This window comes from Nematostella vectensis, chromosome 4, assembly GCF_932526225.1.
Source record: "Nematostella vectensis chromosome 4, jaNemVect1.1, whole genome shotgun sequence".
NCBI classification, from domain to species: domain Eukaryota; kingdom Metazoa; phylum Cnidaria; class Anthozoa; order Actiniaria; family Edwardsiidae; genus Nematostella; species Nematostella vectensis.
In genome coordinates, this window is record NC_064037.1 from 3,058,322 (window position 1) to 4,164,380 (window position 1,106,059).

Here is a 1,106,059-nt window from a genome sequence, read left to right on the forward strand (position 1 = left end):
TAAATGTCTATTGTGTCTGAACAGATGCATTTGATGATGATTCTAACGTCCCACTAAATGTGTTGCGCTCAATAGGCAGTCAAAGTTGAACTCGGCATGGGAGAAGTGGGGAGTATGAATCTGGCCTTACATGCACAGAAATCCATGTTTAAATTCGTGAATTTGTTCCTGTAGGAGTTGGCTCTGCTGCTCACCGTCCTGTCAATCAGATACCAGAGGAAATTCTCAAAGACACAAAATTGCAAGAGGCGGTAAAACAGGCATGTTTGGATGATACACAAGAGGGTTATCCACCCCAAGTAGACTACAGAATTTAGGGCCACATCCAAACTTATTTGCATTTCTGTTTATATTTACTGGCTCCTTCTATAAATATCAAGGTTTGAAGTCTCATTGCCCCTGTATTCTGTATTTGCTCCCGTGGAGAGCAATTTTAAATATTAAATTACAGGGAGGGGGGAGGTGGATGGCGGTCTGCCAAAAAGTGGGTCATTTCTTCTTTTAGGACTGACAAATGCTATCCTTTTCCATGTGATACCTATTGATGCTCAAACCCTTAAGCAAATCCCGGGTATGTATGTGAAAAAGCTAATTCCTAAGGAGGTCCAGTGTAGATCTCCCAAAAAAGAAGCCTTTAAAAGTATTCACTGCTCCTTATAAAAGCGATGTAAGAGTTTGTATAGGGGGATAGATAAAAAATAACTCATTTCTTTTTCCCAGATGTAATCGAAAACAGATCCCATGAAGGACCTATTTAAAAGCAAGGTGTATCCAGGATTTACTGAGGGGGGTGCACATGTAGAGATGTTACATGCAAAAAGTTTTCCCACTTTCACAATTCTCCATGAAAAGGATGTTGCATAACAGAAATGATTGCATAGTGACTAACTTGGCTGCAATTGAATTGTTTCATTGTTTATTTTATGCTTGCATTTACAGCTTCCTGAAAACTACAATTTTGAGATACACAAAACTATATGGAGAATACAGCAAGTAAAGGCCAAACGAGGTAACAATATCACTAATTGTAAGCATTTCTTGTAAGATTTTATTGAGGAGACAGAAAATGATAGAAAATGCTAAAATCAAGCCTTGATATGATGCCAAAAGTATTTGGTGATTAATTGTACTTTTGTTAGTTACACCATCCTCACATCCCTTATTTCCTATAAGGTTTTTGTCTTTTTGCTAATTATTAATTTATGGATCTTTGACACGAAAAATCCTATGCTTAGTTAGTTCCGTCAAACTTTTATTGTCTTTTATTGTTGCGCAACGGTGAAAGGCAAAACTAAAATGCAATGGTGAAAGGCAACGCTAAAACATAATGCATGTAAAAGGCAACGCCAAAACACAACGCTTCCGAGGTGTCACCAGCATTGTGCACATGGCCATGCAGGTTGCTCTATACATATTTACACCATAAAACATTATTTGGGGGGTTATTTTAGGTAGTTGAATGATGTAACATGCTCTTAAAAATGTAATATTTGATTGTGAATCCTTCATGTTATTACTAACTTGTGCAGAATATTATTTTGGTAACACCAAGGGCAGATATACAATCATTCCAGCACCATGGACTTGTCACCTAATAGTATGCTCTCTTCTAGTTGCACTTCAGTTCCCTGAGGGACTTCTACTATTTGCTTGTACAATAGCAGACATTCTAGAGAGGTAAGACTTTAGTGTCATCTTTTGAGTGGACAGCCCTGGTTCTCATATTCATGGTTTTTGCTTCTAGTTTTACCGGATGTGAGACTGTCATAATGGGAGATGTGACATATGGTGCATGCTGTGTGGATGATTACTCCGCCCGTGCGCTAGGGTGTGACCTCCTGGTTCATTATGGGCACAGTTGCCTAGTCCCTATAGATGCGACTGCAGGGATTAAAATGCTTTATGTTTTTGTGGATATCAAGATTGATACAGCACACTTTGTTGAGAGTGTGCGGTTTAATCTTGGTGCAGGATCCTGCCTCGCCCTTGTTAGCACCATACAGTTTGTGGCGGCTCTCCAGGTAGACTTAACATTTATGTGTGCAAATATTTCTATTGCAAATTAGGTAATATACAGATTCTCTCTTTCTCTCCTCCCTACACCCTCCCCCTCATTTCCTATTTTGCTCAAAATCAAAGATGGTGGCTATGATTGCTTGAGACTGTTTTTTTGCGATAAAAATACCTGTGCCTTCCTGTGCCTGTGTCTCCTCACCCCTCTACTTCTTCTCATAGCCCAACCCTGTGCCCCCACACCTCTGTGCTTTTGGATAGCCACTCCCTATGTTCCTAGCAAATCTGCCCTTTTTAATAGTGCCACCCCAAACCCCTGCCTGATTTCAAAATCACCTTTTGTCTGATTCAGGCAGCATCAAATGAACTCTCTAAAGACTACCAGGTAGAAATACCTCAGTGCAAACCCCTATCCCCTGGTGAGATCCTGGGATGCACCGCCCCAATGCTCAAAGACAAGGATGCTGTCATGTGAGTCAGGGGTTTCTTTTAATCACTATTTAGTGCAGTATATGACATGATGCAACTGCATACATTATATCATACCGTAAATGACCTTATAAACGCCCACTATCTAAAGAATGCCTCTGATCTAATGAACGCCCCCCTAAGCTTATAAGTTTGCAATGAACGCCCCTCTGTAATAAACGCCCCCTCCCCTCCCTTGCTTCCTTCCCTGCCAGCTTAAAAACAAATGACAGGAATCCCAGAAATATAAATGGTAATTTAATTGTCTTCTTGCTTAATCAACACTGGTAAGCAAGTAGCATCTTGTTCAATGTCAAGTCTAAAATGAGGGTACCACTCTCTGATGTTCCTGATCTCATCGCTTAGGATGTCTGCAATTTTCTTTCGTTATGTCCTCGCAGTGTAGCATCCAGGAATAACAAGGCCAACTTCTCGTTTCTGCATACTTGCACTGTTAAATCATTGCATTTGTCGCATGGTAAACGCTTGCTACACAGGCTAAAATTTAAAATGATCTGGGCTGAGACTAGAACCCCACTGCAATTGGGCAGGGCTGTAGCCAGCTTGAGGCAAGTGAGGCACTTGCCTCTGTAAAATTTAGATGTTAAGTGTTTCACAATTGAAAAGTATGGGAAAAAACACCTGCTTTTGTTGGATTTATCATCCTGTGGCTAACTTTGCCTCGGTAAAAGGTTATAATATTTTCATAGTTTGTAAAGAACGCCCCTCTCTAATAAACGCCTGCTATCTAATGAACGTTTTTTCGGTCATTTACTGTACCAATCATAATTTAAAAAGATAATATACTTATAAATACTTATTGTAATCTCCCAGATGATGCTAGTATTCTGTCAAAATTTCCTTGATGTCCAGCTGCTAAAAAAAAACAGACAATAACATGCTGTGGTTTGGAGCAAAAATCTTCAGAATTTAATCTTGTCAATAGGTGACTTGTGCTAAGGAATTACTTGATTTTTGGGTGGCAAATTCAACCCAAAAAAAAAAAAAAAACAGAAATGACTACGACCAGAAACAACAAAAAGTAAACCCTTCTGCTGAAAAAAAATTCTGGCTTTGTTTGTAAATGCTAAATAGTGCTGTTATTTTGTTGTCAAAATCCCTGAGACATACCTTACTGTAAATAACTATCTGATTTTCAGCTACCTTGGTGATGGCAGGTTTCATTTGGAGGCAGTGATGATTGCCAATCCTGCTATCCAAGCTTACAGGTTGGCTGGTTCACGCACATAGACAATACCTGCTAGGGGGTGGGGGAGGGGGGGGTCTGCTCAAACAAAGGTTTGATACACATTAATTCTTATATATGATAGTGAGAGAGGGTGGGTGGAATTCACAAACCCCTTTTGCTCCCCTGAACCCATGGGCTTGCCATTACAGTCAATTTACGTAGTTATTCATGTTTTTAACAATGGTTCCTAATAAATAATGTACAAGTTTAATGGTTGTCTAAAATATTTTTTGTCAAATTTATAGTCACTTCAATTACTTAACAAAAAAATGGGTTTAAATAAGCAGTCTTGGCATAGTACACAACAAAAACTACCAGTTGTTTTGCCAATAATCTTAGTCAACTGGCAGGTTTTCCTCATTGTTTCAATATTATACAGAATAATTCATAAAGTTAACAGCTTTATTCAGTGCATGATAAGCACCCTCTTATCTTTCAGATATGACCCATATGACAAAACCTTCAGCAAAGAGTACTATGACATTGACAAAATGCATGAAGCCAGACAAACAGCAATAAAGCAGGCGTCACTAGCGAGTAAATACGGCCTGATACTAGGCACTCTTGGGAGACAAGGGAGTCCTAAAGTTTTACAGGTAAAGTCTTTGAATTGATTGATCGATCAATTATCTTACCAATATCTTACCAGTGTAATACAATAAACCTCATTTTATAGAGTCAGCAAGACCTTATCATTTTCTTTGACCCCTCAGCTGCTTTGTTGTGAGAAAAAAAAAATTGGTATCAAGCTGGTTTTATAAAAGAGAGGGTAGAGGGGAGTACATTTTCCCTGTGAGCCCCTAGCTGCGTGCCCAGGTTGATTGGCTATTGGCTGTCCTACAGTATGTTCCACAGTATGTCCCAGAAAAGGGGGCGGGGCAAACTGGTAAAGTCGAGTGATAATTTTGTACATATAACTCCCTTAGCATTCTCTCTGTTTTGTAGACTCTGGAGAAGCAACTTCAATCACTCAACATGGACTACATAATTGTGTTGTTATCTGAGGTTTTCCCTGACAAACTCAAGCTCTTCAAAGATGTTGATGCGTAAGTACTCAATTTATCATTATTTTTGGTAGATCCAGGAAATGCATGGTACAATGACTTGCACGATAGGAGTATCCCCTAGTCTTGGGCATGTCCAAATCCTTCCCACCCCTCTCAGTGTAAAATAGAGCATTTTTTATTAGGAAAACAATGTAGCAATGTTATCTAATGTCCTAAGCTCACAACCCCGGGGGGGGGGGGGGGGGCACTCAAATAAAAACAGACAGGATTGAACATTGGCAAAATAATTTTTAACCCTAAGGGACATCACCTTAGGTGTGGTTAAAATCAATACCCCTAAGAGTTATCAGATTACAGAATTTGAAAAGAAAAGCATTAAACACCCCCTAAGAATTAGCAGTAGGTTTAATTTTATACCCTATGAGATAGCAGAATTGGGAAAATCTTTAAACATCCCATAGATAGTTGGCTGAAATTGTATACCCTAAAAGATAGGACAATCATCCCTGTCTTCTTATACCTATATACCTGTCTTCATCCCCGTCTACTTTTCTGGAGAGTTCTACCCTCCTGGCTCACAACCCAATGATGTCTCCTTTTTTGCATTATTTTCATTTGCTTAGATGGGTACAAGTTGCATGTCCAAGATTATCAATAGACTGGGGAACAGCTTTTCCCAAGCCCCTACTGTCACCATATGAGGTATGTTATGTATGATGATACATTGAGGCTAGCAAACATGAGCTCTCATTAGAATCCACATGTATCTTTTAATTCATAGTACACTGGCTATTTACTAAATAAGAATAAATTCCCTTTTGTTGCTGTATAAAACAAGTTCCTCCTCGTTTGTAGATCTGTCCTTAAAAAATCCATGAATGACATCACAGTGTGCCATGAACAACAGCCATGTCTTGTCTTGTTGCATCTTTTACATGTATGTTGTGAATTCATCCGTGGATAAATATCACAAAATATAAGCTGTCATCATATTACTCATCAGCTCCTTGAGCTAAGGAGATTGGGTAACTACTCACCATTTGTAGTAAATGAATTGTTTTATTGTATTCTTAACATTCAATAATTGATGATGGTGTACTCTACTATATTCAAAATTCCCCCTCCCTTTAGCTTTTTATTGGCACCACGGAAGGGGGGAGCTCTCCAGAAAAGTAGTTGGGGATAATTTTTCTCTCTTTAAGGGTATAAAATTCTATGAAATCTACCAACCCTTAAACATGAGGTTCTTCTATAAAAGGGTAAGCCCCTCCCATCCCTGGGCTCGATTTTACAATTATCATCAGAACACTGCACCATGCTTGCTTGCTTATCTTCTAGTCTCAGGTGGTTGGATTAAAACTATTATTTCAGAGGAAACAAGACACTTGTGTTAATAGATTGATGCATAAATTAGTAAATGTTGACTCATTGAGCGCTGATTGATAACTGATCCTGCTATTTCTTAGTGGGAACCCCCAGATTATTTTTTCTCCAGGTCTTCTAATAGTTATGCTGTGTATTTGGTTTGCTTAGATAATATGATTACATTTTCAGGCATCAGTTGCATTACAGTCAGTTGCCTGGCAACAAAGTTACCCCATGGATTTCTATGCATATTCAAGCTTAGGGGGCTGGACTCCTAACAATGAGAGTAATCGACCTACTCCTGCCAACCGTAGGAAGAAAAATCTTCACACAGAAGTAATAATAGATAATGTTAGTGACAGCAAACCTGTCATCAAGGAGAGTGAGTGTGGTTCTGGGGAAACCTGTTGTGGAAAATGTACCAAGGAAACAGACAAGCATAGTAGCACACCATAGGACCCAGAGAAGTGATTTTAATTATATTATTCAATTGTACCCATCACTTTCAAGTGCTTCCTTGAAATCTCTTACACCCACAATAATCTCATAAAAATGGCTTAAAAATAACAGAAAAATCACGAGCAACTTGGGCAGCCTGTGGAATAATGGACAATATCCCTTCTTCACATATACCAATTTCAAATAAGGTTGTCATTGCAACTAGCGAATGGCAATTGCCTGAACTGGCAGTTCCAAGATCAATGGGTGTTTATGGGTAGTAATAATTTGTAATAACGAAGGGTGTAAATAAACTCAAGCAAAAGCATAACCATATATTAATTACTTTTAAAGGATAATCATGTTTAATTATAATTTTATGAATTTGGAAGAAATATTTTGGGATCCATGGGACAACGTTTTATGAAACAGGTGTATATGTCACACCCATATACTATGCCCATATACTATATGCATATAAGGGTTTTTTTGAAGGGGCATTTTTTGTAGGTCCTGGCTCATGGGCCATAGCAGACATAGGTAAACAGTATAGAACTGAGAATCATTTTTTTTTTAATTATCTCATCCAAAATAGCCAGAAGTCAATAGTATTAAAAGCGAACATTTGGGCCATGCTACTGTATATATATACATTTCAATAAATAGTGTTGGTTTGAGAAAAATACAAACTACATAGGTTTCCCTACAGGCCTGTTTCGTGGTTGCCCACTCATCAGGGGATTTAATGAGAATATTCCTACCATCGTATATATACTATTAACATTGAAATTTACATAATAATAGACTTATAGTTTTAGCTAAGGCGGTAAGAGGAACAATAGCGAGTTACATTAAATATGCGAGTTCTAATTGAACTGTTAATCCCGTCACCGTTAATTTTTCGCGCTATCAATTTTTCACACGTTCCGCACTGTTAGTTTCCGCCCCGCATATTTAATGTAACTCGCTATTGTTCCTCTTACCGCCTTAGCTAAAACTATAAGTCTATTATTATGTAAATTTCAATGTTAATAGTATATATACGATGGTAGGAATATTCTCATTAAATCCCCTGATGAGTGGGCAACCACGAAACAGGCCTGTAGGGAAACCTATGTAGTTTGTATTTTTCTCAAACCAACACTATACACCGCTCTACTTTCGAGTATTGAGCACTTTCTATGAAAGCCTCCAACCATCATTTTACATTTCAATAAATAAATAGTTAATTCTAAAAACATTATTATAATAATTGTCAGGGTTTGAATTTTGAATTCAAAGACAAATTAGCACAGGTATATCCAGGAGGTCGGGAGCTGGGGCTCTAGAGAAGACTGCATTTGGGGATTTCAGCCTCCTGTACATTTATTCTGAATTTTGCCTAAAGAGATGGCCACCCCCCCCCAACAGTGTTTTGTGTCTTTATTGCTACAGTACCTGATATTGTAATATATGTTTGATTATAACAACTACAGTGATTAATTATCACATTATTATAAAACCTAGAAATCCACTATGATACCTTATTCTATAACGTATCAAAACATTTATTATGTATTTCCAATTCAAATATACTACCATCCAAAAAAACATAAAAAATTGTTTAGCATTGCTCATTATTTTGCTTTTACCTGTTCTCCTATCAAGAACTTGCAAATTCTTATAATGTCTGTAAAGTTGCAAAACAACTTGTACTTGTAGTGAATCTTTTTTTGCATGGTAGTTTGATGCCATGAATTGAGATTTGAAAATTATACTAGAATTAAGGAAAACTGTTAAGTTAACAAATATTGAATTTTTGTGTAGTTAAACTTTAACCTAACCCTAACCTTAATGCATGCTACAGTTTCAACATTCTTCTAAATTCTTTGTGATTTCGTAATGCGGCCAATAACCCTTGGTCATTTGCAGGCTTTGAAGGGTCTGTATATATTATATCGTCTCCTTTAAGTGTTGTCATTCTACCACCTAGAGCCCTCAAGATCGCATCTCCAGCACATATATCCCACTTCTTGATCTTAGTCACATGGACATATGCATCTGCACTGCCGTCAAACAGAGAGAGCACCTTGTACCCTGCACCTCCTGCAGGGATAACAACGGCCTTTCCACCAAATGCTTTCCTAGCCGTAGCATTCACCTTTCCTGCATGAGATCTGGATATTATTATCCTTGGTGAGCTCATGTCAGACTTTGTAACAGACTCTTTAGAGTTCAGGTTTGAAGAGCTACCATGACCATTCCAGGCCCAGAAAGATTTCTTTTGAAAGGGCTTGTGTATAACACCAGCCACTGGCTTGCCATTAACAACTATACAGACCATTGTGGTAACAAAGTGAAGAAGATTTTCAGTGTATTCTTTAGTTGCATCAAGTGGGTCAATCCACACCAAGACATTACTCACTGGGACATACTCATCTTCAATATTTTGAAGTTCATTGTTTAGTAATATTGTGGCCGAGGAAAGCTTTGGGGATGTGGTGTCTTCTGGAGCAGCTGAAGCCTCATGTTCTTCAGATACAACTTTCACGGAGGGAAAGGCTTTTCTGAAGCCATAAAACATGGCTCTGTGAGACTGGAGGTCTCCCTGAGTGACAGGGTCATTCACACCCTCCTTTGTTTTTCCCTTACTTTTTTCCTGTAAACACAACATATAAAAGCATCAGACATCATGGAACACAGAAAAATATGCTAAGAAATAATTAAATCAAAAATCATTCTAAGCTTGAGTATGTCAAGGTCAGTATGTCAAAACACTGGCCTGGCTTTTATACCCATTTTCAGTCATGTGTGCCTTGTGTTTTTCATTTCTGAGTTGTAACTGGTTTTTGGTGATGGAAGTCATTTTGCAGTTACTGTACAGTGGCTGTTAGACCTTCAACCAATTAGATGACCCAGAAAAGCACGGGTGTAAAAAAGCAGACAAGAGATACATTCATAAATGCACTACACTAATCTAACAACAAAGCAAAACTTTTGAAAATTTGAAACAATTTTAACATTTTAAAATTGCAGCCTTTGTGTTTATCTGTATTTTCTCAGGGACGCTGGCTAGGAAGGCGATCCAATATGATGTCATTTTTGCTGTGATTGGTCTGAAGCGTTTACAGATTTAGCAATTCATGATTAAATCCAGACATCATCACACCATCATAAAAAAGCTGAAATGTTAGCTGTCAAATCGTACACGTAAACATTGATTCACTTGAGTACAGCAACTCTTCCTGTCTTCGTTTCTGTGACAACAATATCTCTACCTCACAAAGAATGTTTGTAGTAACGTGTAAATCACGAAAAAAGCAAATTCACTATCGAGAAGGTTTCACCCTAGAGGATGTAAAGTTTAATAATTTATTCTAAAGCCAAAGTAAGGAATTGCGAAATCTATATAAAATAAACAAGGCACAAATTCCAGACATCAGAATGAACGAAGTGTCTAGATGCACGACAGTCGAATGGGGCTTTCTAATAGAAAATCGAAGAAACAAGTTAAAGTTAACCCTTAGAAAGCAGTACAATAACATTTTGAACTTAAGTTATACGGCGTCAGTTATATGCGCTTTATTGTTTTTCCTTGCATGCAATTTAACTTTGCAACCTGTTGATAAGCAAAGATTACAACGGTATGATTTTTAACAACGGTAATCATGTTACCTTACAAGACAAGCTATCAAATAATATAATAACCTCAACCTCGCATTAATTAGTCATATAAACTTAATATTTACCGAAAGATTGTTTTGTTCGCGAACAGTTCGAACAGCGATTCCTCCATCTTCGGCAAGTTGTATCGATGCGGCTAAAAGCTGTTTTATGGACACCGATTCGCCGCTATGGCCTGTTTCATTCCCGTCCGTAGTCAAATAATAGACTAGAGCCAAACCACAAAGTCCAACCACGATAAATCCAATAGGGGAAAGGCGGATTTTGGCCGAAAGCCCCATCATAATGAGCCACGCTAAATGTATACCCGGCTTCGCATGGCTTCCAGGTAGTGAAAAAAGATTTAGATATTACAAAGATTTTCATTGGTTCAAAATTCAATATACAAACCCTCTTCTAATTGGTTCATCCCAAACACTTATAATAAACCAGCACTCGGTCTCACAACATTTTGATTGGTTCGTTAGATTTGAATGACCCAATCATTTTTCAAGTATCGTTTGGCGCTCACTGTTCGAAATCTAAGCAAAGCAAGGAAAGAAAGTTGTTACGATAGTGGTAGCATTTTTGCTCTAAATTTTTATATTTTTAAAGTCAATGTGATAGATTTTATTTTGTTTAACCGTTTAGAAACTTCGCTTACAAGATTTTGATTTTTTTGCGTCGCAATGGAGGAAAAAGTGGCACGTAAAAAGTACAACCATAACCATGCCTCGAATTGCAAGGGTGGCGAGAAAATGGGTCTCAGCAATCGGTTCGTACGAGCCATAAAAGCGGGTGAAGTGAGGAAGAAAACTAGATTGGATGAGTTTTCAAAGAGAAGAATGATGCCTCTTGGAGAAATCAATAAACACGACAACACGTTGGAGGAATCGACACATCAAGAAATGAAACCGAAGAAAAGTGGAGAAGGTAGGCTCAAAGTGTGCTGAGAAGAAAGAATTTTAAGTAACCTATTTGGACATGTTCCAATAACGGGGATTAACTCTTAAGGGACGGTCACAAGCTTTCTATTTATAAACAGTGTCGAGTTAAGCCCCATCTACACTAACAATTTTCAGTTGACAATTTTATTTGCTAGTGTGGAAAGGTGTAGATGGAGCAAAGATTGAAATTTTTATATGGCAACTAAAGTTGCTCAAAAGCTAGCAGGTTTGCTTTTTCTCGGCAATTAAAAATTGTCACACATGAAAAATTGCTAGTGTAGATGCCAACAAATATAGTCAATTATATGTCAATTAAAAATTGGTATTGTAGATGGGGCTTTATGAACTGGTCATTTGAAACCCCATCCACATGATCCCAGGGTTTTGACTGCAGGCAAAACCCAAACCAAAAACAATCCCAGAAGCCGGTTGTTATCCACCGAATACAGTCCCTGAAATATGGCCCTGAAGGCCTGAAAAGCAAATAATAGTAAAGAAACTGAGTTATTTGTTTGGCTTTTCTAATAAGATGCTTACAGTAGGTGCTACCCATCATGCCAACCCTTCCCACTTCCTCTGAACTTTATATCTTGAATAATTAATTAACAGGAGATGCACCGGCAGCTTCAAGAAAGGAGCGGCTACAAAAATGGCTTGAAGAACGTGAGATGAAACGCAAAGCCGAGGCTGCAACTAAAACAAAGAAAGCATTTGTTGTAAGGCACATAGTGCATGATGATACCAAAGTGTTAAACAAAGCTCAAAAGACAACCAAGATGAAACCTTCAAAAGAAAATGTGCCTACAAGGCGCGTCACCCGTGCCTCTGCCAGACTGGCCAGCAAACAAGAAAACATCCTGACAAATAAGAAACTAGCAAAAGAGAAGATTGAAAGAAAAGAAAATACTTTGCCTGGAGATAAAAAAGCAGTGAAATCTAACAATGGCTCTACAAAGCTTGCAAACAAACAGGAAAATATAGGGCCAAATAAGACCAAGCCAGATGCGAAAACACCCGCCAATGCCAATAAAGTAAGCAGAATGTTTCACAAAAGATGTGCTATTTTTACCATGTAATGTAAGCATATGGAGATTCAAAGTACACAATAGTGCTATTAATGATGTCCTTATTATTTGCCCTTTCAGCCAGGAAAAGAAATAACCAAACAGACTAAGACACTGGAGGAATCAGAAATAGGTACAGGTATGCTAGATACTGTATGTTTCTAATATTTAAGCTTTACCCCTTTAGCCTTTTATCAAAGCCCCCTGAAATCATTCCAAATACAAAAGTCATAATGCAAACTAAATGATCAAAGACAAATCTGGATACCCAAAGGTCTAAGTGAATAGAAAATCTTAATTTCTTACAAATTCATAAATAATTCCTTACCACACCAAACTGCAAATAAGGACAAGGCAAAGCTCAAGAAAAAAGAAACATATAACATACATATACCTTTACCGCATCAGAAGCAAATGGGTTAATCAATAACACTATTATGTTTTTTTTTTAAATTTCAGATATAAGGGCTTCAGTGAAAGAGAAGGAAAAGAACAGAGATAAAACTCAAAGCATTGATTGTTCATCTATAGCACCTGACAATTTTACCTTCACTGCTCCTACAGGCGTAAGCTCATTCCTCCATTTATCCCAGAACTTTAAGTTCAAACCCTTGAGTCCTTCAAGTGCAGAGGGGTTCTTCTCAGGGATAGCTTGCCCTTCTCCTGAAAACCCCCGTGAGCTGATTACCAAGGAGAACTTTGCATTGGGTGGCACAGACTGGGTGAGCAAGCAAGCTGAAGCTGAGGCTGCCAACAAGGGAATTTCCACAGATACCAGTGATATTCCTATGGAGACTGTTCAAACTACTGAAACAGCTCAAGACGCAAAAGAAGAGACTGAACCAGAAAAGGGAAGCTTGTATTTTAGGATGCTAGTAACATCTGAAACAGACAAGCTGAACAAGCTTTGTGCATGTTGGGACAAAGTTTTGGAAGAGGAGGAGGAGTTGTCGGATGAGGGTAGGTTTGATTGAACAAAACGCTTGCAAATTGGTGTTCACATTTGGTGTACACATCATACAAATCATGAAGCAACACAAAAATACTATGTGATTAGCAACTCCAGAATACCAGGCCATTTATTCATACATCAAATGCCATCATGGTCTGTGATGTACTATGTAAATGAATATTTATAAAGAACAATGTATAAGATGACTTTCACCACAGTGCATACTAGTGCCATATTAAAACAATGAATATTTGATAAATGGGGAATATAGTGGAGAGACTATATGGCTGGCAGTATGTTTGCCTTTTACAATACTAATCTTTTCTGCTACTACCGTGGCTGTAGTTTGCATGTATAATCAATGTAGTTGGCTTTGTATGAAGATTTTGAATTGATGGAGCTTTGACTTGCAGTGACTGGTAGTATCCGAACAGCCGTTGGTCAGGCACAGCTGCTTATTAGCCAGCGTTTCAAGCAGTTTTCTGGGCTTATTGATCTCAGCGAAGTAAGACATTCATATCTTAATTTACTATCTTTCTAAGTGGTGGTAATTTTACTAGCAGTGTTATTATCAGTATGCCTTCATCTAATGCCCTATATTAATATAAATTAATGTACTGTGACTACGTCTGCATTATTATAGGCATAAGAAAACTCACCAATCATTTAAACATTTTTTTAGGATCCAACAGCCAAAAAGAAAGCTACGCCTTCAGACCTGCAAGGGTTCTGGGACATGATTTACTTCCAGGTAAAGTTACAAGCTGTACAGTGCTTCCACATATAATACACCATGGTCCATCCATTTCACAGTTACTTAGTCCCAAAGGTGTCCATCATATAGAGGTTCAACTTCCTTGCTGTCGCATAGGGACTCAATTCAATTACTGTACACACAAATAACCTATTCTGTCTGTTGTCTGTAATTCGTATAGGTTGAAGATGTCTACAACAAGATGGAGGCTTTGGAAAAGAGGAGGCAGAATAACTGGATTGAGGAAGCAAAGCCAGTAAAAAAGAAACTCAAAAGAGTCAAGCCTAAGGTAAACTCGATTCAGATGACAAGAGCTCTGGAGGTGAAGACATGTTCCCAATTTGCTTTGGTGTATTCAGGTAGCCAAACCAGATGAGGCCAAGGCAGCAGCACATGCAAAGTCTGCAGTTCAGGAGATGAGGGCTAAAATGAGAGCCAAGATGGCAGAAAACAAAAGGAAAGCAATGGAATCTCAAAAAGAGGTAGACTGTTTATTTACCAATCAACAAACCTGAAAAGAAATCAGACCTTTCTCTATATAACCTCTATATAACATACACAACTTCTATATAACAGATACTACCTATATATAACAGACACCCTCTGTATAACAGACTCTACATACCTCTATATAACAGACCCACCCTCTTATGTATGTAACAGATCCACCCTCTACTGTATATAACAGGTCCACCCTCTACTGTATATAACAGATCCACCCTTGATATAACAGATCCACTCTCTATATAACAGATCCACTCTCTAAATGACGGACACACCTTTTGTACAACAGATCCATGCTTTATATAACAGACACAACCTCTATATAGCAGACACACTTTCTATATAACACATCCATCCTCTATATTACAGATCCACTCTCTAAAGAACAGACACACCCCTTATATAACAGACACACCCGCTACATAACAGACACACTCTCTTTGACAATGGACCCTCTATATTAATAGACCCCCTGTTCTCATTCTCAGAGGAATCATGCTTCACTTTGGAAATATCATTTTGTCTTTATTCCAGGACTGCTCTTTCATCACTATCCTGACTCCTGTTAAAAATAAAGCTACAGGTATGGTTCCCACTTGAGGTCCTAAGACTTAAATATTTATGAAGGGAAACTCACTGACCTTGAATAATTCTCTCAGCCAATGCAGTTGTGTTGACTCCTGTGCGCCGATCAGTTAGGAACACGCCCCTAAACAGGGTGGCCATGTCTAATGCCGTGCCAGTGGTGACCACGCCCAAGCTCAGCAGCACCTCACCAGGACTCCGTCTCACCCCTGATGCCAGCAGCACCCTGGTCAGCACCCTGGTCCCAATAGAGCCAGACATGGCTGCTTCCCAGGAAGACAAAGCTAAGGTACAGTAAAACGTGGATATTTTTTTTTTTGCATACACTTATTCTTGCACACCGCTACCTTCTATCTTTATCGCCTAGTATTTTTTTTTTCACAAAGGTTATCTTGAATTATTTCAGCATGTTTTCTTAATTTTCGCCGTGTTGTTACACAATGTTTGATTCCTGTAAAGGCTTTATTGAAATGTTTTTTTTATAAGCTCTAATGTGATGCGTTGTTTTATGCATCTTCTGTGCTTTTCATAAATATGATATTGTAATGTCTGGCTCCCGTATGCCCAAGAGCGGGCCATAGCGGCGTGAAGTGTTCTAGGCAATTATTTTATAGGGGGTGACCCAATCTCTCTATGGTGCAAAATATTAGAATTGTTATTTGAGACATGAATCAGAACTGACAAGTATGGTCTCCTTGCACAGGCTGTAACCAAGGACACGCCCTGTGCCATGGATGTTGAAGGGACCTCCAGTGAGGAAAGCACCTCTGATAATGTGTCTGACGAAAGCATGCCGACCACCGCCGGGAAGCGAAGCGCGCTAAGAAAGCCTGTGGGGAAAAGAACCAGAAAATCCTCCCGAGTTAGTTTTCAGACGCCGAGAGCAATCCCTGAGTCTATAGCGGGTGGTACCCCCGGCCCTCTCGCCACACCTGGCGTGACAACAAAGTCACGCAATGCACTGACGCCCGTCGCCGTCTCCATTGACATGTCAGAGGATATTGAGGGGACCCCTGTCGAACCTAAGGGTACCCCCCTTAGGCGTTCGTCACGAAAACGCCAACTGACCCCGTATCACTCTGGGAAGGGCAAAAGTCGACTTGGCGAGGACCATGCTGAAGAGTTGGTACCCGCAAAGCAAGCCGGTGCGCCTGCCCGTTACCCTGTCAACAGTGTGAGTGACAGCGACGACGAGGGAGCACGTGGGAAAGCGCTGTTGGGATCCACGGGACGAAGCGCCAAGAAAGAGGACAACATAGTCAGTATTGGCAACTTTGCAGCTCGGTTTTATCAAAACTAGTTTTCTCGCGACTAGGATTGCTGCTGTGTTCAATAGGCTGCGAACTCTCCGTCTGGCTTCCGTCATTTAAAATCCTTAAATCATTTCCATTGCCAAACACTGATATTGTTTTCAATTACGTTACCAAAACAATAAAGCGCAAAATGTGATTATGTAACTAGTTTGGACAGACGGAAGCCAGAAAACAGCTGGAAACTATTGACGAGAGTTAGAAAAATATTTAAAAAAAAAACCTTCACGTTTTCATTGTTCTTCGTCTTTGCTTACCGTGGGGGGGGGGGGGGGGGGGTGGGTTACTCCCTTCGGGGAGGTATTCATGTTGATGCTGACATGTTCTTTATTCCCTACAGTTTTTGCCGGAAAAGTACCTGATGCCGTCCTCGACTGTTCAAAAGCCCAGCTTGTGGCTAGATGACAGTCTCGAAAGCCACGAGACTTCGAGCACACAAACCCTCACTCCGCGCGTCAACCTCGTAAAGCACGCGCATGACACATGTGCAGTCACGCCTTCCGAGCAAAAAACACCAATGAAAACCACGCTTTTCGTCTCACCCCAGTCCCCTTCCCAGGCCGACCCGGCCCTAATTACCGTCACGCCTGTGGAAAAGAGAATAACGCGAAGTCACGTGACGCCTCTGCTGGGGGCGCTGTCTCTCGGTACGACGCCCGACTCCGCCTCTGCGACTAGATGTGACTCGGTGTTCTTTGCCCCGTCTGACAGCGGTGCAAAACCTGTGCTGGATAATTTGATTTGCTTCTCACCACTTCTGGAGTAAGGTGGGCTTGATGGTGATTTGTCTAAGATGCACTTGATAAGATAAGATGTCTTGTCTGTTCTGGCTAGTAGCCACGTCTGTTTTATGTTGCTGGTGTGTTGCAGCTCTTTGGAAAACACTCAAAGTCTTAAGCCCCGATCAAACGGAGATGACAGAGTTCCACTCGTTCAAGTTCTCGTACAGTTGCAATCAAAATGTCCTTAATAGCACCCTCGCGTGCCAGAGTTCACCCCTCTCATTACTCAGTGCAAAAGACAGGGAAATAAGAAAAAAATAGAAAGCATATAGAAATACTGAATTTTGTGAAGTCTGACATCTTAATTGGTACTCAAACTTGTTTTGAGTTGATTAAAGTTGATTAAACCAATTGAAATATGTTAACAAGTTCGTGTCCAGAATTGACCAAATTTCGGTAGAGAGTGGCCTATTTAAAGCGTATTTGTATGTTGTGTGATGTTTAACGGAGTTTCAAAACAAACTTGGGCTTTCTTATTGTTCAAAGTAAAAGAGAACCGGCAGAGTGCACGGCCAAACGATTTTGAGAGTGGAACTCTCATCGACTCTAATCTCCGTTTGATCGAGCCTTTCTGATTTTTGCTTACTGAAAAGAGTATTTCCAGCGAGTTTTCGGTCGTGCGTTATTAGCGTGTAACTCTTGCATTGTTTGGTTTGAATGTTGGTGACGGTTTTTTGTTAATGCTTAATCCATTTATGGGTGTAGGTGGCTTGGCAAGGGGTAAATGCTATCTTTCTCTTCAAAAAAGTTTGCCGTACTTGCCTAGCCCTGTGCAAGTGAACGTGTCGTACCGTAGGGAGAGCGTGGATGAATTGTACTCCTGTGCGAGCGAGGGTGTCGTATCGTGCGTAGAGCATAGGTGAATTGGTACATGTGTGCGAGCCAGGGTGTCGTACCGTGCGTAGAGCATGGGTGACTTGGTACTCCTGTGTGAGGGTGTCGTACCGTGCGTAGAGCATGGATGAATTGTACTCCTGTGCGAGTGAGGGTGTCGTACCGTGCGTAGAGCATGGGTGAATTGGTACATGTGTGCGAGTGAGGGTGTCGTACCGTGCGTAGAGCATGGGTGAATTGGTACTCCTGTGCGAGTGAGGGTGTCGTACCGTGCGTAGAGCATGGGTGAATTGGTACTCCTGTGCGAGAGAGGGTGTCGTACCGTTCGTAGACCATGGGTGAATTGGTACTCCTGTGCGAGGGAGGGTGTCGTACCGTGCGTAGAGCATGGGTGAATTGGTACTCCTGTGCGAGTGAGGGTGTCGTACCGTGCGTAGAGCATGGGTAAATTGGTACTCCTGTACGAGCCAGGGTGTCGTACCGTGCGTAGAGCATGGGTGACTTGGTACTCCTGTGCGAGCGAGCGTTTCGTACCTTGCCTAGACCATGGTTGACTTGATACCCGTGTGAGGGTGTCGTACCGTGCGTAGAGAGCATGGGTGACTTGGTACCCGTGTGAGGGTGTCGTACCGTGCGTAGCGCATGGGTGACTTGGTACCCGTGTGAGGGTGTCGTACCGTGCGTAGACCATGGTTGACTTGGTACCCGTGTGAGGGTGTCGTACAGTGCGTAGACCATGGTTGACTTGGTACCCGTGTGAGGGTGTTGTGCCGTGCGTAGAGAGCATGGGTGACTTGGTACCCGTGTGCGAGTGAGGGTGTTGTGCCGTGCGTAGAGCATGCTTGACTTGGTACCCGTGTGCGAGTGAGGGTGTTGTGCCGTGCGTAGAGAGCATGGGCGACTTGGTACTCCTGTGCGAGTGAGGGTGTTGTGCCGTGCGTAGAGAGCATGGGCGACTTGGTACCCGTGTGAGGGTGTTGTGCCGTGCGTAGAGAGCATGGGCGACTTGGTACCCGTGTGCGAGTGAGGGTGTTGTGCCGTGCGTAGAGAGCATGGGCGACTTGGTACCCGTGTGCGAGTGAGGGTGTTGTGCCGTGCATAGAGAGCATGGGCGACTTGGTACCCGAGTGAGGGTGTTGTGCCGTGCGTAGACCATGGTTGACTTGGTACCCGTGTGAGGGTGTTGTACAGTGCGTAGAGAGCATGGGCGACTTGGTACCCGTGTGCGAGTGAGGGTGTTGTGCCGTGCGTAGAGAGCATGGGCGACTTGGTACCCGTGTGCGAGTGAGGGTGTTGTGCCGTGCGCAGACCATGGCTGACTTGGTACTCCTGTGCGAGGGTGTCGTACCGTGCGTAGACCATGGGTGACTTGGTACCCGTGTGCGAGTGAGGGTGTTGTGCCGTGCGTAGAGACCATGGGCGACTTGGTACCCGTGTGAGGGTGTCGTGCCGTGCGTAGAGAGCATGGGCGACTTGGTACCCGTGTGCGAGTGAGGGTGTTGTGCCGTGCGTAGAGAGCATGGGTGACTTGGTACCCGTGTGCGAGTGAGGGTGTTGTGCCGTGCGTAGAGAGCATGGGCGACTTGGTACCCGTGTGAGGGTGTTGTGCCGTGCGTAGAGAGCATGGGCGACTTGGTGCCCGTGTGCGAGTGAGGGTGTTGTGCCGTGCATAGAGAGCATGGGCGACTTTCTACCCGAGTGAGGGTGTTGTGCCGTGCGTAGACCATGGTTGACTTGGTACCCGTGTGAGGGTGTTGTACAGTGCGTAGAGAGCATGGGCGACTTGGTACCCGTGTGCGAGTGAGGGTGTTGTGCCGTGCGTAGAGAGCATGGGCGACTTGGTACCCGTGTGAGGGTGTCGTGCCGTGCGTAGAGAGCATGGGCGACTTGGTACCCGTGTGCGAGTGAGGGTGTTGTGCCGTGCGTAGAGAGCATGGGTGACTTGGTACCCGTGTGAGGGTGTCGTACAGTGCGTAGACCATGGGTGACTTGGTACCCGTGTGAGGGTGTCGTACCGTGCGTAGACCATGGTTGACTTGGTACCCGTGTGCGAGTGAGGGTGTTGTGCCGTGCGTAGAGAGCATGGGCGACTTGGTACCCGTGTGAGGGTGTCGTACCGTGCGTAGACCATGGTTGACTTGGTACCCGTGTGCGAGTGAGGGTGTTGTGCCGTGCGTAGAGAGCATGGGCGACTTGGTACCCGTGTGAGGGTGTCGTACCGTGCGTAGACCATGGTTGACTTGGTACCCGTGTGCGAGTGAGGGTGTCGTGCCGTGCGTAGAGCATGGGTGACTTGGTACCCGTGTGAGGGTGTTGTGCAGTGCGTAGAGAGCATGGTTGACTTGGTACCCGTGTGAGGGTGTCGTACCGTGCGTAGAGAGCATGGGTGACTTGGTACCCGTGTGAGGGTGTCGTACCGTGCGTGATGGGCGACTTGGTACCCGTGTGCGAGTGAGGGTGTCGTGCCGTGCGTAGGCCATGGTTGACTTGGTACCCGTGTGAGGGTGTCGTACCGTGCGTAGAGAGCATGGGCGACTTGGTACCCGTGTGCGAGTGAGGGTGTTGTGCAGTGCGTAGACCATGGTTGACTTGGTACCCGTGTGAGGGTGTTGTGCCGTGCGTAGAGAGCATGGTTGACTTGGTACCCGTGTGAGGGTGTCGTGCCGTGCGTAGAGAGCATGGTTGACTTGGTACCCGTGTGAGGGTGTCGTACCGTGCGTAGACCATGGTTGACTTGGTACCCGTGTGCGAGTGAGGGTGTTGTGCCGTGCGTAGACCATGGTTGACTTGGTACCCGTGTGAGGGTGTTGTGCCGTGCGTAGAGAGCATGGGCGACTTGGTACCCGTGTGCGAGTGAGGGTGTTGTGCCGTGCGTAGAGACCATGGTTGACTTGGTACCCGTGTGCGAGTGAGGGTGTTGTGCAGTGCGTAGACCATGGTTGACTTGGTACCCGTGTGAGGGTGTTGTGCCGTGCGTAGAGAGCATGGGCGACTTGGTACCCGTGTGCGAGTGAGGGTGTCGTGCCGTGCGTAGACCATGGTTGACTTGGTACCCGTGTGAGGGTGTTGTGCCGTGCGTAGAGAGCATGGGCGACTTGGTACCCGTGTGCGAGTGAGGGTGTTGTGCCGTGCGTAGAGACCATGGTTGACTTGGTACCCGTGTGCGAGTGAGGGTGTTGTGCAGTGCGTAGACCATGGTTGACTTGGTACCCGTGTGAGGGTGTTGTGCCGTGCGTAGAGAGCATGGTTGACTTGGTACCCGTGTGAGGGTGTCGTGCCGTGCGTAGAGAGCATGGTTGACTTGGTACCCGTGTGCTAGTGAGGGTGTCGTACCGTGCGTAGACCATGGTTGACTTGGTACCCGTGTGCGAGTGAGGGTGTTGTGCCGTGCGTAGAGAGCATGGGCGACTTGGTACCCGTGTGAGGGTGTCGTACCGTGCGTAGACCATGGTTGACTTGGTACCCGTGTGCGAGTGAGGGTGTCGTACCGTGCGTAGACCATGGTTGACTTGGTACCCGTGTGAGGGTGTTGTGCCGTGCGTAGAGAGCATGGTTGACTTGGTACCCGTGTGCGAGTGAGGGTGTTGTGCCGTGCGTAGAGAGCATGGGCGACTTGGTACCCGTGTGCGAGTGAGGGTGTTGTGCCGTGCGTAGAGAGCATGGGTGACTTGGTACCCGTGTGCGAGTGAGGGTGTTGTGCCGTGCGTAGAGAGCATGGGTGACTTGGTACTCCTGTGCTACTTTTCTTCTAGAAAACACATGATTCGCATCATTTAGCATTTCTATTTGTTTTGTAGTTCGACAGATGGCTTGGATGGCTAAGATGACCTAAATAGAGTTTCACATACCTTTGATATAATCATGTTAATAGGATAATAAAAAAGCGTTCAGTTTTATAGAGAGATTATGGTACGTCGAGTTTATCCAAAATTGTATTTCTTATCTTAAGATTGTATTCAGATTGATAATTATATGTATTCTACTTGATAGTTCGTAATTTAGACCCGATTCATAAGTCGCGCTTCTGCCGTACCGGGGTCTGTTACACAAATCATAACACCGTTCATGTGCCCAAATTTCCATATGATTAGATTCGGTAGCAGAATTGCGACGTACATGAATCAGAACTCTATTGGCTTGGCATGTAAAGTTAAATCGATAATGGAACTGTAAATAATGGGAAAATACAATGTTGTGCTGAGCCTTTTTTGAGTCTACCTTTCAATCTGGTCATGCCGCTGGAGCGGATTTAGGGGGAGGTTTTAGGGGTTTACCCCCCCCCCCTCCCCCCACAAAAGATGCCACAAAGAGCATTTATCTAAGACTGTTTCCGGGTATTCCTTGGTGTCACGGAGAGCTTTGTTTTTGGTGCTCAAGGCCTTTGTACTCTATTTCATTGTCTCGTTCTAAGGTCTTTGTTTTTGGTGCTCAAGGCCTTTGTACTCTATTTCATTGTCTAGTTCTAAGGTCTTTGTTTTTTGCTTTTTTTTCCATTGTGTTTTTGGTGCTCAAGGCCTTTGTACTCTATTTCATTGTCTCGTTCTAAGGTCTTTGTTTTTGGCTTTTGTTCCATTGTGTTTTTGGTGCTGGTGCTCCGTAACGCCAAGAAACTACCCTGTTTCCATATAGGTAAGTCAACAAAAGCGCCCCCAATTGAGACTGAAAATGGGGGAAAAATTTTTCAGCACTTCAAAAATTTGAACACAGCCCGATAGAAACTATGGAAACTATCGGGAGGGGCCCCTGGACTACAGAATAAGCGAGGAAGAAATTATAGAAGCCATAGAAAAACTAAAATCTGGGAAGGCACCAGGCGCGGACAACATATTTAACGAATGTCTAAAGAGCATCAAAACGATCCACGTTAAGCAAAGGTTTTATGTCAATTATGAACAAAAGATTATACAATCTCCTAACGGAGAAGGGCATTTTGAAAACAGAACAATGTGGTTTTAGGAAAGAGCAAGGAACAATAGACAGAATTTTTGCTCTGGAGTCACTAATTGACAAGCATGTCAAGGCGAAAGCCAAGAAAACAAACAACTTCCTGTTTGCGTGCTACGTGGACTTTAGAAAGCGTTCGACTGCGTCCCTAGGGCGAAACTATTTGAAAAACATAAAACAGTAGGTGTTACTGGGCGTTTCCTCGACATAATTCAACCACTTTACTCAAATGACAAGTCATCTATGAAAATTGGAAGCTTAATAACTGAATCCTTTCGATGCTACGCAGGCGTGAAAGAAGGCTGCATAATTTCGCCAAAGTTGTTTAAATTTCACCTTAGCGACCTCCCAGAAAAACTAAATTAAAAATGCTGAAATGATATTGACCTAAACGGTGTGCCATTAAGTTGCATTATGCCGACGACTTAGTTAAAATATCAGAATCAGCAAAGGGCCTGCAAGAATATCTGAATAGTCTCGAAGTATATTGCAAAGCATCCAAACTGTCCATCAATTTAGACAAAACAAAAGTAATGATTTTTAATAATTCTGGGAAAACTATAAATAAATACCGAATCTTTTACGGAACCTATAAAATGTCAAAAGTTATAAGTACCTTGGACTCCATTTTTGCCCTTATGGAAATTTTAATTTGGAAAGTAAGAAAGATAGAAATGGTCCACACTAAGTTTCTAAAATGGCTTCTCGGCGTAAGCCGATACTGTAGCTCGAACGCGTGTAGGGCTGAATTAGGACGATTCCCTCTCGGAACAAAAGGAAAGTGTAGAGCGATCAAACTTTGGCATAAACTTTCAAACAACAATGGGAATAACGAAAAACTCTCCCGCAAAGCATTCTCTGCCATATCTATATGAAAACAAGAAATTTTGGCAGAAAAATTAAACAAATACTAGACCTTGCGGGTAGGAGCGATATTTGGCTGACTGAAGCAACATACAGGTTTTTTTTTTTCAACAAAGGCTTTATGACATTGAACAACAGACATGGCTCAGCTCTTGTCAAAATGACAACAGAAAAGACCAAACCCAAAAGAACGAATTGCGTACGCTCAGAAAATTTAAACTGTCCCACAATTTAGAAGATTATCTAACGGACGTAAAAAATATTGACCATAGGACAGTAGGATTGCCTTACTAAATTCAGGCTAAGTAATCACAAGCTAGCAATTGAAACTGGAAGGTATAAAAAGCCATATGAAAAGTTAACGAAAGAAAATGCTTAGTATGCCAGGTAAAGTGGAGGATGAAGAGCATAATCGAGAAAGGCCTATGTATTATACGCGGGTTTTTGATTTTTTAAGGCCTTGAAAATTCGGGTGCGGATTATATGCCGGTAAATAGGGCAGTTAAATATTATCCTAATCGTGTAGAAATATATACTCTATGCTAGTGATCTATAGTGGTATAAATTCCTTTTTTTCTGAAGTATTTTTTCATTATTTTTATGATTTGGGAACCCTGTGGGTTCTCAAATTCGATCCCGTTTTCGGAGTCTTTGCCTGCTCCGATTTTTTAGACTTTTAGTATGTTATAGAGGAATACTTTCTGTGCAGGAAACCGTTAAAAAACCTTATGTTGCAATTAGTCCGATGTTGACCCCTTTTTGACGTATATTGATTCTTGATTAATTGGACTAATTCTTTACGTAAATGTATAAGATGGAAAGGGGGGTGGGGGTAAAAGCATCAGAAAATTGGTAATATATATGGAACAATTTGGGGGAGGGGAGGAGGAAAAAAAGTTTTAGAAATTTAAACAGGGGAGGTCCACGGACCTTCGGTTCCAAAATTTCGCTCTGAATTTTATCTTGTAAGCCTTCCCACGCCCCTCGCCGTAAACAGATCATGCCCGAAGATCCAGCATTCACCCCAAAGGTCACCCCGCGTAAGCACTCCGATTACCCTGATTCCAGAGCCTCGAAAGTCTTTCTGGAACCAAAGTACACTCCGATAAGGGTTGGGCACAAAACGTTTGCATCTTTTCCTTCAATGCTTCACAATCTTCACACGGAACTGAGTTGACCGTAAATCAACAGAACACGCTCAAACCCCATGATTTTTTATATCCTTTAATTCTGTGTAAGTGTTTTGCAATGTTACTGCGCCATAGGCATCTAGGGAATTGGCAATACATCATCAAAAGGTTGAAGTCGTATGTTTTATATCCGAGCAAAAGAAGTTCCAACGAGGGCTAATGAGTGAAGCTTCTGTCTTTACCACTTCAACCTTGTGTTGATTTGATTCCCTTTTCCTAAACTTGCATTTAGTTTTTCAACCTTTTAACCACAAAATGATGTCGTGCAGGACAACAGTTTTCTAGAGGTCCTACATCGTTGTCTTTGTTTGCTCGATCGAGGAGCAAGTCGTTTCTTCAATGGAATGTTTTGGCTTCTCATGCTCGTTTCCCCTCTCCTCGTAACTCTCATCATCCTGAAATCCATGAAATAGTGCCACTCGTTACGCATGAACTGGAGATCAAATAGTAGTTTGGGAATCACCTAGTTGTTTTAAGATCATAGCAGATTAAAGATCACCTAGTGGATTCGGGATCACCCAAAAGGTTAAGGATCACCTAGAGGGTTAAGGATCACCTAGAGGGTTGAGGATCACATAGAGGGTTAAGTATCACCTAGAGGGTTGAGGATCACCTAGAGGGTTAAGGATCACCTAGAGGGTTAAGGATCACCTAGAGGGTTAAAGATCACCTAGAGGGTTAAGGATCACCTAGAGGGTTAAAGATCACCTAGAGGTTTAAGGATCACCTAGAGGTTAAAGATCACCTAGAGGGTTAAGGATCACCTAGAGGGTTAAGGATCACCTAGAGGGTTGAGGATCACATAGAAGGTTAAGGATCACCTAGAGGGTTAAAGATCACCTAGGGGGTTAAGGATCACCTAGAGGGTTAAGGATCACGTAGAGGGTTAAAGATCACCTAGAGTGTTAAAGATCACCTAGAGGGTTAAGGATCACCTAAAGGGTTAAAGATCACCTAGAGGGTTGAGGATCACCTAGAGGGTTAAGGATCACCTAGAGGGTTGAGGATCACCTAGAGGGTTGAGGATTACCTAGAGGGTTGAGGATCACCTAGAGGGTTAAGGATCACCTAAAGGGTTGAGGATCACCTAGAGGGTTAAGGATCACCTAGAGGGTTGAGGATCACCTAGAGGGTTGAGGATCACCTAGAGGGTTGAGGATCACCTAGAGGGTTGAGGATCACCTAGAGGGTAAAGGATCACCTCGAGGGTTAAAGATCACCTAGAGGGTTGAGGATCACATAGAGGGTTGAGGATCACCTAGAGGGTTAAGGATCACCTAGAGGGTTGAGGATCACATAGAGGGTTAAGTATCACCTAGAGGGTTGAGGATCACCTAGAGGGTTAAAGATCACCTAGAGGGTTGAGGATCACCTAGAGGGTTAAAGATCACCTAGAGGGTTAAGGATCACCTAGAGGGTTAAAGATCACCTAGAGGGTTAAGGATCACCTAGAGGGTTAAAGATCACCTAGAGGGTTAAGGATCACCTAGAGGGTTAAGGATCACCTAGAGGGTTGAGGATCACATTGAGGTTTAAAGATCACATAGAGGGTTAAGGATCACCTAGAGGGTTAAGGATCACCTAGAGGGTTAAGGATCACGTAGAGGGTTAAAGATCACCTAGAGTGTTAAAGATCACCTAGAGGGTTAAGGATCACCTAAAGGGTTAAAGATCACCTAGAGGGTTGAGGATCACCTAGAGGGTTAAGGATCACCTAGAGGGTTGAGGATCACCTAGAGGGTTGAGGATCACCTAGAGGGTTGAGTATCACCTAGAGGGTTAAGGATCACCTAAAGGGTTGAGGATCACCTAGAGGGTTAAGGATCACCTAGAGGGTTGAGGATCACCTAGAGGGTTGAGGATCACCTAGAGGGTTGAGGATCACCTAGAGGGTTAAAGATCACCTAGAGGGTTGAGGATCACCTAGAGGGTTAAGGATCACCTAGAGGGTTGAGGATCACCTAGAGGGTTGAGGATCACCTTATACGGTTAAGGATCACCTAGAGGCTTGAGGATCATTTAGAGGGTTGTGGATCACCTAGAGGGTTAAAGATCACCTAGAGGGTTAATAAGGATCACCTAGAGGGTTGAGGATCACCTAGAGGGCTGAGGATCACCTTGAGGGTTGATGTTCACCTAGAGGGTTGAGGATTGTCTAGACTGTTGAGGATCACCTAAAGAGTAGGGGATCACCTTGAGGGTTGAGGATCACCTAGGGGGTTGGGAATCACCCTGAAGTTTGAGGATTACACCTAGAGGGTTGAGGATCACACCTAGAGGGATTAAACAAGGACCTGTGGCACTTTTGCCTGGTCTAAGTCGTCATTCCCGCACATGACACGGTCAAACGTGAACAGGGGCGGCCGAAGGGTCCCATAAGTGGGTGGGGGGTGTAATTTTGAAGGGGGCACCTGGGATTTAAAATAGGGATATAGTTTAAAAAAACAAATGGGGGGGTGGGGGATTGTAATTTCGAAGGGGGATGGATACCTGGGAATTGAAATAGGGATATAGTTTTAAAAAATGTAAAGTGGAAGGGGTGCAAGTATACCCCTGTCTCTCCCCGTTCGCCGCCCCGCATTGGTGAAGAGGACGAATTGGACCAGATCCTCCGCATTTTATACCTTCGTTTACTCACCTCCTTGTCGCAGCAGGCAGTCTGGCAGCCGAGCGTGGCCCCAATCAGCGCCACAATCACCCCGAATGAAGAGGCAACGCACAGAATCAAAAACCCAGTGTCGAACAGGCTCAATAGATCACAAGTGGCAACTGGAGAAAAGCACATAAAGCGTTACAGCTGAACCTACCGGTATTCAATTTCAAATCTTTCGTTTGTTATTCGGAAATGTTTTGTTTTAAAATATTGGGAACCCTGTGGTGCGCAAAGGGTCAAGGAGTACTGGATCATATGAAACTTGGTCTTTGTGCGTTCAAAAATTACGAAACAAAACTAAAATAATCCCCATGAGACAGCTGACAAGCTACTCAATCTAAACTTCATCTTTTTCGGATCTCTTTTTCAGACACCTCGTTCTTACCATCAATCGGTGGGCTTTGCCCGTCTTCTGTCGTACATCGGCATCGTCCGAGCGAGATCCTACAGTTGGTGGCGCTGCGAAGCCGCGACCATAGGTGATACGCGATACCTGCCGACACTGCCTGTACCGACATCGCCACTACGAGCAAAACATTGATAACCAGAAACGCCACCATCTGTACACAAAACAACAAGTTGGCATGGATTATGTAAGCCAGTGTGCCCGCCTGGTTTTGTTAAGTGTAAGTGGTATGATTCTTTAAATTTTTGGTGTCGGGCTCGATATTTTTTCACTCTTCACAGACCGACGCAGAGGCCGACAATCTATAAAATCTGCCCGACAAATCGCCGCGTTCAAATCCGAGTTTATAGAAGTTCTCACACACAAAAAAAACAATTATCTGAGAATACTGCATATCTAAACAGGTCACTGCTCACAGCTATCAATAATAGCCATTAGAGTCGTTTATGCATTGCAATCCTGAACTTAAGCTCAATAAAAATTACGATATCTAGGTTCCGCTATAAAAGGGAAAGCTCCTCCCACCCCCGGGCTCGAATTTGCAATTATAATCAGAACACTGCCACGCTAGCAGTCACAAATTATAAGTCTCCTGTAAAATTGCCTATCTCTGAGCCTCAGTCGGTTGGAAAAAACTGTCTTTGCACAGGTAACAAAACGGTTGTGTAGAGGTTGATTAGAGATTGGTAAATTAGTGATTTGCTGTCCACTCAAATTTCAAATTTTGCACTGTCGGTAGTCTAACGCAGCTGCATAAAATATTCTCGCGCTGTGATGAAAATAATCGTATTTTAGAGCACGCACATCTTATAGCATTATTTTACTATAAATAGGAACATTTTAGGTGGACAAGTCAAGGAATGATATTTAATTTGGTTTAGAAAATGACATTTGACCAGAGAGCAATATTGTTCTGACATGTCGACTCATTGATCAGTTGATGGCTGATTGATAACTGATTGTTCTTGAGCCCGGGGGTGGGAGGAGCCTTCCGTTTTATAGCGGAATCTCGTGTTTAACGAGATTGAGATGTGGACCGTTCTGGATCACCCCCATCATATAGAGCTAGCTAAATTAAGGAATTCCTGCGACTTACGATTGCCTTGAGTCTGAATTTCCAAAGAAGGATACCTAGTACGGCGGAGACGGCCATCTGTGGTGATAAAACATTTTGATTATCTCACAAAGAAGGAATAAACCAAAACCACATCATAGTCTCATAGTCATCATATCAAAAAGGACTTCTTACTTCGCTGTATTTAAATATAAACCCATTTTAGACTGACATATTTGCCAAAATAAACTCTGACTTACATGAGACACTACTAAGATCCATTCGATATGCTTTATTAAAAAAACAGATGCATGTTTTGCTCACATTGGGGGAGTGACATTGGAAGTATAGCATTACTTGACACCAAAAACTGGAAATCGACTCTGCCAAATTTTCTTCTTTAATGAGAAGGAGAAGAAGAAGAGGTCTGATTAAAGACGAAAATTTAGCAGAGTGGAATTCTAGTTTTTGGTGTATTGTATTCATTCTTCACGACTATTTCGGCTTTTTGTATTTATTCGTATCAATACTTGAGATATTGTCGTGAGCACGAACTAAACTGCTTTTTTGAAGCATTTCTGTTGACTGTTGTCATGGACACGAAATTTGATTAGTTTTGGAGGCAAGTTTCCGGCACGCAATTGTGAATTAGAGAAGAATAATATTGTATTATGAATTTCAAATGATTTTCGAAAAACAAGGCATTCGATTCTTTTTATTAGTATTATCAAAATTTTACTTTAATGACTAAATCGTTGAAGAAGAAAAAAATATCGAATAGAGATGTGGTCTATTGGGATAGCATGGATGACATCTTTGGCACTGAATAGGCTAGCTTACTACTTCATACAGAATGTTACAGATGCATGTAATACAAGACAAGATGTGGATTATTTGTTTCGGTACTCACCCCAAGCCCTGACCAGAGTCCGTCTCCTGACGTTGCATTGTATCCCAGGAGAACGAAGCCGCACACGCTGTCAATCAAAGCCAAGCTTCCACTAAACGCAGACAACATCGCTACCTTTTTAGTCACTCCGGGATTTACTTCTGTAGTCCACATTTCTTCGCGAATTCGACTGCGTCCTACTTTCTAACAAACCTTTTTATATTGCAAGTAACATCTGGCTTGAAAATAGCGAAGAAAAACAACTTGCTGTGCGTGTCAATTTATTCCTTCTAATTACTCAAGCTGGCTTGCTTAATATAAAACGTCTAAAGGCCCATTGCTTTTCTAGGCTTTGTATCGGGTCAACTCATATTTTCCCATACCTTTATGTATGAACAACAATTTGACGAACCAAAAAAAAAATATTAAATGATATTAAAAGGTCAGTGTCAAAAAGCTTTATTTATTTCGAATTCTTTACACGATTATAGATTGAATAATAATTATATTTTTGATTTTTTTGTACCGCAGAAAATAAATTTATATTGGATGCCGTAGTTTGAATAAAATATCTTTCAGTCTTTGTTTTTCCTAGGCATATAATGCGCCGTTGTTATTGCCGAAATGTTTTAGATAGAACTTTTAAATTTTGATTATCATTTTCTAATTCGTTAAAAAGCCTAGGTTATGGTGTCAGCTGCCTTGAACGCCTCCAGACACCGAGAAAACAAAAATAAACGAAAAATGAAGAAAAGCACAATCATTAGTAGAGAAATAAGCCGTATCCTTAGAGAAATGAAATGCGATAGATTCTTAGAATTTTTTTCTGGCATCGCAGAATTCAAATTTTTTCCGTTTTTTTTTTTAGTCATGAGAAAGATGTTCGGTGTAAGAAGCCATTCAATGCCTTGTCTTTATTCAGAATTTTCTCTCGTTTGACTAACGAGTCAATCTACCGTTTACAGCTTTTGTATATTCTTCTAGAATTAGCTGATCTAAGTTGACCAAAAAGTTTTGTAATATTTTCTTCGAGTCCAACTGTGCGATATTTACATTGAAAAAAATCGCCTGCCCAGATGTCTTGGAATTTATCCCACAAACAAGAAAAAACTCGTCTTTGCTGTGTTTGCTGTTCGATTTTTTTAGTGACGTTTTAGGTGATTGAAATTGAATAGTTGTTTGTTTGTTTGTTGTTGTTTTTTTGAAGAGGAGAACTAACCGGGGTTTGATTCATAATTTGCGACAAAAATTAGCATATTGACGGCTTTCGCGCGATGGTACGGGTTTTGGCACGTCATGCGGTCCTTAGAAACGCTTACGCATGCGCAACGAAAACAGTTTCGACCCATGGCAGAGGTCTCTTTTCCTTGCGAACTCCAGCCCAGCGAAATACAAAGAAAAGAGGCCTCTGCTAGCAGGGAAATCGCGCGTGTAAACAGGCTGCAAATTAGTGGCGATTTTCGATTTTTTTGTGTGTTTATTATCGATAGTGTAGTGCACATAAAAAACTCTCGAATCCATCTATGGGACCCTCTATTTTGATGACCGTGGAAAAATCCAAGATATTCGCGGTGAAAGACTGGGCTATTGCGGGAGTTTTCACGGAAAATAATGAATGACATATGCCACTAGAAGAGGGAAGCTAACCTTGAAGACCCCTCGTTAATCTTTGGGGTGCTTTAGGGTGCAAGTCAACAGGTTGGTCTATTAAGAAAAACACAAAACCAGTGCGCAAAGTAGACGTGCATCTGATAAACACAGCCTCCACTTTGCTCGGGCCGAGGTTCTTACGATAAGGATGACGAAACACTCAATTTTCTCTTGTTCTTACATTTTTATTGGAAAATTTCTACTGTTTCTAATGTTACTTATTTTTTTTTTACAAAATATAAATTGACTTGTGTATGAACCTAGCGCAAGTATTTCGACGTTTACAGTTTGATATCAATGAGTTGTAAATGCATACACAATCGTAGTAAACACGGCCAAAAAATGAATAATTTCTTATTGAAGGATCTTCAAATCCTATCCTTTACTTTCCATATGGTAACGCACTCCCCCTTAGCAAATAAAACTGATGAACTGCCACGAATATCTGGTTTATTACCGGCAATTTACATGGAACTGGAAAAGCGCAGAAATTTCAGCTCGAGAAAATATCAACGTTTACAGCTATTTTTCAGCTTAACTTTACAATATACTGTCCTATACACTATTGCCCTTAGTAGGTTATTTTTTCCATTTTATATTGAAATACAAACTTATGTGTGCAATTTCATAATAGCCAGATATCACTGTATGGTATCCTCTAGGGGGGGGGGGGGGGGGTGGGAAGGGGCAAAAGTGTATTAAACTTTTTCCCCAGAACATTATGATCATTGCTTCTCTAAGTCTCCCTTTACAGTATTTGCTGTACGTATTATTTTACAGTTACTTTCAAGCTGTCTAAAATCTTGACGGTAGTGATAAAAGTCTAAAACGTGCACAATTGTCGACGTAAAACAACTTAATTGTTGTTTAAGAAAAATATCTTGTAGACAGTTCCGAAAACTCTAAAATCCTTATTAAATAGGGATACTCATATTGTCCTTGTGTGACTTTTTGTAGGAAAACTACGGTTGTACTGGGTAGGACAATGATTGAAGGTGAGATGGAAACTCTCAGTGCAGTGATAATTACTATGTTATCACGTGTCGTCTACTGAACCAATAAGATCCCAGTATTCTGATCACATGTCTTGTGTTAAACCAATGAGGCATCGATATTTTGGACACGTGTCATGTGTAGAGCCAATGGCATCTCAAATTGTGGGCACGTGTCCTGAGCGAATGAAGCCGAGTATTCATCGACAATCGCGCTCTCATGGTTAGAACAATTATGCAACCGAATATTTCCAGTTTATGAAAACTTCCTAAATTTTACATTGTATAAAGTGACACGTAACACGTAAATAAAATCTTGCTTCAAACAAAATCGAAAGGAATGCTAACCACCCCTGGCTAAATAGCTACTGTCATTTCTCGAGATTAAAAACACTATGATTTAAAACCACTTACGAAACTGCCTAAATAGTAAATGATATAAAGTGACACATACACGTAAAAGTCCAAATAAAATTTTGCTAAATCTAGGATGAATGCTTAACTATTCTGGTGTACTAGATCCACTTGCCTGCAATGGCTTAGCCAAAGTGGCTTGCAAGATTATCGGCCCATTCCCTTCTCGTGAGTGTTTGTATGACCGTGTGGGATCCCTGAATAATAGTTTTCGGGCAATTTATTTATCTGTACCACGACGCTATTGGCTTGGATTCGGTGGCCAAACATTTATACATGTGACGAACAAGAACGCGCTTATAAATGATCGCGCTACAGGTATGTCTTGGTGTCGATTTCCTTGTCACTGTATGATGAATGTCTTGATCGTCTGTCATCCTCATAATAGCGGTTATCTCGGTCATGGTCGCGATCGCGGTAATAGTCGCGGTCATAGTCACGGTCGTAATCCCGATCGCGGTCATCATAATCACGATCACGGTCATCATAATAACGATCGCGGTCATCGTAATAACGATCGCGGTCATCGTAATAACGATCGCGGTCATCATAATCACGGTCTCGGTCATAGTCACGGTCGCGGTCCTGATCGCGGTAACGATCGCGGTCCATGTCGCGGTCATAATTACGGTCCCTTTCGTTATCGTAGTCTCGTCTATTCTTATCATCGTACGAATCGCGTCGGTCGGCGCGACCGTCCCGTTGATCGTAAGTGTCTTTGTCGTAATCCCTTTTGTCGTTGTGGTTGTCGTAGCGATCGATGTACTTGTCTTTCGAGCCTTTCTTTTCCAAATCGTCGTCCAATTTGTATTTGATTGGTTCCTTCGGATTTAGACGCGTCAGCGTCTCGGCTGATGCTTTTTGCTGTCTTTTCAATGTAGTCGGAACCTAATAGCAAGGAGAGGAAAAAACTCCTATCAAATAAAATTTGGATAAAAGATTTGAAAAGAATCTAGGACTACCATTTCTAAATAGAATATAGAGATAATAGAAAGGCTATATGAATCCCTCGTCTGCTCGGATAAGGACTTTAGCAAGTATGCACACCAGCCAACACCCTTGATTGAAATACATGGCCCGTTCCTTATCGCTCTAGAGGGTGGTCAGTTGGTCGAAGCGTGTGAAGTCCAGGTTAGTATATCAACAAAAGAAATGACGGAATGACGCTTGTCTTTAGGAGCAGACAACAATAAATCGAACCACACTTTCAAATATTTTGGCTTAAAAATGTATAAATGCATTTATAAATGTTTAAGCTCATATTGATGGAAAGCCTCGAAGGGCAAATTATGGGCTCAATCTCGGTAGTAAGTGTTAACCGAGTGAATGCTGAATTCTTCCAACATGCAGAAAACGTCGAGTCGAAAAAATGATAGAGCAGAGGAGCACTATCTCCGTGTCTAAGATGACGTCACTTACCGACTGAGGCACCGTGCTGAGACCAATGCATCCTACGATGGCTCCGGCGAGGCACAGAATGGCTCCGAGGACAGACATAACCGTCATAGCGATAAGAATCATGTTGATAGAAGGAATCCAATCACACGTCGTCACTGCAAAAAAGGCAGCACAAGTATGTTTGTATTTTACTTAAGAATGCATCTTCCCCCAACCCACCCTCAAAACAGGAAACAAGAAAGAAATGAAAAAGGGAGCGCGCGGGCGTGCCTATATATATGCGAGCCCCAGTATTTTTTTATTGGTAGAAAATGGGGCTGACGCTTTATCGACATCACATAAAAGCCAAGAGATTCTTGTAAAAGCTTAAAATGTTCCGTTGGACAAGAACCAAAAAAGAAGCAAAAGTATCCTATGGAAATACTATGAGCGGTCAATACTCATCTAAGCTCCACCCCAAACAAACAAACAAACCAAACAAACACACAGTGGTGTTTAAGTGAGTGGTGCAATATGACATCTCGTCCGAATGGTACATAGGTTATCCAACACTGTTCTTACTGTCTTTAATTCTGACGCTCTCCATTCCTTGGCACTGACAAAAGCCGCCCGAGACACTGCACTTTCTTGGGCCTATAAACTGTCTCCATATGTTATACTCCGTGCCTGCAATCACGGCCTGCACGCCCGCCACAATAGCGATGATAATGGCGAACACTACGTACGAGTGGAACTGTGAAAAAATAAAAGCCGTTAGCTGAGAAGCTTTGTGTTCACCCTTAGTGCCAGAGACGTTATCCAAAGCTTAAAAAATAGGTTGAGCCGTAAGTCGTACATCATACGGCTCGCATTGTCGGCAAGTCGTACATGATACGGCTCGCACTTTCGTCGGCAAGTCGTACATGATACGGCTCGCACTTTCGTCGGCAAGTCGTACATGATACGGCTCGCATTGTCGGCAAGTCGTACATCATACGGCTCGCATTGTCGGCAAGCCGTACATCATACGGCTCGAACTTTCGTCGGCATCCTTCGTCGCACTTTCGGGTTTTCGACGGTGCGAGCTTCACATGGCAAGTACCAATTTTAATAACTAGATAAATAAATGCATAAATAAAATCCCCTCCGCCCCCTTCGGGGGTGGTCAGATTTTAATCAGAAAACTCTCCCACCCTAGAAAAATTAGCCCCACTCATTCTGATTTCGCACCCCCCAAAGAAAAATCCTGGGTACGGGATTGGTGTAACTCAGATGTAGCTAGTTAGTGCTGGAAGATATCTTTACACACTTTGTGAAGACCTTGTAACAGCAAACAAGTAAACCGGTAGCTCCACCAACAAAGGTCATTATTGTCGATGAAAGGGACGGAGAAATCAACAAACAGAAAAAAACAATTGTTACACGAGAATCTCTGTTTATGTGTCTTTTGCGGCCGAAGAAAGTGCAAAATGCTGTGATGTTTTCCCACTTACCGCACATTTCTTTCTTGACATCGCAGAGATTCCCAGGGCCCCAACAAACATCAGCTAGAAAAGGAAACGTTATGGTTAGTGATTGGTAATTGATTGCACTTTCATAGTCACTAAGCAAAAGCAACAATTTTTTACCAGGGCCGGGTTCCTAGAAAGCAGGTGAACGATAACCCAGGGATAAATGCCCTTTTTTATACAATCAAATGTCAAGATAGCCATTTTATTCCTGGGTTAGCGCTAGGAACCAACTAACATGCCGTGGTGAATTACCTGTAAAAAGGACACGTTTTGATATAGCACTTCTTGAATCGGCAATTAATAAGGGCCCATAAAATGCCGGGCTGTAGCAGGGGGTGTGACAATGGGGGTATGCCCCCCCCCCAATATTTAAAAAAATGAAAGGAAATGACCAGTAAGGGCGTGGTTGTGCCCCCCAATATTTTCCTAATGTTTCTGTATTGTCCCCCCCCCCCTCCCATATTTCGAGGCCCGCAAGGGCCTTGACATGGTATACGTCTATTTCAATAAACGTTGTCAGTGCAAATGGCGAATGACAATTGGCAAATGGCAGTTCTAAGACCAATAACTGCTTATGGGTATAATTTTTTGTAAGAATAATGATGATAAGTAATATAATCGCAGAAATTATCCGCATGTTTCTACAGTCAGTAGAAATTTGATTAGTTCCATGGCATTTTTTGATAGAACTACCATTTGACAATCGCCATTTGCACTGACAACGTTATTTGAAATAGGGGTATCTAAAGTTGGATATTATGATTATCGTCAAACAGGCACCACAATGTTTTGTGAAATTTGAAGCGGCATCAAAAAGGACCATCCTTTAAGGATATTTCGGCTTAGGCTCAACGGTCTTCCAATGCATTTCGCTTAAAAATAATTTCTAGAAGCCTGGTCGCAAGTCGTTCTTACACGGTTTTTGTTTTTAAACTCATAGGGATCACAAAAACAAGTCACTCCATTGCTCCCCATTGTGACGACTAGAGAAACTTTCGTGAAGATGCGGAACTTTTGCTAATATTGGGTAACAGTATAAAAAGCAAGTGTCGTGACCAGAGATCGGTCCGTTGTTTCCGGTCTAATACTCAATCTCAATAAAGATCATTACCATAGTATATTTGTTTCCACCAAGTGGGTAGGTCTCTTAAAACGTTTTTGCGTTTGACGATAGTGTATAGTGCGTGGTATGGCAATAGTAATTTTTTTAAGCTTATATCCTAGAAAACTATGTCCTTAGAAGCGTTCCCTTCAGACGTGACACTGAATCGAAATCGATTGAAATTGAAAATTTATAACAGCACATAGAAATCATATGAGTTACGTGACTCGTATTCGATTAGTACACATCATAACCGAAGCATGAAAACACCGGTATTATATCTGCTTACGTTTTGAGGTTCCGAAGCAAACGAAAATAAAAGTTTCCATCAAAATGATGGAAGATTCTGGCTACTGCTTAAAAATTTTCTAAGAGCACAAAAGCATTTAACCTATAACGTATACTAGACCTTATAACGGGGAAGCATTTCCAAAAACCAAATGTGTGACGGACAAACAGAGTCTTAATGCCAAACCATACACAAGCAGTTATCTTTAGAATACATTCACAATTCAAGTAAGTGATCTACCTATTTGACAATTGAAGGCATGCTATCTTAAACATTTGCTGTGACTTCCATAGGGCGTGTACTTTTGAAAGCCGTTAGAAAGTCACGGCACGCTTCGCAAGCGCTCCCTTTTACTAGCGATAAATATATTCCCCCCTTATACATTGAATTCAGAGCACAATTATATTTTTGACATTTCCTAAAGCCATGCAATAAAACGTCGAAACATTTGCACCGTAGAGTATCTTATAGTCCTGTCCCAAAACGATGGATTCTCCAAGATAATTTAGTCACTTTCATATAACAGCTCGAATATTACGTAATAAAAAGAGAATGTTGGTTATAAAAACAAATGAATAAAGCTGTATGAGTCATCGCGTAGAATCCTCAAACTTAGACTCCCACAAAATACTGCATAAGATTATGCTTTGTCCTTCCTATCAATTAAGTTATAATTGTTCCTTGAAGTTGCCTACATTTAGAAGCTCACACAAGCCTTGACTTTTGGCATGTAATTACGATATATGTGCACCTAGGGCATAAATTATATAACAGTTCCTTGAGAATCGCTTTGAGCGCATTTAACGCAATTTGATAACGTATTTTGGCAAAGCACGAATTTTTGCATAACTTTTTAATACACCCAATGCCTCGAGACAGGCGTCTTCGCAAACCAACGTTGCGTGCATGTTTTAAAAATCATGTCTTATTGTTTTCACTGCAAATGATTATTCAGCACAAGCGACGTGCATTCCATTTCCTAAAAATCGAGGAACACAAACAAATGCTTGAAAATTCTATATGGCGCAGTGCTACACTTGTCTTTTTGTTTACAATTCTTTAAGGACTCATGTTTTGCATTTGTTATTTAGCGTTCTAAGTTATCGTAACTGAATTATTTTAGACGCTTCAATGCGTTCGAGGAACTCAGTCAATTCTAAAGTATAAACGAAACTTGCTTATTCGTCTTTTACTAAAGACTCGAAGCCAGTGCAAGTTTTTTTTCGTAAAAAAAATGAGTAAACTTCCGTTAACCGAGCGACCTACTAGCATAACGTTCTACGCATAAGCACTTTTGAGTATGCATTTTAAACGAACTTGTTTTTAACTTGTAGTTTGATTTTGATAGTTTACATAACGGTCTCTTCATCACGCTTAGACTATAGTTGATAGCAAACTCGATTAAATCCGCTTGCTATCAAGTTGAACTGTGTACATAGAGCGCGTCATATGTCATTCAGCATAGCGAGCAAACAGGTCCGTTGATAGCATCTCGACTTACCGGGATTCCAGACCAAATTCCATATCCATAATACCCTCCATGCCAGAGCCAGACGCTACCGCACACTGTCACCGCTATGCCGCATGCCAAGATAAGGAGCCCAAATATTAAGGCGTATCTGGTGGAGCTCCCTTGTATTTGTGACATAGTCGTTTTCTCGTTGACGATGTCGCTTCTTACGATCTACACTCACTATACCGTCGCTTTTTCCGCACGAACACATTCACTCGGCGCGGTTACTCAAGCGCGAAGCCTTTTGTTTGAATTGGCCAATCAGCTTCAAGAACGAACCTGATAAAATGCTGTTTCTAATATCAACCACAGGAGGGAAGTAGTTCAAAACAAAAGAATATTGGCATATACATATAAGTTGCATTTTATGAACAAGAAAATGCAAATTGGATAACGATGTCGCAAAGATGAAATTCAGGTGCATGAGAAGGTGAACTAAAATAAGTATTCCTAAAATACTCTGTCCGAGTAGGAGCGGAAGGGAGGGGGGGGGGGGGGAGTGGGGGTATTTAGGAGGGTTGTGGCTCCGAAAAAAAATTGGGCCCTCTTAGTTGGGTTCAGGGGGAGTGGCTCTTTCTAATTAATATTTCACCGCAATGGTTTCACTGCGCGACTTGTACAACGTTTGGCTAGTTTAGGGGGGAGTTGTGTAATATATCAAAACTTAAGTTTTTATATAAATGGTGTTTATCTATATTGTTGTCTGAAATAAGGCATTTGGATTTTCATTTGCAAATGGTAGCGCATCTGAAGAAAATGTGAAAGACGATGTCAACAATGTCACATGTGAGACCACCTGAAGAAAGGACAAACGATGCTTTTAATTGTCACACCCCCTGCTACTTTTAAATGTTTTTTGCTTGAAATTCATCTTGGAATTCACTCACCGATGATGAATTTCTCGGCTTGTCTCCGGTGTAACAGCCACAGCTGACGTCATCATTCTCTCATTCCAATTCTCTGATTTCAATGGTTTCCATGGTCCCTGAATTGCCTGCGGCATCTCTAGTTTACTCTGGTTTCTCTGGTTCACTAGTTCTTATAGTTTCTCTGGTTCACTCTGGTTCCTCTCTGGTTCCTCTGGTTTTTCTGGTTTCCCTAGTTTCTCTGGTTCACTATGGTTCCTCTCTGGTTCCTCTGGTTTTTCTGGTTTCCCTAGTTTCTCTGGTTCACTATGGTTCCTCTGGTTCCAATAGTTTCTCTGGTTTCTATCTGGTTCCTCTGTTTTTTCTGGTTTCCCTGGTTCCACTGGTTTCTTTGGTTCCTCTGGTTCTTCTGGTTTCTCTGGTTCCTCTCGTGTTCCTGTGGTTTCTGTGGTTCTTCAGGTTTCTTTAGTTCGCTTGGTTCCTCTGGTTTTTCATGTCTGTCTCTTGTTGCGAATTGTCACAGTAAAAAAACTATTCGTTGGTGCAATCAAATGAGAAATGCGTTTAGAATTTTAAAAAAATCATCGTTTCTCGCGGACAATGATTGAATAAATCCGCACTAGTTTTTGTAACCAATCAGGATTCATAGGTATGGCATATATTTATTTTATAAAAGATATTACGAACCGAGCAGTACAAAGGCCTCTATGAGCTAGATTGACAGATCTGATTTCTTGCTTGAAGCAGTTTTCCTTTTGCTCTCCACTAGACACGCGCGTGCCTTGCTATACATATCAAAGACTGCATTTTACGTTTCTTTTTCGTTATGTGTAAGTTGCGTTACAATCACCTAAATGTATCAGAAAAGTATACGGATTCAAAGGAAAACGCGTCAAGTATACGGGGCCCTTAATCAATGCACAGGACACGAGAGGAACCAAAGAAACCAGAAGAACCAGACAAACTAGAGGAACCAAAGAGAAACAGAGAGAAACCAGAGGAACCAGAGTTAACCACAGAAACCAAAGAGAAACAGACAGAAACCAGATAGAAACCAGAGGAACCAGCGTGAACCACAGGAACTATAGAACCAGAGAAGCTATAGGAACCAGAGAAATTATAAGAACTAGAGAAAACAAAGAAACCAGAGAAACTATAAGAACCAGAGAAACCAGAGTGAACTAGAGATGCCGCAGGCACCTCAGGGACCATGGAAACCATTGGAATCAGAGAATGTGGAATGAGAGAATGACGTCAGCTGTAGCTATTACACCGGAGACAAGTCAATTTCTCTAAAAAATGATAAAAAAACACGCTACAGAATTCACCTTGTTTTAATACATACCTCCCCTAGATTCAAAAGAATGCATTCTTTAACAGTTAGTTCTTTAACATCAAAAAAGGCAATACGATGATCTGTAAGGTCTTATTGAATTTCCCATAAAATAGCTTCTTTGTAACAAATTTTTATCACAGCAAGAAAAATACAAGGTAAGTTTAATTTATTTTGCTTTTCTTTTCTTTTCATTCAACTGCACAGAGAAAGAAAAACCTCGCTCGCATGCAAATTTAATGTCATTAAAATGAAAGCTTTGCCTTCCGGGATATCCATGACCGGCCGGTGATTAACCACAGTACTGACAGACTTCTTTCAGTAACTAGCGCTTTACTGCCCTTTTCAAAAATGTCCTTTAAATAGACAGGAAAACTAGAGCAAACACGATTTTTTAAGGTATTGCTGTATGGATGCTATATCCGAAAATGTCATCTTTAGCGCTATCTGAATGATATGAAAAACACTATATGTGTTCTTTCTTTTATAAAACTGACGTTTTATAAAAAGAATATGCAACAACAAACTCCATTTAATGTCATCAGATTGGATGGGTAACAGCTTTACCTCCCTAACCTAATCAGCCTGCTGTGATAGAATAGGTTCCTATTTAAAAGACTACTGAAATGATTTGTCAGAATTCTGATTTACGGTTGACAACAAAAGAAAAAAGATACTCTTTATAAATGTTTGGTGCATTGCATACTGTAGTTAAATGCAACATGGGCTTATAGGTTGTATTCAGTATTGATTGTTATAATAACTGTTATTGTTCGTTGTATATAAAAAAAATAAGAACCAATTAAGAACCTTTAGAGCCAAATTTGTCAAAAAGTACCCAAATTTATAAGAACCTTTTCTGCCTGATCTTGCAAATTCTAAGTTCTTATACGCGGGTGTTAACAGAAATTTTTAAGTTGGTTTGCATACATCTAGAGGGCCGCTGTAACTTGATTTCCCCGTACGTCAATCAAAGAGAGTCGTTCACTTGCTTGTCGTAGCCTTTGCTTTTAGGAGGCAAAGCGGACGCTTGATTCTTCTTGCGCTGGAAATAAATTGAGGTTGCGAGACTCTATGAGAACACGTCGAGGAAAAAGGATGATTCATGGAATATCGTACATGTCAAGAAAGGATGATTTATGGAATATCGTACATGTCAAGGAAGAAGGATGATTCATGGAATATCGTACATGTCAAGAAAGGATGATTTATGGAATATCGTACATGTCAATGAAGGGTTCATGAAATATCGTACACTATGTCAAGAAAGGAGGATGATTCGTGGAATATCGTACATATCAAAGAAGAAGGATGATTCACGGAATATCGTACATGTCAGGGAAGAAGGATGATTCATGGAATATCGTACATGTAAATAAAGGGTTCATGGAATATCGTACACTATGTCAAGAAAGGAGGATGATTCATGGAATATCGTACATGTCAGGGAAGAAGGAAGATTTATGGAATATCGTTCACGTCAAGGAAGGAGGATGATTCATGGAATATCGTACATATCAAGGAAGAAGGATGATTCATTGAATATCGAACACTTCAAGGAAGAAGGATGATTCATGGAATATCTTACATGTCAGGGAAGAAGGAAGATTTATGGAATATCGTACATGTCAAGGAAGGAGGATGATTCGTGAAATATTGTACACGTCAAAGAAGGAGAATGATTCGTAGAATATTGTACACGTCAAGGAAGGAGGATGATTCATAGAATATCGTACGTGTCAGGGAAGATGGATGATTCATGGAATATCGTACATGTCAGGGAAGAAGGATGATTCATGGAATATCGTACATGTCAAGGAAGGAGGATGATTCGTGGAATATTGTACACGTCAAAGTAGGAGGATGATTCGTAGAATATTGTACACGTCAAGGAAGGAGGATGATTCATGGAATATCGTACATGTCAGGGAAGAAGGATGATTCATGGAATATAGTACATGTCAGGGAAGAAGGATGATTCATGGAATATAGTACATGTCAAGGAAGGAGGATGATTCGTGAAATATTGTACACGTCAAAGAAGAAGGATGATTCATGGAATATCGTACACGTCAAGAAAGGATGATGATCCATGGAATATTGTACACGTCAAGGAAGGAGGATGATTCGTGGAATATTGTACATGTCAAGAAAGGAGGATGATACATGAAATATTGTACACGTCAAGGAAGTAGGATGGTTTAACCGTGAATCGTGGCATGGAAATCCTACTCACCCTTTCAGTGTTGCAAGAGATGATAAGTGCCATCAAAGCGCACAACAAGATGATGCAGATTGCGATGATGGAGATGATCATCACCGCCAGGAGATGAGGCTTGTAGGGATCATAGTTCACTGCGACATCCGGGCATTGGGAGGAGGCTAAAAAGACAAAACATGAGTCTCATGCAAACATAAAGCTTGAGTGTGTTGTTCTTGATAAGAGGTCCCGAATTCGATTTGATTATATTCTGGTTAATTTATGTTAATTCTGACGCGTTCAGTGGTGTTAGTGATAAGACCAATAATCACCAGATTGTGTGAGGATACCATCATCATTATCAACATCATTATCATAATCATAATCACCACCATCATCATCATCATCAAAATTTTATAACCTTCATCAATATCATTATCCCCCTCTCACAATCGCCTTTATTATCATCAGCTTTTATATTACTTCAGCGTGATAATGTAAATATGACAATAAATATAACAAAAGTAAAACTCAAGTTCCACAGTGGAGGTCCCATAAACGGGACTCGTATAAAAGGGTTACTTGTTCCTTCTTGTAATTCTTATCTTGCATATAAGGTATTTCGTATATAACGGGCAATTTCGAAGGTCCAAACATGTCCTGTTTATGTGGATTCTATAGTAGAGTTAAGTGTTAAAAGAGACTTTTAGTCCTGTTTATGTGGGTTCTACAGTAGAGTTATGTGCTGTAGAGTTATGTGTTACAAGAGAGTTTTAGCCCTGTTTATGTGGGTTCTATAGTAGAGTTATGTGTTACAAGAGACTTACTTAGCCTCAGCTTGCCCAAATGAGCGTCGTCGCATTCACACGTCAATCCGCTGTTAACGCACTTGCCGTCCTTCAGTAAGGCTAGCACGTGGTAGGTGAAGGCCGTGATCCCAAGTTGAGCAAGAGAAATCATAAAGCAGAAGATGGCCACTCCGATGTACAGGGACAGCTGGAATAACAAGATCAGCAAGATACTGTGAGCATGTGGAGGGTGCTATACTAAGAAACAGTTGACTTCTGTACACTATTGACTACTGCACAAGGTGGACAAAGACATCTGCGACAAGATCATAAGCAGCGTGAGAATGTACGAGGGTGTTATTGAAGTACAAAGACATCTGCGACAAGATCATAAACAGCGTGAGAATGTACGAGGGTGTTATTTGAAGTACAGAGACATCTGTCACAAGATCATAAGCAGCGTTAGAATGTACGAGGGTGTTATTGAAGTACAGAGACATCTGCGACAAGATCATAAGCAGCGTTAGAATGTACGAGGGTGTTATTTGAAGTACAGAGACATCTGCGACAAGATCATAAGCAGCGTTAGAATGTACGAGAGTGTTATTTGAAGTACAGAGACATCTGCGACAAGATCATAAGCAGCGTTAGAATGTACGAGGGTGTTATTTGAAGTACAGAGACATCTGCGACAAGATCATAAGCAGCGTTAGAATGTACGAGGGTGTTATTTGAAGTACAGAGACATCTGCGACAAGATCATAAGCAGCGTTAGAATGTACGAGGGTGTTATTTGAAGTACAGAGACATCTGCGACAAGATCATAAGCAGCGTTAGAATGTACGAGGGTGTTATTTGAAGTACAGAGACATCTGCGACAAGATCATAAGCAGCGTGAGAATGTACGAGGGTGTTCTTGAAGTACAGAGACATCTGCGACAAGATCATAAGCAGCGTGAGAATGTACGAGGGTGTTATTGAAGTGCAGAGACATCTGCGACAAGATCATAAGCAGCGTGAGAATGTGCGAGTGTGTTATTGAAGTGCAGAGACATCTGCGACAAGATCATAAGCAACGTGAGAATGTGCGAGTGTGTTATTGAAGTGCAGAGACATCTGCGACAAGATCATAAGCAACGTGAGAATGTGCGAGGGTGTTATTGAAAAGAAAGTGACCTTCGTTACATAAAGATAGCTGCGATATATTTATGTTAATGGAGAGCAAGTGAGCAAGAAGAGCAAATGACAACAACGAGACAGATGCAATAACAAAATAAGCAAGATAAAAACGAGACAGTTGTGCCGTACATCATAAGCATTGTAAGAAAAAGAATGCGATAAAAGATGACTGTTGTTCGGTACAGGGAATATATGCAAAGGCAAACCTTAGAGGTGTACAACACTGACCGCTGCTTTGTGCTTGGTTCCACACACCATCAGGCCTGCTATCCCACTTGCAATCATCTAGCAAAAAAAAAAAAGAAAACTGATTATGCAGTGGTGGATCCAGGGGATGGGGGAGAGTGAACTGAGACCGTAACAGAAATAAACCATAATGGGCAGTTAAAATTCACACGCTCGACTCCCGCTATGCTTTATATTATATGTCTTAAGTACAAAGATGATGGTTCTCACCAATTACTATACATTGGTTTCAGACTTTGAATAACACTAGCAACAACGACGACGACTGAATGGCGAACTAAGTCATTTAACTCGTCATGGCCAATAATGCGTCCAAGGCCCGTATTAGATGAAGTAATAGAAGCATTAAAACTTCTTTCTGGAGTTGTCAGGATGCTTTGTTCATCTCTATTATAAAAACGGGCAATCACATTACATCTGCATCCAATAAACCCTGTGCCAAAAACTGTGCTGTCGTGACTGTCTATTTCTGTCTATCAGAACAATAGAGTGTGTTATCATCATATGGGCCACTGATGATGTCACGGCTCGCTAAATAGGCTTCATGCTGCATACATTTGCTTGGAACATGAAATCCTTGAACGCAATTAGACAAATTATGAATCTGAATTTATAAAACATTTTGAATCTGAAGACGTTCGTCAGTAATTGTCTATTTTGGGTGTTTCTTAAGTAAACATTTTTTGGCTTTAAGTATGAATTTGTGAAATTACCATATTTTCCCTGAGGGAATGGCTCAGGATTTCTTATCAATATTTCAGTTTCAATATTAAGAAAATGTGTAATACTTACCACAGCGCCAGACCATAATCCCATTCCACCCGACAATGGCACGATGTTCGATTTTTCTTCCTCGAAGAATAGAGACCCAGCTGCAATGTTTCCCACGCCACAGAGAAACAGCAGTACGCTACAAATTGTGACGACTACGATGCCACTTTTCGGTATGGCTCCCATGACTGAACCTAGTTAATTCACCCGGATCAAGCAAGGTTTATAAAGCTCTTTATGATTTAACAACTTCGAGAAAATGAAAACTTTGCCGCTGCTTTCTTGAAGGTGTTTCTCGTGCGAAACCGAAACTGTCTTTTAGATTTGTCCAAGGGTAATTAGGCACTGAGAATCGTCATAAATTGAAATGCTTGAAGGAATCTGTAGTATTTGAACGATATTGCGCCTCTAGGCCGGTGCTTGAATATTCTAGCCTCGGTCATTCGCTGGCTTTGAACATTCTAGAGAAGTATTTGTTGTTATCAATTGAAAAAGAGCGTTTTATTATCCTTAGAACAATCCTGATCAGAGAATCGCGTATATATATTTGTGTCCGTCATAATCTCAAGTATCCTTTGAGTTTAATAGTTTTTCAAGCAAACGTAGCAAACATAACTCTTTTATAATGGCATAGCAAGCCCGACGACACACACCATATACAATAGCTCGATTACGATCATTTATTGCTTGTCTTTACAGTGCATTTAGGCTGTTTGGCATTATTTACAACCTTGTGTTTGTGGTGGTCCTCTCCTTTGCCCATAATACGCTAAACTTTTTCATCATACAACGCGAACAGAAAGCTACTATAATGAAACCTTACGGTTATAACCAGTTTTCTGTTCTACTTTATAGAAGAATATGTATATGTACCAAGTCTTAATTATTATTTTTTAAGTGCAACGCCTTTATGCATTATGGACAGGACGAGAAGTCCCTTTAAATTATACTAGAGAATACAGCACCCCGTATTTTCCAAAGTGCGACTCAACAGAGGGATGCATTCCTAACCTCTGGATAAGGTCGAAACGTTTTTATGTACAATCCACTGCACTGTAACTCTCGCACTATAATGGCAGGAGGACCTACTGTCTGGTGCTCTCGCCTGTCGACATTCCATGCACAAAGCAAGAATTTTATTCCAAATGTAATGCCAAACATCAACCCCGGTACCAAAAAAAAGGTTTTGTACTAAGAAAATTCAAATTAGAGGGAATTTAAAATATGTGAAATGTTGTACAGATAATGTATGGTAAACACAAAACCTTTAGGTGTTAAAGTGCCGAATCTTACATCAATTTTCAATTCTCTGCAAACTCGCGCCAAGAGTGTCCAAACTGCATTATGGCTTTTATAAACCGAAACTTTTTTAATATGAAGGCACTATAGTAGCCACTGAGCAAGCCATTGTTATACCAAATAATATGCAGAACATTGAAAATGAAGCAATCCTCCCAAAACAAAAAGTTCAAAACTAAAATAAGAAGACATTGGCATCAAGTGCTTTCATACTCAGATGACTTTTGAAAACACCGTCATTACTTCCTCTCGCTGTATCTTACAAGAATGAACAACTCTCGCCAGGTATATTGAATCATCCCTTGCACTGAAACTAAACGTTCGTATAGCTACATAATTTTCTATCAGTTGACATAAATGGCTGATTCACCATGATAATATTTAAAAAATCACAGTATGGGAATAGATTAAATAATTTTTTCTCGCCTCATCCCCATTATCAAATGGATCGTTTTAACAGCTTAAAATCTGTTTTAAAAGGAGGCCCTTTCAAGCAGCCCCTCGATTTTACTTTCATGTAATATTATAATTATAGAATATTGAGCATATTATTTTACCTTGAAACGTTTAGCTTTTTCTATACCCCAAAATACCAATTTCTGTTATACCCACAGTACCTGGTGTCAGCATTATAAACTGGAGCCTGATATTTAGCAAGGTTCACATGTGAGCTTTCCATGTCTAGAAAGTTGGCCTAAGCCCTATCTGACTCATCTAAGTAAGGTTCACATGTGAGCTTTCCATGTCTAGAAAGTTGGCCTAAGCCCTATCTGACTCATCTAAGTAAGGTTCACATGTGAGCTTTCCATGTCTAGTCAGTTGGCCTTAGCCCTTTCTGCTCATCTAAGTTAGGTTCACATGTGAGCTTTCCATGTCTAGTCAGTTGGCCTTAGCCCTTTCTGCTCATCTAAGTTAGGTTCACATGTGAGCTTTCCATGTCTAGTCAGTTGGCCTTAGCCCTTTCTGCTCATCTAAGTTAGGTTCACATGTGAGCTTTCCATGTCTAGTCAGTTGGCCTTAGCCCTTTCTGACTCATCTACCAGCACAGTGTTGTAACAAGCAGCCCATAACTGGATTACGCTAACCAGCTGCTTGAGTAGGCAGATAGGGGCTGTCACATAGGCAAGTATGATCCACAACCCTGCAGAGTGTCCGGCAAGGGAGACTACAAGGCATAGAGAAATAGTATGAATTAGGCCATGTTGTAGGGTGAACACAAGGATGAGGGAAGGTGTGAGTAAGAACTATTCCAGACGCCTCCTTTTGAGAATTTTGGTAACAATAAGATACTTACTTATTGGTCCGGGGGTAAAGTGAGCAAGATAGAGACAGCAGAAGAATAATTCATTTCCAGCACAGAAAGTAAACAGAACAACCTGTAACAATAAGAGTTTTTGAAACAATCAATTTTAAAAAAAGAAAGGAATATGGAGAAGGAGAAGGAGAATAGATGGATGTGAAGGTGAAGGAAAAATGGTGTGGGAAACAAATGAAGTTGGTGATGAAAGAGGAATGGTATGGAGAATGGAAGGAGGCGAGGGCTAAGGAAAACTGGGGAAGGGAATGGATAGAGGTGAGGATGAAGGAGGAATGGGGTGTGGAATGGAAGGAGGTGAGGGTGAAGAAGGAATGGGTGGGGAATGGAAGGAGGTGAGGGTGAAAGAGGAATGGGTGGGGAATGGAACGAGGTGAGAGGGAAGGAGGAAAGGGGTGGGGAATGGATAGAGGTGAGAGTGAAGGAGGAAAGCGGTGGGGAATGGATAGAGGGGAGGGTGAAGGAGGAAAGGGGTGGGGAATGGAAGGAGGTGTGAGTGAAGGAGGAATGGGGTGGGGAATGAATAGAGGTGAGGATGAAGGAGGAATGGGGTGGGGAATGGACAGAGGTGAGGGTGAAGAGGAATGGGTGGGGAATGGAACGAGGTGAGAGTGAAGGAGGAAAAGGGTGGGGAATGGATAGAGGTGAGGGTGATGGAGGAAAGGGGTGGGGAATGTAAGGAGGTGAGGGTGAAGGAGGAATGGGGTGGGGAATGGAAGGAGGTGTGAGTGAAGGAGAAATGGGGTGGGGAATGGATAGAGGTGAGGGTGATGGAGGAAAGGGGTAGAGAATGGAAGGAGGTGAGGGTGAAGGAAGAATGGGGTGGGGAATGAAAGGAGGTGAGAGTGAAAGAGGAATGGGGAGGGAAATGTAAGGAGGTGAGGGTGAAGGGAGAATGGGGTGGGGAATGTAAGGAGGTGAGGGTGAAGGAAGAAAGGGGTGGGGAATGTAAGGTGGTGAGGGTGAAGCAGGAATTGGGTGGGGAATGGAAGGAGGTGAGAGTGAAGGAAAAATGGTGTGGGAAACAAATGAAGTTGGTGATGAAAGAGGAATGGTATGGAGAATGGAAGGAGGCGAGGGCTAAGGAAAACTGGGGAAGGGAATGGATAGAGGTGAGGATGAAGGAGGAATGGGGTGTGGAATGGAAGGAGGTGAGGGTGAAGAAGGAATGGGTGGGGAATGGAAGGAGGTGAGGGTGAAAGAGGAATGGGTGGGGAATGGAACGAGGTGAGAGGGAAGGAGGAAAGGGGTGGGGAATGGATAGAGGTGAGAGTGAAGGAGGAAAGCGGTGGGGAATGGATAGAGGGGAGGGTGAAGGAGGAAAGGGGTGGGGAATGGAAGGAGGTGTGAGTGAAGGAGGAATGGGGTGGGGAATGAATAGAGGTGAGGATGAAGGAGGAATGGGGTGGGGAATGGACAGAGGTGAGGGTGAAGAGGAATGGGTGGGGAATGGAACGAGGTGAGAGTGAAGGAGGAAAAGGGTGGGGAATGGATAGAGGTGAGGGTGATGGAGGAAAGGGGTGGGGAATGTAAGGAGGTGAGGGTGAAGGAGGAATGGGGTGGGGAATGGAAGGAGGTGTGAGTGAAGGAGAAATGGGGTGGGGAATGGATAGAGGTGAGGGTGATGGAGGAAAGGGGTAGAGAATGGAAGGAGGTGAGGGTGAAGGAAGAATGGGGTGGGGAATGAAAGGAGGTGAGAGTGAAAGAGGAATGGGGAGGGAAATGTAAGGAGGTGAGGGTGAAGGGAGAATGGGGTGGGGAATGTAAGGAGGTGAGGGTGAAGGAAGAAAGGGGTGGGGAATGTAAGGTGGTGAGGGTGAAGCAGGAATTGGGTGGGGAATGGAAGGAGGTGAGAGTGAAGAAAGAATGGGGTGGGGAATGGAAGGAGGTGATGGTGAAGGAGGAATGGTGTGGGGAATGTAAGGAGGTGAGAGTGACGAAGGAATGAGGTGGGGAATATAAGGAGGTGAGGGTGAAGGAGGAATGGGGTGGGGAATGGAAGGAGGTGTGGGTAAAAGAGGAATGGGGTGGGGAATGGAAGGGGGCGAGGGTGAATGAGGAATTGGGTGGGGAATGGATAGAGGTGAAGGTGAAGGAGTAATGGGGTAGGGAATGGAAGGAGGTAAGGGTGACGGGGGAATTAGTCGGGGAATGGAAGTGAGAGTGGAGGAATGGGACTTAGGAGTGGATGGATGTGTGGGTTAAGAGGGAATAGGGTGGGGAATAAAAAGCTCCTACCTTCTTGTAATATACTCTTAGAAAGTAGTTCCCAGAGAGGTCTATCTTTTTATGTGAGTCACCTTTTAGCATTGCACTGAAAGGTAATGACAGAAATTAGTATACATTCAGACTTCTGGGAGAGGGTATGGAAATAGGTAAATTGACAACAACACACCTCTGGACATGTATCCAATGGCTTGTGATATCCAAGCAGACCAGGAATTGGAAGAGAAACAAGAACTTTGGATAAAACACTCCAAGCATCATGATCAGAGCTGTGGTCACACATCTGTCTCAGAGCAAAACAGAAAGAGTTTTTTTATGGGATTTAAAGTTGACATGAAGTAGAATTCCTGATAGATCATTTCTAGCTACAAATGAACATGAAAGTCGGGAACTGTCTGTAAGTTTGAATATACAATAACATAAACAAGGTCTTATAAATCCTTGTATGAGCTTGTCTCAAAATTCAAAACTTGTTTAAGATATGATTGAGAAGTGCTTTTTTATGTCAATTTGAATACTAGCAATACCATCATCATTATGATTAGTCATTTTAATGGGATAAAAGATTTACTTATTGTTTGACATAAGCTCTAACAAGCTCTCTTTTAAGCCCCTTCCCTTTCCTTGAGAAGAAAAGAAAAACACACCATCTGGTAACAATTTTTTGCTTGTAAAACATACTGACCTGTCTGTGAGCATATCCAGGAAGGCACCAAATTTGGTACCTGGAAAAAACATAATTAGTTACTCCTGGTAAGTGTATGACAAGATTTAAAGTGCCACTACACAAAACCTACAGTATAACGGAGTGGTCACCTATACACAAACAGGACATGTTTGCCCAAATTGACCACACAAATGTAAGGAAAACATGAGGAGCATGCCAATCAACATGCCCTACCCCTATCCCTTCACAAACATACACTCACTTTGATTAAAGTAACGTGCAGCGTGTCCATCAAAGGCATCAAGGAACCCACTAATGACATACATGACGGCTGCCTTGACATGATCAGAAGGCATGTAGTAGAAGGATGCAAAAGCTAGAATAATTCTGAGATAACCTAGTGAAAAACAAACACCATCAAAACAGAATACAGAAACTCAGTAAAACAGCCAGACGTTTCAACTCAATATGTCCAGGAATCAAACACAACCAAATGATTGGATTTTAAGGAAGCCTTTAAGGTTTTTAAGGAACGTTGTCCAATAACATGCCCTACTCCCTATTCACTATGTCTAGTCATTAGTGATTTTTGGATAATCAATAGGCCATTCCAGTAATAAGTTTGCACACGCATAACCATAGAAACCAACCTCAACTACCAGAATGCAGCGTGCCCTTTTAAAGCTAACATCAAACAAAGCGCGCACTGCATGCCGGTAGTTGAGGTAGGTTCCCATGGTGAGTGGGCACGCATGCTTATAGCTGGAATGGCCTATTGGCATGGAACAAGAAGTGAATTCGATTTTATCTTATAACTGAACACAATCAAATGCAATCGAATTGTGGTTTCAGAAAGGGAGGGGTGGGGAGGGAGTGGCAACTTGGGTTTGACATGGACCCTACTTAAAAGGGGGGGGGTGAATAGGGTTATGTAAATCCGCCGATCCGCAACATTTTTCGGGGCAAATCCGTGGATCCGCAGATATTTTTAGATCCGCATGGTTTGACAGATAAAAAATAGCATCGATTGAAATTTATTTTAAATCCGAAATTCTACCGTCAAAGCAGTCAAAATCCGAAATCCGCGCCCAAATTGTCAACAGACCCGTGATCCGCCGTATTTCCAAAATCCGCCAATCTGCTTAAATAATCATCAAAATCCGTAATCCGTGAGCATTTCGGGGCCGGATCTGCCGATCCGCGAACCTATTCGCCCCCCCCCCCCCTTAAAATGCTATCTAAAGTGGGGCCAAGCACATCAACCACCCCTCCCCGTCCGCCACCTCTGTTGATCATTCGTTCGATTTATATTCGTTGGATCGAACAATTGAATATGACTCGGATAACCGACAAAGTGAAACATTCAGGACATCAGAAATACGAGCTGATAAATCTCGGGCTCGTGATTTATTATTAATCATCTTACCAATAAGGTTAGGAATGAAGAGAAAGACGCTGGTCATCTTGGCAAGTTCAATTGAGCTCTGGACGCAAAGCTCTTTGACAGGCGAAACCCCTTCACAACAGCAGCTGTTTTGTTCTCGATGAAATGCAAAAGGCCCGTATCAGACGAGTCTCTACGTGTTATCGCGATGCACCTGGCGATTCCTGGTCTCTAGCCAGCCTAAAATTCACTATCGTGTGCAGTGGTCCATTTGGCGTACCATAACCTGATAACCGTCTTTGCTGCTCGCGAGCGACGAGAGCAAGTTGAATATTTACTTTGAACCACGCTTGCGCGGGAAAGCCCGCTGGTCAAAATGACCGACAGGGCGGAAATAAATAGGCTGATAGAAAACCCACTAACCAGGCCAAAAAAGAATGTCTGAGAGAAATTTACACAATATTTTTACATTACTGTACCCCATATTTATTGTTGTGAAAAGAAAGTCGCTTATGTCTTATGAAATGAGGAAGTTTGTGTTTGTTGTCTTCTTGTCATATATGCAAATGATCGGGCGAGTGAAATCCGACCAATCAGAGCGCAGAAAACTTACGCGTGGCTCCCGGATTCATCTTGCGGTCCAAACTACAAAGTTGCACACGCCTTCGAAACCTCGCAACTGCTAGACTATTTAGCGTATATTTAAAACATGTCTGACCAACCTTCATCCAAGAAGAAGAAGCAGATCAGAGTGTGGACGGATGGATGTTTCGATATGGTGCATTTTGGGCACGCGAATGCGTTAAGACAGGCAAAGGCTATGGGAGACTGGCTATGTGTTGGGGTGCACAGCGATGCTGAAATCGCACACAACAAAGGACCTCCCGTTTTCAATGAAGAAGAACGTTATAAGATGGTCCGGGCGATCAAATGGGTCGATGAAGTAATAGAGAATGCACCGTATACTACCACCCTAGAGACGATGGACGACCATGGATGCGAATTCTGTGTACACGGCGACGACATTACCCTAACAGCCGATGGTACCGACACCTATCACATTGTGAAGGATGCCGGCCGTTACAAGGAGTGCAAGAGAACCGCTGGGGTGTCCACAACGAATCTAGTAGGCCGTATGCTGCTGCTTACAAAGTCTCACTTTGACAAAGGAGTGCCGATCAGTGCTCTGGATCCCGCTGAAGTCAGCGGTGCTAGCTCAGACGCATCAGCCAAGAGCCCCTGGACTTGTGTGTCCCACTTTCTGCCAACGTCACAAAGGATTGTCCAGTTTTCGGACGGTAGAGAGCCACAGCCAGGTGACAAGATCATTTACACTGCTGGTGCATTTGACCTCTTTCATGTTGGCTTCTTGGACTTCCTGGAAAAGGCCAAGGCACTGGGCGACTATCTAATTGTCGGCCTGCACACTGACCAGATTGTCAATAGATACAAGGGCAGTAACTATCCCATCATGAATCTGCACGAGCGCGTACTCAGCGTCTTGGCATGCCGTTATGTTGACCAGGTGATCATTGGAGCGCCATACTCTGTCTCCCAAGAACTTATCGACCAATTCAAGGTATCGATAACCAGACTTAAAATAGTAAGAATAATGGTTTATTTAAAATGAGGGAGGCAAATACAGTAATAATACCAAAGGTATTAAACTAGTGGCCCTCAACTTAATTGAATTTAGCATTAAAATCACTATGGTGTGCATGAAATAGTAGATAAAAGTTCATGATGTTTCTTCAGATTCAGTCTTGACAGATTTATATATATTTAGATGTTCATCTTTAATTTTTTTTAACTTACCAACATGAGATGAAATTTTAAAACTTAAACTTTGTTCCCAACTGGGTCTTTGTATCAAGGGAGTGTGTGGGAGGGGGGGGGGGGATCTGAGGGAAGGTGATTTGTTCATCTGATTCCACTTTCAGAGGAACATACATAACACAAAGAACACTTCTCTCACCCCTCAAATGTTAGTCAGCTAATCAAATAAAGACTCAAATCCTTTTTACTGTACTGTATAAAACCCCTGTATTAATTTGGTGTTTGTTTTTGTAAGGTTGATTTAGTCGTCCATGGCAACACACCTGTCATGAATGATGTAAATGGTGAAGACCCCTACAGAATTCCTAGGAAACTTGGAATTTTCAAGACTATTAACAGTGAGAGCACCATTACCACAGCTGACATTGTTGCAAGAATTATCAGAAACAAGTAAGTCTGTTGAACTTGGTAAGCCATTCCACAGCATGCATTTTCAGGCTTAGTTTTTTAATGCAAGCAGTTTTTTTTATTGAAACCTAAAAATATGTTTTTTTTGATAATGGCTATAAAGATCAAAAGATCAGTGATTCTGCTAGAACCTAGCCTTTCAAGTCAAAGGACCTAGATTCAAATTAGAGGAAATTTAGCTTTAGATGTAAAAACTTGATGTTAAGAGCTGTCTTTTGGAATAAGTTGGTTGGTGTGGAGGTTGTATATGATACAGTATTGCACTTTATTAATTAACCTGTTGACATAAAAGAACCACCACTGTGAAGCTGTTCTGTGGTACTTGTTATCATAAATGATTGTGCTTTTAACACTTACTCATATCCCCATTATGATGCAGTTTTAACTGTATACTGACATGTCTTATTTGTGCTATGCAAATACTTAGCATTTACATTTATTGTTTGTTACCAGGTTGAAATTTGAAGAGAGAAACCGCAAGAAAGAGAAAAAAGAGATTGCAGCTTACGAGGCATTACAGAGAAAGTCTGTATCAGAACAGGATGCTTAAATCGGGGTAATTGGAGTTACTGTATAGTGATTTGGTCTAATGGTACAAAGCTGTAATTAGATACATTTTAACTGCTTTTTAGCCATGTTTTCTATAAATTGCCATTCTCTTGTAGAAATTGTTAAAATATTTCTCTTAGATGCAAAATATATTTAATATTCGATATATTAAATTGAAAAACAGATTGCAAGACCTATCGAATGTAGTACATTACCATAATTTATAAGAAAAGTAACACAAGACTGGCTTCAAGTCATATGTTATAAATGATATTTATTTATCTCTTTAGCTTTGAACTCAAAACTAATGATCTACAAAATGCTGTCAAGACTTGTTTTTTTAGTGTGGAGTAGGATTTAAATTTACAGTTAGATTTATAATTATTTGATGGGATAGAGGACAAAACTTCCAGACAACTTTTAAATATTGATTTTTCTGTAAAAGGTTGGGGATTAATAAAAGCAAATGCTATTCTGTGTTACTTAATTAAAGGTTGGCGTTTTCGTTAGCACCTGTGTATACTGTATGTACTTCATGGTTTTCTCAACATCCCTGGGGTTTTCTTTTTATAAGTGGAATCTCTTGGTATAATGATATATATTTCTGGTCCAGTCAACATTGAAATACATGTGAAATGAATATGTCATCCATTACTTATATCTTATTTTTTTAGTATGATTGTGATATTACATCAAGGTTCCACTGCATTTTTTTTTTTTAGAAAAAAACTTCCTAGTAAAGCTGTGCCATAGCAGGCCTCCAAATATTAGCGGGGCACGATACAGAAACAATAATTTAAGAAAACATTAGGGGTACCCTGCCCCACCCCTTGCTACAGTCCTGTAAATCACTAGTCTCTCACAATCCTTTGTTTTACCCCCTTTCCTTCTGTATTTTTTTAAAAATGAGTCATAGTTGTTCTACTGGGTTGATTAAAGCAGCTTATAGAAGACACAATAAATTATGGTGTGCATTGTATGTGTATTTCACTTTCTTTTGTTGGAAATATCTGATAGAAATTACCAGTCTCCCTCGCCCCAGCCTTCTCCCAACCCTGGACAAGCAACTAACCCTCCCTCACGGGCTACCTGTGTTTTGGTCAGCGGTTCATCCGATGAAGAAGAAAAGATGTCTCGGCTGTTTGTTGTTTTCAGCGTGCGGCAATTTCGTCGACAATACTCGAGGTAAAAGCAATAAAAACGCAACTTATCTTTTTCTAGCTACCCTCCATTGATTATATGTTACATTCCCCGTGTTTAGTAGCAGGCTGAGTGAAATCGGACGCTTTCAAGTTCCCAAAACCCAAGGAAAGTACGAAGGTGGCCAGGTAAAAAATATATCACGCAATGTGCTTGATCTTGTCTTCCTTTTAAATATCCCCACAGTATTAATTATTATTTTAGCACGGACCTCTATTAAGACATTTTCTGTAGATTTCTCAATAATATGAAAGCCTTATGTCTAGACAATTTAACAATATTTGATTTGTAGTGTGAACTTACCTTATCATATATGACGAATCTTCTCCGTGAAGATTTTCTCAGCTGGATATTTCCGTTTTGAACGTGTTTGCGTTTTTTATTTGTCATTCACAGACGTTTTGTTCTCCATTCGATGACTATAATTACTCTCACCAAAGATTTGCTTTCATTGTGTTTTTCATTCATTACATCATTTAATTAAGAATTGCTTGACTTCAGTACTTACAAAAGTACAAAAATTTTGCTTCATGTCGCCCTCGAGTCCCTTATCAACTTCAATCATTCGTCCTATAATCTCAGATGCAACTCAGCTAATCTCCTGGTAGTTCCAAAATTAAAATGCAAAACTCTAGGGGACAGAGCGTTTGCTCATGGCGGTCCAGAACTGTGGAGCCAATTGCCGAGCTACATTAGCGGGAGGGGACTGAATCCATTTAAACAGACTATGAAGACACATTTGTTCTGCCAAGCCCACAATGTATAAAGTAGTCACAGTTATTAACAGGCTGTCTCACTAACTTCCGCCCGGTAGAATTCGACCAAAAATGCATTATCCCAAGAGTCTTGTTACTGAAAGCCTTTATCAAGTCTATTATCAAAATGGATTTTGTTTGGTTTAATTTTTGTTTTCCCGTTTGTAACAGGGCGTTGAATATTTCACTATTCGACGGCCCTCGTAGCTTGTCTGAAATAAATGGTATCTAAAATAAATCCATTTCACGTACAAATTTATGGGTTTGTAGATATATTATAGTAGTTCAGCTTGCATCAAAGATTAGCTAGTTTTATTTTATTTTTGCTATGTACAGAACCATGTTTTCCACCATACCAAACACGCTTCGAACGAGAGTCCAAACTAGACCCATTTTAGAGCCTCGAATTGTAAAAGTGGGGCAGGGTTGAGCAATTATTCATAACTATCTTGTAAGATCAGTCACTAATTGTCACAAATCTGCAAAAAACTGTGTACGTTTTGCTTATTAACAAAATTATGGCTAATTTTACAAGTGCATATTTCAATATAATCATGATCGGAAACAGTAGTTAAAAAGCTGGAACTAGTACGCCACACAGGCCAAGTTTATATATTTCTTGCCCTCTAAAATATGCCGTGATATCTCTTTTACTATATTTTGCTCTTATGTGCCTTCTCAAACCAAACACGGGTTATTATTTACCATGAATGATCATCTTTTCAAATCTATCTGACAGATGGTGTCCATTCGGACTCATTCTTTGAAGTCGCATTTGCAACGCAAATACATGCCGTTGATTGCAAGCCTTAATTTTGATGATATTAGTGACATATGGAATTCAAGGGGCTTTAATAAACGTCCTTTTGCTTTGTCGAAAACGTCCGCAGTCAATACTTGGTTGGTTCGTTCTCCCTCCTTTGCATGGAAGTGGCGCCATATTGCTGTTTGGTATGGTGGAAAACATGGTTCTGTACATAGCAAAAATAAAATAAAACTAGCTAATCTTTGATGCAAGCTGAACTACTATAATATATCTACAAACCCATAATTTGTACGTGAAATGGATTTATTTTAGATATCATTCAAGCGCCTATGTGCTTGATTTCATATTTCAGACGAGCTACGAGGGCCCTCGAATAGTGAAATATTCAACGGCCTGTTACACACGGGAAAACAAAAATTAAACCAAACAAAATCCATTTTGATAATAGACTTGATAAAGGCTTTCAGTAACAAGACTCTTGGGATAATGCATTTTTGGTCAAATTCTACTGGGCGGAAGTTAGTGAGACAGCCTGTTAATTTCTATTTAAGTTTTTGTCATCTCTGTCTTCATTTTATTTAGTGCTTTAGAATATGGAAACATAGTTTTACCGCTTTATAAATAATTTTATTATTATTATTATTATTATTTTATTACAGTACTTAAGGGTGGAATACATGACATATATCAGCCCAGGCTGAGTTTTTAAGCCTTGGCTCAGTTTTCAGCCCGGTTGAAGGGGCTGGTATCCCCTGCAAATCCTTGTAAAATTGCCTGGGGGGAAATTAACAGCCCAGGCTGGCAAACTGGGTTAGGATTCTCAGCCCTGTTTAGCTAGTTGAAAATCACTACATACAGTAATCACATAATAATCTTGGGCTTGAAAACAATATAATCCAGATCCATGTAATATGTAGTGGACAGCAGAAACCCTTATTTCTGAAGAAAACATTTTGAAATACTTCTTATGGCTTATCAAGATGTCATGATGTTTCATATAGTTGCACATGTTAATATCCACAAATGTATGTTCCAGCTTTTTCTTCATAAGATATTTGGTTATCGTGGAGTTGTTCTTTTCCCGTGGGTGGCAAGAGTTTATGACAGAGACAGAGAGGCAAAGGATGATGAAAAGTAAGTAATAAAACTAGTAACTAGTGCTTAAAACAACTTCACAAGATTTTATGAGATCAAAAGATAAGGAATTTGAAATTCCATCTTATACATTCACTAGCTCAGGATTTATAAGGACTTTACTTGTTCTATGTATAAACTCAGCATCTGTGTCATCAGGGTCATATACAGAATATTACCCAAAAAAAATATTGTTAAATGACATATTGTTTATAAAATCTTTAGATGCCATTCTATTTTACAGGAATTTTGAGGACAACTCTGGTTTCAACAATATAGGGAAAGAGTTAAAAGCAGATTTACAGACATATTACCAGACTTTGATAGACACAAGAGATTCACCTTTCATTGTAAGTTTTGTATATTTTTTGTCCTTGAAAACAGAAAACATCAAATAAGATTTTTTTCTTGTACGCATTGTTTTAAGTTCTGCATTCTGTAAATTTCTTTCTCTACCCTGCATTGTGGACGCAGTGACCATTTGTGTGTGCTAGTCAAGAAATCAGGCAAAAAAATCAAGTTAAATTTTGGGAGTTGGAAAAAATTAAATAAGTAATTTACACGTATGTACATAGGGCCAGGAAGTACTAATCAGACCACTAAATCCTCTCTTAATTTTTAACAGAGAACACAACCAGAAATTGTCACATTTCTTGGGCAAGAAAGAGACAATTCTCTGTACACAATCCCAGGTACTGAATGTGCATGGCCCTCTGTGCTATTTCTTGGTTCAGTTGGCATTGAAATTGGTATTTCAGTGATCACTATGATATCTACTGTATATCTTTGTTTTGTCCCAAAAAGTTTTGATCTCAAACCAAAACACTGAATAATGATGCACTGAATCTTGTAGTCATATCTGCGAAATTTCATCTTTATCTTATATTTATTAATTCTTCAGGGCAGATGAGGTCTAGTTTGTTAAGACAAGAATTTTGCAGAGTTGAGTTGGATAAATTGGTGTTTTTATTGTAGGACTATTAAAGTCATATCATTTTTCAGGGTTGAGCTAAGCTTTACAAATGATAATGATTTTTGTTTTTTTCAGGGTTGGACTACGTTAGTCATTATTTAAGTCATTGTTTTTCAGGGTTCAGCTAAGCTTTACAAATGATAATGATTTTTTTTTTCAGGTTTGGACTACGTTAGTCATGAAGACATCCTACCATATATTATCAGTGATCCGTTCACCAAGCCCATCAACCATGAGTTGTTTGATAAATTTCTCTCCCCCGAGCCAGGAAGAGGTAAGACATTGCAGTGCAAAAGAAATATAAGAAGGAATAAATTTTCCTTTATAAATAAAAGAAATAAAATTGCTGAGTACCATCCTTGCAGCTGGAATGCATAATGTGGTGGAGTTGAAGGTGCTGTACGTCTGCCGCCATACAATCAGGGCTTCTGGAATTACGCGCTTGTGCGGAAGCACGTAATTTGGCTTTTTCCGCGTAATCCACAAATTTCCGCGTAATCTCGCGTAATTTGGCTAAATTTTGAAAGACAATTTTGCACAGCTGATGTGTTCTTTTAGGGTTCTTACCTCTATTTCTCGTAAAAAAAAAGAGAGATATTCTTCGTAAGAGTGCGATATTTCGAACTGAATTTCGAAAACAAATAAAATGACTAGGCGTTCTTTGCTAAACCGCGAAGGCCTAGGACTAATAATAAAATACCTTTTTTAATTGGCTGGTGGCTAGAAGCCAATGAAAACTTGCCTAAGATATTTTCACGCAAAAAAAATAACCTTTTCAAGTTATTTCCTGCTTTCCTTCGGTACAAAATGTAGTTTGGGCTTAACAGTTGATATTCCGTGTAATTTAGCGCATGATTCAGTAAAAAGTCCGGCAAAATTTTGATTTTTAAAGAAAAATGTATTGCAAAATCCCGCGTAATTTTGAGTTTTTCCCACGTAATTTCAGAAGCCCTGTACAATTGGTTTCTGTGGAAGAGTGGAGGAGATGGAGGGGGGGGGGGGGGGGGTGTAACTGGAGAGCACAGGGAAAGAAACAGAGTAAAGGCAAGAATCAACTAATCAACCTTTCAGTGGTGATGAGAGTCAAGCCACTACAGCAGAGTAGCACTCTGCCATTTTGCTACCCAAACTTCGGGGTTTTTCTTCAGCATTTATAAAAAATGACTGAGGTCTTCCAATAAAAATAATTCCAGTTCATAACTTAACCCATGACTACTGTATGTCTTTGTTTGTGTGGCTGGATTTTCAGTGCAGCTATGTGGAGGGAACAATGTCCAAGATTTTGAATGTTAGATTCTGATGTCTGTAAATGCTGAACCCTCATTTTCTGTTGCCATGTGTTCCGTAGTCCCGCCGTTTACCTGCAAGGACTCCCTACAAGCCTGGCATGAGAAAAACCACAGATGGTTAGAACTTACAGATGTACACCGTGAGACCACCAACCAGATCAGAGTAACAGTTATGCCCTTCTTTATGGGGGCTAAGGTGAGAAATGGTGCCTGTCTTTAATGGGGCTAAGGTGAGAAATGGTGCCTGTCTTTAATGGGGCTAAGATGAGAAATGGTGCCTGTCTTTAATGGGGCTAAGGTGAGAAATGGCGCCTTTCATTATAGGGGCTAAGGTGAGAAATGGGGTCTTACTTTATGGGGGCTAATGTGAGAAATGGTGCCTGTCTTTAATGGGGCTAAGGTGAGAAATGGTGCCTTTTATTATAGGGGCTAAGGTGAGAAATGGTGCCTTTCTTTATGGGGGCTAAGGTGAGAAATGGTATCTTTTTTATGGGGGCTAAGGTAAGTAATGGTCCCTTTCTTTATAGGGGCTACGGTGAGAAATGGTGTCTCTTTTGTGGGGCTAGTTATTAGGTGCCATTGCACTCACCTAATAAAAATGTTGTGAGGTGCCCAGATAGGCTATAAAAAAGACAGCACAGTTGTTAAGCTTGACATAAATGTATTCGCTATACTCTATTTCAGACAACACAGCCAAGCGCAAACTATTGGGTAAGAAAATTAAAGTATATACATAGTGTACAGCAGGACCTTTCTGCCTGAAATTTACGTGCTGTTCTGATTTTAGTGGAGATATTGCATTCGTCTGGAGAACCTTGGCCCAGAAACAGTCCAGCTACGTGAGCGACACTGGCGAATATTTAGCCTCTCTGGCACTCTCGAAACGGTCAGGGGAAGGGGTGTGGTTGGACAGGAACCGGTGCTTTCACCTCAACAGCCTGCCTTCCAGTACAGCAGCCATGTCTCATTACAAGCGCCTAGTGGACACATGTGGTGAGGGGATATTACTCAACACATCCTATTACAACCTTCGCCAACACTATTCGTTGTTTTTTTTTTTTTTTTTACAGTCAAGTTATGTTACTGTTGTTTCTATGATGACAATAGAGCTCTTATTTTGTGGCCATTTATCAGTAACATGTTTTCTAGGGCTGCTATCGTTGTAGCATTTCAATTTCCGATATATTATTTAGCACCTTCCAGGCCTTAAACGAAACTTTAACGAACACAAAGATACTGCCAAGTTATTCAAAATTTTCTCTTATTTTCCTCCTTATTTGACCTCCTTCGTTTTGTCATCTTCACAGGGGTACGTTTCGACTGGAAAGACCTGACGGCAGTACTTTTGACATTAGAATCCCGCCATTTTCACTCGAAAGCAAAGAGGAAGAAACACCTCCGACCAACATTATCGCTTGATCTCTCGCTATGCAGGGAATGGAGGAACAACACAAAGAAGAAGACTAATGTTGAGCGCAAAAACATTTGTGTGAATCATGATATTGTATATATAGTGATTTGTAGTGGAAGAGTAAAGAACTCAAGTTAGTATTTCATAAATGGAAACGCTAATACAATAAAATTCATTTGTTGGATAACTACTGTTCTTGGAGAATAGTGATACTAAAAGTTATGTTCACTCCTCAAACAGCTCTGAGCAGCAAACGTTTCAAACTCGCGACCTATGTCGCATATAAATGCATATGAATTTTCCCTTTATCCTAGAAGTATTTACATATGGAATACTCGCCCACCACTGGCATTGTTCGCTGCAACTCTAGAGGTTTTTTTTTAAGTTCCCGGCCGCGATCAGGCCCCACTAGTAGCTATATGTACCAAGGCTGCTTTATCATCATTTATTTGTTGTATTTTTTATTATTTATTTCTTTAACATCCTGTATAGCCCATAGACTCGAGGATTAATAAATATGAATGTATGAATGAAAACCTTTTAAACAACAAATATAACTACTTGGGTCTGGAGCCATCACTTGAACGGGGGATGCGTCCAAAAACAGACGAACAAACGAACAAGGCAGCAGCCTGCGTAGCAGCTCAAAAGGGAGGGGAGAGGGGGGACTGGATCCCATCCCATTTGATTCGCAAAACGCAGGCTTAAAAATTGAGAAACAATGAGAGGTAGGAAGAAAATGCTCCCATTTAAGTCTCGCGTTCAAAATTTAGAGACTCCAAGACCGCGAGATCACACGCAACTGATAAACTAGTGAGTTTGAAACCTTGCCAGATTGTGGAGGGTTTTCTAGCCCCTTCACACAGTCATCATTCTGACCTCTTTTACGCATTTGTTTGAGATGGGCCAGGCCGGGGGAGGCATTGAAAAAAAATTTGCCTTTTTTCACACAATATTATAACTAAATCGTACATTCCATGTCTTATTTTTACGCTTGTCAGCGTCGAACCATCAATCGAGGTACTTTGATTGGCTGGCAGGGTGGGGTGAAGAAGCGAGTCTGCGGTGCAAAATCAGCGGGTAATGCCATCAGTAATAAACATGGCGGCTGGTTGATAGAGCTCCCATCTGCAGGAAATGCGTTTGTAATCCGCAAACCAGAGTGCAGATCTCGGAGCACTGTAGCCTAACTAACACCTGCATTATTCTTTAATGCAATGCAAGAGAAAACTTATCTCAAGGTGGTCCTGCTTGGGAAAGTGAATAGTGGGAAAACATGTCTTGTCACTCGGTACATAACTCGAGCGTTTAGTGAGGAAACCCCATCGGTAAGTCACGAATTTAGACAGGCAAAACTAATCATCCATATTTTATTGCAAGCGAATTGGGTGATTTAATTGATAGCAATTCAATTCCAAACTTCATCAACGAGCCGTTGCGTGTATCCATGCTGTTTTTTTAGTTTTGGATGGGTTCCCACATTCGTTTTGTTGGTTTAGGGTTCGTGGCTTCCGTTTCAGTACAATAACCGCTGCTACATACTTATGCCGTAATTACTGCTTTTGCACTAAAAATACAGGATCAAGGCATGTTTCGATTTTATAAAAGATCCTTGTTTTTAACTCAGATACTTTTTAAATATTGCGTTTATTTGGGGGAAGGGTATTCTTGTTTCAGTTTTTAGTTGTTTATATTGTACTTATTAATTATTACAGTGGAGTTATTGCCGTGTTTACTCACTTTCAGACGCTACTAAAAAGATGCGCCTGGGTTTTTAATATCATTACCGCAAAAAAAGTAAATTACAATAATATATATAAATATTTTTTTCAATAATTTCTGTGACAAAAAAAAACAATTTTAACCAGAGCTATTTTTAAATTGGGAGCAACTGCAGAATACCCGTCCACAAAGAGTTAACAATGAGACTTCACACCTAAATTTCTATAGAACAAGGTAGTAAATATAAGGAAAATGCAAATAAGTGGACGGGTATTCTGCAGTTTAGCCTTAAATTGTAAACATTCTTTTAATATGTTTATTTAAATACAGAACATGGTACATATTAATCAAAATACAGAACATGGTGATTTATCAAGTCAAGACAGCAGTGTTCCACCCTCCCAGTTTGTTCCTGTTACTGCCACTGTGGTGCCAAGTCTAATTGGCTGATTGCATTTGTTATCCGCACCGGGGGGGTGGGGGGAGGGGGGGTGAGGGCCTAAAAGAGGGGGAGGGGGATCTCCAGAGGCCTAAGTTTCCAGGAGGGGGGAATGGCAATAAAGAAGAAATTCTGAGGGGAGGGGGAGCCAAAACTTTTAAATTCCAAGGGGGAGTGGGAGAAGTAGCCCATAAATTCCAGGGGAATGGGGAGGGGGACTAACTGTGATTTCTTAAAATTTCTTTATTTTACACATTTCCAGACTGGGGGTGGGGGTACACAAATTTCTTTGGTTGGGGGGGGGGGGGGGGGTTAGCTCTGTAATTTTTCCAAAAGGAGGGTGGGCTAAAAGTAGCCCAGAAATTCCAGGGGGAGGGGTATCTGTAGCCATAAAAATCCAGAGGGGAGAAGGGGGGTAAAATACTTATATCCTCAACCCCCTCAACTATTGGTATCGATACAGTCTAAATGTATTGGGTTCACCATTGATTCAGAAGTTGCACTATAAAGTTGCGCTCAATAGATTGCAACAAATAAAAGTTGGCTTGCAGAGTTTCTGTTTCACAAAATAAGAAAAGAAGGTATTTGAGTTGGCACATCAAAAGTGTGATGTTTTAATCAGTGTCATACTTTGTGCTTAACTTAATTCTGGTGTGCCAAACGTAATTGATTCACATGTCGAACTGTTCATGTGACCAATCCAAAATTCTGCACAGGAGAAGTGTTACATATGAATAGGCCTTAGCCTATTTTCCCATGTATGGGTAGCATCAAAATGTACAAGTTATGCTATTACCACATAGTGGTAGTAATCTATTTTATATTTTTAGACTATTGGTGCTGCATTTTGTAGAAAAGACCTATATATACAAGGAAAAAATTTATCACTAGCGATATGGGTAAGTTTCAGTACAAAGATGGTGGTATTCATGGTTCTACTGTCGGGAGGGGGATTTTTTTAGTATTATTCAATTTGTGATATCCTCATGTCATAATTATCCACAACAACATCCTCATCAAATCATCATCATTATCAAATCATCATCATCAAATCATCATCATCAAATCATCATCATTAAATCGTCCTCATCAAATCATCCTCATGAAATCGTCATAATCAAATCATCATCATCAAATCATCAACATCAAATCATCATCATCATATTCAGCATCATCTTCAACACCATTATAACTTTATGAATTTACCAATAACCAATTATTATATAATTATTTCAGGATACTGCTGGTGCAGAGCGTTATCAGGCGATGAGTGCCATGTACTATCGTAGTGCCAGAGCTGCCATTTTATGCTATGGTAAATTTGATTATTTTACTAGTTTGAAAAAATAAGTATAATTCTTTTTGGTAGCAACTTATTTTTTCGCCACTACAAAATCTTTGCACATGAGGAAAATAGCCCATCCTTTAGATTAAGCAACTTCAGTGTTTTTTTTTCAGTGATTCAGTGATTTTTTATTTTCCAAGGAAGAGAAAATAAAACATTTTTGTTCCTCTTTAGATTTAACAGATTCAACAAGTTTTGATAAAGCAAAGTTCTGGGTAGATCAACTGAAAGCTGCAGAACCTGTAAGTAAATAAATTAATAACCTTTGAATGTAGGATTTTTACAACTGTGAATGCAGGATTTGTAAACCTGTGAATATAATTACTTGAAACAGGCAAGTATAGAACGATATATAGTAAAATGATATAAACCTGTGAGTATGGGTCGGAATTTTATTTGGCGGGTGCATAGCATAAACGTGTGTCTACAAAAACAGTGCTTCTCATATAGAGTGCCTCTCTTGTTTCAGGAATGCAAGATATATTTATGTGGTACAAAACTAGATTTAATAGAGGAAGCTTTACAGACGCGAGAGGTTCAAACTCGAGCAGTTTCCAGCTACGGTAGAGGTGTGTCAACGTTACTCAAATACCACAAAATGAATTCTAAATATTAAGAGAAAAGAATTAATAAGAATCATACAAAGAAATACATGCTACTGTTTCTCGTTAATTTTTAATTTTCTGATTTTGTGTAGATATTGGTGCAGATACATTTGAGACATCAAGTAAAAGAGGAACAAATGTTGGTAAGTTGCAATACAGATGGACAGACATACAATTTTAAATAAAGCATTTTGCATGGTTATATGCAGGTTTGGCATATGCAATTTACACTCACACCAGGTTGATAACTATATGTTTTTCCTACAGATAAAGTTTTTGAGAAAATTGCTGAGGATTTTATGCGTTCAAACAGACCAGGCACAAATGGTATGTTCAATCCTTTTTTTTTATTTTCATATGTAAAACATACCATAATGTTTGATATTCATAACCCCCACTTAGAAATCTTTTTATCAGTTTTGTCCTTTATACCCCCTTATCCATTGAAAATAAAACTATGTAACAAACAAGATTGGCATTATTATCGAAAAAGATCATCTTTATACCCTGTGCAAAGAGAACCAACATTATACAGATGGATGTATAATCCTACTACTGTGATAGGTGGACAAGACTAATTAATGCACTAGTCAATTAAAACCCTGGCCCCCTGGCCGGGGAAGTACGCTTTTGTACAGCTACATTTCTCCCAGGGGGTGGGGGGCAGTAACTTTTTGCCAAATTAGTGGGGATTTTTACCTAAGACAGCTTTCAAAAATTTTTTGATGATCCATGTATTGATTATTGATAAGGTCATAGCTAATAAACATTATTTTGGCAGTAGGTCTTTTGTAAAATCCCTGCTCTTCTAAGAGGGCAGCTGACCCTCTTGCAGCCTGTGCCCTGGGAGTCTTTTCCTTGTGGGTTTTACTGTATTTGCAAAGACATACTTTAATTCCTCAGGTAAAGGAGACATCAAACTAGAGCGTGGCGCCCGTGGAAAAACATACTGCTGTAGTTCAAGCTAGGTTTAGTAGAAAAAGATAACAGAGATTATATTATAATGATTACCTCAAAATATTAAAATGATTACCTCAACATATTATAATGATTACCATCAAATGTGTACAGCATAGTATTGCATCCTTTGCAACGAGTTGTGGTAGTTAAAAGAATTGATTATTTTCTATTACCTTTCTTTATTTGAATTTTAAATGTCTCTTACTGAAGCGGGCGAGGGGGGCAGGGTGAAAGCAACAAACAGCCAGCTTCCTGGTCTGCGATATCTATCTCAGCCTATTTTTAAAGTTTTAACCATGTTGCTGTAAACGTTGAAATATTCGCGCTTTATTTTTTTTTTTTCAAATCAAAACACGGCTTAAAATGCGATGGTGCTCGTAAATTGGGCGCGAAAATTTCTGCTTTTACACTATTGGTAGGACCTGTTTGCCTGTCCGTTCACATTGTTAGTGCTTACCTATACGAGTTTTTGACAAAACGTGCTTACCTATACGAGCTTTGGACAAAAAGACTTGCATCTGATAGCATTTCTAATAGCTTTGACTACCTCGAAGTAGTGGCACTACATTTGGTGAGTTTTGCATCTTCTTCTTGTGTAAGATCTTAGAATTTAAAATGATATCAGCCTGCTAGTAAGTACTGTTACAGGCTAAATTCCTTAAAGGTTCTTACTGAAAAACATAGAATCGAACTTTCCAAAGTATCTCTAAAAACAAAGCTCTACCTGTGAAAATTAGAGTTCCAATTATACAGGATATTTTATGAATAAAAGCTAAGAACCTAATTAGAACCAAGTAAGATTAGTTTAACACTATAATAGCACTGCCCTTGGCGCAAGCCACGTCCCCACCATGAGATACAGAGATCAGCACAGCAGTGTCTCTCAGTTTTACTACGATAACAAATGTATGAAATACTCTACGCCATATTTACGAAATAAAACTTTTCTAACAAAAAAACAAAACCTGATTCCTATACTTTGTCATCAAGTTTTCCAAATGTCTTATTCCTCCCCAGAGGAGCTGAAGCACACCTAGAAATATCGGGGGGAAATATGAGAGGGGGAGGGGAGGGGGCATGGTATACCTTGCCTTGGTTCCAGAGCCTCGTGCGTCTCTCTATTTAGTGGCCAGCGAGGTTGAACCTCGCCGGTTCAACCCCGAGGTTGAACCTCGCTGGCCACTGAACAGAGAGACGCTCGAGGCTCTGGGACCAGGGTAACCTTGCCTTGGCCCTGCTCCCTCGAAATTTATTTTTGGACGAACAGTTTTACCCAGGATTCATTCTCGCCAGGCTGCTTATATTCTCGCGCAATTGGAAGTTCTGGAAATCATTTGTATAATTTTTCATTCTTTTATTTATATTTTGCAACATTTACAAATTAGCGCGAAAACAAATAGTACACAAACAACTTCCTTGTTTTTACCTTCTGGAGCTATAAATTGGTCTGTCCTCGCATGTCATGTGACGGCATGTCATCATCGCGATCAAGTTTCACATTCTCGTGGAGAAAGCGTCAAATCTCAAGCCTTTGAGCGTCTCAGGAGTCTCAGCCGCCGTGTTTATGCCAGTACAGTCGACCCTCGTGTGTTTCCTTCACTCTACAGGTAAGAATTAAAGCGACAGAAAGCCTTTAGAATAATACATCCATAAGGGACAAAGGATTTCTGAGTTTTTCCCTTGTAGTGATACGAAAGTGACCTTGCTTGTCTGTTGTCAAAATACGGCTTGACTTTGTGCGATGGTAAAATTGTAAGATTTTGTTCTCGCTTGAATTAACTTACCGTTTCTTTTTATATGTCATAAAATTTTATATTACAAGAATGAGGCTCACATAACTAAATTACATTAAACAGAACTTAGCTATAAGCTTGGTTTATTAATAAGTTACTGATTGAAAATACGCGTCTGCCGTACTTACACATGATATGAATAGTGCATAAAGCATGAGGCCTTCTTTCTTGAGGCATAAAAGAGATAACTAATATTACTTAAACATCCCCAAAACATTTCCTATTTTTTTCTTTAGAATTTTTAAACGCGGCAATTTGTCGCCCACCAATGGCTAGATAATCGGTGAAAATTCGTCTTAAAAACAGGAGCTGACCTTGTTGAGTAACAGCTGCTGTTATGAATGTGTAGTTCAAGATAATATCCATACCCCCCCATTGAGGGGGGCGGAGGTACGACCCTCTGCCTGTCTATGACCCCCCCACCCCTCTGGAAATTCGTGGGCGTTTGAACCCCCCCCCTCCCGGAATTTTCAATCCCCTCAATGGGGAAAAATGCGTGTGGAATCAACGAAAACTCTATTTCATTTTCAAACCGTTTTGTTATGAGAACCTAATTTAATGTGTATTTGACCATTTTTCTTTTATTGGTTATTTTCTAATTTTCATTACCTACAGTATGTTCACATGGAGAGATTCATCAACAGTATACGGACTGCCTTAAGTGACTCATATACCGAGGTGACATCGCCCTATTACAACTCACACGAAAACACCCAAGGCTACGACACTGAGCTAAACTACACCTTCCCACCTACACCACCCCACCATACGGACAAGCCACTTACACGTCTGTCAGCCAACCCGTCTCAACTAGAAAAAACACTAAGGACCATTGTCTTGGACTTGTACTCTGAAGCAGAGCCCGACAAGCAACCGAAACTCAGCACAGAATCTCCGGCTGTACAGTCTGACTTCGGCGTTTCCCTTTCTTCGACCTTGAGTTCTGACGTCATAGATGTCATGGAAAAGGAGCAAACTAGAGACCATTATAAGACTACAGGATCTAACATATCTAGTCTAGAGGCCTATGTTAAAGCGCCTTGTCTCAGCGGTTTAACAGGTGTCCAGGGAAGTGGTATCGGGGGCACTTATATTGGTGGTACATCAGCAGGTTACCAAGGATATGGTGCCGAGGGCACTTATATTGGTGGTACATCAGCAGGTTTTCAAGGACGTGGTGCCGAGGGTACTTATGTTGGTGGTACATCAGCAGGTTTTCAAGGACGTGGTGCCGAGGGCACTTATGTTGGTGGTACATCAGCAGGTTTTCAAGGACGTGGTGCCGAGGGCACTTATGTTGGTGGTACATCAGCAGGTTTTCGAGGACGTGGTGCCGAGGGCACTTATATTGGTGGTACATCTGCTGGCGCCCAGGGGCAAGGAACTAAGGAGAATTCCTCAGAGGACTCCTCAAGAATTCAGACCGTTCAAGAGCTAAGAGGGTGCCTTGAGCGGCTACAGTTCACGGATATCACAGGTGAGTTCCCCCTTTTGGAGTCCCCCGCTTTTGAACAAATAAAATATTTCACAAACTAAATTTCATTACATTTGTATCTATAGAAGCAGTGGTAACTCCCTATGCCTGTCCCTTTTTTATTTACTGTACAAAAGGGTAAAAAGAATTGTTGAGTTGAGGATTCTAAAGCAAGTTCCTAATTTGCCGCAGACCAAACTGCCAACAATGTGGATCGCTTGGCGCTTCACATTTTAGACGACACAAAACTATGGGGATTTTATTGAAGCATGAGCGTAGTGAAGTCGTTTAGAAAGACAAGTATACATAAAATAGCCGTGCAAAATATTTCTCTATTTCCCATTTTATCAATACCGCAAGAGTTAAACCAGTCACAATTTTTTGTCTATTTTCCCCATTTTATTCTAGACTTCAAGAGTTAAACCCGAGTCACATTTTTTTCTGTTTTCTCTTTTTTCGTAGACCCTCAGCTCAACATCAGTTTCTCAGAATCTGACACCGTGGCCACGCCCACTTTCGACGACTCAGGCGTTCACCTTGAATTCGTCACGTCAGATCAGGAAATGTCGGACAGCGAACCGGACGGGGTGGGGCATGTGGCGTCCGTGTCACGTGGTGAAGATCGAATAAATCAAAGTGTTACTATAGACAAAGAAGTAGGACGAACTATTTGTAGTGACAATCCGAAATCCCCGATTGGACTTGAAAATGAGAATGGATTCCAATTTCAAGAGCAGCAACTCCCAACAAAAACAGACGATAAACAGCCCTCGACACAAGCATCATCAGAGATGGTAAATCCCAGCCATGTTTCGGTTAGTTTCTTCGGGTCTCCTGTTGATGGTAAGAGTTATGACGTCACAACTCAAGGCGAATCACAGGGATCTCTAGCAGTACTCCAGGGACTGGGTTCGGTTTACTCCGCAGACGACAGCAATGGTGATTCACAGCATCGACAATTGATTTTCGAGCGCGCTAACCTAGAGGGAAAGCTCGAAGCTTTGACCGGCGAGTACAACAGTATTCTTGCAGAAAGGAAAGAGTTACACGCACAACTGCGAACGTTGCAAGCAAGGTTGCAGGAAACGGTTGCAAATGCAAGAATAACAGAGTCCTGTATAGATGAAGTGAAAGACACAAACGACTCAAGGAATGATTTCCTCCACGAGGAAATTGCAGAGTTGCAGGAGTCTCTCAACGCTAAGGAATTGCGTCTGAATGAGGCTCAAGAAAGGTTGAAGTTCTCCACCACAAATGTGCAGCGATTAGAAGAAACAATAGCTAATTATGAATCTGGAATGAGAACAAAGGATGTTAACATTACAGAGCTTGAAACACAGCTTGGAAATATGCGGAAATCGCTAGAACAATCAAGGCAACATCAGCAACGTTTTGTTCAAGGAGAGCAAGAACTCAACGCGGATGTGTCTTCTTTGCTTAACGCCAAGGCGTGGTACCAGCGGCAGCTAGAGATCGCCAAGGAATCGAGGGTAAAGCTACAACTCGAGGTCAGCGAATACGAGTCCACTATTGCCTCACAAAACAAAATGGTGGAGCAGCTGAAATGCGAGAATGCCCGTACTAGTAAACAGCTCCTCGAAACGCAGCAGAGGACTCTAGAAGAAAAAACGCGCATTCTGAAACATTTGGAGAACGTGGAAGAAGATATGATGAGACATGAAGCGGCATTTAAACAATTTCAACTCGAGAAACAGAGCGTTGAAAGGGGCTTATGCGGAAAGATCGAGGAAATGCGCGCGGAGAATGAGCACCTGAGGAGTTTGAGTGGATCTACTAAAGATCTGGAAACCGAAATTGAAGCATTGCGCAGGGATACGTGCCTAAAGGAGGCTGAAGTGGCAGATCTCCAATCGGAAAAAGACGAAGTCTTGAAACAGTTGAAGGTAGCGAGGGGGGTGAATGAGATCAACAACAAAAAGCTGTCAGCGCTGGAGCAGAAACTACTGTCGAAGAATGAAGAGCTGAGAGGAATGGAGGACAAGGGGCAGATATCTGCGGGTGAAATTAAAAGGCTGCAAAGTGAGAAGCGCGAGCTGGAAATGCAACTAAAGGAAGCAGAAGATGAAAGAACAGCATTTGATGGCGCCGTGCAAATGCTGAAACTTGAACTCGAAAAAGTTGAACGGCGATTCAAGTTTATGAAGCGAGAATTATTGACAAAGACGCAACAACTCGAGGAGGTATCAGAGCAAAAGAACAATTTGCTTCACGAGATGGGAGTCGTGAGAACAGAGATTGCCGACCACGTGACTATACTCGAGGACTTACGGATCACCTTGCAGGAAAGGAACGGGACGATCGAAGGACTAAAAGCTGATAGGCTTAGACTGGAGGAGGAGCTTCGTGCCTTGAGTGACAGGCTTCGGTGTGCGCAGACGAGTTGCGCAGTGGCAGAGCAAGAGAGGAGTGAGTTGCATGAACAGCTGCAAACTACAACCAGGTAATAGACAAGCAATAATCGCATCCCTTACTGCATGTTTGTCTGTGCTACATTAGCGTGTGTGCTGTATGTGCTAATGTCCTCATTTGCATTGATTATTGTTTTGCGGCAGTAAAAGATTTGTCACACCTGTTTCAATCAATTTTTTCAAGGTTGCAACCGCGAATCAATATATCGTATATATGTATATCAAATCAATATACCCACAGTGGTTCATGGGTAACTTATAAATGGCTGAATCATGCATGGTCTCTGAGCGCCATGTGAACGTTAGAGGTACATGAACAATAATGCTAAAGCTTTCTAAACCTGTGTTTGTTTTTATTTACGCTTATTTTATTATTTAGTTGATGCTCATGAAGCATTGCGGGTTACGACACACTATTCTTCGAGTGCAACCTTATTTGAAAAGGTGTATACTAACATTATACACTTTACCTCATAGCCAAGTCTCGGAGTTGAAAGAGCAAGTCCACTCTTCACAACGCGAGAAAGCACGCCTTGAGGGCGAGCTCGAATCCACCGTCCGCTCAAAGAGTGACGAGTTGAATGCCAGCAGAGCTCAAGCCTCTGCCCTTCAACACGAGCTCGCCGAGTTACAGAGAAGCTTACAGCGCGAACTGACAAGACACAGGGATGATACCATCAGCCTAGAACAACAAGTGGAGTTCTATAAAAGGCAGGCAGGCAGGCACGAGTGACAAGTACAGGGCGGAATTGAAACGACTACAAGAGCAACTGCAGGTAGGGTTCATGAAACTCATAACATGATCTGGAGCTGGGGTTGAGACTAGGGAGAGAGCGATGCAATGCTCATAAAGCCTGTTATGAACTCTGATACGCAAAGCTTGCCTTAACCAGAGCATGCTAACGGAAGCATTAAAAGCGAAGGTGCAACAGTTCTTGTTTGTCTTATTTTATTGATACACCTATTTAAAAAAATGTCAGTTCAAACCGCAAAAATGGTCAGCACAAACCGCAAATGGCGATTGGCAAGTGGTAGTTTTACGGAAGGAAACATAGATATCAATAATATTTGTACCAAAGGCTGAAAAAAAAAATAAAATCGTACGATTATCCATTGAAAGGGCAATGATGTATGTTCTGATATCTTTGGTGGGCTACCTTGATTTTTGCGAATGATAATAACACCCTAATATCCTTAAAGCACCTTTCGATCGCAGAACTGCCATTTGACAATCGCCGATAACGGTTTTTGAAATAGATGTATATATTTACATTTATTTAGAGCTTGAAAGGAGAGAGGGAGGCACTTGAAGACGAGTTAAGAAAATTACAAAAAGCAAACAAAACCGACCTGGATGAACTTAAGGAAACTTACAAAGCAGAGTTACATAAACTACAAGAAAAATGCAGCTCTCTACAACAACTCAAGTATTCGGCAGAACGAAACTTCGCAGAGATGCAAGAATGGGCAAGAACACAATCTAATGCTTATAAACTCAAGGTTCAACGCCTAGAACAAGATGTTCAAAGCCTGAGAATGATGCTAGAGGCACGAAGACGTGAGATCGAGAAACTGTCTCTTGTTGCAATTGAATTGGAGAGGGAAAAAGGCCGTCTAGCTGGGGTTATGACAAGCCAAAAGGCGCTCAGAGAGCATTGTGCGAAAATGGAGGAATCGATGGCGCAAAAAGAGGCGACGTTGGCTAACAATGGGGCTAAGATAGAGCTACTGGAAAAAGAAAAAGAATTACAGGTGAGTTTATCAGGGAAGCAGATATCGCAGTTGAAACAACATTTGGACGAGCAGAGACGGAACTCTGAGGCTATTCAGAAAAGTCTAGTGGCTGAAAGGAAAGAGGTTACGGGTTTGAAGTTAAAGCTTGCCGAGAGCGAAAACGAGCTCAAACGAGTAAATGACAAGCTCTGCTCTTCTTCTTCTGAGGCCAAAAAACTAAGTGCAAAATACGAGAAATGCTCTAAAGAGTTAAAAAGCTGCTATTCAAGCCTTGAGATGGTTCGCTCTGACTTGCGTCATAACCAGGAATTTAGCGCAAAGCTACAGAGCGAGTTGACGGTGTTCAGAGAACGCGAACAGTTCCAGGACGGGCGGCGGAGTAGCCTTGAATGGGAAGCCAAGCAACGCACAAAGGAAGTCAACTACATGAAGGAGCAACTGAGACTCTCTGAGGAGAGACAACAAGTGGAGTTAGAAAATCTTAGAACGTCCTACCAGGTGGCAAAGAGCGAGGCAGTGTTTCTTAGAAATGAGTTGGCGGAAGCACGTGTTTCTAAGAACTCTTACCAATCTAAGGTATTTGAGATGAAGGACGAAGTTCTTAAGACGAAGGAAGAAAGTGAAGCGATGAGACACGAAGTACATCTCACAAAGCGTCGGCTGCGCGCTCTCACGACAGCTGTTGCCGAGGCCACGGATCTTGGGGCGCTTAAGGATTTGGTTGACAAGGAGGAGCTGGCAGAAGAAGTGTCACCCAGACTTCTTTCAAGTCAGACCAAATCAAACACGGAAAGGTAATATCCTATTAGACAACATTTAGAGCGCGTTTTGCTCCGCTTTCTTTAGCTTTGTCCACATTGGTAGCTGAGCACAGTACACCTCTTCACACTTACCGTGAACAAGGTCGTGCCTGAGCCTCGTCTCTGGGAGTTGTTCCGACTTATTCATTTGGCTCGACAGATTAAGGTTAGACGGTGGGCGCGAGCTTGGTTTTCTTGCCCAGGCGCAAGGTGTGAACACAGCCTTTAACTTTTATGTTCCTTGAATACATTTTTTCATAATATAATCAAATTTAGGCTATTTTATTAATCTCATTGCAGCCCTCTTACAAATCTCAAAGACTGTATGTCAACTTTAAAGTAAGTTGTTTCTATTTTTTGTATTTATCGCTTGATTTTATTTACATTTATTTGTCTTCGTTCCACACCACACACTAAAGGGATAAATACAGGACAAAAGTCGTGCCATCTTTGGAGTCAGCTAGCTATATTCCTGTCGTAATTTTCGGGTTTCCGTTGGTTAATAATATAACGTCACCCAAAACTCTTTCCTCAGCTTCTCTTGTATCACGGCCAACCACAGGAATTCCTAACAGAACGACCGGAACCAGGCTGATTAGAACAGACCTGTTCTCTTATTGTAGTTACCGGTCCATGAAGAGCTAGGCGATAAAAAAACCTGTTGACTCATTGTAGTTACCGGTTCATGAGGAGAGCGACATTCAGACATTTACTCTATTAGAAACGCACTGGAGCTAAAACCATCTTCTCATCCGATATTGGTTCCTTCTACTAATGTTTTATTGCTTGTCTTGATTTAGGAGGCAAATCGCGAGTCTACAGACCCAAATGGACGAACACACTCACGCTATACAATCTTCTACCTTTCAGTGGAGGTACGGATTGGGTTAAGTTTGGGGAAAGGGGGGTGGGAAGGGAGGGAGGAAGTAGGGATTGAAAGTGGGTAAGAGGAAAATAGTGAGAGGCTAGGAAGCTAGTTTGGTTCAACCTGTTTTCGTTATATCTAAAACATTGGCTACACCACTGTCTTCATGCAAACTCTTTGCACAGTAAACGACTTAATAGCTTGGTATGGGAATACGTGCTAATGACAGGGTCTTTAAGCTGCTGGCTTTAGTATAGATGATTGTTATCGGAGAGCAAAAACCCTGTCATATGCCTAGGATATGCAGGCCCGTACCCAGGATTTTCTTGGGGGGGGGGGGGGGGGTGCGAAACCAAAAAAAAATTTCCGGGGGGGGAGGGGGAGGGAGTTCTCTGATAAAAATCTAACCAACTCTGAAAGAACAAAAAGGGATTTTTATGCCTTTGCAGCATCTTCACGGGACGTTTATTGTTGGATTTGGCTACATACCAAAGTGATCATGATTTTTAGTTTTGTCTACAAATAGCACGTCTATCCCCCCCTGGGTATGGGCCTGATATGTCCATTCAGTGTCGAGCTGTTGCATGAATGGGATAGTAAATTTGCGCTGATGCATGCGATGATCAAATATTCTCGATTACAGGACGTTCGAGAAGAATGTGAAAGATCTGCAACAAAGAACCAACTCAGACCCAGACATTATGGCGGTAGCCGCTGAGAGAGATACACACTAACCAGGCTTATAGCAATCTATGAATTAGGTATAGTTGCGAAATCATAAGAAATTAAAATTTATTGCGTCAACATAATTGTCGATTTTTTTAACATACATTAAATTGCCCAACCTCTTATAAAGAAAAATATCCGTTATTATTATGTAATCTTTTGATGATCTTGTCTATCAACTAAGCATGGACGGGCTACCTGTGTTACAACTCATTTATGAGGTTGGGCTGCTACAACTCATCTTGTGGATATCTAAGGGGGCTCCCTGTGGTTCCCGACGTCCTTGTGTCGTATTTAACAATCGCGTCTAGCAGTTCATCTCCTGTGGACGTGGGAATCTGATCGAGGGTGATGTTCGAATATCGCTGGCGCAGTATGAAGGCAGCGGCTTTTGGTTGGCGTGCACGTGTAAAGATACCTTTCTTGTTGCCTGCCACACGTTTAGCACCTGACAACAACCAGAAATGTTAATCAAACATGTCAATTTAGACATGTCAATCTAACTTGTCAGTTTAGACATGTCAATGAGATAAGTAATTTAAAAATGTCAATCAGAAATGTCAAACAGATGTCAATCAGGCATGTCAATTTGATATGTAAATTTACATGTGTCCATCAGAATTCCTCAATCCGGCGTTTTCGTTTCGTTAGTTTGAAGTCTGTTATGAACAAGATTGACAGCGAAATTGTTTGTTCTATATGATTTCTTTGGTTGCTTTATCCCCCCCCTTTTGTCCTCCACCAGCGAGGTCTCGATCAAGTAAGTAGGAAATATTATAATACTTTGTCTTCACATACAGTACAAAAACCGCATTGTCAATAAACGAGACATGATTGCAATAAATTTAGCTTTGATTAATTAAAATCCTGCCCACTTATTTCATCGATCAGCCTGATTGTTGAAAATGGGTGGTTCTTGTATGCGCGTTTTACAATATTTGATCACTAAAACATTTTTGGGCAACTTAAAAGATTGCTTCGAGGGCGACTGTACTTTGTGCCGTGTTGAAATCAGCAAAATTCCAGATCATCTCTCCGACAAAGAACTCCTTCCTCAGTTTGTCAAAAACCGGAAAATATTGCTGAATGGTCTCCACCTAAAACACAAGCAGAGATGATTTATTTTATTATTTATCACGAGATTCTTATAAGTCATCACAGTAAGCTGATAATAAAACGTTGAGTATGTATCAAGAAAAAGTGTCCTCGGGGTAAGCTAAAAAAAAGTCCTTATTTGGGCAATTATTGAAAGTTGGCATATATTATAGTTTTAGAAACACCAAAATAGGCGAATAATCATCAAATAATACAAATTAGATTTAGAAAAGATAGAACATCTTAAAACTTGTGTTGATGATTTTATTTGTCATTGAGGAAGCTTAGAAGCAGTCACATTTTAACACAGGAAGCTCAGAGTTACTCCAGCAAGTAGACTATCCTGGGTACCAGAGGCCCCAGCTTTATCACTCCTTGACTGTCACGCCGGTCTTGGCTACGAGGAGGGAAACTCCTTTATTATTATTATTATATTGTATTATTATCGTCCCTCGTAGTCGAGACCGGCGTGTTAGTAAACGAGTGAAAGCTCGAGCCTCTGGTACCCAGGTTAAGTAGCAACCAATACATTGATATCAATCTACTCGTACCTGGTACTCCTCTGTGAACATCAGTGCTGGTGACTAGATTAGAGAAAGCTTTAGTATGGCTAACCTTTCCAATACGCGGTGTATTCTACACTCGACCGAGAACACGAGCAAACGCGGAAATAAGGCAAAGAGAGGAGGAGGCAGTCCTTCCATCTCCTTGCCTTCTTTAAGCTCAGGGGTAGCCGCCTAAAATCGTGCTGGAGGTCGAAATTTGTGTTTTTATATGTAAGTGATTTGGAATTAACATTGGGCAGTTTGAGCTTTTTAGAGAATTTCATAAGGGGGGGGGGGGGGGGGGGGGGAGAGGGAGGCAGGCAGGCCACACACCCACCGGTCACACCCACCGAGTGTAATCCCGCGATTGTATCTGCTCCATACTCTGCCATTATGACCGGCTTGTTGTATTTCTCGTGAAAAGCTCGCAGGTCTCGCTCTAGTTGACGGCTTATCAACTGAGTTCCTCCAAAATCCGCGTACCAGCCGTAATAGCGGTTGAACATGATGACGTCACTGAGCCTCGCCTGAGACAAATAATAAATTATTTCGTCACAATCATAACACAGGGGGCCAAAGGCAAGCAAATTCGTGGGAAAAAAATATAGCGACCAAGATAATTTTATTGTGATTCTCCCATTATTTCTTTTTTTTTCGGATAGCATGATCATATAATAAAAAACACAACTTGAGAGGGAGCTTTCTCACCATAAACCAGGAAACCCAGGTTGCCATGAATTTCATAACTCTGTAGATATTTGTCTCCTTTTCATTCTCCAAGCCCTAAAAGCTAAAAGCAAATCCCGCATCCCGCGCGACATTTCTTAATTCCCGCTCGTGCCCCCCTTGTATCCGGCCCTCATTTCGGAAATGTTTATTTTCAATATTCCATGCCGATCTCAAAAAGAAAACAAGGGCTGGGCGAGTGCAATCCTCCTGTAAACTTACAGTGGTAACGCAACACGTGACAGGGCTGAGAATAGTCTTGGTCTACCTGTGGTAAATACCCGAGGTCAAATAGACTACAATCACCCACCGACCTCGCATCCAAGATCGACTGCAGAAAGCTGGCTTTGTTGTTTATGTACAGCATGAAGAGTGTAGAGCTCTGTGCGTGTGATACACCACATAGAGTGGATAGTTACTGGTCGTGGTTTGAATCCTGTACCCATCACAATAGTTTAGTCTAACTGTGATAAATACCCGAGGTCAAGTTCGCAGGCTGCAATCACCCACCGACCTCGCATGCAAGATCGACTGCAGAAGGCTGGCTTTGTACAGCATGAAGTGTGTAGACCTCTGTGTGTGTGATACACCACATAGCGTGGATAGCTACTGGTCGTGGTTTGTATGCGTTGCTGCCCTGGTAGCTGAAGGAGTTTACCTAAGTATCACCTACTGTTCTGGGATAGTTCTACCGGTTTTGATGGAAGAGTTCAAGCGAAGTAGACAAGATGTTGGTGAGGGTTTGCTCAAATAGCGTACACAAAATACACAAGTTTGTAAAAGATAAATCGTCACGATAAAATTGATTTTTATTTTTATTAAAATAGTTCTGTTTCGTCCATTTTGGACTTTACTCTACAAATAACCAAATAATAAAGCAGGCTAATTTGATGTCATTGGGTGACATAGGTTGAAAATTTTATTTAAATAGTTATGCTTTGCCGATTTTTAATGACAGTATTCGGCGCTTCCTTTTTTCAAGTATATAACAAGTCTTGAGAATGTTACCTCCTTGCAAAAACTGACCCATTTTTAGCGTTGCCGTGAAATATTTTCCTTATCTCACCTTGAATAAACTGTTCAAGTTACGGCATATCATCGCCAAAATGTTGTTGCGGCGACACGAATCGAAAACAAAATCCTAATCTCGTTTGGTTGTAGTCAATCAAACAAGACAATTAAATCAGCCATCAAATTATTTTGTGTAATAGGATAAAATGTTATTTTTCAACAAAAATATTCCGCTTTTCTTTTGTACACCATCAATAAATACCGATTTTTCTGAATTAAGTCGACCCCCTGGGAAAAACAATACACATATACGTGACATATTTCATCCGTTCTTCCCGTTATAGCTTGGATAGGATCATTGGCAATCGCGCTTGCATTTGGAGCATCACCGCTGGCGGCTGGCTTGTGTGCTAAGCTAGGCTGTCGTCCAATAAGCATACTGGGTCTCTTGGTAAGCTCAGTGTCTTTGGTTGCAAAATCATTCTCTTCATCATTCTCGCTACTTGTCGTCTTCGGGATAACATATGGCCTTGCGACAAGTTGTATCCATGTGTCAAACATGCTTACAATCTCACGTTCCTTCGAGAAGCGTAGAGCGCTCGCCACAGGAATCGTTTCCGCTGGTCCGTCGCTTTTTGTTCAGGGAATGGGACCTCTCGTCGGGTGGCTGACATCTACATTCGGATGGAGAAGTATGTACCGGATAATCGCCTCGTTTTTTGGCGTAGCGCTGGTTTTGACGTCTGTGAGTTTTGGCTCCAACATAAAAGATCCCTCGGAGGAAAAGGTTACACAGCTACATACGACTGGGAAATCAGCTCAAATGGGACAACAAACCGCAAATGTATATGGGCCAGACATTGCGCAAAGAAAAACGGTCGATAAAAACGCGACCCTATATCACAATCCGGGTGGGGCAGCGAGACTATTTGAAGAGGAAATTCTTCTAGAGAAGGCAGAAACTTCATCCGTGGAATGCTCGATGGAGGGCTTGAAAAATGACGCAAAATTTGCGGAGAACTCATTCGAAGATCGGCTGCTTGAAGAAAATGAAAAATTTCAACTATTCCACTTCTCTACTGAAGAGAACAAGAAAATTAATGAACAAGAAGTGCAGTATGACGAGCTAAAATTAGCGGTGGAAAATGACGGCTCACTTGCTAAAGGGAAATGGCGTTCCGGCATCTCTTGTGATCAGAATTTTTCATTCATAAAGAGACCAGCTTACATTTGCACTGTGGTAAGCATCACCTTATCCGGAGTTGGCATCTACGCTCCGTTTTTTCATTTGGTAAGTTGATATTTAAAAAAATAGCAGATAAAACAACGATGGACGATAGAAAAAACTCGTGAAATGGAAGTTCTCTTATGCAGGTTAAACATTGCGAGGAGGTTGGGCTGTCGTCAAGCGAGGCGTCCACGCTGTTCATTCACATCGGCATTTCTTCCCTCGTTGGTCGTATTCTCAGTGGTCAAATCGTCGACGCCTTCCACATCTCCCCCCTCAAAATCCACCAATGTGCTGACTTCATTTGCGGTGGCTCCATGCTCCTTATATGGCTCGCGAGTGACTATTTATCGTTTTCCGTGTTCGCAGTTGTTTACGGACTGTCGAATGGGGCGTACGTGACGACAATGTATTTGGCTCTGATGAATACAGTGGATGCGAGGGACAGACCGATGGCGTTTGGCTTAGGGGAGATGTTATGTTCTGCTGGGATTGTTATAGGCCCTGTACTTGCAGGTAAGACGGCCATGCTTGCGAAGTTAAGACCGACATGCACTTCGAGGGTAAGACCGAGATGCAATGCGAGGGTAAGACCGACATGCACTTCGAGAGTCGGACCGATATGTATTGCGAGAGTAAGACCGATATGCACTGCCAGAGTAAGACCGACATGCACTGCCAGAGTAAGACCGACATGCACTGCCAGAGTAAGACCGATATGCACTGCCAGAGTAAGACCGATATGCACTGCCAGAGTAAGACCGACATGCACTTCAATAGTAAGACCGACATGCACTGCGAGGGAAACCGACATGTACTTCGAGAATGAGACCGACATGCCCTTCAATATGAAGACCGACATGCATTGCGAGAGTAAGACCGACATGCACTGCATATCAAACATATTCCCCACGGATAGTGTCCTTCGTATGCATTGCCTTATATGGGCATTGATGCCCATATTTAGAAGAGCTAAAGTTTTCCCGCTCCCTGATCTCCAGAAAACATGGTGAAAAATACTGATTCCTTTCAATTTGAGACTCGAGGCAAAAATGTGTCAAAAAAACTTTATCGCTTGGTCAAATCTTTATCACACAAGTCTTGAAAAGCCCTTAGACCCAGGCCTCCAAGAGATTGGCCGAGCGAGATTTAAGGTCACCCAAATATTGATATGGAGAGAAGACCGACATGCACTTCGAGACAAAGACCGACATGCACTTTGAGGGTAAGACCGACGTGCACTTCGAGAGTTAGACCGACATGCACTTCGAGAGTTAGACCGACATGCACTTTGACATGTAAAACCGACATTGCGAGAAAAAAACTCGATACACACACATTGCACTGTTTGATTTGGCAATGGACACTGATGAAGAGGAAGTAATTTTAAAACGTCTGCGAAATCGACTTTAGTTTAGCGCATATTATCTGTATTTTAATTTACAATAATCGTATTTACCAAGCGTCAACCGCTACAGCACCCTCTTTGTATAAATTATGCTGCAAGGGAACGACCGGCATAAACTGCGAGATAACTAAGGCTAAATTCGCTGCTTGTTTTCCAGGTTTGATAGCAGATAAGACGGGTTCATACGTAGCAGCGTTCGGTATGACGGGAGGTGTTACAGTATTCGCGGCTTTTGTTCCGCTAATTCTGTTATGCCGCGCACAAGAGAGAGACAGGGCAGCATGCCACAGGGTGCCCATAACTAACCTCGAGGGACTGATAATCGTCGAAAGGGAAACCGTCTTATGATTTAGACAAAGACATTATATAAAAGGTTTAATACCATCTTTATAAGCAGCAACAATTCGTTAATAAACTTTTTTACTGTAAAAATAACCACCACCATTATCAGTCACCATCATCATCACTATAATCACCACTAATATCGTCTTTTTCAACTCACCACTCTGTCGAGAAAGGCGCGGTATTTCGTGACATACGTGACAGGTCGCGTGACATCCATGGAGCGAACTTCTTCGAATATCGGCCTGTACAAAACAAATCAAGCACATTCTCAATAAGTACAATATTTAAGGCTTTGTACATCTTAGAGAACATTTTAGATTCTATGCGCTGGACCGAAAACAGTATCTGACGTCATATATTATCCGTAATATTTCGTAATATGGCCCGACAACTCTAACTATAGTATAATCGTGCGCTTACAAAACAAACCATAATATTGTTGTTAAAAATGTCTAGTAAAGACATGTACAATTAATGGAAGATGCCTATATGAATAAAGAAGCCATTAAATAAATGATTCCGTCCAGCTCGCTATAAATTACACAAGGTTTCCGAATGAGTGAAAAGTGATAGCAAAATGGCGGAGCACTGGAAACTAGGTAGTGTTTATCAGTGGCCTAAGCCATTGGTTGTCGAAAAGTATAAATTTCACATCAACCGGTTACGTGAGCGGATGACGTACTTGAAATAGTCAAGCGAGGCTGGCTTGTCCGTGGGAGGCTCGTTGGCTACCGACCACATGACAACCGCTGGACGGTTTTTATCGCGGCGCACAAGCTCCATCATCTCTTGCGTGTGACGCTTCTGGAGCTCTGGGGTAAGGTTCGCACTGCAACATAGGGAAAAAAATCGATCAACCACTCCTTTGTTATTGTTTATAAATGAAAATGCGACGGTTTATTTGCAAGGAGACTTCAAAATTACAATCAACGAATGAAGTCTGATACTTTATCAATGATATTTGATAGAAAGTTTCTCAGTTATTTGCTTGAATTTGCCGATGGAAATGGATGCTTTGTGTGACTCGGCATTGAGCGGGAGAGTAAAATGACGGCGTGATTGCCCTTTTTTAAGATTCTTTTAATGAATCGGTTGAAACAGTAATAATGCGCAACTAATCTATTGTGCTTACTAGTTTTCGAAATTAACAGTCCACGTTTATTTGTTGTTATGAAGTGCGGTAAATTCCACACACAAAAAACTTGTTTCAGCGCCATGTCCCATTAGCAACACATGTGTTATTGTTTCATGCCATATTGGAAGACACATTATGTCAAGAAATCTCGGAACAACCTCCCGTCAACCTAAAATCAGAGTTTCATACTTTATTTACCAAATAAGTTCGAAAATACCACAATAGCTTCGCATTCAGCCCATGGAAATGTTGATGTTTTTACCACACTTGATACTTTGACAAATTATCTTTAAAGCCGGCCACACAGTACGAAATACCACATCAGGGGCTGAACTAGAAGTAACAACCTTTATTTTGATATATCGACAGTTTATATCGAATATTTTTTTCTAAGTGAAAAAAAATAGTAATCTTATAAGGACTGGGCTTCCCATACCTAAGAAAAAGTGGTGTATAAAACAAATATGGTAACAAATGTTGGTAACCCATCGACTCGAGTTTTCGTGACGTGATGTCCGTCCGTCCGTCGACAACCAAACTTGGCAGGTGTCATGTATGTGTCAAGGGAGGGGCAAATTGCGGTCAAGTGATTTGTGACGTCATCGATGACGTCACTAGAAGCAAAAATATGCTGACGTCATCAAAATAAAAAATATTTATATTTCACGAAGTAGACATCATATGGCAACCAATCTCGGTAGGTGTCATGTAGGTGTCAAGGGGGATGCAACAATATGGTCACGTGATTGTGACGTCATCAATAACGTCACTAGAAGCAAAATATGCTGACGTCATCAAAATAAAAAAACATTCAAATCTCGTGAAAGAAACATTGTATAACAACCAAACTTGGTAGGTGTTTATGCATGTGTCAAAGGGCGGTGTCAAGTTATGGTCACCTGATGCGTGACGTCATCGATGACGTCACTTTAAGCAAAACTATCCCGATTTCACATCTATATTCATATCTCCTAAACGAAACATCATATGACAACCAATCTTGTTATGTGTCATGAAGGTGTCAAGGAGAGTGCACCAATGTAGTCACGTGATTGTGACGTCATCAATGACGTCACTAGAAAAAAAATATGCCGACGTCATCAAAATAAAAATATGAAATATATATATTTTTTATTTCATTAAAGAAACATCGTGTGACAACAAAACTCAGTAGGTGTGATGTATGTTTCAAGTGGGGTGCAATGAAATAGTAACGTGATGTCATTGATGACGTCAATAAATTAACTACCCTGACTCCAAAAGATCGTATAACAATTAAATGTGTTACGTGTCATGTAGTTGTCAAGGTTGGGGGGAAGGGGGTCGCGTGATCTGTGAAATCGTTGACATCGTCAAAAACAGAAAATATAATATATTTAATATTTCTTTATCTACCACAGCCTGTCGTACTTAGAATAAAATCTAAATTAAAGTTTTGAAACATTCAGTTTGGACATATATCGTAAGATCCCCGTTTTAAGTCATTACTGTTTGTTTAAGTGCCCGCTTGTAAAATAAATCCTTCTGAAAGCAAGTTCATTAGTACTTCACACAGCTAACACCGCCGATTGACTATTAAGCGGAAATAAGCAAAGATTTGGTCGTTTGGAGCTCCGCTTTTAGGCAATGCCTAAATCTATACATTATCTTGAGCATTAGTAAGTCCAGAGTCACAGCACAGTCACATCTATCACGAAAAAGCATATTTACAAATTGTTTTTCTGTGACATGGTTTTTAATTGCGCTGTTTTCGGCTGCACGAGCTCCCCTATACCTGGGAAGATCACCCCTTCGAAAACGGTGAGCGATCAGAGGCAAAGCGACGCAGAAAGGGCTGGGTAAACTTTGTTTCGCGAACTCGTGCCCACTGGAAGCCCACGGACAACACACGTGTCTGTTCGGAACACTTCGGTGTTTCAGACTTCTCAATGCGATATGATTTAATGGAGGGTACGTTTAACATCAAGAAACTTCGCAATGCGATATGATTTAATGGAGGGTACGTTTAACATCAAGAAACTTCGCAATGCGATATGATTTAATGGAGGGTACGTTTAACATAAAAAAACTTCGCAATGCGATATGATTTAATGGAGGGTACGTTTAACATCAAGAAACTTCGCAATGCGATATGATTTAATGGAGGGTACGTTTAACATCAAGAAACTTCAGATGGATGAAATCGGTATTGTGGCAATACCGTCGATTTACCCGAAGGGAAGCGACGAAAGACCAAGCTCATCTAGAGATCGACGAATGGTATGTTTATCGCAGTTGTGCCAAAATTTGATTTGTTTCGGTTCTTGTATATAATTATCCAGGACTGAGTTGATCATAGTTTTTGATTACTTAAATATAGGAACTGCGAAAAATTTTAACAGAGTCGAAAGAAAATATCGAAGGTAAGTTTTTTTAATCGACAGGATGATTCCTTGAGACGTGTCACTTTAGTCCGAAGTTGGATTTTCAAATTATTATTATTGCTTTATCTTTGTTTTTTTTTTTTTGTATCGTTGGTGTTGCAATACCATCAATGTTATCACGGAAGAGTGGTGATTTTAATGATTTTAATATGTATTAAAATACATAGCCTTTCTCTAACAACACACACGCAACAGAATATTTAACAAAATATATAAAACGAGAGTTATAGTTGATATTATTTTTTATTCTAAAAATAAAGAGAAGTCATATCATGCGAGAACAACGATGGTGATCATGATGAGCAGATCATTACAAAAAGCAAAGTAAGTCTTTTTATATTGATTTTTTTTGTATTGTCTTTTTTATTTGTGTGGTGGAATGGAGCCATTTTCTTTCAAATGTGATATTTCTTTATCAAAATTGCTTTACCCCTGTACTAGTTACAACAATGAATTTAAATTGTACGTAATTTGTTGCAAATCAATAAATCATGTGGATAAATAAAAAAATGTGAATTTTCTATTTTACCCAATAATTTATCGGTTAATTCCCTGTCTTATACATATTGTTGAAATTTCTTATTTCAGAACTATAAAATGCAGAACGAACCGGTGGCTTGTGAAAGGTGCTCTGAACTTTCACATAGGAATCGCAAGATTCGTAATCAGTTAATTTACCAAAGGCTGCAGTCCATCAAGTTCAGGGCAAAAATAAAGAAGCTAACACGTGGTATGTACTTTTTTCACCCCCATTTTTAGCAGAAATTGTGGAAATGTTGGGTTAGTGGTTGTTTATATCTAATATGTATTTGTACTCACGGCTCAATGCCCACAGCCGGACACTCATCGATGACTACTATGCCTGTCCGGTCGGCCATGTCCATGATCTCCTCGGCGTACGGGTAGTGACTAGTCCGGAACGAGTTACCTCCTAGCCACTTCATCAGGTTGAAGTCCTTGGCGATAATCACGTTATCGACTCCTTTACCTCGAATCTGAAAAAAAAAAGATATCTTAAAGGCTCCGTTTGGCGCACAGCTTCCAATAAGCATCCCTCTTCGAATTAGCGCCCTCTCCCCACTTCTGGATATATTTGCAAGAATAGCCGAACACAAGGCTTTTCTGTTTTATAACCCGTTAGTTACCGTTTTTATAGAACACTGAGAAAAGAGTACTGAGCAATTTTAAGTTGTTCTTGTTTCAAATCTACAATTTAATTATCAAGCCAGGGGCGGATATAACTTGCGCCAAAGGGGTGTTTGGCTCAGTGACAAGGGGGAGGGGGTAGTTTTTTTTGTTATATGACTCCTAACGTATGATTTATTAAAGCGATGGCTCTGATGATTATTATACAAAAATTACCTCAGCGGCGAGCGATGATAAAACAGTCGATTACCCCCTCTTCTACGATCGCCATGTTTACAACACTGTATGCCCTTTCTTTAGTCAAAACTCTCAGAGATATTCATGTATTTGCTTTACGATACAAACTTTTCGCCAAAGTGTGATCAGATGTGGGTCTTATTCTCTGATATCCTAATAAATAGTGTCGATAAAACATAAAATAAGCCGCATACAGCATTAAGTACCGTCTTGTAGTGGCTTGGTCAATGGCGCGATAAGCCCAAATGCTTATCTACTATACTTACTTTACCATTGCTGGCCGCTAAAGCAATTTTAGTCATAAAATCCAAAAAGGCTCATCGCCTTTAAGATTCATACTATTGCTCCAGATTGCATTCAACTTTGGTCGATATTTTCGTAAAATATCATTTTCACACCCCATACTGCGCAAAAAATACAAAGTATTGTATGGGAATCTTTACTTCCGGTGGATTTTGGTCCAGTTGGTGAAGTTCTTTGGCGCGGCAAAAAATATATTTTTTTACCAAGTTCCTTTCACCTGTCTTCGATGTGGCAAGGGGGCGTGATTAACAACAATACGGCTGCTCGGATGCCCTCCCAGGTACCAATTGCAAATACAAAGCATCTAATCGGTACTAATCATTACAAAAGTTAATAATAATAATACTGGAATATTTGATTCTCTAAATAGGTATCGCATCTATTACTCACGTTTGCATCCTCGTGCTTGCCAAAGCCTTTAAAGTAAAACTCTTTGTCGTTGATGAGAAATTTAGTGCCTTCAACGCGTACAGTCCTTATTCCCACAGGAAGGCGGTAAACATCTTGTATGTACAACTGAGACAACGTCGTTACCTAGAGGATACAAATTTCATCATCGACACCGTCACCAACAAAATCATCACCATCAATTAGTACCCAGGGGCGTAGCCAGGATTTGTAATAGGAGGGGGCCCAAAAGGCCTTTATTTGACATTTTCTCCTAAATTTTTAAAACTGTCCCATGCATTTACTGTATTTTTGGATGCTAGAAGGGGTAGGCCGAGACCCTTGGGCCCTCCCCCTAGCTACGCCCCTGGTACTAACCGTTATCATCTGAAGACTGATTTCCATATGATCGCACACTATTTCAGCTAAATTGACCGTACGATAGCAACCGATCGCTGCTGCTTTCTATATAAACGCACGAATTATTGCTTCACCTTACAGTTCTTTAATCCCTTGGGAGTCAGGTAGGGGGGGGGGGGTCTCGTAAGTTTTTTTCTAAAAAAGGAAAGGTCAGATGTGTATGCCCCCCCTGTTTTCTTAATGTCCCTTGGCGGCCAAAAAGTGGGTCATTTCTTATTAAGGAATCTTCAAATACGATGCTTTTTCAATATGATACCTAACCCCCCCCCCCCCCCTCCTCCCTCGGCCAATCCTGGGTACGCGCATGTCCATGTCCGTTAGGACCCTGCCATTTAACGCAACCCCCCGTACCTTGAGTGTGTACAGATATGCCGTGTTGTTGGTCATTCCAATTGGCCACCACAGGACCGGATTCCGGACAGTTAACTCTCCCTCAAACTTCTCTGTCCCTTCAACGGTTTCCACGACAAACCCCTCGTGGTCCAGTAACTCGTACTTCATATTGATGTCCCCTCTCGGAATAGACTTGATGGCACCCACCACTGACAGAAACTTGACAGTCCCGACATTACCATGGAATGACGTTGTTATGGTGATGTCAGAGAGGAAGACAACTGGGGTTGTGTAAAGTTTGACGGGGCGATTGATGCCGGCGTAATTAAAGAAGTCGAACTTGTAGGTCTGTACATTATAACCATCAGGGTGCCTGGACATCGGTAGTGACAATGAAAAAAACAAGGATACATTTATGTACATTCATGCCTTACCATACGAGTAGTACAAGTGTACATATGGGGGTACTTACTAGATGAGTGTTCACTCGAGGAGTAAATGTTATTTAATTCATGTGAGGTCGGTAGCTTATTATACGAATGTACGCGTATTCATGTGAGGCTGGTAGCTTATTATACGAATGTACGCGTATTCGTGTGAGGTCGGTAGCTTATTATACGAATGTACGGGTATTCATGTGAGGTCGGTAGCTTATTATACGAATGTACGCGTATTCATGTGAGGCTGGTAGCTTATTATACGAATGTACGGGTATTCATGTGAGGTCGGTAGCTTATTATACGAATGTACGCGTATTCATGTGAGGCTGGTAGCTTATTATACGAATGAACGCGTATTCATGTGAGGCTGGTAGCTTATTATACGAATGTACGCGTATTCATGTGAGGCTGGTAGCTTATTATACGAATGTACGCGTATTCATGTGAGGTCGGTAGCTTATTATACGAATGTACGGGTATTCATGTGAGGTCGGTAGCTTATTATACAAATGTACGCGTATTCATGTGAGGTCGGTAGCTTATTATACGAATGTACGCGTATTCATGTGAGGTCGGTAGCTTATTATACGAATGTACGCGTATTCATGTGAGGTCGGTAGCTTATTATACGAATGTACGGGTATTCATGTGAGGCTGGTAGCTTACTATATGAATACCATGAGAGGCTGGCTGCAAGCAAGTAGTGCCCATGTATGGGGGGCACATACAATCAGAAAGTGGGTGTTCCTTTTAAGTTGGTTGCAAACTATACGAATGTAAGGGTATTTACTTGGTAAAAGTGCGCTCTTGGGCGGAACAGGAGCGAGGGTGTTAAACAACTCACCAGCTCCACGAGGACGGGAGATGTTCTACCTTCCCAGGGGGGAGGGTGGTGGGGGTGAGCGTGTTGTTGATGGCCACTGTAACCCTATTAGACTTATCGTAGCGTAGAAACTCACTGATGTCTGCCTCAAAGGCTAGGTAACCGCCCTCGTGTTCCGTCACCTTCTCGCCGTTCAACCACTGCAAGACATCCATATTACATACTCACGGACAAGCCGCGATGCATACGCTAAAATACAAATAAGGAATGCATACTACAAATTCGGCACTGGTGATTGCAGGCATATCGCCATGATGTTTCAGCACGGCAAGAGCGCGATGCATGAATATTGGGCCCGAGGTAAGTGACACACACGGCAAGAGCGCGATGCATGAATATTGGGCACGAGGTAAGTAACACACACGGCAAGAGCGCGATGCGTGAATATTGGGCACGAGGTAAGTAACACACACGGCAAGAGCGCGATGCATGAATATTGGGCCCGAGGTAAGTAACACACACGGCAAGAGCGCGATGCATGAATATTGGGCCCGAGGTAAGTGACACACACGGCAAGAGCGCGATGCGTGAATATTGGGCCCGAGGTAAGTAACACACACGGCAAGAGCGCGATGCGTGAATATTGGGCACGAGGTAAGTGACACACACGGCAAGAGCGCGATGCGTGAATATTGGGCCCGAGGTAAGTAACACACACGGCAAGAGCGCGATGCATGAATATTGGGCCCGAGGTAAGTAACACACACGGCAAGAGCGCGATGCGTGAATATTGGGACCGAGGTAAGTAACACACACGGCAAGAGCGCGATGCATGAATATTGGGCCCGAGGTAAGTAACACACACGGCAAGAGCGCGATGCGTGAATATTGGGCCCGAGGTAAGTAACACACACGGAAAGAGCGCGATGCGTGAATATTGGGCCCGAGGTAAGTAACAAACACGGCAAGAGCGCGATGCGTGAATATTGGGCCCGAGGTAAGTAACAAACACGGCAAGAGCGCGATGCGTGAATATTGGGCCCGAGGTAAGTAACACACACGGCAAGAGCGCGATGCATGAATATTGGGCCCGAGGTAAGTAACACACACGGCAAGAGCGCGATGCGTGAATATTGGGCCCGAGGTAAGTAACACACACGGCAAGAGCGCGATGCATGAATATTGGGCCCGAGGTAAGTAACACACACGGCAAGAGCGCGATGCATGAATATTGGGCCTGAGGTAAGTAACACACACGGCAAGAGCGCGATGCATGAATATTGGGCCCGAGGTAAGTAACACACACGGCAAGAGCGCGATGCATGAATATTGGGCCCGAGGTAAGTAACACACACGGCAAGAGCGCGATGCGTGAATATTGGGCCCGAGGTAAGTAACACACACGGCAAGAGCGCGATGCGTGAATATTGGGCCCGAGGTAAGTAAGACACACGGCAAGAGCGCGATACGTGAATATTGGGCCCGAGGTAAGTAACACACACGGAAAGAGCGCGATGCGTGAATATTGGGCCCGAGGTAAGTAACACACACGGCAAGAGCGCGATGCATGAATATTGGGCCCGAGGTAAGTAACACACACGGCAAGAGCGCGATGCATGAATATTGGGCCCGAGGTAAGTAACACACACGGCAAGAGCGCGATGCATGAATATTGGGCCCGAGGTAAGTAACACACACGGCAAGAGCGCGATGCGTGAATATTGGGCACGAGGTAAGTAACACACACGGCAAGAGCGCGATGCGTGAATATTGGGCCCGAGGTAAGTAAGACACACGGCAAGAGCGCGATGCGTGAATATTGGGCCCGAGGTAAGTAAGACACACGGCAAGAGCGCGATACGTGAATATTGGGCCCGAGGTAAGTAACACACACGGAAAGAGCGCGATGCGTGAATATTGGGCCCGAGGTAAGTAACACACACGGCAAGAGCGCGATGCATGAATATTGGGCCCGAGGTAAGTAACACACACGGCAAGAGCGCGATGCGTGAATATTGGGCCCGAGGTAAGTAACACACACGGCAAGAGCGCGATGCATGAATATTGGGCCCGAGGTAAGTAAGACACACGGCAAGAGCGCGATGCATGAATATTGGGCCCGAGGTAAGTGACACACACGGCAAGAGCGCGATACGTGAATATTGGGCCCGAGGTAAGTAACACACACGGCAAGAGCGCGATGCGTGAATATTGGGCCCGAGGTAAGTAACACACACGGCAAGAGCGCGATGCGTGAATATTGGGCCCGAGGTAAGTAACACATACGTACCACTTTCGTGTAGTAGTTAGCGCCTTCAAAGCGGAGCACCACTCGGGTGTTAGAGTCATTCCATCTGGAAGGGACGTAAGTCTGCATGTCGTACCATGCCCAGCCGCGGAAGTCCCGGATGCCCTTATCCTGGGTTATGTCGTTATAGCTCGCAGGAACTGGCATGGGGATAACTTCACCTGACTTTAGACATGATTATTATCTTATATAAATAAGCAAATTATGCGAAGAGATCTTGAAATAAACAATGAAGTGAACCATTTCTCAAATTCAATCGAAAATATTTGATAATAAAACTACTCGAATAAAACAGCTTCCAGGCCCGTACAGTGACGTCACTGTACAGGCCCGTACCCAGGATTTTTCTTGGGGGAGTGCGAAATCCGAAAACGTGGACCAAATTTTTGGGGGGGAGAGATTGGAGGGAGTTTTCTGATAAAAATCTGACCACCCCCGTAAGAACAAAAAGGGATTTTTTATGCCTTTGCAGTATCTCCACGGACATTTATTGTCGGATTTGGCTACAAATAAAGTCTGACTTATGGATTGATGACATACCTGAGTGATCAAGCTTATGCTTTATAGTTTTGTCTACAAATAGCACGTCTATTGAGAACCAAAGTGGACTTTTGGCCGTTGTGGGGGGTTCGCAAACCCCTTTGGTACGGGCCTGGCTTCTGTTACCGGCTTCTATTTAATGACAATTTTACACTTAAAAAATATATTTATATATAAATCGTGAAAGCACACAAAAAAACGGAAAATTTTGATAGCTCAAGAATTTTTTATACAAGAGTTTTAGCCCTGGCCAAACGAAACGCAAGCCCTCCTTCAGTAAATCCTGGATACGCGCTTGTGTGTCAAGGTGTACTAGAATGTCAGAGGCAACAATCCCTCTAGCAGAATAAACGGGTGAAATTCGACAGCTTGCCATAAAAAAAATTTTAGAATAAAACTTTGAATTTTATAAAACTTTGAATTACTTAGAAGGCAGTATTCTTTTTTTCCAACTTCGATATCTTAGTCAGTGTTATCAAATATTTTACCACCTATGGTTTTGGAATATTTTTCACAGTACAGTAAACACACGTGGCGCCTATAGTGCGAAAATGCGGCAATATCTTTCCCAAGAGAAAACATCATATAGACAAAATTAATATACCTTTTCTAGAGGTCTGCTAAACCAAGACTCTGCAAATCCAGCTTCTTTGTCTTTACTATTGTCCACCCGAAAATTCCACAATCCGCTAAGATCTTTGATCTCTCTGCTCTCTGATTCACGAGGAAACAACATTCCAGGCAAAGTGTTAGCATTACATGTGATTGTCATGAAGATAAATGTGAGAAGTCCCTTTAAAGCACCCATGGTGAGGGTGACGAATCTAGTTTGAAAGAGATATATTCACATTATTTCGCTTAGTTTTGAAAGTCGCTAGTTTAGCTTTCACTCAGAGCGGGTGGCGGTAGTGGCGGTGGCATACCGGTTTAACACAGGGAACCCATGGTAACACATGGTACCGGAATAGAACACTGTTTGCAAGACAAAAGAGTCGTAATAGTCGTAACGGAAAGTTTTGCAGCACCCTTAGAAACAAGAAATTTGCGGGTTGCGCAGTCACGCAAAAGATTTATAAATTGTATGTCTGTAAAAAAAGGGCAAAAAATAAACTGTGAACAGTGAACTGCTAGTTTTCTCGTAAAGTGGCCAGTTTTTGCAGTTTCGTTTTTAGGAGATAAGATGACAATTATTACTCGTTTTTTGACGATAAGCTGAGTATTTGAATACAGGAAATTGTTGCAGGCAAGAATAGCAGTTGCACCTTGCAGTGTTTAGTGTCCATCTCCAAAAATTTATTTGAGTGCCAATTATATAACAGTGGTAAGCCGACCGTTCAATCTGTCTTTTTATTATTCATATATTTGCTATTCTTGTTTTAATAGGAGCAAAGTCTATTACATTTTGCTTTACTTAAATAGCTGCTGGTGGAGAACCAGTGTGGACAACATGTAAAAACTGCTGTCTGTTTACTGCTACGGGATTCCGCGTTGGCAAGCTTTCTTGAGCGAATTGCACAAAGCAAGGAAAATGGACAAGACACGGATGTCTGTGCTCCCAATTAGCTAGTCTTTCAGGTGATGGCAGACAACACTCAAATACTCCATACTTATCTTAGAAAAACATTAAGGGAAATTTTCTAAATACTATACTAAAAGTACTAAAGAATAAGTAAAATATAGTGATTTAACTCGGCGAGGTGCACGAACTGATCACGTGACCTTTTGAGTGGCATTTTCAAGCCAAAATAAACACAGAAATTACTGCGCCTGTCACACCAGAAACAACAAAAAATAAAATCGTTAATAAATAAAAATATGCCCTTTCTGATTGCCTAAGCACTTATTAAAATAAGTTGTTGTTTTTTTTCCACTAAAAGCCAGAGCATGTGCACATTTGACACACAAAAAGTCACATGTTCTGTTAGTGTAATTTGCATATTGCTATTCACAAGAATGGCTGTAAACCTGGTATGAATCTCTAGTACATTTGGTGATATTATTTTCTTGATTGGACCATCAGCGTTTTAATAATGATTTAATAAAAACCGATATGTTATAGTATAATTGATCTTGATGCCTGCCTCGTACCCAGGCGTTTCAAGTCAGTAAAAACAAGTGAAACATATAATAGTGAATGCAATCAGCCATGGGAAGGTTCATGGGAACAAGGGAAGGGTCAACATTTTTCGTTCTACCCCTGCGTGCTTACTCTGGTCATGCGAGAACTGTGGGTGCTTAAAAGGTGGTAGATGGTTAGAGGAATTCATTTTACCATTTTGATGATTTTTGTACAAAGGATACATGCATAGCCAGCTACTATGCCACCAATATGCATAAAGACAGAGCCATGGTGAAACGCCAAATAATATAGCACTAGACATGCCCAGGGAAGTACTGAACAAGGAATCTTGACTATACTAAATCCACACTCTTTAAACTTGATAACCTTTGATACCACAACAAGTAAACCGAAGACGACCCCTGACATACCAAGACTGCACCCATGGAACAGCTCATGTGCAATATGGTAAAGTAGAGTTGCCATAGCAACTTCTAGTAGTGTTGAGATCAACCAGAAGATGATGAGGATGAGTGTCATAAGAATGGTTCCAATGTGTTTTTCAATCAGACTTCCCAGGGCAAGCATCGGAAGTATTGTGATGGCGAGATGCCAGGGACCCTTGTGGAAGAATGCATGTGTAAAGATTCTGTAGACTGAAAGAAAGCAAATAGTAATGTAAGTATAGAGTTGATATAGAGTTAGAATTACAAATTCAAGGAATTTTTGTCGCATTTGTCTTGGAGATTTTCCTCACTGCTCTGCGACTCAGAATTGCCAATGTAAAAAAATGATGCAACCTCAGCAATTTTTGTATTAGTAGTCAAACATGTGAAACCTGTGCATCAAAAATCATTTCAACAGATGTGGCAAAAATTGCACTAAAAATTTAAATTGTAAACCAGCCTTAAACTTGCTGGCAATGTGGTTCACAGTGTAAATTCATTTTATAGTTTGGTAAATACAGACCCAATATCACTTTTTAGATATGTTCTTTGTTTTAGGGAAGCCATGGTGCCACATTTATCATTTCTTTGTTAGACAACCTCTCCCCCCCGTCTCTATTACACCCCCCCTCCCCCTCCCCCTTCCCTACTCACTTTCACGTGTCCGCACTATTCCATGGGCTTTTAGACAGACATGCTTATGCTGTGTACCAACACTCTTCGGTCCCACCAAGTGCAGCGAGCAGCATACGATGACAATGATAGATGTTACAAGCGGAACACGCAGAACTTTAGCAACCGCCATCATTCATCACACTAGCAAAGGATTTCTTGCATTTATATGCAGAAAAATGATCTAGAACAAAAACTCAACAAACTTAGGCTAAAAACGAATCATTATACATACAGATAAGGAGTTAAGTTATATTTTCGATCCCTAGAAGAACTTTCCAAACCACGAAAAAATTTGCGATGTTTTTTTTTTTTACTTTCCACGTCGATTAGCGCCCGTGGTTATTTTGTTTTGACTCTGCGGTAGATCGTGTGCTCATATGCGCAAGCGCGTTCTTTACCACAGCTACCGCTGACAATGACAACGAAAAAAAAAATCGCTGAAAAGTCGGAAAAAGTTTGTCAAAATGGGAACATAAATTTAATAAATACAGAATGCGGTTCGCTCAGCTTGTCATGGGACCCGCGGGTAGCGGTAAGGTAGGTAATCTTGATTCTGGTCACGCGTTTTATTTCTATGCTGGAATTTGTTTATTTCGACTCGCGCATTTTGTTGTCACATACACGTGTTCTTTGCTTAGCCTGCTAACCCAGCTCATGTGTGTTTATTGTGTTGTTTAGTCTACATACTGTAGCACAATAGTCAAGCACTGCGAGACGATTGGTCGCTCAGTACAAGTTGTCAATCTCGACCCAGCGGCCGAACACTTTACATACCCAGTGGCCATAGGTAAAAGCATCTGTAGAACAAATCCAACAAATCAGTATCCAATCAAACTAGTGTTACTCATAAAAAAAAGTGTGTAGAGGGATTAGACACTCATATGTGTGCATCTTTTAATACAGAGCCGTAGCAGGCCACGTAAGATTTGGGAGACACAATACAGAAACATCAAGAGGATATTTGGGGCACAGCCATGCTCCTCCTGGTCATTTCCTTATAATTTTTGAAAATTTTAGGGAGGCATATGCCCCCAGTGCCCCACCCCCTGCTATGGCCCTGTAACAGTTACTGTTACACTTACACCACCAACAATAATACCCTTTGTTCTATTGGCTACCTGTGGAAATCCCCCATGCCCTCTTGGCTACCTGTGGAATCCCCCATGCCCTCTTGGCTACCTTTGGAACCTCTGTACCCTGTTTGTTGTGTCATATCCATCAATATAAAGCAATCAATGCTATTAGAGTAGTAGTTTAAGCAGTATGTGCTATGCAGGGTGAAATATTTTGTGTCTTGAATAAAGACTGAGTTGAATAGTGAATGGTTCTTTTACTACATTGCTGGTCAATGGTCAGCAAACGACTGACTCGCTAGTTACATGCTTGGTCATAAAATCAACTCAAATCACGCGTTACCAAGGTGACGGTAACAACATTACATTTCTCCCTTCTTTGGAGATAACCTAGCACATATATAATAGACGCAATTCAAACTAAATTAAAGTATACAATCAAAATGACCTGGGGAAACTAAGTCCTTTAGTCTATCATTAGCTCTAAAAATAAGGGTACAGTAGTTTGCTCAGTTTTGATTCTGAACTTGGTCACTTTTTCTATCAACAACTAAAATGTAAATGTCACATGAATATTTGTTACTCTCTCTCTCATATAGATATCAGGGAGCTTGTGGAGCTAGAAGATGTCATGGAAGCAGATGATTTAAAGCTCGGTCCAAATGGGGGACTTGTCTTTTGTTTAGAGTAAGTGTAGCCAAAACGCCAAGAAAAACATGGCTTTTGACTTGTTTAAGCTATACATGGTTTTCTTATCATTACAGATTTTTTGTACAGAATTTTGAGTGGCTGCAGGAACAGCTTGGGGAAAATGATGATGACTACATCCTCTTTGACTGTCCAGGTTAAAGCTGAACTGTTGAATCCATATGACTAATTGATCTTAAATTGTCAATTGCACAAGCTTTGATACACAGACAAAAGCTTAGGCCAAATCCTGGTTCAGATCGGATTTTTGCAGATGTTGAAACCTGACTCTTGACATTGGGGAATTTGAATTCCTCACCTTCTTTGAAAACAAAATCCAATTAATGACACAGTAAAAATCACAACATGCAAAGATTGGTGAGAAAACAAATAATTAATTAAATCTTTAATAATTGGTCAATGTAGAAATATTTCTTTCCTCAGGTCAAATAGAGTTATACACCCATCTGCCTGTGTTTAGACAAGTGGTGGAAACACTTCAACAGTGGGATTTCAGAGTGTGCGGGGTGTTCTTGATTGACTCCCAGTTCATGATAGAGTGTAGCAAGTTTTTCTCTGGAATTTTGTCAGCTCTAGCTGCCATGGTTCAGCTGGAAGTTCCTCATATAAATGTCATGACCAAAATGGATTTGCTAACCAAGAAACAACTCAAGACAGTCCAAAAGTAAGTCAGACATCCTCAACTCCGTGGCATTCCACCAGGTAAACCAGCCCTGCCTTTTTCTCAGTCAGACATTCTCAACTCTCTGGTATTCCACCAGATTAATCAGTCCCTCCTTTTTTAGTCAGACATCCTCAACTCACTGGTATTCCACAAGGTCCACTTGACCCCCCCCCTTGCAGCCAGGCATTGTCAACTCTCAGGCATTCCACCAGGTCCATTTGACCCCCCCCCCCTTGCAGCCAGGCATTGTCAACTCTCAGGCATTCCACCAGGTCCATTTGACCCCCCCCCCCCCCCTTGCAGCCAGGCATTGTCAACTCTCAGGCATTCCACCAGGTCCATTTGACCCCCCCTTGCAGCCAGGCATTGTCAACTCTCAGGCATTCCACCAGGTCCATTTGACCCCCCCCCTTGCAGCCAGGCATTGTCAACTCTCGGCATTCCACCAGGTCCATTTGATCCCCCCTTGCAGCCAGGCATTGTCAACTCTCGGCATTCCACCAGGTCCATTTGACCCCCCCCCCCCCTTGCAGCCAGGCATTGTCAACTCTCAGGCATTCCACCAGGTCCATTTGACCCCCCTTGTCTCTTAGTCAGACATCCTAGCATTTCCCATTGTTTCACTATTGTGTGACTGTGTGAGAAATCTCTTCATTTTTTTAAGTATAAAATTATATAATAAAGTTGAACTCCTTGAATAGGAAATTTTTTTTTATTTGTTCAAGATATCTTGATCCAGATCCTCTAATGCTACTAGAAGACCTTGGTGGCCAACTCAACAAAAAGTTCTGGAAGCTTAACAAAGCACTTGGTCAGCTGGTATGTAGCTTAACAAAGCACTTGGTCAGCTGGTATGTAGCTTAACAAAGCACTTGGTCAGCTGGTATGTAGCTTAACAAAGCACTTGGTCAGCTGGTATGTAGCTTAACAAAGCACTTGGTCAGCTGGTATGTAGCTTTGTTTCAAAGACCTCTACTAGAAAATTAAATGTTTACTTTACTGTTTAGCCCCCTGTCCAAATTCATACGGTAAATTGCACTATTGCCACCCATTTCTACTATGTACCACCCCAGATAAAGTCTTACAGTTTTGATCTTCAGACACCCTTTCTTTAATCAAATGTTTTAACTCACAGCTGGCTATCTTCAAACTCGGCTAACTTGATTAGATGCCTAAAATTTGGCTTATATATTTACTTAAAGAATCATTTGTTGTTTATCATTGAAAATACAGCAGTTTATTCGAAAGAAAACTTCAAAATAACAATCTACAAATGAAGTCTGATATGTCATTGACGGTATTTGATTGAAAATATTTTGGTTACTTGCTTGAATTAGCTGATGGAAATGGATGCTTTGTTTGACTTGCCATTGAGTGGGAGCATAAAATGGCGGCTTGATTGGCCTTCTTTAACGTAAAACAACTACTTGGTATTAATCTTTGAGTTGAATAAACCATTTTCCATTCTAGAAAATATCAATAATGCTTGTTAACAATTCCTACTTTTGGCACCATTTGGACAGATATATACACCTATTTTAAATAAGGTTGCACTCGGAGAATCTATTTGTTGTAACCCGCAATGCTTCGTAGATTTCAAATAAATAGCAAAATAAGCCTAAATATAAACAAACACAGGATTAGAAAGCTTTATCATTCTTGTTTATGTACCTCTAAACGTTCACACAGCATTCAGAGACCAACCACACTATTCATTGGGGTTATATGTACTCATGAGCCACTGTAGATTATGATACATTAATTCACAGGTGCAATCTTAATCGAAACAGGTGTATATGAACACTTTTGATTGACAAAATAGTATTTGAAAGTTGAAATTTGAGTCTTTGGACTGGTATACAGTAGTATGGCAGTATTGTTATCAGAAACTGAATCATTCAGTTATTTACGTGGTGTGGTCAACCTCTTGTTGTTCCACATCGCAGATTGAGGATTACAGCATGGTTACGTTTCTACCACTTAACCCCGAAGATGAGGACTCTGTCACAGATGTGCTTCAGCAGATAGACCATGCAATACAGTATGGAGAGGACCTCGACATCAAGACAAGGGTAAGCACTATCTGCTCTTTGTATATACAGTAGCTGTTTCAAAAAGGTTGCTGTAAATCCCTACGCATCCAGGCTTCTGCATGTTGCTCAAGTTTGCAAGTTATAGTTAGCTATAGACATTCATACTAGATTTCAGCCAAGCTCTGTTTTGTTGAATATAGCATATAAAGCAACGAGGTATCATCACTAAAGACTATTTTGCTTCTACCCAAACTGCCTTTCAGTATGGGCGCATATGTAGGCTTGAGTGACTAACAACCTTTATTGAGATAGTTATAGACTGATTTATGCAGTATATAGTCATTGACCAGCAAAGACTGATGCACATTGGAGAAGGCTAATAGTGTGTAAGCACTGTGAACAAAGTTGATCTAAATGCTATTTAAATCAGTCTACCCAATGGACCCAGAACTTCTGTATTGCTTATCACCACTTACCACTAAAAAAGATGTTTGATTTTGCAGGATTTTGAATACAATGAGCCAGAGGAAATTGAACACCCTGAATATGATGACAGCTAACCTCAATTGCTAACAGAAAATATTCATTTACAACATTTTAAGCATATAAATGCATGTAGAAAAAGGGTGGTGAGGATTTCCTTTCACCAAGTTTTTGTTTCTGTTGTAAAAACATAAGACTTTATGCTAATGCTAATTTCTCAAATGTGCTTTTTAAGAAGGTTAGATCACAGGCTTACCAACCTTTCAGCCAGTCTCCAGTCAATCCCAGTAACAAGCTCGAATATTTTCACAATTGATCACCTCCTGTAATTGTCCTATAATTGTCTTTTATCCTAGAATAAAAGTCCCAACAAACTCTCATTGCTTTGTGATGTGTATTTATTCAGAAAAGGCAGGTATTTCTAATACCGCTTTATATAATAATATAAATATAATGATACCGCTAATAAGTTTGAACAGTTGAGGGATTTTGCTATACTTGATGCCTCTCAAAATAAGTATTATACTTATTCGAGCTTGTTACTGGGATTGACTGGAGACTGTCTGAGAGGTTGGTAAGCCTGTGGTTAGAGCAAGTTCAACAACAGATTAAATCTCAATTTTTTATTTGCAAAATGAGGTAATTTAGTAGAGGTACACATGTAGATATAGTTTACACTCATGTTAAGTATAGAAAACTGATTCTGATACAAATCAGACTACTGTTTAGTTCAGTAATGTATGAACCATTTTTACTAGTTAGCCAATATTTGCCATGATGCAGTGACATCACCTACTATTACCAGCCACTTAATAAATAGAGCAGTTAACTAACAATGACTGAATGATCACTTGCTCGGTAAAAAAAGACTATTTTTGATTAACACACAGGCCTGCAAAGGTCGGGACCTATTTAAAGCTCAGTAATTCGACATCAAAGATAAGTGTTGCATTTGGTGGGATAGTGAAAAATGTCAAGGATAAACACATGGCACACCTATCAGTCTTCTTATTAGTATGTTAGTACTTTGAGTAAACTGTGCTGAAGATGGCTCTATCTTTAATTAAACATATCTTTTATAGAGTATGCAAAAATGCTGAGTAAATTGTAGAGTTTGCAATGGGTTGATCACATTTTTAGGTACTGTAAAAAGGCTATTATGTAGAGCATGCAAGAGAGCATGAAGGGGTATCATATCTTTAGGTAAAAAGGTTATTTTGTAGTGTTAGCAAGGGTGCTAAGGGGATTTATAATAATTTTTTTGCAAAGGTATTAGGTACTGGAAAGACTAGTCCTTTATTCATTTAAACATAGAAGAAAAGGATATACTCCTGGGTAGCCTTTGGGTCCATAAGCGTAGTCAGGAGTGCATGTCAAAGTGGCCTTTTGTCCCAAACTCATCTGAAATACAAATGCAGACCATATCACAATTATTTGATTTAATACAAACAAGTCATAAAACATTTACAGATGATTCATAAATGTACACCATATTACAAAATTTGATATGATACAAACACACCATTCAACATTTTTGATAGTGATACATAACCGGTTATCCCAAACTCATCTGAAATAGAAATGCATACCATATCACATTACTGGATATGAAACACACTCATAAAACATTTATGATACATAAATTGTTAACTCATTTAGAATACTTATGATATGGCACAAAAATGCCTATATTATTGATAAAATTTTGAGATGCTGCCATCCTCAAATTTATTTATATATGACTTGGTTCTCAACTCTACACCAATGTACAGATTGGTCAACATACTAACAAAACCAAACTCTCTACCCCCAAAGGGACCCAGGCAAAACATGTTCTTTCAAAGTTTCCCCTTAGCTACTCATTAGTCAAAGGTATGTCAGAAAAGGGTCAGAGATAAGCAATGTACCATCACCAATTTTTTTATTGCAAAAGTTTGTATGATAGCATGTTATAGAATATTTATTCCAAGAGGAAGGGAAGGAATGTTAGTGATGGCATAACTTTGTTATTCTGTAATAGACACACATTACAGTTTGTTTGACTATGCTTACCTGTGCAACACCCTCGTCCCAACCTGGATAAAATATAATCTTTAGTTACCTGGCTGGTTCAATAGAAAGAAACTAACAGATATTAGGTGCCAAAAGATAAAATTTATCATATGTTTGGGCAATCGTTAATAATTGATGGCAGTAAACCTGTCAGGTCATCCAATTGATACCAATTAATTAGGATTATCAATTGATTTTGATATATATATTTTTTCAATATCAGTTTTTATTGATTTAACAGGTTGGGATAATTAGTATAGCCTCCTGTGCAGCTGACTTCTGCCATGCACCGAAAGTTCTAATGCACTAGTCATTTGAAACCCCCACCCCCGGTCCTGGGGAAGTGTGGGGTTGACGTGGGGGTTTAGAGCACTTTTGAACAAGAATTTGTCCCGAGGGGGTCTCCACAATGGGGGCTTGGGGACAAATGACTAACATCACAAATGTACTCTGCAAAAGTCATGTCAGTTTATGGTTTGTTTTCTCGGTTTTGTACAAGGTCAAAGTCTAATTCCCCACCCTTCCCCTGGGCCATGGTGGTGGGGGTTTCAATTGACTAGTGCATAAGAACTACTATTTCACCATTGCTTGGAAGTCGAACGCAATCACTGTTGGGAAATTTTGCAGCTTCTTGTACTCGATTTTGTTCGATTACCCTACCACTCGTTAGACTGCGTCCGTTTCCGAGTATTCCCATCTTTCAGTTTTGTACAACGCATATATTACATATCGGTGATGATAGAGAGAACAAAAAATATACATTGATTGTGCCTCCATCCCGGCGAATTACTCTAAAAAACGATAAATCAACTATACACACTTTGATCATATGGAGTGTGACATCGTCTATATATGATGGACTATGTCATATACTTCAGCCAACTAAGGTTAAAAAATCACACGTGAAGAGTAAAAGTACTGGTGTAGTAGTTTATCCTGTGTTCTATTTAATTTTCACCTTTTATAACTTGTCCTGCACCTAGCTTGAACTGGAATGGCTTTCCCCGATCCCTCGATGAGTCGAATTTTTTCCCATCCGTCAAAGTTCCTGCAGTGATATTATCGATCCTTAGAAAGTGAGGGTTTCAAGGTTTATGGAAATTAGAGCAATAAGTAAGAGCCTTAGCTCGATTCTTACCGGTGTAGTGAACTGAAACGGTTTGCCCTGCTTTCGGAAAGCTCTTACCTGGAACGAAAGCGATGCCAAGTCAATGTTGAAAAAATAGGTGACTTAAATAGATGAATATGATATATTATTATTTACCATCTCCTGGCTGGACGGTTTTGACGTCAACTCCCATTTTTATCCTGCAAATTTGGAATCTTCCTCAAGCCACGAGTGTCAAGCGAAGTAGACCGAGCGATCAGCACCCAGCATGCTTTGCCGGTTAACGCCCAAAGTATATTTGAGAAGGGGTGGAGAGAGTCTTCCCCACCTACCCCTACTGAGTACTCATCGCTGGTCAAAATTTTAGTGGGCTCTGATGAATTTCTTTTTGTTTTGATGATCCTTCGATTGTAACAGTAAAACTGGCTGCATTCTTTTTAAATCTTATTCCTTTCTTAACCTTGTGATATAAAAGCGATGGAGACTTTATAAAGATTCTTCGGATTTAATTTTGGCTGTAGCGGAAAAAAGATTTTGTGTTTTTACTGGTAGAGAAAAGTGGCAAATTTCCAAAGGCCGTTTCTATAGAACTGTTTTTACTGGCAGATCTTAAAACGGCTTTTTTATTTGGTAGAAGAACAGCACTAGTTCTGGGAGACTACGGTAAGGTTTAAATATAGGTAACATGCTACTTCATACAAAGACGCCTTTACAAATTAGTGCAGCTTCCTTGTTAAGTTTAACTAGCGAACACCATGGCCAGGAAATCAAATAAAACCTCTCACTGTTCAGGAGGGGGGGGGGGGGAATTTTGCAAGCCAATCCAGCCAGCCGTTATGTAATCTTTAGCTCCTCTTAACTGGCAAATACATATGGGTCATACTAACTATTAATATCTATTATTACATTATGTCATCGTTAGCTCATCCTTACTGGCTAATACATGGGATGGGTGGTACTACTGTACTAGTGATATATAAGGTGTTGTAGTCCTCAGCTTGTCTTAACTGTCAAAAGCATGGGTGAGCTTTTATTGATATTTGTTGTGATATGTCATCTTTATGTTACCCTAACTGGCAAAAGCATGGGTGGTGGTGCTAATATTTATTGTGTTGTGGTTGTCAGCTGGTACTAACTGGCAAAAGCATGGGTGGTGCTGTGAGTGCCGGGAAGGATAACAACGAACTTGTTGAGAACTTGAAAGAAGCAGGTTACATCAAGACCCCAAAAGTAGAACAAGTGTTTCGTGAGGTTGATAGGTGTGACTACTTTCCGGAAGGTGCCGAGGAACATGCATACAAAGATTTGGCATGGAAGCAGAAGAATGTCCACTTATCAGCGCCATGCATTTACTCAGAGGTGATGGAATGCTTGGAATTGGAGGAAGGGCTATCATTCCTGAATCTTGGCAGTGGAACTGGTTATTTATCAACAATGGTTGGCTTAATTATTGGACCCAGTGGTACTAATCACGGAGTTGAACTCTTTGAGGATGTCGTAGACTTTGCACATTCCAAGTTGCAACATTTTATGGAGAACAATCCCGCATTTAAAGGGATAAACTTTTGTGAGCCTGTGTTTGTGGTAGGGGATTGCCTATGTGTTGACACTATCTTTCGGCAATATGACAGAGTTTATTGCGGTGCTGCTTGCCCACCTGATTTTGAGGACTATATGAAATCGCTTGTTAAAGTGAATGGGATATTGGTCATGCCCTTCAAAGATAAGGTAAGATTGCCATAATTGGTAGCTTTTTTACAGTGTCTGTACCATTGGGGGTACTCCTCCATATTTACTACACAGGTTCATACCACTGGATAGGGTAGGGTTTTACCTTCTCCTTTCCTGAAAGGGTGTAAATTTAAAGCCCTTTTATCCTGAACATGGTTCTGATTTTGCTTCCTCGTGAATTCTTGGGTAAAATGTCATCAAACCTTTAACACAAGACTCTCAGGGGTTTAGGGCATACTCATTATTTCCGCTTTAAAGGCAACTATAGGACAAGTTTTTTTTGTCTCATTTCATGTGTTCTTCTAAAGGAATCAAGTAACCAACAAGTATTTTCTGTTCTGTTTCAGCTGTGCAAGCTAAAGCGGGTATCCGAAAAGGACTGGGATGTAGAGAATGTGCTATCAGTGTCTTTTGCACCTCTGATCACTTCTGCTGACTGTTGTCCTCACATACAAATTGGTATGGAATTTACTGAATACATCTATTCATGATTGTCAGGAATTTGGTGACTGTGATATCTTAGTTCATAAATCAAACCTCAAGTTCATCATCTGCTTTTACCCCCCAGCCTCCAATCCAAGGCTACTACAGGATTTATGCCGACTGGTGATCTGTGGTCACCTTGGCGACAAGTGGCTGTCCAGAGTTATGGAGTTACCACTTCCACCATCCATACTGACATATTTGTGCTACTTCAGGGATTCACGGCTAGGATGATACACCCCAGTTTAGACTTGCTGTTACCATAAACATATTCAGGGATATACAACAGCATGATGGGTCTGTATAGCCAGTTGACTATTTAAGTATGACTTCTTTGCCTTTATGGTAGCATAAGAAACCAATTTAACTGTACTGTATTTGTACAAAAAGTGTTTGGTCTTGTTGTATTGGTACTAATGCAGATGTAAATAGAATAGTAAAAAGCATATTTACTCAAATAAGCTGTCAGGGTATTCACAAAAGGGTGCTGACACACACAAGGGCAAGCGACTAGAGTGGGGCAGGTGGAGGGGGGGGGGGGGGGTCAGGACCTCATTCTTATCAAGTAAATACGCTTGAAGGTTTAAAAAAGGTTAATTATAAAAATAGTAACAGAATAATCATTAGATAATATATACCCTTGCCACCTTCCAAAAGGAATAGAGGGAGCATGTCAAATAAAACTCATGTACTTTGTAGGCCATTTGCTATCATAATGTGGCTAGTTTTTATTCAACATCCCTTTTCTCGACAACATACAATATTTACATAAAAATGGACTAGCAGGTAGTCTAATATCAGGAAAAGCTACAGTATGAGTGCTTTCCATAAAAAAAAACTGATACTTTAGTCATCTTGTTTATGCAACACTTCAAAGTGTAGAGTGACAATGCTAGTTCATGGTTGTATATTCTAGCAAATGAATGCCTTTGTTTATCCTGGTTATAATTGCCATGTGGGACGAACTTTTTTTTTTCAAACAAACACAAGATGGTCTTAGATTGGGGCACTTGACTCTGACGATCCTGAGAAAAAAAAAGAGAATAAAGTTAAGTTGGGGGAAAATAGTGTAATGATGAAGTTTACATTTTGTAAAATAGAAAGAGAATAAACAAGTCAAAGTTATCATGGGTGATTGAAGGTAACAAATGGTGTGTCCCTCAGTCTGAAACCTGAAAAGTCATTTGCCTAATGTGCATATGTTGCCAGTCAGTTCCCTCCCCTCTTATTGGTCATATGTACTGTAAAATTTGTCTCATCAACCTATTGCCCTCACTCAGAAGACTGTGTTATGCACACCCTCTAACCTCCCCTCTTCTTGGTCATCCCCCTTAGAAGACTGTGTTATGCGCACCCTTCAACCTCCCCTCTTCTTTGTCATCCTCCTCAGAAGACTGTGTTATGCGCACCCTTCAACCTCCCCTCTTCTTTGTCATCCCCCCTTAGAAAACTGTGTTATGCACACCCTCTAACCTCCCCTATTCCTGGTCATCCCCCATTAGAAGACTGTGTTATGTGCACCCTCTAACCTCCCCTCTTCCTGGTCATCCCCCCTTAGAAGACTGTGTTATGCACACCCTTCAACCTCCCCTCTTCTTTGTCATCCTCCTCAGAAGACTGTGTTATGCGCACCCTTCAACCTCCCCTCTTCTTTGTCATCCTCCTCAGAAGACTGTGTTATGCGCACCCTTCAACCTCCCCTCTTCTTTGTCATCCTCCTCAGAAGACTGTGTTATGCGCACCCTTCAACCTCCCCTCTTCTTTGTCATCCTCCTCAGAAGACTGTGTTATGCGCACCCTTCAACCTCCCCTCTTCTTTGTCATCCTCCTCAGAAGACTGTGTTATGCGCACCCTTCAACCTCCCCTCTTCTTTGTTATCCTCCCTTAGAAGACTGTGTTATGCGCACCCTTCAACCTCCCCTCTTCTTTGTCATCCTCCTTAGAAGACTGTGTTATGCACACCCTTCAATCTCCCCTCTTCTTTGTCATCCTCCTCAGAAGACTGTGTTATGCGCACCCTTCAACCTCCCCTCTTCTTTGTCATCCTCCTCAGAAGACTGTGTTATGCGCACCCTTCAACCTCCCCTCTTCTTTGTCATCCTCCTCAGAAGACTGTGTTATGCGCACCCTTCAACCTCCCCTCTTCTTTGTTATCCTCCTCAGAAGACTGTGTTATGCGCACCCTTCAACCTCCCCTCTTCTTTGTCATCCTCCTCAGAAGACTGTGTTATGCGCACCCTTCAACCTCCCCTCTTCTTTGTCATCCTCCTCAGAAGACTGTGTTATGCACACCCTTCAATCTCCCCTCTTCTTTGTCATCCTCCTCAGAAGACTGTGTTATGCGCACCCTTCAACCTCCCCTCTTCTTTGTCATCCTCCTTAGAAGACTGTGTTATGCACACCCTTCAATCTCCCCTCTTCTTTGTCATCCTCCTCAGAAGACTGTGTTATGCGCACCCTTCAACCTCCCCTCTTCTTTGTCATCCTCCTCAGAAGACTGTGTTATGCGCACCCTTCAACCTCCCCTCTTCTTTGTCATCCTCCTCAGAAGACTGTGTTATGCGCACCCTTCAACCTCCCCTCTTCTTTGTTATCCTCCTCAGAAGACTGTGTTATGCGCACCCTTCAACCTCCCCTCTTCTTTGTCATCCTCCTCAGAAGACTGTGTTATGCGCACCCTTCAACCTCCCCTCTTCTTTGTCATCCTCCTCAGAAGACTGTGTTATGCACACCCTTCAATCTCCCCTCTTCTTTGTCATCCTCCTCAGAAGACTGTGTTATGCGCACCCTTCAACCTCCCCTCTTCTTTGTCATCCTCCTCAGAAGACTGTGTTATGCGCACCCTTCAACCTCCCCTCTTCTTTGTCATCCTCCTCAGAAGACTGTGTTATGCGCACCCTTCAACCTCCCCTCTTCTTTGTTATCCTCCTCAGAAGACTGTGTTATGCGCACCCTTCAACCTCCCCTCTTCTTGGTCATCCTCCCTCAGAAGACTGTGTTATGCGCACCCTTCAACCTCCCCTCTTCTTTGTCATCCTCCTCAGAAGACTGTGTTATGCGCACCCTTCAACCTCCCCTCTTCTTTGTCATCCTCCTCAGAAGACTGTGTTATGCGCACCCTTCAACATCCCCTCTTCTTGGTCATCCTCCTCAGAAGACTGTGTTATGCACACCCTTCAACCTCCCCTCTTCTTTGTCATCCTCCCTCAGAAGACTGTGTTATGCGCACCCTTCAACCTCCCCTCTTCTTTGTCATCCTCCTCAGAAGACTGTGTTATGCACACCCTTCAACCTCCCCTCTTCTTTGTCATCCTCCCTCAGAAGACTGTGTTATGCGCACCCTTCAACCTCCCCTCTTCTTTGTCATCCTCCCTCAGAAGACTGTGTTATGCGCACCCTTCAACCTCCCCTCTTCTTGGTCATCCTCCCTCAGAAGACTGTGTTATGCACACACTTCAACCTCCCCTCTTCTTTGTCATCCTCCCTCAGAAGACTGTGTTATGCGCACCCTTCAACATCCCCTCTTCTTGGTCATCCTCCTCAGAAGACTGTGTTATGCGCACCCTTCAACCTCCCCTCTTCTTGGTCATCCTCCCTCAGAAGACTGTGTTATGCGCACCCTTCAACCTCCCCTCTTCTTTGTCATCCTCCCTCAGAAGACTGTGTTATGCGCACCCTTCAACCTCCCCTCTTCTTTGTCATCCTCCTCAGAAGACTGTGTTATGCGCACCCTTCAACATCCCCTCTTCTTGGTCATCCTCCTCAGAAGACTGTGTTATGCACACCCTCCAACCTCCCCTCTTCTTTGTCATCCTCCTCAGAAGACTGTGTTATGTGCACCCTTCAACCTCCCCTCTTCTTTGTTATCCTCCTCAGAAGACTGTGTTATGTGCACCCTTCAACCTCCCCTCTTCTTTGTTATCCTCCTCAGAAGACTGTGTTATGTGCACCCTTCAACCTCCCCTCTTCTTGGTCATCCTCCCTCAGAAGACTGTGTTATGCGCACCCTTCAACCTCCCCTCTTCTTGGTCATATATAAATAACCCAACCCATCAACCTTAGTATAGTTAGACCTTCCTTAGAAGGCACACAAAATCAGCCCCAGCCTTCTTCCATATACCCAGCCTCATCAACCTTAGTTAGCCCTCACTCAGGAGACTGTCATGTATACTGAACCCCTGCCCCCTGGTAACACAAGCATGATATCAAGATATATGATATCATGATATTTTATTTCAAGACAGTCTTAGTAATATAGCTAAATACTAAGAAAGGGAACAAGTGCAGGGATGATGGAAAATCTAACATCAACTAACACCTACCATTTTCAACTACATTTTCTTCTTGTTTGAGTGTCTGAAAAGTAAATTGCAATTTTAATACTAAAAATCTAAAACTAGAACAATTATGTACTGTACCAAACCATGATCTCTAGGTAGCCAAGTAGCATCTGAGTGGACATGTTTACTTACAGGTAATTCTTGTGCTAGTTGACTGACTACACTCTCTAGGTAGTCAGGCAGTGGCTTGAATGGGTTTGAGCTTGGCTGGAAGAAGTGTTGGCTTCGACGAGCAAGCAACCTCAAAGCTGAAAATTGGCAATTGAATTCATAATAATTTTCAAAACTTAAGACCAGTAAACATGATTGATGAAAAAGTTATTCTGCAAACTTCTTAAAAGTCAAAAACAAATGTAATGTGAGGATAATAACATCTATGTATAGGGGTCGTTGTCCTAAAATTATACAGTAAGGAGATTACCAGAGGGGGCGTGGCTGAGCCCCCAGTGTTTTTAATCTTTCTGTATTGTGCCTGTTACAGTCTTAAAATGTCATTTCTTAGAAAAATGAATTAAATATTTGATTAAACAAACATGGGAAACAATAGATTACTTTCTCCTTAAAATAAGAAACTAACAATAATATATAAGATAGACTAACCTCTCCAGCCAAAGTTACTCTTCTTAATCAGTCTGAGAAGAACAAGCATAATAAACTTTAATGTTAAGCATAACAAACATACTGAACACAAGTATCTCTAAATACATCCCAGCCACAATTAATTTAGCACATTTTTTTATTTATCTCTTGCAGAAAAGCAGAAATCCAGCCTTATGTTTTATAATAAAGCCAACTATACATTATCTATTTTTTTCACACTAAATGATAGAGATAAATTAGACATTACTTGTATTCATCTTCGACCATGCCATCGGGATCAGCCTGCTCTATCGCTTCCTCAAAGAACTCCTCCAAAGATGGCAAAAATACCCTATAACAGGAGTGAAAACAGATAAATAACACTAATCACAAGAATATCATTAAAGATAATAGCTCAGGAGAATAACCATCAGTCTTTATATTTTGAAGTTTCTCTTTTTATGTGCAGCGTAGTACCACCATGCAGGCTTTTTGTCAAAGGGTTTTCAATTTGTTAATTGTTTGGCCTGATATTGGTAAATTATGTTACAGTACTGTGTCTTACAACTAAAAAGTTATACACCTATTCTAAAAAAACAACAAGTTAAAAAGGTCATGACAAATGGCATTTATGGTTACTTATCATATATGCAAACAAAAACATTATAATTGAACTCAAGTGATGCCAAAGCCAGACATTGATGGCTTTTAATTGATAAATGATTCATATTCTCCTGCATTCGGAGAAATATAATGAGACCCATGGTGCCTTAAGTCCTAGAACTTCCAATATCCAATTGACATTTGAAGTTTGCAAAAACAGCTATTTTTTTTAAATAGATTTATTCAAAAAAAGTGTAGATGATAAATAATAATCACATACCTTTTTTCTGCGCTACATGCTTCTAAATTATCAGAGCAGAGATTCCATAGCCGCGTAAGCTCAGAACTAAAAAAGTAAACAAAACAGATATCAAGAGATAGGAAGGCAAACAGATGCTATGCTTTACAGTCCTGACACAGTTTTAAACAAGAATGCACATGCATATAAATCTTTAGGAAAAAGTCAATTCCTTGATTGGAAAATATTACTTTTTTGGTGGTTCTGGGGGTTGTACAAGCCGCATGATCCTAGCCACATAGCTGTGCCAGTTTGATTATCACTACAGGATAGGGGAATCTGATTACAGAACATGTCAAAAGTACACAAATGCACAATAAGTAGCTACCTCCCCATCTGCAGTTTCTTGGACTGCCACTCAGCATTTATCTCCTCACCGATGCTCTTGGTACGCTTGCGTTTTGGTGCCTTTGGACCCTTTACTACGTCATGAGCCTCTCTGTCAAGGTAGATAAAATGTGGAGGCTTACTTATATAGATATGCACTTAAAAACACATTTTTTGTAGCAGGAAATGCTCTAAATAGCGTAACAGCCAATAATATAATTAAAAATGAAAACTCAGGCTATACAACCGTTTCTTACTTTTCTTTTTCTTTAATAAAGCTCAGACAGCCTTCATTTTTCCATGAAATCCAGTTCTCCTCTCTCTCAAGTATGTGCTAAAAACACACAGGCAGTGTCATGTACAGCAAATGTCTGAGTAATCTGAGTGGACGCAGGCCCGTACCCAGGATTTTTTTGGGTGGGGTGCGAAATCCAAAATAAGTGGACCTTATTTTTCTTGGAGGGGGGAGGAGGGGAAGGAGGGCATGAGTTCTCTGATAAAAATCTGACCACCCCAAAAGAACAAAAATGATTTTTTTATGCCTTTGCAGTATCTCCATGGGACGTTTATTGTCGGATTTGGCAACAAATAAAGTCTGACTTATGAATTAATGACATACCAGAGTGATCTAGCTTATGCTTTATAGTTTTGTCTACAAATAGCACGTCTATTGAGAACTTTGTTATGTGCACAGTTCTCAATAGACTGGTACGGGCCTGGGACATTCTGACCATTAAGAAGTTGGTAAGTCATGCTTTCCCTACAACAATTGTCACTATCAGTTTAGTATTTAGCTATTGCTTAACTCTTACTTTGTATTAGCAAAAGATTATATTTACTTTAGAAACAATGACAACAATAGTATACAAGGCAAAGTGATTTTCACCTCAACAGTATTTGCAAAGCTTTCACCATCTGGGGGTGTTTCTTTGATCAGCTAACGAGAGAAAAGCAACAAGTGAGTTCCTGGAGATAGATATTACCTTAAATTATTTTTTTGGAGGCTTAGCATTTCCCAGAAACTACAGAAAACAGAACAGAAAACTACTCTTAAGGGGAAGTTACACTTACCTGATAAACTTGACTTGTTGTCTCTTTTACCCAAAGACTTTGTAATTCTGATAGTACCTGGCTGGAACTATCAAACACAACATACAAAAGACATAGAACCTTTAACATAGCATGTGGCGATGGCAGCATCACAAACACACAGGCTCCATTTATGACAAAACAACTTATACAAAATATAAAAAGTAGCACAAACAATCAGTTCCTACTATAGTACGTATGTTCATGTCATTTTATGTACAAATAAAATCAATTTCTGCCAATCAAATATGGTACTGACCTTTTGAATTTGATGTTTCCAACTAAATACTGGAAAACGATTAAAAACTGGACAAGAATCTGGAAAGAAAACATACTTTCAGCCTTACCTATTTTTATAAGATCTAATGACTGGACTGACAAGGAAATAGAAGCTTACTGTGTACAGAACTGGTGAGGATTTATTTGTGTTTCAGGAACAGGTCTTAAAATCTTTTGTAAGTTATGGAGGGTTCATTAGGGTGTGTTCATAAAAAAACACTGAGTGGGAGGGTGGGGTCCAAAAAAAGGGCCCTCTGAAGGGGGGTTCTGAGTTTTTTGTGAGTTCTACTAAGATCCTGGGGTTTGTTAAAGGGGGCACCCCAACAAAAAATCCACTGAAGGGTGTCCTAAATCAAAATCCTCTCCCTCTAGGTATAAAATGGACACTACATTTCTTCTCCCATGATTTTTTATGTTCATTTCTTTTAAGTTTTTTACATGCAAAAACTCAAGTAACTTACCGTTCTTCTAAAATTGCTATCACTGAGCTGTAGATCAAGTAACTGCAGAAAAAAGGTAAAATTTAACAAAATGAAAAATTGAAAGTCGAACAGATGTGTATAGTAACTTTCACCTTCTCGTTTGTTAGAAATTTGGCAAAGTAACATGGCTCATCCTTTCTGCCACTGGCATCTTCTTGTCTGAAACACAATTTGGGATAAAACAATTAGAAATTGCCCGTTTATAGTGTGACACAAGCCACCAACATGGCCACAAACACAAAGTTTTGAAAAAACTTAGCCAATATCATCAGTTGCCGTGGTTTTTAGATTCATATGGTGTAGTTCCAGAAAATTTCCATACCCCCACCCCATTGAGAGGATTGGAAATTCCGGGGGGGGGGGGTAGGGGGTTCAAACTCCCAGGAATTCCAAAGGGAGGGGGAGGGGGGTAAAATACCCTTTTTCCTTAACAGTTACTGTATTAATTTTTTTCCAGGGGGTTGGAAATTCCAGAGGGGTGGGGGGTCATACCTCCGACCCCCTCAATATGGGGTATGGATATTTTCTGGAACTACACATTCTGCATCCTGGTTCAAGATCAAAACAATCTTGGCATAATTCTAGAGTAAGTCTAGGTTATTTTATCTTACACTTTACTTCAACCTAGATGTATCTAATTCTTACATCGACTTCAATAAGTTTTTAACTGTTCTTAAGATCTGGAGCCTTGATGAGGATAAACACTTGGAAAAGTGGACTATCAGTTTTTGGTATCTCGATATTTGCCAAAGAAATTCAATTTATCTTACACAGTACTTAAGAATTGCCTACAGCATGATTTCAATCTGTCAAACACTCTACTTAAACAGTCACCTGTCTTTCCTGCCCTTTGTTTTAATTGAGCTTGAAATGTGTTCAAGCTTGTGGCTTGCAAAAACCCCAAGAACTTCCTGGGAATACTGTAGAGTTAAAAATAAAAATTTAGACATGTAATAGAAAAAACAATTCAACAAGAAAAAATTGAAATTATAATTAACTTGTTTCACATTATTGTATGATTTTGCTCTTTTTTTCTTACAGAACACTAATTTTTAATAGCGTACTGCCCTTGAATAGACTTTTATACATGCACTATAAAACAGTAGCAAACCTTTGAAAAAGTCTTCCAACCAACAGTTGTGTAACATTGTGTTGGATTACGGAAATAATCCTGCAATGCCCAGAATTTCCTGTACAAGTTGTAGTCCACTGGCGTCAGATTGCTACAGAAAGAATAGAATTAAAGACAAAAAATTAATTTAATTATTTAATTAATTAATTTAATTAATTTAATTAAGTTTGTCAACTAAAGCACAAAATATTTCTAAATAAAACTAAAAAAATGTTTCACTATGTATTTCAAAAATCAATCAAATGTTTTCCATGTGTCAAAGTGTGATAGTAGCACACAGGAAAGGTTGGGATAGCAAGAACAGCCTGTAGGGGTGCATGTATTTCCTGGGATCAATGCTTCAACTGTTATCATTTCTTTAAAAGCTCACATCTGTTACCATTGAAGGCAACTTTACAGTATCCTAACCACTCAAGTCATAAGGCAACTGTTCATGTGAGTGCCATTAGGCAACCAGCCCTTGTCATTAAGTGTTAGACTCCTTTGCCAAAGTTTTTTTCTTTTTTTTAAGTTTTGAATGCAGCACACACAAAAAAAACCCTGATAAGTCATGAATGGATTCAGCCAATGGGAGCACAGGGTTGTACTGTAGCAAGCACTAGTTAAATACAATATTACTACCCGAGAAGCCCAAGAGGTACAGAACAGTCTTTACAAAGATAGAATTTGGATGAATAAACGGAAAAACTCCAAACCAAATTCTCAATAGAACTGCCTAAGTTTTCTTATTTCCTGGAGACTGTGACAATTTGATTGTGGTAGAGGAACACAGAAAAGCCAAATCGGTAAAATAAATATCAACTGAACGGGACTGAGAAGTGGCCAAGCAGTGAGCAATATAAATAAGTTTTTAACAATCCGGGCTGTACATTTTCACATTTACTAGGGACTGCTATGATTTGATTGTGCTAGAAGAATGTGGAAATCGCTTAGTCGCTAAAAGCAATATCAACTGAACAGGAACTGAGAGTTATCGAAATGTAAACACTGTTACAGCTCAGTATAATGCATCATTTTTACCGATTAAACCCAAATTCAATGAATAGAATTCAATTGCAAGTTTCATCTTGCATTGTTCTTCACCACATTCTGATTCATATTCTCTTCACTCTGTGCGCACGGCGGGGAATGAAAGAGTGATTACTTCTTTACTCACAAAATAGCGTGACAGCCCTGACAACCCCGGCCGTAATTTATTTAGACATTTTAATTTAAATATTTGATAACAATTAATCCTGCAAAGTCTCACAACTCATCATAATATCGAATACAAAGTGAGAAACTGAGACAGAAGGAAATTCATGGTGAGATTCTCACCTCCAGGTAAGAATAAAATAAATATGAATTGAACTTTTGAAATGATTGGTCAAGGGGACCAAAAGTATGTGAATTAATGACTAGGTGGTCACACTTTGGGCTTCTCGCGCTGTAAATATCCAACCTCTGCACAAGTTCTCCTGCTTCTGTTCCATCCCCAGTCTCCATGTCATTTACAGAATCCTAAAATTAGAGAAAACAATAAAATCCGCTATCAATCTAAAATATTTGCACTATTAGTAAAAGGAAGGGGCAAAAAATGTTACTGATATTACCTCTTCCTCAGTCTTTGTGGCATATGCAATGACATTATCAAATTCTTATCACCTCTTTCTGGGTTGTTGTGGCATATACAGTGACATTACTGTATCAAATTGTTCTTACCTCTTCCTCGGTTGTTGTGGCATATGTAGTGACATTATCAAGATTAAACTGACTCATGAGATTGAGACCTGTAAAAGGAACACCTCCATGTCAGTCATTCAACGCTTAGAGCGTCTAAGAGCACAATTTAGGAGGATGTTCAACATTGTCCCCATCTAACATACAGAACAGTCTACAGTTAGTCAAGAAATGATGGTCTGACCTGATTTTTCAGATAAAGGGAAAAGTCTTGCTAAGAATAGCTGTATTCTCCCACAAAAGACTGTGTTCTGTGAAGCAGAGAGCCTTCGTAGCAAATCTACAAAAGAGAGAAGAATACAAATAAACTTGAATGCCCTACATTTTTGTATGCCTCTCTCCTCTAATAATCAACAGATGGCACCATGGATGATGTCACAGTTATGAACAAACAAAGCTCATGTTTTACATAGTCATTACCATAGTATAAATTATAATTGATTAAAAAAATCCCATGCCCATAAATACAATATAAATAATTGAGCCAAATATACATATTACAAAACAAGATTGCATTTCTCCAACTTTTCAAGCAAAACAGCGAATAAAATACTGATCCATCCATCCACACACATTGAATATGGATATATCACATTTTGGAATCAAACTTTTTAGCTTACTCTCTTGACTTACCATTACACATTCTAAGGAGTAAATTTTTGCCACTGGAGAAGAAAATAGGCTGAAAACAAACAAAAAACATTTTTCTAAAGTCATAATAAATATACTGTAATCAAATACTACAATAAACACTGAAGATAAAATTAACTAAATCACATTTATAGTTTGACAGAAACACTAACCATTTTGTCTTAGTTTTACAAGTCATGCATAGTAGATGGTAAATAATTGGTGAAGGACAGAATTTGCATAAATCAAACCCTGAGATGATTTTTTAATGCACAATTCTTACCATGGTCCAAGTTGAGACCTGTTCCTCAACAAAAGTAAACAAAGAATCACAGCGGTCTAGGGTTATAGTGTCAAACACATCGCTGAGAAGTATGACTGGCAAAGTTGTTGAGCAGGTACCTACAATAAGCAAAACAGTAACAAATGTTATTTTTACTGTGACTGTATTTGCTGGGGAAAGATGAAATATTAATTATTTTATGGAGCCCAAAATTAGACCAGTACAGATGCACACCAAAAGCACGTAACCTCCAGGGATCTGCTTTACATCTTTCGTCATGTACTGAACTGACAACCCTGTCTACATTTGATGTCACACAGCCTTGTTGATTAATAATCAAGGGTCAAAGTTAGGCGTGGAATAATTTTGCTTCTTTGGCTACAACGCGCTAATTAAATGCATAGCAAAAAAAGCTGTTGACTATCCACGGCACGGTGTGAGAGAACAATACAGTTGAACCTCTATTAAGCGTCCCTCTATTGAGCGGTCACCCTCTATTCAACGGTCATTTACCAAAGTCCCGAATTTTCTTTCTTATGTTTACTGTAAATTTGACCTCTATTGAGCGGTCACCTCTATTAAGCGGACGCGGTCACCAAAGGAGGGTCCCAATTGGTTGATTTCATTGTTTTTCACCTCTATTAAACGGTCATCATCAATATTTGTCAGCATGACAACAGATAGTGCACGTCATATTTCGTCATATTTTTAACTGTCTAATCTAATTACTATGGCTAATCGTCTTGTGAGACTTGTGTGGTCTTGTGCGGATCAGTCGCATCAAATTCCTCGATTACCAATTTCCCATAGAATTGGGCAAAGCCACAAGAGCCGTATAGGCAAAAACAAACTGACTAGGCGGTTTCAAACATTTCTGGATCAAATTGGAATGCACCAGGCCCCGTCTTAGGGCTAACATGATTGTTAGTGTTGTTTATCATAATAAAAAGTTCTTACGTATAATTACAGCCCGATTTACGCTAATTTAAGGGTGAAAATAGCGAAACCTCTATTAAGCGGTCAACCTCTATTAAGCGGTCACTAAGCTAAGTCCCGAGGGTGACCGCTTAATAGAGGTTTGACTGTATTTACACTAGACGCTTGCAAATTTGCGTATGAATCGGGCGGTTAAAAGTGTACCTTTAATTCACATATTTAGAGTAAGATGGGGTGAAATTTGATTGCGAGATATCGGGGATTGAAGTTGTGTAAACATTAGAGGCAGCGTGACAGTAATGACAGAGCAAATAGGAGCAAATAGGCCGAGTATATCAACCAATCACATTGCACGCTCTACACACAGAGGGAAAACTCTTAGGCGCTCAAATGTCATAGCGCTAGTCGTGCAAGTGAAGGAAGATGCCTAGACAGAAGCGAGGTTGCACCTAAGAAAAGAAGAGCGCAGAAAACTTTAAAAGACATGAACGGAGACAACTCTCTGTTTTGGACTTTCTTCCTCGCTTAGCCTTCTTCGAAGAAAGAAAAGGATTCTTACTTAACCTTGGCATAGTTTACAACTATTCAAATTTAAAGTAAACGCTTATAAAGTTGATATAAATACGGATAAATCTTGGATAAATTGTTGATAATGATACTGACGTGCTTGTATGCAAATTAGAGGGAAAAGCAGTAAAACTAAGTTCCCCGGATGTTGACTTTGAGCTAAGTAAACAGGATTATGGGATTATTGATGGCTTCGAGAATAACCCAACACTTGTTCGAATTCGGTTTTTCTTGAATATCTGGTGGAGTATTTAAGATTTTGGTGTTTTTTTTTTGCAAACATCTAGAGTGTGCCTATTGTCATCGAATGGACTAATAAAAAAATTTCACCCAAAATGAAGCCATTTGGGGCTACGGTATCGTTGATTCTCAGCCTGTATAATGTACTCACCATGTGCTGCTGCCTTGATGGCTAAGGTTATAAGATGTTTCTGCGTTTCAACATCCTCATCACTGAGCTGACAAATAAATAAATACAGTATTTATGTCTCCATACTCAACTATGAACAAATAAACAGGACACACATCCATTACAGTACAAGTCTGTATTTTTGTGTCTGATTACAGAATCTTACAGAGCACATAAATATCAGTATATGTGACGTTTCACGAGAAAACCAAACATGGCTTCATTTGCATACAGTTTTAATCCGTTTCGCGGGTGCGAAGTTTCCGTCACGCGAGCTCAAACTTTCCGTTTAGCAAGAGCAAGCTTTTCGTTACGCGCTCGCGAACGATCCGTTAAGCAAGGGCAAGCTCTTCGTTATGCAAGCGTGAACTATCCGTTTAGCAAGAGCAAGCTTTTCGTTACGCGCTCGCAAACGATCCGTTAAGCAAGGGCAAGCTCTTCGTTATGCAAGCGTGAACTATCCGTTTAGCAAGAGCAAGCTTTCCGTTACGCGAGCACGAGCTTACAAAGTCGCTCGATGTCGTACAATTCAGCCAAGCATCGGTGAAGCATTATCGTCGATTGTACGAAGCTCGCATCTCCCAATACATCAATACATCACAAATCCCTACGTAACTAACACCACATTTACCCCTGAAGTACATAAACTAAGGATTTCTAAGTCATTTCTGTGTGAATACAATAGCACCGCTAAGATAAGTGATTTATTTGAACAGTTTTCGTGTATCGGTTTCAACATTGCTTAACAAGAAAACTTCGGCCGACATACACCACAAGAAGCACAACTTTCGCACTTATTCCTTCAATACATTACAAAACCCTACGTAACTAACACCGCATTTATCCCTGAAGTACATAGACTAAGGGTTTTTTAGTCATTCCTGTGTGAATCCAGTAGAGCGGCTTACATTAGTGATTTATTTGACAGGTTTTCGTGGTTCGGTTTCGGCGTTTGTTTCACAAGAAAACTTCGGCCGAAATACACCAGTTTGAAGCACAACTTTCACACTTATTCCTTCAATACATTACAAAACCCTAAGTAACTAACACCGCATTTATCTCTGAAGTACATAGACTAAGGATTTCGCAGTCATTCCTCTGCGAATCCAGTAATATGGCTAAGATTATTGATTTTATTTGATGTGGTTTTATTTGGTTCGGTTTCGGCGTTGTTTAAACAAGAACTTCAACCGGGATACAGGAGTTTGTAGCACAACATTTGCACTTATTCTTACAATACAATACAGTAAAAGAGTTAAAACACATTTGAAATGGTTTGTTTATTTCAAGTCTTAGTCGAAGTGATAGCTCCCCGCTGTTAAAAATTTCTGATCAAAAGTTCGCACATTCGTAACAGTAAAACGATGAAAATAAAAGATCGACATTCCATTGTTGCTAGCAGCTTTTGCACATTCGTAAAAATAAACCGGATGGAGAGATAGACTTTCTTTCCTTCGAATCATTAGCCCGTGTTTATTACAAATCTTTGTCGAAAAACGGCTCCCCGCTGTTCAGAAGTTTTGGCTTATGCGCATTCGTAGAAAGGTTTGTTGTTAACAAGAAAGCCTCGACCAATGCGATTTGAAGCACACATGCTTGTCGAGAAAGTCGTCGGCGCTATTGTTCTTAAATTGAGCATACATTAAATTTATCGAAAGTTTGGAGTCGTCTTATGCTCTAATTTCTCGCGAGCGCGAGCTTGCCGTTTTTGCTCTAGGGTCTTTCCGTTACGCGAGCGCGAACATTCCGTTTTGGGTCTTTCCGTTACGCGAGCGCGAACATTCCGTTTTGGGTTAAGGAGCTTTCCGTTACGCGAGCGCGAACTTTTCGTTTCGCTATCGCGAGCAATCCGTTTATATTCAGCAAAACGGCAAACTCGCGAGTTTGGTTTTCCCGCGAACTGTCACATATTTTAATACTGTTCATTTCATGTTTTTTTTGATATACCTTAATTTTGCCTTTGCATGGTATTTAACCCATTTGCTCCCATACCGCCCTGAAACAGCCGGCGGAAAAACTGTCATATGTCACAGTGAAGATTTTGCCGTGTTTCGAGAAGTACACTGCCTCTAGTTTGGTGAGAATAAATTATCTACCCACTAAAAATCTGCTTTATGGATAAAATCTTCTTATTTTCGTGAAAAGATCTGTATAATTATATTTATTTTAGCTAAATCAGGCCGGGGTGAATTAAAAAATTTAACCATGTGTGAATATACATGGTTGTTCTCATCTCAAAATACTCCATTTTAGGAGGTCAAAATGGTACAAAAATAGCCTTTACTGGATCACATAACGTCTGCTAGGTAACAGATAATAGGTAACTTTGAAACCGTAAAAATCTGGTTGATAAAATGTCTTTGTTTTACCAAGTCTTGAAATCTTATCTGTGGAATAAACTCATGGAATGTATTCAGGGATACTATGAGAAAATTTATTTAAAATATTGTATTGATTTGTGTATTTATTAAAGAATAATTTTGTCAAAAGAAGTTGTGTTTTGTTTCTTCGTGTTCACTAAAGTGAACAAATTTGAATAAACTTGATATATAATAGTCTAGTTTTTAGTTTTTTCCTAGTTGTTTACAGATTAATTTGTACACCATCAGATTCCTTGTCTTTTCCTGAATAGGATGCACTATTTGCTTTTTTGTAATATTGTCTTGCAATTTACTGCGCATATGTGTTTTGCTTTCTGCTCAAGGGAATTTGCAAAACTTATGAAAACTCCCAGAGCGATTCGCGCGCGCTATTATCCCAGGAGCGAATGGGTTAATAAGAAACATGAAATTACTTTCAGCCTGTTTCGCTTGGCATCAGCTGAATGTTGTGGTGACGTTTGCTATTTTCACGCCATGACATCACTTACCAAACTTTCTTTCACTAGGTCTCTGAATGATTGATCTGCGGCATTTTTTTTCTCGCCATCACTGGAACCAGAATGTCATAACATTAGATGGTCCATTCGAAAAGTGCGCCTGCATATGTAGCCTGCACATGCCAATGGAAGGCCCCCTAGTATTTATTTCCGCAGACAGCGGTGCTTAAAAGAACTCGCACCCATGAACTCAATTCTATTTTTAAAATATTCAAAAGATTAAACAATTGCAAAAGGGAGAAATTCGGAGAGATTCGATGTGCCTAGTAAACAAACCTTCCTCGCGCTTTGGAGAATGAATTCAGCAGTTGGCGATCATCATCACTCTCGCAAGCATTTCTTATGAGCTCCTGTGATAAAAAAAATATTTATTAGCTCTGATATTGAGAAATACTGTTACAACGCTAGTTTTACTAACTTGAAACTCTCTTCTAAGCTCGTCGTATTTTACCGCACCGTCCGCCATCTTGCAAAAAAGACTCGAAAGGCGTCATGGGTATCTAAAGTTTCTACCCAGTCCACCCGACCACGGAACAGTCAGCCAACCCAAAATCATCTCCAAGAGGCCAGTGGGACAAGGGGTGCGATAATGGAGGAAATCAATTCGAGAAAAAACTGCTAGGATAGTCCGATTTCTTTTTCCTCTGATTGTTATGTCGGCCGTAGTTTATTACAGGCGCACGAGGGCGCGCGCTCACGCCCCCTTGGCGGCTAAAAAGTGGGTCATTTCTTATTAAGGAATCTTCAAATTCTATGCTTTTTTATGTGATACCTATGACTGCGCACCCCCCCCCCCCCCCCCCCCCTCAGCCAATCTTGGCTACGCGCCTGTATTACTAGCTATGGTCCGGCTGAACAAATTGTCGGTATCATTACAAACGGAAACCACCAAATATTATTCGTAACCCTCTTTGGCATTTGATGATTACATCTCTGCGAAAAGCGGTATTACATCTGTATTACATCGGTATTACAAAGAAACAAACTTAATAATGATAAAGTACAGCTAAAATCCATAGATATAGTTTTGTCGCTTCCTTTAGGGTCTTAAGAGTCAGTAATAATCCATGGGCCGTTTATAAAAGGATAAACATGAATGCGATAAAGAATCATTCCTACAAAACAGGCTATAAAGCGTCGATATTGTTTACATAGCAGATGTCAGTTTGGAACTTCAATGGTCTTGTTTCCGCCGAGTTAGTCGCCATACCTCCACCTGTTTTAAAGGTCTGAGTGGGTTTGCAATAATAACCAAAACGGAAAACCTTGAACAAATCTGTCACATGTACGTGCCAAAACCAGACTCCCTGCCAAAACGAACCTAGTCTGTGTTTTCTATTATTTTTCTATATTATTTTATGTTTTTTATTATATTTTGTTCTATAAACAAGCCCTATAAAAACGTAAATAATGCTTGAAAAACGAACATTATATCGACCAAATCTATTGCAAATTATAAAAAATATATTCTTTTTTATAAAGCAATTCACGAACGATAGGCGAAAAGAGATAATTATTTTATGAATTCGTTTCAAGAATATGAAATTTGAATACCTGTGAACACAAAAAGGCTTTGCTCTGGATACTTCTTCCTATAACCTGTAAACTGGTGGTTCATAGAAAATGCCTCTTAGATGGTCCATCTTTTTAGAGGTTTTTTATTACAACGTCCCCTTAAGTAATTGCTAGAGAAAAAGGATTTCACTGTTCATTTTGAATAATAAAATGATAAAACTGTCGGCCCCTGAAAGCTGTGATAAAGTTTATTAGTTATAGTAGATAGATTAGCAGATTCCCCATCTTCTGTTCTCCTAACGTCTCGTTATAATGAATTATTTAGAGTTGCTAATCTTTTTCAATTATAAAAGAGTAAAAAAGAAAACAAAAAAACCTATGAGGGTTTTAGTATTACAGTGCTAAGTAATATTTCGCCACTTTATACCATTACTTTTATATGCCGTATCAAAAGTAAAATTATCACTTTATCTACCACTTATTGATATATTTCCAATTCAAGTCTCCCAGTTAGGGAGATACCTTTTTAGCGGTAGCCTTTTTTGTCATTAAATATTTCTATTGAATTATTGAAACAAGGATATTACAAGTAATATCTTTCGTGTGGGATCCATGTAGACCAGTTGACAGTTTGCCGAGCTGGCTAAGTCAGATCTAATGCCCTAGAGTTGAGTATTGAGAGTATTTGACCTAGTCTACTTTGCCTCTTACACAGACCGGATACAGACAGAGACTTGACACTGTTTTAATGCCAAAATAAAACGATTTTTGTCACTATAGTAGTTGACAGATTCATTGTCATAAGCCTAAAAAAAACACTATAAAGCTCTTACAAGGAAAATATGCTCTCACAGTTTTCTACTGAAATTATTTGTTTACATATTTTTGTTTATTTCCTCCCTTATAACAAATGATAGTGTACTAATATTACGACAACCAGAGAATAAACTTTGAAAGCTATAAAAACAAAATGCAAATATTATCTTCATGCACTGTTATTGCGAAACTCTGCGGGATTCCTGTGTTGCTCCAGATGCTTTCCGCTATTCCCACAGGGAGATTTCGATTGATTACCCAATCAAGAATTTAATTGTTTCCATCAAAATGAAAACAGCTATGTTTACTTCTCAGTTGCCGTAAAAAAAGGTGACTGGCCTACTGGCTTAGGGTGTGAATAATTCAAGACCAATCAATTATTTATGAAACAAAAAGAATTTAAACGTGGAAATCGATAGCGCGCACATTATAACCGCGCTAACTAAACGTGATGTGATTGACACAAGTACTTTTCGGCGTTTTCATTAACAATTTGTCACCTACAAATATCTGACAACATTTGATTAATTCGTCCAGAAAGACAATTCTATTACTGTTGACGGCACACAAGAAAAAGATAAGAGTTGCACTTACGCGCCTCACTATAATTTGATCATCCGCAATGTCCTACTACATGTTTTACGATGGCTATTTCCTCACAGCAAGCTTGCCTCTAGCGATACTCTTCATAGTCTTTGGTTTGTTCACCGTTGTGGGTAATATTATGGTTTGTGCTGTCTTTATACGCGATCCAGGGCGTAATCTGAGAAGAATATCGAACTACTTTGTGGTGAATCTTGCTTTAGCAGATATTCTGGTTGGGGTGACCGTTGAACCGATAAACGCCGCGAGTTATTGGTTGAACAGAAACGACATTTTGTTCGCGTACTACATTTTCGCAGTGCTTTCCTGTGTGTGTTCTATAGTGAACATTTGCGCGCTAATGGTGGACAGGTATATAGCGGTGAGTCGCGCATTCAGATACCGCACAATTGTCACTTCATTCCGCGTAAGAATTTCTCTGGTCGCCATCTGGGCTTTCGCGCTTCATTTTGCTCTTCTACCAATAATCGGTTGGCGCTCCGCCAGCTACCAAGTGTACTTATACGCACTGGGAGTTCTTTCACCGACATTGGTGATGTTGCTATCGTTTTATGGCTTGCGGCGAATACTCAAGAAACAAGTTGAGGACTTGAAGTCTTTATCTAACGCTACAGAAACGGCGTACACCCGGCGGGGTGTGGAGAGAGAGAAGCGTGTCTCAACAACAGTCTTCATCATGCTTGTGGTGTTCTTAATTTCGTGGTTTCCATTTGTAATAGTGGACTTCTTATTGGTGTTTGGGTCAACTAGCCAAGACCCTAGGGTTCGTTTGGCCAGGGACATCACTTTATCCCTGGGTTTCTTCTCTTCAGGCATAAACCCTGTTCTTTACGCGTGGAGAATTCCAGATTTTCGTAGGGGGCTGATGCTGTTATTTGGTTGTAAAAGATTCAGAAGAGTTCACAACACTGGGAATTCGGACACTGACCAAACTCAATTTAGTGTTGGGCGAACAAGGTTTATTACTGTTAAGAACTTTTCAGGCAATTCTGGGGATAGTAGTGTCAGGTGCATCGGATTTAGCAATGTGAAGTAGCTTGACCCAAGCAGACCGCCCCCGGGAGACCTGCACTACTTCATTCGCGATAAGACACTTTTTTGGGCCATAAAATTGGTCTTTTGGGGCAAGAAATGTTAATTGCTTACTCTAACTCAAAGCGACAAAAGGAAGATATCCTTCTTAGCACCTCTACTTTCGGGATAATTGAGTCTTTTTTTTTAATTAAGACGTCTATGACGTGAAGGACAATGTGATGATAAACGTTTAGCCGGTTACACAATTGAGGTATTGAAAAGGGTTTAGCGCCAATCAATTAAAGAGTTTCTCTTTCTTCGCGTTTAACTGTGAACACAGTGGTCTTGAAACGCGATGACGTGAAAGGGTAAATTTTAAAAACTGAAACAAACCGCTATGTGTGCTAAAAAAGCTCTTATTACCACGGCTTGCAAAGACAGGAATTGTGAACAAAAGTGCTAAACAGAACGGCGACGGCAGAGAACAATGAAGAATGTTTGAAAAAAATCTTAATTTCCTTTCATTAATTCTGTCTGAAAGATTTCAACATTATTCCATCGACTTTCGTAGGAAAAACTACGGGGAAAGTTTCATGCGATGACATAGACCTTAGCACTGTAAACTCGCTTATCCTTGAAATAAAGTTTACAATTATTTTCTTTATCTTTTCTGCGTATAAAGTATTTTTATTTGGAATGAATGCGATATCTTGCACAAGTGCCAAGGAACTTTTCTCAAGCTCCTAAAATGGCGATTTCGTCCACGTCACTCAAAACATTCTTTCTCTATACAAATGTTGGTTCTCGTTGTGACATATTAAAAGGCTTTTTGCTAACAGATCAGATAGATTACAACAAGGAGAAAAAAAACACCTTCACAACGAGTGATACTCAGAGTAATATGCAGGTTTACAATATGTCGCCACGGGAAGATATTGGAGGTGGGGGAAAATGGGTAAATTTTCACCAACCAAAAGGGGGGAGGGGGGGGAGCAACGAAAAAATAGAGCCCTCTAAAAGTGTGTGTGTGTGTGGGGGGGGGGGGGGGTCTGAATGTTTTTATTAGCTCTACTGAAACCATGGAAATTGACATTTTCTTAGTATGTTCTTGGAATTTGGTGAAATCTCAGGCTGGACGTTCTTATGAAAAAGGTTCCATAAATGATATTCTAGAAAGATGTATCATCTATATACTTTAATATTTTTCAGTGCCCCCATTAACATTACAGTAGTCACTAGTCTCAGAATCCTTATAATCTTGAAAATATTGGGGGCACATGCTCCCATTGCCGAACTCCCTGCTAAGGCCCCATACGCGCATGCGTGACACTAAGAGCGGAGCGGCTGCTAAGCAGACTAACCTCCAGTCCACCATCGCAGTCCTGGTAGAGAAGTGTCAAGATGCCAAACTCACTGTGTTTTCCGCACCTCATCTTGCTTGACTCCGTCGTGATTTTATGATAAAAGAGGCGTTTGACCCGCGTTATACCCTAAAGACCATGTCGATTTTGGCGAAGTGTATAATTAGGCCTTAAGGAAATCAAACAGAATGACATTTATTTAACAACTGCACGCGCTACCGTGGCCAATAAAAAGTGTTCCATTTAGTTTTCTAAATAGAAAACACGCAGTCCTGGTAAAGGAGTGTCAAAATCGCAAGGGTTTGTGTCCTGTCCCAGTAGACTATGAAACGTTCCTTTTGCTACGATTTAAATCGTTGCCCCGCACTATCTGATTGGCCACACGGTATAGCTAGCGTCGCGGAATTACTTATACCAAGCCAAGCCCAAGGGCAACCGCAGACAATACTCTCATGAGAAGGATATGGAAATCGCTATATGCAGCGAGCGAACCGAGTTCTTGAGCTCAGGAACGCTTTCATCTGACCAAATCTACCAAGGAATAGATGGAATAACTTGCAACCCTCGCTATACGGACAACCTATTACAAACACTTTGTTATTACGAACAGAGCTGAAATAAGGTCACCCTGGCTGCGAACAAACTCGAGGTCACCCCACCCCCCCTACCACCACCACGAAACCAAAAACAGAGCGTGTCTTAAACCGAAACAACGGATCGCAAAATCAGCGGAAGGTATTTTCTCAGTTTCTTAAGTCAACTTTATTCCCACTGCCGTTGATGAAGTCTGTAAAGTGCGCAGTCTTGAAACCCTTTCCCTCTGCCTGTAGTAAAAAGTCTGTCATCAGACAAATCCGGCGACAGGAGAACGTACCTGATTGGTCAGGTTCATATAACGTCAGAGAATTGCAAAACACGTAGAAATATAAACTGCAGCAAATTCCATTGTCAATTCAAAATTACTTTTTCAAAATTTAAATTTTGGTGTTCTCTCTGGACATGGAGCTACAGCCAAATCTAAACAATCATTATAAGATCAGAGCGGCACTACGGTATTTTAATAAAAAGGCACTTGCTTAGATCTTGTTAATCGAACAGGTGTAAAAGAGGATAGAATATAAAAATCCTGATGCATAGAAAAGAGGGTAAGGAACTTAACAGTTTTCAATCTGATGATTTTTAAACATATTTTCAAGGGTCTGGCGGGATATCTCGGAGATGGTGAGCATTTGAAAATCGGCGAGCAAGGTAAGGGTGATCTGGAAAGGGGTGTACTTGTGTGCGTTCAGGGTTTGTAATAACGTAAGGGATAGGTTACACATTTCCTGGATATGCCCATGAAAGTCTGAGATAACATTTTCTTGCCTCGGCCATGGTAGATAGGCTAAGACGTTGTTAATAGCGACGGATCGTGAAGACTGGACCTTACATCAAAATAGAAGGTTATTAGTAGGAGAATTGTGGTCTGATTTCAAGTACTGGGATTAGAACAATCACCAATGGAAATAATACTGTTGCTTCCTAGAACTGCTGCGCGACGGTTTTGGGGAGACACCGCTGTTCCACTGCCTGGTCGCCGAGGAGGTCAGACATAAAGAAGGTAGCCTTAGAGGTGTCACATTTATCTTTCAATTTGGGCCCATAATTTTGTATTCTTTTATTAATCGTAGGTCCCTTTTTAGCCTGTCGGTCCATAATTATTTATCCTTTTATTAATCGTAGGTCCCTATTCCGCCCGCCGGAAATATGTACAAAAAAATAGCGAGGAGAAATTTAAGAATTCTTAGTTCTCAAGACCCGATTTCCAGGTGGGTGTGCGGACCCAGAAATGAGTCGAAAAATCGAAACCAGTTAGCTTGGTGTTTCCCGAGGCTAGAAAAGGTTACCAAAGTTAGCAGAGGGGCGGATCCACCCCTTGTTGTTTTGCTTTTAAATGTTCTTTTGCTTTTAGATAGCACACGAAAAAGGATGCGCGCGCATACAGTGGATGTCACCAAAGTGGATGTCACCGATAGGGGTGCGATTAAGGAAATGCTTCTTGGAGTAGCTATCTACTTCTTTACCTACTCTACATGGGAGGGACCTATGTTGTACCTGGAGGATCTGTTTGTCATTCCGTTAGTGCGAGGTCGGTGTAGTACTGAGGGACGTGAGAGGGGAGACGTTCTATTGTACATGCGAGGGACCCATGCCCTATTTGAAATATTTTTTTTTCGTCTCCGTTCGTGCGGGGTGTGCTAAAGACAGGGGAGGGGGGAGGGGTACCATAGAAAGGCATTTCTACAAAACTAATTTCACTTAGAGAAATTGGGAAAAAAATTGTACGAAAGCAAAACAATCGTCTTAATCGACAGTTAATTGCTCCTTTTAACTTCTTAAACAATGCTGTTTTCTGGCTTGTTGATGAATGGAATTTTATCGCAACTTTAGAAACTTCACTATTTATACGATACGCGGGCACACTCTTATTCGCTTATGTGCTGTTGCACATTTTTCCCTTTTTTTCTTCCCTTTCTATTTTCAATCAGTAATTTTGTCGAGGGGTTGTTGATTTTTATCATGTTATTTGTTTTGATATCTAGGTGTGGGAATTGGTACATTTTGGATCAAGATTCAAACAAATACCCTTCATCTATGTCACCACATGGTGCCCAAAATGTTGCCTAGGGTTTTTTTTTTCACAGAGATGCGCTGTCGAAGTTTTCATAGAAATGCAAAAAGTTTATTATTATATTTTTTTTCCTCCTCCAAGTTAACTTAAAAGAGGGTTCAACATATTCATGGCATATATGATCCCTAAGGGTTGCTGTTTTTTCTAACAAAATGGCAAGACAAGGATGAAAACGCAACACAAATCAAACATAATCGCATTAATCAAGTAGTTGCGTCTACTTAACTTCTCACTTGCTCTTGCGTTCCAGTGAGAATCGGAAAATCATGAGCGTTGCGCTTGCGTCCTAGTAAAATCCAACCTTAATGTTTCATGTATTCCTCTAAAAAACTCCTTACACTCCTTCACTCTTGCCTAAGTACAGTCTGCACAATGTAATTGCACCTCATCATGGAATCTTCTTCAGGGTATCTAGTCTTTTGCGATGGTTTTGACCTCTGTAACATAATGCACTTTGAGCTTAACTGCTTGCTTAAACCATGCATCCCCCAGGTACAGCAGAGCTGGCCTTAAGAGGCGGGAGAAAGGGGGCACAAGACAAAGACAATAGGTCCTAAAACTCCATGCAAACTAGCGTTGTCAACCCTTTCCCCTTGAATTGCTCTACATGTATCACCTATTTCCATACCACTCTGAACGTGGACCTCCTTGTCTGCCACCCGAGTTACTTCTCCAATCCTAAGATGGTGCATTCACATCACCAAGAACAGGAGAGTTATGATAGCTTTCTGAGTGAGCAATCAGCGGTTGCATAAGCATAAAACATGCAAACTCTGAAGAGAAAATACAAAGCATTTATAAAAAATATAAAACATAATTATTATAAGTTATAGCATGACACAAGGGGAATTTAGTGATTAATACCCCTGAGGGATGATTAAGTTAGATGACTTTTTCCAGCCATCCCAAGGTTGCTGGAAATTGCATTCACAATTAAATCACAAAATACCCTGAGAAGCCAAGCTATAACATTGTAACACCCTGATCATTGAGGAAATAGAACATTAAATGATGAGTTAGTTATGTTACGTTGAAGGAGCAAACATGGTTCAGTGAATCTACATTTTCACAAACAATCCTTAAAGCAACAACTACACAATAAAAAAGATTTACATATTTGCTCTACCGCCCAGCAGTTTTGTTATGTTATGTCAATGACAATCCCACATGGGCCTATAACGTTGTTTAGGTATCACAAGATTAAGGTATGGTGTCAATTCCTTTAATGCTGCCTTCTATTTGTTTCCTTTTGAAGATAAGTATTTTAGTAAACTTCCCTCATACATCTGAAATGTCATAACAAAGGATTCTTTCATCCAAATTTCCCTCAACCTTATGCATAAAGGAAATAAAGAGGCATCTATTTTTAAGGTAATTTTGCTAGTAAACTTTTCTATGAAAACAAAAGAAACTGATGTGATCATGGTATTACATTACATAATTACATTTTATGAGTAAATTGTGTCACACTAGTCAAATTAAGTTTTACTAATTAAGTTTTACTGAGACCAGAAATACAATCTCTGTGCTAGCCAGTTGAAAATATATATTTTAGAGTTTTCTTTTAAAAATACCACTATTTATAAAAAAAAAAAAAAACAATCATCACATGCTGATTGGCTAATTCAGAGAAAGGAATGTTTGGTTTGAATAAGAATCTGTTGTGTGGTCAGTATGCATGAGCACAGAAAGGAACCCAGAACATGCCAACTTTTCTACCAAGTAAATTTCAGGCAAGTTTTCAATTAAAAAAAAAACCCTTTTATGGTCGTGCTAAAATACAGGTACCACCCCTTCCCTTATCATGGTGCCAATATACAAGTAGGAGTGGCACCTACTTTGTTCATAATAAAAAGAAGCCAAAATAAATTCTTGACAGCTAAAGCCAAGGCAAGTGTGACTTAAGAATATTCTACACAGCTAAGAAGAAATGTAGCTTCTATTATAACATATTTTTATAAACGTTCACGGCCGGCCATCAGCCTCGGACAGTATTTTCAAGACCTTGGTCCCGGTATTTCACAATACGGACCTCCCACCCGGCAAATAACCCCTATTTATTAGGACGACCAATAGAAAGCCTTAGAAATCAATCCCCCCAACCCAAATCTAGCCTTTTGGCCTGCACGCCCCGCTTCCCCTTATCTTTATAATACTAGTACCAAAGATCCTGGCTACCCATTATGCCATTATTACTACCCATTATGCTGCTAATGCCTGTTAAATCTAATCCGGGTTGGAATCATCCCTTGGCTCACCATGTGTTGTCTCATCGGGGGCTGATTCCTTGTCGGATGTTGACGATGCCGAATCATCACAGTCCCTATTAGCTGCCTCTGTGGGTGACCCAGAAAGTGCTTGTACTGATACATCCTCAGTACTAGTCCACTGGTTATCGGCTGTAGAAGTTTCTGTTGTCTGATTTTTCAGATCGGCAAGTTCAGAAACTGTAAGTCCCTTTAATCGTATTCCTGCAACACCTTTACGGTCAGCATTAGGTTTATCTCTTTTTATCCGGCGTCGCCTCCCGGGCTCATTCCTTCGCATTTGGAACATATTCTCGAAATCAATAAGGTATAGAAAGCCGGCAATCAATAATGTACAAGAACGCTTGCCTCCTTTGAATGCCGACTCGACTTCTTTAGAGGTCTTAGTATCGTATTGCCACCAGCCATTGCGACCTTCGTAAAACCATACATACTCGTCGGCCGGAGGGTCTGAAGGTGCTTTATCGGAGCTTGAAGACTGCCCAGACACGACTTTGACCAATGTCGGCTTGTCTAGGTAATCTGGCGATATAGGTTGGCGGCAAATCGCACATTTTCGGCTTCTAAGAGCCACTCCTTTGATGCAGAGAAAGCAAAACATGTGGCCGCATGGCAGACGAACGGGATACGAAGCTTGTTGCAAACATACGGGACAATCAGGCTGATAATCCAACTCGAATATGTTTTGAAGAACTTCTTCTTCCTCTGTATCACCAAAAATACAACAGTATGAGACTAAATATCTTGGCGTAGATAAGTAAACGTATACAGCTAGAATTGAGCATAAAAACATCAATTGTCAACAAAGATGTTCATGACAAGTGCAAATGTTTTCGAATTCATAACATAACTTTTTACCATTTTTCACAGGTTCTGCGGAGTCTGATACATCTTCCTTGGATGAGGATATATCACTCTGCCGTTCTTTAACATTTTCGGGACCTTCTGCCATGTAGATAGAAAAATAATCGGGATAATTTTGTTCCGTGTTTTGCTGCAGATTTTACGAATCGCGGCTGTCAGGACTAGAACCCAGCCGCACGCGGACATAGTGCAGGGGTTTCGGATCCCAGATCCCAGCATTTATCAAAGAGGTTGGGGGGGGGGGGGGGGGGGGGGGGGGGAGGGGAGGACTGCGACGGGTGCTACTGGACCACCAGTACAAAGTTAAAAGAAAGTTAACCAATCAACATTATTTGCCTGCATCACATTGTTTTTTGTGTTATATTGTTCTATTCATATTGTTTTTATATAAGGGGCAGTGGTGGTTCTTTGTTATGTTGAAGTAGACAGCAACACAAGTAATGAAATGGGAGGGGCTCTAAGATGTGGTGAAACCCCAGTACAAATATACATAAAAACGACTGAGGGAAACAAGTATTTATTTATTTCGTTTTCTCTTTTTTTACATAAGCGTTGTATTAATCAAATTCAACTTAGTTTATTGTCTCAACTGAACATCAACTTAGAAGTCTTCATAATCTCCATACCATAAATCTTTAGAGTAATCTAAAATATTTTTGTGCCCCTATATTTTACAAACTTTGATTGAACATGGATTGGAAAAACAACCACTGACAGAGTTTATACCACCATATCAATCTTCGTGTTTAAGCTACCAGACACTGTGCTGCCTCAAGATGATGTATGACTGTCAGTTATGGGGTGTTCGAATAATTACTTGTCGGCAATGCTGTCGCTTTAAAAACTACTGGTTGTCAATGCTGTGCTAAGATGATTACTGGTCAGCAATATACTGTGCTAATAATAATGGTTACTGGTTGGTAATGCTGTGCTATAATGATTATTGGTAGACAATGCTGTGCTATGGTGATTACTGGTTGGTAATACCGTGCTAATAATTATGGTGACTGGTCGGCAATGCTGTGCTATAATGATTGCTGGTCGACAATGCTGTGCTAGAAAATAATCACTAGTTGGTATTACTGTTTTAAGATAATTTGTTGTAGTCAGCAATGCACTGCTTTTATAATTACTTATCAGCAATGCTGTTGCACAGAGCAAACACTGTGTCCACTGTCTTGTGATGGGGGTTTACCAAGTGAATCTCTCGGTTACATCTAGAGAGCTGGTTTTGAAGTTCCTGAAATCCACAATCCCCAGACAGGACAGTGAAGGGGATGGACTTTGGAAGCATGATGTCAAGCTTGTAAGCCTGTGATAAAGAAAAACTGTGGATTGTAATTCCACTTACCTCTATCTAAATTTAATATTCAATAAAGGATAGACCATTTTAAGATGTTTCACTGTGTGGCTGGGGGGAGGGGTATTTTTATATTAATGAAAATTTTCTCCCCTCCCCCCCCCACTATAATATTATATATAACACTTGTCAGACACTGGGAATTGCTTTGTAGGAGACTAGTCACTTGTCAAAGCATAAACACAAATGTAGAGCACACGATTCCCCTCTGAGAGAAGTGAAGCACACATCCCAGACCAGGGCTAACCTGAGCACATAGCGCAAAGTCTGCTGCATCCTTTGAACCACTGCATTTTGGGTGCAGGTAAAAACAGTTGTGATTCTCCAGTTCCTGAAAAAGAGCTGAACCCTTGGGCGGGTCCCAGGAGGTGTTGCCACTCCAGAACCCCCAGACAAATGTTCTCTGAGAAAATGGTAGGTCTGATTTGAAGATTCCTTTCCAGTTATCAATATCAACCTGGAAAACATACAGAACAAGTTTCCTCTAACAAGATTGTAAAAAGTGTAGTAGTTTTTTTTTCAGTTGGCTCTTACCAGCACAATATGTCGCATGTTCCGCAAAAATGGCACTTCTGGTTGTCTGTCACAAGTATTTGAAGTCAAAGATGATTGGACCACATCCATTGAAGGATTCACAATTGATGAAGTAGAAGAGACATTACTTGACCTTGAAATTCCATGTTTTCTCTCTCTTGTTCTTGCTTTTCTTCTCTGGGTCTTACTCAAAACAGTTATGTTTGTTTGTTTTGGGGGTTTCTCACCAGGTTCCTATTCTAAGGGTTTGTTTGAAGTACAATTGGTAAAATTTGAGCTAGAAACCACCACGGTGGTTCCATTCACAAGTCTCCTCATTTCTGTTGGTTGGCCATTCCTAATGGTACATTCAAAAGTCATAGGCTGCTTGATAGCGTCAAGTTTTCCAGTGGATGAGAAAGAAGTGTTAGTGCTTGTAGAAATGTCATGTCTTGCCTTCTTGGCAGGTGGTCCACCATGTGACGGGTTTGATGCTTTCAGGCCATAGCCAGCCTTATAGGAAAAAAAGAAGCCACAACTTAATATAAATCTATCAGGACTTACTTTCTTTAACCAACACTGATTACTCAACAAGTGGAAAGGTTACAAGCACTACCATTTCCTTTATCAATAAACAGAGGTGGAGAGAGGAACAAAAAGAGGAACATTTTCTTTATCAATAACCAAAGCTCAGTGGCATAGGCCTGCCCTGAGGGTTCAATCCCAGGCCATGTCAACTTGAAGTTTTTTTAGAAGTGTAGAAACCTGGCTTTCTGCATTGGGGACTGTGAATCACTCAAGATAGGGCCAAAACAGGGGGGGAGGGAAGTACTGAGGGGACTTAAATTATAATGAACCCCCAGATTGATTGGCTCTTCTTGAAGCCTACAGGACTTACCTATAACACCAAAAGTATGACAGATACCCAAAGGAACAAGGAAGACCCTAATCATCTCCACTTAAGAAACACCTGGAACCTGCTACCTACTTGAGTTAGCTGTGCTGTCAGTGAGACAGTCTGTGGTTGCAAGCATTTCATTCTAATGTGTTCCCTAATGCCACCTTCTGTTTGGAATCATTTACAGCACTGCAAAAATAAATTGGGCAGGTATTTTTTATCTTCAAATAGATTTGACAATCAGGTCTACAATCTTATCATTATTTTATTATTTTTTTTTTTTTTTTGGGGGGGGGGGGTTAGATAACAAGTCTCTATACTTTCTTTTTGGGGAGCCTTTTATTTACTGTAGTTATAAGGTAAAAATAAAAAAACATCTGTCTGTCTGACAGACCCTGCCCCAACTGTCATAGATGTAGCCCCTACCCCACACCCACCACCACCACCACCCCTCAGACTTATACTGTAAAGTTATGAAGTAGGAGTAATGATCACCAATGTATTTTATCAGTTCCTAGTAACCATAAATACAAAAGTGTTACTTTTGTTAAACTCACCTTAAAGCATGCATAAGGCTTACTACTGTATCCTGCTTTAGAAGAAGAACTCACTGAAGAACTAGATGAGGAACTTGTTATGCATCTGGATGACGACATTGCTGTAGACTTTGATGACGATATTGTTATAGACTTTGATACAGGGTGGTGAAGAGGGGGGGCCCATCACGAATCACGAAAATACTCTTCACCACCCTGTTGATAAGGAACTTGCAGTAGACCTTGATGATAAACTTGCTGATGATAAACTGTCTAAAGACCTTGATGAAACTGCAGTGTTATAAGAACTACTGACTTGGTCAATATCCATTGCACCATCCGAAAAAATCTCTATAACATCATAGTCTATTTCAATATCAAGTTCCATAGGTGATTCTCCATTCTCTTGTGTGACTGCTGCAGTTATCCTATTTATTTGGCAGGAAGTATTCTCTTTAAAATAATTTTGAGCAATTTCATCATCCCCAGGACGCTTTGTAGCAGCATTATCTACCCTGTTTGGAAGGGACCCTCTTTTGCTGTTGTAGTCTTTTTGGGGCTTGCATGCTTATCTTGATCGTCTTGTATGTGGATGACCTCCGGTGGCGGCTTGAGTAACCTTCGGTCTTTTATTACCTTGACAATTACAATGTCATCCATCTGTCCATTGAATCTATGAACAAGAAGTACAAAAACCGTTAGGCATTGCTTTTTAATAAGTTAGTTACCCTCTCTCCTCCGGGGATCTTCAAATTTTACCAGCGGGTTGTTTTGATTTTCCAAGCGTTACTTTCCAGGCCCAAAGCCAGGGGTGGTTCGGGGGGGTTGGACGGACCCCCCCCCCCCCCCACCCGGCTTGAAGGTCCGCTCAGAGTTAACAAAAATTTATAACCTTTGGCTGGTGATATACCGTGCACATCAATGTCTTTAAAATGATTATAAAATTATTTTTATGATAATTATCTTTATTATTACCGCTATATGTTAAAAAGTACCCTATTAATGATTTTTCTAATACAAGATGGATTGCCTAATGTAATAAGGCGAGGAGAGGAGCATACCGGAAATAAGGTCCGCTGAAATGAAAAAAACGAACCACCCCGCTCAAAATCCTGGCTACCAGGGCTACGGGCCTGGTTCCTAACTTCCAGACGTATTTAAACTTAGTGTGTGAACACGGACAGGAAGACTTACCAATCAATTACTTGTTTTTCGAATGGGGAATCATATAAAGTGGCAAGTTATCCATAAAAGACTAAGAATCCATCGTCTTGAGCTGAGAAAGCTGAGAGCGGCTCGTTTTGAAATTTCCCGGGCAGCCTCGCTTTTGTAAACTACAGGAAGCCCAAGCCAGTAAAAATCAAAGGACTTAAACACGTACACACGAGAAAAAAGATAAACGAGAAAAAGCTTGAATTTTAACCAGACAAAATAAAATTAAAAAATGAATAAGTTTTTTTTTTTTTACCCGAAGACTAATGGGAGTTTTTTTTTTACCTCATATAGTTTCTCCCCTAACTCTCCCCTCCCCTCTAAGGAAAATTAGCACCCACCAACCACTCCACCAAGTCGTATCACTTCTGTTTCGTGCTCATAGTCTTGGCCCATGTTTGGTGTTTTGTAGTCTTTTTTGTAATCTAAGTCTGTTGCCCATCACAGGGTGGTCCTCTGTCATGTTTTCTTTGTTATTTTATCTGCACTCTCTTCGTTTCGTCGTCCCTGCCGGCATAATGATCGGAGTTGCGCCTCAGTATTTGTCCATGTGGATGGCATGGCGCTTACTGTCGGCACCTTTGCCTCGTCGTGTATACGAGCGTGGAGATGAATGCATGTACGACATGTATCAATCTCTGATATGCTTTTTCTTTGAGACGTACACGGGAGCAGAGGTGAGCATAAATTTGCGTATATTCACCGCGAAGGTATATTAACCCAGCCTGCTGCTCAAAACAAATCACACACGCCACTTGTCAATGAAATCCAAGAAATGCAGTCTAGGGATTTTACTCTAGAGAAAAAGTAGCTGCTTTTATTAAGGGAAGTCATAGTTTGTATTTATTATTCATCAAAATTTAGTCAGAACAGAGAATGATTGTTGTTTCAGGTGATTCTTTATGGTGATCAAATACCCTGGGATAAAAAAGAGAATGTTGTATTCCTATGCAATCATCAGAGTACAGGTACTGAATAACAAGAAAATTTAAAAAAAATATTCCTTTCCGTTCTAGACTTTCCTCCCCCTTTCATATAGGTTCCCCTACCCCTTCCATCGAGGCCCATCTTCATCTATGCTCCCCACACCCACCCACCCAGGCCCCCTTTTCCACCTAGGCCTCTCTGCTCCCATCTAGGTTCTTTTCCCTCCTCCTCTCCCTCTCCCTTCTAGGCTCCCTTCCCTCTCCAACCTAGTTACCTTAGTGTCAGGCCCTTTTATTGTTCCCTTTGAATTATATACCTGATACCAAGATGGCAACAGAAGCATGAATCAAATACAATTTTGATTGCGTTTGACATTTTTTATTAATGTGTTGTGAGATTTTAAGATAAGTTGACTCCAGGGGCATTTTTCGCATATTATTCATAAAACTACTAGGTTCTGAGACTATAAAATATTCCATTAACATTTATTTTTCTTTTATTTTTGAATGATGATAAAACAGCTGTTTTTGGTTTCTTTTTAATAATTTTAACAATAGCTGCATCAAAACTTTTTGTTCGCCCCAGCAAATGTAGTTGCATATGCCCTTTTTTCTCAACCTCGTTTCTCCTAGTTTTTATCTTGATCGTGTGGATATCTCAAACTATGAATACAATATAATGATTTTTAATTTGTATTTACCTTTCCTTCTTTGTAGTTGACTGGCTTGTTGCAGACCTTCTAGCAATTCGACAGGGATCTTTAGGCCGAATTAGATATATCTTGAAAGATGGGCTGAAATTCTTGCCACTGTATGGTTTCTACTTTGGTCAGGTTAGTAAGTGTACATTGAAATGATTTTATGTTTCAATGTGTTTTATTTAAGCTATGACTATATAGCATATAGTTTTGATTGTCTTTTTTGCTTTATGCAGCATGGTGGCATTTATGTGCGACGCAGTGGACCTCGTGACCATTATCATATTATCAGGTATATTACACTTTTGTACTTTTTTCAATTGAGATGGTATGTTATTCATTTTGTTGTTTCTATTTTTTTTTTTCAGAAAGCTTGACCAACTTAAGAAAAATAACACCCCAGTAAGTATAAATTTTGAATGCCGAGTTTTAAAATTTTGAATGGAGAATGTATTCTTTTAGAGGATGAAAGGATATGCCTTAACCAATAATTGTATTTTACTGGAAGAAGATTCCATTTTCTTACATATCTTCTTTGTAAAATTCTGGTTCTATTGGAGGGCCAGTGTAGTGTTTTCATACCTGTCAACCCCAGAAAATCTCATGGCTTGGGTTTTTTTTGGGGTAGGGACTTGTATTTTACTGGAAGATTCCATTTTCTTTCATATCTTCTTTGTAAAATCCTGGTTCTATTGGAGGGCCAGTGTAGTGTTTCATACCCGTCAACCCCAGAAAATCTCAAGGCTTGGGGTTTTTTGGGGGGGAGGGGTGTGGTATAATAATTATTTTTTACCATGTCACATGCTTTTATTAACACAGGTATCCCAACAGCTGCACCTTTGCCCCTGTTCTAGCTACCTTTAACTAACATCTTCTATACCATACAATAATGATTTTACAATATTCCTTCTGTATAGATGTGGCTGGTGATATTTCCTGAAGGCACAAGGTATAACATTGATAGACCAGAAAGCATAGAAAAGAGCAAGGCATTTGCAGAGGGAGAAGGTAAGAAGCACAGCCAGATCTTTGATTATAATAAGCAAACTAGAAATATCTTTGGACATTTTAATGCTGGTTGAGTATGGATTCTGTAAAAAGAAATTTATTTGGTAGACGACTGGAAATTGAGGTTTAGAGGGGGATGGTGGTTTGACATAGAGTATTGCTAAAAACGAATAGAACTAGTTCAAAAAAATTATTGTCTTTTATCAAGCATTCGATATACTGTTTCATAGCTGTCAACCCAACTTGGACAGAAATCTTGTGAAATCGGTTGAAATATGTGAAAAAACCCAAGAGAGCCAATGCGGATGAATACAGAGAATGTATAAACATTCTCACAAAAATAGGGCTTGTGATGATGTCCAAAATCTTGTGACACCTGCCTAATTGCGTGAATAGTTGACAGCTATGCTATATACATGCACATTTATTTAAAAAAAGGCAAAAACACATCTTCTCATGTCCATCCTCCCACTGAGAGACTGTACTGTCGGATTCCTTTTTTGAAATCATATTTCTACCTCCCAGCCATTCTATGTCTTGTATGTATCTGGTATGCACACTATCATATTTCTACCTCCCAGCCATTCTATGTCTTGTATGTATCTGGTATGCACACTATCATATTTCTACCTCCCAGCCATTCTATGTCTTGTGTGTATCTGGTATGCACACTATCATATTTCTACCTCCCAGCCATTCTATGTCTTGTATGTATCTGGTATGCACACTATCATATTTCTACCTCCCAGCCATTCTATGTCTTGTATGTATCTGGTATGCACACTATCATATTTCTACCTCCCAGCCATTCTATGTCTTGTATGTATCTGGTATGCACACTATCATATTTCTACCTCCCAGCCATTTTATGTCTTGTATGTATCTGGTATGCACACTATCATATTTCTACCTCCCAGCCATTTTATGTCTTGTATGTATCTGGTATGCACACTACCATAAAGACTTTTTACTGAATAAAGTTTGACATTTTAAAGGTCTACCTGTACTGCAACATGTCCTTACTCCAAGAACCAAAGCAACAGAAGTGAGTGAGCATGCCTATTAGAAATTACAGTAATTGACATTAAATTCTCCTGAACAAGAAAATATTAGTACCTGGCATGGAATGATCAACAGAATATTGAAACCTGAATATTATATAATGAAAACAATTGATAACTGACTGATTGCAGGCTAGCCTAGAGGCTGTTGGAGATTATATAGATGCTGTATATGACGTGACGATAGCTTACAAAGGAGTGACAGAAAACCCTTTACCACGCACTGCTGCTAAAGGAATGCCTGGTAGGTATCAGTGCCTGTTTTATAGACTGTGTGTCTATGCATTCATTTATACTAGTAATGTTTTTTCATTCTTAGAACGCATGAAAAACATTGAAACATCCTGAGAACATCCTCTTACCATGAACTGCCCCATTTTGGGGAATTCTAAAACATGACTGTGTTGTTATGGAAAGGGATACCTTGTAACCTTGCTTGAAAATGTAGCTAACATAAGCATTTTTTGCAGACTTTTTAGCATCATGGGGCCAACAGGTTCACATTTACTGCCACAGATACACTCCTGAACAAATCCCCAAGGTTTGGTAAAATTTTATCATTACACACAACCTAACTTTTATCTTAATACACTTTTGTTTTTATGTCCAATATAAATATATTTTGAGGATTAAGGGTTAGAAAAAACTTAGCATTTACAGGGTAAAATATGGCCAACCTAGATAAGAATTTGTTTGAGTTAGTGGGGTGTTTTCTTAGTTATCTGTGTACAGTATAAAATGATTGAGAATTTAGTCTAAATCTTGGGGAAATCAAACTTAATCAAACTCATGATAAGATAGCTTGACCACTATTACAATGATTGAGTGATATCAGAGCTTGATGGAATCCTCCCAGTTATAGCCAAATTATCAGGCGATTTTCTTTCTTAAAAGTTGGAGAGGAAAAATTAAACTACCACTCTTTTGCTTCCCGGTATATACTTCAAAGGGAAAGATAAAACAGGGCGGTAAAGGGTATTTTCAAAAACAAGATTTGGTCATTTTTCATCCACGCAAAACGTGTAATCTTCCATTTTGACTTCCATTTTTCGGTATGTGAAACGGGATCCATACCCCCCTTTACCAGCCCGATAAAATGGCCTGACATTTAGGCTATTCTAGTTACGAAACTTGTGTCAATTAAAACTGGCTTTTTTGCATACTAGCTTGCTAACTTTCTTGAAAATGGCTCCCCATTGGTACCTCACAATACATTATAATAGAGAACTTTGAGTTTTCGGGGTTCTTTTCTATTCAGGATTTTTATAGCTTTTTTTAGATATACAAATTCAAGGTTGCTGAACCCGCAGATGGCAAAGCTATTTGTGACAGTAGGCTTTTTCTGAATAATTATAGCAATTACATTTTTTAAAAATGTACTCTAACCTTCCTAATATAATTTGCATTTCTCTCAGAATGAGGAAGACAGGAGAACGTGGGTGCACAAATGCTTTGTTGAAAAAGATCAGTAAGTTTACAAATTCACTTAAACATACAGCTGGGATGGATGTGTGGGCCCCCAACAAAATAATGCATTGATTTGCTGCAAATAGATTGGACGGGATTAATTTTAAAGTGATGATTGTGGTGTTCCAGATGATCCATAATCGTAATACTCCACTTAGAGTTGTCTCCTATGTAGTCTGCTTAGCAGCACTTAGCAGCACATAGTGCCATACACCTTCTTATAGGCTACTAAGCAGACTATCTCCTAAGCAGTCGTTCTGACTGCTGTCACGTTCAATGAAGTTTTTCCCAAAGTAAGGGGGTGTCATTCCCTACAGTACTGTTTTACTCACTTTTGTTTTTTTCGCTATCTTTAGGATTCTTTCACGGTTTTATAATGAACTAGGAGGGGGTAAATTTCCGGGTGTTCCTAGACAGCGACGGTTGTCATGGTTGCGAACCACACCCTACCTGGCGTTTTGGTTGGCAACACTTGCTCCATTCATATTCACAAAGTTGGGGCGAGCAGCTTACTGGAAGATGTGGCTGGTCACTGGTTTTGGTTCTGTTACATACATGGCTTTGTTGTTCGACAAGTTGCAAGCGTAGCTGGTATGGCATATAATCTGCTCATTGAACTTTTTGCATTTTGGAACTTGCTTAATGTAGAGAGATGAAAAGTGCAACCTTGATCAGGTGTCTTTTAAAAAAGGTGTATGAAAAAATCATCAAAAACGTTATTTCTTAACAAAGACTCGCCAAGTCTTATCTACAGTATGTATAATATATTTTACCCCCACCTCACAGAAAACTCTGTATTCAAGAGCGGGAAATATGATTTAAAGCAATATTTATCCTAGGTCTTTTTGATATATATTTTTTAACCTAGGGCTACTTTAAGTTATAAACAATAGGTTAAATAAAAATAACTCTAACCTCGATGCTTTCATTATAGCTTCGATTCCCGGCACCCCCGCATCCGTAACATTGTTCGAGCTAGCAATGTTGCACGCTGTGTCGATGTTGCGTGTTGATTGCGTGCAAACATTTGGAAAAATGATGACTGTGCTATTTGATGTATGCTTTAAACACGAGGTTCCGCTATAAAAAGGAAAGCTCCTCACACCCCCGGCCTCGATTTTGCAATTATAATCAGAACACAACCACGCTAGCAGTCACAAATTATTCTCGTGCTTTGACGAAAATGCTCGTATTTTAGAGCGCACACAGCTTGGTACATTATTATTTTACGATAGATAGAAAAATTTTAGGTGAACAACTCTAGGAATGATATTTGATTTGGTAAAGAAAATAAAAATTTGAATTTAGCGCCTAGAGCAAATTGTCCTGACATTTGACTCATTTACGGCTGATTGTTCTGACAAGTTGACTCATTGACGGCTGATTGATAACTGATTGCCCTTTGAGCTCGGGGTGGGAGGAGCTTCCCTTTTATAGCGAAACCTCGTGTTGAAGGCTCTTGCTCACTGGGACGCAAGCGTGAACGCAAAACAAGTGAGAATCAAGCAGTTGAGTTCGCTTGCGTTTGCGATGGTACCTCCAAGTGAGAACAAACCTTTACAGTGCGACGCGCGCTAGCGTGGCCACCTTTAGGTCCTTTGACAGAATTGTGAAGTAAAGTCATTGACATATACTTTACTAGCCAACCAGCGAGCCGAAAAAGTTCGCACATGCATATCAGAATATCAGAGCGCGCAGCAGTCGTGGTGGTTCCGGTGCGTCCGCGATCCTCCCATCGCCTCAGTGGAGAGTGGAAAGAGCAACGCGTGACATAACCAAAACTGATTGTTTGTTTTTTAATATATATACTATAAAGGTAAAATGTTTTCTCTCCTCTTGCAGAAATTTATTGCGCAATTCACTTTTGATGAGCATAAAAGATATTCTATATAAGTGTTGTATTGAGCAATACAATATATTGCGTTTCGTTAATAGTCACGTTTCAATTGTTTTTTTTTTTTTCATCACAAGACCCGCAAGGGGTCTTTTGGGTAATGGTCTTTTTGCAAAAGTATGAACGTGCGTAGGGAGTGAGATGTGTGGTTTGGTGAAATAATAATCAGTAGTTTTGTTCGGTATCGGTCGCGTCCTGAAAATTGTTCCATTGTCAACTGGTGGTGACGTAAAAACTACCTAGCAATTATAGTTTTAAAAATGGTATCAAAACGTGCCGTGTTTCTTATTTCGTTTAGGCTGCAATTACAAATTTGCATCTAAAACGCGTTGAAAAATTGCATCCTCTTTCTATTACCTATAACGACTGCCTGCTGTCGTAAACTAAGAGAGCATAAATAAAAAATGTCACTTTGTAATAATGATTTCTTGCGAAAATCTATAAATCGCCTTGGCTCCGTAGACATCATGTTATTTACATTTCGCGCGAAATGCGAAAAGTCACATCGGTCAAGTGGCCAGCGGTGCGAGTCGTTCGGTTTCGAATTTCAGAAATATGTAGACACAAGTGAGATGTGAATCCTTCGTTTCCCGAAATGGAGCGTATTTCTGCAAAATCTATGCAGATTTTGCTTCTAGGTGAACATTTAAGAGTTCGGCTACATAATGAGAGAGATCCAGGAGATATTATCAAAGACAGGCGATACCATTTGCGTCTGTACCCTTGTTGTTTTGTCGGAAGAGACGTTGTCGACTGGTTGGTGCATCATGGCGAGGCGGTGAACCGGACTGCGGCAGTACAATGCATGTGCATCTTGCAAGAGAATAACATCATTCATCACGGTAAACTCAGCTTTTGATAATATCAGTCTTTCTAAAGTCACAAAGTAGCGCTACATTGACGAATTCAAAAGCTCCCGAAGTGACTCGATGGGAGGCTTCGTAGAGTGAAACCCGATGTTGTAAACAAGCTTATACATTGCGTTTTTAGTTTATTTTTATTGGCCGATCCAAGAGTTCCAAAAAATGTGGGGCTGAAGCAAGAGTATCAAAAAAGGGGCCGGATTCTTTCTATTTCTTGTTGGTTTATTTTTAGCCAAAAATCTGAAAATATTGGGGACTACCCCTAGATCCGCCCCTGATGGTAAAAACCCTGAGGTTACATGACATGATATCACCAGTAAACATAACAAAACATCCTGGTTCCAGCCTCAGTGATATTTGATCATAAACAGTGACGTTGTTCAGTGCCCCAATGTGATGGCTTGTTTTCTTCAAACGTTATTACATGTTATGTTACCCGTAATTTGTTGCTGTTGCATTTTTAACAAGGGCATGTTGCCTGATAGGGATGCTTTTTGGGAGAGGGGGGGGGGGGGGGGTATTATATATTTTAAGGGGCCATTTGAGAAAGAAATGGGCTTTTCTACTAGAAATGATATGTTTTAGGGGTTCACAGAAAGAGGCGCTGTGAGCCAATGTTTTCGTATATGATAGTTCGACTTTCTTCTGACTTTGTTGTACAATAGGATACTTTAATCTTGCCTAAAACTGTCTCCTAAAAAATGGTTGTTTTTTTCCCTTGTAGTTTGTGATGACCATATGTTCAAGGATGAAATGCTGTTCTATCGTTTCCGTAGAGATGACAATACGCTACCAATAACCCATGATGTTGCCCTAGTGATCAGAGGATATAATATTTCACAGAGGTTTGTAGAATTCAATTACCCATTGTGGTATGTACATTATAACTGCAAATATTTCTACAAAGATGAGGTGTTCTGCATACAGTTGTAGTGTTCTCTCCATCTACTGTTTCATTGCCCACTTTTCTTTTAATTTGGGATGGCGTTTCTAGTGTTCCAATAATTAAAAAACATACTTTTATATAGTTGAAAGGAAATCATACTTGTACATATGAAGGCGCAGTTTTTTTGGTAAAAAAAGAACTAAATTATCTCATATTCTAGGCCCTTGATGAATCATGCAGACCAAATGATTCTATGTGAGTTTATGAGCAGGATGAGTATAATCAGAATCAGTCTAAGGTGATCTAAGACACTGTCAATGTCCATCATATCCTTACTAACCTTTTTACTGTTGTGATTGCTTGTAGAATCAAAGCAGATGACTGCCACCTAGTAAAACAGCAGCAGTGTGAGGACTTTGTTTACAGAAGTTGTTTTATTGGAAGCTCTCTAGTGGACTGGATGGTTGAGAGAGGCGAGACAAATGACAGATTTGAGGCAGTGCTCCTGGGACGAGAACTCTTAGAGATTGGTCTAATGAAGCATGGTAAGCTTATTATTTCTTTATTTTGTTTAGTTCTTCATGATTCACAAGACAACACTACAACTTCTTACAACTTTTTTTATTATGTAGTGACTGATGACCATCATTTCAAGGATGATCCAAGCACCTATTACCAGTTTGTGATTGAAAAGGTGTTTGCCAAGAAACTTATGGAAGCCTTATGTCTTCTCGAAGGACGTCAGCTTTCCCTTCCTCCGGGCTCCCCAAGGGAAGTGCGTAAAAAGAATCTATCCCTTCTCATGGGTGGACGCTCAATTCCTGTTCCTCTGTCTCCTAGCCGTGAGGCTCGTGGCAATGAATTCACAGGTATATTGCATCAGCATTATGACCAGCTATAAGGTTGCTTGATTTCAGAATTTGTCTATTTGATTGCTGACATTTTCAATTCTTGTAGGTTTCAGGCAGTCTCCAGGAAGTCCAGATTCAGGTGGTAGCCCAGGAAATTTCAGCCCCAGACCAGGTAAAGTACCCTAGTTTTTTTTTTAAATAAATATGTTGATGCTTAAGGCATTCTTTTTTCCATTAGTTATTGTGAGAGAGGTTACAGTTGATGAACTGCTGGATAACAATGGTCCATACACCATGAAAACCATCAGGGTAAGAAGAATAGCACTGTTTGTAACGTCTGGTTGCTATCAAGAGGCCAACAAACAATATTTTGTAAGCGATCTCACAATTACAAATCATTTTGATTTCTGCTTGTGACTAGAATTATGCCATAAAATTATAGCAAAATCTAACTTTCCAGTACACCTGCCAGAAAACCTTGTGCAAATGTGTTTGAGAGGATACAAGTAAAATAAAGAAATCATTGTGTTGTGATTTAAAATAATCCATCGCATGAAATAACCATTATTCAAGGGTATTTAGCTTTGGTTTTCTTTTTTGTTGTTCTTTTGGGGAATCTTCCATACATTAGCCACACGAGGTTAGCATTTACGAGAAGTATGTAGGTACCTACACATGTTATTATTTTTTTTACTGTACCAGGTAATGAGTGATGCTGTAGGGTTTGGGTTTGTTGTACGTGGATCAGAGCCTGTGTTTGTACAAACAGTAGATCCATCAGGGCCTGCTGCAGCGGCAGGACTCAAGGTACAGTACGTCAATCTGTCTTTCCCTCTGCCTACGCAATAAATTATCTGTTTGTCTTATTGTTTGTTTGTGTGCCCTTCCATCTGTTAGTCTTTTCTCTATTTGCCAATCAATTTGTCTGTTTGTCCATTCTGTCATCAGTTCATTTCTGTCTTGAGAAGTGCCAAACTGCTGTTTTTTCTGTTGAAGTCATGAGTTTTCTGTGGGCCATTGTTTACCTAACAGTTCCCTCAATTTCCTTATAATATCAACATAACCATTGGGATTTTTATCTTCCTGTGCGAACAGTTATTATTTATATTCAACCCCTTATTTATATGTATTATATTTTATATTTAACATATTATTTTAGATATAAATGTTTATCCATTATGTGAAATAACTATTTTATCACTGTGAATATCAACTCCTGGGTGTGAATAGTTTTCTAGTCAGTGAAGCATATCCATATTAATTTACTGTACATAACATTTCCTAGGTGCGAATGTTTATCCATTCTGTGAATGGCAAAGAAGTGCTACACTGGACGCATAAGGAGGTTGCCAAGGAGATTCTGAGGGGGCAAAATGTGCTTGACCTTGTTGTAATGACCCACTTCAGAGGATCCTAGAGAGTCCCCTATCAAATTATGATCCTACAACAGCAACACCCATTGATTTATGATCCTACACTCTTGAGACAGGCCTGTCTAAAAAGACTTATAGTTATCCTTGATGAATACAAGGAAACACTGTTGTGTATAACTGTAAAGACGTTTATGGTTTACTTCTATATTCTAAATGCTTTAGAAAATAATTCATCTGCTTGATATTGATTTATTATTTTCTAGTTATAATTTATACAAATTTTCCATTGCATGTAAATGTCGTATTTTTTAATTTTCTTATTGCACTGTTTATTTTATAATGTACATTTTGTTTATAATTCTGACTAACCAACACCTTGCATTGTGATGATTGATAATGCATTATTTTGTTTAGTGTACATAAGGAAGATTGCAATTCATGCTAATATATAATATATTAATATTGAGAGATCTAAAAAAGAATGAAAATATACATTGTACAAAGGTGTGAAAAAGTTAAAGTGAATTATATATTTATGTGAAATATCATATGATTATTAAAATAATAGACATTGATTATCTTTGTTTTATTTGAAGCTGGGTGGTTCTGGGAATAGCTTGTAGTTGAAAACTTTAAGGGGTGCCACCCTTGTCAGTAGGGAGCTCTGGATGCATCCGGAAATAATCCTCACATTATTACAGAAAGTTTTTGCAGTTGGCATGCGGCTACCTTGTGCCTAAAGTCTAAATAAATCCTGCATTGATTGGTCCAAGAAAAATAACACCACTCCCTAGCCGAATTCTCTTGGACAGCGATTGGAATCGCAACTTGAGAAGGCTTAGTAAAACAAATTACACAATGTATATTTGGCCTATGCAGTTTTTATTTTTTTTTTTGGAAACTGCCTGTTTTTTGTTTTAATATTTATCTGTTGCTGGGAGACCTGTGGTTGGGAAAGTCCCAGGGTGGTGGTAATCATCACGAAATAATTCTGCGTTGAACGCCGACCGATGATTGGCTTGCAACGTTTGTGGCCCCTGATTGGTTTCTTCCAAAGTTCCGTGTTGTTCGATGCTGAGGGGTAGATTTTTGCAGATACTTTCTGCTTGTCGCCGCCTTTGAACAAGTATTTTCGGTGTTTCTACGAACTTGAAATTACTGAAAACGTAAAGGGGATTTAAGAAGCATTTCTTCTTCATCTTTACGGTATTTACGAGATAATATGGGCTATTTAAGGTTATTGAATCGAAACTCATTCAACCTTAGTTGCTACCTTACTCAATAAGCCTAACTTAAGATATTTTTAGCTTTTCCTTGTTGATTTCACTTCAATTTGTGCATGATTGAGCCTCTCATTTTAACATACAGATAAATTCGGATTAAGCGTTCCAAACTCTGTAGGATATAGATATGCATATAGATTTTAACGTCTTCTATTTCGATGAATTGTTCGGCCTTCTAACTCTGTATGAGACATGAACTTTCAAAAACACTTTAAAACTTTCGAGAGCGATCACAATGAAGTCATTGGGTAATATCACTGTTAGTTAAATTAACTGTTATGTTTTGAAGCAAATCAACTCTATGTACACTTGGTTTTACCTTTTTATAAGTTTCACCTTGTCTCGCATGAAAGCACTCAGCAAATGTTTTTCCTGACCTAGTTCTTTAACATTGAAACTTTCAATGATAAATTAGGAAATAACTTATAATAATTATGCATGAAGCTTGTATATTTTATCCTAACCTCATTTACCACAGAGTTCTATAAATGCGGACCCTTATATAGGATATTTTTTAATGATTAATAACCCACCTATTTTATTTTATTCTTTGTTATTCAATACCTCGCCCCCACCATGCCCTTGTCATTTCACACAGAGGCGGGTTATTTTCGTGATCCGCGAATGGCATTTTTTTTTTTTATGACGAATGGTGAAAAGGACAAATTGAAAACAATGATCCGTGATTGCTCCCTTTGCCATAATTTGTGAATGGCAAAATTTGATCAGTGTAAATCGGGATCTAAGCTCTTTACAATTACTCCTGTTCAGAATATGTGATTTATGTCACTGGCTCACCTATTGTGCAGGCTGTTTATAGGCATTTAGCCTATAGAGGCATATAGCCGTTTTTAGGTATAAACGGCTAACATAACGAGGATTGCTTCAAGTCAGACGTCTCCACTCCCACTAGGATCCTCCCTTGAATATCTATTTTCATGTTTGACAGAGCAGTGAACGATAGACTCCATATACAACCATGTCAAGATCAAGCAAAGAGAGTGACAGCATCTACCGCATCCCACCATACTACTACATTCATGTCCTTGACCAGAACAGCAATGTGACAAAGGTGGAGACTGGTCCAAAGACCTTCATCCGACAGGATAATGAAAAGGTTGGTGTATTCAATAATTAAATTATTTCTCATTTGTGATGTCAGTTCTCATTTGGGCCTAAATGTCAAAATCTCTGAAATTGGATCAATAAAAATCTGTTAGGCTAAAATATGTGCAGGTTAAAAAAAGACATTTTTTTATGTATGTTATGAAACTCAGTGCGAGTGACAAGGTGAAATAGGATGTCTCCCTGATCACTTGCTAGAATAATAATACTCCTCCTGCAGTCAAGGCTGTGCTACATTGACTTTCTGACCTCTAGAAACTTCTGTATGGTATTTTTAACTCTTCCACTGGATTGACTACTGTTCTCTACACCTTGTGGTTGACCAATGAGCATGGCATTAGTATAGTCCCTGTTTAGGGAACCCTGTGTTCATTATGAATATCATGGATGGGATGTCAGTATTCTTAATAACAGGAAACTTGTCACAGGACTTTTCTAAACACATAATACTCAAACTTGGATTTTGCAGGACTGTCTCCTTTATGTTCTTCCAATTATCAGATGTAAAGCAAAATCAAAACTAAAAATGACTGCATTATTGAAAGCTCATCAATATTTCTTTTGTATCCAAAGGTTATTCTTGGACCTGAGAAGATGATCACAGTGCCACCAAGGCACTACTGCATTGTGGAAAATCCTTGCCTACGTGACAAGGATGGGAAACTTGTCCTGGACGACTATGGCCAAATCAAGCTACGACATGCTGATCAGGTTAAATTAGAAAAAAAAAGAGAAGGAAAAATAAATGATGGCAGAATTAAACTTTTTACTTCCTGTTATTTTAGGATATCCGCCTTGCCCAAGACCCCTTCCCCCTCTACCCTGGCGAGGTTCTTAAACAAGGAGTGACAGCTCTAAGAGTGGTTGTGGCTAACTCAGCCTTGCGCCTTAGGGCTGTGCTAGACTTCGAGGATGCATCAGGAGAAAAAAGAGTTGCTGGTGATGAGTGGCTGTTTGAAGGACCAGGTACAGTACCATGTTACAGGCTTGACCAGGTGTGTACAGTGCCAAATTATAGAATACCAGGTATGTACAATGCCATACTACAGGATGGACCAGGTATGTACTATGCCATACTACAGGATGGACCAGGTATGTACAATGCCATACTACAGGATGGACCAGGTATGTACAATGCCATACTACAGGATGGACCAGGTATATGCCATACTACAGGATGGACCAGGTATGTACAATGCCATACTACAGGATGGACCAGGTATGTACTATGCCATACTACAGGATGGACCAGGTATGTGCAATGCCATACTACAGGATGGACCAGGTATGTACAATGCCATACTACAGGATGGACCAGGTATGTACTATGCCATACTACAGGATGGACCAGGTATGTACTATGCCATACTACAGGATGGACCAGGTATGTGCAATGCCATACTACAGGCTGGACCAGGTATGTACAATGCCATACTACAGGATGGACCAGGTATGTACTATGCCATACTACAGGATGGACCAGGTATGTACTATGCCATACTACAGGATGGACCAGGTATGTACTATGCCATACTACAGGATGGACCAGGTATGTACAGTGCCAAATTATAGAATACCAGGTATGTACTATGCAATACTACAGGATGGACCAGGTATGTACTATGCCATACTACAGGATGGACCAGGTATGTACGATGCCATACTACAGGATGGACCAGGTGTGTACAGTGCCAAATTATAGAATACCAGGTATGTACTATGCAATACTACAGGATGGACCAGGTATGTACTATGCCATACTACAGGATGGACCAGGTGTGTACGATGCCATACTACAGGATGGACCAGGTATGTACTATGCCATACTACAGGATGGACCAGGTGTGTACTATGCCATACTACAGGATGGACCAGGTATGTACTATGCCATACTACAGGATGGACCAGGTATGTACAATGCCATACTACAGGATGGACCAGGTATGTACAATGCCATACTACAGGATGGACCAGGTATGTACAATGCCATACTACAGGCTGGACCAGGTATGTACTATGCCATACTACAGGATGGACCAGGTATGTACTATGCCATACTACAGGATGGACCAGGTATGTACAATGCCATACTACAGGATGGACCAGGTATGTACTATGCCATACTACAGGATGGACCAGGTATGTACTATGCCATACTACAGGATGGACCAGGTATGTACAGTGCCAAATTATAGAATACCAGGTATGTACTATGCAATACTACAGGATGGACCAGGTGTGTACAATATGTACCACAGGCTGGACCAAGATATGCATAATGCTATGTTACCTGCTGGAATTGTTATATTGTCCATCGATAGATTTCTATGTAATTTTTTCATGCTTTCCAGAGTCAGAAGAGGAATTGTTACAAACATTTCATTTACCTTGGTGTTAGGAGTAAGGGATGACATGGCCCACTTGCAATTAATAAAGTGTTTGTCATCTTCAGGTACCTTAATTCCAAGGAAGGAAGTCGAGATAATAGAAACTGTCAGAGCAACGGTCATCCAGCCTAATCAAGCTATCAGACTAAGGGCCAGAAGGGAGACCAGGGTAGGTTTAGCACTACTCATTTCCCCCCAGAGGCCACACGTTTTTCTTTGATAATTGGGGCAGGCCCAAAATCTTTGGAGATATAAAAAAAATACTTTGGTTTTTACCTTTTTGTCTTATGGTTGTAATCGAATAATTGGCCTAAGAAAAGCATAATGGTCTAATTATCATATAAGTAAAACAAAGCTATTTTACTCCAGAAAGAACCTTAATGTTTTTTACCCATCCTAGGATCGTGATGGTCATATGCGAGTGACGGGAGAGGAATGGCTGGTTAAAAAAGTTGGTGCGTACCTTCCAGGTGCATACGAAGAAGTGGTGACGGTGGAGGATGCATTTGTTCTCACCGAGAAGGTCAGCTTCACCTTCAGCATCATCAACGGCATAATTCTTATCACTGCAGCTATCATTGGTCTTGTGTTTCTCATACAGTTTTCTGTTATCGTGATAACTTTTCTCGTTGCTATTGGTATCAACATCATTATTATTATCAATGTTGTTCTTTTTGGTATTGTGTTTGTTATGTCATATTTGGTATCAATGTCTTCCCTATCAATTGCATTCTTGTTTGTTGTGCCACTCATGATAAGGTACTGTGTTACCAAGTGGTTTTTGAGGCACTCACCAACTTTGAAAAAGAAATATACAAAGAATGAAAAATAGTATAATTATTTGTACAAAAGCTGTTAGATAATGTGAAAAATGTCATATTTTATTTTATAATAAAGAAAATATTGGCGTTTCTTGATTTCCTTTTTCTTTAGACTAGAAATTGGGAATAATTAAATAAATAAATGAATAAACACCCACACCCATCACCTCTTATTATTTATTTATCCTGTACCCTAGACCAAACCCTGTAACCCATTTTGGACAGTTACCAACTCATCTACTGTACCACATCCCATCTCTTAGCTTCACCCTTACCACAGCCTATTTAACTCATGATCACATCACACCACATTACATTAGCTGTTTGTTCCATCATTTCCACCAACATGGCCTGTCCTAAAAATTTCAGAAAGCATTGCACCTGCGAGCCACTGGGACCTACAAAGATGTCAATGGTGTTACCAGGAAGAATGGAGAAGAATGGCTGGTCACCATGAGTGATACAGAGGCACATATACCAGATGTTTATGAAGAGGTATTTGATTGCTTTTTATCACATCTCAGGAACGTATAAACTATAGGAGTTACTGTTAGAATGCCTTGCCCTTGTAGCCCCTTGAACCAAATTTTAGACATTTTGCATGCAAAATAAGATTTGATAGTGAAGTAATGGGACAAGTGCAAGGGATAGTATTTGGAAACTTTTTTGTGTGAGGGGATCCAGTTTTGGCTATCAGATAAATGTATGTATTCTTGCAGCCCAAATACACAGGATATCTTTTGTATTCAGATATAGTTTTATTCAAAAAAGAGTATCTTAAGCTTTACTTTAATTTTAGCTTACAGTACTTTTGAAACAACTTTCCTGGAAGTGAGTTAACACCCAATATTCCTATAAATTTGCACTTTGACACATTTTTCCAAGCAAAGAAAAGTATTTGGTTGACTCTTTCTCCTGGAAATGATATATAGATTGGGCACCAAAATATACAAATTTATCAGCATATTGATTTGAGTTGAGAGATGACTTTTTTATCATCTAATTGGCATGTATGTAATTGTTTACTCGGGAATACGAAGCATGTAATACAAGTTATTTCTATTGGTGTGTATGTAATTTTGCCTGTACGGGTTTTTGTTTGGTATGGCATCAATTCATTATATGAATACTGTGGTCTGTATGGTTACAGGTACAAGGAGTTATTGAGATAACCACCTTGAATAACAGGCAATACTGTGTGATCATGGACCCTGTGGGTTCTGACGGCAAGCCGCAGCTTGGGCAGAAAAAACTTGTAAAGGTATGTACGTAGAAAAAACATTTAAATAATGGCAATCAGGCCTTCGTCATATTTTTTCTCCTTAATTTTGTGACGCTTATTTATTTATTTTTTCAATTTTTCGATCACGAAATTCGCGATCTATGAAAGGCATGAAAATCACGAGGAATGTTACTCCGAATATGTGGTCTTTCAATATGCTTTAAGTGACGGATATATGCTTTAAAATATATTTTATTTTTATTAGTATTATTGACTTCTGCACATTTTTCGCAGTACTGTGACCTTTTTAATTTGATATGTGATTTTATCAGATAAAACATAGTTAATAGAGGGGAATCAACCTAATTAACCCTATAAACCTTGGTTAAAATTAAGACAGTATCTGTTTAATTTATCACGTGGATGCTTTCCTCGTTTAGTATTCGAAAGAATTCACAATCGTTTTTTTTAGGGTGAGAAGTCATTCTTTCTTCTGCCTGGGGAGAGTTTGGAGCAAGGCATTATACAGGATGTGTTTGTTCTTGGAGAAGACGAAGGACTGATTCTGAAGGCTAACGAGTCCTTTGACGACATATCAGAGGACGGGGTACGCAAACATCTTTGTTTATTCTACTGGCTTCAATATTTTACGCTATTTCAATCGCCAATCTTTTTTGCTTGAATAGAAAAAAGTTCTGCGCAATCCTGGAGACCGCTGGATGATTCGCGGACCCAGGGAGTACATACCTCCAGTCGAAGTGGATGTGACTGACAGGTAATGAACTTTTGGAATCTTATTCAAGTAGCCAATACATTCACAGTAACCTGAGGTTTTGAAGTCGCACAGTTCGGTTCATATCTCACGTTATTTCGCATGCACTTAGTCGTACCTTCTCTTACTTCTATGAAGACGTTCCTTTCCGTCTTTTCCTCAGTCTAAGTCACACGCTCCTTTCCGTCTTTGCCTCAGTCTAAGTCTTATGTTCCTTTGCGTCTTTACCTCAGTCTAAGTCCCACGTTTCTTTGCGTCTTTGCCTCAGTCTAAGTCTTACGTTCCTTGGCGTCTTTGCCTCAGCCTAAGTCCCACGTTCCTTTACGTCCTTGTTTCTTGCCTCAGGCGTAAGGCGATGCCCCTGGATGAAAACGAGGGTATCTATGTACGAGACATCAAGACAGGTAAAGTGCGCGCTGTGTGTGGTCAGACCTACATGCTGACCCATGACGAGGAGCTGTGGATGAAGGAGCTCCCTCCTGCCGTGGAGCTGCTTCTCGCAGGTGGCAAGGACCCCCTGGCAGACCGCGGCTACCGTAATATAGCCCCGCCCCCACGTGAGGGTGAGTATTATTATTTATTTAACTTTTGATTGTATCTTTAAAATTTCTCTTTGCCATACAACAACAACTAGAACAATATAAACAACAATAAAAACATCAGCAACAAACGCATACGCAGTAACAGCAACAACAACAATGTTCAACCCACGAGGAAATAAAAAACGTAGTAAGCCAGTATGTACTATGTTATGCAGAGACAGCATTTTGCTAGCTTGTCTCTACACTACCCCAACGGTAATAGGTTAAGTAGAGACACCATTTTGCTAGCTTTTCTTTGATCACACAGCTAAAAGCGAGACAAGACGCGACAAGACGCGGGTGATCACATATCGTGTGCCTCATAACGCTGCCGTGCAGATCTATGATTACACGGAGAAAAAAGCAAGGTACAGCCCTATCCCTTCAAGGATCCGTGAGAAAAAGAGAGTGAGAGAAAACAAAGCAAGAGAAAATGAGAGCGAGACAAAACGGAGCAAGTGAAAAAGAGAGCGAGAGAAAAGGCAAACTCTTCTTCTTCTGTACCTCTCATCCTCAAGAACCCAGTGCGTCGAGGTCACAGGTGTGAAAACGTGACGAAAGATGGCCAGCGGAGGGGGTGAGGGGCGAGGTCACAGGTGTGAGAACGTGACGAAAGATGGCCAGCGGAGGGGGGTGAGGGGTGAGGTCCCTCCTTTCTCTTCTCTATCGCCCCCCCCCTCTCCGACGCCTCGTTATCGCGCCTGTGACCCGCCCTGGGTACCCGAGGATGGGTGCCCCTCATTACACCCGGTATTGCCGCATCGAATCGAATAATGTCTTGCGTTTTTATATTCACCGAGGCTTCTTTCCCTTACTTGAAATTTCTGCTTTTCAGGGTGATATTCGGTCCAGAGCTGGTAATGTTAGGCCCAGATGAACAGTTTACCCAGCTAAGTATTTCTGGCGGCAAGCCCAAAAAGCCTAACGTGATAAAGGCCCTGTGTCTGCTACTCGGTCCAGACTTCTGCACGGATATTATAACAGTGGAAACCGCTGACCACGCTAGGCTCTCACTGCAGCTCTCGTACAACTGGTAAGTTTAGCTTCCCAATGTATATACACCCATTAGACATATAGTTGCACTCGGAAATCAGTGCATATAAACACTCTTTATGGGTAGCATATAAGTTACTGGATCCCGGTAGCTGAAAGCTATGCGAATGTCCATGAAAAAAAATGGCAGCAACTTTTGATTTGATACCCACAAAGAACTGTGGGTTACGACACATGGACTCTCTGAGAGCCACTTTATTTGAAATAGGCGTATACAGGAATGTATGCGTGCTTCTTATTGTTTAAGTTAAGTCTTATTGTATTGTGCTGAAGGCATTTTGACGCATCGGATAAGAGTGCCAAGGAAGCAGCCAAGCTCTTCTCTGTACCGGACTTCGTGGGCGACGCGTGTAAAGCCATCGCCTCCAGAATCCGAGGAGCTGTGGCAGGTGTACAGTTCGACGATTTCCACAAGGTAGGGGGGATGAGCAGTATTTAGTGCAATTTTCACAAGGTCGGGGCTTACTAGGCAGGGAATGGTATATATTTATTACTGGTGGAGAAAGCGGACTGTATTTTAAGCTACTCGCCCGCCCAGAACCTCATCGCTTCGCTCGTCGCAGCATTTTGGCTCTGGTACCCAGGGTAGGGTTTTCTACAGGGAATAGAATATATTTATTACTGGTGTATACCAGACAGCATTTTAGGGCAGCGTCCACGAGGAAGGGGTTTTCTAGACATGTACTGGGATATATCTATTACAGGTGGAAAACACGAACATATTCTAGGGCAGCGTCCACGAGAAAGGGGTTTACTAGGCATGTACTGGAATATATCTATTACAGGTGGAAAACACGAACATATTCTAGGGCAGCGTCCACGAGAAAGGGGTTTACTAGGCATGTACTGGGATATATCTATTAGGGGTGGGAAACACGGAAAATATTCTAGGGCAGCGTCCACGACAAAGGGGTTTCCTAGGGAGTGAAAGGAGTATGTTTATTACTGGTGTAGACCAGGCAGTAATTTAGTGCAGCCTCCACAACGAAGAGGTTTACTAGGCAGTGAAAGGAATATGTTTATTACTTGTGTAGAGTTCTAGTGGACCAAGTGCAGTATTTTAGTACAGTCCTAGGGGTCTATGTATTACTGATGGAGACCACGGGCAGTATGTAAATGCGTTCTCTACTAGGAAAGGGAATCATTGAGCTAGATGTTCAATAGATGTAAAACTATGTGTCAGTGTTATAGAGAAATCTCAACTTAATAGAGGGCCACAAAGCTATAATAGGGAGGATATATTACTGGTGAAGACCACGGCAATATTTTCACAACCAGGAAAAATTTCCACAACCTGGAAAAGAATGAATGGGCTAGAGCTTGGATGTCTAGTAAGCCCAGTCCTGGTAAAGAGCTTTAGCTATTTCTAAAAAAAAAGTGCAAACGATTCCCTGACAAATAACCAAACAGTTTCGTGTTCTGCTTTCAGAACTCTGCAAAGATCATCCGGTCCTCAGTGTTTGGGTTGGATGAGAACAAGAAGATCCGGAACAAGTTCACGTTTCCCGCCAACAAGCTCAACATCACAAGCGTCGACATCCAGTCGGTGGAGCCTGTGGACCAGCGAACCAGGGACGCCTTACAGAAATCTGTCCAGCTAGCTATTGAAATCACTACCAACTCGCAGGAGGCCGCTGCTAGGTAGGACAGCAGGCTCAATATTCATTAACATCATAAAGAAATCAGCTACATTTTGTGCTTTTGGTGCCTTTTTATATCTATAGGCATGAAGCAGAACGTCTTGAGCAGGAGGCGAAGGGGCGATTGGAGCGCCAAAAGATTTCGGATGAGGCCGAAGCTGAGCGTGCCCGCAAAGAACTGTTGGAGCTGCAGGCTCAAAGTGCAGCGGTCGAGTCCACTGGTCAGGCTAAGGCTGAGGCCCAGTCACGTGCCGAGGCGGCTAGGATACAAGGCGAGGCTGCTGTGCAACAAGCTAAGCTCAAGGCCGAGGCCACGAAGATCGAGGCGGTCAGTATATTTTATTTCATTAGCATCAAATAACAACTAAGACTTTTGTAAAGAGAAATATAACGCAGATGTTATTTTTCGTGTGTTTTTTTTGTCGTGCTTTTTGTTGAGTATGAATGTAAGAGCTATTTACTGATCAATCGTAACACTAAAAACCCTAAAAGCAGAGGGGAATCTACCGCGACCTTGTCTGAGCCTCTCCTATTCTCGTAGGAGTCAGATCGCGAGCGCATGACAAAGGACCGTGAAGCGGAGCTTGCCTATACGGCGGAGGAGAATGCGCTTGAGATTTCACGCGCAAAGGAGATGGCGGCCATCGAGACTGAGAAGTTCAGCAACATGGTGAATGCGATCGGCGCTGAGACAATCCAGGCTATAGCCACCGCTGGGCCGGATATGCAGGTGCGTTAATGTCCAGGTTGCACAGAAATACGATTGACTGTAACACCGTCTGTGCTTACATGGGTGCGGCCGTATCACCTTGTTTGATAAGTTGGTTATGTGTACCCCTCCCGTTCGAGCCTGTTTTAACATTGGTGTGGCTGTATCAGCTTGTTTACTAAGATGGTTAAGTGTACCCCTCTCGTTCTAGCATGTTCTAACATGGGTGTGTTTATAACAGCTTGTTTGCTAAGATGGTTATGTGTACCCCTCTGGTTCTAGCATGTTTTAACATGGGTGTGGCTGTATCAGCTTGTTTGCTAAGCTGGTTATGTGTACCCCTCTCGTTCTAGCATGTTCTAACATGGGTGTGTTTATAACAGCTTGTTTGCTAAGATGGTTATGTGTACCCCTCTCGTTCTAGCATGTTCTAACATGGGCGTGCTTGAATTACCTTGTTTGCTAAGCTGGTTATGTGTACCCCTCTCGTTCTAGCATGTTCTAACATGGGTGTGTTTGTATCAGCTTTTTTGCTAAGATGGTTGTGTGTACCCCCTCCCGTTCTAGCATGTTCTAACATGGGTATGGTTGTTACCCCAGGTCAAACTCCTGCAGTCTCTTGGTCTCAAGTCCACCCTCATTACAGACGGTAGTACTCCCGTCAACCTGTTCAGCACGGCGCAGGGGCTGATTGGTGCCATGGGAACCTCACAATAACATGGAATAACTAGTTGAACTTGATTGGTGCAATGGGAACCTCGCAGTAGCATGGAATAACTAGTTTAACTGGTTATAAACCGGTTTTATAACCAGTAGACACCAATGTCTTCAAAGAAGAAAGTAGTTAATTCACACACACCAATAATTACAATTGATAATTTAATTAAACAATGCTACAATGATATGGATTTCATGCGATACTTTATCAGTAATTCACCCAGTAATAAAAGTGAATGAATTAAATAATTCCCTCCGGGACCTCAGGATCGGTCCCCAATATTTAGTTGTTATACATTGTTACAAAATGAACGCACTTTAAAATAAATGTCTTCTCTATTTTGCGTCTCGTTATCATCTATAACTGCTATACTGAAATATAAACATCTTCCCAAAAAACTTTGAATAAGAACACCTGTTTATGAAATGAAATTGTCAACCTTATAGGCCAGATGTATGAGAAAAGAAAAACAATATTCACTTGCTTTTAGAATTCGGTCACGAACTGGTGTCCCCTGGATGACCCCTTTTAATATTACAAGACAGTCCATGAGAAATAGAAGAAAAATATTATTTAAAATATTCAAATTAATTCGGCTGGCTATCCAGAGAGTTTGATTGTCTCTTGGTGCTACTTATAGATATTAGAATAGCCAAATATTAGCGTTTGGTTGCAAGCAGAAAAAGGGTTTGGGTTTAGCTTTTGGGTTCCCGTCTATATCAGCGTTTGGTTAAACACGAGGTTCCGGGAAAGCTCCTCCCAGTCCCCGTGCTGAAAAACAATCAGTTATCAATCAGCCGTCAATGAGTCACCGTGTCAGAACAATCAGTTATCAATGAGTCACCGTGTCAGAACAATCAGTTATCAATCAGCCGTCAATGAGTCACCGTGTCAGAACAATCAGTTATCAATCAGCCGTCAATGAGTCACCGTGTCAGAACAATCAGTTATCAATGAGTCACCGTGTCAGAACAATCAGTTATCAATGAGTCACCGTGTCAGAACAATCAGTTATCAATGAGTCACCGTGTCAGAACAATCAGTTATCAATGAGTCACCGTGTCAGAACAATCAGTTATCAATGAGTCACCGTGTCAGAACAATCAGTTATCAATGAGTCACCGTGTCAGAACAATCAGTTATCAATGAGTCACCGTGTCAGAACAATCAGTTATCAATGAGTCACCGTGTCAGAACAATCAGCCGCCAAAGAGTCAAATGTCAGGACAACCAGTTATCAGCCGTCAATGAGTCAACGTGTCAGAACAATCAGTTATCAATCAGCCGTCAATGAGTCACCGTGTCAGAACAATCAGTTATCAATCAGCCGCCAATAAGTCAACGTGTCAGGAAAACCAGTTATCAATCAGCTGTCAATGAGTCAACGTGTCAGAACAATCAGTTATCAATCAGCCGTCAATAAGACAACGTGTCAGAACAATCAGTTATCAATCAGCCGTCAATGAGTCACCGTGTCAGAACAATCAGTTATCAATGAGTCACCGTGTCAGAACAATCAGCCGCCAAAGAGTCAAATTTCAGGACAACCAGTTATCAGCCGTCAATGAGTCAACGTGTCAGAACAATCAGTTATCAATCAGCCGTCAATGAGTCACCGTGTCAGAACAATCAGTTATCAATCAGCCGTCAATGAGTCAACGTGTCAGAACAATCAGTTATCAATCAGCCGTAAATGAGTCAACGTGTCAGAACAATCAGTTATCAATCAGCCGTCAATGAGTCAACGTGTCAGGACAATCAGTTATCAATCAGCTGTCAATGAGTCAAATGTCAGAACAATCAGTTATCAATCAGCAATCAATGAGTCAACGTGTCAGGACAATCAGTTATCAATAAGCTGTCAAGGAGTCAAATGTCAGGACAATCAGTTATCAATCAGCCGTCAATGAGTTAAATGTCAGAACAATCAGTTATCAATCAGCCGTCAATGAGTCAAATGTCAGGACAATCAGTTATCAATCAGCCGTCAATGAGTCAAATGTCATGACAATCAGTTATCGATCAGCCGTTAATGAATCAAATGTCAGGACAATCAGTTATCAATCAGCCGTCAATGAGTCAACGTGTCAGAACAATCAGTTATCAATCAGCCGTCAATGAGTCAAATGTCAGAACAATCAGCCGTCAATGAGTCCAATGTCAGAACAACCAGTTATCAATCAGCCGTCAATGAGTCACCGTGTCAGAACAACCAGTTATCAATGAGTCACCGTGTCAGAACAATCAGTTATCAATCAGCCGTCAATGAGTCAAATGTCAGAACAATCAGCCGTCAATGAATCAAATGTCAGAACAATCAGTTATCAATCAGCCGTCAATGAGTCAACGTGTCAGGACAATTGCTCTGAGCGCTAAATTAAAATTTCATATTCTAAAACAAATTCCTAGAGTTGTCCTAGCGGACCCTGATCTCTTAGGTAGATCCTCCTAGCTAGCAGGGTACTTAATTCCCACCCCCCCCCCCCCCCCCCTTGGCTATTGGCCTGGTCTTTGATCAGCGTCTGTATCAGCGTTTGGGTTAACGTCTGTAATTGCGTTTTTACGTTTGCGTCTGTATTAGCGTTTGGGTTAGCGTCTGTGATAATTGTTTTGGTTGGCGTCTGTACAGCTTGGGTTAACGTCTGTATTAGCGTTTGGGTTAGCGTCTGTTAACGTTTGTGTTTCCGTCTGTATTAGCGTTTGGGTGTTAGCGTATGTGATTTGTGTTTGTGTTAGCGTCTGTATCAGCGTTTGTGTTAGCGTCTGTATAAGCGTTTGTGTTGGCGTCTGTATAAGCGTTTGTGTTGGCGTCTGTATTAGCGTTTGTGTTGGCGTCTGTATTAGCGTTTGTATTTGCGTCTGTATCAGCGTTTGTGTTAGCGTCTGTATCAGCGTTTGTGTTGGCGTCTGTAATAACAGCATTTTGAGTCTGTATTAGTATTTGAGGTAGCGCCTCTATAGCTTATAAAAGATAGGACAGTAAAAACATTGTTTGGGTTTGTAATAAGCGTCTAGGTTTTCGTCTGATTTAACATTTGGGTTAGCGTAGTATTAGCGTTTAGGTTAGCGTCTGTATTTGGTTTGGCTTCAGTTAAGCGTTTGTTTGTACCCATTTATGGCAACCACTGTGTTCTTAATTATTCTATTTTTTACACACAGCAATCTCACCAAGTATCTCTCGTCCTCTCGCTCCCAGAACATGCCTTATTTCTTCGTTACCAAACAAAAGATTGTATCGTCTACATGTAAGTTTCGACCGACCAAACTATTCTTACGCTTTGTCCCCGACTCCTACAGGTCTTGCAGCCTGAAAAGAGGTTTCGATGCCCCAGAAAATACATATTTTCGATTATCACATAGCATGCGCTGTTTGACTGTGCTCTCTGATCTACGGCGAGCGGTTGCCTTTAAAAACAGTCGCACTCCTGGCTGGTGTTAATTATTATCTTTTTATCAAATCTCTTAAATCTCTTAATGATAGAGTCAAATTGGTGCCGCCTTTTTTCCCTTAGACGAAGCGGAACTGGAATATTCGATAAAAACACATTAAAGTTACCCCCTATCAAGCGCATTATCATCAACGGCAAAAAAGATCGTGCGGTGTTAGCTGTGTGAAGTACTAATGAACTTGCTTTCAGAACTTGCTTCAGCACTTAATCAAACATTAATGACTTAAAACGGGGATCTTACGATATATGTTTAAACTGAATGTTTCAATACTTTAACTTAGATTTTATTTTATTTCTTCTTTTTAAGTACGACAGGCTGTGGTAGATTAGAAGCTCAACACTTTGAGTCGCAAACCAATCCCCGACGCTCGTCACATTTTCTAATGATGTGATTGGCTTTATTCCGCGTATGTCTGATTGGTCAGCTTGATTGCGCCAGGTCGTGGCGAATCACCCTCTGGCCCAAACTGAACAGCAGGAGCCGCAAGCAAAATCAATTCGCCAGACTCCATATTACCACGTTATCAATTTGGATAAGCGGATTTCAAGTTCTGCTGGCAGCTATTCGCTGCTTTAACTAAACACAGGAAAAGAGATGAATAGGATCGGACACATTTGAAGCGACAAAAAGTCAATAAGTGATTATAACATGACTCAAAGCGCGCGCCAATAAACTAAATTGATAGACTCACTAGTTCCCACTGGACTTTACTGCCAGCCTACGTAGTGACGTTTGAATCAATTTACGAATTAATGCAAGTTTGATCGCTTTATGTCAAAATACTGCAGTAGTTGAACTTATCACTTAGTTTTATCGCTTTCACTCAGTCGAAGCAATAGAAATATTCCCTCGGGCTATCATATGCACACGCCAGGACAGACAGCCCATCTCGCTTTAGCAACGATCGCTGATGCTGACAACTTGCCAATCACTATATCAGCTAGCAGCTGCCAATCAAGTAAACCATTCTAATGCCTCTCAGCCGTCACTCGTTAATTTCTCGACTGTTTATTGGTGGCAGAAAAAGTGAGCGCGGCCCCAGCCTGATCAGGAACTGCTCCAAATATCACGAGTATTTACAATTCAAAGGCATTAGACGCAGAGATACCCATCACTCCTGATCTTGGACCTAGAGATCTATCATGTGAAAATAGCCGTTAAGTGGCTTGGCGCATCCTGGCTTTGTGATAATATTGTCTATTCGTAACTCAATACGAGCGATAAGAGATCTGCTGAGCTTGTCCTGGATCACATTTGACGTCCGAGCGCTGTTTTCATCACATATCGGCGGGTGGATATCCCTTTTCCGTCCGCTGATCGAGTGATCAAAAGTCGCGAGCGCTAGTTTAAAGTAACCTTTCAATAGGTTGTGCCCCGAACCAGCAGAGCATCGTTACCCCGTCAAGGTATAAAAACATCGTGTGCTGAGTCTAAAATGCCATCGGATTCTTAGCCTCATGCTGCGAAGGCTTTAGAATAGACGCAACTCAGGCCTGTACCGACAGAGTAATATCTAATCTCGTCGGCTTGGAGTAGAAACGCCGAGACAAAGTGTCTGTGTGAATTTATTCTTTCTCTGTTATTAAGCAGAGGATGGAAGCGCTCGATCCGACTAGCGCTTACTTTACGAATAACTCCACCGAACTTCAGCCCAACGAGCTTACATCGGTGACGCAGCTTAGAGAACCTTTCGGCTTGAAAGTGTTTCGCGGAATGATTTTCGCATTTGTGGTCATCGCGTCTCTGCTTGGGAATTCAGTTGTTATCAAGACCGTCTTCGAGAATTCTCTCCGCAAACCTATGACGTACTACCTTGTGAGTAACATGGCTGTCGCTGAGCTAATTGGTACGGTTCTCGTCCCTTTTAGCTACTCCTACCAAGAGATCTTCCACTGGCCGTTTGGCGAACTCCTCTGTCATATAATAGCACCATTGCAAGTGTTATCTGTGCTGGTAACAACCACATCACTGGCCGCTATTGCTCTGCATCGGTACAAAGTGTTTACGTCTCCTCGGCGAGTCCGCGTGAGCGGTAAAACCATTACTTGTACCATCATCAGTCTTTGGGCAATCGCCTTCTTCATCACTCTCCCTTCCTTTCTCTACCTCTCTCACGTTAAGTCGCCGACTCAAAAGGGGAAATACTGGTGCTTGGAACTCGTCCCAGGGGACCAACTTAAAGACTTTCCCTCGCCTGAATTGCGCAAATATTACATGATTCGGTTTTTTTGTAATTTCGTGATCCCGGCATGTGTGATGATGTTTTCGTATGGCGTAGTAAGCCTACAATTGCGCTTTCATCGAAATCGCGCAGTGAGAGACGTGGAGATGGAAACCGGCAGCGACCGAACGCGCGAGACGAGCGCTTCTACCCAACCACAGCAACAAGGGACAGTAAGTATGGAGCTGCACGAAGTCGTGCGCTCGCCCCCACATGCCCAACAACCACAGCACAACGCAAGCAACAGTACGCGAGAACAAGCGACTCGCGAGCGCGCACAGCGCAAACGTCAGGCTATCTCGGGTCTAGAGACGGACTTACTAAAGATGATTTACTTAATCATTCTGATCTTCCTCGTCTGTTACTTCCCTTATCAAATATTCTTTCTGCTGGAGTATTTTGGCGTTATGAACTACAAGAATTGGCAATACTTCGACATCACTCGAATTTACGTGTTTCTCCTGACGTGTTTCCCGTCCGCCATTCACCCTATCTGCTATGGTACGATGTCCAAGTTTTTCGCGCGCACATTCTCTCGACTGGTGCTATGCAGATGGTCGTATGGTGACTACCCGTGAAGTTAAAACCCCAAATTTGATCCCGTGATAACAGCGGGTATGAGATAATCCAAAAAGACAACTGGCCCTTCTTCTGTTGACGCAACCCAATCTATATTAAGGAAAACAAGGTGTCTTAGGTGCAGATTTTTGCACGGGCTTTCATCTCACACGATGCATTATCAGCGAGATTTAATGAGCCCAAGTCGGCGCATATGGTTTCAATACTGAGCATTACCAGCCAAGACCATAGCCAAATGAGGCATCAGTAGCTCGATCTTATGACCTTCGCATTTATAGACTAGATAGACCAAGTGATTGTACACCAAATGTTATTTTTTTTCAGCATACTCTCGTGTGTATGAATTGACAAATATTCTAGTCTTAGTGCAATTGTCAGAAAATGAATATGGTTGTAATTTATTGTTGGAGTCGTAATAGGTTTTTAAACGCTGATATGTGCTTTTCTTGTTTACAATCATTGGAAGAACAAGTTTTTTGTAGATGGGTATTAACCTAGCTGTTGTATATTGATAAGACATGCCTGTGAAAGGCTGTAAAGTATAGATTGATTCGCAACTCATAAAGTTATAAAATCTTCTTGACCCTTTGAGAGCCCCGTCAAGTTTGGCCGCATTCTCGTACTTTGGGGGTTTTCCCTTTGTGTGATCCGTGATGACGGGTTTTCCGTTCCCTCTACGTAAATAAGAACCGGCAACCGCACGGCATCTCGCCGCAAGGAAAAGTGCCACGAGGAATAATCCTACGGAAAACATCCTAAACCCTTGTGTTTTTTTTAGTAAAACAAAACCAAAAATCAAGCTTCTTCGAACCCCTTAGTGTGTTTGTCTTATTTTTGCAGTCAAAGTTTTTTTTTCTAATTAGGGACTGTTTGGGCCTCAGGGGGTAAAATATCAGTAGATCAAATAAAAATTGTCTGATTAGACCAGCTCATTTCCGAACAGACCTGAAAATCACACGAATCAGTCCACCAAGGGAGCCTGAGGCTATTGATTAGAAGCTTGGTAAATTAAGGAAAGGAAGTATCATCGATCAAATCAAATATCTCGATCGATCGGTTGCAAATCTTTTATATTCACTACAGTCCAGGGGCGAAAAAGATGACTTATGTTCGGCGTGACGTAGTTTGAGTGGAAATTTGATTTCCCATGAATATTTTATCCGGGAAACTTTTCGGCTTTCCATTAAACATTAAAAGTCAAAATAAAATCTATGAAGTCCGCGCGTTTTGAATTAGCCGAGAGAGTTACATTTACCAAGCCCGTACCCAGGATTTTTCTTGGGGGATGCGAAATCCAAAAAATTGGACCTAATTTTTCCGGGCTGGGGGGGAGGGAGCTCTTTGATACAAATCTGGCCATGCCTTTGCAGTATCTCCACGGGACGTTTATTGTCGGATTTGGCTACATGTACCTACATGATCTAGCTGATGCTTCATAGTTTTGTCTACATATAATAGCACGTCTATTGAGAACCGAAAGTGGACATTTGGCCGTTGTGAGGGGGCGCGTTCGAACCGCCTGCACACCCCCCCCCCCCCCCCCCCCCCCCGGGTACGGGTCTGCTTACCTTGGCTAGTACATGAAAAACTTATTTGGATTTTTTTATAAGACTTATCGCACTCAAGCCCCCAGCTTACGGGCCTGAATATGTCCATTGAACTGTTGAAAATAAGTAAGGTCTCTCAGGTCTATTATTCAACTATGTCAACCACAGACACATCACCTTCCTATCTTTTGTATGTCAAGATAGGGGGAACTCCATGACGCATGGGGGTGGGGTGGGGGTGTCTGACCAAAATCTAATACAAAAAAATACCAAGTATCAGGTGCTTTACAAGCCCCCAAAATACTTAAACAAAAACAAAGAGAAAACTTTCTCATTTTCTTGAGTAGCAATTTTACAACAATACCCCCCTTTGTCACTGAGCCAAACCCCCCCTATAGTGAAAAGCTAGATCCGCGCTTGTAAGCAGCATGCTCGAGTTATCGGAATTCTATACGATTATATTTAGCAGACCTAGCGCCTACAGACTACAGGTCTACGGCATTGACCTTGGGCCGGAAGGGCAATGGACAGCCTTGATTTCGCTTTTCCGTTTCCAAAAAACGTGTCCTTACTCACTCAGAGCTTAAAAATAAATTATGGATAATATTGCAGTCTCACATATAGAGTCTAAGTGCTGTAACGCCGGGCGTCGTGTCCCCGTCCCCCTTAGCCCTTAAAAAATACGGACCCCCTTTTAAGCCCTGCTACGGTGGGCTGCCTGGTTAAATTGTCTAGCTGTTGCTAGCAACAGAGTCGGTGTGATTTCATCTTACCTCGCCTCCTCTAGCTTTATTTTGCCCTTTAGCACGCTAACGTCATCTCTTATATCCTTCTTTTTCCATCTCTTTCTACCATTTCTGAATCTTTCTGTCTTTCTAACCAATCTCGGCCAGATCCCTCAGCTTCTCCGACCTTTTCTTCTGTGACTTCTCTAGTGTGACTTCTCTTGTGTGACTTTTCTTGTGTGACTTCTCTAGTGTGACTTCTTTTGTGACTTTTCTTGTGTCACTCATCTTGTGGCTTTTCTTGTGTCACTCATCTTGTGACTTCTCTTGTGTCACTTCTGTTGTGACTTCTCTTGTGTGACTTCTCTGGTGTGACTTCTCTTGTGTGACTTCTCTTGTGTCTTCTCTTGTGTGACTTCTAGTGTGACTTCTCTTGTGACTTCTCTTGTGACTTCTCTTGAGTGACTTCTCTTGTGTGACTTCTCTTCTTTTCTAGTGTGACTTCTCTTGTGACTTCTCTTGTGACTGCTTTTGCGACTTCTCTTGTGTGACTTCTCTTCTCTTTCTCTTTCTCGTATCTCTTCCTTAGTTGCCGTGGCTCAACTTCATACAAAGCTGCGTTACTTAGTTAGATGTTTAAAAGGTTAAAAAAAGTCTATATAATACCCAAAAGAGCATGAATTGCTCAAATAAGCGTCTTCCAAGAAAATGCCTCGCCTTATAAACTTGATGCAAGCCCAGACGTTTACAGTGCTGCAGAGATACCATCTGGCACATTGAATGCTTGTTCTGGGATTGATTGTTACTGCTTGCACGCTGTTAAAAAATTATTTTGGAGATGACACGAATTTTTAATACTAGCGCTTCTTTCGAATAAGCGCCTCCCCGAATAAGCTTCTCGCCGAATAAGCGTCTCGCCGAATATGCGTCTCGCCGAATAAGCGTCTCGCCGAATAAGCATCTCGCCGAATAAGCGTCTCGCCGAATAAGCATCTCGCCGAATAAGCGTCTCGCCAAATAAGCGTCTCGCCGAATAAGCGTCTCGCCGAATAAGCATCTCGCCGTATAAGCGTCTCGCCGAATAAGCGTCTCGCCGAATAAGCGTCTCGCCGGATAAGCGTCTCGCCGAATAAGCATCTCGCCGAATAAGCGTCTCGCCGAATAAGCGTCTCGCCGAATAAGCATCTCGCCGTATAAGCGTCTCGCCGAATAAGCATCTCGCCGAATAAGCGTCTCGCCGAATAAGCGTCTCGCCGAATAAGCGTCTCGCCGTATAAGCGTCTCGCCGAATAAGCATCTCGCCGAATAAGCGTCTCGCCGAATAAGCATCTCGCCGAATAAGCGTCTCGCCGAATAAGCGTCTCGCCGAATAAGCGTCTCGCCGAATAAGCGTCTCGCCGTATAAGCGTCTCGCCGAATAAGCGTCTCGCCGTATAAGCATCTCGCCGAATAAGCGTCTCGCCGAATAAGCGTCTCGCCGAATAAGCATCTCGCCGAATAAGCGTCTCGCCGAATAAGCATCTCGCCGTATAAACGTCTCGCCGAATGAGCTTCTCGCCGAATGAGCTTCTCGCCGAATAAGCGTCTCGCCGAATAAGCGTCTCGTCGTATAAGCGTCTCGCCGAATAAGCATATCGCCGAATATGCGTCTCGCCGAATAAGCGTCTCGCCGAATAAGCATCTCGCCGAATAAGCGTCTCGCCGAATAAGCGTCTCGCCGAATAAGCGTCTCGCCGAATAAGCGTCTCGCCGTATAAGCGTCTCGCCGAATAAGCATCTCGCCGAATAAGCGTCTCGCCGAATAAGCATCTCGCCGAATAAGCGTCTCGCCGAATAAGCGTCTCGCCGAATAAGCGTCTCGCCGTATAAGCGTCTCGCCGTATAAGCGTCTCGCCGAATAAGCGTCTCGCCGTATAAGCATCTCGCCGAATAAGCGTCTCGCCGAATAAGCGTCTCGCCGAATAAGCATCTCGCCGAATAAGCGTCTCGCCGAATAAGCATCTCGCCGTATAAGCGTCTCGCCGAATGAGCTTCTCGCCGAATAAGCGTCTCGCCGAATAAGCGTCTCGCCGTATAAGCGTCTCGCCGAATAAGCATATCGCCGAATATGCGTCTCGCCGAATAAGCATCTCGCCGAATAAGCATCTCGCCGTATAAGCGTCTCGCCGAATAAGCGCCTCGCCGAATAAGCATCTCGCCGTATAAGCGTCTCGACGAATAAGCGTCTCGCCGAATAAGCGTCTCGCCGAATAAGCGTCTCGCCGGATAAGCGTCTCGCCGAATAAGCATCTCGCCGAATAAGCGTCTCGCCGAATAAGCATCTCGCCGAATAAGCGTCTCGCCGAATAAGCGTCTCGCCGAATAAGCATCTCGCCGAATAAGCGTCTCGCCGAATAAGCGTCTCGACGAATAAGCGTCTCGCCGAATAAGCGTCTCGCCGAATAAGCGTCTCGCCGTATAAGCGTCTCGCCGTATAAGCGTCTCGCCGAATAAGCGTCTCGCCGAATAAGCATCTCGCCGAATAAGCGTCTCGCCGAATAAGCGTCTCGCCGAATAAGCGTCTCCCCGAATAAGCGTCTCGCCGAAATGAAAAATGAAATAAGCGCTCTAGTGCCAATTACGGTATGCATTTGTGTTGGAAATAGATAAAGGCAATTTATTGGGTATTTTAGAAACTAGAAGCTATACTCGACGCTTGATATTAATCGCATGACATAAATGTTCACAGGAACGGGAAAAAATGTTTGTATAATCCAAATAAAAAATGAAAACCGCCCTTCGATGTTTTCAAACGAGAGAAGGATTTGTTATTCTGGGGGCCGCAACACAGCCTTCGCTTATTCTTAAACAGGAATTAGCTAAAACGACTTTGTCCAACAAGATAGCCATCTAAGCTAAAATAAATGCATTCAATGTCTGACCTTAGTGCCCGGTGCCCGTGGGTCGGTGGGTGGGGAGAGAGAGAGAAGTGTAAGGGCTTGTAATCGCAATGCATTCTGGGTCGGTTACGAAATTTCAAGATGGCGGGCATAAGATGGAGTTTATGCACTGCCAGCCTTCGTTCTGTTATTCGCTCTCCGGCCCGGGCCAAAGCTACGAGAACCATAGCGACTTCAACACCGCCTAGTTTTATTTTTAAACGAATGACAGGTTCACCGTCTCTTTCCGTGGAAAGGGCAACGGACGCTCATTCAAAGGTTTTGACCGAGAGAGAAACACTCTACGAGCTGGATGGTAGGTGGATAAATTATTCGCTCTCATTTTTTTTACTATCAGTCTGATAGACTTAAATAAGCTCCGTTACTGTTGGGCAGATTGCTGAAAATCTAGGAAAATAAATAAGGAATGCTTTAGCCATAAATCTTTGGACACCCGCCAGGTAAAACAAAAACTGTTCTACTTTGATATTTCAGTAAAGCAGAAGGTATTGTCTTACTACATCAACCTATTTCAAAAAACGTTGTCAGTTCAAATGCCGAATGACGATTAACAAATGACAGTTCTACAACCAAAAGGACCCATGGATCCCAAAATATTTACTCCAAATTCAGAAACATATACTGATAAAACATTTAACTTTCCATTAAATGTAATTAATTTATGGTTTTGACATCGCTTGAGCTTATAATCAATACCCATAAGCACCTTTCGGTAGAACTGCCATTTGGCAATTGCCATTCGCTGTTTGCACTGACAACCTTTATTTAAATAGGTATATGTGTTAAAAAGCTTCCAGTGAAACAATCTGCTAATTATTACCCCCATTGTATATAATTTGACAATCAGTTATAGAATAGTCAAATGAGACTCTATTTTTGACACTGCACATCAGATGATGTGTCTGATTTGGCTTATTGTCAAAGCAATGTATATCATGCATGATCATATTATAAGTTTTGCAAAAATTGTGACAAATAACCTAAGATAATCCTTCTGTTATTAATCTATTGGTCATTAAGAACTGGGGAGAGGGGACATCGAGAGCGGGTGGGAACGGCACGGCTCCCCTGGCATCTTTATTCAGTACAGCCTGGCAATAAAAATAAAGGAAGTAAGACAACATTGTCCTCTGTTTAGTAATAGCATCTAGTAATAATGTTTGAAGCACTTAAATGCTGTATAATTAATTATTACTCTACTTTCAGTCCAGCACATTAAACCAGAATGTATAGAGGACTTCATAGCTCTTGTGTAAGTGTGACACTAGTTAACAGAAACAGAAATGATGATCTTTATGCAACAACATGTTTTATTTTGCACCTATTTAGATCTGCCTTAAATAGCCTTTTTTAATCTTTCAAAAGTGGCAGTGTATTTAGCTCATTTAGGTCATGAAATCTAGGCCTTAAACTCTTCTGTGGTGGGGTAGATGGCACCACAAGTGGAGGTTAACGTGCTTGTTGCTAACAAATTCACCTAATAATCAGATAGGATAATATGTCACATTGAGAAGTATTGTCAATTTAGCGCAATTCAGCTAAAGGTGCAACTCTGATTCACTCTACATCAATTAAATCAAATTAATACGGTACAAATAATTATCTTGATGTCCTGTTTTCCAGGAGTGAAACCCTCCCTAGGATTCATAATGACCCGGACTTCCCAGGCAAACTAGTTGGAAGCTGGACGACCATGTTTGGACAACTGGACAGAGCAAGTATGTATATCCTTCTCTTTATGTCTGATCTTGATTGTGATTGGTGAATGAAAAATGAATTGAAATTCATTTCAATTCTTTATAACCTTTCATCATACTTATTCCATAAGTCAATGTTCATTGTAAATTTTCTTACTGCTACATGTATATGTGAGGTTGATCTACCTGTGAGATACTTGCCATTGAAAATAATAAATTATTTTAGTTCACCTGTGGCAGTTTCATGGGGGATATAATTCAGTTGTTAATGCCAAGCAGTACATCAGAGAAAATCCGGTAGGTCCACTCTTCTGATTTATAGATGATGTTTTTACAAATGTGCATTCAAGCAAATTACCAGGAAAGTGTAGATTTAGGTCGATTTCATGACCTCCATTTTGCAGCCCTGCAACAGCACAAAATTTCAGAAGGCCTGTATGATATTTACAGGGCTTCTGGAATTATGATTTTTTTTTCTTATGAGATTATGCGCCAAATTTTGGAAAATTATGCCCCAAATATCACGAATTATGCGAATTTCGCAATACTTTGTAAGCGAAAATTTTAAGTACTTGAATTAATTAAACTTGCAAATCAAGCGTCTGAATGCAACAGATTGTTTATGTGTTGTGTTGCATTACTTAACTGAATCGGGACCCAAACCTTCAAATAGGGAATGAACAACAAAAACAACTTACTGACCAATCGTCAAATGTTTATCATGTAAATAAAATATATCAGTACAAAAATGACAAGCAACAAAGTTCTTACGCCACTTTACATCGTATTACAAGCTGAACAAAATAGAAGATCATGATCAGCATGAAACTTTCCAGGATATTGGCTTGCCCAATCTTGAGGTGTTACATAACATTTCAGTTCTTGTTTGTTTCTTGAAATTATTTTGTGTCTTTGTTACAAAAGAATCCATTTTGATAGTGAAAACACAAGAAGGAGAGATTTCCCTAAGGTTTCCCCGCCAAAAATTCGAAGTGAGGCGCTATTTTCTTTCCTAAGCTGTGATTGGTTATATTTCTTCCAATAATGGCACGTAACAACCAAAGGTTGTTTTGCGAAGTTCAATCTTGTTTACAATAAAGCACTGTTAAAACACTGGCTTTTTGCTGCAAAAATGTACTATATTTACTGGGAAAATGTCCATGTATCTCTCAAGGTATGAAAAAAACATAGTTTATTAATTGTTTTGTCAATTTTTTTGCAAATTATGCACCATTATTCGTTTTTTTTTTTCGAATTATGCGCTCAGAGCGAAATTATGCGCTTTCGCATAAGCGCATAATCCAGGAAGCCCTGTATTTACTAAAGCTTCCTAAGTTTTGATACAAGGACTCTTTGATACCAATAGCAAGACTGACTATTCTCTGCTATAGGAATATCTGCGGTTTGCAAGAGAGCGCCGTCACATGATGTACAGCAGAGAAAACCAGTTGCTCCATGAGTTCCACTTCTGGGGTGAACCTGTTCCACGCACAGAGCCACACATTTATGAACTACGCACTTACCACCTCAAGGTACATACAGTATATATAACCTGCTTACACAGATTCACACATGAACAACAGACCACTTTGAGGCAACCTGTTCCAGTCTGTCTTGATTAGGTGTACATATACATTGCCTTCCTAAAAATTATATTATGCTTCTTTTTTTTTTGTTTTGCCAGTGGCAAAATCCTTTTCCCTGCATATTGTTAGCATGCTTTTTTATATTGTGATTTTTTTTTGTGGTTTGCTTTTAGCCTGGAACCCTTATAGAATGGGGAAACAACTGGTGAGTCATTTTATGATTTTACAGATAATCACGTGGTTATTGTAATAAATGGGGGGATATGTGGCTCGAAGTGTATCCATCTACCAAGCCAATAGGATCACCCATACCCTTGACTTAATTTTGATGCAGCTTTAATTTTTTTATATTGACTGAGTCATGCCATTAACCTTAGGTTGTAAGTGATGTCCTCCGCGGCCGTGCCATTAACCTTAGGTTGTTGTGTCCTCAGGGGCCGTGCCATTAACCTTAGGTTGTTGTGTTCTCAGGGGCCGTGCCATTAACCTTAGGTTGTTGTGTCCTTAGGGGCCGTGCCATTAACCTTAGGTTGTTGTGTCCTCAGGGGCCGTGCCATTAACCTTAGGTTGTTGTGTCCTTAGGGGCCGTGCCATTAACCTTAGGTTGTTGTGTCCTCAGGGACCGTGCTGTTAACCTTAGGTTTTTGTGTCCTTAGGGGCCGTGCCATTAACCTTAGGTTGTTGTGTCCTCAGGGGCCGTGCCATTAACCTTAGGTTGTTGTGTCCTCAGGGGCCGTGCCATTAACCTTAGGTTGTTGTGTCCTTAGGGGCCGTGCCATTAACCTTAGGTTGTTGTGTCCTCAGGGACCGTGCCGTTAACCTTAGGTTGTTGTGTCCTTAGGGGCCGTGCCATTAACCTTAGGTTGTTGTGTCCTCAGGGGCCGTGCCATTAACCTTAGGTTGTTGTGTTCTCAGGGGCCGTGCCATTAACCTTAGGTTGTTGTGTCCTCAGGGGCCATGCCATTAACCTTAGGTTGTTGTGTCCTCAGGGGCCGTGCCATTAACCTTAGGTTGTTGTGTCCTAAGGGGCCATGCCATTAACCTTAGGTTGTTGTGTTCTCAGGGGCCGTGCCATTAACCTTAGGTTGTTGTGTCTTAGGGGCCGTGCCATTAACCTTAGGTTGTTGTGTCTTAGGGGCCGTGCCATTAACCTTAGGTTGTTGTGTCTTAGGGGCCGTGCCATTAACCTTAGGTTGTTGTGTCTTAGGGGCCGTGCCATTAACCTTAGGTTGTTGTGTCTTAGGGGCCGTGCCATTAACCTTAGGTTGTTGTGTCTTAGGGGCTGTGCCATTCACTGTAGGGGTTGTGGTGTCCTTAGGGGCCGTGCCATTAACCTTAGGTTGTTGTGTTCTCAGGGGCCGTGCCATTAACCTTAGGTTGTTGTGTCTTAGGGGCCGTGCCATTAACCTTAGGTTGTTGTGTCTTAGGGGCCGTGCCATTAACCTTAGGTTGTTGTGTCTTAGGGGCTGTGCCATTCACTGTAGGGGTTGTGGTGTCCTTAGGGGCCATGCCATTAACCTTAGGTTGTTGTGTCCTCAGGGACCGTGCCATTAACCTTAGGTTGTTTTGTCCTCAGGGGCCGTGCCATTAACCTTAGGTTGTTGTGTCCTCAGGGGCTGTGCCATTAACCTTAGGTTGTTGTGTCCTCAGGGGCCGTGCCATTAACCTTAGGTTGTTGTGTCCTCAGGGGCCGTGCCATTAACCTTAGGTTGTTGTGTCCTCAGGGGCCATGCCATTAACCTTAGGTTGTTGTGTCCTCAGGGGCCGTGCCATTAACCTTAGGTTGTTGTGTCCTCAGGAGCCGTGCCATTAACCTTAGGTTGTTGTGTCCTCAGGGACCGTGCCATTGACCTTAGGTTGTTGTGTCCTAAGGGGCCATGCCATTAACATTAGGTTGTTGTGTTCTCAGGGGCCGTGCCATTAACCTTATGTTGTTGTTGCCTCAGGGGCCGTGCCATTAACCTTAGGTTGTTGTGTCCTCAGGGACCGTGCCATTAACCTTAGGTTGTTGTGTCCTCAGGGGCCGTGCCATTAACCTTAGGTTGTTGTGTCCTCAGGGACTGTGCCATTGACCTTAGGTTGTTGTGTCCTAAGGGGCCATGCCATTAACCTTAGGTTGTTGTGTTCTCAGGGGCCGTGCCATTAAACTTCGCCAAGAGGAAGATGAGGCAGTTGGCGGATTCTTTTCACAAATTGGGGAATTGTACATGGTGCACCATATATGGGGTTAGTGAAACCTTTCCATGACCTTTATTCAGGCACCCTTAGATCCTTACTGAGGTTATATTTGTGTTTGTTCTCAGCTTACAAGGATCTTGTGAAGCGCAAAGAGATTCGCCAAAACCTTTGGAACAATCCTGGGTGGGATGACTGCGTTGGTAACACTGGTACATATTAACAATATCTTAATAATTCCAACATTCATCTGTTGGTAACACTGGTACATATTAACAAATCTTTATAATTCCAACATTCATCTGTTGGTAACACTGGTACATATTAACAATATCTTAATAATTCCAACATTCATCTGTTGGTAACACTGGTACATATTAACAATATCTTTATAATTCCAACATTCATCTGTTGGTAACACTGGTACATTAGCAATATCTTAATAATTCCAACATTCATCTGTTGGTAACACTGGTACATATTAACAATATCTTAATAATTCCAACATTTATTTTGTCGTTATCTATTTATCTTGTTGGTAACACTGGTACATTAACAATATCTCAATAATTCCAACATTCATTTTTGTCGTTATCTATTTATCTTGTTGTTAAGAACTTTGTTCAACTGATTTCTACCTCATATTTTCAGTGCCTCTGATTCGCCGCATGGAATCTTGGGTAATGGTTCCTCTACCCTACTCACCTTCCAAGTGATTCCCTAAGAGCATCATGGGAATTCTGTATATAGTTCAGAGCTTAGCTTCTAGCTAAGATCACACGATAAACCAGTGAAAGACGGGAAATGAATGATGTTTATTGTGAGAAAGGTCTCACCAATTATTATACTATCAATACCGAACTATCAGTAGATGCTCACAGTGACAATCGCATGTTATGGCTTAGCTATCTAACAACAACATCTAACTTGCTCACACATACTTCTGCCATAGTTTAGTTATGCATATTTCTTTAGGGGTGTTTTATTGTTTGGCTGATTTGGGAAACACACGCTTATAACACTTCATTTACTCCCTTGTTTAGCGGATTGTTGCGCATTTTACACCGATAAACTACTCTTATGATTCTTATGTCCATTTTTAAAATGAACCTTGCAAAAAGGCAAAGTCGATTCTTCGGTGTTTTAGTCCGGTTACGACCGTGCATTCTGCAGGTGTTAGATGATAGCAGTGTCTATTTGTGTAGATGAAAGCAGTGTCTATTTGTGCATCTATTCTGACCCGAAAAAAAAACATTAAGAGTTGCCCAGAGAGACTGATTGTAATGTTTTTTTTATTAAAAATATAACGTATTTCCGGTGTGTAATGGTACAAAAATCGAAACTCATTTGCAATATTCTCAGGGATGGATCATGCAGTTTAGAGACTCTTCTATACAACATATGGCGGGAGGTAAATTTTTGGATTTTAGCTCCCATTTATTTCTAAAATTTCATTCGGAAGGCGGAGTGGTTTCCGCCCCCTAGATCCGCCTCTGAATCCTCCCTCAGTTTAATCCATAGTACAATATCTGATGTCACAACCCGCAGTTGGGCTAAGTCGGTATACATAAAACTTTCCACAATTCCGCACAAGCGCTGGAACCTTGTGGTAACAGCAGTCGTTGGCATAGTCCCCAAAACACACGTGTGTCATCACACAACCGTCTTCTTTTCGCGGGTGCTGACCGTACAGCCAGCCGGGAAATTTGGCGTTACAGCTGCCAGGGGCCTGGCACGACGTGGGCATTTTCGTGCCAGCATCCCCGGATATTCGGTACCAGCCCTCCGCGAGGTTTGCGTCACAGGAGCCCAGCATCTTAGAGCTGTGGACTTGGCGATCTCCGTCGTGGAGGAGGTTGTAGTGATGACATTCATACGCAACCTCCCCGACATCATAACCTGGGGAATTTAGACGGGAATCGCACAAGTTTTAGTTTAGCAACAAAGTAAGCCTGGGGAAGTCACGAGAGTTTTAGCTAAACGACAACATAACCTGTGTAGTTCAGCCTTCATCATATTACAATGTTCGTTCAGCTGTTGTATAAAGAAGAAGAATTTCGAGTGTTTCTGAATAGTACTTTAATGACCTTCCATTGTGGATACCCAGACAGAACGCCTTGGGTAGACTGTAAAGTTGGTAGCCGATCAAATAATCAATGGGTCAACGAGCTAGACTTACATATGAAACGAGTCCCACTCCATGGCTTACATATGGGATGGGTCCCACTCCATGACTCACATAAGGGATGGGTCCTATTCCTTGACTTACATATTGGATGGGTCCCACTCCATGACTTACATATGGGATGGGTCCCACTCCATGACTTACATATGGGATGGGTCCCACTCCATGACTTACATATGGGATGGGTCCCACTTCATGACTTACATATGGGATGGGTCCTACTCCAAGACTTACATATGGGATGGGTCCCACACCATGACTTACATATGGGATGGGTCCTACTCCATGACTTACATATGGAATGGGTCCCACTCCATGACTTACATATGGGATGGGTCCCACTCCATGACTTACATATGGGATGGGTCCTACTCCATGACTTACATATGGAATGGGTCCCACTCCATGACTTACATATGGGATGGGTCCCACTCCATGACTTACATATGGGATGGGTCCCACTCCATGACTTACATATGGGATGGGTCCTACTCCATGACTTACATATGGGATAAGTCCCACTCCATGGCTTACATATGGGATGGGTCCCACTCCATGACTTACATATGGGATGGGTCCCACTCCAAGACTTACATATGGGATAAGTCCCACTCCATGACTTACATATGGGATGGGTCCCACTCCAAGACTTACATATGGAATGGGTCCCACTCCATGACTTACATATGGGATGGGTCCCACTCCAAGACTTACATATGGAATGGGTCCCACTCCATGACTTACATATGGGATGGGTCCCACTCCATGACTTACATATGGGATGGGTCCCACTCCATGACTAACATATTGGATGGGTCCCACTCCATGACTTACATATGGGATGGGTCCCACTCCAAGACTTACATATGGGATGGGTCCCACTTCATGACTTACATATGGGATGGGTCCCACTTCATGACTTACATATGGGATGGGTCCCACTCCAAGACTTACATATGGGATGGGTCCCACTCCATGACTTACATATGGGATGGGTCCCACTCCATTGACCATGCTCGGTACATATGCGCACAGCCGAGCCATAGAGCATACATCCGGGCTTGCACGAGTACGTCACAGCACTGCCCACATGATAATCGTTGCCGCTGACCATTCCATTGAACAGAGGCTCGGGTTCCTTGCACGCTGCCAGACCTGGACAAGTAGAAGATTGGAGAGGAATGAGGTTTCACGTGGAGAAACGGGATTAAACAAAAAGGAACGAGATCAAACAAGAAGGGACCAGATTACAGGAGAAGAAATAAGGAGCACACAAGAAGAAAATGGATTAGGAAAAGAAACTAGATTTTATGCAAGGAGGAGCACGAAAGACGAGAAGGAACTAAAGTACACGAGGAGACTGAACAATGATAGATTACACGATGAAAATTACACGACGAGAAACAAGATTGCACGATGAGAAACTGGATCAATCGAGAAGAAACTAGATTATATATTGAGGATCACGGGGACAATATTGAGAGATTATAACTTACAAGGAGAAACCAGATCAAACTCGTTTTGATATCGTGAACAAGATTATTCCATGATGGTAATCTATTTTCTAGCGCATTACGTACTTAGCTGCGTGAAGTATCCGATCGGCTTCTCCAGAAACTTGGTTTTTGCGGCGCAAAAATATTTGCCCTGGTCAGCTGATGATGGACGTTGGATCGTGTAGACAGCGGTGAACTCGTCCTCATCCTTCAAGATCTTGGTTGGCAAGGCAACGTCATCTTTGTACCACGTGAGCGTTGGTGAAGGAGTGCCTTTGGCTGTACAGTTTAGGATGATCGGTGTGTTCACGTTTTTGATTTTGAGTGTGGCAGGGGCAACCTTAAGGAATTTGACAGCACCTGGAGAAATTAAGAAAGCAAAAAGACACAGACGTAATAAACCACGTGCCTTCGAATAATGCGCGTTCCATCGTTGAAAATGAAAGAAGTCTAGACACATCTGGGATAGTAGTTATTGGACTTACTAAACCTTTCCACAGTAACGTCTATTGCAGCAATGACGGAGCCCATAGGGCTGCTCGCGCGACAGATATACAGTCCCTCATCTTCCTGGGTAAAACATGTAGTAGATATGAACGTAAGCTTACATGGAGATTGAACAAATGGTTTGCAGTACATTTACAGTATCTAGTCATCTCGGTTGAAGCGTACAGTACTCAATCATGGCCTACGCGGCTTAGGGAGAAAAGGTTGGCTTTCTCCTGTAATCATCAAGATAGTGCTTGGTTCTCTTGAACTATTTGCTTACCTTGTTGGGGTCGTTCAGATATAACACGCCCTGCACGACCTTGTGCCTTTCCTCCGACAACTTCTTGTCCCTAGTCCTTCTCCACGTCACCACAGGCTCCGGGTAGCCCTCAACCTTGCACTCCAGCTTGGTGGACGTGCTCTGGAACGCTGTCACTTTGCTCGGAGGTTTCTCTATGAACTTGGGTTTCGCTAAGAAAATACAAGTATGTAAAGGGCTGTCACTAAAACTTAATATAGACTACCCCCTCAGGGAAAACAAGAATATTTCGAGTATATTTCAATTTCCATTATCGCGTGTAAAAATTTAAAATTTATTCAAATAAGGTTGCACTCAAGAATCCATGTGTCGTTACCCGCGGTGGTCTATTGACAGCATAAAAAACTCCCAAGCGCTAACCTCTCACTTATTTGAAACCTGCGGTGGTCTATAGACTCCCAAGCGCTAACCTCTCACTGATTTGAAACCCGCGGTTGTCTATAGACTCCCAAGCGCTAACCTCTTACTGATTTGGAACCCGCGGTGGTCTATAGACTCCCAAGCGCTAATCTCTCACTTAATTGAAACCCGCGGTGGTCTATAGACTCCCAAGCGCTAACCTCTCACTGATTTGAAACCCACGGTGGTCTATAGACTCCCAAGCGCTGACCTCTTACTGATTTGAAACCCGCGGTGGTCTATAGACTCCCAAGCGCTAGCCACTCACTGATTTGAAACCCGCGGTGGTCTATAGACTCCCAAGCGCTAACCTCTAACTGATTTGAAACCGGGACCTATGACTTAAAAGCGACGTACATAGCTTGACATTAAGGAGCAGCTTTTATCTGTTTAATAACCAGGTCCTCTAGGGGAGTCGATTAAATCCTGTTAACACAGCCCTTTCAAAGCAACAGTATAATTGAGAATGACAATTACATCAATATGGCAACCATTGCCAATCTCCTCTCTCTTCTCCCCCAGTGAGCGCCAAACTTACTTGCGACTATGATATCCGTGGCAGCCCTCGCCGGGCCCCTCCCCCCTTCTCTCCCAGTGAGCGTCAATATCTTACCTGCGACTATGATATCTGTGGCAGCCCTCGCCGAAACCCTTCCCCCTTCTCCCCCAGTGAGCGCCAATATCTTACCTGCGACTATGATATCCGTGGCATGCCTCGCCGAACCCCTCCCCCCTTCTCCCCCCAGTGAGCGCCAAACTTACTTGCGACTATGATATCCGTGGCATGCCTCGCCGAACCCCTTCTCCCCCCAGTGAGCGCCAAACTTACTTGCGACTATGATATCCGTGGCAGCCCTTGCCGAACCCATTGCGTTTTTTGCATTGAACACCCAGGTCCCCGAGTCCTCGGGCTGTGCTTTGCTAAAGCCGAGGGTGCTGCTAAAAATAGCCTCTCGGGACCCCTCCTTAGTCCAATACGTGTCGGGGACGGGGAAACCGCTGGCTTTTGCAGTGAAAGTAAATGGGCTCCCAGCCTTAAGGGTTATTTTGGGTGGTGGTTTTACTGTGATATTTGGCGCCACTGAAAAAGGAAGGAAAAACATGAAAAAGGAAAGCATTCCTGAGCGAAAACACAGATATCCCGCTCGTTCAGAATATACTATTCTTAGTGGGGTCTAGGAGATGACTTGGAAAATTTGGTTCGCTTTGTTCGTGCTTTTACAATATTCCAGTCCATTTACAAAACACATAGCATTGTTATCGTTGTTGCTTTGCAAGATTCGCTGCGTAAAATCGGGTTCTTCCGAAAAACGGTAAGTCAACTCTAGAGATTTTCAAGTAAACTATAAAACTGTTGTAATCAGACTTACTTACCAAACCCTTGCGGCAAGGCTGCTCCGCCTCCCTTACCGCTACCCGTGTCTGTACCTACTCCCGAGACATCTACGCCCCCTTCAGCAGAGCCTGCGCCTGCAACACCTATCCCAAAGCCATTCCCTCCCACGCTTCCGACGAAGCGTCCCCCAGTCACAGGCACCCAGCGGCCGTCCTTCATCATGACAGCCGATGTACCAGGGAGTCCCCTAGGTCCCGTATGCCCGCGAGCTCCACGGTACCCTCTCAATCCTCTTGGACCTCGAGGACCCGGGGAACCGACGATGGCTATTACTTGAGTCCGCCCTGCTTCGGCCTTTCCGGTGGCGACTGTAAAAACGAAAGAGTATTTTACAACATTTCTCAGGCCTTTTTTCGCCCTGTCCGGTGGCTTATCCGATAAAAGGATTCTCCTCCCATTCCATCAAAACAGGAACAACCGAGGCCTGAAAAATGTTGTAATCTGTAGGGTGAGGGGATATTTCCAATCATATACCTTCAATGAAGCTGGCCTCTGCTTGTCCCCTCATCGGCTTTAATGGTAGGGTGTATAAAGGGTGGGTGGGGTGGGGAAAGCATATACTCACCCACTCCTTTCTTCAGCCGTTCCGTGAGCTTTTTGTCTATAAAAGACTCCATTGACGCCGCGTCAGTGATTTTTGTGCCCTCGAAGATTCTTTCTGTTAAATCAGGTGCAAACAAGTAGTGTGTAGTGTACGGTTTAGAGACTGAAGAGGGCTGAAAATGTTTACAGAATGTTTGTATGCATTTTTGTCTTTTTTTTTTTTTTGCATCGGTTAGCGTCGCCAAAATAAATTTATATTAGAACATGGGCACTTTTGGACCTTTTCATGATCGCCCAAGACAAAGGGTAGTCGACTCGACTCGAGATGCAGACTGAGGGTCCTTCACACCTAGTGAGAGTGTGCGAGGGATGGAGAAAAGTAAAAACAATTCGCGAAGGCCGTATGTACAACTGAGAGTGGAGAGACTTGAAGTGAAAAATAACATAAAAGCACTGCGATTTGCGGACCGACTTACCCATTTTCTGATCCACATAAGCATTGATGTAGCGTCTTGTGGCCAGCGGTAGTTGACGACCGTCTGTATAGAGCAAGCATTTACTAAATGGGCTAGCATGTCCCAAGAGACCATGGGAACACACGAGGTAAATCCCGGCTACAAATATCTCTTATATTATAGCTTTTATTAGAAACCTTACTCACTTATCAGAGTTGTGCTCCCCTTGTCCACGGTAACCCCTGGAAACGATGGAAAAGCTGCAAGTTTTAGATGACTAGGGCTACAGATTTTACACAATTTTTTTCTTGGGGGGGAGGGGGGTTGTAGGTAACACAATTGAAGCACTATAGTACTGACTTACATTGCTTGTACTCCACTTCTTACCAAGATCGACGGATCCGTTGATTGTTTTGATTCCTCCAGCGTCAATACTGATATTCTTTCCGTCAGCTGTCACAGAATGATAAAGGCTATAAGCGTCTTTTCGTATCTGCATAGGGATGTGTTTGACTGCTCTTGGGCCCTTTGTTTTATTCTGCTTGAACTAACTGATGCTCACTCCATTCGTGTGTGTACTATATAAACTATACTAAATGGAATAAACATACAGACATAAATTGTCTTATGTAAAAGACACAAGTATTGTGTAGCTTCACTGGGTATAATTGTGAAATGTTTGATCTTCTAAGATGGCTATACGAGTCTTTTACTGCATGGTAGCTAAACTACCCTAGCCTCGTCCCCAGGCTACTCCCTTTCTGTCAGCTCCATGATGCTTTGCGCGCACTCACACTTTCCAATATGGCGGACGCTTCAGAGCAGAAAGGGCCAGTGACGTCATAGCCATGTAGAGCGTGATAGGCCCGCCGAGAAGCACAGGGACGAGGCTACAACTACCCTACACCATGGCGAAAGGGCTTAGAAGAGATGGTAGTTGGTCCGGTATTTTACATTATTGGTTATCTCATATTTTACAAAATATTTCTACCTGTAACGCAGATTATCCCAGATGGTCCCTGTTGAATAAAACAATAACAAGCAGTAACAAAAATGCCAATACGGTAAAATGACATATAGACCACATGATAGTGCAAACGTCGGTGTTTCAATTTACTGGTTATTGTTATACCAATGGCGATGCCATTTGGTTTGAATCTGGAGGGACAAGCTATTTTCATTTTAAAGTGGGGCCCCATATAACGGACATCAAATTAGCAGCCAGGCAAGTAGCCAGGGGGGGGATGGAAGGGGGCTCACAGTCCACTATTTGCTGGTTTAGGGGGAGGAGGTGCGCTTGAGGTTACAGAGGCTTTCTCGCTCTAGTTTTTAGAGGATAAAGCGGGATAGAATACCTTGATTATCCGCTTGCACTTGGTTGTCAGTGGAACAGGGAGGATATTCGTCACGTCACTGAAGTTTACAGAAACGCGTCGTGGCTGTCCCATGTCTCCCTGTGGGATCCTTCTCGGGTCACCTCCATCCACCGGATAACCCCCTGGAGTGCGTTTTATGTTATATCGCCTTGGCACGGCAGCGCGAGGGACGCGCGAAAAGACGCGAGAAGGATCGATATATTCGCGACCCTTTGCGGTCTCCATTTGTATACGTAATTGTATGATGTCTTGGTTCAATACGTGCGTAGTGTACGAAACAAATACAATAGATGCCACTAGCATCGCAAAGTTCAGAAGGCTTAGTACCAAATGCCAGTTTGTAGGTTTGAGAGAAGGTTTTTGCTTGTCCATTTTCGCACGTTATGTTATTATGTTATCTAAGGTTAGCCTGTGCTGTCTGCGTAGGGTCGGATTACAAACAAACCATGCAATATAGTATAATGGTTCTTTCATCATTATACTCTTGATGTCCCTTGACCTTGATGATGGAGGGAGGGGAGGGGAGGGAGGGGAGTGACTGCAGTGCCGTACTCACATCGTGGATGCTATATCGTCACCGTGCCCTAATAACTATGTACTTGTGTATCTGTGCATCTCTTTGTGTTGTCAAAACTAGATTCGCGATACAATATAAGTATAGCAGTGCCATACCTCACATCGTGGATGCTATTTCATCACGGTGCCATAATAACTATTTACTTGTGTATCTGCGCATCTCTTTGTGTTGTCAAAACTAGATTCGCGATACAATATAAGTAATAACAAGGGAAAATACTTTGCTTAGATCAGCATCTATTTATGTATTCATTTGACATTTGCACAAATATAACAAATAACATTTTTGCAAGGCATTTTAAGAAAATGTGTCATATTTTAATAGGCCGGGAGCTCATTTATTTTAATACATTTTGTCCACGAAGAAGAGGTGCTTATTGGAGAGGGGGACAAAGGAGGCTCTGAAATCTGATTTTCCTATACCACCAAAAGTTGAGCAGAAGCATAATTTCTTTCTTATTCCAGAGTTGGTAAAAAATAAATACACCCGAAAAAAATATATCATGGAAAGTTTTCAACGAAAACAGATACTAAGAACGAAAAACTCAATTCACCCAAAAATACATCGAACGCTATATCGTCATCTTTATATCTAAGTTACCTTTTGGAGATATTGACCCATGAGTAGGTTGGGTGTGGTTATCAGAACATATAGTGATTGTGGTGATATGGACAAAAACTCGATGCTATAACTTGATCCAATCATGGAGGATGAATAATCTCGCATTATCTTCATTGATAGTAATAGGATTGGATTATCCTAAGGTAATACCGATCGTATTATACCCACACGAAGCCCTGAATAAATCCAAATGATTTGACAAAATATTAATTTAATAAGTAGTATTACAAGTTTTCTCTTTCAAACATGGTCTTTCTCAACCTTCAATTTTCATTTTAGTAGCAAACATGTAATTGATGAGACATTGAACCGTGCAATTTTTCGTTCCAAGCGTTTAGCCCAAGCTCTCGTCACGACCTCCTTCTCACTAATGCGTCTGCGGTCTGTTGGTCAGCTGTCTTGAAATATGTCACTCTCGATATCTCCTGGCTGTTTATTGGCTGAGCGCACCACAGGGCACCCCATGAGTCCAGTTTCGCAATACTGGGCTGCAGCAGCGCAAAGGTTACGCACTCTTCTCGCCTAAACATCAACAACACAAACTGGCTTAAATAAGTCGTGGTAGCGTTCATGCTTTTTTATTCATCTGGGGTCCATCCTGTCCCGGGGGTGGGGGGGGGGGGGGGGTCTTCCCATGTCGACCTAGGGTCAAAATCGGGCCTCAGGTATTTTTTAGAGGGTATCCAAGAAAAAATTGGCTTTTCTCTTAGAAATGGTACTTTTTAGGGCTTACGAGGTATTTTTAGGGTAGCAATTTTGGGTCGTGCAGGTATTTTTTAGGGTTATTTTTCGAATTTCCCGGGCAGACTCTGCCTCGAAGAAGTTTTATTAAAAACGGCAGCGTCGAATTCCAGTTATTGGTATATTGTATTCATTCTTCTGGTTCACGAGCACGACTATTTGGGCTTGTTGTAGCTTTCAACGGGAAACAGATAATAGATTTCATGGTCATACCTATATGACTTATAGGGTATAAATAAATAAGCTACATGCGGCTGGACGAGGAATGAATTGTAAACTGGATGGGTTAATATGGGTGTGGTTACAAAAGGGAAATATAAATATAATAAATATAAGATCCTGTGACAGAAATAGTAAAAAACTGCATGCGACCGGGAGAGGGATGAAAACTGCGTGGGTTTATATGGGTGTGGTTACAAAAGGGAGATGTACGACTAGACAAAGTTCTGTGTTACCAGGGTATTGCTGGTGACAGACAGCTCTGATCGCTGGCCAAGCATACCGCAGGTGCAAAGCTCGGGTTTATTAGAAACCTAGTAAGCCACACCTGTTATGTCTTTCTTTCAACTTTTTCGACGAAAATCTTGTGAAAATTGGAAATAACCATTTAAAAAAGTTTCATACTTCATTTACTAGATAAACTCTAAATTATTGTAATAGCTCCCTCAAATCAGCCGATGAAAATGGGTTATTTCCCACACTTGGTATTTTGCTAGGATGTGAAAATGGCGGCTTATTCATCAGTCTCTTTTAAAATGTTTTATACCCTACAACGGCTGCGCCTTGCCTTTCCACATGACGCGCTCTCATTTGAGCCCTTCTATATAACCAATGACCGAATGTCTGAAAAATGCTCTACCTCTCACCTGTACAGTTTCTGTGCGTTTGCCAATATTTCCTCCGCCGGTAGCTGTAAAACCTTCCGTCGTGGATAAGACAAGAAGAAACACAAGAGCGCACGCAACTGAGATCTTCATATTGTGCTAGGTGTATTCCTGACTTGCTGAATGCTAACTGTGACTAAAGCGAGCTACACGATGTCTTTTTATATCTCCAAGAAGCTTTGTAATCGTACGTTTGCCTATCGTGTTCAAGTGAGATACACCACTCACTTGTGGGATTTCCAAAAGTCTTGCACAGTCCTCTAGAACATGATAAACTGAGATAATTGTCTTAGTCGGGTTCATCCTAAGCCATCATGATCGAAACGCAATTTACGTTTGAGTTATTTTTAAACGAATTAATTTGAGCTTTAATAAAAGGCGGGATCCGGAATTAAACATCAATGAATAGGAATTGAATTCTGGAGTCTTAGATAAACGCCTTTACGAAAACCCGAACATTCTATAATTGAACATGAGCGAGCCTGTGACTCATCCTCTACGGAACCGTTTATCGACATGGCTGTTCTAACATAAGAAAGATATAAAGATATTGTACACTGTTTTTGTTATATAAGAACCTTTTTATAAGAACGTCCAGCCTGAGATGTCACCAAGTTTTAAGAACATTCTAAGAACGTGTCGAGGCTCAGATAGCAGCAAAATATTGTTTTGTTAGTGGGATGTGTTCTGAAATGCAGAATCAAATTGTGTTAAAAATAACAACCTTAGAAATTATATTATTGCTATTAAACATTTTTTCAATTCCCTTTCTAATAATTCATTGGGTATTTTTATTTTATATACATTTAAATTAAAGAGCCGTTAAGAGAATTTTTAGCCTTAAAATGCTAAAAAACAACCTCTACTGAAATTTAGACGGTTTTTTCTAGTTTTCTTTTTAGTCTAACGTTTCTCAAGCGCAAGTCATTTATTTTTTATTTTTTAGCATTTCCATTATAAACACACAAACAACAATTTATTAATACAGCATCATCGAAAACTTGGAAATTAGTTTATTTTTTGTTCGTGATACGAACGTGACAGTGGAGTTTGCATAGAAATGTGCCCAACATCGCCTTGTATACCAATTAAAACACAGACACAGATCTTGGAGTTCCTGGTGTGTATGAGATGGTCTTGTCGACTTCCTTTGAACCCTAAAAATTAAAGTTTCCACGGGATTTCACGTATTTATTTATATTTTGATCCTCGACCCCAAAGTATTAGCGATTTTTCTTGGTCGAGTCATCGGGATGTGCACTGGTACATTCCTGTAGGTTCTGTCACGTTTTAGTGCGTTTTTAGCCCAGTGATCAGGGACACTCGGATGTGGTGACCTAAGCTTCAACGTGGTACGATTATAAAAAGCATCAAATAACCAAAAATTTGGCATTAGAGGAATTTAAGGTATAATACCAGAAGTGGATTTGCTGACGACATTATTACTCATCTCCGCCGCTCCCGATTAGACTCTTCCGCCTTCCCTTCACCCACCTCCCCCTTCTCTCTCTTGGCTGACGTATGATCGTTATTGCTAACAAGCTATTAAGTTATATGGCATGACTATAAAAAATTACAGGCAAGTTGTAGTGGTCTGCATAGGCTTGATATAGTCAGGGCAATAAAATAAAAAAATCTTTTCCACGCCTCTGTGAGACTAGTTTCGCTGACCGAGCGTTAGCTCTTTGTTTAAGCAAAACTAAGCTTTTGTAAGAATTTTGTAGATTAACAATACTGTATGTGCGAGAATTTCTACAAACAGGCGGAGCTTTTATTTTTCTCGCTTTTTAAAACCTCGAACACCACTTTATCTTTAAACCCATTTCTTTTTTTGCCCTCTAAAACTCTAACTCCACTCTATCTTTGAATCCATTTCTTTTTTCGCCCTCTAAAACTTTAACTCCACTCTATCTTTGAACCCATTTCTTTCTGATATGTCCAATGCAAAAAGAAAAACAGGAGATGAAAACCCATTTCTTTTTTATTTTTTCGCCCTCTAAAACTCTAACTCCACTCTATCTTTGAACCCATTTCTTTCTAATATGTTCAATGCAAGAAGAAAAACACGAGATGAAAATTTTCTTAGCAAAGGAAAAAAGTGAAGTTTATTTAAGTCATTTCTGACCATACCGTTTAGCTTATTTAAAGGTCCCTATCTAAAATTGATAATAAACGAGTACAAAGGGTATTCTAGGCCAACTGGCAGACTGGTAATCATTCCCGACCTTCGGTTCTAAAGTGCTGTGCATCATGGTAACCCTGTGTGTAATGACAACCTCTGACTTTTTCGGATGCGGGCTCGTCCAAAAGCAATATGGCGGACGGGATTGAGCTTTTTCTGTAAAACCAGCAATTTCATATGTATTTTCCCCGCCTTTAGTCTAGAGAATGCCGATTACTGATTTGATACCGTCTCTGGAGGGCAACCCTTACTTTTCCGCAGGATTTGGTTTGGTTGGTGTTGGGGCAGTGCTTGCAGCTTTGCGTAAGGGAAGTCTGCATGGACTTGTAGCTCTGCGACGATTCGCTCTAACTACTCTTGAAGTCCCTTCCAAAGACAAAAGCTACCACTGGGTTTTACAGTGGATCACAGCACAAGTTAGCAGAGCGCAGCATTTAAGCGTAGAAACGACATTTCAACAGCACGAAACAGGAAGAGTTTCTACTCGCTACGATTTCGCCCCAAGTCCAGGAACTCATTTTTTCCAGTACAGGAAACATTGGATTCGCGTGGAGCGATCCCGGGAAAAAATGGTTGATCTTACAACAGGCGCACCTTGGGAAACAGTGACACTGACAATGCTCGGTAGAGATAAACAAGTGTTTTTCGATCTTCTCGACGAGGCACGGACCATGGCGCTAGCTAAAACAGAAGGGAAAACGGTCATGTATATCCCCATGGGGGCCGAATGGAGACAGTTTGGTTTTCCCCGGAGGAAGAGACCGTTGAACTCAGTGATATTGGATGAAGGGATAGCAGAGGGAATACTTGCAGATGTTAAGGAATTTATTGGAAGCCCTAGATGGTACATGGATAGAGGTATATTATACTAGAGGTACTGTATGTGCCATGGGCAATGCAGATGCTCCTCATACATAACAGACTTTTTCATACATTCTTTATAATTTAGCCCTTCTTTCATTGCAATACATTTGAACTTTTAAGTCCCTCATTACCAAAATGATGCATGTCCAATGGATACAGCCATATGTAATTTATGGGGTCGGGTGGGGTTGGCAGCTGGGCCCCACCCCTCATTGCTGATGCGAGGGAAAATGTAGTAAATGTATCATATCTTAACATAGTATATGACCCAATCACCCATGTTTCCATGGCCAGTGCCTGGTGTATAATGCCCATATCTACCACAGGTATTCCATATAGAAGAGGATATTTACTGTATGGACCTCCTGGCTGTGGCAAGAGCAGTTTTATGTAAGTTTATTACTCTTAGAATAAACTTGTTTAAACAACGTTAAGCACAAAAGAGAGCAAAAACATAATATATTAGGGATAGTGCATCAGCATTAAATGAATTAAAATGAAATACTTGTGGACCTTATGTTCCTATTCAGTGCAGTGATACCTGTAGTGGCCAGGGGGTGGATAAATGGAAAACTGGCTGTTTTTTCCCAAAATTAATTTAAAAATGAACAGTAGGGCTTGGCTGTCCTAGGTGTGCTAGTAGTATAATATTTATGAATGTAGAATTTAATCTAAATTGTTTTTTTTAACTCCCTCCTAATAAAAATTCTTGTTAATCTACTACAGACACCTTTTGTTGTTCCTCCCTGATAAGAAAGTTGACTGTGTGCTCGCCTGAACAATTCATTTTTCTTTTCGTTAGTCAAGCGCTTGCTGGTGAACTAGACTACAGCATATGTGTTATGAACCTGAGTGATCGCAGCCTGACTGATGACAGGCTCAACCATTTGATGAGTGTGGCACCCCAGCAAAGCATCATTCTCTTAGAAGACATTGATGCTGCATTTGTAAAGCGTGACGAGACCAATGCTGCTAACAAGGGAGGTGGCATGTACCAGAACAGGGTAGGCCTATTCACCCAGTAATCGGGTGAATGTGGTTTTGGGAATGATTTTTATAATTCAGGGATAGATCCAGGGTTCCCTCCAAAACGAGAGGGGATACCAGTATAGAGAACAAAGAGGAGGGGAATATGACTCTCTATAGAAAATTTAAGCACTATGCTTCATACCCTTCCTCCTTTTTGGGAAGGGAGTGGTCAGGAAAAGTTCATTCAGCCCTCCAACTTTTTAGGAGTGCTCTAGGGCCAGTTTTTATATAAAGCTTACTGTTTAAATTGACCCTTATTTATCACTTTAAGGTCACATTTAGTGGTCTCCTAAACACACTGGATGGAGTGGCGTCCTCGGAGGAAAGGGTTGTCTTTATGACCACCAACCATCTCAAGCGCCTTGACCCCGCCCTTATCCGTCCAGGAAGAGTTGACTTCAAGCAGGAGATTGACTGGGCCTCAAGGTCGCAATTAGTGCGAATGTTTGCACGGTTCTATCCAGAGCAACCAGCAACAGTTGCCACTGAGTTTGCAGACCGTGTCATGGATGGTACAGGGAAGAAAAGCATAGCTCAAGTGCAGGGCCATTTTATGATGTTCAAAGGAGACTCAAGGGGTGCAATAAGTAACGTGGAACTTATGGATAAAACATGACACTCATATAATGGAAATTAAATTTGTCTGTTGTGATAGAATGAGAAAATAAACAAATACTTTGTCAAAATCTACCTTGTAATGATGCCAATTATCACCTGTGTGTCTCATTTAGCTTTAGCATTTGTGAACATGGGCTTCTACTAAAAGATTTGTATTGTTGGAGTGAATGAGATAATTTTTTTAGTTGGAAATTTTAATTTCAATTAGAAAATTACAGGTAGCTAGCAGACTTGATGTTTCAAACAGCTTGGGGATAGCAAGACCCTATGTATTTTCCCCCATGAAATGTGTGAATTTTGATAATCACATCATAATCTTCCATATCCAAGTGAACGTCATGACCACCACCAGCAAGGAAGCAGACGGTGTAGAGAGCCATCTCAAATTCTGGGCTGGTACCAATGAAGGAGCTGCCAATAGGCTTCACACCACTTTTCCAGCTGAATTGAATGGTAACCAACTGGCACTCTTTCATGGCATCTGTTGACATTCGTTTCTGCATAACAGGAGTTATGTTAAAGCTCTTGTTAAAAAAGTATCATTGCTAACAGTAAAAGGCAAACAAGGCACTCTGTCATTTAAGTATTTTAATACTTCAAGGAAAATATTTTAAAAACATTTATCAAAATATTTTATCTACACATCTGTTAAAACTTCTTTTTGACATCAATTAACCTAATTATGATTAAGTAGTATTTTTAACATCATACTTTTCTATTAAATGTCCATTCTTAAAACCCAGATAGTGGCTTATTAGAGTTATCTAAATGCAGCATTTTAGTAAAAAACAAGTACTTGGACTTTACACTGGCTGTTTAAGCAAGGTTGGATACCTAAAAAAGGTGTACATTGTTTGATAGGAGAATTTATTAGTGGCTACAGGCCAGACAAATAGAAAATGGTTATAGCTAACTGTCCCAAATATTGCAAAAGTAAATTTAAATAGTTTGCATAACTTACATTTCTATTTGGAAAGAATCCCTTGTAGTCCACGACTCCTGCTTTTTCCTGGAGATAAAATTGAATCCAGTTATGGAAACCAATGACTTCTTCTTTTCCTCGAGTCTCACCTACAAATACATGCTCAAACCCAGATGAGTCCTTTACACGGCACCTGTAAGCAACAGAAAATAATATTTGACCTCCTTATAACATTCTCATCTGAGAAGACAAGAGATTTATAGTCATCAATGACGCTGAATATTATGAATCCAGTAACAGTTCCGGCAGGTGTTTGTTGAATGTCATAACAATTGAAGGGGGATACACATTCCCAGCAACCCAGTTAGTAAAGCAGGCCATTATGCAATAAAGATGTATATATTTTCAGGTCCGTACCCAGGATTTTTTTTGGGGGGGGGGGGGGGGGTGCATAATCCAAAGTTTAAGAATAAGTTCTCTGATAAAAATCTGACCATCCCCGAAAGAACAAAAAGGGTTTTTTATGCCTTTGCAGTCTCTCCATGGGACGTTTATTGTTGGATTTGGCTACGTACCAAAGTGATCTAGCTTATGCTTTATAGTTTTGTCTACAAATAAAACTTCCATTTGGAACCGAAAGTGGACCTTCGGCCGTTGTGGGGGGTGTGTTCACAGCCTCCTGGATACGGGCCTGATTTTGAATATAAAATATACTTATATTTAGTCATCACTCAGAGCAGAGAGCTTGATGAAGATTAGCCTTACCCTCTTGTACGTTGGTACAACTCAAACCACATCTGGTACAACTTTTTCTTGAATCCTGGCCTGTCACTAGGAACCAGGCCCTTCCCAGCAAGGAACTTATGAGCTATTTCCATGGGGCCAGTGTCATAAATTCTATCTATGAATACTCGGTTCTCATTTATCTCCTCCTGATTGACCACTTCAGGCTTGCCAGTCTCAGAAGCATAATTGTCCAAAAGTTTGACAAAAGCTACAAGAAACAATGAATAAATCGGATATTAAATAAAAATGAAAGGTTAGTGCGGGGCTAGTTGGGATCAAAAGGGGCACAGAGGAGATAGCAAGGGACAAAAGGGTCAGAAGGGCTAGTCGGGGGAAGAAAGAGAGCTAGTAGGGCTCAAAGAGGGCTTAGGGTCATAAATTGGCATAGGGTCACAAATTGGCTGGGTATGGGGTGGGCACAGAGTGGGCTAGATAGAAACAAAAAGTCACAAGCGGCTTATGGGAAATTAGAGAGACAGAGGCTAGTGGGGGAAAGAACACCACAAGAGGGTGTAGGGGCAAGTGGGGAAAAAAGGGCACAGGTGGCTAGTGGGGGTCAAGAGGGGGATAATGGGGGTACCTACCATCATATGTTGGCTTACGCAGTGCCTCTGGGTTGACCCAGGTGAAAAGAGGGTCGCTGGCCTGGTCAGACCTAGAGTGAAACCTAGTCTTTCCTTGAGGGTCGATAGCATAGTCAACTTCAGGGACTAACCGGTTGCTATCAGCTTTCCACATCTGGTCACAAACATGTGACAACTCCATGTTTGGCGAGAATGCGCTAAAATACAAGAAAATTGGCAGAGCAAATTATTAAATGGGTGACTGAAAATGGCCAAGTTATGCTCCTGCCAATGTACATTATGCCAATACAAGAACACAAAGCAACACTTAAACAGTTTCTGTCAACCACTGTAAGCGGCTTAGGGGTCCCGTAGGTCGATTGACCCCTTGTTAGGCCGCATTGCATAACAATAGTGAGGACGGTTTTCCAACTAGAATCAACGAACGATCGATACTGCGGTATGCGAGGCTTTGATGGCAATTATTCTTTATTCGCTGATTACGTAAAAACTGATTTTTTCAGACACAAAGTACCATGTTATGAAGTACAAACTTAAATATTTTATGCAATAGACAAAACCTGAAATGATTTGCGCATTCGGTAAATCGCAAGATTTTTTTTAGACACAAAGTACCATGTTATGAAGCACAAAGTTAAATATTTAATGCACAGACAAAAACTGGAATGATCTGCGCATTCGGCAAATCGCGATATTTTTTTAGACACAAAGTTGAATATTTGATGCAATAGACAAAAACTGAAATGTTTTGAAGCAAATTGTCTCATGTCGTGACGCCAAGAGTCAGATGTTGTTGGCGATTTGCATAATGTGCCATGATGCAAGCCTAAACATCCAATCGTGTGTGACAAATAGTCACATGTCGTTGTGCAAAAAGTCCAATGTCTTAACGCAAAAAGTGCAATCTCGTGAAGCACAAAGTGCGTTTGCAAAAAGTGAATTTTTTCTACATAGACCAGCATGCTTTGCGAATACACTAGAAACGTAATTGCAAAATCCTGAGCTTAAATTGAGATATATAAGTAAATATAAATATTAAATCAAGATTATAAGCCATAAGGCTCAGTGAAATAAATAGCATTGTTGATAAGACAAAGTAAAAAATTCAGCATTGCGACCCATTGTGAGTCGTATTATGGAATGCTGTAAATGATTGTAAAAAAAGTTAGATATTATTAGTATTAATGCGATGAGCCGCCTAAGTTATAAACAAAGTCAAATGCCATGATTTATCGTTTGGAGGAAAGGCTTCCGATGTAGAGTTATCATTGGGGCCGTAGTCCCGCAAGGCAATCTAGAGGTACCTGCATCTGTAGAACACTGAATAAAGCTCAAGCGAGCTCTCAACCAGTTCAGCCTTTGATCCTGTATCGCTAAGGCTTCTTTTCCTAGGCCTATCCTGAAGTTCTGTTTAGTTTTTAGTCCTTGTAGGGAGCTCACAGGTCATTCGTATAGAATCCAGTTATTTGAAAATTCTCTTCAAATTTGTGAAATGAAGTTCTAAAGCACAAAGTTAAATATTTTATGCATAGACAAAAACTGAAATTATTTGGCCATTCGACAAATCACGATATTTTTAAGACACGAAGTACCATGTTATAAAGCACAAAGTTAAATATTTTATGCAATAGACAAAACCTGAAATGATTTGCGCATTCGGTAAATCGCGAGATTTTTTTAAGACACAAAGTACCATGTTATGAAGCACAAAGTTAAATATTTTATGCAATAGACAAAACCTGAAATGATTTGTGCATTCGGCAAATCGCGAGATTTTTTAAGACACAAAGTCCCATGTTATGAAGCACAAAGTTAAATATTTAATGCACAGACAAAAACTGGAATGATCTGCGCATTCGGCAAATCGCGAGATTTTTTTAGACACAAAGTTGAATATTATATGCAATAGACAAAACCTGAAATGATTTGCGCATTCGGCAAATCGCGAGATTTTTTAAGACACAAAGTCCCATGTTATAAAGCACAAAGTCAAATATTTTATGCAATAGACAAATAGTGCTATGCCATAAGCAAAGGCAAAATGATGAGTTTTTAAGACACAAAGTGCGATGTTTTGAGACACAAAGTGCGATATGGTGAACTAAACCTGCAATGTTTTAAGCGATAATCAAATAGTGCTTTGTCGTGACACTCAAAGTGAGTTGTCGTGACACAAATTGTTCAAAGTCGTGACCGAAAGGTGAGATGTTGTTAACGAAAACCTTAAGTGGCCCTCATGGGCTTCTGTACCTCTGTCCTCTGTTGATTGACGATGCGATATGAGCAAAAAAAAAATTAACTAAGGGTAATTATTTACAACCACTGTATTTTGTCCTCCTAGCAAAGTGTAAAAAATCATCCATTTCCATTGGCTGATTTGCGTGGTGGTACTAACAATCACAATCTATATAACGCCTATGCAGACCCAGCTATACTTGATAGATACGTTACGAGAACTTGATCAACTGATTTATTAAAAGTTTTGCTATAACGGTTGGTTCATTCCATACGTTTGTTGTGAAATAAGTTAAGTATAAGTAGTTTTTTCTCGCGTCTATGATATGATTTACAACATTAACGATCAAATATTCCATGGTGACAAAAGCTAAAAGACAATTCTTTTTCTATGAAAAGCATTACGTTAATTGATAGATCAAGAATTTTTTTGTAAGAGCATGACTTTTTAACTTCTTGACTTTCTTATTTTAATCAGTTTTATCCGTAATATACATCGTTCTATTCGTAACATCGTTTTGGGAAGGAACGTTTACCGTAGCTACAGATTTTGAATGAAAGAAGACATGTTGCTAGTAGCAGGAAATTTAGTTAGGCTCCATTACTTACTTTCTCTCCATAATCCTGAATGATCACCTCTGTTCAAACGCTTCGGGAAAGTTCGAGGCCGGCATATAAGGAAATGCAAGCTGGCGAGTCCTACTCAGTGAACCGAAGCCATGTTATATGTTATTTCCACGAGCCCCTCGACCCAGACTCCTGTACACAGGATACCCGTAAGAACTGGGTACTTTAGTAGTGGTTCACCAAGGAGGGTTGAATCCTTGGTGGTTTACGTTACGTTGTGTGTGTCATGATTTACATTGAAAATATGAAATTGAAATAAGCCGTTCACTTTACTACGAAAGAAAATCGTAAAGCTCTAAAAAATATTCTGACCTAATATGGTCTAGGTGAAGTTTCAAGCCATTAGAGCCGGCATTCCGAGAGTTCTTCTGTTCCCCCTTGTACATATAAGAGAGAAAGGTAGCACGCGCTGCCGTTAAAACTGAAGAAGTTCCCTTCTAGCTCGCTCGGAATTCAATTTAGGGTTTGGACTTAGCAGGGGGCGTAAATTCGGGGATGGATCTTTGCCCGCATGCTCGCGCAATTTTTTCCGCCGTGCTCACATGCTCGCGCAATTTTTTCCGCCGTGCTCGCATGCTCGCGCAGCTTTCTCCGCCTAAAAATGCTCGGTCTCGCATAAAAAACGGGGTTCTCGCCGCAAAAGACCATTGGGGGGCCCTAAGGGAAAGTCTATTTATTATCCAAAGGGGGAGGCGTGAGATTTTTTATAAAAGGGATAAAATTAGTTGACCCAGGAAGAACAAAATTTTCCATGCCCCCCCTTACGCTTCCCCCATATTTTTGGTGCCCCCCCTCCCGAAAATCGAAGAAAGAAGGAGCAAAGAAAGGAACGGCAATGACAATGTTAAAGGAACGCGATGAAGAGATTAGCTGCAAGCTGGACAGAGAGTGGAGGGGAAAAAATTGGCTGAAAACATTTATTCAGAAAAATTGAAGGCACTCAATTTCTTAAAGATGCGACTAACTCCAGGTTGCAACCTGATAATGGTTGATGCTATAGATGACGTAAAAGAAGGCTTTTCGATCTTCTCCTTGCAAGAAAAGCGCAGCATGAAAAAAGAGAAAAGAAAAAGAGCGAGGAAGACAGATAAAAAGATATGAACGAGGATTTTGATGATGGAGAATAGGCGCTTATAGCATTAAACTGTTAAAATGTTTTGTTTATATTTTAGATATTGAACATAAGCACTTTATAATATTATATAGCGGAAACCATAAAAAGATGTATTTAGGGTGTATACAGGTTTGCATTGCATAGATAAAATGTGGCTTAATACGTATCCTGGACCTGGATTGTGCATGCCAAATAACTGCCCCCAAACCGAGACAAGTCTGATTAGACACTCCGTCAAATCTTATAGAAGGAACAGCACCCAAAGGAATCAGTGACCCCCCTTTTTAAATCCAAACACTTTGACACCCCCCCCCCCCCCCCCCCACACACACACACACACTTTAGACCTGAAAAATTTATCGAGGCCCCCAACAGTATACCCCCTCCTCGGGATAATAAATGGACTTTCCCTAAACAATCAGATTTGCGAGCAATGGTGAGTAGCGGTCAAAAATCTTGATACCAAGGAAGGAATTCTATGCATATTTCTTTATTGTTTTAGTTAACTTTTTTAACATTATAGAATATAGAATATGTAACGCCTGAATATTTCAATTAAATGTAAAATGAGGACATGAACTTTCATTAGATCGCGCACATTTCTGCATAGTTCAGTTTACTTTTCTTTTCATGTTCCAGAGCACTAGTTCGCTAGATAGCGGTGCTGGAGCCAAAATCTCCAGCCTAGCCGTAAAGCTTTATTATGCTGCCATACGGTGATTCAGCGTATGTCTGGAGGTATGGTTTATTTTTTTTCTTTTGTATCATCAGATCTGAGGAGGTTCGATCCTCGGGCAATTGGCTCTGCCTTTTTTCTATGTCTTATCACCTCTTACGCCCACCACTACGCGACTGGTTAATTCTTTTGAAGCAATGCGTGTTTTTAAAGCAATCAAAACAATCCTTAGTTTCACCTGAAATCATTGAACCTGCCACTGGCGCCCTCCCCTCCCCTTCTCTTGAAAATGTACATATGATAATCTTATAGTCTATGAGAAAGTCTGTTGGGATAAACTGACATACATGTGCAGGAGATATTTGGTAATCTATGGAGCAGTCATTATTTATCGGGAGTGAGGGCTACTAAGTTGATTTGTTTTTCGGTTCAGATATTTCGACCGTCCCCTAATCTATAGTACAAAAAATCCCCCCGAAAGGAGTACCCACAGGACAAAAAAATTCAATCCCAAAAAATTCAGGACAAAAAAATTAAATGGTTACATATGTAACAATTCAGAGATATTTGTTAGTTTGTTGAAATTATATTTAGTCGTGAAATGCCCTTCAAAAGTACCGTACATTCCTTCAGGAGCATCAACATTTTAAAAACTATATGAGCACTCTTGCAACGGGACAAAAAAAAAAAGTAAAAAGTAAAGAAAAGTCAACCGGGATATGGTCGCTGTTTTCAGCATCATTAATGGGTACGGAGGGGGTACGGAGGGGGTACGGAGGGGGGTACGGAGGGGGTACGGTGGGGGTACGGAGGGGGAGTAGGGTCGGCAGAGCCTATAGTCACCATAGTCAGGAGCAGTGTTAATTTCAACCCATATTTCAGGCGTGTAAAGAGCATTTTTTAAAAAGGTGGAGAGGGTGCAGGGGAATGCTCCCCCGTAAAAAATGTCTTGTCAACGCCAGTCAAATGAAATTCATGAAAGTGATAAGAAGACGGATTACATTTGTGTTCTTAATATGGAAGGTTCCAGAATTCTAGACGATCAGAATATCTGTTAAAAACATAAGACCCTCCCTCTAAACCCTGGATTAAAATTTGAGGTCCTCCATCCCCCCCCCTCCTAAAAAAGGAAACATGGTAGCCCTCCCCCTCCCCCCCGCTAAATATTGATTCTCCCTAAGTCTTCATTCGTGAAGCTCGTGAATAAACGGAATAAGATCAGGGATTTTTCTGACTTAAAAGCAACATGCAAGCAGTATCACCATTGCTGTCAAATGAGTCTGAGCACGAAAGCTTCCTGGCGCTGTTTGCATACCATGTTGGGAATTGCTTCAGACTGTTGGCTTCCTGGCGCTGTTTGCATACCATGTTGGGAATTGCTTTAGACTGTTGGCTTCCTGGCGCTGTTTGCATACCATGTTGGGAATTGCTTCAGACTGTTGGAATATTTCATTAGCATTTTCTTTTTCGAGCGCGCGGGTGCCAGTGAGGCTTACTGATGTTGGCGCTGTTGGCGGGTTTAAGACTACTTGTTCATTCTTATTACATCTTTAACATCAGATTATTGCGTGATGGGGAATAAGCCCCATTATGTGAAGATCAAACTCCTAATTTGGTGTGCCGCCTTTCGTATTTATGCACACCAATTATCTCCGACAGCTTCCGCTCGTGAGACCCTACTTTGCGGTTCTGCGCCATTAGTGCCGACAAAACACATACTTCCTTGAGTCACTTACGATAAGTACGAGAAGCCAGGTAAGAAACAATAGCCCTGTGAGTGAAGGTTCATATCTATTTGACCTTGATACCGCTACACACACATCTTATCACTTCAATTTATTGACGCACAAGGAACTTAATTCTTGTTTAATTGACCTTTTTGTGCGAGTATTAGGCGCCACGCTAAACCTCGAAATAATCATAATAAGAATTTTGAGGATTCTATTAGGAATGTAAAGGCATCAGTTAGCAAGAATTCTATGCACTCTATTCGGGTAGTATAGATTTTAAAGTTTTCAAATGAGAATGTTTTGGTGAACAGCGCCATTTTGTTTATAGATCGCGTGACCGGTGAACTGAGATATCATGAGCACATTTTAATGCAAACACCATAACAATAAAACAGGCAATAAAGAATTTACTATCTCTAAACATAAATCCTATTCTTTTTCTTGACTTATACCTCCTGGTCGGTGTCGTAGCTTTTTCGGACCACCGTCTTCTCATGTTTGCTGATCGAAACGAGCAATATGCCGAGCATTTGTTCCCGCTGTTCGTGATAAAATGATAGTGTTACAGTCTTCGCTGAAGCAGGGTGGTTAAAAACGTCTCCTAAAAGCACCCAAGAGATGTTCAAAGCTCCAAGGGTTTAAACATGCAATCCTGCTTTGGAATAATCAAGGTACAACCCTAGAAAGTTGACAAAATCATATTTTTATACGCGCATAGTAGGAACATTTACAATTGATTAGTTTTATTTCGCGTTATCAAATACTTGTGCGACTACAACGATGGATTAGGTTTGTTTTTGTGAATTAAAAAACCTTAGAAATAAACAGTTTAATATGTTTGGTTTAGTTTCATATATATTTGAATAAATGTTTTTCAAAAGCTGTTCGCGTGGAAGAAATAGAACTCAAATTTGCAGTGTAGGTTCGCCAACAGGGTCGAATCGCATAAAAACACAGAAATATGCAAAATTCGGTGGATCCGGTTTCGTACCGGTAAAAGGGGTTACAACCTCTGGGCCATAGAACTTACTATAGTTTCCACAGAGGCAATTGCCAATTTTTTTGCCTGGCCCCATTGTGGATCGTGTTATCCGAATAACAGCAAAATTTTTGAAGTTGCAATGTGTTCCATTGCTACCACTGCAGTACTGTACTGTACCTGAATACCTTGTTACAAAAAATACTTGGGTCACTTTAATATCGCGATACTCGAAATGTCGAAAAGAGCGCAAAAGGAAAACGTTCGACTCGAAAACTCGCAAGTCTATATATCCAAACCAGGAGCGTAGCTCCTAGTACGCCAAAACGCACGTGCGTATTTATACACGAAAAAAACACTCACTACACAGTAAACAAATTACCAAAAAGCAAGAGAGCATATGCTCTCTTGCAAAAAGATACTTTTTCCCCATTTGCTATTTATCTCATTAGCGGACGTGTTTTGTAAACCAAAGTCAGTAAATCAAATGGTAAATTAAGATTCGAGGTGCGCGATTATGCCCTCCTTTAAATTTAGACACAGCACAGCTTGAATTGTGCGCAGGAATTAGTATTATTAGGAGGGGTAGACAGCTGCCCAAATAAAAGTATCACAAAAGAATTTAAATCTGGCATAAAACTTTTTGGTTTTACCCTATCTGGTGTAAGCGCACTGGTTTGGTCGACACACAAATTCCTCCAAATACCATCATCAATTTCAAACAGAAAACATCATCATCATTATCATCATCACTTAACACAGCAACTTCACTTTTCACCCATACCACCATCACATGGTCACACCATTATCATCATCATCATCATCATCATCGTCGTCGTCGTCGTCGTCATCATCATCATCATCACAAACACAGCAACATCGCCATTCACCCATACCACCATCACATGGTCACACCATTATCATAATCATTATCATCATCATCATCATCATCATCATCATCACTTAACACAGCAACTTTATTTTTTACCCATATCACCATCACATGTTCACACCATTATCATCATCATTATCATCATCATCATCGTCGTCGTCGTCATCATCATCACAAACACAGCAACATCACCATTCACCCATACCACCATCACATGGTCACACCATTATCATCATCATTATCATCATCATCACTTAACACAGCAACTTCACTTTTCACCCATACCACCATCACATGGTCACACCATTATCATCATCATTATCATCATCATCGTCGTCGTCGTCATCATCATCACAAACACAGCAACATCACCATTCACCCATACCACCATCACATGGTCACACCATTATCATCATCATCATCATCACTTAACACAGCAACTTCACTTTTCACCCATACCACCATCACATGGTCACACCATTATCATCATCATTATCATCATCATCATCATCATCATCGTCGTCGTCGTCGTCATCATCATCATCATCATCACAAACACGGCAACATCACCATTCACCCATACCACCATCACAGTCACACTATCATCATCATCAGCAGCAGCAGCAGCAACAACAACAAAATTATCATATAGCAAAAATAACACACTCTTCATTATCATTAGCATCATATCATCGGAAATAGCCGGAAGAATTTATCGTATCTTATAGAAAAAACTGTATTTAATTAAATGTATTTTCTCTATTATAGAAGCTCCGCGATTGGATAACGGAGTTGATAACATAAGTATTCCACACAGATTTGCGCAGCTAAGATCCTATCATTGTGGAAATTCTAGATCTGCTAACGAATGATGATAAAGTCATTCCACAGCCCCTAGTCAGGCGAAATCGTCGCAAACAACCACAGAGGCTCTCGCTCGCTTGCGATTCTAGCGATGAGGCGTAACTCGCTCAGTTTTATCCAATCCTTCTTCGAAAGCCACCATGTTCAGACGCAAGAGACGCGCAAGCACTCTCCCTCCAAAGTAAGGCTTTTTGAATAAGTATTTTGTAATTATTGGGCTAAGTAGAGATGGCTGGTGATAATGGTTCTCTATGATGGCAAGGCTGCGAGGCTGCCACGGTTTTAATGGCTTTTTTGTAAAACCTTGCGCGTCGAAGGCATGGTTTTTTGGAAGTGCATATTTTCTTATTTCAATATTTGAGTCATTATATGGCTATTTAGTGGACTCTTTTTGTAGTTAAGCTATCTTTTCATCAGTCGATAACTTAGACTAGTTGGACTAGCACAGCGCTCGTAACACCATTTTCAAATTATTATTTGTCAACTTTTAAGCCGTGCGTGCGTGTGTAGCTTTAGATAAAGGTCTTTGTATGCAGTTTTTACAATATAATCAATTATAAACCGTATCAAAATGAATAACGAACAGAAGCGTCTACGACGTGTGCCGCAGAAATAGCTTGAAAAAGTTGTGCGCAGCATGTAGGAATGTGCCGTTACCCTCTCTTGCGTGATCTTTTGCGTGACAAGTACGTGACGTATTTTCTCGATTCACGTTTCGTTTATCTGTTTATTCTGTTCAACGTGGCTGCTCCTGAGGCATGCATGGTTCTTTACGTCTGTGACCTGTTACTTGAACATGTTGTTCATATTTCATTAGACTTAAACAAACGAACCCGACTTGCTTTGGATTACCGTACTTTGTTTTTTCTTATTCCGCAAACAGGCTGCTTAGCTTCTGTCAAATTTATCTCACACGTATACTTGTCTGCTTAAAACCTTGTTTTTACAGGATATATATCCATATGCACATTTTCTTTTTGAAAGTTTTGCCAAAGATATATTAAAGCTGTTTGGGATAAAATGAGAATTTGTACGAGATTGCGTTACACATTCGCACCGCCCTGACGATGTATCACATAAAATAATTTGACGTGTCAATAATCTTGTTTAGTACTGATGCTATTCTAGGTTGCACGTATGCAGTTAGAAAATCTGCATGAAAAAGTATGTCATTCTTGTGTCTTAAATGTGACAAAAATCATGACAAGTTGGGGTCACACTATGGCCGGGTCGATTGGTTCGGCTTGTTTGCATTCGGTGCTTGCTTACTCTTTTGTTCGGCGCCATATCGCTAAGCACTACTACTCCTGCATCGCTCGCACAACAGGCTCCCGTAGAGAGCGCCTTTTCATCCAAAATGCCGCTGTCTTTTCTGCCCAAAAAGAAGGTAAATGAGCCAGAGAACCCCTGGATACCCCCCGTGGGGAGCGAGAGTATCACGTGATACCAATATTTTCCAATCCCTTGATTCATGAATTAAAAATTTGGCGGCCATTTATGTTGTAGTCGTGAGGGTAAACTACTCCGCATCTTGGCGTGTTTAGGAATCTAACAATATGTTTTCCTTTAAGAAAAAGGACAAGGACAAGGCCGGAGAAACCAAGGAAGAGAGAAGAGAAAGGAGACGAAGGGAGAAGGCTGAGAAAGAAAAGCTGAAGTTGGAGAAACGAGCGCAAGTGATAGCTGCTCAAGAACCGGCCATTTCTGATATCGTTGCAGGTAGTGGGAACGAGGAGGATAAAAAGGGCGCTGGGAGGTTTAGTTTCCGTAAACGTAAATACGATGTTGATCACGAGGTAGATAGCAACAACCCATCGCCTTCTTTGGAGCGGGCTGAGTTTTTAAATCGCGAGAGTCGATCGGGTAGTGACTCCGGGAGCATCGGGGCAACACGGTATAGGACAAGTGGGGACAGAGATTCGAGTTTGGACAAACTACACGAGAACAACACACACAACGGTGGTTTTGCTGATCATAGGGACGGAGCAGAACCAGTTGCCAAGCCTCGAACACATAGAAAGAGCTCTAAGACATCAAGTCTTGATATTAAATTGAAAAACGGCAGCCGTGGGAGTGAGAGCGGAGAAGACGGTCAAGATACTATGAGTTATACCTCTGACAGATCTGACAGTGTTCAGGGTAGAAACAGGGATGATTCCTTCTCGAGGGGACGAAATTTCGAAGGAAGTACAGCTTTTGCTTTATCGGGAACACCCAAGAAGGATAGCATTAAACGCGAAGCCCCAGCAAACCCACCTCCGAAACCTCCAAGAGTTGTTCAACCGGATGAGAGTGGAATGGTTGAGCTAAAGTTTATAAATGCCGGTGGATCACGAAGGACACCCAGACACGAACAGGAAATAAAAGTTTCTAGTTCAGTTAATTCTTACTCTGCACCTCCCCAAGATCTAAGTTTTATGGATACATCGATGGAAAACAAGCCAATTTACGATGAGAAGGTTTCGCGTGAGTATGCGGACGGTGTGTATTCGCAGCCCGAGGTCCTTGTATCACCAACTGAGAAATCGTTTGAAAGTCTCGGAGTGGATTTGCAACTACCAGAAGTTGTGCCAGCTAGTCCAGGGGCTCCTAGAATTATTCGAATTAAACGTAGATCCAGCGGTGACTTCGGCTTTGCTCTGCGAAGGGGTACAACTCCCGGGAGAGGGGACAAAACAGTGCATTTTGTTGAACCAGTTGGTCCAAACACGGTGAAGGGTATTTTACCAGGAGATCGACTTATCGAGGTCAATGGCACGAATGTTGAGGACATAGACAGAGAGAAAATCATCGAAATGATCGCCATGTCAGGCGAGGAAGTTGTCATCAAGGTTTTGCCGGTTTCGGAGCTTTCAGAATTGAGCGTAAGAAGCGGTTTAGATGGTTCTTTTATCCAACTTGATGACTCGAATCTCAAAGCTGGCACGCTACAAAGAAGTGGCTCCAAGAGAATGAAGAAAAAGGTACGTGTTGAAATCCGCATGTAAACAAAACATTGTTTACGTCCTAGTTGCTGAATTTCTCGTGTGTTAAACTCATTTGAACTTGATCGAAAAGTTAATGTCTAAGTACGAATCGATTTCTAGCAGTAAACCTCAAACCGATTATTTATTATTGTAATGAATTTCACAAGTTTGAAGTGAATTTGACCAGAATGTGTTACTTTACTTATCCAAACAGTGACCCTAAGAATACGGAATGTTATCATTTTGAGGTTTCAGAGTAACCGCAAAAATGACTATCGGCTTTTATTGTTTATCGACTTGTATGATAATTTACTTTATGAAAGAATTTATCCTCATACAATGAGTTTCATGCTTTGATGGCTCTGGAATGATTCCCTAGGGGTTCCGGAAAGTGTTATTGAAAGGTTTCTCGTGGAATTCAGGAGACAATTACACACACTCTGTTATCTTTATTGATCTTCTTTAGGTTATTTAAGCTTTTCCTTGGGAATTTATAATAAATTCTAACTTAGACCAGCTTTGCCTTGTGAATATTACAACATCAAATACAATAAACACATCTTGATAATTTATAAAACAATTCCCCATTTCCTTAATATCGTTTTATTGAATTATTATCACACAAAAAATACTGTAAAGCAAAATTATTTTGCTTGTGTTTTTTTTTCCAGAATTGATTGTCAAATTGATTCCTTAAAGAATGCAGACAAAGTCACCTCCAGATATGAGATTGCCCTTCCCATATTAATTCTAAAGCTAGAACAATTTCTGATTACATCCATGAGTATACACATTCAATTTTGAAATTCAAGTATAATTATATCATGGACTCATCCACTACATATTTCCTGACCAATATGATACAGTCATCTTATTATAATGTCAGATACTGAAATAACTCCACATACATCACTCCCCAAGCTCTTGACCTCTGTATCAGGATTTTCAGAAAGATTAGATGTGATGCTAACTTATCTCTGTACTGCTGTGGCAAATGAAGCTCACACTGATAAAATGTCTCCTTTTTACTTGATAAATTGTCTTTTTTTAATACCCTCTTATTTTAGACATCACAATCTTTACATACACTAAGAGATTTAGCTTGAAGAAAGACTTGTTTTGTCTGTTGCAGTTATCAAGTTATGGCTTTAATTCACACATAGATTATTTGTTTACTGCATAGCATGGCAAAGAATCCTGATTGTTTTTATTGCTGTTTTATGAATTAAAAAATACAACATTTAATCTTTTGTGTGGATCAGTCAATATTATTTTGATCTTTACATCTAGTATATTGTATTTATTTTATATGAAAGTCAGCTTTCTGTATTTGGCCATATGAAGCCAATAAGGTTGCAGAGCAACCATGCAACTGTTTGAGACCCATTTTAAGTGCTGTTGTGGCTGGCTAAGGTTTCAAGTGTTATATATCATGATTATTGGCACACAGTGTTGAATTCATTTTAATGTCTCTAGAGACATATTGCCTTACAGAACTAACATCTAAAAGATATAACTTTGTATTTTCAGTCAAATCAGAGTCATACCCATAAAAATCATGGATGATTTTCAATTGGTTGCACATTTACCTTAATTTCCAGCCCTGCCTTATTATTATTGTTTATGATCCAGCTTGTTCACAGGATCAATATAAAGATAACCTTTCATTTGAAGTGTTTTGCCTTTTCATAGACTTGTTTTTATTATATCCTGGTACTCAACATGTAAAATAACCAAACTTTAATTATCCTGTCTGGATAGGAACACCAGATTGTATGCAAAATGAATGCTGTCTGGTGGGTTCAGACTTACTTTGTGGCTGAAATAGCTTTGCTCTTAAAGTGAGACATCTAATTGATAAAAGCGAGAAGTGGAATTTAGATGTTACAAGGAAATAGAATTTTAATTAAAAGCATTACTCTTGTAATAATGCTGCTTACTAAATCGACTGAAAAGAAAAGCATTGAATTTTTTTTCAACCCAAAGAAGGACGCCCACCACCTGTTGCAATAGATCTCTAGTGACAACAAATACAAAGGATTTTCTTCTAACTGATAAAACTAATTTCTAATTAAATCAAGTTATTTTAGAAATTCAAGAAGTGTGTGGCTAAAAATATTGTAACTAAAAAAATTGACACCTGCAACCTTTTTTTTTGGTATACTTTGGAAGGTTCTTATTAAGGTGAAATGCAATGTTTCTGTAAACTCAGCAATTTATTTTCCTGGATTTCCATCAAGATTGTTAAAAAAGGCACCAGCAGCTTTTTACTAATATTCGAAATACACAAAGGTAAATAAAAAGGTTGAACACTTTTTAGTAACAGGATTTTTGGCCGCTGCTTACTTAACCTTATTCAGACTGGGGGGGGGTCTGTTTAAGCCCCCCCTCCAGGAAAATTGCTTAACTTCTGAACCATAGCAGCTTACAGGCTAAGACTTGGTGACTTTTCCTAAAAATCTATCTGCAGACGTTTTGATGCCATTGACATGTTGAGGAGACACTCCTTGTTACAATGGCAACCGTTTTTTCACACATAAGTTTCCCAAAAACTGAAAAGTAGTGAATTTTTCATATTTAGGTCCTGTTTCTCAGATTTAATTGCCTGTTCTGACTTTATAAGTTTGTTAAGGTGACAAGTTTCACAACTGGGCTAGAATTTTTTACCTTAAATATTTTGGGGGAGGGGTGGGTAAATTTTGCTTTTCAAAGATTTACTAGATGACATTAAAAGGTAATATTATGTATTTATCATTACTAGGAGCAGTAATACATGCATGCAAATCCTTTTTTCCAAAATAATGGCAGACCCAAGATGGCAGAAATTCTTACAAAAAATTGATTATAAACGCTTTTATGGCCTTTTTCCATTGTAAAGCTGTAAAAAGGTTGATTCTGACATATCTGAACGATGAAAGATGATTTCAACCTGATATCTGATAATTTAAGTATTATTTAAAAGAATAGGTAGACATATTTATGACCTCATTGTGACATCATAGTTGATTCAACCACACCCAAAATAGGGCATGACAATTCTTTGCATGCTGGTGATCATTGTCTTTAAGTTTGATGGTCATAGCCTAAATGGTTCATGAAATACAGAAGGGAGGCTTTTTTAGCTCCCCTCCAGTCACAGACAGCTAAAAAAGCCCAGTCTGAATAGGGTTAAAAAACAATTTGTTCTACCTTTCTTTATTTTTATTTTCTTTTGATATTAGCTTTATCACTTACTTATACTGTAGTTGTCTTTTTTCCCTTTATTTACAGTAGAGCCAATTTGTTGATTTATATGTGACCAACCCAATTATTATTGCCCATGAGGTACATTAACTAGGCAACCCAACTGTGTAAAGGTCCACCTTTCAGGCGTTATCAAGCTAACACAAATATTGGATAGGCCCTTCAAGTAATAGTTAACCCCAAAGTCCTTGAACCCCATAACAGTTTTACTTTGATACACCAACGAGATAACAGCTTCTTAATCTAAGCATCATGACATTTGTGGCAAAGGTTAACCTAATGAACTGTCAAGCCAATCTATTGTGTTGTACTCGAACCAACAAGTTTCAGCATGTTAATGAAATAGGTTTATCTGAAGCACTGATGAAAATTCTGGTTTGCAAAAATCACTAAGTTTTGACTTTGAGAATTTGAGACTAGTCACATTAACCAATATTCACAAGTAAACTTCAAAAAAATCAGTTTTGCTTTTGATCCTGCTATTATGATTCTTCAGTCTGTGCTAGAAAGCCAGGAGTATTTCAGTTTTTGTTGACTCTATAATTCTGAAGACTGTAGCTATGCAAGCAACGATTTTCATGACATATTGTGAAAAGGTACTGTACCAAATTCTAAAAATCACTGAGCACATGTATGCTACATTTATTGATAGCTCATGTTATTGTACCATTGTATTATTACAACAGTGGTTTGTTATTGTGACCTTTAAATATTTTTGAATGTGTTATTTAAATGTGTTGGGTTTATGGGTTTAATTTTTGATAACCATGACTTGAGCAGTGATAAAAGCTTCCAAAACATCCTTTAAGGAAATAAAGCATATTATGCCAGGTTTTTATTTTCAAATTTTAATTTTACATTGTTGTACTACTTTTGAAAAAGGTTGCCAGAAAAAAAAATGCCTTAAAACTTTTTTGTTTTCAAAAATATAGTGTAGTGAATGTCATAAAGTAGCTCAATAATAGCATAGTTTAAGCACTCAGTTAATCAGTTCTACCTATTTACTGTGAACTGCTCCTTTGGGTTCCTTTTTCTTTCTTTCGAGCCGTTCTACATAGTTCTATTTAAAAAGAGTAGGAGTATGTGTGTGTAGGAATTCATGTTTATAGTATTAATCTTTTTATGTCAGGTCAAGCAATAGTGTAGACTCCATTAACCCAAAATAAATGAGCATGTCTATTTATTAATCAACTTATCTGTCTGTAAATCACCTAGCCTAGACAAAAAGCAAAATAAATAAAAAAGAAATATGTTAAGGTTCAGGTAAGCAGTTCTTAGTTAGGAAAAGAATGAAGTTTTTCCTGCAAACCAAAAGACAATAATGAATAGGAACTGTTTCAGGAAAAATACTTTGTGTGATGTTTTTATAAATATTACACAAGAAAGCAGAAGTCAATAATTGTAATAGATTGTAGAGTGTAATTTGTCATTAAAAATACTTAAACATGACTTACTTTTTATCACATTTGAAATTATTCAAAATAGTTAGCGGTCCAAGTCCAAGTTTAGTGGATTATTCTGCAGTACCCTTATTCATGTATGAATTATTCAACCACTGAGCAGTAGTAAACTAGTGTCACCTTTAACCAGGGGCTTTCCTGGACCATTTGTGTCACCTTTACCAAGGGCTTTCCTGGACCACTTGTGTCACCTTTACCAGGGACTTTCCTGGACTATTTGTGTTACCTTTGCCAAGGGCTTTTCCTGGACCACTTGTGTCACCTTTACTAGGGACTTTCCTGGACCATTTGTGTCACCTTTACCAGGGGCTTTCCTGGACCATTTGTGTCACCTTTACCAGGGGCTTTTTTAGACCATTTGTGCCACCTTTACCAGGGGCTTTCCTAGACCATTTGTGTTACCTTTGCCAGGGGCTTTCCTGGACCATTTGTGTCACCTTTACCAGGGACTTTCCTGGACCATTTGTGTCACCTTTACCAGGGGCTTTCCTGGACCATTTGTGTCACCTTTGCCAAGGGTTTTCCTGGACCATTTGTGTCACCTTTGCCAAGGACTTTCCTGGACCATTTGTGTCACCTTTACCAGGGGCTTTCCTTGACCATTTGTGTCACCTTTGCCAAGGGCTTTCCTGGACCATTTGTGTCACCTTTGCCAAGGGCTTTCCTGGACCATTTTGAGCTCCAAGCCTGCCATTTAAATTTTTGGTCATTCTGGTGTATTTTGGTATATATATTTTTTTGCCTTTTAAAGAGATTAAAAAAAACTGGTTATGCCTTGGCTTGTGTATTGAAGGCAGTTAGGCCCGTGGTTTACAACCAACATTTTGTGTTGTGAGATATTTCTGTAAAAATCCCAATGCCCAAATGTCTTTGTTTCATCTGTAGCCCAAGTCTGTGGAGGAGGTGGCATCAAACAAGGCGTGGCATGATGCAGAGAAGGTGTGGGTGGTCCACAAGGCAGGGTTCTCAGGTGGTAGGGTGCTGCGCTTAAAGCCGTCAGAGGGTGCTAATGAGGATGAGATGCCCATGTGCCAAGTCAAGCTGGACCATGGAGGGGAGCTCATTACTATTGAGGAGGAGAACATTGAGAAGGTGGGTATAGAAAAAATATAGTTTTTTTAATCTGCTAGATTTTGCGGGCTTTGTGGATTTTGTTGGGGGAAAAAGCCTGCATACCCAAAATATGAAAGGGGAATACAGAAAAAAGAGCTGGCAAATGCAAGAGAACAGCCGGCTGCTATTTTGAACTCTGTGAGTGTTACCTTTTTAAGATTGGTACATAATGGGTGGGGGACAAGAGCGGAGGGGGGGTGTCTTTTCTTTATGACGAAAAAGATGTACACTTTATAAAAACTTGACTGTTCTAGGGACACTAGTGAGTGATGAAATTGGTTTAATCTCATGCTAAATGCAATGCCACAAATCCTAAAAATCCTACTGATCTTGTGGGTTATCAACCACAATAACCATAATCATCAATTTGTTATAGAGATTGCTTTGTTTATATTGTTTTGCATACTGTATGACAATCTTTTAAAATGATTTTGTTTATACATCTTTATTTGAAGGAAGGTGGTTTTTAGATTTTTATGTATGTGTAAGTGTGCACTTCAACTAAGGCTCAGTGCAATGAAAATTTGAGCTGTGCAAGTTAAATACCAAAACTGTCTGCACATGTGGCTAGTATAAATCATGAGCTTTGAGCCCTAGGTTGACATCGTTTAACCCTCCTGATGTGACGTGATACCTTGTATTTGCAGGCCAACCCTCCTCAGTATGATAGAGCAGAGGACCTTGCCACCCTGCGCTACCTTAACGAGTCCAGCTGCCTTCACACCCTGCGTCAACGATATGGAAGTAACCTCATCCACACTTACGCCGGACCCAACATGATTGTCATCAACCCCCAGCAGCAGCTTGCCATCTACACTGATAAGGTAAAGTAGCAACTTGCCATCTACACTGATAAGGTAAAGTAGCAACTTGCCATCTACACTGATAAGGTAAAGTTGCAACTTGCCATCTACACTGATAAGGTAAAGTAGCAAACTTGCCATCTTCACTGATAAGGTAAAGTAGCAAACTTGCCACCTACACTGATAAGGTAAAGTAGCAAACTTGCCATCAACCCTGATAAGGTAAAGTAGCAACTTGCCATCTACACTGATAAGGTAAAGTAGCAAAATTGCCATCTACACTGATAAGGTAAAGTAGCAAACTTGCCATCTACACTAATAAGGTAAAGTAGCAAACTTGCCATCTACACTGATAAGGTAAAGTAGCAACTTGCCATCTACACTGATATGGTGAAGTAGCAAACTTGCTATCTACACTTATAAGGTAAAGTAGCAACTTGCCATCTACACTGATAATGTAAAGAAGCAAACTGAGCAGCTAGAAGCAATTCCAAGAAGTGCAGCAACTTATTCTATGCAAGATCAAATAAACTAGTTCCCTGGCTATCTTCTTCCCCAGGAACCAACATCTTACAATAATACCTCGAGTTTTAATAAGTAATAGTTTACCCCACAATGTGTTATTCTCCAAGCATCATGATCCCATTATTGCTAAGGCCTAATATAAACAGCGTTCTCTTCATGTGCTGTTCCAAGTTAAAGTATATGCAAATGAAGATAAAACAACCAACTTTGTTCATTTGCATGTATTTGAATTTGGAAGAGTACGTGAAAAGAATGGTATCTAAACTATGCCTAAGTGTTGTGAAGCTTCCTTAAAACTGTGTTAAGCTCCCTTACAGGTTATCCAGATGCCCTGATGTCATAATGACATCATATTGTGTTGCTATGGCAACACAATATATCATTTTGTTCCTCTTTGTCAGATAATGATTCTTTGAAAATTTGGTCATAATTGCTCCAATGGTTCAAAAGTTATGGATGGGGGGGGGGGGGGGGGGGGGAGCGCAAGAGCCCCCCAGTCTGAATAGGGTTAAAACTAACTGTGTTAAGCTCCCTTACAGGTTATCCAGATGTTCCGTGGATGTAAGCAGGAGGATATGCCACCACACATCTTTGCCACAGCCCAGACGGCCTACCGCAACATGCTCGCAACCAGGATAGACCAGTCTGTGGTGCTGATGGGGTCTAGTGGATCTGGAAAGACGACTTGCGCAAAGCATATCCTCCACTACCTCTCATCGATAGCTGGCTCTTCTCACTCCCCTGTCACAGGTAACACTGCTATAATTTGGCACATGTCCCCGTTTATTCCTGCTTATAAATATATACCCTTGTATGCCACACCTCTCTCTGAGAGTCATGTTGACTTGAATCAATGATATACCACTCCTATCTCCTCCTTCAATGCCCACATTTTCTTATAAACAATTTCTGCTTTTGTCTTTCCAGATCAAAATTTCGAAGGGATCTTTGCACTGTTAGAGTCATTTGGAAATGTGCAGACCATTTTGAACAGGAATGCCACCAGATTTACACTTCTTGTGAGTCTAGACTTTGATTCAGCAGGAGGACTGACTTGCGGATCCCTGCAGGTAAGCTTGCTTGTCATGCCTGTGGAAAAAAGAATATGTGGAATTGTTGTGGTAGTGCTAGGAGAATGGTATTGACAGGTGGTGTGCCACACACCTGGTAACATAAGAGGTATAGCGGTGCTAGGTGTAAATAACTAGGACATGAGTTGGAGGGCTGGCTTGCACGACCTTTCAGATTAGTCATAGTGCAAAAGGAAATGTGATATGTAAATAACAAATAACATCCTTAAATAAAGGTGCAAGTTATGGTGTATACAGATAGAGGCCTAGTACTTATGGACCCTTGGCTTATCTACTTGTTTTTCAGACATTTTTGTTGGAGAAATCACGGGTTGTTCGGCAAAAGGAAGGCGAAGGGACTTTCAACATATTCTATTATCTGTTGTCTGGCAGCGACCCAAAGCTAAGGTAACTAAATGCACAATAATGTACAGTAAGTACATTTGTGAGCCTTCTGCATGCCTTGTTGGAATCAGTAAATTTAGGATTTTACCCTTTTTTAAATTTGCATAGTCAGTTTTAGCTTGACATTTTGTGTGGGAAAAGTCTGGTAATGGCCTTTAAAATTCTCTTTTTCCCCTCGAATTCTCTAAAACATAGATGCCAACCCCCGAAGTTCCAAATCAGATTTTTTGGAGAGTGGAGTTTTATAGCTTTTTTTATAGCTTCTATATTTGCAGAAACGCGACAACCAGTTTAAAGATTACCACGCATCTTTAAATTTTTCTGAAAATGCATCAATAGCTACGCATTGTTAGCGGCGAAAAATGTAGAAAAGAAAGACCTTTCTACTGTAAGTAGAAAGAACTGACAAAGTTCACGCTGGTATTGAATTGTGAAATTCTGTCTTAAATTGTTTAGCTGTTCAGTTGTAGGAACCATGCCCTGAGACTCTGTGACCACCATAATAGAACTATGGCTGTTTATGCTCATACTTACCAATTAATTAATTTGTTCCTTGCTTTTACAGGAAGGAGCTCCTACTTGATGCTGCCCTCAAGGAGCCAAACGATTTCATTTTAGGCTTCGACCCAGCTGTAAGTGGGGCCAGTGAATAAACTCTTTTTAATGACCTCACATAAGCAGATTTTGTTCTTTTTTCCATTATTTGCATAGTTTAAAATAGTATATAGATCTTCAAAATGCCATCTTGTAAATTTTATGGCATTTTTGCCAAAGAATTTACCAAATTTACATTTTTTTCTTTTTTTTTAACCCTATTGAGGAACTGGTCACCTATGTTTTAGCTAACTCGCTCTAGAAGTTGTAGGCTATTTTCTGTTGCACTGCTCATGGCAGTACAGTGGTTATTGTTTGCATGTTTCCGTCATGCTACGAATATCATTTATATCTCTTTCAAAGAGTGTGGATAGTGCCAAGTGCTCAGTCAAGTGGACGGAGCTGGAATTTGCGCTCAACATGCTCGGTATCAGTGCAGACGAAGCTAAGGCGATCTGGTCTACACTGGCCGCCATCTACCACCTTGGATCTGCTGGTGTGACCATAGGTAAGTTGCATTGTTTATACACAATAAAGAAACTTGATCTTTTGTCAACTACGTGTTTCCTATTTCCCCTCACCCGCAGGACTGCAATATAGCATCATGAACAACATAGCGACTGATTAGCTAAATTCTAGCAGCCTGCTATTTTAGGGAGAGAGGCATGACTATATATCACCTCTTTACTGGTATCTGAAATGTCCTTATATTTTCAACGTCTTTTAAACCCTGGGTTCCAGAGTCTGGAGCTTCATTTGTTTACTACACGCCCTTTACTGATTACGAGGAGCAGATACTGTACATCTATTTTGTCCAAAGCAGCTTTATTTATGTACAAATAGAAATTCCCTAACTGATTTAGTATGCTTGGGAACCTGACTACCTGAGACAAAAACATAGGGATAAACAGTTTATGACGTATTTGTTTTTACATCTTTGTGAAGTTTTGTACAATGTGGAGTATTTTCAAGTGTTCATTGACCTACTTTAAGGAGCGGATAGCAAGCCATACTTTGCCAACCCTGCCGCCATCCAGCGTGCTGCCACGGTCTTGGGCACCACGCCCGAAGAACTCTCAGAAATCATCTTTGCTCCGCCTCCCATCAATCAGTTCACCATACGGATGCGCAACAAGGCAGAGTCCCTGAGCACTTCCCCCTCGCCAACATCCTCTGGAGAGCCATCTCCCGAAAAACAGGCCAGGGGAGCGGCCGCCAATTTTATAGAAGCGCTAGAGGGCTTTGCTATGGGCATGTACCAGGAGATGTTCAACGCACTCATCAGGCTCATCAACAGGTTAGAAAAGGGGAAACCCAGCGGCTAGTTGGGACAGAGTCTCATTTTTTTGCACTTGTCTGTTGTAAACTCGCCGACCCCCGCCTTGTCTGGAGCTTGTCAATTACTCTGTGACTTGCAAAAGGGTTCCAGTACAGTGTGCCAGTTTGATGTCTCGTTTAACTGTTGTTTTCCCTGACAGAGCGTTGCAGTGCAGCGTTCGCAGCGTGACCACCATTCATGTGCTGGACTCGCCTGGCTTCCAGAATGCCATGTCCATGGGTCGGGACAGTGGCGCGTCTTTCGAGGACCTCTGTCATAACTACGAGTGTGAGCGGCTGCAGAAGTTTTTCCATCACACTGTTTTCACCCAACAGATGGAACGATACGGCCAGGTAGGCCAACACACACCGTACACACACACACGCACCGTACACACACACACCGGCTTTTGATAGGCCAGATCAACTGGGGAGCATGCCCCATGTGTTGCCGTCAGTTGGGATCAGTAAAAGAGGGACTCAAGTAAAAGATGTAGAATGTGTGGGCCATACATCACATACAGTGGAATCAAAATAACTCGAGCTACCAAAGAAAACCGAGAGAAAGGGAATCCGTATGAACCAAACCACCGAGGGGAATTGAGAATTGTGTGATACTGATGACTGGAGCCTGGAAAGAAAAAAATATATTTCGAATTATCTTTCATTTTGCTTCGGGTTAGGGGAGATGGCTTATTTCTTGCTTATACGGTACGGTATCTACACTAGATTTCCGACTCGTTGCTGCTCAACGAAGTGAACACATTCACATTCACCCCTCTGCCCCCCTCACGAACGCACGCACGCACACACACATCTTTCTAGCTGCTAACTTACTACGTATTCGCTGTTTGGTTCACCAGGAGAACATCGAGTGTAGCTACGAGAGTGAATCTATTCCGCCAGACCCCGTGGTTAAGGTGTTTGATCGCGCAGCACAAGGAGTGGTAAGATAGAGAGACATTTACAACAATTATTAAAGATAGCCCTGTTATTTCGTTTATTTAACTTCCACCATTGGAGAGGGTAACGCAACTTCCCACAATAATAGCGTCACGATGTGTCACACTAGCCACGTTACTTCAGTATCATGATACATACGTATAGATTGTTTTGGCGGCAAAAAAATGACTTTTCGTGTAGAATAATTAAAACTGGACGACTTCACACAACTGCAAAGTAGGAAGACAAGGCAAGAAATAGATTCTTGCTTGTCACGCCTTGAAATTACCACCACAACTTCACATTGCTTCCGCAAAGAACGTGCGAATTGAATATATATCCCCACTTACTGAAGCACCCGTCACGACACTTGTGTCACGCTCACCTTGGTGCCCCTCTCACGCTCTCCTAAACTCTGTGTTCTTGTGCTAGACTCGCGGATCCACGCTGGACTTGAAGAGCGAGCAGAAGGGCTTGCTGTGGATCCTGGATGAGGAATCCATCTTCCCGGGCGCTAATGACAGCAGCTTCTTGGCCAGACTCTACGTACACCACTGCAGCGAAAGTGAGTACTTAAGAAACGGCTCTTTGAATCAGAGTGAGTACCCAAGAAACGGCACTTTGAATCAGAGTGAGTACCCAAGAAACGGCACTTTGAATCAGAGTTTTACTCAATTGTTTCCAACTTCCCCCCTTCACCTCCCCCATACCTCCCAAAAGAGGCCAGATACTTTCATCCTCACAAGGAACCCTCAAAGAAATGACATCCATTGCAAAAATATCTAAATTGTTGTCGAGCGCCGGTAAAGTAAAGCATAGAAGTGAGCGCGGTGGAAGACTAAGGCTTATCGCAGCAATTGAGAAAATATGTTGTCTGCACATGGCTTTCGTTGGGAATCTCGTAATAATACCCCCACACTTCTAAATCAAGATTTTTCTTATCCCGAGTTTAATTTGAAGGGCTGGACACTGAAATTTTAACGGAAACGTTCGAGAAAGGCCTCTCAACCCTCGGGGATGCTGTTGTGTAATCGAGAGGAGTCCTGGGTAAACCAGGGTATATAACCCTCGGGGTTACTGTTGTGTATTTGTAGAGGAATCCTGGGTGAAGCAGGGTCCGAAAAAAGACACGTTCTACGTAAATCATTGCCAAGGGACGCTTCCTGTGTTGTATAACGCGCAAGGCTGGCTCAAACTCGCGAGGGAGAACGCCACCACGAAACAGGCGCGAGGCATCCTCGCGGACTCCACCAAGTGAGTTTCTTTACATTTAGCTTAAGCACCGAAAAATGTAACAGAAGAGCTGATATATATATATGTTTTGAAAATACCAGGTGGCTTCGTCGGCTTGCTAACTTTTAATGTAAAAAATTGAAAAAAAAAAAAGATGTTTGACGCTTGCTAACTTCACAAATCAGGGATAAAACCGCTATATGGTCATTTTTTTCTACGATGTTACTAAGTAGAAACCTTGTCGATTAGTTATAGCCTTTCTGGTAATTTTTGAGCATTTTCTTGTTGGCCACGGTAGCCCGCGGTTTAACCGCCAACTTTTTTGAAAATGTTTTGTTTTCTTATCTTCGTAGGAACTCGGTGAACAGTTTATTCTCTCAGCGCAACACCGCTGACAGTATCTCGAGGTCCCGCAGTTTCAAACGCGCCACCATGAGCCCTCCGACCGCCATTAAGAAAAACTCGCAGTGTCTGCAACTCATCTATCAAGTGGTGAGTTGTACACAACACAACCACGTACTAGCAACACGATCATGTACGGGGGACGACATCGCTCGATACAACCACGCACTAGCAACACGATCATGTACGGGGGACCACATCGCTCGACACAACCACGTACTAGCAACACGATCATGTACGGGGGACCACATCGCTCGACACAACCACGTACTAGCAACACGATCATGTACGGGGGACCACATCGCTCGACACAACCACGTACTAGCAACACGATCATGTACGGGGGACCACATCGCTCGACACAACCACGTACTAGCAACACGATCATGTGCTGGGGACCACATCGCTCGACACAACCACGCACTAGCAGCACGATCATGTACGGGGGACCACATCGCTCGACACAACCACGTACTAGCAACACGATCATGTACGGGGGACCACATCGCTCGACACAACCACGCACTAGCAACACGATCATGTACGGGGGACCACATCGCTCGACACAACCACGCACTAGCAACACGATCATGTACGGGGGACCACATCGCTCGACACAACCACGCACTAGCAACACGATCATGTACGGGGGACCACATCGCTCGACACAACCATGTACTAGCAACACGATCATGTACGGGGGACCACATCGCTCGACACAACCACGTACTAGCAACACGATCATGTACGGGGGACCACATCGCTCGACACAACCACGTACTAGCAACACGATCATGTACGGGTGACCACATCGCTCGACACAACCACGTACTAGCAACACGATCATGTACGGGTGACCACATCGCTCGACACAACCACGTACTAGCAACACGATCATGTACGGGGGACGACATCGCTCGACACAACCACGTACTAGCTACACGATCATGTACGGGGGACCACATCGCTCGACATAACCACGTACTAGCAACACGGTCATGTACGGGGGACCACATCGCTAGACACAACCACGTACTAGCAACACGATCATGTACGGGGGACGACATCGCTCGACACAACCACGTACTAGCAACACGATCATGTACGGGGGACCACATCGCTCGACACAACCACGTACTAGCAACACGATCATGTACGGGTGACCACATCGCTCGACAATCACGTACACACACAATCCCGTACACGCAACCCTATCACGCACACAGCCAACACGCAACAGCTATCTAAAGATTTGCCCCTTTCCCATAATCTATAAACATAAAGCTAATTAATCAAGTAGTGATTTGCACGCAACACCTTAAAAAGTGGGCTTAACCAATATGCGCAACACAACCACGTGCGCACAACCGAAACGCAACAGCCAACCCTCCCATGGTATTTGCTATTGGTGAACGGCAACACCACATTATATGGACAGGCAGTTTGGGGAACTCATTCTAACGGCAACCATATGGCGTTTTTTAAACAATCCATCTAAAACCAAGCAAAACAGGGGCTCTCTCGCCCATGAAGTTGTTGTCTATTTGTTTTTGGTCACTATATGCTTTTACTGTAATAGCTAAGGATCGAACAAACAAATAAATTGCAAATTGGCAAAGCAATTTTAGGAAATATAGAGAGAGAACTAAGAGATGTGACCAAGCTCGATTACGATACACGGCCATACGTATGAACACGACCATCAGCCGAACATACACTACACATGCGCAAATGAACCGAACATGCACTACACATGAGCAAATGAACCGGACATACACCACACATGCGAAAATGAACCGAACATGCACCACACATGCGCAAATAAACCGAACATGCACCGCACATGCGCAAATGAACCGAACATGCACCACACATGCGCAAATGAACCGAACATGCACTACACATGCGCAAATGAACCGAACATACACTACACATGCGCAAATGAACCGAACATGCACTACACATGAGCAAATGAACCGAACATACACTACACATGCGAAAATGAACCGAACATGCACTACACATGCGCAAATGAACCGAACATACACTACACATGCGCAAATGAACCGAACATGCACTACACATGAGCAAATGAACCGAACATACACTACACATGCGAAAATGAACCGAACATGCACCACACATGCGCAAATGAACCGAACATACACTACACATGCGCAAATGAACCGAACATGCACTACACATGAGCAAATGAACCGAACATGCACCACACATGAGCAAATGAACCGAACATACACCACACATGCGCAAATGAACCGAACATACACTACACATGAGCAAATGAACCGAACATGCACTACACATGAGCAAATGAACCGAACATACACTACACATGAGCAAATGAACCGAACATGCGCTACACATGAGCAAATGAACCGGACATACACCACACATGCGAAAATGAACCGAACATGCACTACACATGAGCAAATGAACCGAACATGCACCGCACATGCGCAAATGAACCGAACATGCACCACACATGCGCAAATGAACCGAACATACACTACACATGCGCAAATGAACCGAACATGCACCACACATGCGCAAATGAACCGAACATACACTACACATGCGCAAATGAACCGAACATACACTACACATGCGCAAATGAACCGAACGTGCACCACACATGCAAAAATGAACCGAACGTGCACTACACATGCGAAAATAAACCGAACATGCACCACACATGAGCAAATGAACCGAACATACACTACACATGAGCAAATGAACCGAACATGCACTACACATGAGCAAATGAACCGAACATGCACTACACATGAGCAAATGAACCGAACATACACCACACATGCGCAAATGAACCGAACATGCACCACACATGAGCAAATGAACCGAACATTACACATGAGCAAATGAACCGAACATGCACTACACATGTGCAAATGAACCGAACATACACTACACATGCGCAAATGAACCGAACGTGCACCACACATGCAAAAATGAACCGAACGTGCACTACACATGCGAAAATGAACCGAACATGCACCACACATGAGCAAATGAACCGAACATACACTACACATGAGCAAATGAACCGAACATGCACTACACATGAGCAAATGAACCGAACATGCACTACACATGAGCAAATGAACCGAACATACACCACACATGCGCAAATGAACCGAACATGCACCACACATGAGCAAATGAACCGAACATTACACATGAGCAAATGAACCGAACATGCACTACACATGAGCAAATGAACCGAACATGCACTACACATGCGCAAATGAACCGAACATACACTACACATGCGCAAATGAACCGAACGTGCACCACACATGCAAAAATGAACCGAATGTGCACTACACATGCGAAAATGAACCGAACACACATCACACATGAGCAAATGAACCGAACATACACTACACATGAGCAAATGAACCGAACATGCACTACACATGAGCAAATGAACCGAACATGCACTACACATGAGCAAATGAACCGAACATACACCACACATGCGCAAATGAACCGAACATGCACCACACATGAGCAAATGAACCGAACATTACACATGAGCAAATGAACCGAACATGCACTACACATGAGCAAATGAACCGAACATGCACTACACATGAGCAAATGAACCGACCATACACCACACATGAGCAAATGAACCGAACATACACTACACATGCGCAAATGAACCGAACATGCACTAAACATGCGAAAATGAACCGAACATGCACTAAACATGCGAAAATGAACCGAACATGCACCACACATGCGCAAATGAACCGAACATGCACTACACATGCGCAAATGAACCGAACATGCACTAAACATGTGAAAATGAACCGAACATGCACCACACATGCGCAAACGAACCGAACATACACTACACATGCGCAAATGAACCGAACATACACTACACATGTGCAAATGAACCGAACATGCACAACACATGCGCAAATGAACCGAACATGCACTACACATGCGCAAATGAACCGAACATGCACTACACATGCGCAAATGAACCGAACATGCACTACACATAAGCAAATGAACCGAACATACACTACACATGCGCAAATGAACCAAACATACACCACACATGCAAAAATGAACCGAACATGCACTACACATCCGCAAATGAAGCGAACATGCATTACACATGCGCAAATGAACCGAACATACACTACACATGCGAAAATGAACCGTCCGTGCACTACACATGCGAGAATTAACAGAACGTGCACCACACATGCGCAAATGAACCGAACATGCACCACACATGCGAAAATGAACCGAACATGCACCACACATGCGCAAATGAACCGAACATACACCACACATGCGCAAATGAACCGAACATACACTACACATGCGCAAATGAACTGAACATGCACTAAACATGCGAAAATGAACCGAACATGCACCACACTTGCGCAAATGAACCGAACATGCACTACACATGCGCAAATGAACCGAACATGCACTAAACATGTAAAAATGAACCGAACATGCACCACACATGCGCAAATGAACCGAACATACACTACACATGCGCAAATAAACCGAACATACACTACACATGTGCAAATGAACCGAACATGCACTACACATGCGCAAATGAACCGAACATGCACTACACATGCGCAAATAAACCGAACATGCACTACACATGCGCAAATGAACCGAACATGCACTACACATGCGCAAATGAACCGAACATACACTACACATGCGCAAATGAACCCAACATGCACTACACATGGGCAAATGAACCGAACGTACACCACACATTCGCAAATGAACCGAACATACACTACACATGCGCAAATGAACCGAACATACACTACACATGGGCAAATGAACCGAACGTACACTACACATGCGCAAATGAACCGAACATACACTACACATGCGAAAATGAACTGAACATACACTACACATGCGAAAATGAACCGAACGTACACTACACATGCGCAAATGAACCAAACATACACTACACATGCGAAAATGAACTGAACATACACTACACATGCGCAAATGAACCGAACGTACACTACACATGGGAAAATGAACCAAACATGCACTACACCTGCGCAAATGAACCGAACATACACTACACATGCGAAAATAAAACGACGTGCACCACACATGCGAAAATGAAACGACGTGCACCACACATGAGCAAATGAACCGAACATGCACTAAACATGCGAAAATGAGCCGAACATGCACTAAACATGCGAAAATGAACCGAACGTGCACCACACATGCAAAAATGAACCGAACGTGCACTACACATGCGAAAATGAACCGAACATACACTACACATGCGCAAATGAACCGAACATCCACTACACATGCGAAAATGAACCGAACGTGCACCACACATGCAAAAATGAACCGAACATACACCACACATGAGCAAATGAACCGAACATGCACTACACATGCGAAAATGAACCGAACATGCACTACACATGCGCAAATGAACCGAACATACACCACACATGCGCAAATGAACCGAACATGCACTACACATACGCAAATGAACCGAACATGCATTACACATGCGCAAATGAACCGAACATACACTACACATGCGAAAATGAACCGTGCGTGCACTACACATGCGAGAATTAACCGAACGTGCACCACACATGCGCAAATGAACCGAACATGCACTACACATGCGAAAAATGAATCTTTTGTTTGCTATTTTAGGACACTCTCCTCGACGCTATCCGTAAAACCAAAGTGAACTTTGTGCGCACAATACTGCCTGTATCAACCGCTGGCCAGACTGACATCACGGATCCCATCACTAAGGCCAAGGTCTCCAAGGAGATGGCTACCCTTGACGTGCCCATGGTGCGGCAACAACTGCGGTCAGCGGAGATGCTCGATGCTGTCAGGATACACCGTCAAGGTAAGTATTGTGTGGGGGTGGGGTGGGGGGAGGGGGGGAGGAATGACACAGGTGTGCTTCTTATGGTGTATGTTGCGAGGCAGGGCCTGATTGATGGTAAGCTGGGGGCTTGATACCCTTGGTACCAGAGCCTCCAGACTTCTCGCACCCAGTGGCGCTCTCGCATTTTGGCTAAGCGTCACTGGACGAGAGAAGTATGGAGGCTGTGGTACCCAGGGTAGGGAATTGATTGGTAGATGGAGGTTGATTTGTAGGTATAACCTGTGTCATGGTTGGATGAAAATGTCAAAAATATAAAAAAAACCTGGGTGATAGATATGAATCCTTCTCCTTTGTTCTAGTAGAACAACTGTAAGGTTTTATTTCGATGTCTGAAACCCCTAACTGTTTAAAACGCATGATATGACATGAAAATACTATAAAGCTAATTGCGTTTATGCTGTTATAAATGACTAAAAATCACGCTTATGTTTGACAATGGGAGATGGATTGTAGCGCGGCGCTAAGAACTGACACCCAGTCCTTCCCGGTCTTAAAACAACTCGTAGCAAAGACAAGGTGAATGCAAGGTCACGCTAGTGCGAGCTAGCATTTCAGCACCTGAGCACCAACATAGATATTACAAACATGGCATGACCATCTAGCCAAGGCTTGTCGAGCATGGGGGCTCCTCGGTATGACTGCGATCAGCTATCATGTGCAATCGAACCTCGCAAGCCGTAGACGCAGCGTCAAAGGCTTTCCAGGTACCCTCGCCCTGCCGTACTTATAAACTTCCTAGAATTATGTCTAAGAGCAATGACCATGAATAGCGTTCTAAGAAGACTAAATAGCAGATCTCACATCAACGTAGAGATGTTTCTATTCTCAAGTGTTTGTAAACATAATAGTATTTCTCCAATTAACAAGTGGTTCTACGTGGCCGGTATTACTGTTACCAAGGTGTTATCAAAGGGTCATGGGAATGTATTTGTCTCACGCAAACTGTACGATTTGAGTTAGACATTCGTCTTTTGTAGATCCTACCAAACCATTCTAGCTTTGAGTTAGTTTAGTTTTTATGCATAAAATCAAAGCAAACTAAAACAACGATTGTAATAATCTCTTGGAACAATAGGTATTGTTCGAAGTAGTAAATGTCGAAGTAGTTTGTTAAGCACTTTAAGATTGGTACTTATCTCTGATTGCCGTCTTTATTGCATGGTGAAACTACTGTATAGTACCTTAGAGACCGACCAAGCTACAAATATTTCCATTTATTTATCCATAAAAAACACCAAAGATTCCCAAATATCTGTCCGGCCCAAGAAAAAGTTTTCCGCGCGAAATTTTGTTATGCAAATACAACGTGCGCAAACAACGTGTGTTGTCTTATAATAAAGTTGTGTATCAATTTATATATAGAATTTACTTAGCTGACGATATGTGAAAAATTGAAAGTGGCGTTTTGTTTATTATATTTACTGGTACGTAACTAAATGTCATCTTTTGCAGGTGTTATTTTAACTATTAGACTGTTTAGAATAGTCCGTACCCCTAAAAGTACCCGTTACTCTCAAATAAAGTAAAACCGCTAACTTTTATGACAAGAAACACTACCTACATCTAGGAGCCTTGTAGGTAAACACTCCTTTGTCTCAACACGAAGCACCGCTGATTCCATCGTCTGCAGTCGCAGTCCATTGACTTCAACAGGCTTCATTATTCAGGCGTAAAACTTTGTAGCCGAGCGCATCAGACTTGTTTGTTTACCTTGCGTATAGCACTGACTGTTTACTCTGGCCTGGGCCCAGAAGTGGTGTGATTGAATCGCCGAGCAAGACGCAGTGTCCGTTGAAGCCTCGCTACTGTTTCCTTTTTTTGTTGGGGATTTCTACAGTGCGTATCTCAACCCACAGGTGAACCTGGACATGTAGGGAATTTGGATTGTGCCTTCAGCTTAAAGTTTTATTCGCAATCTTCGACTCATCGTGGTACAAGCCGACAACAGAGGGCAAAGTTTCCAGAACTAGAGTTCGCTGCACGTGGAAACAGTCAGTGGTTATTTGAAGGCTTATGAATGGGGCATGGGTGTACGTAGCGGTGATCTGACAACTACTGAAGATATGAGTTGTAACAATCAGGGCCTTTTTGGTTGGCGCCATGAAACCCGTGTTTTACTTATTGTGCAAGCGACACAGCTCAAAACATTCCAAGTACCAGGTTCGTGTTCGCGTTAGGGAAGTTTGAAGTCACAGCAATGGGAAAAAATTATACCGAGCTCAAATTTACTTTGTTTAGGAACTTTTCCTTGCGCGATTAAGAAATACTTACCTAATTGAATTTGATTAAATTCAACACAATGTCACTCAAAATTATTAAAACGGTTCATTTAAATGTGTCAACCTCTTTTATTCGGAACTGCTAAAGGAATTTTAATGCCAAGACAAACACTGAAGTCAAAAACAATTTCTTGTGTGTTTTTATCCTACTAAACAGAGGTGTGTAATTCTCGAGAAATACTTGTTATCCTGCAGGTCTTGTTTTCTTTTCTTAGATTTACGGTCGAGTTGGGTATTTATGGAAGCTAAGTAGGTTCGCAATATTAACCATTTGAGGTATAGATATATCATCAAATGCATGAAATTCAAGGAGTATTTGCTAAAGTTCAAGGTCAATTTTAAAGTAATATTTCTACTGAACGCCCGCAAATTGCCACTTGGTTGGTTTTAAAAGGTTTTTAATATTCATTGCTGAACAATAACTGATATTGTACTGTGCTTGACAAGTGCACCAAGAGTTAATGAGGACAACGAGAACAAAAAACTCTCTCTTTGAACAGTTAATATCCTTGGTAATATTCATTCTTTATATATATACGAATATATACGAATAAACGAATGTTAATTGATCCATAGCATGACTCGAATGACTCGGTGCTTTTCGTGTGCGTGACATACCGCCATTCTCACCGATAACTAGACGGTCAGATAACGCGCGCGGTGATGGAATTGTGTATTTTAAGTTATCTTTACATTCGCGCATTTTAAATGTATACAAAAAAGCCTAGAAATTCCAACACTCCTGTGGTGAGTAATCATGTGGCGGACTCCCTCTCAGGGTTGGGTTTGCCCTGTCTTATTATCTCAGTATGTAAGCTCAGTAAGGATGCAGCAAGGGACGGGAATATTTTTATGGTCTTTTTGGAGAGGGGTTTGTATAGGAAATTGCTTTATGGGGGGGGGGGGGGAGGATTTGATGAAAAATATCCTTTCCTAATATGTCTTCCTCCCACAGGCTTTCCGGAGCACATGCCGTTTGGGGAGTTTCGGCGAAGGTTCGACGTGTTGGCGCCTGTGCAGTACAGGACCAGCGCAGGACCCGTGCTGGACGAGAAAAAGGTATCTCCTAGAAAACCTTCAAACTTGATACAGTCGAGAAAAAGGTATTTCCTAGAAATCCTTCCAAACATTTTACGGTCGTGTTATCCTTTATACAGGAACCAGGTCTGGATAAACTCTAATTTTGCTTAGTTAAACGAAGTAATTTTATCGAAACTCAGTATTAACCGTTCAGTGGTAAATACTGCGATTTAGCCATTTATGTAATGTGCTATAAGTCTCTTAGCATTTAGTGGTATTTAATTTGCTATTAGACCATTAGCATTCAGTGGTATTATATTCATGTTATGTGTCTCCAGGGCGTGGAGCTGTTGCTGAGCCATCTGGAGTTGGATCAGAGGAGCTACCGACTTGGACTTAGTCAGGTATTTTAGACGGCTTTTCTTCTGAGAAGATTTTGTTGCTGTGTTTTTTAGCGCTCTTTTGGTATGACTGTTAGCGAAAAGTAAACAAATAAGGATCCCGTTAAACCGAATCTATGAAGAAAATAGCAATGGTACAATTAGCAAGAAGAGAGAGTTGATTTGGAAAAGGAATCAACTGTTCAGCAGTCTCTATGTATTCATGAGTTACTCCCTTCGTTCAACCTATGTCAAGCGGCTGTTTATTATTTTCTTGGATTTACTCCTAAGTTTGTATATTTATGGCGTGGATCTTGTTTTGGGCTTGTTCTCTGGCTCTAATCATGCGACTTTTATTATTGTCTTTGAATTAATTGATACGTTTGATTCCTGCATTGCGTAGATCTTCTTCCGCGCGGGTTCGCTGGCACAGCTCGAGGATGCTCGCGACCAGAAGACGACAGGTACCATCGTCGAGTTGCAAGCTTACTGCCGCGGCTTCTTGGCCAGAAAACGACTCAAGAAGTTACAGGTAATGTGCAGCTTCCCCCCCATCCTCGATAGTCTCCTACGCAGACGCTCTGCCACGCGAAGTTTTGGGAGTCTGTGAACTGTACGATTATTCGGAGACGTCGGTGGCAACGCGAACAGAGCGAGGGAGATGGGCTGGGGGAGGGGGATGTCGGGGTAGAAATTCTTCCCTGTTTCAATCACAAATGTTGTTTATAGTTTGCTAAGAAAGCTAAAGCGCTATTATGTTCTGATTAAAATCTTTTCTCTTTTGTTTCCAGGTTCAGAACAAGGCCATGATATGTATCCAGAGAAATATTCGTAAGTTCATGGCTGTCAGGAGCTGGTCCTGGTGGAAGCTGTACACAAAGGTTAGTCACACAACCCTTCCCTCGGACTGATCTCGCTAGGGCCGACCCCAACCCGAGAGCATCTCGTACTGATATCGTTATCGCTGACCCTATCCCGAAAACATCTCGTACAATCTCGTTATCGCCGACCCTATCCCGAAAAAAACTCGTATAGATCTCGTTATCGCCGACTCCATCCCGAAAACATCTCGTACTGATCTCGTTATCGCCGACCCCACCCTGAAAACATTTCGTACAGATCTCGTTATGGCCGACCCCATCCCGAAAACGTCTCGTACAGCCCTCGTTATCGCCGACCCCATCCCGAAAACATCTCGAGGCAACCCCGATCATAGTGTTCGTTCGAATTGCTTGCAGGTTTTGCCTCTCTTGAATGTCCACCGCACCGAGGAAGAGCTCAAGTCTAAGTCAGTAAGTATCGTATGACTAGAAAGACGGCAGATACAAATATCTAGTTGGCTTACGTAGGCGTGGTTGAATGGTGGGGAAAAGAAGTTTCAAAGAAATTTCTAACATTAGCCCTTCACTGGAACAGAGCCGACGAAGGGCTAACGCTCTAAGTGTCTGCGAAACTGCTCTTTTTACAGGAGGCGTTAAACGTACCACTTCAGCCTTGTGTTGAGCTCTTTCTCTTAGATTGGCTATGTTGATGATAATGAAATAAATCTCAAAACATTTTCACACCAGGCTATTTTTCTCAATAGTTTTCAATTTTCTCGATAGTTTTCAATTTTCGTGTTAACATCGTTCGGCTATTTTGCTCGATAGTTTTCAATTTTCGTGTTAACAGCGTTCGGCTATTTTGCTCGATAGTTTTCAATTTTCGTGTTAACAGCGTTCGGCTATTTTGCTCGATAGTTTTCAATTTTCGTGTTAACAGCGTTCGGCTATTTTGCTCGATAGTTTTCAATTTTCGTGTTAACAGCGTTCGGCTATTTTGCTCGTTAGTTTTCAATTTTCGTGTTTACAGCGTTCGGCTATTTTGCTCGATAGTTTTCAATTTTCGTGTTAACAGCGTTTGGCTATTTTGCTCGATAGTTTCCAATTTTCGTGTTAACAGCGTTTGGCTATTTTGCTCGATAGTTTTCAATTTTCGTGTTAACAGCGTTTGGCTATTTTGCTCGATAGTTTTCAATTTTCGTGTTGACAGCGTTTGGCTATTTTGCTCGATAGTTTTCAATTTTCGTGTTAACAGCGTTCGGCTATTTTGCTCGATAATTTTCAATTTTCGTGTTAACAGCGTTCGGCTATATTGCTCGATAGTTTTCAATTTTCGTGTTAACAGCGTTCGGCTATTTTGCTCGATAGTTTTCAATTTTCGTGTTAACAGCGTTCGGCTATATTGCTCGATAGTTTTCAATTTTCGTGTTAACAGCGTTCGGCTATTTTGCTCGATAGTTTTCAATTTTCGTGTTAACAGCGTTCGGCACTTGATCGTGTCGTTTAAGCACTGTGAAAACATTCCCACCATAGCGCTATTTATCCATTATTTCCACCATAGCGCTATTTATCCATTATTTCCACCATAGCGCTATTTATCCATTATTCCCACCATAGCGCTATTTATCCATTATTTCCACCATAGCGCTATTTATCCATTATTTCCACCATAGCGCTATTTATCCATTATTTCCACCATAGCGCTATTTATCCATTATTTCCACCATAGCGCTATTTATCCATTATTTCACGTATGCATTGTTGTGTATCTTTGCGCGCGTATACTTTAGTTAATTACAATTCACCCTCCCTCCCTTAGGGCGAAGTTGACATCCTGAAGGCGAAGGTCGCGAGGCTGGAAAACGAGAACAAAGAGCTGAACGACGAAAACATGAAGCTCGAACAAAAGGTATGGTTTCCATGGAAACTGTTGCTAAGGTAGACAAAATTTGCCTGAAACTCAAATAGTTGCCGGATATCATTTTGAAACCAGCTTATACAATGCTATGAAACACAAAGGTGTTTCGCGTTCCGATTTCATTGTTTCCCAATTTGAGTTTGACTCCTACCGAATAGAGCGTCGACCGTAGGCGAGGTGAAGTCAATTTACTGAGTGACTCCTTTTATCCCTCACTAGTCAAAACAGCGATTGTAAATATGATCAACCAATCAAAAACGTCACACGACTTGGGTACACGGCCAATCAGAGTTTGCGTATTACGGGCTTCCGCTTCCAGTATATGTATATAAATAACACTTCTCAAACAAAACCCGACGCAGAATAAAATTTACCCCGCTTTATCTCGAATTTGGCGTTCATAGTAAGGCGACTTTTGAATGGTTTCCCCGGCTTCTGGGCGGTGAGTTTAGAAAATATTACAACTAGGTGCAATACAAGGATGAAATCTGACAATGTCAATATGTGAAGACTCTTTATTCTTGGCGTCAATTGCGCTTGTTGGGCCAAATAGTGTGATTTCGTTGGTATTCTATTATTAATTGGGTTCTTAATTTTGTGGTGGGCTGTTGAGTAAATTTGTTAAAATATATATGTTTTGTAGCGAGGTCTGGAGTAAAGTATTTGTTTAAGTTGACATTCGTAGCAAAGTTAAGGAAAGTTGCGTTTTTATGTTTTACGAAATCTTTTTCTTTTGACACAGGAACCACAATCATCTGTGCCCCAAAAAAGAGGGAGTGATCTCTTTTCTGTACATAATTTCTCTTTAGAAATATGGGTTCTCCTTTTCAGCGCAGAAAATATTTTTTTCCAGACGCTTTATTCCTAAACGTATTTGAATAATGATGTTGGCTAGATTGTCTCTTTTCATGTGATCATTTCACAAACACGTGGCCGCTGCACCTGTGCCTCGCCTGAGTCGTTGCCTTTTAACAGCGTTTGGTCAGCTGCCATTATAAAAGCCACTCAGTCATATGAAGTATCCAATTGCATCGAGCGATCTGTGAGTTCCGGTGCATCATTAATTTTTTTTTTTACCCATAATACCTCCATGATTTTTTGTATCGCTCGCAAATTCTTTTTTCTCTGTTAGAAATACACTTTTTTCCTTGTTAGAGAAACAAAGTTGTTTTAGAAAAACAAAGTTATTTAGCTTTTTTAGAGCATAGAACAGCACGCTCTCGTAATGAGAATATTAAAATCTTGAGAATCTTGTCCGGTAGGTGTCCGAATTATCGGTCCAGCTGTCCGAGGATCGCGCCGCCGCCAACCATGCGAGCCAGATGCTGGAACAAGAGACCATGGAGAGGATGAGACTTGAGGTGCAGCTACAAGAGATACAGGTAAAACCCGATTACCCAGTCAAACTGGTTATGAAATACATATTCCTTATAAGCACCTGTAAGACCTGAGGTGCGGCGTCAAGAAATACAGGTAAAACCCGATTACCCAGTCAAACTGGTTATGAAATACATACCCCTTAAAAGCACCCATTACACTCAAAAAGAGAGCTCTCCCATATGTCAATGTTTTCGTCACTTTTATATGTTATCCTTACTTTGCACTTTTCCCCGCCCTGAGTTAATTTTCTCGAGAAGTCGGAAAAAAACTAAACAGTTATAAGGTCAGATCTCTTCTCTTTGCTATTACGATACGTTTTGCTGTTACGAAACTATTATGATGCGTTATGCTGTTGTGAGAGTCTCTAGATCAGAAGAACAGATCCCTCTCCATGTTGCACTGATCCTTTACTATACACATCTATTGCAGGAGTCTCTTGACGAGATCAAGAAGAAGAAAGAACAGCTGGAGGTCGAGCTGCTTGAGGCCAAAGCGCTCGTGTCCACTTCTGCGCGGCGGGGAGAAGCACGACTACTTCAGGCTGAGAAGAGTGAGAGGTTCGCGGGAGAAGGTGCCTCTGACGATGAGGACTTTGAAGAGGAAGGTAAAGGAACGCAGTACTAGGGCATGTACTACATCTTACAATAGGACGACATCCCCTGCGGGCCTCAAGAAGAAGTCTTCACGTCTTGCTCAAAAGAAGGAGGATATGAAACTACTGCTGGAAGAGTTATTTACTAAAAATTACCCCAATCCAACGATACATCCCAATATTGTCATATAAAACAAATTCATCTACCGACTAGGCATTGCGTTCGGCAAGTTAAGAGGGTGTGTTGTTTAAGGTTAATTTTTTTATTGCCTCAAAATTATATCGTAAAACTGTATCATATTATATGATATTTACAAAGCCCCATGCCATGCGTCATTTTTCTTTAGATTGTGTTACATCCTGTGTTTTGCATAGAGCACTCTTACTGAATTCCATGAATGAGTGAGGCGTGACAAGGTGTTTGTATTGCGTTACAGAGGAGTACTACCGTGAACGTTACCTCCAGGCGTCACGCGAGCATGAGCAACTGCGCAAAAAGCTCCAGAGTCAAGCTGAGAAGGAGATGGAGGAGGTCCTTAACCAGAAGAGAATCGTAGAAAGAAAGGTGCGCACAAATCTTAAAATCAATATTATTTATTGTATATTGTTGTCGGAATGCAGAATAGCGTTCTTAGTGTTTTGCTAATATTGTATCAGTCTGTTTGTAACCCTTTCATTCCCAAACTTCTTTAGTTGGCAGAGGAGCAGTCAGAGAATGACGAGCTCCATCGCCAGATGGCGGGCCTCAAGAAGAAGTCCTCACGTCTTGCACAGGAGAAGGAGGATATGAAACTACTGCTGGAAGAGGAACAAACCAGAAACACAGACCTCGAGAAGAAACAGAGAAAGTAAGTTAACCCTAACAAAATCTAGTAGGATCTCCTGAGAAGCAGACGTTTCTATGTTGAGCTACTCCAGAAATCACTGTTTAGGGCACACATTTTTGTTTCTGACCTATAAAACAAACATGTGCTCTAACTATAAATAAGATTCGTTAATGTTTCTAAGCTCAGCCACCCACGAAAATGTTGTTCGGGACCCAAGAAATGTTTCTGTCCTGTTTCAGAGCCATGGGGCATTCTTGCTTCAACTTATTCGTCCTCTGACAAAACACTTATAAACGAAATAAACAGATGTAAAGAAAACAAACATCTCAACCTTTTATTTTATTTTAAGGTTTGACATTGAATCGAATCACATGAAGCAGGAAGTCGAACATGAGCGAATGCTGAAGGATAAGATCAATCGCGAGAAAAAGAAATTCCAGGCAGACAAATACCGTCTTGAGCAGGAGCTGGATCAAGTCCAGGAAGACCTGGACCGCGCTACCAAGGACAAGCACAAGCTGGAGCAAGACCTGCTGGAGTTTTCCAAGGAACCGGGCGGCGAGGTTAACGCTGATGTAGGTCTTACCTCCTTCTGTAATTTATATGCGCGCTAGGTTGCACAAAAGGCTGTGACACGGGTGGCCTGCACTGTCCCCTTACGCCTCCAGATGTTCAAATACTTGCTGAAGTTGAAGTCTTGTGTCTTAAAGCTGCTTTACACTAATCCCAAGCAAGGAATGTAGAAGGAAAATTAGTCGGGGGTTTGATAAACTCCTGGCAGTTAACACCTTTTATGTCACTGCATATTTACAATATATACATGGGGTACGGTAATTTAAGTTCGTTGTGTTGTGACTTCAGCCTTGTTGCCTAGGCATATTATTAGAGCTTGCCCACCTTAATCTTGTTCATTATCTTGTCGCAGGCCGTTGCTCTGAAGCGCCAGATCCGCGAGCTCGAACAGAAGGTACAAGACCAGGAGGAGGAGTTGGACGAACAGGCAGGGCAGATCCAGATACTGGAACAGGTACGTGTTAGACCCAGTAGTATAGAAATAAGGATAGGTGTGTGTTAGACCCAGTAGTATAGAAATAAGGATAGGTGTGTGTTAGACCCAGTAGTATAGAAATAAGGATAGGTGTGTGTTAGACCCAGTAGTATAGAAATAAGGATAGGTGTGTGTTAGACCCAGAAGGGTAGACCCAGAAACAAGAATAGGTGTGTTATACCCAGAAGGGTAGATACGGAAACAAGAATAGGTGTGTTATACCCAGAAGGGTAGATACAGAAACAAGAATAGGTGTGTTATACCCAAAAGGGTAGACCCAGAAACAAGAATAGGTGTGTTATACCCAGAAGGGTAGACCCAGAAACAAGAATAGGTGTGTTATACCCAGAAGGGTAGATACAGAAACAAGAATATGTACTAAGTACGTTTGACCTTTTCTCGCTTTTGTTTTAAACCTTTTCCAAAACTATCAATCCATAACGATATTGATGAGTAATACAGAAGTTGAGTTGTTTTGTTCACTTGGTGATACCAAACTTTGTACCCTTGAATGGCTGCGTATTGACTAACACACCGCTTTCCCTTGAATGGCTGGCTCTAATGCCTTGACTTACCCGTTTTCAGACGAAGTTGCGCCTGGAGATGGCTGGCGAGCGTGACAAGCAGTTGATCAGTAAGGAGCTTGAGGCCAAGGAAGAGGAACTCGAGGAAGTACGCTATAGCATGCAGAAAAAGGTGAGGCGCTATCGATAGCCGAAGTGTCAGGCCCGTTTATCCTTCCCTATGAAGTACATAAGGTGAACCAAAAAAAGAAGGCCTGATACAAATACTGTGAAATATTCAGGTTCGGGATCCTATTATTGGCTGAAAAGTAAAAGTAGTTGAAAAGCGACGCTCTGGACGTATGGATGCTTTGAAAGCTGCCGTGGTATTACGGACACGAGTCCTTATATTACGGTCATGAGTCGTATTTATTAATTTATTAGACAGAACAGAAGGTTGTCCATGTAGAAGACAAATCCTTTTAACTTTTACGCCACACGTGCGTGTTAGAGACGTATGGGTTGGGTATTGATTGTATTGTTGTGTCATCAGATCAAGCAGTTAGAGGCACAGCTAGAGGAGGAATACCAAGAGAAGACCTCAGCCATCAAGGTGAGTGCTAATAGCTGCTAATCACCGCCAGGCATTCAGTCTCTTGCATTCGTTGCCCAAATATTAGTTTCGCGAAAATTTCTGTTATGCAAGACATACGACAGCTCGAGATCTGAACATACTTGTTTTGTCTTGGTATAGCGTGTAGAATTGACCGACCTTAATCGACCATCTAAATCAATCAATGACGTTCATGTTTTTACTGTCACAGCACGAAAAAGTATTGGTTAATGGCGTGTCACTTTTAAAAACCGATGTAACTTAGCTGTGACTTATTACCTTTTTGTCGCAACATGATGCATGAATGAAACCTCCTTTTAGAGGTTTGCTATTTAAAATGTCCCGATGGTCATATGTACCTCACCCTTTAGGCCAAGCGTGACATCGAGCGGCGTATCGAGGAATTGCGTGACCAATTCGCGCGTGGTGACGCAGAGACTGAGCGGAGGTTGCGCCGCGAGCTGAAGCGAACAAAAGCACTATTGCGTGACGCACAGACCGTGATTGACACCCAGGAGCAAAAGCTCAAAGACAGGAATCAAATGAAGGCGCTCAAGGACAGACTCGAGGACCTGGAGCTTGAGGCCCACAACGCCAATAAGTCCAAGAAGAAGGTGGAGGTGGAGCTAGCAGAGGTTCAGGCCCAGTTGGATCTAACCACAAAGGGAAAGATTGAGGTATGACCTGATACCTGGATATCTGAAAAACATAGATCTTATTTTCCATAGAGAGAGGGGTGGGAGTAGGGTGGGGATGGGCTTGCTGGAGGATTTAGCGGCTCTTCTGCGGTAGTGACCTTTGGGAGCGCCCACAAAGTACGCTGGATCCTCGAGCATGGGGGGATGATGGGTAGAGCTTTTGTACATCGAAGGGCAAAAATCTATCCACTGAGGTAGGAATTAGGTATGATTCTAAAGTGTTATCGCTAAAGCTTTACACTCATTGTAAGAACAAATATTTTGCTCCTTTTGTATCCCTACAACTTATTATTTTGGATTTTTAAAGTTTGAGAATAAATACTTCGCCGTGATGAAAGAAAACACAGAGCTACAAAGCCGTGTGGACGAAGACGAGGAAGACATTGAGAATTTGGAGACCAAGAACAGGCAACTTCTAAAAGAGGTTAGGGCAAATATATAACTCATTATTTGCATTAATAATCTTCATCATCGTCAACAACATCATCATCACCATATCTAAGTCATCGTCATAAAAACCACCATCAGCGAGATTAACCTGTCCATCATCCTTATTATGAACATACCAGCAACTTCTAACATCTTCTAACTCGTAATCGTCCCTTGCAGTTGTCGTTGTCGAAGGACATGCTTCGTGAGCACCAGCATCAGCTACAAGACCTGACCATAGAGAAGGAAGAGCTGGAGGCGAAAGTGATGCACATGGCGTCACGTCTAGCTTACCTGGAAGAGTCCACGGTGGATAAGACTAAGCTCAGTACCATGGACAGCAAGGTAACCCACCCTACAATGCACCTACCAGCCCCACCCTACCTACACCTACACCTACCACCCTCACCCTACCCTACAATACATCTACTAACCCCACCCTACCCTATAATACACCTACCAACCCCACCCTACCCTAAAATACACCTACCAACCCAACCCTACCCTATAATACACCTACCAACCCAACCCTACCCTATAATGCACCTACCAACCCCACCCTACCCTATAATACACCTACCAGCCCCACCCTACCCTATAATACACCTACCAACCCCACCCTACCCTATAATGCACCTACCAACCCTACCCTACCCTATAATACACCTACCAACCCAACCCTACCCTATAATGCACCTACCAACCCCACCCTACCCTATAATACACCTACCAACCCAACCCTACCCCTACATACACTTACCAACCCCGCCCTACCCTATAATACACCTACCAACCCAACCCTACCCCTACCTACACTTACCAACCCCGCCCTACCCTATAATACACCTACCAACCCAACCCTACCCCTACCTCTACTTACCAACCCCGCCCTACCCTATAATACTCCTACCAACCCAACCCTACCCCTACCTACACTTACCAACCCCGCCCTACCCTATAATACACCTACCAACCCAACCCTACCCCTACCTACACTTACTAGCCCCGCCCTACCCCTACACTTACCAAACTTGCCCAAGCGCTACCTACACTTACCAAACCCGCCCTACCCTACCCCCATGAACCTAACCCTACTCACCCCTCCCAATCCTGCCTTACCCACTCCCCGCCTACCAACCCTACCCCATCACCCTACATCAAATCATTACTTTCCCTCTCTCCCCTACGTGGACTCACTTTTCCCTGCCCCGCTCTTATTCGATTGGGCCATGCATCCGTTTCACATACCGGAAACTCTTATGTTATGTTCGCATGATCTCTTGTCTATATTTCTCTTCTCGAAAGTTCTCTTTTTTTCTCTTTCTTTCTCTCAGGCACGATATATTTTTTTCTCAACTTTAAGTAGTTCCCATTGTTTTATATCTAGATGAAAGAACTCGAGACGAAACTGGACTTCGAAGGATCCTTCAAGAAACGGCAAGATGTAAGAAGCATCAGCAAGACTTCTTTACAAAAGAGTGTCGATCAACAGCACCTTTATTATTGTTTACAATTGACAATACATTGGTTTATTTGCATGAAAACTTCAAAATGTCCAGTTAAGATTAAAGTTGCTTAAACTAGCCGATAGAAATGAATTATTTCGGTGTGTCGGTATTGTGCTGGTGGGAGTGTAAAATGGTGACGTGATTGGTCTTTTTTAAACTCGAAGAGCTCATCGGGTGTGGACGCAATCTAAGGGGTAATTTTTGGTTCGAGTGGAGCGACGGTTGACGTTATCTGATCTTGTCTTAAGACGCAAGTAGCGCATTATCTGATCTTGTCTTAAGACGCAAGTGACGCATCATCTGATCTTGTCTTAAGACGCAAGTAGCGCATTATCTGATCTTGTCTTAAGACGCAAGTAACGCATTATCTGATCTTGTCTTAAGATGCAAGTAACGCATTATCTGATCTTGTCTTAAGACGCAAGTAACGCATCATCTGATCTTGTCTTAAGACGCAAGTAACGCATTATCTGATCTTGTCTTAAGACGCAAGTGACGCATTATCTGATCTTGTCTTAAGACGCAAGTAACGCATTATCTGATCTTGTCTTAAGACGCAAGTAACGCATTATCTGATCTTGTCTTAAGACGCAAGTAACGCATTATCTGATCTTGTCTTAAGATGCAAGTAACGCATTATCTGATCTTGTCTTAAGACGCAAGTGACGCATTATCTGATCTTGTCTTAAGACGCAAGTAACGCATTATCTGATCTTGTCTTAAGACGCAAGTAACGCATTATCTGATCTTGTCTTAAGACGCAAGTAACGCAATATCTCATTTTGTCCTAAGATGCAAGTAACGCATTATCTGATCTTGTCTTAAGGCGCAAGTAACGCAATATCTCATTTTGTCCTAAGATGCAAGTGACGCATTATCTGATCTTGTCTTAAGACGCAAGTATCGCATTATCTGATCTTGTCTTAAGACGCAAGTAACGCATTATCTGATCTTGTCTTAAGACGCAAGTAACGCATCATCTGATCTTGTCTTAAGACGCAAGTAACGCATTATCTGATCTTGTCTTAAGACGCAAGTGACGCATTATCTGATCTTGTCTTAAGACGCAAGTAACGCATTATCTGATCTTGTCTTAAGACGCAAGTAACGCAATATCTCATTTTGTCCTAAGATGCAAGTAACGCATTACCTGATCTTGTCTTTAGATGCAAGTAACGCATTATCTGATGTTGTTTTTAGATGCAAGTGACGCGGTTAAAGGAGCAAGTTCAGAGATTGCAAGACGAACGAGATGATGGTCAGCTACGAGAAACCAAACTTCAGCAAGAAAATACGAGGTAGTTACTCTGGTACTAGGTACAAAACCCAACACATTACAAAACATGACTAAGGCTAGATATGTAAGAAGGTGATGAGGACCAGCTTACGAGAAACCGAACGACAGCAAAAAAATAACAGTGGGTTACCGTAGTGGTTACACACTTAGGACACCTTGAAAAAAACACACACACACAACACAAAACTAAGCTAGATCTAGAGCGTAAAAGAAAAAAGGGAAGCCGTCCAGTTACAGAGATACTAGGCTATTAGCGCTATGCAAGGCGAGTATTTATGAGAAGGGAAGCCGTCCAGTTACATAGATACTAGGCTATTAGCGCTATGCAAGGCGAGTATTTATGAGAAGGGAAGCCGTCCAGTTACAGAGATACTAGGCTATTAGCGCTATGCAAGGCGAGTATCTATGAGAGAGGGATGAACCGGCAAGCACGACACTACGCAAGTCTCTGTTTTGTTATAGCGTCACAAGTGTGAATGTATGTGCGTATTGTTTGACAAATCAGGACTGAGTTATGCTGTCTTGTAGATACGAGCGCCAGATGCGTGAGATGCGTGAAGAGATGAGCGCCTTGGAGAAACGCGAGGAGGACATGAGGAAGAGAAAATCGGAAGTGGTGAGTAAAAAACCTTGTTATCGCTAAAATCACCATAAGGTTCACAATTATAAACAACATGACCGTCTTTACCAGGGTAATCACCAGCATCGTCATTTTGAACATTTCTGTCATCGTCAACAGTATCGGCATAATTATTACAACTCATGCCTCGTCATCACCTTCTTCCGGCAAATGTGGAATTATCTGTTGGCAAATTTGGAATCATCTGTGGGCAAATGTGGGATCATCTGTCGGCAAATGTGGAATCATCTGTCGGCAAATGTGGAATCATCTGTGTTCTATCCTTCCACAACAAGAATTGAACGATATGGAAATGCTAAAGTCCAAATCCCGTAACTTGTTTTCTTCGCGTGTTTCTAGGAGGGTGAGATTGAGAACCTGGAAGCCCAGTTATCCCTGTCCAAACAAGAGCTCAACCTGAGTAAAAAACGCGTGGCGGAGCTTCAGCGAGCCTTAGAAGACGACATGCTCGACTCAGATGGCATCGACGACTCCGACCTCAGCGATGGCGACCTCGATATAACGCTAGAAACAGCCTCCCGCGGTCCGTCTGAGCCGCGCTCATACCGGTCACTGGAGGACTTGGACGACGATAGTGATCTGCAGGTGAATTCCAGAGACGCGCAACTATTTTATGTGTAAATTCATCTCTACTGCTAATAATAGTTATCTCTTCTAATTATAATTCAATTAATATATATTACATGAGCGTGAATAACCGCGAATAATTAGGGAAAGGAACTAATTAAGCGGACAATTGAATTATTCGCACGAAAATTTAATAAGTATGTTCGCTAGGAGAAGTATATGTGCATATGACCAAGTTTGGGAGACAAGAAGGACAATAACCTGTTCATGTATGAAATGTATACGACATGACTCAAGTCACACTAGTGGTCTATCATCAATGCTGCATTCTGATTGGCTGACCTACTTATGGCTATAAGTTAAACGTTGTCAGTGCAAATGGCATCTAAAACCAGTCGCTGTTTCTAGTTGTAATTATCCCTAGGAATAAACAGGTTGGGCTTGCTAAAATATGTGTTATTTACTCCGTAGAACAAACTCAAAAGCCGCCTGACAGACCTCGCGGACGGTCGCGACGAACGAAGCAGCGGACTAGATAGTCCGCGATCACTTAACTCACCGGACAGCGTGACTAGCCCTGATGGCACGCGCGACGAAGGCAAGCCGAAAAAAAGCGCCGCAAAGAAAGAACACAGCCGAAGCCGTGAAGAGAGACGGAAAAAAAGCATCGAAAAACGCAAAAGCCAGGAGAAAATGAATCGAAGGGCCAAGCCCGCTCCTGGGTCATTTGATATTTAGACATTTTAAAATTATTAATTCAAAGTTATTAATCCAAGGAGCTGGGTCAGATGAAATATCGGCCGTGATATAGTAAGGCACAAGGTAATGACTCGGGTTTCCTGTGGGGCCGGGGTTATCCACCTATTCTAAATAAGTCTTCACTGTGAGAAACCGTACGAACCTGTGCGCTGCGTTGTGGGTAATGACACAAAATCTTGGTCTATAGAAACCCGTGCTGGCGCTGATATGGTAAGAGGTTTTCAAACTGTAGTCTTTTTATTGCATTTAGCTCCTCATTTGTGAAATACCTATGAGGCAGCGAGGATATCACGGTGGCTCGCGATGCAGCCGTTTGTAGCAGGCGTGTGTATTTTTTAGCTCGAGTCAGAGCAGGGTTAAAATGAACTTGGGTGTCTAGTGGAGTGTGATAAAAAGCTGTTTTCCCAGTGTTTGGTTACTTGTTTAAAATTATCTTCAAATGTCGTGAACGTGGACGGTATTTTCACTATCAAGGCGATCCCTTTAGACCGGATGCAGTAGTGTCCAAATCCGAACCGTGTCGGAAAAGGGCTTCGAAATATTCAGCTGGCACAGACTTATTCCTTTTATTCCAATCTAACGCAGTTTAATTTTTACTTGTAATAAAAGGAAGCGATAGCAGACAGCAAGGTCCACCAACAGCACAACCTTTGTTACATCTATAAAAACGTGTTTTGGGAGAAGAGAGGACAGGAAACGCAATTGAATCACTTCAAACGCATTTCGCGTAAAGCAAATCCGTTATTTTCCTATCCGGAATTCTTCGTCTTTTTGTGCGTTTCGGAAATGCGTTTTTCCCGCGTGTTCATTGTTAACCAACATTTGAAAACTCCCATCTTCAAATTTGTATCCAAGTCCTGACATTGGTAATTGAATTTAAAAACAAAAGAAAAATCCCACCTTCCTGTTATGTATTATTCACACGCCTGAGCTAGTCTCGAATAATGCGAAATCTAAGTAATAATAGGGAACGGTATTTCGAATTAATAGTATAGAGATGGTATTTTTGTACAATTTCGTCTTTTAACTAGAATTGATCACAATTCATTGAAATATGCATGCCACTTGTTAAATTGAACTCGATGTAAATTTATGTGGTATTTAAACAAGTTGATAAAAATATCTAAAAATTAATGCGTTGTTTGTCACGTCGGTTTCGTGTGGTTTTTCCACTGGTGCAAAGTTTAGTATTCAAGTTAGTACAAAAGAGCAGGAGGTTCGGCAAGGGGTGAGGTTTATTGAACAGTTTAACTGGCCCGTAGGTAGGGATTTTGACGTTCATGTTCATCCCGTGGATGAGGTTTATTGAACAGTTAAACTGGCCCGTAGGTAGGGATGTTGACGTTCATGTTCATCCCGTGGGTGAAGTTTATTTAACTTATCATTTCCCAGGGTAGGGATCTATTGATCCTGCCGTACGCCCTTGGCAGAGGATATTTGATCAAAATAATATAGCCCGGGGTAAGAATATTTCCCAAGATTGGCTCCAAAATTTGGCCCAAGGGTAGGGAATTTGACTAAAAAAATGTTAAATCCTCACGCCTTGTCGCAAACCCCCCCACCGGTTCAACATTGATAGGTGCATGAAGCACTGATCAACCAAAAAGCAAAGTTGCTCCTCTAGTTCTCGGCAAGACAATGTTTGAAATACAAAAAAACTGCAGTGGCGGATCACCATTTGCTTGCCGCCGAAAAAGGAGAATCACAAAATTCCACGGCTATCTAGCACCAGGGGGGGTGGCCTAGGGGTAACGTGCCCTCCCCCCTTTTAGCAGCCAAAAATAAAGTTATTGTATGAGACATTACCTAAAATACAGGGAAAAATGCCTTGAAAGTCCTTTTCGGGCCCCCTCCTTTAAAATCTTGGCCACGCCGCCGAGCACCATTAATAGTATCTTCTAAAACTAGACGAGTCATTTCACGGGACACATCACAAGTCAAGATATATTACTTTACCATTTTCTTAATGAAAGGACAATTCGACTTGGCTCTTAGCCTGCACACTGATACAACATTATACATTACAGTTTCATAGGTACGCCATTAGATAATTTACATAATGAATTTTGGCTGTAAAACCATGTTGAAAATATTACGCAAAACCCTATAAAACATAACTATTGTAAGAAAATATCCCATTCACATAAATACAAATTTGAATCCAGATACTCGGTTTGGTGGTGGAGGAAATAGTTTAAACTATCAAGGGTAAAAATAGTTACAGTTAACTAAAAAGTACCACTGAAGGGAGACAAATCACTTCGGGTTAGCGGATTCTGGTCCCATTTACGAGAAAATGAATCAAAAACGTTCGTTGGCGGATATCATCCTTGATCTTGTAGGGCTTCCAGTAACCAGTGTTCGTTTGTTCATAAATGCACCAGTCACACAACCAACCCTAGTAAACCCACCAAGACATGCCCTCGTTTGCTTATTCTTCTTTTAGCACGTTCTGCGGGCTTTTTATTCTAGGATTCCATGTAGGCCTCGGTTTACGATAGACATTCCACGTACTACCCTTGTTTCCCAGAAAGATACAGAATATGTTTACATACCTTCGAAACATTTTGTGAGTAAATATTAGAGTTTCTGGCACCGCCAAATAGGACGTTTTTTAGATAATGGGGATCTTGGGGTAATTGAGAGCAAAAGTAAGACTTTGCCATTTGGGATTTTGTTTGCTCGTTTCACTGGTGTTTGAGAGGGGCAACTATATTCTGGTAATGAAGGTTATATCGTTACTATGCTATCTGATGGCTCACTAGAAGTCTGGCAGCGACGGAATGATAATTCGGATAGGGTATGTCTGCTCCATCAGTTTTTCTGGTGGATTCCACTGTTTTGTGATGATAACCAACATAAAGTTCTCGATCCTCGCCCCGAGAAAGGCTGTCTTGCTGTATTGTTCACCGTCATCTGGCTTGACCAACTTCAAAAACCTGAAAGAAAAGTAAATTCAAAAATAGCGAATTCAACAACCTTAAAGAACGGCTATTTTAAAAAAACCGGAAAGGACAACGAATTTAGAAACCTGAAAGAATAGAGATAAAAAAAACTCTGAAACAACAGCGTTTTCGAAAACCTGAAAAAATAGCAATACCCTAAAATAATTGCATTTTCAAAAATATGAAATCTTTCCCCTTATTTCGAGAAAAACGCATTTCGATGGTTGCGACAACAGGTTTTGTCTATCTTGTAGCTATGTACCCGGAATTTTTCTTTTCCGCATTTGGCAAATGATATCGTGCTATTAAGGCTTGTTTTGCATGGTAAAATCTAGACAAAGGGATCACAGCTGTGCCCTAAGAACTTTACATTGAAAGCTGGTTAGGAAACACTTAACTGCTTCACATGGACAAATAGAGAAAACGTCTTGGAACACTTACATATTATCTTTAAAAATCCCTTTGTCCATTATCGACGGCAACAGTCCTTTCTGCACGTCGTCAAACTTCATGACCATGGTATCAAACATGTCCACTTCCATCATGTCTAGAACGAAGGGCTTGCCAAACCTGTAACGACAAGGAAATCAACACACGGGACAGCAAGGCATGCTCCATACATTAGCACACATTACATAAGCGCCGCAAAGTAATCCCTCCCCTTCCCCCCTAAATTAAAAATGCTGTGACACTCTAGCCGTTCAGTACACGGCAAGCAGTACAGGTAAGCTGCGTATGGCAGTAAAAGTTACGTCATTACCACAGGGTACCCTAAACTTACCGGATAGCAGTCATGTCACCACAGGGTACCCAGCACTTACAGGATAACACACATGTCATCACAGGGTACCCAGCACTTACCGAATAGCACGAATGTCACCACAGGGTACCCAGCACTTTCCGGATAGCACGCATGTCACCACAGGGTACCAAGCACTTACCGAATAGCACGCATGTCACCACAGGGTACCCAGCACTTTCCGGGTAGCACGTATGTCACCACAGGGACCCAGCACTTACCGGATAGCACATATGCCACCACAGGGTACCCAGCACTTTCCGGGTAGCACGTATGTCATCACAGGGAGCCAGCACTTACCGGATAGCACGCATGTCACCACAGGGTACCCAGCACTCACCGGATAGCACGCATGTCACCACAGGGTACCCAGCACTTACCGGATAACATACATGTCATCACAGGGTACCCAGCACTTACCGGATAGCACCCAAAAGAGCTAGCCTGATCACCTCGGGCTCCACTTGGGTGGGGTTCAGGGCATTAATGTAATTAGTGTCTCGATAGCGAAGAAACATGGCCGCTTGCCCAGAGGGGTCAATCAACAGAGGCCACCTGTAATCAGAACAATGTATTAATAATCAAAACAATGTATTAATAATCAAAACAATGTATTTATTACCAGACACAATGTATTAATAATCAGAACAATGTATTTATTACCAGACACAATGTATTAATAATCAAAACAATGTATTTATTACCAGACACAATGTTTTTTAGAGGCCAGAACAATAAATTGATAAGCAACCAGCATGTATTTATAAGCATTTAAAAGCAAAAACCCTATTTTGTATCAAGTTCAGTTAAAGTTTATTATATATATGAGGAGATATTGTACAGGAACCACTAATCCGCAAATAGGATGAGCCGTTCTAGGCGGGCCAGACGTTATTTTGTATTATTTAGAGTTTACAATAAAATTTGTTTTAGAGAGTCACAAATGAAAAAAAAAAAAAACAAATGATATATATTGTAAACTAATACAAAAATAAAATAATGTCTGGCGTATAGTATCTTTTAAAACAATGCATTCAAAAGGTAACTCAATGCATTTTCAAGCAAACATAATGTATATCTACAAGCAAGCACATTGTCTCTGTTTGTAAAAACATGTTTAGGCTTAATACAATACCTGCCACCTGCTGCAATCTTTCCACCAACGTCTCTAAACAAGACATCGTCAAGGTCTCGTATCATGACTTTAATACCTTGTAAATTCTCCTCACTTTCACCTAAGAGAGATATGCAATGAGATATCATATTACACCACGATCACCAATACAACCCAAAAGAGGGTTTTTTTTATCCAATGGTCCCTTTTTTTGCAGGGACAAATGCTTGCAGAATGCCAGCACTAAGGAGTGATAAGAATGAGACAATTTATTATAAGCACATCAAAAACTGTCAGTAGTATCTGTTGTAGTAAGTGTTTACCTTTTTTGTCTTGTTTTATCTGTTCACGTAGTTTTAGTTTAGCCTATGTGACAATGAAATAAAGATATCAATAAAAACAAAAATTTTGGAATGTTTTTTTAAAGAACTGTATATGTGGAAGTACTCAAATTTAATAGAGATTTTACAAACCAGTATTTTTTGAGAAAATAATTTGTGGTGCTTTCCAGAACTTTCGTTGCATGCTCTGAGCCTGTGCATGTGCACTGCACAAGGGAGAGTTGTACCTTGGAAAGCTTTTCTTTAGATGCCTCAGCTTTTTTCTTCACCAACTCAAGTACAGCTTCTGCATCATGGATAGCCTAAAAAACATACTACAAGAAATAAGATTGCATCGTAACATTAACTTGAAATGACCAAAAATGCCAGAAATAGTATTGCAGTATACACAAGATACAAGTGACATGAGATTATCATACAAAAAATATTTGATTATCTTGTATAATTACTGTATAAGACACATTTGGAGTTACACACCTCATGTTTCAGTTTTTCAATATTGCTACAGTATAATGTCTAAAATGGTAAGACAGGAAAATCTTAGACTTGCCTGGATGGTAATCTCTTTCTTGTCCAACTTTCCCTCCTCCATGCAGGAGTCATGTTCAAATATCCTCTTGTTCAACTCACAATATGCTCTGGTCAGCTGCAAACAAGACAAAAAAAGTAAGCGATTGAAAAATCAATATTTATCTTTTAGAAATTGGTGAGGTGTAAAAAGGGTTTAGATGAAGGTGGAAATTTTAAACAGCCAGACCCTCTGCCATACACAAGATCTGGGCCAACAACAACAGCATGTAACCAGGTGAATAAGTGTAATCAATGAGAGACAAGATGTCCAACTCAATGTCTTCATCTGAGGAACCTAGCAATTTAGGCTCACAACAAGGTTTTGAGAATCTCTGAAAAAAATCTCAAGCTATCCTGACCTTGGCTACATTAATTCACTGTGATGGCAGATACCTACTTAAACATGTCTACTGGAATTGTCCTTTCTCATGTTTTTTTAGGCACTGGCTATCTGGATGATTACTCATAACAGTGAATCAAGTATTTAGAAACTGATTAATGTGAATGTTTTTGACAACCTCTTTCTGACAAGCATCATTGTACTTTTCAGCTTCTTTGATTTCATCTTCAAGTCTGAAGGGGAAGGAAGAGAGGAGGCTTATTAACAAATCCAATAAAATCAGATTAAAAAAAACTTTAGATTTAGAAAATGAATTGAAACATTCATATAAATGCACAAAAATATCAAATAGAATAGAACATGCAAAAATTTAAAACAAATGCATTTTAGCGTTATGGAACACATAAATGACAAGATCAAGACCACTGATCAGCCAATCAGAATGACCTGTTAGTTTCCAGTTTTTGGCGTTTGGACTCCTCCTCTAGTTTTCTCTCCCTGTCTGTGTTGACCTTATCCAAGAGTGCATCTGTTCTTGCCAAATCCCAACTTGTCAAGATTTGCTCAACAGCTGGAATGGATGCAACCTTGAAATAGTGCCATGTAAAGTAAGTAAATTTCACATTTATACCAGATCTACTTGATCTCTGTTAAAATCCTCCTTTCAATATGACATTATTTAGACACCATGGACATGTAAGCATTAGTGAAGGAAAATGATCCCAAACAGAAAACTTCATTCTTGTGGTTTTCTTGGAGGTCACCAAGGTCAGGTGTGCAATATATGATTTGACTTGTTAAAATAATTAATGGTCTGGAACATAAAAATGGTTTGGTGAGTACCTGTGTTGCATTTGTGCCATCGTCAGCAACAAGTCTTGGGTCACCTCCATTTTCCAGGAGTGTCTAAGTATCAAGGAAACATTAAGAGTAGTCAGTCTTTTTGGAATTTCATAAAATGTGAAAAAAACTTATGTTTCATCAGCCAACCATGGGTGATGTTTATTGTGTTTGAATACAGTGAGCAGTTTTGGCTGGTGTAAAAGACTTAGCAAAAATACTAATGCCAGTTTTTGTTTAGTACTTAATTAACAATTATACCTATTATTATTGGCCCATGGTTCGAAAAAAAATCAAATGATCAAAATTATAGAGAATGGAATGTGACCAATCTCAAAGAGCCTTTAATAATGCACTAGTCAATTAAAACCTCGGCCCCCAACCTGCAGAACATAGTGGGAGGGTAACAGGGACATGGCCCTGGAAGTACACTTTCATACAGCTACATTTCTCCAGGGGGCTGGGAGAAAATAAAAAAATTGTAATTCAGCACAAATGTTACATTCTCAGCTATGTCCTGGGGGTCAGGGGGCCAGGGTCAGGTCAATTGACTAGTTTATAACAATAAAGGAGCAAGTACAGGTAGGTCTTGTGAGAGTTAGAGAAAGTAGGACTCTCATCAACTCTCAAGTCCAGTCAATTGGGGCTTAACAGAACATGAAAAGAGTATTGAGTAGTTCACCTGGACTGCTTGTAAATGACCAGCAAATGCAGCTCGCCATATTGGAGTCCTGTGATACTTTCCTCTGGAGTTAATTTCAGCTCCTTTATTGATCAACATTAGTATGGTATCACTGTGCCCTCCACTTGCAGCCTCAGATAGGGGTGTGTTGTTGTTTGCATCCTCACAGTCAACAAGTGCCAGTTGATGCCGCACTGTTAGTGACTCACGAGCAACATCAGATAAATCAGCCCTTTTTTGGTCATCAGTATAGGTCTGTGTGGGAACACAGGGAACAAAACAGATAGTCTGATAAATGATTTGCCAATGCAAGTACGATGGGTATTGTACAACTGAACTTTACATTGTATTTGTAGGTAACAACTTTGACCAGACACACAAACCTCTTCAAGAACAGCTAAGATCTCATCATTATCCCCATCAAAGGCGGCTTCTAAAATCCTCGCTCTACGCTTTGCTTCTTCTTTGCGGCGTTTTCTTTCTTCCTCCTCTTTTTGTCTTTCTTTTTCAGCCTGCTCACGCTCCATCTGAACAATCTTCAGCCATGCCTGAGAGTGTAAGCACAGCATCAAATAAAAATAAATGAATTTGGGAAGGCAATTACTGTCCGTGCAGCTGGGAAAGCATATATAACATGGTCACGTCGAAGGCATAGACAGATGCCTCAGGCAGCTGCCATACAATGCATGCCTACTAACTAAACCCACATTGGAACCAGTGGTGAAAGGCACAGGCACAAAAAAGCACCATAGTGCTGTTCTGGAGTGTTTTTAGAGAGCTGCTTGGCATGCTAGGTGCTACTGTATGGTTTTAAAATTAACACAATGCCCAGAGACCTCTTTCTGAAGTTTCTCCATCATTTCTTCATAATTTTGCTTTTCATCTTTGAGCTTTTCCAACTGTTTTTTGGCCAGATGTCTTCTAATGTACTTCTGAATGGTCCTTGCTGAGTCATCTTGTTTTGTCCAGACAAGGGTCATAGGCTGCAAATAGAAATCATTAAGTATGGGGAAACTTGCTTTTATCTAACAATGGAAAGAGGACGAGTAAAGCAAAAACAGTGGAAAGATAAAAACTCATGGGCTAAATAACTGATAAAACAAAAATCAAATGACAAGATTACAGATCAAATCACAACTCTTCAAAAGAAAATCATGCACTGTTTCAGGTAAGGTTTTATCAGCATTCTCATAATATATTGGGAATGGCTCAGGACTTATAAAAAAAAGCATTGCCTCTATGGCTATGGAGTTCCAGATTCCTTATTAAATATAAAGTTAAGTTCGATGTCATAGGGTGATTTGATACCCTCACGCAGAATCCATAAGTAAAAAGTAAGCTATAAGTACCTCAGTCAGATGCCATGGAAACATAGAATACAACAATTCCAGCTAAGCGCTTACACGCAGGAATTCACGCAAAAACACTGCAACCTAGTTACCTGGGGTGATGTAGCTGCTTTCGCCTTTCCCTTGATTCCTGCTGCAGTAGGCTTTTTACTCGCGACTCCTTTCCCCGTGGGCCCCGCTTCAGTTGCCGTCTTGGAAGTCGTGGGTTTTCTTGTTGTAGTGGCGGGTTTACTAGCTATTTTCGTGGTCCCTCGAGCGGTAGACTTGGCTACAGGGGTGCTTTTCTTTGGAGGCATTATAAAACTGTAAGTCTGTGCAGGGAACGATGTTTGTATTTCTGTTTCAAGAGAAGTTTACGTTGTGAATTTCTGTCCAAGTTCGGGACGGCTTTGCCGCCATTTTGAAACGCTGTTGTGTGCTGAGAAGGTATGGGATCGCTTTGCCACAGGGTTCACAAGCGCCCGGGGGTGGAAATGGTACTTTCGGTATGAAGTTCAGGGGAAAACGTTCACGAACAAAACATGCGCAATGTTCGCAGTTTCTTCTTTACATTTAAAAAAAAATCTTTGATTTAGCCCTTTTGGAAATCGCGTTGGTGAATGTCTAAAAAGGACTCTAACAAGCAGTTGTTAGTGAAAACAAAAAAACAAAAAAAAAACATCCGATGCATTATGAAATAATAAAAACCCTGTGACTTTCTAAATCACTTAATTTTAGTAGATCGAAGAATGAACAGTGAAACAAGGGCAATCGCACGCTTACATTTCACGCTAATCGGCCCAGCAATAATGGGTGCTGTTTGTACAAGATGATAGGGGGGTGCTGGAAAATGGTTTACCAACATTTCCTGTACGCTGTTTATTGCAGGGGGCCCTAGAAATGTCTAGGGTAGGATGCCAGGCGTGGGGCACCGAAGTTTATTCTCTGGTACAAATTGAATTAAGTAGCACAATAGTAATTTTAAGAAAAACCTTTATGTACAAGCTTCTAGTACCAGTTTTCTATAGAACAAATGAATCCTGCTCGTCTAGACTGGTATATAACAAAGTCTCTTTGTTGTAAATTGTCCAATAGACATCAGAGCAGTCGTTCATAAAGGGAACGTAAAGGGAAGTTCGACGATGGTGAAGGGAGAACTGAGCCATGTTGTTGGACCCCCGTCTTTTGTATAACTGAGTTCATCCCTATGGAATAGCGATACAATTACATAAATCGATACAAAATATGAATAACCATGAGTAACTAAGTCTGTTCTTGTTGGCGTTCCCATAGTCACTGCGGCGTTTACATGGCAATTAGCTTCTTAACCTCGTCAATCAGACGCTTTGACTCCTGCTTGTAGTTTACCGGTACGACATTGACGACAGAACACTTGAGCCTTGTCTCCTCCTGCACAAGTCAAGACAGGTATTAAGTTAGAGCATCATGACATTTTAAGGATACAGAATACTGGGGGAGGAGCATTGTTCGTAGCCTATGTTTTTTTGTCAGCCATAGCTTTCCCCTAATCGGCCATTGTCAGCCATAGCTTTCTTATTGTTTTTATTCAACAGTGGAACGCAATTCGTGTGGAAGTTTGAAATAATAATCTTAAAAACGTTTTATATTTTATTCACGAAACTCAATTAAAAATATCGCAAAAGCTTTCCCAAATCAGCCAATGTTGAAAGCTTTTACAAAACTTGGTATTCGGATTGGCTGACATACACCCTCGAGCCCATGTAAAGCTTTAGCACTCCAGTAAGTACTTACATTATACGTCTCCATTTTCGCTCTTATCTTGAAAGTGTGCAACTTGAATTCACTGGATGCAAAAACTTGGTCAAACTGAGCCTCGTCTTGCTGCGAAATAAAAATTAAGAGTAAAATGAGACAGTAGCACAATCTCCAAGTTTGTCTCTTTTTGGATTCGTGTTTTGCTCTAAAAATTAGGAGTATTAAAGTAGTTTCAATGAGGTTAGTTGTACTTGTCAGTGACATGCTTAAACTCACATTCTCCTTCATCTGTCCCAGATCGCTTGCAGATCTTCCAAGAAGTGCTTCGGCGGATTCCTGGAAACATGTGACCCATTGGCTTCCCGTGAAATCAGCAAGGTGGGCCTTGAACAAACATAGAATTGACTCAATAGCTGAAAACACATGTCAAGGTTCGTTTTCCAGCCTTGCAATTGTGCTTACCGATAGGATCAGACGGTATTTGTAATTGGGGTATTTCCGTCCGCATTTCTCGCAGTAAAAACCAGAGTCTTCCTCAATCACCTTTTTATTGCATTCCTCGCTGGGACACGCCTAGACATTTAAGATCACATTATCAATATTTCATAGTGTGCCATTCATATTTTTATCAGGAGGCTTCCTAAACTATGATGCAATACCTTATACATGCAGTTTTCTCTCCTGAAGTACACACAGACTCCTTTCACGGAGATGTAATCAGCCTGCAGAGAAAACAAAAAAAATAACAAGTTTAGTAAATTTATGCTTTGTACATAGCACATTGTTCTACATATGGCGAGGAGTGGTGTAACATATAGATGGAGAGTTTCCTTGTCTTATGAGACTTCAGATATCTCACCTTCTCACCCATGCCAAGCTGTTCATTTTTGATTTGCGAGAGGAACTTCAGTGGACCTCCACCACCTGACGAAAAACAGTTGAAATACAATGGGCAGTAAGGATGTCATGAACCAAATGCAATGAAATAATATAAGAACATTGTAGGCCATAGAACAGTACAAGAACAGTGCCGGCCTGAGAACAGTACAAGGACAGTGCCGGCCTGAGAACAGTACAAGGACAGTGCCAGCCTGAGAACAGTACAAGGACAGTGCCGGCCTGAGAACAATACAAGAACAATGCCGGCCTGAGAACAGTACAAGGACTGTGCCGGCCTGAGAACAATACAAGAACAATGCCGGCCTGAGAACAATACAAGAACAATGCCCGCCTGAGAACAGTACAAGAACAATGCCGGCCTGAGAACAATACAAGAACAATGCCCGCCTGAGAACAGTACAAGGACAGTGCAGGCCTGAGAACAGTACAAGAACAATGCCGGCCTGAGAACAGTACAAGAACAGTGCAGGCCTGAGAACAATACAAGAACAATGCCCGCCTGAGAACAGTACAAGGACAGTGCAGGCCTGAGAACAGTACAAGAACAGTGCAGGCCTGAGAACAGTACAAGAACAATGCCCGCCTGAGAACAATACAAGAACAGTGCAGGCCTGAGAACAATACAAGAACCCGGAGTGCATGCAAGCCAGAGTGCAGTACAGTAACTTACCTGCACTATAGCGCTGACTCGAAATGGATGCCACCTCGTGGTTCTTGCCAGTGTTATCGTACCAGCCTCTGAGAACCTGTGCCTCCTTCATGTCCACAGGGTTCACTCGCATGTTGCTGGAGTTGAGAACAGACAAGCTGCGGCCTTTATGAACAAAGAATACAATTGACATATAGAAAAGCTTCAGGGCATAAACGATTTTGAAAGAAACGTTGTCAGAGGCATCTACTAAATGTCTACCCATTTGGAAGACTAAAAGGTATTCTCCTAGTCAGTAGTAGCATTATTTTCAATCGTTTCGGTGTTTTGCTTTTCAGTTTTTTGTCGTTACAGCTGGGCCCTTGAAGGTACATATGAAGATACTACTCACCACCAAAGTCAGACACTTTTGCTCCTCTGATGGCGAGGACAGGATTCTTACCAGCATGCTCTTCGAACTTCTCAGCCTGTTGTCATTCAAAAACAAAGTAAAGTTAACTTCTGCCTTACGCACACACCATATCACAAACAGTAGTTATAGAAAAAAGCATAACCCATTATTATGGACTTTTGTTACAATGGGTAAACTATTGGCTTAACAATCAGTTGTTTGTAAGGAAGGTAAAGTTGTAACGCATTGTTCATCAGCTTCTGCATAATGCTGGTAATGAATATGTCTTTCAGTTTTTGTGAAGATTCATTTCAAGGCATTTTTGTGCAGGTACTGTCACAGGTAGCCCAGGCAGTGGTTTCGAAGCTTGTTCGTAGCTTGGAATCGGCTGTTATTCTTAGAGGTAAAACAAAGGGATTAAAGTAGTGATTTTTTATAACGAATGGTGTTAGAGCTATAGGGTTGGGATAACCATGTGCATTACTTTCCCTTTTTAAAAAAACATAATTATTCATTTCTTGTTTTGTTTTTCTAAAGAAAAAGAGGAAAATATTGGTTGAAAAGAACAGTGCACTTTACCTCATCTCCCCAGAGTGTTGCAGTCACACTTTTCTCAGATCTGTCCAACAGGGTAATATCACGCTTGGACACCTGCAGATACATCATATCAGTAATATACCATTTTTGAAGCCGGGGAAACATAACAAGCTTTTTCATGAACTGTATTATTTCTTAGAAATATAACAAAATAACAATAGATGTACCTGCTTGTTTGTAGTTTTTGTCGTGATTTGGGCTAAGTCTCCAACGTTTGTAACAACACCCAAGATATCTGAATGAAAAATAACTGTGTCAGAATAACAGTTCCACTGTTGTGAAACTATACTCTTTAAGTAAAGAAGGGTCTTACCAACTATTTGGTCCTTGTTTATGTTCTCAAGATCCCCGATGTTCACAAAGTTGTACTGCAGTGTGGGCAGATTACAGGTCTCATTGCACTAGGGAAAGATGGAAGTCAAATTTGTAAACAGAACATACATAGTGTTTTATGTGAGTATCTTTTGAGATCTTCTCAATTGGCTGAAATTCTAGAGGGATTTTAGCTGTAAATTCAGTTAATTGATTGAGATACAAATCAGTATTGGTTAAGGATCATAACAATGCAACAAGATGGACAACAGAAAGTGGTTTTACCGGTTCAATGATGGTATCATTGTTAAGGTACATCTCGTAGTCATTTCTGATTGATGAGTACTGTTTATTGGCAGTGCGAAGAGATCCCTTTGTGATATAAAAAACCTGCAAAACAGAAAACACCAGAAATTCAATCCTTTTGCCTGGGGCATACTTAGAAAGACATATATGAGCAGAAGCACAATTCTTTGCTAATTTTTTTTAGTTATTTTTATAAAAACAACCATCAAGAAGCACTAACAGTCTGCATATAATCACAAAGACGTAACAACATAAAGAGAAGATTAACTTTTTTTGTGTCATTTTGTAATTATAAATGTGTAAGTGATTTTTTGTTACAGAATGCACTAAACTTGATGCATATATAAACACGATGAGTAAATAAAAGCAAAATCCTGATTATTTGAGCTCTTGCCTGTATTGTAGCAATAGCAATATAAGCAATAGCAGTCTAAGCCAAGCCTTTCTGCTAATTCATGGTACCTTATCGACCTCCAGCATCTCATAAAACTTGTCCACTGCTTCATTAAACCCAGTTGCTCTAATCTCACCCTTGATGGGAAATAGAAAGAAATAGCAAAATATAATATTAGGAGGTAATAAGTAATAGCAAAACTCACATATAAATGCCATAAATACCGATTCATCCACCATCTCAACATTGAAGAGTCTACCCTCTCCACGAGAATTGTTCCATGTTCGAATGTTGGACTTGGATGTAATCCTCGCCCTGATGGTCCATCTGAAATGGTACATTGAGTAATATATAGTAAGGCCAATTCTGTTTGAATTTGGCTGATGATAAACCTTGTACTAAAACATTCATGATGTTTCTTAACATTTCCAAGAACTCTATAAATATCCAATTCACTCATCTGCTATGCGTAAAGATATTTGTATGGTTCATTCCTCTTTTTACACCGTTGCTATCATTTTAGCACTTTCTCTGTTTAATCTACTTGTCATTCTTTTCACCCTTCTCTCACTACCCCACAATACCTACCTTCAACTGCTACACTTATAACACAGGTTACCCTTTCCTACCATCAAAGGGGCTTTTTGGAGTAAAAAACTTACCTATTTTGGTATGGGGTAAGACCTGAAATAGGGAACACAGTCTTGGCGCCATCACCACCTCTGTTGACAGGCTGGTTACTGAAATAAGAAAAAAAACAATATGTCTTACTACTCTAGTGTCCTGAATTAAAAAATACTAGTTGTGTGTACCTTTTATAACTAGATCCACCACCAAATCCTTTTGAGCCAAACGTTTGCGCGTGCTGTCTCTGTGCAGGCGGATTGTTCTGGCCTCCAAACGAACCTCCTGTAACAAAAAGGCATTTTTGCAATTCTAAGGACTACAATACCTAACATCACAATACTTACAACACCATAGCTTTTAACACCATTCTTGGCAACAGCACTGTCAGAAAAACTTACAACACCATAGCTTTTATCACCATTGTCGCCAACTGTCAGAATAACTTACAACACCATAGCTTTTATCACCATACTTGGCAACAGCACTGTCAGAATCACTTACAACACCATACCATAGCTTTTATCACCATTCTCGGCAACAGCACTGTCAGAATCACTTACAACACCATAGCTTTTACCACCATTCTCGCCAACTGTCAGAATCACTTACAACACCATAGATTGTATCATTATTCTCAGAAACTGTCAGAATCGCGTTCCGTATATTTATCTACACACCATCACTACTAAATAAGATGATTATTACCAACATCACAAAAATAGCCCACATTGAAAGCACATCATGAACACCATGCAATTAATAATAAAGTAAACAACTTTGTAATTAAGTTATGGGTGCCTTGTAGTGAAAATTCTATCAAAAAAAATTATCTTTAAATTCCCTACTACATTCCCTCTATTCTAGCAATGAAAAATGTTCGGATTTTTATTATCTTCTCGAGATAATAAGAAAAAAAAGAATTTTGCTTGAAGACTTTTGCTGTGTTTACACTTGAGCGTCCAACCCAGGTTGAGTAGCTACCCAACCTAGATTAGATTTGAAGTGTGTCTGAACATGCTCCAAATAGCCACTTATGTGCCGGCAATTACAAAGGATCCGCAACCTAGTTTCGGTTGAGCTGAACCATTCCAGGAGGCATGGTTGAGTGTACTCAACCAAGGTTACAGGCAAATCTGTTGACAGTTCTTGTCAGCTATTGCTTTCCGATGTCAGTCATTTCTCAAATAGTTTTTACTCAATAGTCATGAGATTATCATGTTTTCGAGATCCGGGCATTTTGCTGGACATTTTACACAATACTTTACAACAAACTAGTTTTCAAGTCAAGTAACTGCGAGTCCTTAACGTACTAGAGCAAATAATTCAACGAAAACGACAAACATAAGAAAAAACATCAGGCAAGGTGGTCCCTAAAAGATCATCTTGAATTATAGTGAATCTTGTAAGCAGAAGCCACCACAGAATAACAAGAACGGCCAGAAAAATCACAATAACCGCAGCAGCAATTTGACCTCAGAATTCAAATTGATAACACTGGCGCTGTTCCAGCTTAAGGATCAACCGAGGTTAATTTTTCAAGTGTTAACACATTTCTCATAACCGGGGTTCAGTTAACCACAAACTGAACCTAGGTTGACACTCAAGTGTGAACACAGCATTTGTGTGCTTACAAATCAAGGTGTTTTAATCTTTTAATCCTTTTATGTATAATTTATGTATAATTTATGTATAATTTATTAAAACACACCTCCAACATTCTTAGGTGCTGGAGCAGCATTTCCATTCTGCTGGCCTCCCGCATTGTTATCAGCCGCATTTCTAGGATTACCAATCTTTCCAGGAACCTCAGACGCTCTCTTTACTGTAGTTAATTCCAGCAAAATGAGCACCTTCCTAAAAACAATATGATGATCAATGCCCAATTCTATTGTAAGTGTTTGAAAGAAGGTGCTCTTTGATAACTTGGAAAAGTTTACTTGCCTTGTCTCCTGAATGATGTTGCAAATATACTTGTCAAGTCGAACCACAGCTTTAACTTCAATCTCACCATCTGTTACCTTATCATTTAATTGAGTAGCTAGCATGGCAGCTGGAAATAAAAATGAAACCCAAAATAACTGTCTGTTTATAGCTAATTTAAAAAAAATATTTACAATCATAAGATTTATAGGAATAATGCAGGTACACACACTAATAATTATAACAAAAACAATAACAAAAATAACAAAAAAAAAAACAATAACAAAGGGTAATCTACTAGAAACATGTCACAAACAACTCATTCAAGGGAGAGAGCCAATAGATGTAATAATCTTAAAACTTACATGTGTGAATAAGCACTCCATCAGATAAGACAAGCCTGGGAAATAGAACACACCAAGTTGACCAAGGAGCCTAATTAAATCTAGCAGATTTGATCACAAGGCCGCCCTAGCCATTTGATCACAAGGCCGCCCTAGCCATTTGATCACAAGGCCGCCCTAGCCATTTGATCACAAGGCCGCCCTAGCCATTTGATCACAAGGCTTGTTTATTTTGACCAGACACTCACCTGTAACGGTCACTGGCATCTCCCTGTTTTGGCTGGATCTTTTTCAATCCCTACAAATTATGGATGTAATTATGGACCATGTGTGTTGAATAAGTTGGATGATGGTGTAACACTGCGACGTTTCAGGCCTGTAGCCAGGATTTTGAGCAGGTTGGCTCATTTACCAACCCTATCTCGCAGTGGTTATAAACTTTCCTTCATTAGAGCGGACCTTGAGTTGAGTGGGGAGTTCTTCTGAACCCCTGAACCCCCCCCCCCCCCCTGGCTATGGGCCTGCGCTCCCTACTCTTGTCACCTTGACAGTCATGTGAAGTTTGCCAATAATGATGGGAAAGACATTCTATCTGATTGGCATCAACATAACTAGCCAAAGGCAAGGCAAAGCAACATATTTCCAACTTAAAAATTACTTTGAATTTAAGGTCATCCTTTCATAACTTCAAATTTTGTTAATCGTCAGATGACTAATTGTTCCCTTACCAAAATTTGAAAAACAGGCTGTTCTGGCAGTCGATCTGGCTGGTCCGATGGTGTGTTGAGAATTTCCTACGAATTAGCAGAAATTTTGAGATCTGAAGTCGAATCGAACTCTACTAAGTCAAGTAAGTTGGCGGGAAGCATGTTCAAATATTCGTTGATTTTATGCCGTTTCAATATCATTTCATACCAAATATTAGTCGTCAATCCGTATACTTACTTGGATAGCTCCTTCGCTGAGTGTAATAGTCATTTTAGATATTTTGAACGGTAGATTTGGATGATTTTTCTTGCGTTCCACTATAGAAGAATTTCGCGCCAAATTGCAAACACTTTTCGAACTCTTCTGCGCATAACCTTCTATACCGCTGACTCCGTGTCGTATTAGTTCCAGACTTCTTGCTACAACCACAGGTACCCAAACTTGGACACATTTCTTGATACGATCCAGGTCCAATATGGCAGCTATACAGAGGCTAGCCAAGCAAGCGTTTCAAACGTTCAAGGCAATCGAATCTCCAGGGTTCCCTAACAACCTAGAGAAACTAAAGGATCTAGTAAGTGCTTTTCCATTGTTCACACTATTCATTTCGCCTTTGTTTTCACAGTTTTGCTAGGTCTATGTAAAAGCCGGCGTGAGAAGTGTTTGTCTTCTGTTTTGTGTGAAATCATGCTAGACGGCACGATATGAACTTTATGTACTTTCTCGGTTAGTTTTTTTTCCTGACTCCGCCTATAATGTGCCCTTTTTGTCGTACTTTAGTTAACAACCATTAAAAGCTCATCAATAATATTTATTCAGAAAACATATAATTTTCACTGATTATTAGTTTGTTTTCGTGGAATCACATGTGAAAAACACTTGACATTACACAACTAAATATGGACTTACGCGTATAATACAAAATGTAAGGTTAGCTGAACCAGACAGAAAGGCGACAGCTAATGCATGTTTATCATACATGAAGGACTTAGTGTTTGTTTTGAGCCAAACCACTAGGGGGTGGTGTCAATATCTAATCAAGTCTTCCCAACAAATTGCATGTGTTTTGTGTAAAAGGCTTTCATAGAAATCAGATAATGCTGAAATTATGACCCAGTGTCTTTATGGTGTTTTCCATTAGAATTTCTAGATAAAGGGAGCATTAATAGGGGGAAAAACTCTAATCTTGCAAATACATATGGCAATTGCTATTGTCTGGATCATATTGTTAGCCATCCCTCATTATTTTTTAGAGAAGAAAAATAAAGAATCCGTAAAAATCTTTTATTTCAGCTCTGCTCAAATACTTAAAGTGAATCACCTTTAACCCTAGAACAATGATTTTTTTCTTTGTTTAAGGCTTTGTTAGGAGTTTTTGTTTTGATAGTTTTCTGAGTGCCCTACCATGTTATCAAGTCTATTGGGACATTTGAATTTACTTGCATTGACAAAGAGGGATATATTCAAACCAGACCCCTCCTCTGTTTTGGCATCCCACTTGTATAAGCTCCTCCCCCCTTTTTTCCTGATAAAAGAAGAAAAAAAACCAACCTTTTTATATTCGTTTTGTGAATTACCATCATATTATTTAAACTGTCATTTGGAGACAGCATAGGAAACAAGATACCATAAAGTATCAGCAACGCAAATCCATTTTTTTTTACAAAACAATTAAGACTGCTATGACTCTGCAATGCTTTTAGAAATAATAAGCCCAGCAGAGTTAGCTGTTTTTGCTGGCAACACTGGCCTCTGGGAATTGATCTTTTATTTATTGCTGTTTTAGATGGATAGGATCACTGCAAGTGATGTTGATCTTGTTGCCCCAGAAACTTCTGACACATCAATCAACATTCGCAATGAGGCACCAGTATCGCACATTGCGATTTACGAGTGCCCGTTTTTCTCCATGGGAATATTTATCGTGAAGAAGGGGTGTCATATCCCACTGCATGACCATCCTGGCATGTATGGTTTATGGTGAGTTAACAATAATGTCAATCTTATTGAGAGATTTACCCCAATCAAGACCTAAACAGGAAGGGACTTCACCATGAGGCAAATTACCTCACTCCCATACAGCCTTATTTCTAAAGCTTGAAAAAAAGGCCTTTTTTAACTCTAAGTAGGATGTCAATCTCATTTTCATCTTCCATAAGGGGAGCATCCAACACTGCCACAATCACCACCAGGAAGGGACTTCACCATGAGGCAAATTACCTCACTTCCATACAGCCTCATTTCCCAAGCTTTAAATAAGTAGTATGTCACTAAGTAGATAGACACGGAATTTTGCCAGTCACCCACTGTTATTTAAAACCCTGTGACCCGTACAGTACTGGCCAACTAAGAACACACAGTCAAAGTGTTGTGCAGTAGACAAAGAACTGTATTTCTACTCAAGGTTATAGCTAAATTTGTTGTTGTGCAACTGCCAAGAGTTCAGATCCATTTCTTCTTGGGGGAAGAGAACGAAGTCAATCATACCGCGGCAACCAATCATTCTCCTTGCTGTATGCATTCAAATAGTTTATGACGCAACTGTGCAAACATGAAATTTATTGTGTTAGACGGTTGATTTACTATGCACAATCCCCAAACAAGAAAATAATTTTGGATTCGGGTTTAACATTATTTGCAGTAAATAATTTTCTGTAATTTGGATTTTAAATCAACAGTAAAGTTCTCTATGGATCAATAAAGGTGGAGAGTTATCATATAACTGATGAGTAAGTACATTAGATCAGTGGTAAATCTGTGATACAATATAGATAAAAGTAGTTAGTGTATAAAACTTGGGAACCTCGCAAGAACAAGCGATTTGGTTGGTTGAGAAACTTGTGATAAAATGCAATATACACCTCTAGGAGGTGGATATTTCCCTGCACCTCGAAATCAACCAAAATGGCGGGTGTAACAGCCGATTTGCAAGTGCTTCCGAAAAGAAAATTGCTCTAAAGCTCGTTTTATATATTAAAACAACTATACCATTTCCATTTCAGTGGGTAGTGGCTTTAAAAATATCTACCTCGAACCTTCAGCTCTTGTAGATATTTCGCCACTATCCACTTCAATAGAAATGGAATAGTATAATCATTAAATTTTATTTATTTCTTTGCATTGATTGATAGATTATTATTAATGAATCTTATTTATTATTGAAGGATCGATCCATCAATTGATTATTATAGATCAATCTTATTTATTTGTTTGTTTATATATTTAACAATATGCCTTTCCTTTTTGTTGCAGCTCACAATTGTCCAACCAGTTTCCATTGGGATATGGTGGAATTGTCAAAAGTGAGGGTTTTTTTGCACTATACCTGATCCTTTAAATTAATTATTTTCTTCTAGTTATTGAAATTTTTTTTTACCAGGAATTCCTCTCCATTTTGTGCGTGAAAAAGAGCGTAGATTTGATGCAAGTGGTGGCACATGTGTACTGACTCCACAGGGAGGAAATTTCCATGCTGTCCATGCAATGTGAGAAAAATGGTTTTATAGTCATTTGATCATGGTGTTGGCTATGTACACTTTCTATGTTAAGTATTGCCACGGGTGGATTCATGATCTTTAAAGGTGGGGGGTGCCATCCTTAATAACTATTGCAACATTTTTCACTGCAAAACCTCTGCAGCCTTTTCTAAAATTGATTCGCAAACAGGCTGTGTTGGCCTTGGTTACATTGAAATCATAAAATGCAGAACAGAACATTGTTCAAATTGAGATGTAAGCAAATATCAATTATAGAGCAATGTCCTCAAGATTGTGTGTACAGTACTTTTCGTAGTTGCATGGGTGTACATCGTGACCACAGTAAAACTGGGATTTTTGAACCAGGGTTGAAAACTGTGTTAATTACCACACTTTTTTTGCTGAGGTCAAAGCATCCAACCTTAAAGGTGCAGTTGCAGTTTTCGACCAAGGCCACAGTTGAACATTGCAATAGTTGACATGACTGTACACCATAATCCATAATTTGTGGATTTGACTCCATCTCCCCCTCCCCCAGCATGGATCTACCACTGACCATGATGACTTCATTACCAGCTAAACATCACCTTGTCTCACTGATTGCCTCTCTTTTAGGCCTGGCCCCACTGCATTTCTTGACATCTTAGCACCTCCTTATTCACCAGAAAGGGTGAGTTACAGTGTGAAAAGCCTCACTTGAAAATGTTTTTGATATGATAACATTGAATCAAGATCCTGGTCTTTATATAAGTGAGAGATATACTACATATAAATTATTATTACACAGTCATTATATAAGTGAGAGATATACTACATATATATTATTCCTATACAGTCTTTATATAAGTGAGAGATATGCTACATATATATTCAGGGCATCTGGTAAAGTGCGGCCGTGCGTTTCCGCACTATTGACCAAAAAACGCACTCTTCTGCACTTTCACACTTTTTCCACACTGTGCCGCACTATCCCGGAAAATACTCTTTCGGAAAATGATAATGTGTGAAAAACTTGCTAAAAATATGGCAAATTTGAAGGTCAGCATGTAAATATGGAATTGAAGCCTATCGTAGCGAATTGAAGCTTATTGTAGCATAGTTTGCATAACCGAGAACAAATACAAGGCATTCCTCGCAGATGGAGCAGGCCTGAGAACAAGCAGCCACAGAAGAACAAGGCTTGTGATTAAATATAATTTGTCCAATAGCTGATCTTGTAAGAACATGTTTGGGGGGCTTTCAAAAATCCCAGTTTCTATTTTATTTTTTTGCAATTCCGTCTTTGCTCTGTATGAGAACACTTGTGTTCATTCATTGTTCAATGAAATAAAGTGGCTTTCATTTTAAAGAGTCTCTCCTTTTAATTTAGAAAAACGAAAGCGTATTTCACCCCAAAAAGCTAAACTCACAGAAAATTTTTTTTTACTTCTGCACTATAGCCGCACTATCGCTAATTTAACTGCACATTTTACCGCACTATTCTGAAAAAAACGCTGCACTATTTTCAGATTTTGACCGCACTTTACCAGATGCCCTGTATATTATTCCTATAAAGTCTTTATATAAGTGAGAGATATACTCATATATATTATTCCTATACAGTCTTTTTATAAGTGAGAGATATACTATATATATTATATAACTGATATATATAAATATAATATATAAACCTTTTGTCTTTTCATCAGATTTATACATCTCTTTGTGTTGTCAAAACTAGATTCTCGATACAACTTAACTATTAACAGGAGAAAACACTTTGTTATGATCAACAGCACCTATATTTCGGCTGTGTACAACAGCCTTTCTCAGGGTGACTAAGGCTAGCAACTGTAGTTACACGTGATAAAGATAACTGCGCATACTAACAATAACAAATAAAAAATACCGGAAAGGTAATTTGGGCGCATAAGAAGACCCTGTCTAGAAACATGTCTAGATTAACTGTGCGCACGCCCAGTACGACGGGTTTGGCTATAAAAAAGTCATTCTTATTAAGCCCTTGCAGAGTTATGGTTTGGAGTCTATATCCCCATTGCCCCTCCCTGTCCCGCAAGCTTCTCTCATCTCTATGGACTCTATCAATTATCTGGACTGATAAGTCCGCTAATCCCCTATGTCCATTCGAGTTGAAGTGCCTGTACACCCAGGTCATTGGTCTCCCTTCCAGCCACTGATCTTTTCTTGTGGGTAACTATTCTACTCTTATGGTTATTAAAGCATACCCGGAACTTAGTTGTCGTAGAGCCTATATTATATATATATATATATATATATATATATATATATATATATATATATATATATATATATATATATATATATATATATATATATATATATATATATATATATATATATATATATATATATATATATATATATATATATATATATATATATATAATTATATACTACATATATAATATTCCTATGCAGGGAAGAGACTGCACATATTTCAAGGAATGCGACCCACCGAAGTCGTACCAGGTAGGTTCTTGTGACAAAATAATATGTGCCAAGCCCATCCAGGTCTCTTTGAGGTCAGGCTGCCAGACCTTCTCTACTGAAATCAGGGGAGGGGGAAGGGGGGGGATCTGCTAGCCCCATGGGGGGCAAAGGGGACAATAATAAGGACCAGAAGTGGTATAGATAGATTTGATAGATTTATTTTCCACTATAAGACACAAATACAATTTTAATTGTATATTGCTCGTACATAAGTTGATGTGTTGAAGTAATAAATATCTATGCTGATGCGTTAAAATAATAAATCAATTAGGATTTTGGCCAGAAGGGTGTGGCTGTGTTGGAATCCCCCAGTATTTCAAGGCCTGCTGTAGCCCTGTATAGTCATGATTGTTTATTTTATTTTATTAATTTTAGGCTCAAGATAACAATTCCACTGAAGATAATGAAAGGTACATGGCTGATAAAGCTCATGATGATACTGTACCTCCCCCCCCCCCCCCCCTAGGGCTTTCCCCTTTATTATATATCAATCCTATGTGTGATGTTTCACTACTAACAATGCCCGTGCCAAAACAATCTCTAGTTTCTTATAGTACCCAAACCCTACCTACATGGATTATCTCATTCCTTTGTCTGACATTTTACTACTAACAGTGCCTCTATTTCACCCATTTATAGATGGCTTATTCCAATCCCACCACCAAGAGAATTTTACTGTGATTCACAGGTAAACACCCCACTTCTCATGGCTTAAGCTAAAGAGAAAGCAAGCAATCTTCCAGCATTGCCCATATTTTTCTAAATCCACAGTCACCAATGTTTGGGGAGGAAAAAGGGAAAATAAGACAAACATTTTAGTATTCAATCATGCTTATGTACAAAATTGTGAACTGTTTGCAGTTTTGAGTGATTTCTTGTGGCTATCATTGCTGTAAAAAATAATGATAAATAATAATAATAAAAAAAACAGCCCTGCTGGTGCGGTAAGCACACCATGTTTGGAGGTGTTGTGAGTTTCGCTAACATTTCTTTTGTCTTGGCACTTGGCACTGTTTGTATTAAGTTTTACAGTCCCTATCTCTCAAGAAATATTTTAGGTTTTCACTACAACCCAGCTTCAATCCTTAGGAATTATTCTAAAAAAAATTGTTTACAAACATTGGAAATCCTGTGTTGGGCAAGGGAAAAAGAGCCAGTAGATCAGCTTGAAAAAATTCTGAATAATACCAATACAAATGACAAGCAGCTGACAGGCTTACTGAGCAAACTCAGAAAGATTGTGATAAGATTCCCTCACTTTAAATGTATAAATATCATCAAGAATGCATTATCCCATCATCATAATGATTATCTTAAAATGTGTGTTTTGAAATGTTTGTAGGAGTACACTGGGCCAGAAGTCATCTTGTGATGGATTTAGTGACAAACACAGCTGCATGGGCTTGGAGACAAGTGTTTGGTCCTCGTTAATCATAACAAGCTAAGGCAGATAAAATATATACCGCTGTTGCGCCCTCAAAACACAATGAGCGCTGAATACAGGGCTACAAAACAATGAACATAATGATAGAGTTTTACATAAAGGTAAAAGTCATTTTTGACTCAGAGTAATAAAGGGGTATTGTCCAGTTTCATACAGTAAAACCCTGATAACTTGAACGCTCATATTAGCAGAGCCGTGAGCTCAAGTTATCTGAGTAGAAATAACTAAAAAGTTAGTCTCCGGGAACTTGAAGTCAGTTCACTCTAGTCAGAGTCCAAGTTATCTGGATTCAAGTTATTAGGGTACCACTGTACTATTAATTTTAAGGTTGACAGCATGCCGGCTTAGTAGGAAGCCTCTGTGTCTGCTGCTAAGCGGGCAAGGTTCAACCATTTGCACTGTCTGGGTAGATAATTTTGGATAGATAATCTAAGTCGGCCCAGGGTCAGGGGTTATAGTGCTTGACAGGCTATATTATTAAACCACAAAGTCATCTCATTTTTTAATAAATGCCTTTCAAACTCTATTTTTCCTGACCTTGTTGGCCCTTGTCAACTTCAATACCAAAACAACCTTTGAATGCTATGTTCACACTGATGCCAAGACATGTTTACATTGAAAATGTTTGGAAATTCTGCGGATGATAAACAACACTGTGTCACGTGAAATTAAGAAAAAAATATATATAATCGTTCATGTGTCAGTAGGGAGTGGTATACAAAAACGACAAAAAAGCGATGGTCGCGATGGCGGATCCCCACCAAACCCAGAAAAAGGGCTCAAGATCAACTGTACGGTAGTATTGTACTGAAGTTGGCCAAAAGTGCGAGGGCTTTGGACCCTTTTCCCCCGCTCCGGATGATTGTCTGATTTTGTCATGTTAATATTCAACATGATCGTTAAAATACGATCACCACAATCGTTTTGGTTCTAGTGCGAAGATAGCATTCTGATGTAACACGCATAAAACTGACCCCCAAGAGAAAATCTATATCTACTTACAAAACAAAGTCGCAAATAAAACATTGTTAATAAAAGCATGAAAAATAACGTCATCATATGTTGTGAATCTTAGCTATTTTATTATTATTTTTTTTTTTGTAGTTCAAGGCTAAGCTCAGTTTTATTCTTTACGAGCCGTATTCGATGTAAACTGCCAGGCAAAGCCGGCGTATATAGCGCAAAGGCTCCTCAAGGGCACGGCAGAGATGATTTATGAAGGACGGCATATCAGAAGAAAGGTAGCGGGAGCTAAATTTTACAAATTTACCTCGCTCCATAGAGTGTTTTTTATTTAACCGTGAAACAAAGTGTGATAGCCAAAATATAATACTCAGGAAAGCACACTTTTTAGAGAGGGAAGAGAGGCAAGTGAAGGGCGCCATAGCAGGTTCGATTATTCCAGGGTCTGGTATTTAAAAAAATGACGCGAATTTGTGAAACTTCCTCTTTAGCGAATGGAATACAACCGAGAACAGAAATGTAAGGAAAAAATTATAGAGCTATAAAAATTACTGATAAGTTATAGGAAAAAAAGGGAAGAGCCAATTGCCCGAGAATCGAACCTTCTCAGATCAGACGAAACAAGAGAAAAATCCATACTTTCAGACATACGCTGAAACGCCGTATGGCAGCTAAGGCTTTACGGCTAGGCTGAAAATTTCGGCTCCAGCAGCGCTATCTAGCGAACTGTAAAACACAAAGAAACCAAAGGTTTCCGCGCATTAATGGGGAGGCAAGAACCAGGATCCCAGCCTTGTCTTAGTCGGTTACGCCACGCACAGCTCGCTGAGATGTAGACTGTAAAATATCGGGGTCTTTTTCACGCTTGCGTCTCTTGGGAGTTAGCCTGTTGCTATAGTAGTGTGGTAATTTCGTCATCATGCACAGCAGCACGCTGTTGCCGCCTTTAGCCTTTTGTTCTCCTTGGCTCAGATGCACGCGCATGTGACATCTTTCAGGTTGCCGCCTTTAACCTTTTAGATAGAGTACCGCTCAGAATGAATACAAATAGTGTAAAAATGTCTTTATCAAGTAATCTATTTATACATAAAACGTATGATACATATTTAGGTACATGGAATAGGCGCATCCGTTTATGTAAAAAAAAAATCCGCTCTTCAAAGTGGGGTGGCAAGCAGCCCTCCTCCCCTCCCCCTCCCCCCCCCCCCTATCCGCTCAGTCAGCGCTCAGCATTAAAACCTACGCGTGTTTCTTTTTTAACGGCCATATGGTCACTGAGTTCAGCTTATTTGACCGTACGATCGCAACCGATCGCTGCAAGTGATTCGCATTATGACCGCACACGGTCGCAAGAAGAGTTTCACTAAAAAGTCGTACTCGGTTTCCAGCGATCGCATTCTTTTTCAACTCTTCCTCCATTAAAATGAAAAGAAATCAGAGATTTCGGAGATACCAGTCCGGTTTTCGAGGCGGTCGATCGTGGATCAATCAATATACCCAAATAGTCGTGTTCGTATTCTTGGTATTCCTGTGGTTTTGGATCACCACAACGCTGGGGGACTGGCGGGATCGTCACAGGCGCCATCTTGGATATCGAAAATCATTGGAGAAAAGACCTTCAGAAATCTGCTTCCATCCTACTCGATTGATCAGGTAAACTCCTCGCGAACCTTGCAAGACATAAATTAGTCTCAATTGCTTTAATATTCCAGGAATTAGTCTTATGTTCTTGAATATAATTGGAAGATTGAGCTTGAATCTCTACCGAATGTAAGCTAACCGGAAGTCTGCGCAAATACGGGTACCTAAAACAAGCTATTTGCAGTACCCGTCGTCTCAGACATTTGTGACATAGTTCTCGCTTTTTACTGTTGCTGAAGATTTGGATGCAGCGATAACTTGTAAATAAGCTGCATCGTAGTGCATTCCTTAAAATTTCAATTTGCTTATATTTTTTAATAAGGAGGGTTGTGTTGTAACTATATATGCTGAGCTAGGGTTACTTATTGATCAAGTGACGATTATTTTGTTTTATTTGAATGCAGCTACATTAGATTAAAGCATAGTATAGCATTTAATTGCTTATTTCTGTTTTCAATTTGATATTATTTGTAATCAAAATGTCTTGAAGCTTTATTAGAAGCCCTTTTTAAGTTGTGGATAGCGAAGCTATTCAGGACTTTTTGCGGTGGCGGGGTTGTGTCACTCGCTAATCGCTAATAGCTTACTAATCGTTGACTCAAGTGTAACCCATAACCCATTCATGCTTGCTGAATTAGCTCCAACACATTCTTGCTCTTATAATTTAAGCTTCGGAATTTATCCGTACTTCGCTACTAATAGCGTTGTTTCCGATGTCTCCATGAATAACATTTCTAGACTGAACTTTGTTTGCCAAGAGCAGGAATCAGTTTTTTAAATGTCTGTAAGCAAAATCACCCAAGGAGGGCTAAAGGGCCTCTTTCCATCAATGGTATCTGGGTCGACTGTTTGTCCCCAGGGAATCAATCAGATGGGCATTGGCTTACCTCAGGCCCGTAGCCAGGATTTTGAGCGGGGTGGTTTGTTTTTTCCATGTTAGCGGACCAAATTCCCGGTATACCCCTCTCCTTGCCTTATTACATTAGGCATGTTATTAATAGGGTACTTTTTAACATATAGCGATAAGAATAAAGATAATTAAGATTTTTATAGTCATTTAAAAGACATATTGATGTGCACGGTATATCTCCAGCCAAACGTTATATATTTTTGTTTGTTCTGAGCGGACCTTCAAGCCGGGTGGAGGGGTTTGTCTGAACCCGCCGAACCCCCCTTGGCTACGGGCCTGTACCTGAAGCAGTTATTTTAACATCACAGTAGTACCATTGTTTACACTTGTCTGAGACAAAATACCCTATGTATAAATAAAACCACATAAAGCCAAGAAATTTATTAGTTTGGTCCTTATCATTTTACCCTAAAGTGTGTTAAAAATAAATGCACCAAATCCAAGCTTTTGTCCCAAATTACCATTTTATTATCCACGATTTGGCAAGGGCCTTGCCTTTTGATTTATTATTGTGTTATATTGTAAATGAGTTCTCATCAAACTTTATGAGTGCATTTAGACTACTCACAGAAAATTAATTTCCCTCCCTCTCCTTTAGCCACCATGACTGACTCCAAATATTTCACAACCACCAAGAAAGGTGAGACTATTGAATACCAAACATGCAGTTTGTATACTCTTAACGACAGAACAAGAACTACTTCAGAACTTTTTGTTCTCCAGAAGCAATTTTTCATAAACGCTAATCTTTCTGTTCTTGCAAAACACTTGTGTATTGATCATCAGCCATGGCCAGGCATGTACACAGGGGGGTGCGCAGGGTGCTCACACCCCCTCGTTGGAGGCCAAAAAATGGGTCATTTCTTATTTAAGAATCTTCAAATACTATGATTTTTCTATATGATACCTATGACTGCGCACCCCCCCCCCCCCCCCCCCCCACCCCTCAGCCAATCCTGGGAATGCTCCTGGTGGCTGTTCAAGTATCTCGCACTGCCACTCTCTTTGTTACTGATTAAATTTGAAAGAAGTGAAATATGATACACTGTGCTTGGGTTACTATACTGAATCCTGTAAATCAAGTTTGAACTATGATTATTATTTGCTTGTGTTAGTATTCAGTATTTTAACAGTTTGTCTGACTCTATTGGTAGCATGAAATGGCAAGCTAACAAACAATCTTGATCTGTGTTTAATACTTTGAAATTCTTTCAAGGTGAGATATTTGAGCTCAAGGCTGAGCTAAACAGTGACAAGAAAGATCGCAAAAAGGAGGCAGTGAAGAAAGTCATCGCCAGCATGACGGTAGGCAAGGATGTCAGCTCCTTGTTCCCTGATGTGGTGAACTGCATGCAGACGGACAACCTTGAGTTGAAGAAGCTGGTCTATCTTTACTTGATGAATTATGCCAAGTCCCAGCCTGACATGGCTATCATGGCGGTCAACACCTTTGTCAAGGTTGGTCTAACTTCTACCCTCTTTTTGCTGCCATGGGCCACCTTGAGTAGACCTTTTTTCATGTACATAATGTTAATAATTTTAAAAGGGTGATACAATATATGAAATTGGTTGTATAACTTGAAGTATAGTTCTTTGACTTGATTGTATGCTGTAGCTCTTCCAGCAGACCTTAGTTTGAAGGGTATCCTAGTCCTTCTCTAAGCTGATAGGCCTTATTTACACACCCTGTAGTGTTTATGATTAGTGTTGTGTGCTTTATGCATTCCTAGCTTATCAATTCTAGGCATTTCTAGTCTATTCTGTTATAGATAATGAAAACAATGGTATGAATGGCTAGAGTATAGAAATATACACATGATTACTTAACTGTGTTACCTTTCCAAGGACTGTGAGGACCCTAACCCCTTGATCAGAGCCCTGGCTGTACGTACAATGGGATGCATTAGAGTAGACAAGATCACAGAATACCTGTGTGAGCCTCTGAGAAAGTGTCTGAAGGATGAAGACCCCTATGTGCGTAAAACAGCGGCTGTTTGTGTTGCCAAGCTTCATGATATCAATGCCCAGCTGGTAGAGGACCAGGGTTTCCTGGACTCTCTAAAGGAACTTCTTTCAGATTCCAATCCCATGGTATGTAAAAAAGAATGAAGACTCTATCCATTTTAATTTAAAGCCGCATTGTCACCAGTTTACTTCCGGTCAATTACGTAACAATATACGATGATTTTTAACGGAAAACGTGAAAAATATTTCAAAATATTGAAAGCAGTGTGTTTATTCAAAGTTTCTGTGATGATGTGATTGATAATTTAGAGCAGATGGCCTGTTTAATATCTCGGATTTTAATAGATTCTTTTGTCTTTTAACGGTTGAGGTTTCCGTCGGACCTCTGGAAGTAAACTGGTGACAATGCGGCTTTAAACACTGTAAGTAGGGATTCCCTTATGCTTTGCATACCCTTTTTATGATGAACTGTTCTTTAAAAACAGGAAAAGAAAGAGATGTGCTTGAAGAACAATCTATTAATCTTATTAATCTATACTTTGTTTGACACTCTGTTTCCACTGACTGTAGGTTGTAGCTAATGCGATGGCAGCACTGTCTGAGATCAATGATGCATCACCCACGGCTGCAGCCATGATGGAGATGAACTCCCAAACCATCAACAAGCTTCTGACCGCTCTAAATGAATGCACTGAGTAAGTTGCTATCCTTTTCCTCTTCTCCTTAGGCACAAATAGACTAGAATGCCACTTTACTCCCTTTTCACCACTGTGGCCACACCCCCTTTTAAACCCACCTAAAGCTTTAACCCACCCAAGACTGAGGGCTTTTCCTTTCATGATTAAAATTGTAGGAAAAAAACCTTTGGGTTTTCAAGGATGTTACTGTACCTCATGTGCTTAAAACACTCAAACTCCTCCATTAGCTTGGCCTAACTTTGAATTCCCTAGTACTTTCCACTCTGATAACTCCTTGTTAACTCTTACTGTAGCTTCCTTCCCCTGATGGTTCAAGTAACATATACAAAGCTCTGTTACTTATATTTCTGTTGTTCTTTTCCAGGTGGGGCCAGATTTTCATCCTAGACTCTCTAGCCCAGTACACGCCCAAAGATGAGCGTGAGGCTCAGAGCATCTGTGAGCGTGTCACCCCAAGGCTGTCGCATGCTAATGCTGCGGTGGTGCTCTCCGCAATCAAGGTAACATTAAGGCAGGCTCAAACAAGCACAATCAAGGTAACATTAAGGCAGGCTCAAACAAGCACAATCAAGGTAACATTAAAGCAGGCTCAAACGAGCACAATCAAGGTAACATTAAGGCAGGCTCAAACGAGCACAACCAAGGTAACATTAAAGCAGGCTCAAACAAGCACAATCAAGGTAACATTAAAGCAGGCTCAAACAAGCACAATCAAGGTAACATTAAAGCAGGCTCAAACAAGCACAATCAAGATAACATTAAAGCAGGCTCAAACAAGCACAATCAAGGTAACATTAAAGCAGGCTCAAACAAGCACAACCAAAGTAACATTAAAGCAGGCTCAAACAAGCACAACCAAGGTAACATTAAAGCAGGCTCAAACAAGCACAATCAAGGTAACATTAAGGCAGGCTCAAACAAGCACAATCAAGGTAACATTAAAGCAGGCTCAAACAAGCACAACCAAGGTAACATTAAAGCAGGCTCAAACAAGCACAACCAAGGTAACATTAAAGCAGGCTCAAACAAGCACAATCAAGGTAACATTAAAGCAGGCTCAAACAAGCACAATCAAGGTAACATTAAAGCAGGCTCAAACAAGCACAATCAAGGTAACATTAAAGCAGGCTCAAACAAGCACAACCAAGGTAACATTAAAGCAGGCTCAAACAAGCACAATCAAGGTAACATTAAAGCAGGCTCAAACAAGCACAACCAAGGTAACATTAAAGCAGGCTCAAACAAGCACAATCAAGGTAACATTAAAGCAGGCTCAAACAAGCACAACCAAGGTAACATTAAAGCAGGCTCAAACAAGCACAACCAAGGTAACCTTAAGGCAGGCTCAAACAAGCACAACCAAGGTAACATTGAAGCAGGCTCAAACAAGCGACAAAGACACTCAAAGGGGGTCACAATATTGTTAGAAGATGAACAGCAATGATTGATATCTATTTGAATACTATTTGTTTCAACTTGCACCAGCCTGTGAGAAGACATGGTGTTTTGTTTTGTTTTTTACCCCACCTTTATTCATGGGCTTTAGCTCTTTTCTACCTTCTCGATTTTGGAATGACCTTGACTGTATTTTTTTATTTTTTATTTTTTCTTATTTACTATTACAGTACTATATCAGAAAACTGTAGTGTTGATAGACAATGCTGACTGTCTTGGTGTGTTTCTCTGCAAGGTTTTGATGAAGTACATGGAGATGATGACTCCAAGCACAGGCTTTGTGCAGAACATCCTCAAGAAGCTTGCCCCACCCTTAGGTACCTAAAAAGCTTTCTTGTCAGAGCTGTTAATGCAAGAAGCATAACACTAGGATTTTTATTCCAAGTCTTTCTTCTACAGTTATACGCTTCACTTCACTTATCCAGCTCATGCATTTTCGATATTTCACTACTTAAAATATTCATTCTAAGGGTTGCGAGTGCGTGTTTCTGTCCGTTGTAGATTTTTTTATAGTAAATAAAGTGACTATCTGATTATATGCACATGATTATAGTTGCACATTTGCCATTGTTGCAAAGAGAATGAACTTTATGATAAATAATACATTACTGAGGACTTGGACTTAAATGTGTATATTTTTCTCTAGTAACGCTTCTCTCAAGCGAACCGGAAGTGCAGTATGTGGCTTTGAGGAACATTAATCTTATTGTTCAGAAGAGGTAAAAGCAACTTTCATAAATATTATCAGCCTTATATTGTTGTATCTATCATTTTTTCATTTTGTTTTTGTTTTTGGAGTATACTGTACCAGAAATACTCCCTCATTTGCAGGAAATTATTCCATTCTTGTATAATTTATTTATATAATTATTTCTTTATAAATTGACAGATTTCACTGTGTACTGTTAACCTTATACATGGTAAATTTTGTCCAGGCCTGAAATCCTCAAGAATGAGATGAAAGTGTTCTTTGTCAAGTACAATGACCCAATCTATGTAAAGCTGGAGAAGCTAGATATCATGATACGCCTTGCAAACGAGTTGAACATTGCGCAGGTTCTCGCAGAACTCAAGGAGTAAGTTCATGTTACACAATTTTTACAATTTGCCCAATGCCCTTTATTTTATTTTTCATTTCCTCAGGCATTCTCTAATTCACTTACCTTAACTTATTTTAGGTATGCAACTGAAGTTGATGTGGACTTTGTGAGGAAGTCTGTTCGGGCTATCGGCAGATGTGCCATTAAAGTCGAGGTGTGTAACTTGCAAGCTGTGTAAATACCTTGAAACATTCTCCAATAACAATTAAAACTCAACCTTAATACACGGACTTAAACAATTACCCGCAGCAATCAGCAGAAAGATGTGTCAGTACTCTGTTAGATCTCATCCAAACCAAGGTCAACTATGTCGTACAAGAGGCTATTGTCGTCATCAAGGTATGTGTATTTTTGTACTTTTGCAAGCTAAATGTGCTGTATAACTCTTTTTTTATTATATTTTGGAAAAATTGTTTATTCATTAGTGAGCGTTTTGTATAGAAATGTGTTCAATTTTGTTTTCAGAATCCTTTTGCAGCCTTTATTCATTAGACAGTGCTACTGTATAATAGGCATAAGTACCGTAACCACACAGTTATAGATATTGTACTGCAAATCAAACTCTGAGCATGTGAGCTTGTTTCAGAATGTTTATAACATTCCCATAAACATCAGTGCCCCTACACTCTATTGTATTCTTTAATTAAACACCCCAGGGCACAATATATGCATGCTTTTATGCAATCAATATTCTGCAAAATATACCCAGGTATTAGAATGCCTACACTTTTGCAGGACATATTCCGCAAATACCCTAACAAGTATGAGAGCATCATCTCCACCCTCTGCGAGAACCTTGACTCCCTGGATGAGCCTGAGGCAAGGGCATCCATGATCTGGATTATTGGCGAGTATGCTGAGCGTATTGACAATGCCGCTGAGCTATTGGAGTCTTTCCTGGAGGGCTTCCAGGATGAAAACACACAGGTATGTATGCTATTAAAGTGTAGTTCCCTTTAAACTGTGCAGTTCCCTTAAAACTCTTTTTATTTTTATGTTGTTCCACATTTTTAAAACTACATATACATTGGACTTTTGTTACCTAATATAATGTTAATCTCGGTTTAGCAATCATGGTCAATCATGGCCAACCATGGAATGTATAGGAAAACATCTTGATTTAACAATAAAACTCTCTAGATAGCAATGCAATTTTTTAGTCCCTTTCCAGATTATTGTATTGAAGTTTCACTGTAATGTCAATGTCAATGATTCTTTAAGAACTTAGAGACCTTTAAAGCCATACTGAGAGACTCCATTGCTACCAACATAGTGGAATAGAGTTCAGCTGATTTCTTGCCAATTTGTAATTTTCAGGTCCAGCTACAGCTTCTGACCTCCATAGTCAAGCTGTTCCTAAAGCGTCCGACCGACACCCAGGAACTTGTTCAACAGGTGCTCAGCCTTGCCACCCAGGATAGTGACAACCCTGACCTGCGGGACAGAGGTTACATATACTGGAGACTGCTCTCAACTGACCCTGTGGCTGCCAAGGTTTGTACTCTACAGATACTATATTTTACAGTGCCTCTTATGGGGAGTCTGTCACACATAGGTTGCCTCAACTGCCCCTCACCACTGACTTTTGTGTTCAATATCTGGTTCTGTGAATTGTGTTGCCATAATTACATCTACTGGAGACTGCTGTCAACTGACCCTGTGGCTGCCAAGGTTTGTATTCTAGGGATACTATATTTTACAGTGCCTCTTATGGGGAGTCTGTCACACATAAGTTGCCTCAACTGCCCCTCACCACTGACTTTTGTGTTCAATATCTGGTTCTGTGAATTGTGTTGCCATAATTACTTTAATAAGTGCCTCCCCTGAATAAGAAAACTAGATGATAGAAGGAATCTAAGGAAACTAAATGATAGAAAGGAAAGTAATGACAGTCAACAGTACTTCTTGCCACAACATTTGATATTTCAAAGCTTGTTTTTGTGGTTATGGGAGAATTTTTACTTCTCGACATTGTAACAAAGCGACTTAATGCCTCCTTTAAGTAGCTTGACCGTGACATGAAAAATAAGATAAATGCCTATTATAGTTGTTGCCTTTGCTCAAAGGGTTTTTATCTGGGTTGTCTGGTTTTCCCACTGCTAGAATTTGTCCAGGATGAAAAGCCCTCATCTCAAGGGAGACTAACTTTAGATCATGGACCCCATATCCTTCATACTGTGTAGCCAATTACTGAGGTCATTTTTTTATTCTACTGCAGGAGGTTGTCCTGGCGGAGAAGCCCCTCATCTCGGAGGAGACTGACCTGCTTGAACCAACTCTGCTGGATGAGCTTATCTGCAACATCTCCACACTGGCATCTGTGTACCACAAGCCACCCAGCTCCTTTGTAGAGGGCCGCACTGCTGCTCGCAGGTTTACCTTGCCCCCTAGGGCAGAACCATCTCCAGGTTTGTGTTGCAGGACCATTAGAGAGCTTAAGCAGGACAGCAAGACTGCGACAGGCACGCACTTCTTTGAAGTGCTATTGACATCAGCTGTGTTCATCTTTTGTATATTCTATGCACACTGTTGTGGATGTCAATTGTCGTATTTGAAAACAAAACTAAGAGCATGCATGCTAGTCGTTTTTTCTTTTAAGCCCTCTTTTTAGTTACTGTAACTCACTTCATTAAACACTTAGACAGGGAAATAAAGATTAATAATAAAGATTAAATAAAGATTTATAGCAAAAATGCTCTAGTCTACAGTATACTGGACAAATTCTCAATGTGGTCCAAAATATTGTTTCTTTTCAAGAGCAGCAATTATTCTCTTTAATCCTTGTTTTTTATCCATTGTTTTCTTGGGCATTTTCTGATATTACACACTATACCTATCTTTTGCTGTCATTGTACATAATCCTCATGTTTTTTGGCATCCTAATTCATTGAGTAACTTCTGCAAATAACTCCCTACTGTTCTGCAAATAACTCCCTACCGTTCTGCAAATAACTCCCTACCGTTCTGCAAATAACTCCCTACTGTTCTGTTTCTTTCAGGTGCTGAGACTGCTGAGCCAATCTCTCCCAGTGTCCAGGCCGCCGTCCATGCTGCAGCACCTACACCAGCTGCTGCCCCACCTGCCATGGCACCAGCCAACGATCTGCTAGGCGACTTGCTGTCCGACATACCTGCAGCCCAACCTGCTGCACCCCCAGTGGCTGCTGCACCAGTTGGTGGGGGTGTGATGGATCTGCTGGGAGAGGATCTGAGTGGACTGCATGTAAGTTAGAAATTTGGAAGTTGAAATGTTGGTATTACTGTATATGTAGGCTTGTACCCAACTATCTCTAAACATCTATCACTGTGTCTTATTTAGCTGGGAGGCCCCGCCCAGCAGTCAGCTCCTGCCCCTGGGGGTATGGGTGACCTTTTCAGCCTTGCAGCAGCACCTGAGTTTTCAGGAGGGATGTATTCCGCACCCAAACAGGTGTGTACTTGAGAATGTTGAAATAGGCCATGACAAGATGTTTGTGTACGGATACTGTAGGTGCCAAATAAACAGTACAGTACAGTAGGTGTTTTTACAAGACTACCTAAGTTTGCTTATTACAATCATTGCAAGTTAGCCTATAGTGGAAAATACATGATCCTCTTATCCCTGGCTAGGTGTGGCTTCCAGCTAGTAAAGGCAAAGGACTTGAGGTCCATGGTAAGTGTGAGCTGCTGTCTCTGTTGCAGTGTAATGTGTACTTGGTTTAAGTCCACCCTTCTACACTATTTAGAATGTTATTATGTATCATGTTATCTATTAAAATACTCTCTTATATCTTAGGTACCTTTGCTCAACGCCAAGGACAGATCTATATGGATCTCACTGTGTACAACCGAGCCATGCAAGCGATGAGTGGCTTTGCCATACAGTTCAACAAAAATAGGTTCTCACATTATCCCTGTCTCCGTTACAAAAACAGAGTTTCTCGTTACTTATTTCTGGTTGCAGGAAATTTATCTTAGGAGATGACTATTTAGCTGTTTAGGAGAGGGGGGGGGGCTTAGTTGATATTATAAAAAAAATTCTGCATCCTTTGCTCCAAAGAAAAAAGCCACCCTATATGTCAAAAATATATATTCATGCCAATTATCGTACCCATCCCTCTATCAAAAGTTAAATTGTCAGTCCTCTAGATCACAGTACATCACAGAACTATTTAAACGTTGTACTTTGTATTGTGCCTATTGCAAATTGATTTTTTTTCTGCCTCATACTGTTTGATATAATGTACTGACTGCACACCCTGTCATTCCAGCTTCGGCCTTGCCCCTGCCAGTCAGCTTAACCTACCTACACCTCTTCCACCAAATCAGTCAGCAGAGACGTCCCTCCCACTCAATACAAGTAAGTACTGGCCGACCGACGTTAAGTTGTGCCTTCTACTGATGTGTGTTATTGAGTCATGCCATGTACTGATGTGTGTTATTGAGTCCTGCCGTGTACTGATGTGTGTTATTGAGTCCTGCCTTGTACTGATATGTGTTATTGAGCCCTGCCATGTACTGATATGTGTTATTGAGTCCTGCCATGTACTGATATGTGTTATTGAGTTCTGCCATGTACTGATATGTGTTATTGAGTCCTGCCATGTACTGATATGTGTTATTGAGTCCTGCCATGTACTGATATGTGTTATTGAGTCCTGCCATTTAATGATGTGTGTTATTGAGTCCTGCCATGTACTGATATGTGTTATTGAGTCCTGCCATTTAATGATGTGTGTTATCGAGTCCTGCCATTTAATGATGTGTGTTATCGAGTCCTGCCATGTACTGATATGTGTTATTGAGTCGTGCCTTGTACTGATGTGTGTTATTGAGTCGTGCCATGTACTAATATGTGTTATTGAGTCCCGCCATGTACTGATGTGTGTTATCGAGTCCTGCCATGTACTGATGTGTGTTATTGAGTCGTGCCTTGTACTGATGTGTGTTATTGAGTCGTGCCATGTACTAATATGTGTTATTGAGTCCCGCCATGTACTGATGTGTGTTATTGAGTCCTGCCATTTAATGATGTGTGTTATTGAGTCCCGCCATGTACTGATGTGTGTTATTGAGTCGTGCCTTGTACTGCTATGTGTTATTTAGTCCTGCCATGTACTGATATGTGTTATTGAGTCCTGCCATGTACTGATATGTGTTATTGAGTCCTGCCATGTACTGATGTGTGTTATCGAGTCCTGCCATGTACTGATGTGTGTTATCGAGTCCTTCCATGTACTGATATGTGTTATTGAGTCCTGCCATGTACTGATCTGTGTTATTGAGCCCTGCCATGTACTGATATGTGTTATTGAGTCCTGCCATGTACTGATGTGTGTTATTGAGTCCTGCCATTTAATGATGTGTGTTATTGAGTCCTGCCATGTACTGATGTGTGTTATTGAGTCCTGCCATGTACTGATCTGTGTTATTGAGTCCTGCCATGTACTGATATGTGTTATTGAGTCCTGCCATGTACTGATATGTGTTATTGAGTCCTGCCATGTACTGATATGTGTTATTGAGTCCTGCCATGTACTGATGTGTGTTATTGAGTCCTGCCATGTACTGATATGTGTTATTGAGTCCTGCCATGTACTGATATGTGTTATTGAGTCCTGCCATGTACTGACATGTGTTATTGAGTCCTGCCATGTACTGACATGTGTTATTGAGTCCTGCCATGTACTGATATGTGTTATTGAGTCCTGCCATGTACTGATCTGTGTTATTGAGCCCTGCCATGTACTGATATGTGTTATTGAGTCCTGCCATGTACTGATGTGTGTTATTAAGTCCTGCCATTTAATGATGTGTGTTATTGAGTCCTGCCATGTACTGATGTGTGTTATTTAGTCCTGCCATGTACTGATATGTGTTATTGAGTCCTGCCATGTACTGATGTGTGTTATTGAGTCCTGCCATGTACTGATATGTGTTATTGAGTCCTGCCATGTACTGATGTGTGTTATCGAGTCCTGCCATGTACTGATATGTGTTATTGAGTCCTGTCATGTACTGATATGTGTTATTGAGTTCTGCCATGTACTGATGTGTGTTATTGAGTCCTGCCGTGTACTGATGTGTGTTATTGAGTCCTGCCATGTAATGATGTGTGTTATTGAGTCCTGCCTTGTACTGATATGTGTTATCGAGTCCTGCCATGTACTGATATGTGTTATTGAGTCCTGTCATGTACTGATATGTGTTATTGAGTCCTGCCATGTACTGATGTGTGTTATTGAGTCCTGCCATGTACTGATGTGTGTTATTGAGTCCTGCCATGTACTGACATGTGTTATTGAGTCCTGCCATGTACTGACATGTGTTATTGAGTCCTGCCATGTACTGATGTGTGTTATTGAGGCCTGCCATGTACTGATATGTGTTATTGAGTCCTGCCATGTACTGATGTGTGTTATTGAGTCCTGCCATGTACTGATAGGTGTTATTGAGTCCTGCCATGTACTGACATGTGTTATTGAGTCGTGCCTTGTACTGATGTGTGTTATTGAGTCCTGCTTTGTACTGATGTGTGTTATTGAGTCCTGCCGTGTACTGATGTGTGTTATCGAGTCCTGCCATGTACTGATATGTGTTATTGAGTCCTGCCATGTACTGATCTGTGTTATTGAGTCCTGCCATGTACTGATATGTGTTATTGAGTCATGCCATGTACTGATATGTGTTATTGAGTCCTGCCATGTACTGATGTGTGTTATTGAGTCCTGCCATTTAATGATGTGTGTTATTGAGTCCTGCCATGTACTGATGTGTGTTATTTAGTCCTGCCATGTACTGATATGTGTTATTGAGTCCTGCCATGTACTGATGTGGGTTATTGAGTCCTGCTTTGTACTGATGTACTGATATGTGTTATTGAGTCCTGCCATGTTCTGATATGTGTTATTGAGTCCTGCCATGTACTGATATGTGTTATTGAGTCCTGCCATGTACTGACATGTGTTATTGAGTCCTGCCATGTACTGATGTGTGTTATTGAGTCATGCCATGTACTGATATGTGTTATTGAGTCCTGCCTTGTACTGACATATGTTATTGAGTCCTGCCATGTACTGTTATTGTTTATTGAGTCGTGCCTTGTACTGATATGTGTTACTGAGTCGTTCCTTGTACTGATGTGTGTTATTGAGTCGTGCTTTGTACTGATGTACTGATATGTGTTATTGAGTCCTGCCATGTACTGATACTGTATGTGTTATTGAGTCGTGCCTTGTACTGATGTGTGTTATTGAGTCGTGCCTTGTACTGATATGTGTTATTGAGTCGTGCCTTGTACTGATATTGTTTATTGAGTCCTGCATTATACTGTTGTTGTTTATTGAGTCGTGCCTTATACTGTTATTATTTATCGAGTCGTGCCTTGTACTGTTATTGTTTATCGAGTCGTGCCTTGTACTGTTATTGTTTATCGAGTCGTGCCTTGTACTGTTATTGTTTATTGAGTCGTGCCTTGTACTGTTATTGTTTATTGAGTCGTGCCTTGTACTGATATGTGTTATTGAGTCGTGCCTTGTACTGTTATTGTTTATCGAGCCGTGCCTTGTACTGATATTGTTTATTGAGTCGTGCCTTGTACTGTTATTGTTTATCGAGTCGTGCCTTGTACTGTTATTGTTTATCGAGTCGTGCCTTGTACTGCTATTGTTTATTGAGTCGTGTCTTGTACTGTTATTGTTTATTGAGTCGTGCCTTGTACTGATATGTGTTATTGAGTCGTGCCATGTACTGATATGTGTTATTGAGTCGTTCCTTGTACTGATATTGTTTATTGAGTCCTGCATTATACTGTTGTTGTTTATTGAGTCGTGCCTTATACTGTTATTATTTATCGAGTCGTGCCTTGTACTGTTATTGTTTATCGAGTCGTGCCTTGTACTGTTATTGTTTATCGAGTCGTGCCTTGTACTGTTATTGTTTATCGAGGTCTGCCTTTTTCTGCCCGCAGCTGGCCCCGTTCAACGCATGGACCCCCTCACTAACCTGCAAGTGGCGATGAAGAATCATCTTGACATCTTCTACTTTAGTACCATGGTGCCTGTGAATGTGCTTGTCTCAAACGCCGGCAACATGGGTAGGTATCAGCCAGTCATGGATTAATCTAGCCAGAGCTATAACTACTGGAACTCTCTCAATTGACAGTTACAGTACATCAGAATGACGAGAAATAAAGCCAATGCAAATGATTTCTATAATCAGGTCAAGAAACAATAGATCCTAACACACTTTCTAGGCCTTTGTCCCTGTCTGGTCACCGAGTTTGAGTTTCTATTCTACATACCGCTATTTTATGGGGTTATCTAGTGGTGCTTTTATTCCAAGACTCTAATTTTGGCCACATGGAAAGACATCCGTTGCGAAAACGTTATTTTTGTCCTATGAGTGTGTTTTTTTGAGTGGTGTTGGTGGTATTGAGTGGTGTTTTTTTTTTTTTTTTCAAGATCGCAAGGTGTTTTTGGCCACGTGGAAAGACATCCCTGTCGAAAACGAGAGGCAGACGCAAATTAATGATGTCAACATGAACTCCGGTAAGTTTATCACAGCAGTATGGAGAAAAGGGGATGATTGGAGAAGGTGCTCGAACACGAGGGGTAGTAGCGAAATAAATAAGTTACGCGGAAAGCCACCATTTTGACATCCTAGAGAATTGCCAATTCTATGAGAAAGTATCCATTTCCATCGTCTGTTTTTGGGATTTGTTGTATATTTTCGAAAAAATATTAAACCTTTTTTGAGATTTTTATTTATAGATTTCATTGCATAAATTGTCTGCCACTATTGAATAAAAAGACATCAAATGTGTGGCTCTTAAATTAACTAAAAGCTGCGAATTAACGAAGACGTTAAAATTCATCTTCATTTCAGAAACCGCACGTGACAAATTGAACAACAACAACATCTTTACGGTGGCCAAACGCACGGTCGAGGGCCAAGACATGCTCTACCAGTCCCTCTTGTTCTGCAATGGTATCTGGGTGTTGGCAGAGCTCAAGATGATTCCGGGAAACCCGGTTGTCCAGGTAATGCGTATACTTCTTGGGCGGTCTAAACAATTTTTTTTTAGAAATGTCGTTTTCCAAGTGGCAGGCTGTCGCAGAAGAGTGTTCCATTGGCACATTTTATTTTTATTTCGCGATAGTAAGAGTAGCGAAAACTACCTTGTACCCTTGGTGCCAGAACCCAGGTTTTAAATGATGTACCGAGCGGTGATCGGGACAAGTGTCTCGAGCACGCCGCTGCCTGCCTTCCAGACGGCATTCGTTCGTCGCACTTTCGGGCTATAGGCGGTGACATTACCTCTGAAGCCCGTGTAATCATCTTGAAAAACTCGCTAGTCAGTACAAGTCATTGTCTGGTCCTGTAACTGAGTTGTAGATGTTTTTTTTTTTCTATCTCAGCTGTCGGTGAAAACGCGAGCGATGGATGTGGTCCCACACGTGCAGATGATGTATGAAACTCTGCTGCACAACTGAATATCGCGTGTGGCTTAGATAAAACAACCAGCCAACTGGACAGAATTGGAAGAAACAGAACGAGATTTAGATCGACCAGGTCCTAGTTATGAAGTCGAAGTCCGCCCTATAATTCAAATCTACTAGAATTTTCATTTATCATAGCTTAGTCGAACACTTAATAAAAAAAATTACTTGCAGGTACTGTCGACTATATTTTTATTTTTTTTGCTTATCGTACCACTATTATTTAACATTTTATCATTATTACCATGCACATTAGCATAGTAATGTCCCCACTGGTTAGCAAACAGTACAGCACTGAGATGGGACGCGTTCCTCGTCCAAATCATTCAGAGTGATCATTTCAAACACCATCTCTGGACAGGTGTTACGGTCTTCCCTTGCCTCTAGGGACCCCTCCCCTGTCCGTATATCTGGATCTCTAGTGCTGAGGTACGTCCCATATACTGTCTTGACAAGAACCTTGTCGTTCGTCAAGTACACAAATTGGAACTTTGCCTCTTTGCAGATCTTTTTCGAGTCTGTTTTGACTGGCCCTAGACCCTTCGGTTCCTTCGCGCATAAAAGCTCCCCAAAGCACGTTTCAATGAGAAAATGTCCTGGCTTTTCTTCCCTGAACCAGAACTCTTCTCGCTCTCCTTCATCCTTCGAGTCTGTGAATATCGGCCCGCACTGGTCATGTTCTGGCTTGCAGGCTGTGACGTACGTCCCCCAAAAGGTCCGTAGGACGAATACCTGTGATACGCCTAGTGTTTCGGGTATCGTTTCGACATAGAAGAGATGATGACTCGTGATGCGTAGACCATCCGTGGGCGGGGCGCGTTGCTGGTTCGGTTCGAGTGCTGAGACATAAGTCCCATGATCGGTGTACAGTGCAAATTTCTGACCAGGAAGACGAACTATCTAGAGTGGGAATAAAGATAGCTGTTAGGGGTGCGTCCATGATCTGAGTATAGACTATTCCATACTGGTGGCAGGTGTTGCAGGGTTGCTAGGCTTTTCGGGATTGTGTTTGCACACTGCCCCCAGGATATTGAGACTCTAAATTCAGAGACGAGCGTCGTGGCTTTTCCCTCGATTTCTTTGACATTTCTTATTTTTTTACCATATAATATATATATTTTTTTATTTTATGTGGGGGAGGAGGGGGCCCTCATCCGCCGCCTATGACATGTTTGTAAGTTGGAGGATGTTAATGTGTTGCTTGCGAAACAATGTTTCACAAGATTGCGTGGTCGAGGATGTAATTGATCCTCGCACACTCCTTGTATTTGCCAATCTGTCATTTTCTGTATCCCAGCCTTGCTTGGTTGACCAAATATAGGTCGAAGGCTGTCTGACACACCTGGAATATTTCCCAGGGCCCTATAGTCTCGCTGTCCATGCGGACCGCGCCATTCTTGGAGGCTGGGGTAAACTTGATGTACGTCCCGTAACATGTCCTGAGTGCCACTCGCCCCTGCGAGTGCTGGACGGCCTCGAACTGCTCGGCCCTCCCAATAGACGAAGCATTGGTGCTGAACACACCGTCCCCACATGATGGAGGCATGGCTGATGAGGAACCAGAAAGGAACACTCAAAAAAGCACGAAAATCAGCAAAAAGTTAAAGGCACAATTAGGCGTAGAACATAATAAAGGCATAGCTTGGGAGCTAAAAAAAAGTCACAGGCGGCCTCACCAAATGTGTGAGCATAAAGGGGTGGTCAAACAGTTCCTCAGGCTAAATGAACCGCTCAAATCGTGAAACTGAATAAAGTTTCGCTGGAGTTCCTCGCGGCGATAGTAAAGGGGGATCGGAAAAATGTTTCGCAAAAAGGGGCCGAGAGCACGAGTGCATGTAAAACCTTTCACTAAAGTCCAAAGCCGCCGATCAACACACGCTCTAAGCGCGCGAGCGTCGCGAGAAAGTCGCGTGAATATAAAGACTGCCTGGAAATAAAAATGGCCAATACGTCCCTTAATTTGGTTACGTACCTGTGACAAATGTGTCTTGAGAAGTTCTAAAACACACGGAAGGGATGTCGAGTGGCATGGACTCTCTAATACCGGCAATCTGCATCAGTCTACTGTCCATACACCAGCGAAACATCGTAGCCTCTTGCCAATAGTCAAACTAGGTTCGCTGAGATCTTCTTTAGCAATGCATTACAACAGTGTTTCCCGGTAAAAGTGTTGACGTGACAGAGGGAGCCTATGAGCGCATGCGCCGCGAGCTGGAAAAGATCATGCTCGCGCACCATCTCGTACGCCCACGTAGCTTTGTGCCAGCGGCAATTGGGAAATACGAATTCACGCAAATAATTATCTATGCAGGGCCGTAGCGGGGCTGTGGGGCACTTATTTTTTTAAATCATAAGGAAATGACCAGTAGGGGAGTGTTTCTGTATTGTGCCCCCCAATATTTTCGTAATGTTTCTGTATCGTGCTCATCCACCCCCCCCCCCCCCCCCCCAATAGAAACAAATGCAAATGCATGCACATGAAGATGAAACAATGGACTGATTCATTTGCATGCATTCGCATTTAATACGGCTCATGGATAATACGATGTTTGAACTTAGACTAAGGTTATAAAATCCTACCAACAACTGCTTTCCCAAAGTTCAAGATTCTTCCGATTCTGCTACATGTCCCTTAGTGGGGTCTCTCTTCAATGGATCATCCTATCCAACAACAACTTACTATTTTTTATATTTTGTTAGTTAATCCTAATGAATTTTGTACATATACTAGCTGTAACATGCCACTGTAACTCATTTATAACCTGAGGAAGGCAGGTATTGGCCTGCCGAAATATCGTTAAAAAAACAACTCTGCGTTGTTGTCGACTTTTTCTTATTCCTGCATGATGGAAAAATATTTATTTGCACTTAAAAATGATAAAAGTTAATATGATGTTAAGAGGGATTGTACCAGCGGTCATTTTGTCATCCTGGCAACATATCAAGTGGGAGAGAGCATCCATTTCCATCAGTTGGCAAATCTATTAGGATAATGGTTTTTATCATCTAGATAATAGAGTATTAGACGTGTGCCCCGTAACTACGGTAGCCTTGTTCCCGACGTCTACATGATGCCATTTTTAATGACGTGCATTTTTTTTCTCATCTTGCTCTCTGACGTATGTCTGACCTGGGCAGGGGCGTGTCTAGAGAAAAAGGTAGGGTGGGGTCCAGAATAGGACGCAGGGGCGTGTCTAGAGAAAAAGGTAGGGTGGGGTCCAGAATAGGACGCAGGGGCGTGTCTAGAGAAAAAGGTAGGGTGGGGTCCAGAGTAGTAATTTATTCACCACGGATCAACCTAGTTCGTATCGGCATCTTTAGCTCCGGCAACAGATCCATCTAGGAACTTTTTCTTCCTTATCACACTTAATTTTCGCGATTGGCGATATTTCGCGAAACTTTATTTTCGCGATTTTCCTATTTCCGTAAAAACCAGATCACTTATTTTCGCGATTGGGATAATAAAATCAAGCAAAACAAGTGGAATTAAAATGTGCTGTAATCATCAAAACTGACACAATTTGTAACAAAAAGATGCGTTGGCAAAATTTATTTTCATAAAAATCTATAAATACAAGTCCATCTCATCCCCTCAACCCTCCAACTCAACGAGGATCAAGCTTAAAGGGTGTTTGGCTCAGTGACAAAGGGGGTATTTTTTTGTTACATATGGCTTTCTGGTAGCCCAAAGGGGGTGAGATCCGCTCTGTACCGTACTATATGTACATTAAAGACTAAATAGACATAAAGCCTTTTAAACGGCCAATATTCCCCCAAAGGTTTATTGTGTACTAACTTAATTTTCGCGCTTCTTATTTTCGCGAATCTTTTAAAATTGCGAAATTCGCGAAATTAAAGTGCCACGAAATACAATACCAACACATACCAAAGAAGGTGTCAACTGGAGTCCAACTCATCTCGTCACCTGAGTGGGGTCCGGACCCTTAATGAACACGCGCCCGGATGCCAAGATGCCTTATATTGCCTGATATTCGAGAGTACTTAAATTCTTGTTTTTCGCGATCGTCACGAAAAATAAAGTGCGCAACCTTTAATTTAGGGAAATATAATCAATGGACCAGTCACCTTGTGACAACAGGCCCGCACCCCCCCCCCCCCCCCCCCCCCCCCCCCCCCCCCCCCCCCCCCCCCCTCCTCCAACACACACAACGGCCGAAGGTCCACTTTCGGTTCTAAATAGACGTGCTTTTTGTAGACAAAACTATAAAGCATAAGCAAGGTCACTCTGGTATGTAGTCAAATCCGACAATTAACGTCCCGTTGAGACGTTTTGTTTTTTCGGGGGTCGTCAGAGAACTCACTCTCCCCACCCCTCCCCCCACCGCACCCCCGGAAAAAATTAGGTCCACTTTTTCGCATTTCGCACCCCCACCCCACCCAAGAAAAATCCTGGGTACGGGCCTGGACAATAATAAATATACCTTACAGTAGGTTATTTTCGAAAAAAATATTTTTAGATTCACTTTTTGCAGTATCCAAAAAGTTATATTGATCGTTAAAAACAAAAACACAAAGAACACAAAAATTATTTGAAATCTTTGTAACACTGTAGGTATTTATACAACATTATTCAGAAGCGAACAAATTATGATAAGATAGCCAGTCCAAGAACCAAGTTCTTGAGCACATCCCTAACTAACATGACGTCTTTTTCATATTTCCCATGCAGTTGAAGGAATTTTAGTTCCATAGCAAAACGTGTCTCTTCCTTTTCTCAAAGCGAAACCACGGATCGGTTTCCCGTCTCCATACGTATTTGCTAAACTTTCTCAACGGAAGCAACCCAATCTCGATCATCATTTGTATTATCTCAGATGGCCAAAAATCAAGTACCTGAATAAGCCTCCTAAGTATATCCTATTCCAGGCTTATGCTTTTTCGGCGACACTTGTCAAGACACGATTCTAGATTCCTTATTCTGATTTTCGGGAGTTCTAAAATTCGCGATTTTCGCGATTTAGAAGAATATTAAATTAAAGACTCACAAAAATAAAGTCCGCGAACTTTAATTTAGGGAATTTTAATGGATATAGAAAAAATGATGACAGAGATGGGAAGGTTCTATTATGATCCTCTAGTAAGGACATGTATCGAAAGTATCGATAATAATGCCTCCGAAACGAGCACACTTTTTCATTACTGTAAGACTGAACTTGAAAGGGACGTGTTGGTTTTGTTTCAATATATTGGTCCAGTTTCAGTTGTTGGTTAACGTACATTTTTTTGTACAAACGAGAAAATAAAGTCACTTGGACTTCGCGGTCCCGAAATTAAAGGCTGGCGAATGTTGAAAAAATTTTCGCGATAATTAAGACACGCGAAAATTACCAGACAAATATCTCTTCTTCATCCTTTACCATAGCAAGACGACCAGAACTGGTCACAGCCATTGAAGATAAAAGCTTCATCGGGAGTTTATGTCTGCAGACTAGTTTACCAAATTTGTCATAAACATCAATAAAACAGTTAAACCAACCACCATCAAAGCCACTTATGGCAAGCTGTTTACTGCCTTGATGAAACACAAGACCTGTTGGTGTTAAGTCTTTGTTCATACCTACAGAATAAAGGTTCATCTTCCCTTCAGCATTGCAATCATACACTTCACCACCACTCGTCAAAACAAAAACACTCTTTGTAGAAGCAGCAGTGATGCCTCTAATTGTTTGTTCAGATTTTCTTGTTTTTTTCATATCAGACTTTGAAAGCAGTGTTCCTTGCATGTCATAAACATTGACGTCTTTGAAGTCCGAAAGAAATATATTTTCCTGAGTAACAGTTATGTAATAGAAGTTATTGTTCCTGAGATCAATAAGTGGCTCCCCTTCTTGACGAATGTTGGACCCTTTTGAATCAAAGGCCAGAACCATACACTCATATTCCTTGCATCCGTCTCCGTTGTCAAAGCCTGGGTGAGATGGATGACTGTTAACACCTAAGGAACTGCTCCCTATAAGGGTATATATGTGACCCGAGTCATTTGTGTCTAGATCTAGAATATTCCATGATCCAGTCTCAGCTTGCTTTTTTACAATGACTTCAAATGACAGCTTGTGTTCACCTGCACTCCCAAACACCTTGACTTCATTATCAGTTCTGTCAGCTACTATGAATTCGTCTTCTGTAGTCATAGCAATGTGACAGGGTTTTATTAACTTCTCTTGACCAAATGCCCAAGGCAGGTAAAAATCATCCACATTTAATAGTGGTTCCCTTAGCGGATCAATCGCTGACAAGCCTTTGGGTTTGATCAGGCGCCATCTTGGCATAACGTCCTTGTTGCTGGCATATTCCTAAAGCAAAAATTAAAGTGGTCCCTAAAGTAGGCCATCTATTAAGCACAAAGAATTCAATTGAGTGGCCCATGTACAAAACCCCAAAATACTTTTCACTAGGGCGGATCTAGGGGTGGGCTGAGCAGTCCTTACTGCTCCTATTTTCAGAATTTAGCTTGAAAATAACAATAGGGAAATCAATGAAAGAACAAATAAACCAGACCCGCTTTCTTGAAAGTCCCCCCTCCTGTTTTGTAACTCCTGTATCCCCCCTGTATACCCCTAAGGGGCCAGCCTCCTTTAGTGACAATCCACCCCTGTGTACCCCTAAGGGGCCAGCCTCCTTTAGTGACAATCCACCCCTGTGTACCCCTTAGGGGCCAGCCTCCTTTAGTGACAATCCACTCCTGTATACCCCTTAGGGGCCAGCCTCCTTCAGTGACAATCCACCCCTGTGTACCCCTAAGGGGCCAGCCTCCTTTAGTGACAATCCACCCCTGTATACCCCTAAGGGGCCAGCCTCCTTTAGTGACAATCCACCCCTGTATACCCCTGAGGGGCCAGCCTCCTTTAGTGACAATCCACCCCTGTGTACCCCTAAGGGGCCAGCCTCCTTTAGTGACAATCCACCCCTGTGTACCCCTAAGGGGCAGGCTCCTTTAGTGACCACTTGTCTCCCTTATCAGCAGGGAAGGGTGAGAAGCACCTCTATGAGATGTATTCACAGTACTTTAAATAATACTGCTGAAGACAGTTGTTTGCATAGTTCACGTCAGCCCCTTTTGAAATTTTGATGCTGGTGTTAGATCATCGCTCAATTTTTATCATCAACCTAGGGTGAGATCTAGAGGTGGAATTTTGACCACATTTTATTTGCAGTCTGTTGTTAATAGACTGGTGATTGGCATAGTCTTAAAGAGACCATGACACGAAAAATACATAAGCTTTTATAACAAAATATAGCTATCAATGTTTGGTTTTAAAACTGCCTTTCGCTTATTGATTACAGGAATTTTTGTAATCGTGTTTTGAAAATGTCTTGTCTATGCGACTTTTTTTGATTGGCTGACGTCAAGAGTCATACACACTTGATGGGGTTCCAGTCGAACTTCGCTTGCCATTGTAGATTTGTAAAGATGAAGACAAGCATATCTCTTGTATTTTTTCTATTTCCTCGCTTTTCAAGACTTGGTAAAGAAAGATGATTACAATTTTCAAACAATGGATCCAATAGCAAGTTTTTTCTATCATTAAGATAGGGATTTAATCGAAACCTGAAGTGAATGGAATGGAAAGACATCTCTGGAGTGTTTACCAGTTCGAGTCGATCGGTTCATTCAAGCAAATGAATTTCCACCGGATTATTTTGGCTTGTTTTGAGTACTATTGAGTACTACGCTTCATTTTTACCTGTAACGATGAATGGTTTGATTATTAGAATATGTTCTATTGGATTGGACTTCATTTCAATGCATTTTTATTCGCAAACTGATTTGAAAATATAATTACGTTTTTTTTACGTGCGAATGCGAATAGCCAAAAAACCAAGACAACTTCACTAAAGTTAGTAAACTCACAAAAATACCAGTTTACTTCAAACAGCACCCCAGGGTGGAAAATGTTCAAAGAACCACATGCAATTATAATAATCTGATTCACTGTTGAGCCTCAAAGTACAACAAATTGCCAAACGGGAAAGCGAAATAGTTTGTTTTACCGCGCCGATTGACAACATAATTTGATTCAGTCATTCAAGGAATGATATTTCTCTACAAAACGAACAGTCGAATTATTGACAATAATCAGTCCTAACAAGAAAGGGTAAACATAAAATTCGAATTTGTTCTAGAGCCAAGAAAAGCATGGTGAAGGGTGAAAAGTTTTCTTGAGTGTTTTCTTATCGCATTGTACGCTTTGTTTTGCTAGTAAATGTACATATTTGTGCGGTTGTTGTACATTCCCTTTCACATATACCAAGTCTTGATGGCAGTTTTTTTTTTAAAAAAACATTAGAACTATTCAAGGATTATAATGCTAGTAACATCTACTGCATTTGTAGAGAATTAAATACAATCGAGTTTTTTTTTTGCTGTTCACTCTTGATGAGTTTTAGTCCTCGCATCTCAACCTACTTTTTAGATTCTAGATTTCCAGTCGTTTCTTGAGTTTGATATCTTGACGTTTTTTATCTTTGTGTAGATGATTTATAGCTTGCTTCCCTTGTAATCTATAGGATTCATTATTTAGTGCATTGTTTAGTGCGCAAAAAATGTTCTTCTAAGAGCGTGTTTTGTTCTTGTGACAATTCGCAATAAGTAAATTGGATGAAAAAAATTATAAACATTTTTTTCTCTGTATTATTTGAAAGCATAGACGCTTTCAAAATATTCATTCTGCTTTGCAGAAATATAGATGCGTTACTTTATGCCTTGTAATATCGTTTCGCAATTATTAACAGTGTATATCTTATTGCTTTGATCACAATTGTGATCGAAAAAGGAGTGAATTTGCTGAAAAGTTGGATGATTCAAGCGCAAATGGTGTTCAAAAGCTTATAAAAAATATAAATAAAAATCACCACTCCAATTGCTGCAGGATTCCTATTGGATACTTTGCTCAGGTTACACTCAGCTTTTTTCTGGGGAAGATTCGGGCTCCACAATCAATTATATGTATATTTTGGGTGGGAGCGTCCTATTTTGTATGAGAATATCTAATGTTTATCACCCACTTGTACAACTCTTGACGTCACAAGTAATATGCAAATTAGATATTCGGATGTCACCGGTTTCATGCAAAAATTTGCCAAAATTGCTCATTTTAAAAGGATCAAAATTCAGGTTTCCGTTTAAATCAAGTATCGAAAATTGGAGGAATTATTGTTGGGATTTTATGCTACTATACTAACAAGTCAATTTGTCAAAATAAGCAAAAGAGAATTTCGTGTCACATTCTATTTAAATGTCTATGAATGGGTGCAAGAAAGTGGGTGAGAGTGGATTGATATTCTCTTGCTGTAAACTATCTTTCATTGGTTCAAAAACAAAAATGCACTGGTCATTTGAACCCCCTATCCCATGGTGCTGGGGAATAGTTGGATAAACATGGAGGCTTTAGAGCACTTTTTAAAGGTAATGGTGAAATTGACAGTTTTTTACTCTTGGGGGACAAACTGGGGGAGTGAGGACAAACAGAAAGACAACCTGAGGGCAATTGCTCTTTTCAGATGACTTGTTGTCTGAAATCTCATTTAATTGTACCATTTCCACCCCGAGGGGTAGGAGCATTTGATTGTAGTTTTGTCTCGAGGGGTTGGGGGCTTTATTCAGTTTTGTTTAGGGTTAAAATCAAATCCCCACCCTTCCCAGGGACCATGGGGGTGGGGGTTTCAAATAACTACCGCATAATATTTACCTGATAGATGATGTAATTCACAGAGCATACAGCTTTTATAATCCCTTTTCTCTCTTCAACATTGACTTTTGATTTTGCACCACCTTTCAGATGGGTCGCAAAGTTAGCTCGAACCTGATCAAGTTCATGAAGCTCTTTTAGGCATCTTTGACATTCAGGAAGTATTTGTTCAATCCCGTTGCTGAGTCTTGCTGAAATAATGATTGACATAACTCGATATATCATTGCCGATATGCGGGTAATCAGAGGAAGCGCTGGATTGTTGAAAGCTTCGGTTGCTTTCTTTCTTGCATCATCGAGGCGTTTTTTCGATTCGCTTATCTGGTATTCGTGCTCGCTTCGAAGGCCTTCCATCATTTGCTCTTCGGGTAATTTGTTCGCTGCCTCTTCATCAGCTTCATTGGGCGACAGAATAGCAATGCCTGCTTCAAAAAAACTGACCATGGCTCCTACCTCCTTCATAGAAATAGCGTCCAGTTTGGATTTCATCTCACTTGTTCCACTCCTTATAAGAGAGCAAAGTTTTTGATCCGTAACATCGCCATCTTTGATCATCTCAACAACTTTATCTCTGCCTTTCTTTGCCAAAAATCCCAGTGGTTTAAGCGCTAATTTGACCACTGGATCCATTTTCTGGTTGTTTATCTTCAAAGAAGTTTCTAAGTACAATCACAAGTCAGACTACTGATCACAAGTGTTAAAAATCCGTGGTCTGCTTTAGCTTTACCCCAGTCGTGGTGTCGGTGCGCCCGCGATCCTCTCCCATCCCACGTCTACCCAGCCTGCGTAGCAAGCGCAAGGGTCAGGGGAGGAGCAGTCTCATTTAGCTGCCTCTCTAGTAGTTTGATTGGTGCACATAAAAAAAGGCGAGAGCGTCCCAGGAATACCACAGCTCCCGGCAGTCTAAATTTTTCGACCATCAGAAGTGGCGCTGTTTCTTTTTGTAAAAAAAAATCTATTTTATACTACTATATCATGATTACAACTTGGAGAAGTTTTTTCAATAAAGATTCCAACTCCATTTTTAGGTCCAGAGTCTATGAGCTCTAGCGCGGGAGAACATTTTATTTACTGGGGGGAGGGGAGTGAACTAGACCACCTAGACAACAAGTGCATGCTGGCCTTTTATCAATTAATATATTTTACTTTTAGGATTAATTATTGACAGCTATTGTTCTTTTTCTATCTATTTATTAATGTTTCGCATAATTTTTTTTGCAATATTTTAGATGTTCTGCTACGCATCTTTGGTCCCCAAAAATCCTATATTAGGAGAGCTATAATAAAACTTTTTGCCACAGAGCAAAGGGACTGTGACTAGTTCTTGTTCTTGCATGGGATAATTTTGAACAAGTAGAGCCAAATGCCTCGCTTGGAAAAAAACCATCAAAGCTGTCAACTCACCCGCATTAGGCGGGTGTCACAATGGACCTCATCACAAGTCTAACCTCTATTTTTTGTGAGAATGTTCATACATTTTATACGTATTCGCCCGCATTGGCTCTTTTTTTTTTTTTCTGTATTTCACTCGATTTCCCAATATTTCTGTCCAAGTGGGTTGACAGCTATGAACTATGTGTACATATTGTTAAGAGCTAAATAAAACAAAACAAAAAACAAAAACAGGCATATAAAAATGAATTATCAATTCATTTTAGGCTAGGTTTCCACAAGAGACCATGATATACATCATGGTCTCTTGGTTTCCACCTATGTTTCCGTTGCCTCTTCATCGGCTTCATTGGGCGAGAGAATAGCAATGCCTGCTTCAAAAAACCTGACCATGGTTCCTACTTCCTTCATAGAAATAGCGTCCATTTTGGATTTCATCTCACTTGTTCCACTCCTTATAAGAGAACAGAGTTTTTGATCCGTAACATCTTTGATCTTCTCAACAACTTTATCTCTGCCCTTCTTTGCCTAAAATTCCTGGGGTTCAAGCGCTAATTTGACCGCCCTTTCCTGGTTGTTTATCTTCAAAGAAGTTTCTTAGTACTATCACAAGTGTTAAAAGCCGGCTTTCTCTTGTGGTCTGCTTTATTCGAGCTGTGGTGTCGGTGTGCCCGCGATCCTTTCCCATCCCACGGCTGGGTAGCCTGCGTAGCAAGCGCAAGGGCAGTTTCTTCTTTTTAAAAAGAAAAATCCATTTTATATTACTATTGCAGTTTCTTTGTCGAGTGTGTGACCAGTTGATAGCGTCACTTGTTTTTTAAGACAGCGAGCGTACCACCACAAATACACAGGGAACCCAAAGATGAGGGGAAGCGACAACACAAGAAACATCGTATGCACCTACAAAATCAATGAAATTCATAATAAAAAGAGAAAACAAACACTCTGAGAAATATATATGATGTTCTTTTATACAAACATAATAATGGCAATAACCACGAGTCGCGGTTAAATACTTGGGAGGCTTGTGGTTTTGGCAAAGAGAGAATCAAACGGGCGTGCGCGCTTCTTTTCCCCGCCAAAAACAAATTTACAACAAAACACACAGGACAGCAAGATTTCGTAGAATTGTTTAGCATACTTCATAGCATTACCGCGCAAAACATGCCCGTTTGAGCCTCTCTTTGCTTGGTGTAAAACCACAGGCCTCCAAAGTATTGTATTTCTAACCGCGAAACTGTCTATTCATACTAATGCGCCCTATATAGTAGTATTCTAAAGAAAAATGGAGATTTTTTCGCATACGGGGAGAGGGGTCACGAACAGAGATAGAGGCAACAAACTTCGCTAAGCTTATTCTTTTGATAAGAGAGAAGGACCCTCTGGCGGCCTTTACGGTTTCATACAAGCCATAACCACCAATGATCCTTGAATTTCCAAGTTCAGTTTATGAAAACTATACCTCCAAGTTCTCCAAGCCCTCAATATCAGGACTCCTAAGGACAATAACAATACCTAAAAAGGGTAGTTTTATTGAACCCAAGGAGCCTCCATTGGATCCGTTACTGACCGGGGGGGAAGGGCCTTTTCCGATTCTGGTTTCTCTTAAGGTTAAAAATTTCTTCTACCACACACAATTTGCTATCTCTTAGGGGTAAGAATTAATGTTGACCACGCCCAGAGTGCTAACCCTTAGAGTTGAAATTGATTTTGCCGACGAACACTCCCGTCTGTTTTTATCGGAGTCCCCCCTCGGGTAATGACCATTACTGTAAATGTGAAACAATTTTCGGGAATTCCGTTGTCGGATATTCGACGGACGTTAGCTCTTACCAGCTTACATTTAAAATTAATAATTGACGAAAGATGAAAAGGAGATACTCACATAAATAATCTGGTTTGGAAAGTAGTTTTCCAGGACGATATACGTGGGATACTGAAGACACTGGATGAGGGACGTTGTGACCATATTTAACGAATTCATCACGCCAAAGCTAGAGACGGGAAACCTGTAAGAAACGCAAAATTAACGTGTCCAGAGTGGGATAGTAATGTCCATCTTCGGTCAGGGTAATTCCCAAAGGTAATTTCCAATAGCCTGTTTCCAAATTAGCAAGAAGACCCTATACTGTTAGGAAGAGGTGTGAGTATACATACGCCACAAGGAATAGACTTGATGCAGATCCATTGTAGAAACATCTGATAGCGGTTACGAGAACAAACGTGATGATCTGTTAACAAGGATAAATCAATTGTCACCCCAACTGCCTTGTGTTTCATAGTCTACTGCACCGTAGAACTCTTACTGCACGGCGCGGACAAGTGCAAAGTTCCCCTTTCCCCCACTCCCTACTCTCGCTCTCTGCGGTGTTGTGACGTCACTCACGGCCAACCAAATAAACCTCAACAACAGACACCAGCAAATAGGCTTCTGGGCAAAAATGCTAACGAATGACATGAAGTGTTGGGGCGCTATATAAAGCGCATTTTGTAATACCACAAAATAACCGGAAAGAACGAGTCCTAGAGGTGCGATGAGTAGTGGCTAAGGCGGAATATTCGCCTATAGTGTTCATAGAGCCTGCAGGCTATAAAAATAATTTAAAAGTAATGTCGTGATAGACGACAAACCTGTAAAGAGGGGACTGGGGCAACCACCATTATGTTAACGAGAAAGAGAAGGATTGAAGTCGCGGAAAACGCCGCTAGGCACCCATGAACTTCTAATATGCGATGAGCGGTGGAAATGTAGGAGCCATTGCAAGCTTGCGCATCCTTGCATGTTGCGCTACTGTTGCTTTGGATTATCATAGATGAGCTGTCGTCTGTGCTGTCAAGTCTCTTTGATACTCTCTTCCCAGAAGAAATAACAAATCCCAAGATTGGCCCAAAACCGATGCTACACAATTGAATGATACCGAAGTAATTTGCATAACTTTCAACTAAAAAGATAAAAAAAAAAAAACATATATTATATAACGGCTGGTGTTAATAATGATGATGGGTATTATCAAGATGATGATGATGACATTGATGATGAAGATGATGATGATGCTGATGCTGATGATGATGATGATGATGATGATGATGATGATGATGATGATGATGCTGCTGCTGCTGCTGCTGCTGCTGCTGATGATGATGATGATGATGATGATGATGATGATGATGATGATGATGATGATGATGATGATGATGATGATGATGACACTGATAGTGGCTTTTGCCATGCATGACACAAACTACTGCAGACGAGTGCGAAAAAAGCTAGATGCCTTCATGACCCTTTTTCCCGTGTAGAAATGATGATCACTTACCCATGCTAGGGCTGGTACCAGGAAATGACGCCATATATTGGCGAAAAGAAGCCACGTAAAACCACAGCCGCCACTTGCAAAAACCATTGAACGCAACAGTCCACAGGAATACGCCACTGAACACGTGACTTATCACCAGCTTGCGCGCGGACCCCACACTTCCCTCCGGTTTTTGCTCCTTATTTTGGAGTAATCGCGCGCCGACTGAGCGCTTTCCGTGATTGATCACCTCGTTACGAGGAAAGATTGCAGCAGTTATGAAGAAGATGACACCGGCCACAGTAGCGTAACCATAACAGATGTACTTGTAGGGTACATTGTGGTCATAGATAACCTATGGGCACACCAAAAGAGGCGAATGACGAAATAATCACAATGAGGCATAAACACACAAAAAAGAAAAAGATATCATAGCGTCGTTCATGAAATAAAGTGACAAGAATAACCTTTAAGGCTAATCAAATTATCTTATGATCTTTGGATACACGCAATATTGCGATCTGCTCATCTCTAATAATCTAATAATATCTCTAAATAAAGGAAAAATCATCACTTAGGTTTCGATACGGCTGCACGTTTATTTAATTGAAATAGATCGAGTGGCTCATTTTTATGTATTTATTTTCAGGGGGGAGGGGTTGGGGGATATGATGAAAAAGCTACTGCGTCCGTGACGCGAGACATCTAAACTTTGTTAAAGACTCTGAAGCCTACTAGCGTGACAAATATCCAGCTTGCATGACACAATTGTCATTTTGGAAACAAAATCATCCATACCCATTTTTTTTTATAATTTAGCAATAGAATGGAGCCGTTTTTATGGTAAGATTGATTGAATTTTACGGTGATTCAAGCGGATTTTGGTCGCTACTGAAATGTCATCTGAAATCTCGTGTACTGATTCTATTCGGCGGTAAAAATTCGTTACAAAAAAACAACTGTTTTTTTTTTTTTGAAACCGCACGATCTGATTTGGTTAAACATCCGCGATTAGAAAGTTGTTACCTTAAAGAAGAGAAGGACCACTGCGGCGGAATTTCCTGCGCCTGAGCAAAGGCTTACGAACGCTGACTGTTTCTTGCCATACATTGTGGACGCCTATCAAAAAGAAGTTTTGGGATGTGATTCTTTTTTACCTTCCGAAGGGTACAACCTCGTTCTCCCGTGTGTAATTACCCAGAAGCCACTGTGAAGATTTGAAAGAGCTTACCCGCACTAGAGAGCAAAGAACCGCTATCCCGGATATAGCGAGCCCGATGCATGCTGGGAATAGTAGTAATGACGTGCCTGAAAAGTAATTTTTTGTGTAAAGGAACTTTAAGGGCAGTGATCTTGATCATCTAGTTTATCACAGTATTGTGGGTGAACGTCCCACAACGAGTAGATGGAAGTGCTTATGAAAATAGAACTTTTTGGAACTTTTTTTTTGTACAGGCGAACGCCTATTAGAAGACTTTCACTCAGCACAGATCACGCGACTTTTTGGACTACAAACTCTGGGCTCATGACTCCTGCGCAAATTCCTGCGCGCCAAAATAACAGCAACAAAAAGTAATTTATTCAGCGCTTACGAATAAGCCAGGAAGTTTTTTTGTCAGGAAAAGCTGTTTTTCATAAGATTTCTTTATCACGTCGTTCTCTGGCGTCACGGGCGCAGGCATTTCTGAGTTTATTTTCTTGATTTTTAAAAAAAAAGTCACGTGTGAGCAGTTAGTGCAAGTTTCCTATTGCACAAATTACTAATGAGGAAATCAACTAGCTCCTCCTACCAGCTACTCTAGCGTAGTAGGCTATCCGCATACAAGCTATTTCGTAAATATTCGTTCCTTTTAATTCATTATACTTCGGTGAAGTAAACAGGAAGGTTTTACGTTATTTTGTAAAAAAAATTCTAGGTATGAACAAGCAGTGATGACCCTAAAAGAGTAAAACATTGGCTAGGTTTAGTTTCCTCTACATGGCGGCATATAGGGTCTCAGGGCCTGGTTTTATTTATTTGTTTATTTATTCTTACCTCGGGCGACGAAACCCAACAAGACGACAGATAAGCAGTACAGCACACTATCAACAAACAAAGAGAAGGCATAATGTTTTAGCATGTTTTTAAATACTAAACGGCCCAGCGGTCTCATTTTTCATAAGGTATTTGCAGCGATAATAGGAACTGTATTACTTTCCAAACACTAAACTAACACAAATAAGCCACAATAATAATTATATCACCTTGTGTTACTATTCTTACAAAAAATATTGAAGTTTATACATCTCGCGACCTCTCGGGTGGCCAAGCGACACGCGACCTGTTGCCTGTGACATTTTCATGGTTGATTGCGAGCGAATTTCGAAAACTTTCAATGTACGGAATATCAAAACTTTTGAGATCTTTCCTTCTCCATAACAATTGATGAACATACGAAATTAAACTTGTTTATGTTTTAAACTTTTTTTTCATTCAAAAGAGAAACTAAAAAATGCTGGGCTCGACATCTTGGCTGACAAGCACTTGCTATAATAAATGCTATATTGCTTTACGTTTTGACATTTTACTGTCGGTTCTTACGCTGCCTCTAAAACAAAATACATTTTTGGAAAGATTAAAGAATAATCTTAGAATAATCAGTTATAGAAAATAATTCGTCTATTTTTATTTGACTGTTCACAATTTTTGATGGGTTATTTGTTTTTGGTTACTTATTGAATAATACTGACCTGGAAGCGATGAAAACTTGCCTGGCACCAAACCGATCGATACCGTAGCCTGAAATTATCGATAAAAAATCTCCAAAGAAAACTGCGGCGGTTAAAGTCAAGCTAAACCACTTTTCCTGCTTTGTACAGCCAACCATAGCATCTCTATCGCTCAGTTCACTTGGGTTCAAAATGCGGGAAGAATTGACAGAACAATCGTCAAGGAAGAAATTCTCGTCTTTCATCACAAATATAAAAGACGGCCAGCCAATCAAAGGAATAGAGAAAATTGCACACAGAACAGCGCATACTGGGAAAATGTATGCCCTCAATGTTTGGTTGTGAGTCATGTTGGAGAGAGTCGATGAGACGAAGAATAAGAAGATCGCTCTTACCACAAGCCGCACGCTCTTAGCAACGGAATTTTTGACCCCGGCCCCTGTGGAGAATAAAGGTGCCTCAAATTACCTAGTATTCCAGCCATATGCGGCGGGTTTTCATTTTCGGTTATGTTAACTTTAGATTTTACATATTTGATCACATCTTTTTGCGGGAGTCATGGATGTGGGTAAGCAGCGCGCATCGTATTAAAGAAATAAGATTCAATCGCTAAAATGGCCGATATGAGTCCCCAAGACGCGCCAAATATTTATGACATCGCGTACATAATTATTCGGGAAAACGCAATTATTTTGTTTTTTTTTTATGGCCAAAAAAATATAGAATACTTGTGTAGCGTGATTGGTTTTAATTACAAGGTTAATGATTGTTAGTAGGTTGGTTTCGGTTTACACTAGTTTGTTAGCCTGTAATTGCCGTACAAGCCACGCCGTCTTTCCTACGAGCGAATTTTACTCAGATTATTTATGATCTACTGAATACACCTATAGCTGGGGAAAGAGGTAAGCCCCTTTATGTTATACTGTACATTGTATTGGTTAGCATAGGTAATGACATGCTGTACGAACCATGTGATTTTCTGATCTATTCACCGTGTGATTGTAAATAATATACTTGTGATTGGGCAACGTCGGAATGTGCTATATTCAAGGACGATCTACGAGAATAACCACGAAGTGATTGCCAGATAATGATCTCTTAAATGTTATGTAACCTATTGTAAGCCTCTGTTACTGATTTTAGACCCTTTGTGATTTGTACTGCAGTTTTTACGTGCTGATTAGTGATAATAAACAACTATTCTCGATTAGTCCAGTAATTACCTTCCCAGCCGTTATGTCGAAACTGACTAATATCTTATAACTTGCGTAGGGGTGGCGTGAAAGATCGCGATCAAGGCCATAATTGAGATGAGGGGAGTAGAGGAGAGGGGTCATGGCCGGAGTGCCTTGGGCTCTCAGGTATCAATGTACAGGACTTGGTCCAGATATAGTAAGTAAAAACGTGGCATATTCCTAAAGCTCTCAGGCACCTAAAGTACCAGGACTTTACTAATTGGATCAATCAAACAGGATAGCATAGCATTGATATATTCCTAAAGCTCTCAGGTACGCAAGTACCAGGACTCTATAAATTGGGTCCACCAAATAGGATATATGATAAGGAAAAACGTGGCATATCCCTAAAGCTCTCAGTCAACTAAAGTACCAGGACTTTTCTAATTGGATCCACCAAATAGGATAGCATAGCATTGATATACCCCTAGAGCTCTCAGGTAAGCAAGAACCAAACTTTAGGATATAGAGTAAGTAAAAACGTAGCACATCCCTAAAGCTCTCAGGTACTAAGTACCAAGACTCTATTAATTGGATCCACCAAATAAGATAGCGTAAAATATAGTGCGATATACGTATCCCTAAAGCTCTCAGGTACCTACAGTTTGTATCAGGACTTCATTAATTGGATCCAACAAATAGGATACAATAGCACACATAATAAACTTTTTTTCCTCAGACACTCCCCCTCACCTCTGCCCCCTTTCTTCCTACTCAACTCCCTGCTTCTAAGCATCCAAAAGGCGACCGCGTTCTCGTCGATAGCGCGCAAATCTCATGCAGCACGGCGACCTTACCCTTTCGTGCTCGTTACTTTGAAATGTAAGAAACCCATATAATAACAATAGATTTAGGTGCTTACGGACTCCCGCCATTTTGAATAATTTTCCCGCGCTTTCCTTGTTTTGATTCGAGTCGTTTTCCCCGCTTGATCGTCCCGGCCTTCGAAACCACTTAGAAGTTTTAGCGCGACAAAAAGGATGCTTTAACGTGCTCGCTCCTAAGCGGAGCTGTGAACATGAGACTCTATCTGCTACAAAAGGTCAAATTACGCAATGCGTGCAATCGCTTTCACAAATGAATCTAGGAAAAGAGGGGAAATCTACCTCTCATCTAGGCTTTACTTCCAAACGCATTAATATATTTAGAGGAGAAATATTCACGCTTTACTTGACAACAATCACTATCTGTCAAATTGTGGTTTTGTTAGCAAGGTCAAATTCCTTCTACACGCCTACGTAGTCAAGTAAACTGGTAAAGCGCGAATATACTCCTCTAAACAAATTGTGAGAAAATACTAACAATACTCTTTAAAGTAGATTCCTTATTCGGATAAATATTTAAAAAGAAATCAGGCGTTTTGAAATACCATTTCCTTATTAAAGAAATGTTTAGAAAATATAAAAGAACCCTCTTTTTAGTCTATTCCTTATTCGGATTAGTAGTTAAAACGAAATCAGGCGTTATGAAATACCATTTCCTTATTCGAGAAATGTTTAGAAAACACAACCGACCCTCTTTTTAGTCTATTCCTTATTCAGATAAGTAGTTAAAACGAGATCGGGAGTTATTAAATACCATTTCCTTTTTCGAGCACTCCTTCGAAAGGAGTCATTAAAACGAAATCAGGCGTTATAAAATACAGTTCCTTATTCGAGAAATGTTTAGAAAACACTAATGACCCTCTTTTTAGTCTATTCCTTATTCGGATAAGTAGTTAAAACGAAATCAGGCGTTATGAAATACCATTTCCTTATTCGAGAAATGTTTAGAAAACACTAATGACCCTCTTTTTAGTCTATTCCTTATTCGGATAAGTAGTTAAAAAGAAATCAGGCGTTTTGAAATACCATTTCCTTATTAAAGAAATGTTTAGAAAATATAAAAGAACCCTTTTTTAGTCTATTCCTTATTCGGATTAGTAGTTAAAACGAAATCAGGCGTTATGAAATACCATTTCCTTATTCGAGAAATGTTTAGAAAACACAACCGACCCTCTTTTTAGTCTATTCCTTATTCGGATATGTAGTTAAAACGAGATCGGGAGTTATTAAATACCATTTCCTTTTTCGAGAACTCTTTCGAAAGGAGTCGTTAAAGCGAAATCGCGCGTTATGAAATTTCATTTCCTCTATTGAGAAATGACGAGCAAACACTGACAACCCTCTTCATAGTCTATTCCTTATTCAGATAAGTCGTAAAACGAAATCGGACGTTGAGAGATTCCATTTCTTTATTCGCGAAAACTAACTTGAATAAGGAACAAAACCCTATTCGTGTTTCTGCGCTAATCTATTTGTTTTGTCAGAGCCTTATCTAGTAGCCAAGGTGTCAATTGACAACAAGCACTATCTCGTCAAATTGTGGTTTTGTTAGCAAGGTCAAATTCCTTTTACACGAGTACGTAGTCAAGTAAAGCGTGAATATTTCTCCTCTAAATATTATATTAATGCGTTTGGAAGGAAAGCCCAATATACAAATACAATCATTAGATGATAGGTAGATTTCCTCTCTTTTCCTAGATTCATTTGCGTAATTTGACCTTTTGTAGCAGATAGAATCTCATGTTCACAGCTCCTCTTAGCAGCAAAGCACGTGAAAGCAACCAGAATTATCCGACGAAAATGCTGTTGGACTTGTTCTTAATAAACTGTAATGCCTAAATACTGTTTCAACTCGAATTAAAAGGTATCATGTAAGTCCCCCCCCCCCCCCCCCCCGGATTTGAATAAGGAACTGAGCGAAAAAGAAAACAGACGAATAAGGAACTGCGAATAAGGAACCAGAATCACACTGGTACCAAAAGCCCTTGAATTTCTAATAGATTCCTAATAGATTCCTTTGTTTAACCAAAAGCATGTGCTTAGCGATGTGTGTACTCTGGTGATCGAGGACCTCGTGACTTCGTTTGCTTTCCTGTAGATGCATCAAACATTGAAGAACAGAAACTCCTCCACATAGATAACCACTACAAAATCGTAGCCGGCCGCATGCACCCTAGCTTTTGTTGGAACTATACCTCTAGTTTGATTTTGGAGCTTAGATTTTCGGTGATCTGTCAGCTGCGCTATCACGCTCTTCCGGCGATGTAACATAAATCGCGCCGGCTTTTTTATTAAGTTTTGTCGCTTATGTTAAAGCCGCATTGTCACCAGTTTACTTCCGGAGGTCCGCCGAAAACCTCAACCGTTAAAAGACAAAATAATCTATTAGAATCCGAGATATTTAACAGGCCATCCGCTCTAAATTATCAATCACATCCTCAAAGAAACTTCCAATGGACACACTGCTTTCAACATTTTGAAACATTTTTCGCGTTTTCCGTTAAAAATCATCGAATATTGTTAGGTAATCGGCCGGAAGTAAACTGGTGACAATGCGGCTTTAAATCCTCAACTAGGCAGTGCTATGTCATACTTACCAGACTCAAAGATACAAGTGTTTTACCAACACCTATGGCTTTATCATACTTACCAGACTCAAAGATACAAGTGTTTTACCAACACCTATGGCTTTATCATACTTACCAGACTCAAAGATACAAGTGTTTTACCAACACCTATGGCTTTATCATACTTACCAGACTCAAAGATACAAGTGTTTTACCAACACCTATGGCTTTATCATACTTACCAGACTCAAAGATACAAGTGTTTTACCAACACCTATGGTGTCAATATCAAGCCGCAAATCTTGTACGATGACAGCAATATGAAGTCACTCCGAAGCAACCACAGAGGCAGTATTTTTTAACTTCCGGTTGCATGCGGCTCGTTATGTTGTGTTGTGACGTGATCCCTTTCTCGTTTGCAGCCGCTCGTGTCGGAATCACGCAAGTTCCGTGTCAGGGGCTCGTGTCGGAATCACGCAACGTTTCTTGTCGGGGAACTTTGCGTGACACCGACACGTCTCCTGCTTCTACTCTGTTACTTTCCAAACACTTAACAAATACAGATAAGCCACAATAATAATTATATGTCTTTGTGTTACTGATTTTACAAAAAAAATATTGAAATGTATGCATTCTCGTAGTAGGTTTAGGTGACCATTTGCCGAATTTTGCCGTCGTCCCGGCGAATGAATTGGCCGTCGCAACTGGACTATACGACGGCCGTTGGAATAAAATACAATACCATCCGAATTGAATAAATAATATTCCATTTCAAACGTTATGAGCAATACCCAAATTAACCGTTAGATATAGGGATAACTCGTAGCGTGTCGTTCTGCTTTTTAAAAGACAGTCTCCTTTTTTTTACGCGACGAAGTGGAGGAAGTAGAGAAAAAAAAGGCTGAATATATTGACGAACGTTGTTGTTGTTTATTATCCTAGCCACCAAGTCCACGCTGAATAGAAAGCGAAAAGACACGTACAGTGGTCTGTTTTCTAATCTAAACATGTAAAGTCGTTTGTTGACGGTATTGCATCTCAATATTCGATCTTGTTATGCTAATGCATGGTGTTGGATCGCGGGGTCACGCAAAGAGCGTAAAAAAAATCAAACGAAGGCCGTCGGAATAGAAGAACCGTCGGGACTGAATCGCCGTCCCAAACGTGGACAATGGCCTGTAAAGATTAAGATAAAGAAAAAATAGTAGCAGAAGGAGACAAACGATAAGTTTGCGAGTGTAAAGACGTTCAACAAATGATTGGGATAAAGAAAACAGAAAGCAGAGGAGACAAACGATGAGTTTCGAGTGTAATATTGCGACCGGCAATTTACTGAGAAGACAAATTTGGCAAGGTAGATTCTTTATCGTACATAAAAGCTGTAATGTAAACGTAAACCAAGGCAAACCAGACCAAATGTTCGTGTATCGAATATTATCTTTAATTTGTGTATCGTGTACCGAATATATCTGTAATAAAGCCAATTTCTTGAAGTTGTTGTCATTGATTGTTTTGGATCCGTTTAAGCCGTGATTCATAACAGTTTAGGCGATTTTCCTCCCTCATCTCGGTTAACCTCCTCCCCACTCGTAATAAAGTACAACAGGGTAGGAAGCTCCACGAGTTGGCAAACACAACGTCCACTCTTCGAGGCAACTTTTTCAGCAAAAAACGGACAGCTTTTCCCTTTAAAATCCTATATGCCATGAAAGAATAATTTCTTAACACATCTTTCGAAGAGAATAATCCAAAAGGCCAGAATTACCCTGCTATATTTCGCTGCAAAGTCGAAATTTACCGTTCTTATATGGTGTTGACAGTAGTCCACTGAGCGCGGTCGGGGCCTGAACACAATAAAGAATACAATGGCGCTCTGTACAGGACCCGAAATGATCCCAGGACCCGAAACGATCCCAGGACCCGAAGTGATCCCCAAAAGTACCCCAACTGATCCCGGGACCCGAAACGATACCGAGAAGTCCCCGAAATCAACCCCACGGAATTGCGGTAATGGACAAAGAGAAAGCAGAAGAAAGCACTTCCAATTCTTAAAGCATAATTAAGGGTTGACAGCGAATCCATTTTTAAATAACATGACTTAAAAAACTTAAATTCCAATACAATACTTCTATCTATTACATTGCCCTGGCGGTAAACCCATAAACAGAGTCCAAAACAAATACACAACCTTTAATTGCTACTGAAAGGAGTACAACATGAACATAGCACAGCCAAAGCACAGCCTAGCTCAGAACAACCAAACTTTTGACCTTCAAACATTTGCAGTTCCAACACATGACTCTGACACTATAAATCTCGTTCCCGGTAAACATCACCCCTAAAAATCTATATTAATTTGGCAACCAAACGTGTTTTTCACCACGAAATCCATGTTCACACGGGCGAATATTTACCGACAGCCGGTTTGGCCGAGAAGATGGAATGACAAAAGCAGACTGAGTAATGCACTCGAACAACCCTTTTACTACCGTTGCAAAATATTAAGAGATGTGGCTTTTGTTGAAAGCAATATGTCGAAATATGTGAGTTTTGAATTTCTGTAGTAGTGCGTACACCACTGCATGATTTCTCTCTATCTCTCTTTATGATAGGTCTTTCATTCACCGAACACAAACAAACATTTTTCTACGGGAAAGCAGAGGCATGTCTAATCTGTGGAGACTTTCTTTTATGACTTCTTATTTATAAATTATTTATTCACGCCTGGTTCTTCAAATTACCATTACGGGAATTTTTATTTGACCCCAACCGCTGACTCAACCAAACTGTCGAAAACTGTATTTCCCGCGCAGTCGTATATAAAAATCTCAATACTATGGTTTTAGTTAATTCAAATTTCTGGTAACAAAATAAGTAACAAAAATGACGCTAAAATGTTTCATATGTTTTTAAAACTGAAAGCCAATCCTTTCACATTCCTTTTGTTTGTTCATTACTGCAATTCCTAGGGGTTCATTTCGGGAACTCTTGGGGATCGTTTCGGGTCCCGGGATCAGTTGGGGTACTTTTGGGGATCATTTCGGGTCCTGGGATCGTTTCGGGTCCTGGGATCATTTCGGGTCCTGTACAGCCTCTCTTCAACTAATAAAACCGCTGTATTTTGTATTGTGTCCAGGCTACCACCGCGCTCAGGGGACCGAACGTTGTTCAGCACACTGTAACACAGGTAACTCGGTTTGTATTCTAGTCGCAAGAGAATTTGTATCGTGATGAAAAAATGGAAAATTAAATAAAATAGACTTCATAGTGGACTCACTTTATTCTTGTCTCTTTGGGATCTCTCCTGAGTATTATGGGCGCATTTTACTAACTCGTTTCCCTTTCAGCACCCATACATGACGAGAGAAGAAGAGAGAAGGTTGCACCATTCTCCGTAGCCCGAGGTCTCCGAGAATTCGGCACTAAAAATATCGAAAAAAATGCTCTAAATCACCTCAAAATCGAATGAAACTAAAGTCGCCTTCCCTTTTTTGCGTAGGAAAACTTGGCATAGATTTTTTTTCTTAGCTGACTTTGAGCGCTCTGTCACGATGCTTGAACCGACCAGCCATGCACCCAACTGACATTTCGGTCGGCTTGGAAGACGCTTGTCAAACAAACATATTTTCCCGCCCTGACCCGGACCTGTCAAAACCACTTGATAAAATCTTATGCACCAGCGCCCTAAGGGGAGCCGTCAGGTTTTCCCATTTCTTGTTTACATGAGGTCGCTTTTTGACTTGACGGCTCCCATTAGGGCGCGGGTGTGTAAGATTTGATCAAGTGGTAGACAATCGTCGAGGAAGAGCTTCTTTTATCACAAATATAAAAGACGGCCAGCCAATGAAAGGAATATAGAAAATTGCACACAGCGCATACTGGGAAAAAGAGTGCCCGCCATGTTTGGTTGTGAGTCGTGTTGGAGAGAGTCGATGAGACGAAGAATAAAAAGGTCGCTTTTAGCACATAATTTGTGGGCCTCATACTTTAGCGGAGCTCGCGCGAAACACCCCGCGCGCGATTCTACTTTTGAATCGCGTGGAAAAATTATATACAACTATAAAGAAAGCAGTCCATTGAGGGCGCTTATCTCATTTTGGCGGAAAATACCAGCTTCTGAATCTATTGAGAACACAACTTTATTTGAGATAAACTGAAACGACAGAAAAATGGTGTTAGACTTTTAATAAATTGATGATAATATAGTTGTAATGTGATAATGTCAATGCGTGGTTTACACCATATTCAAGTGGTGCTTGTTGGAATTTGTAGGGGAGAGGGGAGGGGACGCTTATTGGGAAGAGGTCGCTTATTCCAAAATCCGAAGTCGAGTGGAGGGGGATGCTTATTGGGGAGGGGGCGCTTATTCAAAGGATGACACTTAGTCGAATCATTACGGTACATGTACATAACAAGACATGATCAAATGCGCTTCACATGTGACTGATATTAGACGTCGTCGGTGTCGGGGCCCCGTCTCGATGCATTCAAATGGTAGATTTTTACACTAAAGTTAGAATTTTCACTTGGCTGGAGATGGCTCATATCCCCCGAGATAACTCGCTTAATGTGAACAGGCCGTAATACAGGTCAATGGGGTGAGGGACAAGACGAGGGTTTTTAAGTCCCCAATCTAGATAGCCAGGATAACTCGAATTCTTCACTACTCAAACTCGGGTCAGTAGCGGATCTAGGGGGAGGGTTTAGGGGGTTTAAACCTCCTCCTTTGCTGGGCGTCCAGAAAGCCATATGTAACAAAACATACTCCCATTCCCCCTTTGTCACTCAACGAAACATCCCCCCCCCCCTTTAGCGAAAAGCTAGATCCGCCCCTGCGGGTAACTCAAATTCTTTTTTGACTCGAATTCGAATAACTCGCGTTTCCTGTTCTCTCGAGCTCGGATAACTCGAATTCCCCGCTGGGAATGAGCGCTTATAAGGATGATTTTTCACGTTTTCGTAAACGTGAATCTTAGAAATATGACGCTAATTATATTCCGGTTCAAAATTTTATTATATCTCGATAACTATTTGAATATAAGACAATATCCACATCCCTGCGCCACCAACATCACTTTCTAAAGCAGGGACGTGATTACAGCCATTAGACGAAATATGAACCAAGACTGTTTTAGACACAGTGTTTATTTATATTATCTAGCTTCTACACGTTTGATCAAACTTTCAAAAGGACACAATATGGACCAGACATTATTATCTGCAAATGCAAAAGCAAAACAACACATCAAACATGTTAGAGAGCTTCAACACGAACGGAATCAAAAACGGCGCGCGCGCTCATGAATTGCTGAAAAACGGCGTTGACGTCCGTCCGTGACAGGAAATCTCGAACGGCATTTTCCCTATTTTTACGTTCTATGCGCGCGGTCACGGACGTCAACGCCGTTTTTCAGCTATTCGTGAGCGTGCGCGCCGTTTTTGATGCCGTTCGTGTTGACTTGCTTAAGCTCTCTATTATCTTTGCTTACGCTGACGTCGAAAATTGGATCCATTACAAACATCCTGTAAGCTAAGCTCAGCGCTAAACACAAAGCAGAGATAGGATAAATGAATACACAAATGAATTTTATGTAGCCCGGTCAGCAAAGAAGTGCGAAGTCTATATGTCGTGCTTTTCTTAGAAGCACTTGCGGTGTACAATTGGAGGTCCATATTCTTGATATTCCTCCTTGGCGATCCACATCTGCTGGAAAGTCGATAGAGACGCTAGAATTGAGCCCCCGATCCAAACCGAGTATTTCCTCTCCGGTGGAGCAATCACCTTAACCTGTAGGACACACGGTTAAAGGAAACGAGTGAGCGAGTGCACTATTCTCGAGCGGCCAGACCCATAGCAAATCTTGGCTTGATACCTGGAGCGAGCCACACCCAAAGGAAAGGGGGTGGGAATGGATGTGGAGATCATAAATAATAAGTAGATTAGAACATTAGACCAGGGGGTACGGAACTAAGCCATATTCTATTAAATTAACAAAAAGCAGTGATTGGATAGTGGCCAACTATAGTCATCTGATTTCCTTACACACACCTGTTTCAATGTGTAAACTGCAAGTCCAGATACGTTGCATTATTGGCTGGTTAATCGATTTTGATTCTTTGGGAGTCTTTCCTACTTAACCCAACGCAAAGCGAAACCCTCGGTTCTAACCTTCATGCTGGCGTTGGCTAACATCGCGATCTCTTTCTGCATCCGGTCGGCAATGCCTGGGAACATGGTGGAGCCTCCGGACAGCACACAGTTGCTGTACAAGTCCTTACGGATGTCCACGTCACACTTCATGATGCAGTTGTAGATGGCTTCATGGATGCCTGGGGCCTCCATCCCTAGAAAGGCTGGCTGGAACATGGCCTCGGGGCAGCGGAACCGCTCGTTGCCGATAGAGATCACCTGCCCGTCTGGAAGTTCGTATGTTTTCTCCAGAATCGGGCTGTTCGCATCGATATCCATCTCCTGTAACAAAGAGATGCATGGTATCATGACGATAATGATGAATCGAGATAACTATGATGATTGCGATGGTGATGATGATAATGGTCTGGGTGAAATAATCATGACGCCAGTGGAAGCACAGGTGGCCTAGTGTGTTAGCACGTCGGCCTCTCACCGCTGTGGCTCAAGTTCGAATTCTTGCTCAAACTAGGGATTTTTCCGGGTTCCTGCCTTGGTTCGAATTTGTGTCACAAGTGAGTTGAAGTTATTCTCCCGTGTTTCCAGTCTTCTCGGATAAGGACACTAAACCGGAGGTCCCGTCTCTTCAAGCTGCACTACATTAACCTGAACCGAAGGGACGTAAAAGAACCACTGGGGACGCAATAAACCCTCTGGCAGTGACCACCCCCAGTGACAGTGCTTACTAACCGAGGGCCATTTGTTAGAAAACTGAATATTCGGTTAAATATGTTACCCTCGATAAACAAAGATTAAACTGAAACTAAATGACGCTGGTGATGATGATGAACACAATCATATCATTATCATCGTATAATCATTTTTTCATTATGGCTGTTATGACATCATGATTATGACGAGATGATTATGATGATGATAATGACGATGATGATGATGATGATGATGATGATGATGATGATGATGATGATGATGGTGATGGTGATAATGATGATAATGACGATGATGATGATGATGATGATGATTTCCTTGTACCCACCTGGTAGAAGTCAAGCGCCACGTAGCACAGCTTCTCCTTGATGTCACGGACGATCTCGCGCTCCGCGGTGGTGGTGAAGGAGTACCCCCTCTCAGTCATTAGCTTCATCAGGTAATCGGTCAGGTCTCGTCCGGCCAGGTCCAGCCGCAGGATGGCATGGGGAAGGGCGTAGCCCTCGTAGATAGGTACATTGTGGGAGACACCGTCACCGCTATCAAAAACGACACCGGTGGTTCGACCGGACGCGTACAGCGAGAGCACGGCTTGTATAGCCACGTACACGGCTGGGCTGTTAAAGGCTTCGAACATGATCTGCGTACAGAACAGAAAGATACGATTGCATCTTATCACGAAACATGATTAAACTGCTGCCCCATTAAATCTATGCCTGTGACTCTCCTTCCCCCTTCTTCCTGCACACTTGAAAAAAAAACAATTTTAATAGCGTCCTGTGAAATGCTTATTGCATACTTCCTTAAAAATAATACTTTTTCTCGTCCCAGTAAAACAGTAAAAAAAGGTTTTAAAAAGCAGTATAACCCATACTTTCCCTTGAGGATCCCTCACAAAAGACGATTTACGAGCCTGCCCACACTCTCCCTTGGGGGTTCCCCACGGGAAGGGATTTACAAACCTGCCCACACTCTCCCTTGAGGGTTCCCCACGGAAAGGGATTTACACACCTGTGTCATCTTCTCGCGGTTTCCTTTCGGGTTAAGTGGTGCCTCTGTCAATAAGGACGGGTGTTCTTCGGGTGCAACTCGCAGCTCGTTGTAAAAAGTGTGATGCCAGATCTGACATTAAACCAGAGTGGAAATGGAACGAAAAAGACAAAGGAAAACAGTCAGACTAAGTTACCCTATTCAGACCGGGGGGGGAGGGGGGGCTCCCAGCACCTTTGATCTGTAATAATTTTTGAACTAGTAGGGCTAGAGCATTGAAATTTGATGACTTTTCCTAAAATTTATCTGGGATCAGTTTGGTGTTAACAAAATTTTGATATGTGTACCCTGGTAACCATAGTAACCACGTTTTGAGACATAGGTTTAATGAAAATTAGGCAAAACACTTTAAAGTCGTTAAGATCAACTATTAATACGACCTGCTCAACGTGAATCCATTTCATATAAACGTTTTATACCAAGTTTATAAAAAAAACACAATAAAAATTTACATCTCAATTTTAGGTGGGGAGGGGTGGTGTTTTTTGTCAATTTTTGTCCTTCTCGAAATAGTGCTTGTAGAAATAGCAAAAAAAAACATCCATATCCACCTGAAATTATTAAAACAACTTGAAAAGAAGATGAAATATTGTCAAAAAGCTTCAGATTTTGCCATCCAGTTTTGATTGATTAAAATAAATAACTTTCATTAAATCTAAGATGGCGAATCCAAAATGGCGGATGCTGATGTCACATAATTAGCTAGAATTTGCTGTTCTTTTTTAAACTGACATCTAAATTTGGCAAAAGCCTTTTTATATTCCTCTATTTAAAAAAAAAGTAGAAAAAAAAACATTTTTTGGAAAAATATTTAAACTATTACTTTAATTAAAAGTCCAGTTACAAACTCATGCTAATCAATGACGTCACAGGTGTCATATATTGTTGTCATAGAAACAGTGTCACTAATATTATGCCTACTGCAAGATTATCGAAAAAAGACATACAGAAATACACATCTAACAAAAACAGAAATATTGCTCGTTTCTGCTCACTTAAGTGACGTCACCGTGACGTCACAAAGACAATTTTTTTTTAAGAATATCGGTCGCTTTTTGAATAACAATACTGATTATGATAACTTATTTGGATTTTGGATGTTCTATGCAAAAGTTTCGAAAGGTAGGCTATTTATAACCATATGTTCTTAAATGACGTCATAATGACGTCATATCGTGTTGCTATGGCAACGCAATATACCATTTTGTTTCTCTTTGTCAGGTTATGATTCTCTGAAAATTTAGTCATAATAGCTCCAAAAGTTACGGATGGGGGGCCGAAAGAGCCCCTTCCCGGTCAGAGGAAGCCTAAAAAATCCCGGTCCGAATAGGGTTAAACAAAAGCTAAATGTCGTAGCAAGGATTTTTTGGGCACGACCCACATCGACTTAAGGCGTACAATTATATGATTTTGTGCACTTATTACTTAATGCTTGTATTTGATCGGTTAGCTAGGATGTACACCATAGCGTATTAGCCGATATATTCGCTGAAATATCCTACGAAAATCTAATAATCTAAATACATCGTACTCCTGATCGTACCTCAAATAAAGCCGAAATAAAGGCTGACGAATGTTAAGGGAGAAAGATAAAAAAGAAGGGTTTTTCGTGCGTTTTTAACAGGTGTGTATAGAAGAGGTAAAAACGTTATTAAAACTGAAATATTGATGCACGATCAACCCACCTTTTCCATGTCGTCCCAGTTTGTGACAATTCCGTGCTCAATTGGGTACCTCAGACTCAAAATACCTCTCTTGCTCTGGGCCTCGTCTCCGACATAGGAGTCTTTCTGGCCCATACCGACCATAACGCCTTGATGGCGAGGTCGGCCGACGATGGAGGGGAAAACGGCTCGGGGAGCATCGTCTCCGGCGAAACCGGCCTTGCACATACCGGAGCCATTATCGATAACCAAAGCTGCGATATCATCGTGTTGGTACATTTTACGAAATTTAAAGGAGGTATAGGATTGCTGACACAGGTTTAATCAAAGAACTCTGAAACTTGTAATAAAGCCAGTATTTGCTAGAGAGGCGTCGATTTTACGCTGGCGCGACCTCATTGGCGTAAGTAACCAGGGAATAATGTAGAGTATGCCAAGAATGATAATAATAATATAATAATGATCCTTGTTAGTAAAACTCTGAACGCAAAGTCAGTTTGATATAAGATTAGGCAAACTTAGCCTCTTTTATTTTTAGGACATTCTTTGAAAATCCACAGAGATTTTTTTTCTTTAAAGTTTTAAGTACAATTTTTTTGCGGATTTAACTAAATTTGCACCTGCCAAGCGCTACCCTTTTTTCACAGCTGCACTATCATCCGGGATACTGACGTGCTTTTCATAACAAAAACTTTAAAATAAAACTTCTCATTACGTTATAAAGAAGATTAAATGACAACATAGGATCTATGAATATGAGATGATTTGTATCTTCTATTGTGAGTCTAAATACGCACTTAACCTTTATGCAAAAAGTGTTTTCATTTGATACTGAAGATCTGCAAGAAGCCCTCAGTTGCAGATATAGTTTTTCTCTGTTCAAGGGGACATGACGGGAAAACATGACTTAACGCTTCAAATAAGCTCATTTCAGATCTAATAAGGCGGAATATTTATCTAAGTACTTAGTGAGTAATAGCAAACAAAATTTTAAAATTGATGCGACTTTTGTAAAGTGTCATTGAAATTTGAGCTTTTCGTCCCTAAGCTCATTTACATAGCGCAAGGATGATCAAGGAAAAAATATCTTTAAAAGCAAAAATCTGGGTTTGTGCATTTAGGCCTCACGTTATTTGTGTTTCAAAAATCAGTCCGGAATACAACGAACCGATGGCCATTGTAAGAAATTGTGTCTTCTTTCTCTATCTCGAATTGCGAATTTTCCAGGTTTTTCCGTCAGGTCGTTCAAGGGTGATTTCCGTAGCATTGACTCTAACTATTATTCTCTACATTGGTATGTTTGCAGAGGCGTAGCCAGGATTTTAAACAGGAGGGGGCCCAAAAGGGACTTTCAAGGCATTTTCTCATGTATTTTAGATGTCTCATACATTTACTGTATTTTGGCTGCTAAAAGAGGGGGGCCCGGGCCCCCTAGGCCACCCCCCTGGCTTACTTCGCATTTAATTCCTTTGCTTTAATAAAAACGGCCGAATTTTACGCGAGTGAACAGTGGCAAAGAATACATGAAACGCAGCATTATAGAAATGTGAGTGTGAAGGTGATGTTCATCGTGCAGATTGAGTATATTAGATATGAAAATCCAATAAGCGGTCTATAGCTACGATCTGTGCTATCCGCATATCCATTTCAATCAAGAGTGTTTCAATGCCGTGGTAAAAAAAAAAGGCAATTTCAGTGAATAGTCTGCATCCTTTAGTTTTCAAGAAGAAGGAGGAGGTACTCCTGCTTACAGAACTCCTGTTAGTTGGGCGGTCCCTCGAGTGTTTACCATTCCATGCATTTTTTCTATTATTTGATTTATAGGTAAAAACAGTTCTCCGTTATAGGCCTTGAATTCGCCTCGCGGGACCGCAATGACCGCTGGGTACGTTTTGCCATCTTTATTCAAAGAATTTTAATTTTTTGTGTGGTACCGTAAGCGAGTCTTGGGTCTCAAAACTTTATAATAATTTCGTGAGCGACTTTCGTGTTCAGGAAAGATCAAAATACATAAAAAAAAAACATTTCTTCTGTACTTATTTTGAATATATGAAATCCAAAATCATTCGAATGCTCGATGTTATTAATAAACAAGCGTTATTTTTTTCGAGATCTAGATTTTTGGATGTATGTAGAACGGATAAACCTAAAATAAAAGACTTGTTGTTTGTCACAAAGCGGGGGGGATATCGAGGGATTGTGAAATCCGAAAGAGCTGTCAAATTCGCGACATGCACTTGTCTCACCTGCGCCAAAACAAACTTCACCTCGTTCTTAACAAAGTCACATGTAGAGAATACATCACGGCTTCTCCGTGGTTTTAATTTAGTCGAACTCTCTGAGTTACCAAGTAACATTTTAAATTTGAAACCATCAGAGTCACTACCATTAGAGACAATTTTAATTTAGAAATTAGTTAATGTTTTTAAAAGGTAGACGAAAGATGAACACAATGACAATGCAAACAAACACAAATTTGCTCAAGTCAGTGATAAAGTAGATATTTAAAAAGTAGATATCTTCTACACACCAATTATTGAAATATTTCTAACTGCAAATTATTATACCGCTCTTGATACGAGAGCTTCTACTTCGCTTTTAAGCTCCTTCTTTGACGGATATAGCTACACATTGTATACACTCGGTAGCACCAAAAGCGAAACACAATTAGGAGTTTTTAATGACTGCACATGTACATGAAAAACACTTAAAAACAGCATAATCACGTGGTTTTTAATGAAACTACAATAACATAAACTCTCTTACAAATTCGCACAACAAATACGAAGAATTTGTCTCATAAACAGTTCGAGAGCAGGATTCAATATGAATGTATCTTTTCTTTAAGTTCGTAGTTCAGAGACTTGTCTTTACGCGTATCGTGGTAGTATTTAGTCTACGAGCGAGCGATGGAGTTCCCAATGGGCGCTTTGACTCCCATTTCCAGCGCTTCTTGTATGATGGAGCAGAAACCGCAGCACCACGTCATCAGCAGATCATTCACGAAGCTTCCCTCGATTCCTTTCTGCTCTCTGACTTTGCCGCGGATTTGGGTCGCGAACCAAATATTCGCACACGGGACCATCAGGACGATACCACACATCAAGCAGTCTTCGCCCACTGCCTCAGCCGTCTTTCCGAACGTATAGCATGGCACACAGTACGTGGTCAAGCAAAGAGGAATATCGCTAAAGCAGCCGAAGAGACCGTTGCTGAATTGACCCATCTTGAGGTGGAATTCTTCCCTTGTAGGTCGAGATAAACCCTGCTTTCTTCCTGGCTAGCGTTGTTCTGATATGCTACCACTACCGGTCGGATCGTTTTAGGCACACCCCAAGAGCACGTGGTACAGATATTCTCATTTTATTGGTTAATGCCTCATCATTATCGATGTCTCTAGGGGTTAAGTGTCCCCTGGGGTTATTTTGACGGGCAGAATTACCATGATTACAATAAAGCTGTAGCAGCTAATGCTAAGAATGCGGAAAAACTGAAAGGGAGCTTTCTTTTAGCATGTTTAGTCTTATCCCTATATAGTCTTATGTAAGACAAGGAGTAGTGTACACGCATTAGAGCATACCTTTGGAAATTGAAGGTTTTTATAACTAGATCCATTGTATTATATTTAGAGGATGTCTCTTTCATGCACCTTACACATTGGACATATATCAGAACGGCACACGATAAGTACGTCTAAAAGCTTCTAAACTATGCCAAAGGCTTTGAAGGTTTTTGTTGCAGGATAAACGAATCCGAATGATTCCAAATATAGGGAGATTATAGAAACCGATAATAAATTATACTGTTATGAAACTTTCATTGTTTTCTTCTTTGTTTTCAAGCTTGTGTCAGATGAATCTAGAATGATGTATTGTAATTTTAATCAAGGCGAACGATATTTGATATTGTACTACTGGTATAATAGGAAGACAAACAGGTTTGAACTAGCAGGAGACTCCTGCGCATCCGCTTGTAGTTTTGGGCTCCCACTTGCAAAGGAGACTCGTTCCCAGTGCTTCCTAGCCTGCGTAGCGGCTCAAGGGAAGGGGAGGGAGCCGATACGCAGGCGAAGTGCTTCCTAGAGGTCAAAGGTTCTAGGAGTATAGAAAATGTACCAGGGAATGGAGGCTTTATCGTCTTATTAGTCTTCTTTTATACGGCGGTGAGTTTTGGAGATAGGTAAAAATTCTTATTTTGAAATGTGAAGTTTATTTGCATATATTTATTTTGAATTCATTGAAAGCCACTTAAAGCTGCAACTAACGATTTGCCTACGATTGTCTTTAATTCAAGTAATCTTTTATCGGAACATTTGTCAAAGTAGCAATATCACCAGTTTACTTCCGGTCAATGACGTAACAATCTCCGACGATTTTTAACGGAAAACGCGAAAAACATGTAATAATTTAGAGCGGATTGCCTGTTAGATAGTGTAGGTTAACAGGTTATTTTGTCAAGGTTGAGGTTTCAATTAACTTCTAATGTGGGATTGCAAAACTTTTGAATGAGACTTCTCAACAAATTCCTTCCACGATTGCCAAGTTTATACTATGATCTATCGACTGGAATTGCTTCATGGACAATTACCCCACGACTGCCAAGTGGTGTTTGCCACACTTTATACTTGAACTCTTTTTGTAGTTTATTCATAAGTTCTGCCACCTTGTCCTTATCAGTACCTGGGAGAAAGCAAGTAAATATGTGAACTTTTCATCCTTCAATAGATCGGAAGATTAGGAACACAGTGACAAACCTTAAAAAAAAAAACAGCTCTGGTATCGAAGTTATACCAGGACTCACACCCTTCTCGAATAAACTATTTCAAGCGTAAGAATGAAGGCAGAAATGTTCTTGCACTCTCCCCCACCTCCGTCGAGCAATCCATTGACAGAATGCAATGGTTAAGTACAGCCCCATACCTACCCTAACTGCTCCAAATTATCAACTGTACAGCCTTCATAGCCCAACCCCCCCCCCACTCCATCCCTTCTCTACCTCCCTTAGGGCAAGTCACTGATAGTGCTAAACCATCCTCCAAGAAACCATTATTTGTGTGCAATACCAGCGTGAAGATATGAATCATTTTCAAAGCACCTCGTCTTTCCTCAGGAAAACTATTACTTCCACTAATTATCATATCACTGGTTTTAGCACAGTGACCATGTCCCCCACCTCACCCTTCCCTACCCTGCCCCTCCCCTTCCCCCATTTCCTGGGTAAACCACAAACAAGACATGATACGTACCTGGGGGTATTAATGTTATTGCACAGCCGCCGCCACCCGCACCAGTAAGCTTGGTGTGCAGTCCATACTTAGAAGTCATGTGACACAAACTGTCCAATGATGGGTGACTAACTCCAAATAGGGAGAGGAGCTGTTGGTTCACATCAACTAAAGACTGTGTAACAAAGTGTGAAGTTGTACACATTGGATACAATCTGTCTGCAACTTTTGATTGGTTGTTTTGTTCACAAGATATGGATCTTAAAATCTAATGATGTTTTGAAACCTGATCTTCGTTACATGAATTTTATAACTTCACAAAAGGAAGGAATCTCCTTAAACATAGTTTCCATCTCAAGTTATAGATAATTCCACATTTCAAATTTAATTTTTATTTGTAGTGTGGCTATGTCACTGGTTACTCTGCCGTCTTTAAGTGTAGCCCATGTAGCCAATCAGAGTTCTTCTTGTATCACAATTGTCTACCAATGTAAACGAATGTTGCACAGGCTAGCTTATCACAGTATGCATTTTGCGGCAAAGGTAGATCGACTCAAAAGCAAAAGCAAATGCAAAAGCAAAATTATAAAATTATGGTAGGGTCAGGGACTCAACAAGGAAGTAAACGGGTTCCGTGTTTTTAAAAAGGAAAGTGGTCGCTAAAATCTGTTATTCTTAACTGAGGCAAAATACAAAAAAGCTCGGAAAAGTGTGAAAAATGGATGGTTATAATTTGTCATTGGAGAGTCGAACCAAAGCAATCTAATTGACTTTGTGGAGGCTGGTTGCTTTTCCAACACAAATTTGATTAATTTGATCAATGGGATCCACGACTTGGCAAGGGCCTTGCCTTTATATTTGTCTTTGGTACTATCTTATAAGAGTGAATGCTCTTTTTACATCTTAAATCATTTTTTTATTTGTGTGTCTTACCTCTAATCTTTGATAGTATCTAACAAATTCAGATTTGGGAACATCTTCATCTGAAAGTATAACAGAATCACACAAACCCAAAATTCAATGAAATATTCCAGACATTCACAAGCCCAAAACAGGATAAGGATAAATATGTTAGATTTTAAACCTACATACTTTTAAGGTTGTGAATTTTAGAGAATATCTTGATGCACTCGTGACAAATACCATCCACTGCCTCAAACAGCGACATATAAACTGTGGGAAACTGGGAAATAATACAAGTGAGTCAGTGATATATATATATATATATATATATATATATATATATATATATATATATATATATATATATATATATATATATATATATATATATATATATATATATATATATATATTTAAAAAATGTAGCATGATTTGTCAATCAGTTGTTGAACTCACCTCAATGTACCTATCTCTAACACCAGCCACCATGACACGTGTGCTTCTAGGTATTTGGGTATCAATTAGAAGAATCGACAGCAACGGCATACTGTAAAACAAAACAAAGCATTAGAAACACATTGAAAAGGTGATTACCATAACAGCTGTATTAAGCCTCACTAAAATTAAATCCTCTCCTCTAGATGAATGAGCACCATCTTCCAATTAAGCCCTCTACCCTAAGAACAATATGAAAATCTGACATATTTCCAAAAGCACAAGTGATTTTTGGCTGAATAAATTCCAAAAATAACACAAACAAAGGAGAAAAACATAATATATAATAATTTATAGTGTACCTAGTGTTAAAAAACTGGGTATTTTGTATTAGCCCCGCTATCTGTTCTCAGAAGATGGGGGCTTAGAGCTGTTAAGGTATGCAGTATAAGAGCTGTATTCAAACATAATCTTACTTACAAGAGCCCCTACAGAAACATTGGGGGAGGGCATAATACAGATATTTAAGAAAATATTAGGGGCACAGCCATGCCCCTACTGGTAATCTCCTTATAACTTTTTTTATAAATGTTTGGTGGAGCACATGCCCCCAGTGCCCCACCCCCTGCTACAGCCTCGTAACTCTTTACCTTTCTAAGTGTGTTATTTCTCCATTTTGAAATAAAAGAGCTCCGCCTTAGAAAAAGAAACACATTAAAATTATTAAAACTAGATAGAATAGTACTATAGATAGTACAATAGATAGAACTAACAAAAAAATTGGATAACTGTACTAACCATATGTAGCGATAGAATTATCAATTCCTGAAGGTTGCCCATGCATTATTTTCTCTGCTTCAAATGCCCACTGACAGACTAAACGGAGGCTCTCAGTTTCTATATCATCATATTGGTAGGAATCAGTATCTTTAGCAGTAGTCTCCGACTCGGGGGTTTTCTTAACATATTTCGGCAGAGGTATAGTTTGCATGGAGAGTAGCATGGCGGCTGCAAGGCTGATGCTATAGGCAGCAGATGACCCCAGACCTGCACCAAGTGGAAGAGCTGTCTTCACCTCAGCTTCTATAGCAGGCAACCTATAAAAAAAATCAAGATTACTGTATTTTGGTGAATAAGATTAAAAAAAGAAGAAGAAATATTCAAGAAATTTTAAGGCTGATTTTCTGGGAATGACTGTCTGCAAAGCATTGACAGAGCTGCCAAACATTGGGAGAAATGGTTTGATTTCCCCAATAAAAATCCATCAACAAAAATCTTTTGCATTGTGGGGAAGTTGAGTGGACACTATATTCACCTGTCTCTGTCCCTTAAAGTACTTGTCATAAGAAACAAAAACACTCTTGCAGCATCCTTAACTCCCTCTACTTCAACAAACTTAGAGCTGTCAATTAACTTGTCAATCAATGACAACATCTCATCGGATGGGAGAACAGTGTCAGTGCGGGAAACCTGTGGTACAGCCACAAGGATTTTCTGTATATCCGTAAGGTCCCATGTTAGAATGTGGTCCAAGTCCTTGAGTAAAAGAGAGACTTTGCTTTCATTCTTATGTCGCTGTAGAACAACTGTGGTTCTAAGTCCTATGCTGACAGCAATAGCAGCCTGAATAGAAAAAAATAGACAAACAATTCTATGGTAAATGGAACAAAAACACTAGCACACACGAAAAGGCTTTTTTTGATCGTTTTCTGTGGCAATCTAAAGAAAAAGAAATCTCAAAAGATCAACCGTATGGTTTAAGGTAACTTGAAAGAAATTCCAAGCTACAATCTTTTACAAAACTAATGGGACACTTTCCCTCCCCCTTCCTCAATGTTTGAGGGCAAATGATCACCTTGCTACTGCTTGTGATTTGGGCTGAAAAATCGCCTCTGACCAATATTAATCGGGGGGAGAGGGTTGGCGGTTGTTCGTATGGGAAGTGTCCCACTTACTTTTGTTGTGGATTGTCTGAGCAAGTGATTGACAGGTGCTGGAACAGGAAACACTATCGTTGATAACGCAACGACGATACAACTTATGCGAACGTCAAAATCAAACACATACAATTATCGTGCCAGGATCGCGCGTAAAATTGGACAGAAGCTTCAGAGACGACTATTTTTCATTGTAAACAATCTCATCTCTTTCTTCATATAAGAAATACCGCCTATGAAGAATTGATTACATGAGATTTTCACTACGCAAGCTTGTCTCGGGGAGAAGGTCAATTCAATAAATTCCACCGGTTTTACAATAGTTTTGCTAAATATCTGACACTTTGACACACAGTTATGCTTGAAGAGTTCAAGCAAAGTGTATGCAATGCTTTTTCTGTGGAGCATTCCCTAAAATCGACGGCTACAGACTACGTCTTCTGTTCTTGCTTATGTGGCTCAACGCTTAACACCAACGGTTAACCATTTTAAAATTGTTTTAAAAATGCCTTACGAAAGAATTTGGAACTCTAAAATAATACAGTATTAACTTGAGATTCAAGCTCATAAATTGACACTAGTTTTGTTTGAATGAGGGTTTGCATTTTGGAGAGAGAGCTCATGGTAGACAGTTGACCGTCGTTTTACTAAGATAAAAAGGAAGTTCATTTTTATATAAACGGTCTACCACAATTGACCGTTGAAAAAAGCCTTAATATATATTTCAAATAATTTGTAAGCCTCATATACCTAAATAGCTTTGTGATGCTAATAGAATAGACAGATGATTAAAGGAATCCGGCTACCATGAGTGGGAATAATATTTTTCTAAAAATGGTAGACCGTACACGGTCCACACCCGCTCTTTTGCACCGCCATGCTAAATGTATAAACACTTGTTATGATGTACATTGAAAATTAAATGAGACGAGGCTCTCATGTTTTCTACAACAGATTAACCGCCTATTTATCGCTTTCTTTAGTCGATTTGTTATTTATTGTTTAATTGGGAAATACTTATTAGGCAATGATCTTTTTAGTGTCTATGCCTTTATTTATTACCTAAATTGGCCATAAAAGCAGTGTTTTTCGGCTAAATACTCCAAGGGATGGCTGCTTTTGCAAATGGAGACAATAGAAATGATATATAGACAGTCTCTTTGGCAACATCAAATAAATATTATAGTTTACAAAATTATAGTCTGCAAATATCCTAGCGCACCTTCATTTAATTCAAATTAATTGAATAAAATATTCCAAATAGCGCATATATATCCCAAAAGTATTTTCTGGGGACGTCAACATCTTTACTTCAAGCTCGAATAATGAATAGATTGAAAAACTTTCATTAGGATATGTGAATAAAGAGAATACATTTTAAGAAATCGATGATAAGCGTGACAAATTTCAATCATTCCACTTCTGAGACAATCTTTTACAAAACTAATGGGACACTTTCCCCCCCCCCCCCCCTTCCTCAATGTTGGAGGGCAAATGATCACCTTGCTACTGCTTGTGATTTGAGCGGAAAAATCGCCTCTAACCAATATTAATCGGGGGGAGAGGTTTGGTGGTTGTTCGTATGGGAAGTGTCCCACTTACTTTTGTTGAGGATTGTAGCCCAAGCGTGTATAGAGGCTAAGCTGCCTTTTTTGCTGTAACTCGTGTTTACACTTCCCTATCTTCATATTAGGCGAAGGTTATGGGCAAGTCTTGGAAATGTAAAAATCCTATGGTTTACTTTTTACTACAGATGATCAACCTGATTCTTCACATATTATAGGTTCTTAAAGATGACTTTTAGACAATAAATTTCATATTCGGGTCTTTTATAGAAGATTGTAAAGACATTTGAATGTGTATAATTAATTTGCAAGATATTTTTACTCTGCAATTAAAGAAAGCTATGAAATGCAGAAATGCATCCTACAATTTTGCTCTTGTTTTCAGAAAATGTCCATCAAGTGTGATGAAGAAGATTGACAAAAGTAATGTGCAAAAATACATGCACAATTTTTTTGGAGGCCTTTGAAGTGCTGATATGGAGATTACTTTGATCGCAATATTATTAAAAATACCAAGACTATGAAAAATCGAATAAGTCGCAGCTATTACAGAAAGATAGGCTGTTATTTCGTCCAAGTATGATATCTGAAACGTGCACATTGCGCGAGTTACAGCAAAAAAGGCAGCTTGGCCTAGACATGCTTGGGTTAGCTTGGAATTTCTTTCGAGTCACCTTAATTAATAACTTCCTTGCTCACAAAGGGATTCAAAAACAGCAATGTAGTTTTATACATAGTAAAGTAACTGAGAACTTAAGTATGATTAGGGAAGGTTCATTTATCATCCTGAGGGGGGTGGGGGGGGGGGCGTGAGGATTTTGATAAAAGTAAGAGATTAAATTAGTGGAACCCCCTTCAGGAGTAACAAAATTTTCCATCCCCCCTTACGCTTCCCCCATATTTTTCGGTGAAAAACGGAGGAGCAAAGAAAGGAAAGGCAACAACAATGTTAAAGGAACATGATCAAGAGATTAGCTGCAAGCTAATCCAGAAAGTGGAGGGGAAAACATTAATTCAGAAAGAGTGAAGGCACTCAATTTCTCAAAGATGCGACTAACTCCAGGTTGCAACCTGATAATGGTTGATGCTATAGATGACGTAAAAGAAGCAAAAAGGCTTTTCGATCTTCTCCTTGCAAGAAAAGCACAGCATGAGAAAAAAAAAGAAAGAGAGCCAGGAAGACAGCGAATCAGATATGAACGAGGATTTTGATGATGGAGAAAAAAAGAATAAGCGCTTATATCATTGAAATGTTTTGTTTATATTTTAGATATGGAACATAAGCACGTTATAATATTATATAGCAGAAACCATAAAAAGATGTATTTAGGGTGTATACAGGTTTGCATTGATAGATAAAATGTGGCTGTATCCTGGACTCCTGGATTGTGCATGCCAAACAGCAGCCCCCAAACCAAGACAAGTTAAACCAAGAAGTCTGATTAGACACTTCGCAAGATTAAAGTAGAGACAACACCCAAAGGAATCAGTGACCCCCCTTTGAAAATCCAAACATTTTCAACGCTCCCCCTTTAGACCTCAAAAAATTCTAGAGGCCCCCTCACAGCATCAACACCCCCCCCCCCCCCCCCCCCCCTCGGGATAATAAATGAACTTTCCCTTAGAGAAGAATCCAAAAAAATCGCCATCATTTTTACATCTGTCTCCAATATTTAAAGATATCTACTAAGACCATATCAGGTTAAGACACTAAAATATGTTGTTAAAATTTAACGAAAAAAAAAACACAACAACAACAAAAGATTAAACACCAAGAATGGATGTCATTCAGAGATTTAAGTAACTCTCGCAGATATTCTATATATCGAACTTATTAACCTACCTTGCCATAAACCACGGCGTGTTCTCCGTGTAATATAATCTTTCCTGGAGCACTGACAACAACACGGGATAGCTTCATCGCATTTAATAAAGACTAGTCCTAGACTAGCAAACTATCAAACTTTGTTTCGGTTTATAACAGCTGCCTCGTCCGCCATTTTGTATTGGCAATGACCGCTGACAGAACCACAGGCGCCACAGGAGGCTCAAATCTCTATTCGTCAGCTCATAAATTTTTATGAAATATTCGTCCTATAAAAACTCTTCTAAGCCTCTAGAAGTTTTTTTGGCCTCGTAAAGAGGGCCTATTTCTCCTTTTTTTCTTTATTTGCAACTAGGCGCAGATGTCGCACGATTACAAGGTTGTTGCTATGTATATGAGCACAATTTGATTCTGCACTTTAGAACGCATCAGGACTAAAAAAACGGACATTTTTTTTCTGCCATCTGAGCCTCGGCATGTTTTAAGCATGTTCTTAAAATTTGGTGAAATCTCAGGCTGGACGTTCTTAAAAATGGCATTTGGTCTTTTTTTATACCTTTACACCATGCATGCATGAATCATTTTTGACATGTTAAGCTATGTAACAAATACGCGTCACATTTTTGTAGTTTTTTTTTTTTAGATGAATCCAAGTTTGTTTGTACTTGGCACAAGTATTAGTCCCTCGTGATCCTTCGGAAAAATAAAATATAATTTGAAGTCGTGTCTTGACCACGGGAATTAGGATACTTTGTCAGCGATTTCTTAATAAAATTATCCAAAAATGCATTCCCAATTCGTATTGAATATTGTATTCAGCGAATAAAATATCTCTAACCATTGTGCGAAATGTCCCCTGCCTCCCGATTCAGCGAAATCCTTTCTCGTTATATTTCTATTTCTCTTGTCTAAAAACCCACACGATCGTTGTTTTCAACTCTCGAAACATTAGAACCTAAATACGAAGTTAGGTTCGGAGAACGTTCGGGCTAGTCACGAACACTCAAGAGGCTATGGTTACTCAGTACTGTTCAAATGTTTCGAGAGTTGAAAACAACGATCGCGTGGGTTTTTAGACAATACCCGCAATAATTGATCACGCTACTGTCATACAATGTTTTATGTTATTAACATTCTAGAAAAGCGCAAAATCGTTATTCGATGAAGAAGCGGGGGCCATATGTTTGTACGAGTTTTATTTGATATTTAGTTTAGTTGATGGGGAAGAATTGTGAAAAAGTAATTAAAATAAAACAGAGGAAACAGTTTCAAGAAGGACATATTTGTTTAACAAATAATATAATTATAATAGAATATAAAAAAATAAAATATAAAATAATACATTAATTACAGTATTTACAGTAAACTCCCCTGTTACGTTATTTTGACATCGAAATTTAAATAATAGCAAATAAAAAATATAGAAACCCTTCAGAAGGGATTTAAAAGCGTGAAACATAAAATATATATATTAAGCATAATTTAAATAATAATTTAGGTATGATATTCGTTGTGGAATTTCAGAAATAATCCACGTTCCATTTACCTTTTCTCATGGCCGTCATGGGCTCGTCACGCTAGGCACAATGGCTTACCAACGTGAAAAATGCAAAGTGAATTCAAAATAGACTACGCCCCCTTCAGTTTCCTTTGCAGCCGTCCGCGTTAGTCGGAGCACTTTCGAAACTGACCAACGCGGACGTCCACTTTCTCTTATGTGGGTTGACTACGCCCACCACCCTCCTCCAACACCCCAGGAATTTCCTTCATCCGTGGGAGTGGACTTTGTTCTGGAATTGTTAGAGGCCAAGGGACCCGTAAGAGGCCGAAAAAGACTCTTCTAAAAGGCTCTGATTGGCTGCCTCTCGGAAGCTCCGCCTTGTCCAGCCGTAGACTATAGAGTTTAGAAAGCCCTGCATAGGCGCTGTCAAGCCCTGCAAAACAGGATTGGAAAAGCATTATCAAATAAGGGTGGACCTTGGAACTTTTGAGGGAAGGGGGGGAGTTCAGTTGAGCAGGACTTTTTTTCATAAGCACGTCCCCCCTCCAAAAAAAAAAAGCCTTTTCCTCTTCAAAAGTTAAACAGTCGGCCTCTTGGTTTACCCTTGCCATCCAATTTTGGATCACAAATGCCTGTGAAACGTATAAAGCCAGTCACACCTATCAAGAATCAAGGCTGCATGGAGCTGAGCAACTAAGCTGCACCGCTGTGCAGCCAAAGAAATGTGTCTCTATGCTACTGCAGCAGTTTCCAGATACGGAATTAGTTGCCACAGGCACCACCCCCCCCCCCCCAAGTCCCTTTTTGGGGGACCTTTGTATACATTTGGAACCTCCTGGTCCGGGTCACACTCACAGCCCCCCCTTAGAGTACTTCCAGCTTACAAAATAGACAACACAGTTTTACTTTTTTCTGATTCTGCTGTGTTGATGATTGTAGTATTGTCTTATTACCTGGATAACAAACAATGGGAAGTATTTCCTCAGTAGGATATTCGTGTTGTCCTCCTTCATGTCTCGGTCCAGATCAGTTGCTGCCACTATCAGTGCTGTGAAGAGATGTCAGGAATACCGTAAATGATCTAATAAATACTGGGGGCATTTATTAAAGTTTGAGGGTCTAATGGGGTGCATTCAATAGGTAGGAGGCGATTTGTAATAAAAAAAACATTAAATAAATTCTAGTTTTACCAGATATGTACCACTTTACATTTTAAAACCTAATAATATGTGGCCACGAATAATGCCCATGTGGAGCAGTAACACTTTTACTTATAGCTGAGAGGCCCCATATACTGACATGCTAACAGACTGAGCCATCTGTGCTGAGAGGCCCCATATACTGACGTGCTAACAGACTGAGCCATCTGTGCTGAGAGGCCCCATATACTGACATGCTAACAGACTGGGCCATCTGTGGTGAGAGACCTCATATACTGACGTGCTCACAAACTGGGCCATCTGTGGTGAGAGGCCCCATATACTGACATGCTAACAGACTGGGCCATCTGTGGCGAGAGGCCCCATATACTGACATGCTAACAGACTGGGCCACCTGTGGCGAGAGGCCCCATATACTGACGTGCTAACAGACTGAGCCATCTGCGACGAGAGGCCCCATATACTGACATGCTAACAGACTGGGCCATCTGTGGTGAGAGGCCCCATATACTAACATGCTAACAGACTGGGCCATCTGTGGTGAGAGGCCCCATATACTGACATGCTAACAGACTGGGCCATCTGTGGTGAGAGGCCCCATATACTGACATGCTAACAGACTGAGCCATCTGCGACGAGAGGCCCCATATACTGACATGCTAACAAACTGGGCCATCTGTGGTGAGAGGCCCCATATACTGACATGCTAACAGACTGGGCCATCTGTAGTGAGAGGCCCCATATACTGACGTGCTAACAGACTGGGCCATCTGTAGTGAGAGGACCCATATACTGACGTGCTCACAAACTGGGCCATCTGTGGTGAGAGGCCCCATATACTGACATGCTAACAGACTGGGCCATCTGTGGCGAGAGGCCCCATATACTGACGTGCTAACAGACTGGGCCATCTGTAGTGAGAGGCCCCATATACTGACGTGCTAACAGACTGGGCCATCTGTAGTGAGAGGCCTCATATACTGACATGCTAACAGACTGAGCCATCTGCGGTGAGAGGCCCCATATACTGACGTGCTAACAGACTGGGCCATCTGTGGTGAGAGGCCCCATATACTGACGTGCTCACAAACTGGGCCATCTGTGGTGAGAGGCCCCATATACTGACATGCTAACAGACTGGGCCATCTGTGGTGAGAGGCCCCATATACTGACATGCTAACAGACTGGGCCATCTGTGGTGAGAGGCCCCATATACTGACATGCTAACAGACTGAGCCATCTGCGACGAGAGGCCCCATATACTGACATGCTAACAAACTGGGCCATCTGTGGTGAGAGGCCTCATATACTGACATGCTAACAGACTGGGCCATCTGTGGTGAGAGGCCCCATATACTGACATGCTAACAGACTGAGCCATCTGCGACGAGAGGCCCCATATACTGACGTGCTAACAAACTGGGCCATCTGTGGCGAGAGGCCCCATATACTGACGTGCTAACAAACTGGGCCATCTGTGGCGAGAGGCCCCATATACTGACGTGCTAACAGACTGGGCCATCTGTAGTGAGAGGCCTCATATACTGACATGCTAACAGACTGAGCCATCTGCGATGAGAGGCCCCATATACTGACGTGCTAACAAACTGGGCCATCTGTAGTGAGAGGACCCATATACTGACGTGCTCACAAACTGGGCCATCTGTGGTGAGAGGCCCCATATACTGACATGCTAACAGACTGGGCCATCTGTGGCGAGAGGCCCCATATACTGACGTGCTAACAGACTGGGCCATCTGTAGTGAGAGGCCCCATATACTGACGTGCTAACAGACTGGGCCATCTGTAGTGAGAGGCCTCATATACTGACATGCTAACAGACTGAGCCATCTGCGGCGAGAGGCCCCATATACTGACGTGCTAACAGACTGGGCCATCTGTGGTGAGAGGCCCCATATACTGACGTGCTCACAAACTGGGCCATCTGTGGTGAGAGGCCCCATATACTGACATGCTAACAGACTGGGCCATCTGTGGTGAGAGGCCCCATATACTGACATGCTAACAGACTGGGCCATCTGTGGTGAGAGGCCCCATATACTGACATGCTAACAGACTGAGCCATCTGCGACGAGAGGCCCCATATACTGACATGCTAACAAACTGGGCCATCTGTGGTGAGAGGCCTCATATACTGACATGCTAACAGACTGGGCCATCTGTGGTGAGAGGCCCCATATACTGACATGCTAACAGACTGAGCCATCTGCGACGAGAGGCCCCATATACTGACGTGCTAACAAACTGGGCCATCTGTGGCGAGAGGCCCCATATACTGACGTGCTAACAAACTGGGCCATCTGTGGCGAGAGGCCCCATATACTGACGTGCTAACAGACTGGGCCATCTGTAGTGAGAGGCCTCATATACTGACATGCTAACAGACTGAGCCATCTGCGATGAGAGGCCCCATATACTGACGTGCTAACAAACTGGGCCATCTGTGGCGAGAGGCCCCATATACTGACGTGCTAACAGACTGGGCCATCTGTAGTGAGAGGCCCCATATACTGACGTGCTAACAGACTGGGCCATCTGTAGTGAGAGGCCTCATATACTGACATGCTAACAGACTGAGCCATCTGCGGCGAGAGGCCCCATATACTGACGTGCTAACAGACTGGGCCATCTGTGGTGAGAGGCCCCATATACTGACGTGCTCACAAACTGGGCCATCTGTGGTGAGAGGACCCATATACTGACGTGCTCACAAACTGGGCCATCTGTGGTGAGAGGCCCCATATACTGACTTGCTCACAAACTGGGCCATCTGTGGTGAGAGGCCCCATATACTGACGTGCTCACAAACTGGGCCATCTGTGGTGAGAGGCCCCATATACTGACGTGCTCACAAACTGGGCCATCTGTGGTGAGAGGCCCCATATACTGACGTGCTCACAAACTGGGCCATCTGTGGTGAGAGGACCCATATACTGACGTGCTAACAAACTGGGCCATCTGTGGTGAGAGGCCCCATATACTGAGGTGCTCACAAACTGGGCCATCTGTGGTGAGAGGCCCCATATAATGACGTGCTCACAAACTGGGCCATCTGTGGTGAGAGGCCCCATATACTGACGTGCTCACAAACTGGGGCATCTGTGGTGAGAGGCCCCATATACTGACGTGCTCACAAACTGGGCCATCTGTGGTGAGAGGCCCCATATACTGACGTGCTAACAAACTGGGCCATCTGTGGTGAGAGGCCCCATATACTGACGTGCTAACAAACAGGGGCATCTGTGGTGAGAGGCCCCATATACTGACGTGCTAACAAACTGGGCCATCTGTGGTGAGAGGCCCCATATACTGACGTGCTTACAGACTGGGCCATCTGTAGTGAGAGGCCTCATATACTGACATGCTAACAGACTGAGCCATCTGCGGCGAGGGGCCCCATATACTGACATGCTAACAGACTGGGCCATCTGTGGTGAGAGGACCCATATACTGACATGCTAACAAACTGGGCCATTTGTGGTGAGAGGCCCCATATACTGACGTGCTCACAAACTGGGCCATCTGTGATTCTACAGTTGTTGGCACCCCTTGGTACTGTACTCGTTATACTGCTAACCCTAAATCCCTGCCAAACTTTACCTGGTGACCAGCACACTAGGAACACCATAATGTAGAGAAAGATTCTTTGTCTCATGTCATCAATACCCGCCCTTTGCCTGTCGGTCAGGATTCCTTTTAAGAAAAAGAAACAGTTTTGAAATGCAAGGAAGCACCACCACAACAGCACAAAGAACTACTGGCATACTGAACAGTTTGGTCCAGATCTTGACCCACCCAGCACACTCTTACTGATCAAGGAATAACACATACTTTTTCAAAATGTGTAATGTAACCAAAATAAAAATAAACTTAGTGTAATCAACCTGTAATGTAGCCTTGGCTGCAATAAGTTTAGAATAAATCATTATTATTGTTGTTGTCATTGTAGTCATTATCACTGCAACAGGGACATCATTGTTGCTGCAGTGTTGCAGTTGTTGTTGGCTGATCAAATAAACCATGATTCCAAACAGTCAATCTACGAAAATTTATAGCAGAACCTAAAAGTAATTGCAACACAAACAATTTTATAAATGATAAGAAAAGACACTAGCATTCCAAAAGTTCTCCAAAGTTCTCTTGGGGGAGCATCTTGAAGTTTGACAGCGCGTAAAAATAACGAAACTTTCTAACTTTTTTTTGCTTCCAAAGCGCTTCCTCATGTCGTAGTACAGCTAAAGCTAAGAAAAAAGCCAAATTTGAGTCGCAATACTGGTGCAGATACAATGGGGAACAGTGGGTTTTTTTTAAAATATAATCGACTAAGACTGGAGGTGACTTCTCTATTAGTATAATTAGCTCTATTAGTATAATTATCAAAGAGACAGTATGTACCTGATCGCAACACAGCTTTTCGATAAAGACGTTCTGCCAGGAAATACATTACCTTTAAAGAGAAGAAAAAAGATGTCACTAAAACCAATATGAAATTATTATTTTTTGTTGAGTTTACCATCCTGTCACCACCACTAAGCATACAGGAATTTTATTCTAAGATTGCTTCATGCTGGGTAGAGTCTATACCAATGAAAACATCTCATAGCCATTTCTTTTCTTTTTCTTCTCTTCTTGTATCTTTTTCATGGTGGTTTTCTCCTTCTTCTCTCTGTCTCACTTTGTCCAGTAACGAAAATAGGTCTTATAAAACATTGTTATGTGATGAGAATTAGTTGTACTTGGTGGTTGGGGAGAAGTGAATGCTTTGACTTACCAATAAAGCAAGGATGGAGATACCAAGAGTTGATGCGAGCATCACAGAGCCATACACTTGCCAGAGCTGCTTCTCTCCAGCCTGAAAAAGAATATACACAAATTGAGGGAGTGTTTTAGGGGGGGGGGGGGGGGTCAAGAATCAGCAAAATCCGCAGTCACGATTATTAGAACCGAAATATAACGTTAAATTTTCAATAGATCCGGAATCTGGTACATTTAAAGAATCTGACAATCTGTTCAATTTTTTTCTTTAAAACCTACTCATCCCGCATTTTAGCCCCCCTTCTAGCGACAACACATAATCTTTACAGGGATCTGATGTGTGTAATATTCCAGGGCTTTCAATTTGGGCTGCACAGACTCTTTTTTATATTAGTAGTGGAAACTTACATAGATTCCCAGATATGTAAGCTTCACGACAGACTTGACACAGACTTTGTGCACTTGACACTCATTTTATTACAAAAAGGTAAAAAATTAAAATTTGCAGTCACATTTGTCAAAAATCTAGTTGCAAATTGACCATTTGGTTTCTTAAGTAACTCTGTTTCCTATACTCATATAGTACTTACAAAACTGGAGGCTCTTGGTCGATCAAACAAGAGGAGACATCTGCAGCCAATAAAGAATAACCACCATTTGATACACATACCATATGTCTGCTCTATTAAGCATTTATTTCATAGATAAACGGAATAAGTATAAATTTAGGTTGGCCAATTGATGTATGTGACTATTAAATCAAATTTAATTTAAGGCCCTAAGAGATAGCAGATTCTATGTAATAGCTCAGAGGAAAATTTTATACCCTAAGAGATAAGGGGGGCATTATGATTTTTGGAGGAGGGGGGCATTGCATGTTTGCATGGTAAATACACATCTAAAGGGAGTCTCCCTCAGCCCAAGATAAGATGAAAGAAGGACTTACCTAGAACAATGCACTTTGTTCTTATGAGCCATTATATGCATCTTGGTTATCAGAGGGACCATCAACAACACTGGTATAGACCTGAATAATTATAGGTCATTGCATATGGCAGTTTAAAAAGAACTCATCAGTCTTTGTCTTTACGTTTTGCGTGAAGGAAGCAACAGCTAATTAAAAGACACTGTATGCAATAAAAGTCAGTCCACTGGTAGATGTTTGCTTTAGATGCCCCAGCTTTCATTTGAAATGACTGCCATTTTGAATTATGCAAAGCCTGCATGATCTGGGAGAGGTAGAGGGCATAATATATAAATCAAGAGTCCCTTTTGCAAACACCATCAAGTAAATGCAGGCAAAATTATACTAGTTTCCTGTGGACAGAGATAATAAGGAGGATCTAAAAGATAATAGGGAATTTTCCTGCAAAACATACACCAGTCAGACTAATACAAATCAAAACAAGGTTGCAAAGGAATGTTTAACGCCTCTGTGTAACAGAGTAGTTTCTGTCGAATCTGTTTTACGGAGGCATTTTAGATACCTTTTCAACCTTATGTTGATTTGTACCTTGTCTACACCATCTGTAGTCTTTTAGTTATACCAATCAAACTAATAGTCAAACAAATTAAAAGTGAAATTGATGCATGCAAAATTTCCAGTAGCAAAAGTCCCCATCATCTAAACTCCACAAGAAAATCACTGATAATAGTGGGATAGCGGGATCCCTGTGAGATCTACCTAAAACAGGGGATAAGGATGACACTTAAGGGAACACTTTATGGCCTGTGTATGTCACTCTTTTGTAACTTACCAGCAAATGGCATAGAGTATGGCAAACAACCAGGAATAGAAACTATTAGTTGAGACCTAAAAAAACACAAGAGAATAGATCAATGAATGAAAATTTCCATTGAAAAAGAATTGCGCCTTCGCCTGAATTGCTAGCTGTAAGGCAACTTACCGTGGTGAAGTATAAATTCTGTATTCCATAAGTCCTCTCCTTTAGTCGGATAAAGACATTGAGTGCATAATTGACTGTCAGCAAAAATGTGGCTATATGAAAAATCTAAAACAAAAAAAGATGGCAAAAAACATGAATTCTGCTTGAATTAAAATGTCAAAAGATTTTTGAAGTATTATAAACAATTCATAATCAATAGTTACCTCAGAAATAGCATCTATCAGGAAGCATGGCCTGAAGATTTTCTCTTTGTCAGGAGAACTAAGCCAAAGAGCAGCCCCAGATAACCAAGTAAGAGCCAACAAGAAATCAGCAAGGGCAAGGTGAAATAACGGCCGCACCTAGAGAACCAACGATTAATTGATAACAACTGAGACTAGGATGACAAACAGGAACAGGGCTATAATTAGAAAGGGGAAAATACTCTCTGTAATTTAAATCAATCTAGTTTGTCTGCTTTGCAATCTACTGCCTTTCAAGGATCACCATCCAGTTTTTTTTTAACAGCAGTCATGCCAAACAGATTGAAAGGTAGGACTACAAAAAAGATGGTTTCTGTCCTTAGTATTTTTTAAGGGATATTAAATTTTGAGATCTTTCAGACACTGTTTGACATCATATTCAAGGTTTAGTGGACTCCAAGGTACAAAATTTATTTTGTTACAACAAAACAACACTAATGAGAGGTTACTGCGAGTTTCCAAAAATATACTTCACCTGTAATAAAATTTTTACCTCCGGACTTTTAACCACTCGTCTAGATAGAGAGAAGGCTATTACTGAGCCTGCGCCGAGCATGCTGTTGAGTGAACAATTCAATGGTAAGAATCACATTTAATACAGGCAATGCAAATATCCAACTGCCAAAATGTGAAATCTTTATATCTACATTCGAATACAGTAAGAGATACCTTAATAAAGAAGAAACACAATAGATAATGCTGACAGTCTTGAATTTCTGAAAATAAACTGTATATTTAGTGAAGGATACAAAATATACAGTACATCATGACCATCACATCAGAAACTCAGAATTTTTGTCTTATGACTAGGAGGATATATACAATGATACTGTATAATGCGATATCATAAAAGGATAAACTAAGGTAAAAAAAAGAGCAGGGTTTTTTCAGTGAGAAAGAAAAAATAAACCAATAAGTTTCTGTGGGCTGGTGATCAGAGAAATATATGAGACATTGGCTTAACACCTTAACAGCATGGGTGCTTTCCTTACTGAGAGATTCTCCTTACAACGTAAAAACATTTTCCTGTTAACAAAATTATTTATAGAACTTGAGAAAATATCAACGTACTAATTCTTACCGAATAATCATCTGGATTAATCAGGTCAATCATACAATATCCAGGGATTATTCTCGTTGAGTTTTGTGAGAGAACATGAGGTCTTTGGAATCCTGCCATCTTGTCAAAGTCCACCTTTTTCTCTTTTACGACATAATTTCAGTTGCTTTCAGTTTCATGCTTGAACGTTTCAAGGCTCCACGTTATCAGTAGTTCTTATCAGACATCCGCTTCATCTTCGTGTTTTTGTGAATGCGTTTCGTATTGAGAAAAGAAAACAAAACTTCCAAACAAAGTCCAAGGCTTTGAGCTACGAGAAGCAATTTCCCACCGACGTATATTGTGGTCGAGTCCGCGGACTCCCAGCGGTCCCCCCCCCCTCAGAGGTTGGTACTTCAAATATGATCGGTGAAGTGTGTTCAAGATACAATATAAGTGAACTGCACCCCGGCAACCTTAGAAGGCGTTAGCATACCGTCCTATGGTGTCGAGTGTCTTAGATGTACTTGATTGGCCTTAGGTACCCTTGGCCGTCCTTAGGTTACCTGACCGTCCCTAGGTTTACACTGCCGTCCTTAGGTGTCCTTTGGCTGGTGTTATTTGGCTGTCCTTTGCCGTCCTTGGGTGTCCTTGGCCGTCCTTAGGTGTCCTTGGCCGTTCTTAGGTGTCCTTGGCCGTCCTTAGGTGTCCTTTGCATTCCTTAGGTGTACCTTGCCGTCCTTAGGTGTACCTGGCCGTCCTTAGGTGTACCTTGCTGTCCTTAGGTGTACCTAGCCGTCCGTAGGTGTCCTTGGCCGTCCTTAGGTGTGCCTGACTGTCCTTAGGTGTGTCTTGCTGTCCTTAGGTGTACCTAGCCGTCCGTAGGTGTCCTTGGCCGTCCTTAGGTGTACCTTGCCGTCCTTAGGTGTACCTTGCCGTCCGTAGGTGTCCTTGGCCGTCCTTAGGTGTCCTTGGCCGTCCTTAGGTGTACCTTGCCGTCCTTAGGTGTCCTTGGCCGTCCTTAGGTGTACCTTGCCGTCCGTAGGTGTACCTGGCCGTCCTTAGGTGTACCTTGCCGTCCTTAGGTGTCCTTGGCCGTCCTTAGGTGTCCTTGGCCGTCCTTAGGTGTACCTTGCCGTCCTTAGGTGTACCTAGCCGTCCTTAGGTGTACCTAGCCTTCCTTAGGTGTCCTTGGCCGTCCTTAGGTGTGCCTGACTGTCCTTAGGTGTCCTTGACCGTCCTTAGGTGTCCTTGGCCGTCCTTAGGTGTCCTTGGCCGTCCTTAGGTGTCCTTGGCCGTCCTTAGGTGTACCTTGCCGTCCTTAGGTGTACCTTGCCGTCCTTAGGTGTCCTTGGCCGTCCTTGGGTGTCTTTAGGTGTACCTGTCCGTCCTTAGGTGTCCTTAGCCGTCCTTAGGTGTCATTGGCCGTCTATAGGTGTGCCTGACTGTCCTTAGACGTACCTTGCCTCCCTTAGGTGTCCTTGTCCGTCCTTAGGTGTACCTGGCCGTCCTTAGGTGTACCTTGCCGTCCTTAGGTGTACCTAGCCGTCCTTAGGTGTGCCTTGCCGTCCTTAGGTGTCCTTGACCGTCCTTAGGTGTACCTTGCCGTCCTTAGGTGTACCTAGCCGTCCTTAGGTGTCCTTGGCCGTCCTTAGGTGTACCTTGCCGTCCTTAGGTGTCCTTGGCCGTCCTTAGGTGTACCTTGCCGTCCTTAGGTGTCCTTGACCGTCCTTAGGTGTACCTTGCTGTCCTTAGGTGTACCTAACCGTCCGTAGGTGTCCTTGGCCGTCCTTAGGTGTCCTTGGCCGTCCTTAGGTGTCCTTGGCCGTCCTTAGGTGTCCTTGGCCGTCCTTAGGTGTCCTTGGCCGTCCTTAGGTGTCCTTGGCCGTCCTTAGGTGTCCTTGGCCGTCCTTAGGTGTCCTTGGCCGTCCTTAGGTGTACCTTGCCGTCCTTAGGTGTCCTTGGCCGTCCTTAGGTGTACCTTGCCGTCCTTAGGTGTCCTTGGCCGTCCTTAGGTGTACCTTGCCGTCCTTAGGTGTACCTTGCCGTCCTTAGGTGTACCTTGCCGTCCTAAGGTGTACCTGGCCGTCCTTAGGTGTACCTTGCCGTCCTTAGGTGTCCTTGGCCGTCCTTGGGTGTCTTTAGGTGTACCTGTCCGTCCTTAGGTGTCCTTAGCCGTCCTTAGGTGTCATTGGCCGTCTATAGGTGTGCCTGACTGTCCTTAGGTGTACCTAACCGTCCGTAGGTGTCCTTGGCCGTCCTTAGGTGTCCTTGGCCGTCCTTAGGTGTACCTTGCCGTCCTTAGGTGTACCTAGCCATCCTTAGGTGTACACCTAAGGACGGTCAATGACACTTAAGGATGGCCAATTTTGTATGGACACACTTTATCGATCTTGAACACACCAAAAAAATGTGACCCTCCCTAAATCTGTGCCCAAAAAAACCCTAGCCCCCCCCTTCTACATATTCCCCCCCAGTAATTAATGACCGCTCCCTTATAATAAGTTACTTATGATGACGAGTATTATCCATATATCCATGTAAGCCTTCAGAATTAATTTATATAGAAAAGCAGGTATCAAAGACATGTTGCATTGTGAATAAAACTTCATATGCTAAGAGATACCCTAAAATGAGTCACACGAACCTCTATTAAGCGGTCACCCTCGGGACTTAGCTTAGTGACCGCTTAATAGAGGTTTTGCTATTTTCGCCCCTAAATTAGCGTAAATCGGGCTGTAATTATACGTAAGAACTTTTTATTATCATAAACAACAGTAACAATCATGTTAGCCCTAAGACGGGGCCTGGTGCATTCCAATTTGATCCAGAAATGTTTGAAACCGCCTAGTCAGTTTGTTTTTGCCTATACGGCTCTTGTGGCTTTGCCCAATTCTATGGGCATGAGCTACTTCCGCTGGCGTTACGTAAAGTAAATGAGTGCGTTAGGGTGATGTTACACGCGTCGTTTCCGTCGATATCCGTCATTAAGGGTTTGCGCGATTTTGGAAGTCGAATCAAAAACTCGCAGTGCGTTGCCGTACCCAAAAACTCACAAATCTGACCCAGTTGCATTCATTCGGGGATACCATGAGTACATGAGTACTCATGGGAACCAGTGGGAGTGGGAGTAGGAACCAGCACTAGAAGATGTTTACAAACTTATGCGGTAACCAACTAACATAAAGGATCCGAATGCTGTTGCAATCGTAAGAGAAAAAGCCGACAAAACGGTGATGGATGGAGACGGTCACCCGAATACTCTAGTTGACGATTACGAAGTTATCAGGCATATTCCCAAACTGATGTCAACGTGGGTTACCAAATATCTCAAGAGACCTACGAACTGTGAAAAAGTCGTAGTCAAAGGGAAGTGGGTGAACAGAGGTGGTGGCTATGGACTCGAGATTCCTTGTGAATACATATTTGAAGGTGACAGTTTTTCTTCTAGCTGGCTAAAGCGGAAATTGGTAATCGAGGAATTTTAATGCGACTGATCCGCACAAGACCACACAAGTCTCACAAGACGATTAGCCATAGTAATTAGATTAGACAGTTAAAAATATGACGTGCACTGTCTGTTGTCATGCTGACAAATATTGATGATGACCGTTTAAAAGAGGTGAAAAACAATGAAATCAACCAATTGGGACCCTCCTTTGGTGACCGCGTCCGCTTAATAGAGGTGACCGCTCAATAGAGGTCAAATTTACAGTAAACATAAAGGGGAAAATTCGGGACTTTGGTAAATGACCGTTGAATAGAGGGCCGCTTAATAGAGGGCCGCTTAATAGACGTCCGACTGTACTCAATTAAGCTTACGCTTATAACTTTAGTAAAAAAGAAAAAAGAAAAAAAAAGTAAAAGCACCCGCCACCTGTCATGGTTCAAAGTTATATAAGATACATTATCAGAAAATTTAAATGAAAATGGTTGGAAAATTTCATTAAGCATACAACAAAGGCAGGAATTGTCTCTCTTACTCGTACTATGGGTACATAACAGAGAGACGTAGAACTCTTTTTTCATATGGCCGCCATCTTCTTTTATGATGCTCGATTCCGAAGATATTTATTCGGAAGTTTCCGATTGAGAGGTTGGGAATGACCGCTGCAAGGCTGCGGACTCGACCACAATCTACGTCCGTGGGAAATTGTTTACCTTTGAGCTACCGGCTATACCGGCTATGGACAGCGGCTATGTATGTAGATTACATAATGTACACAAGTTTCCGGGACTCCTGTGGATGTTTTTTTTTTTATCAGAGGGGAGCAGGGATGGGGTTGTATGTAGCGAAGTGTTCAAGAAGGATTCGTAGTGAAGTTTAGTAGAATGTTCCGTGTTCTTATTAGCGAAGTGTAGTGAGGTGTTTGAGGGTCCGGAATGGCGAAGTGTAGTGAGGTGTTCGAGGGTGTGGAATGGCGAAGTGTAGTGAGGTGTTCGAGGGTGTGGAATAGCGAAGTGTAGTAAGGTGTTCGAGGGTCCGGAATAGCGAAGTGAGGTGTTTGAGGGTCCGGAATAGCGTAGTGTAGTGAGGTGTTCGAGGGTCTGGAATAGCGAAGTGTAGTGGGGTGTTCGAGGGTGTGGAATAGCGAAGTGTAGTGAGGTGTTCGAGGGTGTGGAATAGCCAAGTGTAGTGAGGTGTTCGAAGGTGTGGAATAGCGAAGTGAAGTGTTTGAGGGTCCGGAATAGCGAAGTCTAGTGGGGTGTTCGAGGGTGTGGAATAGCGAAGTGTAGTAAGGTGTTCGAGGGTGTGGAATAGCGAAGTGTAGTGAGGTGTTCGAGGGTCCGGAATAGCGAAGTGTAGTAAGGTGTTCGAGGGTATGGAATAGCCAAGTGTAGTGAGGTGTTCGAGGGTGTGGAATAGCGAAGTGAAGTGTTTGAGGGTCCGGAATAGCGAAGTGTAGTGGGGTGTTCGAGGGTGTGGAATAGCGAAGTGTAGTAAGGTGTTCGAGGGTGTGGAATAGCGAAGTGTAGTGAGGTGTTCGAGGGTGTGGAATAGCGAAATGAAGTGAGGTGTTTGAGGGTCCGGAATAGCGAAGTGTAGTGAGGTGTTCGAGGGTGTGGAATAGCGAAGTGTAGTAAGGTGTTCGAGGGTCCGGAATAGCGAAGTGTAGTGAGGTGTTCGAGGGTGTGGAATAGCGAAGTGTAGTGAGGTGTTCGAGGGTCCGGAATAGCGAAGCGTAGTGAGGTGTTCGAGGGTGTGGAATAGCGAAGTGTAGTGAGGTGTTCGAGGGTGTGGAATAGCGAAGCGTAGTGAGGTATTTGAGGTTCCGGAATAGCGAAGTGTAGTAAGGTGTTCGAGGGTCCGAAATAGCGAAGTGTAGCGAGGTTTTCGAGGGTCCGGAATAGCGAAATGTAGTGGGGTGTTTGAGGGTCCGGAATAGCGAAGTGAAGTGAGGTGTTCGAGGGTGTGGAATAGCGAAGTGAAGTAAGGTGTTCGAGGGTGTGGAATAGCGAAGTGAGGTGTTCGAGGGTCCGGAATAGCGAAGTGTAGTGTAGTGTTCGAGGGTCCGGAATAGCGAAGTTTGGTGAGGTTTTGGTTTAGCGAAAGTGTAGTTAGGCGTTGGTATAGTACAGAGTATTGGATTGTTAGAGGGCGAGATGTAGCTACACACACATATATCGCCTTGGATATAAGCTTTTTATTTGCAACTCCTTACAGCATATATATTTTTGCAAGCTAAAACATTTACTTTTCTCTGTATAGTAGATTATTTGATATATATGTACCATACGGTAAACAGCTAAAAAGCTGTATATGGTTTCTATCTGTCTATTTTTCGTTTCAACTTCAAGCTTCGTTTCAGCATCAAGCTTATAAAATAGTTACCATTTTAAAAGTTCAAAGTCAAAAGTCCAACGTCAATTGGTCGTCAACGCCAAGATCTCTTCTCACCATGGGCTTGTGTCTGTATCAATGCCAAGATCTCTTCTCACCATGGACTTGTGTCTGTATCAATGGCAACACAATTGTATACCGCGTACCTGAAATCGCAAATAAAAGATTTGGACAATTTCCTAAGGAAGTTTTGCGCTTTGCGTGATGGACAAACAATGCTTGCATCATTGGTTAGGATAGCCTGCGTACCTGTGTAGTAAGTGCAGGGGATGGGAAAAAAAGAGAGAAGACGGGTCGCGCGCTTGGGGGGGGGGGGGGGGGGGAGGAGTGGGGGAGGAATGAAAGAGCTTGTCATCGTTTTCCTTCCCCTCTTCTATCTGATGAGCCACAAGGTCGCTTTAACATTTGCGCTTGCTAAGCAGGATAAACATGGAAAAGCTCTAAAGTACATGTGCAGCATCGGTAAGATCGATCTTATAGAATAAAACAACAAATCTAAGTTAACGCCTCTGTAAAAACCGCTTTTGCCCCGACGAAGGGCTAATGCACGAAACCTCAGCGAAACTGCTGTCTTCACAGAGCCGTAAAATGTACCACTTCAGCCTTGTGTTGATTTGTTTAACTACGCCTACGCAAACCATCTATATATTCTAAAGCTTGTCTTTCTAGTCATACCATGAAACTCGACCCTACCTGAGTCTGGCCGTTGCCATGGCAGCGGACGTGTATGCGGGCCAATAGATGGTGCTGGCGCAGGTGGAGGCTGTGGGCAGCGCATTGCGGCCATCCCCGGCCTTGGCGACCGTGAAAGGCGCGGGGGGACGCCTCCTGCCAGTCACAAAACGCAGAAACCTGCTCCGCTCGTCATTGGTAAACTGCGCAAGCGCGGCCCAGAGAAACTTGATGCACTCGCTTGACTCGGACAGGTCGTCCCCGTATTTGCCTGTCGCGGGAGAATGGGTACAAGTATGAATAAAAAAACCCTCGTTGTCTGCCTAACACCACCCCCAAGGTTAGTCCACTTTTTTCACCTTTCACGACTATTGGGACAGCATACCACAAGACTGAAATATACCTCCGTCGTAGATACACCAAGACTCCAAGAATGTGCCGCAGTGTCGAGCGTTTCACTTCTTTCCACAACGACTGCGGATTGAAGCCGTACATTCCACACCCCCCCCCCCCCCCCCCTTGCCAAGGACACACAGCGATGACTACTTAGAGTCCAAGTTGCATCGTACAATGAAAGAACCAAGCAAAGCTGGCTACTTACATGCGCTTTTCAGCACCGATGGCGAGACGTCTGGGTTGCCGCAGATCCCTCGCTCAAGCTCGTTCCACGTGATCAGACTCAGGGCGGACTCGGGAATCACAGACATCAGACCTCGGCGCAACGCCAGCACCTGCAACACATGGAATAGGTGTCAAACAGGCCACCTTCTTATTATCCTGACAGTGGAACCTCGAAATTGCAGACCCATTGCCAAGTCCTGATTCAAACCTCCATTAACAAGCACAATATTCAGTACCAGGACTGTCCGTTATATGGAGGTAAACCACTGACGTGATTACCTGTTGCACCGACTCCGTCATCCGTGCCTCACGAAGCAGCGCTGCAAACCGCTGCCTGTCTGCGGGCCCAACAGTGACGTCATTTCCGCCAGGAATGAGCTCTTTGGTCGTGCCGTCGCTGAGGACCGTGCTGAACTTGCACTCGTTTCTGTACGTCGCCACGTACAGATCTTCATCCATACGCTCCAGTTCATCTAACACAACAAGCGGAAAGAACAAATTGTAAATATCTAAAAAAGCCGGGTTTTAATCGAGATGCTATGGTAGTGATTGGATGACTAGGCCTTAAGGGACAATGTCCCTCCTATCCCAACAAGTAATTTGGAGAGCCATACAAGTTTAGTCCGCCAACCAGTGTGCTAAGCAATGTGAAAAAAGCTGTAAATATCTACTTGAAAAAAAAGTGTTTTAATCTGTTAAAGGGAGCCAGTGGATTAGCTTTTCTGATCAATGATGAGTGAAAAAAGTATGTATAAAATATCTATTTCCACACCCCTCCCCTTTTAAAGGAAAATAAGGTCCCGAACAGAATGCGTTTCAGAATGGAAACAAGATGTTACTCACCCGTGAACATGACAGCCGCCTCGTCCACATCCACGAAGTCCTTAGCCCACGTCACATGCTCGCCAACAAGAAGTTTCCATAGAAACGGCGGAAAGGTCAAAGTCATGTTCTCATCGCTGCGGTAGAGTGCGCCAAGGATCTTGCCCAACCACTCGTAAACGGACCACTCCGTGCATGAGGGGGAAGGCAGGTACGAGTCCTGATAATCGCCAACAGCGTCCTGTTAGGGAGGTAAACATGAAAATCACACCGGAAATTTCATTCTGCGATAGAGAGCTGAGCCATTGTACAGCGAACGTTTGCCTTACAGAAACCCAAATAATTCTGACACCTCGATGTCTTTTTGAAGGGACACAGTTGGGTACTACGATACTGTCCTCATTATTGTATGTCCCTATTAAGTGGGTTATAAGGTACAGAAGTTACAACCGTCTTTTTGAGAACTGTCCATAATAACAAGGTGACTCATTCAGTGGGTAACATTAGATCCTTAGGATGAATAGGGACAAATCCTATGAAAAATACATTGTCTTACCTTGTTGTTTGCAGTTCTGACAAAGAAAGGAAGCACCTCCAGTGAGCCAAACTCTGGTGGGCAGAGTTCATCAGTCATTTCAACAAGTGATTCCCGGAAACCACCACCCTGTGATGAATGACATGTCAGGCAAAAAGTACACAAGACTGAAAGGGGTAAGGCTGGTAACATTTTGATACACTTGGCTAATTCTTATGGATAGTGTCCAGTGTCTGAAAATAAAGGATAAACTAAAGGATAGCAAATTCATTTCTACCCTCACTACCCTTGCAAGGTGTGTTGAGCTTCCCTCTCCCCTCAGGGTGCATTGTAGCCAAGTATTTATACTCTTTCTCAGGGCAAGCAAGCCACACCCACCTGGTCAATAATCCCTTCACCAATGAACTTGACCTCCCACCATTGGTCATACTTCCACTTGTTCCATCTAGAGCAAAACCAACATCAAGTCTAAGCACAGAAGTCAACTATCTTACACCTATTTCAAATAATGATTGTGCTCATTTAGTTATTTGTTACCCATGAAGGGATCAATTTGGGTCAAGACACGTGGATTCTCCAAGACCATAGAATAATTTCAATAATAACCAAAATGGATACACTGTATCAGATAGAATGGGACTACCAATAGGGGAAAACCTGAACGCCCCTCTCACCTGTAATTAAGACCCTCGCAGCGTAGCTCCTTGTATACCTGCACCAGTACACTCTTCTCCTGGTCATGGCCTCGCTCACTAACTGGCAACCTCCTATCGACCGTCACAATGGGCAAGTGCTCAGGGGGGGTCGTCTCTGTGGAGTGCAGTAACTCTTGCACAATCCTCCAGCGCTGTCGGCAGAGAGGAAGGAGAAAACGAAGTTGGGGTAGGAGGGCAGGGAGCTGGTATCGAGTTGGAATTCCACAGATAGAAGGTTGTTTGCCTGCCAATGGGTCCTTTCTCGTGAAAGTGGCTGCTTCAGGGAGTGCCTTTGGGGGGCAGGGAATGGGTAGGCAAGCTGGTGTAACGCCTGGAGTGTCTGAGACAGTCATCAATTTTGGTTCAGGCTGTAAAAGTCTGTGAAGAAAACAAAAAACAGTACAGTACTATAAACTTCTTTATGTGGGTGATAACAATTTAATTACAATTTAATTTATTTAGTGAATTTGTCACTTACAGCACGCCATACTTCTCTATAAAAGAAAATGTGTCAATACAAGCCACTACCAGCCCACATATACTTCCATTATACCCAAACAAAAAATGCTTAGAGTAACAGTTAATGATATTTGAGAAGTCTACCGTCTCTACATCGTAATGTCTGCTTGATGACTGTTTTAAAAACAATTCTTACCAGTCAGAGATCAATCCTTTCCCTTACCTTTTTTCCTCCTCTTGTAACCTCTTGAGATCAGTCAGCAAGTTCGACTTCTTCATCTCCTGCTCTGCCTGTAGATCAATGAGCTTCTGCAGTTTCCCATTTGCTTCCTGCCTTTGTTGCTTTAGTTCTGATGCTATAGAGGACTCAGAAGACCCCATACGCTCATGTGCTATATTCTCACGTGTACGGCCAACTTGAACCAGTTGCTGCTTTTCATCAAGTAGAGTAACCTAAAGAACACATAGAACTTTCTGTCTAACAGGAGGAATTATTGAGAAATGAGCAACCTTGACCGCTTTAGGGAGAAATGCATTGTGCAAGCATAAATCTTTGATAATCATATCTTTAAGAAAAAACAGCCACATTCAGATTAAACCCTTGGTGCCCAAGGTAGGACTTGTCTCTCAACAAACCAAGAATAGTAAAAAAAAAAACATTAGCTAAGCTCAATAATACTTGAAATATTGCATATACATACACTGTAACTGTCAGTGAATAAGCAATTGAAAACACAAAATGCAGACGATGACATTGGGAATAGCTTTTAGCTCTGCAAGCTAAAGCTAGCCAAAAAATGACAGCATAGTTTGGTAACTCTTTTTTAGCATTGCTGCAACAAAGTTCCTTTAATCTTTTGCTTGTATACCTGCTTTTTTAGAAGCTTGTATTGCTCTTTGTATTGGTCTTGCAAGCCTTGTGTGAGCTTCAACTTTTTGCTAGTCAGCTCCACCTGACTCCTCACCAGTTCAAGCATCTTCTCTGCCTTCTCATCTCCATAACACACCTTCACAATGCTCTCCCTTATAGCAGCAGCACCCTCCTTCACAGGGCTGTCAACCTCTTGAACCGATGGTATCCCCCAGGAATTTTGAGAGGAGAGGAAAGAAAAGTTGGTGAAGGACTCCAGTCTGTGCTTGGGTCCGGCAGTGCCGAGCTCCATCGAGAGGGAGGGTCCACTGAGGAGGTACAGGGTGGAGTCCAGGATTTTGGCAATACGGCAAAGAGTGACTGCACGGAAGGTCAGGTTTTCGGGCGGGTGGGACCCTATCCTGGGATATGCCAGAGTGTCAACACGTGCAAAGAGTTCAGGTCGGATTAGCTCTGACTTGAACCATCCCTGGGATAAAAAGGACATTAAATTTACATCAAATTTGATACCATTTTTAAACAGTTTATGAGACAGTTGTTTATCTCAAAATGACATCAGAGAAATTAGAGACCAGTTTTTAACCATTTTACTAAAGTTGACAAAAAATAAAACCAATACAAAAACATGTTCACAAATTTCACATTCTTATCACTTCTAGGAGTTTTTTTTAGTGTTATGACGAGATTGTATAAAATGCTTAAAATTCAAAGAAAGGTGATGCATAATGTATTAGGCATACTGTACCTTGCATCTCCCTTTACTGGATTTCTCAGTGATGTCTGTCAGAAACCTGATAAGTTCCAAGTCATACTCAAGAGCCCACTTGCCTTTGGTGACCCCACGTAACCGGTCCATATGTCTTTGATCTACACTTAGCAAAACATTCTTATACATAGTGCCGCCACCGTTATTAACAGAAATATCTCTACAGTCACTCTTATCTCCCTCAGCTGAGTCAGTTAATATCTTCTGCTCTTTGTTTCCATTACTAGATTCAGAACGCAGAGAAAATTTAGGAGCAGAGTTTAGGTCTTCTAGTGAATCTGGGCATGTAGCTCCATTCTGAGTCTCTAATCTAACACATTTGTTACTGAGTTGATTATTAGAGGGTGTGCCTTCAGAGATTTCAAGAGAGGGGCAAATAGAAGAATCGTGTGCAAGCCCTCCCTCACAATCCAAGTGTGGATTAACAATGTGAACATTATTTGCCTCTACAATATTGGTATTCCTTTGTTTTCCACCATTCTCAATATTACTTGTTTGTCCCATGTTTTCCAATTTTCCATCCTCTGTGTCTGTAGTAACATTTTTAGATCCATCGAAATTGATTGCTTCTGGAGAGTCCTGACTATCATTGCTTGCCTTTGGCGATCCCAAGTCAGGCATATGAGCATTATAACTGCTTCCTTTTCTAATAGATTCGTTTCTATTGGGGCTAGCTTCATTTCCATTGGTAGTATTCTCTGCATTGTTGTCTGTCTTACTCAAAGACGGGGAGCTCTGCAGTAACTTCTGCATTAAATCTGCATAAGAAAGAGGTCGCTTCATTTCTGCTGTTCTTGATCCAGCACTAACCTTCTTTTTAATATATACATCTAAAGTTCTCTCCTTCTGCTGTGGGGTAACACTGCACAAGCTGTAGTAATAACCAAGGACTTTTTCCCAAATTTTGTCAGACTGCAAGTGATCCCATATATCCTCTGTACCAGAAAGTAAACTCTCATTAGAACTAGACATGCCGGCACTTTTGCTGTTACCAAAGAAAGGGATTGGACTATCAACTGGGCACATGTGAGACTGGACTGGTTTTGCAGTCTGTGCACTTTTTAGCTTTTTGCCTTTTTTCATTTCTTGTAGGTGAAGAGAGCAGGGCACATAACAAAATGGTAAGGGAATAGGCTGAGATGTCTTGAAACACTCTGTCGAGAGAAAAAGGCAAGTACAAGAATTAATTATATTTGTACAAACTACAGATGATTGGAGAGGAATCTAAAACGTTGGAAAACATTGCTAGTTCCCCCACTTTTATTGGAAACACTACTGGAATACAATTTTCAAAATAAAAACAAATGTCCAACTTTATAGGCAGCACTTTAACAATGTCTCAAATTACCACAGGCATCCTGAAGAGCTCTGAGTCTGGAGAGGGTTGTCCTTGCCTGTCCTTGGCTGATCAGCAAATCACTGGCCGGCCTCACATGCAGCGTCTATATACAATAACTATATAATAAGTATCTATAATAAGTTCTATAGATATCAACAGGAAGAAAGTGGAGGAAGCCTGAGAGTGGGGTTTCTAGGTCAGGAGTGAACTCCCTGCCAGAATAACATGTGTGAATTGTGTAGGGTTTTTCACACAAATATTAATGCAAATGAGATGTAAATTTCAGTAGTGCACTACATCCCATCAAACCATGTAGAATTTAATCTATCGTACAATAATATGGCTCAATTACTTTCTTGAATGCTTGCTGGGTACAAGAGCATTTTAGAAATCTCTGGTGGCAAGGATACACCAAGAGCAAGCATACGAAAACCCTTACATTTTCTTGCTCTTGCAAGACAAATAAAAATCACAGCATTGCTTGGGCTTGCATCTCAAAAATATCTTCCTTTAGTATCTAATATCTTTACCTTTTCTTGTTTCTTGAGGTTGTCAGGAGGAAACTTGAGCTTGGGAAGTGAAGACTCTCTCTCTGGGACAGGAAGGAGTGTGGCAAAGCACACCTCACTCAGTACGGACTGCTTTACACGCGTCGGGGAAATACGCTCTATCTTCAACAACTGCAATCAAAGGGGTATAGTTAGAATCTATAATAATCTTAGTACATTTTATATTCACTACAATAGCAACAGCTTTTGCATAGAAAGTAATCTTCAAAACTCAACCATCTTGCATTTTCCTTGTCTTTTGGCAACGAAATTGTCATAGTCATGGAAAGTTGGATATAGAAGACATTTGGATGTATGAAGAAACAAGCCTTATACCATAGGTGTTATGTTTATTTTTTCAAGTATGCATTTTTTCCAATTATGTGAATGTGAACTGATAGGGAAATGATGCATTTTCAAATTTCAGTCTGTTACTAAATCCATAGTACCTTATTTCTGCAGGGAATGATGGCAAATCCCCCAATTTTTGTCATGGATAGGATGAATGCAACTTTGCTTGGTGGGCATGCAGATCCACAGTATATCCTATCATACTTTCTGTCAGACGGATCAAGTCTGAAACAGTTTCCCAGAAGAAAGACAGGTTGACATATCTCTCGCATCAAATGAGGACTAAATCTGAGAAACTCATCTCGTCTTTCACAAGCAAATTCAACCAAGTCTTTGCGAATCTCAACTCCATGGTTGATGCTGTTGCGCTTGATAATGTACCCCACAAGACATGAGAAGTAGCCTGTTCCACTGCCCACATTCAAAAATGATAGACCTACAAAACATTAAATACGTTAGAGGTTGATCTAGATTTACTACTTTAGTTACTACTCAACTGTGTGAAAACAAAAAAAACACTATTTCAAAGGGGACATGTTAAGCCTGCTATTACAGATAGGAGAATGATGATTTTTGGCTATCCACTTGAAATTTGAGAGTTTAGTCTCTTAAAGTGTCCTAAAAGAAACACACTCTTTTTTATAAGAACCTTTTTTTTTTAAAGAATGTCCAGAGATTTCACCAAATTTTAAGGAAATGCTAAGAACATGTCCAAGGCTCAGATAGCAGAAAAATTTTTCTTTTCTAGCCCTGGTGCATTCTAAAATGCAGATTCAAATTGTGCTTATAGCAACAACCTTATTATTACTTTTGATCATTAGTGTAATTCTCTTCCTAATAATTCATTATGGCTATTATATATTTATACACACTAAAATTTGAGAACATCGTTAAAACATATTCAGCTTTAAAATGTCCCAAAAATAAGGCCCAGCCTCAACTGAAAACTAGATGTTCTTATAAAAAAAGGTGTGCATTAGCCTCTGGGCATAAGTTAGATAAGTGGCAATATGTGTGATCATACCAATTTGTGTCATTTTCAAGTTGAAACAACTTGTTTTATTATAAACTAAACACATATATATCATAAACTATCTTACTGTATTATCTTATCTTTTTATCATAAATATTTTATTTCATCCAATTTCATTCAATATTTTCTGCTTCATCTTTGCGGCTTAAAAAAGGAATTTATGTCATACAAGACAAAAACATCATTAAGTGAGTTAATTTAGGTTGATATCTCTGCAATGTCATTTACAATTCTCATAAAATAGGCACAAGTACATACATTAGTTACAGGAACATACAGTAGAAAAAGAATTTTGTTGATTTATCAAACAAACACTTAGAAAAAAGTAAGTTTACCATCTAATACTTCCATTTCAATCGCTTATTAGCCAATAACAGGAAGCCTAGAATCAGTCTAGTTAAAAACAAGTGAACATTAACAGCTAGACATTTCCGAAACGAAATTTAACAGCCGAGAGGAGCCATGCTAAGAACAATTTACACAACACACCTGGGCAAAGGTCTAGCGCTTCCAACACTCCTGCGTACATATGAGGTGCCGACATGTGTATATGTGGGTCCCCCCGTAACGGCTGGTCATAGTACGCCTCCTCGTACAATTCCGGGGGGACAAAAGCTCCTCTTGGCACCGCTCTAAATGCATCTTCCACTTCCTTCGATGTGATAATTCCAGTATGAACGAATTTATCCACCATTTCCTCATTATTTCGACCGGAACAACGCCAAGCTCCAGGTAATACATGGCTATGAAAGGATTCACTATCCCTTGAGCTAGGCCATGCCATAATAGAAAATCGCAAAAAAGAGTAGGGAAAATCAATTCCCACGAATTCTAGAAGCCCGATCTAAGCTTCAAGTCGAATCTCGGTTTCACAAGCAGTCCATTCTAACCCTTGTCTTTGAGATAGACAATAAACTCTTCAAGTAGGCGAGGAGCCCCAGTCCATTTTGAATTTGATAATCTATTGCAGGGCTTCCGTTAAGTTCATGTTTCTCTTCAAAACAGACCATAGGTTTGTGTTACGTCTACACGGCAGCCATTTTGAAGAGCATCACACACAACTAGTCACCAGGCCCCTGTTATCGAGTAGTAAAACTACTGGCTCGTCATAGAAGTCTGGTGACTAGTTCAGTTTTTTGAAGTCGGGACCGTGAAAAGTGTCTGTTATAGCGGTGTCCGGTAATGGAGGCCACCATAGGAGACAGGGCGATCCTTCTTCTTTATACACCTATTCTTATAAAAACGTCCAGTCTGAGATTTTACCAAACATGCCTAGGCTCAGATAGCAACAAAATATTGCTTTGTTAGTCTGATGCATTCTAGCATACAGAATCAATCAAAAAACAGATCATTTATGTCATTTTCGTCCTAATTATTTATTGGATATTGTATAGATTTAAGAACATAGCGGTTGAAAAGGGGGACCGAAATAAGGGTTTCAAGAAAGGGGGCGGATTCATTGTTTTTTCCCTGGATTTCCTTATATTATCAGATTTCCTGATGAGTGGGCAACCACGAAACAGGCTTGTAGAGATGAAACGGTAGTTCGCGTGTTTTTTTTCCTACAAACCAGATATATATGTCCTTTAACCCAACAAAATGTTTTGTCATGAGAGTCACGAGAAATAGGGAACCTATAGTATTTAACTACACATTAATGAACCACATCCTTAAACCAGTCGAACACCATCCATACCTAGGCGTCGAGCTCTCGAACACACTTGACTGGAGCTGGCATATAAACAACAAAGTGTCCAAAGCCAACCAGACCTTAGGTTTTCTTAGGCGCAACCTAAGCAACTGCCCAGCGAACATTAAGGAAGCTGCTTATAAATCGCTCGTTCTTCCACACTTAGAGTATGCCAGCTCTGCCTGGGATCCATGGTTGAAGAAACACGTCAAACAGATTGAGAAGGTTCAAAGGAGGGCGGGTCGTTTTGTTAAAAATTGCTGGGATAGGACTCCTGGCACAGTCACAAACATCCTAAACGATTTGGAGTGGCCCCCTCTCTCTAAAAGGCGCCAGGATGCCAGGCTTACATTATTTTACAAGGCTGTTAAAAAAAATCAGCACTTAAGATACCAGACAATATTGATAGACGCACCCGCCAATTACGCAGCTCTCATCCAGATAATTTTATTGAGTTATGTCCAAGAACAGAAGCTTATAAGAACTCGTTTTTCTGTAGGACAATAAAAGAATGGAACAAGCTGCCCCGCCTTACCCTGGATTCCACTAGTGCAGATATTTTTAGAGAACGAATAAAATAAAATTAAATTAATAAAATTATATTAATACCAATAATGCTGTTTAAACGATTTTTATCTTTTTACTTTATTTCACCTTTTTTTATTCTGCCTTATTATCATTTTTATTCTGCCTTATTATTATTTGTATTATTATTTATTTATTATTATTATTATTTCTATTATTATTTTATTTTATGTTTTTTATTTATTTATTTATTTTTTTATTTTTTAATTTTTTTATTTATTTATTTTAGTTAATTAATTAATTAACGTATTTATTTATACAATTAATTTATATCCACAGTGATGGTAACCCCTTTGTGGATTAACAATGTAGATGTAGATAGATAGATAGATAGATGTAGATATATATATAGATAGATAGATATATATAGATATAGATATATATAGATAGATAGATATATATATATATATATATATATATATATATATATATATATATATATATATATATATATATAGATAGATAGATAGATATAGATATATATATAAGAAAAAGATTGTAGTCTAGACAAGAATAACTGTCGCGTTTGAATCTTATCAGCTTATGTGGAAACTGAGCACGGACCCAGGGAAAAATTATCAGGGCCGTAGCAATATTTGGAAAAATTATAAGGAAATGACAAGGGCGTGGCTGTTACCCCAATATTTTCTTAATGTTTCTGTATTGCGCCCCCCCTCCCAATATTTCGAGGCCTTTGACACACATCAACTACAAAAAGCGACAAAGTCACTAAATATTTCTTTATTTATATTTTTAATATTTTTTTACATAAATTAACACACTTGAATGTACATTACACAATAACAAAGTCGTTTAGTCTTTTTTTATATCCAAAAGTATTTACAAATTGTAAAATAATAGGCTATATACTCTATAAGAGGGAATTAATTCATTTTATAGCATCACAATAAAGGACCTTAGTGGGAACCTTATGTAATACGACTAATACCGACTCCACGAGCATCCTGTGAACACAGGTATGCCGAGGGTGTCAAATAACGTAACACGACGTATAAAACCTAGTCACTGTTATAGTTCGTATCATCTTTTCTATTATCTATGTCTATATCGTCCTTGAAATCCTCTAATTCCAATATTTTGTCATCACTTGGGAAGGCTTGGCCTGGAAAAAAAAGGTAGAATACCTATCAAGTTCAATTTTTTCATGGGCCGCCTGGATTGCGATGGCCTGTTTCCCAAATATTGAATCTGAGCGCTAAAGCGAGGTTTCTAAAGTTAAAAGTTTGATAACAATCCCCTTGCAAATATTCGCAACCTATACAGTTAGCTTTAGGTTTTATCGCAAGACGAGAAAAAAATATTGCGAGGTTGGAACAAGTATCGATTTTGATTGGGACTTCGCTCACATGCGCAATAGCATAGTTTTGATGAAGTGAAAACGACCTAGACTGACCACCTGACCAGGTGATTACTGAGAAAATAGACGCCCCAGGCGCTGTTATCTTGCGCATCTTTAACGCTGATCTCTGAGATCAGGTAAATGAGCGTCGTGCAATGCGTTGGTCAAGTGGGTGATCTTACTTACGCCATGGTCAGACAGCGTGGCTTGTGCTACCTCAGTGCGTCTTCCATCACTTTGGCGAGATTTTCTCTATCCATCTAAAGGCACACAGACAACCAAACATCAGATTATGTCATGTAGGACTATCAGACTATGATATATAGGAGTATGTGTATATGCAGTGCAAACTCGAGGATGCTTACAATAAATTTGGCTGCTCAGGGCAAATCTCAAAGCGTGCACTATTGAATATTGCGTACTTAAAAATCTTGGCAAGCAAAATGGCCCATATCAAGATATGGCGCAAAGCAATTTGGGTAACTAGCTTACCCTATTAGCGAATCCATACAAGATCAATTCATCTGCAAGTTCTAGCGGGTTTTCACCTGAAAACAACATTGAAGAGCTTATGAGAAACACAGGCCAGATTTGACGTCACTGTTCACGTTTTATATACCGGTTTTGACGTCACAGTTCACGTGTTATATAAACCGGTTTTGAATTCATAGGTCACGTGTTATATACCGGTTTTGAAATCACATATCACATGTTATATACCGGTTTTGAAATCACATATCACATGTTATATACCGGTTTTGAAATCGAGGGTCACGTGTGTTATAACGGTTTTGACATCACAGGAAACTTCCTCCTGGATATGTTTGAGTTAGAAGTCACATGTCACAAATAAGTTTTGGAGTAACACGTTTAACACCGGTTTAGACGTCACAGGTCACATGTTACATACCAATTTTGACGTCACAGGTGAGCTGCCTGTTCATCTTGTCGTCTAGTTTGAGTGTCACGGTCAGCTATAAGGATACGAGATGTGGCAATCAGAATCAACTCATGATTGTTTTGTGCACTTTGTTAAAGTCTCTACAAACCCTTTTGCCATCTCCGGTCTCGAGTGCTTTGGCGTCGCAGCGCACATTTATAACCTGCGTCACAAAAACCAGCCAATGAGGTTTTGTAAAAAAAAAAAGCCAATGATGTTTTAGAATAGGCACTTTCTCCATTTCCTCCTATACCGGCCTCAAACGGCCACACAAAAGATCTTGGAAACCCTAGAAAGTGGAAAATTTCATAATATTTTGTGTTGGAGCCCTGGGACATAAAAAAAAAACATATATTTCCGTTTTCTGACAAACAAGACTGCCTGTTAATTGTCTTAAAATGATAAATTAAGACGGTATGCCATCATAACACTCACCCGTCTAGTTTCCTCTTCGTATGACTCCTGGTTGATGCTCTGCACCTCGGGGTCGTTTGCAGGGGATTTAGGTCTGCCGGATAAACAGAGTGTGAGTACGGCAGCCATATAATATACTAATACTATCAATTCATTTCAAAGTATTTCTCTGTCATATGAACTGTCATATGAATATAATAAACGAAGGTGGAAAATGTGTAGGTCTTAGCTGGAAGACACTACTATAAAATCCGTCACTATGTGCAGGGTGTGGTGTTAATACTGACCTTTGCCACGGTGTAGACTTCTGCACTTGTTCCACGCCTGTCAAGGGATACAGACCATTTCTGCAGACAAGAAAGCACAAGAATTCAAGACCTCCGCTATAATGCCCGATTTGAAATATATATACATATAAAGCATGCACTTTCGGGTTGAGCTCGTAGTGCATACTCATTAGAAAAAAATTGAAATCTATTGCCTAAAACATAATTTTTAACATGCTTGTTCTTTTATTTCTTTGCGAGGATTGTGTGAATGACAAATACCTTTTACTCATTACCATAACTAGCCACCAATCAGAGGGCAAGATTACCAGACAAGCAAATCTTGATGCAAACAACACCTCACATTATACCCACCTTACTTCCTCAAGAAACTTTTCGAGCTCAAGCGTCGGACTGTTGCCTTTTCTGTAAAAAAAAGGTTTTTGGTCAGTGGTTATTCATATTGATAGTATTAATGTTGTTATTGAAGATGATTTTAAACAGCCACGAAAAAAACCCTGAAATAATGACTTTTGAAAATGAGAACCATGTAGCTTATATACTACTAATACTATGTATACTACATAAGCAGCTTATAATCTACAAGGGAGATAAGAAGAATCCTCTAGCCAGTTTGAAGTCGATGGAGCTAGTCTCCAGCTAAGTAAGGCTTAGGTAATTTGTCTGGAAGATTTTGACAACATAAAAATATACAAAATACAGAAACACTTTTCGCTTTACAGGAATTTTGTTGCCCTTACACAGCCCCTTACGTAAAGTTCAAAGGGGAGGGGGGGGAGCAAAATCTGTGCCCCTGTATTCAATACCCCAGGTGCAAGAAGCTTGTCATTACTAGGCTTCAAATAATAGGTCTTAAGTTGCAGCAGTTTTCCGCCTGCCACCGCCTAAGCTTTTTTTACCGCATGTCTCACGTTTGCGCATTTTGTTGAAGTCTCTACAATTCCTTTTGCCACCTTCGGTCGAGCCCGTGTGTCAGACCCTTGTATCATTCCCTATGGAGTTTTTTTTTATGCTTTCAGGTTTTCGGCAGTGAGCGAGCCTCAGGAAATGGGAATATGTACTTACTTCATCAGCATCTCTGATCCATCAGCTCGCTTAATCACTGCGATAACCTTTTCAGGGTCTAAGCTCTCTTGGGTGTGGTCTGGGGACATGACTGCAATAGATGCATGACAAGCTTTCGGTCAGCTTCCACATAACATGGAACAGAGGTAGAAACATGATGAGCAAGTAAACAAATGGATTTCAAAGGCTCTGGAACCAAAGGATAGTTCAAAGTTACCACAGAACTTCTCAAATTCATTACATTTACTGTACTTATGGCAGGTCGTACCCAGGATTGGCTGGAGGGGGGGGGGGGTTGCACGGTCATAGTTATCTAATATTGGAAAATTCCATAATAAGAAGTGACCCACTTTTTGCCAACCAAGGGGGGGCATGCACCCTCCCCCCCCCACCCCCCGTACGCGCCTGCAAGGCATGATTTTGGTAGGTGCTGCCCCAATTTGCCACGGCACTGTGAAAGCAACTCAGGGTTGCAGGGAGGGCTGGGGCAAGGTAGGGATGTGCGCAACCATGCAGTTAGTTGTTAGCACGTACTTTTTATTCATCTTATTGTTATCATTATTTTTTTTATTTTTGTGACATGACCGCACTGCCGCCAGTTGCTGGATAAACATGCTAGGGCAATTACTGCATCAACGTTACTCATCAGCAAATTTGAGATAAACAAATATGAATTCTTAGCTATTAGGATGTGCTTATCCTTTCACTTACTAGTTTGCTGTCTATGAATCACTACAGAAAACAAATTGAATAGAACACCATCAACAACAATGTCATGACTATCATCATCTGTGTCATCACTGTTGCTGTTCTCTGCCAATTGCTGTTGGCATTGTTGTGATTGATAAAAACAACACTGGTAGCTGTACAGCTGTTACTCAAAGGGTACAAGTATGGAAGGTGATTTGCTTACAGGATGACGTACCATCATTGGCCACCATGCAGTGAGAAGCTAACAGCTTCAGGGAGTGAACCTGCATTAACAGACCAAGAAATTAATATAAAACCAGGTTTACAGTAACAGTTTAAAGAAGTGAACCTGCATAAACAGACCAAGGAATTGATATAGTCAGGTATACACTAACGGTTTTAGGAAGTGAACCTGCATAAACAGACCAAGGAATTGATATAAAGTCAGGTATACACTAACGGTTTTAGGAAGTGAACCTGCATAAACAGACCAAGGAATTGATATAAAGTCAGGTATACACTAACAGTTTTAGGAAGTGAACCTGTGAAACTGAATCTGCATAAGCAAATCAAGGAATGGATAAATTTAAAAATAAGCTTACAGTTTTCAGGAGAACATTTGTAACTAGTGCATGGAATGGTAAAGGTCAGGTATAAGCTTACAGGGAAAAAGCCTGTATAATCAGACCAAGGAATGGATAAATTTAAAAATAAGCTAACAGTTTTCAGGAGAACATTTGTAACTAGTGCATGGAATGGTAAAGGTCAGGTGTAAGCTTACAGGGAATAAGCGTGCATAATCAGACCAAGGAATGGGTAAATTTTAATAAGGTAACAGTTTTCAGAAGAATATTTGTAACTAGTGCACCGAATGGTAAAGGTCAGGTGTAAGCTTACAGGGAATAACGTGCATAATCAGACCAAGGAATGGGTAAATTTTAATAAGGTAACAGTTTTCAGAAGAATATTTGTAACTAGTGCACCGAATGGTAAAGGTCAGGAGTAAGCTTACAGGTTCAGGGAATAAGCCTGCATACCCTAAGCAGACCAGGGGATGGGTAAGGTAAAGTATAATTTAAGATAACCGTTTTTGGGAGTGAGACTGTGCTAACAGGGCAGGATTCCTAGAAAGCAGGTTAATGCTTAACTAGGGATGAATACTCTTTTTATCCAATCAAATGTCAAGATAGCCGTATTTATCCCTGGGTTAGCGCTAACGTGCTTTCTGTGAACCAGCCTCAGAACAAGAAATAGGTAAGCTAAAATATGAAACATAAAGTAGTCCTGAAGTTCTCAAATTGAACCCTGACAATAACGTCTCACCTCAAAGACACAGGGGTCTAATAGTAGGTCCCTGACACTAGGCCTGTCGGCTGGATTCTCTGCCAGGCAGCGATTTATAAAGTCCTAGTGTTAATAAAACAGAGTAGTCAAGTCTGTACCTGGAAAACCATCTGCTTTTTTCCTATGGGGGTTATTATTCAGACATAATTTGGGACAAATGTCTGCAGCCACAGGCCCTTCCCTCCCTTCACAATCCATGGACTCCCCCGAATAAGCTATCCATGATGGTAATAGCAAGGCAGGAATAACAACTGAAGTCCACTAAATGCTACCTTTTGCAAGGGGGACTCTAGTCCTTGTATAGCCTGAGTAATGGCTTCCTTTGGAACTGGTCCCTCAATATCATGAAGCTCCAGAGCAGCCATCTGAACAAAGACATTCAATTGTCAATTAGTATTTGGGAGAGACGTTCTATTCCTACTTGTTATATGTGTTTAAAAAATGGCATGGAATTACACTTAGGCAACTTAAGTAGACATGGCCACTTTCACAACCTCAGAACTAGACATGAGACAAAGCAGACATGCATTAAGTTCTGATTGGGAAGTAGTAACAGCTCAGTATAACATGCTTAAATTCTCTAACCTGTATTTCTTAGGGCATGAAAAAAGCAGCAGGAAACACTGGCCTAGTGCACTATCTTTAGTTTCTTACACGATCAGTCACACCCACAATTGTGAGATGAACTGAGGTGTTTCTACATATACGAACATTACAGTGACAGTGGAGTGCTTTAGAGACTTTGACTCAAAAACATATATTTACACAGTTTTGGGTTTATTTCATGGTGAAGTTACCCAAACATGCAATACATACCTCCAGGGCACACATGCCAAATGCATAAACATCCACGGCACAATCTACAATGTGGCCAGGCTGACCTGAATCAACAAGCAAGTAATTTAAGAATGTTAACCAGCAACAGACATGTAGATGTACTGCAGGAGGTGGGTAGAAGCAGAGTCAATCAAAGCTATTATATACAGAAGCAGAAGCAAGAAGAAAATATTGGGGACACAGCCATGCACTGGTCATTTTTCTTGTCAATAGGAAAAAATATTGATTTAGTGTTTTTCTTGTTTGAAACTAAACAATCTATTAAAAAGAAAGCTTCCAAATAACCATTTACAATTAGATAATTGGATAACACTAATTGAATAAAAGTTTCTGAGTACTTTGCATGAATTGGTATTAATTGAAAATGAAAAGTATCAGCCTGATTGCCAAGCAAGAGCAATGAGACAGAGATTGCAAGGGAACATGATGTCTCCGTAATTGCCTGCAATTTGTGCACCCCAAAAACAATACACAACAGGTGTGTGTGCAGGTATGGCCCGGGGTTGCCTACAACACACTAGGCGATTTTATACGCTCGTATGAGTGAATTCAATCACAGGAGATTACCGGTGGATTTAATAACCAGTATCAGATGCCTATATATCCTGTCGATTTCAGCAGTTTCACCACGACTGCAGCAGAGACCTGGCATTTTTCAGACAGCCATTGAAATTCGCTCTGATGAACAACTGACTAGAGTGTTGTAGGCATAAATCTGACACAATAAGGAATATTTCTTTATATATCTTTGCAATTTGGGTGCATTAAGTCTGTGTCTGGTTAAATTTAAATATTCAATAATCCTTGGTGCAAAGAACAAGAACTTTATTTAATTTTACAACGATTAATTTATGCTTTAGAAAGAAGATAATCAAAGTTTAATTTATAGAAAACAGAATAGGAATGTTTCTTGCTGATGTCCAAATATCTGTCAGAATTTACAACAACAACAAAAGAACTAAATGATGTCCATTTTTTAGGTTTCCTCTTACCATATTCTGGTGCTATGAAGTGCATGTTCCTGCGCTCCTCGCGGCAGGTCTTGACATGATTATGGATAGTGTCTGGTGCAACTGTAAAAGGAAAGAAAAGCAAAATTCCATCATCATACCATGCCTAAGGCAAAAAAACACTAAAATACATTATTTGTGTTAAATAAATCGGATTTTGGCTTGTTTTCAAATAGGATTTAATTTTGACAAGAGATCATCAAGTTAAAAGAGCCCATTAATATGAGGAATTGCCAAGAACATTCATCACTACATCAAGAATTATCACATTACCTTTAGAACATCAAAATGACAAAATCATTTAAATAACCAAATTCAAACACAACAGGCAAATGTCAGCATAAATTGTGACAGTCTGTTTTGTGAAAGGATCTTAAATGAGAGCACAAATTGGCTGGTTTTCGTGTACCAACCTGAGCCTATCTTGATCAAACCATTGTGCTGAATGAAGATGGTATCACATGAAAGGTTGCCGTGAACTATAGGCACATCACATCCATGGAGGTAACTGGACAAGGGACAAGGTCAAGTTTAGTTTATTCAAAATTAAGGGCTATTACAGGAGTATCCAACAGGGAGCTTACAATAACATCATAACACCTAATACCTAAAAATGAACTTTAACCATGCACTCACTCATACATTCATGGCTACATTTCTAATGTGTCAAAACATAAGATCTTATATAATTTTGTTCTAATAAAAATAATATATTTTGTTCTAATTTAAATAATCATATGCAGTTAATGTTTACAGTTCCACTAAAAAACTGCTTTGTATTCATTATATCAAGGGACAGTTATTGATCTGATTTGTAAAAAACACTTTCCCAGTAGTCACTTACACTTTCTAACAAACTAGACTTTTGCAGCGGTATCAATGGGATAGGACAATAACACAATGGGTTGAACCTACTTTAAATCTAAATATATTTTAGGTGCTTTGACAAGTCCTAAAATGGATATAATCAATATGGGACCCAAAACTGATATATAATTCATGACGAGCAGAGGGCTAATATAAACACATCAAATTATTCTATTCCCAAGTTTTCTTTACTTATTTTTAAAATTTCACACTTATTACTAACACTTCCTCTGTAAAATAGAAATTTGAGTATTTTTTTTGTTCAAAAGCCATGGTTAAATTTAAATAATACAACTAAAAAAATCAAACAACAAGAAAACATAAGTTATTTTAAAAGTTCTATTTCTGGTGATAATTGATTTATTTTCTTTTAGAATAGAAAGAGGATAAAAAAAGCATTGGTTGGGGTCAGCTAAGATCTTTAGAATATCTCACCTCAATGCTGAGAGAATTTGGCGGCACCAGCGTTTCCACACCTAACGAAAATACACAATGCACAAGTTGTGAGCTGGAAGCTAATAGAAGCAAAAACTTTGTATGATCTTAGGATTTAAATGCAGGAAGAATCTAGCATTTGATTCTTAGCATGTAAAAGATGTTGATGAAATACCCAAGCAGTGCCAGTCAATCAGGGTGAGCCAATAAAATGGTAATGGATCAATAGAGTACCCCATACAAGTGTGCTAAAACCTCAACAATTAAATATCATTTACAGGGAATATTGGACAAAATTAAATTAACACCCAGAAAAAAAAAATTTATTACATGGAGTTTAAGAAACATGTTAGTAAAGGTATAGATGGATGATGTGTCAAGAAAAAAATAACAAGAATAAAAAGTGAAACCATTATAGCATTTTTTTTGCAATGCATAAATTGTATGTAAAGTGTTAATGACACTATACTGTAAATAGTTTTTGCAAATCAATTCTTCTATATTGTTGGTCTTAACTTGGCTGGCTTAACCTTTACTTCTAAATCTTAATTAAAAATATTCTGAAATTAATTAAAATTTGCTTTAAAAGTAGCCACTAAGTGAAATTAGTCAATTCCTATATACTGGTAGATCATTGAGTTTATTGTTAATGACAGAAGTACTAAGAGAATTTATTGTAAGTTGAAAGTGTATATACAGGCAAATAAAACAAATAAGCTTCCTGCCACAGAAACCATATTTTTTTTGTTTTTAATGATTTAAACTATAAAGTTTTGAACAATAAACATCAACTTCCATCACCAAATTCAGAATCATTGACTCCTTGAATCATAGAATGATTTTGAAATCCTTCTGCATATTTTTTGTCTGACATTGTTTGCTTTGTTACTTATCTTTCTTATTTTTTGTCAGACAATGTTTGCTATGTTTTTATCTTTCTTATGCTCTATCGAATTCACTTGAAAATCAACCACATAAAACCTTTCAATTGGATTTTGCTAGACATACTGTAAGGGATGGAGCAATGTTCCTCTAACCAGTGCCTCTCGCTACCAGGTTCTAAGTTCAGCTACCAGCTGACTTTGTGAAATCTGTCATTTAAACTTTGCTTAGTAGAACTACTGCTGACATTTAATTATTTAGAACTTTTTGGTGAGATTTATCTAAAGTCACTTAGACATCATTTTTATTTGACCATGTAACAATATATAATTATATTTGACCTTGATTAAGTGAAAGCCGTAATGTCACTTGTAATCATAAAAAAATAAACTTACTTTCTCATTCATTGTCTTGTAATTATTTTTTCGCGTCTTTTTCAGGAACTGTTTTAGAGACCCAGACGTCATGTACTCCGTGATGAAGATGACTCGAGCTTTCTCGCCCTGGACATCTGTCCAGAATCTGTGAAAACTCACAATATTTGGGTGCTACAAGAAAAGCGACACTATTAGCATTTATAAAAAAAAAATAATAATAAGCATAGTATTCAAATATACAGTAACTTGCCTAAATGCATCACATTAAAAGCATTTTAAAAATCATAGATGCCCCCCCTGGTAAGCATCTCCAGTGTATGGTTCCCCCTCCCCCTTGGCAGGAATCCTGTAGAAATTTTGGACATCTTTCATACTAGCAAAACAAATACAGTACAACTGTGAACAGCTAAAATATAATTTTGCTGGTTTATTGTCTTTCAACGAGTCACAAACAATAATTTGGATGCTTTTACTGTAGTTGTAAGGATATGCTTCCATTTGACTGTTTCAAAATCTAGCAATATGATTGGTTGAAATAAACATTCTATCCATAAATTTACTGTTCATGGTTCAACTGGTTGCATTGCAACCTCTTTATCAGACTCACATCAAGCTGGATCAAGTTCTCAAACACTTTCTTGACAGTTTCCTGAAAAACAGAAATATTATTGAGAATATTGTACAAAACGAACCAAGCCACTGTATGTAAAATAATGTGTTGGGAAACTCAAGGACAAATTAAAAGGAATTGGGATCCATATTCAAAATACCAGAGCTAATTTTTTTATTTTTTTGCTTGTTGCAGCAAGTGAATCGAGGCAGCTAATACAATCTAACCAAAGTATCCAAATCATGTAGCCAGTCATGACTTCTTTACAAGCTGGGGGAAATTTTGGTGTCATCAGCATGACTAGTAAAAAATGTGTGGAATGCTTATCGTCTTCTGACAAATCACAAGTGAAAAAAACGGGCACTTGTTAAAGTTTTTAAAACCTTTCACTTATATCAATCTAGCCAAAACAAAGCATAGATAAACTTTCAAATTCTGAAAAGGGAATTGAATTTGATCAAAATTTGAATTTTCTACAGATCTTTGAAAATTTTGGCCACGCGAAAGAAGATTGAATCGAGTGAATAATTCCAAGTTTTTGGGGAAAATCTGACACAACCTATTTTCCTTAAATCCGTTAAAATTTAGAGACGGCAATACCACAAAATATTGGCGAATTGTTTTCTATTGCAATGCTTCCCACAATAAAGCAAAGAATAATTTAAAGTCGAGAATTGTATGGGAAAAAAGAAAATATTGTTTTATTGTAGGTTTCAAAAACAGCGCGTGCTCGTGAGAATGTCGCCATTCTTGATTGCGAATGCAGCATGCGTGCACAAAGCAAAAACAATTTAAAAACTAAAAAATATCTGCTTTATTTTTGACTACCAGGTTGAGATGACGGTAAAAGTTGTAACCACACAACATTCTTCATCAATAACTAAAAAAACATGAAGACGGGAACCGGTTTTATAGTGCGCGCATATGTTTTCTCATGGTTGACATCTCGATCTAATGTACGTCACAAATGACTGGAACCGGGCCTTTCAGTTCACGGCCTTTTTTCTGAAGGTTGACCAAAATACCTCAATATTACAGATTTTAGTTATTCGCTCGAACCCGTGTTTTAAAGGGTCCATAAGAGCCACATACCATTCGGAAGATGAAAAAATAAAGAATTGACAAAGTCTATCAACTCTCAAAGGTTATATGGACTTTAAGACCTGTTTCTTGTTGACTGTTTGCAAATCTAATATTTGATTGGTCAAAACAGACAATATACATACTTCCACCGTTCATGGTTTTACTGGTCTTGCTGTAAGGTTGGTTTTCATATAATTGTTAGGATCAGGGCTGGTGCAATAAAGTAGACAAATCCATTCTGCTAAGAATTATTGCACTCTTATGCACTGGCCTTGATAATACTAATCATACAGGTAAAAGCCTTAAGGACCCACCCTGGAATATTGATAATTGTGCAATGGATTACAAGGATTTCCCAAAACAGTGCTCTTTCACTTATCAATTTTATAACTAACCTGTACAAATGTTTTAACATTCTACAGAATAAACAGACTTTGGACACAAGTACAGTAGAGTTACACAAGGTGCAGTTTAGTATGTAAACTATAAATGTATATAAAAAAAATTAATGCCAAAGGCCCAAATAGTTGTGATTGTTAACCAGAAGAATGAATACATTACACCAAAAACTGGTATTCAACTCTGCCAATTTTTTGTCTTTAATAAGACTTATCCAGGGCAGACTCTGCCCTGAAGAAGTTTTATTAAAAACGAAAATTTGGCAGAGTCGAATACCAGTTTTTGGTGTATTGGGTATAAAGATGTCTAAAAGTATTCTAATCTGATCCATGGAATGGATAATGAGATCCCCATTTTCCAGGAAACCCAGACTTGTGAGCATGATGCAATTGTGCCTGCTATATGCCAACAACTCTTGCCAAGGCAATTGCTACCAAAAACTGACAAATTTACACTTACAAATTATTTGATATAAACTACAGTAAAAATAGTTACCCACTAAGTACAGTAATTACCCCACTAACACAACTGCTATGCCAGGAACCATTACATTAATGTTTAAATTTAACAATGTATATTTTAATGCATTCTACAAATGACAGGCCCTCTGAAAGTTTAAGGAATTATTTTTAATTGAACAGAGTTTTAAGGTCTATTTCACAAAAACATGGAATTCAGTGGGAAATTCTAATTGTTTAAAAGGCAAATACTTCCTTTTATTGAGTTGTAGTTTCAGATTTTGGCAAAATACTGGTGTACAATCATTGATCAATTAGGGTAACAATTGCTCTACAAAAAAACAAAATTAACTACAGTTGTGGATCACTTGCATAATAATATTTCACAAATTTGTCTGCTGAATGCTTTAGATTTTCTGCAATAAATGACATATGCATAGTTTAAAACTGCACCTTTGGTAGAATTCAAACAGCTAAAAATACGGTCAAAGGTACTTATTGGCCTAATAATTTTTTTTTTATTCGGATTAAATTATGCCAAAAGTAACTTTTATGAAAATTACCTGGATGGACTTTTTAAAAAATTTGGCTAAAATAAATTTGGATTTTGCACACTTTTGGGTTAATACTTAATTCCACAGGCCTGAACAGGAAAGAAAATCCCAGATAGCCTGCTAGTAAAAGGTGATTTTCATTCATAAGATGGGGGAGGAGTAGAGGAGGCTTGATACATCATTGAGATACAGCAGATGAAAACATATTGATTACTAGGTTGTGATGATTAATTGATTGAGTTAAAGACAATGCACAAATCCCTTCAATCAATCAATAGACAAAGTTCAACTCATGGGTCTTTTTATTCTTGATTCTATTTCAATGGTTTGAAAGCATTATCTTGAGTATCACATATTACCTATTTGTGATAAACATATACCATAGGTATTGCTACTGGTTATTACTTTTTTGTTGAGTTTTGCTATAAACCTGAAGAAAATCATTTACTGTTTAAATACAGCATTAATGTGTTAAAGTAAGAAAAAAATTTATATTTTAAATAATATTTATAACAAAAAGAAGGCCTTATGTAGTGAGCTATAGTAAGAAAAATAATAGTTCATTTAATCCTTTGGCAGCCAAGGGCAGATATAAAGGAAGGTTACGCATACAGTACATCTCCCATTCGAAAAACACTGAGCAAGTTACTGTAATAAAACTTTATAAAATCTTGAAAACAAGAGAAAAAAATTACTGTATTTATGAGCGAATAACATCCAGATAAATTGAATGAGGCCATCGCATAAATGGCATTCTCATACAAAAACTTGAAAAGCATGGTGATTGAAGTGATTTGTTTTAAGATAAAAAAAAAAACTATTTTATACTGTTGTTCAAATTGTAAATTATTAGGTGAAACTTCACCTCACCAAGTCTTGAGGGTCAAAAAGCAACCAGAAGTGACAAATATATTGGTGTAACGATACAGAACCAATTTTTTATAAAGAAATAATAGGCAAAGAGAGAAAAGAAGGAATAGAGAAAAGAAGAGATGTGAAGAGAAGGAAAAAGTGTTAGCTTTACTGTAGGTCTTTTACGGCATCCAAAAGAAAGGACATGGTCAAAAATCAGTTTGCCTTGATTTATGAACCAAGTATAAAACATGAATATTAAACAAGAGTAACTTCAAATAGCGTAACTTCTGACTATGTCCCACTTTAGGTGATGGATCAAGTATGGTTAGTTAAGGATTAAAAGATTGTTAAATAATAAAAGGGTTAAAATCAAGAAATATAAAAAAGTGTTTAACTTATTGGCTTTAATTTAAAGTTAAGAATTATAACAGTGAGAAGTCTCACCTCGTCTTTGCCTACTATCATCCAACCAATAGCATTGGACCAAATCTACACAGGGGGCCGCATAGGATGAAAGGGTTAACAACGCAACATCAATTTATTGGAATAATTATGACAAGTCATACAATACAATGTTTTGTGACAACATTAAGGAATATAGTGTAAAAACAGACACATCACAGTGGTAGTAATTATTATATCATGTGTATCATACATATTAAGAAATTACAGTATAGAGCAGTGTTTAAAAAAACAAAATATGATGGAAAAAATGTCCCTCTGGTATTTATTATGTGCATGATCTCTGTCTCGTTAAAAAAAGGAACAAAATTTGTTCAGAAGACTGCAAACAAATGGCATTTATTTCTGCTGTCTGTAAAGTGAACTTAACCTATGTCTGGAAGCTGAATTTAAATTTTGAGGTCTGTAAACTCTATCTTTAAATTGAAAAAAAAAAGCTTTATCTACTACATATGTCTGGCTTTTAACAAATATACACAACAGTCATGTTTTACACTCAGTCACAAATATATATATATATAAACAAAAGTTGACAAAAAAGTGCAATATACTTTGATAGAATGGACAAATCACATCCTGGTTATAAGGACTGGTAAATGCATTGTATTTACAGTAAAAGCAGTGCTATTCAGTTTTATATGTAACCCAAGAAGTCATTACATTTTACAGTACCAGCAGTGGACAAAATCTTTTGATAAATAAATACCAAAAAATGAATACTTACTTCTTGACTTTTGAAATCCTTTCTTTCTGAAAATTGCACTTCATTCCAGACAACCTCAACACCTTCCTCAGTGTCCATTGCCAGGTAGGCATGGTCAATACCAGGAACATCTCGCTGCATTACCTATAATGGCACAATTTTTGGCATAAATGGTTTGAGCTAGCAGCTATGTTCTCTGGACCATGTTGTTTAGTGCCTCGATCTAGAGTTTATGTTCTCTGGACCATGTTGTTTAGTGCCTTGATCTTGAGTTTATGTTCTCTAGACCATGTTGTTTAGTGCCTCGATCTAGAGTTTATGTTCTCTGGACCATGTTGTTTAGTGCCTTGATCTAGAGTTTATGTTCTCTGTACCATGTTGTTTAGTGCCTCGATCTAGAGTTTATGTTCTCTGGACCATGTTGTTTAGTGCCTTGATCTAGAGTTTATGTTCTCTGGACCATGTTGTTTAGTGCCTCGATCTAGAGTTTATGTTCTCTGGACCATGTTGTTTAGTGCCTTGATCTAGAGTTTATGAAGGGTGTTTGCATACACTACGCACTTTGTAACATTTTGCCCTTATCTAGAAAGATTGGAATAAAAGTCTGAATTGTTGGCAATATTTATTGCATATGTGTTACGTTTAGTCACAGTCATTTTGACCTCAGCCACACTATGCACTTGAGCTATGTATGTAAGTAATGACTGCTTAATTAACTGAGGCAAACATTACTTTCCAATTGTTAGGTGGTTCATTTGCGTCACCAAGCAACAAGGTAAGGCATTACACTCTACCAAGTACCCGACAATGTGACAGCTTTTGGAGTTTGATTCTTGGTCGCACTTTTTTAAAACACTTAGCAATCAGATTTCACAATGTTAAACATGCAAGGGGGGACATAAAAACAGAATGCCACAAACTAACTTAGCATGTAACAAGCAAAATGGTACTGTACTGCGATGCACTAGAAACGGTGGGTAGGCAGTCGTCTTTTAGCTCAAGCACACATAGCGAGAAAGAGGCCAGACCCCAAAGGAGGAGTACAGTGTAAACGCGGTTTTTCGCTGTTATTTATAAATTAACTACAACACTTAATACAAGAACACTCTAGCTAAATTTTAACGAGGGAATATCTTCTTTGAAAACACCGAGTAAATGAAAAAAAAAGCACGAGCAAAAACGGCATAATGTTGAAGCTTTTATTTGGTCCCAGTTGATTTCCAAATGATAGTGAGTCAAAAAATCCTTTACTTCTCTTGAAATCTACAGAGATAAAAGCTTTGGGCTGTAAAGAGAGGGAGTGTGTTTACGACAGCAATGTTTACCTCCTGTCGCCTCTTCTCCCATCGCCCGCAAGGACTTTGTTCAACAACATCGTCATCTTCATCATCATCACTTTCGTCTCCCGAATGTTCGACAACCGTCTCTGTAATCGTCAAATTACTGGTCATGTCCTTCTTTTCGATTAAGGCTATAGTCTTTTGGGTGACACGGAAATTTGAAGCAATGAAATGGTTGTTGGATTGAGCTATTTGATGGCGTCGGAAGTTTCAAGATGGCGGGTATTCTGCTGTCAACCCGCGTTAGACTGGGTCTACCGTCAAGGCCTTTGCATAAGTAATAACTTGCGTCGCCCTTCGCCCTACATTAGCTTAAATAAATAGGTACGCCTTACTATTTTTTCTTAAATCATTCTTGTTTTTTTTAACATTTTAATTTCTTTTTTTATTTGACGCTCCATGCTCTCTTTTTTTTTTTTCCGGAGTTGAAAGTGCAACGGGTTGCCTGTGGTTTTTAACTATTCCCAGACTTCTGGGAGTGTGCAAAAAAAGCCAAAGCCAGAACGGAAAATTTTGAGAACTACAAAGAGAAAGTACTCGATTTTATGCCCAATCAATCATGGTTTGCTTTGATTATTGAGTACTTTGTCTCTATTACGAGCCCAAGAGGTTGATAGCCCACTGATCAATGGTAAGATTAACAAATTCCAGCATACACATTCCCCAATCTCCTTCAAGACCTCATATCACACGAAACGATAGCAACATAGCAATAACTAACAGTTAAGTCAATTTCAATTGAGTTTACTAACAAATCCATTGATCTAATGGCAATTTGCTCATTTTCTTGATAAGTTACTTTCTGTATTGGGTTTCCTAACGTTAGATAAGTGTTTAGAGTATCTTTACCCTCAGTCGTTCTTTTGTACTGTATGCTCGAATCTCACGTGACAACTTGCAGCCAAGTGGGGTATGACATCATATTTGTCTATAGCCACTAGGGAACAGGGCTATACTAGGGCCCGCCCTCCACAATATTTTTAATATATTATTAGGAAATTACCAGTAGGGGCATGGCTGTGTCAACACAATTTTTTAATGGTTTTGTATTGTGCCCCCCCCCCCCCTCCCTCATATTTTGAGGCCTGAAACAGCCCTGGGGGAAGAGGGGAAAGAAAGGGGGACGTATTGTTGGATGGAGATGCAAGGGATTCTTTGATGCTTGTTTCTGGATACACTTTCTGGTAACTTTATTTCAGTATTTCCTTGTTGATGATATCTTATCTATCATCAGCAAGCCTTACCATGTCACGTGGTGAATTCGGTCGGGGTGATGGCAGAGACTATGGTGCTTTCGGAGGTGGTAGGAGCGACCTACATGGACAAGGGCAAAGCAGCCATAGAGCAGGATACCAGAGAGAAGGTACAATTGCATGTCCCTTGGTAACCACAATGTCTTGTGAAAACCAACTTTGATTGCTCCTAGAGGTTCAGAAATAACTTTAAAGTCTCTAATTTGTTACTCAAACAATTTCCTTTATTTCTTTGTTTCAGGCAATGCTAGAGAGGAAATCCAAAATCTAAGTGATTCTGTTAGTAGCAGTATATTCCAGATTTCTGTTAGTAGCAGTATATTCCAGATTAATAATAACAGTAAGTTATGCCTTTTTATATTTTTCTTTTACCCTTTTAAATTCACAGTAATGATGATTCTAGTTACAAGAACTTGGTAACAAATGACCAGTTACCAACTCTCTGCTATGAAAGACACACTCTAGTGAACATGATCTTTATTAATTTGCATGCTCACAGTATATACAGCTGATTTTCTCTCTCTGTTGTAGCATCTGCTTTGGAAAGGATACTCAGGCAAATCACTTCAGGAAAGGATAAAGTTTCTGCTGAAAAAATGTAAGATTCTAATTAGATTTGCCTTTTCCCAGGTTGTTTTTAATCTACAGCTGTTCTTCAACTCCAATTCATCTGCATCTACATCTTAAAGTAGATAATTGACATAAGAGATGGAGATGAATTTGTAATGGAGAGCAACAACTAACTAATGGAAAATATAACTTGTGGTGTTAAAACACTACCTACCCTAGATAATTAAAAACTCTTTTTTCTCTATTATAGACACCGTATCCAGCAAGGCACCAACAAGCTTGCCAGTGAAACCACTCACTTGCTCAAACAGATGAGTACCATGTGTGGTGGAACTTCCCCTTCTAGTGTGAGTGATAATTATGATAAGCAATGCTGTTAATGACTGTCATTATTTATGATGGTAATGGTAATAATGATGTTGAAGATAATAATTGTCATGATAAAGTGGTGATGATGATGGTGATGATTGTGGAGTTGAAGATGGTGGTGGTGATGATGGTGTTTATGATGGCAATGATGATAGTGATGGATGATGATAATGATGGTGATGGCGTTGGTGGTGTTGATAATGGCAATATTTGATGTTGTTGATGTGATGGTGAGATTGCTGATTGGTGATCAATGTTATCCATTTCCCAACCGTAGCGACAACAAAGAATTCAACATGAAAGGCTAAAAAAGGAGTTCAGAGACTCGGTATCAAGATATTACTCTGTCCAGAATGTGAGTATACATTTGAATTATATCCATGAAACTCTGCTAAATGAGGAAAATCTACTAAATCCTATATATATATATATTTTTTTTAATGAGAACCAAATAATTATAAAATGCTTTATTATAATAATAATTATAAAATAATTATAAAATGCTTTATTATAAAATGCTCATTTTAGAAAGTCGCTGAGCAAGAGAAATTAATTGTTCGCTCGACAAGGGAACCTGGTTACTCACAGTTGGAAGATGATTTTGGCACTGAAAAGTTGAGCTTGATTGAAGAGGATAGTAGTAGGTAAGTGCATGTTTGAGTTGGATGATGATTTTGGCACTGAAAAGTCGAGCTTGATTGAAGAGGATAGTAGGAGGTAAGTGCATGTTTGAGTTGGATGATGATTTTGGCACTGAAAAGTCGAGCTTGATTGAAGAGGATAGTAGGAGGTAAGTGCATGTTTGAGTTGGATGATGATTTTGGCACTGAAAAGTCGAGCTTGATTGAAGAGGATAGTAGGAGGTAAGTGCATGTTTGAGTTGGATGATGATTTTGGCACTGAAAAGTCGAGCTTGATTGAAGAGGATAGTAGGAGGTAAGTGCATGTTTGAGTTGGATGATGATTTTGGCACTGAAAAGTCGAGCTTGATTGAACAGGATAGTAGGAGGTAAGTGCATGTTTGAGTTGGATGATGATTTTGGCACTGAAAAGTCGAGCTTGATTGAAGAGGATAGTAGGAGGTAAGTGCATGTTTGAGCAATAATTGCTCTGAGTTTTAGTGGAAAAAGGATGGGGAATATGTATGTATTCTAAAAAACCTATCTTACTTTAGGTTATTATAACTTATGTGTGGCTAAATATCTTTTGAACCCCAGCAGTTGACAGTTTGTGCAATGTGATTTGGTGCACTTTGTAGGGCCAGTCAAGAACAACTCTCAGAACAAATAACAATAGATGAGGGACTTATTTACGAAAGAGAAGAAAGAATTCGACAGATCGAGGTACGGTATTTATCACAAGTCATTTTGAGTTCAATTAGAACACTATTATAAGATGTAATGTCCAACTTTTTTGCATTTAAAGGGTGATATTCTGGATATAAATGCAATATTCCGTGACCTGGCCACCCGTGACCTGGCCACCATGGTGTATGAGCAAGGAGAAACAATTGGTAACAGTAACTATTAATTAGAGCTAAATCACAATATTGGGAACTTATGATGACGTGTATGTCATATTTGGTAACTACCCTATATGTATTGTTTGATTGTAAAACACTACTGTGTTTTTTTTTATCAAACTGACATGCCTGTGAATGTTTTTGATGATAAGGTAGCCTCGAATTGGTTGAGGTAGCTCTGATTGGTCTGCATTTGAACCTTCAAATTTATTTGTTTAAGTCTTTAAGTCTTTCATAACTATAACGTCCTGAGACACCTGTAAAATATAGGCCAACTTTAAAAACGTCAGAAATGCAAACTAAACATCACCAGACCCGGATAATCATGGATTCATCCAAGGCATAGACAAGCTTCAAAAGCACATCTAAGCTATGTAATAGAATTGACTCCATTTCAAAATATTAACCTTGATTTCGGACCAATTCGTAAACAAATGCTTAAACTCAGAAACATTCCGAATTCCGAACTACAAATAAAGACAAGTAAACACAGATCATGTCATAAATAGATACCTTTATTCAGGTCCCATTTTAAAGCCATCAGCCACAATAATCGATGCTAAAACCTCTATTAGAAGGGAGTCTTCATGTTTAGGCTAAATTGCATGGCTGCACTGCATCATGGGAGTCTTGGAAACACCTTCACAGAGAGGCAGCCCCCCCCTCTATAATCATAACAGTTTTTTTATAAGTCTGTTTGCTCCAAAGCCAAAAAAAAAAAAAAACATTTCAAGGTCCAAGGAACCCAGAATAAGCCTGAAAACAATTTTTGAATAATGTTGGGTAGCAAAGGTGTACCACATTGGAGAGTATGAGGCCATTCACTAGAAAATTCCTTTCCCACTCGGTGAAACCCGAACAAGAAATTATCTCATTGAATCAACTTCAGTGTGCAAACATCCATAAGCACAGCATTAATTATGCCCAAATAGACTTCATGATGTCCTAAGGCACTCTCCAGATGTCAAAAAGCTGTAATTTTTAAGCAAATTACAAGAAAAACTGTTGTAAGCAACAGGATGTAGCAATGCCATTGCTAGATTGAAAAGACACCGCAGTGCATTTATGGAAACTTCAAGTCATACCGTCTTGGGTCAGCGGTAGCTTAGCTTAACTGGTAGTGTTGGACTTGAAATAGGGGGGGGAGGTTTCTGATTTCAGTCTGTTTTTCTTAAAAAAAAATTTCTTTTAAAACTTTTTGTTGCAGACTTTATTGAGGGTAATATTGAACAAGACTACAATAACGTGGGAAGCGCTAATATCCAGCTACAAAAAGCCAGCAAACTGCAGGTTAGTACTCAGATATTAGCATACAGTAATAAGGGGGGATATTTTTCTGGGGGGAGTTGACGTAAAACCTTTTTTATTTATGCAGCAGTTGTTGTGTTGATTAGTGGACCAGAACCACAAAGTACACAAAAAATGTGATGCCATTTTTATCTTTACCATTCCAAGGGAATTGAATTACTAAGAGGCCCGTCCCTGCATTTTTCGGATCAATTGAGCTTTAGGGCCACGACAGTAATATTAAGATACCCGATGTAATAAAAAATACCTGATGGTATTTATCGGGTAAAATACAAATACTAGATCGGGTAAGTAATATATTATTTAAAATATAACCGTTAACTAAAAGGGTAAATACCCTATGAAACATCGGGTATAAATACCCGATAAAACATCGGGTAAAAATACCCGATAAAACATCGGGTAAAAAATACCCGATAAAACATGGATCCTAAAACATCGGGTAAATACCCGATAAAACATCGGGTAAAAATACCCGATAAAACATCGGGTAAAAATACCCGATAATAAACACTGATATACGATACCCAAAAGCGGGAGCTAGTGGTGACATATATTATTAATTCACAGATTCTTCTTGGTTTCTTTTGATTGTACCTGAACGTGTGCGTGGGTCTATTTTTTGTGCGCGTTGAATTTGAAACTACTGTCTAGTCTATGCAGAATGTATTGCTTTGGGCTTCGAACTGTGGCGCACTAAAACGGAAAAGTGTTCAAATATCATGGTCTTGAAAGGGGTTCTGATCCCACATTTCCGCTCAATTTTATGCCCAATTCCGCATCACACAGCTCTCTTGATTTCCCGTTAAAAAAAAGAAAGGTAATAAATCCTGCATCCTTCACCGACGATTTTGTGCATGTTCGGGGGATGAAATAACCAATTTACGAAGAAATCTGAACTTTAGATACATTTCAGTGTTCCTTTCAGTAGGCTGGAATAATAATTTTTTCAAAGGTTTCGAAATGTTCATTTCGAATGTAAACTTTATAAAACTATCGAGAACACGTAAATCCATTAAATTTTATCTGGAAAGGCCTTTAAATATAACCTTTCTGAGACTATCCAGGACATGTTATTCCATTAAACGTTGCGTATAAGTATAGAAATGTCCATTAAACTTTATATTTAAGTCTAGAAATGTTCTTTAATTGAACCTTTATGTCCGAATTTTGCATACATTTACGTATTGCAGACCCGTATGCAATAGTTTGATATCAATCATTTAAAAAATAAGCACACACACCAATATACAATAAATACACACTTTATTTAACTTTAAATGTACAATCAAATTCACTGAGCTATCTCTATCTATAGGATATCATATAATCCAATTATTTAGATCAATGAAACTCTAAGAATAAGAAAAGACTAGCCCGTGTTTGATGGAAATGCTTTTTTTCAAGAGGGATGCCTGCTTGTCCTACAGTAAACATTAGCACATACAAAACATTCCCAAATAACCTTTTAGCAATTACAAAAAAAGGTAGTCAATCATATGGCAAACTACTGTATCTTCTTCTTCTTTGCTCCTTGACCAGCCCGTAGCATCCAGTGCATCATATTACTGCTGTGTCTGTAAAAAGTAAATAAAATAACTTGTTTTAATAATAATTCGTACAGTGCACTAAAATCAAATATTTTTCCTGACAAATTTCAGTGGGAATGTATCTTTGTGGATTTGCAACAAACAATGCTTCATTTCTCAGTTGCAGGCTTTTGTGCTTTTAATAAAAAATAAAACATTATGTAGGCAGCTTTGAAAATTAAACCACTTACCATACCTAGGATTTCTTATGTTTATATTCTAGTCATTCTTTAAAAAGCCCAATCATAGATTACGAATAACTGGGGAAGAATGGGTTTATGACCTTGAGATAAAAAAACAGTGGGAAGTAAAAATTTCCATACAAAACATCGCTGTATTTTTTGCACAACTTGGGGTACAAAAACTCGCTTCAAAACGCTATATTTTATAAAAATTTCGACCAAAGTTGGATTTACTCTAAAATGAAGGTATGAATCGAGGTGTTAGGCCTCTTGGTGTTATAGTACTAAAACTGCCTTCATTAAAAGCAATGACAAACTACCGGAATTCCAGCTTACATGCCAATCACCAATGTTTTATCAATGCTATATCTTGGGGACCAATCTTGAGATATCAAGGATACACAGTTTCTAACATGGGGTTTCAATAACTTTTAGAGTAGCAGGCTGTGCTTGGGAAATAGGCGGCTGGAGCCAGGCGCATACACAGGGGGTTTCCCCCTTGGCGAAAAGTGGGTCATTTCTTATTAAGAAATCTTCAAATGCTAAGCTTTTTCCATATGATTCCTATGACTGCGCACCCCGGTGGTAGAAAAAAAGGGATTTCTTTCATCGCAAACAAAATCCACAACAATTTACAGTGTCTATGAAAATCAACACATACATTGAATATGATCAGTGACTTGAATACTAAAGAGTGTCAATTGCCTGGTGATGTGCATCTATGGTACCCAAAACTAATGAATTTCCACATTTTCATAGGGAAAGAGAAAAGTAACAAAAAATTTGACTCTTATTTTTGTTGAGTATAATGATGAAGAAAAATCCCTTTTCTATTATCAACTTTCCATTTATTTAGTTTTTTATGCATTTGTTACTTTCCTCTTCTGCTTTGCGAAATGATTTTTCAAGTTGTATGTGTATTGTTTTATTTACACCGATGTAATAAAAAATACCTGATGGTATTTATCGGGTAAAATACAAATACTAGATCGGGTAAGTAATATATTATTTAAAATATAACCGTTAACTAAAAGGGTAAATACCCTATGAAACATCGGGTATAAATACCCGATAAAACATCGGGTAAAAATACCCGATAAAACATCGGGTAAAAAATACCCGATAAAACATGGATCCTAAAACATCGGGTAAATACCCGATAAAACATCGGGTAAAAATACCCGATAAAACATCGGGTAAAAATACCCGATAATAAACACTGATATACGATACCCAAAAGCGGGAGCTAGTGGTGACATATATTATTAATTCACAGATTCTTCTTGGTTTCTTTTGATTGTACCTGAACGTGTGCGTGGGTCTATTTTTTGTGCGCGTTGAATTTGAAACTACTGTCTAGTCTATGCAGAATGTATTGCTTTGGGCTTCGAACTGTGGCGCACTAAAACGGAAAAGTGTTCAAATATCATGGTCTTGAAAGGGGTTCTGATCCCACATTTCCGCTCAATTTTATGCCCAATTCCGCATCACACAGCTCTCTTGATTTCCCGTTAAAAAAAAGAAAGGTAATAAATCCTGCATCCTTCACCGACGATTTTGTGCATGTTCGGGGGATGAAATAACCAATTTACGAAGAAATCTGAACTTTAGATACATTTCAGTGTTCCTTTCAGTAGGCTGGAATAATAATTTTTTCAAAGGTTTCGAAATGTTCATTTCGAATGTAAACTTTATAAAACTATCGAGAACACGTAAATCCATTAAATTTTATCTGGAAAGGCCTTTAAATATAACCTTTCTGAGACTATCCAGGACATGTTATTCCATTAAACGTTGCGTATAAGTATAGAAATGTCCATTAAACTTTATATTTAAGTCTAGAAATGTTCTTTAATTGAACCTTTATGTCCGAATTTTGCATACATTTACGTATTGCAGACCCGTATGCAATAGTTTGATATCAATCATTTAAAAAATAAGCACACACACCAATATACAATAAATACACACTTTATTTAACTTTAAATGTACAATCAAATTCACTGAGCTATCTCTATCTATAGGATATCATATAATCCAATTATTTAGATCAATGAAACTCTAAGAATAAGAAAAGACTAGCCCGTGTTTGATGGAAATGCTTTTTTTCAAGAGGGATGCCTGCTTGTCCTACAGTAAACATTAGCACATACAAAACATTCCCAAATAACCTTTTAGCAATTACAAAAAAAGGTAGTCAATCATATGGCAAACTACTGTATCTTCTTCTTCTTTGCTCCTTGACCAGCCCGTAGCATCCAGTGCATCATATTACTGCTGTGTCTGTAAAAAGTAAATAAAATAACTTGTTTTAATAATAATTCGTACAGTGCACTAAAATCAAATATTTTTCCTGACAAATTTCAGTGGGAATGTATCTTTGTGGATTTGCAACAAACAATGCTTCATTTCTCAGTTGCAGGCTTTTGTGCTTTTAATAAAAAATAAAACATTATGTAGGCAGCTTTGAAAATTAAACCACTTACCATACCTAGGATTTCTTATGTTTATATTCTAGTCATTCTTTAAAAAGCCCAATCATAGATTACGAATAACTGGGGAAGAATGGGTTTATGACCTTGAGATAAAAAAACAGTGGGAAGTAAAAATTTCCATACAAAACATCGCTGTATTTTTTGCACAACTTGGGGTACAAAAACTCGCTTCAAAACGCTATATTTTATAAAAATTTCGACCAAAGTTGGATTTACTCTAAAATGAAGGTATGAATCGAGGTGTTAGGCCTCTTGGTGTTATAGTACTAAAACTGCCTTCATTAAAAGCAATGACAAACTACCGGAATTCCAGCTTACATGCCAATCACCAATGTTTTATCAATGCTATATCTTGGGGACCAATCTTGAGATATCAAGGATACACAGTTTCTAACATGGGGTTTCAATAACTTTTAGAGTAGCAGGCTGTGCTTGGGAAATAGGCGGCTGGAGCCAGGCGCATACACAGGGGGTTTCCCCCTTGGCGAAAAGTGGGTCATTTCTTATTAAGAAATCTTCAAATGCTAAGCTTTTTCCATATGATTCCTATGACTGCGCACCCCGGTGGTAGAAAAAAAGGGATTTCTTTCATCGCAAACAAAATCCACAACAATTTACAGTGTCTATGAAAATCAACACATACATTGAATATGATCAGTGACTTGAATACTAAAGAGTGTCAATTGCCTGGTGATGTGCATCTATGGTACCCAAAACTAATGAATTTCCACATTTTCATAGGGAAAGAGAAAAGTAACAAAAAATTTGACTCTTATTTTTGTTGAGTATAATGATGAAGAAAAATCCCTTTTCTATTATCAACTTTCCATTTATTTAGTTTTTTATGCATTTGTTACTTTCCTCTTCTGCTTTGCGAAATGATTTTTCAAGTTGTATGTATAGTGTAAATAAAACTGTAGAACTATTTTATTCTGTACACCTAGAAACAAGCAGAAAACACTAAATAAGGGTTAGTTTGTGTTTTAAAACAATTAGCAGGAAATGATAAGATAAATTTAGAGTTAACATGTACTGCAAATTTCTAGAATAGTTTCTGCAATTAGAAAATGTTGCTTCCCTTGAGCTTGAATATAATATAAATAAACATATATGTATGAAAGCGCAGGTAACTTTTTAAGATTTTGTGTGATCCCAAGGTACGCAACATGTATGTAAGGTCTAAAAATATCAAAAAACTAGCATGCATATTTGGTTCTGAAATCATAGTATCATACTTATACAACAACAAGACCAGCTAAAAGATCTGACATCAAGAGATGCAGCACAAAGCAATATATCACTTATTGCTAGGTGATTGAAAACTAGAGAACACATTTTATTATCTTCACACAATCAGTGTACATGTCTGGTCATAGTGGTTAAAAGGTTTGAAAATATATGTATCGCGTAAACTCTCTTTGGCATGTTCTTGTAATTTCAAGGCAGAGATTCACTCTTTTTTAGGCGTAACGGATAAATGACTGGAAAGCAATATCTTATGCATTGACACTCGACCGTATGGAATGAAGCGATGTGTGAAATTTACAAATTATCAGTTGTGTTTCCTTCTCTATCCTTCTTGGTTCTATATGATTTTAGTGTTTTGGAGCCCTCAGAAATAATGCTAAAATCATCCTTCAGCCGTGGGAGTGCCCCCTTAAAATACTGACATAACACCGAACTAAATATACCAACAGTTAACAGCTCCAGAGAAATTCATTCAAATTAAAATCTCACTGAGACGGCATTGATAGTGAAAATATTCAAGTAAACTGAAGGTATTTTGCAATCTAGGCCGACTATGTTTACATTGTTCTGTGATAATGACTGTGGCAAAACAGCAGAGTTTAAAGCTCAGTAGCAACTGAGGGTAGTCTTTAAAAAAATCATTGATTTGTATAAGATATAAAACAATATGCATATAACAAGTGCGTAAGTATAAGATGTCTCCGCTGGCCAGATAAAATAAAACCGAAGGCTCTTTATCGGACGGCGAACGCTGATTCGAATGACATGATAAACTACTCAAAGGAAAAAGATCAGCTAAATTCGAAAGATTTCCTTTAAAAAACAGTAATAAACAAGCAAACAATAGACAGGAATCAGCCCCAATCAGTTAGGCTTACCTGAAAGCCCTGATGCTCTCTTTCGGCTACAATTTCAGCTAGCTTTGTCTTCATTCTTACTGTTGAGTTCTCATGCAGTCGCTGGGTTTTCACTTTTAACGCTCTGTTATCTCTTCAAAATTAAAGCAATTTGATCAAAATGTTTTCATTATTAGATTTGCCATCTGATTTGATGTGATTGAAAGAAATAGCGCATCTTTTGAGAGGTTAGATGCAAACGTCGAACAAAGTCCCACATCTAAACACGCTCTGGTATGCGAAAAGCCCGCCGTGATAGTCACGTGAAAACAATAGATACGCTTGCGCGTCACTTCCTCTCGCAAATGACTGACTTCCTCTCGGTCTCACCTGAAGCTGTATTATTATTGCTTAGGCTAAGCAGCGGCGTAGCCAGGGTTTTTAACAGGGAGGGGCCCAAAAGGTCCTTTCAAGAAATTTTCTCCTGTATTTTACATTTACCGCATTTCTGGCTGCTAGAAGGGGGGACACCCCCCCCCCTGGCTACTCCCTTGCTAAGTTATCCTATAATAATGCGAATAACAATTTAGCATCGTTTTTCTCTATCCCACAAGTACAAAACACTTGGTTAAAGGAAACAGAAAATCCCGAATGCCTCCTGACATTTGCCTAAAAAAATGTGATGTTTAGAAACTCAAACCACTGCTAGTCCAACTAGTATAATGTCCAACTAGTATAATGAAATTAAAGCTTATTTCTACTTAAAAATGATACTGACTATAAGTGCCCCACTTAAATGTAACTTAGAAATACTATTTAATTTAAGTAACATCTTGTATTTGTCTTGAATGTATTTAAATTCCTTATTTCGTCCAGTATTATCTTATTTTCGTTTGAAACACTCTTGTTTAACATAAAATAGCATTGTTCAAGCGGCCGCCCTTTATCTGTACTAGAAAAGGATACCACTTTACACATTCAGGTGGCGTCCACCAGTCTCATACTTTTTAATACAAAAATGACCAGCATAAATATTATTTATATAACACTTGCTATTCTTGCTATAACAACTGAACAAAATGACTGGTTGACTTTTTCGCTAGGTGTTTCACTAAACAATATTTTTGAGGAACGACATCCTCTAAAATTCAGAATAATCGTTTGAATAAATTTTAACATTGCCTGAATGAAAAAAAGAATTAGCGTACCCACCAGCAACCTATAAAAATATTTCTTCTCTTCCGGTGCCCATATATGGGCAGTAGGAATCCTACCAATTCTTACCGCAGCGACGTCAACGTCGACGTCGATGAACACATTACCCACTTGGCTGAAGTTGCTGCCTGAGTGACATGGCCGAGCCGGAGATTATATCTCAGCCCAGCTAGCAGTGGAAATGAAAGTGGATACACAGCCTAGGAGGTGATTAATGGCCGAACCGTGGTTAATTCCTGTCACGCTTTATAGTGTAGAGTGTTTTGTGTGCCCATTGTGCTCTGCTCTCATTTCTGTTTATAATTATTTTCCTTTTTGTGTTACTCAGAATGATGTTGCAACCCTATTCCAAGAATCAAAGCTTGAGCTGGCGGCGGTTCCGGTCAAGAAACAATGAAAACGCAATTGTCGGTTTATGGTAGTCGCGGGACAAAACAGGCTTCCATTAATACAGGGCGCACGAGGCAGCGGAGGTCCTAGAGAGAGTAGATAGGGGCCAATCGCACGAGAAGGCATGTTTCCTGTAGGCCGTGGTGCAGACGCCTAAAATTCATCCCCTCCAGAAGCCCGCGGACTTATACCAGGCATATCACTTGTCGCTCTTCGGCAACAGTACTTCCGGCAGAAGGGAAGAGAATGCTCCACGTACAACATTGGCCCCTCCAATTACAAGGAGTAGAGGCAGAGGGGTGACGGTATCCGCGGCGGTTGGCTGACCAACCGACGAAAGTAATGAATTCGCTATGTAAAACTCTGATGCGTTTATTCGTCGATGTATATTAAATTCATCCAATATAATTTTATGTCTATTATATCAGCCCCTTTCTTTTTCTTATGGATAACCAATTTCTCTTTCTTCCCCCACCCGTTCCGTTTTCTTTACCTCTGCATAGATGCCGTTTTTACACCAGGATCTAATTCCCTAATGTTTAATATGTCCTCGATTCACCTTCTCTATACTATCTAGCCTCCTTCAAAGCTTACCCCTCTGGTGTATGAAACTCCAGTTTGGTTACACTGTGCTGAGTTCAACCCCCTGTGCGCACGTACTCCACAACTTAATGGCTACACAACGAATCTGCCCGAGTTAAGGGGACTTGGGATTTCAGCGCAAAACCTTTAATTTTTATCCAAATTGACTAATCGTTCAGAAGCATAAAATACTGGACACGTTTATTGCCAAAGGATGACCAGGCTCTTTTGAAAACAGTAATTTATATGGAATGTGTGAAGTATAACAAACATTTCAAAATTAGCTCAGCTTACTCGGCTCTTATGACAACAGGAAATATACTAACGAACGCAATAAACTGAAAATTGTTTAAGAATAATAATCAGAAGCCTATCAGTTAGCCTACCTGTTAGCTAACCCTGCTATAAAGCAAAGAATTGCTCTAACTCTACTAACAATAAGTAACCACATAATTATACAAATGCTGAAGAAAGAATTAAATTAATCAAATTTCGTAGTCAAATGCAAAGGATTTAACAGGGTAAAACTGTGATCATAAATCCTACAGCTAATATAGAGGGGATAAATGCAAAACTGACATACGACTGTTTCCTATTAATGGCAAATATTAAAAAAATAGGCTGTTTCTATAACAAAACTAGTCTGCGTCTGTCTGTCTGTCTAAAGTGATCGCCTTATCAGGCTGGTGGATCATTATATCCTAATAACAACTCTAACTTAATTTTATTGTTGACTATTTTGTTGCTTTTTCAAAATGTGAGCTCGATGTTTAGACATGTACAATGAAGTCTAAAATGAACATAGCCATTGAAGATGATACGCGGAAGATGTTTTTTTATTACTTTTGTGTCTTCCCTCGTCTAATCTATAACAATATATTACCTTTTAAAGATCTTCCAAGTCTTATGCTCCGCTTGAACAGGTATTTTTCTGAGAAAGATCGCACTAGGTAGACCTCAAAACTTGCTGACATTTGTTACATTTGCTGACATTTGCTACCTGATCATAACCTCGGCAAAGAGAATGAAACTCTACCTAATTACTTCTTCTTAGTGTCTACTTCTTTGTCATTTTGGAACTCTGTACCTAATTACTTATTCTTAATGCCTACTTCTTTGTCATTTTGGAAAGAGTTCATCTTTCCTGGCAACTTATCATGTTGCGCTGCCAAAAGCCTTTACGCACTTATAGTGGATGATGCTATTCTTTGGGGAAAAGGATCTAGAGACTACGCACTTTTTCTATAACTTAGGGGTCAAAACTTATGTTGGTCTCACCTATTTTTCTTCTCTCTGAACGAGCACAGCGGCTTATTTAAGTCCCCCAACGGCCTTAGTAAACTACGAGAACAGAGTTGTTCCAAAACTAAGGGGCGGGTTGTTGGTTTCAGGGGGTAGTGAAGGGGTGGGGTTGGGGTGAGATGAGTTTGAATTAGAGTAAATCCTAAAGATAAAACAAACATTGAAAATAAATGATATAGTGTCGTCTTTTATGATTTATTCGACTTATCATTAAGTGAAACCACTTTAACACGGGTATCAGGAAAAGACCATCATCGTTGCGGACAACTCAGCCAGGCTCGGCCTCAACATCAACAGAGGGAAGAGCAAGGTGTTCAAGACAAACGCATCCAACGAGACACCCATCACAGTCCAAGGCGAGGCGCTGGAAGAGGTGGACACCTTCACCTACCTCGGCAGCATCCTGGACAATAAGGGAGGAACGGATGCCGACATCAGAACCCGCATTGGTAAAGCCCGAGCAGCCTTCTATCAACTAAAGAACATCTGGGGATCCAGCGAGATCAGCATCACCACCAAGATCAGGCTCTTCAACACCATCATAAAGCCAATACTACTCTACGGAGTAACACCGTCACCACCATGAAGAAAATCCAGGTCAATCCGGGCTATATAGCCCCCCCCCCTCCCCCACACACACACAGTTGTTGCAACATACACTTGATACACTGTCTATGCAAGCCAATCACAATCCGTATATTTGGGTCGCGACCGTTTCATGGTATATAGTCTCCTTTTGCAGTACTCGGTTTTGTAAGTAGTTGTGGCCTTTAGACTCCTTGCTGAGCAAATAAAAAGTTAATTAAGCTACAAGTTGAAACAGTAGGTCGGAATCCCCTCAGAAGAAATACGTGCGAAAAACGCCATTCAGGAATAACACATTGGACAGCTTTTTTGCCATTTGATACACGTCCAACAGATTAAAGTCATCATCGTGAAACCAACAATTCTTATACGGATGCGGTGAGTGTCATAAATTTGGCAAAGTTTTTCTATGATTATTCGTTTTGTTAAAACAAAAGCTTAATTCTCAAGTATGGAACGAACGCCGCGAAGCTCGGAGCCTCTGGTACACAGGGTACCGCTCTAATGACACTCTAAACGGAAAATAAAATGTAGAGCTCTGAAATACGTTTTATCTTCATTCACTAAAAATGACTCAATCATGTCTCTCAGCTAACTAAAATAAAGTTTCTTACTCCCTGAGTACAAATTTTAGATAGCAAATTTCATATAATTCCGGAGGGCTATATAACGATAAATAGTCCTTTGTGTCCTATTATTGATGTTAAACTAATCTTGAGTTCAGCTCCAAAGGCAAAAATACTTGCTTAAGACGTAGATGATTAGAGGAAATTGATTGAGATCACAATGGCTTTCATGTGTTGCAAGTGCAGGAACACAAAAATTATCGTTTCTCCAGCAAATTGTCAAGTTATTCATTGACCGGACTTAGGCTTCCCTGCTAGCAGAAGCCTCTTTTCTCTGTATTTCGCTTGGCTGGCGTTCGCGTGGAAAAGATACCTCTGCCATGGGTCGCAAGTTCGTTTGATCAAACCGCCGTCCACGATCGTGGACGAAATCCAGAGCGCATGCTCCGTTCATTAATTACTGGCCACTATTTGAGCCCACAATGCATGCATGAAACGTATATGCATGCATGAAACGTATATCCGCTGCGGGATAATAAGCCCGCATTCGAAACGGCGTCCTCCGTAGAAATATCACGCGACGAATTATAAAAGAAGCCATTCAATGCCTTATCTTCATTCAGAATTTTCTCTCTTTTGACTAACGAGTCAATCTTCCGTTTACAGGTTTTGCATATTCTTCTGGAAATAGCTAAGTTTACCAAAAAGTTTTGTAACATTTTCTTCGAGTCCAACTGTGCGATATTTACATTGAAGAAACTCGCCTGCCCAGATGTCTTGAAATTAATCCCACAAACAAGACAAAACTCGTCTTTGCTGCGTTTGCTGCTCAATCTTTTTAGTGACGTTTTAGGTGATTGAAATTGGACAGTTGTTTTCTTTTTTCGAAGAGGAGAACTAACCGGAGTTTGATTCATGATTTCCGACTAAACCCATGCAAAGCATATTAGCATGTTGACAGCTTTCGCGCGATGGTACGGGTTTTGGCACGTCGGTCGCTTATTAACGCTCCACGCATGCGCAACAGAAACAGTTTCGACCCATGGCAGAGGTATCTTTTCCTCGCGAACTCCAGCCCAGCGAAATACAGAGAAAAGAGGCCTCTGCTAGCAGGGAAGACTTAGGCGAACTCACGTTGCAAAACCGTGTGCCATTAACGAATGCAACACAGGGATCAGACTGATTTCATAGTTAAATTCTTGCCTTCAATAAAACTAAAAGGAAAGCCCCGTAAAAGTCAGCTAACAGGCTAAAGCATTTTATCAAATAGATTCTCTGCCGCTTTTGTGTACGTTTCCCTTGTGATGACAAGTCCAAAGCAGTCACAGCTGAGGACGTTGGTGGTTGGATTTGTTTTGATAAGGTAGGATCCATCATAACTGTCCTTAGTAAATTGTCTTGCCTACTCTGTTATTTTTATATAATGGGGAAGAAAAAAAAATTGCACCGCTCGGGGTAGTGTTACTTATTTACCAGGCGGCGGCGGTTACATAGCGCGTCGTTTGATAGGTCAAAAGCGCTTTATTATCCATAATCACATAAGGTCTAATTCTCTATTATATTTGGTTCCGAGGGGTAAACCTCTTTTCCACGGAAAACTGTCCCATTTATTAACTGTTAAAATGACATTGATTAGTATGATCAACCATACTGAAGGCGAATAGTATTCTGACATCGGACACTTGCTGTAATAAGATCCTGGCTCACTGAAAGGATGCGAGAGAGTTCAGGGAGACTCATGGCTGTCATGGTTCAAATGATTATTTTTATTTCGGGACAATACGCGACACGGCCCAAATAACAGATATTTTCAGCTGCGCTTTAAGATATCTACTGTAGATTTTATGTAAAGATTTCCCAGGACAGCGACCACTCTGCGGCAACTCTTATCGGTAATTATCGCTTTTGAGTTGTGCCAGGCATAATCCGCTGATGATGGCTATTGTTTGTAAGGCTCATACACAATAAATAGAATGTTCAGCAAGAATTTTCCCTTCATTTAGTATCGATGTACTATTTAAAACACGAGCAGTAGTAGCAGTGCTTTATCGGATATAAAATTTCGTACCCGATAAAACACGTGATGCGAATGTTACGTGCGACTGGGAAGCCATTTCAAGAATTCGGTGCTAAGTCCAGTGGTCCAGTTTCACTGTTACGATTAACTCATCCAATTTCAATAGGCGCTTTGACCAATCGAGGTGGAAACACAAAGTCTATGTTCATCAGGGAGTCAAAGCTAGTCCATCAGTGAATTAAAAATATACTCAAAAGCACTCAATGCCTAAAATAGTACTTCATTGATTAGATGAAAAGTCGAAAGTGTGCATGTTGCGTTCCTGGGAATCCAGATAACTACAGTAGACACAGAGTAGACAATGAGACAAATTTTGTTGGAATTGAATAAATTCAGGCGTTCCTCGAGCGCTGTAGAGTTAAAAAAAACATGCCTCCGAAGTCGCAGTTTATACCGCCAAACTCCTGAGACTGAAGACCAAAAATACTTTAGAAGACTGTGTAATCCAAAGTCGATCAGAAATTACACGAAATGGCAAATAGTAAGAGAGAATAAGGATCCGGAAAAAGAACAGCATAGCGCTGTTTGTAATTGATTTAGAGAAACTGATTCCGACACGTGAGGATTTTACCACACAGTTATATCCCTGGGGCCTATGTAAAAGCCTACTCACGTGTCTAAAGAGGGTCATCCGATTGGTCGAATAACCTATTGAATATGGATAAGTTAACAGTAACAGTAAATGAACCCAGTACCGAAATCTTGAATGGCTTCCCAGTCACATGTAGATAATGTTGAAAATCATGTACTGACTATACTGTGGTTTTCCATTATCTAACTAACAATTAATTTCAGTTATCACGAAACGATATGGGAACCAATCTCGGATAGAAATTGTTTCAGTATTGTTCAATCAAAAAGAATGAGTAAATAACAGCTACTTTCTTTGCCCATACCCTTAGATTCTCTATTTGTTTAGTTTTGAATTTTCCAGCACCTAGACCTAGAGATGCCTGCAGAGAGGAGGCTAGGAGCGGCCTTAGATTTCCTGGCTTGTACTTCAATTGGCTTTTAGAAAATAGGATGTGACTAGTTCAGTGCGAAATCAAGTTTCTTGAGTCACTGTAGATATATGATAATCGATTATTATACAGTCACAAAGTGAAGGGTAATTTCTCTAGATCATTCTTTATAAGTGGGCCTTGCGAACGCCAGCCCAGTAAAATATAAAGAAATTAAGCTTTTGCTATCAGGAAACCACGGATTATGCCTGGCAATGCAAAAGCGATATTATTGCCGATAAGAGTTGCCGCAGAGTGGTCTGCTACTGCATATGTCTGTTAGGCTGTTTTATTTGTGTTTGCTTTAGAAGTCCTTTTGTAATCTTAACAGGAAATCTACAGTAGATGTCTTGATTTTTCGCAGCTGAAAATACCTGTAATTTGGGCCGTGTCGCGCAAAGTGAAAATGATAATTCCACCATGAGTCGCTTTGAACTCGCTCTCACCCCTTCAGTGAGCCAGGATCTTTACCCTAAGTGTCCGGCTAGGGTCTCAGTGAATTGTGAATAAACCAACTTTGTGTAACTAAGCGAATGGGTAAGGTTTTTCGGAACCATAGCGATAAACGGGTTCAGCGAAATCATTTAGTAGCTTTTGTCGCCCCATGACAGGTTCTCCAATAGGATTCTGGATTCCGGATCCTAGTGTGTGGATTCCGGATTCCATGTGGGTTTTTTCTCGTGGATTCCGGATTCCAGCAGCATGGATTCCGGATTCCATATCTCATTTTTTCATGGATTCCGGATTCCATATCTCATTTTTTCATGGATTCCGGATTCCATATCTCATGTTTTCATGGATTCCGGATCCCATATCTCATTTTTTCATGGATTCCGGATTCCGGATTACCTGTCATGGGGCGACTTTTGAGTGAAAACCCTAGCGTCGTTGTTTTCAACCCTGATTTCTGAGCTTTGCAAGAAAGTTTGAGATACCAATTTTTATTGTATTTTTCAAGTTCACTCGAATTGGTTGTTTCATTGCGGGTGTTACGATGTACTTTACGGGGAGCGTGAAGAATGTAATCTCATTTTTAGTTTTATTACTAACTAAATAACGGATCTAGATCATTGCTAACAAGGTAAAAGGCTAATTAATTAGGGTTAAGCTATTTTAACTTTCAAGCCAATGCAATACGCAATACAAAAATCATCTTTATTTAAAAAGGGTTGCATTTTAGCTCCAACAACCGACGCACATCTAAGCCAAGATGTACATACTTTATTAAATTTCTGAGTCGCATGATACCAAAAATCGGACTCACTAGACTATACTAGCGGCATTCAAAGACTACAAAGGCCTGCCATTGTGGCCTTCAATCGATTCGCTTTCTTTTTATAAACGCGCACAAATATAGACTCACGCACACATTCCACGCGCGCACAACAAAAGAAAACCCAGTAAAACCCATAAGTTAAATATTAATATAGTGAAATATTAAACCACATCATGGGGTATCGTATATCTGTGTTTATTATCCGGTATTTTCTACCCGATGCTTTATCCGGTATTTTTTACCCGATGTTTTATCGGGTATTTTTACCCGATGTTTTATCGGGTATTTTTACCCGATGTTTTATCGGGTATTTTTACCCGATTTTTTATCGGGTATTTTTACCCGATGTTTTATTGGGTATTTTTACCCGATGTTTTATTGGGTATTTTTACCCGATGTTTTATCGGGTATTTTTACCCGATGTTTTTACCCGGTGTTTTATCGGGTAATTTACCCGATATTTATTATCGGGTTTTTACCCGATGTTTTGTATCTACCCGATTACCGGGTACGGGTTGGTTTTCTTATCGGGTATTTTCATTTACCCGTTGTTTTACCGCCGTGGCCCTAAAGCTCAATTGGTCCCATTTTTCTCTGGAAACGCCACTGCTGATTGCCCTCCAAAAGAAAAAAATAAACTTATTACTTTTTGTCTGTTTGATTTTTTTTAGAAAGCTGCACGCAAGAAGATGTGCCTATTACTTTTGGTTCTTGTGATCATAGGTGGCATAATTGCATTGATTGTTGTACTGACAAAAAAGTAGATAGGCACAAAGCACACACTTCAATATAATCTGCACTAGCCATGCTACATATGAACCCCGCCACACTTTACAGGGACGGATCTAGGGGTGGGCCGAGCTTACCCCCCTTTTTTCAGATATTTGGCTTAGAAATGTAAGCAAATCCATGGAAGAACAATGAATCTCCCCGCTTCATGAAACCTTTGCTTCTGTTCTTTTTTTTTTTTTTTTAACTCCTGGACCCGCCCCTGCTTTATACTTCCTTCTCCCACTCCTAACCCCTAATGTAGCTGAAAGTTACTAACAGTCTGTAAGAACAGACTGTGAAATTTGCACTTGATCCTCTGAGCTAAAATAATTATAACGATGATATGATAGGAGGAAAATCCATGCTTATACTATGATAATATGTGTGATATAGAAGCATGCAACCCTCAGACTGTGTAACTCTTGCATCATGATATTTTCATTATTCAAGCATCATAGATAAAATAGAATATTCAAATGCCAAATAAATACATACCTAGTAGATAAGGGCTTAGCCAGTCCCGAAAAAATAGGGTCACAAGGAAGTTAATTGTGGTTCATTATGATTCCTTTCCCATCTTTTTCCCGAGAATGGGTGGTTTCCTCATGGAGAGGATCCCCCTAGCTAGGCAACCACGCTAGGCGAAAATGGGTATCTACTGATAGATCTTGTATAAGATAATTATTGCATTCTGAAACACATGCGTCAAATTCAGGTTAGTTTAGACATTCTGTTTATTTCCAGAAATAATTATTCTTTACATTACATTATCATTTATAAAAGTATTTCAAAAGCTATATAGATAGAATTAGTCTCGTTACACCTCTTATAGTGCTACTTATCAATTGGAAGCAGTAAAAGTTTTTTTAATTATACAATGATTTGTTGGATTTGTTACAATTGTCGTAATCCAAGATCTTTGGAATTCATGCGTATCTAAGGGAATAAAACATAGTATTGTCATACCCAAACGGGCAAAACACTGTGTTCCATCTATTTACAAAATAAGGGCGTAGCAAACTCTGGAGGGAAGGGGATGATGGTGTTTGTGTTTGGTGGTGCTACTTTCCTTTTTGGACTAAAATTTAGAAGAAATTTAAGTGAGCTAATTCCAGATATTTTCCTCCTGCAATTTGCTTATGTGTTCCCTCACGCCTTCGTGAAATAACCCTGGATCCAACCGTTTATCATTAAATTTAAAATTAAATTGAAAAGAAGGAATAGAGAAAAGAAGAGATTTGAAGAGAAGGAAAAAGTGTTAGCTTTATAGGTCTTTTACGGCATCCAAAAGAAAGGACATGGTCAAAAATCAGTTTGCCTTGATTTATAAACCAAGTATAAAACATGAATATTAAACAAGAGTAACTTCAAATAGCGTAACTTCTGACTATGTCCCACTTTAGGTGATGGATCAAGTATGGTTAGTTAAGGATTAAAAGATTGTTAAATAATAAAAGGGTTAAAATCATAAAATATAAAAAAGTGTTTAACTTATTGGCTTTAATTTAAAGTTAAGAATTATAACAGTGAGAAGTCTCACCTCGTCTTTGCCTACTATCATCCAACCAATAGCATTGGACCAACTCTACACAGGGGGTCGCATAGGATGAAAGGGTTAACAACGCAACATCAATTTATTGGAATAATTATGACAAGTCATACAATACAATGTTTGGTGACAACATTAAGGAATATAGTGTAAAAACAGACACATCACAGTGGTAGTAATTATTATATCATGTGTATCATACATATTAAGAAATTACAGTATAGAGCAGTGTTTAAAAAAACAAAATATGATGGAAAAAATGTCCCTCTGGTATTTATTATGTGCATGATCTCTGTCTCGTTAAAAAAAGGAACAAAATTTGTTCAGAAGACTGCAAACAAATGGCATTTATTTCTGCTGTCTGTAAAGTGAACTTAACCTATGTCTGGAAGCTGAATTTAAATTTTGAGGTCTGTAACCTCTATCTTTAAATTGAAAAAAAAAGCTTTATCTACTACATATGTCTGGCTTTTAACAAATATACACAACAGTCATGTTTTACACTCAGTCACAAATATATATACATAAACAAAAGTCGACAAAAAAGTGCAATATACTTTGATAGAATGGACAAATCACATCCTGGTTATAAGGACTGGTAAATGCATTGTATTTACAGTAAAAGCAGTGCTATTCAGTTTTATATGTAACCCAAGAAGTCATTACATTTTACAGTACCAGTAGTGGACGAAATCTTTTGATAAATAAATACCAAAAAATGAATACTTACTTCCTGACTTTTGAAATCCTTTCTTTCTGAAAATTGCACTTCATTCCAGACAACCTCAACACCTTCCTCAGTGTCCATTGCCAGGTAAGCATGGTCAATACCAGGAACATCTCGCTGCATTACCTATAATGGCACAATTTTTGGCATAAATGGTTTGAGCTAGCAGCTATGTTCTCTGGACCATGTTGTTTAGTGCCTTGATCTTGAGTTTATGTTCTCTGGACCATGTTGTTTAATGCCTTGATCTAGAGTTTATGTTCTCTGGACCATGTTGTTTAATGCCTTGATCTAGAGTTTATGTTCTCTGGACCATGTTGTTTAGTGCCTTGATCTTGAGTTTATGTTCTCTGGACCATGTTGTTTAATGCCTTGAGCTAGAGTTTATGTTCTCTGGACCATGTTGTTTAGTGCCTTGATCTTGAGTTTATGTTCTCTGGACCATGTTGTTTAGTGCCTCGATCTAGAGTTTATGTTCTCTGGACCATGTTGTTTAGTGCCTTGATCTAGAGTTTATGTTCTCTGGACCATGTTGTTTAGTGCCTTGATCTAGAGTTTATGTTCTCTGGACCATGTTGTTTAGTGCCTTGATCTTGAGTTTATGTTCTCTGGACCATGTTGTTTAATGCCTTGATCTAGAGTTTATGTTCTCTGGACCATGTTGTTTAGTGCCTTGATCTTGAGTTTATGTTCTCTGGACCATGTTGTTTAGTGCCTTGATCTAGAGTTTATGTTCTCTGGACCATGTTGTTTAGTGCCTCGATCTTGAGTTTATGTTCTCTGGACAATGTTGTGTAATGCCTTGATCTAGAGTTTATGAAGGGTGTTTGCATACACTACGCACTTTGTAACATTTTGCCCTTATCTAGAAAGATTGGAATAAAAGTCTGAATTGTTGGCAATATTTATTGCATATTTGTTACGTTTAGTCACAGTCATTTTGACCTCAGCCAAACTATGCACTTGAGCTATGTATGTAAGTAATGACTGCTTAATTAACTGAGGCAAACATTACTTTCCAATTGTTAGGTGGTTCATTTGCGTCACCAAGCAACAAGGTAAGGCATTACACTCTACCAAGTACCCGACAATGTGACACCTTTTGGAGTTTGATTCTTGGTCGCACTTTTTTAAAACACTTAGCAATTAGATTTCACAATGTTAAACATGCAAGGGGGGACATAAAAACAGAATGCCACAAACTAACTTAGCATGTAACAAGCAAAATGGTACTGTACTGCGATGCACTAGAAACGGTGGGTAGGCAGTCGTCTTTTAGCTCAAGCACACATAGCGAGAAAGAGGCCAGACCCCAAAGGAGGAGTACAATGTAAACGCGGTTTTTCGCTGTTATTTATAAATTAACTACAACACTTAATACAAGAACACTCTAGCTAAATTTTAACGAGGGAAAATCTTCTTTGAAAACACCGAGTAAATGAAAGAAAAAGCCAAGCAAAAACGGCACTAAACTTGATTTGTTTGTAAGTTATGAAGTGGAATAATGTTGAAGCTTTTATTTGGTCCCAGTTGATTTCCAAATGATAGTGAGTCAAAAAAATCCTTCACTTCTCTTGAAATCTACAGAGGTAAAAGCTTTGGGTTGTAAAGAGAGGGAGTGTGTTTACGACAGCAATGTTTACCTCCTGTCGTCTCTTCTCCCATCGCCGGCAAGGACTTTGTTCAACAACATCGTCATCTTCATCATCATCACTTTCGTCTCCCGAATGTTCGACAACCGTCTCTGTAATCGTCAAATAACTGGTCATGTCCTCCTTTTCGATTCAGGCTATAGTCTTTTGGGTGACACGGAAATTTGAAGCAATGAAATGGTTGTTGGATTGAGCTATTTGACGGCGTCGGAAGTTTCAAGATGGCGGGTATTCTGCTGTCAACCCGCGTAAGACTGGGTCTACCGTCAAGGCCTTTGCATAAGTAATAACTTGCGTCGCCCTTCGCCCTACATTAGCTTAAATAAATAGGTACGCCTTACTATTTTTTTTCTTAAATCATTCTTGTTTTTTTTTTTTAACATTTTAATTTCTTTTTTTATTTGACGCTCCATGCTCTCTTTATATTTTTTCCGGAGTTGAAAGTGCAACGGGTTGCCTGTGGTTTTTAACTATTCCCAGACTTCTGGGAGTGTGCAAAAAAAGCCAAAGCCAAAACGGAAAATTTTGAGAACTACAAAGAGAAAGTACTCGATTTTATGCCCAATCAATCATGGTTTGCTTTGATTATTGAGTACTTTGTCTCAATTACGAGCCCAAGAGGTTGATGGCCCACTGATCAATGGTAAGATTAACAAATTCCAGCATACACATTCCCCAATCTCCTTCAAGACCTCATATCACACGAAACGATAGCGACATAGCAATAACTAACAGTTAAGTCAATTTCAATTGAGTTTACTAACAACTCCATTGATCTAATGGCAATTTGCTCATTTTTTTTTTTGATAAGTTACTTTCTGTATTGGGTTTCCTAACGTTAGATAAGTGTTTAGAGTATCTTTATCCTCAGTCGTTCTTTTGTACTGTATGCTCGAATCTCACGTGACAACTTGCAGCCAAGTGGGGTATGACATCATATTTGTCTATAGCCACTAGGGAACAGGGCTATACTTTAATATATTATTAGGAAATTACCAGTAGGAGCATGGCTCTGTCACCACAATTTTTTAATGGTTTTGTATTGTGCCCTCCCCCCCCCCCCCCTCCCTCATATTTTGAGGCCTGAAACAGCTCTGGGGGAAGAGGGGGAAGAAAGGGGGGCTCCGTATTGTTGGATGGAGATGCAAGGGATTCTTTGATGCTTGTTTCTGGATACACTTTCTGGTAACTTCATTTCAGTATTTCCTTGTTGATGATATCTTATCTATCATCAGCAAGCCTAACCATGTCACGTGGTGAATTCGGTCGGGGTGATGGCAGAGACTATGGTGCGTTCGGAGATGGTAGGAGCGACCTACATGGACAAGGGCAAAGCAGCCATAGAGCAGGATACCAGAGAGAAGGTACAATTGCATGTCCCTTGGTAACCACAATGTCTTGTGAAAACCAACTTTGATTGCTCCTAGAGGAAATAACTTTAAAGTCTCTAATTTGTTACTCAAACAATTTCCTTTATTTCTTTGTTTCAGGCAATGCTAGAGAGGAGTTCCAAAATCTAAGTGATTCTGTTAGTAGCAGTATATTCCAGATTAATAATAACAGTAAGTTATGTCTTTTTATATTTTTCTTTTACCCTTTTAAATTCACAGTAATGATGATTCCAGTTACAAGAGCTTGGTAACAAATGACCAGTTACCAACTCTCTGCTATGAAAGACACACTCTAGTGAACATGATCTTATTAATTTGCATGCTCACAGTATATACAGCTGATTTTCTCTCTCTGTTGTAGCATCTGCTTTGGAAAGGATACTCAGGCAAATCACTTCAGGAAAGGATAAAGTTTCTGCTGAAAAAATGTAAGATTCTAATTAGATTTGCCTTTTCCCAGGTTGTTTTTAATCTACAGCTGTTCTTCAACTCCAATTCATCTGCATCTACATCTTAAAGTAGATAATTGACATAAGAGATGGAGATAAATTTGTAATGGAGAGCAACAACTAACTAATGGAAAATATAACTTGTGGTGTTAAAACACTACCTACCCTAGATAATTAAAAACTCTTTTTTCTCTATTATAGACACCGTATCCAGCAAGGCACCAACAAGCTTGCCAGTGAAACCACTCACTTGCTCAAACAGATGAGTACCATGTGTGGTGGAACTTCCCCTTCTAGTGTGAGTGATAATTATGATAAGGAATGCTGTTAATGACTGTCATTATTTATGATGGTAATGGTTATAATGATGTTGAAGATAATAATTGTCATGATAAAGTGGTGATGATGATGTTGATGATTGTGGAGTTGAAGATGGTGGTGGTGATGATGGTGTTTATGATGGCAATGATGATAGTGATGGATGATGATAATGATGGGTGATGGCGTTGGTGGTGTTGATAATGGCAATATTTGATGTTGTTGATGTGATGGTGAGATTGCTGATTGGTGATCAATGTTATCCATTTCCCAACCGTAGCGACAACAAAGAATTCAACATGAAAGGCTAAAAGAGGAGTTCAGAGACTCGATATCAAGATATTACTCTGTCCAGAATGTGAGTATACATTTGAATTATATCCATGAAACTCTGCTGAGAAGAATCCTATCTACTAAATCCTATATATATATATTTTTTAATGAGAACCAAATAATTATAGTGTTTATTATAAAATGCTCATTTTAGAAAGTCGCTGAGCAAGAGAAATTAATTGTTCGCTCAACAAGGGAACCTGGTTACTCACAGTTGGATGATGATTTTGGCACTGAAAAGTCGAGCTTGATTGAAGAGGATAGTAGTAGGTAAGTGCATGTTTGAGTTGGATGATGATTTTGGCACTGAAAAGTCGAGCTTGATTGAACAGGATAGTAGGAGGTAAGTGCATGTTTGAGTTGGATGATGATTTTGGCACTGAAAAGTCGAGCTTGATTGAAGAGGATAGTAGGAGGTAAGTGCATGTTTGAGCAATAATTGCTCTGAGTTTTGTTGAAAAAGGATGGGGAATATTCTAAAAAACCTATCTTACTTTAGGTTATTATAACTTATGTGTGGCTAAATATCTTTTGAACCCCAGCAGTTGACAGTTTGTGCAATGTGATTTGGTGCACTTTGTAGGGCCAGTCAAGAACAACTCTCAGAGCAAATAACAATAGATGAGGGACTTATTTACGAAAGAGAAGAAAGAATTCGAGAGATCGAGGTACGGTATTTATAACAAGTCATTTTTAGTTCAATTAGAACACTATTATAAGATGTAATGTCCAACTTTTTTGCATTTAAAGGGTGATATTCTGGATATAAATGAGATATTCCGTGACCTGGCCACCATGGTGTATGAGCAAGGAGAAACAATTGGTAACAGTAACTATTAATTAGAGCTAAATCACAATATTGGGAACTTATGATGACGTGTATGTCATATTTGGTAACTACCCTATATGTATTGTTTGATTGTAAAACACTACTGTGTTTTTTTATCAACCTGACATGCCTGTGAATGTTTTTGATGATAAGGTAGCCTCGAATTGGTTGAGGTAGCTCTGATTGGTCTGCATTTGAACCTTCAAATTTATTTGTTTAAGTCTTTAAGTCTTTCATAACTATAACGTCCTGAGACACCTGTAAAATATAGGCCAACTTAAAAACGTCAGAAATGCAAACTAAACATCACCAGACCCGGATACTCATGGATTCATCCAAGGCAGAGACAAGCTTCAAAAGCACATCTAAGCTATGTAATAGAATTGACTCCATTTCAAAATATTAACCTTGATTTCGGACCAATTCGTAAACAAATGCTTAAACTCAGAAACATTCCGGATTCCGAACTACAAATAAAGACAAGTAAACACAGATCATGTCATAAATAGATACCTTTATTCAGGTCCCATTTTAAAGCCATCAGCCACAATAATCGATGCTAAAACCTCTATTAGAAGGGAGTCTTCATGTTTCGGCTAAATTGCATGGCTGCACTGCATCATGGGAGTCTTGGAAACACCTTCACAGAGAGGCAGCCCCCCCTATAATCATAACAGTTTTTTTATAAGTCTGTTTGCTCCAAAGCCAAAAAAAAAAAAATTTCAAGGTCCAAGGAACCCAGAATAAGCCTGAAAACAATTTTTGAATAATGTTGGGTAGCAAAGGTGTACCACATTGGAGAGTATGAGGCCATTCACTAGAAAATTCCTTTCCCACTCGGTGAAACCCGAACAAGAAATTATCTCATTGAATCAACTTCAGTGTGCAAACATCCATAAGCACAGCATTAATTATGCCCAAATAGACTTCATGATGTCCTAAGGCACTCTCCAGATGTCAAAAAGCTGAAATTTTTAAGCAAATTACAAGAAAAACTGTTGTAAGCAACAGGATGTAGCAATGCCATTGCTAGATTGAAAAGACACCGCAGTGCATTATTGGAAACTTCAAGTCATACCGTCTTGGGTCAGTGGTAGTTTAGCTTAACTGGTAGTGTTGGACTTGAAATAGGGGGGGAGGTTTCTGATTTCAGTCTGTTTTTCTTAAAAAAAAATTTCTTTTAAAACTTTTTGTTGCAGACTCTATTGAGGGTAATATTGAACAAGCCTACAATAACGTGGGAAGCGCTAATATCCAGCTACAAAAAGCCAGCAAACTGCAGGTTAGTACTCAGATATTAGCATACAGTAATAAGGGGGGATATTTTTCTGGGGGGAGTTGACGTAAAACCTTTTTTATTTATGCAGCAGTTGTTGTGTTGATTAGTGGACCAGAACCACAAAGTACACAAAAAATGTGATGCCATTTTTATCTTTACCATTCCAAGGGAATTGAATTACTAAGAGGCCCGTCCCTGCATTTTTCTCTGGACACGCCACTGCTGATTGCCCTCCAAAAGAAAAAAATAAACTTATTACTTTTTGTCTGTTTGATTTTTTTTAGAAAGCTGCACGCAAGAAGATGTGCCTATTACTTTTGGTTCTTGTGATCATAGGTGGCATAATTGCATTGATTGTTGTACTGACAAAAAAGTAGATAGGCACAAAGCACACACTTCAATATAATCTGCACTAGCCATGCTACATATGAACCCCGCCACACTTTACAGGGACGGATCTAGGGGTGGGCCGAGCTTACCCCCCTTTTTTCAGATATTTGGCTTAGAAATGTAAGCAAATCCATGGAAGAACAATGAATCTCCCCGCTTCATGAAACCTTTGCTTCTGTTCTTTTTTTTTTTTTTAACTCCTGGACCCGCCCCTGCTTTATACTTCCTTCTCCCACTCCTAACCCCTAATGTAGCTGAAAGTTACTAACAGTCTGTAAGAACAGACTGTGAAATTTGCACTTGATCCTCTGAGCTAAAATAATTATAACGATGATATGATAGGAGGAAAATCCATGCTTATACTATGATAATATGTGTGATATAGAAGCATGCAACCCTCAGAATGTGTAACTCTTGCATCATGATATTTTCATTATTCAAGCATCATAGATAAAATAGAATATTCAAATGCCAAATAAATACATACCTAGTAGATAAGGGCTTAGCCAGTCCCGAAAAAATAGGGTCACAAGGAAGTTAATTGTGGTTCATTATGATTCCTTTCCCATCTTTTTCCCGAGAATGGGTGGTTTCCTCATGGAGAGGATCCCCCTAGCTAGGCAACCACGCTAGGCGAAAATGGGTATCTACTGATAGATCTTGTATCAGATAATTATTGCATTCTGAAACACATGCGTCAAATTCAGGTTAGTTTAGACATTCTGTTTATTTCCAGAAATAATTATTCTTTACATTACATTATCATTTATAAAAGTATTTCAAAAGCTATATAGATAGAATTAGTCTCGTTACACCTCTTATAGTGCTACTTATCAATTGGAAGCAGTAAAAGTTTTTTTAATTATACAATGATTTGTTGGATTTGTTACAATTGTCGTAATCCAAGATCTTTGGAATTCATGCGTATCTAAGGGAATAAAACATAGTATTGTCGTACCCAAACGGGCAAAACACTGTGTTCCATCTATTTACAAAATAAGGGCGTAGCAGACTCTGGAGGGAGGGGGATGATGGTGTTTGTGTTTGGTGGTGCTCCTTTCCTTTTTGGACTAAAATTTAGAAGAAATTTAAGTGAGCTAATTCCAGATATTTTCCTCCTGCTATTTGCTTATGTGTTCCCTCACGCCTTCGTGAAATAACCCTGGATCCAACTGTTTATCATTAATTTTTTTCAAGAAATGGGGGTAGCAAATCCATTTTGCAGAGTAATTTGCTATGTTTAAAGAAACGAGCCCTTCTTATTTGACCATGAATCCTGTTGCAAGAGAAATAAAACGCTTTAAGTAGCGTTAGCAAAAAAAAGGCTAGAACTCTCCCAAAAGGACAATGAAATAATCATACTATCTAGTTCTGCGATTTTACATTCTCACATCTGCCCTGTCAGAAGATACGCCTCCCCTCCTACCAAAGAATCAATACGATTCGCTCAAAACGATTTTTTCTGCTTCTTGTTTGTCGTAAAATATCGGACCATTATATCGCTTTATCACAACTCTGATTCAAGTATAATATAAAACCAATTTCAAATTATGCCTATTTACTCATTTTTGTTCGTGTGTCAATGTATAGGTTATAACGCTCTTAGGCATGGTTTTACTTTATTTCGACCTGTATGACGACAGTGGCATATCCCAGAGTAGAAATCAACACAAGGTTGAAAAGGTATGTTAAAAGCCAACGAAGGGCTAACGCTCGAAACGTCAGCGCAACTACTCTGTTTAACAGAGGCGTTTAACATACCTTTTCAACCTTGTGTTGATTTATACCTTTTTACACCTGCCTACGCAGACCATCTAGTTTTTCTACAGCTTGCCTGTAGTCCTTCTAGTTATTCCATTATGCAGAAAAAGACCTTCCGGTAGACCATCTAGTTTTTCTACAGCTTGCCTGTAGTCTTTCTAGTTATATCAGGCATATCCCAGAGTGTTTGATAAGTCATCACCAGTCTCCAAAAGCCCCAAAGTAACATGGCGCGAAACATGGGCATATGCAAGTCAGTCAGTAAGAAAATACTGTTTTTTTCGATCGAGTGGGAGGGGCTTGCGTCCTCTTTGCCCAACCCTAGCTCCGCCCTTAAGTAACCCCAGCAACGGCCCTGAATTAACCCTAGCAACGGCCCTAAAATCCCCCTAGCTATGGTCGTAAAATCACCCTAGCTACGGCCCTGAAGTCACCTTAGCTACGGCCCGCTGGTAAATCTATCTACGGCCCTGAAGTAACCTTAGCTACGTCCCTGAAGTAACCATAGCTGCAGCCCTGAAGTAACCCTAGCAACGGTCCTGAAGTAACCCTAGCAACGGCCCTAAAATCACCCTAGCTACGGCCCTGAAGTCACCCTAGCTACGGCCCTGAGGTAACCCTAGTTACGGCCCTGATGTAACCCTAGGCTACGGCCCTGAAGTAACCATAGCTACGGCCCTGATGTAACTCTAGTTACGGCCCTGAAGTAACCCGAGTTACGGTCCTGATGTAACCCTAGACTACGGCCCTGAAGTCTCTACTGACGTCTTGACGTTAGCGGCAATCATCTGTCCTTCAACTCATTAGAACCCATCTTTGTGACCCATCTATGCTCCAATTCACGCCATTGTTTCGCCTTTCGGTGGCTTATTCGGAGAGACGTAGAAGGCGGGCTGTTCGTATCCTCTTGCTGGGTGGATTTCAGCCTCGCTGTCTGTAGGCTCTCCCTTATTTGGCTTGAACGAACCACTATACCTAGAGAATAATGTACTGTTATTAGAGTATTTATGTAAATCCGCTAAAAAGATTACACAAAAAGCCTCCCTTAAAAATTCAGGCCCCCTTTCTGAATGATGAAACAGGGGCGGTTTTATAGCTTTTCGCTATATGGAAGGTTTGGCTTAGTGACAAAGGGGGGAGGGGTCATTTTGTTTTTGTTACATATACGGCTTTCTGTCAGCCCAAAGGGGGTTTAGACCCCCTAAACCCTCCCCCTTGATCCGCTACTGGGAAAAAGAAAATTAATGAGATGTTTAGTATATAGCATTGAAGAATAAGAAGGTTCTCATATCTTAAGTTTATCTCATCCTTATCGAAATATGACGCAAAACAATCATAAATTTATAATTTTCACAACGAAAAACACATAGAACCCAGATTAAAACCTCACGAAGTTTAACCCATTTCCCTGAAGAGCCCACCATAAAAGGGTACCAGGTGACGCGTCGTGTCAGCAGGCTCACCTATTGTTCCAGCGGTATAGCAGGAATACCGTAATGCCCACGGCTATGACGGCAGCAATGACGATGATAACGATGATCAGGGGGGACACGCTATGATCAGGGGGGGCATCCCGCCTCGACATGACCACGCCCTCAGAGGGTGTGGGGTATGTTAATCGCCTCACGGGTCGCGTCGCGGGACGTTCGGTGTCTGAGATGACGTTATCCGTAAATGAACCTTTTGTTAAATAAATGGAAATGTTCAGTATTCATATAGCGTGCATGCGACTGACATTACTCGTCACTATAGACCACTATAGGGACTGCATGCTGTACGCAATTTACAAACGTGATATGAGTGACCGTCAGTGGGTAAGTGCTGCCAATATAGCCAGGCTATAAATGCATGACTACACCTGAACAAGTGCGTTTTGTTCGTTCGTTCGTTTGTTTGTTTGTTTGTTGCACCCAAAAACTAAAAACTGGTGAGCCTGTGCTCGGTACTCAATTTTATTCCTTTAGAATTCTTCATTGCTCTCGAAAGTTCATTTATCTTGTTATGAAAATTATAAAAAGTCGACAAATAAAATATTGTATTGTATAGCATATCGTAGTAAACGTTATATCTGTACCCAAAAAAGGGGTGAGCAAAGGAGAACAAGGGTGAGCAAGGAATATGGATTTGTTACTGGTAAACAGTGGAGAAAAAAAACTCATTCGAGGACATGGCCGAGAACCGAACCTCGTCCAGATGCGGTAAAATGAGAAAAAATAGACCATACTTCCAGACATGCGCTGAAACACCGTATGGCAGCATAAAGCTTTACGGCTAAGCTGGAGATTTCGGCCCCAGCACCGCTATCTAGCGAACTGTACAACACAAAGGAACCTGAGGTACCCGCGCATTAATGGGGAGGCAATAACCAGGATCCCAGCCCTGTCTTAGTCGGTTACGCCACGCACAGCTCGCTGAGATGTATACTGAAAAATATCGGGGTCTTTTTCACGCTTGCGTCTCTTGGGAATAGGTGTGTTGCTATAGTAATAGAGTGATGTCGTCATTATGTTCAGCGCGCTACGACCTAGGTTTGAATTGCTGTATTGCTGCCTTTGTACTTCATTGTCCAATCACGCACGTGCATATGACATTTTCTGTGCCCAAAACAAGCAAGCTACATTGAAATGCACGCAATCTGATGTTTTGTGTTTAAGGTTATTTTTTAGAAAATACTGTGATTAAACCTCTCGTAAAGGGACTCTCCTCGAATTTGTTGGGAGCATTTAACGAGATTCTAGAGTTCATATTTTCCTTTGCACAGGAATCGGGTTTGGGGGTCTCAAACCTTAATGAAGTGTCCAAAAATTATAAATCCAGGATTTGAAGTCTCACACGCTGTAACGACGCACTTGGCTAAAAATCTTACAAAGGATTTTCATCGTAGTATTTGCTAATAAATAGTGTTACAGACAGCTTCGTTATGTTTAGTTGCTATTATTGTTTACAGTGAAGATACTTGCTCAACCTTGCTCCTGGGAGCAAGAGTAAAAAAACGCAACCCCGTTCCTATTTAGCCTCCTCCGCAGGCGTCTCGAGTGTTAGTGTTTTTTAATTTTCAAATATTTTATAAATTGGGGTTCCTGTGGCGAGTTCCCTCTTTCAACTAACCCAGGTCCCCACTTTACTTTTCCTTGAAAACGCCATAGGAAGCCCGAGATCAAATAAAAAGGCCTTTTTCCGCTCGAGACGCCTGCAGAGGGGTCTAGTTCCTATTCTAGGCATGGTGTAGTTGCTTATGTTGCTATTGTGGACCAGGATTATCCCGGGTGGGGTGGAATCCGATAAAAACAGACGGGTTGATCGTCGGCAAAATCGATTTTAACCCTAGGGGATGGCACTTTGGACGTGGTCAACAGAAATTCTTACCCCTACAAATTGGGTGTGGACGAAGGAAATTTTTAACCCCAAGAGATGGCAGAATCGGAAAAAAAGTAATAGCAATTGGTTGAATTTTACACCCTAAGAGATAACAGAATCGAAAAAAAAAAACGCTTAACAGCCCCTTAGGAATAGCAGTTGGTCGAGAGAGATATTAAAATCGGAAAAATCCTTCAACACCCCCTGAGGGATGTCATATGGTCGAAATAAATTTTGTACCCTAAAAAATGTTGAAATTTCTGGAGAGTCCCCCCCCCCTCGGAGGATTATACACTTATCCATCAGTGCTATGCTGATAATATCTAGCAAGATCCGCAAGACTTATGCTCTTAGGTCATGAGTGCAAATCGGGCTTATGGAGAAGCGGTTACATGCTTTTTTGCTCGTAAGGACCGAGCTTATAAAAAAGACCGGAAAAGGTGATTTACCTTCGGGGGAGCAGTCCGGTAGCAAACACTCAGTGGGTCGGTCTTTACGACAACCATCATCATCCTCGTCATCACCGCCTCCAGGCTCACACCCTGAACCGACGGTCGTCTCCTTCCAGGGGAGAAGTACACGGTACAATCTGCCGTCAGGGACCCTGCCATGTGCTTTAAACCTGGGAAAAGGTGTCTTTAGATGCAGATGGCACATAAGGGATGGGGGGAGGCTTAATCACCCCAACCTCTCCCCTTGACCAAATTTAGACTGTCCTTAGACCTCACCCCCTGCCCGCATGCACCCTGTACAGAAGAGAGCCAAACCCCGTCCAAAAAGCGACAGCATTGCTGACAAAACAGCCATCATTATTACCCAGTAAGGCTGCCTCAGTAAGGCTGCCGCTTGTTTAGAGGTGCTGTGATTTAAGGGTTTAGAGATTGCAGTTTGTCAAATCACGCATTGTTTTCAGTTCAGCCCTTCCCCTACTTTTCAAAATACTCTAAGGCCCAGGGAATATAAAGTGGGATAAAAGTGCATTTTACTTGTTATTGCAATTTGCATATTGGCTTATTTAAAGCGAGGGAAGCGTTGTGTTCACAATAGAATAATGATATACAGACATAATTATATAAAATGATATTATCGCAGGAAAAGAAGATCTTTACCTTTCGTCGTCTGTTTGTCTGAGAATTTTGTCGAGAACATTAATTTCTTCAAATACGAACTGTTGCAGAAAACCGCTAAAGTTCCTTTTGCTGAGCGAGAGTGGTGAAACGATATTTCCTGTGTGTGCAAACAAAACAGGCATTATTTATCTGTCTTCTCTGTAGCCTTGACCTCCAGTTTCGACACCTGAACCAACCGCCGCGTATTACAGCGTCATACTGCTCTCGATTTGAGGCCGGTGCCAAGGCTCGACCCTGGGCCCACCGCACTTACGTGTTACCATCCGGCCCACGCCCGGCCCGTTACCCGCGGGATTGCACCTACCTGGGCCACCCCCAAAGTAAGCCACTCTGCTGTCGCCCTTGAGGTCGAGAGAGGACAAGCTGCCCGGTGTTTCTGCTTGCATCTGGACCCAGCCATAGTTGATGTCTAATATAACCTTGCGCTGGCGTCGAGTCACTTGGACCCAGTAATACGCGGACATATTGAGCGTCACGTTACTTTGCAAGATGAGGCTACCTGGGAAACCATATATGGGTATGAGCTATGCACATCTAAAGGGGCTCCACCAAGAATTGCGCTTCTCGTTGCGCATATAAAGCTTTATGTTTTGTGTGTGTTGCACAAGGAAATTATTAATGATAACTGCTTAGAAGTGAAAAAAAAAACAGCTTAGAACTATCTCTCCCGACTTGAAGGTCTACGAAATTGAAAAAAAAAAACGCGAATACCACTTAAACATCTTGGGGACTGGCTTCAGAAAAACAAGTGCTTTTGAAAGAACAGTTGACATTCGAATTTTTGGACGCAAATTGACCCCTAATAAGAATGTAGAAATATCTTATAAAAAGAGTAAATCAAGAAAAAAATGGGCTTTTGTTTTAAAACAAAGGTCTCACCTCCACCAAGGTTGACACTCAATCGTATCGCAGCGTTCACGAGCTCGATGAGAAAATGATCGGCTTCCCTGTCGCCCATGTACAGTACGATCCCGTTAGGGTTCTTGGCCACCATTCGGAATGAGAGCTGGTTGACTTTCATGGACCAATCAGCGTAAGGATTGGTTTGGTTAGGGGTGTACGTGATGTAAGTAGACCCGTTTATGAACACCATTGACGACTCTGGAAAAAAAAAAACATGTAATGTTTAGATACACTTTGCTGTAAAAAAAAATGATAGGAAACAATTAATGTATACGAATAGAAAATAGATTACTGTAAGACGTCTTAGGACCTGAGCAAAGAACAAAAGAACGCAACCATTGAAAATAAAATCGGGATTCTTTGGATATGGTTCTACGTGGTTTTGATGATATTTGCTCTTATGTTTCCATTTTCTTTGCTCAATTTATGCCAATGTCAGTTTATTGGTTGGGTCAGGAAGTAGTAATGTTTTACGTGAATGGAAAAAAAACATTTTCTTCCCTCCCACGTCCCATTCATTTGAGATAACAAAATTAATTCAATGCACGCAACTTCAATAGATAAAGGTGACGTAAATTGCGGAGTCACACTCAAAGAATAAAGGATTAATTAAGTTATACGGAGGCGTAAAGTATCTCCTTGATGTATTGTCATCTACCATTCATCAACGGTTGCCGTACACCACACATACGCACGCTAATGGTACGTCATAAAAAAACGCCTCTAAGCGCTTTTGCGACATAGTGGTTATGAGGTGTCCAATTCCCCATATTCCAAATGTCACAGGCCTTGCCAGGGATTTTTGCCGGGGTATACTTATTCACAAAATATTTTTGCGTACTCTAGTCCATGATTGTCACAAGCTTCATTCGAGAAACTAACGACACTCGCAGGATCTGAAAACTAACGTACTTGTAGCACGGGCAAACCAGACGAAATGTTCGTGTATCGAATATTATCGGTAATTTGTTCACCGAATATATCTGTAATAAAGCCAATTTCTTGAAGTTGTTGTCATAGATTGATCTGTTTCCCTGGTTCCGTTTTAGCCGTGATTCATAACAGTTTAGGTGATTCTCCACCCATTCGATCCACGAACATTTCGTCTGGTTCGCCCGTGCCTGTGGCCACACCGTCGTCTTTTTGGTTGCTGTGTTGATAAACTAGGTGTTCTTCATGCAAAATGGTCTTCGTTCCAATAAATTCGCATCGAAATTGAACTTCAAATTGACATGCTTCCTTATTATGTATGCAGCTGGCAGGGAAAACTGCGCACGGAACAAGATTATCTAGTCCTCTTCGTTTGTCCAACGTGCAAAACCTTTTATAACAATTTTCATTAATCCCTCAAGTCTTCAAACTCTTAATGTATTTTTAAATGCTATACGTAATTTGTAATTAATATTTCTAATTTTTAAAATGGGATCTTTTCTGACGCGCTTATGGGAGTAGTTAATAATAATGGAGCACACTGTCAACTATTGGTAACCCTTTCATGCAAAATGCAAAACGTTTCATTTTTAATCCTTTCATTTTTGATCGTAAATGGCTAAATAGGGGATAAACCGGCTATTCGGTGCGAATAACCATGAGAAAAAAAAACTAGCAAATTTCCTCACTCCTTTACCAACAAAAGAGAAACTTCCAAACTTACTTAACCCGGCTTCAACTTCCTAAAAAAAATCAAACTACGATCTAGGAAAGACAAGAATGATTACAGGAAATGTTGTGTGCGTTCTAGAGCTCAGGAGTAAATGCGATGGCCCATGAAGAGAATGTTTCTCATACAAAGATTTACAAGATAGTAGTTTTACATCCATATTTAACCAAAAGGTAGCTTTTAGGAAATCATATTCACAAGGCATGATGTCTTTTTACCCTAAAGTACATGTGCATGAACCATGACTCCTCGCTTGCTCGAACAAGGCTTTGTTATGCTGTAACTATGCTTTCAAGCGTCAAATTCAAAAACTAGTTGAGTGTTTATTTTCCTATGTTATGAAAAGCAAGGCAACATCGATAACATCACCAAATCAGGAACAGCATAGAAGAGACGAGACGATAGCCGCGGAAATGTAGTGAAAAACAGCGATGGCGAAAGAAAAGGTGCGTTTGCACGGTACTCACCCTGGTCACAGTACTTCCCTTCGTACCCAGTCCCCTCACAGTCGCATTCAAACGTCTTGATGTGATCAATGCACTTGCCGTCGTTTCGGCAGCGTGAGGATTGGGTACGGCTTATACACGCGTTCTCGCATCCATGCTTTACCAAGACTTTCTCTTTGAGTTTGGCTCGAAAGGCCTTCTCTATGCCCTTCTGGTACATCAAGTTCCCGATGCAACCATAAAATCTAGGGGGAAAAGCGCAAATTTTAACGCTTTAAGTGTCAAATTAACACAGCGATCACGATCGCAGCGGTTAAGATTTGCTAATTTAATTGGTCTGTCTTTGATTCACCATTAAACTTTTATAGTGCATATAATCACCGAGTAAGAAAGCAAATAATAATTCATGAATGGTTAGCAAAATATACCATTAAGCAATTCCGTTATACGCAACGGAGAAAAGAGCAACTATGGTTTCAATTAGAAAATGTTCAATTTCAAATAAATTCTAGCAACCTGACTGATAGTTTTCGTGGCTTACTCATTAAATTTGAACTACATAAGAAAACTGGCGACTTTTGGCATCATTGTGTCTGGCCCAGTTTCAAACATTCAACTTTCTAAAAAAGAAGATGAAGAAAATGTTTCAAAAGGATCACCTGAAATAGTTGAATTGAAGACTAGGGAATTTCCATTCCTTGCTTGGTATAGGTATGCCTCCTAAATACATCAGATGCCACCGCTTTCCTCTTTCCTTTGCGATCTCTTTTTCAATTATGTCTGGTTTACACTCTGTAGACGCTGACAGAATTTTGTCTACCGTCAGAGTAACTTCATTTAAACCGAGAAAAACAGCGACTTCGTGCCACTGATTGTCGTAGAAATTGCCAGGTATATCAAGTTGTGTAACATAGCTCAAACAAAATGTCAAATAAAACTGTAACGCTATGCCTCCATCAAGTGTGATAAACAAGTAGTGGTTTCCTTTCTTTACTTCCCCGTAAAGTAGAGCTCCTTTTGATGTGTTTGTACGAAACATAAATGAGAACGTCCCCTCCGTGGTGAAGTTCCATGGAGCTTCGTACTGAGAGTAAGGCAGTGCTTTGTTAGAACTATCGAATCGTAAACTTGCTGGAACGGCTTGCGCCACAAACACCAAGCAGGCAAGTACCAGACCACATAAGAGAGCAACCTTCATGACTGAGAACGTGGCTCGAAATGCCAGTAGCTTTGCACTTTATGGACCCTCCGCCATTGAGATGTCGCTTGCTGGATTTCTGGTCAGTCAATGAGACCTGAGTGCTGCAGTTGTACGTTTTCTATGCTCAAATCAGGGCGGGAATAGAATGATATGAGTGTATAGCGGTTTTCTGCTATAAGAATCGCTCCCATTGGCTAGCTGGTGCTGTGTTTGGTAAACCAGAGATAGTATCTCAGCTGTGTGATACTCGTGGAGGTAAAAAAGAAGCGGCGAATGCTGCAGAATTTGTGAAGAAATGAGTTGCTCGGATACTTTGTAACACACACTCCACCTGCCTTTTCTTGTATAACAAACAGCCAGAGCAAGAACTTGACAGAAACCCTGCGTGAATTCATTCCAAGTTTCTCCAAGAAATCATCACCTTTAATTACAAACCATTAGGATTCCCCAACCATTAGAACGATAGTCTGCATTTTGTGTGTACTATTTGAGGCATTTTAAGCAAATATAACTGTCGTTTCGCCATTATAATGATGTGCAATTATAATCATAGCTCGAGGAAGAATTACTGAACACATTATCAAACCATCCAATAAACGCCGTTTTATTAACATGCTGGCAAATCTGAATCTTCCATTTAATACTTTGCTCTTTTAGAGAAATGTTGTTAATTGGTGTTTTACGTACTTGATCCTTTTGTGTTGTATAAAACATGTTTTATATTTCAACAAATCTAACCATAAGCCATCGTGCAACCCACCCCTCCCAAAATTCACACTCAAAAATACAATTTTCTCTCGTTTGAGCTTAAGATCATTTAAGGAACCTTGGAAAGCAATACGAAATATAGCAACGGTCCATTTACTGTTATTAGAACTAAAGAAAATGCTAGTTTATTCAAGGTCTAGTATCACGTTTTAAATTATTTCTCAATTTCGACAAGTTGTGCCCATTTCGAGGTAAGCTCACTTTTACACATTTTTTCAGATAACTGCCTAGTCAGATCATAGTGTCATGGCGAAACCGCAAATAAGATAATCCAAAAAAATTGTTAGTTACAATGTGGAAAATGTTTCGCTTCTTTTCTCGTCTATTCTTGAATAAAACTATCAATATATGTGCGTCGTTCTCTCGGCGTTAATCTCAACAAATATCCCATGTGGCTTGATCGAATGTGTATTTGCGTCGTCCCCTTTCTTCAATGGAGGAATGAAGACATTCACGGAACAGCATAGTAACTAAAAGATGCTTCTTTTCATTAGATTTTAAAGGTAACATTAAACACATATTTGGAATAAAAAGTTATCAACGATTGTGCTGCTGTGGATCTCTAAATCATTCAAACAGTTTATCAAAACAAAAGCAACTTTCGTGATAGCTATCATAATTACGATAGCATGATGTTCGTAATAGTATTACGAGAAATTATTCTGTCACGTTTTTAATGCCGCAGAACGAAGCTTTTGAAATATTTTTTTCATTTCTGGAATCGTCCAGTCAGGTTTCGGGTATAGATTGTTGTTCTCACTCAAATTCTTAAAAAAAAAGACACTGGCTAGGTCAATGTTAAAATATCCAGACAACATTTACGAATACACAAATTTGCTATCTGATGATTTTTTTCTTTAATGATTTGTTGAAAGATTTCTAACAAATCAAATTGCTAAATTTTCTACTGGGATTTTTTTTATCGACCTTTACAATTGTTTTACGCGCGCTTTTTTCCCGCCATTTTCACTGGCCGGCGCGCGAACAAAGATGAATGAAATTTGCGGCAACACATAGAACGATTCAAGCATAGATAAAAGCTTGGCAGTCATTCATTTGTCATCCTTTATAAATTAATTTATTGTCATCATAGTATTTAACACGTACCAGGTTATTGTTCTGGTAAACTACATCCAGCTACAACTGTACAACATTCATTACAAACAATGTCCTTTTTCCACACGCACGAAAGCACTTTCTTTTCCCAAAATAAACCTTTAAACAAATATAAAAAGTAGTTATTAGTCGTGGCATACTCACGCATCACAACCCATAAGTAAAGATAAGCTTCACGAAGCTAAAAAATATGAGTGTGAATGCAGTGGAGAAGCAATGTTAGTGATGATGATGATACCACCAGATATCAGGGGCCTGGCGGCTTTTTTTACGCGATAGAAGAGAAAGAACATTGGTGACAGAAATGAGAGCCTGCCATTTCAACTTTGTGGTCAATTACTAATGTAAAACATTACCCATTTTGTAATAGAGCTTTGAACTAAAAAGTAAGACGTATGTGAGCCTTGAATGCACAAAATTTCATCGCCAGCAATTTGCTGTGTGCCTGTAGCTCTTTGCTGTTGAACATGATTCTCGCCCTTTACAGGTGGTGCCTGTTAAAGTTGACACATAAGGAATTCGTTTTTCAAACATTAACAATAAACAAACCACAAGCTGTTAATGAATTTTTGTGTTTTTTGATGAATAAAATGTTACAGCCAGCTACGCAAAATATCTTAAAACGTATAAAGTAACTTTCCTTTTTGTCAAGCCTCAGGGGCCAATCATACCCAAACAAACATCCACATAGAGGGACAAACAAAGGATTTTTCGAGGCGGTGGTTCCTGTCTCCTGATTTGAAAGTGATTGCAGTATGTGTTGTAATACTTTTTGTACTTGCGGAATTTTATAGCCGCCCGTGTTCCCATTGCATTTTTGCATTGCGAGTGCTCGCCGTTGGAATGAGGATGCTCGTTTGTTCGCTTTTTTAAAGTTTAAATTAAAAATTAGAATTAAAATGTAAGCCGACAATAGAACCATACCTTAACAAAAAAATTGGCAGAGGAACCAGACAAGAAACAGATCTTATAAAGAGAAAAAAGTAATTGGCTAGCTGTTCACTGTTAAAAAAATCTTGTCTCTCGTATAAGAGAACGAGATGTTGAATTGCTTGCCAAGAACCGTTGTGGTGACCCCCCTGGGCCGTGTTGGCTGGAGCTTTTGTCGTGTTTTGTGGCCGTTAGAGGCGTTTTTTCTTACGAGCAGCGACACCAAAAAGGCATGTTTTTGAACAATAACATGACACATACTTAATGTATAAACGTGACACTATGCTTTGAGATTACAATTACAGAACACTTGAAACTCCATTCTCTTATTTTCGAATGCAATTCTTGCTGAGTGTTTATCAGCGCTACTATAAAAGAACAAAAAAGTAAACTAATTCCCTACACCTGTGGCTTCTACCCCTAGAAAAGGGTTTGAAAATGTGTGCGTTACCCATGAGCCACTGCGGTCTACGACATATCGATTACAGCCTTATTTAAAATATAAATACTACTTTGTTAAAATATCTAATCAAATATGCTTTCACCCTGATCCAAACATTGATTTTTGTCTCTTTCTTGGTTCAAGCTCTCTAACTTCATTATAGTAGCGACGTTAAGGTAGGTATATTGATACTGAAACATTATTGTTAGCTCGATTAATTTTGAAATATTGTAGGACTCATCGAATTATCGGCGATGAACCGAAAGATCACTCGTCTGCCTCCAAAATCCCGACGATTTACGTACGCTAAACACTTTGGGGATAAAAAAGATGATTTCAAACGCTATAAAGGAGAATAACTACCAACATTAAATATATTTTTAGAGCCTCTAATGAGGTGAACTTTAAAAGTGCACTAGCATACAAACATTGGCACCAGTCGGGCCAAGACGGGACGCTAGCACAGTCTATTACCCGTGCAGGTTCGGCAACCATGGACAGCTGGTTCGTCCTTATTAGGACTCGTCAGCATGGCATAGCCGGTTTGCCTCAGTTAAACTTAATCTGAAATAAACTGCAAGGGCGACTTGCTCTAGACCTCGCACTAGCCGTCTGCACCTATCTTGTTTTGGGAGATATATCTACAAAAAAACTGGATCGTACCTACTTGACTTTGATTTTAAAATGAAGATTTCGAAAGATTGTTTGCCTTTTTGGTCCTTTTTAGAACAATAATATATTCAAAAAGTGTACTTTTTGGCTTCTTTATAGCTCATAATCTATTTTTTTAGAATAACAGCAAACGAAAAAGTACATTATTATTATAATTCGATGCCAAATTCTTTGCCAAATATTCAAGTATTGAAACAATGAATTTATTTCTTTAATTAAAAATGAGCTGAGCTTTCTATTATTTTAATTTGACAAAGCTAAGGTGGTTTTGGCAGAAAATATTCAAAGACAATACAAAAAACAGTGCCGACGGAGCAATGAGAAAAATTCTTAGAATTGCCTTTTTGTACTCGCCAGAAAACGTAAGTTGAATTTGAGAAATAATGAGAGAAAACAATAGACATGAAACCCAAGAGTAGGCTGTCGTATATATTGAAATGTAAGTTTTAACTATTATGAAACTGTTCAGTTTCAGTCGACGCTCGGTCGGTCCAGAATGAAAACAGCGAAAAACAAATCAATGGTATACCATTTGTACATTTTTAGATTGAACATTGTTAGGTATTAGCTGTGTTAAGATAGACCTGCACAGCAAGGCTTTAGAGACGGTGATCTCAAATACATCTTGCTACACTTCTTCTTTTAAACCTCTCCTACATCTTTTTACCTATTATCTGATTATTTGATAACATATTGAGCATATCGAGTCTAAGCAGGATAATTTTCAACTAATGACTAAATCCTATGCTTTAATTTATACGAATGTATTCATATAGGAATAGCGCCCATATCAGCAAGCGGTACTGTAATCCAAGCTAGTTCCGCGGTCTGTTTGATGGTGGGAAAACTGGAGAATAAAAACGGGAGCTACATTAATGGAGCGAGACTCCCTCGGTTTCTGCTTATTTTGATAAATCTTTATAGAACTAGCTCTTTTGTTTCGTCTCCCGGTGATGGCGTCAAATAGGTGTAATAATGTTAAAGTGATTTTAATGCACGTGAGCTGTGCTAGCTGTGATTACGTAAGGATTTTTATTAATGTCAAACATCTCGTTTTCCGTTGGCTTTCATGAGTCAAAGTAAAGAAGAATGTTCCCGGCCACCATTCAAGGTTTGCTGTTTGTTGAGGCCCTAAAAAGGACAACTGCTGTCTATATAATTGAAGGTTGGAGAAAGGAATCCGTGAAGGTTTTTTTATATTTGAGATCCTTTTCCCAAGCGCACGATGAAGACACTAAGAGAATACATTTTTTGGTTTCAAGAAGGCTTTAGTTAAAATATTATTGACCGCATAAAGCTGATTGATATTTAGTATTTATTTAAACATAAACCAGTCCTTGAGCTCTGCGACATTTTATAAAGTCTTAAAAACCAAAAGTTAAGGTTGATGCTGAAAACCAAGAGAATTCTTGATATGCAATGTCATAGAGAGAAAAAAATAAGATTTAATGTGCTTTCGCGCAGAAAAAATGTGATTGCTGTTGCATAACAACTCTTTACGATATTATTTGTACAATGAGATGGAAAACAAATTGCTTTTTCTCTAAAGCATTGTTCATCCTGAATTACCAATTGCGACCTCCTTTATTTAGTCGTGTTAACACCTTTTTGTCAACTTCAATAACGTAAATCCTTTAATTGCAATGTTATTACCTCTCAGAGACCTTTGGAAAGTAGCTGCTCTACCTTTTCGACATCCAAACCACCTCATCACTCCAAACTTTGTCATTTTTCTGACTTGCTACTGAAAAAAACTCCAGTGATTTTGGAAAAGTTTATACAAAGAAGATTGAGCGGTTTCACGGTCTAAGATCCAGCAGAGATTTGTACAATCTTTTGTTATGATTAATAGGTACTGGTTATTACAAGTTCTTTTCATGCGCATCCAGAACAGCTGGACTTCTTTGCCACACGTAAGCTACTACAGTACTATCAAAACCACTTCATTTTGATATGAGACGACCTATCGAAGATAATGTGAATCAAGTAGAAGTAAGTTTTAAAGATTATTTTTATGAGCTCGGAAAATACAAAGAGCAAACCAAGAAAAGTCGTTCTCTAAATCTTTCGTGGCATGTGATAGCGAGTTACTCAAAACTGTTTACCTGATTACTACAAGAAGACTAGCCTTACACAGGCCCTGAAAACTCCTAGGTATCTTATAGAAATATATTTGGATGAATACAAACACTTCGTCGATCAAAGGCAAGTTTACATTTTATTTGGTTTGATCAATATTTTGATTTACATTCTAGCTCTCAGCACCTTTCGATTTCTGCTTCGATGATAGATTGAAGATGATCCTCTATGGGAACCCTTTCGAGGGGACCCAAAAGAGTTTAGAACAGAAAATACACTGTTTTAAGACCCATATAGTGAAATGAAAATAAACTGAAAAACATTTTCAAAAACATGAGAGGAAACGCGGCATGTGTGCATCGTTATTACGAAGAGGCATGGTCTCTATAGGGAAGCACAGTGGAGTCTTTTGTCCTTACCCAAAACAGAGATTTGCTATTATATACCGAAACAGCAAGAGGTGGCCTTAAAAAGGGTAACTTCGATCTAAGGGACGTCAGGTCACGTTTATTGGTCATCATTTACAGCTACGTCAGTCACTTTATTCGAATGGTTTTTAATGAAAAATTACATTTTTGTAATTTTTTGTTGTTTTCGAAAACTAAAATATTCTAACCGAGACTAATCATTCTAACGGCTGTTTTATCGTTATAGGCAAATGTCCACAACAAAGATAATCATGTTGTGATGCCATAGCAAATAAATCTTATTTTGTGAATAATATGTTAGTGCTAACTCGTTTGGTCATCATCGACAACGAGCGTTTATCCAACATTTTTAACCGTGATTATTTGGATCTAGAGTCTCTGCTAACCACAGAAGTCAGAATGTCAAACGAAAAGTTTAAAAAAACATTTATCTAGTTCTCCATCAATTAATCTCTTTGATGGAAAAACATTTCGTGCGGTATGCAAAAATATGATGGGTTACTATTTTTCTAAGAAACAGAAGTTATTTTTTATCATCTTTATTCCAGGTTGAAAAAGAGTCTCGAGAACCAAACATGAAGAAAGACGCATTTGAAACTTCAAATCAGACCAATTTTTCTGTGTTTGATGAAAACGAAGATATTAGGCAAAAGAGAAAGAAGTTGATATCTGAGTTTAGCGGATACACAACTCTGCATGGCCTCCACTTCCTAATAGACTCAGGGTCCCTTTTCCGCAAGGTCTTTTGGATGATTTTACTCCTAGTAATGTTCACGTGCTTTTTTATCCAATTGGTGGAGAGTTATAAAAGGTTGAAGGAGTACGGGAGCAACTTAAGCAAGGGCGTCGAGAGTCCAGAAGAAGTCACATTTCCTGCTATCACAATTTGTAATCAGAATATGATGCGAAAAAGCTTAGTGATGGGAACAGACGCACAGAAATACCTAGACGGTCAAGACATTATGAAAATAAAACTTGGAGCGGCACAATTCTCGAATGAAAGCTTTGAAGTGGATAAAATGGTGCGAGAGAAGGGACATTTGTTTGAAAGCATGTTGTTTGAATGCTCCTTCGCTGGAGCTACATGCACTCCAGAAAACTTCACAACTTTGTTGTCGTTTACGGTAAGAGAAACCTTCTATTGAAAAAAAATATGAAAGGAACACAGTTATCATTTTTAAAAAGAAATGGAAAGTTCTAAATTTTGGCAGCGGGAAACTTATGCTGGATGGGCTAAAAACACGTACAACTGATGCCGCAGCCCCTGTAAATAAGTCTATACTTTCTCCCCAGCGCGGCTTGTGTTACACGTTTAACTCAGGCACAAATAACACGCCCGTGTTCACCGCAAGAGCTGCAGACATACGTATGGCCTTTTCCGCGATGCTTTTTTCCCAACCCGAGGAGTATTACGGTCCGTTTAGTCATAGAGCAACCGGATTCAAGATTGCAATCCATGACCAGAACGAAACACCGGATATAGACTTGGATTCATACGATTTATCCCCTGGCTTCGCCACCAATATCCGCCTTATAAGAGAAAAGGTAAAGTGTTCACGTTCTCCACCAATAACCGCCTAAAAGGTAAAGTGTTCACGTTCTCCACCAATAACCGCCTAAAAGGTAAAGTGTTCACGTTCTCCACCAATAACCGCCTAAAAGGTAAAGTGTTCACGTTCTCCACCAATAACCGCCTAAAAGGTAAAGTGTTCACGTTCTCCACCAATAACCGCCTTATAAGAGAAGAGGTAAAGTGTTCAAGTTCTCCACCAATAACCGCCTTATAAGAGAAAAGGTAAAGTGTTCACGTTCTCCACCAATAACCGCCTTATAAGAGAAAAGGTAAAGTGTTCACGTTCTCCACCAATAACCGCCTTATAAGAGAAAAGGTAAAGTGTTCAACTTCTCCACCAATATCCGCCTTATAAGAGAAGGGGTAAAGTGTTCACGTTCTCCACCAATATCCGCCTTATAAGAGAAGAGGTAAAGTGTTCAAGTTCTCCACCAATAACCGCCTTATAAGAGAAAAGGTAAAGTGTTCACGTTCTCCACCAATAACCGCCTTATAAGAGAAGGGAGTATTTTTTATCAATTCAAGCTTCAACTGATGATTTCTTATAAAATATCATTTCTCTTCTAAAGTGCTTTTCCACTTTTTCTGGTATGTTGCTACAGGTCTATTTGTTTGTTGTTGTTGAATATTTTTAGGCGAAATATCTTCCTGCTCCATATTCCTCGAACTGCTCTTCAAAAAGAGGAATCGACGGTGGCACGTACTCCGAGACTGGATGCCTTACACGATGCTACAATAACCTGATGACGTCACAATGTCAATGTAAAATCCTGGGGCACGAGTCAGACTGTAAGTCACCGACACTTGATGAGTGGATCATGCATATTAGTTTATGTTAACTTATTTATTATTTCAATTATTTGAATTAAGACCCAATACAGAAACAATACAATACAATACTCTGTTATTCACAGATAAGAATATCACAGGATTTTGCTCCACTTATCAGCTAAAAGCGTGTGTATACGAAGCCTGGAGTAAGTATCTTTCTCGGGAATGTTTCCCAATTGTCCCAAGCGACGTTTTTAGAGCGACGCGCACAACCATGGACACAAATAAGCATGCGATTATCACGGTTATTATTGACACGCATTTTATAACAAGGATTCCCAATCCATCGTGCTATGATGTGCACTTTATAACAAGGATTCCCAATCCATCGTGCTATGATGTGCACTTTATAACAAGGATTCCCAATCCATCGTGCTATGATGTGCACTTTATGACAAGGATTCCCAACCCACCGTGCTATGATGTACACTTTATAACAAAGAATCCCAATCCATCGTGCTATGATGTGCACTTTATAACAAGGATTCCCAATCCATCGTGCTATGATGTACACTTTATAACAAGGGATTGTCGTTAACCTTCCCCACCCACATTTATTGTTCAAGAATATTTCTTAATATAAATCTCTCGTATGTATATATGTTACTGCTCGTATGTTTATATGAAACCTCAAACAAAGAAAATAAAAAGTGTGTTGTTGTTGTAATATATTTCAAAAACTATAGATGCAGGTTATTAGCATATTAGATATTTACATGTCTATGTTCTTATCTAGTAAATCCGTTACTTCAAAATTGTGATTGCCAAACACCGTGCCGCGTTTAACAAAATGTATAAATAGATACACAAATTTATTGCAATATCTTTTTCATGTATCTAGTATTTTTACCGACCTCACAACTGCGAGTGCTCAAAACCGTGTCTTGTAATACAGTACTTACCCGCTTATAAGAACCTAGGTTTTTCCAGGTTCTTATTTTACGAATTTTAAAGAAAAGTTAATATACTAATGCATAGTAGAAGTGCGATATCTAGATTGATGAAATGTCAATACCGGCTTGGTTTTCGTACAAAATGTGGTCAAGACCCCTTAAAATATATTTAAACTGTTTTTATATTTTTATAGAATACATGCTTTAATTTACTGTTCGTGAATCATGATTTTTATCATTGCTGGAAGATCTTAAAGGTTCTTTTTTTAAAAATAAAAACCTGTTTTAAATTTTTAGGCTAACATGTTCTTAAATTCTAGGTTCTTATAAGCGGGTAAGTAGTACTATATCTTTTTCATGTATCTAGTGTCTTTACGACCTCAACATTGCGAGTGCTCAAAACCGTGCCGTGTTTAACAAAATTTGATTAAAGGTATAAATACATATCAGAAGAGTTCATTGTAATATCTATTTCATTTATCTAGTGGTTTTACGTCCTCAAAATTGCGATTGTCCAAAGCCGTGCACCTCTCTAAAGTACAAAGCACAGATCTCGACGTCTTACTTCCCATCGGAGTCTCTGTGGGAATCACTCATCCCTTTGCTCGGCCAGTCTTCGCTACCATTCGTGAACCTCACTGGAAGAACGCTTGAACAAGCCACGGCTGAGGCACAAGTGAATGTTAGGTACGAAAGGCAGCTGACACTGACATAGACGAACGCGGGCGGGCGGAACCACGGTCAGTTGGCAATGATACGGACATGATACAGACATGAGAAGCGTAGAAACTCTGCTCCCCCTTAGTCAACATAGCTTTAAACGAAGAATATATGCATATGTCTGTGCATACCTCACCACCCTCTCTCTCTCAGCAAATTCTGTCTATGCTTAACTAATACCTGATGATTTGATTCCAGGAAAAGCGTTTGCATGGTGAATGTGTTTTTTGAGACCCTCGTGACCGACATTTTGGAGGAGAAGCCGTCGTACGACTTAACCATGTTTGGAGGTACGGATAACTGTAATATGACCAATTTATGGAGGTACGGATAACTGCAATATAACCATGTTTGGAGGTACGGATAACTGTAATATGGCCAATTTATGGAGGTACGGATGACTGCAATATGACCATGTTTGGAGGTAAGGATAACTGTAATATGACCATGTTTGGAGGTACGAATAACTGTCATGTGACCATGTTTGGAGGTACGGATAACTGTAATATGACCAATTTATGGAGGTACGGATGTCATGTGACCATGTTTGGAGGTACGGATAACTGTCGTGTGACCATATTTGGAGGTACGGATAACTGTCATTGTGACCATGTTTGGAGGTACGGATAACTGTCATGTGACCATGTTTGGAGGTACGGATAACTGTAATATGACCAATTTATGGAGGTACGGATAACTGGAAAATGACCATGTTTGGAGGTACGGATAACTGTCATGTGACCATGTTTGGAGTTACGGATAACCGTAATATGACCATGTTTGGAGGTACGGATAACTGTAATATGACCATTTTTGGAGGTACGGATAACTGCAATATGACCATGTTTGGAGGTACGGATAACTGTAATATGACCATGTTTGGAGGTACGGATACCTGTAATATTGCCATGTTTGGAGGTACGAATAACTGTCATGTGACCATGTTTGGAGGTACGGATAACTGCAATATGACCATGTTTTGAGGTAAGGATAACTGTAATATGACCATGTTTGGAGGTACGAATAACTGTCATGTGACCATGTTTTGGAGGTGGAAAATGCATCCAAGTACTTAGTGAGTAATAACAAACAAAATATTAAATGCGACTTTTTTTAAATTGCGAATTTTTGTAAAGTGTCATTAAAAGTTTGAGCTTTTCGTCCCTGAGGCCATACATAGCAAGAGGATTGTAAAAAATGTGTCTTTTACCTCTCTCTTGAATTGCGCATTTTCCAGGGTTTTCCGTCATGTCTTGGAGGTACGGATTACTGTAATATGGCATAATTTGAATATCAATTTTTGTAATGTACAGCCGATCTTGGCGGAACGATGGGTTTATTTCTGGGCTGCAGTATACTCACAATCTGCGAATTCATCGATCTCGTAATCATACTCGTCGCTAACGGGTGGCGCAAAGGGAAAGCTAGAGTTATAGACGTCAAGGAGAAACCTGAAGCGAGACCCTGATGCAACCCATCTCATGTGTGTCAGTAATACAGTGAGGGCAAAACATATGGCGTGACATACCTAAGGCGTTACAGGCGTGACTTGTTGAAGGCGTGACATCAGAGGCGTGACAAGGCTAAGGCAAAACGCAAGGTGTGGCAAACTGAAGGCGTGACATTCTGAAGGCGTGACATAACTAATGTGGAGCGCAAGGTGTGACATACCCAAGGTGTGACATAACCAGAGCGTGACATACTGGATGTGTCACACAAATAAAGCGTGACATGTTTAAGGCGTGACATAACCAAAGCGTGACATGTTGAAGGCGTGACACATCAAAAGCATGATAAAACTAGAAGGCGTAACACACCGGGGGTGGTATATCCAAGGCGTGCGAGATAGCGAGGGCTCAACTGTGACGTGACACTATGAAGGCGCTACTGTGAAGTTGGATACCAAAGGCGAACACGTATATTAAATTATTCCATAGGCATGACATTGAAACATAGTCAATAAGTACTATTAATTTCATGTGTATTTGTTTTCTCATTAATGCTATGTTGTTCATAAGTAGGAAAAGTGAATATTAGAAATAAAAAATAAAACACATTCCAGGAATGCACACTATCCGAAAAATAACCTCCTATGCCTTTGCCGTGGAAACACGGACGTCAAATGCCACATTCATTCTCTATTCTGTAGTCCCTGCGTAACAGTTATTGGAGACCATAAACAAGAGTGTTGAGAAGACATTACAAAAATAGATGCAATGCAATGCAACTCTAGAATATACAAACATGTCCATGTATTAATTAGAAGAAAACCAGAAAAGAATAAGAAAAAACTACGTGGTATGCAAAACTGGTAAGGTCAAGTGAAAGGCGAATGCAATTATCTAAATATGTAGGCATGAGGAAACCTCTAGGGAATGCGCAAGGCACGAATCCCGAATGCCCAACCTAAACACATTTTTAAGCGACCACTCCCCAAAATATCCCAGAATACTGGCCGCACTAAAACCATTGTATTTATATACAGATCACTATACTGGTAAATAAAATCATTGTATTGTAACCCTCCCAAATGCGGCCATCTACCTCCGTTTGGCGGCGTGTCACCATTTTTCAGTCGCACATTTAATATCAAGCGGTTATTATTTGATCTAAGAACCTTTTGATGACAAAATGATGGGCAATTGTCCTTGCGACAGAGATTTAAGGCCTTTCCCGACTGTTGCCGACAAGTGCCCGACAGTTTTCAATTTAGACAAAGCCAATCTTAATTGAGCTTTAGATTACGAGCAGATAGCCACTGCGTTACTTTAAACTTCCATTAAAGGGGCCCGTGAGCGGATTCAGAATTTTATATAGGAGTTGGATAAGAGGGTCCAGGAATAAGTTTAATACTTTATTTGTTGATTCATACAAAACAAAAGGGTGGATATCCCCCCTGCATTCTTCCCCGGGGGCACTCAGCAAAGACCCGAGGGTGGGGGCACTTAGCAAAGACCCGAATTCGGTAGTCAGTATAAACCAGTATATTATTATCATTAGATGGTAATATATTTTTCATATAACTAAGTCAATATTGCCACGAACGGTGGATCAAGGATCTTTACATACCTAGTAAATAACATCGCCTGGCTTGCCTCAGTTTCATTAGAGAGGTATTCCTGAGAGCAGATAACCCCTAAGCGATAACTTATGAAAAACAAATTCAGAGTATAGAAACTCTCTTTTCCCGCCGGACTAACATTTATATTTGGACGAAGCTCCCCGACACTCCCCCCCCCCCCCCCATTCATTTCGTGGTGAATCAATGCGCGTTTATAATGCTTCCCCTTATTAGCATTTCGCATTTCCGTGACTCTGTCCGTGGCATTTTGTATATCTTAAACATCTATCCATCGGAGTGTGCGTTCAACTTTAGACTCAAAGTCAGGCAAGCACCGCTTAATGCATGTAATCACAAGCGTGGGTCATAATGTAAGCACTGCAATAAAAAAGACCATAGGATGTATCCCCAGACAATCCTTAACAATGGTCCGTTAGAATGAAGTGCAATAATGAGAGAGGGACGTCCGGCGAAAGTCCGCAATAAAAAAAAGACTTTGATTTGCAGTCCTAAAGGGGGAAAAGGCCTTACCATAAAAACAAAGGGATTTACAGTCATCAATCGAATAAACAGTCTTATGAAAAAAAAAAGATAACCAAGGTCCTCGAAAGGCAATAAATGAGCTTGGCTCTCTTCACTATGCCGATATGCCCACTGAAGTCAGATAAACCTTAAAACCACGCCCGCCATAGAGTGCAACGCCTGATAACACGTCCGTGATAAGAGGTTCTGGTTTTTAGACTCGGCATTCAGTGATTCACAACACAAACTGCACCAGGTGAGAAATACAAACACATTTTACCCTCCCCGCAGTAAATTATAGGACGTATATTTAGCTATAAATGGCTGCGTGTCAGCCTTACCGTGGTCGTAACTCTTGGAATCGGATCCATTGATGATTTCTACGCTCTTCTAATTTCGGGCTGATATACCTATACGCGTTTAATTTATCAAGTACTAGGACAAGCAATGGTCGGGCTAGAATGTGATACCTTTTAAACAGAAATAACGAATCATATTATAATCATTTGAAGGTTTTTAATAGAGATACTTTTAATAGAGAGAGATTTTAATAGAGAAACCCAAGCATATGGATTAGTAACTAAACCGGACCATTTATGCATCAAAACGAAATCATTTTATTTAATGAGTTCAAAACGTAAAAGTAATACTTCGCGTACAAAGTGTTACAAAAACCGTTAGAATATTTAAGAAGAAGCGTAAAACATAATCATATGCAAGGCAATTTTGTTTACGCTAAAATAGAGACATATCGATTACTGAGTTGGGTCGAGAAGATAAGATATACCGTGTGCTGCAGGGGCGTTAGCCGGGCTATCCGGAGAAGCCGGCTAGCAGACTTGGATGGCTTGCGTGGTATACACGATCATCAGGGAGGTCGTCCCTACAAAGGATTGTATATATCTCAAACACTTCCGCCGAGTTCTATTTTCTATTTTTTTTTATGGTTGGTAGAATGAGTTGCAGCGATGGGGGATGCGTTCTCCTGGGGACCCGGGGAGCATTCAAGAATATTATTGATGCCCCTGATACTGTACTATGACCGGTTACCCGGTTAGAATACGATACCGCCGATCCGCGCACACGCTTTTTTTTTTGTGATTCTATACTTTTTATATAGTACAATTGATTTGTACTATATATTGATGTACAATTGATGAATTTGAAGAATAAAAGAATCTGAGAAACATTTTGATAAGATAATGAAACATTATCTTTTGGGATGCAACCAGGAAACAACTGCTAAAAAAACAACGCGTTGTATTCTTCACTCATTTTATATCTTGAATAATAGAGGCCATGCGCACGTATGGCGACTGAGAGACCACGGGAACCATGGCGCCCAGGTAGATCTCGATATTTTTCACGCTACGTCACAGCGAGCTGTGCGTGGCGTAAGCAACTAATAAACAGGGCTAGAGCGGTGTTGGGGCCGAAATCTATAGCCTAGCCGTAAAGCTTTATCCGACATACGGTGATTCAGCGCATGTCTGGAGGTATGGTCTATATTTTTGTGTTTGCATTAAAACCAGGTTCGATCCCAGGTTAAGAACATTTGTTTTCCTGTTATTTTATATTCCCTCGGGTCTGTTCCGCAAAATATATGTTCTGCAGCCCGTTTTTTTTGCTGGCTGGAAAGATGTATGACCCCTTGGTTGCTGGGAAAAAATCATCCCTGGCAAATTTGTGGAGTCAAATTAGTTGTGCTGGAAAATTTTGGGGGCGCTGGAGCTGGGGCGGATTCTTGGGAAAAAATTATCCCGGTCGGTTATACAGGCAATTATTTATTTGCTTAAATGCTTGCCACTGTTGGCTGGGAAAAAAAATCCTAGCCAATGCTGGCTAGGAAAAAAAGGAATGGTCCCTCCTGGGAAAAAGGAACAGATAATTTCTCATTAATTTTTTAAACGGATATTTGCGGCATCAGGGGGGGGGGGGGCTATTGTGTCTTGCTAAGAAAATAATTTAGTGCTAATAAATACAGGGGTTACAGAAATAACAATATTCTTGATATAATAATGATCGACATGCCCTGTCCCGGAAAAGTTGCAGTGCATTGTATTTGTGATTCAGTAGGGGTGAAATCATTTTGATGAAAACGATGCAAATAATTTAATAAATACAATTTTAGATATATACCTTTTATCCAAGGTCGTGTTTGAAAATAGAGATGTCGATTTCGTAGCAGTGGCCAGAACTTAGTGGGTTTATAGAACCAAAACGACTGACAAAAGAAGAGAGGCGGGGCGTATTTGAGAAGGGATTTATTGCAAACTATCCTTTTGCCATTTTTGACTGTAAGTACTTTTGTCCCAAAAGTCTTTTGTTTCAAAAGTCTCAGATTCTATAAAGCAAAGTAAAGTTCGCTGCTCTCTATATTAGAATGATACTTTACATTTAACTCAAGCAAGAATAACTTCTATTCGTTTGTTACGTTAAATTTTATTATCTTTCAGCTCTAAGGAAAAGATAAGGGGCTAATTAAGAGGGGTAAAATCATGTCGCGTTAAACACAAGGTTCCGCTATAAAAAAGGAAAGCTCTTCCCTACACCAGGCTCGAATTTGCAATTATAACCAGAACACTGTCACGCTAGCAGTCAAATCTAAAGTAGATTGCCCCTTAATAAATTCAAATAAGTATCATACACTTTTTTTAATTAATAATATTTTCCATGCCATTAACAGCAGCTGCATTCACTACAACTATGGTCTGTCTTGTTTGGAAATCACCGGGGTGGTCTACCCGGAGGGGAACAGAGAGATAGCGTGTAACGTGGTGGTGGTCAAGAATTCAAGAAATCTCGATTAATAAATTTCTCGATTAATACAGACGTCGCGCTGAAAGTTATCCTAGGAAGATTTCTCAAGTGATACAACTTTATCTTGGTGTATATTTATCGCATCGATGTTGTTCTCTGTATAATAACATAAATTGCGACGCGGTGATGTATGATGTATTACATAGGCGACAACTAAGAATTTGTAAAATTTCATAAACGGCTATGATTAAAAAAAAATTTAGTTCTTTCCTTAGAGGTTGCGCCATGGACGAAAACGCCAACCCTGTTCCAACCAAGCCACACGTGTACGACGACATCTTTGACCACGTGCGCTCATTTGGAAGCTACCAAAGAGGATTGTGGGTAGCGCTGAGCGTGCTGGTGATGCCAATGGGGGCTCAGTTTGCGGCACTGATATTCGCCATGGGCACACCCCACTACCATTGTGCCACGCCCAACGTCACCTGCCCTCCAAGACAATGCTGCGCCAACTGCACGGAGTACATATTTGATGGGCCCATGACGTCAACGGTATCCGAGGTGGGTGGAGGGAGGGGTATTAAGGGGAGAGGTTGGGGTACTCAGGCGAGGGGTGAGGGGTACTAAGAGGAGGGGTGAGGGGTACTAAGAGGAGGGGTGAGGGGTACTAAGGGGAGGGGTTAGGGGTACTAAGAAGAGGGGTTAGGGGTACTAAGAGGAGGGGTGAGGGGTACTAAGGGGAGGGGTGAGGGGTACTAAGAGGAGGGGTGAGGGGTACTAAGAGGAGGGGTGAGGGGTACTAAGAGGAGGGGTGAGGGGTACTAAGAGGAGGGGTGAGGGGTACTAAGGGGAGGGGTTAGGGGTACTAAGGGGAGGGGTTATGGGTTATTAAGGGGAGGGGTTATGGGTTCTAAGGGGAGGGGTTAGGGGTACTAAGGGGAGGGGTTAGGGGTACTAAGAGGAGGGGTGAGAGGTACTAAGAGGAGGGGTTAGGCGTACTAAGTGGAGGGGTTAGGGGTACTAAGGCGAGGGGTGAGGGGTACTAAGAGGAGGGGTGAGGGTACTAAGGGGAGGGGTTAGGGGTACTAAGAGGGGAGGGGTGAGAGGTACTAAGGGGCGGGGTGAGGGGTACTAAGAGGAGGGGTTAGGAGTACTAAGGGGAGGGGTGAGGGGTACTAAGGGGAGGGGTGAGGGGTACTAAGAGGAGGGGTGAGGGGTACTAAGAGGAGGGGTTAGGAGTACTAAGGGGAGGGGTGAGGGTACTAAGGGGAGGGGTGAGGGGTACTAAGGGGAGGGGTTAGGGGTACTAAAAGGAGGGGTGAGGGGTACTAAGAGGAGGGTGAGGGGTACTAAGGGGAGGGGTGAGGGGTACTAAGGGGAGGTGTAAGGGGTACTAAGAGAAGGGATGAGGGGTACTAAGGGGAAGGGTGAGGGGTACTAAGGGGAGGGGTGAGGGGTACTAAGAGGAGGGTTAGGGGAGGGATGAGAACTGAGGGGTGAGGGGGTAAGAAGCGGTTACATCCTCAAGATTTATCAAAGCCGTGTTTATAAAGTTATAAATATAACCAGAGCAATGATCGAATATTGCAATTCGTTTGTCTTGCATTGGTTGTTACACCAAACCCCTAACGCAACTCCCAACGCATATTTCTTCCCAAACCATAAACCAGTTTAAGGGAAAAAATCGTTTTACATCCTACGGAGGTAAAGTAGAATTCCTCTGCCCGTTAGGCTCGATTTCTAGCTCGTTTTTTGTGAGCCCACAGCATTAGGCCTAGCGACGGCTGGAAATAGAGTCTGTTTGCCCGTAAAATCAAACAAAATTTGCAGTTCCTTTATCAGCCATATCATACTAAGTTAACTTCCTTCTCGTTCATTTTCAACATATAAAATGTTGATCGATTTTTTCATTCTTTATTTGGGCAGCTATTATACTATTCATTTATTCCTGATAACTCTACCACCTTCAGAGTTCTAGTTAGTGGAGCTCTATAACCTTCAGAGTTCGAGTTAGCGGAGCTCGACTGTGTGAATTGTTGCGTTTCAGTGGAAGCTGATTTGTGACCGCGGATACCTGGGCGCTACTCTGCAGTCCTGCTTTTTTGTGGGCATGCTGATTGGCTCGCTTGTGTGTGGCGTCATATCTGACGCGTGGGGACGCAAGAAGTGTCTGTTCATCTCATATACATTTCTGGTGAAGTTATTGTTATATATGTTGTCTTGCATATGTTGTGTTACATATATTGAGTTACAGAAGTCCCTACGTATTTAACGGTTATCCAAAAGAGTCCTGCAAAATAGTGGTGCTCGTAAACTCATGAGCGTACGTTTTTTAATATTACTGAATTTATTATTGTCGTCGTTTTTTGCTTTTTACTGCTATAAAATTAACCACTTGGCTTTAGGAGTGTGTGTGAGAAGGAGGGGGGGGGGGGGGAGAAGGGCTTTAATGAGATTGCGGATTTTTAAAATTAGGCTTTTAGGAGTTTTCGAGTATATAAAAAGCTGATGTTGTCGGTGGCGATGATAGTGTTGTTGTTATGTTTTTAATGCTACTGTTGATGATAATGATGATTATTTGTGTATATGATGTTATTGCTGATGCTATTGTTCATACTGCCATACTATACCACTAATGACTGCGTCCCGTATCTCTAGGGTGTGGCGGGTGTGGGGTCTGCGTGTGTTGACTGTGTGTCATTCTTCGCCTTCCTGCGTTTCGTGGTCGGGTTCGGGTTAACAGGCGTCATGCTTTCCGAATACGTCTACTTGGCTGAGATGGTCGGGCCAAAGCGTCGGACGCTGATTGCCGTGTTGTTTGCCTTATTTGGTGGCGCTGCGGACATTTTCTTTGTGCTCATAGCATACCTCATACGCGCCTGGAGAACCTTATTGTTGGTATACACGGTACCAGCTTTTGCAGTGCTGCTATGCTGGAGGTATGTGAACCTCACTGGGAGACGCATCAGGTTCCCCTAAAGGGGCGTTGACAAACTAGACCTGACACCTTGACGCCTGAAAGCTCAGCTTGTACTATTTCCAGAGCGCAGCTCACAACATCAAGAAAATATTTGGGGCACACCCACGCCGCTACTGGTCAATCGCTTGTAATTCTCTCCCACACCGCTACTGGTCAATCCCTTGTAATTCCTGAAAATATCATAGGGAGGGGAACACATGCCCCCAGTGCCCCACCCCTGCTACGGCCCAAATCGCAAATCACTCCCAAAAAAGAAAACAAGCTGTTTGCATAGCACCGTAGTTTGTTTTGCTATATATTTTTCCTAGCTATACCATTCAACCCTCAGACATTGCTTAATCTTTGTTAGGTGGATCCCGGAATCCCCTCGCTGGCTTCTGGCTCATGGGTACGTGGATACAGCTTATGCTGTCATCATGAAGTACGGCCCTAAGAAAGGGCAACGTTCCGTGGATTCAGCTGCTCTGATGGGCCTGGTAACGAGCATCCGTAGAGATCAGCTGAAGGACGAAAAGGCAGCCAAGAGACACGCTCCTCTTGATTTGCTTAGCGGATGGAAACTGAGGAAATGGTCGTTCATCCTTGCGTACCAGTGGTAATTCATCGGATTATTTTCAGTTTTAATGATCGTAGCTAGAATTTTTTTTGTCATAGGAGAGTGGCTTATGAGTAGGGAAATTAGGGAGAAGAGTTAGTTTTCCCTTCCTTTTTACTCGTTTGTATACACCTATTTCAAATAAGGTTGCACAGGATAGCCTTATATATCGTAAGCTACATTAGCTCATGGGTAACGCATAATGAGCTGAAACCTGTTCTCTAAAATATATGTCAATGTGAATGGGGCTTGAGAAAAATGGCCCTCTAAGGGGGCTTCATCTTAAGGTATTATTTAATGAAGCACTTCCTTAGGTCTGAAATACCGATTTACTGGGGGAGGAGTTCGGGTCCTTATTTCCAGTATAATTCCATATTTCTTTCGCCCACCTTTCCTCTCATACCGATATTTACAGCTTTTCTACTCAACTGTATACTCCCTTTGAGTAGCTGCACTGACCTCTCCTTTGCTTGTGTCCAGGTTTTCCGTCTCGTTACTCTACTTTGGCATGCTCCTGTTCATCTCACAGCTCTCAGGTCAACTCCACGTGAACTACTTCATCATAACGGGTCTTCAGTTCGTCAGTGTTGTGTTCAAGTGGATTCTTCTGCAATAGTAAGCGCCACCATCAACCAATGTCAATCATCCACAAAATCATAAGCGCCGCCACAAAGCTTAATCATCAGAATCTACAGCCAAAATCAACAATCGTGATTTTATAGTGGTCATAACTACGATAATACAATTCAATTCAATGATCTATAAAAGCTTTATTTCCATAAAATGCCACGATGTCTAGATAACTATAATCATGGGTTTTATTTGATACCCGGGCGTAGCAGGGGTTCCCCTAGTCGCAACAAAAAAGCTGAAAAATATCTTAACCATGGTACATTTTTTTCGTAAATTGTTTTATTTCCTACGTCTGTCTGGTTATTTTAAACACGCCATGGCGTACTGGCGCGCGGAGAACCGCACTATCATGTTTTATCATTCGTTCGCTGCGTTTGCCAAGTTTCAAGCGCTAGACCACTTGACATTATAAGCCTTTTCAGGGACGCGTCTAGAGAGAACGGAGCGTGGGATCCAGAGTAGTAATTCAATGACCACTGATAAATTAAGTTTAAATGGGCATTCTTAGCTTTGGTAATATAAGTCACTAGATCCACCTAGACACTTTTCTATCCAAATACACGCATCAAACTATCGGTCTTCTTAACGACCAACGAAGGGGTTAACTGGTATCGAACTCATCTCGTCACATTTGCACGGTGGGGTTAGGATCCCTCGGACCCCCCCTCTCCCCTCCCCCCTTCTGGATACGCGCCTGCATTAATTACAAAAGAGAAAGTTAACTGGAGGCCAACCAATAAAAGAAGCACAGAGGGGGCACTGAGGAAATATCGTGCTAGTTATGTTTATCCTAAGTACCTAGCTAAAGGCTGGCGCAAGAGGCGCGTTAACCAGAGTAAAATATTTTATTTGAGTCGTCTTACTTATCCTTTTTAGTGCAGGGAGGCGTTTGACGCATGGAGCATGCGCAGTAACCGCAGGAGTCATGTTACTCACGATGTTGGCGATCTACAAAGGTAAACCCTGTAAGAAAATAATGAAAACACTATTGTCAAATCATATATAAGTGTCTGCTAAGTATGAAATCCAACTTTGAAATCGCCATCCAAATTTTGCATTTTAATTTGTCTTATAAAGAGGCTGCACCCCCCCCCCCGAAAAAAAAACTGATTGAGCTCGGGCTTCCTGTGTGTGATCTTCTCTAGGTTATCCGCTGCTTACAACAGCGCTGGCTCTCGTCGGCACAATGTTCGGTAACATCAACTGGGCCTCTGTGTATTTGACGACAGCGGAGCTTTACCCGACAAGAATCAGGTAAGTCTGCATTCATTTACAACATCGGCATTTTTTTTTACTTTTACTACACCATTCTATCATCGCTATCAACCTCATTATCATCACCATCGCTATTAACCTCATCTCTATTACCATAACTATCATTCCTGCATTAATCTTATCATCATCACTATCATAATCATCATCATTATCATAATCATCATCATTATTTTCATCATAATCATCTTTAACAGCAACTAGCCTGCTAGCCGGCTCTCATTGGTGCAGCGCATCACGGCCTTCGCGCGCGCACAGGGTTCCCAATATTCGAAAATAAAACATTTCCGAATAACTCACAGTGAGAGCCGGCTAGCAGGCTATAACAGCAACCGGCTTTGCCATCTGACCATATTTCGATACTCATTATTAGGAACATCGCCCTTGGTGCAGGTTCTACGAGCGCTCGCATCGGTGCTATCTTGGCGCCATACGTAGCCATGACGGTAAGTATTTCACGTTCTTTGTTTTGCCAAAGACGGTTTTATCAAATATCAGCCAATAAACGTAAAGTAATATATTTGATTGACAAGGTAAGTGTTTTTACAGTATTCTAAATTCACCGCGAAGTATTGATTTCGTTACCCACGTTGATTGACTGACGGATTCCCTGCTAGCAGAGGCCTCTTTTCTCTGTATTTCGCTGGGCTGGAGTTCGCGAGGAAAAGATACCTGTGCCATGGGTCGAAACTGTTTCTGTTGCGCATGCGTGAGCGTTAATAAGCGACCGACGTGCCAAAACCCGTTCTTTGCATGGGTTTAGTCGGAAATCATGAATCAAACTCCGGTTAGTTTTCCTCTTCGAAAAAAGAAAACAACTGTTCAATTTCAATCACCTAAAACGTCACTAAAAAGATTGAACAACAAACGCAGCAAAGACGAGTTTTGTCTTGTTTGTGGGATTAATTTCAAGACATCTGTGCAGGCGAGTTTCTTCAATGTAAATATCGCACAGTTGGATTCGAAGAAAATGTTACAAAACTTTTTGGCAAACTTAGATCAGCTATTCCCAGAAGAATATGCAAAACCTGTAAACGGAAGATTGACTCGTTAGTCAAAAGAGAGAAAATTTTGAATGAAGATAAGGCATTGAATGGCTTCTTTTATAATTCGTCGCGTGATATTTCTACGGAGGACGCCGTTTCAAATGCGGGCTCATTATCTCGCAGCGGATATACGTTTCACGCATGCGCTAGTCATTGTGGGCTCAAATAGTGGCCAGTAATTAATGAACGGAGCATGCGCTCTGGATCTCGTCCACAATCGTGGACGGCGGTTTGATCAAACGAACTTGCGACCCATGGCAGAGGTATCTTTTCCTCGCGAACTCAGCCCAGCGAAATACAAAGAAAAGAGGCCTCTGCTAGCAGGGAAACTGACGGACGGACATACCATAAAAGCTCGTTTTAGCGTGCAGCTTCCAATAAGCGCCCCGCTCAAAATATGAGATAAGCGCCCCACCTTCCACGTATGTAATGATGACCGAATGTAAGGCGCAAAGCGACCGAATACAATGCCCCCCAAATCGAATAAGCGCCCGCCACGTTACTTATAAAAACGCATACTATATCTGACTGAATGAATGGCCGACGGCCGGACGACCTGAATGCATAAACTGTGGACAGATATATAATGCTTAGTTTCATGAATAACTTGTCGCTTGTTGACTATCTAAACCTTCAATAGGCCCAGTTACCAGGCCTCTCCCTGGCCCTGCCGGTCACCATATTTGGCGTGGTTGCTTTGCTGAATGGCATGCTCTCCTATTGGCTGCCGGAAACTTTGTTCGCCAAAATGCACCAGACGATCGAAGAGACAGAGGCCGCTCAAGATTATTATGGGATACCTTGCTGCGGAAGACCTCCTGAGAGGCGCGAAATTCGATTGAACGGAAAACCAGAAACCAATGGGGCCGTGGTGACGGATGACACGGAATTTGTATTAACCAAACTGTAAAACGCAAATGCGTCTCGTCCGAACTCGTCACCTTCCCCACATCTTCCCACAACACTTTGCGACGCGTGCGTGAAAGCGAGGTCAGGCATCAAAATTGTAAACAAGACGACAAAGTTCGTTTTTATCCTTGATGTGTGAAAGGTCTAAAACACTTAGTTGTAAGACTGGTCGTTTTTGAAGAAGGTGAAAAGAAAGTAGATTACAATTTTCCTTCCAGTTTTCCTCGTTTTTACTCGTTCATGAGTTTTAACATATCGTTGCAGCCCTCTTGACACCTCCACGGCATGCAAACGTTTGGATGCCCGATGATGTTTTTTATTATAAGTTATTATAATTACGGGCTATTTATAACACCCTAAATAATGTTTAACAATGCTTCATTAGATTGCCATTCACTCGGTCAATAGCTATCCAATAAAGACGGCAGACTATGAGAGATATGACCGTTGGCGCCAGACCGACGCTATCATTAATAAACACACGCCTTCTCCGCTACTACGGGGTTGTAGCGCCCCGCCTATGATTATGATAAATAAATCTCGTGGTAGCGTTAAAAATAATGCTTTCTTATCTGGTCCTTCCTAAGTTTTCGGATTACTCCTATGAGATGGTGAAAGTTTTATAACGCAATTAATGTTTTATTTCTTTTTGACTTGTAGTTTCGAAATGTACCTCTTTATCCAAATTCAATATACATTTATATGTTAATTAGATATTATCTTTCTTGCTTGTTAGGTTGAATATTTTCGCAGTCTTGTGTGACATTTTTTGCTGCTGCTGCTGCAAAAAAAATATTGCAAATGCGTTCTGAATTTCAGAATGGAACTAATTCACTTATAACACTTAAAATGTTATCAATCCTGAAAAAAAAAACACCTTTTTGCCATTTTTAGATTGTGAAATAATCCACAAGTAAGGTTTTTATTTCCAGAATAAAACATAACAGGCGTTCGACGAATAAAACGCAATTTAACGCAACATTATTTTCCTTTTATAATCACATAAGCGGATAGAAGGGACCCCTGGTCATTTAGGGATTTGGGTGTTTTTATTGGTTGCGCTTTGCAAGAATTAAAATATTCACGCTGTGTGGCTTATTTTGATCGTAACGAAAACCTAAGAATATATGCAAATCCCCGTCCAGTGTTAAAAGATAACAAACCACCCGGCAGTTTTCCACACGAAGAGCATGTAAACCCACTTGTTGGCCGAGAGGGAACTTCCTGATTTACCCTACATTCCTGGGATTCTTTCTATGACGTCACTGTTACTGGACTACATCCCAAAAACATTGTGTGCAGCATGGTCTCGAGAATGAATTAACGATTATCCTTAAATGTTATTTGACCACTGAATTAATGATAGTCATTAATTCATTGTCATGCGCATGGACAAGTGAATTATAAAGCGTTCGACGCAGCGTCTAGGTATCACATCCAATATGGCGCCCAAATCTCGTGGTAAGTGGGACGCAGTTCAGCGCTGTTTAAGCTTTTACTGACCATCATCAAAGGCTCTTTTGGAGATGTGTAAACGATGGGAGTTTTTGGCGATTTTTTTTTTACCTCCTCGTCTATTTTTTTGTAGGTAAAAGAAAGAAATCCGTAGAAGAACTTCTCAAAGAAGGCAGAGACTTGCTTGATCGGCAAGAAGTAAAATCAAAGCGAAAGAGGAAACCGGTTCGATTTTTATTTTCTACCGATCCAGCCACGGGACTCAGAAATAACAAAGGGACGTATAAAGGTCAGAAAAAATCTAAAGAAAAGAGGCTGAACCCCGAGTTTGACGTCTCTGGCGAAGGTTTGTTGTCAAGATGAATGTGTGAGTGTTCAGTCTAAACACTTTTTTATCTTGTCTATTTGTTGTTCCTGTAAAACATTACTACTGCCAATATGTTATTTCCCCCTAATAGTATCTACTGTGCTGATTTTTTAAACAAGTTGGGCTGGAGGTTTACTTGAAAAGCTATTTCAAGTTGAATATTTCCCGTCAGCAGGCTAGTTGAATAGAGGATCACCACTTGAAATATATAGGTGATATAAAGCGCTAGAATATTAATGATGAAGTGGCGGTAGCCACGGAACTTCTGTAGAACTATTATAGCGTTTTATAACACATTTTCAAGTATTATTTACATAATTAAAGCGCTATAATGAAACAAAGATCAAGTCTCACAAAGTCTTCTGTAGAATCTTTTCTCCATGGCTGCAAGCACTCAAACAATCCTTGAATGGCACCAATACGTGCATGCTCTGAAGCACTTAAAGCTGGCAGGATCAGTGGACTAACAAATGCTTGGCATCCCGCTTTATGTGGCCAATCACAAATCACGAAAATACTCTTCACCACCCTGTCTACTGTACACGTAATGCCTATGCAATCACCATTGTCACCAGCAGACTAAAAACTTCTGTCTCATTCAAATAATTCTGTTTTCACATTTAGGTGGATATTATGAAAATGAGGTACACCATGAAGACAACATCGCTGAAGAAGGTACAAACACAGGGCCCATATTAATACAAAATCCACCAGAAAATCAAGGGATTTTTTGGTAAAAAGCAAAAACAATTTTTCAATAGAAAAATTGGAAAGCTATTGCATTTATTTTGACACTCTTAAAGGCTATCGATATAAGTCATCATCTGTGATAACAACCAAAACAAATTCTTTTAGAAGCTTGAAAGTTCACAGGTGCTTGTGATGTCAAATTGCATGTGTTGCTTCCTTGTATATATCCCATAGTGATTCACGAATTTTGAAATTTATTTTCATGTTTGATAAAATACGTAAAATATTAACATAGAAGTTTTTGTCACGAAAGTTTCCAGTTGTTACTTGAACTGCACTTTTGAACTTTTGTCATTCTTACCATGACTTAAAAGTATGATCCACGGTCTCTGAAACTTGTCATACTGTATGATCCCCAATAATAATCATTTGCTATTGAGACTAGTTTTGCATGATGTGATATCATGTATAAGTTTCTTGCATGTTTCGTGGATAACAGTGATTGATAGATTTACAATATTCTGTCACATCCTTAGGTGTTACAAGACTTGATCTCAAGGCTATTAAAGATATTGTTGAGGAATGGTGCAGCAAAAACAAAAAGCCAAAGCAATGCTGGACAGACAGACAGGAGCAGCTACATGAAAGCTGGGCAGAGACAAGACCATCTCTCTTTGCAGCTGCCCTCTCTGCAAGGTTTAGCCCACCAGAGAGTGACATATGTCAGGTCTGCACAGTAAACAAAGTGTCGATACGCTGTTTGATGTGCAAAGAGGGGCTATTATGTGGCCCATGTGACCAGGAAAGACATGCAGATGCTCCATTTCATGACCGTGACATCTTAATAGATGGTCACTATGAAGCACTGCCAAATTATGTCTCAAAAAGTGCTCTTGGAGAGTGGATAGATGTCAGTAAGTATTGCTATCACACACATTTCATTGTTAATACTATAATTATGCCGCTAGGCCTAGCTCCCATCACAATTACCAGTTTGTCATTCAGCCACCATCAGCAGTTACAAGTTTAACTTTTTTGTAAGATCAGTACCAGTCTGGAAGTCCCTGCCAAGTTTTTTTTTAAATAAATTTAATCTGTAATTAAGTTTTGTGCTATGTACATGTACCTTACCTAGTGAGCTAACCATACAATGAGCACTGGCTAGTCAAGTTTCTTTTTTCTATGCCAAACTCCAGGGGTAGATCCAGTTAGATTGGGTATATACCTTGTGTATTGACCAAAACTGCAAATCTCCCTCAATATAGAGAAAAATTCTCTGGATATAGCCCCATCAAATATAACATTTTATCTGATCATAAAAACATTCTTTGTCTGGAAACAGTACAAGCTTTGCCACCAAACTCCCCTATCCACTGCCCTGGTTGTCGAGGCATCTGTGACCCAAGTGCACCCCTTCCTGGCACTCATCTTATAGTGGTTAACTTAAATGGTATGTACACATAGCTTTAACAATTTGCTTTTTAAAGGCCCATCCCTTAAAGGTCTCAATCATTGACATACTTTACATTTGAACAAAAAAAACCCGTTGAATCATTTGAATGTTCTCCAGCTCTAAATTGTGAAATAGGTTTCCTTTAATCAATTTCCTTCAATCTTTGGATCTTGCTTTGTAAAACCAAACCAAAGTAACAATGTTTGAGTGACTTTGAGTGATTTGAATCACTGTGTTTAATATTTTAGCAGAACATTTTAGCCTTTAACCTTCTTAACTTTTGATTGGCGAAAACCTATTTCCCAAAGTTCTTCAAGAGTTTGAAAAGTGGTGGTCATGAAACAATAGTTTCAGCTGTACGTACATATAATTGTAGATAAAATTAACATGCTTTCTACAGTCAGAGGCCATTGTTGATGTTGTTATTGTTGTTGTTGTGTTTAGGGAGGTATGACTTACTGCATCGCAGTTTCAAATGCAATGGCTGCAATGAGCTGTTTTCAACATCACATCCCTTAGTATTGATACAGCTGGGGTATTGGCCAGGAAGTGTGACCAGTGTGACCTATGGATTTGACCAAAGACTTTTGTCCTACTGGGACATCCTGCAAAAACAGATTCCTGGCATTTCTGAACATGCTTTCCTGAAGTCCTTAGAGTTGCACTCCCAGTTATATGGAAGAGTAAGTTGAATGCACATCATAAGCCCAATTGTCAGTCATTTATATAAGTGATGAAAAATTTCAAGATTTTGATAAGTTTCTGAGGAACATAATGTATGAAGGATGTTCAAACTGTAGGTGTTCTTGTTTAAAATATCAGGTGATCTTGTTTAGACAAAATATCAAAAGGAATCCCTGGTCATCTATTCATTCCTCTATTTGTAATTTTGACCTCCAACAACTTTTATATGCCTTAACACTCCTACCCAGCACTTGCCATAGTAATGGACCAACTGCATTTTATGATTATACAGTAGGAACTTCTTTTTTTTTGATAAACAGTCCACCCCACAGCGGTCTCAGGGATAAAAAACAAAGGAATCTCAAGCGGGGATTTGTTTTCACTGATCAGGACCTTACTTTATGACACCCCAAAATAGTACAATACTTCTAAAGTTCTAGGCCATATTTTTCTCTGGCAAACCCCCCAAAAAACACTGTGTGGCAGATTTTAAAGACAGATTGTTTTAGTGTTTAATAATAATGATAATGATAGTGAAAGTGATAGTGATAGTTATAATTATAATCATAATAAAGGTTTATTGCAGTATTTCTACAGAGTAGCTCTACATCTGCAAGGTATAAAAAAGAAAAGGGCATAAAATATATCTATATAATAAAGTACAGCAAATCTAAAAAGGATATTATAAAAAAACTATAATAAAATTATCAAAATATATAAAAATACCTAATATATTTTAAATGTCGTAAATATCTTCAAGCAAGTGTGGCCAAGTTACTTAATGATTTCATGTATCCCATTCTAAAGATTTATGGTAGCTTTTCAGAAAAAATAGTTAATTTTCAAAATGCACTAAAATTAGAGTAATAGTGTTCTTTCCCTTGAGTGACAAGATTTTTGGCTGCTTGTTGATGAAATTGCATGATGTTGTAAAACAATCTGTCTTAAATACATGGACCACTATAACTGAGTGTGGAGGAATATCCCCCTTCCCTCTAGGACAATCCCTGAAGCTGATATTAGTAGTAGCAATGTTCAATTTCTTATTTTAGATCCCCACCATAAATGCATCCACCTTCAGAACATCATTCCAGGAGTGGAAATACTTACAGTTCGAGATAAACAGCATTTGCCATATGGACTGGATGCAGTGCCCTGCTTGTTCAGATGATCAGCATTCTGTCCATGTAGATGGAAATATGAAGCTTTATAGGTTTAAGTCTGCTGGAAGGCAAGTGTACTGGAAAAAAAAAACACCTTGATAAAATATAATTTACTGTGCCATGTTTAAAACATCATTGGGAGCATGAAAAAATCTTGTAAGACAAGGCGTCTTTACACAATTGCACAGCAGTTTTGTGTACCTAGATAGTTACCTAGATAGTTACACTATAATGCTGGTAGCGTGAATCCTGAATTGATCTCCTATTTTTATTTTATAGCCGAAAGAAAGAATGCTACTATGGAGAAGCCTTTATTGCGTCTAATAATAAGGTTGATGAACACATAAAGAACATTTATCACGGTGCCAAACACAAGGTATTTTTGGTGTAGAAATTTACACACAATGAATCAAATTACATTGTTTGGATGGTCAGAATTAAAATTACTCAATATTAATTGTCTGGCTTAGCACTTACATGTAGCACACGATAATTTCCCTGCAAGCTGAGGGATGATTTGTAGACTTTTATAAATTATCCTATGGCTTGAGGGGAAAATTTAATCACTAAATGCTGCAAGATGCCATGCTATAAATGTGTATACTATGATACTGATTATATGAACCTGTATATTGAGTTGTAGCTGGACCAACAAACATGTGCCGTTCCTAAGCAGTGAGAGACTTGCATCTAGAAACTGAACATATTGCATTCTGAATTTGTATTGTTTGCTTCGCTTCTGATGCTTCAGGCTCAACCTGTTTTTTTATTATTATAATGCACAGCACATGTTTTTGTGCCATTGCCTCATAACATGAGATAGTGAGAAGAGAACCATAAGGCAATCAGCAGAATGCCAGGCTAAAAAATGACAAATGATTCATTCAGTCATTCAATGAGCTTCATTGGTCGAGTATGTTCATTTCAAAATCACCCATCCTACAATATAAGCATTAGAGCCCACATTAACTATACCAGGCAAGATTCATTTTTTTTTTAACTTTGGGCAAGTCATCCAATGTCGGTGAAATCTTGCTTACCCATGCCTGGAAGGCAATGGTCTGGCAATTGTAGCACTCAAAATATCACCCCCAAATTTTTATCCATTGAACTTGAAATTAATATAATTATTATAATATATAATTCATGATCATATTCTTGTACTGATATATCGGTAGTTAGATGATGAGGATGCATCTTATTTTAAGTTTATCATTTTTAGACTGTGAGTCTATTTTTATTTTTATTTTTGTCAATCTTTCACTTAATAGGATATAGGTGGAGGTAGCATGTGTGGCGAGTCCAACTGGAGAGCTGCAGGCAACAACCTGAAAAAGAAGAAAAATCTTTCTGAAACAGGACTAGAAATCGCAGCATGCAGGCACGGACTTGCGCAGAATGCCATTAATATGATGTATGGCGAGATTTATGGATATGCCCATTACCTGCAGCTAAATCATTTTATACCTAAGGGGGTCAAATTCTTATGGTACGATGTGGTTTGCCTGTATTGGCCTTGGCTCCGAAGAAATGAAAATGAAGCTTCTAAAAAGATGAAACCTGCATTATCCGTTATGCACGCAAAAGCTCATGCATGGCATTGTCAGGTATGTTTTATTACAGTTTCTCTTCGTTATGTTCTGCTCCATTTTTAAAGTTGATGGACTTTCAAACAAAATGCAGGAATCAAGAACTTGATCACCAGCAGCCATGAAAAATAATAGCATTTTTACAGTGCAAAGACAGAAAGCAGGACATGCTCCTACATTGTACCAATGAAATTGTTTTGGGCTCTGATTTGTTGGACCAAATTTTCTACAAAATCCAACTGTTTTAACACCAAATTCAATTTGTCGGTTTTGTATGTTCAGCATGCCCTGCTGTGCCGTGCTGTGAACTAGTTACATCTAGTTCTGTTTTGTATCTAAAGGCCATATGGGGCGGGCGTTGGCAAACTGGTGCTGCTGCCACTACTGGAGAGGAAACAGAACAAGTGAATAGCCACTTTTCAAGACTTGGCTCCACTACCAAGCATATGCTTCCAGAAGGTTTGAGTTTTATATTGATCTTTATACGCTTACCTTTACACGTTTTGTCACATAGTTGTTATGTTTCCCGGTTGACAAAAGCTCAATTTTACGTACAGAAAATCTTTCAAAAAAAGGAACAAACATTTTGAAAGAACAAAAAAATGTAATCATTGTTGGACTTTTTTATCAGGACGAGAAGAATTACTGACAGAGCATGCTTTGGAGTGGAACAGGAGGAAAATAGTTGGCATGCCATCTTATCTGGCTCGCAAATATAAGCGGGTAAGTTATGAACAGCTAGCGTTGAAGTGAAAGGAAAGGGACTAAATCGGAATTGTGTGAACTGTTGCTCATTGGTTTTAGGTTGAAAAGCAGTTTACCACTTTAAATGCAGAGATTGACAAGGAATTCGTAGAGATAAATTTCGGCCGCGATTGTGCAAAGGAGTGGAAAGAGGAAATTCTGAGAGTTGCTAAAGGTATTTTATAGTACTAGTAGATCAAACCGTGCATATTGCACGAAAATGCATTCTTTTTTTACTCGGTACATTAGAATCTAATGACCCGCATTAGAATGCTAAATATTGTACAATGCTTTCTTAGTTTAGCTGTTTTATTTATTTACTTTTACAGTGGAACAGTGTTCGTTACAATCGAGAAAATCAAAGATAACAGACGCTGAAAGGAGGTACCTCGTTCAGATCATGGGAAAGGAGCCAAAAACTGACTACGAAAAGGCATTGCTGAGCGTGTCAAAAGAAATATATGGCGAGAAGGCGAAGGACTGTTCTGGAGGAGTGACCCTTTCAGCAGAAAAGGGCATGTTAGAGGAGAACGCTGTTCTATATTTGAGAAAGCAAATGGAGCAAATGCACTTCTCCATAGCTCAGGCCGTTTACAATATGGGCAAGCTTACTGGTAGGTAAAATAATTTTTTTTTTGTAAGTTATCTGTCGTTTATTTGCGAAAAGATAAAACACTATAGAAAAGTTTGCGTCACTTGACATGAGCCGTGGCGACCTTGGACCTTGTTAAATTATTTGTTTGCAACTCTATCTAACGTTTGTCACATTTTATTTTTTCGTCGAACCTAACACTTTTGCGTATTTTGGCCATTGACAACAATTTTTTCAAGGCTTGCGGATAATTTTGTTTTTGTTTATTACATGTAACTACGTTATTTGTAAAAACTTTCTTAAATTGAATTCCCTAGATACTTCGAAGCAACGGAAGAAATTGCGTACGAAAGTGACGTCTTGGAAACAGACCCTAAAGACAGCGGTTGACCGGCATAATGCCATCAACCCATCCAGCATCGTCAAAGAGGATGATGTGGAGGAAGGGCTATTCGCGTGGAGCCAAACAGAATGTCAAGATTGCGGTAATGTCGCATGTCCCATTTTATTTATATAATATTGCGTGCTCATTGTGACGTTGCTGATACTTATCATATGTAGGGGCACTATCATGATATTAAAAAATATAAAATTGAGCACTTGAGTAGTGAATTACGAACATGATATTCGAATCCAATAGACGGTTTCAGCTTCAATGCACAGTGCGCATTGCGTGTTGGTTATAGGTGGGAAATTTGACGGTAAAGTGTTGTTGTGGGCATTGCTTGGGCATTTTGTACGAAGAAGAGCGCGTGCATTGATAGCTGGTAGTCATTGAAGGCTTGGAGATAAGAGGAAGTTACTATATTGGTTTTCTTAATCTTTAGTTTCACTACGCACAAAGCGACGTCTTGTCAATAAAGTGATGGAAGCTGAACGCTTTGGAGAGGAGCTGGTCCTTCTTAAGAGAGAGATGGTTTCGTTCCTTAAGTTCTACAAAGACGTCAAACTTCCGTCGCTGAGAGAGGAACAGACGCGCTTACAGGACCTCATGAATGCAGGTACCTAAAACCTACGGGTAAAACAATTTGTTGTTTTGTTCGAAGTTTTAAGGTATTTCTGCTTGGATATTGCGTCGGCCATACCTGTTATAGCTGCTTCTGGATCCTGGCCTTCTGATGATGCGATCCCAACAAAGAAAGCCAATAAAATGCGCGATATTGTTCGAGAACATTTGTTAACGAGAACATTAACCTATTGCCCTTGCTTTTTTTTTTTAAGGTGGGGAATCGTCGCTCTCGCATGATGATAAGGTATGTAGTGAAACTGCTAAGTAAATGCAAGCTCAATCTCTGCATTTTCTTGTTAACCAAAAGCGTCGTGCGAGTACAGTATCTTATTGCAGTTTTTATAATTCTGTTGGAAAGATCGCGACTGCTAGAATTTAGTGGTAGGGTAGCTTGGAATTCGAGCTTGGGATTTTGCTTGCATGGGGACGAGGGGCATTTTTGGAATTCTCGTTGAATGGGATGTTGGTTTTGGTGCAGAGGCTAAATTTTGGGTTTGAGTAGACGCTTTAAGGCAAAAACTACATGAATTAGCGCGACTTAACTGCACGCCTACGATAATCTTGTTGTCAATTTTCAGAATTTAAAATTTGTTTTTTTTTTTCTGTAGAGCCCATTTATTTTTTTCCCGAGAAGTATTCTGCCAATGATAAACGAATTCCTCCTGGTCTAGAAATTAAAGCGAAAGTTACCCAAAAATTGCTTAAAAGTAAGGAAGCGTTAGAGACCACGAGAATAGAAGTACGGTTGTAATTTACGCCGTGACGTTGACGTATGATTCTTGTACGTGTTTTCGCAGGGATGCCGGTACTTGTCTGCAGCTACGCACACCATCTCAGCCAAACTTGCGCTAGTTATGAACGGTATTGCGTTTGCTATGAGGCAGCTTACTGCAGGAACCGGTGCCTTTGCCCAGATACTATCAACCGACTTGGAAGAATTCCGACAGTTCTTGTTGATGTCTGAAGTTGATGTAAGAGAGGATGAAGATGACGAAGATCAGCCAGACGATGGCGACGATACTGTTGAGCCTGAGTCTTCTGCTTGTTCTACACGTGTAGTGCTTGAAGCGCTTAGTTCTCTTCATAACGGGCCAACGCCATCTGTTTCTCCTGATGCACTCACTGCGTCAGTGTGGAGATGGAGTCTTCCACCAACACTCAGTCAGGGAACCTTCAACGGGCGTAATGGCAGTAATGCTTGTAGTGTCATTGCGCTATGTTTAGGTTATGCCCTTCAAGAAGGACTTCTCTTACCGCCCGACGTCAATAAATCGTTATCTGAAACCTTCCTGGGACGCCTGTGTGGTTGCATCGAGCTGGGCAACAGGATCTACGACTTATTCAGGCAAAGCCTTCCATCCCGTTTTCTGTCCATTCAGGAAGCCGCCAATATCGCAGTTTCGTGGATAAGTAGCGATGTCGGACAGCCTCTGCCAGTTCGATTAGCCGACTTGCACGAACCATCAACAGTGACTTATCAGTTGAAGCGAGCCTTTTCGCGTGGAGGATTCAATGCTTGCCTGATTGCTGACGAGAAGTCTTCTCTGTTTCATGCATGTGATGACCTGGTTATCCACATTGACACCCACAGTCACGGTCCCAACAAAGGAGCAGTAGTAACAGCAGCACATGCCAGCGCCATTCCTGAACTGTGCTCGACAGTTTGGCAGGAGGAGGGCTTTTCCCCAAACTCCTTTGGAAATTTGGTTTTCGTAGAATTTGCATGAACGGTTCCATTTAAAATTTGCAGCCCACCTACCGAGGAGATTTCTGCTCTATCTTTCATTTTTCTTCCTGCAATTTTACAGGGATATTCAAATTTCACAATGGATTTCCATAAGGGTATTTAATTGTGACCCTAGATTTCCAAAGATTATTCTCGAATTTTCACAGGATTCACACGACAGATTGTGGTAGAGCAACTTTGGGCTCCTCGATAGGTGGATTATGATTTGTTTTAATGGAATGGTCAAATTCTCCTTTATCGCGTTATTGTCGATTAATAATATTTAATAGTTATCAGCGAACGGAGCTCAGTATTCTTTTGACAATGGTAAACCTGCGTACCCGTGCGTACTTGCCAAAATGACATCGCTATGCGCGAAAACGTTTTAAACGTTTCGAAAAAATTTCATGGTAGTATAGAAAAATAGTATATATCTTTATTCCAAGGCCTTATATTAGCTTTAAATTATAGTAATATTTTAGTTATCATAGTTGAAACAAGGCGTACATCAGAGTATTGAAAAATTTTGTGAGACTGCGGAATATCAACAATGGACTACTTGTGACTACTTATGAAGCAGCCTAATAAACTTTGTATTAGCCGCATGTATATATTGTGTTAATTTAAAGTAAAGCAGATTGTGGTTTCAGATGAGTGTCAGAAAACATTGTGGGTGTTTTGACTAGCAGCATCCAAAATAGACCCCGCTTTGACTAAAGAGCCCGAAAATAAAAACAAGGGAAAACGGGACCGACTTCTTTATTGCACACTCGAATATGGATGTTTCGACTAGCAGCATTCAAATAAGACCCCGCTTTGACTAAAAAACTTGAAAAATCAAAAAAGTGAAAACGGGACCGACTTAGTTATTGCACATTAGAATATGGGTGTTTTAACTAGCAGCATCCATAATAGACCCCGCTTTGACTAAAAAACTTGAAAAATTAAAAAAGTGAAAACGGGACCGACTTAGTAATTGCACATTAGAATATTGGTGTTTTAACTAGCAGCATCCATAATAGACCCCGCTTTGACTAAAAAACTTGAAAAATCAAAAAAGTGAAAACGGGACCGACTTAGTTATTGCACACTCGAATATGGGTGTTTTAATTAGCAACATCCATAATAGACCCCGCTTTGACTAAAAAACTTGAAAAATCAAAAAAGTGAAAACGGGACCGACTTAGTTATTGCACACTAGAATATTGGTGTTTTGACTAGCAGCATCCATAATAGACCCCGCTTTGACTAAAAAACTTGAAAAATCAAAAAAGTGAAAACGGGACCGACTTAGTTATTGCACACTAGAATATGGGTGTTTTAATTAGCAACATCCAAAATAGACCCCGCTTTGACTAAAAAACTTGAAAAATCAAAAAAGTGAAAACGGGACCGACTTAGTAATTGCACATTAGAATATGGGTGTTTTAACTAGCAGCATCCATAATAGACCCCGCTTTGACTAAAAAACATGAAAAATCAAAAAAGTGAAAACGGGACCGACTTAGTTATTGCACACTCGAATATGGGTGTTTTAATTAGCAACATCCATAATAGACCCCGCTTTGACTAAAAAACTTGAAAAATCAAAAAAGTGAAAACGGGACCGACTTAGTTATTGCACACTCGAATATTGGTGTTTTGACTAGCAGCATCCATAATAGACCCCGCTTTGACTAAAAAACTTGAAAAATCAAAAAAGTGAAAACGGGACCGACTTAGTTATTGCACACTAGAATATGGGTGTTTTAATTAGCAACATCCAAAATAGACCCCGCTTTGACTAAAGAGCCCGAAAATAAAAACAAGGGAAAACGGGACCGACTTAGTTATTGCACACTAGAATATGGATGTTTTAACTAGCAGCATCCATAATAGACCCCGCTTTGACTAAAAAACTTGAAAAATCAAAAAAGTGAAAACGGGACCGACTTAGTTATTGCACACTAGAATATTGGTGTTTTGACTAGCAGCATCCAAAATAGACCCCGCTTTGACTAAAAAACTTGAAAAATTAAAAAAGTGAAAACGGGACCGACTTAGTTATTGCACACTCGAATATGGGTGTTTTAACTAGCAGCATCCATAATAGACCCCGCTTTGACTAAAAAACTTGAAAAATCAAAAAAGTGAAAACTGGACCGACTTAGTTATTGCACACTAGAATATGGGTGTTTTGACTAGCAGCATCCATAATAGCTTTGACTAAAAAAACATGAAAAATCAAAAAAGTGAAAACAGGACCGACTTCTTTATTGCACTTTAGAATATGGATGTTTTGACTAGCAGCATTCAAATAAGACCCCGCTTTGACTAAAAAAACATGAAAAATCAAAAAAGTGAAAACGGGACCGACTTAGTTATTGCACACTCGAATATGGGTGTTTTAATTAGCAACATCCATAATAGACCCCGCTTTGACTAAAAAACTTGAAAAATCAAAAAAGTGAAAACGGGACCGACTTAGTTATTGCACACTCGAATATTGGTGTTTTGACTAGCAGCATCCATAATAGACCCCGCTTTGACTAAAAAACTTGAAAAATCAAAAAAGTGAAAACGGGACCGACTTAGTTATTGCACACTAGAATATGGGTGTTTTAATTAGCAACATCCAAAATAGACCCCGCTTTGACTAAAGAGCCCGAAAATAAAAACAAGGGAAAACGGGACCGACTTAGTTATTGCACACTAGAATATGGATGTTTTAACTAGCAGCATCCATAATAGACCCCGCTTTGACTAAAAAACTTGAAAAATCAAAAAAGTGAAAACGGGACCGACTTAGTTATTGCACACTAGAATATTGGTGTTTTGACTAGCAGCATCCAAAATAGACCCCGCTTTGACTAAAAAACTTGAAAAATTAAAAAAGTGAAAACGGGACCGACTTAGTTATTGCACACTCGAATATGGGTGTTTTAACTAGCAGCATCCATAATAGACCCCGCTTTGACTAAAAAACTTGAAAAATCAAAAAAGTGAAAACTGGACCGACTTAGTTATTGCACACTAGAATATGGGTGTTTTGACTAGCAGCATCCATAATAGCTTTGACTAAAAAAACATGAAAAATCAAAAAAGTGAAAACAGGACCGACTTCTTTATTGCACTTTAGAATATGGATGTTTTGACTAGCAGCATTCAAATAAGACCCCGCTTTGACTAAAAAAACATGAAAAATCAAAAAAGTGAAAACTGGACCGACTTCTTTATTGCACACTAGAATATGGGTGTTTTAATTAGCAGCATCCATAATAGACCCCGCTTTGACTATAAAACTTGAAAAATCAAAAAAGTGAAAACGGGACCGACTTAGTTATTGCACACTAGAAGATGGGTGTTTTAATTAGCAACATCCAAAATAGACCCCGCTATGACTAAAAAAACTTGAAAAATCAAAAAAGTGAAAACGGGACCGACTTAGTTATTGCACACTCGAATATGGGTGTTTTGACTAGCAGCATTCAAATAAGACCCCGCTTTGACTAAAAAAACATGAAAAATCAAAAAAGTGAAAACGGGACCGACTTAGTTATTGCACACTCGAATATTGGTGTTTTGACTAGCAGCATTCAAATAAGACCCCGCTTTGACTAAAAAACTTGAAAAATCAAAAAAGTGAAAACGGGACCGACTTAGTAATTGCACATTAGAATATGGGTGTTTTAACTAGCAGCATCCATAATAGACCCCGCTTTGACTAAAAACTTGATAATAAAAAAAAAATTAATCGGCACTGACTTAGTTATGAGCACAATTTGATTCTGCATTTTAAAACGCATCAGGACTAAAAAAAATTCTGCTATCTGAGCCTAGGCATGTTCTTAAAATTCGGTAAAATCTCAGGCTGGACGTTCTTTTAAAAAAGTAGGCTTGATTTCCAGCCGTCGCTAGGCATGTATTTCGGGCTCACAGAAACGAGCTGGAAATCGAGCCTAATAAAAAAGGTTTTTATAAAAAAAAGTGTATTTGCCACACCTGCGATACTTTGCCGCACTCTGGTGCATGACACGATGTGACATATGTTCATCATCCGGGGGTTTGTCAGATTGCATAACCATCGCGCATGCGCGCATGTGCATAAATTTGGCTAGAAAGTGTCAAAAGTGGTTGGTGTTGTTATGAATCGTAGAAGAAACCGAGGGAATTTCCCTTCCAAGGTGAGTGAATTCGATATAACTGCACACTTGTGGTCAAGTTGTAAGTAAAGATTGTGCTTTCAGATGCAGTCCAGATAATCACTGTCTGTTCGATTACACACGATGTATAAAAAGTTCAATGACTGTCTCGGCTATTTAAGCTTATACTTATTTACTTATATCAATTTAACGGTCGATATATGTATAAATGTGCTATTTTTTAAATGTTTGTTTACAACCAGTCAGTGAGCTTGCCTGAATTGTAAGGTTACTCATTTAAATACCATACAAATCAATATATTATGCACCAGTCAATGCCACCCCCAACACGCAGGGGAATATGCGGGGACTCGACTGGTTTACACTGACTAGTGCATTATGCCTCATTTAGGCCAACAGAAATTAACGTCTAAGGTTTGTGCACACTGCATGCATGTCCTAAAAGCTACTGCTTATAATTTTCTTTATTTACAAAAGCATCATTATTTTTATTTATTTTCATATATTTACACTTTGTCACAATCAAAACATGAACATTCAAGTTTGTGTACACTGGTGAACAATGGAGGCATGATTGGCCTAGTGTGCTCTCACCGCTGTGGCCCAGGTTCAAACCCTGGTCAAACTGGGGATTTTCTCTGAGTTCCTGCCTTGCTTCGAATTTGTGTCACAAGTGAGTTGAAGTTATTCTCCCGTGTTCGGATAAGGACACTAAACCGGAGGTCCCGTCTCTTCGAGCTGCACTACACTAACCTGGACCGAAGGGACGTAAAAGAACCACTGGGGACGCAATAAACCCTCTGGCAGTGACCACCCCCAGTGACAGTGCTTGCAATGCTTGCTAACAATACACTCAAGGGGGTACTTGATTTGGAGCCTAGCTCTGTTGTACCTTCTGCACCAGTGGTGGAAGTTGAATAAATAAAATGTATTTACAGATTTCTCAAATAAATTTTGAGTTACCAAATGTTTTTTCTAGTTGGCCAACTTTTCTTGAACATGGTCTAGTAGGGTCTAACAGATCCATGGTGTGGTTTTTCTGTTATTTAAAGTACCAGGATGGGTAAACATGAAATCCAGGGTGGTGATATAAATTGAAAAAAAAATCCATTAAGGGATTTCCATTGTGTCAGACAGAGGCTGACTACATCAAATAGAGCAGGATAGAAATCCAGGGTGGGTACCCTACAGCAGATGCAAAATTCCAATGTAGTTCTCCTAAAATGTAACAGTCCAGGGTGGGTAAATTCCAGGTGGTTAGAAAGAAATTGGCTGGAAATCCAGGGTGGGTGGTGGCAATTCATAATTTCCAGGGTGGTTATAAGAGTCAGGGGGAGTTCGGTTGCTACTGCCCAATCTTTTTTTCCAGGATGCCATATGGTATCTTATCAGTATCAAATAAAAATGTAATACAGAAATGTTTGTATTGAAGTGTAAACAAGCCAGTGAAAAGTAGATACAGTGAAACCTTTTTATAATAAACACCTTTTAACTTTTCAGGCTATAAGCTACAAAACTCACAAATGCTCCAAAAATTTTCGGCCAATGGTAAATTTACACAAACTGCATCAACTGACATTTATTTTTAGCTAGATTATAGTTTTCAAGGTTTCCTTTGTTAACGAAACGAAATTTTTCCACAGGGCAAAAGTGGAAGATGTTTTATTGCTACCTGCCCAAAGAGGGGAAAATTCTTCAAGAGGCTAGACAATCACCTCTCAAGTTTACACAGAGGTGTTTCAAGAGCTGAAAATGACAATTTGAGTCACAGAAACCAAGATGATCAAGATGGTAGCAGAAAAATGGAAATGTGTCTTCTTTGTGGAGAACAGTTTTTGCAACTGCGTCACCATTTGAAAAATAAACATAACCTGTCTCTGCGCAAATACAGACATCAAACTGGAAAAAAGGATGAAACAAAGGTTGAAAAAAAGGAGAAACAAGAGTGCCATGAAAAGAAACTAGAGTTTGGTGAGGAGGGGGATGAAACAGAGGGAAAAGAGTCAGGGGAGAGAAATGAAAACGATAAGGTGAAAGTAAGTGATATGCTTGAGGAAGAAGAGATGGACAAGGAGATGGTTGAAGAGGATGAGATGAATGGGAAAACTGGAGGGGACAGTTTTGAGAGAGAGATGGTGGAGGATGAGGAGATGGCTGAGAAGGAAGATATGTATAAGAAAACTGAAGAGGACAGGTTCGTGATGAAACTGTTCGACGAGGAAGCGGTAGCTGAGAAAGTAGATACGTATAAAAAAACTGAAGAGGGTAGTACGTTTGTGAGAAGGCTGTTTGATGAGGAGGAGGCAGATGAGAAAGAAGTTCGCTTTGAGGATATTGAAGAGGACTATGTACGGTTTTTAGTTCATAAGGGAAATAGAATGAAATTGGACTTCTTCTTGCATTTCATGGAAAGGGGAGGCATTTTAAGGTCATACAAAGTATCTCCCATAAGAAGAATCTCGTTTGGTGAGCTCCCTTATGAGACTCTAAGAGATATCTACAGTATGCGGAAGATTTTATCTGGCTACTTCAAAAGAGATGTTTTCATGTACCCTTACCCCGATGTGGAAATGATAGAAAAATGCCGTGCTTGTGGTGCCAAGGAACGAGGAAAATGCTGCTGTCCAGTTCTAGAGAAATCCTTCTATGTATTTTGCCGTGAGAGATGTTCTCCCAAGTACATCAGTGAGTGCAAGAGGTGCCTTAACATGGGAAATAGCTCAACACATGCTTGCCTGGACTTCTTCTTCTGTAGAAGGTGCAACGAGGAATACCGTGCCCGAGAAAGATTGAAGCATTTTTAAAGAGGCTACGTCACGGTTATAGCGTAATTTAGCCCAAGCTTAACAAGACCAGGAACCGTTTGTTCGTTGGGAATATCCATCTAGGTTTGTAGAAAAACCGTTTTGATTTTATAACTTTGTTTAAATTGTGCTTTACTAAGCGTGACATAGCCCCTTTAAACCGCTTTGCATATAATAAGATTAACTCAAATAGTGCAACCAATGCAAAATGAAACAGTGGGGCCTGATATGGTATGGGTTTACAAAAGCGAGGTGTCATCATCACAGTTTAATATTTTATTTATTTTATATCTTATTTAAGTCTAGTGCACACTAGCGACAAAGTACGGCGCCACACTAACAAAATTCAATCGAAAGCTAAAATTTACTAAAATGAGCGCACGAAAATACATAAATAAAGCGATATTAACATGTTACAAAATTCCTGTGCATTTTCTCTCACTTTTACGTTTGCGATAAAACGCTGTTATATCTAGTGTGCACGACGCTACGGCCTTTTTGTTATACGGTCATTTTGTTATATGCCCGGGGAGGGGGAGGACTCAAAATGACAAAAAATGACGGGGGTGCTCGATAAGAAAAATAAAATTGACCCCTAAGAGATAGCAAGGTAGGCGTGGGACTTTATTTTTAAATAATTAAAATTAAAGAAAGCAAAATACTTCTAATTGCAGATAGCAAAAATTTTATTTTTTAAAATATTTTATTAAAACAATGTGCAGTATGAAGTAACGCCTTTTTTTTGTGGGAGCCCCCCTTACCGTTAGGTGACTACGTATCAATTTCTTATTGCACCTACTAATCAATTTCCAATTCTGGGTGCCGGGATTTGAGTTATTCCGAAATAAAATTGCAAATATCACCCAACATTTGATTAACCTATTTATCACAAGATCATTGAAATAGTTCTGGAGTCAACGAGAACAAACATCCATTGAAACGGGGCTTCCTTACTGTTTGAACATGGTATAAACGTATTAGGGAATAAATGATTGTACCAACGGAAACATTTGATTCGCACTAGGAAACGTTAAGGAACAACGAGGAAGTAGCTTATAGTCCTTTATGGTATAATTAAAATCATTTGAACATGAATAATAGAGTCGCAAAGTTGGATACTGTGATTTGTGTTTGATTCAGCAATTGAACAAATGTTTGTTTTTACTTTTTATTTAATGTCAACAAAACTAGATATTTGAAGGAATTTGTAAATAAAATTGTAATAAAGTACTATTTTAATAATGTGTTCTGTGAATTTTATGACATATTTATAAATAGTTTTATAAAAATAACTCTTCAATATAGATATCTCTCTCTGTAAAAATAATAAAAACCATTACAATTTTTTTAAAAAAAGGAGAACACTTTTCATTTGGGAGAATGGTGGTTCATGGTCAAAATTGCACCGCGGCAATGTAATACTTCGCTGCCTTTGTCATCCCAATACATGAAATCACAGAAACGTTTTTTTAGTTTAATGGCAATATAAATATTTTGCACTCCATAGATTGGTGCTCAAACCCTAGGTACAAATAATTTGAGTTGAAGTTGGCAAATGGTCACCATTTTTGTTCTGAGAGCTCTTTGTTAAAATGCAGAAAGTTTGTTCCACTTTTCAAATGCAAGAGAGAAGAAGTCTAAAACAGGCAGGTGTATAAATGATATAAAAGGGAAAGGGACTCGCGCATTTGCAAAAATAAGTTCATAAAAAGTGTTCTTCCATAAGTAAAGCTTAAAAAAATTGATAATTTACTGCAGTTTCCATGATTCTGCGAATTCTCGCTAATGATTTACAATGTTAAACCCACCTCCTGCCTCACGTCACTAAGCCTCAGTGCTACATGTGAGAGTTCACAGAATTGAGAAAACAGCAGTAATTATTTCGGAAATTTAAATAATTTGATTTTTATAAAAATATATGATATATGCATCTTGAATCTCTGCTGTTAAATATTCAGAAAATAATCACTTTGATAAGTGAAAAAATTGACAGCGACATCAAAATGTAATAACTGTAACTGATGTAAAAGCCCCTACCTGTACAAAATAAAATAAATTTATATAATGAATTTATTACATTTTTGTAAAAATATATCTTGTATCTAAGCTGTCTCAGAATCATAAATAATCACCTTACTAAGGGACAATCAGAGAGTAAGTGGCTAATTTAAAAATGTAGATATAGAGTGGTTTCCACAACAATCTTTATAGATACAATTACGCGGATGTGTAAATTTGTGCATCAATTTCTAATTATTTTTCATATATATATTTTTTTAATGAAAAACAGAGGTATGGAGTCCGATTCGGGATTTCTTGGCGGTAAACGTTTTGATTTTATCACTTTGTTTAAATTGCACCCTAGTCACCGATGAATAAATATTTAAAAAATATGAAGATGAAACACCAACTTTGAGCGCCCTGGCTCCGTTAGCTGAATAGTTATTCCAGGGGGCCTGCTCCCTCAAATACATAACGATATACTATATGAACATTGCTAGAAGTGCGAAATAAATATGTCTATCTGGATATAATTCTCGATTTCCTTCTCAAGATGATTTTATAGCCAGTTTTTGCGCAAAAGGTTAGGGGAAAACTGCTATAAAATTATTTTTATGCGGAAATCGTTAAGTTCCTCACACAACTTTGGGAACTAGGGTGCAATTTAAGCCAAGTGGTAAATCTAACACCTGTTTTAGCAAACGTTTCTCCAGCAACACGTGGATGATGGCCGATGTAGCTCCTAAACTTGCAAAGCATCATTTGAGAGTAAGTGCGCAAATAGCCAGGTAATGTATGGAGGTTTATTTGATATACAGCCAAATAAAACCCAACAAAGTCATAACTTACAGGGGCACCATGATTTGCTGGAGAAACGTTTAGTGCATCAACACAATTTCTGTAAAGCTAACCTGTTCAGGCCTACCATTACTGCTTTACACAAGGAATCCTTTGGTAGAGCAAAGAACATCCCCTTTTGCAAATATCTGTTCTCCACGCTATTCCCTAAAACAAGAGGGGCTTCCACGTTATCCTTGACTGATGTGAGCTGAACACACACATGGTTCGGGGGGATTTCATGGCCATGGAGGGTAGTTAAATGTGGCATCAAAATCCCAGCAGCCAACCAGATATCATCCTTTTTATACATTACCGTATCTGCAAAAAATAAATAGAATATAGAACTGAATAGATATCTTTGCAAAACAGGTTGGAGGAGGCTACCGGTGTCAAATATTTAACAAAATGACTATCCCCCTTACAGAAAAAAATGCACTCGACAAATGTCAACTTTTCGCGCAATGTACTGCTTAGCGTGCCGTAGCTGCATTGAGTTATAGTTGCATGCTGCATAGGCGTGCAGCTGAGTCACGTTAATTAGTGCCATTTCTTTGATTTAAAAGCATCTCATCAAGTTCAAAATTTAGCCGCTGCACCCAAATCAACCTCCACATCCCCGTGCAAAGTACGACGAGTTGATCAAAGCAATCGTCGCCGCCTTGAAGCTCGGAGCCTCTGGTACCCAGGGTATGTGCAAAGAGAATTCTAAAAACGTGCAAGTATCAAAATTTGCTCGTGGTAGTGGTACAATGTACACATAAGAGTATATTATCAGATCGCTCTTTTCATCATGTCGGAATAAACCGAAGTATAGCCCTAGTCAAATACAGTATCAGAACATTACAACTAACACTATTGCTCCTGTCAAACTTTGTATCACAGGTAGATGAAAACCACTCTATGCTATTATTCTATGGATTGTCTGTGTTATTAGCTCTATACTGTATATTGTTTTGTTCTTTAATCTTCAAGTAGGAGATCTATATTGTTTTATTTCGGTTGTGCCTGCAAAGAATACCTGTTTTAGATGTGACAGTGAAGGGCGGTGGGGATGCTGATGCTGACAAAGTAGATTTTGTTGTGCTACAAAGAGTAGCAGTAGCCTGTGGCACAGCTTTTGTAGGTGCTGGTGGCTGTGGCGTAGCTGTTGTAGGTGCTGTTGGCTGTGGCGTAGCTGTTGTAGGTGCTGTTGGCTGTGGCGTAGCTGTTGTAGGTGCTGTTGGCTGTTGCCCAGCTTTTGTAGGTGCTGGTGGCTGTGGCGTAGCTGTTGTAGGTGCTGTTGGCTGTGGCGTAGCTGTTGTAGGTGCTGTTGGCTGTGGCGTAGCTGTTGTAGGTGCTGGTGGCTGTGGCGTAGCTGTTGTAGGTGCTGGTGGCTGTGGCGTAGCTGTTGTAGGTGCTGTTGGCTGTGGCGTAGCTGTTGTAGGTGCTGTTGGCTGTGGCGTAGCTGTTGTAGGTGCTGGTGGCTGTGGCGTAGCTGTTGTAGGTGCTGTTGGCTGTGGCGTAGCTGTTGTAGGTGCTGTTGGCTGTGGCGTAGCTGTTGTAGGTGCTGGTGGCTGTTGCCCAGATGTTGTAGGTGCTGGTGGCACTTGTGTTGTGCTAGATGGAGTGGCAGCAGCAGCATGTGGCATAGCTGTTGAAGGTGCGCCTAGCATTGGTCCACCTGTTGCACCATCTTGAAAACTGAAGGGTTGTGGTGGTTCTGGATCAGGTACCCTGTTTTTCTTCCTGTATTCTGCAAATAAATACACTACTGCATTAGAGTTTTGATGTATCTACTTTTCCTTTTCTTTTCCTTCTTCCTTTTCATTTCTGTGCTTAAGGTGACCTGCAACTGTTTCAAAACACTGGGTGGATACCTGTCGATTTTATGTTCAACCTTAGTAAAAGTTAATTTTATGAAGCCATCATTACATTTTATTAGACTGCATATAGATGTCTTTTTAAAAATATCCAAACCGATGATATGTTAATGAAAAAAATGTAAATGCAACAACAATACAATACAATAATCTTTAATTACCGAGGGTAGCATATTAACCGAAATACAGCGGTTTGCCTATAAGATATCCATATGAAAATACCCTGCGAGTAGTGGCTGAGAGAAAGAAACCAGCAGGGTACTTGCTGTAATATTTTAATTTAATGATGGCTCTATAAAATTAAATTATGATTGCAAGCGTTGAACATCATACAAGGTCAAAAACAAGCAGATAGCACACAAGTTTGGAAACAGTAAGCAATTCTGGAAAATTACCCGTGAGCCACTTGAAATAAGAAAAACATCGGGTGGTATCATAAAACATGGTTTGATATTGGACTTTTATGGATCACTTGTACAACTGATCATTTTCCTCAACATTTTCAGTCATATTTGTGACTAATTTTTTATAGCATTTTGAAAGCCAGTTGTGTGAATAACAATAATAATGACAATGATAAAACACAAAAAACAAAGCTTAAACAACCTTTTTCAACAACTTCGGCCATCATTAAAAATTACCCAAACATTTTTGTTACTGTAAATTCAATAATGCAACTAAAACTTGAAAATGGAAATAATGCTTTGATAAAATAGTGGAGCGGACACAAATTTTGATATTGTGTCAAGATCAATTATGTAAGAAATGAAAAAAGTTTGAAGTGAGAAGAGAAAAACAAATAGCAAACTCTTTATAAAGGATATGGGAGAATGGGTTGGGGTGGGGACATTCTTTACACCCCTACAACATATATTCCTCTTATACCCTTCATTAGGAATGGTTAGTGGATAATGTTCCAAGATGGCGGTAGAGGCACATAGACTGCTGTTATATTAAATATTGGACTGTATCAGACATTTAGGGTCTCTAATGTGCCAGATTTATTCACACAAATTCATTTTGTCTCAGCTTTTAGGCAGTTTTAGGGGTGGTCCAAGGAGGTGGTACATGGACCAGGGGTTCCATGTTTTGTGGTCTCCCAGTCCTTAGTCTCACCTTCCATAAACGTCTCAAACATTTTCTTAACCATTTTCCCAAGTTCATGGGCAGGCTTCTCTCCCTCGTGCCCAACAAAGGCTGCACCGGCACCTTCTGTGCCATAGCACTCTACTGTTGTGCCCAGACCATGTTTTTTAAATGTCAAAATGACAATGTCATTTTGGTGTTTCTGATGCAGGACGTCTGCCTAGAATCAAATAAATATGCAATGCTGTGAGGCCAGAGTATGAAATTTGAAACATGCTCCAAGAATGTGACTTGAGGGGACAGAACTTAAATTTAAGCTGACAGTGCAATAGTCTAAGGATACATTATTAGACTACCTTTAGCTGCAACATAATAAACTGATTACATAATCTGAAGACTGCTGAGTGTGCATGCCTGCATGTATTCGCTTAATTGCTATTATTGTGTCATGCAAAATGATAACTTATTAATTATGTAATCCTTGACCATTCTTGCAGACATAAACCTTGGGCTAAATTATGGCTTAAAATTAGGCACACTCACCATTCAGAGGCATACAATGGTGAAAATTGCATTCAACCTTACACCTAAACTTAGGTGTGAGAGGCATCTGAAGGGAACAGTCATGCTCTACCAGATACCGCACAAAACGATTCCGTCTTCAGAGATTTTTGAAAAGGTGTTGCAACCCAAGGGGAGAATTCAATATCTCTTATGTAAAATATTTTTGGCATTTTTACTATTTATGTTTAGAGGGATCAACTCACCCAATGTGCACCACACCTTGAAAGTATCAAAATAACAACATACTGGGAAACACTGGATAATTGTCCACCCTTCTTTTGCTCACACACAGAGGTTCCAAATGCGATATGGTGGTTCTGCATACATGTGTTTTTCTGCACATGGTGCAAAGTGTGGTTGAGCTGGCACCTTACCCTTCTTTTGCTCACACACAGAGGTTCCAAATGCGATATGGTGGTTCTGCATACACACGTTTATCTGCACATGGTGCGCAGTGTGGTTGAGCTGGCACCTTTAAGAAAACCTATTAATTAACACTTTATTGACTGGGACTGAGGGAAACAGCAGGTTTTGTTGTCCTATTTTAACACAAAACAATGCTTTCCCAAGGTTCCAGTCAATGAAAGCTTTATTATCATAGAAAGTGTCACAATGTGAATGCAAAATGTGAGGGAATAAAAAGCAAACTCTATGTAAACCATTTGTAAATATTGACATGAATGAATGCAAAAGTTGTGTGACTTCCGGTTTAGTTTAATTCACAGAACTTAAATTGTACTGTTGCCATCATTGTTGCCTGGGGAAACCGTCAAATTTCTTCAAGTTCAGGTGATGCACCCTCTACCAAAATTAGATACTAGAAAACGTGAACTTTGACACTTGGTATATAATAAATGAAAAATGTTATTGTAATTGTTAATATCACACACCCTATAATACATCATGTCTTTTTGATTGGTTGGGTTGGTTGTCCCTTTCTTTTCAATAGCATCATGGTTCGACTTGACCTTCTTTGCAAAAATGTATGAGCAGTTTTCATTTTTGCAGCTGCGACATGCAGTAGGACAATTTGTACCACATTCTGGACAGGCCTATGGTAATAAAAACAGAAATTTTAATAAAATAAATTATCATACAACTAAGAACAAAGCTCTTTTTTATCCAGGTATGCACACAGAATCAATTGGAGACAATCCGCTTCAATACAATGGCCACCATTGTGACATGTAAAGCAGATAATGCTCAGGACAATGTCTGCTTTCCATGTTACAATAGAGGCTATCCCATCACTCTATGCGCATACCTGGAGAAAAAAGAGCAGCAATTTTCAATCTTTAGCGTAATTAATTTCACAAACATGATGCATAGAAGACTAGCAGTAACTATTAATACAGTATTATAAACATGATAAATTATAAAAAAGATGAGACTTTCTTATTGAGTCAAACACTGTATGTCATACCTTAAGCCGTGGTACTATCTTCTTGTTTGGTGTTTGTGGTTTGTCTTTTAATAAAAAAGTAATAAAATGTGTTACAATATATTAAAGGTTTTTTTTGCATGGCCTGTAAAGTTTGCATGGCCTGTAAAGTAAGCATAACATTACCATAAACAGAATTTCATAACATATCACTAAAAAAATCTATATTTTTATATATTCTGTGTAAACTATTGCTGGCAATGTAATCTCTTAGTAAAAATGAGGATAATTATATTTAATATCGAGTTCGGGGTCCCGCATAGAGGAGGAGGGTATCTTGAGGGTATCTTTAAATGGATATCTAATAGCATCTGATTAGAAACTATCTGATAATATCACAATATCCGGGAGTCCTGCATAAGGATGGATGAAGTATCTAAATAGATGTCTAATATCACTCCTGCAATTTATCCTGAATTTTAAAATAGCGCTGATAGAAAGCATGGTATTCGGAATATATATTTGGTTTATAATAACATATTAGTACATTTGGTACGCATATTTAAGCCAACTTGTCTATAACAGTTTAGCAGCCGAAGATAATGTAACAGGGATGGTTTAGACGTGCAACTTTGACTTGGGAACCTTTCTTCTTGAACTAAAGCAGCTGTATGGGGACCATGGACGAGAGTATTATCGCATGGTAGCTAATATATGCTCCATTGCTTTTGTAAGCTTATTTCAGAAATATTTCGGATCACGTTGAACGATCGAAGCAGTCCACACGTGATAGATCATCGTACTTATCGATCAGGATTTCTTTATACTTTTCCCGCATTTGAACTACGAAATCGAAGTTTGTCAAAACGAGAGATCAAATATTTGAATAAAAATTTCACGCTCAATGAACAATTGACAAAACAAATCGTTTTAAGCCAAGTATTTCAAAAGGTTTTGACCTCGCTTACCAGTCATCCTCGCTTGCTTCAATGCTTGAGTAGTCAACCATGTGATCAACAACACCTTAGCATCCGCGCCTTGCGCATGACAATGAATTAATGACTATCATTAATTCAGTGGTCAAATAACATTTAAGGATAATCGTTAATTCATTCTCGAGACCATGTTGTTGTGTGTGCGGTTTGAGACTAGTAACTTGGTTTTGAAATCCACCAATAGCACGAGCCATTATAAATACTAGACTTCCATAACAAGAATTGTGATTCGTCGCTTGCTAATTCTTCCGCTAGTCACGTGACTCCTACTCCACTCTTACTCTTGTCTCTTGGAGAGAGTGAGGTTGAGTTTTGAGGCGTTCTGAGGTCGTACAAGAGTTGAGTTTTTAACAAGAAGTGGTAAAAAGAACCGTATTTATTTCGTGTACATATGCCGGCTGCCACGAAAGAGGCCGAAAAGGCCGAGACCTCGTCTCCTGAAAAAGAATCCCCGAAGAAGAAATTGCCTCGGAATCGACTGCTCTGTCGAGTTACGCTCCTGGATAAATCATGTTTTACTCCCGAAAATATACAAGTGAGTATACTACAAACTCAGCATTCCTTGCTTCGCTAAATAGCCTCTTCATTTTACAAGAGTCAGGTCTTTAGCTATGCTTTCTTGTGCGCCCTTTGCTGCTTTCAAACCTAGTTTAGCACGCGATAACTGGTCGTTGTTTGTTTGAGGCTTGCTCTACTAGGAATGTGTAGGTTGGTTGCAAGTTTAACTGCCTTTTTATGCGGTCCATGTAATTTAGTTTCTCAAACAACTGGCGATAAACTTCTATGCTAGGAATAGATTGTAGGGATTTGTCTAAGTTTAACAGACGGACAGTATGCTGTTAGGATAACTAGGTTTGTCTCGATGTCTGCTGGTTTTCGAGAAGTCATGCAAGAGAGGCGTGCGCTACGTCTATAAGAAAAAAAAACCGTTTCTCGTCTGTAAACAAATTGTACTTTTCGACCTAAATAACCATTACTGACACATTGCTAACTAGACGTTATAGATCAGTGTTGGTAAAAGAATATCAGTTCTGATCTGCTACAATGCAAATCGACTAATGGACGATAACTTTCGAAATTTTAGTCAGGTTGCAGATAATTTGGCTCGCCTGGCTTAACAGGGGCAAAGCAATATTTAATTATTCCACCAAAGTAAAAAGTGGAATCGATTCCTATTTGTTATCAAATTATGAATTTACCAGAAAAGTATTTCGCAAATATAGTTTGTTGTTTTGGTTTGATATTTGCTTAGTGGAGAGAGTTTTGTGTGTTCCTTTCCTGTTTCGAACGGAATACCACGATCGTAAAAAACATACACGTTACGAATAATAAATTTTCCCTACTTCTAGCATCTACAATAACTCTTCAAACGGCAACTTATTTATATGCCATCTAAACCGTAAAATTACACGGTAAATTGTTCCCAAACAAGTGCTAGCTGTGAAAATCCATCTCGAGTTTCGTTCCGTTCCGTGTGTTTTGATTCAAGAAGGTGAATGTTGTTGATTTGACTTTTGCTCCAGAAAACAGCCAAAGGAATCGACCTCATGGTCGCAGTAGCCGAGCACCTCAATCTTGACGAGAAAGAGTACTTCGGACTATTGTACGATCACAAAGGAGAGAAGGTAACTTAATTTTATCACAAAACTTATCTCGCAAACTGCGTAATTTAAATGCTAAATGACTAATTGTTGAATGTTGCACCCAATATATCCATACACAGTTTAGGGTGTCTAATCGAAATTGAAATTGCTATCGGCGCAGTAGGAGTTTTACTTGCATGTTTTGGAAACACTATTTCTCATGTTCTCTAAGTCCATTATTTGACATGCAGGAGTGTCATAGGTTACTAAAACCACAAAATATCAACGCTAAAAGGCAATTAACTCGCATTCCCTGATTATTCCTCATCAACAGTACTGGTTGGATCCCCAGAAAGAGATAAAGAAGCAACTCAAAGGTAATGATAATGACACTTTAAGGATTCGTCCAGACAATGAGGTCTGCTGATGATATTTTCAAGGATTTTTCAAGGTTGATTGCACACCATACTTAATTATAATACCACACCCCTCTAAATCATTTTTTAAATAAATGTAATACTTTTAAATTCTCTCTATACTTATTATGAATAATACAAATTCTTGTCTTAGTGTCGATATCATGTCATTAGGAAATGGCTCGAAAAGCAATTGCCAAAGTGCTTTCACTCTTCATCTGATTTTAAAAGAACTAAAATTCAGACAGATTGGCCTATGTAAATAGCCATGTGAGCTGCAGACCTCATTTGCTCCATCAAAAATTTGAATTTGAGTTTAGGAATTATTGTTAAAAAACGTTTGAAGAAAGTTGGAAATAAGAAAACAAACCCAAAGTGTCAAGTGCTTAGTTGCCAACTTGAGCCCTCATAAAAACTTATATTTATACTCAAACAGACATAATAATAGCCAACACATTTAGTGGTCTCATAAATAATGGAGTGTCTTCAGGGAGAAAGATCTCTCTAGAAAGACCATAGACCAAAAGTAGCAATAGCTAAATAATGCTTGAATGGAAAAGATTAAAAGCCACATCATCCAGCAGAGGCTAAAACTCTTAAATGATCTCTTGAGGCAAACACTTCATGGTAGGAATTGGATTTGCCTTTTGAATTGTTTTGTCTGATTGTTATGGCTAGCTCATATAAGAAAATCTAGATTATTCTGCATGAAAGTATAATTATTTTTAACAGTGTTGAATTTCTCTTGCAGGCAATCTTCCACACTTTGAACTAGCTGTCAAGTTCTACGAGCCGTACCCTTCTAAGTTAAAACATGACATGACACGGTGAGTAAAACTTTTGAGAGCTAGCTGATTTTACTAATTCTCAAAGTTTACTCTAGCCTTTTTGATAATCAAACTAAGTCTAGCTTCAAGGTCACCCTACCAATACTCACTTGTTACTGTGGATGCTAACACTGGGGGTTTCTGTGACAACCATAGTTGATCCTGTGTAGAAGCATGGTTGACCTAGTATGCTACCATGATGACCTCTCACCCATGTGTGCCAAGTTTGAATACTGGCTCTAATTCTAAAATCCTATTATGTCATTGACTTTTTACATTGTTGTGCAGTATTAGAACCCTGAGAAAAAGGTGATGGTAGCAAGGGGTTTGTGATACCAAGTAGAAATTACTTGTAGAATTTGCCCAAAAGATTCTGTTTGATTTAGTGGGGGGGGGGGGGGGGGGGGTTGGCAAGTCACATGGTAAATCTGGATGTTAAGGGGCTTCACTGAATAACTTCACTGCCAAACATTACAAATCCAACATATCTCACTTTTTGTATTTTGTTATAGTTACATGATGGTCCTTCAAGTGCGGGATGACATTATTTGTGAGAGGTCAGCAGTGCTAATTTTCCTTGAGGCCATGATAATGAGTACAGGAATTCATATATGTGTAGTAATTATACAAGCAATCATGTTCTTGGGTCTGTTTTTTAGATTACCATGCTCATTTGGTGCTCAAGCGCTTCTGGGGTCTTATGTTGTACAATGTGAGTGCTGTAGATATCCCTTATGGATTTTGTATGCATGGTTGTGGTCTTATTTTCCCAAAGAGGCATATTAACATCCTCTTTAACTAACTCTATTTTATTATAAAAAAAAATATTTACAACTGGATAAAAGCAATGCAGATCAATAAATATGCCCAAAAAGATTGTAAAGGACAATATTCTTGCTCATAGATATGATACTACTTTATTTCATAAAATCAGCCAGATGCAAATTTAATAATAAGTATTAAACAAATGAAGAACATTGACAGATTTTATTAGGGACACTACTAATACCCTATTCACACCAACTAAACCAGTTTAACTAAACATGGTTTTAACGAGTTTAAACTAACCTTGTTTTACTTCGATGTCTTTCACACCAAAACTAGACTAGTTTTGCCTAAAAATTCGAAACAGTGCACGCTCGTGGCATCATTCCAGTGCAACGTCATCACACGCACAGAAGACAGTTTGAAAATTAAATACTTTGGCTTCAAATTCTAAGCAATATTTACTTCATTATTCAGTGGTTCTTGTTTCAACTTAGTTTTTGACCCATGTATCCCAAATAATAATGTTTTGAGTGTTAAAATGTAAAGGTTTTGGTGTGTTGACTGGTAATGCTCAAATTCCCCTCTCTCTCTTATTTTTTCTCGTACAACCTTTCAGCCACTGCTAATCATTTTTCTTGCCCCACTTGCTTGATAAATTGTGTCTTTCCTTGTGTTCCTATGTTCGCCTCTTCCTGCACTCCTTTATCCGCCATCTTTGTTAGACACAGTTTAAACTACCTTGCAAGGTAGTTTAGTTTAAACATGTTTAAAACATGTTTAGTTGGGAGAGCGCGTGGTGTGAACGGTCCAAACTCTAAACATGTTTAGTTAAACAACCTTTAAACATGTTTAGCTTTTTGGTGTGAATGGGGTATAAGTCTGTGACAAGGGTCTATACCTCATAAGCATTATTCTTTTTTAGTATACTCCTCATCAATATTTTTTTTTGTATTATCATCAACATACTATATTATTATTTTGTGAAATAAATTTGATTGGTTGATTCTGTACCATCACAAGTTCAACTCCCAAACCTTGTTTTATTTGTCTAATGACTCCAAAAGCTAACAAAGAACCCTAGTCTTCAATACTACGCTTAAGTTTCCAGAATTGTCTAAGACTCATAATGCATAATTGCATAATTTGTTCCATTGTTTTGTGTAGTGAGTGAGTAATTAGCAATGAAGTTGCACGCATTTGCTAGTTTTTTTGTTATTTTGGTCTCTACAAGTGCATACCATAATTTCTTTACATACTCATGTTAGATTGTCATACTTTTCAGCTGAGTTTGGTGACTATGATCCCCATGAACACAAGGGGAACTACCTAGCAGGCCTGGTCTTTTCCCCAAACCAGGTAACTATGTACATTGTACCTATGCAAACTGTGCAATTCTGGCTTGTTTCTTCAAACCTAGTTTCAATTAAAACACCTTTAATTTACTTTTGCATGCAAAAATGTCAAAACAGTCAAGTTTGAAAAGCAAACAGTCCTTGATAGACTGTGATATTTTGTTTTCAAGTCATAGTTTGTGGAAAACGATTCAAATTTACCACACCAAACACATTTCATTGAATTATCATTGACTATACTCTTTTCTACAGTGACCATCCATATTGACGTAAGCCTGGTTGACAATACCATGTCACTTAATGCTTTTTACCTGTAAATTCTGAGCTTATGGTACAATGATTTATTATACATGGTATGCCTTATCACCTTTTAATTCTGAGCTTGTAGCATATGAACAAATTTGGAATATATGTAAACGACATGATGTGTTTATGTCTCTAGAGTCATGAACTGGTGGAAAGGATTAAAGAACTGCACAAAGAGCATAGGTAAAGCTGTAGTTCTCCAAATATGTGTAAATTTATATTGTTCGGGTAAGTCTGGCATGCCAACTTGAGTTGTTGCTCTAGACCTGACATGGATCTATATTGTTTGTTCAGAGGTTTGACCCCAGAGGAGGCAGATACGCAGTACCTGGAGGCAGCCCGTAAGCTGACTATGTATGGGGTGGATGCTCACCCGGCCAGGGTATGTCTCTCTGACTTTCTTATGATTTTAGTTGATCATTGCAGGCTTTAGTTCTACCAGTTGTTTTGCTGCCATCCCTCATAAATGATGACCACTCACTAATGCCTGGTGCACACTAGTTAGTGTCATACAGTAACGACATACAGTAGGCATGTGCTCTTATGTTTATATGTTCAAGTGTGAATAGTTCAACATGAAGACATAAGCCCAACATATGAACATGTTATGTCATGTCATTATGTCAGGCTTCAATGAGTGCAGGCACGTATGTTTTTATGTGACTAGCTTGCACCAGGCATAAGTCTATTTGATAATATTGCCAGCATCATAAAATACATTGTTTTGTGTTTGTTTTCATAAATAGAAAGCCCTGAATGATTCAGATATAGATATATTTTTGTACTTTGCTTTAAAGAGTAGAGGAGTAGAGGTTTTCTTTGGTGGCATTTTGCTAGATGGCAGAATCCAAAGCATTGTTAGAAATTGTCTTGTTATTGTTGTGTAGGATGGTAATGGTGATGAAGTTCTGGTGGGTGTTTCCTATGCTGGGGTGCTGGTTTTCAAGGATGACCTGAGACAGAACAAGTTTCCTTGGTATGTCACACAGCTCTTATCAATACTGTGCATTTATTAATCAGATGTTACTCAATGGCTAAAATATGGCAATGTCAAGCATTGATTACTGTTTGTCAATACTGCTGTTAAGATTTGAAAATACATTATAAGTCATTTAGTCTGGTAGTAAAAATTTGCATTGTTTATAAGAGCAGGCTGCTAATTTACATTGTAAGGACTTTCCTCTGATTGGATACATACAGAAGGCATCTGCAATGTTCACACAAATTTGAAAAAGTGTGTTATTAATGTGACTATTGATTTTGTAAGGCTTTTCAGTTGAGCAATCTTAAACATCTGGAGATTGTGACGAAATGTAGAGAGTGATGATTTTAGAATTGAAATAGACCCAGTACAATGCAGTGTGCATTGATCTTCAGTGATGTAGAGAAAATTGCACTAAAATTTGAGTATTTAATAGACTCTACCATAGAAAGATTGTGCTGTATTGGGCAAAGATCTTTTTTTTTTTAACAACTAAATTGTTTTATAACCAGTGTGCATTGATCTTCAGTGATGTAGAGGAAATTGCACTAAAATTTGAGTATTTAATAGACTCTACCATAGAAAGATTGTGCTGTATTAGGCAAAGATCATTTCTTTTTTAACAACTAAATTGTTTTATAACCAGTGTGCATTGATCTTCAGTGATGTAGAGAAAATTTCACTAAAATTTGAGTATTTAATAGACTCTACCATAGAAAGATTGTGCTGTATTAGGCAAAGATCATTTCTTTTTTTAACAACTTTAAACAACTTAATTGTTTTATAACCAGTGTACATTGATCTTCAGTGATGTAGAGGAAATTGCACTAAAATTTGAGTATTTAATAGACTCTACCATAGAAAGATTGTGCTGTATTAGGCAAAAATCATTTATTTTTTTAACAACTAAATTGTTTTATAACCAATTTTGGTGATTTTTGCTTTCTCAGGCCTAAGGTTGTGTATCTCTCATACAAAGGAAGGGATTTCAGTGTCAAAAGTAGACCTGGGGAGGTGAGGAGAATCTGCACATTATAGCACAAGCTCTTTTTAGTGACAACCACCTTAGCAATTGGTTTTACCTGGAGCTGACATCTGCCACACCACCATGAGTTTGTGGTTTGACTGTCATGGAAAGTCACCTTTTTGTATTAGTTCATTCTATATGCCTGTACTATCTATAAACAAGAACTTTAATCAATATACTGATTTGTCATTTATCTGCTGTTCTGTTTTCAGCTTGAAGAGCTAACAACTACTATGACCTTCAAATTGCCAACTGAGAAGGCTGCCAAACGCTTGTACAAGTCTTGTGTCGAGCACCACACATTTTTTAGGTCTGTATGTACTCATCTCTTCTTGGCTGTTAATTATCTGGCTTGTAATTTTTCTAGGTTATTGCTCTCTGATACAAACTTGAAATCAAGGGCTGTGGATTTTGAGGGGATGGGTTGGATGGTTTCACTCTCCAGTTTAGGCCATTTTCAGTACAATACTACTACAATACTCCACTTTTGGAGAATCCTACATGGTAATCATGGTCTTGTTTCTTGGGTTTAGAGCTCAGCTACCCACTTTTTGGTGTGCTTCACAGCTTATGTAGTTGGAATATGATTCCCTTGGTTTCTGGAAAAAAATCCCAACTTTTGGCCCGAATTATGAACAAGAAACTCTTACTTTTTTGTTATGAATTGGGGAGGCATTGCACCTGCTAGGGAGCCTAATTAACCTGTGACCTGTTGCTAGTTTACTTTATCTTCCACTGTTTTTTACTTGAGAATGATTGTGATAAAAAAATTTATTATACAATCCCCTGTGCAGCAGGAACAATGGAAGAAAACTATAATCCAGGGAATTATACCTCTATCCTGATTGGGTGTCATAATTTGTGTATATTGTATACTAGATATTAAATTTGTTTATTATTTTACAGGCTCTCATTCCCTGACCCTCCTCCAAGTAAGACTGACTCTCTTCTGAGAATGGGATCCAAGCACAGATACAGTGACAAAACCCTCTTTCAGCTCCGTAATGAGGGTGTGCCAATCCAAAGTGCTCAGCCAAGGTTTCAGCGAGTTTCCAGCAAGAACTGGTCCAAGGGTGATGCCCCATCCACCACTGAGATCATTGTGGTAGCGGACGAGGAGGCCAAAAAGAGGCCATGGACTGACAGATACCGCAATGGACAAAAGGACAAGAAACTCAAGGCTGGGGAGGTACAGTATGTGTTGCAAGAAAAAATTCAGGATTTCTTGAGGGTGCGAGTAAAACACAAGTTACAGCCTGTAAAGGGTGGGGTATCCATCACTATTGATTTGTTTCTGGGCATTAAAAACAGGAGTCACATGGCTCTCTACATTGGAGACTGGGAAAGTTTAACCTTGCCTCTCCTGAATTCAGCACCTAGGAAATGAGGACCTCACGTAAACAGGGTGCTTATTCATGTTGCATTTTATAGACTCCAATGAAAAGGGACCTGTGATATTGTGTTAAAGATGTTTAACTATTTTACAGTTTACAGTTTACAGTAAAAGTCAGACCCCACCACAGGCCCGTAGCCAGGATTTTGAACAGGGGGGGGGGGGGGGTTCGTTTGCCCATTTAGCGGACCATTTTCTCTTAGGTAGCTCATACTAGCTTGCAGTGGTACTCAATTTTCCTTAATCAGGGCGGACCTTCAAGTCGTGTGGGGAGGTTCTTCTGAACCCCCCGAACCCCCCTGGCAAGGGCCTGCACCAATACCTGCCAAAGCATTTTATCATAAAAAGCTTGTTATGTTAGGTCCCAGAAGAACTTTTGCTCCTTTCAACCAACTTAATCATTTTGGCAGTATCCAATACTGAAATTCAGTCATAATTCAATGATCTAGGCTTGTAAGAGCACAGTGGCCAACACTGATGTGATGTATTACCTTTTCCAGGCCCCGCTCTCTGAGGAGGAGATGATGGCGACAATGACCATGGAGGAAAGAGAGGAGTACAAAAAGAGAATGGCTGAGAGGCTTGGACAAATCAAAACCACTACAACCACCACTGTCTACTACCCGGGGAAGGGTGGGGAAGAGGATGTCCCCCTTGAGCATGTCCCCGTTCAAGCTTCAGGTGCTGGAGTCGAGGACAGCTCTACCGTGGCTTATGGAGTTGGCGAGGCAGGATCTAAAGTCAAAGTCACCCGCCTTGAGTCCACGGAGGAAGACAGGGAGAAGAGGCGTAGGGAGAAGGAAGAGGAGGAGCGACTGAAGAGGGCGGAGGAGGAAAAGAGGAGAGAGGAGAAGAGGAGAGAGGAGGAACTCAAGCGGGAAAGGAAAGAGCAGGAGAGAAGGGAGAAGGAGCGTCAACGCCTTGAGAAGGAAAAGAAAGAGTAAGTGCATAATTGTAATAAAAGAGTGACGAATAACAAATATATATCAAAAGGCATTTAATTTAAGAGCAGTGAATTACATGAAATAATCAATGGTAATGAAAGAACATTTGAATAACATGTCTAATGGAGATTTTTTGTTCAGGGCAGCGGAGCGTGCCGTATATGCAGCGAGACAACCGCCCACTGAAAAGTAAGCCGTTCCTTTTCAAGTCCTTGTCCTTATTCTATGGAATTCTATGTATTCTATGAAATGAAGGAGGCTTGGCATGTGTTGTAGTGTTATGTGTTGGTACCACTAGCACCATATAATTTCTGCGTACCATACTAATTTACTTTTTTCTCCAGCACCATATAATTTCTGCGTACCATATTAATTTACTTTTTTTCTCTAGCACCATATAATTTCTCCGTACCATATTAATTTACTTTTTTCTCTAGCACCATATAATTTCTGCGTACCATATTAATTTACTTTTTTCTCTAGCACCATATAATTTCTGCGTACCATATTAATTTACTTTTTTCTCTAGCACCATATAATTTCTCCGTACCATATTAATTTACTTTTTTCTCTAGCACCATATAATTTCTGCGTACCATATTAATTTACTTTTTTCTCTAGCACCATATAATTTCTGCGTACCATATTAATTTACTTTTTTCTCTAGCACCATATAATTTCTCCGTACCATATTAATTTACTTTTTTCTCTAGCACCATATAATTTCTGCGTACCATATTAATTTACTTTTTTCTCTAGCACCATATAATTTCTCCGTACCATATTAATTTACTTTTTTCTCTAGCACCATATAATTTCTGCGTACCATATTAATTTACTTTTTTCTCTAGCACCATATAATTTCTGCGTACCATATTAATTTACTTTTTTCTCTAGCACCATATAATTTCTGCGTACCATATTAATTTACTTTTTTCTCTAGCACCATATAATTTCTGCGTACCATATTAATTTACTTTTTTCTCTAGCACCATATAATTTCCGCGTACCATATTAATTTAGTTTTTTCTCTAGCACCATATAATTTCCGCGTACCATATTAATTTACTTTTTTCTCTAGCACCATATAATTTCCGCGTACCATATTTATTTTTCGTTTTTTCTCTAGCACCATATAATTTCTGCGTACCATATTAATTTACTTTTTTCTCTAGCACCATATAATTTCTGCGTACCATATTAATTTAGTTTTTTCTCTAGCACCATATAATTTCTGCGTACCATATTAATTAACTTTTTTCTCTAGCACCATATAATTTCTGCGTACCATATTTATTTACTTTTGTTCTCTAGCACCATATAATTTTTGCGTACCATATTTATTTTTCGTTTTTTCTCTAGCACCATATAATTTCTGCGTACCATATTAATTTACTTTTTTCTCCAGCACCATATAATTTCCGCGTACCATATTTATTTTTCGTTTTTTCTCTAGCACCATATAATTTCTGCGTACCATATTTATTTTTCGTTTTTTCTCTAGCACCATATAATTCTATTCTATTTCCACCAGTTATACTGGTGCGGAAGGCACAACAGAGCTAGGCTCTAAATCAAGTACCCCCTTGAGTGTATTGTTAGTAAGCATTGTAAGCACTGTCACTGTTTCTGCGTATCATATTAATTGACTCTTTTTCTCTAGCACCATATAATTTCTGCGTACCATATTAATTTACTCTTTTTCTCTAGCACCATATAATTTTTGCGTACCATATTTATTTTTCGTTTTTTCTCTAGCACCATATAATTTCTGCGTACCATATTAATTTACTTTTTTCTCTAGCACCATATAATTTCTGCGTACCATATTAATTTAGTTTTTTCTCTAGCACCATATAATTTCTGCGTACCATATTAATTAACTTTTTTCTCTAGCACCATATAATTTCTGCGTACCATATTTATTTACTTTTGTTCTCTAGCACCATATAATTTTTGCGTACCATATTTATTTTTCGTTTTTTCTCTAGCACCATATAATTTCTGCGTACCATATTAATTTACTTTTTTCTCCAGCACCATATAATTTCCGCGTACCATATTAATTTACTTTTGTTCTCTAGCACCATATAATTTTTGCGTACCATATTTATTTTTCGTTTTTTCTCTAGCACCATATAATTTCTGCGTACCATATTTATTTACTTTTGTTCTCTAGCACCATATAATTTTTGCGTACCATATTTATTTTTCGTTTTTTCTCTAGCACCATATAATTTCTGCGTACCATATTTATTTTTCGTTTTTTCTCTAGCACCATATAATTTCCGCGTACCATATTAATTTACTTTTTTCTCCAGCACCATATAATTTCCGCGTACCATATTAATTTACTTTTTTCTCTAGCACCATATAATTTCTACGTACCATATTAATTTACTTTTTTCTCTAGCACCATATAATTTCCGCGTACCATATTAATTTACTTTTTTCTCTAGCACCATATAATTTCCGCGTACCATATTAATTTACTTTTTTTCTCTAGCACCATATAATTTCTGCGTATCATATCAATTGACTCTTTTTCTCTAGCACCATATAATTTCTGCGTACCATATTAATTTACTCTTTTTCTCTAGCACCATATAATTTCTGCGTACCATATTAATTTACTCTTTTTCTCTAGCACCATATAATTTCTGCGTACCATATTAATTTACTTTTTTCTCTAGCACCATATAATTTCTGCGTACCATGTTAATTTACTTTTTTCTCTAGCACCATATAATTTCTGCGTACCATGTTAATTTACTTTTTTCTCTAGCACCATATAATTTCTGCGTACCACATTAATTTACTTTTTTCTCTAGCACCATATAATTTCTGCGTACCATATTAATTTACTTTTTTTCTCTAGCACCATATAATTTCTGCGTACCATATTAATTTACTTTTTTTTCTCTGGCATTATATAATTTCTCCGTACCATATTAATTTACTTTTTTCTCTAGCACCATATAATTTCTGCGTACCATATTAATTTACTTTTTTTTCTCTGGCATTATATAATTTCTCCGTACCATATTAATTTACTTTTTTCTCTAGCACCATATAATTTCTGCGTACCATATTAATTTACTTTTTTTCTTTAGCACCATATAATTTCTGCGTACCACATTAATTTACTTTTTTCTCTAGCACCATATAATTTCTGCGTACCATGTTAATTTACTTTTTTCTCTAGCACCATATAATTTCTGCGTACCATATTTATTTACTTTTTTCTCTAGCACCATATAATTTCTGCGTACCATATTAATTTACTTTTTTTCTTTAGCACCATATAATTTCTGCGTACCATATTAATTTACTTTGTTCTCTAGTACCATATAATTTCCTCGTACCATATTAATTTACTTTTTTTCTCTAGCACCATATAATTTCTGCGTACCATATTAATTTACTTTTTTTTCTCTGGCATTATATAATTTCTCCGTACCATATTAATTTACTTTTTTTTCTCTAGCACCATATAATTTCTGCGTACCATATTAATTTACTTTTTTTCTCTAGCACCATATAATTTCTGCGTACCATGTTAATTTACTTTTTTCTCTAGCACCATATAATTTTCGCGTATCATATTAATTTACTTTTTTTCTCTAGCACCATATAATTTCTGCGTATCATATTAATTTACTTTTTTTCTCTAGCACCATATAATTTCTGCGTACCATATTAATTTACTTTTTTTCTCTAGCACCATATAATTTCTCCGTACCACATTAATTTACTTTTTTTCTCTAGCACCATATAATTTCTGCGTACGATATTAATTTACTTTTTTCTCTAGCACCATATAATTTCTGCGTACCACATTAATTTACTTTTTTCTCTAGCACCATATAATTTCTGCGTACCATATTAATTTACTTGTTTTCTCTAGCACCATATAATTTCTACGTACCACATTAATTTACTTTTTTCTCTAGCACCATATAATTTCTGCGTACGATATTAATTAAATTGTTTTCTCTAGCACCATATAATTTCTGCGTACCATATTAATTTACTTTTTTTCTCTAGCACCATATTAATTTACTTTTTTTCTCTAGCACCATATTAATTTACTTTTTTTCTTTAGCACCATATTAATTTACTTTTTTCTCTAGCACCATATATTTTCTGCGTACCATATTAATTTTTTTCTCTAGCACCATAGAATTTCTGCGTACCATATTAATTAACTTGTTTTCTCTATCACACAGGATCGGCTTCAAATCGTCCACCACCACCCCCTCCAAGGGGGAGGCAGAGGTTCTGGAGTTCAGCTTTGCCACGCCCGTGTCCTCGGGTGAGACGATCAAGAGGGCCCAGATGAAGTCTGCTGACACGGACTCGTACAAGGGCCGTGTGGTCCGCGTAGACGACGCTAAATTGGAGACGCCAGACAGGGTGAGCAGAGCTTGATTTTTCAAGCGTTATTGCTTACAAAAGCATGTGTCACACAATTTGGAACACCATACTTTTTAAGGGAAAACTGCCAACTACAGCATTATCGTCCTTGTATTACAATATAGGTGTCATGGAATATTAGGTTCTTTCTGTTCACAAGTTTGGTTGTTGTGTTTGGTATTGAACAATTACAGTTGTGTTGTTAGACTCTGTGTAGTATTTTCTTTTAATGGACCGTACGTTATTTTTCATAACCGTAGCCTGCTTGCAGGCGGTACTTGGTGTTATAATCGCGAAAAACCCGCTCCGTTCGATGATCTGACGCCATCTTGTACTTTGAGACGCGCGTTACCTGGGAGCGAGCGCAAAACGGACGCAGGGCTATCCTACCAATGCTGTCGTGATTGACTTTTTGCCCTTGCTCCGATAGTTCTGGTTCTTGGGTTTTGTTTGCAAATTGTCATTTCGCCTGTGTCTGTTTCGCACACCAAAGTATGTATTTTGTGTAAAAGCCTTTTACTGAGTATTGTTATTGAAATAAGTTGAAGGGAAGGAGTAAAAGAAAACAAAATAATTAAGTAGCCGAAAAATACGAGCTTAGTAAAAACGCCAAGTATGGTTATCAGCTGCTATTCTTTGATTTTCCAGACAAGAATTGCGCCTGAGGTTGCCAGTCGTACACTAACATGGTCATCCGAGCGCCTAATGAACGAGCCCTACGCACGTGGGCATTCCTCAACCCTCCCTGCAAGGACCAAGGACAAAAAACCCTCACCCAGCCAACCAGAGGAAGACCGTCGCCACAGCGCAGACGACCTCGACCATGACGACGACGACGACGATCACCGACGCAGGCACACCAGCAGCGGAGGCGTGCCTCTCATCACCCGCGAAGAGTTGGTCAGGACGTACTCCCCGGCGGGCAGTGCGGAGGGAAAGGACAACCGTGCCAGTGCGCCGCCTGAGGTCAGGTACACTCTGAAGGGGGATACGGACCACGAGCAAGGCGAAACAGGGTTCGTCCGAGAGAACATCCAGCGTTATTCCACCAGCAAGGAGGTGGAGTCGATCCCGGGAGTGACCACAAAAACCGTTACCATCACTGCCGATAAGGACCCACAGGTGTACCCGAAGAAGGCTCCGCCAGTGGTGGGTACTTACTGATAAACGCGCTTAGTCTTTCCAAGAATTCAGAAGGTGGCTTGCAGTGTTTATAGAGCGACGCAAGCTACCAAGGCCATCGATACAACGTTATAAGAAAATTAGCCACTTAGTGTGCCAGAATCGCAACTTTGATTGACAAAAACTTTATAACCAGGAGGATTTCGCTTTCGAATTTTTTAAAATCGCGAAATTTGCAAAACTAAAGTGACGTCAAATTAAATATAATAAGGTAGTTTGCTTTCGTAGAAACATGGAAAAGAATGCGCTTTTTCGCCAGAATCATTTACCTTTCGTATAAATATGGAAAAGACTGCATTTTTAGCCTAGGGCATTGATGGGTGAGAGTAATTTTATCCTGACCTACTATTGCACCATTACACTATGTAAAAAATGTGTTGATGATTGGTGATCTTTTAAATTGCTTTTCGCCATGCCCAGGTAAAAACAAAGCCGTACTCTAATACCGCCAGCAAACAAGTGACCGAGCACGTCACGACTTCCACTTCTTCGCAGATACAAGCTGCGCCCCACCAGCAGCATCCCGGAGGTACGGCTACCATTCCTAGTGTGCCCACTCAGCGAGTGGTGTATGATCAGAGCGCGCCCCTCGCAGGTGGCCCCGCCCTCCCAGGTTAGCCACACACACTGTGGATACATCTTATTTGTGTTCCTACACTCGCCCGCCCTCTCAGGTTAGCGTATAGCCACAGACACTGGATACATCTTATTTGTGTTCCTACACTCGCCCGCCCCCTCAGGTTAGCGTATAGCCACAGACACTGGATACATCTTATTTGTGTTCCTACACTCGCCCGCCCTCTCAGGTTAGCGTATAGCCACAGACACTGGATACATCTTATTTGTGTTCCTACACTCGCCCGCCCTCTCAGGTTAGCGTATAGCCACAGACACTGGATACATCTTATTTGTGTTCCTACACTCGCCCGCCCTCTCAGGTTAGCGTATAGCCACAGACACTGGATACATCTTATTTGTGTTCCTACACTCGCCCGCCCCCTCAGGTTAGCGTATACAAAGACACTGTGGATACCATCTCCTTTATGTATTTCTACCGCCCCCCCCCCCTCCCCCCTTTAAACAAATCCCTGACTAGTTTTTAGACAATTGACAATTTGCTTTCGGCCACGGTAGCGAATTCTGCATTCTGTATTTTCCTATCTCTATATAACACGCGCTAGTGAAACGAGCAGGCAAAATACCAGTCTTGCCGTACTGAAAAACCATGGGGACCTTGGTCAAGAAAATGCTCACCTGTTCCTGCGGCCTCATTCAGCTTTTTCCAGATGTGAAGCTGGCAAAATAGCATGTATTTTTTCTCCAGGCCACCAAGAGGGTGGTGTCGTCGTGACGCGTACCGTGACCATTGATGGTGAGAACAGGATGGTACCAGTAACTAGTGAGACAGTCCGCCACACCGCCATGCCTACAGAGATTATCACCAAGACGATCACCATCGAGGGTGACGGGGGACCGCTCACGGCTGCGGAACTCAAGGAGATCATGGCCCAGCAAGCCACGGCCACCACCTCCGAGGTCATCACGACGGTGAGTTGACTGAATGGATAATCTGTGAAATTTTTAGAAGTATGTGTGCTTATGTGTATGATCTGCAAATAATTTTAGTCCTAAGTATAGTCATTTTATTAGTTTTTTTACTTTTAATACACTATTTTGTCATGCTAGAAAAAATACTTAAAAGCATTTCCATCTGCTTGAAAAGCTAGTGCGATATCGCATGGTGGCTTAAATGCACATATTTAACTCCCGGCATGTTGCAAATATTAGCGCACTCGTATTTCTCAACGCGCTAAAAGAAAAAGATGGTAGCGCGCGCTGACATCCGTCGTAAACTTACCCCCTGTATCCTTGCGGAAATCCCACCTTCCTAGAATGGGTGGGTAGAGAGGACTAGCAGCCTTTTTTCAGACTTTTTGTTATTATTTATTATACACTTCTCAAACATCGTTGTGCGCCGTTTGCTCTCTAGTCGTACACGACCACCACGCGTACACAGACGGTTGAGAAGACACTAGACGAGACCATCAACCTGGTGGACGAGGACGGAAATGTGATCGCGACAGGCGACCCTGACACTGACGCGGTGAGTATACCCTCGCTAATCCGGGCATGTCCAGGCGACCCGACATTGACGCGGTGAGTATACCCTCGCTAATCCGGGCATGTCCAGGCGACCCTGACACTGACGCGGTGAGTATACCCTCGCTAATCCGGGCATGGTCAGGCGACCCGACACTGATGCGGTAAGTACATCCTCTTTAGCCCGTCCATGGAACGCGACACTGAATCGGTGAAATACCCTCGCTTATCCGGGCATGGTCGGGCGACCAGACACTGATGCTGTGAGTACCCCTTTTAAAATAACCTCGCTAATCCGGGGAGGTCAGGCGACCCTGACACTGACGTGCTGAAGACACCCTCTGTAATCCGGCGATGGTACGCGATGAGTATATCGTGTGATTCTAATGCTATATTTCACACTTTTGTGTATTCAGGCCATTGCCGAGGCGATCAGACAAGCGCGCGAGGCCGATCCTAACGTTAAAGTCACAGAAGTTGTGATCACACGCAACGACGAATCTAGTATTTAAAGAATTAGGTACGTATGAAAAATAAACGATAAACTCAAGAAGCCTGGCAGTTAGGAAGATCACGAGAAGAGTTCAAGTGGTGTCAGTTCTGGTCAGCAGAATGATTGGGATGTGGCTAAGATAGTAATTAACACCGCCATTTCTTATTGGCATGTTTATTTGTTCTTTGTGTCGTGTTTTTTTTCACAGAAGTAAAGCACTTGTAGCTCTTCTTAGCCGTTTGAATTCTGAAATCCCAATGTATTCGATATCGACGTTGACTTAATTATAGCTCCAAGCAGACCAAGCACACCTGGCCAAGACAGCAGGTAGTCATCGACAGTAGACAGAATACAGCATATAACGTTAAGATAATGAGTCCCGTTATGGCGTATATGGGCAAGTCGATTTACTAATTGCTAGGGTCCATTTGTGGAGACACGTGTGAAAGTTAGGGTGAAGGAAGAAAAGAGAAGAAAGATAAACCTATTTGCATTCTCTCGTTTGTATCTTCCTTTGCTCTGAGTTTCAATTTAAAGTTATGTGAGCACGACTAGGTTGAACCCAATTAGTTAAGTTGAACAAAACCCTTTATCTCCAAGGAAATAATAACAGCCACAGAATGCCTCCAGACACGAGTAGAGTGGTATTTAACAAGGTTATAATAATATTATACATAATTTTAATTAGATAACTCTTTGAAATAGGTAGTCTTGAGTTTTTCTCACAAGTTTTTAGTAATACTGTAAAGAACACATTAAGATACATGCACGACAGAAACCTAAACAAACAGCTTACGATTACTTAAGTTCTGGATATTTCTTAGTTTTTATTGATGTACTTTTTAACGTAATTCTTATGCCTAAATAAGGATGTTTTTGTTTATAAAGTAATAACTTTGCGGTTTCGACAGACTGCAGACATAGGTGTATAAAATTAATAAAGGTAATTGCTGTTGGTTTTTGGTTTGTTGGTTGGTTTCAGGGTAGCGTTGACCATGGCCGTCATTTCTGGACCCCTTTAGGGGCATTGAGAGGGAACCCGATATCTCAAGATACGAGTACCTTGATGGTCAGTCACTTAGCACTTAGAAGGCCTTGACTAGACACAGGGGACCCGATATCTCAGGATACTACGAGTATCTTGATGGTCAGTCACTTAGCACTTAGAAGGCCTTGACTAGACACAGGGGACCCGATATCTCAAGATACTACGAGTATCTTGATGGTCAGTCACTTAGCACTTAGAAGGCCTTGACTAGACACGGGACCTGATATCATAAGATGATACTATGCCTGTGACTGATCATACTAAGTCAACTTGGAATATAAACAGCACTTGATCTTCATACTTCGCCTACTTATCGTGTTTCGATCTCGTAAAACCTTGCCAGTCATGGTAATTGTCCCAATTTCAAAGTGGCTTTTCGCCACCAATTCTCGATGAGTTTTGGAAAGCTTCAAAGAGATGGCTTCGTGTTTGCGTTGAACGAGTTAATCAGTTCTATCAATTATTCCCTTGTTTTGTCGCTCGTACCCAACTCTAGACACTTCGGGTAGGCATTCCCTATTGAAGCCCTCTGTTATGTCTGAGAGATGTAAATAATAAAACGTTTGACTCACAGGTAACCCAGGCAATGGTTTCGAAGCTTGGAATGGGCTGTTATTCTTAGAGGTAAAACGAGTGGATTGAAGTCGCGATTTTTTGCGAAACATTGCCAATAATGATGACTTCTCTCCCCCTTAGTAGGGGGAGAGAAGTCATATATTCCGTTACGAAAACCCCCCAAAATCGTATAATACACATCAATATGACAACAACATGGCATGTTCAAAGTTTTAAGGCAATTTTATTGGCAATGTTTCATAAAAATTCGCGACTTCAATCCACTCGTTTTACCTCTAAGAATAACAGCCGATTCCAAGCTACGAACAAGCTTCAAAACCATTGCCTGGGCTACCTGTGGTTTGACCATGAGGTATATGAGAAAGCAGTAATCCACTTGAGCGCTCTACCACTATCTCCATACTTGGTATCTAAGCCTATTTATGCGGGAGGGTCAATAAGATTTCCACGCTCTGGGTGCGTCTTATTTTTATGGGCGCAGCTGATAGATAGTATAATAGAATCCACAACCAGGAATATTTCTCGCTGGGAGAGCCACTTGGCTAGGAACATTCAGTGACGCCAATCAAAACGTTATCACTGTGAACGCTATTTTACGATCCAAGTATTTTATAAAAAGAAAAGTTTTGCAAAGTTACAGTTGAATGACGTTAAGTCGAACCGCTCGCTCCTCTACCGCTTCTGTTTCCAGTGTCCGTCTCGGATCAAAGATGTCTTCCCGGCCTAAGCTAACCCGGCTTGACCTGTCCCGCCCATCTCGCGGCATGTGATTGCGATAGATAAGAGTGTAACTTATGCATTAGCCAGAGACAGGACTTTTTTAAGGGGTAAGGAAGAAGTCCCCCCTGGAGGGTTTGACATTCAGGGGCTACGTGTAAAGTGACCTCTGTTGATTACTTAGTGAAACAAATGCAACCAAATCAAGAGCAGACGCAACAACTAAAGTCTGTTGGGGAGGGAAACTATCAAATCAAAGTCGTAGCTTTGATATCTATACGGACATGTAGACTAGCTTTTATGATCTCACTCGATCGCAGCTAATTTGACCGTACGATCGCAGTGGTTTTCTTGCGGTCGCACACGCAGGGCGAGTTTTTATATAATCGAATGGGAACTAACCTTTGTGACAGGGGATGGGAGTGTGTGATGCTGTTATTACTTTTTACTGTGAGTGGGGGGAGAGGAATTAAATTTTGATCTCTGCTGTTGGACTCGAAAGCCCCTGGGCTTTTGGTTTAGTTAATCTGACCGCGAATAAACAGGCACCCCATCACATTTCTTTATTTACATTTCGCGTAATCCGTCTCAATCATAACATCCGACACGAGCGTGACAAAGTAGTTGCTCCTCGAATTCTCAGCATACCATAGCCATAGCCACGGGGAATTGGGCCGAGCGTCAAGACCTACACCGTGCTCGAGCTTGACGGGCTGTATCGCTATGCTCTAACTTTGCTTCGCAACAGAGTATGCAATAGAGTACAGTACGACCCACACATCATGGCTGATACTCCAGATGTTATAATAGTGCTTGGACTAAGGTCTAATGCCGATGGGAGCGCGCCGGATTTGATGAAGCGCCGATTGCGAGAGGCAGTACGTGTATGCGAATCGCTAACTTCAAATAACCGCCCACATCCTAAAGTGATCCTCACAGGCTACCAGGCCCCTGATCAGGTCAGTATTCTAATTGTACTCTTCTATCTAAAGCGATAAAGCTGCGAATGGTTGGGTTATCGCTTGCCTTGAGATCGGACTGTTGGGTGTGATGCGGATTTTTGTATCGAGACAACAGAGTAAAGGCAGACGCACTTCGCCAAGCATGTGATATGCTATACTGTCACGTTACTCACACGCTCAAGAGATCCACTTAGAAATGTAAGCGTTTGTTTTTCTCTTTAATTCACGCTATTTGAATATTGTAGTTTAACCTCACCTGTGCATTACAATAACCTCACTCCATTATAATAATCAATTATCAATTAGAAGAAGTAATTAGGGTTTAATCACCCTAGGCACTAGATTGAAATGCAAACTTATATTATTCAAGTTGTTTACATTCTTAAAGAGAATGAGATGAGATTAGTGTAAACAATGGCTCACAAACACTGATTTCAGTTATACCCGATTTTACTCCCACAACATTTGATAGATGCACACCATAACTATAGCTCCAGCTATAGTATTCACTAGAACAGCCGTTCCCTACTTTTAATGGTGTTTTTTTAGCATCATCATGTATCAAATTGCAAGATAAATAATTATGATACTCCAAATATGCATAGACTTTGTCATCAAATTGGAAGATTCGACAATAAGCATTATCTAAAAAAAATGCACTAAGATTTGTTCCTTAGACATATTTTACCATAAATATTTTCTTTAAAAAAATAAGCCATCATTGCTTGAGGTTAAGAAAGGTTTAGAAAGTCAATGAAAGTTGCTGTCATGTAGGTCATTGTCAGGCATAACTACTGGCAAACCTTTTGACCCTTGATGCTAAAGATATATGTCAGAATCCTACTGAACATGTTTTGACAAGCACTCCCTCTTGAAATATTGAGAAAAAATTTAGATAAAATAAATGTAATTTCACTCACATTACCTCAAAGAGCTTATTTCTAAGAGCACATTGGTTATTGTCGGTAATTTTCTAGAACATACCCTTCTTTAGTTATTATGTGATCTCAATTCTTTCACTATTTTGTTAATAATACTTATAAAATTCTACATATATTTGTGAATAAAAGAATGTGATGCTTTATTGTTGTTGTGCTTCCTATTTGCATTATTGTTGTTCGTTTTAAAAATAATTCTGTTACCGATGATGTCTTGACGATGCTTATATTGCCAATTATATTATTATGGGGGTTGGGGGTTCAAATATAGAATCCTTTTATTCTAACCAAGCAGAACATCTTTAATTGGCCATATAAGTATAAAGCTACTGTATCTCAAGAAAGGTTGTTACCCTCAAACTGTCACAACAAGACCACAAAGAAGCACAGGAGGTTAAAAATCACTGGTAATTTGGCAACTTTCTGCTACATGAAACTTTCCAGATTCCCAACTCATGGATTGAGTCAGAGTAATATCTATTTAAAAGTGGGTTTCTGGAATGTTTTTCATGTGTTCTTCTTTGGACCCTAGGGAGTGTTCATTACACAGAGGGTGGAGATGTTGATTGGGGGCTCTGAAAATTTGTAACCACCAAAAGGGGTGGGCTTCGAAAAGAAAAAGGCCAGCTCCTTTAGGAGCTGTACTGTAAAGCAGTTGGATTTACTGATACACTTTATTATCAGTCAACAGAAATAAACTTCTAAACAGTGGTGGAGCATGCAAATCCACAAAACCATATGCATACATATGTTGTACATTATCCCTTTTTATACAGAAAAATATTTTTAACAAATATTTTTTACAAATGTATACTCCTTCACAGTCGTCATTAGGGGAGGACCATGGGACTTTTAAGGGCGGGGGAGGGTGATTTTGAAAAAAAAATTCCTGCAAGCAACTGATTGATACATGCAAAAAAAATATGGAACCAAAAGTTGTGAATAAGAGATGTCAGACTCTTAAGTAATGATGAACTGGATCATCAACTTGGACAAGAAGGTCAACTTTGCAGCATTCATTTTCCAGATTTAAAGACCTTTTTGTTAGGGTGGGAGGGGGGGGGGGGGCTCTGAACATTTTGGGATTCTGAAAGGGGGCACCAAAAATAATGTTTACAATGAAAGGGAGGCTCTGAAATTTTAAAGTTTCTCGAGTAAAAATCTCCCCTCCCCCCACTCTACATATATATACTCTACGATAAGATACCATACAATACAATACAATAATCTTTATTTACCAAGGGTAGCATATTAAACGAATTACAGTTTTCTAACATATGGCCCTCATATACTCTGTGTATTTAAAGAGCACTCCCCTAGGCACATAGTGTGTAGACTGAAGAACCTTTTTTGGAATAGTTATATATTCCTGAACCACCCTCTTCAGGCCTTTATCTCAAGATGAGCTCTGGGGTCACAATTTCATGATGGGCGCTAATCCAAGTGAGGGAGTGAAATCGAAGCTGGTTTCTAAACCAAGCATTTACAGTACTCCAAATGTTTTTTTTTAGGCAATGACAGAGGCCAAAGCCATGGAGAAACTAGCCCTTGAAGGGAACTTGTTTCCTCCAGAACACATCATCTTAGAAGAGAAGGCAAATTCCACAGCAGGGAATGCTTACTGGGGCAGGATTATCGTAGATGACTTAGATGCAAGTCAAGTACATGTTGTTACTTCACAGTACCACATGGATAGGACTAAGCTCATCTTTGCCAAGGTAAGGTGACTGGAATTTTACAGTTACACAAGGGACAATAGTGGCTTGTAAGATTGTAAAGGCAAATTTCTGTCGATGGAACCTGTTTTTATTTCTGTTACCAAAGGGTATGGCAGCAGATTGGGATTTGTAACAAAAATTTTCCTAAAATTAACGTCCCTCAAACGCTGCAGTTTATAAAATAATTAAGGGGGGACATTGAGGTTTGCGTTATTGGCACTTTTTTGTACCATATTCGGTAAAAGAGCAAAAAATATGTGGTGATAAGGTATTAAAAAACACTGTGAGATTTTGCTTTTCAGATGGCTGTATTGCGGTGTTTTTAAAAGTTTTGTTCGGTATTGCGGTAATTAGACCCCCCCAACGTCCCTCCCAATTAGTTATGTATTTTATTAAAAGGCTGCTTATAGGGTGCCAACATGTACAGCTATACTCCATTCCTGTTAGTCCTTGACAATAAAGTGCCCAATATGTTTTGATTTCCAGATCTTTGCACCAGACATTTACCAAGTACATTATCATGGATGTGCGCACGACCCAGGAGATGACTCCATACCAGAAAGACTGCGGCGTGAAGAGAAATTCATGAAATGTGTAGACCAGCACATTTATTACGTCACACAGGACGTCCCATATACCATGATAGAGCTCTTAAAGTCACCATTTATTGATGACAGACATTTCACTCATGGTTTCACGACTAGATTTGGTGGTATCTCCACTTACAAGAGTTTAGCTTCAATGAACATGATGTATAGCCCCAAGCGAAGAGACCCAGAAGCAAACATCACAGAGAATCGTCTTCGACTGGCAAGGAATTGTATATTTGATGAGCACAGTTTTTACTTTGCCAAGTGTGTACATGGCAATAATGTATGGGTGTTTGGTGACCCAGAGCCAGAGAGTTATGATGCTATTGTAACGTCCCATACTGGAATCACCATTGCAGCTCCGGGGGCCGACTGCATGCCTCAGGTTTTCTGTGATCCAGTTAAAAAGGTGAGTTAAACAAGTTATTTTTATAAAACACCTTCCAACCATCATGTTAGGTGGGGCACAAGTGCCCCCCCCATTAAAAAAAAAAAAAGGAAATGACCAGTAGGGGCATGGCTGTGCCCCAAAATATTTCTTAATGTTACAGCTCTGCATGTTCGTCACATGCTTGCACGTCCACTTGTCACCATAAAGCACACGTCCACTTGTCACCATAAAGCGCACGTCCACTTGTCACCATAAAGCACACGTCCACTTGTCACCATAAAGCGCACGTCCACTTGTCACCAAAAAGGACACGTCCACTTGTCACCAAAAAGGACACGCCCACTTGTCACCATAAAGCACACGTCTACTTGTCACCATAAAGCACACGTCCACTTGTCACCAAAAAGGACACGTCCACTTGTCACCATAAAGCACACGCCCACTTGTCACCATAAAGCACATGTCCACTTGTCACCATAAAGCACACGCCCACTTGTCACCATAAAGCACACGTCCACTTGTCACCATAAAGCACACGCCCACTTGTCACCATAAAGCGCACGTCCACTTGTCACCAAAAAGGACACGTCCACTTGTCACCATAAAGCACACGCCCACTTGTCACCATAAAGCACACGTCCACTTGTCACCATAAAGCACACGCCCACTTGTCACCATAAAGCACACATCTACTTGTCACCATAAAGCACACGTCTACTTGTCACCATAAAGCACACGTCCACTTGTCACCATAAAGCACACGCCCACTTGTCACCATAAAGCGCACGTCCACTTGTAACCAAAAAGGACACGTCCACTTGTCACCATAAAGCACACGCCCACTTGTCACCATAAAGGACACGCCCACTTGTCACCATAAAGCACACGTCCACTTGTCACCATAAAGCACATGTCCACTTGTCACCATAAAGCACACGCCCACTTGTCACCATAAAGCACACGTCCACTTGTCACCATAAAGCACACGCCCACTTGTCACCATAAAGCACACGCCCACTTGTCACCATAAAGCACACGCCCACTTGTCACCATAAAGGACACGTCCACTTGTCACCATAAAGCACACGCCCACTTGTCACCATAAAGGACACGTCCACTTGTCACCATAAAGCACACGCCCACTTGTCACCATAAAGCGCACGTCCACTTGTAACCAAAAAGGACACGTCCACTTGTCACCATAAAGCACACGCCCACTTGTCACCATAAAGGACACGCCCACTTGTCACCAAAAAGGACACGTCCACTTGTCACCATAAAGCACATGTCCACTTGTCACCAAAAAGCACGTCTACTTGTCACCATAAAGGACACGCCCATTTGTCACCATAAAGGACACGCCCACTTGTCACCATAAAGCACAGCTTTTTCATACGTGCGGCATTGCTCACACTGGTTTTTTTAGATCTTTGGTTACCCATGCTTGCACCCTTTTCAGTATTAGTAAGCATTCACTCCACGAGAAGACACAATGCTTGTTTTCCCATGTCTTTGGTTGTGCTCAGGGTTGCATCCTCCGTGCATAGCATTTGAGCATTTTTTTTTCTCCATTAGACGTTGGGGAGTGCTAACCTTTTCTGAATCGTGTTTGATCCCTTGTCGAGACATGGAGAGTATCTTTGTTTTTCGGCCCTGTTGTGTTCCTCAGCCCTAACATGGGCGATCTTACTACATATCAGGAACGTAAATGTAAACCGTTTATAAGATTGTTGTATAAGCGCTATATAAATACTATTTGTTTCTTGTTTGTTTTTTCAGATTTGTGGCATTGCTCATGCTGGCTGGAAAGGTGTGCTCGCAGGAGTCTCGCAAGCGGTGATAGAAGTCATGAAGAATCGTTTTATGTGTAACTCAAGAGATATACGCGTAGCAATAGGTCCGTCTATTGGTCCATGCTGCTTTGAGGTAGGCGAAGATGTAGCAGAGCAGTTTGCGAAGATCAATCCCGATGTAGTCGTCAAGAAAGAAGGTGCTCCAAAGCCATTTGTGGATCTGCGAAAGACGTCCAGGATTGTGCTCGAGGGGCTTGGGATTCCTTCACTCAACATTGACGACGGAACAGGGTAGGCAGAACAGCACTGGCATAGCCAGGATGTTTAACAGGAGGGACCCATAAAATTCCCTTTCAAGGCATTTTCTCATGTGTTTTAGATAACGTCTTCTACATTTACTGTATTTTTGGCTGCTAAAAGGTGGGGGAGGGGGCCCCTTGGCCAACCCCCTAAACAAATACCATGTTGCATCCTGGATATCATTGGGGAGCATCATCATCGTCATTATCAATAACATTCCAATAATCATATACAACTCCCATAAAACAAACATTTTCAATGTCGCGATTGCAATTCAAGTCAGACTTTTAAAACAAAACCTCCCTTAAGCGGACGCCTTATAGTACAGACACATTATTTCGGTCCAGACACTGATCGTTGTATTCCATCTTTTTTAACATCACAATTATCGTATTCAGCATCATAATGCAGGACTGTTCAGCCCAAGGGAGAGAACCCCTCTGGCCAAGGCCTGGTACCTTGCCTTATTCTCTTATTTTTCGAAGCGAGCAAATCAGTATGATAACAGAGGCAGCGGCCAGTTGTTCCGTGTGGGGGTGGGGTGGGGGTAAGTTTGTCATTCTCTACTCTGGGTTCTGGAATGCCAAAATTTACTGCAAAATTCAATCAATTTCGATTCATTCGTTTGAACTCAAAGGCCGAATTATTTCTGAATCAGTTTACCCTTCTAATCTGACTTTGTGTTCTCTAGTGACATAGAGAATGTGGACAAGACTGGGCGTGTGACCCAGTGTACGGTGTGCGACCCTAAAAAGAGGTTCTACTCGTACAGGCGGGATGGAGATCAGTACGGTACTCAGATAGGCTTCATCAATGTCAAGACCAAGGTGAAAGACCACGACGAGGATTCAAATAAGAAGAAATGTATAGTCAGCTAGATTAAACTGCACGACGCATATTTTGTTTATCTAGAACCTTCCAGCAAATAATTTTTGTTTGAGTAAATGCGATCTACACATCCGTCACAATGGTTGGCTGTGATTGCTCAAGCTCGTTTCTATATGATCGCACACGATCTCAGCTAATTTGACCGTAAGTGATCGTAAAGTGGTTTCCATATGATCGCACACGATCTCAGCTAATTTGACCGTAAGTGATCGTAAAGTGGTTTCCATACGGTCGCACACGATCCCGGCTAATTTGACCGTACGTAAGTGATCGTTAAGTGGTTTCCATACGGTCGCACACGATCTCAGCTAATTTGACCGTACGTAGTGATCGTAAAGTGTTTTCCATATGGTCACACACAATCTCAGCTAATTTGACCGTACGTAAGTGATCGTAAAGTGGTTTCCATACGGTCGCACACGACCTCAGCTAATTTGACCGTACGTAAGTGATCGTAAAGTGGTTTCCATATGGTCGCACACGATCTCAGCTAACTTGACCGTACGTAAGTGATCGTAAAGTGTTTCCATATTATCGTATTTGATCGCCTACGAGCTTACTTCTCCATGTGACAGGGATAAGTTTATTGTATAGCATGGTTTAAGGTAATGTATTTTAAACTGGAATGAGATCAGTTGTACGAACCTGTAACAGCATGATCTCCACTTAATAGATAATAGCATTTTGTATTTCTTTAATACGAGTTTGTAATTAAAGTATTCTTTCATTTATTTTTTTTTCTTGGTGGAGGGGTAATGCACTAGTCAATTGAAACTCCGGTCCCCCGGGACTAGCGGGGTAGTAACGGGGACATGACCGTGGAAGTACGCTTTTGAACAGCTACATTTCTCCCGGGGGGCGGGGGCAGTAACCTTTTTGCCAAATTAGCGGGAATTTTTAGCCGTGATGGTAACGAAAACACCTTACGAAATTTTCGATGATCCGTGTATCGATTATTTTGCCGTTCTTGTTTTATACGTCGTGGGATGTCTTTATCATTGAATCTTGAAGCGTTGATGGATATTTTCAACAATATTGGTTTGAGTTGCGATAGAAGAAGTCGTTGCGGTAGTAAATCTAGAAAATAATGTACCATACGCCGGGGCAATAGGGGTGGGGATTGTAACAGCACGATTTCTCCCGGGGGCGGGAGAAAATTAAAAATGTAACACTGCACAAATGTTACATTCCCCGCTATGACCCGGGGGTCGGGGTTTCAATTGACTAGTGCATAAACCGTTGAAAATATTCCGATCAAAGGTGCAAACCAACACACGCCGGAACAAGAAATTAAACCCGGAATCCAGTTGTGAGACACACAGGCACTACAAAGCAACGTTCTGCCAACTGTCTTAGTGGAAGATTCGGTTTTCGCCGAAAGTTATGCCTATCCTTTGTTGTGTCCTCCGTAGACATCGGCTTTACCCAGAAAGCAGCAGCAAAGAAACACAGGCGATCGGGATTCCTGTGGCGATGCGTCGAGCGCGAGGAATTTGTCGACCACAGGATTAGATTCATTAGACTCCCGGTTCTATGCATGTGGAGGGGGCTACGTTGCTTCTTATTGCCGTCTACAAACCTGTGAACTTTGCTCCTCAGGGGCGACTCCATATCTTACTTTTAATATTCAAATGCCAATAAGAAGGATAATTCACCGAGCCACTCAGGCTTGCCCAACATATACCCCAGGGGAAGATATGTTGAATTGGAACTTGGTCAAACTGTGTGCCCTGAAAATATACTCATTTATATTCCACGAAAACTCCTTAAACTAAGCGACTGACAGCGAAATCGATTAACAATTTTTAATAACAAATCAAATTTGCAAAAAAAAAATAAATAAAATAAGAATAATAACTTAACCGTTATTAATGTCAAAACTGCAACATTTCCATTGTCCACATTTGTATAGCAATCTAACAGCTTTAATAAAGAAAATGTACGCCAAATGCTTGTACCCTTTAAACGCCAGCAGATCTTGTGAAGTTTCTAGGGTCTCAAGCGGATACTCAAATTACAGTAGTCCAAATGGGACAAAATCAAATCTGGAACGCGGAGCACTTATGCAAGATAAACAAAATTTCCGAAGCGAATATATACCTGTGTAACGTCAGCGCAAAAAGGGATCGGTAAATGGCAGTGCTGTGACCGAAAGGAGCCACAGACCACAAAAGATTCCTAATAAATTCAGAAAAAAGGTATAAACCGTACATTTTCCATTATAGGTCATCGATGTATGGTATGCTATCGCTGGGGTTTAGCACATAAGGAATAAGTAGGTATAATTTCTACACAGACGCACCTTTCGGTCGTAGAACTGCCATTGGACATTCGCACTAACGTCTTTTGAAATAGGTGTATGTCAACTGTCTAGACCGTGTTTATAGGCCAAGAACAATTCTGCAGAATTCCTTCGCTTGTGTTTTTGCCTACACTTAAGTGATTCACGTCGCTAGACTCAAGACTGTCTCAATCTGTTATTATGGTTTTTCTGTGGTCCATTTGTCGGTCATGTGATCTTTTTGAGGTCAAGGGCAGCGTTTACCGGCGTCTAAGCCTGGGTGCAGGTCTGAGAATATTTCCTCTGACGAAACGGCCCTACAAGAACAGAACACTGTAACTTCTTTTGACAGAATGTCCCCCATAAGAATAGAATATTGTCACTGGCAGGAGTACTGCTTTAAGAGATGCCTAACATAGGGTGATCAAACCCTGGCCGCATTTTGTATTAGGCCAAGGCTTAGCAACCAGCAACAGAATACCTTATGATGAAATACAAAAGTTGCAACCAGCAACAAAAGACCTTATACTGAAATACAAAAGGTAAACGAAAAGTAGAAATGTATGGTACTACCTCTGACAGCCAGAGGGAGAGCTGAAGCGTGATATGGCAAAGGGAACCTGCAAGTAACAAAACGGACACTAAAGAGAAAAGAGGCAGATGTGCAAACCAAGAACAAAATCGTCTAAAACCCACTTATGACAAAGGAAATAGGTCAAGGTCTGACTGCAAACTACCAAGAGAAATCTTCCAAGCCATGTGAAAGGCCAAGTGAGTTATAGCAGACAACGGTTGGCCATTGAATTACTTAAGCCCTTGATAAGGCACGAAGATATCTCTATTGAAGTGCTAATATCGGCACCAAGGTTTCTCGCAAAAACACATTCTTTCTAATTCAAATGTACGCACTATAAGAAAGCAGCCGATAAGCGACAAGCATCACATTTGCTCGAGAATAGTTCACATAAAGACAAAGTCACAAAACAGATAACAGCGTTGGTGCTCTGCTGGTGGAAGTCAGTGTTCGAAGTAAGGCTTAAGTGTCGATACCATTCCTAAGCCGCCACGCTAACGAAATTTACAAACTGACGGTAAAAGATCTATTTCAGATAAAAATACAGTTAAAACATAAAGTAGGACTCTTTTCTAACTATAACTTGCTTTTCAAGTCTTAAACAGCTTTGCCTGTTTCCCGAGCTGATACCTCGACGTCTTGGCTCTTTATCTTACCTGCCAGCAATGCATCTTTCTCGTCCTTCTCTGTTGCAAGTTCTAACTCCTCTTCTGGCACTCCAGCTACTGAAGCAAGCCTAGGCTCAGGCTTGCCCTTAACAAACTTGTGTCCGTTCAAGGACTCCGCACTTACCGAGGTAAGCTCTCGTTTTACACTATCTTCTGCCCTGTGTTCTGGCTCGCCTTCTGGCTCTCCAGCTATTGAAGTAAGCACGGGCTCTGGCTTTCGATTCACAGAGTTATCCCCATCCCCATTAACCAAGGTAAGCCCTTGTGTAATACTGTTTTCTGAGGTGTGTTCTAGGTCTTCTACTTGTATTCCAGCTTTTGAAGTTAGCCCAGACGCTGGAGGCTTCCCATTCACCGAGGTACTTCCTTGAAAATCACAATATTCAACTGTTCGGTTCTCCGTTGACTTTAAGTCACGGATGGAATGTTCTTGATGTGGCTCATTTGCGGCAGGGGTTAGATCCTGAAGCACATAATCACTGTTTAAAGATTGTAGATCAGCTACTCCAACTTCGTTTATGGTGCCTCTTGTCAACAGTTTATCGCCTGTTGCAGTAGGCTCCAGATTATCAATAGCCTCTGGGGTGTTCCGAAGCTCTCGCCCTACCACAACATTCTCTTTGTGCTCCAGCTGAGCCACGACCTTCTCTGGGGTGTGCTCAAGCTCTTCATCTAAGATTTCTAGGGCGTCGTCAGAGAGTACATCCGATTCTTTGTCTGATTCTTGTACAGACTCACCGTTCGCACCAAGAACCCCTTCACACAACATAGCGTTATCACTGGTGCCAACCATTACTTTGGCAGTTCTGGGATCACGTTTTGAATCAGCAAGTGCAGCTGTTTGAAGAAAATTTTCCAGTTTTCCGCTTCCAATTCCTAATGACCAAACCTTAGTACTTAGTGTAGACTTTGAATGTTGAACTGGGGCTGCATTTGTTGCACTATTCTGAATATCTTTGGTGCCTTCCTTCACTTTATGTGCATCATCGCTACACTGAGCTTGCTCTCGTATCCTGTGGCAAACACCAAAAATGATTCCATCAAGGAACTCTTTCACTGCTGCCATTTGAGCTTCAGCTTGATCTTCATCATCAAATGTTTCTCGATGGTCTTCTTTGACTAATTCCTCTATCGGACATGTCTCTTCCTGGACACTCTGACCTATGTTCCCCATGTAGGGCTCTTGATACGTCTTGGTAGTACAATCTCTTTCAAGCTGAGTGTGCTCTTCTCCTAATACTTGTCCATCAGCATCCTCTAAGGGAGTCTGATCTCGCACTTCCACATTTGACACTTCATCGGCGTTACCGGACACTTTACCTTTCCCAGCCATATCTCCAGAGAAGTCTACATCTATTACGTCAGTATCGAAAACCTCATCATTAACATCTTGTAACAGGGAACTTGCTGTGATTTCTTCTGGCTCTTCCTCACCAGATACATGGATGCCGATGGTCTTAGATTCTTTATCTTGGTCCTGGGTAAGCAGTTTTTGTTTTTCTAATTCTTTAAGATCAGTCACTTCTTCACCGCCGTCTTTTAATAGCGTTGTGTTCATTCCTGACTTTTCAATTCTTGGTTCTTCATCCGTCATTCCCGTCACAGACTCTGAATGTAAATGAGTGTGGTCACCACCAATCTGTTCCTTGTTGTCTAATTCATCAGAGTCCAACACCCCAACACCATTTTCTAACGATATGCTGGTTGTGGGCAGTTCCGGCTCTTCGACAATTGATTTTTCCTGTCCACTTGCCTCGTTAGTCTCTAACATCATCTCCTGCACCTTTTCAACTAGCTCAACCTCTTCGACTTCTACAACTTCCCCATTAGCCTTGTCTGTAGAATCAGACACCAGCGATTTTTCTGAAAGGCCAGTGGCATTTCCAGCTTGCACTTCTTTAACCTCTAGGCTTTCTGTAATTTCTACCGCATTTCTTTTGTCTTCTATACGACGTGCTACTACCTCAACGTCATTCGATTTATCATTGGTACTAACTCTTGCGATTTCCACACCATTGACAGAAGACACCAGCTGTCTGCAAGGGGTATCAACGTCTTCTGAATAATCCGGCTCGGATATAAAACTATCAACATTACCGTAGTTCGCGCCATGCTGGATATGTACAGAGCCAGTCGCCACTGTATCTGCATTCTCCTCTAAGGTCAGGAGTTCGAAATCCTCCTTTCTTTCTTGTGTATAAAAGCTAGTACTCTTCTCTTCAGGTGAAGCAGCATTATCAGACTGCTGCGCCACATTTACACAAAGGTCTAGACTCTTGGTAATGTCTAGATTCTTGGAAATGTCAAGATTCTTGGAAATATCTAGACTCTTGGAAAGGTCTATTACCGCAGCAGGCTTGTCAGCACCGCTGAGAGGCTTGCCCTAGAAATCCAAACAGCGTAACATGTAAAATAGCAGGTGACTTAAAATGTGCTAATAAAAATATAAAAAAGTATTTTTAAAAAATTGATGCCTAGATCTTAAAATCCAAACAGCGTTATGTTATATAGGGGCGACAAACCAGATGACTAATGAATAAATTGGCTGGTTACATCTATCTAAAAATCTAAACACCAGAAAGCAAACCTAGATGCTACAATCTTTACAAAGTTTTCGGAGTATATTTGAAGAGTATTTCGGGTTATATTTGACAATAGAGAATGATCCCCTCAATAATTTGATTTTGACTGTAATGATTACAGGGATTTAAGCCTTATCTCTCGAAATTGGCAGAAAACCAAACATTGTTTGGTCATTCAAGATTATCTACAAACATATTACACAAATTTAGAGCAATAAAAAAGACCATAAAAACCAATGGAGGCAGTTATTTTATGTAGTTATTTTATTTATTATTAAAATTAGTATATAATAAATTCAAACCCTTTAATTCGTAGCTATAAAACTGAATAACGCATTCAATAATCATCTCGGTTCTAAACTAGATTAAGCTAAGGGTCAGATGACAACAAAGTCATGGACCATCACATTCCCTTGTAGCTACAACTGAAAAGCTGAAAGTCCAGCATTTCTCAATTATTCTAACTATGGAACAATATACAGCGTCCGTCGCACCACAAGACAGCAAAGGCTCAGTGACTCTAAACCTTACACTAGCCAGGAAAACAAGGCAATAATATAACGCACTTAAGTACAGAAACATCAAAATCTTGATGAGATTTTCCCCAGAGGGTAAGTAATAAAAACTAAGTAAAAAAGAAAATATAAAAAGCTAAAAAAACCAGCTCGCATAGCGGCCCCTGACCTTTGAAGACCAAGAGTAATAAAAACCTGCATTAAAATCGTTCTAAAAATCGTTTTTGCTGATGGCAACAAAACAAATTTTTTTTTTTTAAATTGCAACCAACAAGTATTTTAATACTTGTTGGTTTTAAAAAAACCTGCACAAATATATGTCCTTTCAACGTGATCTACATAAAAATTAGCAATTAGGAGGGGGTCATGAGCTATCCTCCTGGGAGGTTGTCTTACCCTCTGGACTAGCCTTGACAAACCTTACTTGGTCGGCATCATGAATTGAGACCTCAGGGCTTGGGGAAGGGACATAACCAGCGCCCTCACTTACCCTATCTACATCTAAACCATTCACACCTAGACTCTCTATATTCTCGTCAGAGGAAGCAAGCGCCGCGAGTTCTGCAAAGAGAAGTACTTTAGAAATGAATCACTTGATTTCCAATGGGCCAGAGCCGAAATGAGTAAGACTTCGGCGATGTGCCACTGATTTTTCAGTATTCTAATCATACAGTCAGATTAATCTGCACATTAGAAGATTTCACAAACAGGCGATGGGGAATAGATATCAATGCTACTGTTAAGACGAAGTTACATACAATAAAGCAAGTCACGAGAGGGAGTTTGCCTGTATATTCAAGCTTGTTATCCTCATTTTTGGCCGCTGTACTCGAGAAAATCTTACCTTCAGATGATATCGTCTTTGGGAGGTCGAGTAGAGGCAAAGCAGGCCCATTTGCCTTCTCTTCAGATTCACCAATTTCCTCTTTAGCAACTTTCTCACCCTCAGGCTGAGCAGTCTGCTCCTCAGAAAGAGACTGGACGTTGCTCTCTTCTTCCTGTTTGTCCTTGTTGGCATCGCTAGTAACTGCCTTTTCCTGTACCGCTTCTACAACAACTGACTGCTCTGTGTTCTTTTCTATAGTTTTCTCTCCACCTTCAATGACTTCTTGATTCTGTTCGGCATCTTCTAGTACAACAGGCTTACTAGTATTGTCACTTCCCCCAATAAGCTGTCCATATCCCAGATCCACCAATGACTGAGCGACGCTGTTTTCACCTTCCTCAGACGTAAAGTACAGGTTGACATGCATGTCCTGATCCTTCAAGACCACAACCTCAGCTCTTAATTCACTCGTCAGTATCTCTTCCATCCAAGTAAGACAGCTTTCAGACCACCCCTCCTCAGCAACAGGAATTACATTAGCCAAGCTGCACTTGAAAGCTTGACACGGCAGAGCAAGGAACTCTTCCTTTATCTCCTTCACCTTGGACACTGGTACTGTTTCTTCATTTCCATAATCGACAAATCGGACATACACCCCATCTTCTGATGTAGAGAGGATCTCAGCCCTGTACCATTGCTCATCAGCTGAGTACTGAGCGCAGCACGCTTGCCCTGGGGCAGGTTCCATGATGCTTAACCCATCGTCAAGCTCGCTGTATGCTGTTCCTATCTCTGACATTAGTGCTTCAAGCTGTTCATGCTCCTTGATTAACTGCAGCAGCATTGCATCAGGAGATGTTCCTCCGGCGAAGAACACATGCAATTCACAACCTTCTGTGAACTTTGGCTGGGTGAAGAAAGGTCTTTCTACTGGAACTGCGCTTTCAGGCTGTTTTTCTGGCTCTTCTTCAATGAGTGTGGCTTCTTCAGCAGCTACTGGCGTCTTAGATGAAACTAAATTATTGACAACGTCTTTAGTTTTGGGATCATACAACCTCACAAGCTGCCCTCCTTGTTGTTCTTCAACAACCTCCACTTCAACTGTTTTCTCAGCACAAACTTCGTTTAGTCTTGTTAGGAAGTGTTCCGCTTGACCGGCTGCTAAGTCTGCTAGTTTACACTTTACAGCTTGAGCTGGAAGTTCAAGTTGCTCACATTTAATGGCACGCAGCCTGTCCATGGGAAGAACCTCCTCATTCCCATAATCTACGTATCGCACATGAGCGCTGTTATCTTTCGTAGTCAGAATCTCCGCACGGTACCATCCGTCATCCTCAGTGAATTGTGATAAGCAAGGCTGGCCAGGTACTAAAAGAGATGCTTGGATGGGTTCACTTGGGTGATGTTCTGCGATTGTAGCCATCAGCTCCTCTAACAGACTTGCAGTCTTAGTTGGTTGAAGCCATATAGCATCTACGGCATCTGCTGAGAGGAAGTAAGCTTGCTCTTTTTCGCTAGCTGAAAAGGAAGACCTGGTAAATGACAATGGTTCTGATTCTGCCGCTTGTTCTAGAACAATTGGGTCTTCTGGAATGATGGGCTTTTTTGTTTCAGAATTATAAAGCCTCACTGAAGGACATCCACTTGGGTCCTGTTCAACAACTTCAACCTCAATAGTTCCATCTGCACAAACTTCATTCAGGAGGGCCACGACCTGCTCTGCCTTTGTTATGGGAATACTGTATAGAGTACATCTGACAGCCTGGGCTGGTAATTCGAGCAATGAATCAGAGATTGGACTCAGCCTGGTCGTGGATAACGACTCGGTGTTCCCATAGTCCACATATCTTACAGTGGCAGTACCCTCACCAACTTCTAATACTTCAGCGCGGTACCATACGTCGTTCTCCGTGAAACGGGACAAGCAGGGCAGCCCTGGTGCTAGTAGAGATGGTGGGATGACAACTGCGCTGTCTGTACTTTTTATAGACTCCATGACTGCTTCCAAAGCACTAGCCATTTCCACTGGCTGCACCCAGACCGAGTCAACAGCTTCTGCAGAGAGAAAGTATGCTTGTCCTTTTCCGCTTGATGGTAGAGAGGCTTTAGTAAACCTCCTGCTTGTGATAGTTACGTCCTTTTCATGGGATGGTTGTTCCTCATGTGATATAATAGGTTGCTTGCTTTCAGCATTGTACATTCTTATCACAGGGAGACCTTCAGGGGATTCGTCAACAACTTCAACTTCTACATCTACTTCTGGATAAACTTCATTCAAATGCTCAAGTGTTCGCTCTAATGTGTCGGCAGGGACGCCTTGGAGCATGCATCTCACTGCTTGCGCTGGAAGGTAAAGCAGAACATCGGATATCAAGCTAAGCCTTTGGACAGGTAGCCACTCCTTGTTTCCATAGTCCACGTATCTCACATGCGCATTGCCTTCTTTAACCTCCAAAATCTCAGCTCTGTAAAAGGAATCATCCCCTGTGAACTGTGACAGGCAGGGTTGACTGGCGGCTTGTAACTCTGTTGGAAGAGCAACACGAGGCTCAAGTACTGCGATGTTCTCCATTAGATTGTGAAGATCATCTGCAGTCTTAGCTGGTTGAAGCCAAACTGTATCTACAGCCTCTGCTATGATAAAACAAGCCTGCTCTTTAGCGGTCTTTGAGAATGAGGCCTTTTTAAAGGATCTTTTAGTGGCTGGTTCATCCTGAGCTTGGGTCTTTGCCTCTATAATGACTGGTAGTTTTGTATCAGCATTGTACAGTCTCACCAGTTGTAAGTCATCTGCAGTTTGTTCGACAACTTCAACTTCAAGAGTTGCTTCTGCGCAGGATTCATTCAGGAGCGCTAGGGTCTGCTCGTCTGTGCCAGCTGCAACACCATAAAGACCACACCTCACAGCTTGGGCTGGAAGCTCAAGGAAGGAGCTTGGGATCGGGCTAAGTCTACTCAAAGGTAGGAACTCGGAGTTGCCATAATCCATGTACCTCACATCTACACCTCCATCTTTAACTTCTTGGATTTCAGCCCGGTACCAGGCGTCATCATCTGTGAACTGCGCTAAGCAAGGCCAACCAGCAGATAGAGATGAGGGAAGGGGGCTGCAAGGTGGGCTTTCAGCAATAGCAGCCATGAGATTTTCAAGCTTTCCTGCTGTGCTAACCGGCTGTAGCCAAACTGCGTCCACGGAATCTGCTGACAAGTAGTATGCTGGCTCTCTGTCACTTGTAGAGAAGGCTACTCTGCGGAAGCAAGTAGGTTCCTGTGGTACTGCCACCACCTCCTCGGGTATTGCTTTTTTGGTATCAGCATCGTAAAGCTTCACTAAAATGCTTTCTGATGTTTGCTGGAGTACTTCAACTTCGACTGTCTTATCCTTTAACTCTTCCTTGAGCTGGGCGACGATCTGGCTGGATTTGTCTGCTGGGAATCCATGCAGAGAGCATCTCACTGCTTGGGTTGGCAGCTGCAGAAATGATGGGCTGATTGGAGCAAGTCGGTCGCCTGGAAGGCACTCTGTGTTTCCAAAGTCAACATACCTAACGTGAAAAGTGGGATCTTCAACAGCAGTAATCACAGCTCGGTACCATGCATTATCTTCAGTGAATTTAGCAAGGCAAGGTTTTCCTTCAATCCGATCAGTGGGCGGCAGAATTCTACTTGGTTTGCTTTCAGCTATAGAAGCCATTAACGACTCCAGATGCTCTGCAGACTGCACAGGCTGGAGCCAGATCTCGTCTATTTTATCCGCTGAAAGGAAGTAGGCTTTTTCTCCATACGATAGTGTGCCCTTGATGTAGATAGCACTGAGGACTTGCGATGGGTGTGAGGCAGCATCTGAAACAAAGAAAAGAAGGCCCACTTCAATTATGCGTAATGTGATAGCTTGTCACATGTCTGAAAGACAATCTAGGAAATAAGGTTCTTTTTTCCTCTAGGAGTTATAAATTGTTGAATAAGGCTACAGGACTGGTTAGGCCTAGATAACTCCATAATCAACAAACAATCCATAAATATTGTGCCATAGTGCTGATACATAAGAAAACAAACTCTTCTGTGAATGGCTAACATCGTAAGAATTCTAGAGCAGATCACTAGAGAACGAGATTGTAGGCTTAAACACTCCAGTGCTAAGAAGACAGTTGTAATTTTTCTATTGGGGATGAGATTTTTTTTTTTTTCTTTAACTAGGACATGATCTTCAAAATATTTTAAAAGTTCGGTAATCAAACCAATCAGAACGTACATACTGTTCTAATTACTCTGTAATTTATTTCTTTTTTAAATGGACCCCCGCGTCTCATACACGAGATCTTACACGTGGTTAAATAGACATGACGGAAAAACCTGGAAAATTCGCAATTCGAGATAGGGAAAGAAGACACAATTTCTTACAATGGCCATCGGTTCCTTGTATTCCGGACTGATTTTTGGAACACAAATATTGTGAGGCCGAAATGCACATACCCGGATTTTGGCTTTTTAAAAAAATTTTCCCTTGATCATTCTTGTGCTAGGTATGAGCTCAGGGACGAAAAGCTAAAATTTCAATGACACTTTACAAAAAGTCGCATAAATTAAAAAAAGAATCGAATTTGATATTTTGTTTGCTATTACTCACTAAGTACTTAAAGAAATTTTCCGCCTTATTAGATGTGAAATGGGCTTATTTGAAACGTTAAGTCATGTTTTTCCGTCATGTTGGTTGAATAACATATCCACAGCTGGGTCAATAAAGAAGGTTGGTGGTATTATTAATAACTTACCAGATCTATTAGTCCCTGCAAGGAAGGTATCACTTATGGGAGTACTGTCTTCACCAAACAGTTTGACCACATATTTCCCATTCTGTCTTGCAATGACCTTAGCAGTGATCGCTTGATCCACAGTCATTTCTGTAAACTGCTTGATCTCCTCGTCAGTCCAATCCAGCTCACTTCCCAAGCTACAGGGAACAGCTTGAAGAGGGAGTTCCAGGAACTCTGGAGCAATTTCCTTGACGTCTTTCATTTGGATCTCCTGGGAGTTCCCGTAGTCTGAGAACTGGACGATTCCTTTGGCTCCTTGGATACTCTGAATGATAGCTCTGTACCAGCTTTCATCGTCACTGTAGATAGCAACACACGGGAGCCGGACTCGTGGTGATGTGACCAGCTTTACAGCACCACTGGAGTAATACTCATTCAGCCTATTCATCACTAGAGAGGACATGGGGCATATCAGAAGGTGTTTCATGTATTAACGCTTCCTCATGCTATAGTAGCATCAACAAGAAAGAAACATTGCACTTGCTTTTTCCTTATGTTATCTAATGTGGATTCGTAATCTACAGTTAAAAACAGTTCTAAGGATTACCGCTAATAAGAACAGTTTTCGAATTTCTAATAAATGAAAGCTCAATACTTTGTCTGCAATTCTTAATCCCCTAAAAAAGACATCCCATTAAGTTATCAGGTGGCTAGTGAGCCTACAAAAAAAACTTTGTTGGGCATAACACAGACTTACTTGCATCCAGCTCATCTCCTGTTGCAACAATTTGGCAGTGGAAGAGATCAGGTGAGGTGACATCAGTAACTAGTACTTCTATGCTTGATCCAATTTCAACCTTGGGGTTTTTGTACTCTGGAGCAGCAGGATCTTTTAAACGTTGCTGATCACTTGAAATAGCAGCTTTTGAAGCAATAAGAATGTCTCCTACATCACTTGTCCCATCAGATAGGATGACCTCGTATGGTTCAACATGAGACTTGACAGTTGCAATAAATAATGTGTCTGAGGCTGCTATTCCCTGGAAGGTGCTTGTAGCCTTTGGTGACCAGGAACCATCAACAGGGCTTACTCCCGCTAACTTGCATTTGACAGCAAGGACTGGCTCAGACATAAAATCTTGGGTCAGGACTTTGATAATGTTTCTCTGGACTACCTCGACATTGCCGTAATCAATGAATCTCACAGTAGTTGTATCCTCCTGGATGGTCTCAACTATGGCCCGGTACCATCCACCATCCTCAGAGTACTGAGCGCAGCAGAGGCTTCCTACAGTAACTGGATTTAAACTAAGCTCATTGGTCTCTAAGGACTCATAAAAAATCCCTAGGTTCTCCATCAAAGCAGCAAGTCTGTCTTCAGTTCCATCAAGTTGGCAGTAGAATGCACCAGGCGAGTCAATAGATGTGATGTAGAGATTCTGAGTGGTTGATGGTGTAAGCCTCTTCAGGCTGGACAAGGTTGCGGATGGTTTTGGCTGTGAAACAGCAGAAATGGCAGGAGAATCCGTTACTGCCAGCTGCTCCTGTGCAAGAATTGCTGCAATTTCTTTGTCACTCTGGTCATCACTGGTGTCATAAAGGAGCACGTCGATGCAAGGGTCATTGCCTGAGAAAGAAAGAACAAACAAAAACTCAGACATTGAATTTTATGCACTTCTCACAAGTTGTTTGGTATGGTTTACAGTTATGAGGGACCTCAAAATCAGGTCCAAATATGCAATTATCCCAGGCATCCCTGATTACCACTGTCATACTCAGGCTATTACATGACAGATGTGTTGGATTCTACTTCCCAGAGCCTGTCACTAGTGCACAGATCTGGTGGGCAGCACAATCCAGATCATCTCCCTCCCCTAAATCTCCTCAAGTCATTAGTGGGCTAAAGGAGGTAAGAGAGGAGGTTTCCAGGATTCCATTATATGTAAGGGAAATATCAGATCAGCTGTATATAGATTTAGGTTTTGCCTAATACCGGAACCAGATGTTAGTGAAATAAGAATACTTGAACTGAGTGGGCAGATCTATTTCTTTTTATGTAAATAGACATAGATAGAACTCAATTATAAAAAGGTTCCTATATGAAAATAGAAGCAAAGCACCAATATGCCACTCATGAACAATTACATGAAAAGCAACTCATTTTAAATTTGACATATAAAATGTTAAGAATAGTGGTAGTTGAAAAACCGTTAAGCAACAATTGCAAAAAAAAAACATGTGTTTCTCTCTTTCATTTTTTTTTACTCATTTTCACAAATAAATATAAATCCATTTAATGCTTGCATTTAACATCTCACCTCTCTTTCCAACCTTGACTATCTCAGCTACCAGCAACTTTTCACATACAAGTTCAGAGAACCTTGTTTTAGCAGAATCAGACCATTGAGCCCCTCCAGCAGGCTTGGCAGACAAGCTACACAGGACCGCTTGCACCTCCAGATCCATGAGGTCCGGTCTCAGGGACTTGAGATGATCTACAAGGACTGTCTCCACATTGCCAAAGTCGACAAAAGAAACCTCAACTCTGTTCCGGTCAAGCACTTTGGTGATAATAGCACGGTACCAACTTTTGTCAACTGTTTTAAGAAAAATACCCAGGTAATACATTTAGAAAGTAAATAACATAGGGTTTTACCAGTTTTTTCATCACAAGCCCTTCGTTTATACTCTCACTACCATGTTACTGACTTAATATGGCCAATTTTTCTTTTTCAATTTCTGCTTCGGAGAACATGCTATTATGTGGAGAAAAAAACCAATGCTTTAAGCCCAGTGTGAAGACGCCCAAATATCAGGCGCATTACTGGCCCTACTACACTGGCCCAAAAGACAAAGAAAAGGTTGACAACTAATGGATAACATAAGGTTCAAACAGTCAAAGCACTGCTGTGCCAGCTTCTTTCCAGCTATTCACTAATAATACAGGCAATGTTTGCAAATGGCTTTACAGACACAACTAGATGTTATTTAACCTGAATTAGTTCCCTTTCACAGTATCTTAATGGTAGCTACCTTGATATAGAGCAGCACATGGCTTGCCTACAGCTGGCACTGCAATCCTCTCCTCATCCGATGACAGCTTTCCATAGACTTTGTTCAGCTTGTCAGTAAGCTGCCCAAATGCGGCAATCCCCTTCTCAGATGGAACTTGACAGTAGAATTGATGAGGGTTCAGACATACTACTGGATGGACATCAACCATATCTGATTCCTTAAATGTCATCACAAATGGCTTGAATTTGGTTGCTAGGGAGATATGAATTGATGTAAAAAATACTTTGTCAATAATTCATGTAAACTCCATATTATTGTTGTTAATAAATAAAACATTTTTTGTTGGAGTGTGCTTCCCAGATCCTGTCACTAGTGCACTGATCTGGTGGGCAGCACAATCCTGTTCATCTCCCTCCCCTAAATCTCCTCAAGTCATGTGGGCTTGAGGAGGTAAGAAAGGAGGTGTTGAGGAAAGCTTGTAGCAAAGTTAGTAAAGGAGATTGGAATGCAATTAACCTCAAAGGTCTAGGTGCACAAGTAAAGAATACAGTACAAGACAATAAACCTATTTCACAAAAGGTTGTCAGTGCAAATGGCAAATGACTTATGGGTACTAATTATTCGTAAAATTAAAATTGTTAATTCTTTGTAATAAAGTGACGTCACAAGCACCTCATTAAATATGCGAGCATAAAGTGGTGGTCAAACATTCTGGTGATCGAATTTCACAACAAGCGCTGAGTCAGAATCTCTCTCTATGAAAATTCCCTTCACTTGCATTGTTTTGGGTTGTTCGAACTGTTCAAAGTTTTTTTTTTGAGTTCCTCGTGGTGATATTTAAAAAGGGTGCTCGAAGTAAGCGATTTTACAAAAAGATGCCAAGAACAGTGGTTAAAAATCACTTCGTAAAATAATTGTTAATCTCTAAATACTATTTGTTTTCCAATGATACATGTTCCCAAAACATTCCCTAATGTTTTTAGCATTGGTAGCAGCTTTCTGGAGTGCAGAATTCTATAAATTGATAGATTACACTTCGCTGCTCGGTTATTCGAGATGTCGAGGAACTCTACTTTGAGAAATTTATCGAAATCCGACACACGATCTTTCTTTTTTAATATGTAGGGGTCGATCCCTTGACCCTATAAAACTTTTTTGGGGTATCGATCCTTCACATTTGGCTCTAGACTTTCAGTGTACTCGGAGAGAATCAAAGAGTGTGCTTGCACTTATCGATTTCTGTAATAGTATAACGCTATATGTGCTGGCCCTTTGCCTTAATTCAGTCTGTAATACTGCCATGGCAATTGAATGAAACCCCTGTCTGTCTGTCTGTCTGTCTGTCTGTCTGTCTGTCTGTCTAACGGAAGCCACGTTGGTTTGTTTGACCACCACTTTATAAACCGGAAGTTAACACACACAAAAAAGTCATGTGACTGAATACAAGCAATTAAAGTCCAGCAATATCAAATGGTACGTTTTTGAAATGTTAATACTTAAGTTAAGTTACTTAAATTAAAGTACAAATTTTGATAGAGTACTTCTTATTCATTCATAGTTGATTAAATTTTTTCTTGAGTCGATCAATCGCTGAGAGTCTGAACTTAAACTGTAGTCTTCCTTTACCATAGAGTTACTATTTTTATTTATAATCATGGTGTACTAAAAATAAATCTCTCTGTCAAAACAATAATTTCTCGTGTCAATTATTCTATAGGTTTCCAAGCTAATTTTCAGACAAAAAGGCAAAAACATTTTCTCTACTTTGATTTTTGGTAAGAACAATAAAGGTTGGCATTGTTTTTCTTTCTTTCTGAGTGGAAAATAATTTGTTTAGTTAATTTCACTTGAACAACTAGTTTACAAAGTCCTTACAAAGTAAATCTAGACATACATAATAAATCATAAAAATCAAACTAAATAAATTTAAGGTGTGGTGGGTATAGGGGGTCAATCTTAAAAACAGGAAAAGCTTCTGTGACCTTGCCCTAAAGGCTGGCACAGAGCTTATTTGGACGTCCATATTCTGACCACTCTGGGTAAGAATGAAAATGAAAAGCTCTGAAAATTAGACTAAACTTGGTGGTACATAAAATGGACTGAACTTGTCAGTACATAAAAAGAAATGAACAATTAACCCTTTCGCGCCCAGATACGGAATTTTCCGTATTTTGCTGTATGCCTCTTTGTCATTGGACAAAAAGACAAAAGGACTGCCTTATATGGAAACCTAACACGTGGAATCGATAGAGCATGAAATTCTTCACGTTTCTCTCTTACAGCTCAAGTCAGTACAACGAACTGTTCGTCATGAAATTTTTATCCAAAGTTAAAACTTTTTCGCGCGTTCGAAATCCATCCACGACCACGGACCTTGCCTTTAGATCATGGACTTGACTCATGATATTTTGGGTGATTTTGATAGCGATTTAAAAGAGTTTTACGATGGCCGTGGGCTATTTCTAGCAGAAAAATGTCTGTATTTTGCGACCCAAAGACCAACTTTGGTACAGAACTGGTACTGCCATTGAGGAACAAGAAGCTACTCCATTCATCGGACCGAAGAATCATCCAAATAATGACTTTGAACTTTGTTTTTTTTTTATATTTTCATCATTCTGAATTGATTTAATTTCTTGTCAATCGAACAAACTTGTTTGAGGCGCTTCTAAATGGCAAAAAGGAAACGAAGAGAAAGATTCTGAGTGGTTTGAGAGCAACAGCGAACGATGCACGAACTAGCGGTGAATAAATTCAGCCACCATCTCGGTATTTTTGTAAGTACTCATGGCACGGACTATTGCCAACAATTCGCAAATATTTAAGTGTTTCTCGTCCAGTTGGATATTGCAAAACCAATAGCAGCAAATAATACTTTCTTGCAAGCCTATTTTGGCCGTATCTGAACAACAATGCAGAAAATTCTTCCCAATACCATCTTGAATATGTTCAATAGTCACCACTCGTTCCGCTCGATGATGTTCTCAAATCCTCTTGTTGTTGTGCTATACTTGATTTATTCACAGATTATGGCCAATTGTCAGTCAATAAGACAATCATGAGCAAAAATGGACAGTTGAGTTTTGTTCAATCCATGAAATAAAGCCATTAAAAATATGAAATGAAATGACCATGCAAGCCGTGCTTTTATTGCTGCCATGTTGATGCTGTATTGTGTAGAAACGGTGCTGACATGACTATCACAACCAGCTCGCTTAAACCTGAAAAATAGCTATGTATAATGCTTGGATATGCTTCCCTAAAGAGTTAACTCTGGATCTTTGAAGTTAATTTCATGTAGTTTATCTGAAAACATGCATAAACTGGAACTAACAAATGACGAGCACGCGGTTAAATTGCGCTAAATTCAAAAAAGTTTGTCTTTGCCTGCTTATAAAAATTGTTGCAATACAATATTTGGAAAACCAGTACTTTATTCCGATCAATAATTATGTGGGCAATATTTGTTCTTACTATGTTGGCCCATGAAATTCTAAGGAAAAAGAGAAAATCTATAAAAACTGAAGACCTGTTGTCATTTTGTGTGCGTCAGTCAAAAAAACTTGGGCGTGAAAGGGTTAAGTTATCTATTCTTCAGGAAAATCAAACCAAAATTAAAGCAAAATGCTGTACCTCTGCAATTACTGCAGGTTTAGTTATGATCAAACCACCCCTGTAAGGCAGCCACTTTTACAACAGCTTACTGGCGTGTTTGCTGTTTTTCATGCAAATGCAAATGTTTGTAGGGCTTTACAGGGCTTGTTGACTGATAATGGACAAATTCCCCATACAAGATTATACTGAGTTATAGCATGGCCATTATGGGGCACTGGAAGAGACCAATCAGATAACTTTATACTGTACAACCTGATTCTTTGTAATTGATTCAGAATCCTAGACATTTCTAGTAGAGAAATATAAACAGAAATTTACAGATTTCATGGTGAGTATTACTATGTTACTACATTTTATACACGAGCTAAAAAATCATAATTGCAAACAATATATAGGATTGCTGTGGCCTTCAAATCTTTTGTTGTGAAGCAAGCCCTCAACCTCATATTATTAATTATTAAAACAGCATTTGGAAAATTAGAATTCAAGCATTAAGATGGGAAACACCACATAACATTACCTGTAGGTGTCAAAGCTGGCAATGGGGTCTTTGCATGTTGACTGGAAACACCACTGGTAGACTTTACTAGAGTTGTACGAATTGCCACTCCAGATGGGTCAAAGAGCTCGACACCAGCAACACCATCTGCATCCACAGACTTCACGAGGGCTGTCAGCTCCATGTCGAGGACCTGTTCTTGAAATAGAGCCTCTGATGTATCATCAGTACTTGAAGACACGTTATGTAGACAGCATTCTACTGCCTGAAGGCAAAATGGATATGTATGACACCACTATGTAAGAAAGAAATATAATCTCTACGGCAACTCTCTCTTACACACAGCATTATTACAATTCTCACAGGGCAAATTTGTTGAGTTTCCCAATCATAGTTTCACCACCAATACTATTCATTGTTGCACTGTATTTTGGCTCATCACAAGTTTTATAGCCATATGAACAAAACAATAATAATAGGATAAACAAGATTAGTTTCTTCATAAAATCAAAATAGCTGTAGAATTTTCTTCATTTCATACAACACAATGACACAATATACAAGCATAAAACAAGTAACAAAAAAAAAATCAATGTCACAAATAAAACACAGTACAGCCTATGAATTCCTAAGAGAATGGAATAGCACAAAGTTACCTGCATGGGAAGTTTAGCAAACTCTGGTTTGAGAATCTTGGCCCTGGAGACAGGGATGACCTCAGCATTTCCGTAGTCAACATATAGCACTTCAATACTGTTGCCATGGACCTTTGTCACTACAGCACGGTACCACCCATCGTCTTCACTGAACCTGGCGACGCAAAATTGCCCAACCTGTGGCTTCTTCAAGGCTTCTTCACCTTCTCCAAGAGCCCGGTAGTGGCCTTCCAACAGGTCCATTACTTCATCTAACGCACTTGCTGACTGACTATCCTGAAGGTAGAACTTGGAAGAGCTGGTGATGGAGGTTACTAGGCCGGGTACTTTGCTTCCTGCCTGCAGGGTGTGCTTGGGGATGGTGACAGACTGGATAAGCTGATCACGGATAGACTTGTGGGTCTCCATGGAGATAAGATCAACTTCAAATGTGCCTTCACTGCTGACTGCCTTTACTTGCATGTCAAAGGTCTTGTCAAACACTAGGTCACTAAACTGGGCTTCATTCACCTTGCTTATGTCACCAGTGAGACAACAAGGAACAACTTGCTCGGGCAGCTCGGCAAACTTGCTTGCTAGCATCTTGAGCCTGTTGTTTGGCAGCGTTTCAGAGTTCCCATAATCTATATACTGAACAGTTACTGTGTTTCTGCTCACTTCTAAGATTCTTGCTCTATACCAAGAGTCATCCTCAGTGTACCTGGCTGCACAGCACACACCTGGTTTAACTTCGGTCAAGACTTCCTGGCTGTCTGCCAGGGTGTTGTAGTGGTCATCCAGTGCAACCATCATTCTGTCGAGCTGTTCAGATGCTTTCATTACTTGACAATAGAACTGTGTCACTCCAACAACTGACGTAACGCACACATTTTCTCTTGCACCGGGTGCTAAGTTGGGTTTGGGGATGCTAACACTGCCAATCCCACTGGCTTTCTTAGACAAGAGTGGAGTCAGTAGATCCAGAATGTTCTCATTCTTGCCGTCAGCGGTATCATGAAGGGCTACAACATACCGGTGATTGATCTTGTCATAAGATGCTATCATAGCTACTAGTTCTTTCTCTGCAGTGACTTCATCAAATTTTTCAATCAGCTCCTGAAAAAAGAAAAAGAAAAAAAATCACACCACTTCCAAAACATCTGAAAAACATCAGCCAAGAAACCTTTTTGTCTTTATAAAGACATTTCTCTCTGATTTGACATTGAGGAGTGGACAGAGTGACACTGGAATAAAATAATACCAAGTTTCACAACCAATAACAGCAGCAGAGAAACAGGTTTGTCTTGGCAGTCTACCATGCTGTAATTTCAGAGTGCCAGTGTTCTTGGCGCAAGCATGAATAATAAGTTTAAAATAAGTTGGTTTTAAAACAAGGTTTTAAATAAGTTTGTACACAGTTCATTATTTTAATCAAAATTACTAAAAAAATCATGAATATCATTAATTCAAAAATGAATTTCATTCCACTGTGGTGAAAAATCTGGAGAAAACACTGGGTATGTTGGCAAACCTTTGTAAAATGATGACTCTTGTTGAACCCAAGATGCTCCAACTCACAGCTGATGGCTTGTGCAGACAAACTCATAAATTCAGGCTTCATTGCTCTCAATTGCGATGGAGGCATTATTTCAGAGTTACCATAGTCCACAAACTGAACTTCAACTTGGTTAGCTCGAGTTACACCTGTAACAAGGCCTCGGTACCAGCCTTCGTCAACGCTGAACATGGCACAGCATGGTGTTCCTGGTAAAAGCAAGGATCCAAAGGGTTAGAAGCGGTAAGAGAAATATTGGTAAGTGCACTGAGCATTTCTTTGCCCAAATGCCTAAATAGTAAGGTTCACGTCAATCAGATGGTACTTTCTTACAGCCTTACAATACCGCTCTCGAACATGTGGACATATGTTCGCAAAATTGTTCGCGAAATTCGCGAACACCGTTCGCGAAATTCGCGAACAACGTTCGCGAAATTCGCGAACAACGTTCGCGAACAGCTGGTGTTCGCGAACAGACCGGGACAAACCGTTTGACAAACGGGAACTCGTTCCTCGTAACCGAAGACTTACAGTACTGATACTCACTTAAAATACATACAGGAGTTCTGCAAGCGATTCAAATAAATTGTTCGTGTAAAAGTCAGCTGAGAGCTATGGTTATCGTTAAAATCAGAAACAACAAATTCAGTTATAGTCTGATATGCCTTCAGTTCAATTATTTGTAGACGATCAAGACAAGACACTTTCAAGTTTGAGAAATAAAGACGATAAAGATGGCGGATGAAAGCCAAAGCATGCGAAGGATTCGATCGTGGATTTACGAGGGCAGACACAGGCAAAAAAGTTAGTTTATTCTTAAAAGCTTGCCTCGAAGAGGGAAGGAATGTCGATCGCTTGATATGCTTCGAAGATTGTCGAATGTGACAACTGCTAGCGAATACTTTTGAACAGCGGGAAGCCATTTATTTAACAAATACTTGTATTACACACGGATAATTAATTTGGGGAAGGAATGCCGATCGCTTGATATTCTTCGATGATTTTCGAATGTGTGAAAACTGCTAGCGAAGAATTGTGAAATTCTATTTGACATATACTTGTAATAAACACGGGAGAATGAATGCCGATCGCTTGATATCCTTCGAAGATTTTCGAATGTGTGAAAACTGCTAGCGAAGAATTTTGAAATTCTATTTGACAAATACTCGTAATAAACACGGGAGAAGGAATGCCGGTCGCTTGATATCCTTCGAAGATTTTCGAATGTGTGAAACTGCTAGCGAAGAATTTTGAAATTCTATTTGACAAATACTTGTAATAAACACGGGAATATGAATGCCGATCGCTTGATATCCTTCGAAGATTTTCGAATGTGTGAAAACTGCTAGCGAAGAATTTTGAAATTCTATTTGACAAATACTCGTAATAAACACGGGAGAAGGAATGCCGATCGCTTGATATCCTTCGAAGATTTTCGAATGTGTGAAAAGTGCTAGCGAAGAATTTTGAACATCGGAAAGCCATCTCTTTAGTTTGAGGAGGGAATGCCGATCGCTTGATATTATTCGAAGATTTTCGATTGTGTGAAAACTGCTAGCCAATCCTTTTGAACACTGAGAAGCCATTTATTTGACAAAAACTTGTATTAGACACGGGAGAATTTGTTTGGGGAAGTAATGCCGATCGCTTGATATTCTTCGATGATTTTCGAATGTGCGAAAACTGCTAGCGAAGAATTTTGAACCGCGGGAATCCATTTATTTGACAAAGCAAAGACTTGTACTAAACACGGGAGAAGGAATGCCGATCGCTTGATATCCTTCGAAGATTTTCGAATGTGTGAAAACTGCTAGCAAAGAATTTTGAATTTCTATTTGACAAATACTTGTAATAAACACGGGAGAAGGAATGCTGATCGCTTGATATCCTTCGAAGATTTTCGGATGTGTGAAAACTGCTAGCGAAGAATTTTGAACATCGGAAAGCCATCTCTTTAACAAAGACTTGTATTAGACACGGGAGAATTTGTTTGGGGAAGTAATGCCGATCGCTTGATATTCTTTGATGATTTTCGAATGTGCGAAAACTGCTAGCGAAGAATTTTGAACCGCGGGAATCCATTTATTTGACAAAGCAAAGACTTGTACTAAACACGGGAGAATAAGTTTGAGGTGGGAATGCCGATCGCTTGATATTCTACAAAACCCGAAAAGAAAACATTTATAGTAGAGCATGTTGTCGCTGACTCATGTATTCGAACACAAACGACTACTACTCACAGTTTTCACACATTCGAAAATCTTCGAAGAATATCAAGCGATTGGCATTCCTTCCTCAAACTAATTCTCCCGTGTCTAATACAAGTTTTTGTCAAATAAATGGCTTCCCAGTGTTCAAAAGGATTGGCTAGCAGTTTTCACACAATCGAAAATCTTCGAATAATATCAAGCGATCGGCATTCCCTCCTCAAACTAATTCTCCCGTGTTTAGTACAAGTCTTTGCTTTGTCAAATAATGGCTTCCCGCTGTTATTAAGTCTTCGCTAGCAGTTTTCACACATTTCGAAAATCTTCGAATAATATCAAGCGATCGATCGGCGTTCCTTCCTCAAACTAATTATCCTGTGTTTATTGCATGTCTTTTATCAAATAATGGCTTCCCGCTGTTATTAAGTCTACACTAGCAGTTTTCACACATTTCGAAAATCTTCGAAGAAAATCAAGCGATCGGCATTCCCTCCTCAAACTAATTCTCCCGTGTTTAGTACAAGTCTTTGCTTTGTCAAATAAATGGCTTCCCGCTTTTCAAAGTATTCGCTAGCAGTTAACACACATTCGACAATCTTCGAAGAATATCAAGGGATCGGCATTCCCTCCTCAAACTAATTCTCATGTGATAATTACATGTCTTTGTCAAATAAATGGCTTCCCGCTGTTATTAAGTCTTCGCTAGCAGTTTTCTGACACATTTCGAAAATCTTCGGAGAAAATCAAGCGATCGGCATTCCCTCCTCAAACTAATTCTCCCGTGTTTAGTACAAGTCTTTGCTTTGTCAAATAAATGGCTTCCCGCTTTTCTAAGTATTCGCTAGCAGTTAAAACACATTCGACAATCTTCGAAGAATATCAAGCGATCGGCATTCCCTCCTCAAACTAATTCTCCCGTGTTTAGTACAAGTCTTTGCTTTGTCAAATAAATGGCTTCCCGCTGTTTAAAAGTATTCGCTAGCAGTTAACACACATTCGAAAATCTTCAAGGAATATCAAGCGATCGGCATTCATTCCCCAAACTTATATTTTGTCTAATACAAGTCTTTGTCAAATAAATGGCTTCTCGCTGTTCCAGCTGTTATTTTGCCCTGGATCACACGTTACCGTCCGTCAAACCGTTTATTTTGCATCTGTTCGCGAACAGCGTGTTCGTGAACAGTCTATATGTTCGCGAATTTCGCGAATGTTGTTCGGGAATTTCGCGAATGTCGTTCGCGAATTTCGCGAACGCTGTTCGCGAATTTCGCGAACGTTGTTCGCGAAAGTTTCGCGAACAGTGTCCCTATGTTCGTGAGCGGTACTGTACTTCACAAAACCTCTAAAAAGACCATGATAACATAATAACAAAAAGGTTACTTCTGAAAATCATCCAACCTTAAAGCCGCATTGTCACCAGTTTACTTCCGGTTGATTATGCAACAATCTCTGATGTTTTTTAACGGAAAACGCGAAAAATATTTCAAAATATTGTGTTTATTGAAAGTTTTTTTGAGGATGTGATTGATAATTTAGAGCGGATGGTCTGTTTAATATCTCAAATTTTAATAGATTTTTTTGTCTTTTGATGGTTGAGGTTTGCATCGGGCCTCCGGAAGTGAACTGGTGACAATGCGGCTTTAAGAGGCACTCAGCTACTATCTGTTTTCTGTTTCTTAAAGGTATATTAGACTTACCAACTCTTGGAGAGTTTATGTTGTCCTTTGGTCCAGAGTTTGCACAGTATTCATGAAGAGCATTCATAATGGAATCAAGCTCTGCCTTGTGCTTAAGAAGTTGACACCAAAAAACTGCTGGACTCTCTGAATAGCTCACTAAAACATCCTCATAATCCCCTAGTGTGAGGCTGAGCTTAGTATACTCCTTGGCTAAGATACTGCTTAGGTTCTCTGATTGAGATGTGGCCCCACTAGCCAGACCTGCACAGTTAGACAATAACATGTATTCACTAACATTCAGCTCTTTCCTCCCTCGCAAAACTAAGTCAACCCTGTGAACACCATTTGATACAGCTATCACAGTCATAACTGCTTCTTTCTCTAGAGCAATGTCCTCAAATTTCTTTTTGTCTCCTGGCCGCCAGTCTGCAGCCAAAGGTTGGATTCTATTCAAGGAACACTCAATGCCTTGACATGGGAGGTCAGAAAACCGTGGTACTAATTTCTTGATACGCTTGGGTGGGAGGGACTCACAGTTGCCATAGTCAATAAACTGCACTCCAACTTTCTTGGACTCTTGAACTTCTGTGACAATCGCTCTGTACCAACAATCATCTTCGGAAAACTTTGCACAACAAATATCACCAACAACAGGGCAGGCAAGCCATTCGTCATCAGCAGAAAGGCGGTCGTAATAATTCTCAATGTCCATCATGAGTTTCTCAAGCTTGGAAGCCATACTAAACAGCTGTATATAAAACTTTGAGGGGCTCTGACAGGCTGTTATTAAACACTTGTACTCCTGACCTGGGTTCAGCTGTTCCTTACTGTACGAGAAGGACGGCATTTGTGGTGATGCTTGAACTTGGACAGGAGCTGGTTTCGGAGGAGTGCTTTTTGCAGCTGGGATACGTAGAGGGTTAGGATTGAACTCGCTTGTCTTTACAGCATAACCAGCAGCTATGAGAATCTGACTGATTTGCATGTCCATATCCCCAGTCGTATCATACAAGTCGACTTCGTACTTTCCTTCTGCATTGCGTTTGTCAATTAAGGCTACAAGGTGCTTGTCTTCAGTAAGTTTTTTAAAAAGAATCAAAGACTCTTTTGGCCACTCCTCCGACCCATCAGCCTGTCGAATGCCGTGATGTAAACACTCTACTACTTGAGCAGGCAGAGAAAGGAACTCATCTTTTAATTCTCTTACATCGGTCAAAGGTGTGCGTTGAATGTTGCCATAGTCCATGAACTTGACTTCAATAAATCCTGATGCGTCTCTCAAATCCTTTGTAATTAATGCTCTATACCAGCAACCATCCTCAGTAAACTTAGCGCAACAGGGGTAACCCTTGGTGGATGCCAGCAACCTGAGGTCCTGTGGGCCAAGATCTGTGTATGTTGAGGCTAGCTCTTCCATCATTGTCGCGATACTTTCAGTGTTTGCAATGAGTTGGCATGAGAAGTCAGATGGACTGTCCACAGATGTTATGAAAACGTCAAGGTAACATCCAGGCTCCAGCTCTAGACACTTGTACTTCTTGTCTTTAGGGCTGACAGAGGGCATGTAAGGTGCTGCAAGTGCGGACAATCCCGGGTCTGCAGCAAGTCCACCACTTGACAAAACATCAAGGACAGACCTCGTGCATGTCGCATCCGTGAATAAATCAACCACTAACACAAGACTGGTTTTGAGCGACACAGCTATGCACACTAATTCTTTTTCTAGAACTTGTTCGGTGAGAGAGGTAACAACTTCTGAGAAGTTGCTGCTTTTGAGCTGCCTTAAACCTTCTACTTCGCACTCGTAAGCCTGAGGCGGTAGATTAAGAAACTTAGCCGGGGCATTTCTCAGGAATTCAAGTGAAACGTGTTCTGTGTTTCCATAGTCTATGAAATAAACCTCAGACTGTGCGCCTTTGACAGCTAGTAATCTTGCACGATACCATCTTTGGTCAACCGAGTATTGCGCAAAGAAAACGCTACCAAGCAGAACTTCTGAAGCGCATAGGGGCGGAGAACGGTCGCTAGCTACGAATTCATCGATCTCGACCATCAAATCGTCAAGCTTTCCCGCTTCTTCGTTGTTGATTTGGACGAAGAGGTTGCCGGACTCTTGGTCCACGTGCGTTACAAATACGTCCACACTTGTGCCGAACGGAAATTTTACTTGAACGGCCATGTTGTTGGAGTTCTGCTGTATACAGAAGTTGGACAGGTCGTTGTTTGTTCTCCTGAAAGGTTAAGAAGTTAGGTTCGTTGCAAGGTTGGAGGTTTTCGGAGGGTTTTAGGCGAATGCTGGTCACACATTCCCTCCGTCTCCCGCGATCCTCGTCACCTCGCACATGTTTATGCAAATGTGCAGACCATAATATCACAATCGATTGTATTCGCTAAAGCTTCGGTTTGTTCTCGGATCCTAAGATTATAAGACCGACTCAAACGAGCCCCTTCAATTTTTTTCTTGTGGTTCTTTAATCCATTTTTAGCGTTTACAACTTTTGTTGGCGTTTGAAATACAGTGACACTTGATAGAAAAATACTTCATTTCCATCTTTTACACACTTACTGCATTTCAAAAAGCTTTATACCATTTATTGACAAAGAAAAAAGTGGATTCTTTGAAAGCACTCTAAATCTTGCACGATACCATCTTTGGTCAACCGAGTATTGCGCAAAGAAAACGCTACCAAGCAGATCCCGCGATCCTCGTCACCTCGCACATGTTTATGCAAATGTACAGACCATAATATCACAATCGATTGTATTCGCTAAAGCTTCGGTTTGTTCTCGGATCCTAAGATTATAAGACCGACTCAAACGAGCCCCTTCAATTTTTTTCTTGTGGTTCTTTAATCCATTTTTAGCGTTTACAACTTTTGTTGGCGTTTGAAATACAGTGACACTTGATAGAAAAATACTTCATTTCCATCTTTTACACACTTACTGCATTTCAAAAAGCTTTATACCATTTATTGACAAAGAAAAAAGTGGATTCTTTGAAAGCACTCTAAATTCTCTAAATTATAGGCGATTTTTTAAATATCCAATCGATAATGAACCGATAGCTGGTTTTCCTGTGGTACTGAATACTAATGACAATAGGCGGAGTGGTTACCCAGCACCATCTCCTGTCCAACATGGCGACCATAGTGAACGGTGGAAAAATGTGGAGATCTTTTGCCCAAACCTTGAACAAACCGGGACTTAGCGGACGTAAGCTATTGATTATAGATATCTTAGGCATTAGGCTCTTTTTCTAGGAGTGTAGAGTTCTTTAAAATTTGATACATGACATACCAGGAGGAGGCGGTCAAAGTCCATTTCTTTTTTCTAGTAGATTTCGAGACATTTTTATTATAGAATACTCAAATATTAATCAACTTATGTTATGTAGTAGTAACCTTGAGCGAGTTAGTATTGCCCTTTTTAATATTTCATTGCAAGCAATGCATTTTACTCTGGTTGTCACTACAAAAGTCTGATTATTATCAGCCAGTAGCTATGGCCAAAATAAGAGATGTTTTCAAGGTTTGCATTAACGCACACGTCTTATATTTTCTCAAAGAAATTTAATATTTTTCTTAAAAACACGAGAAAAAAAACAAAAGATTTCACATTTGTTCCTAGTGTAGGGTGCTTGTATTAAGAGATTACCCTCAAAAGACTTAAGTTGTATTGAAGTTTTGAATGCATCTAAATTTCCCTTGAGGCTGATGATGAGACTAATGATCTATAACCAGCATCAGAATTTCAAAATTATAATAATAATCAGCCTAACCACACTACTTCCATGACTTTGCTTCCAGAAAATACTATGTGATTTCAAGTTTTCGTATTTATATTGAGCCCCATAAAGGCTATTTAGTGTTGTAATATGGATGAATCATTTGAGGTTTATACCCTAAATAATTTTTATTTTATTTTTTATCTACTCAGTTCCTTACAGAAGTGGGAGCACTTTTGCCCAGAAGAGAAAAGTATCTGCAAAAGGTGGTTTATTTTGTATTTTGTGAATCCCAGGGCTGTCCCTTAGAATATAAATTGGATAGGAGTATGGCATATGGCTTTTATAGTTAGTGCTTAACAGCTATGTATACATTTCAGGTCACAAACATAAGCTCAACTCTAAAGTATCAAGAAGTTATGAATATTCTACTTGAGAGCAAATCTACAGTAGAGTATCTGGGAACTAGGGATAGACTTTGTTTGCTGGTATTTGTACAGTATCTACGTAGACTGTATGCAATCAAGATTCAAGGGAGGGAGTACAGTAAGAATTTCTTGACAATGGGACGTTTTCATTTTTCAGCTAAGTTTAGTGGTGGTCGGAATGTGGTCCTTGTTGAAGGAGTACGAACTCCATTTCTAATGTCTGGCACAAGGTGAGAGTTTGCAGTTCATCTTTCCCTGGCTATCAGAATTCTAGCAGAAATTACAAACAGATGTATATTTTCTTAACTAGTAACTACTTATTGAAAAAATCATAGCTCATGTTTACAAAAGATAAAGAAAAAAGATGATTACCATTCAACAAAATCTTCTGATATTGATATATTGAAAGTATCCATATAAGAGCATCTACCCATCAGAAACAAAATTACAATAGCCTGTACAATGTCTGATCTGTTGTTGTTGTTTTTAGTTATGCTGATCTTATGCCCCATGATTTACAGCGTGGTGCTCTTCAGTAAGTCTATAATGTTCTCCATACTGTTTATTTTAATCATATTTGTCTGATATGTAAGAAGATCTTTAAGTTTAGCCAAAAAACTACTACTTTAATTGGGTTACTTAAGATTCACTAAATCAAATTAAAATGGGGTTACTTTTGATTCTTGAGTAAATTATAGTAATTTAATATCCTCCGCAAAATAGTTAATAATTTATACTAAAAACATCTTAACTGCTCCCTCTCTAAGTACCCTCTTCCACCAAAAGTTTTTTTCTTTATCACAAGCCATAGACATCGCTTGTAGATGCTGTATAGTGCTGCTTACACTGGTACTGTATATGTGTTTTAGGGGGCTCATCACCAAGACTGGAATAGACCCTGGTGTTGTTGATTACGTGTGTATTGGTACAGTTATCCAGGAAGTTAAGACTAGTAACATTGCTAGAGAGGTAGGTATGGTACAAGATTACACTTCCTTCAGTGGTACCTCTATTGATCAATCACCCTCCATTGAGCAGTCACTTAAGTCCCAAAATATTTGGCAGTCAAATAATGTATTTCATTATATTCAGCTACCACTTCATTAAATGGCCAAACTCACCAATGTCCAGTCCCAAATATATCATTGTTACCATTATCTCAATCAAGTGACCAGAAAATCTCATTTGGATATAAGAACCCTTTGCTGACAAAACTAAAACGTCAACTGGCAGCTGTCGGAACCATGTGGAGACTGACAGAAAATTGATATACTGTAGAATGAGCTTACAGATACTATTGTCACTAAGAAATTTTGGAGCTAATTGGAGTTGAAATTGGAGTTAATTGTGAAATTTACAATATTTTCAGATTCATTGCTTTTTATTTACTCACTGTATCATGGTTCCTATGGTGGCACTTAATAGAAGTACCACTGTATTAAACGTGCTACAACTTAAGGCAAACATTTTTTTTTCAAGCTGTATAATGTTCTTGTGTATGCCTGGTAAAATGATTATTGAGATACATTTGTAGGCTGCTTTGGGTGCAGGCTTTCCTGAAAAGGTCCCAAGTCATACAGTCACCATGGCCTGTATCTCATCAAATCAGGCAATCTCCTCAGGTATTATACAGTACTAGCAACACTCTTTTTAGTTGTAGTTAATTTGCTTCCGGTGGTAGGGCAAGAAAGATAAATAATTATTATTTAAAATATTTCCTTTTGTCCCCTAAATACCCCTCCATATACCCAGTGTCACGGTCAGCATTATCAAGCCAAATAAGCAGTTTGTGTAATAAAATGTCCTCTCCCTAAATACCCCTCCATATACCGAGTGTCACAGTCAGCATTATCAAGCCAAATAAGCAGTTTGTGTAATAAAATGTCCCCTCCCTAAATACCCCTCCATATACCCAGTGTCACAGTCAGCATTATCAAGCCAAATAAGCAGTTTGTGTAATAAAATGTCCCCTCCCTAAATACCCCTCCATATACCCAGTGTCACAGTCAGCATTATCAAGCCAAATAAGCAGTTTGTGTAATAAAATGTCCTCTCCCTAATTTTTCACCTTTCTTGTCAATACTATGTGATAACATGAAAGCCTTTTTTGACAATATTGTGGCTAAGCGTTTATAATGCATCTCTCTTATCTTTACCAGGAGTTAGCATGATAGCTGCTGGACAAATTGATAGTTGCGTAGCAGGAGGAGTAGAGTTTATGTCAGATGTACCTATAAGATTCAGCAGACCACTACGAAAGACTTTGCTCTCTTTAAACAAGGTATACACAGGGCAAATGGTACTATCTGAGTTGCTAGGGAAATTTGTTTGTTTTATAAAAGCTCATGTTTTTTTGTTAACTCTCTTGGAATTTTCAACATAACTGTTTTAGACAAAAATTACACTTGTGATGATTTCATCTATCTCTACCCATGGTCACATGACCAAGAACAGAAAAACATGTTAGAGAAGCTAATGTTAAAATCTAATATCAGTTTTTTTGCAGAAATATTTTAAAATCACTATGTACTAAAACTTCACGCTTCCAATTTTACGAATTTTGAATCAGGTTGTAGGATGCGCTGCAATTTTAGTCCATTTAACCAAATGAAGCGCTCCCCCTTTCGTTGCACGGGTGTTTCGCAGCAACATTTACTTTTGGGTGATTATTAATGATGATGATTTTTAATAGAAAACTGGAAAAATATTTCAAAATTATGAAAGCCAATGTTGCCCCTTTTTTATCTTTGCACACAGCTTTACATATTTTACTTTTGTGTGTGTGTGTGTTGTTGTTGTTGCTTAAAAGTTATTCCTATCTTTTTGTAGGCCAAGACATTGGGCGCTAGACTAAGTTTACTATCTCGTCTCAGACCCAGTTTTCTTGCGCCAGAGGTAGGTTTTATTTCCATGTCTTCATTGCTGTCAATGTATATAATAACAAGGCCTGATTGTATGTTCTATGTTGCATAGCTTCCAGCAGTTGCAGAGTTCTCAACAGGCGAGGTTATGGGGCACAGTGCAGATCGGCTAGCATCTGCCTTTCATGTTAGCAGACAAGAACAGGTTTGTTTTGTGACAGGTTTAATGGCACCAAAACCAATATCAGTAAACCTCTTCCATTCCCTCTTCTGTCCACAAAGAAAAGCTTCAAAATGAAGGTCCTGTGCAAATTCTGGTACATTGCTGTAGTTCTAGCACAAACCAAAAGCACAAAGCCTCAATTTGTTTTTCTAAAGCGACACTAGTAGGTTTGGAAATGGGCCATACAATAGCAACATGTCTCTAGGAATGCAGCATTATTTCTAAAGGGCCTTTTTATATTTTTATAACTTTTTCATCTCTTTTATCCTGTTCCCTTTTTTGTTTGTTTCAGGATGAGTATGCATTGCGGTCACACACACTGGCGCACCAAGCTACACAGGTACATAATGAACACCATCAAATCCATACTTTGGGAGATGGGGTGGGGGGGCTTGGGGTATGGGTATACCCTAACCCTAATACATAGAGGGTGAGGCCCCAGGGGGTATACCCTCAGACCAATACATAGAGGGTGAGGCCCCAGGGGGATATCCACCCAGACAAATACATAGAGGGTGAGGCCCCAAGGGGATATCCACCCAGACCAATACATAGAGGGTGAGGCCCCAAGGGGATATCCACCCAGACCAATACATAGAGGGTGAGGCCCCAAGGGGATATCCACTCAGACCAATACATAGAGGGTGACGCCCCAGGGGGTATACCCTCAGACCAATACATAGAAGGTGAGGCCCCAAGGGGATATCCACTCAGACCAATGCATAGAGGGTGAGGCCCCAAGGGGATATCCACCCAGACCAATACATAGAGGGTGAAGCTCCAGGGGGATATCCACCCAGACCAAAACATAGAGGGTGAGGCCCCAAGGGGATATCCACTCAGACCAATACATAGAGGGTGAGGCCCCAAGGGGATATCCACTCAGACCAATACATAGAGGGTGAGGTCCTAAGGGGATATCCTACCAGACCAATACATAGAGGGTGAAGCTCCAGGGGGACATCCACCCAGACCAAAACATAGAGGGTGAGGCCCCAAGGGGATATCCACCCAGACCAATACATAGAGGGTGAGGCCCCAAGGGGATATCCACTCAGACCAATACATAGAGGGTGAGGCCCCAGGGGGTATACCCTCAGACCAATACATAGAGGGTGAGGCCCCAAGGGGATATCCACTCAGACCAATACATAGAGGGTGTGGCCCCAATGGGGATATCCACCCAGACCAATACATAGAGGGTGAGGCCCCAAGGGGATATCCACCCAGACCAATACATAGAGGGTGAGGCCCCAAGGGGATATCCACTCAGACAAATACATACAGGGTGAGGCCCCAGGGGGTATACCCTCAGACCAATACATAGAGGGTGAGGCCCAAAGGGGATATCCACTTAGACCAATACATAGAGGGTGAGGCCCCAAGGGGATATCCACCCAGACCAATACATAGAGGGTGAAGCTCCAGGGGGATATCCACCCAGACCAAAACATAGAGGGTGAGGCCCCAAGGGGATATCCACTCAGACCAATACATAGAGGGTGAGGCCCCAAGGGGATATCCACCCAGACTAATACATAGAGGGTGAGGCCCCAAGGGAATATCCTCCCAGACCAATACATAGAGGGTGAGGCCCCAGGGGGTATACCCTCAGACCAATACATTAGGCGGTGAGGCCCCAGGGGGTTTACTCTCCGATCCATAAATGGGGGTGAGGCCCTAGAGAGCCATCTCAGATTTACTATCACATTCTACAATGTTAGACTAAAATCTTATCATAGAAGGAAAATAACACCAAAGAGTGGCCGCCATCTACAATACATCTACACCATCTACATATACAAAACCTCCTTTCTTACCTCCTCTTGCCTTCTTATGACTTGAGGAGATTTAGGGGAGGGAGATGATCTGGATTATGCTGCCCACCAGATCTGTGCACTAGTGACAGGATCTGGGAAGTAGAATCCAACAAATAGCGTTATTCCTAAATCAAGAAACTCCTATATTCGCCATTGGTCTCATTTATGATATTCCGCTATCTGGAAATGACAAATACACATTCCTCTAATAGTTTCAGTAGGTCCTCTGTTATTATTTACTGTGTAATAATAATGTTATCAGTCCCATTAATGTTGTCCAAAAGAAAAAGCATTTTTTACAAGTCCACAACTCAAAGGTCACATTAAAAATGTTGAAAATCTTGAGGAATTCCATTGAGCATAGAGCATAAAACAAATTGTTTTCACCTGTTTTAAATGCTTGCATTCTTGTACAAGATAAGGGCTTTGTTGAACTTGTTCCCATTATTTTCATTGACAACATTAGTTGGATTTACTGTATGCAATTTGTTGAAGATATACAAAACAGAATCTTTTAAAAAGCGCTACGGGTAATTGAGATCAGACGTTTTTCAGGAGATGTGAGATTATATTGTTTCTCCTCTTATAACCTCTGGCAATTGATTAGAGTTTATCCATCCACAGGCAGGCAAGCTGACAGATGTGCTGTCATACCAAGTGCCTGGTACGACAACTGTACTGTCTGCAGATAATGGCATCAGGGTCTCCACCCCTCAACAGATGGCCAAGCTCAAGCCAGCTTTTATCAGGCCATTTGGAACAATCACAGCAGCTAACTCCTCATTCTTGGTAAGTCAAAACAGTCTATAGTCTTGGAAATGAGACCTGTTAATGATTTGTAGCCTGTTAACTTGTGTAACAGATTATTTCATGTGCCATCACGTTCCATAAATCCAGATGTATTCACAAGACCCTAGGATCACATTTGGTTATAAACATATCATAGCAAATCCTACATTCTCTTTTCTCAGACTGATGGTCGCTCTACATGTGTTGTTGTTTGTCCTGCACATCCTCACTGACCCTTGCTTTCTGTTCCCCAGACTGATGGTGCCTCTGCATGCCTTGTTATGTGTGAAGAGAAAGCCCTAAGCATGGGACTCAAGCCAAAAGCATATCTCAGGTAATTCGAAAACTTGTTCTAAGGGTATTGAAACTATTTCAGACCCGACAACTTGAGTATGTAGCAGTAGGCTGAGATGCTGGAAAATGGAAAGGGTTATTTAAGGAGTGTGAAATTAAGGAGATGGCTGCTCAACACTTATTACATAGTTAACTGGCTTATGGCGTCCTCTCGGTATGAAACATTTAAACATATTTAAGTGCATATCTTGAGGGAGGGCAGAGGGGTGGGTTTACCCTGTGTATCGAAAGGGTTTGCAATACTAGCTCTATTAAGACCCCCTCTCCAAAACAAAACAAAAAGAATTAAGAACTTGGGGCTTGTAAATTAGAGCTTTTACCTTATTTTGCATAATATATATATACCTGCACGCCAATCCCAGCAAATAGTTGCTTTGCCCATGTTAGTGACAGCATTCCCTTAGGCCCATCAATTGGGACCATATCTTCCATGCAATCTTCATAACACCGCAATTTTGAAGTTCTATTTTAAATGCAGATTGTTGTTCTTGTTTCAGAGATTACGTCTATGTTTCACAAGATCCTAAGGATCAGCTTCTTCTAGGGTAGGTTTCAGTGTATATTAGAAATTATTTTCTACCCCCTTAAATGGTAACCCTTTTATTTTTTTTAGCCCTGCTTATGCTACACCCAAACTTTTGGAAAAGACGGGTCTGAAGCTGAGTGACATTGATGTCTTTGAGTTCCATGAAGCATTTGCTGTAAGTATAAGATAAGTAAAAAAAAAAACACAAGCAAGGAATGCTCATCAGGAGACTCAGACCCAGACTCATAACCTCTTCCAATATGGCAGATGTATTTATACAGTTTTATTTCCGCCAGTCCCAAATAATTACCTACATGTAGATAGAAGTTGACCAATGTGTTAGCATATCAGCATAACGTATCATCTAGCCACTTTATTTTTTATCTACAAGCTATTTACACAATTTTGCTTGATCATGAGGTGATGGTTTTTAATTGTCTACAGGGCCAAATTCTTGCCAACATGAAAGCATTAGATTCGGATTGGTTTTCACAAAACTACATGGGGCGTTCTTCAAAGGTAAACGTGAATCTTTTTGTAATTTCGCTCAACAATCTGCTGTTTTATTATTATCTTTAAAAGCAGTTGATTCTGTTACTTAATGATATGACTTTATGATTTTCTCATCTCATTTCATTTTTCTTGTCTATCAACCACTCCTTTGTTATGGTTTATCATTGAAAATACGACAGTTTATTTGCAATGAAGCTTCAAAATAGAAACCTTCGAATTACAATATTGACCATATTTGATTGAATATGTTTCGGTTACTCCCTTGAATTAGCCGATAGAAATGGATGCTTTGTTGGACTCTGCATTGATTGGGAGCATGAAATGGCGGCGTGATTGGCCTTTTTCGATCTTTTTATATGATTTACTAAGTGATGTTAATCGCTGATTTCTTGATTGACATAGGTTGGGGCACCGCCTATGGAGAAACTCAACACCTGGGGCGGATCCCTTTCCATCGGTCACCCATTTGGTGCCACTGGGGTCCGCCTGGTCACAACAGCGGCAAACAGGCTTAACGAGGTCGGGGGGAAATATGGACTTGTGGCAGCATGTGCCGCAGGTGGACTGGTAAGAAGCACACATCATGATTGTTATCATTATCATTATTATTGGCATCATCAGCATTATTGACATCATCGTTATTATCGACATCATCAGCATTATTGACATCATCAGCATTATCGACATCATCATCATTATTATCGACATCATCAGCATTATTGACATCATCAGCATTATCAACATAATCAGCAATATGGACATCATTATCATCATTTTATCGACATCATCATCATTATCAACATCATTATTATTTTTGACATCATCATTATCAACATAATCATTATTATCGACATCATTATCATTATCAACATTACCTTTCACCATCAATATCATTGCCACCATTATCAACATGATCATTATCATCACCATCACCAAGCGTTTGCCCCAAAAGCAGACACTTGCTTATCTAGATGGAACTCACACTAAACTCATATCGTAATCCATCATAATTGATCATTATTACAATTATCACCAACATTGTCACCAACACCGTGTATTGTGAATTATATCTCTTCTCAGTGATAAAAGCTTTCTCGCCATAAATGATCGTAACAGTTCCTTCCTGGCAGAGACAGTAAACGCCTTACTCCAGCAAAATAGAGTGATTTTTATTAACCCTTGAACTACACTTTAGCGTATTACACTTTATTTCGATCTAAATCCATTCTTGTTTGTGTTTTACTGACTATTACACTTGGACGATCACACTTTGTTTCACGGGTAAATAAAAACCAATCTAAAGCTCTAGATGCGTATTGCATCTATTCTACATTATTGTTTTGTGTTGGTTTTGCTCTATTTTCTTTTTGCAGGCTACTAACATCTTTGCTTGGTGTTTTCAGGGGCACGCCATGATCGTTGAAAGATATCCCTCATAGTTTGCACCGTTTAGTTTCTGAATCCCATAGACCGGCGTGTCAGGACACGGCGTGCAATGACACGCTAAACTTTAACTCGCACGCTCTCTTTAAGAGATTGCTCTAACCTTATTGTTAGCGAAGAGGTTCAACTAAATTGTGTATACGATGTCGGTCATAAAACTGTTTTACTCGATGTGTGCTTTTTATTTGTTAATCCAATCGATCTCCACTTTTGCGCCATTGTCACACCATTGAAGTAAGAAGAATCTCGGATCTTGGCAGTATTGTCTTGTTTTCCGCTTAAATAGTTCTCAGTTTAAGACCCCCCATATAATTGTTAATTCGGGGCAAGTTAGCCTATGATTGTTATTCTTGATAAAGGATGCCCCCGTTCCTTTCATTGCCTCCCTGCAAATCCCAGATGTAGCAGTGCGCTCAGGCCTAACGTAACTGGCTGGATTACCTCATTGTTCCATTGGTACACATCAATCCAATGAGGTGAAAACTTCTGAGGGCTGCTACATGACCAGAAATTCTTTAAGAAATATAGTCGTAATCCGCCTCAGCTCTCTCGGGCTTTTCCACACCCGCTTACACCTGATTCTCGGTTGCCTGACCTTGTGGGTCGAATCAGGGTCAGCCTCGCACCCATGCGCGTCTAAGTGATTAGCACACTGTTAGTTTCAGGGAGTTATTTTTACTCCACTCAGAGAGTAAAAACTACTCTTTGCGTTGGAGTACTTTTAAAGGAGTAATTTGAACTCCTTTATTGGAGTAAAAACTACTCCACTGAGGAGTATTTTTTTTGTTTACTCCCTTAACGGAGTAAGTTTTACTCTGCTGAGAATTAGTATCGAATGTTTATTAGAAAAAGAGTAATTTTCACTCTTGTTGGTCAAATAATGGAGTAAAAAGTACTCTTTTCTGGGAGTAATTTTAGCAGAGTAAAAGCTACTCCAACTATCTGAAGTGAAAAGAGTTATTTTTACTCCAGATGGTCAAGAAATGGAGTAAAAAAGTACTCCTTTTAGGGGGTAGGTTTTGAAGAGTAAAAACTACTCCAGCCATCTCGTGTTGAAAGAGTAGTTTTTACTCCAGCTGTATCTTTTTAGAGCAGTAACAAACCACTCCAAATATATAAGATAAAGAGAGTTGTTTTTTTACTCTGAATTAGCTGAATTTAAGAAGGAAAACGATAGTCTTTATTATATAAGACAAAATATAAAAATAATAATTTATCGTATTTATTGGTATTGAGACAAAAAACTCTACCCTGTGCCTAGGAGTTTCCTAAGATTTCCTAAGTTCGATCAAAACAACAAAATATGATTAAACTTCCTAAAAATTCCTAGGATTTCTTAGTATAAGCAGTAGACCAGAAAATTGAAATAATTTGGATAAGAAAATCTTAGGAAGAAGATTTGAAGTTCTACAATTTAGGAACTCTTAGGAAATTCTTAGGAAATCCTAAAAGAACATTTTCAATACAAGAACAGGCCTCGCCATACTTGCATATATTGTCAGCTATACTACAACAATAAGAAATGTAATCAAAGACAGGCTTGGACTCGAACATGAGTTTTATGTGGTGTACTTTCAAAATTCGCTCAGAATAATTAGTACTGCATTTAAAAGAAAGATAGGTAGGGTGATAATTGTATAAAATTCTTAGATCCGATTTGAACATTATAAAATAATATATATTGTTTCTAATAGAAATGCTACTTGAGATTATAAAAAAAGAAGTCCCGCTTTGCAGATAGAAGTCGGCTCACCAGGGCCCGTAAAACCAAAATGTACCGGGCGTCCCTCGCTTTAGTGGCCGAGAGGGGCTTGGGCCCAAGGCGCAAAATCATAACGGTCGAACGAAGGCCATTATCATAACCTCCAAACAGATAGCCGTTTATTCCCGTCTTTTCTACGCGTAATCCACCTTTTTTGAGGATTTGATGGCAGAACTTGGATTGAAGTTAAAGGTTAGTGTGTAATGGGCTTTATAATGTGATAGGTTCAATAGTAAATGTGATTTTTGCGACCAACTTCAGCATCAAATCATCGTTCGTGAGCGGATTTCTCGAACTAGACTGATATGTTTTGTGATTCTTTGTTATCTTCCAAAGCAATACTACCTTCTTATGTGTTTCTCTTATTATCTTCGCAGGACATTATGATAGAGATAGTAAAATGTGCTCGAGTTGCAAAGCCAGAAAAGAAAGAAGTTTGAGGTATAAGGAATGTATCAATGCGTAAATCGCAAGAAACGAATAAAAACTTTGTAAACTTAAGTTATTCACTAATCACTGTACTTACATCTAAAGCGCCTATGCTTTATAAACTGTTACTTGAAGCACAAAATTGAATAACTTAGCTTAGTAAAAACTTAGTAATCAGTCTTGCACCTAAAATTTGTCCAGATATTTATTTTGAATATCTAATGTTACTGTAGTTGGTTTTTGTCCGTATATTCTGATCACAGTAAACCCTGCATATGAAGAACCTAGTTATCTTTTCAAGCTAGCCTACCAGGTTCAAATTTAAATGATGCATATAGAGGCATTAGGCTTCTAGCTTCTTATCTGAATATACAAAGATGGAGGAGGAGGCAGTTCTTTTGGAAAACCGTAATGACGCCAAAAAGGGTAATGTTCAAAAGCTGTTAAAGTTGTTATAGAAAAATAATATTGAGTTATGTTTGTTTCAGCTTTGTTATGTTGGGACACTTGTTAGTAATTTTGTCCTGGATACCTTATGTCAAATGACTATTATTTTTCAAACATTTTTTCAATTTATATTTTTATTATTTTTTAAACTGAATTGTTTAATTAAATGATTTGTCAAATTCATAATAACGTCTTTTCCTTGGTGTTTCTAAATTACTCTACTTTCTCCAGTATTAACCCCTGAAGTAGGTGGAGTTTAAACGGCCATTTTGTAAAAACAGGGGGGAGGGGTTTGAAATCATCCCTTTAGTTACCCAATTAGTAGAGGGAAATAACAAAATAGGGAGTAAAAATTGACTCCCATTTTGAGGGTGAATTGTACTCTTTTAATGGAGTAACTACAAGCAACCTAGTAAATTACTCCACTTAGCTACCCCCTAAAGTGGGTAAAATCTACTCCCCTGAGAGAGTAGGGAAAAAAGGAGTAAAAAATAACTCCATTTTGAGGGTAAATTGTACTCCTTTAATGGAGTAATAGCAAGCAACCTAGTAAATCACTCCCTTTAGTTACTCCCCTACAGGGGTAAAATCTACTCCCTTGAGAGAGTAGAAAAAAGGGAGTAAAAAATTACTCCAAAAAGGGAGTCATTTTGTACCTCGGTTTTTTACTCCCCTTTTGGAGTTAAAACTACTCTCTGAAACTAACAGTGCATACAAAGCATGATGGGAAGGATAAGGGGTGTCCGTTGGCGCTTTCAGTGGTCCTAGTTTATCCTTCCCAAGATACATAGCGCAGAGCCTTGTTTTAGTGGGTAGAGACAAGGCAGTCGCCTTGTGGTGGTGTTTTATCGCAGAGCCTTGTTTTAGTGGCTAGAGAAGAGGTCATCTTGTGGTGGTGTTTTATCGCAGAGCCTTGTTTTAGTGGGTAGAGAAGAGGTCACCTTGTGGTGGTGTTTTATGGCAGAACCTTGTTTTAGTGGCTAGAGAAGAGGTCATCTTGTGGTGGTGTTTTATCGCAGAGCCTTGTTTTAGTGGGTAGAGAAGAGGTCACCTTGTGGTGGTGTTTTATGGCAGAACCTTGTTTTAGTGGCTAGAGAAGAGGTCATCTTGTGGTGGTGTTTTATCGCAGAGCCTTGTTTTAGTGGGTAGAGAAGAGGTCATCTTGTGGTGGTGTTTTATCGCAGAGCCTTGTTTTAGTGGGTAGAGAAGAGGTCATCTTGTGGTGGTGTTTTATCGCAGAGCCTTGTTTTAGTGGGTAGAGAAGAGGTCATCTTGTGGTGGTGTTTTATGGCAGAACCTTGTTTTAGTGGGTAGAGAAGAGGTCATCTTGTGGTGGTGTTTTATCGCAGAGCCTTGTTTTAGTGGGTAGAGAAGAGGTCATCTTGTGGTGGTGTTTTATCGCAGAGCCTTGTTTTAGTGGGTAGATAAGAGGTCATCTTGTGGTGGTGTTTTATCGCAGAACCTTGTTTTAGTGGGTAGAGACAAGGTCACCTTGTGGTGGTGTTTTATCGCAGAACCTTGTTTTAGTGGGTAGAGAAGAGGTCATCTTGTGGTGGTGTTTTATCGCAGAGCCTTGTTTTAGTGGGTAGAGACAAGGTCATCTTGTGGTGGTGTTTTATCGCAGAGCCTTGTTTTAGTGGGTAGAGAAGAGGTCATCTTGTGGTGGTGTTTTATCGCAGAGCCTTGTTTTAGTGGGTAGAGAAGAGGTCACCTTGTGGTGGTGTTTTATGGCAGAACCTTGTTTTAGTGGCTAGAGAAGAGGTCATCTTGTGGTGGTGTTTTATCGCAGAGCCTTGTTTTAGTGGGTAGAGAAGAGGTCACCTTGTGGTGGTGTTTTATGGCAGAACCTTGTTTTAGTGGCTAGAGAAGAGGTCATCTTGTGGTGGTGTTTTATCGCAGAGCCTTGTTTTAGTGGGTAGAGAAGAGGTCATCTTGTGGTGGTGTTTTATCGCAGAGCCTTGTTTTAGTGGGTAGAGAAGAGGTCATCTTGTGGTGGTGTTTTATCGCAGAGCCTTGTTTTAGTGGGTAGAGAAGAGGTCATCTTGTGGTGGTGTTTTATGGCAGAACCTTGTTTTAGTGGGTAGAGAAGAGGTCATCTTGTGGTGGTGTTTTATCGCAGAGCCTTGTTTTAGTGGGTAGAGAAGAGGTCATCTTGTGGTGGTGTTTTATCGCAGAGCCTTGTTTTAGTGGGTAGATAAGAGGTCATCTTGTGGTGGTGTTTTATCGCAGAACCTTGTTTTAGTGGGTAGAGACAAGGCAGTCGCCTTGTGGTGGTGTTTTATCGCAGAACCTTGTTTTAGTGGGTAGAGAAGAGGTCATCTTGTGGTGGTGTTTTATCGCAGAACCTTGTTTTAGTGGGTAGAGAAGAGGTCATCTTGTGGTGGTGTTTTATCGCAGAGCCTTGTTTTAGTGGGTAGAGACAAGGCAGTCGCCTTGTGGTGGTGTTTTATCGCAGAGCCTTGTTTTAGTGGGTAGAAAAGAGGTCATCTTGTGGTGGTGTTTTATCGCAGAGCCTTGTTTTAGTGGGTAGAGAAGAGGTCACCTTGTGGTGGTGTTTTATCGCAGAGCCTTGTTTTAGTGGGTAGAGAAGAGGTCACCTTGTGGTGGTGTTTTATCGCAGAGCCTTGTTTTAGTGGGTAGAGAAGAGGTCACCTTGTGGTGGTGTTTTATCGCAGAGCCTTGTTTTAGTGGGTAGAGAAAAGGTCATCTTGTGGTGGTGTTTTATCGCAGAGCCTTGTTTTAGTGGGTAGAGAAGAGGTCACCTTGTGGTGGTGTTTTATGGCAGAACCTTGTTTTAGTGGCTAGAGAAGAGGTCATCTTGTGGTGGTGTTTTATCGCAGAGCCTTGTTTTAGTGGGTAGAGAAGAGGTCATCTTGTGGTGGTGTTTTATCGCAGAGCCTTGTTTTAGTGGGTAGAGAAGAGGTCATCTTGTGGTGGTGTTTTATCGCAGAGCCTTGTTTTAGTGGGTAGAGAAGAGGTCATCTTGTGGTGGTGTTTTATGGCAGAACCTTGTTTTAGTGGGTAGAGAAGAGGTCATCTTGTGGTGGTGTTTTATCGCAGAGCCTTGTTTTAGTGGGTAGAGAAGAGGTCATCTTGTGGTGGTGTTTTATCGCAGAGCCTTGTTTTAGTGGGTAGATAAGAGGTCATCTTGTGGTGGTGTTTTATCGCAGAACCTTGTTTTAGTGGGTAGAGACAAGGCAGTCGCCTTGTGGTGGTGTTTTATCGCAGAACCTTGTTTTAGTGGGTAGAGAAGAGGTCATCTTGTGGTGGTGTTTTATCGCAGAACCTTGTTTTAGTGGGTAGAGAAGAGGTCATCTTGTGGTGGTGTTTTATCGCAGAGCCTTGTTTTAGTGGGTAGAGACAAGGCAGTCGCCTTGTGGTGGTGTTTTATCGCAGAGCCTTGTTTTAGTGGATAGAGAAGAGGTCATCTTGTGGTGATGTTTTATCGCAGGGACAACTCTCATCTCGTGTAGCAAGATAACCACCAACTCCTACAGCAAGCACTTGTTACTATAGTACCAATTGGACCTGAGGCTAGCCACAGGCTACAAACAATGATTCAGGATAAGGGGGAGGGGGTGCTGTCATAGATATCATTTGTAGAAAGATAAACGTTAAGTATAGCTTTCTGCTTACCTAGACAAATATGGCGAACGAGCTTTTCCCGAATAAAAGCAAGAAATCTTCGCGCTGCTGTGAACACGTTGGCCGAGGGGGGCCTGGAAGCGATCTGCTCAAGCTGCCGACCGTTGAAATATCTGCCGATGCCGATGGTAAAGATGCGAACGTTCATCTTTTTTAGACGCCGCACGGAGGCCATGACGTCATCGCAGGATCTGGGGAGCAAAGAGAAGGCTTGAGCTTGGAATTTTTGTAATAAAAAAAACTCAAATGGATGAGTAACCTCTCACAAGTTGGAGCAGCTATGCGTACAATGAGACACGTGTTTACGTGCGGCAATTCCCCCCTCCCCTTGAGGATAAGAGAACCCTTGCGTGAGAAGATGCGCCCCTTTAAAACTACACAAACTTATATCTACGGTTATCTGGAATAGGCCCGTCTGGTTCGTTTAGGTTAGGTTGTTACCGTCTAGCTATAAAATCCGTGCTGTGTGAGAGTTTAAGAGGACTGTCAGTGACCCACATATGCTCATACCTTTGATCTGTGATAAGTACCAGTACTTTTGCTCGTGAGGCATTGCTAGTAAACACTGACTGTGCGAGATGTAACGCTTTACCAGTATGCGTACAGCTCGTCTTGTGTTTATGTACCACTGTGTGTAGAGCGTGGAGAATAGCATCTTTTGATGAATACCTGAAATGTCAGCAATTTGATTAAGTGAGAGAGTTGTATAATATTCTCTTATAGATCATGTTATCCCATCTCGAAGACATGAAAGACTGTTTTCGTTAAACGGGAATCTGTGGTGCGCCCTCATAAGATCGCGCCAGATTTTTCAAAATCGCGAAATTCGCGAAAATAAAGTGTAATAAAGTAGTTTATTCCTGATTTGACACTTTGTAGCGGAAGACCTATTTATTGAAACTTGACTCAAACACTAAGTAATTGTAAAAGAGCAAAATTGTGTCTGGGTTTCTTTCTTCTTTTGGTCCTTTTTGCTTCAGAAGAGTTATAATGAAAATTGGGTTTTGCCGTAGGTTTGCCTCAATCAAGCATGCAAATGAAGTTTTTTGAAGACATCCCGCGAAGTTGTTTGGCTACAATACCTTGACGCTACATCCAGTGACTATGAAACTCCTACCTTTGGAAGTCAAAGACAATCTTTGGCGTCCTGTCTAAGGTTACGAAGCCAATTCGCGTAAATCGCGAGGATATATGAAAAGAGCGCACGACGCTACGAATAAACGACGACACGCGATAGTCCAATAACCGTAGGGGGTTGTTATGTGGAGCTGATAGACTCGTCACGAACGCTAGATCCAGGTGCGCATTACACACTAGAACAAGCAACCAGATGGATGTCAAATCTTAATAAAATATTAATAAACCCAATTATCATTGCATTAACCAGACCTTACAAATACTAGACACTAACGCTTATCGATCGCTCGCTTTGGGGGGGGGGAGGTTGGTTGAGACGTATGTTTTAAGGTACAATTTAACAATATTTATAGGGTATAACTACATGACATCAAGCACAGAGTTCTTACTCAGCTCTTCCGATTTACAGCACCCTGAAAGAACAGTAAACAATGTGTTATTAGTGTATAGTGTAGCGAAAATAATGGCCATGATCGCCATCAACATTCAAACAATAGCAAGCAAAATCGCCTTCATCATGAGCTCTACAAAAAACCATCACAAAAATCGCTATCGTTATAATCATTGCTATCATCATCATCACCATCATCATCATCATCATCATATCATTATCATCACGGTTAGTCAAAGCATGAAAGATCCGTATACCTCACGTTCAGTCAAAGCTGTAAAAGATCGGTATCCCACGTTCAGTCAAAGCATGAAAGATCCGTACCCCACGCTCAGTCAAAGCAGTGAAAGATCCGTACCCCACGTTAAGTCAAAGCTGTAAAAGATCCGTATCACACGTTAAGTCAAAGCATGAAAGATCCGTACCCCACGCTCAGTCAAAGCTGTAAAAGATCGGTATCCCACGTTCAGTCAAAGCATGAAAGATCCGTACCCCACGTTCAGTCAAAGCATGAAAGATCCGTACCCCACGTTAAGTCAAAGCATGAAAGATCCGTACCCCACGTTAAGTCAAAGCATGAAAGATCGGTATCCCACGTTCAGTCAAAGCATGAAAGATCCGTACCCCACGTTCAGTCAAAGCATGAAAGATCCGTATCACACGTTAAGTCAAAGCATGAAAGATCCGTACCCCACGTTCAGTCAAAGCTGTAAAAGATCGGTATCCCACGTTCAGTCAAAGCATGAAAGATCCGTACCCCACGTTCAGTCAAAGCATGAAAGATCCGTACCCCACGTTAAGTCAAAGCATGAAAGATCCGTACCCCACGTTAAGTCAAAGCATGAAAGATCCGTACCCCACGTTCAGTCAAAGCATGAAAGATCCGTACCCCACGTTCAGTCAAAGCTGTAAAAGATCCGTACCCCACGTTAAGTTAAAGCATGAAAGATCCGTATCCCACGTTCATTCAAAGCCCACGTTGTTCAGTCAAAGCATAAAAGATCCGTACTCCACGTTTAGTCAAAGCATGGAAGACCAGTACCCCACGTTTAGTCAAAGCATGAAAGATCCGTACCCACGTTCAGTCAAAGCATAAAAAAAGACCCGTACCCAGAGTCTGTAATATGACCTGTCACGCATTATGTTAATGCATGCGTCATCGCCAGCTCGCGTGACACCATGCCAACGTCAATCACAATATGACCTGTCACGCATTATGTTAATGCATGCGTCATCGCCAGCTCGCCTGATACCATGCCAACGTCAATCACAATATGACCTGTCACGCATTATGTTAATGCATGCGTCATCGCCAGCTCGCGTGACACCATGCCAACGTCAATCACAATACGACCTGTCACGCATTATGTTAATGCATGCGTCATCGCCAGCTCGCGTGACACCATGCCAACGTCGCAAACAACTTATAAGTAGATATATAGAAAATTCTTCTTAAAAGTTATTAAAAAAACATTTCCACGTATATAACATTAACAATTTAGCATCACAAGCTCGCGCACTAGGCGCCTAGGTGAAGTTTGGCGAGGGCTTCACCCTATTGGCTAAAGTAGGGGGCATGTCCCCCGACACTGGACCGCTGAAAGAGTTCATCGAGGGCGTATACTCTTACCACATCGTCGCACGCCATCACCCGCCTGCATCGCATCATGCGACTTAAGTATGTGGTTATCTGGTAAGGTAACAATGTGATAATAAGGATTCCAGGAGAGGATGTCGATGTACGGGATGGCCCTCTGGCGTGAATTTCAATGGGTGTTGTTGCTAAATGGTGCCACGTTTCCTCACCATGTTTACTGCGGTTTTCAATAGTGTGCTAAAATAATAAAATTTACCTTACGAACATTTGCCAAACAAAATTCCTCCAGACGCGTACTTAAGGGGGGAGGGGTGTGGACCCCACTTGGCCAAAATGCTGGTCATTTCTTATTGAAGTATCGTCAAATAGTATCATTTTCCTAATCCTAGCTACGCGCTTGGAACCTAATCTCAACTCCCTAGAAAGTTTGAAATGAATTGACTTGGAATGGGGAATACTTTAACCGATATGAAAAGTATCTAAAATTCCCCAATTTTTCAGTAAAAGATGACATAAGTAACATAAGGAGAATGTTCCATTATTTTTCGTTCTTCTCATGTTGAAACTATTTGTGTGTGAATCGGCAAACATAGATATAAGAACCCAACGACGCTCCCGCCTTCGATTTACTCCGACTTCTGCTTATACCACACTGCTTCACACACAAGATTAATTCAGAATTCTCTTGTCTTCAGCGTATGCTAACAATTGTGTGAACTGGCCCTTACCCTTCACCGTCGAACTCGAACGTCCGGGGGGACTTTGGATGACAATCAGAAAAAACAAACTGTAAACAGCTCCGTTCACCATGGTGACAATAAGTGCTACTGTATCATTTCGGGTTTTTTTCATTGAAGTGTAGATTTTCGTCCGAGTTTAGATAACGCAGATCACTGTTCACCTGCTACCAAAACATGTCCAGCTAAGATGGCGCAAGTCGTTCGTAGTCTCGTCTATAGGATCAAAATTTGTTTAAACTGCTAAGCAGGTTATTATAATGTAAATATTTGTATTTGTTATAGCGTGAATCACAACATTGAGACGTGATCAATCTTTTTCACTAAACAGCTAAACGAATGAAAAGGCGTCATTTAGTTTGCAAATACAGTAGATGATAGGAGTGTGTTTATTTGTCGATAAAGATGGTACCAACGTTTATAAAGACTATCCACAATGGGAGATTGAAACCAAATGGGAGATTATCTCCGTCTTCGAAAATTCTGGCTAAGAAAACTATTTTCCTATAGCAACAAAGAAAAGGTGAATAAACGGATGAATATAATGGTGATAAAAGGATAAGAAAGGAATGTCAGTCATAACTTGTAGTTTGCGTGATCGAAGTAAGTAGACAAAGAAGCACCCTACTGATAGTCGTGAAAGCATAAATTTCCAGACAATAACAATACCAGCAAATAAGTTTATTATTTTTAATCTAATGTTTATTCTTTACAAAGTACATGATGGGGGTCACCTGTCACTCTTAGCTATTTTAGTCAAACATCCGAAGCCCGCTTTTCTTGTGCCGCTTAATTAGGTCCCTTTCACACGGTACCAGTGGAAATTACGACCACTCTAAATTGTGCTCTCTAATATCTTGCCTGATGGGTACCCACTTTGCAAGGCCCCAAAATGCACGGTGTTACGGAAACGTGCGAGTTTTTTTACACTGTTTACAGAGGTTTTTGTGTAATTCACTCAATTGATACAACTGGTACCTTATAAAAAGGGGATTAGTCTTCTCTGGAAAAGGAAAAACTTTCCAAAAAACGTTGCCTTTTCTAACGCTAACAAATTAAAAGTCACACTTAGCTAATTTTATCAAAAGTTCGTTTTCGACTTTCCACGGTTCCCGAAGAAGGTCCGGGAGTCCCTTCTGTGCCCTCCTTTCCGTGATAGAGGCCCTCCGGGGCATCATTTCTCGAGTGTTGCTCTCGGGATCCCGCAGCACCATTGGTTTTGAGTTCCTCGTCGTTGTCGCTGGAGTGGAAAGCGGGCGGCGGGAAATCCCAGGCGTCTCGCACCCCGCAAGACTGGGGAGAACAAAGTGCTTTTATAAAATGTATTGAAAGATAACGGTCAATACATGAACACACGTCATTTTCTGGTGCATGCATTCGGAAGTTTTGGTAACTATTCAAGCCCCGACTTAAGTCGAAGCTACTTCTTGCTTTGCCTTCATTATTTTCAAAAATCGTTCAGCTTGAATTCCTCTACGCGGAGAATCATTTTTGCCGCCATAAAATAAAATTACATTTTTTTTATCCGAGGTAGTATCTCTCAGAAGAGTTTCGAAATAATCAATACCATTAAGTAGAGGTCGGTCTTAGAAATGCCAGACAGCGTGGTTTTACCGTTATCTGGAAGGGAACCGTCATCTCTTGCTTGGTGGGGGACTTGTACAAGGTCGCCATTCTATTAAAACACATAATAAAACATTCAACAGTATCGCATGATCGACAATACTAACACACATAAATTGAACGGCAGAAGACTGCCCTGAAATTTCAATGTCTTTTAGGGATAACAGGGTTTTGACCAATGGAATATTTTCAGCCACCCACCCTCCCCCCGCCATTTCTACCCAAATCTCCTCCCCCTTCTTAACCCCTCCCAGGGAAAACAACGAGCTGTGTACCCTCGCCTTGTAGCGCAATTTATCCTCCGTGTACACAATTGTAATATTCTGGGCAATTGAGTCATATGAAACTTATTTCAGTTCTCTGGGGTTCGAATGGCACCTTTGTTTGTTGTCCCAATGAAGCACGACCCGCACGGTGCTCGCATGGCTCCAGCTCTCGCCTGAAAACACGATAAAAACGTGATAATACATCACCCTACGCATTTTAGATGTATGCTACATAAGCATCAGCGCAATTTAGCATAAGTTTAAATCGAGGATGACCGCGCGCTCCTGGGTCTAGTCCCTGCTGCGGCTTGGGCGCCCCCGGTTAGTCAGGCCTTGGCACGTTTGCATCCTCTCTGAGAGGTCTGCAAATCTCGCTCGACTCAACACTGGTTATCAGACGATGAGTTTAAGCTAAGTTCAAACGTCAAGCAAATGAAGATAAAACAATCGACTCGATTCATTTACATGTATTTGCATTGAATACGGCTCACTTACAATACGACGTTTGCACTTAGCCTTAGAGTACCACGAAACCTCCTTTGCCATGATGCGTAGAAAAGGTAATGGGATAACGATTCCAACATAAACTTTTTTCCCCATAAAATAAGCCTGTACGTGCGTGACGTACCTAGAGCAGGGACAAGATGCGAGCCGCCGTCTTGGTTTTGCTGGATCTTGGTGGTCATTTGATTCATCAGCACAACCTGCAGGGGGGGTAACAATTCTAAAGTGTTATCGAAGCGAAAAGAAAAACAACCCACGTGTGTCATTATGTTAACATCAAATGACAAATAAGCAATATTTTAAAGGTTTTCGAAGTGCAAAGGTGCGGAAATAATCAAGAGGTCCGTCACCAAAGGCGTGGAACACGCCTTCGAGTAAGGCCTGCAGGTTCTTTCATAAGACACTTCACCAAATAACAATAATAATAACGATAAAGATGACAATGACGATTATGATAAAGATACTAAAAGATACGGTACAAATAACAATATCTATTTGGAAGATAATCTGGTTTTCCCTGTTGCAATTATGGATTGTTTTAGTAACAACTTACAGCTAACTGCTGTTCACACGCCATTCTAATAAAGCTCTGCGCCAAGCCGTTCAGCAGTCGAGTGCGCAGTGCCATGTCCTCAAAGTCATGACGAAAATGAAAAGCAATGCTATCAACAACAACCAGCTTGACCTGATAAATGAAAAGCCATCAATGGGAAACGAAGCCTTAATCATTAACATTAACTTCACTTCCAGAAATTCTTGTGTCAAATAAATTTAGCGAAAAAAACTACTAGCTGCCTGTTTGGTCTGCTTATGCATATATTTAAATCTCTTTTTGAACTACTGGTCTGCTTCATGCACCTCATTTCTCCCCTCAGCCTTTTCATTACTAACTGCCCCTTTGGTGCACTTCATACACTTCGTTTCTCTCCTTTCACTACTGCCCATTTGGTCGGCTTAATTTATTGCACCCACACCCCCCTCCCTTTTTACTACTGAATGCCCCTTTAGTCTGCTTTATGCGCCTTATTCCCCCCTCCCTTTTCTCTACTTACAGCCCCTTTGGTGTTCTTAATGCACCTTACACACCCCTCCCTTTTCTCTACTTACTGCCCCTTTGGTGTGCTTTATGCATCTCACACACCCCTCCCTTTTCACTACTTACTGCCCCTTTGGTGTGCTTAATGCACCTCACACACCCCTCCCTTTTCTATACTTACTGCCCCTTTGGTGTGCTTAATGCACCTCACACACCCCTCCCTTTTCTCTACTTACTGCCCCTTTGGTGTGCTTAATGCACCTCACACACCCCTCCCTTTTCTCTACTTACTGCCCCTTTGGTGTGCTTAATGCACCTCACACACCCCTCCCTTTTCTATACTTACAGCCCCTTTGGTGTGCTTAATGCACCTCACACACCCCTCCCTTTTCTCTACTTACAGCCCCTTTGGTGTGCTTAATGCACCTCACACACCCCTCCCTTTTCACTACTTACTGCCCCTTTGGTGTGCTTAATGCACCTCACACACCCCTCCCTTTTCTCTACTTACTGCCCCTTTGGTGTTCTTAATGCACCTCACACACCCCTCCCTTTTCTCTACTTACTGCCCCTTTGGTGTGCTTAATGCACCTCACACACCCCTCCCTTTTCACTACTTAATGCCCCTTTGGTGTGCTTAATGCACCTCACACACCCCTCCCTTTTCTCTACTTACTGCCCCTTTGGTGTGCTTAATGCACCTCACACACCCCTCCCTTTTCTATACTTACTGCCCCTTTGGTGTGCTTAATGCACCTCACACACCCCTCCCTTTTCTCTACTTACTGCCCCTTTGGTGTTCTTAATGCGCATTACACACCCCTCCCTTTTCTATACTTACTGCCCCTTTGGTGTGCTTAATGCACCTCACACACCCCTCCCTTTTCTCTACTTACTGCCCCTTTGGTGTGCTTTATGCGCCTTACACACCCCTCCCTTTTCTCTACTTACTGCCCCTTTGGTGTTCTTAATGCGCATTACACACCCCTCCCTTTTCTATACTTACTGCCCCTTTGGTGTGCTTAATGCACCTCACACACCCCTCCCTTTTCTCTACTTACTGCCCCTTTGGTGTGCTTTATGCGCCTTACACACCCCTCCCTTTTCTCTACTTACTGCCCCTTTGGTGTTCTTAATGCGCATTACACACCCCTCCCTTTTCTATACTTACTGCCCCTTTGGTGTGCTTAATGCACCTCACACACCCCTCCCTTTTCTATACTTAATACCCCTATGGTGTTCTTAATGCACCTCACACACCCCTCCCTTTTCTATACTTACTGCCCCTTTGGTGTGCTTAATGCACCTCACACACCCCTCCCTTTTCTATACTTACTGCCCCTCTACACCTCATTTCCCCACCCCCCCCCCCCCCCTCTTTTCACTACTAACTGCGTCTTTGGTCTGCTTCTACACCTCATTTCTCCCCCCCCTCTTTTTACTACTAACTCCCCCTTTGGTCTGCTTCTACACCTCATTTCTCCACCCCCCCACCCTCTTTTTACTACTAACTGCGCCTTTGGTCTGCTTCTACACCTCATTTCTTCCCTCCCCCCTCTTTTTACTACTAACTGACACTTTGGTCTGCTTCTACACCTCATTTCTCCACCCCCCCCCCTCTTTTCACTACTAACTGCGCCTTTGGTCTGCTTCTACACCTCATTTCTCCCCCCCCCCCTCTTTTTACTACTAACTGCCCCTTTGGTCTGCTTCATGCACCTCATTTCTCCAACCCCCCCCCCCCCCTCTTCCCCCCCCCCCCCCCTCTTTTCACTACTAACTGCGCCTTTGGTCTGCTTCTACACCTCATTTCTCCCCCCCCCCCTCTTTTTACTACTAACTGACACTTTGGTCTGCTTCTACACCTCATTTCTCCACCCCCCCCCCCCCTCTTTTCACTACTAACTGCGCCTTTGGTCTGCTTCTACACCTTATTTCTCCCCCCTCCCTTTTCACTACTAACTGCCCCTTTGGTCTGCTTCATGCACCTCATTTCTCCACCCCCCCCCCTCTTTTCACTACTAACTGTGCCTTTGGTCTGCTTCTACACCTCATTTCTCCCCACCCCCCCTCTTTTCACTACTAACTGCGCCTTTGGTCTGCTTCTACACCTCATTTCTCCCCCCTCCCTTTTCACTACTAACTGCCCCTTTGGTCTGCTTCTACACCTCATTTCTCCACCCCCCCCCCTCCCTCTTTTTACTACTAACTGCGCCTTTGGTCTGCTTCTACACCTCATTTCTCCACCCCCCTCTTTTTACTACTAACTGACACTTTGGTCTGCTTCTACACCTCATTTCTCCCCCCCCCCTCTTTTTACTACTAACTGCCCCTTTGGTCTACTTCATGCACCTCATTTCTCCACCCCCCCCCCCCCTCTTTTCACTACTAACTGCCCCTTTGGTCAGCTTTATGTACCTAAAATCAACCTCCCCTTCCTCCACTACTACAACTTTTGACTGCATCATGCACCAATTTCTCCCCTCTCTTTTCCTACAACAAGCGTCCCATTTTCCAGCATTATGCACCTTAATCCGTTCCTTGATAAAGTCGTGAAGGAGATGGGAGAGAGCAATCAACTGAATGTAGTCATGGCACCTGAATACATGGATCCGTGACAGGATTTTCTCCACTTCGAATTCTTTCATAGCTTCTAGCTGAAGGTTTCTCTCTGCAAAAAGTGAAAGAGACCACCAAGTCAGTCTTTTTCAAGAACCAAGGTCTATGGTATAAAATATGAGATAAAATGACAGCCAAAGGCAACATCAGCTTGTGAGGGATTTGAACAATCAAATTAATACGGCAAAGTACAGTAGGATGCATAAACTTCTAGACGGGTGAGGGAGATATTTCATGGATGTATAAAAAAAACCTTGTTATTTATATATTGAGAAAGCACTGAGGATAGTAAAGTGCAATCTCTAGCCGGACAAGAAAAGTTAGTGATTGAGAGTTCACACATATTTGACATTATTGTGGCACTGTTAACTAAAATCAATGTTGTTGTATTAAAAAAGTAGATATCTTTCTTGTGCTTTACTCCTCTAATATCCTACTGAAGAAAGTGTGTCATGAACAAAGGAGACGGGGTTAAACACACCAGATTCATCCAAATCAGCTGACTCGGTGACGTTTTCCAAGTGTTTGATGGCTGCAGCAGCAATATCTGCCACTCTTTCTACTATAAAACTGCCCTCTGTATCTGATAGAAATAGAACAAATAATCACGCCATGCTTTTTGTATCTGATAGAAAAAGAACAAATAATCATGCAATGCTCTTTGTATTTGATAGAAATAAAACAAAGAATCATGAAACTACCCTCTGTATCATTTATTTATTTGGATGCATGAGAAGGGAGATTAGGGAGAAAGGTTTTAACCCATCTCCTCAGCAGCACTCGCCTGACCAGTATAAAACAAGATGACTGACATGATGCATCGCAGTAAAAATACAGAGTAAAAGAGCAGGTAAGCTAGCTATTTGAGAGCAAGCATTTACCAATATATATGACTTCGCCATCCAAACCACCAAACTCCTCTGGAATTTGGACATCAACAGCCAACTGCATTCTAAAAAATCAAAGATAAAAAAAAGGATAAGAATATGGATGTCACAAAAAGGAAAAAATCACTGTTTGCTCTCTTAAGACATTTTTTTAATTGTAACTGTTCTTGTTAAATTAAGGTAATTCCCTTGAATTGCAGTGCGCACCCCTTCTGTGCATAGTGGTGCGAGCTGTTTGTTTGAATTTTCCGGTATTAAGTGCGCCTGTAGGCCACATTTGTAAAAGAAAACAAAGCAAAAGGCACGCATTTTTTAATTAAAATCACTTTGCCAGAAAAACGAAGTCGGTTACCCCCATTTTTTACTTGCTCAAATATATACGGAAAAATGATATACTGAAAGAAGAAAAAAAGTTGGCTTGTAAAAGTTTGTTTATGTTCTCTTAAAAACCGTAAAAATACTTCAAAATGGCACTTTTTATCGTATAAATAATGGCAAAAACAGTGTCTTAAATGTGATTTGTTTTGAACGTTAGCTACTACGGGTTATTGTTGTTGTCGTTGTTGTTGTTGTCGTTGTTGTTGTTGTTGTTGTTGTTATTGTTTGGGAGATCGTATTTTGGCAGCTCGTATAGGCACGGTTTTTGAAAACTAAGAGTTGGGATTTTTTCTCGCGTGATCAGTAAAAACGCGTCAACTATACGCCCCTCTGTTGTGAAAATGAGGTCGGTACCCCTATTTTTTTTATTACATTTTTTGAAAGCTCTTAACTTCAATAATGTTTATGCGAAGTTTTTAAAAAATTCTGGGTTGTAGAACTATTTCGAGGGAACCTTTTCTTTATGCTACATACCCTATCTGTGTTTTCCCAATTCCTGGGGCACCACAGAACTCTGTTATCTTACAAGTTGGGACCCCTCCCCCAAGCATGTCGTCCAGCTGTTCACAGAATGTCACTATAGACCCTGCTGTCTGCTCTTGCTGTAGAAGCTCTAGTGCACTTCTGCTTCTTGGGCTACCAGCAGAGATGGTTTTAATCGCTTTCTCTTTCTCCGATAAAGGTGTTTGTGGTTTTCTGACCACTTGAAGTATACTGAGTGCATCTTCTCTGCTAAGTGACAAATCTAAAGTATAAAGTGCAATTTTTTTTAGTATCCATATCAAGTTTTTTTGTGTGTGTTTGTTTGAGGTTTCCAGAACACTTTTGTAAAGATACCACTTGAATCCTCTCTATTAATTGACAAATCTAAATATGAAAGTGCCAACTATTAGTACTACCTTTAGCCTTTTTTTTTTTTTTTGTATATTTGCCTCTACAAGCGATGTAGTAGTGTGGGAGCTAAAACAGAGCAGTGTTCAAAAAGCAACAACTCCATCCCTTGGGAAATTTCTTTTTCTGTTGCTCTAACAAAGTTTTAATTTCTCCAAATTGGCCCTTTCCATGCTATGATGCAGCTCTTACCTTCACTTAACTCTGTTGGAGTTACTCCCTCGATGTCTTCCACGCTTAAGTATCCAGCTTTGGTTAGTTTGTGGATGTGATGAGGGGGCAAGGGCAGAGAGCTCAGCTCTCTCGCACTCGTCATCGCGAGAGGATAAACTCTACTTTCGAAAACGACCCGAAACTAAAAATACCCTAAGCGTATGGTATCACTTCCCATATCTAGAAAGGGTCTGGTTTCTTTCGACGCTATTTTTTTCGAACACATGAAATAAAACAGAAGAATTTGGGGAGCTAAAGATTGCTTCCCAGTGGCGCTCAAACCAGATACACCATTTTGTTATTCAAGTGCCAAAAAGCGTCCATTTACGCCAAGTTTGTAGCGTGTATTGAAGAATTATCAAAAGTGGCGCCTTTGCACAAAACAAAGCATTACTTTTCAGGGGAGGGATGGGGACAAACTTTTTATTTATTTTAAAAGCTTTAATATGAAAGCAGTTATTCTATCAAAAAAAATAGTCAGTTTACAACCAATTTATTTCCTTAATCTCTGAATTTATGAATCAATAATATTCTATACCAATTATCCAATAACTTATTTTTTGCACGATGTTAAAATGACATACTTTCTCTCCCACCCCACATAAAAAAATAGGGGGAACTGGGGCGAGCATGTATATTTTGTATTGAAACTCCGCTGTTCAAAATGGAATACTGCAGGCCCGTAGAATCTTTGTAGAGCAAAATGGCGCAGAATCAAGTAAAGAAGAAGAGCAAATCTGTTAAAGCCACTCACAAGAAGCCAGCGGGTCCCAAGAAAGGAGGTAGAATATCTTCATTGCTTGTCAAATTCTTTTAATGTCTGTTATGGCCATATAAACTGTTTGAAAGATATAACATTTATATAAGTCTGTTGTCATCACGTGTGATGCCATCACTGATGACAAATGGACCAAGTTAATGCAACCCACTTATGATACAACACATCACTTCAAATACTATTAAAGAATGTAGACAAATTTGTGCGTAAGCACTGTCATTGAAGATAGTACAACAGGGCAGTATCCCTAGAGGTTCTTTTACGTCCTTAAAATGCATGTGAGTGATAAAGTGCAAAAAGAGACAGAACCTCTGCATACAACTGAGCTCTCTCTGCCTCGCATATATGTGTGCCGACCCCCCTACCCTCTCATTAAATCCTGGGTATGAACCTGGAGCTATTTGCAACACCTTCTGTTTACCAAGGTGATAACTTAGATCAACTCTAGACGATATATTAATAAGCTTATTAGTTTCTCTAGGCCATTTACAAATACAATAAGTATTTTATTTTATTTTCAATTCCATGTAATTATAGAATAACAAAAGAATAATAAATGAATAAATAAAAAAGATGTTTCTCATTACAGGAAGGATTATTGCACCAAAAAAATCAAGACATATCAAGGCTGCAAAATTGAAAAAGGTACGCTCAGGAACCTGGATAAACCTCCAAAGCTAAGAGGTCTCAGTCATATCTTCCATCCAAAGTGAAGTTCTTGTCACACTGATTGTCTTATAGTCAGCTGCACCATTTTTTTTGGTGTTGCTTCACCACAAACAGCTACAAGTTATTGGATTCAACACCAATAGTGGTTTTGCAGAAGACTAATCATTGTAAGAGATCAATATGCAAACAAGGAGAACCATCCTTTTCAACTAAGCAATTTTTGCTAGGGGGAGATCCCTAAGGGAAATGATCCACTAAATGGGGCTTATTTGAGGGGGAGCACTTAATGTATTCAATACTTTGCTCCTAAGAAGGGTTCCAATTTGAAGCTGGGCACAAAAGCGAGCATTTACAGTTTAGCACGTAATACACTGCAAAACACTCATCATTTCTTAAAATGATTGATAACTTCATGATAAGTGAAATGATGGCATGAGCATTAGCATAATACTTTCTTGGTGAGATGTGATATTTTAGTTTGCTAACAGTTGGATTGTTTTATAACAGAACTTTGAGAAGGCAATCAAAACAAACATTGAACAAGAACTTGCTGGTCAAGCGACATCAAAAGAGTCCAAGCCCTTCACTTTTGTCCAAACACCTACTACTGGTACTTCCGGAAAAAAGGGAAAGGGGAAAAAGGGAAAAAAATAATTAACTTAGATTCTAGAGTTTTAGTCCAAATTGTGACAAGTTTGTACAAATTATTTATGTGCTTGTAGTGTGATATTGTACAGTAAACACTTTTGGTGCTCTGTATTTGATAAATCTAAGGGCGCTCATGCTAAAAATACATTTCTTGAAAATGAAACCATTGAGAAGTCTTTTTATCTTATGAGCCTGGAAAAGATGGTGTGGTTTCCAAAAACCAATGGAATACTGTTTAGTTTATTTAGTACTAGTACACTGTAATGTCTTTGTTCTCTTTTGTTCTGGCTTGACTACTACACTTTAACATTTTGTTGCACTGGATTTAAAAAATCATTCTACCAATTTAAAAAGTGATTGTTCACAGGAATTCTGTAGTATAAAATGCTTATTGAAGTCGTAACCCACATTTTACCATGGACAAAGCAAAAATGGCAAAATCAATTTCTGAAAGTCGTGCAGATGTTTGGAGGTGCATAAGAATAGGAGGGGACCTGTGTTTTAATGGTCTTGATTTTATTCTCCTATGTTGTCTCAGCTCCTGTACCTCACTAGTCCATGCACTTGTCCTGAGGATATTTTTCTAGGTGTTTTAATAAAAAAATGACCTAGATATCTAGTGTTCTGTGTTTGTACAGACCCTTGTCAGGAGGGGAGGGGGCAAGGGGTCATTGTCCTGTCTTTCATGGTATACGATTCTACTAATTGCTTTCTTTTAAGGGGTGTTCAGTTTTTCTCTTCTTCTATCCCTTAGGGGGTCTCACGGTAGTGGATCATCACACCGTAATAACAACTGGACATGGATTTAGTCAGAAAAGAGATGTGCTCAATGGTGGAGTCAAAAGAGTGTTTATTTTCAGTGCTGAGAGCACTGAAAAATGTGATTTCTTTTAGGGGTGAGAATTGTTGTTGACCACACCCAAAGTGTGGTGCTTATCTGGGGGAGTTGCTAATTTCAACATCGGTTTTATCTCCAGATAAAGCGTTTTTTAGGGGAGGGGGGTTGTTGTAAGAGTAACAAAAAAAATATCAGAGCCATAACAAAATAAGCTTTCAATGATAGAATATTTTGGTGGGTAAAGTATTGTTGATTACTAGCTTCCTAACGGACTGCTATGCTCTTCATCGATGAAGTGTAACTTGTTCGAGGGAGGCGCTTATTCATATTTCAAGTCACTCCTTTGAGAGGGGTGTACATATTTAAGGAAGACGCTTATTTGACCAAATTACGGTATGTCTACGTCTGCTAATCCTCGGGTATGTACTCCAACATCGTCTCAGAGAAATTGCCCGGCGAAGAAGCCAAAAGTCTTATTTTACTGGTTTATTACATTTCTTATAAAGGTTGAGTAGCACCTACAAAGTATTTGTGCATATGGTGAATGAGAAATCGGTGAAGCGACTAACAAGACTGCTGATTTTCAGCGTCACGTTTCTTGACAATTGACCAAAATCCACCACCTCTGTCACGCAAGATCAGAACGACTGATTAGAGACTAAGTAGTTCCCCACAGAAAATACCTATTTTGTAAATAAACAAACCAAGTGTATACCAAAATAAGTAATTTCTTGAACGGAATTTATGTATCTAGATTGCCTTATTATTTAAAGGAAAGATTTATTCATGATTGAAGAGGATTTCGTGAAATTTGTCACGTCTGTGGTATTGCCGTGTCACACGATTAAACAAACCATTTGGTAAAACAAAACACATCTGCTTGAAAGCAAGCCAGTGAGCTGTAGTTTATTCGGGGCAAGGAAGGGCTTATCTTCTCGTTGAGGTTTAGATTATCTGAGGTAATTTGTGGTGAAATTTAGAATTTTTCTGTAGGTGTCCTATTTCACCGGAAGCGAAAACGTTCGCGCCTTATTGTTTGAGGAGCTACGTGATTGGCTCGCTTCCTCGGGGAAGAATTCCAATCACGTGAATCGTTCGAAAATTCTATTTACAAGTCGCGCAGATCGGAGTTCATACAACTCAAGGCCTCCTAAAAGTTTTGTTTGGGACACTTTGGAGGCTAGAAAATGGAGGAAGAAGAGGCGGCCCTCAAAAGAGAGGTGAGGTTTAGTAGCTTAATGGTCGCCAGGAAGTTATAAACCCTACAAAGTGAATGCATCATGGAAGTTTACGCTCAAATTTGAGCGGTGTCCCAGCGCCATTCATTGCATATGCTGATAAAATTTCGACAGGCAACGAATATCATTTTTAACCTATCGAATTCTACTATTTTATTTGATCGATAAGAAGCGGGTAAATCTCAGCGCTTGTATTCTCTTGTTGTTTTTAAATTGACAACTTAAAAGGACCCGACGGCAAACTTTCATTTCGCGCACAATAGAAAAGAATTCAATTCAGAAATCCCATATCTTGTCCAAACTTATCTCTTTGGATAATGTTCTGTCACGATTAATTGATATAGCTGTACTCTAGAGGATTGCATCTTCCGGATGAAAAGAGATAAAGCAATTGTTTAGTAAAACACTGGTCTTAGCACTGTAAGTGAAATCAGTCTTTTGCGGTGTCTTGTTGATTTGCACTCCGGGGGATCTCGCGTCCCTTTATGATCAAATATTCTATCGCTCTGTCTAAAACACACTGCATCGTTGAAGACGGTTCCCTAGCCAAAGTTTACCGGCAAACTTACGTGAGATCGTAGTTCGCCTGATAACAGATAGTGGTGTGATACAAATTGTAATCCATTTATTTCTGAACTTGATAGCTTTCACTTTGGGGAAGCTCTAGCCAGCCTATTAGCACTTCTGCACATGTTGATTCGTGCCGGCATTCTGTGCATGTTTTTACGCTGTCGCATAATTACTCCCCATTCTTGTATTGATCTCATAAAGGGTTTTGGGTGAATATGTATATGCCCGGTGCGTATTGATCGAATTCTCATGCCTTGTAAATAGGCTCCAATAAATTCCAGCTGTACTCTCATTAATTACCCAACAGTTGCACAGTAAGTTTGATATGGGATTATTCCATGCATAGGCATGCTATTAAGACACGCTTGGTTTAAACATTTAAAATACATGATCCGAGGATGTTGGTTTAAGGGTTTCTTTTGTGATTTATTGGTCTGATTCCAATTGAAATCCTTCTGTAACAATATTTGCTTAGCGAGTTGTATTTCCAAGTAATTAGGGACCAGGATTAGTTGCCCAAGTTGCATTTGCATTCAGTCTTCGTTTATTTGTAAAAAAATATTTGTACTTTAACTTAAACCAATTTCGTTTCTTCCCTAAGTAGTGCTACGTTTCTCCTATAAAATAAATATGGAGATTCTTGTATTCGATATTTGGAAAAAGGAAACAGGTTGCCTTCTGTTTTATAGCGTTGCGAGGTAATTAACCCTTCCGAGTTTGCTAACTCTCGAGTGTGCATGAAAGATAAACAACAGCAACGCTAAATATTTACTGAGTATATTATCTGATTGGTATTACAATTCATGTAGACTGTTCTGTATCTATTGCTGAGTATGGCAAAAAAGTAAATAATGTTTTTTGATTGTTTGTTCTATGGTCGAGAGGTTGGGTAGCTTTTCAAAAGCCCGTTGCTCCCATTGGGCACCTATGTTTACTCTGGCCTCCTCGCTTGGTGTAGTACTGCTAACAATAAGATTTTCGCGCGCATATATATTTTTGCGAATTTAAACTTCTCCCAGATACCTATTGTGATAAGATAAACACAATTTTACACACAATTTTATTAGCTAAGTAGTCAAATCTGTAATCTAATGATAATATTATTTCCTTAATGATTAAAAAAATAAAGTATGTAATTAACTCTTGGTAATTATGGAGTCCCTTTCATTTACCACATATATTTTTATGCTTCAATAAGAAACCAATCCATCATTACCAGTCAACATATTATGTTTTACTAATAGAAGTATATATCAATAGTTTCCCCTCCTCTATGTTTATCTCTATGTCTATACATGTTTATAGGGGAAATTAAATCAGATAAGAAAAACATGTAAAGCTATAAGGAAAGCTATTATGATGCAAAATGCATGAAGACCCAGCTTTTCTTTTTTTGCCATAAATATGAGACATGTCCATTTTAGAAAGTGACTGAAACTATGCCTGGTCTCAGAGCTCACTAAAGGATATTTATTAATTTTGGGTAACAAACTTGTATCAAAATGGCTCTGTTTCTCAAATACCATATGATTTTTTGATAAAGTCAGCTATTGCAACCAAACATTTTGTCTCAATTAAAGCCAGCACATTAAATGAATCATTACAAATTGATGATGGATATCACATGGATGGGTATGTAACTTGACTACAACTTGGATGCACTTCCAACAGGTGTTATGAGTTTACCCTTTACACAGGCCAGAGGACCCATCACAGGGCCTTTAAGGATGGGGAGGGGGCAATATTTTTATTTGGTAACCAGGCCCATAGGTTGGATTTGGGTTGGGGGATGAGTTTTTAAAGGCTCCCCATTAAAAATCCAAAAATATACTGTTGTCAACAGAAGCTGCGATTCCACTTAGCCACAAAGGACATGCTTATTTTGTACTTGCCTTGGCTTGTGTTGTGAAAAACGAGTTTTTAATTAATAATCCTCATCTAAAAACAGGAAAAAGTAGCAGGCAGCCTACGCCCTGTTAAATCGTTCATTTCGGCTCATTATTCAGTTAAGTCTGTTGACTCAGAATCACCCAAAAATTCCTGGCTCTATGCCTTGTACAGGTGCTAAACTATGTCTTTCTAGAAATATTGTCAGCATTGTGTCAAATTGCATTCATCATTAGACAATGTAAGATGGTGACTTAGTTTGCTTCACTTTAATGATTTAAATGGTTAAAAACACAGGAAAGAAAACATGTCTTACAAAATTGCATGTGACAGCCAGTTAGGCTTGGATGCATTGCTACTCTACATGAATAATACTTATCAAGTGCCTATCTGCCGGTAGAAAGGGCATGGGTGTCATGATGGTTGTGTACGTAAAGTATGCAAGCGAATGTTAAATTGCAATAATGAATTTAAAATATATATCAATCAGTTTAAAGTATCATTGTAAATTAGATTGTTTTTGCTTTGGCATAAGATGAATAGTCAGGATTTTATCATTTACCATGCTTACAGTACGATGACCAGTTCCGTAGCAGTCCTATTTCCATATCATTCAGCGTTTGTTTTTATCTTTTTGCCTCGAATATTGTAGATTAGAACAATCCAAAACTACATAAATAATAAAAAACTATTAACCTTTCCTTAGATATAAATCCAGTTTATTTCATCCAATGGTTTGTTCAGAAAGTATCATTATTTCGAAGCGATTTTCATAATTGTTGCTAAAATGAGCGGCGTTTACTGCACAGTGAACTGACCCGCGTCACGAAAGTCAGATAAAAACAATATCTCCTTTAACAAATGCTTAGAAGAAAGAATGTCTGTTAATGTGTATGTTTTTTTTTTTTTTTTTACTTGTTGCGATTTTTTTCGATTTACATCGCTTTTAGTTTTTAGGGCTTCCCGGAGGACGTGGGAATGGTTCCGTATCACCCTGCGCCCATAGTGTGTTTTTGGTTTGACTGCAGATATAAAGCCGCGAAAAGGACTGATTTGATTATCCCGTTCTCAATTAATCATTTTAATCCCAGTAATGTTAATTCTAAACGGTTAATTTTTATTATGTGGGCCTTCTATTCCAGTCATTCGGCTGAATAAAGAACTTAATTTTAAAGACAACCTCCTTGATATTGTTAGCGCTCGATAAAATATTATTCTATATTAAAATAATTACTGATTGATATGTGATACTGTGATTGATATGTCAATATGCTAGGATGATTAAATAAATCGGCATAGTTTAACCTAGTTAAATCATTAGCTGGCTTACTTACTAAGGGATATGGGATTGTTATTGCAGAACTCTTAAAGGGGGCCCTTATTAAATGAACGACAACAACGCATTGGCGGCCGTAAGCCGTCACATTTTGTTCTTGTAAATAAAAACGGCTTTTTGTTGAGCTGTCGTGCACGAAAATTATCAAATTAAATCACCCAATTCTAGGCTCACCTTATCCTCTACATTTTTGCATTTTGTCTATTTTGCCGTTAGTATTTGCGTGGGTTGTGGCATTTATCTAGGAAAAATCCTATCAGACCGTTCTGTTTCTTGCAATATTGATTTGTTAGCGACACACGAGCGAAAGCCCATTGACTGTTGTCGGTTTGTTAACCTGCTGCATTGCGAAGTTAAAATCATTTTTATACATTAATTTAGGCAAAAAGGAAGGAATGTGATATGTCATTCGGTAAATATGTTTTTATTGATTCTCAAATGAAAAAAAAACTCGTACCAGATGACAGAATTTTTGAGTGATACGGAACTATGCCCGCTGCTACGGAACTACTCCCACTATGTGCAAACAGAAAAATACCATGGAAGTCAATAAAATTTGAAAATGTGTAGTCTTTTCTGTGCATATTATATGCATTAGTAAATTTGTAGTCGTCTTAGAAAAAATCACGAGCATTGGGCCCTCCGCAAAAAAGAGCAATTTTAATATGAAGTGATACGGAACTGGTCATCGTACTGTAGCGTTTTGTCTTCCCAAGATAATTTGATTTCCGAAAGAATGACCATAATCTAAAGGAGGAGGTTTATTTATACCGGAAGGAATTTAGCCGCTAGTCGTGTTATGCATTAAGTTTACCCAGAAATGTGTTTTAGCTTTATCTGAAATGGTTTTTAAAAAAGCTGATTCCTCAAATGGTTAAACAAAACAAATGTGGGAAAATCCCGCACTTTATTTATTTAGGAAAAAAACACAAAGACGAGACTTGACGGGCATCGATGCTCTTCCACTACAGACTGTTCTTCGCACCTAATTTGATTATTTCATGATAAACTTAATACATTTTTATACAATTCTAGCGTGAAAATTTACAAATAGATCTGATTTTTGCGTGCATCTGTCCTCTTCACAGATGACGTTACTGCGTGTCATGAGACGCAGTCGAGTTGCTTTACTGTTATCCACGACACGCTGTGACGTCTTCTGTGCATCTATTAGAGGACAGAAGCACAACGAATAAGATCTATTTGTTTTATACAACAATTAAAAAATGTTTCTTACGTTGCAATCTAGTTTTGGGGGGCGCGAGCATGCTGGCGCCAAGCGTGTAGCCCATGAGGCCGTCTTTAAGAACATTGTATAGCAATGCTGGTCGGGACTTTTCCCATTTTTTGAATGACATATCCGCACTTTTCGATACTGATTTTAGGCTCAACCAATCAGAATGAATCATTGATGATAGACCACTAGAAATAAGGTGATTTGAATAATGATACTTAATATTCTATCAATAAGAGATTTTGAGACTAATTTTGTTCTTATAAAAAAATAGCTTGAAGCCTGTCAGGACTTTGACGTGCGTCGGGAAATCCGGGGCAAGCTTCGTGAGCTGCGAAGGAAAAAGCTCGAGCTATTGGAAGCCGATACAGCTCCCACGACGCGCACGCGACGCACAAGACGCGAGGAAAGAACGGAGACCTCGTCTTCTACCGATGACGGTACCACAGTGAGAACGACGCGCCGGTCGCGTAGAGAAGTTGTAGAAAATGGTGATGTTAAACACGAGGAGGACAAGGTGTCTGTTAAAGAGAAGGTTATAAAAAAGGAGCCAGAGCCGGAACCAGAACCAGAGCCGGAAATAAAAGCAGGAGAACCGGAACCGGAAGTTGAAGCAGAACCGGAAACAGAGCCAGAAAGAGAGCCAGAGAAAGAGGTGGAAAATGAGCCCGAACCGGAGCCGGAACCCGAGAAAGAGCCGGAACCAGAACCGGAACCGGAATCAGAGGCTCCGGAACCTGAGCCAGAACCTGAGCCTGAAGAACCGGAACCAGAAGACGAAAGCTCTCCACGGAAGAAACCAAGTGAATTAACAGAAAGAGACATAGAGGAAATCGAAGATTTGGATTACTTAGAAGCAGCGGTAGGTAAAAAGCCTTATGCTCCATCTGCTTGATCACGTGATATACACATGCATGACAGATAATCGATCACGTGATAAGCATCCATGACGAAAAAAAGATCACATGAATAAGCCAACCTGATCACGTTCGTGGGCATGTGCCTCATAACCAATATAGAATTTTGAACACGTGCCATGTATATGCGAATGTGCAATCTGAGTCATAGACCTCATATTCACAACGTCATCTCACACGTGAATTCCGTGAATTCTTATCTTGGAATAAAAAGTCGCGTGTTATTCGAAGTGCAAGGCTCTAGAATCCTGAACAGGACGCCTGGAACTAGGCTTCATTTGACTCGTGAACTGTTACTTTGTTTAGCTCAAGGAGCTGCCGTTGAGTGCGTTCGAGATTCGCAAACATCTGCGAACGAGGATAAGAAAGGTCAAGGTCAGTCAAGGTAAGTGCGGGTGTCGCAGAAATATCTCTAAACCCCCATGATGTTAGCAGTCACCCATGCGAATCCCCCATTTACGGGTGTCGCAGAAATGATCACTGAACCCCCATGATGTTAGCAGTCACCCATGCGAATCCCCCATTTATGGACTAAGTAGTTCGATTTTTAGCGCTCTACACCGGTTCAATACCGTGACATTTACTGGAGAATTTTAAATACCGATATCGGGGGGCATCATCAGTGCGTTCGGAGGGGCAATAATACTAAGGGTGTGGCCGCCCCGTTAACAATCGCCACTGCAGATCACGCTGCTTGAAGATCGGTGTTGTTTACGCTATCCCAGACGCATCGCCTAAGACATCCCCATTGAATCCAATATTGCCATTTTTGGTGTTAAGTAGTGTACTATTCGCTCTTCTTATCAATCATTTGAGGCTCGTGTTTTAATCGGATCAGTGCTAAAAATGTTCTCATACAGCTATGAGCCCTCGGGGGCAAGAGATACCCTAAGGGCTCAAGCGGTTGCCAGCAGTGACCCATCCAAATATTCTCCTATCGGAATCACAGACAGCGAAAGAATGAGTACACCCATTTAGGCGAAAGTACGAGTGCACCCATTAAGGTTTTGTTGCTGGGGCTAAACCTGCTGTTGCGTCGACCTACATAACTCGTTTTTTTTTTCCCTTGCATTCCCTCTACGTTATTTTGTCACACACATGCGGCTGTTATCATGGAAGTTAAAGCAATCTTTTTTACCGTTCTGAAGTTTACATTAAAATAGTATGAGATTCTGCTTTACGAAACACAAGCAATAGTTGATGTTTATTCATTTTCCATTTATTAACACGAGTGACTGGCCGACGGTAAAAATATCGAGGAATCATAATATCAAAACGTTATAACTCTGTACCCATGAAGCAAAACGGCAATCGAAGTTGTACAACTTTCCGTTTTCTCTTAGTTACTTATTTCATAATCAGAGTAAACACTTTAAAGTTTAGAAACCTCAAAATTGAAGACCCCAAAAGATACGAAAAGCATCTCCTAACATCACCCTCCCTCCATCACTATTTAGTTGCTAATAGCAAGCTACAGTTACTGCAAAACAGATGTTCTCTGTATCTACCCATATATTTCTACATACTTATTCATCAATATGCCATCAAAGAATTGCAATGATGTTTCACGGTCAATATATGTTCGTCATGTCACCCATTGTCTACATTGATGTGTGTGATTTGACGTGTCATGATAGCTACACGCCGTGCCGGCAGCGGCCAAGCCCTCAAATCGACAGCTCCAAGGCCAAAGAACGCGCCTATTCCTGCTCACACGTCCGCTGCAGACCGCATCAAGGCATTTTCTGCGAGGTCAGTAAATCATTATAGGGTAAACTAACAGGGCAGGTTTGTGTTTCGTAGGCACAAATGCGCGTAGGTCTGCGGGCAACGTGGCTCATCTGAAAACGAGTAAATTCGTTGATAAGAATGAACCCGTCGAGTTGCAAAGACCTTTGAGGAAAACAGACTCTTCTACTCCGGTCATGAAAAAAACAATGAATTACCAGAGAAAACAGGATATTGCCGACGAGGAAGAAGGAAAGACGAGAGCCAGCAGAAAGGTCCAGGAGAGCACAAGATCTCGTTTAACAGATGAAAAATATAATGAGATCACTGTGAATGGGGACTCTCATGAAGAACGAGATAGCGGAAAAAGAGACGAGACAGATTTCCAGCATGAAAACAAGCAAGAGGAATTTTCGATCGAAAAAATTGCGTCAGACACGCTCTTTGACAAGCTGAAAGATGTCAAAGATGACCCCGAACCTGAGAAACCTTCATATGAATCCGGAGAGGAAGAATGTTCGACGCCTTCGTCTACGCGGAGTCCCTCAGTGCGAAGTCCGACCTCGAGCTTGTCAGATTTCGAGAACCTGTCGTCGGCAACCTCCCCTCCCCCCTCACTCAAACTCAAAGGCATAGTCAACGAAACACCGCCGACGCGAACTGACAAACCGAAACGCGAGGAGTTAACTCTTAAAAAGTCCACCACCGTTACAGGGAAAGAGAAGTTCGACTTCAGGAGCCAACTTAAGAAGACAAAGGATATAACCGTCGCAGGAAGAATACCAAGTTTACCGCCACAGAAACAGTCCGGAGGTGAGAAGGTTGACTTTAGAAATGTCCTGAGAAAAACACCGGGAAGTGCGCCGCTCTCGAGAAAGTTTTCAAGCGAGAGAGGAAGTCTTTTTCCTAAACGAGAAAAAAAGGAGACCGAGGAGGACGGCCCTAAACGAAAAATATCGAGCCAGGAGCTTTTCAGCGTTTTGCATAAACATCAGGAAAAACGCGATGTCCCTAAGAGAGACCCGCCCAAGCCCGTGGCTCAGAACTTCCAGTACAACCCGCCTAAGGTTGAGGCTGCGGAGGAGGATTTAAAAGCCATAATGGCCCAAAGAAAAAAGAGTGTCAAACAAAGCGAATCTCTTCTAAAGAGAACAGGTAGCGTGCCTCTGCAAAGTCGAAAAACTTCGTCAGGGGAACGGCCAAATTGGTCACAAAATCTGAAGAAAGCTTCGTATGTCCCGCCAATGCCTAAGGTTGTTGTTGACGGCAACGAGGAAAACCAAGTCCCTGCGGCGGCACCTCAGGAGGGAGGGCTAGGGGTGTCTGGCGGAGACTCCTCCACCTTGGCAGTTTCTCCGCCCATGACGCGACGACGCAAAATGTCATCAGGGAACATCAAATGGTAAGTCAATGCTTTTGAAATCAATTTTGTTTGCATTACTACTTCTAGTTTTAAAATAAGTATGAGTATGCAGTATTCTATCTGTATAGAATTTAGTTTTCTCTAACCACGTCGAAGATCTAAAGTTGTTTTAGGCGCAACATAATGCTGCATAGAAGAACGATAGACACATGATTACTAGCTAACTGCTTGTTTTTCGTTTCACGGGTTTCTCTAAGATGATAGAAGACCGTATAGAAAAACTATGGAGCTTTGGTCTCTCAACTATCGCATTACTTCTCTGTGTTTCCTGAAGCACATTTCTATTCTTGTCAAATAAATTTACAGCTTACCATAGCATTAAACTAAGCACATCTCACAAATCAAATGGGGGCACTATCTTAACCAGTTAATTTTAATTCAATCTTTAGACCCCGTTGCGACCAGCCGAGGATTTTCACGCATGGTGTCCTTACACTGCACTACACTTTAGCGAGACGGGTGCTGCGAGACAAGATCCTTCTATGTCCGAACCTTAAAGTGTTATTATCTAGGAATCTAAGTGCACCAAGTGAGCAATAGGACTTTATTTCTCTCCTTTTAGTGCTTGCCACATTTATTCTTTTCTTTTTCTTTTTTTACCTTCCTCACTAAGTTCTTCCTTCTCACTCTTCATCACCCACATCGTTTCTTTGTCGTCCACCTCTTCCTTCTCCCTTCTCCTCCTTCTCATCATCATCATGTCTTCAGCAGCAATATCATAAACATCGTTACACCATAATGCCATCATTAATAACGTCATCACCAACGTCATAATCACAAAGATTAGCTTCATTATTATCATCATAAGGATCTCTCCCTTTTACTTTTATCATCACTAGTGACATCTTTTAAGACACGACTTTTACTTGAAGCTCACGAGTCGTGCCTCTATTAACTTAAGGCTTGCAACACGGCGAGTAACGCGGCGCTTGCTTGCACGATTTTAAGGTTTTCTGCACGTTTTCTGTTGCACTCTAGAACTGCACACACTTGTGTGCACATTCGGTTTTGCATGTTTTGCACGGGCAAGTATCAGTTCCTTGGCCTTACAAGAGGTTTTGCGACACCATGCTGCCGATCCTCTCGTAAATAGTCTTATTCTAATCTAACCATGTTTCAACAGGAATGCCTTACAAGGATAATAATTAGTAAAGAGACTCACGTTTAAGTTGAATATAACCTTGACAACTGGGGTCACAAAGAAAGAGAGAGCGCTAACGTCTTGCAGTACTGTTCCCTTAACTTTGCTTATCCGCGTCTTCGACACTGTTTTGGGTATTTTTTCAAGCATTTACCTGCCCAGAAAAAAAGACCTTGGATTAAATATTCGATCATATTTGATAGCTCTCTCTCTATCTTTTTACCTTGTGGAATCTTCGATCAGAATATGATCCTAAAGTGTCTGCAAACAGTGCTCGTATAGACCAACATCGTTTGCTCAGTTGAAGTATGTCAACGTAACGTTAACTGGTAGACTGTTTCTAAAGTATCATGAATGTAACATTAATGTAACGTTAATGTGAACGTAACGTAAATTGTTTTGACGTTCGGTCCAGCATGTATGTGTTCGCGCCCTCTCCATGCAAGGCGTGGCATGAGTAAGGGGTATTGCAATCCTCCCATCTGCTTCAGCATGCCGCCATTTAATGTGCTCACGTTGTGTCTGTATGTTGTATCGCATGCATGTTGCAGGTGAAGTCTTAGCATGCCACCGTGTTGCAGGCAATGGTAATGTAACGTTGCGTCAATGAATTGTAAGATCCTCTTAAGATGTACTATTCACCCGAGAAATACCCGATCCCTAAGGTGTTGTTTCGCAAGATGTTAATAAAGTGATGTTTATCTCTGTGGTGTTTCTCCTTGTTTTGTCAAAGTATCATTGTCTTCACTTTCCTTGCAATGTATTGTCGTTGTACCGTTATCACTATTTTGGGGGAAGAATTCTATGTATATAGCATTGTATTGTTATTGAATTATCTTGTATTATTATTGTATTACCATGCTGACATCTTAGAATGTACAAGATTGTCATATATTATTATTTGGGTTATTATCATGATCATTATTATATTGGCCTACACTATGTTGTGGCTTACCTGGCCACGCTCGTTGTGATCTTTACGTTCTTTTTGTCATGTTTTCCATGTTCCGTAATCATGTTACCATTATTTTGAAATATAAAACGAAATGATATTTTAATAGAATGCATCATTGTCTACGCTTGTGACATTGTCTATTATCTAGGGTTGTAATAGATTAGTGATGTATTATCTCTGCATTGTGATATTGTCGAGGGCTGAGGAAGACTAGTAATTTAAATATTCTCTGTATGGTGATATTGTCCAGGGTTGAGGGGCCGCAGATCAATATCCAAGACAAGAACCAGCTCTCCCTCCTCAGACAACAACTGGAAGAACAGAAGCGCATGAAGGAGGCACAGGGGGGAGCTGGTAAGACGGACGAGAAAAGTAGCGATGAGGTGGAGGAAAAGACCAGTGTTGAACCTGAGGACGAAGGTGCGCATGCGCAAAACACTAAAGTCACGTGACACGTCTAATATCGCGTGTCAGTGATCATGTGACCTTGATCATGTGTATAACGTGTAACCAATAAGTCGTTCACTAGTATTATTTTTATAAAAGCATATGCTAACGGTTTAAAAAGCCCGAAATTTGGGTTCAACAGATTGGAAAAATGGCTTAAACATTTAATATTGTCGATCTATCACTCTTTGTTATTGTTTATCATTGAAAATACAAGGGTTTATTTACAAGGAATCTTCAAAATAGCAACCTACGAATGAATTCTGATACGTTTTTGACGATATTTGAATGAAAATATCTTGGTTACTCGCTTGAATTAGCCGATGGAAATGGATGCTTTGTGTGACTCGGCATTTAGCAAGAGAATAAAATGGCGGCGTGATTGCCCTTCTTTAAATTAGTGTTTTGCTCTCTAGGAACTAAAGAGGTAACGACGAGGGTTGAGAAGTCTTCAGACGTGAGCGAGACGGACGGTGGTAAGACCGAGGTCAAAACTGTCACCAAGGAGAAGACAGAAGTACACAAGGGACAAGGGGGGTCGTCCACAACCTTCACCAAGACGACCAAGACCACAGAGACCAAGTCGTCGCTTGGTGGCGGGATAGGCAGTCGAGCAGGTGAGAGCAGTGAGGATAGTGGGGGTGGGGAAGGGGGGGGGGGGCGAGCGGTGAGGCTAGTGGAGGTGGGTAAAGGGGGGAGAGCAGTGAGGCTAGTGAGGGTGGAGAAAGGGTGGAGAACACCGGGGCTATTGGGGGCAAGGAAGAGGGGTACTGGTGAGAGGGTTCTAGGTCTATTTGGGATGGGGGATAGGGGAGGGGGAGAGAGCACTAGGTCTACTTGGGATTTGGAAGAGGGGTGGGAAGACTACTTGGGGAGAGGGGACGGAGCTGTTTCTGTTTGTCAGGTAGGGAGAGTGGGAGTGAGGAACTGCACAAATACCGATTGTGGTAAAAGAGGGAGGGTAGAAAGCGGGGCAGGAGGTAGTAAGGACGGCCGGTGATGATCGAAGGAAGCATGGTATGATAGAAGATGGAAGAGATTTAGCAGCAAATCGTCTAAAAAAACTTTTGATGGTTGAAGCGTTTGAAGATTCCATCTGTTTACCTATACCACGTGTTTAGTACAGGGATGATCAAAATTAATCATTAAAATGACCTCGTGAGCATCTGCCGTGTACATCGTCAAACCCAACTCGTACAATAATAATCTGGTTTCGAATCCCTTCACATTTTTGCATGGATAATAGGTTCAGTAATGAAGTTAAGTTGAGGGGGTTTTAAAAACTGACCTATACCCTACCCTAGTCATTGATGGATGAATGCCGTTTAGTATCTTACTAAAGCCGCCAAAATCCTAGGCAAGGGAAAGAAATCGTGTACCGATGTGCAATCATGGTATTTGTCATACGGGATTGTTAGAAAACAATTTCATATATTAGTTTTCAATCGTCATACGCACGCAACATAATATTTTAAATCAGATGATACCTGACCGCGCACGCGCAAAAGTAATCCATAACACCGTTACTCAACGTGTCATTTGCAAGTAAAATATTTAAAACTAAAGATCCCATGTAATTTGTGATCGATATGTCATGTAATTACCCAAAATGTTTTTTCACCAAAAAGTGTTCCACCAATTTAATGTCTTTGTCTAATGATTAAAGAGAGCGTCCAGAGAACTCCTATTCTCACCAAGCGCGTTTTCGTACGTCTGTTATCTCTCTTCTTTACTGGATTTAACATTTGCATTTAGATTTTTGCCTTACCGTGAAATCAATTTGTCAGGGTTGTCTCAATAAGGTTAAAGATCAAAAACAATTGTCAAAATTATATTTTGCGGCCAATAAATAAAGCTCTAACGATATAAAGCCCCCCTTAATGAGTAACATGAAAAGACCATAATCTAAATTCCTGCGTCACTTTCTCCGACCTGAGCAACAGGCGATAATAAGCTAACGCCGAATCGTGTTTCTTCTACCGGCAAAACTACCGCAAATACTGTACAGTGCAGCTAAGGAGATATAGCTAAGCTCTTTTCCGGTCTTGTGAAGAATTCACATTTAAAGAACAGGCGTAAGATCCCAACATGAGTTTTTCTAGAGGTTAGTATTGCTGTTTCATGTTTTGTCTATTTGATTATTCTATAGGCATCATTCATTTTTTTTTAGTCGGATTAGCGACGAAATAAAATGCCGTGCTCTAAGTTTAAATAACGTCTTTGATATAATATTGTTTAAAATCTCAAAAATCGCCAAAACGTTATCTTACTATCTTAGAAATTACACATTTTTTTATTGTGAATTGCGGAATTTTCGATGGGCAGACATTTTAATCTGTCGTCTACTCAGTCAGCAAAAAAGAGGTCCGTTTTTCAAATTAACAGCTTCAAATTTGATCCGTGTTTAGCTGTGTTCGAAGGCTAGTGTAGTGTTTTTTATCGTATAAATACAAGCTTAAGGTTCATCAAAACATGTGTTTAAAATCAAAATACCGATCATCGTGAGCACACTGATTACGTCACTACTCCGTATTGGCGCGATAGAGATGCTTCTAATCACCTTTGGGTACGCGCACCCTCCCCCCTACTTTCAAATTTTTCGAAAAATCATTTTCTTGTGGTTGTTATTGTTGTTGTTATTGCTCTTTTCCCAACCTTCTCTCATACTTGAATTCTTCTTGGTTCCTACTGTTCTATGCGATATTTTCAGGGGAGATTCCAGCCCCCCCTTAAATTACTAATTTAATCCTTAAATACAAGTATGCTCCCTAATTCCTCTATTCAAAAATTGTCCCAAGCGGTATGGGTATAACAAAGAGCAACAACATGTGAATAATTTTAGATACGAAATATTTTATTACCCTTTTCTGTCTGGTTAATCCTTGTGTCTTATAAACATCAGTGATCTATTTCTGTCAGAAATTTCTTTCCATCAGCGTTGAATTTAACAAAACATCGCAATTACTACCCATAACGAACTTAAGATCACATTTCTACATCAGTCGCCCCTGATTCTCTGCCATTGTTTTTCGTCCACGCCTTGTCGTCAAACCTGCATATTTTCCTTGTGTTTTTAACGAACTGTCGTTTGTTGTGACAGAATAAGTTGATTCCCTGTAACGTGGGAGCGTGGGAGTTGTATTTTTAGTCTGTTATTTGACTAATGTAGGTTTTGTGTTTTAGATGTGAATGACATTGCTTTTTGAAAATTGCTGTATTATAGGTAACTAAAATGTTCTAGCTTCAAGATTATGATCTTAGAAATTTTAAAGATTACCAATTAAGTTGTCGTCTACGTAGCAAGATGTAAGGTTAAAGTTAGGTGAGCGTGTGGGGGAGGGCGAGGTGGATTGCATGTATATACATCTCCCCCTCCCCCACCCCTTTGAAGAAAAAGTTTTTTGGCATCAAATATCAAGTCGATTCCGGCCTCTCTGATCCATTCGTCGACCCTTCCCTTTTTTAAAAAAATTCTGGATCCGTTCCATTCCTATGCCGCCCTTTACTCAACAACTTTTTTACAGCCTTTGTTAAGGAGATACCATGGGATCTTTAATGGCTTTCATAGATTATATACATGTCCATCGACATTTTACAATTGAATTAAGACTGCATGTAAAATATTCTATGGATCACTTGTATATACTGGCTCCTATTTTATATTGTGTTTTTGTGGCTGGCCTGCACTATTGCATATTTATGTAATTATAAATATAACCGATAAAAAATAAAGGGCTTATCGATTGCGATGATAGACTAACCGTTACACTAGTCAGGGGCGGATACAGGGGGGTGGGGTGGGGTGGGGAGTCTATTTGTTTGAAGAAAATAAATGTCTGAGGGGCGGGAGGTACTGTCCATTTTCCTTCGCCTGCTTGACTTTGCTGACGCGACAAATCCAATTCAGCTTAAAGTATTGTAAGATCTATGTAGTGACCTACCAAGATGCACTGGATTAGTTATGAACCGTCTAACCGGCCATTTCCCACCCCCTCCCCCCCCCCCCATTTAGAAATCCTGGATCCGCCCCTGCTAGTCTAGTTCAGCCTTTGCTAATGCTACACATTCTAAGAATTCCTACCACGCCAAACTATGATATGAGCATGTTGTTTTGCAAGAAATCTGCTCAGTGGCAACGCGAAAAACAAAAACAATAGCTGCCGACTATCGCCCTGGTGACGGAGGTTCACATATCGACCCTTAAGCAGGGTGTGGCAGGCGATGTACTTGCCCCTTCCTTGCGGGATGATATAAGATGACCCACAACTTGGGTTGTCGTTACCGTCATTCACAAGGCTATCGCCGATGCGTATCTCAAAGTTGTCGAGTGAAACGCCACAGCAGTCGGCCCTTATTTGTAAGCAATTACCATAGCATTATTAAAAAAAATGATATCTACAAAAAAAAAAAAAAAAAAAAAACAGGTTAAACATTTGAATGAGCAGGCCTTAATTTGATTAACTATTTTCCCAAAAATTGTGGACTACCTGCCAATTAAAAGTCCGCAATTTCAGACAACACGCTTGTTTGGTTACTTTGATCATGAGATCAAAAGTATGTTTTCATATAACACACGGAAAATTTTGGAAAATTTGTTATGTGCACAATTCTGTTGGGCAAACGTTTTTGATTGGTTGAGCGGTGTGACGTCACTGGCTGCTGTGAACAAAAACGTATTTGGCGCCATGGAAACACAGCATCAAACTTTTGTTTAAGATTAAAAGAGCCTACAATAGCATATTTTCTAAAAAAATTCCCCGATTCGCATTAATTATGTTAATTAATGAATGTTTATTAATATGGATATCCAAAATTAATTTGTGCATCAAAATCTCAAGAGTACTTTCCCCCTGGGGGTGCGTAGTTCAGGCCCGTACCCCTCCCCTCCCCACAACGGCCGAAAGTCCACTTTTGGTTCTCAATACACGTGCTATCCCGTGGAGACACCGCAAAGGCATAAAAAAATCCCTTTTTGTTCTTTCGGAGGTGGTTAGATTTTTATCAGAGAAATCCCCCTCCACCTCCCCCTCCCCCCCCCCCCCCCCGTCCCTCCCCCAACCCCGAAAAATTATGTCCACTTTTTCGGATTTCGCACCCCCCTCCCCCAAGAAAAATCCTGGGTACGGGCCTGTAGTTACTTACCTGTTCACAACGAAGAGACGTAAGATCACGTGACTCTTCTGCAAGTCGACCCGCCACCAAGGGCTTTTTTCCTTCAAAGTCAAAGAACACGATTTGTGAATATAAATTCCGTCTCTGTTCCCATCCACGGCATGTTCGGGAAGACCATCCATGTTGTAGGTGCTTCACTGATTGGTTGGTTTCCTTAACGCCACATTCGTTGTCAGAATTGCTTTAAGATAATAAATGTTTGCTATTCATGCTGTACATAAAATGTAGAGAAAAGTGCACATGGCAAGCCTCTAATATTAATCAAAATAATACTTTACATGACATACTTTACAACAATGATGGCTTCATTGCAATATCAAGGTTGATAATAAATGTTTGCTATCCATACTGTACATAAAATGTAGAGAAAAGTGCACATGGTCTAATTCTAGTTTAATGCTAATCAAAATAGACATACTATTCTTATTATGCTATCTCACTAAGCCTTGTTCCTGTGAAAAACAGCGCCCAAATTCGGTCGATTTAGTGCGAGCTAGCGGGCGGGTCATCAAGAAACTGTGCGAATGTTAAAAGTAAAACAAACTGCATAAAACAAAATAACACAGACTGCCGCCTTCCACATCGAAAAATATGTACTAGCAATAGGGACAACTTGTGGCAATAAGCCAAAACTCCAATTACATTATTTTTTAAATTGTTAAATTGATTTAAAAAGAAAATTATTTTTCTCTAATTTTCGTTGTAGAATATTTCTAATGTAATTTAACCCTAGTTGTCCATACCTCCGACCCGAGTGGAAGCATTCATAACCAGCAGAAAGAGAGGCATCCATGAGCATCCACTTTCCAATCCCATGTTTCGAAAACTAACTTTTCAGGCGGCAAGCTAGATGCGTCATTAAAACAATAAGCGCAAGGAGACCAAGACCCGCGAAAGCCAATCAGAGAAAAGCAAGAATTTAAATACATCTGCGTCCATTCCTAACATTCCTTTAAAGGAATTTGTTCAATTATTTAGAGGTATTTTTGCTAGTTGCTAGTTTTGAATCAATCTAGTAGTTTCTCCATAGGTGAGGAACTCCGCGTAAGTTTATTGCATTCGCTTTCTACTTCTTTCTATTTGTGAAAGGGATAGCACGATTCCCTGTTAGGGATTGCACGCTTCAGGGTAATATTGAATAAAATGGACGCCTGATTCCATAAGTTACACAAATTTCTTAAAATTCTTTTTCCACCGTACCCAATATACACTTACTATGCTCATAGTATAGGTGTTGTTTTTGCATAGTCTTAACCGAGCATGCAAGACCTTTAACACCCATATTATATTGCAAAACACTTTCAGCGGTTCATGTTTTAGAAGGAGTAGGAAACTACCTCCAAATACATATGTCTTACTCTTTATTGCGCCCATTCACGTTTGGAGCACTTATTTTATACCATTGCGTCGAAGTTTATCAAAACCCGAATATTTCTGAAAAATTTGACTCTGGGGTATAAAATAAGTGCAACAAACATGAATGGACGCAATAAAGAGTAAGACATATGTATTTGGAAGGAGTTCGACTTCGAGACCTAAATGATATTCACAAATGAAGTTCAAAGCTCCCTGTGAATACAAATGGGACAATAGTGAAATACCCAGAGTCGGTGGGTGATCGCACATATTAAAAAACAAATTGACCATTTACAATTGCATTTGAATAGAAAGGAGGGAAAATTCTTATTTTGATATAATTAGACTAAAACATCAGCTGCCAAGGATACATCCGAATTTCATTACCTTATGAACTCTCCTACGCGGCTCGGTCTACCTGTTCTCTTACCGAGCCGCGTAAACAGGGAAACAGAGTTAAATATCGCGATGGCCAAAACTTAACCCAGATTGCTCAAAGTAAATTTACCGGTTTTATTAGCTGATCGATGATATTCCTGAGTCTGCCCTGAAGTTTCGCCTCGAGTTTCTTCTTCAGGGCAGACTCAGGAATATTATCGATCAGCTAACAAAACCGGTAAATTTACGTTGAGCAATCTGGGCTAAGTTTCGGCCATCGCGATTTTAACTCTGTTTCCCCTGCCCTTAATAAAGACGTAAATTTGGCCGTCTACCTATTTTTAAACTACCATATTTATTACTCTGTTTCATTACTCTTGTTCAAGACTTCTTAGACAACTTGGGTATTTTGCATGATCTTACAAGTTTTATGGTTTATCTGCGCAGGCGCGCGTGGCTTCGAGGCTGAGATGTTGAGAAAGAAGAAGGAGAGAATGGCGGCTAAGCACCAGGCCCAGGCGGCCGTCAAGGACAAGAGAAACGCATTCAAAGAGAAGCTCGAAGCTGCTAATCCTAGACCGTAAGAGAAATATCAATTTAGTTGTCGTTTTCACTATTATTAATGTGTAGGCAGAGAAGGACTCTCGGGTTTCAAACTGCAGACAGAACTCTAACGCGGCACTGCATTGAGTCTCTTCAACAGTCAAAGTCACTTACTAGAGTCCTGAATTTTCTCTTTCGTACGCACCGTAAACTTCTCTTAAACGGACCAGACTCCTACCCAGTCGCTAGTCAATAAAAAAAAAACGGAAAGAGAAGAGAGCTTGAGAGGAAAAAAGGTGCGCAAGGGAGTCTGGGAAGAAAGATGAGACGCGCATTGCGCCTTCAACGTCCTTATTATAGTTCGAGTCGCACTACCCTGGCGCCAAGCTAATGTTTGAAGAGAGTTAGCCAATTTGCATACGAGAATCACAGTTACTGATTCCTGATTGACAAGAATGTCATAACTAGGAGGATTTCGACGTGTGTTTATGTGCACTGAATTTTTACCTTGCTACCTGGCTAGTGAAACCATGTCAGTAAGAAAATACCTTTCTCGCATCATCAAGAAATGACAGTGTATGGTGGCCACGGAAGCGCGTGTCGCATTGCTAGTTCTAAAAAGAGGATATAAACTCGTCTGGATGTTTTCTCCTTGTAGAGCGGGAGTCAAGAAGAACATCACATCAGCCAACACAGCCATTAGTCAGTTGCTGGAATGGTGCCGACGCAGAACGCGAGGTCACGAGGTACGATTGAAACTAACCCATCTTTTTGGCGCCAAAATAGCCTTATAAAACCCAAAGAGAAAATGGCGCCAAAACTAGGGAACTAAAGCGATAACCGTCACGCATTTGAACCTGCCAGAAATAGCTTTTACAGCAGTAGTTACACGGAAAATCCAGGAAACACTAAAACGATCTTTTTTAAGCCAGAACAACCACAGGCATACCAACGAACGCTGCCCAGCGGCGTAGCCATGATTTTTAAGAGAGGGCCCAAAAGGTCCTTTCAAGGCATTTGCTCTTGTGTTTTAGATAATGCCTTATACATTTACTGTATTTTTAGCTGCTAGAGGGGGGGGGACCCTGGCTACCAGAGCCTCCAAACTTCTCTCGTCCAGTGACGCTCAGCCAAAATGTCGCGACGGGCGAAGCGAAGCGAGCGTTACTGGACGAGAGAAGTCTGAAGGCTCTGGTACCCAGGGGAGGGGGGGGGGGGCTGGGCCACCCCCTTGGCTACGCCCCTGCTGACATGCAGTTAAAACGCAGCACCCAACCATTAACTTAAATCTTTGCGTGACAGTTTACTCACAATTGCTTGAGAATATTCTAGTAAAATAGCACATCTTCCGTTGATAATTCACTAGCTGGACATTTTTTTTCTTATTTGTTATAGGGAGTAGAAATCCAAAATTTTACCACCAGCTGGGCTGATGGCCTGGCTATGTGCGCTTTGTTCCATAACTTCTCCCCCGAACTCATCCCATATGAGACCTTGGATCCGAAAGATCGCACTAGGAACTGGACACTGGCATTTGAGGCCGCGTAGTAAGTACAGCTCTGTAAAGACGAATGTTAAATGCTGGAATTAGACGATGAATGTCGTGATTTGGTATTGCTCGTGGAAGAAGAATGGCGGCGAAACTGGTCTCAATATTATATTTTGCGTAATGTACAAAATTCTTGATATTTTAGATAACACAAAGATGAAAACAATAAAATATCTTCCCTAAAATCCTTGATTAATTTCATTCATGGAATGTTTCGCTGATACAGCATTCCATGTGTTGGAGGATGAAGAATGTCGGGAAATTGTGTGCGCGCGTCACTGGTGTCACGCACACTACCCAATCCGAAACCTTTTCCCGTCTGTTAACATATCAGAAACCATCTCTTATTTCCCTGCAGCGCTGAAGGCATTGACCCTCTGCTGGAGCTAGAGGATGTCCTCCGTGTTCAAGTCCCAGAACCCAAAAGTTTGGCGACGTATGTCCATACGATATACCAGCACTTCCACGAGAAAACTCAGAAAGCCAAAGAGGCCGCCGCAGCGGAGGCATAAATATCCGGCTGGGATGGATAGCTGAAAATAGAAAGAACTTTAAATACAGTTGATATAAAGTATATAGCTCCGCAGTATAAATGTTAAAGGAGGTCGAATATACAGAAGAGCTTAGGAAATGTACTATTATAGCAATCCATTGATCCCCCCACGGTCGCTTTTTTTTATGTATAGTACCAAATTATATTTAGAGCAGCAGACTTAAAAGAGCAGCGTCAAGTTTTCCATGGCCCACGATTTATATGTTACAAGAGAGACAGCAGCCAGCCCGAAGAGTCCCCTATGAATCTTCGCGGTTTTCTTAAAAATTCATATAATATTTTGAAAAACAAAAACATTTAGTTTGCACCCTAAGTGTGGTCTGCTGGAAATTTGCAACTTCTTGCGCAAACTAGATACACAAAACATGAAATACCACTTTTTATACACAATATAGAGAATGCGTGGAAATACCTTGTTATTCCGAAATACCTTGCACAAAGTACAAGGCGTTTGTTGAGAAAAATAGTACTAGAAAGATGAATTACATTAGTAGTGAAATATCGGAACGAGGTGGGGCAATTTGAAAGGGACTTCATTTTAGAGAAATGGATGTTGTAAGTTGGTAGACGCTTGTCTGTGCAGTTCAATTTGAATCTAAATTTCATGACATCTACACTTTGTAAACTATAGAAAAAAAAAAACAGAAAAATTACTAAGATTGTTGCTAATTTTATAGCATTAGCATCATACCCATTTTGATAAGATGCTATGTTGTCTCTTTTTATATCGCTTAGAATTTTTGGTCAAACAATTTGTAATAGAACCACTCTTCTAAGGTCTAATTTTAGGACCGTAGCTCCTGTGTAGTATGTAATACTTGTGTATAAAGATATACCAATAATAGCAGCAGATTAGATGTATAGACAAATCTAATGCTTGTTCCATGAAAAGTATATGAGTTTTCTAGTGGGAGACTTTTATAATCTTGTCGGCCTTTGCGTGCGAGGATTTTCTTATAGTTTTGTGCTCAAACTATTTTTCCGTTTCCGTTTTAAATTGCAATTTTTCTTATTAGTAGAATAGTTTATATTTAGAATCTGTTAAGATTAATAGGAATAGTGCTGTCACCATTATTACTATCGATGGAAAATATTTCAAACAGTAGGAAACAGTTTTTGTACTAGCCCTGTACTAGCCTTATAATTGTCGAAATTTTGAAAACAACATTTGTCTATGATTTGCTGTAATTTCTGTATAAAAGAAACTTATTTTGTGTTGATTATGACCCAAGGGACATAAAGGGAAAAGATTGAATTTGTAAAGTTAAATACACCAAAGGGGACTAACAAGGACTGACTGACACTGGAATTCTCAAAAAGGGGATGGGGTGAAGGTGCTGGAAAAAATATGTTACAAATTTTACAGTAAAGAGTTCCATCTCGCCCCCCTGGTACTGACTACCATAGGCTTGCTTAGAGGGCAATACAAACTTAAAGAGTAGCCATCTGTCACCATTTCATCAGCCTAGATCTTATTCAATAAACTAGTTTTATTTTGTAATTTTTTTTTTAGTTTGTGAATTGTTTAGAACAAGAAGTAGAATATCCAATCAGGCACATACACAGGGTTGGCTGAGGGGGACTGCACAGTCATAGATATCACATGGAAAAAGCATAGTATTTGAAATGACCCAGTTTTTGGTTACCAGGGGGGGTGCACAGTCATAGGTATAGTCCAGACCTGGGACTCTCTTTTCGCTCGACATTCTGGCTCGCGTGAAAGAGGGTCCAGTATTTATTGCATGCGCATGCGCGAAAATAGACCGCATATATGCGGTGTGGCCTGGTTGGTTAGTTCGAGATGGCTGCGAAAGGGACGAGCGAGGGTTTATTTCAGAAATAATACGCTGATTTTGGTCTGGGTAAATACTTGATTGTCAATCTTTTCTGAGAACAGGGCAGATGATAATTAGAGTCTGGAAAATATATCAATCAAAGAGCTTTTCCGTTTTCGTTATTTTCACGCGCGCGCTTTAGGCAATAGCGTCATTTCAAACTAAGAAGAAATGCCCCAGTTTTTGGTTACCAGGGGGGGGGGGGCAAGTTGCACTCACAATTATCTCAAAAGGAGATGGCTGGCTCCACCCCCTTGCCGACAAGCCTATGTAAAGTTTTACGAGTACTAGTAATTTCAAAACAATCATTTGTAAAATCTTTCATAAATATTGTTGGATGAATTTATTATACGCTTTTGCTTTCAACATACTTTTTATTTGGAAGGATTCATAGGTTAGAAGATGATAATTTGGAAATGGTACAATATATCAATAAATTATTCTTCAAGCCCTAGTTAGAACACTATAGACCGAGACAAGGTGAGAGGAACAATCGGTTTTCATAGAAAAATATTGCAAAACATATAGCTGAAGCATTTAGTATTGCTGTGTAAGAAACCAGTATGAATTAGGCAATGGCTATTGTGCATACCGTTCTAAAAACCTGTATTATTGTGGAAATCCATCATTATGCAAGCCATATAAGGGGCTTAACCCCCCCCCCCCCATCTCTGTTACCCCCCTTTGCTCCATACAATATGAATTCTGGGGGTGTCCTCCCCCCATATCTCCGTTACCCCCTTTGCTCCAAACAATACGCATTCTGGGGGTGTCAATGATTCTAATTATCCCTTTGGTCTGTCCATGTCGGCCAGTACACATCACTCAAGTACGAAGAACAGTCTAAACCTTTGATATGTTGCTCCCATTCGTGTTCACATGACCTGTACAACTGCATAGCGGCCCTCGCGTCCTCGACAGAACAGTGCTCATCGATCTGAATGTCAGAACTTAGAAGACGACTACTCAACTTTTTAAGCGATGGGGTAACATCTTTATGAAATCCTGCGTTAATACGAAGGGGAATAAACTTCGATGTGTCCCTAATCAATAATTCGGGGTGGTTCAATTTTAAGACGTGTAAATCAAATTGTAATGCATGCCCTACGAGTACCCGATTCTTCAGCAGTCTTTTTGCTTGTCGACGTGCTTTTCGTAACGAGATCGCTCTATCCATGTGAACAGGTCTGATACCACTCCAACGTGTCCTGAAGTCAGTTATGGGTTCATCTGGTTTAACGTATACATCGTAGATAACCTTTCCATCATAGTTAACAATACTACATCGGGCTAAGGCGCTTTTCATTTCTTCACCGACACCAACCATTTCGCAGTCTAGCGCAACCGGGCTTCGAACTTCGACGGATTGCTCGATACCTTGGTTGTCCTCGTTATATTCTACTACACAGTTTAGACTTTCTGAATCCTCAGTAGATAAACTGCTTGCCTCACTTGGGCAAGAACTAGTGTTTGTTGAAGAGCACGTTTTTCCCAATTCCAAATCGCCGGTACGGAAGCCATTTTGATCTCGTGTAATCCATTTTTTTCTAGCTTTCGCCAGGCTTCGAAGGCGTTTCTTTCCTTTTCTTGAAGAAGATAAATACTCGAGAGATTTCAGATTCTTCATAAGTTCAGATTGGGAAATTCAGACGGCTCTAAACGGTAAAATGTTTTGACTAACCAAAACGTTCATATAACGTATTTCTTCCACGTGGTGCAATTTCGATGGAACAGGGATACCTGTGGTGGATTGCATAACTCCTGCTTAACCACAGGCAGCCCGAACTCGAACGATGTGGGTCGTATGATCGTAGTCTTGCTTTTGAAAAACAACAAAAAACAGGGCAAATTTTGATATTATGAAACAATCATTTTTTTTAGGAAAAAAAACGGACTGCAACGGTATTGTTAGCACGTTTCAAGATACAAGTTTAAATCAATGTAATTCTAGTAGCCTTATCCGTAGCACTTGCTGTTAATAGAGATTTATAAGACAGACCGTATAGACCCCCGCAAAAGAGATGTATGGTATATAGGCTAGTGTAGCATAGCACTCAAGGGCTGTAGTAATGGGAGGACCACTAGAGGAATGACCCACATTATCCCAATCATTTTAAAATCCATATTATTGTAGCTCCAGAACAGGCTACTGTCAGTTGTTTAAAAAGGAATGTATGGGAGAATTTATATTTTAGCGAAAAAATACTTTATCGTGAAAAATAAAACTTTAGACCATGTAATATTGCGTTTGAGTCTTCCTTTATTTCAATTTTGCCAATAGAATGTCAGTATAGCGAGTTTGAAGCCCAATACAAATTGTTCCTTACTCTATACAGTATAGAAATACTATACTCCCACTATACTCCCTCGACTATGTTTAAACACTAAAAAAGGAATCATTTTAGCTCAAAATAGTTTCTTTATTCAAAATCACAACCATTCCTGCCCTCCATTTTTTATTTACCTCATTTACCCCACATGCACAGATGCTGGTAGGGTAACCGGTTTTACCAGGAACTACTGGTTTTATCTTCTTTTACAAAATATAGGCTGTGAAAGATGTGGTTCACAAAATAATCAACAGTAATCGAGCTCTAGTCTTGATTTATTGTTTTAAGACATACCTATTTTCAAATACTTATTCTTAATTTTTTAAACAATAAAAACAGCTTTTCTCAGCCATCTGAGACTGCTTTACATTCCATAGTGTCACACCTTGACAAAACTTCTCAATGGTCTCTATTTTAAATTCAAATTCTTGTTATGCAATTATACCCTAAACGTGTTTTACTAAACAATGTACTGTATAAACGTTTCAGGAGTCACCTTGGAGGCGTTGGACGGTGTACATACTCTGTATACACCTATTTCAAAATATGTTGTCAGTGCAAATGGCAAATGCAAAATTGCAATTCTGCTATCAAGAAATACCTTGGAATTTCTATATACTGAATGTAGGAAAATGTGGATAACTTTGTGATTATATTAACATCTTTATTCTTAAAAATAATTATACCCATTAGCAGTAATTGGTCTTAGAACTGCCAATTGCCATTCGCCATTTGCCCTGACAATGTTTTATTGAAATACTGCACAGGCATTCACCCGGCCCGTACACAGGGGGGTGGGAACACCCCTCCCCCACAACGACTGAAGGTCCACTTTATGTTCCCAATGGACTTGCAATTTGTAGACAAAACTATAAAGCATAAGCTAGATCACTCTGGTATGTAGCCAAATATGACGATAAACGTCCTGTGGAGATACTGCAACGCATAAAAAAAATCCCTTTTTGTTCTTTCGGGGATGGTCAGATTTTTATCAGAGAACTCATTCCATCCCTTCCCTCCCCTCCCCATTAGGTCCATCCCCCCCCCAGAAAAAATCCTGGGTAGGGCCTGTTCACCTTAGTTTTTTTTCTGATTTTACACCATCAAAAACCACACCAAGTTATCCAGAGAAGAGGCTTAGATCTCAAAAGACTGTCACTTCACAAGCTAGCATGGGTTGGATTTGCAATACAGTAGAACTCGCATAAACAAGACTTTATAAGGAATTATAAGAAGGGAGCCCTTATACTCAAGTCCCATTTAGGCAAGTCTCTTCACTTAGTCTCTTCACTTAAGTCTCTAAGACTGTTTCACAAACCAGCCAGGGCTGGGTTCTCTATACCTAATTTAAATGTCTCTAGCCACCGGGAGGCGAGCTGATTGTCGACAACTCGTGCATCACATGACAGCTTGACAGTGATAACATTCTGTAGCTGTCCATCCGTACTGACGGAAAGCCGGGTGGCACCGACTGCCAGGATTGAAGCCTGTGGTGGATTGATGATAGCCGAGAATTCGGTCACTCCAAACATGCCCAGGTTGGAGAGGGTGAGGGAGCCGCCATGGAATTCATGTTCGTGGAGCTTGTTGTCACGGGCCCTTGTAGCTATATCCTGTGGCAGATCAACAGAAATCAATAAAAATGCTATACCCTTTTCTATAACAGTACAACAAAGAAAACCGTAAACACCGGAAATATGTATGGAATGTTTGTTCCGACCAATCACTCGCAAGATATTCAAACAGTCAACTAGAAACATGTCTCAACAAATCTCTGTGTCTGAATTCTTGCGTCTGATTTGTCAGAAGACAATCAACATTCTGCACATATTTTAGGTGTTCACGGTTTTACTGGTTGCGCTGTAATGCTAACAATTTTTTTAAAAGAAATGAAATTACTGCTGCTACAGTATCATAAAATGAATGCTCTAATTAGAGACCTTGTGGTCTTCACAGCACCAGTTTAAAATTTCAAAGCTCTGGGATTGTCACTGGTTTGTGCATGGAATTAGAGTAAGTACGCAGCTGCTTTGTCTCCTATTATCTTTGCTCTACAAAGGAGTTCTTTTGTCTTTATTCTTCTCGTTCTTTTTGTCGAGGTGCGGATATTGTTCATTTGCCCAATCAAATTGCAGTTTGTAAGAGCTGCGTACTGACCCTGGAATTGTGGTTATTATGATCCACAATAACCTCTTCAAATGCATTAAACATGGCACTGAATGTTTGAAAGAAAATGTTAGAAAATGGAAAGCTTTTGGTCATGATGAGAAAAAAACTACTGTATAATTATAGATAAAGAGCAATTCAAAGTTGTAAATTGCATAGTTGTCAGGGTACAGTACTTCATACACGACCCTTTTATCAGCAAGTTTCAACACAAGTTCAAAGTTCAAACAATATTCCCTGAAGATTTTTTCTTCTATGAGTGAAAAGATACACCAAAAGCTGTTGAACATACATGAGCGACAAGTGAAATCTGTGACAGGTCCAGATAAGCAGCATTTCTGATGACTGGTGTTATGATGCCAACATCAGTGGCTACATCAACAGCAAGGTCAATATCCTTTAGGTACTCGATCTCTTTACCATTCCATACTGCATTCATCTCAGGAACTTTGCGTAGACAGACAGCAGCTACCTTGACTAGCAGGTCATTGACAGAAACCTGGGGAATAATTCAATCTTTCTTTTTTCAATTGCCACTTATTTTCTTACCTTACCACAATATTACTGTTACCGCTACCACTATCACTATCATTATTATTATTATTTAGAGAGACATTATGACTAACTTAACTGCCTGCAAGATAGAGTAAGGTGTTGTTACAGAGAATATTCCAAATTTATTTTGGAAAGAGGAATGGGCGAGGGAAGAAATGATAAAAAGTTCTATTTCCTTGAAATTGACTAATATATATATATTGTTCAGCATTTTTGAGAACACAAAAATGTTTGCAAACCTAGTATGATAATTGTGTTACATGTGTAGCATTCACTGTTGGTTTGGAATAATCGTAGAATTTAGTCTAGAGTTGAAAGAAATATAATTAATTAACGATTCTATTCTCTCTATTCTCTGAAAATTAACTCACAGTAAGGCCCCTCTCCTTCAGATGGGATTTGAGCTGCAGTAGGTTATCCATGACACAGTCGGTAGAAGCATACACATGTGGTATGGTTGTCTTTGATTTTAACAATCTCTTGGCAATTTCCCTCCGCATCTCAGTATTAGGAACATCAGTGAAGGTGCCAGGTGATGGCGTGGCAGGTGTCACTGGCTGAGGGACGGCTATAGGAACAAAAGGGGCTTTACCACAGGGAGGTGGGATGAAGGTAGACACAGCTATAATATTATTAACTCGATCTGCTCTATTGACCAAGGAATTTTAAACGTTTAAATGTTGCATTAAAAGCCACTTCGTGGTATCTCTTGTGTAACACATTATGAATGCAATATGGAATGGTAGCACAAGTTAAATAACACAAATTAATACATACTGGGTTGAAAGTGTATAAGGCTATGTGAATGTTTGTACACACCTTTTCGCGCAGATGACACAACTGGGGGGGCTTGCCCTTGGGGGGGATGTACAGACACCTGTGTAGGGGGTGGTGGGGGTTTGCTTGCAGTTTCAGCACTACCCCCCTGAGCAAGGAACCTCAGGATGTCACCCTTTAGGAGACGACCATGAGGTCCTGTTGCGGGGATAGCACTTGAGTCTATCTTGTTGGTCTCTAACATGTATCTCACAGCGGGTGAGAAGGATAACAATGATCCCTTGTGTGGTGTAGCAGAGCTTTGTGCCTCGTCTTCTGCCTCATCGGAGGTTCCTGCAGAATGTGGGGGAGCAACATCAAAAGGAATTACAACACAGTCTCTAGCAACGTAAAACATGTGTCAAGTTTCAAGCTCAAGGAGCAGGTTTCGGTGCTAATTTTTCCCACCAATTTTATTTTATGATAGTCTGCTTAACAGCCTCTCTAAGTGCCTGCACTTCTTCCCCACTAGGAGCTGCTAGTGGGGAAGAAGAAAATAAAGTGAACTTTTTGCTACGAAAGTAGTGAAATCGCTAAAATAAGGTATGGCAAAATATTGGCATGTCAAAATTGTAAAAATTTAATGAGGTATAACAATAAGACAATAATTGTTACAATGATGGTCCCATTTAGGCAGGTTCTGTATTTGCATGCAGATAGCTATGCCTTCAAGATAATTTAGACGTCACTCACCAGTACTCCCTGTAACAGGGACCACAACTTTTGTGTAATCTTCCCCCTCCTCGACAATCAATGCAATCAGTTCATTCACTTTGACATTCTTAGTCCCAGGGGGTATAACTATCTTTGCCAGGACCCCTTGTTCATCAGTGTCTAGTGTAAGCGTAGCTTTATCTGTCTCAATCTCACATAGCGCATCACCAGGCTCAATAGTATCTCCCTCCTTCTTCAGCCAAGATACAATAGTACCAGTCTCCATTGTGGGTGATAAGGCTGGCATGAGAACTTGAGTTGAAGCAACTGTTATAAATACCAATTGAGATCAGTTTATTATCATAAAACACCATAAATATAAATAAATATAGTAAATATATATTTATAAAAAATATATATGGAATTGTAAAAAAGCAGAACAGGTCTTCAAACTAGACATCCTACTTATTTATTATTATTATTATTATTATCATTATTATTACTATTAATTAAAAATAATATCAGTGTGAATGGGATAAGGGTGACTCTGCGCCGACCATCCTAAAGATCAAATCATAAAGCATCCATATTTATTTTGAACACTGATTCTCTTGTTTGGTGACTGATACCAGATGTATATGTATTCAAATTTATCTATTGATGTGCAAAACCTTCACCAACCTACCCAGATAAGGATCAAAGTTTTATTTGCTGGATATATACAAGATAATAGAACAATCTACCGAGCAAAACGTGGAACGCGTAAAGCTCGCTCCTTTGGGAGGTCCAACCAGCAATAAACACATAAAAAAAAAAGCTAACGCTAGAGCTCACCGTCTAATGAGGCACATGTTCTCAGGTATTTCAAAGATATTCTTCTGCCAGCGTTAAGCTGTTTCGAGATTATGGCCGCCCTAGCACCCGAGAATCTAGCGCGACCGAACCAGCAAACTCCTCTAGTGCTAGCCGCCATCTTGGGTGCTCGGATGCCGGAGGGTTTGCGGATGTTCATGGGAATCACGAAATAGAGGTAGGTAGGGAGGAGTGGGTGGGTACAAACAGCCAAAGTTGGATCATTCTGGCGAAAATAAAATGAAGATAAAGAACGAAGACAGAAAAGAAGGAACATCTCTTCTACACAATGAAAAACGTCAAAGGCAAATGGCTCTCCTGTTTGAATGATTGGAAGTTTGAAACATGTTAGAATCAATAATAAAAGCACGAAAGTAGGACTAACGCAAAAATATTGAACACTGTAAATTAAATAATGGAATTAACGACGCGAAGAAAAAAAATCATAGTATAATTCAGTTATTTGGTGTTGAAGCAGGCCCTTTGTACAGGCAGTTCGAAGGCATGGGTGAAAAAACAATGCAAGTAATCACCAAAGTTTTATTACAAAGGCTTTTCTACTCGATTTGTACTTTTTGTCGCGATAAAACAAAAAGCTACCCTCCTAGCAGAGTAAGACGATAGGAATAGTATCTTAAGCATTAATCTGCTATCGGTGTGTTCATCTGAAATTATTTTTAGTGTTAGGTTTCACAAGGCACAGGGCGGGTTAGGATTTCTCGTTGGGGAGAGGATGGGAGGTGGGACACCAAGTTAGTAAATGGTCTTGACTCGAGCATGCTAAAACAGTTTTATTCTTTACGAGCACGAGCACTTTGACTCTTTGTCATTTGGCGGATTGGCGGATCTAGGGGTGCCCCCCCCTCTTCGGATATTTGGCTCAAAAATAACAAGAAATACAAGGAAATCCATGGAAGAACAATGAATCCAACCCCCCCCCCCTTTCTTAAAGACCTTTCTTCGCTCCTCCTCTCCATTGGAAGTTCTGGGTCCGCCCCTGTGGCGAGCAACGTTACTCCAGACACAGGTCTAGACACAGGTCTAGACATAGGTGTCGAAGTGGACTTGGTAAAATAGTGACCTGCTTGCTTTTGGTAACCTAGTGCTTAAAAATGTGAAGCTTGCATCTTGACGCTATCTAGAAAATATATATATATAGAAGAAGCAGCAGTGATCTTAAAAAAAACGAGCATATCCATACAAGATTGTTCTAGTTCTGCGAAAACATTTGTGTGCGATCGTCCGAGCAACGGCTTAACTTCGCAAGAACTACGAAAATGAAAATGTTTTTTGCTACCCCTTGTTAAAGTAAACTCCGATACATTTCGTCTTGAATTTTCGGCGGAAAAGGCTGCGACCTTGCATATCCGCCACGGTAGTAACACTCTTGATAACGTCGGCAATCACACAGCTCTTAGCACTTAGCTCTTTTATCAACCGGTGTGACTGGTAAAAGGTTTACGGTTCAGTGTTGATACCAAACAACACTCTAAACTGAGCAAACACTTGTATCGAAATACACTGCAAATGCACATACTCATTTGAGAATCGGAGGGTATCGATAACATCCAATGTATGGTATAAATAAAAACCAACTGCAACAACTGTTTCAGATACTTCTTCTGCTTCTTGAGATGTGGTTCTTAGCCATTTCTGTATTCTGTGGCGTGGTGCGGTGGACTACTGGCGTGCCGTTAGCAGAGGGTAAGTCTTCTAGGGAGAGTAGTGACAGAAATAGAAAAGAAAATGAAAAGAAAAAGTCCTTAGAAACAATTTCAAGCATCTACATACGTTTAAGATATCGTACACAACGCACTGATAAAAACATATCTTACGAAAAAACTTTATAACAGCAGTATATAGAAACAGTTTGATACTTTCTGGGTGTCTATTTTACTTCCTTTTTTAAAAAAAATTCTGTTGCTTTTACTCATCAGTGATCAAGCCAGAGAACGAAACAACAGCTACTGATGAAATCATTCACGTGAACCAAGGTTAGTAGATGAAAGGGTAGGATAAACTGTACATTTTTTTTATCGTGCCGGGACAACGTTAAAAGCATCGCCATACTACCCCTCAAGACGTTTGTCTATAGGGGCTACGTAACAAGTTTTCCTCGGTTATTTTACTCATAATCCGCAACTAACGAAGAGACGAGTCTTTTGGTCATAAGCTCGATATGATACTGATATAGCCCCTTTTAAAGCCTTAAACAAGTGTAACTTTCTGGGGTTTTTTTTTCAGTTGAAGATGCGTTCGGTTCAAACCTGTACGAGGGGGACATCATGCTATCTGGTGAACAGGTCGACTGGCGCGATGCGGGTGACGTAGATGGCGGAAATGACGTCAACATGACCGCATCAAAGCGAGGCGGGTCCCGCAGTAGAACTTCCCTTTGGAAGACTCGTGTGATTCCATACGAGCTTGACCCAGCGCTAGGTAGGTTTGGAAACTCGTATTATTCACCTTGACTCTGGGTAGGTTTGGAAAACCTGTATCACTCTAGCTTATGGAGGGCTTAAGTGTAAATAAGAAGGGTGTTTCAACGATAAGGTTTAAAAAATTCCATATTTTATTAAATTAGATTGTGTTGTCATTTTGACATTGATCTCTTTGCTGTTTAGTATCCACTCATGATACAAATCTGCAAGCTGCCATCGCCGAATTTAACCAACACACATGTGTTCGCTTTGTACCCCATACATCGGAACCGGATTGGCTCAAGATATCCGATCTTGGCGGGTGAGGAATACAGGGCGTGACTTTGCCCTTTTCCCCACACCCTTTTTGGGGGTGGGGAAGTAGTCTTTGGAAATGCTTGTGTCTAAACTTTTATGATACTGTCGCGCGCGAAGAGACGAGATGTACTGATAGAAAATACCTTTCCCACCCCAGGTGCATACTGAGCACCCCTACCCCCAGGTGCTGTTTCATATTGGAAACTAAAATCACCCACCCCAAGGTGCTGTTTAATATCGGTAACTAAAATCACCCCACTCCCAGGTGCTGTTTTCATATTGGTAACTTAAATCACCCCCTCCCCCAGGTGCTGTTTTTATATTGGTAACTAAGATCACCCCCACCCCCAGGTGCTGTTTCATATTGGAAACTAAAATCACCCCCTCCCCCAGGTGCTGTTTTCATATCGGTAACTAAGATCACCCCCACTCCCAAGTGCTGTTTTCATATCGGTAACTAAAATCACCCCCACCCCCAGGTGCTGTTTTTATATTGGTAACTAAGATCACCCCCACTCCCAGGTGCTGTTTTCATATCGGTAACTAAAATCACCCCCACTCCCAAGTGCTGTTTTCATATTGGTAACTTAAATCACCCCCTCCCCCAGGTGCTGTTTTCATATCGGTAACTAAGATCACCCCCACTCCCAGGTGCTGTTTTCATATCGGTAACTAAGATCACCCCCTCCCCCAGGTGCTGTTTTCATATCGGTAACTAAGATCACCCCCACCCCCAGGTGCTGTTTTCATATCGGTAACTAAGATCACCCCCTCCCCCAGGTGCTGTTTCATATCGGTAACTAAAATCACCCACCCAAAGGTGCTGTTTTCATATTGGTAACTAAGATCACCCCCACTCCCAGGTGCTGTTTTCATATTGGTAACTGAGATCAACCCCACCCCCAGGTGCTGTTTTCATATTGGTAACTAAAATCACCCCCACTCCCAAGTGCTGTTTTCATATCGGTAACTAAGATCACCCCCTCCCCCAGGTGCTGTTTCATATTGGTAACTAAGATCACCCCCACCCCCAGGTGCTGTTTCATATCGTTAACTGAGATCACCCCCACCCCCAGGTGCTGTTTCATATCGGTAACTAAAATCACCCACCCAAAGGTGCTGTTTTCATATTGGTAACTAAGATCAACCCCACCCCCAGGTGCTGTTTTCATATCGGTAACTAAGATCACCCCCTCCCCCAGGTGCTGTTTCATATTGGTAACTAAGATCACCCCCACCCCAAGGTGCTGTTTCATATCGGTAACTAAAATCACCCACCCAAAGGTGCTGTTTTCATATTGGTAACTAAGATCAACCCCACCCCCAGGTGCTGTTTTCAAATTGGTAACTAAGATCACCCCCACTCCCAAGTGCTGTTTTCATATCGGTAACTAAGATCACCCCCACCCCCAGGTGCTGTTTTCATATCGGTAACTAAGATCACCCCCACCCCCAGGTGCTGTTTTTATATCGGTAACTAAGATCACCCCCACTCCCAGGTGCTGTTTTCATATCGGTAACTAAGATCACCCCCACTCCCAAGTGCTGTTTTCATATCGGTAACTAAGATCACCCCCACTCCCAAGTGCTGTTTTCATATCGGTAACTAAGATCACCCCCACTCCCAGGTGCTGTTTTCATATTGGTAACTAAAATCACCCCCTCCCCCAGGTGCTGTTTCATATTGGTAACTAAGATCACCCCCACCCCAAGGTGCTGTTTTCATATCGGTAACTAAAATCACCCACTCCCAGGTGCTGTTTTCATATTGGTAACTGAGATCAACCCCACCCCCAGGTGCTGTTTTCATATTGGTAACTAAAATCACCCCCACTCCCAAGTGCTGTTTTCATATCGGTAACTAAGATCACCCCCACCCCCAGGTGCTGTTTTCATATCGGTAACTAAGATCACCCCCACCCCCAGGTGCTGTTTTCATATCGGTAACTAAGATCACCCCCACTCCCAGGTGCTGTTTTCATATTGGAAACTAAAATCACCCACCCCAAGATGCTGTTTCATATCGGTAACTAAGATCACCCCCACTCCCAGGTGCTGTTTTCATATTGGTAACTGAGATCACCCCCACCCCCAGGTGCTGTTTCATATCGGTAACTGAGATCACCCCCACCCCCAGGTGCTGTTTTCATATTGGTAACTGAGATCACCCCCACCCCCAGGTGCTGTTTTCATATCGGTAACTAAAATCACCCCCACCCCCAGGTGCTGTTTCATATCGGTAACTGAGATCACCCCCACCCCCAGGTGCTGTTTTCATATTGGTAACTGAGATCACCCCCACCCCCAGGTGCTGTTTCATATCGGTAACTGAGATCACCCCCACCCCCAGGTGCTGTTTTCATATTGGTAACTGAGATCACCCCCACCCCCAGGTGCTGTTTCATATCGGTAACTAAGATCACCCCCACTCCCAGGTGCTGTTTTCATATTGGTAACTAAGATCACCCCCACCCCCAGGTGCTGTTTCATATCGGTAACTAAAATAACCCCACTCCCAGGTGCTGTTTTCATATTGGTAACTAAGATCACCCCCACTCCCAGGTGCTGTTTTCATATTGGTAACTAAGATCACCCCCACCCCCAGGTGCAGTTTCATATCGGAAACTAAAATCACCCCCTCCCCCAGGTGCTGTTTTCATATTGGTAACTTAAATCACCCCCTCCCCCAGGTGCTGGTCTCATGTCGGTTTCGTGACCACCAAACTTCAGCCAGGCCCTCAGAGTCTGTCCCTGGGAGTGGGATGTAGCCAAAAAGGTGTCATTCTGCACGAACTGATGCACGCGCTGGGGTTCTGGCACGAGCAGTCGCGGCCTGACAGAAACCAGTACGTGGAGGTCATGTGGGAGAACATCATACAAGGTAAAGGAGATGCCACTCAATGAGCTTGTGCCGTGGGAGAACACCATACAAGGTAAAGGAGATGCTACTCAATGAGCTTGTTCCGTGGGAGAACACCATACAAGGTAAAGGAGATGCTACTCAATGAGCTTGTTCCGTGGGAGAACATCATACCAGGTAAAGGAGATGCCACTCAATGAGCTTGTTCCGTGGGAGAACATCATACATAGAAAAGGAGATGCCACTCAATGAGCTTGTTCCGTGGGAGAACACCATACAAGGTAAAGGAGATGCTACTCAATGAGCTTCTTCCGTGGGAGAACACCATACAAGGTAAAGGAGATGCTACTCAATGAGCTTGTTCCGTGGGAGAACACCATACAAGGTAAAGGAGATGCTACTCAATGAGCTTGTTCCGTGGGAGAACATCATACATAGAAAAGGAGATGCCACTCAATGAGCTTGTGCGTCCAGCAAGGAAAATACTCTTTTAAAAAATTCAATTTGTTTCTGAAATCAAAGGTTCTTGCCTACAGGTGAATCATCAAATCATTTTTTAACAATACTTCCCTAATCAGCTAATTCGTAAATAGAAATGGTCGACTCGAAAAAATAACTTTATATAAGAAATAACTACATCATTTCGTCTTTGTCTTTCTTGTCTTTTTGTGTGATGCGGCCCATTTTACATAATAAAACATAACTGGGGCATTTTTTTTCTAAATCCTCAGGAAAGGAACACAACTTTAACAAACAAGGACACGAAGTCATTGACGTCCTGGGAACAACATACGACATGGACAGCCTGATGCATTATGGGACGATGGGTTTCTCGTCCAATGGGCAGCCAACACTGAGGGCTCTGTCGGACCCGAACAGGATCCTGGGCCAGATGAACGGCTTCAGTAGCAACGATGTCGTAGAGATCAACAAACTGTACGACTGTACAAGTATGCAATGCACGGCACAAGACAAAACATGCGATGAAATATCTCTTTTGAATGGGGTGATTTTTTTTTAAAGAGTGGGAAAAGAAACGGGCCATGTAAGGAGATTTTTCATAGCAGGATTTAGCAGGCCTCGAAATACGAGGAAGGAGCACAACCACGCCCATATCGGTGATTTCCTTACAATTCTTTTTTTTATATTTAGGGGGGAGGCCCAGTGGAGGCCCTACCCCCTGTGTCCTATCGCAAACTACAGTAGTTTTAGCTGTTTCGTCGGTTAATAGATCGTCGCCTTTAATTTTGGAAAATAAAGCACTTTAACTGACCTTCAAATAATTCCCTAAAATTGCCTGCCATTCTTAAAGGAAGAAACTCCCCCCCTCCACCCTCCCCGGCTCCAGCATCCATACTACTCTAAATAAGGCATCTGGGTGATCCCACAGGGTAAACCCATACTACCCTTATAGTGCCGTAGCAGGAGAAATATTGGATGGCGCGATACAGAAACATCAAAACATGGGGGATACAACCACATTTTTTTTCAATATTGGAGAGCCACGTGTCGGAAGTGCCCCCCAAATAAGGCCCTGCGTAAGGACAGAAAACAAAAAACTAGGAGATGTTGCCTGCTTGTTAGGCGGTAGTTCTACTCTATTGCAAGCTAGTTAAAGCTGTTTCGCCTCAAATTTGGGACATTTTAGTTCTTTAACTGATCTTCAAATAAATCCCTAGAGTGGCCTGACATTCTGAAAAGGAGAAACAGCCCCCCCGGCTCCAGCGGCCCTTTTCTATAATAATTGGGGCCTATTTTGTCCTCTATTGTTAACATAGTGCGTAAAATGTTGATCAAAAGCGATATTCTCTATAGCTCCCACTGGCGGCTGGAGTTCGTGGTCTGACTGGGGGCCATGTGACCAGTACTGCTACCATTTGCGACAGGCGTTCTGCACCGCACCGCTTGCCCAAAGGGCGACCAACTGTCCGGGAGGTGATAACAAAGTACTTATGGAGATTGCGCAATGCTCCTCTGCAAAGTGTTATGGTACGTGAATGAATATTATTTGCAATATGTGACAGAAAAAAAATGCAGCAAAAATTGTAAGTTGCAAAAAGGAGATGTTACACGCGTGATTTTCTTGCAATTCGTACCGCAACAAAAAGATCATGTTAACAGTCTTTATAAAAAATAAAACGGTATTTTTATTTGATAAGGGCTGTGAATATCAACTATCTTTATAGTCACGAATTAATGGCTCCATGGTCTGATGTGTTCTCTATAGCGCCTGTCGATGGTCACTGGGGCCGCTGGTCAGTTTGGGGAGCCTGCAGTGCGCCATGTGGACCCGGGACCCACACAAGAACGAGGCAGTGTGATGACCCTGTTCCTAAGAACGGCGGAAGCGCATGCGCAGGGAATAGCACGGAGTCACGAGCTTGTACACTCGGCACTTGCGGGCTCAGTAAGTTAAAACCAGAGTAAGCATAATATCAGCATATTTCTACTATTCCCAAAGCGATGGGGTGAAAGGGTATATTGCTCATGTACGGTAGAGAGACCACCAACCCAGGAGCGTACACAGGGGGTGTGCAGGCCCCTTTGCGGCCAAAAAGTGGGTCATTTCTTATAAAGGAATCTTCAAATACTATGATATTTCCATATGGTACCTATAACTGCGCACCCCCATTGGCCAATCCTAGGAACGCACAATGCGTTGTGTGGTACTTTTTAGACAATGAATTTTAGGGAATGTTAGCAACTACGACGGCGACGGCAGAAAAAAACGCCTTCAAGCTAAGCGCTCAATTCTAAACTAGATTCAATCAAATTAACTCGCTAATACAGTCCAAAAAAGTATAAATAAGTCTAGAATCTTTATTTCTCTGACATAGCAACCGTTAAAATATGGACTTTTCACGTTGTACTTTGAAGGAAAACGGCTGAAATGTATCAGACAGAATCCTTTTCAGATTGCATTTCACGTCTGGCTCTTTGAATCTTCAATTCATCGATACATTTCAATTGTTTTCTGCCTTCGCCGTTCGAGTTGGCGTCGTCGTTACAGGCCCTTTTCTCCAAACTGCAACCACAGCTATTCACTTCGTTTCTTTTGGAAGTATGAACTCCAGTAATATAATATTGAAATTGGTTTACAATTGAGGGAGGGAGGGTATGGTTGTCTTGAGGGAAAAGACAACTCTGTCTCGGGTTTCAGGCCCGTAGCCAGGATTTTGAGCGGGGTGGTTCGTTTTTCCATTTCAGAGGACCAAATTTCCGGTATACCCCTCTACTCGCCTTATAACATTAGGCAATCAATTAATTAATAGGGTATTTGTTAACATATAGTGATAATAACAAAGATAAGTATTATATTTATAATTATTATAAAAATATTTTTATAGTTATTTTAAAGACATATTAATGTGCATGTATATCTCCAGCCAAACATTATATATTTTTGTCACTTATCCGTGTCGCGTCTCTGTTCTTTCGCATTCGAACAGAGACGCGACACGGATAAGTGAACTGATAGAAACAAAAAGGAAAAAGCTCTGCTAGCAGGGTACCCTTTATTGATCAAAATTTAAAAAATGGGTCAAATTACATGTGCACTTTAGGCAAAGTTGTCCCTAAGCCCCCCCCCCCCCCCCCACCTTTTTCCTTGACAAGCGTCTTGGCACCCCGAGACGCCTCCTACAAAAGATTGGACTCTCGTAGGTCCAGACAGTTCGCAGTCCACACAAACGCTTGGACTCTCGTAGGTCCAGACAGTTCGCAGTTCACACAAAAGCATGCGTTAGCTACTAATGTGCGCTTTGCACGTTTTCCCTAAGTCACTGTTTTGTCTTGCAGGCGCCGATGATTGCGCGTTTACTGCGGGAACGTGTCACTGGAATATCGACACTTCAAGTTTCTTCCAATGGCTGCGGACTTCTGGAAGCACGTCGACCTCTAATACTGGCCCAGACGGAGACCACACGGATGGAACAGGTACAACCGCACCCCTCCAACGCCCCTAAGTACCACTCCCATTATAATACTACAAAATACTACAACCTCGGAAAACCCTAATGGGTGGCATCGAGTATTGTTGTAAAATATGAATATCTGGTCTCGGAGAAAATTGAAATTCGTAGGCATAAACCGCTGGATGAAACAATTTTTCCAGACGCCTTAATAAGAGAAATCAAGAGACCATGATTGTCTCGGAGAAATACAACCAAAAGGCGGTCTTCTAAGTCGTCCACAAATAAAACAATTAAAGGAGCTGGAGAATAACACTGATCTGGAAATTATTTTTTAACTGTTTTATCATGTTAACGAGTCTAACTTGTTTTTGTGTTACTTTTGTTCACGCGTGCAAGTCATTTTCTGTTATGCCATGTTTACCACTCCAGGCCACTATTTATTTATTGAGTCATCTGCGCCGGCCCAGCAATTCCAAAAAGCACAAATGACAAGCAAGATTTTTCAACCAACAAGTGGCTGCACGGTTAAGTTCTTCTACCACATGTATGGATCATCAGTGGGTGAGTATCTTTTATTCTTAAAGGGTAAAAAAGGCTGATTTCCATTGAATGGGTGTCTGTCGTTTTGTCACATGACCAACAAAGGGTGGGCAACTTTCCTGCTATCACATGAATGGATCAATACTTTATGACTCTCAATAGGCCAGTGTCCTTTTATCATATATATAGCATAATGAGAGGTTGTATGGATTAATACTTTATGACTCTCAATAGGCCAGTGTCTATCCTTTTATCATATGAATAGCATAATGGGTGGTTGTATGTCCTTTTTAATTTTTTTTTCACATTAAGGTGCTCTGAGGGTTTATATCCAAGACGCAAACACTATGTTGAAAAGTAAAGTGTTTGAGCTCAGCGACGACCAGGGAAACCAGTGGCACCAGGGGACAGCTTCGTTTTCAAGTAGCACCGACTACATGGTGAAAGAATTCATGCTTCTTATAACAATTCCGAACTCTAACGGTCACCTTTTTTAGCAACGTTTAAAAACTTAATCGTTCACTATTGATGGTTGCTGTTTTCTCTTTTTTTTAGTTTCATTTTATGTGCATTCCTTATTCCGTGCTTCCAAATACTTTATGACTTATCTCTATTCGAATAGTGGTATTAACTCCACTCTAACCATCGTGCTTGTTTTTCTCAGGTGGTATTTGAAGGAGAAAGAGGTTCAAGCTACTACGGCGATATAGCGATCGATGATATCTCCTTCGTTAATTGTGCCGGGCCGACTGTCTCGCCCCCTCCAGGAGTTGGTAATGCGTTTTATAACGCATACAAAGAGATTGCAGACTTATGACTCTACACGAAAACAGCTCAGGATTGAAGTTGTTGATTCTGTTATATATATTCTCTTAAGGGGAGAACCATAAAAGAAAAGAAAACACACTCAAAAATGAAGTTCCAAGACACGATAATCCAATTTGCAAATTCTATTGTGCCTGCTGCTCCAAGCTCGTTTTTTTATATTATTATTTATTCTTAGCTAGGGGGTTCTCGCTGTATTGCGCATTAAATTTGCACCAAATCGAGGCTCGCACTGTATGTTGCGTCCTTAGTCCGTTGGCCAGCGGGCATAGCAGAATTGGACTATTAAGGGTCCGTCATGTTTGTTTGTGGACGGGAAGCCCTAGAAACGAGTTTTTCTTGTTGTTGTCATTTTCCCTACAGGAAATCCGTTACCATGGAACGAGTTTTCCTCTCTCGATATGCATTTTTAGTAGCGCAACTAGAGCCTCCCTTCTCTGGGCAAACATTTAATCCAGAATTGAGACGGATCCAATGTTTTCACAGTGATTGACGCCTGTGACTTCGACAAAAGTTACTGTTCTTGGACCCAGGATCACTCGGACACTAATAGGTATCAGTGGTTCCGTCGAAGAGGACGCACACCCAGCAGGAACACTGGGCCCGACTCAGACCATACAACAGGGAAAGGTTGGCAAAACCATTTTAACTAACTTACAAGTAATGCAGCGGCGAATTTGACTTAAACCCGAGTTCGAGTTACCGGGGGCTCCACAGTACTGTAAAAAGTAGTGAAGTAAGGCGTAGTGTGGTTTTGCTATGAAAATGACTCCTGTCGCATGCACCACCTGAAAGTTGTACTCGCCACGCTATCAGAAAGGCCTTGCTTTGGGCTGTGATTGGGTCAAGAGCATATTGAGTGACAGCGCACTACAGCAAAAGTCAAATAGTGGCTTATATTATTTTTTGACGGCAAAGGCCGCGCGTGATCTGAAACCGCTATAATCTATTTATTTACCAATCTGCAACCATAGGGCGATACATATACGTAGAGGCTTCATTTCCCGCACGACCAGGCCAAACGGCGCGGCTCCTAAGCCAAGAATTCCCGGCAGGCTCAGGGCGCATGTGTCTCCAGTTCTACTACTCGATGTACGGCAAGGGGATGGGAACCCTGAATGTGTACACCAACGACACAGCCACTGGAAGCTTGAATAACATTTTCATGCGTTCTGGAGATCAGGGCAAAAACTGGCACCACGGCCAAGCAGTGATAACGGACTCTAACGCTTATAAGGTAATGCCAAGAAGAGTAACTACTGTCTATAAAGTTTGGAATAATGACGATTTAACTGATGAGTATGACTTTATTGTGTTTTTTCAGGTCGTACTTGAATCAGTGATTGGACCAAGTTTTCTCAGTGATATCGCGATAGATGACGTGTCATTTTTGACAGGAGATTGCCCCGCCCCCACTCTTCCTCCGAGTTAGTAATAATCTCCCGTCCACACCCTCCTTGGTAGCTCCCGTCCGCACCCTTCTTGGTAGCTCCCGTCCACACCCTCCTTGGTAGCTCCCGGCCACACCCTCCTTGGTAGCTCCCGTCCACACCCTCTTTGGTAGCTCCCGTCCATACCCTCCTTGGTAGCTCCCGTCCATACCCTCCCTGGTAGCTCCCGTCCACACCCTCCTTGGTAGCTTCCGTCCACACCCTCCTTGGTAGCTCCCGTCCATGCCCTCCTTGGTAGCTCCCGTCCATACCCTCCTTGGTAGCTCTGTCTACATCCTGCTTGGTAGTTGCACTCGAAAATCGATGTCTCTTAACCCACGGTGGTTTACAATAACGAATAAATAAATCCTGGTTTATGAAAGCAATGCAAATGTTTAGAGATTACAGCGTTCCAAACTGTATTTGTTTTTATTTACTTATTTGATTTGCTTATTTATTTGATACCAATGAAGCAACGCGAGTTGCGACACGTGGATTCTCGAGTGCAAGCTTCACTCAGAATGATGTATCCGATATTGTTCTGATTGTTTTCGGTCTCTTGAAGTCTCGTGCACTTTCGGGGAGTCCACGCCAGACATGTGCGGCTGGTACAACGACCCACTCAACCCTTTCGTGACAGACGGGGGCAAGGTTACTTACAATTGGGCTACTTCCCGGGGTCCCTCGCCAACCGCCAACACAGGACCCCCGGCTGATCACAGCGGTTCAGGTAACCATTTGCAATTTCACTCATTTCACCGACACCATTACGTTTTTTCACATCATTGCTATAATTGTAACATAAACACCTTATGGCGAATTTCCAAATTCAAAAAGGACCTGAAATACGTTGTCCATCCTCCTCTGCAAATAAAGTCCCAGCGATCTTATTAAAAAGGTCCTCTGCCAGGAATCTTTGACGCATGTGTATATGTTTATGTTGACGTTGTAATAAATCAACACAAGGTTGGAAAGGCAAGTTCGTCACAGTGAAAGTAGTTGCGCTGAAGTTTCGTTTTGCTCCGACAAAGGGCTAACGCTCGAAACGTTGGCGCAACTACTCTGTTCCACAGAGGCTCAAAATCATACCTTCCAATCTTGTGTTGATTTATAGCTTGGCTACACCACGCCTTTGCAGACCACCTGTTTGTACGCGATCTATTGAAAAGCTCCATGTTTCAGGTTACTACGTCTACCTTGAGTCCTCATGCCCCCTCGAGCAAGGCATGAAGGGAAGGTTGATCAACAGTGTATCAATCATGCCCGCTACCGTGTGCATAGACTTCTGGTACTACATGTACGGAGATGGCGTGGGCTCCCTGTCTATTTATACGCACGCTGACCCACTGAATGCATTGTGGACACAGACTGCTGACCAGGGTCAGCAGTGGTCGCAGGCGCGCGTCCAGTTCTCAAGCGCGATTCCATTTCAGGTAAAGAGATCTGTTTAGTAGTTTCGTTCCCACGTATTTTTGTTTCTGCGGTATTGTACCTCTTGACCCTGTCGCAGGCAAAAACGAGATGGTCTTTATGGTGACCAAATTTGTAGAAAAGTAAAAGTACGCAATGTTTTCAGTTTGCCTAAAGCAGGTTCTTTCAATGTTGGCTTGGTTATTTATCTTCTCAAAACCTAGCAATCCGACATGTGTGCCAGTGTTGTTTTCGTTTCGTTATGAACTTTCGAATTCCCATCATTATGCACAACAAATATTGCGTATTTGTTTCAGAAAGCGGGCTTGTCTCGTTACTGAAAAATGATCATCTCATTTAAAACGATTCAAATTAAAAAATGCATCAAGCCAGACTCCCTCATGTTCTAATTTCAGAAGAAAAAACGATCTAGCAAAATTAACAAAACTCGGCTTATGTTTAATAATCAAAGTCTGTTCGTTACGCTGATCGTTGTAGCTCGCATTTGAGAGTCTGAGATATTATCTGTTATCTGGTCTATTTTTAGCTTGTCTTCGAAGGCATTCGCGGCACAAACTCAAGAGGGGATATCGCTATTGATGACGTCACCATATGGTACAGCGCATGCTCGTAGACGTATATCAATTCCGAAAGGAATGGAAGGGAGAGGTATTTAATACTAAAACGCTAGATCTCAAGGATGAGAATTTTTACCCTCACATAAAATTTTTTTATTAAATTTTATTAAAGATTTTAAATATCACTTCTCTCATGTAACTCGGCCTCATAGAACAATGACTCGAATGAACAGAAAAGATCCCTAATACTCCAGCCTTCCTATGCTCTAGATTTGCGTTACTTGTTTGCTTTTAATGATGATTTAAATCATCCAAAATACCGACAAATTTCCTCCCCTTGCCCCTTCAAAAAGCAACAAATACCCCAGACAGCCTCTCCCCCGTTATGAATATGTACATTTTGCCCCCGCCCCCCCCCCCCCTAACGCTCCTCTGCCCCACCCCTTTATGACACAAGAAAGAGGAAATTGCCAAGGGCACAACACGGATCTGTTCCGCAACCCGTTTTTTGCTGGCTGGGAGGGTAGACCCTTCGGTTGCTGGGAAAAAAATCGTCTCGAATGGTTCTGTTGGCAAATTTGTGTAGTTGAACTGAGTTGTGCCGGGGATATTTTTAGGGGCGCTGGAGAGGGATGCTTGGGAAAAAAATCGACCCGATCCGTGGTTATACGGGCAATTATTCATGTGCTAAAATGCCTAACCATTGCTGGCTGAAAAAAAATGAACGGTAACTCCGGGGAAAGAGGAACATATATTTTTTCCTAGCAACTTTTAAAATGAATATATTCGGCATCAGAACATTCAAACGACGAAATATGCCATTTTAACGTGTTTCGGGAGGGGGAGGGGCTCGTTGTTTGCCCTGAAATGGTATGTCTCTGGTATTCCATGCTTCATTTATATTTCTGGTTATTTTTCTTTTCAGATATCTTAGGTCTTAAAGAATTGCAGAAAAAAATAGATGAGTATTGGAAATAAAACAAATGCGAGCATTATTTCTTTTCTGGAATTTATGAATGTTGTGTTAATTGTTATTACAGTATAAGCGGAGTAGTGAGCCATGACTTTAGTGCAAATGTGGTACAGTGTAATTACAGAGAGAGCGAAACTTTGCCAGAGAGCAATTCTTAATCAATTATTTAAACATTCGAGCACTTGATAAAAAAAATTGCGCAAGCGCGTGAGAATTGCTGCACTCATTTTGAAGGCCCATTTTCAGTGGTATCCAGTCAACTCGCCACCAGCCGAACTAGCCATCACCCTAATCGCCACCGCTACTGGTTTACTCGCGGTGGAGGGAAATGGGGGAAATAGAGGGGGTAGCAATACAAACAAGTTACCTGCAAGTTTACCTGCATGCAGCATTTATTGGCAATCACAAAACATAACCCAATGACATACCATTACACCCCTATTGCTATGTTAAACCCGTGCGCTCCATTATGCCCCTGTTTATACTAAGTTGCACCGTTTTTGTGGCGTAGAATTGCTTCTCGGCTTTAGTTCAGTTCACTGAAAAAGATAGACACAGTGCATTGTTCAGAATACCTATATCAATAAGGCCAATAGACCGTTATTTGTGTTTCATGCCACTGATATTCGATAAAAAAAGGTTTAATTAGCAAGTTTCACGAATACTGAAGCTATCTAGTCCCTAACCAGCCCATAAAAGTGAGATAGCCGTGAGGCAATAGATCCCGCGAAACCGCGCAATAAAAGGGATAGGGACGCCCCCTTTCCACACCTCGAGAAGTTTGACATCAGAACCAGCATGGCGGACTAACCGTTAGGCAGAGCGATAGACACAAAATTTCATAATAAAACTCTGAATGCGTCCTTTAAAACCCAAATTACTTTCTTAACTTAATGTTTCTTTCTACATTAGCTAGTTTATATGGAACCAAATATTCGATTTCGATAAGAAAATCCGATACGTCTTGACAGCTCGACAGCTGAGCGACAACTGTCAAGGAGTCGCTGCCCTGGGCACGCTCCTTTTATCAGTTGATAGCGCTTTCGCGTTTAACATTTTCACTTAACATATTCAAGTATTTAGTTACAAGTTAAAGGTTCACTTACACACGCGCCATCTTTGAAGTCAATGTCGTCGATTGCGATGTCAGAAGACCAACTAGCACCCCTTACTGCCTCGATCATGATCTGATAAAGAATAAAGAAATGTGTTTATGTTGGGCATTCGGAATTCGCGCCTTGCGCGTTCCCTAGAGGTTCACTCAGGCCTATATATTTAGCTAATTACATTCGTCTTTCACTTGACATTACCAGTTTGCATAACGCGTCGTTGTTTCCGGGGTTGTTTTTCCCCAGTCTTCTGCTAGTTGATACATGAACATGTTTGTATATTTTACATTACATCTATACTTGTAATACCGTCTCCAATAAACTGGTACGCGTCACTCCTCACACCTTGTGTGTTGTTTATGTAGAATATACAATATAAACATTTTTTGTGCGAAGGATCGCAGAGACTAAGCACAGAATAATCCTTTTACTGCCTCATTTATGCTCTGATAAACAACAAATGAACCATCTACTGCCCTATTTATGATCTGATAAAAAAAAAATGAACCCCTTACTGCCTCAATCTTGATCACTAGATAACTGCCACATTTGTGATAACTAGATAACTGCCACATTTGTGATAACTGTGAAACTAGATAACTGCCAAATTTGTGATAACTTGATAACTGACATATTTGCGGCTTCTCTGATTCATTGAACCTACGGAAACGTCTCTCTGATGTCTTTGAATGTTAATTCTCTTCTTTATAATATGACCAAGTGTCAAATCAGAATTCTTGGATCAACGAGTCTCGGTTTTGGGCCAGTTATTTGGCATGCACAATCTAGGAGTCCAGGATAGGTATTAAGCCCCGTATAATTTATGCAATACAAGCCTGTATATACACTATATACATTCTGGGCTCACGAGATTGTTTACTATCCCCGGGGGAGGGGGGGACTCTCATAACAGCAGATGGGCTTGATCGTAGGCAAAGTCAATTTTAATCCTAAGGACTGGTACTTTGGGTGTGGTCAACAGTAATTCTTATCCCTAAAAATAGTACACTATGCGTGGTCAAAGCAATTTTTAACACTAAGCACACAAAAAACAAGCACAGTTTTCCTGAATTGTGGAAGACGCCCCCATCGAGAACCATCGATAGCAGAAGCGGGGAAAAACGACCCCTAGGCAGGCCCGTACCCAGGACTTTTCTTGGGGGGGGGGGGGCAGGGGGGGGGGGGTGCGGAATCCGATAAAGTGGACCTAGGGGGGGGGGGGCGGGGGGAGGGGGGTAAAAACTTGACCATTCCCCGAAAGGGATTTTTTTTATGCCTTTTGCATTCACGGGACATTTATTGTCAGATTTGGCTACAAAAAGTCGGACTTATAGATTAATGACAAACCAGAGTGATCTAGCTTATGCTTTATAATTTTGTCTACAAATAGCACGTCTATGGAGAACCGAAAGTGGACTATTGCATCCCCCCCCCCCTGGGAACGGGCCTGCTAGGGAATAGCAGCTAGTAGTATTTTTTATCTTCCTTTCACCGGTTACCTAGTGTGCCTGCTCCATTCAGACAGACTAAGAGGTTGGAAATCGCACAATTGGAAATAATGAATTTATGAACATGGGTTTATAGGCAAACGCACAACCTAATAAGAAATATGGTAGTTATTACAAATGCGGACGTTATAACAGATATGGCCTTAACACCACAGCCATTTACCTGGTAGCTTGAACCTTGGCTGGGAATATTAGCAGATCCGCTGATCCAGCTGTTCCCCTTATTGCCAGAGGTGGTGAAGATGGGGCTGGAATTCCCTTTGATGTAGATGTTGAGTGAACCCATGGAAGTGCCGTACATGTGATACCAAAACGTCATGCATCTCCCTGAGGTGGCGCTAAAGCTCTTGCTGTTCAGTCGGAGTGTTGTCCCGGAATAATCTCCGTATGGTGCGCTTGCCTCACCGTAAATGTAATGACCTGAATACAAGGGCGCTTTGATAAATTGTTTCTAAACTATGCATTGTATTGTACACAACTAGACATGATATGATATGATAGGATAGGATAGGATAGGATAGGATAGGATAGGATAGGATAGGATAGGATAGGATAGGATAGGATAGGATAGGATAGGATAGGATAGGATAGGATAGGATAGGATAGGATAGAATAGGATAGGATAGGATAGGATAGGATAGGATAGGATAGGATAGGATAGGATAGAATAGGATAGGATAGGATAGGATAGGATAGGATAGGATACGATATGATATGTGATATGTGATATGATATGATATGATATGATATGATATGATATGTTATGATATGTGATGTGATGTGATGTGATGTGATGTGATGTGATGTGATATGAGATGATATATGACATGATAGGATAGGATAGGATAGGACAGGACAGGATAGGATAGGATAGGATAGGATAGGATAGGATAGGATAGGATAGGATAGGATAGGATAGGATAGGATAGGATAGGATAGGATAGGATAGGATAGGATACGATATGATATGTGATATGTGATATGATATGATATGATATGATATGATATGATATGATATGATATGTTATGATATGTGATGTGATGTGATGTGATGTGATGTGATGTGATATGAGATGATATATGACATGATAGGATAGGATAGGATAGGATAGGACAGGATAGGATAGGATAGGATAGGATAGGATAGGATAGGATAGGATAGGATAGGATAGGATAGGACAGGACAGGACAGGATAGGATAGGATAGGATAGGATAGGATAGGATAGGATAGGATAGGATAGGATAGGATAGGATAGGATAGGATAGGATAGGATAGGATAGGATAGGATAGGATAGGATAGGATACGATATGACATATGATATGATATGTGATGTGATGTGATGTGATGTGATATATGATATGATATGATATGATATGATATGATATGATATGATATGATATGATATGATATGATATGATAGGATAGGATAGGATAGGATAGGATAGGATAGGATAGGATAGGATACGATATGACATATGATATGATATATGATATGATCTGGCTTGATGCAATTTTTTCGATTTACATTGCTTTGAGTTTTTCGTGCTTCCCGGAAGTCGTGGGTATAATTCCGTATCACCCTGCGCCCAAAGTGTGTTTTTGGTTTGACTCGGATATAAAGCTTTAAAAAGGATTGATTTGATTATCCCGTTCTCAATTAATCATTTTATCCCCAGAAATGTTAATTCTAAACGGTTAACTTTTATTATGTGGGCCTTCTATCAGTCTATTTCAGCTATTTCGGCTGAATAAAGAACCTTAATTTTAGAGACAACCTCCTTGATATTGTTAGCGCTCGATAAAATATTATTCTATATTAAAATAATTACTGAAACGATTAATAGTAGTAATTAAAATAGATACTGAAACTTTGATATATCAATATGCTAGGATGATTAAATAAAACGGCCAAGAATAACTACAGGTAGCCCAAGCTCTTTCTTTGTCCCTATCGATTTTACGGTACAAAGACGTGTGTAGTCTAGTGTTGTGTTTATGTTTACATTTTGCGTGTTCTTTGGTCGTATTAAAACGCCTTTTTCAAGATTCAAGATTCACGATTTGAAGTTTTAAACTATAACGAAGTGAAAGGTAGGAAACTAACATACCTCACGTTCCGTCCTCAAAAACACACTTCATCCCGCTTAATCGCGTTCAAATCACGGCGACATCCTCACAGATAGTTGGAATCCAACCAGTCCAAACCTCAGCGCATAGGCATGATTTTGCTCTCGCGGGGAAGGCAATTTTGACGGTTGCCAAATTCATTGTGGTCAAGCATATTTCGACGACAAAAAGACGAATATTCTGCCGGATTCCTCTGCAATGGAGAATCGTGTGGCTAGACTACACACGTCTTTTCAGCAAGTTGTTTTTTTATTTTTCACTAATTTTGATTTTCGCCCTATGTTTACCGTAAAATCGATAGGGACAAAGAAAGAGCTTGGGCTACCTGTGGATTAACAATAGTGAAATCATTAGCTAGACTAACTTAAAGTTCTTAAAACCTTTCACTTATATCAATCTAGCCAAAACAAAGCATAGATAAGCTTTCAAATTCTGAAAAGGGAATTGAATTTGATTAAAATTTGAATTTTCTGGCCGCGCGAAAGGAAATTGAATCGAGTTAATAACTCCAAGTTTTGGCGGGAAAATCTGAAACAACGTATTTCCTTCAAATCCGTTAAAATTCAGAGACGGCAATACCACAAAATATTAGCGAATTGTTTTCTATTGCAATGCTACCCACAATAAAACGAAAAATAAATGAAAGTCGAGAATTGTATGCGAAAAAAGAAAATATCGTTTTGTTGTAGGTTTCAAAAACAGCGCGCGCTCGTGAGAATGTCGCCATTCTTGATTGCGAATGCAGCGCGCGCGCACAATGCAAAAACAATTCAAAGGCTGAAAAATATCTGCTAAATTTTGCAGATTTGATTCCTGAAGTCAAATAACCATTTGACTACCAGGTTGAGATATAAAGATGACGGTAAAAGTTGTAACCAGACAACGTTCTTTAGCAATAACTAAGAAGACATGAAGACGGGAACCGGTTTAGCACGCGCATATAATAATAATAACTTTATTCCAATAAATACCAATACAGGTATATTAGGATATCAATTAGATATTACATCATCACAAAATTTCAGGACTAGGCTCGTAATGAAGTCACCTGTTAAGCTCATAATATACAAAAAAAGTCTTTTGGCCTTAACAGTTTGAAAGAGTTATTGATTGCAAATAGATCATTAAAAAATACTCGACGTATATCATTGACATAGTCGCATTCCATTAAGGTATGGTACTCATCCCCAACCTTATTTTTTTCACATTTTTCACAAATCCTTAATTCATAAGGTAAATTTTTATAGAGGCCTGTTTCAATTGCTAGTTTTTGTGCCGAGACACGCAATCTAGTCATAGATTGTCCGCGTCTAACATTAGCTTCTGATAGATACTTTTCTAGTTTAAAATTTGTCTTGATCTTGCAATAAGTGCGTAGCTTTCCACTATTTTGATTTAACTGTGCCTGGGTTTTCCAAAATGTTGCATAACTTTTATATAGTACTTTCTTAATATATTTTCCTAGGGTATGAATTTGTTGGCCTTCAATATCTACTTCCTGTAGTGTCTTTCAATCACACCAAGCAAATAGGGAATTGATAAACCTTACAGGGACATTAGATGTTGAAGAAAGGTTGATCTTCGCCGTTTCCCCCACTAAGGTGTTCTCATATATCCTACTTTTTATTCGGCACCAATATTTTGCCACCGGAAGAAATTTGTACTATTAGTGGGGCTTTTCCCAGTTCTCGATATATAGTTAAATTTGTAGTTTTTGAGTGGACTCCTAGTATACGCTTGAAAAACTTCAGTTGTAGTTTTTCGAAATCATTGGAAAAAATTTAGTCTAAAAAAATTTATACGATGAAGCCCTTCCTAAAGGGCATGTACCCCAAATTTCACAACCGTACAGTAATACTGGTACAACGAGTGACGAAAACAATTTCAACAGTACTTGTATTGACACATTTTCAACATTTGACAGACGATTTAAAATACAGTGGTATACACGTGTGGCTTTGTTGTAGACTTTTTAGGGCACTTTTAAAATTTCCCGAGAAATGAAACTTCAGACCTAGATATGTGTATTCGTCTACACATTCTAATGGCTCTCCACCGTAGTACTCCTTTGGTTCTTGTTATTGTTGTACTTGTGTTGAGGCATTAGGGTTTTGTTGGTGTTGTTCTTGTTTCGGAGCGGCACTTTGTATTGGCTGTTGGCGTTGGTTCTGTACCGTCTCATGTTCTTTTTTTAATACCGAGAGCCGGTTCTCTAGTTCAGCTTTGCTTGTTTCCAAGCTTTTTATTCTTTTTGTGAGGTTAGTTTTTTCTTCTACTAGGGAACAGACTCTTCCTTGTAGTTTTCCGACCTCGTTCATGGCTTTGCTCATTCGCTGCTCCTCTTGAAGGAGGAATTGCTCTTGTTCCCTTTTGAAAACCATCATATTGTTCTTTATCATGTTGTTTGTTTATTGTAGCCTCCTCGTTTGCGAGCTTTTCCTTAATTTTTGCCACTTCGAAGTTCGTTTCTGCTGTTGTACTATCTGCTTTTACTATAGCTTCCTCGATTCTCTCAAGTTTCGATAGTATGTTTTGAACCATTTTCCAGATATCTTTATTCCTGTCTTGGTGTTCCGTTTTACCTTCCTCTTTCCCCTGGCTTAAAGTTAACTTCTTATCACGACGGGCAGCGGGCGAAGATACTATCCGTTTTTTCTGGGTTCGTTTTGCGTTTTTTTCCCCTTGCTTTCCTGGTTTATCCTTTTTTCTTTCTTCAAAGGGGATGAATGTGGTAGCGATACAATGTTTTCATCGTCAGAAAAAATGTCAAGAGAGTCTTGAACAGATATTGTTGCATCTTCACATTGATTGACTTCGCCTTCGTAGAATACACTGCGATAAACTTGTATGATTTTTGTGTTATCTGCCTCGTTCGTGTTTACCAAGTTTCGGAAGCTCACGGTCTCTCCATAATGACTTTTGTTTACCTTGAACCATGATCTTCTGTTTAGACAAGTAAATTGTTATGGTAAAAAGGGGATATTTTCCTTCTTCATTATTGTGGTGTAGTTTAATTATTGACTCCACTAGTTGCTTCCCATCCTCTGTTGTTTTTTTGGTGAAGTCGACGTCGTATTCTTCATGGTTGCCCAGATCAAACCAGTAACGGCATTTCAGGGCTCTTAACCACCACTTGAAACGAAACTCATCGTCTACTATACTATACTATATATGTTTTTTCATGGTTAACATCTCGATCTACGTCACAAATGACTGGACCCGGGCCTCTCAGTTCACAGCCTTTTTTCCGAAGGTTGACCATAGTACCTCAATATTACAGATTTGAGTTATTCGCGCGAACGCGTGTTTTATAGGGTCCATAAGAACCACATATCATTTGGAAGATGAAAATATAAAGAATTGTCTATCAACTCTGAAAGGTTATTTGGACTTTAAAAAACTGAACTCTTTAAAGAAGAGAACTCTTAAAAGAACAACAACTACCCATTTGCGGCCGTAGCATTCACATTATGTTATTGTAATGCTTATGCCTATTGCACACTAGAAACATAACGACATAACGACATGGGCGCGCGCACTCTTATTTTCGACATAACGACATGGACATAACGACATAAAAAATTTTTTTTTCTCTTATGCCTAGTGCACACTAGCAACATAACAACATAACGAAATGGGCGCGCGCACTATGTTTAGCCCGACATAGCGACATCGACATAATGACATAAAAAACATGTTTTATCTCTTATGTCGTTATGTCAGTGTCGTTATGTCGAAAATGAGAGTGCGCGCGCCCATGTCGTTATGTCGATATGTCGCTAGTGTGCACTAGGCATTATGTCGTTATGTCCATGTCGTTATGTCGAAGATAAGAGTGCGCGGGCCCATGTCGTTATGTCGATATGTCGCTAGTGTGCACTAGGCATTAGTGCATTTAGGTGGGCAACTGTACCAGCTTGGTAATTTGAGGGGACTTTTTTCGCTTTTCCTACCTCTACGCCTTTTAACACAGAGTCCCCCCAATCTTCTTGTTTACCTTTGCCTTCCATAGCCGGGGTGTGGTCCCCGGTCGGTCCAGTTCCACTGCTAGTGGTAGAGCCTGTTCGGCAAATCCAGTCGTTGTAGTTTTTGTAGTAGTTGTCCCCGGAGTCCTGAGTCCATCCACAGAACTGGTCACTTGCTGATTCAAACTCACAACCATCCGGTCCTCAAAGAAAAAAAAATGGGTTTTTATAAATTCCTATAGCTGAATTGTCCGGGTTCAAGCATTTGCTAGATCTCATAAAAAACTTAAATTTTTTTAACTATTGTGTGAAAAACAAATAAAAAATAATCCAATAGAAAAAATGTTAGTCTAACAGATTCTTGAATCTATATGATCTTCAGAGTTCCTTCTGTTTTCTTGTTAGCTTACCTATATGACACCCTCGGTTGTAGCAATTCTTTGTTTGGGAACTTTCACCACTGCACGAACTACCTCCATTTTTTGGTGTAGGATCGTCGCATTGTCTTGTCCTTGTTTGAGAACCTTTGTCACAACTCTTGCTGCACGTGCCCCAGGCCGACCAACGTCCCCAGTGACCATCAACAGGTGCTGAAGAACACATAGAAAGACGAGATGAAGAAGACATAGAAAAATGAGACGAAGAAGACATAGAAAGATGAGATGAAGAAGAAGAGATCATAAAAGGTTAAGATAAAGAACACAGAGATTGATAAGTTGCAGGACACATGGCAGCACTAGCCAGCCACTACCAACATGGTGTCCAGCAGACAATAACCAGACTATGTTCAAACAGTGCAAATATTTTTGCGACAAGCTCTCACCAGCAACTCGCCAAACATCGACCAGCATTTGCTTGCGAAGTCATACTTGACAGTCCACGAGGCAACAGTGCAAGCATTGCTGGTGACGACGATGGAGGTGATGCTGATGGAGGTGATTACGGTGATTATGATGGTAGTAGTGTAAACGGCAATCAACTCACCATTTCTTTCTTCATCAGTGCACGCCACGATTTGTGTGTCGAACCCTCTAGAATCGGCACCCGAACATTGTGACGAGTTAAAGCAGAAGCGATATCGGTGTTTGTTACCGCTGCTATCGCAAGGCGTGTATGTACTCCAAGCGCTCCATGTCCGATCAGTGCCTGAGAGTTAAAAAAATAAGAATACTCTATCCTTTCTGACCACATCTCCGTCTGTCTATCTGTCTGTCCGCCCGTTTGTCTGTCTGTCGGCCCGTTCGTATGTCTGTCTGTCCGCCCGTCCGTATGTCTGCCCGCCCGTTTGTCTGTTTGTATCTCCGCCCGTCTGTCTGTCCGCCCGTTTGTCTTTCTGTCCGTCCGTCTGTTTGTCTGTCCGCCCGTTTGTCTGTCTGTCTGCCTGCGCGTTTGTCTGTCTGTCCGCCCGTTTGACTCTCTGACTGTCCGCCCGTTTGTCTGTCTGTCCCGTTTGTCTGTCGGCCCGTTTGTCTGTCTGTCCGCCCGTTTGTCTGTCTGTCTGTCCTCCCGTCTGTCTGTCCGTCTGCCTATCTGTCTGTCTGTCCTCCCGTTTGTCTCTCTGTCTGTCTGTCCTCCCGTCTGTCTGTCCGTCTGCCTATCTGTCTGTCTGTCCTCCCGTTTGTCTCTCTGTCTGTCTGTCCTCCCGTCTGTCTGTCCGTCTGCCTATCTGTCTGTCTGTCCGCCCGTTTGACTCTCTGACTGTCCGCCCGTTTGTCTGTCTGTCTGTTTGTCCTCCCGTCTGTCTGTCCGCCCGTTTGACTCTCTGACTGTCCGCCCGTTTGTCTGTCGGCCCGTTTGTCTGTCTGTCCGCCCGTCTGTCTGTCCGCCCGTTTGTCCGTCTGCCTATCTGTCTGTCTGTCCTCCCGTCTGTCTGTCCGTCTGCCTATCTGTCTGTCTGTCCGTCTGCCTATTACTTACTACTGCAGCTGTAGTATTTGTTCAGCTGTAGTTTGTCGTTGGTGCTGAGACCAGCCCGTTGTCCCAATGGAGCGCTTGGATTACCGATGACCTGAAGAGTGTTTTTACCATTTATGGAAAAGTAAGTATTTCCGTAATGCATGATAGAGCTCGTGTCATATGGAAGCTCCTTAACGTCCACATCGTTATGAGAGTACTTGTTGAAGTTATGTTCCTTTCCTAGTAATCAAGTATCATTTGTTAATAATTTATTGATAGACATATCATATGATACAGGGCCATAGCAGGGGGTGAGTGATCTGGTTTTTACGAAAATAGGAAAATCGCGGAAATAAGATCTCGCGAAATATCGCCATCTCAAAATCGCAAAATTTTGACGCCGCGAAAATTAAGTGTAATAAGGTAATTCCGGCAAAAACTGACAAGGACCTCCAAACTTAACAATGATTTACCTGGCTGAATGTTCTCCCACATCACCTCCACGTACTGGTTTCTGTCAGGCCGCGACTGCGCATGCCAAAATCCCATTGCGTGCATCATCTCGTGCAGAATTGTCCCGAGATGGTTACAACCTGAACCAATACTCAATTCCTGCTCGACCATCCCAGTACGTCCAACATACGACCAACACCTACGGCATATTAAAACAAGGAAGAATGTGTAACAAAGCAGAATGTGTAACAAAAGAGAACGTGTAACAAGGGAGAATGTGTAACAAGAGAGAATGTGTAACGAGAGAGAATGTGTAACAAGGGAGAATGTGTAACGAGAGAGAATGTGTAACGAGAGAGAATGTGTAACAAAGCAGAATGTGTAACAAGAGAGAATGTGTAACAAGGGAGAATGTGTAACGAGAGAGAATGTATAACAAGGGAGAATGTGTAACAAGGGAGAATGTGTAACGAGAGAGAATGTATAACAAGGGAGAATGTGTAACGAGAGAGAATGTGTAACGAGAGAATGTCTAACAAGAGAAAAGGTGTAGCAAGGCAGAATGTGGAACAAGGGAGAATGTGGAACAAGGGAGAATGTGGAACAAGGCAAAATGTCCAAAAAGGAAAGCCTCGTTATTTTTGTATATATTCTTTAGTTGTAGGAAACAACTTTCCTATCATTGTGTGCGTATTATTGAAGATTAATAAAAAAAAGACGAGGGATGGTGTCCCAAAAGCATATGTGTGTGGGGGGGAAGACAGAGAAATATTTTATTTGGCATCATTTATAAAGTACCACAAAAAGTTTACAAATAAAGAATAATAAGGTAATCGGTTTATACATATTTAGGTACATCTCAACCGCACGTTTGTAAAACATCCTCACAGAAAAGTGTAGGGGGAGAGCAAGCGAAGGAAAAACAAGTAGTAGTAAAGCTATGGAAGTCACAAAAGTCACTAAGAAGTCACTTGACTTTTGGGTGACAAAATGCGCGCTAAAATAAACACAGAAACAAACCCTCTTCGTCAACCGTGAGGAGACGATGAAGCCTTTCAATGAAAGCCCTTTTGACAAGTTTTCTTCGTAAGCGGGGGTGGGGGGGGGGGGGGGGGGGTGTAAATTACCCGCTTTTGAAGACAAACTTCACGAAGTGGTAGTCACTGCTGAGTTTTGGTCTCCATGTTACACACGGGACAGCTTCCTTCAACGTATCGATCGCCAACTTGATATTTGTTGCATCTAAAACACCATAGCCTAAGGTCATTTTCTAAGCCGCGCTGGATTTCTCGTGTACCAACAGTATGAACTTCCATAGCCATGGGGCTATGAATTACATTGAAAAAGATTAATAATAAGTAAATAGAAACTTTCACCATTGCGAAGATCAACCGTTGTCATGGTTTCAACTGACCCAATTCAGAACTGATGACGTATGGGATCTCTCGCGTGGTCCACATGCTATTTCGACGAGCATTTTTCTTCCCAAGGGTCTGTTCGGGTAGAGGGCCATCTACGTCGCCAGTGTCTCGAAGGTCGACATATTCTTTGTCTTCTTCCGAGAGCATAATGTCAGATTCGTAGAGCTCGGGCGAGGGTGGTTCCTGAAGTCTTTTATTGGAGTCAGCTTTTAAAAAGCAAAATACCCAATATTAAAGAAATCTATCGAACAGTTTTGCTTTCCTGTTTTCTCATTTTGAGCAGTTTTGTTTATTTTAGAACGATGGAATAAATTAGCTAAATTTGGGGATCAGCAGCTGTTTGGATTTTTCTTTATCTCATCACAGCTACGTTTTCGTTTATAGTGCAACTAAAGCTGCCAGGAAAAAGGGGAGGGGGTAAAACGGTCCGACTCAAATTGGCATAATAAAACGGGGAAATCCACTAGAGTGGAAAACTTACGCGACTTTCTGACCATTTTGAATATCAAAAAATTCCACATTATCTATCGAAAAATTTAATTTTTGTCTTTCAAAAAGAATACTTACGATTCCAGATGGGTGAAGAAAGCACAAAACCGAAGAAGGCGAAGATCGTAATACTTTGAAAGATCCTCATGGCTAGGAGAGCCTCTCACTTCGTCCGCAGAGAATGGACGGAGAATAGACCTGCTCGAACGATAAGCCGAAAACCTACCTATATACCGATATTAGGCTCGTACACAGGGGGGTGCAGGGGGTGCGAATGCACCCACCCACACACAACGGCCGAAGGTCCACTTTCGGTTCCCAATAGACGTGCTATTATTTGTAGACAAAACCATACAGCATAAGCTAGATAACTCTAGTATGTAGCCAAAACAGACAATAAACGTCCCATGGAGATACTGCAACGCATAAAAAATCCCTTTTAGTCTTTTCGGGGTTGGTCAGATTTTTATCAGAGAACTTATTCCATCCCTCCCCCCCCCCCCGGGCAAAAGTTAGGTCCACTTTTTCGGATTTCGCCCCTCCCCCAAGAAAAATCCTGGGTACGGGCCTGGATATATGTTCTTTATTATTATAATATGTTAACATAATCTAACCCGAGGAATAGTAGGGGTTTCTTGATATTTGTTAACTGGATTAATTTCTTTAAAAGAGATATACCCAGCTTTGTTCGATACGTTTGTTTTCATTTCGTTCTTTTTACTTTTAACAAAGGTTCGGCATCCGTAAAAGTTTTTCCCTGCGTATAAGTCAACGTAAGGCGAAGAAACTTAAGCCGAAAGATAACGTATGAACCATTCTAACAATAGACTAAAAAGAACTAAACATTGAACCTCTTGATAGAGCAGGTTGCTTTTCCCATATAAATGAAAAGGTTTCCTGTTTTATTTTATTACATATTTTTCGTGTGGCTTAAAAAAATCCCTTCAGTGTTTGTCGACCAAAGAAAATCAGGAAACTACCATCACGCAAGAGATTAGATGTGTTCCATAGTATTTATTATATTTTTGCTTGTTTTTTTTGTTTGTTTGTTTTGATGGGAGGGAGAGAAACATTTGGCGTTTCTGTAACGCAGGAATCATTCGAATTTACTGAAAAATTTCTCAACTTTCTACATTTATTTTAACTCCCCCCCCCCCCCCCCCGGGCAAAAATAAGGTCCACTTTTTCGGATTTCGACCCTCCCCCAAGAAAAATCCTGGGGTACGGGCCTGGATATATGTTCTTTATTATTATAATATGTTAACATAATCTAACCCGAGGAATAGTAGGGGTTTCTTGATATTTGTTAACTGGATTAATTTCTTTAAAAGAGATATACCCAGCTTTGTTCGATACGTTTGTTTTCATTTCGTTCTTTTTACTTTCAACAAAGGTTCGGCATCCGTAAAAGTTTTTCCCTGCGTATAAGTCAACGTAAGGCGAAGAAACTTAAGCCGAAAGATAACGTATGAACCATTCTAACAATAGACTAAAAAGAACTAAACATTGAACCTCTTGATAGAGCAGGTTGCTTTTCCCATATAAATGAAAAGGTTTCCTGTTTTATTTTATTACATATTTTTCGTGTGGCTTAAAAACATCCCTTCAGTGTTTGTCGACCAAAGAAAATCAGGAAACTACCATCACGCAAGAGATTAGATGTGTTCCATAGTATTTATTATATTTTTGCTTGTTTTTTTTTGTTTGTTTTGATGGGAGGGAGAAAAACATTTGGCGTTTCTGTAACGCAGGAATCATTCGAATTTACTGGAAAATTTCTCAACTTTCTACATTTATTTTAACTTAGTCATAATTATTTTTCGGAGCAGGGGCTACCCCAATACACGAGTTTTGTTCCTATACAAGTTTCCTTATACCCTTGATAACCCGATCTTTCCATAGTATATCCATATATAAGGGCTCAGAGATTTCCAATACAGAAATCAATAAACTTGATAATTTTGCTTATAAATGGGGCCGTAAGTGTTTGTGCTGATGCGGTTTTGCCTTATATCTGGCGCGGTTTTTCATTTTTTCGTATTTTTTTTCCACGGTAGTGCGGTTTCTCTAGACTTCGCGGTTCACGGTTATTGACGTATTTTGCCGGTTTACGGTTTTTGGCGTTTTTCTGTGCGGTTTTCGCACCTCCCTTACGCCCCCTCCTTAAATTGGTTTGCTTTTATTGGCTCTAAGATTTGCACATTGTTTAATGGATCCTCATGATTTTTACGTTGTGAATGGGACTGATTGAAACAAATTTAATATTTCTTGGTGTTAACATTCCCAAAAAAAGTTGACAATTCTCAAAGACGGTTCACGTTTCAAAGTGCGAAAGTTTCGCGGATTCCTGAAAGACACCACTCAGAAAACTAATAAATAGATACAATGAAATCCATTCCTTCCAGCCCGTGAAATACAAGTATGTGACATAGAACTGAAGACCTATATTCTATCGCTTGAGGCGGTACTTGCCTCGTCCCTTTGCTTCGAGGCGGGCCTATCACGCTCTACATGGCTATGACGTCACAGGCCCTTTCCGCTCTCGCCCCCGAGAAGTCAGCATGAAGCGTCCGCCATATTGGAAAGTGTGAGTCTACGCGCAAAGCATCATGGAGTAGAAAGCAAAGGAGTAGCCTGGGGACGAGGCTAAAGCGGTACTAGTTACTCAAAATGTTTTGTTTTGTTTTTATGGACAAAGAGCAGAGAGTTGCACGAGTAAACAAGAACACGAAACAAGACGGCAATACAAAACACTTTTTTGAAAGAACTTGAATAAAACTAAATAAAGAAGATTAGGATGGAAGAGACATACACGGAAATCATTAGCATGATAACGTGGACACGGATAGGGTCACGATAGTTCTATGTTTTGATCTTTTAGCGAAATACAACACCAGGATCGTTAAACATATGTGGTGTTAGTTCGGGTGTCCGCGGCAACTGTTAGCTGGTTTGTAATGTACTGACGAGTTATAAACTCGTCTACCTTATTTTGATATCATTATTCTTGTTTCTATACAGAAGGTCGCCACCAATATCCTGACATTTCTTCCTTCCTTGATGCCACTAGCCCCCCCCCTTGCCAACCTCCCCCCCTTGCCTCAGTCATGTGTTACCTCCATCCCTTCCCCTGCCTGTGCCATGTCTGAGCCCAAATCAATGCGGTACTGTGTTGCTGGGTTCTCAGGTTCTCTGGGAGTCATTGCCTACAACAGGTTTATTAATTTGTAGTGTAAGACGGGAACATTGCAACACCATTGTGCATGATCATTTAAACGCGCATAACAAAGATGCAGTAGCCTGCTCAAACCTCCAGAACCTTTCTTATTCAAGGCTCAAAGCTTTGCAGGCGAATGGGCTTGTAGCATGCCTAGTGGGCCGCTCTCAGAAGATTTTACCTCATTGGATTGATGCACCACAGACAAAACAATGAGGGGGGGGGGGACCATGGAACGGGAATACAATAGAACGATGAGGAAATCTAGCTAGTTACGTTAGGCCTTATGGGCAACTATGACTATGCCTAGTAAGCGCAAGGGGCTTGGATAAGAGCAAGATGAAAGAGCGCGTTATCCCGCCACGTGTTTGGTTTTCACGTCACCACCCCCCACACTATGCGCTTCCGTTCATATAGCTGGGGTGATAGTCTAACTTACAAAAAATTACAAATGCATGTTTTGACAAAAAATATATATTGGTCAGCTTTTGTACCTTTTTTTGCAAACTGATTTTTAGTGGAGTCCTAAAGGAACACACGCTCGAGTTAGTAGGGAGTATTCGAGTAACGGAAACAGTATCAAGGGAGACTAAACTTTGTTCGAGTTAGCGGATGTTCGAGTTATCCGGATAGAAGTGTTTCGAAAAAAAAAACACATAGTTCGAGCTGGCAAGGTTCCACTTTATGTTTATCTCACCCAAAGCTCAGACATTTCTTTCGACCGGGAGGACTGAACACCATGCGACTGCGGTATCTCTTCAATGCTGTACTTGTCCTTCTTATTCAAATGATCAACTGTGCTTGTAAATGAACCGCACGGCAGCGTAGGGACTATACATTTATTTCCATCCCGCAGTAAATGGCCATGCTGTTGCGGCTACCCCGCCTATTGTGGCGAAGCTAATAAAATAAAATACATCAGGTACATCAAATTATAAGACTGGATCTATTTATAGCCGAATTTGTTGTTGTGCGACCTCAGCGAATCCAAAATCCTTGTCTCGTTTGCAAATGAAGTCCTGGTACTTTAGGTGCCTGAGAGCTTTAGGGATTTATATCAATGCTATGCTATCCAGGGTTGGATCCAGGGTAGTTTACGTGAGTTCCGGAACACACTCAAAGTTTTTTTGGTGGATCCAACTAGTAAAGTCCTGGTACTTTAGGTGCCTGGGAGCTTTAGCGGTATGCCACGTTTTTACTAACATTTTTTCCTTTCTACCTGAGAGCTCCAGGGATTCAACATTGCCCTACAAGTCCAGGGATTCACCACACCCCGACCTTACCTTCTCCCCCTCTCCTCTACCCCCCTCATCTCAATTATGGCCCAGGTCGCGATCTACGCCACCTCATTTATAAAATATCAGTAACACAAAATAATTGCGTTTTCCCGAATCATCCTGTAGGGAATACTATATCAGTAATATTGAGTCTTGAGGACTCATATAGACTATTTTAGGAATCGAATCTCATCTTTTAATACGATTTTTGCGCCACGCTTGCGCACGTCCATGACTCCAGCAAAAAGATGTGAATAAATTTAACATAACCGACAAAGAAAACCCGCCGCATATCACTGGGATACTGGGTAATTTGAGGCATGTTTTATTATTGTAATTCATCTGACAGGTAATTGGATTACTAAGACAGAAGATCAGTTTAAACTGTTTAAACCTGCAACAATTTTTTTTGCGAGACAGGTCGCAAGAGAAAAAACGTACTTGTGACAGGGCCTTTAGGGACTACCAAAGTATTGATATTGAAAAGCTAAACGGATACATAATTCACCAATGACAAACAACATAAATCATGAGTGAGATACTGCCTAGAAGGCATTTGAGTGTACATGCCTACAACTTTTGAAGCTCATTACCTTAGTTCAAAGCATGGACTTTGCGTCACGTGACAATATTTGCGCCACAAGGTCAGCGGTGTCCTTAGCGCAGCCAAATGACAACGAGGGGCCGGCTCCTCCATGACCGTAGTTATGAACGACCTACAAAGCAAGGGGGGACATGAGACAACTAATACGACCTACAAACCAAGGGGGGACATGAGACAACTAATACGACCTACAAACCAAGGGGGGACATGAGACAACTAATATGACCTAGAAACCAAGGGGGGACATGAGACAACTAATACGGCCTACAAACCAAGGGGGGAACATGAGACAAATAATACGACCTACAAACCAAGGGGGGACATGAGACAACTAATACGGCCTACAAACCAAGGGGGGACATGAGACAACTAATACGGCCTACAAACCAAGGGGGGACATGAGACAACTAATACGACCTACAAACCAAGGGGGGACATGAGACAACTAATACGGCCTACAAACCAAGGGGGGACATGAGACAACTAATACGGCCTACAAACCAAGGGGGGACATGAGACAACTAATACGGCCTACAAACCAAGGGGGGACATGAGACAACTAATACGGCTTACAAACCAAGGGGGGACATGAGACAACTAATACGGCCTACAAACCAAGGGGGGACATGAGACAACTAATACGGCCTACAAACCAAGGGGGGAACATGAGACAAATAATACGACCTACAAACCAAGGGGGGACATGAGACAACTAATACAGCCTACAAACCAAGGGGGGACATGAGACAACTAATACGGCCTACAAACCAAGGGGGGACATGAGCCAATAATATGATATTAAAACTAAGGGGGGACATGAGACAACTAATACGACCTACAAACCAAGGGGGGACATGAGACAACTAATACGACCTACAAACCAAGGGGGGACATGAGACAACTAATACGGCTTACAAACCAAGGGGGGACATGAGACAACTAATACGGCCTACAAACCAAGGGGGGACATGAGACAACTAATACGGCCTACAAACCAAGGGGGGAACATGAGACAAATAATACGACCTACAAACCAAGGGGGGACATGAGACAACTAATACAGCCTACAAACCAAGGGGGGACATGAGACAACTAATACGGCCTACAAACCAAGGGGGGACATGAGCCAATAATATGATATTAAAACTAAGGGGGGACATGAGACAACTAATACGACCTACAAACCAAGGGGGGACATGAGACAACTAATACGACCTACAAACCAAGGGGGGACATGAGACAACTAATACGGCCTACAAACCAAGGGGGGACATGAGACAACTAATACGACCTACAAACCAAGGGGGGACATGAGACAACTAATACGGCCTACAAACCAAGGGGGGACATGAGACAACTAATACGGCCTACAAACCAAGGGGGGAACATGAGACAAATAATACGACCTACAAACCAAGGGGGGACATGAGACAACTAATACAGCCTACAAACCAAGGGGGGACATGAGACAACTAATACGGCCTACAAACCAAGGGGGGACATGAGCCAATAATATGATATTAAAACTAAGGGGGGACATGAGACAACTAATACGACCTACAAACCAAGGGGGGACATGAGACAACTAATACGACCTACAAACCAAGGGGGGACATGAGACAACTAATACGGCTTACAAACCAAGGGGGGACATGAGACAACTAATACGGCCTACAAACCAAGGGGGGACATGAGACAACTAATACGGCCTACAAACCAAGGGGGGAACATGAGACAAATAATACGACCTACAAACCAAGGGGGGACATGAGACAACTAATACAGCCTACAAACCAAGGGGGGACATGAGACAACTAATACGGCCTACAAACCAAGGGGGGACATGAGCCAATAATATGATATTAAAACTAAGGGGGGACATGAGACAACTAATACGACCTACAAACCAAGGGGGGACATGAGCCAATAATATGATATTAAAACTAAGGGGGGACATGAGACAACTAATACGGCCTACAAACCAAGGGGGGGCACTGAGACAACTAATATGACCTAGAAACCAAGGGGGGACATGAGACAACTAATACGGCCTACAAACAAAGGGGGGACATGAGCCAATAATATGATATTAAAACTAAGGGGGGACATGAGACAACTAATACGACCTACAAACCAAGGGGGGACATGAGACAACTAATACGACCTACAAACCAAGGGGGGACATGAGACAACTAATACGGCCTACAAACCAAGGGGGGACATGAGACAACTAATACGACCTACAAACCAAGGGGGACATGAGACAACTAATACGACCTACAAACCAAGGGGGGACATGAGACAACTAATACGGCCTACAAACCAAGGGGGGAACATGAGACAAATAATAACACCTACAAAACAAGGGGGGACATAAGACAACTAATATGACCTAGAAACCAAGGGGGGACATGAGACAACTAATACGGCCTACAAACCAAGGGGGGACATGAGCCAATAATATGATATTAAAACTAAGGGGGGACATGAGACAACTAATACGACCTACAAACCAAGGGGGGACATGAGACAACTAATACGACCTACAAACCAAGGGGGGACATGAGACAATTAATACGGCCTACAAACCAAGGGGGGACATGAGACAACTAATACGACCTACAAACCAAGGGGGACATGAGACAACTAATACGACCTACAAACCAAGGGGGGACATGAGACAACTAATACGGCCTACAAACCAAGGGGGGAACATGAGACAAATAATAACACCTACAAAACAAGGGGGGACATAAGACAACTAATATGACCTAGAAACCAAGGGGGGACATGAAACAACTAATACAGCCTACAAACCAAGGGGGGAACATGAGACAAATAATAACACCTACAAAACAAGGGGGGACATAAGACAACTAATATGACCTAGAAACCAAGGGGGGGCACTGAGACAACTAATATGACCTAGAAACCAAGGGGGGACATGAGACAACTAATACGGCCTACAAACCAAGGGGGGACATGAGCCAATAATATGATATTAAAACCAAGGGGGGACATGGTACAACAAATAACACCTACAAACCAAGGGGGGAAATGAGACAACATGATGTTCTAGGATGACTGATTTATTGTCAATACAGGTTTTAAAACATTAGCAAAAAAAGGAACATCAATTTTTAACTAATTGCAGGATACTTGAATGCCCATGTCCTTTAGAAGCCCAATTTCATCGGTTTAACTACTTACGTTTAATTTAATTATGCATCCTGATTCATCTTTGAAGTGCATCACTTCTTTTTCCAGTCTCACTGTTTTCCTGCCTGGCCGTAAACCTGACCAGTTGCTGATGACCTCAGCATTCTGGGGGTTAAATATTGCATGGGGTTGAGTAAGCCTTCATCTTGCTCCCACTTGTGTGATTCCACAAAATATTTATAGAGGATCTTTTATGGAAATCCTTACATACTTCAAATTTAGGCTATATGTTTCATTGCCCTACAAGTTTAATAAATCTGTGAATTATTGATTTTCCTATTGTTCGCCTAAGACCATGACAAGATGTGAAGATGAGAAGATCATCTTAAAAATGATCTAAATTGCATTCTCTCACCTTAAGAGCAGGTATGACTTTAGATGTATCCTCAATGATGTTCACTGTGTCTTGGAGGGTTGGCACTGTGTTGAAGCTGCCAGCCTGCGCACACCCTCCTAACACCACATGGTCCATCCTGAAGAAACAAAGAACACAAGCTGGACTCATAGAACGGCCAAGAATTTTAGATCCGACAACCCGTCTTAGTTCTACTTCCAGTTTTGCCATACCAGCACATGGTGAAACCATGCATTTAAAATCAAACGTAAGACAGCGCCTACAAAAAAAGTCTGAACTGATGGTGGTCCAATCGGTCAAAGGTCATCAACATAGAGACAACATCCAAGCACAACATAATCTGTATTATAGACAATACACAAAGGCCTCAAATTGATAAACTATACTCAATAGTTTTCCAGAAAGGACAGCCCTCTACAAATGAATACATAGAAATGCATATAAAAGCTTAGCGGCTGACCCTTTTATTGTCATTTTTTAAAGGCAATGCTGGATTAAACAGTATCACACATGTGAAAAAGAAATAATATTTGACGCCTTTCTTGTTGTAATGAGATCTGATGCAACATACTGGGGAATAATATCATTTAATCTTCCAGCTTTCAAGTCTTCATATTTCTCATATAAAATGAACTGTTTGATCCATGGTGCTTTAATCTGAAAAAGAAAATTATATTAGATTAGTAGATTGTATTTCTAAAGTGAATAATTTCATAAAACTACTAAAAACCAAACCCGACTAAACATTTACAACAGAAGGACAGGAGCCCTACCTTCGATAACTCTCCCAAAAGAACTTTTCCTCGATTTTAGTGCAAATTAAGAAGCTGTTTATGTGTTAACCACTAAAATTAAGCTTCACTATGATGGCCTTACACGGAGTATTTGGCCTCTGATAGGAAACATGTGACGGTCCTGGGCCAGCCCCTTTGCTCCAAGGCCACAGCAGTTCACAACTACATCAAAGTATTTAGCGAGCTAAAAGAAAAAAGAAAACTGAAAAAAAATAAAAAAATGTTGACATTTACAAAAACCAAGATCTTGATCATTTGATTATCTCTTATTTTACCTCTTGGAATGAATCAAGTCTTCTTTTCACAATTTTCCCACCATAATGTTGTATCCTGCAATTACAAAGTAAATTAAACTAGTTTTATTTTTATATTTTAAAACAGAGCATAAATAATTTAGGAATTAATTGTACCTTTTCATCAGCCAGGGAATGTAGTAGCTCCCTTGCGCAATGATAGTCTCAAATACAAAACCAATCCTAGAGATAAATCATCAAAACAGAGGTGGTCACATCAAAACACATTGACTAGTCATTTAAGGTCACCTAGACCTGCACCTTAGCTTGTCTTAACACTCCCTCTTAACTTTAACTTTCACGTCACCTAACCTCACTTTACCCTTCATGTCACCTAACCTCACTTCACCCTTCACATCACCTAACCTCACTTTACCATTCGCATCACCTAACCTCACTATTTACCCTTCACATCACCAAACCTTACTTTACCCTTTACATCACCTAACCTTACTTTACCTTGCACATCACCACACCTTACCCTTCACATCACCACACCTTACCCTTCACAACACCACACCTTACCCTTCACATCACCACACCTTACCCTTCACATCACCCCCTTACCCTTCACAACACCATGCCTTACCCTACACAACACCACACCTTACCCTTCACATCACCACACCTTACCCTTCACATCACCTTACCTTACCTTACCCTTCACAACACAACACCACACCTTACCCTACACATCACCACACCTTACCCTTCACATCACCACACTTTACCCTACACAACACCACACCTTACCCTACACATCACCACACCTTACCCTTCACATCACCACGCCTTACCCTTCACATCACCTTACCTTACCCTTCACAACACAACACCACACCTTACCCTACACATCACCACACCTTACCTTTCACATCACCACACCTTACCCTACACAACACCACACCTTACCCTACACATCACCACACCTTACCTTTCACATCACCACACCTTACCCTACAAAACACCACACCTTACCCTTCACATCACCATGCCTTACCCTACACAACACCATACCTTACCCTTCACATCACCACACCTTACCCTTCACATTATCTCACCCTTATCACTGACATCACCTAACCTTATCTTTCACATAAGCTCGCTTTACCCTCATCACATCAGCTCACCCTTATCCTTGACGTCACCTAACCATATCTCTCACATCATCTCACTTATCATTTACCCTTAATATTACCGGTGACTGGCTTACTTGGCAGAAAGGGGAAACCTTTCAAGCTCTTCTCTGCTCATTTGTTTGAAGCCATAGACCAGGTCTTTCCAGTCTGGAATCTGTAACCATTTACATGAAATATTAGTACCTTATTTGTTCTTGCAGGTTCAAGAGCTTCTAGCATAGCTCATTCAACAACTATGAAACAATGTATTAAATAAGTGCAAGGACTATATGGTATGACACTAATCTCTATTCTAACTAATATAATGATAGTGTTCTCTCTTGCAAAGCTTTCTCTGGAGATTGTGACAGAAAGTTCTGCAAAGGTAGGTCAAATTTATAGGTTTCATGTGAAAAAAGGATAGCATTTAATGATCCTTCAATAAAAAAGTAACCCACATTTTGTTGAGCAAGGGGGATAGGGTGCACACCCTTCACACCCCTAGGTTATGTGCCTGCTTTGATACAGGTGCTTTAATTTCATTATAGACCTTGATGTTTGCATGTATAGGTTATGAAGCACGAAATATTTCTGTGTGTAAGGGCACTTGCAGTGACCTTAAGTTTGCAAGTTTGACCATAAGTTTGAAAGACACAATGTATTTAATGTAATTATAATTTGATATTTAATATAAATAGAATAAAGTTGCTTGTAAAATACCAACTCTAAACTACCAACCTCTTGTTGGTGGTCTGCCACCAAGCATCCTGACGCACGGAAGACTCCAAGCTCGGGAGCAATTTCACTTCTCAGAAGCTCTTCAAATCTTCTCATGGTCTCTTTGAACCATCGCCTAAATATGAGTAATTTAGGTAACAACTTATTCACTCTCCTTAGGACTTTTCAAAGACAAAGAATTGATACCCAGCAATCAGCACATTATTTTGTAATCATTGTAGTTTTCAATTGTGCGCTATTAAGAAGTTCTATTTGTTTGATGGATTTTAATGTTTTTTATCTTTCAAATCAAACACACAGGCCTGTTGATGATAGTTGATGTTAGTTGGGCTGGGGGGGGGGGGGGGGGGGGTTGGGTGGGGTATTCATGTAATCGTTTGAGCAAACCCCTTCAACTGCCCATTGGGCTAGATCTTTCAAAAACCCAGAATTCTCTGGATACGGTTACCTAACTAGCCCGGGGTCGGTTTCACCAACTGCAAAAGGCATGAGCAAACCCGCCGCTCCATCGCTGGTGTTTTCAGGGCTAAATGTATCAGCTATTACGGTAAGCCTTACTGAAGGGTTTGACTGCAGAATTTCTAGAGCAGAAGTAGCTCCAATAACACCACAGCCGACTACTGCTACCCTCGGCGCCATGTTTAGAGCGAAAGTCACAGGCGTTCTTTGCGCACCACAGGACTCCCATTACTCAAGGTGTGCATTTCTCAAAGAAAAGAAAAAACAAGCGCGCGGCCGAGGGGGGACTCGCTCACTTTTTCTTCTCTCGCCCCCTCTGGTCCTCCCCTTCCCTTGAGAGGCGCTACGCAGGCTAACAATCCTGGGGATTTACAACAGGAATAAATTCAAGCAGGGGCGAGCCCGTCATGAATCGTACCATCAATAACACCAGCAAACCATATTACTAACTGATAGCAGGCCCTTACCCGGGGGGGGGGGGGGGGGGGGTGCAGGGGTGTAAACTCACCCCCCCCCCCCCCCCACAACGGCCAAGGTCCACTTTCAGTTCTCAATAGACGTGCTATTATTTGTAGACAAAACTATTAAGCATCAGCTAGATCACTCTGGTATAGCCAAATCCGACAATAAACGTCCCGTGGAGATACTGCAAAGGCATGGTCAGATTTTTATCAGAGAAATCCCTCCCCCCCTATACACAATGTACATAGGAGAGATGATATTATTTTTTCGAAGGAACTTTGTTGAAGTCTGAAGTCTTCCCTGAAGAAGTTTTATTAAAGACGAAAATTCCAGTTTTTGGTGTATTGTATTCTTGTTCTGGTACGAGATCACGACAGTTTGGGCTTTTTGATTCTATTGGTTTTGTTTTTAAATATAGCTTATTTTTAATCATCATAGATTGCTAGATACTAACAAAATACTATACGGGTACGTTCCTATCCAAAGAGTAGATAGAAAGACTCAATAGTGGCTCCAATTCACTTGGAGGGATATCAGGCATTATTCCTTTAGTAGACATTGTACAAAGGGTTTTCTGTACAAAGGGTTTTCAGTACAAATGTTTTCCGCTGTTTTTGCGAAACAGATAATGCACAAAAATTAAAACAATGTTTTCTTTTATTGTATGCCATTCCCTTGTTTTTTCCTCCCTACGCCCCCGATGGCGATGCAAGTGTAAGAATATGAACGCCTAAATTTTCCACGTTTTCGTCTAAAATAAGCACATGAACCTTATTAGAACGCGCACATTTCAGCAAAGTCCAGTTTACTTTTCTTGTTTCTGAGCACGAGAAATATGAACGTGCGCGACTGAGCACAGGAGAACAAAAGTTTATAAAGGCGGCAACACAAAAAGGTCACATGCACGTGCGCGACAGAGCAAAGCAGAACTAAATGATAAAGCTTTAGCTGGTGTTTCAGCTTGTGTCTGGAAGTATGGTCTATTTTTTCTCTCTTTATTTGATCTGACGAGGTTCGATTCTCGGGCAATTGGCTCTCCTTTTTTCTTAGTTACTTATTACTTTTTATGGGTCGTCATTTTTTTCCTTTCATTTCTGTTCTCGGTTATACCCCATCAAGCAATCGAATAGAATCAAAAAGCCCAAACTGTCGCGATCTCGTACCAGAACAATGAATACAATACACCAAAAACTAGAAATCGACTCTGCCAAATTTTCGTCTTTAATAAGACTTCTTCAGGGCAGACGATTTATACATGTAACATTTGTAACACTATTTAGGTCCTATTTATGTAAAACCAAGCATTCAGAAAAACATCCTTTCAGAAAAGTGTGTGTGGTGGGGATTTATTTTTTTTTTCTTCGTCGTAGATCTTTTGTTTAGATCTTTTGTAATCGGGAAGTGTTAAAATTTGGATTTTTTTCATGGGGTAGAATCTAGGGTTCAATATTCCTTTTTAGTTGGTTAGCCTTTCTCGTGAGTCTTGGAGTGTTGGACTCCTCTTAGCGAAAATATGGAAACACGCCATATTAACACTCTCTTGGACGAAATCACACAACAAGATTGGTATCAAACTCTCTCGCAAATTGAAATATTAACAGTTTTAAGGCATGTACATCATTTATTTGCATTTACTCTGCTTTTTTTTTTGTCAGGGGAAGTTGGGTAATTCCGTCCCTGATATATTTAAGTGATCGATCAGCAATTGCGGCTAGTTTTTGACTATGAAATAACACCCCCTTTTCTACTGGTTTTGTGTGTTTACGCGAAGCTGTTGATGAGCTTCGGTCACACATTGCTGTACTAGACTCAATATAATTTCATAGCCCGCGCTTGTTGCTTGTTGTCCGATGAAGTGTCTATTTATTGGGTCTAATCTGACACATCCTTGACCATCCAAGTTTTTGATGATTTTCAAGTTTTTAATGACTTCTCAAGTTTTTAATGATTTTCTTCACTTGCAGCAACCCACGATGTTCACGACCCCGTAGTTGCCATACTGGCCACATCTGTCACCATAGCAACCGATGTAGCTGCTGCCTATGCGCCCTCCGCTGACAAACTTGTTCGTGGTCGCGTAAAGGTACACGGCCTTGACGAAAGACTGCTGGCGGGTGAATCCCGCGGGACACTCGCTGTTTGCGAGGATGCAGTACCGACCGCTGGGCCATTCTACAAAAAAGACACACATGGGGCGCAAGTTTGACAGTAACATGATGATGATGATGACGACGACGACGATGATGATGATGATAATTATGGAAATGGACATGATAACAGTAACAACCAAAGGCTTCTTGATTTATTCTTAGTTTAAAAGAGATGAAAGATTCTGGCATTATAATCATGATTTTTGGTAGTCAAAGTAACAAGATGAATGTTTACCTGATTTATTCTTAGTGGTTGACTTAATAGCAATGACAGATTCTCGCGTTTGCTTCAAATCGCTGTACATGATTGCAAATCTCTTCTGCCATTTCACTTCCAAGTCCTCAAGCATCACTTCAAACTTGTTCACCGTCCTCTTCAACGCCTTGACCTTAGACGAGTACTTCTTCTCCGACTTGGACCACAGTGAGGCCAACTCAGAGACAATATCTGTGGTGTTCTTGGTGGCCGCTTTTATCTCCTCGAATTCTTGGACGTCAGTGCCTCGCTTGGCGTTGATAAGCTGTGCTTGGGCATCCACGGCGGTGCGCAGAGCGTTGACTTGTTTAGAGAGCGCCTGGATGATCTCTGATTGGGAGCGCATTAAGTTGGTAGCGGCAACCATGTTACTGGAAAGCGAGGACACCTACCAAAAATATACATTTAGTTTTTGTTAGAGGTGGTGTGCTTTCTATCAGAAATACAGCAAAAAAAAAAGAAGAAGAAACATGCAAGAACATAGTTATCAAGTCTGGCAAAATGGGTTCTTATATTTCGCGGTAATTTTTTTCTACAATTCAGGCAAAAAGGGTTCTATTTAGTATGTTAACTTCTTTACATGCCCTGACTCACCCCACCAACGTAGCGCAACAATGACAGCTTATTTTTACTAAAATCGCCAGGTTTTTACATCAGACGCGGCTCCAGACCTTTTAAAGCTTGTTTACGTAAACAGGTCGAAATGTTTAGAGTTTATGTTAGTATGAGCTGCATGTCTTCTTTCTGTTAATTGAAGCGACATCTTTCAGTGCTTTCTTGCAGAATCTTTCCTTGATCCGCGCCTCTACTCCCGGGATTTTACCGTACTTGACAATTTCTCAAATGGCGCTTTGTGTTTTCCCATTAGCTAGGAATATTTATCAGAGTACCAATCTCGGGGCTGTGAGAAACTTATGTATGCTGCGAGATAAATTGTTCAAAGTGTGGTAGCGATGTTGGGCGAAGTGCTTTTCGACATCATGTTGGTTGATTCCAAACTGATTGCAGGATTTCGTCTTACCGTCTCTTTATCGATTTGCTCTTCCTCTGACTGTCCACTGCCAGCTCCATGACCAAACACAAAAAATTCTACAAGTGCAATGAATGATGGGGAAAAGTTATTCTAATTCATAACCCACCGACCCCCTCGTGAGTCTCGCGGAATCACGCTCAATACAAGAGGGCGGAACCAGAGCTGGACTGACGACTACACTGAACCTGTCGTCTTTCTGGCCAGAACAAACGTAACATAAAAAACATTCGGACATATGAAAAGAAAATTTTTTTACAGCCTCTTCTCCTATATTGCCTTTCAAACATACAACGGTTGCAGTACTCAAGTCATTGTCACAGTTCCACTTTGCCAAAAGAAGAGGCATAAAACATATGACGGGAGGTATATTAGTGGATTTTAGCTCCCGCAGAAATTCGTCTAAAACTTCAGACCAACCCGCGGACTGAAAAATATTTTTTCTATAAGACAAGTTGGTCCATGCAATATATTCTCTTTTTAAATCAAGAACATTTTTTTGTAAGAACGACTGAAAGAGGGAAAGAAATTTGTAGGGGGCATTTTTGATACATCACGAAAGGCTTACCTGAATTTTTGCTCGATTTGTGACCATGGGGCGGAAGAACAATGACTTGTTTTTTATTTCCTTCTTTCTCTTTGCTTTTCTTATGCTTTTTCGCCCCGCTTGTATACACTGCACAAAACGCAAGCAGCAAAATACCAAGGCTCGACCACATGTTTATCAAATAACAACAAAGTCGCGTTAAATTCACGGGTGATAAGAAACACGGGAGGATAAGGTAGGTTCACGGAGTGTGGTTAGGATGTAGTTTATTATAGATGACCTTTTGAGTCTGGCAAGCTGATAAGCCGGCACTCATGACCCGTAACGGCACTAAGCTTGACCGCCATTCAGGGCTGTCACGGGGTCAAGGATGGCGAATTCTACTACCGGAAAATTTACACAGTCATAATAAGGACTTAATTCGGTCAGAACAAAATAAAACGGGTCAAAACTGACAAAGAGACATGGGCCGGGTTCGTAGAAATCAGGTTATCGCTAACCAATCCAATCTCAGGTTTATCCTTGGGATGGCGCTAACCTGCTTTCTAGGAACCGGTCTAAAGAGTTATGTGGAAACTGGAAGATTCGCCTTTTGGGGGGAGGGGTTGTTGTGTGGTAAACAGAGGCTGTAAGGTTGTAGACAAAAAAAAATACAGTAAAACCCCTGCCCAGTGCTAACACAAACCTGATTACAAGGCTCGAGTGTTCGTAGGTTCAACATGATTGAAGGTTGACAGATAACAAAAACTGTACACCTGCTTTTATTTGAAGAAAAAAAAAACTCAAAATGCTCAGAAGGCCCTGCGAAGGTGAAAGTGGTGTTCCCCTGATGCATGATTATTTTGACACTATTTTAGCCCGAAACTGCCGGGTTTTGGGCTAAGTAAAACTTAGAACAGGATTGCAGAAGGAATGCGATTTGTGGTTAACAGTGGCCGGAGAAAGACGGAATAAGACAAAAGAAGCGGTCAACAAAATATAGATTTAGACCCGTTCTGGACCGTGTTAATGTAACCAAGTTCACACCTTAGTCATCATAGAGTTGGGTCAAATAGAAAGGGCCATTCCAACCCCCAGACATCCAACCCCAAATGGAACACTAGCAGTGACCGTCTGAACGAAAGATATGTCTAAGCCACTCGAAGCTCGTTTATACGTTTTTATTCATCCATTTCAGTTCTTTTTCTCACACAGAGACAAAAACAAAATAGGCAAGCTTAAACCTCAGTTATCTTTATTTATTCGTCTAAAAACCCTTCAAGTGTCCTTAAAGTTTATTCTGAGTGAGAGCCGGCTTGTAGTTCATCTGGTCTGACGGAAGGGTTGGTTCTTGGTGCATTCCTCGCTGTACCAGGCGCATCAGGGCGGCATTGACGGCCTGCAACAAGCATGATGAGCGAGAACTGAGAACACAATGTAAACGCAATTTGTCTCTTACTTTTACGTATGGTGGTTTTATAGTTCGCCGGATATGTGTTTGAATTGCGCGCTTTTTGCTAAAGTTACCAATTCTAGCATAGTGGTAGTTTTTAATACCCTTTTCAAGATAGGTTATAGAGCCAAGCTCAGATCGGTTTTAATTTCTAATTAATAAGGAGTATTGTTTTGGCCGCCATTTTGAACCGGAAGTAAACTACATTTTTATGAAAATTATAAACTTCCACATTTTATACTGTTTTTCACTAGACAACTAAAATGAAAGTCAAAGAATGTATTTAAACCCAATATTTTTTTTAAAATAACCGCAAACCTGTCATTTTTGGAACTTTAAAGGTGATAGCCACCTTTAACCGGAAGTAGTCGAAAGTAAAACCTCGGACGTTTATTTCATCCCGCGCCCTCTAGCAAAAGACACCAATTTTATTGCAGTTGTAGGTTAAAATAACCTTTACAAGATAAGGTATGGAGCCATGATAAAATCGGCGTTTATCACCGAATAATATGGTTTATTATAATTGCAGCCATTTTGCACAGGAGATTAAAATTGGCATTTTTGAAAGCATAGAGATGCACATCTTGTTTAAAAGTCTGCGACTAAAATATTCATGAAATCCATTTAATACTTTTAAATTGTAAAAAAAGGCAAAACTTAAGTTTTGATTAGGTTTCTGCTATTAATTTTACCTTTTTTAAACCGGAAGTAGGTTTCCAAACCAGATTAATGCATATACGAATAAGCAATGAAGCATTTTTTTTTAAAAAAGGATTGCACAAATGATAAATGCACCAATTTAATATAAAGAAAATGTTTTCTTGCTATGTGAGCCTCGGCATTTTGTTAAAAATTAGTGAAATCTTAGACAGGCTGGACGTTATTAAAAATAGATTCTTATAAAACATAAAGAGTGTGGTGCATAATACGTCGGTCTAACGTAATAACAAACTCCGATGAGAATTGTTTTCTTTATTTAATGCAGTTCAGATATCTTACAGCTTTATCGTTAAACGATTCAATGGAGCTGCAAAGGGATGAACATTTCGAGCTGGCTTTGGTGCAAGTGCAGCTTGCTGGGCAGCCTATCTTGCATCTAATAGCTCTTGGTTCATCATCTAATAGTTCTTTGGCTTCTTGGAACGCCTTGGAAAGCTCTAGTAGCGTTTGTCCAAAGCGGCTATGGCAACTGTTGGCCATTGTGCTAAAAAGATGGAAGTATTGGGACAGGAAGGAGTGCTTGCCCCCAACAATGGCCTGCTTGAAAGGCAGCTTTCTTGGTGTGTTGTATGATAGCTGCCTTCGTCGGTAGAATGACATCAAATGCTGTTCTTCTTCACGAAGAGCTGCATTCTTGCCTTGTATACTTCCGATTCTCTGTACTTGTTCGGTCATATAGAAAACATTTTCTTTATATTAACAAAATGCCGAGGCTCACATAGCAAGAAGTGGAAAGCGCTCAAGTGTTGCCAAACATTCTGTCTTTTATCTTAACTTGCCTGAAGGCTAGCTGTCGAAGACTATCTGTGGCTTCGGGGAATACAGAAAGTACTGTCTTTTCCCCCTACCCGCACAACAGGATACAGTATCACCTGTAAATGCGTGAAATTCTAATTGGCGAGATACACCTTTGACTCTTTTGTAGAAAGAGGAAAAAAAGGCAAGAAGAGTGATAAGCGCACACCCGAGGCCACCAGATTAACAGTTCCTACTGTTAGAAACTGTTCATCTTGTAGCACTTGCACACATTCATGTGTGCTGTCGTTTACTGAGTTGAAGTCAATTGGTGGAGCGGCCCGCTCCCGGGGTACTTGGTATCCCCACCAGGCTTGTCACATAACCAGTTGCTTTTGTCTTCTTTCTTTTTTCTTGATCCAGCTATTGAGCGTGAATGTTAGGTATACTTGGGCTGGCTATATGTGTCTTTCAAATCATTTGACGACTTTCGAAAATAGTGAGTATCGACGCGTGACTTTTCACTTTTGGATTAAATTATCGGCCATTTTAATATCCCAAGATAATCCGTGATTAAATCAGATTTTCTTTTGGCTCCATAGCTTATCTTGAAAAGATGACCCTAAACTACTCCTGAAACAAGTTTTTTTTTTAATTTTTGTTTAAAGGCGCAAAGTCAAACATGCGTGCCAGTATTTACTCTTGACAACTTCCGGTTTAAAATCGCTGTCAACAAAAATGGGAAAAAAATCTTGTTTCTTTTGTTTAGATGCATTCTCTGACTTATATTTTATTTGTCTATGAGTAAATTTTCTTAAAATGTGCGAGTTTATTTTTTTTTTTTTGGAAAAAGTTAGTTCACTTCCGGTTCAAAATGGCGGCCAAATCAATATTTATTATTAATAAGAAATTAAAGCCGAACTGAGCTTGGCTCTATAGCCTATCTTGTAAGAGGTATCAAAAACTATCAATAAGCTAAAATTGATAACTTAAGCAAAAACTGCACAATTCAAGGTAAAATCTGCACATACCCGCTGGACTATTAACACGATCTTTGTCGTGGAGCCGAGCTGTCGTAAGGGGGTGTTACACGGGACAGCTTGCAACGACTACTTTTCACGCAGCGGTTGCGTCAATTTTCAATGCCAAGTCATCTTTTGGCGCATCATGGACTGGCACAGGCATGTTACATGTCACAATTTTCGCATCTATTGTCATCATAACTTTGATACGGTAAATAATATTGCGGCCTTTACAACAACCAATGCCATCTGACTAACTACCATCAAATTGGTGGGCAAGTCAATTGAACTTGTATACAGAAAAGTGGTGCTTTATTGCCTCATGTTCGCAGTTGAAATGTCGCAATCCATCAAATAACTACTTGGTGAGAATAAGACAAAATTTAAAAATTCCAAAGCAAAAAAATTCATTCCCTTACCTCTCTTTTTGCATTTACAAGGTTATATCCGGCAGCTAAAACGACACAGTATGATACATGAGTAAATGGTATTAAAAAAAGTCTTACAAATATTAACTAATTCATAATATAGCATTCATATAGCGCTTATACAGGTCATGTTCTAAGCGCTTCATATTTAAAATCGTAAAGTATTAAGAATGAACCATCTTGGAACTGAGTAACACAAGCTTCTAGTAAGCTTGGTAAGCTCACATACGTCAAACGAGTCAAATTCAAGGCCGAGAAACAGAAGGATACTATCCATGTCTTGACCGTGAACTGAACCCATTTCAGCAGAGGTGAGAGGTCCCATACGCTGACGCGCTAACACACTGGGCCACCCGTGATTCCATTTTTAAGACAATAAGGCCTGTGTTACCAAAACCACATGCATCATAACAAACCTTCTCCGATCAATTCCTCTCCACAGAAAAGACCAACAACATATACAGGGAGATGAGTAGCTTTCCCACTTTGCCTTGTTATCCTGAGGAGGGGAAGAATTAATTGAGAACATGGTGACAATCATTACATTTAGGAATAGGTATGCAATAGCATACCAGATGACAATTATTATAATAACCTTGTTTATCATCATAAAGCAATAAGCACCACAGCTGAAACATTCACTCCTATTGACAATGGCATGCATTTAACAGCGACAGTAGCAATATGGGTATTGCAATGGTACAGCCTGTATGCAATTAGAGCAGTTACAATATGCCAATAGTAAATAAGAGGAGGGTTTCAAACTATGTTTTGCACAACAACACCATGTGATAACTATGTCTATGTGTGGAAAATTGCCATAAAGGATAAACAAAATCATCTTTATGTCCATCAAACTCAACCATACACTAAATCTAACCTGGCTTCAGGCTTTGTATGTCCCTCTGACAAAACCATGCTTTCAAGGAGAGCTTCAGGATTTTCAAACTGGAGGACTTGATTAAGTTCTTGGGTGTATAACTGAGTGATAAGGAAATCTCTAACAAACTTGTTTGCTTCTGAAGAACCCTGCAAATAAATGAATGAATAAATTGTTGATGTCTTAAATGCAAAAAAAAAATTCTATTGAAGAACTAATTCATTTGAATTGTCAAACAAATGGAAAAATGTGTAGAAACATCTATTTGTTTATATTTTCTTTTCTCCCTGTAATGCAGTTGTTGACTTTTGAAAAAGCCTATTTATTTGTATTGGGTTCTAAATGGGATAGGTGGTTAAGGAGAGTTCTGTGATTCTAGGAAACCTCCCTGTTTATAGAATTATGTACAACTAGATCTGGGATGTCACTGCCATGTGGATAATAATGCTGTTCGTAGCATGCCCCCCAAATATGTGAATGTGACGAGTCTAAAGAAGAACCAATCAACAAAGAATGTCAAAAAGCCTCAGATACTTATAGGGTAAAGGAGTGGGTGGCAATATTCTCTATCCCACCTGGTCTAGATATATTGCGCCAATCAGAGCAAGAAAGGCGTCAGAGATGACATCTTCTTTTGTGACTTCTACATGCTTCTCCTTGTCCAAAGAGTCAAGGTCATGCTGAAAACAAAAACAGGGCCAGTACACTTTTTGAACAAGTGTGCTTGTTCAAATGGGACTGGGTGGTTATTGTTCTCTGTAATAAATGATATAATTTAGGGGTAACAAATTACCTTTGTTTTTATGAGTTCTGGTAATGCTGTGAGATCAGCTACTTTGACAAGAGTTTCTCGGTTTGTGAGGAAATTGTGAAGTTGTCTGTAGAAAGTAATTTGTAACAATTAAGCCTGTAAAAATTAAGAATGGTAATACCTTCTTTAAAATGAGCACCAATTAGGGTGTTAGTGTAGAAAGGAAATAATGTAATATTTTATGCTCTCTTTGGGCCCCAGCTTCTCCATTCTTGTGATGGTTTGTTAAATGCAACAAAAGATGGATAGCGGCATGCACCCAAGTGGAATATTCTGTTTAGCATTTTTTGTATTTTGGCATTTTGGCAGGGGGGTTAAAACCCATTTAACCCTACACTAAATCTGCAACTGTAGGGGGAGACTTCTGGATTAACTCTTACATACCTAACTCCCTCCGAGGGGAGATTGGGATACTTGAAACACAAATACTCTGTGATATACTGTGATGTGAGGTTATGACCTAAGGAAAAAACAATAGAAACAATAGTAAGTGATGGACCTTTTTTTTCTTTTAGAACATTCTTCTTCTTTTTGACCCTTTAAACTCACTTTTGTAAACTCATCCATATAGTATGGTATCCCATACTACATGCCCATTATCTCACCTAGTAATGCCAGTTTGCTGTTTTCTTCAATCTTCTCTTTGTCCTTAACCAAATCTTCTTCACAGAGCTCATGAGTGAGGGCAGTCCTTAGTAACCTCTCATCCTCAAAAACTAGAGACAGGCGATTTCTAAATGCAAATAGCTCCTTTTCATAGTTCTCTCTCATGAATTCTCTTTTGTCAAACACCCTGTAAATAGCACAAATACTTAAGTCTGGCATGTTCAGATGTCTTTTACTACGATGGAAATTCATACCTGGGTTTTTGCCCTTCACGCTTTCTCTGCTTCTCCAAAAGGTTTCTTTCTCTTCTCCTTGTGTCCCTGTTGCTTCCTCTATAAAATCTTGCCCCTAGATAGAACAATATACATAAGTTTGAAGAAATTTCCGGGTAACCACAAGTCATGAATATTGCATAATAAATAATGGTTAAAAATCATGAACAAACAATTTTTATTGTGGTTCTAGTTTCAAAAGCATCTTTTTAAAGTTTTATTACAATTAACTTGGTTAGCAACAGATTGTAGCTTATCCTCTACTGTACAAGAATCCCGGGGGGTATTCAGCCTATGTTTAGGTATAGGGGTGCCACTCGAGGTTTTGAAACTTGACCCTGTATAGGACAAAAATTCTGAAAAACCATACCCTGTTTAGGACAACACCCTTGATTTTAGGACCCTGTTAGCACGTGAGAGAAAGCAAGGCAATAAGATTAGCGTCAGGATCAGCGGTTAATACAAGTTTTAGCAAGGCAACCAAATCGGTACCCTGTTTAGGACAGCCTTTTAAAATCATGTTCCCTGTTCAGGACAGACAGGCCTGAAATATATACCCTGTTTAGGACAGAGATTAAATGTATAGCTTGTTTAGGACAAAGAGGTAAAAAACCATACCCTGTCCAGCGGATCGTCCCCGTATAGCACATATAAGGGAGTTCCCCCCCCCCACCCCCCCCCCCCCCCCCCCGGGACAAGAATAAATCACATTTTAGCTAACCTTGACCGCATCCCTAACTACAGAAATAAGCACTTACCTGCCACAGCCATCACTTTATTCCCTGAACATCTTGAACTAACAGATGGCCACGCAGAGTAGCCATGGCGCAACAATCGCGAACACGACTTTACACAACTAAAACTAATCGAAGCCGCCATCTTGGCTAGTTGGGTAACACAGCTGACCAGCATCTCGTATGCTGTCACAGCAGGACCAAAGCAAATTTTATTGGCTCATACAATTTACAATCATTCGAAGTTTTAGGCAGACGACGAAAATTGAACAAATTCTTCGCTTTTTATTTATCAATACGGTAAAAATTTCGGCCTAGTTTAATTTTTCTAGCATGTGATGATTTGGGTTACCTGTGCCCTCCGTACATTACGTAAGAACCAGGTCCTCTCGGCCACCCGCCATTTTATGTTGGAGGTTGATGAAGATCTTTATGCCAGGTGATTTGCCGCAAGCATGTGGCTCACTCGGGTATTGATGGCGCAAAGGTCAACTCCTGGTAGAATGTTTGCAGGGTAAGAAGGTTATCAGAATTAACGTTGTAGTAGAGGTGGTTTTTATTATTAAGATCAGGCATAAGCTTCAAGACACCACCAATCCGCAACAGAAGAAAGTGGGACACTTTGCATAAATATAAATAAATAAATATATAGCATTTACATAGCGCTTATACAATCAATGTTCTAAGCGCTTCACATCCTATTATTTATTAAGAACGTCAATTCCAGGAGAATTGAGGAACACAAGCTTCTAGTAAGTTCTTAGTATGTTCAACATGTCAAATTAAGGGCCGAGAAACAGAAAGATATGTACTATTCATGACTCGACTGGGAATCGAACCCGTTTCAGCAGAGGTGAGAGGACGCATACCAACACGCTGGGCCACCTGTGATTTCATAGCAATACCTTTTTCCTTTCCCGCTATTTATTATTGGTTAATAATATATTAAAGTGGGGATAGGATAAATCACAAATTTCTTTTAGCCCAGATTGTAGCTTACGTGTAGCTGCTTATCTGTGAGTAAGTGGCTACACTTAGGCTAGTACAAGCCACCCAATATCGGTCTTCTCCTATAACATTTTTCAAATTAGCGAGAGTAACACTTTACTTTTTTTAAACCAATCCTATTGTAGTTACAGGCCTGACCAAGCCAAAGTTTTATTGATTGTCAAACATTCATAGCCTGTGAAGCAAGCCTTTCTTTGGGGTTTAAAATCAGAAAAAGACTGAGGACCTGCAACCAAAACATAGAAAATCACGATCTCCTCTCTTTATCTTCTCCAAAACTCCACAAAACCACTTGCTTCCCAGGCTAAGCATTTAGTGCTTCCTGTTTTTAGAATCTTGAGAAAACATGTTACAAAATCATCAAAACAAATTGCACTAGCACATGCAAAGCTGTACCCAATGTTATATTGTAAAAAAAGTAACATTTCAGCAAGATCATTGTTAGAAAAACGTGAACGCATGGCTTATGACACTGATCCCAATCATTGATTTTACAGGAAAAACAGATTAGTCAGAAAAATAACAGCGACACAAAGGAGAAATACTGTTATCAGAGAGAGAAGGATGGAAAATGTGGAGAGACTTTTGAGTACACCATTCTTGTCTCCTGTGAGTTACGCTGCTGACTTTTGATTATATAATCTGGTTATTTGAGCTGAGGGCTAGAAAATAGGGAAAAGAGTGTTTTTTATTCCCCTCCCCCTCAGCGTAATTCATAAATACTCCCTTATATGAACAAACTGTAACACCCTCCCCCCATCCCCTCCCCCCCAAAAAAACCCCAGTGTGTTCAAATTCCAGCAGAGTGCACTGCCTGAATTTTTTGTGTTATTTTACATTTTCTTTCTTGATTGAGACCCGTTTTTAAATGGTGGTTCCTTGGCCTCAAGGACACAGGTTTTTTTAGATCACTACTTATTTGTTAGTCATCTGTTTTGCTTGTATGATATTTTTGACATTCCCCTTCTTTTGAACCAGAATAATTTTGCAAGATATCTGTGCTCAGTATTCAGAAATTAAAACAAACACTTCAAGGTAGTACTTTAGTAACTCATTATTTCTGGTTTTTTTTTTTTTTGTGTGCATACTTGCTTAGGAAGAAGAACACGGCCACACAAGTAACCAGAGGAGAGAGGAAAGGAGACAATTCATAGAAAAGAAGCAAAAAGCTAAATCCCTTGGACCGCATGTGTATGCTGCAGGCAAGGGGACACTGTCAAAAAAGTCTCAAGCTATACTTGACCATCTAAATGTCTCGAAAGTTCATCATATTGATCTCAATAGAATAAACAAAGTGCTGTAAATAAAAAGTGATTTTAAAATGTCACTGTTTGTGTGTACATTGCAATATCCGAAAAAGGCGCGATATCGAACATTAACACTGATATCTGATATTGAGATTAGAATGTTATCATTTTTTTTCGTCTAATTATATGCTATTAGATAATAGTTAGACCCCTTTTCCCACTATGTTGCGATATTATCAGAGATTATTTTATTATAATCTATGAGATGTCTGTTTAGATCCTCTCCTTCCATCTGCTGGACCCCCGATATTATCAGAGATTATCTTATTATAATGTATCAGAAGTCTATTTAGATACTCCCCTTTCCTCTGCTTGACCCCTTGATATTGTGATATTATCGTGATTATCTTATCAGAATCTAGTAGATGTCTATTTAGATACTCTACTTCCATCTGCTGGACCTCTCGATATTGTGATATTAACAGAGATTATCTTATTAGAATCTACTAGATGTCTATTTAGATACTCTCCTTCCATCTGCTGGTCCCCTCGATATTGTGATATTATTGGAGATTATCTTATTAGAATCTACTAGATGTCTATTTAGATACTCTCCTTCCATCTACTTGACCCCATTATATAGTTATATTATCCGAGATTATTTTTTTATTAGAATCTACTAGATGTCTATTTAGACACCCTCCTTCCCTCTGTTGGACCCTCGATATTGCGATATTACCAAATATTATTTTTATTATAGATTCCTTTGTCCTCTCTGCCGGACCCCTCGATATTATCTAACAAGATATAAGCACAATAAGCCCTCAGGTTCAACATGGCAGTTCTAAGGGTATAAGATCTGATAAATATCAGAAATTAAATAAATTAATTAATTAAATCAGAAATTAAGGGGATGGAGTGAGCTTCATTCTTAACTGGGAGGGGAGCTTTAAAGATAGAAAAAGGTTAGGAAAAAATGTGGAAAAGGGTGGAAAAATATTTTGTTAGAATTGTTATTTAGACTGGCTCGTGTGATGGGGTCGCTGTGGTTACCCATAATCCCTATAAGGCCAAACCGCGTAAGACTAGGTTTTAGTTGCCTAATTTCGAAAGAAAATTGTAAAGAATATTGTACGTATCGCGATAAGAAATACCAGAAGATCTTTAAGAATACTAAAACTATGCCATCTGGTAAACAGAGATCCTCGGCTAATGCCCCAGACACGACTTCGCTCAGTTTGAATGAGAAAATTCTCAAAGAATGTCACGATTTATACATCGATCAAGAAAGAGGTAAAAAGTTTTACCGGCGAAATTGACACGTTGACAAAACTAACTCCTCGTGAATTATGTTTAACTCTTGATACTTGAATTGTTGCCTCATCAGGTCTCGTAGCAATTGCCAAGAGCCTTGATTTGAATCTGCTGGCTCCCAGGAAAAAGATCAATTTGCTAATGATAGGGAATCATTCAGCTGGAAAGAGTTCCTTCATCAATTGGTACTTACAGTAATTTTGACTATTAAAAAAAATATTGTATTTACTTATAGACACCTTAATTGATGCTCATACTATCTATTGATACCAAATAACTGACATCAAACTGATATATATTTTTTTGCTGTTGGTTGATACTTCAGTGTTATAAATAAATATCACTTAGTTTTGCAGAATATTTAACAATTATTCGCTGAAGGCAAAGAAAATAATGGTGGATAGTCCCTGAGTCACGAAGCGTTGAGGGGACTGTCCACCACTATTTGCTGAGCCTGTGGAGAATAATTGTTTAAGTATATACTTGGCAGGGACTGAACAAGACACATTTTGCTGTAATCGTTTTATTGAATTTCCAAGTTTGTTTAACTTATGGTCTCGCGAGACAAGGTATTGCTGACGGTTTTGTTGATGTTATTTTTTTGTATTTTGTTCACTCTGAACATTGAGGGCACCAAACTCATTCTGTTGTGGACACAATACTTTTAACCACCGCGAAATACATAACCTCCAATGAAGACAATATACATATATTGACAAACATTATTTTGTAGACTAATTTAGTCCCGTTTGACATGTCATTTCCACGAATTTGCTTAAAATACAAGATGGCGCCTACATGACGGAAAAACATGACGTGACGCTTCCAATAAGCCCATTTCACATTGAATAAGGCGGATAATTTCTCTATGTACTTAGTAACTTATAGCAAACAAAATATAAAGTGCAATTTTTTTAAAATTGATGCGACTTTTTGTAAAGTGTCATTGAAATTTGAGCTTTTTGTCCCTGAACTGATACACAGGGCAATGATGATCAAGGAAAAATTATCTTAAAAAGCCAAAATCTGGTTATGTGCACTTTGGCCTCACGTTATTTGTGTTTTGAAAATCAGTCCGTAATACAAGAAACCTATAGTCATTGTAAGAAATTGTGTCTTCTCTCTCCATCTGGAATTGCGCGTTTTGCAGGAGAGGGTTTTCCGCGATGATAACACTGAGTACCGCCTGCAAGCAGGCTAAAAGTGACGATGTGCTGCTTTTGTTTATTAGAAATAAAATTTCAGCAAACGTGAATTTGTCACACGCATTGCAAAATAAATTTGTGTGGGAAATTGTCAAAACACAGGGAGTTTGAAGCCGATTTTCTGTAAAAACAAATAAATCTACATTGATTTTAGCAAAAATGCTGCTTTAATGTGAAGCTTGGTAACTTCGGGTGGAAAAAGCAAGTTTTTTATGGTAATTTAACAAATCGACTCAATATTCCGCGTTTTAGCGGTGAATACTGCCCTATTATTCCGAGCGAACCAATTAGAGCACGCGTTCTTATGAAGTTCCCGCCAAGTATATACTAAAAGCTTACATGTTTGCTAATTGCAACAGCACCGTTTGGTCATGCCCTATTTTATGCATGGCATATTTAGAGGGATTTCATTTGAGGGCTACATTTACCAAAAAATCTGTAAAGAAAAGTGGGTCTCCTCTGGTGTAATAACTATTCCCAGAGGACACATTTGTATTGTATCCAGTGCTGTTTTTAACACGATTCGCTTCTGATACAACTGGTGCACAATATGGAGGTTCTTATACTGGGGTAGAGGTAGAATACTTAGTTTTACAGGTCCTCACTAAATGAATTTTTATAGGTATATTGAGGAGCACATTCAAAGAACCGGTGTAGCCATAGAAACCCAAGGATTTACATTTGTGACTAGTGGGAAAAAGAGAGAATCACTTACTGTAAGTAAAGTTTTCTGATTAAAGTTATCTAACTTATAAGCGGCATATACATTTAATGACTTCATTGAATTATGTTTTAGGGTAATGCCACTCTCCACCTTTACCCACACTTCAAACCCCTACAGGAAATTGAAGGTAGTATTGTTTTAGGTTTGTTATAACATGCTATTTATCACATATTCCTTTTTAGTATACTCAAACTCAATATTGAACCCTGCAGAATTTTGGGACATTTAAAAATAAAACTACCATTCAATAAGTATACATCTTTTTTCTTGTTTCTTATGAATATTTTTTCTTTGTGTGTGTAGGAGTGGTTGAGTACCTTACAACCGAGATATCCACATCCAAACAGAAAAAGTTTCCTCTTGTAACCTTTATTGACACTCCTGGACTAGTTGACGGAGACATGAAGTACCCATTTGATGTTGACGAGGCCATCATCTGGCTTGGTATGTTTACTCTGATGTGCATGGTTGCATGTTTAAGAGTGTATCCAGGAGTGGACCAGGCAAGGGTGATACATGCCATCTCACCGATTTCAATGAAACTTGGTCAGATTGAAGTATCCACCCAACAACTCAAACTGCCGAAGTGGTTAAGATTTTGGAATAATCCGGGGGGAGTTATGACCACCCCCCTGGTTTTTGGCCATAAATTCGGGAAAATTGCCTGAAATAAGTATGAAATGTTGACCCCACTCCTGGTCACGGATTACAAGGGAATTCCATAATGTTTTATGTGAGTAAAGATCCATCCTTTCGTGGTTCACAACCAAGGTTTCAAATCATTTGGAGTGACAGGTGCCAATCAAGGGCTACACGTGTCTACCATGTCACGCATGGTTTCGCTGGTCGGGCAAAATAGCTCCATTTCAGTGTCACATATCTCCAATGCGCAACTTTCTTTTCACAAACTGTTTTTACCATCACTCAAAGTTATCTTTAAACTTAACAAATCCGTAATAAAATTCTCGGGACTTGATATTTTTTTCCAACAGTAATTATTTTAATCATCCTACTACTCACTGATGATGGTATGTAGAAAATTTCGAATTTCTTATAAAAAAAAGCGGTTGTGATTCTTTGGCAACAATTCGCAGCTTATATGTTTGACAATTATACGTTAAGAATAAGTTAAGAACTGGGTTGCCATGGTTACAACAATAATGGGGGAATGTCAAATCCCATTTTGTTCTATATAAGCAAAACATCTGATATATCAGTTACCAGGGATAAAATTGTTTACTTAAAAGTTGTTCACGACCTTATTCTTCTATTAATATAATAACGGCAATAACTACCTTAACCTTCGGTTCGGACGTACACGCCAACGCATATCTCCAAATCTACATATATTAGGGCGCTGCAGGGGGTCGTGACATTATCAAGAATGGACAAGAAAAAGGCTGGCGCCATTTTTGATTTGTCAGTAAACTGAATTTCCTAAAAAAGCTAGAAAATGGGACAAGGTATGCTAACAATGCCATTCCAGTTGGGAATTTTAGACAAAAATCAGTAATATAGCTGCGCCATGTAACTCATGACGTTATAACTCATTTCGATAGCAGCCTGACACTACACAAAGTGAATAAACTACTAAAACAGCAAGGAGTGGATGTCTTAGAGACAGTACATAGCTGTGTATCTTTAAAGCTCTAGCTCTCTCTGGATCTCGAGTCTTGTCTGCATTTGTTCAGCGTCTTGAACAAAGTCCTCTTTGTCCTGGTCGGGACTCAGATTTGCCTGATCAATGGCCAGTCGCTTACTCCTATAAAGAACAGACAATCGGCTGAAATATCGAGTAATCTGATCTGCGGAAAGCTCCCTTCCTTTTTGAACAGTTTCTTGCTGCTTGCATCATGAGCTGATTGCATCTTTGCACAGACATCTATAGCAGTCGCTATAGAATCTTGTTGCCTTATGGGTTGTCTTGAGCGCCCAACCAGCTTGGCGTACAGGGCTGCTAGACGTAGATGGTGCAATCTTGGCGACGTTTCCACTTGGCACTACCCTATGCAAGTAGCTACCAGTCATCTCCCTTGTCGTTTTATGCCCACTTCTTCTTTATAGTGTGTCGTAAGTAGACTCTCTTTTTTGTCGTATCAGATGCTTTCCTGTGTCCAGGTGGTTTTGAAGACTCTCAAAAGACGGGTATGTCTTTATACATCCATCTTCTGGACAGGAGAGTAGGCAGTGGTTGGTCTTGACGAGGTTGCCTGTGGACTGTTGATCTTAGAATGCCAGTTTGTTGCAGTCTACCAAATGGCAGACAGACAATTAGACGTGTTGCCCCCTGGGTTGGCCCGAACCGTCTTAGCTGCTCTGGCGTAAAACGTTTACCAGGCCCTACATTGTAGGCTTTCCAAGCTCGGAGATCTCTAGACTCAAAGCAGAAGTTGTTAAGAGCCTGGATATTTTATGGGCTTTCATGGTTTGGCTGTCCTCGTTGACCTTAGCAACCGCTGCCAGGTATTCTTTTATTCCACCATACGACTCCATTGCAACCTTCATGCCTTTGCACATTTTATGTCGTTCCCTTCGTTGATGAACCTTCGAATGTGGCTCTTGACTGTAGCGGTGCACTTGTCGCATACATCCTTTCCCGCCTGTGGGTCACTAAAATCATACCTGGCTACGTTTATGCCTGCACGCTCTCCAATGGAGGGCAGGGACAGGACAAGGTAGGCAGAATGATAACAGCCCGAGGAACGCTTTGGTGAGGTGTGGTTTGGCAGCTTCAAGGGTTTCAAGGGTGTGCTTTATTCTTGAAGCAACCGCAAACTAGTTTTGTGTACATTCCTCAAATGCACGTATGTACGTTGTGGTATGAAACAGAAGAGTAAAAATAATACATACTTTAGTCACACTGTAATTTATGGACAGAACATTTTGTTTACAGCTGGTTTCTGTCATGTTTCTCTTTGTGGTGTGCTGTGCGTGTAATATGCCCCCCCCCCCCATATAACGACAGGCTACATACGATCATAACAACCAAATGAGATTTATGTACAACGGGCTCTGAGAATTCCTTCGTTAATGCGGCGTTGTCATGGTAGCAAGGTAAAATGTATATACCTTATCAGAGATGTTACATAAAATATTACACGATCTTTAACATAAAGAGTTGAGTTTTCTATGAGTAACTAATCAACGAGGGGCGTAGCGCCGTGTTGACTATTTTGCTCGTAAAATACTACTCGTAGTATACTCCCCTAGCTTTTCAAAGCATCCTTTTTCTACCAATACTTTTGTTCGAAAGCTTGTGTTTTTGCTGCTCACCATCTATCAACAAGTAGAAAGTAAGTCAAAATCTAGTTTGCTTTAACTACGTATATATTACCTCAATAGCATCCATACTCTTGGTAATCGCTACGGTCACATGCTATGATTTCCCTTTTTTTAACATACCAGTCTCAGGCGCGTACACAGGGGGGGTGCGCAGGTTGCACGCGCACCCCCCTTGGCGGCCAAAATGTGGGTCATTTCTTATTAAGGAATCTTCAAACGCTGGGCTTTTTCCTTGTTACCTATGGCAGCGCACCCACCCCTCAGCCAATCCTGGGTACGCGCCTGAGTCTCGATATGTTTCTCTGAACTGGCAGGTACAAATTTTATGGCCCAATTCATTATCAGGAGAACCTGGTTTGCGGTTAGGTTGTTAATGATATCGCTCTTTGCTACATCCTGTGTATAGGATAACTTAGTCAATCAAACCAAACAATCAAAACAAGACAAACCGCCCCCAAAAGCTTGTGTCTGACTACGCGCTATTCCCCAACGAGACAAGGATTTTGGATTCGCAGAGGTCGCGCAACAATGAATTTGGCTGTAAAAAAAAAAAAAATGAAAATACTGCGAATGCGCGCGGCTGTGCACCATTTGTGACTGAATGTCTACCAAAGTCAACAAGACTTTGGTAGACATTCAGTCACAAATCATTCACACAATCAATCACACTGATCATTGCGTGACAATGCTGTCACGCAATGTTCAGTAAATTGTTCTTGTGTTGACCCCTGGTGTTGACTCACCTAGTACTTATTGTTTATAAAGAAAGCTGCTTTTTGAAATTATTATAAGCCATACATTTGATTATGTACTACGAGGAACTTGTATTTCAGAAACAAGATGTTTAACAAAAAGATGGTGCACCGATTTACCGATGTGCACTACACTAATTTATCGATTTTGCACAAAGAAGATATTTAGGTCCAGTCGTTGAAAAGCGCAAGAAGGATGCATTAGATAGCAAGACAAGATCATGTTGAGCTTGTAAGTAAATAGTTCAGTAGCCTTGAACGAAAAAAACAGCACTACTGGCACAAATGCGCTTTTTACTAAAATGTTGATTTGAAACTGACATTGTTGCAGTAACGTACATAATTTGTGACGGATGTTTATTCGGATATTACCTTCAGTTAACACAGAACTTCATAACTTATATCTTCTATCATTATAAAACATATAGGCTACTAATTGTAGCCCAAGAATCATTACTGCAATATTTTTTAATGTGAAATTTGATTTTTTTATGTACCAGAATCAATAAGTAGTAAGGTGATTAGAATAATTTTTGTCGGAAAAAATACCAAGTCCCGAGAATTTTATTACGGATTTGTTAGGTTTGAAGATGAGTTTGAGTAATGGTACAAACAATTTGTGAAAAGAAAGTTGCGCATCGGAGATATTTGACACTGAAATGGAGCTATTTTGCCCGATCAGTGAAATCATGCGTGACATGGTAGACACGTGTAGCCCTTGATTGGCACCTGTCACTCCAAATGATTTGAAACCTTGGTTGTGAATCAAGAAAGGATGGATCTTTACTCACATAAAACATCATGGAATTCCCTTGTAATCCGTGATCAGGAGTGGAGTCAACATTTCATGCTTATTTCAGGCGATTTTCCCGAATTGATGGCCAAAAACCAGGGGGGTGGTCATAACTCCCCCCGGATTATTCCAAAATCTTAACCACTTCGGCAGTTTGAGTTGTTGGGTGGATACTTCAATCTGACCAAGTTTCATTGAAATCGGTGAGATGGCATCTATCACCCCTGCCTGGTACACTCCTGGATGCACTCTTAAAAATTCTAGAGTTTTCCAATCAAATTAGGTTTCTCGTTTTCATTCTGGGTATTTGCATGAAAAACTGTGATACATAGTTTCAGTTCAAACAGCTAAAAATCTAAGTATTGAAGATTTGTTAGGTTTGAAGATGAGTTTGAGTAATGGTACAAACAATTTGTGAAAAGAAAGTTGCGCATCGGAGATATTTGACACTGAAATGGAGCTATTTTGCCCGATCAGTGAAATCATGCGTGACATGGTAGACACGTGTAGCCCTTGATTGGCACCTGTCACTCCAAATGATTTGAAACCTTGGTTGTGAATCAAGAAAGGATGGATCTTTACTCACATAAAACATCATGGAATTCCCTTGTAATCCGTGATCAGGAGTGGAGTCAACATTTCATGCTTATTTCAGGCGATTTTCCCGAATTGATGGCCAAAAACCAGGGGGGTGGTCATAACTCCCCCCGGATTATTCCAAAATCTTAACCACTTCGGCAGTTTGAGTTGTTGGGTGGATACTTCAATCTGACCAAGTTTCATTGAAATCGGTGAGATGGCATGTATCACCCCTGCCTGGTACACTCCTGGATGCACTCTTAAAAATTCTAGAGTTTTCCAATCAAATTAGGTTTTTCGTTTTCATTCTGGGTATTTGCATGAAAAACTGTGATACATAGTTTCAGTTCAAACAGCTAAAAATCTAAGTATTGAAGATTTGTTTTTTTATGTTCCAGGTGGTCTGGCAGACCTTATCTTTGTGTTCTTTGACCCTATCGGGCAAGCTCTATGTAAAAGGACTCTTAATCTTGTTGGTAAGGACTTTGACGGAAGTACCAGGAACATTATAGATGATCTGTATCCCCTTTCCATTACATGCCATACTTAATGTAGTTTCAGCTTGGGCAGTTGTCCTTTAGTCAATCAAATCCACACCAAGTAACAAGTCAGTTTAGTGTATAACCCATCTAACAGGGCTTCTGGAATTACGCACTTGTGCGGAAGCGCGTAATTTGGCTTTTTCCGCGTAATCCACAAATTTCCCCGTAATCCCGCATAATTTGGCTAAATTTTGAAAGACAAAACATTTAATTGCACAGCTGATGTGTTCTTTTAGGGTTCTTACCTCTATTACCCGTAAAAAAAGAGATATATTTTTCGTAAGAGTGCGATGTTTCGAACTGAATTTCGAAAACAAATAAAATGACCAGGCGTTCTTTGCTAAACCGCGAAGGCCTGGGACTAATAATAAAATACCTTTTTTAATTGGCTGGTGGCTAGGAGCGAATGAAAACTTGCCTAAGATATTTTCACGCAAAAAAATAATCTTTTCAAGTTATTTCGTGCTTTCCTTCGGTACAAAATGTAGTTTGGACGTAACAGTTGATATTCCGTATAATTTAGCACGTAATTCAGTAAAGAATCCCGCAAAATTTCGATTTTTAAAGAAAATGTATTGCAAAATCCCGCGTAATTTAGCGCGTAATGATTGATTTTCCGCGTAATTTAGCAAAGAATCCCGCGTAATTTTGAGTTTTTTTCCCTGTAATTCCAGAAGCCCTGATCTAAGAACACAACATTGTGGTAATTGCACAGATGCTTAATACCTTAATGCAAAAATGATGTGCATTGAATATGAATATATGTGCTGCCTCAATACTGAGCTCTAGACAAACTTGACTTTTCCGTCTACAGAGCACCTAAATGAGGACCAGTCTGAGCGCCTGCGCTTTTACCTCAGTAAGGCCGACACTGCCGGCCATGAGAGTGACAGACAGGTACAGTACAGGTCAAAATAATTTGTTTTCATATGTGTGGCTACAAAACGTTTTTACTGAGTATAGATATTTTATGGTTGCTGTTGCCCCTATTATAAAATACTCTTTACTTCCATCATCAACATATATGTACTGTATATATCCATCTACCCACTTTTGACAAATAATTGACTATCAACACAAAACAATTTTCATGTTTTTCGCCCCCAAAAATATTCAAAATCAGGGCAGTAGCAGGGGTTGGGGCATCACTGGGGAAATGACCAGTAGGGGCGTGACTGTGCCCCCCAATATTTTTTGATAATATGTTTCTGTAGTGTGCCCCCCAATCTTACGTGGCCTGCTACAGCTATGAAATTGAAATATGTTTTTTTTTTGTCAAAATACCACCCTGATTATGAATAATGATTTTAAAAAGTGCTTTTTAATCCAACAGAAAGTGTTAATGCAGATAACTCAGGAGCTTTGCAAGCGACCCGGTCTTAACAAAGCTGGTTTTGACATGCCTACAATATATGTACCTACAATGCTTGACAAGGTTTGTACTGCTTTGTGTACCTACAATGCTTGACAAGGTTTGTACTGCTTTGTGTACCTACAATGCTTGACAAGGTTTGTACTGCTTTGAGTACCTACAATGCTTGAAAAGGTTTGTACTGCTTTGTGTACCTACAATGCTCAACAAAGTAGTTTAGATCACCAAGAAGAAGTAGTTACAATTGCCAAGATGAAGTAGCTTTCTTTTTTCCCCTCCAAATTCAATTTTCATGACTCTTGGGACTTTTCAGCCATCTCGGTGTGCCAATCAGATAGAAGATGTGTGTAAAGAGATCGAGAAGACAATTAACCAGACGATACAAAACACACTCAACACATTGGAGAAAGACTGCCAGAAGATTTCAGATATTGTTGATGAACGACTTGAAATTGATGCGTAAGTATCTTAAAGACTTTGTATCCTATTTGTGTGACATCTTGTATAGAGGAGACTAAAATGAATAAAAATGTATGTTTTCAAATCAACATGAATCACTGTGTAGCTCAATGCATCCTACAATAAAACCATTAGAAATATAATTTTGCGCTTCAGCAATTAGAAATGATGCTTATTGTCTGTTTTCAGTGAGGCAAGGTCCTATAACCTGAAAGCAAGACTGAGAGGGGCATTTTTCGGTATACTGGGCATGCTCCTGCCATTTGTACTCTTTGCCAACTTCCTGGCTAGCAGCAGTGCAAGAGGCACTCTAGAAAACCTTGTTGGTGGACCCATTGCAGAGAAACTCAGCACTTACACGGTAAGATGCTTTAGATATCATTAGATACAACCTGCAAGCATTTGGAAATTCTACAAAACATTGACAACCAAAAAAAAATTAGCATCTTGTTTTTTTTTAATGAAAATATCCCAGGCATAGTTTTCAACTCCCAAAAATAAAGAAAACAAAAATGTCAAGCTCCCAAAAATTCCCCCCTGTTAAACTTATATACAAGTACTCCCCCTCGGGTATTTTGTATAATTTTTAATTTTTCCTTGCTGTCGCCATCATTGTTGCTCATGTTCCTTAATGTTGGCTTTAATGTCATCTTTAGGCCCCAGTAGAGAAGATGTGGCATTCCATTCCCGCGCAGTACCACTACCACAGCCTGATAGGCATGCTTGTCTTCTCTTTCCTGCTCTTTCTCGTTGCCAAGTTCTCATCCAGGTTAGTACGTGCTGCCTTCTTCACATGCGTGCAATCCCTTCCAGGACAGTGTAATTACAAGCTTGAGGATGTGCTGGATTCTTATGCAGCAAACAGTTTTTGCTGGGGGTAGGGGTATTAGAATGTCGAAATTAATATTGAGATGCAGAGCTGTAACAGTCCTCAAAAGATTTTTTTGGGGGGCACGATGAAGAAACATTAAAAAGGGGCACAGACACGCCCCTCCAGGTAGTAGTAGTAGCTTTTATTTTACAACGCTATAACCCTGACAACAATAGCTGGTTTTCACAAGGGGCGTTGGCTATCGACTTTCATACATGATACAATATTTACAATAATTTTACTAATTGTACATAAATATATATAGATATTTAATTTCTTTTTGTAAAAAAAAAAAAATTCTTAAAATTGGTTTTTGTGAAAGGCTAATTTTGTTACAAAGGCATTAAATGTATCACATTCTCTTGTTTCAGGGGATAAGCTGTTCCAAAGTTTTGCTCCGCTATATAAAAAATATTTTTTCATGTTTTCAGTTTTAGGGAGGGGTAGTTGCAGTGAGGAGTTGAACCCCTGAGATCAATTTTAGTAACTTCATTTTTGAACTTAAATAATTTGGTTAAACATTCTGGGGCTTGACCCTTCAACACTTTAAACATTGTTTTAGATTTAGATTTTGCCCATTGTTCTTCTAAAGTGTCCCATCCTAAGGCAGCAAGCGCCTCTAGATGGGGGGAGTCATTCCTCCAGTTTAGAATAACTCGGGCAGCCCTGTTTTGTAGGACTTGCAATCTTCTAACGTGGCCCTGGCCCAGAGTATCACATACCTCACTGCAATACCCAAAGTGGGGTTTAATAAGGGCATTGTAAATAGAGATTAGAGTATTTCTGTCCACATAGTCCTTAACCCTCCTTATTGCACCTATACCACAGGAGACTTTTTTTTGCAATTTCATCAATTTGGTTGGCTCATGACAAGTGACTATCAACTGTCACTCCCAATAATTTGCTATGGGATACTTGCTTTATGTTGCTAGAATCGATTCTGATAGATGGCTGTTTATCTAAGTTGTTAAACTTATAACGAGATCCAATCAGCAAAAATTCGGTTTTAGCAACATTAAGGCTCAATTTATTTGCCCTGAGCCAAAATTTAACCCTACTCAGGTCGTCATTCATGGCCCCCTCAACTTCCCCCATTGACACGCCAGATATTGTCAAATTAGTATCATCCGCAAACATGCGAGATGTAGAATTTTGCAAGCACGCTGGTAGATCATTAATATATAAAAGGAAGAACAGGGCCAAGAATTGATCTCTGGGGAACACCTGATATGGCTTTCAGAGGATAGCGACTCATTAACCTGGCAAACTTGTTTTCGGCCAGATAGGTAGGACTTAATTAGAGACAGAGCATCATGAGAAATTCCAAGGATTTGCATCTTGCGAAGTAAGATCTCATGATCCACTGTATCGAAAGCCTTTTTTAGATCTAGCAAAACGACCAGATTAAACATTTTGCGGTCCATGTTAATTAACCATGAATTTGTGCAATCCAACAGAGCTGACATGGTTGAGTGAAGCCTCCGAAAGCCAAATTGGTGGTTAGAAATTAAACTATTTTTTAGCAGACATTCGTATAATTGGTTATAAAGTATTCGCTCCATAATTTTACTAATGACTGGTAGAATTGAAATAGGACGATAGTTTTCCGGTAATCTTCGTTCACCTCTCTTGAAAAGAGGTATTACCCTAGCTATCTTCCAATCATTGGGAAAATGGCAAGATTTGATAGAACTGTTGAAGATATAAGAAAGAGACTGAGCAATTGCTGGCGCTGCAGCTTTTAACATTTTTCCTGACACTTTGTCAATGCCGGTGGCTTTAGATTTTGATAAGCCTGATAAGAGCTTAAGAACATCATTGTCACTAACAGTTTTAAAGTTGCGAAATTGTGAACTCGCACCTTTAACAAAATGCTCAAAGTCAACACCGTTACTATCAATGGATGCCGCAAGATTTTGACCAATGTTGGAAAAATACTTATTAAAATTCTCAGCTATTTCATCAGGCGCATATACACTAGCGCCATTTATTCTAATCTCATTCACTGTACGCTGATCCGAGGATTGTCCGAGAAGATCATTAATTATCTTCCAGGCTTCCTTTGGATTATCATGTTCCTTTTTTCCTTTTTTCTTAATATCCTTTTAGGGTGGGGTGGGGGGGGCACGTGCCACCAAACCTGCAAGTGCAAAGCATCCCAATCAGTTTGAACATGGAACTTTTTATATTCAATGAACAGATCATGAAGTATTGACCATTCACGTGCTGAATTATTTCCATTCTTCAGAGTGAAGTCAACTCTATCACGAAAACAGAAGAGATCGCTAATGGAGAAGCGTGATTATGTGCAAGGGTACTGCAAGGGCAAGAAGGTAATGATTATAATAAAACACTTCATTTATTCATTAAGTTTTACTAATTTTCATAGTGACCAAAACCCAGCAATCAAATTCACATAATTGTTTTTGTCATTATAATCATCCAGCGATTTTTTATCAGTTCATCCGTATCATCATTTTTACACCCCCATCATCGTCATCATTACAACCACATCATAATCATCCATACAACCATCCTCATCACATCATCATAACCACACTTAATTCACAGCTTATTAAAGCACATATAGTTCTTCATTATTACATCGTCAAGTAACCAACCACATCTGGTATGTTCTTCATTGCTGAATGCCATATAGACAACAACCCCATATAAACGCCTCCCGTATACCCTAGCCCTAGGGTTTTCCATATAAACGCCGCCCCTTTACCCTAGGGATTTCCATATAAACGTCTCCCCTTTACCTTAGGGTTTTCTATATAAACGTTTCCCCCATACCCTAGGGTTTTCCATATGAACGTCTCCTCTTTACCCTAGGGATTTCCATATAAACGTCTCCCGTTTACCCTAGGGTTTTCCATATAAACGTTTCCCCTTTACCCTAGGCTTTTCCATATAAACGTTTCCCCTTTACCCTAGGGTTTTCCATATAAACGTTTCCCCTTTACCCTAGGGTTTTCCATATAAACGTTCCCCCATTACCCTAGCCCTAGGATTTTCCATGTCTCCGCTATACCCTAGGGTTTTCCATATAAACGTTTCCCCTTTACCCTAGGGTTTTCCATATAAACGTCTCCCGTTTACCCTAGGGTTTTCCATATGAACGTTCCCCCATTACCCTAGCCCTAGGATTTTCCATGTCTCCCCTATACCCTAGCCTAAGGGTTTTCCATATAAACGTTTCCCCTCTACCCAAGGGTTGTTGTCTATGGAATTGTCGGCATTCAGCCATGAAGCATATGTTACCCAACATCGTTTTCAAGTCGTGATCATCTCATTAATAATCTAAAGAATTTTTTTTTTCACCGCCATCTTTGACATCACTCAGAAATACATCTTTATTTTCTAGGGATCATGCACTAAATGAATATTCATTTTATCGTTTTAGGAGAAACTGTACAAGGAATATCTTCAACAGAGCGTGGGGGCACATGACCTATAGCCGGCATTGGCATTGCTCCATTATCACAGAAAGTCAAACCCATTTGCAAATAAAAATGATTTATTTCAGATATCAATTTTATATACAATTAACATATTTACAAATTCTATCGCACTGCCTTTGTATTATAGCTGAATCCTATCATGCGCTTTTAAGCGTTTTCATAATACACCTGAAATCTGCATAGTATAAAACCTGGTGATAAGAAATCCTAGGAAATATTAAAACATTCTACCTTAGAAAGATCAAATCCCTATCAACTGAATGAGTTCCCAACCTTTTACGGGCAGAATAGGAGGTCGCTTTGAAGGGATGGATTGTTGATGCCACATTGAATGTGTTATCAAGATTTTTTTTTCGAGTTACCAAATGTGTAAGATATCAAGATTAATCTATGGGCGCAGTCGCTTACCAAGCTTTAAAGAATAAATAATTTGTGATATCTAATAAGGGTTAGTGATGGTCTATATCGCTGAGGAAGTTCGCAATGAATTGGTGAGTGGGGTCGGGCTCTCCCGGCTCTTCTTCCATCGCACTCTTGTTGTCGACGTTCTCACGGATCTCCCGCCACTCGATCAGGATGCTGTGGTACTTTTCCATGTCGTCAAAATCACCTGAAGATAAAAGAGACAATGTCGAGAATGAAGACGAGGTTGCAGTGTTGAGAATAGGAAAGACGAGGGGAGGCGACAGTGTTGAGATAGGAAAGACGAGGGGAGGCGACAGTGTTGAGATAAGTAAGACGAGGGGAGGTGACAGTGTTGAGAATAGGAAAGACGAGGGGAGGTGACAGTGTTGAGAATAGGAAAGACGAGGGGAGGTGACAGTGTTGAGAATAGAAAAGACGAGGGGAGGTGACAGTGTTGAGATAGGAAAGACGAGGGGAGGTGACAGTGTTGAGAATATGAAAGACGAAGGATGAGAGTGATGAAGACGGGGGTCGAAGTTAGAGTGTTAAGAATAATGATGCGGTTTGAGGTGACAGTAGAGAATAGGAAAGACGAGGGGAGGCGACAGTGTTGAGATAGGAAAGACGAGGGGAGGTGAAAGTGTTGAAAATAGTAAAGACGAGGGGAGGCGACAGTGTTGAGATAAGTAAGACGAGGGGAGGTGACAGTGTTGAGATAGGAAAGACGAGGGGAGGTGACAGTGTTGAGAATTGGAAAGACGAGGGGAGGTGACAGTGTTGAGAATAGGAAAGACGAGGGGAGGTGACAGTGTTGAGAATAGGAAAGACGAGGGGAGGTGACAGTGTTGAGATAGGAAAGACGAGGGGAGGCGACAGTGTTGAGATAGGAAAGACGAGGGGAGGCGACAGTGTTGAGATAAGTAAGACGAGGGGAGGTGACAGTGTTGAGAATAGGAAAGACGAGGGGAGGTGACAGTGTTGAGAATAGGAAAGACGAGGGGAGGTGACAGTGTTGAGATAGGAAAGACGAGGGGAGGTGACAGTGTTGAGAATAGGAAAGACGAAGGATGAGAGTGATGAAGACGGGGGTCGAAGTTAGAGTGTTAAGAATAATGATGCGGTTTGAGGTGACAGTAGTGAAAATGATAAAGACGAGAGTTGAGGTGACATTGTTGAGAATAAAGACGAGGGTTGAGTTGACAGTTTGGATCTCAACACTCACCAACACAGTCGTATAAATTGATAAGTCCTCTGTAGTCGTACTCCAGTCCGCTGTATCCCTCTCCAAATAGTTTACGACCTACGAAACCATACAGTGAACGTTAACTGTACCAGGGAATAAAAGATAGACCCGGGATATGGCAAAGTAAGAAAGGAGGGTAAGGGGTGAACCTTACAAGTTATCTCTTTGATAAGTCTTACCGGATAAGTCATGCATGTCTTTATTCACTATATAACATACACCTATCTGCTATAGACCGGACAAGTCTTACCTATTTCTATCGACCGGACATAAAGCTGTTCCGCCTTGTCGTACCGCTCCATATCGTAATTATACAGCGAAGCGAGGTGGCCAAGCGACAGAGCTACTTCATAATCCTAATACACATAACATAGTAGTTAGCGAAATAATATATTTATGTATCGATTTATTTTATTGATAAGTCCAACATAGTAGTTAGCGAAAGAATGACGTCTTCATGTATCGAGTTATTTACTAATAAACATAACACAGTAGTAAGCAAAAGAATGTCAAACTGACTGATTTTTGTAAGGGAAAGGGATTTCAAATTCAGCGACTTTTGTAAAAGAAGACCCTTTTTTGGCGCTAAGTGGGGGTTTACCCATCACTAGCCGCGCCCATACTCATTTCTGACATTACCTCACTTCCAAGAATTCTCTCCTTGATTTCAATGGCCTTTTTATGCATCTCCTCGGCTTCCTGGGGTGACACGGTAACAATAAGGTATTTTGCAGGATGCATTTTTGTACTGTTATAAATACTTGCCTGCAGTAGCTACATGCAGGTTACGGGCCTATTTTTGTTTGCTGTGTAGTGGATTATACTCACTTCATATCGTCTCATTGATTGGTACAGCCTTCCGAGGTTCCCATAATGCTTTGCAGTCTGTACATTATTTTCCCCGAATGCTTTCCTGAAATAAAATAATAACTTTATTTATACTTATACTACTGCAACAGTATTAGACAGTTGCTAAGAGATACCTCGCCAGGTCGAGTGATGCGAGGTGCAGTTGCTGGGCTTCTCGTAAAATATCGTCTTCCAACTTCCTGTTGTGACAGTCGATGGCGATCTCCTCCAAGATAAGAGCTGCGTTGATAAAAGCTCAGCTTATCTTATAATTGTATATATACAACAACAACGACACCAGCAGGCGCAGCATCATCATCGCTGCCAAAGACTAGGCATATGTTCCACAATTCCAAGACAATCTTTATACGGCGTTTTTAGTGAAAAAAAAAAAAAGTTTTTTGTGACTTTGCACCACTGAGGTTTCCTTGCCTTTGAGAAGTTCCATACCTTTGACTCTTTTGGAAGAGGCGAGTAGTAAATGATCGTCAGGAAAAAGTTTAGTGACGATGTCTATGGATCGCTCTGCATTTGCCCTGTAAACATGAGATACAGGTTAACCTTCAGAACCATCAATTGCTGTTCCTTATTCTTGTCTCTCCAATCATTTCCTGCAACAGCGCTATAAAGATCGAGTTTTTCATAGGGAGTTAGGGAGCCAATCTGAATTGTACAATTTACACACCATAAAAAATGTTCAAAACATGCTTACGGAACAGGCTTCTTTTTTGCGTTATTTCAGCCATTTTGTGGAATTTCGTTGCGACCTTATCCATTTTGTGGAATTTTCGTTGGGACTTTAAAAACTCTCCTTAATATTGAGGAATTTCGTTGGGACCTTATCCATTTTGTGGAATTTTCGTTGGGACTTTAAAAACTCTCCTTAATATTGAGGTGTCCTCGAGGGGTTCAACTATACTAAAACAGACTTACTTTGCCTCTGCGAAGTGGCTGTCCTTATTGAGAGAGGTTCGACTATGCTACAAAACAGACTTACTTTGCCTCTGCGAAGTGGCTGTCATTATTAAGAGGGGCTCGACTACACTGCAAGCAAACTTACTTTGCCTCTGCGAAGTTTCCGGTGCTATACTCATGGACGTACATGGCGTAGGCGAGATCTTCGTGTGCGGTAGCCACATGGAGATTATTCACACCAAACACCTCACTTCTGATCCGAAATGCTGTCTACAATAGAAAGCACTACCGGTGACTATCATCATTACAGTAGGACCAGCTTGAACCCTCGAGGGAAATGAGTTGGAGTTAATGAGGGGTTCAAGTTATCCAAGTATAAACGACTGAAAATTAATTCCTAGGAAACTTGAAGCTAATATTACGAGCTAGCATGGAGTTTGAATTATTAGGCTCTTGGCGTGTCAGGTGTCAAATGGTGTGTCAGAGGTCTACAAGGTAAATCAAGACGCCACACATTCACATAAGGGATTTGGAATGTTTCATCTATTAAAATGCTATACAAGTCTCTGTCGTCATGTCTGTCCCTGTGGGTCAGGAGTGTCATTCAGCCTGGCGTCATGTCTGTCCCTGTGGGTCAGGAGTGTCATTCAGCCTGGCTCCATGTCTGTCCCTGTGGGTCAGGAGTGTCATTCAGCCTGGCTCCATGTCTGTCCCTGTGGGTCAGGAGTATCATTCAGCCTGGCGTCATGTCTGTCCCTGTGGGTCAGGAGTGTCATTCAGCCTGGCGTCATGTCTGTCCCTGTGGGTCAGGAGTGTCATTCTGCCTGGCGTCATGTCTGTCCCTGTGGGTCAGGAATGTCATTCAGCCTGGGGTCATGTCTGTCCCTGTGGGTCAGAAGTGTCATTCAGCCTGGCTCCATGTCTGTCCCTGTGGGTCAGGAGTGTCATTCTGCCTGGCTCCATGTCTGTCCCTGTGGGTCAGGAGTGTCATTCAGCCTGGCGTCATGTCTGTCCCTGTGGGTCAGGAGTGTCATTCAGCCTGGGGTCATGTCTGTCCCTGTGGGTCAGGAGTGTCATTCTGCCTGGCGTCATGTCTGTCCCTGTGGGTCAGGAGTGTCATTCAGCCTGGAGTCATGTCTGTCCCTGTGGGTCAGGAGTGTCATTCAGCCTGGCTCCATGTCTGTCCCTGTGGGTCAGGAGTGTCATTCTGCCATGGCACAAGCACCCTCCTCCTCCCTTCCCTTTAATCCAGGGCCGCAGTCAGAGATATCAATGACTGAGGCAAATCTACCAACATTATTGCCGAGGCAATATGACCGCAGGTTATAACCTTGTTTATACGTCCTGAGACCAAGGCAAGGCTGAGACAAGACAAGTATCTGCCTCATACTGGCTACGGCCAAGCCCATGATCATCAAAAGCTCATGATGATTAGTGTAAACTATCTATATTCCAAAAGTTATAGAGCAAGTAGCTATACCTTGTAAACCTGAACAGAAAGATGAATAGAGTCCACATTTAGTAAATAGAACCCATAATCCACCAAGACATCTGCAAATTTGGGGTGCTGATCACCAAAAGTGTGTCTGCAAAGACAGATGGTTATGAGACAGGGGCAGCTAAGCGATCCCTAAAGTGGGAGTGGGGGAGGTGAGGCTAAGTAGTTGTATTATACATCTGCTTTACACCCATTGCATTGAAATACTGGAATTTGCCTTCACAAAAATTGTCTGCTTATATTATGGGAAATTGGAGGGCTGCCCCAATTGGTTTAAAAATGCTCAAAGTGGACGAGAGCGCACAAATGGTTGGGACAACAAAACAAAATATATTTCACAATAATAATACTGAGTCACCTTGCTAATATCATTGCTTGCTTTATTAGCGCCTCTGCCTTCCTGAATTTTCTCTTGACAACACATGCCTAAAAAAGAGACATCCATCATTAACAATAATCAAAGAAAAGACTGCACAAAGATATAATCTTTTTGCTTCCGCCACCAATGTACATATTTTTCAAATTTTATGTATATAATGCTTTTTTACCCATCCCATAATGAGCATTTTTGGATTCTGAGCTAATCTTTGAGGTGAGTTAGAGGAAGTTCCATACCTTTGCTGCATGCCTCAGTATATCAATAATAACCTGATGAGTAGAAAAGAACACATAATCAGGACATGTGATCAAAGCAAAAGAATAAGCATACAGATGGGTAACATCTACTAGTGACAACGACTTGCTGCTCCTTGCCACAGGGAGCCCAGGTTCTATGGTTTGAATGAATTCTGAATAAGGTTTGGGAGGGCAGAATTCAAAGCCGCATTGTCACCAGTTTACTTCCGGAGGTCCGACGGAAACCTCAACCGTTAAAAGACAAAAGAATCTATTTTAATCCGAGATATATAACCAGCCATCCGTTCTTAATTATCAATCACAACCTCAAAGAAACTTCCAATAGACACACTGCTTTCAATATTTTGAAATATTTTTCGCGGTTTCCGTTAAAAATCATCGGAGATTTGTTACGTAATTGACCGGAAGTAAAATGAGGACAATGCGGCTTTAAGGCCTAGCTTATCACATAGACATGGAAAGACCTACCCTTTCCCTCTCTACCTTGTCATGTAGACATGAGCGAATCTACACCACTCCCTAGGGCTCATATCTATGTGATAAGCTTAGTGCAAGGCTTACTGTACCTTGTCATGAAGACATGAGTCCCCCCTTCCCCCTATGTGACTAATGACCATGCCATAAGCTTAATGCAAGTCTTACTGTATCAGGTCCTGAAGTGAATCCCCCTAGGGCCAATTATAACTCACCTTGTCGTGTAGATAAGAAGTAACATCTTGGAGTGCTTTGATACTGTTCTTGAAGGCCTGTAATCACCATTATCTGTGCATTAGTTGACAGCAGAGCAGCAAACGTTCTACATCCCTTGGAGGTGATAATTTGGATACTAAATGCAGCTTAAGTGATTTTCAACAATGGGTAATCCCAGAAAACATCAATACCCCTCATGGAGGGAAATATTTTACCCTCCCGTTCCCCTGGAATTTCCTTATTTGCGTCTTATTTGGTTGGTTTGTTTAGTAACCGGAAATAATGGTGATTAAAATTTACATTCAATAGCTTTTGTTCGTATAATTAATTTTTCTCGGCCACGAAAACTAACAACGCGCAACACACTTGAGCTATTTGGAAGCCATTTCATAGTAAATGAAAATACAGGCACCATGCCAAATACAGACAAAAAGAATCAAATCCAAATAAGAACAAAATAACAGCAAAGATTGGTATTCATTTGAATTTGATCTAAACTCTGATTGCTTCGCACAAGATCCAGCGTAGGAAACATCGATTGGTATGACGGTGTTAAAGTCGAGCTCGTTGGAGACTAAACACAACAAAGCGGCCATTCCTTGCTCATTGACTTTGAAGACTTTGAGAGCAAAATCACCCTGGAAATGGTGAAATGCACTATACCCCCACCCCCCAGAATTTCCAATTCCCTGGGGTATGGATGTTTTCTGGAATTACACAATGCTCAAGAAAAGCAATCAACTGATTGATGATAAATTTTCAAAATTCATTTTTTGATTACTTGGCAGAGTAAAAAAACAAAAAAACTAGATTTGCTTGCTTTTCCTGAATGGAAGCTTTTCCTGGCTACTGCTATGTGTTTGGTATCTGCTTTAGTAAATACCTGTTCATATTCACTCAGTGCAAACAGCAGCCCACATCTCTCACCGTACAGCATTGCAGTATTGACCTTCTCACCCTTGTTTCTTAGTTTCTGAACCAGCTCCATTGCAAAGTCAAACGTATGCCGCGCCTCAGCAAACTTGCAATAGCCCGTCCGGACATGGAGAAGCCTGAAAGAAAGAAGACAAACTATACTTAAAAAGAGTACATTCATTAGGGAACTATCACTAAATAATACTTTACCTACTACACATTTGATTATATTCAGATGGAGCTAATTTTTGCAATACAAATGCTATCTATATTATTATCTAATGGCCTTAGCTGCCTAATGACATCATCAAGGAAGGGTATGCTACTTTACCTTGTAACACACTTAAGAGCTTTTTTACAGTCACCAATCTTTCTCACATCGCACAATGATAGACAGTCCTCAGAGATCTGCTCTGCAGCAAGGTCCCAGCCCGTCTCCGACAGGAAGCCCCCTAAATAAAAAATAGGCTTATAAAACTACTAAAAGACTAAATTTTTGACATGGACGTGACCAAGGACAGTAGTAGCCAAAAGCTATGTTAAAACACATAAGAAATTAAGAGTCTATATTATATACGGCACTGCAACTCGACTTTGTAGCTCTGTGCTTGTTTCTTTATTAGTTTATGACCTCCATCTTACATCTCAATACCCCAAACTTGAGTGAATAAAAAAGGTTTATCACATACTGGCTTCTAACCCTCTAACTACTCTAGAACACCCATATCCCACTAAGGTCTGCCATTAGAATACAGCTAGGGTCACATACATACAGTATAAAACAGAATAGACAAAAATGTGTGTAAAAAATGAATAAAAAATAAATATACTTAAAAACTGCTTTCCGGCAAGGGAAAAGGTACACTAGAGAAAAAGTGTTCGGGCTGTGAACGAAAAATATTGTTCGACCAATTATGCAGAACGCTTTTACAATCTTCATAACAATATCAGGTTTCTACGAGAAATGATATCTAATTTTCAAGAACGTTTCCCCGAAGTCAAGATCGTCTGTCAGAAGGCAATATCATTCTTCAGAAGACAAGATTGCTCTCCCTGTTTTTAAAATCATTAATCGCTAAGGTTAACACTCGAAGGCGAGAGCGATTTTCTGATTTTCATGATCGTTCATCCGAAGAAATGATCGGCTTCACAAAGACAAGAACTTCTTTCCACGATTTGAAAAACGTTTATCAGCGTGGGAAAACCCCGAAGGCAAAAACCTTCTTCCGATTTTGAAAATCGTTACCAAAAATACAACATCGCTCTTTTGAGAAATGCTTAGTTTGTTGATTTTAAGCTATATTTCAGCTTAACTTGTTGTTGTTTTGTAAAGACAAGTAAATTTAAAAGCTGACTCGCTTTCTTAGTTTGCATATGGCTCATAATCGATGATTGTAATAGCAAATTAAAGTTTTTAAAATTAAAGTTCTTTTTTGGGAGGTCTTATTGATGCATGAGTTAAATACATAGCAAGCGCAAAGCTGTCATAGTAAAGTTGTGGTCGCCATTAACATTTTGTTTTGAAAAGACAAGAAAGAATCGACAGCCGACTCGCTTTCTTAATTTACATACAGCTTAAACAAATCCATTGACAAAACTTTACAAATCGTAACTACCCTAACAGTCCTAATGGCAAAGCAAGCTGAGATATAGAGGACTCTTTTTAGAGAGGTCTGTTTGATGCTTGACTTTAGCAGCAAGCGAGAACCGTCATATTGTTGTTGTCACCGTTAACATGTTGTTGTATTGCAAATACAAATAGAGTCAACTTGCTTTCTTAGTTTGCATACGGCAAATATCAAGGACATTCTTTCAAACTTAAAGAGCGTTCTTCCGAATTTCTAGAGACGATCTTCCGAATTATTAAAGAATGTTCTCCCGAGCTTCAAGAGAACGATCTTCTGAATTTTAATAGAACGACCTTTCAAACTTTCCGAATTTTAAAGCGCTTTTTCCAATTTGAAGGGAACGAACTTCTGAATATAAAAAACGTTCTTCTGATTGTGCCGGGGAACAAGATTGTTTATAAACGATATAACCAAGCAAGATCGATCCCTCATTATTAACAAGATCGTTCCCTCATTATAGAAAAAGCGTTCGTTGATCTTCCAGATTTGACTTAAAACCTTTTTCGCTAGTGTACGTTTTCCCTTGCCGGGTCACAGATGGCTTACCAACAAGCCATCCGATACTGAGAAGTGCCTCATAGTCCTTTGAATGGGAACCCTGTCTCTGAGAAGCTTTACATCTGCACCTAAACTCTATAGCCAGCTCTTGGGGCAAGTTGTACCCTTCATCTACAAGCTCCTGGAAGGGTCTGTAAAGTTTGATCCTGTTGAGGCAAACATATCATTCAGTATAAAATTAATCAAGCAAAAGTATGTAGGTCACAGAGTGGAAACATTGACCAAAACATTGACCAATCATCTTCCTTTGAAGGGGTAGCAATGGGTAAATCCGAGACTTGCCAAGGTGCCCAGCCCAGTGTTTCAGAATCCAAGCCGGAGACTTTTGTCAAATCTCTTAAAAACCAAGCCCAAGCTTTTAGATCGATAAAAGACTTTATGATGACAATGAACTTGTTAGAGAATCATTTTTTTCTGGAAATAAAGATAAAGATCAGCATGGCCACCCAAGAGAATCACAATACAAACAAAATGTTTTGTTCTATGTCATGAGTCTGATTTGCTTTAGTCCTGATCAAAGGAAAATACAGCAAGTCTCATTACACAAAATCAGAGACTCTGAGAATGCGTTTAAAAATCCGAGACTACGATACCCTGTAAAATAAGGGCTCTGAGACCCATAAAATTTGGAAAAATCAAGACTTCTAGACTTGCGTAAAAAACGCTGAGATTCTGAGACTTTGCGAAGTTTTTGCAAGATTTTTGAAATTTTGAGGTACCCATCTCTTAAAGAAGACATCCAATAGCGATCGGCTTTCTCAGATTATAGGATCCCCACCCTCTATACATCTGTAATTTTAAAACTTGAAATGGAAGCTAAATATATTTAAATCATCATTTTAATTTGAAAGTTGATTGGTCACTTTGTGCCCTTAGTGTAATGCAGCCAGCTCTAAGGGTTGTATTAATTCTCTTTCAAGTAAAAACAAGTCCCGTTCAGTACAATGTCTTGCATGATGTTGTATCAATCCTCTTGCAAGAGGACGCACATCCTTAGTGCAATGTCTTACAGGGCATTCTTTCAATTCTTTTGCAAATGGACTCTGTTTAGTTGTTAAATTTAACTCTGTAATTTACACTCTCATTAGCAGTATTTAAGTAGTAACTATGCACTCTAATGATTGCATTGACAGTTTTGCAAATACAGTACACCTATTTTCTTGGAAAAAGTATTTTATTGGAAGAAGTTCTACAGGCATCAGAGTGGGTTGAAATGTGGTTAAGTAATCCCAACCACCTTGTTATATTTCTTTGTGGTTATCCTATAATATAGCATTGTCATTATTATGTCAAGTTCAAAATTATTAACGCTCATATACTTCTTATAGGGGGGCCTTGCATAAGTATTGTGATTTTACAGGGAGGATCTTTCATGCATAGAGGGCTTTGTCAAGCAAAAAGGCTCTTTTTAATAGGATATACTTACATTAAGTATAAATGCTAATTGCCAGCAGGTATTATAATGTCATCTACAATTCAAGCTAAGTATAAAATTAGAAATACAGGTACTGGCTAACCCCCACTGATATTTCTTATTCATATATTACATGCAGGAATAAATCCACGAAACCCATTACAGCAACAGTCGGTTTTGGAGCTATCATAACCACAGCACTCAGTGACTTCAACTTTAAAAACAAGAGATTAGAACGATGCAACGGAAATCATAACTTTATTATCATAAAACAATTCACCCCCCAAAGAAACATGTGTGTTTTTGTGACGCCCGAACCCCGAAACAACTGACGGTCGTTGTGACTTTAAGAGTTTCACACTACCTTCTAGTTCCAGCTCGAAGTGCTTTAGCAAATACATCAATATTCCTAACTTCTTCGGCCAATGTAACAAAATTCCCCGATTTATACAGCTGTAAAAGAAAGATGAGCATAACGTTTGTCAGTCAAAACATGAAATATAAGTAAGTACTGCATTCGATAAACATCAAATCCCTTATATTCGCACCTCGTAATAAACGTCGCATTGTACGGTATCTGGTAGATGTCTGTATTCCCTCGTGAATAATCTGTGAAGCCGGACTGCTTGGCTGATAGCGAGATTATACAGGGATCCAACTTCTTTCTCCGCCATGTTTACATCCAGTTCTCTCTCCCTGACGTGCGAGTCTGTCCCACGATTCCTTGCGCCAAACCGGAAATGACTACGTCCCCTAACATCACGTCTTCTTCCGGGTGCAACCAAATGCACTCTACCAAGAAACCATGACGTTCTCTTGCCTCTCAAAAGTGGATTACTTAGTACAAGCGAGCTCTTTCTTTGAAGAGTCTTTCTAGAGGCATAAAGAGGCACTCCCGTCTAAGAGAATGACTAAGGAGTTGTTTGACGGAAATCGGTAAGCGGTGTCACGGTCGCCCATGTGTGGTGTACGCAATATTTACCGGCCTCCCTAGACCAAGTTGTGTTTATGTCCCGTAAGGGGAGGGGTAAGAAGGGGGGGGGGGGGGGGGGGGGTAAGGAAGCCGTATGCGAATAAAAGCTCAAATAAGTACTACGCTATTTCCACTGTAAGAACGTCTAATTTTCAGTTGAAGCTGTACCACACTTTTAAAAACTGAGAGTATTCTTAAAGACGTTCTTAATATGAGAATATATTACTCGGTAGTAGAAGTAAGAAAAGAATAAATGATCAATAACTGGTTGAATAATAGTTGGTTGGACGTTCATATAAAAAATATCTTTATTAAAAAAAAGAGCGTACCTTAAAAGGTTGTATTAAATATATCACAATGCTATGTTCGCAACTTTTCGTTAGCCCTGAGTTGTATCAATATTTTCTTTACGAAGTCGCATAAAGATAAAAGTTGTCTGGTGTTTTCCTTCAATGCCTAAGGCTGACACCTCTGTCGTTAGATGCGACTCGTGACTACCAGATAACAAGTTGTCAGCGACTTTACAATTAGAAACAAATTGAAAAAAGAGCATTGTTTCTTATTATTGGAGTTTTTTAGCAACTCGATGCTAAGTAAGTCTTCAAATAACAAGAAAAAAACTTCTATTAAAATCCTAAAATATTATGTTTGAATAGCCTTGGATAAGAACACTAGACTCTAGACAATTTTTGGGGGGATTTTTTACGCGATGTGTTTAAAATAATCCATTAAATATACACAATTTAAATTGCAATACTAAATTATTGTACCTAGCTATAAAACACTTCTGATCGGACATCATTTTTGTCAAACTAAAATAAAGACCTTTTTATAAATTTTACCTTTTTTCTGAGCTCCTGAGAATTGAATTTTATTTTTGCAGGGTGGCCCATTCAGCTAATGCTGGTATCCAGACGGGCCCTGCTTTAACAATACATACAATTATTACAAACACAAACACAGTACCGAAAAAACCTCAAATCTGAAAATTACATGGTAAAATACAAACAAATAAAAATTGCTTACTAATGTCCATACAAAAAAAAATTAGTTTCCTAATATAAGTACAGTTTCAGCCGTTTTTTTAAAAATCAGCCAGTGAAGTAGATGATTTCGTATCGTTCGTGAGTGTATTATAAACTGATAAATCAGAGAGCCAGTATAGCGGAGTTTTTTTTGCCAAGAGTAAGCCGAGGTTTAGGTGGATGTAGGTCAGAGTTTCTTCTCGTGTTATAGCTGTGATAAGTAGACTTTTTGACAAAGTAGCTCGATAGATATACTGGGACCAGATTGTTGAGACATTTTTAGACAAGGACGGGAAATATTTACGGGAAATATTTAGTGTTGGCCAGTGTAGGAATCTTCAAGTACTATGCTTTTTCATGTGATACGTATGACTGCGCACCCCCTCCCCCCCCCCCCCCCCCGCCACCCCCCCCCCCCCTCCCTCAGCCAATGCTAGTACTTGTAGCGCCCGCAAATGTAATAATTACCCGCAAATGTAATAGACCTGCAAATGTAAGAAACCGGAAAATGTAATATGAAATTTTGGTCAACCTTCGGAAAAAAGGCCGTGAACTGAATGAAAGGCCCGGGTCCAGTCATTTGTGACGTAGACCGAGATGTCAACCAAATTACAATAATAATAATAATAATAATAATAATAATAATAATAATAATAATAATAATAATAATAATAATAATAATAATAATAATAATAATAATAATAATAATAATAATAATAATAATAATAACAATAATAATAATAACTTTATTCCAATAAATACCAATACAGGTATATTAAGATAATATACAAAGCAAGTTGGCTTATATGCCTATCCTCTATTCATAATATTTAATTACATCATCACAAAATTTCAGGACTAGGCTCGTAATGGAGTCATCTGTTAAGCTCATAATATACAAAAAAAGGTATTTTGGCCTTAACAGTTTGAAAGAGTTATTGATTGCAAATAGATCATTAAAAAATATTCGACGTATATCATTGATAGTCGCATTCCATTTTTCACAAATCCTTAATTCATAAGGTAAATTTTTATAGCGGCCTGTTTCAATTGCAAGTTTGTGTGCCGAGACACCCAATATAGTCATAGATTGTCGGCGTCTAACATTAGCTTCTGATAAATATTTTTCTAGTTTAAAATTTGTCTTGATCTTGCAATAAGTGCGTAGCTAACCACTATTTTGATTTAACTGTGCCTGGGTTTTCCAAAATGTTGCAACACTTTTATAGTACTTTCTTAATATATTAAGAAAGGGTATGAATTTGTTGGCCTTCAATATCTATTTCCTGTAGTGTCTTTAAATCACACCAAGCAGATAGGGAATTGATAAACCTTACAGGAACTTTAGATGTTGAAGATAGGCTGATCTTCGCCAAATTACATGAGAGAATATATGCGCGCTAAACCGGTTCCCGTCTTCAGGTCTTCTTAGCGTTTTGTGGTTACAACTTTTACCGTCATCTTTATATCTCAACCTGGTAGTCAAAAGATTATTTAAATTCAGAAAACAAATCTGCAAAATTTAGCAGATTTTTTTTTAGTTTTTAAATTGTTTTTGCATTGTGCGCGTGCGCTGCATTCGCAATCAAGAATGGCGACATTCTCACGAGCGCGCGCTGTTTTTGAAACCTACAACAAAACGATATTTTCTTTTTTCGCATACAATTCTCGACTTTAAATTATTCTTCGCTTCATTGTGGGTAGCTCTGCAATAGAAAACAATTCGCCAACATTTTGTGGCATTGCCGTCTCTTAATTTTAACGGATTTAAGGAAAATGCGTTGTTGATTGATTTTCCCGCCAACTTGGAATTATTCACTCGATTCAATCTCCTTTCGCGCGGCCAGGAAAATTTTCAAAGATCTGTAGAAAATTCAAATTTCAATCAAATTCAATTGCCTTTTCAGAATTTGAAAGTTTATCTATGCTTTGTTTTGGCTAGATTGATATAAGTGAAAGGTTTTAAGAACTTTAAGTTAAATAGATGTACACTTCAATGTAGTTGATTTGAGGTTTTTGTCACAATAGAGCACGATGACTCATAGGAACTTGCAGTCAGTCGCCTGAATAAATACAAGAAACTAAGATTTTGAATTCAAACATCCTATCGATCGCCTAGGGTCGTCAAGTGTATTGTTTTCTGTTGATAAATCTTATTTTTTTCCTTCCCCCTGCAATCAACATTTAAAAAAAAAACGTATATAGAACCAACCAAGCTAAGCCATACCCACTTGAACAACTGAAAGCAAATAACTAATGCTTCCGATCACTTTTTGGTTCAATCGATGTTGAAGGTTATTCACTATTCCCTGCTGTGTTTCCATTTTATTCTTTTTTTTTTTTAAAGAAAAGAAAGAGAACAAATTTAGGATTAAACTATTAGAGGAACACATATCAAGAACATGTATTTCCTTGTTGTTTCTTCTAGAGAATAATTTATTTCCCTTTATCCTTCTGTTTATATAAGACCCTGTGGTATTTTCAATACTGCCTTTGAGGATTTTACTACAACTTCGATCAATACTTAAGGATTAGCTTTAGGGGTATTTCCGTGGTAAAGAGAACACGTCGTTTCACTGCTATCGCAATCCATTCTTATTTTTGGAGCATTTTAAGGCTAAAATTTTTCTTTGCATGTTCGTAAATCATAAGTAGGACTTTCTTATAAAAAAAATTCTTATAAAAAAAAGAAAGAGTATATGACAAAGTTTGCCTATTCTTTATTAAATCCCCGCCACCTAATGCTAGTTGTCTGTTTTACTTTTTCTCGAGTTCCGAGACCCAAAAGATTCATTTGACTGTATTGCATCTTGAATTGTGAATCCAGCAGATGAGCGAGAGTCAAGATCCTTTAAAGGAATGACGGCATTTCGTCTTTTGCAGGGGAACAATAACATGAATCCTTTACGAAAGTTTGGTACGCGCCAAGCATATAAGAGAGGGTTCACCCCAGATGAAGAGAATCCGAGTACCAATGTTACATCCCTTGCTATCCGTATTGTCGAACTATCACGGCATTCCAAACAAAAGACCAAAATAAAGTCCACAGTCACAAAGGGACACCACGCTATTAAGAAAACTAACAACATGATGAAAACGGTTGTTGAAATCCTTTTTTCCCGCGCTATGGATTTCTTGCTATGCGTCGCTTCGCGCGCGCTAGAATTTCGTAAATTCTTCGTCTTCTCTCGCAAAATCCTTAAAAGCCCGTAATAAGATAGAAGCATTATAGCTGTAGGAACAAGTATACCAAGTCCGTAAAGATAAACTTGGAAGAAGGAAGTTGTCCAACCGAGAACAGGCATTAAGGAAAAATGCAGAGAGAAAAGCCACATCAAAAGAAGAGCAATTCTCACTCTACGACTTGTGACTAAAATCTTGTATTCAAATGGTCGGCTCACGGCTATATATCTGTCAATCATCATAGCTGCAATGGTCACAATTGAACAAATGCAGGATAGAATAGCTGTGATGTAAAACGCGAACAGAATCCTCGGCTCTGAGTTCCAGTTTGACGAGGCGTTCAATGGTTCCACGATGACGCCAACCAGTATATCAGCAACGCAAAGGTTCGCCACAAAGTGGTTAGAAACTGTTCGTAATTGGCGTCCAGGATCTTTAAGATACACGATACAAACCATAGTATTTCCAACCACCGTATAACAACTCAGCAAAATAAGAATTATGGCAATCGTAAGATCAGATGTTAAAAAGTATTCCTTGTAACCAAACATGTAGAACTCCATTTTGCATTGAGGGAAGTTAATATCAGTCTATTCTTTGTCTTTCCAGCTGCCTTTGTGAATGAATACCTCACACGAATATAGGTCTTAGCGTCTAAATCCAAAACATTTTACTCGCCTTCAAAATTGGATATCCATAGGAACATAAAAAAAACTTCTTGCTATACAATGGTTACTCCCGTCAAGCCATCAATCAAATGCGACTTTTCCTTTGCGGGATTTTATTGTCTTATAAGTATTTCAAAAATAGAGCATAAATTATTCCGAACAACTCCCCGGTATAGTTAACACCAATTGCCCTTAGAAGGTTGAAGGTTTCATTTGATTAAGCTGACGAGCTTGATTTGAAATAAGGGGCAAACTTAATCATGGGCACAGTGGCCTTGACAGATATAACGAGGAAGATCGCAGCAGTTTTTACACTTGTGATTATCTTGACATTCGGTCACTTCCTACTTAATCTAAGTCTCGCCTTTTGTGAGATCACGCGATTTTATTATTTATGTGTGAACACTCATCTAAAATAATCATTATAATACATTCATACAAAAAAAAACACTTTTACTTGAAAGAATAGGCATCAGTAGAGAAGTTTTTACGACAACAATGAGACTACTTTTTTGTCATTACTGGCGACAAAGACATAAGTTAAAAGTCTATCCTATAACAAGAAGTAAATACTGTCATCAATCGTCTACGGATTCCTTGCTCTGTGACATATTGCCGATTAGGAATCTATTGGTTTTCTTCAAATGAAAGAAAAACTCTGGTAACGCCGACTAAAAAAGACAAATTCGGATCCGTGTATATATGGATTTTTTGTCACCTGCTACGGAAGACTACTTTGTATGTTTGCAAAAACTTGAAAAGATGTTTCTTTCAGTGCAATGTAAATAACACGATTCAAAGGGATTGTTTACATTAAAGCACTGGATATCATAAAGCGGTTCTACTGTCGTTTTAATTGAAAAAAAAAGGGAACCTTTGAAGAGCATGAAAAACCCTCAGAATATCGTTTAACGCTCAGAAGTAGAATACCATGTACTCATCAAACAAAATACAAAGAAAATAAATGCCAATTTAAGCTGGCTTCGGAAGCGATAAAGAAATAGTGGACTGGCTTTGTAGACTGGCTTTAATTACGTTGGTTTCTTTATATTGTAATTTATTAGAGCCCTTATTTGAAACGAAAGTTTTTGGATTATTGCGCATACTTGGTGCTTTTCGCTCTCAATCGAGGGCTCGGTTTTTATAAGAAAAAGGTAATAACCTACCACATCGTATTATGATGAAAATCAATGAACTAAATAATATTGTGCAAAAAAGATTAAAGGAAGGTAAAGGTCAAGGTCAAGGTAAAGGTAAAAATGAAGGTAAAGGTGAAGGTAAAGGTGTAGGTAAAGGTGAAGGTGAAGGTAAAGTTGAAAATAAAGGCAAAGGTGATGGTAAAGGTAAAGGTGGTGAAGGTATTATTAAAGTTGGAGGTAAAGATGAAGGTAAAGGTGGAGGTGAATGTAAAGTTAAAGTTGGAGTTAAAGGTAGTGGTAAAGGTGAAGGTAAAGGTGAAGGCTAAGGTGAAGGTAAAAGTGAAGGTAAAGGTTAAGGTGAAGGTAAAGTTGAAGATAAAGGCAAAGGTGAGGTAAAGGTAAAGGTGGAGGTGAAGGTATAATTAAAGTTGGAGGTAAAAATGAAGGTAAAGTTGGAGTTAAAGGTGAAGGTAAAGGTGGAGGTGAAACTGAAACTGAAAGTGAATGTTAAGGTGAAGGTAAAGGTGAAAGTGAAGGTAAAGGTGGAGGTGAAGGTGAAGGTAAAGGTGAAGGTGAAACTGAAAGTGAATGTTAAGGTGGAGGTAAAGGTGAAGGTAAAGTTAAAGTTGGAGGTAAAGGTAAAGGTAAAGGTGGTGGTAAAGGTGAAGGTGAAACTGAAAGTGAATGTTAAGGTGGAGGTGAAGGTGAAGGTGAGGGTAAAGGTAAAGGTGAAACTGAAAGTGAATGTCAAGGTGGAGGTAAAGGTGGAGGTAAAGGTGAAGGTAAAGGTGAAAGTAAAGGTGAAGGTGTAGGAAAAGGTGAAGGTTAAGATCGGAAGGTATGGATAAAGGTTAAGGTAAAGTAAAGGTAAAGGTGAAGGATAAGGTGAAGGTTAAGGCCAGAGGTACACTATAAGTTAAAGGCGCCACAGCGTGGAAAAGTAATGGAGAAGATGAAGATGACAAGAACTGGAGTCATGAGCAGCGGAAAGCCGCACATGCACATAGGCCCAGAAAGGATAGGTCTTTCACAAAGCAGAGTTTGTGGTGGTGTGATGGATGGAGTTCAGATGAGTCAGGCTTTGTAGCCCGCCCCGGCATATCATTAAGCACAGAAACCCGAAAAGAACTCAGGGACCAGGCTGGAAACATTACTGAAGGATAACAAATTTATCTAATTTGGGTACCGCCTGGCACTTATTCAGAGTAGCAGTTGTGAGCAACGAGCTTCGCTTGTTTTTTGTCTGTGAGGAAGTTTGCGATCCAATCTATCACCCAGGGTGGTAACTCATATAGCCCTTGCGTTTTGACATGAGAATAGCGTGGTCAATCAAACCGACTGCTTTCTTAAAGTCAAATAGCATCACGCGTACAGTAAATCTATTCCCATCAGTGTTTCGATACCATTAATGGAGCATGTTAATAAGGGCATGCGCTGTGCTCATGGAGTTCAGAACAGTTCCGTACTGGTTTGCGTTAGCTTTTGCAAGAACAGCGGACAGTACAGCAGAGGGCAGGAAGGAACATTGAATGATGCCTATAAAGAACTCGTATCATATAAAAGTAACATGAGTTAAAAGAAAGATCCTAGATTGGGCCGTAATAAAGACGCAAAGATTTATAAAAGCAAATATATGTCTAGTTCAATATTTCTCCATCAAAAAGCAAACATTGATTACAGCAAGATTTTCTTAATAAAAGTCTAAATAAAATACAAAAAAGTCAAAAAGTTCCTAAAAGAACAAAAAAAAACTAGTTGTTACGTTTATTCTTCAGAACATTTATATGAATCGGCAAGAAATGATCATGGTACTAACGTTACCGATAAAACAACAAAGAATCTGTGACGAAAATTTACTTTGCTAATTAACGAAAAAGAAACAATAATATATTGCTGGCTAAATTGATTTTGTACCCATCTTCTTGTATCTGTTACTGTTTGGGCACCTGGATACGTTTAGTACGATAAAAGTAGCCTCCACAGAGGTCGCGAGCTTCACTACCCATGCTCATCATGAAAGGGTGTCCAGTGCTGGTTGTCGCTTTATTTGCGCTGTGCGCAGTGGCTGAACAAGAAGACAAAGAAAAGAGAGTTATTTACCCGGGGACTAAGTGGTGTGGCGCTGGTAAGTGGATCCCAAAATAATTAATATCTCACAATAACGTGTACCATCTCAACCTTTTTGGCTTGTTTTAATCTCCAGTTTGTATTGCCAAAAGTTAAGAGCAATTTCGTTACAATTACCCGCACCACAGTACAAATTAACCAGTCCACTCGGCACCAAACGCTCTTCACAGAACATAGGAAAAATGCAGATTTGGATCTCAGAGTGTCTGTCACACAATGATCCCATGACCTGAACATAGACCTTTCGTATTGTTGTCAGTGCTTTCAAACGCACCACCTCTTAACACTTACGAACTACCCTGTAATATACACTTCTCCTACGCTGAGATTTCCCGACCCAGTGCCTTCCCTCTGCTTCTGAGCATGGAAATAAGCAAACATTCACAATTTCAATGCTATGTTCACTGAAAGCATTGGGTTTTGAAGAGACCTCACTTTTTCCAGAAAAAAGACTAACTAAATCTTCAAAAACTGGTGGATGGGAATGTATGACAACGCTTTGCCAATTGAATGTTGACATTTGCAATGCTTCTGTACATTTTCCACAAAGTGATGGACACTTTGACTTTTCTGGTCTTTATTACAACAGGGAACATTGCAGACAGCGACTCAGACCTAGGCCACCACCGAATGACAGACGCATGCTGTCGCACGCACGACCGCTGCCCCCATAGTATTCCACCACTGCAGGTTTCAAAGACATACAATTACTTCAACTTTCGCCCCTACTCAATCTCCCACTGCAAGTGTGACCAGGCGTTCTATGCCTGCCTAGCGAGTGTGGGTTCCAACGCCGCCAAGGATGTCGGGAAGGTGTTTTTTAACATCTTGAAAGTGCCATGTTTCATACCGTTATCCAGTGAAGATTGTTATCATGACTGGAGTAATTGGTTTAAATACGTTTGTAAACAAAATATTTCCTTGAAAGATGCAAAGGAATTTTAAACTACGATTGCGTTACATATTGGTTGCTGTAGAATAGGGGTAATGAAAAATAAATGTTAACATTGAAACCAGTGAATTAAAACTAAGGGAAATTAATCACCTGTTAACGCTGCTGTACTTTCTTTTATATACATGCCCCGACCCGAAACAGTGCCAGTGTGACCAGATGGGGTAGGACGCAGATCGAGATGAGGCAGAGGTGTGAAGTGATCAGGCCCGTACCCAGGATTTTTCTTGTGTGGAGCGGGTGCGAAATCCGAAAAAGTGGATATAATTTTTCCGGGGGGTGGGGGGGGGGGGGGGGGAGAGTTCTCTGATAAAAATCTAACCACCTCCGAAAGAACAAAAATTGATTTTCTATGCCTTTGCAGTATCTCCACGGGACGTTTATTGTCGGATTTGGTTACATACCAGAGTGATCTAGCTTACGATTTTTAGTTTTGTCTACAAATAGCGGGTCTATTGATAACCAAAAGTGGACTTTCGGCCGTTGTGGGGAGATGCGTTTGCACACCCCTCGGGTACGGGCCTGGTGATAAGATATGGTACATTGGGATAACTTATCCCATACACATCCCTCAATCACCAATTCATGTTCTAATCGAACCGCGCGTATCTCAACCCAATTTGCTTTACCTAATCTATATTCTAATAAACTTTAACCAAAGATATAAGTTAAGGTAAAATTAAATAATAGATAAGAGGGGTTAGATAAGGTAAACTGGCGTTAGATAAGGTAAGATGGGGTTAGATAAGATGGATTGAGTTAGCGTAAAGGATGAGAAAACGCTGAAGCGCTAGCAAAGTGAGATATGGTGATTTAAGATGATATGAGCAGATACATATCACCTATCACAAAGGAAATAAGGTATATCAAGAAAAAGCTCAAAAGAAAAAAATGCCTTCGCAAAAAATGCAAAAATAAGCCTAAATCAACATTAAATATGACTTTTTATTCTTTTCTTTATATCAAGGAATTTTTTATTATACTAATACAAATAATTTGGAAATACCTCCGTTCTACGGTTATCATTATGTCATCATTATTGGTATAAAAATTGTAAGAAATATTATAAACAGCCTTAATTATTATTGGGCAATAAGGCATGTCGATACTAACGATTTAAAACATACAATGATAGCCCATCTCCCATTTTTAGACTTTATAGAAATACAAGCATTAGCCAAAAGCGCTTTCATTAGTTTTTTGCTTCGACGCAGACCCTCTAATAAATATGTATAAAACATTCGACATAAAATGAAAGTCCTCATGGAAGCTAAGGGGACTTCTCTTTAGAAGGGGACTTCCCTTCTCGCCTCCGCTAATCCATTAATAAATATTTTGTGTAGAATTAAGGAGCTAGCGGCTATGCCATGAGCTTTCGTAGGTCGCGCTTTGTTCAGTATTCATCCTGATATAAGTGAGGTTCGACATTGTGAACAAGGAGGACCACACAACTCTATGAGTAACACATGACATAGCCCCTTGAAATAAAGGTAACATTTAGCAGGTAATTATATCACCGCTTCTTTTATCCTTAGTCCATTGATCAATTATTTTAGCTAGAATGTGTTGACAAGAATACTTCCTAGAACAAAACATTTTCCTAGAACTTAACATTTAGGCCAAACGCGAAGATTTACTTGAGGTACCTCAGATGAAGGACCACAAATTTTGTAAGATACGCCACCAGCACACGATTTTCCTAATAGCAGGAAATTTTTCCCTGTGTTGAGTAGAAAACAGAGGTCTTAATTAGAATAGAGAGACAAAGCACTGTATAATGCATAAGTATAATGTTACACATTATATTTTTTAAAGAGCTGCCATGTCAAATGAAGGAAGCAAGCGGCAATTTCACCGAGTTCCAAAAATGTTGAATCACAGTTCGCATCTCATGCCAGCAGTCCAAGAATCTCTTGTTGGACGCCCATCACAGTAAAGTTTCCGGAGTTAGGTGCCTCCTTTCATGACTCAATGAGCTTTCACCCACTAATTCAAGCTCGTCAAACTCTCGTATTGGTTCATGAGACATTTTCATAGCGCCATTTTTCTTAAGAACCACTGGAGGCCGGGGGTCTCGCCGACGAGTCATCGAATCTGGCGTAGAGTGTATGGACCTGCTGTCCTCTTTCCTTTCAAGGAATGGCGACTTGGGCATAAGTTGATTTAAACTTTTGAAAGAAACTGAATTCTCGATGGCCTCTGCGTCTTCGAGTTTTTTCTTTTTAGCAGCTTCGCGTTCTTTTTGTAGCATTTCTTCTTTGTAGTAGTACTCGAAGTTGGACACTATGACCGGGACTGGCAGGGCTATCGCAAGCACTCCAGACAGTGCACACATTGTACCTACAATCTTACCTAGAGCAGGATAAAAGACAAGTGAAAGGTTGATATTTACAAGCACTCCAGACAGCGCACACACTGTACCTACAATCTTACCTAGAGCAGGATAAAAGACAAGTGAAAGGTTGATATTAAAAAAAAAACACACACACACACACACATAAAAAAGCACATTTTTCCAGACGCTTCAATATGGAAGCTCTAATGAATTTGGAAATACTATTTTATAAATAAAAGCCTAACTCAAGAAATCATTCAATGTTACTATTATGGCTGTGCATCCACGTCTCGTGACTAGAGTAAGTCAAAGGCAGGAGGAATTTTCTTAGGCTAAATTCTAAACACGAAATTCTATAATTTTCAATTGTTTGCTAACAAAATCCGGTCAAGCTCGGTTGCGTAATCTAAGCTGCTAGCCCGTAGAGCGAACAGTTCCCGACGCCCTATCCAAAACCAGCCCGATAGGCTCCTAACAAACTCTGTTCCTCTTGCATTCCCCACATAGCAATATAGTGTCTTAAAGTACATTAGGCTGGTAACAAGTGACTTATTCAAGAAGATCTAATGTAATCATCCTAGTAATTCACGTGTATTAAGTCACCTGCGAATGTGATGGGGTATAAATCGCCATATCCCACTGTCGTCATGGTTACCACGGCCCACCAAAAGCCGTGGGGTATACTCCTGAACATTTTCGGGTTTTCTTGGAACTCTGCATAGTAAGCTGCACTGGCGAAGAGGATAACTCCCATCAGAAGGAACAGGAACAGCATCAGCAGCTCGTTCATACTCGCGTGTAGCGTCTTACCAAGGATGTAAAGCCCTCGCGAGTGACGTGTGAGCTTGAACACGCGCGCCACGCGAATTACACGCATCACTCGCAACACACCAAAGTCGCCGGTACGGGCAAGGATCACGGTTATGTAGAAGGGCAAAATGGAGAGCAGATCTAGAATGTTCAACGTTGACTTGAGGAATTCTATTTTATTGGGAGAGACCAGAAAGCGTAATACGTACTCAAACGTAAACCAAGCCGTACAAACGGCATTTAAGATAAAGAAAATGTTCGTGTTAAAGTTTTTAGCTGGATGCGTTATGGTTGACCCATTTGGGCTGATGGATGTCGTTGGCATCGAATCATCCAGCGACGGTAAAGTCTCCACACAAAAAACAGCAATCGATAACAGAATAACAAACAGCGCAAAAATCGCTAGACCTTTCGCAAAATAAGACGAATTCGGGTCTTCAAATGTCACCCATATTAATTTCATTACTTTATTATGAGGTAATTCAATTTTCCCTTCTTCCTCTTTCAATTGCTCGATTTCCTTTTCCTCTTCTTCGTTCTGCATCTGCATAACATCCGTCAATTGGAAAAACTCGATTTCCTCGAGGAATATATGTTCGGGAACATTCAAAGGCTTTTCTAGGATCCCTCCAGATTGATAATAGTACAAAATAGCGGTGAACGAGCTACGGTGCCTCTCAAAGAAGAACTCCTTTTTGATAGGATCATAGTAGCTCTGTCGCCTCTCTTGAGAGCCCAGTAGCGTATTGGGGTATTTGTTGAGTGTATGCTCGTAGGTTTCGAATCTCTTTCCTCCTACATTGATAACAACAATCCTTTCCTCTCCTTTGTCAGTCGCTTGTATGGCAGCAGCCATCCACTCTCTGGCAATGCGACTCGGGCGACGCGCACCAGCAGCGATGGCGGGGACGGCCATTCGGAGTTTTGACGGCCTTCAATAGACCATATGTTTCCTACGCACCAAATTACCCTCCTGCTAAGTCGTCAGAGCCGGGTTTTTTTCCCGAAACGGTACTCATGCTAAATATTGTGGCGACATCTCATCAAACCTGAAAAAATGTAAACAATACCTTATTTATGAATCATACCTCTGCAAATTATTCTCAACAAGAAATACTTTCCCTTTATTTTCCTTTGATAGAAGTATACAAATTTATCTTTCGGAAACAGTGTTGGCGATAATGTATCAAAATCCTTAAAGAATAATTGAAACAAATCTGGTTTCTCCTCTCTTCAAAGAAGTGTTTGGGCTTCCTTTTTCGATTTCATCTTTCACTTCAGCTGCCGATGTAGATTATTTGACAGCCGACTAAGAATAAAATAACGATTCGACAAAAGTCTTTAAAAAAACTTAATGCTCTGTTTACTCTTTGACAAAAATAAAAAGTGAAATTTGTCTGGTGCTAACAGTGATTACAAGTGATTCATGTTTCACAACTCAATAACAAAATGCAAACTCTTATCTTTATAATTATGGTGGTTTTAGAAATAAGCATTCTCGCCAATTATACTAGACAGGAATAATTTCCCAAAAGACCCAAAACATCAAACTTATTCATAACACCGCTTAAAACCCACACACATAATCTAGCATAGCATAGATAAACATTCTTTAGATGCCATGTCCTCAAGGAAGAAAACTTTTTAAATAGTCCAGTACTATGCCTCTGGTACTACAAATAAGGACTTACAGATAACCAAAAAAAAAAAAAGACAGAAGAGTGTAGCCGTGAATATCAAATATAAGCAAGCAGACAGAGCACGCCGAACGTGTGTTGGTGTCTGGTTGCTTGGAAAATAAAGCTCATCACTGAATTTCATTTCTAATGATTTCCTATGAAGCCCAGACCAGAAAGGATTTATTCTTAAATCAAATCAAAGTTGTTTTCGACCGTCGATCGCCTATACATACCGTAACATACTTCTTCTCTGGTAGCTTTTGAATATGTTTTTCTTAACCTTATGCAATATTTAACTGATAAGTATTGCCTTTTGGCTTTTTCAATTATTTTCCAAAACTTGCCTACTAATTTGGACGAGTAGATTTCTGCGAAAAATATAAACAACATTCAAATAAAATATATGCATTCCTACAGTTTTCTCTGCGCATGCATAAATAGAAACTGTTTGTCAAATGAATAATTTCTCTATGATCTCGCACAATTTTGAACATATAAAGAAGTTTTAGGGAACATTCAAAGCATCAGTCATAAAACTATCACTAATTCAAATAATTGGTTTTATTTGGGAGAACACTACAAGTCCCTAGTGTTATCTTAATAAAAAAAGACACACAAATGCCTCGTGACAGATACTAATCTCTTATTTTCTAGAGAAATCTGCAAAATGCGAGCCACATTCCACAAGAGAAGACACTGCACGGCAAATTTGAAGGGTAAGATGGAAAACACTGAATTTGGATTGAAACAGATGGCAAGAGATTCGTCTTTTGAAAAAAAAAAGCTGATCAAGTTGAATTAATCATGACAAAGTTTTGGCAACAGGTGAGCAATAGTGGCTCAGACAGTGTTATAATACAAGTGCTAAGAACTTAAAGGACTATAGTATGCCAGGAACTTTCCGTGGGCCACGGTTAACTCAACGATCCACCTTTAAGGTGGAAGCGGTAGCTGTCATGGAGACAAAAGAATGCTTTTGTTTTTGACCCATTGTAATATGCTGGAAAAAATCCTGTTTGTAGGCCATGGGAAACGTGAATTAGATTCGTAACTGATGACAAGTTAACAGGTACACATAAGAAGGAGGTAATGATGCTAATTGATATCCACTTTCAATTAAGATGGGCATAGATAATCATTTTGTATTTAAAGTGGTAGTTTGAAATTTGAAAATGAGGATTGTGAGAGCAAAATAGATTCTGAATAGATCCAAACATTAAGGAAGAACACGTTGGAATATAATTTGAAAAAAAAAAAAAGATTCTATACGGGGATGGTATGATAAATCATAGAAGGATCTGTCAACTCAAGAGAGAAAAATCAAATTTCATAAAGCATGAATGTGTACAGCTTTGTCAGTGATCATGTAGATGTGCATACCTCTTGTAACTCGCAGTCTCCATCAACCATTATCAATCCAAGGCCGATGGCACACTACCTAACGGACGACTTTATACGACTGGGAGCACCAAACTTTGCCACATCTTAACCTAGCTTTATTTTGGTTGGCGTTTTCACCACAAATACCCATTCCAATGGCCACATAACCGGAGGTTGAATAACCAATTTCAAGTACTAATGCTCGAAAATTCACCATGTAACTTTCCTGGGACCCGTGGGAATGTCCGGTGGCATTGTATGAATGGGTCAAGAACTAATTCGGTAAAGTCCAACTATTAAACAATTCATTTTTCTTTAGGGGTACTGAGTACTTTAAAATGCTTCAATAAAATAAAATAAAAATCGACATTTCGCTTTACCATATAAAAGTGAGGCTTGCATCCTTTGGTTATGCAATATTTACGACGGGCCAAACATACATCATGGATGAAGATCGCAAATATCGATGTGTATCAATAATTCCCAAAATGTGGGTTGATGATAAGCAAATACTAGACTTTTTTCAACTAAGTACAGCCGTATGTATATATTATTATCATGAAAACTGGCAGAAGCGCTATAGACAACTGAATATAAAGTTGTATTAGTGGGCAATTAAATGTAATTAAGTGCTAGGAAAGGTTATAAAACCCTCTTTGCGGGCTGAATGGCTGAGCCGTGAACAAAGGAAACTTTCCGTTTAGACTCTAGAAAGGTTTATTTGCATATGGAATAAACGTATTTGAAGTAAACATTCGTAGATCAGATACACTATGAGAAAATAAATGAAAAATGGGAATCTTGACGATTATTTAGTGAAACAGAAACCTCAAGCTTTTGGGCAGAATACACAGGTACAAATTTGCCAACAGTGATAATTTCAATAGCTCATATTTATGCGATTTCTATTTCGCGTGGTTTCTGTTCAAGGTAATAACATATATGACTCAAAAAACACCATCCTTCCATGACGAAAAAAAATGCAATAAACTGAAGTCAATAAGTGTTGCAAACTGAATGAGGAAACTAAAACTATTCTGGACAAATAGAAAAGATCAATAAATGAAATAAAACATCTACAAGTGCTTATAATAGTCCTCTTTTCCTACCGAGAAAAGGAAGGCAATTGGCCGAAATCCAGGGTTTGTTCATTGTTTACAATTTTGCCAATTGAGGAAACATCCATGGTTTCTTCATTGGTTCCAGTTATGTTAATAACAAAACGTTACAACTTGTAACGAAATAAAGATTCACCTTTTGTATCAAGAGTGAAAGTATGTCCCCGTTAGATATATAAGACGGGACAGAATTAACCCTATTGACTTCACGGATATTCCCGGAAATAATTCAAAATTTCGCGACACCCCTGTGCAAGGTAATCGAACAGAAAGCAATTTAAAACAGATGAGATATATGAGCAATCGATGAGCAATTCTTACACATATTACAAAAAGACTATATACCCTTTAGCCCGTATAAACTGAACCATTTTATATTCTGTCATTCTGTTATCTTAGCTTTTATGAATTGGAAATTCAAATTGGAATCGCTTCCTGCTATTTGCATAATCAACTTATCCTGCGATAAAACTATCGTAGTCGTAAATATATTTCATTTTAAACATGTTCTACATTTTTCTACCAATTTTAAATATTTTTTTTTTCATTCAGAAACAAAATAAAAGTAAAAAAGAATAAAAATCCTAGCTGCTAATGTCATTTCGCTAATATCGAATTCAGAAAAAGGAGATCTCATTTCAATATGTACGCGGACAGCGTTAGATCAGGTATTTTTTATTTGAGAATAGAAAAAAATGCAAAAAAAAAATACGTGCTGCAAGCGGTAGCTAAGGTTTAGTCCTACACCACGACGTTTGAATCTAGCGACAATGTTGATGATAAAGTTCCACTAGTTTCAATAACTCGGTGTGCAATTTTTTCATCAATTTTTTTGAGCGTTGCGATGTTAGCATGACGGCTTAACTACCCTAAAAATATATCCCGATTCCTACCGGAAATGTGACCGAAATAAGTCATCTCGAAAAATCTAGCGCCTGGAATACGGTTTACCTTGAGTTATGATGCAAAAATCTCCCTTTTGCTGTCCCTTGGTGTTGAAATCATCAGAAAACACAGCATAGAAATTAAAATTTAAACATGCTACCCGGCCTGCTTACAAGACAGCTGTTTGGGTCTTGGCTACCACCATTAGTGAGAATTCGTAATTGCGTGAGCCTTGGGAAAAAATCCCACAATAGCGATAACAACAACTTCATCAATATTAAAAAAATACTGCTGGAATAAGTTTCGAGCGATGCTTGGAGTGCGGATTATTATAGTGTGAACTTTGCGAGCAACACAGCGCCTACTCTGAATAATACAAAGGCAATGACTCTGTTTTTACCGCATAAAGACAGAGGTAAAAGAGATCCCCTACATTTTAATTGGATGTGCGTAACTCAACATCTTAGAAAGACCAGGATAATTCATTGAACTCAAAGACCCTTACATTTCACGCTTCTCTTTTTGAGTAACGATAGTATGTGCAATTAAAAACGTTTTATCGCGTTTATTCAACACAGCTCTTTTCGCAAATTTCTGAATAAAAAAAACTCACTAGAATCCGACAGGCATCATATTTAAAAGCTGGCTTTCTGCTTTAACATTTGGTCACCATCTACAAAATCATAGCATAAACAAACTTCCAATGGAACGTGGAATTTTTTTACAGTAAGGAGATGTAGATTTTTGGTGTTTTGCGGTCCGAACACGGGACCACATTCTTAGAAAAAGCGAGAATCGAAAACGTAAATTCTTGCTCATGCTACAAAAGATAAAATCACTGTTGCACAATAATTAATTAGAACGGAAAAAGCTCTTTTCGCTGTTAAGGTTTAATAAACACCTTACACCATACAAAATTATTTGAATGCGGGAAAAAATGGGTAAGATCCTGAGAAATACACTCTTTTTATGCAAAAAATCACACACACCAGCTGAGTAAAAACAGATAAACACAAATTCTAAGAGCGATCACTCTAATGAAAAAAAAATATTTTGCTGCTATCTCAGCCTCGGCATGTTCTTAGCATGTTCTTAAATTTTGGCGAAATCCCAGGCTGGGCGGTCTTATAAAAAAAGATTGTAGTTGCCTGGTAGAGTGAAACAAAACGAGGTAAATTTCTCTTATTTATTTCAATCTAGTTTAATAAATGGAAGAAATTTACTGAGAAAAAAATGTTCAGCTCTCAATCAAAATCCACCATAAATATTTTTTAGCTTTCCGAAAAACGCTAAAATCATTCTCCAGTTGTGCAATTGCCACAGGTGCCACAGGCTGCAATGTGCAAATAAGAATGTCTAAGCCTCAACTGAAAATAAGATGTTCTTATAAAAATAGTGCATAAAAAATCAAAGTTCAACAAGGATACAACGAGCTAGACTGAATAACAACAGGCGAAATTAATTTATGGGAAAGTTCGGTAATCAATATGGCCAATAACTTAGTTGGGGACTGTTAAATAAAATGCTTTTAAACAACGTTCACACTCGGTAACATTTTCTCAACTGATTTTCTAAAGAAGCATGGTGATTGGTCAAAACGACACTACTCAGCTCGTTTAATCGAAACCCGTTAGGTTAGGTTATTTTAGGTTACGAAATCAATAATTGATTCAATTTCCTTTTCCAAACACCGCATTAAACTTGACCAGATCGATTCAAGGGGGGTGGGGTAAAATGTAGGGCCCATGTCCTGGCCGTAAAATCAGGCTGCACAAATGCGTGATTAGGAAAAATAACTTTGAAACTACAAATGCTTATCAAAATACATAAAAATAAAGTGAAAAGTCATGCCTTTTGCATATGTTTAACCTCATTGCCTTAATTTCCCATCAAACATGTAAGAAAGGGAACGTGTCAATCATTTATTCACAATCATAGTAATAAACTAGCCACACTTTCTTCTAAATTTGTTTGATTAAAAAAAGTATAAGAACTACAAAATTGTTTGAGAATTATTTTAGGGTTGGTATTTTTTCTAGTATAACAAAGAACACAAAGGGAAAGTTCAATGTCACTTACTTTATTATTGCTTCAAAAAAAAAAAAAAAACATTAGGTGTATTTAGTTTGTTCATGGAGTTCTAAATCTCCAGCAGGCTACACTGGGGAGTTACAAAAAGGTATTTAAAGATTCATATGTGAATCTTGGTGCAAACTCCTGTCTCTGCTCTAATGATGGGTTTATAGTTATCACCTAAGTAATGATCTAAACAACAACAACAAAAAAACTTTTTCTCACAACCTACATTTACTTCCAGTAATGCTGATTTTTCTTTTCTAGAAAATGAAGTGTAAATAACATCAAACCAACATGTCCCGCAATCACATAATTATCATGTCATTATTTGAAGTCTACATATAAAAACCTTAGGCTATTACAACAGAGTCCAGCTTTTAATTTGCCCCAGGTAACTGCGTGTCTTTTCTATAATGCTTGACAGTTTTGTTTCTTTTGCTCCATGTCTCCTAATGTATCTCAATACAGTAGGAGACAGAGCGACTCACAGGGAACAAAGAGGGTAACAATTCATGCAAACATAAATCAAATAAGCCAGGTGCCTAACAATATTAAACTGAGGTTATAGCTGGGTCCTATTTTACTGAGTCTATTTCTAAATTTTTCCTCTTACTGCCATTAAAAGGTGGTTCATGAAGAATATATCATACATGAGAAGTCTGTTGACAAGTTTCACATTTTATAATAAAGTTTTATGTATGTGCGGTATGCTTGGTGACAATGTACATTGCTGAATATTATAAATAAAAGCTGGACTCATGACAATTCACTACAACAATAGTTAAATAAATCTATCAGTTATCATGATTACCCTTACCCCATTACCTATTTACTCAAATTATAAATTATGTTATTTATTATAAAGTATCTGCAATTATTTACTGTAGAAAAATATAGATTTCATCATTCCTTTATGTGTTTCACTGGATCCATTCTCTGGGATTCCTCAGCACTTCCAGCATCTTCTCTTCGCGGCTATTCTTGTCAGGGACATGCATATACTCCCACCGCGCCTTAAGAGGTAGGGACATGAGGATGCTCTCAATGCGGGATCCTGGTGTGTACAAGCCAAACTTCGTCCCTCTGTCATACACCAAGTTAAACTCAACATACCTACATAAATTGAGAAAAAAAAGATTTTTAGAAATGACACTGGATGTAACATTTGAGACTGGGTAAGAGACAATGGGGTTTATGTTTTGTAGATTGAATCACATTTCCAGCACGCCTGTAGCACCCCATTCACCTGTCAGGGCGTCCAAAGGAGGTCCTCAACATTCTTCTTTTGGTCCACTATCTAATTCACTCACTGGATTCTAACAAAAAAATCTTAAGGTGCTAAAATGAGCAACTTGCAATATCCTACACACACAGAATCACTTGTGTAGGTTAAAAAATAGATACAAAAATATATTATTTTTGGCAAATGGGAAAGCAGCTTAGCAAGAAGTAGTCTGAATGTAAACTGTCCCTTGAGTTTTTCACTCCTTATGGTATTAATGGATCATTTTAGTTGTCAGTTTCAAACTGCCCAGAGTGAATAATATATTTGCTGATGACTCACTGTTTGTTAAACAGAAAGTAGATAAATCTGTACGACTACTGTATACCTTCCCCTTCTCAAAAGCTGCCACTTGCGGTCTTCCTCTGAGTAAGGATCGTTCATATGCTTCTCAACAATGGGAGCATAAGCTGGAATTACTGCTGCGGCACAGCTTTCCAGGAAATTAAACAGCTTTTCTTCTGTTGGGTCTTCAAGATCATCAAAGAAAATACCTCCTACACCCCTGCACTCACCTGAAAAATAATAAACATGATTTCAGTTTGAAAATCCATTATAACTGGAGCTTTATAATGGGAATCAAATACATGACAAATACTCTATGTGTTGAAGTCAGAAGTACATAAATGTTAGAAAAAACTCTTCAGTCACAACTTTAATTGATTAGTATTTTTTAATACCCATGAGGCAATGTGGGTTAATACCAAATAGATTCTAAAAGTGCAACCTAAAAATTGAAATAGCTGTCTATGTAAGTCAAAATATGCTACATAGCTTGTTTCACATATATCTTTGCTCAATACTGTACTATAATCTATACTACGTGTATCTTATTCAAACACACCTCTGTGAATGAAACATACCTCTGTGAGGAATAAAAAAATACTTGTCACACCATGATTTGAAACGCTGGTAGTAGCTTGCATCATGTTTGTCACAAACTCTCTTGAGCACCCCATGAAAATGCATTACATCCTGTGAAGGACATAGTAAAATAGAGGTGATAAATTGAAAAAAAAAAAAAAGACTGTAACTGTAAAATTATCCAAAGTATTGTACAAGTCCAATAAATCATACTTTAACTATCTCCTGGATGGATAAATCTACATCATAATACCTTACCTCAAATATACATCATACAACCTCCAATATACATCATACTACCTCAAATATACACCATACTACCACAAGGGTCAAGATGTCTGTTAATGGAGTTTAACATTCTTCTTTTAGGAAAAAGAGTTTGTGCCCAAATAGTCCAAACACAATTTTGAAACAAGTAGAGCCCCGGGGGGCTCTTTGGGGTAAAAGGGGTAGGGGTTTCATGGAAAATGGTTTATTAACAGAAATTAAAGGAAAAATAACATAACAGTATATAACAAAACAGCAAACTGTACCTACTTATATCATATAGTATATACATATATACATTATCATATAATCTAAAGCCTTTTGTAGACTTTAATACCAAAAAAGTTGTTTTAGACAACCAAAAATCCTGTCTCGGATCCTGACTTGGCATTTACGCAAACGCATGACTTGTGTGTATACCAAAATTATTATCACAGCTTTTAAATCGCAAAGCCTTTGATTTTATTGATCATAGTATTCTCGTAGATAAGCTGAGTAGGTTGGCCATCCCCCGTAGCGTTGTTAACTGGATCATTGATTTTCTTTCCAATAGATTCCAACGAATTAAGCTAGCCAAGGGCTGCTACTCCGAGTGGGGTCCAGTCCCCTCCGGGGTACCACAGGGTACCAAGCTAGGCCCGTGGTTATTTGTTTTATTTATCAATGATCTAGAATGTAATTCCCCACACTTATGGAAGTACGTAGACGACACCACGGTCTCCGAAGTGGTATTGAAAGGGGAATTAAGCAGCGCTCAGGGGTTGGCCAACGACATCATTGAGTTGTCCCACGACAATAGAGTAGTCCTTAATCCCGATAAATGCAAAGAGATGAGAATTTCTTTTGCGCGCCTCGACGTTTCGATGCCATTACCATCGAGGGAAAGGAGCTTGAGGTCGTTAAAAGCACGAAATTATTAGGGCTCACAATAAGCGATAACTTGTCGTGGAACGCTCATGTGAACGAGGTAGTCGAGCAAAAAGCTATACTTTTTAATCCAACTAAAAAGGGCTCGGCTACCTCCCTCAGACTTATCTTTATTTTACAAAGCTTGCATTCGTTCGGCCGTCGACTATGCGGTGCCGGTTTTTCATAACGCCCTGCCGCAGTACCTAAAAAATGAGCTCGTACGTATCGAGAAAAGGGCGCTATCTATAATTTTGCCCCGTACGAGCTACGATGGTGCTTGTGATTTGTTGGGCATAACACCATTAGAAGTGCACCACGGCCTAATTTGCAGCAAGCTCTTCAACGAAATAGTTTCTGATCCGAATCATAAACTAAAGAGCTTGCTGCCTCCATCAAACGTTTCAAGCCATAACCTTAGGAAAAAACGGCCCTTTGCCTTGCCCCGCCTCAAAACAAACAGAGCCATGAATTCTTCTTTTACATTCTCGATGGCCAACAAATCTTAAATGGAGAGTATATATGGTTTTTATGGATTATGATTAATTTTATCTAGGATGAACTTTATCACGTTTTTAAATTTTTATATTTTATATTTATTACTGTATATAGTTAAATTTATTATAGTTGTAATATAGTATCTATTGTTTTGTAAATGCCTAATTCAGCCTAAGTGCTGCTACGCAATTTTTTCCTAATAAACTATCTAAACCGAAAAATTGGCAAAACTGTAGGGCTGCTACTTTAAAAAAAAGCACCTCCGCGTTTGTAGACCCTAAAAAATACCATGTTTTTTTATTTTTGATAGGCTTTGCTTCAAAGCCCCCCCAAAAATACCAAACCACGAATTTCAAACTCTAAAAAATATGACGCTCACCCCTACCCCAAATTTATAGGGAGTATTCCATCCCAGGAGTAGAGCTCTCTGCTAACAAGATCTTTGTCTCATGAAAATTCTTCACCTGTTCATTTAGATAGTATGGAGTTAGATCCGTGCCTCCACCAAACCATGCATGCTTTTGACCATCAATATCAGTGACCTCAAAGTATCGGTAGTTGAAGTGAACAGTCGGCACATAAGGATTTCTGGGATGGATGACAGAACTTATTCCACACGCAAAGAATGGCAGGTCCTCTCCCTTGAACCCCTTTCCTCTGCTCTTCATTTGTTGTGCAGCCTTGGCAGCAAGGGTACCATACACCACAGACACATTGACACCAGCCTTCTCAAAAACCTTACCTGTAATAAGGACAAAACAGAGTCATGGCATCAGGAGTTTTTTATTATAGAGGGTCTTAAAGCCGCATTGTCACCAGTTTACTTCCGGAGGTCCGACGGAAACCTCAACCGTTAAAAGACAAAAGAATCATCTGATATTGTTATGTAATAAACCGGAAGTTAACTGGTGACAATGCGGCTTTAAGAGGTACTGTATTCTCATTTAATAATTTATGCATTGGTTAAGCAGGCTACTTTGGGAAAATAAAATAGGCATATAGGAAAATCAAAATGAATCACAATTATACTCTAGGACTGCTAGAACGACATAAAGTTTAGCATTTCCAAATTTCATGGAAATTTCTATCAGGGGAAATCAGTGTGTAAAACATCTGCAAGAGGTAAATTTGTGGTATTTTCTTTAAAAATCCCTGTGTAATGGATGGTTGCTAGGGAGCATTGCCTCCCATGGATTTGCCACTTTTATAATGGACCAGAAAATGAACAATAAAATATAAATACAAAACTATTTATATAAAACAGATGTTTTCTAGATAAGACATAATAACAATCACAGTCCACTGACACCAGGTATCCAGCTGAGAGTGCACTTTGGTGAAAGCGCAATGTGAGATGCAATATCGATATCGCTCACGTGGAATAGTTTAGTATGGGAGACGCACTAATAAATCCTCACAAATATCGAGGAAGCCAGAACCATCTTGTACTAAGAAGGAAGACATTTCTTACCGTCTTGAATAACACATGTCATTCCACCGCCTCCTTGCTGGCGCTCCCACCGGTCTACCTGGAATTTCTTCCCGTCCAAATCAGATAGTTTTCTGCAAATTTCACCTTGAGCCTTTAGAATCATAACTTCCATCTTCGTACGCATACTGTCCTTATTTTTTTCCAGCGTCTTAATATCAGTCAACGGCTTTCCCATAAATGTCTGAGCTACATCAGCGATTCTTTCCTCGCGGGCGTGAATCGCCGTGAAGCCGATATAGCTTCCGATTCCTATGGCTGAAATCCCAAAGCCCGCAATAACTCTGCCGGCTTTACTAAGACGCAGTGTCTGAGCTACACGAAAAGAAAACATATTGTTTACTCACAGGGACGTTACAAATCTGAAAAAATCAAAAAGCAAGTAGGCTGAAGGAAACGTGAGAAACCGAACGGAGAAGTTTGCGCACGGCGGGTCATGCAATTATCACCAGGCGTCTTAGTAGAGATGAGAGTGAAACTGGGGCAAGAATACCGCTGGAAGACTAAGATCGCGGTCTCGGGGTTTTAGCCGAACTCCCGGATGTCTCTGGTCTCTTCATCTGTGGCTTTGGAAAGGTAGGAAAAGACAGAAAGTTTGTTGAATAAAATCCATCGGATATCTCTTATTTTATTAGCCATCTGGTTGAATTCATGGTACTCAGAGATTCCTTATTGTATTGTTAACCTACATAAGGGACATCCTTTATATATCTTTTTTCTTTACGTTAATATTTTGCTTTTTCGAACCCTAACTGAGATTCTCTTCGACGCCATGGTCTTGCACATGTAATTGGAAATTTGTTGATATTTTGATAAAGTAATATATTTCTATGACTGCTTGAGTTTATTTTAAATTTACCTTCAATCGTTACTGTAACTACGTCGAAGAGCGTTTACGAGCGCCAAAATTTTTAGTGATGTGATGTTGTTTCGTCGATTTAATGCTTACTGTCTATTCATGTGTTTTGTTATAAAAATAGATGCCGGCCAAATCTAAGGATCACCCGTCTCGGAATCCGGAGCTTGCTCCCGGCATTAGCCGATACAGCCGCTCAGCCATCTACAAGAAACGGGCGCTGTACAAACGCAAAAAGACAGGGGTAAAGAAAGTAGTTCAGGATGAACCCAGAACTAAGACCAAGGACATCGGAGGAGATAAGAACGGAGGAAAGAGAGTCGTCCCCGTCCAAAGAGAGGTACGCTAGCTTTCTCTTTAAAATTATTTACATTTAGAATATTTGTTATGTCTATTCTAATGTACCTTATGCACAGCATAGTATATGATATCATTGATACTATGGTATTATTTTGGTATGGTATTGCTTACTGAAAAAAACTAGTCTGTACTACAAGGTAAACATGAGATTCTGGCTACAATATGTAACAGGTGAATTAATGCTATTTTGAGTATCGTGTAAACTCTTTCCATGTCCTGCCGCTAAACCACTGTTTGATGTCCATAAGTTAACAGTACTACATTTTGTGCTAGCTAATTTGAAATAGTTATTAGTGTTATTTCACCCTGCCCCAAATAAGAATAGCCAAACTTCAACTGAAAAAGCTGATCCACATCTCCTTACTCTCTTACATATGTGTTACAGTAAGCCACTATTGGTGCTAAGTTTTTACCTACTTTTCCTGATTGTTTAGTCTCGCTACTACCCCACTGAGGATGTGCGTCGTCGCCTGGCCAACAGAAAAAAGCCTGGTATGGCTAAGCTGAGAAGTTCTATCACTCCTGGCACTGTCCTCATTCTCCTGGCTGGTGCCCACCGTGGAAAGAGAGTAGTCTTCTTGAAGCAGCTCAACTCTGGTCTTCTTTTGGTCACAGGTAAGTACTGCAGAACCTCTTTACTTTGGTCCCAACTTAGTTTTTTTTACTCAGTACATAGAGGATATTATATGGTCATGCGAAGATACAAAATTTATCTTCAAGTTGTGATATTTTTTTTTGCCTGTCAAAATGTACTAAAGTAGGCGGCTGCTTATAAAAAAGTAGCCAGTTGTGAGAGGATTGATGCTAAATTAGCTCTATTGTTTATTTTTAACAGACAAAAAGTAGCCTGTGATAAAATGTGGAGTAGTTGGTAGACCTTCTGTAGTCTCTGGTTTGTTTTCAAAATGAAAGAAAAATATCATAATTTGTGTTTTCATTATTATAAATTATTATAAACATTGACTCTTTAGAAGTGAAACCTTATTTCGATATAGGTGTTATAAAAAGCACATGACTATTTAAAAAGGCACTTAAATTTATGCTGCAAAAGCTTGGTATCACAGACTGCTGTCTTGTGGTGCCATTGAAAGGCCATGTGTTGACCTTTTCACCAACATATTGACTGTTTGTTATTTACCTTAAAATTCTTGGTGTTTTCAGGACCCTTTAAGATCAATGGTGTCCCCCTGAGACGCATCCCACAGTCATACGTTATTGCCACTAGCACACACATTGATGTCAGTGATGTAAAGCTCCCAGAACATGCTTTTGCTGATGAGTCTTACTTCAAGGGTGAGCCCAAGAAGAAGAAGCGCTCAGAGGACATGTTTGAGGAAGCCGCTGAGGTAAGTTATCATTGTGAAAAAAATATTATATAAGCTACTTGGCAAATTCATTATCAGGATTTAACATAACTTGTTTGTGTCACTTCAACAGTTTTCATACCAAAAAATGTCCCTAAATTTTGCTGAGTTTAATTGTAATTTTCACTAGCTGCCATAATCTATAAGGGTAGGTCGCAGGTGCTCCTAATGCTGATAAAAGTACCACAAAATCCTCTATAAATAGGCTGAAATGGGTCTTGTTTTGTGACGTGATCTCTGTGTTATTTAGAAAGAAAGGGCTTTGTCATGTTTATGTTTAGCTCTAATACCATTCGCTCCTGTTTACATTTTCCAGGAAAAGAAACCTAGTGAACAGCGCATTGCTGACCAAAAGGCAGTGGATGACCAGATCCTTCCAAAGATCTCTGCTGTCCCCAACATGAAGAAGTACTTGTCATCTCTGTTCTCCCTGAGGAAGGGCCAGTTCCCTCATGACATGGTGTTCTAACCGTTCTAATTCGAGATGAATAATTAAAAATACCAACCCCTGAAAATAAATGTTGCATTCCTTTTTGTGGGATCCTTAGAATCGTTTTTTGGGGTGCGTTCGCACCCACCCCCCCCCCCCCCCCCCCCCCCCCCCCCTGGGTACTGGCCTGATATATAACCTTTAAGAAATTCACTTTTTCTGAATTAATGTCCATGTGCGCAGGTGCCGAAGATGGCGGCCACGGGAGTTATTGCTCTCCTGATTTTCCTCTTTATAGTTCAAGCAGGGCAAAATTCCTACTATCTATCTCTTTCAAGCCACTACCAGAGAGATTTTGGTTTAGCTTTTAGCAAAAAATCACAATGCATCGACTAATTTCTTCGGGATTTTGCAAGCAAGATTAGCAGCGGCCAAGTTCACCAAGCACGGTTTTTGCACGTTTGCTATACCAGGACATGACCCACCACTGGACATAACCATCTTCTCTGACTTTCCTTCAAATCCTGGCCCTGTCGACCTCTCCTCCATGGTCCATGATTTGCATAGCCACAGCAAGATACAATATTCAAGGGACGTATTGCTGGGTCTTTGCTCTCGATCCTACATGATTGACCAGAACCCCACTTTCTTCACTATATTGAAGGATGCTGGTATTTTCAAGTCCGTGGCTGCAGAGCTGGTCTCAATGTCAGTCGACGCCGAGCCAGTGGGGAGAATTTAAACCTCCCCCTCCTACTAATTTCTACTGTAATTTCCTATCACGAGCCACGACTGCGTCACGCGAAGGATCGAAATCGATCCCGCACACTCACTGCAGTGAAAATCGTTTGCGACCGCCCCAAAAGGTTATTCCTAAATGTATGGTGCTTAACGCTCGTTTTCTGGCGAAAGTGGATGCGGCCCCTGCCTTGTACGCGGAGCTAAACAGCAATAACATCGACATTTGTTTTGTTTCGGAATCGTGGCTCAACAAGAAAATTTAGTATTACTTGATTTGCCCTGATGGCTACGTGATGGTCAGGAAAGATCGACCTGGGATGCGGACGGGAGGAGGAGTTGCTATTATATGTAGAAATTACTGGAAGATTGAAGTGATCAAGGTCACGGATGATTTTGGGTCCATTTGGTGTAAAATAACAACTCCAAATTCAGTATATTATGTGGCCAGCGTGTACCATCCTCCTGGTCCTATCTACAAGCCTAAAGACTTACTGGCTTTCTATCTGACAACTGTGATGAAGTATATTATGTGGCCAGCGTGTACCATCCTCCTGGTCCTATCTACAAGCCTAAAGACTTACTGGCTTTCTATCTGACAACTGTGATGAAGTCCTGCTTGCTGATCCAGACGCTAAGATAGCCATCGCAGGCGATATCAACCAGCTGGAAATAGAGGGTCTGATGCAGCAGCATGGGCTACATCAAAAGGTTAATGTACCGACCAGAGGGGGTAAATTACTCGATGTCTTTCTGACTAATCGTCCACTTGTCTGGAAGTCTGGTAGAGTACACAAAGGCCTGGTGAGATCGACCACTTGTCACCATTCCACCCACAATCCCTACCAAACCTCAGCGTAAACACGTTACTTTCCGTGATACTAGAGACCATCGAAAACTAGCTCTAGAAGCTAGACTAAATGCTTTTAAATGGAGTCCTACCAACAATCTTGCTAACCTAGAGGAGAGTGTGGAGCTGCTAAATGCGAGCCTGTGGTCGATGTTCAATGAATGTTTTCCGCTCATTCGGGTCAAAGTCTCATCCAGAGACCCACCTTTTATTTTTCCCCTGGTTAATCACCTTTGTAACATTAGGAACAGAATCGCGCATAAAGGAACCCGTGCTGAGATTCTGAGTAGCCAAGAATGTATCAACATTCTCATTCGGAGAAATCAGGTGGAAGCTGTTCATAAGGAACACAAATGTGGTTCGAAAGAATGGTGGGAGACAGCCAATAGAATAACTGGCCGGAAGACACAGGGAACGCGCATCATCATCATCATCGGTGATTCCACCCGACATCATCAACTCACATTTTCAAGCCACCAATACTGATAAGGCATATGTTGTCCCCGTGCGCCTGGAGATACCTGAAGGCACCCGAATCCCAACAGTGAGTGAGAGCGATGTAATGAGTTTTTTTATCACATCAGAAACGAACTGCCTCAGGGCCTGATCAATTTCCGTACTGGCTCTGGCGCGACTTTTCTCACCATCTTGCACCTTTTGTCACAAATATCTTTAACTTATTCACTCAAACAACAAACTGTCCTAATGGCTTGGGAGTTAGTGAACATCTCGCCCATCCCTAAGGAATCTCCTCTGACAGAGTGAAGTATACTCAGACGGCAATCTCACTGACTAATATCATCATGAGATTTTCGAGTGTCTTGTCTGCAGAAACTAACTCTGTTCCACTCTTAAGTCGGAATTTGGCCCTGACCAATTTGCCTACAAGAAAGGCCATAACACAACAATGGCCCTGATCAAATCAACATCAACACTTCAACACTTTTGGCCCAAGCAGTTAGACAACGATGCAGATTTTGTTAGAGTCTTGTCATTTGATTTCAGCAAGGCCTTCGACACTGTCTCTCACCATATTCTCTGTAATAAGCTGGCAAAATACGACATCAACCCTTACATCAAGAACTGGATAACGAGCTTCCTGTGCGATTGCCAGCAGCGAGTTGTGGTTGATGGGATGGCTACCAGTTTCCTTGGAATCAGCAGAGGAGTCCCTCAAGGAACGTTGCGAGGACCGTTGCTATTCTCTATCATGGTAAATGACATTCAGCCCGCTAGCGCCAACTCTCTATTAATCAAATATGCGGATGACATCACAATAAGTACGCCTGTGATATCTGGCTCAGACACGATTGATTCAACGCTGGAGGAAGTTACCAACATCAAGCGCTGGGCGGAGGAGAACCGAATGGAGTTGAACATGAAAAAGACCTTCGAGATGGTATTAAAAGGTAAAACTAGGAAGCCTATTCCAGAGTCCATTGAGGGTATCGTTAGAAAGAATGAAATGAAACTGTTAGGGATCACGATCCATGAGGATCCATTTAACTGGGACACTCAATTTGAAAACATGTTATCGAAAGCTAGTTCCCGATTGTATATTCTTAGGGTCTGTAAGTACTATGGATACTGTTCACATGACCTAACGGTGCTTTTTAATAGTCTTATAATGTCACTTTTTATCTACGCAATGGAGGTCTGGGCCTCTGCCCACCATACTAAGTATCTATCACGTATAGATAAGTTTTGCAAAACAGCTTTTCGTTATGGTTACACTAGCGAGTACTTTTCCATTGCTGATCTCATCTCTGAGAAAGACGTAAGTCTCTGGGTCAAGATTACTGGGCACGATTTGTTGCCTCCCCCCCCCCCCCCCCTCCAAGGAATAGGTGTCTGAGAGTTAAAGGCCATAACTATATTCTGCCTCATGTACATACTGAGCGCTTTAAGCGTTGTTTTGTAAACAGATGCCTTTTCAATTTTGTAAAGACCTAATCCGGTACATAGATTTCTAATGTAGTATACAATAATGTTTATGAATTTACAAATAATAGTTTTAGTATTTTTTTCGCTAGAATTGTAAAGTTACACGTTTGCCTGTAACTATTGTTTTAATAAAGATCTTATCTACCTAGCAGAGCAGAGGAGTCCCTCAAGAAACGTTGCGAGGACCGTTGCTATTCTCTATAATGGTAAATGACATTCAGCCCGCTAGCGCCAACTCTCTATTAATCAAATATGCGGATGACATCACAATAAGTACGCCTGTGATATCTGGCTCAGACACGATTGATTCAACGCTGGAGGAAGTTACCAACATCAAGCGCTGGGCGGAGGAAGAACCGAATTGAGTTGAACATGAAAAAGACCTTCGAGATGGTATTAAAAGGTAAAACTAGGAAGCCTATTCCAGAGTCCATTGAGGGTATAGTTAGAAAGAACTGAAACTGTTAGGGATCACGATCCATGAGGATCCATGTAATTGGGACACTCAATTTGAAAACATGTTATCGAAAGCTAGTTCCGGATTGTATATTCTTAGGGTCTGTAAGTACTATGGATACTGTTCACATGACCTAACGGTGCTTTTAATAGTCTTATAATGTCACTTTTTATCTACGCAATGGAGGTCTGGGCCTCTGCCCACCATACTAAGTATCTCTCACGTATAGATAAGTTTTGCAAAAGAGCTTTTCGTTATGGTTACACTAGCGAGTACTTTTCCATTGCTGATCTCATCTCTGAGAAAGACAGAAGTCTCTGGGTCAAGATTACTGGGAACAGCAACCACCCGCTCCACGATTTGTTGCCCCCCCCCCCCCCCCCCCCCTCCAAGGAATAGGTGTCTGAGAGTTAAAGGCCATAACTATATTCTGCCTCATGTACATACTGAGCGCTTTAAGCGTTGTTTTGTAAACAGATGCCTTTTCAATTTTGTAAAGACCTAATCCGGTACATAGATTTCTAATGTAGTATACAGTAATGTTTATGAATTTACAAATAATAGTTTTAGTATTTTTTTCACTAGAATTGTAAAGTTACACGTTTGCCTGTAATTATTGTTTTAATAAAGATCTTATCTACCTACCTACCTACCCACCCACCCATCCATGCATCCATCCATCCGTCTGTCCATCCGTCCGTCCATCTATCTATCTACCATCCATCCTCACGTCCCCGCTCGGGATAATAAATGATCTTTCCCTAAGGGAGATGCAGTATTGCAGTATACTGCAACTGGTAACCCCCAAAAACGGTTATCTTTATTTTCTTTGTTTGTTTCATTATAAGCTCCTAGCGAATTTTATAATGAACTCCCATCCCTGAGTGTTCGCTAGTTTTTTTTTTCGGTCATCACCACCGCCTCCTGTTCGCCACAGTTAGGCCTTTCCAAATTGTGCTCGGCACTATTTTAGCGCAATTTAGGTTTGGGAGCACTATTTTGATCAGAGAGCACTTTTTGGGTGAACAAGTCAACTTCTAGCTTTTTTAACCCAAGTTACTAGGTTTTGTTGTCTTATATAGACATTTCTAGTTTCCTTAACTACAAATAATATTATCTCAACTAGGCTAAGACTGTAAGACTGGTGATTTCGACATTTTAATGGGTAGACTGTGCTTTAGTAACCACAAACATTGGGTAGCCTGTGGAGTTCATTACAATAATAGAATGCCTTATCCAGAAGATGTTTTCCTGTTTTACATCTATTTTAATTATTAGGATATTTTTATAATTAAGGTCTGTTATCAGGTTTGACATTATTGACATTGGCGATGTTTGTAAATGAACATTGTTTTTTAGTAGTATCCATATAACAATGGTAAACAAACACAAAAGAGAACAAAGTCATTTATAATACAGTTAGTTGTTATACACTAAAGTGAGCTTCACCCGTTCATGGACAACAATATAAAATACTCTAATGCATGTATTTAATAAAAGCAATATTCTTTCTTTTATTCAAATTATTAATTAAAACACAACTTATCTCTAAATTGTCTTACAAATATAAGGTAATTTTCTTTTCGCCAATGAGCACTATTTGAGCACTATTTTGATTTTGGAGCACTTTTTAAGCACTTTTTGGGTGTTTTTGGGAGCACTTTCTGGAAACGCCTAGCCACAGTAACAGTACAACTCCCCTTTCGGGAATCGCATAATAGATACAGGATGCGAGATGACGATATTTCAAGGGAAGGGAATATCAGGGATTTTGTACAAAACGAAAATAGCAGTCCAGTCATATTCCTATATATTTTATTGTAGTTATTCTCATGAGCTGTCATCTCCTACAAACTCCTCATTGAACTGTTCACTAGAGATCTTCCCTTGCTTTAACTTCTTCACCAACCTCGCTTCTGATGCCAGCTCGTCCAAATCGTTCTGATCAAATTTATGTTTCTGTTTCCGCTGGAACTCTCTCCTTGCTCTCCGCTTTTCTCTCTTTATCTGGCGTTCTTTGTTTCGAGACCAGGCAACTGTCTCCTTTTTACGCTTTTTCTTTGCCACACCTTCACCTCCGCTCTCCACGAGCGCTTGTATGCGCTTTTGGCGTTGTTTCTCGCGCGCTTTTTCCTGGTAGCGAATTTTGTCGTAGTCGATGTCATGTGGCGTGAAGCTGTCAATTGTGACACCGCGCAACTCGGGCATGCTGGGTAATCTGAGTAAGCCAAATCCCTCGGCAAGGAGACCAAGATCCAACTCTATGGGAACACAGGGAAACCACGGAATGAAATAGCATCAAAAGAAACTACCATGGACACATGGAATGAAATAGAATAAAAAGAAACAAAAAACAAAGATAAAAAACATGGAATGGAGAGCATCAAAAGAAACGACCACAAAAAGCAAGGAATAGAATGAAATCGAAATCAACGACAAAACAGAAACAAACAAACTTCTGTGCCATAAAAAAATATGTAGAGGGAAAGGCAAAACTAATTCAAAACAATGGAACCTTTATCTACCTTTGAATCGGAAGATGAGGCTGCATTCGTGTTTTTTGTAGGCTTGGACAAAGGAGACGAATGCCTTGGTTCCCTTCTCAAAAAGGTCCCTAGGAAAAGTTACAATGGAACATTAGCTTCCTTCCTACGCAACCCTGCCCTCATGATGGAGTGGGGACTAGCGTTTTTTTTTTTTTGTGCGTCTTGTACAAAGAGTATGGGTGGGGTGGGTTAAGATGGGTTGTCCATGGTGACCCAACCCCGGTCATCTGAAAAATATATAGGAACAAATATAAGGATATAATGGCAAAATCACTGTCGAAACGGGGCAGAAAAACGATAGGACAATAAACATACAAATATACAAATACGAAGAGTAAAGCCTATGGGCTTAGGTATTTCTTAATACTTTTTAAACATTGTTCAACAGCCTTGTCTAGTACAGGGTTTCTTATCAGGAAAACCAGGTAATTAATAGCAGGAGACATTGGAAGGGCTAGGCGCCCTATAGGGCAAGCCTATTTGAAGCAATTGAACCCCTCTGACTGGATACACCGTGTATTCATGCAAGGTGTATGAGCGACGAATGTCAGGGAATGAACCATTCATACCTGTCCTTGGTCGCTAGCTTTTTTAGTTTAGCAGTGATATTGGGAGCGTCTTTATCCGGCTCAAGGGCCTGAAGGGGGACCTTTACAACACAAAACAGATAACCCCTTTAGAACGTAGTTTAGCAGTGATATAGGGAGCGTCTTTATCCGGCTCAAGGGCCTGAAGGGGGACCTTTACAACACAAAACAGATAACCCCTTTAGAACGTAAACCACTAAGAGAAAAACATCTACCAAACACACAAAACAAAACAGATGGGATTAAGCCTTTTTAGAACGGAAATCATTAAGAGAATAACATTCACCAAACACACAAACACAAAACAAAACAGATAGGATTAAATATCTTTAGAACGGAAACCACTGAGAGAAAAACATTTACCAAACACAAAACAAGCTTTAAATCAACACAAGGTTGAATAAAAGTACGTCGAACACCTCTGTGGAACAGAGTAGTTGTTTCGAGCGTTTGCCCTTCGTCGGAGCGCAACTTTTTGCTCTGAAACTTCAGCAACTACTCTGTTTCACTTTTTCAACCTTGTGTTGATTCATAGCTTGTCTACACCACGCCTATCCAAACCATCTATTTTTTTCTACAGCTTGTCAGTAGTCTTTCTAGTTATACCACATACACACAAAACAAAACTGATAGGATTATACTTGTTATATAGCGGGTAACAATGTTGGGCGAACGATAGAAAAACACTAAACAAGCATAAAACAAATTGGGTTTAACACGTACACACCATGGACACCACTAAAGAGCCACTGAAATAAAATAAAAAATCGACAAACATACAAAACTCCAAACAGTCTTTCAAACGCTCGACTTTTGGCGACTGCTTGGAGTCTCCACACAACAGAGATGTGCAAACAACATGAATGTCTATGGAAACTAAATATATTTTCAAATCTCACCTTTTGGTTTATTGATATAAAGTCTACGTACGAATCTTCAGTGGGCAGCAGAAATACCACAGCATTTCCTAAGTCAGAAGAAAAAAATAGCAGTGAATCTTTACGTGTAAGGCTCTAGCTTTTCAGAAAAGGGAAGTTCTTCTAGCAAGACCTCTCTTTTTTAGATGGCAATCATTTTGGAGTGCACCAAATAATGAGCTCTTTTGCCTCCAAGTATATATTGCATTAACCTTTCAGGTAGCATGATATTTTGATTTTATAATATTGCTAATTCCATGGCAACGCTGCACAATCGATGCTTTTATTGCACTGTTTGCATGGGATCTTAAAAAGAGGTTACTGTAATAAACCACAGCCTATCTCAAGGTTTAAAATGAAGTTGACAGTATTGTTTACCTTCGTTCCCTATTCGGGCAGTCCGGCCACATCGATGTACAAAAGCACTACAAGAAAAGGTAATTAGCTGAACTTGAAAAGGTTATCAACCATAGCTTATATTTGTAGTGGAGACTATTACTGGTATATATAACTCTTAATTCTAAACTTGCTGTTCTACTGTTATCTTAACTTATTTTGCACTACTACCATTGAGACTATTACTGGTATACATAGCTCTTTATTCTAAACTCGCTGTTCTACTGTTATCTTAACTTACTTTGCGCTACTTGGAGGGTCATACTGTATGACCCAATTGACTTCTGGGATATCTACACCTCTTGCCATCACATCTGTGCAAACCAAAATTCCGCTGAGAAAAACAGAAAACAACACAATGTGTTAACAGAACACTATTGAAAAAAAAAACACCACATTGGGTTACCTACCACAATAGGGAAACTACTGAAAAAACAAGTTGTTGCCCTATCTTCTGATTTCCGTTGTCCTATCTTATGAGTTGTTTAGGAATGTACTCTTTCATTGTTTTTCATAAGTTAAATGGTAAGACAGAAAGGACCCTCTGTTTCTAAAGATGCAAACAAATTGTGTTACCAGCACTCTTGGATTACAAAAGTAATTCACACAACTGTGTTAGGATTGTTGCTTGCCAATTACATCAAAATTACATGCCAATTACATCAAAAACTTCTTTAAGTCTTAAAGCAAATTGATGACTTTGTTGATATCTCCCATATAAGCAAAGCTATTCAAACTTGATAGGACAATTTCAAGGTAGGATACCGTTTTCATGACTAATGAACAACTTTGATATATTCCTCCAACAAACATTGCTCTCTACAGGAAACTAAACTCCTCCCATTTTTCTCTCTTTTTTTATGTTCTGTGTACCTGTTTGTCTTGCTCGTCCTGTGTTTGTTATTTCTGAAATTATTGTAACTATAATTGCAACAATTATTGTAACTATTATTTTAAGCTGAACCCGCCTAGATCAGCCTGTTCTATTAGCAGGTGAGCACATAAAAGAATAAATAATGTATTTATGTACAATAAAGTTGAAGTTGAAGCCAATCAAATGCTGGGTTGAAACTGCCCACTTTAAATATACATTGAAGCTTTTTTCACATTATAGTCATTTTGTTTAGATTTACCTTTCTAGCTTTCTGAAGGAATCAAAGATCTTGTGACGGTTAGATTTCATTTTTCCATGAAGGGCCATGATATGTACATTTGGAAGAAATCTTTAAAGAAGGCAAATGCAATTAAGAAGAGCCTGAATATTAATACAAACAATTTGAGTCATTTTACTTACTTTGTGAGAGCTTTTGAGAAATAATTGACACAGGCACATGTACTGAAAAATACCATGTTCTTTTTGTCCTGAAATCAAACAGACTCAGTTTTATAATCAACTATAATGCCCATCAGGCATATCACCATCCTTTTTAAAGATTCAACATTTATATGCCATTGCTAAATAACACAATATAACCATTAACCATTCCCTATTGTCTAAGCAGTTGGTCTAAGTCTTGGTCTTTGTACAAATGCACCATGCTAAGCAGAGACCTTGAAAGCTTTGTTATTCCAGGTAGTCCAATGCAGCTTTATACTTATGTTCAGCAATACTTAATGAAAAATGTGTAACAACAGGGCCGTGGCATGCCTTGAAATATTGGGAGGACACAATACAGAAACATTAAGAAAATATTGGGGGGCCCAGCCACGCCCTATAGGTTATTTCCTTGTAATTTTTGAAAATATTGGGGGCACATGCCCCCGGGGCCCCACCCCCTGCTACGGCCCTGAACAACAGTTCTATTTGTTTTGGGTATACTTGGGCCTTACTTGGGTGAGGACATGTAATACAATGCAATGATATTTAGAGTCTCTCAATGGGGAATAGATATCCAGTCTCCCAAGTTTCTAGAGCATATGGTGGTTCATATGCTGAGTGGTGGTAGCTCAGATTGTATGTGTTAAGTTTTTGACACTTGTTAATGTAAGTGTTGTTACCTAATTACCGGTATGTGATCGTGGTATTTAAGGTGCATGAGAAACAAGTATGAATCTGAATTTTAATGAAAAATAGCGGAATTGCATGATAAGATTTTTCATTTTATTTTAGGGATACAGCTTTCAATTTTTAATACGTTAGTCTTTACGTTATTCTTAAATTGTAACAGCACTTGATGCCTTTACAAATTAATTTATTATCCTAAATTCAAATCAGGCCCGTAACAGATGGTTACTCCAACAAGGGAATTGCTCCACCTGTTCAGCAGACCACTTTTGCCAATACACTCTAGCAATACGTGAAGAAGTATTTTTCCTGTCCCTCAGGCCAGTAAATTTGATCAACTCACCTTCCGAGCTTTAAGAAAGGCAACTAGCTGTGAAAATTTTTCATGACTTGGACATATCTAAGGGGAGAAGAAAGTTTCTTTACCATTATAAGTCATACGTCTGTCAGCCAAACGCTTTCGATTGATCGAGCGGTATGACGTAAACAACCTGCACAAGCTTTTGAACGAAAATTCTTGCAGGCACCACTATCAAAAACACAGAAAAACAGTATTCTAAAAACTCGCTTAATGTGCGAGGCATCTATGCTTTTGACATGCCTGGAGATAAGGACATGAAGCTCCTTTGAAGGCGGTCCTTAGTGTAAAGAAAGAAAAAACGTTTGTCAGATGATGAGGAAGATCAATGGAATCAAAATCGAATAGTGTTGCCGAGAAAGCATAATTTAGGCCTGGAAAAGGACATGCTTTGGAAGCTTATTCAAGTACTTGATTTTTGGCCATCTAAGATGTGGCTGATAATACAAATGATGATCTAGATTGCATTGCTTGCGTTGAGGAAGTTTAGCAAAGACATATGACAACGGGCAACCGATCCGTGTTTCCCTTTGACAAAGGAAAAGATCACTTCGCTATGGAACTAAAATTCCTTTAACTGCATAAGAATTATGTTAGGGGTATGTTCAAGAACTTGGTTCTGGGACTTTTGAACCATGTTCCACATCTAGACAATGAAGCTGAACTGTATGTTGATGAATTTGAAATTAAAGGTAAACTGTACGTTGAATTTAATTTTTTGAAAATTATGAACTAAGTTCTTGAAGAAAGCACTTGTATAAATATATACTTACAGTGATTACAAAGACCCCAAATAATTATTGTGTTCTTAGTGGTTTTTTTTGTAATGATTAATATAACTTAATGGGTCCTGCAAAAAGTGAATCTAAAAATATTTTTTTGGAAAAGAAGCTCCAATGTAAGGTACACTAATTATCGTCACAAGCTGACGGGTCCTGTTCTTGTAAAAATTCACAACATCAGCTGAAAATTATTATAATTCCTGCATCAAAACTTCATACACTTACCAAATAGAAGTTTTGAAGAGTCGAGGGAGTTCTCTGTACATTCTGCAAAAAGACAGAGAAAAGAAAAATGTAAGGAACTACATAGGATATCAGGATAAGATGTACAGATTCAGCATTTAGTGAAACAAAGTACTATTTTACAGTAACCAATTCTTTTGTGAGTAGATGCTCTTAGAAAAAAAAAAGATTTTCTGTTTTGTACAGTAAAGCTGTGATGTCTAACCTCAAACAGTCCATTTTACAATCTCAGAAAAAGAGGTGCCAGCATTTTCTTATCATGCTGTTCTTGGTCTATAGCAGATTTACCTTCGTTTTTGAGAGTTTTTCTCTAACGGTAACTCTAACAGGATTGCGTAAACCTGCTCTCACGAGTGCCTCGACTTCATCTGTTTGAGTTGCTGAGAACAAGCCCTGAATCAAGAGCAAAGAACATTAATGATAATATACTCTTTTTTGTTTTATAAGGACCTTCTTATAAAAACTGAGATTTCATCCAATTTTAAGCACATGCTTAGAACATCCCACCATTTGATTCATTTTAAAGGGTAAATCAAATTCAGTTCATTCGTTTTTAACGAACTTAAACATAATTGTTACCATTTGTTCATTCCTTTTTTTAATACTTCATTGATGAAATGTTACTTTATCTGATACTTCAAGCAATTTGCAAAAACAAAACTAAATAATCTATTAAGAACATCCAAAGAACATATTTCAGCCTCTTGAAATTATACAAAACTAAAAACGGTCCAGCCTCAAATGAAATTTGTATGTTCTTTTTAATTAACTGCATGTGAGTGTAGTACAACAAAAACTGTAAAGTAAATAAGCAATAGTTAGTTTAGGGAAGCCACTTAATAATTTGATAAGCATGATATAGATTAGATAGAACAGTGTATAGCAGCTTCTTACTGTTCTTCTTTGCTTGGGTAAATAGCCAAGAATGGTGTTGATGCTTGCTTCAAATCCCATGTCGAGAAGTCTGTCAGCTTCATCAAGTACCAGTACTTCCTAGAAAACATTGTGAAAACACAAACGCTCAGGGTTGTCCCTAAGGAGCTGGCTACTGAAGAACTTCACCAATTTGAAAGTTAGATAAGCTGAGATCTAGAGGAACATTAGCTGACAGGCTTGGGTAAAATGTGATCCTCTATCTTTTTTCCCCGGGGAACATATCCTTAAACAAAAATCAGAGAAGAAATCCGACACCCAAAATCCTTTTTCATTTACAGTATTTTCTGCCCAAAAAAACAAGTTGACAAACACATACCAGTGATTTTAAATGAGATGCTAAGTTGATGCCATCCTGTTGTCTTGCTAAAAAATCTTCCAATCGGCCTGGTGTCCCAATAATAATGTTTGCCCTGTGGACGAGTCAAGGAGCAGTTGGATAGGAACACACTCAGTGTGCACTGTTTGTAGTTCAGCTTTTGACTGTAAATGGCAGGGATAAACCATTACTTTTTATATCATTCAATAAAAGACATTTCTCATGTATTCTAAGTAATGTCCCATAAATTTACTGTGGCTGCTAGAAGGGGGAAACAAGGGCCCTTTGCCCCCCCCCCCCTCTCCCCGGCTACACCCCCGTAAAACATATTCCAAAACAAAAACTGCTAGGACATCCTTAAATATAATTACCCTTCATATTTAAAGGCTTTCAGATCAGCATTTGGATCAGCCCCGCCAATGAGCAGAAGTCGCCTGAATATAAATAAAACAAATTTTGTTAACAAAAATATAGTATGAAATGGAGCAGCAAGCTTATAGATTCATCAGTGTATATCACTTGGCAATGTTTAAGCTGTATATACCTGATATTTGGAATGTCTTCAACCAATGTACTAACCACTTCATCTATCTGTTGAGCAAGCTCTCGTGTGGGGGTTATGATGAGTGCCCCAATCTGAATAAAACAAAGGAAAGAATAATATTTGATAATAATAACGTGTAAACACTGGTAGAGGGGAGAACATTGGAGATCACCATTCCTAGCCAGAAACTAAACATCTTTTTATCAGACCATTTTGATATGCTTTTTGCAAACAGATTGTAATCATTATTGAATGGAACCAGACACACATCAGATCAGAGATGGGTCCAATAATTTCACAAGCCAGGGGATATTGAAATGTAGAGGTAACAAATTACATAATTCCTTAACAGTAAAGACAGTAAACAGGCGCATACCCAGGATTGACTGAGGGAGTAGCGCTGTCATAGGTATCATATGGAAAAAGGACAATATTTGACAATCCTCCATAAAGAAATGACCCACTTTTTGGCCGCCAAGGGGTTGTGCCCCCCAAACCTACTCCCATGTACGTGGAAATCTCATGGAAACTGGGAAAATGGACATCTTAATCTGGTTGCATTTAGACTTTCATCAACAACAAAATTATGTAATCACCTCATGCTTTTTTAACTTGTCTTCTCTAAAACAAAACAAAAAAACATTTAAAACATTGGTTTTGTTAGACCTAGAAAAAGGAAATTGTTTCCACGTAAGCTTTTACATAAGAAACAGTTTGCCTGCAAGCATCCCATTGTGTTTCCAGGGAAAAGAAATAAACCTGGAAAAATTGCAATAAAATGGGGAACAAATAAATTATTGACTGTGATTTTCTCTTCTTCATTTTCCTGGAAACACAATGGAAATGCTTGCTACAGTACACAGTCTAGGAGAATGTTAGATAAGATTTCACAATCAGTTTTCAACATAATGAACACTTTATGTATAGGTAAACATCCTTTTTGTATTTTGATAGAAAAGCATAAGACCTCAAAAATTTAACAAATGACTCAATTTCTTTTGCTTGTGCATTTTAGTGATTGATAGGTTTTCTTAGATTGTCTCATATTTTATATTCTATTTTCATTCAAAGTTCAGATTGACAGAGACTAAACAGGGTATCAATTATACCTTCGTAAGATTATCTCAATGATTGGAATCACAAAGGCCAAAGTCTTGCCAGATCCTGTTACCTAGAAAAGAGCATAATTGATAACAGTTATGCGAATTGATCAGGTAAAATCAGGCTAAGATTTGACTAATATAAACTTATGAGCCTGAGGATGAAGAGGTTTTAGCTTAATTTTGCAAAGAAATCTTCATTAGCTTAATTTTGCAAAGAAATCTTCAAATATTTGCTTGACAACTCATGACCAAATGCTGCCATAAAGAAGCTTGCAAATAACACTCTATTTGGACCTTACTGTACATTAGCCAAGCAAAGTGTACTTCCACTAGCCCTATACACTGTTTGCAATAAAGGTAAATTGTTTGTAGAATATGTAGTGATGTCTGCATAGGCTTTAGTCTCTTGCTTTATAATTGACTTCTAGGTGAAGCCAGTATCAGAATATTTCTTCATGCCAGTCTGTGTTATGTGACCTAACATACCAACAGAACTCTCGTTGTTCTTATATACTGTAGAGGTAACGAACACCAGATTTATCTTAAAGACATCTGTCATTCAATGAAAAATATGGACCATACCAAAATATGACATATACAAGGCATCACAGTAAAAGTGTACTTAGCAGCCAACAGACTAAGGTACTAAGGATCTTTTGTTAACTGCATTCCCCATTGTTTTTATTAGTTAGGCGCGTTAAACTTGACAGGGGGGTTAGAGAGTGCATCACAAAACAAGGTAAGAGGATTTTATGGTTTAAAGCCCAGGTAGCCCAGGCAATGGTTTTGAAGCTTCTTTGTAGCTTGGAATTGGCTGTTCGTAGTAGAGGTAAACGAGTGGATTGAAGTAGCGATTTTTTGTGAAATGTTGCCAATATGTCTTGTTGTTGCCAAATTTATGTGGAATAACGATTTGGGGGTAGGGTGAGTGAAGCTGTATATTTCGCGAAGAAAATCACCCCCAAATAGTTATTCCCATTCCCTGCTAGCAGAGGTCTCTTTTCTTTGTATTTCGCTGGGCTGGAGTTCGCGAGGAAAAGATACCTCTGCCATGGGTCGCAAGTTCGTTTGATCAAACTGCCGTCCACGATCGTGGACGAGATCCGGAGCGCATGCTCCGTTCATTAATTACTGGCCACTATTTGAGCCCACAATGACTAGCGCATGCATGAAACCTATGTCCTCTGCGGGATAATAAGCCCGCATTCGAAACGGCATCCTCCGTAGAAATATCACGCAACGAATTATAAAAGAAGCCATTCAATGCCTTATCTTCATTCAGAATTGTCTCTCTTTTGACTAACGAGTCAATCTTCCATTTACAGGTTTTGCATATTCTTCTGGGAATAGCTGATCTAAGTTTACCAAAAAGTTTTGTAACATTTTCTTCGAATCCAACTGTGCGATATTTACATTGAAGAAACTCGCCTGCCCAGATGTCTTGAAATTAATCCCACAAACAAGACAAAACTCGTCTTTGCTGCGTTTGTTTTTCAATCTTTTTAGTGACGTTTTAGGTGATTGAAATTGAACAGTTGTTTTCTTTTTTCGAAGAGGAGAACTAACCGGAGTTTGATTAATGATTTCCGACTAAACCCATGCAAAGCATATTGACAGCTTTCGCGCGATGGTACGGGTTTTGGCACGTCGGTCGCTTATTAACGCTCACTTATGCGCAACAGAAACAGTTTCGACCCATGGCAGAGGTATCTTTTCCTCGCGAACTCCAGCCCAGCGAAATACAGAGAAAAGAGGCCTCTGCTAGCAGGGAATTATTCCCATGGGGGTGAGGTTTCAATTGACTAGTGCATAAAGGATGATCAAAGGTTAGGTTTTTAAGTAAAGACATATTTCCGGGCTTCAGTTAAAAGCTAAACGAAGCTGGGTAGACGTTTTTTGATCAAGAGCTTTGGAAATTAAAACATTTAAACAAAAACAACCCACCGCCTCAACAGCAACATCTTTGTTTGACATGAACAGTGGAATAGCAGCAGCCTATCAAAACACAATGGATGATTATTTTTATTACTTATATGATTATTTACATAACGGCTGTTATATCTGCTTATTCAATAGATCAGAAATGGTACGAAAAGTTAAACGAAATTTTTTTGGGATTTTCTTCAAGCGTGTTGGGAGTGATTTTAGTGCTGATTTGCAAATTTGAAAGCGTAAATCCTTAATATTTTTTGTTCCAATCTTACAGCAGTGTATTGGTTACATACCTGTACCGGGGTCATTGTTGAAAAGTTCATTTTTTTCATCGAATTCAACGTCGTCTGTGATAAAGACGGTCTCGACGATTCCCACGTGGACGCCATCTTGTTTTTCCACAAAACAACCGCTGGCCAAGACAACATTACAATCAATCAATCAAGTTTATTTCAGTATAATGATAATAATGCAAAAAATAGTGATGATGAGGAGTCTACTAAAAGCACAATGCTTATGAGGTGTAGACCCCTGTCGCAGACTAAGTAGCGTCTCTACTTTAACCTTTAAATACAATAATTGCCACTAGCGAGCTAATCCGGCAATGAGGGTGTAACCTCGGTTAGTAAGCACTGTCACTGGGGGTGGTCACTGCCAGAGGGTTTATTGCGTCCCCAGTGGTTCTTTTACGTCCCTTCGGTTCAGGTTTAGTGTAGTACAGCTTGAAGAGACGGGACCTCCGGTTTAGTGTCCTTATCCGAGAAGACTGGAAACACGGGAGAATAACTTCAACTCACTTGTGACAAATTCGATTCAAGGCAGGAACCCGGAAAAATCCCCAGTTTGAGCCAGGATTCGAACCTGAGCCACAGCGGTGAGAGGCCGACGCGCTAACACACTAGGCCACCCGTGTGGAAGCACGGGTGGCCTATATATGAATGTTCTTGATTTGACTAAGAAATCCTTATTATTAAATTTACATGTGGCTGATTTGATGAAATAAAGTAGAATCATATCTATAAATCAATAGTTGCTTTTTGAGAGAGAATATTGTCCTTTACAATCTTTTTGAACATATTTATTGATCTGCATTGTTTTGCTTGACAAGTGAGGTTGCTCAAGATTTTTGGACCCCTGTACGAAATTGAAAATTGGCCCCGTCTTGTTTTTCTAAGAGTTGTGCGATAGTCGCATGAATTTCTCATGTTATAGCTGTTGATTGCATTATTTCTTTTTAAAAAGTTATCAAAAGTCCCCGGTAATTGATTATTGTCGAATTTATACATGAATAATTCAGTTTCAAGGGTGTTAATGTCATATGTCATTGTCATTACAACACGTATCAAAATTAGATTCCAAATCATCAGGAAAATATTCAGTGAATTTGTGAATCGAAACGAGAAGATAAGATGGTAAAATATTTAGCAGTTTTTACTTCCGCTTGAAAGCGTAAAAATATAACTTTTGGAAAGTTGTATTTGCGAGATCTTATTGATTTTTCCTGGAGTGCATTTTAATTTGTTTTATTGTTCTACAATTCTTTCTGGATGTTCAGGTATCTAGGGGGAGACAACAACATTCCCCGAACATGCCGCTGTTAGCCGCTGTTGTCCCTGAAACAGCGTTCGTTCTTATTTGGCGCCATTTATGAAACCCCAGCGTTCTGATTGGGCAGTTTGAAAGTTTAGAGGTGATGCCTTTGGGGTCTCTATAGCAACTCTGCGTCAATGTCACGTGACATAGGACCGGTACGTAATTTAGCTGCCACCGCGCCCTGATCTTGACGGCCATCTTGGGTTTGACTAGGAACGGTTTTCGAACTTTCATCCCTTCGAATCTCTGTTTTTTCAAGCCATCGCCATGGCAGATAAGGAAGAGCATGTTTATATGGCTAAGCTGGCCGAACAAGCAGAGCGATATGATGGTAAGCAGCCTTGTTTCATCTAGATTTCCAGCTTGAATTGCGGCCTTTTGGTGTGTTAGGATGTCGGTTTGGCGTCAGGAATTTGGTCTCTTTAGGTCCTTTTTTATGTCCTCCGTACCCCTCCTTTATTGCTCCTTCATAGCCCTGTAGTATAAAGAGTTACTCTTTGGAAATGTTATACTGTTTTTCGGTTCAAGAGAGCTCATTTAAGCGAGAAATCGTTGACTTATCGGAGCTTCCTCGTCAAAGGAACTGGTGCAAATGGCGGGGTTGTCATCTGATTTATACTCTTGTCGAAACTAACGATCCCCTCATCTCTCTTCTAGACATGGTGAACTCGATGAAGGAAGTCGCCAAGATGGGCACAGAGCTTTCTACAGAGGATCGTAACCTGCTTTCCGTTGCTTACAAGAATGTCATTGGCGCGAGACGGGCATCCTGGCGAATCATAACCAGCATTGAACAGAAAGAGGAAAGCAAAGGCGAAGACATGGCAAAGCTTGAAATGATCAGAAATTATCGTAAAACTATCGAGGAAGAGCTCAAAACAATCTGTGGTGAAATTCTTTCTTTGTTAGACGACAGCCTGATCAAAAACTCCCAAAGCGAAGAGTCCAAAGTATTTTACAACAAAATGTGAGTAGCATCGTGTATGGTTAGTCATTGCACAATTACTGCAATTCTTGATGCTTCGCGATGCTGATTAAAGAGCTAAGTCAGTGTGAGTTATTTATTCTAACAAAGTACTAACAAGGACTGACAATGGCCTGAGGAAATATCTCGAATATAAGTCGCAATCTAAGCCTTGAATATTTAGTGTCGGCTATTTGGAAGACATTCCTTGTGTACTGAAAACCTCTTGGTAAATGATAGACAACGAAGATAATGTCAGCATCTATATTCCCTGTGGAAAAAAATATGGTTGGGGCGGGTCTAACGCCAAAGATGCCATTTATATTTAGTGCTTCTCAGATTTTTAGCCCTTAATAAGTGCTCTATAATAATATATATATTTTTTCTAGCTATATTCCAAATACCTTAACCATACTTCCAACTTTAAGGGTCAGTTTTATTGACCCTATTTAAGTTAAAGTATTATGCTATAGGCTGAAACCATGCTTTTAGTCTTGATGAGCAATGATTATATTTGATTCCCATCTTGTGGATTAATTTTCTAAACTTAGCTATAAAAATATAGCTGTCATTGTCACCACAGGAGCTTTGAATTGGTTTGATTCTATCAGTTAATGTCTTCAAATTGTCTAGCTTTTTTGACTTTATTCATTAAAGAAATGAGTTCAATTTAGCACGACCACCTGAAACAAATTTGTGTATGAAAACATGATTCAACGACAATGTAGAAATGATTGTTGGTGTCAATGATGCATATTGAGTAGGGTGGAGTTTCTCCCCTCAAGTCCCAAATTATTCCTATGGTTTGCCCAAAATAATATTTTGAATGAATTATTTTCTTGCTTTCTATAGTAAAAGAACCCTTAAGGTTTAGTTGCCAGTTAGTTCAGCATGGTTATAATTTATTTATGAGTGTGTTATCTTCTTTGCAGGAAGGGAGACTACCATAGATATGTTGCTGAGTTCTCAAAAGAAGGACGTGATGAGGCTGCCAAACAATCTGAAACTGCCTATAAGGAAGCTCAGACCATTGCCACCGAACACTTGGCAAAAACCCACCCCATCCGCCTTGGTCTAGCCCTCAACTTCTCTGTTTTCTATTATGAAATCCAGAATGCCCCAGAGAAGGCCTGTAAGCTGGCAAAAGAAGCATTTGATGATGCAATTTCCGAACTGGATTCTTTACAGGAGGAGTCATACAAAGACAGCACCTTAATCATGCAGCTGCTTAGGGATAATCTCACTCTGTGGACATCGGATTCTACCAAGGGTGACGGTGAGTCATAATGTTGAGCAAGTTTGTGTGTTACAACAACTTTATCTTAACTGTTGCTCTTTTCTGTCTTTGTGAATGATATCTGAATGAATGCTGGTCTGTACCAGCTTTTGGGAAGTCTGGAATGTTTCCCTTAGGGATCCTGTTCAGCTTTGTCGTGAAGAAGAAACTGCCAATCAAAGCTCTCCTAGCAAACAAGCAATAGATTAATTCTTGGCCGTGTCATCTTTATAAAGATCTGAAAGCAATTTTTTATTCGCTCAAGATTTGGTCAAGAATAAATGAAAAATCTGGTTTTAATCTATCAAAGGGAATATGATATAAAATTAGCAGTGTTGTTTCAACCAATGAAATATATATTTTAAATTAAGTGAACAGCAAGGCATTTCTATTTAGAACAATGTAGCATACTTTTGACTGACTTTTTGGCTTACTTTGAAAACTACCTTATAACACCTTGTTATAATAAGTAGAGCAGTACTGTCTGCTTCAGTTTTGATGATTATAGCACTTTTCAGTCTCACTTGTGTTGCTTGATTTCATTTTTGACCAAATTACGAGAAAAATGACCTAGTTTTTGTAAAAAATATTGATATCGTAACGATAAAGCTCAAAATATCAGGTTCTGAAAGTCATTAATTTCTTATGATGTAAAAATAAGGTGTAACAAGGGCTGCCTTGTATAGAAAACCAGCACATGGTCCATAGAACATAAAATCCTGTGTGTCCCTCTCAAGCGTCAAGTCTACAGCAAAGTTATAACATCTGCACATTCTAGACCCATTTTTGTCAATAAAACTTACGTTTTTAAATTTAGGATGGTTTGGGAGAGTTGTGTGGGGGTAAACTGATCACTGCATATGATTCCATGGTGCTAGTTTGATTTACCAGTTTTTTCTTACACCACAGCTGACTTTTCTGTAGTCTCTCTTTCAGGGAGGGGAGTTTGAAAGGTTTTTTTGCACTTTATTTGATGGTAGAGAAGTCAATCGGCTGCTTGTGTGTTGTGTTTTTGTCACTGTTTGCCAGTAGACAGTTAGCGATCAAAGAAACTGAGTAGAAGGTGTATATTGTGGGTAACACATGTTCTTTGAAAAAAATAAATGGCAAACTATGACCTCTGCTTAGCCCTGAAATCAGACGGAAATGGAAATATGATGTTTACAAAATGTTTCTCTCCTTTCAGATGATAACAATCAATTGCAAGATATTGAAGGTGATGATAGTTAGACAGCTTCAGATCATTGAGGGGAAAGTTTTCCTGAAAGTTAATTAAGTGTGAACGTGTATAGTTTCTTGTACATTACCCTTCACTATAAATAGTGTTAGGAGTAGCGCGAGTATATTCCAGTCTTTTTTCAGTGATGTTAGCATCATCAAAATTTAGGTCTTCTGTCAGAATACTATACTAACGATTGTGGTTTTAACTATTCCTGTCAAATCCTGCTTTTTATCTGTTTGAAAAATTAAAGCTGATACTCTGGTGTTTGAAAAAAGGGCCTTTTTATCGAAGATAGAGCGGTTTTCATGGAATGTTCACTTTGTTTCATGTGATTATGAAAACCGCCCTGTTTAACCAGAGAATGGCATTGATTATTATTAGAATTACTCATTTCTGGTTAGAAATCAAATTCATGTTTGGGTCTTGAAATAACTATTGCATGTAACCTGAATTCTCATTTTAGAATGTTAGATTTGTAAAGAACTTGTGAATTAGTTTATCAATCCCAAATCATGTTTGTGTGGTATTCTGTAAGCAAAGATGTGTTTGGTACTGTATTTAATATCACTTGGCTCCCAACACCTTGTAGATTATTGCTTCAATAACAACCAACAGCTATGCCGTTATGTACCAAATTATTGATTTAAATAAATTTATCATGTTATACTGTGTTTTACTTAGTCCGACTCGCTTTTTGTCTATATTAAAATTTTGAATTATCTGCGAACTCACTCAATGAATTCAAGCAACAAAATACATTTTAGCTGCCATCAGTCGGAAGCCGTTTTATTAGTAGTATAGGAATAGTTGGCAAGACTTCTCAGAATGCTGAAAATCGCTTGCATACCTTTCATACACTGGATCTGTGTTTTATAGACATTCTATCTGCACCAGCCAACTATCAAGCCTATATATCTACGGGGATGCTCTCATGTTCATATTACATATTGACTTTGAACAGAATTTGCTGAATAAAATATACTAAAAATAGAAATTCGCCACTTCCTTTCCATTCAGTCTTTTTTAAGACCCTATCAAACTGAAACGCCGCTGTACCTAATCACCGGTACCCTTGCTGTGAACGGATTTATCGTTCATTTTTGGATTTCCTAATGCTGCTTTATGAATAAAATGAAGGACAAAAACAGAAGCGAGATTTCGTCAACGTTTCGGACGGTTACATAAAGTCAGTTAATCACGCGTATAAATACAGTTGTGAACGATGAACAGAAACATACCAGCAACGGTGCTCTGAACCCTCTTCCTTTCTTCGATCACGCAGAAAGTTCTAGTCAACGAGAGCATTGACAGTTTCCTAGATCCTCGCAGACCCGCCAACAAAAGAAAAAGGTCAACAGAATTCCCCTGGTTCTAGCATACCACCCTGCATTAATAAATGTTCATAAGATCATACGAGACGCCCTCCCTATCTTGTGGGTGTCAGAGCGCATGCGAAACATTGTAGAAGAACCTCCAATGGTGGCCTTCAGACACACTCCCAGCCTACGTGATATCTTGGTAAGGGCACGTCTTCCACAGGACAACAAAGATCCACCGGGCATGACACCATGTGGCGACAAACGGTGTGAAATGTGTGCTTTTGTACACACAACAGTGTCCTACCGACAAGCAATATAACAACTGCTCTCAACTGCAAAACTTGCAATGTGGTGTACTTGATTGCGTGCAAACGTTGCCAGAAACAATACGTTGGAGAAACAAGTAAGCCTCTTCATGCCCGTTTCCGCACCCCCAAGTGCACCATAAACAACTGGCAGAAGTACGGAGAGAGCGACCCTGTGACCAACCATTTCAACCCGAGTAATGGACTGGCGGCCTCCAGGGTGTTACAATCAAGAAAGTATCCCGCGCAGAAGATCCGATCAACGTCCAAGGATACTGGGTTAACAAGCTGCAGACAGTCACGCCTAGAGGTCGCAACCTGCGGGAAGAACTCTAGGCGTATTCTGAACTCTAATGCCCTCCACCCCTTTTAAGTAAAGTAGAGAAACGATACGTAATTATCCAAACTTTCATGTGTACATTTCCCCTTTTTTCTAACTTAGAAAAAGAAAAAAAAAGAATCATCTCATGTATTTTCTAGAGCGCGCGCATCGTTCAGAACTATTTTACGTGTGATGTAACTGACTATGTAACCTGGAGAAGGACTCAATAAAGTCCAAAACGTTGGCAAAATCCCGCTTCTGTTTTTTTTTTATTATTATTTTCTCCACGGACAATTGCTGCATCCACTTTGGATTCAGAAACGTCGTTGTTTGCTCTTCCTTTTTTTTTTTATAAGCAACATGTCTGGAAATGGCCCACTCGGGCCATCCCTAGAGGCACATGAAGTTTGGCTGCTTTGTAAAAAAGAACCTTGGTAACGGGTTACACCTCTAACTACATTTTGAGCAAGTTTGGGTGTAAAAGAGAAATCCACTTAATGCTAGCAGCGCTTTTGACGATAAAAGGGAAAACTTATGCTCCTTTTGAAAAACACCTACCCCTTGTAAATGTAAATTGTAAAGTGTAAATTCCTTTGTACGAAACTGAATTGCTGTCATTCAGAAAGTTTTAGTTAAGATTATGCCTGAACTTCTTCCCGGTCGTTTGCTGAACGTCCAAGACTGAAAATGGCGACTCTACCAAGGCCTCCCTGGCAATACCCCTATCCGTTGCCATTGCTTCCATGTCCTCGCTTTCCCTGTCTAGCCGCGAGATCGGTACGGAGTCTAAATCACCCGGACACGCCTGTTTCAGCAGCGCCGACTCCATGTCTTTCTTGCCCAGCAGGTCTCTTTGATCGCCCTGTTCTGTCGCACTGTCTTCCTCGTTCAAGATCGTGTCCATGTATTTATCTACCAGGCTTGGGTCCTTGCGGAACTTCTCCAGAAGTCCGATGTGAGGGATCTCGCTTCTCTTTTTCTTGGAGAGCAAGATGTTGTCAATGTTGTCGTCGTCCTCGATGGCGTCTGCCGCATGGTGTTCTGGTAACTCAGTCTTTTTTTTCAACAGATACTTTTTTACGTCGCGGATAAGGTGAAACAGCTTCTCCTCTAAGTACGAGATTTCCGCCAGTTTATGGTGGATTTTCTTTTCTTCTCCTGAGCGTGCAGTTCCCGTCTCTTCCGAGTCACCGTCGTTGTTTTTCTTCTTATGCTTTGACATCTCTTGTTTGACGACTTCGTCAATGAGTTCTTTAGCTGACACGTGTGGCTTGGGAGGTGGTGACTCACTATCCCCTGAACTTGACTCTGACTTCTCATTTTCGCTCTTAGCCCCTATCGCCTCCTCGTACTCGGCTTTCTTCTTATGCAGTTTGGCTAGTGCAGATTGCACAGCGTTCTCAATGTCATCCGAATTCTGGGTAAACTCTGACTTGTCTTTTAGATCGTCGCTAGAAAGAAGCTCATGCTCTTTGAATGCACCCATTACAGGAAACGCTGCTTTGATTTCGTCTTCTGTCTGATCTGAGTTGTGTTTGAAGATGCGGTGCAGCTCAGAGAGCTCATCTGGTGAGAAGATGTCATCTAGAAGGCAAGCAGAAAATAGTCACACCCTAAGACAGATTCAATAAAATCCCGACCACGATTCAATAACATCAAGCATAGACTCAAATGCACAGATAATTATAGACACTTTCAGATTCAATTTATTGCCAAATATTACCCAATTATATGTGATGGAAAATATGTTGAAAGGATCAAAGCACTGCTTAAATAAGTTATATTACTGTCTTTGATTTTTTCATCCTCACCTTTTTTGCTGGCTTTTTTACTACTGTGTGCTGCTTGTGCTAGGATAACTCCACTCACGCAAACCAACAAGACGACTGATACCCTCATTTTGTTGATCTGCTATTGTAATAATACTGTCAGCTTCTTTGCTGGAATGTATATGGACACAAACAAAAGACAGAGTGACCGAATACTCGAATTGTGATATATCTTGTTTGGGTATTCGATTTGATCCTACTCAAAGGATCTCATCAGTCCTTTTTTCGTCCAATCATACAAAACAGCTCATATTTTATGTTTTTAAACATAAAAATGGCAATGGTCTCACTTACTTTAGACGTCTCGGTTTGTGGAAAATGAACACATTTGCTTGTGTGTTCTTGACTTGTTTTAGCACTAGCCCAAAAGTTTACTTTTGTGTGTGTGTGTGTGATTTTAAATGACAATATTTCCAATCGCCTACTGATGTTTTGATCAACATTATCCAGTTAAAACAATCCATGCATAGAGACATAAAAATCCTTTAGAATCTTTGACATGAATTTAAAGCTGAATATCGGAATAGCTGAATATATAGAAAAAAAAACGCAGATTTTCGCCAGGCGTGCGTGAGATCATGTGGGGACGATCAAGATTCTACAATCTCTTAACATACAGATTAAACGTTACGGCAACTTCAGTCTTTACCTTACCTAGTATTGAAAACGCTTTCAGGAATGCCAGTTTGTTTACGCACACATGTGTGTACCTTTTTCCCGAAAAAAAGGGAGCGAATTTGATAAGCAAACGGACTCCCGGTGACAGCCAACAAGATCAGAATAGAACTCTTGACATGTAAAGTGATGAATAATTTAGTGGGGAGAGATGTTAGTCAAGAGCGGGTACCGGTGATGCTGGACATACATGACGAACCAGCCCCGACACCGTGTCTATTTGTGTATCAATACTATCATGTGATATACTACTTACAAGAGGAGTACAGTTTTTTATTCTACTTACAAGATGAAGAAAGTTTTATTTCTCTTAAAAGAAAAGTAAAATCTGTTTAACCACCAGTGAATCGGACATTTTCGCGCGCTAAAATTCGTGCAGAGCTTCAGTTACACCATATCGTGTTTATTGTCTGCAACAGTTAACAACTTGCGCGATGTGCTTATTTTCCTCCTCAATGTGAAAGTCGGCACAAAAAGGCAGCACTAGAATAAATGGAGCGTGAATATTTATACGTTTATAAACTTGTGTGTGGCATCAGCTTGATCTGCCCAGTTAGTCTTTCCGTACCTTTCCTACTCTCCAGTTCTCATAGCTATTACATTTGCTTTAGTAAGAATTATAGTAATACCCAGAGACACAAGTACAAACAGGCCTTCGTGGGTAATTCGCCTTGAGGCTTCCCCACATTCCTGACTAATCGGATCATCTAACTTTGCTTCGTTGCTATCTGAAGTGTGCGCATGCGCGTAATAACTCTTCCCTCTCGTACGGCCCTGGCATCCTTTGCCCTGGATTTACGACAAAAATTGTATCTTGAAGGACGTTAAAACCTGAATTTTTGATGGAGTTTGAAGAAGATCGACAACGAGGCAGCCTAGCAAAGACTTTGTACTGATGACTACGAATTGATTGAAACCCGAGACAATTATATCGACGACAAACGTTTGATCGCATCGTCACAGGTAAATGACGAAACCAACACACTTAAGATCAAGTGCAAAATAGAAATTCTCCCCTTGGATGCAATATTATAAGCCACAAATGAATTTATTGGAATGTAGCTGCTAGATTATTTGTCGATGTTTTGAAAAACAATGTATTTGTTGCGACTAGCCGGATTTGTTGTGGGAGGGTCTCCTCCGAGCCGCTCCGTATGAGCGGAAGTGCAAAATTTTTATCCTTGAAGATTTTGAGTCAATGTTTACAACTGTCGGCTTAGATTTATTTTACAAAAGCCTCATTTAAAAGAAATGAAAACTTGTATTCATTAAGGCGGAAAGCTGGTGGCGAGTGACCTTTTCTGTGCAAATATTGGTCAGACGTAGACCGAAAAGCGGTACTAAACACGTCCGAAAAATACAGTCATCATGAAAGAACATTTTGCCCGATTTATTCCTAGTTATAAGAAGAAAATGAGCCAAGGACTATAATTTTGCGCCAAGGCCATAAGCGTTATGATTATGAACTCATCATGTCAAATGCTATTAAAGTTCACTGCACAAACATACAACCACCTTTACTAGACAAACCACAAGCTTCCCCTCGCAGAGAAGAGTAGTAATGCCTTCGTTGTTTTTACAGGAAAGATGGATATCAAGGTGATGCTGCTGTGGAAGATTCTAGCAATCGCGGTATTTTTCACCGTGGTCGATTCCGGAAGACACCGTAACTTAAGGAGGAACATTCGTAAAGATGTAATCGCTTCTAACGGAGAGGCAGTAACATTTTTTGTCATGGGTAACCCATCTAACGAAGATACGGAACAAAACGTTCCAACTAAGCGTGTGGATGAAAGCAATATCAAAGCCTCAAACAAGGATACAATAAGTTCAATAAAGGATAGATCTGCGCCAACGGGTGTAGCGAAGAAGAAGACTGTCCCAGTTCATCATAAAAAGACGAAGAAGAAATCAAAAAAATCATCTAGAGGTAACATTGGCAGCATTAATGATATCCAGTCTGCTTATCGACACGGCATCGATGTGGATGCTGAGAATAGCTTGGAACGAGTCAAGATGATAGACGATGGTGCGCTAACCGATTACTTCCATGCCATCAATGGCGAGGATAACAAGCAGAATGCTGAATCCGATGATCAAGGTACCTCCCCTGAGAACACGGAATCAAACGAAGTATCTCAGAGTACGGACCTACCTCAAGCAAAGATGGGAGATACTCCGGGGATAGAGGTTTACACGGATAATCCGGAGGACGAGCAAGACGACTTTTACGCTGCTATTAACAGAGGGAAGAAGACTCCACCATTAATGAAGGAGATGAGACCCACAAAGTCACACTTTGCGGATGTTCCGGAGCAGCACTGGAAGCCGCGACATGTGTACAGTGATCGTCTTAGCTATAATTCAAACGACGAGATGACCCCTAGTGAAGTGACCCACGGGAACGCAGGGTTTGCCAGCGCGTTGACTGATACGGAAGATCACAATGAAGTCAGCAAGGCGAACAATTTGGACACAAAAGAACATGGCGTCCAAGATGCTGGACGTCATAATGAGGCCGGGAGTGACAATAAACCAAAAGAAGATAGCCCTAAAGCTGGGGATAGTGCTGGGGCTAATATGGCTAGCGTGAATACAGCTAAGGTGGAAAAAAGTAAGGCAACAGATACTGCTAAACAGGACGGCTCTAAAAGCACAAATACAAGCACTAATTCTTCCAAGCAAAATTCAAACGTGACTACCAGCGACCAGAAATCAGCTCCAAAAGAACAGACCAAGGGCATACCTGCAAGCCAGGATCAAAGTAAGGATGGTGAATTTGGAATGGGTAGCCCATTCTTGAGCAATCCATTCGTCAATCCCTTCTCACTGTTCGAGTTCAATAAGCCTCATAAGCAACAAGACAGCAAGACAACTAAGTCTCCGAATATACAGGTTCCTATGAAGGGGATCAAGGGCACACAAATTGTCGGAGGGAAGATCACTGGGGGAAGAATCGTTGGTGGGTTCATTCAAGGGGGCAATATCGTATCCGGCGACATCGAGGGTGGGGTCATCAAAGGAGGGCAGGTCGAAGGAGGCAAGTTTCTGAATGGGACAATGGAAGGCGGCTTGTTGCACGATGGCGTGATCGATGGAGGCCGTTTTGTAAATGGCACATTTGAGGGCGGATACATGAAAGATGGCATTGTTTCAGGCGGAAAGATCAAGGGAGGAAGAATAGAAGGGGGCGAGATCGAAGGTGGTCTTCTTATAGGAGGGCGTTTCCGAGGTGGAAGGCTGCAAGGTGGGGTGATGAGGGGAGGTGAGGTAGTTGGTGGTATGATCAAGGGTGGAAACATAGAGGGAGGGATTATGACGGGTGGAAGCGTCGAGGGAGGAAGCCTGAAGGAAGGAAAGATGTCCGGAGGAACCCTCAAAGCGGGAGCGATGTTTGGTGGCGAAATGAAGAACGGAAGCATCGAAGGTGGTATCCTGAAATCTGGAATTATTAGTGGAGGTATCCTGAAAGGTGGGACGATAGAAGGAGGTGAGTTAAGGGGAGGAGTGGTTCTTGCTGGTAAGATTAAAGGAGGTATAGTAGAAGGTGGAGTGATTGAAGGTGGAGAGATAGGAGAGGGAGTGATTGTCAAAAGTGGACACATCAATGGGACGATTGTGGCTGTACACAGCGATAGGGCTGGAGCACCTCCTCCTCTGATCGTCAAAGAGCCAAAGCATGTAGATGACTCGGTGCAAGCTGGAAAGAAAGCCTCTTCGAAGACAAGCAATGGCGGCAAGCTGAAGTCGTCTCAGACGGAATCGTTTACATCAGTACGCAATGGTAAGCACCATGTCGTGTTTGATGGTATCAGCTTTGATGTCCCTGAAGACGGTTTTAGTGACTTGATCAGTAGAATGAATGGCAACCCGAATGACCTTGAGAATCTCTTGAACACGGACAACGAGACAATTGGACATTCGACAATAGAACAACAAACGCAGTTCACTGATAAACCTACTGATAAACCCACAGAACAAACACCAACGAGCAAAGTAACAAGCGCAGCTATGGAGACAAAGTCTAGCGGTGCGCATGACGACTCGGGCATTAAGCCTGAGGATATTATTAATAAACTTAGCCCGACTGAGGGGCAGTCAGCATCTCAGGCGCCTTTTGTGCATGTGCATGCTAAGGACAGCGCTGGTGAGTAAACCATTGTATTTACTACACAAGGAAGGGAACGCGTTAATCTGAAGATGAAGGGGCAAGGTGAAGGATGGTTGAGCGACTACCATCCCATCTTCTTCCATATTCTTTGCACCATATTTTGGGCAGCACTTGCTATCAATAGAATTTTGTCTGGCCATACTCACACTTTCAATGTCACTCACGGTCGCACAACCTTACAAAATGGTGTCCAAAATCATGCAGTAGTTATACATTTCCATGTGTTGTCAAGGCAGAGCGCCGAATGTGTTCTGACCAACAGATTTACCGTGAGGTCCTGTGTCTCCGAGAACCACTTCCATTTCTTATTTCTTAGACATCTCGCTTTTTGTTGCCAGTCAAGCCTACATACCACTGGTCTTTGAGCAGTCTTCTAGATGAGCGAATCCCCGGTAGCCCCGGGTCTGCCATGATCACGCACGGACACGTGCAACCCACGCGCGGAGGACTCGCGTTTAATGGTGAAGACGCGTGGCTGGGTGGAGGGGATTATGCAGGGGGCTGCATCAGCGGTGAGTCATCATTTCACGCTGGGAGCTGGTAACAGGAAAATATACTGCCGTAGATTATCTTATGATGTTTAGATCAGAAGGAAGGATCACTATGATTGGGAATGGCTGTTGTGAAAATCTTAATCTTCACAGCAAACGATCTTAAATTTGTCTCGCACTACGTCCATTCTTATTAGCATGACATATATTGTTTTCATGATTTCTATGCCAATGGCAACTCAAGATACTACTGCAAAAGAACTGTGAATACCCTGTCCGTTTTATCTGGCGTCTGCCTACCTCGATGTGATACGAGGTCTCTTTAGAAAGACAGGTCTATGTTCTTGACTTATCCTAATGCCCAAATGATTTTCCAGCTCCTGACACGTGCGCTGATGGTTTTTCATTCGAGATGACGCTCAAAATGGACAAGGACGCCATCAATACCAACGACATGAACTACATAGTGGATTCCGGTGCTTCCACGTTCAATTCCAAGGGTTTCTCTCTATACACGCTCCACGGCAAGCTGCGTGCGGACATCGCGATTCCCAATGACGCCATCTGCCTGGAGACGCCCATGGAACCAGACCGCTGGCACGATGTTCTCGTCACATGGAAAAAAGACCAGGGTGGGTAAACCCACAGTTTTTTTTTGGGGGGGGGGAGGAGTCGGGAACACTTGATGTTTTTGGTTGGAGTGGGTAACATCTGACTTTGGTGTAAGGATGGAAGGGTGGATAGCACAGTGGTTATTATTATTTGCGTTTTGGAGGTGGTGGCAACACCGAAGTTTTTTTGGAGAAGTGGATAGAGCTGGGTATAGTTTTGGGGATGGGATGGGTAACACCTAGATATGGGCGAAAGGGGGTAATACTCTTAATGAAGGAAGGCGTGGACTTATTATGGATTAACGGAGAACAGGACATTTTACGGCGCGCCGCCGTATACCTGAATGTATGGTCAAATTCATGTAGCAGGGGGTGCTTAAAACAAAAAAATATGAAAAGAGAGAAAACTGTTAAGTGCATGCATAAAAAAACTTCAACAAGATTTCAACAAAGCTAATTAACTAGATCATGATTTCTTACCTCTTCCCGGTGTTTTTATCGCCAGGTCTGCGCATGTACATGAACTGTGAGCTGAAGGCAGAGACTAAGAGCAATGACCATTGCCTGGGCTGTCGATCAACAGGATGTCACGTGTCCGACTATAATACCAAGCTCATGATTGGTCGGCCGAACTACAGTCCTCACTTCCACTGCACCAAATTTGAGAGCGGAGACATCTCGTTTTGGGAGAGGTACCTTTCACCTGCTGACGTCAGCAACATCTGCGCCAAGGACACGGGTAGGACTGAAAAAATTGGACATCCCACCCCTCCCTCTCCCGGAGATTTGGACATCCCACCCCTCCCCCCCGAGATTTGGACATCCCACCCCTCCCTCTCCCAGATTGCCATTACCAAAGACGTCAACATTAGTATTAAAACGATCATGATCAACACACTGCCACCATCATTGTCATTATCATCATCATCATTGCATCATTATCATCACCATAATCGCATCATCATCATTACAGTCAAAACCGCTCACTTTATCAAAACCACGATGATATTTAATTGTCCCTTAGCCAAGTTATCGTCAGAGATCAACAATCTGAGGTTTTTTTCATTATTTTCTTGTAGTGATGCTGAACGATGCAATTCCATCTAAAGAGCCGATCAAGACAATAAACCCAGAGGCCAAACCGGTCATACTAAAGGGTACCACTCAAGAGGGCGTGGTTAGCACCCCTCTTATCGCCCCCCTTGACACCCAAGCACAACCACAACCCGTACAACTACAGCAAGTCGTGCCCTTGCCGCAAGGGAAGTACCTCCCACAAACACCAAAGATCTACGGTAAGGCTCCTTTTATCGGGCCACAGACCATTACGCCAAATGCAAACGGAGAATACGAAGTGAAATTTCCCAGTATGATGCAAATAGGAAAGACCTACGAGTTCGATCAGGTCATACCAGCAATGCGAGCGCCTCCCCCGCAACCTTACAACAGCTACCAGCAACAACAGCCCATGCAGAACCCCATGATGCAAGGCGGGCTATATTCGTCACCAGCCTCCTACGCGAGCGGAGGTAAGCGCGAACTCTCCAGGGTGGTGAGCGTAGATTATGCTAAGAGATTGGAGGCGGAATTGAAGAAGACGCACGGGAACTTGTTAATTGCTAGGGAGAACATCAGAAAAGCAGATAAGCGAAAGAATATTCTTGGAAAGCTGCGCAAAAATCACAAAAGAAAGAATACTATCGAGAAAAAACCATGAGATATCCTAAAATATTCAATAGACCATTTTAGCTCTATAAGCATACGCACGCATTCGACATGGAAACCTACCTCAACTACCATCATGCAGTGCGCACTTCGTTTGGTACATTCTGGTCGTTGAGGTGTTTACATAGGTACCCCAAACTCCGTATTTGTGCCTAAATTGATCTCACGGTAAACATTTTACGGAAACCACAAAAAAGGGGAAAAAATTACTTGCTGACAAGAAAAATGTAGTTTAGTGTTGTGTTTATCGTTACGTTTTGCGTGATCTCTGGCCATATTAAAGCGTCTTTTGTCCCACTCTTTTATAGACGCTTTTATATGGCCAGAGAACACGCAAAACGTAAACATAAACACAATACTTAACTAAATTTTGCTTTCAGGAAGTATTATTGTCCACTTTTTTGTGTTTCGTAAAATGTTTACCGTGAGATCAATTTTGGCACAAATACGGATATTGGGCTACCTGTGTTTTTTATAGTATGCGCGCGCAAGTTTATAGCTGGAATGGCATATTCAATAAGAACAATGTTTGATTAGCGGTTCAGTGATTAGCTTCTCTTCCTTGCTTGAATTGACAAGGTTTATTAGCCGCCATTTTCGCGTGCTCCTTTAGCCGCTTCTATGTGTTGGAACAAATTTACCGCGAAATAGGTTGGCACAGTGTAATTATGACTAAGAAGACATGTATCTGCATGGCGTTGCTTTGGCACGCCCAGAAATTTTAATTAGGGGAGCCAGAAAATGTTCGGAATCTGTCGCTCATTTTGTGGTAAGTATAACAACATGTGCAAGAAAGCTGATCAAATACCCTTAGATTCCCGTGGATTCTAGAGTTTGACCTGTAGCACGATTTAAACACTGAAGATAGCCGTAACTTAACGCATGCGCATTGATAGTGGACAGCCGATCTATCTCCCTTCATGCTACTCTGGTGTCCCATGATGCGTGAATAAGCCCATATAGAAAAACATGTGAAAAATAATGATATACACAGACGTGTTCGCTTTGTAAAGATAACGAGGTGAATTAAACCAATCAAAAGATGTATTGAGTTGTTTTGTGTTTGTCACGTGACGCAGTGGGACATCTGATTGGTAGCAAGGGGATGATTGACAGGTTGTTTGACATGCGCACTAACAGGGTCCCGCTGCGTCTTACTTCGTCACCAGCAACACCCGCCAATTTCATTTTCTTTTTCGGGAGTTGAGATGAAAAGATGTATGCTTTTGGGGCTGTTACTCAACGGATTCTGCTCTCTTTTTACTTAGAAAATACGAGTCCTCACAATTTCTTTCCAAAACCAAAATAAACTACGACTTAATTATCACAAAACCACCAGAGTTTCAAACGGATTGAACGACAAACCCCCTTCGAACGCTTTTTTTTTTTACAAACCCAGTATAATAAGAAGCACGCGAAACCCCAAACTGTTTGTCCACAGTTGGGCGAGATAGCGTACAAGCCGCGGGCACGGTGCCAAAATACTTCACACAGTGGAGTCGTTGGAGTGCATGCTCTAAGTCCTGCGGTTATGGCGTGCGGGCTCGAAAACGCACATGTCTGAATCCTCGCATCCTATTGGCTGGAAGAGTGTGCAGTGGGCCGTCAATACAACATGGCTTCTGCTTCCAGGCGCCATGTCCGGGTGAGTCAAGAGAAGCAGGATTCAATCTAGTGCTCTGGAAACGACAGGAAGAGAGGGGAGGGGAGGGTGAGAAGGAGTGACGTCATGTATTTTGATTGACGTGTTATGTTTGTTGTACCCCAAGTATTATTGTTTACGGGTTTGGTGGACAAGGCGCTAAATGCCTTGGAGATATTGGGGATTTCTACCAGGTCACGTGATTGATGACGTCATGTATTTTGATTGACGTGTTATGTTTGTTGTACTCCAAGTATTATTGTTTACAGGTTTGGTGGACAAAGCGCTAAATATCATGGAGATATTGGGGATTTTCTACCTTGCCACGCGATTTGACGTCATGTATTTTGATTGACGTGTTATGTTTGTTGTACCACAAGTATTATCGTTACAAGTTTGGTGGTCAAAGCGCTAAATATCTTGGAGATATTTTTGGGGGGTTTGGTGGTCAATTGGAGGAACTAAAATCCACAAAATTTCGAAAATACAGGGAATTTGTTCCGGCCGGACCGTTTTTCCTAGGACTTTGGTTCTGGCCGGAACAAAATCTGGTAGGAACGAAAATCCTGTTACACTCCTCGCTTCTCTTTCCCTTTGTAGGCTGAACCAACTATTACTGATACGCATATTGTATGAGTTAATTTTGCAGATGCAATTTCTAACGTCAACCGCGAGAAGCTCACCAAATAGAGTTCAAACCAAAAAATAGGACTGACGAATTAGCGTCCTATGTTTCCTTATTTGGATCTTATTAGGTTCAACTCGTAGTCAAGCGCGCAAGTCTCTCGTGCGACAGATCTTACGCAGTATGGTGAACAACTTTGCTCTGCAAATGGCGACGCACCCAACAATCGACAAAACATTTCTAGGTACGCATCAATTCCGAGAGGAAAAAGGAACACTTTTACAAAAATTATCTCTTTCTTTTCTTAATAGAACATAAGGAGAAGAAAGCGTTTTTTTTCTAGAAGTGATCTGAAAAGCAATTGGGTAGCCAGATATTTTACACACGTTAGTTTCCATTGGGAGATTGAAATAAAAATAGAAATATATTTTCACAAAATTTATTTATAATTAAATAATCATATAAATTTTGACATGAAAATTTTCAACGTGGATGGTTTTACATACACAAAAGACATCAGAGCAAACGGCAAATGGCGATTGGTAAATGAGAGTTCTACCTACGAAAGGTACCATATTTCTACCAAATGCAGATGAATATGGAGAAATCACACGACCAATAGGATTAAAAAGATACGATTCTAATCCTTAAAAGAATAACTAGTACCCATCAGCATATTTTGGTCTTAGAACTGCCTATTAAACCAGGTACAAATGGCTTGTGAGTCTTGGGCCAGGCTTATGATTCACGTATTATTTATTCAGGTACAGCATCGCATGCGAATGTCATAAAATCCAAAACCGCTGAGGAGCCGGGGACTACCCGGCAACTGCATGAGTCAGGTAGCGTCGCATACTTATCCAATCTAATGTTTAACCTAAAAGTAATTGCAACACCAATGATTTCGGTCTTAAATGACAGAGTAGCATGTCCTTAATAACTTCCCGAAATTTCTCCAAAGTCTCTTGGGGGACAACTCGAAATTCAACAAAAAACAATTACTTTTGTCAGCCATCTTGTATTCTATTGTTATTCACGGCGCACTAACCCCCCGCAAACTCACCCTCGACGAGATCGCTCTGCCATGAATAACCAAAGAATCCAAGGTGGCCGACAAAAGAATTTGTTCCCCTAAGAAAAATTTTGGGGTGTTGTTTATAATGTCTTTTCTTATCATTTAACAATAAAATTGTTTGTGTTGCAATTACTTTTAGGTTCAGCTATAAATTTTCGTAGATTGACTGGACTATATAAACAAACAAATATGAAAAGATCGTACAGACCTAAAGGTATTATAACATATAAAATATTCCATATTTCATGACAGAGTCAATTTACATGCAATTCGTTAGCTTAACTCATTACGTTTTGAAACATTCCTTTCAGTTCTTAATGTTTGACCACAGGCTTCCCACCCGCGTCAGTGATGGATTAGGAAAGAAAAAAAAAAACTACAGACACATTTACATCCCAACTAAGTTTATTTTATCAAATAGAGCATGAAGATATAACACATAAATTCATATCATTTGCGTGAATTCGTACGTCGATAGAAACCCTTCACTGACGCGGGTGGGAAGCGAAGCCTGTGTTCAACCACACCTTTTACAAAGTCTTTGGTTTCCCTGTGGATTCTTGCAGATCATGGTGGATATGGTCTGTGGTCGCTATGGGGATCATGTAGCAAGTTATGTGGGACGGGAACACAGTTGCGCACGCGCATTTGTCATAGCCGGAAGTCATGTGTTGGGCCATCGACGCAAGTGAGACACTGTAACCCGCAACCATGTCCAAGTACGTGTTACGTGTTACGTGCAACCATGTCCAAGTACGTGTTACATGTTACGTGTTACGTGTTACATGTTACGTGTTACGTGTTACGTGTTACATGTTACATGCAAGCCACATACAGGGGCGGATCCAGAAGTTCCAGAAAAAGGGGGGGGGAGGGAGAAGCAAGAGTTTCAAGAAAGAGGGGCCCGGATTCATTGTTTTTTTTTGTGGGTTTCCTTATATTTCTTGTTATTTTTAAACCAAATATCTGACAATAGGGGGGCCTTGGCCCGCCCAGCCCACCCCTAGATCCGCCCTTGACAAATAACGACATAACGAGAAGCCTGAACCAACTATTACTGATACGCACATTGTATGAGTTAATTTTGCAGATGCAATTTCTAACGTCAACCGCGAGAAGCTCACCAAAAAGAGTTCAAACCAAAAAATAGGACTGACGAATTAGCGTCCTATGTTTCCTTATTTGGATCTTATTAGGTTCAACTCGTAGTCAAGCGCGCAAGTCTCTCGTGCGACAGATCTTACGCAGTATGGTGAACAACTTTGCTCTGCAAATGGCGACGCACCCAACAATCGACAAAACATTTCTAGGTACGCATCAATTCCGAGAGGAAAAAGGAACACTTTTACAAAAATTATCTCTTTCTTTTCTTAATAGAACATAAGGAGAAGAAAGCGTTTTTTTTTCTAGAAGTGATCTGAAAAGCAATTGGGTAGCCAGATATTTTACACACGTTAGTTTCCATTGGGAGATTGAAATAAAAATAGAAATATATTTTCACAAAATTTATTTATAATTAAATAATCATATAAATTTTGACATGAAAATTTTCAACGTGGATGGTTTTACATACACAAAAGACATCAGAGCAAACGGCAAATGGCGATTGGTAAATGAGAGTTCTACCTACGAAAGGTACCATATTTCTACCAAATGCAGATGAATATGGAGAAATCACACGACCAATAGGATTAAAAAGATACGATTCTAATCCTTAAAAGAATAACTAGTACCCATCAGCATATTTTGGTCTTAGAACTGCCTATTAAACCAGGTACAAATGGCTTGTGAGTCTTGGGCCAGGCTTATGATTCACGTATTATTTATTCAGGTACAGCATCGCATGCGAATGTCATAAAATCCAAAACCGCTGAGGAGCCGGGGACTACCCGGCAACTGCATGAGTCAGGTAGCGTCGCATACTTATCCAATCTAATGTTTAACCTAAAAGTAATTGCAACACCAATGATTTCGGTCTTAAATGACAGAGTAGCATGTCCTTAATAACTTCCCGAAATTTCTCCAAAGTCTCTTGGGGGACAACTCGAAATTCAACAAAAAACAATTACTTTTGTCAGCCATCTTGTATTCTATTGTTATTCACGGCGCACTAACCCCCCGCAAACTCACCCTCGACGAGATCGCTCTGCCATGAATAACCAAAGAATCCAAGGTGGCCGACAAAAGAATTTGTTCCCCTAAGAAAAATTTTGGGGTGTTGTTTATAATGTCTTTTCTTATCATTTAACAATAAAATTGTTTGTGTTGCAATTACTTTTAGGTTCAGCTATAAATTTTCGTAGATTGACTGGACTATATAAACAAACAAATATGAAAAGATCGTACAGACCTAAAGGTATTATAACATATAAAATATTCCATATTTCATGACAGAGTCAATTTACATGCAATTCGTTAGCTTAACTCATTACGTTTTGAAACATTCCTTTCAGTTATTAATGTTTGACCACATGCTTCCCACCCGCGTCAGTGATGGATTAGGAAAGAAAAAAAAACTACAGACACATTTACATCCCAACTAAGTTTATTTTATCAAATAGAGCATGAAGATATAACACATAAATTCATATCATTTGCGTGAATTCGTACGTCGATAGAAACCCTTCACTGACGCGGGTGGGAAGCGAAGCCTGTGTTCAACCACACCTTTTACAAAGTCTTTGGTTTCCCTGTGGATTCTTGCAGATCATGGTGGATATGGTCTGTGGTCGCTATGGGGATCATGTAGCAAGTTATGTGGGACGGGAACACAGTTGCGCACGCGCATTTGTCATAGCCGGAAGTCATGTGTTGGGCCATCGACGCAAGTGAGACACTGTAACCCGCAACCATGTCCAAGTACGTGTTACGTGTTACGTGCAACCATGTCCAAGTACGTGTTACGTGTTACGTGTTACGTGCAACCATGTCCAGGTACGTGTTACATGTTACGTGTTACGTGTTACGTGCAACCATGTCCAAGTACGTGTTACATGTTACGTGTTACGTGCAACCATGTCCAAGTACGTGTTACATGTTACGTGTTACATGTTACGTGTTACGTGTTACATGTTACATGCAAGCCACATACAGGGGCGGATCCAGAAGTTCCAGAAAAAGGGGGGGAGGGAGAAGCAAGAGTTTCAAGAAAGAGGGGCCCGGATTCATTGTTTTTTTTTTGTGGGTTTCCTTATATTTCTTGTTATTTTTAAACCAAATATCTGACAATAGGGGGGCCTGGGCCCGCTCAGCCCACCCCTAGATCCGCCCTTGACAAATAACGACATAACGAGAAGCCTAGCGTGACATAACAACACATAACGAGTAGCGTAACGACACAACGAAACGAATAACAAAACAAGACGTAACAATTTCTTTTCCTTCTATAAAGTTGACGGTGGATTTAATGACTGGTCGGAGTTCTCTCTCTGCACGAAGACGTGTGGTGCTAGGGCAATGAGGTTCAGATTGAGATCATGTGATAACCCTCAACCAGCTTTTGGCGGCAAACCTTGCGCAGGACCGACCAAGCAGACTATTCCATGTGGGAAACTGCCACCTTGCCCACGTAAGTACCGCTTGACGTCACAGACTGCGCATGCGTAGCTTGAGACGAAGTTCTAATACCAGAGTATATCTATGTATTCCTTTCGTTGATTTTACCAGTATGAGGTCATGCGCGAAATCAAATGGTGACAGAAAGTTGCTGGGTTAGCGTCGTCATTTTACGGACTACATTCTTTTAGATATCGAACGTGAAATTGCGTATTCCGTCGTAATAAAAACTAAGATTCTTGTTATGGCATCGAACTTAGGGTACAAATAGATTAATAGATAAAATATAGTGAAATAAAATAGTGTTAGACATTTTATTTGGTTATGTCGATACAAATCGATACAAATCGTTGTTGTGTTGTCATAACTGTTTATTATTTACAGCTCATTTTCTTGTTACAATTTTCCTTTACACATCATTGGCACATTGTCTTCTTTTTGAAGTAAATGGTGGCTATAGCCCGTGGGGAGCCTGGTCCGGCTGTGACGCAGACTGTGGGGGAGGAGTACGGGAGAGAACGCGCTTCTGTACGAATCCCGTGCCCGGGTGGGGTGGAAGACACTGTGAAGCGTTAGGTCCAAGCAAAGTTTCGGAGCTGTGTAACCTCGCTCCGTGCACCGGTACGTATTACAGAGAATTCATTAGAACTTTGAGCAGGCCACCGCCAAAAATCGCGTACCAAGATAATTTTACATAGTTTTAGGGTATAGCTTTCCATGATGTTAAAATCGATACTGTTTGCACCGCCGTGATAAAATATTCATTCCCCGCATCATCTTCCTATGCATCTCAAATATCACCGCCACTGACGAGACATTACTTCCGTAGACTTGTAGACTGCAGTAGACTAGTAGACACATATATCCAGAATTTTGTCAAGCAAAGAGCTTTGTGTTAAAAGACATGAAATCTTGCTGAACTTATTGTTACCATGCTAGACAAACGCCAAAAAACGTTCTGGTCTCTATTCCATAGACATCAAAAACAACGAAAAAACTCGTGTGACATCACCAAACAAGACTGGGGCGACCAAACAACTTGTAAGTAACGTTACCAAACAAGACTGGGGGGACCAAACAACTTGTAAGTGACGTTACCAAATAAGACTGGGGCGACCAAACAACTTGTAAGTGACGTTACCAAACAAGACTGGGGCGACCAAACAACTTGTAAGGGACGTTTCCAAACAAGACTGGGGCGACCAAACAACTTGTAAGTGACGTTACCAAACAAGACTGGGGCGACCAAACAACTTGTAAGTGACGTTACCAAACAAGACTGGGGCGACCAAACAACTTGTAAGTGACGTTACCAAACAAGACTGGGGCGACCAAACAACTTGTAAATGACGTTACCAAACAAGACTGGGGCGACCAAACAACTTGTAAATGACGTTACCAAACAAGACTGGGGCGACCAAACAACTTGTAAGTGACGTTACCAAACAAGACTGGGGCGACCAAACAACTTGTAAATGACGTTACCAAACAAGACTGGGGCGACCAAACAACTTGTAAATGACGTTACCAAACAAGACTGAGGCGACCAAACAACTTGTAAGTGACGTTACCAAACAAGACTGGGGCGACCAAACAACTTGTAAATGACGTTACCAAACAAGACTGGGGCGACCAAACAACTTGTAAGTGACGTTACCAAACAAGACTGGGGCGACCAAACAACTTGTAAGTGACGTTACCAAACAAGACTGGGGCGACCAAACAACTTGTAAGTGACGTTACCAAACAAGACTGGGGCGACCAAACAACTTGTAAGTGACGTTTCCAAACAAGACTGGGGCGACCAAACAACTTGTAAGTGACGTTAAGACTGGGGCGACCAAACAACTTGTAAGTGACGTTACCAAACAAGACTGGGGCGACCAAACAACTTGTAAGTGACGTTACCAAACAAGACTGGGGCGACCAAACAACTTGTGACGTTACCAAACAAGACTGGGGCGACCAAACAACTTGTAAATGACGTTACCAAACAAGACTCCTGCAAGCGACTAACTAACTTGTGAAAGCAGATAGTGCAACAATTTGGCCGAATGTTGTCGAGTTTTGACGAGAAGAGGGTCTAAAATTAATGTAATCGAAATATAGACCGCGCAAGAAATGTATCTTGAAATCCCCCCCAACTTCTCACTTTCAATGATCAATTGCATGTTACGTTAGCAATCACGTGACGATCCAGCGTCTCACGTGACAAGACACTAAATCACGTGATATTTGAAGGCGAAAGCGAGGGCTTGGGAGGTAGGAGTTGATTTGCAATCGTCAGGCAACTTTTTGCTTGCGTTCTAAAAAAATATTCTTTCGCTTGAAATGCAGTCATTTGGTCCACACTTCGTCTAGTTTGAAGCTTCTGTTGAAGTTCGCTGTAGTTTTGCCAATAGTAACATTGATCGCAAGCGCGTAGCTAGGGGGGGGTATGCGCGAAGTGGGTGCACCACTTCACACCACCACCCCCTCGAACGCCAAAGAGCCACACCCTCCCCCTTATAAAGCGGTGTCCCAATATGAATGATCATCTGATTTTCAACATTTGTATAATGTCTGTCTGCGCACCCTCCCTCTTCCCAACTCCCGGAATCAGTTCCAGGCTACTCTTTTGCTATGGAGTACTAGAATAATGTTTGCTAAGTTTGAGTTCCTTTTTTCACAGGTTAGTTTTATCAGCCAGCTATAGCGTACACGAGGCGCAAATGGGGTGTGGACATTGTCCCGTCTGTTGGCGAAGAGCGACCCTACACCAGTAAGAAAAGGCGTCCTGGTAGACCAAGACATCAAGCCACCACATCTTCAAAACAGCCAATTTCTTGTTTAACAAGCAGTTTAAGTGATTTTCTGGGTAAAACATTTCGCGTCAACTCCACACGTTTCCTCAGTCCTGTCACCAGTCCGAGAGTTAGGGCTGACCGGAAATCAGAGTACTAACCGGAAGTGCCTTCCCTCTTGGACATCAACACGTGCAGCGTGACAGCATGAAGGCCTTGTAATGAATTCGTCCGGTTATTTGTACTGGCTGTGGGTGCCGGTTCCGGACGCCACGCATATCTGAGGTCCTTAAAGGCGCTGGACTCAACACTCAGCTTACCAATTAAAATGATTGCTCTCTTGTCAAGACAACCAGAGATATGTACTGGGGAGATTTTTGAGGTTTAGAAGTTGTTTTTTCCTGGTTTCTCCTTTAATTTAAAAAATCGCAAGGGATGTTGATAGTGAGGCTATGTAAGGGAATTTATATTTATTTATATATAATTTTGAATTAGGAGGGGGGATATTTATCAAAGAACAGTTGTAGCACGGGCAACTTGCTGGAGTATTTACCGGAAAAGCCCTCGAGAATTGCAATTATTTAATACAACCATCAGTCGAACATTTTTTTACACGTGAATAAAACAAATCTAACAGTTTACTTTCATTGTCAAAACAACCCTACTATTGTACCTCTGTCATGTTTTGTTGTATTATTGTCGGGATAAACCTTTCTTTTTCGGATGAGCCTTGATTCGCTTACAACAGCTAGGAAACGCCAATGATCAAGACGACACGTTAAGCCGAGCGAAAAATGTCTTACATTTCCTGGCTAGAGGGGGTAAATCAATCAAAGGTGACCGGGAAGCGTTTAAGAGCGAGTTCCACAAAAGGAAGGACTCTCGCAGGGAATTGAAGGCTTTGATCCCCGCTAGGCTCACTTTAGACCGATAAAATGCTCTTATTGCTTGTATAGCAGGGACAAGCCAAGCCCCTTTTAAAAAACCAGGTTTCGCCTCCAGCTTTATATAATTTTTAATATATCTTTTTTCGAAAAATAAGGTATCTTAGTCAACCCTCAAGGGCATTCCAAAATCGTTTGCGGTATTATGAGTGTTGTCAATTAAGTGCAAAAGGCCTGATTTGCAGCGTTCGGTAGGAAGGAAAGGGGAGGGGGATAGAAGGTTTTAAGATGTCTATGTGCACACTACTATTACGACATCATTTTTAAATTTGAAAATAAAATAGAATCATTAACGCTTATTAAATCAATACGTTCTCGTCGGTCGGTCGTTCTCGTCAGAGTGCTGTTTTCTTCTCGGGAATTCATATATTAGCTAAGTTAGCAAATCAACTTACTAGTACTAGTAAACAAAATTTCGGGGCGAGAAAGCAGTCTGACAACTCGCCCCGAGATTTGTTTTACTAGCATAATAATGACTATACTATTAAATGAAATAACGGGGCGTAAAGCAAAAAAGACAACTCGCCCCGAGATTTGGTTTATTTTTCATGTGCGGGACACAAAGTAAGAAGTCTATCCATGACACATTTCTGAGATGGTTACAGCTGCACACATATCCTTTCACGAGACAGAGAACCTTTTCAAAATAAAGTAACGTCGAAAGAAAGGGTGACGCATTGACGAGAGCGATGAGATATAGGAACTACATCACCCACATTCGAAAAGGGCCAAGTTCTTAGACAACCGTAGCACGTAGGGAAGGGAAATGCTTTTCGATCTGTCATAATTCGCCCTTTTAAAAATCACGATATTAACCATGGATGCATCTACTATATTGCTCTTCTGCTGTTTATAGATAGTGTATTTTACTGATCTTACCCAAACGCTAAGTTAAAGTGTGCTATGGATAATCAATCGATAAAATTTCACACACAAAAATGTATTCGTGTTTCATTTATCGGTGACGATGAGAATTGCTTCCTGTTTACAGTAGCAATCTCTTTGTGCTGATTTTTATCTGAGAAGAGCGCGACGAGACTTTACGAGACGGTATAGCAAGCGTCATAACGGAGAGGCGACGCCGGCGGAGTTCGCGCGCGTTGCGCGGGTGTAAGATTATCGAAAATGCTTCCGCGTCAGACGGCACGCCCTCATGTGATCTTATTGTAAAGAAATCTGTCCACGAATGAGAGTGTCAAGAGCTTTGAATGCTCAACAGATAAGAAATGTCTGCTAAATGTAAATGACCCATTCTCCTTATCTCGGCGGTATCATGGGTTTCGCGGATGGTTGATCAATCGCTTTTAAAATGCAGGTCTGGGGCTGTTTATGGGAAAAAAAATGATTTTAGGGGCACTTTTTGAAGCAAAGTTCCGTTATTCTGTAAATATCTATTCCTTCGGGTTTTTATGGCGAAGGAGCCATTTTCCGCCCTCGGGGTAGAAGCCTAACGGGACACCATACGGTAGTATATCGTCAATTTAAATTCTGATTTAAAGGCAAACTCGCAATAGTGTGCCCTTTCCTCTTTTGCTGTTTATTTTTTGGTCTGATTTTCAGCGGTTCGGGGACACTCGCGCGAGAAAATCCGGAATCGTACCCTCCCAGAGCCCTGCTGGGAAGGGAGGGGAGGGGGTCTACATCCATCTCCCTAAAACAAAATCTATAATGCAAGCTGTCTGCAATAAATCGGACAACTTCGATCAATTTAATACTTGTCAATCCATTCAACATCATGAAACAGACCAGTTTTTCGATATTTAAACGGAACTCTTTAATGTTTCATGCCAGGAATTTTCTGCAATAGAATCATTCGTCTTCGCACGAGTCCATTTTCCGCAATATTTACCAGATGGATAATGGACATCCCGTTCGGCTGGTAAACAACTTGCAAAACAATTACCTGACCAAGATATTCCCATATGTTTCCTTTTATGTTCTATTATTGTTTAATTAGTGCTGCATTGATACGAGTTGGAACGCGCTGCACGAAATAGCGCCATATGCTAAATGACCCATCATTGTGGATGATTTGGCCACATATCTAGGACTTGATGGTATAAATAGGTAGATATATACCACCAAAGCATGTACAAACGCGTTTAAGAAGCAACTAATTAATGTATAAAAGTGGTAGTAGCTGGAATTCAGTAGGTGCATAGTTGCTATTTTAGTGGTTTGCCACAAGCTAATTGCTTTTTTGCACGCAACCTCTCGAATAGATCTTGGCTATATACGAGAGTGGTCTCAAACGCGCGCTCAAGACGTAAACTCGCATTCTAAGATTCTTTAAACATAATCTTTTGAGCAGAAAATATACCAAAATATATCATTTTTACTAAAGGTTTTAATATAATAATATAACCTTTCTCACCTAAATAGATAAGGACGCACATATCAGAACAGTGCTAGAATAATTCGAAAGAAAGGGAGTCTATTTTTTGCAATTGCATGCACTCCAGTCATCTGACGCCTCCATTATTCAATATTCTTTTTCTGGGAGGGAGAAATACGAGTCAGCAATTCCACGGCTTAATTTGTCTAATTATACGGCTTAAGGCTCCGAAAAGGAAAAAAGAACATGCAATCTCTGGTATCCCTTCTGCGACCACAACCCTAACAATAAACCTTCCGAGCTAAACAAAACCCGAGGAAGCTTTAGCAGACTGCGTCCGGAGCCTCTTGAGGCACGTGGGCCGGTGCTTAGAATTCCTCTTAAACCTCCAAACTATTGCAAATAACATCCGCCATAAGCGACCATAACTTAAGAAAAATAACTTAACAAGGAAACCAACTGTGTTCTGAGTAAACCATCTCGAAACTTCCGACAACTAGTAAAAGTACTCCTTTAACTTTGGAGATGCATCTAAGATAAACCTAAGCAACTATGGGCTTTTAATAGAGTACACGGGAAAAGAATTCGTTTCCACGCGATTTTTAAAGTGGTCCCACATGTACTATTTTCGTCCGATGCGTTAGTTGATAACCGCTTTTGGGGTAACGCGCCCCTTCGAGTGGCTGCGAACGCCCCCTCACTCATTGCTTCCGGCGGCTCATTCCTATGTCCCTTGCGAGGCAATCGCGCTCGGTATAAAACCCGACAGAGGGTCAAGTCCATCACTCTGCGATTTATCTCCACAAAGTGATCAGGTAAACTCGATTTGGCTTACGAGAGGCGATAAGAATCAAGAAGTTCTCAAGTTAATATGTTTATATTTGTTTTCACAGGAGCTTTTGGATTGGCCGTCAACGCGAATAATGACAATGTCGAAGAAATTTCTCGTGGTTTTGTGTTTAGTCCTTTTGCTGTGCGCAGAAAGCTGGACGAAAAGTTTGAAAAAGGTAAGGAGTTGCTTTTAAAAGGAATTTTATAACACTGTGTACCTAAATTCGGTGTTTTAACTTCAGGCCAACCTGTTTCGGCTCATAAAAATTTCTTAAACTTCAGGCCTCTTAATAAATCCAATTTAGCTTTTAGTAATACGAACCAAGTTGTAAAACGACTAAGATCCCATGCATCATTTTTTCATCTCGTGTAATTTTCAAAAGATTCCAGTGCGCTACCCTCTTTACAAAATATTATTAGTGCAAAACTCAATGAGATTTTGCGAGTTTTCAGAACCCCCATACAGTGCCGACACCTGAGTGTTAATACGTGCTATAAGGGACTCAGTTGGGATGCTTTTATGAACGAGTTTTAGTCGGTAAATTGTCCATCTATTTTCAAGTAATTGTAGAATGTTGTACCGACTTCACCGCATCTGGGGAACAGATCAGCAGGGTTAATCTGGTTGACCTTCTTTCTCGATGCCGATATCGCTGTATGTTCCCAATTACTGACTTGCCCCTTTGGAACTTGCGAAAAGTAGCTCTGCCGATATTCTCAATGCCTGATTGGGTATTTCTCACATAATAAACGTGATTCAACCCTCGCGAATGTGAGCCATCTTGCACCATCAAACTCAATACAACACGGTGACTTAAACGTGCTTGTTACTCTAGAAACGAAGAATTGCTTGTTCTTTCATGGGTAAGGGTATCTGTTTCCATTCCCTTATGTGGTATACCTGATGGACTCAATCAATGGGGAAGTTATTAGCACTTAGAGTTTCTAAACCACTCAGCAGCCAAAGATGTCGTGTGAGGATTTTAATCCGGACTTATTGTCACGAAAACCAGATTAATTATTTTAATCCGGACTACTCGTTCTTACAAGATTAAAATCTTTTTTTGCGGTTAATCGTGTAAAACCTTACAAAATCTTACAAAATGCTAAAACCTGAGTGGAAAATCCCAGTCTTTTTTTGGAGCGGCCCTCACGCGCAATGTACTTCGAGTATTCTATTACATTATCGACATATGACGAGCTTGGATGCGTTTTTAAGGAGTTCATCTGATAAAGCAGAATCACGAAGATACCAGAAGTAACTCGTATTGCCTAAGGGATAATGTGTGTGAATTATCGTGTGATGCAGTTGCGATGATCGTTTCTCCCGCTGTTTTAGCCACCCTTGGGTTTTGGTGCTTGAAATTACTGATGCTTTCAAAACGGCATGACCGGGAGAACAGTTAATGTAATTAATAGGAATCGCTTAGTTTTGCATTTTCAGGCCCGTAGCAAGGATTTTCAGGGGTAGGGGTGTTCGCGCACCATTTGCTTTTAGGTAGCTCGTCCTAGCTCGAAGTTGTACTTTTTTTTCTATTAGAGCGGACCTTCCAGTCCAGTGTGAGTGTGTTGTGTGTGTGTGTGTGTGTGTGCTACGGCCCTTGTGCATTGCATGCTGTAGTTAAATATAACATGGACTTATATGTTGTGTTTAGCATTCATAGTTATTTTACTGTTTGGTGTATATGAAAAAAAATAAAAAGCCTGATTTTTTAAAAGGTAAGCCGATTTATAAGAACCTATTCAGCTAGATCTTAAAATTCTAAGTTCTTATACACTGGTGTTTATTGTACAGTCATCTTTGAAGATAGAAAAAAAAATGTTGAAATCTGGGGTAACGCTCAGAGCCTAAAATATCGAATTCCACTGCAAAGTTATGATTTTTTGGGGAAGGACGTGAAGACATTTTTGCAACAAACCCTTAAAAACAATTGAACGAAACACTTCGCTTTGATCCAACGCGCCACACACACGAAGGGGGTTTTGGCGGGAAACGAGTGGGCGGCGTTTTAGACGGAACTGATAAGAGCGGCAACACTTAATACTAACAATAATGAATTGGTCGATAATGAAGAGGGTTATATCATGTTTGCACTTGATTGGATTTATCTCTTTTAATTTCTCGTTATATTTCTATCATACTGCTTGCCAAGTCTGCCAATAATAAAAGGGCATACTAGGAACGCGATAATTACCGTACTTCTGGCTCGCCTTACCACCTTCATGTTTTCCATATGTTTTCCGTAACTGAGCGAATCGTGTACTCCTTTTATCGGTAAAACTTGCGGTTTTTCTTCTGTTGAGAAAAGTAAGGTAAAAAAGTTTGAGAGACATTCCTCATAGTTGTTATTTCTATATTTTTTTAACTACTTGAGTAAATAGCAAGTAGGTACATTAAGAATATCTATGAAAGCCTGCCAATCCGCCCCTAGTCATAAACTCTTGCTCTGTCCAGAAATAACCGCGTAGGGAACGTAAAGCAAATAACAAGCATAAGAAAAAAGCTAATGTCTTTTCTCGTTCTAATCATATTTCTCTCTTTCTTTCTTTTTTTATCTAGAACGAAAGAAGTAGACGCAGTCTTGATGAGTGCTACAAGCTGTATTCTTTGTGCAGCGTCCATTCGCCGTGTGAGGGATCATGTGATGGTTTCCCCCTGTTCTGCTACATGGGCTTTATCTGTACCATCGACAGCTCAGAACAGCCTTACAGAAAACGGCGCAGTCTTGAGAGCCAACCCAAAGCTATGTAAAAAATATAAAGCAATGAGCTGACTCTCTAGGGTGAAGAGAGTTGTAGGGTAGAAATGTGTGCTAAAGCCAACAGGGCATAGGCTAGACTACGCTAGCTTGCGAGACAGCAAAAAGCTGGTTACAATTATCTAGTTATTGTAAATAATGTACATCGAATTTCATTTATTGCATGCTGGGAGACAGTTCTTCACAGGTTCCTAAAGAAAAAACAAGAGGAAAGCGCACTCCCTCGAACATGTTATGTATCAATTGATTCTCATCCATCACGTTAAAGGAAGGACCGCTATTCAACAAGAGTATCTTCTATGGCTTTAATCTTGGCTCCTTTTAGAACAGGACATCGTTTCCTCTAGCCCCCCATCTTATTTTGAATAGTTGACTGCCGGTACGTAACACTTCTTACAACGTGACTCTGCCCCCACCACGTGGCTCTGCCCCCACCCTGTTTTCTAGGTGCCCCCACTTTTTTTATGTCCGTTACGGTCCTGCTTACATCGACTCGTTTTTCGAAACTATTTTTATTATCAATGTGTCTTCATAAACGTTGGAATTTTAAAAATGTAATACATTATTAGTATTTTAGTCAAATACTGATTCAGAGAAAGTAACAATGTTGACAAATTATCGACACTGATCTACCGTAGCATTGTTGTAAATGCAGAGTATGAATAAAATAAAAATGTACCAACCGTCTAACAAGACCCAGTCCCATTTGGGCTTTTGATTTTGTTGTGTTGTGTTTAAGGAAGGACAATTTGAGGGGGGAGGGAGGGTAGAGTTTCCCTGCTATAAGAGGCCTCTTTTCTCTGTATTTCGCTGGGCTGGCGTAGCAGGGAAGGGGGAGAGGGTCACCACGTCTCGACTGAATTAGATCTTTACGCCGACGACACCACTGTCTCTGCTGCAGCTGACGTCACCAAGCTACACCTTCTTAATGACTCTTTCAACACGTCACTGGGGGAAACTGAGTCTTGGGCGAATGCAAAAAAGCTCCTACTTAATGAGAAGAAGACAAAACAACAAGCGAAGAAATGTCTGTCAAGGCGGGAAACGGTGCCACAGCTCTAGAAAATGTCCCGAGTGCTATGCTACTAGGACTTGACATTGATAGCGAGCTCTCGTTTAACGATCATGTAGAAAAGATTTGCAAAAACGTGGCCTCCCGTATAGCAATTTTAGGAAAAATAAGATCGTTTTAACCATTACCTCAACGCAACCAATTTCATATACGTTAATACAACCAATTTTAATTATGGAAGTCGAACTATCGAACTACCTGTGCCCTTCAAAAAATCTCTAAGAGATCGGGCGTTTTCGGAGCAGCGTCTTTTACATCATTTTACTGTGTAATTATTGTTATTTATTGTTAATTTTTAATATAGTTTATCTTAGTATTTTAAGCATAGTTTTATTTGTATAAATTATATATTTAAGGGAGGGCCACAAGTTTATTAGCGTAGCTATTATGTGTTACCCTCATTCTAAATAAAGTCTTTACTTACTTACCAGAAAAAGAGCGAGGAAGTTTCAGGCCCTTAACAAATTGTACAAGCACAGACTGACTGAGGGTGTTTATATGCCCGGCCCAATTTGAGCTTTTAGCGCAATGTGGGTTGGCACAGGCATGTCCTCGATCCAGCGAGCGCAAAAATGACCCCAACCTTGTCCCCAGGGTCTTCTGGGTAATTTTCAATATGGTGTCTAGCGGAGACGCCATATTGAAAATTACCCAGATGACCGTGGGGACGAGGTTGAAGTGACCCAACTTTTTAAAGGGCCAGGCGTTCCTCGTTGATTCAGGGAATTTGAAGGGCAAATTTTCTATTATTTTAGACCCTATTAACCTTTTACCAGAACAATGTCACTATTTGTTTTATACAATATATACTCATCTGTTAATTCTAAATAAACTATTTCCGACATAGGAGTCAAAATGTGTCAAAATCTTGAGTACGACATTTCCTCCCTTTTTCTAAGAAAATGTGCTTAAGAAAAGAAATGTCGGTAGAATTTTTTAAACATTTAGTTTTCGTCATTATTTGAGTTAACAAAATGAGGGACGCAGTTCTAATTGGATTGAATCATTAAAAGGCATCGAATCAATTCTTCAAGTTGGGGTATCAATTATCGTATGATCAAAGAAAAGCTAAAAATACTAAATCTTTTAATTAAGTTTTATATTACCAATTCTTAACTGTAATCAACCGCAAACATCAATCTATCTAATTTGAAATTTAGAGCTACTATGCTCAACGCTATAAAAAATGACCCCCTTCCAAAAATGAGCAATTTGTTTTGTCCTCGTCGAATCAAATACTGAAATACTTTTATCGCTAGAGGAAAAATTTTTCGATAGAATTTTTTTATAGTAATTTGAGAAAAAGCTTATTTAGAACTTAATACTGTGTCAAAATTGTAAATTAATTTAATCATTCTAAGGTCTCGAATGAGTTCAAATGAGTTCCCTCTTTTCACGAATTTTCGACGCGATGCTTACAGGTACCAGATAAATACCTTCTTTTTTTCATTGAAGTTTCCAATTTGCCTCGATGGCCCAACGGGTAGCGCGCATGAATACGATTCCCTCGATCCGCGTTTTTTTTTTGTTTTCTATATTTTCTTTTTCCTTTTCTAGTCCTTCTCTTATAATAGAAAATTTTTTTATAATAGAATATTTTTTTATTGCTAAGATACCCTAAAAAGCGTTTATTTATTAAAAAAATAACGCACTTTTTCTTGAAAAAAAAAAAAAGCGTAGCGACAACAGTTTTTCCTTGTATTTATTTTAGCGGCGAAAAAATGGATGCAAAAAAGAATAGCGTTTTAAACTTAACACCCCAGACCTCTTCAAAGTGAAATTAGTTATTCAAAAGCAACCCGATTACTCGATTAGAAAATTTCTTGCACATTTTAGCTTGATGCAAACACTCGTTGTTCTCACTGCGCGCGGGCTCGTTTTATGGGGTCAACTTGTGAAAAGGAAGAGCTGTTTTTAAACGCTTTATTTACCCGCGGTCAAATTTTGAGATTTTTTCTGATATCATATGAAAACTCTAGGGGAACTTTAAGCGCGCGCACGTCAAAGGCTAGCTTTCTGTATTAATTTACTTCCAAGGTAAGTCCCTTTTATACTGCACGTTCTTGTTTAAGGGCGGATGAAGAGGGAGGACACGTGCCCCCTGTCAATCACACCCTGAATTCCATCCATAATTTCTCATATATATGGTAATCAATTTTTACAAAAACGATGAATCTAATAGTCAGGGAATATAAAAGGAACACATAAAACAATTTTGAGGTTCAAGTCGAAATTTATTTATTTGACCCTTATTTTATACCAAATCCATATTGATTATTCTTTTAACAATAATCGACTTTTGCTTGTATCTACAAGCGTGTTGAGCCTCAGATGAAGTAGCCATAGACATCGGCGCACACTTTGCCGCGATTATCCGACTCCGTGTAGCCATACAGATCTTCCCCATACCAGACTTTGAGCACAGACTTCGGGGTTATATAGTAAGCCTGGTCAAAGCCGTACTGAAGGACCAGATCGTTTGACATGGAGTCAAACCCATCCATACTATACCATCGACCAGCATTGCCAGGCCAAAACTTAACAAAAAAAAGACGCATTAATGATAAAACAAGTGAGTCCAGAATAGACTCCAAGCAAACGGCGCTGTGTCAAGCATTAGAAGGGAGCAAAATGAAGTGCTCGACACAGCGGCGGCTCCGTGGTGTCAAACATTAGGGAGCAAAGTGAAGTGATCGACACAGCGGCGACTTCGTGGTGTGTAGGGTCAACAATAGCCCTTCTAGATAACAATAGCCCTTCTAATTTTATCTATCGTTTTTTTAATTCTCCCGGAAGGTTATTCCATTGTTTCGTCTCAGTCACCCTGAAAGTTATCCCCCTCCCCCCCTCCCCCTCAAGCTCACGCGAATATTTTGGCGAAATGAAGTTTACCCCACCAAACCTAGTATTTGCATTGTTAAATGGAAAATCTCTGATAAGGTATTCCGGAACTGCATTCTGAGTTCTCTTGAAAAGAAGGGAGCATTTCATCCGATTGTTCTCAATATAAAAAGGCAACAGTTCCAGTTTGTTGAATAAAGAGAGAGAAGGCGAGCGAGGCCCTGCGTTTGCCATAAGATCTTTCTGTAACTTGAGGAGCCTTTCCAAGTCATCACTGGAACATGCAGTCTGCCAGGCGCACACAGCACAGCAAAGAATCGACTCCACCAAAGCATTGTAGTAGATGGTACGTGCTTGGCTGCGCAGCGTCGGGCATCTGGTTTGTACACACAGCAGATGATCATGGTTTCAACTGAGCGAACTCTGTCTGGATGGCTCACGAAGATAAATAAATACATAAATACATTTTTTTCATATGGTTTCCGCTATATAATATTTTAACAGTGCTTATGTTCCATATTTAAAATAAATAACAAAACATCATAATACTATAAGCGCTCATTCTTCGCCATCAACATCGCCGCTCATATCTGATTCGCTGCCTTCCTCGCTCTCTTTTTTCTTTTCTTGCAAGAAGAAGATCGAAAAGCCTTTTTCTTTTTTCTGCGTCATATATAGCATCAACCTTTATTATGTTGCAACCTGTAGTTAGTCGACTCTTTGAGAAATTGAGTGCCTTCACTTCTCTGAATTTATATTTTCAGCGAATTCTTTTCCCTTCACTGTCTGCTCAACTTGCAGCTAATCTCTTGATCGCGCTTCTCTGACATTGTCATTGCCGTTCCTTCCTTTGCTCCTTCTTTATTCGGTTTTCGGGAGGGGGGGCACCGAAAATATGGAGGAAGCGTAAGGGGGGCATGGGCAATTTTGTTCCTCCTGAAGGGGGGGGGGAACAAATTGTATCCTTTACTTCTTATCAAAATCCTCACGCCCTCCCTCTCCCACCCCCTCGGAAAATAAATAAACTTTCCCTTAATATTCTTTTGTTTCATTTTCAAAGACAGAAAAGAGGAAAAAATCACATACTTCATTCCGACACGAGGGAAGATGACTTGGTTTTTTGCATTGGTCACAAACATGTTGAGTGGGTAGGCGAGTCCTTTACAACCCCAGTGGCTCCGGTATGACCAGCCGGCACACGACACGTAGCCACTCTTGTGGACGAGTTTCACGGCCGCCAAAAAACCTTGGTGCCGAGGGAGAAGAAGCCCTGGCTTGTTAGACTTTGCTTGGAAGCACACGGAGCCATGGTTAAGCTTTATCCAAACACCTTTTAAAATAAAGGGAAAATAAAATAACATAAAAACACTGACAAAATGTCCAAAGAAAACCCATGTTTCAAAAAGGAATATATATTTAATGATGACAATAATATGATAAATTGATTTGAATAATAGCAGCCCTCTTTTATTATACTGTAGTTTTCTCCTTTTACTTTTAAATTAGACACAAATAATCCGGAGACCATTTAGCGGTAGCATCTCAATATTAATACAGATTAACAATATAAAGAAGGCCCCAATTATTCCGCAATGCTAGGCTCCGAATATTTACTTGAAGCACTATTTCCATCGGGTAAATCAAGAAAACAACTGAGATTCTTCCAATTACATATCGCTAAGGAAGTATCAGCTTTGCATAGATGGTGGGAAAATATCAGACTTGCATAGATGGTTATTTTGGTTTTCTCACTAATAACTTTTTTTATTTTCAAAAAAAGGAACGGAAAAATGGAGGCCATGAAGGTGGTCTTACCCGAAAAGGCGTGGACTTGTAACAGACAAACCAGGAGAAGGGTGGCCAATAGTGCAATCTTTACCATTGTAGATCAAATCAAAGAGTGCGGCTTTAGAGATCTGTTGTGTGTGAAGGTCTTGAAGAATTTGAAAAACAAAGTCAAATTTACCGAGTATCTTGCATCAGACACTACCAAACACGCAAATATTTTGAAACAATGATGTGTCATGATGTGAAGCTTGTCTGTTTCTTTAGATATAAAATGATGATTAAATAAAGAACTTTTTTTCAACAAATTATTATATGTTAGCATACGGAGCCAACTAAGGAAGGTAAGGGTTACTTATTATAAGACACGCGCATTTTACATGCATTACATCCTTTTTCGGAGTGCAATTTTAGGGCGATAACACATTGTCTGAAAAACGGTTTGACAAGTTGAATAGAATTCTTCAAATTCATTTGCCCAAACCAATCATTGTTTATTTTTTCAGTCAATGTTGTCTCGATTCACATGACATGACATGTTTGAGGACATGTTTGAGCTGTGAGTTTGCTGAGACACACATAAACTTACTGCGCTATTTTGGGATTTCTTGATTTGTTAGCGTGAGAAAATTTTCGTGAAGGCATGGTTGTATTACGGGCTTCTCGACATGCGGTTGGTCGAAGTATTCAAAGTGCTGTCAAACGTCGGAATGTTTGTAGGAGGCATTCATTTTTTTGACAATGAACCAAACTACCAAGATTTGTTTTATATTTTCGTCGATTTAGAGGAGGCGCAAACTTGTAAATCAGACAGCAACCACCAAACTTCCACTTGCCTATACCAAACAACATTCAAAGCTCGCCTTGACAAAATGTTGTTGTGACGTTAAAACATATAGTTTTTACACAAAAACTCATCGACAAAACTACTGGCGTTCCACGCTCAACTAAATAGAGCAGTATTCATTTACTCCATTTTACAATTTCTCAACGACGCACCTTGAAAACGTTGGGTTGTGACGTCATGACTATTTGTTTCCGTGCTAAAACTTACCGACAAAACTACTAGCCCGAGTATCAGGCGCCACCTTACCAGAAAGCACTCGACGATAGCGGATACAACTACACGCTACGCTACGAACCCAACACCGTAACCAACCGTAAAACCCGCAAACGCAACAACATCCTATGGTACAACCCGCCCTTCAGCAAGAACACCAGCACCAACATCGGCCACAGATTCCTCACCCTGATAGACAAGCACTTCCCGAAAGACAACCACCTCCGTAAAATCTTCAACAGAAACACCATCAAAATCAGTTACAGCTGCATGAACAACACCAAACAGATCATCGACAACCACAACAAGCGCATCATCACCGCATCGTCGGCTACCGAGATCGCCAGCTCCGCCCCTACCACTACCAACAACAAGACATGCAACTGCCGACAGAAAGACACCTGCCCTCTAGACGGAAACTGCCTACAGACATCCGTTATCTACCAAGCTACCGTAACTCGAAAAGACAACAACACCTCGGAAACATACGTCGGGCTCACTGAAAACAGCTTCAAGACCAGGTACAGAAACCACACCGCATCATTCCGACACGCCAAACACAGAAACTCCACCGAACTCAGCAAACACGTCTGGACTCTCAAGGACAGCATGATTGAGTACTTTATTTCATGGCGCATTCTTTCTTCCCACTCCGCCTACAACAGTACCACTAAGCGTTGCAACCTCTGCCTCAAGGAAAAGCTGACGATCATCTGCCAACCCAAACTATCAACTCTAAATAAACGCAATGAACTCGTGTCCTCGTGCCGCCACAGAAACAAAGCCCTGCTACGAAACAATTAGAACTGTTAATCCCGTCACCGTTAAATTTTCGCGCTATCAATTTTTCACACGTTCCGCACTGTTAGTTTTCGCCCCGCATATTTAATGTAACTCGCTATTGTTCCTCTTACCGCCTTAGCTAAAACTATCAGTCTATTATTATGTAAATTTCAATGTTAATAGTATATATACGATGGTAGGAATATTCTCATTAAATCCCCTGATGAGTGGGCAACCACGAAACAGACCTGTAGGGAAACCTATGTAGTTTGTATTTTTCTCAAACCAACACTATATATATATATATATATATATATATATATATATATATATATATATATATATATATATATATATATATATATAACGTTGGTCTACGAAACAAGTTTGTATTAAACTGCATTAAATGCACTGAGTGTCCAAGAATTGTATCGATGGTGACACATATCACGTGACTATCTCTTTAAACTCCCTAAAACATACATATGCTACATGACATCTATCTGTTTGGTTGTCTTTTTCTTTTATGAGATGGTGGCTACCTTGAAGTGACACCACCACTGTTCCACTCTTTGGAGTGACCACCTCGTTGCACCCATCACCTACCAAGTTTTACTGGCGGATGTTTCTATCGTAAGGTATGAATATTTTTATGTTTTTGATCATCTCATACAAAGTTTCTGTTTTTGATGACGTCATAGTTGACGTCACACATCAAATGGCCCGCTCTTTGCATCTCCCTTGGCAACATGACATCTACTAAGTTCGGTTTGTATACTATACCATTTGGTGACAGTCGGACACGTGAAAACTTGCACGAGAGGGGCCTTTTTGCTAATATTATTTTTCTATTGGTCCTAAAAGCGTTTAGACAGTCAATTTTGCTCACAATATTGACGTTTACAATGTGGATTTTGCAAAGTCCCACTGCGCCTTGTAAACATTTTGGCCTTTTTCACATATTTGTTTTATATTTATACGCCAAATTATTCCTTTTAGGCTGTCAGGCAGTGTAAAAAAAGAAAAGAAAAATACACTGGAATGTTTTCAATGTGGTTATTTTGTTTCGTTTGACTAACCCGTCCCAGACTCGAACCGAGACATATTTGAGGTTTTACTCTGGTGGAATTCTAAAATTTGTTTGGGTCCCACTAGAGTTTTTTTCCTCGCCCAAAACAACGCGAAACCTCAGTGGTGTAAGAGAGCATGCGTTACCGTGTACAGGCCGCGTGGACTGGGTGCGATTCCCAGCTGGGGTGTTGCAAAGGGCCAAAATATGATACTTAATTACTCGTCTTGCTTTCGAATTTGAGATTTATTTTCTTGACCAAAACAATACATGTTTGCTATGAGTTTAGGGATATTATTTCGAAAGTGTTAGTAGTACCGGGGAAATTGAGCAAAGTGAGCAAACTCTTTTTAATCAGAGGCACGACACACCAAAAACTGTCAAATAATCGACCCCACAAATAGTAATTCTCCTGCTAGTTAGCAAAATATGAGCCAATTTGTATTAGCTTTTAGCTATGAGGGGGGACCCCAAAATTTGTCATTACTTTGAACCCTTTCGTAACGATGTCGGCGTATTCGCCATGATGATCCTCTGAAAAAGAAGCTTCAAAACTGAACCCGAAATTCGGACGTCAAATTGAAGGACCCAAGTACAAAATATTCCGGTTTGAATTTTCTTTTCTCGTCCGCTTTCGCTTGTGATTTGCGCGGACTGTGTTAATGACGAATGCCGTGGTATGGCCTCTGATTTACCATAGCTAACAAGATACAGTCAATACGGGACCGACTATTTGATATCTGACGAGGAAGTAGAATTTTCGTCCTTCTTTCTGCTCAATATTTTCTTCTCAGCCAGTTGGCTTTTTTATGTTAGGGAAACCCGTTAACTCCATGTGGGAAAGGGGAAACCGTTCGAGTTAGTGGGGAGTTTATCACGACTCAACTGTAGCACAACAAAAGCGAAAAAAAAAAACAAGCCGACAACTCAAATATATTGAGTTTATTTGAATATATGATATATATCTCTCTTGGTGTCATGTTTAATTAGGCATAATAGTAGCCCCCATGCCTCTGTGTTCGGGTTTATACGAGCGCGCCTCAAGGACGTGATGGAATTGTCCTCCAAACCGACGCATATAGTGCGTAGGCATTCGATAATCTCTCGGCGACGCATCGTGATTAGATCGCGAAATACTTGGGCAAGATTTCTTCTCCGTCGCAGTTTTCGGCTTGGACGGAGGTCCGGTGGCCTGTCCGAGAATTTTGATATACGCTGCACCGCTAGTGGACTTTCTTTTCTTTGTGACATTGTGTAAGAGTTCTAGTGGGCTCCTTGTGCTATATACTTCGCATCTATTCATACCCACCGATACTTGACTTGAGCTTTTAGGCGAGGCTTTCACGGTCGTCCCAAGTCGCAGGTTTCCCCGTGACGATGGCGGCACGACAAAGCTCGGTGTAGTCAAGTTATTTTTTTGATTCTCTCCACTATCTTCCTCGGAGGAATCCTTACCGTCAGATCTCTTACCGCCTATACGCAAAGTCTCTAGAACGTTTTCTCGTTTTTCGCGTTTGTTTTCAGTCCATAACCTCACTCTGGGTAAAGTGTCACACTCCGCTTTCGCCTTCGAACTATCGCAGAATTGATTGTCGTCTTCCTTGGACTCGGACCTCTCCCTTAATTTTTCCCTGCGGCTTTTAGTATTATCAACAGTTCTTCGCCCGGTGTCATATTTGTTCGCGGGTTTGCATCCGATGATTTCCGTGACTTTGTCGATGACCTTCGAAGTCCTCGTGCTAGCAATCGTAAGAGCTTCGGTTTTCGCGCGCTTTTCTCTTTCGTGTTTATCTTTGTGAGACTCCTCGACTTCGCGTACCGTTGCTAGGTTACTAATCTCACATGACAGTCCACCCTGAAGCGTAAGGTTTCTATGCTGGTCGATCTTCGGTAAACTTTTAGTGGACGAGTTGGATGGCGAGCTGTCGTCTGAGGAGCTGTGCGGAATGTTTGGAAAAGTCCTGCGATCAGAGTGAGGATCAGAGCGCTTGCCAGTCAAGCAAATATCCTTCATCCCGGAGCTGATAAAAATATATAATAACATTAGCAAGTTTTTTTTAACTTTGCGCAGTCGCAAGAAGAAAATAATTTCTCACAGCTCCTTATTTCAACCCCTCTTTTAAAAACATTGCTAGTTCTCTTTCGGGCATTTCCTTTTTTTCCGCTCCACCCTGTTCCTCACTGGTCTCCAAGTTGTCAACAACTCAATCTTCCATCCTTTCCGCCTTTCCATCATCATCTCCTTAAGAACAGTTTTGCCTTCTATTCGTTTCCTTCCCCTTCTCCATCTCCCCTCTCCTTTGAACAGTTTTCAACATGCTTTCTATTCGTTTCCTTTCCCTTCTCCATAGCCCCTCTCATTTGAACAAGTTCACCATGCCTTCTATCCGCTTTCCTTCTTTTCCTTCTTTTTTTTCACCTCCACCTATTTCCAAATCCCACACGTTATCCTTCCAATCGTCGATATTTCCAAATCCCACACGTTATCCTTCCAATCGTCGATATTTCCAAATCCCACACGTTATCCTTCCAATCGTCGACGTGCCCGTAGCCCCTTCCTTCTCCAGTACATAGACAGAAGTCAGGCGCGTGTCCAGGATTCGCCGAGGGGGGCGGGTAGTCATAGGTATCATATGGAAAAAAGCTTAGTATTTGAAGATTCCTTAATAAGAAATGCTCCACTTTTTGGCCACCAAGGGGGGGGGGGGGGGTGCGCACCCCCCTGTGTACGCGCTGCAAGTCGTACCTTTCCGTAGTGACAATCCTGTAGTACTCAGCCAATGTCTCGAAAAGCCTCATTCTTTCGGTATGCTTACTGCAAATAATTATCACAGTGTTAAGCCATAAACAAACGCTATAAAAATAGAATCCTCAAATAAAACGACCGAGGGTTTAGGGGGCGATTTTTAAATAATGACCACAGATCCATAAACAAACATAAAAGCGATTAAAACTGATGCATTGATAAGAATGGTTAAAATAGTGCACTCACAAATAATCGCTGGCTGTCTACAGAGGCTTAATTGAAAAACAACAAGACGCCAAACGATTAAAGACGCCCACTTCTGAATAGTGCACATTACCACACTATCGTCGAATATATGCCACACAAGATTGTCAAAATTAATAATAGATTCGTTCTCCAAATCCTAGGCTGGTCGCACATATGGAACAATACAGCAAAGTAAGAAAGATAACATCAGAATATAAACACAAATTTTCTGTATAACATGCAGCTGTTGACCGCCTGTTGATGTTTTGCCATATCTATTCTACAACCGTATTCATTATGTAAACAATATCATTAGCAGTAAACTCCATTTTCCCCGAATTCGCGGGGGGTTAAAATCTTATAGTTCAACGCAGCAATGGGGTAAAATAAACATTGAGTCAGCTATTCTAAACATAGCAGTATGAGTAGAATTGTTTAAGGAGCATGTTCGAAAAATAGGAGTGAAATAACAACAAGTGCTGTTATTTTAATAACAGCACAGTGGGCGGGGGTGTGAATTGAATTGTACGTTTTAACACGAAACCGAACTTCCGAGTCATAAAGGGAATAACGCTTTATACTTCGTGTAGATCGGCAATGTAATGCAGCTTTAAAGAAATATTTGAACCATAATACATTTGATATTAGATAACAAAAGAATGAAAAAAGAATAGTGAACTGGAAAATGACAATGATGAAATAAATGTTGACACATTTGTCTCCGTTGTAATACCGTATTTGAATGCGGAAGTTTTCAATATACTGTTCAATAAAATGGAAATCTTAGTAACATATTAGTAACATATCACAGTATCTCGGGTTTAATTCAATACACCAAAAACTGGAAATCGACTCTGCCAAATTTTCGTCTTTAATAAGACTTCTTTAGGGCAGACTGAAGAAGGTGAATCGTTACAAGCTTATTTACATCAGAATAGTGGCGCGAGACGCAAAAACATTACAACTGACAAAAACGCGCATTTTCTAGAATAGCGCGGGCTATGGATAAAAAGAATTTACACATCTCTACGTGTTTAATTACGTGTAGAATCAAAAAGCCCAAACTGTCGCGATCTCGTACCAGAACAATGAAGTTCTGGTACGAGAGTTTTTTCTCTGTTCAATAAAATGGAAATCTTAGTAACACATTAGTAACATATCACAGTATCTCGGGTTTAATTCAATACACCAAAAACTGGAAATCGACTCTGCCAAATTTTCGTCTTTAATAAGACTTCTCCAGGGCAGACTGAAGAAGGTGAATCGTTACAAGCTTATTTACACCAGAATAGTGGCGCGAGACGCAAAAACATTACAACTGACAAAAACGCGCATTTTCTAGAATAGCGCGCGCTATGGATAAAAAGAATTTACACATCTCTACGTGTTTAATTACGTGTAGAATCAAAAAGCCCAAACTGTCGCGATCTCGTACCAGAACAATGAAGTTCTGGTACGAGAGTTTTTTCTCTGTTCAATAAAATGGAAATCTTAGTAACATATTAGTAACATATCACAGTATCTCGGTTTTAATTCAATACACCAAAAACTGGAAATCGACTCTGCCAAATTTTCGTCTTTAATAAGACTTCTTCAGGGCAGACTGAAGAAGGTGAATCGTTACAAGCTTATTTACATCAGAATAGTGGCGCGAGACGCAAAAACATTACAACTGACAAAAACGCGCATTTTCTAGAATAGCGCGCGCTATGGATAAAAAGAATTTACACATCTCTACGTGTTTAATTACGTGTAGAATCAAAAAGCCCAAACTGTCGCGATCTCGTACCAGAACAATGAATACAATACACCAAAAACTGGAAATCGACTCTGCCAAATTTTCGTCTTTAATAAGACTTCTTCAGACTCAAATTAATTAATTTAATTATACGTGTTTACATCTCTCGGGTTTAATTCATATACACCAAAAACTGACACTTGATAAACTACCGAGATAAAACAGCTTCATAAGATCTAAGATGAAAAACAACTCTTAATGAATCTACATAACTAGGAAAGATTACCAGTGTACAAAATAATATTTGTTAGAGGGGAACAAAACAAAAGTAAAGAAATGTTCTACGTGGCGAATTAATCCCAAAACGTGTTCTATGTGGCGAATTAACCGCAAAACTTCGCACGATTTTGAACTGCATTCAACACATTTTGAATCGTAAAGCACGGGTTTTTTTCTGAAGAGGCGTGAAGCCCTCGGATGAATTAGCTTCACGTATAATCCTTTCTCTTTAACGGAGAATATCTTGCCGGAAAACGCGTAGACATTTAAAAGCCTTCAAAGTATAGACAGATTAGGATTTTGGCACATGGTTTTAAAAGTGGCGGGGATTTGAAGGATTCGAGACTGACACTAAGGAGGCTGCGCAGGAGATTATAGCTGTGGAAGCAGCGAACTTTAAAAGAAAAAAACTTTGAAAACAATGAAAGTTGTTTTCATAATATCCAACACGCTTTGTATTCCACACACGCTACTTCAATGTACTAAAAAATGATTACACCAATTGGAAATCTTAAAAAAGATATCGCAAATAATTCACAGCGAATTGACTCGATAAACATGATAAAGGTTGCAAATATTATTGTAAATAAAACAGTTTTCCTACGTGAAAATATTAAATCATGGATGTAAACAAACCTTTTGGTTGTAATCTTGGGAAGATACGGGTCGGGCGCATCCACTCCAAGCGTTGGTTTTTCCTCAAATTCTATCACCACCGCAGCACTACTATGATTTTCGCGATATTGTTCAATGTAACTTTCTGTTCGTTCATAATGGCGAAAGACAAACCCGTCTGTCGGTGGTAGAGTCGTTCGCTCTCGCCTTAGCGACGCATAGCTACGGCTATCTCCCCTGCTCGCCTCACAGCGCTTCTTCATTCCCTTCTTTTCCGCGCTGGGCCGCCAGCCTGTGATCAGATTTTTTCCCGAGACTTTTGAACATACGCATGAGATGATGTCGCTATCGATTAGGATGTCTTTTATTTTCGATTCTTCCGTGGATTTGTCCGTGGAATCCACCATGTTTTTCGCGACTCAGGGCAAGAAATCATCGGCTCTATTATGTTAATACCTACAAGCGCACAGCCCTGTTAAAAACACCTATTATAGACTTAATAATTCAAAGCTTTTCAAATCATAGCAGATACTGCGTTCTTATTGGCTTGTTAGATAATCAAAGACCTCGATGGGCGAAACTAATCCACTTTTTCCTGGTCTTTTGTTTTTGCTATTGAGGACATTCAAAAGAGCTCAATTTCTATTGCTTAACTAGTTTCATTAATCTTAACGAGTGTGTTAGCCAAAACAATTCTCTACAAAGGTTTAAAATGAGGCATTTATAAGAAATTAAGCTTTGTACAGTACTTTTAGCATTCGGGATCTAACTTAAATAAAGCGGACTCCTTGTTTTGACGATGTGCTCACAACTTTTTCCAAAGCAAAATCCCGCAGCCAACACAAGCAGAGAAGACGCCGGCGATACCACCAAACCTACAAAATACAAATAAAATATTTTGACACAACTTTTTGCGAGCATTAAATTAATCTTAATACGCTCAAGGCTAGGCGTTATTGAAAAAAAGTAAAATATATCCCATCAACACCCTTATCATTTAAACAGAAAAATATTTTTAAGCAAAAGTGCAAAATCAAAAACGCATAATTATATTTAACTAAAAAAACAAAAATTCACCCTTTTATCATGGAAGTATTTTAATGATAGCATAGGAAGATGACAAACATGTCAAAAAGGCACGTAGGAAACGAAACCTGACTAGCGCGCAAAGGAAAGACAATCGGGCAATACTCCTTGTAAAAATCTTGTCTCATTTGGGGTGGCTCTGGACAGACCTGACCAAACATTAAATAAATAATTAATGTTTGAAATTTATTTCTCCTTAAATGTCAACGAAAGTCGAGTAGTTTTTGAGTTTAAACATATCGCAGAAAACTATGAAACCGGTGACACCACGGGCACCGGTTTCCGTCAATTAAAGTTTCCAAAAGTCAACCGATTAAAGAAAGTTAAACCACCAAAGTCGGATTTTTTTTCTATACAGAAGCGACTGATGGTCACTCGAATGTTTAGTACAAGGAAAATACGACAAAAAGGCATCAAATACAATACAAAAAAGCAGATAAACGAGCAAAAATGTTGGCGATAACAAAAAGGTGTGGGAGTGGTAGTTTAGTAAGTAAACCGTCCCAGCATGTTTAACTGGAAAGGGGTTATATAAGAGTTCGAAAACAGATTTACAGGTTTACAGGTTGAGATGGGACGAAGAGGAAGGAAGGCGGGGATGGAAGGACTGAGTTGCCGGTAGTTAACGAAACTGCACTTTTCCATTATTTAATGAAACCACCTAGACAAATAGAGGACAAATAATAATATATAGATTAAGGCACTGCCTAAAGGCGGAGCGAGCATTTGATACCTTTTTGTGTTGACTGATAGGTGTAATTTAGGGGGATCTAGGTGTCTTTAAAATGTTTTTTTTTTAATGAAAAAAAACCTCTTCCCTTTATAGAACTTGTATCAAAGCTACATTCTGACCAACTTTGCCCTTGCAAAGCAACAAATAATGAATGAAACAGCATTCCAAAGATATAATGATACAGTTGTACATCTCAGGTGCCATATGGAAGTTTTGTCTATCACATACTGGTAATACTCCATCACCAAGGATATTACAGTCATGCATTACATATTGGTGCACCCACCCTTTAGCATGGTGGTCTGCTGTTTTATAGAAACCCTGGATCCACACATGCTAATGCTACTCCAAAATTAAATGCAATGGAGAAGAACAAATTTACTTGGGAAGCAAATTCTAAAAAAAACTCCTTGATATTACTGAGAGTAGTGCTAAATGAAAATGTCTTATTTCAAACCTAACATGTTTTAATTTATTTAGGGTGCAGAGGGGAAACAGCAAATAATATCAATTGCATACAAAAATAGTCAGCAGAAAGAAACAAGGAAGAAATGGGAGTATATCTTTGATAAAAAAAAATTAACAATAATGCAACAACACTCTCCTAACATTTCCCCTTTCCTCATTATCTTTAGGTTGATAGATAAATGTTTTCTTTACAGATTTATCATTGAGAGCAAGTATCTTGCTCTAAAAAACCTATTACACTTATATACTGTTGTATAAAAGTAAGAAATCCCCTACTATATTATCTTAATATTTGCCTATTATTAAGCCTTCCAGCCTTTAGAATCAATCATGGCCCTCAGGTAGTCCTTGGTTGGTTTTACCTAAATAAAAGTGAAAAGAATTAATTATTTTTTTTCTTTCAAAACAATATTTTCATCATGCCATTTATAACCTTACTAATTTTCCACAACTATTAAAATAAATAAACACATTAGAAAGTATGCAAGATGCAGACAATATAAAAGCAAAAACAATATAGGTAATAAGGGTTGCATTTTTTTTTTATTTTCGAAGAGAAAATTCTTCTGTAATTGTAAAATTAAAGTTGTTATGATAATGTTGAAAAAATGTTGCTGTATCGTTGAAAAGACTAAATACACAGAATATAAAGACAAAAAAGGTCATCTTTAGCAATATATGACAGGATGATATTTGTCAGCCTTTATTAAATATCTCAACGCAGTCAATAAAGTATAGAGAGAACGAAGAATATCAAAGGATGTGTTATGCTCAACATGTTTGATCACGACCACGAATTCTCAATTCTAAATCGAACAAGCTAAGTGGCATTGATACAGTAACTAGACTACTACGTATTTCTGTCGTTAAATTCTTACTTACCGTGAGGAATTTACGCCTGAATTTATAGAACTTGTAAGTATTTACGTATTTACATCAAAACAAGGATATATGACTTTGATATGGCATCTTGACGTCAAACTATAACTGGTGTGGTGTTTTAGTCTGAGCGATTGGTTATGGAAAAAAAACGTACAAACGAGCATTATAAAAGCACGACAATAACTTTCACATTCTCAATACAAATCGTCGTCTAAAACTCACCTTTTTTTCGCTTTCTATTGTGGTTGTGTTGTTCGCTTTTGTTGTAAACTGTGAAGTTGTCGAATTTCTGCTAGCAAGGAACTCGTCGACACAAGCGAATGATTTTTATAGCTGAAAATAGACATCAAGGCCCTTTCTTCTCAGGATCTCCTTACATAAATATAGACGTGAATGAATATACAATGGTAGTGTAGATCCTCCATAGTCCTCCTCTATTGTCCTCTATTTAGCTGTTGCGACGGGCGGGATTCACGAACACTCGGGTAGATTTTACTATCGACTCGTACTTCAGACAAAACTGTTCCTAAAAGACTTCGGTCCATTTGAATCCGCATACTTTCTCATTAAATACTTCCTTTTTTTCTGTGAACATACGAACTTTGAACTAAAAACACAAAAAAAAGCGTAAGACCGAGAGGGGCCTGAGAGTTGCGCGGCTGGATTACTGGCTGATTTGTGACACCACAGGGTAACCGCGCGATGAACACAAAACCAAGTCGCATAGCTTACCATATTTCTATACCTATGGAGCGCCGCGCTGGCTCCGCTAAAATCAAATGTAGGGATGTCCACTGACAGCTACTCAACATCTTTTTAGCAGCATTTTGAGTGATGTACAAATTTGTATAAACTGCTAATAAAATACTTCTAAAGTCCTAACAAAATACATTTGGGCAAGGAAAGGACCAATCTACATAAGAATGGTTACCAGGTGTTATGCCAGACATAGTAGAAGGGTTGGGTACTCACCAGGTGTTATGCAATACATGGTAGAAGGGTGGGGTACTCACCAGGTGATATGCCAGACATGGTAGAAGGGTGGGGTACTCACCAGGTGATATGCCAGACATGGTAGAAGGGTAGGGTACTCACCAGGTGTTATGCCAGACATGGCAGAAGAGTGGGGTATTCACCAGGTGATATGCCAGACATGGTAGAAGGGTGGGGTACACACCAGGTGTTAGGCAATACATGGTAGACGGGTGGGGTACTCACCAGGTGATATGCCAGACATGGTAGAAGGGTGGGGTACACACCAGGTGTTATGCCAGACATGGCAGAAGAGTGGGGTATTCACCAGGTGATATGCCAGACATAGTAGAAGGGTTGGGTACTCACCAGGTGTTATGCAATACATGGTAGAAGGGTGGGGTACTCACCAGGTGATATGCCAGACATGGTAGAAGGGTGGGGTACTCACCAGGTGATATGCCAGACATGGTAGAAGGGTTGAGTACTCACCAGGTGATATGCCAGACATGGTAGAAGGGTTGAGTACTCACCAGGTGATATGCCAGACATGGTAGAAGAGTGGGGTACTCACCAGGTGTTATGCCAGACACGGTAGAAGGGTGGGGTACTCACCAGGTGTTATGCCAGACATGGTAGAAGGGTGGGGTAGTCACTAGGTGATATGTCAGACATGGTAGAAGGGTGGGGTACTCACCAGGTGATATGCCAGACACGGTAGAAGGTAGGGGTACACACCAGGTGTTATGCCAGACATGGTAGAAGGGTGGGGTACTCACCAGGTGATATGCAATACATGGTAGAAGGGTGGGGTACTCACCAGGTGATATGCCAGACATGGTAGAAGGGTAGGGTACTCACCAGGTGATATGCCAGACATGGTAGAAGGGTTGAATACTCACCAGGTGATATGCCAGACATGGTAGAAGAGTGGGGTACTCACCAGGTGATATGCCATACATGGTAGAAGGGTGGGGTACTCACCAGGTGATATGCCAGACACGGTAGAAGGGTGGGGTACTCACCAGGTGTTATGCCAGACATGGTAGAAGGGTGGGGTACTCACCAGGTGATATGCCAGACACGGTAGAAGGGTGGGGTACTCACCAGGTGATATGCCAGACATGGTAGAAGGGTGGGGTACTTACCAGGTGTTATGCCAGACACGGTAGAAGGGTGGGGTACTCACCAGGTGTTATGCCAGACACGGTAAAAGGGTGGGGTACTCACCAGGTGTTATGCCAGACATGGTAGAAGAGTGGGGTACTCTGTTATACCAGACATAGGAGAAGGACTTGGTACTCACCAGATTACGTTTCGCATTAGTGTTGAGTCCAAAAAGGGGTTGTACAGTCGAACTGATATCCGCTTACTTTTCTTGACCAATTTTAATAAGTCCTTTACCCTAAAGAAAAAGTTTAGACATATAAATACCTCAGGACTCTCTTACACCTGAACGAGTAGGAAAAACATGGGAAGAAGCTTGGCTAATGGACCGCTTTACGATCATCGAAGCAAACAATGCATCATGGGAAGGAGCAAGTTTTTAAAGGACCATGAGAAGGTTCAACGTACACATCGATCTTTTAATTATGCCTTACGTGCTTGGATAAGTAGGGAAATGCCACAAAAGCATGCCCTAGCGCCATGGCAGACGGAAACGAAGAGAAAACATCTTTTTTTCTTTCACTTATCATTTTCATTAAAGGGATTTTCCTTTAACTTCATTAAAGGAAATAAAAAACAAATTGCTCATAATGCTGTCAACAGATAGAAACGGTAAAGGCAATACAATACAAATCAATACCCTTGTCCGGATAGACGCCTCTAAGCTTACCTTCTGTGGTACGCCACAGCCACAAGTGCATGGTGACGATCAAGTACTCTGACGTCAACAGATCCAAACCGGATAAACTGGTTTGCAATCTGCAAAAAAAGGGCCCAACAATAAAACGTATCCCACCAAATCGATAATGAGGGGCAAACTACTTATAGAGTAAGCGACGATTCGATTTAATTGGGTCGATAGGAAAATTATTTGAGCTGCTCAAAATCATGGACGAAGTTTCTTGGCCACGACACTTGTATAAAATAAGTTCAAATAAAATGAAATAGTTATTCCATTTTATAGTTAGAGAAATAAAGTGAGGCAAAAGGAAACAAAACATGTCTGAGCAAGCGGCAAATTAGATTGGTTTTAAGTTCGATTTATCCGAGTAAAAAGGAAAGCAAATTAAGTTCAAATCAAGGGAGAAGAAGGGTGGGGAACGGAAGATCGTGGAATTTTAGCCCCCAACTCCCCAATTTTCACATTATATTATTACGTAACTTGGCTCTGGAAAGTAATATATTTTAATGGAAACATGACGAAAATACTTAATTATAAAATAAGGTTCCAGGCAAAATTTTAGCTTCTGTAATAAGTAAATTCCCATAAAAGTTGTATAATAAGAGTTTTATTATGCAATCACTGCAGTAAGACCGGAAAATCAACGAAATAAGTTATTATTAGACGAAGCGAGACTTGTGACGTAAGGACTTCTGTCAAAAACTAATTTTGAGTTTATTGCCTTAGTATTTTTTTTATAATTTTTTTAAGTAACGTAGGCGGAAAAAAGACAAAAACACTTAAATCTCATTTAGGATTTTCCGGTCTCGCAAATTCTCCTCAAAACGAGCCTCTGATGCATGATGCAAGAAAGCTATATGCTTTGCTGGTCACTAAAATAAACAACAACAAAAAAGATGTGATAGATCCCTAAAAATAAGTCTTAAATTGCATTGAATTTCGTTTGTAGAAACGAAAGAAGTGAATTTCGAAACAAAACTTATTTGTAATAAAAAATAAAAACGGTACCTGCCACGTAGATAAGCCGATCTAAGAGTGGGACGTACGCGGAAAGAAAATTTCCTTTGCCTCAAAAGGGGGCAAAGAAAACGGGACAAAAAAGGGGGCAGGTGCATTAAATATTTACGTAACCGCTAAGAAATGTTATGTTATACTCCCAGTCAGAGTTAATCTTTTGTTATATTTTGCCAATAATGCCGAAATTATGGTCACAGAAAAACAATATATGTCCTTCTCACATAAAATAAAATACACTAACGGTTAAAACATGTGTGAAATAGTCTTTTACTCTCTGACCAATCATAAGCTAGAATGCAGCAACTAATCCAGTTTAAAGCCTGTTTAAACCTGCTTATACTGTTTTGAACCTGTTTAGGACGGAACCTTTCTTGATTTTCTATTTCAATATACCCATTCTTTTACGCAAAGTCTTGCTTATCCCAGCACAATAACGAAAGACTAGATGTCTAGCAATGACGATTAGTCTTCAAGGGCCTTCCGTTGGGCGAAGATGGCTCAGAAAAGCCTCCGGGAGCGAAGATATCTCGCTTTGTGATTGGTCGGAATTAAATGTTGTTAAATGTGTACTTTTTTTCAAGAACCCTTTGTTACCCTGAGTTATCAAATTTTCGATTTAAGCAAAATGTTTCTCAACTTTATTTTAATAGTATAAGGAAGTTAACGGGTAAAACAGGCGAGTTACTGCAATGCGCATTCTTTTGCGCATAGCGGATTAAAAATGGCGGCGGTTGCTATAGGCAACAAACAACAGGTACAAGCTTTGAAAAATAATTCAAATATCATCAATCCAAAATGTATAAGGAGTCCAGTTACAAAAGAATACGATTTCCCGTCTCCTTATTTCTATAACCGCACGACATGATGGATAAGATTATCAACACTAGAGAGTCGTGTATTCCCCGACGTGGAAAACATACCATTTCTTTAAATGAATTGTATTGATTGTATCTTCTAAAAAGTTCAATAGATCCCCATGACTATTCCTACAGTAGTTCTGAATGATCAATTTGACCGGGGTTTGTGTTGAATACCCCATTTTGCGCGCGAAAGTCGCATTCAAAATAGGTTCTAATTATAAAGACTGCTACTTTTGCTGTTGCTAAAAGAAAATCCATGTCTTAAAACTTGGAAAATCCACGCATTTTCTTAAAAACAAAATACACGAGAATCTTTTCCTAAAAGCGTGAAGATAATACGCACACATTGTATCCTCAAATAATTTTAATAAAAAGTGATTTGCTGTACTGTGGGATTACAACTAGCTTGACCGAATAGAAGACTGTTTTTCTGTCCACGTCTAGATAGGCCTAGTTACATAACACGTAGTTCAGCAAGGGAATCGAGACCGTTTTGCTTCCGTTTTGAGTGAGCGTGCTCACCAACACCACGACCATTCATAGGTTACGTAAGAGAAACAGTCTTCGTGAGACAAATATATTTTTACAGGCGCCACCTACCGACAAATTGCTATTCCAAGACATTACCATTCCAAGTATGTAATTCCAAGAGTTATATATACACTGCAATCGATTCAAGTCAAAAGTAAGCACGTAAAAGTTTACGATGTTAAAAAACATCTTTCGGTAAAAGTCACAGCTTCGTGGGGAGTGGTGCGTTTAAGTCCAAAATTATGTCATCTCTCAGAGAACTCGAGCCAATGACGAAGGCATACATGAAAACAAACAAATGGTTAATCAGTCTGAGCAATTAGAATATGCCTCTAAAATTAACACAACTGAGAGATAATTCTTTAGAACATGACACGACACTTGAAGTGTCAAACTGCTTTAGGCAAAATTTCTGGACTTGAGAACAACCTATCACATGTTGATTTCTGCCTTGGTATATACTGAAACCCATCATCGATATCGACAGTAAAATAAGTGAATAGGCTTGCATGACCAATTCTTAAATAGGGAAAGTGCAAACAGTAAAATTGCAATACGTAACATGTTGATGGCCGTTGACACACGCCAGTACGCATGCATCAAAGGAAGTGCCGAGGGAATCAGGAACTATTTCGGAAGTCATCATATGTTCATTAAGGCTGTTTCTCGATTTACAACGATTTTTATTGGTGCTTGTTTATCTCTCTATTCGCCAATAAAAGCGAGCGGAAAGTGGCAGGTATCAAACAATGCCACGAAGCTTGAACAAGCAAGCAAGTATAAGAACATCAAACAGACTCCACGAAAACTCCCCGAAATTTACGACATGCACGCTACCGAAGTTCCCGAACAGACGAATGGCTTTATCGTAGTTCACACAGCGCTCGGCCTTGTCGGCCTGTTGATTGTGTACTGGGTTGTCAAGCGAGTTTACTATAGTTCCTACATGAAGTGTTGTCGCAGCAGATTTGAGCATACCACAGACAACGATAGAAACCAGAATCTCGAGGACAGCGAACAACCAGAAATCCCCGATGAATATGTAACAGGTGCCTATTGCATCGAAATCCCCAAAGACGAGGTTTTCCCGAGAGAGAACAAAGAGGAAAAGCCATCCTACGAGGAGCTAAAGCTTGAAAAATATATCGAGTCTAAGAAAAGAATCGACTTGCTTTGGAGTGGAAGTGAGCCAATTCACATGGCGTCTGCGGCACCTAAGCCATCTATCATGCTATTCAGAATGGACTGCGGCAATGGATCTTTACAAGACGGTCTCAAGTGCAGTTCTACAGTCAGTTCTGCCATAGTGACAATCTCGCTGGAAAACGCTTACGAGCTCGTAGGTAAAACAAGAAAGAATTCTTTAAATGTGACAAGACAATTCTCTAAGTCACTAGAGAAGCAGTTTTCATGGTCATGCCCCGGGCTCGTGTTGAAGGCGTAGTTGGGGTAGCGAACGTTCTACAAATTATCGCAGAATTTACTGCTTGAGCACTGGGCTTAAAGTACTGGAAAAACTAAAAGAACTCGTGCCATGTAGAATGCGTGATTATACAATGTAAAGATGGTACAGATACATTAATAGGCTACGATTTTCGGAGTGGCGAGAAAATCAATGTCTATAACAAATTATGACTGTAGCAGCGGTTGATAATATCACTTCTCTATCGTTTACCAGCCTTGTATAGCGAGGTCATATTTTTATAAACAACGTATTTAGGGAAGATCCGATAGAGAGTCACAACCAATGGTAAATTGCCTTGACTGTGACAGTCCAGGGCATTTGCCTGTGCTGTAAAAACTTTGTATTCAATAAACATTCATAAAGCATATAAAACGCAATGTAGTGATTAATTTCCTTCTTATCAAAGAGTAAAAAATGGAAACTGGTCCTAACGTGAACCTAAGAGAGTAGTATAGAGGGTTAATTTTCAAGTATTATTTTACATGGCGCGTGTTGTGATGGGTTACGTAACGAACCAAAGATGCGCTGCAACAGCCCACACAAAAAGAAAAAAAGCCTTTTTTACAATGATTTATGTAATTGCAAGCTGATACTATACAAAAACAATTAGCAATAAAACTTTTTTCAAAAAGGGGTTACGTAACTATTCTGTCACGTGTTAATACCCGTTCGCACATTACATAACATAGTATGTGGCAGGCGCGTACAAAGGGGGGGGGGGGGGACGTAGGGTGCGCGCGCACCCCTCTTGGCGGCCAAAAAGTGGGTCATTTCTTATTAAGGAATCTTCAAATACTATGCTTTTTCCATGATAGCTATGACTGCGAACCCCCCTCAGCCAATCCTGGGTACGCCCCTGTGTGGCCCTGCAAATTGTATCCAAAGCAAGGTATTTCTAAAAGGGGTATAAACACGGTTATATTTAGAAAAATACAAGAAGAGCAACGTATGGTTTTGGTCGTAGGTAATTCTTTGTATTTTTATTTTTTTTTCCATATTCCCTTTAAATTCGACTTAACTGAAAAGTTAGCTACGATTTCGCTAAAATATTTCTTTAAATATTTCGCTTAACTGAGATGCAAAAGAAAAGTGTCTGCCCCATTACACAAAGCACATCGTAAACAGCTCTATTAGGCCATTTTAAGGTTGTTATGCATCTCATTATATCCTTGACACGGTTTATTCGCGGATATCTAAAAGCTCTTTTATCTGTTATTTAGTATCAAATAAAAACTCGGGGAGGGAATTTGTTTCAAGGCCCTTGTTTGAAAATTATAAGGGAAAGATCTGTGAGACGGCACCGAAATATAACGAAAAGCATGATGGGATACACAGTTTTCAGTAGAGCCAATTTTTCCATCTTTGACAAAATGATTTCCAATCCTTCAAGACGTTGGCCCTTTTCTTTTAGAAACACCTCCTAAGGGACTAATGCATTGATCACGTAGCGGAACATCACGAATGGGAGGGAAATTCCAAGCCAAGATCAAAAATCCTAAACGTGTTAATTTCCATAACGGCCAAAAAAAAAAAAACGAGTACCAATTAGGGTTTATACTGCGTAGTGCTAATATTATTTAAAAAAAAAAACAATGCGTTATTCTTCGATATACATTAAATTTGCTGTTGCACTGAGTTAAGAAGTCAACTTTTAACCAGTTCGCACATATGTTCCTTTCGTGTGAAGTGACATAACAAAAAATATGGAACGAGGTGGAAATACAAAAATTTCGATATTTTTTTCTTTGTTTTATCGAATTATTTAAGAGAGGAACATTTTGCCACTCGCTCGCTTTTATCATTTTATCATGTAGAGTAACTGTTTATACAGACAGATAAAACTTGGTTCATTTGCATGCAATATTTTTGTAGTAATTGACAACATAACCCTTAGGAAATAAATCCTTAATAGACAATGTTACTTTGTTTCCTTGTTCACACTGCCCCAAAATATAAATAAATACATCAAATGAGTAATTTTATTTCGCACTCTTTTTCGACCTGCTCACCCCGAATAATAAAAAGAAAACTTCTCAAGAAGGGTATTGAACGATAATTGCAAACCCCAAATGGCATCTACTATAATTTCCGATTTTCGAAATATTTTCCCTCGTGTTAATGTTCAAGTAAAAGATAAGTAATAAATAGGTCAATTGTCCTTACAGGTGCGTACACAGGGGAAGCACAGAGTGCGCGCGCACAACTCTCTGCGGCCAAAAATTTGGTCATTTCTTATAAAGGAATCTTTAAACACTATGCTACTATATAAAGGAATCCTATAATTCTATGCTACTATATAAAGGAATTCCTATAAAGGAATATTCAAATACTATACTACTTTTCCATATGATACCTATGACTGCGCACCCCCCCCCCCCCCCCCCCCCTCAGTCAATCTTGGGTACGCGCCTGCTTTATGTAGTTCGCTTTTTTCGCGTGGGATCTAAAAAAGGCAACTTCGCAGGTTCTTTCTTCTGTCAGCCGCCTTTATGTCATCCTAGCAAAATAACAAGTGTGAGAAAGCACACACTTTTTATTTGACATTTTCGTTTTGATTTCTGTAAGGTATAAAATTGTTAGATAGTTATTTCGATATTTCCCCTAATAAACGTTTTAATATTTAATAAAAAACAATAACAAATGTGAGACTGACTTGGGCGCTTATACGCTTTTTGTGGACTATTAGGGGTCATATAATCAAAAATAACTTGTTAATAAATTCGTCCTCAAAATAAATGTTTTATTTAATGATAACATTGGCGTCTTAATCTTTGTTTTCTTCAAACAGCTCATTGTCACATTTTCAGACAGCTGAGTAGTACATAGCACAAAATTTATCAACGGGCAAGACAGAAACCACGGTCGATACTAATTAATCGGTATTGTGCTAACTAATCAGAACACGTGCCTAAAAACAAGAAAATAATCGCTACTCATAAGATTCTTATACTACTGTGAAGTGCTCACTCATGGCTCGGGGCGTGAACAAACATGCACGAGACCCGCGTGCACGAATAACGTGCTCGTTTGCCTGAGGGCCGATTCATACTATCACCTAAGTAGAGACAGAAGCAGAATAATTTTGTGTGGGTACAGACACGACATAAGCAGAAGCCGAGGTAAATCGACATGGCGCCGCTCCTTTGGCTACGTTTTGCCATTAATACATTTTCAGCATAAGTAGAAAAGAACAAATAGTATTTTTTTTTTATTTTCTTCTACTTTTGCTGATTCCACCACTCTTACGCAGACCACATATTTTTTACAGCGTGTTTGTAGTCTTCTTAGTCATAGCATTTAAGTAGTTAAAAAACAATATGTTCACCGCCTACCTTAAGCTCGCCATCTTTCAAAATGCTTATGAAAATGCAATAATATGATAAAAAGTATCAAATAAAATACTATTGGAAACGGATAAGCAATAAAATTACCTTTAAAAGATACGAAGGATTTCTTATTATTTGTTGAAATACTATTGATTAATCACGTGTTCGAGCCTTTATAACTATCTATTTCAGCATCATCACGTGACCTACCTCATGGCCTTCAATTGGCTTGCCACCCAATGACGTCACAAAGAACCACTGAGGCCTGCCAGATGGCGGGTCCTGATTGGCTAAATCCTTGTGGGAAAGAAAATTTAAACGTGAGGATGATTAGGGCACATAGAACATCACACAAGCGCTTGAACTCCACAGGTGCAGGCAAAATAAGATACAAGCAGACGCACAAATACGCAAAATTCGCACGGTGGATAAACAACACGCAAACCAAACACGCACGAACGCACAACACGCATGACGCGCGAACCTTGCACACACAAACATTAAGTACGACACGCAAGCCATGCACACGCCGCAACACGCAAAACAACTCACACGCAAAAAACACGCAAACAATGCACACGCACATAACACGCTTACCAAGCACACAAAGTGCATGACACGCAAACCGCGCAAGCACGGACAACACTCGTATTGAAGTGTATCTTGTTACGTGAAGCGTCCATATACAGTGAATAGCATCAGGTGGGTGACCCTTGAGGAGGCGAGGAAGTATGGAATACGACTAACCGTGATACCTACAACGTAAGGTATGCTCGCTCGTCCAATATTCACTTGGTTCGCGTAAGGCTTCAAAACTTGCAGGTACCTCGCGAACGGCAAAGGATGCATAAGCTGAGAGCTATGGAACCAAGCAAGTCAGAATAACTTCAACACCAACGTTAGAACAAGCACCAACGTCATCACAGTAGTGACTGACCAACAAACGAAATTCCGCAAAGACAGTAAATATAAGCCTATTTCAAATAAGTTTGGTCTCGAGAATCCATGTACATTAGCCAGCATTGCTTCATTGTTACTGACTCCTGGTATCTGAAAACCGTGTGAATGTTTTCAGGAACATACACTTAAATACTACAGCACAATGAAACTGTTAACCATGTGGGTTTAGACACAGAGACTCTCCGAGTGCAACCTTATTTGAAATAGGTGTATAACATTGCGTCACAGGCATCTTTAACTATTTGTAAGATATGCTGTGTTTTAACAAATAATAACTACATCAATCAATCATCTTCATCTTGTCATCGTCATATTTATCATTTATTATTACCGACACATATCAAAAACAATGTTTCATTGTCTATTATCACTATCAGTGACAACCACCTTATTATTTAAAGAACATTGACCAGCCGCTCCCCTGGGATTGTTTACTTTGGAAATATGGTCAGTTTGGGAATTGAATTCTGATACTGGAATAAAAAAATTGGCTTGAAAGAATCTCATTTATTTTTGTCGTCACGTGTATGGAAATACCGAAGAAGATTTGCGTCAGATAATGTACGCCAGCTTGAGATGAATTCCCTTTATCCGGTAATTCCTTATTTATCAGACCATACTTGCTCACCTTTCTAGTTTTGCAGCATACAGGTGTGCGATCCGGAGAAATGCTAAAGGAAACATGGAATGCATCTGGATCATTAAGCAAAATGTAACCTTATAACATCGCTAATGAACCGTGGAATGGAGCAAGCTTCGCAGGAAAAGCATTAAACTTTGTTGGTACACTGTGTGTTGCTTTTTTTGTCTAAAAGGTTCATACTCTATGGATTAATTTTATAGTAGACGAACTCTCCTGTATTATTTCAAACTTCTCAATCAAATAACTGGAGGCCCTGTTGGATTGAGTGTGGAGAAATAGGCAGGTCTTTTGTACTTTTGTATTTTTGTGGCACAAAAATCACTTTATATTCTGTGCTTCTTCTAAAAAAAACTGCCTTTAACAGACGGACCTGTGTATATTTACAGTAGCCTCTAAATACTACCAGCTTTATTTATTTAAAAAAAACTGAGATTTATGCAAACTCTTACCGAACCCAGCAAGATAGGAGTCATAACCAGCTTCGTGAGGGTGATTTTCATATTCTGAAATTAGACACAACATGCTTGTTAAAAGTACACTGATCAGTAATCACTGATCATAAGATTAACAAGGCTAGAGGATAACTGTAGGAATAGGTCATTTGAATAAAATTTCAAATTTCTAAAGAAAAGACTTACCATATCTTTGTGCACTCTTTGACAGAGTTATTAACGGGTTGTATAGGACATAATACTTTGCTTCACGACTACAAAAAAACATACAGTTTTAAGATTGCTGATATTTGAGCTTTAACTCATTTTTATCGTAATGCAACAGTATAAGATGTTTCTTCCCTAAGTATAATAAACTGGGCATCAGGATTATGAGTATATAATGTTTTAACTCCTGATTTACTCACCTCTCAAGAGCAGTTTGTAAATCCTCCAGGTTCGTGCTGTCTAGGAATTCGCATTCTTTCAATTGCTGTAAGTTCAGGAATATTGAATATTAGTATTAGCAACATTATAAAATAGGCAGACTAACGTAGGATACAAGGGGATGACTTCGCACCGGTTGTTTGCGAATCTTGAAAGCTATGTGCTTAGTGTCATATACATATGGAAAGAGTCTGTGTATATCTGCTTTGAAGTCATCATAACAATCTGTTGAAAAATGAAATATGACAAAAATATCAGTTTTGTAGGGAAGAAGAGGATAATAACTCTCACACACAAAATACAACAAGGGTGGATGAAGGGCTCACTCACCAGGTAATGGCTTGTACAGCTTGTCATAGATTAGCATCAAGTCTGTGAACATGTTGTGGCCTATCAAAGGCTTTGGATAAACAGAATGCATAATCAGTATATTTTTGTGCAATTAATGATGCAACAATGCCAATAATGTTATCTTAATACAGGTGCATAACAGGTCCTTTTACGGAAAGAAATTGTAAAAAATGGTCACATTACCTTTTTGTGTTTGACTAAGAGTTTGAAAATTCGGGAAAATCCAATGACTGAAAGCAAGATTCTGAAGAAAAAAGAATCACGATTAGCTGCCAACCAGTACATTGAAAGGTGCCATGCTGATAAAAAAAAGATTGCAGCTTGGGAGGGAGGATTTCATCATCCAAATCAAGAGTTTGGATTATTATTTGGCGCAACTGAAAAAGTGCAGACATGACAAGACGAGGCCCTTTTTCCTCAGCACAAGAATACTATTCTAGGGGAAATAAGTAATAGAGTAAGAAACCACCACCTACATCTGGAGTACCTTTCTTCCTGTTCAGCTAGATGCTTCTTCATAGCTTCTTCACTGCAATTTGTTTGCCTTGTGATTACGATCTGAGAAATTTTTTTTCAGAGATGACCAATGTTGGCCCAAGGGTGTAAGAACAGGAGAACAAGAAGGAGGAATTAGGAGGTGAAGACACACAACAAATAAAACAAAGGGTGAATAAAAGGCTCACTCACACACACGAAATACAATTAGGGTGACAAACAATGAGGAATTAGGAGGTGAAGACACACAACAAATAAAACAAAGGGTGAATAAAAGGCTCACTCACACACACGAAATACAATTAGGGTGACAAACAATGAGGAATTAGGAGGCGAAGACACACAACAAATAAAACAAAGGGTAAATAAAAGGCTCACTCGCACACACGAAATACAATTAGGGTGACAAACAATCTCCAATGGAGGTGTAGTACATTATCATATTCGGTGAAGGTTGTGGGTCTCAGTTGTTATATCCTGCTACCACACAACTTACCCCTAAAGCAGGCCTACCAAGTCTAGTACATTCACACAATTCTTAAATGTCTTGTACCTTACCCAGCGAAAGCATCATACCTGATATAAGTCTTGTACCTTACCCAGAGAAAGCATCATACCTGATATAAGTCTTGTACCTTACCCAGAGAAAGCATCATACCTGATATAAGTCTTGAACCTTACCCAGAGAAAGCATCATACCTGATATAAGTCTTGTACCTTACCCAGAGAAAGCATCATACCTGATATAAGTCTTGTACTTTACCCAGAGAAAGCATCATACCTGATATAAGCCTTGTACCTTACCCAGAGAAAGCATCATACCTGATATAAGTCTTGTACCTTACCCAGAGAAAGCATCATACCTGATATAAGTCTTGTACTTTACCCAGAGAAAGCATCATACCTGATATAAGTCTTGTACCTTACCCAGAGAAAGCATCATACCTGATATAAGTCTTGTACCTTACCCAGAGAAAGCATCATACCTGATATAAGTCTTGTACCTTACCCAGAGAAAGCATCATACCCGGTCTTGTACCTTACCCAGAGAAAGCATCATACCTGATATAAGTCTTGTACTTCATATCTGAGTTGGTTCATGGTGGATTGCTTTTGTAGTTCAAGTAGAAGAAGGTACTGCCCTACAGCTGGAGTAAAGAAAGTTCGCTCTATTGTGCTATGCTACATTCTAGTAATTTCATCAGTTCATGTTATTCTGTTTAATACTTTTTTTTATTTAAATGTATTCATTAAGGGTAGTGCCCATGAATGTTAGGATTTATAACCGAGGTCATGACTGATATATGTAACCCTGTAACAATATTTTTTACTGTAAACATCAGGGCATAACTTGTTCAATTTTAATTTGATTTGTATGAGTATTCTTGCGCAACCTCCTGTTGATATAGCCATTATTAGAGTGAGTGAGTTTAAGTAAGTAAGTAAATAAATAAAAAACTTAAGTTCAAGGTAGATACTTTTCTTCATTATTCCTTGTAGCTTTGATTCATTTTAAAAGATGCTTATTTTATATACAGATACAGCTAAAAAATCATCTTATTTAATTTATTTGATTTGATAAAATCACTTGTCTAACCAACCTATAAGAATCAGCATCTTGATCTATAAGATTGATGATGACTGTACCAATAATTTGTGAAGCCAATGTTTTTTTGAAGGAAGTGAAGAACAGGAATTTCAATGATCTCTATTGATGTTCTTGGTGACTTTGATGATGATCATATGCTGATGATGTGATTTATGATTATGATGTTGATAATGATGTTAATAAAGATGATGGTGGTTTTGTACAGTAAAATGATGATGATGAAAATGATGATGATTGTGGTGATGATGATAATGAAAACTGATAGTGAAACTAACCTGTATGTGCATTTAGTGTCATGTTGTCACCAATATTGGCTGTTTTTAGCCACTCATCAACTTTGTTACAGCTACAACTGATTATCTGGTCATCTATGTCCCTTAAAATAAAACAATAAAAAAATCATTTTTATGAGACACGCTAAATTACAACAATATTTTTTAAATAGTCATATTACAAAAAGCATTACAGGGGCTATTAGAGGCAGCACCTTTCTGATACAGTAGTAAGATGATTGAATAGTTGTTGAAGATGCAATGTACAGGTAGTATTTATCGTTCTATCTCATTTTTAAATGAGATAGAACGATAAAATCGTACTTCATCTTACATCTCTTTTTGACAGGCTTATCAGGGGAAAACTTTACATAAACTTTAAACAATATTCAAATAATATTTTAAAATTCAAATATTCAGTAACCATGTTGCATAGCTGTCAACCCAACTTGGACAAAAATCTTGTGAAATCGGGTGAAATACAGTAAATACTATGAGAACAACCCAATAGAGCTAATGTGGGTAAATACAAAGAATATATGAATATTCTCCCAATGAAGGCTTGTGATGAGGCCCAAAATCCTATGACACCCACCTAATAAGGGTGAGTTGACAGACTTGGCCCTCTTTGTATTATACACACTTTGCATACCTAAGCTGTAATGACTGCATCCCGGCATGTAATGTCTTCTGATTGTGCTGACTTCTTACCATGGATTCCTTCAATGCAAAGTCAGAACAATTGCTGGAAAATTTGTCAACTGCTGGAAATTTTGAAACATTTGGAAAGATGCACACGCTCTGGCTTTTAGTGGCAAAATAACAACAAAAAGCAACTTATTCAGTGTCTTTGTCAGAAAGGGCTTATGATAATTGAAAGATGACATAATATGAACAGCAATCTTTGTGTTTATTTTGTCTTGCATTTGCCACTCAAAACATCATTTGACTTCTACTGTAAGTGCAAAGTTGCATATTGATGGTGCAATTATGGCTGGTAAAAAAAAAAAATAAAAGAAGAATCATGATTTAGCTGGTCAACTTGCTACAAAGCGGCATAAGATCAACCGACAAGAGCACTAAAAAAAGCACAAATACAAAGTACAAATACTAGTACAAAGTAATAATAATAACTGAAAGATACCTGTTCTTCATTTAAGAAAGGCACACCTTGGTAGACAAACTAAAGAATAAAAAATAAATTACAAACCCTATAAAAATGATGACAGATAAACAAAAAACTGATAACTCTTTATGACAAGGCAGGAAGGAAGACAATTACAACCACTATAAAACAAAAGCAACATTGACAAGAGCAATGGCATCATGCAAGGCTATAGGGCTGATGACTTGAAAACAGTTGAATGATTCCAAAATGATCAAAAGAGGAGAGCTGGGCACTCAAATTTAGTTTAAGTTTATCTTGGCACCTATAATCCAACAATCAAACTATACAAGCAAAAATAACGAAGAATAGAATAATAAATAGATACCTTGTTAAAATCAAAGTCATGTTGACAAAGAAACTCTAGACTCGATGCCTGTAATCCAACCAAATGTGTGAGAAAAAAGCCAAACAGTCATAGCAAACAGAACCAAGGTAAACGAAAAAAGAAAAAAAGCTTAAACCTGACATAGAAACCTGCAGTCAGCAGCACCAAACGAGCATGGGAACAGGTAGCAGTTGAAGACATGGGCTTTATATCTGAAGATAAAAGCATCCAATCAACAAGGGAATTGGTAGTTATTGTAGATATGACTATTTCTCTCTGAAGAGAAAAGTATTTGTCTAGATGAGGATTACCAAGAGTGCTTTGTTGCTTGCCATCATTCTGCAATCAATAACAGACCAGTATCTAGGATTTCTCTTGGAGGGGTGCGAAATCCAAAAAGTGGACCTATTTTTTCAGGGTGGAGGGGTTTTGGAGTTGAGGGAGTTTTCTTAATAAAAAATCTGACCACCCCGAAAGAACAAAATGGGAGTTTTTATGCCATTGCAGTATCTCCATGGGACGTTTTTTATCGGATCTGGCTACAAAAAAGTTTTTTAATATTTAGATTATATAATAAAGATTTATGACATATCAGAGTTATTTAGAATGCCTTTCTTATCCTATTGCTTATGATTTACATGCATGACAAGTGTAATCTGTGTGAACAAACCTTCCAGGATGATCAGGAACAGGCTCAAACATACTAAGACCTGAAAATAAATAATTATTTTTCTTAAAGTAAATTAGGGACTACCCATCTTTGATGATAGTGTAAATGGAGTGGGGGGTACTCAAATCTGTGAAGCCATATTTTTTTCTTAAAAACCTACAATACTAGTACAAACATAACATGAAGTCTATTTTTGAAGATTTGCGAGCCGGAATGCTTTCAGAATCCTTAAATCTGCTCGATTTTTTTTTTTTAATCGATAGACCCTCGCCTCACCCCCCAAATAATGAAGCTTATTGTGGGTACTATACCTACTCACCAAATTGGCTGATCAGAACTTGTGATACAGTTTTCTTTTGCTTCTTGTATATAGCTTCAGCATTATCAAAAAGACTGTGATGACATTGAAATAATTTTCACAACCATGCAACTTATCAAACAGCGCGGGAAAGAGTAATACTCAGAATAACAGGGTCGAGGGAGGGATTTTTTTTAGGTTTGAGCTTGCAATATTTGTAATTACCAAGGCTTGCATGTATCATTGGCGTATAATCCCGTGAACTCCGTGTCGATGGCTGCATAAAAAGAATACAACCAGATACGAATGGATGTAAAACCTCATTACGATACATGGTTGACCACTGAATTAATTTTATATACCCTACCGACAAAGACGCTTTTCTCGATTGCTCCACTGATTTCCTCAAAATGCGCTTCAAAGTTACTCCTTGTTACCTCGCACATCTCTTGTCTTTAACAAAGATCTCTTTCAGTAAATACAGTAACTTATCTTAGAGTGTAAGATTGCTGAAAAGTTCACACCATTTTCGAATTTTACGCCTTCAGAATACACCAGGCGTTCCAGGAATGGACGCGGGAGCCTGAAACTACGTTATCCGTAAATCGAATTAAACAAAATATATAAAAACATCATTTAAGGTATCCAATTCTTATATTTGCTAGTAAAAATCGATTTTGTATATTGATTTTTAAAATCGGAAATTTAGACTTTTTTATAGGCTGGAAAACTGTCAGCGCAATTAAAAGTCCGCTGTGAAAAATGAGCCTGCGGTACGGTTCCTTAGAAAGCTTGGAAGTATTTTTCAAGATTTCAAATTATTGGGAAAAATGATATTATTCTGCCTACAAATTTGCCCCTAACGGTCATTTGAGTTACTGTTAAGGTATTCTTATAGTCTCAAGTTAGACAATATTCTGTATTGCTAGATAGAAATGGACGAAGAAAGCGATGAAACCTTTTGCGATTCGATGGAAGAAGACAAACTTTGCTCAGATTCTCAAAACTCGCCATCGATTCTTGGAGGACTTCAAAACGCAGTATCCCGAAAGACATCTCAACTTCTGTCATGCAAGTAAGGCAAACCTGTAAATATTCAACAAGGAATGGGGGAGCGGTGCTTGAGGGTTTGTTGAGAATACTGTCAATAATTAAGCCATGTCCTGATTTTGGTTGCGCCAGTTTTTTATCCATAAAGTCTATGAAATAAGAGGTCAGCTCCCTTGTCAGGTCGCATCATGTATAAAAGGTGTGTTTCATGGAGATGAATTGACTATTGTATTTTTCGAAAGGGGCAGTGGATCTATGTTTTTCGGTGTAGGGACATCGGGCACCAATATGTAGCATATTGTTGGAGATCCTCTGACCCATTAAAAATAGAAATACATAAGGACTCTCGAAGGTAGGCCCAGGTTATTTTCTCCGAGGGCGTGAAGGTTATGGGTACCGGGCCGAAGAAGGGGGGGATGGGGAGGTGGGCTGGAGAAGGCATGGATATCATGGCAGTGGGTAAGCTGTTGAATTTAGCTACCATACAACCATACATTTCATCTAAAATTTCTGTCCCAGGGGGTTAAACGGGCCTTTGTTCACCCCTGGATCCAGCACTGCTCCTCTGATTTCATATCCATTATAGTCAGGCAGCAAAGTATAGGAGTGACTGCCGAAGAATGGGTTTAGCCCCCTCCAAGGCCTGGTGTTTTATGAAGTTGTTTTTTCCATTTCATAGTGATGATGGTGGTATCAACTCAGTGCCAGCAGTACATGGGTCACCTCAATATCTCCCACCTGCTGCAAAACTCAAGAAACTTGATGTCCCTCTACTCAAGTTACACCAAGATACTAAGCCTGAGGAGATGGTGGAACCAGAATCACAACTGGCACAAGATGGAACACCAGAGTTACCTCATCCACCTGGCAAATTTAAGCATCTTAGTTATCCCCCATACATAGAGCTCCCACTTTCTGCTGATCGGCATTATATAGATGTAGCTGAATCGCAACAGACACAGGATATGATAATAGGAGGAGCTCCAGATTATCCCCTTTCATTTGTCAAATTAGCAAAGCTTGATGCCCATCAGCTGCCAGAAGGACCAGACATGGGGTGGAACGATTCACAGCTTACACAGGATGTGGTTATAGATGATGGGTCACACATGAAGAAAGATGATTCAGTGATTAAGGCAAGGCAACATCAGATAGCAGACATAAAGAGCAAGATCCAGAATCTAAGCAAGATCCAGAATCTAAGCAGAATGAAAGCATCAGGTACTTGACTTGATTATAGTGGAACACCCTCATCATGAGGCCCAAAATGTGTATTATTTTGGAGGTCTTATTTATAGAATGTGACTGAAAAGACTTAAAAGAGTCTGTCCATTGTCATTAAGGTTTTGTATATAAAAAAAAAAAATTATGTTCACTGTATGTTGTTATCACATAATCACAATCACTCATATTCATCACTTGCTTCGAAAAATTATATTTTATTCAATTTAGATTTTATTATCTATATTTATTTAGATCTTTATTTCTGATCCAATTAAATTGTAATAGGGAACAGAGTTTAGATAACACATGACATACTGACCAAACAATCCAAGAATAAAGTGAATTAATCCCTTTAAGGCTAATGTAATTTTCAAAGCTTTTTCTTTTGTGATGTTGCTTTCATTCATGAAGCAAGCCTGATATCTGCACAAAGAGAAAAATATTTATAACCCATAACTTGTTTTAGACTGTAAAAGACAGTTGAATCCTTTATTAATTAATATTCTTCATTCTTTATAAATTGTGTTCACAATGTTAAGGAATGTACGCACATCAAGTACTCATTCCAAACTTTGATTTGCTAGGCAAAGACATCAAGACAAGTTCAGAGTTTGCATCTATCAAAAACGATATGTCAACCCTTCGTACTGCTTTAAGTGAGATGAACATTGAGCAACAGAAAAGCAGAGAGCGACTGACTCAGGAATGTCAAGAGAAGGAGTGGCAAGAGACATCTAAGGAAAAATTGCACATGCTGGCGACAAAACAGAAGCAAATCCTTGAACTGTTCAGGAAATATAAGGGTTTGGTGACACTTCTCAAAGGACTGACAAACCAGGTACCATCTGCCCTGCCTGGTATTAGTGAGCCATTGGATGCCATGATAACTGAGAAAAGTGAAGCACTAACTAGCTTGGAATCTACAAGTGAGGATAATGCCGCTAAGCCAAAACCAGAGTTGACAGAGTCGAAATGTAGTGCAGTTACATTTTCGGTCAAGGAACCCGGCTCTACTGAAACAAGGTCATTGAGTGGATCGTGTTCATCAAGATCGGTGTCACACGAACATCGCACAATCAACCAGAGTTTACCATCAAAGCTACCAGCACCAGCCACTATAATATATGTGAACGACACGAGCACCCAAGGCGTGTCTACCGTGCAGGGATTGGTACAGTCACAGCCAAGATGCCAAGCTACATTGAATCCCGTGAGAAAACTGAGTGTATCAGCTACAAGTGCTCAGAAAAAAAACATTTCAGGGAAATCAGACGAGGCTTGTACGACGATTAATTGTACCACAAGGGTAATGACGGGAATAAAAAGTCATATCACCAGCACATATCCTACTAAAGCTCAGCCTTCAAGAGAGGGTTTATCACAAAGCACCACACCCTTGTCCTTACATACCACTGCACTCCAGCAAGCCTCAACCAATCTTAGGGACTGCACACTTGAAAACAGCTTCCATCCCGGATCAAACATCGAAACAAATACACCAATAAGAGCTTTACTTTTACCCTTTAAGCCTCAAACTACTATGACTAATTTCGTTAAAAAAGGTATTCTGGTAAACAAAAGCGGCCATCTGTCGGGTTCTAACACTGTATCTGATACTCATGCAAAGACTGTGCCCAGTACCTCGGTACTCCAAGGATCAACCGATGTTAGCGCTACAAAACGCACTCCGGAAGCCAGCTATCACTGTGGTCCAAACGTGAGTACTGATAGTCAAACAAGAACTATGCTTGCAACCACTGTACCTCGAGTAATAACCTATGTCCTCACGAACGAACACACCCCGGCAAAGAGTGACCTGTTAGAATCAGATACAGCCACTAATAACCAAGCCAGGGCTGAACTTAGATCTACTTTTCCCCAGAGATCAACAACTAATGTTGTCGCCGAAGACAACAGCCTGGCAGTAAAGATTAGTGAGTGTGGGTCAAATAGCGCCACTAATACTCGAACGAAAAGCGTCTCTAGGGCTCCAAATGGTCAAAGACCTGCGGGACACCCAAATGAAGTAGTTCCAAGTGAACAAAAGATGGGAATACAGTCTACGGGAACCTCTGCGGGTACAACACCCAGAACACCATCCTTAACAAGGAATCAGACTGGAGGCGCATCAGCTGCCGCATCCTTGACCAGGAAGCAGACTGGAGGCGCATCAGCTGCCGCATCCTTGACCAGGAAGCAGACTGGAGGCGCATCAGCTGCCGCATCCTTGACCAGGAAGCAGACTGGAGGCGCAGCATCCTTAACCAGGAAGCAGACTGGGGGTGCAGCATCCTTAACCAGGAAGCAGACTGGGGGCGCAGCATCCATGACCAAAAAGCAGACTGGGGGTAGACAACCAGAGACAGGGGCTACCAAAGGAGTGGTATACAATCAGACAGCACAAACTCCTCGGCCAGACCTCAAGAGTCTACTGCAGCATGGCGTTCTGCAACCGGGAATCAACGTTCTATCCGTACAGATTCAGGTGCGTTATGTAATTCAGACTAATTCCAGGCGTTGTGACCGGGACTTCTGTGGCTAGGTGACGTCCCTGCACACAGGAACCCCAATAAGAGCAGTAGGGACTAGGCCGAAGATGACTCATAAACCAGCAGCTGGATGCCGATGCACATCCGAATAATTTTTTATACTTTTTCATCCTTTTTATGTGGCAATGCCACACATCTGCACAGCGCCACGTTTTTTTGTGTGACGGTACTAATATTTTCCTTCATAAAACCTTGAGCATTAATACAGATTGACATTTTAAGGAGATTCGATACAGTTTCCCGAATGCCCAACCATCCTGTCAATCACAACTCGTATCTTCTGCTACAGGGATCGGAAAGGCCATTTCAAAAAAAATCTATAATCGCTTACTTAAAAACTTTCAACGAAGCTCAAAGTTAACCCGAATGTTTCTCAATATATTAATTTTATTCTACGAAAACGACCAAAAAAGTAATCGGTGAAATTTTATTTGGCGGCCAAGAAAGCAAAAAAGTCAATTTTCTTCCATTTAAAATTATCATATAGTCCCCGGAATGGCCCCTGAAACTAACGATCAACAAAACCGATTGCTTTTATTTTTGGTATGCTATTAAGATAAAAGGTAGCTAAATAACAATGTTAAAAAAAATCCTTGCCCGCGTATGGGCAAGGATTTTTGTAATTCAGGGGCGAATTTTAAAGTAGGTAAATAACAGAGTGACTAAAAATAAAAATACGCCAATATCTCAGAATTCCTCTAATAGATTTTAATAAAACTTTCTCTAAGTGTCGACCAAGGACTGATGTACAATATCCTATAGCTTATTTGTTAAAAAATTACCTGTAGCGAACAGCACTTCGCGAATGCTACATGGCATGGCCAAATAGTTTGATGATCCGATCCCTGTAGCAGAAGATACGAGTTGTGATTGACAGGATGGTTGGAAATTCGGGAAACTGTATCGAATCTCCTTATCAGCGTCGCAGGCCCGGGGGCCCGCCCCCTTTCCCGGACTGTTTGGGGCTTCTGTTAAATCCCCTGTCCCCCGGTGGATTACAGGTGTTAAACAGGCGTTAAATCCCCTGCATAACCGCGTTACCTCCCGGTATGTCCCGGGGGGCCGGGTTGTCAATTGACTGGTGCATTATGGAGAGTTAAAGCAACAAAGACGCAAACAGAACAAGAACTCGGCCAGAATACTTTAATGCTTAGGAAGAAATTTTAAAAGAGTTTCGAAATTAACTCGCTGTTATATCTCAATTATAATATATTCCAAAATAATCATATAAAAACATAGCTTCAGCTTCAACAATGGCTAATTAAATACTTTGTGGTTGATTAAGATGGGTACATTCACTCGCTTTCGGTAAGAGAAATCTTTGTATTTTTTTCAGGGCAAGAGATTCGAGGCGTCTCTCATGGCAAATGGCCAAATCCAGTCGGATAATGGTGATATCTACACCACGCCCATGTCGTGGATAAAAGGGATAACTGGCAGCAGAACCCATATGTCACAGGCACGCTCCTATGATCAGGTCAAATTTAGCCTTCATGGGAAAACGGCCTAAGGCCCTGTCCCCACGTATCAGTTTTTGTTTGAAAACGCAACCTTTTCGTTACGGATATATACGGGTATCTTCCATACGTAAACTGGAAAACTGAGCAATTTGAAAACTCTATCCAGAGTGGAGCATTTTGAAAACGATACCTCTTCGGTGTCGTATGGACGGAACTTTTCGAAAACAATTACGTGATGACTTACTATGCGCTGTAAAGCTTGTTATCGTTTAATATCGTTTCTCCTTTTTCGTGTGGACGGGCCGTTAAAAATGCAAACGCTTCGTGTGCGCTGTCAAGGCTATTGATGAAATTTTGTCGAGACTTTCGCATAAATAACGAGCTATGTGCGGTTCTGGCATTTTTGCTTTAACGTTAGGTCTATATTGGAGACAAGGTACTGCCTACTTACTCACTTCAAAAATGAGTAATTTGTTACTGCATTTTTCAACCTTGTGTTGTTTGTTCTTAAACGTTAGGTCTGTATTGGAGGCAAGGTGCTGTCTTCGTACTTACTTCCAAAAGTCCAGCAAGGTATGTAAATATCGTTTCTCTATTTCTACTCTTCAAACCCTTTTCCGCTAGACCCATTCCCTTTCTTATTATGCCCGTAGGGATTTACAAAATAACTAACGAGCTAATTCAACTTAAATTGGCGAAATGATGATTCTTTTTAATTGTTTTCTAGCAAACCAGAAATCCCAAAGAGCAAACCAGAAATCCCAAAGAGACGAAAACCTACTACGGAACTGCGAAGACCTAGTGAACTTGTTGAGGAAATGCCAAGTGCGGTTGGTCCAAAATGACGAACTCCTTCCTACAGATATCTTCTTGCCGTCCAACTTCTGGGAAACAGACTTCCAACAAGTGGATATTGATACCTTAAAGGCTACCTTTGGCTAAGGCGCACGTACAAATCGCCTTAAGTTGCTGCGTTAGAGGTGGAGAGTTATCCAGAAATCGTGCTGCAAGCTATTTAGCCCGAGTAGTAAGTTTGGGTTTCAATTTAACGTTTGTCCAAGCGAAGAATTCGACCGCACAAAACGCTTACGAAATGCTCTCTACGCAGTCTATGTGATTGCACATGTTTTGCTTGTAAAAGAATAAAAAGAGTTGACATGATATTCAAAGATTTTAGTTTCTGAATATTTTCAAATTTCATCATCTTCCTATGGCCCACCTAGGAAACCCAAAGCTGAAGCTGATCCCCAAAAACATTTGTTTTCAAAATTAAATTGTAAATATTTACAACTTCAATGAAATGTGCGTAATCTTTCTCTATGTGCATCTTAAAAATATCCACACTCCCACTTAGATAAGGATTATCAAGGATGGCATAGATCTCAACCTAACTACAATATACTTAAAAACATACGTATTTCTAAGCGTATCATCTTTATACAGAAAATTCCAGTGCAGTAATACCATATTCACGGATAGATTAACCGCGATGAAACTCTCCCATTTGTTCTAAGTTAATTGCCAAAACGGCTAAAGTTAGATCCCCCCCGGCTACAATATTATCTATGGGTAAAACCTGCCTCGTACTTCTGGGACTTCCACAGCAAGGTAATCTATTCAACAGAGGTATTCTTCTCAGAACTCCACGCCTTATATCGGACAGCCTGGCAGAGAAGATGAAGGGATTGATGAGTGATTGCATGTGGATCAAGGTGGTCCAAACGACGTATGCCACCAGGTCATAGTCAAGATTCCAGTCTCTGCCTTTTATCAAAAGCACTAGTCTTAACAACAACATAGGCGAGTACGTCAGCAACAAAACTACTAAAATCATTCCCGTTGTGAACGTTCTTTTCAGTTCTTGCAGTCTAATCTTTCGCTGTGGTGTGTTTCCATCGTTAGATAATCTATCCAATAAAGTAGTTATTGCTCTCACGTGCTTACAAGTTGTTTTGTGAACTTTGATATAGCTTATACAGATGACTATCATAGATGGAAGTAAAATTAGCATTTGGAAAGAAGCTCTTAAAAACGCGATCTTGGGCGGTATAGTTAAGATGGTAGTGACAAGGAATGCTGTTACGAAACAGCAACTAGTGGCAAAACCCCAAAGCAGACGTTTGACAGTGACCATTTCTTTATAACGAAGAGGATACTTGATAGCAATGTTTCTTTCTACGGAAATCATAACCAGGCTTACAAGAGAGCAGCCACCTCCAACAACCATAAAACCATGATATGCTAGAATGATGCGGCAGTTGTACAAACAGTTGTTTAATCGGCAGAGAGTCGCTGCAACAAACAAGGGTTGGGTCACAAGGCCGACGAATATATCTGCGCCCGACTGTATGGCCAAGGTGAGATGGTAGGTGGAATGACGAAGACGAGAGTTTTCCAGTATTGCCCAGACTACCAGCGCATTCAAATACACAGTTAACACTGCAGTGATGCAGTTGAAGACAGAAGCAGTTTTCCATGACGTTACCACAGCATGCGAGTAGGAGAAGTGGCCATCAGTGAAATCTCCGACCAAACTGATGCACTGGGTACTAGAAAATGTCTCCTTCATTGATGTATCGTTCATGATGTGTTAGTTAGTCTCGTATTAAATGGCCTCTTTCACTTTATAGGCTGAATTGTTTAGCAGATGGCTATCAACCCAAAACAGCTGTTTAATTTAAATTTTAACATTTTCAATTACGTCAAAACTTAAATTGATAAAAAAAAACACTCAACAACCAGGGGCGGTAAGGGTTATTTTCGTGATCCGTGAACGGCCTTTTTTGTTTATCGTGAATCGTGAAATGGTCAAGTTGAAAACCGTGATCCGTTATTGCTTCCTTCGCCGTGATTCGTAAATGGAAAATTTGATCAGCGTGAATCGTGATCTATACTCTTTAAAAAACGTGAATCGTGATCTATGCCCATGAAAAATCGTGATTTCCGAGTAATGATTAAACCTTGTCGTCTGTTTATCGTGAAATGGATTTCCAATTTTTGCAACTCGTTATGAAACGTGCACGGACCCCCCCCCCCCCCCTGAACAACGGGCTTATTTCAAAAGATGCCTTTGGAAATGGACAACTCCACCTTCGGTATCCAAGCTTATTAAGACAATTTAAATACGTCGATAGAAAAACCCTACTGAGTTTGTAGGCGGGTGTAAAAGGATCGCTATTATAAAGCCACCTTCAGGCACCTTTTATTGATTAAAAATGGTAAAAGCTCATACGCGACAGAGCAAAAAAATGGCACGAAATTTTCCAGTTATTAATATACAAGCTCGAGATTCCGCATACAAGGAGTTCCACTGACAAAAAGCTTAATTCGAAATTTTAAAGAAATTTAGAAGATATGAAATTTAGATATTTGCGAGTAAAGTTGGCTTAATTTCTGAACAGAGTCCGACTTCTCCCTACAAACGAGGAGAATTTATACTTTGAACTTTTGAAAATTGCACTTCAAGCCTCATATCTCGAAGATTAATCCATTAGAGAAAAATACTTTTTGATATGTTGGTTAACATGACATAAGGAACCTCTATGCAAAATTTCAAGCTTACTGAAGTTAACCAGACCTTATTTTGGGAAAACTTGCCATTTCTTTGCTCTGACCTCATACGTATGTAGTTAACATAGGTCTTTTAAACTGTGTGTATGACAATTCAGGTCTATTTTCTCTTTTAATTAAAACATAATTACAGACGAAAGCAGTTTGCCTTTTAGAATATATTGAAATATAAGTATACAATTAAGAAGCCTCAATTCATTTCCAGTCATAAAAAGAAATAGAGTTGTTAAAGCTCAGAGCCGGAACGGTGGTAAATCCCTTCATTCGTTAATTATAAGCTTGATAACTGGCATCGCTTGGTTAGGTGTCAAAAACAGACAAAATAGAAAAATACACGGAAATACATAAGAAATACATGACTCCATCTAAAAGACGGTGGGTTAAGCTACTGCTAACAGGAAGCGCCCACTAAGTTTAGTGAACCTGACACCAAAGCTCAGCCAACACAATTTTTATCAGAATCTAATAATCCAAATCATCCATGCACAAAATTTCGAAAGCCAAGTCGCGTCTTATTCACACAACTTTTGATAGTGAGTGTTTTAAAACCTTCAATTGCTTACTGAAACTCAGGCCGTACTCCGAATTTAGCTTATCGTTTTTCAAATCAGATATAAGATATTTTTAAAATACACGAACTTTAAAAATATTAATACGAACTTTGAAAAAAAAATTAAAAATGTTAATCTACGCTAATAGAGGGACACAGTTAAAAAGCCCAAGCAACAAGTTAAACTAAATTAAAACAAGTGAAAGCGGCCATATGTCACTTGTTCACCTCCGATGATTTTTAACGGAAGCGAAAACGAAAAATTAGAAGTTTCTTTGAGGATTTGACTGATAATTTAGAGCAAATGGCCTGTTAAATAGCGCGGATTTTAATAGATTCTTTTGTTTCTTGTGGGTTGAGTTTTCTGTCGGCCCATCGGAAGTAAACTGGTGAATAACGCCGCTTTAATCTACGCTAATACAGGTGGAGTTAAAATGGTGAAATTTCCATGAGTCACGGCTCTCTTAATAACCCGCAATAATAAGAGAAAAAAGAGCTAGCCTGGAGAATTCCAAATCAGTCTTTGTTCTCTTGGTCATCCGATAGATACATGAAAGAAACACCGACATACGACACGAGGGAACCTTTAAAAATACATGCGCTACTAAATGAACTTATAATAACGTATGTAGCTACATTGACTGAGACCCTTTCCCAAGTTTATAATGGCTGCAACTGTTTATATCACATCCCAATTTTAAAAATTCTACACTATCTCCGAGGAATTCTAATGGTCGTTTCAAGTGGAATCCTTAGCTTCCCTTTAAACTAATGTTATTGCCCCATCCTCGTGAGAACTCGAGGTTAGGCTCCTTTCAGCGCATAAGTTTGCATGCTCAGCAATCGCACTTCGGGGCAATCTCTTGATACAGATCGGGCAATCAACGAGTTCTTCAGGTGAAGACTGATGTGGTGGAGAACATGGGGCGAAGTCAGTGTATCTGGAAGCATGCTCTTCAATCAAATAATCTAAAAATAGCTGACCACAAATTGGGCACTCGACATGGCACTCACTAGCTGAGCTTGAACCAACAATTGGGGCATCACTTTTTGCATTTCTTTGCAGGGGAGGCTCATAGTACAAAGAAGATGGTAAACTTGGATTAGACGAAGCTGATGAGGCACTCAAAGACGATGAGCCTTTTCCCATTGAGGACTTTGTAGTTTTTGCAGTAAGCTCTTTGAATCGGGACATCTTTACATTTTCCTTCTTTAATGGTTCTGTGGGTGGTTGTCTAGACAGAACTGGTGGCAAATCATTGTCTGAGTCAGATAGCTCCCCGTTTCTCTGAGCCTTCGCGGACTGAGAGAAATTATTCTTAGATGGTACTTCATCGTCAGAATCAGATATGACTGTTCTGGTGCATGAAGTGCTTTCATACACCGATGCCCTTTTAGACGAGGGTTCATTTGACAAGACGGACGGATCGTCGTCTGAGTCACTTTCTTGAGGTGACTTTCTTTGTAGAATACGTTGATTGGACGAATAGCTAGTACCATACCTTTTCGGAGTGAAAGGACTTTCATTTAAATCATCATCTGACGCTAAAGTTTGTGGCTGTTTGGTAGCGCGTGCTCTTTGAGACAAACTGACATCAATAGTGTCATAATCATAGTCGCTGTCAGGCCTAGACGTCTCATCTTTCGTTTGCTTTGTACGTTTACTGGGTGTTCCACAGTTTTGGGAATCAACTTTCGATCTGCACGAAATTTTTGAGTTGTTATCAGCTATTCTCTTATGTGTTCTGATTTTCGTATCCTGCGAATTTGTCGATAAATAAGAAGGCAGGTCTTCCTCCTCGCTGTCGCTGTTGACTTGTGGTGTTGTTATTGGGGGTTTCCATACTGGTTTTGTCTTAGTAAAGACTGATGGCAAATCGTTACCATCGTCACTATCGCTATCAAGACTGACTCGAGAGGTTGCTGGTGACTTTATCCTTGATAGTGGTGACACTTTATCTGGGTCCTTTTTCGAGGACCTGCAAATATTTCAGAATTTAGATAAGAATACTTTTTGACTTGCTGTTACTGTATATTTAAAGAGCTTATGTCAACATTTTGCTTCCATCCATTTGCATCGGCTGATTTTGCAAGGTTATTGCGATAATTCCATTGTTTTGTAAGTATAACATTGCTTTCAGGCAGTCGTTCAGGGATTCTTACCATAGTAAAAACCGTCAGTTCAAAGTTTGTTTGAGAAAACTGGTACCTCATAAGCAGTTAGCTAACAAACGGTTAATGAAATAATCCACTGCTCATAATATGAGTTATAATTATTAACCAGCCTTCAAACAGCCGGTCCCTGTACTGTCATACATACCTTGTGCTTTCACTTGGTGATTCCACGCGGTCATTGGCTTTGGTCTGAACAAAAACAAAAAACAAAACAAAACAAGAAAGAAAAAAATAAAGCCTTATAAAACAACGTGGTAACGGATTTGTAAAACCAATACTAACAGTATTTTTTTAATCAACGGGAATCTACTCAAAGCTCCACCAAAAAAACGTTATTATATTTCAATAAAACAAAATCTTCACTGTTACCTCAAGTTTTTCCATGACTTTACTAACAACGTCTTTTGCCATCTACAGAAGAAAAGACTTCATTAAAATGAAAATATAAGCTTGTGTATTTCCATGAAAGTACTGTACCTTGAGAAATATTTTCTTCTCTGCCTTTGTAAGTCTACACTCTCTCTGAGCTTCCATCTGTGATCGTAGATCTGAACAACAATGTAATGCTAACAGTAAATTAAAAAAAAATTAAGAGATGGCAACTGACTTCTTAATATTTTGGGATAAGCAATTAAATGTCTACATTAACTATGGGATCAAATCCAAAAATCCGAGAAAAATGTGAAAATGGGCAGGTGAGTAGTATAGGCCAGCTCGACAAAAAAATTGGAAAATCGAAAAAAATTCAGTCTATATTTACGCACCACAATGTTAACAACTGCAGCGCCATCTGGCGAATTGCAATTTAATGAAATCATATTATAGTGTTGGGTTCTGTCTATATATAGATGGTCATTAGCAAAATTGGATAGCGGGGTATAGATAGGTGGATAAAGAGGGCCTTCTATCCAGCTTAATTTTGAAATTTGGATATTTTTTTAACTTTACAAGACCCCGAATGCCTTTTTTTCCACAACAAAAGGGACACTAGAAATGAAAATGAACTTATTAAGTCAGGGTGAAAAATTGTGTAGACAGCTTTACCAGAGTAGGTAACTGTTTCCATGTCCACTTTGGAAAAGTCAATCCCATCAAGGAAACATTCAGTTTCATCTTCAATCTACAACGACAACCAATAATGACAACATCACACTAATAATGATAATAAATGACTTACATAATTGTAGTGAGTCACATGTACATTTCCAACAATGTTAAGAGGGCCAAGTATTTTAATATCTGAAAATTTTCCATATTCATAATAATATTCAAGCATCAGCCAAACACTTCCAAACACTTAGTAGTTGTCGCGTTGACGCATTTAATCGTTTTATAAGTGGGATAGGAATTGATAACCCTCTTTTTTCTCTTATCAGTAACAGAGTTCTAAAGTCTTCTGGCCGCTAGCAACCAACTACCCTGTACTAACTAATACTGAACGCTTTCTCTAATTTTGTAACTGTGAAGTACCAGCCTATTTGTTAAGGCACTATTCCTTGCGGGTTCAATATTTATTTATGTAATCGGCCTTTAATTCAGTTTAACTGTAATAGGTTTGAATAAACTTTATTATTATTGTTATTGTTATCATTATTGTTAAGACAAAATGTAGCATGAGATGCAATAATAGTCTCAGAAAAATCATTATTATTTTTTTTTAAACTGTAAAAAGTCCAGTTGGTCTTGGAGAGTGATTTAGAAACTGCAATTTTAAAATGAATAATAATTCACCACAAGACTCAGGTCATATGGCTCCATAAAGTTAACACTCAATATAGGCATTTCATACTATGGAGTAAATGCAAAATAGCAGTTTCCGGTTACTTATGACAAAACTGCCATCTGTACCACCCTGTTTTTACAAGGGATTCTCAAGGTCATGGATGAGTGATCATGGTCTGTGATTACTTACATCTCCATTTAGGCTCCATTTCTTATCTGGTAATTCTGATGTGGCTTGATTTGCTTTTAAAGATTTGTCTCCACCTTGCAGTGGTCCTAAATCACAAATCAAATAATGGTTTAGGCCAATGCATCCTATTTCCCCTGGGAGAGGGCAGGGCAGATACCCCCTCTGAAAAAAGTGGATTTTTTGCCAAAACAAAAGTCTCAAACTGAAATAGAGATATAAGATCCACCATATTCAGTCTATTAGAGAGACCATGTGCATTTTATATTTATGGGAGACCAGATTTTCACACATAAAGAATGTCTACATACAGTATAGGTATGTGCATACAGTGCTGTAGCAGGCCTAGAAATATTGGAGGGGGCATGATACAGAAAAATTAAGAAAATATTGGGGGCACAGTCATGCCCCCAAAGGTCATTTTCTTATAACTTTTGAAAATATCGGGGGGGAGCACGTGCCCCAGTGCCCCACCCCCTAATACCGCCCTTGGTTAGGTTGATGCCATTTCATGTGGTCAAGCATAATTTCCAAGTCCAACCTCACTCAGAGCTTCTACATACTGCACAACTTACCTGTTTCTAGCCATGGGTTGATTCCTCTCCATCCAAAGAGATCATCACATCTTAAATTGTCTGGATCTCCATAATAAGAATCAACCATTTCTAGTGATCTCTTGGGATTACTGTTTGGTTGTGGTGTTCTGGGTTTATCTAAAGCTGCTTGCAGCATTTTGCTTCCACGGTTGAGAGCATTTTGCCCATCAGGACTCTTTTTGAAATGTCGGCTGGAATCAGAGAGAGATTATTTTATTATATATTCTGTATATATATATATATATATATATAGTATTCTGCATTTTAACAGGCCCGTAGCCAGGATTTTGAGCGGGGTGGTTCGTTTTTTCAATCTCAGCGGACCAAATTTCGGTATACCCCTACCCTCGCCTTATTACATAAGGCAATCAATACTTCAAATAAATTCAATCTTGTATTTAAAATATAGCGATAATAATAATATAGCGATAATAATTATGACAATTATTAAAAAAAAAAGATTTTTATAGTCATTTTAAAGACATATTGATGTGCACGGTAATCCAGCCAAACGTTATATATTTTTGTTTGCTCTGAGCGGACCTTCAAGCCGGGTGGGGGGGGGGTTGTCCGAACCCCCAAACCCCCCCTGGCTACGGGCCTGTTTAAATAAGTAGACCTTCAAAGATTGTGATGAATTGGATAGCAGATGGCTAGTTGACGACAAAAAAAACATTTGCTTGTGGATAGCAACTGCATGAAAAAGCACCCTAGAGGAGATGATGATGCTACTGCATGAAAAAGCACCCTAGAGGAGATGATGATGCTACTGCATGAAAAAGCACCCTAGAGGAGATGATGATGCTACTGCATGAAAAAGCACCCTAGAGGAGATGATGATGCTACTGTATGAAAAAGCACCCTAGAGGAGATGATGATGCTACTGCATGAAAAAGCACCCTAGAGGAGATGATGATGCTACTGCATGAAAAAGCACCCTAGAGGAGATGATGATGCTACTGCATGAAAAAGCACCCTAGAGGAGATGATGATGCTACTGCATGAAAAAGCACCCTAGAGGAGATGATGATGCTACTGCATGAAAAAGCACCCTAGAGGAGATGATGATGCTACTGCATGAAAAAGCACCCTAGAGGAGATGATGATGCTACTGCATGAAAAAGCACCCTAGAGGAGATGATGATGCTACTGCATGAAAAAGCACCCTAGAGGAGATGATGATGCTACTGCATGAAAAAGCACCCTAGAGGAGATGATGATGCTACTGCATGAAAAAGCACCCTAGAGGAGATGATGATGCTACTGCATGAAAAAGCACCCTATAGGAGATGATGATGCTACTGCATGAAAAAGCACCCTAGAGGAGATGATGATGCTACTGCATGAAAAAGCACCCTAGAGGAGATGATGATGCTACTGCATGAAAAAGCACCCTAGAGGAGATGATGATGCTACTGCATGAAAAAGCACCCTAGAGGAGATGATGATGCTACTGCATGAAAAAGCACCCTAGAGGAGATGATGATGCTACTGCATGAAAAAGCACCCTAGAGGAGATGATGATGCTACTGCATGAAAAAGCACCCTAGAGGAGATGATGATGCTACTGCATGAAAAAGCACCCTAGAGGAGATGATGATGCTACTGCATGAAAAAGCACCCTAGAGGAGATGATGATGCTACTGCATGAAAAAGCACCCTAGAGGAGATGATGATGCTACTGCATGAAAAAGCACCCTAGAGGAGATGATGATGCTACTGCATGAAAAAGCACCCTAGAGGAGATGATGATGCTACTGCATGAAAAAGCACCCTAGAGGAGATGATGATGCTACTGCATGAAAAAGCACCCTAGAGGAGATGATGATGCTACTGCATGAAAAAGCACCCTAGAGGAGATGATGATGCTACTGCATGAAAAAGCACCCTAGAGGAGATGATGATGCTACTGCATGAAAAAGCACCCTAGAGGAGATGATGATGCTACTGCATGAAAAAGCACCCTAGAGGAGATGATGATGCTACTGCATGAAAAAGCACCCTAGAGGAGATGATGATGCTACTGCATGAAAAAGCACCCTAGAGGAGATGATGATGCTACTGCATGAAAAAGCACCCTAGAGGAGATGATGATGCTACTGCATGAAAAAGCACCCTAGAGGAGATGATGATGCTACTGTATGAAAAAGCACCCTAGAGGAGATGATGATGCTACTGCATGAAAAAGCACCCTAGAGGAGATGATGATGCTACTGTATGAAAAAGCACCCTAGAGGAGATGATGATGCTACTGCATGAAAAAGCACCCTAGAGGAGATGATGATGCTATTGCTCCTCAAGTGTGGGATATCTAACAACCGGGACGGCACAGAAGACAATCTCATTTGCCAGGATCAGACAGCTACAATGAATTGGCCAACGAAACGTTTGTGAGGGAACATTATTATGTAACTTATAATGGTGTAAATAAAAACTTAAAAAAGATAATTCTTTTTTCAGATAATTTTTTTTCATAAGATAAGATAATTCTTTTTTCATTTTTATATACGCCTCTAGCACGCTTGTTTTTATTGACTTTTTACTGGTTTTGAATATCATTTTTCAACATATTTTTCAACTAGGTTGAGTTGTGGGTCAGTTGTGTATGCGCCTCTCATGGCAGCAGGTCCATTTTTAGTGCTCTCTAGAATTTTAAATTTTTACCATTTACGCTTTTCCAATATCGCTTCGAAATGACGAAAGGCCAGCCACTAACTTCTCAACACTACTGGCAAAGGAAAAGATGGCCATTTTATCGTGGCAGGCAAGCTATAATGCAAGTCAAAGCCCGAGAACTTTATCGCCGGCATTACATTGACAAAGTTCGACCAAGACCAATGGACCGTGAAACCATCCTCTGCTCACAATCCAAACAACTGTGTACAGGTTTCTACCACGAATTCGATCCAGAAGACTCCTAGTTCACTCAAGTAATTTGTCCCTTCTTTGTTACTATCAAATGTGATGTCGTTAGCTTCCAAGATCGACGAAGTTTGAGAGGCCATTTCGAATGCAAATTTGAACCTCGCATGGATAACCGAAACCTGGTTGCGAAACCACATACACAACTATGTCATCGCTGCATCTGGTTACAATTTAGTGCGCCACGACATGACTAAGGACCAGCATGGTGGTGTCTGTATATTCATCAAGGATTCCATCAAATACCAAGTCCTAGAAGACCTAATGGACGACGAGTTTGAAGTCCTTTGGATCCAACTGCGACCTTCGCGTCTCCCAAGGGGAATCACAAGCATCGTTGTTGGTTTAGTCTACCATCCGCCAAGTGCTGCTGACGGGCCTATGCTAGTACACAGTTGGCTAGTACATAGCTAGTACATAGTTGCTTATCAACAATTGAAGCAAGCTACCCCGGCTGCGGGACGATTCTGCTCGGTGACTTCAATAAAACTTTAGTAAAAAAATCTACTCGCCTAAGCAATGGTTTTAAATTGAAACAGCTGGTGAACTTTCCAACCCGCGGCGGAAACATGTTGGATCCCATCTTTACAAACTTGGGTGAATTCTACAACCCGCCCACCCAACTCCCAGCATTTGGAATGTCTGATCACTTCTCAGTTGACCTCCAGCCCGTTAAGCACTCTAAGCGGCCGAGTACAAAGCTCACAGTGAAAAGGAGAGACCTGCGCCCCTCCAACAGGCTGGCTATGCGCACATATTTAGAAGAGGTTGACGTAAAATCCCTCCTTGACTGCAAAACTAAATGCGAGGACAAACTACAAATGCTGGAGACTGTAAAGACTGGCCTGGACACACTGGTTACACAGAAGACCAAGACTATTCAGTCTAACGAGCCGCCTTGGATGAACTGCAAGTTGAAGAAACTAATACGGACGCGCCAGAAAGCATTAGCTGAGGGAAACCAAGATCAGTACAGGAAGCTGCGAAACCACGTAAACCGAGAGAGGAAATCCTGTCGCTCCAAATATTATGATGCCAAGGTGGAGCATTTGAAAGAATCTAAGCCGTCCACTTGGTGGAGAGAGGTGAAAAAACTTGGCGGGATGAGTGCACCTGGGAGCCAGGACCCCGCCCTTTTGTACCAGCGTATCGCAAGTGGTCAGCAGGCGGGTTGCTTAAAGAACATTGCTGACACCATCAACACAGCGTTCCTGAGCCCGATGAACGTATTTGAGCCCCTTTCAGAGAAATGTCACCTCACCCCCGAGTCAGAGGAACACGCGTACACTCTCCAAGTCTCCCAGCTATCGGTCTTAAAGAAACTGGCAGAGTTGAACCCCTCCAAAGCTTGCGGACCTGACGGGATGCCAGGCTGGATTCTCAAGGAGAACGCCGACTTGCTAGCGGAGCCAGTTACCGACATTCTTAACTGCTCCTTTAAAGAGGCAAGGCTGCCTCAGTCGTGGAAAGATGCAGACATCGCCCCAGTCCCCAAGCAGAAACCCGTCCTTGACGTAAACAAACATCTCCGGCCAATTTCTCTGACGCCTGTGCTGTCTAAGCTCGCAGAAGATTACATAGTCGAGCAGCACCTCAAGCCTGCCGTCCTGAAAAAGGTCGATGTAAATCAGTTCGGGACTGTACCGGGGTCGAACACGACTCACACGCTTATTAGCATGCATCATTCTTGGCTAAGTGCGACAGACGGAAACGGAGCTACAGCCAGGACCATCCTGTTTGATTTCCGCAAGGCCTTTGATCTGATAGATCATCACATTCTTGTGCGAAAGCTGATGACGTACGACCTACCTAGTACTATAACAGCCTGGATCGTTGACTTCCTCACGTCACGGAGACAGCGCGTCAAACTCTGCCAAGATTGTTATTCAGAGTGGGGCACCATCCCATCTGGTGTCCCACAAGGAACGAAGCTGGGTCCGTGGCTGTTCACGATAATGATAAATGACTTATCCATTACTGAGGTGGATTTGTGGAAATATGTAGACGATACCACCATCACAGAAGCAATCCACAAGGGCCAGACCAGCAGCAATCTATAACATCTTTTGGACGACTTAGGCAATCAGGTAGCCTCAGATAAGTTCGAGTTTAACGAAGCTAAATGCAAAGAGCTCCGAATCTCCTTTGCGCGATCTCTGCCCGTATTCGACCCAATAATTGTTAACGATACTGAGCTGGAATGCGTTTCACAAGCTAAGATCTTAGGCATAACCTTTTCGAGTGACCTAAAGTGGAACGCCCACGTAGATGAAGTTATCAAAAAGGTAAATAAGCGTCTTTACTTTCTACGCCAGCTTAAGCGCGCACATGTAAAAACAAAGGAGCTCATTCTATTTTATCTAACTTGCATTAGACCATGTACAGAGTACGCATGTGCGCTATTTCACAATAGTTTGACCAAGTACTTAGCAGCAGATTTGGAGTCATGTCAGAAGCGTGCGCTTAGAATAATATTTCCAGACGACTCTTATGCACAGGCATTACTTGTCTCTAATATCACAACACTGCATGAAAGATGTGAGGTCGCAACAAACAAACTCTTTAGCGAAGTCATGGCCAGTCCAAACCACAAACTACATAGGCTGCTCCCTCAGCAGAACTCTAGAATTAATATTAGGAAGAGGCGGGTCTTTGCCATCAAAGCCAACACGCAACGTTTTGCAAAAAGATTTTTAATGTTCAATGCCTCCACTAAATTCTACGACTAGATATTTAAATCAACGCAGTATAGATTTGATCAAGCCTGTAATTTTAGATATTTTAGATTTTTAAAATTTTTAAGTATTTGACTATTTGTAACATAACGTAATTCAACCTTCGGGTTGCAAAGTTTTTGAATAAACCTATCTATCTATCTATCTATCTAGGATTTTTGTCAAATACAATAACCTTTTCATTTTGGCGAAAATTAATAAAAATATTAAAGGGTGCGTATTATACATATACAGTATTGATAGTGAATAAGGTATTTTCTTCTTGGAAACATACTCGAATGCTGCACATTTTATTAATAAAGCTGCCATGTTATTTGTGTCTGTGTGAGTCTTTTTGTCACTGAGCCAATCCCCTCTTCAGCAAATTCCTATATCCGCCCGGGTCATCATCACTCATACTGTATCTACTGTATGTCCTGGCGAGAGGGGGGGACTCGGATAAAAACAGATAGGGTGATCGTTGGCAAAATCGATTTAAACCCTAAGAGATGGCACAGAAATTCTTACCCCTTAGGGTAATTGGGTGTGGTTGAGGGAATTTTATACCCTTAGAGATAGCAGAATCGATGGTCGAATTTTTATATGCTAAAAGATGGGACAATCACCCCCATCTACTATTCTAGAGATTCCCCCCTGCCTGGGATCTATGTACCTTTACCATGCTTATATACATATATGTTTTATATACATACCCTTTTTTTGTTTATTACCTCAGAAGATGCTTCAAGGCAGGGGAGGTATCCTCAACCTCATCTTGTCTCACACAATTGCTGACATTTTCTGCAAACTGCTTATTGCTATCACTTTGAAGCAAGGGTGAAGATTTGTCCTGAGAATCTGGGGCTAGGATGCGAATGAATGACAGCCCAAATTGTTTGTCTTTTCTGAACGGCTGTCTGCAAATAACTCGAATGCGGTCCCATAACTCGGAAAGTGTTTTCTGGTTTAAGGAATCTGGAAAAAAGAGAGTTCCTCCTAATCATTATAGTTTTTCACATTTTTTACAACAACAACAAAAAAGATGATCTCCATGCACTTAAAATTAAAACTTATTTCAGCCCAAAACTAGGATTGGAAATTTTTGAGCCTTACGCAAGATCCATCTACCATTTTGTACAGAATCCTATCAACCAATCATTTTTCTTTGCACCCATTTGTAGAGTTATCTGAGTGGCTAAACTGCATAGACCAATCAAACCACTGAATTTGCAGAGTATGGACAGCAGTTCAGTTTAACCTTTCAATATTATCAAACACACATGTAATACTTACACACACGCACTCTGCACTCGACTCTGCCAAATTACTGTCAGGGCAGTCTGCCCTGAAGAAGTCTTATTTAAGACGAAAAATTTGGCAGAGTCGAATTCCAGTTTTTGGTGTATTGTATTAATTCTTCTGGTTCGCAAACACGACTATTTGGGCTTTTTGTATTTACACATCTAGATATATACTTAACACATGCATTAATACTAGTTGATGACAAATAATATTCGGCAATTATTTACCTCCGTGGAACATGCGAACAGACTTGGTTTGATTCCATTGTTTGCAATCACCAGGTGTCATTAACATGGCAGAGGGGATCAAAGACACAAAATCCTTTTTTGGAGTCCACATAGAGTTACCCACTAGAACTTCAACAAATGCAGACCCATAGTTCCCTGGAAAAAAAAACATGTAACATACCATTGGCCAAAAACTTCTTTAATAGAACTCGAGAAAAAAAGATAATCCTATTAATATTCGATTTAGAAATTCAGATGGATCTGATCAATTGTTGGAACGTAAGAAGTACATTAAATACCTAGGAGTAATGATAGACAAGCATCTTACATGGAAAAATCACATTTTTTTTATTCGCTCCCGCATTTCCAGAAACACAGGAATAATATCTAAATTAAGGCACTATCTTTCTATCCAACAATTGAAGCAAATCTATTACAATCTGGTCTATCCACATATTTCATATGGCATATTAGCATGGGGTAGCACTTTCAAAACGAACTTGAAAAGTTTGCAAACAAAACAAAATCATTTTGTCAGATTAATTCTTTTTGCCCGCACTTATGGGAAAGACACTGCAAGTGCCAAACCATTGCTAAACTTACTAGATATTCTGACTGTAGATAATGTTTTCAAATTACATGCCCTAAAATTCATACACTCGTGGCACAAAAGTCTTCTTCCTGATATTTTTTATTACACTTTTCAATATGCCAGCAGCTTACATAGTTACAACACTAGGTACGCAGCAAATCAAAATCTATACAAACCCAAAATACGAACAAATATAGGTAAGCAATCAACTTCTTTTGTCGGTTCTGATATTTGGAGAGATCTTCCATTTTCTCTCAAGGACTCAGGCACCTTTTCTTTTCCAAAACTCGCCAAACATCATCTACTGTCTGTGCAATGTCAATCTAGCCTATAAACTTTGTAAATATCGTTTTTTTCTCTCTAATAATTTCCATAGTAATTTGATAATAAGATTAGCTTCCTTCCTAGGGTGGGTGGGGATTGGTTGAGGGGGGGGGGGGGGGGGTAGTAATTTATTCTTCTTTTCTCTCTCTCTTTTTTTTCTGCTCAAAACTGACTTTTTATGGATAAGGGAAGCTAACTCGATAACTGACTAGTTTATTTAGCTTCCCTGCTCGAACTTGTTCTCATTTATTTTACTTGTAACAAATTATCCTTTAGTATATACCTATGTAAAGAAACAGAATTATGAGCAAAATAAAGATGATTTGATGATTTGATTTGATTCATAGCAACTGGTAACCTCAAAACGTCACGCGATCAGTTTTGGATCAGATTAGCCAATTGTTACCAGAATAGATTAAGCTGTGATGTGGTGGTTTTCTCTTGGTTTCTTCTAAGGGTTTAGTAAGCTTACTTATTTATGTCACAAAACCTCTATGCAAAAGCACATTGCAGTTACAATTAGAATTACTATCGAATCCCATAGCCGGTAAACCTTCATACTCACCGATATCAACATGGCTGATACGAGAGGCTCTCTCCAACTGGAATTCGGCTTCCAATTGATCACAACAACCCTCCTTCGAGCACGTCCACCGACCGGCTGACGGAACTGTCTGAGATTTTAGCAGGTTTTCGACTTTTCCACTCGTGCTATCCTAAAAATTCAATGGTAAAACGCTAATAGCTGATAAAAATTACTGGAAATTTGAAGAGGTTCGGGTTTAAAGTAGACGATCACTTACCTGGGAGCTGAAACGAACGACGTGCTTTAACAACAGAGGCGCCATTATATTTTGGCGGGAGACCTAGCATCAGGGGGAGGGGAGGGTGCGTGGCAGAGCCTTCGAGTCACAGGAAGCCCATGTATGAAGACCCTCAAATTCTCGCGAAAATGTTGAAAAATCTACACCATTTCGAAAACGAAATTTTTTAGCGAAATTCGAGGTTAAGAGAACATTGGAGATTTGCTGTAGTTTATAAAAAAATCACAAAACTGGGAAATGTGATATTGGTTAGCAGGCCTGCTTGGTTAGCTGACCTTATGATGGAAGGGTATAGGTGGTCGTATAGAGATTGTCAAATTGTGTCGTTAACGTTACGCCTACATTACACATTATTGAATACCAAATATAACAGAATGAAGAACTTCTGTGAAATCTTACTTACAAAACATTGATTCAACATTCAACAGAAAGTGTATTTAGGTCTTGTTATGGATCAATAACATGTTGATGTTGATGGTTCATTTTTCCCGTCCTAGAATGTTAAACAAAATCAAAGAGAGATTAATAATATAAATGGAAGGGGTTGGGCTATGACTTCACTGATATTAGGTAATTCTATAAGTCTACGCCATGGCAAGTCTATATTGTGCAAGTGGAATTCTATTTTCAGTAGCAACATCATTGCCGGTACTTACAGGAAATACTTGAACGCGTAAGTATATGGATAAACAGTTCGAGAGTGTATCCTAGTAAGTCAAATCACCTTGCTCACAGCGCTGATCCCTGACATATCGTCAACATTTTTTTCTACAGATATCGGTATAGTTTTGCGCTAAAAATGTTAGTCTCGGTTAGAAAAATTATAGCCATGACCTCATTTGCTTTTTTAATCCGAAAGGGGTTGGATACAACGCCCATATAAATATTTTTTCGCTCTGAATTACATAAATATACTATTAAACACTTTTTGGAAACTTTAGATTAAAGTTCTTTGGCTGTCAGTCCTGCACAATAGCAGTTACTTCCTGGGCAACTTTTATTTGAGAGTTTAAAGGGATTTTACCATGACAGTTATTTGCTATTTCTGCAACGCGCAAATCGTGTTTTTGGCTTATCACCGGTAACAATATTCTGACGAGCTTAACTTCAGGTACCAAAAAATAGGCTTGTAAGTTACTTTCCGGCGTTTGCCTTTCCCGCATACCTTGCAGCGTGTCTTCCTCGGGCTGCGTAGTCAAGAAGAAAAAAACGTAGCTCCCACGCAAGAAATTTTGCTTAAAGACGCCCTTCCTTTCTCCTGAATTTTTAGCTTGGAAGTGATTATTGGAAAAGAATCACTTTGAGCTCCCCTGTTTTTTATTGGACTCGCACAATCAGCTTTTTTTAAGACAAGTTTACTTGTTCCAGAAGATTGCTCAACAATGAAAGAAGGAAGGCATCCCGTGTTTTCCTCGTCGTCGTTCGCAATTGTTTTGTGGGTGTCACTCTCTCACCTTCTCTGCCTCGTCCCTGCTGGCCCCATTGACTTCTCCAAACCACTTGAAGGCACGACACCCGACATCAAAAACATTTTCCTTACACGCTGCAATAATTATCTCCAGACGAAAAAAGGCAACGGACTGTACAATACTGATGCCGATAAAAACCCAGACAAGTTCTGTCAAGAAACATGGACCATATTCAGCAATGCATTTATACGAAAAGACATTTGTACGGTGAAGATAGAAGACTATATGCCTTACTTTAAAAAGACGGGACAGACACCGATTCGGGATAAGGTTTGTAATGCTTGCTTTTTTTTGTTCTTTCTTTCGTTTGTCTGTTCGTTTGTTTGCTTGTTTTTTTTGTTCGTTCGTTTGTTTGTTTGTGGGTTTCAGCAAGACTGTTTTCTTGGGAGGGACAAGAAATTCTTGCGTAGCCTTTCAAGTTATACTAGGGGCGTACGCAGCCTATAGGCCTGCAGTCACTGGACTGCAAAAAAATTTGGCAATGTTTTTTGCATAACAATGGGAAAAATCAAATGTTTACTCATTCATTTTTATGTACGTAGTTTTATATATATGATGAGGATAAAAACTATATAATTTTTTAATCATGGGTAGTCTACAGATGATTTCCAAACATATTGTTATGTCGTTCAGTGCCACGCGACGACTGAAGTCCTATAGATTGAGGATAACAGATGATCGCGTGATATTCTCAAAAGTCTGACGCATTGATGCCAATTTCAAACCCAAAAGCGGGAGCTATGAAATCTTCACGGGGATGCGGGAAGAGGGGCCACGCCCTTATTTAACTTCTGAACTGCACCTTGTTAAAATCCTGTGTACGCCCCTGCTAAATCCATTTTTATTTACCATTTCCATCTCAATAGCTGATGTTCTGGTCCGGAACATTTAAGCTTTCTGGTAAATACGCGAAAGATGGACAAGTTGCTATAACATTGGCTGAAACATTGACGGGGTGAGTAGTAAATAGAGGTTATGCTTTGCAATGAGCGACTAAAATTCATTCTAGAGATTTCTGTATAAATATCAAGGCTTCTATATACCTTATTACACTTAATTTTCGCGACGACAAAATTTCGGGATTTTGAGATGGCGATATTTCGCGACACTTTATTTTCGCGATTTACCTATTTTTGTAAAAAAATAGATCACTTTATTTTCGCGATTTCGCGATTTTACAATAATAAAAATCAAGTGGAATAAAAATGTGATGTAATCATCAAAACTTAAACAATTTGTAACAAAAAGATTGGTGGGCTAAATTTAATTTTATAAAGATTTATAAATAGTCCAACCAAGAGACAAGGGTCTCTTGGTCCAACTACTAACGTACTATTTTTACATTAGATGACTTAATATACAAGGTGTGCCGCTTATAGTGATGTCTACTTTTGAAAGCTCGATTAGAGATGCGTTAACTAATTGCTCGATTATTATTTTATAGGCATTATTGATTGTTTTCATCTCTATTCGTAACTATAACTTTGACTTTTTTCTTTACTGTGGAAAAGATATGTACGTGCGGCCTAGTTCCTTATAGGTTTCCTGTGGATGTTGAGAGTTGTGACGTCACAGGAACCTGTTCCAGCCCCCCACGCTGCCTCACGGTTTACCTCCTGGCACAGGAAACCTAAGAACGCTGTTACTAGGGTGTAAGGGATTAACAAAAGTCTCTTCACAGAGCACTTGTCACTGAGCTAAACTGGTGTGGTGATAAGACAAGCCCAGATGGGATCAACTACAAACAATGCACGCGCTGTAAGAAGAATGAAAACGACGAGACTTTGGAAGGGTTCGAGGTGTTCTGGAGTCAAGCATCTGCAGAGGTTTGTTCTTGGTGTTATTATTCATACAGACCTCGCGGTGGGCGGGGCGAGCATTCTTTGGTCATTTTTGGTATTAGCTGGTTAACGGATGCATTATCGTCAGTATTATTTTTTGTAAAATCCGAAAATTACAGAAATGCTCCTAAAGGCCCCTCACCGAGCCCTCCAAACACTGTTGTATATCTGCCCTTCCTCACCCTAACCCATCAAACACTCTAGCCCTAATCCACACATTGGTAGATATCTGCCCATAACCATTCCAATTAATGATAAATATCCCCCTAACCCTTTAAACACTGGTGCATTTCTCCCCCTAACCCTTCAAACAGCTAGAGTTTAAATTTGCTCACATCAAGTTTTGTTATTGACTTCTATTGCAGTTTGCAAGGCGGGCTGTTGGTAAAGTCCGTCATCTCATAACATCAACTGGTACCAAACTTGAAAGTCCTCGTCGCGAGAAATCCTACCCTGCTTTTCACAAATACACGTAAAAAACTACTATTAAAAAACACTTTCACCTCCAGCAATGACGATGACAATAACAAAGCAACACGAACAACAATCTGCCACCTGTCATCGGTTATGATAAATAGTAATACTCAGGGGAGGCGGAGTGGTCGCGAAAGTGTGGGGGAGGGGGGGCTTGGATGGGATGTTTGGGGGGAGGGAGGCTTGGTGGGATGTTTGGGGGGAGGGAGGCTTGGTGGGATGTTTTGGGGGGAGGGGGGGCTTGGTGGGATGTTTGGGGGAGGGGGGGTTGGTGGGAGGTGGGACACCTTGGTTCGACATAGAGTATCGCTAAAAAGGAATTTAAAAAATGTATAATATAGCCTTTATTTAGCAATCGATTTTTACAAGTAACTCTTGATACATATTTAGGTATATGTAGACGGCGTAATCATCTAAAAAAATCCACTTAGAAAAGTGTGCGTGTATGTGAGGGGGGGGGGGTGAGGTTCGCTGCCCCCCCCCCCTGTCCGCCGCCACTGATGTTGTCTTTATGTGAATATTATAGATTTTTCTACAAGTACGAGCTGCCAAATTTGAACACGGATGAGATGGGAAATCCTGTGCGCAAAGTCACCGGGCTAGAGGTGATTCTAGTGAATGACCCAACATTTAATACGCCCTTGTAAGTATCATACGAAACAGGCCAGTAGCCAGGGGGGGTTCGGACTAACCCCCCCCCCCCCACCCGGCTTGAAGGTTTTCTTAGAGCAAACAAAAAAATATTGCGTTGGCTGGATATACCGTGCACATCAATATGTCTTAAAGATAACTATATAAATCTTTTTAAAATAACTATCTTTTTTATTATCGCTATATGTTGAAAATCACCCTATTAAAATAACGTTTTACATACAAGATTGAATTTATTGAATTCAATATAATCTTATAAGGCGAGGAGAGGGTATACTGGAAATTTGGTCCGGTCAAATGGAAAAACGAACCACCCCGCTCAAAATCCTGGCTACGGCCCTATGCGAAATGCTTATTTCATCTAGGATTGCAATCGAGAACCCATGTTCAATTGCCCGCAATGGCTCATGGGTAACGTTTTACTAAATTTAAGAAAGCCAACCGGTTTAGTTCCAAGAAAACTCCAAAATAACCATCCGCGATTGAAGTTGGATCCCTTTCTTTTAAATTAATTAACTGATGGAAATGGATTTTTGAGTGAGTCAGTATTGCGCGGTGAGCATAAAATGGCAGCGTGTTTGGGCTATTTTATGCACTGTTTTTTGTAACAAACCTTTGGAGTAAATATATTTTTTAATTGTTATATTTCAGACCTGATGAGCATTGTGGCAAGGGGAGCCTAAAGCAATTGGAAGCTGAAGTTGCAGAAAAGGGACGCAAGGCGAAAATTCCTATTCCATTCACATGCGTGGAAAATCCGAAGTAAGGTGCAGCTATATAGAGAAAAGTCAGTGATAGAATATAAGTAATACAATTCTGTTTACAGGGAAATCATGGATATCCTCAAAAGCAGCGACCAGCCAATATCCTCGGAAAAGAGATCAAAATTCAAGCGAACTCGGCAAGGGAAGCACTGGAAGGTAATGACATCTTGGAAGAAAATGATGCTTGCATAACTGTCAACTCCCCAACATTATTAGGCGGGTATCACAAGATTTTGGACCTCATCACAAAGGCTCTCTTGTTTTTTTTTTTTTTTACATATTTACTGCATTTCACCCGATTACACAAGATTTATGTCCAAGTTGGGTTGAAAACTATGCGCTAGCCTACATTGAAGGAGGATACTAGAGCTTAATCTTCCAAAATTAAATAAATCCAATGAATTTAGCCTCTTTAGACGTTAGGACCTTCCGATTGGTATCTAGTAAACCTGATTTTAAGCGATATTTCAAAGGGGTATATCGAAGTTCTTTATTTTCAGTGGGGTATAATATTTAATTTGTTGATTCTCGTAAATTGAATATGCACTTTTTGCTATTTCCAGGTTGTCTAAGCGATCCCGTTTGAAAGCATCTAAAAGAGATCGCCCGTCAAAAATATAACGTTTAAAATAATCAATAAAACTGATAAACAAAAATAAGGGTAACAAATATTGGATGAGCCAGCAATGGTACACCATTAATTAAGTTCTTTCGAAATAAATGCTTAGCTAAATGAAGTATGAATGTGATTGTTTGGTAGTGGTGGTTGCGTTTGCTTCCGTGTGGCTAAAACAAAATAGGACAGATGTCGAAGTAGTAGATACCTTGGCTATCTCACCAAGAATACGTGGTTGAAAAAAACTGGGACAAGTATACGAATAATTTGTATTTATCTTACACTACAATATTATATCTATTTACAACTATTTCCAAGTTTCGATCTTAACTATGACTGTGCATAGATATGACTTCAGGAACGAGTCAAAGCAATTTTGCTTGTGATTTTACGAAATTATACCCCGTCAGAGGAAATAATTCCGGGAGCAAGGGATTTTATCCCAGACTTCCCTCCGTATTGGGTTTAAGAATTCATTATTTTTACTGGAATTACAAATTATGTGGCATGCACTGTCGCGGCAATACTGCGTCTGCTCTTGCTTAAGACTCCCTGTATTTCGATGCAGGGGAGTCCGCCAGCACCCTCAAGGCATGTAGGTTCATTTCCGAGAACTGAGTCTTGAACTGTTCCCTGAAACAGTGGAAATAAGAACATAAGAGACCGTCATTCAGTGCAGTCTCGGAACATCTACGCCCGTTAATCAAATTAAATTATCAACATTTTATCAAAACTTTATAGCATAGGCTAAGAAGTATTTAATGCAATCACATTGTGGAAAAATCGACTTAGGTATTAATCTTCGAAATAGCCAAATTTCTTTATTTTTCTTTTGCCTTGACAGCCTTACACAATTGCGACTAAAGCAGACTTTTAGCTTTGAGAATAAAAATTAAACAATTCTATACCTTGGCACGCCAAGTTTTTCGTCGGCTTCCACTTGCATCGCAGTGGCACCCTCACCAACGCTACCTCCGACGCCATCGCCGGCACCAACACCTACTTCATCGGCATCAACTTCCTCAACGACGACGCCATCGTCAGCACCGACATCTACTTCATCGACATCTACTTCCTCTGCGACGACGACATCGTCAACACCGACATCTACTTCATCGGCATCAACGTCCTCAACGACGACGCCATCGTCAGCACCGACGTCTATTACAACGGCATCTAATTCATTGGCATCAACTTCCTCAGAGGAGACGGCATCTTCAGCGCAGACATCTACTTCATCGGCATCTATTTCCTCAGCGACGCCGCCATTGTCAGCGACATATATTTCCTCAGCGACGGCGTCCTCGCCATTGCCGGTATCTGTTCCATTGACTCCCACAGCAAAGACAACCTCCTCTTCGGCACTCCCGCCATCGACAGCTTCTCTCTCTTGGTAATCGAGTTCAGGCAACAGACTGGACTGAGTCGCATCTTTATGGATCGCACTCTTACTCTCCTCGATATCATTTAGGGAGGCTTCCAGCGGATATTCCTTGATCGGAGCGAGTGGCCTCCTTTTCACAAAAGCCTGTCTTGCAAGGCTCCACTGCAAAAAAGATAAAGAGTATAGAAAATTAAGAGATTTCCCCTCAAAACAGGAAAAAGGGTACTAAGCGAGACGAGTGGAATGTCATGATCTGACACTGCGAAATTGTAATTGTATAATAGTAACTGTGGCTTTTCTGGAGGGCAAGCTCATCCGTCATCGGCTGTGACCGCATAATCCTCCGCTATTAATATCCTTCTTCTCCAGACAACACATTTCCAGAAAAATCTTGGCCTTCTTTTCAAGCGGTATTATCCCCTCCTAGCACTCTCCCCTCTTCTCCCGGACTGGGCTCATGATTGTTACTGTTCTAATTATTCCCCTACCTTCTTGGCTTTCTTCTCCAGTGGCTTTCTCTTAAATCGTACGATCTGACCCGAGACTCTCCTCCGGATGATCTCATGCCGCAGATTCATTGCATCGTCATCCCCATCGTCACTGCTGACAAGGCACGGCACAAGGTCGGGTACAGATGGCTTACGTGGGATTCCAGCGTCTTCTGCTGCTCCACAGACCAGGGGTCCATCTCCATGGACCACAAGCACCATGGCGTCATTCTCTCCAAGCTTGATGTCACGCATGGCGACATCATCGTTGTTGAAAAAGTGTACCTTCCTCGGCGGGTTACGGAGGGTTGCTCTTGAAATAGGGTCTTCATTATCGCGGCAAGCTGCCGCATTACCCTTAGGTACTTCCTCTAGATTTCCATCCTTGACATACTTGCCGTGCAGCATACTCCTCAGCCTGGTATTTTCCTTAAGAAGTCTGTCCCTCATCTGTGTCAACTCAGCCACCGTTTCGGACTGCTGTCTTATCAGGACACTCATGTCACGAGTTTGGTCCACAGCACGCCGGAACATCGTGTTTATCTGTTTCTCTTTCTCGGCGAATTGATCACTCGTGGCGATGTGCTCCCGTAAGACGCTGGTGTATTTCTGGCTGAGTTCATCCATTGTCTTCTTCTGCTCCTCAATCATGGCTTCCTTATCCTGCAGTTTCTCCTCCATCACCTGCATTTGTTTGGCCTCCTGAATGCTTTCCAAGCGCATAGCTTGCAGCTTTGTCAAGTTCTCAAAGCGCTCTCTTTCCAGATCACAGCACTTGTTTTTCAGGGCATCAACTATCTCAGCAAAGTTCTTAACCTGGCTATTCCTCTCCATAATCTGCAACTCCAGAGTGTTAATCCGGAACAGAGCATCTATCAGAGTTTCTGGTTGCGCCATTTTAAGTGTAGGATATGGAAGTGCTGCTTCCGCCATCTCCGACTCCTCTTGTATATCGGACAATGCCTCCTTAGCACTCTTCTCTTCCGTCTCTGTCGGAGGACAAGCCACACGTGCAGTTGGGTGGATCCCCTCTGAAAGGTCCTGGTTCCCGCAGATGTTATCCCGTTTTTCTGTACTGTTCGCGTACGCTTCAAGTTCTCTCTTCAATTCATCAACAGCTTCCTCAAGCTTTTGGTTCTCAAGTTGTAGCTGAGTCCGCTTAGCGTCCGACTCTTCGAGCTCGTTTCGTAGCTGTCCCAAGCCCATAAGCAGGGAGTTTTTCTCTTTTGACACAGCCATGTACTCATTCAACAGCTCGCTTGATCGCAGATCGCGTCGCTTGATCTCGCACCTTGAACGGAGCAAGCAGCAAGGCATGTCATTAGTAATACTCAAGTCATTAAACAATTTAAGATTTTCAATATTGTATATTATATATGTATATGTAAGGGGTTGGGGTGGGGGGGGGGGGGAGACCAAAGACCGGCAAGAGAAGACGCTAGAACACGCTGAACCACTTTAGAGACATGTACACACATTTCAGTAATAAAAAGAAAGCAAGAACTTAAATCACACTATCGACACCAAACCGATATTCTCCCTAGAAAAATAGACACAACATAAGCTTGCATTCTGCATGTATAGAAAGAGAAAACACATTTGCTCCTCCCACACTAACGCAAGCCTATGGGTGTGGTCAGGATTTGGTTGTTACCTGAGGTTTTCCAGCTCTCGAGCCTTGCACACCAATCCCAGTCGGTTGCGTTCAAGCTCCTTCTCCTGCGCAAAAGTCTGGGTCTCAAGTTTTTCATTAGCGTTGTTCAGACTCAGGGTTAATGTCTCAAGGGACTTAAAATCCGACTTGGTCTCTTCAAGCTCATCCTGAAGACCCTGCATGGTCTGTACTAGCGCCTTGGTTTCTGATCGCTTCTTACTTAACTGATCCTCATAATCAATAATCATGGACTCTGCGTCATGCTGCAGCTTCTCTTTAGCAATGCAGGTGTCCTTTAGGTCTTTGTGTGTTTTGGCCACAATATCAACCATGGCTGTACCAAGCTCCTGCACGTAGGTGACAGGATTGGAGGCACAAGGCTTCTTGGTTAGATCCTCCTGGATGCTTGCATTGCTTCCCTCACTTCTTACTTGCTGCAAGTCCTTGTATATCCCCTCTAGCACACGCATGACAGCACGCACTGCGGGTACTTCCAGCTTGATTCTGTGACTGGCTGGTGTGAATCCTATGCATTTGTGTGATCGTGACAGTTGTGTGAAAGGTTGCAATTGCGTGACAGGTGGTCTGGGAGCCAGGTGTCTGCTGGGTAAAACATCCAGCAAGCCTTTGCCAGCTGTTGGTGTAACTTTCTTCAGCTTTGAGCTTAATTTGCCGTATATTGGTGAAAGATCAACAGGCTTGGGGGTCTGAACCTTGGGTGCACCAAGTTCCATTACAGTACGCATGGGTTTGGATCGTGCGATGATTTGCTGAGGTGATACCACAGGTCTTTTGTCGTTGGTAACCTTTATAAAATGGAAAAATCAATAAATTTTCATTCATATGATACATACAGACAGTATTTGACATGTTGATGTTTTGTGGCTTTGCCAGTCAGTGACAACAGCTCTTCCGAGCAGGCTGGCAACACCTTTTGACACCCCTTATTTTGACCCCGAGCAGGCTGGCAACACCTTTTGACACCCCTTATTTTGACCCCTTTTGTTGGTCTTGAAGGGTAACAGACTTTTTTGTTCAATCATCTTTGAAGTACCAACCTCTTGCTTTTCTTTGCTATTTTCCTTGCTATTCTTAACATGATGTGACACAGACTTTGTATAAGATGGTGCCACAGCTGGTGTGTCTTTGAGTGATGACGGTGCTTTCTTGACGAGCCTTAAAAAACAGAGTTTTGCCTTAATTAATCTGAGATAGCACTGATATCACAGGTATCACATGAAAAAGCCTAGTATTTGAAGATTCCTTAATAAGAAATGACCCACTTTTTGGCCGCCAAGGGGGGACACCCTGCGCACCCCCCCTGTGTACGCGCCTGGCATGTTAGTAAATTAATTTGAAACCCATTTTGTGAGTGGTCAAATGGTACACAGTGTGACTTACGATTTTGATTCAACCATGTTCTATCTGTTCCCAGGTATCCAAATTCTCAATAAAATTTATTCATTGATCATTTAATTACCTACATATTTTAATGAAATACCCTAGTATTATAATATAGCAATGAAATACCTCGGAGTGACGAGAGCAGCATATCTTTGAGGAATGGGAATGGCACTACTGAATGTAGACAGCAGGTCCCTAAAACATAAATTAAAATGAATCAACTACATTTATTTTCTTCTTATTTGAGAATATAATCTCGCGATTATAGTAGTATTCTGCTTTTTTAAAGAGAACACAAAGCAAACAAATACGCTTCCTTTACCCTTTACCTTTTTTGGCACATTTCCGTACCACTTTTGGAATTTGCGCGTCTTTGAATTCGGCTTTGGAATGATGTATCCTAAAAAAATAAAGACTAAATTAATGACAATCTACTGTATCTTTAGAACTCTGAATTCAAAGGTATTTAAAGGAATTCCTCTGTCATAAAACTTGAAGGCTTTTATCGAATTCTAAATATTGATTTCTCTCCAACCTACAACGAAAACCAGTTCTTCCTTGCTTGCTAACGTTTTTGAAAATTCAAAGTTTTAAAATGCCCCGACTTAATTCTACATTAATATTTTGAGGCGGAAGGCTATCATGTAACTAGAAGACAATATTTGTGAATATTGAATATTTATTAGTTTCATTTTAGTTTGCAAGAAATTCTCCGTTTTGTTCAGCAGCCATCTTGCTCTTGTTAAATCTTGTACGTAGACCCTTTACACATGCGCAGGACAAGCCATTTGTACGTAGACCCTTTACACATGCGCAGGACAAGCCATTTGTACGTAGACCCTTTACACATGCGCAGGACAAGCCATTTGTACGTAGACCCTTTACACATGCGCAGGACAAGCCATTTGAGTGCTACTCCTTTCAGATAATCCAATTGAAACTTGAAAGCGGAATTTATCCTATCTTAAAAATATCCCCTCCAAGAGTGATTTTTATAACGGGAGAAAAGGTAGGCAATGCAAACAATAATTGAAGACAAAGACAGAAATGTCACAAAATGACGCATCAAAAATGGCTTGTATAACATAAAAATACATACATAATTTAGTTGACATACTTTAGTTGTCGAAGGTGCAAAGCATCCTTGTACCGTATTCTTTGGGCGCGATGGCCTTATTTCAGGAACTGTCTGTCGTTTTTTCTCAGAGCAGTTGTTTAGGGCTGCCATTGTTGGCGGGGAAGGCCTCAAACCTTTCTTTGAACCTTCTTGTTTTCCTTCTACATGAAGCAGGTTTAGAAGAGTTCCACGAACTGGGCGTTTTCTCGTGCCCGGGTTTTTTTGCCCGGATGGCGGCCTTGGAATCAAGCTTGGCTTTTTGTTATTGTTCTTCATTCCCACTGGATCGGCGGCTGTCCAAGCCATTTTTGGGGATAAACTGCTGTCTTTGATTAAAACTCGCTGGTTGCGTACAGGAATTCTAGACCCCTGGACTCTGGAAATAATCGGGTCTACAGACGATTCCCGCGACATTTCTCCAGAAATATACTCCTCGATTGAGAAATCTCGACCTTAATAGATTGTGTATCAATATTTCAAATATTCGCTTTGTAACTGTTTCAGGTTATCGAGTGCGCACCTATGGTACTTCACTCGAGTTGAAAAACTAAATTGTTTCGATCGTCTTCGGAAATGGTTACTATAGAAACTGGGGAACTTCCATTGTTTGCTCATTTATTGCGCGCGCTAATGACAAATTTTTACCAGGGTGGGGTTGGGGAAGATCTCTTCTTCAAATTTCAAAGCTGTGAGGTGGGGTCGAGGTATCTCCAGGGATTAATATAAACCTGATAAACGATCTCTAAATCATACAAATGTGTCCTCGCAAGAAAGAAGATAGAGGAAAGCTGGTTATCAGGTAAAATAAGAAAAATACATCATTTTGCCCAAAAGCGGATCAGTAGTTGTTCCGAAACTTTCTGGTGCACGTGCTATCATTATTGAAAACAAACGAAAAGCAACAAACGAACAAAACAAAAACAAAAAAATAGCACTGAGACGTGACGAAACCAGAAGCTGTCGCGAAAAGCACCATGGGTGGTCTTCAAGCTCGCAGAGACTTATGGGAGCCTTATTTACAATATGGCGGCGATGTTGTGAAAGACGATTGTACCATTCAAGAACTCATACAAAACTTACAAGTTCAGTGATGTAAATAACAACTTCTAGTAAGTAAATATAAAATGTATATAGTTTTAGCTCCAGAGACATTGTTTTATTCTATTAAAATTTTATTTATGCTATTATAATAATAGCATTGTATAAACTTATACGTGTTCGACTCGAATGAATGCATGTCATGCATGAGTCCAGGTGTTTTCTAGGGGCTTTCCAATATTCATCTTTCTTTACAAGTTATGTATTTTGTATTTCTGTTCTTTATTATACAGGAACGATCCAAGGTAGCAGCAATGTTTAATTGCAAATGCATCAAGAATTTGGTTGGGTTCGCAAACTCTAGACCACCTTGTGTCGTGTTCACTGCTTGTTTGGCAGTGTTTGCGGTTGGCCTATTTTCTCTTGGCTACTACATGCAAGTTGGAGTTTTCGATGAGGAGAATACGGTAGGATGATGATAGAAGAATTACATTGCGTGTTAACATTAACTACATTGTTTCTTCAAGTATTTCTGGTTAACCATAATTAATTACGGATGATCGAAACGAATCGAGTCTAAACAATACGTAAGCTTAACTTATGCATTGCTTTAGCTGTTTAGTGACACATTTTTTAATTTTTTCAGTTTTATAAAAAAAAGAACAAACACAGGGCAAGCAATAATACTAAAAAAATATATAGATTCCTTTTCCCCACTGACTCCTAATGCCTACTTATACTGGTCATTGAATTGCACTGTGCACCCCTTCTGCGCATAATGGCACATGCTGTTTGTTCGAATTTTCCGGTATAAAGTGTGTGCGTGCCACGGTTGTACAATAAAACAAAGCAAAAGGCACGCATGTCTTACTTTAAATCGCTTTGACAGAAAAACAAAGTCGGTCCAATTTTTTATTTGCTCAAATAGTTAAATATATACGGAAAAATGATATTATACTGAAAGAAAAAAAAAGTTGGATTGTAGAAGTTTGTTTATTTTCTTTTAAAATCCGTAAAAATACTTCAAAATAGCGCTTTTTACTAAATAAATAGTGGCGAAAACGGTGTCTTTTAGTGCGATCTCTTAAATAGCTACTACAAGGTTATTGTTCAGGAGATTGGATTTTGGCAGCTCGACAAACAGAACTCGATTTTCTAAAGACTATAGGCACTGTTTTTGAAAACTAGGAGTCTGGATTTTTCCTCATGTAATCAATAAAAACATGTCAACTCTATGCCTCTCTGTTGTCAAAACGAGGTTGGTACCCCCATTTTTTATTAGATTTGAAGAAATGAAAAATTTATTACCAAATATGTGGTTTTCGAAGAACATAAAAATTCACCATTTCTCGCGGTATTGAAATTTCGCAAATCCGATGCGTGAACTTTTAGAAAATAGTAATGTTAAAATATTTCTGCAAAAAATATTATGTTAGATTTGAACAGTAGCTTTTCCGATATGTTTTTCTGTTGTGGGTCAGGTGTCCATGGGAGGGGTCAGATGACGTCATCACTTGTGTCATTTATGACTAAAACCCTTATGTTGAAAGTTCCAAGAGATTTGACAGAAGACAGAAGCTTTTATAAAACAAACAAATTTCCCTAGCAACGGACTCAAAAGATAATACCATAGGCCCTTAACTTCAATATTGTTTATGCCAAGTTTAAAAAAAAGTCTGGATAGTAGAACTATTTCAAGGTAATTACCTTAAAAGCTAAAAATCCAGGAGATATACAAGAACTGTATAAGAAATTCTAGATGAATTTTCCTAGAAGATTACAGTAAATGCATAGGAAGTTTCTATTTATTTTTGCCGGGAGATGAAGGCTAAAAACCGAGAGTCTCCCTTGAAAACCAGGTGAGTGGGCCGGTATGTCACAAGTAGATGTTTTGGCTGAGGAAAAGGACTGCATATGTAGCACTTTGAGAAAGAATGGGGAATGGTGCCTAAGGTACAGGATGGGTTAATTGGCTGTTTGATATAAACTAACCTTGTTTTGGAGGTATCTGTTTTTGGTCTGCTTTAGTTTTTTTTTCTCACAAATGCCTAAAAGTCATAAAAGTGTTAAAATACAGAGCTACTATAGCCATAATAGAAAAATCTTGAAACAGTATTTTTATGTTTGGTTGATCTAATTAGTAATATTCCCTTTGTTCTATAACAGGATTGGAGAATGTTCATTGGCAGCTTAGCGCAGAAGGAATTTTGTATGTTTAGCAACAACACTCTGAACAGCACCCTAAACTACACAGTAAGCGAGAACTTGACACTCTCTGCTAGCTTGATCCCTGTGACATTACCAATGATTCTCCGTGTATACCCGGGAAATCTTTTCCTGGGGACGGTCACCAATGTTAGCCATGTTACAACTATTGTGAGAGGTGGAGAGCTTGGATTGTCTGGCGCAATGCATTCTCAACCAGTGAACTTGACCTTCAAACTGGAAAAGCATTGGTCGGTATCATGCGAGGGTGTGGCCTGCCCTAATAGTGGATTTGCGGCATGTGGAGTTGTCTCATTACCAGCAGAGATCATTCCAGCAGACATGTGAGTTGTATTAACATTTAGATTCAGACACTTGAGTTTAGTATATTATTCCATTTGCTTGTCTGGTGACAACATCTACTGTATGTGATATTGCTTGCTCTAGTTAATTAGAGTGATTTTAATAGCATGATTGAAATACACCATGGGTAGTGTGAGGTTGTGGCGATGAAATTATTTTTATTTGTCACATTCACAGTGCAGCGCATGCTAGTGTGGCTGCCTTGATGGTTTTGTGTTAGAAAATCAATTACTAAAAGGAATGAGGCTGCAAGAAATGCACTATATTAACTATACAAGGCAACTAGCAAGGCAAAGAAATGCTTGAGTGCCCATCAGAGCTTGGCCTACATGCCCTCCTTGGTACAAGTTCATGTGAATCAAAACCATTATTCTTTCTTCAAACATTGTGTTTGTGGTTACTGCAGTGTGACACACCATAAAAGAAGTGTTAAAATTTGAGTAGAAATAATTTAATTCTATGCATTGTTTCTAATTGACTTCTGTACAGTACCATATTTCTGACAAGTTAGTACAATTCGACCTTTAAGTCAAGAAGTTAACATTACAATTCAAGTGCAGGTAGTCTTCAGGGGTTTGCAACTATTCACTTGAACAAAAACGGTTTCAGCTGTTGCCCTCTTTAGTTGTGTATAACCTTAAAATCATCATCATGGCAATGTGCCACATCAGCCTATTTCTGCTTTGGTGACAGTTCCATCTTTTTTTGGATATCAGGCCACACAATTACTGCAATGTGTCATATGAACCAGTGTCTGCAATGGTGGAAATGACATCCGTGGGGAGCTGCTCCAAGAGCAATGTTCTGGTCAAGACATCTGTACCCAGATACTTGGAGGATCATACCACAGAGAAATGGGTAGATGTTGGAAATGTAAGTAAAATAATACGAATTGGGTCTGGGTTACCCTACAATTTATGGCCTGGGCCCCATATGTAGCAGCTACATGTGTTAATTGCATGAATTTGCTCTCACTTGAAAATAACTTTTCATCAAAAATAATCCCGTTGATTTTTATACACATACCATAAAAACAACCAATATGGTTTCATAGGCTATAAACCTCAAAGGTGTATCTTCTTCAGTGACATAGCCAGGATTTCTTAACAGGAGGGGTCCCAAAGGGGACTTTCAATGCATTTTCTCCTGTATTTTAGATAATGCCTCATACATTTACTGTATTTTTGGCTGCTAAAATGGGGGGCACCTAGGCCACCCTACAGGGGCTATGCCCCTGTTCTTTCACAAAACCAAACTAACAGTAAGGATTAACCAATGTTGGCCAAAGCACAGTTACAGTGTGTGGATCTATAGCATTAGCATTAACCATGCTTAAAGTGTTTCTGAAGCGAAAGGAAACATAGCCTTTTTGTATCATTTTTTTAAACCACAAATATCAAAGAAACAACATTTCAAAGCTTTTTTGATCCCCATAAACCCATTAGAAAAAAATATTGTGTGAAGTTGGTGTTTTTGTCCTATCAAGTGCGACATCATGAAGAGCTTGTGACGTCACACGGTTGCTTGCTCAGCGGGAAGAGAAAAAGCGCGCGAAAGGAAGGCGACAGTCATGGCCACAACACAAGCCAGTAGAAGTTTACTTTGCGGATTCCCGAGGCCACAAAAGCTGCAAAAATTATGGCCTAGCAACTGACTTGTCAATGTTCCTTCCACCCCTAAAATGACACGGTGCAAATAGACTTATCTTGTGTGAAAATCGTTGAGGAAATCAGAATTTTGCACCTTTCGAACCTTAGGCAATTTGAACAAGCTGCTAGGTCGGAGCCAACGAGTTACGCAAAGTTGACATTCTTCTAGCTAGGCACAGAAAAATCGATAGCGAATCTAAGAGCAATGTGGGGTTCGAATTGTGAAAGGGTTTTAGAGAAAAATAAGTCTATCAAGAAGGCAAAGTCGTCGAGAAAATGTTAAGGTATTTGTCTCGTTTTGTTCAGTTTTGATCGCTTACACGTGCGCTCGTTGGAGTCGCGTCATCGTTCTCAAGCCTTTTAATTGTTGTTCTTCGTATAATTCGCATTCAATTAAGCTTTATGAATTATCTCTAGTAGAGGGTCTTAACATGACTATCAATTCTAGCTAAAGATTTTTTGGATAATTATAAAAATCTGAGCTGAACGGTTGTTTACAATGTTCTTTGTCGATTGAAATAATCCGCTGTAGAGTGGAACCTACACGATCAGGTTTAGGCAAGGTGGGAACGGAATACACCAAAATAATAATCCCCTCAAAGCGTTCTGGGGCCATTAGAATAGCAAAACATGCTGATTAAGTTAAGTAAATTATGAGTCCCCATTTTGACTTTTTCATAACTAGATGGATTATGTTTCACAATTATGTTTTGCTAGTTGAATAAATTGCATTCATTTTGTTAAATACAAAATAGAAGGTAAATTTATGATGTGTTGTATGATTTCTTTTCGGATTGCTACTGAAAACCAGCTAAAAAGTGCAGCTACGTTGAGCGTATTATCGTATTTACTTGCATACAGATCACAGCTCGAGTACAGAAAAATAAACTCACCACAAGTTCTAGACGCCTCCCGAAGAGTTTTATATGACTCTTTACTAGACTATTTGTTGTAATCAGACATTGTAAGAATATAAACGCAACAAATAGTAGGGCAAACTAGTGAACTTTACGGTCAATGATCGATACAAAATGGCTCCTTCAGCGTAGTAAGCAACCATGTGACGAAACACGGGGGGTGCCAATGACGTAATTTCGCTGTATTTTTGTCGCAGTTGTTACCTCTCTTTGAAGAATAATTGCATCATGTTCCTCATAATCTTTTATTTTGATTTTTCTTTTACAATATTAAGCGAAGATTGAATTTTATAATAAGCCTAAGAACAGCCTGACACGATTTTCGCTTCAGAAACACTTTAATGCTTGAGTAGGTAATGCCTCTACACAGATTTATCTTATCATAAAAAATATACATCCAGTTAGTATGGAATTGAATTTGTATTTTTCAATCTGCTTTCTCTAATAGAATGAATGGGAGACCGTGAACCTTCGCCTGCAGTACTCCAGCTACTTTCTGTTTGTGATGGTTATCACCTGTATACTCTATGGCATGATTAAAGGCAGGCCTGTCAAGAACTCCAAAAAGATAGGAGGTCAGACAATATGAGGAAAACAGCTCAAATTAAAGCAGGCCTTCCAAGAATTCAAAAAGTTAGAAAGTAGTAATCTGAGTAAAAGAGCATCCAGCCAAGAACTTAAAGAAGAAGGATGTTCAGATAGTCTTCAATGAGATGGCTCATGTACATAATCTAGGATAATCTTAAAAAGGCAGTTAATTCAGCACATTAATAGTAAATTGTGTGTTTTAGTTTATATAGTCTTCAGGACTGCCATGTTAGGTGATCATTTAGCATATAGCAGAGAAGTAGCAGGGGGTGGGACACTGGGGGCAACTGGCCCCCCAGTAATTTGAAAAATTATAAGGAAATGACCAGTAAAGGTGTGGCTGTGCCCCCCCCCCCCAATATTTCGAGGCCTGCTACTGCCCTGTATAGCACTGTGAAAAATGTGAAAGTGTCAAGGAAAATTGATGCAGCTGTAATAGGAATGCAAAAAAATATATTTATGTGCCATATAGCAACAAAGAAATACACTTATAATTCTGTTATTTAGTGGGTAGTACTGTACAATCCTTTTTTATCTTTTATAGCAACAAGAAAAAACACTATAATTCTGTTATTTAGTGTGTAGTGTTGTACCAGGAAAACTGGTACTCTTTTGCAGAGTTGAGTACCAGTTCTTTGGTGTACATGATCATGACCTGGCTGTTTGGGTATTTTGATTGATTTATCATTTGGTTCAGATGGTTAAGGCCTAGAAAATTATCAGAGATTGTTGTTAGAATTCACCAAAACAGGAACTCATCATTTCAATTTGTTGCTCAGCCTAGTCCCAGGCTTACTGGGTTTCCAGTGCTAGTAAATGACTGTGATTTAGTGTTGAGCCCAGGACGAGCACACCACAGGAATGCCTGGGATTTTTTGTTGTTCACACGTTCTTCAGAGGTATCTGCAGACAGAGCCGTAACAGGCCTCGAATTATCAGGGGGGGGGGAGGGGCACAATGAGAAAACATTAGGGGCACAGTCATACCCTGGTACTGGTTATTCCCTTAAAATTTTTGAAAATATGTGCCCCACCCCCTGCTATGGCCCTGACAGATTTTCAGGCCTTGAAACCAACACTTGATTTTGTTCCTTGTATAAAATTGAATAGCGGCACATAGGGAGGTACTATAATTTGTTGGTGAACAGTAGGCACAAGGTATACACCAATAAACAAAAATATCAAAGTTATTGTTTATTTAACATATGCACAATTACTGTGATATAAATTATGCCTAGCTTACATCTGCTGTCTACCAAATTGGTTTATATGTAAAATTATGCCATAAAATGCTTTCTATACCATAACTCTGTCATTATCAGCCTCAACCATTCTTACAATCCATAGCCATCTACAGATTCCATTAACAGCTGTTTACTTAGCGAACAGTAGTAGTAATCAGCTAGCTGATTAGTGACTCTACGCGCACAATATATCTTGGGCCAAAATTTGATTGTGAGAGGTGGCAGCTTTGTGTCAATAAATGTCGTTTTCATAATTGAATTTGGTTTTGAGTGATGTCTGGAATAAACAATGTCATTGATTATTCTAGCCTGCTAGCCGGCTCTCATTGTGGGGTATTCAGAAATGTTTTATTTTCGATGATATATTGGGAACCCTAATAAAAGATGATATTCTACAACTGTATATTATGAATAGTCTTATTAGACTGTATGTATTCATTAGTGGCACTCTGTGTCAAACCCAGGCCCCCTCCTTGGAACTTTGGAACTAACATGCCTCCCCCCCCCCCCCCCCAACTTTTGGGACAACTCATCCGCCGCGTCTGCATTGGCAGTAATGCTATTGTTTTGGGGATTGTAAATCCCCACTCTATGCAGCTCTTTTGAGGCTTTCGGGGAAAAAAGAATAGAAATAGAATTGAAAGTAACTAAAAGTTACGGTATGCCTGTGGTAGGATATTTCAGATGGTTGGGCTACCTGTGTGCCGTTCCCGGAAATCGGTGAACCGAAGGCGAAACAAAACTAAGAATAGCAAGGGTAAGCATTTTTCTATAAATCATTATTATACTTACGTTAAATCTAGTAAAGGCTGGGAAGTCAATACCCTGGGTATCTGGCGGCTCCTAAGTCACTAAGCACTAAAATCTTTTATATGAAACCCAAGCTATCACAGAGGCTTAGCTTGGCTTGTCAGTAAACGAGTGCAACTCGAGCCTCTGGTACCTAGATTGCGCAACTAGGCTTGGTTTCCAGCTACTGTTGGTTACGTCTTGCACTGCTCATTCACTGACTGGGATGGATGGGTGCACCAAAACCACTAAGGCTGGGAACCAAGCACAATTATGGACTCGATTGACCAACTCAAAACCCCCTCAGATAAAATCCTAAAGTAACAACTAATCCTCAATAAAACACCAAAACACTTGAAAACAAACCTTGGCTTTCAATTAATGATGTGTCTCCTCACCAATTTGCCAAATTCACGCTACTTTTGGAGCATTTTTGCTGTTGACTGCTGTATCTCGAAGTGTAGCATGAGATAGAGCAAAGAAAAAAGTTAAGCTTGAATTTTTGCATAGAGGTTCCTTATGTTATGTTAACCCATTGACTCCTGGCTATTTTTGAGCTGAATTTACAAAAAACAGACTGAAAACAGATACCTCCCCCCTATTCTGAGTTTTATACAGCCCGTCAAACACAGCTGCACCTAGTCAGCGGTATCCAAGCTTTCCAACAGTGCTTTGCGGTCCCCACTTTTAATCCCTTGTCAGTGTGCTGAAGCCAGCAAAGTTGATGGTTGCTTTTATTTTTCATCAAAAATACAGCTATGAACATATTAGGAGAGTGTCTCAGGACATCATGAAGTCTTTTGAGGCATAATTGAGTGCTTTGCTTCTGGATATTTGCAAGCAGGTGGATTCATGATGATTTTTTCTGCTTTGCCTGGATGAGAAAATAATTTTCTAATGAATCACCACAGCTCTCCTAAATGCTGTCTTTTCTGAAACCAAATTGATTCCAAAATTGTTTGCACTGCTAAGGGCAGTGAGCTGTGTTTGCTGATCTCTCTCCCTTGTGTTGTATTTTGAGCGTTTTATTGAGAGGGGTGATTCAGCTTTCCTCCTGAAGGGGGGGTCAACTAATTTTATCCCTTACTTTTATCAAAATCCTCACGACCCCCCCCCCCTCGGGATAATAAATGAACCTCCCCTAATATCTAAATTTTCTAAATTTAGATATTAAATCTTTTAAATTTCTTTAAAATTTGGAATTAAGCTTTTGGTCGGAGGAACTCCTTGTAAATGTATGTGGAATCTTGAGCTTATATATGATATATTGAGAATTGGAAGATTTCATGCAATTTTTTGGGCCAGCATTTTAAGCGTTACGTTTTACTGCTAGAAGCGAATTACTTCTGTTTTTACGGCAGCCGAGAGGCGAAAGTGTGCAACCTTTCTCTCTCTTGTGTACAAGGGGAAACAGAATAACGTAAATCTCGAAATGCCGGCCCAAATGGCTTAAAAATTCACCCAGACCATATTTAAGACTCCATTGTCAGATCAGAATATTTTTTTAGAGTTTTACCATTTTATTTCATAGTAAAGAGAACGGCTTATTTCAATCCCTTATTTCAATCCCATATGTTTACTGTAAACCATGACACAACGTAAAATGTGAACCACTATAATTTATTCATACACACAGTGAGCTTGGGGTTCCTGTGGCCTTACAGTCAAGCGGCCTTACAGCCGAACATGTCCATTTGAGACGGGGAAAGGGGACAATGTACAAGTATGTTAAGGTCTTGGTAAAGGTACATTTGACACCACTGTTTGTTTTTGTGGTTTTTGCAAAACCTGTATCAATAGTTCTTAAACTTTATTTTTGCAAACAATTTTTTTTCTATATATCTCATTCTAAACGGCTAAAATGGGCCTTTGCTATATCCCGTGACCTGTTGACTGTGAATTCACGCCAAATCTTTGACTTTTCTAGCGTATTATATTAAGGTGAGAACTCGAGCTTGTCGGGCGTAACTTCGCGACGGGTTTTAAGATATCGCCTTCAAATTTTCGGTATGATAGATAATTATGCCATGTCATAAAGTGTGTGAGGAATTTTCGATTTTCGACTGAAGATCGCTTTTATATCACTTTTCGTGTCCAAATTTCGCCAAAAATGAGAGTTCCAACTTTGATTCGTGATATTTTGTTGACAGTGTCAAATAACAAAAAGTCCTCACACACTTTGGTCGATCATCTATCTGTCATTGAGATGCAATTACGTGCAAGTGCATGCGCAATAACGTGAAAGTGCATTACGCTCTAGAGAAAACTCCGTACTTTTGAGTTTGAGGCCTCAAAACTTAAACACGGAATTAGCTATTGCAAAAATAAAACTTGCAGGAGATAATTCAATCTTTTATCTTTTATTTATATGCAATTTTATAAATATTTTTATAAATATCTTTTTTAAATATTTTTTTTCCGCTGACACGTCGTTTATCTTTACCGAGACCTTAAGCCAGGGAGCTTAACTCCCTGGTTAAGCTGAATGTTCATTTGAGAGTTACATTTTTCTGACTAAATGCACTTTAATTTCAGATGGCTCAAAGAGACTTTTTTACTAGGGAAATTTTCATCCCTGAGCACGCCATGGGTATGGTTATTGGCAAAAAGGGTAGGATGTTAGAAGAAATAAAGCACAAAACAAGAGTCAGACCCATTATTGATAAAAGTAGGCATGGTTGCATAATTCTTCAAGGTTCAAGAACTGATGTTCAGAAAGCAAAACGCATGATTGAAGACATAGTAGTAAGTATATAGTAAAGGAATATATTTTTTCACCTATATTTTTGTTGAGAAGCTAAATTGATGGGTAAAACTTGTTGGCTAGTCACCAATGCAATCAGGAATGCACCACAATTTATAACGGTGTAGCAGGGGCAGGTACAGGATTTTGTGAATGTGGGCGAGGCACAATGACGGAAGATCATTTGTGAATTTTAGCTCCCATATTAGCTCCCATACAATTCCTCCAAAAGTTTTGACTGACAGGGGGTCGGTTGGGGGGAGGGTGAGGGATGAGTCTGCAAAAAAAATTTGGAAGTGTGGGGGGTACTACTGACCATTATAGCAGTGTGTTTTCTTCAAAGGCTATATTTGGTTAACATTTTAATATTATATATATACTTTTTTTTCATTAACAGGAATCTATCCAGCAGCCTGAGGTTATTTCATTGGGAGCAAAGACTAGTAGGGTCATTGGGGAAGGAGGAAGAAGTATAAATTCAATACGCAGCCAATCTGAAGCAAGAATACACATAAAAGAAGACAAAGCTTATATAAGGGGAACCCAAGAACAGAAGAGCAAAGCGAAGGATCTTATTAATAAATTACTAACTTCAGTTAGTAGTGGCACATGTGTTTTTATTCCAGAACATCTTGCTAGACATGTAATTGGGAAACATGGACAAAGGATTAAGGACTTAAAGCAAAAAACGAAAACAGATATGTATTACAATAAGGAAAATAATATCCTTTGTATCAACGGTGTGACCACCGCACAGGAACATCATGCGCGACGAAAAGTAAAATCTATAATGCTACAATCTCATGGGACATATATGAATGAAAAATATTGTGTTGTTGATGGAAGTAAAGAAAGTGAGTTTGAGCTTGAGTCAGTGGCTACACCTTTCCCAGGATGGAGCGGAGCATTCTACAAAGTAGTTTTACCTGATGATGATATGTCTTCTAGTAATGAAATGAATGAATTACCAGTGAGTTTCATTATACAATTACTGTAAGAGCAGGAAGCTAATACATTATATTCATGTTTTTTTATCTGTGCAGCCAATTGAGGATACTTTGAACATTTTGAATTTTTATCTTTCCCAGGAGCATCTTAACAACCTTGTACTTAGCAAACTTGAACTTTTGCACCCTTCAAAGGATGAGTTTGAAATCGACTTGTGGTCCCATTTCGGCCATGCCTATATCAAGGGTATTGATGAAGGTAAAATACATTCAGAAAAAGTGGTGTATGAATAATATTTTGTGGAAAAGTTGTAGAGCTTGTTTATGAACCCTGCAAAGATGAGATGAGATGAGATGACAGAATTTTAAATGAAATAAAAAAAAAACTTGTAATATTTTTGTTAAGTGCATTATTCTCAGTCCAGTGAATTAGCAAGGCCGTTTTCTGCTTTGGATCTAATTCTAGCCCACAGTTGCGGTATAGTTTCTGTCATTTGATTAGACATTTCGCACAATTAATGATGGTGGGGGAGGGGGGGGGGAGAGAGGATTGTCTGCCCTCCCTCTAATACTAAACTGCTTATTGATTATTATGGACACCCGACTCCGCTGACTTTGAATACCGTGAAAAAACTTTCATCATTTGCGTATATTTATGGCGCACGAGAAAAATAAAAGTATAATATCTTTGAATGAAAGCTGGGTTAAATAGAAAAAAATATATGAATTTGTATTTGTCACAGGAGATGACCATGAGCATTACAATTTGAAACAGCTGCGGTCAAACCTACTTCAGGGCTCCCAACATTCAGCAGATAAGGGCACATGGAAGGTAGATTTCGCAGAAGGCCTCACCGATGAACAGGTTGAGCAGCTCATTGGAAATTTCAAGGATGAAACAACATGCAAACCTGCCAACATCCGATATGACTTCTCATTCTTCACACCATCGAATCGTGAGAATGGTTGCAGACGGATACGAATGAAGGTAATACAAATTATGGACAATAAAGACCATCTTCTTGGAGTATGTATATCTATTAGTAGAAATATAGATTATAAGTTTCAGTAAAACATCGAGTTGGATGATGTGTGGCGTTACACATGCACAGTTGTATAACTGCTCCACCACGCCTATACTTGGCTTGATGGCCGGGGATCATGTACGTACGATTATATGAAACTCACCCTGCGATCGTGTGAGATCGAGTACCACTTGTGATCGAAATGCGATCGTACGATCAGATTAATTGCGATCGTGTGCGATCGACTGCAGTAATATGGAAAAGATCTAGCGGGCATAAAAATAAATTTTGGTAACGCGAGTTTGGACGACACACAGCAGGATTTACTATCTTCGTATATTGGGGGGTATTATTGTATAATGTGGGATCATCTTACAATTATTTTAGGCATTCATCAAAGAAGAGGGCGATTTCTTTAAAGAGTCTCCTGTTCAGATGAAAGGAGTCCTTAGACACGAGAGACTCAATGACAACGTCAACATTTACTTGTGCAAGCCTCCTACCGATGAACTCAAATTGACTATTATGATGCCTTCACGCCAGTTTGACTGCCGACTGACTCTCAGAAAAAGTAAGAGTAAACTGTACAAACTTTGCCTTAAAGAATGTCTATCAACTACTCCCTTTTTATTGTTTACAATTGAAAATACAGCGGTTCATTCGAAGAAAACTTCAAAATAACCATCCACGATTGAAGTCTAATACTTTATTAATGATATTTGATTGAAAGTCTCTCAGTCACTTGCTTGAATTAACCGATGGAAATGGATTCTTTGAGTTACTCGGTATTGTGCGGGAGGATAAAATAGCGACATGATTGGCCTATTTTAGTCTTTCCATTTCCTTCCCTCTCGCTCTCTTCCGCCATTATCTTTTTTTTTTTTTTTTACATAGATTCAAAAATTCTGCAAAGCCAAAGAACTAGCTCTGAGCTGGAGGAGGAGAATGTCTTGTTGGAATATCTGCGGGGAGCTCTGGTGCTAAGTAAGGGGCAGCTCCAGCTATCACCAGATGTACCCCTTCCAGAACGCTTTGATCTAGACTATTTCCGCCGATGTAAACGTTTTGAGTACTCATATAATATAGGAAAAGATACGTTTACACTGATGTTTTCTAAAGAGGAGGCAGTGACACTTGAAGAATCCAGTTCAAGCGATATCCCAAGTCGTAAAAAGGTAAAATAAAGATGAAAAACACATATCCTCTGTGCTTTCCAGGTTTTACGAGCAAGTTTGCCAGTCAATGTAAGGATATAAAAGTAAAACCAAAAATCGTTGAAAATTGGGATTTTGTTGTTGGTAGATGTCCACGACGTTGGTGCTCTACTATTCGCTGATACATTGGAATAGGAGGACGCAGCTAATCCCATACCCTACTAAAAAACGTCAAACGCGTGTCCCGATCTTAATTTGATTACCTGTTACTCTTCTATAATTTTACCCATTCATGGATCCCTTAAATACCCTTCAAGACCCTGAGGTAATACCCAGGCAGCCATAAGCAGCAATAAGCTCTATTTTGTCAATAATAAAATACTGTTTGACGGGGACATCGGGCCTTGGATTTTCTTTATGCCTTAATGACTTATACACCTTTTCAAATGAGGTCTCACTCGGAGAATCTGTGTATCCGCAGTGCTTCATGGGTGTCAAGTAAATAAGCAAATAAGCGTAAGTAAAATACAAATTCAGGTTTCAAAAGCTGTAGATTTCCTGTTCATCCTTTTATGATTATTCAAATGGCTTTCACATAAAAGAATTCAGCCGTTTATACGGTATATTTATGAACCACCGCGGGTTACGATAAATGGATTCTCGAGTGCAACCTTATTTGTAATAGGTATGAGCAGATCAGATCGCTCCTGTTTCAGTTATTCGTGCAGCACACTTAACTAAACTTTCATCTGACCATATCAAATGCGTTTATTTCAGACGGATATACATCTCCACTGTGATGACTGGGATAAGAGGCTCTTTGAGGGGGACTGGGAACCAAAACAAATAATCGAGAAGTTCACTAGTTATATGACGTTTGTCAGGCAAGTGCAGAAAAACATCGACCCAGAAGAAGAGTAATTAAACCACATCACCATTGACCCAGAAGAAGAGTTAAATTAACCCACATCACCGTTGACCCAGAAGAAGAGTTAAATTAACCCACATCACCATTGACCCAGAAGAAGAGTTAAATTAACTCACAACACCATTGACCCAGAAGAAGAGTTAAATTAACCCACATCACCATTGACCCAGACGAAGAGTTAAATTAACCCACATCACCATTGACCCAGAAGAAGAGTTAAATTAAACCACATCACCATTGACCCAAAAGAAGAGTTAACCAAGAAGTATAGAGTTAACTTAACCAACATCACCACGAACCCAGAAGAAGAGTTAGCCTGACGAACATCACCATATGGACCCAGAAGAAGTGTTACTTAACCAACTTCACCATTGACCCAGAAGAAGAGTTAACTTAAACAACACCACTATGGACCCAGAAGAAGAGTTAACTTAACATCACCGATGACCCAGAAGAAACGTTAACTTAACCAACATCACTATGGACCCAGGGGAAGAGTTAGCCTAACCAACATCACCGATGACCCAGAAGAAGAGTTAACTTATCCAACACCACTATGGACCCAGAAGAAGAGTTAACTTAACCAACATCACTTTGGACGCAGAAGAAGAGTTAACTTAACCAACATCACCATTGATCCAGAAGAAGAGTTAACTTAACCAACATCACTATGGACCAAGAAGAAGTGTAAACTTAACCCACATCACCATTGACCAAGAAGAAGAGTTAACTTAACCAACATCACTATGGACTCAGAAGAAGAGTTAGTCTAACCAACATCACTATGGACCCAGAAGAAGAGTTAACTTAACCAACACCACTATGGACCCAGAAGCAGAGTTAACAAACATCACCATTGACCCAGAAGAAGAGTTAACTTTACCAAACATGACCATTTACACAGAAGAAAAGTTTACTTAACCAACATCACCATGGACCCTGAGAAGAGTTAGCCAAACCAACATTTACCATTGACCCAGAAGAAGAGTTAACCAAACCAACATAACCACTAGAAAGACGACAGACAAGCTACAGAAAAACTAGATAGTCAACATCACATGGACCGAAAAGAGTTAACCCAGCCAACATCACCATGGTATAGCTAGAGGAATTGCTTGACCTTTCAGAGCCGTAGCAGGCCTCGAAATATTGCCCCCAAATGCACTACCCCCTGCTACGGCCCTGCCTTTTGACCCGAGATAAGTGAGAGTAAAGTTTTGACCACCAACTCTGGTCTTGTTCGGATTAATCAATTTGATAGCAGGAAGCTAAATCCGATCTCGTCGGGTTTACTCCAAGCAGTGTGACGAAACACGGGGGGGTGCCTATGACGTAATTTCGCTGTATTTTTGTCGCAGTTGTTACCTCTCTTTGAAGAATAATTGCATCATGTTCCTCATAATCTTTTATTTTGATTTTTCTTTTACAATATTAAGCGAAGATTGAATTTTATAATAAGCCTAAGAACAGCCTGACACGATTTTCGCTTCAGAAACACTTTAATGCTTGAGTAGGTAATGCCTCTACACAGATTTATCTTATCATAAAAAATATACATCCAGTTAGTATGGAATTGAATTTGTATTTTTCAATCTGCTTTCTCTAATAGAATGAATGGGAGACCGTGAACCTTCGCCTGCAGTACTCCAGCTACTTTCTGTTTGTGATGGTTATCACCTGTATACTCTATGGCATGATTAAAGGCAGGCCTGTCAAGAACTCCAAAAAGATAGGAGGTCAGACAATATCAGGAAAACAGCTCAAATTAAAGCAGGCCTTCCAAGAATTCCAAAAGTTAGAAAGTAGTAATCTGAGTAAAAGAGCATCCAGCCAAGAACTTAAAGAAGAAGGATAGTCTTCAATGAGATGGCTCATGTACATAATCTAGGATAATCTTAAAAAGGCAGTTAATTCAGCACATTAATAGTAAATTGTGTGTTTTAGTTTATATAGTCTTCAGGACTGCCATGTTAGGTGATCATTTAGCATATAGCAGAGAAGTAGCAGGGGGTGGGACACTGGGGGCAACTGGCCCCCCAGTAATTTGAAAAATTATAAGGAAATGACCAGTAAAGGTGTGGCTGTGCCCCCCCCCCCAATATTTCGAGGCCTGCTACTGCCCTGTATAGCACTGTGAAAAATGTGAAAGTGTCAAGGAAAATTGATGCAGCTGTAATAGGAATGCAAAAAAATATATTTATGTGCCATATAGCAACAAAGAAATACACTATAATTCTGTTATTTAGTGGGTAGTACTGTACAATCCTTTTTTATCTTTTATAGCAACAAGAAAAAACACTATAATTCTGTTATTTAGTGTGTAGTGTTGTACCAGGAAAACTGGTACTCTTTTGCAGACTTGAGTACCAGTTCTTTGGTGTACATGATCATGACCTGGCTGTTTGGGTATTTTGATTGATTTATCATTTGGATCAGATGGTTAAGGCCTAGAAAATTATCAGAGATTGTTGTTAGAATTCACCAAAACAGGAACTCATCATTTCAATTTGTTGCTCAGCCTAGTCCCAGGCTTACTCGGTTTCCAGTGCTTGTAAATGACTGTGATTTAGTGTTGAGCCCAGGACGAGCACACCACAGGGATGCCTGGGATTTTTTGTTGTTCACACGTTCTTCAGAGGTATCTGCAGACAGAGCCATAACAGGCCTCGAATTATCAGGGGGGGGGGGGGAGGGGCACAATGAGAAAACATTAGGGGCACAGTCATACCCTGGTACTGGTTATTCCCTTAAAATTTTTGAAAATATGTGCCCCACCCCCTGCTATGGCCCTGACAGATTTTCAGGCCCTGAAACCAACACTTGATTTTGTTCCTTGTATAAAATTGAATAGCGGCACATAGGGAGGTACTATAATTTGTTGGTGAACAGTAGGCACAAGGTATACACCAATAAACAAAAATATCAAAGTTATTGTTTATTTAACATATGCACAATTACTGTGATATAAATTATGCCTAGCCTACATCTGCTAACTACCAAATTGGTTTATATGTAAAATTATGGCATAAAATGCTTTCTATACCATAACTCTGCCATTATCAGCCTCAACCATTCATACAATCCATAGCCATCTACAGATTCCATTGACAGCTGTTTACTTAGCGAACAGTAGTAGTAATCAGCTAGCTGATTAGTGACTCTACGCGCACAATATATCTTGGGCCAAAATTTGATTGTGAGAGGTGGCAGCTTTGTGTCAATAAATGTCGTTTTCATAATTGAATTTGGTTTTGAGTGATGTCTGGAATAAACAATGTCATTGATTATTCTAGCCTGCTAGCCGGCTCTCATTGTGGGGTATTTAGAAATGTTTTATTTTCGATGATATATTGGGAACCCTAATAAAAGATGATATTCTACAACTGTATATTATGAATAGTCTTATTAGACTGTATGTATTCATTAGTGGCACTCTGTGTCAAACCCAGGCCCCCTCCTTGGAACTTTGGAACTAACATGCCTCCCCCCCCCCCCCCAACTTTTGGGACAACTCATCCGCCGCGTCTGCATTGGCAGTAATGCTATTGTTTTGGGGATTGTAAATCCCCACTCTATGCAGCTCTTTTGAGGCTTTCAGGGAAAAAAGAATAGAAATAGAATTGAAAGTAACTAAAAGTTACGGTATGCCTGTGGTAGGATATTTCAGATGGTTGGGCTACCTGTGTGCCGTTCCCGGAAATCGGTGAACCGAAGGCGAAACAAAACTAAGAATGGCAAGGGTAAGCATTTTTCTATAAATCATTATTATACTTACGTTAAATCTAGTAAAGGCTGGGAAGTCAATACCCTGGGTATCTGGCGGCTCCTAAGTCACTAAGCACTAAAATCTTTTATATGAAACCCAAGCTATCACAGAGGCTTAGCTTGGCTTGTCAGTAAACGAGTGCAACTCGAGCCTCTGGTACCTAGATTGCGCAACTAGGCTTGGTTTCCAGCTACTGTTGGTTACGTCTTGCACTGCTCATTCACTGACTGGGATGGATGGGTGCACCAAAACCACTAAGGCTGGGAACCAAGCACAATTATGGACTCGATTGACCAACTCAAAACCCCCTCAGATAAAATCCTAAAGTAACAACTAATCCTCAATAAAACACCAAAACACTTGAAAACAAACCTTGGCTTTCAATTAATGATGTGTCTCCTCACCAATTTGCCAAATTCACGCTACTTTTGGAGCATTTTTGCTGTTGACTGCTGTATCTCGAAGTGTAGCATGAGATAGAGCAAAGAAAAAAGTTAAGCTTGAATTTTTGCATAGAGGTTCCTTATGTTATGTTAACCCATTGACTCCTGGCTATTTTTGAGCTGAATTTACAAAAAACAGACTGAAAACAGATACCTCCCCCCTATTCTGAGTTTTATACAGCCCGTCAAACACAGCTGCACCTAGTCAGCGGTATCCAAGCTTTCCAACAGTGCTTTGTGGTCCCCACTTTTAATCCCTTGTCAGTGTGCTGAAGCCAGCAAAGTTGATGGTTGCTTGTATTTTTCATCAAAAATACAGCTATGAGCATATTAGGAGAGTGTCTCAGGACATCATGAAGTCTTTTGAGGCATAATTGAGTGCTTTGCTTATGGATATTTGCAAGCAGGTGGATTCATGATGATTTTTTCTGCTTTGCCTGGATGAGAAAATAATTTTCTAATGAATCACCACAGCTCTCCTAAATGCTGTCTTTCCTGAAACCAAATTGATTCCAAAATTGTTTACACTGCTAAGGGCAGTGAGCTGTGTTTGCTGATCTCTCTCCCTTGTGTTGTATTTTGAGCGTTTTATTGAGAGGGGTGATTCAGCTTTCCTCCTGAAGGGGGGGTCAACTAATTTTATCCCTTACTTTTATCAAAATCCTCACGACCCCCCTCCTCCCTCGGGATAATAAATGAACCTCCCCTAATATCTAAATTTTCTAAATTTAGATATTAAATCTTTTAAATTTCTTTAAAATTTGGAATTAAGCTTTTGGTCAGAGGAGCTCCTTGTAAATGTATGCAGAATCTTGAGCTTATATATGATATATTGAGAATTGGAAGATTTTATGCATTTTTTTGGGCCAGCATTTTAAGCGTTACATTTTTCTGCTAGAAGCGAATTACTTCTGTTTTTACGGCAGCCGAGAGGCGAAAGTGTGCAACCTTTCTCTCTCTTGTGTACAAGGGGAAACAGAATAACGTAAATCTCGAAATGCCGGCCCAAATGGCTAAAAAATTCACCCAGACCATATTTAAGACTCCATTGTCAGATCAGAATATTTTACGATTTTATTTCATAGTAAAGAGAACGACTTATTTCAATCCCTTATTTCAATCCCATATGTTTACTGTAAACCATGACACAACGTAAAATGTGAACCACTATAATTTATTCATACACACAGTGAGCTTGGGGTTCCTGTGGCCTTACAGGCAAGCGGCCTTACAGCCGAACATGTCCATTTGAGACGGGGGAAGGGGACAATGTACAAGTATGTTAAGGTCTTGGTAAAGGTACATTTGACACCACTGTTTGTTTTTGTGGTTTTTGCAAAACCTGTATCAATAGTTCTTAAACTTTATTTTTGCAAACAATTTTTTTCCCATATATCTCATTCTAAACGGCTAAAATGGGCCTTTGCTATATCCCGTGACCTGTTGACTGTGAATTCACGCCAAATCTGACTTTTCTAGCGTATTATATAAAGGTGAGAACTCGAGCTTGTCGGGCGTAACTTCGTGACGGGTTTTAAGATATCGCCTTCAAATTTTCGGTATGATAGATAATTATGCCATATCATAAAGTGTGTGAGGAATTTTCGATTTTCGACTGAAGATTCTTTTTTATATCACTTTTGTGTCCAAATTTCGCCAAAAATGAGAGTTCCAACTTTGATTCGTGATATTTTGTTGACAGTGTCAAATAACAAAAAGTCCTCACACACTTTGGTCGATCATCTATCTGTCATTGAGATGCAATTACGTGCAAGTGCATGCGCAATAACGTGAAAGTGCATTACGCTCTAGAGAAAACTCCGTACTTTTGAGTTTGAGGCCTCAAAACTTAAACACGGAATTAGCTATTGCAAAAATAAAACTTGCAGGAGATAATTCAATCTTTTATCTTTTATTTATATGCAATTTTATAAATATTTTTATAAATATCTTTTTTAAATATTTTTTTCCACTGACACGTCGTTTATCTTTACTGAGACCTTAAGCCGGGGAGCTTAACTCCCTGGTTAAGCTGAATGTTCATTTGAGAGTTACATTTTTCTGACTAAATGCACTTTAATTTCAGATGGCTCAAAGAGACTTTTTTACTAGGGAAATTTTCATCCCTGAGCACGCCATGGGTATGGTTATTGGTAAAAAGGGTAGGATGTTAGAAGAAATAAAGCACAAAACAAGAGTCAGACCCATTATTGATAAAAGTAGGCATGGTTGCATAATTCTTCAAGGTTCAAGAACTGATGTTCAGAAAGCAAAACGCATGATTGAAGACATAGTAGTAAGTATATAGTAAAGGAATATATTTTTTCACCTACATTTTTGTTGAGAAGCTGAATTGATGGGTAAAACTTGTTGGCTAGTCACCAATGCAATCAGGAATGCACCACAATTTATAACGGTGTAGCAGGGGCAGGTACAGGATTTTGTGAATGTGGGCAAGGCACAATGACGGAAGATCATTTGTGAATTTTAGCTCCCATATTAGCTCCCATACAATTCCTCCAAAAGTTTTGACTGACAGGGGGTCGGTTGGGGGGAGGGTGAGGGATGAGTCTGCAAAAAAAATTTGGAAGTGTGGGGGGTACTACTGACCATTATAGCAGTGTGTTTTCTTCAAAGGCTATATTTGGTTAACATTTTAATATTATATATATACTTTTTTTCATTAACAGGAATCTATCCAGCAGCCTGAGGTTATTCCATTGGGAGCAAAGACTAGTAGGGTCATTGGGGAAGGAGGAAGAAGTATAAATTCAATACGCAGCCAATCTGGAGCAAGAATACAAATAAAAGAAGACAAAGCTTATATAAGGGGAACCCAAGAACAGAAGAGCAAAGCGAAGGATCTTATTAATAAATTACTAACTTCAGTTAGTAGTGGCACATGTGTTTTTATTCCAGAACATCTTGCTAGACATGTAATTGGGAAACATGGACAAAGGATTAAGGACTTAAAGCAAAAAACGAAAACAGATATGTATTACAATAAGGAAAATATCCTTTGTATCAACGGTGTGACCACTGCACAGGAACATCATGCGCGACGAAAAGTAAAATCTATAATGCTACAATCTCATGGGACATATATGAATGAAAAATATTGTGTTGTTGATGGAAGTAAAGAAAGTGAGTTTGAGCTTGAGTCAGTGGCTACACCTTTCCCAGGATGGAGCGGAGCATTCTACAAAGTAGTTTTACCTGATGATGATATGTCTTCTAGTAATGAAATGAATGAATTACCAGTGAGTTTCTTTATACAATTACTGTAAGAGCAGGAAGCTAATACATTATATTCATGTTTTTTCACCTGTGCAGCCAATTGAGGATATTTTGAACATTTTGAATTTTTATCTTTCCCAGGAGCATCTTAACAACCTTGTACTTAGCAGACTTGAACTTTTGCACCCTTCAAAGGATGAGTTTGAAATCGACATGTGGTCCCATTTCGGACATGCCTATATCAAGGGTATTGATGAAGGTAAGAATACATTCAGAAAAAGTGGTGTATGAATAATATTTTGTGGAAAAGTTGTAGAGCTTGTTTATGAACCCTGCAAAGATGAGATGAGTTGAGATGACAGAATTTTAAATGAAATGAAAAAAACCTTGTAATATTTTTGTTAAGTGCATTATTCTCAGTCCAGTGAATTAGCAAGGCCGTTTTCTGCTTTGGATCTAATTCTAGCCCACAGTTGCGGTATAGTTTCTGTCATTTGATTAGACATTTCGCACAATTAATGATGGTGGGGGAGGGGGGGGGAGAGAGGATTGTCTGCCCTCCCTCTAATACTAAACTGCTTATTGATTATTATGGACACCCGACTCCGCTGACTTTGAATACCGTGAAAAAACTTTTATCATTTGCGTATATTTATGGCGCACGAGAAAAATAAAAGTATAATATCTTTGAATGAAAGCTGGGTTAAATAGAAAAAAATATATGAATTTGTATTTGTCACAGGAGATGACCATGAGCATTACAATTTGAAACAGCTGCAGTCAAACATACTTCAAGGCTCCCAACATTCAGCAGATAAGGGCACATGGAAGGTAGATTTCGCAGAAGGCCTCACCGATGAACAGGTTGAGCAGCTCATTGGAAATTTCAAGGATGAAACAACATGCAAACCTGCCAACATCCGATATGACTTCTCATTCTTCACACCATCGAATCGTGAGAATGGTTGCAGACGGATACGAATGATGGTAATACAAATTATGGACAATAAAGACCATCTTCTTGGAGTATGTATATCTATTAGTAGAAATATAGATTATAAGTTTCAGTAAATCATCGAGTTGGATGATGTGTGGCGTTACACATGCACAGTTTTTGGGCCCCGTTAAACCCATTGTATAACTGCTCCACCACGCCTATACTTGGCTTGATGGCCGGGGATCATGTACGTACGATTATATGAAACTCACCCTGCGATCGTGTGAGATCGAGTACCACTTTGTGATCGAAATGCGATCGTACGATCAGATTAATTGCGATCGTGTGCGATCGACTGCAGTAATATGGAAAAGATCTAGCGGGCATAAAAATAAATTTTGGTAACGCGAGTTTGGACGACACACAGCAGGATTTACTATCTTCGTATATTGGTGGGTATTATTGTATAATGTGGGATCATCTTACAATTGTTTTAGGCATTCATCAAAGAAGAGGGCGATTTCTTTAAAGAGTCTCCTGTTCAGATGGAAGGAGTCCTTAGACACGAGAGACTCAATGACAACGTCAACATTTACTTGTGCAAGCCTCCTACCGATGAACTCAAATTGACTATTATGATGCCTTCACGCCTGTTTGACTTCCGACTGACTCTCAGAAAAAGTAAGAGTAAACTGTACAAACTTTGCCTTAGAGAATGTCTATCAACTACTCCCTTTTTATTATTTACAATTGAAAATACAGCGGTTCATTCGCAAGAAAACTTCAAAATAACCATCCACGATTGAAGTCTGATACTTTATTAATGATATTTGATTGAAAGTATCTCAGTCACTTGCTTGAATTAACCGATGGAAATGGATTCTTTGAGTTACTCGGTATTGTGCGGGAGGATAAAATAGCGACATGATTGGCCTTCTTTAAATGCCTGGTACTTTTTCTATTTTAGTCTTTCCATTTCCTTCCCTCTCGCTCTCTTCCGCCATTATCATTTTTTTGTTTTTTTACATAGATTCAAAAATTCTGCGAAGCCAAAGAACTAGCTCTGAGCTGGAGGAGGAGAATGTCTTGTTGGAATATCTGCGGGAAGCTCTGGTGCTAAGTGAGGGGCAGCTTCAGCTATCACCAGATGTACCCCTTCCAGAACGCTTTGATCTAGACTATTTCCGCCGATGTAAACGTTTTGAGTACTCATATAATATAGGAAAAGATACGTTTACACTGATGTTTTCTAAAGAGGAGGCAGTGAAACTTGAAGAATCCAATTCAAGCGATATCCCAAGTCGTAAAAAGGTAAAATAAAGATGAAAAACACATATCCTCTGTGCTTTCCAGGTTTTACGAGCAAGTTTGCCAGTCAATGTAAGGATATAAAAGTAAAACCAAAAATCGTTGAAAATTGGGATTTTGTTGTTGGTAGATGTCCACGACGTTAATGCTCTACTATTCGCTGATACATTGGAATAGGAGGACGCAGCTAGTTCCCATACCCTACTAAAAAACGTCAAACGCGTGTCCCGATCTTAATTTGATTACCTGTTACTCTTCTATAATTTTACCCATTCATGGATCCCTTAAATACCCATCAAGACCCTGAGGTAATACCCAGGCAGCCATAAGCAGCAATAAGCTCTATTTTGTCAATAATAAAATACTGTTTGACGGGGACATCGGGCCCGGGCCTTGGATTTTCTTTATGCCTTAATGACTTATACACCTTTTCAAATGAGGTCTCACTCGGAGAATCTGTGTATCCGCAGTGCTTCATGGGTGTCAAGTAAATAAGCAAATAAGCGTAAGTAAAATACAAATTCAGGTTTCAAAAGCTGTAGATTTCCTGTTCATCCTTTTATGATTATACAAATGGCTTTCACATAAAAGAATTCAGCCGTTTATACGGTATTCATGGACCACCGCGGGTTACGATAAATGGATTCTCGAGTGCAACCTTATTTGTAATAGGTGTGAGCAGATCAGATCGGTCCTGTTTCAGTTATTCGTGCAGCACACTTAACTAAACTTTCATCTGACCATATCAAATGCGTTTATTTCAGACGGATATACATCTCCACTGTGATGACTGGTATAGGAGGCTCTTTGAGGGGGACTGGGAACCAAAACAAATAATCGAGAAGTTCACTAGTTATATGACGTTTGTCAGGCAAGTGCAGAAAAACATCGACCCAGAAGAAGAGTAATTAAACCACATCACCATTGACCCAGAAGAAGAGTTAAATTAACCCACATCACCGTTGACCCAGAAGAAGAGTCGAATTAACCCACATCACCATTGATCCAGAAGAAGAGTTAAATTAACCCACATCACCATTGACCCAGAAGAAGAGTTAAATTAACCCACGACACCATTGACCCAAAAGAAGAGTTAAATTAACCCACATCACCATTGACCCAGAAGAAGAGTTAAATTAACCCACATCACCATTGACCCAGAAGAAGAGTTAAATTAACCCACATCACCATTGACCCAGAAGAAGAGTTAAATTAACCCACATCACCATTGACCCAGAAGAAGAGTTAAATTAACCCACACCACCATTGACCCAGAAGAAGAGTTAAATTAACCCACAACACCATTGACCCAGAAGAAGAGTTAAATTAACCCACATCACCATTGACCCAGACGAAGAGTTAAATTAACCCACATTACCATTGACCCAGACGAAGAGTTAAATTAACCCACATCACCATTGACCCAGAAGAAGAGTTAAATTAAACCACATCACCATTGACCCAGAAGAAGAGTTAAATTAACCCACACCACCATTGACCCAGAAGAAGAGTTAAATTAAACCACATCACCATTGACCCAGAAGAAGAGTTAACCAAGAAGAAAAGTTAACTTAACCAACATCACCACGAACCCAGAAGAAGAGTTAGCCTAACGAACATCACCATATGGACCCAGAAGAAGTGTTACTTAACCAACTTCACCATTGACCCAGAAGAAGAGTTAACTTAAACAACACCACTATGGACCCAGAAGAAGAGTTAACTTAACATCACCGATGACCCAGAAGAAAAGTTAACTTAACCAACATCACTATGGACCCAGGAGAAGAGTTAGCCTAACCAACATCACCGATGACCCAGAAGAAGAGTTAACTTATCCAACACCACTATGGACCCAGAAGAAGAGTTAACTTAACCAACATCACTTTGGACGCAGAAGAAGAGTTAACTTAACCAACATCACCATTGATCCAGAAGAAGAGTTAACTTAACCAACATCACTATGGACCCAGAAGAAGTGTAAACTTAACCCACATCACCATTGACCAAGAAGAAGAGTTAACTTAACCAACACCACTATGGACCCAGAAGAAGAGTTAACAAACATCACCATTCACCCAGAAGAAGAGTTAACTTTACCAAACATGACCATTTACACAGAAGAAAAGTTTACTTAACCAACATCACCATGGACCCTGAGAAGAGTTAGCCAAACCAACATTTACCATTGACCCAGAAGAAGAGTTAACCAAACCAACATAACCACTAGAAAGACTACAGACAAGCTACAGAAAAACTAGATAGTCAACATCACATGGACCGAAAAGAGTTAACCCAGCCAACATCACCATGGTATAGCTAGAGGAATTGCTTGACCTTTCAGAGCCGTAGCAGGCCTCGAAATATTGGGGGGGGGACGGTACAGAATCATCAAGAAAGTTGTGGGGCGCAGCCCCCCTACTGGTCATTTCCTTATTATTTTTTAACATATTTGGGAGGGAGGGGAGGCACGTGCAAATGCACTACCCCCTGCTATGGCCCTGCCTTTTGACCCGAGATAAGTGAGAGTAAAGTTTTGACCACCAACTCTGGTCTTGTTCGGATTAATCAATTTGATAGCAGGAAGCTAAATCCGATCTCGTCGGGTTTACTCCAAGCAGAACTCAAACCCTGCAGTTAGTAAAAATGTAAGTCGTAACAAGTGTAAAAAATGTCCGGAATGCTGTCAATTATCACGCGGGAAAATATCGCAGGTTGTCGGGGCTACGCTACTGCTTGCCACGCGGGAAATTATTGCTTGGAGTCTGGGCTACGCTACTGCTTGCCACGCGGGAAAATATCGCAGGTTGTCGGGACTACGCTACTACTTGCCACGCGGGAAATTAATACTAGGTGATGGGTTTCGCTATTTTAATAACTTATGCATTTTAGTCAATTTACCGCCAACTTATGCCGAGAGTTAATGATGCGTTTTGTTTAGTTATGAGTCAACGGGAATTGGCCCCTCCCCAATCGTAGGCGGGTCCATATTGTTTTCAAGATACTCGTGAATCGTAAATCGAGCGCCTATTCCCGTTCCGTATTTATCAACCACCGGTAAAAAGTTAGTTCTGACTTCGGGAGCAGGTAACTCTAGGTATCGTCTAGGTCTAGTGAAATTCTGGAATAGCCAGGTTTAGTATTAAGGAAGCAAGTGCAAAATTGGAATGTTGTCAATTATTGTGGTCACGCATGAAGATTGTCATGCGCACTAGCACAGCAAGTATGTAGTGCGTTACCTCCGAAGTCAACAATAATCGTATAATCATTATGTAGGTCACGGCAAGTCCAAGGGTAACCCACTGGCATGCCTGCGTTGGAAGGTCGTCCTTCCAACACCCATTGGTTGAGAACCTTATCCAAACGAAACTAAACGCTTTTCGGGTTGTCAGTGAAGGTCTCGTGTTTGGACTTGCCGTCATTAGAGAGCATACAAAAGGGGTGCGGTGCGGTAAGATACCCCAGGATCATCTTTAAAATTTACTTGTACACTGTGTAAAGTAGCGATTGTAACAGCGATCAAGTTACCCGGTACCGTCCCCACATCTCGTCTCTGTCGTTGTTACACAATTATATTAGCCATACGTAACGCATGTGAGAGCAGTGTAGTCGCTCGCTCGATAGAAAGAATGCAAAGTGTCTTTTTCTTACGAAGCGTTTATACGTTTTCGTTTTGAACTCGCTATATTGGGTTTCGTTTTTCAGTCGACAACATTTGATGACTAAATAATTCAAAAGTGCATTATTGCGCGGAGCAATTTGAAAATCATCGCCAATATTAAAAACATTTTATCGAATAACTTAAGATATACCTCTTGACATGACCTTTTTACGAAATTATAACCCGTGCTTGATGAGAAAATAAAAGAGAATACACTTTTTTTATAAGAACTTTTTTATAAGAACGTCCAGCCTGAGATTTCAACAAATGTTAAGAACATACTAAGAACACGCCGAGGCTCAGATGAGAGGAAAAATTGTTTTGTTAGTTGCGTTCTAAAATGCAGAATCAAATTGTGTTTATAAGAACCTGAGATATTATTGCTATTGATCATTTGTGTAATTCTCTTCCTAATAATTCATTGGGTATTATATTCATATGCACTAGTCTTAAAATGTCCCAAAAATAAGACCCAGGCTAAAATGAAAATTAGACGTTCTTATTTAAAATAGGTGTGTATCTCTACATCTGGAATTGTCGCTAGGTACGGCTCGAGAACCATTCAAATAACCATTAAAAATAAGCGTTTTTTTTTTGCTTTGTTGAGATAACTCATAATAACTCGGCTACCATGGAATCCTGGCTAAACATTCCAACTTAAGAAAGAGTTTTGCGACAGCTGTTTTCGGTATGCTAATCATTTTGAAGCGTTGCTCCGGTCACTAACCCTCACTCCTTGCGCAAAACGGCATCTTTGTGAGCTTCCCTGAAGAGCAATAATCTTCAACCATGACAAAGTGAAGAAGTATTCGCTTAGTTTGGTGTAAGTTACCGGAATACTACTTAAAAGACGGTCGAAACACACATTTCTCGCCTTAGAATTTATAGTTGTAATCTAATAAACGAAGATAAGCAAAGCGACATTACATTTCGTCCGAAGATTGTAAAAATTGTTAACAACAAGACGTCTAAATGCTCTCGGATCTGTCACTGGACTCATACAATCAAGTGAAATGCCAGTCAGCAATGCCGGTAAGAATATCCTCGACTATTTGAATTGATTCAATAATGAGAATTCCACCTTTTGCATTTATTTTATTTTTATTTACTTAACGGGCCCATATTTTAAATAAAGGAGACTGGGAGTTATATTTGAAGCCACTTTAAACTTAAAAAGTAGAGAATAAATTATTTTGACAAAATAAGAGATACGCCATCAATTAATTGGTAAAGACCTCCAATGATTGCCTATGAAGTTCTAAACGTTTCGCGTTTCTTATTCCGGGTTGAATTTTATTTTTCATTCAGCTACTGTCTAGTTCAGGTTCATACTTTTCAGTGCAGAATAAAACAGCAGAGATCTCTTAGAATTGTTTTTTTTCTTGTTAACATCGTATTAGCGATCTAAAATCGAGATAAGGGGGAACATGGCGGAATAGGGGATAGTGTCATTTACCAGCCACTTTAATTGGACACCTTTAATGGATGAAATTAAACTTATTTTTATTTGGAAAAAAAGCTACGTATTCCTATAAAGACTGGATCCGATCTTCTTGACTATTCCCAAGAGACCTCTTGCTATTCCATAATATAGTCAACAAGATCGAGTACCGCAGGAAAAGATTTTAGTAGCATTGGTAAAAATCAGTTGCAAAATAAAATAAAAAAAAACTTGAATCACTTTAAAATTAAATCTATCATACATAATAAATCAGATCCATTTTTGTATAATGATGATTTGAAATAAATATGAAATAAAACCAAAACAATAGTGCCAAGCAAGTCGATTCAAGAGTCTTAAAAAAAAGCAGGGGAAAAAAGAGATACCGCAAAGTATGTAAAAAGAACGAATTCACCCCGGGCAAAATGTTCCCCTTAATAAAACCAAGACAGAATTAAAAACTGATTTCTTTTAGACATCGCATCGGCCTCGTATAGATTTTCCTTTTCAGCTAGAACGAGGTCTTGCCGACATTTTTTTAATAAGGCAGTTTTTCAGGTCTGGGTACAATTTCAATTTCTAATTCCACACAGCAGGAGGTTTCAAAGTATTGTTGGGCGATAGCAGCACATCGAATGGTTACGCATGGTTCAAATCAAGCTTTCTAACTCTGTTTTAGAACCTGAAGCAGCCGCTGAAATGAAGGCACATTTTCTAGAAACATCTATTGGTGAGTATGATGATTCCCTTGAGTGACACAAGCTAAGTTAATGATAGACACCTTTCAGACAAGTAGTTTTAATCAAAGCTTTTTAAAAAGCCGCAATGAAATGTAAGGGTGTGTAGTAATCAATTCAGTATAATTCTCGCGATAAAAGATGATATTCTACAACTGTATATTATGAATAGTCTTATTAGACTCTATGTATTCATTAGTGGTACTCTGTGTCAAACCCAGGCCCCCTCCTTGAAACTTTGGAACTAACATGCCTCCCCCCCACTTTTGGGACAACTCATCCGCCGCGTCTGCATTGGCAGTAATGCTATTGTTTTGGGGATTGTAAATCCCCACTCTATGCAGCTCTTTTGAGGCTTTCGGGGAAAAAAGAATAGAAATAGAATTGAAAGTAACTAAAAGTTACGGTATGCCTGTGGTAGGATATTTCAGATGGTTGGGCTACCTGTGTGCCGTTCCCGGAAATCGGTGAACCGAAGGCGAAACAAAACTAAAAATGGCAAGGGTAAGCATTTTTCTATAAATCATTATTATACTTACGTTAAATCTAGTAAAGGCTGGGAAGTCAATACCCTGGGTATCTGGCGGCTCCTAAGTCACTAAGCACTAAAATCTTTCATATGAAACCCAAGCTATCACAGAGGCTTAGCTTGGCTTGTCGGTAAACGAGTGCAACTCGAGCCTCTGGTACCTAGATTGCGCAACTAGGCTTGGTTTCCAGCTACTGTTGGTTACGTCTTGCACTGCTCATTCACTGACTGGGATGGATGGGTGCACCAAAACCACTAAGGCTGGGAACCAAGCACAATTATGGACTCGATTGACCAACTCAAAACCCCCTCAGATAATATCCTAAAGTAACAACTAATCCTCAATAAAACACCAAAACACTTGAAAACAAACCTTGGCTTTCAATTAATGATGTGTCTCCTCACCAATTTGCCAAATTCACGCTACTTTTGGAGCATTTTTGCTGTTGACTGCTGTATCTCGAAGTGTAGCATGAGATAGAGCAAAGAAAAAAGTTAAGCTTGAATTTTTGCATAGAGGTTCCTTATGTTATAACCCATTGACTCCTGGCTATTTTTGAGCTGAATTTACAAAAAACAGACTGAAAACAGATACCTCCCCCCTATTCTGAGTTTTATACAGCCTGTCAAACACAGCTGCACCTAGTCAGCGGTATCCAAGCTTTCCAACAGTGCTTTGTGGTCCCCACTTTTAATCCCTTGTCAGTGTGCTGAAGCCAGCAAAGTTGATGGTTGCTTGTATTTTTCATCAAAAATACAGCTATGAGCATATTAGGAGAGTGTCTCAGGACATCATGAAGTCTTTTGAGGCATAATTGAGTGCTTTGCTTATGGATATTTGCAAGCAGGTGGATTCATGATGATTTTTTCTGCTTTGCCTGGATGAGAAAATAATTTTCTAATGAATCACCACAGCTCTCCTAAATGCTGTCTTTCCTGAAACCAAATTGATTCCAAAATTGTTTACACTGCTAAGGGCAGTGAGCTGTGTTTGCTGATCTCTCTCCCTTGTGTTGTATTTTGAGCGTTTTATTGAGAGGGGTGATTCAGCTTTCCTCCTGAAGGAGGGGTCAACTAATTTTATCCCTTACTTTTATCAAAATCCTCACGACCCCCCCCCCCTCGGGATAATAAATGAACCTCCCCTAATATCTAAATTTTCTAAATTTAGATATTAAATCTTTTAAATTTCTTTAAAATTTGGAATTAAGCTTTTGGTCAGAGGAGCTCCTTGTAAATGTATGCGGAATCTTGAGCTTATATATGATATATTGAGAATTGGAAGATTTTATGCATTTTTTTGGGCCAGCATTTTAAGCATTACATTTTTCTGCTAGAAGCGAATTACTTCTGTTTTTACGGCAGCCGAGAGGCGAAAGTGTGCAACCTTTCTCTCTCTTGTGTACAAGGGGAAACAGAATAACGTAAATCTCGAAATGCCGGCCCAAATGGCTAAAAAATTCACCCAGACCATATTTAAGACTCCATTGTCAGATCAGAATATTTTACTATTTTATTTCATAGTAAAGAGAACGGCTTATTTCAATCCCTTATTTCAATCCCATATGTTTACTGTAAACCATGACACAACGTAAAATGTGAACCACTATAATTTATTCATACACACAGTGAGCTTGGGGTTCCTGTGGCCTTACAGTCAAGCGGCCTTACAGCCGAACATGTCCATTTGAGACGGGGGAAGGGGACAATGTACAAGTATGTTAAGGTCTTGGTAAAGGTACATTTGACACCACTGTTTGTTTTTGTGGTTTTTGCAAAACCTGTATCAATAGTTCTTAAACTTTATTTTTGCAAACAATTTTTTTCCCATATATCTCATTCTAAACGGCTAAAATGGGCCTTTGCTATATCCCGTGACCTGTTGACTGTGAATTCACGCCAAATCTGACTTTTCTAACGTATTATATTAAGGTGAGAACTCGAGCTTGTCGGGCGTAACTTCGTGACGGGTTTTAAGATATCGCCTTCAAATTTTCGGTATGATAGATAATTATGCCATATCATAAAGTGTGTGAGGAATTTTCGATTTTCGACTGAAGATCTCTTTTATATCACTTTTGTGTCCAAATTTTGCCAAAAATGAGAGTTCCAACTTTGATTCGTGATATTTTGTTGACAGTGTCAAATAACAAAAAGTCCTCACACACTTTGGTCGATCATCTATCTGTCATTGAGATGCAATTACGTGCAAGTGCATGCGCAATAACGCGAAAGTGCATTACGCTCTAGAGTAAACTCCGTACTTTTGAGTTTGAGGCCTCAAAACTTAAACACGAAATTAGCTATTGCAAAAATAAAACTTGCAGGAGATAATTCAATCTTTTATCTTTTATTTATATGCAATTTTATAAATATTTTTATAAATATCTTTTTTAAATATTTTTTTTCCACTGACACGTCGTTTATCTTTACTGAGACCTTAAGCCGGGGAGCTTAACTCCCTGGTTAAGCTGAATGTTCATTTGAGAGTTACATTTTTCTGACTAAATGCACTTTAATTTCAGATGGCTCAAAGAGACTTTTTTACTAGGGAAATTTTCATCCCTGAGCACGCCATGGGTATGGTTATTGGCAAAAAGGGTAGGATGTTAGAAGAAATAAAGCACAAAACAAGAGTCAGACCCATTATTGATAAAAGTAGGCATGGTTGCATAATTCTTCAAGGTTCAAGAACTGATGTTCAGAAAGCAAAACGCATGATTGAAGACATAGTAGTAAGTATATAGTAAAGGAATATATTTTTTCACCTATATTTTTGTTGAGAAGCTGAATTGATGGGTAAAACTTGTTGGCTAGTCACCAATGCAATCAGGAATGCACCACAATTTATAACGGTGTAGCAGGGGCAGGTGCAGGATTTTGTGAATGTGGGCGAGGCACAATGACGGAAGATCATTTGTGAATTTTGGCTCCCATATTAGCTCCCATACAATTCCTCCAAAAGTTTTGACTGACAGGGGGTCGGTTGGGGGAGGGTGAGGGATGAGTCTGCAAAAAAAATTTGGAAGTGTGGGGGGTACTACTGACCATTATAGCAGTGTGTTTTCTTCAAAGGCTATATTTGGTTAACATTTTAATATTATATAAATACTTTTTTTTCATTAACAGGAATCTATCCAGCAGCCTGAGGTTATTCCATTGGGAGCAAAGACTAGTAGGGTCATTGGGGAAGGAGGAAGAAGTATAAATTCAATACGCAGCCAATCTGGAGCAAGAATACAAATAAAAGAAGACAAAGCTTATATAAGGGGAACCCAAGAACAGAAGAGCAAAGCGAAGGATCTTATTAATAAATTACTAACTTCAGTTAGTAGTGGCACATGTGTTTTTATTCCAGAACATCTTGCTAGACATGTAATTGGGAAACATGGACAAAGGATTAAGGACTTAAAGCAAAAAACGAAAACAGATATGTATTACAATAAGGAAAATATCCTTTGTATCAACGGTGTGACCACCGCACAGGAACATCATGCGCGACGAAAAGTAAAATCTATAATGCTACAACCTCATGGGACATATATGAATGAAAAATATTGTGTTGTTGATGGAAGTAAAGAAAGTGAGTTTGAGCTTGAGTCAGTGGCTACACCTTTCCCAGGATGGAGCGGAGCATTCTACAAAGTAGTTTTACCTGATGATGATATGTCTTCTAGTAATGAAATGAATGAATTACCAGTGAGTTTCTTTATACAATTACTGTAAGAGCAGGAAGCTAATACATTATATTCATGTTTTTTCATCTGTGCAGCCAATTGAGGATATTTTGAACATTTTGAATTTTTATCTTTCCCAGGAGCATCTTAACAACCTTGTACTTAGCAGACTTGAACTTTTGCACCCTTCAAAGGATGAGTTTGAAATCGACATGTGGTCCCATTTCGGCCATGCCTATATCAAGGGTATTGATGAAGGTAAGAATACATTCAGAAAAAGTGGTGTATGAATAATATTTTGTGGAAAAGTTGTAGAGCTTGTTTATGAACCCTGCAAAGATGAGATGAGATGACAGAATTTTAAATGAAATAAAAAAAACCTTGTAATATTTTTGTTAAGTGCATTATTCTCAGTCCAGTGAATTAGCAAGGCCGTTTTCTGCTTTGGATCTAATTCTAGCCCACAGTTGCGGTATAGTTTCTGTCATTTGATTAGACATTTCGCACAATTAATGATGGTGGGGGAGGGGGGGGGGGGAGAGAGGATTGTCTGCCCTCCCTCTAATACTAAACTGCTTATTGATTATTATGGACACCCGACTCCGCTGACTTTGAATACCGTGAAAAAACTTTTATCATTTGCGTATATTTATGGCGCACGAGAAAAATAAAAGTATAATATCTTTGAATGAAAGCTGGGTTAAATAGAAAAAAATATATGAATTTGTATTTGTCACAGGAGATGACCATGAGCATTACAATTTGAAACAGCTGCAGTCAAACATACTTCAAGGCTCCCAACATTCAGCAGATAAGGGCACATGGAAGGTAGATTTCGCAGAAGGCCTCACCGATGAACAGGTTGAGCAGCTCATTGGAAATTTCAAGGATGAAACAACATGCAAACCTGCCAACATCCGATATGACTTCTCATTCTTCACACCATCGAATCGTGAGAATGGTTGCAGACGGATACGAATGAAGGTAATACAAATTATGGACAATAAAGACCATCTTCTTGGAGTATGTATATCTATTAGTAGAAATATGGATTATAAGTTTCAGTAAAACATCGAGTTGGATGATGTGTGGCGTTACACATGCACAGTTTTTGGGCCCCGTTAAACCCATTGTATAACTGCTCCACCACGCCTATACTTGGCTTGATGGCCGGGGATCATGTACGTACGATTATATGAAACTCACCCTGCGATCGTGTGAGATCGAGTACCACTTTGTGATCGAAATGCGATCGTACGATCAGATTAATTGCGATCGTGTGCGATCGACTGCAGTAATATGGAAAAGATCTAGCGGGCATAAAAATAAATTTTGGTAACGCGAGTTTGGACGACACACAGCAGGATTTACTATCTTCGTATATTGGTGGGTATTATTGTATAATGTGGGATCATCTTACAATTGTTTTAGGCATTCATCAAAGAAGAGGGCGATTTCTTTAAAGAGTCTCCTGTTCAGATGAAAGGAGTCCTTAGACACGAGAGACTCAATGACAACGTCAACATTTACTTGTGCAAGCCTCCTACCGATGAACTCAAATTGACTATTATGATGCCTTCACGCCAGTTTGACTGCCGACTGACTCTCAGAAAAAGTAAGAGTAAACTGTACAAACTTTGCCTTAAAGAATGTCTATCAACTACTCCCTTTTTATTGTTTACAATTGGAAATACAGCGGTTCATTCGCAAGAAAACTTCAAAATAACCATCCACGATTGAAATCTGATACTTTATCAATGATATTTGATTGAAAGTCTCTCAGTCACTTGCTCGAATTAACCGATGGAAATGGATTCTTTGAGTTACTCGGTATTGTGCGGGAGGATAAAATAGCGACATGATTGGCCTTCTTTAAATGCCTGGTACTTTTTCTATTTTAGTCTTTCCATTTCCTTCCCTCTCGCTCTCTTCCGCCATTCTCATTTTTTTTTTTTTTTTTTACATAGATTCAAAAATTCTGCAAAGCCAAAGAACTAGCTCTGAGCTGGAGGAGGAGAATGTCTTGTTGGAATATCTGCGGGAAGCTCTGGTGCTAAGTGAGGGGCAGCTTCAGCTATCACCAGATGTACCCCTTCCAGAACGCTTTGATCTAGACTATTTCCGCCGATGTAAACGTTTTGAGTACTCATATAATATAGGAAAAGATACGTTTACACTGATGTTTTCTAAAGAGGAGGCAGTGAAACTTGAAGAATCCAATTCAAGCGATATCCCAAGTCGTAAAAAGGTAAAATAAAGATGAAAAACACATATCCTCTGTGCTTTCCAGGTTTTACGAGCAAGTTTGCCAGTCAATGTAAGGATATAAAAGTAAAACCAAAAATCGTTGAAAATTGGGATTTTGTTGTTGGTAGATGTCCACGACGTTAATGCTCTACTATTCGCTGATACATTGGAATAGGAGGACGCAGCTAGTTCCCATACCCTACTAAAAAACGTCAAACGCGTGTCCCGATCTTAATTTGATTACCTGTTACTCTTCTATAATTTTACCCATTCATGGATCCCTTAAATACCCATCAAGACCCTGAGGTAATACCCAGGCAGCCATAAGCAGCAATAAGCTCTATTTTGTCAATAATAAAATACTGTTTGACGGGGACATCGGGCCCGGGCCTTGGATTTTCTTTATGCCTTAATGACTTATACACCTTTTCAAATGAGGTCTCACTCGGAGAATCTGTGTATCCGCAGTGCTTCATGGGTGTCAAGTAAATAAGCAAATAAGCGTAAGTAAAATACAAATTCAGGTTTCAAAAGCTGTAGATTTCCTGTTCATCCTTTTATGATTATTCAAATGGCTTTCACATAAAAGAATTCAGCCGTTTATACGGTATTCATGGACCACCGCGGGTTACGATAAATGGATTCTCGAGTGCAACCTTATTTGTAATAGGTGTGAGCAGATCAGATCGGTCCTGTTTCAGTTATTCGTGCAGCACACTTAACTAAACTTTCATCTGACCATATCAAATGCGTTTATTTCAGACGGATATACATCTCCACTGTGATGACTGGGATAGGAGGCTCTTTGAGGGGGACTGGGAACCAAAACAAATAATCGAGAAGTTCACTAGTTATATGACGTTTGTCAGGCAAGTGCAGAAAAACATCGACCCAGAAGAAGAGTAATTAAACCACATCACCATTGACCCAGAAGAAGAGTTAAATTAACCCACATCACCGTTGACCCAGAAGAAGAGTTGAATTAACCCACATCACCATTGATCCAGAAGAAGAGTTAAATTAACCCACATCACCATTGACCCAGAAGAAGAGTTAAATTAACCCACATCACCATTGACCCAAAAGAAGAGTTAAATTAACCCACATCACCATTGACCCAGAAGAAGAGTTAAATTAACCCACATCACCATTGACCCAGAAGAAGAGTTAAATTAACCCACATCACCATTGACCCAGAAGAAGAGTTAAATTAACCCACATCACCATTGACCCAGAAGAAGAGTTAAATTAACCCACACCACCATTGACCCAGAAGAAGAGTTAAATTAACCCACAACACCATTGACCCAGAAGAAGAGTTAAATTAACCCACATCACCATTGACCCAGACGAAGAGTTAAATTAACCCACATTACCATTGACCCAGACGAAGAGTTAAATTAACCCACATCACCATTGACCCAGAAGAAGAGTTAAATTAAACCACATCACCATTGACCCAGAAGAAGAGTTAAATTAACCCACACCACCATTGACCCAGAAGAAGAGTTAAATTAAACCACATCACCATTGACCCAGAAGAAGAGTTAACCAAGAAGAAAAGTTAACTTAACCAACATCACCACGAACCCAGAAGAAGAGTTAGCCTGACGAACATCACCATATGGACCCAGAAGAAGTGTTACTTAACCAACTTCACCATTGACCCAGAAGAAGAGTTAACTTAAACAACACCACTATGGACCCAGAAGAAGAGTTAACTTAACATCACCGATGACCCAGAAGAAAAGTTAACTTAACCAACATCACTATGGACCCAGGAGAAGAGTTAGCCTAACCAACATCACCGATGACCCAGAAGAAGAGTTAAATTAACCCACATCACCATTGACCCAAAAGAAGAGTTAAATTAACCCACATCACCATTGACCCAGAAGAAGAGTTAAATTAACCCACATCACCATTGACCCAGAAGAAGAGTTAAATTAACCCACATCACCATTGACCCAAAAGAAGAGTTAAATTAACCCACATCACCATTGACCCAGAAGAAGAGTTAAATTAACCCACATCACCATTGACCCAGAAGAAGAGTTAAATTAACCCACATCACCATTGACCCAGAAGAAGAGTTAAATTAACCCACATCACCATTGACCCAGAAGAAGAGTTAAATTAACCCACACCACCATTGACCCAGAAGAAGAGTTAAATTAACCCACAACACCATTGACCCAGAAGAAGAGTTAAATTAACCCACATCACCATTGACCCAGACGAAGAGTTAAATTAACCCACATTACCATTGACCCAGACGAAGAGTTAAATTAACCCACATCACCATTGACCCAGAAGAAGAGTTAAATTAAACCACATCACCATTGACCCAGAAGAAGAGTTAAATTAACCCACACCACCATTGACCCAGAAGAAGAGTTAAATTAAACCACATCACCATTGACCCAGAAGAAGAGTTAACCAAGAAGAAAAGTTAACTTAACCAACATCACCACGAACCCAGAAGAAGAGTTAGCCTGACGAACATCACCATATGGACCCAGAAGAAGTGTTACTTAACCAACTTCACCATTGACCCAGAAGAAGAGTTAACTTAAACAACACCACTATGGACCCAGAAGAAGAGTTAACTTAACATCACCGATGACCCAGAAGAAAAGTTAACTTAACCAACATCACTATGGACCCAGGAGAAGAGTTAGCCTAACCAACATCACCGATGACCCAGAAGAAGAGTTAACTTATCCAACACCACTATGGACCCAGAAGAAGAGTTAACTTAACCAACATCACTTTGGACGCAGAAGAAGAGTTAACTTAACCAACATCACCATTGATCCAGAAGAAGAGTTAACTTAACCAACATCACTATGGACCCAGAAGAAGTGTAAACTTAACCCACATCACCATTGACCAAGAAGAAGAGTTAACTTAACCAACACCACTATGGACCCAGAAGAAGAGTTAACAAACATCACCATTGACCCAGAAGAAGAGTTAACTTTACCAAACATGACCATTAACACAGAAGAAAAGTTTACTTAACCAACATCACCATGGACCCTGAGAAGAGTTAGCCAAACCAACATTTACCATTGACCCAGAAGAAGAGTTAACCAAACCAACATAACCACTAGAAAGACTACAGACAAGCTACAGAAAAACTAGATAGTCAACATCACATGGACCGAAAAGAGTTAACCCAGCCAACATCACCATGGTATAGCTAGAGGAATTGCTTGACCTTTCAGAGCCGTAGCAGGCCTCGAAATATTGGGGGGGGGACGGTACAGAATCATCAAGAAAGTTGTGGGGCGCAGCCCCCCTACTGGTCATTTCCTTATTATTTTTTAACATATTTGGGAGGGAGGGGAGGCACGTGCAAATGCACTACCCCCTGCTATGGCCCTGCCTTTTGACCCGAGATAAGTGAGAGTAAAGTTTTGACCACCAACTCTGGTCTTGTTCGGATTAATCAATTTGATAGCAGGAAGCTAAATCCGATCTCGTCGGGTTTACTCCAAGCAGAACTCAAACCCTGCAGTTAGTAAAAATGTAAGTCGTAACAAGTGTAAAAAATGTCCGGAATGCTGTCAATTATCACGCGGGAAAATATCGCAGGTTGTCGGGGCTACGCTACTGCTTGCCACGCGGGAAATTATTGCTTGGAGTCTGGGCTACGCTACTGCTTGCCACGCGGGAAAATATCGCAGGTTGTCGGGACTACGCTACTACTTGCCACGCGGGAAATTAATACTAGGTGATGGGTTTCGCTATTTTAATAACTTATGCATTTTAGTCAATTTACCGCCAACTTATGCCGAGAGTTAATGATGCGTTTTGTTTAGTTATGAGTCAACGGGAATTGGCCCCTCCCCAATCGTAGGCGGGTCCATATTGTTTTCAAGATACTCGTGAATCGTAAATCGAGCGCCTATTCCCGTTCCGTATTTATCAACCACCGGTAAAAAGTTAGTTCTGACTTCGGGAGCAGGTAACTCTAGGTATCGTCTAGGTCTAGTGAAATTCTGGAATAGCCAGGTTTAGTACTAAGGAAGCAAGTGCAAAATTGGAATGTTGTCAATTATTGTGGTCACGCATGAAGATTGTCATGCGCACTAGCACAGCAAGTATGTAGTGCGTTACCTCCGAAGTCAACAATAATCGTATAATCATTATGTAGGTCACGGCAAGTCCAAGGGTAACCCACTGGCATGCCTGCGTTGGAAGGTCGTCCTTCCAACACCCATTGGTTGAGAACCTTATCCAAACGAAACTAAACGCTTTTCGGGTTGTCAGTGAAGGTCTCTTGTTTGGACTTGCCGTCATTAGAGAGCATACAAAAGGGGTGCGGTGCGGTAAGATACCCCAGGATCATCTTTAAAATTTACTTGTACACTGTGTAAAGTAGCGATTGTAACAGCGATCAAGTTACCCGGTACCGTCCCCACATCTCGTCTCTGTCGTTGTTACACAATTATATTAGCCATACGTAACGCATGTGAGAGCAGTGTAGTCGCTCGCTCGATAGAAAGAATGCAAAGTGTCTTTTTCTTACGAAGCGTTTATACGTTTTCGTTTTGAACTCGCTATATTGGGTTTCGTTTTTCAGTCGACAACATTTGATGACTAAATAATTCAAAAGTGCATTATTGCGCGGAGCAATTTGAAAATCATCGCCAATATTAAAAACATTTTATCGAATAACTTAAGATATACCTCTTGACATGACCTTTTTACGAAATTATAACCCGTGCTTGATGAGAAAATAAAAGAGAATACACTTTTTTTTATAAGAACTTTTTTATAAGAACGTCCAGCCTGAGATTTCAACAAATGTTAAGAACATACTAAGAACACGCCGAGGCTCAGATGAGAGGAAAAATTGTTTTGTTAGTTGCGTTCTAAAATGCAGAATCAAATTGTGTTTATAAGAACCTGAGATATTATTGCTATTGATCATTTGTGTAATTCTCTTCCTAATAATTCATTGGGTATTATATTCATATGCACTAGTCTTAAAATGTCCCAAAAATAAGACCCAGGCTAAAATGAAAATTAGACGTTCTTATTTAAAATAGGTGTGTATCTCTACATCTGGAATTGTCGCTAGGTACGGCTCGAGAACCATTCAAATAACCATTAAAAATAAGCGTTTTTTTTTTTTGCTTTGTTGAGATAACTCATAATAACTCGGCTACCATGGAATCCTGGCTAAACATTCCAACTTAAGAAAGAGTTTTGCGACAGCTGTTTTCGGTATGCTAATCATTTTGAAGCGTTGCTCCGGTCACTAACCCTCACTCCTTGCGCAAAACGGCATCTTTGTGAGCTTCCCTGAAGAGCAATAATCTTCAACCATGACAAAGTGAAGAAGTATTCGCTTAGTTTGGTGTAAGTTACCGGAATACTACTTAAAAGACGGTCGAAACACACATTTCTCGCCTTAGAATTTATAGTTGTAATCTAATAAACGAAGATAAGCAAAGCGACATTACATTTCGTCCGAAGATTGTAAAAATTGTTAACAACAAGACGTCTAAATGCTCTCGGATCTGTCACTGGACTCATACAATCAAGTGAAATGCCAGTCAGCAATGCCGGTAAGAATATCCTCGACTATTTGAATTGATTCAATAATGAGAATTCCACCTTTTGCATTTATTTTATTTTTATTTACTTAACGGGCCCATATTTTAAATAAAGGAGACTGGGAGTTATATTTGAAGCCACTTTAAACTTAAAAAGTAGAGAATAAATTATTTTGACAAAATAAGAGATACGCCATCAATTAATTGGTAAAGACCTCCAATGATTGCCTATGGGGTTCTAAACGTTTCGCGTTTCTTATTCCGGGTTGAATTTTATTTTTCATTCAGCTACTGTCTAGTTCAGGTTCATACTTTTCAGTGCAGAATAAAACAGCAGAGATCTCTTAGAATTGTTTTTTTTCTTGTTAACATCGTATTAGCGATCTAAAATCGAGATAAGGGGGAACATGGCGGAATAGGGGATAGTGTCATTTAGCAGCCACTTTAATTGGACACCTTTAATGGATGAAATTAAACTTATTTTTATTTGGAAAAAAAGCTACGTATTCCTATAAAGACTGGATCCGATCTTCTTGACTATTCCCAAGAGACCTCTTGCTATTCCATAATATAGTCAACAAGATCGAGTACCGCAGGAAAAGATTTTAGTAGCATTGGTAAAAATCAGTTGCAAAATAAAATAAAAAAAACTTGAATCACTTTAAAATTAAATCTATCATACATAATAAATCAGATCCATTTTTGTATAATGATGTTTTGAAATAAATATGAAATAAAACCAAAACAATAGTGCCAAGCAAGTCGATTCAAGAGTCTTAAAAAAAGCAGGGGGAAAAAGAGATACCGCAAAGTATGTAAAAAGAACGAATTCACCCCGGGCAAAATGTTCCCCTTAATAAAACCAAGACAGATTTAAAACTGATTTCTTTTAGACATCGCATCGGCCTCGTATAGATTTTCCTTTTCAGCTAGAACGAGGTCTTGCCGACATTTTTTTAATAAGGCAGTTTTTCAGGTCTGGGTACAATTTCAATTTCTAATTCCACACAGCAGGAGGTTTCAAAGTATTGTTGGGCGATAGCAGCACATCGAATGGTTACGCATGGTTCAAATCAAGCTTTCTAACTCTGTTTTAGAACCTGAAGCAGCCGCTGAAATGAAGGCACATTTTCTAGAAACATCTAATGGTGAGTATGATGATTCCCTTGAGTGACACAAGCTAAGTTAATGATAGACACCTTTCAGACAAGTAGTTTTAATCATAGCTTTTTAAAAAGCCGCAATGAAATGTAAGGGTGTGTAGTAATCAATTCAGTATAATTCTCGCGATTACAAATACTTTTCTCGTAATTTGACGTTTTTCTAGGTTTCCGTTCATTCATATCAGAGTACGATCCTCACAGTTTTCAAGTAGCTAGTAACTCAATTTTTCCAATGAAACGTAAAAAGTACTTTCATATTTGCCTTTTCCAGAAAAATCAATATCCATCAATGTTCTCGTTTAGTTTTCTATCGTATAAATGCCGTACCGTTAATATTTATTGTTCCTTCTATTTACTGATTTAGCCCCAGCACTGCTTGCTGGCAAATACACCTGTCTCGGGTTCCCTGTGGCCGGTTCTGGTAACCTGGCCTAGTTTACCAGCGTCCCACATGTGTGCAGAAGAAGATCAGTCGACAAAGCAACGTATGCGCGCTGAATCCAAGCACTTTCTGCGCATGCACTTACTTGATATGCCTAAGCCGTGGCAAAAGTTGAAGCTGGCCTTTGACAGGGAGTTATTCCGGTCATCTAGTGGAATCATGAAGCTCGCACAGTTGGTCAGTGGCATTGTTTTAACCTTAGTATATATCCATTGCTCTAATTGTGGTCTTTCCTTCTTTGCCAAGCCATCAATTCAGAGAATAGATCGTTTTCACGATGTTGCGCGCGCATCCTAAATGCCCCGCCAGTCTGTGTCATTTTGGATGCGCGCTATATCATGAAAAAAGAAAAAAATCAAAGGGCTCTGTGAGCCAACTCGTGAATGCAAATTTGTTTTTCTAGTTATTTTTGTGTGTGTGCTTAGAAGATATACAGGATGAATTTTGAACATTGGATGAACACAACCAAGATGCTGAGAGTACATAAAAGTGTCCTTTCTTTTCGATGTGATGAAACACCAAAAACAGTATGATTATTTATTATTATCATAAAAAGTTAAAAATTAATAAAAAAATAGATGCCACAAGTAGGGATCGAACCTCCGGTATCTGACGTCTTAGACAAGCGACAGAACCACTATACCACCGAGGCATTGCCGAAGTAACCCCTGAATAAAAATTAGTTTTTAGCCTAATTGGTATCTCACCGTTCGAACTGCTTTTGCTAGCATGTCAAATTTCGCCCTATTCTTTCCGGAAACAAAAGTTAAATACCCGACATAATTAATCAAGCTAGAGTCATAAAATGAAATATAGAAAGGCGGAAAATCGTTATTCGATGAATAAGAGTGTTTGAACGAGTTTTGTTTGATATTTAGTACTAAAAAAAGAATTATGGAAAAAACAACTTATGAAAGTCCATATTTCTTGACCTGCAAACAGAGGCTTTCTCTTTTTACCCTGAAAACAAAGGCCCTGCTAACAGAGGCTTTTCCCTTGTGTTTATCTGACTTTAAATGTCGTAGCTTTGGCTATCCGCTCTTTCAGCACAAAATCGCTGTTTCAACACAAATTTAAACAAATAACGCGAAAACCCAGAGACGCCAATCTTCAAGTACTAAAACAAGGAGAATTAAAAGCTTGATAGCATTTTACTTGTTTTGTTTGCAAACTAACAACTTGAATTGGACTGAACCGTAGAAGATCGATTGACGTCAGTGACGAAGGCGCATGCGCACGCTCAACCCACATCGAAGACTTTTCTGAAAAAAAAAACTAGCTTATATATACTTTATGGCTATAACGTGTTATGAGCGTAGCGGTCACAGGTCGATTACAAGGCTCTTTTATAGTTCTAAGCTTTAACCGGAAGTTTACAGGAAGATCTAAGAATTGCTGTGTCGCGAAAGCACAGAAAGGCCACTAAAAGTTTACGGATGATCCATCCAACCGTCCGACGATCGAGTGACACCTCCAATAACTCGTAAATGCTTTGCAAGCATTCACTAGTTAAAAAAGGGATAGGATACACGGGCACTAGGATAGTCCCGCTCTTTTAACTAACTATATTCGAAAATGTAAAATCCAAACGTAATCATTATGTGTGTGCATCTAAGTAAACTATTGATATCCGCTAAAACTGAGCCAATTTACACTTTTTTCACCTAGTTATAATGATCCCAATTTACCCTCCGACCTTTTAAGTATCCCAAAAATCCTTAAACCGCCACAAACCAGGCAGGCCTTTCGGCCAAATAAAATAATTAATGATTGGCGCTTTGTGTTCTACAAACAAACCAAGTCGCATTGAATTGGAGGGGAATAACACAAACACTCGATTTGTGTTATCTGCCTCGGCTTCGCTTCATCAGATAACACAAACCTCGCCCATACCAATTATCGATGTAACGCTCAACCTCTTCCAATAGTTGATTTTTATCTTCCCTATTTTAGGCACTAAAACCCTTTGTTTTTTGTTTTTGTTCCATTTGAATGTTTTGCGGATGGTCAACAGGCTGGTGTATTCAACAAATAGCCCGCCGTTTTCAATTGTCCTCTAGATAAAGTCTTATTAGCCTAAAAGATGACGTCTCGCCTTGTAATAAGCACAACAACTACGGCACTAGACTAACAGATTTCGTTTTTTGGATTGCAGGCATCCCTTATAGCGGCCGTGTCCGGCTTGCTGCACTACCACCAGCTAGTGCCCGACACAACCCGAACATCAAGAGCCTTTTTGGTCAGCAGTATTTGTCTGTGTCTGATGACATGCGCACTGCTCCTAGTGCTGTTGTTTAGTTGTCATCAACAGATGGTCAAGTGTGCTAAAAAATGGAATATGACGGTAAGAAGGCTGATAAGCGTTATCGATTATAACATATCACGGTATCACGGTAAAGCCCGTATAACACTTCTTACAATATTTACAGAGATGACGGTAAAGCTTGGTACAAACTTGTGAATATAAAGGTAAAGGCTGGTACACACTTGTGAATGTAAAGCTTGGTACAAACTTGTGAATACACAGGCAAAGCTTTGTGCACACTTGCGAATATCAAGGTGGAGTTTGGTACATGTTACGGTAAACTAAAGCCTGTTACACATGCAAATAGGCTAGGTAAGGCTTGGTACACACTTGAAAATATTATAAAGGTAAAGCTTGGTACACACTTGAAAATATTATAAAGGTAAAGCTTGGTACACACTTGAAAATATTATAAAGGTAAAGATTGGTACACACTTGAAAATATTATAAGGGTAAAGCTTGGTACACACTTGAAAATATTATATAGGTAAAGCTTGGTACACACTTGAAAATATTATAAAGGTAAAGCTTGGTACACACTTGAAAATATTATAAAGGTAAAGCTTGGTACTCACTTGAAAATATTATAAAGGTAAAGCTTGGTACACACTTGAAAATATCATAAAGGTAAAGCTTGGTACACACTTGAAAATATTATTTAGGTAAAGCTTGGTACACACTTGAAAATATTATAAAGGTAAAGCTTGGTACACACTTGAAAATATTATAAAGGTAAAGCTTGGTACACACTTGAAAATATCATAAAGGTAAAGCTTGGTACACACTTGAAAATATTATTTAGGTAAAGCTTGGTACACACTTGAAAATATTATATAGGTAAAGCTTGGTACACACTTGAAAATATTATATAGGTAAAGCTAGGTACCCACTTGCAAATGTCACTGACCCAGGGTACCCTTCTCTTACAGATGTGTGTCCATTCTGCCGCAGCCACTTGTTTGATGCTTGTATTATCATCATTGCTGGCGGTGCAAGCAGCGGACTTACAAAGCGCTTATAGCAGCGCCACAACAAGTGGCGAGAAATGCGTCAAGTGTAGCAAGCTAAACATAGCGGCGGTGAGTCATTTACAGACACGAGAACGAATAGTGCCAGTATAAACAACCATTACAGCACCGCCTTGTTCGGCTTACAAGAAGAACAGCTTCGCAGCCTCTCCCAACAGCGCTAACTGGACTGAGATTTAGCAAAATATAATATCGATTCGTGAGCTTTTTAAAACGAAAAAAATAAATAAATAAAATGCAATATTTAGTTAATTGCTGATTCTATGGCAGTCACAGCGGCGTAGCCAGGATTTTTAACAAGAGGGAGCCCAAAAGACCTTTTTCAAGGCATTTTCTCCTGTATTTTAGATGATGTCTTATACATTTACTGTATTATTTTGCATATGAAGAAAACGTTGTTGTTTTGAGGGACTGGTACCGAGGAATCTTAGTTTCTTTTCAGATACTTTCTCCATTGACCAGGGATGGTCACAGTCACTGTTTTTCTCTTTGATTACAATTCATAAAGTTTACGAAGCACTTGCGGTACGGCAACCTTAAAAAATGACAAGAATTATGCAGTTTTTTTTCCAAATAACGAATATGTTAGTTTCCTTATGTGGAAGTGACCGTGTTTGTCAAAAACGACAATTTTTGGCTAAATTTCCTTGATGTGTGCTAGAAGGGAGGGGGGGGGGGGCTGGACTGGGCCACCTCTCTGGTTACGTCCCTCAGTCAAAGACTGAATTACAGGAATTAAACATTTCATCTTTTTGTAGGTATTTGGCTTTGTTGCTACAATATTCTATCTGATCGACTTTATCCAGTATATACGGCAGTGGAGCTCGTCAAAACGTTCGAGTCAGCTCACCAAAGTTCAGCCGTTTGAGGGTTCCTCCCGAGCGAAATCCCCTGCGAATAAACCCGTGGATGGAGTCTAAAAGTAAACTTAATAGTTTTATCAAAAACGCTGCAATGCCCTGGGCAATAAATACCCTCTAATGATGCATGGATGATCTGAGATCGCTGGCGATCGCACACGCTTTTAAAATGTCTTGCCCAAGAAGATACAAAGAAGAACACAGGGCGTAAACCACAGGTAGTCCAAGCTGCCAAAGTATTCCAGTCAAGGAGACGGGTAAATATCACAAGTTCTTATTATTAATACGGAAAACGGACCAAACAGGCATAAACCCGAAGTAACTTCAAGGCCAGCAGAAGTGAGGACTTTTCCGCACAGGGATTATGATAATGTAATATAAATAAAACTGAAACGACAAATATATGGCTGGTATAAACGAATTATATTGGTGAACAATGGAAGCAACACAAAAACACTAATGAACCTTATATGTACAAAGAAAGCGTCGATTGTAAAATACTTTAAAAATGTGCGGATACAATGTGGGGGTACAAGTGGCTGCGGTACTGGTCAGCGGTAGGTATCCATAAAGCAATATGGCGGCGGTGTGGCAACAAAATCAAATTTTGAAACAGCCACTTAAAGTCACCAACTTTAAAATAACAAACTTTTTCAAAAGCTTTTGAAACAGACTTCTCATACTGTATTGTTTAATAAAAAGCGTGTAAAATTTTTTGAGAATTCTTGTTTATTATGGGAAGTGGAGTGGAGAAAGAGCGCTCACTAATATCTAAATCAATTCTACAATAGCTACTATTCAGATGTTTTATTGTGTTGAGAGAACTAGTTCATTAGTCGTTTAGAATTTTGTATTCTAGTAAGTTTTTCACTCTGATTGGGGCCCAAATTGGAGAGCCATATAAGAGAAGATATATATTTTTTTTCTATTTTTGCTTTTTCGTAATTCTCTGTTCATGACTGCGAGGTGTTGATTCCGCATACCTGTCAACTCTCTCGCATTAGGCGGGAGTCTCAAGATTTTGGACCCCTTCTCCCGCTATCCCGCGTTGAGCACCAAATCTCCCGCTTTTTAGCGATTTTTATCGCTTCCGCAAAATTATTCTATAGAAAATTGTCATTTTGCTTATTTTCTATTATTGAAAATACATGAAACAATAATTCCCTTGCGTAGCACAATTTATATAACACCCTCGTGAGATATATAAGTGGATTTGTTGGTGAGAGTTTTCTATACGGCAAACGCCTGCAAGGTTAAACCCACCCCTCCCCCCCAAAATGAATATAACCACCCCTCCCCCCCAAAAAAAAATTCTCAAGCCTTGAGATTTTCGGAGGTTGACAGGTATGGATTCCGACGCTTTACAACAATATCAGCATCTCGTGCTTTTTCTCTTTTTACTTCGTTAAAAAGGAAGGTCAGCTTTTTAAACATAGTGATTCAGAATGGATTCGTATTTCTCTTGTTTTCCGGACAAAAGCTGCGGCTCACCATTCGCCATTACGAAGTTCTGAAAACACAAACAGACGAACGGCATGGGACACGTCCTGTACAAATACCCGAGTACAAAGCGTACAAATATATACAGGGGGTGGGGCACTGGGGGCATTTGCTCCCAATATTTTTAAAAAATATATAAGGAAATTACCAGTAGAGGCGTGGCTGTGCCCCCCAATATTTTCTTAATGTTTCTGTATTGTGCCCCCCCCGCCCCCCCCCCCCCCCCCCAATCTTACATGGCCTGCTACGGCTTTGATATACACTATAGTGCAGCATGGCTGACATAGAGGAGCTTGAAACATTTTTAAATACTAATTAAAAAAAAAGTTCCATAATCATTTTCGCATCATGCTCACGGTAAGCGGGAAATTTATGAACAGCATTTTGTAACAATTAGAAAAGGAAAAAAAAGGGAAGAAACACAACGAGCAGCTTTAGTATTAGGGCTAATAATAGCTGAGGCAGATATACAATAACTCTGAGATCAGATTCATAGAATGAGTTATTATTTTTGCTAAATACACGAAGCATTCTCGTAGGAGAGTACCTACCTCGAGCTCTTCAAGTGTAGCAAGTCCTTTCTCGATTTTAGAGCCAATGCCAGAGTCGAAGCTTGAATACCTCTCCTTTTAGAGTAACAAGAATTATTAACATAAGATGTAAAGGTTTAAATGCCGAGGACGAAGGCAGTTCCTCGTATAACAGCCTGAGGGAGAAGTCCGAAAACTCAAAACTCAATTATACTTTACTTTTCTGGTAAAAATCAAAGGAGGTTCAGTTAATTATTGACCTGAAAGAAACCCCATGAGAGTTGATGGAACATACTGAAAAACTCGTTAGATTATTACATTAATTACAATTAACATTTAGACAGAGCGGAGTTCTATGCTATGCACGGAGTCAATTCTCATGGGTGGAGTTAAATTGGAATGATCCAAAAACACTCATTTTCGAAACAACACGGAGCAAAACGGACGTTTGATATCGAAGTAACGAAGTTTCCTTTTTTCCCACGAAAGAGACTTTCGTTACTTCGGCTAGCCAGGCAAAGAGTGATGCACCAATTGCGAATATTATTCTCTCTGTTTAAAAACGAGTTAACAATGAGGCAAAAACGAGTTTTCAATGCAGATTTTATTAATTCAAGATCAAGGGATCTTGAATTAATAAAATTAATAAATATATAAGACTATAAGTCAGCTAAATCAGCTAAGCTTTAAACTCATTATTTACAGATTGTACTCAGTAATTCTCATATGTTTTTGTAGGGGTCGGGTTATGCAGAGGGTACGGGTACAGGTACGGGTTCTTTTGTTCCTTTCTATTCAAGGTTAATATATTATCAGTATTCACGGTTAAGACTTCACGGTTAATGACTAGTTTTTATTAGTATTTCACTGACCCTGACATGCCCTGACCGTGAGTAATACCTTGACAAGTCCTGACATTTTCCCCTCTTCAATCAACGTAGCAGCGCATCTCAACGCTCGTGCTAAAGTATCCATGGCACCTGAATACAAAATCCCGTGAAACAAAATGTAATTGTTAAAGTGTAATAGTCCAAGCCAGATAAAAGATAACAAAGACATTACAGTGTATTAGTACTAAATAAACTAAAAAGTATTTCTCGGGGTTCTGAAAACCACTCTTTTTTTAGCACTGAAACAATAATTGAGCAACAATAGCTTATTGTCACTTTTAGTTTACCTTTAAAGGCTACCAATTGGCAGTTCAACAGTATAGTAGAATTGTGGATAAATACCTATGTGTGATATGAACATATCCTCTATGTCTGTGGATTCCCGGCGGACCTTGCAATCAAAGTTAAGCCCTCCAGGTGCGAGCCCCCCCTGCTCAATGATAGCCTGTAAGAGATGGATGTGATCTTAAAAACAGGGGCTTAGTTTTTGTTTTGGGAGGTGTGCCGATAGATGACATTAAAAAATTATAATGTTAAAGCTGAATATTATCAAAAAGTAAACAACTGTTTTATATGGCCATAATAAGTTATTCACATCCAAGAAGTAGCACTGATCTCGAACCAGAATCTTACTGAATATGATATCCCCGAATATCTTTTGTTGAAGGATTTTTCCAACCCTGCTATCTCTTAGGGTTTAAAATACGACCAGGGGGGGTGTTTAACGGTTTTTATGATTCTGCTATTCCTTAGTGTATGAAATTCGGCCAACTTGTTCGACCAACAAACTCTTAAAGAGTTTTTTGACGGTTTCTTAATTCTCCTATCTTTTAGGGTTAAAAAAAATCCTTCTACCACACACAATTTGCTATCTCTTAAAGCCGCATTGTCACCAGTTTACTTCCGGAGGTCCGACGTAAACCTCAACCGTTAAAAGACAAAAGAATCTATTAAAATCCGAGATATTAAACAGGCCATCCGCTGTAAATTATCAATCACATCCTCGAAGAAACTTCCAATAAACATACTGCTTTCAATATTTTAAAATATTTTTCGCGTTTTCCGTTAAAAATCATCGGAGATTGTTACGTAATGGACCGGAAGTTAACTGGTGACAATGCGGCTTTAAGGGTAAGAATTTATGTTGACCACACCCAAGGTGCTATCCCTTAGGGTTAAAATATATTTTTCGGATTATTACCCCATCTGTTTTTATGGGAGTCCCCCCCCCCCCCCTCGGGATATTTTCCTTTGCCTTACCTTCATGATGAACATGCAATTCTTGACATTCATAGGGAATTGGTCAGTGTCCCATCCCAGATCTGGAGATCCTGTGTTTGCGTCAATTGAGCCCAGCATACCCACCCTACAAACAAATGTAGACATTCCCAACACTCTAATAAAATATGAAAGGGAGGGGGTGGATTTGGTGGTGCACATATACCTTTTTTCACTCATATCAACTTGAAAACAAGGAAAATATACCACTTGAAGATTACTATAGGCAGCGCACACCAAAACAACAGTGACAGGGTTCTTTCATTGTCATTGTCATCATTGTTTTCATTATCATGCAAATTTTGTCACCTCTCAAAAGAGAACTTTCATGCATAATATGCATCCTGATTTTGAAGGTCATTTTAGCATATCAAGATGATCATCCTTCAATTTTATCCCTAACACCTCTACTAAAACGGCTAAAGGGCCAAGGGTTCATGTCTTGGAGCTCTATGGATATAACTGCATTCTCAATAATATAACATTCTATTCTTTCATATGCCCCTTACTTGGATGCTAGGACAATGTCATGCTCATAGCTGTGTCCAGCCAAGGTTGTGTGGTTTGGCTCGATATTCAACTGGAATAAGACAAAAGGTGTAACACTCCAATCAGTTTAAGTATGGTTTACATAGATTATTATAATATAGTCAAGAGTTGAGGTAGTCAAGAAGATAACAGATTGTTAAAACACACGGGTTCGGGGCCGTAGCGGGGGGTGGGGCATTCGGAGCTTGTGCCCCCCCCCCCAAAAAAATTTTTTTTTCTCAAAAATTAAGAAAAATTACCAGTAGGGGCATGACTGTGCCCCCACACAATTTTCTTGATGTTACTGTACCATGCCCCCACTCCCTTCCACAATATTAGAGGCCTGCTACATAGCTCTGGGATTCCAAAGTTGATAAGCCTGTTCAGAAACATTATCCACTGCAGAAACCAAGAAAAGAGTAATCATCCCCCCAAAAAACTTGGTAAGTGACAGATGCCATTACCTTGAAATGGTGGTCCAGTCCGTATGTCTTCAAAAATCCAATAACAGTTTGGGCATCTAGTGGTTTAAAAGGAAAAAAAAAATCAATGGTGATAATTAAACAAATAATCAAAAGCTCATTGATCTGTTGTTTCCCCTGAGCCAGATAATATGAATCTAACTCACCATAGTCGTACTGGTGTCTCGTGAGCCAGATAATATGAATCTAACTCACCATAGTCGTACTGGTTTCCCCTGAGCCAGATAATATGAATCTAATTCACCATAGTCGTACTGGTGTCTCGTGAGCCAGATAATATGAATCTAACTCACCATAGTCGTACTGGTGTCTCGTGAGCCAGATAATATGAATCTAACTCACCATAGTCGTACTGGTGTCTCGTGAGCCAGATAATATGAATCTAACTCACCATAGTCGTACTGGTGTCGCGTGAGCCAGATAATATGAATCTAACTCACCATAGTCGTACTGGTGTCTCGTGAGCCAGATAATATGAATCTAACTTACCATAGTCGTACTGGTGTCTCGTGAGCCAGATAATATGAATCTAACTCACCATAGTCGTACTGGTGTCTCGTGAGCCATATAATATGAATCTAACTCACCATAGTCGTACTGGTGTCTCGTGAGCCAGATAATATGAATCTAACTCACCATAGTCGTACTGGTGTCTCGTGGGCCAGATAATATGAATCTAACTCACCATAGTCGTACTGGTGTCTCGTGAGCCAGATAATATGAATCTAACTCACCATAGTCGTACTGGTGTCTCATGAGCCAGATAATATGAATCTAACTCACCATAGTCGTACTGGTGTCTCGTGAGCCAGATAATATGAATCTAACTCACCATAGTCGTACTGGTGTCTTGTGAGCCAGATAATATGAATCTAACTCACCATAGTCATACTGGTGTCTCGTTGGTTCTTTAGGCTTTGGCTCAATCAACAGCTGGCCGGTAAATCCTATCTTCTCTTTGTAAGCTGTTGGCAAATGTATACACAATTAGTTTTTTCCTGCTCTTTTGGTGCAAAATGGTCAAAATTATGTGAATTGCAGTATACATATATGACACAAAACAAACATGACCACACTATTTGTATTGCCAGAGGGCCAATCTCAGAGTGGCCATTGAACGGGAAAGAATTAAATATTGGTCGGAATATAAAGTCCTTGATAACATTCTAATTTGTAGATGAACAAACTCGATAAGGTCTTGATAAAGGTAAATTTGACACCACTGTTTGTTTTTGTGGTTTTTGTAAAACCTGTATCAGTAGTTAAACTTAAACTTTATTTTTGTAAAAAAATTTTTTCCATAAATCGCATTCTAAGACGACTAAAATGGGCCTTTGCTGTCCCGTGACCTGTTGACTGTGGATTCACGCCAAATCTTTGACTTTTCTAGCATATTATTTTGAGGGGAGAATTCTAGCTTGTCGGGCGTAACCTCACTACTGGTTTTAAGATATCACCTTCAAATTTTCGGGATCTGATAGATAATTATGCCATGTCATAAAGTGTGTGAGGAATTTTTGATTTTCGACTGAAGATCGCTTTTATAGCACTTTTCGTGTCCAAATTTCGCCAGAGATGAGAGTTCCAACTTTGATTCGTGATATTTTGTTGACAGTGTCAAATAACAAAAAGTTCTCACACACTTTGGTAGATCATCTATCTGTCATTGAGATGCAATTACGTGCAAGTGCATGCGCAATAACGCGAGGGTGCATTAAGCTCTACAGTAAAATTCTGTACTTTTAAGTTTGAGGCCTCAAAACTTAAACACGGAATAATCTATTGTAAAAATTAAACTTGCAGGAGATAATTCAATCTTTTATCTTTTATTTGATATATAGTTTGTACATGTTGTGAAAATTGCGGTGCAACAATATTATTTTTCCGTGGACACGTCGTTAACCTTTACCGAGACTTTAAAAATGGATTTTATTTGGACACTCTGTTATAAAAAAAAAAAATATTTAATATTATGTGTGTTGTATCTAATGACCAAAATAATGATCAGCTGTAATTATCTTTAAACAACGCTCGTAAAGGGTGGAGTCAGTTCCACTCCTACTTACCCACAACCATCTTAAAGAAGCTTGCCATGTGGTCCAGCTCTCTCTTGATATCTGTGTTGAGTAGAGTGTGGTATCCCTCTCTGCCACCCCAGAACACTACAGAATACCACACTCATACATCAGCCAACATCACATTATATTCTTAGTACTCCTCTAGAACACAGAAAGACACACTCATACATCAGCCAACATCACATTATCATACCTGTCAACCCCAGAAGATCTCAGGGTGAGAGTTCTTTCGGGGGTGGGGTAGGTTTATATAATATATATATATATATATTTTTTTTTTGGGAGGGGTATATGAATGGCTTTCTTGCTATCATTAAGCCAATCAGCACTCAGCAGACTTTTGCCGTTCAGAAAGCTCTCAACCACAACAGTGCTACACAAGGAATTATTTTTTTTTAATACTCTGATAGAAAATAGGCAAAACATTGATTTTCCATAGAAGGATTTTTCGAAATCGATAAAAATTGTTAAAAAGCAGGAGATTTGGTGCTCAATGCAGGAGAGCGGGAGAACAGGTCCAAAATCGTGAGACTCCGGCCTAATGTGGGGGCGTTGACAGGTATGCTTTATAGGTACCCCACAGAAAGACACTTTATATATCAGTCACGCCAGAACACAATAGAAAGCCACACTTATACGCCAAACACATCACATTATGGCACATACACAAATGAAAAGCCCAACATTTTGGGAAACATCGATTAATGTGTACTGTAATACCAAAATTAACAGCTCCGAGCTTCTTGGCAATTTCTAAGCCTTTCTTCACTTGGGCCGCAGCATATGCCAACACATGAGCATCAGGATTACTTGCTGCTCCATTCATGTATCTGAAAGTGTTTAAGGAATAATATATCAGAATACAGAACTTATCCTTTACTTCTTATTCCAGGCTGTTATCTCTTCCTTAAAGTGATTATAGTGATTTTTATTGTGATTACCTTGGGTTGGCAAAGAGGTTGCATGTTGCCCAAAGTAACTTCACACCTGTCTCATTTTGAAGCTGTAAGGCAAGATCTGTGATCTCGTCCAGATTGGCATTAGTCTCAGCAAGGGTTTCCCCCTCTGGAGCAACATCTCTAAGGGTTAAAGATTTAGAATTCAAATTAAGGATTTTCAACTTTCTAATTATCACAATCACAATCACCACTGCCATCATAATCACCAGAAGCATCAACAATGACATCAACACCAACATCACACCATACTGGTATCACAGCACCACTAAAATCATCATCACCATAACACTACCTGTCATGAAAAGTCCAGTACTTCACTCCAAGTTTTGTAAAGAATTCAAAAGCTGCTCTCAGCCTCCTCTTGGCATTTTCCAAGCTGTTAGAGCCATCATCCCAAGGTCGGGTCAAGGTTGGGAAACCAAATGGATCTGCACCTATATATACAAAGCGATTAAGACAATTTATTTTTTTAGTTTTTTATCTCTTCAGTGCTAGCACTGGCAGGGGGTGTTTAGGAAGCCAGTACCTTCTTGAATTAGAGCTTCTTTTTCCCCATCATCTTTAACACGAGGTTCCGCTATAAAAGGAAAAGCTCCTCCCACCCCCGGGCTTAAGAACAATCAGTTATCAATTAGCCGTCAGTGAGTCAACATGTCAGGACAATTGCTCTGAGTGCTAAATTCAAGTTTCATATTCTAAACCAAATTAAATATCACTCCTAGAGTTGTCCATCTAAAGTGGTTCTATTTATAGCTGTGTGCACTCTAACATACTAGCATTTTGATCACAGCGCGATAATAATTTATGCAGATGCATTAGATTATGGATAGTGCAAAATTTAGAATTTTGCACCGAAAACGTGAGTGGACAGCAACTCACTAATTTATCAATCTCTTAACACAACTGCCTTGTTACCTGTGCAAACATAGTTTTATTCCAGCCGACTGATGCTCAGAGAAAAGCAATTTTACAGGAGACTCATAATTTGTGACTGCTAGCTTGGCAGTTTTATGATTATAATTGCAAATTGGAGCCTGGGTGAGGAAGGAGCTGTATGGCACATAGATTCTCGAGTGCAACCTTATTAGAAATAGGTGTACGTATATGATGTTACTGATAGTCTAGCATATAGTACAACCTTTTGTGATTTATGGCTACCTGTTCCTCTAAATGTATGCCAGTAGCACACAGAAAAGCGACACCATTCCTCCATTGTTTTTCCAAATACAACCTGAAATGATCAAAATACAATAAAATTTTTCTATTATACTGTTCTTTAAAGTCATGCAGCCAAGGGCAGATCTAGCTTTTTGCTAAAGGAGGGAGGGGTTGACTCGGTTACTACTACCTTAATCAATGTTGTTGCTACATTTTGTCTTTCTGACTCATACACACACACATATTTCTAGAGCTGAGTCCCATTTCAATTCTTCATTCTTTTTGAGCTTTGTTGAGAAAATCAAAGCAAAAGTGATGTATAGGAACATGGACTAAAAGGAATATTATGTTGGCTTATTTTGTGCATGCCTCAGAAAAAATAAAAATGATACCTCTGTGGGGTTGTAGTGCTTGAAGCACAAAACATCAGTTGCACCAGCATCAGGCTTGTATTTTATCTTAGATATCCCTGGAAATAAAATGAATTTAAATACATAATCTTAATCATTTCAAGAAGTTTGGCAAATAGATTATTGTTCTGTTGAAAGAATTGTTCACTTCACTCCTTCTGACTACATTATGGAGCCAAGGAGTCATTTAAGGGGCGGGCCAAGTCACAAGGATTTAAAGAAAGATTTAAAGAACTGTTCTTCTGTGAATTTTCTTATATTTCTTTAAATTCCCAAACATAGTTTCTGAGGATAGGTGGGGAATTGTCCCCTTGAGCCACTCCTCATTCAGGCATACCTCACACCTTCAGGCACATAGGGGGGGGGGGGGTGCACGGTTATAGGTATCATATGGAAAAACGATAGTATTTGACAATCCTACAAAAAGAAAATGGCCTAAATTTTTTGGCAGCCAAAGGGGGTACAAGTGCACCCTGGGGACCCCCCTGTGTGCATACCTTCTCTCTCTAGGAACACATTAATTACACATTAATGTCACCTAATAAACCTTCTTAGGCCGAAATAAAAACAAAAAGATAAAATTATTTAAAGGCGCAAATATATAATTTTTTTGAAATCACTGACAACAAACAGCAATTTTCTTTAAATATTCCTAGTACCACCAGAAAAATCACTTCGCAGGAGCTAAAACACCTCTTTCATTATTGTCCTCTTGTGGTGACATAAAAACACTTTCCCTTTTGTAGCTCAGGTACGGTAAAACTTCCTTTCAAGGGCCTCACTGAGAGCTCTAGAAAAGAGTTATCAAAGAAATCTAGAATTCTCATTCTTGTGACTTCCTTATACTTGGTCTTCCTGGATGCCAACATACCTGTGAAAAACTCGCCATTTTGAGCTCCATTGTTTGAAGTTATGCGCGCTTTCTTGGAAGACGGCGCAAAAGAAGACATGTTAGTTTGGAAAAGGTATATACTAATTGAAAAAAAATAACGGAATATAGTTAGAAGATTGACAACATAGAAAGGGGGGGGGGGGCAGGTACCACCGCTCACCGAACACAAAACAACAGATCGGTCAGGCGTTCCTACAAGGCAGACGGTTGACACTGGAACAAGCGGAGCCCGTGTATTTTGATTTATTACAGCGGCTTTCTGAGAAAAAACAAGATGGAGGATGATTCTCCCGTTATTTATGGCTTGGAATTCAACGTAAGTACTCGCTCGATTCGTTCTAAGCAAGATTTTTTCTATACATTTTGAATTTTTATAATCAATTGGAAATTTTTTGTGAATGTCTTATTTACAACAAGCTCAATGTGTTTATGTACCTATATATCTATTTATTTCCTATCCTCTCTCTCATCCAATTTCGTCTCCCTGTCGTTTCATACTCCATTTCTTCGTACTTACCAGGCAAGGGCTCTGACACCGCAGCATGCCGAGTCTGATGTGATCAGATTCCTGGCTGGATCCCAGTCCCTGAAATTTGAGAATCAGGTAATACAGCATTGTTAAAAAGCTGAACCGCTATGTTATTTGCTTGGATTATTTTTTTTCCAGTAGATTTCTTTATATGTCTTTATAGTTTTAGGCAAAATTTATGAAAGCAGGGAAGGAGGGTGGGGGAAGCGCTTGACCCAGCCTTTGACCCATGAAAAATGGGGTTATCCCACATTCTGGATTTTAAAGATTAGATTGCATTGTTTTCCCATTTAGCAGACCATATTCTCTTGTCCTAGCTTGCAGTGGCACTTAATTTTCTTTGTTTTGAGTAGAATTTCCAGTCAAGCAGGAAGGTTGTTCCTCCCTAACTTCAGGCCTCCACTGTATTTGCCTTAACAATGTCTCATTTTGATGTAGGTCCATCTGATTGACTTTGATGATGAAAGCAATCTTATTAACAAAAATGTGTTCCTGCATCCAGCAGGTGAAATCTGGTGAGAATGATGATCTTTAGCTCAATAAGATCTTGTTCTATCAAAAACACAACATGATCATTAATAAAATGTACAGTAGGCCCTCCATGCTTGTTACAATATGTGTTTTAGTATACAATAATACAATACAATAATTTATTTTCCGTCGATGACGTGAGGAGTGGTCACTCAGTCTCCCGAGTTAGGGGAGCTCATGGTACAAATGCTCGACAACACTACTGAAACACTTACGTTACACATTACATAATAATTCTAATTATGGGTGGAAAAAAGGTATGATTTACATACAGTTGCTGCATTGGCAGCCATGTGGAATGATGTCGGGTAGGTTCTTGCGGAACTCAGAGACGGAATTAGCAGCTTTAGCAGAGTTAGGTAGTTGGTTCCAAAAATGTGATATTAGATAGTTAAAAGAGTTATGCATGTACAACGATTGATAGGATGGCTGTGTAAGATTATGAACAGAAGAGCGCAAATTGTACTGAGAAGACCGGGTTACAAAGAAGTTGGAGATATACATAGCCTGTTGCATCCTATACGATTTAAAAAATAATAGAAGAGCCTGAACTTGCCGCCTATGCTCAAATGTACGCATATTGAATATAGATAAGCAGTTTTCATAGGTTGATGATCTATCTAGATTAAAAAGTGTCATTAAATTATAATAGTTAGACTTCTCTAGCCTGTCCTTCTGTGTCTTCGAAGCCCCAAGGAGCAGTGGGGACCAATATTCCAGATGAGGGAGTACATATGTCTTATATAGTGCAACCATGGTTTGAATTGGTACAAGACGCTTGATTCGGCGCAACGCAGCAACTTTAGCATAAACTTTTTTTAAGAGCCGTAGTTATATGTTCCTTGTAGGTGAGGGACGAGTCCAGTGTAACGCCCAGTATTTTCAGAGTTGTCTCTACTGTAATGTGGTCAGGACCAACGTGAAGGTCGTACTCGTATTCACTATTCCTACCAAGCACCATTGCCTGTGTCTTGCTGGTATTGATGCCGAGGTAATTGCTAGAGAACCAGTCGTTCAGTCGAGAGATATCCCCGTTCATAGCAAATTCCAAGGCCACCGGGCAGGTGCTTGCGAAGTACTGGGTGGTGTCGTCTGCATATAATCGCAGTGAAGATTGAAGGGCACTGTAGTTTAAGTCATTTATAAAGATGTTGAAGAATAACGGACCCAGCAGACTTCCTTGGGGTATGCCACAGTAGATTTCTAGCCAGTCTGACATGACCACATTGCAGCGGACGCGTTGGAATCTTCCCCTGAGATATGACTGGATGATCTTTATTGCTGCAGGTAAAACTCCATATGCTGACAACTTTGCTAGGAGGAGATTGTGGCAGATTGAATCAAATGCCTTAGACAAATCCATTGCGACCACGCCCATGCTCTCCCTCTTGTTGAGAGACGCCCGCAGGTCTTCAGTGTGCTTGATTAGCGCCGAGCAGCATGAGTAGCCGTGTAGGAAGCCCAACATGTTTTCCGAGAACACCATAGCGGAGGCATCGTACAGCTGGTCAAACTGCAGCCGCTCGAAGATCTTGGGAATCGTTGATAGTATACTGACAGGGTGATAATTAGTTTTAGCCGTGACTTCATCCATGTTTTGCCCCCTAGCAGAAATAAGTGCAACACTTGGGTGATTAGCGAAATCGTCGACTGCAAGCTCCAGTACTTCACTGTCGATGACTGGTGAAGCGAAGTATTTATTGAACACAGCACCAGGGTCTTTAACTACGTGGCCTTTGTCTATGAGGGTAATAGAGTCAGGCTGGGTTTCTGACCTGCTGTTAGGCATCAGGGGCTTCATCCGTTTCCAGAACTTTCCAACAGCCCCCGATGAAGCGTCGTTTGCAGCATGAACACAGAATTCCTTAACACTCTTTCTTTTCATTTTAATGACCTTGTTTCTTTGTTCTTTATAAGAGGTCCAATTGTTGCCTGTAGGCGTCCATCGGAATTTCTTTTATAATCGGTTGGACTAATCCAAGGCAGCTGGTTGAAGCGCAGATGTGTTCGCTTGATCGGCACGTTTTTATCCACCACTTGACCAAATAGAGTTGCCCAGTGGAACCAAACATCATTAACATCGTCAAATGCATATGCACTGTCCCAGGGGATGTCTCGGAGGTCGGAGACAAAAACATCCCTTCTAATGCTTTCATCGATCTATAATCAACTATATTCAGCATTGTTTAAAAATAGGAAGCTTCTGTCAGTGGTATAATCTGTCTGCCCACAGGGAAGTAATGCTCTCTGCTTTAGGCACTTGGACAATAACAAGATCTCCAGAGAACCCAAGAAGTGTTTTTTTTTTGTGCTGCAAGTATCCAATAAGATAGCCCTAGTGTTGGGCTTTTTTTAATTCTTATAAAGTATATACCAACAACTGAAAAAGAGGGCCTGATACAAATATGTAATGTTCATATTTGGGAATAAGATTTTTGTTTCTGATTGGCCCGCATTGGTATTTTCAAATTTCCTGCCCAGGCTTGTTATATCAAGTTTGTATCATGGGATAAATTTAACCTGATACCAATTTTAGAAAATTAAAATCCCCTGATACTCAGTCTACCAGCACATTTGATTGGTTGAAAATTAGGTTAATTTTTCTTAATCTGGGAGACTAGAAGCTCAACATGATATTATACACAATATTTTTGATTGGTTGAATATTAAGATGTTTTATGTCTCATCTAGGGGACCAAAAGAAGGGTAAAAATTTAAGACACTGGAATAAGTATTAGACTGACTGATATTTCTCCCGTCCATATATTCTTTTCAATATATGTTCTAGGAACATAAATGCCAGTCCTGTGGACAAGAACATATTGGCAACCTGTTACAACAAAGGTCAGAGTTTACATGGCTCTACAAACTGCACAACATCTCATTGTTTATGATGCAACCATTGTTTACAAAGCTTGTTCTATTTGACTTTAAACAAGGGGGCATAGGGACCTGTAAAAAAAGAGTATTGATAGAATGATTAATGTTTTTCTCTATTATATTCTGTCGAAGTGAGTGAGAACAGAGCTGAAATCCAGGGTGCAATCTGGAGAATTCCTCCTATAGATGAGACTGAACCTCCCCCACCTGACTCCCCTGGGCTCATTCACTCCCCTGGGGGAGGACACTCTAGATCTCTACAACTTGTTTGTAACTTGGAAAACCATCAGGAAAATATCAAGAGGTAAGACATAGCTCAGTACAGCTCTGCTGATGTTTTCATTGTCTGCATGAGATTTTAGTTCAGGTTTCTGAATACCCTGTACTTTTTATGCTACAGTGTTTTGTGGAATCCTTCTGGTGATGGCACCCAAGTTATTTCCATCACTGAGCAACACTTGGACCTATGGGACCTCAACACGACCACACCCACTTTGCAGGTCTGGTGAAATATCCCCTCCCTACCTGTCCCCCCTTCCACTGTCCGAATCCAAAAATACCCCAGCCCTCCATCACAGAGCATTTTAATGGCTACAGCAAAAGGTCTGGTGGAATAAAACCACTCCCACACTCTGAATGAAGTTTAAGAGCTTTCAACATCCATTTGACTTAGAAGAGTTTTTTTATTAGGATATATGGTTAGTATGTTATTAGCATACTTTTTCTTGTGAAGTCATCTGTTATATTACAAGACAGATGCATGCAAAAACGAGTTATTATTAGAAACATTTTTGTTCTGGAAAATCATATTCTGATTGTGTTTTCATATCCATCCATAGGATGTGGATTCAACTAGTTTGGAAGGTAAAAGCCAGCCACGCTTCACAACAGGAAGATGGAACCCTCATCATGGTGGCTCACAGATTGCGACTGCTAATGACAGTACCATCAGGGGATGGGACATCAGGACTTTAAGGTGCTTTTCAGCCATCACCATGACATTATCCCTTTGCCTACTCAATCATCATAACATCATTGTCCATTATATAGTCAGCATCACCATATTCTACATCATCATCCATTACATAATCACATCATTGACATAATCACTAAACACTACATTATCAACCCAATTATTCTTGCCAGCCATCATCAGTTACATCAATGTCATCATCATCATCCTCCTCATCATCATCGATAACATCACCCTCATCTATTACATCACAATCATCATCATCATCATCGATTACATCACCATCATCATCGATTACATCAACATCATCATCAACAGAATCAACATCATCATCAATAACATCACCTTCATTTCCACAAGCTCAACCTGTTATTTCATTATCTTTCTTCAGACAAGTCTTTTCAATAGATAATGCTCATGGTCAGCTAGAATTTCATTATCTTTCTTCAGACAAGTCTATTCAATAGATAATGCTCATGGTCAGCTAGTGTCTCATTATCTTTCTTCAGACAAGTCTATTCTATAGAAAATGCTCATGGTCAGCTAGTATTTCATTATCTCTCTTCAGACAAGTCTATTCAATAGATAATGCTCGGTCAGCTAGTATTTCATTATCTCTCTTCAGACAAGTCTATTCAATAGAAAATGCTCATGGTCAGCTAGTATTTAATTATCTTTCTTCAGACAAGTCTATTCAATAGATAATGCTCGGTCAGCTAGTATTTCATTATCTCTCTTCAGACAAGTCTATTCAATAGATAATGCTCATGGTCAGCTAGTGTCTCATTATCTTTCTTCAGACAAGTCTATTCTATAGAAAATGCTCATGGTCAGCTAGTATTTCATTATCTCTCTTCAGACAAGTCTATTCAATAGATGATGCTCATGGTCAGCTAGTATTTCATTATCTCTCTTCAGACAAGTCTATTCAATAGATAATGCTCGGTCAGCTAGTATTTCATTATCTTTCTTCAGACAAGTCTATTCAATAGAAAATGCTCATGGTCAGCTAGTATTTAATTATCTTTCTTCAGACAAGTCTATTCAAAAGATAATGCTCGGTCAGCTAGTATTTCATTATCTCTCTTTAGACAAGTCTATTCAATAGATAATGCTCATGGTCAGCTAGTATTTAATTATCTTTCTTCAGACAAGTCTATTCAATAGATAATGCTCATGGTCAGCTAGTATTTAATTATCTTTCTTCAGACAAGTCTATTCAATAGATAATGCTCGGTCAGCTAGTATTTCATTATCTCTCTTCAGACAAGTCTATTAAATAGATAATGCTCATGGTCAGCTAGTATTTCATTATCTTTCTTCAGACAAGTCTATTCAATAGAAAATGCTCACGGTCAGCTAGTGCGGGAGTTGGACTTCAACCCTAACAAACAGTACTATCTGGTGAGCTGTGGTGATGATTGTAAGATCAAGTTCTGGGATACTAGGAACACTGAACAGCCTTTGGTTTCGATAACAGAACATTCTCATTGGTATGTATTTGTAATCAATTTGGTATTGTTGTTGTTGTTTTTTTATACCTGCAATTGCTTTTTCTGCTTGTTCTATTTTGCATGTACAGTATGTGCCTGTGCATTTGATGGCCTGTTTTACTTTGTAATTTTTTTTTGTTCTGTTACATGAAACCTTGCAGCTGTGTTTGGAATATTGTCCAAACAGTATTCAAGCACTTTAAGTTAACTTTCTATTTAAGACTCACTAGGGGCCTGCATTAGAAAAGTTAAACTTCAACTTTATTCCCAGCTGTATACTTGTATCATGCTACCCTGAAAAACAGAGGCTCTAATTCTTTTTTTAGCAAAGTAAAGGGAGAAGAGAAAGAAGGAGAGAGACTCCACTTTTAGATTTTTCAATTAACAGGGGGTTGGTGAAGCAGACTTTTTGTCTCTCGCTAATTACAGGGTGGAATACAGGCACCTCAAATGAGTAGAAAAAAAAATCATGTGCCCTTTCTATGCACTTTGGCCACGACTGTATCAAAATCTCAAAATACAGTGCAAACTGTAAAATCAACTTCCATCATCCTTATTGTAAGTTATCTGCCAGGGTGTGGAGTGTCCGCTATAACCATTTCCATGACCAGTTAGTGCTGTCCAGCAGCAGTGATAGCAGGGTGGTTCTGCATAACATGGTTTCCCTGTCGTCTGAGCCATTTGGTCATCTGGACGATGAAGACGAAGATGAGGACCAGCGCGACAAGGGGTAAGTAATTAAGTCAAGTAAGTAGGTAAGTTCAGTAATTAATAGCAACAAGTAATATGTAACCATGTCATAATTGACAAGTTTTTTAACACTTATTAGAATAAGTTTAGTATTTGTGTATCGACAAGGTAGGCTGGTTACCATGTCATAATTGACAAGTGTTTTAACACTTTTTAGAATAAGTTTAGTATTTGTGTATCGACAAGGTAGGCTGGTTACCATGTCATAATTGACAAGTGTTTTAACACTTTTTAGAATAAGTTTAGTATTTATGTAACGACAAGCTGGTTACCATGTCATAATTGACAAGTGTTTTAACACTTATTAGAATAAGTTTAGTATTTGTGTAACGACAAGGCTACCATGTTATGATTGACTATTGATAAGTTAAACAGATAAATAAGCCAAATGTGCTTCACATGTGACATATTAGTCAGTGAGTGAGGTTTTATGCTTTGTTAACACATTCCAGGGGGTCAGAATTGCTATTACACACACCCAAATATCCCTTAGTTAAAAACTGATTTTGCCGACGATCACTTCCTTCTGTTTCTTTCTGTGTGTATCTCCCTGCTGACCTCTCAGGTGAGCTCTCCTACACAGTTTCTGTTTATTCCTATACTGTTAACACTGTGGTATCTGACCACTAGGTCCAGCGGGCCTGCAAGTGATGGTGTCATCGCCTCATATGACGAGCATGAGGACAGCGTGTATGCCGTAGAGTGGTCAACCGCTGACCCATGGGTCTTTGCATCGCTGTCATACGACGGTAGGCTCGTTATCAACAGAGTGCCCCGCGCTGAGAAATACAAGATCCTACTTTGATGAGTGACATGTGTCAAATTTTTTTATCGATGTTTGATTGTGATTTGTCAATTATGGGACATTGGATAGGGTTCGTGGAATACTTGATATGGTTCACATGTGTATTACTGGATGTCAATTATTGAACACTTGATTGGGTTCACATGTTGGATTACCGGGTGTCAATCACTGAACACTTGACAGGGTTCACATGTTGGGTTATCAGGTGTCAATCATAAGACGCTTGACTGTGTTCATGGACTCTAATCAGCAGGTGTCTATTATACGACACTTGGTAGGGTTCACAGATATTGGATAGCAAATCCACAGGAAACCCAGTAAATTGGGAGAAAGTTCATCATTCATTAAAGACCAAGCGTCCATGTCTTAAAGGTTGTCGTTGGTTCCGGGATGCACAATGCTTCAATGGAAGCGATTGCTTCGATTTGACAGGTGTCCATTGCAGTACAGTCGAACACCAACAATGTGTCAATAACAACGAGCAAGATTTCTTTGGATTCACCCACAAATTGTCGAAAACAACGATTACTTTGGATTCGATGACAACTCTAATGAAACTCTTTGAGTTCATTTTAGTACTGTGACTACGGAAGGTGAAAAGAAATAAAGTTGTTGTAAAAAAGAACAACCAATATAGTATATTTGCAGTACGAAGAACGCCTTTCTTAAAATCAAGTGCCTTTCCCGGAATTTTTAAATGAATGTTTTTACGTAATTTAAAATTTGCTACGATCAAACCCTCTTTTCAAACGTTTTCTAAGACTTTTTCGTCTTCCGTGATTAATAACTGTAATGACACCCCTATTAAAACCAAAGAAAACATAGATTTTTGCTAGGCTTTGTATTTGTTCGCCTTTTTTTAAGTTGTGCTTTGACAAAGGTTGTTGGGCTGTTCAAAAATATAAAAAGTAAATAATGGAGAAAAAAATTGTTGTACAATGTATGTGTGGATATCTGTGTATCCATGTAGAGACTGTGCTCCTCCAAATACAAAAGTATCTTATATAAGTAGTATATTATATATAAGTAGTATTGTATTCATGTAGAGACTTTGCTCCTCCTAATACAGTAGTGATATATCAATATAAATCTAAAATAATTTACCTATTAAAATATGTAGAATAAAATAGTTATATATCTATTGTCTAGCAACGAAAACGCTGCATAAATGATATATAAAACATCACTATATTTTAATTCATCACACAAAAAGCTGAAAATGTACATATCTACTTTGTAAGGGAAGAATCCTTCCTCGCAGGCCTGTTTAGACAGGCGTCGCTCGCTCCCCCCTGCCTGTCTGTGAGGAATAAATATAAAGATATTTATTAGTTCACTCTAGATGTGGTCTTACACTGAGGGCCTTATTGTTTCGATCTAGTTTTCGCCATTAGCCTGCGATGCATCCGGAAATAACCCTTTACACCCACCATTTCAGAAAGTTTTTTTGGCAATCGGCAAGCATTTTTGTTTGTTAGGTATTCCATTTCTATTTCTATAAAATTCAATTGAAAGCAAAAAAAATAGCCGTACGAATTTCAATAATAAATGATGATGGGTTAACGACCTGTTCAGAGCGAGCGTTGGGAGGTCGACAAGTCAGCAGTTACTCAGTCGGAAACGGCTCGTTGGTTGTTATCGGATACTTTTTAGTTTTCTTGTGGGTTTTCTCGAAAGCGAAGGGAATTGTAAAAGGGTACTTTCGCCAATCAGGGAATCCTATATTGTGTTGTTTATGAGGGGCATTTCACGACGCCGAACGAGAAAACATCGCAGCCAAACTGACTATAAACCGCTATTCATAAATCCGGGTAATAACAGGCAAGTATTATGTTTCATGCTATAAATGCTATCTGAATTCATACTATGTTTATAATTTCCGCTAATCTTTATCCCCTAAGACTAGCGAGTGTTCCTCGAATATAAATAACGGATTGAGTGTGAAGTTAAGTTTTTTTTTTTATTTATTTGGATTCAGAGTGCCTTTTGATGATATCAACGTATTCGTGCAGCGAGACTTCGCGAAAAAAAGTAGCTGTGCGAGCTATATACAGTTTACTATACACAACGTAACAATATTAACAAATTGACCAACATCATATCCCGAAGCTTATTTTCCGCTATGATTACTGTTTGCAGAGAATAAAATTTTAAGAAAAACAAACTTTATTTCGGCCCTTGTTGTGTTTCTTTTGTATCAATTATCAGAATATGTTCTTACGTATGACTAGAAACTCTCCTTTTTATTGTAGTGTAATTTTTTCATTAGGTTGGAAGGAGATATAATGTATTTAAATTATTCGATTAAAAACGTCGGTTATTTGCTCCTGGTGTTGTTGTTATGTCGCGTTGTGCTGGAAGTTCAAATTTCCAAGGGCAAATAATACTTCAAAACAGTTCAAGAGCTCTTGATGTGAATGCATCTTGCGTATTGAAACCACTGTCTTCCTTTGTTATCGATTCGACGTGTTAAAAAAGGACGTGGAAAAACATTCTCGTTTGAAGCAGATAAAACGCTCACTTTCAGACCCATGACAGGTACGGGTTAGATGTCAGATCGTCCGCATATCTGAGATGTCTTTTGGTCAACTGGTCAAGGTTGAGCACCACAGGAAATTAAGAGTACTTGAATATTGCAGTGGTAAAAAAATACAGGCCGAAGATCTTAAAAAAACTGATTTTAGTCGGATGTTTTAGACAGACTTGATTCTCAGAGTCCCCCAAAGGGCTGCAAAGCGACGCGTGTACCTGCTGGATGTACAGGGATCGTACAGGGAATGAGAGAGCTGGGGGGGGGGGGGGGGGGGTGGACTATGCGAATTTCCAAAACCAGTACCGGTGGCGGAGAAAACATTCTGATCCCATTCTATTTTGTCATTGTTTTTAGATGTGTAATTATTTCTTGGTGGTGGTGAGCTTTAGTGGCCATCAATTCTTGGATTCCAAGCGATGACGGGCAATGCGCATGCGTGTATGGTGTGTGCCGCTTCCTTCGTTGTGCAGTTCGTCGTCCTTGGGATTCAGAATTCCTATGGCGTGTTGTTCACTCCGCTGTTGACGGAGTTCAAGGGCTCTGAGATGGTAACAGGTAGGAATCGCGAACCACGAAAATACACAACTGAAGCAAGCATGTCGAAATGTTTACTCGGCTGGCAAAACTAGAGGCAAAATTTGCAAGTGCACGTCGTTCAAGCTTTATCTCTATCTAGCTTCTTTCGCCATACTTTCCATCCTTTACCTACTTTCTCTTCATTCAATCCCTTTTTGCCTCTCTGACTGCCTTTTCTCTCTCCACCCTTCTCTCCCTAAACCGGTTCGCAAAAGACATGCTATTTGTAGACAAAGCTATAAAGCGAATTCGATAGAATGCATTCTAGATCACTGGTATGTCATACTTTTTTGTAGCCTAATCCGATAATAAACGTCCCGTGGAATACTGCAAGAAAAATCCTGGGTAGGGTCGGTAATGCTACTTTTGATCGAACAACATTATCAGCAGCAATATGTAGACCTGTATGCCTCTTACTGACCGAGTGCTTAAACCGTACAGGAACTCGTACACCCGAGAACTTTCCATTGTTTTATGGCTGAAAAGCGATGCAATCGTGTTATAAAACAGTGGAACAATTCGCCGAGACCAAGAGACCATGATATTCACATCATGGTCTCTTGCCGAGAAGCAAATAAGGTCAATAAGGTATTTGTTATATACGGTTTTTCATGGTAAATTGTTGCTTTGCTTCTGAGCGTGGCCGGGTACCTTGTCTTGTCGTGTTTTTTTTTTGTCCCCGTAGCATGGCCGGGTACCCTGTCCTAATGTATTTTTTGTCCCCGTAGCGTGGCCGGGTACCCTGTCCTAATGTGTGTTTTGTCCCCGTAGCATGGTCGGGTACCCTGTCCTATCGTGTGTTTTGTCCTTGTAGCGTGGCCGGGTACCCTGTCTTATCGTGTGTTTTGTCCTTGTAGCGTGGCCGGGTACCCTGTCTTATTGTGTGTTTTGTCCCCGTAGCGTGGCCGGGTACCCTGTCTTATCGTGTGTTTTTCCTTGTAGCTTGGCCGGGTACCCTGTCTTATCGTGTGTTTTTTCCCCGTAGCGTGACCGGGTACCATGTCTTATCGTGTGTTTTGTCCCCGTAGCGTGGCCGGATGCCTTGTCTTGTCGTGTTTTTTTTTTTTTTTTTTTGTCCCCGTAGCATGGCCGGGTACCATGTCTTATCGTGTCTTTTGTACCCGTAGCGTGGCCGGGTACCCTGTCTTATCGTGTGTTTTGTCCCCGTAGCGTGGCCGGGTACCCTGTCTTTTACCCTGATCTATCTGTTTGGCCCCCTTGTGGCGGTCTTGTGCCGCCGTTACGGCTGCCGTGTGATCACGTGCTGCGGAGCTTTCCTCGCCGCCCTTGGCCTCCTAATGACGTCATATGTCACGCAACTCAGCCTCCTGTTTGTCACGTACGGTGTGACTTGGGGCCTAGGCGCTAGCATGTCATATTTTGGATCACTGCTTGTGCTTAACTCTTATTTTGACAAGCGTCTTTCATTGGCTTACGGGGTCGCACTCGCTGGAGCAGGCGTCGGGGTCCCTGTGGTGGCGACGTCCATGAGCTATCTGATTGGCTCTTATGGCTGGCGGTTTGCTGTGCGTCTTCTTGCCATATTGGGTGTTTTTGTATTTCTCTGTGGACAACTCTTCAAACCTCCTCAGACTCCGGCCAGGAATTATGGGTGCACTAAGAGTTTGATCTGCCAATCAAAAAGTCAGAACAAGGGGCACGTGACTGCTAAGTGGGGCTACGTAAATAAGAAGGGGATCCGAGCTATCATTGACTTGTCCCGAGTGTTTCTCGACGTCCGGTTATTTGCTCGGAACAAGGCGCTCGTGGCGTGGACATCGGGACTGTGTTTGATTCTCTCTGGTTACTTCATGCCATTTGTTTTCTTGGTAAGTGAACAGCCATATAGAAATAAGCATAGGCTTTATACCATGTCGGGGGTTTATTTAAATTTCGAGTGATGATTCGGGGACTGTAGAAGAATCATAATGTTGTATGATAAAAATAACATGCTGTACATCTCCCCTATTTGTGTTAGGGGGTCCACATAAAAATATCGCCATTATCTTTGAATTTGAAAAAAGTGAAATCTGTTATTTTTCACATGGGATGGTGGAATTTCATGCACAATCCAAAAATATTACAAAGAGGGATAGCCGTTGATACAACTTATCTCTTCTTACTCCGCCCTTACTTCTACTCTTTAATTTGAAATACTACAATATCTATGACATGGGCAATCACTATTGTTGTATGAAGAGGACTAGCATATTTGCTGAGATTGTTTAATTTGGTTTTAATTTTCACCTGTCAAAAGTATTTGTTACAATATGAAAATAATCATCCCCTTGTCGCTATGGAAGGCTGAATATTACATCAATTACAAAAATAAAAATAAATAATCATCATCGTCTTCGTCGTCGTAATCGTCATCATCACTATTATCATCACAACCACTGTCACCATCACCATCGACGTGTCATCATACGGCGACGGCGCAGAGAGAACGTAACCCCCAAAAAAGCTTTCATGCTATGCGCAAAATTCTAAACTTTTTTTAGATAAATTTCACTCATTTTTTAGTTCCCGAAAATTATAGACCAATCTAGAACCTTTATTCATACATATAGCAAACACTATTCATACATATAGCAAACATAGTATAGTTTTCAGCACACACGTTCCTGCCTCGCTAGACCATGAAACTTGGAGTTTTCACGTTGTAGTTTGAAGGAAAACGGCAAAATTGTATCAGACAGAATCCATTACGAGCGCATTTCATATCTGGCTCTTTGAATTTCAATTGTTTTCTGCCGTCGCCGTTTGCGTTGCCGTCGTCGTTGCTTAAATTCTCTATTAGGGACCTTAAGCAACGACGACGGCAACGTGGACGCCGACGGCAGAAAACAATGGTATTTGATTCAGAGTTCAATAGCATAGCACGTGGAAATGCGTTCTGTCTGATACACTTCAGCCGTTTTCCCGTTTTCCGTAGACCACGACGTGAAAACTCCAATTTTCAGGGTCAGTCGAGGACGCGGTCGTTTGCACTGTGTAAACTCCACAAACTACGTTCGCTGCTGTAGATATAATGTTCTCAGTTAATTTTTATCTGTCTTTGTCTATAATGTTTGGTTTCCATTGCAATTAAATTATTATCATCACCACTACCACTATCATCATTGTCGTTGTGACATCATCGTCATAATCATTATCATCACCATCATAATGGCGACATCGTCATCATTATTATTATCATCACCACTACCACTCAGGCTATTTATCGTCATCTTACGCTACCACTTACTTCGCTTCCTCACTCTTTCAAGCTGTTCACCATTTCCGCGGTGTTCTCCATGTTGACGTAATCTGCAAAAGGTTAGGGTCGAAAAGCGTTACCCAAATTACGTCACTAAAATCATGGTTAGTGCGTCATACTTCAAACAGTTAACTAACGTCTTTTCAAATGTAGTTAAAATATTAGCGTTTTCACCCCTCTTCTCATAAGAAATGCGTGTCTTTTAAACAAAGAAAAAGAAAAAAATAGTATTACATTAAACTCAAGGTAAATATACTTCATCACTTCATACTTCTTGTATTATTCGCCTTCAAAACAAGCGTCGCCTCTCGACATTACTAGCCTGCGTGGCGGCTCAGGGAGAAGGAGAAGGAGAAGGAACTGCCGACCCCTCCCCTTCCCCCTCTCCAGACATTACAAACTCAACTGAACCCAGTTGCCTTCCTCGGTATCGCGGGTTTCAATGTGAAATTTCTACCCACCGTTTAAGCCTCTCTTTTTTGTTTTGTTGCGACGCGACTTTCTGCGATGGTGAATACCAAAGCCAGAAGAATTCCCAGACGAAGCGACATTATAAGGTTTGGCCAAATAATCCTTGCTAAACACAGCTCTGATGATGAGTAAGGCCCCGTGCAAACTGCGCTAGCACCTGACAGCATTGCTGGCGAATTTTCGCTTGACTGACTATAGGACAAAGGAAATGTCAAAATGGGTAATGGAGTCTCTGACATTTCCTTTGTCTTGTTGTCAGTCTAGCAAGAATTCGCTAGCAATGCTGGCAGGTGCTAGCGCAGTTTGCACGGGGCTTAAATATCGGCAAATTTGCGCCCCGGCAGCAGACAGACCTGGCGATTTTCATCCGACGATTGAATTTCGCTTTAATACCCAGGGACGTAGCCAGGATTTTTAACCGGAGGGGCCCCAAAAGGCCCCATATAAGACATTTTCTCTTGTATTTCAAGTGATGCATCATTATACATTTACTGTATTTTTTGCTTCTGAAAGGGGGGTCCCTGGCCCCCTGGGCCCTCCCCCTGGCTACCCCCCTGTATACCAGTGTACAAAATCACCCAGTGTGTCGTAGGCGTAGGATAACTAGAAGCATACTAAACCATTTTAACAGTGTTTTTATAAAACGAAATAAGATAAAGATAAGCTTATGTTATCGTGATGCATATCATTAGGCATGTGTTTCGCGCGGACAGAAATATCTTACGAATAAATCACTTATGAAAATTGAAAGTACGATTACTGCAAAGTCCAGTATCCAAAACTGCGTATGCAACGGTCTGCTAAACTGCTTTTCGTCTTACCAAATCGAGTCAAGACAGTATTGCAATTCTAGAAGCGGATCCAGCATTTGATTAAGGAGTTCCATAAGTTAAGAACATAAGTTAATTCTCAATTTATAACTCAGAACAAGTCATAAGTTTTACCTTTTTTTACTAAAAAGTGGATATCCGCCTAAAGGATACCACTAGGACACAAGCGCAGCTCACGTAATTTTCCGACTGGAACGCAAGAGCAAAAGAACGCGACTGCTTGAATTTCTTGCGCTTTCGCTTCATCAAATCGTTATCGCCGCGAAGCTCGGAGCCTCAGGTACCCAGGGTAGGTTCCCACCCTCCCCTACCCCCAGGGCCTCTCTTTCTCCAAGGGGGATATGAGGGGAAAACCCTGGGTGCGCTTGTGTTTGATCGATTGTCACTTGAGTTGCGTTTGTGCTTGTGTTCTAGTGAGAAACAGCCTCGTGGCCCTAAGGAAACTCGAACCTTAATAAGCAAACAATATGCGCCCCTGTTAATTAATCAAATTTTATTTCGCCGCAGGTTCGCATGGCAAGTGACGTTGGTGTCCCGGCATCCAACGGGGCCCTACTTGTTGGTTACCAGGCTATCACGCAGACTGTTTTTAAAGTGATATTTGGCGCGCTGGGCGACATGAAACCGTCCAAGCGGATCACGCTGCTGCAAGTCGCCGCGCTAGTCAGTGCCGTGAATACCACCCTTTGCCCACTGTCACGTGACTATGCGGGTTTTGTGGTATATGTGGTGGTGTTTGGCGTGTGTGACGGCTGTTTTGCTGTCATGTTCAGCATGGGAACGCATTATATCGTCGGCACTGAGGACATGCCTGTCGTGTTTGGAAATGTCTGTTCCGTCGTTGCAATGGCGCAAGCGTTTGCAACACCGCTGGCGGGTAGGTAGCATGGAATTTTAGGAAGGAGGGAGTTTGGACCTAATCATGAGGGATGGGAGGGGGAGATAAAGCTCCTTTTTATCAAATTTCTTGATATCATACTATCATAGGCAAACATTGAAACTTTCACGAGAAGAGATTTTTGTGCCCCGTCACTCTCACATAGCCTACAAAGACTACTTATTTAAAAAAAAACGTCAGTGCAAATGGCGAATGTCAAATTTCTGTTCTATGACCAAAAGGTGTTTATGTATACTGATATTTTGTGAGAATTTATGTCACTTATCAACTTAAAGCAAGAACTATACATTGGTGATCTTCCACGGGGAAAATAATATATTGAGGTCCATGGTTCCTTTCGTTTGTGCTGAAAATGTGTTTTGAAATAGATGAATATCAACTAATAATTATAAGCTTTTCGCATAACCTACTCATGGCATGGGAGGTTTCAAACCTCTTACAAGGCCCGTAGCCCCATCTCGACTGGAAGGTCCGTCCTGATTAAGGAAGATTATAAGAAAAGCTAAGTAAGAGAAAATAGTGTACTATAGGTAAACGGGCCTGATTATCCACTGCTCTTCTTTGTGCAGGGTTTGTCTACGATGTTTACCAAGATTACAGTCTGGCGTTCTTCATCTCTGGCGGATTGACATCTCTTGGTGTGTGTGTCTTGTTTCTCGTTCCTCTTCTCATGGAAGAAGCTAACGAGACACGCACTTCGTGTCAGGATCTGGACATCAGGACGGCGGATGAATCTACTATCGCGGACACTACCCTTACGTCCTCTGATTGCCAAGAGACAATGAATGAATTATACTCAAGGCAAGAGACAATGAATGAATTCTACTCAAGGCAAGAGACAATGAATGAATTATACTCAAGGCGAGAGAAGGGTGATACATCCAGTGGGTTTAGTGGTGCAAGTGCGAAGGAGGTGACCGAGACATCAGAGAGGGCCATCCACAGTTTAAACACATGCTCAGAAATGACAAACCGTTTACCTGATATATCAGATGGATCTGATGAGTGTAATCCACCGGGCGAGGGTGAAAACGAGTTCCGTAACAAAAAGCAAGACATGATTCAAGACATTTTCAGTTTTGATTCAGATAGCAGGTATTTTCAAATAGAGCCTAAAGTTGTCTGCAATGAGAATGGAGCCAGGAGGAGTTGCCATGGCAGCGTCGATTATTGTTTAACATACGAACCTGGTCAAGATGGACAAGAAGTATATCTAGAGGGTCTTTGTCCGGTCGACAGCTTGTCATACCTGGAGTTGAATGAGAGGAGAGCAAGTGATTTCCTAAAACATTCTAAAATATCCCTTGTATCAGCTAGAGAAACTAATTACCAACAATTAGATAGCGGCTGCTCTTCCAGTGGTGTACTTTTAGATGAGATAGTTGAGGATCTTTTAACGAAAAAACACGGAGACTCCTTTATGGAACTTCTTAAAGACTTTAGTCTCGCGAATAAGTATGTGACGAGTAAACGAAAGCGTGAAGAGAATGAAAACCCGGCTGAAGTCGAGTTAAGCTTTGGTTGTCCACGAGACTGTTCATGTGACCGTGAGACGCCCGTATAAGTCTTAGAGGTGTTCTGACAGGATTCCTGTGGATGGTAAGAGTTCTGACGACACAAGCAGGTCCCAGACTTGGGGAGTAGCGCGCTTCCTTTCATGTCAGAGTACTTAGGGACTAGCTCGTGTTGTGAGCACATAGGATAATTCACTGTTCGATTATCGTTTGGCGTGTTCTTTTTTACATATTTACGCGAAAAGGGAAAATAGGAAATTCTACATCAAGGAACGGGTCTTTTTGTGCCCTGAATAAAGTTTCAAAGACACTACGAATTCGCCTATGATAACCAACGAGAAAGGCATCTTGATATTATTAAGCTCCGATAAACAATCATATAGAAAACATAGAGCCATATAACAAAGTACCGATAAGTTATAAAAAAGAAGGGAGGCGAGGGTCGAACGGCTTATCAGATAAGACTAATAAAAACAAAAAATGACACTTCCAGACAAACGATGAAACGCCGAATAGCAGCTTCCTCACGAAACTTGTTTACATCGCGAAAACGATGGCGTGATTCGAATTGCGCATGCGATGTAAACAAGCAAAATAGTGGGTCTACGCATGCGCTGTAGAGCATTTTATTGTTTTCTTATCGTTTCCACGTTTTCGTGGGGACGGGTCGTATAGAAATGAAAACACATCGTGTGGACGCGGATCTTTTTGAAAATGGAACAAAAAGGTTGCGTTTTCAAACGAAAACGGATACGTGGGGACAGGGTCTTAGTGTCAGTCTCGTGTCCTTCGAAACTGACACTTAGGACGACTGCGCAGGAGACTAGGTTTTTCGTAGAAACCAGTTTTGTCAGTTTGTTCAGGCTTTTATTTGAAGTCAGTTTGCGTCAGGCTTTCCTTGGAAGTCAGTTTGTGTCAGGCTTTTTCAAGGATTCAGTTTGTGCCAGACTTTCTAGTCAGTTTGTACTCAGGCTTTTCTTGTAGTTTGTACTCAGGCTTTTCTTGCAGTTTGTACTCAGGCCATAGTTAGTAGAGGGACTACTAACTAGAGTGATTTTCATTAACCCGTGAACTACACTTTAGCGTATTACACTTTATTGCGATCTGATTCTATTGTTTTCTTTTGTGTTTTTCAGGCTTTTTTAGAAGCCAGTCTTGTGTCGGGCTTTCTTTTACTTCTTTTTTCCCCAGTCCCCCTTGATCCCATATGTACGGGCGCGCGCTTTGTTAGTTTTCCCTGACTGATGGTAAGCCTGAGTGTAGACGAACTTGCGACAAAATTTGCAAGGGCTGATACTCAGGTTATAAGCAGGTTATTGCATTGTACACTAATTTTAGCCAGCGAGCCGGCTCTCCAGTGTGTTTTCGTTGTTCAGAATCCCCGTGGCGCAAAAATCAGGAATTTCCGAATTAGCGTACTGGAGAGCCGGCTAGCAGCAAGGGCGTTGGGAACAGAGGTTGTTTGGTAAATTGATTTAGAGATGACAAACAACGAAACTCCCCTCTGATTTGGTCGAATTTTGCCTTGTTTTGCGACGCGCTCTCTGTGTTTATACGTAGATACCCGGTCAAGTTACGTTGCATGCGTAATCCGAGCTACTACCCCGTGGCGCGCGAACAGTCCCCGACGCGATATACGAAACGAGGTCGTGCTCGGATTACGCAACGTAACTTGACCGGGTATCTACGTAAACATTTTTAGCATGTTAGACGCAAATCATGTGACGCGTGACCTGGTGATCTCTAAGTCTCGTGACTTATTTCCTTTTCCGGTTTGTTGTTACTGTCAAAGATGGCGGCGTGCTGCGGAAAGGTCATCGACTCGCTTTTAGAGTACAACACGAGTAAAATAGTGCACATTAAAAGTAAAAAGGTCGGTCTAATCAACAGACTCATACAGCTCGCTATTATTGGATATATTATCGGGTGAGTAAACCAGAGTTCTTTATTACTGGTCCATGCACATGCATGGGGTAAATAAGCCTATTGTGCAAGACGAGTCCCTTCGTACGCTCAGCTTCTATATCAGCTGAATTCCATCTCCAGTCTCGTATTGTATACAATCCACGATAACAGATTGTTAAAAGTGCCCCCTTTTCGATTGATACATCACGAGGTGTTGTCACTGGATGTTTTTCTATCAGTCGAATGCGATAACAACCCGAGATTCTTTTTCAAGGTGTTGAAGAAAATGCCTATGTTGTGTTTATTCCCTTTGATCTCCAGATCTTGCGGTGTGCATCACCCTTCCTAGTCTCCCTCGCATATAGTGTAGCGAATTGCTCACTTTCTTTTAAAAGCACCAAATTGGGCAGAAAGATTTGCCCTGACAAATCCAGGCCCATGCCTTACCTTTCCCCAATCAATTTTCATTACACTATAAACAGGCTCCTAGCCAGGGGGGTTCAGAAGAACCACCCCACTAGACTGAAGGTCGGCTCTTATGAAGGAACATTTAGTACCACAGCAAGCTAGGGCGAGCTACCTAAGATAATAATGTCTGCTAAATGGGTAAATGAACCCTCCCCTCCCCCCTGCTCAAAATCCTGGGCCTAATATAAAGATATCATGAAAATATCTGCTGTTAACCAATCTATTTGTTAAATTTCCACAGATATGTTATTATATACAAGAAAGGTTACCAGGAAGTAGAAAAGCCATACAGCTCTGTCACCACCAAGTTAAAGGGAACATCTTTCACTAACCTAACAGGAAATGAGTCTTTTCCTCTGTATGGGGGCCCATTTGTGTGGGATCAAGCAGATTATGTCATCCCTCCAGAGGTATTTTAGGTGTTTATAAGAAACATCTATACAACTGCACATAACAGCATACAAATGAACTGGTGTTTTCAATCCATTCTGAGGCATTTCTCTGTATGAATTTTTTTTGTGAATGCAAGCCATTTGCAAGGTATAGGTGATGACATGATGTTATTCACAGATTGTTGAATCAATCATACATAAAACTTCTGTGTGTAAACTTTTAAACTTTAGCCTGATAGTGTTGGCTCTGATTTAGAGTTTTTTCAGAAATATGTGTTTTTAAATGTGTTGATTATTTTTTTTAGAATAAACTATGTACACTTGTTTAGGAAAATGATGCATTCTTTGTTGCCACAAACATGGTCATCACCCCAGACCAGAGACAGGGCACATGTCCAGAGAGTCCAGATATAGCAAATGTGAAGTGTACAAGAGATGAGAACTGTACTCGCATGGAAGAAACATCATATGGGCATGGTACAGTATATGTATCTATATCATTACCATAAGGCTAGGGCAGTGCCATACTACAGTCATTTACAACAATAACAGTTTGAAAATACAGCTTGGCGAACTGAAATGAAACCCACAGTGTCCCCTGCCTGCTTCTATTAAAAAAAAGTCTTATTGTTTTTATGGTGTCCAGGGTTTCAGACTGGCAAATGTGTACCATCTGACCAAGAAAAAGGCATCAAGGTCTGCGAGGTGTTCGCTTGGTGTCCAGTGGAGCTGGATATTACCCCAATGCCACAGTTTCCAAGTCTAAAGTAAGTTTTTCATTGATAGATGTGGATTTTTATATAATGGATTGTTCATATGCACTAATGTAAAAAATTATTTTACTCCTTGTAGGGACAATAAGCCTCTATTAGATGCCAGAAATTTTACTGTGTTGATCAAAAACACTGTTCAATTCCCATCATTTGGAGTATCAAAGTAAGCTACTTTTTGTTCAACTGAGATGTTGCTGTTTATGATGATGGGGTTGTCATAATGATGGGGTTGTCATAATGATGATGGGGTTGTCATAATGATAATGGGGTTGTCATAATGATGATCCATAAATTAATGAAAATGATGTAGTTTCCGTTCTATGATAATGTTGTAGAAGATCTTTAGGATATTTGTTACACAGTTGCAGCATGTAATTGTTATCTTCAATGTCTTAAACATCAACATTATTTCAATTATCATTGTCCACAACATCTCATCAGTTTTTATCATGTCATTATCTTTTTCATCATATAATCTTTATCCACCATCATCATCATTTTCATCATCACCAGCACCAAAACCATTTTCTACACTATTTATAATGACCATCAACATCTTCGTCAACATTGTCAAGTCCAGAAACTGAATCTCTTTTTTTTTTTGCCCTAGGAGAAATATCGCCCCTGATGCTGACACGTCAACACTCAAGTCATGTCAATATGATAAAGACACCTCTCCTCTGTGCCCAATTTTCCGCTTGGAAACCATCACCAAAGAAGCAGGTCAAGACTTTAATAAGTTGGCATATAAGGTGGGACTTGGTTCTCCAAGAGGAACCTTGTGAATTTCCTATGAGAGACCTGTGTGAATATTCAAAACCTGTGAATTGTAATTTGGCCAAAAACCTGAAGGAATCGAAAAATATGTGAAAAAAACCTGCAAAAACCAACCTGTGAGAAACCTTTAAATAAATTTATAAACCTTGCACAGAAACTCCAATCTTTAGTTTGTTGAGTCTGGTTCATTCCTCACCTGTAGGGTGGAGTGATTGGGATCATCATCACGTGGAACTGTGACTTCGACTCCCTGCTGTATTCCTGTGAGCCTGTCTACTCTTTTAGAAGGTAAGCTCAAATGACTGGATAATTACCACCTATTAGCGGAATTGTGGATCATATGGAAATATTAGATTCTCTTGTAGTAATCAGCCACCTGACTTAAACTATATGTTTGACTATATGTTGGAAATGTTTTATGTCTCTGTGAAAACGTGCTGGTTTTGCTGACTCTTTGCACATAGGTTTTTTTCTTTTACGTTTTCATAAAGGGCTAATATTCAAAACATCAGCAAAACCACTCTGTTATCACAGAGGCGTAAAACATACCATTTCAACCACCGTTTTTATTTATTTCCCTGATCCCATCATGCCTATGCAGACCTCTAAAGGTATTCTACAGCTTGTCTGTAGACTTTTTAATCAAGCAATGCATGTTTCTTGCCTTATTAAAGGGTCAGCGTCATGGTACTGCGCATGTCTGGAGTCAGTGTTTGTTGTAGGCTTTTTATTGTCTACAAACAGTTGAACTTTAACCTGTCAATGCATTATGATAATATGCAATATTTTATTAAAAACTATGTTTATTGACAGTTTGTGGTAATTTCCTTTGAATTAAAATATTCCACATGTACCAAAGGCTCATAAGTCAATATAAGAATTTGACTGAAATTCATTGTGTCCAGGCCGGATAGCTATTGCAAAGCTCTTACCATGACACTGCCCCTTTATGTATCAAATAAGTATTAAGTATCAAATAACATTCTCTCTTCCTACAATGTATAATGTTCATTGCCTTGTTAAGTATTAACAGTCTTTCTTCCTACAATGTATATGTTCCTTCAAATAAGTATTAAGTATCAAATAATTGTCTTTCTTTTTAGATTGGACAATGCAAATGCACCAATTGCTAAAGGATACAATTTCAGGTAAGAGAAAATTTCCATTACTAGCAGAACTCCTGTATTGGTAAGGCAGAGCACCAAGGAATTAGAAAGTGGTAAACTATGCGATAAAGAAATTTTGGTACCTCCATAACTTCTGACAATCATTTATTTTCATTACAGCCATTTCACTGTTAGTATTTTTGTCTATTTTTTTTACAGGCATGCAAACTATTATGTAAAGAATGACACCCTACACCGAACATTATTCAAAGCTTATGGCATCCGCTTTGTTGTTACAGTAACTGGACAGGTACTCTATACTTTTTTTATTTAGACACATACATGTTGCCATACATATATCACTAGATGTGCTCTTTACTCCCAGGGTGGCAAGTTTAATGTGGTTCCACTTTTCCTGAATCTTGGCTCTGGCCTTGCTCTTCTTTCCATTGTGAGTATTGTAAGACTGTGCATTCAAGCTTGAGCTTTTTAGATACACTGGACTCCACAGACTGCACATTTGTCCTATTGATCTGTCTCGAACAGCTGAGCAAAAAACTACTTTTCCCAACAATTCATTAACATTCATGAAATTTTATTGTTGAGTCTATTGTCATTCACAAATCTTGAATTTTGTTAGGCAACTGTATTATGCGATGTGGTGGTTCTATATGTACTGAGAAGAAAAGAATTCTATCGGGAAAAGAAATACCAGTATGTCGTAGAAAACAGTTCAGATGAGGTGAGTAATCGCAACCAGCACGACACAATTAGCAAAAAGCCCTCATGATATGACTACCATGTGCTATGTGCACCTACTTGAAATACTACGAAATACTCTTAAGCTTATTTTAGCACTAATACCATATTATATTATGTTTTTCCTCTTTTGTGCTGGCTTTGACTATTACAATTCCACTATTTTCCTTAGTTGGACAGGTTTTTTAAACCAAGTTATGGCTGGGGACAGAATCTTCAAACTTTCTTCAAAGTTCCAGGGTTGTCTGTTATATGGATGTTCCACTGTAATTTGCACTTGGTTTTAAACAAAAGTATTTAAACAAAAGATCTGAATTTATTTAAGATTATAACAATTGATTAAATTATATTTTCTGTGCTTTCCCCAGGCCCTTGTAAACCGCAAGCCATCATATGTGAAGACAGAGACTGGCTATCAGAACCTGATCAGCTAATGTGACCACCCTCCAAGAAGAATGGATAAATAAATGGTATGAGCAAAAGACAATTTCTAAATCTATATCAAAGCCAAACAAAAAAAAAAAATAAGAAAAAACATCTAGCACTTATCTTAAGACAATTTACCAATCTTTACAAAAGCAAAAGAAAAAAAATAGCACTTTTCATCTTTGATGTAAAAAAGAAATGCTATCCTAAAATATTTGTATTAAAATACCAGATTTGTTCATAATAGAAAGAGTTGGCTGTGTGCAGTAGAACAGCCAATGATGCTTTTTAGTATTAAATATTCCAAATACTGAAACAAATGTTGTTATTTTACTGTATTTGGCCCATTTCCAGAGCTAGAAGATAGACTGCTTGTAGATCAAATCCAAGCACCTAGCCTATGTTCGCATGTTGTCTTTGGTCCAATTCCCAGCATGCCCTGTGGGTCAAAATCCCAGAGTGCCCTGCATTCTTTGACTCAAATTCCAGAGTGCCCTGCATTCTTTGACTCAAATCCCAGAGTGCTCTGCTGTTTTTGGGTCAAAACCCCTGAGTGCCTTGCTGTCTTTGGGTCAAAATCCCAGAGTGCCTTGCTGTCTCTGGGTCAATTTCTGTGTTTATATTTAGTCTGATGTCATTGGGGCACTTCTAGTTTCTTGTCTCGTTATTGGTTCCAGCACCTCTCGTAGAATCTTGACAGATGGAAGACTGATGCCTAGTTCCTCACATACATGCACTCTTGCTTGTTGAAGAATTTGTGCTAAATAAAACGAAAAGTAGAAACTGTAAATTGAAGACCAGAAGCTGCAATGACTGAGCTTCACTACATGCTTCACTGTATACTGCTCAGCAGACCTGACACCATGCACTAGGAAAAGGAATCTATTACTAGTACAGTACTTTGATTACACACCTCGGTCATCAAGCGATTGCTTGCCTTGATTTTCTTCCATGGACACATCTAAGTGATCTGGTTGTTCCTCTGGAGTCTAGTAGGTAACAAAAACCAATTAGTGCAACAACACAGCACATGTGTGTGTTTCTGTGGTGGTGGCGGGTTCTATTCAATGGAATTTGGGTGCTTATTCCCCCCCCCCGTCCCCTTGTTATCCTTAAGCTGTCTCTGATCTCTTAATGCAAATCACCTGTGATGTCAAGTGAGTAGAGTAGTCACTCAGGAAGCCTCTCAAAGAGTCCTTGCAGGGGTCAAGTACTGGGCTGAGGTGGGGCAAGTCTTCAACAGCCACCAGAGATATCAGATGACAAAGTGTGTTGCACAACTAAGACAGACAATGCGTGAGATGATAAATCCTATTACTGTCTATATAGCACAGTTCTAAAGATAATTATATTGTAAAATTATAGTACACATTTGGCACAATATTGCACTGCTTCTAAAGCTACTAGAGCTGATAAGAGATTGCATGTTTCAGGGTCTTTGTCATTATAGCAGAGAGCAGGCGGGTACACAGAATTGGCTGAGGGGGTGCACAGTCATAAATATCATATGGAAAAAGCATAGTATTTGAAGATTCCTTAAGAAATGACCCACTGTGCGGGCACACCCCCTGTGTACGTGGGTCAGTACGCAGCTCCTTGACACAAAGAACGAGAAAAATAGAGACAAAAGAACTCCTTTGTAGAACAAAGATTATAGGAGACAAAGCAGCTGCGTACTTACTCGTGTACGTGGCTATAGTGATAAATAGTTGACGATTTTTTTTAATAAATGCATCACCTTTCACCCACTACGCTTCAAATAAACGCGAAGATGACGTATCACCAAGTCATGAACAGAAAAATATGCATAGCGAAATGTGGACCCCTGCTCACTAGCGTGTCATAGAAATATGATCACATGATTACCTGTTGTCGCAACGTGTCACGGTATTTGAATTCTGAGAAGTCTGTCAGCGTATTGGTTGCTTCCAGTGCACTGCTCAGCGTTGCTATGATACTGACAAACTGATTGACGTCACCATAACAATGCCTTTCTTTTGGAATGGACAGCGACAGGACTGCATTTATCCGAACCTGCAAAACGAGACGTTGTAAAATGGAAGGCAAATTGGTATCTGCTTGATAACTTGCTGTCTCTACAATTGCATCAAATGCTTCACAAATAGTCTGCAAGAGTTTCTAGGGCATTTCAGAGCGAGGATAAACCAAAATCGAGATTTTCTATGCGTGCAAGAAATGGGGACGAGAGAAAAATGGGAGGAGAAAGGAGGTAAACGCTTGATTTGCTGTCTACTTTACAACTTGTAGGATCTACACACAGATTTGAGGGGATCCGGAAAAGGTCATGGTTTTACATTTTAGTACACAAAATTATGTGATTATCAGCAATTATCATTATTATCTGAGTAATGACACAGTCATACCTTGAAGTTCTTGCAGTCGCGTATCACACTCTCCAACGCTGAGAATATCGTTCCCTATAAGACAGAAGGAAGACAAAACTTCTCAAATCCTTCCCTTTCTAGGCTAGTTATATTGAAGCTTAGAACGATCATTGCGTTACATGAGACGGTGTGTACGGAATTTACATGACGTTGCGTGACATAAAGTTACTTACCGTCCACTTGGCGGATCCAAGAGGCAGGATTGCGTTACGGAAGACGTTCCCAACAGCATAGCACGCATTCCACCGTACCTGTTAGGGAAGGTGGTTAAATCATGACTGTTTATTGGGCTAACAGAATGGAGGGGTGAATGACGTATTGATTGACTGATTAATTGATTGTCGGATTCATTGATCGATTGATTGATTGAATGCATCTTAGGCCCGGATCATGCCGAGAACATTTTCAAGGGTTTTTTTCCCCAGATATGGGAAGGCTCTACCGATTTCGCTATCTGGCCCAAAGACTGGTCCCACACAAGGGGTTTTTTGCCAATAAGTACACAAGTGATAATACTGTATTACTGCACCCCGGGAGGGGGGGGGGCTCGGGGTGCGTTCGCAACACCCCACAACGGTCAAAAGTCCACTTTCGGTTCGCAATAGACGTGCTATTTTTAGACGAAACTATAAAGCATAAGAGAATTACATAGTCAAACTTTTTTTGTAGCCAAATCTAAAAATAAACGTGGAGATGCTACTATGGCATAAAAATCCGTCTCCTTAATGTTCTTTTGGGGGTGGTCAGATCTTTATCAGAAAACTCACCCCCTCTTCCTCTTCCCTCCCCCCCCCCCCCCCCGGAAAATTAGGTCCAATTTTCGGATTTTGTACCCCCCAAAGAAAAATCCTGGGTACGGGCCTGTTACTATAGCGTACCTACTTTTAAAGTTAGTGTGTTTTTGTAATGTGTTCCCTTACTAGTGTTCCCCTCCCCTCTACCCAAGGTGTTTCCTGTACACGGCGAAACCTACCTTCATGAGACCGGAGCATACATTATTAGCCAGGGCCTGTATTGCACGCTCTAAGCTCAGCGAAAACCCGCGTTTTGCTGCATTAAAATGAACAGACTTTAAAAAGTAGGAAAACATGAAAACAACGCGAAAATAGTGTATATAGTACCTAACCTAGGCACCGTAAGATAGAGTGATAAATTCCTTACCTAGCATGGCAGGGGTGAGGTATCGTAAGATGTTACCAAGAGCTCGCACTGCATTGGATTTGACCTGAGACACATGCAAAGCTTTTTAAAAAGACTTAAACGCACTGAGGGGTGAACAACACAATTGCTGTGTGAAGTGTTATGCAGGTAGTGTAGCGTTGAGGGCTAACGTGATTTGACTTAGGGATGCGATGTGATGCATCCAGCGCGATGTGGGCATGCATTGCATATACTTTAGTTGGTGTAAAATAGCTTCAATGCTATTAACAATGGGTCCCGCAATAATGCGCACCCAGATGTTCGAGGTCATTTTAGGGGTAAATATGGTATCATATACAATTAAACCGGTTTCTGATCATTTTAATTGTCAGAAGCCGGTGAAGCCTTGATGGAGTTTGTATGACATAAATTTACTTGACGCGATATAGCTCGCGTGACAGGATTGCATGACTTGGTAAATAAAGCCTATAGTAGACAGGTCCTAATAAGCAATGTTGCTTGTGTAACGCAATGTAGCATTATATGGTATGAAGTACGATGCACATGACCTGGTGAAATTTGCATGACTTGATATAGCTTGCGTGACATGTAATAGGCAGCGTCACTGGCATCGCATGACATGATATAGCTTGCGTGACATGTAACGGAAATCATAAGGCAGCGTCACTTGCATCGCGTGACATGATATAGCTTGTGTGACGTAATGGAAATCATAAGGCAGCGTCACTTGCATCGCATGACATGATACAGCTTGCGTGACGTAATGGAAATCAAGGCAGCGTCACTTGCATCGCATGACATGATATCGCTTTCGTGACATGTAATTGGAATCATAAGGCAGCGTCACTTGTATCGCGTGACATGATACAGTACAGCTTGCGTGACATGTAATGTAAATCATATCATAAGGCAGCGTCACTTGCATCGCGTGACATGATATTGCTTGCGTGACGTAATGGAAATCATAAGGCAGCGTCACTTGCATCGAGTGACATGATACAGCTTGCAAGACGTAATGGGAACCATAAGGCAGCGTCTCTTGCATCGCGTGACATAATATAGCTTGCGTGACATGTAATGGAAATCATAAGGCAGCGTCACTTGCATCGCGTGACATGATACAGCTTGCAAGACGTAATGGGAACCATAAGGCAGCGTCCCTTGCATCGCGTGACATAATATAGCTTGCGTGACATGTAATGGCAATCATAAGGCAGCGTCACTTGCATCGCGTGACATGACATAGCTTGCACGACTCACCTTTTCATGATCGCTACTGGCGGAGATGGCAAGATCCAACAACTTGAGCAGCAACATGTCCGAGAAGTCTTCCACAAATGACGAGTTCCCAGAAAACCTGACAATCAAATACTATAAAATATTCTGTATTTTACGAGAAGTTTTTACCTAATAGGTTGTAATTCATTATTTATTTACTACAGCAGTAAATACCATGGATCTGAGGCATTGTACGCCCCTACAAAACAAATTTGAAGATTGATGTAAAAGCCATTTGAGCATCAATTCTTCATCTACAATCTGTTACAAAACTAATGGGACACTTTCCCTCCCCCTTCCTCAATGTTGGAGGGCAAATGATCATCTTGCTACTGCTTGTGTTTTGAGCTGAAAAATCGCCTCTAACCAATATTAATCGGGGGGAGAGTGTTGGCGGTTGTTCGTATGGGAAGTGTCCCACTTACTTTTGTTGAGGATTGAAGGTGCATAATAAAGACTCATAATATCAAAATTTTAAATTCCTTTGAACGCTGTTAGACTGCCTCCAGTCCCTCATTTGCCAGACTCTAGTAGAAAACTCTGTATTTTGCAGTTTGTCTCTGGACCTTTGGTTTCCTTTCATGCGATAATTGGGGCTGATTCCGACGGCGCATGGGTCATGAGAGTTCACTAACCTGTTCACGACAAGAGCGTCAGTCAGGTTGCCTAGCGACCATGCAGCTCTCATGCGTACAGCGATGTTTCTGTCCTCCATGCAAGTCAAGACAGCATTGGCGGTGTCTGCGACGAATAGGACGTCGTCTCTTAGGCACGGGTAAAGCACAAGTACGCCTACTGCACGTACTGCCGATGCCTGCATACACAAGAGAAAAAAGAAGCACGTACTGCTGATGCCTGAAGCACAAGAGAAATAAGGAGCACGTACTGCTGATGCCTGTATGCACAAGAGAAATAAGGAGCACGTACTGCTGATGCCTGAAGCACAAGAGAAATAAGGAGCACGTACTGCTGATGCCTGTATGCACAAGAGAAATAAGGAGCACGTACTGCTGATGCCTGAAGCACAAGAGAAATAAGGAGCACGTACTGCTGATGCCTGTATGCACAAGAGAAATAAGGAGCACGTACTACTGATGCCTGTATGCACAAGAGAAATAAGGAGCACGTACTGCTGATGCCTGAAGCACAAGAGAAATAAGGAGCACGTACTGCTGATGCCTGTATACACAAGAGAAATAAGGAGCACGTACTGCTGATACCTGTATACACAAGAGAAATAAGGAGCACGTACTGCTGATGCCTGTATACACAAGAGAAATAAGGAGCACGTACTGCTGATACCTGTATACACAAGAGAAATAAGGAGCACGTACTGCTGATGCCTGTATACACAAGAGAAATAAGGAGCACGTACTGCCGATGCCTGCATACACAAGAGAAAAAAGAAGCACGTACTGCTGATGCCTGTATGCACAAGAGAAATAAGGAGCACGTACTGCTGATGCCTGTATGCACAAGAGAAATAAGAAGCACGTACTGCTGATGCCTGCATACACAAGAGAAATAAGAAGCACGTACTGCTGATGCCTGTATGCACAAGAGAAATAAGGAGCACGTACTGCTGATGCCTGTAGCACAAGAGAAATAAGGAGCACGTACTGCTGATGCCTGTATGCACAAGAGAAATAAGGAGCACGTACTGCTGATGCCTGTATGCACAAGAGAAATAAGGAGCACGTACTGCTGATGCCTGTATGCACAAGAGAAATAAGGAGCACGTACTGGTGATTCCTGCATACACAAGAGAAATAAGGAGCACGTACTACTGATGCCTGTATGCACAAGAGAAATAAGGAGCACGTACTGCTGATGCCTGTATGCACAAGAGAAATAAGAAGCACGTACTGCTGATGCCTGTATACACAAGAGAAACAAGGAGCACGTACTGCTGATGCCTGAAGCACAAGAGAAATAAGGAGCACGTACTGCTGATGCCTGTATGCACAAGAGAAATAAGGAGCACGTACCGGTGATGCCTGAAGCACAAGAGAAATAAGGAGCACGTACTGCTGATGCCTGAAGCACAAGAGAAATAAGGAGCACGTACTACTGATGCCTGAAGCACAAGAGAAATAAGGAGCACGTACTGCTGATGCCTGTATGCACAAGAGAAATAAGGAGCACGTACTACTGATGCCTGAAGCACAAGAGAAATAAGGAGCACGTACTGCTGATGCCTGTATAAACAAGAGAAACAAGGAGCACGTACTGCTGATGCCTGTAGCACAAGAGAAAAAAGGAGCACGTACTGCTGATGCCTGTATAAACAAGAGAAATAAGGAGCACGTACTGCTGATGCCTGTATGCACAAGAGAAATAAGGACCACGTACTGCTGATGCCTGAAGCACAAGAGAAATAAGGAGCACGTACTGCTGATGCCTGTATGCACAAGAGAAATAAGGAGCACGTACTGCTGATGCCTGTATGCACAAGAGAAATAAGGAGCACGTACTGCTGATGCCTGTATGCACAAGAGAAATAAGGAGCACGTACTGGTGATTCCTGCATACACAAGAGAAATAAGGAGCACGTACTACTGATGCCTGTATGCACAAGAGAAATAAGGAGCACGTACTGCTGATGCCTGTATGCACAAGAGAAATAAGAAGCACGTACTGCTGATGCCTGTATACACAAGAGAAACAAGGAGCACGTACTGCTGATGCCTGAAGCACAAGAGAAATAAGGAGCACGTACTGCTGATGCCTGTATGCACAAGAGAAATAAGGAGCACGTACCGGTGATGCCTGAAGCACAAGAGAAATAAGGAGCACGTACTGCTGATGCCTGAAGCACAAGAGAAATAAGGAGCACGTACTACTGATGCCTGAAGCACAAGAGAAATAAGGAGCACGTACTGCTGATGCCTGTATGCACAAGAGAAATAAGGAGCACGTACTACTGATGCCTGAAGCACAAGAGAAATAAGGAGCACGTACTGCTGATGCCTGTATAAACAAGAGAAACAAGGAGCACGTACTGCTGATGCCTGTAGCACAAGAGAAAAAAGGAGCACGTACTGCTGATGCCTGTATAAACAAGAGAAATAAGGAGCACGTACTGCTGATGCCTGTATGCACAAGAGAAATAAGGACCACGTACTGCTGATGCCTGAAGCACAAGAGAAATAAGGAGCACGTACTGCTGATGCCTGTATGCACAAGAGAAATAAGGAGCACGTACTGCTGATGCCTGCATACACAAGAGAAATAAGGAGCACGTACTGCTGATGCCTGTATACACAAGAGAAATAAGGAGCACGTACTGCTGATGCCTTCTTACACAAGAGAAATAAGGAGCACGTACTGGTGATGCATGCATACACAAGAGAAATAAGGAGCACGTACTGCTGATGCCTGTATACACAAGAGAAATAAGGAGCACGTACTGCTGATGCCTGTATACACAAGAGAAATAAGAAGCACGTACTGCTGATGCCTGTATGCACAAGAGAAATAAGGAGCACGTACTGGTGATGCCTGCATACACTAGAGAAATAAGGAGCACGTACCGCTGATGCCTGTATGCACAAGAGAAATAAGGAGCACGTACTGCTGATGCCTGTATGCACAAGAGAAATAAGGAGCACGTACTGCTGATGCCTGTATGCACAAGAGAAATAAGGAGCACGTACTGCTGATGCCTGAAGCACAAGAGAAATAAGGAGCACTTACTGCTGATGCCTGTATGCACAAGAGAAATAAGGAGCACGTACTGCTGATGCCTGAAGCACAAGAGATATAAGGAGAACGTACTGCTGATGCCTGTATGCACAAGAGAAATAAGGAGCACGTACTGCTGATGCCTGCATACACAAGAGAAATAAGGAGCACGTACTGCTGATGCCTGTATGCACAAGAGAAATAAGGAGCACGTACTGCTGATGCCTGCATACACAAGAGAAATAAGGAGCACGTACTGCCGATGCCTGAAGCACAAGAGAAATAAGGAGCACGTACTGCTGATGCCTGTATACACAAGAGAAATAAGGAGCACGTACTGCTGATGCCTGAAGCACAAGAGAAATAAGGAGCACGTACTGCTGATGCCTGTAGCACAAGAGAAAAAAGGAGCACGTACTGCTGATGCCTGTATGCACAAGAGAAATAAGGAGCACGTACTGCTGATGCCTGAAGCACAAGAGAAATAAGGAGCACGTACTGCTGATGCCGGTATACACAAGAGAAATAAGGAGCACGTACTGCTGATGCCTGTATGCACAAGAGAAATATGGAGCACGTACTACTGATGCCTGCATACACAAGAGAAATAAGGAGCACGTACTGCTGATGCCGGTATACACAAGAGAAATAAGGAGCACGTACTGCTGATGCCTGTATGCACAAGAGAAATAAGGAGCACGTACTGCTGATGCCTGAAGCACAAGAGAAATAAGGAGCACGTACTGCTGATGCCTGTATGCACAAGAGAAATAAGGAGCACGTACTACTGATGCCTGTATGCACAAGAGAAATAAGGAGCACGTACTGCTGATGCCTGAAGCACAAGAGAAATAAGGAGCACGTACTGCTGATGCCTGGATACACAAGAGAAATAAGGAGCACGTACTGCTGATACCTGTATACACAAGAGAAATAAGGAGCACGTACTGCTGATGCCTGTATACACAAAAGAAATAAGGAGCACGTACTGCTGATACCTGTATACACAAGAGAAATAAGGAGCACGTACTGCTGATGCCTGTATACACAAGAGAAATAAGGAGCACGTACTGCCGATGCCTGCATACACAAGAGAAAAAAGAAGCACGTACTGCTGATGCCTGTATGCACAAGAGAAATAAGGAGCACGTACTGCTGATGCCTGAAGCACAAGAGAAATAAGGAGCACGTACTGCTGATGCCGGTATACACAAGAGAAATAAGGAGCACGTACTGCTGATGCCTGTATGCACAAGAGAAATATGGAGCACGTACTACTGATGCCTGCATACACAAGAGAAATAAGGAGCACGTACTGCTGATGCCGGTATACACAAGAGAAATAAGGAGCACGTACTGCTGATGCCTGTATGCACAAGAGAAATAAGGAGCACGTACTGCTGATGCCTGAAGCACAAGAGAAATAAGGAGCACGTACTGCTGATGCCTGTATGCACAAGAGAAATAAGGAGCACGTACTACTGATGCCTGTATGCACAAGAGAAATAAGGAGCACGTACTGCTGATGCCTGAAGCACAAGAGAAATAAGGAGCACGTACTGCTGATGCCTGTATACACAAGAGAAATAAGGAGCACGTACTGCTGATACCTGTATACACAAGAGAAATAAGGAGCACGTACTGCTGATGCCTGTATACACAAGAGAAATAAGGAGCACGTACTGCTGATACCTGTATACACAAGAGAAATAAGGAGCACGTACTGCTGATGCCTGTATACACAAGAGAAATAAGGAGCACGTACTGCCGATGCCTGCATACAGAAGAGAAAAAAGAAGCACGTACTGCTGATGCCTGTATGCACAAGAGAAATAAGGAGCACGTACTGCTGATGCCTGTATGCACAAGAGAAATAAGAAGCACGTACTGCTGATGCCTGCATACACAAGAGAAATAAGGAGCACGTACTGCTGATGCCTGAAGCACAAGAGAAATAAGGAGCACGTACTGCTGATGCCTGTATGCACAAGAAAAATAAGGAGCACGTACTGCTGATGCCTGTATGCACAAGAGAAATAAGGAGCACGTACTGCTGAAGCCTGAAGCACAAGAGAAATAAGGAGCACGTACTGCTGAAGCCTGTATGCACAAGAGAAATAAGGAGCACGTACTGCTGATGCCGGTATACACAAGAGAAATAAGGAGCACGTACTGCTGATGCCTGTATGCACAAGAGAAATAAGGAGCACGTACTGCTGATGCCTGTATGCACAAGAGAAATAAGGAGCACGTACTGCTGATGCCTGCATACACAAGAAAAATAAGGAGCACGTACTGCTGATGCCTGCATACACAAGAGAAATAAGGAGCACGTACTGGTGATGCCGGTATACACAAGAGAAATAAGGAGCATGTACTGCTGATGCCTGCATACACAAGAGAAATAAGGAGCACGTACTGCTGATGCCTGCATACACAAGAGAAATAAGGAGCACGTACTGCTGATGCATGTATGCACAAGAGAAATAAGGAGCACGTACTGCTGATGCATGTATGCACAAGAGAAAAAAGGAGCACGTACTGCTGATGCCTGTATGCACAAGAGAAATAAGGAGCACGTACTGCTGATGCCTGTATACACAAGAGAAATAAGGAGCACGTACTGCTGATGCCTGCATGCACAAGAGAAATAAGGAGCACGTACTGCTGATGCCTGTATGCACAAGAGAAAAAAGGAGCACGTACTGCTGATGCCTGTATGCACAAGAGAAATAAGGAGCACGTACTGCTGATGCCTGTATGCACAAGAGAAATAAGGAGCACGTACTGCTGATGCCTGTATGCACAAGAGAAATAAGGAGCACGTACTGCTGATGCCTGTATACACAAGAGAAAAAAGGAGCACGTACTGCTTATGCCTGAAGCACAAGAGAAATAAGGAGCACGTACTGCTGATGCCTGAAGCACAAGAGAAATAAGGAGCACGTACTGGTGATGCCTGTATGCACAAGAGAAATAAGGAGCACGTACTGCTGATACCTGTATACACAAGAGAAATACGGAGCACGTACTGCTGATGCCTGAAGCACAAGAGAAATAAGGAGCACGTACTGCTGATGCCTGAAGCACAAGAGAAAAAAGGCGGCTATCGCTTAGGAATCATGTGACTTTTTTTGGTTGCAAACTTCTGCACCCTCCGGAATTTGGTACAAAAAGCAAATTATTCCGCTCTTATAAATCAGACACAAAGTGTCTATGTCAGAAAGGACTTATTTTTTGTTGAATTATAATTTTTTCGCCGCTCTCTGTCGTGACGGCCGCGAACTCAAAAAGTCACTTGATTTCTTAGTGCCTTAAAGGGATATGTAACATTGTCGATAGTTTGCGTTTTGATAAGGAAGCTTTTCACCCAAAGAAAAGATATTCATAACTACAGCACCAGATCGGCAACCTGCAGAAATTTTTACATTAATCCCTCTAGACTGGAAATCCAAAAGCTCTCATTTTCGAGATCCGGTTGCCGGGTTTATAACAGCTTGACACTAAGCGTGCGAAATGAGCCGAGTAACAATAGTTTAAAACACAAATTAAGAATTTTATTAACAAATATCTTAGAGAAATATCTTAGAAAAAGTGACTACATTGGTGTAGATGAATTGATAACGAGAATGTCTATAGCTTAAATTTAATCGAAAAGAAAAAAAAACAAAAGAACAAAGAAAATAAGAAAAAAGAATATATATATATATATATATATATATATATATATATATATATATATATATATTCATATTATTTAGGTCTCTATATTTCCCTTTTCTTTTCCATTCTTTTTAAATAAATAAACAGCTCAATAGCTTTCCGCCTCGACAAGCTATGCTTTTTGCGGGAATGCTCGCCCATATATGTAAACTTTGAACAAGGAACATAAAAAGTGTTGTTGTTGTTGTTGCTCTGGGAGGTGTAAGGATACAAATACATAATTATAAAAACAATTTCACAATGTTCTTCGCTTAGAGCAAGGAGATTATGAATGAAACTTTGGTGTGACAAGCCGAAAACTGTAGTAGCAAACGCCTCTAGAGCTACTGATTCCGTAAGCATTTCACATAATTTTCCTTTCAGCCATTCTGGACTCGTCACTCTAGACGGCACACATTCTTACAGGGCGTGTTAAACGTTAGAGGAGCTTAGTTCTCCTACAAGTTTTAATACAAAGTGTACCTTTATGTAGTTGTCGTCCTCGTTTGCGAGACCTAGCAGCATTGTGATGCACGTGATCCTCTTGTCTTCCTGACAAAACAAAAGTTAAACTACGCTCAAACGTCTTTGTCTTGTATGGTTTTTTCTGTGCTTTTGCACGGGTTCATGAAAACCACTCTACAATCTATAGACAAAATAATGAAAGCGTGTACTTACTGGTAAGATCTCAAATACAATTGGTCCAATGTTTGACAGGCAGTCAATTGCAGTACTCGTGAGCTTGGCTCCTTTTGGATTCCCAGACTGCATTAAACCAAGAAAAGGCCCTTCTAGTAGTTCCATCCAGAACCCAAGAAGCTACAGAAACCAGAATCATGTATTATGAATATGATCGGGGAAATACACTATGACCGAAGCTAAATATTATATGGCCAAGGTAAATACACCAAAGGTCGCAACATACAGTAAGTATTTATAATATATAGTGGAAACTACCTCTTCTTGAGTAACACTGACTTCTGATGACTTCTTCTCACCACTGAGATAAACATTCATCGTTTTGGAAAGTTCTTCCAGTAACTAAACAAGTAAGGTAATAATGTGTTATGCATTGTAGAGCAGGTATCAAGTATGTTAAAGGAGTTCTTCTAGTAACTAAGAAAGCGGGGTATCAATATGGTGAACATATACCAAATACAACATATGTTGAAGGAGTTTGTATAAAGCCAACTTGTTAGTTGGATTGTGCACATTACCTTTATTGCAAACATTGAGATGGTCTGTTCATCGATACTGAGGTAGGAAGATGCAATTTTGCTGAGCAACTGAACATGGGAGCTGCAGATAAGACAACAATAACAAGAATACAAGTTAAGAGGCTTTTCCATGGATCAAGACAGATAATTAGGGATATGTCATGGATTCATTTTTCATAAAAATAAACAAACCCTCACATTGACCAGGGAAATGCAACTGAATAAGACAGCACATCGTTATATCCTATGAAAATCCTTAAAATCTATGCTAATACCTCTCACCTTGCATGCTCAAAGTAGTTCCTCACAAATGCGGTCAGCACTTGAATGGCTTCAATCCGGACTTGCATTGGCTGAATGTCTCTGGGTTGCTTGGCAACAGCTTTGACACATGCTGTCAAGAGCCATGATGTTTCTTTCCCTTCTGATGCGTTTAGAGCTTCTGATTCTCTTGATGTTCTTGATGAATTACCAGTTCTTTCCTCTTGGCTTCCTCTCTTGGCTTCCTGCATTTGTGTCGGGTCAGTGGCGGTAGACACCTGAGGTGGCCTTGTTATTTCTCTCACCTCAGTCAGGGGGGCATTGACCGAGACAACCATCCCGAGACATGTCAAAGCGGCAATGCACAAACTTGAATCTGAAGACAGTGGTGAAATGATGACCGGGGCCTTCTGGTAACACATTACACTAATAACAACATTTCTCCATACTTTATTCATGATTTGCATTGTAAAAATTTCATGCTATATTTTTTTAAAGGGCGGTAAAAAGACGTAGCACAAATTATGTACATCAGTACAGTGCCCTAAGGCTTCTCATAATATGCTTTTTGAAATTAAATCTGCATTTACCTGTATCCTCCACTGCTTATCGTGAAATCCCTAGATAAGTAAATTTTTTTGGTTCATATAAGAAAGGCTTAAGGTTTCCTTGCAACCGTTATTTGTAAACATATATGTCTGATGCAAATCAATCATCATTCGCGAATCCAAAACCCTATACATCTTCAAATCACTTCAGAGGGCAGTGTTACCTTTATTGTTGATAATCCTAAACATCTTTAAATCACTTCAGAGGGCAGTGGTACCTTTATTGTTGATCATCCCTAAACATCTTTAAATCACTTCAGAGGGCAGTGTTACCTTTATTGTTGATCATCCTATACATCTTCAAATCACTTCAGAGGGCAGTGTACCTTTATTGTTGATCATCCTAAACATCTTCAAATCACTTCAGAGGGCAGTGTTACCTTTATTGTTGATCATCCCTATACATCTTTAAATCACTTCAGAGGGCAGTGTTACCTTTATTGTTGATCATCCCTAAACATCTTTAAATCACTTCAGAGGGCAGTGTACCTTTTTTGTTGATCATCCCTAAACATCTTCAAATCACTTCAGAGGGCAGTGTTACCTTTATTGTTGATCATCCCTAAACATCTTCAAATCACTTCAGAGGGCAGTGTTACCTTTATTGTTGATCATCCTAAACATATTTGAATCACTTCAGAGGGCAGTGTTACCTTTATTGTTGACCCTAAACATCTTCAAATCACTTCAGAGGGCAGTGTACCTTTATTGTTGATCATCCCTAAACATCTTTGAATCACTTCAGAGGACAGTGTTACCTTTATTGTTGATCAAAGGCTTAACCTGATGAACAACACGCGTAAGAAGCCCAGTCTTCAGCCTGTTATAGGGCGAGTTTAGCACAAGGACAGACAGACACTTGAGAAGATGCAGCTTGGCAGGCAGAAAGGTCTCAGCTATAAGTGCTTGGAGGAGACACCGATGTAGCTCATGGATAGTGCTCGCCAGCTTGATGGAAAAAGAGGTGTAGGGGCGGGCGGGGCTCAGCTCCTCTCTAATCACACCAACAATAGGGGAAAACATCTTACACATTGGTAAGAACTTTAATATATTTAGATAATTTATGTGTCCCTTTATAACAAAATGAATTAAGAAAATAAGAACTATTTACACGATTTACAATAAGAAACTATAGTAGGTTAATAGCAGAACTCGTTGATGCACGACCACCGAGAATTCAAATCCATCTCTCATCTGGGAATAGTGCGTAGTCAATCATACAGTATCACCTAAACCAATCAATTCCCTCGCTGTGTTCATTAATGGTTTATGACGTGTCAGTTTATGGTCGCTGCCTTCTGTATGCTACAGTTCTGTATGCTTGAGTGTGCTCTATGGAATTCCCTGGAAGTTGTGTCCTTAGTTTGATTTCATTTGTTCCCGGTACCAAATGCGAGCCCAATTTCATCCTAGCTGTTACTGTCGTAATACATGTCCCTTATATCCAGCAAACCCATATAAGAGTTACTTAAATTTGCATCTTTGGTCAAGATGAATGACTAGATAGGGATCAACACTTCCCAGATCAAACAAACAATAAACCAATCAATTCCCTCGCTGTGTTCATTAATGGTTTATGACGTGTCAGTTTATGGTCACTGCCTTCTGTATGCTACAGTTCTGTATGCTTGAGTGTGCTCTATGGAATTTCCTGGAAGTTGTGTCCTTAGTTTGATTTCATTTGTTCCCGGTACCAAATGCGAGCCCAATTTCATCCTAGCTGTTACTGTCGTAATACATGTCCCTTATATCCAGCAAACCCATATAAGAGTTACTTAAATTTGCATCTTTGGTCAAGATGGATGACTAGATAGGGATCAACACTTCCCAGATCAAACAAACAATAAGGTAAGAATTCCATAAAACAAATCCTGTAATAAAAAGTAAAAGACACATTATTTCTGATCCAACCAAAGTGTCGTTTTGTGTACCTGTCTTCAGCAGCTGCCAGGAATTGTCTGGAGCCGTCCAGGAGTTCTGTGAGCACTCCCACCCCTCCTGACCGAGCCTGCAGACAGCATAATTTAGTCAGCAGTCTCTCCATTCTCCAGCTATCTAATTATTCTAAAGCTTTAACCTACCCTAGGTGAAGGGTCTCTGAGAATTATGGAGAACAGCGACCAGGAACAGCCACTGGTAGTTGTGTCTGGTATAAATGATGACCAATAACCAAACATCACTTTTTTGTTCATTCCCTAAAAAGGCAGATAAATTACTTAAAAAAAGATTCTTTAATTTAGTCTTCTAGTGTAGGGTTATTGGGTAGCTGTATGTGTTAGCTGATCTTTAAGAATTTAAAAATCTACTACAATCTCGCCCATCCTGTACACTACCTAGATACATACATCTGGGTAGAGTGCTTCTGCTGAAGGGGTCAAGCATTTCTTTTAATTCCTTGTACTGTGATTTCAAACTAACGGCAGATTAGAATATGATTGACAACTATTTCTTGTCACACCTTGACAACTGCTTGAAGACATCCAAGAGCCGTTTGTCGTACTTTAGACATCATTGATCTGTTAATCAAACCAGTTATTACAGCAGATAGTCTTAAAAAAAATAGTCATTCAAAGCAAAATCAACAAAAAAAAGCAAACTATCTGGAATACCCTGCCATATTCATCTCTCCCTAAAACTACAGCGATTAAGGCTCTAGTTAAGTTCTAAAAAGATTGGGACAGGGTATGTTGAATTTGTTCCAATATCAGATTGGTGACTGGATAGCATTACACCATTGGTTTAAAACCAGCTCAAACTACATGGCTCATAAACAGGTCCGTAGCCAAGATTTCAAGCAGGGTGTTTGTTTACCCAAAGAGGACCATTTTTTCTTAGGTACAGCAGTTGTACTCAATTTCCTTAATTAGAGTGGACCTTCCAGCCAAGTGGGGGGTTGTTCTGGCCATAGGCCTGATTCATATTTCAACATCAGTAGAAATCAGTAGCCAAAATTCAACTAATAGACAATGTTAGGGGATGGTCACTATGTCTGTCTACTCCAAGACGATACTGCAACATAACACATTGAGGCAACAAAAGCTTTATCCTGCACCTTAATCTCAGCAGCTGTCCAGCCTCACTGTCTGAATATTCAGAGTCAGAGCTTGTAGATACCCTTGCGTCAGAACCAGTATCCTGTCCAATGGAGGACCCTAATCCAACCACACTAGCAGACTCCCCGAAGGATGATGAGCCAGAATGGACCAAATCCCCAGCCCCTGTAACATGAGGCCTATCGTGCTTTGCACCATTTCTCAAAGTATCACCTTGTGTTGAAATTGGTGAGTCACTATTTGAAAGACTGGCCTTAGCAAATGCTGGCATCAAAGCATCAGTTGAGGAGTGGTCAACAGGGAATCTTAAGTTGGGGCTAGAGTTGTAGCTGGGTGTCTTGTTGGAGTAGCCTTTGTCTTTTCGCTGAGCATTTCTCTTTTTCTTTTTCTTGACGGTGCCTGAGTTTTGGTATGACCTTGATTTGGGTGGAAAGACTGGTAGATTGACGGATGATAAATCATCTGCTTGCAGTTCTGTTAGAAGAGTGAATACGTTTAGTTAATATGAGATTGCAAACATGTTTTTATTGTTAAATGATACTGTTGTGCAAACAATGGTATACTAGGAGGTTTCCTTAAACAGAGCAGTAATCTTCAACAAACTCTATTATATAACTGGCAGAGGTCTGATGAACCTCTGATATACATAGAGTCACCTTTTTTTAAATGCTTACTCTAGCCTCAATGATAAAATTAATTTGATTACACCATCAATTATAATTTCTAGCAAAATATTAGTAAGTAGTTAGTTCACCTGAACTTGTAGCAATGTTGCTTCTCTCCAGAAAACATGGTTTATAACCAGGAAGACCACAAAGCATGCAATTCTGCATAAGAAAGAAATATTGTGCCACAAGATGAGAAAACAAGCAGACAAACATACAAATACAGTAAATGCAAACGTTTCAGATTGCTTCATCAAGGGGTCGAAAGAAAACAAATCACAAAAGCTAAACAATTGCTAAAATGGCATTCAAAATCAGGGTATCTCTTATCGGCCGATGCATGTCTTGTGTGTTTTTCCAGCATTACTGGTACTGTTCGGGTGTTTTTTTAAAGGTCTTGTGGGGTAGGGCAGATGGGTTGAAGTGTGTAACAGTCAAGGCCAGCCCTGATTAGACAGCATCAAATGCCTGAGATAATTCTTACAGTACCTTTAATGCAGACAAAAGAGACTGCTGGTAGGATGCATCCACTGACGGCATGAGAACAAGAATGACTTGTAGAGCTCTTAGACCATTGAGCAAAAGCTATCAAAACATGAGCAATACTATCTTTAATGTTTATGTCATAAACATTAAGATTCTTAGCATGAAATAGAAAACAATATTAAAATGTTCCTAAATAACAGTTGAAACAAGCTGACTTTTATTACCCTGTAGTGATCTACATCTTCAATGGCTTGCTGAGGCTTGAATTTGATTGTGTTCAAAATAATCTCGAATGCTCTTGTCACATGATCACTTCCAATGGTTTGGCCAGTGCTGGATCTGAGACAAAAATACCAAACATAAAATCACAACAGGAAGATGCTTCAATATTCAATAAATTCAAGATGATTCGAAAATTTAAAACTCAAATATGTTTCAATAATTCAAATCTAATATGTTTCAATATTTCAGCTGAAACAAAAGCAAGTGTCTCATGGGCCCAGAGATTAAAAAAAAAAACACTAAAGGCAAAAGTGACTCACTTGAGACAGGTGTTTGCGATGCAACTGACTGCATTACATCTTGTTTCCATGTCCCATCCAGGATCGCAAATAAGACCAGCCAATAATCCTGTAGGTGGTTCAGCAAGAAGCATCTCCAAGTACTAGATAAGAAAAACAAGCCTTAACACATAATTATCTCAGCATGATCAGTCTCTACAGTATGAGAAAGGTTATGAGGGTTCCATCCTCCTATGAGATATAAATGGATGGGTCAAGGGCCAAAAAAAAAAGAAAATTTGAAAATGTATTTTTTGTATATAAATATTATGCAAAACGTAAGAATACAAGCTGTGAACATAATATATGGTGTCAACTTCTGTCTATATATGTATGATCATTTAAAAAAGATGAATAAATAAATACATAAATGAATGAATGAATTGAATGAATGGATGGATGGATGGATTGATGGATGGATGAATGAAAGAATACAAATATGGGTAGGGGGTGGGTGAAGGGGGGTAACCTCTATCAAGTTTTTTTCATGGATTAAAAAAATATATTTAACCCTTTCCCTCCTGGGTACTTTTGAGCAACATCGTAAGAAAAACAGACTGAAAACAGAAACCTCCCCCCCTATTTCAAGTCCAACACTACCAGTTGAGCTAAGCTACCGCTGACCCAAGACAGTATGCCTTGAAGTTTCCAACAATGCACTGCGGTGCCTTTTCTTTCTAGCGATGGCACTGCTACAGCCTGTTGCTTACAACAGTTTTGCTTTTAATTTGCTTAAAAATTACAGTTTTTTCACATCTGGAGAGTGCCTTAGGACATCATGAAGTCTTTTTGGGCATAATTAATGCTGTGGTTATGGATGTTTGCACGCTGAGGTTGATTCAATGGGATAATTCCTTGTCTGGGTTTCACCGAGTGGGAAAGGAATTTTCTGGTGAATGGCCTCATATTCTCCAATGTGGACCATCTTTGTTACCCAACCTTATTCAAAAATTGTTTTCAGGCTTATTCTGGGTTCCTTGGACCTGAAAATGTTTTGTTTGGCTTCGGGGCAAAGAGACTTATAAAAAAAATGTTATGATTCTGGGGGAGGAGATTGCCCGCCTGTCTGTCAAGGTGTTTCCAAGACTCTCATGATGCAGTGCAGGCATGCAAAATAGGCTAAACATGGTGACTCGCTTCTAATGGAGGTTCTAGCATTGATTATTGTGACTGATTGCTGTAAAATGGGACCTGACAGAGTGCAATAAAGGTATCTATTGGTGACTTGATCTGTGTTTGCTTGTCTCTATTTGTAGTTTGAAATTTTGTGTCTTTTTTGGTAAGAAATGTTTCTAAGTTTAAGCATTTGTTTATGAATTGGTCAGAAATTAAGGTTGATATTTTGACAAAAGAGTCAATTCTATTACATTGCTTAGATGCGCTTTTGAAGGTCATCTATGCCTTGGATGAATCTATGAGTATCCGGGTCTGGTGATGTTTAGTTTGCATTTTTGACGTTTGGAGTTGGGCCTATATTTTACAGGCGTCTCAAGGCGTTATGGAAATGAAAGACTTAACAAGATCCTTTAGCTATGTAAGTCACAATTCCCTACAAGGTATCTCATACTCTTTTATTTGATTAACAAGTTGAGATCTTCGTTTTGAACCCAGACAATAGAATCTCACCTTAGAGCACATTGGTGCATTCTCGTACAGAACAGCTCCAAGCGCTTTCAAGTGATCGGGTAACACCCATTTTTGACTGCTCTGGATTGATTTGGTTAAGAATTCTAGTAGGTCATCTGTTATGTCTTGGTTAATGATCACCTGTGTGTACAATATTACGTGATAATTATAACAAACATGGAACCAGGGCTAAACTTAACGTTTCACTGGTAGTCTTATCGAATTTTTTTGCCTAAAAGCAAAAGTTTGTACCCACAACCCTTGTGCTTGCAACAAAAATGTGTTTATAGTGATTTAGTAAGGTGAAGATAAGTAATCATGACTACTACACTTTTAAATATTCTGCAAACTCTTGACTACTATTTCGACAGCTAAATCGCCATTCAATATTCTTGGTGTCATTTGTTGGCACTAAAATAGTTTCCAACTATGCAACCTTTTTGCAAGACACTCAATTAGCATCAATGAGATTCTGTTAGATTGAATGACATATGCCAGAATGCAGTTGGAAATTACTAAAGGGAGTTTACAGAATATATGTAGAATATCAGAGAAACATAAATTTAACTTGAGTCAACCATAACCTTTTGCTTGGAGAGTAGATTGATAACTAACTGGCAGAACTTTGTGGCCAGGTGATCATTGGTGCCATTACTGGGTACAACTGCAGCAAACTTGGACAGGACAGGCCAGGCATCCTAAACAACATGAAAATAACCACTTACAAACCAAACAACTATTCTAGACTATTAACTGGACTATTACACATATTCTTGTAATAAAAAGAGCATAATGTTGCAATTTGAACCTTTACATACATTAATATTTAAGATATTGGCTTCAAAATTATATTAATTTCTTTCCACATACAGCGACATATACATTTACAGGGCCATTAAAACACCATTTCATCCCTCTTTCAATCAGTTTTACTTGGAACATTCTTGGTAAAATAGTCAAAAAGAAAAAAAATGTTGGGACCAGCCACCTTAGTAAAAAAATGTTTTTTTTCTGAATATTCTTTTCTAAACTACAAAATCAATCAATGCTAGATTTTTTATATCCATGATAATGTGGGAGGACAACAAAAAGAATAACTGTGTCTTTTGATTTTAAATTGTATTTGCATCCCCCTTAATTTAGAATGTTGAGGCTGGGGATATGTTCATGTCCCTGTTGCACATAACCAAGCAAAAGACCTGTTTGGAAAAGCTTTTGCATATGTAGCCTGTGTAGCTTAGGGGGCCCTTAAGTTAACGGCCCTGTTTTATTTGCTGTATTTAACGGCCCCTCTCTCCCTCTCTCCAACCAACGAAACAGACCTGTAGGGAAACCTATGTAGTTTTTATTTTTCTCAAACCAACACTATACACCGCTCTACTTTCGAGTATTGAGCACTTTCTATGAAAGCCTTCAACCATTATATATATATATATATATATATATATATATATATATATATATATATATAGGGAGGGAGGGAGGGGCCGTTAAATACAGCAAATAAAACAGCAAATAAATATATATATATATATATATAGAGGGAGGGAGGGAGGGGCCGTTAAATACAGCAAATAAAACAGGGCCGTTAACTTAAGGGCCCCCTAAGCTACACAGGCTACATATGCAAAAGCTTTTCCAAACAGGTCTTTTGCTTGGTTATGTGCAACAGGGACATCCCCTGATGAGTGGGCAACCACGAAACAGACCTGTAGGGAAACCTATGTAGTTTGTATTTTTCTCAAACCAACACTATACACCGCTCTACTTTCGAGTATTGAGCACTTTCTATGAAAGCCTTCAACCATCATTGTATATGTATATATATATATATATATATATATATATATATATATATATATATATATATATATATATATACATATATAGCCTTTTCAATTTGGCACCGACAACGTTTATTGAAAATAAGAATTTTTTTACTACTGATTATGTAATTGTTATTACTATACTACAAATAGAGTTTGTCAAGAGATTTTCAGTGCATCTATATACATATATAGTTAATCACAACAAATTTTATTACATATACTCCCTGTTTCACAGTAGGACGCCCCCTCCCTGCTACCTATTTCACCCATCCTTTTAGAAGATTATTATTAACAAAAACGCTTTGAAAACTTAAGTTCGAGAAGAATTAGTATTTAAAACGTGATTTGGATTAACATGATATTTCTTCATTATTGCTATGGTAATCATTTGTGTTACAGTGTAAATGAACCAAGGATTTGGTCCTACCTCATGTCGGCCGATAACTGGTGATCCGAAATATAACGAGTTCAGTTCGTCTAGGAGAGCGTTAACATCGGCAAAGAAAGCGTCTGTTTTGCTTGGTCTGAGGGCTCGTGTACGAGTCGCGGCCCTCTGCCACCGGACGTAGTCGTCTTCAACCGACATGGATGGCTTGTAAATAAGCTCTTTTTATAACCAAGAAATGCCAATGATGTCCATATAAAAATGTCAATATGCCAAAAGGGTCAGAATTTATTGTATTTTTACTAGAAAAAGGCATCCATAAGGGACATTTAATAAGAAAATGTGCTCAAGAAGAAAAAGACCGCTTCCATTAAGGCCGCCATTTTGAAGTGTACTAGGTGACTGCTGACCAAAATGAACTGGGCGTAGGATTTTCAAAAAAAAAGAGGGACTGTACTTTTGCAAAGCCTTTATAAGATAAGGAAAAAATAAAGACTTAGAATAGTGAATTGTGACTTTAGGATTGTGTTTGCAGATGATTTCTACGACTTTGAATTGTAGGCAGATTTTCTGAGCAAGCTTGGGTACCCTCTGTTACACAGGGTACCCGAGTTATGCTCTTACAACCTTGAGGTCAATAGAAACTTGTATTGAAGAATAAAAATCTATATATAATTATATAAAAAAAGAAATTGTCTGGAGACACATCAGAGTTTACATCAAGATAGGCTAAAATAAATTCGGCTAGGTTCTAAATTCAGTTTTGACGTCACTCACCCCCTGTGAGGATCTGACACAGCTAACGGACTGAACCTTTTTGAACAAGAGGACGAAGCACATGGCTTCTCTACCAGCGCCTCTGGCATGGCTCGTATACTGACGATCAGGAAGAGGAAGACTTTTCTTTCCTATACGGCACTCGTCTTGTGTATTCTGGTTGTATTGTGGCAGTTAAACGTCAATTTTTTCATTGGCAAACACTCGTTGCCGGCTTCAGATTATAGCCCTGCTGTGTTAGTTGCTTGCCGACAAAAAAATCAAACGCTTGATTTGCTGAATGGGTTAACTGATACTAAATCCATCAGAAGATATAAACAAGCCGAATTATTACGAACAGCGAGGTTAAATTTTCGCGGTACAAATGCCCCAGTGAAAGAAGGAAAAGTGGGATTTGTAAATTTCCATTTGTGGGACGAATTGTGCGGAAATGACTTGAGAACGTTGTTGTACTTCCCACTTTTTCCAAATATCCCTGAAAGTAGAAAGCTTCACGATGGCTTGAGTTTTTCCAAGAACGGGAAGCACCATGGCAAGCGAGTGTTTGGTTTCATCGCGGCTCCAAAGGCAGCGAAATACACGTTTCGCCTAGATTCAAGTGGAAGCTCTGAGCTCTGGCTAAGTACAGATGAAGACCGCGCAAACGCGAACTTGGCTTGTGCGATCCGTTATGGAGGCGAATCGCCAGAGTCAGAAAGATCTTATGATGTTCACTTAAAGGCTTCGCGGCTGTACTATTTTGATTTAATTCACAAACAAGGGGACTTGTTATTTCGTGATTTTATTAACGTTCAATGGCGCATTGGTGATGGCGAGGTATTCACGGATATTCCATCAGAATACCTAAAATCTCTACATGATGACACCGAAATAAGCGATAATACTGTAAACACGAACACGTTTTTACCCACAGGGCTTCACCATAAAAAACCGGCAAAAAGTGAACGAGAAATATTATGGGAAAAAGTATCAAAATACTCATTTATGAATCAACGTGATATTGTGAACCTCTTCCCTACATGCGCTTACAAACCAAACTACTTGATAAAACACCAATTATCGCTTTTCGCTTCTCTGTGGGAACATGTTTATACAGCTGTTTATCCTTCAGACAAGTCCAATCGGACAATGAATACCGGAGTAATCTGCTTTGGAAATGATATTATGGATAAGACTCGAGCCTTTCGGGTTGCTAGATCTGTTGTAGCAGCAATTGAAAGGGAGCATGGCGGGTGAGTCTATTTTCGTTGACCGATTTCTTTGTTTGGGTTACATTATTCGTAGTTCTACTTCGCCTTATAAAAACAAAGTAAGAGGTCCATTGTTTCGATGAATAGGTTTCGTTAGATGGTGTTGCAGACATTGTTTTTATCCCCCAAAACACCGTTGGGCATTGTAGTGTTGACGTCCGTTTGTAAAAAGGTGCAAATCTTAAATAATGTATTAAATAAGGAAATAAGATGTTTAATAATTATTTCAACTAAAATCTGAATGCTTAATACCGGTGGCTAGATTTGGGGCATTTTATAGTTTATAGTTTTATATAAGTTAATTGCTCACACAGTATTTTTTTTTGCCACTATTTTTAGAGACATTAATACAATTTACTCTTAATGATGTCTTTTTCAGACATTCAATGGCAAAACTACATTTTGCCTAGAAGAACGTGTGAAGGGGTGATGTGTTGTATTTTTTTTCTAGGGATGGGGGATAATAGGGACAAACTTAATTAAATGACTGCCAATAAAAGTAAGGCAATCAGCATGCAAGAATCTACAGAAGAAACTACAATGAGGACGCAGAAAGCATGCCATGCTGAACAACTTTGACCAATCAGATTCGGCTTAAACACCGTAAACATTAAAAAAAAGTTCAGCCAATAAGAAACGCCGGACATTGTTTATTTGACCCTGTTTGTGTAGTCCACCTGGGGAAACACAGGCCCTTGCCGGCCTTATCAGTTAGCTCTTTTGGGCAAGATTGCTTTAGAGTTTTGTCTTTTTTCATTAACATTACACAGAAATATACCTTTGTTATGCCAGGTGGTTCATAGCACAGCATGTATATCAAAAGCAGTTCCTCTCAGAATGTTTACATTTCTATTTTTTTCTGTCGATTGAGCATTGGAACAACTCTACCTGATTAGCTGGAACTTTTTTTTCAAAATGTTTACAGTGTTCAAGCCGAATCTGATTAGTCAATGTTGTTCAGCATGGCCCCCTATCTGTGTCCTCACTGGTTCTTACTGGAACATAAGAGCAAGCGCAAGGAGATGCAACTGTTGGTTTTCTTCCATTTGTGCTTGTGTTTGACCTATTTTAAGTTGTTGTGCTTATGATTGTTCTTGCGCTTACACTTGCACTCCAGTGAAGCAACCTGCAAACCAAAACCCACATAATTCAATTGCAGTTGGAAATACTGTGTAATTAGAGTTGTACGCCTCCAACATTGAGATTACTCTCACACAATCATTACAACTATTATGTTTTCAGGAAATATACTTTTAAAGACATTCTAAATGTTGAGCAGAAGCAGTCCCGGTACTTTGTTGAGCTGTTATTCAAGGAAAACGCCTCAGGAAAGATTGTGCGCTTCTCAGAATATGTTTACCAACAAGAGTCTGGAGAATTATGCTATCCAGAAGGATTTGTTTGGAACAGGAAAGCAATGGTAAACTTACTTGTCATATCTGGCCGTAACCAAGCTAAATGGGTATACCATTTCATCAACAACATCCAAGAAATTTACAAACAAACTGGAGATGAGAACATCAATGTGATTATTGTGGACTTTTTGAGCCCTAATGCTGACTTAAAAGCAGCATTGGAGGAAAGTTCTCTTCCAAATTATTCTCTCTTGGAAAACATCTCTGGTTTTCAAAAGTCTTTAGGGATCCAGCAAGCAGTAAATCATGGAGTAACAGACCAAGACAGTATTGTGGTTGTGATGGATTTACATTTACAAGTCCCTGCTTCATTTATTGAAGATGTACGAAAGGTATTAGTAACTAGATGTTTGATCTACACCCATAGACTAATCTACAGATGAAAAATTTTTCTAAGCTGAAAAGTTAGAATCCACACAAAAACATTTGTTTTGGGTAACAAACTAATGCCTTGTAAACCAGTGAAATGTATACTTTGTAAAAACCAGAATCAGTGTGCCAACTTTATAGCCTGGTGATCAGGGCTGCCAAAAAGTACTGAAGTAGGTGGTTTCTTAAAAAAGAATAGGCGCTCGTGAAAGGATTGATGCACAAATTAGCTCTATTATTCATTTTAAATCGGACAAAACATGCACCAATATTTTAAATATTATTTTGAAGTTTAATTATAACTATCAGAAAGCAGACCAAAAAAAAAAACATTTACAATTATTCTTTAATACTAATTGTTAAGCAATTTCTTAACTTTTCACTCCACCAATATGTTCATAATATCAAATGACCCAGAATGTTTGGGGGTACAGCCACACCCCTACTGGTCATTTCCTTATAATTTTTGAAAAGCAAATTGTTAACTGTTATATGCACAACACTTAGATAGGGTATTTTTTTTTTCATCCCAAGAGAGTTTTGCTTTTTAGTGTGTCAATTCTGTAATAGCAGAACTGAATTGTAGTATTCCCTGTATGTACTAATCCCCTTTACTAACACATGTCTTTTTGATGCTTCTAATAGCATAGCATCAAAGGAAGACAAGCATTCTCACCTGTGATTGAGCGACTACAGTGTGGTAGTATGCAGCATGGCCTTGATGACTTTGGGGCTTTCTGGGAGTTCCATGGGTATGGTATTGTGGGGATTTACAAGCAAGATTGGGACCGTTTTGGGGGAATGAATTATGAGATGTTTAAGGATAAATGGGGTGGTGAAGACATAGAGATGGTAGATCGTATACTCATGGCCGGAATAGAACTAGAGAGGAGAAAAGTCATAGGTTTCTCCCACTATTTTCATACAAAGAAAGGCATGTGGAACAATAGATCATGAACTTATAGTAAAAACTAATCAAATCTAATAATTCAAGAGAGGAACAAAAAGTCCTGGTCCAGAGATATACAGGAAAAATAAATATAGATATATACAGAAAAAAATAATTTAAAAGACTTCGTGTTTGTGACCAAATTTGGAGAATATATTATGGGTGCTTGCAAAAGTCGACTATATTTTGACTTTAAATTAATTCTTATTGATACTGCCTGTACCATTATGTACAAATGAACCAAGGATTTACGTAACATATTAAATACAGTCCTACTATTTTAAAGTGTTTTGCTTCATACCGTTGAGCTGTACTTGAAATCAACACTAGCTATTTAATTTCATGGTCATAAGCACACAGACTTTTGGTGTGGTTCTCGATTTGGCCAGGCTGTATTTCTAACTGAAAACTACTTATTTTGGAAAATGGTATTTTGTATTATAGGTATCTTATATTTATTTAGTTATTATAAAATAGTTTTGTGATATGTGGGTGAAATCAAAGCCATATAATTTACATTTATCGTTTACATTGTATTTAAATAGCTTGAAAGGGTTAAATATTCAGATCAAATCAGGCAAGTTCGGTAGCTAGAGGTTGTAAGGCACAAAACACTCTAGTCCTTGTAGCAGTGTTTTCTTTAAGCAATGTTCAGTGTTAAAACTGAGGGAAAAAGCTATTTATAAATTATTTTTCATCTTCTATATGTTCTGCTGCATGCCTGGTCCCATGCGTGGAAGCTGATTAAGCTTGTCACAGGAGAATGGGACTTTGCCTAGTTCGGGACCGTTTTGGAGGAATGAACGAGATGTTTAAGGATAAATAGGGTGGTGAGGACATAGAGATTACAGATCGTATACTCATGGCCAAAATAGATTTATAGAGGAGGAAAATCATAGATTTCTCTCACTATTTTCATACAAAGAAAGGCATGTGGATCATTAGGTCATGAACTTACAGTAAAAGCTAATCAAATCCAATACTTCAAGAGGAGCACTGAAAGTCCTTGTCCAGAGATATATACTTGTCAGAAAAAAAAATCATTTAAAAGACTTTGCGTTTGTGAACAAATTTGTAGAATATATTATGGGTGGTTGCAAAAGTTGACTATATTTTGTAATCTTAGACTTTAAATTAATGCTTATAATCCAGAAAGATTTTTACTTTAGAAAAAAAAACTATTTAATACAGCTTAAAAAGAGATTAGTTTCTATCTCTATTTGTATTATGCATTGTGGGTTTTTCCCCTTGAAAATCCATTCAAGTCAAAAATACATTTTTAACTTACTGCTTTTTTTCACCAGATATTTTTAACAGTCTAGTCAATCTATGGAAATTTGTAGCTGAACATCTAATTAATCGCAACAAAATCTATTCCACTGTCTGATCAATCCAATGGTTGCAACAACAAGAAAACTAAAAAAATCCAATTGATTAATAACAGAGAATATCTTCGTGGTTAAATTGCAGGTTGCAATGCCAAGAAATTTTGTAGAATGAATCTCACTTTGTTGCACTAAGTTGATTTCATAAACCATTGATTGACTGGACTATGATATTATTATTATTATTATTATTATTATTACTATTACTATTACTATTACTATTACTATTACTATTACTATTACTATTATTATTATTATGACTATTATTATTATTATTATTATTATTATTATTATTATTATTATTATTATTATTATTATTATTATTATACATATTCGATCACAGCTGTTAACAGCTGGTAGGTTATGTATCGAGGTCAAGTCGTATTTTACGACCTCAGACCTCGAGCACCTGTCTTAGTAGCCGCGCTGATCCGAGGAGAGCTCCTTTCTGGAGTAACTGCGAGCCTTGTCTTTAAGCCAATCAGACTTAAATGCTTTGTCAAGTTTTTACTGACTGTTCTGAGAGCGCCAACAACGATTGGGACAACACATGTCTTTATGTCCCAAAATCGGGCAATTTCTCTTCTTATATCCTGGTATTTCAGGACTTTCTCCTTTTCCTTTTCGCGACATTAGCATCTCCTGGCACAGTAATATCAATTACTATGCATTTACCTTCTTTTCTGTTAACTATTACGATGTCAGGTCAGGTCTTCGGGCTTGGATTTCCCTATCTGTTTGGATGGTAACATCCCACAGTATTTTTAGGTCAGGTTTTTCGATGACTGCCAATAGCTCGTGTTCATACCATTTTTCTTTAACCTCAAATCCATGTTCTTTCGCAATTGCCCAGTGCACAATTCTGGCCACGTTGTCGTGTCGGTGTTTATACTGGTTCTGTGCCATCTTGCTACATTCACACAGTAAGTGATTCACCGTTTCATCTTTCAAGCCACACATTCTGCATAAGGGAGATATCTGTTGTTTTTCTATTTTCGCCTTTACTGCATTCGTTCTCAGTGCCTGGTCTTGAGCTGCTGTGATCAGTCCTTCTGTCTCTTTCTTCAAGTTTCCTTTTGTCATCCAGTCCCACGATGATTCATCCCTTATTTCTTCCGTCTGTCTAAGAAACTGACCATGTAATGGCTTAGACTTCCAATCCTCTTGTCTTTTTTCTTTGAGCTTTTCTTTTAAGACCCTAGCAGTCTGTTCTTCCTCTACACGAAGTATTCCTTCATTCCTCACCGCTAGAAGTAACGGTTCCTCGCTTTTGTGAACATAGTCTGCCAATCCCTTTTCTTCTAGATGTATACAATCTTCAACCCCTATCAGCCCGCGGCCTCCACATCGTCTTGGTAGATATAAACGGCCAACATTAGCTCGAGGGTGTGGCATTCCATAGATCGTCAACTGTTTCCTTGTCTTCCTATCTATGTTCTCCAACTCAGTCTTGGTCCACTTAACTACACCAGCTCCATATCTTAAAACTGATACCGCCGAAGTGTTTATGGCCATTATGGTGTTCTTTCCGTTAAGCTTTGCCTTTAGCACTTTCTTAAGTCTGCGGAAGTATTCCCGGCTTAGGTCTTCCTTTATTTTTCCGTGTAGTAGGTCATCGTACTCAAGTATTCCTAAGTACTTGTATCCCTCATTCTCTATCGTCTTCATCTTCTGTCCATCTGGGAGTTCAATTCCATCCGAGTTCACAACTTTTCTTCTCTTAAGTATGAGGATCCCACACTTCTTAAGGCCAAATTCCATGCCAATGTCACTACTGAATACTCGCACTGAGTTTATTAATGAATCAACTTCACGTTCATTCTTCCCATACAACTTTAGGTCGCCCATGAACAGCAGATGGTTTAGGGATCCCGCATCCTTGCCTAATTGGTACCTCCCACTTGCACTTCGCAGTATAATCGACAGTGGTATTAAGCATATTACAAATAGCAAAGGGGAAAGGCTATCGCCTTGAAAAATGCCTCGTTGTATTTTCACTTCTCCCAGAGTTTGTCCACTTGATGTTAGTGTCGTTTTCCAGTTTAGCATGCTGTTGCGCAACAACAATTGGATGTTTGGAGCTACGCCAGTCATGTTTAACGTTTCCAAACTCCAGGAGTGTGGAACCATGTCGTAAGCCTTCCGATAATCAATCCAAGCCATTTCCATTATTATTATTATTATTATTATTATTATTATTATTATTATTATTATTATTATTATTATTATTATTATTATTATTATTATTATTTATGGACTTTGAATTGTGACTATATTAAAAAAAAAAGAGCATGGAAAATAGTTTATTAGTTTTTTGGGGACAATTTTAGTAAAGCCATAAATTTCTTGTAACTTGTGTTTACTTGTTTTTACACCATTTAGTGTCCCTCGCTGCCGTTCTGGACTTGACACGTTAGGCAGCGCTTGAGCCTGAGATACTAGGGCTCAAGTGCGGCTTGGTTCCGTTCTTGGAATTCTGCAAACGTTAAGTAGATGGTGTATTGGAATGCATTTTTTGGGGGGTGCACTGTCACAACCACCCTTATGTTTATGGCTAAGTTCCTCTTCCCCTGGGATCTGACTATACTACTGATGTGTCTTCTGTTTCTCGCTCAGTGCCTAGAAATAGAACCTGCATTATTTGGGTAACACAACTTTCTGCTGTTTGTATACTCCACTTTTCTTGGTTGAATAGTATAGGTGGGAGAATTTTCAGAGAAATAAATTATTGACGTCAAGGTCTTTTGTTTCTAAATCAATTAAATGTCTTAGGTTTTGAACATCCTGATTGGAAGTTGTTCTTTAAAGAATTAAGCCCTTATCAGTTTATATTCACTTGGAAATACTGGGAAGAGCGAAATGCTTTGGGTAAAAACTTATTTATTCCTCAAGAATCATCATCCTTAACCCCTCCCCTGTCATCATCCTTAACCCCTCCCCCATCATCATCCTTAACCCCTCCCCGTCATCATCCTCAACCCCTCCCCCTTCTTTAACTGCCTTGGGGCTTTCTATTGAAAAGTATAAGGGATAACACAGACATAAAGTGTAATCACTTTAATTCAATGTTTCTTCAAAGCGGTTTATCTAACTGTTTATCTATATTTTAATTTTTACAATTATCTTGGAAATCTATTTGAAAAAAATCGTTATTTACAGTCCTACCTAAAGCCCAAAGTAGTCCTTTAGGTTGAACCTGGATTATAATGTCTCTCCCAGCACAAGGGGAAAGTTATAAATACCCTCCCTATTCAAAAGAGGAAAGGAGAGGCAGGATAGGGAACGAAAAAACTTGAAAGAGCGACCTGCGCCGGAGGGCAGTAGCGGATCTAGGGGGAGGGTTAAGGGGGTTTAAACCCCCCTTGGGCTGCCAGAAAGCCATATGTAACAAAAAGCCCTCCCCGCTTTGTCACTGAGTACCCCTCCCTCCCCTCCCCCTTCCCCCCCCCCCCCCCCCCCCCCCCGCCATAGCGAAAAGCTAGATCCGCCCCTGGAGGGTAGACATAATCTTATTTGTGTGCCAGTGACTTAAGGACACTTCGTCACGAGTTTTCCTTGGGCCACTGTTTACTCAGCAGCCCTCTTTAGAGGGGGAACCTCTGTATAGTAGGTAGACTGAAAAAATCATACGGGTGATCCATCTGATGTATTGTCAGAGTACCACAGTTTATACCCTATGCATGGCCCACGGGAAACTTGCGCCATGCGTAAACTGTGTGCGCTGTTGATAACGTGGCCCCTTTAATGGACAATGGAGAAAAAGCGAGATGGGCGAAAACGAAGAATAATACTGTTCATCACTTGTTATGACGGCGCTACCTGAAAGCCAAGAAAAGTGTTGAGAACGCAATGTATAGCAGTTAAGGAATGATCTGCAAGCTTACCACTTCAAAGTTTCCTGACTTTCCTTTAGCTACAGAGAATGCCTCGCTGGAAGGGAAAGGTTAATAGTTAGCGCTCAACATTGTCGATTTTTTTGTTTTTTGGGTGTGGGAGATGGGGTATTCATATCTTAGCATTAGGAACCATGTTGTGCAAGCATAAAAAATAGTAATATTTTATAAATAGTTTTCGGCTACTTTAAGGGTCCTTTTGACGTGACACATGACGTGAAATTTGGTCTAACCCTAGCTTACCCTTTGGAAAATATCAATCTGCCTTCTTTTCCCTTTAGCATGTTGTGTTTTATCCTGCGAAAGAAATAAGTTCTAAATCAGGGAAACATTACTTTGTTAAAATTACTACAAACGTCCACTTACTCGTCCTCAGCGACAGTCAGTAACTCCCTCTTGTCGATTGCGCTGATGATGAATGAAACGCACTCGATCACGTGACTACACGTCAGGATCAGGTCGCCCTAGCAACAAGAAAAATACATCATGTCACGTGATGTGATATTTTTTATGTCAAAACAGTTTTATAAATAGTTGGACAATTCAAGCCCAGGAAATTTATCTGAAACTATGGATAAAGATGGCGGTCTCCCGGAATTTCAAATTTGCTTTCTGGAAGAGGTGCTTGATTTTTTTTCTGGAGTACAGATAACCTGGGGAATGGTATCTTTGATATGGGTGAACCTGTACCTTGTCACCTTTCTGCGAAATGGTGAGATGCAAAACCACGACATCGTCCTTTAACGAACTCACGGAGATGCCTGGGGAAAATAGCACATAACACCATTAACAAAACACCAAGACATCGTTCTTTAGCGAATTCCTGGAAAATCATTTACCATAATACCATGCGCAAAGTGACATACTTTCAAACAGCTGATATCATTATCAACATTCATATGTATCCCTCTGAAAATGTCAGTTAATGTAGGTGCTTTTGCTTGTATTCACTTACCATGCACGCCTTCGTAGGAGATGCGGTGCTTCTGCTTGTAAGTCTTATCTTCAAGGATGTAGATGGCGACGTCTGTGAGGATGAGGACACGGGCGCGAGGCTTGTAGCCGTGACGGTCATACTTGCCGACACCGACACAATACTAAAACCACAACATCATATTAAATATATCATGATTTGTATCGGTCACTTTCTACCGATTTTGCTAATGTTAGTACGGGTTAGAGTCCTAGGGCGTATTACGTACTATTCCAGGCAAAAATCGCGCAATTCAAGCCTTGTGAAAAAAGGTTTCTGCGAATTTCATTGTCGTGATGTCGGTCAGACTTTAAAAATAAGGTAGGTCTAGCGGTTGGGTCAGACCTTTAAAGGAATAAGACAGGTCTAGCATTTGGACTAGATCTTTGGAGGAATAAGGTAGGACTAGCGGTTGGGTCAGACTTTGGGAGAAATAAGGTAGGTCTAGCGGTTGGGTCAGACTTTGGGAGGAATAAGGAAGGTCTAGCGGTTAGGTCAGACCTTGAAAGGAATAAGGAAGCTCTAGCGGTTATGTCAGACCTTCGAAGAACTTAGGTAGGTCTAGAGGTTAGGTCAGATCTTCGAAAAAAAGGTAGGTCTAGCGGTTAGGTCAGACCTTCGAAGAAATTAGGTAGGTCTAGAGGTTTTGTCAGACTTTGGAGGAATAAGGTAGGTCTAGCGGTTGGGTCAGACTTTGGGAGGAATAAGGCAGGTCTAGCGGTTAGGTCAGAACTTTGGAGAAATAAGGTAGGTCCAGCGGTTGGGTCAGACCTTCGAGAAATAAGGTAGGTCCAGCGGTTGGGTCAGACCTTTGGAGAAATAAGGTAGGTCTAGCGGTTAGGTCAGACCTTTGGAGAAATAAGGTAGGTCTAGCGGTTAGGTCAGAACTTTGGAGAAATAAGATAAGTCTAGTGGTTGGGTCAGACCTTACGACGATTCAACATACCTTGATAGTTTCACCAACGGAGAACAGTTTCTTGATGTGAAGATTCGCCTTCTGGGATTCCAGCTCAAGATCTAAATATCACACACATAAACTTATAAAACTAAAAACTGAATACAGTCAACTCCACACTAACGGACACACACTCGTAATCGGACAGCTATAATAACAGACACCTTAATAAATTCCTCATTTACACATTGAGGTAATCTATGTGTCTATAGCGTATCAAAGCGTAAGCGAACAAAAAAGCATTTAAATTTGTAACAATTGGAATTTTTCTTCTTACACCTACCGAGTCTGTTCTTTATGAAAGGGTCAGCGACGCTTTCTGGGTAACTGGCCTTCTTGTCCTTGAAGAGCTCACTTGCCAACAGTTTCAGCTGCAGCTAGAATGAACGATAGGACGGAGGCATATCAATCATTATTATAGGCAATGCCATATTTCGTGAGTTCTTCCTAGATACTGCCGTACCTCATGTGCATACGAAAAGTAGGGGAATTAAAGATAAAAATGATACTTTTACAGAGTGCGACAAGGAGGCCCGTAGCTCATACTGCCGCACCAAGAATCTTTTGTGTATAAGGGCGTAGAAATACTGCATGTGACCTTGGGGTGAGTAAGGTAATTGACCTTGTAATTGGGGGGAAGGGCGTATGATGGTGTGGGGGGTAGGGCGTATGATGGTGTGGGGGGTAGGGCGTATGATGGTGTGGGGGGTAGGGCGTATGATGGTGTGGGGGGAAGGGTATATGATGGTGTGGGGGCAAGGGCGTATGATGGTGTGGGGGAAAGGGCGTATGATGGTGTGGGGGGAAGGGAGTATGATGGTTTGGGGGGTAGGGCGTATGATGGTGTGGGGGGAAGGGCGTATGATGGTGTGGGGGGAAGGGCGTATGATGGTGTGGGGGGAAGGGCGTATGATGGTGTGGGGTCTAGGGCGTGTAACGGTGGGGGTAGGGTGTGTGACAGTAGATGGAGTGGATAGGGGGTAATAGCTACCTGTTCCTTCCGTTCTTCGGTAATGCCGCGCACGTACTGCCGTACCAAGTACCTTGTGTGTATATGGTGGATTAGCGCAGAGGCCTGGAAAAACCACCATACAATTCACCAACAATATTGTTTTCTTTGTTTTGCAATTTTTAGATCGTCGTAAAGACACATTACTGCTAATTCCGGTCGCATATTCTAAATTTACCGTTGTTTTACTCACAAAAAGTTAAAAACTTGATATCGCGTTTTTTATGACGAAAAGCGTAGTCTGGCTGTATCTGAATTTTCCCGCCAATGCACATAACTCACCTCGGTAAGGGCCGCGGGGGGCTTGGGCCAACTCTTGTCAAGGACGTTCTTTGGCAAATTTCTCTTAATCGTCAAAAGGTAGGCCATGCGAACATAGGCTAGGTACTAAACAAGGATAACATGTTAGACAGAGGACCAAACATGCGAACATAGGCTAAGTACTAAACAAGGATGACATGTTAGACAGAGGAACAAACATGCGAACATAGGCTAGGTACTAAACAAAGATGATATGTTAGACAGAGGAACAAACATGCGAACATAGGCTAGGTACTAAACAAGGATGATGTTAGACAGAGGAACAAACATGCGAACATAGGCTAGGTACTAAACAAGGATGACATGTTAGACAGAGGAACAAACATGCGAACATAGGCTAGGTACTAAACAAGGATGACATGTTAGACAGAGGAACAAACATGCGAACATAGGCTAGGTACTAAACAAGGATGATGTTAGACAGAGGAACAAACATGCGAACATAGGCTAGGTACTAAACAAAGATGACATGTTAGACAGAGGAACAAACATGCGAACATAGGCTAGGTACTAAAAATGATGACATGTTAGACAGAGGAACAAACATGCGAACATAGGCTAGGTACTAAACAAGGATGACATGTTAGACAGAGGAACAAACATGCGAACATAGGCTAGGTACTAAACAAGGATGATATGTTAGACAGAGGAACAAACATGCGAACATGGGCTAGGTACTAAACAAGGATGATGTTAGACAGAGGAACAAACATGCGAACATAGACTAGGTACTAAACAAGGATGATGTTAGACAGAGGAACAAACATGCGAACATAGGCTAGGTACTAAACAAGGATGATATGTTAGACAGAGGAACAAACATGCGAACATAGACTAGGTACTAAACAAGGATGATGTTAGACAAAGGAACTAACAAGGCACAGATAAAAGAGACTAGAAAAACGTTAACATTTTCGCTTACTCCCTCGTTGTCCTCATTCCGGGGCTGATCGCGGGTAATGAATCCCTTGATTAGCCTAAGAAAAAAAGCTTGGTCAGAATTTGATCTCACAAAACCAAAAAGGTGGACAGAACAAGTGATCTCAGCAGCGTGTTCGTATACTCTTGATTACGCGACCTGCAAATCTTGCGCGTACCTTTGATTGGGCGCGTAATTTTTTCCCTAGTTTAACACGACAAATCTTGCAACAGCGGGGGACAACGTTTCTTGGAATGTCAAGCAACATTTTCTTGCCAAAAACTACGAACATTTTCGTGTGCTATATGTTTATTTTTATAGGCTAAGAAACATATCGCACGCTACATGTAAGTAGCTTTGCCAGGTCGGTTTTTTTTCGTAATATAATATTCAAATCCTTTGTCGGCCCACTTATCACGCGAGTTTGTGTGCGCTAATTCTGCTCAGTATGTCTTACTACAGTCTTCGGTCTTTTGCGTATCCCTGTACTTATAAGGCTTTATCGTGTAACATCTATCACACACGTGACACGGTCTTTCGGCCACTCACTTGCGGATAAGCTTGGCTGCATTGCGCCTGCGCGCTAGTAACCGCTGGGCACACAGTCTGCGCCAGTGCGTGGCGAGGGTAATGGCTGCCATTCGCAGTCGGGTGAATTTAAGTCGTGCGTTGAATCCACGGAATTGCGTCTGGATAACCGTAGCTGTGAGAAGCAATCAGAAACTCAGCCTATAATTCAAAGTTCAGTGTATTTCATTATCTCCCCTTACCACGTGATGTACACCCCCTTGCCCCGTGATATATCCCACATTATCACGTGATCTTTCCTGCCTTAACACCTGAAAGTCTTTCACGTGCTTTGTGTTGCCTTACCTAGATAGTTCTTTCTGGCTTGAAATAAGTCCTCTGTTGTGAACAGCGTTTGGGGAAAACGGATGAAAATCTTGGATCTGAGGTGCAAACAAAGCATAGTGCCACTTGGAAGAAAATAAATGACAAAAGAAATCCCGACAGGGTTTTTACCGCGTGAATGCTTTTGTCTAATCTTAAGGAAGTCCGAACAAACTAACATTATCAAAACTAATAACAGGATGGGGTATACTATTACTGTACTCACACTCCTAGCTTGTAGTCATCTTCCTTGTAACCAAGGTGTTGACAGATCTCCTGTACCCCTTCTTTGGGTTTGCCTTCAAACATAAACACGTTATAAGAACATGCACGTTTTCATGCTTGCATTAAAAAACACTATAATTAAACACTTTAATCAGCTACCAACAAACATCAGTCGAAGAGAGAAAGAATTTTGTCTCATCTGATAATAATTCGCGGTCAATTTAATATTTTCACTAAATTCTTTGAAAACAAACAGCAAGGCAACTGTGTAACAGTTAAACACACCCCGCATTACCAGATTTGGTGGAACTCGACCTGGCGGGGATTGGTCACTTGGTCTGAAATTGCAGAGGACATAGAGACTTCCTCCATCCTAAAGACATAGAGACTTTCTCCATCCTGAAGGCATTGAGACTTCCACCATCCTAAAGACATAAATGTCTTATGGGTAGGGGAAGTTGATATGTGTTTAGGGTGGAGGAAATCTCTATGTCTTTAGGGTGGAGGAAGTCTCTATGTCTTCAGGGTGGAGGAAGTCTCTATGTCTTTAGGGTGGAGGAAGTCTCTATGTCTTTAGGGTGGAGGAAGTCTCTATGTCTTTTGGGTGGAGGAAGTCTTAACGTCTTTAGGATGGAGGAAGTCTATGTCTTTATGGTGGAGGAAGTCTCTATTTCTTTAGGGTGGAGGAAATCTCTATGTCTTTAGGGTGGAGGAAGTCTATGTCTTTAGGGTGGAGGAAATCTCTATGTCTTCAGGGTGGAGGAAGTCTCTATGTCTTTAGGGTGGAGGAAGTCTATGTCTTTAGGGTGGAGGAAGTCCCTATGTCTTTAGGGTGGAGGAAATCTCTATGTCTTTAGGGTGGAGGAAGTCTATGTCTTTAGGGTGGAGGAAATCTCTATGTCTTCAGGGTGGAGGAAGTCTTAACGTCTTTAGGGTGGAGGAAGTCTCTATGTCTTTTGGGTGGAGGAAGTCTTAACGTCTTTAGGATGGAGGAAGTCTATGTCTTTATGGTGGAGGAAGTCTATGTCTTTAGGGTGGAGGAAGTCCCTATGTCTTTAGGGTGGAGGAAGTCCCTATGTCTTTATGGTGGAGGAAGTCTATGTCTTTAGGGTGGAGGAAGTCCCTATGTCTTTAGGGTGGAGGAAATCTCTATGTCTTTAGGGTGGAGGAAGTCTATGTCTTTAGGGTGGAGGAAATCTCTATGTCTTCAGGGTGGAGGAAATCTCTATGTCTTTAGGGTGGAGGAAGTCTCTATGTCTTCAGGGTGGTGGAAGTCTCTATGTCTTTAGGGTGGAGGAAGTCTCTATGTCTTTTGGGTGGAGGAAGTCTTAACGTCTTTAGGATGGAGGAAGTCTATGTCTTTATGGTGGAGGAAGTCTATGTCTTTATGGTGGAGGAAGTCTCTCTGTCTTTAGGGTGGAGGTAGTCTCTATGTCTTAATGGTGGAGGAAGTCTATGTCTTTATGGTGGAGGAAGTCTCTATGTCTTGAGGGTGGAGGAAGTCTCTATGTCTTTAGGGTGGAGGAAGTCTCTATGTCTTTAGGGTGGAGGAAGTCTCTATGTCTTTAGGGTGGAGGAAGTCTCTATGTCTTTAGGGTGGAGGAAGTCTCTACGTCTTGAGGGTGGAGGAAGTCTTTATGTCTTTATGGTGGAGGAAGTCTATGTCTTTATGGTGGAGGAAGTCTCTCTGTCTTTAGGGTGGAGGTAGTCTCTATGTCTTAATGGTGGAGGAAGTCTATGTCTTTATGGTGGAGGAAGTCTCTATGTCTTCAGGGTGGAGGAAGTCTCTATGTCTTTAGGGTGGAGGAAGTCTCTATGTCTTTAGGGTGGAGGAAGTCTCTACGTCTTGAGGGTGGAGGAAGTCTTTATGTCTTTATGGTGGAGGAAGTCTATGTCTTTATGGTGGAGGAAGTCTCTATTTCTTTAGGGTGAGGGAAGTCTCTATGTCTTATGGGTAGGGGAAGTTGATATGTGTTAAGGGTGGAGGAAATCTTTATGTGTTTAGGTTGGGGGAAGTCTATGTCTTTAGGTTGGGGGAAGTCTCTGTGTCTTTAGGGTGGAGAAAGTCTCTATGTCTTTAGGATGGTGGAAGTCTCTATGTCTTCAGGGTGTAGAAAGTCTCTATGTCTTGAGGGTGGAGGAAGTCTCTATGTCTTTAGGGTGGGGGAAGTCTCTATGTCTTCAGGGTGGAGAAAGTCTCTATGTCTTCAGGGTGGAGGAAGTCTCTATGTCTTTAGGGTGGAGGAAGTCTCTATGTCTTTAGGGTGGAGGAAGTCTCTATGTCTTTTGGGTGGAGGAAGTCTTAACGTCTTTAGGATGGAGGAAGTCTATGTCTTTATGGTGGAGGAAGTCTATGTCTTTATGGTGGAGGAAGTCTCTCTGTCTTTAGGGTGGAGGTAGTCTCTATGTCTTAATGGTGGAGGAAGTCTATGTCTTTATGGTGGAGGAAGTCTCTATGTCTTCAGGGTGGAGGAAGTCTCTATGTCTTTAGGGTGGAGGAAGTCTCTATGTCTTTAGGGTGGAGGAAGTCTCTATGTCTTCAGGGTGGTGGAAGTCTCTATGTCTTTAGGGTGGAGGAAGTCTCTATGTCTTTTGGGTGGAGGAAGTCTTAACGTCTTTAGGATGGAGGAAGTCTATGTCTTTATGGTGGAGGAAGTCTATGTCTTTATGGTGGAGGAAGTCTCTCTGTCTTTAGGGTGGAGGTAGTCTCTATGTCTTAATGGTGGAGGAAGTCTATGTCTTTATGGTGGAGGAAGTCTTTATGTCTTGAGGGTGGAGGAAGTCTCTATGTCTTTAGGGTGGAGGAAGTCTCTATGTCTTTAGGGTGGAGGAAGTCTCTATGTCTTTAGGGTGGAGGAAGTCTCTATGTCTTTAGGGTGGAGGAAGTCTCTACGTCTTGAGGGTGGAGGAAGTCTTTATGTCTTTATGGTGGAGGAAGTCTATGTCTTTATGGTGGAGGAAGTCTCTATTTCTTTAGGGTGAGGGAAGTCTCTATGTCTTGTGGGTAGGGGAAGTTGATATGTGTTAAGGGTGGAGGAAATCTTTATGTGTTTAGGTTGGGGGAAGTCTATGTCTTTAGGTTGGGGGAAGTCTCTGTGTCTTTAGGGTGGAGAAAGTCTCTATGTCTTTAGGATGGTGGAAGTCTCTATGTCTTCAGGGTGTAGAAAGTCTCTATGTCTTGAGGGTGGAGGAAGTCTCTATGTCTTTAGGGTGGGGGAAGTCTCTATGTCTTCAGGGTGGAGAAAGTCTCTATGTCTTCAGGGTGGAGGAAGTCTCTATGTCTTTAGGGTGGAGGAAGTCTCTATGTCTTTAGGGTGGAGGAAGTCTCTATGTCTTTTGGGTGGAGGAAGTCTTAACGTCTTTAGGATGGAGGAAGTCTATGTCTATATGGTGGAGGAAGTCTATGTCTTTATGGTGGAGGAAGTCTCTCTGTCTTTTGGGTGGAGGTAGTCTCTATGTCTTAATGGTGGAGGAAGTCTATGTCTTTATGGTGGAGGAAGTCTCTATGTCTTCAGGGTGGAGGAAGTCTCTATGTCTTTAGGGTGGAGGAAGTCTCTATGTCTTTAGGGTGGAGGAAGTCTCTATGTCTTCAGGGTGGTGGAAGTCTCTATGTCTTTAGGGTGGAGGAAGTCTCTATGTCTTTTGGGTGGAGGAAGTCTTAACGTCTTTAGGATGGAGGAAGTCTATGTCTTTATGGTGGAGGAAGTCTATGTCTTTATGGTGGAGGAAGTCTCTCTGTCTTTAGGGTGGAGGTAGTCTCTATGTCTTAATGGTGGAGGAAGTCTATGTCTTTATGGTGGAGGAAGTCTCTATGTCTTGAGGGTGGAGGAAGTCTCTATGTCTTTAGGGTGGAGGAAGTCTCTATGTCTTTAGGGTGGAGGAAGTCTCTATGTCTTTAGGGTGGAGGAAGTCTCTATGTCTTTAGGGTGGAGGAAGTCTCTACGTCTTGAGGGTGGAGGAAGTCTTTATGTCTTTATGGTGGAGGAAGTCTATGTCTTTATGGTGGAGGAAGTCTCTCTGTCTTTAGGGTGGAGGTAGTCTCTATGTCTTAATGGTGGAGGAAGTCTATGTCTTTATGGTGGAGGAAGTCTCTATGTCTTCAGGGTGGAGGAAGTCTCTATGTCTTTAGGGTGGAGGAAGTCTCTATGTCTTTAGGGTGGAGGAAGTCTCTACGTCTTGAGGGTGGAGGAAGTCTTTATGTCTTTATGGTGGAGGAAGTCTATGTCTTTATGGTGGAGGAAGTCTCTATTTCTTTAGGGTGAGGGAAGTCTCTATGTCTTATGGGTAGGGGAAGTTGATATGTGTTAAGGGTGGAGGAAATCTTTATGTGTTTAGGTTGGGGGAAGTCTATGTCTTTAGGTTGGGGGAAGTCTCTGTGTCTTTAGGGTGGAGAAAGTCTCTATGTCTTTAGGATGGTGGAAGTCTCTATGTCTTCAGGGTGTAGAAAGTCTCTATGTCTTGAGGGTGGAGGAAGTCTCTATGTCTTTAGGGTGGGGGAAGTCTCTATGTCTTCAGGGTGGAGAAAGTCTCTATGTCTTCAGGGTGGAGGAAGTCTCTATGTCTTTAGGGTGGAGGAAGTCTCTATGTCTTTAGGGTGGAGGAAGTCTCTATGTCTTTTGGGTGGAGGAAGTCTTAACGTCTTTAGGATGGAGGAAGTCTATGTCTTTATGGTGGAGGAAGTCTATGTCTTTATGGTGGAGGAAGTCTCTCTGTCTTTAGGGTGGAGGTAGTCTCTATGTCTTAATGGTGGAGGAAGTCTATGTCTTTATGGTGGAGGAAGTCTCTATGTCTTCAGGGTGGAGGAAGTCTCTATGTCTTTAGGGTGGAGGAAGTCTCTATGTCTTTAGGGTGGAGGAAGTCTCTATGTCTTCAGGGTGGTGGAAGTCTCTATGTCTTTAGGGTGGAGGAAGTCTCTATGTCTTTTGGGTGGAGGAAGTCTTAACGTCTTTAGGATGGAGGAAGTCTATGTCTTTATGGTGGAGGAAGTCTATGTCTTTATGGTGGAGGAAGTCTCTCTGTCTTTAGGGTGGAGGTAGTCTCTATGTCTTAATGGTGGAGGAAGTCTATGTCTTTATGGTGGAGGAAGTCTTTATGTCTTGAGGGTGGAGGAAGTCTCTATGTCTTTAGGGTGGAGGAAGTCTCTATGTCTTTAGGGTGGAGGAAGTCTCTATGTCTTTAGGGTGGAGGAAGTCTCTATGTCTTTAGGGTGGAGGAAGTCTCTACGTCTTGAGGGTGGAGGAAGTCTTTATGTCTTTATGGTGGAGGAAGTCTATGTCTTTATGGTGGAGGAAGTCTCTATTTCTTTAGGGTGAGGGAAGTCTCTATGTCTTATGGGTAGGGGAAGTTGATATGTGTTAAGGGTGGAGGAAATCTTTATGTGTTTAGGTTGGGGGAAGTCTATGTCTTTAGGTTGGGGGAAGTCTCTGTGTCTTTAGGGTGGAGAAAGTCTCTATGTCTTTAGGATGGTGGAAGTCTCTATGTCTTCAGGGTGTAGAAAGTCTCTATGTCTTGAGGGTGGAGGAAGTCTCTATGTCTTTAGGGTGGGGGAAGTCTCTATGTCTTCAGGGTGGAGAAAGTCTCTATGTCTTTATGGTGGAGGAAGTCTCTATGTCTTTAGGGTGGGGGAAGTCTCTATGTCTTTAGGGTGGAGGAAGTCTCTATGTCTTCAGGGTGGAGGAAGTCTCTATGTCTTCAGGGTGGAGGAAGTCTCTATGTCTTTAGGGTGGGGGAAGTCTCTATGTCTTTAGGGTGGAGGAAGTCTCTATGTCTTCAGGGTGGAGGAAGTCTCTATGTCTTCAGGGTGGAGGAAGTCTCTATGTCTTTATGGTGGAGGAAGTCTCTATGTCTTTAGGGTGGGGGAAGTCTCTATGTCTTTAGGGTGGAGGAAGTCTCTATGTCTTCAGGGTGGAGGAAGTCTCTATGTCTTCAGGGTGGAGGAAGTCTCTATGTCTTTATGGTGGAGGAAGTCTCTATTTCTTTAGGGTAAGGGAAGTCTTTATGTCTTATGGGTAGGGGAAGTTGATATGTTTTTAGGGTGGAGGAAATCTTTATGTGTTTAGGTTGGGGGAAGTCTATGTCTTTAGGTTGGGGGAAGTCTCTATGTCTTTAGGGTGGGGGGAAGTCTCTATGTCTTTAGGATGGTGGAAGTCTCTATGTCTTGAGGGTGTAGAAAGTCTCTATGTCTTGAGGGTGGAGGAAGTCTCTATGTCTTTATGGTGGAGGAAGTCTCTATGTCTTTATGGTGGAGGAAGTCTCTATTTCTTTAGGGTGGAGGAAGTCTCTGTGTCTTTAGGGTGGAGAAAGTCTCTATGTCTTTAGGGTGGAGGAAGTCTCTACGTCTTTAGGGTGGGGTAAGTCTTCAGGGAGGGGAAGTCTCTGGCTTTAGGGGCAAGGAAGTCTCTATGTCTTTAAGGTAGGGGAAGTCTTCAGGGAGGGGAAGTCTCTGGCTTTAGGGTGGAGGAAGTGACTATTTCTTTAGGGTGGAGGAAGTCTCATGTCTTTAGGGTGGAGGAAGTCTCTATGTCTTCAGGGAGGAGTCTCTATATAGAGTTGAGTTTTACTTCACTGTTCGACCTACCTCGCCAGTTGGGCCAGGTTGAAGGACACAAGCATTTGTACCTGTCAGAGATTAAATATTAAACCCTTAAGTCTAAGCAACAGGTGATAATCTCGTTTATGCGAAAACGTTTACTGACTATCATGATCGACTGACCTATTGAGGAAGAAAGTTAATGGTCGCCTGTACGCAAAGCCAGCCCGCTTGACGCGCAGATTCTCCATCAAACCCAGATATTGCACCTGATGGCGGATCAATCGCTCGTCGAACCGGCCTGACAGTAAACAGAAACTCTAGTTTACATGTCTCCACAATACTTCAATCTTTAGCATAACGAGTGCATTTGATAATGATCATCAACATCACCAAAACATCATCATTATCAATATCAACATCATCACCATGACAACTATCACGATTATTGATATTCACCACCTCCGCCATCATGAACACCAAAAAAGAAGATCAAAACATGCCTTTCATTTCTAAATAAAACAGCCGTAATTCCAACGGCTTTTGCAATAAGGAAACATGCATCATTTGATAATTTAAATCCATTAAGTTACAATTAGATACATAGACTAACAACTCGACGCACTTATGCTTTCGACTCTCCTCGCGGCCTTGGCGTTTTCTAAAATTGATCACAGAGCAACAGCATCTACTCCATCAATTTTTATAATGTGGAAATTGTTAGTATTAAGGCTTACTCGATCTCTTATGTTCGTTGGGTTTGATGCAGCGTACGTAGGACGGCTCTTTACTCATCAGAATCGTCATCAGATGGCTTAGACTTGTCTTGAACTGAGTAGCCGCCTGCAATAAAACAAACCTCGGAATCTAGCCCAGTCATCGATTCATCGCGAAGAAGGCCAATCACGCCGCTTTTTTAAGCTTCTGCACATAACGAGTTACCCAAAGAATCAATTTCCATCGGCTAAGTCAAGCAAGTAACTGATAAATTTTTAATAAAATATCATTTAATAAAGTATCAAACTTTAACCGTGTATGTTTATTGTAAAGCTTTCTTGCAAATGAACCATTGTATTTTCAATTGTAAGCAATAACAAAGGAGTGGTCGATACGAATTCTTTAAGTTTTGTTTTTATTACCGTGTCCGGTCGCTTGAGCGATTGCATCTCGGACTTGGGGAACATCTCGGACAGAATCAGGTTAGTGCTTTGGCACATAGCCTGTAATGGAACAGTAATACAAGTTACACTTGCTATCAACAGCAACAACAATGACACTCAATCATCAGCAATGACACTAGTTATTGCCAACAACAACAATAACCCTCAAGCCACCCACTCATGACACACTTATGACAACCACTCATGTCACCCACTTACGTCAAACACTCACGTCACCGACTCATGTCACCCACTCATGTCACCCACTCATGTCACCCACTCATGTCACTCACTCATGCCACACACTCATGACACACTCATGTCACACTCATGTCACACACTCATGTCACACACTCATGACACACTCATGTCACACACTCATGTCACACACTCATGTCACCCACTTACGTCACTGACTCATGTCACCCACTCATGTCACCCATTCACGTCACTCACTCATGTTACCCACTCACGTCACCCACTCACGTCACCCACTCACGTCACCCATACTCATGTCACCCACTCACGTCACCCATACTCATGTCACCCACTCACGTCACCCATACTCATGTCACCCACTCATGTTACTCACTCACGTCACCCATTCACGTCACTCACTCATGTTACCCACTCACTTCACCCATACTCATGTCACCCTTTCATGTCACCCTTTCATGTCACCCACCCATGTCACCCACTCATGTCACCCACTCATGTCACCCTCAAGTCACCCACTCATGTCATCCACTCACGTCTCCCACTCATGTCACCCACTCACGTCACCCACTCACGTCACCCACTCATGTCATCCACTCACATCACCCACTCATGTCATCCACTCTATTACCCACTCATGTCACCCACTCATGTCACCCACTCACGTCACCCACTCATGTCACCGATTCATGTCACCGACTCATGTCACCCACTCATGTCACCCACTCACATCACCCACTCATGTCACCCACTCATGTCACCCACTCATGTCATCCACTCACATCACCCACTCATGTCACCCACTCATGTCACCCACTCATGTCACCCACTCATGTCACCCACTCATGTCACCCAATCACGTCACCCACTCATGTCACCCACTCACGTCACCCACTCATGTCATCCACTCACATCACCCACTCATGTCACCCATTTACCTCCTTAAGGTCTCTGTACAGTAGATCATTGTTCTTGTCCACAAATCCTGCAAAATATGTCTGTTAGTCCATTAATTTCTTGCCTTATCATTGCCAAAAAGGTTGGCTTACCGTTCACACTGTATGTGACGTTGCCAGCATAGTGCTTCAGGCGGAATTCCTAAAAATAGCAAAGGTGAGCAAACCTTTTAGGATCGATTATCTACCCATGGTCGTTTGTGCAAGTACAACGACCATGTTCAGATGGATGGCCTTTCATGGCGCAAGGCTGAGAAAAGCTGAAGAAGAGACCTAGTACGTATACGTAGAAGGACAAATCAAATATATAATCCTACATTTTCAGTCTTTGCGCGAGGCTACCCCATTAGTAAGACAGCTTACCTCTCTACCGATAGTTTTCCTCTCGGCATAGTCAGTGGTTGCGTGACTAAAAAAATAAGGGGGAAAAATGAGCATCATGAATAGAAATCAACAATTTTAATAATTATCGTGGTCCTTGTATAGATCCAGATGGAATACCAACCTGACAAAGTGGGGATGATCTCCGATTGACTTTTCTAGCTTTTCCAAAAACGTCGCGTCAGTGACATTACCAGGTCGAAGACATTCTTCATCCTTTAAGAAACAAAACAATTAACGTATATACAATAATTTCGATTTCGTATTTGAAACCTTGCAAACTAGTATTTTAAAACAAAAGAATAAGGAACAAAGTACACCAAACGTTTTTCGATAATTAATTTCACGACACCTTATGTTTTTAAGGGTTTTAGTGGATTTAAAACATGGCCATAATCGGCCAATTACAGAATAGTCATCTCATAGCCGTTCTCACCTCTTTCTAGCACATTTCGATTTGATTTCTTATTTTAAAAATTATTTTAGTTAAAAGAACTCCGCATTCAAATAAACGCCGCAGCTGGGTTACAAAAAATTTCAATAGAAAAAACGTCGAATGAAATGTCGAATAAAATAAACCACGTGTTATAGAGTACCCTCTGATCTTGTGCTCTTGTCTGATGTTCAAAAATACAGTTTTCTGCCATGTGTAAAAGTGACAACTCTTACCAGCTGAGCAATAATGCCAGTGTGCTTGGCCTCAATCAGGTCACAGATCACCTTGTTGTCGAAGTACTCCACTGGCTCCCACTGAAATGAATCAAAACAGTTCGTCTTTTAGTTCCAACTTCTAAGCACCATGTCTGGTTTGGAAGACAGCACAGTAAACGTGGAAATTTTTGTGCCTTTCGTGAAAAGTTTGCACTGCAATGAAAGTGAAAGTGCAGTAAAAAACAATATAGAATACATCACACACTGCTTCGCGCAAATATACTCATTTTCACGTGGCCCTTATCCAATGTCTTTCACCCTTTTCATCTAATTATATTCTTCCATGTCCTTACTTCCTCCTTACACTTCCCTGCTCCCACTAACAAACATTAATACCCCGTATGTCTGTATACCATCCATTCTTGCTCCCCTCTCATCTCAATTCCCGCCCTCCTGACTCGTCTTGCTTTTTCCTCCACCCACCTCCCGTCAACCCTCTTCCTCCCACTCTCTCCCCTCCCAGTCCCACCCATTAGGGTCTACCCTCCCTCCCCTTTCACATGGATTCCCTCTCTCCTGTACTCGTCTTGCTCCTCCTTTCACCCTTCCATCCTTCCTCCTCTCAATTCCCTCCCTCCATTCTCCCCTCCCGGCCTACCCTCCCCCACTAGGGCTTCCCCTCCCTCCCCTTTCACATCGATTCCCTCTCTCCTGTACACGTCTTGCTCCTCCTTTCACCCTTTCAACCTTCCTCCCATCAGCCCCGCCCTCCTGTCTCCCTCCCCTCACCTCACCTCCCGGTCCCACCCACTAGGGCTTCTCCTCCCTCCTCCCTCCCCTCTCACCTCGATTCCCTCTCTCCTGTACTCGTCTTGCTCCTCCTTTCACCCTTTCAACCTTCCTCCCATCAGCCCCGCCCTCCTGTCTCCCTCCCCTCACCTCACCTCCCGGTCCCACCCACTAGGGCTTCTCCTCCCTCCTCCCTCCCCTCTCACCTCGATTCCCTCTCTCCTGTACTCGTCTTGCTCCTCCTTTCACCCTTTCAACCTTCCTCCCATCAGCCCCGCCCTCCTGTCTCCCTCCCCTCCCCTCACCTCCCGGTCCCACCCACTAGGGCTTCTCCTCCCTCCTCCCTCCCCTCTCACCTCGATTCCCTCTCTCCTGTACTCGTCTTGCTCCTCCTTTCACCCTTTCAACCTTCCTCCCATCAGCCCCGCCCTCCTGTCTCCCTCCCCTCCCCTCCCCTCCCGGTCCCACCCACAAGGGCTTCTCCTCCCTCCTCCCTCCCCTCTCACCTCGATTCCCTCTCTCCTGTACTCGTCTTGCTCCTCCTTCAGAGTCAACTCAATAAAAAGCTGTTGAAGCTTTTCATTGCAATAGTTGATGCAGAACTGCTCGAAACTATTCACAACAAAAAATACATTTTAGCTACATTCCTGTATAAAAGGTAAAATAGAATCAAAAGTTTCTAGGCTAATCTTGCAGTACAGTCCACAAAATCCAAGATTGTGTCGTCAGCAGTTCTATTTTCTAGGCATTTGGAGGCAAATAGCTAGTGAATCAAGTGACTCGTCAATTTCCATAACTTTTCTCTTTTTAAGGAAATTAATCAAATCATGCCACATCCAGCACCCTCACTTTCTTGAAAGAACATTGAGAGTATTCATTAGAGCAGAATTCCGAAAATTTGCCGTTCTAGGGCGGTACAGGGGAAACAGGTTAAGCAAAGTTATTCTTTAAATATGTTTTGTGGATGCGATGGACACGGTGTCCTAACTAGCTTCGTGCCCACAATAATAAATTGGGTATCATTGTTCCATTTCAGCCATAATCAATATCACTAACGGTTGCTATTTTGGTCAACCAGACTGCACAATGACAATAAACACACACACAACCAATTTAATTGGTGCAGGGCTTTAGCGAAAGAAGGATAACTTTGCGAAGACGTCATATCTTAAAATTAGCCAACACCGTTCCATTTCTATTGTCGTACCTGTTCATTTCAAAGATCTCAAATCCATAGATATCCAGCAAGCCCATCAGTGTCGTAGGACCCTTATGATCCTACAAAAACAAGAAAAAAAAACACAAGAGGCATTCGATGTCAGCTTACAACACTCTCCCTTAAAAAGCGGAACACTACACTATATCCTATGACAGGCGCGTACCCAAGATTGGCTGAGGGGATGCGCAGTCATAGGTATCTTAATGAGGTGTATGATACCTTAGAAGCAAGGGAAGTGTTGATGGATCGGACCACCCAAGTGAACATGCGATCGTAGGTTGCCTTGGCAAGAGCGTCCCTAGCGTAAATAGCCTGGTCTTTACTCAGCGGAGTACGGACCTGTAGGAAAAGGGTAAAGTGTTTCAAAACGTGGATCACAAGTTTGGCTGGTTAATACGAGCTCCTACCTTCTCGCCTTTCGCTTCAACAGTACGAGCCGTGAGTGCCTTCTCAAGAATGAATTCAGGACATCCAAGAAGCTGCAAAGAATCGCAACGTGGGATATTGGATTTATCTTACATGCTAGGTCAGTAAATAATATAAGGGCAGTCCTCTTACCTTAAAAACATCTTATATTATTGTGGAGTGATGCTTCAAATGATGGCAACGCCCGCCATTGGGTTGAAATAAAATGATCTTACCTTAGAGATGAAGTTGACTGATCTGAATGTTACTGTACCTTAGAGATGTTGTTGACTGGCCTGGCTGTTACCTTAGAGATAATGTTGACTTGCCTAGCTGTTACCTTAGATATATTGTTGACTGATCTGGATGTCACCTTAGAGATGATGTTGTCTGAATTGGCTGTTACCTCAGAGATGTTGTTGACTGGCCTGGCTGTTGCCTTAGAGATAATGTTGACTGATCTGAATGTTACCTTAGAGATGATGTTGTCTGAATTGGCTGTTACCTTAGAGATTATGACTGGCCTGGATGTTACATTTGAGATTAAGTTGACTGGCCTGGATGTTACCTTAGAGATGATGTTGACTGGCCTGGATGTTACATTTGAGATTAAGTTGACTGGCATGGCTGTTACCTTAGAGATGATGTTGTCTGAATTGGCTGTTACCTCAGAGATGTTGTTGACTGGCCTAGTTGTTACCTTAGAGATAATGTTGACTGGCCTGGCTGTTACCTCAGATATGATGTTGACTTATCTGGCTGTTACCTTAGAGATGATTAAGTTGACTGGCCTGGATGTTACCTTAGAGATAATGTTGACTGGCCTGGCTGTTACCTTAGAGATGAAGTTGTCTGATCTGGCTCTTACCTTAGAGATAATGTTGACTGATCTGAGTGTCACCTTAGAGATGATGTTGTCTGAATTGGCTGTTACCTTAGAGATGATGTTGACTGGCCTGGCTGTTACCTTAGAGATAATGTTGACTGGCCTGGCTGTTACCTTAAAGATGATGTTGCCTGGTCTGGATGTTACCTTAGAGATAATGTTGCCCGATCTGGATGTTACCTTAGAGATAATGTTCACTGGCCTTGCGTTCTCAAGGGTAATATCATGCTCTCCTTCCTTCTCAAGAAAGTTAACAGAGCCAAGATGCAATATGGAGGCCACAATAGAGAACAAAGCTAGCTGGACATCAGTAGTCATGTCAATCACAGACAAAGCTTCCTTGACCACTTTGAATTCTACATTGTCATTGATGGTTGATACAGTGACACAGTTTCCCTAGAAAAAAATAAATTATAGCAAAATTATCAAAGAAAAAAAACAAGCATTTATGGTAGGTGTTTGACTCTCGTGTTGCATAAGTACGCTGATTTAAGTTATTAAATGTTCATTTATGTATTTGGTTTATTCAGTAATTCAATTCTATTTGATGTTTCTTGAATAAATTATAACAACCTTAAAGCTGTAATAGTGATAAATTTTCAAGTTAATTATGCTTTCTTGTGGACCTGGTTCAAGTAGAAATAATGGTTTGGGTCCCTCTCCAATTCCAGTGCTTCAAGCAGTTCATGTTCAGCTCCTTGCAAAAGCTGGTAGAATATATGGAAATTTCTCTCTCCTTTTGCTTGGTGGACAACCCTGGACTTCTCGAGGAGATAGTTGAGGATATGACCCCCAAAAGGAGCACCCTGTAAACAGATAAAATCATATCATCAAAAGGCCTTTTTGATTCTCTATGAAATGGCCATCTACATCTGGGTTACAGCCCCAGGTAGCCTACTAAAAGCATGTGTGTGTGTGTGTGGGGGGGATGTAGTGGTATGTATAGCAGTAAGAAAATTTACTTGTGTCCTCTTAAAATTCACCACCATCAACCACATTTTACTTTTAACAACTTTTAATAGTGCGGTCACCTAGTCTTCAGGTCCTGATGTTGTTGGACAGGATTATCAATCAGGGTGAGACACCCTAAGGGATAGCAGAATCAGAAGAATCTTTGAACAACCCCTAAGGGAAAGCAGTTGGAAGGATTCTTTACCCTGTATGATAAGACGATCACCTCTGTCTACTTTTATAGAGAGTCAGACCCTGTGGTCAGAAAAAAGTAGCAAATGGGCTTAATGGAAATTGTACATATCATTTTTCTATCTGGCATGTATGTATTTCATTGGATAATGTAGTGTATTAGCACACTTTACTTAAGTATCATATAACAGAGATGACGTTATTGATAATGATTATTTGTAATACCATATAAGGTCATGGCGTATGCCATAAGTTGTAAATACTGTGATTAAAGATCAGTCTATATTTCGCAAACCAAAGCATGCGGTTATGTTAACTGACTCCAATGAATGTATAGCGAAAGACACTAAAGATAATAAAGACTGAAGCATACCCGGAAGTCAAATTGGATGTCCATGTACTTGCCAAAGCGGCTGGAATTGTCATTACGGTTTGTCCTGGCATTTCCAAAGGCCTCTAAGACAGGGTTAGACTTGAGCAGTCTATCCTTGACACGACCAACTTCAGTTGAAGATGTACTGATGGCAGCCAGGTATTCTAAGATGCGCTTAGAGGCCTCTGAATGAACAAACATTTTAGTCAATCAGGAATAGAGATGACAAAAGCCTGATTGCAGACATACAACCAGGGTGAACTGAAACAGATATAATGCACTAAGAAAAAACTAAACAGAAACTCATTACTTTTATGTTGATCGGTGGAAGTAGGTCATTGTCTAGATCTGGACACTAGCCCATGCATTTCAGCAGTCATTTTATAAATTCATGAAAAGGCATTTTGTACTGCCCTGCGTCAGCTTGGATGATTGGTAAAATCTAACAGGGTTCACCTTTTTTTATTCCTTAGTTTATATCCATACTAGCAAAGGTTTTGTTTATTCTCGTTCAAAGACTTTTCTTTATTCAATGGAGGCCAATATTTTGCCTACCTGTTTTGCCAGCACCACTCTCGCCTGATATTAGCATACATTGGTCAGTGCACTCTTCTCTCATTGAGCGATATGCCTCATCAGATATAGCATAACTGTAAAGCAAGAAACTCTTATTAATGGCAATTCCCTTTAGCTTCTGACTCAACAAAAAATATGCCTGGATTGAGGATGGTTCACAAACATTTTACTAACTTATTAAGGCTTAACTTCTATCCTTTATGTTCCACCCTTTTCTATATCCCCAGAGTGCACAGCCTACAGACTTCAGAAATCAGGATTTTTTTTTGTTGATGGCCACAAATTATCCCTGACTTCCCCCCTCCCCTCCCCCTGGCCATGGCTCAATAAATCACTCATTTCCAGGGTGGTATAAAATCGTGTTTGCATCTCAAATGCATGCAGGGAAAGATAAAAGGAGCTAAAATTGTTTTCCCTTAATCCATTTTCATCACGTTTCGTTAATTGGTTTCTACAGAAATTTAGGTGAAAATATATATGGACTGTATAATAGAAAAAGGCATAGAAAAATCAGGATTTTCCTATCCCAATCAAGGTTGCGTCGCAATTTGGGAAATTCAAACAATATCGGGAATCAAAATGGTTGCAAACTATTCTGGTGTGGTAAACCACATTTTGCACAGGTAGCTAATATTTTTCCTTGTGTGATGTGGAGACAAAATAAAGGCAAAGGCCTGAAAGGTTGGGGACTGAAAAAGAAACAATAGGTAAAATCCCAGCCCTTCATACAAGTCCCAAAAAGATGTGTATGTGTAAGTGCAGGATTTGAGAGGAGGGGGGGAGAAGTAGATCCCCCAGCCCCTTATTCTGCACAGCCCCTGTGGCACCTGTTATTATCAAAGGTATTCAGTGTCACGTTTTAACACATTGACCCCTCAACCGGCCTGTACCAGCTTTGGGAAGTACCCACAACCCAAAAAATTCATAAATGCAAAATAAACACAACAAGATGAAGATACTCAGGCATCAGTCTAAGGGATAAATGGTCTTGCAGATATGCATCCAACCAAGGTGTTGGCATCTACTCTTAAGCCAAATAATAGCACAGGTTCTTTGACAAATCTCAAATCGAACAAGGAGAGAAAAGCAGAATCACCCCTCTCAATAAAACGCTCAAAATACCACACAAGGGAGAGAGATCAGCAAACACAGCTCAAGACACAAATAGATACCTTTATTCTGATCCTCCAGGTACATTTCCATGGCCTCAAAACACAATGTCCACTCCTTGAAGGCTTGTACAACCACGAAGATGTCTTTACGTATTGCAAAGCATTCTGGGAGATCCAGGGAAGAATTCACGAGGGGAGGGCCAGTCAACACTCCTCTCCCCAAAGTCAGATGTTTTTTTATAAGTCTTTTCACCCCGAAGCCAAACAAATCAATTCCAGGTCATACAGACCCAGAATAGCAGTGTAAACAATTTTGGAATCAATTTGGTTTCAGAAAAGACAGCATTTAGGAGAGCTGTGGTGATTCATTAGAAAATTATTTTCTCATCCAGGCAAAGCCAAACAAGAAAAAATCATCATGAATCCACCTTGGCTTGCAAATATCTATAAGCAAAGCACTCAATTATGCCCCAAAAGACTTCATGATGTCCTGAGACACTCTCCTAAGATGCTCATAGCTGTATTTTTGATGAAAAATACAAGCAACCATCAACTTGTGCTCGCTTCAGCACAACGACGAGGGATTAAAAGTGGGACTGCAAAGCACTGTTGGAAAGCTTGGATACCGCTGACTAGGTGCAGCTTTGTTTGACTTTGACGGGCTGTATAAAACTCAGAATAGGGGGGGGAGGAATCTGTTTTCAGTCTGTTTTTTGTAAATTCATCTCAAAAAAAGCCTGGAGTCAATGGGTTAAGGTTCTGGAACTTTCAATTAAGTCAACTTTAAGTGGGAAGCAACCACCCAAATGAAAATCAGTGGTGCACAGTCAATAACTAGCAATATATTCTGCCTGTGGGGCACATTCCATTGTTACTAAAATTAAGCAGATTCACAATCATTAAATTCCCTGCATTAAATTTAAAGTTATTTTCCTTTGGGTAAAAGATTATTCTTAATTTGCTATTATTATTAAACTGCATAGTTATTTATTCATGTATACACAAACTACTTCTATAAAAATCTAAGTACATAGAGTTCTCACGGTTAAGTGATGGTCAATAAATAATGATCACGGACAACAATCATCACCAGGATAGGCTCTCTCTTCTAGAAACACACTCGATGTAAATTTGTATAAATGACGTGCAGCTCGCGTTGGTGCCAAAATAAATGACAATGGAATTACCAAACTGAAACATATTCATTAATCCTACGTAGAAGAAGGTGTGGCACTAAATTGCAAATTGAACATTATAGAATTGATTATAATAAAGGAATCTAAGCAGGTAAATTCACGTAAACCTCGAATAATATGACAAGTAAATGGCGGTAAAGAGAACGAAGCATTATTAATGAAATTACGTAGTAGTGTATTAAGTAGTGTTTCTGCTATAGCGTGGATGCTTACATGTGCGGCGGTAATTCGTATAAGTTTTCCCCGCGATATTTCTCGATGACAGCTTTGGAGTAGATTGGTAGATTCTTATATGGATTTATGGATACAACCACAGTGCCGATGTACGTCTGAAATTCACAAAGAAAAGCAACAACGTTAAATGGACCCCCCTACTATGTTTATCCCCAGAATAAAGATTATATCTTCAAAACAAAGATTATTAAAAATTAGCCCAAATGATTATTGTTTAAGTCGATTTTCTGTAGGTAAGGTTTAATCAATTAATTGTCAAAAACTGTTAACATTTTATTGATTTGATTAGCGATTATTCACCGATGGTGCACTTAAATGGTTTTCTCGAATTTGACCAACTATCAGTACATTTGTAAACAATAATTTTAACTCACATAGATCAGATTTGATTCGTAGCGTTTTCTGAGGTTGTCAAGAAAAGCATCTTCGTTTTTGAAATCTTCGAGTAGCACAAAGTCCTGAACGCCAACTTTGTCCCTTGCATGTAGCTCACTTTCCATGCCGAAAAGCGGTTTTTCAGCAAACCTGGACATAATGCAGTTGTTCAGTGGATACCAACAATTTAGAACCGGTTCCTTGATTTCGAATCAAATCTCTTGGCATAAACTTCGCGAACTTCAGTGACAACAGCTACTTTGAAAAAAGAATTCAAGTCATAATACTCACTTATACGATTGCTGGCAGGTTATAGTGTCCTCCGAACGCAATAAATCACAAAAATGGTCAAAGATTGGCTTATTTCAGTTCCGCCTCGCAGCTCGCTTCACACAACATTTCTTCACAGGGAGGCGTAGACTGTAATAACAGACAGGAATCCCGCAAGCTTCAGAAAGATTTTACAAAGACTAAACCACTTCCGGTTGTGTCAAAAATTACGCCTGTTTGGAAGTTTTAGGGTCGGGGTCAACGATTCTATTTTCAAAATGGAATTTCCTTGGTCTGTTGTTGGTCGGACGTGAACTTTACGTGATGAGTAAATATTATTAAAAGAAAACAGTCTGTCTGTAAAAGTGAAAATTGTGCGCTAAGGGAGCATTTTAAAAATGCTCCGACTGGTGCCAATGTGTGTATGCTAGTGTGCTTTTAAAGTCCACATCTAAAAGAAGGGAGGGAAGATTTCGGTTCAGGACACTTTAAAATTTTGGGTGCCTACTTTTACGTCACAAAAAAAGGAAAAATAGGGAAGTGAATGGAAATGGAGGATGCAGGCATCTAGACAAATAGACACAAAATTGGCAGAAAGAAATTTGCAACTAATTTTCGGACATGTGTGTGTGTGGAGGGGAGGGGTCTAAGTTTTAGAGTTGTATGCGCCATTACTTAGGCTTTTAGGCGTAACCTAGCAACTCGAATCTCTAATAAATTTAGTGCAATTGAAGTAACATGTATGTACAAACGTATCCACAAATACATTTTATTGATAGAAAAGTGATAGGAAAGCTTTTCTTTTGAGGTATTTTTCTTATCCTTAAAATCAAAAGATGATCTTTTGGTATCTTTGGGAAACAAATCACCTTTTACGGAAATTTTCCAGTTACGGGAATCTGTACCGGTGACTTGATAACCAGAATTAATAACCGGAATTTCCTGATATTATATGGTAAACAACCATCTGTCCATGGATGACCTACAACACCAGCAGGCATTCTGTTGGGCTCTTGTTAGACGCCACGTATACTATGACGTCATGTGAAGAGCGCTGGATATATTACTAGACAAACTTTCATTCCTAAACGTTCTAGAGTAATAACTCGAATTGATTCGACTGTTCGATTAAATCGAACCCAATCGAATGATTGGATTTGATTATGTCCGGCAATCGAACAAAATCGAATTCACAACTTTTTCCAGCCAATTGAGCGCAATCGAACAGGCAGACATTTCGAGTATACATTCAGCCCACACTGAATTCTTTAGAAAGATATTGATAGACATGTACCAAATGCAGAAGAGATTAGAGATGGCAGCTATGTCTACTATGCATTTTTCAAGTTGCCTAATATGATTTTTTATTTGTGCGTAGGCATGAATACATAATTGTTTGTGTACATTAGATGTCAGATGTTTTATATTCACTCCGATTCATTCTTTATCATCTTCATAGCTATCATGGTTCTCAAAGAAAAATCGTGCTTGGAGAGTTCCGGGAAAAATAACAGCAAATATGATAAAATAGATTTATGTTCCTTTTTTTTTTATACCTCTATTTCATGTTTTTTTTTTTTTTTTGGTGACACTTTCTGTTCTCACAAAACTAGGAGATCTAAATTTCCAGCTTTATTTAGAAAAAAAAAGGCCTACTACTATAAGGGCCCATAAATACCTATTCGTTGGTCGCCATTTTACTGAAGTCATCTTATTTTGCACGAATTCTGACTTCCGTATTCGTGCGATAAAAAAGCATGTTTGAACAGCGTCAGACGTCATCATAAGCGTTAGAAAACACTCTTCTGATCTATTCCGCGATTCGTCACAATTATTCTAATGAAATAAATCGCACGATCTGATTGGCTTATAGTAACCACACACCCCCGACACGCCTGACGGCATGACTAGAATATCTGATCAAACCGGTCTTGTTTCCTCAAAACTCAATAAATTCAAAAACGCGTACAGAGTATTAGCTCAGAAACTGCGTGGAAATCTACAACGAATTATGTTCTCAAGGAACAACAGAACTACAACAATTTTATTCCAAGGATTGAATATTTTGACAAGGAGTCGAAGTCTCCATGGAATTTCACGGTCTCCTCGTGTTCTCATAACAGGTGAGACTGTGCTATGTAAGCGTCGCACCACGGCGCATGTCGCACAGAAGGAAAATAAAGAAACGTTCCCCCCAAGCCTGGACTTAAAACTATCTAGATGACAAATAAAAACATCCATGATTTCTGTTATCTTGCATTGTTGCTATAAGGATTCAAACTTGAGACCAGAAACGCCGGTCTTACTTATTCTATTTTGAGTAACTTAAGTTAAAGTGACAGGCTTTTCTCAAGTAAACTGAAAATTCTGTTACAAATCTACTTCATTGACTGATTTCGATCATCTGATGTTGTATGTGTGTTTTTAGGAGGTCTTGGGCAACTTGGACAAGGTCTGGCAAAAATTCTTAGGTACGTAACACACAAAATTTGCATAAAACGCACTCTTGCGAAATTGTTCTATTACCCAAGTAAAGCCGAGAATATGTTCTTTCATTCGTAGAAAGATCATTTTAACGTTAGTTAAACCTTTTCAGCATGAGAGTTGACCCAAGTATTGATCTAATGTACACAAACAATTTTGGGTTATTTAGGCATAAAAAAAACGCTTAAACACCGCTTGTTTTGGCTGTTTACATTGATTGATTTAGAGCGACGTGTCAGGAGGTAACTATTATTGCTCTCGTTATTATTTTGTAATAACCTACTTGTAATTTATTTTTAGGGACAAATATGGCCGAGAAAATGTGGTTATGTCTGATATCGCAAAAGCGTCTGATCAAGTCTTGCGAAATGGTTGGTATATGGTAATATGATGATTTAATTTGAATAAACATCCCAGATTTTTGCACGAAATGGTAAAGGTTTATCGTTCAGTAAGTTCTACAAAATCTCAGTGGGACATAACTCTCTTCTAGTAGGGAAATATGTTGAAAATGAAAAGGTTTTAACCTAAAATACCACTATTTTAGTACCCAACCATTTTCCAATATAAGCTTTGTTATTATTATAAATTGTTTTTTTATTCCGTTTTTTATTAGAGTGGTTTTTAAAAACCAGTGAAATACTATTTTGTTTATTAAGTAATAATACCTTTGTTAATAATAATGTCTTTGTTCTCTTTTGTTCTGGCTTGACTATTGCACTTTGACAATTACATTTTGTTGCACAGTATTTGGAAAACCATTCTATTCATTGTTGCTCTTTTTTATCAGGTCCATACATCTATGCTGACGTGCTAGACCCTCAGAGCCTGCAAAGCATTGTGGTCAATCATAACATTGACTGGATAGTGCATTTCAGTGCAATCTTGAGTGCCGTAGGCGAGCAGAATGTGACACAGGCGCTACAAGTTAACATTGAAGGCTTCCACAACATAATAGAGACTTGTCGAAAATACAACTTGCGGTTGTTTTCACCAAGCACAATTGGTGCATTTGGTCCAGAAACACCCATGGATAACACCCCAGACATTACCATACAAAGACCAAAGACTATCTATGGCGTGGCTAAAGTCCACATGGAACTACTGGGAGAGGTACTTATCTCATGAATACTAATGAAGATGTACATCTAGGTCATTTATAGCCTGTTTCATGATCACAATCACTTGCCATCTGATAAAACAGGAAGGTAAAAAAAAAAAAATAACAGGACAAAACACCTACTTTTTGCAACAGAAACAAGTCAAATAGTATGATTTATTCCTTTTTCACTTTTCAACATTACATTTTTTTAAGTTGTCGGCCCACCCTCTTAAACATGCTCCGTGGTCCTTGGGCGGTGTCATTTATAGTAAAAATAGAGCTGATGCCCTTTTTATCTACAAGTTTTAAGGGTTTAGTGATATTTTGAAATTTGATGTGTAAGAAAAACAACTAGCTATTTAACATTCTTTTAAATAAACAAAACAATTGTATAATAAAAACATCTGCAAAATTCCCACCATTTTTTCATAGTCTAAATCATAAGTTTGCCGATATCAATATTTTCAACCATTTTTTTCTCAGTATTATCACCATCGATATGGACTGGATTTCCGATCAGCAAGGTTTCCTGGCGTCATATCAGGGGACAGCATGCCTGGAGGGGGGACAACAGACTATGCCATCCATATCTTTCATGAGGGGTTGCAGACTGGCAAATACAGATGTTACCTCCGCCCAGACACCCGCATGCCAATGATCTACATCCCAGACTGCCTCCGTGCAACAGTGGAGTTGCTAGAAGCACCATCAGAGTGTCTGTCGCAAAGAACCTACAACTTGGGAGCTGTTAACTTCACTCCTGCAGAATTAACAGAGGAGTTGCAGAGATTTCTCCCTCAGTTGGACGTGACATATGAGCCAGACCAGCGCCAGTCAATTGGTAAGTGTAAAATAGTGAATCTTTATGAAAGGCGATGGATATGGGAATTGTCTAAAGATTATGTGGAAAGGAATAAACAGTAGAGGTTTTTGTGTACTAGATGTTATTGGGGTGTCCCCATAACTATCCTAATGGTCTTTCCTTAGGCTCTGGAGCTTTATATTAAATGTTTAATACTAATAAATGATTACAATGATAAAAGTAAATAAAAGTAAATAATTACAATGTGAAGTTGTCATATGTACAGTTTGCTGGTAATTTATAAGTTGTTACATTCATTTTTTGAGTAACAGTGAATTTGATAAATGGCTTGATCTTGCAGCGGATAGTTGGCCAAATTCCCTGGATGACAGCAAAGCTCGACAGGACTGGGGGTGGAACCACGAGTATGACCTCTCGGCCATGGTATCGCATATGGTTGACATGCTAGCGCCAAAATACATTACCACTACTAAGCAAAAGACTGCAAGTAGCTAGAGGCAAGCACGGGATCAGTATGCAGAGGCAAGCTCAAATGTGGGAGTTAGTAGCCAGTACAACTGGAAAAAAATAACATTGTACACCTTAGTATAAACACTCATATTTGGTAGCTTTAGTGTACCATTGATATTAATGTGTCAAGGAAAGAGTTCTTACGAGTCATGTTCAGATGAGCAGGGCAATGGTGTATATATCTTATAATGACATTGGACATGCTAGATGTTAACATGAGTCGTTAAAAAGACTGTTTTATTATATTTATATAATATTATTATTTTAAAATCCATTGTTTAAATTTCAAGGCAAGTGAAGATAGTGTCTCCAAAGTTTTCAAAAGACTGTCAAACTAGTTCTTAGACTATAAAAAGTTATTATTTTATAATAAACAATAAAGGCAACACACAAACTATACCTGGTTATCACAACAATGTTTAATATATAATATTCTGAAAATCTGGACTCTTTAATGATTCAAAATTTATAATCCAAATTATAACCGAAGCTAAAGAACTTTGAAGATTGCACATGCTCAAAAAGACTACAACTCATAGCATTTTAGCTATGTTTGCTGTATCAAACTGGACACCACCGATTGCAACAGTGTAGGGGTTTAAAAGGGTAAAAAAATATTTGACCAACATTTTTAGATTCATGATTATTTCAATCTTTTAAGCACTTCTTAAAAAAACAGGATGAAATACTACAAAATGTTGCCACAAAATAGGGTTTATCATGTGCAATTAGAGTGGTTTTCAAAATCCCATGCAACAAAACGCATTTATTAAAGTGTAATAGTCAAGCCAGAACAAAAGAGAAAGACATTACAGTGTATTAGAACTAAATAAATTAAATAGGATTTCACAGTCTGCTCATATTGAAAATGCAAAGTCTTATTGAAATTAGCACCTCAAATAAAACAGAAATTATTATTGTATGGGTGCAAAGAGCACAGGTAATTATTATCTGCAGTCATTCTTACAGCAGAGAAGAGGGGGATAGTGAAATTTGGAATTGAAAAAAAGGTATAATGCACTTAGCCATTTTATTTATTTATTTATTTATTTATTTATTTATTTATTTATTTATTTATTTATTTATTTAAGCTTTGTCATTAATTACGATTTTACCAACTGATGCAATCTCTGGTGTTTTCAGGATTCAAAAGAATAACAAAAATCATGCTAAAACTAGGTACTCAACAGTATAAACAAACTCCAAATAATTGAGTATGTGCCACCTTGAATTCATATATCATACAAAAAATAGTAAATTTGCTCACCATTGCCACTGTTTCAACAAAGAGAACAATCTTTGAGAACAGTCAAATTACTCTAGTGCCAGTTTTCGTAGACTAAAAAAAACAATGTTTTTATTGTGTTTGGCTGTTTATTTATCTATTTATTTTTGTAAACCAAATTTTCTCAAGAATCTAAAATTCTTTACCAATGATTTATATTATAACCAACCAGTTGGCATACTTTCAACAAACACTGAACTGGGGTGGATTAAAATGCCCTTGATAAAACTACCTGGCATTGTGCTATCTTGAGTCCAGGGCGCTGAAGGTAACAATCTGCAACCAAGATTACAACTTCACTGAACTTCATTGAACTGCTATACAAATGTTAAGCACCTAGCTGGGGAGAGGGTGTGAGAAGGGCATGTAGCTGGTTAAGGGGAGGGGGCAAATCCCAATGCTTTCAGATTGATTAGAAATCCTAGCAATAAAGGCATTTCAATGGATATTAACCCAGTTGGCAAATAATGTATAATCAATGTGGAGGAGGGTCCAACAGTAAGGCATGAGTTGAGTTTATTCTTTGCCGAGACCATTTAACTGAGCATCCACGAAGAAAGACACCAGCTAGCCACTTTCCAATGATCCCCTGTGACTGCCAATAATGTCCTACCTTGTCTTTGAGTTGTTGGCAGAGTTGTAGTGCAGCCGTAAAGAGTAGCATGCTGTCCTTCAGTCTTGGTATACTACACTCCACCTAGTCAGCCAATCAATGAATAAGCTTCAGCAATATATTTTTAATAATTAACCCTAATTAGGTGCTCTTGTAGTCATTCTTTACAGCAGAGGGGGGGGGGAGGGAAGATGGGATTTAGAATTGGAAAACAAGGCTAGGGTATCAGATAAAGAGAAAAGGGGAAGGGTAACAGATAAATAGTAAAAAGTGCAAACAAAAATGGATCCAGTTTTGAAAGCCTGTGGAAAAATCTTACTCATTTTTTGTTCGGGCCACATTACTTCGAGAAAACTAGATTTTGTCATTGTTTCCCTTGATTGTTTTAAATGTTATTGTGTTTTACATCCATCAAAAGTGCAACCTCAATCATCCTCGGGACCCAGGGCGTTGCGGAGATGGGACAGCTCCCTGTGTGCCCGATGAACCTCAATTTAGCAAAGAATAGAAACTTGACTTTGGAAATCATCAACATAGCACTAAAAGTATTCCAAGTAAGGAGTAAAATAATCTGGCAAAACGTTGGCAACAGTTGGATAGTACTTACATCAAAATGGCTTGTGATTTCCATCCACTTAGAATTATGTTCACTGTACAAAATAACAAGAGAAACTAGGAACACAATGTTTAAATGTAAACTGAATGTCATAGTCTCATCTCTAATATACCATAGACACTGCAGTCAAGTTTCCTGTGAGTTATAATGCGACATCAGAAACCTTTTCTCTTGGTTGCTCTCCCCAGCCCCTCATTTCTCACAGACAACCAAAGGAGTTCCAAACAGAATGCCTGAGACTAGGCTGCATACAGTACAAGAAAAATGCTAAGAAACATTGAAATCACTTACAAAGTGTATCCGATGCCATCCCCTTCTGGAGAATGCTTCTATAGAAAAATAGCTTAATAGCGCAAGACAATTATAGATAGGTAGCAAACCCTCAGCACACCCCCCTTAGTAAATCCTTGCACCCCTCAGCAAATCCAGGCTCCAAAAAACACCACAGCATTGTTGCTGAATACATTAATGACTTCTTTTTAATTAGGCAATCTTGTAAATGTTTGAGAATAATGGCCTATGCACATCTTTAGTCACAGCACCTCCCCCCCCTACCAAGCAAATCCTGGCTCTATGCCTGCAAACCCCCTTTAGCAAATCCTTGCGCTCCCCCCCCCCCCCCACCCAGGAAATCCTGGCTCTATGCCTGCACTCCCCCTTTAGCAAATCTTTGTACCCCCCTCCTACCCAGCAAATCCTGACCCTATACCTGCAAACCCCCTTTAACAAATCTTTGCACCCCCCCCCACCCAGGAAATCCTGGCTCTATGTCTGCACACCCCCTTTAGCAAATCATTGCACCTCCCCCCCTAGCCAGCAAATCCTGACTCTATGCCTGCAAACCCCCTTTAGCAAATCTTTGCACCCCCCCCCCCCCTAAGGACATCTTTGCACTTCCACCCCCAAAGCAAATCCTGGCATTGGCCCTGCACTCCCCTTTCAGCAAATCTTTGCACCTTCCCCCCCCCCCTCCCCCCCCAGCAAATACTGGCTTTGACCCTCCCCCCCCCCCCCCCCCCCCTTCGGCAAATCCTGGCTCTCTGCCTGCAATGCCATGACTTACTGGGTTCTGAGGAGGAATGGGCAGCACTACCATAGTATGCACTGATAAAACAATCTTGTCACAGTTGATGTAGAAATTTGCCACTACTTCATCTGCTAAGCTAGGCTTGAAGACTTTCTGATTAACAAAAAAATTAAAGAGACTCAATTAAATTCATAAGTAACTTTGACTAATTCTGTCTTTCTCAGAAGTTGCAGGAAAAACTTTGACCTATTGTGGCATCACAAATTATTACAAGGGAGACAGAATAAGACCCCATTAGTTCCAGGATTTTGAAGTTTAGTTATTTCTCTCACTTTTATGAGAGAGAACTGTTGTAAGTGGATAATGGGTTAGGTGGGGTTGGAGCACCCCCCTATACTCTCTCTACACCCCTACAAATCTGCCTATTCTTACCTGGTTACTGGAGTTTAGGATGTCAAGAATAGTCCTTTTCTCTGGGACCATCAATCTGTTTTTGCCCTTTGTAAGACAGCTAGCAATATCATCAACCATCTAAGAACAGACAAAAGCCAAAAATATCCATTGTACACCTGTGCTAGCATTAATCTGCAGTTTTAAGCTTTATTAAACAGCTGCGTCTACTATATTTATCAGTGGTGTGAGCTGTATTAATGGTGTTTTTAAAATCAAAGAAGGGTTTCAGTTAATGGATTTAGCCTGAAGAGCTTGTTCTAAGAATATTAGGTGAAAGCAATATCTGTACCTTGGTGACCTCCACACCAGAAGATGGTGAACTCTGAGTTCGCATTTCTTCAACTTTCTCAGCAGCAAGTTTCAAATAGTTAATGGCATCTTGAATCTGGAATAAAAAATTTATGTTGGGCATGTTAGAGTGTTTGCTATATGCACATGACATTTTGGTGGTCTGTACTAAAAAGGCCCATGGGCGGATCTAGCCTTTTGCTGGGAGGGGGGTGACTTTGGGGGGAAGGGGAGGGGGTTGTAACATTAACTTTCTGGCTCACAGACTAGATTGTAAGATTGTTTTAAAGGGCATGTATCCCTAAGAAGGAAATACCATGTCATGTTTTAATTGACATTTTTTAGAATGGGGAAAGGGGACTTGACCTTCTCCTACTAGATGCAGAATTAACTTATATATTCTGATGACTGCCTACGCTAGTCCCTAGTGTACCTGCTTTAGCTTCCATGGCATGTCATCTCTGATAAATACTCTAAATCCACTGCTTGAAACTTTTGGAAGTTTGAATTTCAGATCCTGGTGTGACAAAGAAGTAATGGTTTTAGAGGGTGGAAGGGCACAAAAAAAAAAAATCCAAGCCTAAGTTGACATGTGGGTTATAGAGAACTTACTGCTTTTGAAATATCCTCTCCTTCAACTGCAACATAACCTTTTAGAAAATCTGTGCTGAAAATAGAAACACAAGAGATCTCAACCATACAATGAAGACATACTGAATAATAACCGCCAAATGACACAAAACTATGTTCTCCTGTGGAAGGGATGTGGAAAGCTGAAGCTGTCTCACTTTTTGGCATATTCAACATGAAGTTAAGGTCTGCAGTTCTACATTTTTATTGTCGTGCTCTGTGTATTTTAACCATCTGACACTTCTTTTTAATACAAAAAACTAAGTAAATCTTTTCTATTTTACCTTGGTGTTGACAACATGAAGTAGTCTTGTGGCTTGGACTGATCACCTAAAAATAGGGAAAGCTAAAATTTGCAGACACTGACTTACGCTGATAAACTATTGTTTCCACTATTTATTGGAGGCTAGATAAACAAGAAGGTTTGGGAAATCTATTCTTGGGATCTTTTAGGGGATCAGATTTTTTCTGTAATGGTATACCCCCCTCCCCTCTGTTTCATGCCCTGTGTTATTTGTGTGTGCACGGAAGGGGAGAGGGGGGGGGATAAGGCAATACATAGCAATTTGTTACTTATCTTGTATCAGAGGGATGGCATGGAAATGTTCATTAGTAAAACCCAGAACACAAGCTTACCATCCTAATCTTGTTATCTGCTCGACCCGGTATTTCACAAAGTGGATCTCAGATCTTTTGTCAATGCAATAAAAATGCAATGAGTGTTTATTTGACCTATTTTCTATAACAAAAAAAAAATCTTAGATCCATTCTGTGGACAACCTCGGTGTAACAACATTAGGGTGGTATGCCTGTGACTGGAACATTCTGAAAAATCAGAAGAGCTGTACTCTGACAGGAGACAATTCAATACCTTGTGAGTTTTTAGATAAACTTGAAAACTGCAGCCATTTGAGACATTCCTGATAAACAAACAATCATTTTTTCATAATACTGTATTTATCTATAATTGTCTCTCAGCCACTATTGCTGTAAAAAAAATAATGAGATTTAGTTTAATTAATGTTGAAACTTGGGTGTGTTATCAACAGCTTGCTGTGATTGCTTGCCATGAGAGTTTCTCAAACTTGTCAAATATTACTAAAATCTATAACTGAATTTTGACATAGCTAGAATCCTTGTTATTTCTTTAGTTTATTTAGAATACAAAATCTATTATAACTGCAGAGGAAAAGTAACTCTCCAGGGGCCGGTTGCACAAAGCTTGGATAAGTCTTATCCACCGATTAAATCCTTATCCAGAGGATAAAACTTATCTGAGTGGTGTGATTTGGTTGCACATAGCCTTAATAAAAGTTATACAGCTGGTAAAGTTATCCAGATGATAGAGGTCGGATAAAATCTTATCAATCAAATAACCGTAAGAAAAACAAAATGGCATCTTGCTTTCTAATTTATTGTCAGAATTTAGATTAATTTCAGTGCAATTTGAACCACATGCAAGCAATGAATTTTACAGTTGGTAAATTCTTAAGGTACTACATACTTACATGCAGCTCTGGCAGGACTGGAATCAACCTATATAATATTGTCCGTTCTGTCAAGAAATGTGACTCCCAAAGACAGAAAGAAGCTAAGCACTATCCTTTTTGATCATCCCGTGATTTATGTGCACTTTGCCTCATATACTGTTTGTTTCTGGCACTTTTAGTAAGTCTTTCAACGGCCATCATTTTGTTTGAAGGAAAAACAGTGTGCACTTTGCATATTTACCATGAAGACGGGAAGCTATTTATTGATGAATGACAGCCAGTCAAGCGTTCCATTTACATTACGCTATTTTATCCGCCAGATAAATATTCGCTTGATAATGATTTTATCCGGTGGGTAGCGCCTATCCGGCGGATAACTTATTCAGGCTTTTTGCATACGGCTTCAGATCACTATTATGAGAAAATACATGTGTACATGGACTCTTTTTCTTAGGTCATAAACATTGTAACAAAAGAATAGGGTTTTTTTTCTTGAAATTTCACTATTATTTTGAATAAACATTAAGAAGATGAAAACAGCTGACTGAAGTACAGTGATTCAGTAATACACTTGAAACTTTTGTCAGTTATACTAGATTTCCCAAAAGTTATACTGATTTCAACATGTTTGAAGTGAATGAGGGTACATGAGAATTGTTGATAATGCATAAACATATGCGATCATGTGGGCATGAGAGTTGGAACCCCGGGGAGTTCTTCTCATTTTGACCTGATAGGGATGCTGGTATTTTTCTAGGGGTCAAAATCAGGCCTCAGGTATGTTTTAGGGGGTATCTAAGGGTAAATGGGCATTCTATAAGAAATGATATTTTTTAGGGGTTCTAGAAAAGAGGCACTACGAGTCAACGTTTTCTAGATTATTTAATATTTCCGACTTCTAACAAAACACTTTGACAATTTGTCATTCGAGACTCTGTTATCAACCCGTCTAACGTTTTGGTATTTTTAGGGGTATTTTTTGCTTCTTGAGTATCTTTAGGGTAGCAAATTTTGGTGTTGAGGTATTTTTAGGGGTATTTTTCGAATTTCCCGACGAGCATTCCTGTCACTTTTATCCTGAAGAACGGACATAAGGGAAAAACATGACATGACGCTTCAAATAAGCCCATTTCACATCTAATAATGCGGAGAATTTCTCTGAGTAGTTAGTAACTTATAGCAAACAAAATATCAAGTGCGACTTTTTTTAAATTGATGCGACGTGTTGTAAAGTGTCATTGAAATTTCAGTTTTTCGTTCCTGAACTGATACAGAGGGCAAGGATGATCAAGGAAAAATTATCTTAAAAATCCAAAATCTGGTTATGTGCACTTCGGCCTCACGTTATTTGTGTTTTGAAAATCAGTCCGTAATACAAGGACCCTATAGCCATTGAAGAAATTGTGTCTTCTCTCTCTATCTGGAATTGCGCATTTTCCAGGTTTTTCCGTCATGTCTGAAGAACCCCTTTCCCCCCGGGGGTTGGAACTCTCATTTTTACCTGAAGAACACAATCCATATGTGTTAAAACTTTAGGGACGTGATCACTCAGGAGCCAATCAAACTCAAGCCTCTACAAAAAAGACAAAAAAATACCAAAGAATACAACTACGACAAAAGCAAGGTTATTTCACTCCATGCAGATGAAAGCCTTCAACTTTACTCACCATCACTCGAAGCTCCTCTGGATCCGCCATATTGGAAAACGGTGACCAACCACAGGAAACCCAGTTCTGTACAATAAATAATACCCAGTCTTCTGGGCTACCCGGTCACAACAATCACGGGGAGGGAAGAAGTACATTACTACAAGGAGAATGGAAAAATTCTCTCGTTGGAATCTCGCAACTATTCTTATCAATTGTAAGTACCTATTGATTTCACTTACGAGCTATAAAATGCTTCTTTATTCCTTGTCCTTATGTTTCTATTCAACGTTATTCTATTCAGGTTTTCTGTGCGCTAGCGGCCTAGATGAGTTTTCTCCCGACAGCCCTGTGGCCGCGTTCGAATTTGGCGCTATCACAAAGGTGAAATAAAGTAGCTTGTTATTATTAGAAGCCATCCAAGAACAGTGAAAATAAACTATAGTGGCTTCCAACTGTTGAAGACTCAATCAGATTGATGATCACTATGTCGTGGTCGGGTCAATAGAATGAAAGGCTAGGCGTTTGTTTAAGATATTTCTTAATTAATGTTGTATCCACGTATAAAGAGATTTGCCTTGATAAAAAGACATCAAAAGAGCCGTTATTCGTTTAAAATGAAATTTGCACTACACAGCCTTTCTTTATTTTAAAAGGAACTCTTAATTAATATAAAAGAAAATATCATGCGATATATCAGTTGAAAGCCGCATTTCGTCAGCTTCGTAATAATGCAATCCGATATTGACGAAACGCAGATAAAAGTATAAAAAATGTAAGTTATATTGGAAATTTGGCGATTAAAAAGTTATCTACAAATGTAAAATATACCAAGATAATCGGTTTTTCCTCTTTTTTATTCACGTGTCCATCTTAATTCCATTTTTAATTAAATATATCTTTTGTGTGTTCCATGTGTTGATGGGTCTTTGTCAACCGACACTGAGACCTGCTTTGGGACGTTTTGTCAAATCGTGTGAATAGAAACCTGGTGTATATATATTTTGGTTAGTTTTCTGCAAACCCCCCATTTTTTTTACAATAACATTATTCATAAAACAGGGTCTATTTATAAAACAATTCATTGTTAACAAAAAATATGTTTTTTTCTTTTTTCTTGTACAGTGTACCCTCATTTGGGGGTATAGTATATATATATATATATATATATATATATAAAATGATGGTTGAAGGCTTTCATAGAAAGTGCTCAATACTCGAAAGTAGAGCGGTGTATAGTGTTGGTTTGAGAAAAATACAAACTACATAGGTTTCCCTACAGGTCTGTTTCGTGGTTGCCCACTCATCAGGGGATTTAATGAGAATATTCCTACCATCGTATATATACTATTAACATTGGGCAATGTTACTTGGGCAACTATTAACAAGTGGGCAACCACGAAACAGACCTGTAGGGAAACCTATGTAGTTTGTATTTTTCTCAAACCAACACTATACACCGCTCTACTTTCGAGTATTGAGCACTTTCTATGAAAGCCTTCAACCATCATTTTATATATATATATATATATATATATACATATATATCTTGGTTTGTAGGGAAAAAAAACACATGCGAACTACAGTTTCATCTCTACAAGCCTGTTTTGTGGTTGCCCACTCATCAGGAGATTTATTAAGAATATATTACTACCATCACTTATATACTATCTATGCATAAAATGAACATAAATTAATTTGATATGAACATTTTTTACAAACAGAATGAAGATATTCAGAATACTAGCAGCTCGACCTTGAGTAAGTGTCTTATCTGATAAAACTGAATCATTTGTGGATATGATAGGATGTAGCATGTATAAGGTTATGGTGCTAAATGTTGATGTCATGTACTAGTCACATTAGGTGGATGTCACAAGATTTTGGACCTCATCACAAGCCTAATTTTTGTGACAATATGTTCATACATTCTCTGTATTCACCTGCATTTTTGGCTTTCTTGGGTTTTTCACATATTTACTGTATTTCACCCGATTTCACAAGATTTTTGTTGACAGCTATGTGTTTATGATGTTCCATAAGGATTGTTATTTAGTTTGTTGTAAACCTTTCTCCTTTTTTATTCTACCAGGGCTGGAAGATATTGTTTTAATTTCAAGAACACAGCAAAATTCATACCACATAAAGAAGGCAGAAGAATTTAAACAAAATCTAACTTCACAAGTTTCACCTGAGGTATATTCTGATTTGTAGATTTGAAAAAACATGCAGTGCCCAAGACTGTTGCCAGGAGGTTTCATAAAAACCACCCACACAATTAGAAGGTTAACTCAAATGAAAGAATAAAGATCTTTGCGATAGGCCATAGGCAGAAATCGGCTCCCATTAATTTTTTTGGCTACCCAAAGAAACACTTTGCTTGTTTTCAGCTCACATTACTTTCAATATTTTGTTTTCTTTCAGGATAAATTATTTCTTAGAATGCTTCATGAGACATGGGCACCCTATGGGGCGTGGTCTATATTCCCTATCCTGCCTAGGTAATGTCACCCTATTGTGTTTTCTACGACATTCCCTGTTATGTGTCCTCCTATTTGGTGTGGTCCTAATGACTCTCAGCAGCAGATATAGTGGGGGGGGGGGGGGGGGGGAATGTAACAAAAAAAATGACCCCTTCCTCCTTTGTCACTGAGCCAAATCCTCCATTTATCGAAAAGCTAGATCCGCTCCTGACTTTGTTCGATAGGTTGCCTTGATGGGTGTGGCCTACATAATCATCCACATCTTATAGGGTAAGGGTGTATCCCGGGGTACTCAGCCTATGCTTGGATTTAGGGGTGCCGCTGGGGGTTTTGAAACCTGACCCTGTTTAGGACAAAAAATCTGAAAAACCATACCCTGTTTAGGACAACACCCTTGATTTTAGGACCCTGTTAGCATGTGAGAGCACGCCGATCTGACTGCAAGGCGGTCAGATCAGCGGTGGGATCAGGGGTTATGAGTTTTAGCAAGGCAACCAAATATGTACCCTGTTTAGGACAGCCTTGCTTAAAATTATGTACCCTGTTCAGGACAGAGAAGCCTGAAATATATACCCTGTTCAGGACAGAGAGGCCTGAAATGTATACCCTGTTTAGGACAGAGAGGTCAAAAACCATACTCTTTCCAGTGGCACGTCCCTGTAAAGCCCATATAAGGGAGTACCCCCCAGGGTGGTGTATTCATATCAGTCAATCTTGTTTTAAAAACAAGGTCGGGGCAGCATAAGTGCAGTCATACTGACCCATTAGTACTGGGGATTTATGGGGAATGGGTGTGGTTATGCATGGGCAGTGATGAGGGTATGGTTAATGTTGTGGCTGGGGAGTGATTGGGGGTTATGGGTGTGGCTGTGCATGGGGGTGACTTGGGTATGGGTGTGGCTGTGCATGGTGAGTGGTGGATATGTGTTTGGCTGGGCTGGGGAGAGAGTTAGGGGGGTGCTGTGTAAATTTCAGTTATTTGCAGGGAGTGCTGCACACTGAAAGTGTGACAAGGATTGTAATATTTATGTTTATTTCAGTTTACTACAGCGTTATGCAGATAATAAAGCTTGGATCTTTTTCTGTGAAGAAGATACAGTCATTGACTTAAAAAAACTAATAGAAGTTCTTGGCAAATACAATGCAAGCAAAGTGAGTATTCCTATGTTGCATTCATAGGAATCATAACATAATGTCAATAATTATGTTTAAATTGTAGGAGCTATTCCTCGGACATGCCATTCAGGATCCACGCCCAGCTATTATTCATCATTTTGCATTTGTTGAAGACCCTTCGCAGTTCTCATTTCCAGACTTTGCAGCAGGTTGGGCAATCAGCATACCCTTGCTCAAAAGGTGATCATCTGATAACTATGTGCTACGTATTTATGTGATATCCATAATGGTAGGCATGTACCCAGGATTGGCTGAGGGGAAGGGGGGTGCGCAGTCAAAGGTATCATATCAGGGCTTCTGGAATTACGCGGAAAAAACTCAAAATTACGCGGGATTCTTTGCTAAATTACGCGGAAAATCAATCATTACGCGCTAAATTACGCGGGATTTTGCAATACATTTTTCTTTAAAAATCAAAATTTTGCGGGATTCTTTACTGAAATTACACGAAATATCAACTGTTACGCCCAAACTACATTTTGTACCGAAGGAAAGCACCGAAATAACTTGAAAAGGTTAATTTTTTGCGTGAAAATATTTTAGGCAAGTTTTCATTGGCTCCCAGCCACCAGCCAATTAAAAAAGGTATTTTATTATTAGTCCTAGGCATTCGCGGTTTAGCAAAGAACGCCTAGTCATTTTATTTGTTTTCGAAATTCAGTTCGAAATATCGCACTTTTTTATCTTTTTTTACGAGAAATAGAGGTAAGAACCCTAAAAGAACACATCAGCTGTTCAATTAAATGTTTTGTCTTTCAAAATATAGCCAAATTTCGGGGGATTACGTGGAAATTTGTGGATTACGCGGATTACACGGAAAAAGCCAAATTACGCGCTTCCGCACCAGCGCGTAATTCCAGAAGCCCTGTCGTATGGAAAAGGCATAGTATTTGAAGATTCCTCAACAAGAAAAGACCCATGTTTTGGCCACCAAGTGGGGTGTATGCGAATCTGTAACTCTTGTGGATACCAGAAGTGGGTCAAACCAACACTTTGTTTGGCTCTAATGTCTGTTAGTTTCACCCATGATTTCCCATAATGCTTTCAGCATGAGCAAACGTCTGGAGTCCAAACCAATCAACTCAGACTTTACAATTGACGTCCAGCACGAGGTATGTCAGTATTTCTTCTATGTACCAATACTTGGTACCAATAGGTGAACCACACCCACTACCCTACTTTTGTTGTTGGGGTTAGCAGATTTATGTGAATCCTGCCAAAAAGCATTCAGGTCTAGCATTATGCATGTTATAATTTACTACGGTTGAGAGTCTACGACAACACAAGATTTTAAAGCACGCTTTGCTCACTCCACGTTTTTGCCCAGTTATTGAGTAGAGATGATAAGAATTCCCTTTAAACTTAAAATTGCTTTTTAAAGGTAGGAGGGAGCTTCTGTCCATAAGTGTATTGTTTCTTTGGAGCTTTGGAAGAAAATAAATATTGTCATTCATAAAAGTATTACTATGTATAATGGTTTTTGTTTCGACTTATCTTTTTTTTTCTTGCTAAAAAATTAAAAGTGATTGGCTACCCCAAATAGAACTTACGTCAAATAATACTTCTATTAACCCTTAATTCCTTCTCTTCTCATAGGTAGCTATGTTCATTCGTAATGAGGGTGAGGGGACCTTGTTGACTGATGTTCCTGAGTTATGTACCACCCTCCCTGGAACCCAGGAACACTGTGCCACATCATACAACAGCTCCATCTCCTGTGTAAGTATGCCACATCGTAATAACAAATCCGTCTCCTGGCAAGTATAAGTATCACAAACAACAGCAGCTACAGCTAGAAACAGCAACAATAAAAACAAAAGTGCCATAACCACTGCTGCCACCATCAGCACCAACATAAACTATACAAATACAATGTAGCTTTTATCTTATCTCATAATACTTTCTTGATACAATAATAAAGCGAGTAATATACCTGGTCATTTTGTTTATTAGTATTTGACATCGTGTGACTAGTCTAGCAAAGAATTACATGCAGTTGTTTTGAAATATGTGATACACAACTTCTGCTGCTGGTGGTGTTGGTGGCGGCGGCGGTGGTGATAACCGTCATGATATCGAGAGTTATTTGTTTTGAACCAGGGCAAGTAGAAGGTCAATATTTCTTCCACCTCTCCGCCTATCTGTCACTACTTATCAATTTTCTATTATTTGACCTTAGGGGCGAATTTCAAGCGATGATATTTTCTTTGCCGTCAAGACGACTAAAAAGTACCACGGCGATAGAGGTAAAAAAAGCCCTGCAGAATGTTTAATGTATGCATAGTTTATTATTGGCTTTGTTTCTCATTGACTGTATTTGTGGTTGTTTAATAACAGTCCCTGTTGTGAAAAAAACCCTGGGTCAGCATGCCAAGCATGTAGTTTTCTACAGCGAAACAGAAGACCCAGATGTTCCTACAGAAAATATCGGCGTGCCAAATACAGACACAGGTAAAGAGCAGATTAGGAGATGTACATAACACAGAAATGGCAAAAGGCGTTAAAAAAGTTAGGCGTTGAACAAAGATGGAAAGTAAACAGAACGCGGAGGTGGGGATTAAGCGGGCCAACTGATGAAATGCTATACCAACCCCAGCTATATTGATGCGGAGCGGATAGATTGAGTTGAACTATCAAACTAGGGGTGGTACTAACGGACATGCTAAGCTGTGAGGGCGGACCAAAAGAGGGCGGTGCATGGCTTTGTGAGTGGTTAAGTGAATGATTGAGAAAGGAGGCCCAAGTTCCGTCTATTTCTTATTTCAGGTCATTGTGCCAAGCTAAAAGCGATTATTGATCGATCGGCGGTTGACCGTCGATTCTCCGATAAGCCCTGGCTCGTAGTTATTGATGATGACACCATCATGAGGTCAGTTCCTGTCAATGACGTATGCAAAAGAGAGTGCGCCATTTTTGCAAATGTGCGAATGTACGTTTTTAATGTGCGCAGTTATTTCAAAGTGCGTTACTTGTTTAGATGTGCGCAATTATTTCATACATTTCAGAGTGCGTTATTCGTTTGCGAAATTCCAGAGTGCTTTGTTTGTTTCTTGTGTATTACTTGTTCCAATGTGTTATTTCAAAGTACTTATGGAGTCTCGAAGTTTTCCATAGTTAATCGCCCGTTGCGTTTGATTATTCAGTGTCCCGCCCATGCACCAGCTGGCTTCCCTGGTACTGAATGTTGCGTTTGATTATTCAGTGTACCGCATATGCACCAGCGCGCTTCCCTGGTACTGAATGTTGCCTTTGATTATTTAGTGTCCCCTGGTACTGAATCTTGCGTTTGATTATTCAGTGTGCCGCGCATATAGCAGCTCGCTTTCCTGGTACTGAATCTTGCGTTTGATTATTCAGTGTCCCGCGCATGCACCAGCGCGCTTCCCTGTTACTGAATGTTGCGTTTGATTATTCAGTGTCCCGCACATGCACCAGCGCGCTTCCCTGGTACTGAATGTTGTGTTTGATTATTCAGTGTACCGCGCATGCACCAGCTCGCTTCCCTGGTACTGAATGTTGCGTTTGATTATTCAGTGTCCCGCACATGCACCAGCGCGCTTCCCTGGTACTGAATGTTGCGTTTGATTATTCAGTGTCTCGCCCATGCACTAGCTCGCTTCCCTGGTACCGTATGTTGCGTTTGAATATTCAGTGTCCCGCACATGCACCAGCTCGCTTCCCTGGTACTGAATGTTGCCTTTGATTATTCAGTGTACCGCGCATGTACCAGCTCACTTCCCTGGTACTGAATGTTGCGTTTGATTATTCAGTGTCCCGCACATGCACCAGCTCGCTTCCCTGGTACTGAATGTTGCCTTTGATTATTCAGTGTCCCCTGGTACTGAATGTTGCGTTTGATTATTCAGTGTGCCGCGCATATAGCAGCTCGCTTCCCTAGTACTGAATGTTGCGTTTGATTATTCGGTGTCCCGCGCATGCACCAGCTCGCTTCCCTGGTACTGAATGTTGTGTTTGATTATTCAGTGTACCGCGCATGCAGCAGCTCCTAGCGTGTTACGACCCGCAAGAGCCCATCCTTCTCGGGGAGCGTTACGGATTTGGTGTTGCCACTGGATACGGATATGAATACGTCACTGGCGGAGGAGGGTAAGATTGAAATATCTCAAGAAGTCATTCTCCTTGAAGGGAAGGCTGCAGACTTGAAGAGAAGGCATCCTCCTTGAAGGGAACGCTGTGGACTTGAAGGGAGGGGTGTGGACTTGAAGGGAGGGGTGTGGACTTGAAGGGAGGGGTGTGGACTTGAAGGGAGGGCTGCGGACTTGAAGGTAAGGCTGCGGACTTGAAGAGAGGGGTGCGGACTTGAAGGGAGGGCTGTGGACTTGAAGGGAAGGCTGCGGACTTGAAGGGAGGGCTGCGGACTTGAAGGGAGGGCTGCGGACTTGAAAAGAGGGGTGCGGACTTGAAGGGAGGGGTGCGGACTCGAAGGGAAGGCTGCGGACTTGAAAGGAAGGCTGCGGACTTGAAAAGAGGGCTTCGGACTTGAAAAGAGGGCTGCGGACTTGAAGGGCGGGGTGTGGACTTGAAGGGAGGGCTGCGGACTTGAAGGGAAGGCTGCGGACTTGAAGGGAAGGCTGCGGACTTGAAGGGAGGGCTGTGGACTTGAAGGGAAGGCTGCGGACTTGAAGGGAAGGCTGCGGACTTGAAGGGAGGGCTGCGGACTTGAAGGGAGGGCTGCGGACTTAAAGGGAGGGGTGCGGACTTGAAGGGAGGGGTGCGGACTTGAAGGGAGGGGTGCGGACTTGAAGGGAGGGCTGCGGACTTGAAGGGAGGGGTGCGGACTTGAAGGGAGGGCTGTGGACTTGAAGGGAGGGCTGCGGACTTGAAGGGAGGGCTTTGGACTTGAAGGGAAGGCTGCGGACTAGAAGGGAGGGCTGCGGACTTAAAGGGAGGGGTGCGGACTTGAAGGGAGGGGTGCGGACTTGAAGGGAAGGCTGCGGACTTGAAGGAAAGGCTGCGGACTTAAAGGGAGGGCTGCGGACTTGAAGGGAGGGCTGCGGACTTGAAGGGAGGGCTGCGGACTTGAAGGGAGGGCTGCGGACTTGAAGGGAGGGGTGCGGACTTGGAGGGAGGGCTGCGGACTTGGAGGGAGGGCTGCGGACTTGAAGGAAAGGCTGTGGATTTGAAGGGAGGGGTGCAGACTTCAAGGGAAGGCTGCGGACTTGAAGGGAAGGCTGCGGACTTGAAGGGAGGGGTGCGGACTTGAAGGGAGGGCTGCGGACTTGAAGGGAGGGCTGCGGACTTGAAGGGAGGGCTGCGGACTTGAAGGGAAGGCTGCGGACTTGAAGGGAGGGCTGCGGACTTGAAGGGAGGGCTGCGGACTTGAAGGGAGGGCTGCGGACTTAAAGAGAGGGCTGCGGGCTTCAATGGAAGGCTGCGGAATTGAAGGGAGGGGTGCGGACTTGAAGGGAGGGGTGCGGACTTGAAGGGAAGGCTGCGGACTTGAAGGGAGGGCTGCGGACTTGAAGGGAGGGGTGCGGACTTGAAGGGAGGGCTGCGGACTTGAAGGGAGGGCTGCGGACTTGAAGGGAGGGCTGCGGACTTGAAGGGAGGGCTGTGGACTTGAAGGGAGGGCTGCGGACTTGAAGGGAGGGCTGCGGACTTGAAGGGAAGGCTGCGGACTTGAAGGGAGGGCTGCGGACTTGAAGGGAAGGCTGCGGACTTGAAGGGAGGGGTGCGGACTTGAAGGGAGGGCTGCGGACTTGAAGGGAGGGCTGCGGACTTGAAGGGAGGGCTGCGGACTTGAAGGGAGGGCTGCGGACTTGAAGGGAGGGCTGCGGACTTGAAGGGAAGGCTGTGGACTTGAAGGGAAGGCTGCGGACTAGAAGGGAGGGCTGCGGACTTGAAGGGAGGGCTGCGGGCTTCAATGGAAGGCTGCGGAATTGAAGGGAGGGGTGCGGACTTGAAGGGAGGGGTGCGGACTTCAATGGAAGGCTGCGGAATTGAAGGGAGGGGTGCGGACTTGAAGGGAGGGCTGCGGGCTTCAATGGAAGGCTGCGGAATTGAAGGGAGGGGTGCGGACTTGAAGGGAGGGGTGCGGACTTGAAGGGAGGGCTGCGGACTTGAAGGGAGGGCTGCGGACTTGAAGGGAGGGCTGCGGACTTGAAAAGAGGGGTGCGGACTTGAAGGGAGGGGTGCGGACTCGAAGGGAAGGCTGCGGACTTGAAAAGAGGGGTGCGGACTTGAAGGGAAGGCTGCGGACTTGAAGGAAAGGCTGCGGATTTTAAGGTAGGGCTGCGGACATGAAGGGAGGGGTGCGGACTTGAAGGGAAGGCTGCGGACTTGAAGGGAGGGCTGCGGACTTAAAAAGAGGGGTGCGGACTTGAAGGGAAGGCTGCGGACTTGAAGGGAGGACTGCTTCCTCGTTGTGAGGGATACTGCCTTGGATAACGAATGCTGCTTTAGACAGAAAGGAAGGAGGTGTAAGGCCTTAGGGGGCGTGAGGGGAGGGGAAGACCAAAAAGGCGAGGGAGCGTAAGGGACCGTGATACAAAATTTCTGGAGATATGATATTTTTAAACAAACACGCTCTTCTCCCCATATTTGATGCCCTGTTAGGATCATACGCTTTGTTATTATAAGATAAAAGGCAGGCTGCTATCTAGAGTAGGGTTGATTTCTTTGCTTATTGTACTAGGATGGTTCTCAGCCGAGCTGGTATCAACATGCTGCGTGAGAGTGGCTGTGGATGTTGGCAGGATAACTCACCGGATGACATGTGGCTCGGGAACTGCTTCAGGAACCTCAACATCCCCGTGACTCATAGCCCCGCCTTCCATCAGGTACACACCACAGCAACAACAGCGATAACAACAACAACAATAATATCAACAACAATAACATCAACAAAAACATGACATCAACAACAACAACAACAACAACGACGACAACAATAGCATCAACAATAACAACAACAACAACAATAACATCAACAACAACAACAATAACATCAACAACAACAACAACAAAAATAACATCAACAAAAATAACATCAAAACAACAACAATAACAACACTTTATTTTTATCAGCCTACTAGGCCATCGTTATTTTCATTATTATTGTTTCTTCGAACGAGCGAACCAATATTGTAAAGTGAACACTAAACACACCAGTAGCAGCATCACCATCATTAATCATTGTTTTCAAACAAACAATAAAATGAATCGACACAATACAATAATAACAACAACAATAACACGAGTTTACTCGTTTCATCATCTTTTTGTTTTTTGTGCAGGCACGGCCGGTAGAATACGTTGCGTCCCTACTAGACCATCAATCAGCAGTCTCCTTTCACAAGCACTACGACATCGACCCGATAGCCGTGTACAGAGACTACCTGAGCTAACACTACGACATCGACCCGATAGCCGTGTACAGAGACTACCTCTGAGCTAACACTACGACATCGACCCGATAGACGTGTACAGAGACTACCTGAGCTAACACTACGACATCGACCCGATAGCCGTGTACAGAGACTACGTGTACAGACTACCTGAGCTAACACTACGACATCGACCCGATAGACGTGTACAGAGACTACCTGAGCTAACACTACGACATCGACCCGATAGACGTATGAAGACTACCTGAGCTAACACAGCGACATCGACCCGATAGACGTATGAAGACTACCTGAGCTAACACAGCGACATCGACCCGATAGACGTGTATGAAGTCCGAGCTAACACTATGACATGCATCTTAGACGCCCTTTGTATGTCAAAAGATCGTGATCATATTCTTGGTCGAGAAACTGCAACATGGCGTTTGTTGTCCTGTCGGGGTCTTCTATTTTAGCGCGTCTTGTTTAACTAAACGTTGTGGGTTTCTTCGGTCTCATAGCACAGAAATAAGTTCACCGAAGATTAATCCACTTACACTTATAAGTACTGCAGAAAGTTTTGGGGTATTATTCTAGCCTTAGAAAGGCATTAGAAAAGGTTTATAGGATTTAGTTCTTAAAATGTTATATATTAATATATATTCTATCTGAAATATGGGATCGGGGAACTGTTTAACTTATTCGTCTTTCACTGACCCAATCCGCCCCACACTAGAGTTTTTCTATTGTATTATTTGCCTAAAATAGATAAAAGCCTAAAGATTAGCATTAGAATTTGAGCTGTTTATCCAGCTTTACATTAATGTACACATTGTATTATACCGTCTAGAGAGCTTATTGTGTGGGGTGATAAATGTTGAATTGTAAATATACCGAGCGCGGACCTCGTGTTGTGACGTAAGGAAAACAAAAGTTATATATAGCTTGAAAAGCATCTCATAAATCAGACGTTATTATTCAAGATTAAAATGTCAAAACAAATTGAAACATTTTTTTTAATTTATGTGTGGTTTGTTTGTACTTTAAATTGTACTAAAATGCACGCTAGAATACAAGAATCCAGAAATTGTGCATGTTCTTATTGGGTGCATGTTCTATTTTCTGTCGTAACACTAAGAAAATAGGGGGCGTAGACACTATGTATTTTCAACACAAGGACTATTACCATGTCCTTATATTGAAAATATTAGGGTTGGGGGGGGGGGCACGTGCACCCAGTACCCCGCCCCGCTACGATGCTTATTTTCTGAGAACATTCTGATTGCGTCGCCTTCACATGATGGTTTTCTTGCCGGCTATTAATTGATCGCAACATGGGTTGACATCCGCGGAAGCATTTTCTGTTGTTTTGAACGATGGGTTGCCGTAAGATTTCTTTAAAAGCGTTCGGGTAATCTACCGACAGCATTTTTGTGCAATTTTCAAAACTTAAGAGTGAAAACTTGCCAAGGAGTCATATTTAGCGCAGTCACGGGCAGATAACAGCCGCAAAAACAATTGTTTTTTACGAGATTCTTGAGGTGCTTCTGAACAACAAGAATGGTCTCTTGGTGGAATGTGATATCAAGCTCAGTTGATATTTGGCGGCTCGAGTGATGTCTATCTTCAATAGAAAACAATAAATATCACAATCATCGAAACCGTACGACACAAATATAAACGATCTACTGCAACATTCACCGACTCTTTTATTTTCAGTTGATCTATAAAAATATTACTGCCAGCGGCATATCCACTGAACTTTCAGAGGGGAAATATAATCCACATATTTGCCCTCCATCCCCGCGCCAGAGTTTCGTATTCTTCCTGCCTCCCTGGTCACCCCGTGCTCCAAGCGAAGCCCCAAGGATACTCTCCGTTGTTTCTTATCACTCATTCATCTTTCTCTAACAGCCAAAGAAGACAGAATATTCAGTTGTATTGTGTGACTGTTTTTATCATTATCCTGCCTAGCCTGTCGCTATATTATTATTTAAAGGCTTGGTTGACCACCAGTCATTCGTAAGCATGACTCAGGGATTTCTAGACAATCGACGTGATGGCTGTTGATTGGCATGATCCGCGTGTCAGCTAGTACATGACAAACCGCACGCACGTGTTCCATAGCAACCTCCCAACTCGATTTGGCTCGATTGGGATCTCCACGATAGCTTGACCGGGATGCAATTCTAAGCTTTTTTTACGATTTGGACACGGGAATTCGATGAGAGTACAAGCGAGATATGGTTTGGGATAATATTGAGAGGCTATTTATGCTTATTTCCTAAGGGGAAATCTTAGGTCTTGTGTTGAAAATACTAGAGTTTCTATAAAAAATAACCTATCTCTTTTTCTCGCTTCTCGACACGAACCCATTATGCTCTTAGATGCCGAAAGGACGGTTATGGTTTCTTGTGATTTGGAAGACCTCGGGGCCGCATGACTGGTATAATCTTCGTCATTCTAGCACATCTCTTTCTTACCCCTTTTTCCTTTAGAAAAAAAAAAACTACTATGTTTCCATGTGGACGTGGAAGCATGTGTGGACTATTATGAAAATAGCTGCATTCAGTTTTAACGCATTATTTTACAAGGCCAGCTTTTAGCGAAACACCTCTAGAAACAATCAACAAAAACCTCATTTAGAATACACTTTTTTTTATAAGAACCTTTTTTATAAGAATATGCCGAGGCTGATAGCGCAGATTTTTTTTTCTTTTTTTATTCCTGATGCGTTCTAAAATGCAGACCAAAAGTGGATTGTGCTCATAGTAACAACCATATTATTGCTATTGATCATTGGTGTAATTCTCTTCCTAATAATTCATTGTGTATTATATTCTTATGTACACTAAAATTAAGAACATCGTTAAGAACATGGTCAGCCTTAAAATGTCCAAAAAATAAGAACGGCCCAGCCTCAACTGAAAATTAGACGTTCTTATAAAAAAGAGTGTACATCTCGTTATTTCGTCATTTCTCTTCCGTCGAAGAAATATTGTTGACCGACTGAGTCACTGAACTAAGACAAAATTGTAAAATGACGACATACCCCAAAGTTATATTAAAATGGCCGGAAACTTGCGGCCCAACATGAGGCTCGTACATAACATTTTTATAATACCGATTGGTGCCGCCTCCCGAAACAAATAAATCCCCGTTCACAGCTTTTACATGACCGAAATTGATTGAATTGAGGGTCCTTTTGGAAAACGTATTTCATTTAAGAAGCATTTCGCAAACTATCTGTAATTTAGAGGCTATTTTGGGACTTACAGATTGAAAGAGTTGGTAAAGCCCGGTCACGTGATCCATCAGTAATGCTTGTGTCTTTAATCATTTTCGACAGCTGGACTCGACGGTCAGGAAGGAATGTGTAGCCCCTGCTCTAGTCTCAAAAATCACCCGATCACATGCAAAACTTGCAAAAGCGAACGCAGTTTTCCCACTTAACAGATATATAAGCTTCTGGCTGTACTACAGAGATTACTTTGAAAGCAAAATCGGACTGTAGGAAGGCAGGAATTGTAATTTCATCTATTCGACTTTCTATTTTATGTACGTGAGTGGCGCCGAGTGATGCATTTCTAGCGGGAATACTTGCGCTTCAGAGCTACCTACCAAATCGAAAAACACAGGGATTAGAAGAAAAACTTAAGAAGAAGCGAACAAGCCTTTATTCTTAGTAAAGGTAAGGGAATTTTTAGGTTTAATTGCAAAAGAAGCAGGGGGGTGTTTCGCTTAGTTGCTTACGTGAGTACGTATGTAGAAGTAACGTGAACGGACTAGTGTTTTGACCCCAAGAGCTTTGTCAGGGAGGCACGCGAAAAACTCCATTTCAACGCTCGAGATGACACAAAACCCTATCTATTGTAATAAGATTGGTAAAAACAAATGTCTGCTTCAAAGTTATATATATTTTTTATGTTTATATTAGATTTTTCATCATTTCTGAAAAGTCATGCGAGAACTCACGTTTGTGCGAAATGTCTAATCATATCTCCTAGCCAGACCGTCTATTCGGCGTAAGTCACGAATGACCCCGTGTTGTCACATACAAATTTTTTCGTTTCTTTTCTTTCTTTTTCAAATCCAAAAGTATTATTCATTCTTTCTTTTTTAACTTAAAAGTATGAATTGTCAAATCTATTGCAAAGCTCCGGTTTTCTTCTTATATGCACTTTTTCTTTCGTGACGTTTTTACACACGTGTAATAAGAACTTTGACACGTGTGACATTATTTGAGTAGGTGCATAGGTAGGAAATGATGGTTTTATTTTAACTTCTTTAGAGACCTAGATTATGTTATTAACCTGTTTACGGTTTTTTTGGGGGGGTTATTGTATTCTTCACCACAGGGATGCCTATTATTCTTGACCGAGTATGAGAACAATGTGGATTTTTTTGTTCGGTGCCGCCCGCTAATATAATCAAGCGTCCAGAACGCTTATAGCCTTGTATAATGTGTTTTTTTAATTGTATTTCTGACAATGTGCCTCTAGGGAATTTGTACGGGTGGTATATTACCCCCAATCGTATATATCCAAGGTCAGCAACACACCAGGACCTCATGTTGTGTAAATTATTTGATTTATTTTTTCGCATTGATGAATCCAAGCTATATACTTTATACTTAGTAGCCCCTTATATTAAAGCTATTGTACTTCGAATGGGATGATTTTAACATTTTTAATGTCTTCCCAGAAAAATATATTTTAAAAATTGTTTTTTTGTTTGTTTATAAAAGTGTGCTACTATAGACCTTCCATGAATTTGGACGTGACCCTCTATAAACCTTTCATTCACTTTCAGACATTTTTATATTGACTAGAGTAACAAAATCATTTTCCAAGAGAGAGCGATTCACCACACTTTTTAGAATATGCGATAGTTTTGAGAGTTGAAGATCAACAGACGCTATTAAAGGAATGTATTGGGAAATCGGCATTGATGCTAGACTTCATTGAGCACAATTAGTATGCATATAAAGTTTTCAAATTATTGTTCTTTAATGCAGTTATTTCCAGTTTATTTCATTTAGAGCAATGCACATTGATGTTATGTATTTGTCAAATATATGATTTGCATACAAGTATGTGCAGTATACTTTATTTGTTCCTTTTAATTGCAGGAGTATGTACTGACACTAATAAGCAATCATGTGCCCTATCACTGAACCAACCAGATGCAAGGAGCCGCCAAGGAAACGCTTCCGGACACACAAGGACATAAATCATTTTCTTCAAAAGACTGAGGAGATAGAAATAGTTGATGCCTCTCCAAAACATTTGCTGTCTGAAACTCCAGAAGACCAAGATGCAGAATATGAAACACAATCTCTTGCCCCACAAGGTGTTTATACAGAAGAGACTTTGAATGAGAGTGAAGTCAACGATGATCTAGAGGAGAGAGAATCAACAGGAACACCTGATAATGGTGTGCTTTGCTTTGAATGTTTTTTATAGTTATTATCATGGTTTGTTCTATTCAAACTTCAAGTTCAACTAGGTATACAAAGTTTAAAAGTTTAAGAATCCAATTTGAACAGTTGAGTTGTCAAAACTAGGACAAGCATTCCATAAGTTAAACAAAGATTGGCCTCATCCTATATGACATCCTGATTTTAATTCCCTTGATACCTTTGTTATAGTATGGCCTGGGTGATGCCTGTGATGAGGACAACTAAGCTATTGTAATACAAGATTTGAATAGCTTTACTGATTTTAATTCCCTTGATACCTTTGTCATAGTACGGCCTGGGTGATGCCTGTGATGAGGACAACTAAGCTATTGTGATATTAGCTGTGAATAGCTTTATTTTAGCCCAAACATGCTTAGGCTTATCAATTCACCTACCAACAGATGGACATTTGTTTAGACTCCCACAAACATTTCCCTGAATTTACCAGACCATGTGGTTTATAAGTGTGAATTGTAAAGTGGCATGTTACTTTCTTCTACAAGCAAATGTTTTGGGTTTGCTCAGGTTCTACCCAGTATATTTTATCATAGTGCATCACATTCAATGCATTTTTTTTTATCTCTCTTGCCACCAGTTGACGAGAGGTATTCAATCAAGAAAAACAAACCATTCATGTGTGAGAGATGTGACGAGGAATTTGATGGGATGGCATCATGGCGCCAGCACTGCAGAAACTTACATGGTGACCAGAAGTACTACAAATGTAACGTCTGTGGCAAGCTGTTTAGTCACCCAAGCAGTAGAAACATTCACCTGAGACTGCACTCTGGCGAGAAACCATATGAGTGTACAACATGTGGAAAGCGCTTCAGGGTGTCTTCACACCTCAAAGACCACATCAGAGTCCATACTGGTGGGTTTGCCACATTGGAAGAAGAATATTGCAATGTTTGACAATACATCAATCGAGAGTGTTGACACCCTATCCCCGATTTATTATATTATCTGCACATCTACCAATGTGAATTTAAATTTAGCTATGCTTTCATATGCTTTCATTCAAAAATGAAATGCCTAGGGGTCCCCACATAGCTCTCAAATACTTTTTGAATGTTAACAGTGACATTATTGTTTGATTTTGTCCAAATTCAGGTGAGCGCCCCTATGTGTGTGACATCTGTCAGAAAGGCTTCAAGCAGTCCAGTGACCTAAAAAAGCACCGCCGCACACACACTCTGGACAAGCCCTTCAAGTGCCCTTTCTGCGCTTCAGCATTCACACGCTCTCATCACTGCAGGGGGCACATAAACTCCGTACATAAGTTCTTCAGATGTGCCATCTGTAGTGCCATGTTCACGACCGAAGAGGCATTCTCCAAGCACAAGGAGATGCACCCTGAAGGGGAGGCGAATAAAGAGGAGGATGTTCTGAATGGTGAAGGCATCAACACAAAACAAGTGCAGCAACACCCGACGTCAACCAAAAATCACCAGCCTGCGCAAGGTGTCCCTCCCGAGAAGACAGAAGATTCCTTGCAAGTCTGTCATGATGCCTGCACACCTTACCCACCAGAGGCAAGGCCTGGCAAGACAGTCTATGCTTCAAGCCATTCACATGAAAGTATGGTTTTAGCTGAGTTCATGGCTAAAATGGCAGCCTGTAGATCTGCCCATGATCGCAACATTACATCAAGAAAAGACGCCCTACTAAAGAAACCTGAGGCTTCTTCTCTGCAATATGAAAACATACCACACCAGTCTGCTCGGAAAGAGGAAGAGAACCCACAAAGACTAGAAAGTGAACCTCTTCTTTTTCGACCTCCACTCAGACGCTATTCACTGCAAGACCATCAGCGCCATTTTAAAGTCATGAAGACCCAACAGTGGCTCGAGACAGAAGGTGAGCCAAATACATTGGGTCAGGACTACAGAAGGCAGAGAACAGCTCCAGGGGTCCACCCACAAGATGATGAAGATGGCACAAGAAGAGAAGAGGCAGTGAACAGAGAGATCCTTGAGGTTCAACTGAAAGAGCGTCCTGCCTCCTCGCCCCTTCCTCAGAGCCAGTCCACCCAAGTGTGCCATAGGGTGTCTGTCATCCAGTATCACTCCAGCTCTCTTCAAGTGTCAAACCAGGAGAGACGTACTAGTGCAAGTGGCCCCAAGTCAAGGGACAGAATGTGTGACAATAGTCTGGAAAAAGATGACAAGCCCTGTGATGATCCACCCAAGGAAGAAAGTGAGCTCTGTGATGACCCACCCAAGGTAAAAGGTGAGCTCTGTGATGACACACCAAAGGTAGATAATGAGCTTGGTAATGACCCACCCAAGGTAGAGGGTGAGCTCTGTGATGATCCACCTAAAAGTGATAAGCTTTGCAATGACCCACCTAATCAAAATAAGGTCTGTGACAAACGCAAAGGTGACATCCAGCTGTGTGACACCCCATCCAAGCGACAAGAAGAGCAAGGCAGTGATACACTCGAGGAGAAGGCTGAAAGTACTGATAGTAAATTGAAAGGAACACCTCTAATGAGTGGCTATAATGAGCCTTTTGTACCAGCAAACGACAGGGCTTTTACGGAGCATTTGCATCTGGCCCCAATACACATTAGCCCATATGGGTCTTATGGTGTTTCAAGGCAGTTCATAAAGCAGCCATTCGGCTTCCAACGTCATCTTCCAGATGGGCCCTTCCCAATGTACACTCCAGGGATGCCCCTGCCCCCACACAGGGGCTTTATGGACACTATGTATATGGTCCCTCACCAGACTATGTACTACAAGGATGAAGAGCTCAAGCGTGAGTTCCTTTCTGCAAGGTACACCAGGTTACCCAGTGATGACCGCTCACAGCGGCCAACACCCGCCAACTCTGTGGAAGGTTCACTTGAAGACAGGGACGAGCAGAGTGATGGTGAGAGTGTGGAAATCAAAACAGAGGAGGAAGAGAGCATGGATGATAAGTCAAGGTTCATTGACATCGCTCCTAAACCATTGCAGAAGCGCAGTAGAGGTGGGTGCTCTATGGCTGTTGCCAAATGAAACATAATATTATAGAATAGGAAAAAGAACGGTGCTTTAGGAGAAATAGTTTCATTATCCCATCTACAACTTAATAGCCTGTACAAGAGCAGGTACAGGACATTGGGACAGGACATTGGTTAATTGGGAGTTAGGAAGCACCTCCCAAAAAGGAGGGAAGCAGACACCAAATATGTGGCTGCAGATAAATTTCTGTAACAAAACAAACTGGCTTGGAGATCTATGACTGGCTCCCCCAAATACTTATGCAGTGCCTGATTTTCTCCTTTTCAGGAGGGGTGCACAAGGAGTCTGATGAGGCTGACAAACCACACCGCTGCCCAGTCTGCAAGAAATGCTTCTCTCGTGCCAGTCTCCTTAAACAGCACTCAGTCATTCACCAAGGCAACAAGAGATTCAAGTTCAAGTGTGATGTGTGTGATAAGATGTTCCGTACTCGCAGCCATCTGCGTGATCATGTACGCATCCACACAGGTAAGCAATGTTTACGTATCCATATCCACACTCATATGTCGCACTTATAAGTTATAGCATGGCACGAGGGGAATGTAGTGATTTAATGTCCCCGCAACCGAGGGGACATAAATTTACTAAATTCCCCTAGATGCCATGCTATAACTTTGTAATACCATGATCACCGAGGAAATAACATCACGACTACGAGTAATATTAGGTTGGATTAGCGAACACAGTTCAATGGATCAGGGCATTGCATGCGCATTGTTCTTTTTATCTAGAGAACACACATTTTTCATGAACAATTCTCAAATCAAACATAGTTGATTTACATAGTTGCCTACCTATGGACGTCATTAGCACACATGCATGTAGCAATCAAAATCGTCACGAGATGAAATACTCTGGTCTCTTGGCGCAGGGTCTATTCCTGTGCTAATCAGGAAGCTGCCTTCTATTTGTTTCCCTGGTGGAAACTAGAAGACAAGCATCTTGGTTCTAAATTTCTCTCATGCACTGATGTATTAGAAGATGTTAGACTGATGTATTTAGAAGACAAAAGATTCTTTTTTTTTAATTTCCCTCATTTTTAATGCATGAGGAAAATTTAGAAACTAAATCTCGCTCATCATTAATGCATGAGAGAAAATTTAGAACTATCTATTGTTTCGAGGGAATTTCGCTAGTAATCGTCCCTCAGAAAACAAAAGAATCCGAGGTGATCATGGTATTACTGTATCCCTAACCATAGCCACCCTCAGTAGCTAGCTAAGAGTAGGGCCAATAAGAGGCCATGTTTTTTGTCAGTTTGAACAGTGACATGACCTTCAACTCATCCTTAACCCGGATTACATAGTTGACCTTGACCTCATACTTGGGTCGCTTTCGTCCATTAGGGGAACGTCCATTCAAGTGCCATATTTGCTCGCGTGCCTTCAAGCAGTCAAGTGACTTGAAGAAGCACATCAACCTGCACACAGGGGCCAACCAGTTCAAGTGCGAGGAGTGCAACCTGGAGTTCCGCAGAGCAGATGCACTCCGCAAACACAGACTAGGGCACTCAGATGAGAGCACATTCGGGTGTGAGCAGTGTGGCAGAGTTTTCCAGCACATCAGTGCCCTACGACAACACCGGACTATGCACTCAGGTATAGTGTAATTTGATGTATAGTTGCGTCCCATACAATGGAACCTGGGTGCCTTTGTGGCACGCCATTACTCTAGAATACACGTACCTCTCACCCTAGGGTTCAGTTCCCACTTCCAACTTGAATTACGCTTGTTTATTCTCACCTTTTCTCCAGGTTCTCTGACTTTTCTCCCTTTACACAACCCAAAACCTTTCATCCTAAGCTATGCTCTGTGATCCTGTAAGTCGTATGGCAGCTACTTGAGAAACTCTCCTATGCTTTAGCTCTGTCACGTTTTAGCCGCCCTCTCACATATGAGCAAACTAGCTACAAGCAGGATGATTAGTCTCCCAAAAATGTTAGATTAACAGATATGCCAAGTGACCAATTGATGCTTACTATCTTGCTCCCAGTAATAATGACCGAATGCTGCATTAATTTTCAGGCCAGTCAACAAAACCTATGCGCTCGATCTTCCGCTGTAACTACTGCTTCAAGACATTCTCTAAGGAAGAGAGCTACCGCTCTCACTGTGAAGAGCACAAGCAGCAACGTGAGGGCATCTCCCATGGCTCGCTGCTTAATTGCACTATCTGCTGTACACAGCTGTCCTGTGAGGGAGACTTGCGTGATCACATGAACATTCACACCGGTAACAAACCATACAAGTGCTTCGCTTGCGGCAAAGAATTCTGCATTGCAATTCACCTGCAAGAGCACCTCAAGATCCATGCCGATATGATGGCACATGCTCAGGGTTAACTTATGCACGGTACTTCTCCTTACTATGGTATACCCTGATATGGCCATGGATCAGTATATTGTGCATAGAATCACGTGATCACTGATGGTTGAGAGAATTTGTGAAATGGATCATTCTCGGGAATCGTTTTCCAACAAGGTTATATGCAGAGAAAATACAAGTCCTCTCCATTAGTAGGCTGCCTATGCTAGCATAAATGCTGGAGTGACCGTCCACTTATAATGCTGGCAGACCTCAAGCAGGTGAAACGGAAAGTGGTTAGTGGGTGCCAAAGGTCTGAGCAGGTTCTCAGAGCTTATTCGTAGCGTAAATATTGATATGTTGAAATTTACATAGCATAGTAATTATAGTACATTGAAGAGGCTCACAAGGTACAGTGATGTATGTGTGATTGAATTTTTGTGAAGTAAGGGCAGTGTTTTATAGATAGCTATTCCTGGAAATTTATAGAAAAAATATCGTGGCTGTGTACAGTGAAGGTGAATGATTTTATTGTTCTTTAAAGTCAAAACAATGGTTCCATACGCTAGAACACGCAATAGATGACTAAGGAATCACGTTGAGAAAAAATTAATTATTTCAAAGAAAGTAATCCCTTTCTGACTTTCTGGGTTATACGTAAGCGCTAATTTAAATAGCGCTTAATAAGTTAATTTTTGTTGTTATTTTGCCGCCAAAAGGCTGAGCGCGCGCGAGTTTTCCACTAAAAAAGTCACGTGATTTTTTATAGCAAGGTTGCGTATTGATTCAAACGTTTTTTACATCAAAATTGGGGTGTGAGTGACTAGCGAACTTAGCGTGAGTAACAATATGTGTGGGGGCGAATGTTGTCATTGCACATAGTTGACTCTAAAACCTTGTAAACCCGTTTACTCCTAGACCGCCCCTAGTCGCACGTGTTCTCAGGCCAATAAAGTAAAAAGAAAAACAAATCAGGAATGAGTTAGAGAACCTGTCATAGTTGATTGAGTTTAAGGGCACGTTTTTTTCCTATCATCCTAGAATGGTATTCGAGTCATTCTGCTACAGGTAGCAAAATGGGTGGAATGGCCTTCATTCCATTCCGGAATGGGAACGCGGGATGACCATTCTCATTCCGGAATCACGAGTAAAAAAAATACGTACCCTAAGATAGTGTATATAAAAACAATTCCTTCCGGGCGCTTGCTCTCACCAGGCTTGTTTAGTAGGCCTTTTTCTGCCTGTGAACGCATGCGTTATGTTTACCTCGTTGTTAGCAACATAAAAGAATGTCTCTTAGCCTTCCATTTGTTTTTATCAACATGCAAAAGTCTTTCTAGCCACCAAAATAGTCTGTGAAAATATCTTAGTTCCTTACTTAAAGCAAATGGACATCGACAATTTTCATGACTCATTATTATTCGAGGGTTTTGAATTGTGGCTCGATTGAAATTCTTTTAATGGCTTTTTAGACTTGTTTTCTCATAAAAAATTATACCGTTTCTTCGATATTTCGAGTAGATGTAATTTACTCAATTTACTTTATAAAAATTAAGCCAATATATCGGTGTGTATCTTTAGACCCTGTGTCGCTGAACGTATTGTATCTGTTTATTTTGTAATATTGCTCGCGAGTCGTAGAAAACCAGAATCCATCTTCCTTTTACCGTTCTTTTTCGTGACCTCACGCAACCACGTGTTCCCATTTGTCTTAAGTAAACTAGTGATTGGCTCATCACTCACGTGACCGTTGCCGTGAACTCTCATTGGTTCAACACGGAAACCAGTTAAAGATAGTAATCACAAGTTTTGGTGGATTTGGGTCTTCTAAACTATTAAAAGCAAAGAGTAAGGTTTTTCCTACGCCCTTAGGGCGCTGTCTACCTTGGGTAGAATCCTTACTATAAATCCTTACAGTCAATCAAAGCTTGCCTTATGTTTTCACGTGCGCTTTGATGATCTTTACTGTATAACAGTTAAAGTATTTGTTAGATTAGCATTGTGTGATGTCTGACGTCTTATTGATCACGTGGTAGTTAGGTTACCATAGTAACGAAATGTAACCCATGTGGGATATGACAATAAACAATGTGATAGTTATCATTGATATTGTCCATGTCAATGCTAGCCTGAGTATCGGGGGTGGTGGAGGGGCAGCGCGTACTAAAATGATGAAAGTGAGAAAAGAGAACCAAAAGAGGCAGATTTTGAACTAGTTATTTTTCTGGATGGCAAACCCACAACATACGTGCTCCTTGAGGACAATTTCGGTAACTCCTGTGAATTTCGCGCGTTTTTCTCTGCTTAGTCAGAATGTTACACGCAAGTGCTCAAGGGAGCCCACAGGGAGCCCACTCTTCATGGATGGTGAAAGCTGATGTTCCCTTATTTCTTCTTTTTTATCCTTTTCTCACTGGATAACCACTCGCCCCTTTCCCTACCCCAACACGCACACAAAAAAGTACACAAACTTCTTCCCCTTTAAGCGTACTTCTCTTATGATTTATAATTATAAGATTTACAATGCGGCATGTGTTCCATTCAAGCTTTCAGTTTTTGCTCGTGTTTTCTAAAAAAGAAGAGAAAAAGATTGGTCCATATACCAAGACGTGAGGTACAGATACAAATCATATGCAAAGTGACTAATGTTTGAAAATTTTTAATGAAATACAACTTTTTGGCGATCGAGGGGTGTATGCACGCCTCCCCTGCGCAACACAACCCTAGCTACGCGCTTGACTTAAATGATAGGAGAAACAAGGGGGGCATAGCAGCAAACTAGAAACAAGGGGGGACAAGTAGTAGACTAGAAACAAGGGGGGACAAGTAGCAGACTAGAAACAAGGGGGACAAGTAGTAGACTAGAAACAAGGGGGGACAAGTAGTAGACTAGAAACAAGGGGGGACAAGTAGCAGACTAGAAACAAGGGGCGGACAAGTAGCAGACTAGAAACAAGGGGCGGACAAGTAGTAGACTAGAAACAAGGGGGGCATAGCAGCAAACTAGAAACAAGGGGGGACAAGTAGTAGACTAGAAACAAGGGGGGACAAGTAGCAGAGTAGAAACAAGGGGGGACAAGTAGTAGACTAGAAACAAGGGGGGACAAGTAGTAGACTAGAAACAAGGGGGGACAAGTAGTAGACTAGAAACAAGGGGGGACAAGTAGTAGACGAGAAACAAGGGGGGACAAGTAGTAGACTAGAAACAAGGGGGGACAAGTACAAACTAGAAACAAGGGGGACTGCCCTCATATATAGCTATTTCAATAAACGTTGTCAAAGAGCGCTCTGCCGCACGCGCCCATACCGCGAGGTGGTATGGGTAATGTTGTAACAGGTTTTCAGTAAATATGCCGCAGTCTTATGGTGAAGACCTTCGCTGGCAAGTTATCTGTATGGTACAGTTTCTTGCATTATCTATCGAAGTCACTGCGGCTTTTTTTTCTGTGTCGCTTACAATTGTAAAAGGTTAAGGATGGCAGAACTTGAAACGACATATATTACCCATAGTACCTCGCGGTATGGGCGCGTGCGGCAGAGCGCTCTTTGACAACGTTTATTGAAATAGCTGTAAAACATGGTTCTTATCTAAGAGGTCGAGCAGTGTTGTTAATTAACTGTACCTTTTCTCAATGTCATTCAGACAGCAAAAGCAGTCTCCACACTCTGTGCAGGGACACACTGGCTGATTAAGCTCTCTGGAGTCGTATTCAAGAGGATCGTATATCCTCTCGGGAGAGCTCATCACCGCACCGCCGATAAATAGAATAGTCAAAACAAGCACAAGTCTTGTCATTATGATGGAACTTTTGCAGTCTAGATCTGAGTTTTTTGTCGCGTTTGGACTTCGTTTAAACCTTTTTGTTGGCAAGGTATATGTTTTTTGAACTCTTGGCTTTGAAACCCAACACCGCTCTCGAAACTCTCCAACTTCAATGAACCTCTATGCGATATCCAATGAGCAATTAAGAGAGGAGGACTAGTTAGATGCGCTGTTTTGGGTGTATTACACTGATTAGCAAATCTGTATTCGCTTGCAAGCAGAAAAAAAAGCTGTTAAAACGGAACATATCACCTGTTACACTGTTTATGTAGCATATTTACCTAAAATACCATCTTGTGATTTGGGGGGAAACACGAATAATTGATTTCCTACCTCAGTTTGATGTATAAAATGACAGGGGAAAGGATGAGTCTTCACAATTTTTGTTTCCCTGGGGTATTTTTTGCGAAGTATGCCGCGCTCTACGGTCCTTTATATGAAAAAGTTATGCATTTTGAAACACTAGTCCAAGTAATTTAGTATTAAATATTAAAATACCTCCATAAATCCGTCAAGCCGGATAGTGCAGTATGAATTGATTATCCATTTCCGGAAGAAAAAAATATCTAAACGTTTTAATTGTAAAACATTTTCGAAAGTGACGTTTGTTTTTTCGTTTATGTTTGGATACGATATGCGGTAAAATGGCCTCAAACAAGCAAAGTCAGCATCCCCTGAAGTGCAGCAAAAGCTGCAACCGGTTCATCACGAGACTAAAACTAAAAGAAGTAAACAGGTAAAAGCGATGATAATGGTTACAAGCTGGATGCATGTCCAGAAATCCTGTCGAGAAATCCCGTGAAGTGGCTCTCGCCATTGAAATACCAATGGCGCTCTTGTCCTACAGTTTACTTTGCAAAGTGTAAGATTTTTAAAAGAAATTGTGCGTAAAACATGCCACTCGCCAATAAAGCGGAACATTTCATCCGCGACTAAATTGATTGTACCAAGACACATGAAGAGACAATAAAAATGGTAACGAAAACATCCAGCGGAACTAACTTCCGTGACACCCATTCTGTCCTAAGGACAGCAACCACTCGCGACTTTCTTTCGCGTGAACTATTCAAATGAACCGAACAACAAGGCATGCGTCGACCCTATTTCCAGAATAACGTACATAAAAACAGTACATACATTGCACAAAGGTTAATCGCACACATGTGCCTTCAAAGCAGGGCCAGAAAATGCAATTAAATTTTGTGCGCATGCTCTCTAAGGGATGGTCTGGCTATTTTTTTGTGGGAGAATTTTGTGCAATGGTTTGAATTTTGAATCAATTATTTTCCCATCTTCATTATATATTTATCTCATTCGGTTTAAGTATTACACAACATATGCCGCCAGGCCGCGACACACTCGATTCGATTCGACAACTCGAACTTGAATCTATTAACCACACTCGAACTGATTCGCGGCAAACGTTGTACCTTCCATGTACCAATTTCCAAAACACTAAGTTAGACTGAATAAGTTCAGGTTCGGTTGGACGTATGGGTTAAGCCTTAGACGGGTCCACACAAAGCGTATTCGAAGCGTATTTACATGTAGACGTCGAATACGTGTGGACAGGGAGGCGGCAGCGAAAGAAAAAAAATCCGTTTTTAAAAAACCCGGAAAAGTCGGAGAATGTGAAACTACAGCTGCTGAATCTCCTTTATTGTTATTCTTGCTCGAGCGAAAGCCGTTGTTTAGAGCGGACTCGTGATATTACATACATTCAAGACTATCATTAGATCTTTCCTTCAGCGGTAGAATTACTATTATAAAATTGTTATTGTGGCCCCTGATTTACACGCGCCTATTTCGTGTAGGTTTAATTGATGCCGGTCCGACTTATAAAATCTGACGCTACGAAACTTTTTTTTGGTGTCGGGCTGAATGTTTCTTGTCACGGACAAAGCAGGATCCCAACAAATCGCAGTTGAACTCTCTGACCGTCTGACCGACAATCGGCTCGACAGATCTTTGCGTGTTCCTACGCCATTACGGAAATTGCCATATTGAGGCCTTCATTAGATTCCAAGCTTGGGTTTCAGTTTGACCAGTTCGTTCTGCATTAACTTCTTTCTTGTGAGACAAACTTGTGCATCGGTCTAAAATGAAATAAGTAAAACGATCGTTCAGACGAGAAGATATATACCCACAAAGACCGTGCCTGTATTATAGGTTTATAGCAACAACAAGATATATTGAAAACACAGAAAATTATCAACATAAAATAATAAGCATATAATCAAATATATTCTAAATATAGTAGCATATAAATATAAAAAAAGCAATAGATATTATAGCTTATAATAAATTATATTAATTACCAGCTGACAACATCAAATCATCGGCAACTTTATAATACATTGTATATGGCATAGCGTAACAATCTCTAAACCCTTGCAAATGAACCAGAGGAAATATGTCGTTCATTTACAAACCTTATTCCCGGCTTGCACTGCCCGCTGGGCTTTATTCTGCTCTCGAGCGATCTGACCCGCCACTTGACGAACATAATCTGGGGAAGCGACAAAGAAAATGAACAGTTTCGATGTCTGTACGCCCTTCTATGTCTATTTGTCTGTTTGGCCCGTCTTCGTCTATCTGTCCATCTGTCCATATACCTTTCTGTCACTCTGCTTGGCCCCAGTGTCCGTCCGTCCATCCGTTTATCTGTCCGTCTGTCTATCAACATGCCTTTTTTTGTCTGTCTGTCTCTCTCTATGTCGGACACAGAGAAGGGCGGACAGAATACATGAAGACAGACAGACACAGGGGTCCCTGTGTCTTGTGTGCGTCCGTCTATATGTCCGTCTGTCTACAATGTCTTTCGGTTAAGCCTTCCCCCCCCCCCCCACCCGTGATCGCCGACGTCGGTGAACATGTCTCTCCGTCTATCCTGCCCTTTGTGGCTGTCTGTCTGTCTGCCCTGCCTGTCTGTCTGTCCGCACCCATCCGTCCCAACCTTGTAGTTCTGCCTTGCTTGCATTAGCGAGCATTCGATCGAGACTTTCCCTCTTCTGTTTACACAGTTTGATGCGCTCAGCAAGGGCCGCGGCTGACGAGCTGCCCGACTGTTTGGCGGACAACTGAAGTAAAGCAATAACAATGGCATTAAAAAAAATAAAACATGCGACCTTGGAATTCAGAATGGCAGCATTCCATTTCTCTAATTCAGAGACACTAGGAATCTAGAGGGATCTTTTAAAGCTTCATTTTGCCTTTTCTAAGGATATTATGAGGTAAAACTGTGCATAAACATCACTTTTAGGTTAACAGAATCACTTTTGAGCTAGTAGGGTTAAAATAAAGTCAATGTAAAATCCAGGGGAAAAAATGATTTTGAATCAAGATGTCGGGAGTCAACTGTATTTCCAAGAAGATTGTACTACAAAATTCCTTGCACTTGATCCCCTTTATCAAGCACATCAGCGAACAAAAGGAATCAAGGGGCGTACCAAAAGCAAGGGATCCAAAAGGCCCACAATAAGATATCTTTTTTCCAGTATTAGTATTTTATATGCTCCCCTAGAATCAAGGTTTGGGAAACTGTAGTATTCTTGTTTTTGTGCCTCATAACACTCCCAAACCCGGAAACCTTGAATTAGCCATTTTTACGTTACACAAGATGCAAAGCAGGCTACGACAAATAGATAGTCTGAAAGCAATTCTAGTTACAATAGGTGAACACGTGATGTGGGAAATCCCTTTCTAACCTTTCGCTCAGCAATCTCTGTCTCCATTCTCAACACTTCTACGCTCACGAATTCATCAATTTCACTGCACAGCCCAAGTAGAAGAAAAAAATATAAGGGAATTGGGCAACAATCAACTGAACAAATTTCACAAACAAAAACATCACCAAGTGAAAAGATCATCTAGAGGCACTGGGTAGTATTTCTTGTTTTAATGTTTTGCTTTTGGCTTCCAATGTGGAGAGCTCCCAAACCAGTCGGCTTGGAGAAGGTGTGTATTAAACTTTTTACATCGTTATTATCATACAATTAAACAGTTAGACATGCGTTATGATTTATTATTTACAATTGTTTTGACCCTATTTACATGTCTTTTAAAACTATATATAGCTTACCGAAAAGAGTACATGACAGGGAAAGCTATCCCCACCTCCCCGTATCTACAGGCTCCACAGTGGAACTGCAATTTTACAAGGGACATGCGATGGAACATCGCCTACACTCGAAATAAAAGGAAAGACGGTCCTGTACTAATCCTGTACTAGTCCTAATATGAAAAGCCTTCATGTTCGTTATGTCGCCTTTCGTGGTGTTGTGTTGAGTATAAGCGACGTTAGGATAGCAAGCACACTTTGGAACTGGTGCTGAGTAAAGAAAAGAGATAGAAGGATCACTCGTTTATAATTGCCATATTCTAAGAGTGCATGAAGCCAAAAGCAAACACAAAAAAAGAAAACTGCATCAAGGCAGAAAATATGAATGAGTATCGACTGTCATTCACGGTCATTCATTGAGTATCGACTGTCATTCATTGAGTATCGACTGCAATTCACTCTCATTCCCCGCCAAATGACGTCATACAATAGATATGTCTTTCACCGAATGACGTCATCAAGTGGAAACCGCATTCCCCGCAAAATGAGGTCATACAGAAGGCATCATGTTCTCATATTCTTAACCAAATGACGTCTTTAAATGGACTTGATATCTCCCCCATTAAATGACGTCATACTACACTCATGTCTCCACCGAATAACATCAAACAGCAGACATGATTTTCTCCACTAAATGACGTCATTAAGTGGACATGACATCCACTGTCAAATGACGTCATACAGTAGACATGTTGTTCTCGACGAAATGACGTCATAAATGGACATGACATTTCCCGCCAAGTGACGTCATACAGTAGACATGATGTTCTTCACCAAATGACGTCGTTTAGTGGACATGACATTCTTTGAGCAAACCGTATCATACGAACCCACAGTATTCATTAGTAGCTTACCTCTGCTCTGATCTTCCTGGTCTTGAGGATGTAGCGAATGCGTCCTGTGGGAGAAAGATGTTTTATTTTTTAAGGAGATTTGGCAATGAACAACGTTCTTGTAGCAGGACAACCTAACGCTAAATAACTTCCAATGAATAGTACGATATCGACATTTGTAGTCTAAACCCTGACAGATCACAGATCCTTCTTTTTTATTATTATTATTATTATTGTTGTTGTTGCTGTTGCGGTTGTTGTTGTTGTTGTTGTTGTTGTTGTTGTTGTTGTTGTTGTTGTTGTTGTTGTTGTTGTTGTTGTTGTTGCTGTTGTTGTTATGCTAAGATAAAGAGAGGAATGGACTTACCAAATTCAATTCTGGTCCCTAAAAAGAAGATAAAAACAAACCAGGAATAAGACAAGAAAACTTTATTTTTTACTTAACATCCTGAAAGCACTTCGGAGTTACAAATAGTTCTTTATTCGTAATTGCTACCCCCCCCCCCCCCCCCTTCACATCCTGTCCAATTGGCCACATATATTTTGCGTGGTTTGGTATTGCGCGGGACCGGGAAACCTCTGTGGTTCTGAAACCATGCTAGTATGCCTAACGGCGATGGAGAGAGGACTGGGGAATGGAACCAGAAGCCGCGGAAAGCCCTCTCCCAATCACCCTTCCCCAAACACCATTTGGCTAATATCATGCATGGACAAGAATCCCTACCTTCCGTCCGCCGAGATGCATGTCGATAACAAGCCATTTCCACTTCTCAATGCTAACATCCTTATCGGTCAGCGGTTCCCTCACTCTTATAATAACCTCAACCTTGCCTCCGACAGCTCTGCGCCCGCGATCTGAGTCCATCAGCTAAAGAAAAGGGCATTAGGGTTGGATTGCTGTTATATAACATCTGTTAATTAACTACCTTCTACTTACATCTACACAGTCGTGGATTTCACTCTTGGAGTCGAGTGGAGCTAGCTTGACTTGCGCTTGGCCAAGCGCCTTATCACCTTTCAAAAACCCCCTATTTAAGTTCAACATAGAATTCATTGATGAGATAAGATTTCCATGTAAGTAAAATACTTTTTAATAAGCATCTTCATTACTGACCTTTCATATTTGATTTCGAATTTCAATGCTTGTCGCCTAAAAATTCTTGGCAAAGCTCTATTTTTTCTGTCAATATTCACTTTGAAGGCTTCATTATATTCTGAGAAGAGAAAAGAACACTTTAGATATTACTGAACTGAATATTATCAACTATAATATCCAACATTAAAACCAGAAGGCCACAATGCCATTAACAAGTAAAGAAATGTTCGTAAATTCAAATTACTTACCAGGGTTTATGGTATGTTTGATTGTTTGCGTCCGACCTGACTGAGGATCTTCAGACTGTTGAAAAAATGAAAAGAGAAAAGAAAACTTGAATAAGCAAAAATCGCCAGATTGATCTTCTCTGTTCCTTTCCCCTAATTCCACAGTTAGCATTATTTACTTTTGGAATTTTGGTTGTGGCTTGCACTGACATTTTTGCTGTTTTATAAGTGTAAAATTCATTGTCAAATCAAGGATTTTCACAAGAGTGGCTCAATTGGCATTCCAAGCCAGAGACAAGCAATAAGTACGACTTACACTTGGATAAGGGAACTCATAAGTCACATAACAATGAAGATCCTTTTGGGAATAGCCTGAAAACAGAAAAGAAACAAAAAAATTAGCACAATTTTCTGTTTTCCTCATTGTATGATAAAGAAATGATCCATAAAGGCCTCCTCCACAAAGAGAATTGGAAAGTACATGGGTGGGGTTAGAGGGTGGGGGAATGGTCATAGAACTTTTCTGGAATTACACCATAACATCTGGAGTCACATTTTCAAAGCATACATTAGTATGCTTTAGTTTTTTTCCAGCAAAAAAACAAGCTGTCAACACAACTTTCTTTAAAAGTCTCAACTTTGATCACTTAAAGGGAATTTGTCATTATTTTTTGACAAAGGTTCTTATCCAATAACCAAGGAACTGAACGAGCAATGAAACTGAGCCAGCATTACTAGGCACTGAGATCAGAATACAAGAAAACGGCAAGAGTTAGCATAATCTGTGACATTAGTATAAAGGAACCTTAATGGAACGGATGTGATACTCACCAGATGGGAGTGGGATGTTCAGGCATCTAACTATGGTTATCTCTACATGAGAGTCGCTCAGTTCTGGAAAAGAGCTAAAAGAAGAGGGAAACTTTGAAGAAACATATTGATAATAAATACTTCACATGGAAACATGGAAACTTACTTGACAATGGTAAATGATTTATCCTCATAGTGGAAACGCGGTGGGGGGTCTTTATGTTTTTTCGCATTCTTGACTGCATCTAAATCTTGCTGCAGGCTTCGAGCCATTTTTTCAAACCTAGAACAAAAACAATATTAAATAAACATAGCATAAACAGTAACCCAGTATCATAATTATCACAATCATCAATATCACCACCACCACCATCATTACCACTACTAGTATGACCATCATAATCGTAATCGTAATCATGGTCATCATGATCATAATCATTATCATCGCCATCAGCAACACCTTTGAAAGATAACATTCCAGCTTACATTTTCGTGTTGTTGATGTCTCCTAACTTTTGGTAGTGCTTCCCATTTCTAATGCACATCTGTGGAAAAGATGATTTTATCAATAGTTAAAGATATTGTATAACTATATCAAACAATGCGAAATCTAATTTTCTGACATACAAATTTTAATATCTCTAACAATGGGGAAAAGTTAGGCAATTAAAGTACCCAATTTTAGACGCACTCACATGTCAAATCATTGCTATTTTGATTGCCTTCCTTTCACACACTTCCAGCCCTTTTAATATTCATGTTTCTTATTTTAGCAGTGTTGTTATGTTTATTTTTGTGAAATGCAAAGTGAGAGGGAAAATCCAAAAACATCCAAGTTTACATTAGGACTTCACAAACCTCGACTTGTTTTATAAGGCCATCTTCAAGTCTGGAGAACAACTCTGTGACCTCCTCCGGTGTCCGTGGGTTTGGCCTGCATTCTGATGTCTCTACTACCACAAAGTCACCTTCTTTAGCTGTTGGTGCAGGGCCCTTTTCGCTATTTGGTGATGGGGGGACCTGAATATTAAATTAGTAATACTTGAATCAGTCAATTGTTGAGAATTGAATTTAATCATCCTTGAATATATCTATAGTTAGCTGCTATTCACAACTCACTGAAGAAATGTCCACTCTCATACCATTACTTGCATTTTCTATCATTGGATCAAGACCCTGGAAGCAACAACACATGATATTCTTAAAACAGCAAGTCGCTGAAGTCATGATGGATGGTCAATTTAAGAGGAATATTTCAGTTGTTGGCAATATTGAAAAGTATGCCTTGACACAGAAACTAGGGGAGGGTTGATGATCAAAAGGGAGAAGAATAGGGCACTCAAACATAGGGCACTCAAAATTTCAAATTCCAATTCTTACTAGTTTTCATATTTAAAAAATTCCTCCAAAAAGGTACATAATTATGTGCTCATTCTTGATCCATTTGTCATTTTTAACCTTGGACATTCTAAGCCAGTGTCTAGCACTCTCCAGATCGCCCTCCCGCTTAGCATTGAGGGCAGCCATTTTGAATTCCTTCTGCCTTTCAACCAAGAAGTTCAACTGCTGTTCATTTCTCCCAGATGGTTTCCTTGCAGGGGCTTGTGGGCTAGCCTGTGGTGGAGGGATCTGCACCTTCAGTCCTTGGGCCTGAGAACTAGTTGAACTAGTTGAGGCAGGGGAAGCTGGGACCTGGTAATGAAAAAAAAAAAGATAAGCAGAAATATAATCTATTCCTATTAAAATAGTGAATGACAAAGGTTCACTGAAATGCACTGTGCACACAGTTCTATGCTTTATGAATGAGCTAGATTTGAAAAAAATAAAGTTTTCATGGACGAGAATGAGGTACAGTAGAACACTATTTTTTATTTAAAAAATGCCCTTTGGTGTGCAGTAGATAGTGATTGATGAGACACTGAAAAAAAATGGGTCTGGCGCTGTATTTTTTTCTTAAAAAAAAAAGAGATTCTCACACTTTACCTGAGAACTGGCTGCTGCACCCCCATGGCCAGGTACTGGTATAGGTGCAAAACCAGGGGGAGCTGGAAGCTCCTCATAATCAACGGGTTTTCCAGCCTTGTGACACTTAATGGCATCTTCATATTGCTACAATGGAAAGAAGTACAGTTAGTTGTTGATTTAATTAAAATGTTTCACAGGCTTTGAACCTTCATTCAATCAAAGATCAAATTTCAAGGGCACCACTTGAGTAATCATAACAGAAAAAAAATGTGCATGCTCATATTTCATGAAAATATTTAGCAATCCTCACTCAGGAGTATGATTTAAAAAAAAAAACATGTTTGCACGTTTACAGTGGTTGACTTTGTGAGTCTGTGTGCACTGTAAGCTCTGTCACTAATGATGGTACCACTGGCCAGTGTCACTGGGGCTCTTCTATGCTCCCAGGTACAACTCAAAGGATTGCATTAAGAGATGGGACCTCTGGCTTTACATCCTTATCCGAGACAAGAGATTCACAGTCCCCAATGTAGAGAGCCAGGTTTTTAAACCTCTGAGAAAAAAAACATCAAGTGGAATTCTCATCCCCTTGCTTGAAAAAGCCTGTACTACTGGGCTATCGTGCCATTCTCCTAATGCAGCAACAACAACCAATACCTTGACAATCCTTCCCATCCGTCTTGCCTTCGAAGAGTTCCCTTCCTCTTTTGCTTTGTTGGCTGCCTCTGTGTACTTTTCCAATCTCTGCTGCAGGGCATCAGCAACATCCTTGGGGGGAGGGGGTGGTTCTGTGTCTTTGGATGACTCACTTGGGCCAGGCTGAGGGGATGAGGTGGGACTTCCAGACTGCTGGCGAGGTTCAGAGACAGGTTGTGGAGCAGATGCTAGAATTGAAAAAAAAAAAGGTAAAATTCAGGGGAGCCTCTTAACAAACCCCTATTAGGCAATCAACGGGATGGGTGAAAGGATGGGAGGAGGGATGGGAGAAGGGATGGGAGAAGGGATGGGTAAAAGGATGGGAGGAGGGATGGGTGAAAGGATGGGTAAAAGGATGGGAGGAGGGATGGATGAAAGGATGGGAGGAGGGATGGGTAAAAGGATGGGAGGAGGGATGGGTAAAAGGATGGGAGGAGGGATGGATGAAAGGATGGGAGGAGGGATGGGAGGAGGGATGGGTGAAAGGATGGGAGGAGGGATGGGTGAAAGGATGGGAGGAGGGATGGGTGAAAGGATGGGAGGAGGGATGGGTGAAAGGATGGGAGGAGGGATGGGTGAAAGGATGGGAGGAGGGATGGGAGGAGGGATGGGTGAAAGGATGGGAGGAGGGATGGGTGAAAGGATGGGAGGAGGGATGGATGAAAGGATGGGAGGAGGGATGGGAGGAGGGATGGGTGAAAGGATGGGAGGAGGGATGGGTGAAAGGATGGGAGGAGGGATGGGTGAAAGGATGGGAGGAGGGATGGGTGAAAGGATGGGAGGAGGGATGGGTGAAAGGATGGGAGGAGGGATGGGTGAAAGGATGGGAGGAGGGATGGGTAAAAGGATGGGAGGAGGGATGGATGAAAGGATGGGAGGAGGGATGGGAGGAGGGATGGGTGAAAGGATGGGAGGAGGGATGGGAGGAGGGATGGGTGAAAGGATGGGAGGAGGGATGGGTGAAAGGATGGGAGGAGGGATGGGTAAAAGGATGGGAGGAGGGATGGGTAAAAGGATGGGAGGAGGGATGGATGAAAGGATGGGAGGAGGGATGGGAGGAGGGATGGGTGAAAGGATGGGAGGAGGGATGGGTGAAAGGATGGGAGGAGGGATGGGTGAAAGGATGGGAGGAGGGATGGGTGAAAGGATGGGAGGAGGGATGGGTGAAAGGTTGGGTGGGGGGATGGGAGGAGGGATGGGTGAAAGGATGGGAGGAGGGATGGGAGAAGGGATGGGTGAAAGGATGGGAGGAGGGATGGGTGACAGGATGGGAGGAGGGATGGGTGAAAGGATGGGAGAAGGGATGGGTAAAAGGATGGGAGAAGGGATGGGTAAAAGGATGGGAGGAGGGATGGGTGAAAGGATGGGAGGAGGGATGGGAGAAGGGATGGGTGAAAGGATGGGTGGAGGGATGGGAGGAGGGATGGGAGGAGGGATGGGTGAAAGGATGGGAGGAGGGATGGATGAAAGGATGGGAGGAGGGATGGATGAAAGGATGGGAGAAGGGATGGGTGAAAGGATGGGAGGAGGGATGGGTGAAAGGATGGGAGGAGGGATGGATGAAAGGATGGGAGGAGGGATGGATGAAAGGATGGGAGGAGGGATGGGTGAAAGGATGGGAGGAGGGATGTGTGAAAGGATGGGAGGAGGGATGTGTGAAAGGATGGGAGGAGGGATGGGTGAAAGGATGGGAGGAGGGATGTGTGAAAGGATGGGAGGAGGGATGGGAGGAGGGATGGGTGACAGGATGGGTGAAAGGATGGGAGGAGGGATGGGAGGAGGGATGGGTGACAGGATGGGTGAAAGGATGGGAGGAGGGATGGGTGACAGGATGGGAGGAGGGATGTGTGAAAGGATGGGAGGAGGGATGGATGAAAGGATGGGAGGAGGGATGGGTGACAGGATGGGTGAAAGGATGGGAGGAGGGATGGGTGACAGGATGGGAGGAGGGATGTGTGAAAGGATGGGAGGAGGGATGGGTGAAAGGATGGGAGGAGGGATGTGTGAAAGGATGGGAGGAGGGATGGGAGGAGGGATGGGTGAAAGGATGGGAGGAGGGATGGGAGGAGGGATGGGTGAAAGGATGGGAGGAGGGATGGGAGGAGGGATGGGTGACAGGATGGGAGGAGGGATGTGTGAAAGGATGGGAGGAGGGATGGATGAAAGGATGGGAGGAGGGATGGGAGAAGGGATGGGAGAAGGGATGGGTAAAAGGATGGGAGGAGGGATGGAAGGTGGGATGGGTGAAAGGATGGGAGGAGGGATGGGTGACAGGATGGGTGAAAGGATGGGAGGAGGGATGGGTGACAGGATGGGAGGAGGGATGTGTGAAAGGATGGGAGGAGGGATGGATGAAAGGATGGGAGGAGGGATGGAAGGTGGGATGGATGAAAGGATGGGAGGAGGGATGGAAGGTGGGATGGGTGAAAGGATGGGAGAAGGGATGGGTGAAAGGACGGGATGGAAGGTGGGATGGGTGAAAGAATGGGAGGTGGGATGGGTGAAAGGATGGGAGGAGGGATGTGTGGAGGGATGGGAGGGGGGGTGGGTGGAGGGATGGGTGGAGGGATGGCTGGGGATGGCTGGGGATGGCTGGGGGGTGGCTGGAGGGATAGGTGGAGGGAAGGATGGAGGGATGGGTGGGGGATGGGTAGGGGAAGGGTGGAGGGAAGGAAGGAGGGATGGGTGGGGGATGGCTAGGGAATGGCTGGAGGGAAGGATGGACGGATGGGTGGAGGGATGGGTGAAAGGATGGGAGGAGGGATGGATGAAAGGATGGGAGGAGGGATGGAAGGTGGGATGGGTGAAAGGATAGGAGAAGGGATGGGTGAAAGGACGGGATGGAAGGTGGATGGGTGAAAGAATGGGAGGTGGGATGGGTGAAAGGATGGGAAGAGGGATGTGTGGAGGGATGGGAGGGGGGTGGGTGGAGGGATGGGTGGCGGAATGGGTGGATGGGTGGAGGGATGGGTGGAGGGATGGGTGGAGGGATGGGTGGAGGGATGGCTGGGGGATGGCTGGAGGGATGGGTGGAGGGATGGGTGGAGGGATGGCTGGGGGATGGCTGGAGGGATGGCTGGAGGGATGGCTGGGGAAGGATGGAGGGAGGGATGGGTGAGGGATGGGTAGGGGAAGGGTGGAGGGAAGGGTGGAGGGAAGGAAGGAGGGATGGGTGGGGGATGGCTAGGGAATGGCTGGAGGGAAGGATGGAGGGATGGGTGGAGGGATGGGTGGAGGGATGGGTGTAGGGATGGGTGTAGGGATGGGTGTAGGGATGGGTGTAGGGATGGGTGGAGGGATGGGTGGAGGGATGGGTGGAGGGATGGATGGAGGGATGGGTGGGTGGAGGGATGGGTGGAGGGATGGGTGGGGGATGGCTGGAGGGATGGCTGGAGGGATGGCTGGGGATGGCTGGTGGAGGGAAGGATGGAGGGAAGGATGGAGGGATGGGTGGGGGATGGCTAGGGAATGGCTGGAGGGAAGGATGGAGGGAAGGATGGAGGGATGGGTGGGGGATGGCTAGGGAATGGCTGGAGGGAAGGATGGAGGGAAGGATGGAGGGATGGGTGTAGGGATGGGTGGGGGGATGGGTGGATGGATGGGTGGAGGGATGTGTGGAGGGATGGGAGGAGGGATTGGATGTGAACTGTGGATATACAAGACATATGTAAAATGGACAAGTTATGAAAACAGTTTCATAATAAGAAATATCACTGCTCCTTTGACCTATTTTTGTAAGCTTTACTTGTACAAAGCTATGTCAAGGCCCTTTCACACTTAGACTTTTTGGTTGCAACTTGTCTTGCAAAAACGTTGTTGCAGGTCGCACACGCCCTGCCACACGTGAAGTTTTTCCTGGGACTTGAAACAATTTCTTGCAGAAAGTAAAATAGTGTTCTACTTTTTGTGCGACTTTGAGAAATGCAAAACAAGTTGCAAAGGGGGTGTCAAAAACAAAAAAATATGTGTGCGACCTGCAACAATTTACCTGTGACAGGGCCTTTAGTTTAAGATTATAAATAAGTTCCTTATTGAACTTAAGTTAAAAAGAATTTATAAATAATCTATGTATCTAAAGACAAGATATGTTCATTTACCTGTCGAGAGAGAGGGCTCGGGAGGCATATTGGACAAATCCACTGGTTTACCATCACTTGAAGCTTGTATCATCACATCAATTTTCTGCAATAAGAGAAGTTTATTTTTTCTTTTAACAATAATGCTACAATAATAAAATCCCCATCATCTTGAATACTATTAGAAGATGTTTAAGAAGCTTAAACTTATGATCTCAAGTGTCCACATCAATTAAAACAACAATCTCCTTCCCGTGATTCTTATTTACCTTGGTCACACATACCCCCTCTTTCTCCCTCAGCCCTCCACCTGGGCCATTCTACATTAAATGGCACCTAATCATAGCTAGTTATCTTTCTCAAGGCATGCCTGGTAGCCCTCCTCCCTCAACATGAAAACCACACCTTCCCTACCTGGAACCCTTCACATCATTATGGCAACTAGCCCTTAACCCCTACCCTGCCTACCCGGTCTTACCTTAGACACCACAAGGAATTCCTTGGCATGGGCAATGTCCCCCGCCCGCTTGCATGTTAGTGCAGCCATTTTGTATTGATGCTGTCTTTGTTTTAGCTGCTCTACAGTCTCACCACCTGCTGACTGGAATCAATAATCAATCTATTAGTTTATGCACATGTACTCTACTGTGTGAGTGGAGTAACCAGCAGATTTCTCTTTAAAATTACATGATATATTTTATTTCAGACATAGACCCTATTTAAAAAGTAAGCCAAAAAAACTACCCTTGACATGCACATTAGCAAAGACTCTACTGTGTGAAATAATGACTTTTCTGAAATAATGGTTTTTGTGTGGAATAATGGTTTTTGTGTGAAATAATGGCTGAAATGAAATAATATCTGCAATATACCTCATATTATTATGAGCTCTACACTCAACTCAAACTTGGACTATTAATTAGAAAGAAACTTACCTTTGCTTGAGTGCTTTGACTTTTGTCCACTGAAATTAACATGAAATCTAATCATCATTTCAATAGCTAAACATCTAGACATCATATGACTGGCAAATTTCCAGATCTTAAGCTCCTAAAAGTCATGTATGTAACTGTAAAAATAAGCCTAGTCAAGGGTTTCTACGGATTCATACAGTAAAAAAAACATTTGACTGTGGTGAACCTTAAACACAATGTCCATGCTTAATAGGTTAAAAAATTACTTACAACAATATTTGCTACAGGCCTGAAATGTACAAAGGCTTCAAGGTGAACCATGAAGCTAAGTTAACAGTAATTGTGACTAAAATCATCATGTCCATTGTGTACTGTACCTTGCATTTGGGTGTCCTGTTTTGGAGATTCCTTTAGTACAGACAGCTTGGGGGGTTCGGGAGAGGGTGTGGCTTCTTGGGGTGCAGCTGTGGGAACTGCGGCAGCACTGATTGCCACTGGTGGTGGCAGCTCTTCCATGTTTACTGACTCGCCAGCATTTGCTTGTTTCACCATGTCTTGTATTTGCTGTGAAGGTGAAGGAAACTTTGAGAGCTGGTGCAACCTCCCCACTAACTTGAAGTTCATTGAAGCCACATTTATAGTTTAAACTTTTTTATACTCCATGAGGGTTTAAAAGCAGCCGATTTTGAACTTCCCGTAACCGTTCAAGCTCCATATTTTAGAGTTCAGCGTGACCAGTAAAACCATAAACACCGAAAAATGTATGGAATGCTTGTTTTGACCAATCACTCGAGAGATATTCAAACAGTCAACTAGAAACATGTTTTAACAAGGCTCAGTGTCTGAATTCTCGCATCTGATTTGTCAAAAGACAATAAACATTCCACACATTTCAGGTGTTCACAGTTTAGTTGTTCACGTATTAACTGGTTGTGCTGTAACTAATTTGTCAGTCCTGAAGGCTATCTCCAGAAATCATAAAACCACCTGTGATGTGCATTTGAAAGTAATAGCTTAATGGTTCAAACCTTTAATCCTCTGCCATATCGCTTGGCTTTTGAAGAGTTCCCAGACTTTTCTGCACTGTCAATAGCTTTCTTGTACATGTTTTCTCTTTCAGTCAGCTCCGCCAGCTGCGGTGACGTGTTAGCCTGTTTTTGCATGATAGAAGGATTTAGGAGGTATTGTATGAGTCTCATATTAAAGAAGGCCAATCACATTGCCAATTTATTTCCCCATTGAAATACTTATTTACTAAAGGAATCCATTTCCATAAGCTAATTCAAGCAAGTGACTGAGATACTGTCAATAAAATAGATATACATATTCAGCCTTAAAATATCTAAAAAAAATAAGAACAGCCCAGCCTCAACTGAAAATTAGACGTTCTTATGAAAAAGAGTGTATAGGCACCTGAGCTAGGAAAACAATATGGTGTTTGATCAATCAAGGAGTTACAAAGATCTCCAATTGATCACAAATTGACACATTTTGCTGAAGTCAAGACAAATAACAAACCCCTAACTATTAAGCATGTTGAAGATCTCATGTGAATGCAGAAGGAAAATAAATCCTCCAAGTTTACAACATTGAACACCACAAAAATAGAGAAAACTTGCATGACCAAAGAAAAGGATGCCAAACCTCTTGCTTGCTGGGTGAGAGAACAGGTGTAGGGTCTTTAGGCAAAACATCCTCCCCTGGGGCTATACACTGAAGTTCTGCCTGCAAAATGAACAACAGTAGTTATAAAGAGGAAAGCCACAGATTCAAAATTTAAAATTATATCCTCATAGATAATTAAGCAACTTCTTTCAATTATCAATGATGCTTTGTGATCACATATAAACAGTAACCTTAATTCAAAAGCTTTACCTCAGATTTTTTAAAGAATTTAAGCCATGTGCTACTTAAATCTTAAGGGAATAAAAATTTAAACATTGATAAATCAATCAACCATACAAGGAGATCAGGGTCATCCAGATCGGCATCATCATCATCATCATCATCATCATCATCATCATCTTGCAAATGTTGTGCTGCCATTCCATCAATGTCTGCAAGACCAACTTGTCCTAAAAAAAAGCAAAGACTCCTATTTTTTCAAAAATAAAATGCAATTGAGTCTCAAAGAATATACATATATTATATTTTTTAACATTTTTCCCCACTTACTTTTCTTTTTCTTGCGTGCTGGCTTTCCATGCCCTCCTTGTAGGGCAGCAAGTTCTGCCTCTAGACTAGCATCATCGTCATCTCCATCATCATCTCCTATGCCAATCCCAAACTGCATTTCACTTGGATCCATTCCAAGTCCTCCAAGCTAAAACATAGATAATATACAATCATTGAACACTTTGGTCATCCCAGTCATTCATTTTGGTAGCATTTTTAGTTAGAAAGTAAACATGGAAACATTAATTGTTGTGATTGACAACCAGCTATAAAGGGCAAATAAGCAGACACAGAAGCTTGTTGTAAGTAGGGGCAATCAGCCTACACCACATTTTGGTATTAGGTGTGTCTGCTGAGACCCTCTGTGTGCCATGCAGTGTAAAACAAAAAGCTATGTTCTCTCATTGGTAAGCTGACTTTGTTGGCTTGTTCTTCAATATAAAAGTCCACCTCTACCCATGACTTTGAATTCTAGCTTGAAATTATTTTGGTAAACAAATCAAAACCGGTGGATGATTGATACAAAAATTATTGTTCCTAACTGCAATATGTGCATGCAGCCTATCGTCTCGCGCCACTATTCTGATGTAAATAAGCTTGTAACGATTCACCTTCTTCAGTCTGCCCTGAAGAAGTCTTATTAAAGACGAAAATTTGGCAGAGTCGATTTCCAGTTTTTGGTGTACAGCACCAAATCACCACAATATAGCTGATTGGCCAGAAGTCTAAAAATAGCGCCTGCAAATTATCTATAAATTAAGTATAAAATAATATTTAGACTAACGTCCCAAGGACAAAATCCCTGACTTAATCATCTACCATATCATTTGAAGACAACACACAGCTTGTACTTAAGTTATATGTAAAACCAGATGCCCCACACTGCATTTCCATAAAGCATACAGATTTACGTTTTCCTATTCAGAACGACATGTAAAAATACCAGAGAATATTTGTTCTCCGCTGCTAAAACTAAGAGTATAGTGAATTTTATAAGTTTTACTGGTGACTGTCACTTAAAATGCCAATGCAGCAATTTGAAATGCAGCAGTCAAAATAACAATTTTTAGAATCATGACGTCATTTACTTCATTTATTGTATTACTTTCAAAAGAACGCAAAGTGATTAGATAATAAATAGAACCGAATAATTTTCAGCTACTCACCATCCCCGCCAATTCATCTTTTTGGCTGCTGTCTTTGGAAGGGGTCGATTTCTTCTTCCTGAACATTTTTGTGCTATTCCGGTTGGCCCGTCACGCGGGCGTGAATCCCAGCGGAAACTCGCAACAAAATATGAGTGCGCTAATGTTAAAATAACCCATGACCCCCTGCAGGTTAAAAGCAACATGGCGATCACCAGAACTTGAAAAGTTGGCGATTTTGAATGAAGAACTCGCTATTTTGTAAATTTTGAACTGCTGAACAACGTGATTTTTGAGTCTATAGCCAAAAAAGATATCAAAGTCGTGATTGGGGAAATATAGCATTAAGAATGCCGGTTTTATTGGAGCGCAAACGACCCTCTCGGAAACAGCTGCAGGCCGTACATGCCCACATCATACGTCAGAGAGAGAAAGAGAAACAGCTCCTCGCAGAGAGTAGAGCGAAGGAGGAGGAAGAAAAAAAGCGGAAAAGAGAAGTCGAGAAAAAGAAAGAAACAGTAGAGGATGTCAAGATCGAAATAGAAAAACTTAAAGCTAAGTTGGAGTCACTTAAAAATGAGAAACACCAAATGTTTTTGCAGTTGAAGAAAGTGCTTAGCGAAGACGAAGAAAAGAGGCAGAGAGAAAGACAGGCTGCTTTAGCAGCTATGCCTGTGATGGCACCTCGACCCTTTCACGCTGTAATGGGTGGTCCGAGACCTTTTGGTATCCCAACATCTTTACCAATGTCACACATACCTGTACACAGCCTAACCAGAGGTGATTTACAACCTTCAAGTGACAGAGCCTACTCCTACCCCCCACAGACAGGGCCCATATATCAGCCACATGGCCAGTTCCCAATGCAGGCTAAGCATGGAAACTTCCCTGCTTCATCAGCATTTGCTGTCAGTCAGCCATCCGCCCCTGTTCCCCCACTATCAGACTCTGCTAGGGCTACCACAGGCCCAGGGCAAGGACAAAAACCCCAAGGACCCAACCAGGTAAGAGCACATGAGCTACAGTACAGCCTGGAAGAAACTTAATAGTGTCGCACATGTTTTTTGCGTAGTGTAGTGCATGCACAGATTTTGCGTGTAAAACGCTGAGTGTACTACACGATCGGTGCGTGTAGTTTTCCTTTGTTATGCAGGAATGTTGGCTATTGTTTGTTTGAATTTTTAATGCAGGGAGAACTATTGGTAATGCCGAAAATACTTTCATATGAAAGCCACATGAAACAAGGACGTTTTAGTTGAAACGTACGACATGTATGCTTTAAAATAACCCGCTCAAGGTTCGTTTTCTCTGCTTGGGTACGACAAAACTAATCGACTGCTTTACGGATTGTGTCGTTCTTTATAGCAAATTAAAGCTTAGATATAGGGGATCAATACAAAAACGCTTTCTATTTTACGTCCACTTGTTATAACTAAGCCCAAATTAGAAATAAAGTTTTAATCAATTATTTATTTGCCGATATAAGTAAAACAAAAGTTGTATCCGGCTTTTGAATAACAGCATCAATTCGCATATTATACATGGTTCCGACTTATCAAACGTCTAAGTTTTTTTCTTCGCATACTCTTAACGTTGCGTGAGGCATAAGAATGAGGTGTAGCTCCTAATATTCTCAAGGGATTTCGTAGAAATTAATGAGGCAAACAGGTGCGTGTAGTTTGGTGTGTGTAGTCCACACAAGGTGCGTGGAGTTTGAGTGTATGAATCTAATTACACTCAAACTACACGCAAAAAACGCGCACAAAATGTTAAGTTCCCTGCAGGCTGTACTGTATCAATAGCCCTCCCTGATAAAGAAATTACTTGAAATTACTATTTGATTCTACACAGACACACCCTGCACTGCCTACACCAGGCCATCTACCCATACAGAGATCTCATTCTGATCCACAGACCATGTACAGTCAAGTCCCAGCTCAATCTCATCAGGTAAGAAGCTCTCTAGAACATATAGTAGGCAACACCTTTTTAGGGCCATCCATCTTGGGTCTTCACAAATCTAGAGACTCCCTTGAATTGGAGAATTTTCCTGTAATTCTCCCGGGAGACGAAGTGAGAAATCTTGAGACTCTTTTAAGCAATTGGGCTTCATATAAAGGGTGCATTGCAGATGGTGAACTTACGACAAGAATAATTTACAAAATTAATGTTCATTTCATGTGTTGTCCTGGCCCTTTTCGGGTGGTACAGTCCATTTTGTATTCAGTGATTTATTTATATCTTTTATTTCAGCAACAAAATCATCCATTGAGTACAGGAAAACCTCCAGAGCAATCTTTCCCTTTGCCTTCACACTTGAAACAGCAGCCTGGACAGCCAGCAAAACCTCAAGAGTTGACACCACAAAAGCTCCCATTCCACCATCATAACAAGGGCTATGACATTCAAGGTCCACATGGAAAACCTGAACAGAAGCAGTATACTACACACAATGTGGTTCCATCAGCACATCCTAGCCAAGTGCCCCACCATAAGTCAGAACCCCATACCTCTTCCCATAAACCCCAGCTGTGGGTACCACCCACACAACAAAGTCTACACAAGCCAGACAACCCTCACAAGAACCCCTACCATCAGTCATCAATAACCCAACAGGCTCCCAAGGCAGCTGAATTGAAGGCTGCTCATCCACCCTCTCATAGCCCTCAAACACAGCCTCCAGATAGACAGCCTTCTGCCTCCCTGCCTGCACAGTACCAAGGCCAGCAGCCATATGCACAAGGGCCACAACCACAACAGTCCCAGCATATGGCACAGAATGTCAGCTACCCCGCAACACACCAGCACTATCAGTCGTCTGGACAAGGTGACCAGGGGCATCGTCCTCAACAGAACCCCCCAAACGACCAGCAGCATGTGGGACTGGGAGCTTATCCTCCAATACAAGCCCACCCTACTCAGCCATACCACATGCAACAGTACCCAGCACAGTACCAGGGATACCAAGTATCACCTGACCCAGCACACCAGCAACAGAACTACCAGGCAGTACCACCTCCATCCACATCACAGCAACCTGGACAGATGCATTATGAACAGGCACATGAGAAGCAGATGCTCCCACCACCACCACAGCGACCATCTAAAACAGACCAGAGCCAGCCTTCTGGTTATAACCAGTATGGGGTGTGTAGTGAACACACTTTAAATTATAGTCTTAACACAGGACAAAATGGGTAGTACATTGTTTTATGTTTTTTTTGTATTACATGGCGTCATTGAGGTGGGCGTGCGGACAAACAGCAAATTTGCAAAATTCATCACTTTAAACCTCTCTAATCATTATTTTTCGTTTTGTTCTAAGAAATGGCTAATAAATAGACTGTATTTAATTCAATTGTGTGATCTCGGCCAATTTTGAACTCTATTATAACTTTCTGGCTTCTCTCTATGGAGCTCTGCACTTAGTGATGTGAAATGATGAATGACAGCTTGCCTAAGGCAAGTCCTTTTTATAGTGTGCGTTTGTGTTTAAAGAGATGGTCTATTTCTTTCTGTACAAAGCCTTTCTTCCCAAGAGTTCTTGGTACATACAAAGGTCTATTTGCCTTAGTGATTATGTGCATTATTGTGTTTAACTGAGTGGAGATTTTTTGATGTAATTAGCAGGACCATCCCCAGCATGGATTGTCCAAGAGAAGCAGCCACAAGTATCATCCATACTCATATAAGAGCCATCACCACCAAGGCGGCACGGCCAAGACGAAGTACAGCGAGAAGAACTCAGGCTCTCAGGACAGTAAGTAGAGAGATATTGGTGGCATTAGACGAAAAACAGGCAATCTTACCCAGCAGGCAAATTAAAGTATCAGGAATTCTATATTATTCCCCTTTATTGGTTACAGCCACAGTTCAATGGTGAATTATATAGGACAGGAGGGGTAGCCTTAACCCCAAAATCTGACTTTTTAGTAGCTGACCATCAGATTATGTGGGAAGTGACAGGATTCTTTTGTGTAGGATATTTATTAAGTGCATTGTGTATTTTAGATGCCTAATATTGAATTATTACTGTTAAATCATTATTGTTGCAGTTTTTTTTCATAACACTATTTGATTTTCATCATCTCTTGATAGTTGGTTTCAGAAAGGTCATTATAATGATAAAGAAGAAATCAATGTCCTTGAACTTACTGTTTATGCAGGCATAATTTGCACACACAAATTGCTTGTGGCTGCTTCTACCTATCAACCTATATCAAGTATTTGGTGATGAACCTTTGTTTCACCACACTTTCCTTCAGGTTTTTCTGTTAGAATTTTCATTCATCTCTCAACCATTTTGTCTTTTAATTATTATTTATTTATTTGTATTCTAATTGCAGATCATGGAGCAGGAGGCAGTTCCCGACAGGCCTACCATGACGGCAATAGGAGCTCACATGGCGCCAAAGGCTCCGGATCAAGACACTACAAGAACTAATTACATAGCAAAGAAGAACATAATTTAATGAATCTGATGTACTTGTATAGAGTAAAATAAGACAAAAATAAACTGTATAGTACATATATGTTTTCTGTGAAGTACCCTTTTTTGTTGCATGATTGTCTGCTATGTTACCATGGCTAAACCTTCAAGGTTCATTTACTATGTTGTGTAGTGACTGTCCAGGAAGATTTGATCCTCTGCTACACAGAGTATTGCTATCTTCTTATGCCTAAGATATCTCTAGGCTAATCTTTGCTTTTGCAAGAAAAAACATTTTTTTTATTATGGATCATATGCTGGACCAATGGTGGACTTCAATATGCAAATTTACTAACGTGGGTTTCCTATGTGTTCCAGTTTCCCGCCATTTTTGGCAATCGCGCGCGTCGCGAGATGAAAAGGAAAAACAAATTTTATTTGTCGCCATTTTGTTGTCGAGAATAAATGGCTGCAAACAAAGAGCGGATGAAAACTTTTGTTTGACGATACACTGATAAAAACTTATTGACTACACGGGTAAGTTGAATTTTCTCGACGTTTTTTATTCCTGCAAATTCAGTTTTTTTTATTTCGCTTGCGAGTAAAACAAAGGATAAACTAAACTTCCAACCCTCCACTCCAGTTTTAACCGTATGGCCCCTTCCAGGGTTTGCAAAAAGGGTTTCCCAACGATCTTATTATTGTGGTGACTTGATGATTATACTAAAATCTTTTTAGGGCACCCAAGAAAAAAACAATAGACATGGAGGAAACCCAATTTATTAAAGATACTTTACGTCCAACGCCAAGTGGTGAATATGACGACGTACTGCAAGAAAAATCATTTTATCCAGGTAATTTCTAAAAGAGCACGTTTGAATATTCACGGCATTGTTTAACCTGATGTCTTTACTAGACCAGGGTCTAGGTTGACAAAGCTGAATGTTGGAGGAAGGGGGAGAAAGGTTATACAGGGTAACCTTTTTTTAGGAAGAGATTCTACATCTTACATTAGACTTAGAGGAAATGCGAAATGCTTTGTGTGTGCCTAATGTGTGTGACAAGTCCCTTTTATTGAAGCCCTTTAATATTTTTATCAAATATACAGTACATATATATATATATATATATATATATATATATATATATATATATATATATATATATATATATATATATATATATATATTCTCTAATATATCCGTACTTACAATATTGTATCTGTGTTTGGGGTTCAACGTACCCTTCAAATCTCAATCGTCTTTTTTGGCTCCAGAAAAGAGCTGTACGCATTATTTCAAATAAGCCGTATGATGCTCATACTGAGCCAATATTTAAAGATCTAAACATTTTGAAATTTCACTGCATTTATTTATTTCATATTGGTAAGCTAATGTTTCAATTTAAGACTAAAATACTTCCTCGATACTTTGACAATATATTTTTTCTCAATTCTCAAATTCATAATTACAATACAAGACGTGCTAAGCTATTTCACATTTCTAAATGCAGAACAAACATACGCAAATTTGCACTTAGATATCAAGGGCCTGCATTCTATAATTCCCTAGACATTGATACTCAGTCTGCAACAACTTTAGCTTCTTTTTTGACTAGCCTTAAAACTGTTCTTCTCAACTAGTATATTGAATTTTTTCCCTTTTTTGACTTTTTGTATGTGTGTATGTGTTGTTGTTTTTTATATTAAATCATAGTTCAGGTATATTAGTATGTAATTTCCTTATTTATATTTAGCCATGACTTAATATTATGTATTTTTTCTTATAAATGGGGAGGACTGTCTCGTATAAGCCTTGTGGTTTTTATGGTTCTCCTCGCCATGTATTCGTCTAATTATTTATATATTTAATGTACTTATTGTAAATATGTGGCAAATAAAAACTTGAACTTGAACTTGAACATAGCAAAGAAGCTAGAAGTGAAGGACAGTCAGTCTTCTAAGAACAACGATCTGTACCCAAAAACAGTACCAAGTGGTGACATAGGCACAGACTCGGTTGTTCCTAACCAGCCATACCAAGAACAGTGCAACACACACTTTTGTGAGGATGCATGTCAGCTCAAGCTAAATCTAGAAGAGGTATGAAATGTATGTTATTGTTTGTCCATTTGGAAAAAGCTAAAAGTAGAAAGAAACAAGTTTGAATGCAACCCCACCCCAATAGGGTGATTGTTTTGCAGTGTCCCTTCATATTCAGACAGTATTTTATTCTTTCTCATTTCCTCTTCAAGACGCAAAAAGCAAAATAGGTGTGTGTGTGTGTAGAGAAGAATGTGCAGGTGATGACACTGTTGTCAGTGTTGTAGATCTAAACCCCTCAAATATTCATGATGGTGGAAAGGGAAAGGAAAGGGAGCTGGTCCGACTTTATCCAGAATTGCAGCCATAGACGTAATTACTCTGGATTAGCATTACACAGGGTCTTATTGGGACTCTTTTTACATGGGGCTTCATAAGGTGCACTGTGCTGCCACGCAGTTCACATGGATGAGAGAATGTTAAAGTATGTTAATGCCCCTTTTGATTATGAGGCCAAGTACAGAAACTGAAGATGGACTCGGCTTTTAACGTCCCACAATAACAGGTTGGTTATCTAGGTTTTTGCGAGATGGGACCGCCATTTAATGTAGTCATCCGAGCCACGAAGGATACACAGTGCCCAATGTAGAGAGCCATGTCTTTTACACCTCTGAAAAAATCCCAAGTTGAGCTGACCTGGGTTGGTACCCTGGTCTCTCTTGCTTGAGAAGAGATAGCCCGTACCACTGAGCTATCGCACCACTCTCTTAAGGGTACTTCTTTGCTCCCATGCAAAAATATTGGTATGTTAAGGGTATGAGAAAGGTATGTTGATAGATACCATTTACAAACCTTTTACCTACCCTTAGCATACCTTTTACATGCCTTAGCATACCTTTTACATGCATACGATTTTGGTATGTTTTAGTAGTGAATATTGGGACATGTTCACATACCATTTATATACCTAAAACATACTCAAATGTCCAGATGGTTTAGCAGGTATGTAAAGGGTGTGGTATATTTGACATACCTTTTACATGGATAAACCAAACCTAAAACATGGGTATGGTTTTGGTATGTTTTGGTAGTGAATATTGGGACACTCTCACTTACCAATAACATACCAAAAACATACAGAAGTTCTAAAGGATTTCAGCAGGTATGTAAAAGGTATGTCAAATTTTACATACCTATTAGCTACCTGAACCATGCCTAAATAAGCCATGCATTTTTAAATGCAAGCCTTACTGTACCCTGTCATGAAGACAGGTTACAGTGACCATATGATAAACTAAATACAAGGCTTACTGTGCCTTATCATGTCAGCATGAGTTCCCCTCCCTCCCTGGGGCTAATGGTAATTGTGATTAGCTAAGTTTGAGGATTACTATCCTACTGTACCTTCCATGTGATTAACTGAATCATTCAAGCCTTGCTGTACCTTTCCATACATGAGTGTTCTACAACCTGACACAAGCAACAACTTTGGATTAAAAGCATTTATACTTACAACGTACTTCCTTTTTCCATTTCAGGAGGATAAAAAAGAAACAAGTGCTCTGTCACACCAAGAAGAGCTCCATGACATTTCTGTATCATGCCAAATAAACAAACCTCCCTGGAAAGAAACTGATTATATGAATAGAGACCAAAGTGCCACAGCAATCCCTCAAAAATATTTAACAGCTGATAACGGGGCTGTAACTTCTAATAAAGAACGTAATTGTAAGTGTGAAACAGTAGCGGATCTAGGGGGAGGGTTTAGGGGGTTAAACCCCCCTCCCACCCGCCCTTTAGGCTGCCAGAAAGCCATATGTAACCAAAAAGTTACCCCCTCCCCCCTTTGTCACTGAGCCAACCCCCCCCCCCCCTTCAGCGGGATAGAATAGCTGTTGACAACACCAAATGTTCAACACCCAGCTCTAAACAGCAATTCATGTCAGCCCCAGCTATTCCCTGTAGTACTTCATTGGTTGACCCTCAAACAGAAAGGAACCTGGGTTAGAAGACTTAATAACTGATATATGCGTTTGCTTTTTTATATTCTTTCCAGTTAATAACTTGTGGCCACCAATGGGTGTACCCCGTATCAGTATGAATCAAGCTGATTATATCGCATCAGATAGAAATGATACGCTGGATTTTTTGACAATTGCCAAGCAGGCAGGCATAGTTCCACGAGAGTTCCCTATATCCAAGAATATTCCCTTAGGCACAAGGAAAGAGTACCCAAATCTTCGCTCTATTCTGAAAACTGACGAAGTGGACAATCCACAGACCTCACACAACGTCCGGTTTGCATCTCCGATCATGTCAATTAAACTGTTTTTAGATACTCCTGATGACGAAGAGTCAACAGCTTCTACAGATCTACTGTTTTCAGATGAGGAAGATGCTGTTGAGCATGAAGTGCACGATCAAAAAGTCCCATCTTATGAGCAAGAAGTCCCTACTGGAGAAGACATCCGAGAACCAGTAGCTAAGAGGCTCAAGATGGAACCCTCATCATACACCTGTATAGATAAACCATTATTTAGATTCCCACCTCCTATAGACATCCCAAACCTGATGATACCAATCCGAGGGAGATCCTTTGTTAATGATAAAATCGTCGAAGAGAAATCCGGGGATAGCCCCCTAACTATAAAGAAGACTTCTGAAGATGAGGATGTATGTGAAAGATTGAAGGAGACCGCAGCGACCGGTATGAAATTACAAATCCAAGAAGAAAACCATGAACTACCACTCAAGAACGACCAAGAAGAATTTGGCAGCAAGGTGGCAGATAAGGTCGATCCAATGATCCAGCACGATCAAGAAGAATTTGGCAGCAAGGCGGCAGATAAGGTCAAGCCAATGATCCAGCACGAGCAAGAAGAATTTGGCAGCAAGGTGGCAGATAAGGTCAAGCCAATGATCCAGCACGAGCAAGAAGAATTTGGCAGCAAGGTGGCAGATAAGGTCGATCCAATGATCCAGCACGAGCAAGAAGAAATTGGCAGCAAGGTGGCAGATAAGGTCAAGCCAATGATCCAGCACGAGCAAGAAGAATTTGGCAGCAAGGTGGCAGATAAGGTCGAGTCAATGATCCAGCACAAGCAAGAAAAATTTGGCAGCAAGGCGGCTGATAAGGTCGAGTCAATGACCCATGGAAACAAAGGCGAAGCTGGTTGCATGATGACAGATAAAATCGAACCAGTGATCAACCACGAACAAGAATACACCGAAGTACGTAGTGACATTCAAGAATGTCTTGAAGCAAAAGAAAATTTACCCAGTGATGAGTGCCTGGCAGGTTTGGGTCTAAGACGCAATCTGTGCTCAGGTTTTTTCAGCCCAGATCTTGAGGATGCATCAACATCAATCACACTTGATTACTCCGTGGAACAGGGATTTTCGAGTCGTAGATGCGGCAATGATTATTATGCGCAAGGCGACAAAGTGTGCTCCCTCAACCTCGAACAAGTCATCGCTGACGAGGTCGAGATCGCAATGACTGATACTGGCTTAGCCTCTGATTGCTGCCAGATAGTGCCGGGAAGCGGGAAAATAGGCATTAAGAGAAATATTGAGGATGTTGGCATTTCTGGTGAGCTCTGTCAGTCCGTGTCGCGTTTTGTTGAAGAATCATTTATCGAAGAGGTCAGTACGTTAACCATACCGACATTCTTTGTGTATCAAAAGCCTTGGAGTTTGGTTTCGAAATGAATAATTGTTAAGTCTGATGGCAGTTCTAATCTTCTGTATCACATTTGATTGTGCTTTTTTTTTTAGATAGCCTGTGATAATTTTGAAGTACCCACAGGTGTAGAGGTCGTGATACCTCTTCCTAATGACGTCGGGATTTATCATCCTGTTCAGGTGGAAGCGCCTGATTTTAAGAGGGTTATACACAGAGAAAAAACAGAGAATATCTCGCTAAGCCCTGCGGGAGAGGACACCTATACGGATTTGGATGAGCGCTTCTCCCTTGACGAACAGTCAGACGATAATGGTAGTACTTGCAGCCAGATAAGTGACATTGCAGAGCAACTTGTGAGTGCGACGTCACTAAAGGAAAGTTCCCCACCAAAAGCTCTTTTGGACGAGCAAATTATACGCAGCAAGAACGAAGTTCCCAACAGCTCCAAAACCTCAGGTACTTGATGGCTTTAATAGAAATCATGTGAATCACACTTTCCCATTAACGACGTTATTTTGTAGAGACCAGTTCGCTATCCAAGATGAAACCTAAGCGTGCAAGCACAGTCTTATGCGAACTGCAATCAAGCCTTGACGAACTTAATGGGCCTGAGCTTTTAGAGGTAGCACTGCAGTTGGTTGAAGGTGCTCTTAAAAAGACAAAGGTATTAATTGGTTTAAAACAAGTCCATCATTGCTATTTCATTTCCAAGTCTACTTGACAGGAGTAGAAATTTTTTATTGAAACATAAAATTAAAATAATTTATATTTCGAGCCAAAATCTGAATAAACTTTTATTTCTAGGGGCTCACTCCAAAGGAAGACAGTAAACCTATCTACTCTGACAAACGGACACCAGGGTCTTCGACTTTCATGCGGAAACATCGTTTTCCATACGAAAGCCAGCATGCATCTCTTAACTCGGATGGCGACAATAGCTCTCATGAAGCCAAAGGTAAAAAAAAGAACACTTAAAACTTGGGTCATATTTTCTTGTTAAAAAAAAGAATTTAGGCTTAGGGATTTCACATTTGGTGCATACAAGCGGTACTCTCTCAGTCCACACTTTCTCGCCGGGTGAAGACCAGCAATTCCTAGAAACGTCGTGATCCATCCGATGTCTACAATTGTTGTACTCATATCTGATTCACCATTATAGTACAAAATTAGTCTGATGCGTGCTACCATGGCTACCCAAATTAAGTTAAGTAAGTTAGGCAATTAGCATGCCAGAAACACAATTCGAATTTCATAACATGGCGCACCCCAACACTTGTTTTCCTCGCTGTTTGGTCAGCGATGTTCATGTCAATCAAATAGTAAGTTTCTCGCATCCTCATTTCTTTTAATTGGCTTACTTTCAAGGTAGCCACGGTAGCGCATGTCGCACTGTAATCTATGTCTTTTTCTATTCTGATGATTTTTTCTTTTCTCTTTGCTGCCTCTTCCAATCTAAAGGGTTGAGAGAGGAGGATGTTGTGCAGGTATCTTGTGCCACGGGAACTCGAACACGACACCTTAGGATTGGACTGTCGAGAAAAAGTAGAGTTCATTCACTTCACCCTTATGCTGTAAAGCCAAATAACATCAAAAAGCCACATGTCACAAACGAGCCATTCCAGGAATGATCCTCTGCAAATTGAGGATTCAATGGAGTGTAATACGATAGATTCAAGCAAAAGTACTCAAATTTGTATTATTTGTGTTTAATAGAAAATGCATAAAAAAATGTCACCAGAACTATTACAGTATCATGCAAACATGTATACAAGTATCGCAACTTTTTGGTCTGACACATTGGCTTAAGCCCGAAAAAAAAATGTATAAATTCCAAATTCAATTCATAACACATCTTCATTTTCAATCTAAAGAATTTCCTATACATAAACATACTATGTTGGATGTCTTATCTATGAAAGAGTAAAGTTCTTGACTAGCTCACATTTAGTACCCTCTTAGTTCCTATTGAAATTCTCAATATTCCAGGAAATAAAAAGGTGCCACCACATAAATTGTAGATTTGCATCCCGTCGCAAAAAAAAAATTACTGATAAATCATTCTAGGATTCATGTTATAACACGAATTGTCATAAACAGGAAAAGCCTGATTGTTATCAGTCCATTAGGACATAGGTGGCTGCCGTCGCAACGCCACAGTTGTTGTCTTTTTGTGACATGAGCACATAACCATTCATCCCCCAGTGGGTGGACCATGAGTTCTTGATCATCCAGTAGGGCTTCCCGTCCATTGTACCATAGCCTACTGCTAGTACTGAGTGGTCCAGGTCCTCATTTTTATTCCCTGGTGATAAATCGAAGCAATAACATCAGGCAGAGGGAAAAAAACGAAATATACTCTCATCGAGTTTAAATTTAAATGTACAAAACAGGCACAGTCAACAGAAAAGCTTCACTTTCTAACGTAGTGGCATCGGATAATTGATTTTATTCTTTTAATTGGCGTTTTTTTCAATGTGGCCACGGTAGCACGTGTCGCATTGTAATCTACCCCTTTTTCTATTCCTGATGAATTTTACTTTTCTCTTTGCTGCCTCTACTAATCTAAAGGGTTGAATGTACAACAGTCAACAGAAGCTTCACTTTCTAACGTAGTGGCATCGGATAATTGATTTTATTGAGCTGTACTTAGATTGATGTAAATTCGCTTAATTTTATCTCCTCAAGTTTTCAGAAATGCACAGCGAGAGCTTGTTTTAGTATTCTGGTCACAAAAAAGTCAAGATTGAATCTGATGCCTTTGGTATGAAAAGAAAAACATCAAAAGCTTCGTTGGCCAAACCAAAAGTGGTAAAGCCAAACTGGTCAAGACTATTTACATACCACATTTGGGCTCGTAGTAAACTCCATATGAGTAGAAAGACAGAGACTTGTGCGATGCATCAATACTGACTGAGATGGGACCTTTCTGTGCAATGGCAGTTTTGAGAGCACTTAGATCACCCTCCGTAATGTTCACATATCCAGTTATCGTTGCTCCAATCTCAGCATCCTTCTTATGGCAATACCCATCCTACGAAAGAATGGTAGAGAGGTTTATAAGCAGGAGGTCAAAGAATTGTACTTTGACATCAGAATCCATGAGTTCTAAATAAAGACAATCAGATCTTACAAGCTGACATCACCTTTAATTTTTGTGCAAAGTGTTTTTGCAACTATTCTAAGCTTTAAATTTTATGTAATGGTTATCTACTTTGAAAAAATATTTATTTACAGTACAGAAGTAAACTCACTGCGCCTAAGTAGGGTCCATAGCTTTCTTCTGTTGCAATCCCACCACTTTTCATGATGTATTGGTAAGACCTGAAATCTTCTCCTCCATCACAGGCATTGTTCCCTTCACCCCAAGAACAGTCCATCAAATTCTGCTGTGACAAGCGTGTCAGGTATTTTGTCTGTAAAACAATACAAACATTGATTTTCAGTTATGTTGTGGAATTTGGAAATATGCACAATGGAGCCCTACTCAAAGGACAGCAGCTAAGAAAAAAAAGAGACATGTTTTCTGTATTTTTAAACCACTAAAAGTAACAAGGATACCCTATTCAGACCGGGGCCCCCGTCCACACAGTGTATCTTTGGAGCCATTTCTGCTATGACAATGCAACTTACAGAAAATTATCACCAGCATGTTCAAAAGTTATAGCCCTGTTTCCAGAGGTCAGGCCTGAAAAGACTGTTATAGCATGGCACGCGGGGAATTTAGTGATTAATCCTTTCACTCCTGGGTACTTTTGAGCAAAATTGTAAGAAAAACAGACTGAAAACAGAAACCTCCCCCCTATTTCAAGTCCAACACTACCAGTTAAGCTGTTACCGCTGACCCAAGACGGTATGCCTTGAAGTTTCCAGCAATGCTCTGTGGTGCCTTTTCTTTCTAGCGACGGCACTGCTACAGCCTGTTGCTTACAACAGTTTTGCTTGTAATAAAAAATTACAGCTTTTTCACATCTGAAGAGTGCCTTAGGACATCGTAAAGTCTATTTTGGCATAATTAATGCTGTGTTTATGGATGTGTGCACGTTGGGGTTGATTCAACGGGATAACTTCTTGTCTGGGCTTCACCCAGTAAGAAAGGAATTTTCTAGTGAATGGCCTCATACTCTCCAATGTGGGCCATCTTTGCTACCCAACCTTATTCAAAAATTGTTTTCAGGCTTATTCTGGGCTCCTTGGACCTGGAAATGTTTTGTTTGGCTTCGGGGCAAAGAGACATAAAAAAACTGTTATGATTCTGGGGGAGGAGATTGCCCACCTGTCTGTCAAGGTGTTTCCAAGACTCTCATGATGCAGTGCAGGCATGCAAAATAGGCTAAACATGGTGACTCGCTTCTAATGGAGGTTCTAGCAAGGGCGTAGCCAGGGGGGGTGGCCTAGGGGGTCCGGGCCCCCCCTTTTAGCAGCCAAAAATACAATAAATGTATGAGACATTTTTTTTAAATACAGGAGAAAATGCCTTGGTCCCTTTTGGGCCCCCTCCTGTTAAAAATATTGGCTACGCCTTTGTCTAGGATTGATTATTGTGACTGATTGCTGTAAAATGTGTTTGCTCACCCCTATTGGTAGTTCGGAATTTTGTGTCTTTTGGAAAGAAATGTTTCTGAGTTTAAGCGTTTGTTGGTCAGAAATCAAGGTTGATATTTTGAAAAAAGAGTCAATTATATTACATTGCTTGGATGCGCTTTTGAAGGTTGTCTATGCCTTGGAGGAATCTATGAGTATCTGGGTCTGGTGATGTTTAGTTTGCATTTCTGACATTTTGGAGTTGGGCCTATATTTTACAGGCGTCTCAGGGCATAATAGTAATAAAAGACTTAAATGTCCCTGCAACCTCGGGATGACTAGTTAAAGTCCCTCCGCCCCCCTCCCCAGTTGATTAAAAAGATATTATTTGGGTTCAACAGTAAATTTACACACAAAATATTGTAGTTATCATGGGAGAGAATATTTCCCTAGTCAAGAAGACATGTAGCCCTACCTACCCCTACATTACATACCTTTAAAAACAATGTACCCTCAATGGTCCCAGTTGTTCCAAAACTCCAGCATGACCCACACACTGCTTGGTCTTTGACAGGCGTGACAGCACCTGGGTTTTATGAAACAAGTCCCATTGTACCATTCTCAAGTCTTTGTTTCTTTTGTTTTGGTGGTGTCTTTAGCCCCCCAACATGATAAACTTTCTCACTACATTCTTTATACAGTAGTTTAGCCCCCCTCTCCTCATGACACAATTTCTCCTATAAGACCCCCAAACATATTCTGTGTGGCCCCTGAAATAACATGACTACTTGGGTATATTGGATGGTTATTTTGCAAATGACACATACGAGTCCGAGATAAGAAATTTAAATTGCTCCTACCATCTTTATGTGAAAAAGCAACCAAAACAACAAAACAAAATAAGCACACAAGCATAGCATCATAATATGCTACAGTAGAATTCAAGCCATAGAAACTTGAGGAATAAATTGAATGTTTGTGTGGATAAATTTTTACTAGGCTTATAATTACCTCGAATCACCCAGTTCATCTCATCAGGCACATCATTAATTGATGCCATGTCAGGCTTGTAAGGAAGCCCTCCATTGTAGCCTTTTGTGTATCTCCTTCCCCTCAAAACTCTGAGCTCCTTATCTGAGCGATCTCCAAGGTGGTTCATAGCTAGGTAATATCCAGCATGTCGACGATTCTTTGAATGAATAAACCTGAAAAAAAAAAAACAGAAAAAGAATAAATTAAACACTTCTCACACATAACAAGAATCATTCTATAAATTGAAACAATAAAACATCCCTACTTAAGTGGGATCTAAAGTTGTTGCCATTCACAGCTAAACTTCACTAAGTGCGGCCCTCTGTAAACCAGTGGAAGAAAACATGCTAAAAGTAAAGCCGTACAACAAACTACAACAATTTTAAAGTACAAAAGAGTGTTAAAAAGCTATAAGGAGATTTCTGGAAAGTGTTTGTAGTCCATTCTCTACAAAAACAAGAGCAAAAATTGTATTTGAGAAATCCAACACAGCACAGGCTCTTTTGAATTGAAAAATAAAATTCAAAAACAGCGTGTGCACACTCTTTTGAAATCCGTCAATTATAGTGCGTGTGCACTATTCATCGCGTCAAAACCTATTCCTCACTATTTTTTGTTCTGTTTCAAGAAACAGCTGTTGATAAAGCTATGTTTGCTTCTATAGTGTGTTATTGGCCACTCTAGAACTTTATTGTAGCAATTTGGTCTCTCACACAGAGCTCTGCAATCAGTGATGTCAAATGACGAATGACAGCTTGCCTTAGGCAAGTCCTTTTTATGGTGCACGTTCGTGTTTAAGATTGTGCTTAAACTGGTTAATGCCACACTACACAGGCCTTAGGGAGGTTATTAAAAGAATTATTTTTACAGTAAAAGTGGATCAAAATTCCATTGCAATTTACACTGTAGTTGTGGCAGCAGCGGCTCCAGCCCGTTGCCCAATAAAGTTGCTACTATTTGTGCTATACTTGTTCTCCCAAACTCGTCAACAGTTCTTCAAATTATTCTCTAAAATATTACCTTAGATTGTGCTTGAAGTGTTCCCTTCGAGTATGGTGCTCCTTGTTGTCTTTGTAGTTCTTCTTGTGTTTCTTGACATATTTGTCAAATACCCTATGTACTTTCTCAACATTGTGCATCTCAACAAACTCTTGCATAGGGTTATTAATAATACTCTTTTCATCATCATCTCCAGGGCCTGGGAACCCTGTGCACACCAACCCTATCAAAACAGAAAACATAAATAAATGGAAACATTACTGTACAGTATGTGTAGAGAGCAAAACCAATTTCTATTGGCTGTAGCTTACAACCCTACCCATGCAAGCTACAACCCTGGAACACAAATTTCACTAAAGATGGCAAGTTAAACAAGTCTCAAAATGAATTTTAAAATTACAAATACCTTCTGGAGTCTGAAAGACCTCTTCTGGCGGAGCTTGAGGACTATAGTTTGAGTAGTCCAGCTCGTATTGGTCGTAGTGTGAACCAATAAGGTCATCAAAGCCAAGCATCTCATAATGGATAGGAGCTGGAGGATCGTGCATGCTTGTGTACATGGTATACTTGTTACGCTTGTGCCCCACAGTAAGTTTGTACTCCCAGATGGAGCACTTAACATCGCCATAAGTTGAGTTTCCAACAAACTAAAGCAATTGAAAGAATTTTTATTTAATGCAAAGATGACATTATTGGAATCTACACTACTTGTAGAATTTGACTTGTTTTATTCTTGGAGCAATATTCTAAAAATAAAAAATAAACAGTAACACTTCAGAAATAAGACATTCTCTTCCTGCACCTTTGGCTATGAAAACTAGAGCAGAGCAAAACCAATTGAGTTTGGGATATGGAATATTTTCAAGTTTCAAAAGTTTGTAGGAAGTCACAGTATTTGTTGGTTGTTATGCACGAACTACTATTATCAATATGAAAGTGACTGGGTTGACTACAGTATATGAATTCTTGCAAAATCCATATATTACAGAGCTTATCAGTCCCTAGTACAAATCCTTACACTAAACTTGGCAAGGTCTGGGAGTACAGACTGTGGACCCACGGGAGATGCAGAGGTTCCATTGGTCTGGAAGCAGGACCTAACGTTCAACTTGGTTTCAGTCGACATTGGACAGATCCTGAAATTTGCTCCAGCAGTGAGAATGTCACCTCGTTGAAAAGTTGAGTCCATCCCTGTCGGGTATTTAACATGGTTAAAACTGATTGACTCAATGGTCAGACTTTAATATGGTAGTTATTATAAAGAATCCCGCCAACACTATTTAGTCTTCTCAAAAGATAACAATTTCCCTAGTTTGCTTTATTTCTTTTGTGATAAAAAGCTTGCATAACTGGGAATTTCATCGTTTTGCTGGCTAGTTGTTTGAGGGCACTACCCCTCCCCCCCAATATTCTAAAACAAATTATAAGGATGTTTTGTTTATAGCTTAAAATACAGAAAATGTCTTAGATTTAAGGCGTCAAGATGAAGCCTTCAACGTCAACCCTATTTGGAAAGTTTTCCGAAAAGTATAAATACAAGACGACCATAAACAGAAGTATCCATTCATTGATGAAACGGGTGTATACATATATGCGAATTTTGCAGTTAACTTCTTCTATAGAGAATGCTACATTTTTGCAATTATGTTTCTCGGAATAAAAAAAGATTATTGCAAAATATAGAATTGTGCTATATACCGAGGTTTATTCTGCAATCCTGTTGATGACTTAATTGCTAAACCCAATGTATAACATATACCGAGGTAGATTATAAAAATTGGAGGTTTACTCTTATACCGAGGTTGGGTTTTGCAATTATGTTTTTGACATAACTGCGACATCGAAGGTTTACCCTTATGCGGAGGTTGGGTTTTGCAATTTTGTTTTTGACATTACTGCAAAATGGAAGGTTCACCTATATACGAGGTTGGGTTTTGCAATTATGTTTTTGACATAACTGCAAAATGGAAGGTTTACCCTTATTATGTTTTTGACATAACTGCGAAATTGAAGGTTTACCCTATACCGAGGTTGGTTTTTGCAATTATGTTTTTGACATAACTGCAAAATGGAAGGTTTACCTATATACGAGGTTGGGTTTTGCAATTATGTTTTTGACATAACTGCAAAATGGAAATCAACCTTATACCGAGGTTGGGTTTTGCAATTATGTTTTTGAAATAACTGCAAAGTGGAAGGTTTACCTATATGCCGAGGTTGGTTTTTGCAATTATGTTTTTGACATAACCTCCTAAAATCGGTAAACTGCCAATAAGTCAAAAACATAATTGCAAAACCAAACCTTCGTATATAGGTTGAACTCTACATTTTGCAGTTATGTCAAAAACATAATTGCAAAACCCAACCTCCGCATATAGGGATTGATGAAACAAACAAACCATTATGCAACAAAGCTAGGCTTGTGAGCCAAACTTTCTACACGAAAATGATGCCTCATTGGGAAACACAGCATTAAAAAGCAATTTAAAAAAGATGAAACTTTCATCATAAGTACAGTTGAAACGCTCAATTACCTCCATAATAATCGATCCGGCTTCTCTTGCGACCGCCGTCAAACCAAGCTTGAAATGGCTCCTCAATCTCAGCGTAGGGCAAACGCAGTACTCCTGTAAGAGTGTACTCTTGAGGCCATGTTGGAGGGGTTTTCAGTCCTGTTGGCTTGGCTAAAGAAGATGAAAGAGCCACGAAAACCAGCAAACAACACAGAAGAACAGCCATTTCGCTGCTTCGACGCGTCTTTGTTTTTGCGGATTTTTTTTTCTCGTGACCCACACGTGCTCGACCTAGTCTTCCCTCTGTTTTAGACAACCACAGTTCCCACAGTTGTCTAAAGGCCCTGTCACACGCGTACGTTTTTTCTTTTGACTTGTCTCGGCTTGTCTCGCAGAAAAATTGTTGCGGGTCGCACGCGCCCTGCCGCACGTGAATTTTTTTCCTGCGACTTGAAACAATTTGTTGCAGAAAGTAGAAGAGCGTTCTACTTTTCGTGCGACTTTGAGAAATGCAAAACAAGTTGCAAAGGGGTGTCACACGCAAAAAAATGCGCGTGCAACCGGCAACAATTTTTTTGCGAGACAGGTCGCAAGAGAAAAAACGTACGTGTGACAGGGCCTTAACGGATCTTCCCCGAGACTCCTGTCTTCCTCAGTCCTTGTATTTATCTTTTTTTTTTTGGTCAAAATGTATACATTCGGCTAACTGGGAAAGCGTTTTTAAGTGACACCGTGTGTGCTGTGAACTTCTATCCCCTAGGGAGAGGGGGGGGGGAATTCTGCTAAATTTTTGGGGTTTTCACACTAGCTCAAGCACATTGCGTGACAGAGGCCAGAACAACTGCGCAGAACATAATTTTCATACCATTGGTGAGTAAGTGTTACCTCTAAATGAGTGCGTGTCAACGCCATGATGGTCCTTTTATTAGAAACAAATGGTAATTACCGACTTATTCAGGCACATTTCGGCTACTTTCGGCTAGCGCGTAGGAGACTGTTCGGGCGCCACGGGTCGGTTAGTAGCTCAGATTATTCAACGTAACTTGACCGGGTTCTAAATAAACAAGTGCGAAGAGGGTTCTGGGAGTTCTTTGTAGGGGGCTAACTTTCTCGCCTTTTTGTTGAAAACTTCCAATGATCCAACTATTCAATGAGCTACCCTGCCAATGAACATATAATTCTCCTCCCCCGAAACATTTTTTTGGTGCAAAATGCACTTTGGTTTTCTCAGAACCATAATTGGTAGATTTCAATTGTAGATCAATGCGCGGTAAAACGCGTGAAACTAAAAAAATATCTTGGTATGATTTCTGAGAAAGGGCGTAGCAGGGCGAGGGATGAGCTATTAGATATAACTGTAAGGAATAATAATTTATATTTACCAAAAGTTAACAAAAGCAAGTACTAATGTACATTCAATGTCTGCACAATTAATTTACAAGTTATAATACACTTCTATTTCACTAATCTGCACAAGAATGGCTTATCATGGTGCTTTGGATGTGCGTGGTAAATAATTTGACAAATGAGACAAAGAACGCCGCTTTACAATTCTTGGCACCAAGAGAATATGATTTAATCCTCTGAGCTTGGTATCAACCTACACTCACACATTTGGACAGGCGTAAAAAATGCTTTCTTGAATAGCACCGCTCCAATGAGCTATAGAACGCTTTCTCTGTAAATTCGCACTTAGTAATTAACTTTAATAATTAACCTACAACCTACATAATCGCACACTTAGGCTTGCGACGCAGCTGCATCATCTCCAAATTGCGCTCGAAGTCTTGTGATACCTCTATTGCCTGATTAATGTAGATGTACCCGTCAAGCATTGCGCTCGTCTTGATTGACACCTCTAGGCTCCTCTCCAGGGAGCCAATACTGAGCGCAGTCTTGTACCTGGCACCTGTGAATAACGCACGTCATAAGAGAGTAGTCTTGACTAAGGGGCGGACCATTCGAAAAGTGAAGGGGGGCGGGGTAGGGAACAAGAAATGAATTCATACACGTTGAAAAGCCTGGAAAAAATTCATGCAGCCCAAACCAGACAGAAAATGCATACAACGATGAGAAACAATTCATGCATGTCTTCAAGACAAAAAAAAAAAAACTGCACGACTGAAAACTCCCCTCCCCCCCCCCCCCTTACACTTCTTATTGTCCGCCTGCTGCAAAAATCAACGATCTTTTTTCAGTTATTTCGATATGTCGCTAGTGGGAATTAAAAGTGAAATAAAAAACATTTTGGACGCGAACGTTGACAGAGCAAAACGCATGAAATTATCCAGTTCTCAATATATAAGCTTAAGATTCCTCTGACCAAAATCTTTATCCCAAATTTTAAAGAAATTTAGGAGATATGAAATTTAAATATTAGCGAGCAAAGTTGGCTTAATTTCTGATCAGAGCCCGACTTCTCCTTAAAAACGAGGATAATTCATACTTTGAACATTTGAAAATTGCATTTCAAGCCTCATATCTCGAAGACGAATCCATAAGAAAAAAACAGTTCTTTGATGTGTTGGTTTACATAACATGAGAAACCTCTAGTTGCAAAAATTCAAGCTTACCGAAATTAACCAGACCTTATTTTGGGAAACTTGCCTTTTTTTTAATTTTTTTTTTTTTTTTTTTTTTGCTCTGTCGCGAACGTTATGACATTATGGTCAACATTGACTTGCATAAAAAATGGTATAATAGTTTTTTTAAAAAAATCATAAACCAGAAGTGAGACATGGCAGATATGACAATGTAAATAAGAGAATAGGAGAATCATTTAAATGGAAGAGTCTAATTTTTACTGGGGCGGAGAGGAGAGGCCTAGACCTAAAGGAGACATAAAGGAGAAAACGTATGGCGGTAGTAAATTTGTTGAATTATAGAAATTCCCTTCGGGGGGAGGGGGTCTACCATTAGGTAGACCCATTGTAGGATTCGCTTGCAAGGGCTGTGCGTCTATCTAGTGGCAAAGTAAACAATCGTACCGAATAATAAAGTATTGTTCTTACCTTTCTCAACATCTGTCTCCTTTTCAGTCTGAGCGACTTCCTCCTGCGCCGGTTTCAAGAGATCGGTGACGCTCGTAACGCGCTCGTAATTTCCACTTTCACTCGGTAAATTTTCGGTAGAGGCTTGTGTTATATCGGAGACTTTTGACTGTAGGTCGGGGATCTCTCGTGAAACTTCGTCGATCTTGCTCACCAACGAAGAAGTCTCGATTTCCTCCATGTTTACTTCATATGTACTGTCATTTGTGCTTTTATCAGTTTTGGCTAATTTGTCTGATAACTGCAAATCGCTGTTTTCCAATTTTCCGAGAGCTTCTGTCGATGTGGGCTCGGAGCACTTCGGGAATTCCTTGGTATTAGCTTGTGATGGTGCGTTTTCGTCGTTGTTTAGGTAGGCTTCCTTCGTAGCCTGCTCGTTTAGATCTTCGAAGTGGTCGTTCGCTGTTCGGAGGTTTTTCGGAGCCTGTTCGGATACATCTTTGGAAGTCTCTTCGAGGTGCTTTACATGTTCTCTGAGCTCTGCGATAACCCTGTTCATCAATGCTCGACAAAATGCGTAGGTCTCCTCACTCACTTCCTCACTACTAACTTCAACCTCTAGTTTCTTTTCAGTCTCCACCTGTGACTTGATATTACCATCACCTCCGTTCTCCCCTGAGACTTCCTCTTCATCGTCTTCATTGTTTTCTTCGTTCTCTACAAAATTGTCCCTCTCTAATGTATCCAATTCTTCGTTAGTTGTATCGTCTTCTTTCTCTGGGTCTTCGCACGCGACTGCCTTGTACTCGGTTCCCTTCCTGCGTTTTAACGCCTTGGACAGTTTTAAGGTGATAACACTCTCTTTTCTTTTCGGATTTTTTCCCTCTTCATCTTTGTCTAAGCCATCTTCTTTATCAGGCAATAGCTTGGCACCCTCAGCACTTCGCCTTCTCTCTCCATTCTCTTCTTTCTTTGACCCCTTGCTGGTCATACTCGAGATACGTCTGAGAAATCCCTTCTTTTTCCGTGGTTTGTCAGAATCGAAGTCCTTGTCGCACATGACTGCGCCACCCTGCTCCAGCTGTTCACTTCCTTCAGATGCCTCAGAAAAATGTTTTTCTGACTTATCGTCTTTCTTTTCTGTGCCCAGTACTACGTCATCACAGACTTCCAGGCCCTCAGCTGGCGGATTGACCCTCTCGATGCCTTTGTTTACATCGTTTACTTTCTCTGGCGATCTCTTGAAATTCGTCGCTAGGTTGACAAAAACATTGCCAGTCTTTCCAAAACTTGCTGTCCTCCGCCTCAATTTAGTCTCCTCTGCGTTTGAAGACGAAGTAGATCTTTCCCTTGTCTCCGATAAACTAATAGAGCGTTTTCGCTGTTTAACTTCAGCGAAGTTTTCGGTTTTGCCACTCTGAACACTATTTGTTGTATCGTCTAGTCCACTCTTCTGGACATCTGTATTTTCATTTCCTTCAATAGAAAATTCCGGGTATTGTTCCATCTTTTCTGGGAATATTTTTACCTCTTCCATAATCTCTGCGGCTGTTTCCTTGCTTGATTTAGAATCGGTGGATTCCGTCTCGACACCTGTCGACTCAATTCCTTTTCTTTGTTTCCCAAAACTTGCCCAACGCTTGAATTTTTTTCCTCTACTCTCCTTTCTCTCAGGATCTGAAATAAATTCTTCATTCTTCTTCCTCAATTCGGCTAAGAACTCATTCCCAGACTGTGCACTTTCCGTTACCCTCTCGAGATCTTTCTTGTTTTCAGTCTCGTCTTCAGAAAGACTCTTTCGCCAAGCGAATTTTTCTTCAGTAAGTAATTTCTTGTCCACATTTTCTTTGCCTTCATTCTCTACTTGAGGCTTTTTATTCTTTAATTTCTTCTTTCGTCTACGCGAAGATTTATTTTTCTCTTTCAAATTTTCTGTTAAATTGGCATCTTTTGTCAAGGGTTTTTTACCCCCCACTGCTGCTGGTTCCTTCTTCCCCTTGACTTGTTGCTCCAATGCGGATTCGAAATTCTCGGTCTTGGAGTTTGATAAAGCATTCTTGTCAATTTCAGGTTCCTTTTCTTTTGTATCATAATTGTCTTTAGTCTCCTCAGTTGTGCTATTTTCTTTGGCGTTCTCAATCAAGCATTTTGCCGTTCCATCAACTAAACTCATAAACTGTCCCTTGTTAAAAGAGTGGACAAGCTCAAGAGTTTCAATCAATGGCTTAGAAATCTCGATGGGTCTTGGGACTTTATCCGCCATTTTCTCTTCTCTTTCTGAGCTATCCAGGGTTTTTCTTCGCTTATGTTTTGGCTTTTTCACTTTCGTTTCTTTTCGTGTAGCTTCCTTGGCCAGGAGTGGCTGCGATGAATGAGATTTAAAAACTGCGCCTCTCTCAGCCATTACCTTGCAAGCCAAAATTATTCTAGCACTTAACTGATGCTTAAAACCGCTCTAAACCGTGTATATGCAAACTTTGAATAATTTCTTTTACATGAGCACGGAGTATTTAACCGGCGTAGAGATGAGGTGTGAGCCCTTTTGTGACGCGCAACATCTAACGGACCAATAGCGTGATTATCGAGTGAACAATGCGTGACACAACAAACAACTTTTCTCTCAAACACAAAGACACCACCAAACTCTGCCTTGAAAATACTTGCATTAGAGACGAATCATTTCTGTTTATAAATGTCTGGCCTAAGGTGAATTTAAGAAGGAAAATCTATCTTGTTATTGTTGTTGCTGTTTAATTTGCATGTCCAAAGTCCATTTCCCTTGTTTGTCGCTCAATTTTAATCCGTTTGGGGGAAAGTGCTTTGAATATCAAGTCATCGATTGGTGCATTTAGCGTGGTGTGCTATAATTAGCACGTTATACGAAACAATGACCTGTACATTATATGAACCCCGAAAACGAAACACAAAGACACCATCTGGGCCATTATTTTTTTTACTAAGTCCTTGACCACGCTCAAACGAAAGATTTATCCGAGAAATTTTAAATAAGATCGACAGGACAAATAATTAGAGTAAAAAACAGTACCACAAGTGAATAGTCCCATTTCCGAAATAAGCTGCATTGTTTACAAAGACTAGCTTAAAATCGAGATTTTAAGCTAAATGGGCAATTTGGGAATAACAGGCAAGCAACGGCTTTTTACGCAACACCACCGACGACTCGCCGAAGGATATATTGCTTGGACAGAGTCATCGTTTTATTTTGATTTTTTAATTTTTTTTTTGGAGGTGGGGAGAGTTACAAGGGAACTCTGTGTCACTTGCGAAAAGCATCTACTTTTTTCGTGAGACAGTTCAGCACGCCTCAAGGCGTAGCGTGGGAAAAGGGGAACAAGGCCGAGCAAAGAATATTCAATTGCATGTGGTAAACAGTTAAAAAAAAAAAAAACAATTCGAGGACATGGCCGAGAACCGAACCTCGTCCAGATCAGGTAAAATGAGAAAAAAGACCATACTTCCAGACATGCGCTTAAACACCGCATGGAGAGCATAAAGCTTTACGGTTAAGATAGAGATTTCGGGCCCAGAGCCTCTATCTAGCGAACTGTACAACACAAAGGAACCTGAGGTACCCGCGCATTAATGGGGAGGCAATAACCAGGATCCCAGGTCTGTCTTAGTCGGTTACGCCACGCACAGCTCGCTGAGATGTAGACTGAAAAGTATCGGGGTCTTTTTCACGATTGCGCCTCTTGGGAATAGGTGTGTTGCTATAGTAACTATAGTAATGTAGTAGTGTAGACTCTATGTCCAGTCACGCACGTGTATATGACATTTTTTGTGCCCAAAACAACAAAAGCATGCTACATTGAAATGCACGCAATCTAAGATGTTTTGTGTTCTTTCGAAAATACTGTGATTCAACCTCTCGTAAGCTCGAATGTCTCCCATTCGCTTCAAATCTCATGATAATGATTTTTAGACGCTATATTTAAGTTTGAGAATCCCACACCCAATGCCTGTGCCAAGAAAAATACGAACTCTAGAATCTGGAATGCTCCTAAGGGGGGACTGGGTAGTTTCAGTGAAACGGCCTGGGAGGCGCGGATCGCCCCTCCGGGCCTCCCAGCCCCGTCTCTATATATCAGGCAGATAATGTTTCACGTACATAAACAATCGGCAAAAGCTAATGCAGTCCAAATCGATTTCACGTACATAAACAATCGGCAAAAGCTAATGTAGGCAAAATAGATTTCGCGTAAACGAATAATCAATTAGGGCCGCAGGTGTTTCGCGTGCATGAATCGATTAGGGCTGCAGGTGTTTCGCGTTCATGAATAATTAATTAGGCGTTGGGTTTGCAATTAGACATTCGTATGTCCTGTGGTATACCGAGCGTTCAAAGGATGAGGTACGGAAGGGATTACTGCGGGTGGCTGAAGGCCGGCCACGCAAACACGTGCGGCCGAAGGTGCATGGACACCTACTGCAAGGTGCACCTCCAAAGGCTCCGTATGGGCATCCCCCTCGCCGTGCCGTGCAGGATCTGCGGCGTAGGGACTCGGTCGGAGACGCGGTTGTGCCGCCCCTGCGGAGCGAATCGTGTAGGGCAGAGGATGCGTGGCGTCGAGAGGCGAGCTCGGAGACGGTTCGCGCTCGTCCTGTCTGACATCGCAGCCCGCGGTGCGGTCGGTTAGAGACTGGGTGGCGCGGGGCATACCCGAACTCCCAGTTAGAGACTGGGTGGCGCGGGTCATACCCGGGCACTCATCCCGCCGGTTGTTATACGGGCAGTTGGAGATTGGGTGGCGCAGGGTATACCCAAACATGGACGCTTATATAGAGGAGATTCTCGATAGCATGCGTGACAAAGAGGCGCCCGCCGTACTGGCAGGGCTGGTCCAAAACATCCTGGACGAGGACATCCCCGACGATGTCAAACACAGGCTGCTTAAGCCGCTCGTACCGGAGAAGGTGTGGACGGAGGAGGTCTGGCGCGAGTTCGACCCTCTGCTGCCGGGACGGCGGCAGGAGGGCCCGGAGAGCTTAGACCCCGAGACGTACTACTCTCTCTTCGTCGGCGGCGCCCATCTTCGGTTCTCAAGCGTGGATGCCACTCTACGGGGCCGAGACATAAGCGCCAGTGTTTACCAGGAGATGCGAGATCTTGGTGGAACAGGTGTGATTGCTCTAAAGCCGGTTGTGCGGGGGCCTGATATTAATGACGACGGCTCGGTGTGGTGGGTCTCGCACGAGCGAGAGTCTCTGCGGGCGAACGCAGTGCTTCCGCTGAGCTCGAGATGGTAGACCCCGACCGGCGTTACAGACTCTTCACGGTCGTTGGTAAGGCCCCCGCAGAGCCATTGGTGCCAATCACAGAGGAGGAAGGGCGCTCGGAGCACAAGATCGGTGGGTTGTTAGTCAAAAGGGGGGGCCAAATCGCAGTCGGTGCCCTGGAAGGCATCGATGCGGGTATTTGGGAGAAGGGGCGAGAGTACCTCGTCTACGTGAGATACGAGCTTCGCCCTTTACCTGAGCAAAATGGTGAGCCTGGGCCAATGTTTGTGCGAGAGGGGGGTGACGCCTTCGTTAACTGTGTTGTGAGCTATGTTGCCGACTTCTTGAGGAATCGCGGCACCTCGCGCTCCCTTGGTCTAACCAAGACACGAGGCAAGATCCTCGAGCGATTTGACAAGAAGCTGGCCACCACGGGGTGCACCAAAGAAGACCTCTTTGAGATGGAAAGGAAGCTCGGGATAAAGCTGGTAGCCGTGGACGCCCTAGGCAACGTCCTGTGGGACTCGGGGAAGTACGAGAGGGGGTACACACAAATCCGCATCCCTTGCCACAATAACCACGCCTGGGCGGAGCTTCCGACTGAACCACCTGCGATCGCAAGCGTCCACGGCCTAGACTTCGAGGCTGAGAGAGAGCTTCGTTCGCTATGTCAGGGAGAGGCAGCGCCTCGCGCTACCAGTGCCGCCGCAAAAACTCACGAGGCGAAGGTGCGAGAGGTGCTCATCCGCTTCATAAACAGGGCGATTCCCAGAAGCACGAGGGTCTGGCTGTGTGGGCGTGTTATAGTCACGCACGAAGGCAAACTGTACCGGTCGGGACAAGACGGATGGGCTATCGACAGGGCGTTTACAGACGAGACTGGACACGATCCTCAATGGCTCCCTGATGATCACCCAGCCTACCAAGAGTACATCGAAGCTACGCACTCGATGGGTGGCGCAATAGGGTATCGCTTCAAGAAGTGGACCCAAAGAGAAAACATCAGGCCAACGCCTCCTAAATACAGGGACGTCTGGCGAGCGGCGCAGGTTGAGTCCAAAGTGTGGAATAGCAGGGAAAACTTAGGGGCGCGGCCTCATGCTCACATCGACATGCGTGCGGCGTACCTAGGATGCGAGGACAGTGTCTTCGGCGGCGCCTCGGACGCCATTGATCTGGTACGGAAATACGGCTTCCCTACGAACGTGTATCGTATCGCGGATGTTGCGGGACGGCCATTGAGCGAGGTTCTTCAACTGACCGGGGCCATTCAGTTGACCGAGTGGGGGTTCTCTGAGGCCTGCCACCCCTACACTTCCGGGAGGGTAGGGCAGCACTTGGAACAAAACGAGGGCTGGATCACCACGCCAGAGCTCAAGGACCTGCTAGACTCGGGTGACCTCGCCATGGCCGCGGCGAGGGAGGTGTTGTATAGCGTCGGAAAAAAGGACTCCATCAAGTTCCCCCACTCCGGCCCCGGCGGCGAAGACTCGCAGGGTCGAGATCTCGCTGTCCGTTTCGTATGCAAGTGCGCTCGCCATGGCGACGAGTCCTCGATCGTAGTCCGCGACCGTGAGGAAGCCGCGTATCTGACAAACCTCCTTGCGGGCACCGAACACTTACTTAACTTCGAGCATGCAACGGGGCTCATCTGATCCAATACAAAGACGGAGTCCGGCGCTCACAATGGTACCACATCAGGGCCTTCGTCTTGGCGTACACAAACATAGCGTTGCGACGCATGTTGAGGCGGATCCCTCGCGAAGACGTCCTCCGAGTGTGCACAGATGCCATATACGCAAAGGCGGTGCCCAGTGGTGTGAGGCTCGTGGAGCGAAATCCGAGGTATGGAGAGTGGCGCCACAAGAGGCCTGGGTACGAGTGGCGGCCCGAGGCGGCTTGGGGTCCGAAGAGGTCGGGGTGCTTGGCTAGGGAGCCAAGCACTGCGCCGAGTCTGCCGTGCGATCTGGTGGCCGCAACCTCTGCGAGGATGTATCTAGCCGGCCAGGGAGGATCGGGGAAGACCGAGTGGGCGGTGAGCATGTCCCGTGGCCGTAACGCTGTGGTGCTCACCCCCGAGAACGACCTCGCCCACGACCATCGCATCAACCCGCGCCTCGCGGTGAAGGCTTAAACCTACCACCACTACCTCTGCATACCAGCGGAGAAGCCGATAGAGGAGTGGAGACCTTCCGAGCTGGGGCACAAACTCGACCGTCTTGCAGAAGTAATCATCATTGACGAGTGCTGTAAGTGCAGACTAAAGTGCTACGCGCCATCCTAGGGTATCTCGCCACGCGGCCGTGTCAGGTAGTGTGTTGTGGCGACTATGGGCAGGTCCCGCCCTGGGGAGATAAAGAGGGGCCTCACGATATGCTCAAGGAGTGGGCACAAGGGAACATCCGCTGGTCCGAGTCCGACTACCGCTGCCTGTGTGAAGACTGCGGAAAGCCGTACAGTACATGCGACTGCGGCTCTGCCGCCCCCTCCTCCAGGCTCCACGACATAAAGGGCCGGATTTGGTGTCAGCCAGACTCCCAACAGCTTGAGGTGTTTCGAGAGGAGTGGGATGGGGTGGCGTTCGACGCGGCGATCGAGCAGGCCCACCCAAGCGATATGTGGGTGTGCTCGACCAACAAGTTGGGGGCCCTTGTCCAGCAGCGATTGGTAGAGCACCACAGGAAAAACTACCCCCGACTGCCAGCAACCATCCGCTTTGACCCCTATCCTAGCGTCGCGCATCGTTATCGCAAGCAAGGACGGCCGGTGCCCGTGCCAGGCAAAAGGGGCGAGAAGGTCGACGCGTACAAAGGCACGGTAGTCGAGGCCCCTCTCGGCGTGGTCCTTAACGGGCTTCCCCTCGAGTGGAAATACGCGGGCTGGGGGACAGTCCACCGGGTGCAGTGCAAGACCATCCAGAACCCAAGACGTCTGTTTATCATAGACCACAGCTTAGAGGGCTGGATCACGAATGCTGTGTACACCGGCATCTCCCGCGTGCGGCTCGCCGACCAGATAGTCCGCGTGATCCCCCCCGATGACACCCCAGGTGCCTTGGTTTCCACAGGACTGCAGGCTACGCCCAGTAAAGAGCTCATTATAGCGCGAATCAAGCGATACGCTATAGGCGACAGGCAAAAGGGTCGCACGAAGTACACGGGGCCGCACCACGTTCTGACGGTAGACCACGTCCTCGGCATGATTGCTGACGCGGAAAAGAAAAGCACGCTCTGTGGCACTCAGCTTCTGCTTCAGGGGTACACCAAGAGTCATCTCCAATGCTTCAGTATCGACCGGCGGGACGACAGTCAGGGTCACTACAAGTGGAATATCAGACTCACGTGCCTCAGCTGCAATAGAAGGCACAAGCGCTGATCACGCTAGGGTGGCGCTAGCGTGGCGCTAGGGTGACGCTAGCGCGGCCAGAAGATTTTTTCGATCGCGCTGGCGTCACGCTACGCAACTACGATCGCGTGGAGCCGTGCTTAGAGTACGCCGTGTAATACAACACTGGCTGTCCGGGCTCCATGACCCTCTTTAGTATTGGGTACGCCTTGCTTGTCCACCACGGGTCCGTCGCTCGCCGTCGGCCCTTGTCCTGAAGGTCTTCCTCGTTTACGGCGGTGTACACCTCCGTTCCGACCTCCAAGGGGACCTCTAAGGGGGGCTTTTCGGCTTTGAGAGGCACGCGCCTCAGCTTTTTGGCGTCCTCAGGCGCAAGGCCAGTCATGCGAGTCTTCGTTGCGTTCATGTCCGAGATGACGATTGGCAGAGCAGTAACCCACTCGCGGTTTGTCTTGCCGGGCGCAAGCTCCTTCGAGTACTGCGCACGAAATAGGCGCTGCGCCAGCCAGCGATGGAAAGACTCGGCAAAAGCTTGGCTCCTGTGGTGCCCAGGCTCAGCCCGTCGGACCTCCACCCCGTGGTCTGTTAGGAGCTTCGTGGTAGCACCCTTGAACTCCGTGCCGTCATCAACCATGAGGACTTTAGGTCATGTGAGAGGTCCCTCTTCGTAGATGCCAGCGAGTTCGCGGGAGACGACGGCCGCGCTCTTAGTCCTCAGTGGGCGGGTGGCTTTATATCGTGAAGCAACGTCAACGACAGTCAGGGCATACTTGTACCCGCGGTCGGTCGGTAAGAATAGCAGGTCCGACTGGTGGATACGGTTTGGTATCTGCTCCGAGAAGTGGGCGTAGGTAGTCGGAGGAGGGGGCGTCTGTGTGTAGCCCCCGACGGGCTGCGAGCTTACCCACCTGCGCGCTCGATCTATAGAGGCTGAGCCCTTGGGAAGTTTGGCATACAGGGCGGTCACTCCCTGGAAACCACCTCTGGCGTAGTATATAGGACGAAGGAACGCATCGAGCTCTTCGTCGGACATGCGCTTGCCGTTCCGGCGGGCCATTACGTGCGTATCGCGACGGGGGAATCAGTCTCCAACAGGCGGATGCCGTCTGCTTAGCCTTCGGCGTACGTATACGTACACGTATACGCGCAGCATGGAAAAAGGCCGCCTAGACGCATACGTACGTATACGCGTTTCGACCGCAGCTGCATCACAGCAAGCGGCTAGCTGCGTAGCCGATGGCGAGAGCGCCGGCGCCTATGTACGCCAACTCGGCGTTCTTCTGCGTTTTGCTGGGGACGTAGTAGTCGGACAGCTCGGGGCCCGCATCGACTCCAGGGAGGTCTGGTTGTAGAGTTTGAGCGCGTAGTCGGTGTCGGTGAAGTTCTGCTTTGCGAGGGACCCTCTCTCGCGACTTTGAGCTTGCCAATCGAGGATTTTTTGTCGCCGCTGTTGGTAGCGTCTATAGTCTTGTTGGTATTTCTCTAGGGCCTTGTCGTGCCTCTCCTTCTCGGCTAAGGCGGGGCTCTCATCGTTCGACAGGAACTTTGCGAGGTAGTTGCCACCAACGAATGCAGTCGCGTTTAGGACGGCGCCGCCAACCAAAATCGCGATAGAGGCCATGTCTATGCGAAGCACACTCCTCGCGCTGTGTGTATGCGCAAGGCGCGCACGAGTCTAACACACGGCTCACGCTACTACATGGGCAGGATCTTCTGGTCCTCAAGGTAACCCTTCAAAGCGACAGCACCTGCGACGGCGGCAGGCATTTTTGCGTAGTTCATGGCGTTCGCGGAGGGATCTTTGGTGAAGTCCTCGCGTAAGACCTTGCGCCCAACCCAGCCAACATCGGCGACGAGGCCGGTTATGACTGAGGCGTCGGTGATGGTCTTTGTAATCTTGCTCTGCTGCGTCGTCGACATCGTGCGGATATGGGTGGAGCCCTCGTGTCTAAATGTCTGCTTACTCCATGGATAACAGCCGAGACCGGGGAGCGCGAAGCGCTGTCGTCGGAGCGCGCTCCTTGGTCTGCTGTGCGGCCGCCAGCGGCGGCCTTGCGGGCGGAGTCCCGCCGTCGGCCGCTGCGTGCGGATCGGTAGCTCGCTGGTTAACAGCTGGTGTGCGCGTGAACGCGGCAGCTAGCTCCCGCCTTCGTGTGTAGAGGCCGATCAATGACACTAGAAGACCAGCGAGCCCGATGACCGAGCTGGCCGACCAGGCAGAGTTGCTCTCCGGGGCAGGTGTGTGTGCCGAAGGCATGCCAGCGCTTGCCGTTCCGGAGGCGGCATCGTCGGCGCGCAAGCGCCGTCCCGGCTGCGGCTCGCTCGGCCCAGGGGCCACCGGCAGCTGCTGCGCAGCGGCGACACGAAGCGACTCTTTCTTCGCTCTGTTGATTCGGTTCCACTTTGCCAAGTGCCTTCCGGCTTCGACTCGTCCAGGGTGAGGTCGGGTCGCGGGCGGTTCGGGGCTCGTGATTCGCGCCGTCTCGGCAGCCACAGGCGTGCGTGCAGGTTCTTGATGCCGTTTGCCAGGTTCTTGGGCAAGTTCTTGAGCAAGTTGTTCGTCAGGCTGGGCACTTGTACTTCCTTGAGGTTCCTCCATCTGCGTCGACGTGCGAACACGCGGTGTCAACTACTTGGAACCAAGTACTTGGTACCAAGTGGTAGGAGAAGTGGCGAGCTTTCAAATGAGCGTCTACTCTGGGATGGCGGGCTCGACACTGTCCGCGCCTGCTACCTCGCGTTGGCTCCGCGCGTCAGCGCTTGCCGATCCGGTGTCGGCACGACAGTCCACATGACGCGCTATGTGTAACGCCCCGGCGGCTAAAGCCATCAAACGACCGCGGCGTAGAGCCAGGCTTTCGCACAATATGCGGAGCTCGTTGTTGACGATGTAGTCGGACACTAGGTCATTGTGAAGATCGGCCACACTGTCTATCGGCAGCGCCATGCCTACTAGCTTGGTCGTAAGCTTCAGAAAGCTGTCTGCCAGGGCGTCTGTAGTCCGGCTGGCTAGAGCGGTCTCGTATCGCCTCTGGTACTTCCTCACCTCCTCGGCGCTCATGCGTTTGACGTCGTCGTGAGTCAGGGCCTTGCCTACCATTTCTCTCGACCTCCCCGAGGCTACGAGAATCGCGAGTTCCTCCCTCGCGTCTGCTATCTCAGTTTGCTCACCTCCGGTTGCCGCCCCGGCAGGATGCGTCGAGCAGTCCAACGACTCGACGGCCGGGAGGCCTGCGGCGTCCCCCTCAAGAAGACTCTCAAAGTATTCGTCGCTCATCATACCGTGGCTAAGGTGCATATACGTTATGCCCTAGGGCGGTGGTTACCGTTCAACTAGGGCGATGGTATAAGGGTGACGCAAGCAAAACTCTAACTTCGAGAACTCTTTCGTCTTGAGGGCCTTCATGTACTCTTTCATCTTCTCTTCTGAGAGCCCCGCGCCGTAGTCATGCAGGATAGCTTTCATGTCCGCCTTGCTCGGGGTATAGAAGACCACCAGGGCCGCGATGTTCTCGCGGAACGGCTTCGTGATGCTGGTGAGCTGCTGCGTGATCACCCACACGCTTATACCCACGTGGCGCGCGCTGAACGCCAAGTTGACGAGCTGGTCAAGAGAGTGGAGACAAACCTCAGCAGTACGTCGATCTGACCCGCCTCAGGTGCGATGACAAACAGACGATTGTCGCCCTCGCCGAAGCCGTCGTAAGTTTTGTTGTAGACAAAGGTAGGGCACATGAGTACGATGTAGTCAAACTTGCCCCGGAAAGGGCCGCGCAGTCGGTCCACTACGAATTGGGTCTTCCCGCATGACGTCGGGCCCACGATGAGAGCGTTAAATGGGACGTTTTTCGGGTCCATACCGCTCCGGCGTATGTGCTCAGTATTGTATGGACTCTAGCTGTCCGTTCATAAGGTTCATTTGGGCGTCGGCCACCACAAACACGTGACAGTTTACGCTTCCCGAGCCGCCTGCCGTGCGTTTTATCTCGAGGTGCACACCGTCGCGGGTATTGACCAATCGGAGACCACCCCCATGGATAGCACTGTCGTCCGTCGTTCGAAGGTCGATCCACAGAGCAAACTTGTTATCGCCATAGAACGACTCGGGGCCGACTGCCGGGGCGGCGGGCGCTCCGCTGTGCCCCCTGGGGAGGGGCGGACGAACCGCCTTTTCGCCTCCCTCCAGAAATCCGTGGGGCGCAGGCCCTAGCTGAAGACTTTGTTTGGCATGCCGTCGACTGTAACGCGAACGCTATTGATGTCGGGGTACACGAACTTCTCAGAGTCGCGAGTCCCTGCCGTGGGCTCCACAAAGAGGAGCAGTAGACCACTCATAGACCTTCGCGGCAGGTTGACACTCTCGTTGATTATGCTGTCCGTCCCTTTGCTAATCACGAAGGTCTTGTGAAGGTTCACCTGCTCGTAGAAGAACGTTGTGCCGTTGTGGTAGGCGGCGGCTGCAGACCGGGCGAGGTTGTCGTCCCTCAGGCTTTCGTACTCCAGCTCTAGATTTTTGATGCCATAGGATAATTTGGTGGCATCGGTTCCGACTACTACCTGGTCAGGCGCTGCGAACGTGATCTCGAAGAGCAGCGCCTCGGGGAGCGCCCTTGGGTATAGCACGCCGTGGTCCGTCAGCAGAGAATGGTCTAGCGGGATGGTGTACCTCGCCCCGTGGGCGGCGCTTAGAGCGTTCTCCTTGGCGTCACTGGTCGCTTTATCGCCAGCCATGGAGCGAAGCTTGCGCATGTTTTCTGACTGTATGCCCTGCTCCAGGCGGTCCTCTCTCTCGACCTTGGACAGGTAAAGCTCCTCATACGTCTTGAAGACGTCGTAGAGGTTGGTGTCCTGGAGCGTTTCTCCTGCAAACGTGATTTTCAGGCGGCTCACGAGATTTCGGCCGACGTTGTTCACGACGGTATTATTCGCATGGCCTGAGACGGAGAGATCGAGACCGACCCTCAAGGAGCCAGGCATGAGCGTGACGCCTTCCGATAGCTTTGGGACCGCCACATATAGCGTCTCGCCTGGGGAGGCCGTCGACGGGTTGAGAGTGACCCGGTGAACAGCTTTCAACCCCAGAGGGATTATGGGTGTTCGCTGGGGGTCGAGTTTATCGCTGACTGACATCGTATACGTGTATGCACATAAAGTACGAAGTCGCGTGGCTATGGTGCGGACTGTTAGACATGTCTAATATAGCATAGCACGAGTTATGCGCACGCATCATGGGTGACGTTGACGTTGACATTGACGATACCTTGCCGGGCGCGTCCACCGATCGCGGGACGGGGGACGACGAGACGACGCCCCTCATCCCGTTTGACCCCGACGATGGGGAGTCGATCCCAACGACGAGCACGGCATCGCGTATGCATGCTGCGCATAGCATGGCTACTCGAAGCGCAACGCAAACCGCCGGAACGGCAAGCGCTGAAACCTCGTTCATCACAGAGGGTGCAGCGACAAGACTCGGTCTCCAGTTCCTCAGGGAGGAATACCCAAACCTTAACGAGAATCTGCTACGGTTCCAGTCAGACCGGAGGGGAAAGACGCTAATACGGGTTCGCAACCTCGACAAAGGGGGGTGGTCTAAACCAAGACAGCTGTTCAACGAGGACGGGGGCGTCCGACAGGACGTTGCAAATTTGAGAGGCTTCAAGCTGGCGATGGGGTCCGTGGCAGAGGTAGACGCGGTCATCCAGGAGAACACAGAACGGATCCAAGAGCTGCAAGGGGTGGTAGCCACAGACAGGGAGACCATCGTCGACCCTAACTCGTCAGAGAGTAGCCGCCAAGAGGCCCGTGAGCGCAACTAGGAGAGGCTGTCCGAGATTGACGAACTAGAACGCGAAAACCGAGAGCTCGAGAACCAAAAGCCGCTGAGAGAGCGAATCAAAGCCATCTTCAAAAAGTACGGCTTTACCGTCACCGCTATCGGGCTGGCCGTAGCGACGACGATCGCGGCCATTGTGACGTCGCTCGGCAAGTCGCTCTCCTCCGTGGCCAGAGGGGTCGGTAACGGGCTTAAGGCCATCGGGAAAAAGCTGGGCGAGCTTCTCCCCGGGCTAGTAGTCAGCATGCGAACTTCGTGTTTAAGGCCGCAGGGGAAGCGGTGAAATTTCCTTGGCGAAAATGCGTGGCTGCTCATTCTAGCCGTAGCCGCGTTCTTGGTTCGTCGAATGCAAAGCAGTCATCGGAACAAGTAATACGCCGCGGCCACCACGAGCACCGACAACCCCACCTTGAGGGCGGTGTGGTCACTTTTCTCGCTCGACAGAGTAGGGGCCGCGCCCTCCGCGTGCACTTTCGCAGGGGTGCTTTGCCGTCGGGGCGGCGCGTGGTCAGTCGCGTGTTGCACCCTAGGATGCCCACCGGCCATGTTATGAGCACCGACTGGCTTTGTGCCGGTGTTGATCGCGTTTGCGCCGAGCTTCATGGAGTCCGTGGCTTTCTGCAGCTTATTGTTGTAGCCCACGACGCTTTGCGTGTTTAACACCAGATCGCTCGGCATCAGCCACACTCCTGGTGCAACCGCAAGACTCAGTCTCACCTTGGCCTCCTGCACGGCTAACTGGTACCTTTGCACGCTTTGAGCGATGTCGTTTTCTATGATCGCGTCTTCGAGCAGCTCCGTGAACTCCGCCTGCGCCTCCATGGCCGGCTCACCGGCCCCTGCGATGGAGGAACGGACGTTTACCTGCGCGCCAAGCACCGTGTAGACGAACGCCTCGACCGAGCGGTCGAGTCTCCCTAGCCCTGCTTTCGTGAGCCCCTCGCCTTTGGGAGGCGCAAACCAGCTATATTGCACGCCCCCGTGGTCGTCGTTGCGTATGTAACCCACCTGCTTCCCACTATTGTACGTCCCACCTTCGTCACTAAACAGATTAAGGTGGCTCGGGTACTCGTCCGCCGCCGTGTCGTAGCCACGGATCACGTGCACGTTGCGATACCCCTCCCCCGGGTAGAACACAAACACATCGCCTAGCCCGTGGTTCCGCCCGCCTTTCCATCGGAAGTCCGGCTTACTACCGAACTCTATGCATAGACGCTCGATAGCGGCCTTCTTGTAGGGGTTACCTTTTTGCGTGAACGGGTTGTCGCCAGGCAGGGGGACGCCGAGCTCGTAGAGTATCCTCCGGGTGGTGAAGTAGACGTGAAACCTTAGAAATCCCCTGATGACAGAGGGGAGCGTGGCGAAAGTGGGGTCAGTTAGGGACACCCCACATCCGGCGGTTGCGCACCAGACCGCAAAGTTGAGTTGCTGTGGCCAGTACCCATAGGAAGGCTCCGATAGCCACCGGCGAGACTCCTTGGCGGACTTGTGCGTGACTACTGTCTCTTTGAATATGTGTCGGACCCTAGTCGTGAATCATTTGTCCTCAGCCACGTGTATCTCCAGCTGCGTGAGTAGTGGGGTGATGTCTAAGGCCGTGCTCTCCACGGGGGTCGCAGGCACGGCGTAGAGCAGCTTTTGCGCGAGGGTCAGAGACCTAGGGAAACCTAGGGAAACCGGTTTTTTGGCTTGTTCGGCTATAGCGTGTTTGATATGTTCGGCTATAGAGGCTCCCGCCGCAACTGCCGCCTTCTTCGTCTCCTCCTCCTTCCTTCGGGGGACCTCGTTCAGCATCTGCCAGCCTTCCCAATACATGCTCAGCCCTATTAGACACGAAGGCGGGCTATGTTCAACACAATGGTGGTCCTACACGCTGTGTTCACCGGAGGTGAACTGACGCTCTTCTTCGAGAAGCCGATAAGGCGCCCTCGCTTTGTGGAGCTCCGGCAGTGCTCTCTGTTTAACAGCTGGTATAATCTCGAGCGGGAGCAACAGATAACGACTCCCTCCCTCCCGCCCATCGTCACTCTGCCAGCCGGGCACCACACGGCCGAGTCCATCGTGGAGACGATCAACCACGCTAAAAGCCAGATTCTGACCGCGAAGCTGGATCCCCTCACCGGGAAGATCGTGCTCGTGTCCACAGGCATTGTGTTCCTGAACGCCGAGCTTTGCGCACTATTTGGCCTAGAGGCTAAAGACGATCAGATGGGGGAGCGGGGCCTCGCACTGCCCTTGGGGAACCCCCCACTTAAGGTGACTTTGCCGAAAATAGAGGCCATCTACATCTTCTGCGACATCGTAGACCGCTCGCAGTGCCTCGCCTTAGACGAGCCTTCAAACGTTCTCGCTTGCCTAGAAACCCGCGGGAGGCCGCACGAGAAAGTCGTCTATGGGCCCGACATCCCCATTTGTGTCGCTGCGTCTTCCTCTGAGTTTGTCTCGAGTATCCGAATATGGATCAGGGATGACCGCGGTAGACGGGTGGACTTTAAGGACAAGCCTGTTCGCCTCGTATTAGAGCTAACCTAGGCCCGACATAACAGGCATGGCGAACAGCGACGTTAGCAGCGGTGGCATATCCATATATCCCCCGCTCCCCAGTGCCCACCCCCCGCAAACGCCTACCGCTCCGGCAAGCACCGGCGGCGACGCGCAAAGTTTCCGACTCCAGGTAATACGTGACACTCAGGCGTTTCTAGACAATGAGATAACGCATTATCAACAGGTGCGGAAGAAGTATAAGCGTGCCTTCGCCGTTACCCATGCTGTGTCTGTGGCATCCGGCATCGCTGCAGGGGCGTTTTCCAGCGCCGGGCTGGGAGTCTCTTTGAGTGGGATAGGGGTTCTGATCGGCGCTCCGCTGGCAGGGGTCGCTGGGCTGGTCGGTGTCGCGGGCGCGGGGGTAGTCTCTAGGGGTCTTACGAGCAAGGTGGCTAAACACGAAGACACGATGGTTCTAGCGGAGAGTAAGAAAAACTCGATCAGCGAGCTGGTCTCTAAGGCTCTGCAAGACGGGCGTATCTCAGACGAAGAGTTTCGGCTAATACTTCAGGAACAAGAGAGATACAACGCGCTCAAGGCCGCTATCAGAGCTCGACACGGCCTCGCACCGCATGATAAAAAAAGCGGGAAAGGGCCCTCCCTGGTGGCACGCGAAAAGATGAAAAAGAGACTGCGAAAAATTCGCGAGGAGTTCGGGAGCGAGGTGTTCGAGTAGAACTCAGGTTTAAACGCCACGCCGGCGGCTTTGAACTCACGGCCGAAAAACGGTTACTCCACGCTCAGTAGGTTGGCGGCCCTCCTCGTTTTCGCGGCCCACCGCTATTTGCCCCAAAAAGTCGTGTACGCGCAAGTCCTTGGGCTTGCACGCGCCCGGCCTACACCCTAATTATTCATGAACGCGAAACACCTGCAGCCCTAATCGATTCATGCACGCGAAACACCTGCGGCCCTAATTGATTATTCGTGTACGCGAAATCTATTTTGCCTACATTAGCTTTTGCCGATTGTTTATGTACGTGAAATCGATTTGGCCTACATTAGCTTTTGCCGATTGTTTATGTACGTGAAACATTATCTGCCTGATATATAGAGACGGGGCTGGGAGGCCCGGAGGGGCGATCCGCGCCTCCCAGGCTGTTTCACTGAAACTACCCAGTCCCCCCTTAGGAGCATTCCAGATTCTAGAGTTCGTATTTTTCTTGGCACAGGCATTGGGTGTGGGATTCTCAAACTTAAATATAGCGTCTAAAAATCATTATCATGAGATTTGAAGCGAATGGGAGAGCTCTGTTTCACTTGCGAAAAGTATGTACTTTTTTCGTGAGACAGTCTAGCACGCCTCAAGGCGTAGCTGCAGGATTTGCTGGAAAAATGGGGGAGGGGTATGCGCAGACAAATATATCAAGGGAAAAGTTTATAACATTTTAATAGGAACATCTCTTAAAAGAAACATATTTTTTGCGATGCATTTAGACCCACTGAACCCACACCTTACTACATTCCTGCGATTTCATCTAAACCATTATATTATCATCACCTAATTTTGTATCTCGATCTTATATCACTTGTCCTTTCAGTGTGATTTTCATTAAAAGTTTAGCTGAAAAAGATTCGGGAACCATCATCTCTTTCGTTTCATATCAAAAGTGAAATAAAATATACTGCACACATCATACGAAAAATACATACAGAATTTTATCATAGTTCCTTTAATACAAGGAAAAGGGTAAAATTCAACTAGCAATTTGGGTAAAAAGAGAGAAAAAATTGTCAATGCTATGATTGTTATTAAAAGTCTTATATGATTCTACAATATCCAGAAGCACATTTACTACTACAAAAATAATTTTCTTGTTCTCTATTCCAATATGTAGGTAGCTATTTTCTTTTTTTCACTTGATAGGGGCAAAATAGAGTCCTATCAAACAATCAAGAGTGATGTTTGTATCAAAATTGCCTGAATTTTACACATCTTCGTTATGTATCATTGTCAAAAGAGATTTTCTTATGCAAAAATGATACGACAAGCATAGCATGATGAATGCGCTTGTTAACTTCTGACATACCTTAACATACACAAAATCACGTAATCAATTGAAATTTAATCCCCATAACCTACTAACAAAACTATGCGTTTTAAAATATGTCCGTTTCCGCTACTGGGTTTTTGGCAACGTCGGACGTTCCCTTGCTTTTCTTAGATTTGCGCTTTTTTAGGTTTTTAAAAGCATGTGGATATTTCTTGACAAGTAATTGAAGTAGATACATGACAGCCCTGCGTGGTGCCTGGCTTGCCTGAGTGAAAATCGAGCCGGACGCATCCGTTATCCTGATGTACCCCTGGTTAACTGTATAAATCACGAGCTCGCGTGACTTTGTTACAGACATTTCCGGCATTTTATCTTTCTGTCTGAAAATTGCCTCAAATATACTGTAAATTATGCCTAACCTGAAATATCCACTTTCCTCTTCGCTCTCCGTCTGTTCCGTGTCGGATGTATCGTTCGTGTCGCTGTCTGCCAAAGCAAGTTCGTTAGCTGTTTTCTCGTCACCTTCTGCGCATGTGCCGCCAGCCTCTCGTGACTCGGCTTCTGATTGGTTCACAAGTTCTGGTTTTTGAGACACTTCGTTGTCATCCATTGTTCCCTCCCTGGCTTCTCCTTCTTCATCTTGTTTCTCCTCTGTTTTCTTTGCTTTATTTTTTCTTGAGAAGCTGAGTCTGCGCTTGAGTGATTTCTTTCTTTTCGGTGCCTCTTCGGACTCTGTTCTCTTCTCTTCCGTCGCCTCCTCTTTTACTTCATCCTCAGACTTTGCTACCACGGGGTCCTCTTCTTCTGATTGGCTCCCGACTTGACATCCTGTCTCTTTTTCCTTGAAACCATTGACTGGCTTTTCCTTATCCTTTGCCTCCGCAACAGAATTGTCTAACTCTTGCACCTTTTGAATTTTCTTCTTTGAAAATCTAAACTTTCGCTGTTTCTTTTCTGTAACGTCCGCAGATGAATTTTCAGCAATCTCCTCTTTCTCAAAGTCCACTTCTTTTATTTCCTCTCCAACTGTTTCCACGGTTTCCTGTTGACCCGGATTTTCATGCACCAGTTCTTCGCCTTTTCCCTCCGAATCCAGTTCTTCGCCTTTTCCCTCCGAACCGGAATCATCTTTTTCGTTTACTTTAGATTTTTTCTTCTTTGAGAAACTAAACATGCCTTTTCGCTGGTTCTTTTCTGAATACTCCGTACGGGAATGTTTCTTAACCTCATCTTCCTCAAAGTCCTCATCTTTTATTCCCTCTTCGTTAAACATTCCCGGTGCCATTTCTTCGCCTTTTTCCTCCGATTCGGAAACATCCATCTCTTTTTCTTTGTTTTTTTTCTTATTTGAGAAACTAAACTTTCGCTTCTGCTGTTTCTTTTCTTTGACTTGTGTTTTCTCAACAAGGATTTCGTCAGCAGCCTCTGCTGTCTCCGTTCCCTCTTTTGTTCTCTCTTCGTCTGCTGCATTCAGTGAAATCACGCTTCCTGCTTTCTCCTTATCCTTTTCTTTGTCTTTGTTCTTGAAAATTCCAAACGAACGCCGCTTTTTTACTTTCTCCTCTACCTGGTTCCCTTCTGAAAACTTCGCAATGATATCTTCAGCAATCTCCTCATTTTTAACGTTATCTCCTCTCATTCCTGTTTCGACGGTTGTTTCCTGTTGATCATTCCGTGCCATTTCTTTGTTCTTTTTCTCCGTGACGCAATTATCTATCTCTTTTATTTCTTTATCCTTTTTCTTGAACATTCTGAATGACCGCCGCTTTTGGGTTTTCTCCGCAGTTTTTAGGTTTTCTTCAATATGCTCTGTTTCCTCTGTTATTTGTTCGTCTGATAACTCTTCTCCAGAAAAAACTACAGCTCCGTCCTGCGAAACACTGCTATTTCTCTTGCTATTTTCTTCCGTCTTTTCTTTCTTCCCTTCAACTTTCTTAAAAATTCCACTGAACTTTCGCCGCTTTGGTTTCTCCTTCGAAATCCCCATTGGTTGTGACTCCGTTTCAGTGCGTTCCACCTCAGCTCCCGAAATCTGCTCTTCCAATACCAGCTCTGCCTCCATCGAAGCGAAACTATCCCTGTTGCTTTCACTTTCTTCCTCTCTGATCTTTTTCTCCGTAGATTTCTTTCTATCCTCGCTCATTTTAGCCTTTGTTTTCTCCGTATCTGACATCATTGAGGAGTGTGTCGTTCTAGACTGCTCAGCTCTCTTTATAGAAACACAAACTTGTTTTTTGGAATTCGACCTACTCCCCTCGACCTTTGCAAATGCCCTAAACTAGTGTCCAATTATTTTTCCCAAAACTATTTTTCTTACTCTTGTGACTTGTCAAAAATAGTGTACTCGTTATCTCGTGACAAAACTCTAAGGCATTAATTGCTTGCCAAAGCAAGGTTATTTTGGTTGTCAATAGTATCAAGTTATTAAAAATATCAGTCTTGTTTTACCTTTCATTCTTTTCATTGGATTCTCGCAAATCAGCAGAATCTTAGTACAAGAGATCCAAGAGAAAAAAAAACATCAAAACCAAGAACCTCCAAGATTTCCTACTTAATTACATCAGCTTAATACAAAGGAAAAGAATTGCTTTCAATACCGCTTGCCATGTTGTTTGTTTCAACAGTTGAGAAACACAAGACACAACACAATCTGCGTTAATTCTGTTTTTCCTGTGCCTTGTTTATGTGTCGTTCTTGTTTTTCCAGCCACATACTTAGAAGTCAACTGGTGCTTTTTTTAATGCCTACCAGGCGCGTACACAGGGGGTGCACAGGGTGCGAGCGCACCCCCCCTCCTTTGGCGGCCGAAAATTGGGTTATTTCTTATTAAGGAATCTTCAAATACTATGGTTTTTGCCATATGATACCTATGACTGTGCCTTGTTGGATCAATGTAACTGTTCTTTCACGTAAAATTGTCCGTGATTAACATTCAGTGCGGTGATTGCTCGAATAAGCGACGGGGTGCATATTATTTGTTTCATGTCCCAGGCAAGGTACCTATCGGGGGAGGTGCTAAGATGCCCATTATTTTTCAACTTGCAAGGAGTAAAGATTTTTCCAGAAAATCTCTACTCCTATCATTTGCGCATATCTTTTTTCCTAAACATGCGAAATTCGTCCGCTGGTCAATGTCGATGGAGGTCCATGCTAAAATCTCTCCGTGTATTCACGTATGTTTTTATATTGTATACTGCAAAACAAAACAAAAACAATCAAAACGCTTTTAAGACTTCAATATCTGAACTTTGGTTATACAAAAAATAAATCTTTCGGGACTCAGAAGTAGTTATCGATAATATTTAATGTATAAGTCCTAAGATAAATTTATCTTAGGTCATTAACAAAATAACATTCACTTAAAGAGGTTCTGTCAGTCGCCATTTTGTCATCCCAGCAAAATACCCATCATCGGCTGTTTTGGGAAAGCTTTTGTGTTATAATACAAGTACGCCGTTCAGCGGCGCAAGCGCATAGATGTATCGTGTAGCGAGCACCGTAGGCGGGCGCTCATTATGTCCATGTCGTTATGTCGGGCTAAACGTAGTGTGCATTATGTCGTTATGTTGCTAGTGTGCACAAGACATTATAGAGCGGCCCCGGGCGGGGGTTGAATTTAGAGTGTCCTTTTCTGTTTTGGCGGAAAACCTAAAACACGTTAAAATTCTTAGACGGCAATATCACAAATTGGTATAGAAGAGTTTTGTATTGCAAGTTACCCACCAACAATGGAAAGAAGAACATGTCAAGCAGAGAACTCAGGGCGCTCATCTTTTTGTAAAGCGGGCGCGCGCGCGGCCGTCGGGCGATAGGCGACGAGCGCAACGGCTATACCTGTGTTATAGAGAGGCCTCGGGCGGGGATTGAATTTAGAGTGTCATTTCTTTTTTGGCGGAAAATCAAAAAACAAGACACGTTAAAATTCTGAGACGGCAATACCACAAAATTGTATAGAAGCGTAGTTTTATATTGCAATGCTACCCACGAACAATGAAACAAAGACAATGCTAAGCCAATAATTATACGCGAAAAATGGGTTTCAAAAACTGCAAGCGCTTGTGGAAATATTGCCATTCTTGGTTGCGCCTGCAAAAAGCGCTCAAAAAATGAAAACAAAATGTATGCTAAATTGTGCAGGTTTGTTTGTTGAATAATTAGTTGACTAGTACCAGGTTGAGATATAAAGATGACTAAAAAGACGGGCACTGCACATACATTTTCTTATGTATTTTGATTGACATCTCGATCGACGTCACAAATTACTCGACCTGGGCCCCTACGCCACGGTCTTATTTTCCGAATATTGACCAAATATCTCAATATTGCAAATTTTATTTTCATCGCGCGAACACACGTCTTTTTCTATCCATACTGAGAGCGGATATCATTTGATAATATAAAATCAATCCACTAAATCAATCAATTCTAAAAGTTAATACGTACTTAAGAGAATGACCTTATTCTTACAAGACCACAGATTAATCGTCAAAATGCTTTTGGAGATAAGTCTACTGGTAACAATGCAAAAGTCAAGGAAATGATACCAGCTTTGATAGATTCCAGATAACGTGAAGTAGAGTAAATACTTTTGGCGATAAGTCTATTGGTAACAATGCAAAAGTCAAGGAAGTGATACCAGCTTTGATTGATTCCAGATAACGTGAAATAGAGTAAATGTTAGGTTCAATCACATTACCGCACAGTCAATGCCGGTTTTCAGTCCTCCTCTCCTTTTCGCTCGTACTACACTTGTCCTTCGTGCTTGTTCCAACTCAAAAGTATCATTATTTAGGTCGATAATTAACCATTCCCCTACTTTGGACGCATATCTCCGCTCTGTTATTCCCGTTCTGTGGTTATCTTGGTAAGAATCCGAGTGATTCCCCACCAAAGTAGCTTGAACTTTGTCGTCTGAGGTAGAACTAGCTGATTTGTTATCGCGGCAGGTCTTGGTTCGGGTGAAGAAGACTCTGTCGTTTTCCGGTCTGTTCTTCATGATGTTGTAAAGACTGATATAGCTGTTCTTTTCTTTAGTTGTTACGTAACTAAACTTGCTAAATCGTCGAGAAATAAGACGACACGTTGGATTCATACTTGAGTCATCGTTCGAGTAAACCCCGCCGCGCTCACAATAAAGGTCGTCTGGGTAGCTTTCTCGAATGGCTGGCCCCCCGCCTTCCTTGTTAAACAACAACGAACGTGTCGCTTTGTTTTCATTTATACAAGACTCTACCAGTGCGTGACGTCCTCTCAGTTTCTCATCATCAATGCACTGATCTTTCCTGTGAGTTTGGAGTTCGTTGGCACAATAATTTAAATTAATATCTACAGATTTTTGCGCGACAGGGAGTAGATAATCCAAGTTCAACTCCGACTCAAAAGGACTGGTTGTTGCATCTGTTTTTATAGTGGACCCCGCCAATTTGTGTTCTGCGGTTATTGTCCGTTTGTCTTTTCTTGTTTTGCATTCTTCTGGTTCTAGTGATTGGCCGCTAATTTTCTCTTGTCCATAGGGACCTTTGTTCTTTGCGTTGTCTGGCAGATGCTTTGGTTCAATGTTGCTGTATTTCATGCTAACAGGAAAAAAATAATTATAAATTGATGAATAAACAACAGGTAAAACAAAACAGAAGCAACATAATTGGATTCGCGGGTTCTTGCTCTTAGCGGAAACTTTTTAAAAATCGATTTTTTTTTTAGAAAAATCGAATTCTTCTTTCGGTATATTCCATAATGCAGGAAATATTTGATAAGTAGGTTTTTTTTTCTATTTTGCTGTGTCTATGGTTTTCCCTCCTTTTTCTTCGGTTTTAGTCGATTTTATCGTGCACCTCCTATTCCTTCTCCATCTCCATTCGCTCTCTTTCCTACTAAACGAAGCATGTCCGGAAACTTACCGAAACGTACCGAAGATTCCACGAACAAAAAAACGCTGTCTTACTATATAATAACTCGAGCGATATATTATGCAACACGTAAGGCTTTTTCTCGTGAATAAATGGCCTCTAAAAACAAAGTTAATTCATCATTGTTATTCACGTGAGGATGGGCGATTCCTGTGAGCTATGCAACGAAATTAGTCATCATTTATATTAGCAACATCGAATTAAAGGATGTCACTCATCCTATCCTTACCAGAATACTTTGTATTGTTGTTGTTTTATCAGTAAAAACGTCCAACGTAATCTAAATGTTTGTGACTTTCTACTATAATATCTATCATGGCTATAGCAAGTACACATTTAATTTATTCAGCTTTGTCAATACGAGATGTGTTACCGTGTGATCTCGTGAAAACAGATGACCACCATCCGCCAACAACGTTGCAACAGTCATGTCCAAAGTTTGATGACATAATTAAACATGACAACATTATTTATATCTGATGTCGTCGTTCCTGACGTCATTTGTCTATAACCTCCTGGTAATATTATTACTAATAATAATAACAATAATAAAATGCCTAAAATGTCTTTATTTCTTTTATTCAAAGAGAAACCTTTTCAGTTGGCTCTTAAAAATGGACACGCTAGAAACATTTCTTATAGCGGATGGAAGGTTATTCCACAATTTAGGGGCGGCTATAGAGAAAGATCTGTCCCCAAAAGTTACGGTGCGGGAGCGGGGAACAGTAAGCAGTCCCTGATTTGCTGATCTCAGGGACTGGCTAGGAAGGGAAGGTTTAAAAAGATCACATAAATACTGGGGGCGGAGCCATTTTGCGTTTTGAAAGTAAGCAGAAGAATTTCGAAAATTACTCTGTGGCACCTCCAGGTGCCCAGTCAATCCCAGTAACTAGCTCCAATATTTTCACGATTGATCACCTCTTGTAATTGTCCTATAATTGTCTAATAAAGGTCACAATAAACTCTCATTGCTTTGTGATGTGTATTTATTCAGAATAAATGGTATTTTTAACGTTTGAGGTAACAAGTAACGCGAAAATATTCGAGCTAGTTACTAAGCTTGACTGGGGACTGACTGAGAGGTTGGTAAGCCTGTGATTTGGTATAAATTTTTGATAATAGTTTTTGATGTTGAAAAAAGAGAACGCTCGCGATGGAATACTGCGGCACATTTTGCACATACTACTAATAGGCTCACCCTTGGTAAATCCTGAAACTAATTGTGTGGCATAGCCAGGTCATACAGAACATGAACCTTTTCTAACAAACTCGAACAATCACTAAGCCCATACATAAGGAATTCTGCAAAAAACATTCTTGCCGTGTTACCTCGTGAGTATGTAATTGTATTCAGATCAAGAACTACTATCTGTTTGTACCTAAGCATTTACTGGCGAAAACAATGGCACAAATGAAACCTTACCTTCGAGCCTTCGAGAGTTTTGCTTAGTAAGTGTTATATTCTCTAGAGTTAGCTGCTTGTATTGCTACACGTCTCAGAACAAGGAATAGATGGACCTTTGTAAGAAGAGAAGAATTTCCCGTTTTGTGTCTTAATAATGACTCTTGACTCTTGACATTATCCCCTAGATAAGGATAACCCACAGGGATGAAATGCGTATGTTATGGCGCAATAATGGTAGTGGAGAACATTTTCTTTATCTCCACACGTTCCTACAAGTTTTAAATTATTGCATAACCCTAAAAATATATCCCGCTCTTAAGTAAAAGTTTTTAGATACATCTTTGTGTTTTCTAAGTACCCTATGGTGGTTTTTGTCACTTCGCCAGATGACAACAGTCCACTGGTCCACTCAATCTGATTGTAGAGCCTCCCTGACTGGCTGAAAAAAAAAAATGCTATATCTTTATTTTGGAAATTTTAGACTTAAAACAGGCTCCCTAGTTTGATTTTCGGAATGGGAATTTGGGGGTACTGGGACTTCTGTGGCGCGCGGACAAATAAAAGGAGACTGGGTCTTAAATGGCGCACTCACACCGAGTGCCTGTGGGCGTACTAAGGATATTACGCGAAAGGTTTTTACAAGACATCATGCCACGCACTCATCTTTATTTGGGGTTATTTAATCCTTGTAGTACCAACCCAACCTTTATAATGTTCATTGTCTGTTCAACCATAGGTTGCAGCAATTGCAGCAATTGACAACACGCCGTAACATTGCGTCGTCAGTGAGACTTTTTTGTTGTGTTATCGTTAATAATTTGAGCAAATTTTTACTGCACATTCCTGCCCTTTTGTTGGGTTATTCATTGTTAGTAGCCAACAGAAAATAAACAGTTATCATGTTAAGGTGTCAGGTGATAACACAACAGACACACCTCTGCTGACTTTTGAGCAGAAATCTAAGCCTAGAAACATAACAAACATTGAGGCCTGGACTACTGCCTTCAAAATCTTTGTGGCCGTTTACACTACCCGGTTCCCAGAGGATGCACCACACCTCATGAAGTACAGCGAGACTATTCATGATCTTGCCACCAGGGGTGCCCGCTGGAAATATTACGATGAGAATTATGGTTATTTGCGGGCTCAGGATGCCAGCGGTCACCCCTGGCAGGCTATGCATTGGGAGCTATGGCTACGTTGCCACCCAGCAGTTTCTTCAGCTTCTCCGTCTAACCGTTCTGCCCCCAGTCATGATCGAAAAGGCAAAAAATCAATACCATTTGGTTTTTGCTTTAAGTTTCATACAGGCAAACCTTGTTAAGGCAAATGTTCATTTAAACATGTCTGTCCTGATTGCCAGGGCACGCATTCCCTAGCAAAGTGTTCCTTTCGTCCTTCCCCGAATGGGCAAACTCCAAACCGCTCCACCGCAACCCCTCACAACGCCAGTAAGGGTCATCAGACTAAATGATCTCTTGCAAGGATATGATAGCCAGAGAGCTACTTGTATCAGGGAAGGTTTCACCTACGGTTTTAGAGTTAATTTTTTGGGAGCTAGGTCCTCCTTTGAAACGAATAACTCGTTGTCAGCTAAGCAAAATCCTGAAGCTGTTTCTGCTAAGCTCACTAAAGAAATGGAACTTAATCGTATTGAGGGGCCATCAGCAACCCCTCCACTTCCCGATTTCCGAGTTTCACCTCTTGGGGTGAAGCCTAAGAAAACGGCTGGTGAGTTTAGGCTAATACATCACCTTTCTCACCCCAAGGGCGCCTCAGTGAAGGATGGCATAGCCACTGAACACACGAGTGTTCATTATGCCTCAATTGATGATGCAATTGCAATGATAAAGAGGGTAGGCGTGGGTTGTTATTTGTCGAAAACTGATATCAAAAATGCCTTCCGGATACTTCCCATTCACCCTGAGGATTAATACCTGCTAGGTATGAAATGTTTGGGTAACTATATTTCGACAAATGCCTGCCCATGGGCCTTGCTAGTAGTTGTAAAACATTTGAAGAGGTCAGCACTGCCATCCAGTGGATTGCTCAACATAAAAGAGTCATTTCAAATATTATTCACATTTTGGATGACTTTTTCATTACCGAACCTGCACATAACAGTTGACAAGCCAGCCTCCTACATTTCTGGAACTTTGTAGCTTTCTAGGGGTCCCAATGGCACCCGAGAAAACTGAGGGACCTTCGCAGGTCCTATGCTTTGCGGGTATCGAGCTAGACTCCCTAAATTCGGAGGCTTGCCTTCCCATTGAAAAATTAACCAAGTGCAGAGAACTGATTGAATACTTCATGGGTTGGAAGAAGGTCACTCTCAAAGAATTACAGTCTTTGATTGGTACTCCCAACTTTGCTTGCTCCGTAGTGGTTCCAGGGAGGGCCTTCCTCCGTCGCATCATAGATCTTACAATAGGGCTTAGGCTTCCTAGCCACAAGAAAAAGCTTTCTCGTGAGGTTAAGGCTGACCTATTAACTTGGAAGTCATTCTTTCACTCTTTCAATGGCCGTTCGTTCTTTTTGAATGATATTTGGCTATCCAGTGAAAATTTGCAACTGTACACGGACTCATCTGGTAGTCTCGGTTTTGGGGCAGTTTTTGGTAACCATTGGTGCTATGGGGCGTGGCCCATGGATTGGCAGAACAGGAACATCGTCTTTTTAGAATTTTACCCGACCGTCTTGAGTCTTTTCTTATGAGGTCAGGATATGGCAAACCAATGTATCACTTTTTACACAGATAACGAGGCTCTCGTGCATGTGATCAATCGTTGTACCTCCAAAAACAAAGATTTGATGTTCTTTGTTAGGAAACTGGTCTTAGTCTGCTTGCAGGAAAACATACTTTTTAGAGCAAGACATGTCCCAGGCGTAAAAAATGATCTTGCAGATTCTTTATCCCGCTTGCAGATGCCTCGCTTCTATCGCCTTGTTCCAGCCTCCATGGACCAGACTCCTACTGCCATACCAGAGCACCTGTTGCCAAAGAATTGGCGTCCATAGTCAAAACCTTACTTTCATCTAGTCTCAAACAGTCCTCTTTGCCAACTTACAGGAGGGCTTGGGCTCTTTATAGAGAGTTTCATGGCTCCATCTTTGCCAGTGCGCACATTGCTATTCCAATTAAGCCAGCCGACCTGGCGCTGTTCATAGCTTACTTTTACAAGCGGCGGTATGCCCACACAACGGTTAGCACTTATGTGTCTGCCTTAGGATACTACCATCGGCTTCCAGGCGTAGCCGACCCTACAAAAACTACTCTAAAGTTCAAAATAGGATTGACACACGATTGCCAATTACATTGCCTATACTTAACCGTCTATCGGGTCTGCATCTCTGATATGCAGCGATGACTACCAAGCAGCTATGTTCCAAGCTATGTGCCTTCTTGCATTTTATGCATTCCTCAGAGTTGGTGAATTTACCTTATCGTCAAAATACACCAGGGAGAATGTTTTACAGATTTCTCAATTAACTAAGCTTGTCAACAAAGGTGAGGTTGTTGCCTTGAAGGTAACGTTCGTTCACTTTAAGCATGTTGCGTTGAATAGACAATATTCCATTGAAGTGGGTAAACAAAGTGATGGCTTGTGCCCAGTGAAAGTGCTCTAAGCCTAAGTAGGCGCGGCCGTACCCCTGGTCCCTTGTTCATTGACAAGCATGGCTCTCCTGTTCCCCGTTCTAATTTTTCTCAGCGTCTCGAAGCAGCTCTTAAGGTCAATCGGCTAGACCCCAAACGCTTTAAAGGGCATAGTTTTCGTATAGGTGCTGCATCCTTTGCGGCTGACAAAGGGATGTCTGACGCCCAAATACGTTTAATGGGGCGTTGGAAGTCAGATGCGTTTAAGAAGTACATTCGGGTCCCCTCTCGGGTCTCTCAAACGATGTAATGCAATAATTTTTGACATTTAGCAAGGGTATGCTTACAGGCGTAGCGTGTCCTCCTATGTCAGACCACAATTTTTCTTCCCCATTTTTGACAAAGGCAATATGACTCCTAGTGTGGGGCGGCCTTCATTCTGAGGCTTGTGGCAGTAGTCTGGCCCTCACCTTCGCTGGGCACATTTTTGTGAAATGCATAATTTTGACAGTTGTAATCTTGAGAATAAGATTTTAATTAAATCCGGCTATTGTGCCATTAGGCACTCTAGCCATTTTAATCCCACTTTGGTTACTGTGCTTACTGCCCTGCGAACGAGCTTTGGCTCACCCTAGCAATCATTTGCCTTTGTCAGAATTTTGTCAGTGTATTTTGTATTAGTTTTGTTAGACAAGAGTAAGGGCATAATAGCATTTTTTATGCTTCTTTGCTTCGCCAACCATTTTTCTCTCGATGACATCGACAAAAACGAACCCAGGCACTGGTGAACTAATTCTGTTGACTTGATACAAACCACCATTCTGTACCGTTGATGTCTGACTCTGTACTAATGCCCTGATTCCTTTGATACCTCGAACGTTATTTGTTTCACAGATGGCAAGATGGTGGTTACTGCAAGGTGCTATTCTGTCTCATGGCTAAATATAGGTGTAAGGACTGGATCATAACAAGCAACTCTAGAAGAGTCTACAATTTTGAAGGTGGAATTGTTTTTAGGGTACGGACGGAGACTTGTTTTTAATAATTGTTTTATTATATGAAATAACTGGGGTTCCTTTATTCTTTGGGAGGGGGGGGGGGAGGGGATAAGAGGGAAAAAAAGCCGGAGTGTTCAATAAGACATTCATTTTGCAAACTCTTTTAGGCCAGATTATCCCTTTGAAAAAGGAATAATATTTTTACTCGCAGCTAAAAAAGAACCCTCACAATTTTGCTTACAAATTTAAAATGTAGGTAAGTAGGCCTTTGTCTTCCCTTTAGGCAGGTGGATCCATGGCCGCTACGACGTTATCGCATGGACTTGAACTCAACTCAAGCACCTTTCAAGGCAGCAGTATCCATGGCGACAGTCGCTAGGGGCAGCAGAGACTCTCGCCCTCTCTTGGCAATCATAGATTATCAACGCAGCCACCGCACCATTTACCTTTACTTTAAACGTCTTGGCTATCGCATCGCTTGTTAAGTTCAGGCCTCTTCGCAACACGTCAAACTTGCTTCTTCGCAACACGACAAACTTGCTTCTCGGCGCCATGGCATTCAGTGACGCAGTCAATGGCTTGATAATCCAACATCTTTTCATCGCTCAAGAGATTCTTTTTCTTCAATGCAATAAAACATTTTGGGAGCTTTGAGACACGAGTATGTTTATCGGACGTACAAACTCAATGGTGTCCTCCTTAATCCTGGCAATTTTAAACGACGAAAGATACATCTCGTTGAAGTATACGTTACGTCACATGGTAAATGTCACGTCAAATCGCCTGATTGCCGCCATTGTCTCAGCTTGTGTGCTCCCTATTGTCCTGAACATTGCAAGCGCCTTTATACCACTCAGCCTGGTTCTCATCAAGATTGTCGTGGCTTTGAGTATCATAACTACCATCTTCTGCTTCTATGTGGTTATGACAATCAGCAGGCGCCACCACAGGGCTACCAAAAGACCAACTCAAGCAGAGTTCTGTCCGTGTCCTGTTTATCGCTTTAACATCACTGAAGTTGTGACTATGTAGGATAAGTGTATTGCCATATAAGGTGTACTATCAGGAGAATAAATAAAGATTAGCCTACATAACGAGTAGGCGAGTCGGAGTGCAAAGATCGGCAACGCCGAGTGAACGCTGCAGTAGTATAAATTGAACGCCAAAGCGCAGCATGGGGGTGGGGGTTACGATACAGAAACATTTGGGAAATATTGGGAACACAGGCACGCCGTTATTGGTCATTTTTTTTTTAAACATTGGTGCCCCCAGTGACCCATCACCTGCTACGACTCTGAGCATGGATGAGGAGGAACGTCTTTGCAGGCTCCATTCATTGGCGGATTCAATTGGATTATTTTTGAAATATTGGTGCCCCCAGTGACCCACCACCTGCTATGACTCTGAGCATGGATGAGGAGGAACGTCTTTGCAGGCTCCATTCATTGGCGGATTCAATTGGAATATTTTGCCGTCCGAAGAAGTCCACCTGTTAGGTCGCCATTTTGATTTCGCGCGCAATTTGAGGCTCAAGTATGCGCAACGCTAACTTGGTGAAAGTGTCTAGACTTGCTACCACAGGTAGACCGAACCGCGTAGGACAGTCAAATAATTAAGTGTTTGAGGAGCCAATATAAAGTTTGATGTAAAATTAACCCTGTAAACTCTAATCACCGCTAATTCTGATTGTTTTTGTCTCTATAGTTCGAGATGGTGCATAGATGGAGATAGTGCAATAATAATGAGTGGGAATACATCGATTTATTGTATGGATTATACGTTAAAGAAGCTAAAGCGGAGACAAATTTAGCTGTATACGATACTTGTTACAGTTGTTGCAAAATACCGTACAACAAATTATACAAGAACACTTAAAAGACTTCTCTGTCTTCCTTTTGACTCGGGTTGGCCGATAACAAGGCTCACTTGATAATACCAATACATGGATTGACCCGTTCCCACGGGTTGCCAGACACGATGTACTTCGCCAGAGGGTAGAGCAGCTGAACGGTGTAAAACATCAGGAACGGCAACGGATCATCCGCATCCCAGACTGCCTCACGGCCGTGCCACAATATCTCGACAAAGTGCCCAGGACCGATTTGACCAGAGCAGAGCCTGAACACTTCCTGGTATAACCAGTACACGTGAGGTGTGTCCAGGGCTGGCTCTAGCGGGATCGAGACACCTTCCTGGACGCTGCCTGGCTCTAATACTTCCTGGATAATAGAGGCAAGCCTCGGGTCTTGGCCGTACGAGACGATGGAGGAGTGAAGCCTTGGGTTGCATTCGATGCAGTAGACCTGCCCCGTCTGAGAATCCTGAATAAAGTCGAAGCACAGGAACCCCGTGATGTTCATCTTGGAGCAGAACCTCATCGTCCAATCACGGATGTCAGGGTGACTTATGACGTCGTAGTCTATATGGATACTAGAGCAGGGGCCAACTTGGATTGCTAGTACCTGGCCTTCACGGCACAACGCATTCGAGAGGAACTGGGGACCGGAAATAAACTTGCACACAAAGAAAGCTTCGCGGGTCAGCTGTCCTCTGATCTCCTCCGCGTAATTATTGAAGGCTTTCAAATCATGAGGGATGCGCGTGAAGCCACTCCTATAACGTGTAAACGGGACGGTGATTACTGGTTTCATAAAATAGTGAGAGTCCTTGAAAATCCCTTCATCTCTGAGTTTCTGCAAATCTTCAACGCAGTGCACGACATGGAAATCCGCCACAGGTAGCCCAAGCTCGCGGCATTTTGCCGAGAAGGTGACCTTATTATCAAGCAACTTCGCCAACGCATGGTCTCCGAAACTAAGCGTCTTGATGTTGGGCCTCACACGCGATAGTATCTCTTGTACACGAGTGTTCGGTACAGCAGACGCTATATGGCTTACGGGAATAAACCAGTCAATATTCTCATCCATCGCCAGTTTGACCATGGCATCAATGTATCTTTGTTCGGTCTTTTGGTCTTCAGTAATCCCTGGGACGTAAGCCATTCGGTCCACGTATTTCGACCACTGTACGCCAGTGTAATAAAGCGGCTCAAAGTCTGCAACAATAATTGTATGTCCCGCTCTTGCTAATATCCTGGCTACATGTAGTGTCTTCGAAAATGGACCAGTCGCTATCAGAACGGTGCGACGCTGTCCCTCTGGAAGCTTTCTAAGTCTCTTCGGATCACCACTGAAAAACTCCTTGGTTTTACCGACTATCCACATAAGCACAGTGAGGCCCAGAACATGTGGACTGCAAAGTGCGACAATGGTAAAATACAAGCAGCTTTTTACGGTGTAGTAAAGGGATGGTGTCCCGTGATAATAGTAGGAATCCATGGCCACAGCATAGAATTGAACAGACTTCACAATGCTCGTAGAATAAGCGACTGTGTATGACACAACAGGCTTCACAATGCTCGTAGAATAAGCGACTGTGTATGACATAACAGGCTTCTTCGAGACATGTGACTTTATCTTAAATTATAATTTAATTTTCTGCATATTGAAATTGAATAAACATATATTGCTTTTGTCTCGTTGTCTGGAGTTGCCATACAGTAATCCATTCAGAATCTATTCCGAATAGCACCTTAGTACTCTAAAAACTCATAGAACTCTTATATTAACGGTAAAGAGACATACAGGTCCAGGATATCTATGTACGTTCAGTTTCGAACTAATCGCAACACGATTTTTCTAAAGGAAAAGAAAAACAACACAGCCATTCAGGCGAAACATGCCGAAGGTGACTGGCATTGGTCGGTGACGGTCGGAAACTCATCGGGGGATCTTTCAGCATGGTAAGATCAGAGGATGCCTCTTTCAAAAGGACAAGTTTGCTATGTAATGTCAAATAAAATATGCACCGAATTGTGTCGCATTTCTATATATTTTTATGAAGGAGGTAATGATATAAAGGATGTCCGTATCCCATATTCCCATGCGAGCAATTGTTTTATTTGAAAAGGACCATGCATTAACTCGAAAGAGCCAAGTGATTAAGTCATCAGCATGAACAAATATACCTATGGTATGAAAGTATTAAATGAAACTTAACATTAGAGAGATTAGCATACGGCGCTATGGCGGCCTGACGCGTTTAAAGTAGCGAAATTAGTCTGTATTCGTTCGTCTCGGATGTTAAGCAAGTTTGCTATGTATTGTCAAATAAAATATGCACCGAATTGTGTCGCATTTCTATATAATTTTATGAAGGAGGTAATGATATAAAGGATGTCCGTATCCCCTATTCCCATGCGAGCAATTGTTTTATTTGAAAAGGACCATGCATTAACTCGAAAGAGCCAAGTGATTAAGTAATCAGCATGAACAAATATACTTATGGTATGAAAGTATTAAATGAAACTTAACATTAGAGAGATTAGCATACGGCGCCATGGCGGCCTGACGCGTTTAAAGTAACGAAAATAGTCCGTATTTGTTCGTCTCGGATGTTAAACTTTATTTACCCTTTAGGCTAAGCTAGTTCTAATTACAAAATTGTTTATACACATAATGTAGACTGTAATATCAAAACAATGTACAAATGATGACCAGGGACGTAACAGTTTTCTGCTGCAGGGGAATCAACCCAACACGCAATCGCCTATATTATTCACCTAGCCCTAGAGGCTTTGGACAATGGTAGCTGTAGTATAAGTCTCTTTTTTGCGAATTTTAAAAAAGGTTTCGGCCTGATTGACCATCACGTTCTTCATCGCAAACTGAGTAATTTTAATTTACACCCATGTCTTGTTAGGTGGATTGCTGCTTTCCTCCAAGGCCGTTCGCAATCAGTTCGCATAGGCTCTGCTTCATCGGTTGTTCGCTACCTTAATGGAGGAATTCCCCAGGGTACAAAATTAGGGCCTGTTCTCTTTTCTATCATGGTAAATGACCTTGTTTCTAAGTGGGCAACGCGTACCAAATATGTAGATGACTTGACAGTCCTGGAGATAATCCCAAGGAACTCGCCATCTTACATGAAATACATTGTGAATGACATTCAGGATTTCGCTTTCAGTAACAACATGAAATTAAACCCGGCCAAGTGTAAGTCGATGTCGATTGACTTCCTTGATTACAATAGTTGTACGTATCCCCCCATCACCACCGGTGGTATCCTCATTGAACGTGTCAAGTCATTTAAACTACTCGGTGTCTATCTTTCTGAGGACCTGTCATGGGGGATCCACTGCGACTATATAATCAAGAAAGCCAACCGACGATTATATGCTTTAAGAACACTTAAGAAATGTGGTGTATCCGTAGAAGATATGGTAACTGTATACTGCTCACTAATTCGATCTGTCACTGAATATGCCTCAGTCATTTTTTCAAATATTCCGTGTTACCTCTCTGAAGCCCTGGAAAAGATCCAGAGGAGAGCACTTAAGATAATTATGCCTGGTTGCCAATACCAGGATGCTCTGCGGCTGTCTGGCCTCCAGACACTAGAGGAACGTAGGCATCTTGCATGCGAGGCCTTCATGAAAAACTTGAATCGCCAGAATCCGCTTTACCATATAGCAGATAGCAGAAGATCGAGAAAAACTAACTATTACTCGTTAAGACACCAGCTGACGCATAGATTTAAGAAATGTCACACTAAACGTTTTTCTGAATTTGTCACTGTTAAATATTTGTATTGTTTGAATTAGTAAATGTTGCGCTTAGCCTGTAATTCAGCTCTCACGCTGCTAAAGGTTAAATAAACATATCTATCTATCTCGAAGAAATATCGGGGGGGGCACGATACAGAAACATAAAAAAAAATATTGGGGCGGCACAGCCACACCCCTACTGGTCATTTCCTTATAATTTTTGTACATATTTGGCAGGAGACACATGTCCCCGTACCCCACAAGATTGCATTGCTCAATAGACACCGACAACATGTACAAATGCAAATGTTGACACTTGATTTAGCAATAACAAATTCTCTTTACAGAAATCCTATATAATTTTTAGCAAGAGATGACATTGCTCAACAGAGCTGAAAAATCATTGTAAGGAAACTTTGTTTGCTTGTTGCACTTTACACATAACTTCATGCTTCCAAAAGCTGGGGTACCACTGATTAGAACTTGGTATTACCTTCGTATATGGCAGAGTGACCACAAGATGCAAAGATATAGGCGTGGCCCTTAGAATAAAAAAACTGTGCCATGAAGGATAAAGCCAATTCTACACATGGGAGATGAAATATTCTGTGTGAATCCTTGCATATTTTTCTTATTACATTATAATATCTTTGCTAGCAATAACCTGTACTATTTCTCATTTTTATATTCAAACTCGTTGTCCTCAGCAAAGAATACGATTGGCTCATATGAAGTGACTTTAGGTTTGGGCTGACCAGTGGCTTGATTGGACTGCAAAAGAACCAAAATATTCCTTCAGAACGTGTGCACCCTTACCATAAACCCAATGTTCTGACAAATTATGACTCAATGACAGACCCCCTTAGTGTTTTTGACTCTAAGCAGAAAACAAGGACTGTGTCAAGTCCTTGCTTTGTTGTTTATTTTTTCTTGGTTAGAACAACACTAGTGAAACTAGAGACTCCTCAGGGAATCAAGGACTCTGTCAAGTCCTTGCTTTATTTTTTTTTTTCTTGGTTAGAACAACACTAGTGAAACTAGAGACTCCTCAGGGAATCAAGGACTCTGTCAAGTCCTTGCTTTGTTGTTTATTTTTTCTTGGTTAGAACAACACTAGTGAAACTAGAGACTCCTCAGGGAATCAAGGACTCTGTCAAGTCCTTGCTTTATTTTTTTTTTTCTTGGTTAGAACAACACTAGTGAAACTAGAGACTCCTCAGGGAATCAAGGACTCTGTCAAGTCCTTGCTTTATTTTTTTTTCTTGGTTAGAACAACACTAGTGAAACTAGAGACTCCTCAGGGAATCAAGGACTCTGTCAAGTCCTTGCTTTATTTTTTTTTCTTGGTTAGAACAACACTAGTGAAACTAGAGACTCCTCAGGATGCCATGGACATGTAAAACAGGGACTCCCCCCCCCCTTACTCCAAATGGCTGTGACATACTAAATAGCTCCACAAGCATGACGTTGTGGTACTATCAAGTGACTACCTATAAAGTGACCACCCATCAAGTAACCAGCTGTTAAGCAACCACCCGTCAAGTTACCAGCTATTAAGTGACCGCCCATCAAGTGACCACTTGTTAAGGAACAAACCTCTGATTCATATCATACCATGTGTGCCCTTGAGGCCAGATCTGAGTCATCCTCAGCTTTCTCATCCATTATCTCTAGTCGCCCTGCTCCCATCACATTTAAAAGATCATCTGAAACATGATTAGTGAACTGTACATTAACCAATCAATATTTGTTTTGATACTAGGTAATGTCCCTTATAAAATACAAACATAAACTACGGATTTCTAACCCCCTTTCCATTATGAAATGAAAATGGTCTTCAGTTGTGTTTACCTAATTCAAAATTCACCAGCTTCATAGTATGAAATCCTCTTAGGGAATTTTATCAACACTAGACAAACTAGTGTGTGCATTAAATTGCACATTATTTCATGTATAAGTTGTAAAACTTGTATTGTATTTCACTTGGTTATTATACTGTATATCAGTTACCATCATCGTCATCCTCATAGTCTTCCAGAAGATTTGCTGTTGATTGAGAGCTTCCATTGATTAAGCTAAGAGCTAAGTTAAGAAATTAATGTATAAAATGGAATTACAGATACTGTATAGAATATGGTATGCAGCCAAATAAATCATTTAAAGCCATATTTTAGGTATGGCATATTTGTAGATTTGACCACTTAACAGCCAACCAACAATAACTTTGTCTGGATCACATAACTCTTAAGAGCAACATGCCACCATCAAGGGTACATCAATAGGGTGTGTCAATATGGTGTAACAATAGGGTGTTAGTGGAAATGCAATTAAGGATACCGTAGACCCAAGCAGTAATTACCCCGATCGCCCCGGCAAAATGTTGTCACTAAAGCAAATGACAACAAACTATATATTAAATTAAAGCTTAATGATTGTGCTTGCTTTTGCCTGGTCCAAAGTGCGAAGTCGAGCAATTTTAAACATGCGAATTATTTATACACACCAAAAGTGTAACCTCCCGGGATCTGCTTTATATCTTTCGTCATGTACTGAACTGACAAACCGTGTCTACATTTGACGTAATACAGCCGCGTTTATTAATGATCAAGGGTCAAAGTCAGGTGTGGAATAATTTTGCTTCTTTGGCTACAACGTGCTAATTAAATCCGTAGCAAAAAAGCTATTAATTATCTGTGGGACGGTGTGACAGAACAATATCTATACTAGACGCTTGCCAAGTTGTGTGAGAATCGGGCATTTAGAAGTGTACCTTTAATTCACATATTTAGAGTAAGATGGGGTGAAATTTGATTGCGAGATATGAGGGATTAAAGTTGTGTAAAGATTAGAGGCAGCATGACAGTAATGTCAGACGAAGAGCAAATAAAGCAGCGTATGGCAACCAATCACATTGCACACTCTACTTGCAGTGGGAAAACTCTTAGGCGCTCAAATGTCATAGCACTAGTCGTGCAAGTGAAGGAAGATGCCTAGACCGAAGCTTGCTTGCACTGAAGAAAAGAAGAGTGCGGAAAACTTAAAAGACTTTCTTCCTTGCTTAGCCTTCTTCGAAGGAAGCCGAGGATTCTTACATAATCTTGGTTTTGTTTACAACTATGCAAAATTTAGAGTAAACTAAGTTGATATAAATACAGATAAATCTCGGATAAAACATCGATAATGATACAGACGCGCTTGTATGCTAATTAGAGGGAAAAGCTGTAAAACTAAGTTCCCCTGATGTTGATACCTGGACTTTGAGCTAAGTAAACAGGATTATGGGATTATTGACACCTTTGAGAATCGTTCGAATTCGGTTTTTCTTGAATATCTTGGCGGAGTTTTTAAGATTTTGGTGGGCTTTTTTTTGCTAACATCTAGAGTGTGCCTATTGACATTGCATGGCATAATAAAAAAAAATTCACACGAAATAAAGCCATTTGGGTCTATGGCATTGTTAAGTTTTACTAAAGAGGATACTTGACTTGTTGAGTGTTTTTCTTCCTTTGGAACACTCTTGCTATCTTATCAAACTTCTTTCTTGTGCCTGTTGATAGAGAGGTAAATAAATACTATTCAACCATTTAATAGAAATTATTGTTATTCAAAGCCAGGTAAAATATTCTTAAAATAAAAAGTGAGATACTGATGTATCTAAATTGCCCTTGGAGTTCTTTTCTCCTCCCTTACCCTCGCTATGGATGAAACCCTAAGCTCAAGGGATCCCTCACAATACAGACAAGCCCCTGTCTACAGGCGAACACCCTGGCTACAGATGTACTCCAAACTTAGGGAGTGCCCAAGCTACAGGTTTAGCTCCCTGTGTACAAGCAAATGCCCTTGCCACAGATGAACCCCAAGCTCAAGGGAGCTCCAAGCTAGGGTCAGTACGCAGCTCTTACAAGCTGCAATTTGATTGGGCAAATGAACAATATCAGCACCTCGACACAAAGAACGAGAAGAATAGAGACAAAAGAACTCCTTTGTAGAGCAAAGATAATAGGAGACAAAGCAGCTGCGTACTTACTCCAAAGCTACAGGCACCCTTGCTAAAGATGAACCTCCGAGATTGAGGGAGGCCCCAATATACAGGCAATCTCCTCTGTAAGCCCCCTTTTTACAGGAAAATACACTGGCTTTAGATGCCTTTTGAAAAAGAACCTCATTTTAGTAAGGCAACTTACTCTTGCCCATGTGTCTTAGCTTCTCCCGTAGCATGATGTCATCATGGTGGGTGTGGGGTGTTGGACTGGCAGTAGCACCAAGGCAGGGTGCTGGATCAGATCGCACCTCATCATTATGATCACTTGTGCTCACTGAAGCTACATCTATTTTCCATTAAGTAATAATAACAAACAATGTTAGTTAAGATGGAGATACTCAGATGGGTGCACGGATGAAAGGTTATTGAAAATGAGACTTTTAAAGGCCAATACATATATCTTTTGGAAGCATTACATTCAGTACTTGTTTTACATACTATAGCTATAGCTATACTTACACTACACTATATAACTGTATTTACTGCCTCCTTTTTCTCTTTTCCAGAGATTTTGGCAATCTTTAATTTTTTTGAGGAGTTTCACTAATGGCATTTCCTTTCATAGATCAAAATATTTTACTAGCACAAATATGTTATGATGAAGGTATTACCAAACTAGTACTCACACGGTGAGCTGACAGGTGTTGGTAGGGTGTCTGGTAGTGGTGGCGCAGGAAGTGATGGAACACTTGATGGAATTTGTGACGTAGCACTGGCATTTTTACTGGATAGCTGTGTCTGTTGTCTGTCTGTTAGGTGGGATCAGATATGTTGGGGCTTTGTTAACAAGTATGAGGGACAGGTTAGGGGAAGTTAGTGCATGCAATTATAATAAAATGCCACTGTAATAGCAAATGGTAACAGCATTTTTCGGCATAAGGTACCAGCCTCTGAATTGATTGAGTACAAAACTTTATTTGCAATAAACTGAAATGACAGTATGGGTTAAGTTGAAGGGAAACTGTGAGAATGTCAATGCAAGCTAAATAAAATGAAGATTTTTACCATTCAAGTGATGCTGTTCGCCATAGTAATGGGGGTGGAAGGGCAAACAAATTATAGGCAAAAAGTATATGTGTAGGGAATTGCTTCAGAAAATCTCTACTTCATATTTTAGAAAATCTAGAACAAATGTCATACAATTTTGATGAGCATGAATAAGAAATGTGACACTGAATTTGGAGGGTTTTCTACACAATTACATCAGTGATTTCTCCCTATTAAGGATTTATTGTGGAGGGAAATTTTTGGCGCTGTTAATGATGATGATTGAAGTACGGCAAAAGAATATAAAATGACTGACAAAGTGTCAATACACGTCATAACAAATCTAACAACTATGATTTACATATTTACTAAATGATTAAATAATTCTCAAAATCTATCCAGTTTAAAACCTATAAGAAATAGAAACTGAGAATGAGTTAAAAAAGGACCAAATTTTATATATATTTCAGATAAACTGACCTTTTTCGAGTGACATCATAAAATCGGAATTGTGTCGAAGCTCACGCATGAACTCTTCATTCTGTAGAATCATGGCGAGTTTTTCGTCTTCAAGAAATTGCTCCAAATCATGCTCGGCAGTGGTCTGTTGTTTAGGAGTAGTTTGGCTAGGAGGGTTTGGGTGAACTCTTGCTTGCATTGAAGAGGGGCCGAGTCGTAAGAAGTCATCTGGCAAAGTACCAAGTAATGGTGGATTCCATGCAGAATAAGGCCGAGCCGGCAGAGGCCTAGGCTCAGAGTCCTCCACATCTATTAACGCTCCTTCTCTAGGAGTATAAGCAGGCGGAGGTTCTTGTGTCTCGGTATCATTATAGGAAGGCAGAAACGGCAAATCAGAAGAATTAGTAGAGTTCTCTCCGGAAACGGCGCCCATGGTCAAGAGTTGATCTATAGTCGCATCGACCAAACCATTATTCGCTCGTAAAACGGCTTCAATCACTTCATCGTCCATTTCTGGGAACATTGACTTGAAGTCTTTCATGGCAGAGCCAAATTCTAGCTGTCTAGGGGAGCCTTGTTGCCCCGAAGAATTCCTCGGCGGCCGAGAACGTAAGCTTTGTCCCAAAGCAGGAGCGAAAGCCGCCATTTTATAGTTTAAAACAGTGCCGACAATGAGACTATTCTTGGCGGTAAAACATAGAAAATCAATGTAAGATCCCTTTAAAACATGGTCTTTTTACCGCATAGAGCTTTCGGTGGGACTCCCACTAAGCATACCTAGGTATTTCAGATAAAAATGCCGGGTTTTCGCGGTACGTCGACAAAAGTAAAAGGAAAGTATCCGACACGGATTGTTTATACCCAGGCTACCGCGCTCTCCCTAGACCGAGGGGTCTGTGTCATATCTCTACTTCCGGGTTTCTCAATCGCACGTGACATACAAAAATGTGAAATTAAATCTAAAAAAGTTAGTTGTCAATAGCTTCTGCTTGTTGGTGGGTGTCTCCAGGGTAAAAGCGATAGGGGTGCTTCTCAGCAAATTCAAAAACTACCTAAATACCTGTACTAAAAAATACCCCCAGAAACCCTAAAAAACTACTATAACATTATTTAAATGTTTAATATTTTCAACTGAATTAGATTGGACAATTAGAGCATAGAAAGAAAATATGTGCCAGCTTTTAATGTTATCATTTTTAATTCTTACTTGACTTAAATGCATACCTGTCAACTCTCCCGCATTAGGCGGGAGTCTCAAGATTTTGGACCCCTTCTCCCGCATTTAGGACAAAATATCACGCTTTTTAGCCTTTTTAGCGCTTCCGATAAATTATCCTATAGAAAAACGTCATTTTGCCTATTTTCTATTAAAGTATTTAAAATAATAATTCCCTTGCGCAACGCAATTTATCTAACACCCTCGTGAGAATAGTGGATTTGTTTACAAGAGCTTTCTATACGGCAAACGCCTGCGAGGTTTACCCACCCCTCCCCCCAGAAAATGAACATACCCCACCCCCACCCCCCCAAAAAATTATCAAGCCTTGAGATTCTCGGAGGTTGACAGGTATGTAAATGTATAACTCTATAACCAGAAAAAAAAACTCTGTGAAAACATTACAGGAAGTAACAGCATTAGGATGTTTCAATGTCTACCCTACATGAAATGTTCTTCTGTGAAGATAGAAAAAGTTTTGTTGTATTTTGTATCATTTTGTAATACTATATTGAGTGTAAAAAAGCAAAACTTGTAATTAAATACATAAGTATTACCCGATGTCAAATAATATCTTATATAAGGGACCAAAACTATAGAAAATTAAATAATTAGGTGTAGAATTAAACATTCTTTCTTGATCTGCGAATTCACAGAGCTTCTTCATCCTCTTCTTAATCTGCACAATCTCATCGCTTGACATCCCCAAGATCTTCTATGCTATCCTCATCAATCTGCAACACAATGACAGCAAAATGTGTCTAGTTCTTGTATACATTTGTGTTTCTTAGAATACAAAACATCATGTAAGCAAGATACCTAAACCAAACAATTATAGATGGCGACCTCTCTAATAAGTCTTTAGGGATGTTTTGATGTGAAATTGCAAACCCATCAAAAGCATTTGAGGTTGCTTCATGTAATCTGAGTTGGCTTCAATAACCAGGTAATAACAAGGGACCAACCCTGCTAAATATTTTATGGCCATTCCCTTGAAAGAGATGTACGAGAACACTTTGGATAAAAAAAACTAACCTCTGGCCATTTATCTGGAATAAAGTCCCATAAATCATCTGTAACATCGCCTTGAATCTCAATTTTATCATCACCAGTGACTGATGCCCCACAAGAGAACCTGTTTGCAAAAGCTTTGGATGCCTTCTTAAGGTCAATTTCTATTGAAACAATCAACACGAATTGACATTAATTAGTCTCTATAAATGACAAAACAATGGATCTACACAAGATACAAAAGAGAAATGTAGAGTAAAATCATAGTTTCGAGCTTACCAAAGGTAGATAAACCAGTAACTATTGTTACATATTTCTTCTTATTTCTTTGCGTTCTGGACAAGCAAACCTTTTTCGGGACATTCTGAAATTCAAGGTGCATAAAAACAATATGTAACCTTAAATAATTATACATGAATTAAGGGTCAACCTTAGCCATAGGGTATTCATACAGTAGGATATGGTACAATTATTGTTTTTCTAAAGTAGTGTACAACCAAAAATCTCCAAAGAGCATTTCGATTTAAAATAAATACTTACAGTAAAATAATTTGTTAAATTCATGGGTGACTACTGTATAATGCACTGTACTCTTATACATTTACAGCTAATAGGAGAAAGTAATCTTTGTATGAACTAACACAATGCAATTTAGGAGGATGATTTTGGGCCTATAAATCTCTAGGTACATCACTTTACATAATTTGTCGTTGTGTAAACAACTTTTACCTTCTTTTTTGGTAACTTGAGTTGACCTTTTCCTCCTCTAGTTTGTCTCTTTTTTGATGCATCATTTATGTCTAATGCACCCATTTGTTCAGCAGCTATTATAAAAGTATCAAAGATGCTGTCACATCATTTATTGATTGGAAAATATAGATCAGGCAATTTACCTTCATTCATTTCATCATACACATCTGGAAGATTTTCTTTGAGCCATTCTTTGCATTTTTCTGATTCAGGACTGAATTCGCAATACTATAAAAAGTAAAAGGATTTAACAAAATAAGTACTAGCTATTGCATAGCCCTTTATCAAGGTGATATTATTTTAACAATTCAAGAAAGCTAAGTTAGGCCTGTTTCCTACATGACATTAGCGTGTTGAATCTAAATGTCTACTTGTGTTAACCCTTATACATTACGTTTGGGGTTACTTCCTAGGTTACATTAATGGAGTCGCACTCAAAGGTTTATGAGTAGTCAAAGTTGGATCCATTAACATGCAGTTTCTGTTGCACAAATCAAAACAAATATAACAATTCTTTTAGCACAACAAAAGCTTGACAATGCATGAATCAGGCCTACTTATACCTTTTAGTTGATTAAATGTACAACAATTGAATCGAATGTGTGACATATTAATCAGGCCAACTCATTTCTAATTTGATTAAGTGTGTGACATATTAATCAGGCCAACTCATTTCTAATTTTATTAAGTGTGTGACATATTAATCAGGCCAACTCATTTCTAATTTGATTAAGTGTGTGACATATTAATCAGGCCAACTCATTTCTAATTTGATTAAGTGTGTGGCATATTAATCAGGCCAACTCATTTCTAATTTGATTAAGTGTGTGACATATTAATCAGGCCAGCTCATTTCTAATTTGATTAAGTGTGTGACATATTAATCAGGCCAACTCATTTCTAATTTGATTAAGTGTGTGACATATTAATCAGGCCAACTCATTTCTAATTTGATTAAGTGTGTGACATATTAATCAGGCCAACTCATTTCTAATTTGATTAAGTGTGTGACATATTAATCAGGCCAACTCATTTCTAATTTGATTAAGTGTGTGACATATTAATCAGGCCAACTCATTTCTAATTTGATTAAGTGTGTGGCATATTAATCAGGCCAACTCATTTCTAATTTGATTAAGTGTGTGACATATTAATCAGGCCAGCTCATTTCTAATTTGATTAAGTGTGTGACATATTAATCAGGCCAACTCATTTATAATTTGATTAAGTGTGTGACATATTAATCAGGCCAACTCATTTCTAATTTGATTAAGTGTGTGACATATTAATCAGGCCAACTCATTTTTAATTTGATTAAGTGTGTGACATATTAATCAGGCCAACTCATTTCTCATTTCATGTGTGACGTATGAATAAGGCATATCATACCAAAGATGATTAAACTTTTTTATCATAATCAGTTTTTAGCTTACGTACAGAATTTGTCACTTACTGATCAGAAATCAACTACTTAATCTTTGACACAAGTAACAAGATCCTCTCGCTAATTATGAACGTTACTATAATGCCTTACCTCAAGTGGTAAAGTACACACTGCACGAAAATAACGGCGCACCCACGAAACAGCAGATATATCAAAGGAAAAATACACTTTAGTCGACTTGAAACCAGAAATAATAGACATATGGCAACGTTAAATCATGTCGGTACCTCCACAGTAGTGTACAGTAAGTGGGTAGGAGATATTTTCGTCTTTATCGCCTGCAATTCCTTTACTTTCTGTAGCTTGTTCTACGGCGGCAGCCATCTTGGATTTTTGGGAAATTAGTACTGCCGCTGGTCAAAGTGCTGTGGGCTAGGGCTAAATCCACAGGCAATCCAAGCAGACACGCCAGATTGTTTGCCTAAATAGGGCATATATTTCCTCCAGATTCTCGGTCCTGAATAGGGTTCCGATTTTATTATTTGTACCCACTGAATTGTCAAGTAGAATATCGTCAATTTTTTTCATTACTAGTATTATATTTATTTGGGTTTTACGCAATTGTTTGAAAGATATAATTTTTTTTTATAATTTTTCTAAGGGTATACTATTGTATTTAGGGCCCCCGAATAACCTTTTGCGAGCACCTCGTTTTTTATGCGGGACCGAGCATTTTTAGGCGGAAAAATTGCGCGAACATGCGAGCACATCGAAATTTCGGGGGACCATTCGGGGCCCTCTAATTTAGATATTTCCCCATAACCATGGTCAGGCTGACATACCTTTACCCACTCAGGGGCTGAGTGTCAGACCACTTACTTTTTAAGAACGAATTACATTAAAATTAAGATGAAAGTATGCAAAATTGCGATAATATTTCGCGCCGTGGGCTATGCTTCTTTGATCTCGAGTATTGATTTTAATTACCTTAAAGGTAATTAAAATTAGACAAAAGGATCTCTAATCCAACCAATCACAGATGGCTAAATGTAAATTGCTTTGCTCAATCAGCAATTTAATTGACAATAATAAACAGTTAAAATAGCATAAATCAACAGCTCACAGACCAAAGTCCAGGACAAGGTTTTTTCGCAATAGTCTGAAGAGATATTTCTCAAGGTATGTTGCAATCAAGCAAGTTTAAATTTCGCTGTCTCTCCGTTGCCTTTTGCTTATAATCTCAGTCCCATCTTTAATACGTTGTGCTATTTATATTGGTTGTTAGGTAAACGTTTAGGTAAATACTATTGTAGTTCAAGATGCTTGTTTATACACAATCACAGCCCTGTCTATGATTTCTGTCAAAAGTCTGAGAATAACTCGACACTTGTTCAGTTTTAGTTTAGAACTTGAAAATGGAACTATGTAAATCTCGATGCTCAGCATGTAATTTTTTGATGTACGAATTCATTAAAAAGAACGTGGTCACTTTATGGGAGCCCTGAAAACATAAAAAAAATAATTCACAAAGCAGCTTTTAAGCTATAAAAAGCTTCCTTCAAATCAGATGAGGTGAGATGAGGACATGCGTTATATAATAAAGCTAATAAAGCATGACCCTTTTAAATGTGTCGTCAAAATCCTAACAAAAATTCCAAATTGGCAAAATCTAGGTCTCCTAACGATATGAATTTAGTCTCACCTAAATCCTCTGACGATGTCGCAAAACGAGTTGCGCAAGTAGTCTCATCCCCTGGCTTTTATTGGCTGAGTGGCTTGTCAGCTAATGACGTCACTTTTGATTTGCCGGTCGTCATGTGGAACAGCATAGAATACGTGACAACAGTGGGCTGTTACAGGACGCCTGGGGACTTGCAGCGCTAACGTTTTACTGAATAGCGTTAAGAGTACACCCCTTTGCTGCCCCAAGCGGTCGGAGTCAACGCTCGTGTGACCGCGTTGAAATCTTGCGTTTGCGCTGTTGCCGTCGTAAATCTTAGGTCCCTATTATTACCAATATTTTTACGCATACAAAAACCAAGGAATAATTTATTTTGCAGGTTTTTTACCGCTACTTAGGTTATTGTCAAACTCGTTCTAATTCTTGGATTATGGCACTTCAAGTCGAGCGAAGATTGGAACGAATTCAAAGCCAGAAGGGGGTTCTGGGTAGTGCTGTTATAAACCCAGAGGGGAAAGTCCTGAGAACAAGTATGGATACGACAACTACCAATCAGTATGCCAACATGTGCAAAAACCTAGCCTCCATGGCCCGCGGGACTGTACGGGATGTGGACCCCGCAGATGACCTGTTGATACTTCGTGTAAGAACCAAAGAGCACGAGGTGATTATAGCTCCAGAGAGGACTGGAGACGGGACGTTTTTCATCGTGGTCTTGCAGAGCATCCGGAATGTTGCTCCAGAAGGGTCAATCGCACTTCTGTGATTCTAGGACTGGGTTTTGTGTTATCAAACGTATGTCTAAGCGATCAATATAACTCGTGCCTGGGGCACTGGAACAGAATATCACGACGCGTGCTGTTACCAATAATCTTTATAGGAAATCATTTTACTTTAGGAACTTAACTGTTCTCAGTTTAATTAAGGAAGGACCGTGGGATTTCAAGCATGCAGCAACTTTGCAAGAGTTGTAGTTGTCGTAGTTGTTTATTTTCTCGAGTAACCGCCGGCCCTTTAGGCCTTTAGCCAGAAAAATATTTTACCGAGGCAAAGCTAGCCACTAGATGATAAATCCAACAAAAGCAGGTGTTTTATCTCATACTTTTCAACTGTGAAACACTAAACATCAAAATTTTACCGAGGTGAGTGCCTCACTTGCAAAATGCTGGCTGTATCACCCATAAGTGTAATAACACCCATAAATGTTATAACAACCATAAATGTAATAAACAGTCAACCATAAATGTAAGAACACGTCGCCCATAAATGTTATAAACCACGTTAACCAAAAATGTAATAACACGTCGCCCATAAATGTTATAACTTACATTTATGGTTGACTGTTTATTACATTTATGGGCGATGTGTTATTACATTCAGGGTGTTATTACATTTATGGGTGATACACTGGCTACGGCCCTATCCTTGGAGCATGGTTACTTAGCATGCTTCTTCCTAACACCACGACGGGACTTTGAGCGTCATGCCCACCACCACAAGGCCTCGAGACATGTCTTATCTTTCTCCTCGTCTAGAGAAACGCCGACTTTTTTCTGAGCGAATGAGAGATAAGAGCAAACGCTTGCGCAAAGCAAGACCGCTGACACAGCTGCGGCGCAGATCAGGAAGGGAAGAAGAAGCACGCAGATGAGAGTGTAGATTAGCACCATGGGTACCAGCCAGCAGATTCCTGTCAATCAAAGAGGACCTTGTCAATCATAGACCTAACGGCAATCTATATGGTGTTGACATCATTAGCTCATGTTCACTATTCTGGAAACCACACAAAACTGAGGCAAGCACGAAGAACTGGAAACATTGAAGTTATAAAATTTTTTTTTTTCATTTTCATTTTTTTCATTCCACTTTAGAAGAAAGAACTATTTGCGCATTACATTTTCTTGGACGCCAAGTAAGAGCAGGTGCAACAGATTGTCTTACCTTTTTCCTAAACTGTTCCACTTGTAATGATTTGTTTGCTCCTTTCCAATATCTAACTGCACGTTTCACTTGTAATCATTCGTTTTCTCACCTTTCCCCTTTAAACTGTACCACTTGTAATCTTTGTTAAGCCCCCATAGAGTTTTACAGACTAAGAGACAGCAGTTCTGCCTTTCCCTCGGATGAACCCGTTCGTCGCTTCGTTTTGATCGTCCCCACGCATTCTTCTCTAGACTGGAAGTGGCACTCACACGAGACGCTGTGCTAATTTTCTTCTTTCGTTTTGCTTGGACGTTGATGGTATTCTCCCGCGCTTTCTCTGTCTTTTTTGTATCGGTGTTCACACGGGCAAGAGATGGTTCTTCTTTTGTAATCTCTTTGTTCCCCCTTAAAAGGGAAAGTTAAACTCAAGAGATTTTCATTGGTACGTTGAAATAGCAGTTAAAGTGCCTTGCAATAAAATGCAATGTCCCTCTCTTGCTTTTAAGCAAAAGGCCTGGAGCGCCTAATGCTCAGGGTTCAGAGAAACAGGCGCGTACACAGGGGGGCTCGCAGGGTGCACACACATCTCCCCTTCCCTTGACGGCAAAAAGTTGATCATTTCTTGTGAATAAATCTTCAAATACTATGCTTTATCCATATGATACCAAAGACCATGAGAGAACGAATCCCCGTGGCCCATGATATCGTCCAAGAAAGCTATTTTTAGATTGCGCGAGCTTGTCAATCATAGCATCCATACATGGTTCGTTGCGACATATTTGGTTATGGGCACCACGAGCTAGTACAATTTTACACCAAATTTTTCCCTCTGCACTTCTTTACTTCGTTCGCTACCTGTTTTTATCCTTTTAGCTTCTCTTCAAGGCTCATGATCACAATGCTACTCATGGAGTGGTGTCCTGTTATCTGTTAAGTTATCTAATGTTCAGTTATCTAAATGTTATATAAATAATTGAACGGGAAGACGTCGGCGAGGCGGTGAATTTGGAGTTTATTCAAGATGCATCGTGCAGACTCCTAAAAATTTATTTTTCTCTGAAATTCGGTGAGATGGAATACCTAGGCATTCTCAGAGTTTATGTATTTTAATACAAGAAGGCCTTTATTTTTCTTTGATTTATAACATTTTTAGATGAATGAACTTCAATTTTTCACGCAAATGTTCAGAAATCATGTCACTCAAGAAACCCTTGTCACTGGAATAAGATCTACTTCATTATAAAGACTTGAAATCTTTTATTTGTAATATCGGTGTGAATATAATGGTATTAAGTTCTGGATGTATCTTTTTCATTAAAAGGGAATTTGAAGAGAATTGTGTTTTGTAAACACAGATTTATGATTGATTGTTGTGTTATAAGTAATTTGCGAATCAGCAGTGAAAACTTTTACTGGGGAAGTTGATCCCAGAGCCTAAAATCACGCACTTTCGTAAAAAAGGAAGGTATTTTCGGTCAAAAGATTTCCGAATCATCCTTTGCCGGATCACATTGCTCAAGATGTTCAAGATGTGATCGCGCGTAAGACTCTTGTTGCTAGGAAACGTGGGCGCTAACCGATCACAGGCGTATCTAAAAATAACTGCTTGTTCTAAAAATAGCTTTCACGGACGTCATCATTGGAACATACCCTAATACGGGGGATTCGTTCTCTTACATCATGGTCTCTTGATGATACCTATAACTGACTTCTCCCCCCCGCCGTCATCCAATCCTTGGTACGCTCGCGCCTAAAAAATACGTCTTCATATTTTATACTTGGGAGGAAGTTGTGTGCTAAAGTCCTTTAGTGTCGAATCTGTTTATCGCGATGCCAATCAGATTCTTGCCATTTCTCGCCTAGTGCAGTTGCCTGGCTTTCTGCCGCGAGACTGTCTGGTTTTCGTCCAGAGAATAGCCAGGGAAGTGCACAAAGCGAGACTCTGATTGGCTGGTTTTACTGACGGAACAGAAAACCAAAAAAAGAATCGTGTTTTCAAAACGCGGGTCGCAATTCGACAGTAAGGCCCCCTGCTAGCATTTCCCGCCATGGGACCTGGTATCATACTTACTCGGTTCTTTCGTAAAGAATTTCAGTGAAGGACTTGATGCTGACGATGTGTGCTTGTGACCTTCGCCTGCTATCACTTTAAAAAAAAAAGGATAAATGGTCTGTGACATGACTAGGAAATATACAGACAAGCTGTAAATAACTCTGCGTAGGCGTGGTGGTATCAGGGTAATAAATCAGCACAAGGTTATGGAAATGGTATGTTTTACACCTCTGTGAAAACAGAGAAGTTTTGTTGACGTTTCGAGCGTTAGCCCTTCGTCAGAGCTACGTCGGAGGCTGCTCGAGCTACGTCGGAAGCTGCTCGAGCTACGTCGGAAGCTGCCCGAGCTACGTCGGAGGCTGCTTGATCCTTTGCATTTTGTTGAACGTATGCATCAGGTCGATTCAGGTTCCCGATAAAATAGTTTATTCTTGTTGTTTCTGAACACAAAAGAACCCCCCCCCCCCCCCCCCCCCCGGTGAGTTGTGACAGCACCTGTCTGTTGGGACCGTGAGCTCTTGAGGGGACAAATCGACACTTATGTCATCAAATTCTCTCTCCTTGCTCTCAGCTTTCCCATGGTTACTGTTGCTATGGCTACTATCAAGCAACATTTCGTCAAAGTAGCTCTCGAAGTTTTCGAGGTCGATCAGCTCAGTCATGCGGCGCATTGCATTGTGGACCGGTCCAGGGGAAAAATCAGCCATGTTTGTCTATGAGAGATTTAAGACATGTTACACTCATCATCGACGATTACTGCTTAGCCCAGGCAAATGGGTCGTTTCTTTTGCAAACATACTGAACATAAGAACAAACTATGACAAATGCATCGCACAGACAGATAAAAACACAGGCTTTTTATAAGATTTTTTTTTTGAAAAACATCCAGCCTGATATTTCGCCAAATTGTAAGAGGATTCCGAGACTCATATAGCACCAAATATTGCTTATTTAAGACGAAAATTTGGCAGAGTCGAATACCAGTTTTTGGTGTATTATATCAGACTATATATGACACGTTTTAAATGCAAAATGAAATTATGTTAAAAATTTCAACCATATATTATTGCTGTTGATCATTTTTGTAAGTGTCTTCTAATAGTTCGTTGGTAGTATTTTCATATACACTGAAATATAAGAACATTTTGGCCAAACCTCAACTGAAAATTACGTTCTTATAAAAAGAGTGTATGTTTAATGGATGGCAGTGGGAGATTTAAAGAGTCATTGCTGGCTGAAGTAAGGGGTCAGTAACCCTTCTCGGGATGAGAAACTTCTAAAACAAAATGTATGGAATCCACAAATTTGTTTTGCCATATGTTTTTTTTATTGATACCTACCTTCACGAATGGTACCCCAGGATTAAGAATTATCTGTATACATAATGATGAACCTGATAGATATGCACGGCATTCAGCTTAAACTATAGCTTTTATTTGTAAAAACATATATCAAGATATACAGGAGAACCAGCCTGGACTTGGCAAGGACAAAGCCAGATCGGGGAGTTAAACAGGATCGATAGAGAATTTATATTATAGTTGCAAGTTTCATTAAAAACATGAACAAAATATTTTTACCAATATGGTGTGATGTAACTTACTCAAATAATAAAATGCCGAAATAAAAATCATTATCGCTCAAAAATACTGTCTTTGAGGGGTATTCTTAGAGAATTAAGTTAGTTTGGCGAGATGTCCGGTTTTAGCTCGGGTTATTTGAGTAGAATCCGTAACATGATACACCATGATCACTCACTTCACATCTAACGCAATTAATTAATTAATCCACTTAGCGTGACATTAGGGGTGATGATCCATGTTTACTTGCTTGCTTCGTTTTTTTGATTGAAATTCCTTCTCGGGATTTAGGCTTGACATCCTTCATGTTAGGGGGATCAACTACGGAGCTTAGGAATAGGATAGAGTAACTTTTGATTCACGACCGATATCTATCAACTAGGCATAATTATGGTTTTCACAACCTTTTAACCATACCAACAGGAGAAAAAACTTTTATAAAGAACAGGAGCACCGTCGTATTATACTGTACACAGCACAAATATGCATGGACTAACCTTTAGTTATATTATAAAGCCAAATTTCACCCCAAGCTGTTGTTCTTTGCTGTAGAAACTTATTTCAACCCCGTCGAAGTAGCTAGGACAATGTCCTCTATTTGAGCAATGGATTGCATACACAGTGGCTGGTTATCCAAGTGATTTGTTCGGTGAGTAACGAGGCTCGTGTCTCGTTACGTCGCTGCGTTCGCACGAAGTTAGAGCCGACAGGCACACGCAGGTATGCATCTCTAGCTCTCGCTTTTGTCAGGTGTCATACATCCCCTGTACACTTGACCTGGTGTTATTGTCTACATGCATTATAAAACGCCCTATTGTTATCGCAGAGGGGCAACTTGCATTTTGCAAGTCGGAACGCAAGCGAATGCATTTTTTTATCAGATCTTGTTGCAACCTTATGTGTCAGGATACGAGCTTTATAGAGAAGCGAAGAGAGGTGTTTGAAGATGGGGAAAGGCGAGAGCAGAAAATACAGCGAAATCGCGGTAGAATGCGCCTTACTAACCCTCAGACCTTTTCCCGAAATTCGGATGTCCAGACACCGCGGTTAGCGCAGTTGTTTTCAGATCTTTTTCATAGGTTTTCCTCGATTATTATTGTAAAACTAGGAGGAAGTATGAGCAAGCTTTTTTGTGTGTGTGTGTGTTTTTTTTTTTTGGTGCAATTAACGGTGAGCATGTGCTCGGTAATTAACTTTATTACTCTAGAATTCTTAATTGATCTCGGAAGTTTCTTTATCTTAGTACAAATATTGAATATCGTAGTAAACGTATATCCGTATTGAATAAATACAAATTAAGATTTTCGAAAAGGGGAGCGAGGGTGAGCGAGGAATATGGACTTGGCCCAGGGGCCCGAAGTCTCAAAGCCGATTTGCGCTAACCAAGGGTTAAATTTTCCCTAACCCACGATTAAATGTTTACCCCCAGATTAGTTCCGTTCCCGAAACGCTGGTTAGCGCTAACTCTGGGTCAGTTTGGAGGTAAAATCTAACCCTGCTCGCGAGGTGGGTTAACTCGCTAACCTACGATAAAGTTGGCGTAACACAGGCCTCCCAAACTTTGTAGTAGAACTAAAGCTTCATAAAATAAAGTTGTCGACAAAAAAGACGTTACACAAAACAATGTAGGGATCAAATGTCCTAACATTTCGCTTTGTTATACGACCTTCGTTGCGATGCTGAGTCGAAAATTATGCTCGGACAGACAGAAAGTTACATGAAATTTATACTTGAAATGAATCTGTCTCGCTGGTGTCACGCACCAACTCGAATCATACAAATGACACTCTTTTGGCAATGAAATGGAGGTAATTACAGGTGGTAGAGGTGTTTTGGGGCTTATCTGCGAAAATAAAACCACCAAAGGTAAATTTGAGTTGCTTTCTGTTGATATACTGGGTACCCTGTTTGAATTTTACTCCTCAAACCAGTTTTTCACTCGTTTAATCCAGGGTTAGTAATTCGGGGGATTACTTGGCTTTCGGGAACGGTGAGTTATCCGTCGGTTAGCTGACCTACGATTAGCGAATTTTAACCCGAGATTAGGCGCTGATCGAGGGTTAAGTTAATCGGCCTTTCAGGAACCGGCCCCAGAGCCCCTATCTAGCGAACTGTACAACACAAAGGAACCTGAGGTACCCGCGCATTAATGGGGAGGCAATAACTAGGATTCCAGGCCTGTCTTAGTCGGTTACGCCACGCACAGCTCGCTGAGATGTAGACTGAAAATTATCGGGGTCTTTTTCACGCTGGTATCCATGGAGTAAGCAGACATTTAGACACGAGGGCCCCACCCATATCCGCACGTGCATATACGCGTGTACGCATATCTAATGTCGACGACGCAGCAAAGCAAGATCACAAAGACCATCACCGACGCCGCAGTCATAACTGGCCTCGTCGCCGGTATCGGCTGGGTTGGGCGCAAGGTCTTACGCGAGGACTTCACCAAAGACCCCTCCGCGAACGCCATGAACTACGCAAAAATGACTGCCGCCGTTGCAGGTGCTGTCGCTTTGAAGGGCTACCTTGAGGACCAGAAGATCCTGCCCATGTAGTAGTGTAGGCCGTGTATTAGACTCGTGCGCGCTTTGCGCATACACACAGCACGCGAAGTGTGCTCCGCACAAACATGGCCTCTATCGCGATTTTGGTTGGCGGCGCCGTCCTAACTGCATTCGTTGGTGGCAACTACCTCGCAAAGTTCCTGTCGAACGATGAGAGCCCCGCCTTAGCTGAGAAGGAGAGGCACGACAAGGCGCTACCAACAGCGGCGACAAAAAATCCTCGATTGGCAAGCTCAAAGTCGCGAGAGAGGGTCTCTCGCAAAGCAGAACTTCACCGACACCGACTACGCGCTCAAACTCTACAACCAGACCTCCCTGGAGTCGATGCGGGCCCCCGAGCTGTCCGACTACTACGTCCCCAGCAAAATGCAGAAGAACGCCGAGTTGGCGTACATAGGCGCCGGCGCTCTCGCCATCGGCTACGCAGCTAGCCGCTTGCTGTCATGCAGCTGCCGTCGAAACGCGTATACGCGCGTATGCGTTTAGGTGGCCTTTTTCCATGCTGCGCGTATACGTACGTATACGTACGCCGAAGGCGTAGCAGACGGCATCCGCCTGTTGGAGACTGATTCCCCCGTCGCGATACGCAAGTAATGGCCCGCCGGAACGGCAAGCGCATGTCCGACGAAGAACTCGATGCGATCCTTCGCCCTATATAAAAAAGCCTCCCCTAGAGGTCCCCTTAGAGGTCGGAACGGAGGTGTACATCGCCGTAAACGAGGAAGACCTTCAGGACAAGGGCAGACGGCGAGCGACGGACCCGTGGTGGACAAGCAAGGCGTACCCAATACTAAAGAGGGTCATGGAGCCCGGACAGCCAGTGTTGTATTACACGGCGTACTCTAAGCACGGCTCCACGCGATCGCAGTTGCGTAGCGTGACGCCAGCGCGATCGAAAAAATCTTCTGGCCGCGCTAGCGTCACCATAGCGCCACGCTAGCGCCACCCTAGCGTGATCAGCGCTTGTGCCTTCTATTGCAGCTGAGGCACGTGAGTCTGACATTCCACTTGTAGTGACCCTGACTGTCGTCCCGCCGGTCAATACTGAAGCATTGGGGATGACTCTTGGTGTACCCCTGAAGCAGAAGCTGAGTGCCACAGAGCGTGCACTTCTTTTCCGCGTCAGCAATCATGCCGAGCACGTGGTCTACCGTCAGAACGTGGTGCGGCCACGTGTACTTCGTGCGACCCTTTTGCCTGTCGTCTATAGCGTATCGCTTGATTCGCGCCATAATGAGCTCTTCACTGGGCGTAGCCTGCAGCCCTGTGGGAACCAAGGCACCTGGGGTGTCATCGGGGGGATCACGCGGACTATCTGGTCGGCGAGCCGCACGCGGGAGATGCCGGTGTATACAGCATTCGTGATCCAGCCCTCTAAGCTGTGGTCTATGATGAACAGACGTCTTGGATTCTGGATGGTCTTGCCCTGCACCCGGTGGACTGTCCCCCAGCCCGCGTATTTCCACTCGAGGGGAAGCCCGTTAAGGACCACGCCGAGAGGGACCTCGACTACCGTGCCTTTGTACGCGTCGACCTTCTCACCCCTTTTGCCTGGCACGGGCACCGGCCGCCCTTGCTTGCGATAACGATGCGCGATGCTAGGATCGCTGCTGAACAAGGGCCCCCATCTTGTTGGTCGAGCACACCCACATATTGCTTGGGTGGGCCTGCTCGATCGCCGCGTCGAACGCTACCCCATCCCACTCCTCTCGAAACACCTCAAGCTGTTGGGAGTCTGGCTGACACCAAATCCGGCCCTTTACGTCGTGGAGCCTGGAGGAGGGGCGGCAGAGCCGCAGGCGCATGTACTGTACGGCTTTCTGCAGTCTCACACAGGCAACGGTAGTCGGACTCGAACCAGCGGATGTTCCCTTGTGCCCACTCCTTGAGCATATCGTGAGGCCCCATCTCCCCAGGGCGGGACCTGCCCATAGTCGCCACAACACACTACCTGACACGGCCGCGTGGCGAGATACCCTAGGATGGCGCGTAGCACTTTAGTCTGTACCTTACAGCACTCGTCAATGATGATTACTTCTGCGAGACGGTCGAGTTTGTGCCCCAGCTCGGAAGGTCTCCACTCCTCTATCGGCTTCTCCGCTGGGATGCAGAGGTAGTGGTGGTAGGTTTGAGCCTTCACCGCGAGGCGCGGGTTGTTGCGATGGTCGTGGGCGAGGTCGTTCTCGGGGGTGAGCACCACAACGTTACGGCCACGGAACATGCTCACCGCCCACTCGGTCTTCCCCGATCCTCCCTGGCCGGCTAGATACATCCTCGCAGAGGTTGCGGCCACCAGATCGCACGGCAGACTCGGCGCAGTGCTTGGCTCCCTAGCCAAGCACCCCGACCTCTTCGGACCCCAAGCCGCTTCGGGCCGCCACTCGTACCCAGGCCTCTTGTGGCGCCACTCTCCATACCTCGGATTTCGCTCCACGAGCTTCACACCACTGGGCACCGCCTTTGCGTATATGGCATCTGTGCACACTCGGAGGACGTCTTCGCGAGGGAACCGCCTCAACATGCGTCGCAACGCTATGTTTGTGTACGCCAAGACGAAGGCGTCTTTGTATTGGATCAGATGAGCCCCGTCGGCATGCTCGAAGTTAAGTAAGTGGTCGGTGCCCGCAAGGAGGTTCGTCAGATACGCGGCTTCTTCACGGTCGCGGACTACGATTGAGGACTCGTCGCCATGGCGAGCGCACTTGCCTACGAAACGGACAGCGAGATCTCGACCCTGCGAATCTTCGCCGCCGGGGCCGGAGTGGGGGAACTTGATGGAGTCCTTTTTTCCGACGCTATACAACACCTCCCTCGCCGCGGCCATGGCGAGGTCACCCGAGTCTAGCAGGTCCTTGAGCTCTGGCGTGGTGATCCAGCCCTCGTTTTGCTCCAAGTGCTGCCCTACCCTCCCGGAAGTGTAGGGGTCGCAGGCCTCAGAGAACCCCCACTCGGTCAACTGAATGGCCCCGGTCAGTTGAAGAACCTCGCTCAATGGCCGTCCCGCAACATCCGCGATTCGATACACGTTCGTAGGGAAGCCGTATTTCCGTACCAAATCAATGGCGTCCGAGGCGCCGCCGGAGAGACTGTCCTCGCATCCTAGGTACGCCGCACGCATGTCGATGTGCGCATGAGGCTGCGCCCCTAAGTTTTCCCTGCTATTCCACACTTTGGACTCAACCTGCGCCGCTTGCCAGACGTCCCTGTATCTAAGAAGCGTTGGCCTGATGTTTTCTCTTTGGGTCCACTTCTTGAAGCGATACCCTATTGCGCCGCCCATCGAGTGCGTAGCTTCGATGTACTCTTGGTAGGCTGGGTGATCATTCGGGAGCCATTGAGGATCATGTCCAATCTCGTCTGTAAACGCCCTGTCGATAGCCCATCCGTCTTGTCCCGATCGGTACAGTTTGCCTTCGTGCGTGACTATAACACGCCCACACAGCCAGACCCTCGTGCTTCTGGGGATCGCCCTGTTTATGAAGCGTATGAGCACCTCTCGCACTTTCGCCTCGTGCGTTTTTGCGGCGGCACTGGTAGAGCGAGGCGCTGCCTCTCCCTGACATAACGAACGAAGCTCCCTCTCAGCCTCGAAGTCTAGGCCGTGGACGCTTGCGATCGCAGGTGGTTCAGTCGGAAGCTCCGCCCAGGCGTGGTTATTGTGGCAAGGATGGTGACCCTCGTCTTAGTCCCGTACTTCCCCGAGTCCCACAGGACGTTACCCAGGGCGTCCACGGCTACCAGCTTTACCTCGAGCTTCCTTTCCATCTCAAAGAGGTCTTCTTTGGTGCATCCCGTAGTGGCCAGCTTCTTGTCAAATCGCTCGAGGATCTTGCCTCGTGTCTTGGTTAGACCAAGGGAGCGCGAGGTGCCGCGATTCCTCAAGAAGTCGGCAACATAGCTCATAACACAGTTAACGAAGGCGTCACTCCCCTCTCGCACAAACATTAACCCAGGCTCACCATTTTGCTCAGGTAAAGGGCGAAGCTCGTATCTCACGTAGACGAGGTACTCTTGCCCTTTCTCCCAAATACCCACATCGATGCCTTCCAGGGCGCCGACTGCGATTTGGTCCCCCCTCTTAACTAACGACCCACCGATCTTGTGCTCCGAGCGCCCTTCCTCCTCTGTGATTGGCGCCAATGGCTCTGCGGGGGCCTTACCAACGACTGTGAAGAGCCTGTAACGCCGGTCGGGGTCTATCATCTCGAGCACCAGCGGAAGCACTGCGTTCGCCCGCAGAGACTCTCGCTCGTGCGAGACCCACCACACCGAGCCGTCGTCATTAATATCAGGCCCCCGCACAACCGGCTTTAGAGCAATCACACCTGTTCCACCAAGATCTCGCATCTCCTGGTAAACACTGGCGCTTATGTCTTGGCCCCGTAGAGTGGCATCCACGCTTGGGAACCGAAGATGGGCGCTGCCGACGAAGAGAGAGTAGTACGTCTCGGGGTCTAAGCTCTCTGGGCCCTCTTGCCGCCGTCCCGGCAGCAGAGGGTCGAACTCGCGCCAGACCTCCTCCGTCCACACCCTCTCCGGTACGAGCGGCTTAAGCAGCCTGTGTTTGACATCGTCGGGGATGTCCTCGTCCAGGATGGACGTACTGGACCAGCCCTGCCAGTACGGCGGGCGCCTCTTTGTCACGCATGCTATCGAGAATCTCCTCTATGTGGGCGTCCATGTTCGGGCACACCTTGAGCCACCCAGTCTCTAACTGAGAGTTTGGGTATGCCCTGCGCCACCCAGTCTCTAATTGACCGCACCGCGGGCTGCGATGTCAGACAGGACGAGTGCGAACCATTTCCGAGCGCGCCTCTCGATGCCACGCATCCTCTGCCCTTTACGATTCGCTCCGCAGGGGCGGCACAGCCGCGTCTCCGACTGAGTCCCTATGCCGCAGACCCTGCACGGCACGGGGAGGGGGCTGCCCCTACGGAGCCTTTGGAGGTGCACCTTGCAGTAGGTGTCCATGCACCTCCGGCCGCACGTGTTTGCGTGGCCGATCTTTAGCCCCCCGCAGTAATCTTTTCCGCACCTCATCCTTCGAACGCTCGGCATACCACAGGACAGACGGATGTCTAATTGCAAGTCCAACGCCTAATTAATTATTCATGCACGCGAAACACCTGCAGCCCTAATTAGTTATTCATGCACGCGAAACACCTGCAGCCCTAATTGATTATTCATGTACGCGAAATCTATTTGGCCTACATTAGCTTTTGCCGATTGTTTATGTACATGAAGCATTATCTGCCTGATATATAGAGACGGGGCTGGGAGGCCCGGAGGGGTGATCCGCGCCTCCCACTAGTTTCTCTAAAACCCCCCGGTCCCCCCCTATATAACATATTTGGAAGTCCGCTTTAACCATTTTTTTGCTTTTTTATCGCTCTAGAGTTTTGTAAGTCGATAATTTCCACGTAAACTTGCAGGATTTCGTGTTTACTCTACGATTTTGCAGGCAGCCTTACAGGCAGCCATCTTTAAAATGGAGCCTAGTCTCTAACGTTTTTGATAGCACAGGTCTCACTCGCGCTTGCCCCAGGCTCTTTTAGACCATTTAGAAAAACTACAGGCAACAGGCATTGATTGATATGCAAGTATTTACGGTATCTGGGTACCCTGTGGTGCGGGTAGCCATATACACAAGTTGGCAGGGATTACTTATTATTTATGGAGAAATAACTACAGGTTTCGAGCCATTGTTTAAAAAGACCGGTGTTTTTTTTTTGTTTTAGATCAAAAGATAATCCATTATTGTCAACCACCCTGCATAACGGACTCACAAATCGACTTGAATAAAATGGGCGTTTTATTGTGTCTAAAACGATGATCTTTTGGTGCTTTTTATTCAGATTATAACCTTTAGAACATTGGAATGTGCGTGTCAGATGCAGTCATTCGCACACATAAAAGACTCGACTGCATCACAACCGCATTCAGTGCCCTAGGGTGAAACAAACAAAAGCGCTATTCAAGCCACCAGCGTGAAATATTCAAAACAGATGAGGCTTGAGAAGTTTCATCATGGCCGATAAGAGTAATTGTAGAAAGATTGGCCTTATTGAAAGGCTAACTTGTAGCGCGTGTAAGGGCTTCTATAAGAACCCCAAGCGTTTGCCATGCCTTCACGCATTTTGCTGCCACTGCTTAAAGAAAACACAACGCGGGACAAAACTCTGCGAAAGAATGAGGTGTCCTACATGTGATTATGAACTCGATTTGGTCGATTCTGTTGCGATAGATGCTTTGCCAGTACCTTACTACATCAGCCGAGTGCAGGAAATAGTGAGATGCCATCGCGGAAAGCTAGAATTGGCTTGCAATAGTTGTGAGTTGAATGAAATAGCGTCTTCTTACTGTTTTGAGTGCAGGTGTCTCGTTTGCGTTAACTGTATTGAGATACACGATCACATGAAAAGTATGAAAAGCCATCGGATCATCGACTTGAAAGAAACGCATCCAGACGATTTGATAGAAATAGTTCAAGGATTGAATAACTGTATGAGAAGTACACACGAAAACGAAGTTATAATCTATTATTGCACTGACTGCCATGAATGCATCTGCGAGAAGTGCATGATGGGAAGTCATTTGAACCACAAAGTTTCTAAACTCAAGGAAGCAAGGTCTAACTGCAAGATCGAAGTATCTAAAGGATTCCAGAAGCTTGAAGAAAAGACTAGGAGTGTTCTTGATTCAGTACAAGTAACTGAGAATAGCTACAACAATGCGGTAAAGAAAATTGTCGAAGCAAGAAAAAGAGTGCGTGAACATGTCAGTGGTTTAGTAAGGGTGTTACGTGACCATGAGCGTGACATGGTCTCTGAGCTTGACCGAGTCCAGATAGATCTGCGTAACAGTATTTTATCGAAAAAGAAATCCCAGGAAACCCATCTGAAGCAGTTGTTAAGGGCAACTGAGTCCATCCATGACGTCATGGCCAGGGAACTTGACATTGAATTACTCGACCTTCAGCGTGACATCACAAAAAGAATGGAAGAATTATTGAACATCCCAGCGCCAAATCCGATTGATCTACGAGTATACATCGACTATAATGGTAATGAGGAGATTATAGACTTTCTGAAAAAATCGGATTTCGGTCGGCTTGACGTCGGTTTTACCGACCCAAGGTGCTCAGAAGTGAAGAATGAAAATCTCAACGAAGCACTTACCGGAGCTGGTGAGCGAATGTTCTTTGACGTGTTGACGAAAGATTCCGAAGGAAACCCGAGCTACTCCGAGAATGACAACATTAATGTACGAATCAAATCGGACCAAAATATAACACTGACAGCAAAGATAAGCAACAACAAAGATGGCACGTATAAAGTAAACTACACCCCCCTGAAAACAGGTACGTACACTATCAACGTGACGGTACGTGGCGAGGAGATCAGGGGGAGTCCGTTTAAGGTGTTTGTGGCGACAAGGGCTGAGTACCTACAGGCTAGCATGCTCAGCATACGTCTTGAGTCAAGCTTTGGTGAATACCAGACAATGGTACCACTAGGATTCCTGGAAACAGGTCAAGTACCGCTCAGACGCCCTTGTGGTGTTGCGGTAAGCAAACGTGACGTCATTGCCGTGGCTGATTCCTGGAATAGCCAAATCAGAGTCATAAACTCAGAAGGCGGGATTCTGAGAATTCTTGGAAATTCCAGCGATCAGGCTATGATGGTCCACCCAATAGATGTTGCATTTGACGACAAAGACAACATATTAGTCACCGATAGCGAAAAACACCGAGTTCTAGTGTTGAGACCCTCTGGGGAGTGTATCAAGACGTTTGGTAGCAGACATCTCAAATCTCCATTGGGCATTCTTGTGGATTCTTGTGGTAACGTAGTAATCTGTGATTATGGCGCTCGGAGCGTCAAGCTCTTCACAAGTCATGGCAATTACAAATGCGAATTCAAGAGCCCAGAGGTGAATGCCCACGGCAAACCACCACGGCCTTGCTACATAGCAGAACGCAACTCTAAGTACCTAGTGTCCTACGATAACGATACGATCCAAGTATTCGATCCATCAGGCGATTATTTGTACTCGGTGGGCGGCACGGGCCACGGGGAGGGGAGGTTCCGTGAGCCAAGAGGCTTACACGTGGATGCTAAGGACAGGTTGTTTGTCTGTGACAGTGGAAATCACCGAGTACAAGTTATGGCACCGGACGGGTCTGTCCGGATGTTCGGGACTCAGGGGGGAGGGGAGGGGGAGTTTGACCGGCCTCAAGGAGTGACTGTGATGGAGAATGGTGATATTCTTGTGACCGATAAGATGAATAACAGGGTGCACACCTGGAAGATGGCTGATGCATGGAGCTAGTAAGGTACTACGAACAGATGCCGAACACTCGAAGGCGCTTCTTCTGGTACCAATCTTGTACAAAGTCTGTTATTGTACATGTACTTTGTTTAAAAAAAAGCTCAACAGCATCAATCTTTTGTGTAGATTTTGATATTATTCTCAACATCAAGGTTCTCCGGGTGTTTTTTGGCTGATATTAGGCTCTTTTAACTTTCCCAAAGGATGAACAAAACCAGGGACGAGGGAATCAGTTCCTCAAGAGCGGGTCCTGATCCCCCAACAAAACAAAACAGTGATATTCGATACCTATTCCGCCCCCCCTCCCGCTTCCACAAACTCTTCTTGGTTCGCTCACGATTATTGACTAGTTTTCAATCCCTTACTAGTTTAGAAGGTGGGTCTTACAGGAATTTTTGATTGCCCCGACTAGAATTACGTTTTATCGATTCGTGGGGATTCCTGTGGCGGAAAAATTTGATTGCTTCCAGTCCCCCGCCGCAAAATGGCGGCTCACGTGGGGCATGTTATCTCACCAAAGCATGAGAAACCAAAAAGGTGAAGAATACGCCAAAGGCATGGCAAGGTTTATTTGTGTAAAACAAAGCCTTAGATGAATATTTCTAGCATGTGAATTATTAATTTGTACACAAAATGAGTCGAAATACTTCAAAACTTGTGGAAAATTTGAGAACGCTACATTTGCAAATTGGTGCACATGGACTTCTTGGCGCTCTAGAAATATCTTCGCATGAAAATGACCAGCAAAATGGCAATAGCAGTAAAAACAAAGCAAGAGAAATATCGAACAATGTTGCAGCATTGCCTATCGATTTGGTCGGAGAGGTTTCCAAGGATATCAGCAAGTATAAAGTCGTTAGCAATAAATGCAAGGTTTTCGTGGGAAATATTGGGTTTAAGGTCAGAGCAAGAGAGCTAAAGGATTTCTTTGGGTATTTTGGTGATGTGGTATATGCCCAAATTATCATGGATCGAGTAAAGAAACGTTCAAAAGGGTAAGTTACAGCACCATGTTTACTATTGATGACAAGTGATAATCAAATATCAATCATGTCAATTTATTTTAAATTAATTAAGGTACCAGTATCAATTATGGGAGAATAAGGTTATCTATTATTGAACGCACACACAAAAACATACCTGCCAACTCTCCCGGTTTTGCCGGGAGACTCATGGTTTTTTACCAAATCTCCCGGTCTCCCGGTTTTACCTTAAATCTCCCAGTTTATGACCAAATTTTAATCAGTCGAGTTGTTTTTTAAGTAGAAGTTGGATTTTAGCCACAAAGTTCTGCAAATCATATAGTTTGTAATTCAAGTTATGGCGTTTTCAGTTTTTTCGAACTAAATAGTCAATGAGCAGCCTTTTCCAGGCGTTTCTTGCACAACACAGGACTACCGCAATACCGAAATTCTTGTAGATATCGACCAATCAAGTTAGACAATTTTCGCGCGAACTTTTGAGAAATTGGCTCATACTTTGGAGGGCGAGTTTGTAAGGGAAGGGTCATTATTTAACGGGGGGATGGCTGTTTTTTTTTAGGGGGAGGGTTGCGATTTTTTTTAGCTCCGATTTGGGGGAGGGTCTCAAATTTTAATACAAGGATTAGGAGAGGCCCTTATTTTTTTAACAGGTATTCTGATCAATTTCCAAGCCACCTTAAAGTCTGGAATCTCAAAATTTTTCTAAGGAGAACCCCAGACGTGTTGCTATTATTTTTTTTTTCTCTTTTTGTCTATTGCAGTTTGGTTTTGATAATTTCCATCAATGAATTAACAAATTTCCATTCAT

General features: G+C 40.6%; 115 protein-coding genes and 7 long non-coding RNA genes across 218 annotated transcripts in view; 61 read left to right on the forward strand and 61 right to left on the reverse strand.

Moving 5' to 3' along the window:
• LOC5506664 (2-(3-amino-3-carboxypropyl)histidine synthase subunit 1) overlaps positions 1-6,868 on the forward strand; it is a 9,578-nt gene extending 2,710 nt beyond the window's left edge. Inside the window, exons 2-11 of the mRNA XM_032375099.2 lie at positions 175-260; positions 940-1,009; positions 1,614-1,677; positions 1,745-2,021; positions 2,366-2,484; positions 3,642-3,710; positions 4,170-4,326; positions 4,676-4,776; positions 5,361-5,439; positions 6,292-6,868. Of these exons, the coding sequence (XP_032230990.1) occupies positions 175-260; positions 940-1,009; positions 1,614-1,677; positions 1,745-2,021; positions 2,366-2,484; positions 3,642-3,710; positions 4,170-4,326; positions 4,676-4,776; positions 5,361-5,439; positions 6,292-6,558 (1,289 nt within the window). The 3' untranslated portion in view covers positions 6,559-6,868. The remainder of the gene's footprint in view (positions 1-174; positions 261-939; positions 1,010-1,613; positions 1,678-1,744; positions 2,022-2,365; positions 2,485-3,641; positions 3,711-4,169; positions 4,327-4,675; positions 4,777-5,360; positions 5,440-6,291) is intronic.
• A 1,045-nt stretch (positions 6,869-7,913) lies between these two features.
• Positions 7,914-10,544, reverse strand: LOC125561838 (inositol monophosphatase 3-like). Its single transcript, XM_048726397.1, has 2 exons — positions 10,269-10,544; positions 7,914-9,178 (listed from the first exon to the last, which is right to left on the reverse strand). The coding sequence occupies exons 1-2, from the start codon at positions 10,485-10,487 to the stop codon at positions 8,381-8,383; spliced, it is 1,017 nt and encodes a 338-aa protein (XP_048582354.1). The 5' UTR covers positions 10,488-10,544; the 3' UTR covers positions 7,914-8,380.
• Positions 10,545-10,671: 127 nt separating this feature from the next.
• On the forward strand, positions 10,672-22,121 carry LOC5506668 (disks large-associated protein 5). Of its 2 annotated transcripts, none has more exons than XM_001627329.3 (13): positions 10,672-11,115; positions 11,739-12,160; positions 12,275-12,332; positions 12,653-13,153; positions 13,559-13,650; positions 13,828-13,896; positions 14,081-14,188; positions 14,259-14,381; positions 14,938-14,986; positions 15,063-15,277; positions 15,692-16,246; positions 16,639-17,065; positions 21,712-22,121. In XM_001627329.3, exons 1-12 carry the CDS (start codon positions 10,872-10,874, stop codon positions 17,062-17,064), a joined length of 2,862 nt encoding a protein of 953 aa, XP_001627379.2. In that variant the 5' UTR covers positions 10,672-10,871; the 3' UTR covers position 17,065; positions 21,712-22,121. The 2 variants fall into 2 exon arrangements, with proteins under 2 accessions (XP_001627379.2, XP_032230988.2); XM_032375097.2 differs by having other exon boundaries at positions 12,275-12,326.
• Positions 22,122-25,154: 3,033 nt separating this feature from the next.
• Positions 25,155-30,974, reverse strand: LOC116609740. Its single transcript, XM_048727107.1, has 5 exons — positions 29,936-30,974; positions 29,068-29,124; positions 27,951-28,125; positions 27,551-27,681; positions 25,155-25,307 (listed from the first exon to the last, which is right to left on the reverse strand). The coding sequence occupies exons 1-5, from the start codon at positions 30,086-30,088 to the stop codon at positions 25,203-25,205; spliced, it is 621 nt and encodes a 206-aa protein (XP_048583064.1). The 5' UTR covers positions 30,089-30,974; the 3' UTR covers positions 25,155-25,202.
• Positions 30,975-31,728: 754 nt separating this feature from the next.
• LOC5502207 (uncharacterized protein DDB_G0284459) lies at positions 31,729-38,980 on the reverse strand. Its single transcript, XM_032370481.2, has 5 exons — positions 38,751-38,980; positions 35,841-35,894; positions 34,930-35,101; positions 34,390-34,523; positions 31,729-33,858 (listed from the first exon to the last, which is right to left on the reverse strand). Exons 1-5 carry the CDS (start codon positions 38,895-38,897, stop codon positions 33,283-33,285), a joined length of 1,083 nt encoding a protein of 360 aa, XP_032226372.1. The 5' UTR covers positions 38,898-38,980; the 3' UTR covers positions 31,729-33,282.
• A 1,964-nt stretch (positions 38,981-40,944) lies between these two features.
• LOC5502208 lies at positions 40,945-46,473 on the reverse strand. Its single transcript, XM_032370494.2, has 5 exons — positions 46,167-46,473; positions 45,357-45,413; positions 43,989-44,157; positions 43,198-43,343; positions 40,945-42,006 (listed from the first exon to the last, which is right to left on the reverse strand). Exons 1-5 carry the CDS (start codon positions 46,329-46,331, stop codon positions 41,932-41,934), a joined length of 612 nt encoding a protein of 203 aa, XP_032226385.2. The 5' UTR covers positions 46,332-46,473; the 3' UTR covers positions 40,945-41,931.
• A 338-nt stretch (positions 46,474-46,811) lies between these two features.
• On the reverse strand, positions 46,812-53,522 carry LOC5502212 (CDP-diacylglycerol--inositol 3-phosphatidyltransferase). 2 transcript variants are annotated; one of them, XM_032370492.2, is made up of 8 exons: positions 53,079-53,522; positions 51,915-52,049; positions 51,671-51,710; positions 51,155-51,268; positions 50,998-51,073; positions 48,739-48,820; positions 48,461-48,609; positions 46,812-48,396 (listed from the first exon to the last, which is right to left on the reverse strand). In XM_032370492.2, exons 1-8 carry the CDS (start codon positions 53,113-53,115, stop codon positions 48,388-48,390), a joined length of 642 nt encoding a protein of 213 aa, XP_032226383.1. In that variant the 5' UTR covers positions 53,116-53,522; the 3' UTR covers positions 46,812-48,387. The 2 variants fall into 2 exon arrangements, with proteins under 2 accessions (XP_032226383.1, XP_001623431.1); XM_001623381.3 differs by having other exon boundaries at positions 46,812-48,609.
• A 123-nt stretch (positions 53,523-53,645) lies between these two features.
• LOC5502210 (ethanolamine-phosphate cytidylyltransferase) lies at positions 53,646-56,338 on the forward strand. The gene is made up of 3 exons (XM_001623370.3): positions 53,646-54,615; positions 55,108-55,262; positions 55,734-56,338. The coding sequence occupies exons 1-3, from the start codon at positions 53,746-53,748 to the stop codon at positions 55,828-55,830; spliced, it is 1,122 nt and encodes a 373-aa protein (XP_001623420.1). The 5' UTR covers positions 53,646-53,745; the 3' UTR covers positions 55,831-56,338.
• Positions 56,339-56,348: 10 nt separating this feature from the next.
• Positions 56,349-63,893, forward strand: LOC5502214 (polymerase delta-interacting protein 2). Of its 2 annotated transcripts, none has more exons than XM_032370484.2 (10): positions 56,349-57,014; positions 57,091-57,157; positions 59,587-59,684; positions 59,929-60,034; positions 60,310-60,376; positions 60,818-60,931; positions 62,006-62,142; positions 62,631-62,657; positions 62,734-62,939; positions 63,254-63,893. In XM_032370484.2, exons 1-10 carry the CDS (start codon positions 56,794-56,796, stop codon positions 63,363-63,365), a joined length of 1,155 nt encoding a protein of 384 aa, XP_032226375.2. In that variant the 5' UTR covers positions 56,349-56,793; the 3' UTR covers positions 63,366-63,893. The 2 variants fall into 2 exon arrangements, with proteins under 2 accessions (XP_032226375.2, XP_032226378.2); XM_032370487.2 differs by having other exon boundaries at positions 57,094-57,157.
• A 516-nt stretch (positions 63,894-64,409) lies between these two features.
• LOC5502215 (ras-related protein Rab-24) lies at positions 64,410-69,387 on the forward strand. Its single transcript, XM_001623372.3, has 8 exons — positions 64,410-64,685; positions 66,349-66,417; positions 66,755-66,833; positions 67,038-67,105; positions 67,333-67,432; positions 67,561-67,611; positions 67,736-67,795; positions 68,372-69,387. The coding sequence occupies exons 1-8, from the start codon at positions 64,575-64,577 to the stop codon at positions 68,434-68,436; spliced, it is 603 nt and encodes a 200-aa protein (XP_001623422.3). The 5' UTR covers positions 64,410-64,574; the 3' UTR covers positions 68,437-69,387.
• A 532-nt stretch (positions 69,388-69,919) lies between these two features.
• LOC116609746 (golgin subfamily A member 3-like) lies at positions 69,920-75,522 on the forward strand. Of its 2 annotated transcripts, XM_048725925.1 has the most exons (6): positions 69,920-70,035; positions 70,837-71,500; positions 71,552-71,698; positions 72,158-74,156; positions 74,602-74,900; positions 75,406-75,522. In XM_048725925.1, exons 2-5 carry the CDS (start codon positions 70,846-70,848, stop codon positions 74,855-74,857), a joined length of 3,057 nt encoding a protein of 1,018 aa, XP_048581882.1. In that variant the 5' UTR covers positions 69,920-70,035; positions 70,837-70,845; the 3' UTR covers positions 74,858-74,900; positions 75,406-75,522. The 2 variants fall into 2 exon arrangements, with proteins under 2 accessions (XP_048581882.1, XP_032226388.2); XM_032370497.2 differs by having other exon boundaries at positions 70,837-71,698.
• Positions 75,523-78,298: 2,776 nt separating this feature from the next.
• Positions 78,299-98,595, reverse strand: LOC116609745 (beta-glucuronidase-like). The gene is made up of 15 exons (XM_048725926.1): positions 98,515-98,595; positions 98,262-98,423; positions 97,404-97,817; positions 95,707-96,713; positions 94,545-94,727; positions 92,276-92,454; positions 91,010-91,364; positions 90,242-90,385; positions 88,985-89,160; positions 85,290-85,436; positions 84,765-84,849; positions 80,240-80,416; positions 79,896-79,928; positions 79,244-79,346; positions 78,299-78,697 (listed from the first exon to the last, which is right to left on the reverse strand). The coding sequence occupies exons 4-15, from the start codon at positions 95,908-95,910 to the stop codon at positions 78,480-78,482; spliced, it is 2,004 nt and encodes a 667-aa protein (XP_048581883.1). The 5' UTR covers positions 95,911-96,713; positions 97,404-97,817; positions 98,262-98,423; positions 98,515-98,595; the 3' UTR covers positions 78,299-78,479.
• On the forward strand, positions 80,936-84,766 carry LOC116609741 (monocarboxylate transporter 5-like). The gene is made up of 4 exons (XM_032370482.2): positions 80,936-81,349; positions 81,971-82,917; positions 83,001-83,370; positions 84,420-84,766. The coding sequence occupies exons 1-4, from the start codon at positions 81,172-81,174 to the stop codon at positions 84,608-84,610; spliced, it is 1,686 nt and encodes a 561-aa protein (XP_032226373.1). The 5' UTR covers positions 80,936-81,171; the 3' UTR covers positions 84,611-84,766.
• Positions 98,596-98,679: 84 nt separating the features above from the next.
• LOC5502209 lies at positions 98,680-109,742 on the forward strand. The gene is made up of 10 exons (XM_048725928.1): positions 98,680-98,819; positions 98,961-99,069; positions 99,955-100,042; positions 100,120-100,199; positions 100,487-100,727; positions 101,453-101,546; positions 102,674-102,799; positions 107,529-108,131; positions 108,482-108,593; positions 108,703-109,742. Exons 1-10 carry the CDS (start codon positions 98,775-98,777, stop codon positions 108,849-108,851), a joined length of 1,647 nt encoding a protein of 548 aa, XP_048581885.1. The 5' UTR covers positions 98,680-98,774; the 3' UTR covers positions 108,852-109,742.
• On the reverse strand, positions 103,852-106,698 carry LOC5502211 (peptidyl-prolyl cis-trans isomerase FKBP1A). The gene is made up of 6 exons (XM_001623382.3): positions 106,560-106,698; positions 106,434-106,481; positions 106,254-106,343; positions 105,296-105,318; positions 104,571-104,644; positions 103,852-104,206 (listed from the first exon to the last, which is right to left on the reverse strand). The coding sequence occupies exons 1-6, from the start codon at positions 106,594-106,596 to the stop codon at positions 104,152-104,154; spliced, it is 327 nt and encodes a 108-aa protein (XP_001623432.2). The 5' UTR covers positions 106,597-106,698; the 3' UTR covers positions 103,852-104,151.
• On the reverse strand, positions 109,321-125,708 carry LOC5502221 (THO complex subunit 1). Its single transcript, XM_048725927.1, has 24 exons — positions 125,588-125,708; positions 125,446-125,519; positions 125,161-125,221; positions 122,274-122,340; positions 120,380-120,498; positions 120,100-120,148; positions 119,651-119,746; positions 119,449-119,516; positions 119,189-119,247; positions 117,727-117,838; positions 117,450-117,535; positions 116,708-116,774; positions 116,595-116,636; positions 116,114-116,172; positions 115,837-115,903; positions 115,652-115,702; positions 115,023-115,099; positions 114,767-114,877; positions 114,421-114,486; positions 113,806-113,889; positions 113,559-113,590; positions 113,091-113,206; positions 112,941-112,974; positions 109,321-109,642 (listed from the first exon to the last, which is right to left on the reverse strand). Exons 1-24 carry the CDS (start codon positions 125,633-125,635, stop codon positions 109,614-109,616), a joined length of 1,674 nt encoding a protein of 557 aa, XP_048581884.1. The 5' UTR covers positions 125,636-125,708; the 3' UTR covers positions 109,321-109,613.
• Positions 125,709-127,921: 2,213 nt separating this feature from the next.
• LOC5502222 (tyramine receptor 1) lies at positions 127,922-129,781 on the forward strand. The gene has a single exon (XM_001623376.3). It carries the CDS (start codon positions 128,123-128,125, stop codon positions 129,137-129,139), a length of 1,017 nt encoding a protein of 338 aa, XP_001623426.1. The 5' UTR covers positions 127,922-128,122; the 3' UTR covers positions 129,140-129,781.
• Positions 129,782-130,033: 252 nt separating this feature from the next.
• Positions 130,034-132,719, forward strand: LOC125561769. Its single transcript, XM_048726121.1, has 4 exons — positions 130,034-130,072; positions 131,675-131,726; positions 131,995-132,144; positions 132,430-132,719. Exons 1-4 carry the CDS (start codon positions 130,034-130,036, stop codon positions 132,717-132,719), a joined length of 531 nt encoding a protein of 176 aa, XP_048582078.1.
• A 108-nt stretch (positions 132,720-132,827) lies between these two features.
• LOC5502223 (E3 ubiquitin-protein ligase RNF146) lies at positions 132,828-136,468 on the reverse strand. Of its 2 annotated transcripts, none has more exons than XM_048725930.1 (3): positions 136,275-136,468; positions 135,408-136,187; positions 132,828-133,922 (listed from the first exon to the last, which is right to left on the reverse strand). In XM_048725930.1, the coding sequence occupies exons 1-3, from the start codon at positions 136,366-136,368 to the stop codon at positions 133,828-133,830; spliced, it is 969 nt and encodes a 322-aa protein (XP_048581887.1). In that variant the 5' UTR covers positions 136,369-136,468; the 3' UTR covers positions 132,828-133,827. The 2 variants fall into 2 exon arrangements, with proteins under 2 accessions (XP_048581887.1, XP_001623434.2); XM_001623384.3 differs by having other exon boundaries at positions 135,408-136,121; positions 136,275-136,466.
• A 313-nt stretch (positions 136,469-136,781) lies between these two features.
• Positions 136,782-140,921, reverse strand: LOC5502217 (E3 SUMO-protein ligase ZNF451). Of its 2 annotated transcripts, none has more exons than XM_048725931.1 (6): positions 140,782-140,921; positions 139,609-140,260; positions 139,142-139,240; positions 138,175-138,666; positions 137,888-138,097; positions 136,782-137,592 (listed from the first exon to the last, which is right to left on the reverse strand). In XM_048725931.1, exons 4-6 carry the CDS (start codon positions 138,262-138,264, stop codon positions 137,410-137,412), a joined length of 483 nt encoding a protein of 160 aa, XP_048581888.1. In that variant the 5' UTR covers positions 138,265-138,666; positions 139,142-139,240; positions 139,609-140,260; positions 140,782-140,921; the 3' UTR covers positions 136,782-137,409. The 2 variants fall into 2 exon arrangements, with proteins under 2 accessions (XP_048581888.1, XP_048581889.1); XM_048725932.1 differs by having other exon boundaries at positions 139,052-139,240.
• Positions 140,922-141,124: 203 nt separating this feature from the next.
• Positions 141,125-146,877, forward strand: LOC5507572 (1-acyl-sn-glycerol-3-phosphate acyltransferase epsilon). Its single transcript, XM_048726369.1, has 11 exons — positions 141,125-141,476; positions 141,692-141,767; positions 142,443-142,558; positions 142,660-142,715; positions 142,792-142,825; positions 143,341-143,431; positions 144,427-144,476; positions 144,625-144,736; positions 144,963-145,033; positions 145,908-145,960; positions 146,316-146,877. The coding sequence occupies exons 1-11, from the start codon at positions 141,261-141,263 to the stop codon at positions 146,545-146,547; spliced, it is 1,107 nt and encodes a 368-aa protein (XP_048582326.1). The 5' UTR covers positions 141,125-141,260; the 3' UTR covers positions 146,548-146,877.
• Positions 146,878-147,024: 147 nt separating this feature from the next.
• On the forward strand, positions 147,025-152,401 carry LOC5507571 (DEP domain-containing mTOR-interacting protein). Its single transcript, XM_032376236.2, has 8 exons — positions 147,025-148,695; positions 149,441-149,561; positions 149,969-150,147; positions 150,235-150,471; positions 150,560-150,625; positions 150,692-150,762; positions 151,156-151,260; positions 151,739-152,401. Exons 1-8 carry the CDS (start codon positions 148,449-148,451, stop codon positions 151,868-151,870), a joined length of 1,158 nt encoding a protein of 385 aa, XP_032232127.2. The 5' UTR covers positions 147,025-148,448; the 3' UTR covers positions 151,871-152,401.
• A 473-nt stretch (positions 152,402-152,874) lies between these two features.
• LOC5507563 (major vault protein) lies at positions 152,875-164,475 on the forward strand. Of its 2 annotated transcripts, XM_048726367.1 has the most exons (19): positions 152,875-153,032; positions 154,059-154,226; positions 154,808-154,945; positions 155,020-155,200; positions 156,687-156,790; positions 157,022-157,144; positions 157,812-157,937; positions 158,593-158,703; positions 159,137-159,271; positions 159,351-159,439; positions 159,782-159,999; positions 160,286-160,385; positions 160,853-161,050; positions 161,344-161,485; positions 162,500-162,711; positions 162,795-163,038; positions 163,252-163,440; positions 164,020-164,118; positions 164,169-164,475. In XM_048726367.1, exons 2-19 carry the CDS (start codon positions 154,089-154,091, stop codon positions 164,184-164,186), a joined length of 2,565 nt encoding a protein of 854 aa, XP_048582324.1. In that variant the 5' UTR covers positions 152,875-153,032; positions 154,059-154,088; the 3' UTR covers positions 164,187-164,475. The 2 variants fall into 2 exon arrangements, with proteins under 2 accessions (XP_048582324.1, XP_048582325.1); XM_048726368.1 differs by having other exon boundaries at positions 152,881-153,032; positions 154,064-154,226; positions 164,020-164,475.
• Positions 164,476-168,285: 3,810 nt separating this feature from the next.
• On the forward strand, positions 168,286-170,975 carry LOC5507570 (5-hydroxytryptamine receptor 1A). Its single transcript, XM_001628151.3, has one exon. It carries the CDS (start codon positions 169,181-169,183, stop codon positions 170,384-170,386), a length of 1,206 nt encoding a protein of 401 aa, XP_001628201.2. The 5' UTR covers positions 168,286-169,180; the 3' UTR covers positions 170,387-170,975.
• Positions 170,976-175,643: 4,668 nt separating this feature from the next.
• On the forward strand, positions 175,644-182,367 carry LOC116614807 (protein NipSnap homolog 1-like). Its single transcript, XM_048726629.1, has 9 exons — positions 175,644-175,893; positions 176,805-176,850; positions 177,222-177,316; positions 177,522-177,592; positions 178,687-178,827; positions 179,055-179,086; positions 181,013-181,107; positions 181,185-181,268; positions 181,708-182,367. Exons 1-9 carry the CDS (start codon positions 175,680-175,682, stop codon positions 181,770-181,772), a joined length of 843 nt encoding a protein of 280 aa, XP_048582586.1. The 5' UTR covers positions 175,644-175,679; the 3' UTR covers positions 181,773-182,367.
• Positions 182,332-190,471, reverse strand: LOC5507568. Its single transcript, XM_048726628.1, has 13 exons — positions 189,694-190,471; positions 189,330-189,357; positions 188,726-188,791; positions 188,545-188,580; positions 188,360-188,422; positions 187,906-187,998; positions 187,319-187,648; positions 186,774-187,025; positions 185,507-185,697; positions 185,223-185,307; positions 184,822-185,097; positions 184,226-184,396; positions 182,332-182,955 (listed from the first exon to the last, which is right to left on the reverse strand). The coding sequence occupies exons 1-13, from the start codon at positions 190,084-190,086 to the stop codon at positions 182,567-182,569; spliced, it is 2,373 nt and encodes a 790-aa protein (XP_048582585.1). The 5' UTR covers positions 190,087-190,471; the 3' UTR covers positions 182,332-182,566.
• Positions 190,472-191,106: 635 nt separating this feature from the next.
• LOC125561883 lies at positions 191,107-192,819 on the reverse strand. The gene is made up of 2 exons (XR_007307587.1): positions 192,520-192,819; positions 191,107-191,434 (listed from the first exon to the last, which is right to left on the reverse strand). It is a non-coding gene; the product is annotated as an uncharacterized LOC125561883 (long non-coding RNA).
• A 1,999-nt stretch (positions 192,820-194,818) lies between these two features.
• LOC5507567 (mitochondrial chaperone BCS1) lies at positions 194,819-197,298 on the forward strand. Its single transcript, XM_032376255.2, has 4 exons — positions 194,819-195,577; positions 195,910-195,973; positions 196,386-196,587; positions 196,884-197,298. The coding sequence occupies exons 1-4, from the start codon at positions 194,926-194,928 to the stop codon at positions 197,226-197,228; spliced, it is 1,263 nt and encodes a 420-aa protein (XP_032232146.2). The 5' UTR covers positions 194,819-194,925; the 3' UTR covers positions 197,229-197,298.
• LOC116614808 (uridylate-specific endoribonuclease B) lies at positions 197,239-202,511 on the reverse strand. Its single transcript, XM_032376256.2, has 5 exons — positions 202,367-202,511; positions 199,523-199,719; positions 198,918-199,146; positions 198,192-198,345; positions 197,239-197,727 (listed from the first exon to the last, which is right to left on the reverse strand). The coding sequence occupies exons 1-5, from the start codon at positions 202,375-202,377 to the stop codon at positions 197,470-197,472; spliced, it is 849 nt and encodes a 282-aa protein (XP_032232147.1). The 5' UTR covers positions 202,378-202,511; the 3' UTR covers positions 197,239-197,469.
• Positions 202,512-206,533: 4,022 nt separating this feature from the next.
• LOC5507562 (unconventional myosin-XVIIIa-like) lies at positions 206,534-249,105 on the forward strand. 5 transcript variants are annotated; one of them, XM_048727189.1, is made up of 38 exons: positions 206,534-206,575; positions 210,211-211,602; positions 217,194-217,400; positions 218,069-218,245; positions 219,289-219,499; positions 219,677-219,819; positions 220,127-220,227; positions 220,790-220,856; positions 221,182-221,326; positions 221,812-222,115; positions 222,297-222,489; positions 222,999-223,082; positions 223,510-223,642; positions 224,172-224,331; positions 224,664-224,802; positions 230,446-230,650; positions 233,927-234,030; positions 234,330-234,395; positions 234,775-234,903; positions 235,163-235,252; positions 235,610-235,663; positions 237,012-237,101; positions 238,373-238,492; positions 238,920-239,094; positions 239,520-239,647; positions 239,776-239,930; positions 240,259-240,484; positions 240,835-240,936; positions 241,543-241,653; positions 242,014-242,073; positions 242,445-242,750; positions 243,079-243,195; positions 243,381-243,545; positions 244,588-244,644; positions 245,909-246,006; positions 246,534-246,621; positions 246,985-247,230; positions 247,684-249,105. In XM_048727189.1, exons 1-38 carry the CDS (start codon positions 206,549-206,551, stop codon positions 247,948-247,950), a joined length of 6,642 nt encoding a protein of 2,213 aa, XP_048583146.1. In that variant the 5' UTR covers positions 206,534-206,548; the 3' UTR covers positions 247,951-249,105. The 5 variants fall into 5 exon arrangements, with proteins under 5 accessions (XP_048583146.1, XP_048583148.1, XP_048583144.1 ...); XM_048727187.1 differs by lacking the exon at positions 206,534-206,575 and adding an exon at positions 208,663-208,820; XM_048727188.1 differs by lacking the exon at positions 206,534-206,575 and adding an exon at positions 209,743-210,026.
• Positions 249,106-249,922: 817 nt separating this feature from the next.
• Positions 249,923-257,545, reverse strand: LOC116614805 (IQ motif and ankyrin repeat domain-containing protein 1). Its single transcript, XM_032376248.2, has 14 exons — positions 257,044-257,545; positions 256,439-256,585; positions 255,986-256,150; positions 255,603-255,857; positions 254,924-254,986; positions 254,528-254,667; positions 254,259-254,313; positions 253,721-253,816; positions 253,398-253,472; positions 253,153-253,195; positions 252,851-252,950; positions 252,136-252,270; positions 251,358-251,486; positions 249,923-250,910 (listed from the first exon to the last, which is right to left on the reverse strand). Exons 1-14 carry the CDS (start codon positions 257,245-257,247, stop codon positions 250,733-250,735), a joined length of 1,785 nt encoding a protein of 594 aa, XP_032232139.2. The 5' UTR covers positions 257,248-257,545; the 3' UTR covers positions 249,923-250,732.
• A 309-nt stretch (positions 257,546-257,854) lies between these two features.
• On the reverse strand, positions 257,855-266,193 carry LOC5507561 (replication protein A 70 kDa DNA-binding subunit). The gene is made up of 22 exons (XM_048727192.1): positions 266,053-266,193; positions 265,836-265,901; positions 265,356-265,405; positions 265,129-265,163; positions 264,785-264,893; positions 264,552-264,697; positions 263,029-263,125; positions 262,879-262,956; positions 262,441-262,543; positions 262,285-262,353; positions 261,802-261,906; positions 261,518-261,605; positions 261,372-261,439; positions 261,187-261,258; positions 260,608-260,683; positions 260,238-260,381; positions 259,527-259,591; positions 259,327-259,389; positions 259,130-259,240; positions 258,944-259,051; positions 258,704-258,793; positions 257,855-258,340 (listed from the first exon to the last, which is right to left on the reverse strand). The coding sequence occupies exons 1-22, from the start codon at positions 266,083-266,085 to the stop codon at positions 258,236-258,238; spliced, it is 1,881 nt and encodes a 626-aa protein (XP_048583149.1). The 5' UTR covers positions 266,086-266,193; the 3' UTR covers positions 257,855-258,235.
• LOC125561990 lies at positions 260,379-261,520 on the forward strand. The gene is made up of 2 exons (XR_007307697.1): positions 260,379-260,704; positions 260,938-261,520. It is a non-coding gene; the product is annotated as an uncharacterized LOC125561990 (long non-coding RNA).
• Positions 266,194-266,227: 34 nt separating the features above from the next.
• Positions 266,228-274,296, forward strand: LOC5507566 (2-aminoethanethiol dioxygenase). 2 transcript variants are annotated; one of them, XM_032376250.2, is made up of 10 exons: positions 266,232-266,389; positions 267,602-267,795; positions 268,494-268,544; positions 269,068-269,117; positions 269,195-269,300; positions 269,907-269,961; positions 271,731-271,781; positions 272,178-272,212; positions 272,442-272,490; positions 273,145-274,296. In XM_032376250.2, exons 1-10 carry the CDS (start codon positions 266,291-266,293, stop codon positions 273,172-273,174), a joined length of 720 nt encoding a protein of 239 aa, XP_032232141.2. In that variant the 5' UTR covers positions 266,232-266,290; the 3' UTR covers positions 273,175-274,296. The 2 variants fall into 2 exon arrangements, with proteins under 2 accessions (XP_032232142.2, XP_032232141.2); XM_032376251.2 differs by lacking the exon at positions 271,731-271,781 and having other exon boundaries at positions 266,228-266,389.
• A 1,433-nt stretch (positions 274,297-275,729) lies between these two features.
• LOC5507560 (AP-1 complex subunit beta-1) lies at positions 275,730-291,634 on the forward strand. The gene is made up of 23 exons (XM_048726576.1): positions 275,730-275,862; positions 277,359-277,400; positions 277,977-278,218; positions 278,606-278,851; positions 279,296-279,420; positions 279,788-279,923; positions 281,114-281,195; positions 281,525-281,597; positions 281,814-281,954; positions 282,057-282,132; positions 282,228-282,317; positions 282,714-282,905; positions 283,296-283,472; positions 284,197-284,386; positions 284,978-285,201; positions 285,298-285,408; positions 285,588-285,630; positions 285,754-285,856; positions 286,229-286,317; positions 289,927-290,052; positions 290,420-290,506; positions 290,844-290,998; positions 291,377-291,634. Exons 2-23 carry the CDS (start codon positions 277,364-277,366, stop codon positions 291,449-291,451), a joined length of 2,820 nt encoding a protein of 939 aa, XP_048582533.1. The 5' UTR covers positions 275,730-275,862; positions 277,359-277,363; the 3' UTR covers positions 291,452-291,634.
• Positions 291,635-291,637: 3 nt separating this feature from the next.
• Positions 291,638-293,800, reverse strand: LOC116614806. The gene is made up of 3 exons (XM_032376249.2): positions 293,430-293,800; positions 292,800-293,005; positions 291,638-292,357 (listed from the first exon to the last, which is right to left on the reverse strand). Exons 1-3 carry the CDS (start codon positions 293,542-293,544, stop codon positions 291,734-291,736), a joined length of 945 nt encoding a protein of 314 aa, XP_032232140.1. The 5' UTR covers positions 293,545-293,800; the 3' UTR covers positions 291,638-291,733.
• A 2,203-nt stretch (positions 293,801-296,003) lies between these two features.
• On the reverse strand, positions 296,004-301,931 carry LOC116614809. The gene is made up of 2 exons (XM_032376258.2): positions 301,168-301,931; positions 296,004-297,771 (listed from the first exon to the last, which is right to left on the reverse strand). Exons 1-2 carry the CDS (start codon positions 301,795-301,797, stop codon positions 296,803-296,805), a joined length of 1,599 nt encoding a protein of 532 aa, XP_032232149.2. The 5' UTR covers positions 301,798-301,931; the 3' UTR covers positions 296,004-296,802.
• Positions 301,932-302,285: 354 nt separating this feature from the next.
• On the reverse strand, positions 302,286-313,564 carry LOC5507559 (equilibrative nucleobase transporter 1). 10 transcript variants are annotated; one of them, XM_032376245.2, is made up of 11 exons: positions 313,433-313,564; positions 308,960-309,003; positions 308,586-308,744; positions 307,891-307,937; positions 307,087-307,163; positions 306,882-306,974; positions 305,877-306,210; positions 305,191-305,501; positions 304,717-304,790; positions 304,445-304,568; positions 302,286-303,292 (listed from the first exon to the last, which is right to left on the reverse strand). In XM_032376245.2, exons 3-11 carry the CDS (start codon positions 308,720-308,722, stop codon positions 303,104-303,106), a joined length of 1,386 nt encoding a protein of 461 aa, XP_032232136.2. In that variant the 5' UTR covers positions 308,723-308,744; positions 308,960-309,003; positions 313,433-313,564; the 3' UTR covers positions 302,286-303,103. The 10 variants fall into 10 exon arrangements, with proteins under 10 accessions (XP_032232136.2, XP_032232135.2, XP_048582881.1 ...); XM_032376244.2 differs by lacking the exon at positions 313,433-313,564 and adding an exon at positions 313,221-313,238; XM_048726924.1 differs by lacking the exon at positions 313,433-313,564 and adding an exon at positions 309,788-309,901.
• On the forward strand, positions 309,278-316,619 carry LOC116614804. 3 transcript variants are annotated; one of them, XR_007307636.1, is made up of 4 exons: positions 309,278-309,466; positions 309,837-309,956; positions 316,327-316,377; positions 316,538-316,619. It is a non-coding gene; the product is annotated as an uncharacterized LOC116614804 (long non-coding RNA). The 3 variants fall into 3 exon arrangements; XR_007307638.1 differs by lacking the exons at positions 316,327-316,377; positions 316,538-316,619 and adding an exon at positions 314,133-314,683; XR_004294733.2 differs by lacking the exons at positions 316,327-316,377; positions 316,538-316,619 and adding an exon at positions 313,436-313,570.
• A 1,698-nt stretch (positions 316,620-318,317) lies between these two features.
• LOC5507558 (actin-5) lies at positions 318,318-323,123 on the reverse strand. Its single transcript, XM_001628130.3, has 5 exons — positions 322,785-323,123; positions 321,061-321,171; positions 320,378-320,689; positions 319,360-319,662; positions 318,318-318,978 (listed from the first exon to the last, which is right to left on the reverse strand). Exons 1-5 carry the CDS (start codon positions 323,040-323,042, stop codon positions 318,829-318,831), a joined length of 1,134 nt encoding a protein of 377 aa, XP_001628180.1. The 5' UTR covers positions 323,043-323,123; the 3' UTR covers positions 318,318-318,828.
• Positions 323,124-325,482: 2,359 nt separating this feature from the next.
• LOC5507556 (mevalonate kinase) lies at positions 325,483-334,855 on the reverse strand. Its single transcript, XM_001628128.3, has 9 exons — positions 334,671-334,855; positions 330,641-330,948; positions 330,124-330,422; positions 329,976-330,021; positions 329,347-329,437; positions 329,080-329,170; positions 328,921-328,970; positions 328,009-328,162; positions 325,483-327,442 (listed from the first exon to the last, which is right to left on the reverse strand). The coding sequence occupies exons 1-9, from the start codon at positions 334,746-334,748 to the stop codon at positions 327,312-327,314; spliced, it is 1,248 nt and encodes a 415-aa protein (XP_001628178.2). The 5' UTR covers positions 334,749-334,855; the 3' UTR covers positions 325,483-327,311.
• LOC5507557 (protein PLANT CADMIUM RESISTANCE 2) lies at positions 325,660-325,989 on the reverse strand. The gene has a single exon (XM_001628129.2). It carries the CDS (start codon positions 325,987-325,989, stop codon positions 325,660-325,662), a length of 330 nt encoding a protein of 109 aa, XP_001628179.1.
• Positions 334,856-335,918: 1,063 nt separating the features above from the next.
• LOC5507565 (transmembrane protein 116) lies at positions 335,919-345,781 on the reverse strand. 2 transcript variants are annotated; one of them, XM_048726317.1, is made up of 13 exons: positions 345,320-345,771; positions 344,908-344,954; positions 344,732-344,795; positions 344,200-344,337; positions 343,997-344,101; positions 343,847-343,902; positions 343,036-343,116; positions 342,680-342,719; positions 342,106-342,186; positions 341,730-341,781; positions 340,935-341,027; positions 337,107-337,201; positions 335,919-336,586 (listed from the first exon to the last, which is right to left on the reverse strand). In XM_048726317.1, the coding sequence occupies exons 1-13, from the start codon at positions 345,416-345,418 to the stop codon at positions 336,452-336,454; spliced, it is 1,086 nt and encodes a 361-aa protein (XP_048582274.1). In that variant the 5' UTR covers positions 345,419-345,771; the 3' UTR covers positions 335,919-336,451. The 2 variants fall into 2 exon arrangements, with proteins under 2 accessions (XP_048582274.1, XP_048582275.1); XM_048726318.1 differs by lacking the exon at positions 344,908-344,954 and having other exon boundaries at positions 345,320-345,781.
• A 5,121-nt stretch (positions 345,782-350,902) lies between these two features.
• On the reverse strand, positions 350,903-360,898 carry LOC5507564. 2 transcript variants are annotated; one of them, XM_001628125.3, is made up of 16 exons: positions 360,321-360,898; positions 358,897-359,234; positions 358,430-358,579; positions 357,909-358,002; positions 356,540-357,714; positions 355,793-356,263; positions 355,147-355,376; positions 354,444-354,842; positions 354,148-354,214; positions 353,791-353,898; positions 353,256-353,475; positions 352,692-352,885; positions 352,393-352,522; positions 351,813-352,062; positions 351,225-351,265; positions 350,903-351,183 (listed from the first exon to the last, which is right to left on the reverse strand). In XM_001628125.3, the coding sequence occupies exons 1-16, from the start codon at positions 360,613-360,615 to the stop codon at positions 351,173-351,175; spliced, it is 4,173 nt and encodes a 1,390-aa protein (XP_001628175.3). In that variant the 5' UTR covers positions 360,616-360,898; the 3' UTR covers positions 350,903-351,172. The 2 variants fall into 2 exon arrangements, with proteins under 2 accessions (XP_001628175.3, XP_032232143.2); XM_032376252.2 differs by having other exon boundaries at positions 350,903-351,265; positions 360,321-360,897.
• Positions 360,899-362,831: 1,933 nt separating this feature from the next.
• On the reverse strand, positions 362,832-379,346 carry LOC5507542 (nuclear receptor-binding protein). Of its 5 annotated transcripts, none has more exons than XM_048727008.1 (21): positions 379,064-379,343; positions 377,760-377,882; positions 377,018-377,062; positions 373,222-373,263; positions 372,633-372,785; positions 371,356-371,396; positions 370,467-370,561; positions 370,036-370,116; positions 369,023-369,087; positions 368,479-368,571; positions 368,186-368,269; positions 367,086-367,146; positions 366,173-366,263; positions 365,462-365,512; positions 365,108-365,167; positions 364,842-364,914; positions 364,516-364,569; positions 364,377-364,440; positions 363,959-364,014; positions 363,653-363,726; positions 362,832-363,229 (listed from the first exon to the last, which is right to left on the reverse strand). In XM_048727008.1, exons 1-20 carry the CDS (start codon positions 379,187-379,189, stop codon positions 363,679-363,681), a joined length of 1,506 nt encoding a protein of 501 aa, XP_048582965.1. In that variant the 5' UTR covers positions 379,190-379,343; the 3' UTR covers positions 362,832-363,229; positions 363,653-363,678. The 5 variants fall into 5 exon arrangements, with proteins under 5 accessions (XP_048582965.1, XP_048582966.1, XP_048582968.1 ...); XM_048727009.1 differs by having other exon boundaries at positions 367,098-367,146; positions 379,064-379,342; XM_048727011.1 differs by lacking the exon at positions 364,516-364,569 and having other exon boundaries at positions 379,064-379,346.
• Positions 379,347-379,531: 185 nt separating this feature from the next.
• On the forward strand, positions 379,532-401,090 carry LOC116616712 (syntaxin-7). Of its 6 annotated transcripts, none has more exons than XM_048727017.1 (12): positions 379,532-379,709; positions 380,278-380,441; positions 380,573-380,671; positions 380,863-380,929; positions 381,152-381,248; positions 381,548-381,625; positions 381,799-381,858; positions 382,224-382,279; positions 382,529-382,613; positions 382,696-382,783; positions 384,000-384,082; positions 394,181-395,041. In XM_048727017.1, the coding sequence occupies exons 2-12, from the start codon at positions 380,291-380,293 to the stop codon at positions 394,523-394,525; spliced, it is 1,209 nt and encodes a 402-aa protein (XP_048582974.1). In that variant the 5' UTR covers positions 379,532-379,709; positions 380,278-380,290; the 3' UTR covers positions 394,526-395,041. The 6 variants fall into 6 exon arrangements, with proteins under 6 accessions (XP_048582974.1, XP_048582971.1, XP_048582970.1 ...); XM_048727013.1 differs by lacking the exon at positions 382,224-382,279 and adding an exon at positions 382,297-382,352 and having other exon boundaries at positions 379,534-379,709; XM_048727018.1 differs by lacking the exon at positions 382,224-382,279 and adding an exon at positions 382,297-382,352 and having other exon boundaries at positions 379,535-379,709; positions 380,313-380,441.
• On the reverse strand, positions 380,794-404,413 carry LOC125561950 (nuclear receptor-binding protein-like). Of its 9 annotated transcripts, none has more exons than XM_048727027.1 (4): positions 404,135-404,406; positions 402,495-402,617; positions 401,756-401,800; positions 380,794-380,919 (listed from the first exon to the last, which is right to left on the reverse strand). In XM_048727027.1, exons 1-4 carry the CDS (start codon positions 404,258-404,260, stop codon positions 380,893-380,895), a joined length of 321 nt encoding a protein of 106 aa, XP_048582984.1. In that variant the 5' UTR covers positions 404,261-404,406; the 3' UTR covers positions 380,794-380,892. The 9 variants fall into 9 exon arrangements, 8 of the variants coding, with proteins under 8 accessions (XP_048582984.1, XP_048582987.1, XP_048582985.1 ...); XR_007307661.1 differs by lacking the exons at positions 380,794-380,919; positions 401,756-401,800 and adding exons at positions 387,827-388,154; positions 390,493-394,342 and having other exon boundaries at positions 404,135-404,413; XM_048727028.1 differs by lacking the exon at positions 380,794-380,919 and adding an exon at positions 387,827-388,154 and having other exon boundaries at positions 404,135-404,405.
• A 202-nt stretch (positions 404,414-404,615) lies between these two features.
• On the forward strand, positions 404,616-410,104 carry LOC5507544 (syntaxin-7). 2 transcript variants are annotated; one of them, XM_048727021.1, is made up of 11 exons: positions 404,616-404,786; positions 405,344-405,507; positions 405,634-405,705; positions 405,896-405,962; positions 406,185-406,281; positions 406,582-406,659; positions 406,789-406,904; positions 407,218-407,302; positions 407,385-407,457; positions 408,663-408,745; positions 409,027-410,104. In XM_048727021.1, the coding sequence occupies exons 2-11, from the start codon at positions 405,357-405,359 to the stop codon at positions 409,117-409,119; spliced, it is 915 nt and encodes a 304-aa protein (XP_048582978.1). In that variant the 5' UTR covers positions 404,616-404,786; positions 405,344-405,356; the 3' UTR covers positions 409,120-410,104. The 2 variants fall into 2 exon arrangements, with proteins under 2 accessions (XP_048582978.1, XP_048582979.1); XM_048727022.1 differs by having other exon boundaries at positions 404,617-404,786; positions 405,379-405,507.
• LOC5507545 (neurexin-3) lies at positions 409,841-420,106 on the reverse strand. The gene is made up of 8 exons (XM_001628122.3): positions 419,049-420,106; positions 418,411-418,634; positions 416,260-416,481; positions 415,685-415,879; positions 415,360-415,477; positions 414,700-414,872; positions 412,357-412,573; positions 409,841-411,868 (listed from the first exon to the last, which is right to left on the reverse strand). The coding sequence occupies exons 1-8, from the start codon at positions 419,585-419,587 to the stop codon at positions 411,733-411,735; spliced, it is 1,824 nt and encodes a 607-aa protein (XP_001628172.2). The 5' UTR covers positions 419,588-420,106; the 3' UTR covers positions 409,841-411,732.
• Positions 420,107-422,927: 2,821 nt separating this feature from the next.
• On the forward strand, positions 422,928-432,301 carry LOC5507550 (acid-sensing ion channel 3). 2 transcript variants are annotated; one of them, XM_048726268.1, is made up of 8 exons: positions 422,928-423,022; positions 426,574-427,149; positions 427,319-427,570; positions 428,234-428,387; positions 428,513-428,575; positions 429,808-430,009; positions 430,241-430,332; positions 431,356-432,301. In XM_048726268.1, the coding sequence occupies exons 2-8, from the start codon at positions 426,601-426,603 to the stop codon at positions 431,508-431,510; spliced, it is 1,467 nt and encodes a 488-aa protein (XP_048582225.1). In that variant the 5' UTR covers positions 422,928-423,022; positions 426,574-426,600; the 3' UTR covers positions 431,511-432,301. The 2 variants fall into 2 exon arrangements, with proteins under 2 accessions (XP_048582225.1, XP_048582224.1); XM_048726267.1 differs by lacking the exon at positions 422,928-423,022 and adding an exon at positions 425,191-425,510.
• Positions 432,302-433,774: 1,473 nt separating this feature from the next.
• Positions 433,775-444,037, forward strand: LOC5507539 (organic cation transporter protein). 3 transcript variants are annotated; one of them, XM_048726274.1, is made up of 10 exons: positions 433,775-433,881; positions 436,649-436,946; positions 438,433-438,579; positions 439,044-439,324; positions 439,715-439,960; positions 440,441-440,575; positions 441,470-441,549; positions 441,739-441,847; positions 442,239-442,311; positions 443,552-444,037. In XM_048726274.1, exons 2-10 carry the CDS (start codon positions 436,671-436,673, stop codon positions 443,819-443,821), a joined length of 1,617 nt encoding a protein of 538 aa, XP_048582231.1. In that variant the 5' UTR covers positions 433,775-433,881; positions 436,649-436,670; the 3' UTR covers positions 443,822-444,037. The 3 variants fall into 3 exon arrangements, with proteins under 3 accessions (XP_048582231.1, XP_048582229.1, XP_048582228.1); XM_048726272.1 differs by having other exon boundaries at positions 433,791-433,881; positions 436,661-436,946; XM_048726271.1 differs by lacking the exon at positions 433,775-433,881 and having other exon boundaries at positions 435,958-436,946.
• Positions 444,038-444,953: 916 nt separating this feature from the next.
• On the forward strand, positions 444,954-455,897 carry LOC116605656. 2 transcript variants are annotated; one of them, XM_048726269.1, is made up of 17 exons: positions 444,954-445,281; positions 445,409-445,621; positions 446,267-446,317; positions 446,869-447,246; positions 447,675-447,782; positions 448,230-448,468; positions 449,522-449,700; positions 449,912-450,008; positions 450,904-451,239; positions 451,563-451,680; positions 451,853-451,944; positions 452,026-452,140; positions 452,295-452,579; positions 452,875-453,042; positions 453,385-453,558; positions 453,779-453,810; positions 454,364-455,897. In XM_048726269.1, exons 1-17 carry the CDS (start codon positions 445,263-445,265, stop codon positions 455,291-455,293), a joined length of 3,534 nt encoding a protein of 1,177 aa, XP_048582226.1. In that variant the 5' UTR covers positions 444,954-445,262; the 3' UTR covers positions 455,294-455,897. The 2 variants fall into 2 exon arrangements, with proteins under 2 accessions (XP_048582226.1, XP_048582227.1); XM_048726270.1 differs by lacking the exon at positions 444,954-445,281 and having other exon boundaries at positions 445,478-445,642.
• Positions 455,898-459,358: 3,461 nt separating this feature from the next.
• On the forward strand, positions 459,359-463,482 carry LOC116614758. 2 transcript variants are annotated; one of them, XM_048726280.1, is made up of 3 exons: positions 459,359-459,455; positions 459,977-460,107; positions 461,078-463,482. In XM_048726280.1, exon 3 carries the CDS (start codon positions 461,237-461,239, stop codon positions 462,236-462,238), a length of 1,002 nt encoding a protein of 333 aa, XP_048582237.1. In that variant the 5' UTR covers positions 459,359-459,455; positions 459,977-460,107; positions 461,078-461,236; the 3' UTR covers positions 462,239-463,482. The 2 variants fall into 2 exon arrangements, with proteins under 2 accessions (XP_048582237.1, XP_032232022.2); XM_032376131.2 differs by lacking the exon at positions 459,977-460,107 and having other exon boundaries at positions 459,366-459,455.
• Positions 463,393-471,096, reverse strand: LOC125561813 (vegetative cell wall protein gp1-like). 4 transcript variants are annotated; one of them, XM_048726276.1, is made up of 6 exons: positions 470,938-471,096; positions 470,012-470,055; positions 469,479-469,640; positions 468,055-468,244; positions 466,098-466,811; positions 463,393-465,397 (listed from the first exon to the last, which is right to left on the reverse strand). In XM_048726276.1, exons 1-6 carry the CDS (start codon positions 470,942-470,944, stop codon positions 465,126-465,128), a joined length of 1,389 nt encoding a protein of 462 aa, XP_048582233.1. In that variant the 5' UTR covers positions 470,945-471,096; the 3' UTR covers positions 463,393-465,125. The 4 variants fall into 4 exon arrangements, with proteins under 4 accessions (XP_048582233.1, XP_048582232.1, XP_048582234.1 ...); XM_048726275.1 differs by lacking the exon at positions 470,938-471,096 and adding an exon at positions 470,517-470,919; XM_048726277.1 differs by lacking the exon at positions 470,938-471,096 and adding an exon at positions 468,860-469,060 and having other exon boundaries at positions 470,012-470,919.
• A 59-nt stretch (positions 471,097-471,155) lies between these two features.
• LOC5507554 (band 4.1-like protein 3) lies at positions 471,156-489,709 on the forward strand. 4 transcript variants are annotated; one of them, XM_032376222.2, is made up of 22 exons: positions 471,156-471,499; positions 472,488-472,589; positions 472,882-472,924; positions 473,715-473,790; positions 474,303-474,347; positions 474,450-474,502; positions 475,841-475,914; positions 476,353-476,399; positions 476,511-476,598; positions 477,104-477,192; positions 478,149-478,212; positions 478,438-478,535; positions 479,132-479,414; positions 480,119-480,558; positions 480,704-480,751; positions 484,792-484,978; positions 485,627-486,127; positions 486,581-486,773; positions 487,485-487,708; positions 488,151-488,264; positions 488,677-488,780; positions 488,962-489,709. In XM_032376222.2, the coding sequence occupies exons 1-21, from the start codon at positions 471,356-471,358 to the stop codon at positions 488,770-488,772; spliced, it is 3,009 nt and encodes a 1,002-aa protein (XP_032232113.2). In that variant the 5' UTR covers positions 471,156-471,355; the 3' UTR covers positions 488,773-488,780; positions 488,962-489,709. The 4 variants fall into 4 exon arrangements, with proteins under 4 accessions (XP_032232113.2, XP_001628193.3, XP_032232117.2 ...); XM_032376226.2 differs by having other exon boundaries at positions 471,160-471,499; positions 486,581-486,689; XM_001628143.3 differs by having other exon boundaries at positions 488,677-489,709.
• A 1,893-nt stretch (positions 489,710-491,602) lies between these two features.
• On the forward strand, positions 491,603-499,405 carry LOC5507551 (purine nucleoside phosphorylase LACC1). The gene is made up of 5 exons (XM_001628141.3): positions 491,603-492,053; positions 494,506-494,712; positions 495,199-495,711; positions 497,473-497,777; positions 498,478-499,405. The coding sequence occupies exons 1-5, from the start codon at positions 491,877-491,879 to the stop codon at positions 498,662-498,664; spliced, it is 1,389 nt and encodes a 462-aa protein (XP_001628191.3). The 5' UTR covers positions 491,603-491,876; the 3' UTR covers positions 498,665-499,405.
• A 1,873-nt stretch (positions 499,406-501,278) lies between these two features.
• LOC5507547 lies at positions 501,279-526,440 on the reverse strand. Its single transcript, XM_048726124.1, has 12 exons — positions 524,098-526,440; positions 520,170-520,402; positions 518,660-519,754; positions 518,025-518,268; positions 513,908-514,141; positions 513,193-513,498; positions 511,632-512,501; positions 510,893-511,324; positions 506,139-509,963; positions 505,785-505,855; positions 502,186-504,580; positions 501,279-501,575 (listed from the first exon to the last, which is right to left on the reverse strand). Exons 1-12 carry the CDS (start codon positions 526,256-526,258, stop codon positions 501,415-501,417), a joined length of 12,027 nt encoding a protein of 4,008 aa, XP_048582081.1. The 5' UTR covers positions 526,259-526,440; the 3' UTR covers positions 501,279-501,414.
• Positions 526,441-527,163: 723 nt separating this feature from the next.
• Positions 527,164-536,931, forward strand: LOC5507540 (trifunctional enzyme subunit beta, mitochondrial). The gene is made up of 17 exons (XM_001628140.3): positions 527,164-527,292; positions 528,016-528,069; positions 528,389-528,461; positions 528,722-528,766; positions 529,101-529,200; positions 529,766-529,853; positions 530,391-530,512; positions 531,061-531,126; positions 531,205-531,297; positions 531,608-531,655; positions 533,760-533,924; positions 534,179-534,258; positions 534,776-534,823; positions 534,892-534,979; positions 535,249-535,323; positions 535,720-535,884; positions 536,721-536,931. The coding sequence occupies exons 1-17, from the start codon at positions 527,172-527,174 to the stop codon at positions 536,754-536,756; spliced, it is 1,467 nt and encodes a 488-aa protein (XP_001628190.3). The 5' UTR covers positions 527,164-527,171; the 3' UTR covers positions 536,757-536,931.
• A 483-nt stretch (positions 536,932-537,414) lies between these two features.
• Positions 537,415-539,408, forward strand: LOC125561815. Its single transcript, XR_007307507.1, has 2 exons — positions 537,415-538,714; positions 538,900-539,408. It is a non-coding gene; the product is annotated as an uncharacterized LOC125561815 (long non-coding RNA).
• Positions 539,409-541,029: 1,621 nt separating this feature from the next.
• On the reverse strand, positions 541,030-547,462 carry LOC116614799 (vitrin). Of its 3 annotated transcripts, none has more exons than XM_048726281.1 (7): positions 546,897-547,462; positions 546,202-546,261; positions 544,570-544,593; positions 544,161-544,356; positions 543,554-543,712; positions 543,035-543,234; positions 541,030-542,889 (listed from the first exon to the last, which is right to left on the reverse strand). In XM_048726281.1, exons 1-7 carry the CDS (start codon positions 547,018-547,020, stop codon positions 542,804-542,806), a joined length of 849 nt encoding a protein of 282 aa, XP_048582238.1. In that variant the 5' UTR covers positions 547,021-547,462; the 3' UTR covers positions 541,030-542,803. The 3 variants fall into 3 exon arrangements, with proteins under 3 accessions (XP_048582238.1, XP_048582239.1, XP_032232121.2); XM_048726282.1 differs by having other exon boundaries at positions 546,202-546,405; XM_032376230.2 differs by lacking the exon at positions 546,202-546,261.
• A 109-nt stretch (positions 547,463-547,571) lies between these two features.
• Positions 547,572-555,691, reverse strand: LOC116614798 (DNA repair protein RAD51 homolog 3). Its single transcript, XM_048726279.1, has 10 exons — positions 555,302-555,691; positions 554,693-554,963; positions 553,835-553,905; positions 553,435-553,536; positions 552,863-553,005; positions 549,852-549,983; positions 549,423-549,498; positions 548,907-548,967; positions 548,520-548,580; positions 547,572-548,198 (listed from the first exon to the last, which is right to left on the reverse strand). The coding sequence occupies exons 1-10, from the start codon at positions 555,423-555,425 to the stop codon at positions 547,974-547,976; spliced, it is 1,266 nt and encodes a 421-aa protein (XP_048582236.1). The 5' UTR covers positions 555,426-555,691; the 3' UTR covers positions 547,572-547,973.
• A 291-nt stretch (positions 555,692-555,982) lies between these two features.
• On the forward strand, positions 555,983-558,030 carry LOC116614800 (leydig cell tumor 10 kDa protein homolog). Its single transcript, XM_032376231.2, has 3 exons — positions 555,983-556,104; positions 556,690-556,745; positions 557,277-558,030. The coding sequence occupies exons 1-3, from the start codon at positions 556,026-556,028 to the stop codon at positions 557,421-557,423; spliced, it is 282 nt and encodes a 93-aa protein (XP_032232122.2). The 5' UTR covers positions 555,983-556,025; the 3' UTR covers positions 557,424-558,030.
• A 1,291-nt stretch (positions 558,031-559,321) lies between these two features.
• On the forward strand, positions 559,322-581,860 carry LOC5507532 (smoothelin-like protein 1). Of its 2 annotated transcripts, none has more exons than XM_048727236.1 (10): positions 559,322-559,475; positions 564,795-565,382; positions 565,744-565,822; positions 567,075-567,189; positions 570,935-571,104; positions 571,548-571,748; positions 578,485-578,617; positions 579,239-579,326; positions 579,976-580,127; positions 580,488-581,860. In XM_048727236.1, exons 1-10 carry the CDS (start codon positions 559,443-559,445, stop codon positions 580,639-580,641), a joined length of 1,713 nt encoding a protein of 570 aa, XP_048583193.1. In that variant the 5' UTR covers positions 559,322-559,442; the 3' UTR covers positions 580,642-581,860. The 2 variants fall into 2 exon arrangements, with proteins under 2 accessions (XP_048583193.1, XP_048583192.1); XM_048727235.1 differs by lacking the exon at positions 567,075-567,189 and adding an exon at positions 567,241-568,567.
• Positions 572,800-575,944, forward strand: LOC116614801. Its single transcript, XR_004294731.2, has 2 exons — positions 572,800-573,235; positions 574,315-575,944. It is a non-coding gene; the product is annotated as an uncharacterized LOC116614801 (long non-coding RNA).
• LOC125561994 lies at positions 575,346-577,187 on the reverse strand. 2 transcript variants are annotated; one of them, XM_048727240.1, is made up of 3 exons: positions 577,047-577,187; positions 576,274-576,484; positions 575,346-575,481 (listed from the first exon to the last, which is right to left on the reverse strand). In XM_048727240.1, the coding sequence occupies exons 1-3, from the start codon at positions 577,100-577,102 to the stop codon at positions 575,446-575,448; spliced, it is 303 nt and encodes a 100-aa protein (XP_048583197.1). In that variant the 5' UTR covers positions 577,103-577,187; the 3' UTR covers positions 575,346-575,445. The 2 variants fall into 2 exon arrangements, with proteins under 2 accessions (XP_048583197.1, XP_048583198.1); XM_048727241.1 differs by having other exon boundaries at positions 575,393-575,526.
• Positions 581,861-582,871: 1,011 nt separating the features above from the next.
• On the reverse strand, positions 582,872-584,252 carry LOC5507529 (RNA exonuclease 4). Its single transcript, XM_001628120.3, has one exon. It carries the CDS (start codon positions 584,142-584,144, stop codon positions 583,299-583,301), a length of 846 nt encoding a protein of 281 aa, XP_001628170.3. The 5' UTR covers positions 584,145-584,252; the 3' UTR covers positions 582,872-583,298.
• A 507-nt stretch (positions 584,253-584,759) lies between these two features.
• Positions 584,760-590,046, reverse strand: LOC5507531 (pyruvate dehydrogenase protein X component, mitochondrial). 2 transcript variants are annotated; one of them, XM_048727237.1, is made up of 6 exons: positions 589,873-590,046; positions 589,078-589,365; positions 588,388-588,678; positions 587,940-588,136; positions 587,306-587,512; positions 584,760-586,460 (listed from the first exon to the last, which is right to left on the reverse strand). In XM_048727237.1, exons 1-6 carry the CDS (start codon positions 590,009-590,011, stop codon positions 586,158-586,160), a joined length of 1,425 nt encoding a protein of 474 aa, XP_048583194.1. In that variant the 5' UTR covers positions 590,012-590,046; the 3' UTR covers positions 584,760-586,157. The 2 variants fall into 2 exon arrangements, with proteins under 2 accessions (XP_048583194.1, XP_048583195.1); XM_048727238.1 differs by having other exon boundaries at positions 586,296-586,460; positions 587,434-587,512.
• A 1,453-nt stretch (positions 590,047-591,499) lies between these two features.
• On the forward strand, positions 591,500-605,180 carry LOC5507548 (MAM and LDL-receptor class A domain-containing protein 1). Its single transcript, XM_032376257.2, has 19 exons — positions 591,500-591,594; positions 591,828-591,884; positions 592,135-592,329; positions 592,515-592,632; positions 595,319-595,509; positions 596,220-596,438; positions 597,304-597,477; positions 597,716-597,895; positions 599,287-599,424; positions 599,832-599,963; positions 600,255-600,382; positions 600,607-600,715; positions 601,254-601,397; positions 601,742-602,004; positions 602,092-602,194; positions 602,763-602,927; positions 603,380-603,630; positions 604,155-604,276; positions 605,111-605,180. Exons 1-18 carry the CDS (start codon positions 591,525-591,527, stop codon positions 604,239-604,241), a joined length of 2,724 nt encoding a protein of 907 aa, XP_032232148.2. The 5' UTR covers positions 591,500-591,524; the 3' UTR covers positions 604,242-604,276; positions 605,111-605,180.
• Positions 605,181-605,526: 346 nt separating this feature from the next.
• On the reverse strand, positions 605,527-618,484 carry LOC5507537 (zinc metalloproteinase nas-14). The gene is made up of 11 exons (XM_048726730.1): positions 618,208-618,484; positions 617,634-617,846; positions 617,347-617,461; positions 616,240-616,418; positions 615,788-616,006; positions 614,855-615,016; positions 614,281-614,460; positions 613,903-614,073; positions 607,939-608,195; positions 606,265-606,345; positions 605,527-605,697 (listed from the first exon to the last, which is right to left on the reverse strand). The coding sequence occupies exons 1-11, from the start codon at positions 618,275-618,277 to the stop codon at positions 605,695-605,697; spliced, it is 1,650 nt and encodes a 549-aa protein (XP_048582687.1). The 5' UTR covers positions 618,278-618,484; the 3' UTR covers positions 605,527-605,694.
• A 1,032-nt stretch (positions 618,485-619,516) lies between these two features.
• On the reverse strand, positions 619,517-630,418 carry LOC5507536 (D-aspartate oxidase). 2 transcript variants are annotated; one of them, XR_007307630.1, is made up of 13 exons: positions 630,193-630,418; positions 629,745-629,859; positions 629,102-629,181; positions 628,006-628,071; positions 627,871-627,925; positions 627,678-627,779; positions 627,373-627,458; positions 626,802-626,919; positions 626,438-626,551; positions 623,217-623,339; positions 622,044-622,246; positions 621,246-621,335; positions 619,517-620,775 (listed from the first exon to the last, which is right to left on the reverse strand). XR_007307630.1 is itself a non-coding variant. In XM_001628116.3 (11 exons), exons 1-10 carry the CDS (start codon positions 630,381-630,383, stop codon positions 623,223-623,225), a joined length of 1,044 nt encoding a protein of 347 aa, XP_001628166.2. In that variant the 5' UTR covers positions 630,384-630,418; the 3' UTR covers positions 621,805-622,246; positions 623,217-623,222. The 2 variants fall into 2 exon arrangements, 1 of the variants encoding a protein (XP_001628166.2); XM_001628116.3 differs by lacking the exons at positions 619,517-620,775; positions 621,246-621,335 and having other exon boundaries at positions 621,805-622,246.
• A 1,706-nt stretch (positions 630,419-632,124) lies between these two features.
• On the reverse strand, positions 632,125-635,039 carry LOC5507533. The gene is made up of 4 exons (XM_001628115.3): positions 634,670-635,039; positions 634,093-634,160; positions 633,051-633,459; positions 632,125-632,837 (listed from the first exon to the last, which is right to left on the reverse strand). The coding sequence occupies exons 1-4, from the start codon at positions 634,818-634,820 to the stop codon at positions 632,620-632,622; spliced, it is 846 nt and encodes a 281-aa protein (XP_001628165.2). The 5' UTR covers positions 634,821-635,039; the 3' UTR covers positions 632,125-632,619.
• Positions 635,040-635,865: 826 nt separating this feature from the next.
• Positions 635,866-642,467, reverse strand: LOC5507534 (39S ribosomal protein L44, mitochondrial). The gene is made up of 10 exons (XM_032376232.2): positions 642,313-642,467; positions 641,537-641,630; positions 641,282-641,469; positions 641,061-641,136; positions 640,659-640,743; positions 640,441-640,545; positions 639,866-640,014; positions 639,402-639,484; positions 638,977-639,011; positions 635,866-636,026 (listed from the first exon to the last, which is right to left on the reverse strand). Exons 1-10 carry the CDS (start codon positions 642,464-642,466, stop codon positions 635,916-635,918), a joined length of 1,080 nt encoding a protein of 359 aa, XP_032232123.2. The 5' UTR covers position 642,467; the 3' UTR covers positions 635,866-635,915.
• A 194-nt stretch (positions 642,468-642,661) lies between these two features.
• On the forward strand, positions 642,662-644,623 carry LOC116614802 (ribosomal protein 63, mitochondrial). The gene is made up of 3 exons (XM_032376233.2): positions 642,662-642,802; positions 643,794-643,905; positions 644,393-644,623. The coding sequence occupies exons 1-3, from the start codon at positions 642,744-642,746 to the stop codon at positions 644,597-644,599; spliced, it is 378 nt and encodes a 125-aa protein (XP_032232124.2). The 5' UTR covers positions 642,662-642,743; the 3' UTR covers positions 644,600-644,623.
• A 1,001-nt stretch (positions 644,624-645,624) lies between these two features.
• LOC5507541 lies at positions 645,625-659,969 on the forward strand. The gene is made up of 13 exons (XM_001628135.3): positions 645,625-645,836; positions 645,931-646,042; positions 647,685-647,778; positions 647,859-647,913; positions 648,090-648,230; positions 653,591-653,668; positions 654,549-654,631; positions 655,068-655,169; positions 655,420-655,565; positions 655,755-655,926; positions 656,222-656,334; positions 658,685-658,769; positions 659,846-659,969. Exons 1-13 carry the CDS (start codon positions 645,725-645,727, stop codon positions 659,897-659,899), a joined length of 1,347 nt encoding a protein of 448 aa, XP_001628185.2. The 5' UTR covers positions 645,625-645,724; the 3' UTR covers positions 659,900-659,969.
• On the reverse strand, positions 659,942-671,376 carry LOC5507553 (amyloid protein-binding protein 2). Its single transcript, XM_001628113.3, has 17 exons — positions 671,203-671,376; positions 671,019-671,107; positions 669,229-669,386; positions 667,386-667,506; positions 667,023-667,191; positions 666,139-666,195; positions 665,429-665,461; positions 665,172-665,239; positions 664,796-664,901; positions 663,461-663,585; positions 662,851-662,936; positions 662,535-662,640; positions 662,380-662,464; positions 662,191-662,250; positions 661,802-661,907; positions 661,531-661,608; positions 659,942-660,513 (listed from the first exon to the last, which is right to left on the reverse strand). Exons 1-17 carry the CDS (start codon positions 671,326-671,328, stop codon positions 660,353-660,355), a joined length of 1,734 nt encoding a protein of 577 aa, XP_001628163.2. The 5' UTR covers positions 671,329-671,376; the 3' UTR covers positions 659,942-660,352.
• On the reverse strand, positions 663,132-663,454 carry LOC125561886. Its single transcript, XR_007307590.1, has 2 exons — positions 663,239-663,454; positions 663,132-663,167 (listed from the first exon to the last, which is right to left on the reverse strand). It is a non-coding gene; the product is annotated as an uncharacterized LOC125561886 (long non-coding RNA).
• A 3,683-nt stretch (positions 671,377-675,059) lies between the features above and the next one.
• Positions 675,060-676,826, reverse strand: LOC116614797 (5-hydroxytryptamine receptor 1A). Its single transcript, XM_032376217.2, has one exon. It carries the CDS (start codon positions 676,396-676,398, stop codon positions 675,397-675,399), a length of 1,002 nt encoding a protein of 333 aa, XP_032232108.1. The 5' UTR covers positions 676,399-676,826; the 3' UTR covers positions 675,060-675,396.
• Positions 676,827-678,082: 1,256 nt separating this feature from the next.
• LOC125561770 lies at positions 678,083-678,454 on the forward strand. Its single transcript, XM_048726125.1, has one exon. The coding sequence runs from the start codon at positions 678,083-678,085 to the stop codon at positions 678,452-678,454; it is 372 nt and encodes a 123-aa protein (XP_048582082.1).
• Positions 678,455-679,546: 1,092 nt separating this feature from the next.
• Positions 679,547-680,825, forward strand: LOC125561869 (phospholipase A2 isozymes PA3A/PA3B/PA5-like). Its single transcript, XM_048726552.1, has 2 exons — positions 679,547-679,767; positions 680,359-680,825. The coding sequence occupies exons 1-2, from the start codon at positions 679,647-679,649 to the stop codon at positions 680,712-680,714; spliced, it is 477 nt and encodes a 158-aa protein (XP_048582509.1). The 5' UTR covers positions 679,547-679,646; the 3' UTR covers positions 680,715-680,825.
• An 821-nt stretch (positions 680,826-681,646) lies between these two features.
• Positions 681,647-689,157, reverse strand: LOC5513138 (potassium voltage-gated channel subfamily A member 1). The gene is made up of 3 exons (XM_032382578.2): positions 688,995-689,157; positions 683,660-684,915; positions 681,647-683,073 (listed from the first exon to the last, which is right to left on the reverse strand). The coding sequence occupies exons 2-3, from the start codon at positions 684,780-684,782 to the stop codon at positions 682,649-682,651; spliced, it is 1,548 nt and encodes a 515-aa protein (XP_032238469.2). The 5' UTR covers positions 684,783-684,915; positions 688,995-689,157; the 3' UTR covers positions 681,647-682,648.
• Positions 689,158-690,992: 1,835 nt separating this feature from the next.
• On the reverse strand, positions 690,993-696,668 carry LOC5513137 (oxygen-dependent coproporphyrinogen-III oxidase, mitochondrial). The gene is made up of 5 exons (XM_001633349.3): positions 696,293-696,668; positions 695,286-695,563; positions 693,150-693,261; positions 692,615-692,801; positions 690,993-692,117 (listed from the first exon to the last, which is right to left on the reverse strand). The coding sequence occupies exons 1-5, from the start codon at positions 696,642-696,644 to the stop codon at positions 691,925-691,927; spliced, it is 1,122 nt and encodes a 373-aa protein (XP_001633399.3). The 5' UTR covers positions 696,645-696,668; the 3' UTR covers positions 690,993-691,924.
• Positions 696,669-696,747: 79 nt separating this feature from the next.
• On the forward strand, positions 696,748-699,405 carry LOC5513136 (60S ribosomal protein L6). The gene is made up of 5 exons (XM_001633386.3): positions 696,748-696,886; positions 697,291-697,506; positions 697,961-698,141; positions 698,688-698,872; positions 699,207-699,405. Exons 2-5 carry the CDS (start codon positions 697,291-697,293, stop codon positions 699,357-699,359), a joined length of 735 nt encoding a protein of 244 aa, XP_001633436.1. The 5' UTR covers positions 696,748-696,886; the 3' UTR covers positions 699,360-699,405.
• Positions 699,406-705,107: 5,702 nt separating this feature from the next.
• LOC5513114 (ATP-dependent RNA helicase DDX55) lies at positions 705,108-716,406 on the reverse strand. Of its 3 annotated transcripts, XM_001633348.3 has the most exons (19): positions 716,268-716,406; positions 715,987-716,037; positions 714,049-714,110; positions 713,536-713,560; positions 712,940-713,031; positions 712,767-712,829; positions 712,396-712,489; positions 712,038-712,136; positions 711,432-711,536; positions 711,126-711,167; positions 710,104-710,160; positions 709,050-709,117; positions 708,889-708,978; positions 707,997-708,089; positions 707,738-707,784; positions 707,342-707,409; positions 706,425-706,504; positions 705,835-705,923; positions 705,108-705,570 (listed from the first exon to the last, which is right to left on the reverse strand). In XM_001633348.3, the coding sequence occupies exons 1-19, from the start codon at positions 716,400-716,402 to the stop codon at positions 705,140-705,142; spliced, it is 1,791 nt and encodes a 596-aa protein (XP_001633398.2). In that variant the 5' UTR covers positions 716,403-716,406; the 3' UTR covers positions 705,108-705,139. The 3 variants fall into 3 exon arrangements, with proteins under 3 accessions (XP_001633398.2, XP_032238449.2, XP_032238448.2); XM_032382558.2 differs by lacking the exon at positions 710,104-710,160; XM_032382557.2 differs by lacking the exon at positions 715,987-716,037 and having other exon boundaries at positions 716,268-716,396.
• A 1,314-nt stretch (positions 716,407-717,720) lies between these two features.
• On the forward strand, positions 717,721-721,693 carry LOC5513135 (14-3-3 protein epsilon). Its single transcript, XM_001633385.3, has 4 exons — positions 717,721-717,898; positions 718,225-718,534; positions 719,464-719,807; positions 720,994-721,693. Exons 1-4 carry the CDS (start codon positions 717,835-717,837, stop codon positions 721,035-721,037), a joined length of 762 nt encoding a protein of 253 aa, XP_001633435.2. The 5' UTR covers positions 717,721-717,834; the 3' UTR covers positions 721,038-721,693.
• A 90-nt stretch (positions 721,694-721,783) lies between these two features.
• LOC5513113 lies at positions 721,784-725,616 on the reverse strand. 4 transcript variants are annotated; one of them, XM_001633347.3, is made up of 3 exons: positions 725,459-725,616; positions 724,787-724,883; positions 721,784-724,559 (listed from the first exon to the last, which is right to left on the reverse strand). In XM_001633347.3, the coding sequence occupies exons 2-3, from the start codon at positions 724,872-724,874 to the stop codon at positions 723,604-723,606; spliced, it is 1,044 nt and encodes a 347-aa protein (XP_001633397.2). In that variant the 5' UTR covers positions 724,875-724,883; positions 725,459-725,616; the 3' UTR covers positions 721,784-723,603. The 4 variants fall into 4 exon arrangements, with proteins under 4 accessions (XP_001633397.2, XP_032238450.2, XP_032238451.2 ...); XM_032382559.2 differs by having other exon boundaries at positions 724,787-724,886; XM_032382560.2 differs by having other exon boundaries at positions 724,787-724,915; positions 725,459-725,611.
• Positions 725,617-726,196: 580 nt separating this feature from the next.
• LOC5513112 lies at positions 726,197-742,798 on the forward strand. Of its 6 annotated transcripts, XM_048727229.1 has the most exons (18): positions 726,197-726,442; positions 727,062-729,263; positions 729,456-729,626; positions 729,989-730,162; positions 730,519-730,773; positions 731,258-731,491; positions 731,832-732,281; positions 733,919-734,122; positions 734,875-734,988; positions 735,509-735,586; positions 736,386-736,538; positions 737,016-737,129; positions 737,651-737,728; positions 738,526-738,753; positions 739,211-739,387; positions 739,819-739,995; positions 740,351-740,415; positions 742,046-742,798. In XM_048727229.1, exons 2-18 carry the CDS (start codon positions 727,067-727,069, stop codon positions 742,067-742,069), a joined length of 4,893 nt encoding a protein of 1,630 aa, XP_048583186.1. In that variant the 5' UTR covers positions 726,197-726,442; positions 727,062-727,066; the 3' UTR covers positions 742,070-742,798. The 6 variants fall into 6 exon arrangements, with proteins under 6 accessions (XP_048583186.1, XP_048583183.1, XP_048583187.1 ...); XM_048727226.1 differs by having other exon boundaries at positions 727,062-729,626; XM_048727230.1 differs by lacking the exon at positions 729,456-729,626.
• A 9,513-nt stretch (positions 742,799-752,311) lies between these two features.
• On the reverse strand, positions 752,312-754,910 carry LOC5513110. The gene is made up of 3 exons (XM_001633346.3): positions 754,755-754,910; positions 754,026-754,269; positions 752,312-752,636 (listed from the first exon to the last, which is right to left on the reverse strand). The coding sequence occupies exons 1-3, from the start codon at positions 754,819-754,821 to the stop codon at positions 752,426-752,428; spliced, it is 522 nt and encodes a 173-aa protein (XP_001633396.2). The 5' UTR covers positions 754,822-754,910; the 3' UTR covers positions 752,312-752,425.
• Positions 754,911-758,563: 3,653 nt separating this feature from the next.
• On the reverse strand, positions 758,564-763,667 carry LOC116618636. The gene is made up of 3 exons (XM_032382572.2): positions 763,282-763,667; positions 760,383-760,451; positions 758,564-759,657 (listed from the first exon to the last, which is right to left on the reverse strand). The coding sequence occupies exons 1-3, from the start codon at positions 763,665-763,667 to the stop codon at positions 758,619-758,621; spliced, it is 1,494 nt and encodes a 497-aa protein (XP_032238463.2). The 3' UTR covers positions 758,564-758,618.
• LOC5513109 (pre-piRNA 3'-exonuclease trimmer) lies at positions 763,578-784,749 on the reverse strand. Of its 4 annotated transcripts, none has more exons than XM_032382571.2 (23): positions 784,486-784,749; positions 784,344-784,395; positions 784,140-784,213; positions 783,821-783,860; positions 783,287-783,362; positions 783,151-783,198; positions 782,802-782,840; positions 782,310-782,377; positions 781,661-781,761; positions 780,839-780,924; positions 779,769-779,839; positions 779,465-779,525; positions 779,261-779,330; positions 779,064-779,155; positions 778,912-778,976; positions 778,691-778,758; positions 778,502-778,555; positions 778,038-778,080; positions 777,209-777,308; positions 776,660-776,746; positions 769,239-769,327; positions 768,708-768,806; positions 763,578-764,135 (listed from the first exon to the last, which is right to left on the reverse strand). In XM_032382571.2, the coding sequence occupies exons 1-23, from the start codon at positions 784,562-784,564 to the stop codon at positions 764,066-764,068; spliced, it is 1,632 nt and encodes a 543-aa protein (XP_032238462.2). In that variant the 5' UTR covers positions 784,565-784,749; the 3' UTR covers positions 763,578-764,065. The 4 variants fall into 4 exon arrangements, 3 of the variants coding, with proteins under 3 accessions (XP_032238462.2, XP_048582342.1, XP_048582343.1); XM_048726385.1 differs by lacking the exon at positions 763,578-764,135 and adding an exon at positions 765,844-766,762; XM_048726386.1 differs by lacking the exons at positions 763,578-764,135; positions 784,344-784,395 and adding an exon at positions 765,844-766,762 and having other exon boundaries at positions 784,486-784,605.
• Positions 784,750-784,880: 131 nt separating this feature from the next.
• LOC116618634 lies at positions 784,881-791,564 on the forward strand. Of its 3 annotated transcripts, none has more exons than XR_004296271.2 (6): positions 784,881-785,193; positions 785,848-786,389; positions 786,977-788,877; positions 790,278-790,837; positions 790,920-790,974; positions 791,129-791,163. XR_004296271.2 is itself a non-coding variant. In XM_032382568.2 (6 exons), the coding sequence occupies exons 1-6, from the start codon at positions 785,054-785,056 to the stop codon at positions 791,341-791,343; spliced, it is 2,976 nt and encodes a 991-aa protein (XP_032238459.2). In that variant the 5' UTR covers positions 784,882-785,053; the 3' UTR covers positions 791,344-791,564. The 3 variants fall into 3 exon arrangements, 2 of the variants coding, with proteins under 2 accessions (XP_032238459.2, XP_032238458.2); XM_032382568.2 differs by having other exon boundaries at positions 784,882-785,193; positions 790,278-790,400; positions 791,129-791,564; XM_032382567.2 differs by having other exon boundaries at positions 784,884-785,193; positions 790,278-790,418; positions 791,129-791,564.
• Positions 791,565-794,064: 2,500 nt separating this feature from the next.
• Positions 794,065-808,306, reverse strand: LOC5513107 (nucleolar protein dao-5). 3 transcript variants are annotated; one of them, XM_048726182.1, is made up of 12 exons: positions 808,086-808,301; positions 807,848-807,998; positions 806,367-806,522; positions 805,569-805,812; positions 799,181-799,392; positions 798,609-798,694; positions 797,741-797,816; positions 797,174-797,244; positions 797,066-797,107; positions 796,842-796,885; positions 796,056-796,500; positions 794,065-795,935 (listed from the first exon to the last, which is right to left on the reverse strand). In XM_048726182.1, exons 1-12 carry the CDS (start codon positions 808,128-808,130, stop codon positions 795,285-795,287), a joined length of 2,223 nt encoding a protein of 740 aa, XP_048582139.1. In that variant the 5' UTR covers positions 808,131-808,301; the 3' UTR covers positions 794,065-795,284. The 3 variants fall into 3 exon arrangements, with proteins under 3 accessions (XP_048582139.1, XP_032238460.2, XP_032238461.2); XM_032382569.2 differs by having other exon boundaries at positions 794,065-796,500; positions 808,086-808,306; XM_032382570.2 differs by having other exon boundaries at positions 794,065-796,500; positions 807,848-808,020; positions 808,086-808,153.
• Positions 808,307-808,675: 369 nt separating this feature from the next.
• Positions 808,676-814,042, forward strand: LOC116618638 (ADP-ribosyl cyclase/cyclic ADP-ribose hydrolase). 2 transcript variants are annotated; one of them, XM_048726190.1, is made up of 9 exons: positions 808,676-808,779; positions 809,478-809,845; positions 810,442-810,530; positions 811,257-811,401; positions 811,782-811,888; positions 812,417-812,533; positions 813,193-813,303; positions 813,368-813,461; positions 813,869-814,042. In XM_048726190.1, exons 2-9 carry the CDS (start codon positions 809,489-809,491, stop codon positions 813,875-813,877), a joined length of 1,029 nt encoding a protein of 342 aa, XP_048582147.1. In that variant the 5' UTR covers positions 808,676-808,779; positions 809,478-809,488; the 3' UTR covers positions 813,878-814,042. The 2 variants fall into 2 exon arrangements, with proteins under 2 accessions (XP_048582147.1, XP_048582149.1); XM_048726192.1 differs by having other exon boundaries at positions 808,683-808,779; positions 809,475-809,845.
• A 136-nt stretch (positions 814,043-814,178) lies between these two features.
• On the reverse strand, positions 814,179-820,522 carry LOC5513134 (centromere protein F). The gene is made up of 8 exons (XM_001633341.3): positions 819,969-820,522; positions 819,181-819,251; positions 818,978-819,046; positions 818,506-818,623; positions 817,448-818,253; positions 815,794-817,084; positions 814,830-815,467; positions 814,179-814,554 (listed from the first exon to the last, which is right to left on the reverse strand). The coding sequence occupies exons 1-8, from the start codon at positions 820,380-820,382 to the stop codon at positions 814,464-814,466; spliced, it is 3,498 nt and encodes a 1,165-aa protein (XP_001633391.1). The 5' UTR covers positions 820,383-820,522; the 3' UTR covers positions 814,179-814,463.
• Positions 820,523-820,921: 399 nt separating this feature from the next.
• On the forward strand, positions 820,922-828,374 carry LOC5513133 (transmembrane protein 248). Its single transcript, XM_032382564.2, has 5 exons — positions 820,922-821,077; positions 821,300-821,473; positions 823,173-823,555; positions 824,291-824,447; positions 826,589-828,374. The coding sequence occupies exons 2-5, from the start codon at positions 821,321-821,323 to the stop codon at positions 826,727-826,729; spliced, it is 834 nt and encodes a 277-aa protein (XP_032238455.2). The 5' UTR covers positions 820,922-821,077; positions 821,300-821,320; the 3' UTR covers positions 826,730-828,374.
• A 266-nt stretch (positions 828,375-828,640) lies between these two features.
• On the forward strand, positions 828,641-838,801 carry LOC116618633. Of its 2 annotated transcripts, XR_007307498.1 has the most exons (9): positions 828,641-828,727; positions 831,296-831,505; positions 831,901-832,473; positions 832,592-832,709; positions 833,194-833,438; positions 833,863-834,046; positions 834,370-834,650; positions 835,407-836,653; positions 837,167-838,801. XR_007307498.1 is itself a non-coding variant. In XM_048726183.1 (8 exons), exons 1-8 carry the CDS (start codon positions 828,656-828,658, stop codon positions 835,548-835,550), a joined length of 1,827 nt encoding a protein of 608 aa, XP_048582140.1. In that variant the 5' UTR covers positions 828,641-828,655; the 3' UTR covers positions 835,551-838,801. The 2 variants fall into 2 exon arrangements, 1 of the variants encoding a protein (XP_048582140.1); XM_048726183.1 differs by having other exon boundaries at positions 835,407-838,801.
• Positions 838,802-839,225: 424 nt separating this feature from the next.
• LOC125561789 lies at positions 839,226-848,793 on the forward strand. Of its 3 annotated transcripts, none has more exons than XM_048726184.1 (9): positions 839,236-839,297; positions 840,957-841,065; positions 841,853-842,062; positions 842,457-843,026; positions 843,145-843,262; positions 843,746-844,029; positions 844,438-844,621; positions 844,971-845,251; positions 846,013-848,793. In XM_048726184.1, exons 2-9 carry the CDS (start codon positions 841,036-841,038, stop codon positions 846,154-846,156), a joined length of 1,821 nt encoding a protein of 606 aa, XP_048582141.1. In that variant the 5' UTR covers positions 839,236-839,297; positions 840,957-841,035; the 3' UTR covers positions 846,157-848,793. The 3 variants fall into 3 exon arrangements, with proteins under 3 accessions (XP_048582142.1, XP_048582141.1, XP_048582143.1); XM_048726186.1 differs by having other exon boundaries at positions 840,957-841,043; XM_048726185.1 differs by lacking the exon at positions 840,957-841,065 and having other exon boundaries at positions 839,226-839,297.
• Positions 848,794-849,525: 732 nt separating this feature from the next.
• Positions 849,526-861,971, forward strand: LOC5513104. Of its 3 annotated transcripts, XM_048726188.1 has the most exons (10): positions 849,526-849,941; positions 851,030-851,080; positions 851,509-851,591; positions 854,142-854,351; positions 854,746-855,315; positions 855,434-855,551; positions 856,033-856,277; positions 856,725-856,908; positions 857,261-857,541; positions 858,303-861,971. In XM_048726188.1, the coding sequence occupies exons 3-10, from the start codon at positions 851,583-851,585 to the stop codon at positions 858,444-858,446; spliced, it is 1,761 nt and encodes a 586-aa protein (XP_048582145.1). In that variant the 5' UTR covers positions 849,526-849,941; positions 851,030-851,080; positions 851,509-851,582; the 3' UTR covers positions 858,447-861,971. The 3 variants fall into 3 exon arrangements, with proteins under 3 accessions (XP_048582145.1, XP_048582144.1, XP_048582146.1); XM_048726187.1 differs by lacking the exons at positions 849,526-849,941; positions 851,030-851,080 and adding an exon at positions 853,246-853,354; XM_048726189.1 differs by lacking the exons at positions 849,526-849,941; positions 851,030-851,080 and adding an exon at positions 853,246-853,332.
• Positions 861,972-862,115: 144 nt separating this feature from the next.
• LOC116618632 lies at positions 862,116-869,622 on the forward strand. Its single transcript, XM_032382561.2, has 6 exons — positions 862,116-863,122; positions 864,208-864,258; positions 864,638-864,892; positions 866,871-867,059; positions 867,950-868,099; positions 868,807-869,622. The coding sequence occupies exons 2-6, from the start codon at positions 864,256-864,258 to the stop codon at positions 868,966-868,968; spliced, it is 759 nt and encodes a 252-aa protein (XP_032238452.2). The 5' UTR covers positions 862,116-863,122; positions 864,208-864,255; the 3' UTR covers positions 868,969-869,622.
• A 666-nt stretch (positions 869,623-870,288) lies between these two features.
• LOC5513103 (xylose isomerase) lies at positions 870,289-879,789 on the reverse strand. Its single transcript, XM_001633339.3, has 15 exons — positions 879,593-879,789; positions 878,704-878,780; positions 878,312-878,384; positions 877,446-877,587; positions 877,136-877,273; positions 876,915-877,024; positions 876,183-876,278; positions 874,998-875,081; positions 874,099-874,154; positions 873,616-873,686; positions 873,089-873,194; positions 872,171-872,273; positions 871,839-871,918; positions 870,960-871,034; positions 870,289-870,418 (listed from the first exon to the last, which is right to left on the reverse strand). The coding sequence occupies exons 1-15, from the start codon at positions 879,669-879,671 to the stop codon at positions 870,335-870,337; spliced, it is 1,374 nt and encodes a 457-aa protein (XP_001633389.2). The 5' UTR covers positions 879,672-879,789; the 3' UTR covers positions 870,289-870,334.
• Positions 879,790-879,832: 43 nt separating this feature from the next.
• On the forward strand, positions 879,833-887,938 carry LOC5513130 (EARP-interacting protein homolog). Its single transcript, XM_048727049.1, has 10 exons — positions 879,833-879,929; positions 880,134-880,217; positions 880,581-880,657; positions 883,462-883,517; positions 883,686-883,857; positions 883,954-884,053; positions 884,393-884,529; positions 885,852-886,019; positions 886,594-886,749; positions 887,400-887,938. Exons 1-10 carry the CDS (start codon positions 879,888-879,890, stop codon positions 887,572-887,574), a joined length of 1,167 nt encoding a protein of 388 aa, XP_048583006.1. The 5' UTR covers positions 879,833-879,887; the 3' UTR covers positions 887,575-887,938.
• Positions 887,939-888,837: 899 nt separating this feature from the next.
• LOC5513102 (monocarboxylate transporter 10) lies at positions 888,838-897,972 on the forward strand. Its single transcript, XM_032382614.2, has 5 exons — positions 888,838-889,395; positions 890,462-890,662; positions 891,854-892,512; positions 895,751-896,120; positions 896,711-897,972. The coding sequence occupies exons 2-5, from the start codon at positions 890,524-890,526 to the stop codon at positions 897,703-897,705; spliced, it is 2,163 nt and encodes a 720-aa protein (XP_032238505.2). The 5' UTR covers positions 888,838-889,395; positions 890,462-890,523; the 3' UTR covers positions 897,706-897,972.
• Positions 897,973-898,119: 147 nt separating this feature from the next.
• Positions 898,120-905,031, forward strand: LOC5513129 (P2X purinoceptor 4). Of its 3 annotated transcripts, XM_032382616.2 has the most exons (13): positions 898,120-899,581; positions 900,270-900,438; positions 900,750-900,897; positions 901,067-901,187; positions 901,273-901,356; positions 901,804-901,945; positions 902,173-902,258; positions 903,074-903,118; positions 903,296-903,386; positions 903,462-903,527; positions 903,717-903,818; positions 904,204-904,305; positions 904,939-905,031. In XM_032382616.2, exons 1-12 carry the CDS (start codon positions 899,448-899,450, stop codon positions 904,267-904,269), a joined length of 1,254 nt encoding a protein of 417 aa, XP_032238507.2. In that variant the 5' UTR covers positions 898,120-899,447; the 3' UTR covers positions 904,270-904,305; positions 904,939-905,031. The 3 variants fall into 3 exon arrangements, with proteins under 3 accessions (XP_032238507.2, XP_048583005.1, XP_032238508.2); XM_048727048.1 differs by lacking the exon at positions 904,939-905,031 and having other exon boundaries at positions 904,204-904,577; XM_032382617.2 differs by lacking the exon at positions 904,939-905,031 and having other exon boundaries at positions 900,270-900,366; positions 904,204-904,577.
• Positions 904,132-927,751, reverse strand: LOC5513128 (HEAT repeat-containing protein 6). Its single transcript, XM_032382612.2, has 27 exons — positions 927,224-927,751; positions 925,552-925,665; positions 924,968-925,108; positions 923,324-923,445; positions 923,006-923,120; positions 922,785-922,880; positions 922,385-922,457; positions 921,630-922,104; positions 921,036-921,093; positions 920,659-920,772; positions 920,509-920,585; positions 919,336-919,571; positions 917,991-918,345; positions 917,709-917,790; positions 917,449-917,532; positions 917,170-917,310; positions 916,975-917,043; positions 909,741-909,919; positions 909,088-909,184; positions 907,828-907,891; positions 907,640-907,716; positions 906,840-906,917; positions 906,646-906,699; positions 906,128-906,295; positions 905,407-905,541; positions 905,175-905,250; positions 904,132-905,021 (listed from the first exon to the last, which is right to left on the reverse strand). The coding sequence occupies exons 1-27, from the start codon at positions 927,380-927,382 to the stop codon at positions 904,885-904,887; spliced, it is 3,576 nt and encodes a 1,191-aa protein (XP_032238503.2). The 5' UTR covers positions 927,383-927,751; the 3' UTR covers positions 904,132-904,884.
• Positions 927,752-927,866: 115 nt separating this feature from the next.
• On the forward strand, positions 927,867-932,971 carry LOC5513101 (N-acetyl-beta-glucosaminyl-glycoprotein 4-beta-N-acetylgalactosaminyltransferase 1). Of its 2 annotated transcripts, none has more exons than XM_048727047.1 (3): positions 927,867-929,190; positions 930,451-930,946; positions 931,638-932,971. In XM_048727047.1, the coding sequence occupies exons 1-3, from the start codon at positions 928,046-928,048 to the stop codon at positions 931,947-931,949; spliced, it is 1,953 nt and encodes a 650-aa protein (XP_048583004.1). In that variant the 5' UTR covers positions 927,867-928,045; the 3' UTR covers positions 931,950-932,971. The 2 variants fall into 2 exon arrangements, with proteins under 2 accessions (XP_048583004.1, XP_048583003.1); XM_048727046.1 differs by having other exon boundaries at positions 927,870-929,190; positions 930,451-930,955.
• A 3,846-nt stretch (positions 932,972-936,817) lies between these two features.
• On the reverse strand, positions 936,818-961,159 carry LOC116618652 (unconventional myosin-Ic-like). Of its 2 annotated transcripts, XM_048727045.1 has the most exons (34): positions 961,005-961,159; positions 960,713-960,863; positions 960,318-960,433; positions 957,776-957,870; positions 957,221-957,405; positions 956,331-956,510; positions 955,885-956,100; positions 954,821-954,892; positions 954,633-954,752; positions 954,402-954,472; positions 953,701-953,806; positions 952,424-952,504; positions 951,879-951,970; positions 951,737-951,782; positions 951,467-951,515; positions 951,356-951,402; positions 950,181-950,261; positions 949,779-949,884; positions 949,225-949,342; positions 949,090-949,130; positions 942,514-942,586; positions 942,270-942,346; positions 941,946-942,099; positions 941,400-941,454; positions 940,439-940,543; positions 940,139-940,222; positions 939,431-939,524; positions 939,139-939,209; positions 938,175-938,316; positions 937,910-937,980; positions 937,586-937,683; positions 937,463-937,516; positions 937,211-937,256; positions 936,818-937,145 (listed from the first exon to the last, which is right to left on the reverse strand). In XM_048727045.1, the coding sequence occupies exons 2-34, from the start codon at positions 960,836-960,838 to the stop codon at positions 937,131-937,133; spliced, it is 3,087 nt and encodes a 1,028-aa protein (XP_048583002.1). In that variant the 5' UTR covers positions 960,839-960,863; positions 961,005-961,159; the 3' UTR covers positions 936,818-937,130. The 2 variants fall into 2 exon arrangements, with proteins under 2 accessions (XP_048583002.1, XP_048583001.1); XM_048727044.1 differs by lacking the exon at positions 961,005-961,159 and having other exon boundaries at positions 960,713-960,993.
• Positions 961,160-962,871: 1,712 nt separating this feature from the next.
• LOC5513126 (L-threonine 3-dehydrogenase, mitochondrial) lies at positions 962,872-966,299 on the forward strand. Its single transcript, XM_001633373.3, has 6 exons — positions 962,872-963,106; positions 963,412-963,454; positions 963,768-963,838; positions 964,258-964,580; positions 965,053-965,410; positions 965,733-966,299. Exons 1-6 carry the CDS (start codon positions 962,887-962,889, stop codon positions 965,885-965,887), a joined length of 1,170 nt encoding a protein of 389 aa, XP_001633423.2. The 5' UTR covers positions 962,872-962,886; the 3' UTR covers positions 965,888-966,299.
• Positions 964,711-974,095, reverse strand: LOC116618644 (protein rogdi homolog). Of its 2 annotated transcripts, none has more exons than XM_032382591.2 (14): positions 973,972-974,095; positions 973,806-973,877; positions 971,686-971,734; positions 971,099-971,144; positions 970,797-970,851; positions 970,618-970,701; positions 970,186-970,281; positions 969,876-969,974; positions 969,480-969,596; positions 968,708-968,745; positions 968,408-968,450; positions 967,801-967,884; positions 967,420-967,463; positions 964,711-965,949 (listed from the first exon to the last, which is right to left on the reverse strand). In XM_032382591.2, the coding sequence occupies exons 1-13, from the start codon at positions 973,999-974,001 to the stop codon at positions 967,431-967,433; spliced, it is 846 nt and encodes a 281-aa protein (XP_032238482.1). In that variant the 5' UTR covers positions 974,002-974,095; the 3' UTR covers positions 964,711-965,949; positions 967,420-967,430. The 2 variants fall into 2 exon arrangements, with proteins under 2 accessions (XP_032238482.1, XP_032238484.1); XM_032382593.2 differs by having other exon boundaries at positions 973,806-973,912; positions 973,972-973,999.
• LOC5513099 (beta-1,3-glucosyltransferase) lies at positions 974,055-985,963 on the forward strand. Its single transcript, XM_032382589.2, has 15 exons — positions 974,055-974,167; positions 974,255-974,334; positions 975,675-975,711; positions 976,043-976,146; positions 976,375-976,451; positions 977,474-977,585; positions 977,653-977,789; positions 978,658-978,721; positions 979,206-979,328; positions 979,789-979,855; positions 979,947-980,060; positions 980,376-980,478; positions 981,594-981,716; positions 984,265-984,409; positions 984,866-985,963. Exons 1-15 carry the CDS (start codon positions 974,122-974,124, stop codon positions 984,974-984,976), a joined length of 1,443 nt encoding a protein of 480 aa, XP_032238480.1. The 5' UTR covers positions 974,055-974,121; the 3' UTR covers positions 984,977-985,963.
• Positions 985,964-988,267: 2,304 nt separating this feature from the next.
• Positions 988,268-997,834, forward strand: LOC5513098 (zinc finger protein 99). Of its 2 annotated transcripts, none has more exons than XM_032382579.2 (7): positions 988,268-988,646; positions 990,087-990,391; positions 991,012-991,290; positions 991,530-993,392; positions 993,695-993,895; positions 994,774-995,025; positions 995,453-997,834. In XM_032382579.2, the coding sequence occupies exons 2-7, from the start codon at positions 990,115-990,117 to the stop codon at positions 995,767-995,769; spliced, it is 3,189 nt and encodes a 1,062-aa protein (XP_032238470.2). In that variant the 5' UTR covers positions 988,268-988,646; positions 990,087-990,114; the 3' UTR covers positions 995,770-997,834. The 2 variants fall into 2 exon arrangements, with proteins under 2 accessions (XP_032238470.2, XP_032238471.2); XM_032382580.2 differs by having other exon boundaries at positions 990,087-990,307.
• Positions 997,835-1,001,196: 3,362 nt separating this feature from the next.
• Positions 1,001,197-1,017,755, reverse strand: LOC5513097 (coiled-coil and C2 domain-containing protein 1-like). Of its 4 annotated transcripts, XM_048726529.1 has the most exons (29): positions 1,017,286-1,017,442; positions 1,017,078-1,017,215; positions 1,016,467-1,016,614; positions 1,016,254-1,016,366; positions 1,015,936-1,016,016; positions 1,015,320-1,015,442; positions 1,014,669-1,014,855; positions 1,014,313-1,014,341; positions 1,013,856-1,013,978; positions 1,013,399-1,013,483; positions 1,009,263-1,009,489; positions 1,008,624-1,008,749; positions 1,008,099-1,008,332; positions 1,007,760-1,007,816; positions 1,007,499-1,007,660; positions 1,007,127-1,007,185; positions 1,006,807-1,006,923; positions 1,006,662-1,006,735; positions 1,006,147-1,006,202; positions 1,005,852-1,005,906; positions 1,005,622-1,005,721; positions 1,005,445-1,005,535; positions 1,005,232-1,005,375; positions 1,004,875-1,004,892; positions 1,004,529-1,004,572; positions 1,003,262-1,003,325; positions 1,002,511-1,002,634; positions 1,001,987-1,002,063; positions 1,001,197-1,001,650 (listed from the first exon to the last, which is right to left on the reverse strand). In XM_048726529.1, exons 3-29 carry the CDS (start codon positions 1,016,597-1,016,599, stop codon positions 1,001,570-1,001,572), a joined length of 2,784 nt encoding a protein of 927 aa, XP_048582486.1. In that variant the 5' UTR covers positions 1,016,600-1,016,614; positions 1,017,078-1,017,215; positions 1,017,286-1,017,442; the 3' UTR covers positions 1,001,197-1,001,569. The 4 variants fall into 4 exon arrangements, with proteins under 4 accessions (XP_048582486.1, XP_032238476.2, XP_032238474.2 ...); XM_032382585.2 differs by lacking the exons at positions 1,017,078-1,017,215; positions 1,017,286-1,017,442 and adding an exon at positions 1,017,633-1,017,755; XM_032382583.2 differs by lacking the exon at positions 1,017,078-1,017,215.
• A 206-nt stretch (positions 1,017,756-1,017,961) lies between these two features.
• Positions 1,017,962-1,022,143, forward strand: LOC5513096 (trithorax group protein osa). 3 transcript variants are annotated; one of them, XM_032382587.2, is made up of 5 exons: positions 1,017,962-1,018,615; positions 1,019,463-1,019,561; positions 1,019,865-1,020,758; positions 1,021,239-1,021,371; positions 1,021,958-1,022,143. In XM_032382587.2, the coding sequence occupies exons 1-5, from the start codon at positions 1,017,962-1,017,964 to the stop codon at positions 1,022,053-1,022,055; spliced, it is 1,878 nt and encodes a 625-aa protein (XP_032238478.2). In that variant the 3' UTR covers positions 1,022,056-1,022,143. The 3 variants fall into 3 exon arrangements, with proteins under 3 accessions (XP_032238478.2, XP_001633420.2, XP_032238479.2); XM_001633370.3 differs by having other exon boundaries at positions 1,021,242-1,021,371; XM_032382588.2 differs by having other exon boundaries at positions 1,019,526-1,019,561.
• Positions 1,022,144-1,022,435: 292 nt separating this feature from the next.
• On the forward strand, positions 1,022,436-1,029,506 carry LOC116618642. Of its 2 annotated transcripts, none has more exons than XM_032382581.2 (9): positions 1,022,436-1,022,577; positions 1,022,779-1,022,894; positions 1,023,966-1,024,141; positions 1,025,620-1,025,809; positions 1,026,138-1,027,726; positions 1,027,859-1,028,222; positions 1,028,288-1,028,430; positions 1,028,571-1,028,721; positions 1,029,225-1,029,506. In XM_032382581.2, exons 2-9 carry the CDS (start codon positions 1,022,804-1,022,806, stop codon positions 1,029,392-1,029,394), a joined length of 2,874 nt encoding a protein of 957 aa, XP_032238472.1. In that variant the 5' UTR covers positions 1,022,436-1,022,577; positions 1,022,779-1,022,803; the 3' UTR covers positions 1,029,395-1,029,506. The 2 variants fall into 2 exon arrangements, with proteins under 2 accessions (XP_032238472.1, XP_032238473.1); XM_032382582.2 differs by having other exon boundaries at positions 1,023,971-1,024,141.
• LOC5513125 (digestive cysteine proteinase 1) lies at positions 1,029,457-1,037,109 on the reverse strand. The gene is made up of 9 exons (XM_001633335.3): positions 1,036,853-1,037,109; positions 1,035,337-1,035,509; positions 1,034,725-1,034,965; positions 1,034,340-1,034,541; positions 1,033,299-1,033,492; positions 1,032,782-1,032,873; positions 1,031,018-1,031,179; positions 1,030,608-1,030,797; positions 1,029,457-1,030,068 (listed from the first exon to the last, which is right to left on the reverse strand). Exons 1-9 carry the CDS (start codon positions 1,037,055-1,037,057, stop codon positions 1,029,881-1,029,883), a joined length of 1,647 nt encoding a protein of 548 aa, XP_001633385.1. The 5' UTR covers positions 1,037,058-1,037,109; the 3' UTR covers positions 1,029,457-1,029,880.
• A 1,078-nt stretch (positions 1,037,110-1,038,187) lies between these two features.
• Positions 1,038,188-1,042,352, reverse strand: LOC5513094 (glutamic acid-rich protein). Its single transcript, XM_001633334.3, has 2 exons — positions 1,039,843-1,042,352; positions 1,038,188-1,038,740 (listed from the first exon to the last, which is right to left on the reverse strand). The coding sequence occupies exons 1-2, from the start codon at positions 1,042,223-1,042,225 to the stop codon at positions 1,038,556-1,038,558; spliced, it is 2,568 nt and encodes an 855-aa protein (XP_001633384.1). The 5' UTR covers positions 1,042,226-1,042,352; the 3' UTR covers positions 1,038,188-1,038,555.
• Positions 1,042,353-1,058,881: 16,529 nt separating this feature from the next.
• On the reverse strand, positions 1,058,882-1,060,948 carry LOC5513093 (spore wall protein 2). Its single transcript, XM_001633333.3, has one exon. The coding sequence runs from the start codon at positions 1,060,946-1,060,948 to the stop codon at positions 1,058,882-1,058,884; it is 2,067 nt and encodes a 688-aa protein (XP_001633383.3).
• An 11,473-nt stretch (positions 1,060,949-1,072,421) lies between these two features.
• Positions 1,072,422-1,074,843, reverse strand: LOC116618645. Its single transcript, XM_032382594.2, has one exon. The coding sequence runs from the start codon at positions 1,074,123-1,074,125 to the stop codon at positions 1,072,602-1,072,604; it is 1,524 nt and encodes a 507-aa protein (XP_032238485.2). The 5' UTR covers positions 1,074,126-1,074,843; the 3' UTR covers positions 1,072,422-1,072,601.
• A 1,615-nt stretch (positions 1,074,844-1,076,458) lies between these two features.
• On the reverse strand, positions 1,076,459-1,082,642 carry LOC5513090 (CUE domain-containing protein 1). Of its 2 annotated transcripts, XM_032382596.2 has the most exons (8): positions 1,081,794-1,082,642; positions 1,080,953-1,081,075; positions 1,080,469-1,080,612; positions 1,079,765-1,079,831; positions 1,078,295-1,078,359; positions 1,077,899-1,077,990; positions 1,076,949-1,077,055; positions 1,076,459-1,076,826 (listed from the first exon to the last, which is right to left on the reverse strand). In XM_032382596.2, the coding sequence occupies exons 1-7, from the start codon at positions 1,082,416-1,082,418 to the stop codon at positions 1,076,954-1,076,956; spliced, it is 1,218 nt and encodes a 405-aa protein (XP_032238487.2). In that variant the 5' UTR covers positions 1,082,419-1,082,642; the 3' UTR covers positions 1,076,459-1,076,826; positions 1,076,949-1,076,953. The 2 variants fall into 2 exon arrangements, with proteins under 2 accessions (XP_032238487.2, XP_032238486.2); XM_032382595.2 differs by having other exon boundaries at positions 1,076,459-1,077,055.
• Positions 1,082,643-1,082,873: 231 nt separating this feature from the next.
• LOC5513089 (density-regulated protein homolog) lies at positions 1,082,874-1,086,582 on the reverse strand. Its single transcript, XM_001633330.3, has 7 exons — positions 1,086,421-1,086,582; positions 1,086,284-1,086,303; positions 1,084,893-1,084,977; positions 1,084,729-1,084,823; positions 1,084,279-1,084,363; positions 1,084,024-1,084,163; positions 1,082,874-1,083,722 (listed from the first exon to the last, which is right to left on the reverse strand). Exons 1-7 carry the CDS (start codon positions 1,086,515-1,086,517, stop codon positions 1,083,678-1,083,680), a joined length of 567 nt encoding a protein of 188 aa, XP_001633380.2. The 5' UTR covers positions 1,086,518-1,086,582; the 3' UTR covers positions 1,082,874-1,083,677.
• Positions 1,086,583-1,087,188: 606 nt separating this feature from the next.
• On the forward strand, positions 1,087,189-1,089,830 carry LOC5513088. Its single transcript, XR_004296277.2, has 2 exons — positions 1,087,189-1,087,312; positions 1,088,194-1,089,830. It is a non-coding gene; the product is annotated as an uncharacterized LOC5513088 (long non-coding RNA).
• LOC116618646 lies at positions 1,089,296-1,094,111 on the reverse strand. Its single transcript, XM_032382597.2, has 5 exons — positions 1,093,868-1,094,111; positions 1,092,286-1,092,503; positions 1,091,809-1,091,883; positions 1,089,847-1,090,142; positions 1,089,296-1,089,504 (listed from the first exon to the last, which is right to left on the reverse strand). Exons 2-5 carry the CDS (start codon positions 1,092,495-1,092,497, stop codon positions 1,089,296-1,089,298), a joined length of 792 nt encoding a protein of 263 aa, XP_032238488.1. The 5' UTR covers positions 1,092,498-1,092,503; positions 1,093,868-1,094,111.
• A 7,733-nt stretch (positions 1,094,112-1,101,844) lies between these two features.
• Positions 1,101,845-1,104,382, forward strand: LOC5513087 (E3 ubiquitin-protein ligase TRIM71). The gene has a single exon (XM_001633368.3). It carries the CDS (start codon positions 1,101,965-1,101,967, stop codon positions 1,104,266-1,104,268), a length of 2,304 nt encoding a protein of 767 aa, XP_001633418.3. The 5' UTR covers positions 1,101,845-1,101,964; the 3' UTR covers positions 1,104,269-1,104,382.
• Positions 1,104,383-1,104,508: 126 nt separating this feature from the next.
• Positions 1,104,509-1,106,059, forward strand: part of LOC5513124 (F-box/LRR-repeat protein 2-like) — an 11,821-nt gene continuing 10,270 nt past the window's right edge. The window contains exon 1 of the mRNA XM_048727186.1: positions 1,104,509-1,105,263. Coding sequence (XP_048583143.1) covers positions 1,104,902-1,105,263 — 362 coding nt within the window. The 5' untranslated portion in view covers positions 1,104,509-1,104,901. The remainder of the gene's footprint in view (positions 1,105,264-1,106,059) is intronic.

What these genes read in the sequence shown, in the direction of transcription:
- LOC125561838 (XM_048726397.1), bottom strand. Translation starts at nt 10,487, where the DNA reads ATGATGGGGCTTTCGGCCAAAATCCGCCTTTCCCCTATTGGATTTATC. An exon ending in GCGAACAAAACAATCTTTCG is followed by an intron (nt 9,179 to 10,268) that starts GTAAATATTAAG and finishes TTGTGTTTACAG; the next exon opens with GAAAAAAGTAAGGGAAAAAC.
- LOC5506668 (XM_001627329.3), top strand. Translation starts at nt 10,872, where the DNA reads ATGGAGGAAAAAGTGGCACGTAAAAAGTACAACCATAACCATGCCTCG. An exon ending in GGAGGAGTTGTCGGATGAGG is followed by an intron (nt 13,154 to 13,558) that starts GTAGGTTTGATT and finishes TTTGACTTGCAG; the next exon opens with TGACTGGTAGTATCCGAACA. An exon ending in GGCTTATTGATCTCAGCGAA is followed by an intron (nt 13,651 to 13,827) that starts GTAAGACATTCA and finishes ACATTTTTTTAG; the next exon opens with GATCCAACAGCCAAAAAGAA.
- LOC116609740 (XM_048727107.1), bottom strand. Translation starts at nt 30,088, where the DNA reads ATGTGGACTACAGAAGTAAATCCCGGAGTGACTAAAAAGGTAGCGATG. An exon ending in AATTCAGACTCAAGGCAATC is followed by an intron (nt 28,126 to 29,067) that starts GTAAGTCGCAGG and finishes TTTTGTGTACAG; the next exon opens with ATGGTGGCGTTTCTGGTTAT. An exon ending in CTGCCTGCTGCGACAAGGAG is followed by an intron (nt 25,308 to 27,550) that starts GTGAGTAAACGA and finishes CATGGATTTCAG; the next exon opens with GATGATGAGAGTTACGAGGA.
- LOC5502207 (XM_032370481.2), bottom strand. Translation starts at nt 38,897, where the DNA reads ATGTCACAAATACAAGGGAGCTCCACCAGATACGCCTTAATATTTGGG. An exon ending in GAATTTGGTCTGGAATCCCG is followed by an intron (nt 35,895 to 38,750) that starts GTAAGTCGAGAT and finishes TTCCTTTTCTAG; the next exon opens with CTGATGTTTGTTGGGGCCCT. An exon ending in TCAGCACGGTGCCTCAGTCG is followed by an intron (nt 33,859 to 34,389) that starts GTAAGTGACGTC and finishes CCTTGCTATTAG; the next exon opens with GTTCCGACTACATTGAAAAG.
- LOC5502208 (XM_032370494.2), bottom strand. Translation starts at nt 46,331, where the DNA reads ATGGGAGCCATACCGAAAAGTGGCATCGTAGTCGTCACAATTTGTAGC. An exon ending in GATTATGGTCTGGCGCTGTG is followed by an intron (nt 45,414 to 46,166) that starts GTAAGTATTACA and finishes TTTTTTTGCTAG; the next exon opens with ATGATTGCAAGTGGGATAGC. An exon ending in GAACCAAGCACAAAGCAGCG is followed by an intron (nt 44,158 to 45,356) that starts GTCAGTGTTGTA and finishes TTGTTATTCCAG; the next exon opens with CTGTCCCTGTACATCGGAGT.
- LOC5502212 (XM_032370492.2), bottom strand. Translation starts at nt 53,115, where the DNA reads ATGACCAGCGTCTTTCTCTTCATTCCTAACCTTATTG. An exon ending in TGCACGTTACTTTAATCAAA is followed by an intron (nt 51,711 to 51,914) that starts GTGAGTGTATGT and finishes TGTTTTTTCCAG; the next exon opens with GTACCAAATTTGGTGCCTTC. An exon ending in CATTGGATACATGTCCAGAG is followed by an intron (nt 51,074 to 51,154) that starts GTGTGTTGTTGT and finishes ATTACCTTTCAG; the next exon opens with TGCAATGCTAAAAGGTGACT.
- LOC5502210 (XM_001623370.3), top strand. Translation starts at nt 53,746, where the DNA reads ATGTCTGACCAACCTTCATCCAAGAAGAAGAAGCAGATCAGAGTGTGG. An exon ending in AACTTATCGACCAATTCAAG is followed by an intron (nt 54,616 to 55,107) that starts GTATCGATAACC and finishes TGTTTTTGTAAG; the next exon opens with GTTGATTTAGTCGTCCATGG. An exon ending in GCAAGAATTATCAGAAACAA is followed by an intron (nt 55,263 to 55,733) that starts GTAAGTCTGTTG and finishes GTTTGTTACCAG; the next exon opens with GTTGAAATTTGAAGAGAGAA.
- LOC5502214 (XM_032370484.2), top strand. Translation starts at nt 56,794, where the DNA reads ATGGTGTGCATTGTATGTGTATTTCACTTTCTTTTGTTGGAAATATCT. An exon ending in TTTCGTCGACAATACTCGAG is followed by an intron (nt 57,015 to 57,090) that starts GTAAAAGCAATA and finishes CCCCGTGTTTAG; the next exon opens with TAGCAGGCTGAGTGAAATCG. An exon ending in GAGGCAAAGGATGATGAAAA is followed by an intron (nt 59,685 to 59,928) that starts GTAAGTAATAAA and finishes TCTATTTTACAG; the next exon opens with GAATTTTGAGGACAACTCTG.
- LOC5502215 (XM_001623372.3), top strand. Translation starts at nt 64,575, where the DNA reads ATGCAAGAGAAAACTTATCTCAAGGTGGTCCTGCTTGGGAAAGTGAAT. An exon ending in TAAAAGAGGAACAAATGTTG is followed by an intron (nt 67,612 to 67,735) that starts GTAAGTTGCAAT and finishes TTTTTCCTACAG; the next exon opens with ATAAAGTTTTTGAGAAAATT. An exon ending in AAACAGACCAGGCACAAATG is followed by an intron (nt 67,796 to 68,371) that starts GTATGTTCAATC and finishes TTAATTCCTCAG; the next exon opens with GTAAAGGAGACATCAAACTA.
- LOC116609746 (XM_032370497.2), top strand. Translation starts at nt 70,846, where the DNA reads ATGGAGAGATTCATCAACAGTATACGGACTGCCTTAAGTGACTCATAT. An exon ending in ACAGTTCACGGATATCACAG is followed by an intron (nt 71,699 to 72,157) that starts GTGAGTTCCCCC and finishes CTTTTTTCGTAG; the next exon opens with ACCCTCAGCTCAACATCAGT. An exon ending in CAGCTGCAAACTACAACCAG is followed by an intron (nt 74,157 to 74,601) that starts GTAATAGACAAG and finishes TTTACCTCATAG; the next exon opens with CCAAGTCTCGGAGTTGAAAG.
- LOC116609741 (XM_032370482.2), top strand. Translation starts at nt 81,172, where the DNA reads ATGAAGTGTGTAGACCTCTGTGTGTGTGATACACCACATAGCGTGGAT. An exon ending in GCGAAGTAGACAAGATGTTG is followed by an intron (nt 81,350 to 81,970) that starts GTGAGGGTTTGC and finishes TTCCCGTTATAG; the next exon opens with CTTGGATAGGATCATTGGCA. An exon ending in ACGCTCCGTTTTTTCATTTG is followed by an intron (nt 82,918 to 83,000) that starts GTAAGTTGATAT and finishes TCTCTTATGCAG; the next exon opens with GTTAAACATTGCGAGGAGGT.
- LOC116609745 (XM_048725926.1), bottom strand. Translation starts at nt 95,910, where the DNA reads ATGGGTGCTTTAAAGGGACTTCTCACATTTATCTTCATGACAATCACA. An exon ending in CATATCTGTACACACTCAAG is followed by an intron (nt 90,386 to 91,009) that starts GTACGGGGGGTT and finishes TGTATCCTCTAG; the next exon opens with GTAACGACGTTGTCTCAGTT. An exon ending in TGTTCACAGAGGAGTACCAG is followed by an intron (nt 79,347 to 79,895) that starts GTACGAGTAGAT and finishes CTTGTGTTTTAG; the next exon opens with GTGGAGACCATTCAGCAATA.
- LOC5502209 (XM_048725928.1), top strand. Translation starts at nt 98,775, where the DNA reads ATGCGGTTCGCTCAGCTTGTCATGGGACCCGCGGGTAGCGGTAAG. An exon ending in ACCTCGACATCAAGACAAGG is followed by an intron (nt 102,800 to 107,528) that starts GTAAGCACTATC and finishes TGTGGTTGTCAG; the next exon opens with CTGGTACTAACTGGCAAAAG. An exon ending in TCATGCCCTTCAAAGATAAG is followed by an intron (nt 108,132 to 108,481) that starts GTAAGATTGCCA and finishes GTTCTGTTTCAG; the next exon opens with CTGTGCAAGCTAAAGCGGGT.
- LOC5502211 (XM_001623382.3), bottom strand. Translation starts at nt 106,596, where the DNA reads ATGGGAGTTGACGTCAAAACCGTCCAGCCAGGAGATG. An exon ending in CGTTTCAGTTCACTACACCG is followed by an intron (nt 106,344 to 106,433) that starts GTAAGAATCGAG and finishes ATATCACTGCAG; the next exon opens with GAACTTTGACGGATGGGAAA. An exon ending in TGCAGGACAAGTTATAAAAG is followed by an intron (nt 105,319 to 106,253) that starts GTGAAAATTAAA and finishes TATTTTATCCAG; the next exon opens with GTTGGGACGAGGGTGTTGCA.
- LOC5502221 (XM_048725927.1), bottom strand. Translation starts at nt 125,635, where the DNA reads ATGGCGGACGGTGCGGTAAAATACGACGAGCTTAGAAGAGAGTTTCAA. An exon ending in GCAGGAGAACTTGTGCAGAG is followed by an intron (nt 117,839 to 119,188) that starts GTTGGATATTTA and finishes TTCTTTCTGTAG; the next exon opens with CAATCTGACGCCAGTGGACT. An exon ending in GGAAACATCAAATTCAAAAG is followed by an intron (nt 115,904 to 116,113) that starts GTCAGTACCATA and finishes TGTGTTTGATAG; the next exon opens with TTCCAGCCAGGTACTATCAG.
- LOC5502222 (XM_001623376.3), top strand. Translation starts at nt 128,123, where the DNA reads ATGTCCTACTACATGTTTTACGATGGCTATTTCCTCACAGCAAGCTTG.
- LOC125561769 (XM_048726121.1), top strand. Translation starts at nt 130,034, where the DNA reads ATGTCGCCACGGGAAGATATTGGAGGTGGGGGAAAATGG. An exon ending in TTGGAGGTGGGGGAAAATGG is followed by an intron (nt 130,073 to 131,674) that starts GTAAATTTTCAC and finishes CATATTTTCAAG; the next exon opens with GGTCTGGCGGGATATCTCGG. An exon ending in TTTGTATTCTTTTATTAATC is followed by an intron (nt 132,145 to 132,429) that starts GTAGGTCCCTTT and finishes TTTTGCTTTTAG; the next exon opens with ATAGCACACGAAAAAGGATG.
- LOC5502223 (XM_048725930.1), bottom strand. Translation starts at nt 136,368, where the DNA reads ATGGCAGAAGGTCCCGAAAATGTTAAAGAACGGCAGAGTGATATATCC. An exon ending in CGCAGAACCTGTGAAAAATG is followed by an intron (nt 136,188 to 136,274) that starts GTAAAAAGTTAT and finishes GCTCAATTCTAG; the next exon opens with CTGTATACGTTTACTTATCT. An exon ending in CCCCGATGAGACAACACATG is followed by an intron (nt 133,923 to 135,407) that starts GTGAGCCAAGGG and finishes TTTTCTCTTCAG; the next exon opens with AGTTTGCATGTTTTATGCTT.
- LOC5502217 (XM_048725931.1), bottom strand. Translation starts at nt 138,264, where the DNA reads ATGGATGTGGTCCAATCATCTTTGACTTCAAATACTTGTGACAGACAA. An exon ending in ACATGCGACATATTGTGCTG is followed by an intron (nt 138,098 to 138,174) that starts GTAAGAGCCAAC and finishes TATGTTTTCCAG; the next exon opens with GTTGATATTGATAACTGGAA. An exon ending in ACTTTGCGCTATGTGCTCAG is followed by an intron (nt 137,593 to 137,887) that starts GTTAGCCCTGGT and finishes TCTTTATCACAG; the next exon opens with GCTTACAAGCTTGACATCAT.
- LOC5507572 (XM_048726369.1), top strand. Translation starts at nt 141,261, where the DNA reads ATGTTTTCTTTGTTATTTTATCTGCACTCTCTTCGTTTCGTCGTCCCT. An exon ending in AGACGTACACGGGAGCAGAG is followed by an intron (nt 141,477 to 141,691) that starts GTGAGCATAAAT and finishes TTGTTGTTTCAG; the next exon opens with GTGATTCTTTATGGTGATCA. An exon ending in ATGCAATCATCAGAGTACAG is followed by an intron (nt 141,768 to 142,442) that starts GTACTGAATAAC and finishes CCTTCTTTGTAG; the next exon opens with TTGACTGGCTTGTTGCAGAC.
- LOC5507571 (XM_032376236.2), top strand. Translation starts at nt 148,449, where the DNA reads ATGGAGCGTATTTCTGCAAAATCTATGCAGATTTTGCTTCTAGGTGAA. An exon ending in GAATAACATCATTCATCACG is followed by an intron (nt 148,696 to 149,440) that starts GTAAACTCAGCT and finishes TTTCCCTTGTAG; the next exon opens with TTTGTGATGACCATATGTTC. An exon ending in CTGCAGCGGCAGGACTCAAG is followed by an intron (nt 151,261 to 151,738) that starts GTACAGTACGTC and finishes AACATTTCCTAG; the next exon opens with GTGCGAATGTTTATCCATTC.
- LOC5507563 (XM_048726367.1), top strand. Translation starts at nt 154,089, where the DNA reads ATGTCAAGATCAAGCAAAGAGAGTGACAGCATCTACCGCATCCCACCA. An exon ending in CATTTGTTCTCACCGAGAAG is followed by an intron (nt 157,145 to 157,811) that starts GTCAGCTTCACC and finishes TAAAAATTTCAG; the next exon opens with AAAGCATTGCACCTGCGAGC. An exon ending in TACACGGAGAAAAAAGCAAG is followed by an intron (nt 160,386 to 160,852) that starts GTACAGCCCTAT and finishes TCTGCTTTTCAG; the next exon opens with GGTGATATTCGGTCCAGAGC.
- LOC5507570 (XM_001628151.3), top strand. Translation starts at nt 169,181, where the DNA reads ATGGAAGCGCTCGATCCGACTAGCGCTTACTTTACGAATAACTCCACC.
- LOC116614807 (XM_048726629.1), top strand. Translation starts at nt 175,680, where the DNA reads ATGGCGGGCATAAGATGGAGTTTATGCACTGCCAGCCTTCGTTCTGTT. An exon ending in AACACTCTACGAGCTGGATG is followed by an intron (nt 175,894 to 176,804) that starts GTAGGTGGATAA and finishes CTCTACTTTCAG; the next exon opens with TCCAGCACATTAAACCAGAA. An exon ending in TGACTGCGTTGGTAACACTG is followed by an intron (nt 181,269 to 181,707) that starts GTACATATTAAC and finishes TCATATTTTCAG; the next exon opens with TGCCTCTGATTCGCCGCATG.
- LOC5507568 (XM_048726628.1), bottom strand. Translation starts at nt 190,086, where the DNA reads ATGGACAAGCAAAAACCTTCTCTCAAACCTACAAACTGGCATTTGGTA. An exon ending in CAACGGATCCGTCGATCTTG is followed by an intron (nt 188,581 to 188,725) that starts GTAAGAAGTGGA and finishes CATCGTTTCCAG; the next exon opens with GGGTTACCGTGGACAAGGGG. An exon ending in ATCTGAACGACCCCAACAAG is followed by an intron (nt 185,308 to 185,506) that starts GTAAGCAAATAG and finishes TGTTTTACCCAG; the next exon opens with GAAGATGAGGGACTGTATAT.
- LOC5507567 (XM_032376255.2), top strand. Translation starts at nt 194,926, where the DNA reads ATGCCGATTACTGATTTGATACCGTCTCTGGAGGGCAACCCTTACTTT. An exon ending in TGTGGCAAGAGCAGTTTTAT is followed by an intron (nt 195,974 to 196,385) that starts GTAAGTTTATTA and finishes TCTTTTCGTTAG; the next exon opens with TCAAGCGCTTGCTGGTGAAC. An exon ending in GTGGCATGTACCAGAACAGG is followed by an intron (nt 196,588 to 196,883) that starts GTAGGCCTATTC and finishes TATCACTTTAAG; the next exon opens with GTCACATTTAGTGGTCTCCT.
- LOC116614808 (XM_032376256.2), bottom strand. An exon ending in GCGTAAGCCAACATATGATG is followed by an intron (nt 199,147 to 199,522) that starts GTAGGTACCCCC and finishes TGTTTCTTGTAG; the next exon opens with CTTTTGTCAAACTTTTGGAC. An exon ending in TTGTACCAACGTACAAGAGG is followed by an intron (nt 198,346 to 198,917) that starts GTAAGGCTAATC and finishes TGTTGCTTACAG; the next exon opens with GTGCCGTGTAAAGGACTCAT.
- LOC5507562 (XM_048727187.1), top strand. Translation starts at nt 208,731, where the DNA reads ATGAGGCGTAACTCGCTCAGTTTTATCCAATCCTTCTTCGAAAGCCAC. An exon ending in CCACAAAGGGAAAGATTGAG is followed by an intron (nt 242,751 to 243,078) that starts GTATGACCTGAT and finishes GGATTTTTAAAG; the next exon opens with TTTGAGAATAAATACTTCGC. An exon ending in CCTTCAAGAAACGGCAAGAT is followed by an intron (nt 244,645 to 245,908) that starts GTAAGAAGCATC and finishes TGTTGTTTTTAG; the next exon opens with ATGCAAGTGACGCGGTTAAA.
- LOC116614805 (XM_032376248.2), bottom strand. Translation starts at nt 257,247, where the DNA reads ATGCCTCCAAAGAAAAGCACCCCTGTAGCCAAGTCTACCGCTCGAGGG. An exon ending in TGGAGAAACTTCAGAAAGAG is followed by an intron (nt 256,151 to 256,438) that starts GTCTCTGGGCAT and finishes TTACACTCTCAG; the next exon opens with GCATGGCTGAAGATTGTTCA. An exon ending in ATGATGCTTGTCAGAAAGAG is followed by an intron (nt 253,817 to 254,258) that starts GTTGTCAAAAAC and finishes TCTTGTTTGCAG; the next exon opens with CTGACCAGAGCATATTGTGA.
- LOC5507561 (XM_048727192.1), bottom strand. Translation starts at nt 266,085, where the DNA reads ATGACTATTACACTCAGCGAAGGAGCTATCCAA. An exon ending in CAACACTCTGGGGAGATGAG is followed by an intron (nt 260,684 to 261,186) that starts GTAAAGTGCACT and finishes GAATGACAACAG; the next exon opens with GCTGAGAAGTTCGAAGAGCA. An exon ending in AATACCGTCTGATCCTATCG is followed by an intron (nt 259,052 to 259,129) that starts GTAAGCACAATT and finishes TGTTTGTTCAAG; the next exon opens with GCCCACCTTGCTGATTTCAC.
- LOC5507566 (XM_032376250.2), top strand. Translation starts at nt 266,291, where the DNA reads ATGGCAGCTATACAGAGGCTAGCCAAGCAAGCGTTTCAAACGTTCAAG. An exon ending in TAGAGAAACTAAAGGATCTA is followed by an intron (nt 266,390 to 267,601) that starts GTAAGTGCTTTT and finishes TTGCTGTTTTAG; the next exon opens with ATGGATAGGATCACTGCAAG. An exon ending in CCTGGCATGTATGGTTTATG is followed by an intron (nt 267,796 to 268,493) that starts GTGAGTTAACAA and finishes TTAAATCAACAG; the next exon opens with TAAAGTTCTCTATGGATCAA.
- LOC5507560 (XM_048726576.1), top strand. Translation starts at nt 277,364, where the DNA reads ATGACTGACTCCAAATATTTCACAACCACCAAGAAAG. An exon ending in TAGGGCAGAACCATCTCCAG is followed by an intron (nt 284,387 to 284,977) that starts GTTTGTGTTGCA and finishes TGTTTCTTTCAG; the next exon opens with GTGCTGAGACTGCTGAGCCA. An exon ending in TGATGTCAACATGAACTCCG is followed by an intron (nt 290,507 to 290,843) that starts GTAAGTTTATCA and finishes TCTTCATTTCAG; the next exon opens with AAACCGCACGTGACAAATTG.
- LOC116614806 (XM_032376249.2), bottom strand. Translation starts at nt 293,544, where the DNA reads ATGTTTCGCTGGTGTATGGACAGTAGACTGATGCAGATTGCCGGTATT. An exon ending in TCAAGACACATTTGTCACAG is followed by an intron (nt 293,006 to 293,429) that starts GTACGTAACCAA and finishes GTTCCTCATCAG; the next exon opens with CCATGCCTCCATCATGTGGG. An exon ending in GGCCCTGGGAAATATTCCAG is followed by an intron (nt 292,358 to 292,799) that starts GTGTGTCAGACA and finishes TTCCCACTCTAG; the next exon opens with ATAGTTCGTCTTCCTGGTCA.
- LOC116614809 (XM_032376258.2), bottom strand. Translation starts at nt 301,797, where the DNA reads ATGGATCCAGTGGTCAAATTAGCGCTTAAACCACTGGGATTTTTGGCA. An exon ending in TGAATTACATCATCTATCAG is followed by an intron (nt 297,772 to 301,167) that starts GTAAATATTATG and finishes TTTTTGCTTTAG; the next exon opens with GAATATGCCAGCAACAAGGA.
- LOC5507559 (XM_032376239.2), bottom strand. Translation starts at nt 312,894, where the DNA reads ATGTTACATCGCCGGAAGAGCGTGATAGCGCAGCTGACAGATCACCGA. An exon ending in TTCTTTGCTCTCTAGTGCGG is followed by an intron (nt 306,975 to 307,086) that starts GTAAGCTCTTTC and finishes TCTTTTTGATAG; the next exon opens with GCGTCCACAATGTATGGCAA. An exon ending in TCAAGTCTATTCCTTGTGGC is followed by an intron (nt 304,569 to 304,716) that starts GTATGTATACTC and finishes CGTTTCTTACAG; the next exon opens with GTTTCCCGTCTCTAGCTTTG.
- LOC5507558 (XM_001628130.3), bottom strand. Translation starts at nt 323,042, where the DNA reads ATGTACCAACACGATGATATCGCAGCTTTGGTTATCGATAATGGCTCC. An exon ending in TGGCGCTTGACTTCTACCAG is followed by an intron (nt 319,663 to 320,377) that starts GTGGGTACAAGG and finishes TCTTTGTTACAG; the next exon opens with GAGATGGATATCGATGCGAA. An exon ending in TAGCCAACGCCAGCATGAAG is followed by an intron (nt 318,979 to 319,359) that starts GTTAGAACCGAG and finishes TGTGTCCTACAG; the next exon opens with GTTAAGGTGATTGCTCCACC.
- LOC5507557 (XM_001628129.2), bottom strand. Translation starts at nt 325,989, where the DNA reads ATGGGTCAATTCAGCAACGGTCTCTTCGGCTGCTTTAGCGATATTCCT.
- LOC5507556 (XM_001628128.3), bottom strand. Translation starts at nt 334,748, where the DNA reads ATGAAGCTATCCCGTGTTGTTGTCAGTGCTCCAGGAAAGATTATATTA. An exon ending in TAATTCTATCGCTACATATG is followed by an intron (nt 330,022 to 330,123) that starts GTTAGTACAGTT and finishes TCTTTTTCTAAG; the next exon opens with GCGGAGCTCTTTTATTTCAA. An exon ending in AATAACATTAATACCCCCAG is followed by an intron (nt 327,443 to 328,008) that starts GTACGTATCATG and finishes GCTTTCTCCCAG; the next exon opens with GTACTGATAAGGACAAGGTG.
- LOC5507565 (XM_048726317.1), bottom strand. Translation starts at nt 345,418, where the DNA reads ATGGCAGGATTCCAAAGACCTCATGTTCTCTCACAAAACTCAACGAGA. An exon ending in TTAATCCAGATGATTATTCG is followed by an intron (nt 344,955 to 345,319) that starts GTAAGAATTAGT and finishes GTTTATTTTCAG; the next exon opens with AAATTCAAGACTGTCAGCAT. An exon ending in TCTCCATCCTTGCTTTATTG is followed by an intron (nt 341,782 to 342,105) that starts GTAAGTCAAAGC and finishes TTCTCTTTAAAG; the next exon opens with GTAATGTATTTCCTGGCAGA.
- LOC5507564 (XM_001628125.3), bottom strand. Translation starts at nt 360,615, where the DNA reads ATGGCATGGCCTAGCTCAAGGGATAGTGAATCCTTTCATAGCCATGTA. An exon ending in TTACAAGAGGAGGAAAAAAG is followed by an intron (nt 354,843 to 355,146) that starts GTAAGGGAAAGG and finishes TTTTCTTCACAG; the next exon opens with ACTTTTACAGCCTGAACCAA. An exon ending in ATCGGTGCTGAAAAGCGCAT is followed by an intron (nt 352,063 to 352,392) that starts GTAAGTAGCCAG and finishes CTCCCGCGACAG; the next exon opens with GCAAATACGGGGACGACCTG.
- LOC5507542 (XM_048727008.1), bottom strand. Translation starts at nt 379,189, where the DNA reads ATGACCAGTAATTTGACGATTACAGAGACGGTTGTCGAACATTCGGGA. An exon ending in AGAACTTGATCCAGCTTGAT is followed by an intron (nt 372,786 to 373,221) that starts GTGAGTCTGATA and finishes CTTTTCTTGTAG; the next exon opens with CACCCAAATATTGTGAGTTT. An exon ending in TAGACCCCTGTGTCTTTGAG is followed by an intron (nt 367,147 to 368,185) that starts GTGAGACGTTAT and finishes CTGTTAATGCAG; the next exon opens with GTTCACTCCCTGAAGCTGTT.
- LOC116616712 (XM_048727017.1), top strand. Translation starts at nt 380,291, where the DNA reads ATGATATCTTATCTATCATCAGCAAGCCTTACCATGTCACGTGGTGAA. An exon ending in AAAGTTTCTGCTGAAAAAAT is followed by an intron (nt 380,930 to 381,151) that starts GTAAGATTCTAA and finishes TCTCTATTATAG; the next exon opens with ACACCGTATCCAGCAAGGCA. An exon ending in TGAGCAAGGAGAAACAATTG is followed by an intron (nt 382,784 to 383,999) that starts GTAACAGTAACT and finishes TTTTTGTTGCAG; the next exon opens with ACTTTATTGAGGGTAATATT.
- LOC125561950 (XM_048727023.1), bottom strand. Translation starts at nt 404,260, where the DNA reads ATGACCAGTTATTTGACGATTACAGAGACGGTTGTCGAACATTCGGGA. An exon ending in AGGATTTCAAAAGTCAGGAA is followed by an intron (nt 401,801 to 402,494) that starts GTAAGTATTCAT and finishes CCCCCTGTGTAG; the next exon opens with AGTTGGTCCAATGCTATTGG. An exon ending in TGATAGTAGGCAAAGACGAG is followed by an intron (nt 401,294 to 401,755) that starts GTGAGACTTCTC and finishes TCTAAATTTTAG; the next exon opens with TCCAAAAAGGAAAGTAGCAC.
- LOC5507544 (XM_048727021.1), top strand. Translation starts at nt 405,357, where the DNA reads ATGATATCTTATCTATCATCAGCAAGCCTAACCATGTCACGTGGTGAA. An exon ending in AGCAGGATACCAGAGAGAAG is followed by an intron (nt 405,508 to 405,633) that starts GTACAATTGCAT and finishes TCTTTGTTTCAG; the next exon opens with GCAATGCTAGAGAGGAGTTC. An exon ending in GTGGAACTTCCCCTTCTAGT is followed by an intron (nt 406,282 to 406,581) that starts GTGAGTGATAAT and finishes TCCCAACCGTAG; the next exon opens with CGACAACAAAGAATTCAACA.
- LOC5507545 (XM_001628122.3), bottom strand. Translation starts at nt 419,587, where the DNA reads ATGAAGGTTGCTCTCTTATGTGGTCTGGTACTTGCCTGCTTGGTGTTT. An exon ending in AGGGAAGTACTGTGACCAGG is followed by an intron (nt 416,482 to 418,410) that starts GTGAGTACCGTG and finishes TTTTTTTTCCAG; the next exon opens with AGTCGTCAATGGTGTTCATA. An exon ending in TTACTTTGGGGGTGGCCCAG is followed by an intron (nt 415,478 to 415,684) that starts GTAGGTGCAATC and finishes TTGCACACACAG; the next exon opens with GAAATATCGTTTCACCACTC.
- LOC5507550 (XM_048726267.1), top strand. Translation starts at nt 425,472, where the DNA reads ATGAGACGACCTATCGAAGATAATGTGAATCAAGTAGAA. An exon ending in TCCGCCTTATAAGAGAAAAG is followed by an intron (nt 427,571 to 428,233) that starts GTAAAGTGTTCA and finishes GAATATTTTTAG; the next exon opens with GCGAAATATCTTCCTGCTCC. An exon ending in CCTGGGGCACGAGTCAGACT is followed by an intron (nt 428,388 to 428,512) that starts GTAAGTCACCGA and finishes TGTTATTCACAG; the next exon opens with ATAAGAATATCACAGGATTT.
- LOC5507539 (XM_048726271.1), top strand. Translation starts at nt 436,629, where the DNA reads ATGATTAAAAAAAAATTTAGTTCTTTCCTTAGAGGTTGCGCCATGGAC. An exon ending in GCAGTGCTGCTATGCTGGAG is followed by an intron (nt 439,325 to 439,714) that starts GTATGTGAACCT and finishes AATCTTTGTTAG; the next exon opens with GTGGATCCCGGAATCCCCTC. An exon ending in AAGTGGATTCTTCTGCAATA is followed by an intron (nt 440,576 to 441,469) that starts GTAAGCGCCACC and finishes TATCCTTTTTAG; the next exon opens with TGCAGGGAGGCGTTTGACGC.
- LOC116605656 (XM_048726269.1), top strand. An exon ending in ACTCCCAGTTATATGGAAGA is followed by an intron (nt 448,469 to 449,521) that starts GTAAGTTGAATG and finishes TTCTTATTTTAG; the next exon opens with ATCCCCACCATAAATGCATC. An exon ending in CAAGCATATGCTTCCAGAAG is followed by an intron (nt 451,681 to 451,852) that starts GTTTGAGTTTTA and finishes CTTTTTTATCAG; the next exon opens with GACGAGAAGAATTACTGACA.
- LOC116614758 (XM_032376131.2), top strand. Translation starts at nt 459,417, where the DNA reads ATGAATCGTAGAAGAAACCGAGGGAATTTCCCTTCCAAG. An exon ending in GAGGGAATTTCCCTTCCAAG is followed by an intron (nt 459,456 to 461,077) that starts GTGAGTGAATTC and finishes ATTTTTCCACAG; the next exon opens with GGCAAAAGTGGAAGATGTTT.
- LOC125561813 (XM_048726275.1), bottom strand. An exon ending in AAGACATGATGTATTATAGG is followed by an intron (nt 468,245 to 469,478) that starts GTGTGTGATATT and finishes ATTTGATTCTAG; the next exon opens with GCAGACGTCCTGCATCAGAA. An exon ending in CACTGTCACATCTAAAACAG is followed by an intron (nt 465,398 to 466,097) that starts GTATTCTTTGCA and finishes TATTTTTTGCAG; the next exon opens with ATACGGTAATGTATAAAAAG.
- LOC5507554 (XM_001628143.3), top strand. Translation starts at nt 471,356, where the DNA reads ATGCCGGCTGCCACGAAAGAGGCCGAAAAGGCCGAGACCTCGTCTCCT. An exon ending in GATGACATTATTTGTGAGAG is followed by an intron (nt 474,348 to 474,449) that starts GTCAGCAGTGCT and finishes TCTGTTTTTTAG; the next exon opens with ATTACCATGCTCATTTGGTG. An exon ending in AGACAACCGCCCACTGAAAA is followed by an intron (nt 480,752 to 484,791) that starts GTAAGCCGTTCC and finishes TCTATCACACAG; the next exon opens with GATCGGCTTCAAATCGTCCA.
- LOC5507551 (XM_001628141.3), top strand. Translation starts at nt 491,877, where the DNA reads ATGGCTGATACTCCAGATGTTATAATAGTGCTTGGACTAAGGTCTAAT. An exon ending in CTAAGCTCATCTTTGCCAAG is followed by an intron (nt 494,713 to 495,198) that starts GTAAGGTGACTG and finishes TTTGATTTCCAG; the next exon opens with ATCTTTGCACCAGACATTTA. An exon ending in TCTGTGATCCAGTTAAAAAG is followed by an intron (nt 495,712 to 497,472) that starts GTGAGTTAAACA and finishes TTGTTTTTTCAG; the next exon opens with ATTTGTGGCATTGCTCATGC.
- LOC5507547 (XM_048726124.1), bottom strand. Translation starts at nt 526,258, where the DNA reads ATGGCCGTTCAAGTAAAATTTCCGTTCGGCACAAGTGTGGACGTATTT. An exon ending in AGAGTCATCATTTTACAAAG is followed by an intron (nt 519,755 to 520,169) that starts GTTTGCCAACAT and finishes TTCTTTTTTCAG; the next exon opens with GAGCTGATTGAAAAATTTGA. An exon ending in AAAGACGATATCATCTGAAG is followed by an intron (nt 505,856 to 506,138) that starts GTAAGATTTTCT and finishes TTCTCTTTGCAG; the next exon opens with AACTCGCGGCGCTTGCTTCC.
- LOC5507540 (XM_001628140.3), top strand. Translation starts at nt 527,172, where the DNA reads ATGACAATAGGCGGAGTGGTTACCCAGCACCATCTCCTGTCCAACATG. An exon ending in GAGAAAAGTATCTGCAAAAG is followed by an intron (nt 528,070 to 528,388) that starts GTGGTTTATTTT and finishes TTCATTTTTCAG; the next exon opens with CTAAGTTTAGTGGTGGTCGG. An exon ending in ACATGGGGCGTTCTTCAAAG is followed by an intron (nt 535,324 to 535,719) that starts GTAAACGTGAAT and finishes TGATTGACATAG; the next exon opens with GTTGGGGCACCGCCTATGGA.
- LOC116614799 (XM_048726281.1), bottom strand. Translation starts at nt 547,020, where the DNA reads ATGAAAAAAACCCGAAATGATACAGTAGCACTTATTGTCACCATGGTG. An exon ending in CTGTAAATCGGAAGAGCTGA is followed by an intron (nt 544,357 to 544,569) that starts GTAAGAACTCTG and finishes TGCTTGTTCTAG; the next exon opens with TGTGTAATGCGCACCTGGAT. An exon ending in GTACTTATCACAGATCAAAG is followed by an intron (nt 543,235 to 543,553) that starts GTATGAGCATAT and finishes TTTGCTCCCCAG; the next exon opens with ATCCTGCGATGACGTCATGG.
- LOC116614798 (XM_048726279.1), bottom strand. Translation starts at nt 555,425, where the DNA reads ATGACGAGTGCGAGAGAGCTGAGCTCTCTGCCCTTGCCCCCTCATCAC. An exon ending in AGCTGATTTGGATGAATCTG is followed by an intron (nt 553,006 to 553,434) that starts GTGTGTTTAACC and finishes CACTTTTTGCAG; the next exon opens with AGAGAAACCTTCAGCTAGAA. An exon ending in CGTGTGAACAGCAGTTAGCT is followed by an intron (nt 549,499 to 549,851) that starts GTAAGTTGTTAC and finishes CCCCCCCTGCAG; the next exon opens with GTTGTGCTGATGAATCAAAT.
- LOC116614800 (XM_032376231.2), top strand. Translation starts at nt 556,026, where the DNA reads ATGGCGCAGAATCAAGTAAAGAAGAAGAGCAAATCTGTTAAAGCCACT. An exon ending in AGCGGGTCCCAAGAAAGGAG is followed by an intron (nt 556,105 to 556,689) that starts GTAGAATATCTT and finishes TTCTCATTACAG; the next exon opens with GAAGGATTATTGCACCAAAA. An exon ending in AGGCTGCAAAATTGAAAAAG is followed by an intron (nt 556,746 to 557,276) that starts GTACGCTCAGGA and finishes GTTTTATAACAG; the next exon opens with AACTTTGAGAAGGCAATCAA.
- LOC5507532 (XM_048727235.1), top strand. Translation starts at nt 559,443, where the DNA reads ATGGAGGAAGAAGAGGCGGCCCTCAAAAGAGAG. An exon ending in AGGCGGCCCTCAAAAGAGAG is followed by an intron (nt 559,476 to 564,794) that starts GTGAGGTTTAGT and finishes ATAAAAAAATAG; the next exon opens with CTTGAAGCCTGTCAGGACTT. An exon ending in CGGGATAGGCAGTCGAGCAG is followed by an intron (nt 571,749 to 578,484) that starts GTGAGAGCAGTG and finishes TTATCTGCGCAG; the next exon opens with GCGCGCGTGGCTTCGAGGCT.
- LOC125561994 (XM_048727240.1), bottom strand. Translation starts at nt 577,102, where the DNA reads ATGCTCATGGATGCCTCTCTTTCTGCTGGTTATGAATGCTTCCACTCG. An exon ending in TGCTTCCACTCGGGTCGGAG is followed by an intron (nt 576,485 to 577,046) that starts GTATGGACAACT and finishes ATTATCTTAAAG; the next exon opens with CAATTCTGACAACGAATGTG. An exon ending in CGTCTCTTCGTTGTGAACAG is followed by an intron (nt 575,482 to 576,273) that starts GTAAGTAACTAC and finishes CTTACAAATAAG; the next exon opens with GGCCGACTGCTGTGGCGTTT.
- LOC5507529 (XM_001628120.3), bottom strand. Translation starts at nt 584,144, where the DNA reads ATGAAGAATCTGAAATCTCTCGAGTATTTATCTTCTTCAAGAAAAGGA.
- LOC5507531 (XM_048727237.1), bottom strand. Translation starts at nt 590,011, where the DNA reads ATGGCGGCTAGCACTAGAGGAGTTTGCTGGTTCGGTCGCGCTAGATTC. An exon ending in AACATGTGCCTCATTAGACG is followed by an intron (nt 589,366 to 589,872) that starts GTGAGCTCTAGC and finishes TATTTATAACAG; the next exon opens with TTGCTTCAACTCAAGTTCTC. An exon ending in AGATTTCACTTGTCGCTCAT is followed by an intron (nt 586,461 to 587,305) that starts GTATGTTCAACA and finishes GATCTGCCACAG; the next exon opens with GATATAGCTACAAGGGCCCG.
- LOC5507548 (XM_032376257.2), top strand. Translation starts at nt 591,525, where the DNA reads ATGTGGTTCTTAGCCATTTCTGTATTCTGTGGCGTGGTGCGGTGGACT. An exon ending in CTCCTCTGCAAAGTGTTATG is followed by an intron (nt 597,478 to 597,715) that starts GTACGTGAATGA and finishes TGTTCTCTATAG; the next exon opens with CGCCTGTCGATGGTCACTGG. An exon ending in CTCGCCCCCTCCAGGAGTTG is followed by an intron (nt 600,716 to 601,253) that starts GTAATGCGTTTT and finishes ATGTTTTCACAG; the next exon opens with TGATTGACGCCTGTGACTTC.
- LOC5507537 (XM_048726730.1), bottom strand. Translation starts at nt 618,277, where the DNA reads ATGAGGATCTTTCAAAGTATTACGATCTTCGCCTTCTTCGGTTTTGTG. An exon ending in TTCTTCACCCATCTGGAATC is followed by an intron (nt 617,847 to 618,207) that starts GTAAGTATTCTT and finishes GCTTTTTAAAAG; the next exon opens with CTGACTCCAATAAAAGACTT. An exon ending in CCCGGCTATGGAAGGCAAAG is followed by an intron (nt 608,196 to 613,902) that starts GTAAACAAGAAG and finishes CCTTGTATTCAG; the next exon opens with GTCATTACATTTACGGTGAG.
- LOC5507536 (XM_001628116.3), bottom strand. Translation starts at nt 630,383, where the DNA reads ATGGCGCCGAGGGTAGCAGTAGTCGGCTGTGGTGTTATTGGAGCTACT. An exon ending in ACCGACCCCGGGCTAGTTAG is followed by an intron (nt 629,860 to 630,192) that starts GTAACCGTATCC and finishes ACTCATATTTAG; the next exon opens with GCGATGGTTCAAAGAGACCA. An exon ending in AAGTCATACCTGCTCTTAAG is followed by an intron (nt 626,552 to 626,801) that starts GTGAGAGAATGC and finishes TTTAACCCCCAG; the next exon opens with AATGCTGAGGTCATCAGCAA.
- LOC5507533 (XM_001628115.3), bottom strand. Translation starts at nt 634,820, where the DNA reads ATGTGGTCGAGCCTTGGTATTTTGCTGCTTGCGTTTTGTGCAGTGTAT. An exon ending in CAAATCGAGCAAAAATTCAG is followed by an intron (nt 634,161 to 634,669) that starts GTAAGCCTTTCG and finishes TTGCACTTGTAG; the next exon opens with AATTTTTTGTGTTTGGTCAT. An exon ending in AGCAAATCGATAAAGAGACG is followed by an intron (nt 633,460 to 634,092) that starts GTAAGACGAAAT and finishes TATTTTTGGTAG; the next exon opens with GTGTCCTCGCTTTCCAGTAA.
- LOC5507534 (XM_032376232.2), bottom strand. Translation starts at nt 642,466, where the DNA reads ATGCTGGTCAGCTGTGTTACCCAACTAGCCAAGATGGCGGCTTCGATT. An exon ending in CAGAACTCATAAAAACAAAG is followed by an intron (nt 640,546 to 640,658) that starts GTAATTTGTTAC and finishes TTTTGTTTTCAG; the next exon opens with CATGACCTTGACTCTTTGGA. An exon ending in TTGTAAATGCAAAAAGAGAG is followed by an intron (nt 636,027 to 638,976) that starts GTAAGGGAATGA and finishes TGCTTGTTGCAG; the next exon opens with GCCGTCAATGCCGCCCTGAT.
- LOC116614802 (XM_032376233.2), top strand. Translation starts at nt 642,744, where the DNA reads ATGTGGCTCACTCGGGTATTGATGGCGCAAAGGTCAACTCCTGGTAGA. An exon ending in CCTGGTAGAATGTTTGCAGG is followed by an intron (nt 642,803 to 643,793) that starts GTAAGAAGGTTA and finishes TTGATTTTACAG; the next exon opens with GAAAAACAGATTAGTCAGAA. An exon ending in GTACACCATTCTTGTCTCCT is followed by an intron (nt 643,906 to 644,392) that starts GTGAGTTACGCT and finishes ATACTTGCTTAG; the next exon opens with GAAGAAGAACACGGCCACAC.
- LOC5507541 (XM_001628135.3), top strand. Translation starts at nt 645,725, where the DNA reads ATGCCATCTGGTAAACAGAGATCCTCGGCTAATGCCCCAGACACGACT. An exon ending in TACCTACAATGCTTGACAAG is followed by an intron (nt 655,170 to 655,419) that starts GTTTGTACTGCT and finishes GGGACTTTTCAG; the next exon opens with CCATCTCGGTGTGCCAATCA. An exon ending in AGAAACTCAGCACTTACACG is followed by an intron (nt 655,927 to 656,221) that starts GTAAGATGCTTT and finishes TGTCATCTTTAG; the next exon opens with GCCCCAGTAGAGAAGATGTG.
- LOC5507553 (XM_001628113.3), bottom strand. Translation starts at nt 671,328, where the DNA reads ATGGCGGAGAAAGAAGTTGGATCCCTGTATAATCTCGCTATCAGCCAA. An exon ending in TTTCTGTTCAGGTTTACAAG is followed by an intron (nt 663,586 to 664,795) that starts GTATAGCTACTT and finishes TTTCTATTGTAG; the next exon opens with ACAGCATTTCGGATCAGAAG. An exon ending in AGAGAATTCTTGGAAGTGAG is followed by an intron (nt 661,908 to 662,190) that starts GTAATGTCAGAA and finishes TATGTGTATTAG; the next exon opens with GATTATGAAGTAGCTCTGTC.
- LOC116614797 (XM_032376217.2), bottom strand. Translation starts at nt 676,398, where the DNA reads ATGGAGTTCTACATGTTTGGTTACAAGGAATACTTTTTAACATCTGAT.
- LOC125561770 (XM_048726125.1), top strand. Translation starts at nt 678,083, where the DNA reads ATGAAGGTAAAGTTGGAGTTAAAGGTGAAGGTAAAGGTGGAGGTGAAA.
- LOC125561869 (XM_048726552.1), top strand. Translation starts at nt 679,647, where the DNA reads ATGCTCATCATGAAAGGGTGTCCAGTGCTGGTTGTCGCTTTATTTGCG. An exon ending in GACTAAGTGGTGTGGCGCTG is followed by an intron (nt 679,768 to 680,358) that starts GTAAGTGGATCC and finishes TTATTACAACAG; the next exon opens with GGAACATTGCAGACAGCGAC.
- LOC5513138 (XM_032382578.2), bottom strand. Translation starts at nt 684,782, where the DNA reads ATGGCCGTCCCCGCCATCGCTGCTGGTGCGCGTCGCCCGAGTCGCATT. An exon ending in ATACCCCATCACATTCGCAG is followed by an intron (nt 683,074 to 683,659) that starts GTGACTTAATAC and finishes ATCCTGCTCTAG; the next exon opens with GTAAGATTGTAGGTACAATG.
- LOC5513137 (XM_001633349.3), bottom strand. Translation starts at nt 696,644, where the DNA reads ATGTTTTCTTTTCGTGTAGCTCAGACACTGCGTCTTAGTAAAGCCGGC. An exon ending in GACATGTGTTATTCAAGACG is followed by an intron (nt 695,564 to 696,292) that starts GTAAGAAATGTC and finishes TCCTTATTACAG; the next exon opens with GTAAGGTTTTTGAGAAGGCT. An exon ending in TTTTTTTATTCCTCACAGAG is followed by an intron (nt 692,802 to 693,149) that starts GTATGTTTCATT and finishes ATTATTTTTCAG; the next exon opens with GTGAGTGCAGGGGTGTAGGA.
- LOC5513136 (XM_001633386.3), top strand. Translation starts at nt 697,291, where the DNA reads ATGCCGGCCAAATCTAAGGATCACCCGTCTCGGAATCCGGAGCTTGCT. An exon ending in TGGTCTTCTTTTGGTCACAG is followed by an intron (nt 698,142 to 698,687) that starts GTAAGTACTGCA and finishes TGGTGTTTTCAG; the next exon opens with GACCCTTTAAGATCAATGGT. An exon ending in TGTTTGAGGAAGCCGCTGAG is followed by an intron (nt 698,873 to 699,206) that starts GTAAGTTATCAT and finishes TACATTTTCCAG; the next exon opens with GAAAAGAAACCTAGTGAACA.
- LOC5513114 (XM_001633348.3), bottom strand. Translation starts at nt 716,402, where the DNA reads ATGTTGTCTTGGCCAGCGGTTGTTTTGTGGAAAAACAAGATGGCGTCC. An exon ending in AAAGCCTTTAAATATGAAGG is followed by an intron (nt 712,490 to 712,766) that starts GTAATTATATTT and finishes ACTCGTCCACAG; the next exon opens with GGCAAACATTATTATTGGGA. An exon ending in TGCCCGAATAGGGAACGAAG is followed by an intron (nt 707,410 to 707,737) that starts GTAAACAATACT and finishes CTTCTGACTTAG; the next exon opens with GAAATGCTGTGGTATTTCTG.
- LOC5513135 (XM_001633385.3), top strand. Translation starts at nt 717,835, where the DNA reads ATGGCAGATAAGGAAGAGCATGTTTATATGGCTAAGCTGGCCGAACAA. An exon ending in ACAAGCAGAGCGATATGATG is followed by an intron (nt 717,899 to 718,224) that starts GTAAGCAGCCTT and finishes TCTCTCTTCTAG; the next exon opens with ACATGGTGAACTCGATGAAG. An exon ending in AAAGTATTTTACAACAAAAT is followed by an intron (nt 718,535 to 719,463) that starts GTGAGTAGCATC and finishes TCTTCTTTGCAG; the next exon opens with GAAGGGAGACTACCATAGAT.
- LOC5513113 (XM_001633347.3), bottom strand. Translation starts at nt 724,874, where the DNA reads ATGAGGGTATCAGTCGTCTTGTTGGTTTGCGTGAGTGGAGTTATCCTA. An exon ending in TAAAAAAGCCAGCAAAAAAG is followed by an intron (nt 724,560 to 724,786) that starts GTGAGGATGAAA and finishes CTTGCCTTCTAG; the next exon opens with ATGACATCTTCTCACCAGAT.
- LOC5513112 (XM_048727226.1), top strand. Translation starts at nt 727,067, where the DNA reads ATGGATATCAAGGTGATGCTGCTGTGGAAGATTCTAGCAATCGCGGTA. An exon ending in AATCGACAAAACATTTCTAG is followed by an intron (nt 734,989 to 735,508) that starts GTACGCATCAAT and finishes TTATTTATTCAG; the next exon opens with GTACAGCATCGCATGCGAAT. An exon ending in CCGGCAACTGCATGAGTCAG is followed by an intron (nt 735,587 to 736,385) that starts GTAGCGTCGCAT and finishes GGATTCTTGCAG; the next exon opens with ATCATGGTGGATATGGTCTG.
- LOC5513110 (XM_001633346.3), bottom strand. Translation starts at nt 754,821, where the DNA reads ATGGTAAAGATTGCACTATTGGCCACCCTTCTCCTGGTTTGTCTGTTA. An exon ending in ACAAGTCCACGCCTTTTCGG is followed by an intron (nt 754,270 to 754,754) that starts GTAAGACCACCT and finishes TTATTTTAAAAG; the next exon opens with GTGTTTGGATAAAGCTTAAC. An exon ending in TTCCCTCGTGTCGGAATGAA is followed by an intron (nt 752,637 to 754,025) that starts GTATGTGATTTT and finishes TTTTTTTGTTAA; the next exon opens with GTTTTGGCCTGGCAATGCTG.
- LOC116618636 (XM_032382572.2), bottom strand. Translation starts at nt 763,667, where the DNA reads ATGGTGGATTCCACGGACAAATCCACGGAAGAATCGAAAATAAAAGAC. An exon ending in CCCAAGATTACAACCAAAAG is followed by an intron (nt 760,452 to 763,281) that starts GTTTGTTTACAT and finishes AATTATTTGCAG; the next exon opens with TAAGCATACCGAAAGAATGA. An exon ending in AGGATTGTCACTACGGAAAG is followed by an intron (nt 759,658 to 760,382) that starts GTACGACTTGCA and finishes TATTTTTATCAG; the next exon opens with CTCCGGGATGAAGGATATTT.
- LOC5513109 (XM_048726385.1), bottom strand. Translation starts at nt 784,564, where the DNA reads ATGTGCGAGGTAACAAGGAGTAACTTTGAAGCGCATTTTGAGGAAATC. An exon ending in CGAGAAAAGCGTCTTTGTCG is followed by an intron (nt 784,396 to 784,485) that starts GTAGGGTATATA and finishes CTTTTTATGCAG; the next exon opens with CCATCGACACGGAGTTCACG. An exon ending in GACACTAAATGCACATACAG is followed by an intron (nt 780,925 to 781,660) that starts GTTAGTTTCACT and finishes TCTTTACTCCAG; the next exon opens with CTGTAGGGCAGTACCTTCTT.
- LOC116618634 (XM_032382567.2), top strand. Translation starts at nt 785,054, where the DNA reads ATGGACGAAGAAAGCGATGAAACCTTTTGCGATTCGATGGAAGAAGAC. An exon ending in AGGCACGCTCCTATGATCAG is followed by an intron (nt 790,419 to 790,919) that starts GTCAAATTTAGC and finishes CTTAAACGTTAG; the next exon opens with GTCTGTATTGGAGGCAAGGT. An exon ending in ACTTCCAAAAGTCCAGCAAG is followed by an intron (nt 790,975 to 791,128) that starts GTATGTAAATAT and finishes ATTGTTTTCTAG; the next exon opens with CAAACCAGAAATCCCAAAGA.
- LOC5513107 (XM_032382569.2), bottom strand. Translation starts at nt 808,130, where the DNA reads ATGGCGCCTCTGTTGTTAAAGCACGTCGTTCGTTTCAGCTCCCAG. An exon ending in CAACCCATGGCTAGAAACAG is followed by an intron (nt 798,695 to 799,180) that starts GTAAGTTGTGCA and finishes TTTGTGATTTAG; the next exon opens with GACCACTGCAAGGTGGAGAC. An exon ending in TCACCAAGTGAAAGCACAAG is followed by an intron (nt 796,501 to 796,841) that starts GTATGTATGACA and finishes AAATATTTGCAG; the next exon opens with GTCCTCGAAAAAGGACCCAG.
- LOC116618638 (XM_048726190.1), top strand. Translation starts at nt 809,489, where the DNA reads ATGAAAGAAGGAAGGCATCCCGTGTTTTCCTCGTCGTCGTTCGCAATT. An exon ending in AGACACCGATTCGGGATAAG is followed by an intron (nt 809,846 to 810,441) that starts GTTTGTAATGCT and finishes CCATCTCAATAG; the next exon opens with CTGATGTTCTGGTCCGGAAC. An exon ending in ACATGCGTGGAAAATCCGAA is followed by an intron (nt 813,304 to 813,367) that starts GTAAGGTGCAGC and finishes TTCTGTTTACAG; the next exon opens with GGAAATCATGGATATCCTCA.
- LOC5513134 (XM_001633341.3), bottom strand. Translation starts at nt 820,382, where the DNA reads ATGTCGCGGGAATCGTCTGTAGACCCGATTATTTCCAGAGTCCAGGGG. An exon ending in GCTGCTCTCGTCACTCCGAG is followed by an intron (nt 818,624 to 818,977) that starts GTATTTCATTGC and finishes CTGTTTTTTAAG; the next exon opens with GCTCGTCAAGAAAGCACCGT. An exon ending in ATAGCAAAGAAAAGCAAGAG is followed by an intron (nt 818,254 to 818,505) that starts GTTGGTACTTCA and finishes CATTTTATAAAG; the next exon opens with GTTACCAACGACAAAAGACC.
- LOC5513133 (XM_032382564.2), top strand. Translation starts at nt 821,321, where the DNA reads ATGTTTAATTGCAAATGCATCAAGAATTTGGTTGGGTTCGCAAACTCT. An exon ending in TTTTCGATGAGGAGAATACG is followed by an intron (nt 821,474 to 823,172) that starts GTAGGATGATGA and finishes GTTCTATAACAG; the next exon opens with GATTGGAGAATGTTCATTGG. An exon ending in GAGATCATTCCAGCAGACAT is followed by an intron (nt 823,556 to 824,290) that starts GTGAGTTGTATT and finishes TTTGGATATCAG; the next exon opens with GCCACACAATTACTGCAATG.
- LOC116618633 (XM_048726183.1), top strand. Translation starts at nt 828,656, where the DNA reads ATGGTTGGGCTACCTGTGTGCCGTTCCCGGAAATCGGTGAACCGAAGG. An exon ending in GCATGATTGAAGACATAGTA is followed by an intron (nt 831,506 to 831,900) that starts GTAAGTATATAG and finishes TTTCATTAACAG; the next exon opens with GAATCTATCCAGCAGCCTGA. An exon ending in ATATCCCAAGTCGTAAAAAG is followed by an intron (nt 834,651 to 835,406) that starts GTAAAATAAAGA and finishes CGTTTATTTCAG; the next exon opens with ACGGATATACATCTCCACTG.
- LOC125561789 (XM_048726184.1), top strand. Translation starts at nt 841,036, where the DNA reads ATGTACAAGTATGTTAAGGTCTTGGTAAAG. An exon ending in ATGTTAAGGTCTTGGTAAAG is followed by an intron (nt 841,066 to 841,852) that starts GTACATTTGACA and finishes CTTTAATTTCAG; the next exon opens with ATGGCTCAAAGAGACTTTTT. An exon ending in TATCAAGGGTATTGATGAAG is followed by an intron (nt 843,263 to 843,745) that starts GTAAGAATACAT and finishes TATTTGTCACAG; the next exon opens with GAGATGACCATGAGCATTAC.
- LOC5513104 (XM_048726187.1), top strand. Translation starts at nt 853,325, where the DNA reads ATGTACAAGTATGTTAAGGTCTTGGTAAAG. An exon ending in ATGTTAAGGTCTTGGTAAAG is followed by an intron (nt 853,355 to 854,141) that starts GTACATTTGACA and finishes CTTTAATTTCAG; the next exon opens with ATGGCTCAAAGAGACTTTTT. An exon ending in ATGAAATGAATGAATTACCA is followed by an intron (nt 855,316 to 855,433) that starts GTGAGTTTCTTT and finishes TATCTTTCCCAG; the next exon opens with GAGCATCTTAACAACCTTGT.
- LOC116618632 (XM_032382561.2), top strand. An exon ending in TCATGAAGCTCGCACAGTTG is followed by an intron (nt 864,893 to 866,870) that starts GTCAGTGGCATT and finishes TTTGGATTGCAG; the next exon opens with GCATCCCTTATAGCGGCCGT. An exon ending in GCAAGCTAAACATAGCGGCG is followed by an intron (nt 868,100 to 868,806) that starts GTGAGTCATTTA and finishes ATCTTTTTGTAG; the next exon opens with GTATTTGGCTTTGTTGCTAC.
- LOC5513103 (XM_001633339.3), bottom strand. Translation starts at nt 879,671, where the DNA reads ATGTCTTCTTTTGCGCCGTCTTCCAAGAAAGCGCGCATAACTTCAAAC. An exon ending in AAATGGCGAGTTTTTCACAG is followed by an intron (nt 878,781 to 879,592) that starts GTATGTTGGCAT and finishes TTTTATTTCCAG; the next exon opens with GGATATCTAAGATAAAATAC. An exon ending in GCATACATTTAGAGGAACAG is followed by an intron (nt 877,588 to 878,311) that starts GTAGCCATAAAT and finishes TTGTATATATAG; the next exon opens with GTGCAGATCCATTTGGTTTC.
- LOC5513130 (XM_048727049.1), top strand. Translation starts at nt 879,888, where the DNA reads ATGGAGGATGATTCTCCCGTTATTTATGGCTTGGAATTCAAC. An exon ending in GGCAACCTGTTACAACAAAG is followed by an intron (nt 883,518 to 883,685) that starts GTCAGAGTTTAC and finishes ATTCTGTCGAAG; the next exon opens with TGAGTGAGAACAGAGCTGAA. An exon ending in ATAACAGAACATTCTCATTG is followed by an intron (nt 886,020 to 886,593) that starts GTATGTATTTGT and finishes GTTATCTGCCAG; the next exon opens with GGTGTGGAGTGTCCGCTATA.
- LOC5513102 (XM_032382614.2), top strand. Translation starts at nt 890,524, where the DNA reads ATGACGGGCAATGCGCATGCGTGTATGGTGTGTGCCGCTTCCTTCGTT. An exon ending in TCATGCCATTTGTTTTCTTG is followed by an intron (nt 892,513 to 895,750) that starts GTAAGTGAACAG and finishes ATTTCGCCGCAG; the next exon opens with GTTCGCATGGCAAGTGACGT. An exon ending in GTTTGCAACACCGCTGGCGG is followed by an intron (nt 896,121 to 896,710) that starts GTAGGTAGCATG and finishes TTCTTTGTGCAG; the next exon opens with GGTTTGTCTACGATGTTTAC.
- LOC5513129 (XM_032382616.2), top strand. Translation starts at nt 899,448, where the DNA reads ATGGCGGCGTGCTGCGGAAAGGTCATCGACTCGCTTTTAGAGTACAAC. An exon ending in TTGTTACAGTAACTGGACAG is followed by an intron (nt 903,387 to 903,461) that starts GTACTCTATACT and finishes CTTTACTCCCAG; the next exon opens with GGTGGCAAGTTTAATGTGGT. An exon ending in GCCTTGCTCTTCTTTCCATT is followed by an intron (nt 903,528 to 903,716) that starts GTGAGTATTGTA and finishes GAATTTTGTTAG; the next exon opens with GCAACTGTATTATGCGATGT.
- LOC5513128 (XM_032382612.2), bottom strand. Translation starts at nt 927,382, where the DNA reads ATGTCGGTTGAAGACGACTACGTCCGGTGGCAGAGGGCCGCGACTCGT. An exon ending in TTGTATTTGAGATCTTACCA is followed by an intron (nt 917,044 to 917,169) that starts GTAAGTACACGC and finishes TTGTTTTGTCAG; the next exon opens with GAAGACAAGAGGATCACGTG. An exon ending in GCGACTGCAAGAACTTCAAG is followed by an intron (nt 906,296 to 906,645) that starts GTATGACTGTGT and finishes CTCGTTTTGCAG; the next exon opens with GTTCGGATAAATGCAGTCCT.
- LOC5513101 (XM_048727046.1), top strand. Translation starts at nt 928,046, where the DNA reads ATGGCTCGTATACTGACGATCAGGAAGAGGAAGACTTTTCTTTCCTAT. An exon ending in ATTGAAAGGGAGCATGGCGG is followed by an intron (nt 929,191 to 930,450) that starts GTGAGTCTATTT and finishes TTATGTTTTCAG; the next exon opens with GAAATATACTTTTAAAGACA. An exon ending in TTATTGAAGATGTACGAAAG is followed by an intron (nt 930,956 to 931,637) that starts GTATTAGTAACT and finishes TGCTTCTAATAG; the next exon opens with CATAGCATCAAAGGAAGACA.
- LOC116618652 (XM_048727044.1), bottom strand. Translation starts at nt 960,871, where the DNA reads ATGTCCAGGTTTGCTGAAAAACCGCTTTTCGGCATGGAAAGTGAGCTA. An exon ending in GATCATCCCCACTTTGTCAG is followed by an intron (nt 951,783 to 951,878) that starts GTTGGTATTCCA and finishes TTATTTTTTTAG; the next exon opens with TCACGCAACCACTGACTATG. An exon ending in GGAATGAGGACAACGAGGGA is followed by an intron (nt 940,544 to 941,399) that starts GTAAGCGAAAAT and finishes ATCCTTGTTTAG; the next exon opens with TACCTAGCCTATGTTCGCAT.
- LOC5513126 (XM_001633373.3), top strand. Translation starts at nt 962,887, where the DNA reads ATGACTAGAATATCTGATCAAACCGGTCTTGTTTCCTCAAAACTCAAT. An exon ending in GGTCTGGCAAAAATTCTTAG is followed by an intron (nt 963,455 to 963,767) that starts GTACGTAACACA and finishes ATTTATTTTTAG; the next exon opens with GGACAAATATGGCCGAGAAA. An exon ending in TGATCAAGTCTTGCGAAATG is followed by an intron (nt 963,839 to 964,257) that starts GTTGGTATATGG and finishes CTTTTTTATCAG; the next exon opens with GTCCATACATCTATGCTGAC.
- LOC116618644 (XM_032382591.2), bottom strand. Translation starts at nt 974,001, where the DNA reads ATGGCGGATCCAGAGGAGCTTCGAGTGATG. An exon ending in TTTATCTAAAAACTCACAAG is followed by an intron (nt 971,145 to 971,685) that starts GTATTGAATTGT and finishes CCCTATTTTTAG; the next exon opens with GTGATCAGTCCAAGCCACAA. An exon ending in CTGGTGTGGAGGTCACCAAG is followed by an intron (nt 969,975 to 970,185) that starts GTACAGATATTG and finishes GTCTGTTCTTAG; the next exon opens with ATGGTTGATGATATTGCTAG.
- LOC5513099 (XM_032382589.2), top strand. Translation starts at nt 974,122, where the DNA reads ATGGAAAAATTCTCTCGTTGGAATCTCGCAACTATTCTTATCAATT. An exon ending in AAAGTACCACGGCGATAGAG is followed by an intron (nt 979,856 to 979,946) that starts GTAAAAAAAGCC and finishes GTTTAATAACAG; the next exon opens with TCCCTGTTGTGAAAAAAACC. An exon ending in TACGTCACTGGCGGAGGAGG is followed by an intron (nt 981,717 to 984,264) that starts GTAAGATTGAAA and finishes TTATTGTACTAG; the next exon opens with GATGGTTCTCAGCCGAGCTG.
- LOC5513098 (XM_032382579.2), top strand. Translation starts at nt 990,115, where the DNA reads ATGTGCCCTATCACTGAACCAACCAGATGCAAGGAGCCGCCAAGGAAA. An exon ending in AACAGGAACACCTGATAATG is followed by an intron (nt 990,392 to 991,011) that starts GTGTGCTTTGCT and finishes TCTTGCCACCAG; the next exon opens with TTGACGAGAGGTATTCAATC. An exon ending in TCATGTACGCATCCACACAG is followed by an intron (nt 993,896 to 994,773) that starts GTAAGCAATGTT and finishes TTCGTCCATTAG; the next exon opens with GGGAACGTCCATTCAAGTGC.
- LOC5513097 (XM_032382583.2), bottom strand. Translation starts at nt 1,017,360, where the DNA reads ATGGAAATGCAGTGTGGGGCATCTGGTTTTACATATAACTTAAGTACA. An exon ending in AGCACGCAAGAAAAAGAAAA is followed by an intron (nt 1,016,367 to 1,016,466) that starts GTAAGTGGGGAA and finishes GCTTTTTTTTAG; the next exon opens with GACAAGTTGGTCTTGCAGAC. An exon ending in CAAACATACCATAAACCCTG is followed by an intron (nt 1,005,722 to 1,005,851) that starts GTAAGTAATTTG and finishes TTCTCTTCTCAG; the next exon opens with AATATAATGAAGCCTTCAAA.
- LOC5513096 (XM_032382587.2), top strand. Translation starts at nt 1,017,962, where the DNA reads ATGCCGGTTTTATTGGAGCGCAAACGACCCTCTCGGAAACAGCTGCAG. An exon ending in TCCCAGCTCAATCTCATCAG is followed by an intron (nt 1,019,562 to 1,019,864) that starts GTAAGAAGCTCT and finishes CTTTTATTTCAG; the next exon opens with CAACAAAATCATCCATTGAG. An exon ending in CTGGTTATAACCAGTATGGG is followed by an intron (nt 1,020,759 to 1,021,238) that starts GTGTGTAGTGAA and finishes TGATGTAATTAG; the next exon opens with CAGGACCATCCCCAGCATGG.
- LOC116618642 (XM_032382581.2), top strand. Translation starts at nt 1,022,804, where the DNA reads ATGGAGGAAACCCAATTTATTAAAGATACTTTACGTCCAACGCCAAGT. An exon ending in TTCTAATAAAGAACGTAATT is followed by an intron (nt 1,025,810 to 1,026,137) that starts GTAAGTGTGAAA and finishes TATTCTTTCCAG; the next exon opens with TTAATAACTTGTGGCCACCA. An exon ending in TAGCTCTCATGAAGCCAAAG is followed by an intron (nt 1,028,722 to 1,029,224) that starts GTAAAAAAAAGA and finishes TCCAATCTAAAG; the next exon opens with GGTTGAGAGAGGAGGATGTT.
- LOC5513125 (XM_001633335.3), bottom strand. Translation starts at nt 1,037,057, where the DNA reads ATGGCTGTTCTTCTGTGTTGTTTGCTGGTTTTCGTGGCTCTTTCATCT. An exon ending in AGGGTACATTGTTTTTAAAG is followed by an intron (nt 1,031,180 to 1,032,781) that starts GTATGTAATGTA and finishes ATTGTTTTACAG; the next exon opens with ACAAAATACCTGACACGCTT. An exon ending in ATGGACCCTACTTAGGCGCA is followed by an intron (nt 1,030,798 to 1,031,017) that starts GTGAGTTTACTT and finishes ATTCTTTCGTAG; the next exon opens with GATGGGTATTGCCATAAGAA.
- LOC5513094 (XM_001633334.3), bottom strand. Translation starts at nt 1,042,225, where the DNA reads ATGGCTGAGAGAGGCGCAGTTTTTAAATCTCATTCATCGCAGCCACTC. An exon ending in GGAGACAGATGTTGAGAAAG is followed by an intron (nt 1,038,741 to 1,039,842) that starts GTAAGAACAATA and finishes CGTTATTCACAG; the next exon opens with GTGCCAGGTACAAGACTGCG.
- LOC5513093 (XM_001633333.3), bottom strand. Translation starts at nt 1,060,948, where the DNA reads ATGTCAGATACGGAGAAAACAAAGGCTAAAATGAGCGAGGATAGAAAG.
- LOC116618645 (XM_032382594.2), bottom strand. Translation starts at nt 1,074,125, where the DNA reads ATGTCATACACAGTCGCTTATTCTACGAGCATTGTGAAGCCTGTTGTG.
- LOC5513090 (XM_032382596.2), bottom strand. Translation starts at nt 1,082,418, where the DNA reads ATGGCGGCTTTCGCTCCTGCTTTGGGACAAAGCTTACGTTCTCGGCCG. An exon ending in TATGATGTCACTCGAAAAAG is followed by an intron (nt 1,081,076 to 1,081,793) that starts GTCAGTTTATCT and finishes CCCACCTAACAG; the next exon opens with ACAGACAACAGACACAGCTA. An exon ending in AACACCTGTCAGCTCACCGT is followed by an intron (nt 1,080,613 to 1,080,952) that starts GTGAGTACTAGT and finishes AATGGAAAATAG; the next exon opens with ATGTAGCTTCAGTGAGCACA.
- LOC5513089 (XM_001633330.3), bottom strand. Translation starts at nt 1,086,517, where the DNA reads ATGGCTGCCGCCGTAGAACAAGCTACAGAAAGTAAAGGAATTGCAGGC. An exon ending in TACTGGTTTATCTACCTTTG is followed by an intron (nt 1,084,164 to 1,084,278) that starts GTAAGCTCGAAA and finishes TTGTTTCAATAG; the next exon opens with AAATTGACCTTAAGAAGGCA. An exon ending in TTCCAGATAAATGGCCAGAG is followed by an intron (nt 1,083,723 to 1,084,023) that starts GTTAGTTTTTTT and finishes ATTGTGTTGCAG; the next exon opens with ATTGATGAGGATAGCATAGA.
- LOC116618646 (XM_032382597.2), bottom strand. Translation starts at nt 1,092,497, where the DNA reads ATGGCTGATTTTTCCCCTGGACCGGTCCACAATGCAATGCGCCGCATG. An exon ending in CTCACGGTCCCAACAGACAG is followed by an intron (nt 1,091,884 to 1,092,285) that starts GTGCTGTCACAA and finishes TTTTTTTTAAAG; the next exon opens with TGATAGCAGGCGAAGGTCAC. An exon ending in GTACAGTTTAAAGGGGAAAG is followed by an intron (nt 1,089,505 to 1,089,846) that starts GTGAGAAAACGA and finishes TTTGATTGACAG; the next exon opens with GAATCTGCTGGCTGGTACCC.
- LOC5513087 (XM_001633368.3), top strand. Translation starts at nt 1,101,965, where the DNA reads ATGGCCGATAAGAGTAATTGTAGAAAGATTGGCCTTATTGAAAGGCTA.